The sequence below is a fragment of the Macaca mulatta genome, chromosome 7, assembly GCF_049350105.2.
Source record: "Macaca mulatta isolate MMU2019108-1 chromosome 7, T2T-MMU8v2.0, whole genome shotgun sequence".
Taxonomy (NCBI): Eukaryota; Metazoa; Chordata; class Mammalia; order Primates; family Cercopithecidae; genus Macaca; species Macaca mulatta.
Window position 1 is genome coordinate 20,696,214 of NC_133412.1, and position 1,128,544 is coordinate 21,824,757.

Consider the following 1,128,544-nt stretch of genomic DNA (forward strand, 5'->3'; position numbering starts at 1 on the left):
AAAAATAGAGCTTTATTGATGTAATGAATTTTGCCTTATGAAAATAAGCTTTCACATCTCATGTATTATTTATTTATTTCAACCCTTCAGTTTTTATTTGAGGGCTTAGATGGGAAGATACTTCTCTATGTCAAAAATAAAAGTAACCACAATATTATTATCCAGGTTAACTGGAGAAATTCCATTTGGTCAATCCTAAGGACCTCACCATGGGACTGAGTATCTGAATTTCCACTTCTACTTTCATTCCTTCCTTTCTTCATTCAGTTTACAAGCCTTGAATGACTGTAATGTTGGAGGCACCATATTAGAAGTTTTAAGGCACACAAAGTATGAGCTGATCTTTAACCCCAAGGAGCTTAGACTCTATTGGTGGAGATAAGAAACACACAGAGACAGCCAGGTGCGGTGGCTCATGCCTGCAATCCCAGCACTTTGGGAGGCTGAGGCGGGCACATCACTTGAGGCCAGGAGTTTGAGACCAGCCTGGTCAATCTGGCGAAACTCCATCTCTACTAAAAATACAAAAATTAGCCAGGTGTGATGGTGGACGCTTGTAGTCCCAGCTACTTGGGAGACTGAGGCACGAGAATCACTTAAACCCGGGAGCCGTAGGTTGCTGTGAGCCGACATTGTGCCAGTGTACTCCAGCCTGGGTGACAGAGCGAGACTCCATCTCATAAAACACACACACACACACACACACACAGACACTCTCTCTCTCTCTCTCTCTCTCTCTCACACACACACACACTCTTGCTGTCTCTCACACACACACTCTCACACATACACTCACACACACACTCTCTCTCTCTCACACACACGTACACACACACTCTACAAAGGAAACTGCCCTGAGTGGCTTGCTCAAAATGACAGAGGAGTTCTAGGGAGGAGCTCCAGAAAGGCATTGTGATCTGTGACGTTCCACTGGAAGATGAAGAGGATTTTAGAGAAGAGAGATGGAGTGAGAAAGGCATTCTCACTGCCAGGTCAAAGGCACACAGGAGCAACGTGGGGAAAACGGAGACGGCTAGGACTTCATCTGAAATTGGAACAGGACTGCCTGCAGCAACTCACTTTATAAAGCAAAAACTCACTTTATAAAGCAATTGTTTTCAATAGGGAGAAAAAGCATCAGAGGCTTGAGAGATTCAGACATGCAATATCAATGCTGTTTTTCCTACACTGCTTTCAGATATTAGAGTTTTATGGCTATGGGTAATTTGCTTGAAAACCTAAACATCACTGATCAAATTGATTTTTATTACCCCTAGCATTTTCATACCACCACCCTCCTTTGGCGACTTATACATTACTGTCATTCCTATGTGGTATTCAAGTAATCAGCTCTGTTGGGCCACTCATTTTTAAATTAAGTAATGATCAATTGATTAATTTTTAATCAGTACCCCTCATGACATTATAAATCACGTTTTTAGTTGATCACATATATGCCATTTGCTCTAAATTTTCCCTATAAGAAAAATGCCTGATATAGACAAGTTTTAAATTTAGTTTCCAGAACAAAAAGGGTCTTGTACTAGAGAATCATCTCTGTGTTGATAACAGACCAAGCTCTGCTGGGTTCATGAATCCCCCAGATTTGTTCAGCAACAGGACAGTGTGCTCTGAGGACCTTTAACTCCAAAGTAAATATAGACATACTATAATCCTTTCCTGGTTCCACGCCCTCGTGTGTGTCTACTGGCTTCTCCACTTGAAGATCCAGCAGTCACTTTAAATTCAATACATTCACTCCACCCTTCCATTCCCAGTTGATTTTATGTTTTACTCATCCTTGTAAATATTACAAAACTACCTTAGTTGTTTAGAACCTCTATTTGAAGGTTGTGTGGCCAAATGGACAGAGCACAGGTTTCTGAGTTAGAGAGCCTGGTTGAAGATTTCTCTGACTCTCTGAGTTTTAGTACTTTGATTTGACCTTAAGCAAGTTATTCTCACTGAGTCTCAATTTCCTCTCATGTAAAATGGGGCTAATAGCAAAGCTTACTTCACAGGCTTGCTTTTGAGAATCAAATAGATGTTTATGAGAGCATGTAGAAGCCTGAAAGTGGTAAAAAAGCCACTTGCGGCCAGGTGCAGTAGCTCACGCCTGTAATCCCAGCACTTTGGGAGGCCGAGGTAGGCAGATCACGAGGTCAGGAGATCGAGACCATCCTGGCTAACATGGTGAAACCCCGTCTCTATTGAAAATACAAAAATTAGCAGGGCGTGGTGGTGGGCGCCTGTAGTCTCAGCTACTCGGGAGGCTGAGGCAGGAGAATGGCATGAACCCAGGAGGCGGAGCTTGCAGTGAGCTGAGATCGCACCACTGCACTCCAGCTTGAGCGACAGAGCGAGACTCCATCTCAAAAAAAAAAAAAAAAAAAAAAAAAAAAGAACTTATGTCAAGACTTGCTGCTAAGCTACCCAAAGAGGCATTCATAGCCAGGGAGAATTTGTCATAGTCCAGAGTCCAGCCTCATTCTCATTCATTCTTTTCAGTGCTCTTGGCTTGATTATTGTTAAGGCAGTGAAAACATATTTGGCCTAAACTGATTGGGTCACACCCCTGCCTAAAACTTACCAATAGCTTGCATTGCTCCAGAGTCCAAAATGTTAGCAGAGTCCACAGGTTGTGCCACCTTATTTTACCCTAACCATTTCCCCCAGCCACATCGCCTGCAACTCTCCCTCTCGTTAGCTTGCTGATCTTTTGTTTTTCCAGTTGCCAAATTCCCAAATTAACATCTTTCCCCACGCCATCCCCCTTCCTGGTCATTCTTTCTGCCCTCTCTTCAAACTCAACTGAAATGCCACTTCCTCACAGACACTTTCCCTAGCTAGCCAAAGTCCCCATATTTCCTCTCTTGGAGCACTGCAATTCTCCTTCACAAAACTCATCAGACTCCAAATAGTCATTTGTATCATTTGTCTTCCCCACTAGATTCCCTGTCTTCTGTCTGTCACTCAGATGATCCCACCTGAACAGGCGGGGCCATCTACAAAATAAAGCTGACTTTCTAGGCTACCTGAATTACACCACCAACAATTCTTCCCCTATGAAATTAGCTGGAAGTTGAGTATTTCCTAGGGTCCCCTCCCCAGAAGTCCTAGAGAATCCCCATGGTAGCTTATTTTCCTCCACAAATCAGTTCTGCTTTCACACCAGCTGGTGCCTGCTTGGAGAATGAAAACTCACGAGCACTCTTCAAGGATAGGTGGACTGGCTCTACCAGGCTAGATGTCCTTGACTACAATCCTGGGAGGATTACAAAGGCCTTCAGCTATATAGCCAGGAGGGTGGTGCAGGAGGGGATAATGAGATCAGCCACAACCTCCACCTAGGATCAGCTCCTGAGCCCCTGCTGCTGAGCCTTAGGTTCCCATTCAGAAGACCCCTTCCTCGTGGTGAGCCATGCCCATCTTACCCTCACCTGCCTGTCTGACCTCAGTCTGGACCATCCCAGGTAATCAAACTTCTTTTAATAACTAAATATCAAAGTGTATCAAAGAAGAGTAATCATGATTGATCCCCCAATCCTTTTTTTTCTAGGACACTTCTGCCCCTTGAATATGATGGAGGAAGAGTAATGGAAGAGTTCTGCCCAGCTTCTATACCCAAAACCTGGGGTAGAGGTTAATGCCTAATTCTGCTACCATGAATTTTGTCTGGCCAAACATGATTTCCTTCTTTCTTTAGATGTGTTAAACCTACCAATTATGCTATAATCAAACTCTGTTCGTTCTTCAGGCTGCACATAATCTGATTCCCTCTCCTTTTTTCCATCTCCTTCCCACCCTCCAGCTGGCCAGGCCGCCATCGCCTCACCTGGTCTATGCTTCACAGTGCTGCATTTTGGTCCTATATGATTCATATACCACACAACAGCCAGAATGATCTTTTTGAAAAGCAAAGATTGTCAGATAAGTCACCTGCTTAAACTCTTCCATGTCTTCTTATTCTCCCTAAAATAAGATCCAAAAGGTACAGTATGACCCCCAAAGCTCTGCATGATCTGGCCTCTGCTTTCCTTTTCCTTATTCTCTCCCTGCCACAGCCATTCATTCATTCAATGTTTATCTGCTAAGCCTCTGTGCCAGGTGCTGAGGAAACAGTGGTAAACAAAACTAGTGGGGTCTCTGCCCTCGTGGAACTCACATTTTAGTCATGGGAGATAATCAATGGACAAGAAAATGGATAAATAGACAAGATATGCTCAGATGGAGATAACTGCTCTAAAAAAGAAAGAAGCCAGCAAGGGCATGAAAGAGAGAATACTTGGGGTGGCAAGATGCTACTTTAGATTGGGTGGTCGAGAAAGGTCTCCCTAGGGTGGTGATATTGATCTGAGGCTAAGTGACAAGAAAAAATAGTCTTTTGAAAATGGGGGAAAGGAAAGAGTAAGTTCAAAGGCCCTGAGGCAGGAAGTGGGGGTTGATCTGAAGGAGGAAAACGGCAGCAGTGTAAGTGGAATGAGGTTGTTGTGGGAGGAGAGAGGAGAGAGAAGCAGAGGAGAAGGAAAGGACCAGATGCCACCAGCTTTGTGGGGTTTCCTCTGAGTTCTTCTGGTTCCTTGGGCACCCCTGTTTTCTCCCGGTCTAAATCCTTCTCATGTGCCTCTCCTTAAGATGTTCTCCCCTGCTTTGTTCTCCTAGCTAACTACTCCTCTTTCTTCAGGGCTCTGGCTGACACGTCCCTCTCTCCTGGAAGATGTCCTTGATAAATACTCCCATAGTCTGCATACATTTCATTTATTCATTGCACCAAGATTTAAAGAGTACCTGTCATGTGTCACGCATTGTTCCAGGCTCTGCAGATAGAATTAAACAGATTTTTATCAAATTAGAAAGGTATGTTTAGGATGATAGTATGGTAGTATAAGAAATGTGGTTTTTGTGGGATACCCTATCCTAGCCTGTGGAATACTTTCTTGGAGAATTCCTTTGGAGAATATCTCAAAGACATAGCCATCCTCTGGAGCAGCAGAGGCACAGGTACAATGAGGAGCTGTGGGGCTTTGAGCTAAAAGAGATGCATCTTGTGAGATGCAGTGGGCCTAGAAAGCAGCAACTTCAAATTGGTCCTCATGCTAATGACAGGGCTGATGCGGGACCTCGCTGCTTATCACATGGTCAGCACTGTGCATTCTAAAGTTTATTTAGTGACAGAAGTGAGTTCCCTTAACAGCCCCAGAGAAGTACCCTCTCTGATCTCTTACAAGACAGAAAGCTGGGAAGTGTCCTTCCCTGGTTCACATTCCATGGTTCCGTGGCTTCCAAATTCCTAACACAGGCCCTAGGACTCCACCTGTGCCTGTTGTTTCGGGAAGGTTCAGCTCACATATGGAATGAGCCCGAGCAACTCCCTGAACAAGTTTTAAACCAAAGGAAGACTAATCAGGATGGGTGATGGAAAGTTTATTCAGAATCTGACAGGACACCAGGTTGAGATCATTCTGCGTCAGACTGTGGTATTGTTAATGATTATTCCGGCATGCACTCTCATTGGTTGGAATACACTTTGGGGAAAAATCATTAAAGCGGGGTGTGGTTGATGAAACCCTGCACCTAGGCAAGGGGCCAGACTGGGATTTAAGGATGGCTACATGGCTAAGCCATTGTTTCAACACTTTCACCAGAAGTCCTGAATGAGAGATGGTTTCGGCTCCTGACGGGTGTTGGCTTGGGGTCAGGGAAGAGCTTCACTACTTTTACATCTTGGTCTCCTTCTCTTGAGCCTCCATCTTTTCCCCTGACCCACCATTTATGACCCCATAAATAACTACAAACGAATCAGTAAAATAAAGTTCCTGTGAAGGCAGAAAGTTGGGATGTTCATCAGAGGGAGGGGAATGGGAAGCTCCATTTCCTTGCAAACACAATATCCTGAGAGAAAACATCTGGACAGTGTTTAAGAATGAGACGAGGGGTCCCAGAGTATTCTGTGGTTTCAGCAACATTTCAAGGCTGAGGTAGGTAAGGTGCTGAGTGTAACCATTAAGCAAGTTTCCAAGGTTCAAAACAGCAGCTATTTCCACTCAGCTGTAAGCCAGAGATTCATTCAGTCCCCCTGAAAATGACAAGTTCCTGTGGTCTCGAGAAGGGGTAAAGAAGATGCCTCCCATGCCAGGCATGGTGGCATGTGCCTGTAGTTCCAGCTACTTCGGAGGCTGGGTGGGAGGATCCCTTGAGCCCAGGAGTTGGAGGCTGCAGTGAGCAATGACCGCATCACTGCACTCCAACCTGGGCAACACGGTGAGACCCTGTCTCAAAAAAAAAAAAAAAAAAAAAAAATGCCTCCCAGCAGAGTCTGATATCAGGACAGATGTCACTTCTTCCATGGGGGTGGTTATCCCAGGATCTAAAAGTTAGTGCTCACTCTTAACTTTTGACCTACAGCAAAAGAGATTATAAATATGAAATGAAATGCGAAAGGGAGTCTGGTTTGTAAGTCAGTTGGCAGAACAGTAGCAAAGTTTCTAGGTGACAGAATGACTTCCAGATTAATTTAATCTCTAGCAGTTTGTCCCCAGACTTCTCTTAAGTCACCCCATGGTGCATCCAGGCTCTAAAATGTGTTCTCTAGCTAGGCATGGTGGTTCGCATCTATAATCCCAGCACTTTGGGAGGCAGAGGCAGGAGGACCACTTGACCCCAGGAGTTCAAGACCAGCCTGGGCAACAAAATGAGATCCCATCTCTACAGAAAATCATCCCAGTTAGTTTTCCAGTTGAGCTGTGGACTGGGCACCTGGGGCGGCTGCCTGTACTACACCAGTCCCAGGAAAGAGCACACATTTCTTTCATAGTCTCATGCTTGGCTGGTTGTTCTGGACAAAAGGACAATGGTTCCCCTTAATGATTTGTGTTTAACTGCTGTGACAGAAACCAATGCCTTGATTATTTGATTTCAGTGTGGCGTGAAATCATGGGCCTGTAAAAGAAGTAGAGGCAGCAAAGGGTTATGTAAGGCTTCGTTCTCAAAGTCAACAGAAATTGGTCTCAGGTTGCAGGGTTGGCGATGTGGAGAAAGGAGTTTTGCCATTTCAGGGGCAGAGTCAACGCTGCCGGTATGGCCAGTCTGACCAGCAGCACATTCTCAGAGCTACTTCCTTCAAGCGCCATCTTGACTCTTCCAGTTAGGTCTATAAGATGTGATGGTGGCCGGGCACGGTGGCTCACCCCTGTAATCCCAGCACTTTGGGAGGCTGAGGCGGGTGGATCACCGGAGGTCAGGAGTTTGAGACCAGCCTGGCCAACATGATGAAACCCTGTCTCTACTAAAAATACAAAAATTAGCCAGGCGTGGTGTTGGGCGCCTATAATCCCAGCTACTCAGGAGGCCGAGGCAGGAGAATCACTTGAACCCGGTAGGCGGAGGTTGTAGTGTGCTGAGATGGCGCCACTGCACTCCAGCCTGGGCAACAAGAGTGAAACTCCAGTGGGAAAAAAAAAAAAAAAAAAAAAAGATGTGGTGGTGTTTCTTACCAGGAAGATTAGTTTAGTGTGTCCTCTGGATTTGGTCCAAGCCTCCAAGCTGTCTTCACACTTGAATTACTACAGGATTCTCAATCCCGAGTTTGAATCCTGTCTTGCTTTGTCTGTGTCCAGGAACAAGTTATATCCCTCCTCTAAGCCTCGGTTTCCTCATCTTCAAAGAGGACATGATCATAGGACTTACACAATAAATAGCAACAAGTGTTTTTAACTGAACTGTAGGCTAACACATAGCAGGATGCAGAAACCCTGAGCTGCTATGTGTTCTAGCTGAATCCGTAGAGTTAAATTAACACTGGTGTGAGTCTAGGTGGTCAGCTGAAACCAAAATGGCCACAGGCATGTCTTACCAAAACTGAAAAAGTCTAGGCTAGAAAGTAGGATGCTGGTTGAAGTCATAATGGAGTAGATCTTAGTAGTTAAAATGCAATTTCTATACCAGTCTTCTACTAAAATGATAAAAACTTGCTGTCTATGTGGTTACTTGCCCCCACCACCCAGATGTCTCAGTGGGAGATGAAGGAAGCAGCAGGGCTGAGAATGGGGTTCCAGAAAGCAGTTGTGTACAATCACAGCTCTGTTCTAAAGGTGCTGGCTGATTCTCTGAGTTTATGACCAAGGGCACAGGTTTGCATGACAAAAGCTTGTGAGTTTTTTGGATGTCACTGTATTATTGCTCTCTGGTGCTACCTTATCTTTCCCTATCCTTCCCCAGGAAGCCAGTGGTACAGAATTGGTTACAGTGAAAGGGCATGAGAAAGGCCTGGCTTTAAGAAGGTAAACACCCATAAGGAGAGACTCTTGTTCAGTTAAAGTGTTTATAGAGTGCTGGGTACTAGGAATACAAAGATGAATTCCAAAGATACTATTCCTGCTACGAAGGAACTTTGGTCTGAAGTGAGAAGACAGACTAAAACACAGACGAAACAAAAATATGACAAACGCAGTCTGGATGATATTTATAAGGTGTTACAGCAATACAAAAGAAGGGCAACCTATCCCAGCCTGAAAGTGGGGAGGGTTCGAATCAGGAAATCCTTTCCAAAGGGAAACTTTGCTTTTTATTTTTGAGACAGGGTCTCGCTCTGTTGCCCAGGCTGGAGTGCAGTGGTGCCATCACAGCTCACTGTAGCCTTGACCTCCAGGGCTCAAGGGATCCTCCCAAGTAGCTGGGACTACAGTCAGGCACCACAGCTCTTGGCTAATTTTTTTATTCTTTGTAGAGACGGGGGTCTCCCTATGTTGCCCAGGCTGGTCTCAAACTTCTGAGCTCAAGGGAACCTACCTCATTGTGCTCCCAAAGTGCTAGAATTATAAGCACAAGCCACTGTTTCCAGGCCCCAAAAATAAGCTTTGAAAATCAAATAAGAATTGCATGAACAAGGTTGGGATGGCTTGGAAGTGGGATAGGAGAAGCAATATTAAGAATCCAGACAGTCCAGACAGGAAGAACACTGTGAGTAAAAGAATGGAGGCATGAAACAGCATCATGTACTTTGGGAACTGGGTATAGTACCAGCAACTAGGATGCCAAGTAAGGGGAGGTGGCATGAGGAGGCGTTTCAGGGGATAGGCTTATGAGATGAGGATTATCCGATTCTAGCTTTCTGAAAACACTGCTAATAAAGAATTACACAGTGTAATAAATATTAACATAGAAAGAAAGAAAAGTCATGAAAAAGAGAAAAGGGACAGTGGGTCTGAATGAAAGCAGCTTTGGAAGCCAGGACCAGCCAGGCTTGGGCCATCTCACGGGGGATTTGCTCCTATTCCTCAGCTACAATTTGTGTTTCCAATTTAACCATTTTTATTTGCTAGTCCCATTCCTGTGTTGGGTCTGGATATTCACAGAAGAAGAAAAAGAAAAAAGTGGGTGAATGTAGAGGATGAGGAAGAAGGTTATAAAATAAATATTTGAGTCAGTAGATCTTCATTTCGATATCTAACCAACATCCCAACGTCAACATATCCAACCTGAACTCCTAAACTCCCCCTAAAACTCTGTGCCACAGGGAGCCTCCTCCATCTCAGGTGATGGCAACTCCAACCTTCCAGTTACTGAGGTCTCAGGTCTTGGATCCCATCCTTCACTCATCTCTATCACACTCCATATCCAGTCCATTAGGATATTCTGTTGGATCTACCTTCAGAAGAGCCTCCAAATCTTCTCATTTCTCACAATCTCCAGCTGAATTCACATCATCTCTCATTTTGATTACTGCAAACCTTCCAGCAAGTCTCCCTGCTTTGACTCTTGAACTCCTACAACCAAATCTCCTCACTAGAGGGACCCTTTAGAAATGTAAGTCAAAGTGTGTTCCGGGCACAGTGGCTCACGCCTGTAATCCCGGCACTTTAGGAGGCCGAGGTGGGCAGACCACAAGGTCAGGAATTCAAGATCAGCCTGGCCAATATGGTGAAATCCCATCTCTACTAAAAATACAGGCCAGGTGCCGTGGCTCACGCCTGTAATCCCAGAACTTTAGGAGGCCAAGGTGGGTGGATCATGAGATCAGGAGATCAAGACCATCCTGGCCAATATGGAGAAACCCCGTCTCTACTAAAAAATACAAAAAAATTAGCTGGGTGTGGTGGTGGGCGCCTGTAATCCCGGCTACTAGGGAGGCTGAAGCAGGAGAATCGCTTGAACCCGGGAGGCAGAGGATACAGTGAGCCGAGATTGTGCCATTGCACTCTGGCCTGGGCAACAAGAGGAAAACTCCATCTCAAAAAAAAAAAAAAAAAAAAAAAAAGTAAGTCAAAGTGAAAGAAGCCAATCTGAAAAGGCTGTATGCTTTCAACCATATCACATTCTGGAAAAGTCAAAATTATGAAGACAGTAAAAAAAAAAAAAAAAAAAAAAGGCCGGGCGCGGTGGCTCAAACCTGTAATCCCAGCACTTTGGGAGGCCGAGACGGGCGGAACACGAGGTCAGGAGATCGAGACCATCCTGGCTAACACAGTGAAACCCCATCTCTACTAAAAAAAAAAAATACAAAAAACTAGCTGGGCGAGGTGGTGGGCGCCTGTAGTCCCAGCTACTCAGGAGGCTGAGGCAGGAGAATGGTGTAAACCCGGGAGGCGGAGCTTGCAGTGAGCTGAGATGGGGCCACTGCACTCCAGCCCAGGCGACAGAGCGAGACTCCGTCTCAAAAAAAAAAAAAAAAAAATGTAGTGAATGCCAGGCATCTGGTGGGGGGAGATGAATAAGCGGAGCACAGAGGATTTTTAGGACAGCAAAACTATTCTGTGTGATACTATAATACATGCGGATGCATACCATTATACACTTGTCCAAACCCATTGAACGTACCACTCCAAGAGCAAACCCTAATGTAAACTGTGGTGGTAATGATGTGTTGGCGTAAGTTCATCAGGTAGATAGGGGTGTTGATATAGGGGAAGCTATCCATAGGTGGGGGCAGGCTTTATATGGGAGATCTCTGTGCCTTTCTCTCAGTTTTGCTGTGAACCTTAAACTGCTTTAAAAGATAAGGTCTATTAAAAAAAAAAAAAAAAAAAAAAAAAGTAAGCCAAACGATATAATCCAGAGCCCTGTACAACTCCCTTTTTCACTAGATGAAAAGCCAAAGTTCTTAATGAGTAGCATTAGGAGCTTTGCTCTGGCTATTTCCTCTGTCTGAAACATTTTTTCCCCAGTAATCTACTTAGCTAATTCTTTTGCATCCTCAAGTCTTTGCTAAAGTTTCACCTCTCGGTGAGAGAGACCCTATCTGCCCTAGTTAGTACTGTAAACCACTACCTGCACCCCCATGCACTCCTGATCCTCCTGATCCTACTTAACTTTTTTCCAAGTCCTTCTTACTTACATAGTGTATTTATTATGTACTGTATTTATTATCCTGATAGTTTAATCTCTTGTCTCCTGCTAGGTTGTAAATTCCACAGTGGATTATTTGGTTTGCTGATGTATCTGCTTAGAACCATTAAATGCTGAATGGATGAAGGAATGAGTATCTGATTGAAAGCTCCATCTTCCATTCCTCAGATTTCCCATTCTTAATGTATCTCAGAAGCTAATATTGAGAAATTGAGGGATGAGTTCCGTGCATCTTAATTCAGGTACTGATTGAAAAAGAAAAACCAAAATCTCTCTAGGGCATGATGACTCTGGAGAAGGGAGGGACACCTTGTGAGCTATTTGTCTAAGGAAGAGAGGAATTACAAACTAAAATATTAGTTGACCACTAATATTTTAACATTTTAATGCATTTTCTTGCTGTCCAGAAGTTTTAAATGCCTATGTAGTTAAATTTATTGGCTTTTTCCCTCTATTCATTTTGTGTTTCTGCGTTCTTTAAGGACACTTTCCTACCAAGGTTGTAATCATATTCTTTTATACTTGTTCTAATGCTCATCCAATTTAGGTTGTGTGTGTGCTATTTAAAAATTTGTGTCTCGTCTTTAATCCCTTTGGAATTTAAGCTTGTGATTTGTGAGAACTAGGGTGCTAACATCATTTTCACAAATACAGGTCACCCCAAACCATATACTAAATAGTCCACCTTTCCTCATTGATTTGAAATGTCACCTTATCATACAGTCTGTTTTTAATTCTTTATTCCTTTGATTCATTTATTTATTGTGACATCAATATCAAACTATTTTTAATTATGACATTAAGCTATATTTTGATTTTCTGGTGGTAATCTCTGATTTCAGCATTACAATTTACTACTCATTTATTACTGATTTCAGCTTAAATCAGTCATCCATACATTCATGTGATAAATATTTTTGAGTATTTATATGTTATGCACTGAACATAAAACTATTGTTGACTAGGCCAGGCGCGGTGGCTCACGCCTGTAATCCCAGCACTTTGGGACGCTGAGGCAGGCAGATCACGAGGTCAAGAGATCGAGACCATCCTGGCCAACATGGTGAAACCCCGTCTTTACTAAAAATACAAAAATTAGCTGGGCGTGGTGGCACGTGCCTGTAATCCCAGCTACTCAGGAGGCTGAGGCAGGAGAATCGCTTGAACCCAGGAGGCTGAGACTGCAGTAAGCTGAGATTGCACCACTACACTCCAGCCTGGTGACAAAGTGAGACTCCATCTCAAAAAAAAAAAAAAAAAAAAAAAAAAATTCTTGCTGACTGGACTGAACTGTCCAAATGTAAATTCAGTGAATTGGGGCCTAGACTCTACTTTTTAAACTAAGGTCTTTTTGGAGGGAGGAAAGGGAATGGCAACATTTATTTTCCTTAAATATTGCTGATGAATCCATAAAAAAGAAAGATCAGCCTTGCTAACTTTTTCTGAAGCAATACATATAAATATGAATCAGAGGCTGGGGCTCTAATGGAAAGCCTAAAAATGTGGACAAGGGCTGGGGAATGAGAAAAGCAGAATGCTATATAATATCCTAAAAGCCATTATTATTTCAATTTATTTCCTATCTTAGTCTGACAATTAGGTGGCAAATGACTTTTCACATAAAAATTAGGGCAAGGTCTTTCCTCTTCCTCTATTAAACTTCCTTTGAGAGTTACACACAAAGTCATGCCCAGTGAACCATCACAACATCCTAGGAAGATCCTGTGTATATGTGCTCACAAGTACATTTAATTGCATGTTCCTACTCCTTCCGATTAGCCTTCTGCAAAGTTAACTCATTTAATCTCCAAAGAATACGGTCATTATTGAGCAAAAGAGGATGAGGATCAGCTGAAAATTGCAATCAGGGAGAAGCTTCAGGTTTATTCCATAAAGATAGAAATGACACCAGAAACTCTACCACCTTTGCCCGGGTCAGAAAAGTTTAATTTATTTCCAAAGACTCTTAAACTGTGGGTTCTTTAAAATTTTAATGCTTACCACCCCCACCCCACACACATACACAATAATTACAGGAGTTATTGACATCTGTTTGTGCATGATAAGAACTATAGTAATATTCAAATATAATTTATTTGAGTACATGAGTGGACCTCTATCCAACAAGTATTTGTTAAGCATCTACTATATTGGGGATAGAACAGTGAACCAGACACAATTCCTTCCCTCAGTCAAGGAACTGCCCCTTCCCAATCGAGTGCCTTCTATCAATGTCCAAGACAGGTAAGTAAGCAGTCTTGGAACTAAACTGTGGGATGACAGACTCTTGTTTACTTGTAATTATTGACATCCAAGGAAATCTCAGCCTACTCTAAAGCTGATTATAAATTTCATAATTCCTGCTCTACACAGTCTCCTTCTCTCTTTAAACATCAAGTCTAATGTGATTAGCCAAGTTACACGACCTAACTCACCGGTTTAATGCTATTTTACACCCCCTTATTCATTACTGAAGTTAAAAGGCTTAGTCTTAAAGTCAAACTAGACATTACTGGATGGTCCTTACGATTAAAAACCCACCTAGGCCGGGCATGGTGGCTCATGCCTATAATCTCAGCACTATGGGAGGCCGAGGTGGGCGGATCACTTGAGGTCAGGAGTTGGATACCAGCCTGACCAACATGGTGAAACCCCATCTCTACTACAAATACAAAAAAATTAGCTGGGTGTGGTAGTGCGCACCTGTAATTCCAGCTACTCCGGAAGCTGAGGCAGGAGAATCACTTGAACCCAGGAGGTGGAGGTTGCAGTGAGCCAAGATTGAGCCACTGCACTCCAGACTGGGTGACAGAGCAAGACTCTGTCTCAAAAAAAACCAAACCAAACCAAAACAAACAAAAAAATACCCCACCTTATTAACTAGTTCTTTAATTCACCAAAACTCTTCAAAGAGCACAGGCTTCTCTTGCACAGGAAGAAAGCGGTTGGTTCCATTTGGGGCTGTCATACAAGGCTGTTTTCCAGGAGATGTCATGTGGGACAAGTCCCAGGGTAAGCATGGGCTGCTTGGGATTTGGGATCACAAAATACATATGGAATAAGCTAGGACTTCAAGGTCTGAGATCACTGAAAAAGACCAAGAAAATACCTGGGTCCTGGAACATACTGGATACATACCATCTCCCAAAGATCATTAAGAAGACTTAAAGCTCTAGAAAGACAAAAAATGGGTATTCAGTTTTAAAACTCAGAAAGTACAAAAAGAAGCAACAGCACTGGCCTTTGAAGAACATATCCTCCAACAGTTGTTCTTAACCTGTTTTCATGTTCACTATTATGATAAACTATTTTTGAAACCCTGACCCAGAGTGGAGATTCAAACTAAGAAATTATTTTCCTTCCTTAAGTAGTTTATCTGGTCTAGAAGTAACCCCTAAAAGAGGAAGAGACCTGTTTATTAACTCTCATAACTACTCCAGAGCTCCATATCAGAATTTTAGAACAAAAACTTCAAAAGTGAAATGGAGAAGCAAAAATTATTACCCAGCTTTAGTTCTCAATCTGGCTCACATCTCCAACTGTGCAGATTACTGTTAATGAAACTGTGATTCAGCACTAGTTTATACTGAGTGCTGCTCCAAAGACACAGGGTAAATATTGCTGACAATACTTCTAAGTGCTCTAATGAGTAGAGGTCAAGAGATGAATAATTCCTTAACTGAGCATGATGCTCAGTTAGAGGTGGAGGGCATGCTTAATCTGGTAATCACTTGTAGGAAATGTGGGTAATTTCTCTCCGGAGAATAAGCCCTGTTACTCATAAGGCGCCCTACTGGGCAGTCCTCAAGAGAACAGGCACTACAGAACTCCTCATTTAGGTCTGGCACACGTCCACATTCTCTAGATGACCTCCCTCCTCCCGTCTTTTCCCCACAAAAGCAATGAAATAATGGCTGATGGCATGATGTAAGCAGCATCATAGTGGAAGGTGTAACCTGGGCTTTGGAGTTAGATCTAGGTTTGAATTCTGGTATACTCTACTACATAGCTGAGAACACTCCTTTCATTACAGTGTTGTTATTATCAGAGACAGGGTCTCACTCTGCCACCCAAGCTGGAGTGCAGTGGCATGATCTCGGCTCAACCTCCCAGGCTCAAGTAATCCTTCCCCCTCAGCACCCCTGAGTAGCTGGGACTACAGGCATGCGCCACCATCCCTGGCTAATCTTTGTGTATATGTATATATGTGTGTGTATATACACGCATATATATGTATATATGTGCGTGTATATACACACACACACACACACACACACATATATATATATTTTTTTTTGGTAGAGACAGTTTCACCATATTGGCCAGGCTGGTCGCCAACTCCTGAGCTCAAGCGGTTTGCCAGCCTTGGCCTCTCAAAGTGCTGGGATTAACGTGTGTGCCACTGCACCTGGCCTCATCACAGTGTTCTGCTTTTATCCGCTCCTGAAAGCTGGGGTGTGCTGTAGTAAACTTAGAAACAGGAAATACAGAACAGCCATTTTCTCCTGCTGATCATATTCCCTGCCAATTTTCTACTACCTGGCCCACTGATCGCCTTGCCAGATGCCTTCCCAGCTGTAATAAGCCGTCTTTCCCAGGACTCAGTCATAGCCATAACCAATGTTTTCCCTAGAAATGGCTCTTACAAAGTCTCAGGAAAGCTCAAGTTAGACAACAACTTTTTTTTTCAAGAGACAGGGTCTCACTCTTGTCATCCAGGCGGGAGTGCAGTGGCACAATCACAGCTCATTACCGCCTCAGCCTCCAGAGTACCCGAGACTACAAGCACACACCACCGTGCCCACTTATTTTTTTTGTAGAGATGGGGATCTGACTTTGTTGCCCAGACTGGTCTTAAACTCCTGGCTTCAAGTGATCCTTCTGCCTTGGCCTCCCAAAGTGCTGGAATTACAGGCGTGAGCCACCATGCCCAGCCTAGACCACAACCCTTATTCAGCTGGTCTGCCCCGGGGAGACTTCATCTAACAGAGCCAACATTGTCCTCTCCATACACTTAGGTTTGTGTTTGCTCCTTGGTTTTTATATTAATCACCTTTCACATCCATTTACATGCAAAGCTAATACAAATAAAGGATGCAATTTGTTATCAATGATGGTTCATAATAATCATTTAGGCACTTGTAGAATGAAAACTACTAAGGTTTCTAGGACTAAGAGAAGAAATACTAAAGTGATACACTTAGTACCACCAAAGCCACTACATTTTTTGAGGTGTAAATTTCACAAGGTCTGCATAATTTAGATGACAAATTAAGGCTCAAATTTTAAGGACGAATAGCTATTTCATTGATCTCACATGGCTCACTAGGCAACAGATTCCCATTTAAAAGGGGTAATTGAGTTTAATGGGATGCTAACTATAAGGGGCTGAGTAGGATTAAGGGAAACCAAGTCAAGATATCCAGTCAGCAGTGTCCAGTAGAAATTTCTGTAACGATGAATTGTATGAATCTACATTGTCTAATACAGTAGCCAAAGCCACACGTAGTTATTAAGCACTTAAAATGTGGCTAATGTGACTAGGCCACTGAATTTATTAATTTGTTTAAATAGTCACATGTTGCTAATAGCTACATTGGACAGTACAGTTCAGGTCTAGCAAAGAGCCATCACAACTCCTAGGCCTGAAGAGGTGAAGTAAACGAACATTTACTGAAACCTGGGGTGATGCAGAATTAGAACTCTATCTTACAGGAAAGGATTACATGACAGAAGCCGTAGCCTTTGACAGAAGAATGCTGCCACTGCCAACTTGCAAACCAGCAGGGGAGGAATTGTGAATAAATACCAACCCACTCTTCTTCTTGCCCCCGTTCCCCTCTGGTGCCTCTGACTGGTGGAATTCAATCAAAAAGTAAAGAGAGCTCCTTGATATAGTCCATAAAGGTCAGCCTCTTGGAGCACAGAACAGTGAAATGTGGAGAGTATACCTGGAACAAAACATTATGGCCCGTGCAAAATGAATTGAGGCATCAAACATTTGCTTTATTGGCACTTATAAATCTAAATAAATATGGAACCAATAGCAAAACATTTAAAAAGTATGTTGTTAAAGAAAGTCCTACAAGTGTTTCCTGTTGTTAAAACTATTCAAGTTTTCTGTTGCAATAAACAGGACAATGTTTTAATCAAACTGTGACTGTGTTCATTTCAGGTTTCCTACATGAAGAATTAGGTCAATACTATGCTCCTTTAACTATATTCAACCAAGGATCTGAATGAAACTTTTCCTAAGGTACCATCTCAAATCACAAGGCCTGGGATTGGGACATTTTTTTATTTTACTAAAGACCACTGTAACTCAATAAATAAACTTATATTAGAAAATTAGAGGAAGACCAATACTACTCTCGGACTGCATGGCCACTGTCTTCAGCTGTTTTCTGTAATGATTGTTTGTAGGTATTTTACCAACCTTTTTCACTTTTAGCACTGAATAGTGCTAAGGGGAAAAAAAGATGGGGAAGGGAGGAGTGGCAATATCTGTAGCTACAGGGTCCTATAGCTACAGGGTTGTCCTATTTGTGGAAAACTTTATTGTCTACTTTCGTGGGTCCTGAATATGAGTCCAGTCCTTCCTGCCCAGCACTTAAGGAAGAAAGGTCTAATGTGACTGTATGGGGGTTGAAGTAGGTACCAAAGGAAAAGCAGTTCCCACCACCTCCAAGGAGCAGAAGCTGTTGCTCTTCAGGAAGGAGGATACTCGTATGGTTGTGTAACATTAATGGCCATGGCACATAGGTTGTGTCAATCTCATACTCAGAGCTCAATCCTGTAGTCAAATTGATAACAGTCACTCCAGGAAATGAGGAGGAATGAATCCAGACCCCTCCAACCAGTAACAGCTTTCCATTGAGCACATGAGCTGTGTGGGAGTACCTTGGGGTAATGGGAGGCTGGATATCTATTGACTCCCAGAGGAATCCACAAGAGGTTGGTCTCAGAAAGAGCACAGAGTTCAATGGCTCCTCAGAAGCCCCGAGACCTCCAGCAATAAGGGCTCCCCCTTGCCAAGTGCAGGCACTGTGAGAATGCCGGGCTTCAGGCACTTCTCCCTCCACTGGGATCCTGACCCAAGCCATTGTCTCTACATGTAGGAAATGCCAGTCACTTAGTACAGGTTCCACCACACTTCGACCCCCATACACAAACAAATATTCCTGATTCTGATAGGACACTTCTGTTGTTGAATGCCGCCAACAAGACAAAGTGGAATCGTTCTTTGGGCCGGCCTTTGTTATTGTCACTTTCAGGTCCTGAGTGTTATTATCCTCACTATTACAAAAATGAAGCTGGAGAACCCCTAAGGCTGGACTTACTGGGGACAGTCTCCCTCCCAGAACCAGAACCCGACTCTCTGAGAGTCTTGTCATGGTGTGATAAAGGCGTCCATCCCACTGAACTCCAGTCCCACAATCGCCTATTTGGCTGCCTTTCCATTCCGAGTCACCATCTCTTGAGAGCAAGTGAAACTGGCTCACTCGGCAGTGCCGCCCCTCCTGCTCTCCAAATCCTCCTGCACTGAGAATTACGTCCGGGCTCAAGAGGACAGAGGCGTGGCCGTATCTCTTCAGATTTGGGACCTGGCCCTCGCTACTGACTACACTGGCAGGGAATACCCCCGAAGGCGAAGCAGGATTTAGGCGAGGAAATGCCTCTGAAGATGGAAACACTAGGGTGTGGGAGAGGATGTCTCCCCTAGAAGCTGCCAGAATGAAATAATGGGCGCACTTCAGATGCCACTCCTCAAATTCGTCAAAGGGTTCAATATTTTCCACCCGCCGGCGCTCTTCTGCGGGGAGAAAGCAGCGATAGAATTCATTCATGTCCACGGCACCACAGGCAGTCCAGCCAGCTTGAAGGAAGCGGCGCCGCTGCGCCTCCACGTCAGGAAAGCGCTCCAGGCCATGCAGGGGGGAGTTTAGCTGCCGAAAATGTTGCAGCATGAACTGGCCAAAGGCGTCTTGAGGCCTCATCTGCTCATAGACCACGAAAAGGGCATTAGGAAAACGCTGCGCTGCCCAGGCGATGAGGGCCGCGGCACTCTCCGTCTCGAGGTAGGTCAGCACCGCCTCGGCCAGGAGCAGAGTGGGTGAGGCTGCGTCGAGCCCCGCGGCGCCCAGGGCCTCGTCCACTCGCTGGAGCTGCCGCAGGTCCAGGCCCAGGATGCAGTAGTCTGCGCTCTCAAAGCACAGCGCTGACGCGGGCTCCCCACGCTGGAAAGGCCCGGTTAACGCGCACAGCTCTGGCGTCTCTCCAATCCTCTCTGCTTTGCGCCGCGCCACATTCGGAAAATCCACCTCCCAGACTGCAGCCCGGGCCAGGCGGCCCGCAGTTTTCAAGCGAAAATAGAGTGAGTCGAAGCCGGCGCCTAGAGACAAGATCTGCGCGCGACGCGCGGCGTGGAGCGCGCCAGTCTGCTCCAAGAAGGCGCGCACGCAGTGCCTCACGGCGCGTGCGCGGATGTAGTAGCCTCGGTGAATGAGCGGTGCGCGGCGCGCCGCGCCCGGAACCAGCAACGCGGCAAAGGGGTCCTGCACGTACCCGCGCGCGGCCAGGGAACGCTTGCTGAGGGCGCTGCTGTCGTTGGTGCTCTGTACCGCGCCTGCCCGACGTTCGCGGTTCCGGGGGCCCATAGCCAGAAAAGATCAGGAATGGCAGTCTGTCACTGTTGTGAGCCTCCCCTTGGTTAGCATAGTACACCCCTCATGCACCTCGGTAGGGAGAAAAATCACCCATGCTCCTGGACTTCCCCTTCCGCCGGCACTTGTGCGTCACTTCCGGGAAGAGTGCATCTCGCCAACCAGAATTGAGGAGGGTGTAGCCAGAGCTAAGTTCGCTTGCGGCTGACCTTTCTTTGATTGTCCTGCGTTCCGTTTGCCTCAGAAATGTGTGTTAGAGAAGGCGGGTTGTCACGTTTCTACAAGCCTTTCAGTCAGAAGGGAAACCTTGCCTAAGTCCTCGTAGTTGAGAAATCTCTAAGAGGTGAGTCTGTGGGGACTGACGACCTGGCTTCCTTGGACCGCTAAGGAAGGATCTGGTAGGAGCTAAGAAGGGTCGGCACCACGGACCTTCTGTGGGCAAGGATTAGTTAGCTTCCTTGGGTGCTAATAGTTGCTGATTTATTTAATGCTCTCACAGTTGCAAAAGAGAACCCATTTAAATCTGAAGTCACTAAGGCCAGGGTGCAAACTGAAGAAACCGACCTTTACAAATAATCTATAGACACTTAAAAAGAAAACGTCTCCCCACAGATATTAGACTGTTGATTCCCCGTCCTGTGTTAGACTGACAGTGAATAAGCCACTCAGCCTCTCTTTCTCATCACACCCCCTTCTACTTGAAGAATTCTGTGGATTTTAAAGTAGTGTTGAATATGTCCCCAGAAAGGGGAGTCACTGAAGAGAGGGGTAATTGTTCCCTGTGATATGTTCTGAGCTTTGTTTATAAGGAGTAAATCCAGATTGGACTTCAAAATAATCATAAAGTTTCTAAATTGGGTGTCTGGGAGTCATCCATAGGAAACCACTTCCAGAGACATTTAGGAAATTTATCATTTGTTCACTGGGATTTGGTGACTGGCTGAAATAGAAAAGGAAATCAGATAACTTTATGGTTAACTACAGATGGTACTGCATAATGGTTAAGAGCATGAGTTTTGGAGTCCAGCAGATTTGGATACTGGAGTCAAGAAAAAGTTTCATATTTTCCAATGTTTTCTTGTGGAATAAAATGAAGTAAGAAAGAAAAGGTTTGGATCAGGATAAAGATTTGGTAATTGAAAAGTGGCATTTAGATTTGGTGTTGAAAGACTCATTAATGACCTTAGGGAGAGCAGTTTCTGTGAGGCAATGAGGGCAGAATCCATGTTTCAGTGACTAGGAGTTAAGTTAAAGGAGGTATCCAGTCTAAATTATTATACTTTCGAGGAGCTTAACTCAGAAGGAAGAAAGGGTCAGGGCAGTGGCTACAGAAGAATGTGGGATAAGAGAGTCTTTTGTTCTGTTTTCAGGTGGAAGCAAGTACTGCACATGCATGTTGGTCCTGTGAGGGACATCAGCCAGTGGAGAGGGAGAGGTTGAAGGAACAGAAAAAGGAGAAGATTACTCACTGGTAGAGTAACTTGGAATAGATAGAAATGGGATCCTGGGCATGTATTAGTTGTGGGGATAGAAGAATGAATCCTTTGTCTGTGACTCCTGACGGGGTAAAAAAAAAAAAAAAAAAAAAAAAAAAAAGATTATGGATAATCATAAGCTCAGGTGTGAGGTAGGGCAGAGAGAAAAAGAAGGAATTTACACCTGATGCCTTCTGTTTTCTCTGTAAAGTTGGTGGCAGAGTTGTCAGTTTAGTGTAAGGTGGTTAGATCGGATGAAACATTTGAGGAGTTTGAGAATTGCTTCTGCAGGGATTAGAAGAAGGGGTCACTTATGCCTGCTGGATCATTGGATCCTCACCCCTAAAATGAGATTAAGTACTGCTTTGTGAGGTATCTCAGGGTTGATTGAGGGGCAAATAGAAAAAAAAAAGTTGAAGGACTTTGAAAAATACATAGCACTATAGAAACAAATTTATTTAATGACAAGTTCCTAAAATTTAGATGTTATGTCAAAAATACTGCTTGTTTTGCAAAGACCAGATCAAAAAAGTAATTCAAGAAGAAACAGAATGGAGCAAAATTTGTGATTTGGATGCCTTATGATTTACGGCTGGTGGGGGAGTGTTTAAATCTCAATTTATTCTTATATAAAATGGGGATAATAATACCTCATGGGTTGTTGTGAGGATTTAAACAAAATAACTAAGATACCACAGTGCCTGGCTCATGGTAAGTGCATAATAAACAGTAACAAATGTTTTTATTATTCTGAGTTCCCTTTTGGGGGAGTAGGTGGGAGCGTGAAAAAAGTTCCCTGGGAGACAGGATACTTGCTTCTGGCCCTGCTCTAATATTGATGAAGCATTACTAATGTGGATCTTATCCCAGTGTTTGTTGCCTTCTGTCCCAGACCAAAACCAGTCCAGAAAGGTTGGATTTGACATGGCATGCTATTGTTGGTAGTAGTGTTTTAGGCAAGGAACAAAAAATTTTTTAAATGTGTGAAGATTATGATTGCTTAGTTGCTTTTTAATTTCCGTCGGTTAACTTTGTAGCCAGTGGGTGAGTAATTTTACTCACAGCTAGTTAAAGGTCAGTCTGGAGGATGGTTTGAATGGGGCCCAAATTAAGGTCAGGATCCTGGAGTAAAACTGAAAATCTGGCCCAGCAGAGTGGCTCACTCCTGTAATCCCAGCTCAGGCTGGTGGATCACTTGAGCCCAGGAGTTTGAGACCAGCCTGGGCAACATGGTGAGACCTCATCTCTACAAAAAATTTTTTATATAAAATTAGCCGGGCATTGTGTACCTGCCTGTGGTCCCTGCTACAGAGGAGGCGGAAGTGGGAGGATCGCATGAGTCTGGAAGCTTGAGACTGCAGCAAGCTGTGATCATGACATTGCACTGCAGCCTGGGCAACAAAGTAAGATCCTGTCTCAAAAAAAAAAGTATGTTTTTCTATTTTAATTAGGTCATTTATATTTTTCAGTGGAGATATTAAGTGCCATTGATTAAATAGTCCATCTTTTTCATTTTTTACTATTTATTAAATACTTTCTATGGCATTACTTTGAAATGCCATGTTTATCTCATAGTAAGTAGGCCTTTCTGTGGATTTCTATGGCTATGTTTAGTCCTGTACGGACTACTTTCTTTATTGTACATTTTAATATATTGGTAACTTATTTAACCCCACTCAGTATCAATTTATTGATTTTCAATACAGTAATATTTTGCAAAGTTGTTTCAAGGATTAAGATAATATTATTAAAAGTGCTTGTCACATACCTGGTAGGTTCTGAATACATGGAAACTGTTACTCTTAAATGTCATCATCATTAGTATGCGACAACTCAGAGAGTCAAGGTGGCTACTTTGAAAATCACTGAATTTCGTTTGGAATTTTATCTTCACTTATAAACCACTTTTGGGGGTGAAGGGAAATTATGATTGATTTATCACCTACAGTGTGCTAGGCACTGTGCTAGGTGCTAGAGTGGTAGAATAATTCATAGGACCTGTCCTCAAAGAACTTACAGTCTAGAGAGAGAGAAAGTATATCAGTGATTGAGAGATCAGTGTGATTAAAAGCTGAGTTAAAGGCAGTGACTGGCTCATATAGGAGCATAGATGAGGGGAATTTAAATTACTTATATTAATCATCACTGCCACTTTGCATTTTTAATCCCATTGTTGTAAATAAAGAAACTGAAGCCATGAAGGTAAATGAGTAAGGCCACATAGCTTCTGACCTATAGAGCTGGCAAAAGGACAAACCTAGGTCCATCTGATGCCAGCACCTCTGTTCTTCCTTTATGTATTTCGAACAATTCAAAATTTAAAATTTTATTTTTGGCCGGGCATGTTGGCTCATGCAGGTAATCCTAGCACTTTGGGAGGCCGAGGCGGGGGATTCACTTGAGGTCAGGAGTTCGAGACCAGCCTGTCTCTACTAAAAATACAAAAATTAGTTAGGTGCGGTGGTGTGCACCTGTAATCCCAGCTACTTGGGAGGCTGAGGCAGGAGAATCGCTTGAACCCAGGAGGCACAGGCTGCAGTGAGCTGAGACCATACCAGTGTACTCCAGCCTGGGTGACAGAGGGAGACTCTGTCTAAAAAAAAAATATATATATATCTCTCTCTCTCCAAAGTAGGCCTTATAAAATTTCAAATTTTGAAGTCATTGTGTAGAAGGTGCCAATAGTTAAGGAATACACTCTACTAAATGTCAGGTTTTAGTACACCTCTTACAGGCTTGAGGTCTTTTCCTGTTTCTAGTTTATGTTGTTTACTAATTTTTTTCCCACCTTAGACACACTTAAGTTAGTTTTAGAGGGGCTTTTGCCTTTTAAAGAGAAAATTAGCAAAATCCTGTTCCTTTCCTTTTATGTTAACATCTGAAAATATTAACATTTGTTAAAATAGGTGAAGCTGAACCCAGATCTACACATACATCTAATCTTATCAAAATGTGTGAAAGTAAAGCAATCTGAAGGAAATTCAGTACCATGCAGTGTACTGACTGAAATACATCACATTGCTCATACCAAGAATAAGAGTGGAGAACGACCATTTTTTTCCTGCTAAAATGGTGGAGGCAGAAGAGCAACAGCCATGGAAGACGGACTTCTATTCTGAATTGCCAAAAGTGGTGAGAATTCAACTACAGAAATCTTGAGTGGTTGCTAATTGTAATGACTTTTATATTGCTTCTTTTCATCAAAGTAAATTTTGGCTGGGTACAGTGGCTCATGCCTGAAATTCCAGCACTTTGGGAGGCCAAGGCAGGTGGATCACCCGAGATCAGGAGTTTGAGACCAGCCTGGCCAACGTGGCAAAACCCCATCTCTACTAAAAATACAGAAATTCGCTGGGCTTGGTGGCATGCCTGAAGTCCCAGCTACTCAGGAGGCTGAGGCAGGAGAAACGCTTGAACCTGAGAGGCGGAGGTTGCAGTGAGCTGAGATCACACCAATGTACTCCAGCCTGGGTGACAGAGTGAGACTCCATCTCAAAAATAGAAAAAGTAAATTTTGTAGCAAAATTTGTAAACTTTGTTATGTAGCTAAATCTGGTAAGCAATTTGCCTAGTGCAAACTACAAAGATCAAGTATCTGGTATGATGCTATGAATCTATTGGATATTTGGTAAGTTTTACTGGTTGTATCTCTTGTCTTAGGAACTTCATGCCCACTTGAATGGATCCATTAGTTCTCATACCATGAAGAAATTAATAGCCCAGAAGCCAGATCTTAAAATCCACGATCAGATGACTGTGATTGACAAAGGAAAGAAAAGAACTTTAGAAGAGTAAGTGTGGGGAGGTTGTGGACATACTCCTTTTTTTCTCTATCAGTATTTTGAGATTGTAAGTAGTATGTAAGAATTCAGATTTTAGTAGTTAACAGAAATGGGGTTGGCATCTGGCATGGAGCAAATATCTTAACATACAACATTTTTTTCCAGCTGTTAGACTGTTGACAGTATTTCTAGTGATTTCTGTTTGTGAAGTTATAATGTATTGGAATATGCTTGCCTTTTTTTTTTTTTTGGAGACAGGATCTCACTTTGTTGCCTAGACTGGAGTGCAGTGGCGTAACTGCAGATCACTGCAGCCTCGACCTCTGGGGCTCAAGCAGTCCTCCCACCTTGGCGTCCCAAGTAACTGGGACCACAGGTGCACGCCACCATGACTGGCTAATGTTTTTTGAATTTTTTTAGAGATGGGGGTCTCCCTATGTTGCCCAGGCTGGTCTCAGTCCACTTGCCTTGGCCTCCTAAAGTTCTGGGATTACAGGCATGAGCCATCATACCCAGCCTGGGGTAGTCTTTAGATTTGAAAATATAGGCATATTGAATTTCCCCGTGTCAGGGGTGGGTTGGAGAAGGGGTACTATTATTTCCCACTTAAAAATATCAGTAATGTTTTATTTCCAGTCATTTGATATCTTTCCAGATCAATATAATTTTTGAAAAATCTATTCTGTTGTTTGTAAATATAAATATATATTTACTATTAGCCTAAAATTTAATTCATTCAGTTAGTGAGTTTCTTTGATGATTAGAATATGTTAAAACTTTTCATTCACGTTGCAGATGTTTCCAGATGTTTCAAACTATTCATCAACTTACTAGTAGCCCTGAAGATATTCTAATGGTAAGACATGAACGAATTTTTAGAATGGTTTAAAAATTATGAAGTAATTTCCTTCCATGACTGCACATGACCTTTCATTTGTGCTCTCATTAAGAGTGATGAAAAATGTCTTCTCTATTAAGGCAACTCTTTTCAAAACCGATGTAAGACATTTGCCTAAGAGCTAGCACAGAAAGACTGTGTTTCTTGTAAAATATATGAGGAAAGAACCAGGAAGAGCATCTTCTATAGGCTAGAGGACAATATGGAAGAGAAAATTTGGTCCTGTTTTTCATATATAACATACATATATGAAATACTAGACCACAGGTGGAGATATCCTTAATAAAGCATTGTCTGTGTTACATAGGAGACTTACTTCATGGGTGGACATTACAGAGAAGGAAGAAGTTCATGAAGAGCTTAGAGATTAAGTGATTAATCCCTAGGGAAATTGTGCCTTCCCTCTGAGGGCACAAAGGATACCACTGTGTTCTCTTATCTGAAGCTCCATTATACTAGAGTCTGACATGGAAGATTGTCTTCTGTATCGTTGATCTGATTAGGATGGCATTTTAAAATGTTCTCTTTCTAAATGAAGAGAAGCAAAATTGTGTCAGTGATCCTAACCAGTAGAAAAAAAATGCAAAGAAAGTATAACCTGTGTTTCTGGACTGGTAACTTTTGACTGATCAAGCAAAAATTTTCCTCATTGGTAAAGACTGATCTTCATGATAAGTGGTAAGTAAATTAATCACCTTTTAGTTTCATTCAACAAAAGTTGACTGAGTGTCCACAGTGTTCCAGGCACTGTGGTAAAGTCTTAGAGAGATTGACACAGTTTCTGCCCCTGAGGAATTTATAATTATGTTGGAGAAACAGACAAATAAGCAGATATTGCAACATAGTGTAGTAAGCTCTGTGTTAGAGACACACGTAAGGATTTATAGGGAACCAAAAGGGCATTCTCTAAGCAGCGTCTCAAAAGATACCATTGAACATTGCTAAGAACGTCCACCACAGGGGCTCTGATCTCACTTTGTTGATGAGTGTTGTAGAGCAAAATGATGAAATTTAAATTTTGACAGTTTAATACTCTATGGGTATAATAATGGCATGCTCGTTGCTACATTCATTTCACAATGAAAGTTGAAAATCTTTATTAAATTAGGTGAGAAATAAGATTCTGTGCATTTGACCTAGTGCTATTAGGTGGTTCAGAGGGTGACAGTGGGGTGCCCTATATGATAAATGAAACGTCAATGAGAGTAAACTAAGAGATTGATTGTAAATGTAGAACTGAGTGTGAGGGAGATCACTGAAAACTCCAGTCAAGGTGACCTGGGTATAATCTCAAAGAGAGGATTGGAGTATGGCTGAAAAATGATACTCGTTATTACATGTACCAGACATTATTATTAGCACTACTTTCAGAAGTAGGTATTTTTATTGTTCCCTTTTTGTAGATGAAAAAATAGACTTAAAGAGGTTAAGTGTAACTTGCTTAAGATCACACACACAGAGTAAGTGGCGCACTATCTGGTCGCAGAGCTCGTGCTCTTTCCCATTTAAGCTTATACAGTCTTAGAGAGGTTTGAGTAAGTAGGAACTTAACTAATTGTGATGTACTTTGCCCGGAAAAAGAATTTGAATAGATACTGTCAGTCCAGCGCATAGGAGAGGAAAGCCCAAAGAGGTGTCCTCAGTACCTACTGCGCTACCTGCCACACATCACAGAAAGGGCTAAATCTGGCAAACGCAGATATGGACCCCAGGGAAATGTTCTTGGATGTGGGTTAGGGATGGTTCTGTAGGCTTCACTGTGGCCTAGATAAATCTTCCTCCCTTTGCTCTTGCTCTATACTTGTTAGTTTTTCATTGTTCATTTGGTTTTACAGGTACCTAGCCACTCAGAAAGAGGGAGCCTTGGATAGTAGTCACTTTAAAGGACTACTATTTCAAACCCTCACTTCTACCCTATTCCTCATTGTCAAACAGGTTTCTGCATTAGTCTCATGTGAGCCGGGGTAGGTGAGTGTGGGTCTGTTCTATTCTGGGGCAATGACAAGATCCAGGTTCCTCAACCTATTAATACAAAGGTGAGGCCACAATTTCGTAGTGTCAGTGACAGCAAGAGGGAGTTCCTGGAGTAGCAGTGCCATGGGGCCAATGCCATGAATGATGGCATGGAGGTTGCAGTATCATGCTCTTTGGTGGAATAGCAGTAGTGTCTTGCTTGGTCCAGGAGTTCTATGGATTTAGAATGCTGATGTATTATCTTTGGCTGTATTCTCAGAATCTGGGTCTTTAGACCTCTTGATGAAACTGAGATACCCATTCCGCTTACATTATAATAAGTTCGTTTTTGTCTTTAGTGGAAAAAGAAAAAAGAAGAGGCCTACAACTTGGATTGCTATCAATTCACCAAGGTAGTGCCATACTGTTAGGCACTGTCTGTACAAACAGCCAGCCCCTCTTGCTTTGCCAGGATGCTGCACTCACATGCCTGTGTGCGTGTAGTCAAAGCAGATTAAGATTAGGATACCAACTGTGAGGACTAATTAGGGCAGTTTGTCACAGCTTCACCAACCTAGCCTTTTTTTCTTGTAGATTTTTTAGGATTGAAGGCGGAAAGGAAAAACATGACTTTAGGAACTTTTGGATTATTGAGATTTGCACTAAATTGGATACAGTTTTACTCATATTTATCACCTACTTTCTTTGCCCTAAGTAATTCTTGAGAAAATTTAACACTTCCAGAATTTATTGAAAAATGTAACTTATTCCTAAATAACTTGAATAAAAACCTTAAGCCATGACTTCAAATAGCACATCAGTAATACCTAATCATTTTAGCTGTTTATTTCCGTATGTGCATTTCCTAGCAGTCTACACGTATAGATGGTTCCAGCTGGTTTTAGTTTCACGCCATTTCTCTATTTTATCATTCTGCTATTGTAAATACTAGGAAATAAATGTTTAAAAGGGGGGAAAGAAACAAAAGGTGTAGCTGATGTGCAGATTGGGATTGAACGTGGGAATGAGGGGTGATGGGAGTGATTGTAAATATTGCAGCCCTGCATAGTCTCCATCAGGGATGTGACAAAGTGGATAATCTCTACCACGTGAGAAACTTCCAACATTTCTTGCAAATCAAATTTAATGAATAAAATAAAGCTGTAGCACTTGGCACATTCATTGGGACCCTTACACAAACATTATCAATATTGTGTACGTTATCTTTATTATCAGGTCACAAAAGATGTCATAAAAGAATTTGCAGATGATGGTGTCAAGTACCTGGAACTAAGGAGCACACCCAGAAGAGAAAATGCTACCGGTAGAATTTATACTTCTCAGCAAATGTACTGTCCTTTTCCTATGTGCTTTGATCACTCACACGTTTGTGAGTGGGAATATGAAGCACTAACTTTTACACTATTGTGTTGTTCTGTATTTCATTGAACCTTTAGTCAACAGTCCAAGTCCTCTCTCTGATGTACGTTAATGATGTTCATTTTGTTTGTTTTAGAGACAGGGTCTTGCTGTCTTGCCCAGGCTGGAGTGCAGTGATGCAAACATAGCTCACTGTAACCACAAACTGCTTGGCCCAACGATCACCTCAGCCCCTATAAGTGCTGGGATTGCAGGTGTGAGCCACTGCACCCATCCTGATGTACATTATTAATGAGTGAGTTGTTCTTAAGTAAAAAGTAGTAAAATTCCAGTCAGGCATTATCTGTTTAAGGAAGGAAACAAAGGCCTGCAAGTTTCTTTTGTTCTTCCTTGTTTAGTTGTTTTCACTCTGAGAAAAGGATACCTGCTCCGTATGTTTGCCTTGGCACAAGCAGAGGCTGATTCTTGCTCCCTGCATCACAGGCACTTGTGAGACAATGCCGTTGAGTGGATGCAGAATCATGTTTTATGGTAGTTACTAAAATTATTCATTCACTTCTCAGGGAATAGTTTCTTTTTTTTTTTTTTTTGAGACGGAGTCTTGTGCTGTCACCCAGGCTGGAGTGCAGTGGCCGGATCTCAGCTTACTGCAAGCCCCGCCTCCCGGGTTTACACCATTCTCCTGCCTCAGCCTCCCGAGTAGGTGGGACTACAGGCGCCCGCCACCTCGCCCGGCTATTTTTTTGTATTTTTTTAGTAGAGACGGGGTTTCACTGTGTTAGCCAGGATGGTCTCGATCTCCTGACCTCGTGATCCGCCCGTCTCGACCTCCCAAAGTGCTGGGATTACAGGCTTGAGCCACCGCGCCCGGCCTCAGGGAATAGTTTCTTAGGCCAGGAGCAAGCTGTGATGTGGTAAAACCTCTTTGGATAGAGATGAGATCTGGCTATGGTCTGGAGGAATTTCCTGAGATCCTCCTTCTGTAATCAGCATCAGGAGACATTGGGGCCCTCTTAGCACCTTGTTTATGACCCAAAGAGATGTAGGTCATCTTGTTTCCTGATATGTGTAGCTTAGTAATCATTTGGGGGTAAAATTTTTGAAACTATTATTGTAAAGTATAAGTGTTTACGTAAGATAAGGAGAAGGCTCTCATCTTGCATTTTTGAACCGTAGAATCGGTTCCACGTTGTACTGGTGAGAGTAGTGAAAGGGAAGGAGAGAAGAGCCAACTCGTAGGGCTCTTTCGATGGAGTTCCAAAAGAAGGATATTAACCTAAATATGCAACAGTAGAGGAATGGTTAAATAAAGGCTAATGGAATATTAGACAACTATTAAAAATACTGGTGAAGACACTTTAATGACATGGGGAAATACTCAGAATCATGTTAAATGACTGAACTGGGTACATATATACCTAGTAGTATCTCCTCTATTTACAGATGTGTATGTGGGCAGAGTGCAATGACTTATGCCTGTAATTCCACCGCTTTGGGAGGCTGAGGCAAGAGAATCACTTGACGCCAGAAGTTCGAGACCAGCCTGGGCAACATCGTGAGACCCTACCTCTGTGGGCTCCAAGGGCTGCAGTGAACCGTGATCATGCCACTGCCCTCCAGCCTGAGCAGCAGAGAGACCTTAAAAAAGGTCTCTTGAAATAAGACATAGAAATAAATGTGTATATGTGTATTTAACAAACAGTAGTTACCTCTCAGTGGTGAGGTTATTTTTATTTATTTATTTATTTATTTTGAGACAGAGTCTTGCTCTGTCACCCAGACTGGAGTGCAGTGGTAGGATCTTGGCTCACTGCAACCTCCGCCTCCCAGGTTCAAGTGATTCTCCTGCATCAGCCTCCCGAGTAGCTGGGATTATAGGCACGTGCCACCACACCTGCTCATTTTCATATTTTTAGTAGAGACAGGATTTCACCATGTTGGCCAGAGTGGTCTCGAACTCCTGACTTCAAGTGATCGGCCTCCCAAGTAAAGACGGGGTTTTGCCATGTTGCCCAAGCTGGTCTCAAACTCCTGGGCTGAAAGTGATACGCCCGCCTTGGCCTCCCAAAGTGCTGGGATTACAGGCATGCTACCACACCCTATTTTTATTTTTATTTATAACTTTATGTATTTTACCAGAGACTTTCCACCAAACATAAGCATTTTATAATCTGGGTAAAAGGGTATTTTATTTTTCCCAATGTAGCCTAAAGAAAAAGAAAAAAAGGTATTTGACAGGAGGTTGCTCTGGAGAGTGCCCTTGCAGATCGCCCCAGAGAGCAGAGTGTTCATACTTGGAAGAACATCCTGGTTCCCTGGATGAGAAACACTAAGCCCAAGCAGGATTGAGGGGAAAGGAATCCAAGTTAGGACTTTTTTTCTGGACCAGGAGAGAAAATGTCCCTTTAAAAAATAAAAAAAGCAGGACGGGTGTGGTGGCTCATGCCTGTAATCCCAGCACTTTGGGAGGCCAAGGCGGGCGTATCACTTTCAGCCCAGGAGTTTGAGACCAGCTTGGGCAACATGGCAAAACCCCGTCTTTACTAAAAATCCAAAAACTAGCTGGACGTGGTGGTACACGTCTGTAGTCTCAGCTACTCAGGAGGCTGAGGTCGCAGGATGGCTTGAGCTTGAGAGACAAAGGTTGCAGTGAGCCAAGATTGTACCACTGCACTCCAGCCTGGGTGACAGCCAGACCCTGTCTCGAAAAAAAAAAAAAAAAAAGTCTTTATTTTTTTCATTTCATTTCTGTAACACTTCATTTTCCCCCAGTTTTATTAAAATATAATTTACTTTTACTCAAATGTACCCATAAGGGCCATATTTTCGCTCATCTTTAACCATGCCCTTGTCATAGCATAAAGTGAAAATGTACTTGTTCATATAGGATTGCTGAAGGTGAAGGATGAAATAGTTGATGATCTCTTTACATGTATTTTCTGTGTGTCCTTTCCAGGAATGACTAAAAAGACTTATGTGGAATCTATACTTGAAGGTATAAAACAATCCAAACAAGAAAACTTAGACATTGATGTTAGGTAAGAAGATTGTACCTTAGTAGTTAACATTTACAAAACCAGAATGTTAATTTTTACTGTTTTGATCGTGGGTGTAATGGATTTTTTAGAATTAATCATTCATTGATTTATACAATAGAAAAATAAAATCAAGAACCCTGTTGTTTAAAGTGAGAACACAATTCTGAATTTATTCATAAGGCAATATAATTCTGAGTATTTTTACATGGGTAAAGTATGGTGTTCCTTTGCCGTTAAGCTAAAATGAACTTCTTACTGTGGCCTACAAGGTCCCACATGATCTGGCTGCCTCTGTTAATTCAGCAGCTCATCTAGACCACTCCTCTTCCCTTACCGTGGGCGTGCTGTCTCTTCCTAAAATAAACAAGAAAACTGTCCCCCTTCAGCACCTTTGTTTAGTATTCCCCAGAACACATTTCTACGAGATTCCTGCCCAACTGGCTGGCTGCTTCTCATTATTCAGATCTCAATTTGGCTGTTACTTCCTCAGAGGGGCCTTCCTTTACGACTCTGTCTAAAGTGCCCCACTAATCCTCTAGTCACCCATCTATTTCCTTTATGGCATTATTTGTAACAAGATAAGGAATTATCTTGTGTTAGTTTGTATGTATGCCCACCCGCTAGAGTGTAAGTGTAGTGAAGCCAAGGACCTTGTTTTATGATTCACCACTTTGTTGAGCCCATACTATGTACCGACTTTATGGTAAGTACTAAAGATGTACTTGTGAATCATGTACATGTAGATTCACAAGTACATCTTTAGTACTTACCATAAAGTCGGTACATAGTATGGGCTCAACAAAGCCCTAAATGAAGAAAGAAAAAAAGCTAGCTGTATAGTTTCAGGTTATAAGACTCTAAAAATTAAGCTTAACTAAACTAATAACCCCAATAAAAAACCAAGCAGAAGAATAGAATGCAGAGAAGAAGACATACAAAGAGCTGGTAAATGTATAGAAATACATAGAAAACTACTAAACTCATTAATCATATATTACAATGCTGTTTCCGTAGGCTAAAAAAAAGTAATAGCAAGGGTTTGTAAAGTTACACACTGCTGGTAAGCATATGTAATTAATAAAACCTCTTTAAATCCTGCACTGGTACACAAGTAAGGGGAGGAAAAAGCCTCTCTAAAGAGCAATGTATGTCAAAATTTATAAAAAAGTTTTTCCCTCTGACCCAGCAATTCTGTGCCAGAAATGCATCCTAGGAAATAGATTGATTTATGCATAAGATTCCTTATTATAATGTTATAACAAAAATTAGAAAATAGCCTAGAATGTCCAGCATTCAGAGGATAATTACATTGTGGTATGTTCACATGATTCATACTATTTTCTAACATTATTTTAATGGCATGGGAAGTTGCTAAGTGAAAAAAAAGATACAGCATTTTATATATTGTTGATCTAAATTTTGTAAATGAATAAATGAACAAATGCTGAAGGAATTTGTGAATAAATAGTAAGCTAATAACTGCTTTAGAAAAATTACAGGGGTTCTCTGGGTATTCAAGAAATATTAACAGGCCAAGCACGGTGACTCATGCCTGTAATCCCAGAACTTTGGGAAGCCAGTGCGGGCAGATCACCTGAGGTCAGGAGTTCAAGACCAGCCTGGGCAACATGGTGAAACCTATCTCTACTAAAAATACAAAAATTAGCCAGGTGTGGTGGCAGGCACCTGTAATCCCAGCTACTTGGGAGGCTGAGGCAGAATCGCTTGAACCCGGGAGGTGGAGGTTGCAGTGAGCTAAGATCGTGCCATTTCATTCCAGCCTGGGTGAGAAGAATGAAACTCTGTCTCAAAAAAAAATAAAAAAAGAAATATTAGCTGGGTGCGGTGGGTCACGCCTATAATCCCAGCACTTTGGGAGGCCGAGGTGGTGGATCATGAGATCAAAGAGATCAAGACCATCCTGGCCAACATGGTGAAACCCCGTCTCTACTAAAAATACAAAAAAGCCAGGCGTGGTGGCAGACGCCTGTAGTCCCAGCTACTTAGGAGGTTGAGGCAGAGGTTGCAGTGAGCCAGTATCAAGCCACTGCACTCCAGCCTGGGCACAGAGCAAGACTCCGTCTCAAAAAAAAAAAAAAAAAAAAAAGGATTAACAGAGATTCTCTGGGTATTCAAGTCCTATAGAATTCCAGCTAATATTTGAAGAATGAACTTTTATCAGATATTTGATACATTTTCGAATGAGAATATTTCTAATTTTGTAACCCCTAATGAAATAATGGATCTCAGCCTCATAAGAGCACACCACCACCAGTTTACTCTTACCAAAAAATGGAACCTGATCTGCCTCTAGACTAGATAGGAAATATAAGAAATAGGACAACATGTTAACAACACAGGGATACAATCAACAAAATCCAGACCATGGAAAACTTTGTAGGACAAACAACTTGGTTTCTTCAACAAAGAAGTTACAAGAAAAGCAGGGTGGGAGGTGGGAGGAGAGGAAGGAATGGTTGTAGATTAAGACAGCCTTAAAAGACACATTGACTTACACAAAGTATGGACTTGTTTGGATCCTGAATCAAACAAACTGAAGAAACAAATACAGGAACAAAAAAACCTCAAAAGACAACTGTAGATCTGAACACTGACTAGATGCTTGATGCTATTCAGGAATTCATGTGTCAGTCCATATGGCAAAGTAAAATGTCAGGTTGTCTACATTCAGTCAGGCTATACTTTTCCTAGTGAGATGTATTACAGAGGCTGCCGTCTCTGTCTGTACTCAGAATTGTCTTTTTCATCTGTGTCATATTAGTTTTCAACTCTGTCTTTCTTATGTTAAAGGTATTTGATAACAGTTGACAGAAGAGGTGGCCCTTTAGTAGCCAAGGAGACTGTAAAACTTGCCGAGGAGTTCTTCCTTTCTACTGAGGGTATAGTTCTTGGCCTTGACCTCAGTGGAGACCCAACTGTAAGTTATTTTTCCTACATATATTTTAATTCTAAAAGGTAGAATCAGTTAGTGGGATAAGGACTAGCTTCGGGCATCTTGTGTTGCATTCTGCAGAGTGTCCAGCAGACACTCCATTGTGTGGATGAAGGCCTGTTCTGCCCTGGATGACCAGAATGCCTAGAGCAGCTCTCATCCAAGGTTCTGTGAAACAATTAAGTACACTAAAAAAAAAAAAAAAAAAAAAACAGTTGCCTGACTATATGACTGTTTTCTCCATTCTTCTAAAGATGGTGCACAGCTAGTACCAGACTATCTGCACTATAATGTAATTCATTACATACAATGGATAGATGTCTTAGGGTGTTGGGGCTTAACTATTTCATGGATAGTTGAGAAATGTTGACCTGAGCTTCTTGAATGTCAGATTCAAGCAGAAATCTTGATATTTGGGGCTGGATAATTTGTTGTGGGGCTGCCCCATGCATTGTAGGATGTTTAGCAGTATCCTTGGCCTCTACCCACTAGATGCCAGTAGCACTCTCCCAGATGTGACAACCAAAAATGTCTCCAGACATTGCCAAATAGCCCCTGGGGGGGCAGAATTGCTCCTGGTTGAAAACAACTGAATAAGAGAGTCCCATGAAACTGATTCTTACGGCTTTGTCCAAACCTAGAGTATTCTGCCCTTCTTTTTATCCACCTGTTTAACAGAAGTGTTTTGAGTAATCATGAGAGTTCCTGAGTCAAGTGAGTGAGTTCCCCTTAGCTCTGGATATCTAGGTGTCCTTCCAGGCATAAAGTTTGGTGACTACTATATCCAGCTTAGCTGACTGACCTCAGTTTACTGTTACTAGACAAGATTCTCAAGGTCAGGGACTGTGCCTTTGCCAGCTTTGTGTTCAGCAAAGTGGCTAGCACACTGTAGGTGCTTTATAAACAAGATGTGCAAATGAATTAATCTACCATAATTTTTTCTGCCATTATATTTATTGGAATGGAGTACTCAGTTCCTCGGTTTTCCCAGAATTCTCACGCATCCTCATTTTAACTTTTATCTTTAAGGTAGGACAAGCAAAAGACTTCATGGAACCTCTTTTAGAAGCTAAGAAAGCAGGTCTGAAGTTGGCATTGCATCTTTCAGAGGTAAATAATATTGTCTTAGGCTAAAAGGGACAGATTGTAATAGAAAATAATAGGGTCATTTGTAAGTGACTAGGAATAAACCTAGATTGGGAAAACATTTTTAAAAAAGGGGAAGTAGAAATATTTTTAAATACATGACTTGCTTTAGTCTCTAGTATTACTGTTTTTATCCTTTTGTGGTTCCTGGGAGTGGCTGTTGACTCAAATGCCAGCTGTGTCATTAAAAGCAGCTTAATGACATCTTGCTAGAGAAAATGCATGCATTTCCAACATCTGTCTTGTCATTGGCAAGCTGACTCTAAGAAAAGCACCAATTTATCTCACCTGTCCTCATAGTAGAAGGGACCTGATTTTTATCACATCCAATGGCAATAAAGGAAGCAGCTCATCATTTTACAAAGCCCAGCAAAGAGGTCCAGTTCCCTCATCAGCCCCAAGCTCACTGGTAGCATGAACGTAGTGACAGATAATTGCTGGGAAGTAGTCACTTTCATAAGCACATCCTTGTGAGGCAAACGCCTTGTGAGGGACTCTGCTGCAATTTTCCCCATTTTATAGATGGATTTACTTTTTACCTCAATACTTCTATCTATTTATTTCTTAAATGCAGAAAATAATACTTAGTCTACTTACCTCACAGAGTTATTGTATTAAAGGGGTAATGTATAAAGTTTAAGTAGCATCATGATTTAAAGATTAAGGAAAAAAATCAGAACCCCTTGCCAGTACTTGTATCTTTCATGTCTATAAGTAGAACATCAGTAATCTAGTGGCAGGACTTAAAATATAGAATCCATGTTTCCATACTCTAATTCGAAAGACCTTTCATCCACAGGACGTCCTATGGCTGACCTACCTGATGCGTGATAGAAACCATTGGTCATTATAAGGGAATAGCACATGTGACAGTGACCAGTTATCTCTGGCCTTGTGTGCAACATCACAACTTGTTCTTTACCTTCGTTTCTGTTGCTTTTATCATCCAGTCCATTGGATATAAAACCTTTCATTAAAAATGTTCTAAGAATTTGTGTTTTGGGCAATCCAGGAGATAAAGAGCACAGCCAGACATTTTCATGGTGATTGTGGTATGTACATAGCCAGCCTTGTCAGAATCAAACATGATGAGCACACTATGTGAGGGAAGTAACTGGGCCCTGGAGTCAGACTGAGTTAGGTTTCACCCTTATCTCTGCCGTTCACTAGCTCTGTGACCTTGGACAACTTTTTAAAAAAAAATGCTTTACATTTTTAACTGTCAGAGTTATGTGTACCTGAAAAAAATCCAAGTGTCAAGAAGGAAAGTATTAAAAATTAAAAGCCCAATTTCTATTTGTTTTGCTCCCTAGAGTTAATATGTTAACAGTTTTGTGTTTATATTTTTTGAGAACTTTTTATAATATATATGAACACATGTATATTACAGAACACACATATAGGTATAGAGTTACGAAGTTTTATTTTTCGAAAATTACTTAATTTTTCTCAGCTTTAATTTCTTCATCTTAATACTTTTTAAGATTCTTGTGAGGCCTTAAATAATTTCTGTGAAAAAGCACAAAGTAGGTTCTTAATAAGTATTTATTATTATCATTGAAATGAATCTAGAAGAATATTGAGGAAAGAATGATAAAAGTCAAAGAGAGCTAGGAAGGCAGTAGTAGTTCAGTTTTCCAAAAGGTCTGCATTAAGTACTACTCAGAGGTGCAGAGTACCTAGCTATAGAAAAAAAATTCTCTTTAAGAACCACTGAAAGAGGCCATTGATCCCCTTTCCTCCCCTTTCTTTAGATTCCAAACCAAAAAAAAGAAACACAAATACTCCTGGATCTGCTTCCTGACAGAATCGGGCATGGGACATTTCTCAACTCCGGTGAGAGAGGATCCCTGGATCTGGTGGACTTTGTGAGGCAACATCGGATACCACTGGGTAAGGCTTGGAGTTTCAGGTCTTCCAGATGACTCTCTGTCCCTCCCCCAATCCCCAGGTTTTCTGGGGATTGTAGAGAAGTAGTGTTCTCAAAGTACGAATGTCATCTCGCTATTAAAAGATGCATGGAGTGTGTGCTTTCTGAGCCTTATTTAAGTAACAGAAAGCTTCAGCTTCCATTAGAATATAAGCTCTATAAGAGCAGGGCCCCTGCTTGTCTTATTCATTGCTACATTCTCCAGTGCTTGGAACTCAATAAGAATTTTTTAAAGGAATAAAGGGTCATCTAGAATTTTGAAATGACTTTAACAAAATTGACATGTGTTTTGAAAATATGTAACATTATTTAAAACTTAAACATGGAAAATCCCAAGTATATTTTCACATGTCTGTTGATCATTACACACTTGATTGTCTGTGTTTATGAAGTGCCTACTTTGTTGTCATTGCTGTCAATATAGCAGTACACAAAACAGGCAAGATTTCTTTCCCAAGAAACTCATTCTAGCAGAGGGAAGACGGTAAACAAATATACAAGAAAGTATCAGTGTTCTATGAAGAAAATTAAACAGGCTGATATAGTAGTGATTGTATAACCACTTTCGATTGGATGGTTAGGAAAGGCCTTTCTAAAGAAGGAAGAAGTGGTTGGCTGCAAACCATTTTACAGAATGATCAATTTGCTAAATTTACCAATTTATAAAAATGCTTGTGTGAGTATGTTTTAACTAGAGTTTTCAGCAATTCATAATGGGTGAGATTTGCTTTTTTTTTTTTTTTTAAACAAAGGAAAATTTTAAATATCCACCAAAGTGGAGAGAATGGGAACCACTGGCATAGTGATCTTACTTGGTGTGGTGGCCCGGCTCTGCTCCCAACAGAGTGAGGGGGGGAGTTTGGGTTTGTCATCCCTTAAACTGAGGGAGCCTGTGTTGAGGCTGCCTTACTCAAGTGAGCAGATGCCATCGATCAAGTCAGTCAGGTATTTACTCTGGCTGAGGAAACTGGTAATATTTCCAGGAAGGAATTTGTTAGTAGTAGGAGTCAATTCTCTTTTTTTTTTTTTTTTTTTTTTGGAGATGGAGTCTCGCTCTGTTGCCCAGGCTGGAGTGCAGTGGTGCAATCTCGGCTCACTGCAAACTCTGCCTCCTGGGTTGACGCCATTCTCCTGCCTCAGCCTCCCTGGTAGCTGGGACTTACAGGCACCCGCCACCACACCTGGCTCATTTTGTTTTTTTGTGGTTTTTTTTTAGTAGAGATGGGGTTTCACTGTGTTAGCCAGGATGGTCTTGATCCCCTGATCTTATGATCCACCCACCTTGGCCTCCCAGATTGCTGGGATTACAGGCGTGAGCCACCGCACCCGGTCAATAGTAGGAGTCATTCTTAAGATGGGCTTAACTTACCTAGAAGCAGAAGGAGGTGAATGGATGATTGTCTGGGTGAAAGTGTTTAGGGGTTCTTAGAAGCCATGGCAAAGTCCCTGCTCATTCTTAGCTCTTCATAATGCTCTCACACGCAGTGCTACAGTTTTCTTACCTTTGTTTTGGCTTCCACTGTTAGACCAGGAGGGATTGCAGTAGCTTTTCAAAAAACCCTTCTGCTCCTATCATTGATAATTCTCTGCTTTTTTCATCATGACATTCCTCTGTCCTCTCTATTTTGGTCAAAGAAAGAGAAGTGCATGGCTGTGAAAGGGATATTAATTCTTTGCCTGGTACCGCTGTTGCCATAAGTTGCAGCACATATTTCCTATACAACTACACTAATTGAACTACAAATTTTCACACATAAGGAAAGGTCAGCTTTGTAAACTAATAAACTAAATTAGCAAATTTTGGAAAGATTTCTTATGTATCTACTTGGTGAACACAGTGAGTTCACTTATTTGCTTTTAATAAGAGATTTTTTTCCCCTCTTCATCTAGAACTCTGTTTGACCTCAAACGTCAAAAGTCAGACAGTTCCATCTTATGACCAGCACCATTTCGGATTCTGGTACAGCATTGCCCATCCTTCTGTGATCTGTGTAAGGTGTTCCGTGTGAAGTATTTTGCTCCTTTTTGCTCCCTGAGTTGCATTAAGTCAGATGTTCACTACCTAGCTGACTGCCTTGCATGTCTGAGGATAATGCCCAAGTAGAGGAGTTAGAAGGGACTGGGGTATGGCTGGGTATAGTGGCGCACACCTGTAATCCCAGCTACTTGGGAGACTAAGGCAGGAGAATCACCTGAACCCGGGAGGAGGGGGTTGCAGTGAGTGGAGATCATGTCATTGCGCTCCAGCTTGGGCAACAAGAGTGAAACTCCATCTCAAAAGAAAAAAAAAGAAAAGGGACTGGGACATGAGAGACTGCAGAGGGCCAGGGTGACTCTGGTTTGGTTCTATAGCAAAAGGTACTTGAGAGGACTTAAAAACAAAAACAAACAAACTGATGCTCCACACCCATCCCATGAGATTCTGTTTTATTTGATCTGGGGTGAGTCCTGGGCATAGATAGGCTTTAAAAACTCCTTAGATAATTTTAATATACAGCCAGAGTTGAAACACTGCTCTGGTATCTTAAGGTATAAATAAGTCTGTTTAGTTACAGCTATGTACAGATAAATTTGTAGGCCCTTGTTTAGACTCTTGAAAGAAGTATAGTAAATGGGAAAATAGACTCTAAACAAAAAGATGGTCGTTTTTGAAAAATCCTTCCTTTTTCATTTTGAAACATTCTTGTTTACATTGGCAGACTGATGATAAGGGTGTTTTTGCAACACACCTGTCTCAGGAGTACCAGCTGGCAGCTGAAACATTTAATTTGACCCAGTCTCAGGTGTGGGATCTGTCTTATGAATCCATCAACTACATCTTTGCTTCTGACAGCACCAGATCTGAACTGAGGAAGAAATGGAATCACCTGAAGCCCAGAGTGTTACATTTTTAAGCTGTAATGAGGTGAACTACTTCTGAGTATGTGTTGCAATCAAGGTCCTGCCATATCCCACTTAGTGACACAGTCCACCACTCCTTGGAAGCATAGCAGCCAAGTTCCTTGGGCTCTATCACCAGCACCTTACATGTGGCAGGTACTCAGTAAATATGTGTCTTCAACTGACTCACAAGCTCTCAGGTGCTTACTGGGTGGGATTTGACTGTTGTTGCTAATTAAATCCCCATTCCACCAGTGATTATTGTGACTCAGTAGTCCTTCCCCATTAGTGATCATAAAACTTCAGGGAAATCAAAGTTTCTCATCAGGAAATGTTTTGGAATTACTAGTATAAAGTTAGGAAAGTGGGGAAATTAGGTTACTGCCAAGACCTTTAAGCCTTCTAAACAGCTTTATATTTTATTGTGTTTACCTTCATCAGACTCCCTTCACTTGCTTTAAGTTTTTAAAAGTATTCCCCAGCCAGATGTGGTGGCTTATGCCTGTAATCCCAGCACTTTGGGAGGCCAAAGTGGGCAGATTGCTTGACCCCAGGAGTTCAGTACCAGCCTAGGCAACATGGAGAAACCCTGTCTCTACAAAAACAAACAAACAGAAATTAGCCAGGCACGGTGGTGCACACCTGTAGTCCTAGCCACCAGGGAGGCTGAGGTGGGAGGAGACCTGAGCCCAGGGATGTTCGAGGGTGCAGTGAGCTGTGATGCCACAGCACTCCAGCCTGGGTGACAGAGTAAGACCCTGTCTCGGGAAAAAAAAAAAAAAAAAAAGTATTCTCCAAGATCCCAAGACCATTGACACCAGGTCACATTCTATACCAGGGATTGTGTGAATGCCTGGGGATGACCCTAGTGACAGACAAAGCTAGTTGCTGAGATCTGGTTTTGCCCTCTTTATGATTGTCCCATCAGTACTAGAAAGAGATTGAAGTCATTGCTCCAATTTTGGAAGAGGAGAGAATAACTGGCTGAGGGGTGAGAAAGACAGAAATAGCTGCAGCTTTCTTTTTTCTTTTTTTTTCCTTTTTCAGCAAAGGCTCTCACTCTGTTGCCCAGGCTGGAGTGCAGTGACTTGATCACAGATCACTGCAGCTTTCAGTTTTAAAACAGCTTCTATTACATTTTCTTTGTGGAAGCTGTATTTCCACCTTAGTACTCACTTTCTGGTGGGTCTAAAAGATACCTCTAGTAGTGACAACATTGTGTTAAGTAGAGTTCATTGGGCCTCTTGTAACCCTACCACTACAGGATGGACCACTGGTGCAGGCTTACATAAACACACATACTGTGACCATTTCAGCTGAAGACAAGGGACAAACGAAGACAGTTCTGAAAGGTTAAAAAAAAAAAAAACAAAAACAAAACAAAAAAAAAAACGAGCGTATTAGATACCAAGTTATGCTTGAATTGCTTTGCTCTTTAGAATGTGTGTTTTTCCCTGGTATCAGAAGAAGTTAAGGCTGATGACAACCCTAATAAAATTACTAAGGGTTTCTGATAGGTTTTCTGTGATATCGTAAAGTATTTATTTGGTCTTTGACCCTGTTTCCTGGCATACTGCTGCTAAAATCCTTAATGTCTCCAGAGTGATGCCTTTTTGTATCTGATGAGTTGACTGCTGGCTGGCAGCCCCTACTGGAAAGACCAAGGCATGATTAGAGTTGGGACTTTCAGTCCTCCCCCAAACTCTTGGGAGAAGGGCTGAAGGTTAAGTTGATCACCAGTGACCAGTGGTAATCATACCTTCATAATGAAACCTCCATAAAACTCCAAAAGAACAGATTTTGGAGCACTTCCAGGTAACTGAGCATGTGGCGGTCCCTAGAGGGTGCTATACCTGAAGAGGGTATAGAAGCTCCCTGTCCCTTCCCACATGCCTTGCTCTATCCATTTCTTCATCTCTATCCTTTGTACTGTCCTTTAGAATAAACCAGTGAACCTAAGTGTTTCCCTGAGTTCTGTGAGCTTTACTAGCAAATTAAACTCGAGGGGTCATGGGAACCCTGATTTGAAAACCACCTAGGGTTTGAACTTGGCATTGGAAGTGGGCAGCAGTCTTGTGGGACTGGGCCCTCAGTCTGTGGGATCAAATGCCATCTCTAGGGGATAGCATGGGAAATTGGAGGACACCTAGATGGTATCTGCTGCAAAATTGATTGCTTGCTTGGTGATGGGGAAAAAAACACACATTTGGTCAGAGAAGTTTTCTGTCTTTATTGTGGTGTGAGAGCAGAGGGAAAAAGTTTGTTTTTTCCACTCAGACTTTGTTTTAAGGAACAGGGTAGAGGGAAGTTCTGTGGTTTTTGAAGTTCTTAGATATGTGTTTGTAACTTTGTGTGGCATTATATATAGCATTATATTATTTTCTACCCTCAATCTACTCATAGAGAAATTGTATAGTAAAAACATCAAAGTTTATTCATAAAATGTGGATCTATTGCAGTCACTAAAAATGATGTAGAATAGATTTTAATGACTGAAAGTGTTCATGATAATATATTCAATGAAAATATGGTTATAAAGTTTTATAGTCCTTTTTTTGTTTAGTATGTATACAAAAGCTATTGAAGTGTATAATTTTAATTTATTAGCCTTATGAAATTCTTTTCACACTATAAAAGTCATGCTACTCTTAAGGGAGGGAAGGGATGGCATAAGTTTTTTTGTTTGAGGTTCTAGAATTTATGTGGATTGGCTGATAAAGAGCATTTATGAAAAACTACAGCCAACATCAAATTTAACGGTGAAATATTGAATGTTTTTTAAAAAAATAAACATGTGGGCCAGGCACCATGGCTCACACTTGTAATCCTAGCACTTTGGGAGGCTGAGGCAAGAGGATCCTGGAGTTCGAGACCAGTCTGGGCAACATAGGGAAACCCCGTCTGCAAAAAAACATTTTTTAAAAAATTAGGCATGGTGGCCCATGCCTGTAGTCCCAGCTGTTCAGGAGACTGAAGTGGAAGGATCACTTGAGCCTGGGAGTTCGAGGCTGCAGTGAGCTGAGATCACACCACTATATTCCAGTCTGAGCAACAGAGTGAGACCATCTCAAAAAAACAACAAAACAGACTGGAGAACATAGGGAGACCCCATCGCTACAAATAAAATAAAATAAAATAAAAAATCTTAGCCAGGCATGGTGGCACATGCCGGTATTCCTAGCTACTCAACAAGCTGAGGTAGGAGGATGGCTTGGGCCCAGAAGTCAAGGCTGTAGTGAGCCATGATCAGATCACTGCATTCCAGTCTGGGTGACAGAGTGAGACCCTGTTTCAAAAAAAAAAAAAAAAAAAGTGTATATACACACACATTCACAAACATGGAGAATGAAAAGCAAATAGGCAAAATATAAATAGTTGGTGAATCCAGGTATACAGGAGTTTCTTGTACTCTTGGAACTTTTTCTGTAAGTTTGAAATTATATCAAGATTAAAAGTTACAAAAACTGTATACAGTGTATGTAGATTGGAACAGACTCTCTGAAACCTTATTTCCTGGATTCCTTCAGTGATCTAGCATTTTGGAAAGTACACCTGCCCCCTACTGTTAATACCAGGTAACCCTGTACATGCATACCATTTGCATCTTCAAAGCCCCATCCCAGACTTACCTGGTCACCACCATAGCTGCTATTTTCACTCTCTCTGTTGCTAAGACCATATATAGCTTGTGTCTTATCTGTACATAAATGAACCCAGAGGTGAAGTATTATGGGACTGACCTGGAATGCAGCTTCATTTTGCCTACACTAGTTCCACATCAAGAGCACTAAGTTCATTAGAATTTGGCCTAGCCTCTGTAAATGTTGCTCCTGCATTTATCTGTTAAAAATTCTTAAATGCCAACTTTGGGCAACCAGAAATATGTGAGGCCTAAGAAATATTCAGGTGCTTGGTGACTCACAGCATAAGTTATTGGAATATAGACCTCACTGTGTACAATGATGTATCTTTGGTTTAAGTAAATATACTTAAATGTGAGTATATTTAAGAAAGATGTCAATAAAATATTTGTAAATTAAATTCTACTTAAATAATTTGAGGAACTCATTAATTATGGAGGACTTTAAAATTACTTCCCTGATTTATCTATTGGGTTATACAGGTTGAACTGAGTCAACTGGGAATCAATGTATTTTCTTTTTAATATTTTTACTTTACTCTTTGACCACAGTGAAGTTCTGCTCTCCAGAGCCTTTTTGAGCTCTGAGGTACATTGGACTTCTGTTTCTAGTGTTGAACCTGACTTCTAGTTGTTCCAAAGTTTTGTTTCTAAAAGAGCACCATGTTGGGTGTGGTAGGAAAGGAAGAATTTAAGCTCTTCAAAAATACACACACACACACCTGGTACTTTAAGCACCATGGTTTCAAAGAATTCTACATAACATTTTATATGTCAAAACTTTTGAGACATGCATGTCATTACATAGCTATTTGAGTGTATAGGAGTAAAGTCTTCGTTTTGGATTTTGAATTTATAATGGGGAAAGAACTGATGTATCTTTACAATCTTACCTCATCTTCCCGTTCTTACCTGGTCACCGTAAAAATAGTGCTATACTACGTTGACAAGACTCAAGAGTCTACATTCAGATTACAATAAATGAGAATGGCAAAAACATGTTACATTCTATGGCATTGGCCATAGAGAACAAACAATAAAAGGAAAAATGATAGTATGGGGGAAAAGAAAAGTAATGGCGCTAAGGAAACAACTGATGTGAACAGGATTGTCCAGCTTCTGCTAATACACATTTTTTGCGTCCTTTGCTGCACATGCCACCCCATCTCTCCCACAAAGGCTTTACTGATGTTAAAAAGTTAGAGGTGCAGAGATGCCCAACAGTGGGCTTGGTTTCTTTCTCAGAAAGTTTGAAGATATGTTTTGCTGCTTCCATCCAGAGGAATGGCAGGTTGGGCAGCATGTAATGGTTTGTGAGGTAGTTTGAGATGAACTGGGTTTTCACCTGGTAAGCAAGTTGGCCCTTGCCCTATTCCTTCTGCACATTCTTTTCATCTGGAGTTTGGAGTGTTGGTTCTGGGTCTTTTTTTTTTTTTTTTTTTTGAGACGGAGTCTTGCTCTGTCACCCAGGCTAGAGTGCTGTGGCATGATCTTGGCTCACTGTAGACTCTGTCTCCCGGGTTCAAGTGATTCTCCTGTCTCAGCCTCCTGAGTAGCAGGGATTACAGGCGCCCGCCACCACACCCAGCTAATTTTTGTATTTTTTAGTAGAGATGGGGTTTCACCATTTTGGCCAGGCTGGTCTCAAACTCCTGACCTCATGATCCACCTGCCTCGGCCTCCCAAAGTGCTGGGATTACAGGCATAAGCCACTGCGCCCAGCTGGTTCTGGGTCTTTTAAAGTAAGACTCAGCTGAGTTGGTTACTGTGGCTCGTGCCTGTAATCCCAGCACTTTGAGGGGCTGAGGCAGGAGGATCACTTGAAGCCAGGAGTTCAAGACCAGCCTGGACAACATAGAGAGACCCCTCATCAATACAAAACTTTAAAAAATGAGCTGAGTGTGGTGGCTCATGCAAGTAGTCCCATCTATTGGGGAGGCTGGGGATCGCTTGAGCCCAGGAATTTGAAGCTGCAGTAACCTATGATGGCACCACTGCACTCCAGCCTGGGCAACAGAGTGAGATCCTGTCTCTAAAAAATAAAATAAATAAAAATTTAAAAAATAAGTCTCTGCATGCCCAGTTATCTTGGGTCCTAATTTATTGTGGATATGGCTAGAGGTACAAAGGAAGGATTTGCATTCTAATTCCCCTTTTACCACAATCTGACTTACTCCTCTTTCTAGAATATAAAGATTCAGATAAGCATACTTCTAGTAAACCCACACAGGGAGCTAAAAAAAAGAAAGACTGATCTTTTCCTACCATCCACAACTTGATTGTAATTTGTGTGTGTGTGTGTGTGTATATATACACATATATACACATATATACACACATATATACATATATACACATATATATACACATATATACACACACACACTTGAAGAAACACCAGGCACTTTATAGACATAATTTTTATTAATATGGTATCCCTGAGAGACAGATTAGGTGTAAACATTATTTTGCTTTACAGAAAGGGAAATGGAGGCAGGTTAACTTACACACAAGACATCTGGAACCAGAATATCTGTTGACACCCCAACCAGTGCTTTTCCCACAAGACTATACATAGATACACTAAAGACTATATATATATATATTTTTTTTTTTTTTGACATTACAGCACACTTCCTAAATCATCTCAGATCCTGAGGCACTGCTTCAGACTGGTTTCTTATAGCTTCCTGTCTGCTTAGGCAACATAACAGAAATACCATCTTCCCTTAATTCCTAATAAATATTAGATTTTTTTGTACTAAGATTCAACACTAGAATCCTAATTAATCTCTAATACAACAAGCTATTACAGAATACTGTATCTTCCTGCTGCTCTCCCCGATCTTATTCCAGCCACAGAATTCTAATTCAATGTGAAACGGCTATTTATCCCAGGCCTTGGCCATGTGGCCATGTTTATCTTTCTTCTCACCTGCTCATCAAAATATCTTCATCAGATACTACGATTTCTGACCTTTGTCTCCCATCGGAGCTAGTCCCCTTAAACTGCTTATTCTTCCAGTGTCAGTCAGCTGTTTCCTTATCAATAGTTATAGCATAGTACCTGATTTACTATAGATGATGGGTCTGCCACCTCATGGTCTGCTCCTAACACCCATGTTTCAGCTAAGGTGATTCTCTCTGCCTGCTGCACACCCCATATCATACTATTCCTCAAGTTCTCATGCTACTCCAAGCTTTATCTGGCCTTCCTTACAGTATATCCTTTGCCTTTTGTTCCATCTACACAAAACACCTTGCTCCCCCATTTTCCCATTCCTCAACCCACCCAGCACTCACTTTTGCAACTAGTTACGGAAGGTTCTTCCTATCCTAATTTAACCAGTAACCTTCCCTCCTTTAAACACTTCCTGCTTCATGAAGCCTTCCTGAATAAAGAGAAAATACCTCCTGGATTTTTGTTAAAGCAAACTAATGCATTGGAACACAACATTTATGCATAGTGTTGCTACCTAGCTTTCTAGGTCTCTCTAAAACTGCTGCAACTATGCATGTGCACTTGTTTGTCCATGTCAGTGTCATCTGCTTTAGACTGTAAGGACAAGGAGAGGACCTGCTGACCTTGTGCTATACAGGGCTCATCATACTATGAATATATGGGCAGTTAATTCAATACTATTGTATCATAAAGATGAGTAATTACATTTGCATTTAAAGAACTGCTTTTAATTGTATTCAGCTGAATGTGTATGTCTAGATTGGCAGCTCCACTGGCCAAAGATAATCCATCTTCCCTGCTATTAGGGTGAAGGGCCTGTTCGCACACAGTAGTCCATTTTCCCAATACGTGGGAATGTGGCAGTGGCTTCTACTTATTGCAAGGAAGTGCCTGTGGACGGCATAACACTATACTAGGTGTGTGGAATATGGATGAGTTCCTGTTGGCAGCTTTAACTGCTTTACCTGTCACCACTTCCAGCTGCCTTGCTCTGTGGAACTTCTAGACCACAAGGGACAGATGAAATTCAGATGAGACTGGACAGAAAGAAAACCAAACTAAATCCTGTAAATGTAGTATTCTATTCCAACCCTTCTTCTAGGACTTGGAAGAAACTAAGAAATCCAGGGTTCACACTTCAGTATAAGGTTTTCATTGTTTCTGCATAAGAACACCTGTTCTTGACAAGACAATTCATAGGGCAGAATCAAAGATGGACATTAAACTCTCCTTCTTTAAGGTAAATGAAGAGGGTGCCTGACAAATGTCATTTTGAGCACAGGTTTAAGTGAGCAGGAAGAGTCATTCATGTTAGCATTTCAATTATTGTATAAACAAGAGCTGGGCCGGGCGCAGTGGCTCACGCCTGTAATCCCAGCACTTTGGGAGGCCTAGGCAGGCAGATCACAAGGTCAGTTCAAAACCAGCCTGGCCAACATGATGAAACCCCATCTCTACTGAAAATACAAACATTAGCCAGGTGTGGTGGCAGGCGGCTATAATCCCAGCTACTCGGGAGGCTGAGGCAGAATTGTTTGAACCTAGAACGTAGAGGTTGCAGTGGGCTGAGATCACGCCACTGCACTCCAGCCTAGGTGACAGAGCAGGACTCCATCTCGAAAAAAAAAAGCCCTGTGCAGTGGCTCATGCCTGTAATCCCAGCACTTTGGGAGGCAGAGGCAGGCGGATCACCCGAGGTCGGGAGTTTGAGACCAGCCTGACCAATATGGAGAAACCCCGTCTCTACTAAAAATACAAAATGAGCCGGGCATGGTGGCGCATGCTTGTAATTCCAGCCACTTGGGAGGCTGAGGCAGGAGAATCACTTGAACTTGGGAGGCGGAGGTTGAGGTTGCAGTGAGCTGAGATCGTGCCATTGCAATCCAGCCTGGGCAACAAGCAAAACTCCGTCTCAAAAAAAAAAAAACAACTAGATCCACCTAATGAGCAGTCTCACAGCTTCTTGAAATGTAATGGGTTTTTCCTGTCAAAATGCAGCTGAATGACAGAATAAGTAAAGAAGGATGCTTATCAAATTCATAGGATCTGCTACCATGTCCTCCCTGCTTATATTAAGGGAACACCATAGGCACTGAGAGGGAAAAGATGTTATCCATCAATTCAGATGCAGGCAAGGAGAGGGACTAAAATCTTCCTTTCGTTCTTTAGACTGTCCTGGGGATTCGACTCTAGATCAGGAAAAACAAGGAACGGTGGCATAAATCCTAGAGAATTTCCTAAGCTAGCTGGACACAGAACAGGAGATGGATCTCACTACTGGAAGACTTTCTAAACAATACATTTATTGAGCCTCTTTCCTTTATATATCCTTAGGGGCTTACTTAGGTGCTGACTGTGACAGAAGCTTTTCCCGTGCATGGATTTCTCGGTGCTTATTAAGGGCAGAGCTTTTACTGAAGCACTTGCCACAGTCATGACACCCATAGGGTTTCTCTCCTGTGTGGGTTCTATGATGTGCACGTAAGTCAGAACTCTTACTGAAACTCTTTCCACAGTCAGTACACACATGAGGTCTCTCTCCTGTGTGTATCCTCCGATGTGCACTAAAATGAGAACTGTTATTGAAGCTTTTTCCACACTCTTCACATTGATAGGGCTTTTCTCCTGTGTGGGTTCTCTGGTGAATGATAAGGCTTGAGCTCTGATTGAAGCGTTTCCCACACTCACCACATTGATAAGGTTTCTCTCCTGTGTGGATTCTCCTATGGGTGATGAAATTTGAACTGTCACGGAAACTTTTTCCACAGTCAAGACATTTATAAGGTTTCTCTCCAGTGTGGATTCTCCGGTGTCTAATGAGTCGTGCACTCCGACTGAAGCTTTTCCCACAATCAGCACATTTATATGGATTTTCCACCTGGTGGGATTCCTGATGCATGAGAAGGGAATTCGGACCAAAGCCTTTGCTGTATTTGAGATGTTTATATGGTCTCTCTCCCAAGCAAGGTCTCTGTTGACTTAAGACATCACTTAAGCTCTTCTCTGGGAGTGTCAGTTTTCCTCTTTTCTCCCCTGAGGTCTTTGCCCACTGTCTTCCTGATCTACAGTCACTCTCGTTGCCTTTACCTTGATTAAGATACCGGGGAATTTTCCTTTCTGACCTTGCAAGTAATGTCCTATGCAATTGTACTTCCTCAGAAATATCCCGTTTTGAATTATCTTCATTCTCAAATCCAGCTTCAAAACCTGATATAAAATAGAATTTTAGAAGTCATCTATTTTCTTAATCATATGTGCCACAGGAATGTAAAACTTGGGAAAAACAAGCATTACACCAGATGATTAAAGATAAAATTTAGGGAGCCCTAGATCCCAAATAACTACCATTATCTTATTAAAATCCCAATGTTTTACTTCTCTCCTTGTTAACCTATCATGTGGTTCTCATCTACATAGGGTCTGATTAATATATACTCTTAACTCCTCTTGGTCACCTAGGATCTTTGGAAAATCCTCTCAGTATAGCGCAGAAAATTCACCAGGTTTTAGATAAAATAATTTCCATGTTTCTACAGGAAAGACACTTTCTAATATGTATTTTTGCCACATCTCGGGTCTGTCATAGTATTCTTATTCATGTTCTTCACCAGTAACTAAAAGGTTTAGAAGAACATGCTCAGGAAAACATTTTTGGAAACTTTTATATCCAGAGAAGCTTCATGAGTCCCCTTCCCCTCACATTCCAATATACATTGGAAGTAAAAACAGGATATAAAAATATGTAGTGTCTTTCAAAGAACCAAAAGGTCTTAAGAACCAAATGCCTGGCTTATTTGGGCCTAGGCTATGCAAATTTGCATTTATTCAGATATTTCAGGTAAACTCTGAATCCCATATTCCCTATTCTAAATCTAGGAGTAAAAGCATGTTGAGTATCAACCCATGTTTGTACCTCCTGAGACAGTATTTCCACCCAGAAGCCTACTCTTATATTTCATGAAATATTCACTAGATTAAATAAATCTTAGACACTTAAATATGTGAATATGTATTGTGAGCCTCCAAGAGGGGTATTTACCATCTTCCCAAACCTAGAAGTTATTTTTTAGTAGAATATATTAGTACCCCATGGAATTGATATTCCAGGGAACACCATTAAAGACTGCTGATCTTAAAGGCTTATGAAAATGAAAACTATTATTTATTAAATGGCTACTATGTGCCAGGCACTGTGCACAGTACCTCATTTACATCAACCCTGTGAGGTACGTCTTAATATATAAGCAAACTTGGGGGTTAAGTAACTTTTTTTTTTCCCACTGTTATTGCCCAGGCTGGAGTGCAATGGCGCAATCTCAGCTCACTGCAACCTCTGCCTCCCAGGTTCAAGCGATTCTCCTGCCTCAGCCTCCTGAGTAGCTGGGATTACAGGCGCGCACTACCACACCTGGTTAATTTTTTTGTATTTTTAGTAGAGATGGGGTTTCGCCATGTTGGCCAGGCCGGCCTCCAACTCCTGACCTCAGGTGATCCGCCAGCCTTGGCCTCCCAAAATGCTGGGATTACAGGCGTGAGCCACTGTGCCCAGACTTAAGTAACTTTCTCTAAGTCACTTAGCTAATAAACAACAGAGCCCAGATTCACATACATACACATATATGACTCTGAAATCAGAATTCTTCTCACAAGGAGGGAAGCCCTTGTGAAGTATTTTTTTCTTATCTAGCAACTAAGATTCAAAGGGTCAGTTCTCTCAGGAACCTCAGATTCGTAAAAGTGAAGAAGAGTTACCAGGTTTTCATAAACGTGAATAAAGCAGACATACAGCTGATATATGAGCTGGAACTAGAAGAAAACATTACATAAAAGAGAATGAACTTTTAAAATCAACTTCATCCTACTATGGGGTACATGACATGCTACTTGAGAAATGTGAGCTTTCAGAATCCCTGCTTGGTAAACTGGCTGGAAACCTAGCGGTTCGTGAATAAATCACAGCAGATTTACAATGTGCAGCTATCTCAGATTGATGCTCTAGTAAGAGGCGGCAAGTCACATAAATAATTTATATCCCCTCAGTGAGCTGCTTTAATAGACAAATATGGGTGATCACAAGAAGAATCCTGAAAGCTGGGTGTAGAGACCAGTTCTCCTCAATCTGATATTTTTCCTAAGTCCCATTGTCTTCCCTTTGTTATTTATACAGTAACAGTGAAAGAATCTTACCACAGGGGCTCTGGAATAACACTGGAGCACGGGTTATGACAGCCCCTGGGAGTATCTCGGTATCTTCTTCATCATCAGAATCGTCCTCTGTGGTCTCGTCTGCCTCCTCGGCTTGCTTCTGAGCTTTGGCCTCACTGGTCCCCTGGATGGGGCAAGAAGCTGTTTCTTCCTGGCCATCATTGGATGGGACAGCAACCCGGACACTCACCAAAGCATCCATCTCTTCAAAGAAGGGACAGGTCTCTGGTGCCTGGCCATTCTTAACTTTACGATAGCTGGTTTGCAGGCTTTTAAACTTGGTCCGACACTGCTCCGGGGTCCTAAGAAAGCCATATTCCCGCAACCTCTTAGCCACTGCTCCATACAGCTGGCTGTTGCGGTGACAGTTCCGGAGGGTTTCATAAAACTGAGTCTCACTAAGAATTGCAAGGTAAGTCTTGGTCTCTTCATAGCCCCAGTGTACACCTGCCACCAGAAGAGAAATTTCAGCACCACTTAATCAAGAGCTTTACAGCCTGAATTCCTCAGTCCTATCATCTGCATCGAGAATTCACCTAAGCGGCCGGGCGCGATGGCTCACGCCTATAATCCCAGCATTTTGGGAGGCCGAGGCGGGCGGATCATGAGGTCAGGAGATCGAGACCATGTTGGCTAACACGGTGAAACCCCATCTCTACTAAAAATACAAAAAAACTAGCCGGGCATGGTGGCGGGCGCCTGTAGTCCCAGCTACTCGGGAGGCTGAGGCAGGAGAATGGCGTGAACCCAGGAGGTGGAGGTTGCAGTGAGCCGAGATCGTGCCACTGCAATCCAGCCTGGGCGACAAAGCAAGACTCCGTCTCAAAAAAAAAAAAAAAAAAAAAAAGAATTCACCTAAGCTCAGGCTCCTAGATGAAAAAGTAAAAATACTTCATGTTGCCAAAACCCACAAACTCAGTATAAAATGTTTTGCTTCTTTATCTCCTTTAGCAATTTCACAGAGACCTTTATTTATAAATTCTGTTTAGCCATATAAAAAAGAAGCTGGCCAGGCACAGTGGCTCATGTCTGTAATCCCTGTGGATCGCTTGGGGCCAGGAGTTTGAGACCAGCCTGGACAACATGGTGAAAGCCCGTCTCTACCAAAAACATAGAAAAATTAGCCAGGCATGGTGGTGTGCACCTATAGTCCCAGCTACTTGGGAGGCTGAGGCATGAGAATCAAGAATCACTTGAACTGGGGAGGCGGAGGTTGCAGTGAGATGAGATCACACCACTGCACTCCAGCCTGGACAACAGAGCAACTCTGTCTCAAAAAAAGAAAAAAAAGAAGTGAGAGAACAAAGATAATGAAAATAACATTTAGCACATGTGCCACGTTTAATTAACCTACATATATTTGTGTCCACAACAAAAAAGGAAAAAGAGAATGAAGAAGACAAGAAGAAAAATAGAAATGAAAAAGCAGAAGACACAAAGATCAGAAAGCTAGAACAGAACTAAAGTAAGATCATGCATGTCATAAAAAACAAGGAAAAGACCACTGCTTACAAAGGAACTGCAACTTTAGCGATGTAGTCCTCCTGCTTTGTCCCATTTTATGCTTGAGGAAATGGAAGCTTAGAATGGTTAGATAACTGTTCAAGGTCACCCAGTTGATTAGTGGTCATCAGGATTAGAATCTAAGCCTCCTGAGTCATACTTTGGTGCTCTTTCCATAACAGCATAGTTGTACCAATTACATTAATGGTAGTAAGTGACACTTTTAAAAGGATTCCATAGGCAAGAATATTTACATAGAGTGTTAAACAAGCTTTCTCACTGTAGGACTTCTCAATCCTGTTAAAATGCCAATGTATACTATGAATCTCAGAGGAAACTTAGATGTTCCCAGCTGAGTGTGGTGGCTCACACCTGTAGTCCTAACTACTCAGAAGGCTGAGGTGGGAGGACTGCTTGAATCCAGTGAGACCAGCCTGAGCAACACAGCAAGACCCTGTCTCTGTTTTGAATATATTTTAAAATTTTTAAATAAAAAAATGTTTCCCCAACTTTGGACAATTCTTCACTGTGCTATTCTAAGTAAAAATGAATATAATAAACTGACTTTGAGATCTGGGGAAGATAAAATATGTAAACTATCCAGTTCATATGACGTACTCAATAAATACTGGTTCTACTTAAAGATAGTATCGTGCCACATTTTTCTCAGTGAGCCTGCAATGATTTTAAAATCAGGGAAAAAATAGTTTAGTAAAGAAATGGAAGGAATGATACTCCTTCTCAGGACTGTGAATTTTCTGAGTGTATTTCTTTTAAAAATCTAAATTTATTCCCAATTATTTCACTGATTTTCCCATAAAATAGAATGAAATACACACAAAGAATTGAGAAGCACTTCTTTGTTCCCTAAGTGGCAAAGCTGGCATGTAACATTAAGCCTTCTGACCCTACATCCAGTCTCTTTGTTCCCCAAGTCGAATTCCAAAACTCCAAGAAGAAAAGCTTCTTACCACCTGGGTTTCTGAACACGACAGCTGCAGTTGAGTTGGGGTCCTGGGGGGTCGCCTCTAGATCCATGTCATCACTGTCAGACTCCTGAGCCACAGCCTCTTCTGCTCCCTCCTCATGCTGCCAGCCCCTCCGCCCTGGCTCCTCAGTCTTAGCATCATTGCTTACCAGGCAAGAGTGAGAGGCTGCTTCTTCCAGGCCATTACTGGGCAGGGCAATGACCTGTGCACTCATCAGGGCTTTCATTTCTTCAAAGAAGGGGCAGGTCTCAGGTGGGTGGCCGCTCTTGACTTTCCGATAGCTCTTCTGGAGACCTTTGAACTTGGTCCGACACTGTTCCAGGGTCCGGAGGAAGCCATATTCCCTGAGCCGCTCAGCCACAGCCCCATACACTTGGCTGTTCTTATGACAGCTTTTGAGAGCCTCATAAAACTCAGTCTGGCTGAGAATTGCGAGGAGCGTTCTGGTCTCTTCATAGCCCCAGTGCACACCTGCCACCTTCTCATCTTCAAAGCTCCAGTGATCCTGTTCCACCCAGCTTCTTCTATCTTTCTTGGATGGTAACAGATCAGCATGCACTCGTCTGTCTCCTGTGTGGCTGCCACTTGGAAGTTCTTTCTCCTTGGAGCCCAGCAGATCTGGGATCCATGGCTCTCCTTGCTCCAACCTGGAGACCACACCGGACTGAGGAAATGGAAATCCTGCTTGCAGGGAAGCAAACAAAAGGTGTCATAGTTTGGACTGATTATCACAAAAATCTTGAAATTCAGTCCTGCCTTTTTCATCCAAGAGGATTATAAACAAAGTCTCTAGGGCAATGTTTTCAGAAAGTTCAGTGGGTTGAAACAAGTGGGGAAAATACAGGAAACCTCAAAAGATGAGAAATGTTTTATTTTCCAGAGCAGGGTGACAAGAGAGGAAAGGATTCTGTTGTGTGTTCAGAGCAGGTAATTCTATTCCAAGTTGCTCCCTAGCTTCCTATTTGTAGGCAGGTCCTAGTACTGCTGGGAATAATTGTTCTTCACTTGGGGCTACAGAATTAAACTCGGAGTGATTTCAAGGGGGAGGCAAGAGAAGATTGTCTTTAACTTATCTGTTTCCTTCACAGTCAGTCACCAAGTTCTAAAGGTGGTTACCTTAGTAGTCGTTCCTCTCTATTCCTACTGCCACCATCCAAGTCCAGACTACTTATCCTCTCACACCCAGATAATTGCAGCAGTCACTGTTCTACCTAACTGCAGGCTCTTGCTTCCTCAGTGCACATGCTACCCTGGTGAACCTTAACCTTAATGCCTACCATACCCATTCCTGTCAGACTCTTCCCTCCAGAACACAGCACACTATTATTCACCACTCTGTGCCTTTAATTCCCTCCTATCCAATTTCAGCCCATCCTTCAAGAGGCTGTATTTCCCAGTGCCCTCAAGAAGGCTTACCTATAGCTCTCCCTCATCTTCCACTCTGCCAAACCCATACGGTACTCACACAATTGAGCAAGTCATTGTCTGGCACTGTTTCAGTACAGTTCAGTTCGGCCCATACTTAAAGAGTTAGCTGTTGTGTTTTCAATCATGTTTTTAAGTTGAGGATAGGCACATTTTCTTATTGCAGAGTACCCTGCAAGGTGTTGAGCACCTTGATAGGTGTTCAAAAACTGATGAACTCTGCAAGTCTGTGTGCAAGATTCAGGGATTTCATCTGGGTGACTAAACAGACCATTACCAAACTGGCTGGGAAGGCTGTTGTCTTGGATGATAAGATCAGAATTCAAAACAACCTCAACAAATTTTAAGTGAAATGGTAACAGAAAAAAAGCATAGAACATGGAGATCAATAGACTACAAAGAAGAAAAACAAGTTCTACAAAAATCAAGTACAAGAATAATCAACTAGGTATAAAGGCATTGGGGAAAGTTATCAGAGTCCTGGAAGTTACCCGGTGAACAAAAAAAATACCACAGGTTGGGCTATACTGATACAAGACATTGCAAGATTCTGAAGTAAAATTCTTACTTAGCTTCTAACAGACTTTCAGGAAAATAATACACATAATTTAGTTCCCCACAATTAACATGATATTTGGAGAACTTAAAGGTTCCAATAGAGAGCAACAAAAAGTTAGGTTTAAAGAATGGATCTTCTGGGGGGAAAGTTTAAGGTAACAAATATAGTTTAATTTGAAGATGGAAAACAGCCAAAAGGAAGATGTGCCTTCAAGTAAATAATTTTTATCTAGAAAATAATGACCTACTGTCATCATTACCAAGAGGAAATAAAATAATTCCAAGTTCTTTCTGATAAAAACTAGGCAGCCATTCTCTTGTGGACTTATCAGGAGGTGATATAAGAATACCACAGGGCTAAACTACATGTCAACAACCACATATTCTGCAATTTCCACTTACTCCTGAAATCCCTTACCCACTCACTATCCCCAACCCTACTTTCCAACTTGGAATGGCAGTCTATCTTCCCATGTGAATCTACTCCTCACCGCTCCTTTGAAAAGGTTTGAGCTTCTCCTTTGGGTTCATCTGCTCCTGTGGTCCCAGGTCTGGGCTTCTTGCCCTCTCTTTCTTGGGTACACCCCTGGGCTGGGGTTCCACTGACTCCTGCCGAACACTTAATAACTCTTGTGATGATTTCGGGGGTGTCATCTTCTCCAAGCGCACTTCCTGCCCCTTCACAGAGACTGTGACCTAGAAACAACCCCCATTAATTGTCACTGCAAGATCATAATGAGGGGCATTCCCAGAGGAGATTATTTAATACCCGTGGCCAGGGTTGTAGGGGTGGGGGAGGTTAAAGCGAACAAGGATCTTATTCCATTGCCATTAGCTTAAAGCAGCTGAAACTCCAGAAGGAAATGATCAAAAGAGTAAACCCACCTACAGGCTGAAAAAAACAAAATCCCCTTTCTTCTCTATTAAGAAACTATGAAACTAGGAAAAACTCATTATGACAGGGTAGGTGAAGGTACACCCAGGCAGCATCTCCAGACAAGCACTATCTGAAAAAGTTACCTATACCAGACCAGAAGTATAAGCATCACCAAGGGAGACTGTGTCCCTCTTAAAGCCTGTCTATATCTTAATTTAGCCCTCCACCCTTGCCCCTTCCCAGTATCACACTTTTGAATTCCCCCTCCCTTCTCACCAAAGATCCAGGTCTTCCAGGCTCTCTTTCTAAATCTTCCACGAGAGTCACTGCCTCCTCTCCATTTTCTGGACATTGTTCCTGTACCCAATTCTGGATCTCCCCAGGTAAGACGGTCAGGAACTGCTCTAGCACCAACAGTTCTACAATCTGCTCCTTGGTGCGCACCTCCGGCCTTAGCCACCGACAGCAAAGTTCCCAGAGTTGGCTGAAAGCCTCCCGCGGCCCAGCCACCTCCTGGTAATGGAATCTCCTGAAACGCTGTCGGAAGCTCTCAGAGTTAGTGCCATTCTCTCTCAGAGCGGATTTGGCCATCATTAACAGCAGAAAGCAGCTTCCCTCCACTTAAGAGTCTGGGTTCCAGGGCTTACATCTATCTTCCCATGTCCTTGGAGAGTCCCCTGCAGATGACTCTCTGTAAGAGGAGTTTCTTCCTAGGGCAGAGAAAGATGGCACTATCAGCAGAAGGAATACATTCATACGTCTAAAGTCTTGCCAGAGCTAGCCTGCCTTCCCATGTGCTCCGAGTGGCCTTCTGAGGTAGCACAATCTTCAGTAAATAGACTTTGCAAAAGCTGCTTTTCTGGTTGACTTCCAGGGCAGCCCCAGGAAGCAGCAGAGAATAAAACTACTTACTGTCTGCCCCCTCCCACCTCCTCCAAATCCAATCCCATTTAATTTCCTTGCCCAATGTTGCACGGTGAGTCCGAACCATATAGGAGAGCTGGTGCTCGAGAGGATCTAAAGACAAGTCGCCATCCTGCTCGAAGGCAACAAAAAGCCTCTGTCCAGCTGGTCGCAGCTCATCTCCCCCAGTACCTCCGCAGTCCTTACGGAGGCCTTCAGTGTCCGCCCCGCCCCCTCGGGCTGCACAACTCCCAAAGCCCACTCCAGGCAAAAATCACGTCCAGAATCTCGGGTCTTTGTTTTCCCCGCGTAAAAGTAGAAGTTGCTCAGCAAGGATTAAGGAGCTACCTGTCGGAAAACCTCGCGCAAGGAGAGAAGCTGGTTTTGGCTCCAAAGCGCGGACCGAGTGCGCTTGGGGAGAGTCACACTGCGTTGGAGAGAGTCCGAGGGGCAGTAGTAACGGGCTTCCTGAGGACGAGCTCGGGAGTCGGCCAGAGGCTCCAGGTGCTGCCGGTTCGCGGACGCCGAGCTCTCAGCTCAAGGAGCGGCGGCTGCGGGATTCTGGCCTCTTTTGTCTCCGCTCCCTCAGGCCGGGTCACCCAGAGCCGTCGTGCGGTCCCTCCAGAGGCCTCTGACCCGGCTAAGGCGCCCTGAGGGCGCCCTCCAGCCCACCCCTGGGAGTGTCTCCCTCTCGAGCTGCCCCTCAGCCCCCTCGCATCCTTGCCTCCGGGCCAGTCTCACCCACTCGAGGTCCAACCCCGACCCCGGCCCGGGCTCTCCAGCCTCCCAAGTACAGCTCCCAAACCGGAAGTCCAAGCGGGCGGCTCGGGGCACCGAGGGCGCATGCGCGAGGGCTGCGACCGCGACTCAGTCTCCGCGGAGCCTGGGCGGGAGTAGCGGGTGGGCCCCGTGGAGCCGCCGAACTTCCGGAACTCAGCCGCGACCCCTTCCCAGCTTCCCGTCCGGTCCGCCGCAGCGATTGTCTCGGTGGGTTGATTCGGCACAAACCGCCCGACGCAGGGGCTGGTGCGCGTGTGGAAGGGGAAGCACTCCCCTCGTGGTCGCCTGGAGGTGCGCTGGAGGAGGGGGTGAAGTATCCAGGGACTCGAGGTCTGCTGTGGGAATGATCCACGAACTGCTCTTGGCTCTGAGCGGGTACCCTGGGTCTATTTTCACCTGGAACAAGCGGAGTGGCCTGCAGGTACTGTGCGGCGCAGAGCGCGGGAACCAGGGAGTGCAGAGCGGCGGACCTGAGTCAGCACCTGGGGGACTAGGCTGAGAGACCTAGCGGGCGGGGCTTCCAGGGCTGGGGACATGTGCCTGGACAGGTGACTGGAGGGCAGCCCCTTAGGGTCAAGGCTGATGTGACACCTAGAGAGGCTGGGCCTACGCTAGAAAACGGAGGGCAGACCTCGAAGAGCCCCGCCTGTGGCGGGGCGACGAAGGGCCTGAGGTCCAGGTGTCAGTTGCTGGGGAATGATTTAGAAGTGTGGGAGGTACTTTCTCCTGTTTATTTTCACACGTGCATTGTTTGAGTTTTCAAGGACTGGGCCAAATACACAGCTCCCAAACACTTGGTAAGCGCTCGGTAAAGTTTGTTGAATGAAAAAATGAAATCGAGAGCCTGCGGTGTTTCCCTCATTACTCCTTTACCAGGAAATTTCTGCACTAGGTAAAGCACTTAGTAGGGGGCCTTTGTGTAACCAGGAATGTATGATGTTCCGTATGCATTATCTTATTTAATCCTCACAGCCATCTGTATCCATTTTACAGATTAACCTAGGTTTAGAATGTTAAATAACTATCGGGGTCACATAGCTAGTAATTAACAGAGCTTAGTTTTGAACCCAGGTCTGTCTGGCTTCAGTATTTGAAGTACTCTTACCTGCTTCTGCTTCCAGTAATGTTATCTAATTTCTCAATAATTTAGTCATTTAGGTATTGTTTCTACCGGTTACCAAATGAGCAAACTGAAGCTCAGAGAACTTTATGCTGGCCAGTCCTGGTAGTGGCAAGATTGAAATCTAGGTCCGTCTGATCACCAAGACACGCCTATTCTTAGAAGAATTGGCAAATAGACTGTGGAAGAGCAGAAAAGGTACATTCTTAGTCTATAAAACCTAGCAAACAGATTCATTTCGTTATTATTTATGAATGTGTATTTGGAGTTTGAGAGTTTAGGTGAATTTTTGAAAAAAATAGGTGAAGATTTGTGTGGTGGAGTTTCAATTATCTTTCACCTGTAGGTCTTTGAAGACTAATTCAATATTTCACTTTTCTCCATAGAGCTTAGTACAATGTCAGGCATATAGAAGGACAGTATTCAGGAAGTATGTGGGTGCCTGATGGTTCAAAATAAAAAGAGATAACACAGTACAGGAAAGATAGCTAGGGAGGGGGTGGGGGAGACAGCAACAAGTAATTCATCTTTTCCCTTCCTTTGTTTCTTATGAAAAATTCTCGATCAGGTATTTTCTACCTTTTCATCCTTAAGGTCTCAGCTTTAAAGTCACTTTATCAGAAAAACTTTCTCTGAGCACATCTTTAAATTAAGCATCCTCCCGATGCCATTATTCTCCATCAACTTGTTTATTTCTCTAATAGGATTTATCACAATTCATAATGTATCGTTGTTACCTGTTTTTAGACTTTCTCCCACATAGATTGCCCCTGGGAGCGAAGACCACAGTGGTCTTCTTCATTCGTCTACCTGGAGCACCTAGCACAGTTTCTGCCACATAGCAGGTGTTTAGGTATTGATGGAAGAAAAGAAGACAAAGACAGCAAGAATTACATACTTTCTGCAGAGCAGTGTCTTTTACACTTGAATGAAGGGAAAAGTTGTCATGAGTGCCAAGTGTTGATGAAAATTATTTTATTATATTGAATATGTATATACGTAAGCTAGTTATAAACTCAAGCATAATGCTCTTAAACAACTATAAAATCAAATATTTTTATAAATTAAAAGTAAACAAAATGACTAAATCAATAAATTCAAATGACCATTATTTTAATACAGGATTTCTCAGCCTGTTCATATAACTATGTTGTATAGAATGGTATCAGTAACTTCAAGATGTTGTGTGCTGTTTCAGAATAATTAGATATTGAACTTTTCGAAAACTCTGCCGAAAAGAAACACTCAAATGCCAATTTTAATAGTAGTATCACTTGATAACTGGTAGAGCTGTCTTGTTAATAATATAAAATTGCTTATGTGTGTTGAGCACTGGCTGTGTGCTTGGGACATGTGCTTTACACGTGTATTAACTTATTTAATCCTCACAGTTATTTTCTTTTTTTTTTTTTTTTTTTTTTTTTGAGACGGAGTCTTGCTCTGTCGCCCCCAGTGGCGCGATCTGGGCTCACTGCAAGCTCCGCTTCCCAGGTTCACGCCATTTTCCCGCCTCAGCCTCCGGAGTAGCTGGGACTACAGGAGACCGCCACCACGCCTGGCTAATTTCTTTTTTTTGTATTTTTAGTAGAGACGGGGTTTCACCGTGTTAGCCAGGATGGTCTCGATCTCCTCACTTCGTGATCCGCCCGCCTCGGCCTCCCAAAGTGCTGGGATTACAGGCGTGAGCCACCACGCCCGGCCATTTAATCCTCACAGTTATTTTCTTCAGTTTATAGGTATGAAAACTGAGGTACCGACAGGTATAGTAACTTGCCTAAGCTTTCAAGCAAGTAAAGGCAACTCGGATTCAAACCCAGGCAGTCAGGCTCCAGACACCAGGTTCTTAAGCACCGTGTTGTGCAACCTCTTAAGTTACTAACTTGAAGAAGTGATTAGCATTGTGTCATTAAAATCTACATTAATTGGATTCCTAATCAATTTTCTATGGACTCGGTAACAGAAAAATTTTTCTTTGCTTATTTGTTACCACATTTACTGTCATGTAAAAATGGCATCCACGTATAATCCATATTATATATCCATCCATTTATAATATGCTAAGTTCCTTTGGAGCAGTAATTGCATCTGATTTTGTTCACTCTTTTGTCTGAAAGTATTAGCATAGTACCTGGGATATAGTAATGGAAATGTAAAATGTTACAGCCATTGTGGAACATGGTATGGCAGTTCTTCAAAAAATTAAATAAAGGCCAGGCACAGTGGCTCACACTTGTGATCTCAGCACTTTGGGAGGGTGAGGCTAGAGGATCAGTTAATGCCAGGAGTTTGAGGCTAGCCTGCACAGCAGAGCAAGACTACATCTCTACAAAAAAAAGTTTTTTAATTAGCCGGGCATGGTGACACATGCCTGCAGTCCTAGCTATTCTGGAGGCTGAGGCGGGAGAATTGGTTGAACCTAGGGGTTTGAGGTTACAGTGAACTATGAACCCACCACTGTATTCCAGTCTGCGTGACAGAATGAAACTGTCTCTAAAAAAAAAAAAAAAAAATATATAAAATTCCCATATAATCTAGCAGTTCCACTTCAGGGTATATCCCAAAACAAGTAAAAGCAGGCACCCAACAGATACTTGTACACCCATGTTCACCGAGCATTATTCACAATAGCTGAAAGGTGGAAGCAAGTGTCAGTGCAGGGACGAATAGGTAACTGAGATGCGGTATATACATACAAGGGAATATTGTTCAGCCTTAAAAAGGAAGGAAATTCTGGCACATGCTACAACATGGATGAACTGAAATAAGCCAGTCTCAAAAGGAGAAATAATGATTCCACTTTTTTTGAGACAGATTCTAGCTTTGTTGCCCAGGCTGGAGTGCAGTGGTGCAATCTCGGCTCACTGCAATCTCTGCCTCCTGGGTTTAAGCAATTCTCGTGCCTCAGCCTCCCAAGTAGCTGGCATTACAGGCGCCCACCACTATGCCTGGCTAATTTTCGTATTTTTAGTAGAGGTGGGGTTTCATCATCTTGAACTCCTGACCTCAGGTGATCCACCCGCCTCGGCCTCCCAAAATGCTGGGATTACAGGCGTGAGCAACTGCTCCCGGCCTGAATGATTCCACTTGTATGAGGTAACTAGAGTAGTCAAAGTCTCAGGCAGCAGAGTGGTGTTTGGCAGGGGCTGGATACGGAGTTTCATTTGGGGCAAACAGAAAAGTTCTGGAGATGGATGGTGGTGATGGTTGTACAACAGTGTGAATGTTCTTCATACCACTGAACTATATACTTAAAATAACTAAAATGGTAGATTTTGTTATATGCATTTTACCACAGTGTTTTTAAAAAGTTGGTTGAAGGAATATATTTTCCTACTACTTTTTTCTACCTGAACTGCTGTGAAACCTTTATATATATAGCATATTAGGCTATCATTTGGGTTTCATTTAAATTAAAAATACAAATGCAAATATGGACACTAAATTTATATGGCCAGTTATAAGGTACATTTACAGATAATAGTATGTTTAATTTTAGATTTTTACTGGAATGAAAACTTTAATAGAGAATTTGTAAATCCTAAGAATATGTCTGAGAAACCCATAGAGTCTGCAGACCCCCGTTTGAGCAATATTGCTGAGACTTAGTGGCAACCAGGTCAAAACCCCCATATCCTTATAGACCATCCCTAGAAGATTGCTTAAGAAGTAGGTAATAGCGGCTGCTTCTGGGGTGGTTGACTTATTTTTAATGTACACTATTTGGTATTGTTTAAATTATTTAGCGTGTGTTACCTAATTTAAGAAGCAAATAATTGGGTCAGGGATAGGGAACCCCTTTGAAGTGGTTTGGAAATACATTGTTATCCAGAACTTAACACCTTTAAGTGGACATCTTGAGAAAGAAACGGTAAGTGTGCAGTATGAAGCATTTGAAGCGCCTGAGAGTTGAGGCAGTGTTCCTCTTCCCACAGGTATCGCAGGACTTCCCTTTCCTCCACCCCAGTGAGACCAGTGTCCTGAACCGACTCTGCCGGCTCGGCACAGACTATATTCGCTTCACTGAGTTCATTGAACAGTACACGGGCCATGTGCAACAACAGGTGGGTCCTGTTCTCAGTGGGTGTACACCTCTAGAGGGCAGGAGCTGTGTCCAGCTTTCAGTGAATTTATCGGTAATTCATGTGAAATAAGTAATGGATTTCTCATCACTGGAAATATTCAAGTGAAGGCAAGGCCTCTAATTGGTTTGTTTATAGAACTCTGAAAAGGAACAAGCCAGATAATGTCTTTCTCAAGTTTCAGGGCCTGAGCTGAGAAGTTGGCTTCTGTTTGTTTGATTTCAGGATCACCATCCATCTCAGCAGGGCCAAGGTGGGTTACATGGAATCTACCTGAGGGCCTTCTGCACAGGGCTGGATTCTGTTTTGCAGCCTTATCGCCAAGCACTGCTTGATTTGGAACAAGAGGTAAGAAGGAGGAGATACAGGAAACACCTCTGGGATAGTGGATTAGGGCATGTTCTTGAATCTGAAATGCCCTTTGATAAGGTCAGGTAGTTAAGAGTGAGCAATTTCCTGCATGGCTGGAAGGGACAGTGTTCTCTCAGTGATTGCCCAGCCTGTGATCAGAGTGGCTTACAGATCATGGCACAGACTCTTTGGTGAGTTTTAAGAGCCCTGGCTTGGTTTCTTTATGGCCTGAAAATCAGGATTAATAACCTGATTAAATTATCGGTTCTCAATAGCCTAAAATTAACACTAAGCCCATCATGAGATTCTCTTCTCATTTTTGTAGATCAAATAGATTTGAGATATTTTGTGTGGAGCCCTAATCACAGTGTGTTTTGTTGCAGTTCCTGGGTGATCCCCATCTCTCCATATCACATGTCAACTACTCCCTAGACCAGGTATGCTGACCAAATAACCAAATGCCTTGCAATCTGTTGATAGTGTTAGAATAATCTAATTTATGATACTATTTTTGAGAACTTTTTTCTTCTGGATTCAGCACCTAACATTTTATATTTTGTGCATTTTGTATGCTTTACTAGATCAAAACTGTTTAAAGATTTCCAAATATAGTTAAAACTTAATGTCTGATATTAATGCTAATATTACTGCTCTATATTGACATCAGTATTAACAAGTATGCCAGCCTCAGAAATAGAAACTGCTTCCCTACTGGGCATGGTGATACATGCCTGTAATCCCAGCACTTTAGGAGGCTGAGGCAGTTGGATCACTTGAGGTCAGGAGCTGGAGACCAGCCTGGCCAAAATGGTGAAACCCCATCTCTACTAAACATACAAAAATTAGTCGGTTGTGGTGGTGTGCACCTGTAGTCCCAGCTAGTCGGGAGGCTGACGCATGAGGATCTCCTGAATCCAGGGGCGGAGGTTGCAGTGAGCTGGGATCCCACCACTATACTCCAGCCTGGGTGACAGAGTGAGACCCTGTCTCAAAAAAAAAAAAAAAAAAGAAAGAAAGAAACTGCTTCTCTCTGCCGTCCTCTTCCTATCTGCAGTGAACCTCCACATCCAGTTGCCTTAGGATACTGGATCTTGACTGTTCTTTGGTATTGCCATTTTATCTTAAGTTGAACTGTTCAGAAACAAAAGCATTTCCTGAGTTGATTTTTTTTCCCTTACATTTGATTACATACCCTTCTAATTATTCTCTACTTTGCAGTTTCAGCTTCTTTTTCCCTCTGTGATGGTTGTAGTGGAACAAATTAAAAGTCAAAAGGTGAGAACTTTCCTTATTCCTTTTGCTTTGCTAAGCACTGAGGAAATATTACTAATTAATCTTGCTGTACATTCTTTTTCGAAGACCCTAGTTTTTAGTAGTTTTTATTTATTCATTAATTCATTCATTCAATATCTACCTGGTTATCATGTTAAGTGTCAGGAATGCAAAAATATGACTCTGTCTTTAAACACCTCCTGGTCCAGAAGATAGAGGAAATGTTAGTAGATGTGCCCGAGAATGTTGTTGGGGTAAGAAAAAAAAATGCTGTGGATGTTTGCAGGTGAGAGGAACCTGCAGTAAGAGTTTAGAACTGTTGGGTGTGAAGCAGAAAGTTAATTCTTAGGAAGAAGGTAATAGGTTTACGGTTAGTGTGCTGGCAGCTTTCTGAGAATTTTCAGATCAGTGAGTGAAGGCCAGGTGTTTATTAAATAAGCCTATTCTTATCACAAGTTTTTATCAGGTGTATTGAGAAGTCAGGAGACTGCCTTTCTGGGCAGAGTTAATAATTCTGAGGAATAAATGCTTTGAGATTTCATATTAGAAGAATCTGCTGTCCTATTGAATTGGTCCACAACTGAATCAAGTGGACAAATGGATTAAACATCTTTAGTTCAAGTCTTCATTTTTTTAAGATTTTTATTTGTGCCTTAGCTTATTAGGCGTGTTCATTTTCATTAATATAACTAGTAAACCAATTAATCTGCCACATTGCTGCTTCATTTTTAACTGTGTAAGTGTAGAAACAAGTGCTCTGCTACATTCATGCTGTGCCAGCAAAGCCAGTAGTGGGTGCTCATTGGCCCTTCAAAACTAATTGCCCTCGTCAAATAACAACATCCAGCTTTTACTGTCACTTGTTGTGTACTAGACACTGTGCTAAGTGCTTTAAATACAATATCACACACAATCCACTAAAGGGCTAAGTAGGTTAAGGGATGTGCCCAGCGTCACACAGATAGTAGTAAATGGGTTTATATCCCAGCTCTATCTAGCTCCAAAGAGTGTGCTCTTAACCACTAGATTAAACTATCTCCCAGAATAAAAGGGGACCTTCTAGGCAAGTAGAGCTAAAGAGGACAGCATAAGGAAGCCAGGCCTAGCTGCACGTCTTGGTTGGCCTTCAGCTTCTGCTGGCTATGGGAAGGAGAGTGGAAAAGAGGGGGATTGCAGATGGGTGAATCTTCCTTCCTGCCAGGATGGTGGTAGAGAAACTAGTGTACCAAGGCTCTTCAGAGTTTTTACAAATCAGGCGGTCAAGATTCTAGGCTGGGGGTGAGAATGGAGATTGATTGCAAACAGGCACAAAGGGGCTTTTTGGAGCAATGGAAATGTTATAAACTGGATTGTGGTAATGGTTGCCCAGTGTTTGAAATTTATTAAAAATTGTTGATCAGCATGCTTAAAACGAGTGAATTTCATGGTAAATTATACCTCAAAGTGGTAAAATTAAAAGTCTGAAGAACATAGAGGCAGAGGATTTTTGAAAAAGTATATACTTCAGAAGTAGACTGAATTGGACCTTAATTTGAAATAAAGAGCTTTCCTTGGCTTTGGTGTTCCAACTCTAAATGATTCTGGTTGCTTTAAGTGCAGTGGTTCTCATACTTTACTGTGCATTAGAATCACCTGGAGGGCTTGTGGAACCACTGAGTGCTGGGTTTTAACCAAGAGTTTGCGTGTCTAATGAGCCCCCAGGTGATGCCGCTGATGGGAGAGTGGTCCCTCTTTGAGAACCACTATATGTAAATCTTAGGAGAAAGTTTATCCCCAATCTCTCCTAGATTGTGCCCTCTTGGTTGAATATGGAATAAGAATTTGTCTTGCATGGACTGTTAGAATGGAATCCAGTTTGACAAGGCCGTATTTTCCAGATTCATGGTTGTCAAATCCTGGAAACAGTCTACAAACACAGCTGTGGGGGGTTGCCTCCTGTTCGAAGTGCACTGGAAAAGTAAGTCATGGCTTAACTGGGAGTCGGTGGTGGAGGTGGGTGGTCAAATTATTTGAGTTCTCACATGTTTTATTTTCAGGTCATTTCAGGTTTCCCTCTTGGGAAGGTTATGACCAGGATAGAAAAAGCTCCATGAGCAGAAGAGCCCATGTAGCCTTTATTATGGCTCAGGCATTGCAAAGGGCTATAGAGTGTTGAGTGTCAAAACCAGGATTTAGCTGCCTGGATGACCTTGAGGCAATGTTTTTAAATGTTTAGATCTTGTTATCCTTGCAGGAATTCCATTACATGTGCCAGATGTTGCTTGCTATGTCTAAACATGTGTATTTGAGTAGCTGGTATTTTCAAATTGAAGGTCCTTAAAAATGTTTATGCTTTATAATCCCATGATGCCACTCTTAGGAATTTTATCCTAACAAAATTATTTAATAGAAGAAAATAACTATATACACAAACATGTTCATTGCAATGTTGTGTACTATATCAGGAAATTAGAAAATTACAGTAGAAGAAAATTTAAATAATGATATGTTCACTTGATAGACTATAAAGCCACTAAAAGTATATAGGTACTATCACATGCAAAATATTTTGTATAAATATATACTGACAAGTGATACAAAATTGTATTTATCTTGTGATTACAACTGCATAAAAATATGTGTAGAGTGTGATCAAAGACTGCCTGTTTGATCTTTCCATTTCTCCATTTTCCTTGTTTTAAAAAAATTGTGACATTCATTGAAAAATTGTAATAGATGGTTTCCTGAGGCCACTCACAGCTCTCTTTGTTTTTTCCTTTTTTCTTATTTTATTTTAATTTTTTATACAGATGAGGTTTTGCTGTGTTGCCCAGGCTGGTCTTGAACTCCTGGGCTCAACCGATCCTCCCATGTTGGCTCCCCAAAGTGTTGGGATTACAGGTGTGAGCCACCGCACCCGGCCAGGCCACTCACAGCTCTTAATCTCCGCTCTTACCACTGCATGAGTAAACCCTCATTACAGCGGGAAGCTTTCCAGAACATGCCTTAGGGACTTAATTATTCTCTATTATACTTTTGTGTATAGAATATGAAATCTTATGTAGATGATATTGTATATACATGTTTGTTCTGTGTTTGTAGGGACCAAACTTTACAGATCACATACTCAGAAATGCATAAATGTAAATAGCTTCACATGTGATGTTTTTAAAGCGAGATTCCATTCAGTTAGCATACTACAAATAACATGCTCAAGCTCTTGTAATTTCTTTTTCTCCCAACCTTTTATTTTAAAAAATGTTAAACCTACAAAAAAGTTGAAAGAAACGTATAACAAAACACTTGTAGGCCGGGCGCGGTGGCTCACACTTACAATCCCAGCACTTTGGAAGGCTGAGGCAGAGGGATCACTTGAGCCCAGGAGTTCGAGACCAGCCTGGGCAACATAGCGAGACCCTGTCTGTACTAAAAATGAAAAAATTAGCCAGGTGTGGTGCCTGCCCGTAGTCCCAGCTATGGGAAGCTGAGGCAGAAGGATTGCTTTAGCCCAGGAGGTTGAGCTGAGATCTCGCCACTGTAATCCAGCCTGGATGATAGAACGAGACCCTGTCTCAAAACAAAAAACAAACCCAAACAAACGCTAGTATATCCTTTAGTTTCACCATTTGTTAACATTTCCCACATTTGATTTCTCTTTTTCTCCTTCTATACATATATGTGAAATACACAAACTTTTTTTGCAGAATCATTTGAAAGTAGTCACAGATATCCCAACACTTAACCCCTAAATACTTCATCTTATATCACTTTAGAAAAAAGGCATTCTTGGCTGGGCATGGTGGCACACACCTGTGTTCCTAGCACTTTGAGAGGCCAAGTTGGGTGGATAGCTTGAGCCTAGGAGACCAGCTCAGGCAACATAGTGAGACCCCATCTCTACAAATACAAAAAAAAAAAAAAAAAAATAAGCATGGTATATGCCCCTGTGGGCCCAGCTACTTAGGAGGCTGAGGTGGGAGGATGGCTTGAGTCTAGGAGGTCGAAACTGCAGTGAGCCATGATCGTGCTACTGCACTCCAGCCTGGGCAACAGAGTGAGACCCTGTCTCAAAAAAAAAAAAAGAAAAAGAAAATAAAAAGGGATTTTCTTATAGAACGTCAATTCCATATTACACCCAAGAAAGCTAACATTAATTCAATAATACTATATCCAAATTTTTCTAGTTGTCCCCCAGAATTCCTTCATAGCTATTCTTCTTCTTTTTTTTTTTTTTTTGCTGTCCAGGATCCAATCAGTGTTCACATACTACATTTTGTTCTCATGTCTTTTTAGTCTCTTTTAATTTAGAACCATCCCCCTTGCCTTTTGTTGTTCTTGGTGTTGTGGATGACGTCAACATTTTAAGAGTCCTGACCAGCTGTCCTGTATAATGTTCCACAATCTGGATTTATTGTTTCCCTATGATTAGATCTGGATTAAACTTTTTTGGCAAGAATACTATGTAGGTGGTATTATTTCCCATTACATCATATTAGAAGGCACAGAAAGTAAGTTTACCCCATGACTGGTGTTGTGCCATTGGATTGCTTGGCTTAGGTGTTTTCATCACATACTGCTCCATTGTAGAGGTACATGTTCCCCTTTTAATTAATACGCTATCTGGTGGATGATCCGTTGAGACCATCTGAATAGCCTGTTCCCCAAAAACCATTCTGCATTTTGTTTTAGTTTCTGAATTTTGCTAGATAATAGTTTCTCGTGTATACCTGGCCCTCACGCATGGATGCTCTCTCCCTATGTGATTCCAACAAAAATAAAACACATTTAATACTGTGGTAGCCAAAAAGAGACTCCATTAAGTCCATTTTTAAAATTTTTATTATTTTTATTTTTTATTGCTATCAAACGGTTGTACATATTTAGGATCCATCAGTTTTGAAAATTACATAAAAGAAGGGAAGAAAATGTCTTCCCTAAAATAATATCAGCACATATACTGAACATTTTAGATTTCATTATGTAGGCTGCAAATATGGAAATTCAGTGAGTTAGTTCACCCACATTTAAATTAAAATAGCACAATTATTTTTAACTTAATTGGTTATTTCCCTTATGACTCATCAAACTCTCAGACCTCTGTTTATCGTGTAACAGTTTAAAGCATGACTTCTAAGCCTCTTACTTTCCGCTCTGCCCAGAATCCTGGCCGTTTGTCATGGGGTCATGTATAAACAACTGTCAGCCTGGATGCTCCACGGACTCCTCTTGGACCAGCATGAAGAATTCTTTATCAAACAGGGTCCATCTTCTGGTAATGTCAGTGCTCAGCCAGAAGAGGACGAGGAGGATCTGGGCATTGGGGGACTGACAGGAAAACAACTGAGAGAACTCCAGGACTTGGTGAGAGCCCAAAAAGCAGTACTCCTGGTACTCCCTCCTACCAGGAGTCAGAAAAGCGTGCAGCCAAATGATCTTCTGGTGATCCCTTCTTAGCTCATAGCTGAGCACCTTCCATCAATTCTTTGGATGTAAACATTTGGCTTTATCTTAACTGGTGTGAGACTATAAAATAGAAAATATGTTTGTGAGATTCTTTTTGTTTCCGCTTTCCCAATATATGCATTTAAGAGATTATAAGTCTTACTTATATAGATATAGCTACTCTAATGGAATAGCTAGCTACGTTTTAGATTTTAAATACAGTTTGGAGTTTTTTTCTTTTTTTTTTTTTTTTTTGAGACAGATTCTCACCTGTCGCCCAGGCTGGAGTGTGATGGCGCAATCTTGGCTCACTGCAGCCGCTGCCTCCCAGGTTCAAGCAATTCTCCTGCCTCAGCCTCCCAAGTACCTGGGACCAGGTGTGTGCCACCACGCCTGGCTAATTTTCATATTTTTTATTTTTAGATTTTTAGTAGAGACGGAGTTTTGTCATGTTGGCCAGGCTGGTCTCAAACGCCTGACCTCAGGTGATCCACCCGCCTCGGACTCCCAAAGTGCTGGGATGACAGGCGTGAGCCACTGCACCTGGCCATTTGGTGTTTTGATTAGACTCCTCAAAGTTCTACAGTGTCCATATTCATCCATCCATCCATCCATTCATTCATTTATCCTGTGGCAGTATTTCATTGAATGCCTGTTATGTGCCAGGCATTGTTCTAGGTGATACAAATAAAAAGCAGTAGTCTCTGTCCCTAAGGAGCTCGTAGCTTAGGGGAAGATATGTAGAAAAGTAAACATTACAGAAAATGTAATGTTTAGAATATGTAGAAAAGTTACATTACAGTGTACTAAGTGCTCTGAAAAGACTAAATATGGGTATTCTTGGAACATGGTCATGGGATAGGGTCTTGGAGTGACTCGAGAAGGCTTCTCAGTGGAAGGTATGTCTACATGGCAAAGAGTTTGGGAGGAGTGATCAAGAGATATCCAGGCAGAAGGAATGATCTGTGTAAAGGTACAGGGGCCATTAAGGACATGGTTCATTTAGGGAAACAGTAGTAATTCAATTGAAATGGTCAAGTAAAGACTGAAGTAAAATATTATAAGAGATGGTGTGAGGGAGAGGTGGTACTTGAAACTTTTAAGTTGGTACTTGATGAAACTTGAGTTAAGCAGAGGCAAGATCACAAAGGTGCATGTAAACAGTAGAAATGAATTTGTACTTGAACCTGAAAAGAGTTGGGGGCTATTGAATTTTAAGCAAGTGGGTACCACAGCCAGACTTCATGATAAATCACTCTGGATGCTGTATGGGGAATCATTTTTTTAAAAATCAAGATTAGAGGCCAGTCGACCAGTTAAGAGAGTGTTGGGGAGACTTAGGTGAAAATAATAGTCCCCTAAACCAAAGATACTAACATTGAATATGAAAAAAGAGTAAAGAGGTGTGAGAGATGTTTAGAAGGTGGAATCGATAGGCCTAGTGAGTGCTTGGAAATGAGTCAAGAGGGAAGAGTCATTGATGATACCCAGGTTTCTGCCTTCAGCAACTGGGCAAGTAGTCATGATAGGGGTGTATACTGCTGGTATGCGGGGAAGAAGATGGGTCTAATGGCGGGCATGTTGAGTTTGAGGAACTTGTGGGAAATGTTCAGTGGGCTGAACCTGGGGCTCATGAGAGCACTCCAGCTTGCTCCAAATCTACCTATGGAATCATCAGCATGGAGCTTGGAGATTTTTAATCTGGGGCCCTTGGGTGGCTTCAGAAGGTTCATGAAATGTGATATTTCTGTACATTTGTCTGGAAGGTCCATAGCTTTTATGATTGCAGAGAAGTCTGTGACCTAAAAATTAGAACTATCTGTTCCACTGATCAGTCACAGAAGATGATGTGATTGTATAAGAAGTGTAGGCTGAGAGGAAAAGACAGTCTGGGACAGTGCCCTGAGGAGGACCAGCAGAGCAGACAGAGAGAGAAGACCTGGAAAACAAAAAAGACCACCTCTTTCATTATATAAGTAAGGAAGCTGGTCAACTGTGCAAGTGTTTACTCAGTAGTAAAGGCAGAGTGAAGGCCCAAGTCCCAGTATTTAAAAAGCCACTCTTACTTCCACCATGCCACTCTGCTGCCTGAAGATGAAATACGTCTCTCCAAAACGGGTGGTTCGAGAACTGTGCAACACCAGATTTGAAGTCCCTGCATCTTTACTTTAAATCATGGGTTGGGAGAGTTACTAGATATTTTCTTGTTTTCCTTTTCTTGCTTCATACTTCATCTTGATGTGTACTCTTTCCTTGACTAGCGCCTGATTGAGGAAGAGAACATGCTGGCACCATCTCTGAAGCAGTTTTCCCTACGAGTGGAGATTTTGCCATCCTACATTCCAGTGAGGGTTGCTGAAAAAATCCTATTTGTTGGAGAATCTGTCCAGATGTTTGAGAATCAAAATGTGAACCTGACTAGAAAAGGTAGAAATCTCCTTGTCCAATGTACCGCACCCTCAAAAGCTCTTCTTCCTTAACACTGTGTGGCCCCCCAGCATGCCTGGTCAGAGCTGAGTGGTCGATAATATTCCTATCCTGAGATTGTAGCAGAATCATGACATTTGTCTGAGAAGCAGGTGAAGTTGCTGCCCCACCGAGATTAGCCCTCCCTAGAAAACCCTGACTGTCCTGGGTATTCTCTGTCCTCCTTTGATGGTGCCTTCCTATTTTGCAGGATCCATTTTGAAAAACCAGGAAGACACTTTTGCTGCAGAGCTGCACCGTCTCAAGCAGCAGCCGCTCTTCAGCTTGGTGGACTTTGAACAGGTGGTGGATCGCATTCGCAGCACTGTGGCTGAGGTTTGTGTTTCGTCATATATGTGTGTGTATATATATAATATATATATATTTTTTTCTTTTTTTAGAAAAAAATTAGACTAGTTCCCTAGAAATTGAGTTACTTGGTCAGGCACGGTGGCTCATGCCTGTAGTCTCAACACTTTGGGAGGCCAAGGCAAGTGGATCACCTGAGGTCAGGAGTTCAAGACCAGCCTGGCCAACATGGTGAAACCCCGTCTCTACTAAAAATACAAAAATTAGTCGGGTGTGGTGGCAAGCGCCTGTAATCCCAGCTACTTAGGAGGCTGAGGCAGGAGAATCGCTTGAACCTGGGAGGCAGAGGTTGCTGTCAGCTGAGATCACGCCATTGCACTCCAGCCTGTGCAACAGAGCAAGACTCTGTCTCAAAAAAAAAAAAAAAAAAAAGAAAGAAAAAAATTGAGTTACTTGACTTTTGTTTTTTTCTTGATGTGGTAAGAACTGAGCTTGGAAAGAGCTGTTGCAGAGAGTTGAAGGCAGGAAGCAGAAAAAGAAAAGCCTCAGTTTTCATTAACAGAGGCAGAACTGCCTTCCCATTTTCCTATCTAACTAAAAAACAGGTGGTTTTTAGTTGGTTAGTTAGTTGAATAAAGGGGAGGTCTTGGTTTAAATTTTGAAAATCGCATTTTGGATCTGTCTCTATCGTTTGCAATAACTCCTAGGAATCAACTAATTCTGACTAAATTTAGTGTCTTTCTTGTAGTTTAGTATGGCTTATAACTTGTACTTTCATTTAAATACACAATCATCTTATGAGGAAAGCAGAACAAATATCATTTTCTCATTCTTATAAATGGAGCAAACACTCAGCACACTGACTTGTCTGGCTTGTCTGGTGTGGCACAGTGAGTTGCCATAGTGAAGTCAGTGCCAGGCCTCCGACTCCTGGAGCGCAGTCTTCCTCATTTTGAATTGTGCTGCTGCCACCGACTTAAATTGTGACCAGTAAGTTTTCAAAGGAGCATATATGTTCTGTGGCTTATATTAACATTTGTCTCATGGATGTGTGATAACATGAAATGAGACATTTAGTCAACTGCGTTGTTAACTATATTCATGGGTTTCAACATTGGCTAAGCATAGGATCGCATGAGAAAATTTTAGTTTTTATTTTTATTTTTTTTATGGAGTCTTGTTCTGTTGCCCAGGCTGGAGTGCAATGGCGTGATCTCGGCTCACTGAAACCTCCACCTCCCAGGTTCAAGCAATTCTCCTGCCTTAGCCCCCCAAGTAGCTGAGATTACAGGCACATATCACCACGCCCTACTAATTTTTGTATTTTTAGTAGAGATGGGGTTTCACCATGTTGGCCAGGCTGGTCTGAAACTTGTGAGCTCAAGTGATCCTCCCACCTCAGCCTCCCAAAGTTCTGGGATTACAGGCGTGAGCCACCACGCCTGGCCCGCGTGAGGAAATTTTAAAACCTGCACTTGCACCAAGTCCTTACTTCCAGACCTTCTGATTCGTAGGTCAGTAGAGGGTCAGTACTTTTGTTTTGTTTTGTTTTCGAGACAGGGTCTTGCTTTGTCGCCCAGGCTGGAGTGCAGTGGAGTGATCATGGCTCACTACAACCTCCGCCTCCCAGGTTGAAGCAATTCATGTGCCTCAGCCTCCTGAGTAGCTGGGACTGCAGGCCTGCACCAGCATGCTTGGCAAACTTTTTTGTATTTTAATAGAGATGGGGGTTTCGCCATGTTGGCCAGGCTAGTCTTGAACTTTTGGGCTCGAGCGATCCTTCTGCCTTGGCCTCCTAAAGTGCTGAGACTACAGGTGTGAGCTACCACGCCCAGTAGGAACTTCTATTTAAGCAAGCCAGTCCATCCACCAAAGACAAACCTCTACAGGGGATTCTGAAAATAGAACTAAAAAGCAGTGCACTTCGCTCAGTGTCTGGAACTGCTAAGAGCATCAACTCTCCATGGGTTGGAAGCATAATAATCTATTATAAATATGGTTTCCCTTTCTAGTCACTGTCTCAAAAACTCCTGGTCATCACAGATAGAACTGTGTTGTAGACACAGAATGTTCAGTCTTAAAATGGCTGTGAAGTATTGTTTGATTTGATTCTTTCTGGGCAAGTAAATATCTAAATGACCCATGTTCCTGTCTTTTCAAAATTTTAAGACGTTGCCTCACCCCCGTCTATAGGCCAAGGCAGGTTCTAGTCTAGAGGGGTTGATATCAGTTCCTTTCATTTTTGAAAATTGTATATTTCTGTTGTCTTATCATTTTTATTACAAATCTTTGGAAAATATAATTAATGGAGAAAAGTAAAATTGTACTGAGTGAATTATAAACAATAGGAAAAATTGTTTTTTTCTTGTGAAAGTTTGCTAGAAATTATGTTCCAATTTGTAAAAATGATAAGCAAACTGAAGCACAGGCTCTTTGGAGTTTCTTAGAATTGTAGCTAATAGACTTTGGAAAGCATCATTGCAACAATAACAGCCTACAGCAATGAAAAGAAATGGTGTGCCCTGAAGGAAAAGGGGGGAGTGTTTTGTAAATATGTGTTATATTTATCCCTTTTGGAATTCTTTCTCTCCTGTAAAAAATTTTTCCTTTAAAGTGTGTGTACTATGTGAATCTATTTCTGTCAAGTTCAAACACAGGCGAAGTGAACCTGGCGCTAGAAGTCAGGACTGTATTTGCCTTTGAGTCAGTGGGAGGGGCATGAGCGGGGCCTCTAGGATGCTAGAACACTCAGTTGGTTCCATTTCTTGATCTGGGTGCTGGTAATACAGGTGTTCAATTTGTAAAAATCTTCAAGCTGTGAACTTATGACTTGTACTTTTCTGTATGTATTTTAGTACTTAAAAAGGTTTTAAAAATTCTGAAGTACTTAATAGTTTTTATTTTAATTATGTCTTTTGTTAGCTTTTACTGCTTACATAGAGAAATGGTGGTATTACTTTTTGTAGGTTAATCTTATACCTTGCAACTCGTTGAACTCTTTTTGGTTCTAATAGTCTGATTATATCAGTTGTTCTAAGCAGATGACCATACCATCTGCAAATGAGAGAACTTTCCTTCTATTTTTATGATTACTTTTTGAGATGGGGTCTTGCTGTGTTGCCCAGGCTGGTCTTGAACTCCTCGGCTCAGGTGGTCCTTCTGTGAGCCACCATACCCAGTCCAGAGGTTTTTATCATAAGTAGATGTTGAATTTTATCAAGTGCTCTTTCTGTATCAATTAAGGTTCAGTTTCTTGCTCTGGGCTATTTTTCTCTTTTAGTCTATTTATATGATAAATTTCTGGTTAGATTTGGAGATGCTGGTTCTTCCTGAGATAAACACTACTTGATTGTGATGTTTTACATCTGTAATCACTAGTTGTATTAGTCTGTTCTCGTGCTGCTAATAAAGACATACCCAAGATTGGGGAATTTGTAAAGGAAAGTGGTTTAATGAACTCACAGTTCCACATAGATGGGGAGGCCTCACAGTCATGGCTGAAGACGAATGAGGAGCATAGTCAGGTCTTACATGGCAGCAGGCAAGAGAGCTTGTGTAGGGGGACTCCCCTTTATAAAATACTATAAAAAATATAAAAATGTAATTTATTATAAAATAAATCACCCCTTTATAAGAGTGATTTATTCCCTCTCAGAAGAACAGCATGAGAAACACCACCCCCATGATTCAATCACCTCCCACCGGGTTCCTCCCACGACACGTGGGAATTATGGAACCTACAATTCAAGATGAGGTTTGGGTGGGGACACAGCCACACCGTGTCACCAATGAAATAAGACTATACCCTTCTTTCCCTGTATTTTGCTTATGTGGATTTGGAATAAAGACTCTACGGTCCTCATAAAATGGGCTAGTTGGGTTTTGTTCTTTTTCTATTTTTTAAGAACAGTTTATATAAGATAGGAATTCTTACTGAAAGTTTGAATTTACCTGAAAAATAATCTAAGCTAGATATTTTTAGGAGGGAAAACTTAACTAGTTCAGTGTATTTAAAACCTGTTGACATAAACCAGTTATTTCTTGTATTAATTTTGGTATTTTCTAGGAATTTACCTATTTCATATAGATTTAATTTGTAAAAATCTGTAGTCATTTATGTTTTATTTATTTAGAATTTCTTTTTATTGTTTAGTCTTATTAGTCTTTTCAAAGAACAAGCTTTTGTTTTTATCCTTTCTTTCTTTCTTTTTTTTTTTTTTTTTTGAGACAGAGTCTCACTGTGGCCCAGGCTGGAGTGCATTGACGCAATCTTAGCTCACTTCAGCCTCCACCTCCCAGGTTCAAGGGATTCTCCCACCTCAGCTCCTGAGTAGCTGGGATTACAAGCGTGTGCCACAACATCCAGCTAATTTTTGTATTTTTAGTACAGATGGGGTTTCACCATGTTGGCCAGGCTGGTCTCGAACTCCTGACCTCAAGTGATCCACCCACCTCGGCGTCTCAAAGTGCTGGGATTACAGGCGTGAGCCACTGGGCCTGGCTTTTTCTTTAATTAAAAAAAAATTTTTAGAGACAGCGTCTCGCTGTGTCACCCAAGCTGGAGAGCAGTGGTGCAATCATGAGTCACTGCAGCTCAACCTCCAGGCTCAGTGGATTTCCCGTCTCAGCCTCCCAAGTAGCTGGGACTAGAGGAGCGTGCCACCATGCCTGGTTAATTTTTTTTTTTTTTTTTTTTTGGTGATACAGTCTTACTCTTCTTACTCTGTTGCCCAGGCTAGAGTACAGTGGTGTAATCCTAGCTCACTGCAGCCTCCAATTCCTGGGCTCAGGCGATCCTCCCTTCTGCCTCAGCCTTCCAAAGTGCAGGGATTAGACGCATGAGCCACAGCACCTGGCCTTTCATTCTCTTTTTTTTCCCAGAGACAGGGTCTTGTTCTGTCTCCCAGGCTGGAGTGCAGTGTTGTGATCATAGCTCACTGTAATCTTGAACTCTTAGGGTAAAGCAATCCTCCTGCCTCAGCCTCCTGAGTAGCTAGGACTACAGGTGCAAATCACCATGCCCTGCTAACTTTTAAACTTTTTGTAGAGACGGAGTCTCAGTGTGTTGCCCAGGCTGGTCTAGAAGTCTTGGCTTCAAGCATTCATCCCACCTCAGTCTCCCAAAGTGCTGGGATTATAGGTCTGAGCCACCACGCCCCAGCACTACAGTTTTGACCTGTTTCATTTCTGACCTGGGCCAGTTCACCCATCCTTAGGCAACCTGGTGGTCCCCCACTCCCAAGTGGTCACGGTATTGATGCCGAATTTATTGTGGACACCTAATAGGTGTAGCACACTACGCCTAGAATTCCTAGACTCAAGTGAAGCTTCTGCCCCAGCCCCCCGAGTAACTGGGCCTATAGGCGTGTGCCACTGTGCCCGCCAGGCTTTTTCTTTTTTTAATTTTATTTTTTAAATGTATATTTTGGGGTCAGGTGCAGTGGCTAACGCCTGTAATTCCAGCACTTTGGGAGGCCGAAGCAGGCAGATCACTTGAGGTCAGGAGTTTGAGACCAGCCTGGCCAATGTGGCAAAACCCTGTCCCTACTAAAATAAACTACAAAAATTAGCCGGGTGCGGTGGTGCGCGCCTCTAGTCCCAGCTACTCGGGAGGCTGAAGCAGGAGAATTGCTTGAACCTGAGAGGCAGAGGTTGCAGCGAGCTGAGATGGCGCCACTGCATTCCAGCCTGGGCAGTAGAGTGAGACTCCATCTCAAAATAAAATAAAATAAAAATAAAATGAAATAAGAGATATATACACACACATATATATGTATATTTTGTTTGAATTCTCTGTTTCATTGATATCTGCCTTTTTCTTTATTATTTTCTTCCTTCGTGTTTTTTTTTTAGTTACTCTTAACCAGTTTGAAAGCTTGACTCCTTTATTTTTAACCTGTGTTTTCTGAGAAATATATATAAAACTTTGCATATTGTTTTTACTGTGTCTCACAAGTTTTTGGCATGTAGTGTTTTCATTATAGTCTATATAATTCTAATTAATTTTGTTTATGATTTTTTAACCAAGGAATTTATTGTTTTAATTTTATTGCATTATAGTTTGAGAGCATGGTCTGTATAATATTGTTTCTTTGGAATCTATTGCAGGTTTCTTTATGGACTAATACAGGGTCTGGTTTTTGTTTTTAGCTGTCCTACATGTGCCTGGAGAATGTATATTCTGTGTCGAGTGTAGACTTCTATGTATGTTCTAATTGTACATTTTGAGGATACCTGTGAAGCATGCGCATATTTATAATAAATGTTGTGCTTTTCCTTTTATTATACATATGTCCTCTGTATCACCTATGATATATATATATAAAATACTCTTTTTTTTTTTTTTTGAGACAAAGTCTCACTCTGTTGCCCAGGCTGGAGTGCAGTGGCGCAATCTCGTCTCACTGCAACCTCTGCCTCCCGGGTTCAGGCAATTCTCCTGCCTCAGCCTCCCGAGCAGCTGGGACTACAGGCGCCCGCCACCACATCTAGCCAATTTTTTGTGTTTTTAGTAGAGACGGGGTTTCACCATGTTAGCCAGGCTGGTCTCGATCTCCTGACCTCGTGATCCGCCCGCCTCGGCCTCCCAAAGTGCTGAGATTTCCCGTTGTCTTTTTCATTTGCATGCCTGTAATGACTAGTGAGGTTGAACATTTTTTCATGTGCCTCTTTGCCCATTTTGTATTGGGTTTTTGTTTTCTTGTTGTTGAATTTTGAGAGTCCTTCATGTATTCTGAATTTAAGTTCTTTAAGAGATATGTGACCTACAAATATTTTCTCAAAATTTTTTTTTTTGAGATGGAGTCTTACCCTGTTGCCCAGGCTGGAGTGCAGTGGCATGGTCTCAGCTCACTGCAAGCTCTGCCTCCCATGTTCAAGTGATTCTTCTGCTTCTGCTTCCCAAGTAGCTGGGACTACAGGTGCCTGCCACCTCGCCTGGCTAATTTTTGTACTTTTAGTAGAGATGGGGTTTCACCGTGTTAGCCAGGATGGTCTCAGACTCCTAACCTTGTGATCCACCCGCCTCGGCCTCCCTAAGTGCTGGGATTACAGGCATGAGCCACCGTGCCCGGCCTATTTTCTCACAGTTTATGACTTGTCCCAGAAGTTGTTAATTTTGATGAAATCCAGTTTACCTTTTTTTTTTCTTTTATGGATCATGTTTTTGGTATTATATCTAAGAACTCTGCCTAACTCAAGGATATAAAGATTTTCTCTTCTGTTTTCTTCCAGAAATTTTATAGTTTTCATTTTTATACCCAGGTCTATGATTGATATGCTTGGATCTGTGTCCCCACCAAAATTTCTTGAGTTGTAATCCCCAGTGTTGGAGGCAGGGCGGGGTGGGGCATGGTGGGAGATGATCGGATCATGAGGCTGTTTCTCATGAATGGTTTAGCACCATTCCCCTTGGTACTGTCCTCACGATAGTAAGTTCTCGTGAGATCTGGTTGTTTAAATGTGTGCAGCACCTCCCCCTTGCTCTCTCTTGCTCCCACTCCTGCCATGTGAGATGCCTTTGCCTTCTGCCATGACTGTAAGTTTCCTGAGGCCTCCCTAGAAGCCAAGCAGAAGCCACTATGTTTCCTGTACAGCCTGCAGAGCTGTGAGCAACTAAACCTCTTTTCTTTATAATGACCCAGTCTAAGGTATTCTTTACAGCAGTGGGAGAACGGAATAATACATTGATCCTTTTGAGTGAATTTTTCTGTGTGGGGCAAGGTATAGTCTTCTTTTAATACATTGCTGGATTTGTATGGAACCATTCTTTGCAGGACTTCTCACTGTAATGAAATTTGTCCCTGTTTTGTTGGTTGTTTTCATAGCATCTCTGGAAGTTGATGGTAGAAGAATCCGATTTACTGGGTCAGCTGAAGGTAATGGCTTAACTGTCGTTGTGATTCTTACAGTGATGCTGGTAGGCAGTGACTTGCATTCTCTGACATTTCCTGAGAGCACTGGTTGCCTATACCCAGACTTCCAGAGTCGACTCACTTGTTCTTATCCAAGTGAGCAAACTATACCTAATGCCAAAAATCTACTATAATACAAAGATTTGGGAGTATACTTTTTTCTGGTACATAAATATATATAATTATGTTGCTATTGAATAAATAATGCCAAATACACACCAGTCATCCTGCTATGTGGAACTAAGAATGCCTCTTTGAAATGCCAAATGCCTGTATCTTTTGTAGCTTGGGCTCAAATTGATGAAATTAGAAATTACTGTATACGTGTAATTCCTCAGGACAGTGAAGAGCTCCTGCCTTGCTTTACTGAATTGTAAATTGAAATTCTTTCCTCAGATCATTAAAGACTTTTACCTTCTGGGACGTGGAGAACTGTTTCAGGCCTTCATTGACACAGCTCAACACATGTTAAAAACACCGCCCACTGCAGTAACTGAGCATGGTAATTGTCTGTGACCCTGAGAATGATCAACTGATTGACATCGTAGGGTATTTCTTGGCTGCTGCTGACCCTTTTAAGGCCTCCTCCACATAAGAGCAGCCTGGTCAGTTACAGAGCAGTGGCTTCCAGAGATGGAAGGCCCTTGCAGGTAGGCTTCACGCTGGGGTCATTGGGAACAGTGTCTTGGCCTATGACCCTTCCTGGAAGAGCTGGAGCAGGCCTTCACACCAGGTGTTTTTTCTCATTGGATTACAGCCATATATCCTTTATGGGTCATATTGGGACTTAGTGCTGCTTGTAGTGTTATAGTAGAATTCTTTTGGTGTGAATGACGGAAACTCACCCAAACTAGCCTAGTTGAGAAAGGGAAATGGATTTGTTATTGTATCTAAAACCCCAGTGGGACAACTTGGATTCATTCTCTCTCTCTCGCACTCATTTGCTCATTCACCATATCTTGTCTGTGTCTCTTGTGAGCTCTTTGATGACCTTCTGGAAACATGATCATGAGCAGCTCCCAGGAATATGCCTCACAGTGTCCTCTACTGAAGGAAGTGAGCCTCGTCCCTCTTGTTGCAAGTTAGAGAATTCTAGGGAATTCTCTAGGTTTTGATTGGCCCAGCCCACATCACATGTATCAAAGAGGTCAGACATTAGGCTATGCCTAGTTCAGTGAAGTGTCCACCCCTTGACCAACTGATGGCCATTTCCATTCATACTGCATGAATAGAGTTGAGTAAAGATCCAAAAAAAGAAATGTGAGAAAATACATACACACAGGCTGATCATTTTTCTAACTCAGTAAAACCATAGATGTCCACTGTACTTACATAGTACAAATATAAGTACTTGTGGTTGCAAATATCAGAAAATCCAATTCAAACTCACTTAAGCAAAGCAAAAGGAAAGAAATAATGTATCGATTCTCATAACTGTAAAGCTCAGACGTATGATGGTTTTCGGCAAAGTTTGATCCAGTGACGCGGGTGGCACCTTTAGGACTTGGTCTCTTTCCATCTTTCACCTCTTTCTTCTCAGACAGGCCTGCTCTGTATGGTAGCAGATAGTCTCTAGCCAAGTTTACATCCTACTAAGCCCCTGTTTATCTTGAAAAAAGAGCTGGATTCTTTTAGAGTCTGAATAGAGCCTCTGGATTGGCCTGGCTTGGTCATGTTAATATCCCTAAACAATATAGCATAACAGAGTAGAGTATTACGTTCTATTTGATCATGCCTACATCACCCAGCTACCCCTAGAATCGGGTGTTGTCTAGCACTAACCCACTGGAAATATGTGAACTGTACTGAATAGGGATGATTCTCCAAGGAAAATCAGGAGGCAGTTTGTCAGCAAGAAGAGAAGAATGGATGGATGTTAGACAAATGCAACAGATGTCCACTGTGCCCTGCTGTTAGCACTGGGCATGTTGGGGGAGAAGTGGAAAGCTGGAGGAGTCTGGGTTTGTTACGGAGCCAAGCATCCTTGTCAGCCCCCGTGTTCTTTCTTGCAGATGTGAATGTGGCCTTTCAACAGTCAGCACACAAGGTTTTGCTAGATGATGACAACCTTCTCCCTCTGTTGCACTTGACAATTGAGTATCACGGAAAGGAGCACAAAGGTTTGCTGTTCCTCCCTGTCACCTTAGAGTTCCTGCTGGTCATCCATTTTCCCATCTCTGCTTCCATCCCCCACCATAGAAACCATATGATTTTGGATCTTAGAAATCAGGTAATGCAGTACTATAATTCTATAGAGAAGAAAAGGAAAGTCCAGAAGTCCATAGAGGCTAAGCGCGATGCCCAGGCCATGTTTTTGGGGGGTTGGGTTTTTTTTTGTCATGCTGCTGGAATGGTCCCTGTTTATTTCCAGCCCCCAGATTTTTTTTTTTTTTTTTTTTTTTTGAGACGGAGTCTTGCTGTGTTGCCCAGGCTGGAGTGCAGTGGCCGGATCTCAGCTCATTGCAAGCTCCGCCTCCCGGGTTTTTACGCCATTCTCCTGCCTCAGCCTCCCGAGTAGCTGGGACTACAGGCGCCCACCACCTCGCCCGGCTAGTTTTTTGTATTTTTTAGTAGAGACGGGGTTTCACCGTGTTAGCCAGGATGGTCTTGAACTCCTGACGTCGTGATCCGCCCGTCTCGGCCTCCCAAAGTGCTGGGATTACAGGCTTGAGCCACCGCGCCCGGCCCAGCCCCCAGATTTTAAGGCTGAGGAAAGAATCTCTAGAAGACCTCCCAAGAGAACCTCACGTAAAAGTGTCCTTGCCCTCTTCTTTGTGTCCGCTGTAAGCTTCTAACATCGCAGACTCCAGTGAGCTCTGTTTCTTTTCTTTTGGAGACGGAGTCTCATTCTGTTGCCCAGGCTGGAGTTCTGTGGCACAATCTTGGCTCACTACAACCTCTGCCTTCCAGGTTCAAATAATTCTCATGCCTCAGCCCCCTGAGTAGCTGGGACTACAGCCACCACGCCCAGCTAATTTTTGTATTTTTAGTAGAGACAGGGTTTCACTGTATTGCCCAGGCTGGTCTTGAACTCCTGTGAGCTCTAGTTTCATTAATGTTATTCACTTGTTGAATCTCTGGTTCTAGATTAACCAAGTTGTTATCTTTTCTTTTTTTCTTTTCTTTTCTTTATCACAGCAGATGCTACTCAGGCAAGAGAAGGGCCTTCTCGGGAAACTTCTCCCCGGGAAGCCCCTGCATCTGGCTGGGCAGCCCTAGGTCTTTCCTACAAAGTACAGTGGCCACTACATATTCTCTTCACCCCAGCTGTCCTGGAAAAGTGAGTATTTCTGAGTGTCTCACAGGTAAATAACGACCCACCTTACTTGTAAGGGAAGAAACTAGCAGGACAGAATTAGCAAGGTGTGGTGGCACATGCCTGAAATCCCAGCTACTCCAGAGCCTGAGGCAGGAGGATCCCTTAAACCGAGGATTTCAAATCCATCCTAGGCAGCGTAGTGAGACTCCATCTCGTAAAAAAAAAAAAAGAATTAATGGGAGCAAGATAGCCACCCAAGTAGTTTTTAACAATATGTAAATCAAAAGTTGTCAACCCCTCCAGGGACTAGACTGATCACATTCATAAGTGGAGCTGCAGATACGAGACACGGAGTGGTGGGTGTTAGAATCAATGGAGAGCATATCTACTTCAAACCATCGTTTTTTTAAATTGCCAAATCAGCAGCAGTTTGTAGGCCGCCAGTTTGTGAGCTCTGGAAAATAAGGTCTCAGGCACCATGTCGAGATAATGGCCCTTGATAATTCCATCACACCTGACAAGGTCTCTCCCTCACTTTTGTAATATTTTTTGTTGATTGACTTGGGAAAGTCCTCCAGCCTGCATGTTTGCTGTGGATGTTAGCCCCTGGGGAGAAGACTGCCTCTGTAAGGGAGAGCCGACAGGGGCAGCCAAGCTTGGGGGTGGAACAAAGGAGCTGACCAAGCTGGAGTCTCCTGCTGTCAGGTCAGCCTCGCTCTTTATCATGAGAGCCTGCCAAGTGCTGTTGCTTGCCTTGGTCAGGACCTAATGTCCCCAAACCAGAGATCTACAGAAAAGAGGTAAGAAGCAAATGTGGCTGGTGGTCACACCGTATCTAGGAACTTCCCAAACCCAACTACTGGTCAGAGAACTGGCCCCTGGCCTGGATGGAGGATTGAAGCTGTCATACTCTGTGAAGCCAGAGGAATGAAGAAAAGGGAAACAAAAAGGCCATCTCTTCTTCTAGCCGCCACTCTTGATCCTTCCTATTCTTCTTCCTAGCCCTCTCTACTTGTTTCAGGTAGAGAAGCTTAGGGTAAAATAGACTGGGCATAAACTGGAAAAGATGAGGCTGGTTCAGGAAGAAGATTCTATGGCAAATTCAGAGCCCACGGCCCAGCTAAGCAAGTGGCATGGACCCTGTGCAAAGAACTTCCAAAGATCCTTAGCTCCCAGAATCCTACAGGCCCACAGTCCGCTTACCTCCTAACTTGATATGCTCTCAACACCCTTGAAGAAATCAAGTTTAGATGTATTTTTTCATTTTCATTATAAAAATTTCTAAATATAAACAAAAGTATAGACCATAACAAAATCGTGTGTCCTCATTATTCACCTTCAGTAACCATCAACATTATACTACTATTATCTGTCCCTCCCCCACGTTTTTGTTAGAGCTGTATAAAGCAAATCACAGTCATTTCATTCTGCCAATAAACAATTGATAAAGGCATATTTCAGCAGAACTACAATGCCATTATCACATCCAGTAAAATTAACAGTAATCCCTTATAATCTAGTATCCAGTCTACATTACAATTTCTCCAGTTATCTAAAAATTGTCTTTATGTTTGGGTTTGTTCAAATCAGTATCCAAACAAGGTCTATTATTTCATTATGTTTGTTCCTTTAGAAATAGATAATTTTAAAAACCAAACAGAATGGGACTGTCTTCTGCAAGCCTGCCTACAGACAGGTAAATCAATCCTGTTGTACCAAGAATCAGCTGTTCTTCCCATGTGTCTTTTCAGTACGGAGTCTCAGCATTAAGCAGTTAGCTCCTGAGCTTGCAGGGAGGCAGGAGTCTATCTTAGAGGGAAGCTATTTTACTTCCTTTGGGCTCAGGGACAGAGAATGAGATTCCTCATAATCCTTGATTCATGATACACTATTTTTTTTGAGACAGGGTCTTGCTGTGTTGCCCAGGCAGCACATTGCAGCCTTGACCCCTGGGTTTGAGCGATCTTCCTGCCTCAGCTTCCCGAGTAGCTGGGACTATAGGTGGGCACCACCACACCTGGCTGATGTTTTAAATTGTTAGTAGAGATGGCGTCTCACTATGTTGCTCAGGCTGGTCTTGAACTCCTGGGCTTAAGCAATTCTCCTGCCTTGGCCTCCCAAAGTGCCAGGATTACAGGTATGAGCCAACATCCCTGGCCTGCTTTAAGAATTATAAAAAAGGCTATCTGTAATCTTTTGTGATTTACGTTTTTCATTCAAAAATCGTATTTTTGAATATGAGAAGCAACATGAGTCAGCCATTCAAAAAGGCATATTTCAATAGAACTACAATGCCATTATCACAGCCAGTAAAATTAACAGTAGTCCCTTATAATCTAATATCCAGTCCACATTGAAATTTCCCAAGTTATCTAAAAAATGCAGAGATGGGGTCTCATCTTGTTGTGTAGCTGGAGTTCATTCATTTGACTGCTATATAATATTCCATTGTATAAATAAATTATAATTTATTTGTCTACATCTCTAGCCATTCTTTCCTTACTGCCTTTTTGTGAGAGGAGTGGGTGGCACAAAGTCCTAGAGCCTGTCACAGGGTGAAATTTTTATCTTGAATATCCTGTTGTTTCTGTCCTAGGTACAATGTTGTTTTCAAGTACTTACTGAGCGTACGCCGGGTGCAAGCTGAGCTGCAGCACTGCTGGGCCCTACAAATGCAGCGCAAGCACCTCAAGTCCAACCAGACTGATGCGATCAAGTGGCGCCTAAGAAATCACATGGCATTTTTGGTGGATAATCTTCAGTACTATCTCCAGGTCTGTGCTGAGAGATGAGTAGAAGGAAGGGGTATGGAAAAATGTCTAGCAGGTTGGCAGGGAGTATTGAATAGGGACTGTAAGTTTGTATTTGATAAAATGGTGGGGTTTGAGAAAATTCAGGAGTTATATCATTAAGCATGTTTCTTAAAATAAAAAAGCATTTTATTTTATTATTTTTTAGAGACAGGGTCTTTCTTTGCTTCCCAGGCTGGAGTGCAGTGGTACAGTGATAGCTCACTGAAGCCTCAAGCTCCTGGACTCAAGTGATCCCCCTGCCTCAGCCTCTCAAGTAGCTGTGACTACAGGTACATGCCACTGCACCCAGCTGGTTTTTAAAATTTTTTGTAGAGGTGGAGTCTCACTTTGTTGCCCAGGCTGGTGTCAAACTCCTGGCTTCAGCCAGGTGTGGTGGCTCACGTCTGTAATCTCAGCACTTTGGGAGGCTGAGGTGGGCGGATCACTTGAGGTCAGGAGTTTGAGACCAGCCTGGCTAGCATGGTGAAACGCCATCTCTACTAAAAATACAAAAAAATGAGCCGACCGTGGTGGCGCATGCCTGTAGTCCCAGCTACCTGAGAGGCTGAGGTAGAAGAATTGCTTGAACCTGGGAGGTGGAGGTTGCAGTGAGCCGAGATCACACCATTGCACTCCAGCCTAGGCGACAGAGCAAGACTCCATCTCAAAAAAAAAAAAAGGAAGGAAAAGAGAAAAGGATGGGGCAGGGGAGAGTGGTCAGCCAGGACATTGGAGGGAGGGGTTTTAGAATTATGCAAATAACTTCCTACAAGGCTGGGCAATATAAGGGTGTCTTTGGTCAGCCTTAATGTGACTTAGAAGGAAGATGAGTGGGGGCAAAGCATTTTCATTTCAATCTGTCAGGCATCTTAATGTCTTTGAGTGCTTAGAATATTCAAGGTGCTAAACTTTTTGTGTAATGTCTATCAGGTAGATGTGTTGGAGTCTCAGTTCTCCCAGCTGCTTCATCAAATCAATTCTACCCGAGACTTTGAAAGCATCCGACTGGCTCATGACCACTTCCTGAGCAATTTGCTGGCTCAATCCTTTATCCTATTGAAACCTGTAAGTAAGGCGCATTGGTTTCCTCGGACTGCTTCTAGCACTGACCATTCCCTTAGGCGCTTTGAGTTGACAGGATATGAAACCATCATTAAGCAATTATTCAAGTCCATTTTAAAACATTTTTTAAGAATGTATAAAGCGGCCAGGCATGGTGGCTTATGCCTGTAATCCCAGCACTTTCGGAGGCCGAGGTGGGCGGATCACAAGGTCAGGAGTTCAAGACCAGCCTGGCCAACATGGTGGAACCCTGTCTCTACTAAAAATACAAAAAGAAAAAAATAGCCGGGTGTCGTGGCAGTCACCTGTAATCCCAACTACTTGGGAGGCTGAGGCAGGAGAATTGCTTGGACCCGGGAGGCGGAGGTTGCAGTGAGCCGAGATCATTCCACTGCACTCCAGCCTGGGCAACAGAGCAAGATTCTGTCTTTGGGGATGGGGTTGGGGGGGAAAGAATGTGTAAAGCAAAACTAAAAAGGCATGTTAAAACAGGACCTAAGATGTCTTTGAATTTTGGAAATATGGGGTGTGGTGAGCAGCTACAGATGAAAGAATTATGTGCTTAAACCCTCAGGAGTTAAAGAAACTCAAAATCCTTGCTGACAATACAGAAAAATTAATGAAAAGCATATAGAGTTCACCTTCTTAGAAATCTTTTGGACCAGGATGGATCAGTCATTTCAAAGTTTTCATAGACAGCTAGAGTAGTGTTTCTCTCTCGATGTGTGTGTTTCTATAAATACATGTATGTCTCCTTCGTGGCAGTCATTCTCAACTTTGGCTGCACATTGGAATCATCGGGACCCTTTAAAAAAATCCAGATGACAGAGCACTTAAATTAGAATCCCTAAAACAGTGGGACCCAGCTACCAATTTTTTTTAAAGCTCACAAGCTAGTTTCAATTCCAGGATAAAGAACAGGAAGATTGAAATGATCTCTGGTAGTTTCTAATGGAACGGTCATGCCTCCTCTCTGACATGAGCTGGTTGTTATTCCTCAGTGTGCTACAGCACAGCCGTTACAGACTTTTAAAAATGTTCTGGTGTTTAGGGCTATTTCTGCTGCCCAGGAAGAGGAAGATATATATTAATAAATGCCATTTCAGAGGGCTGGTTGAAAACAACCAAGAACTACTGTGATGGGTCGATGCTGTCCTTATGTGGCATAGATGTATCCATAGGGAAAAGCCGAGTATCAGAGCAGGTCATCATCATTAAATATTTATTGAGTGCTTACTGTATGCAAGGCACTGGGGATACAAAGAGGTATAATTCATGGCTCTGCCCTTAAGGAGCTCACAATCTAGTTGGAAAAACAAGACATATATATACATACAGAAATCATTAACAACACAGAGGCCTGAACAATTGCCAAGTGGACAACAGTACAGATAATAAAGAAGCAAGAAACGGGGTTCACTAAAGGCTACAGTGGGGAAGGGAGTGCTTCACTGAGAGAGTGGGACTTGAACTGGTATTAAAAAGAAGAGCATCCCAGGCAAAGAGAACAACACTCACAGCTCAGAGGCAGGAACACACTCTGCGGGTCTAAGAAATGAAGAGTTAAATGTGGCTAGAATGGAGGTTTGGTGCGGGGCTGAGAGAGTAATACTCGTGTACGCAGGAAAGGATGCATTTGTTTTACACATATTGTATGTCTGAGGGGCTGGCAGGCCTTGCAAGTGACAGTGTCTATCCTCTCAGATTTGGGAGGTCAGCTATTAATCAGACTGTTCTCCCAAATCTTTAATTTCATGGACGTACCTTCCTTCTTTTCCTAATGCCAACTCTGTTTCCTGGGTAGGTGTTTCACTGCCTGAATGAAATCCTAGATCTCTGTCACAGTTTTTGTTCGCTGGTCAGTCAGAACCTAGGCCCACTGGATGAGCGTGGAGCCGCCCAGCTGAGCATTCTCGTGAAGGTGCGTCTGCCTGGAAGTATGCAGCCTTGCCGAAAGGACAGAGGTGGTTTTGTCAATGGAGAATTCATGATCTTTCCTCTGAGTCAGTAAAGCATTTCCTCAATACACACACGTACAGAAATAAGATATAAAGATAAAAATGTTGGTATCAGTTGATTTTGAATCAGGTAATTACTGTGCTACCTCAGAGTGCTCAAAAATAGTTCAGTCCTGAATAGTTTATTCAGCCCATCAAATAAGCATTGGCTTTGTTCTAACTTCCTCACATCCTACCCCTCTTTACTTCCTTGAACTAACCCCTATCTCACTGAGATAATTATCTGCTTGTAATCAAAACGGGTTCTCCCCAACCCCAGTACTTGACAAAATACATTAACTGGAAACCAGCTACTAAATTCCTACTGGTGAAAGAGTACTTTCATAGGAAGTCATGCATGTATGGATTTGGTACAAGTCATTTTAAGAACTAATAGAAATAGGAATGTGGGAAGGCCAGGTGGTTCTGTAGAATTTTGAGCAAGGCTTTTCCAAGAAACTCCTCCCTCCGCCCCCATCCTCCATATGGAGAGTTGGTGAGCTGAAGTGGAATGACAGCTGAGTCCTTCTCTCTGCAGGGCTTTAGCCGCCAGTCTTCACTCCTATTCAAGATTCTCTCCAGTGTTCGGAATCATCAGATCAACTCAGATTTGGCTCAACTACTGTTACGACTAGATTATAACAAATACTATACCCAGGCTGGTGGAACTCTGGGCAGGTAGGAGCAACCCTTGGGTAACTCAGTAGACTTTTGTGGGTGACTTTTTAATGAGTTGCAGAATTCTAGAGCTGGAAGAAGACTTTAGCCATCATATAGTCCAAATACGCTCATTTTATATAAACAAGGTTTAGAGATAGAGGTGTGACCATCTTTAATAATTTTAATGAAGATTATTTTCTAGTAGAAGTCATCATCATCATCATAAAATACTAAAAAACCTGACAGTGAGATAGGTGTTAAGTCCTTTGCTAGGTTATGTATTGCTATGCTGGGAGGCAGTGTGCCTTCCATTCCCAATTCTGATATGAACTAGCTGTGCAGCCGTGGGCACCCCGCCTTGCTGGTCCCTAGCTTCCACATTGGTGAAAGGAGGGGACCACCCCTTCTAACTCTAAACTTTAAGTGAGATTCAGTGGTAGCTGGCTTCCCAGAGCTCTGTCATTCCCATTCAGAAAATCACTTTATTGTCCTTTCTCTCTCTCAAATGTCTGCAAGTAGACTTTTTTCTAAGCTATTTTAGCAGAAGAGTCAAAAGAAACTCTTGTTTTAAGACGACATTATTTAGACCACAGGTTGTCCTGATTCATATTTCTTTGAAGGCAGTCTTGGGAAAGCATGATACTTAATAAGGCTCTTTTTCTCTTTTGTAGTTTCGGGATGTGAAAAGTTATGGCTCATAAACTGAAATAACAGCCACGTTCCCAAGTTTGTACCAGAAGATTCAAAACAAACATCCCATTCTAGCCAAACACAAATAAGTATCTGTGGCCTAGTGATAGGACTCTACCTTTTCTCCTGGAAGCAGTTACTGAACATCCAGGAGTACAAATCCTTCCCATCATTCCCATGTGGAAAGGCCTGTCCCATCAAGGAGAACATGTGGCATCTCTGATCCTTTACATTGAGAACATTTGTTGGATATGTTCGTTTATTCAGTAGTCATTTATTGAGCACCTACTGTACATGCCTTGGTACTGTTCAAGCTGTGGGAGATATAGCAGTAAACAAACAATATAGAGCAGAAAGTTAAATATTTTATGGTTCATATGTGAAAAAGTAATTATGTTTATAAATAGGCTAACTGCTGGATGTTACCATCAAGTAAGAAAGCAACAGGTAAGATAGGCTTTCTCTCTCCCTATACCAAGTAGTTTATACCTACACAGATTGGGCAATTCTAGCTAAAGAAAATATATTTAAAGTATTTCTTAGGCCAGGCACGGTGACTCACGCCTGTAATCCCAGCACTTTGGGAGGCCAAGGCGGGTGGATCACCTGAAGTCAGGAGTTCGAGACCAGCCTGACCAATACGATGAAACCCCGACCCTACTAGAAATACAAAAATTAGCCAGGTGTGGCGGCATGTGGCTATACTCTCAGCTACTCAGGGGGCTGAAACAGGAGAATCGCTTGAACCTGGGAGGTTGCAGTGAGCTGAGATTGTGCAGTTGCACTCCAACCTGGGCAACAAGAGCGAAATTCCGTCTTAAAAAAAAAAAAAAAAAAAGTATTCTGCAATAAAAAGGTCTTTAAGAAAAAACTGAGATCAAGTTGTTAGATTTTTAAATAGTGAAGACTGCAGGCCCAATTACCCATCTTACACAAGCCATAGGGGTTGAAGTTATCTTAATATGGCCCAGCCATCACTGGTAATCAATATTCCTATCAGTGTGAGTAAAAATAAATATTCATTGAACAACGCCCTCCAAACTGAAAAAGAATGCAGTGTTCTGGCATCAGTTTATAGTCACTGAATCTGGTCTTCATCACTACATCTACACACACAGGGAAGCTCTGACAACCTTATTCCCTTCTATTATCAAGTAAAGATCACCCTTTCCACTGCTATCTCTAGAGCAGGAGTTGGCAAACGATGGCCTGCTGCCTGTTTTTGTAAATACAGTTTTACTGAAACACAGCCATGCCCATTTGTTTACCCATTGTCTATGGTTTTCATGCCCTCACAGCAAAGGTGAGTAGTTGTGATGGATCAAATGGCCCACAAAGCCTGAAATATTTACTCTTTGGCCCTTTACAGAAAAAAACTTGATCCCTGCTTTAGAGAATGAGAAGCCATGAACGGGGATCAGTGAAGCCAGAGGAAGGGAAGGAACAGCTTCCAGCCATTGTGACAATAATAATAATATTGGGTCTTTGACTAGAACTTGTAACATTTCCAAGTGTTCTCCCTTGTGCTTCTCGTGTGTATCTTCCGGAAGGTCATTCCATCAAGCGTATGGTCACTGTCCCTTCATGGCAGTTGGTCCTTTCGTTCTCCCTTTAGCTCTTAAGTGGGGGAATACCCACAGGTCAGCTGTTAGTGATCTCAGCTCTAAAGAGAGACAGCATGAGGTCTTTCTTAAACTGTCAGGAAACAGAGCTGTGCCCAATTCTGCTCAACTTTTGGCACAACTGTTAATCTGGGCCTTCACCTACTTTAAACTGAGTTTTTGCAAGCACAGCATTTTAGACACCCTGGAATAACCTTTTGGGAATGATGCCACAGAATAAAGTTCACTCTTAACTTTGCAATTTCCTTGACTAGCTGTCCTCCTAAAGTGAATAAGCCTATTGAAAACCTCGAGAAAGTACTATGTTTGTCTTGTCATTTGTTCTGAGATTAAGCTCAAAGAAACAGATGAAGAAATCCCAGTTACTACAACCAAAGAGATTCAACATTTATTTTATCATAAAAGTTCAGCAAATAAAACTATATACAAGATCCATGCAAGGAATCCAGTTACACACAAGACACATTTAAAACCTGGTTAAAACACAATCTCCACGATAGCAGGGAATAAAACCAGTAAGACCAAGTATCTTTAGTGAGAAACATAATCGTGTTTATATTTTGGATGCTGCTTGAATCCAATTCTCTCCCCAACAATGAGGCACTGGATCACCCACTCTTGTGACACGACAGGCAGCTGCAATGCTTCAGCACACTTCAGCACCGAGGCTGGGCAAGAGGGGTCTGTCACCACCACATCAAATACCCCTAAAGCAATATCTGCAAGGAGCAAGTGAAAGTGAAGAAGGAAAGTACACTCAATTTAGCCCTCCATTACAAAGAGAGATTTGATTCTAACCAATACATCCCAGTCTGCACAAACCAAAGCCCTATGTCAAACACACTGCTGATCATGACCAAAAGTAGAGGTATCATCACTATGTGCTGACCTTGTAGAAATATTTAACAAATATATGCCCAGTGCTTCATTTATGTTGACTCACCTCTTGAAGGTGGTACTTTTCTTCTCTAAGAAACATGGATACGGTCAACCTATTAGGCCTGAGCCTTGGACCACAAGGCCTGACACCTAGAGGTCTAAGGCGATCTCTCGAACAAAGATACACACACACACACACACACACACACACACACACACACACACACACACTCAGGTACCTTTGTTATGGGCACTTGAATGGTCTAAGGAGATCTCTCGAACAAAGATACACACACACACACACATACTCAGGTACCTTTGTTATGGGCACTTGAATGGTGCTGCTTCACAGAGGCTGCCCCTCCAGTCATGAGGATCTCAGACCAGAGCTCCAGGAAGTTCTGCTGTTGGTCTGATACCAAGAGTACCTTCAGATTCTGGAAAGGATTTTCACGGGGTTGCCTAGGAAGGAGACAGAGAGAGAGAGCCCTATGTAACTGGAAAGGACCTTAGCATGACAAGTAATATCCAACAAACCGCCTTTCTGCAAAGGGACTCATGTACATCTGAATGCTTTCAAAACTAAGTGCCCCATCAGGCATAGTGTTTCAAGCCTGTAATCCCAGCACTTTGGGAAGCTGTGGTGGTTGGATCTCTTGGGCCCAGGAGTTCGAGACCAGCCTAGGCAATATGGCGACACCCCATCTCTACAAAAAATAACAAATTAGCTGGGTATGGTGGCGAGTGCCTGTAGTCCCAGCAGCTTGGGAGGCTGAGGTAGGAGGATCACTTCAGCCTGGGAGGTTGAGCCTGCAGTAAGTCATCATTGTGCCACTGTACCCCAGCCTAGGTGACAGAGCAAGACTTCATCTCAAAAAGCTAAGCCCTATATTAGGGTCCCCCTTCTCTTCCTTCTTTCTGTGAATGACCTGTATTCCTTGCAATCCTGGCTTTCTGATTTCCATGTTTGTTCTGGGGCTGAGAATAATCTGAATCATGCTCCTGAGCCTATATATTTTTAATGTTCGCTTAAAACTTAGTTCTCTAACTTTACAGGTTGAGAATATTGACCCTATATACAAATCTTCACACATTTTCAAAAGGTTCCTAGCCAATGTAACCTATGGAAATAAACTAAACTCCTGAAGGCATTTCAAACCCACTCAAATTTATCCTACAGACATTCCAATTTCTAGAAAGCTTTACTCTCTCACCTAGATTCTCTTCCCTCCAAAGCTTGCTGTCTTCCTATCTAGACAATTCTGGATGGGCTTTCAAATACTTACCAGTCCAGAATTCTTTGCTCCTCAAGGCTGTACCCAGCTGGCAACAGATAATTACGGTAGTTCTGGAGCTGGTTGGCATGGCAACTATCATGGACCCAGACATGAGACACACAAGGAATCCCACTGGCAAGGCACAGGAAGTACTTCCGGGTTCGACAATGCTGATCCGCAATTAGAAGACACTGGTAAGCTGTGTTACACTGGAAGACAAGCAGCAGAGCCAATGGGTTTGGTGACTTCTGTGGAAAGCTCCTAAGCAGCAGCCATAGTGAGCCATGAAGAGCAGATCTGAAGACTCCCAACTACTACCCAACGTGTGATTTAGTCTATCCTTCTGCCCAAGGCCACTCTTCTCACTGAAAGGCCCAAACGATTTCCACAGATGTTCTCTCTGCCTCACCTGCAGCATTCTAAGGACCTAAATCCTCAAGGGACAAACAAGACCTATGAACTCAGCCTTTCAGGCTAAGAATCAGCAACCCTAATAGGGGTTTCTACTACTAAACATAAATATCAATCTTCTTTTGTCCCAGCAACAGAACCAGAGCCATTAACTAACCCAAGGTCCTAACTTCTCTTCCCTATACACAACAAAAATTATATTTCATGCAACGACATTTTGGCAGTTTCTCAGTTCCTGAAATCTCTGGCTACTTTATCCAGGTTCCCCAACCCCTCTCAGGCCTCTTCTCACACAGCAAGTTGGCTCTTCTCATTGCCACTATATTAGGTTACACAAAGAAACTCCTCACCTGGGCTTCATTGAAATCTTCAAGGATATAGCCAGCCCCTGCTCGAAGCTGGGATTCTGTATACTGCTTGTTGAAAGGAGGAATTTCTAAAAATTCTACATTAAAAAAAATAAGAGAATAATTACTGAGTGGTTTTCTTACTTGCTACCTTATACCTGCTTCTTACTGCCCCCTTTTCACTCCCCAGCTATCTATCCACAGCAGTGTGTCCCCAAAGACAGGCCAAGGGCTTCCCCATGGGTCAGAAAGAGATCTGTCTTGAGGCCTTTAAAATGCTGCCAAAAGAAGGGACAAGAGCAGGAGGAATTGGGAAGATGAGGACTGGAGGTAGGTCCTAGACCTAAAAACATCCAAGGTTCCTGCACCGGACTGTTCACAGGGATGGGCGCACAACCATTTCCCACAGTGACATATTCCAACTTGAATAACCCTTACCATCAGGAAGTTCCCTTTGTGTCTATCCTAAATCTTTCCTGTTGAAAACTAAACCCCATTTCCTCTAGTTCTACCTTCTGTGGAGATGAATAGCTAATGAACACTTTATAATAAACCCTTCATATTCCCACTGCATCAGCCTTTTTACCCCGTTGTACACTAAAACTTTGATAAACCAGAATGGTCAATGAAATATGGGTTTAAAATTTTAACGGATTAAGTGAAGGTTAGAAAATCCTGTTTCAACCTTTTTATTGAAAACTATCTACCTTTGATGATCTTGAAGTACCTCAGGACACTGAACACCAATGACTGCTCTATAGTCTTGAGGGTGAAGTAGAAGATATGAGAGATGAGGCTGAAGCTGTAATGACCCTAGGCAATTAGAAATTGCTTCTTTTGACCAAATATCTAATTTGAGCTTGTTTTCTTGTCATCTGCTCCTCTCATATATAAATAACACATTAAAAAAAAAAGAAAAGAAAAGCAAGACATTAGAGATTTTAGTTAATTAGGAGTTTTGGGAAATTAAGTTCTAATTAACTGAAATTTTTATCACAAATTTTAAAACCCAACCCAATCCAATGCGTAAGGTTCAATGCCAGTACCACTCCCCTTCCCCTTCACACCCAGTGGTAAAACCTACAGCAGATCCCTTGTGGAGACAGCTCCCCCTTCAGTGCCCTCGCTGCCTGCTGGAGCAGCCCAGGCAGTGCTGAGGCCCCATGTCAGGGGTCTCCATCTCCACTTAGTTCTGACTAGCCAACCTATTCACTTTTATTCTCTTTTCTTGATTCAGCATTCTCCACATTCTTCTCAAACAGAAATCCCAAAACAGAAACTCTACATGGTTTTAAGAAACTCAGAATATAGCAGAGCTGTTTCTCAGCTTTGTCTCGATATAGCACGTCACAATCTTCGCACCAAGATTCTACTGCTGAGTCACTGCCGGCACCCCGCACAGTCCTGCATTATTCTCAAGGCTTCTACTTTATGTCTGCTTAATCCAGGACGGGTCTATTTAGATGTTAATCCTTAATTATATTTCCTTGCATTTGTCTAATGAAGTATTACCCTGTCTAGGCAGTGTGTTTCTCTAATTTTTCTCGAGTAGTCTGGGTTCCAATTTCTTCATTTTTGAGGTATGAGTGCCCTGCCCAGCCAGATGCTAAAATGAATAGATTGTTAATCCTGCCATCTAAATCAAGTATGAAGGTACTAAATAAACCCAACTCCAGGGTCAATCCCTGTGTCTGAAGGATCTCTGATGGTGTGCCACCCAACGAGATTAGGTACCAAACTCATTAATAAATACACCTCCTAAGATGGATTTAAATATTTTACTGAGCTTCTGTTATAAGCTGGTGTCTAAGAATTCCCATTTATCCATAACACCTACCAAACAGTTTCTTAAAAACTATAATTCTGCAGAGGATTGTTTTAGTATTAGATGTCTTCCTCCTTCTTGAGATTGAGAAACCCCTAAGCATTCTCATACACTGAAAATATCAAGGATTCTGGTACTGTTGGGCGCCAACATAAAGATACATTCACCGTAACCACACTTTCTATCAGAAACCTGGAGATCCCTTCAAAAACACTGTCCAAATGCTTCATTTTATTTTTATGAGTGGAGTTTATTACATCTCACATAGGCACACACATTTTAATGAAACTGGACAGCCTGCATCTCATACCAGTCAGCTTTCTTGACTATGCTGAACCAAGCAACAGACAAAACATCTATAGAGCTGCCTTGTGAAGTCCTGGTTTCGAGTCCAGCAATATTGTATAAGGTGGAAAAAAAAAAACAAAACCATGACCATGACCACTGTTTTAATGCCATGACATGCCTCTATGCAGAATCCTCAAAAGACTCCTAATTAGTCCTGTCCAGGAAACTCTTCAAATACCTTATTCCCACTGTGCCTATCTGACAGTTTGACAAGCTAGGTGTTGCACACACTTAACCTTGAAATCCCACCACACCACATGTACTCACTCCCACAGCCCAACTCTCCCACACCAGAGCCTGTCTACTCAACAACTCTCTGTGCACCTTCCTAATAGCATACACCTGAATTGCAACTCCCTGATCATCCTTTCCATGTCCTTGTACATATCTACACATGGCTGCAGGCAGTGAGATACAGTTTTGGTTAATTAGGAAAGAGTCATCCACGTACCTGAAATGCCAACCCTCACAGATCTCCAGCGGTGCTATTTTATGATAACCATGTTGCCTAATTCAATTCCCTCTTGCAAGACAACATTAGTCAGAACTCTAACTTGTATAACATCATTCCATCTGGACCTTTAGCCTTGACAGACACATTTAGATACTACTGTCAGTCACTTATTTATAGTGTATACATTTATATCTGCTCATTCCCTCTCCTAGATCACACATTTTTCAGACTTCTCCCCACTGCAGCCTTCACTCAAAAACAGACAACACAGAAATAAATGCAATGTACAGATTTAATTTAAGGTTAAAGAGAGGTACCAGAGTTGAAAAGGCCTGGAAGCTGTTTCTTTGCAATCACCCTGAGGAACCGGGCACCCCAAAGTCCCAGTCTCAGACCTCAGGAGAATGAACCTTACCCTCCACGTAGGTTTGCTCTAGCAGATGCCCAAAGAACACAAATGGGGAAAATGGCAGGGCATTCAGACCCGATTGACTTGGATGGCTGCAGTAGGCTAAAATGACAGAGCTCTAGTCCCAAATTTGTCACTATTGTGGACAAAAAAAACCAAAAAAAACCAAAAAGTTATTTAACCTTTAACCTCTCCAAACTTGTTTCCTCATCCATAAAACAGATAAGATCTATCTCCCATCTGCCTCACAGGATTGTTTTCAGGAACCACTCACTGAGAGGAATTTTGTGAAAACAGTCTATAAACTGTTAAAAAGCAGGATACAGAGTAATTTCTATGACCAAGATCCCAGCTGCTACTTGCCTTGCCTCCTCTACATACAGCAGGGGGACCACCAGCTCATAAGTGACTGGAAAAGAAAGAAGTGCCTATATGTCAGAGCTCCCAGGGATTCCTAAGGCCTTACCCTCTTCTTCCTCACTGCTTCCTGTAGGACCATCTGACAGTTTGGAGCGGCTGGCCAACTTGTCACTGGTTGTGGCCATGGTAAGGAGGAATGCATAGCCCAGAAACAAGGTCTTGTTCAGAGGCAAAGGTCCTCTCTGCTCTTCCAGGGCAGAGGGTTCACCGGTGTTGTCTCCACTCTCACAGGGGCTCACAAACTCTCCTGCCCCCACTGCACCTGGGAAGGACAGGGGGCACAGTTACTAGGGGGATATACACCATTGCCTCGGCAAAAGCCTTAGCACCAAAAGGCCCCAGCACCAAGCATGACCTGATGGGTAGGCAATGTCCTGATGAACTTATCTGAGCCAGAAACCAAAGACCATTCCAATGGCCAACCATTCTAAATGACCAACAGCCTAGGATGAAATTTACAACAAACAAATTTACATATTTAAATTTTACAGAGTCATAATGTATACAGTGTTTTCATAAATGAAAATTAACCAAGTATTGTTTTCATATAGCCACACCAAATACTTCTGAGGTCATGTGAAGGAAGAGGTGGTTCTAATACAAAGAAATAGTAGTTGAGAGTGAAAAATGTTTGGAAATCTTCAGCCCACTTTCTCTGTCCCGTGCTCTGATTTCCCCCAGGGTATGAGATATTTTGAAGCAGCCTTTGGAAAAAAAAAAAAACCCAACACTTTTTTATTACCAAGAAATGCCCCTTGTAGATAGACCGTCCCACCCCATCGCTGACCTTCACCAGAATGGTGCAGAGAATACTTGGTAATAAAGTGTTTTTACACATAGATGGTGCCACATCAAAATAGCCTGCCTCAACTGAATTAGTTTTCAACACCTGGGTAAGTAAGTGAACCAGCCAGCCAGAACACCCATGCCAAGAGTGCCCCAATAAGTCCTTGAGAAAAAAAACAGATACCTGACCTGGAGAAGCTGAATCGTAGGTTCATTAGGAGGCTAAGATGACAGACAGGTCATGCATGCCTCCCTAAAATAAAACCAGGAGCAAGAAAACAGTCTCAGAGGCAATATGATGTTATATGAACGAGGCTGGAATTAGAAGTGAAGACCAACAAAGTTTGAATCCTGACTTACTTTGTCATCTTGGGAAAGTTAGCCAACTTTTCTGTGCCTCAGAGTCTTCAACTGGAAAACTCATTCTAGCACCTATACTTCATAGGGATTATATGTGAAGTAGTATGTGTGAAGCACTGAGCGCTATGCCTCATACAGTAAATATTCAGTAAAGATTATTGTTATTGTTTTTAAATACCTGAAACACAGCAGCAGTTGGGTAGATAAGGAGATGACACAATTCAAATACTTAGGAAATAAAAGAGCTCTGGTGCCAGGACAATGTAACAATCAATGGAGTTTCATCAGTTTGCTAACCTGAGAAAGTTCCAAGGGAATGGACTGATTTTACCTCTGTAATCTCCTGAACCCATAGCAGCTGGGCCTGGGTCACAGTAGGGACTCAATGAACAACAGATGAAATGAACTCCTTTCTTAATTATTGAATGCTAGGGACTGGAAAGTGGTTGTTTCGGGGATAATGGGAAGAAGGAAGAGCACATTGAGATATGATCTTTTTTCTTTTTGAGATGGAGTCTCACTCTGTCACCTAGGATGGAGTGCCGTGGCGTGATCTCGGCCCACTGCAACCTCCGCCTCCCAGGTTCAAGTGATTCTACTGCCTTAGCCTCCTGAGTAGCTGGGATTACAGGCATGTGCCACTACGCCCAGCTAATTTTTTTTGTATTTTTAGCAGAGACAGGGTTTTGCCATGTTAGCCAGGCTGGTCTTGAACTCCTGACCTCGTGATCCCCCAACCTTGGCCTCCCAAAGTGCTGGGACTACAGGTGGGAGCCACCGCGCCCAGCCATGACCTTTCAATAGGAAGTCTGAGAAAGCTAGAGGGCCCAAGCACAAGAGAGAGGAGAGCAGAATTTCCAGGAAGATGGTGGTGCAGGCAAAGAGAAATTACACCTATTTTGAATCTGCTTACATTTCAATACTTCTCCTTTCCCTCCTAGAACCCATATAGTAGTCAAAGAATGGTGTGATCAAGTCCTGGTTTTGTTTTTTTTTTTCTGGAGACAGAGTTTCACCCCTGTTGCCCAGGCTGGAGTGCAATGGTGCAATTTCGGCTCACTGCAACCTCCACCTTCCTGAGTTCAAGCGATTCTCCTACCTCAGCCTCCCCAGTAGCTGGGATTACAGGCACCCACCACCACACTCGGCTAATTCTGGCCTTCCTATCTATCCGCACTAGAGTCTGCAGAGGATGGGGGAGGAGGGATACAGTGAGCTATCCCTGAATATCACCTGTGGGCTTGGGCAGGACCCCAACTTTATAACAGGACAGAAGGGCCACTGCCACATATTAAGCTCCATTTTTCCAGAAGCTGGCCCTGCATTCTGCCATGGCATGAAGGAAGAATGAGGCAAAAAGGAGCACTTACCAGGTTTTACGGTGGCAGACTTGCGACCTCGCTTGGCAGGGGACCGTTCCTCTTCAGAAGTGATAAGTTTTCTTTTGCCTGAGAGAACTCCCATGGAGGCACGAGGACTTTCTGTGATCTTTCGGGTAGGGGTTGTGCTGCTGCTACTGGAGGCAGTAGGGGTGGCTGGGGAGCTGACATTACTGCGCCGTTTCCGCTTCCCTTCCACCAAATTGTCTATGGCAGGATGAGCCAAAGGTTGGTCAAATTCTATGGTATGAGGTCCTGAACTCCAAGAAGCTGGGCAGACCCTGATTCAGCTACCACAGTGTTCCTTCCCCCACTTCCCACGAGGCCAAGCAGCTTCTTTTTAAGGCCATAATATTTTTTGATCTAGTCTTTGCCATGACTGAAATGTGTTTAGTCCCCTATAGAACTGAGGAGGCCAGAAAAACCCTAAGGACTTTCTGTTCGGTACTAAGAAGGAAACAGATAAGGCAGTAGCTCTAGAAAATGACAGCTCATCACCATCTGATAAGCCACATACAGGAATAATAAAAGTTAGGGAAACATTACTGACAGGTTCAGAAACTCCCCCTCCCACTGTAAGCAGAACAGAAGCCCAAAAGCAGCTGTTCAGGAAGCAAAGGTCTTACCTAAGCTGATATCTGCTGCCTTTGTGAGAGGTGTTACTGCCTCATAGGGGCCAAGCCCATACTGCTCTCTCAGTCTGTTTCCTTGCTCCAAGGACAGGATGACAGCCATTCGCTTATACCACTTTCTTTGGCCTTCTTTTTCAATGCTGTAGTACAGTTCCCCAGACTCCTTCCTATGTCCTTTCACCACTCCTGGGGGGCAGAAAGCATAAAAGCAGCTTGCTGTTTTCTTAGGCTCCTCAGCACCCTCTCACAAGGGCTCTGCAAAGCAGGTCTGAGTCAGGGAATTGAGAGATCCAACAGTGGACTGAAGTTAGGACTTAACAAAATTCCACTTGTCAATCCCAATCAGTAACACTTAGGATATATGTAGCTACTACACTGGGATTAGGACAAGGAAAGTTTCTTGACAGAAGGTATCCTTTAGTTATAAAATAAAACTTCCCAAAGACAGCCATTATGGATTGCCGGTGGTTCAAATGATTTCCATGAAGTGAAATGGCATGCAATTCCATTACAACTTCTAAACCTTTCCTTCTTGGTTCCCTGGGAGGCTGAGTGGTTAAGTCTTGAGTGAAGCTGTAGGTGAAAAATGACATCATTCTAAGAGAGACAGCATGTGTGTGTGTTTTGTCTGTGTGTGTAGCAAAATTAGAGATAGAGAGCAAAGAAAGGAAGAAACAGATCCTGCCTCTCCTACCTAATCTTCCTCTCTATTATCTACTTTCCTGCTCTGATTCAAAACCTGACGATAAGGCCTTTATGTTAGAAGGAACAAAATGTGGGATGTAAAAGGAAACTAAGCTAGAATTCAGGAGACCTGAGCTTAGGCCTAATTCTGCTGCCACCAAGCTGGGTGATCTTGGATAGGACCCATTACTAATCCTGTGAAAAAGAACACTTCTTCCTATTAATGAATAAACAATTTACAACACACACACATACTACAGCTATAGATACACACACACACACACACACACACACACACACACATAAACAAAAACAAGGCAGTACTATGAATAGTTTTTCATTCCTATACGGAAAGGTCCAATTTCTTCTCACCCATTAGCCTATGCTTGAATGACGAGCTAAAAGAAACCCAGAGCCTACCCCACCCAAGGAAAATAATACAGAGAAAGCAAGCCTTGGTTCTCTATCTATCCTGTGGAATCACTCCCTTTTCCCTTGTTCATCTCCTCGCTTAAATCTCTATCCCCAAACTAAGTCACAAAGTCTCCCTCAAAAACACAAAGAAGCCCAAGGCCAACAATATACTTCACACTAATGAAGAGTTACTAGAACTAGAAGCAGTCTAGTGTTGACAGCCTCAAGAAATGGGACACAGAATCCCCACACCTTGACGCCACAGTTCACTCTTGTTACAGAACTTTGTCTTTAAAAGGCCAAATATGAACCCCTCAGAGTAGCTCTACACCTAAAAGAAGAAGGAATGCATTTGATACAATGAGTCACAGTGAAAGACCCCAATCCATGTGCTACTCCCAACTGATCCCATATATAGCTAACAGTGTTATCCAGAACTAGAAGGTGAAGTGGCCCATTTAATAATGAACAAAGGGGCAAACAACAATTACTCAGAGGATTCCAAATACAAGAGAAGCCTGGATGGACTCCATAGAAAGCCATTTTTCCGGCCGGGATCAGTGGCTCACTACTATAATCCCAGCACTTTGGGAGGCTGAGGCGGGTGGATCGCTTGAGGTCAGGAGTTCAAGACCAGCCTGACCAACATGACGAAACCCCTTCTCTACTAAAAATACAAAAATTAACCAGGTGTTGTGTCAAGCACCTGTAATCGCAGCTACTTGGGAGGCTGAATCACTTGTACCCCAGAGGCGGAGGTTGCAGTGAGCCGAGATCGTGCCATTGCACTCCAGCCTGGGGGATAAAAGCAAGGCTCTGTTTAAAAAAAAAAAAAAAAGCCATTTTTTGGCCGGGCATGGTGGCTTATATCTGTAATCCCAGCACTTTGGGAGGCTGAGGCAGGCAGTTAAGTTGAGGTTGGGAGTTCAAGACCAGCCTGGCCAGTGTGGCAAAACCCCATCTCTACTAAAAACACACAAAAAAGTAGCCAGGTGGTGCTACTTTTACGTACCACCAGGTGGTGGTGCGTGCCTGTAATCCCAGCTACTCAGGAGGCTGAGGCACAAGAATCACTTGAACCCGGGAGGCAGAGGTTGCGGTGAGCCGAGATCACGCCACTGCACTCCAGCCTAGGAGGCGGGGTGAAACTGTGTCTCAAAAAAAAAAAAAAAGAAAGCCATTTTTCCCCATTATATCCCAATCCGTGTTCAAAAAGTCCTCAGAAAGATGTTTTTAAATGACAAATTCAACACAAATAGGTATCTTCAAATTATTTTAGAAAGCAGACAATATATTCAAAGAACTAGCACATGAAGCAATAACAACAAGCATAAACCTCTCACTATCACCAATATTACCCACTTCAAAAATAAAAAGGCGCCGTTCTTCAAACCAGAGAATAAGTGGTAGATGTGCAGGCATACAGACACAGCACTAAAAACTTCTCCCTAAGCAAAAATATCTCAATATATCAGCCATACTCACCTGCTGGGCTCCAATCAAAGCAGGTAGTTAAGCTTTAAAAAAGAAGAGAGTATGGAAAGGGAAAAACACTAACTTTAAAGTGGAGAAGACCAGGTGCAGTGGCTCACGCCTGCAAGCCCAGCACTTTGGGAGGCCAAGGCAGGTAGATCACCTGAGCTCAGGAGTTGGAGACCAGCCTGGCCAATATGGCAAAACCCTGTCTCTACTAAAAATACAAAAATTAGCCAGGTGTGGTGGGGCACACCTGTAATCCTAGCTACTCGGGAGACTGAGGCAGGAGAATCACTTGTACCCAGAAGTTAGAGGTCGCAGTGAGCCAAGATTGCGCTACTGCACTCTAGCCTGGGCAACAGAGTGAGAGAGACTGTCTCAAAAAAAGTGGAGAAATCTGGCAAATATAACTTTAACCAGTGATGAAGATTAACATCATCAGTGATGTCATGTGGATACATCATCATTATCACAAACCTTCCCAGTTCCTGATAACATGAGAAGGGCATTTCACCTCTATGGCATCTTTTTTTTAAGAGACAGGGTCTCACTCTGTTTCCCAGGCTGGAGTGCAGTGTCATGATCATAGCTCACTGTGGACTCAAACTCCTGAGCTTAAGCAATCCGCCTGCCTCATCCTGCTGAGTAGCTAGGACTACAAGCATGTGCCACCATGCCCAGCTAATTTATGTTCCTTTTTTTTTTTTTTTTTTTTTTAAGAGACAGGGTCTCACTATGTTTCAGGCTGGTCTCAAACTCCTGGCCTCAAGTGATCCCCCTGCTTTGGCCTCCCAAAGTGCTGGAATTACAGGCACGAGCTACCAGACCCAACCATCTATGTGGCATTCTTTTTAAAATATCCCATAACTCCAGTCTAATGAGAAAATATGAGACAAACCCAAATTGAGGGACATTCTACAAAATACCTAACCAGGACTCCCCAAAACTGTCATGAAAAACAAAGAAGTCATGAAAAACAAAAGACTGAGAAATTGCCACAAATCAGAGCAGACCAAAGGATATATAATGACTAAATGCAATGTTGGATGCTGAAGAGAAAAAGAACATTATGGAAAAGCTAGTGAAATCCAAATAAAGTCTAAAGTTTTGTTAACAGTAATAAACCAAGGTTGGATTTTTAGTTTTGACAAATGTCCCATGCTAACACCAGATGTCAACAATAGGGAAAGCTGGATGAGGGTTATACGGGAACTCCACTAGCAGTACTCTGTACTTCGCAAATTTTCTGTAAATCATCTAAAATATTCCAAAATAAGTTTATTCAAAAACAAATGAACAAACAGAAAAGTCAGTGGCAAGAGTAACCAATTTTGTAGGAATGAAATTTATGACTTTAGAGACCTCAGAAAAGAACCAAGTAATGTCTTGGTAATTACTAACATAACAGAGTATTGCCCCAAGGCACACAAAAATCTCTGCAAACTCTGCTTCTGTCATTACCTGCACTGAAATACTCATCCTCCGAGAGGGCCGTCACTTCAGTGTCCAGCGGAATAGGGTCACACAATAGAATGTCTTTGCCCAACACATCACATTCGTACCCATCATCAAAGAGCAATTTGTACTTCCCAGCTCCGACATCTCGCGTGATTTTCCCAGAGTAAAAGTAGCCATTGGATGACCACTTGGCTACAACACGGAGCCCTACAAAGCTGTTCCCTGGAGAGGAGGCATCTAAGCCATCAGAAGGGCCAGCAGCAGCCTGGAAAGGAATTTCTGGAGAGTCGCTACGACGCAAAGCACCAGCACCCACATCTGTTCGTCTGGTGGAGTCTGGCACTCGGGGCACGACACGGCTGAAGGATTTATCATCTGGTGACAAGTTAGGTGAAATGTCCTCTATGCCCAAGGGACCAGGCACAGCTGTTTCTCTAAAGAGAGATAAGGGATAGGAGAAGCCAGTGAGAACAAGAACACAGAAGTACATATCTACCAATTTTCCCACTCCTTTGTCCATGGGTCTCCTCAGCCCATTCTTTGAAAACCCCATCACAGGCACGAGCCTGGTCTCTCTGTGGCCTCGCTCTGATCCCTACCCACTCCCCAGTCACTATGGGCCCCTCTTCTCCCTCCTGATACCCCACAAACTCTCTACTCCCCTCTCTTCTCTCTATTCCCTTTTTTTCTGAACAAGTAATAGACTAAGTATATCTCACACTACCCAGGTACCTGGTTCCAGTGGTCCGAGAAGGTGGGCGGCCCCTTCGCCCGCGCCCACGAGGCGTGACTGGAGCCTTCCCTCCCTGTCTGATGCCAAGGCCTGCATCACCATCCTCCTCACACACTGGCGTCCCTGTCTGACTGACCCCTTTTCTAGGACTAGAGAATGAAGACAAGTTAGTCTGATAGCACCTGCTACTGAATCTTTTCTTCGCAAAGTCTCCCCGTGGCCCTCAGACTACATGACAGGCCTACATGTGCTGAGCCTTCGGGGCAGCAGGAAGCTGGTTCACACACCCACCACCAAATCTCATCCAGGGAGTGGGGCGTGTGGGATAACAAGTAAAGGACATTCTCCTTCATGTAAGTCTATTCCCTCTGACAAAGCTTCCTACTGCTGCTGCAAAAACAGCACACCCCATTTCTGCTATGCCTTCTCCTCTACTTTAGGCTCTGGACACCTGCAAAGAATAACAAAAAGCTAGGGGATATATTAAGTTGGGGCTATTATCCCAAACTTCCTGTACTCCCAGCTAAATCATAAAAAGGCTGTGGTAGGAGCATGTGCCCACCAGATGATAAATTCCCGAAAGTCCCCTCCCCTGTTACCTACATTTTCTCAGGGGCTGCTTTGCCACTGAAATCTACCTGCCACAAGGCTCCACCCTACTTCCCATGCAAACCCAAAACAGGAAGAGGGCCAACAGTGAGGAGGGGAAGTTGATTTATCTTTAATGGAGGATGGGGGATTTCCCATTACTCCCCTTTTCCTGTGATATTAAAATGTCAGCAACCCTGCCCCTGCTGTGGTTCTCTCTCTCTGGAGACCCTGTCTGCACCTCAGTTTTCCTGGGCCTCCTCGGGAGCTGGGTAAGGCAAAATCTGCGGGTTCTGTCCCGCTGGTTTTCCCTTTGAGTGGTCCGGCTCCTTTCCCTGAGCTGCCACTGCTGTGCATAGCTGAGAGACTTGTCCCACTTGAAGTGCGGTGTAAGCTGGATGCCTTGGAGGAGAAGGAGCTGATATCCCCCAGGTCACCTGAGGAGCCCCCAGTCTGTGAAGGGGAAACTTCAGTTTCACACTCCTGACACTCTACAATTGGCTCTTCAGTCTCCTGCAAGGAAAAAATAGATACAGAAGATAAAAGATGCCATAATAACACGATGCTAGTATGATGGTTGGAAAATCCTACAGATGGCACAAAGTAATTCAAAAAGGTGAGAATCAGGAGGAGACTTTCTGGAATAATGGGAATGTTCTGTATCTGTTTTGAGCAGTGGTTACATAAAATTTTCAAAAGCCACTGAACGTTTAGAATCTGTTCTTTTTTTTTCTCCCCCAGGTGATTCTGAGAAGAATTGTTCATTCTAATGGAACTATATTGTATCTCAATAAAATATAAAGATGGTACTATATTGGTAAGAAAGAGTTTATCTTTTTATTGGATAAGTTCACAACCTCTGGCTACCAGCAAGCATTCTAACCGAGAAGACGGAGGTAAATTCTTATCTTAGAGAAGACAGGCAAGGAGGTAGGCAGGTGAGAAGAGAACACGAGTGGTCAGGAGCCCTTCTAGGTACTTCATTAACAGTGGACAGCATTACATGTTTTGACATTAGTTATTTCCCATTACCTTTCAATAACTGATCAAGGCAATAGAAAAGTATATGCAAAAATAGGCTAAAAGGGGTCAGGTGTGGTGGCTCACACCTGTAATCCCAGCACTTTGGGAGGCCACGGCGGAAGGATTGCTTGAGTCCAGGTGTTTGAGACCACCCTAGGCAACATAGTGAGAACCAGTCTCCATATGAAAATAAAACTATTAGCCAGGCGTGGGAGTGCACATCTGTAGTCCCAGCTACTCGGAAGTCTGAGGTGGGAGGATCGTTTAAGCTTGGAAGTCAAGGCTGCAGTGAGCCGGGATCATGCCACTGCACTCCAGCCTAGGCGATAGCATGAGACCCTGTCTCAAAAAAAAAAAAAAAAAGGAAAAAAAAAGGCTTAAATAGTATTACCATTTGGAAAAATGAAGGACAAAAAGGTTGTAAGTATCTACAGATTACAAGAAAGTCAAACTGGCTTTATCTCAGATGCCTACTTTGATGAATTGGTAGTAGTTGCCTGGTGCTCAGTTTTAAGAAGTCTTCTGGACGCTAAATCCCAGACTTAGTGGGAAAAGATTCTAAGACCAATCACCAGTGTCCACCATGGGCACAGCACAGAGAAATTATAGCATGAGTATGACACATCTGCCTTCCTAGTCTAGAGTGTTTACACAATATTATGTTAATTGCCAGAGGGGATATGGAAACGGATAAGATAGATCCTTCCCTCATAGAGTTTAGAATTCCTTTTGGGAGGCCAGACACGGTGGCTCACGCCTGTAATCCAGGCATTTTGGGAGGCAGAGGCAGGTGGATCACCTGAGGTCAAGAGTTCAAGACCAGTCTGGCCATCATGGTGAAACCCCATCTCTACTAAAACAACACAAAAAAAATAGCCGGGCATGTTGGTACACTCCTGTAGTCCCCAGGTACTCAAAAGGCTGAGGCAGGAGAATCACTTGTGAACCTGGGAGGCAGAGCTTGCAGTGAGCAAAGATTGTGCCACTACACTCCAGCCTGGACAACAGAGTGAGACTCTACCCAAAAAAAAACAATCTCCATGGGGAGACAGTATATAATGACACACATACATATATATTTACATAATACTATAAAATGATTAAATAATTATCTCTGATCCCTCCTTCTTAGAAATCTCTCCTCCTCTAAAATCCACAGAAGCACTTTTCTCTTTCTTCTGGTCTACTTCTTTGGCTACTTCTATTTATGCTTCTCTGGGTTCCTCTTTCTCTGTGTGTTCCTTTAAAATCAGTATTTCCCAGGACTCTGTTTTTATTCCTTTCCTCACTCTCATATGCTTTCCCTCATCAGTCTCACCACACTCATCCTTCCTTATCTACCAAGAACACAATGACTCAGCTTATACAAATTTCTACTAAAGGCTTCCCCTTGGATTTACCACAAACACCTGAAATTCAACAGATACAAAACAATCTATGATCCTCCCTTCATTTCTCTGCCTTCAATGAATGAATCCTAGATATCCCCAGTGCATCTCACATCTCCTACAGCTCTTTCTAGCAGAGGCTGGTTTCTTTCAGGCAAACCTCCATTCAAGAATTTTGAGATGAGATACCTCCTTGCTCCCCATTGCCATTTACAGACCATGTCTATTTCCCCACCTCCTCTCCTCCAAAACCACTATTTGCCATTTTCTTAAAACTATCTTCACCCCCTCCCTAGTTGTTATCCACTAACATTCTCCAAATCACCCTCTCTCATGCATGAAGACCTTAGCTTCATAGCCTATCTTCCCCATTTCTACTTCTGTCATCATTCTCAGTGGCCTATTTTAATTTGATATACTTCTGTTTCCACATCTGCAAAATGAGAATAATAACTGGATCTATCATAGCATAGTTGTTTAAGGATTAAATAAGTTAATTCACTAACGTGCTTAGAATAATGCTTGGCACATAGTATGTGCTCAATAAATGCTAGTCACTATCATTATTTAAGTATGGTAGTGCTTCCCAAACTATCTTCCACAGGGAAAAAACAGGTATTGCTTTAAAAAATAAGTTTGGGAAGTGCTGGGTTAACCAGAATAAAATAGGTATCCTTACTAGAGGACTTCTTAGAACTTTTAATATGGTAATACGTGATTTTTCATGTTAGTGGGGACAGGGATTAATGGCATGCTATGGTTTGAACGTTTGCCCCTACAAAACACATGCTGAAATTTAATACCCAATGTAACAGTATCAAGAAGTAGGACCTTTAAGAGATGATTGAGTCATAAGGGCTCTGCCCTCATGAATGGATTAGTCCATTCATGGATTAACGGAATTATGAGCTAATGGACTAATGAGTTATCACAGGAGTGGATTAGTTATCACGAGAGTGAGTCTGTTACAAAAACTAATTTGGTTTCTTTTGTAAGGCCCCTGGCAATGTGATACCCTGTGATGCCTCGGGACTCTTCAGAGTCCCCTCCAACAAGAAGGCCCTCGCCAGATGTAACCCCTTGACCTTGGACTTCCCAGCCTCCTAGACCATAAGAAATATATTTCTTTTATTTATCAATTACCCAGTCTCAGGTGTTTAATAGCAACAGAAGACAGACTAAGAGAGTGTTTTGTGTTTCTCCAACTTATTTATGACCATGGAATCTTTTCCTTCCATCAAACTGTCTAAGAGGCCTGCTGTTTCCAGAAATATACTTTAGAAAGCACCATATAAAATATTAAATGGGCCTAGCACCGTAGCTCACGCCTGTAATCCCATTGCTTTGGGAGGCCAAGGCAGGAAGATTGCTTGAGAATAGTGTTCAAGACCAGTCTGGGCAACACAGTAAAACCTCATCTCTACAAAAGATACAAAAATTAGCAGGTGTGGTGGTGTGTGCCTATGGTCCCAGCTACTCAGGAGGCCGAGGGGGAGGCTCCCTTGAGCCAGGAGGTCAAGGCTGCAGTAAGCCGTGATTGCACCACTGCACTCCAGCCTGGGCAATCCAAACATAAAAATAAAAAATGTATTTTAAGAAATGAAGTAATGTGTTTAACACTTAATGTAGTGTACTAGGCAGAGAGTTTAATATGGACTACAACAGTTACAAAAATTTTCATGAAGGCAAACTGCTTTTCATAATTTCTCCAGAATAGTAATAACATGAAAAAAGTTCCATGAACAAAAATCTTTTTAAAACATTTTTTAAATGGAGATAAAGCAGTATTTTAAAAGAATTATTTCTGGGATTTGGTATACACAAAGAATAAAAAACAGGCCAGGCGCAGTGGCTCACGCCTATAATCCCAGCACTTTGGGAGGCCAAGGCAGATCACTTGAGATCAGGAGTTTGAGACCAGCCTGGCCAACATGGTGAAATCCCCTCTCTACTACAAATACAAAAATTAGCTGTGCATGGTGGCACACACCTATAATCCTAGCTACTCAGCAGGCTGAGGCAGGAGAATCGCTTGAACCCAGGAGACAGGGGTTCCAGAAGGCTAAGATGGGGCCACTGCACTCCAACCTGGGCAACAGAATAAGACTCTGTGACAAAAAAAAAAAAGGGAATAAAAAACAATTTCTCAATGAGTGCCTGTAAAACCGATGAAATCTGAATAATCTCTGGATAGTAAAACAAACAAACAAACAATTCCTCAAACTAACATCAAATGTTATCCGACATGAAGGCCACAATAGCCCACTGAACAATAGCAATAATATATTCTATTTAATAAAACTATATACTAGAGTTTAACTCTCCCTGAGTTCAACCTCCTACATGGCCAGCAGATAGAATTAAAAGAAAGTATCTGGGTAAAGGAAGAAAACAGTTGTGCCTTACTGGGCGCGGTGGCTCACGCCTGTGATCCCAGCACTTTGGGAGGCCGAGGTGGATAAGAGCACAAGGTCAGGAGTTCAAGACCAGCCTGGCCAAGATGATGAAACTCTGTCTCTACTAAAAATACAAAAATTAGCCAGGCACAGTGCCTAGTACCTGTCATCCCAGCGACTCGGAAGGCTGAGCCAGGAGAATCGCTTGAACCCGGGAGGCAGAAGTTGCAGTGAGCTGAGATTGCGCCACTGCATTCTAGCCTGGGTGACAGAGCAAGACTCTGTCTCAAAAAAAGAAAAAAGAAAAGAAAAGAAAAAAAGAAAATAGCTGTGCCTCTTACCAACTAATAAAATGGTTCCCAGATCTTAACATATACCAACAAAGGTCCCAGATCTTTAATTCTAGAAAATTTGTCTAACCTCTCTCATTATTAGATGTAAACAAAGTCAGCATATTTTGCCATTCAATATAACAAATAGTCACTAAATGCCAATACTGAGTTGACATTTGTAACTAGTCTGTAATGAATCCCACTAAAAAACAAAGGTGCATTTCTTACCAACACGTCTATGACCACACACAGATAGTGACAAAGAACAGAATGAGTAGACATGAAAATATGTGAGAAAACACAGGTAGTTAAACACAGTGTGCTAAACTTCATTTGAGTTTCTAAGGATTTAAAATAATACATACAATCTTTATACATGAGAGAGATTTATCAATCTCTTCTTTACAGAAAAGGAAAGCATGATGGGACTCATTAACTAACCAATGGTCAAACAGCAAACCTACGGTTGGGGAAAGCTTTAGAAAGCAGGAAGTCTAATTTCTAACCCTGTTCTTCTATCTCTGGTAATAAAAAGATGAAGAAAAACAAAGTGTTGCACAGGAAAGGGGGTGGGGGTAGAGAGTCAAGAGGCCGGCGGATCACAAGGTCAGGAGATCGAGACCACGGTGAAACCCCGTCTCTACTAAAAATACAAAAAATTAGCCGGGCGCGGTGGCGGGCACCTGTAGTCCCAGCTACGTGGGAGGCTGAGGCAGGAGAATGGCAGGAACCCGGGAGGCGGAGCTTGCAGTGAGCAGAGATCGCGCCACTGCACTCCAGCCAGGGGGACAGAGCGAGACTCCGTCGCAAAAAAAAAAAAAAAAGAAATGTGGGGTCGGGGACAATGGCTCATACCTCTAATCCCAGCACTTTGGGAGGCCAAAGAAGGAGGATCACTTAAGCCTAGGAGTTCAAGACGAGTCTGGGAAACACAGTGGGACCTTCTCCCTCCAAAAAATAAAATTAGCCAGGCTTGGTGGTTCATGCCTGTAGAACCAACTACACGGGAGGCTGAGGCAGGAGGATCACTTGAGCCTGGGAGGCAGAAGCTGCAGTGAAACAAAATCATGCCACTGCATTCCAGCATAGGTGACAAAGTGAGACCCTGTCTCAAAAAAAAAAAAAAAAAAAAGAAATTTGCCACACAGACTCAAGAGTATGTATTACCTCAGTTACTTTTCTTTCTACTTCTGTTCCATCCACATAATACACATCTGTAATGACACGAGTGACAAGTGTGCGTACTTCCCGGATTGTTCTCATGTGACGATGTAAGACATGGCCATGTGGAGGCTGAGGCATATCAAACTCTTCTTCTCCCTATGACAGAAGATAGAGAACATGAGCACAGGTCTCACTGCAAGCTGTCAAAATCACAAATCTTATGCTTCATGATGAGAACTGTTTAGAGGTTCCATGAATCTAGTGTGACAGAATCTTCCAACTGTTTTGTTTTATCCACCTATAGATAAGACCAGGGATGGATCAGTTGTATAGCCAGAGGCTAAGAGAAGTTTGTATGAGCATGACCTAAAATGACCTCTTTTTGTCGAAATCAAAATCATTACACCTAGTACTTATATCTATGGACATTCAGGTGAACCTTTGACCCCTAAAAGTTCATTATTTTTAAACCATATTTCTTCTAATTCTGATGCTACCTTGCAAATGAGTAAACAAGCTAACATTTAAATCAACAGCTCTCTGTTTTTTTTTTTTTTTTTTTTTTGAGACGGAGTCTCGCTCTGTCACCCAGGCTGGAGTGCAGTGGCCGGATCTCAGCTCACTGCAAGCTCCGCCTCCCGGGTTCACGCCATTCTCCTGCCTCAGCCTCCCGAGTAGCTGGGACTACAGGCGCCTGCCACCTCGCCCGGCTAAGTTTTTGTATTTTTAGTAGAGACGGGGTTTCACTGTGTTAGCCAGGATGGTCTCAATCTCCTGACCTCGTGATCCGCCCGTCTCGGCCTCCCAAAGTGCTGGGATTACAGGCTTGAGCCACCGTGCCTGGCAATCAACAGCTCTTTAGATAAAAGGAATGCACTCTTTAATCTTTTACATAAAACCAGAATGATGTGTCTGTTAATCTCAGTTTATGTGTTTTCCCTGTATTAAAGTGAAAACCACAGTTCATTACCTAAAACAATGTACACTGATCTCTCCTAGAATTAAATATAAAATATTTCATCTATTCCAAAGAACAGATTATGACTAAAGAGTTGAGCTAGTGTCCAGAAATGGAAAAATTAGCAAATTAAGATTTTATATCGGCCAGGCGCGGTGGCTCAAGCCTGTAATCCCAGCACTTTGGGAGGCCGAGACGGGCGGATCACGAGGTCAGGAGATCGAGACCTCCTGGCTAACACGGTGAAACCCCGTCTCTACTAAAAAATACAAAAAAACTAGCCGGGCGAAGTGGCGGGCGCCTGTGGTCCCAGCTACTCGGGAGGCTGAGGCAGGAGAATGGCGTGAACCCGGGAGGCGGAGCTTGCAGTGAGCTGAGATCCGGCCACTGTACTCCAGCCTGGGCGACAGAGCCAGACTCAGTCTCAAAAAAAAAAAAAAAAAAAAAAAAAAAGATTTTATATCTAGTTCTACTACAAGAATAATGTAGGGCTAAATAAGACCCTACATTTTTATGACAACTATATTAAATAATAATACTTAGGCGGACTGAGCTTCTTTCATTCAAAAAACATTAGGCAAATATTTATCAAACAACTTAAGGGTGCCAGGTACTATACTAGACAAATAACTGCTGGAAAATTCAGGACAGGTAAAATTCATTCAACACTTCTGAAAAAATTCAAAGGCATTATTTCTTATTTACAAAAACAAAAAACTAATAACTACTGCTATTCAAAAGAATAACTGAGTTAACTTATATAGTATCCAGCTTCATTATTTCTTGTTCATAATTTTCTATTTACAGACAGCCCGAGTTCATACTTTACTCAGATCTGGATAATTTTTAGAGGATAACTTCTTAGCAAATTAGATCTTAAAGCCCTATTTACCACCTCTAATCATTAGTTAGTTTGAGACTTTCGGCCTTTATTATCTGGGACCTGCCTGTGGCTAATAAAAAGTGCTAGAATTTCAGTCCTGTATTTCTGAAAAAATACATGTTTTCTAATAACAACTGTATCACATTTTTTCACATCTTTATCCTCCCTCCTACACCCCACTGGCTCTGTAATTCTGAAGAGAAATTGCACACTTTTGCCTCTCACCTTATCTCCCCTCAGGTAGGCTGATTTTACTTTCAGCATTCACTATCAAAGTAGTCAAGTCTTTAAAAAGAATTATACATACAAATGCAATAATGGTAATTCTGCATTTTTTTCCTGACATGTGGTAGTAATTTACCAAAAGCTTTCAGTAATTTATTGGAATAATCCCCACTCCAGTTTCAACCTGGAAACTGGCAGAGGTGAAATATTTGCTAAAATGGAAATATGTAAATTATGTGAATAGTTATAAGTAATATCAAAGGCATGGAATGCTACTCATCAAATTATTCAAAATAGTTCTACATACACAACTCTGTCTAATGAATGGTTAAAGCACAGGTCAGTCCCACCTCAATCATCAGGGTACCCACGCATGGGAACTGTGACAGCCTGAACTTCCTGCCTGCACACACAATCAGACTATTCCCCACTACAGAGAAAGTCTAAAAGGTTTTAGGGCTTTACATATTCCTGAAACGCAGCCAAGAAGCTTCCCTGTATTCTTCCAATTACAACAGCCATACGAATGATCACTGCAAGACAGACATTTAAGCGTGTCTGAGAGAATAAGGAGAAAAGGTAAAGGGGGCAGGTAAAAAGAAAGCTATGCTTATTCTCTTCAAATACTTTTCTGAAAAGAGGTGTCTGTAAAATAAAAAAAATTGATGATCTTACCACCATTAAGGGAAGGAAACAAAATGAAAATAAAACCACACTTTCCCTTCCACCTGGTTCCATGTTCTTTTTGACATATAAATGAAAATTTCAGGAGTATCAAAGTAGGCTGCCTATGCTTTTCCACTAGCACTAGCCTATGTCCTATCTACAATGAAGGGGATTTTTAAAAAGCACTGACACTTGGAAAACTTGCATACAGCCTTTCTCATTTGCTAACCTCTCTTCAAAAGATGGCACACCAATTTCAATTTCTGTTATTCTATACACCATCTATATATTTTTAGTATGGTAAAATCTGCATAACATAAAATTTACCACTGTCTTGAACACAATGCTCATATGCCATATGTACCATAGGTGTTCAATAAATAAGAACTGTATATTATGTTTACAAAACAAACAACTTGGACAATTGGAATGAGAGGCACATCAATAACGAAGATTTCCTAAGTAGATCCCAAATGAAGATAATCTACCACAGCAACTGAAAAGACAGTTTGACCACTACAATATCTCTGATTATCTGAGGGAGATATGTGCCAAGACCCCCAGTGGATGCCTGAAACTGCAGATAATATCAAACCCTATACACTACGTTTCTTCCTATACATACAGACCCATAATATTTATAAAACAGGCACAGAAAGAGATTAATAACTAATAATAAGATAAACTATAACAATATACTGTTCATAATTTCATGGACAGATTTGTTCTTACCATAGATTTTAGTAACTTCAGCATATGATTTTTTTTTCTTTCCTTATTAAGACCTTTTACCTTTTCACTTAGAGGAAGCACTTTATGACTTCTCTGGCATATTCAGATTGTCGGCATCACTACTCTCAAACTTTGGGGTGAGAGTAAAACAAGGGTTACTTGAGCACAAGCAATGCAATACCATGACAGCTGATCTGATAACCACGACAGCTACTAAGTCATTAACAGGCAGGGAGCATATATAGCACATGGATACGCTAGAAAAAGGGAGGATTCATATCCTAGCCAGGACTAAGAGGGGCAGCACTTGATTTTATCACGTTGCTCAGAACAGCACACAATTTGAACCTTATTATTTCTAGAATTTTCCATTTAATATTTTTGGACTGCAGCTGACCATGGACAACTAAAACCACCAAGAAAAAGAAACCACTGATGAGCGGAGACTACTGTTTACTAGTAAATTCCGAATTTTCTCTGCCATGGATCCCACTCTGCCACTCAATGAAATGTTGTGAACTTCTATGTATTTGTTAACACATACATTTCTACAACTTCTTTTTATCTACTCAATTTTTTTTTTTTTTTTTTTTTTTGAGACAGAGTCTTGCTCTGTCACCCAGGCTGGAGTGCAGTGGCTGGATCTCAGCTCACTACAAGCTCTGCCTCCCAGGTTTACGCCATTCTCCTGCCTCAGCCTCCCAAATAGCTGGGACTATAGGCGCCCGCCACCTCGCCCGGCTAGTTTTTTGTATTTTTAGTAGAGACGGGGTTTCACCGTGTTAGCCAGGCTGGTCTCGATCTCCTGACCTCGTGATCCGCCCGTCTCGGCCTCCCAAAGTGCTGGGATTACAGGCTTGAGCCACCGTGCCCGGCCTACTCAATTTTTTTTTTAAGAGACAAGGTCTCACTATGTTGCCCAGTCTAGTCTCAAACTCCTGGGCTCAAGTAATCATCCCACCTGGGCCTCCAAAAGTGCTGGGATTTCAGGCATGTGCCACCATGCACAGCCACCTACTTAATTTTTACTAGTACCAATACTTCCCCACTCTATTCCCTGGAACCTGGTATTCCTCCAGCCTCACTTTCATCAGCCCCAATCCTTTTCCTCACATTAGCTTCTAGTTTAGCTTCTCTTCTGCAGTTCCCAGTCACCTAGGGACTTTTCCCCATCTCTCTCTATTCCTGTTACCATTCTTTCTGTTTCATATACTGAAATACACTATTCTTCATGCTGCCTCTTTCCCCTTTACCTTCTACTCTCTGAATTCCTGAGAACCATGATGAAATAGACTTAAGGGAGAAAAAATTAGATCTGATGGTTAGAAGGGAAGATAAAAAATTATGGAGAAGGAAATGAGTGAATGTAGAAGAGTATTACAGGAATAAACCCAGGCTGAATCTCTGGCTTTTTCCTCCAGTAAAGACCTACCTAAAAAACTGTAGCAATACTACATTTTCCCTAAAAGACTATCTAATGACTATAGCTACCCACAATTTCACTACCATATCTATATCTTGGAAAAGTTGTTTTTGTCTTTTAATCACTGTTCTGTCCAAAATGTTCAAGAATTGTCATTAAGTAGACATGCCACAACTTAAATTCTCTGAGAATCCTGAAAGTCAAAAACAGGGCCTCTGATGTACCCTAGTATGTTCTCTCACCTGGCTATGGAGCGACTCTGTATCATCCCCAGAAGCACTGACTGGTTTCTCACCACTCCCCCTCTCAGTCTGAACTGTGGCATCTTGCTTTCCACAGCTCTGGTCCACTGTACTGGTCCCCTGCTCACACACATTCTTTATAGTCTGGGTTGCTGCTGAAACAGTTTCTGGGACCCTCAGGGAACACTCCATGGTTTGGACTCCTATGTTATTTTGGCTGGGCCTTTCAATCAAGGCCTTACTAGGATTTTCCTGATTAGTATTCCGTCCTTCTTTCTGGTCTTCTAGCACATCTGTCACCATTGCCTCTCCTTGAGGACTGGATGGCCCTTGTATGACCATCTTCTGGGAAGCAGGAGAAACAGGGTCCTTGACAGGACTAACGGGCTTCATAGGCTGTTGACTCTGCCTGATTGTATGGTCACCCTCCAATTTTTCTTTCTCCTCTTCTCCTTGAGAACTTGGAAAGTGGAGCAAGTTCCCCCTGAAAATGCAACATATAAAGAAGCCATGTCAATTAAGCAAGTGTATGTGTGAATGTGTGTGTGTGTGCGCGTGTGTGTGTAGTGGCAAGGGGGGAGCCATATTTTGACAATTTGAGAAATATAAGGAAGGGAGAAATTCAGGTAGTCAAGCATTATCACCTTTGGAGGCCTCTCATTATAATTTCACTCCTGTAAAAAACATAACGGTAGATTGGAATAATTCCACCATGATGATAAAAGAGTCATAAAATTTCTTCCCATCACTAGCTATGAACTCTGAAACTTGATGCAGGAAAATGAAGTAAACAAAAAGATGTAAACCTATTACTGAAGTCATAGACAATGAAGGGCAACTTAGAGATCTATTTTGAAAAAAGATCAATTAGGTCAAGATGTCTTATCTGGCCTTATGAATGGTTCTAACATTCCTTAACTGACTCCTAACATTCTAGATACTGTTTATCCCCCCGACCAATATTTTTAGGACAGAAAATCTGATTTATAAAGGATAAAACTGTAGGTAGATTCTAGTTTTGTCAGCTATACTGATATATCTACAACTAAACATTTCAGAATGAATTGTTTCTCAAAGACAGTTCTCAAGATATAGCCAATTACTTTCCATAAGTCATCCCATTTGGGTATCAGTGATTTGTTCCTTTATTCCACAAGCATTTGCTGAATGTGTCCTACAAACCACAAACCATGATTTCTGAAGTGACTACGAGCTTTCTTAAATATCCCTAACAGGCCAGGCGTGGTGGCTTACACCTGTAATCCCAGCACTTTGGGAGGCCAAGGTGGGTGGATCATGAGGTCAGGAGATCAAGATCATCCTGGCTAACACAGTGAAACCAAGTCTCTACCGAAAATACAAAAAATTAGCCGGGCGTGGTGGTGGGCGCCTGTGGTCCCAGCTACTCGGGAGGCTGAGGCAGAAGAATGGCATGAACCCACGAGGCGGAGCTTGCAGTGAGCCGAGATCGCGCCACTGCACTCCAGTCTGGGCGACAGACCGAGACTCCGTTTCAAAAAAAAAAAAAAATCCCTAACAATTCTCCAGAACAAAAACATCCAGGCTAACTCCAAGTCAACAGAAATTTGACGTTCATGTCTTATTCATTTTTATATTTAAAACACCCAACTCACAGCTTAATATAAAATAGATGCTTAATACATGTACTTTGAACAGAAGACTAAATGTTCTCTGAATCAATTAATTGTAAAATCTACTCAGATTAAATCAACATAATGCAGTTTTAGGCTCCATTACATGTACAACAGCCAGAATAAAGATAAAAGGAATCCATTCTGAACTGACCAAGCTAAGACCACATCTGGAATATCTGTTTCAGTTCTGGGCATGACAGTTTACAAAGCATAAACTGTAGACAAACCCAGAAGGTAACACGAAGGATGATAAGGGGCCTAGAAACCATGTCATATGTTGATTTAAGTATGTGGCCAGAAAAAGAGTTGGGGCTGTCTCCTATTTGACAGAAGCTCTTGTCCTTAGGATCTCAGCTTTCCTAGGTAGATACAGGAAGCAGGAAGTGCTCTTCAGGGATTGCTCTGCTCTAGATCTTGAAGGAAAAGGAAAAAAGTTTCTGAGGTTTCTATATTGTTTATCTCAGCCTACCAGAACAGGAGCTCAAAGAGGGATTTGGAATAGAGTTCTAGCCAAGAAGAGCTTAGTATATATACATTTGGTCGTTACAGTTTGTGTCCTATCCCTCAGGAACCTCAACTGAATGAAAATATATGGTCCAATGAAGAAGAAGTAAGAACATGACCACCAGGAGACACCTACCATGAGTAGCACTTACCTTTTATGAGGTTTATAAATGTTCATATATGTAAGATATTGAGCACAGCAGATAATCAATATTAGATGTTTAAGACAATGCAATTAAAGAGACTTAGTTCACCTTCAGTATCAACTAAATATTCATATTTAAATCTTTAAGACATCTAACATACCAACGGCTGAGCAAGGAGGAAAGGATTCAAAAGCCAGAAGAGCCAGGACTCGATTTTAGGAATTCAATTATTGTTGTTTCCTATCCTAAACAAGCTTATAAATTTTATCTCATGCTACAGACTAAATGTCTATGTCCTCTTCACCCCAAGACTCATATATTAAATCCTAGCCCCCAAGGTGATGGTATTAAGAGGAAGAGCCCTCATGAAGTGTCAGTGCCCTTATAAAAGAGACCTCAGAGAGCTCTCTTGCCCCCAGCTGCCATGTGAGAACAGCTGTCTACGAACCAGGAAGCAGGCCCTCACCAGACACCAAATCTGCCACTGATTTGATCTAGAACTTCTCAGCCTCCAGAAATGAGAGAAATAAATTCTTTTGTTTATAAGCTACCTGGCCTGTGGCAGCTTGTTGTAGCAGCCCAAAGAGACTAAGATACCTCAGAAGCTATTTATTCAGGTTAGAATATCTGAATGGAATTTTACTTCTACAGCAATTCAATAAATTATAAGAAGTGCCATACCTCTGTCCCTCTCCATTAGTTCCAGCTATGCAATTCTACTCTGGTCACTATATACCAGACTTAGAAACTGATGCTAAGAAAGTAAATTTTAGGCTGGGCACAGTAGCTCACGCTAGTAATCCCAGCACTTTGGGAAGCCAAGACAGGTGGATCACCTGAGGTGAGGAGTTCGAGACCTGCCTGGCCAACATGGCAAAACCCCATCTCTACTAAAAATACAAAAAAATTAGCCAGGCATGGTGGCGTACACCTGTGGTCCCAGCTACTTGGGAGGCTGAGGCAGGAGAATCCCTTGAACCTGGGAGGTGGAGGTCGCAGTGAGCCAAGATCACTCAACTACACTTCCAGCCTGGATGACAGACCAAGACTCCATCTCAAAAAAAAAAAAAAAAAAAAAAATTAATCCAAATTGAAATAGGAAAGAATACATCTCCATATTTAACAAATGTCTAACTATTCTACTCTGAGTGTAGCTATGTTTATGAGGCATCTGGAATCAAATACAGCTAGATCCCCAGGTCTCTGCTCCACCAAGGTTAAACAGTATCACCAACATCTTGGCACCTCTATTTTAAAATGCTTTAATAAAAAAGCAAGGCAATTCAATGACATCAATAAATTCAGTAATAGATGGGTCATTACTACACCACTTTTAAAATCACATGATTTCAGATCATCTGATTCCCAAGAATATCAACAAGCTCACACTTATTCAGAATGCCCATTTAAAGCATTGACATATTTATTTTAAATATTTCTTTCAATAATGAACATAGAAATTTAGAAATTATGCTACCTATTACTTTTTTTTTTTTTTGAGACAGAGTCTTGCTCTGTCACCCAGGCTGTAGTGCAGTGGCACCATCTTGGCTCACTGCAACCCCCACCTCCAGGGTTCAAGTGATTCTCATGCCTCAGACTCCAGAGTAGCTGGGACTACAAGTATGGACCACCCCACCTAGCTAATTTTTGTATTTTCAGGAGAGACGGGTTTTTACCATGTTGGCCAGGCTGGTCACTAACTCCTGGCCTCAAGTGATCACCCCTCCTCATCCTCCCAAAGTGCTGGGATTACAGGCGTGAGCCACCCCATCCAGTCTTTTTTTTTTTTTTTTTTTTTTTTTTAAAGACAGAGTCTGGCTTTGTCACCCAGGCTGGAGTGCAGTAGCACACTCTTGGCTCACTATAACCTCCACCTCCTGGGCTCAAGCCATCCTCCCACCTCAGCATCCCAAGTAGCTGGGACTACAGGGATGCACCACCAAACCTGGCTAATTTTGTACTTTTGTAGAGACGAAGTTTCACCATGATGCCCAGGCTGGTCTCCAACTCCGGAGCTCAGGACATCCACCCATCTTGGTCTATCAAAGTGCCACCTGGCTAAATCATGCTACTTATATCACTATTAGTGATATACCTACTGACAAAATATTATCACATTGTCTAATTAGAAAATCACTGAATTTTAGAGGTGAAAGATACTCATTTCATAATGAAAATACAGGTTCTTTTCCATTGCCATTACTTATTTCTCTACACTAAATATAAAAATCATATATTCCATACAAGATACTTTTTTTTTTTTTTTTTTAAAGACACGGTCTCACTCTGTTCCCCAGGCTAACGTGCAGTGGTGAGACCACAGCTCACTGCAGCCTTGACCTCCCAGGTTCAACTGATCATCCCACTTCAGTCTTCCAAGTAGCTGGGACCACAAGCGCATGCCACCACATCCAGCTTTTTTTTTTTTCTTTTTTTTCTTGGTACAAACAGGGTCTCACTATGTCACCCAGGCTCATCTCGAACTCCTGGCCTCAAGTAATCCTCATGCTTTGACCTCCAAGTGCTGGGATTACAGGGGTGAGCCATCGTGGCTGGCCGCCTCCTTAATTATTTATATAGAGAAAAAGGGCCTGTAACTCAAAACTTTTTTCCTGCCTCAGAACTGTTCTAAGAGATTATGGAGTAAATAAATTTTGGGGCTAAGCACAGTGGCTCGTATCTGTAATTCTAGCACATTGGGAAGACGAGGCAGGAGGATCACTTGAGCCCAGGAGTTTGAGACCAGCCTGGGCAACATACTGAGACCTTGTCTCTACAAAAAGTTTAAATAAAAAAAAAATTAGCCAGACACAGCAGCATATGCCTGCAGTCCTAGCTACTCAGGGGGTTGAGGCAGGAGGATTGCTTGAGCAAAATCGCTTGCACAAAAATTAGTTTGAGGCTGCTGTGAGCTACTACTGCACCACTGCACTTCAGTCTGGGTGACACAGTGAGATCCTGTCTCTAAAAAGAAAAAGAAATTACGGAAAAATTAATTCCATCAAGTCTGAAAAACTTTAAATTTGGGATGTTAAACATCTCATATTTTGCTCTGTGGGAGACTAAGGAGAAATAAAAAGTCTGTTAAAAGTAAACATGATTTCCAAAATAAGAAAAACTAATCTAAGAAATGCAGAATTACATAAATTATTTTCATAGGTAGGGCACGGTGGCTTACACTTGTATTCCTAACACTTTTGGATGCCAAGGTGGGAGGACTGCTTGATCCCAGGAGTTTGAAACCAGACTGGACAACACAGTGAGAAGCCATCTCTACAAAGAATAGAAAAATTAGCCTGTATGGTGGCATATGCTTGTGGTCCTAGCTAGTTGGGAGGCTGAAGCCCAGGAGGTAAAGGCTTCAGTGAGCCATGTTCACGCCACTTCACTCCAGCCTGGTGACAGAATGAGACCCTATCTCAAAATAAATAAATACATTTATGAAGACAGTAATTTCAAATTGATACAACTGGCAGATAAAGACAAAAATGTGTATCTATAAAATATTTAACAAAATTTCTCATGATAGCTCATGAATCCATCCAGAATACATCATAGTCCCACAAGGTATAAAAAAAAAAAAGGTAAGCTAAGCTCACAAAATAGTAGCAGTACATCTTAGTCTGTTTTCTGCTGCTATAACAGAATTCCCACTAGACTGGGAAATTTATAAAGAAAAGAGATTTACAGGATTTGGCTCATGGTTCTGAATGCTGAAAAGTCCAAGGACATGGCACCAGCATCAGATGGCCAGCTGGTGAGGGCCTTCTAGCTGCATCATAATACGATGGAAGGCATCACATGGTAAGGGTGCATGCAAGAAGGTGGAAAGAGGGCCAAACAGACCCTTCAGTCTTTTATAATTAACCCATGCTCACCGTAACGGCCTTGATGCATTCATATGGGCAGTGCCCCCATGGCCTAACCTCTTTTTAGTGTGCGTGTGGTCAACTTCTGTAGCTTTATACCACTAATTACCTCTCAACACTGTTGCACTGGGGGTTAAGCTTCCAACACATGCCACATTCAAACCATAGCACAGCACATATTAGGATTTGGGCACCAACCATTTTGTGAACCAACGGAGCCCAAAAGATTCTATAAAAATAATGCTTACCTGATGGGTGCAGTGGGGGGATCCTCACTTCCAGCCTCATTCTCTTGCCTGACTTCACAGATACAGCTAAACACAGAAATGGTCTTCTGGGGACTAAGACAATATATTAAAGCAATATATTGTTAGTTTTGAAAAGAAAAGTACTTTTGGAGAGTATCCTTTTATGCACAGAGGAAATAAAATGCTTTCTCTGCATATCAAACTCCAAATCACCTTACACCAAAATGCAAATTCTCCATATTTGTTTTGAATTAGCATAATTTAAAATTCTCAAGGAAGATTTACTGGAAATAAGGTGGACAGAGAACTGTATTAAATACCATAAAGATGCAATCAGCAAAATCCAGAATGTAGAAAACTATACAACAATCTGTACCTTCAACAAATAATTTGCAAGCAAGAGGCAAAAAAAAAAAAGAAAAAAAAAAAGACTGGAGAGGTACTCTATATTTTAAAAGACTTAAAGAGACACAATCAAATGCAATATGTGGACCTTATTTAGATCTTGAGTCAAACTGTAAAACACCATTTATGAGACAATCAGAGAAATCTGAACATTGAATATTTTATTATATTAAGGAACCACTGTCAATTTTTTAAAGTATGATAATAGTAATACGGTTAAGTTTAAAATAAGAATCCTTATCTTTTGGAGACAGCACTGAAGTATTTCAGATAAAATTATATAATGCTGAAATTATCTTCAAAATAATTCAGTAGGGAGGGGGGTGCTGGAAATATAAATGAATCAAGACTGGCCATAAGAAATTTTTGCAACTGGATGATGAATACACAGCAGTCCATTATACTACTCTCTCTACTTTCGTATATGCTTGAAACCTTCTATAGTAAAATAGAGAAAAAGAAATAAAATGAGAAATAAGGTGACAGCAAGTAATCTGAACAGAGTACAGTTACTAACAACACTTAAAAGCTTCACGTAGGCTGAGCACGGGGGCTTATACCTGTAATCCTACCACTTGGGGAGGCTGAGCCAGGCGGATCACTTGAGCTTCAGGACTTAAGAGACTAGCCTGGGCAACATGACGAAACCCCATCTCTATTAAAAATACAAAAATTAGGCCGGGCGCGGTGGCTCAAGCCTGTAATCCCAGCACTTTGGGAGGCCGAGACGGGCGGATCACGAGGTCAGGAGATCGAGACCATCCTGGCTAACACGGTGAAACCCCGTCTCTACTAAAAAATACAAAAAACTAGCCGGGCGAGGTGGCGGGCGCCTGTAGTCCCAGCTACTCGGGAGGCTGAGCCAGGAGAATGGCGTAAACCCGGGAGGCGGAGCTTGCAGTGAGCCGAGATCGCGCCACTGCACTCCAGCCTGGGTGACAGAGCCAGACTCCGTCTCAAAAAAAATAAATAAAAAAAAAAAAAAAAAAAAAAAAAATACAAAAATTAGCCAGGCTTGGTGGCAGATGCCTGTAGTCCCAGCTCCTTGTGGGGTTGAGGCAGGAGACTGCTCGAGCCTGGGGGGTCAAGGCTGCAGTGAACTGTGATCGCACCACTGCACTGCAGCCTGGTTGACAAAGTGAGACCCTGTCTCAAACAAACAAACAAAAAAGCTCTACCTAAATGCAGATGAAGCAAGGACCACTTCCAATATTGTGACAGAGCTTACTTTAGATTATCTGTTAGAGTGAACCCAATGGCAAACAAGTCAAAATCTTTTTTTTTTTTTTTTTTTTTTTGAGACGGAGTCTCGCTCTGTCGCCCAGGCTGGAGTACAGTGGCCGGATCTCAGCTCACTGCAAGCTCCGCCTCCCGGGTTCACGCCATTCTCCGGCCTCAGCCTCCCGAGTAGCTGGGACTACAGGCGCCCGCCACCTCGCCCGGCTAGTTTTTTGTATTTCTTAATAGAGACGGGGTTTCACCGTGTTAGCCAGGATGGTCTCGATCTCCTGACCTCGTGATCCGCCCGTCTCGGCCTCCCAAAGTGCTGGGATTACAGGCTTGAGCCACCGCGCCCGGCCGAAGTCAAAATCTTTTTAAATTCAGATTCTTACCTAGAAAATTTTCTTCAAAACAATATCAAAAAATTCATCTCGTTCTAAGATCCACCATTCCAACCCTCTGCTCAAAGTTTCTCCTTATTTTCTCCTCTCTACTTTCTACCCTGAGGGTTCTAGAAGCTTTAGGAACATACTCTGTTCCCTCTGAATATGCATATGTACAGACTAATAACAACTTATTCCTGGCCAAAAATTCTGTTAAAGCCAAATGGACCAGATACACACTCCACTTTCTTCAGCTTCTAAGACTGCATATCATTAAAGGATTTTCAAATGAAAAAGGACTCTAAGGTACTTATCTTTCAGATTAAATATACAATAGCCTAGAGAGGAACTAATCTCCCTAAGACATAGCTAAGAACAGATCAAAAGACTTTGAAAAAGGTCAGAAACTCACAAGTGAGGAGTCACATTTAGTCCACAGGCCTCTTTTATTTGATATTTTATTTTTTAAAAATCCAGATTTCTTTTTAAAAACAAAGATGTGGCAACAATAAGTTTGCAGTCTCTCATGACGACTACTGGCTGGAGTTCAGTGGGGCACACCCCTTCACATGGACCATACATTCAGTTTGCCATTGTCCTCAACACTCTGTCTTGTACCTAGCCACTTTAGTCATTTACAGTACCCGCCTAGCCTCTAATTGAAGAATTCTTGGTGGGGCATGGTGGCTCACATCTGTAATCCTAGCACTTCGGGAAGTCAAGGCAGGCAGATCACTTGAGCCCAGGAGTTCAACACCAGCCTGGGCAACATAGTGAAATCCCCATCTCTACAAAAAATACAAAAATTAGCCAGATGAGGTGGTGCATGCCTGTAGCCCCAGCTACTCAGGTGGCTGAGGCAGGAGGATCGCTGGAGCTCAGGATGTTGAGGTCACAGTGAGCCATGACCACACCACTGTCCTCTAGCCTTGGCAACACAGCAAGATTCTGTCTCAAAAAAGAAAATAAAAAAAGAATTCTTGCCTATATTTCACCAACTGCTGTTAGTGTTCTCGTGCTTGATGACATGCCAGACACAAATGAAACAATTGTACCCTCACAGCCACCAGATGGCAAAGCTTACCAACCAAAACCTCAGTATGGGGTCATACTCGTCCTCAAAGCATTACAACATTCATGACAAAGCAAAAATAACCACTCAACATAGTAGTTAATTTGGCAGGCAGAAGAGAAAATGACCTGAGGCTGCAGCTGAGTATGCGATTACAGAAGGAACAAGATCTGTAGCTATCTCGTTAATCCTTCTTTTTCTCATCAATTGGAACAACAATCCTGAGATTGTGGAGACTATTGTCTCAGCAACAGAAAAAAGTGGGGAGAGGAACTCTCACATCAACAAAAGAAAAGACATTTCAATTATCTTAGTTCTAGGTGTAGAAAAAAGCTTCACTGTACTTAAAAAAGTATTAATTAAAAAGTCTATGATCCCTTCAAAACACTGCTAAATCCTTTATGGAAGAGGCTCATTTTAACTTTCTTATTTTAACTTTTTCCCTTTGTTGATAAACCATCTACCCTCATTACCAGTAGCTGCGTATTAAACTCTAAATAGCATCCAGCTTTGGTTACCTGGCAACAGACTCAGCAACAGCAGTAGATCCATTTTTTCTTTCACCAGTTGCAGGCTCTGAATAAAGAAAAAAAACAAGGAGAGAAAGGAAAGAGAAACAGAATTTAGTTAGTATCACACCTAAAACCTTCACTCTGCTCTACTAGTATTTGCAACAAATAACAAAAATAAAAATAAGTAAAACTAGTAAGTGTAAACAAACAAACATTTCTTGTAATTTTATTTATTTTTTTGAGACAGTCTCGCTCTATCGCCCAAGCTGGAGTGCAGTGGCATGATCTCAGTTCACTGCAACCTCCGCCTCCCAGGTTCAAGCAGTTCTCGTGCCTCAGCCTCCCGAGTAGCTGGGACTACAGGCATGTGTCACCACGTCCAGCTAATTTTTTGTATTTTTTAGCAAAGACAGGGTTTTGCCATGTTTCCCAGGCTGGTCTCGAACTCCTGAAATCAAGTGATCTGCCAGATTCCTTGTTTTTTGCTTGTTTTAAGACGGAGTCTCACTCTGTCACCCAGGCTGCAGTGCAGGCCAGATTTCTTGTAATTTAATGGTATAAGTTTTTCTCACTTCCACCAATCACTTTTCTTTCAAACTTCCTATAAAAGAGTAATAAGTTTGGCAAGAAATACAATATAATGAATAACTTTTTTCTTTCTTTCTTTTTTTTTTTTTTGGAGACAGGGTCTTACTCTGTTGCCCAAGCTAGAGTGCAGTGGTATAATCTTGACTTGCTGCAACCTGTGTCTCCTGGGTTCAAGCGATTCTCGTGCCTCACCCTCCCGAGTAACTGGGATCACAGGCATGCACCACCACACCCAGTTAATTTTTGTATTTTTAGTAGAGATAGGGTTTCACCATGTTGACCAGGCTGGTCTCAAACTTCCAACCTCAGGTGATCCACCTGCCTCAGGTTCCCAAAGTGCTGGGATTACACATATGAGCTACCACACCCAGCCCTTAGCAGTAACATTCTTTTTTTTTTTTTTGAGACACAGTCTCACTCTGTCTCTCAGGCTGGAGTGCAGTGGCATGATCTTGGCTCACTGCAACCTCCGCCTCTCAGGTTCAAGAGATTCTGCTGCCTTAGCCTCCCGAGTAGCTGGGATTACAGGTGCCCACCACCATGCCCGGCTAATTTTTATATTTTTAGTAGAGATGGGGTTTCACCATCTTGACCAGGCTGGTCTCAAACTCCTGACCTCATGTGATCCACCTGCCTTGGCCTCCCAAAGTGCTGGGATTACAGCCATGAGCCACCGCGCCTGGCCAGCAGTAACATTCTTAAATGAAAATTAAACTTATGAATCCCAATTCATCTCTGCCCATATAAGAAGTTAAAAAATTATGTAATAATATAAAATTAAAAACCAAAAATTTTTTTTTTAATTTATATATTAAAAACAAATTAAAAATGAAAGAACTTAATAAACTATGTAGAAAATATTTTAGGTTGATGAACTAATTTTAAATCGTTTTTAGAGCACCCACAAATAGAAGGTACCCAAGTTCTTCCCAAAGTGCTTTAGGACAGAAACTTGAAAAATAAAGGGTGGCCAGGCACCGTGGCTCATGTATGTAATCCCAATACTTTGAGAGGCCAAGGCAGAAGGATTGCTTGAGCCCAGGAGTTCAACACCAGGCTGGCTAACATGGCAAAATTCCACCTCTATAATAAACACAAAAATTAACCAGACATGGGTGGTGGCGTGCTTGTAGTCCCAGCTACTCAGGGGGCTAAGGTGGGAGGGTCGCTTGAGCCTGGGAGATGGAGGTTGCAGCGAGCCGAGGTCACCCCACTGCACTCCAGCCTGGGTGACAAAGAGAAGCCCTGTCTCAAAAAAAAAAAAAAAAAAAAGAAACAAAAAGGACATTTTCAAGAATATATAGCAACAAATTAAAGGTTATACTGAAAAGAATCCCATATTCTTACAACAATGTCACTAATTTCAAGGGATTAAAATATGTTCATTTAAAATTTATACCAGCCTTAGAGAAAACAACCCTTAAATGTTTTTAACATATTTACAAAATATTCATGACCCAACATAATCTAAACAGTCATCGGTGAGGCAGCTGAAGTTCAGTTGGAGCCCTGGCTCTAAAACAGAAATCTGGCTCACACCCTGGCTACTGCACTTAATAGTCCAACCTAGGAGTAAACTACTTTGTCATTTTCAGTCTCAGTTTCCTCCTCTATAAGATAAAAACACAACAAATCTCAAAAGTTTGTTGTGAGGATGAAATGATGTAAGTAACACTGAATATAGTCCTTGATACTATGCTCCTGGTATTAGGAAAGGTAGTAAAATTTACTGATAATAATCATCCTTAACACTTAGCTAGTTATAATTTCAGATCCAAAGGTAAAGTAAGATTTAAGGCTATCAATACTCTCTCTTGACAAACCCTTTTAAAAATTTTTATTTTTTTGAGATGAGATCTCACTATGTTGCCCAGGCTGGTCTTGTACTTCTGGGTTTAAGCACACCTCCCACCTCAGCCTCTGGCATTGCTGGGATTATAGGAGCGCACCAACCACCATGCCTGGCAACAAGCTCTTATTTATTCCAGAGATGATGATAGTAAGAATGGAACCATGTAATACTTTAACTCAGTCTACTGAGTTGCTAAGATTCAAATCAGTAAGTACCACAACATTTAAGATTTGGAATCAGACTTCCTGGATTTGTGTCCAGGATACTCCATCTACTAGCTATGTCTAGCGAAGGTGCTCAACCATCCTGTACCTCAGTTTCCTCATCTGTAAAAGGAGGATAATAATAGGATCTAGTTCATAGGCTTGTTATAAGATTTAATGAGCTATACATGTGAAGTGCCTGGCATACAGTAAGAGCTAAAAATGTATTAGCTAAAATTACCTTTCTCTGGTCTCAGGGAAGGAGAAGTCCTGCTTATCCAACCTATTCTGTGTAGTCTTCAATAGCCTCCCTTCCCAACTTCTTCAGGGCCTTAATTAATCAACTGTTTCTCCCAATTCCCTCGTCTTTAATCTATGCCTCCCTTTTTTGGGTCCTTCCTCAACCCATTTATGCTGGAGGTTGCAAATTTTTTTTGGTGAAAAATCAGACTTTGGTGATGACATTGAGCAGTAGGATATAAATAACTCCCACAAGCTTAACGTTCCAATAGTGGAACATTAGGCATAAGTGGGTTAAAATCTATAAACCTGCTCAGGCCTCTCCTAGCCTAAAAATAACAAATCTTCTCTCAACCCTGCATTTACCTCTAACTCACCATATTTTCTCTTCTTCTCTCACATAAACTTCTCAAAAGTAGAGAGTACATGTGCAGCCTCATCTCCTCTTCCTCATCCTTCCTCAATTACTTTCAGTATAGCTCCCACCCCAACTGCTACACTGAAATGGCTCTTGCTAGAGTCACCAAATGGATCCTAATTCCCAAAGTCAAAGTATATTTTCAGACACATCTTACTACACTTGCTCCCGTGCCTGACATTATCTTCTTGTAATTCTCCTCTCCATAGGCTTCCATGGCTTCATACACCCTCCTAGTTCTCCTTCTCTCTGAACGTTCCTTTATAATCTCATTTATGAGATTTCTTCCTCTTCTAATCCTCCTTAAACAGCTTTTACAAACTACCTGAAATGAAAAAATTATAAGCCTCAGAGTTAGGTCTGACTCAAATTCCAACTAGCACCAATTATTGTGACCTTAGACATGGAACTTAAAAACCTCTCTTACTCTGTTTTCTCATCAATAAAATGAAAATGCAGATACCTACTTGGGAGTACTATTACGGAAATGAGATGATACAGTATATGTGAAGAGTCATTCTCTATTTTTTTCTCCCCCTTGCTTCCATATTCATCTGGAGCCATGGTTCTGCCTACTCACCCCTCAAATTCATCCCTCATCTCCAGTCCCACTACCAATGACCTCACTTGCTGGTTAAAGACTGGGTAGAATTTACCAGGTAGGAGAACAGAATATGGAAAATGCAAGGAAAGGAACCATCATGCACAAAGGCACAAGGTTTTGAAAGACTCAGCTGACGCTTCTTTTAAAGGCAAATCTGATCATATTACTCCCTTGCCTAAAATTCTTCGGCTTCTCAGCATGAAGTAAAAAGCCTTTCAGCATCTGGTCCCTACTTTGCATCCCTCCCTTGTATCTTCTCTTTATTCTAGCCCTACCAAACAACTTCTAATTCATGTGAGAAAGCATCAACATTAATCTGCAATGTGAATCCACAGTCCTAAAGTTTTCTACCCTATTCTGAAGTCTTTCTGAATAGGGAAACCAATTACATAGAAACAGACTTAATAGAAACAAGCTATAACATGGAGATTATAAAAGAGTATCTTTAGCAACATGACAGGCTGGCCAAAAGCAAAGAATTAAATCTATGGGTGTAAGACTTTACGAATACATTTATAAATATAAAAGTATCAATTATTGTAACTAGATTATAATCAATATTCCCCATATGATCTGCAGGTACTAATTAACCAAGATTAACATAAAACTTACTTTCCAGGTTGAACTGCAAAGACTCTTCACTCGCCTCAGTCTCAGGACTAACCAGTTTCATTCTTAGACATAATTTATCATCCATGTCTGGGGCAGCCCCAGAATCCCCTTTATCACTCCCAAGTATGGGATCATGGGTCTCCACCATGCTTTCAGACATGACATCACTGGCTGCTATGGTGCTTTCTGGATAGTTGCTAATACCTGAAAGAAGGGAGGCAGGGAGGAAGAAAAAAAGAACACTAAAATACAAAAACAAAAAACAGCAATTCAAGGTCATCAATTTGCCTGTTTGGCTCCACAGCTCTGCAGGATTGAAGGAGGTTCCTAGGATAGATCCCTGTCATAAGTATCAACAACTACGAACTAGTATTGACACCTGGTCTTAAGAGGAGCAACAGGATTCAGTTCCACTTCTGCATCTGGACAAAGGATGCTGCATGAGCCCTCAGCCAACCCACATCTGCCAGCATCAGGCATAGGTAGCAGGAGACTCCAGACGGCATGATTGTTACCTCCCAGCACTGACTAGAGAAAACAAATAGGTTAATGTAGAAGACTACTGGCTGCTTCAGGGAAGGAGGATCTAAGTTTTCTTGCCCTGTCAAGCAGCAGACTGATTAATTAGCCAAGGTATTGAATAAATAGTACTTCTACCCTACTTCCTGTTCCTTCCTTGTAAAACAGCTTTATCACTACTTAGCAGTCAGATTCTACTGCTTTGCAAGTAATAAGAGAAAATCCTTTTAAGTATTCTCTTTCTTTCTTACTTCCCTCCACCCTTTCTTTCCTTCCTCTCTTTACCCCTCATCTCCTAATAGTAAAATCACAGAACCAGACTTCATAACCCTATTCTCCCTAAAACAAAAATCAACCTTACCAGCCAGGCCCAACTCCTCAGATCTAAAGTATCACTTGTGTAAAGAATGATATCTCAGAAATTCTGCCTTAAACATCGTTACTTTTTATTCACTCACCAATAGGAGTACTGTGTCTCTTGGGCTCCAATTTTAGGTGCCCAATAAGAGGTGGGGTTGCACCAGTCAATGGTGGGATGATATCACCTTCTTTAGGCAAAGTGAAATGAAATGGGGTTTCTGAAAGAAAAAAAAAAAAGAAAAGAAAAAAGAAAGAAAAAATGATTTAAAAAAAAAAAAAACAGAGGTATAAAATAAGCAAAAATAATGAGACCTGCAAGAAATATTTCAATTACTTTTTTCCTTTGCTCTCAAATTCTGTCTCATTCCCACCACCCTCACCAGGCCTCCTGACTAGCTCCCTTCTATTGTCTCTGCTCTCTTCACAGTCAACAACTATAGTACTGACACAAAGTAGACAACTAGAGGACAGGCAAATAAGGAAAGCCCAAAGTCTGCAGGACCTGAGGAACCTGGAGTCAAAAGGAACCCAAACATTTGAGCTCCAAGACAGTACATCAGGGGATATTTAGCAATACAAATTTGGACAGTTTCAAATCAGAACAACATAATTTTGTGCAATGCTAACCTAAGGAGTTTGTTTATATGCCTTAATGGTCTGTAGGATTCTCCAAAGCAAAGTCAGAAATTAATACTTACAATGTACAATCTAATCAAAGAGATGACAGAGGATCTCACAGGTTAAAGGACTTCAAGATACTGACTGGTTCTAGCATAGAAATCTAAGGGTTTCATGGTTCAGCAGTACTGACCAGCATTTGCTCTAGGCCAAAGTGTAATGTTCATACCTAAATCTCTGCACAACAGTAAATCCCTCATATATAAGCATCACCAGTGTACACATTTTAGTTATTAAATTATTATAAATAGAAAATATTTGTCAAGACATAAAGCTACCTTCTACCTACGTCTCAGTTCCAAATTTTTGCTAATCAGAACTAGAAAACTGTCAAAAAATCACATTTTCTAAATTCCTAATTTATCTCTTTTAATAAAATGATACATTTGGGAGAAAGTAAGAACTGTGCCAGACTGCCCTCTTAAAACTAATGAAAATTTCTTCTTACTTTCCTGGGATGGCTCAAATTAACTATAATCTGGCATACTCAGACACTACTACTTATGAAAGTAGTTTGTTTCTTTCATCTTTTTCCACTCCTATCTTTAATAGCAAGCACCGTGATAATTTTTTCCTTTAAAACAAAACAAAACAAAAATCTCTTACATCTACATGTAAGAGAAAATGAATTAGTAATCTGAGGAGATAAACAGAGAAAAAGAAATGGTCTTTAGAAATAAAGGATTAAAGTACATATGCTCAGCTAAAGAAACTGTAAAGAGGGGCCAGGTACCATGGCTCACACCTGTAATCCCAGCACTTTGGGAGGCCAAGGCGGATGGATCACTTGAGGTCAGGAGTTCGAGACCAGCCTGGCCAAAATAAGGAAACCCCGTCTCCACTAAAAATACAAAAATTAGTTGGGCGTAGTGGCAGGTGCCTGTAATCCCAATTACTCGGGAGGCTGAGGCAGGAGAATTGCTTGAACCTGGGAGGCGAAGGTTGCAGTAAGCCAAGGTGGTGCCACTGCACTACAGCCTGGATGACAGAGTGAGACCCTGCCTCAAAACAAAAACAAAAACAAAAACAAAAAACCTGTAAACAGTATGAATGAAGAATCTCAACATTACATCTAACTGGCAAAGACATCCACCATAGTTACAGAAAAAAGAGAAATGGGTCAGGTAGATAAGCATTCATTCTGCGGTAGCCCCTTATAAAGCAAGTTGTTCTAATAAAGAACTTAGAAGAGATACAGAAACTTAAAAAACACCTTGCAAAGCCTCATACATTCCAGACTTCTGAAAATGTGCGTGAAATCTTTAAGCAGACCTTTCTATGTGACATATTATATTATGCAAATACTATACGCAAGCATTAATTGCTGAAAATATATCCCTGTAACGAGGTTTCCTTTGCACAGTATTACATAAAACTTATGAAAAGTAATTGTAGCACCATTTATCTAACTGCATTACTATAACCTAATGGAAAACTGAGACTTTTACAGGCCCTAGGGACAGCACTGCCACTACTCTCCTCAGGTCTCCAATGCCTCATTCCTGGGTTATTACCATAGCCTATCAATCACTTCCTCTGCCTAAAGTCTCCCACTCTCCCTAACCCCCATTCTCTCTGCACACTGTAACCAAAGCAGCCTTCCTAGAAAACATGGCTTTGTTAGCTCCTGGTCAAAAACCTCCAAGGTTTTCACTAGAAGACAAATTCCTAACTCTACAGTCAGCATTCAACTAACTAGTAGCAGCCTATATCTCCAGTTTTTCTTTAATTATTCACGTTCATAAAGCTTCTATTCAATGTCCTCCAAACGTTTCCCATTTCTATGCTTTTGTTCCTTCATCTGGAAAACACCACCAATCTACTCAAATTATTGCCAAATCCTTAAAATTACATTTGCTGGCATAGTTTATCCTTTTAGATTTATGGAATTTTCCACATATTCCATTATTTCTCTAACATTTAGCACTCCTACATTATTTAAATTATCAAACCCTTCTTGTTTTTCCAGATAATCATGGGCTATCATGTTGTATGTCAGCATACCAAACAATGAAGAAGGATACAAAGGAGGAAAAAGGAAACTCAATACTAATTTTGAAACCACCTGAGTGGGAGTATGTCCTTTAAGGACTTTAGAGAATAACTCCAAAGCAGTATTTAAAACTCTAAATGTTAAGAAGGTCTCTCTTAATTTTCTGTTACAGTTTTAAACCCATTTTTCTTCTTTGTTCTTAAAAGAACTGGTTACATCTAAGAATTGATTAAAAGCCATCTAGTTAAAAATGTAAGAATTTATATATCAGGCGATATCATGCATGAACAGTCTACCCTAAAAGTCTGCCTCTGACATTAATAGCCAATTAAGATGGCATTTTATCAAGTAAGCCAATAAAGGTTATAACTAGAGCCTAAAACACATCTAGCTGCCCTGATCATTATTAACTATTACAGACTATTACTTATGGATTTAATTAAAGACTTACTGAACTCATTACAGTTTTTCACATCATCAACCCACCAAATATTTGTTCTGTGTTGAATAAGATTGGGTTTCCAAGCACCATCTTGCTTTTTTTCGAGTTTAAGAGGAACTCTCCATAGACAGATACTTGAAGAAGTCTCCAAACTGCTAACAGTGATAAGTTATCTATAAATGGAGACATTTAAAGTAATTCTCTCTCTCCCTCTCTGTACTCACTCTCTCTTTTCCTTCCAACTCCCTCTCCCCACACCCTCCCCATTCACAATCTCTACTTTGTATTGTTTGAATGTTTTTCAAAATTAAGCATGCATTATTTATGTATTTATTTATTTACTTATTTATTTGAGACAGGGTCTCACTCTGTCGCGCAGGCTAAAGTGCAGGGGTGCAATCTCAGCTCACTGCAACCTCCGCCTCCCGGGTTCAAGTGATTCTCATGCCTCAGCCTCCTGAGTAGCTGGAATTACGCGTGCATACCACCATGCCTGGCCAAGCATCTATCTTTTTAAAAAATCAATAAATCTATTAACAACAAAAAAGTGCTCTTCTTAGTAGATGAACAAATGCAAAACTCTCCCAATTCATAGTTTTCATTCTGTCTTTTCAGACTGAAGAACCGTTACTTTTTAGATTACTATCATTTAAATTTGGCCAGGCCCAGTAGCTCATACCTGTAATCCCAGCACTTTGGGAGGCCAAGGCAGGTGGATTACTTGAGGCCAGGAGTTCGAGACCAGCCTGGCCAACATGGCAAAATCCTGTCTCTACTAAAAATACAAAAATTAGCCAGGCATGGTGGCACATGCCTGTAATTCCAGCTACTCAGGAGGCTGAGGCACAAGAATCATTTGAACCCGGGAGGTGGAGGTTGCAGTGAGCCAAGATCATGTCACTGCACTCCAGTCTGGGCAACAGAGCAAGACTCTGTTCCAAAAAAATAAAAATAAAAATAAAAATAAAATTAGTCTCTCAACATTTAGCAACTAAACAACTATATTTTTAAGTATAAAATAATATTTTTCTGTTCTTTTTGCAATGCTCTTCTGAATGATTTATACAATTCTCTAAGTTAAAAACTATTATTCTCGGTTGAGCACGGTGGCTCATACCTGTAATCCTGGCACTCTGGGAGGCCAAGGTGGGTGGATTGCCTGAATCCAAGAATTTGAGATCAGCCTGGGCAACATGGCAAAACCCTGTCTCTACAAAAAATTAGCCAAGCATGCTGGTATACGCCTGTAGATACCAGCTTCTTGGGGTGGGGGGCTGAGGTGAGAGGATCACTTGAGCCCGGGAGGTCAAGGCTGTAGTGAGCACTGATGGTGCCACTGCACTCCAGCCTGGGCAACAGAGTGAGATAATGGCTCAAAAAAAAAAAAAAAGACAAAAAGCTATTATTCTCCCTTCATGTTCTAATTTATAGTTAAAATTATTTTTATTTCTTTAACTTCTCCTCATAAATACTATTTTCCAGCCACTGTCTTCATTGCTTTTTGTTTGCCCAAGAACTAAAATCATGAAATAAACACAAAAGCACTAGCATTTTCAATAATCTGGATAGTAATAATATTAATAAAATAGTAAGTTTTACTATGACAAAAAAAGCTGACTCTGCCAATTAACAATGTAAACAAGAATTCATGAAGGATAATATTAAAATAATAGAATATCTCAATGCTTTAGAAGCTTCTTTTGCATATAACTTAAAAGTACTCCAAAATAACTACATTAAAACAATCAACAAGACCTGATATTTTGTTGGCACAGGTCATTAGCAGCATTTAAATGTAATACAATTACCAAAATACTCTATTACAGAATTTTAGATTATTCACTTTATTCTTCACTACAGCTCTTCAAAATCAAATAAACTGTATTAAGTCTTAGTTTTTCAGCAAGAAAAAGCACAGCCAGGATCAGGAGACCTAGGTTCTAGTCCCACCTCTATCATTAACTAGCCAAAAGACGTTAAAAAGACACTAAATCCAATAACCCCTCATTTCCTTTTCAGCTCTAACATTTCTTATTCTCAAGATTTTAAAAAGTGCTAAATATAAAAGCTAATAAATAGGGACAACTTTTTTTTTGAGGCAGAGTCTCGTCCTGTCACCTAGGCTGGAATGCAGCAGTGCAATCTCGGCTTCTCGTGCCTCAGCCTCCAGAGTAGCTGGGATTACAGGCGCCCGTCATCATTCCAGGCTAATTTTTGTATTTTTAGTAGAGATGGGGTTTCACCATGTTAGCAAGAGAAGTACTAACCCCGTCTCTACTAAAAATACAAAAATTAGCTGGGCATGGTAGCATGCACCTGCATGTTACTCAGGAGGCTGAGGCAGGAGAATCGCTTGAACCTGGCAGGCAGACGTTTCAGTGAGCCGAGATTGTGCCACTGCACTCTAGTCTGGCAACAGAGCAAGACTCCATCTCAAAAAAGAAAAAAGGGACTGTTCTAGGCAAACCAAAAAATATGGTCACTATCATATATAAACTTGCCAAATACTGTTTTTTCATTTCATCCTAGAAACTTGTTTTCTTAAGTTTGTGTCTTGTTCTTACTTTGTTTTTGGAGCTTGTTTTGATTTTACATTATATTAACTCTTTTTTTTTTTTTTGAGACAGAGTTTCACTCTGTTGCCCAGGCTGGAATGCAGTGGCTCAATCTCAGCTCACTGCAAGCTCCACCTCCCAGGTTCACGCCACTCTCCTGCCTCAGCCTCCGGAGTAGCTAGGACTACAGGTACCCGCCACAACACCCGGCTAATTTTTTGTATTTTTAGTAGAGACAGGGTTTCACCGTGTTAGCCAGGATGGTATCGATCTCCTGACCTCGTGATCCGCCCACCTGGGCTTCCCAACGTACTGGGATTATAGGCGTGAGCCACCGTGCCTGGCCCTTTTTTTTTTTTTTTTTTTTTTTTTGAGACAGAGTTTGCTCTTGTTGCCCAGGCTGGATGGAGTGCAATGGCGCGATCTCGGCTCATTGCAACCTCCACCTCTCGGGTTCAAGTGATTCTCCTGTCTCAGCCTCCCGAGTAGCTGGGATTACAGGTGCCTGCCAACACATCTGGCTAATTTTGTGTTTTTAGTAAAGACAGGGTTTATCCAAGTTGGTCAGGCTAGTCTCAAACTTCTGACCTTATGTGATCTGCCAGCCTCCGCCTCCCAAAGTGCTGGGATTACAGGCGTGAGCCACCACGCCTGGCCTACATTATACTAACTCTAAGGATTCACAAAGATTGAATTATTTTCAGCTAATGTCATACTCTACAAATTATTTTATTTTTGGGAAACAGAGTCTCACTCTGCCGCCCAGGTTCCAGCACAGTGGCATGATCTCGGCTCACTGCAACCTCTGCCTCTCAGGTTCAAGCGATTCTCGTGCCTCAGCCTCCCAAGTAGCTGGAACTACCGGTACACATGACACCACACCTGGCTAATTTTTTGTATTTTAGTAGAGATGGGTTTCACCATGTTACCCAAGATGGTCTCAAACTCCTGAGCTTAGGTAATCCGCCCACCTTGGCCTCCCAAAGCGTTAGGATTACAGGCGTGAGCCACTGCACCCAGCCTACAAATACTTAGAAAGTAATCTATGTTTTCATGCTAAATTTCATAAAATAAAGAACAAGAACTAATACATTTTCCAGTTTCAGGTTTAAGAGACTTGTATTTTTTGAACCAAGTTTAGAAACTTTACTTAATGCCCATAAAATGGAAATAACTAATTAACAGGATACTCATCAACAGTTCTTAATGTGATTTGACCACATACAGTTAATCAAAAAAGATCCTTCTATTTCAAGGCAACTGTCAAAATCTATACACACAGAGCAAGGATACAATCTAAGTCGAAAAAAACAGATTGGCACAATTTCTAAATATTTTTTACCAAGTAGTCCTAAGTTATAAAGCTGATAAACCTCAAATATCTCTAATTGCACAAATACTTACAGCTATTAAAAAAATACAATCCAGGCTGGGTGTGGTGGCTCATCCCTGTAATCCCAGCACTTTGAAAGGCCAAGGCAGGTGGATCACTTGAGTCAGGAGTTCGAGACTCGCCTGGCTAACATGGTGAAACCCCACCTCTACTAAAAATACACAAAAATTAGCCAGACAGTGGCATGCATCTATAGTCCCAGGTACTTGGGAGACTGAGGCACGAGAAATCACTTGAACCCGGGAGGTGGAGGTTGCAGGGAGCTGAGACCGCACCACTAGCGGTACTCTAGCCTGGGCAACAGAGCAGGACTCCATCTCAAAAAAAAAAAAAGCAATCCAAAAAATTTAATTTCCCAATTATTATTGGTTGTTCATAAACATAAAGATAATGTTCACTCCTGACATAAGCATGCAGTTCTCGCCAACTTTCCATTCCAAATTATAATGTAGGTGGAGACAGAATAATCTACAATCACACTCACCACTAGAACTTTCACAGAAGCTTTGTGAGGCATGGGCAGAGGGCTTCCCCAGCTTCTGGGCCTCTGCACCTGAGCTTAGCTGCTTTGCATTAGCCATTTTTAAGTCTTCTGTTAACAAATTATTTGTTTTCTCCTGAGTTTGGGGCTGCCGCAACTCCTGGTCAAGTCTCAGAGGATCATCTGCTCTAACTAAAGGTAAGGGAGGCTGTGAAGAGTCTTCCTCTACAGGTTCTGCTTCTGCAGTCCCTGATTTCAGAACTCCTTCATATTCTACACTCTTTTCTTCCTTGGTATCTAATCTATTCTCAGCACATGGTTCTATTTCTGGAGCAACATCCTCCCATGACTGGGAATCTGAGCACTTCTCCACTCCCTCCAAAGGTTCACAAGAAACATCAACTCTAGGAGATGGCTCTTTCACATCTACAATGACAACACTGGAGTCCTCTGAAGTAGCTTCTTCCCAAGCTTCCTGATCCTTATGTTCCAATTCTTGGTCAAGTATCGCCAACTTTTGAGGGGAATCAATACTAATCACACTGGTTTCAACTTCCATAGCTTCTGAGCATTCTTTTTTGGGGCTTTCCTTTTGAAGACACAACCCTTGGGACTGAGTTTCAGTCAGAGAAAGGTGCAATGGGACACTCTCCATATTTTCTTCTTTAAGTTCCTCTCCTTGACTTTCACAAGGTGTCTCAGGGATTTCTTCCACCTCAGACCCTGAAGACCCCTCCTCTGGATGGTGTTCTTTAATTTCCATAGCTTCCTCCTGATCTAACACACTGGAGAGTGCCTCAGATCGAGTAGCTGGTGAAGGAACTGCCTGACTCCCCGAATCACAAGTGAGATCAATACAAACATCTTCCGCTACCGTTTCTTCTCTGCCCTTGCAACCAGTGGCTAAAATACTAATGTCATCCCTGGTGTCTGTGTCATCTCCCTTTGTTTTGTCATCATTCTGACTCAGTTGTACTTCACCATCCTGTGCTGGATTCATCAAGATACTATCATTTTCAGCAGGAATAAATTTAGAATTGAGAACTGGAGACATGGGTTCCGTATCCTCAATCTGTGTGTTTTCTCCATCTTCATCGATCCTGTGAGAACTCAAGCTCTCCATCTTTGGGGACTGACTATATTCACTTGTAGAAAGCATCAATTTGCAAGAATCCCCTGTCAAAGATAGCCCAAGATCCTCGGGGGAATTCTTTGGTTCAATCTCCGAAGTTTTAGAACATTCAACTGTCAAAGATGAACTATGCAAATCTCCATCTTTCTTCCCATCGTTTGATTGTTCTTCCAGACTTGGGGAGGGAATAAAAATGTCCTAAGGAAGAATAAAAAGACACAAATCGTAATTTATACATGATCATACATCTTTTATATCTAATCCCTGGATTCATATAAAATTTCTAAATCAAGTCAAATTTCTAAATCAAATTTTTAAATTCATATAAAATTTCTACATCAAATTTAAGAATTAAAGAACTCTAGGATAGCCAAGAGCAGTGGCACATGCTCCAGCCCATTTCAATTCTCACAAAGTGGGAATACATACTCATTTTACTTCACGATTTCAAAATATGCTAGCATTCAACACAGTGAAACCCCGTCTCTACTAAAAATACAAAAAATCAGCTAGGCGTGGCGGCGGGCACCTGTAATCCCAGCTACTTGGGAGGTTGAGGCAGGAGAATCACTTGAACCTGGGAGGCTGAGGTTGCAGTAAGCCGAGATTGCACCACTGCACTCCAGCCTGGGTGAGAGAGTAAGACTCCATCTCAAAAAAAAGAAAAAAAAAAAAAGCTAGCGTTCATAAAGCAGATATTAAAATCCAGTGGCCAGGTGCAGTAGCTCACACCTATTATCCCAGCATTTTGGGAGGCCAAGGCAGGTAGATCCTGAGGTCAGGAGTTCGAGACCAGCCTGGCCAACATGGTGAAACCGTGTCTCTACCAAAAATACAAGAATTAGCTGGGTGGGGTGGTGCATGGCTGTAATCCCAGCTACTCAAGAAACTGAGGCAGAAGAATGGCTTGAACCAGGGAGGCAGAGGTTGCAGTGAGCCAAGATCATGTCATTGCACTCCAATCTGGACGACAGAGCAAGACTCCATCTCAAAAAATAATAATAATAATAATAATAATTAATAAATAAAATAAAATCCAAAGGTTAAAATATCAATAGTCTACAGAGAAATACAAATTAAAATCACAATGAAATGCCACTACACGCAACAAAAGCAACTAACATAGGCCAGGCGTGGTGGCTCACGCCTGTAATCCCAGCAATTTGGAAGGCCAAGGCAGGCAGATCACCTGACGTCAGGAGTTCGAGACCAGCCTGGCCAACATGGTGAAACCCCATCTCTACTAAAAATACAAAAATTAGCCAGGCGTGGTGGCGAGCACCTGTAGTCCCAGCTACTCGCAAGGCTGAGGCAGGAGAATCACTTGAACCCAGGAGGCAGAAGTTGCAGTGAGCTGAGATCGTGACATTGCACTCCAGCCTGGGCGACAGAGCAAAACTCTGTCTCAAAAAAAAAAAAGCAAACTAACGTTAAAATAGTTCACAAAACAGCCAGGCATCATGGCTCAGCCAGGTGTGGTGGCTCACGCCTGTAATCCCAGCACTTTGGGAGGTTGAGGTGGGAAAACTGCTTGAGTCCAGGAGTTCAAGACCAGCCTGGGCAACGTGGCTTAGACCCCATGTCTACAGAAACTTTAAAAATTAGCCAGGCATGGTATTGTGCCCCTACAGTCCCAGCTACTTGGGAGGCTGAGGCAGAAGGATCACTTGAGCCACAGAAGTCCAGGCTGCAGTGAGCTATGATTGTGCCACTGCACACTAGCCTGGGAGACAGAGAAAGGCTCTGTCTCAAAAAAAGAGGAAAAAAAGGGCTCACAAAACCAAGGATTAGCAACGATGGCGAACAACTGCAACTCTCGTACATTGCTGCTGGGAATGCAAAATGTTACACTCACTTTGGAAAAACAGTATGGCAGTATCTTAGAAACATTCATTACTATATAACCTAGGCATTCTACTTGTAGGCATTTACCTAAGAAAAATAAAAATATGTGCCCACAGAAAAGATGGGCATCCAAATGATCATAGAACTATTATTCATAAGATGTGCATGCTGGCCAGGCACGGTGGCTCACATTTGTATTCTCAACACTTTGGGAGGTCAAGGCAGGCAGATCTCTTGAGGCCAGGAGTTTGAGGCCAGCCTGGCCAACATGGTGAAACCCCGTCCCTACTAAAAATATAAAAATTAGCTGGGCATAGTGGTGCACACCTATGATCCCAGCTACCCAGAGGCTGAGGCACGAGAATTGCTTGAACTCAGGAGGCAGAGGTTGCAGTGAGGCAAAATCACGCCACTACACTCCAGCCTAGGCAACAGAGCAAGATTCTGTCTCCAAAAAAAAGATGTGCAAAAGATCATAGGATTATTATTCATAAATTCATGGGGAATTATTCATATATTCACTCATATAATGGTCATATATTAATTATAATTGACTAGATTATTCAAAATAACCAAAAACTAGAACCAAATGTCCTATCAATTGGTGAATGAACAAACAAATTGTGGATACACATATTATGGAACACTATCCAACAATATAAATGCAATAAAATATGAATACGTATAATACAAGCAAATCTCAAAAATATGCTAAGTAAAAGAGCTCAAAAATAAAAGACCATACACACTTCCTGATTCCAATTACATGAAATTCTTTTCTTTTTTTTTTTTTTTAAAGACAAGGCTTCACTCTGTCGCCCAGGCTCTGGAGTGCAGTGGTGAGATCATAGCTCACTGCAGCCTCAATTTCCTAGGCTCAAGCAATCTCCCACCTCAGCCTCCCAAGTAGCTGGAAATACAGGTGGGCGCCACAACACCCAGATTATTTTAAAAACGTCTTTTAGAAATGGGATCTTGCTATATTGCCCAGACTTGAAACTACTGAAATACCAAAACTATACTGACAGAAAACTGATGTGTGATTGCCTAGGGCAGGAGAAGGGTACGTTGGGCAGCAGGGAGATCAACCACAAAAGGTTATAAGGAAACTTTTTAGGGTGAGGGAACTGTTCTCTACTTTGATGGTGGTGATGGTTACACAGCTGTACACATTTGCCAAAATTCATCAAAACATACATGTAAAATGACAATTTTATGTAACTAATACTTCAATATTTTTAAAGAGACATTAACATAAAACTTAGCTGCTTTTACATAAGAATTTACATTTAGTGTGTAATTTTGCCTAATGTAAATGATGTAAAACTCCAGACATAGATGGGTAGGCATTCATTTCCTACGTTTTGTTTTGTTTTGAGACAAGGTCTTGCTCTGTCACCCAGGCTGGAGTGCAGTGGCTTAATAATTGCTCATTGCAGCCTTGACGTCTTGGACTCAATTGATCCTCCCACCTCAGCCTCCCAAGTAGCTGGAACTACAAGTGTGCACCACCAAAGCAAGGTAATTTTTATATTTTTTGTGGAGAGGGTCTCGTTTTGTTGCCCAGGCTTGTTTCAAAATCCTGGGCTTGAGCAATCTGCCCACCTTAGCCTCCCAAACTGCTAGGATTACAGGTATGAGCCACCATGCCCAAGCTTTTTTTCCTATGATTTTTTAAGGGAATGAGGAATCAAATGGGTAGTCAAGCATTCTGTATATTCCATAACTTCTGGTATTTCAATGTCTGGTATTTTTGTTTATCCTATCAGATTGTAACTATGATCATAAGTTTGAATCTATTCATATACTCTCAGATATGACTGAGTATAAACCGGTTCAAGCCAGATGCAGTGGCTCTAACTTATAATCCTAACACTTTGGAAGGCCAAGGCAGAAGGATTACTTGAGCCCAGGAGTTTGAGATAAGCCTGCACAACAAAGTGAGACCCTGTCTCTACCAAAAAAAAGAAACATTAGCTGAGTGTGGTGGCACACGTCTGTGGTCACAGCTACTTGGGAGCCTGGATGGTCAAGGCTGCAGTGAGTAGTGATTGTGCCACTGCACTCCAGCCTGCACAACAGAATGAGACCCTGTCTCAAAAGGGGAAAAAAAAATGGTTCAACATTTCTGAATGGAAATTTAGGAAAACACAACAGCCCTGAAATCCTATATGCCATAATGCAATAATTCCATTTCTGGGAAATTAATCAATGAAAGCACACTAATATTTACCTACAAAATGGTTCACTGCTATATTATTATTTAGAATAGGTAACAATATGAAATACCTTAAATGGTTACAAATAGGAATTTTATTTATTTATTTTTTTTTTTTTTGAGGCAAGGTCTTGTTCTGCTGCCCAGGCTGGAGTGCAGTAGTGCGATCATGGCTCACTGTAGTCTTGACCTCCTAGACTCAAGTGATTCTCTTACCTTAGCCTCCCGAGTAGCTAGGAATACAGGCACACACCACCACACCTTATTTTTTAGATCTTTTTGTAGAGATGAGATTTTGCCATGTTGCCCAGGCTGATCCTGAACTCCTAGGTTCAAGCAATCTGCCTGCCTCGAACTCCCAGAGTGCTGGAATTACGGGCATGAGCTACCTCGTCCGGCCAAGATAATAATTTTTAAACTGTGATCTATCACATGATAGAATGTTTTATGGTCTACATAAAAGTATACAGAAGAACACTAAAAGATCAAAAAACATTTGAGCTCTAGCAAGAAGTTTCTATTTTAGTAAAAAATTATGTAGATATACATTGTAGTCTTTTTTTTTTTTTTTTTTTTTGAGACAGAGTCTTATTCCGTCACCCAGGCTGAAGTGCAGTGGCGCCATCTCCACTCACTGCAACCTCCACCTCCCAGGTTCAAGTAATTTTCCTGCCTCAGCCTCCAGAGTAACTGGGATTACAGGTACCCGCCACCACGCCCAGCTAATTTTTGTACTTTTTAGTAGAGATGGGGTTTCACCATGTTGGCCAGGCTGGTTTCAAACTCCTGACTTCAAGTGATCAGTCTGCCTCAGCCTGCCAAAGTGCTGGGATTACAAGCGTGAGCCACAGCACCTGGCCATTATACTCTTTTTACACATTTTATCATATATAATCTTCACGTAATTCTAGTTAATAAACATATAACAAAAAAAGCTAAGAGTTGGCCAGGTGTGACGGCTTATGCCTGTAATCCCAGCACTTTGGGAGGCTGAGACAGGTAGATCATTTGAAGTCAGGAGTTCGAGACCAGCCTGACCAACAAGGTGAAACCCCATCTCTACTAAAAACACAAAAATTTGTAGTCCCAGCTACTCGGGAGGCTGAGGCAGGAGAATGGCGTAAATCCACGAGGCGGAGCTTGCAGTGAGCTGAGATCCAGCCACTGCACTCCAGCCTGGGCGACAGGGCGAGACTCCGTCTCAAAAAAAAAAACACACAAAAATTTGCCAGGCGCATGGAGAGACTTCATTTCAAAAAAAAAAAAAAAAAGAGTTGTATTTCTTAGGTAGAATAACTAATGATCTTATTTTCTCTTTTTTCTTTTCTTCAAGATGGGGTCTTGCTTTGTCACCCAGGCCAGAGGGCCGTGGCACAATCATAGTTCACTGCAGCTTCAGACACCTGAACTCAAGCAATCTTCCCGCCCATACTCCTCCCCTGCGCCCGGAGCTGGGACTACAGGCACACGTTGCCACACCTGGCTAATCTTTTTTTTGGGGTGGGGGGTAGAGACGGGGGTCTCATTACGTTGCCCAGGCTGCTGTCGCACTCCTGACTCAAGCTATCCTCCCACCTTGGCCTCCCAAAGCACTGGGATTACAGGTGTAAGCCACCATGCATTACCACATCTTCTGCAAGAAATATGTATTTTTTCCCTTGTTGCAAAAAATAAGTCATTTTACAAAGGCTCATAGATAAAACATCACTAATGTAAAGCTATAAATACCTTTTTTTAAATGAAACTCACAACATAAAATTAAGCCATTTTAAACTAAACAATTCAGGCCAGGCACAGTGGTTCACGCCTGTAATTCCAGCACTTTGGGAGGCCAAGGCAGGCAGATCACTTGAGGTCAGAAGTTTGAGACCAGCCTGGCCAACATGGTGAAACCCCATCTCTACTAAAAATACAAAAATGAGCTGGGCAAGGTGGTGTGCACTCGTTGTCCCAGCTACTTGGGGTGCTGAGGCACGAGAATCACTTGAACTCAGGAGGTACAGGCTGCAGCGAGCTGAGATTGTGCCACTGCACTCCAGCCTGGGCGACAGAGCAAGACTCCATCTCAAAAAAAAAAAAAAAAATCACACACACACACACAAAAACAAAAATAAAATAATTGAGTGGCATTTGGTGCATTTACAATGTTGTGCCACCACCACCACTATTCTAGTTTGAAAACATTTAATTGTCTAATTTGTCCTCACCAAAATTAATACATATATCAAGAATGAGAAAATGTTAACTATCAAACTATGTTCTACTAATCCTCTCCCCATCCCTCATATCCTGGTAAAGGGTCAAAGAGGCTATGCGATTGACAAGTTTATTAGGAAAGAAAGAAAAAAAATTGACAAAATTACCTTTATCCCAATTTTCTCTTGAATAGTAATAATCTCTTTACACATATTTAAATCTTCTAACATCAAAATTAGGTTGCCTTGGACTCCAGTAACCAAGGTACAAAAGAAATAATAGATGTACAAGGGTTACCCATTAAGAATAACACGTACAAGTTTGACATATAATGAAAAAAGTAGGGAACTTAACAAAAATGGAGGACTGAACATACACATATTCAGAGTTTTCTGAAAATCCATTAAGTAATGGTAAAGTGATTTTCCTTAAGCACAAAATTTCAAGAAAAAGAGAACAAAAGCCGGGCGTGGTGGCTCATGCCTGTAATCCCAGCACTTTGGGAGGCCGAGGCGGGCGGATCACCTGAGGTCGGGAGTTCGAGACCAGCCTGACCAACATGGAGAAACCCTGTCTCTACTAAAAAAATACAAAATTAGCCGGGCATGGTGGTGCATGCCTGTAATCCTAGCTACTTGGGAGGCTGAGGCAGGAGAATCGCTTGAGCTGAGGAAGCGGAGGTTGCTGTGAGCTGAGATCACGCCATTGCACTCCAGCCTGGGCAACAAAAGTGAAACTCCGTCTCAAAAAAAAAAGAGAAGAAAAGATAACTGCAAAAAAAAAAATCTGGAAAAGGTAATCTATTTAACAGAAGAGTGAAAGCTGAATTCCTAAGCCAGCAGTGGAGAAAGCCAAGAAACACCCAGAGTTATATCACAGTTCCAACTCCCATAATCTCACCCTGCCCCTCCTCTGCCCTGGAGAGCGTAAAATAGAGTGTCCCAGGACTGGCAGACAAGAGGCACAGTTATCAGGAAGTACAATGCTGAAAATAGGGAGATTAAATGAAAATCTACATATTGAATGAAACCTGCACCTGTCTCCCAACCCCTTCCCACCCAAAGCCCTCTTCCATTAATAGACTTCTAGTACAATGGCAGCCAAGCCTATACCCCACAAATAGGAGATGACAGATTTTCCTAAGGGATCTGACCAGGCCAAGATAAATCAAGATACTGACATTATGGGACTTCCAATAAAATGTCCCTGCGGATCACATTACAGCAAATCCCAAAAACAAGAAGACCCAACCACCAACTCAGAACTATTAATCATCTGTCTGATATTTCACTCTTGAACATCACCAAATAAACAAAGATTACCAGACATCTGAGGAAAGCCTCTAATTTGAAAGAGATCAAAACAAACAAAACTAAAGTCCATCTGGAAGAAACAGTGACTACTCCAGAGAGGAGAAAACTGTTATTAATACTGTTACAGAGATAAGACAGTATATCCATAAAATAAGAGAAATTGTATTTAAAAAATATATTCTGAAAAAAAATTTAGAAGTTAAAAACCCAAGAGTAGAAATTAATAACTAAGAGAAGAATTAAAAGATGGTTGAACTGGGCAATTGCACCTGTAAGTATACATAAGAGAAATAAAACCATGTTCACACACAAACCTGTCCGTAAATGTACACAGCAGCCTTATTCACAATAGCCAAAAGGGGAAACAACCCAAATGTCCATCAAATGATGAATCGATGAGTAACTGTGGCATATCCACACAATGGTATTATTCAGCAATAAAAAGGAATGAAGGCCAGGCACGGTGACACACACCTGTAATCCCAGCACTCTGGGAGGCCGAGATGGGTGGATCACCTGAGGTCGGGAGTTCAAGACCAGCCTGACCAACATAGAGAAACCCTGTCTCTACTTAAAAAAAAAAAAAAATACAAAATTTGCCAGGTGTGGTGGCGCATGCCTGTAATCCCAGCTACTCAGGAGGCTAAGGCAGGAGAATCGCTTGATCCTGGGAGGCAAAAGTTGCGGTGAGCCAAGATCACGCCATTGCACTCCAGCAAGGGCAACAAGTACAAAACTCCATCTCAAAAAGAAAAATAAACAAACAAACAAATAAAATAAATAAAGGAATGAAATTCTTTTTTCCTTTATATTTTTTATAGACAAGGATAGATCAACAGAAAAAAAAGGAATGAAAATCTGACACATGCTACAACATAGGTGAACCCTGAAAACATTATGCTAAAAAATGAAAGAAGCCATTCACAAAGGTTATGTAGTTTATAATTCCATTTATATGAAACGTCCAGAATGGGCAAATCTATAGAGACAGAAAGTAGACTGGTGGTCTCTAAGAGCCAGGGGTAGAAGAAAGGTTGAGTGAGTGCTAATGGGCATGGGTTTGGGGGAGGTGATGAAACTAATCTGAAATTAGAACATGGTGATGGTTGCACAACTCTATTAATATACTAAAAACCATTGGATTGTGTACTTTAAATGGGTAAACTGAATGGTATGTGAATTACATCTCAATATAGCCACTGTTTTTTTAATGACTGAAGAAATCACCCAGAAAGTTGAACAAAACGAGACAGAGATGATCAAAAGTAGGAGACAAAATAAAATTAGAAGACTTCTAGGAGTTTCAACATCCAAACAACAGATAGTCCATTAAAAAAAGAAAAGGAACAGAGAAAACAAAGGGAAAGAAATTAAAGAAATAAATTTCTGGCCCGGCGCGGTGGCTCAAGCCTGTAATCCCAGCACTTTGGGAGGCCGAGACGGGCGGATCACGAAGTCAGGAGATCGAGACCATCCTGGCTAACACGGTGAAACCCTGTCTCTACTAAAAATATACAAAAAAAAACTAGCCGGGCGAGGTGGCGGGCGCCTGTAGTCCCAGCTACTCCGGAGGCTGAGGCAGGAGAATGGCGTAAACCCGGGAGGCGGAGCTTGCAGTGAGCTGAGATCCGGCCACTGCGCTCCAGCCTGGGCGACAGAGCGAGACTCCGTCTCAAAAAAAAAAAAAAAAAAAAGAAATAAATTTCTTTGAACTGAAGGACCTGAGTTTCTAAACTTGAGAGGGCCTACCAAGTACCTAATACAATGAATGAAAATAGACCTATCCCAAAGGTCTGGAAATTTCAGAACACTGGGAACAAAGAGAAAATTCTACAGGATTCCAGTAAAGAAAAAACAGATCACCTACTAAAAGTCAAGATCAGATTGCCTTCACACTTTGTTTTTTGCTGCTGCTGCTGTTGTTTTGTTTTTTCGGTAGAGACAGGGTCTGGCCATGTTGCCCAGGCTGGTCTCAAACTCCTGGCCTCAAGTGGTCCCCCCACCTTAGACTCCCAAAGTGCTAAGATTACAGGCATGAGCCACCACGGCTGGCCTGGCCCTCATACCTAACAGCAGCACTGGAAGTTGGAAGACAAAAGAGCAATGCCTTCAAAATCTTTAAAGGAAAATTATTTCCCATCTAGAATTCTATACTCCTGCAAACTACAAATCAAGTGTGATAGCAGAATAAAAGCTACTAAACAATGTCCCCCACCAAAATGAGGGAGTAAACCAAGCAAGAAGATATGAAACCCAAGAGGTATCCAACACAAAGACAGGTAAGGAGAATCTCCAAGGATGACAGTGAAGGGAGGTAACAGTTATGCACCAGGAATAGAGGGCAACAGTACAGATTAGAAATCAGGAGGGTCCAAAAGAGGTTTCTCCAAAAAGATGAAACAGAAAGTCTAAGGCTCTTCAACATCCTGAAAGGAGTTTCTGACAATTGGTGGAGAGTCTAGGGTTGATTTAATGAGAGTCACAGAAAACTAAATAAAAAAGCCCAAGTACAATTTCAGAGAAAACAAATTACAGAAACATGAAAAAATAATCATAATATGTCATAGGCTCTGCAGTGAACTGTTTACATAGCGATAATGTAAACTCAGTAATAATCTAAACAAAATTATGATTTAACTATACTTGGAAAATGGCTAAAATTTTTTTACGAAAATAGGCTGGTCACGGTAGCTCACACCTGTAATCCCAGCATTTTGGGAGGCCAAGGCAGGAGGTCTGCTTGAGCCCAGGAGTTCAAGACCAGCCTGGGCAACATAGTGAGGTCCCACCTCTATAAAAAAATTTTTTTTTTTTTTTTTGAGATGGAGTCTCGCTCTGTCGCCCGGGCTGGAGTGCAGTGGCCGGATCTCAGTTCACTGCAAGCTCTGCCTCCCGCGTTCACGCCATTCTCCTGCCTCACCTCCTGAGTAGCTGGGGCTACAGGCGCCCGCCACCTAGCCTGGCTAGTTTTTTGTACTTTTTAGTAGAGACGAGGTTTCACCGTGTAAGCTAGGATGGTCTCGATCTCCTGACCTCGTGATCCGCCTGTCTCGGCCTCCCAAAGTGCTGGGATTACAGGCTTGAGCCACCGTGCCCGGCCCTATAAAAAAATTTTTAATTAGCCAGGTGTGGTAGTGTGTGCCAGTAGTCCCAGCTACTCAGGAGGCTGAGGTGGGAGGATGGCCTGAGCACAGAAGTTCGAGGTTACAGTGAGCTAGGACTGCTCCACTGCACTACAGCCTGAGCAATAGGTCAAGACCCTGTGCCTAAGAAAAAGAAAATATAATCATGCTATGTAGAATTACGGAGGTAAATACCAAAAGAAAAAGCATAAAGAATGAAAAGTGGTTATCTTTGGGTAGGAAGAGGAAGAGGTCTTGTTTTAACTATCTGACTTATTTTTGGGGTTTTACAAATGCTTATTAAGTAAAATCAAATCTTTAACTTAAAAGCTATGTTGTAAAGGTTTTTTGTTTTTTTTTTTTGAGACAAGGTCTCACCCTGTTGCTCAAGCTGAGTGCTATGGCATGATCATGGCTCACTGCAGCCTCAACTTCCCGGACTCAAGCAATTCTCCTGTCTCAGTCTCCTGAGCAGCTGGGACTACAAGCGGGCACCACCACTCCTGGCTAGTTTTTGACCATTTGTAGAGATGGGGTCTCACTATGTTGCCCAGGCTGTTCTCAAACTCCTGGGCTCACGTGACCCTCCCGCCTCGGCCTCCCAAAGTGCTGGGATTATAGGTGTGGGCCACTGTGCCCGGCCTACTAAAGGTATTCTTGAGAGACTTTTTCGGAGGCAGGGACTGCACTGGCTGAGGCATTTGATAAAACATGAGGCTGGGCGTGGTGGCTCACGCCTGTAATCCCAGCACTTTGGGAGGCCGAGGCGGGCAGATCACAAGGTCAGGAGATCGAGACCATCCTGGCTGACATGGTGAACCCCGTTTCTACTTAAAATACAAAAAATTAGCCGGGCGTAGTGGCAGGCACCTGTAGTCCCAGCTGCTCGGGAGGCTGAGGCAGGAGAATGGTGTGAACCCGGAAGGCGGAGCTTGCAGTGAGATCACGCCACCGCACTCCAGTCTGGGCGACAAAACGAGACTCTGTCTCAAAAAAAAAACAAAAAAACAAAACAAAACAAAAAACATGAGTTCAAAGAAACCTGGTTAGAGTCATCTTAGGTTCCAAGAATCTCTGAACTATGTTCAGAATCACTCATTTGTCTGAAATTTTCATTGCTGATTTTTTGGCTAATTCTGAAGGTCTTTGGTAAATGTTGAAAACAGAGCAATTCCTTCAATAATGCCTTGTTTTTCAAAATGTCCGTTCTCCCTTTGTAGCCAGGAATTATCTCTGCCCCCACCAACTGGTAGGAATACCTTTCCAAAGACCATAAATGTCTTGTTTGGTCACTGATAAACATCTATAACCATTTTCTTTAAATCAGTGTTGGAAAAATCTTAGTGCTCTCTGTCAGTGCTTATAGCTCATTCTTAAACTCTTTATTTTATTTCTTTTTAAGACAGGGTCTCACTCTGTCACCCAGGCTGCAGTGCAGTGGTGAGATCTTGGCTCACTGTAACCTCCACCTCCTGGGTTCAAGCAATTCTCCTGCCTCAGCCTTCCAAATAGTTGGGACTGTAGGTGCTTGCCACCATGCCAGGCTAATTTTTGTACTTTTTGGTAGAGACTGGGTTTCACTGTGCTGGCAATGCTGGTCTTGAACTCCTGGTCTCAAGTAATCCACCTGCCTTGGCCTCCCAAAGTGCTGGGATTACAGGTATGAGCCACTGCACCCGGTCAGATTTATAACTTTTTTTTTTTTTTTTGAGACGGGGTCTTGCTATTTTGCCCAAGCTGTTCTCAAATCCCTAGGTTCAAATGTTCCTCCCATCTCAATCTCCTGAGCAGCTGAGATTACAGGCATGCCCCACCACGCCCAGCTACCTTTACATATAACTTAGAAAAATAAAAGCTAAAGAAGGCCAGGCACAGTGGCCCACACCTGTAATCTCAACACATTGGGAGGCTGAGACAGGAGGATTACTTGAGCCTAAGAGTAAGAACAGCCCTGGCAACATAGTGATACCCTATCTCTATAAGAAAAATTAAGAAATTAGTTGGGCATGGTGCCACGTGCTTGTAGTTCCAGCTACTTGGGAGGCTGAGGTGGGACGATCGCTTGAGACTAGGAAGTCAAGGCTGCAGTGAGCCATGGTCGCACTACTGCACTCCAGCCTGGGCAACAGACCAAAATCCTGTCTCAAAAAAAAAAAAAAGCTAAAGAAAATGATGTACAGTTTGAACATCCATTTCACCTCCAGGTAACCTTGTTTTCAACCCTTTTACTGCCAGCAACAGCTATCCGTATATGCAGTATTTACCAAGTGTAAGGCACTAGTCTAGGCATTTTATATATATTAACTCAACCTTCATAAACATCCTATGAGGTAGACAGTATCAGTATCCCCACCATTTGACTGATGAGCGAACTAAGATTCAATTTCAATTGGTCACAAAGGTAGTAATGACAGAGCCAGGAGTGAGTCCAGGAAGTTCTGACTCTAGAGTCCTCATTTTTAATAATGCCACCAAATTGCTTCTAATGAACTGCGTAAAACGGAATCCTTTAACAATACAAGTTTTAAAACTCCAGAAAACAAACCAGTTTCTTTCTTCCTACTGTCCCCTCCTCACTAAATTTACAGTTCATTACTATTCATTTTCAAATTTTACTTTTAAATACAAACTCTTGTTATAACACCTGCAAACTGAAAGGTATAAAATAAGTTCTCCCAATAAAACTACAATAATTCCCCCACTTAAGGTCTTATAAGAATACGTATTTAGATTGAATATATAATATAGTCATTTAGATTTAAGGATTTTCAACTCACTATGAAACCTGAATTTCATTTCTTTAAATATTTAAATTTAAAATTATACAAATTAATCGTTTTCCCTTGCTTTTAGAAGAAAATACACATAGGAAAACTAAAAACCATATTGATACCCTAAGTATAGGAATGATCCTGTACTGAGATCACATCTACTTAAATAATACACAACTTTTGAAAGGATAAGTGAAGACAATATAACATTGAGAATTATTACGACACAATGTTAACTGGAAAAAGAAAATTTAAAAGTTGTGGTATATAAACAACTTTTTAAAAAAACATCAGCATGTGGGGGCACATATCGTCAGGACCTCCTGAGGCTGTGTCATGGGCAAAAAAATTTAGTTATTGAAAAAAACCATAAGCATGTGGAAAGACAAAAATTACAGTAACAGTTGTGTTAAGGTAGAATAATGATTTATATCCCTTTGCAATTTTGCAGTAACATTTTCAAAAAGTTTAAAGACACTGTAAAAAGTTTAAACATAAAAAAAAAAAATCAAGATGTTAGGTGACTTTGAAACTGTTCTAAAACTACTTTGTGATGACAGCTTCACAACCCTGTAAATTTTCTTTTTTTTTTTTTGAGATGGAGTCTCCCTCTGTCGCCCAGGCTGGAATGCAGTGGCGCGATCTCAGCTCAGCTCACTGCACGCTCCGCCTCCCGGGTTCACGCCATTCTCCTGCCTCAGCCTCCTGAGTAGCTGGGACTACAGGCGCACACCACCACGCCCAGCTAATTTTTTGTATTTTTAGCAGAGACGAGGTTTCACTGTGTTAGCCAGGAACAACTCTGTAAATGTACTAAAATATCACAAAATTGTACATTTAAAACGTGTGCGTTATGTGGTCTGTAAATTATACCCCAATAATGCTGCTTTAAAAAAAACAACTCTTTTTACAATACTCACATGAGAAAACTGAGGCTGGGATGGGATAGGAAGTGACCCAGAAGTGAAGACTGGTGTGCTCTGAGATATTGGTGTTGAGGCTTGTGGTGACACAGTGGGCTCAGGTGGGAGAGGGTGGTTTTCTAACTCTACTGGTTCATCACTTTGAAGTTTCTTCTGAAAAGGCTCTCCTCCTTCTTCAGATAACATTGACATGTCCATTGGCTTATCTGGTTTAAAACAGGAAAAACAAATTGAGAAATATCACTCATCAATATTACTCATGTTCCAACACCACTAAGAACAATTGCATTACAGATATTTTCACTCTAAAAAAATAATGATGCAATTTTTCAGAAAAGCTGATGGAACAATAGTAGATTGGGTCCTAGCAATCTAGCAATACTTCCTTTGGTTGGTAGAGCTGCCCAAGCTTCTATTTTTAGGTATAGATCAAAACTGGATGCATCTGGGGCTACCCACCCATTCATAAGAAATATTAAATTAACTTGGCTCCTTTCCTGATTTTATAGCTCAGTTTTTCACTTCCCTGTAGAAAAGCCCAAGAAAAGCCCAAACTACTGTTACCTAATTTAACCATCATATATTCTACCACAGGCCTTGAAAGACAATGAACTTGTCACCACTTTAAGTAAATACAGCATCTATAATTCATATTTATGAACTCATTATATTTGCATTAACAATTGCTAAATGCAGAGAGATGGATGCCTGTACAAATATAGATGAAGAAAAAAAAATCTATCAATGCCAATCAGCACTGATCTATCAAAGAACTAGGAAAGAGAAGACACTAATCCTGACACAAATTAGGAGGGAACACACACACAAAACACGAAACACTGCTTTCCCATAGTATACTACCCACCTAGGATCTTGCTTGGAGTCAGTCTGGCTAGCTAAGTATTTGATTCATCATTTTTATCCCCTATCTTACAACTTGACCCTAAACAGGCCTCCTCTAGACCACTCACAAACTACTTGACAACATTTACCTTTTTCCCATAATCCACACTCATGCTACCAGTTACCCAAACTGCAACCTCAATACCCAGCCTTGCTGCTTAGCTTAGTCTTAACCTTACCTGTCTACACCTAACCTGGGATCCGGTGCTACCGGCCTTTAATATACTGCCATAGCTGTGCTAAGTATTTTTGTTGCACGTTTTGAACTTTCTTGCCATGACAAAGCACATTAAAAATCTGATGTTATAGGCACTACATATAAAAAAGGCTTTAGGTTAATAATCTAAGAGAAAAGCAAAAAAACAAATAAATACAAAAAGCACATATAGTTTCACAAACACTGATGCACATATTAAGCAAATGCATTAAATCTAAAATATAACTGACAAGTGAAAATATACTGTTACATAAAAAAAGAAAACTGAGTCATATACACAACATGATACCAATTATGTAAAAGTACTTTATGTACTGAAAACTGAAATATATCCAAATATACTAGTTGTAAATGTATCTGGCGTGTACTATCACAGGTGATTTTTATTTTCATTAATTTCCTATATACTTAACAAACTTTCTACAATAAATACTAACTGTTTACAATCAGGGAGAAAGCATTTTTTTTTTTTTTTTTGGAGACAGGGTCTCGCTCTGTTGTCCAGGCTGGGGTGCAGTGGTACAACCCTGGCTCACTGCAACCTCTGCCTCCCGGGTTCAAGTGATTCTCCTGCCCCAGCCTCCTGAGTAGCTGGGATTACAGGCACCTGCCACCACACCCAGCTAATTTTTTATATTTTTAGTAGAGATGGAGTTTCACCATGGTGGCCAGGCTGGTCTCAAACTCCTGACCTCAGGTGATCTGCCCGCCTTGGCCTCCCAAAGTGTTGGGATTACAGGCGTGAGCCACCGTGCCCAGCCTGAGAAAGCATATTTAATATAATTATTTTTATATTTTTTCAATGTTCACAGTACAGATAAAAGAAACTGTTCTAAGAATTAACCAGTCTTAACTTGTATTACCAGGGTTTTTGTAGAATTCATTCACCTAATCATGTTATGCTTAGATTGATATTAGTCACTAATCATGTTATGCTTAGACTGCTATTAGTCCATTTGGATACCTACAACTGATTTTAAGAGAAACAGCCAGAGACAAATTTTGTAGCAGAAGAAAGCCTAAGATCAAATTCTATCACTGATAAATTACATTTGAAAAACTGTTAAATGTCTACGTTTTATATTACTCAAGAGCAGAGAAAGCATATAATAGGAGGCATATATATGACAGATAAGGGCACAGGCTCTGGAGGCAGCTTCCTGAGTTCAAATTCTGCCTCTACATCTCATTAGTTGCAAAATCTCTCTATGCCTCCATTTTCTCATCTGTAAAATGGGGATAAAAATAACATCTCCTTCTTAGGATGTTTGTGAGGATTCAGTGAGAAAAACCACAGAAATGCCTCTAGAATAATGCCTTGCCTATACTAGGTGCTCAATAAATAAAACCATTACTTGTATACGAAAGAGTAAAAAGGTGAAAATCATAGAATTTATTTAAAAAAGCTTTGTAGAAATCATAGGAATTCAGAAACATCTTGAATGACTGGATAGGAGACTAGATCAGAGCAAAAGAAGCTTAAATAATGAGATAAATTAGGTAAGTGAAAAGGAAAGCTTTCTTATGAATAAAGTAATATAAAATCTCTAAGTCTTCAAAGGAGTAAATGAATGAAGTTAAAATGTTTACCACCTACTTTCAACCACTCTTATGCTAAAACTATTTTAATAATAGCAAAAATAACCTATAAGGACCACAAGAAACAAGCTGGTTCCTTCTCACCAGAAATGTGTTCACATGTTGCTAGAAACAACTAGGCCATTAGTAATAAGCCCAGTTCTTCCCCATACTAATTCATTTACGTTCAACTTTAAAAACAAAAATTTTGGCCAGGCGCAGTGGCTCACGCCTGTAATCCCAGCACTTTGGGAGGCCGAGGTGGATGGATCAGGAGGTCAGGAGATCAAGACCATCCTGGCTAACACGGTGAAACCCCATCTCTACTAAAAAATACAAAAAATTAGCCGGGTGTGGTGGCGGGCACCTTAGTACCAGCTACTCAGGAGGCTAAGGCAGGAGAATGGCGTGAACCCGGAAGGCGGAGCTTGCAGTGAGCTGAGATCACGCCACTGCACTCCAGCCTGGGTGACAGAGCAAGACTCCATCTAAAAAAAAATTTCCTTCAGAGTCTTTTTAAAAATTGAGCCAACAATACAGAAATCTCAATAGAATTAGCGCTAGAAAAGCAAAGAATGGGGGATGGGGTTAGATTAAAAAAAAAAAAAAAGAACTGAGGACAGCACTTTACAGTAGGTCTTATCCCTAAAGGTTACACAAACATGAATCCTACAGAATTGTGTAGGTCACAAGCACTCTGAAGTACAAAGAAGCAGTACATTTTGCAAGGCAGAAGAAGTGTTGCTCCTCTTCTAATCTGAGATCAACAGAGAGATCAAGAGAGCTCACCTTGTCTCCCTTCTTGCTCTGTGGGACTGCTAGGAACGATAAAAGGAGTAGATCGGAAAGCATCAGGAGAAGGAGCAACAAGATCTGAGGAATTCCTTTACATAAAGAGAGAATCACAGGTTATTTTACCATAGCCACAGTTTTGCATTTCTGTATTTGTTTTTACTTTTTAACAGGAAAAAATATCTAAGGCATTCAGATAAATACTTATCAGCACTTCTCCCAAATAGCAACCTCAGGCTGGTGGAAGAACCAAAAATACTTCAATAACTATTTCCCATACCAGACATTTGTATTGTAAAATAAGAACTTTTTCTACAAGAGAGTAAGGGCAAAGTGAATGATCAGACACAAGGACATCATGATTGAAAAGCAAGATGAGGCCGGGCGCGGTGGCTCAAGCCTGTAATCCCAGCACTTTGGGAGGCCGAGATGGGCGGATCACAAGGTCAGGAGATCGAGACCATGCTGGCTAACACAGTGAAACCCCATCTCTACTAAAAAATACAAAAAATTAGCCGGGCGAGGTGGCGGGCGCCTGTAGTCCCAGCTACTCGGGAGGCTGAGGCAGGAGAATGGCGTGAACCCAGGAGGCGGAGCTTGCAGTGAGCTGAGATCCGGCCACTGCACTCCAGCCTGGGCGGCAGAGCGAGACTCCGTCTCAAAAAAAAAAAAAAAAAAAAAAGAAAAGCAAGATGAGCAGTGCTAGGAAATAAATTCATTTGCAGAATTGAGACATAAAACAAAATTATTCCATTTTTTTGCCTAACAATAGACAGACCATGCACATTTTCATTAGAAAACAAAACTAAAACTAAACAAAAAAAACCAACAAGCAAACCTCTTTGCCCTAACACAGAGATAAAGAAATCCAACTACTGCTAACAACGATTTGCCACCCTCTGCTATTGAACGAGAAGAATTGCAAGTAAAACAGAGGAGCAGAATGCGTGTTTTGGACGTGTAACATTTTCTAAATAACTGCGCATTTTCTTTTTTAGTGAAACCTTTGGGCCACTATTATAAAATTTTCAAATGGGAAAATAGATTTATCTGCCTTCAACAGTTCTTCATCCCCAAAGCTCTAATGCATCCGTTCTACCATTTGGTTTCAAAAAGAATTCTAGACTCACAGGCAAGTTTAGCCTCTTTCAGTCTTAGCCTAAGACTCTCAGGCACATACTGCCTTGGTATAAGCTATTTTAGGCTTACTTACGTGGAAAGACTCTCCTGAACAAGGGACCTCTGACCAGAGAGCTGCAGGAGATGCAGAGTGGTGGCAGGTGTGGAAGCCAAAGAACATCCACCTTCTTCCCTTGAAGGAGTAGAGCAACCATCAGAAGATACTGAAAAAAAGAAATTCCAGTTGCACTTACTTCTCAGATTGACACTACTGAGTTGCCAAAAACCATTCAGTACTGCAAAGAGTAATATCCATATTTCCAACATATTTCCATATTTCCAAAAGGGCAGAAATTCCAAAAGGGCAGAAATTGTTTTCTATTTATAGTATAACGAATGGAATACCACAATAGCACAAATCTTGAGTAAACATTAACCACCCCTACAATGGGCTTCTTGAATAAAGAATAGATGAAGAGTTCCTTAGTACCTTCTGTCATGACCTAAGCTTGGAGATTACAAGCCAGAATCCTAGATGGGGACGGTGGCTCACACCTGTAATCCCAGCACTTTGGGAGGCTGAGGTGGGCAGATTACCTGAGGTCACGAGTTAAAGACTAGCCAGACCAACATGGTGAAATCCCATCTCTACTAAAAATACAAACATTAGCTGGGCATGGTGGTGGGCACGTGTAATCCTAGCTACTTGGGAAGCTAAGGCAGGAGAATCACTTGAACCTGGTAGGTGGAGGTTGCAGTGAGCTGAGATCGCGCCACTGCACTCCAGCCTGGAAGACAGAGCGAGACTCCATCTCAAAAAAATAAATAAATAAATAAAATAAAAGCCAGAATCCTTATACTTCTGCTTAGCTGCTCTTCTTTCTTGTGATGCTTCTATTAAAAAACAGCAAATAAGCCTTTTATTCCAATGTCTACCTTAGGTGAAGTCAAGCTTAGGCCATGATACAGATGGGAGAAGTCAAAACAATGCACATGATACCCAATGTTATAAATGCAGCAGTTTTCATGATTTGGGTCTGCTCAAAGGTGACAGAAAAGACTAATGCATTAGTAAAAGGATTTATGAGCAGCCATTACTGATTTATACTATCAAGAGTCTCCTATTGGTCCCTTCCCCTTAGCAACAGATGGAGTATCAACTATATTAATCCCAGCGTAAAAGAATTTCTTAAATAAAACCTTACAACTTTAGTAAGAGGCCAACAAAGGTTCCTTGGTGACCCTCTGAATGTCTTGCACAGCAACCTGTATCACAGCATAGCAAAGGAATATACCCTTCTTCCCTTCCCTCCTTACAACCAACATAATATGTTTTGCTGGTAATTAACTCAAGTTTTCTAGCTCTCTGAGGCTGTGGAATAAGATTGGTGGAGGTTAAAGGGGTGTGAAACAAATTATATTCTTTTAAGTTTTATGTCCTTTCTGCTAGATTTCAAATTCCTATCTGTGTCAGATTAACTAATAAACAGATTAAGTTAGTAAACTGTTACCCAGATGAATATGAAAAACCTAAGCTTAATATCATATTTAAGATCTGAAGACATAATAGCCATGTAACAGAAAATGGCGGCCACGTGCAGTGGCTCACACCTGTAATCCCAGCACTTTGGGAGGCCAAGGCGGGCGGATCACGAGGTCAGGAGATCGAGAACATCCTGGCTAACACAGTGAAACCCCGTCTCTACTAAAAATAGAAACAATTAGCCAGGCATGATGGCGGGTGCCGGTAGTCCCAGCTACTAGGGAGGCTGAGGCAGGAGAATGGCATGATCCCGGGAGGCGGAGCTTGCAGTGAGCCAAGATTGCACCACTGCACTCCAGCCTGGGCAAGAGAGCAAGACTCTGTCTCAAAAAAAAAAAAACTAAAAGAAAATGGCTAGTATCCATAATACTAAATTTACTGTATTAGCTATTCTTCACTATCTCATTTCCAAAAGAGAGAAAATTATGTCAAAATATTAAATGGAAATTATTCCCAAAAAGCCCTTCTCACTAATTAACTAGAAACGTATTTTCCTTCCATATCACAAACAAGTCTGCAAACCTATAAAATGCTTTGTAACTTAACCAGTAGCCTCAGAACTAAAATAAAAGTTTGGATCTTTGGAGAAGAGCTGTAACAGCAAATCACTCTTGGTACCTGTTTTATTGCTCTGGTCAAACAAGTCTTCCTGAGTTGACAAAACCTCAGGCTCTGGTGACTTCTGAATCTGCAGTCCACATTCCGTAAGTTCTTGTGCAGACAACTGTTCTTTTACTTCCATAGCAGCAAGACACACTTTGGGGCTAAAACGCATGTCCTCTGACCTAGGAAATTCATATCACCAGGAGAAAAAGTTCCTAAGTTCACATGCTTTTACTAAAAAGCTTTTCCTGTTTTGTGTGTTTTTCTTTAATAATTTCAAAAATTCCAGTGGCTCTAATTTACATAATTATCTATTAAAAAGCAAATAAACTGTTCTTTATAGTGATAAAAGTCCTCAGCCCATTTTAAAACCTGTCTCACTCTCTCACACAGCCAATACCTGTATTCAACTCTGCTCAATACTGTGCTTCATGCTTTCTAAGATTCTGATGAGTGACTTGGGGGATTTTTGTTACATATAATGTTATCTAGACCTGTATGAAGAATTCTGATCCAGACCCCAATAATGCCAGTAAGGAGAACAGTCCAAACTATGATATTCCATGGAATTTCGTATTTGATGAGAATTATCCTCTGTACTAGTGCCACACATATCTTCTGCTGACCTTTTCCATTTGATGTACCCAAACCCCAAACCAATTCTCCTTCAGACCAATACTAACACGTGGAAGACATTCATCCCTGGCCCCTTTCCAGAGACTTATGCGGTTCACCTGTTCTACCACTCCCCAGGGTAAACAGAATAGCATAACTAGATGGAAGGCAGCATCTAAAAGAAAAGCCTAAAAAGTCACTGTTATGCTGAGTGTTTTACATCAGAAAGACAATTTCTTTTGATATTCAACTTTGCTTAGGATACTCCCTCCCCACTCTTTCTATTGAAGGAAATAACAAAACAATACTGAATGTTTATCCCCTTCCCCAAACTGGAAGCATCCCGTTTTCTTCTGCCATATTCAAACTTCACCTGCTGGCCAGAGGCAATGAAGCTTTGGTTATAAAAATCACTAGAGACGAAGCAGAGGCACATTTCCCAATTCCTACCAAGTTAAGAGCCTAAAGAACCTGAGAATCCCTATATCTATTGATACCATAAAATACCAGATGCAAGATATCTGAGAACCCAAAGCAATCTGGGTGCTTCTCAAGTATAGAAACAGTAGGCTTTCAAATATAATATTCACGTTACTCTTCATAACACCAGAGAGGCTAAGTACACCTCCCACAGACAGGCAGTGTCTCTGTAGACAAAGATCCCAAAGGAGGAGTGGCAACCAAAGATTACAGAGTCATGCTTATAGTTAGAGAAGCCTTAAAACATCATTGTAGGCTAGGCAGGGTGGCTCATGCCTATAATCCCAGCACTCCGGGAAGCTGAAGCAGCAGGATTACCTGAGCCCAGGAGTTCAAGATCAGTTTAAGCAACACAGCAAGACTCCATTTCTACAATAAAAATTTTTTTTAATCAACAAAAAAGTCTTTGTAGAATGCCTAAAGATAAGATTAGTAGTCAAGTGTGGCCCAAGTACTTGCGAGGCTGGGGCAGAGAATCACATGAGCCCAGGGCAACAGAGTGAGACTTTGTCTCAAACAAACAGACAAAAAACGATTCTTGAGACTTCATAAATAATCAGTGTTTCTAACAGACCACAAGTATGACCAGTACAAGTGGAAAATAATTTAAAAATCAACAATTTCTACAAATGTTTTCATCTGGTAAAATGAAATAAGTATAACCCTACAGCAAAACCCATAAATCCTTTTTAGAAAGAACACGGCTTACCTTGCAGGTGGTGGATTTTGCTCTTTTACAACATGTACATCCTTACTGGGCTGTGCCGTCACAGGGATGTCCTTGCTGGACCGTTCTGCTATGGGGATATCTTCATTGGACTGTTCTTCGTGCTTAATTGCTGAGAGTTTTATAAAATGACAGGAAGGGGATAATTAATTTTTCAAAATACTAGATATAGTCCCAGATGTTTTTTAAAAAGCAAAGATTTTAACAGAAGTCCAATTTACAAATATATACAAGCATCATTCTATAAAGTAACCAATAACTTAAAGAAAACCTCAGCCCACAAACCAACAATTGACAAGTATTTACCAGAAAACTCTTCAACCTTACTAAATGACTTAGATTATATTAATTTGGATAGCTACAAAACTTATCAAGGAAAAAACAACTACCTCTAGTATGGGAGAAAACACAACAACTCCAAATGCCAGAAAACATGTTTCATACCAGCATTAGCATCCACATCAGATGGCCTGGTATAACCAGAGTTGGTGGTTACTGACTGTAGATGCTCTTTGTCCACTTCATATGGCACAGTATTTTCCTCAACATCCTGGCTCTGGGAGAGTTCCAGAACCCCAAAGCCCAACTGTGATGAGGCAGTATCTAGGAACAAAACGCCAAGAAATTAGGCATCATCCCACAACATTATGCAATGTACAAGCTGTTTTCCTCAGCAAAGAAGGGTCCTGTTAAGTCCTTCACCTCAAAGCCCTGTGCACCCCCCAAATTTTTCAAAAATAAAAAATAAATGTGGCCGAGCATGGTGGCTCACACCTGTAATCCCAGCATTTGGAAGGCCGAGGTGGGCAAATCACTTAAGGTCAGGGGGTCAAGACCAGCCTGGCCAACAAGGTGAAACCTCATCTCTACTAAAAATACAAAGATTAGCCAGGTGTGGTGGCGCACACCTGTAATCCTGGCTACTTGGGAGACTGAAGCACAAGAATGGCTTGAACCTAGGAGACAGAGGTTGCAGTGAGCCAAGATCACACCACTGAACTCTAACCTGGGCAACTGAGCAAGACTCCGTCTCAAAATAATAAATAAAAAACGAAAAAATAAATAAGTGTATTAAAGATGAAGGGGGAAAATGTGTAATAAAGTAAAAATACTTCATACTATAAAACCTTATAAGCACTTAATATGGTAGACTATGTCTGCTTTCTAAAGGTACATCATAAACTACACCCACAGTCACAGCAATTCAGATTGTACTTCCACCCCACAAAGTACACATTCCAAAAATATTTGAAAAATAAATGAATACAAAAGGAAGAAAACTCAATATGCAGAAAGGGGCTAACCAATGAACTTCAAATTCCTGAACACCAAATCAGGTGGAATATTTTACATTACTAGCAAATTTCTTAATGACTCTCAATTTCATTATGAGAAATCTGTAACCTAATAAAGAGGAGAAATTTAGACATCTGAACCATCATGTTAAAGGAAGTTAGAACAGTCTATTATTCTGCAAAAGGCACAAGGCTACCTTCAGCACCAAGGGAATGTGTAGTATTGCCCGAAGTATCTTCTTCCTTCTCTTTCTCCTTCTGTTTCAACTCTTCTCCCTTCTCTTCCTCCACAGCAGGAGCAGATTCCACTGACATTCCCAGAACACTACACAGCAGAAGGATATAATCATGTGTTCCCAGATAGTTTGGAACACTTTAATCAAAGCACTCTGACCCCCGACACATACCAACCACCTCTTAGCCAAACCTGAAAAAGTAAAATAACTCACCTTTATAGTGTTTCTTTCTACAAAAAGCACTTAAAAGATTAACAATTCAACATCCTATACAGAATTAAGTGAAGAAAAAATAAGGCATCAACACACTTGAATTTTATATTTTTAAGTAGAGGTAGAAAAATCTTGCCTTCAGAAGAATTACTGACAAGTGACGAGAAAAGATATGCATCAGATGAGCAGAGAAAGGGCTCAGAAAACTTTTTAAAAGTTCACAGAAATATTTTAGTAAAAAAATCTTAGAATACATATATAGAACCAGAGAGTCCAAACAAAATTCAGGTAAGGAGCTTATATATGTATATAAATACAAACACACACTTTTTATTTTTTACTTTTTTTTTTAAGAGACAGAGTCTGGGCCAGGTGCAGTGACTCACATCTGTAATCCCAGCACTTTGGGAGGCAAAGGCAGGCAGATCACGAGGTCAAGAGATCGAGACCAACCTGGTCAACATGGTGAAACCCCGTCTCTACTAAAAATACAAAAATTAGCTGGGTGTGGTGGCACACACCTGTAGTCCCATCTACTCAGGGGGCTGAGGCAGGAAAATTGCTTGAACCCAGGAGGTGGGGGCTGCAGTGAGCCGAGATCGCGCCACTGCACTCCAGCCTGGCGACAGAGAAAGACTCCATCTCAAGATAAAAAAAAAGAGACAGAGTCTGTCTCCCAGGCTAAAGTGCAGTGGCACGATCACAGCTTACTGCAGGCTTGAACTACTGGGCACAAGCAAACCCCATATATTTTTAAAATAAGTTAACACCGGCTGGGCACAGTGGCTCACACCTGTAATTCCAGCACTTTGGGAGGCCAAGGCGGGCAGATCACGAGGTCAGGAGATCGAGACCATCCTGGCTAACATGGTGAAACCCCGTCTTTACTTAAAATACAAAAAATTAGCCAGGCGTGGTGGCGGGCGCCTATAGTCCCAGCTACTCGGGAGGCTGAGGCAGGACAATGGCGTGAACCCAGGAGGTGGAGCTTGCAGTGAGCCGAGATCGCGCCACGGCACTCCAGCCTGGGAGACAGAGCAAGACTCCATCTCAAAAAAAAAAAAAAAGTTAACGCCACAGGTCAAAATATATAATAAAATTAAAAGACAACTGGCTGGGCATGTTGGTTCACACCTGTAATCCCAGGACTTTGAAGACTGAGGCGGGTGGACCACGAGGCTCAGGAGTTCAAGGTTCTGGAGTTCGAGACCACCCTGGCCAACATGGCAAAATCCCGTCTCTACTAAAAATACAAAAATTAGCCAGGTGTGGTGGCACACACCTGTAATCAACGCTACTAGGGAGACTGAGGCACAAGAGTCCGCTTGAACGTGGGAGGGGGAGGTTGCAGTGAGCTGAGAGAGCACCACTGCACTCCAGCCTGGGTGACAGACTGAGAGCCTGTCTCAAAAAAATAAAAATGAAACAAATGTTTAGGCCAGGCGTAGCAGCCCGCACCTGTAATCCCAGCACTTTGGGAAGCCGAAGCGGCTGGATCACCTGAGGTCAGGAATTCAAGACCAGCCTGGCCAATATGGTAAAACACTGTCTCTACTAAAAATTCTAAAATTACCCAAGCAAGGTGGCACACGCCTATAGTCCCAGCTACTCGGGAGGCTGAGCCAGGAGAGTCGCTTCAACCTGGGAGGCACAGGTTGCCGTAAGCAGAGATCATACCACTGTACTCAAGCCCAGGCAACAAAGCAAAACTCTGCCTCAAAAAATTTACAATACAATACAATACAATGAATTTTTAAAAATCTAAAAGACAACTGATTAGGAAAAAATAACTGCAAGGAATACAACAAAAGATTAGTCTCCATTAAATATAAAGGATTCACACATACAAAGAACCTCAACATATAGACAAATGACATAATAGACAACTGATAAAAAAAGAAATACAAGGCCGGGCACGGTGGCTCAAGCCTGTAATCCCAGCACTTTGGGAAGCCGAGACGGGCGGATCACGAGGTCAGGAGATCGAGACCATCCTGGCTAACACGGTGAAACCTCGTCTCTACTAAAAAATAAAAAAAACTAGCTGGGCGAGGTGGCGGGCACCTGCAGTCCCAGCTACTCGGGAGGCTGAGGCAGGAAGATGGTGTGAACCCGGGAGGCGGAGCTTGTAGTGAGCTGAGATCCGGCCACTGCACTCCAGCCTGGGTGACAGAGCGAGACTCTGTCTCAAAAAAAAAAAAAGAAATACAAGTATCTTTTTTCTTTCTTTTTTTTTTGAGATAGAGTCTCGCTCTGTCACCCAGGCTGAAGAGCAATGGTACAATCTTGGCTCACTGCAACCTCCACCTACCAGGTTCAAGCAATTCTCCTGCCTCAGCCTCCCGAGTAGCTGGGATTACAGGCGTGTACCACCACGCCCGGCTGATTTTGTATTTTTAGTAGAGACAGGGTTTCACCACGTTGGTCAGGCTGGTCTTGAACTCCTGACCTCAGGTGATCCGCCTGCCTCGGCCTCCCAAAGTGCTGTGATTATAGATGTGAGCCACTGCACCTGGCCAAGTATCTTTAAACATGTAAAGAAATCAGAGAAACCATCTGTTGCTAATTAAATTAGAAAAAACAGATTTTTAATACTGTATTACTATTCAGTGTTACTCAAACTAAGATGAAATAAGCATCACCATACACTTCTAATGAGTATAGATAAACACTTTCTGGAGAATCATTTGGAAATATGCATCAAACCTTTAAAAATACACATACCTAGTAATTCTAATAATTTCTATTGTAAGAAATAATTTGAAGTATGGAACAATCCTTTGAAAGCTTATTTCTAAAAGTCTACTGTTATTGAGAAACAACCTATTAAGTTCAGCATTAAGGAAATGATTAAATTTATAATCTATTAATAAAATATTATATCACCATTAAAAATGTTTGAAACAGGGCCAGACGCAGTGGCTCATCCCTGTAATCCCAGCACTTCGGAAGGACAAAGTGGATGGACCACTCAAGGTTAGGAGTTCAAAACCAGCATGGCCAACATGGTGCAACCCTGTCTCTACTAAAAATACGAAAATTAGGCTGGGCACGGTGGCTCACGCCTGTAATCCCAGCACTTTGGGAGACCAAGGCAGGTGGATCACAAGGTCAGGAGATCAAGACCATCCTGGCTAACATGGTGAAACCCTGTCTCTACAAAAATACAAAAAATTAGCTGGCCGTGGTGGCACGCCCCTGTAGTCTCAGCTACTGGGGAGGCTGACGCAGGAGAATCACTTGAACCCAGGAATCGGAGGTTGCAGTGAGCTGAGATCATACCACTGCACTCCAGCCTGGGCGATACAGCAAGACTCCGTCTCAAAAAAAAAAAAAAATTAACCAGTGTGGTGGCACGTGCCTGCAGTCTCAGCTACCTGGGAGGCTGAAGCAGGAGAATCGCTTGAACCCAGGAGGTGGAGGTTGCAGTAAGCCGAGACTGCCCCACCTCACTCTAGCCTCGGCAACAGAGAAAGAGTCTATCTCCAAAAAAAGAAAAGCGTGAAACAATCAAATACAAAATGTGAACCTGAATTTGGATCTTAGATCCAATCAACCAACCAATCAATAAAACAAAATAAAAGACATCTTTGAGAGAACTGGGAAAATCTGAACCATATAATTAGATATTACGGAATTATTTAAGTGTGATAATGGTACTACGATTATACAGAATAATGTACTTATTCTCAGGGAATGAATGCTGAAGTATTTAAGGGGACATCATATTAAGGAGAAATCTGATGTCTGCAACACAGTTTTAAACAATTCATCCCCAACCAAAAAAGTACAACACACAGAACAAATGTATACTCTTTCATTTCTTCTGTGGGCTTAAACTTTTAAAATAAAAAATCTGTAGGCCGGGCGCGGTGGCTCAAGCCTGTAATCCCAGCACTTTGGGAGGCCGAGATGGGCGGATCACGAGGTCAGGAGATCGAGACCATCCTGGCTAACACGGTGAAACCCTGTCTCTACTAAAAAGTACAAAAACACTAGCCGGGTGAGGTGGCAGGCGCCTGTAGTCCCGGCTACTCGGGAGGCTGAGGCAGGAGAATGGCGTAAACCCGGGAGGCGGAGCTTGCAGTGAGCTGAGATCCGGCCACTGCACTCCTGCCTGGGCAACAGAGTGAGACTCGGTCTCAAAAAAATAAAAATAAAAATAAAAAATCTGTGGAATATGTTAAGTTTTAATTGTCATGGGAAAAATGTTCATGTTTTTAAGCAAAACATCAGCAAACATACACTTTTACTTTCCACATGATGTCAACCATATAAATCAAATGAACAAAAAAAGAGAGAAAAGATGCCAAAATGTTTACAGCAATTAGCCTCTGGGTGGCAGGATTACAGATGCCATCTTTGCTTCCCTGCAACCTTCTATGCAATTAATATTTCATAAAAAGAGCGTTAAGCATAACTTTAATAAACATAAAAGAGGTGAAAATATAAATTTGCAAAGTTGGGAACCGTGACCCAAGCAAGTGAAAGAAGACTAAGTAAAGATTTTTACAAGAACTAAATAGAACATTATCTATATAACTGGAAGGACCAAATAAACGACCTTGGGAAACACAGGGAAAGAAAGTTCAAGAGCAAATATTGCAAATGGTAGAAAAGCAGCAATGAAGGACGACAGCACAAAACAACACACACACTTTGAGCTCTTCTTAGTTTCTTTTGGTGTTTTTACCTCATGTCCCTGATCTCTAAATGCTGGTAGGCTCCATGAGACCTGGGACCTCTTTTCTAGCTGCATTCACCCACTTAATGACCTCATCCAGACTCATGGTTTAGAATACTATCTACCTGCTTATGAGTCTGCAACTTAAATCTCCGGCCTAGACTTTTCCCTCTGAGCTCCAGGCCTCCTTGTCCAATAACTTCTTCAACACATCCAACTGGCTGTTGAAAAGATAGCACAATGTTTCACATGTTTAAAACTGAACTTCCCCTCCTGCAGTCTTCTCCATCTTAATTGTCATTCCATTACTCTAGTTGCTCAAATCAAAAACTTGGAATCTGCCAGGCACAGTGGCATGTATCTGTAGTCCCAGCTACCCAAAGCAAAACAAACCTGGAATAATTATTACTTCCTTCTTGTCTCTCACACTCCACATCTGATCTATCTTTGAATCCTCTTTTCAAATACTCAGAATCTCACCATTCTTCATCTGCTTCAACCCTGGTCCAGCCACTATCACATTTTGCTAAATTATGTCAATAGTTTCCTGGTTGGTTTTCCTGCCTCCAGCCTTGTCCTCCTTTCAGTTTATTCTTAATTAAGCAGCCAGAGTGATTCTGTTAAAAATCTAAATCAGATCATGTCATTCCCTCGCTCAAAACCCTTAAATGTCCTTCTATCTCACTAAAAATGAGAGCCAAATTCCTCACAATGCCTTACATAATCTGGTTCCCTTTTGACTTCTCTGACCTCTTCTCTCACTTCTCTTCGTCACTCCACTACAGCCACACTAACTTCCTTGCTATTTCTCACATATTCCAGGGACACTCATGCCTCAGGGTCTTTGCACTTGCCATTCTCCATGCACGGATCACACTTATCCCAGATAACAATAAATACACTTACTCACTTTAGACTTTTTTTTTTTTTTAAGATATGGTCTCACTCTGTCATCCAGGCTAAAGTTCAGTGAAGCAATCATGGCTCAACCTCCCAGGCTCAAGCAATCCTCCCACTTCAGCCTCCCATGTAGCTGGGATCACAGGCGCACACTACCATGCCTGGCTTACTCTGTATTTTTTGTAGAGACAGTGTCTCACTATGTTGTCCAGGCTGCTCTCAAACTCCTGGGCTCAAGAGATCCTCCTGCCTTGGCCTCACTTAGATTTTTAATCAAATGTCCTATCAATGAAGCACTCCCTAGACACCCTATATAAACTTGCAACTCTTTTGTTGCTTCCTCTCTCCTTCCCTGCTATATTAATCTCTTCAGCCCTTATCAGCATCTAACATACTACATATTTTACTTATTTATCATATATTGCTATACCCTACATAAGAATGTAAGCTACATTACGGTCTTGGATTTTTATTTCTTCTAATCACTTTGTATCCCCAAAATCCAAGAACACCTGGCACACACAAAATACTCAATAGAAAGCACTTTGGGAGGCCGAGATGGGCAGATCAATTGAGGTCAGGAGTTCAAGATCAGCCTGGCCAACATGGTGAAACACCATCTCTACTAAAAATACAAAAATCAGCCAGGCCTGGTGGCACTCGCCTGTAATCCCAGCTACTAGGGAGGCTAAGGGACAAGAATCGCTTAAACCCAGGAGGTGGAGGTTGCAGTGAGCCGAGATGGTGCCACTACACTCCAGCCTGGGCAACAAAGCAAGACTCCATCTCAAAAAACAAAACAGAAAATACTCAAAAAAATTTTGTAGAACCATTAGATGAATCAGAAAAAGATGAAATAATCCAGATTAAGATAAAAAACAGTATTGAAGTTAAACTTTTCTCCACCGTCTAAAGTTGATGGAAAGAGAAAACAAAGGTTTAAATATATTATTTAGAGGTATAAACGGAGCCAGTAGAAGAATTAAAATAATTATCATCAAAAATTCAGAGGGTGAAAACAACAAAAAAAAAAAATTGGGAGGGCGGGTGCGGTTGCTCACGCCTGTAATCCCAGCACTTTGGGAGGCCGAGCGGGGTGGATCACCTGAGGTCAGGAGTTCAAGACCCGCCTGACCAACATGGAGAAACCCCAGCTTTACTAAAAATACAAAATTAGCCGGACATGGTGGCGCACGCCTGTAATCCCAGCTACTTGGGAGGCTGAGGCAGAAGAATCGCTTGAACCTGGGAGGCGGAGGTTGCAGTGAGCCGAGATCATGCCATTGCACTCCTGCCTGGGCAACAAGAGCGAAACTCGGTCTTAAAACAAAACAAACCAAAACAAAAAAATTGGGAGGGTGTTGCTGAGTTATCCCATCTTTCATTATCAGAACTAAACTGTCTTAATCTCATAAAGCAAGAAACGACAATACAAAAGTATTACTTTACATATAAAACACATTTATAGTTTTATAATAGTATTAGAGGTAGGAAGATAACCTCCCAAAGAAGTAAAACCATAAACAGTTAAAGAGAGTTGCCTTTGTGAAAAGGGAGCAAGGGTGAGGAAGGACTCTCTGCTTTTCATTATAAGCCCTTTTTATTATACTTATTTATTCATTTATTTTTGAGGCAGGGTCTCACTATGCCACCCAGGCTAGAGTGCAGTGGTGCGATCACGGCTCACTGCAACCTCTGCTTCCCAAGCTTAAGCGATCCTCCCACCTCAGCCTCCTGAGTAGCTGGAACCACAGATGTGTGCCACCCTGCCCCAGCTAATTTTTTGTATTTTTGGTAAAGACAGGATTTCACCATATTGCCCAAGCTGGTCTCAAACTCCCGAGCTCAAGTGATCTACCTGCCTTGGCCTCCCAAAGTGCTGAAATTATAGGCCTGAGCCACTGCGCCCAGACTATAAGCCCTTTTTAAAGTAAATGACTTATATTATTCTGTTAAAAATATTTAACAGCTCTCACCAAAATTAAAAATTGCTCCATGAAAAACCCTATGAAAAGAAAGGATAGAGTGGGAGAAAATATTTGCAAAATACATATTCTACAAAAGAGTAGTATCTAGAATATATAAAGAACTCTCAAAACACAACAGTAAAAAAAAAATCCAATTTGCCCAAAATGGGCAAAAAATATGAACAGACATTTCCCTGAAGAAAATGACAGGCAGCAAGTAAGCACGTGAAAAGATCCTCACCATCATTAGCCATTAGGGAAATGCAAATTGAAACAACAATGAGGTATCACTACAGGCTTGTAATGGCTAAAATAAAAAATAGTGAAAACACCAAATGCCAGTGAGGATGAAAAAAAATTAGATCACTCATACATTGCTGGTGGGACTATAAAACAGTACGGCCACTCTAGAAAAGTTTGGCAGCTTCTTAAAAAAACAAACATGCAACTACCATGACCCAGCAATTGAAAATCTGGGCATTTATCCTAGTGAAATGAAGACTTACGTTCACAGAAAAACCTGTACATATGGCCAGGCGCAGTGACTCACACCTATAATCCCAGCACTTTGGGAGGCCGAGGCAGGCAGATCACCTGAGGTCAGGAGTTCAAGACCAGTCTGGTCAATATGGTAAAATCCCGTCTCTACTAAAAATACAAAAATTAGCCAGGCGTGGTAATGTGCAGCTGTAGTCCCAGCTACTCGGGATGCTGAGGCTGAAGAATCACTTAAACCCGGGAGTAGACGTTGCAGTGAGCTGAGATTGCATTCCAGCCTGGGTGACAGAGCAAGACTCCACCTCAAAAAAAAAAAAAGAAAAGAAAGAAAAAAGAAAAGAAAAACCTGTTCATAAATGTTTATAACAGCTTCTTCATAGCAGTCAAAAACAAGAAAAAAAAAACCCAGATGTCCTTCAATTGACGAATGGTTAAACAAACTGTGGTACATCCATGGCATGGAAGACTACTCAGCAATAAAAATGAACTATTGATACATGCAAACACATGGATGGATCTCCAAAAGTTATGCTGATTGAAAAGCCAATCCCAGGGATGGGCATGGTGGCTCATGCCTGTAATCCCTGCACTCCGGGAGGATGAGACAGGAGGATCGTTTGAGCCCAGGCGTTGGAGACCAGCCTGGGCAATACAGCAAAACCCCATCTCTACAAAAAGTTAAAAAATTAGCTGGGTGTGGTGGCATGTGCCTGTCGTCTCAGCTACTTGCGAGGCTGAGACGGGAGGATTGCTTGAGCCCAGGAGGTGGAGGCTGCACTAACCATGACCTTGCCACTGCACTCCAACCTGGGCAACAGAGTGAGGCTCTGCCTCAAAAAAAAAAAAAAGCCCATCACTGAAGGTTACAGACTGTATGATCCCATTTTACATAATATTTTGAAATGACATTTATACATGAAGAATGGATTAATGGTTGCCAGGGGTTTGGGTGCAAAAGAGGGAGGTAGGTGTGGCTATAAAAGGGCAACAATAAGCATCCTTGCGGTGTTAGAACTGTATCTTGACTGTAGTGGTGCACACACAAACCTACACGGGTGATAAAACTATGTACAACTTAATACACACATGCGCGCGCGCGCACACACACACACACACACACACACACACACACAAAAGTAAAACAGGAAATGTGAATAAATTTGGTGGATTTGGCCAGGCAAGGTGGCTCACACCTGTAATCCCAGCACTTTGGAAGACTGAGGCAAGTGGATCACTTGAGGTCAAGAGTTCAAGACCAGCCTGGCCAACATGGGGAAACCCCATCTCTACTAAAAACACAAACATTAGCTCGCAGTGGTGGTGGGCACCTGTAATCCCAGCTACTCAGAAGACTGAGGCAAGAGAGTCACTTGAACCTGGGAGGCAGAGGTTGCAGTGACCCAAGGTCACACCATTGCACTCCAGCCTGGGGAACAAGAGTGGGACTCCATCTCAAAAAAAAAAAGAGTTTTGAAGGGATTTTATTCTTTTGGAATCAACTCCAAATTCTTTCCAGCTTCATGGCCTATGCACACACAGTTCTTTCTGTCTGGAAAGCTCCTCCTTGCATACTGCACATAGAAATCTGCAGCCCTTCAACTATGCCCTCCCAAGCCCTTCAACTATGCCTATCAAATTCATATTTATTGTGTAGATTGTATTCCACAAAGAGGTGCTCCCTTATCCTTCAGATTAGGTTATATATATATTTTCTCCTCTTTGCAATGATCACAGTGGTAATGGAATAGCTATTGATGTAATGACTCATTTAACATGTCTCTCCTATTAAATTATAACCTCCTCAATGGCAAAAGCCCCTTTAAAGCACATGCTACAGTGCCTGCACATTTATTTAACATGAGAAGAAGTAGCATGAAACTTCTCAAATAGCACTGCTTCATTCACAATGAGGGATGTGCCTACTTCCTGTCCCCACTGGCTCAAACCAGGATGCTGAGCCACAAAAACATAGATAAGCCTGGCACGTGTTCCTAAAGAGGTACCATAACCTTAAATGCCCACAGAAATCAAAGCAAGGTAACATAGATGAGTGAAGCAGCTGGGTGTAAGAACAAAAGCACAAGCACTATGATAAACAACAAAAGAACACCTGGCCTCAGTGTCCAAGTACAATAGTGAATTTAGTGACTATGGCAAATCATAGCACTAATGCTCCATATAAGCAGAGGTTGACTGCTACTCATAACTCCAGCCAACTGTTGCCAATAGAAACGAGAAATGCCAAAAGCTAGAACTCTAAGCTTTATGAGAAATTTCCCCATTTTAAAATTCTATCAATTAATTCAAATATATTAACATTTTACCACCTATGTAGCCCAAATAAAACACTTCTGCAGGCCACAATGAGCCCATCGGTTTGCAGGTTGTTCTACAGCATTTATTTTACTTGATTTGCAAGGAAAAAAAATACGTACAAACAAACACAGACTGTAAAATAAAACACACCTCCAAAAAAGCTTTTCTTTTTGAGACAGGGTCTCATTCTGTCAACCAGGCTGGAGTGCAGTGGCACAATCATGGCTCACTGCAGCCTCAATCCTCCAGGCTCAAATGATCCTTCTATCTCAGCCTCCTGAATAGGTGGAGCTACAGGCATGCACCATCATGCCCTGCTAATTTTTTTTTAGTATTTTATTTTATTTTATTTTGAGACAGAGTCTCGCTCTGTCGCCCAGGCTGGAGTGCAAAGGCGCGATCTTGGCTCACTGCAACCTCTGCTTCCCAGGTTCAAGTGATTCTCCTGCCTCAGCCTCCTGAGTGGCTGGTATTACAGGTACCCACCACCACACCTAGCTAATTTTTGTATTTTTAATAGAGACTGGTTTTCACCATGTTGTCCAGACTGGTATCAAACTCCTAACCTCAGGTGATCTGCCCACCTCAGCCTCCCGAAGTGCTGGGATTACAGGTGTGAGCTACCGCGCCCAGCCCCTTTTTTTTTTCTTCTGTAGAGACAACGTCTCACTAGGCTGCCCAGGCTGATCTCAAACTCCTGGGCTCAAGTGATCCTCTTGCCTGAGCCTCCTAAAGTGCTGGGATTACAGGCATGAGCCACTGTGCCCAGCCAAAAACCATTTCGTTTTAAGAAACGACGATAGTCTTTAACCATCTCGAGCTAACATTCTCCTCTCTAACCACCTCCCCTTTCTACCACCCCAAAACTCCTGATGTTCTCTACTTTCTCCTTGGACCTTAGAAGTATTGGGACAGAAGACTGAGAAGCACTGACTAGTTAGAAAGAAAGAGGAAACATTAGAGTCATAAGGACCAGGTTCAAAGCCCAGCTCTGTCACTTACTAGCAATGTACTCTAGAGCAAGTTATCTGATTTCTTTGCCCATCAATTTTCCCCTGTATAAGATGGAAGTAATAACAATGTCTTCATTGTACAGCTGCTTTAAGAATAGGATTAAATAACATTATACTATATGCCAAATGTCCAATATAGGACCTAACACAGAGGATGAACTCAAAAAATGGATACTATAAAGATATGCATAAGACACGGTAAAAACTGAATCCTGTTTAGGGTATGAATTAAACATTCTAGATCTAAAACTGGTGGGTTACTTCGGTTGATAGATGGAAAACGTGCCTGATAGTTCTGAAAATACTCCTAAATTTTTTTTTTTTCTTCTGAGACAGTCTCGCTCTGTCACTCAGGCTGAAGTACAGTGGCACAATCCCAGCTCACTGCAACCTCCACCTCCCGAGTTCAAGCGATTCTCCTGCCTCAGCCTCCTGAATAGCTGGGATTACAGGCATGCGCCACCAGGCCCAGCTAATTTTTGTGTTTTTAGTAGAGATGGGGTTTCACCATGTTGGCCAGGCTGGTCTCAAACTCCTGACCTCAAGTGATCCATTGGCCTTGGCCTCTCGAAGGGCTGGGATTATAGGCATGAGCCATAATCTTAAATACTTTTCAATAATTTTTTTTCTGGCCCCTAAATACTTTTCAGTAATTTTTTTCTACTAGAAGGAATGTTTATTTTGTTTCACATGCACAAGACAGATCATGATTTGAATAATGTAAGTATAAAAATTGTTATTACCATCACAAAAGAGTTTCCAGCTATCAGTACTAATACAATACTGTCTAATACAACCCTCAAGTCCCACTTCCTAATCCACAAGAAAAAGATTAATCCTTTTATCCTTGGGATCAGGCAACAGGTACAGATAAAAGAATAAATTCGATAATACACTTAAATAAACCCCTTCAAACACTGTATACCTGCTTGTCCTGTTTGGCTGAGGTAACTGCTCAATGACCTGACTGATGGAACCACATGTGTCCAAGTTAGAAGAATCCACAGGGTCTGAAAAAAATTACTGGATATTAGCACAAAGACATTTACCACCAAACTTTAATACAAAATCAGGAATATAGACAATACCAATCTAATCAGTGACACCAGCACATCAACTTTTGAGTGACTACTATGCAGATACCCCAGTAGGCTTCCTTACATACATTCAACACAACCACATAAAGTTTAAATTCACCCAGCTCCAAAAAGAGCATCCAAAAAATGCAAAGGGGACCAATAGCTTTAAACATCTCACCTGCAACCTTGTTTTCTTTCAAATGTTCATTGAACCCACTATTACTGTCTCCTCGTTCTTCTCCAGCTGTTTGTTCAGGATTGGACACAACATCCTAGAAAATACACATACAAAATATCCCCATTATATATGAAATAGTTCAAAATGAAACCTACTGTGAACAATTTTTCCAATCAACTTTATTGAGAAGATAATGATCTTCTAAATACTTACGTTTGCTGGTTGTTTTTGGTTTTTTAAAAAAATCGGCTCAATCATTTTCAAACAAGGTATCACTCACCAATACAGGATTTTCTTTGTGCGTCTGAAGATTAGGAAGGTGTCGAGATAGCATACTGAAGTGAGAACCAGAATCATCTTCTAGAACCTGGCTTTCAGGCTGAGAATCTTCAATTATCAGGCAAGGAGTATCTTGCTGAGAGAAATCTGAATCCAACTGACTTCCAGTAGGGTCCATCTGCTCCCCTGGAATGGAATAACAAAAGATCAGTTCCGTGTAACCTACTAGCCTTGCTCACGCAGTCTAAACCTAAATAATGGGGCGGAAGTACAAGAGCTGGGAAACGGGACCAGTTCAGGACTCCTCCAATTAGAATATTATATTTATAATTGCTGCAAGCACTTTCCTATTATGCTTACCAAGTCCCCGTTCCTCGTTACTTACAATAAGCCTTCCTATTCCTCCCTCTCTCTTTTTCATCACCTTCTCGTAGACACCCTTTCCCCTCCTTCCTAACCTCTTCTCTCCCCGCCCCTTTTTCCATCCCCCCCGCCGCGACGTCCTTCTGGCGCCTCTACCGCCCCCCAAAAGCCTGTTTTCTAAAATCTGTTCGCCAGAGGCCCCACAGCCTTTCAGCTTTCCTCACGACCACCAAGCCTTCTTAGCTACCATTTCCCCACCCCCTCCTTAAGGCCCTCCAACCCCTTCCCCGTCACCGCCGCCATGCTTGCCACCCCGCCCCCTCCGGTCAGCCATCCTTTCAGACCCGAAATCCAGGCCTTCAGAGCCCACTGCACTCCCATTTCTCTCCAAACAGTACCAGGCATCCCAGCGGGAGGTCCCTCGCGCTCGAGCTAGAGGTCTCTGCACGCTCCCCAAGTCCCTCCAGATCGATCCCCAGGTCGCCGCTGTCGCCACCGCCGCCACCGGCCGCGAACTCCCCCTTTCCCGTCACGTCATACAATATCGGATCGTCCATTCGCTGCCGCTGCCCGCCACTCAAGAACTCCCGTGGATGATAGGTAGCTGAGGCAGAGTGCCCCGCCCCACGTAAGAAAAAGGAACACGGCGGCGCGTTTCCATGGCAGCATGGACGTTGCAGGCCCTCCCCTTTAGTAGAGTCGGAGAATGACGGTATCCTTGAACCGAAGGGACCTTGAGAGGGCGTGAAATACCTTCCCCTGCTTCCAGGACGATTGCATTTACCACTACTCAGACATTTCAGAACCTCTACCTGCTTTTTCTCGTCCCATGCCCCTTAATCCCGGTCCGTCACCCTCTTTCCTGCAAAAGGAGAGAGTTTCCCAGCTTTCTCATAACAGGGCAAAGAAGAAGCGGCTTGAGGATGGCTAGTATTTCAGAGCTGCTGAAAGGAAGCGAAGAGACTCTTCTTTGACACGGGGTTAACCTGTGTCAATGAGGATCCCTTTTGTGGGCCTCTACCCTGAATCCAGGGGCCTGACATTACGTCTCTGCCAGGGCGTTTTTAGTTTTTGTTTGTTTTTACATTGTATGAGGGCTCCAGTAAGCCGTATTTCTTCCCATTGCCCTTTTCAGCCTAGGACGTATTTCAAGCTTCACATTTGTTTATCGTTGCCTTATCTTTTATGGGACTGCCTACAGAGACTACAGCCCCAGACATATTTTGCACCTCCCATTGAGAGAATTGAGCAGTGTCATTCTCAAACTCCATGGTAAAGAGAACAGCTGCCACTCCTTCTAACTAGATGCCCTCAAAGATAGCTCCAAGCCCAGAGATTCTATTATCGTAATTATGGTGCCAGGGTCTTAAAGAGGGTGTGGCAGCTGTGACGAGTCTTAATGAACTAAGCCCCATGAGGCATATGTGTTTGTTTTGTTGTTGTTGTTGTTGATGGGTGGGGGTATGTTATTTAAGTGGCAGTTGGATCCAGGATATAAGTCTAGCCAGAGCAGCTGTCAATAGGGAAAGCACCTAGCACAGTGCCAAACATATACACAGTAGGCATTCAATGGGAGGCAGTTTTCTCTTTCTACCCCAGGCTCAGATTTATTTCAGCACAGCCCAACCATGATTCTCCATTTCCATAAATGCCCTATTCAGTACTTGATATAGGCATAGCTGAAGTAGAGCTTCCTACCAATCTTCTCACTGCTGCTATAAATTACAGTGATCATATTCTCCAAACCAAAATCAAGGCATGTTGTCTGAATACATGTTACTTACGGGAACAAAAGACTGACTCCTTGAAACTGTCCTGAAAAATCTAGAATCTATTACTGCTATAACTGGAATATAATTATGGTCCCCAGAATGTTTTATTAGTGGAGCTAAAATGAAATGGACCACACAGAGACGCATCTCACTTCTTAATCTGAAAATCATTTATAATTGACTGTTTTCATACTCCACTCCTAAAGCTGCAGAAGACCAGTGACTAAACAAATCTAATACTTAAAGACCAGGTTAGATCAATACTAACTACACTAAATGGACAAAGTGAGTTCATCTGCTCTATTTGAGAAGGCACAACCAACCAGGTCCTGTTATGAGTAAATCATGACCTTGAGTCCCATAAAAATCCCCCAAAGTCACCATTTTTTTTGCTTTTTTTCTCTAGCCTGCTTCTGCTTCCTCCCCAAGTGAGACACAAATAAACAGATCTCTTTGATTACTTGACAAGTTGGTTTGTCAGAACTCAAAATGGCTGGTGCAGTGGCTTACACCTGTAATCCCAGCCCTTTGGGAGGCAGAGGCAGGTGGATTGCTTGAGCCCAGGAATTTGAGACCAGCCTGGGCAACATGGCAAAACCCCATCTCTACAAAATATGCGGAAAAAAAAAAATTAGCTGGGTGTGGTGGCATGTGCCTGTAGTCCCAGCTACTCAGGAGGCTGAGGTGAGAGCATCCCCTGAACTAGGAGGCAGAGGTAGCAATGAGCCAAGACTGGAACACTGTGCTCCAGCCTGGACAAGAGAGTGAGATCCTGTCTGAAACAAACAACAATAATAAAAACCTAAAAACCGCCAGGCACAGTGGCTCCCACCTGTAATCCCAGCACTTTGGGAGGACGAGGTGGGCAGATCACAAGGTCAGGAGATCCAGACCATCCTGGCTAACACGGTGAAACCCCGCCTCTACTAAAAATACAAAAAATCAGCTGGGCGTGGTGGTGGGCTCCTGTAGTCCCAGCTACTCAGGAGGCTGAGGCAGGAGAATTGCTTGAACCCTGGAGATGGAGGTTACAGTGAGCCGAGATCGCGCCACTGCACTCCAGCTGGAGCAACAGAGCGAGACTCCATCTCAAAAAAAAAAAAAAAAAGGCCAGGCATGGTGGTTCACGCCTGTAATCCCAGCACTTTGGGAGGCCGAGGCGGGCAGATCACAAGGTCAGGAGTTCAAGACCACCCTGGCTAACAGGGTGAAACCTCATCTCTACTAAAAATACAAAAAATTAGTCATGCGTGGTGGTGGGTGCCTGTAGTCCCAGCTACTCAGGAGGCTGAAGCAGGAGAATGGCGTGAACCCAGGAGGCGGAGCTTGCAGTGAGCCAAGATCACGCCACTGCACTCCAGCCTGGGCAACACAGCAAGACCCCATCTCAAAAAAATAATAATAATAAAATAAAGATAAAAACCTAAAAACCTCAACCTCACTAAAAATAAATAGATAAATACATGAGTGAGCCATTTGCATTACTAAACAAGAGTCTTAAAAAAAACTGTTAAGAAAAACTATTAATTCCTTGTTAGGCAGTGTGGCAATTAACTTAATCATTAAATTATCCAGAAAAAACAGAAACTACAGGCAGAATGGTTGCCCATGGAAGCTGTGACTGAATGCAGCTAGATGAGTCAAAGGCCTTTATTGACTCCTAGACTGCAAAGGACCAACAGCACATTTACCTATCTACAGGTAACATCTTTTTCTAAACCACCTTAGACAGAGAAATCTAACCTACCTCTAAAACCCTCCCAGAGAAGAAGACTCAACAGATCTTATGTTAACTTGCTTTAAAGTTTAACAAACCTCATTGTCAGAAATTTTTCTTCTAATCCTAATCTTCTAACCTAAATCCTTTATTATATAATTTAAAGTCATTTCCTCTCATATTGTCTTTAACTGCTATCTTTAAAACCCAAATAGATGTCATTAAGTTGGGATCATCTCATTTGGTCCTATAATTCTGTAATAAATGTCAAACAATCAAACAACAAATCTAAATGCTATTTGACTTAGTTTGTATTTTTCTGAAGCCTCCTCAAAGACTTCTAGCAAAAGAACCCTAGCCACCTTATTCTTCCCTCACAGGTATTCCACCAACCTTTAAAGTTGCTTCATGATCTTATGGAAACTCATAGTTTTGGAGGTCAGTGACAGAGTACTCTACTGAGGAGACTTGACAAGTGCCAAATTTAATGATAGGAAAACAATCATATATTCCTTTTTTTTTTTTTTTTTTTTTTTGAGACGGAGTTTCACTCTTCTTGCCCAGGCTGCAGTGCAATGGTGCAATCTCTGCTCACCACAACCCCGCCTCCTGGGTTCAAGTGATTCTCCTGCCTCAGCCTCCTGAGTAGCTGGGATTACAGGCATGCACCACCACACCCAGCTAATTTTGTATTTTTAGTAGAGACAGGGTTTCTCCATGTTGGTCAAGCTGGTCTCAAACTCCTGGCCTCAGGTGATCTGCCCGCCACGGCCTCCCAAAGTGCTGGGATTACAGGCATGAGCCATGGCGCCCAGCCTCTCCCCTCTTTGTATAGGATAATCAAATCTTCACATCCAAGTAGCATCTCCTGTCCACTCTACTTCTCTATGTTTGCAGTCTGGCTTCAACCCCCATAAATCTAATGCCAGACACAAAGTAGTTACTCAAAACATGCTAATAACTGGTTCTAAAATTTTCTTGTCAAATTACCTCATTATCAGCCAGGCGCGGTAGCTCAAGTAATCCCAGTACTTTGGGAAGCCAAGGGAGGCTGATTGCTTGAGCTCAGGAGTTCAAGACTAGCCTGGTCAGCATGGTGAACACCCCTGTCTCTACTAACAATACAACGGTGGTGTGCACCTGTATTCCCAGCTACTCAGGAGGCTGAAGTGGAAGAATCACTTGAACCTGGGAGGCGGAGGCTGCAGTGAGCCGAGATCGCGCCACTGCACTCCAGCCTGGGCTACAGAGCAAGACTGTGTCTCAAAAAACAACAACAACAAATTACCTCATTATCTTTGACGTCTGTAGTATCTGATGCTGTTGCCATTCCCTCCTCAAAATTCATCCTGTGACTTGATAAATCCTGGCTCTCCTCCACCATCTCAGCTTTCTTTCCAATTCCTAACTTCCTGGAAGCCAGTACTATAGAATAAAAATTGAGAGTGATACAAACATGCTCAACACAGATGAACCTTGAAAACGTTATGCTAAGTGAAATAAGCCAGACACAAAAGAACAAATATTGTGCGATTCTATTTATATGAGGTACCTAGAGTAAGCAAATTCAGAAAGAGAGAAAGTAGAATGGTGGCTGCCAGGAGCTAGGAGGAGAGAGGAAAGGGAATTTATTGTTTAATGATTTACAGAGCTTTAGTTTGGGAAGATGAAAAAGTTCTGGAGATGGATGGTGGTAATTGTTGCACAACAATGTAAATGTACTTAATGCCATTGAACCATACACTTAAAAATGATTATAATGGTACATTTATGTGTATTTTACTACAGTAAACAAGTTTTTCAATGAGACTAAACTTTAATATTTAAAGACGCATACTTAGATCATAAAAAATTGTAATAACAGGATTGCAATAAAAGTCAGAATGTATGGTTAATTTTATAGGGAACAGTCGGGTTGTAATTCATTAAAAGGCATGTGAGGTGCTTGGAAATGTTCTATTTTTTATTACCAGAGGCATTACACAGGTATACTATTTATAATTCATAAATTTGTACATTTATATTTTATTTTATTCACTTTATATGTGCTATATTTCACAATAAAGATGATTCAAAATAAATATCATTAATCCTAAAACTCATAATATGGTGAAAGAGGGTATATACACGATCTCAAAGTATCTCCCTAAAATGTACTGAATTATTACAAAGAGAAAAGTGGTAAATTTGCAGTGAAGAAGCCTGATATTCACCAACTCAACCAACTAATCTCAGTTAATATACCAGTAAGGGGACAAAAAGCTATCTGTGTCACTTGATATGATGCTGTGAGGATATATCACACTTTAATTGTATTCCTGCCAAAAACGTATAACCTGAATCTGATCATGAGAAAATATCAGATAAACCCACATTAATGTGTGCTCTACAGATAAACGGCCCCTATTCTCCAAAGAGAGAGAAAGAGAGAGAGAGAGAGAAGTGCTGCCAAGGTCAAGAATGACAATGAAAGTCTCAAGAAATGTTCTAGATTTGAGAAGACTACAAAGACAAAACCATTATATGCAACAGATGATGCAGAACTGAATCCTGGACAAGAACTTGGTTTCCCTTCTTCTATAAATAATTCTAATGGGAGCACTGTTGATATCTGAATAAAGTCTGTAGATTAGTAACAAATCAATGTTATTTTCCTGATCTTGATAATTATACTGTGGTTATTAAATAAAAAATAAAGAAAGAGAGTGGTACTAAATTATCCAAGATTGGAGCTGGGCAGTTTGGTACTAAGCAAAACTAAAGAAAAGTTAACCTGTACCTAACATAGGAACAGCATGAGGACAAGAGAAGGAATATATTTAGAGACTATGGAAACTGCCAGAAATCAGACCCAGGGTGGTAGGTGAGAAAAGTTCATTTTGCAAATTAAAAAACAACAACAAAAACAAACAAACAAACAAAAAGCAGTTATTCCTAAACTCTTAAGTTTCAATAGGAAGAAAGGAGTTTTTATGTTCTGGGGCTGAGAAATATAAAAAGAATATAAGAGAAGACTTCAGTGGTCAAGGACACCACTGTGTCCTAGTGGCTGAGCTATGAAATGGTTACTCATATTCTGAGGTAGTGTGTGTACATAAAGTAATGTCTACGTACAAAGAAGGGAACAACAGACTCTGGGGCCTACTTAAGGGGGGAGGGGGGAGGAGGGTGAGAATCAAAAACTATCTATCAGTTACTATGCTTGTTACCTGGGTGGCAAAATAATCTGTACACCAAACACCGTGATAACGCAACTTACCTATTTAACAAACCTGCACATGTACCCCTTAACCTAAAATAAAATTTAAAACAATAAATAAATAATAAAGTAAAAGTAACATTGCATGAACACAGTGCCTACTCTTGGATCCTACTTCCTGTGTCATGATTGCCCTTTCCCACTCTACTCTGAGCATATCCCTTCTGTAGTGTCTTCAGTAGAGCTAGGTCTCAAAGGCTGATCTGGGCTGTACAGAGCTAGTGTGCTAACTAACTAGTGGCAAGAATAACAGTAATGCATCTTGACTCTACTCACATATAAGCACATCACACAGAGTCTCAAGAACCCAAAGTCAGAGCAAGTCAGAAAACCCATAAAACTGACCAAAAGTGTCTTCACAAACTCAAGTGCATTTATTAATTTCAATTCACTTAAATGCAAGGTACCATTTTGGCTCCATGGTGGTGGTGGAGAGAGAGCAGTGTATAAGGATGAATAATATCTAGTTTCTAGCTTCAAAGAATTTACAATCTAGGAAGGAGATAAGACATACAAATAATGATAGTACAAGATACAATAAAAGTTCTGTAGGCATTGTGAGACAGAAATTGAAAGAATTTTAGTCATGGTTATAATGAATACTTCTTGAGCACTTACTATGTTCTAAGTTCTATTTACTCTCACGCCTTTCTTGATTTTATCCAGTCACATTGCTATAAATACAATCTATATGCCAATGACTCCTAACTATATCTTTGACCCACACCTCTCTCTCAAATTACAAATTCATGTATCTAGCTGCCTATTCAATATCTTCATTTTGATGTCCAATTGACATCTCAAATTCAACATGCTTAAAATTGAACTCATCTCTTCCACCAAGCCTACTCCACCTGCAGCCTTCCCCATCTCAGTTGATGGCAACTTCGCCCTTCTGGTTGCTTATAACAAAAAGCTTGAAGAGACTATTTTTTTATTAATAGAGAAAAATTTAAAAGCTATGTACTTATATAATCCACCTTCAACAATTATCAACAAATGCTCAATCTTCTTTTGTTGTTTTTCTTTTATTTTTTTCCAACAAATGCTCAATCTTATTTCATCTATATCCACCCACTTCCTCCAAACTGATTTCTAAACAAATCCCAGACATCATATAATTTTATTCATAAATACTTCTGTGTCTAAAATGTAGAGAATATTTTAGGCCAGGCTTGGTGGGTCACACTTATAATCCCAGCACTTTGGGAGGCTGAGGTGGGTGGACCACCTGAGGTCAGGAGTTTAAGACCAGCCTGGCCAACATCGTGAAACCTTATCTCTACTAAAAATACAAAAATTAGGCCCGGCGTGGTGGCTCACGCCTGTAATCCCAGCACTTTGGGAGGCCGAGGCAGGCATATCACGAGGTCAGGAGATCGAGACCATCCTGGCTAACATGGTGAGACCCAGTCTCTACTAAAAATACAAAAAAATTAGCCAGGCATGGTGGTGGGCTGAGGCAGGAGAATGGCGTGAACCCAGGGGGCGGAGCTTGCAGTGAGCTGAGATCGCGCCACTGCACTCCAGCCTGGGCGACAGAGCGAGACTCCGTCTCAAAAAAAAAAAAACGCAAAAATTAGCCAGGCATGGTGGTGGGCACCAGTAGTCCCAGTTACTTGGGAGGCTGAGGCAAGAGAATCGCTTGAACCTGGGAGGCAGAGGTTGCAGTGAGCAGAGATCGCGCCACTGCACTCCAGCCTGGGCAACAGAGTGAGACTCTTGTCTCAAAGAAATAAAATAAAATAAAATAAAATAAAAGAGAATATTGTAAACATAAGAACATCATCAACACACCCAACGAAAATGAACAGGCCAGGCATGGTGGCTCACATCCCAGAACTTTGGGAGGCCAATGCAGGAGGATCACTTGAGCTCAGGAGGTCAGGTCTGCAGTGAGCAGTAATCATGCCCCTGCACACCAGCCTGGGTGACAGTGACAGTCTGTCTAAAAAACATACATATGTATAAAGTTAAATTACTGTATTGTAAAATCATTTAAAACTATACTACCAATTCAATAGTTAGGCTTGTGTCTTTCATTTTGTTTTTTATTTTTAGTGACTGATTTTTTTGAGGAAAAATTTAAATACAGTGAAATCCATAGCTCTTAATTGTGTAATTTTTTTTTTTTTTTTTAAGAGACAGGGTCTTGCTCTGTGGCCCAGGCTAGAGTGCAATGGCTCGATCACAGCTCACCACAGCCTTGAACTCCTGGGCTCAGCTCCTGGGCTGAAGTGATCTCCCAGCTGTCTCCCTGGGGCTGGAACTACAGGCATGCACCACCACACCTGGCTAATTTTTCTTTCTTTTGTAGAGATGGGGTTTCACTATGTTGCCCAGGCAGGTCTTGAACTTTTGGGCTCAAGCAATCCTCCCACCTTGACCTCCCAAAATGCTGGGATCACAGGCATAGGCCACTGTCCTTGGCCAGTAATTTGATGAGCTCTGACCAATGTATGCAGCCATGAAACCTACATATCAATCAATATATAGAACACTTTCATCACTCCAGAGAGTCACTCATGGTCCCTTCCAGTCAATCCCCATTCCACAAGGCATTCATATTGTAACTTCTATGACGATAGATTAATTTTGCCTGTGATACTATTTTATATAAATGGAATCACACAGTATGTGGTCTTTTGTGTCCAGCTTCCTTTGCTCAACATTTTGCATGTTGCTGCATGCATCAGTACTTCATTCTTTTTCACTGCTCAGCAACATTCAATTGTATGTACCACAATTTGTTTTATTAATTCTCCTATTACTGCATATTTGGGTTGTTTTAGACTATTATAAATAAAGCTGCTATGAACATTTATAAACAATTCATTTTGTGAATGTTTGTTTTCATTTATCTTGGGTAGATAACTAGCAGTGGAACTGCGGGTCATAGGATGTGTGCTCCTTTCACTTTATAAGAAACTGCCAAAAATAGTTCTCGAAAATGACTGTAGGCCATGTGCGGTAGCTCATGCCTGTAATCCCAACATTTTGGGAGGCTGAGGTGGGAGGCTCGCTTGACCCAGAAGTTCAAGACCAGCCTGGGCGATATAGGGAGGCCTTATCTCTCCAAAAAAATGTTTTAAAAATTAGTCAAGCATGGTGGCGCCAGCCTGTAGTACCAGCTACTAGGGAGGCTGAGGTGGGAAGATCACTTGAGCCCAGGAGTTCAAGGTTGCAGTGAGCTATGATCGCACCACTGCACTCCAGCCTGGGCAACAGAGCGAGACTCTGTCTCTAAAAAAATTAAAAATAAATAAATAAAATTATTGTATAATTTTATACTTCCACTAACAACATATTAGAGTTTCAGGTGCTCCACATTCTCACTAACATTTGGTTTGTCAGTGTGAAGTGATATCTCATGCTTGTTTTTTTCTTTTTTTTTTTTTTGAGACGGAGTCTCGCTCTGTCGCCCAGGCTGGAGTGCAGTGGTACGATCTTGGTTTACTGCAAGCTCCGCCTCCTGGGTTCACACCATTCTCCTGCCTCAGCCTCCCAAGTAGCTGGGACTACAGGTGCCCGCCACCACGCCCAGCTGTATTTTTGTGCGTGTAATTTTTAGTAGAGACGGGGTTTTACCATATTAGCCAGAATGGTCTTGATCTTCTGTCTTCCCAAAGTGTTGGGATTACAGGCGTGAGCCACCATGCCCAGCCGTTTGTTTTTTTCTTGAGGCAGAATCTCACTTTGTCACCCCAGTTGGAGTGCGATGGCACGATCTCAGCTAACTGCAACCTCTGTCTCCTGGGTTCAAGCGATTCTTGTACCTCAGCCTCCCGAGTAGCTGGGATTACAGGCACACACCACCATCCCCAGCTAGTTTTTGTGTTTTTAGTAGAGACGGGGTTTTGTCATGTTGGCCAGGCTGGTCTTGAACTCCTGGCCTCAAGCGATCTGCCCACCTTGGCCTCTAAAAGTGCTGGGATTACATGCATGAGCCACCATGCCCAGCCTATCTTGTGGTTTTTAGTCAACTTTATACATCATTTACGTACAATTAAAATTGGGCCCTTTTTTTTTTTTTTTTTTTTTTTTTGGAGACGGAGTCTTGCTCTGTCGCCTAGGCTGGAGTGCAATGGCGCAATCTTGGCTCACTGCAACCTCTGCCTCCCAGGCTCAAGTGATTCTCCTGCCTCAGCCCCACGAGTAGCTGGGATTACAGGCATGTGCCACCGTACCCAGCTAATTTTTTTTGTATTTTTAGTAGAGATGGGGTTTCACCATGTTGGCCAGGATGGTCTTGAACTCCTGACTGCAGGTGATCCACCCGCCTTGGCCTCCCAAAGTGCTGAGATTACAGGCATAAGCAACACGCCCAGTCATAATTGGGCCCATTTTAAGTGTAGAGTTTGATGAGTTCAATAAATGGATGCATACACATGCATCCATTTGTGCACGTGCATGTGCAGGTGTGTGTAGCTATGACCCCAATCAAATACAGAACATTTCAATCACCCGAAAAGTTCCCTTGTGCCCTTTGCAATCAATTACCAGCCCTAGGCAATCATCTATCTGCTTTCTGTCACTGTAGATTAGTCTTGCCCATTCTAGAATTTCAGATAAACTTATCCATGCAGTATATACTGTGGCAACCATAAAAATGCACCACTGGGCTGGGCACAGTGGCTCACGCCTGTAATCCCAACACTTCAGGAGCCCGAGGCAGGTGCATTACCTGAGGTCAGGATTTCAAGACCAGCCTGGCCAACATGGCAAAACCCTGTTTCTACTAAAAATACAAAAAAATTAGCCGGGCGTGGTGGCCAGCGCCTGTAATTCCAGCTACTTGGGAGGCTGAGGCAGGAGAATTGCTTGAACCCGGGAGGCAGAGGTTGCAGTGAGCCGAGATCACACCATTGCACTCCAGCCTGGGCAACAAGAGCAAAACTCCATTTCAAAAAAAAAAAAGAAAGAAAGAAGGAAAGAAAGGGAAGAAAGGGAAGAAAGGGAAGAAAGGGAGAAAGGGAGGAAGGAAGGAAGGAAGGAAGGAAGGAAGGAAGGAAGGAAGGAAGGAAGGAAGGAAGGAAGGAAGGAAGAAAGGAAGAAAGGAAGGAAGAAAGGAAGAAAGGAAGAAAGGAGGAAAGAAAGAAAGAAAGAAAGAAAGAAAGAAAGAAAGAAAGAAAGAAAGAAAGAAAGAAAGAAAGAAAGAAAGAAAGGAAGGAAGGAAGGAAGGAAGGAAGGAAGAAAAGAAAGAGAAAGAAAGAAAATGCACCACTGATATGTGCTTACAGAGAGCATAATTAAATGATGGCTCCACCTGCTGCCCTTCTGGATCTACCATCACATTTGCATTAAGGGCATGTTTCCCACAGGCTGATCCTAGCCAATGGTTAAGCACAGCAGGAATACAATGGCAGGCCCGTTCCTGTTAAGATGCAAGATTTCTTTAACAGGTGCCTCTGGTTTAAGGTCTCTTCCTTGGCATAGCCAAAACTTTCTTAGATAATTTTCTTAGATAAGTAGGATAAGGTTCTTCCTTTCCAATCCTCCTTTCTTCCCTCTCTCCTTCCACAGATGTCAGGCTTACATCTTAGTCTGAAGTCTCGCCCTGCCTTCTCCTGATTCTTCTTTGTAGTGTTTTAAAATATAGTCAGCCTTCCCTATATGGGGATTCTGCATCTGTGGATTCAACCAACCATGAATTGAAAATATTCAGGAAAAAAAGGATGGTTGCATCTGTACCGAACATTCACAGACTTTTTTTTTCTTGTCGTTATTTCCCAAACAATACAACAATTTACATAGCATTTACATTGTATTAGTTATTATAGGTAATCAAGAGACAATTTAATGTATACGGGAGGGCCAGGAATGGTGGCTAAAGCCTGTAATCTCATCGCTTTGGGAGACCAAGATGGGAGGATTGCTTGAGGCCAGGAGTTCAAGACCAGCCTGTGCAAAATAGCAAGACCTCCATCTCTACAAATCAATCAATAAATTAAAACAAATTTTTTTTGACGCGGAGTCTTGCTCTGCTGCCCAAGCTGGAGTGCAGTGGCATGATCACAGCTCACTGCAACCTCAAGTGATCCTTTTGACTCAAGTGATCCTCCTGCTTTGGCCTCCCAAAGTGCTGGGATTATAAGTGTGACCTACCGTGCCTGGCCATAAATATTATTGAATGAATGAATGAATGAATGAATGAATTCCAGGCATTGTGCTAAGCATATTTAAAATGTTGTTCCACTTAATTCTTAAAATAATCCCTATAAGGTGGGGTGCTGTTATTATTTTAATTTTATAGATGAAGAAACTAAAGCACAGAGAAGATAAGCAAGTTGCCAAAGTTCACATAGTTGGTAAATAAGAAAGTCAGTTTTGCAGAAGCAGTTGTGTTTGAGTTCGGTCATATCCCTTAAATCCTTTGTGGAATGAGATGAACCTTTATTCCACAAATAAGGTAAAGGTAAATAAATAAACCCTTAGATAAGAATTCAGGAAAACAGAGTATTCAAGGAAAAATGAAGAGCCTAAACAAAAAATACAAGAATGAGAAAAAGGCAAGTGGTTCAGACTGACTGAAAAAAGGGTTACTACAGGATATTTGCAGCCAGGAGCAGTGTCTCACTCCCGTAATCCCAGTACTTTGGGAGGCCAAGGCGGGCAGATCACCTGAGGTGAGGAGTTCAAGACCAGCCTGGCCAAATAGTGAAACCCTGTCTCTACTAAAAATACAAAAAATTAGCCAGGTATGTTGGTGCACTCCTGCAATTCCAGCTACTCGGGAAGGTGAGGCAAGGGAATTGCTTGAACCTGGAAGGCGGAGGTTGCAGTGAGCTGAGATCATGCCACTGCACTCCAGTCTGGGTGACAAAGCGAGACTCTGTTTCAAAAAATAAATAAATAAAATTGGAAAAATAAAAACAGGATATTTGCAGGAGGTAATGTTGGAAAGGGAAGTTAGGGCATATTATGAAGGATCTTCAAGAAGGAACTGATAAGAAAGACACAAAGTATTTGTGATTTTGTGATACTGTAAAGGGAATAACATTTCTTCAACCCAAGCATTCCTTGAAAGAAAATAACTCCATTCTATGAATACTTTGGGGAAAAAAATGCAAAATATAATTCACATGAAGGTATGGACTAAAAACTAAGTTATATAGTTGGGTTTCAATCCTCTTTACCACTATCATCTCTACCACCACAGAGAAAATCCTTAGAGATCCCCGCAGTAAGAGGTAGCTTTGCTCAGATTAAAAGAAAAGATGGTATCAGAGGTCACAGCCAAACACTACCTTCCATCTCACAGGCTAATGGAATGGATAAGGAAAGATGGTATTGATAGATTAATTTTTTCACTTTTGGGAATCACTTTCTTAAACAAAAGAACGTGGGAAGTGAGGGAAGAAAAAGGGGAAATTTCTTCATTGTCCTTTGCAATGCTCTGCAGGTGGAAGATAAACCCAGTCCCATTGCTCTGCCCATTTACTTAATGTTAACAAATAATAATTAGAAAAATATTTATTGTGGGCCTCCTCTGTGGCCCAGACATAGTAATAAATGCAGACTTCTTCCCCATCTCAACCTTTTTAGATATTATTTTACTCAGTGCCTTTTTAAAGGTTATTTTACTCCATGCCTTTGCAGACAAACCAGCTGTTCAGGCTGAGGTGACCCTATGGCTGCTGGTATGCATTATGATCATAGTATTTCCCCCAAAAGCCAAGGATAAGCCTCTGACACAGCACTTCTGTAATCCAACACGCCTCTCTCTGTGTAAGAATGCTTTATAGGCAGAACTGAGTGCAGGGAGGGAATCTGAGCTGTATGCAGCTCCCTTTGGATATTTTGGTGGATAAAACCATGCAATCCAAAGAGCAGGGCTGGAGTTCTGCCAAATGAGCTCAGACCCCCAGAAAAACTAATGACATTCATCAGGCTAGAAGGGCCAGCATCTTTTCTTTATGAATTGCCAGAGCTGTCTTAAATCTTACAGAGACTTTAAGCATTGAAAGAATTATGATGTTTAGGCCTGGCGCGGTGGCTCAAGCCTGTAATCCCAGCACTTTGGGAGGCCGAGATGGGCGGATCACGAGGTCAGGAGATCGAGACCATCCTGGCTAACACGGTGAAACCCCGTCTCTACTAAGAAATACAAAAAATAGGCCGGGCGCGGTGGCTCAAGCCTGTAATCCCAGCACTTTGGGAGGCCGAGGCGGGCGGATCACGAGGTCAGGAGATCGAGACCATCCTGGCTAACACGGTGAAACCCCATCTCTACTAAAAATACAAAAAAACTAGCCGGGCGCGGTGGCGGGCGCCTGTAGTCCCAGCTACTCGGGAGGCTGAGGCAGGAGAATGGCGTAAACCCGGGAGGCGGAGCTTGCAGTGAGCTGAGATCCGGCCACTGCACTCCAGCCTGGGTGACAGAGCAAGACTCCGTCTCAAAAAAAAAAAAAAAAAAAAAAAAAGAAATACAAAAAATAGCCGGGCGAGGTGGCAGCGCCTGTAGTCCCAGCTACTCGGGAGGCTGAGGCAGGAGAATGGCGTAAACCCGGGAGGCGGAGCTTGCAGTGAGCTGAGATCTGGCCACTGCACTCCAGCCTGGGCGACAGCGCGAGACTCCGTCTCAAAAAAAAAAAAAAAAAAAGAAAGAAAGAATTATGATGTTCTTCTCTCCCATGAACACATAATTCAATACGAGTGCAACTGGTTGCAAGTAAAGCTCTGATTTTTCATGAGGACAACTTTAATACTTTATTTTAAATGCCAGATATGAAATTATTTCCAGAAAAACTTAAGAGATGCCCTTCCCACTTTGTTAAAAGTGTGCTTAATTTACCTATTGGATAATTTATCACTATACATTATGAAGGCCTGGGGGTTGAGAATTCCCTAACTGGTTTAAACTTAGCCAATACTTTTCTTTTTTTTTTTTTTTTTTTTTTTTTTTTTTGAGACGGAGTCTCGCTCTGTCGCCCAGGCTGGAGTGCAGTGGCGCGATCTCGGCTCACTGCAAGCTCCGCCTCCCGGGTTCACGCCATTCTCCTGCCTCAGCCTCCCGAGTAGCTGGGACTAGAGGCGCCCACAACCGCGCCCGGCTAATTTTTTGTATTTTTAGTAGAGACGGGGTTTCACCGTGGTCTCGATCTCCTGACCTTGTGATCCGCCCGCCTCGGCCTCCCAAAGTGCTGGGATTACAGGCTTGAGCCACCGCGCCCGGCCTAACTTAGCCAATACTTTTCAAACCATTTCAGATTTATATGATCTTTTGCCTTGTGCCCACTCCAGTGCATAACCAAGGAAAGAGCCTATAATACTGCCTTCCTCTTGCATCTCTTCTAACTTCCTCTTTCAGTGGTGGATCCTTAGACACCTTTGACAATTCAAGGGTGCTTCATCACAAATAGTTCAAAAGTATTGGTCTGCCACTATATCTGCCAATTTTGCTTGACAAGACTGTGGAAGAAGCTACAGAATTGGAGAGCTCCCAAAAGATCATACTTGGTCATTCCACGGGGTCAACAGTTAAATGAAACAAAACAGGAAGCTCCATAGCCATCAAACACTATTACCTGTGTCTGACAATCATGCATATCACAGGTCCCTAATAATCCCCTTGAGGCAGGAGAATAGGGTCTGGAGACAGGGAGCCTTCACTTCAGCCTCTGACTGGTGGGAGCCAAGTCTTCATTTGCATAGGGTGTAACTTCACTTCAGCCTCTGACTGGTCACGGGCCAAGCCACCACTTCAGCCTCCAATAGGTGGCAGGCCAAGTCTTCACTTACATAGGATGTAATTAATAGGAAACCTCTAAAGGGTACTTAAGCCCCAGAAGATTTTTGCAACTGGGGCTCTTGAGCCACTTACTAGAGCCCACTCCCACTCTGTAGAGTGTACTTTCACTTCAATAAATCTACGCTTTTGTCTTCCATTGGTTAGTTTGTGCATTTTGTCCAATTCTTCTTTTTTGAGACGAAGTCTCACTCTGTCACCCAGGCTGGAGCAGAGTGGCACGATCTCCACTCACTGCAACCTCCACCTCCTGGGTTCAAGCAATTCTCCCGCCTCAGCCTCCCGAGTAGCTGGGATTACAGGTGCCCACCACCATGCCCAGCTAATTTCTGTATTTTTAATAGAGGTGGGGTTTCACCATGTTGGCCAGGCTGGTCTCAAACTCCTGACCTCAGGTGATCCACCCACCTCAGCCTCCCAAAGTGTTGGGATTACAGGTGTGAGCCACTGCACCCGGCTAGTCCAATTCTTTGTTCAATATGCCAAGAACCTGGACAACTCATAGTCAAGACCCTCCACTGGTAACACCCTTGGAAGAGCCTTTGAATAGCATCGTTTTACTACCAGGCTTCTGCCATAGCGCACTTCCTAAATTCAAAATAGGTTTTTAAATTCTTCATAATTCATATATGTATTTAATTTTTTAATCAGCCTTCTATGTCTTATGCATATGTATCAGAGCATTTTCTGTCTTTGTTATAAAATTCTGGGACACAGATGCTAATGCTCCACAGTTTTCTCTTTTTTTTTTTTTTTCTGTTTGAGATAGAGGCTTGCCCTGTTGACCAGGCTAGAGTGCAGTGGCGAGATCTCGGCCCACTGCAGCCTCTGCCTCCTGGGCTCAATTGATCCTCCCATCTCAGCCTCCTGAGTAGCTGGGACTACAGGCACGCACCACCACACCTGGCTAATTTTTGTATTTTTTGTAAAGATGGGGTTCCATTATGTGCCCCAGGTTGGTCTTGAACTTCTGGGCTCAAGTGATCCACCCGCCTCAGTTTCCCAAACAGCTGGGATTACAGATGCGAGCCATCACTCCTGGCCACAGTTTTCTTTATAGAGCACTTTGGACAGTGCTATGTGCAATTTAACATTTAAAAATATTTTCTGGACAAGGCGCAGTGGCTCATGCCTGTAATTTCAGCACTTTGGGAGGCTGAGGTGGGTGGATCATGAGGTCAGGACTTCAAGACCAGCCTGGCCAACATGGTGAAACCCCATCTCTACTAAAACTACAAAAATTAGCTGGGCGTAGTGGCGCAGGCCTGTAGTCCCAGCTACTCAGGAAGCTGAGGCAGAAGAATCGCTTGAACCTGGGAGGCAGAGGTTGCAGTGAACTGAGATCATGCCACTGCACTCCAACCTAGGCAAGAGAGCAAGACTCCATCTTAAAAAAAAAAAATTCTGGGCTGGGCACAGTGGCTCACACTTGTAATCCCAGTCCTTTGGGAGGCCAAGGCAAGAGGATTGCTTGAGGCCAGGAGTTTGGGACCAACCTGTGCAACACACAAAGACCCTGTCTCTACAAAAAATTTTTACAAACTAGTCCAGTGTGATAGCATGCATCTATAGTCCTAGCTACTCCAGAGGCTGAGGTGCAAGGATCACTTGAGTGCAGGAGTTTGAGGTTACAGTGAGCTACAATCATGCCACCGTACACCAGCCTTGCTGACAGAGCAAGACTCTCTCTAAATATATATACATATTCTGACAACATAATCATACTGGAATCATCACCCAGTAGAATGGCTGGAATACTGTTAACCAAGGAAAGAGAAGGATAATTGACAGACACCTATAGCCAATCTTTCAGTGACATTGTCAGCCTTTGGCAATGAGCCTGCAAAATACTCATCCAGCACACATAAGCAGTTTTAGTACTACCATAATCTACATTTGCACTATAATTAATAAAACCCAATTTTAGCAGGGCCTGAGATCACAAGGCTGAGTTTCTGCCCCTACCATCTAATCAGTGTGTGATCCTTCCCTATACCATTCAGATCTATTGTCTACTCTCTTTGTCAGACTTGATGAAAGCAGAATCTTTGGTTAACTACTGCTGACCTTTATACTGAGACCCTGTGCTAGTTAGAGGCCTCATCTCTACAGTTGCTATGGAAACTGTCCCTTTCTCCCCACAACCTATTCTGGCTCTCTGCCTCCACATGGTACTCTTTTTCTGATTGCAGAAGAGGAGGCCTGCACATCTCTCCAAGCTCTTTTCCAGATTCAGATCCACAAATAGTGGGGGGTGGGGTGGGGCAGAGGTACAGCGGAACACTGTCTCATGTGTCATAGTCATGAGACTAGAGGGTGAGGCATCCCCACCACCTGACATTCTACCAGTACTCTTATTTTCCCCTTTCTGCTGCAAAAAGGATTTTCAGGGCCATGTCCAAATTGGTTGCAGAGTGGACTGGCTGTTTTCCTGTAACACATGCTCCCTGGTAGGGACCAGGATTGCTGTAAAGTTTTTGTTTTGTTTTGTTTTGTTTCGAGACAGAGTCTCACTCTGTCACCCAGGCTGGAGTGCAGTGGTGCAATCTTGGCTTACTGCAACCTCCGCCTCCGGGGCTCAAGTGATTCTCCTGCCTCAGCCTCCCGAGTAGCTGGGATTACAGGCGTCCAACACCACGCCCAGCTTATTTTTGTATTTTTAATAGAGGTGGGGTTTCCCCATGTTGGCCAGGCTGGTCTTGAACTCCTGACCTCAAGTGAACCGCCCACTTTGGCCTCCCAAAGTGCTGGGATTACAGGCGTGGGCCACTGAGCCCGGCCACTGTGAAGTATTTAACATGCAGACACTGCCCAATTAGAATGTGGCTCACAGGAAGCCTTGCTGAATCTGGTACTGTGCTCCTTTCTTCCCTGTACTACCTCCAAAGCGAAGGCAAACGAGACAAAAAAAAAAAAAAAAAAAAAAAAGTACTGCTGGAGCCCTAGGGTGAAATATAGGCGGTCCCACACATACATGCACAGAATGATTCGCTATCCTGGGTAAAAGAAGACTGGCGTGTGGAGGAGGTAGAGGTACACTGAGGAATGGGGGAGGCTAGACTAACAGCACATTTTTACAAAGATGTTCCAGTCAGTCATAAAACAGTGCAAGGCCTCCTCAGTCCTTTCCCAACCTCTCTGGTTTTGATCTTAGAACTGTCCACCTCTTCTTTGGGGCAAACATTGCCCCTTCTGTTTTAAGAACTCCCGGGAGCGGGGAGGGGGGAGTAATACAACAGTCTCCTGAGGGAGACCCGTCTCACTGTCACATCACTTGGAGATGGGAAGGTCTTTCCTAGGTTTTACTCAAATCCCCCTTGCTGCAGTCTGAGCTCATTGCACTCGAGTCCTGCACTCAGCAGAGATGGAGACTAGCCAGCCAACTGCTATCTTCAGAATAACAACTCACCAGGGACTCAAGGCCGGAAGGTCATTCTGTCCCCTCCAAAACTGCGCAGCCTTCCAGAGCACTCCCAGGGCCTGGGGCAAGGACAGGGAAGCCGAGGATTGAGACCTCGGGCAGGACCCAGGCAGGAAGTGACAAAAAACAAAAACGCCAAACAACGATAATACAGACACACAGACACAGATGGAGGCAACGATACAAACTCTAAGACAGACAGGGACAAGATGGCTCCCCTCAGTTCGGGCGAGGCTGCGGAATTGCCAGACAATACTTATCAGGGACACATCTTAACTAGAAGCTTCTTCCGGCGCCGAGGCAACCGCCTCGCCCCTCCAGTGGGTCCCCCAGAGACCCCACCCCCGCTCAAGTCTAAGTGGAAGCTCCCGGGGGTACTGGGGAGGGCGTGGTGGGAGGGAGGAGGCGGCCACCACCCTCCGGCCTGGCGAGACCGCAGAGCAGGAGCTTCCATCTCCGGCCCTGGCCCGCCCCTGCGGCGCCTGTGCCCCGCCCCCTGACAGGCAGCAGCCAATGAACGGCACCTGCCGCCAGCCTTTAAGAACAGCGCGCACTCTCCCTGCAGCGGACGCTGCCGGCCTAACACTCCTCCGGCGTTTCCATGGAGACCGAGGCCGGGCCTGCGCGGCCTCACGGCGTTGCCATGGAGACGACTCCGGGGCTGGGGCTCCGAAGTCCCGGAGCACCGCTGGCTCAGAACCCCGCGGAGCCGCTGTTCGAGGCCGGAGCCGCGGTGGCGACTGCACGCTGGGACCTGCAGAAGCACTCTTTGCTAATTGTGATCGGCGATATCGGTACAGAGAGTCAGCTGAGGGCCGTGCGGGCCCACCTTGAACAAGGTGAGCCACTGTTCTGGCTGTGCTTCAGGCATCTCCACCCTGTGCTTCTCCGCCTTCTGCATTCAACTCCCAATGCATACGTCTGCATCTTCATCCCTAGTGTGCACTTCCTAAGATCTGCGCCCTTGTCACCTGCATCTTCCATGCCATGTGTCCGTATCCTCTCTCTCTACTAACATCTCGCTTGCCCATCCTTCCCGCACACTCCGTGGCGTTCCGCAGTCTCCCTGAGGCAGCGAAGCTCTGTGCAGCCCCTGGGGCCCCTCTGGTCACACCTTCCTCCGCAGTGTTTTGGACCAGGTGTCCTGAAAGGCCTCACCATCCCCTGGAGAATCCACGTCCCTATCTTGCTGTATCTTCTTTATGGTCCCTGAGCCAGCACGGGGAGCTTTCTGAACGCCCCGTACAAATCTCAAATCTCTGAATGCCAGCAGCCAACAACGAAGTGACCTTCGTGGCTACCAGCTCCTAAGTCCTCACCTCCCTCCCCAGTGCTGTGCCTGTGGCTGTGGTGCAGTGCTGCGGAGCCACCTGCGGGTGGAAGCAAGCTGTGGAGGGCTGGAGACCAGGAAGGGAGCATAGAAGGCGAACCTAGAATCCTACTTAGCTGTAAATGTGGGGAAGGTAGCCCTCAGTATCTGGGAATAGGCCCTTAGGTGTCACTTCCACCACAACTGGGGAACCTTACAAGAAAATTCCTACCTGTAAACTCATTAATGACTGAGTTTAGTCTAAACTCTGTCCTTCTCCCTCTGGCTCAGGCAAAGCCTAGAAAAGGCGTAAACTGGGAGAAAGATACCACTACTAGCCACCTTTCTTTGAGACATCACTGAGGCTGATCATGGCAACTGTCCATATACCCTCCGTCTCCTTACCTATTCTATGAACTTGAAAGTGTTCGTGCAGTCTCACCACCCCACAACCCGCAGCCTTATCCAGAACCCTCTTTGTTTTTCTCCCACAGGGATTCTCTCCTGGAACATTGACCTGTCATCCTTTGACTTGAACCAACAATTGAGACTCTTCATTACCCGGCATCTAGCTCACTTCTCCTCAGAGGTCAAAGGTTAGGACTAATGTTTTATTTCAGTCGTTTGGGTAAGAGCTGGTCACAGAAGAGCAGTGGTCCAGTCTCCCTGGGAGAAGTTGCCTTGCGGGATGTTTGGGTGGAGGAGAAGGGAGGAACTTTATAGAGGAGGAAAGTCACGGAATTCCATAGCTGTCCCCACATACCAAATATACTTTGCAGACATGGTTTGATAGTGGAAGGAGCCTGGAGGACATAACTTCTCCCTGAGAAGAGGATTGTTTGTGGATAGCTGTTGACACGCACTAAAGAAACGAGGGATTCCTCTTAGTGATCAATCATCTCTCATGCAAAAATTCACTCTCTTCATTTGTGTTCCCCTTTCTGCATACCCCAGTCTCCCTGCTTCCCTTTACAGACACCCCAGAATCCCCCATTCATCTTCCTAGACCCTTGCTTAGCATTTTGCTTTAGGCTGTACAGGTTTCAGGGTTTCTGGTTCCTGCTTTGGCTTAGCCAACAGATCTCCAGGGCACAGCGGAATCCTGGTACTTACATGATGATGAGCACCATCAAATCCAGAGTGGAGGAAGGGGCTCCTGAACTTACTGCTACAAGATCAAGTTGTATTCTGAGATTTGGCCCAAATCAAAACTCACGTAATGCAGTTTCCCATTCTGCTGGGTGGGAAGACTGGGTGGGTTAGAGATTTGAGAAAATAAGATTTTAGGAACTACCATTCCATGACAGATATCTGTGAGGTGACTACGGAAAGCTCTACATGCTATTATAAAAGAGCTAAGGCCGGGCGCAGTGGCTCACGCCTGTAATCCCAATGCTTTGGGAGGCCAAGGCGGGGGGGGGGGATCACCTGAGGTCGGGAGTTCGAGGCCAGCCTGACCAATAGAGAAACCCCGTCTCTACTAAAAAATACAAAATTAGCTGAGCGTGGTGGTACATGCCTGTAATCCCAGCTACTCGGAAGGCTGAGGCAGGAGAATTGCTTGAATCTGGGAGGCGGAGGTTGCAGTGAGCCAAGATCATGCCATTGCACTCCAGCCTAGGCAACAAGAGAAAAACTCCACATCAGAAAAAAAAAAAAAAAAAAAGAGCTAGGTATCTTGTTATGTTATTGGAAAATGTTGACACACCAATCCATGCAGCTTAATGGAATATAAAATCCATCCAGGTCAACAGTCACTGCAACTGAATGATTGAATTCATATCTTTTTTTTTTTTTTTTTTTTTTTTTTTGAGACGGAGTCTTGCTCTGTCGCCCAGGCTGGAGTGCAGTGGCTGGATCTCAGCTCACTGCAAGCTCCGCCTCCCGGGTTTACGCCATTCTCCTGCCTCAGCCTCCCGAGTAGCTGGGACTACAGGCGCCCGCCACCTCGCCCGGCTAGTTTTTTGTATTTTTTCTTAGTAGAGACGGGGTTTCACCGTGTTAGCCAGGATGGTCTCGATCTCCTGACCTCGTGATCCACCCGTCTCGGCCTCCCAAAGTGCTGGAATTACAGGCTTGAGCCACCGCGCCCGGCCTGAATTCGTATCTTATACAGATAATTCTCAATTACCCAGTATAGTAGTCACCTTTCCTTAGTTACCTCTCCTCCTTTTCCACTGCTCCTAACTGCCAAATCTTTGATCATTTCCTGATCACTGATGCTTATAGATGCTGCTAGGAAGTTGGAGAAAATAAGGCTAATATGACTAAAGCTCCATTAGCCTAGGAATATATACAGCAATTTTATATTAGTATATGTGAGGCTGACATCTTCCTGATGTGACTGGCTTCCTGTAAAGAAGGCTATTCACTCTTTTGAGAATGCTTCTGTTTAGAATTACTCATGTCATGGCTTCCTCCATTATCGCTGATGATGAAAATCGGCAGTTTTACCACTTAGTACTCCTAGGAGCTTTAGTGCAAGGCCAGATACAGGGATGACAGAGGATGAAATTAATGACTGAACAGAAGTTTGGGGATGATCTGCTGATGTTAATAATTCACACTGAATTCTCTAACCTTGTCCTTTTGGCTACAGAGACTTGAGAGTAGGCTGCTTTCTGGAATAATGTAAGAAATGAAAATAATTGAAACCAAAGTACTTAGCCATTCTTCAGATTAAGATGCGGGGATACTTGGGAAGACACTTACAGGGAAATACATAGTTATTCTCAGGCACTTCTTAGAAACAAGCACTGATATATAAACACCTACTAGGCCCTTTCCATCAGAGAGTTTGGCTGTGGTGTCCTCCAGGGGCTTAGGGCCATGTACTCTAGATCAGAGCTTACTTTGGCATACTGAATATTTTTAGGTTTGGACATTTTTATCATGGTCTGTCTATGTCACAGGAGAATAGTAGAGAATTTCCTGGAAAAACCCACACAGCTCAAGACAGCCACAGCCCCACCCCTGCTGGCTCCTCTTTCAGCTGTCCCCACAAACAACAGTCAGCCCAGAGCAGCTGCAGACACTGCCCCTCCCTTCAGCCTTCTGTTAGTAAGGACGCAAAGGGGACCAGGCAGCTGGGATGAGATCAAGGGGATATGCTAGTGCGTTATGGCTTGACTACCCCACGGGCTGGGCCACCATTCCTATCACCTATCCTCAAGCCCTGGGCCAAAATGCTGAGAAAGCAGACAAAAATGTACCCTACAGTGACAAGGAGAGTGCAATTATTCCTAGGCACTGCACCCTCCACAATGACATACCCACACACAGAAGAGAAGGGACCCTCTGATAAAGAGTCAGTGGCCCAGCTCCTTCTAGTGGTCAAGTCTGGTAAAAGTTTTCAAAGGTGATTTTTGCACCAGGTAGTCTCTCCAGTGGTGACTTTCTAACCCCTACAAAAAATCTGGATCTTCCGAGCATTCTAATACAAATTCAGAAACAATTAGGACAATTAATCAGAGTTTCAATAACTCTCTGATTCTTTTACTATTGGATACCTATAGGAAATAGAAGGGGGTTCATAATTCATAACTAATATTCTAAGACTAAAAAACACAGGGCCAGGCATGGTGGCTTATGCCTGTATCCCAGCACTTTGGGAGGCCGAGGTGGGTGGATCACTTGAGGTTAGGAGTTTGAGACCAGCCTGGACAACATGGTGAAACGCTCTTTCTACTAAAAATACAAAAATTAGCCAAGGGTGGTAGCACACACCTGTAATCCCAGCTACTCGGGAGGCTGAGGCAGGAGAATTGCTTGAACCCAGGAGACAGAGGTTGCAGTGAGCCGAGATCGTGACATTGCACTCCAGCCTGGGCGACGAGCTAGACTCCGTCTCAAGAAATAAATTAAAAAAAAAATACAGGCTGAGGGACCAGTCTGGAGGCCTTGGTCTGACTCTCCATTTCCACTGATGGACTTAGGAAGTGATAGCTCTATTACTTCTACCAATACAAAAGTTATCCTGAATTAATACAGCAGCTCATTAACCCCTAGAACCGGGGTCTGCATTGCTCTCTGAAATGGGAAAGCAAGGACATGAATAGGATTTCAAGTCTCATACTGCTGGCATCTTTAGTTCTAGGTTTACCCGGGAGCTAAGAATTCTCCAGAGTTGATCTGGTCTGAGATCCTGATTTATGATTTCCTTGATCACCTAGATGACCTCTCAGAAATCTTCCACAAAAGGGAGAAAGACTTCCAGTGGCATTTGTACATTGCAGATTTGGAAGTCTAGGAATGAAGCAGCATTTTTTTTTTCATCTTTTATACAATTCAAACCTCACAACATTATTGGAGGATGGTACTAATATTATACTCATTTCATAGTTTATGAAGCAGGCTTTCAGAGAGGTTAAGTCGCTTGTTTAGCAGCATGATTAGTAAAATGGTGGATCAGGCCTCAAATCCGGGCTTTCGTATCTTACTTTGTATCTCAGCTCAAGCCTCTCTTTCTTCTTTGGCATCTCACCATTTCATTGCAGCAGAGCCTAGGAATACAGCAGGTGGAGAGTTGGTTGTGGTGGGTAGCTGTTCAGAGGGTGAAGGCTGAAGGAAAACTCCCCTGTGAGTTGGCACCATGCCCAGGGTGTGGCCCTTGGGGGTGGCAGCTGAGAATATGGGTGGGCTGTCTATTGGTCTGGGAAATGTTATTTTGTTCGTAAACTAAATGTCTACTCAAGTTTCCCTCCTAACACACTCAAGAAAGCCCTAGAAAGCAGAGAGGAGATAGAAGGCTTGAGGTGGGAGGAAATAAGAACGATGAAGTTGCAGAAGAGGGATATTTCCCTTTTGTGATGCTCGGAACTCAGCCTGTTCCCTGTGTATCTCTGCAGATGGCCGCCCAAATGGGGTTGTTGCCATTGTTGCAGATTTGCATCCCCGGATCTGAGCAAGGATTGCTCCTCTTTTGTCCCCTCAACCCCCAAGAGTACTATGACTCAGCTCCTCCTCTCCTGTGGCTGCAATTAAGGGGGATGCTGAGAGCACAGACTATTTTGGCTTCTCTGACCTTCAAAAGTAGCTCTTGGCAGCCTGGGGCAAGGGTGGGGCTAGTGTTGGGGTGTGAGTGTGCGGCTGTGATTGTGAGGAAGGCCTTTGGAGCTGGCCAGGACTGGGGAGGGTGGATGGGAAGAGGGCAGGGAAGGACTATGTAAGAGCATGGCATCCTCAGGTTGGAAGGAAGTGCCGTCGCTCTCCAGATCCTTCCTTTGAGTCCTAGAGCACTTTACTAAATCTGAATCGGAGGTAGAGACTAAGGGAAACAGGATCAACATTAGAAGGATCAAAATAATATAATACAGAGATGGCAAAGAGACAAGGAGAGAGCAGGAACCCAACTACCCTGCAAAGTCATTATAGGGTTTTGTTTGTTTTTTTTTAATATAAAGAGTACTTCTGTTACATTTAATAATTGGCCTACAACCTTGATTGGTCCAGAGGCCCTGGTGATCCATTTTGGTGCTTGTTAACTCCTTCACTCTAAGGCAGAAAGCTCCCTGTCCCTTCAGGGACTTGTCTCTTCATATCCAATGACTCAAGAATCCCAAGAATCAGTGCCTGTGTGGTTACTGTGTTATGCTGCATTCCCACAGAACTTCTTGTAGCTCTCAGGGTCCCTGTGCCCCACCCCAGCAGGCTAGCGACCATGTGTCCACTCCAGAATTTCAAACTACCCTCTAACCCTAAAATAAGACTTATTTCTGCCCTCCTTGGTTTCTGTAGGGCTGAGGTTCAGAAGAAGGCAGCACATCTCCCCATCCCCAACCTTTCTCTTAAGCAGTTCCCCACTCCTACCTCATGCTTTTGGGCCCATAGCCTTTGTCTCCTGCTCCTCCAGGGACTGAAGGTCACTCCCTGGGTCCATCTGAGGAAGAGAGGCAGCAGATGGTTTCTAAGAGAAGGGGGAGAGCCCACGCAGCTCATGCCTCCTGTAGCCTCGCTCTGTGCCCTAGCATGGGGCTTTGGTCTTTTGGCTGATGCTAAAAGAGTATTTCCTAACCAAGCAGGGTTTGGAGAGAAAGGTCCTGTGGGCCATAGGACATTGTAGAAGCTCTTTGAGCTGCTAAACAATCCCTCAGCCCCACAGAGCCAAGCAAAAGCACTGGAGCACGGATGTCGTGAAGGCAAAGAAACAGTTAAGTCTCCAGTGCCTCGTCACGGACCAGCCCCTCTTCCCCGCCCTGGCACCGCCCTCCTCATCAAGCACCCCCCCCCCCACTCCCACCCCAAGTGCTGCAGACTCTTCCCTGAAGCTGCCGGCTGAGGCCGGAGCTGCCGCCTCCATGAGAGGCTTCCTCCTACACCCCAGGGTAAGAACCGAACCAAAGGGCTTGGCATCTGGGGATACACTGTGATGGGGAGGTGGGATGGGGGTCATGGAAAGGGTGCTGGTTGGTACCTAATCTGATGCATCTGGAACTAGCCCAGTGGCAGAAGGCAGGCTGGAGAAATGGAGAGAGAAGATGAACATGACTGGCTGTGGGCCCAGCCTGGACCCAGAACCAGAGGCCACCAGGGGCTGTGACAGTCCACCTCTCCAGCTGGGCGGGGGTGGGAGACATCAGCCTGGGACAGCAGCAGAGGATGGTGCCACTGGCTCTGCCTGGCAGCCCAGGGTGCTGGAGGAATTTGGGGGCTATGTTTCTGGTCAGAGGCAGAAGAATCTGAGAGAAAGGGGGATGTTATGGGAATGTGCCTAATGGGAGGGCCCCTGGGTGTCAGCTGCTGGATTGCTCAGCTCCTCCTGTGCTGGGGGTGAGCAGGGCAGTGAGTTTTTGCCAAGTAAGGGAAGGTGGGGGACACTACGGAAAAGAAGGGAGGAAAGGGTCACTAAAACGTGGCGCGCGCCTCCTCACAGATCAACCGGTTTGCACTGGGCTCCCCCTACCCTATTCCCGGTGGCTAGCTTTAGACTGGGACTCTAAACCCCCGCTTTCTGGCCCCGCTGAGGCCACTCTGGAGATGGAGAACTCCCTCCCCAGTGGCTGCCCTGCATTTCCCGTCGTGTCAACCTCACAGGTTCCCAGTCTCAGCCCTACCCCCACCCCATCTCTGCTTCTCTTCCCAAGATGGGGGCTCTTGAACAGAGGAGCCAGTTTCTTCTCTCTCTCTGCATCCCCCCAATCCCCACCCCCCATGCAGAAGCAGCCAAGAAAATGACTTGTCATGCTGGGGTGGGGGGTGGGGGCGGAGCTGGAGCCAGAGCTCAGCGCGCACACTCACACACTGCGGCAAACTGCAGCTGCCCAAACGGCCCCCCTCCCCTTCTGCCTCACTGCGGAGACACCTGCCCTCCTGCCTGCTCAGCCTCCGCACCGCTGCCCACCTCCCACTCCAGCACTGGCCTAGCACTGTGTGCCCCTGCCTCACAAGATCGTCCTCTCCAAAGAAAAACGAAAAAACGAGTCAGTCCCCTTCAGTGAGAGAGCCAGGGGAGCAGAAGAAACGGCTTTCTCCCAGGCCTGAAAAAGAGAGGCACAGGAAGGATATAAACCATGTAATTTCAAGTCAGTACCACTCCCAGGGATAGGGTGAGGAATAGGACCTTATGTCAAGACAGGAATTGGGATCATAGAAGTTTTGTGGTGATAAATGGGAACTGTGAGAAATGGTTGGGGGTGGGGAGTGGTAGATAGAAAGCAAATCAGTGTGTGCTATAGATATTTGTCTTTCTGACCCTCCTACCTCAAATCTGTGACCTTATTTGTGTGGAGGGAGCTCTTGCCCTTCTAAATCTGAACTACTTAAGGCTGGCAGCTTCCCGAACCTTGATATCCCTCACTTGCCCCAAGCCCTGCCCTTGCCTACATCTGAGGTGACTCTTGTCCTCTGAATTTATCTCAAATGTTCCCTCAATTCTCAAGTGTATAGAAGGGAACCCTTGAATTCCCCTTTGGCCCAACCCACCCTGTATGGGGTTTGGTCTTCTGACACCATCCATCGTTCATTTCCCCCACAGCTGCATCTGCAGCCCTGTGCTGCCAGATCTGCCTGATCCTGGCACCATGGCTCTTCCTCTTAACAAAGGCCCTGGCCCCAGGCTTCTCTTGTCCAAGCCCCAGAAAGAAGAGACAGCTGGGTCACAGAAGAGGGTCTAAGGGACAAATTATGAACCCTCCCACTAGTATCCTTCAGACAGCCCACTGCCATCTGTTGGATGCTCTGTTAGGTTAATGCCACCATGTACTGCAATTGCACAGGAGGTTGGGAGAGGAAGGGCAGGTGCAGGGGATGGCAGCATTTTTCTTCAGCATCTTCTGTCTGATTTGCCACTTTCTTTCTTTGCTGAATTGCTTGGTGTTTCATGTGAGGCTGGAGAAGGGAAATAGGGGATTTGGGGATGCCTTATCTACTCCATGGCCTGGGGAACACCCTGAATCGCTCCTTCCTTATTAATATGTTTCTTGTTCAAGAACCTTTCACTCCCCACGTCCGTGGCAGAGGCCCCTAGGAAAGGGGCAAAGATGAGAGAAGAAACTGTTCACAAGGAATAGGTTGTGGGGTAGTGAATCTGGCCTCTCTGAAACTTGGGACATGACGATGAGGTAGAAGAGGGTGCTGTGAAAACTTTTGAGTGGGAACAATATGATTGTATGCATGTGTATTAGTGCAGGCTTGGCCTCTGAGGAACCAGAGGACAGAACAGGAAGTTATAGTCCTATGTTCATTCTTTGAATCATAAAACCCCAAAAGTTTACATAGCACAGGCTTCTCTGGGTCTTCTGGAACAGGAATTCTGGACTTAGATGGCAAGAAGGGTAGGGAGTCTATAGATACCATACAGAAGCTCCTATTTCCTTATTTCTAGACACTCTGCTGGCAGGAAACCCCAGGGCAGAGGCAAGCCAGGAAGGAGAAAGGGAAGTGAGGATCATCATCCCAGGGGCCCTCTTCTCCAGCTGAGCCCCCCATCCCCAGGCAGCACCAGGAGCTTAGTGCTCGAGAAGGACAAAAGCTTCTTGTCAACAGGACAGTCTGAGACCATAGTTCCAGGCAGAGGGGTGGGGGCACAGGCAGCAGAGGGTGTGGTAGATGAAGGGAAGGAGAGGACAGCCAATGTGGGAGAGGGGAGGTGGAAGCCCTCTAAGGGAAGGGCTGGAGGAGCCAGTTCCTAGACCTTACTCAGCAGTATCCAAGGTGACAGAGCCTAAGGATACCCAAGTTTCTCTTTCCTCTAAGCCCCATTTCCTGATAGCATATTCTTTCCTCTCCTGCACCACAATTTCTATACCTATTCTCAATATAAATTCCTACATCTCTCCCTCAGGCCAGAGGACCCTTTGCCATCAGAGTGAGATCCTAGAGACCATCATCCTGGTAAATCCCAGTGCAGACAGCATCAGCTCTGAGGTAAGGCCAGGGCCTGTGCCTTGCCAAGCAGGCCTCGTGCAAGTGCTATACCCACCCTTGCCAGTGCTACCACTATTAGGCCAAGAATTCCTCTCTCTGCCATCTACGCTGACTTATTGTCCTCAGCCGACTCTGGAGGTGTTGTGACGGACACCAGTTGGGAGCATGTTCTTGAGGTACTGAGGAGCCATTCATTGCCTTCCCCTGGATTTCCTAGATCTGTGACCACTCCCCTTCTTCTATTCCAGGTTCACCGTCTTCTTAGCAGCTCATCAGCTCATAAACTACTAATCTTGAGTGGGCAAAGTTTGGAGCCCGGGGGAGACCTCGTCCTACAGAGTGGCACCTACTCGTATGAAAACTTTGCCCAGGTCCTTCACAACCCCGAGGTAAGTTCCATGCCAGAGTGTCCGGGAGAAAGGGCAGCACTAGAGCTGTGGGAGGGATCTAAGGGAAAGTCTCATGTTGCTTGACCATGGGGGTTCCTGGCAGAAAGGTAAGAGTTCACCTTGGAGAGAGGTGAAGGTTAGGGTACTGAATCTGAGTCAGACCAAAACAACTCTAGTGACCTGATCAGGTTTCTATCTCCTATCCTTCTAGATCTCCCAATTGCTCAGCAATAGAGACCCTGGGATCCAGGCCTTCCTCACCGTGTCGTGCTTAGGGGAAGGTGATTGGAGCCACCTGGGATTATCCAGTTCCCAAGAGACCCTGCACCTCCGGCTAAACCCTGAGCCCACGCTGCCCACCATGGATGGCGTGGCTGAGTTCTCCGAGTATGTCTCTGAGACTGTGGACGTGCCATCCCCATTTGACCTGCTAGAGCCCCCCACCTCAGGGGGCTTTCTCAAGCTCTCCAAGCCTTGTTGCTACATCTTCCCAGGTGGTCGTGGGGACTCTGCCCTCTTTGCTGTCAATGGTTTCAACATCCTGGTGGATGGTGGCTCTGATCGCAAGTCCTGCTTTTGGAAGCTGGTGCGGCATCTGGACCGCATTGACTCGGTGCTACTCACACACATTGGGGCAGACAACCTGCCAGGCATCAATGGACTACTGCAGCGCAAAGTGGCAGAGCTAGAGGAGGAGCAGTCCCAGGGCTCTAGCAGCTACAGCGACTGGGTGAAGAACCTTATCTCCCCTGAGCTTGGAGTTGTCTTTTTCAACGTGCCTGAAAAGCTGCGGCTTCCTGATGCCTCCCGGAAAGCCAAGCGCAGCATTGAGGAGGCCTGCCTCACTCTGCAGCACTTAAACCGCCTGGGCATCCAGGCTGAGCCTCTGTATCGTGTGGTCAGCAACACCATTGAGCCACTGACCCTCTTCCACAAAATGGGTGTGGGCCGGCTGGATATGTATGTCCTCAACCCTGTCAAGGACAGCAAGGAGATGCAGTTCCTCATGCAAAAGTGGGCAGGAAATAGTAAAGCCAAGACAGGCATTGTGCTGGCCAATGGGAAGGAGGCTGAGATCTCCGTGCCCTACCTTACCTCTATCACTGCTCTGGTGGTCTGGCTACCAGCCAACCCCACTGAGAAGATTGTGCGTGTGCTTTTTCCAGGAAATGCTCCCCAAAACAAGATCTTGGAGGGCCTGGAAAAGCTTCGGCATCTGGACTTCCTGCGTTACCCTGTGGCCACACAGAAGGACCTGGCTTCTGGGGCTGTGCCTACCAACCTCAAGCCCAGCAAAATCAAACAGCGGGCTGATAGCAAGGAGAGCCTCAAAGCCACTACCAAGACAGCCGTGAGCAAGTTGGCCAAACGGGAGGAGGTGGTGGAAGAGGGAGCCAAGGAGGCCCGCTCAGAGCTGGCCAAGGAGTTAGCCAAAACAGAGAAGAAGGCAAAAGAGTCATCTGAGAAGCCCCCAGAGAAGCCTGCCAAGCCTGAGAGGGTGAGGACAGAGTCAAGTGAGGCACTGAAGGCAGAGAAGCGAAAGCTGATCAAAGACAAGGTAGGGAAAAAGCACCTTAAAGAAAAGATATCAAAGCTGGAAGAAAAAAAAGACAAGGAGAAAAAAGAGATCAAAAAAGAGAGGAAAGAACTCAAGAAGGATGAAGGAAGGAAGGAGGAGAAGAAGGATGCCAAGAAGGAGGAGAAGAGGAAAGATACCAAACCTGAGGTCAAGAAGATTTCCAAGCCAGACCTAAAGCCCTTTACTCCTGAGGTACGTAAGACCCTCTACAAAGCCAAGGCCCCTGGAAGAGTCAAAGTAGACAGGAGCCGTGCTGTCCGTGGGGAGAAGGAGCTGTCTTCCGAGCCCCGGACACCCCCAGCCCAGAAGGGGGCTGTACCACTCCCAACCATCAGTGGGCACAGGGAGCTGGTCCTGTCCTCACCAGAGGACCTCACACAGGACTTTGAGGAGATGAAGCGTGAGGAGAGGGCTTTGCTGGCTGAACAAAGGGACATGGGACTAGGAGATAAGCCATTCCCTCTAGACACTGCAGAGGAGGGACCCCCAAGTACAGCTATCCAGGCAACACCACCCTGTGTTCCAGGGCTGGGACAAGAAGAACATGTGATGAAGGAGAAAGAGGTTGTCCCAGAGGTCCCTGAGGAACAAGGCAGCAAGGACAGAGGCCTAGACTCTGGGGCTGAAACAGAGGAAGAGAAAGATACCTGGGAGGAAAAGAAACAGAGGGAATCAGAGAGGCTCCCAGACAGAACAGAAGCCAGAGAGGAAAGTGAACCTGAAGTAAAGGAGGATGTGATAGAAAAGGCTGAGTTAGAAGAAATGGAGGAGGTACACCCTTCAGATGAGGAGGAAGAGGATGCGACAAAAGCTGAGGGTTTTTACCAAAAACATATGCAGGAAGCCTTGAAGGTAACTCCAAGGAGCAGGGAGGCTTTTGGGGGTCGGGAATTGGGACTCCAGGGCAAGGCCCCTGAGAAGGAGACCTCGTCATTCCTAAGCAGCCTGACCACACCTGCAGGAGCCACTGAGCATGTCTCTTACATCCAGGATGAGACAATCCCTGGCTACTCAGAGACTGAGCAGACCATCTCAGATGAGGAGATTCATGATGAGCCGGAGGAGCGCCCAGCTCCACCCAGATTTCACACAAGTACGTATGACCTCCCCGGGCCTGAAGGTGCTGGCCCATTCGAAGCCAGCCAACCTGCCGATAGTGCTGTTCCTGCTACCTCTGGCAAAGTCTATGGAGCGCCAGAGACTGAACTCACCTACCCCACTAACATAGTGGCTGCCCCTTTGGCTGAAGAGGAACATGTGTCCTCAGCCACTTCAATAACTGAGTGTGACAAACTTTCTTCCTTTGCCACATCAGTGGCTGAGGACCAATCTGTGGCCTCACTTACAGCTCCCCAGACAGAGGAGACAGGCAAGAGCTCCCTGCTGCTTGACACAGTCACAAGCATCCCTTCCTCCCGTACTGAAGCTACGCAGGGCTTGGACTATGTGCCATCAGCTGGTACCATCTCACCCACCTCCTCACTGGAAGAAGACAAGGGCTTCAAATCACCACCCTGTGAGGACTTCTCTGTGACTGGGGAGTCAGAGAAGAGAGGAGAGATCATAGGGAAAGGCTTGTCTGGAGAAAGAGCTGTGGAAGAGGAAGAGGAGGAGACAGCACATGTAGGGATGTCTGAGAAACTTTGCAGTCAATATGGAACTCCAGTGTTTAGTGCCCCTGGGCATGCCCTACATCCAGGGGAACCAGCCCTTGGAGAAGCGGAGGAGCGGTGCCTTAGCCCAGATGACAGCACAGTGAAGATGGCTTCTCCTCCACCATCTGGCCCACCCAGTGCCACCCACACACCCTTTCATCAGTCCCCAGTGGAAGAAAAGTCTGAGCCCCAAGACTTTCAGGAAGCAGACTCCTGGGGAGACACTAAGCGCACACCAGGTGTGGGCAAGGAAGATGCTGTGGAGGAGACAGTCAAGCCAGGGCCTGAAGAGGGCACACTAGAGAAGGAAGAGAAGCTTCCTCCTCCCAGGAGCCCCCAGGCCCAGGAAGCACCTGTCAGCATTGATGAGAGACTTACAGGCTGTACCATTCAACTGCTGCCAGAGCAGGATAAAGCAATAGTCTTTGAGACTATGGAGGCAGGAGAGCCCACAGGCCCCATTCTGGGAGCAGAAGCCCTTCCCGGAGGTTTGAGGACATTACCCCAAGAACCTGTCAAACCTCAGAAAGATGAGGTGCTCAGATATCCTGACAGAAGCCTCTCTCCTGACGATGCAGAATCCCTCTCTGTCCTCAGCGTGGCCTCCCCAGACACTGCCAACCAAGAGCCCACCCCCAAGTCTCCCTGTGGCCTGACAGAGCAGTACCTACACACAGACCGTTGGCCAGAGGTATCTCCAGAAGACACCCAGTCACTTTCTCTGTCAGAAGAGAGTCCCAGCAAGGAGACCTCCCTGGATGTCTCTTCTAAGCAACTCTCTCCAGAAAGCCTTGGCACCCTTCAGTTTGGGGAACTAAACCTTGGGAAGGAAGAAACGGGGCATCTGATGCAGGCCGAGGATACCTCTCACCACGCAGCTCCCATGTCTGTTCCAGAGCCCCATGCAGCCACAGTGTCACCTCCCACAGACGGGACGACTCGATACTCTGCACAGACAAACATCACAGATGAGAGCCTTGACAGGAAATCACCTGCCAGCTCATTCTCTCACTCTACACCTTCAGGAAATGGGAAGTACTTACCTGGGGCGATCACAAGCCCTGGTGAACACATTCTGACACCTGAGAGCTCCTTCTCCAAGAGTCCTGAGTCTTTGCCAAGCCCTGCCTTGGAGGACATTGCCATAGAGTGGGAAGATAAAGTTCCAGGGTTGAAGGACAGAACCTCAGAACAGAAGAAAAAGGAACCTGAGCCAAAGGATGAAGTTTTACAGCAGAAAGACAAAACTCTGGAGCACAAGGAGGTGGTAGAGCCGAAGGACACAGCCATCTATCAGAAAGATGAGGCTCTGGATATAAAGAATGAGGCTGTGAAACAGCAGGATAAGGCTTTAGAACAAAAAGGCAGAGACTTAGAACAAAAGGACACAGCCCTGGAACAGAAGGACAAGGCCCTGGAACCAAAAGACAAAGACTTAGAAGAAAAAGACAAGGCCCTGGAACAGAAGGATAAGATCCCAGAAGAGAAAGACAAAGCCTTAGAACAAAAGGACACAGCCCTGGAACAGAAGGACAAGGCTCTGGAACCAAAAGATAAAGACTTAGAACAAAAGGACCGGGTCCTGGAAAAGAAGGATAAGATCCCAGAAGAGATAGACAAAGCCTTAGATCAAAAAGTCAGACGTGTTGAACATAAGGCTCCAGAGGACACGGTCACTGAAATGAAGGGCAGAGACCTAGAACAGACAGACAAAGCCCCTGAACAGAAACACCAGGCCCAGGAACAAAAGGATAAAATCTCAGAAAAGAAGGATCAGGCCTTAGAACAAAAGTACTGGGCTTTGGGACAGAAGGATGAAGCCCTGGAACAAAACATTAAGGCTCTGGAAGAGAAGGACCAAACTCAGGAGCAGGAGAGCCTACTGCAGGAGGATAAAACCAGGAAACCAAAGATGCTAGAGGAAAAATCCCCAGAAAAGGTCAAGGCCATGGAAGAGAAGTTAGAAGCTCTTCTGGAGAAGACCAAAGCTCTGGGCCTGGAAGAGAGCCTAGTGCAGGAGGGCAAGGCCAGAAAGCAGGAAGAGAAGTACTGGAGGGGGCAGGATGTGGTCCAGGAGTGGCGAGAAACATCTCCTACCAGAGAAGAGCCGGTTGGAGAACAGAAAGAGCTTGCCCCGGCATGGGAGGACACATCTCCTGAGCAGGACAATAGGTATTGGAGAGGCAGAGAGGATGTGGCCTTGGAACAGGACACATACTGGAGGGAGCTAAGCTGTGAGCGGAAAGTCTGGTTCCCTCACGAGCTGGATGGTCAGGGGGCCCGCCCACGCTACACTGAGGAACGGGAAAGTACTTTCCTAGATGAGGGCCCAGACGATGAGCAAGAAGTGCCCCCGCGGGAACACACAACCCGGAGCCCCTGGGCCTCAGACTTCAAGGATTTCCAGGAATCCTCCCCACAGAAGGGGCTGGAGGTGGAGCGCTGGCTTGCTGAATCCCCAGTTGGGTTGCCACCAGAGGAAGAGGACAAACTGACCCGCTCTCCCTTTGAGATCATCTCCCCTCCGGCTTCCCCACCTGAGATGGTTGGACAAAGGGTTCCTTCAGCCCCAGGACAAGAGAGTCCTATCCCAGACCCTAAGCTCATGCCACCCATGAAAAATGAACCCACTACCCCCTCATGGCTGGCTGACATCCCACCCTGGGTGCCCAAGGACAGACCCCTCCCCCCTCCACCCCTTTCCCCAGCTCCAGGTCCCCCCACCCCTGCCCCAGAGCCCCACACTCCTGCACCCTTCTCTTGGGGCACAGCTGAGTATGACAGTGTGGTGGCTGCAGTGCAGGAGGGGGCAGCTGAGTTGGAAGGTGGGCCATACTCCCCGCTGGGGAAGGACTACCGCAAGGCTGAAGGGGAAAGGGAAGAAGAAGGTAGGGCTGAGGCTCCTGACAAAAGCTCACACAGCTCAAAGGTACCAGAGGCCAGCAAAAGCCATGCCACCATGGAGCCTGAGCAGACTGAGCCGGAGCAGAGAGAGCCCACACCCTATCCTGATGAGAGAAGCTTTCAGTATGCAGACATCTATGAGCAGATGATGCTTACTGGGCTTGGCCCTGCATGCCCCACTAGAGAGCCTCCACTTGGAGCAGCTGGGGATTGGCCCCCACGCCTCTCAACCAAGGAGGAGGCTGCCGGCCGAAACACATCTGCAGAGAAGGAGCTTTCATCTCCTGTCTCACCCAAGAGCCTCCAATCTGACACTCCAACCTTCAGCTATGCAGCCCTGGCAGGACCCACTGTACCCCCAAGGCCAGAGCCAGGGCCAAGTGTGGAGCCCAGCCTCACCCCACCTGCAGTTCCCCCCCGTGCTCCTATCCTGAGCAAAGGCCCAAGCCCCCCTCTTAATGGTAACATCCTGAGCTGCAGCCCAGATAGGAGGTCCCCATCCCCCAAGGAATCAGGCCGGAGTCATTGGGATGACAGCACTAGTGACTCAGAACTGGAGAAGGGGGCTCGGGAACGGTCAGAAAAAGAGGCCCAATCCCCAAGTCCTCCTCACCCCGTTTCTATGGGGCCCCCCACATTATGGCCAGAAACTGAGGCACGAATTAGCCCTCCCTTGGACTCACACCTGGGGCCTGCCCGACCCAGTCTGGACTTCCCTGCTTCAGCCTTTGGCTTCTCCTCATTGCAGCCAGCTCCCCCACAGCTACCCTCTCCAGCTGAACCCCGCTCAGCACCCTGTGGCTCCCTTGCCTTCTCTGGGGACCGAGCTCTGGCTCTGGCTCCAGGACCCCCCACCAGAACCCGGCATGATGAATACCTGGAAGTGACCAAGGCCCCCAGCCTGGATTCCTCGCTGCCCCAGCTCCCATCACCCAGCTCTCCTGGGGCCCCTCTCCTCTCCAATCTGCCACGACCTGCTTCACCAGCCCTGTCTGATGGCTCCTCCTCTGAAGCTACCACACCTGTGATTTCGAGTGTGGCTGAGCGCTTCTCTCCAGGCCTTGAGGCTGCAGAACAGGAGTCTGGAGAGCTGGACCCAGGAACGGAACCAGCTGCCCACAGCCTCTGGGACCTCACTCCTCTGAGCCCAGCACCCCCAGCTTCACTGGACTTGGCCCTAGCTCCGGCTCCAAGCCTGCCTGGAGACATGGGTGATGGCACCCTGCCGTGCCACCTGGAGTGCTCAGGGGCAGCCATGGAGAAGCCAAGCCCCTTCCAGGGTCCCTCTGAGGACTGTGCAGCCAATGGCCCAACTGAAAGCAGCCCTAACCCCCCAGGCCCTGCCCCAGCCAAGGCTGAAAACGAAGAGGCTGCGGCTTGTCCTGCCTGGGAACGTGGAGCCTGGCCTGAAGGAGCTGAGAGGAGCTCCCGGCCTGACACACTGCTCTCCCCTGAGCAGCCACTGTGTCCTACAGGGGGCTCCGGGGGTCCATCCAGCAGTGCCTCTCCCGAGGTCGAAGCTGGGCCCCAGGGATGTGCCACTGAGCCCCGGCCCCATCGTGGGGAGCTCTCCCCATCCTTCCTGAACCCACCTCTGCCCCCATCCACAGATGATAGCGACCTCTCAACTGAGGAAGCTCGACTAGTAGGAAGAGGGGGGCGGCGTCGGGCAGGAGGGCCAGGGACCACGGGGGGCCCATGCCCTGTGACTGATGAGACACCCCCCACATCAGCCAGTGACTCAGGCTCCTCACAGTCAGATTCTGATGTCCCGCCAGAAACTGAGGAGTGCCCATCCATCACAGCTGAGGCAGCCCTCGACTCAGATGAAGACGGGGACTTCCTGCCTGTGGACAAAGCTGGGGGTGTCAGTGGTACTCACCACCCCAGGCCTGGCCACGACCCACCCCCTCTCCCACAGCCAGACCCCCGCCCATCCCCTCCCCGCCCTGATGTGTGCATGGCTGACCCCGAGGGGCTCAGCTCAGAGTCTGGGAGAGTAGATAGGCTACGGGAGAAGGAGAAGGTTCAGGGGCGAGTAGGGCGCAGGGCCCCAGGCAAGGCCAAGCCAGCGTCCCCTGCACGGCGTCTGGATCTTCGGGGAAAACGCTCACCCACCCCTGGTAAAGGGCCTGCAGATCGAGCATCCCGGGCCCCACCCCGACCACGCAGCACTACAAGCCAGGTCACCCCAGCAGAGGAAAAGGATGGACACAGCCCCATGTCCAAAGGCCTAGTCAATGGACTCAAGGCAGGACCGAGTACGTATATCATGAAACGTGGCAGAGAGTGTGGGTTAGGGCTGGGTGTGGCTGGTCAGACTCCAGGAGTGGGAAAGAGGGGAAGGTTGCCAAAAGGGTTCCACTTTTCCTCTACAATGAATCCTGGCTTGTCTCTACAGTGGCCTTGAGTTCCAAGGGCGGCTCTGGTGCCCCTGTATATGTGGATCTCGCCTACATCCCGAATCATTGCAGTGGCAAGACTGCTGACCTTGACTTCTTCCGTCGAGTGCGTGCATCCTACTATGTGGTCAGTGGGAATGACCCTGCCAATGGAGAGCCAAGCCGGGCTGTGCTGGATGCCCTGCTGGAGGGCAAGGCCCAGTGGGGGGAGAATCTTCAGGTGAGTAGCAAAGGACACCAAGGAAGTAGTTGGTCAAAGCTCACTCAAGAGGCAATAGTGGAACACAGTCCCTATTTATTAAAGGATGGGCCTTTTCTAAGGGCAGCAGGGCTGCTTCTGAGACAATCGGACGCCCCTTCCCCCTCACCTACCTTCCCTTCATGTTCTCACATCAGGCATGTCTTATCTCCCTCCTAGGTGACTCTGATCCCTACTCATGACACGGAGGTGACTCGTGAGTGGTACCAACAAACTCACGAGCAGCAGCAGCAACTGAACGTCCTGGTCCTGGCTAGCAGCAGCACCGTGGTCATGCAGGATGAGTCCTTCCCTGCCTGCAAGATTGAGTTCTGAAAGAGCCGCCCTCCCTTCCCCAAGGATCCACTCCCCCAGCTCCTTTAGAGAATAGCTACTGCTGAGTCCTCTGGGGTTGAGGGACATGGGAGCTAGGGGGAGGGGAGGGAGATGTCTTGTTGTGGGGACTTGGGCTGGGCTAAGTGGGAGGGGTTGTCCCTCCCCGTCATCCATTCCTGAGAGGGGTCTCAAACCAAAGTTAACAGGGAGAGGATGGGGGAGGGGAAAAATTAGAATAAGATAGCATCTGATGCCTGAGAACCCTCTCCTAGCACTGTCAAATGCTGGTATTGAATGGGGACTGAGGATGGGTCTCAGAGAGCAACCTCCTCCCTCGTAGAGGGAGATTATATCCCCAACTCCAGGGACCTCTTTATCTCAATCTATTTATTTGGCATCCCGGGAAGGATTTCCAATAGTAATTTATGTGACCTGGGGGCAGGATACTGTCAGTGAGGTGCCCAGAGCTGCATCCTTTTCTCCATTTCCCATCCCCCATCTCCTCACCCACCAGGGTCTGAATTCTAGCAGGGGCCTGGGGGTATCCCACTGCTACACTGTTCTGTTGCTTCCCTCAGTATCTGAATGTCTCAATTTAAAACTTGAAGCTCTTTAGACCAACAGACTGGTGAGAGGAGAAAGGAGCTTATCCCCCAGCCCCTGCTTTATACCATTCACATCCCAGGGCTGTGTCCAGACAGCACAAAAGGGCAAGGAGAGCCCAAGCCCCAATGCCAGAATTCTTTCAAACTCCCTGACTCTTTGAAGTTTTTACTCACCCCGTTTCAATTATCCTGATCCCTTCTCATCCCCTGCTTGGCTTCTGTGCATGTGGTCATCTGCTGTGGCCTGGTGTGTAATGGGTTAAAAATAAGCCACTGCCTGACATCCCAACATTTGACACCCCAGCAATGTGTGACTCCCCCAACATTCCACTATGCCATCCTGCAGCTGAAATGGGAACACTGGCTGCCTCTCCAAACCTGCTCTTGGACAGAGGATCTGGGAGGTGGAGGCCAGGCCAGAGGACTTAGGGAAAATGAGAGGGAGGAAGGAAAAAGGGAGAAGAAGCTGAGCCATAGCTTAACTCCTACAGAGTGAAATGAAAACGGGCTGAAAATACCACCCCAGGAGAGGACCTCACCCCAAGCAAGCCAGTGAGCAGTCCTGCCAGACTACTGCCAGACTGAGAAACCCAGAAGCTGGTAGTCATGTGGGCTTACCTTCTCTGCCAAGCGACTGGGAAACCAAAATGAGTCCACCTTGTGTTCTTAGCTCCACCCTCCCCGCGCTGCTGTGCTCTGCTCCTCCCCACACTTCCCTGCTATAGTTCCCAGCTGCTGTAACGGAGCCACCTCCAACTCTAACAATAAACCCAGTTCATTGCAGATGATGTAGTGCCGCTTAGGCTTTTTCTGACTCCATACATGCTTAGTTACTGGGCCCCGGTTTCCACCTCTCTGCTTCAACCAGTCTTGAATTTATCTTGGAAGACTCCAATGCTTTGGATTACTGGAAACACGTGTGCCTGAGTATGGAGAACAGGAGCCTAGGGTGGGTATATACGTCTGGTTTGGGGGAAGGGAAGAGGGGCAGGGGGCCTCCTGGGGAGGGGATATGCATTCCATGGGGTCAAGAGTTAAGGACCAAACAACCAGGATCAGATACCCTGGACAGCCTCTTGGGCTAAAGAGGTAAGAAGCTGAAGGACCCTAAGAGATCCAGAGCCTAATGAGGTTGGAAACGACTCTCCTTGTGCAGTCAGGATTTCCGTGGAGTAAAATGGTCGACTTTTCTCCTCCATGGAAACCCTTTATAGTCCTAAGTATGTCAGAAGTGGCCAGGCTGAATGTGTATATTTGGGGAGGGGCATATTCTAGCCCTCCCACTGTTCTGGGCTCTCTCATGGTAAAGATGTCAAGGGAGCAGAGAAAGGGCATAACCCCTTTATATAAACTCCTCCTGACACTCCAGAGTGAAAAATTAACAGGATGATTCCAAGAACGTGGTGAGAAGGCATGTACCCTCTGGCACTTCACAGAGAGGGAAACTCTTTCTGGTCCCCCATCCAACACTCTACTTACTCAATAAAGACCTTTTGGGGACCAGACATGGTGGCTCACACCTGTAATCCCAGCACTTTGGGAGGCCAAGGCAGGCAGATCATCTGAGGTCAGGAGTTCGAGACCAGCCTGGCCAACATGGCGAAACCCTGTCTCTACTAAAAATACAAAAAAATTAACTGGGTGTGGTGATGGGCACCTGTAATCCTAGCTACTCAAGAGGCTAAGGCAGGAGAATCACTTGAATCCAGAAGGCGGCAGTTGCAGTGAGCTGAGATTGCGCCACTGCACTCCAGCCTGGCGACAGAGCGAGACTCTGTCTCAAAAAAGAAAAAAAACAAACAAACCTTTTGAGATAGTGGGTTAACTGCTATAGGCACCTCTTGGGATGCCTGATCTCTGTTTTTTTTGTTTTTTGGGGGGTTTTTTTTTGTTGTTGTTGTTTTTTTTTTGAGACAGAGTCTCACTCTGTCGCCAGGCTGGAGTGCAGTGGTGCGATCTCAGCTCATTGCAACCTCTACCTCCTGGATTCAAGCAATTCCCCTGCCTCAGCCTCCTGAGTAGCTGGGATTACAGGCATGCGCCACCATGCCCGGCTAATTTTTATATGTTTAGTAGAGATGGAGTTTCACCACGTTGGCCAGGAAGGTCTCAATCTCTTGACCTCGTGATGCACCCACCTTGGCCTCCCAAAGTGCTGGAATTACAGGTGTGAGCCACCGTGCCCAGCTGACCTCTATGTTTTTATAGTCTATTTTTGGATGCTTGATCTCTGTATTTTTACAGCCCATTCCTGCTCAATTATAATGGCTTTTGACTGATTCAGATCAGTTATAGACACAATTGACTCACAGTCACACACATATATATATATATACACACACACACACACACATATATATATATATATATATATATTTTTTTTTTTTTTTGAGACAGAGTCTTGCTTTGTTGCCCAGGTTGGAGTGCATTGGTGTGATTTCAGCTTACTGCAACCTCTGCCTCCAGGGTTCAAGTGATTCTCCTGCCTCAGCCTCCCAAATAGCTGGGATTACCGGTGTCCACCATCATGCCTGGCTAATTTTTGTGTTTTTAGTAGAGACAAGGTTTCACCATGTTGGCCAGGTTGGTCTCCAACTCCTGACCTCACATGATTTGCCCGCCTTGGTCTCCCAAAGTGCTGGGATTACAGATATAAGCCACTGTGCCCAGCCCATATTCATTCTTGAATTCACAAGGACATCACCATCATCCATCACCATCATTCTCATTATTTCATATTTATTGAGCACTCATAATGTTCCGGCCCCTGACTCCAATGACCGTATTACCCCTCCTACCCACTCCCATTCCCATCCCTGGATCTTTGGAAAAAGCTTCATAATCATATCTGGCCCTCAGATACAATGATATAAGGACAAATTTCTTGGGGACCCTGGAGTGTTTGGTCTTTGGCCAGTCTGTCCCTGGCACAACTACAGAAATATATATATATATACACACACACACACACACACATCTATATGTGTATATATATATTTATTTATTAAACCTTTGCTTGTATCTGTACAATACTGATCTCTGCTCATTGCTTAAAATAGAACCTGATTATCTCTACTACTACAGCATCTCCTAAGCCAAACAGCCCACCACAGAGGGAGGCCCAGTTTCACAGACTGGCTAAGAATCCTCTAGAGCATTTTAAGTAGTTGCTTTGAATTTTGTACAGCAGTTTAATACCTACTTTTCCCTAGAGCTATTGCCCAGAGGAACAGGACTGAGGCAGAAGGGGCACTTGGGGATGATATGGAAAGATCTATAAGGCAAGTCTAAAGATTTAGTGGCCATGACAGATGTTTGGGGAGGGGACTGTATTTTCCATACATTTCAGATAGCCATCCCGGGCTCACCTGAGGAGTGCTGGCAAAGACAAGAGTCCCCCGAATGCACATATGGTCTAAGCATACCTTGAGAAGTCGTGACTATTTCCCCAGAAAAGTGAAGACCCTAGAGTCCCCTCTTTTGCATTTGCTGTCCCCAGATGAAGCAGCATTTCCTTTAACAATCTATGATTTCCTAGGATGCTCAGAGAAGGCTGGGTAATGAGAGACCAACCCACCCCAAGGAAATCCTATTCAAGTCTAATGGTTAGGTGAAGAGCCAATGGCTTCTTTGAACCTAAAACTGGCTCCTCCTTAAGCACAGCTCTGGCACAGGTATGCTTCATACCAAGAGAACTACTTCCCCAGACACTGCTGGTGAGAGCTGGCCAGTGAGTTAGCCAACAGAAAAGGTTGCTGGCTCAAATGGCTGGTATAGTGTGACACCACTAATGAGAAAATTAATCACATGTTGCTGGTGGAAGGGGTGAGTGCTGGTCATGGGCTAGAGACTGGCTCTGAGGGTTTGGATCACTAGATAGATGCTGGGCTTGAGGAATACCCTCTCCAGGCAGCTGATGGATCACCTCAGGGACCACCCAGGACTTCTAATTTATCTCCTCAGGGACCTCCTGGGCCTGCAGATCAATCTCCTCAGGGAACTCTTGGGATGGTTTATCAATCTCAGGGATGCCCTGAGATAACAGACTGATCGCAGAAGGCTCCTGGGCCAGCCTGCCAACCTCCACAGAGAACTCCTGGTATGGCTGGCTGACCTCCTCAGGGATCTCTTCAGCTGGGCTGCCAACTTCTACAGGGGTTTCCTGGACCAAGCCACCAACCCCTACGTGGGACCTATGGACCAGCTTGCCAGCCTCCACAGAGACCCCCTGGCATGGCTGGCTGACCTCCTCGGGGTTCTCCAGACATAGCTGGCAAACTTCCTCAGAGACTTTCTGGCACAGTTGGCTGGCCTTCTGGCACGGCTGGCTGATCTGAGGGACCTCCTGGCATGTGTGGTTACCATTGTCATGGTTCTCCTGGCATTGCTGGCTGATGTCAGGGACCTCCTGACATGGCTGGCTGAGCGCCTCAGAAATGTCCTGGCATGACTGGCTGATGTCAGGGACCTCCTGACATGGCTGGCTGACCTCCTCAGCCACCTCCTCGTATGGCTGGCTGGTTTCCACAGGTGGCACCTGTGGGGACTGATTTGGTTCAAAAATCTCTTGTTTCCCTTCTATGGAGAGCTCTTGTGCTCCATTCCCAGGGGTCTCCCGGAGCAGCCCAAGGCATTGATGTTCTTCAGTCACGTGTGAATTTAGGGAGGGTTGATCGCTGAAGCCAAATTGGGAGTTACCATCTACTGTAGTAGGGGAAGAAGGACCAGCACTGGACACAGTGCTAGAAGGGCCACTGCTGTCTGTAAAGCAAAGTCAAGAGATCAAGTCAGAGAAGCTGGAAGAGTAGGCTGTACCCTGTGCAGATAGTTCAAATGCTAGAATGGTTGGCCTATGCTACTTACGTCTTGAGGGAAGAGTGTCTGAATTCTTCCTAAGTTAAGCAGAGACTCCTAAGTTTGCTTAGCTCAAGAACTGTCACCCTGGCCTAATGTATACTTTGAGAGTAACAATAAGGTACGTATAAGACTTCAGGAGAGAGTGCTAAGACCCACTTCATCTGGTTCTTTCACAAATACACTCCCATCAGAATTCCAAGTTCCCAAGGCCTCTCATTCCTACTTTGGAAGAATATGAATACTTTAGCCCAGTGGTTCATAATCAAAATCATGAAAAATTTTTTTAAATGCTAATTTCCAGTTTTCAACTCCAGAGATTCTAATTCTATAGGTTTAGTGTAAAGGTGTAGCTTGGAGGAGGGAGGAGGATGAAGGCAATATAATTTTGTTGGAACACTCCCAGTTGATTCTGATGTATACCTTCTGTTAAGAATCATTCTTTAAAGCAATCAATGTATTTCTAGGGCAGAGGTAATCATTATTTATAGCCCAAATGATAAGTTGGCAGGAGAATGTAGAAAAACCATGTAAATCAGAACAACAGGAAAGAAAATGGTTTACCTGGCTGGGTGCGGTGGCTCACGCCTGTAATCCCAGCACTTTGGGAGGCTGAGGCAGGCAGATCACTTGAGGTCAGGAGTTCAAAACCAGCCTGGCCAACATGACGAAACCTTGTCTCTACTAAAAATACAAAAATTAGCCAGGCATAGTGGCGGCTGCCTGTAATCCCAACTACTCAGGAGGCTGAGGCAGGTGAATCACTTGAACCCCAGAGGTGGAGGTTGCAGTGAGCTGAAATCATGCCACTGTGCTCCAGCCTGGGTGATAAAGCAAGACTCCATCTCAGAAAAAAAAAAAAAAAAGAAAATGGTTTACCCAAAAATGGAAGACGGCCATGGAATTTCTACATGGCAGTTCTTAACCTTTCTAGGGGTCAGTGGCCCCTTTGAGGTGCTAATGAAAGTCCAGGAAAAATGTATATAAGAATATTCACACTAATCTTTACGTGTGATTCCTGAAGCTCATAGACTCTACCCTGAAACCACATCTATGGATCCAGGGTTAAGACTCTTGTAAGTCTTGGGACATACAATGAATGTTACAGGCTTGTGCAAATTATATACACAGAAAACATTAAAAAACTGATTTCCTAGATCCTGACAGTAGTGTAATAAAGACCTCAGAGTCTTCAATTACACTGTGGGATGATTCCTACTCCATCTGCTACTGCTTCATTGACCTCTAGTATGGGACTAACCTACTTCTCCCTTGGTAAAAATCATTTTTATTGTAATATTATAACGATATATTAAAGCACTATGGTATCAATAATGACAGATTCTGGGAAAAGGGGACATCGGACCATATTGCCATTGAAGGAAACCTCGAAAAGTTGGTAAACCTGAGCCTACAAAGGCTCAATCCATCATTGAGTTGAAGGTGTGCTAGTTATCTCACTTCTGTAAAGAATCAAAGGAGGGGCCGGGGGCAGTGACTCACGCCTGTAATCCCAGCACTTTGAGAGGCCGAGGCAGGCAGATCACAAGGTCAGGAGTTCGAGACCAGCCTGACCAATATAGTAAAACTCTGTCTCTACTAAAACTACAAAAAAAAAAAAAAAAAAAAAAAATTAGCTGGGCGTGGTGGCACATGCCTGTAATCCCAGCTACTCAGGAGGCTGAGGCAGGAGAATCACTTGAACCCAGGAGGCAGAGGTTGTAGTGAGCTGAGATCACACCATTGCACTCCAGCCTGGATGACAGAGCAAGACTCCACCTCAAAAAAAATAATAATAATAATCAAAGGAGGCATGCTTCAAGCAGAATAAGAGGCCAGGTGCGGTGGCTCACGCCTGTAATCCCAGCACTTTGAGCCGGTGGATCACTTGAGATCAGGAGTTCGAGACCATCCTGACCAACATGGCGAAACCCCGTCACTACTAAAAATATAAAAATTAACCAGGTGTGGTGTCATGTGCCTATAATCCCAGTTACTCGGGAGGCTGAGGCAAGAGAATCACTTGAGCCCGGGATGTGGAGGTTGCTGTGAGTCGAGATCACGCCACTGTACTCCAGCCTGGACCAAGACTCCGTCTCAAAAAAAAAAAAAAGAGAAGATCATGGTTTTGAACCAACAAGCCTTTAAGAGATGTGGAGCCTATTTCTGGTGCAGATATACAGACCCGAAAGAAGATGTTTACCAGTGAGGCTACACACCTGATACTGAGTCAAAAATCTGATACTAGATGGAAAAAAAGAAAAAGAAAAGATGTAAGCTGAGCTTTACCCAAGTAAAGAAGTAGCCTTAATATCCTGCTAGTGGTCTGATTCAGGCAAATCAAAAAGGTCAAACAGAAACAGAAGAGGGAGAAGGGTAAGATTTCCAGGGGCACAGAACTCATAAACCCTCCAGGAAACAGGTAAAAAGAGCAATGGCAAGGTGAGTGTAGGATAATCTGAAATTCAGGGGAGGAATTCTTGGTGTCAGAGAGGAAAGTTTCTTCTTCAAACAGGGTGCCAGAAAAAGGGCAAAATTCTACAACTGTTAAGTCCAATGCTGAATGAAGTAAGAATCTTTACTTTAGTCCTATCCAAGTAAAATAATGAAAGGCATGTTTGATTTCAGTTATTCCCCAGAGGCAGGATGATACTTCACCAGTGCCTCTGGCCCACATCCCCACCTCCAATTACCACCAGTAGCGCCTCCTCTCTATGGTCACTCTAACAATTCTGTGTGGCTCCACTGTTCACATTGTTACCAAAAACAACTAGTGATAGATTATAGATAATAAACAAGAGATGGGAAAAAGCAGCACCTCAACTTAAACTAAAAACTGAAAACAGACAACAGAGAGAAGGGTCATGTAAAAATAAGTAGCAGATTCTAGTCTCTCCTGCTCCCAGCTTTTTCTGTTTGTTTGTTTGTTTGTTTGTTGTTTTTGAAACAGAGTCTCACTCTGTCCCCCAGGCTGGAGTGCAGTGGCACCATCTCGGCTCACTGCAAGCTCTGCCTCCCGGGTTCACGCCATTCTCCTGTCTCAGCCTCCTGAGTAGCTGGGACTACAGGTGCCCACCACCACGCCCGGCTAATTTTTTGTATTTTTAGTAGAGATGGGGTTTCACCGTGTTAGCCAGGATGGTCTTGATCTCCTGACCTCGTGATCCACCTGCCTTGGCCTCCCAAAGTACTGGGATTACAGGCGTGAGCCACTGGGCCCGGCCTCCTGCTCCCAGCTTTTCTAAATATCTAAGTTGTCTGCTAGTCATCTTTACCAGAGAAAGCTGTAGAGATCAAATAGGGATCAAAGGAGAATGAAGTCTCCATTCTTTCTTCCCCAAAGGGCCCTTTGAGTAATCCCAGCTACTCAGGAGGCTGAGGCAGGAGACTCGCTTGAACCCGGGAAGCAGAGGTTGCGGAGAGCCAAGATCGTGCCTGGGCAACAAGAGCGAAATTCCATCTCTCAAAAAAAAAAAAAATTATTCCTAATACTGCAGAAAAGCTTCCCTCCAATGAAATAGAAGGAACATGGAGAACAGAGGTAAAGAGAGAATAAACAGATTCTCCTTTCATCTTAGAAATGGCAGATGAGACTGCTTCCCAGAATGGATACTCCTGGTCGTTCAACCCTCACCTTCTATTACCTCATGCAACAGGCCCCTCATTCACCAATCACTCCATTCTTCTTGACTTTTGTCTAGGCAGTTCCAAAAGGATTACTTACACCAAGGGGGCTTCTCAGAGCGCTGCTGGAGTTGCAGGGGAGGTGAATGAAGAGTACGTGGTGGAGAAAATGGGTTATCTGAGGCCTGGCTGCTGTGCATGGAATCAAAGAGGGCTGGAAAGGAGGTAGGGTGAAGGGAGAGGGAAGAAAAAAAGACATTTGAGGAAGAATCCAGGAGCCATAGGTTCTTAACATAAGTCAAAGCCAACTTACCCTTCCTTGGCTGAGAAATAGCATTTCCTGGGGACCCTTCAACCAAACCATTTTCAATTTTTTAAACTTTCTTTTTTTTTTTTTTTTTTTTTTTTTTTTTTTGAGACGGAGTCTAGCTCTGTTGCCCAGGCTGGAGTGCAGTGGCCGGATCTCAGCTCACTGCAAGCCCCGCCTCCCGGGTTCACGCCATTCTCCTGCCTCAGCCTCCCGAGTAGCTGGGAGTACAGGCGCCCGCCACCTCGCCCGGCTAATTTTTTTTTGTATTTTAGTAGAGACGGGGTTTCACCGTGTTAGCCAGGATGGTCTCGATCTCCTGAACTCGTGATCCGCCCGTCTCGGCCTCCCAAAGTGCTGGGATTACAGGCTTGAGCCACCGCGCCCGGCCTCAATTTTTTAAACTTTATATTATGAACATTTCAAACATATATTTTTAAAAAGTAGTTGAAAGACTGGTGCAGCCAATGCCCATATACCCGTCTCCTAGATTTAACACATTGACATTTTTGCCATACTTGTTTCATCTATTTCTGCATGCTAAAGTGTTTTAAAATAAATGATAGACATTATGAAACATGTCACCTCTAAATACTTCAAAATGCATCTCTAAAATATAAGAAATGGCTGGATGCAGTGGCTCATGCCTGTAATCCCAGCACTTTAGGAGGCTGAGGCAGGTGGATCACTTGAGGCCAGGAGTTCGAGACCAGCCTGGCCAACATGGCAAAACCCCATCTCTACTAAAAATACAAAAATGAGCCGGCATGGTGGCACATGCCTGTAATCCCAGCTATTCGGGAGGCTGAGGCTTAAGAATGGCTTGAACCTGGGAGGCAGAAGTTGCAGTGAGCTGAGATCTCACCACTGCACTCCAGCCTGGGGCACAGAATGAAACTCTGTCTCAAGAATAATAATAATAATAAAATATAAGAATTTTTTCCAGCTGGGTGTGGTGGCTCATGCCTGTAAACCAGCACTTTGGGAGGCCAAGGTGGATGGATCACTTGAAGCCAGGAGTTCAAGACCAGTCTGGTCAACATGGAGAAACCATGTTTAGGTCTCTACTAAAAATATAAAAATTAAGGCCAGGCGCAGTGGCTCACACCTGTAATCCCAGCACTTTAGGCAGCCGAGGCAGGCAGATCACGAGGTCAGGAGTTCAAAGACCAGCCTGACCAACATGGTGAAACCCTGTTTCTACTAAAAATAAAAAATTAGCTGGGTATAGTGGTGCATGCCTGTAATCCCAGCTATTTAGGAGGCTGAGGCAGGAGAATCGCTTGAACCCGGGAAGCAGAGATTGCAGTAAGCCAAGATCACATCATTGCACTCCAGCCTAGGCGATAGAGCAAGACTCTGTCTCAAAAAAAAAAAAAAAGAAAAAGAAAAAAAATTAGCTGGGTGTGGTGGTACATGACTGTAACCCCAGCTACTTGGGAGGCTGAGGCACGAGGATCACTTGAACCCAGGAGGCAGAAGTTGTACATGAGCAGAGATTGTGCCACTGCACTCCACCAAGGGCAACACAGAGAGACTCTGTCTCAAAAAAAAAAAAAACAACAAGGAAAGATATACATAAAGAATTTTTTCCAACATAGCCAAACATCATTAACAAGCTAAACAAAATTAAAAATTATTCCCTAGTATTATTCAATATCCAGTCCATATTCAAAATTTCCCAATTATTCCCCCAAATGTCATTTATAAAAGCATCCAAACATGAACCATGCACTGCATCTTATGTCTTTGAAGCCTCTTTTAATCTAGAATAGTGCAGCCTCTCCTTTTTTTCTTTTTTTTTCTTTTTTATTATTATTATTATTATTTTTTTGAGACGGAGTCTCACTCTGTCGCCCAGGCTGGAGTGCAGTGGCCGGATCTCAGCTCACTGCAAGCTCCGCCTCCCGGGTTCATTCCATTCTCCTGCCTCAGCCTCGCGAGTAGCTGAGACTACAGGCGCCCGCCACCTCGCCCGGCTAGCTTTTTGTATTTTTTAGTAGAGACAGGGTTTCACCCTGTTAGCCAGGATGGTCTCAATCTCCTGACCTCGTGATCTGCCCGTCTCGGCCTCCCAAAGTGCTGGGATTACAGGCTTGAGCCACCGCGCCCGGCCTCCTTTTTTTCATAGTAACTTTTTTGAGACAGGGTCTCACTGTCACCCAGGCTGGAGTGCAGTGGCGCGATCTCGGCTCACTGCAAGCTCCGCATCCCGGGTTCATGCCATTCTCCTGTCTCAGCCTCCTGAGTAGCTCGGACTACAGGCGCCCGCCACCACGCCTGGTTATTTTTTTTTTTTGTATTTTTAGTAGAGACAGGGTTTCACCGTGTTAGCCAGGATGGTCTCGATCTCCTGACCTTGTGATCTGCACCGCGCCTGGCCAGCTCACTGCAGTCTTTACCTCTTGGCTCAAGCGATCATCACACCGCAGCCCCTTGAGTAGCTGGGACTCAGGCACATACCACCACTCCTGGCTAATTTTTTGTATTTTAGTAGAGATGAGATGGGTTTTACCATGTTGCCTAGGCTTATCTTGAACTCCTGGGCTCAAGCAATCTGCCCGCCTCAGCCTTCCAAAGTGTTAGGATTACAGGTGTGAGCCACCATCCCCAGCCCATAGTAACTTTTTGAAAAGAAGGCCAGGCATGGTGGCTCATGCCTGTAATCCCAGCACTTTGGGAGGCCGAGGTGGGTAGATTGCTTGAGGTCAGGAATTTGAGACCAGCCTGGCCAATATGGAGAAACCCCATTTCTATTAAAAATACAAAAATTAGCTGGGCGTGGTGGTGGGCACCTGTAATCCCAGCTACTCGGGAGGCTGACGCAGGAGAATCACTTGAACCTTGAACCTAGGAGGTGGAGGTTGCAGTGAGCCAAGATCATGCCACTGCACTCCAGCCTGGGCAACAAAGCAAGACTCCATCTCAAAAAAAAAAAAAAAAAAAAAAAGAGAGAGAGAAAAGAGAAAAGAAGAAAGAACAGGCCAGTTGTCTTTGCAGAAGGTCATGTCCCACATTCTGGACTTGTCTGATTGTTTCCACATAAAATCATTTAACTTATTTTACTATCCCTTGTATTTCCTATTAACTGGAAATTAGATCTAACTTAGCTGATTTATTTTAAATAATTTTGTTAAGAATACTTTAAGAGGTGATCCCATGTACTGTATATTGCATCATAGTGGAGGCATATTGTCTCATTGTTCCATTATAAGTAAGGCTAAGTTTACTAACTAGGTTAAGGTGGCACCAACAAGATCTCACTGTGAAGTTTTCCCCTTCTGATCAGGAGTGATCCTTTGAGGAACGTCTAGTTCTCCACCATCAACTGGCATATTTTCCGTAAAGAACTTTCCTTCTGCAAATGGGACTATTTGATTATACTGAACTACAGTTCTCACTGAAAAGGCAGAATATTTATTTCCCTTTAATTGGTTTTCAGAGTAGAGAGTGTGAAAAATATTCTCCAATAGTGATGGATGAGTATTAATTTGTTTTATTTATTTAATTTTTTGGGGGGAGACAGAGTCTTCCTCTGTCACCCATGCTAGAGTGCAGTGGTACAATCACAGCTCACTGCAGCCTCAAACTCCCAGGTTCAAGTGATCCTCCAACCTCAGCTTCCTGTAGCTGGGACTACAGGTGCATAGCACAATGCCTAGCTCATCTTTGTATTTTTGTAGAGATGGGGTTTCACCATGTTGCCCAGGCTGGTCTTGAACTCCTGAACTCACTTAAGTGATTCCCCTGCCTCGGCCTCCCAAAGTGCTAGGATTACAGGTGCGTGAGCCACCTCACCCAGCACCCAGCTCTTGTTTTCATTCTTTATGAGCTTGTGGATTTTTATTATATATATTCAGTGTGTGTGTGTGTGTTTCTTTTTTCTTAGAGACAGGGTCTTACTCTGTCACTCAGGCTAGAATGCAGTGATGCAAGCATAGTTCACTGCAGCCACAAACTCCTGCGCTCAAGCAATCCTCCAACATCAGTCTACTGAGTAGCTAGGACTATAGGTGTGTGCCACCATGCCTGGCTACTTTTCTTAATTTTCTTGGAGATAAGATCTAGCTATGTTGCCCAGGCTGGTCTCAAACTCCTAGGCTCAAGCGATACTCCCACTTCAGCCTCCTGAGTAGCTACATTCAGCATACTTTAATCAACTATAGTAATTATTCTCTCAAATGCTCAAATTGTCCCAATTTTGGTCACTGGGAGCCTCTTTGGGGTTGACTGCTTCCTTACTTTCCTTTACAACATGCTGCAAGATCATCCTGGGCTTTCTTTGCCCTCAACCATGCATTCTAAACAAAACTGGTTTTTGGTGGGGGTAAAAAAATCTTAGCTATTCCAATGGTTTATGGTCCACCAAATGGTCACAATACATAAACAGATATATGATATATCTGTGGTGTTAAATTTTCATGTGGTAGGAGGTAACCAGGGAAAAAAATTCTTAAAAAAACTCCTGGGATGGAGAGTAATTTTTAAAAAGTTTTAAAAAACCCTGCTCTAGACCAAAAATCAAGTTATTTCCCCATGGAATCCTGGTTACTTTTAGTGGAGAATGGTACATAGAGACCAAAATCTAGTTGCTAAAGGAGCTCATGTTACATTTGCCAATGCATAGTACTAGAAAAAGCACTTAAAAACCAGAAATCATATTGATATTTCCAATTCATATTTATCATTACAGTATTTTTAAATCTTTTGAATTTATACTTCTATCTAATTTATCTTACTTTGAAAATCCTGGTTCCTAACAACAGGAACATAATTCCTTATTTGCATTACTCTATAATGTGTATATATATAATATATGTATTCATACACTATATACATAGTATCAATATCACTGTAGTATCAATGTCACTATTAACAATTAAACTACTGAATAAGGATTACAATTATAGTTCTTTTTGTCCCACCAAAGAACTGATAAAATATTCTAAAGTTATCTGAAAAATTATTTTACCTGTGTGGTTATGTTACTATTTTGATATACAGTTAGGGTCATTTCTTTCTCTTTTTTTTTTGCAATTTTAGGTTTTGCTTCTTTTATTTTTTGATTTAACTTTGTATTTCAAAAAACATTTACAGGCTCACAAGTCAAAGCTATATAAAAAGGCATATTCAGAGAAACTGTTTCCTTCATGCCCTTTAGCCCCATTCCCTGTTGTTAACTCTAGAGGTAATAAATTTTGTTTCTGGTTTATACTTTTAGCAAGTTTTTAAAATTTATTTTTATCTTTATTTTCATTTTTTTGTTTTTGAGACAGAGTCTTGCTCTGTCACCCAGGCTGGAGGGCAGTGGCGCCATCTTGGCTCACTGCCTCAGCTTCCTGAGTAGCTGGGACTACAGGTGCCCTCCACCACGCTAGGCTAATTTTTTGTATTTTTAGTAGAGACGGTGTTTCACTGTGTTAGCCAGGATGGTCTCAATCTCCTGACCTTGTGATCTGCCTGCCTCGGCCTCCCACAGTGCTGGGATTACAGGTGTGAGCTACCATGCCTGGCCTCTAGCAAGTATTTTTTTGTAAATACATATGTTTTTTTTCTTTATTTCCCCTCTCTACTTACAATATAGATAACATACTATTAACAGTCTTCTACATCTTGTTTTTTTCACTTAATAATATATCCTGGTGATTACTTCATATCAGATCATATAGAGCTTCCTCATTAGTTTTAACAGATGCATAGTATTCAATTGAGTGGACATACCACAGTTTTTCAACCACTCTTGCACTAAAGAACTTCTGAGTCATTTCCAATATTTTGCCACTTTAAATAATGTCACAATGAATAACTGTATATAAATGTTATTTCAGGCTGGGAGCAGTGGCCTACATCTATAATCCCAGCACTCTGGGAGGCTTAGGCGGGAGAGTCATTGAGGCCAGGGGTTCAAAACCAGCCTGGGCAATAAAGTGAGACTCTGTCTCTACAAAAATTTTTAAAAATTAGCTGGGTGGATCACGAGGTCAGGAGATTGAGGCCATCCTGGCTAACACAGTGAAACCCCGTCTCTACTAAAAAAAATACAAAAAACTAGCTGGGCGAGGTGGCGGGTGCCTGTAGTCCCAGCTACTCGGGAGGCTGAGGCAGGAGAATGGCGTAAACCCGGGAGGCGGAGCTTGCAGTGAGCTGAGATCCGGCCACTGTGTTCCAGCCTGGGTGACAGAGCGAGACTCTGTCTCAAAAAAAAAAAAAAAAAAAAAATTAGCTGGGTGTGGTGGCACATGTCTGTAGTTCCAGCTATTTGGGAGGCTGAGGCAGGAGGATTGCTTGAACACAGGATTTCCAGGCTTCAGTGATCATGCCACTGTTCTCCAAGCATGATCATACCACTGTAATCCAGCCTAGGTGACAGAGCAAGACCCTGTCTCGAAAAAAAAAAAAGTGGATTATTGGATCAGAGGTTAACTATAATTCTGTGAGATACTACAAAATTTACCTCCATAGAGACTGTACCCTTGTTGCACACCCATCAACAATGTACAGGATTTCTAGTTTCACCAGACTTGCCAAGAGAGTGTATTATCAAACTTTTGGATTTTTTCCAATCTAACAGGTGAGAAATAATATCTCAGTGTAGTTTTAATTTGCATACCTCTTATAGAAGGTTAAGCATAATTTCGTATGTACAATGGCTATCTGCATTTCTTTCTCTGTACACTTTTTTTTTTTTTTTTAATTGAGTGATGGGGTTGTTCAGGCTGGAATGTAGTAGCACAATTATAGCTCACTCCATCCTGGAACTCCTGGGCTCCAGTGATCCTTCTGCCTCGGCCTCCCAAAGTGCTGCTGTTATAGGCATGAGTCACCACATTTGGCCTAATTTATCAATCTTTTTTATTGATTCACAAATTTGACTTTGAGTCAGAGTTAGGCTTTCCTTACTTTCAGATGATAAAGGAATTTACCACTAACACCCTGCTTACTTTTAGCACTTGCATGGTTTAATTTTTTTTTATTGAGGTGAAATCCACATAACATAAAAGTTAACCATCTTAAAGTGTATAATTCTGTGGCATTTAGTACATCCCCAGTGTTGTGCAACCACCACCTCTATCTAGTTCCAAAACATTTTTGTCACCCCAAAAGAAACCCCACATCCATTAAGAAGTCAATCCCGGCTGCTCTGCCTATGGAGTAGCCATTCTTTTATTCCTTTACTTTCTTAATAAACTTGCTTTCACTTTATGGGGGGGAAAAAAAAAAGTCAATCCCATTCCATCCTACTCCCAAACCCTGGAAACCACCAATCTGCTTTCCGTCTCTATGGATTTACTTATTCTGGATATTTCATATAAATGAAATCATACAATATGTGACTTTTTGTGTTTGGTTTCCTTCATTTGGCATAATGTTTTTAAGGTTCATCCACATTTTAATACATATCAGTACTTTATTCCCTTTTATAGCTCAGTAATATTCCATTGTGTGTACATACTATATTTTATCTATTCATTGACATTTCAGTTGTTTCATTTCAGTTGTTTCTGCCTTTTGACTTTTTGAGAAAGGGTCTTGCTCTGTCATCAAGGCTGAAGTGCAGTGGTGTGATCATAGCTCACTGTAACCTTGAATTCCTGGGTTCAGGTGATCCTCCTGCCTCAGCCTCCAGAGTAGCTAAGACTACAGGTGCACACCACCGTGCCTGGCTAATTTTTTTATTTCCTATTTTGTAGAGATATGTTGTCCAGGTTGGTCTCAAGCAATCCTCCTTCCTTGGCCTAACAAAGAGCTGGGATTACAGGTGTGAGCCATCACCCTCAGCCTTGATTATTGTAAACAGTGTTGCCATGAACATCTGTGTGTATTTGTTTGCGTACCTGTTTTCAGGTTTTTTTTGTTTTGTTTTGTTTTTGAGATAGGATCTCATTCCGACACCCAGGCTGGAGTGCAGTGGCATGAACTTGGCTCATTACAGTCTCAACCTCTGGGGCTCAGGTGATTCTCCCACCTCAGTCTCCTGAGTAGCTGGGACTACAGGTGTGCACCACTATGCCCGGGTAATTTTCTGTATTTTTTTGTGGAGACAAGGTTTTACCATGTTGCCCAGGCTGTTCTTGAACTCCTGGGTTCAAGTGATCTGCCCACCTTGGCCTCCCAAAGAGCTGGGATTACAGGTGTGAGCCACCATGCCCAGCTCTGTTTTTTATTCTTTTGGGTATATATCTAGAAGTAGAAGTGCTGGGTCATGTGGTAATTCTATGTTTAATTTTTTTTTTTTTTTTTTTTGAGACAGACTCTAGCTGTTGTCACCCAGGCTGGAGTGCAATGGCACAATCTCAGCTCACTGAAACTTCCGTTTCCCGGGTTCCAGCAATTCTCCTGCCTCAGCCTCCCGAGTAGCTGAGATTACATGTGCCTGCCACCACAGCTGGCTAATTTTTGTATTTTTAGTAGACACAGGGTTTCACTATGTTGGCCAGGCTGGTCTCGAACTCCTGACCTCAAGTGATCCAACCACCTTGGTTTCCCAAAGTGCTGGGATTACAGGCGTGAGCCAGCCACTGTGCCTGGCCTATGTTTAATTTTTTGAGGAACAAACTGTTTCCACAGTAGCTGTACTATTTTATACTTCCATTAGCACTGTATGAGAGTTCCAGTTTGTCCACATTCTAACACTTTCTCTCTCTTTTTTTTTTTTGCAGACGGAGTCTCGCTCTGTCGCCCAGGCTGGAGTGCAGTGGCCGGATCTCAGCTCACTGCAAGCTCCGCCTCCCGGGTTTACGCCATTCTCCTGCCTCAGCCTCCTGAGTAGCTGGGACTACAGGCGCCCGCCACCTCGCCCGGCTAGTTTTTTTGTATTTTTTAGTAGAGACGGGGTTTCACTGTGTTAGCCAGGATGGTCTCGATCTCCTGACCTCGTGATCCGCCCGTCTCGGCCTCCCAAAGTGCTGGGATTACAGGCTTGAGCCACCGCGCCCGGCCCTCTCTCTTTTTTTTTTAATGGCTATCCTGGTGGGTGTGAAGTGGTATCTCACTATGGTTTAGATTTGTATATCCCTAAACTAATGAGAGTTAGCATCTTTTCATGTGCTTCTCAGCTACTTACATGTCTTCTTTGGAGAATGTCAATTCAAGTCCTTTGCTCCTTTTTAAACTGTGTTGTCTTTTTGCTGTTATCTTCTGTACTCATCAGATATATCATTTGTAAATACTTTCCCTCTTTCTGTAGTTGTTATTTCACTTTTTGATAATATCCTTTGATGCACAAATATTTTTAGTTTTGGCGAAGTCTAATTATTTTTTCTTTTGTTGCGTATGCTTTTGTTCTACAAATCCATTGCCAAATTTAAGGTCATTAAGATTTACTCTATGATTTCTTCTAAGAGATTGATAGTTTTAACTCTTATATTTAGGTCATTGATCCATTTTGAGTTAATATTTTCATATGGTATGAGGTAGGGGCGAATGAGTTCTTTTGCAATGTGAATAGCCAGTGGTTTCAGTACCACTTATTGAAGAGACTATTCTTTCTCCATTGAATAGTTTTGACATCCTTGTTGAAAATCAACTGGCCATAGATGTTTAATTCTGGATTCTTGATTCTGTCCTACTGGTCTATATGTTTATACTTATGGCAATACCACAGTTTTGATTACTCTAACTTTGCAATACATTTGGAAATTAGGAAGTTTGAGTCCCCCAGTTTTGTTTTGCTTTTTCAAGATTCTTTTGGCTATTCAGGCCCTCTTACAGTTCCCTATGAATTAGAGGGGTCAGCTTTTCCATTTCTGAAGAAAGGCCATTAAAATTCTGATAGGGATTGCATTAAATCCATAGATCACTTTGGGGAATATTGCCGTCTTAACAATATCATGTCTTCAACATGAACATGAAATGCCTTTCTATTTATATAGGTCCTCTTTAATTTTTTTCTTCTTTTTTGAGACAGGGTCTCACCTTGTCACCCAGGCTAGAGTGCTGGTAGCTAGGCTACAAGCACGCATCACCACATCCAGCTAATTTGTTTTTTTCAAGACAGAGTCTTGCTCTGTCACCCAGGCTGGAGTGTAGTGGTGTGATCTCAGCTCACTGCAACCTCCGCCTCCCGAGTTCAAGCAATTCTCTTGCCTCAGCCTCCTGAGTAGCTGGGATTACAGGCACCTGCCACTGTGCCTGGCTATTTTATTATTATTATTATTATTTAGTAGAGACAGGGTTTTACCATGTTGGCGAGGCTGGTCTCGAACTCCTGACCTTGTGATCTGCCTGCCTCAGCTTCCCAAAGTGTTGGGATTACAGGCGTGAGCCACCACGCCGGCCCAGCTTTTTTTTGTTGTTGTTGTTCTTTTTTTAAAATTTTTTGTAGAGACAGGGTTTCTCCATGCTGATCAGGCTGGTCTTGAACTCGTGAGCTTAAGCAGTCTGCCTGCCTCAGCCTCCCAAAGTGTTGGGATGACAGGTGTGAGCCACCGCATCCGGCGCCGGCATTGTTTTATTTTTATTTTATTTTTTATTTTTTAACAAGACAGGATTTCACTCTGTCGCCCAGGCTGGAGTACAGTGGTGCAATCATGGCTCACTGCAGTCTTGGCCTTCCAGGTTCAGGTGATCCTCCTGCCTCAGCCTCCCAAGTAACTAGGAATAAGAGGCGCATGCGACCACACCCGGCTAAGTTTTCTCAAAAATTATTTGTAGACCCCGGGTGCAGCGGCTCATGCCTATAATCCCAACACTTTGGGGTGCCAAGGCGGGTGGATCACCTGAGGTCAGGAGTTCGAGAGTAGCCTGGCCAACATGGTGAAACCCCGTCTCCACTAAAATTACAAAAAAATTAGCTGGGCATGATGGCGAGCACCTGTATTCCCAGCTACTTGGGAGGTTGAGGCAGGAGAATCGCTTGAACCTGGGAGGCGGAGGTTCCGGTGAGCTGAGATTGCGCCACTGCACCCCAGCCTGGGTGACGGAGTGATAATCCATCTCAAAATATATATATTATTTGTAGAGACAGGGCCCTATGTTGCCTAGGCTGGTCTTGAACTTCTTGGTTTAAGCAATCCTTCTGCCTCAGCCTCCCAAAGTGCTGGAATTACAGGCATGAACTACCGCACCTGGCCTTCCTTAATTTCTTTCAGCAATGTTTTGTAGTTTTTGGTGTACAAATCTTTTAACTTCTTGGTTAAATTTGTTCCCAAGCATTTTATTCTTTTGAATGCTATGGAAAATAGAACTGTTTTTATGATTTCCTTTTTCAGTTGTTCATTGCTGGTGTATACAAACACAATCAGGCCAGACACCGTGGCTCATGCCTATAATCCCAGCACTTTGGGAGGCCGAGGTGACAGGATCACTTGAAGCCAGGAGTTCGAGAACAGCCTAGTCAATATGGCAATACCCTGTCTCTACAAAAAATTAGTCAGTTGTGGTGGCACATGCCTGTGGTCCTACCTACTTCGGAGGCTCAGGTGGGAGGATCACTCGAGCCTGGGAGGCAGAAGTTTCAGTGAGCTGAGATCATGCCAGTGCACTCCAGCCTGGGCAACACAGCAAGACCTTGTCTTAAAAAAATCTTTAAACAAATTTTTTAAAAATTAATTTTAAAAGCCTGGGCAGTGGCTTATGCCTATAACCCCAGAACTTTGGGAGGCTGAGGTAGGAGGATCACTTGAGCCCAGGAATTCAAGACCAGCCTGGGCAACATGGCAAAACCCCATCTCTACAAAAAGTACAAAAAGTAGCTGGATGTGGTGGTATATGCCTATAGTCCCAGCTACTTGGGAGGATGAGGTGGAAGGATTGCTGCAGCACAGGAGGTCAAGGCTGCAGTGAGCCATGATGGCACAACTGCACTCAAGCCTGGGTGACAGAATAAGACCCTATCTCAGCAAAAAATTATTTTATAGAAATGAGGTCTTGCTATGTTGACCACACTGGTCTTGAACTCCTGGCCTCAAATCATCCTCCCGCCTCAGCCTCTCAAAGTGCCAGGATTATAGGTACAAGACACTGAGCCCGGCCCACAAGGTTTTTGTGAGTTGATCTTTCTTTTTTCTTTTTTTTTTTTTTTTGAGACAGGGTCTTGCTCTATAACCCAGGCTAAAGTACAGTGATGTGATCACCAGTCACTGCAACCTTGACCTCCTATACTCAAGCTATCATCCTCCCTCAGCCTCCCAATTACCTGGGACTACAGGTGCGTGCCAACATGCCTGGCTACTTTTTAAATTTTTTTTTTGTAGAGACAGTATCTCCCTATGTTGTCCAGGCTTGTCTCAAACTCCAGGGCTCAAGTGATCCTGCCATCTCAGCTTCCCAAAATGCTGAGATTGGCCGGGCGCGGTGGCTCAAGCCTGTAATCCCAGCACTTTGGGAGGCCGAGACGGGCGGATCACGAGGTCAGGAGATTGAGACCATCCTGGCTAACATGGTGAAACCCCGTCTCTACTAAAAATACAAAAAACTAGCCGGGCGTGGTGGCGGGCGCCTGTAGTCCCAGCTACTCGGAGGCTGAGGCAGGAGAATGGCGTGAACCTGGGAGGCGGAGCTTGCAGTGAGCCGAGATCGCGCCACTGCACTCCAGCCTGGGTGACACAGCGCGAGACTCCGTCTCAAAAAAAAAAAAAAAAAAAAAAAAAAAATGCTGAGATTACAGGCATGAGCCACAGCGCCCAGTCTGAGTTCATCTTGTACCCTGCAACTCTGCTAAATTTGTTCATTAGTTTTAATAGCCGTTTCTTTTTTATTTTTTTATTTTTATTTTTTTTTGAGACTTCTTTGTGATTTTATATATGGGACCATGTCCTCTGTGAACAGAGATACTTTTAATTCTTCCTTTTCGATATTTTTTTTTTCTTGCCTAAAACTCCTGGTACGATATTGAATAGCAGTGGTTGAAGCCGGCATCTTTGTCTTGTTCCAAATCTTGGAGGGAAAGCCTTTAGTGTTTCACTACTGAGTATGATGTGTGCTTTGGCTTTCATAAATGCCCTTTATCATGTTCATGAAGTTCCCTTCCATTCCTAGTTTGCTGAGTGTTTTTATCATGAAAGGGTGTTGGATTTTGTCAAATGTTTTTCTGTGTCAACTTAGATGATCGTGGTTTTTTTTCTCTTTCTAATAATGTAGCGTATTACAATGACCAGTTTTCTTGTATTGAATCACTCTCGCATTCCTGAGATAAATCTCACTAGCCTTAGTGTATAATTCTTTTATTGTGCTGTCGGATTTGGTTTGCTAGCATTTTGTTCAAGACTTTTGCCTCTATAATTAAGGGATATTGGTTTCTTCTCCTACAGTGTCATTGTCTGAAATGTGGTATCTGGCCTCAAGAAAATGTTTCCTTCTCTTCAGTTTTTTTGGAAGAGCGTGAGTAGACTGGGTTACTTCTTTAAATATGTGGTAGAATTCACCAGTGAAGTCATCTGGTTTTAGACTTTTTGTTGTTTGAAGGTTTTTGTTACTAATCTTTTTTGGCTGGGCGCACTGGCTCACACCTATAACCCTAGCACTTTGGGAGGCCAAGGCAGGTGAATTACTTGAGGCCAGAAGTTCAAGACTAGCCTAGCCAACATGGTGAAACCCTGTCTCTACCAAAAATACAAAAATTAGCTGGGTGTGGTGGCGGGCGCCTGTAATCCCAGCTACTTGGAAGGCTGAGACAGGAGAATCGTTAGAATGTGGGAGGCAGAGGTTGCAGTGAGCTGAGATGATGCCACTGCACTCCACTCCAGCCTAGGCAACAGAGCAAGACTGTCTCAAAAAAAAAAAAAAAAAAAACCCACACTAATAACACTAATAATAATAATTTAATTTTTTCCTTGTTAAAGGTATGTTCAGACTTTCTACTTTTGATTCAGTTTTTGTAGATTTGTGTGTTTCTAGGAATTCATCCATTTCAACTAGCTTATCTAATTTGTTGGCATACAATTGTTCATAGTACTCTCTTATAATCCTTTTTATGTCTTTAAAATCAATAGCAACGTCCCTGCTTTTATCCCTGATCTGAGTTATTTGCGTTTTCTCTCTCTTCTTCTCAGTCTAGCTAAAGGTTTGCCAATTTTGTTAATCTTTTCAAAGAACCAACTTTTAGTTTCATTGATTCTTCTATTGTTTTTCCTTTTTCTTTATCTCCACTCTAATTTTTATTTCCTTCTTTTTTTTTTTTTTTTTTTGAGATGGTCTCTCTCTGTCACCCAGGCTGCAGTGCAATGGGTTGACATCGGCTCACTGCAACCTCCGCCTCCCAGGTTCAAGTGATTCTCCTGCCTCAGCCTCCTGAGTAGCTGGGACTATAGGCGCATGCCACCACGCCAGGCTAATTTTTTTTTTTTTTTTGTATCTTTAGTAGACATGGAGTTTCACCATGTTGGCCAGGCTGGTCTCGAACTCCTGACCTCATGATCCACCCGTCTCGACCTCCCAAAGTGCTGGGATTACAGGCATGAGCCACCACGCCTGGCTCCTTTTGCTTTTTGAGTTTAGTTTACTCTTCTTTTTCTAGTTCCATAAGGTATAAATTAGATTCTTGATTTCAGATTATTTTTTCTTTCTTTTCTTTTCTTTTTCTTTTTTTTCTTTTTTTTTGAGACAGGGGTCTCTCTCTACCACCCAGGCTAGAGTGCAATGGTACAATCTCAGCTCAACCTCTCCCTTCCAGGCATAAGCTCTCCTCCCACCTCAGCCTCCCAAGCACCCGGGATTACGGGTATGCACCACCACACTTGCCTAATTCTAACGTTTTTCTGTAGAGATGAAGTCTCACTATATTGCCCAGACTGGTCTTGAACTATTGGGCTCAAGCGATCCTCCCACTTTGGCCTCCCAAAGTGTTGGGATTACAAATGTGAGCCACTACACCTGGCCTTTTTTAAAAATTTAAATATTGGCCGGGCGCGGTGGCTCAAGCCTGTAATCCCAGCACTTTGGGAGGCCGAGATGGGCGGATCACGAGGTCAGGAGATCGAGACCATCCTGGCTAACACGGTGAAACCCCGTCTCTACTAAAAAATACAAAAAACTAGCCAGGCGCGGTGGTGGGCGCCTGTAGTCCCAGCTACTCGGGAGGCTGAGGCAGGAGAATGGCGTGAACCCGGGAGGCGGAGCTTGCAGTGAGCTGAGATCCGGCCACTGCACTCCAGCCTGGGCGGCAGAGCGAGACTCCATCTCAAAAAAAAAAAAAAAAATTTAAATATTTATAGCTATAAAGTTCTCTCTGAGCACTAATTTTGCTGCATCCCATACCATCTGGTATGTTTTCATTTTCATTCATCTCAAAGTATAATCTAATTTCCCTTGTGATTTCTTCTTTGACTCATTCGTCATTTAAGAGTATGTTGTTGGCTGGGCACAGTGGCTCATGCCTGTAATCCTAGCACTTTGGGAGACCGAGGCCAGCAGATCTCTTGAGCTCAGCCTGGGCAACATGGTGAAACTCTGTCTCTACAAAAAAAAAAAAAAAAAGCAAAAAAAAAGCAAAAATTAGCTGGTTGTGGTGGTGTATGCCTGTAGTCCAGCTACTCAGGGGGTGAGTAGCTGGAGGTCGAGGTTGCAGTGAGCCATGACCGTACCACTGCACTCCAGCCTGGGTGACAGAGTGAGACGCTGTCTCAAAAAAAAGAACAACAACAAAAAAACTATGTTGTTTCACCCACAAAAATTAAAAATAAAAATGGAGGCCAGGCGTGGTAGCTCACACCTGTAATCCCAGAACTTTGGAAGGCCGAGGCAGGTGGATCACCTGAGGTCAGGAGTTTGAGACCAGCCTGGCCAACATGGTGAAACCTCGTTGCTATTAAAAATACAAAAATTACTTGGGCATGGTGGCACGCACCTGTAGTCCCAGCTACTCGGGAGGTTGAGGTGGGAGAATCACTTAAATGCAGGAGGTTGCAGTGAGCCGAGATCATGCCACTGCACTCCAGCCTGGACGACAGAGTGAGAATCTGTCTCAAAAAAATAAAAAGGAAAAAGAATATGTTGTTTAATTTCTATATTTGTGAATTTTCCAGTTTTCTGTTATTAATTCTAGCATCACTCCATTGTGGTTGGAGAAGATCTTTTGTATGATTTCAACTTTTTTAAATTTATGGAGACTTGTTTTGTGGCCTAACATATGGTCTATCCTGGAGGATATTTCATGTACCTGTGAGAAGCATCTGCATTCTGCAGTTGTTGGATGGAATGGTCTATATATGTCTGTTAGGTCTAGTTGTTTTGTAGTGTTCTAGTTCCTTACTAATTTTCTTCTTCTTCTTTTTTTTTTTTTTTTAATAGAGATGGGATGTCACTCTGTCACCCAGGCTGGAGTACAGTGGCACAATCACAGCACACTACAACAGCCTTGACTTCCTGGGCTCAAGGAATCCTCTCACCCTAGCTCCATGGGTAGCTGGGACTACAGGCATGTGCCACCATGCCCAATTAATTTTTTAATTTTTTGTAGAAACAGGGTCTCACTATGTTACCCAGGCTGGTCTCAGATTCCTAGACTTAAGCGATATGCCTATTTGTCCTGTCTTGTCCTCCCAAAGTGCTGGGATTTCCTTACTAATTTCCTCTTTTTTTTTTCTTTTGAGATGGAGTCTCACTCTGTCGCCCAGGCTGGAGTGCAGTGGCACGATCTCGGCTCACTGCAAGCTTCACCTCCCAGATTCACGCCATTCTCCTGCCTTAGCCTCCTGAGTAGCTGGGACTACAGGAGCCTGCCACCACGTCTGGCTAATTTTTTTGTATTTTTAGTAGAGATAGGGTTTTACCATGTTAGCCAGGGTGGTCTCGATCTCCTGACCTCGTGATCCACCTGCCTCTGCCTTCCAAAGTGCTGGGATTACAGGTGTGAGCTACCACGCCCGGCCATTTTCTTACTAATTTTCTGATGAGTTGTTCTGTCCATTGTTAAAAGTGAGTATTGGCTGGGCACAGTGGCTCATGCCTGTAATAATAGCATTTTGGCTGAGGCAGGAGGATCACTTAAACCCAGGAGGTCAAGGCTGCAGTGAACTGTGATCACACCACTCCAGCCTGAGCAACAGAGTAAGACTCTGTCTCTAAAAATAAAATAAATAAAAGTAGGTATTGAAGTCTCCAATTACTATTGCAGAATTCTTCCTTCAATTCTGTCAGTGTTCGCGTCATGTATTTTGGGGCTCCGTTATTTGGTATGTATGTGTTTATAATTGTTTTATCTTCCAACAAATTCACCTCATTATCAATATATGACTTTCTCTTACCTGTAACAACTCTTTTTTAAAGAGACAGGGTCTTGCTATGTTCCCCAGTTGGAGTACTCCTGGGCTCAAGCAATCCTCCCACTTCAGCCTCCCAAGTAACTAAGACTGCAGGTAAGCACCTGTGCACCCAGCTTCCCTTGTAACAATTTTTTTACTTAAAGACTATTTTGTCTAATATTGGTATAGCTACTTCAACTCTCTTTTCGTTACTATTTGCATAAAATAGCTTTTTCTATCCTTTTACTTTCAACCTATTTGTGTCTTTGGACCTAATGTGAGACTCTTGTCAAATATAAGACACCTGGTATACACACACACGCGCAAGGAAAGGTGGAAATCTGTTAGAAAACAAAACAACATGAGAGAATATTACTAAAATTAGTTAAAGGTATAAGTTGGAAGTCTGTCTTATTAGACTTTTGTTTATAATTATAATTGATATTATAATTAAATATTGACATTGTTAGAGTAAATAATATATATATTTTTTTGAGACAGAGTTTCGCTCTTGTCACCTATGCTGGAGTGCAGTAGCACGATCTCAGCTCACTGCATCCTCCGCCTCCCAAGTTCAAGGGATTCTACTGCCTCAGCCTCCCGAGTAGCTGGGATTACAGGTGCCTGCCACCATGCCTGGCTAATTTTTGTATTTTTTAGTAGAGACAAGGTTTCACCATGTTGGCCAGGCTGGTCTTGAACTCCTGACCTCAAGTGATCCACCCTCCTCGGCCTCCCAAAGTACTGGGATTATAGGCGTGAGCCACCATGCCCAGGCGTTAAGAGTATAAACTATAAATTAATAAGTTAAAAACATAAAACACTACTATATTTTCCTAAATGTTGATTGCTTTTCTTCTGCTCACCTTATTACAATAGTCTTGCAATGAGAAAACTGTTGGAGTTTTCTATTTTTATTTTTTTATTTTTAAGACAAGGTATCAGTCTGTCACCCAGGCTGGAGTGCAGTGGCACAGTCTCGGTTCACTGCAACCTCCACCTCCCAGGCTCAGGTGATCCTCCCACTGCAGCCTTCCAAATAGCTGGCACCCCAGGTGCATGCCACCATACCTGGCTAATTTTTTTTTTTTTTTTTTTTTTTTTTTTTTGAGACGGAGTCTCGCTCTGCCGCCCAGGCTGGAGTGCAGTGGCCCGATCTCAGCTCACTGCAAGCTCCGCCTCCCGGGTTCACGCCATTCTCCTGCCTCAGCCTCCCGAGTAGCTGGGACTACAGACGCCCGCCACCGCACCCGGCTAGTTTTTTGTTTTTTAGTAGAGACGGGGTTTCACCGTGTTAGCCAGGATGGTCTCGATCTCCTGACCTCGTGATCCGCCCGTCTCGGCCTCCCAAAGTGCTGGGATTACAGGCTTGAGCCACCGCGCCTGGCCCTTTTTTTTTTTTTGGTAGAGATGGGGTTCTGCCATGTTGCCCAGACTGATCTTGAACTCTTGAACTCAAGTGATCTGCCAGCCTCAGCCTCCCAAAGTGCTGGGATTACAGGTGTGAGCCACCAAGACTGGCTGAATTTTTGTTTGTTTAATTTTTATTTTTTTAGAGATAGAGTCTCACTGTGTCACCCAGGCTGGAGTGTAGTGGCACGATCTTGGCTCACTGCAACTTCCACCTCCCCAGTTCTAGCAATTCTCCTGCCTCAGCCTCCTGAGTAGCTGGGATTACAGATGTGCACCACCACACCCAGCTAACTTTTTTCTATTTTTAGTAGAGACGGATTTCACCATATTGGCCAGGCTGGTCTCGAACTCCTGAGCTCGGGCAATCCACCCGCCTTGGCTTCTCAAAGTGCTAGGATTGCAGGCGTTAGCCACCGCGCCTGGCCTTAAAATTTTGACTGTAAGTAATATTGCATTTTCTATAAAAACATTTAAGAATTGCAAATTAGAAAATAAACCAATTCAACTTTAAATAAATAAATAGAGTCTCTTGTAGACACTTTAAAAAGTGCATTGTGGGCCGGGCGCGGTGGCTCATGCCTGTAATCCCAGCACTTTGGGAGGCCGAGGCAGGCAGATCACAAGGTCAAGAGATTAAGACCATCCTGGCCAACATGGTGAAACCCCGTCTCTACTAAAAAATACAAAAATTGACTGGGTATGGTGGCACGCACCTGTAGTCCCAGCTATTCGGGAGGCTGAGGCAGGAGAACTGCCTGAAGCTGGGAAGTGGAGGTTGCAGTAAGCCAAGATTGTGCCATTGCACTCCAGCCTGGCAACAGAGCGAAACTCCATCTCAAAAAAAAGAAAAAAAGAAAAAAAAAAGTGCATTCTGGCCGGGTGTGGTGGCCCACACCTGTAACCCTAGCACCTCTGGGAGGCCAAGGTGGGTGGATCACCTGAGGTCAGGAGTTCGAGACCAGCCTGGCCAACATGGCGAAATCCCATCTCTACTAAAAATACAAAACTTAGCTGGACATGGTGGCACTCCAGCCTGGGTGACAGAGTGAAACTCCATCTCAAAAAAAAAAAAAAAAAAAAAATGCATTCTGAGACCAGGCACAGGTTGTTCATTTGCCTTACAATGTTTTTAAGGAATGCTCTCTGCACAGCCACTTTTCTGCCCTGAGTTAGAGTTAGACAAAACAAAGGTAGGCACTTTGTGTCAATCCTTCAAGTAGCCCACCAACAAATTAGAACAGACAAAATTCTTTGAGAATAAGGTCTTCTCTGCTCCCTCTGGAACCAGGAACCAGGGTCCTACATTGAGAACATGGGCTGCCATCTTCAAGAGTACAACCAAGCCAGGGAGGCGGGGTGGGGCAAGAGTGAGTAAAAATGCTGCAAAGCTTTTCTGCCATTTTTAGGTTGCCTCTTCCTGGATTCAGCATTCTCCTGGTTACTGCAAATCTTTTACTATTCTCCAGAGTTCTCAAAATGTTGGTTCTGACAGTTTCTTCTTACTTTTTGGTGTTTCTGTGGATGAACAAGCCCTTAGAGTTACCTACCACATGATTTAATTTTTACATTTAGATTTCTGATCCATATGGAGTTTATCCTAGTATACAGTGTGGGTTCAATTTTAATTGTTGTCAAATGGCTATTCAATTACCCCCAGTCTATTTACTAAAAAGTCTTTCTGGATGGGTGTGGTGGCTCACACCAGTAATCCCAGCACTTTGGGAGGCTGAGGCGGGTGGATCACCTGAGGTCAGGAGTTCAAGACCAGCCTGGGCAACATGGCAAAACCCCATCTTTACTAAAAATACAAAAATTAGCCAGGCGTGGTGGCTGGTGCCTGTAATCCCAGCTACTCAGGAGGCTGAGGCAGGGAGAACTGCTTGAACCCGAGAGACAGAGGTTGCAGTGAACTGAGATCCTGCCACTGCACTCCAGCTTGGGTGAGAGAGTGAGACTCTGTCTCAAAAAAAGTCTTTCTGTCATACTTGTAACGCCAGTGCTTTGAGAAGCCAAGGCAAGAGGATGGTTTGAGCCCAGGAGTTCCCGACTGCAGTGAACTATGATCACAAAAATCAAAACTAAAATGACGTTTTATAGAATGATTTAAAATGTGGTAGGGCTAGTATTTGCTTGTATTTGCTTGCTCTTCTTTTCAGGGTTTTCTTCACTTCTCTCTCTCTCTCTTTTTTCTGTGGTAGAATCTTACTCTGTCCACCCAGGATGGAGCACAGTGGTGTGATCATAGCTCACCGCAGCCTTGAACTCCTGGGTTCAAGTGATCCTCCCGCTTCAACATCCCAAGTAGATGAGACTACAGGCACACACCACCATGCATAGCTTTTTTTTTTTCCCGGAGAGATGGGGATCTCACTATGTTGCAGAGGCTAGTCCTTTTTTTTTTTTTTGAGATGGAGGCTCACTCTGTCACCCAGGCTGAAGTGCAGTGGCGAGATCTTGGCTCACTGTAAGCTCCGCCTCCCAGGTTCATGCCATTCTCCTGCCTCAGCCTCCCAAGTAGCTGGGACTACAGGCACCCACCACCACGCCCGGCTAATTTTTTGTATTTTTAGTAGAGATGGGGTTTCAGCATGTTAGCCAGGATGGTCTCGATCTCCTGACCTTGTGATCTGCCCCTCTCGGCCTCCCAAAGTTCTGGGATTACAGGTGTGAGCCACTGCACCTGGCCTGCACAGGCTAGTCTTGAACTCCTGGCCTCAGCAATCCTCCTGCCTCAGCCTCAAGAGTTGCTGGGATTACAAACGTGAGCCACTGCACCCAACTCACTCTTCACTGTTCTTGCTTATTTTTCAATGAAAACTTCAGAAGTGATTTGATTTTAGAAAAACCGTATTTTTATTGGGATTATGTTGAATTAATTACCTTAGGAAGGAGTGATATTTCTATGATGTTTAGTTGGCCTACGCAATTATCCTTTTTTTTTTTTGAGATGGAGTCTCACTCTGTCACCCAGGCTGGAGTGCAGTGGCGTGATCTTGGCTCACAGCAACCTCTGCCTCCCGGGCTCAAGTAATTCTCCTGCCTTAGACTCCCAAGTAGCTGGGACTACAGGCACATACCACCATGCTCGGCTAACGTTTGTTTTTTTTGTTTGTTTGTTTTTTGTTTTTTTGTTTTTTGTTTTTTGTTTTTTGAGATGGAGTCTCACTCTGTTGCCAGGCCGGAGTGTAGTGGCATGATCTTGGCTCACTGCAACGTCTGCCTCCCAGGTTCAAGCGATTCTCCTGCCTCTGCCTCCTAGGTAGCTGGGACTACAGGTGCACATCACCATGCCCATCTAATTTTGGTATTTTTAGTACAGACAGGGTTTCACCATGTTGGTCAGGATGGTCTCTATCTCTTGACCTTGTGATCCGCCCACCTAGCCCTGCCAAAGTGCTGGGATTACAGGCGTGAGCCACTGCACCCGGTCGTATTTTTTTTTTTCAGTAGCGACAGGGTTTCGCCATGTTGGCCAGGCTTGTCTCAAACTCCTAACCTCAGGTGATCCACCTGCCACGGCCTCCCAAAGTGCTGGAATAACAGACACGACCCACCACGCCCAGCCACTAATTATACATTTTTAAGGGTACTTCTGTGTCTTTGTGGATTGCCTAAATAGCTTTTTAATTTACTACTTTCTTATATTCTAGGAAGCATGGGCATGGGGGCAGATAGAAGGGTAAAAAATAAGAGTATCCATACCTGCAGATGCCTGTGCCTGGGCATCAGTGTGGCGCTGGCAGACTCTACTCAAGAATTCACTCACTTGACGTAGGGAAAGGGCATTATGCAGTGTTTCCAGAGGGTAGATGGTGGGCACCATGGAACACCCTTCAAATCCTGTTTGAAAAGAGATGGGCAAAGTCAATGTTATTCCTGCCAGATATACCCCAACTGGCCAAGGAAGCATGGAGAGTCCCTGAGAAGCATCAGGAGAGTCCGTGGCTTTTGGAGTGTGGGGTATCCAAGACTCTTAGGAGAGGGAACTCTTTAGAGCCCCTAGGGGAGTCTCTTTTTCTCACTTTCAGATTTCCTAAAACATCTACCTGCTAAGGCCTCCAGGTAAATCAAATCACCTCTCATGCTACCTATGGAGAGCTTGCAATGTCCCATGGAAAAATAAACAGAATCCCAGTAGGGTAAGCACCAACATTGTCCTCACACTTTCTGGGGGAATAAAACAAGGATCCAGAGGTAAGGGGTGAAACTGCAGATCTAACATGAGATAGGGAGGTCAGGGAACTGGGAAGAAACAGCAGATTTCGGGTATCATGAATAAGAGAACCAGATTAAGGAGAAGGACATGGAATCTGAGAAGGGGTTCATGCAAATTTAGGATGTCGGTAGAAAGGCTAGAATACTTGGATGCAAACTGGAGGGCATGCAATACACATGAAGCTCAGCCCAGGAAAACCACATGCATGAACAGGATGGGGATGGAAGTTCTTTCTTGATAGTTTCCATCACATCAAAGCTTCACCCTTCTGATCTACTGGAAAACCCCAGACTTGCTAGGATCTTTGTACTTCATCAGAAAAATGAGGCAAATGCCCTAGAAAAAAGAAAAAGCACTGATTTTCTGCTCGAAACTCAAGAATTCCAATGCAGGTCTATCAGTATGGGTAGGGCCAAGGGTAAACATAAATATGTAACCCTAATACTAGGCACTGGTGATGGAAAAAATGTCCCCAATGGAGGATCAAGAAAAACACATCCCAACCACTTTCTCAGTCCCCAATCTTTCCTATGCCTCCTCAACATCTCCTTAAAGGGACTAAGGATATGCGGGAAAATAATGTCTATACAAGACAGCTTCCCATTCACCAGTGACTAAAGCCCGTAACTCAAAAGGGTTATAACCTGACCACCTTCTAAGCTCTGTCCTTTGTTTGCCCCAAGGATACAATTGCGGCTTCTGTGCCTCAATTTCCCCCATGATCTTGTGGCAGGAGGGCAGGAAAGTTACTGTCTCTAGCTCCTCAGAGTGGCTAGAAAAACATTTGGATTTGAAGATGGTGGCAGTAGAGTGTTAGAGTGATAAGAACAGATTCCAAGGCAAGAGATTACTCCTGTATTGAACAGAACTGGGGAATGAGTAACATTAGGAGGTGGTGAGAAAGGAGAATAGGAAGGAATGAGCAGCCAATGCTACAGCTACCAGGCAGTCCGGCCCCAATCCCATCCAAGCCACTAAATGCAAGTTACATAACCTCAGGGCAAACAGGAGAAAGAAACAGGTGGGCTCTCCTGCCAGAAGTGCAATAAGCAAAGCAGTCAGTCCCAGCCAGGGTAGTGGCAGCAGCCAGCTTGGTGGCAGGGGGTACCGTAGAGGCACTCGGGATCATCCTGGCCTGAGCGCAGCCAGTTCCGGAAGAGGCGCAGGTGGTAGGAGCACTGGTGCAGGTGATGCGCCAGCGTGGCATCCAAGGAGACTGGCCGGCCCCCTGTACAGTCAGAGGAAAAACTGCGCAGCAACCGGACCACAGGGTGCTGGTCATCCAGCAGCTCTGGAGGGGGTGAGGGGACCACGGCAGGAAGCACAAAGATAGAGAAAGAGAAGAGGGAGAGACAATGAGGGGGGCACTGACTAGCACAAGCATTACTGGGAGGTGGGGACACTCAGATCCAAGGTGAGCTAAGAGAGAAGCAGAGATGGTCAGAGCCACTGGGCATCTCTTGCAGGGAAGAAGAGTGGTGTCATCACACAACGAGTCTGAAAGAAGGGATAAGTGAGACCTCATCATACAGCAATGTCCTTCCCTTCCTCCTTGAGCATAATTGAGTCGGTGCTTGTAGACAGCAGTCACATCGTTGTGAACAGGGGTGAGCTGGCAGTTTTGTGGCTGGGAGTCTTGACTACAGCTTCAAGATCCCTCATCATTGGATGAACCCTACTTAGGGCCTGCATTCTCAGGTGAATGGATTTATGAAGTAGGGATAAAAATGAAAAGCTCAAAGTCACTCAGAGTGTCAAGGATAGCATTGAGTATCAAGATAGTCAAGCTAAAAAGGCTGTTTTTTAGGGCAGGTCTTCTGGACCACACTCTAAGATAGCCAAAGACAGGGATGGTATTAGGCAGCTGGCACAGGAGACTGACAGGAAACCAGAATGTAGAACTCCTTTAAAATGATTTGTGTGGAAAATGGAATCAATATGTGAAAATACCAATATTGACTAACTATCCTTGACCTTACTGTTGTTTAAACAATCACTTAAAAAAAAAAAAGTACACATAAAACTCAGGACTCAGAGATACTGTATCCATTACGAAGCTGAAAGTTAGATAAAATTTTACATTTTCTTCCCACTGCTGGTGAGTCTAACTGCACGTTTTTCAGCTGGTGAGTAGAAAAGCTTTGATTCTGAACCCCTCATTTTAGCTACTTGGCAAACTTTGTGGATGCATGTAATTGAGCTACAAAAGGTTGAAGGCAGTCAAAGGCATGCGGAGCCGGGTGTAAGAGGAACAACAGGGAAAGATCTTAGAGAAAAGGTATGGGATCTTAAGACATGATGTGAGGATGGACAAGAACTTGAGTACAGGATGTTGGTATAGAGAAGGTAGAATCAAGGCAGCTGAGGATGACTGCTCAAAACTCCCAGACCAGAACTGACTCCACAAGGTGATCCCATGAGACTGTGGTCTTCAGAGACCTTAGCTTGGATGTCAGGACAGATTTCAGCTCTACCTAGGCTAGTCTTGTGAGCACTAACTGTATGTACCAACGGTCACATAGTTACATGGGTCCCTAGAAGATAATGGGCTTGACAAATCCAGTGGTCACACGCCGACATTAGGGATGAGCGTGAGCCACAGTCTTTCCCACTTTATTAATTTACTTTGGTGAGTTCAGTGTACAGTTTAGTAACAGGCTATACTTGTGTGCTGGATATAGTTACAGGATATAACAGCAGCTTATCACGGACAGAGGCAGGGATAGGCTGAGGGCTGCCCTCCCATCAAAGTGTGAAGACACACTGCCTTGCCTCTTTTCCAAAGCCAGGTCCAGTATGTCTAGCTGCTGTTTCAAAGCCAGATATCATGGCAAGGAGATGGTGATGACAGAGCTGCTGTGACTTATCTGCAACTACAGACAAAACATCCACTTTGTAATTGCTGGTCAGTCAAGCAAGATCTTGGCCACGGAGGAGAGCCCTCATATTTCTTGAGGGTCAAATTGAATCTACATAATCTTCCTCAGCAAGTGACATACAGTTCCAAATTTCTGCTGTTGTCAACAGGTAGAACCCAGATTCTGGCTTCTTAAGCATATTAGCCTCCAAGCTCCAGCACAAGAAAAACAAAGGAGGCCACAAGACCCCTGAGGAAGTGTGCAGGGTATTGGAGATCTTAAATTTGTTTTCCTGCACAATACCTGCATTATCCAGCTCTTTTTTCCTCACCTCCTTTTGGCAGAATTAAATCTTCTTCAATGGGTGAGGCTGCTAAACAGGGCTTCGGGGAGCTGGAGGTACATAGGTCTGAGGGTCTGTTTTATGGACTTGGTTCTTTTCTTATGGCACCTAAGAACTAGGAGATATGTGATTTAGCTCTGATTTGAGTAGCCCACGTTCCTCGTACTATACTGTGGACCCTAAGTCCAAGTCCCAGGCTGTGCTATTGATGCATCAGGTTCTATTCTGGAGATGGCTGTGGCACATGAAGGACAGAAGAGCTTGAAGCTCAATGAGCGGGCACACCCATGAGGCTCTGAATGGGAACTCCTGCCACAGGCACAATTGGGAGCCTGGGGGCAGGGATAAACTGAGCCAGCATAGGCTAGTCAACCTAGGGAGAGATTTCAGCAGTGCCTTGTGAAGATGTACAACCTGACTGGGCTAAAATCTAGCAGCTGTCACTTGCTAGGCAATAGGAGATTAGCACATAGAGGTTTTCTAGTCTAATTTTACTTCCCTCAGAGAGTCTTAGCTCTTGAATAGAAGAAAACCATACCTAAAAAACTAGATTTACCTTGAAGACAAAATATAATACAGAGAGAAAAATAAGGATACCAAGGATAAAACTTTGAAAGAGAGTGAGCCTCGGTTCTCCTGCTATACCCTACAAAGACACCATACCCCTCAATTTATGGTTTACAGAGATCTCCAAGCCCTCCCACCGCAGTGTGGGCAGACCCGGTTCTTCAATGTTCTTAAAATATTATTCATTCCTAAGCTCCCCCAGAATCCCCAGCAGACATCTCAACTCTTCAAACTTCTCTGCGATAGCTTTACCATAGGTAGGCTGGTGCCACATGGAAACTACACTTAAAAACTCAAGGTACGGTCCTTTTTCTTTTACCTACTACCTCCTACTCCTTTCTTTTTATTTTTTATCCCAAAGCAACCTGGGCTGTTGTTTTCTAGGCCCAAGCACTAGGTTAGTAGTAACATAAAGCAAATGTCAGGAGCACAAGAGCCACACAAAATACACATAATGGCAGGAGAAAGAAATATGGAGATGGGAAACTATATACTCAAGACTAACATCCATATAAGTAGGCTTAGGAGCTGGGAACTGCAGTGTTGCTCCAAAAGAGGAACAAACTAGTCATCCACATCCACCCCAACAAAAGAGTTGGAGAAAAAACAGAAAGATCAAAGTTATATAAGCTGAGGAATTGGGGGTATTGGGGAAGAGAAGAAATGGAATCAATCTAGGAAACACTATTCCCATTCTAAGAAGGGGAACCATCATATCTGTACACAGCCTGGCAGTCATGTGATAGGAAAGGGAGAGGTTTAATCAGTGTTTTGGTGGTGATGCTGACAGAAGTGACATAATGGTGATGACGGTGATTATGGAAGTAAGACCCTGAGTTGCCACAGGGATGGGGCAGTCAGGCTGCAACCAAGACTAAGGCTGTCACAAGGAAACCATCCCAGGAGGGACACTTAGTGAGTAGCTCATTCAGAGACAGCAGGGTGTCAACACAGTGGAAGGAGAGGCAAAGTCAGTGTCAAAACTCAGAGTCAAGTGTCTAGAGGTGACATGGTGAGGAGGAATGACATTGAGTCAGAAGCAAACGTACCGTTAGTCGGATGCTTTGCAAACGACACAGAAAATCGTTTTACGGCCGGGACAAACAAGAGCTCTGGGGAGAAAAGACATCATGGGGATTATACCCACCCTTGTCCCCACCCTCTGTTCTGGAGTTTGCCCACAAGATAGTCTGTTCTTTAAAGTTAGTTATCTGTCCTGCTCCCCTCCCCTTCCCTGGGATTTCTAACTAACACATGTCAATCTCTTTTCCTTTGGTAAATCTCTTAGGAATCTATGTGTCATCTCTACTACAATACACTCCTACAAACAACCCTAATTTTACCACTGTGTCCTCTTTCTGGTCATTTGGAAATAAAATCTTCACAGAAATTTTCATCCCTTACCCCAGTCTCTTTCCATATTATCTTTTCTGCCTTAGCTGAGCAACATTGCCTTCCCTAAACCCAATTTGCTGGATTTTATTTGAGGTTTCACTACATTCTTCCCAACCATGCATCATCCTCCTTGGTCCTTACCCCTATAGGCCAGAATCCAGGAAAGAGTACAGACTGATGCAGCAGGACTGTTATGTGGGAGATTATGAAGGGATAAGCATAAATAAGTAGTATTTTTATGGCAAGAGGGAATGCAAATGGAGGGGTGGAAGGGGTCCTGGTGCCTTCTCCTATCTATTACTGATGAAGAAAACTTGTTATAAGGCCAGTGTCATCTTAAGCATGAATAGGTCTTGAGCTATGTCCTTGCTGAGAGACAAGTGAAAAAAGGAGTTATCCCCCAAAACCCACCCACATACCATCTCGGTGCTTCAGACTGGCAGGTGGTAGCTTTTTGCCATGGCTGCGGGCGTAGTCCTGAAGATTCGGGGCGCTGGAGGAGCCACCCAGCACTGTGGTGCTGAACAGCCCTGTGCACTGTGAGCCTGCAAGGCCGGGAGTGTGTTAGTAGCCACGTAAAGCCACAACTATCACACAGAACTATACACAACTTCACATGATAACATCAAGACACACACAGCCATTCACAGCCACCACCATGTGGCCATTCCACATAACCACAAATGGCTTTACACTTCTGCATAGTCACAGTGGGCAAGCAAAAGGGGGATTCTTCTGAAGAGCTACATGGCAGAGACAAGAGGCCACTACAAATGCAGGGTTAGTCATATTAGGGGATTCAACACACTGAAAGGGATAGACTGTGCTCTCCAGGTGGCTCTCAGAAATGCTCAAATTATAGGTAGGTCCCTCTAGATTCCCCCTAGATTTAATTGGGCACCCCTTACCCTGGATATATAGCTTAAGAAACTCAGAAATCTAGTCCTTGTAGGTTTGAAAGGAAAAGCCTTTGACTGAAGCTAGAGACTGATTCTGAACACTCAGCTGGCACCCTTCCGATCCTTCCTAAGCTTTTCATCCAACATCCCCTCCCTTCAGGCCTTTTTACCTTTCCCAAGAATGAAAGTATGAGGCTCACAATTTTTTTTTTAAGACAGGATCTAATTCTGTTGCCCAGGCTGGAGTGCAGTGGCACAATCATAGCTCACTGCAGCCTTGGTCTCCCAGGCTCAAGTGATCCTCCCATCTCAGCTTCCCAAGTAGATGGGATTGCAAGCATACACCATCATGCCTGGACAATTTTTTTTGTTTTCAGTAGGAACGAGGTCTCACTATGTTGCCCAGTTGGTCTCCCGAGCTCAAGTGACCCTCCCACCTTGGCCTCCCATAATGCTGGGATTATAGGTGTGAGCCACAGCCCCCTGTCTCATTGAATGTTTTAAGCTAGAAGGGACTCAGAGATCATCCAGTTCAACTTTCATATTTTAGAGATGAGGAAACCGAGATCCAAAAGGGACCTCCTTTGCTCAAGGTCACATAGTTTTTTAGAAGTTAAGCTGGACTAGAATACAGGTCTCCTGACTCTGAGGACCAACTGTATTGTTAGAAAATAAATAACTATTTTTCAGGAACCAGCACAGTTTCTGAAAATAACATGGACACAAATTGAAGGGCATGTGAAGAATCAATTGATTGTATGTAAAGCATGCCTATTATGTGATGAGCACCCTACTAAGAAGGAATACAGGAAATAACAACAAAAAGGTATGTTTTTTCTGCTCTCAAAAGTGTATTATCTCATAAGCCTATGCTCAAAGCCAGTTGCCCACACATATAAATTCAAAGAAAGCAAAGAGAACTCCATTGCCAATGAGAGGATTAAATAAAATTTGAATAATCTCTGAAGTATGGAATAAATCAGACCAGTCACTGTCTCCAACATTTGATCTAGAGGAGGGTTAGGACTCCACGGTCCCTTCTCCTACTACAGCCTATAAAGACAGAGTGGTCAAGAGGAAACAAGACTGACACCCAAGTTCTCAGGATTTGCCTCCCTATTTCCAAATCCATCTTAGCCAAGACCCTGGATTTGGCTTGTGACTTAACATTCATAGGGTTTCCCTATGGATGGAGTGGAAAGGAGTTCAATTCCCTTGAGGCCACCAAGAAGGGACCATGGTTTCAGAGGTCCCAGGATTTCGGGGTCACCAGAGCAATCAGGAAGTTCAGATGGCTGATGATTCCGACCCAGGAATTCAGGACCTCTCCTCTATACAGCAACTTCCTCCACCTTTCATGTTCAAACAGGCTCTGGAATGAGATTCCAGAGAGTAATAACAGTTGCTAAATGAGACTGCTTTTCTTCAGCAAAGCTAAAACTAGCTGGCTCTATCCTAGACCACCCCAAGCTTTGTCCTACATACACTTCCTCCACTGAATACTTTTCTAGTGCAGTCATGCCAACTCTGTTCTGCCCAGTCCTCAGATCATCTCAGAGGGTGGTCTCTACCTTACCACCACCATCTGCCAACCAGTTTCATGTCCATATTTCTGCCTTGTTCTTTAAAGCATTCCCATGGCCCACTTAACTGGGCTAGACACACCTATCCTCTTTTATAGTCTGTCTGGAACCTATTCTTTACTGGGACTTCTGGGAAGAGAGGCCCATGTCATAGATCTACACTATTGTTCTTTCGGTTTTTGTTTTGTTTTGTTTTTCTTTTTCTTTTTGTGTTTTTGAGATGGCGTGTCACTCTGTCACCCAGGCTGGAGTATAGTGGGCACAATCACAGCTCACTGCAACCTCCATCTTCTGGATTCAAGCAATTCTTGTGTCTCAACCTCCCAGTAGCTGGGATTACAGGCATGCGTCACCATGCTCAGCTAATTTTTGTATTTTAAGTAGAGATGGGGTTTCACTATGTTGGCCAGGCTAGTCTCAGAACTCCTGACCTCAAGTGATCTGCTTTCCTCGGCCTCCCAAAGTGCTGGAATTATAGGCATGAGCCACTGCGCCTGGCCAGATCTACATACTTGTCATTTATTTCTCCTGCCCCAAACCATCTTTCTCATTTCAGGAATGTAGAAGGCAACTTATTCTCATAAAATTAGCCTGGAAAGTTACCAAAACCTTTCTCCCTCTTGCTAGTCCAAAAGCTGACCATTTTGGGGTCAAGAAAATGGGTGCCAAGGACAAAAGCAACAGAAAAATTAGAGGCGCTAAAGAGAATGATAGGACAAGATAGAAAGAGCAAGGGGACCAAGTCCAGACCCCACACAATCATGTCTGACCTCCAGTTCTAGTTACTGGCTCACAAGGCACTGTGCTCAGAGATAGTTCCTCCCAAGGACCGCCCCCCACCCAAAGAATACAATACCCTCTGAGGCTTGGTCCTTCCTGCCGTCTGTGCTCTCACAAAAAGTTGAATGATGTTCTCTACCCCTTTCCAGGGATCCAAAAATCAAGAGACATTTCCTCAAAGTCCTGAGAGATGCCTCTGCCACTACACCAGTCTCAGACTTGTCAATTTTCCAGAAGGAAGGGGAAAAAGTTACAGGATTAGGAGATGATGGAGGAAAGGGCAAGGTGGTAGGAAGGGCAAGAGTGGGGATGTAAAAAACACTGGTTTCAGAGGAAGACATGGCACAATTCTTCAAATGAGGAATACGACATTTATGAGGGTTGCAAGTACCTCTATTTATAGCTCTGTCTCTGATAACTCTGAAGGTTCAGAGTCTCCATGGCCCCTTAAGGTCTGGGCTAGACTGGAGGGACAGATAAGGAATGAGAGGGAAAGCCAGAAAAATGCCCTTTGGCCAGGGAAATGTGATTGGTATAGAAAACCAAGAGATAAACACCTTTCTGGGATGGAACAATCATCTGAGATCCAAGTTCATATCTAACTATGGCTTCTCCCACTTCATCCTCCCTACCCCCACCTGATGATATTCCACTGACTGGATGGTTCCAAACCCCATGACAAAGGTTTCCCACAATACAACTCTGGAGAACAGACAGACAACTTTTCCAACAATAGGTGAGAAATGCTGGCGAAGCCATACCTAAGCCACTCTGCTTCATTTCTGTGGGTGGCCGTGAAGATGAAAAGAGCCGGTAGCCACCAGGCCTTGAGGATGAAGTCTCAGAAAGTACCTGCAGAAAAAGGACTCTATAATTAATCATTTTGCCACCTCAACCCAAAAGCATAAAACCCAGGTCCTGAATTCCTGTCCCTACAAAGCCAAGCAATGTTAGAAAGTTTGGAAGAACCAAAGGATTTATAGGAGAAGAGGGATGAAAAGGGAACAGAAAATGCACTTTATGGAGGGAACTGTCTGGGGCATCTTTCTATACTAGAAGCCACTTCTATTTTCAACATCCCTTTCCCCAGAGCCCTCCCATTCCCAATCTGAGTGGGAAATCATTATTCAACCCATTCCTAGTTCTCAGCAGAGCGGTTTCCTAATCGTATCCATCCCCCCACAAGACTCAGAAAGCCAATCACAATGGCTCAGCCACAAATAAGAAAGTCTGGCCACCCTCTCTTCTTTCCATGGAACAGCTGTGGCTACTGCAACCGTACTACATTTCTTGTTCGAACCAAGCAGCCCTCCCCTCCAACTATCTCACCCCTAGAAACATGAAACAGAATTCTTACAATGCCCACAAGGGCCCAATCACACAACCCCCAATACACACACATCCCAACTAGATAGTGTCTGAGTCCCTAGATCCCAAAAGGCAAAGACAGAAGGTAAAACAGGAAGGTGAGGTAGGGAGGGACACCTGTGTGCAGGATGCCAGGTGAGTGGTGGACACAGCCCGGGGCTGTAGGCCGATGGCTGGGGAAGGCCGGGGGAGGTCTCCCGACCTCCTGCGGCGCCGTCCCCGCAAGGGGATGAGGTCCAGGTTCCCCGTGCACTGCATGTTCATGACCTGCAATCAGACCGGGTGGAAAGCCGGTCACGGCTCCTTTAAACCCCAGGATCCCAAAAGTCCCAGTGCCCACAGGGCAGAGCCAGTTACAGGGCTAGAGAGGATGACCAGCTAGGGCATAGCTGCTATGAAGGTCATAAGTTTTATAATCTAAAATAGTTAAAAAGTATGAGATGACAAGAGGAGAAGAAGGGATGGAGGGAAGGACAAGTTGTATGCCTATATGTAAAGAGCAAGGAAGATAAACATTAATATTAGTATTATAAGGCTCTGTGACCAAGGAGCAGAGAGATGATTTCCTTGCAAAGCTGAGGAAAATATCCTGGACAACCATCACCCTGGATAAGCCAGGGTCTAAGCAGCACTAGTAATTGAAAAGAAGGAATGTGATTACAATAGGAAGCTTCCTATAGGCCTGAAAGAAAGAAGTCAATCTTATCAAGTCTGAGAGATGATACACAGAGAGCTTTCCTTTGCCTGTGTCTTTTTTTTTTAAATTTTTTAATTAAAATATTTTTTTTTGTAGAGACAGGATCTTGCCCTGCTGCCCAGGCTGGTTTTGAGCTCCTGGCCTCAAATGATTCTCCCACTTAGGCCTCCCAAAGTGTTTGGATTACAGGTGTGATTCACCACACCCAGCTGCCTATGTCTTATGACTGCATAAACCAGAAGAAAATGGTGGCGGGGGGCGGGGGGCGTGGTTCAAGCACAACAGCACCAGGAGAGGCTAGCAGACCATGTGAATAGGAAAGACATTTGGAGGAGCAGTTTATTGATGGAAGATTATGTGTCATTCTATCCATGTGATCTACTGCATGTGAGTATAAAGGGTAATAGAGTTCTACGGATACCAACTTACACTCAAAGAGAAAATAATGTATATCCTACCTAAAGAAACTCTGCATATTACCAATGTCAATTTCACCTTAAAATAATCAGGAAGCAAAGGATGAATCAAAAGAAGAGACTGCAGTTCGTCTTCTCAGCTTTCTCCAAAATCTGAATTGCAAACCTTTTGCTGAACCTAGGTCAGCTCATTATGGATTCTTCTGATAGATCCCTAAAATGGAAAAACCAATTCCTCTAAGATAGAGACCTGGCACTGAGCCAGGTGAACAGAGTCATCAGGACAGAGCAGAATCTAAATCAGACAGTCAAAGTCTCTGGGACAGGGATAAATTGTGGTGTCAAAATGAATGTAAGTGATACAGAAGGAGCTAGATAGGAAAAAAAAAGTGGGGGGGATATAATTGGGCCAAAGACAGAAACAGTTTTTCCAGGAAAAAGACCAAAACAAAAAGCTCAGATGGTTAGCTGGGCATAATGTGAGATTAATAACACTTACTTCCTTTAGGCTAAAGAGCTAGAACCAGAACTAAGACAAACTTCAAGAATAGCAGAATACAGGCCCATGCTGATAAAGATCTTCATCAGAACAAGAGGAAGACAGACAAAGCTCTTGGCTGACCCACTTTCTGGAACGACAGTACAGAAAAAGTGCCAGGTATTTGTTCCTATCTGAGTTATAATTTTTACCCAAGGTGACCAAGAGCTGGAGAGGGCCGGACCTTAAATATCAATTGTATTGTTACTATATTACTGTCTGTTGAGCATCTATAAGGTGGATACTACTCACATTTTAGAGGTAAAAAAAAATTGAGGCTTAGAGAAGTTAAGGCCAGAGAAGTGTAGAGAAGTTACCCAGCGAGTCACACAGCTTCCAAGTATCAGACTGGGATTTTAGCCCAGAGTTCAAGATGTTTCTACTAGATTTCCTTTTAAAGAACACCTTTTCAAATTCATCCAGAGCCCTCCTCCTTAATCTTTTCTCTTTAAACCCTTATCTCTCAGGCACCCCTCAGTGGCAACTCTTTAATCTGAGAAGTAGCAACCAGGTTAAAGAAGCTCTATTGAGAGACCAGCTTGAAAGAGAGATTAAGTAAAACATCAATCAGAGCGGAAGACTCCGCTTCAAGTCCCAAGAGTACCCCCAAGGGGACCTAGAGGATCTGTGGATATAGTCCTATGAGTACTGCTACCCCTTCATTTTTTTCCCAAGGACCTCTCATTACCTCCATGGAACCAGCTTTTCGGTTACGAATGAGGGGTGATCTCCTTGGGAGGCCAGGGCCCTCAGGAGGCTGGGGTGAAGTCTGCAATGCCCGGTCTGGCTCATCTGATGCCTTTCCTGGACACAGGTTCTCCATACTGCCTTGGTTGGTTTTCATTTCCTCATTCTATACAAAACAAGGCAGATAAGAGAGGTGTTAATGGCCTCCAAGCTCCTAATCCCAGACTACCCAACCCTTTTACTTCTCCCTGTACCGTTTCCCACCACTTGGTTCCTTCAGTCCCAAATCCCAGCACTCTGACGCACCTCAGAAGAGGCTGGACGGAATCCACAGCCAGTTGGGGCACTGCCTTCTTCCTCACCACCTTTCACTCCAGGGCTGAAGTGTAGCTCCACATGGAACCGTTCCTCTGATAAGGGATCCTATGGGGCATCACCACAAGAGGGGGAAGTTGGGAGAAGCTGGATATTGTGGTGGAAGTAGAGAGGAACTCAAGAGGATTCATCCTCCTAGGAATTCAGGGTCTTGTCCCACTCCGGGGCTGACCTGTTATAGCTTCAACTATATATTGTCTCTTACAGGATCCTCATTCCCTCATCTCTACCATTTGTGATTTCGCCATTGCACGTGACTTTTGAATTTCCAGCTTTACAACCCTTCCCATCACCTTCCACAATAACTCAGTTTGGCTATGGTGCATATAGCACATTTAAAGGTATCTTCTGGGCCGGGAGCAGTGGCTCACACCTGTAATCCTAGCACTTGGGAGACTGGAGCAGGCAGATTACTTGAGTCCATGAGTTCGAGACCAGCCTGGGTGACATGTTGAGACCCTATCTCCACAAAAAATACAAAAAATTAGCCAGGCATGGTGGCACATGTCTGTCATCCCAGCTACTCGGGAGGTTGATGTGAGAGGATCACTTGAGCCCAGGAGGCAGAGGTTGCAAGGCTGCAGTGAGCTCAGATTGCAGCCCCGCACTCCAGCCTGGGTGACAGAGTGAGACCTTGTCTCAAAAAAAAAAAAAAAAAAGAAAAAAAAGTATCATTGTGGAGCCATATGCAGAAGGTATATGTATAACCATGTTTAAGGAAATAAGACTTATAACATTGTCCCAAATTCCATACTCTTCCTAATGCCAGAGCTGTGTTCTAGGTGATCTCTCTGGCTCAGCAACATCCCAGAACATATTTTCTGTTCCAGTAAGAACCTCCTGGATGCTCTGTGTCATGCTGTGCCTAAGTGCCACACCTAGCTGGATTCTCCAAATCGTAAGGATAAGCGAGTTTTTTTTTTTAATAGAAGTCAAAAGAAGGGGCCTTCCTCTCATCCCCCACCTGCTAGCTCCTCACCTGTGTGTTGTCCTCATAAAGCATGATGACAATCTGGGTCATATAGTTAAGCTCTGAGATGGCACTAAGATAATCCAAAGCTCGCTGCCATTGTGCATCCTGGGTCTCCTACCAAATGCAAAAAGAGGTAAGCCATTGCTTAAGGAAAAGGGAGTCAGGGAATGAGCAGGGAGCTAATGAGAAGGGAGAAAGCTTTCATTTGCAAAGCATGAGGAGAAGAGTGAAAGAATGCTGGGAAAAAATCTGTTCACAGGCTAAAGAAGAAGGAGGATTCTTACATCAAGAAGTCCTCCATAACGGAAGACACTGAGTAGGGAGTGGACGTGGCTCTCACTGGTGAAATAGAGACGTGTTCGAACGTGGCGACCTGGGGAGAGCACGCCTCGGGAGTACCTGAGATAACAGCTAAATCACTCACACAGTCAATTAATCCTCCTCCCACCCTTCTGCAAATTCTCTTCTCCCACCTCAAAGACTTCTCTCCTTTCCATCCCAAAATCTTGTCTATTCTTGCTTCCCCAGGCTGTCCCAGCCTTGATTCCCCCAAGACTCCCTGACATGCCCCTCCCTCCATCCAACACCCCTCCCAGCCCTCCCTCACAGGGGATGCAGCTTGTTGACAGACTCATCCTCGTGGGTTCTCTGCAGGTCAAGCAGTATCTTCCGCAACAGTGGAAGACAGAAGCCCACAGCAATTTCCAGTTTCTCCTCCCGGCTGATCCCGTACTCCTAGGGGCCACAGGCCAGGAATAAATACCTCAATAAATCTTGTTTTCTCATGCCTCATATTCCCAGGACAAAGATCATGCCTGTCTTCACCTCACGTCTAGCGCTTCTTTCATATCCACTACACTCCCCCTCTTCCAGGTGTCTCCTGAATTAGCCTCCTGTACTTACCAAGAGCCAGACTGGACCCTGAGAAATGCAGAAACTCAACTTATTCCTTCTCTAAGTGGCTTTCCTCTAGTCCCAAATCACCCTTCCTTTCCACCTTTTCTCTCTTTCCTTCCCAACACCCTCATCCCCAGGCTAGGTCCCTTATACAAGACACACCTGGGGAATGACCACATCAGCCAATGCCTTAGAGAGACGGAGCAACTCGGCTGTGCCTTGAAGTCCCAGACTCCCATTGTGCTGCACATCATACTTGACACAGTCATAGATGTCAGGGATCTTACTGATATCATAGCGCCCACTCTTCTGTCGAAAGTCACGCTCCAGCTTGCTCCAACGCTGTAGCATTAGCTCTAGTGTCTCACTGTGGTAGAGCTGCAGGTCTGGAAGAAAGGCAGAAATCAGACAAGAATCAAAGATTTTACCTCCAACCAAAGACCCTGATGACTCTGAAGTAGAACCAGAGGGAGGAGGCGGCCTGGTCTGTGACATTTAGCAGATGACACAAGAATGCCTGAGAAACCCATCCATACCTGAGACCTTGAAGGGAAGATAGTAGTATTCATACCCACCTACAGACCTGGGGTCCTGCATTCGTTCCCGGATCTGGTGGGTGAGGTTTTCGATCAGGGCAAATACCTGATCACAGACCTTCACAGGATTCTGGATGATAGTCATGGAGTTGAGCAGGGAAATACTTCTGGTGGGAGCCAGCTATGAAGAATTGAGAGAAGAAAAGCAAGATAAGCTCAGCACTAATTGCCCAGATTCCTGTGAGCTTATTACACAGAGACTACCCACAATACAGATCTGTATGCTGGTTCACTCCAGTGAGCATTCTTAGGTTACTGGGAATAGTAGCAGCTCTAGGCCTTCAGGTAAGGGCACTGCTCTACCATATAGTCATCTAAGAGGGATTGATTTTAAGAGTCTTAGAGTCCAGAGAAAATAAAACAGACCTAAGTTATTTTCTTGAAGGCTCTAGAATACACATGGAAAATACTGGAGAATAAGGATTAAACCAAAATCCCTCAAAATCTCCACAGAATGTTTTCATGAGTAGAGATCAGAGATAACATCATCTTCTTCCTCTAAACAAGATGCCAGCCTGAGCCTAGAGTAGAAATGCTGCCTCAGAACTGGGTTCCGACTCAGGCTTTTAGGACAGTAACAGTCAATGAGAAATGGAGAGGGAGAATCAAGATTGTGGCTGAAAATGCACAATTCTATTCAGATCCTCACAAGTTTCATTCTTTTTTTTTTTTTTTTTTTTTTTTGAGACAGAGTCTCGCTCTGTCACCCAGGCTGGAGTGCAGTGGCCGGATCTCAGCTCACTGCAAGCTCCGCCTCCCGGGTTCACGCCATTCTCCTGCCTCCGCCTCCCGAGTAACTGGGACTACAGGCGCCCGCCACCTCGCCCGGCTGGTTTTTTGTATTTTTTTTGGTAGAGACGGGGTTTCACCGTGTTAGTCAGGCTGGTCTCGATCTCCTGACCTTGCGATCCGCCCGTCTCGGCCTTCCTAAGTGCTGGAATTACAGGCGTGAGCCACCGCGCCCGGCCACAAGTTTCATTCTTGCTTGCAAAAGAAGGCAAGGCAGAAAAGGAAAGCTGCCTTAGCTTTTTTGAGTTTGACAGTGAGCAATGGATTGGGAAATAAAGGAAAGGTCCTGTTCCTTATCAAGTCCTACTCAGAGAACACAGAAAATGCCATGGAATCATAGCAATGTGCTTACTTAGCTCATTTAAGAACCAATTAGAAATGTTACACAACAATGTAAATACATGTAATGCTACTGAACTGTACACTTAAAAATGGTTAAAGTAGCACCACAATTTTAAATTTTTAAACTTTTTTTAAAAGAACCTATCAGAAACGAGGAGTGGGAAGAGTAGAAAACCACTGCCTGGTAAATTGTGGCCTAGATATGCAGGAAAAAGAATAACCATATTGGGTAATGGCATATACTAGAATTAATACTATAAAGCAATGTAACAGCCTGGATTTTGGAGTTAGACTCCTTGGGTTTGTATTAAGTGGATGACATGAGGAAAATTGCTTAGATTCTTCTGAGCCTAGGTTTCCTCATCTGTAAAATGGGAAGAAAGTCCTTGTGATCTGCAGTCCTCGTAGTGCTTTAAAGATCACCATCAATTCTTTGTCTTCCTTCCCTTCCCTTAAATCTGGCTGGCCCGGTGACTGCTTAACCAATAAAAAATAACAAAGTTATGTTGTGCTAATTCTGAGCCTACACTTTAAGAAAGTTTCTAAGCTTCTGCTTTTGAATATCCCTACTGCTACCATTTAATACATCCAGCTATCATGCTACAGAAACCATATGAAGAACCATGTGGAGAAAAGAGGCACTGAGATTGCAGGGAGAGCATGCAGAGGGAGAGAGCCAGCCATCCCACAATCCCAGCTGAATTCCAGATGGTTCCAGCTCCAGTCAATATCTGACTGCAATTTCAAGACAGACTCCAAGCAAGATCAGATGAGCCCAGAACTGTGAGAGATAATAAAATGGTTGTTGTTTTAGGTTACTACATTTTGGGGTAGTTTATTATGCAACAATGGATAACTGAAACATTCTTTAGTTCAGGGTCCTTGGGATCTGAGCTGTGCTTTGGAATGAGAATGTGTGGGACTTTAGAAGTGAATACAGTATATATGCCATATGTATATAATACCTCCAACAGGGCCTGTGGCGTAACCAAACACATTAATATTTCTGCCACAAAATGCATGACTATTTACACTAAGTGGGAAAACCAAGGATTATACAAATCTCATGACAGTTCGTGTCAGGTTTAGCTGCCAAATGAATCTTAATGTCAAGAAAAAAATCTTTTTAACTTTCAAAATTACGCATAACATACTGTGGACCTGTACGTATCTCAAAGGGTTGCTGTAAGGATTAAATAATATGTGTAAAACAACTAAAACAGTGCCTAGCATGCAGTAAATACCGTTATTATTGATCCCTACTATTGAGAATTCTAGGAATTGGGGATCCAGGTTATTTTAGAGCCTGACCTGGTCGTAGTCCTCAGGGCCAAAGGGCGCATCCTGCTGTAAAATATGGTGCAGCCGAGCCTTCACCCGGTGCTGGCAGCTGCTCAAAGAATCCCCATCGCTGTCCAGTAGCCCATTCATGTTGGCACTCTTCACCATTTGCACCAAAATAGGTGTCAGCTCCCCTTCTAGAGCCAGAAGGCCCTAAAGAGAAAGCACAAGGTCTATTTGTTTCCCTTGCAGGTTAGTATCCCTAGGCCTAGATGGTCCCAGGGATCGAATGGGACCTGGTTGAAGAGATGGGGCCTACAATCACTGATTATTCTCAGCTCATTCTCAGTAGTACAAGATGGGTCCAATACATGCAGAAACTTCTGAGTTGGCCTACAAGCACCCTGAAATGCTCCAACTGGTTCTCCAAACTCTGCTTCTCTACCTAATGGAAACTGGACTATAGAACTGTAGTATGCACCTTGGCGAAGGCAGCAGCAGTCATCTGAACACGACCCTCATCAGAGGCATAGATCTTGAGGTCGTGGCGGAAAGTGCTATGGAGACGAAGCAGCCCACAACCAGGGAAGCCAGCATAGTCACCTGGGGACAAAGCGGGGGACCAGGAATGGACTGCTATAAATACTCGTGGAAGAAAAAATATTCATTTCCCCACTGTCTCTGTCACTTCATTTTCCCCAACTTACTCTCTAATCATTTTTATCCCGGCCCTGTTGTGTTTACTCCCCAAAACACTCACCCTGTCCTCCAGGGTACATGCAGCGAAAAGCTCGCCCCAGCTCCTCAGCCTGAACACGGCCAGCAGGAGTGAGTTCTCCACCCCACTTCAGCACCAGCAACAGAGATGGGGCCAGAGCCTCCCTCTGTAGATCTGAGGGAATAAGGGGCAATGAATGCTCTAGATCTAAGAAAAGTAGTGGGAACGTCTAAATGCTAGGTCTTCTGAGGAGGCCAGAGAGGTAATTTGGGGTATAGGTCATCTACAGGCTCAAGTAAAAGACATCTGGTGGGGAGAGAAGATAGACAAAAATAAAAAGAACACAAGATCTGAGAGGTAATGGTAAGGGGGACTACATCTTACCTTGCCCCTCATTAGACGCTTTTACTCCATGAGGGTAGTAAGTCAATTGTACCTTCCGGTTTATACCTGAGAAGTGACCATACCTGCAGGATAAAGTCACAGTTTATTTTCTGTTCCAGCACCCCAACTCTGTTATTGACTCCCTTTTGCTATCCCCTTTCTCACATCTCCAATACAGACTTCAGCTGCTCTAGTTTTCCAGTCTTCTCCTCGATCTCACCACCTGGTTCTTTCTCCAGTTCAGCCAACAACAGCCTTGTGATATCCAGCACCTCCTAGAGGAAATAAGGTATCCATGCAGAAGGCCAAGTCCTAGACAGTTACCTTTTGATCCCAGTCTTTTATCGAGACTCCCAATGCCATATCCTCTCTCTCTCTCTCATAGCACTGCTCCTCCTGGCCAGATTCACTACCTTACCTGGAGCTGCTCAGGTCGCTTGAGTTTTAATTTCCCTGTCTTGTAGCCACCATGTTTTTCAAACAGAGCAAAAAACCTGAAGAAATAATGAGAAGCTTCAGTGTGGGATGAGACAGTCAAAGCCTCTAGCAGTTGCGCCCCATGCAGTCTTCCTCACGAAAACCTATTTGTGTAAATTAGGACACTCTTCCTACCTTGGGTGTTTCACTTCCATCTTCATCTTCTGCTTAGGAGTACGATCCCCATGACGAATAATTGCAATGACACAACGAAGTTCCATCCTAAGATCATAAATGTTATCAGAGCCTCTCCCACACCCCCATCCCACCTCCTGTCATCACATTACTTGACATGTCAAAAAATAGAGGGGCTGAGCAGGGCTCATGCCTGTGATCTCAGCACTTTGGGAGGCTGAGGTGGGAGGATCACTTAGGCCCAGGAGAAACATAGGGTGAACATAAGCAACATAGGGTCAGCCTGTCTATAAAAAAGTTAAAAGAAAAAAAATTATCCAGGCATGGTGGCATACGCCTGTGGTCCCAGCTATTTGGGAGGCTGAGATGGGAGGATCACTTGAGCCCAGGAGGTAGAGGCTGCAGCGAAACATTAGTGCACCACTGCACTCCAGCCTGGGAAACAGAGCCAGACCCTGTCACTAAAAAAAAAAAAAAGATAATGAAAAGGAAACTGTGATTAGGAATATAAATGGAGGCTGGGCATAGAGGCTCATGCCTATAATCCCAGCACACTGGAAGGCTGAGGTGGATGGATCACTTGAGCTCAGGAGTTCAGGATCAGCCTGGTCACATGGTGAAACCCTGTCTCTACTAAAAACACAAAAATGGCCGGGCGCAGTGGCTCAAGCCTGTAGTCCCAGCACTTTGGGAGGCCGAGACGGGCGCATCACGAGGTTAGGAGATCAAGACCATCCTGACTAACACGGTGAAACCCCATCTCTACTAAAAATACAAAAAACTAGCCAGGCGAGGTGGCGGGCGCCTGTAGTCCCAGCTACTTGGGAGGCTGAGGCAGGAGAATGGCATAAATCCGGGAGGTGGAGCTTGCAGTGAGCTGAGATCCGGCCACTGCACTCCAGCCTGGGCGACAGAGCCAGACTCCGTCTCAAAAAAAAAAAAAAACAAAAAAACCCAAAAAACACAAAAATTAGCCAGATGTGCTCACCTGAACCCAGGAGGTGGAGGTTGCTGTGGGCCAAGATCATGCCACTGCACTCCAGCCTGGGCAACACAGCAAGACTCTGTCTCAAAAAAAAAAAGGCAGAGAATATAAGTGGAGTTAAGAAGACTGTGTATAAGAGGCCCAGGCTCCGTTAGTCAGATAGTGTGGGGTCAGGAAGTAACCAGTAGCCTGGCTGAAGGAGTCCCATGGGTCTTAAGTAGGTTACTCCAGACCTTTTACTTTTGCTTACATAGTGCCAGATGTGGTAGGAACAATGGGAATGTCCTCAGCCTCTGTGGGGATGGACCATGGAATCTGGAACTGTGGGGCAAGCTCCCGCATTATGGTATTCCTAGAAAGAGAAACAAAGAAGCCATGTAAAAACGAATAAACCAGAACTACTCATATGAATGAAGCTCACAAAAACAAGCAGGCTGCAGGCAGAAGAATATGTTGATATGAAGTCTAAAAACATACAAACAAATACCCATACACAGACAGTAAAAATATAAATAAATATATGGGAATGACAAACACCAAATTATGGATTGTGGTTCCCTCTGGGGATGAGGAGGGGATGTTACCAGGGAGGAGTATATAGGGGCTTCAATTACATATATATATAAACATATATATACACATACACATACATGTATACATACACACATGTGTGTGTCTACACATATCTATACATGTATGTGTATATATACATATATATGTACATATATACATATATACACATATGTGTACCTATATATGTATGTGTGTGTGTATGTGTATATATCTGTATATATATATTTTTTTTTTGAGACAGAGTTTCGCTGTTGTTGCCCAGGCTGGAGTGCAACGGCATGATCTCAGCTCACTGCAATCTCCACCTCCTGGGATCAAGCAATTCTACTGCCTCAGCCTCCTGAGCAGCTGAGATGACAGGGGCCCACCTGACCATGGCTAATTCTTTGTTTTTGTTTTGTTTTGTTTTGAGATGGAGTCTCACTCCTGTCACTCAGGCTGGAGTGCAGTGGCATGATCTCACCTCGCTGCAATCTCCGCCTCCCGGGTTCAAGTGATTCTCCTGTCTCAGCCTCCCAAGTAGCTGGGATTACCGGTACCCGCCATTATGCCAGCCAGTTTTTTTGTGTGTGTATTTTTAGTAGAGATGGGGTTTCACCATGCTGGCCAGGCTGGTCTCACCAGTCCTGACCTCAAGTGATCCATGCACCTCGGCCTCCCAAAGTGCTGGGATTACAGGCGGAAGCCACCGAGCCTGCCCAATTTTTGTATTTTTAGTAGAAATGAGGTTTCACCATGTTGGTCAGGCTGGTCTCAAACTCCTGACGGCAGATGATCCACCTGCCTCGGCCTCCCAAAGTGCTGGGATTATAGGCGTGAGCCACCATGCCCGGCCTATATTCCTAACATTTTATTTCATAAGCTAGGTGGTGAATACATAGATGCTCACTATAGTCATCATTCCTTATATATTTTCGAATGGTTTATACATTATGTGACAAATTTCTTGGAAAGTCAAGTTGCAGAGCAGTATTATAGTATGACCACATTTAGTAAAATAAATACAGCTTAGATATGGCAGAAAAAGATAAATTGTTATGTCTAAAACTTGTAACAACAATGGTCTCTGGAGGGGCAGTGATAGAAAGGCAAGGAGCCTGAGGAGCCCCTTCTTTCTTTCTTATTTTTATTTATTTAATTTATTTATTTATTTATTGAGACAGAGTTTCGCTCTTGTCGCCCAGGCTGGAGTACTATGGCACGATCTCAGCTCACTGCAACCTTCACCTCCTGCGTTCAAGTGATTCTCCTGCCACAGCCTCCCTGGTAGCTGGGATTACAGGCCTGCACCACCATGCCTGGCTAATTTTGTATCTTTAGTAGAAACAGGGTTTCACCATGTTGGCCAGGCTGGTCTCTAACTCCTGACCTCAGGTGACCCACCTGTCTCAGCCTCTCAAAATGCTGAATTTATAGGCATGAGCCACCGCACCTGGCCTGCTTTTTCACTTTTAAATCATCTTTATGATATTTAAAATAAAGCAAAAACTTTCAAATATTCTTCTGTAAGCCCATTTTCCCCAGCACAGACCACTGTGTCTCTTACCCCAGAATCTTGGCACAGTCATCATAGTATTTCATCGAGTTCTTGACAAAACTAAAACCATTGACATCACACACAAAGGAATGACCATTGGCACGAAGAAGGTCAAACCCACAAACTGTTTGCTGCAAGGAAAAGAAGAAAGATGAGAACAAGACAGTTACTCTTCCTGGACCCCTGTTCCTTCCTTTCTCCCTCATTTCGCAACCTCCCTGGGCCCTCCTCTACCTTGAAAGCTACGCAGACTTTCCTGGCCACCAGCTTTTCCATGGCAGTCAGCATGACTGGATATCGAATCTCTTTCCCCTCACTGTCTCGTTCAACCTTCCCATCCAAAGCTGGAGACTTTCTAGCTTCAGCATGGGCATAATCTGGCCCCACTGTATACACCTGCAGGTACATAGCATCACTGAGTATGCCCACAGCTCACCCTGTATATGAGAAGACAATATGAGCACTAGGTCTGTAGACTAGTTTCAGAGTAAAACAACAACAAAAACAAAACCAACAAATCCTGAGCATTAAGGGGACTGACCAACATTTTTCCTACTGAGCCCTACTCAAGTATCATTACGAATTTCTCCTCGGGACTCCACTACTGTCAGACAGTCCTTATTAAACAATAATTTACCAACATTATACCATTTTTCTAAGTCAGCCTTGCCCTTGCTCTGATAGTGAAAATGTGAATGTCTGAATCCTCCACTCATTAACTTCACCTGAATATGAAAGCCAATCACATTCACATCATGTTATTTTCTAGGACCTCCTCCCCATATACTTCCACCTGCTTCCCAAGTACCCCATCCCCACCCAGACATCTGTAACCTCTTAAATCCCTGTATCCACCATAACCTTGACATCTGTGCCATCTGTTGGCATAAATTCCTCATAGATGTACGACCCCGTCTTTCGGACGCTGCTCTCAGGAGAGTAAACACTGCTTCGGCTGCCAATCTTCAAGAGAAAAAAAAAGAAGAAAAAACAATGTTGCCTCAACTCTCTCTTCTGTCCCCAAATTCTCCATCTTCCTTCCCCACGACCTCATCCTTGCCCTTTTACCTCTCTGACTCTCCAGATGCTCAAATGTCTCCCCTACCTTACGAAAGAGACGCTGGCTTCCTCCTCCAGCTGAGCTGGGGTAGTAGATGTAAACATTGTGGTCTTCTGCACTCACTGGCTTCTCCACAAAGGGCTTGGGAAAGACAGCTCCATTGACCTCTACTTGGTCTTCACCTTCTATCAGGTTGCATTCTGAAAGGTGGGTGTGTGGTCATTCCTATGGCCTATGGTTATGGAATATTACTAATTCTCATTTCCCCAGGTTTTCATCTCTATAACCCTCAAATTTTTATGACCATATCTTTGTAATAGATGAGGTAAAATCTCTATATAACAGGTCCAAGACTCTGTCCGAAGACTTATGGCTCTAACCCCACCCATAATCCAATAACCAAAACCCCACATAGATAGGTGGTATATAGGAGATGTCTAGAAGATGGAAACGTGGCTAAGTCATAGAAAGCAAGGAAAGGCAGGACTAACCCTCCCTCAGGCCAGGTACTCACCATCAGGCTGGGCAGGATCACGGTTGAGCACAGCATATCGAGGCAGATCAATACCCTCTTCCTGCAGGATCCGGTACACCTCCCTCCTGTCACCCCCAAATAAAATAGCTGGGAGAGGTGGGAGTAACTAAGGGGAGAGCCTGGGGATTTCATTTGCACAGGATTAAAAGACACCAGGGCACAAAATTATGGTACAAAAATTAGGCATGTTTGTTTGACTCTGCCCTTCTCAGAGTGGGTTCCCTGAACATGCATGATCCCAAAGCCACCCATCTCACTGGTCAACAGGAATTTATACCTATCTTGGATGTAATACTGCATGGCCAGATCATTGATAAGAAAGGGGTTTCGAAGCTTGGAGTAAGCAACAGCTTTGTCCAGAGGGAAGCCTGGAATGGAGACACAAAATAAAGAGACAAAAGAAAGGGAGAGAAAGAGAATGAGAAAAGAGCAAGAGAGACAGAAAGACATATTAAAGCGACTAGCTGCCACTGAGCTCCTCTACCCACTCAATCCATCACTTATTCTTCTGCCCACCTCCCCAAGTCTAGGATATTTATCAAGAAAAAGTAAAACAGAAATTATTTTTACAGTCCTTCCAGAGACCCAACTCTGTCCAGAGATCCTAAGAGACTTAGAGTTGTCCTGAGGTTAGACTATAGGCTTTAAATCCCCAGCAACTCCTCCAAGATGCAGGGAAAGCAAACTCCTTGGCACCATTCTCTAGTGTGTCACAAGTAGCTGATGGCTCTTTACTAAGGAAATAAGACAATAAGAACCTCATGTCCCAAACCAGTATTCCCACCACCATTCCCTCCCATTTTCCTTCCCAGACCCCAACCTTTGGAGTGGAAAGAGATGAGACAGTGGCAGGATGGCCAGTTTTCCACAGGTTCATTAAGGATTACATCTTCTCCCAGAATGATAACAGTCAGGTAGTCAAATCTGCAGAGTCGCTCTAGGATTTGAGTCATTGGCTTGGACTTGGATTTCTTGGTCATGGCACAGATGCCAACAATGATCTGAGGTTCAGGAGGCTACAGAGAGGAAGTGCTATCAGAAACTCAAGAACTTTCCACCAATATCACCCCCTTCTGGGAACACTGTCTTATCTTCTTAGGGCACAGAGTTTCTTGCCAGGACTCTGGACCTATGGGATAAAGGGTGCCTCCTAACTTTGATCTAGGTTGGGGCACAGCTAGGGATTCCAACTGCCTACAGAATAGGAGCCTTTCCACAATAGGAAATACGTGCTCAAGCAGGAGAGCTAGAGAACCAACAACCATGAGACAACAGGAAGATCCTAAGGGCAGGGGTTTCTTTTTTTCTTTTTTTTGAGACGGAGTCTCACTCTGTCGCCCAGGCTGGAGTGCAGTGGCATGATTTCTGCTCACTGCAACCCCCAACTCTTGGGCTCAAGTGATTCTCCTGCCTCAGCCTCCCCAGTAGCTGGGATTACAGGCACTCACCACCATGCCCAGCTAATTTTTGTATTTTTAGTAGAGACAGGGTTTCACCATGTTGGACAGGCTGGTTTCGAACTCCTGACCTCAAATGATCCAGCTGCCTTGGCCTCCCAAAGTGTTGGGATTACCCACACCCGGCCAAGGCAGGGGTTTCTAAGAGAGGCAACCTAACCAATCTCTACTGCCCCTCCCCTAAACCAGGATAGGGCCTGTTTATGACAGGGAGTCTATGCATTTGGAAAGAACAGAGAGGTATCTCCAACCAATAGAATCTTAATTCTCGAGGACAGAGGCTCCAACACCAAGTTATATCATTTTCCCCATTCTTACCACTTCATCCTCCTCGTCCTCAAGGAGCTCGCTGTCACTCTCTTCTGGCCTCATGCCTATTCCACGGGTGCCCAGCCCCTCATCTCCAGCTCCAAGGAAGAAGTGGGCAGTGGTACTCTCGCCCTCACTGGCCGTCAATGACCACATCCCTGCCGGAACACCCACTCATCCCGCTCTGCAGAGGGGGGTACCCCATCAGCTCAGAACCCAAGCCCCCTGGCAGTGGGTGGGGATGGGGATGGAGATGAAAAGCATAAGAGGGAACTATAAGGGGAAACAAAACAAAGCTATAGGAAGAAGGATCAACAAGAAAGGAGGCATATGGGCTATGACTTGAGATGCTAAAAGAGCCATAAAAGAAAAACCAAGGTATCCCTTTTCCTCCCTGCTCACCCCACCCCAAGCAGTAAATTAGTAAGAGGATCAGATAATCAGCCCTTACAATGCCTGCATGTCCCTGATTTGGCCAGCAAGAAACATTAACTTCAGGCAGCAAATGGGAAAGGCAGGTCCTCAAGGAAGGCTACTGTTGAGTCCTACCAGAAGAGAAGGTTAGAGTGACATTTCAAACTTTGACTCATTCCACAATGTTCCTAGTCCTTTTCCACCTCCTCACAGTAGTGTTGAATTCAGTGATTTAATTCAAAGGCAGAGGAATGAGAGAGCTCAGCTGCCTTTCCCCTTAAACCTCATCTTCATTCTTCCCAAAGATTCACTCAAAAATATTTATTGAGGGTATCCTACATTCTAAGTATTATATCAGAACATTAAGGCCAGGCACACTGGCTTACACCTATAATTCCAGTGTTTTGGGAGGCTGAGGAGGATGGATCACTTGAGTCCAGGAGTTCGAGACCAGCCTGGGCAACATGTCGAAACCCAGTTTCTACAAAAAAATACAAAAATTAGGCAGGCATGGTGGTGCATGCCTGTAGTCCCAGCTACTTGGGAGGCTGAGGCAAGAGGATCATTTGAGCCCAGGATATGGACATTGCAGTGAGCCGAGATCACGCCATTGCACTCCAGCCTGGGTGACAGAGTGAGACCCTCTCTCAAACCAAAAATTAAAAAAATAATAAAACCCCCATGCTCTCTCTCTTTCATCTACTCCACCTTAAAAGACAGTTGCCCAGCCAGATGCCATGCTTCATCCCTATAATTCCAGTATTTTAGGAAACTGAGGCAGGAGGATTGCTTGGGCTCAGGAGTTTGAGACCAGCCAGGGCAACATAGCAAGACCCCATCTCTACAAAAAAAAATTAAGGCTGCACGCAGGGGCTCATGCCTGTAATCCCAGCACTTTGGGAGGCTGAAACAGGATGACTGCTTGAGCCTAAGAGTTCGAGACCAGCCTGGGCAATATAGGGAGACAGGACCTATACAAAAGCTTCTTAAATTAGCCGGGCATGGTGGCACGTGCCTGTGGTCCCAGCTACTTGGGAGGCTAAGCTGGGAGGATTGTTTAAGCCTAAAAGGTCGGGACTGCAGTGAGCGGTGATTGTACTACTGCACTCCAGCCTGGGTAACGGAAAAAGACCCTGCTTCAAAAGAAAAAAAATTTTTTTTCTTTTTTTCTTGAGACAGAGTCTCACTCTGTCACCCAGGCTGGAGTGCAGTGGTGTGACCTCAGCTCACTGCAACCTCTGCCTTCCGAGTTTAAGCAATTCTCCTGCCTCAGCCTCCCAAGTAGCTGAGACCACAGGCACACCACACCATGCCCGGCCAATTTTTTTGTATTTTACTTTATAGTAGAGATAGAGTTTCACCATGCTGACCAGGCTGGTCTTAAACTCCTGACCTCGTGATCCCCCCACCTCAGATTCCCAAAGTGCTGGGATTACAGGCGTGAACTACCATACCCAGGCAAAAAGTTTTTTAAAATTAGCCAGGCATAGTGAGTTGTACACACCAGTGGCCCCGGCTACTCAATAGGCTGAGGTGGAAGGATTGTTTAAGCACAAGAGGTCAAGTCTGCAGTGAGCCATGATCGTGCCACTGCACTCCAGTCTGGGTGACACAGCAAGACTCTGCCTCAAATAATGATGATAATAATAATAATAGTAATAATAATAATAATAATAAAAGACAGATGCCCAAACTCAGAAAATCTATTCAGGGAAAGAGGTCTAGTGTGGTTGGGAGGTTGAGGATACAGACATCCATACAGCAGTCTCCAACCCATTCTCAAACTGAAATCTCAATGTTCTCTCTAGTGTCTCCTGGTACTATAGAACCAGTGTTAGTCTAGGCCAAGGTCATTCACACCAGGAGCTACAGTTTAAAAAAAAAAAAAAAAAACACCTGTCTAAAACTGTACAAGTAAGAATATCTTTTTTTTTTTTTTGAGACGGAGTCTCGCTCTGCCGCCCAGGCTGGAGTGCAGTGGCCGGATCTCAGCTCACTGCAAGCTCCGCCTCCCGGGTTCACGCCATTTTCCTGCCTCAGCCTCCCGAGTAGCTGGGACTACAGGCGCCTGCCACCTCGCCCGGCTAGTTTTCTGTATTTTTTAGTAGAGACAGGGTTTCACCGTGTCAGCCAGGATGGTCTCAATCTCCTGACCTCGTGATCCGGCCGTCTCGGCCTCCCAAAGTGCTGGGATTACAGGCGTGAGCCACCGCGCCCAGCAAGTAAGAATATCTTAAGACTTTAACTTGAGGGCCGGGTGCGGTGGCCCATGCCTGTAATCCCAGCACTTTGGGAGGCCAAGGCGGGTGGATCACGAGGTCAGGAGATCAAGATCATCCTGGCTAACACGGCAAAACCCCGTCTCTACTAAAAATACAAAAAAAAAAAAAAAAAATCGGCCGGGCGTGGTGATGGGCACCCATAGTCCCAGCTACTCGGGAGGCTGAGGCAGGAGAATGGCATGAACCTGGGAGGCAGAGAAAGCAGTGAGCCGAGATCCACCACTGCACTCCAGCCTGGTCAACAGAGCAAGACTCTGTCTCAAAAAAAAAAAAAAAAAAAAGAGACTTTAACTTTAACTTGAACCAGCAGTTCCACTTCTGTGTACACACAAGTAATGTAGTGGTTCTCAACCAGCTGTGATTTTGCTGCACAGAGGACGTTTGGCAGGAGACATTTTTGGTTGTCACAATTGGAAAGGTACTATTGGTGTCTAGTGAGTAGATGCCAGGGATACCGCTGAACATTCTAAAATGCATAAGATATCTCCTCACAACCAAGAATTATCCAGCCTTAAATCTCAGTAGTGCTGAGGTGGAGAAACCCTGCTGTAGAGAAATTCTCCTACATAAGAAGACTTTTGTGAGGAAGTTCTTAACCTTCTTCATCTCTCTGTTGGTAATGAGGAAAACAAAACAGTTCAGAGGTTACAAGTAGAATCGATAAATATAACGTTGTATACAGAAATGACAGACTAATAGCAATGCAAAAATAAAAGTTGTATGTAACAAATGGACAGTTTCCAAATACAAACTGCAGAGACATACCTGCAGCACAATTCTATTTGTATAAATAAAAATATTACATATGGATTATGACTGTATATATAATTAGTAGAAGTAAAAAAACAGGGACTGGAAAGAAAGACATCAAATTCATGATAGGGGTTACTTTTGAGAAGGGAAAATGGAACTAAGGATTCAAATGGTACTTCATAACCTTATCTACAATGTTTATTTCAATTGTAAAAAAGATCTGAAGCAAATATACAAAAGGTTAACATTTGTTCATATGAATTGTAAGGATATGAATATCTGTTATTATTTTCCAAAAATAAAAATTGAGTCATACATCAGCAATTTTCCATGGTCTCCAAAAGCTCTCAGAAACACTGACCAGTGACTCTAGTAAAAGCCACTAACTCCTTAAGTAAATGAACTTGTCTTACAGAAGTGATATCTTATATATGTAATTAGTCTCAGATTTTGAAAATAGCCTTGAATAATTATTTCCTCTATCCTTATTTTAAACTCTTTCACTACGACTGGGGTTTGCAATTTTGACTAGAAAGTTCTAGCTGACTGCCGGGCACGATGGCTCACGCCTGTAATCTCAGCACTTTGGGAGGCCAAGGCAGGCAGATCACTTGAAGTCAGGAGTTCAAGAACAGCCTGGCCAACATGGCGAAACCGCGTCCTCACTAAACATACAAAAAATTAGCCAGGTGGGGTGGCGCGCACCTGTAATCCCAGCTACTCAGAAGACTGAGGCTGGAGAATCGCTTCAACCCAGGAGGCGGAAGTTGCAGTGAGCTGAAATCGCGACACTGCACTCCAGCCTGGGCGACAAGAGTGAAAATCCTGAGGAAAGAAAGGAAAGAAAGGGAGGGAGGGAGGGAGGGAGGGAGGGAAGGAAGGAGGGAAGGAAGGGAGGGAGGGAGGGAAAGAAAAGAAAGAAAAAGAAGAAAGAAAGAAAAAAGAAAGAAAGAAAGAAAGAAAGAAAGAAAGAAAGAAAGAAAGAAAGAGAAAGAAAGAAGAGAGAGAGAGAGAAAGAAAGAGAGAGAAAGAAAGAAAGAAATCTAGCGGACCTTTATATAGACCTCGAACTCTCAACCTTTCCAGTCTTCATCATCTGCTGTCTTTACTTCTCAGCTGCCACGGGGGTGCGACATTCTCCTTAGACTTAATATTTCTAGTTGTGCACTGCAGGTCTTATACACACTCTTCCCCCTGATAAAAAGGCTATTTTTTGAATTCCTTTTCAGTGACCTGACCCAATTTCTCTGACTTGGGACATTCTCAAGGTCCCTGTATAGTTTGAGCAATTAGAATTTTGTTGCATTCTTCATCCTCGCTCTGAAGCAGGGACTTTCTCTCAAGCCTAAGATTCCTAACCCTTTGCCCTTTCTTCCATTGAGTCCTTTCCTCGTTTTCTACTGACTGTACAGTCTTGGTCTTGAAATTCTATTGCAACTACATAACGAGGCATGGTAAGTAATAGAACAGGGAAGAGACTGTTTACAAATAAGTGGCTGAAGAGAGACGAAAGGTCTAAATTCCCAGTTAACAAAGCAAAAATAGAAGCCTGACAGAAATAGCTATGAAATAAGCCAGGATTTATTTAGATGCACCTCTGGACTTTAATGTGGTGTTCCCAGAGCCGCTTCCCTGTTTTCCATGCTCTTCTCCCCATCCGCCTCTCTCCCAAACTGTGTTGGGAAATAAAAGAAAACTTCACACTCCACACTGGGATAAAGGGCAGTCTTAGACTGACAGGAATCAACGTGAATATAAGGAAAGAAGCAAGGAGATAGGCGAGTAAGGTAAGGAGGGAGGGGCAGGCAGGCAATCTTCTCAGGAACATCTATGTTAAATCAGATCTGGAGAAGGGGTAGAAGGGAGGGCACACGGTGTAACTTCTTTATCCCTTTGACTTTAGGGCTGCTTGCATATATTTAATTTCCTAAATCACTATGCACTTGATGGTGGACTCCATTGGTAGTGAAGAGGAAATATCAATACAAATTCCAGGCAGGAATACTTCCAACACAGAAAAACTCCTCAGGCCACCAACACTATTTTCTGCCCACCTTGAACAGTGGACACCTCACTTCCTTCTTAATGCAATTTTTAATTCTTCAGACACACTCCTCCTTCCGACTCTGATCAACTGTGCTCCTCTCCCTGTTCTCAGTATCAGCTGCTTCGTTCCATCTTCTTTTCCCAACTTGCTACGACTCTTGCCCCAATACTGACTGCAGCCTCCCCATCCCGTCCCGCATCATTGGTCAACTAATTCCATTAATCCAACTAATCCTCTCACTCACTGATTCCCCAGTATTAAACTCCTTCACCCCCTCGCACGAGTCACCATACTGGGTAACATCTTTATATTGACCCCCAGTGACCCCCCACAAAGACGGCCTGCCATCCATTCTTTCCTCACACCACCCCTCTCTCGAGGCTGTCTTCTCTCCGTCGCAACCCATTCCTCAAGCTACCCCCTTCCCCCTGGACTCCAGCCCCACCCCTCCTGGCGCAGATCCCTTCCACCTTGATCCTCTCCCTTGTACGACTCCGCTCCTCCATCCTCCCGCAGGACCCCCTCTTCCTCACGCAGACCCCCACATACCCATCCACCTCCTCTCCCGCCGACCCTCTCCTCGGTACTCTCCCCGCACAGCTCCGGGTCACGAATACCGCCCTCCCATCTCGACTCCACTAGCCTTTGCCCGCCCCCGCCTTGGCCGCCCCACTCTCCCTACGCTGACACTAAGGCCCCTCCGCTGGGCCTCCTCCCAAAGCGGAGCCCACTCAGAACGAACCGCTGCTCCGGGAATCCACCAAGCCCACCCTACCGCGCCCACCCCCTCCGATACCGCCCCCAGCCCCAGCCACTCCCCCACCGCCCCCGGCCCTCACTCACCCGCCTCCCTCAGCTCGCGCAGCCGAACCTGCCGGCAGCGACACCTGACAGCGGCCCAATCAAAGCGCGACTTCTTTGCCGTGCCACCAATCAGAGAAGGGCGCGCACCGGCAACAGAGTCAGGCTGCGTTGGCCGGCGCTTCTGCGCGGAGGAGCGTGACCCCTGGTGGCTCCGGGAGGGAATGCAACTTGATGCTCCCTTCCTTTGATTTCTTACTGCGTCGCCAAAGTCCAGATGCGTGGTCTAGACAGGGACGTTCCATGAGACGACGGTGGGGGTGGGAAGCCTGATGCTGAGAAAGTGGAAGAGGCAGAGTTTGTGCCATTGCTACTCCTTCAGAGCAAAACCAGGTCTTCCATTTGTCTTATGAGACAAAACAGGGTTTCATATATGTACAGATCCAATAAATAAAGGTTGAAAATATTAACAGATATAAAGAGGAGTGACAGGGAGACTGGAGACAAAAAAAAACACAAGGAGAGAAGCAGATAAGAAAGTTAAGGGAAGGAACAGAGAGACATTTACAGAGGAGGCAAGAAAATGGATGGACCTGGAACTCTAGACAAATTGATTCCTATCTTCACAGCCTGTTTTTCTCTACGCTCCAGACAAAGCTGGATTTGAATCCTGGCCTTACCTTTAATAGCTGTGCAGCCTTGAGCGACTCACATAACTTCTCTGAGCCTTTATTTTTCTCATCCATAACACTGGGATTAAAAACCTATGGCCGGGCTCTGCGGCTCACGCCTGTAATCGCAGCACTTTGGGAGGCCACATCACGCGGATCACGAGGTCAGGCGGTGGAGACTATTCTGGACAACATGGTGAAACCCCGTCTCTACTGAATATACAGAAATTAGCCGGATGTGGTGGTGCGCACCTGTAATCCCAGCTACTCGGGAGGCTGAGGTAGGAGAATTATTTAAACTCAAGAGGTGGAGATTGCAGTCAGCCGAAATGGAGCCACTGCACCCCAGCCTGGCAAGAAAGCCAGACTCCGTCTCAGAAAAAAAAAAAAAAAAACCTAATTAAGGCCGGTTGTGGTGGCTCAAGCCTACAATCCCAGCACCTTGGGAGGCCCAGGCGGCAGATTGCTGGAGTGCAATGGAGTGCAAGGAGTTCAAGATCAGCCTGGGCAACATGATGAAACCCTGTCTCTACAAGAAATACAAAAGCTAGCCAGGCGTTGTGGCCTATGCCTGTGGTCACAGCTACTTATGAGGCTGAGGCAGGAGGATCACTTGAGCCTGGGAGATGGAGTTTGCAGTGAGCAAAGATCACCTCACTACATTCCAACCTGGGTGACAGAGCGAGACCCTGTCTCAATAAACAACAACAACAAAACACCTCACTTAAAGGGTACTGATAATATGGAAGCATTTTGTATTGTATATGATATTGTTATTATTATCTTTGCATCTTCACTTGGGTTTCCCTGGTCAAGACAGTTGTTCCCTCTTTCTTCTCTGCAACATTAGAGGTCTTGCCACTTTTCCAGTCGTGCCACATTGTACTGACCCCACAAGGCCTCCTGAATGGACATAGAAATGATTCTAAGGGCTGCAATAGATTATATTTGAGGAATAGATGCCTTGCTAGTTCATGCTCAGGCTCATACCCCCTCCACCACTCTAGCCCTTCAAACTAGCTATTACAGCATCTTTCAGGTAGTTAACTTCCGTTACTGTCCCCCTGAAAATGTAGACTCTGTCCCTAGTAATCATTGGAACAATCCAATTCAACTCAATGAAATAATACATATAAAAGTTCCTTATAATTGTAAAGTGCTTTAAAAATATTAAATACCATTGACAAAAATAATTATTATTAAATAAAATACCATATATCAATACCATATATTGATTACTTCCATATGCTGTAAAATAACTTTTTAAATGAGCATATAATTTACTATATTAAATGACAGGCATATAATATATTACGTGCCTGTCAAAGGCACATGAGGGATAGGAAAAGTGCACAAGTGGCTGGGCGAGGTGGCTCACACCTGTAATCCCTGCACTTTGGGAGGCTGACGCAGGCGGATCACAAGGTCAGGAGATCGAGACCATCCTGGCTAACACAGTGAAACCCCGTCTCTACTAAAAATACAAAAAAAAAAAAAAAATAGCCGGATATGGTGGCAGGTGCCTGTAGTCCCAGCTACTTGGGAGGCTGAGGCAGGAGAATGGTGTGAACCTGGGAGGCACCTATTGCAGTGAGCCGAGATCGCGCCACCGTACTCCATCCGGGCGACAGAGCAGGACACCGTCTCAAAAAAAAAAAAAAAAAAAAAAAAAGAAAGAAAACAAAACAAAAGTGCACAAGTACATGTGTTTTCTCAGTGGAATTATTGTTCACATTTGGGAAGCTACTCTCTAAACTTGGGTAATTTCTCTACTCCTCTGGCTGTCTTATTTCTCCTTCTGTAATTATCTCTTCCCATTCCCTATTCCTTAATCTTAGTAACCACCCTCTCAATCAAATAGCTATCCTACGGCTCTAGAAGATCATCTCCCTATTTATCTGGATAAATACACACTATTCTAAGAAGTTATATTTATTTACTCATGGCTACTTTTTAACCTAGGTAAAGAGACCCCACAACACAGGTAACATCTTCCACACTACAGCTGCATAACTCTGTTCTCTAACAATTGATGTCTTACCAGGAGAAGAAGGAATGGACCCAAAGGAGAGGTGGATACTTCTAAGAATACCCACAAATGAAGAAGGTGGAAAAAAAGAACACAAGGAAGGCCTAAGGGGAATGAAGGGAATGAGAGTAGTATGGGGGAGTTCTTGATGTAAAGGGAATTCTCTTTCCCAAATAGTCTCTCTTAAGATTTCTGAGTATCTTACTGTCTTGCGGGTACAACAGGATAGCAGAGGTAAGGGACTAATGCCACAGTGCTACTCCACCTTAACTGACCGTCTACGCTGAAGCCCCTCATCTCTATTTCAACTCTAGCATTCATTCTCCTTGCTACCAGGACAAAGGTCAAGTCATACCTGGAGCTAGGAAACAAAGCCCTCTCAAGTCTGAGTATGAGTTTTATGAGGAGAGAGGGCAGAAGAGGGGATCACAAGGAAGGCAGAGATGCCCTGACGACCTCATGCCCTGATACACCACTTGCCTCTGGATTAAACAGCATTAGGGAGCCAAGAAAGGAAACACATGTGGTGTCTGGAGACCTGTGCCTGCCTGTCCCAGTCCCACACCCAGTCATCTCACCACACCCTTCACCACCTCACTTTACTTTCACCTCCAGTCCAGGAACTAGGAACTACGGAGAGAGAAGCCAAGGGAGAGGAGGAAGAGGAAACTAACGATTCCCTGCCCAACCCCAGCCCCACACCCAGCACCACCAACAGGTGAGCAAGCTTGCCGAGGAAACGCAGAGGGCATCCTGTGAGCAGGAAACACGTCTGAGTCTGGAAAAGACGCAGAGAAGTAAAAGATCAAAGGCGAGGTAGGGGGCGGGGAGGAAAGTGGGAGAGACAAAAGGAAAACAAAAAGTGGGGGATCATGAGAAGTAGAGGCAGGAAATAACAGGGCTTCAGACATGGGTGCAGAGTGGAGGTGGAGGACACAGCACAGATGGCATAAGAATTAATATTTCCCTGGCTCCTCCCAGGGACTCCTTTCTCAGCCTTGTAAGGAGTGCACAGAGGTGGCAAGGAAGCACCTTGCTCCTCTTCCTGGTTCTAAGGAAAAGGTGACCTTGAGCCAATGGGTGTCTTTCCCAGTGCCTGCCTCTAACCCTGTGCTTTCTCCATATCCTCCTCTGGTATCTGTGTTTATTCCGCGGTTTCCCCGCGGCTGCCCCCGGGAGAAGGGAGAGGTGGCTGGGGCAGGCCGAAAGCAGAGAATAGGTTGGGCAATGTCACCCTTCCACACCTACAGGGTAGATGGATCGGGTTTCGGTTTAAACCGAGGGGTTTGGGGGAAGGGTGTTGGGGTTTAGCTAGTCCACGCGGGTGCTGTCCTCCACTTGGTGCTGAAATCTGGGCCGCCACATCCCGGGGGCGGGTGGGGGCTACATCCCCGGCTTTAGACGCGCGAGTCTCAGGTCCCGCTAATTACCTGGCGGGTGCTGCCCACCTCTGCCCCCGCGCACCTAGCGCGGTGGCAGGGGGGAAGGCGGGGCCTCGGGGAGCCCCACCCCTGGAGACTGCGGCTGGGGCCTCCCCCTCCTCCGCCAGCCTGCCACTAGCTCATTGCGCCTCTCCTGCAGTCTGGTTGGCACCGGCTCCCATTCCGGCTTCAGCCTCCAATCCGACCCCCATTTCGGCTGCAGCCTCGGACCTAGCTCCGGCCCTCAGTCATCCTCCCTCCCTGTTCCGGATCCTATCTTGCGCCAGCGCCTACTCCAGGATCCCGTAGCCAGACCTCAAGCCATGGCTGGTTCCTTCTCCCGTCTGCTGTCCGCCCGCCCGGGAATCAGGCTCCTGGCTTTGGCCGGAGCGGGGTCTCTAACCGCTGGGTTTCTGCTGCGACCGGAACCTGTACGAGCGGCCAGTGAACGACGGAGGCTGTATCCCCCGAGGTAACAGTGCCTGAGGCGCGGGAGGAGGCGGGGGCAGGTGGTGATTGAAGGTGCGGGTAGAAATGAGAATCCGAGCAACAGAAAAGGGCTATAATCACGAAGGGCCTGGAGCTGGAGGGCTGTACAGTCTGCAGACCTCAGCGGGGTGGGGGTGGGGGCCAAAACCATAAAGCAAGAACATTTCTGGGGACCTGCCAAGACCCCACCTCTGGCCCTGCGAGTTCCAGCTGCACTCGCTGCCCAAATCCCTAATTGTAAAGCCGGGAACTATCCTTTTCGCTTCCCTCCATCTCCTTCTCTCATTTCCTTAATTCCTGTCCTTAAGGCTTTTCCCCTCCTCCATCCCTAGTGTTGTGTCATAGGAGGAAAGAACTGAGCAGATCTGGAGGAACTGAGTTGGCCAGCCAGAGGCAACTAGAACTACTAGAAAAGCATAGACTCTGAAAGTCCCTAAAGAGATTACCAAGGTTTAGCCTCTTTCTAATTCCCCCTCCTCCCACGGAGCAAAGCCAGACATGGCCAACTGGACAGCTCCCAGGTAACTGCATTAGGTCTAGGGTCTGTGCCCTCCCTCCATGGTCACTGGGTACCCCCTCCCCAGCGCTGAGTACCCAGACCTCCGAAAGCACAACAACTGCATGGCCAGTCACCTGACCCCAGCAGTCTATGCACGGCTCTGCGACAAGACCACACCCACTGGTTGGACATTAGATCAGTGTATCCAGACTGGCGTGGACAACCCTGGCCACCCCTTCATCAAGACTGTGGGCATGGTGGCTGGAGATGAGGAGACCTATGAGGTAGGGGGTCCCCAGAGTCTCCCTGATGATCCAACTCATCTTCCCAGTCATTCCAGCTCCTTCCCCCTAAAGACCTCTCACTTTCCCCCAAGACTCTGAGCTCCCCCAAACTTAAGTTTTCTGATCCAGTGAAATCAATGCACAGTTGAAGTCTGGGGAAGGATTCCCTCTCCTTAACTATCTCTCCCTCTTAACTCCCCTTAGGTATTTGCTGACCTGTTTGACCCTGTGATCCAAGAGCGACACAATGGATATGACCCCCGGACAATGAAGCACACCACGGATCTGGATGCCAGTAAAGTGAGTTCAAATATCCCACTTCTGATTTGCATTGCTTGTGTACAACACTGTATCTCCCATCCCTTCACCTTATTTCCTGACTCATGGTCATTACACTGCTGAGCTTTTAATCTTAATGTAAGGAAAGAATCATATCTTAAGGGGCAGCATATATGGAGATGAAAGGATAGATAAGAATGACTATGGCCCGAGGTGGGCGGTTTGGGGAAGGGTCTGCAATGCCCCCTTCAATTGGAGTGCTTTCCCAACGGGCCTCTTCTTCCAATGCACGCAAGTAGAATGCACAGAGTCCTCTAATGCCTAAGGAAGATCTCTCCTTTCCCAGGGGCCCTCAGTTCCCACCGTGTTTCTGTGACTTATATTCATTTCCCTTATCTCCCAGATCCGTTCTGGCTACTTTGATGAGAGGTATGTATTGTCCTCTAGAGTCAGAACTGGCCGAAGCATCCGAGGACTCAGTCTGCCTCCAGCTTGCACTCGAGCAGAGCGACGGGAGGTGGAACGTGTTGTGGTGGATGCACTGAGTGGCCTGAAGGGTGACCTGGCTGGACGTTACTATAGGCTCAGTGAGATGACAGAGGCTGAACAGCAGCAGCTGATTGATGTGAGGGTCTTAAGAGGGCGCTGGTTGGTGGGAGCAGATGGAAAAAAGAGCCAGAGGGAAGGCTGGGCCAGATGAGACATGGGCTCTGAGAGGCCCAGGGGCCACCATGAAGATTCTTAACCCAAGTCCCGTTACTCTTCCCAGGACCACTTTCTGTTTGATAAGCCTGTGTCCCCATTGCTGACTGCAGCAGGAATGGCTCGAGACTGGCCAGATGCTCGTGGAATTTGGTATGAGGCTGCTCCTTACCTCTTTTGTCTTCATGCCCTCATAAATGCTTTTTTTCCCCCTCTATCTCTACCAATTCTTGCCTTGCCTCTTGAACACTGTCCCTCTCCTGCCCTCAGGCACAACAATGAGAAGAGCTTCCTGATCTGGGTGAATGAGGAGGATCATACACGGGTCATCTCCATGGAGAAGGGTGGCAACATGAAGAGAGTGTTTGAAAGATTCTGCCGAGGCCTCAAAGAGGTTGGAAAAGATTGTGTAGGGGAACTAAGTGGGAGGACATAAAGAAAACCAAAGAGTAGCATAAATAGATTATGTAATTTATCAACCCACCCAGGACATGTCTGATAGTAAAAAGGACTATCTAGGACTCACTCTAGGAATAAAGGTATAAACCAGCTGGGACCATACCGGGAAAACCAGGACATGTGGTCACCCTAAGATTAGGAAAAGAAAGAGTGTCAGGAACCTTAGGAAGTGAATAGGGCAGTTGCCGGATAATGCAAAAAAGGAATAACTGAGATGTCAGGTCAGTGCCTGGAATGTGTGCAGTGGAATGGTGTGGTGTGCAGATAAGGAAAACATTTGAGCTTAGACTGATGTTGGCGGGGAGAGGTTGCTGTGTTCATGACTCCAATATAACCACCCAGTTCTGAGCCAAGGTATGCCTTGACTCTGGGTTCTATCATTCTTGTTAGAGTATCAGGTCGAGGCTTTAAGTTGAGAGTTGGGAGGGAGACTGGGGAAGGAGGAGGATCAAATGTTTCGAGTTCTAGAATATGTGGCTCTATATGAGAGGTTGAACTGAATCATCAATCCTACATAGATTGGGTCTCCATATTCAAGTCTACATTAGAAATCCCCATAAACTCAATTCAATCTTACTGTATGTTCTCAAACATACAGTTCTATTTTAGGTTTGCAAAGAAAAAGGGCTCCTCTTTTAGATTCTGAGAAGTTTCTACTATTTTAGGCAAGTAATAGATAACATATTCTGACTATGAGTGGGTCGGGAAGTACCTTTAAATTATATGCCTCAGTTTCCTCGTCTGTAAAATTGGGATAATGAGATTTTCTACATTTTAGGTTGTTGTGGGGATTAAATGAAATACAGGTAAAGTACTTGGTCCAACGTAAGTGCTTAATAAGTGTTAAAGTGTTAGCTGCATTATTATTCTAGATGGAAGGGTTTCCCCCATGTTCAGCATGTAAGATATGCCCTATGCCATGGTTCTTTCTGAACTATAAACAGGATCCTTTTACGCACGTTGGGTAGTGGTCTTTGTGACCGTCACTCTGGTAGATCCCTTGTCTCTTCAACTCCAATAGTCATCTTCATGACTACGTGGTTAATTGAAGCAAAACACCTTCCCCTGCCCCTATTCCTATGAATCTGGCTTTTCTGCTCTGTTTTCATCTTTCTCTGCATTGACACAGGTGCTCCGTTCACAGCTAACAGAACGTTATCTTACCTCTTCCTGGCAAAGCTTACACCTTCATCTTCTGTCTGAAAGGACCCTTCCAAGCTCTAGGCTCATTAGCAAAGCAAAGATAATTGATGCATGCAGAACTCATTGAATAATCAGTCCTCTCTCAGTTCAGTTTACCACCTCTGTTCATTTCCCTAGATCATCCCTAATACACCACTCCTTCGAGTTTTCTTCTTCCACATATTTTTTCACAATCTCATTATTATGCACATCATAATTTTGCATCATGCATGCATGAAAACAATAACAAGCCATTTTCATTAAAAAAGACCAGTGTCATCCATTCACAGCCAAGTTTCTGTTCTAGACATATTTCTAGTGTTCTTGTGTGTCTAGCTAAGGGAGGGTCCAGGGTTAATGAAATATCCCTGATTTTTCATTAACAAAACCTTTGTGGACTCAGGTGGAGCAACTTATCCAAGAACGTGGCTGGGAGTTCATGTGGAATGAGCGTTTGGGATACATCTTGACCTGTCCATCTAACCTGGGCACTGGACTTCGGGCAGGAGTGCACATCAAACTGCCCCTGCTAAGCAAAGTAAAGGAGTTGTGGGGTTACAGAGGGGTGTGAGTAAGGAAGGGTGAGTTGTGGATGGGGAGGGAGTGGACCCTTTGGAAAGGAGCCAAACACGTTGTGGCTAAAGGGTCAGGGGACAGGCCAGGCACAGCGGCTCATGCCTGTAATCCCAGCACTCGGGAGGCCAAGGCGGGCCGATTACCTGAGCCCAGGAGTTCAAGACCAACCTGGGCAACCTGTGGAAACCCCATCTCTACTACAAATGCAAAAGTTAGCTGGGTGTAATGGAGGCTGAGGTGAGAGGATCACTTAAGCCTGGAAAGTTGAGGCTTCAGTGACCTGTGAGCCATCCAGCCTGGGTGACAGAGAGAGATCCTGTCTGGAAAAAAAAAAAAAAAAAGTCAGGAAACAGAGCTCTGAGCAGGTTCAGGGCTCTTTCAGGTAGGACTAGTCTCTGCCTCTATCGACCGTGCTCCCAATCCCTATCTCCTCTCTAGGATAGCCGCTTCCCAAAGATCCTGGAGAACCTAAGACTCCAAAAGCGTGGTACTGGAGGAGTGGACACTGCTGCCACAGGCGGTGTCTTTGATATTTCTAATTTGGACCGACTAGGCAAATCAGAGGTGAGATCCTAAGGGATTAGGGTGAGGAGAGCTATAGGTCTGTGGGGGCTGAAATATGGCAGTGAGTGAGCCTCCGGGATGTAACATAATCTGAAATGAAATTCAGGTCGAGTGGGGAGGCAACTGGAAATCAGCAGGCAAGTCAGTCAGTGCTAAAGAAAAGCTCAGATTGCAGGAAGCAGAGATCAAAGATTAGTGTCCTTCAGGTGGAGCTTGTGCAGCTGGTCATCGATGGAGTAAACTATTTGATTGATTGTGAACGGCGTCTGGAGAGAGGCCAGGATATCCGCATCCCCACACCTGTCATCCACACCAAGCATTAACTCCCCACCACCAACTGATGTCTCAAGATTCCCAGGAGTTCTGCTCATTCTAATGATGGCCCATTCTACTTGCTCTGGACCTGCCCCCGCATCCCCTGCCTCCATCCTAGTAAAGACTCCTTGCTATGCTGCAGCTGTCTATGTTATTTCTAATGGTGGGGTGAGGAGGGGAGCAGGCTTCAGGAAATGAAAAGAGGCAGTGGGATTATTTATGATGGAAAGAGACTCCAGATATGGCATCCTGGGAACACTGATTCTCAGGTGGGTGGAAAGCATTAACATTTTACCCATATTCCTCATCAGCTTCTGAAAATAATCAGGATGCACTTCTGTTTGCACTTTATTCATTATGACTTAAGATTTCTCTCCCCACAATCTCCTTCTACTGTAGAGACAGGCTCAGAGCAGGTGGCCAAGGAAGCTGATAGTCAATACCAGGGACCAGGAAGGTCGTGACCAGTCCTGGAGGCCCCAGGCTGTACTTCGACCTATAATAGACAGGGAATGGGAGTCATATCACAACTCTGCTCTCCAGGAGCATTGATACTTGGAAATTAGCGCTCTGCCTGTAGACTCCTTCACTCCAGGGATCTCCCTGGGTGCACTCTAAGAGCCAGACAGCACCAGATTAGGGGTTTGATTCGGGGTCAGGAGATGGAGGCTCAAGCTGTGCAGCTGGGAACTCACCTTGCTGTTCCGGGCTCTCCTTGCCCTCATGCTGGGCCCATGCAACTGCTCGTCGCTGCTCAGGACTCAGAAAGGCCATTTGCTCAGGAGTGACAGCCACAGCCTGGGCACTGGTGAGACTAGATAGTTGGGTGGGACTAAACACCACCTGGGGGCAGGGGTAGGAATCAGTGCATGCCAGTTGGGCCCTGGCTCTCCTGTGGTCACCCCAGTCCATTAATACTTACAGCAAATTTAGGAGGAGGGATGACAGAAATGGCAAGAGGAGTAAGGCCCTGGATCTGTCCCTGCAGCAGTGCTGAAAGAGCCAGGTCTGGGATCCCAGCTGTTGAAGCAAGTGGCATCCAAACATTGTCTTAGACTCACCTTCCTTCTCTTCAAACAGATAGACCTTCTCTAACTACTCCCAAAGTGCCCTACCGTAGACCTTCCCCAGTATGTCTCTAGCCCCTTATTTAAACACCCTCTCAGGTCCCCACTTTAAGAATTGCAGGGCAGTCTTCCATCCAGTCCACCCATGGTATAGAAACCAAACCAACTTGCACCAGCAGTAGCCCAGCTCCCCACCTGCTATGGTGCCAATTTCAGTGAAGATCTCAGGCCCCCAGTTACTGATTGGGCCAAAGCCACCAGGCAGTACAAGGAGGTGGGCCAGAACCTCCAGTTGTTCTTCAGAGCACTGGAGATGCAGGGTGCCCAGGAAGAGAGCTGCTTGGCTGTAGAACAGTGGGAAGGAAGGAAGAAGAATTCAGCTTCAGTGAAAGGGGCTGTGGTCATGAGACAAAGGAAGAGATGGCTTCAGATGAGTTCCCTTCCTCCATGGGACCAGACCTTCATGATCCTTCTTTCCCCAGTAAGTCCACCTTTACCTCAGCACCACCACCCTCAGCCCCTTCACAAGTGACCTAAACTCCCAACTGCTGATGTGCTGGAGCTCCTCTGGCCGCAGTCCACAGAGCGTATAACCCAGCGCTGTCAGATGAATGAAGTCCAGGTGGCTCACATGCCGACCACTCTGCCGTAGGAAACTGGAGACCACAACGCGGAGCTGGGGTGGGGGTTGGGGGCAGAGGGGAAGGAGAAAAGTTATGGAGAATGAATGGACAGGGAAGTGATAGGTGTTGCTGGGTTACACTCTGTTACTATTAAGACCTAAAGAGTCACGGGGAAGGCTGAGGACTCAGAAAAGAAAAGGATAGAAAAAGAAGAGGCCTCCAGGAAAAGAGGTAGGAGACAGTATTATGTGTTCAGGGCCTCAGAGTGAATAAATCAGAGTCCTGAAGGTCACTAGTAGGGGGTATCAACAAAAGATAGAAAGAATGACCAGGTAGGGTCACAGGAAAAAATTCCTTGGGCTTTAGATGATCTACAGGGCTGGGTCTGTGGGATGGGTGTTTGGGAAGTGGTAGGGAGGAGGAAAGGTGTTACCTGAGTGGAGCTCCAGCCATCTATCTGCCCCAGGGTGCTCAGCACTCCCCAGTCCACTAGGATCAGCTCCTGTAGTTCCCGATCTCCTAGACCTATTAAGAGCCGACCAAGCTGCAGGATCTGCTCAGGACGAAATCTCCGGGGGGGACCCCACAACTAGGAGAAAGAGAGGAACAATGTGAGTGGAAAAGCAGTGGATTGGGAGTCAGAATGCTGGGTTTTAAGTCTTGCCTCTGCCCTTAGCTGTATAACTCTAGGCAAGTCACCTGCCTTTTCTTTAGTTTCCTCCACTGTCAAATGAGACAGTTGCCTTACAGTTCCTCTAACGTGTTTTGAAAGACATTACAGTCAGTGGAAAAGAAGAGCAGACTAACTCTAGTCCATGAGTTCTACACCTTTATGTGCATCAGACACAGAGACACTTATTAAAACACAGATGCCTGAGGCCCAGCACAGTGGCTCACAGCTGTAATCCCAGCACTTTGGGAGGCTGAGGTGGGAGGATTGCTTGAGTCCAGGAGTTCAAGACCATCCTGGGCAACATAGCAAAACCCCATCTCTACCAAAAATACAAAAGTTAGCCAGGTATGGTGGCGTGCACCTGTAGTCCCAGCTACTTGAGAGGCTGAGTCAGGAGGATCGCTTGAGCCCAGGATGTAGAGGTTACAGTGAGCCAAGATCACACCACTGCACTCCAGCCTGCGTGCTGGGTGACAGAGTGAGACTCTGTCTCAAAAAAAAAAAAACGCAGATGCAGATGTCTGGATTCCTTCCCCCAGAGGCTTATTTTTTTATTTATGAGACAGGGTCTTGTTTTGACACCCAGGCTGGAGTGCAGTGGTGCGATTTTGGCTCATTGCACCCTCCACCTCCTGGGCTCAGAGGATTCTCCTACCCCAGCCTCCCGAGGAGCTGAGATTACAGGCATGCGCCACCACACCCAGCTAATTTTTTTTCTATTTTTAGTGGAGACAGGGTTTCACCATGTTGCCCAGTCTGGTCTCAAACCCCTGGGTTCAAGCAATCCATCTGCCTCAGCCTCCCAAAGTGCTGGGATTACAGGCGTGAGTCACTGCGTCCAGCCTCCCCAAAGGTTTTTATTAAGTCAGTCTAGCATGGTAATCGGCACTGGCATTGTTCCTGTGCTCGGTTCAGCAGTACATACATATAAAAACATTGGAATGATACAAAGATTAGCACAGCGCCTATGCAAGGATAACATGCAAATTCATGAAGCATGCCATTATTATTATTATTTTGTTTATTTATTTATTTATTTTTATTTTTATTTTTTTCGAGGTGGAGTCTCGCTCTGTCGCCCAGGATGGAGTGCTTTCTTGACCTTGCCTCACTGCAAGCTCCACCTCCCGGGTTCACCCCATTCTCCTGCCTCAGCCTCCCAAGTAGCTGGGCTACAGGTGCCTGCCACCACGTCTGGCTAACTTTTTTGTATTTTTAGTGGAGATGGGGTTTCACCATGTTAGACATCATAGTCTTGATCTCCTGACCTCATTATCCGCCCACCTCAGCCTCCCAAAGTGCTGGGATTACAGGTATGAGCTACCGCGCCTGGCCGAAGCATGCCATTATTTTTTTAAGAAAGAAAGAAAAAAAGAATAAAGAAAAAAATCTGTTCCCTTGATGATTCCGATACACATTAAAATTTGGTAATCACTGCTTTAGTCCCTCTATTCATTATACTAGCTCTCTTTCCTCAATATTTATCCCCACTCACCTCCTACTTGTGACCCAAATCTTCTAATTCTTTTATCTCCTGCTTCCCCCACCTCTCATCCAACTCTATATTCTCTTTGTGTCCTACATCACACCCAAAGAGCTTCTTCATGGCCAACCCCAGTTGACTCTCCATCACTAACCTGTTTTGCTTTGCCCATGGCTGCTCGCAGTTCCTCAGGCCCAAGTCCTGGGTCCCCTGCAAATAGTGTCAGGCAGTCCTCAAAGTCTGAGAGCTCCATCTCTGCAATCTGGGTTGCAGACCAGGCTGCTGGGAATGTCCCTCGTACATCTGCACAATTTGGCACAGGTTCTGAAGGGGGAAGACAGGGTCAGGAGGTCAGTATGGTAATAAAATATGCCCAGAGATATCTGTAGATGGAATGACTCTTCCAACCTTTGGAGGATGGAGCACTGTGGCAAGTAGGGACCAAAGGATTATTACAAGGTAAGATGTATAGGGCTTAGAAGATAATAGAACAAGAAGTGATTGGAGATGCCAAGTCCCTTCTTTTATAGATGAAAGACTGAGGATGTTGGTCAGGGATTTAATGGCAGAGCTGAATTTGAACCCAGTTCTCTAGCCTCACCATGTCTCCTTCAAAGCTTCTAGGGATCTCCCCAGCAGAGAGCTCCACACTTAGCCGAGCTAGAGCTGAATCAGCTGTTTAAAGAGACAAGACAGCAGGAAAACGGAAATTCTGGGCTAAAAGAAAACTTAATAGTTTACAAACTCCCAAAGCTATAGAATTCTAGAACTAGAAGAGACTTGAAGATCATCCCTCTAACCTCTTCTTTATAATTAGAAAACCCAGTCCCAGAGAAAAGCATATGCAGAACCCAAACTATTTGATACTCCCTGTACATCCTGCTGGACATATGAGTATTTGGGTAGTTTCACCTGGAAGATCCTCAGCAGCTGGTCGCACAACCCCTGCTACCAGGGCTGCTTTCTTGGCAGCCAGCTGTGGCCCCCTACACAGCTGTCCAACTCTGCTCTGCTCCCAGCTCTGCTGCTTTTCTAGAAGCCGCTCCAGGGTCTCTGGACCCAAGGCCTCCTGCATGAGAAGGTAGAAGGAGAGTAGGGAGATCTGGACAGATCAGGGCCTGCTGCTGTAGCTGTAATTCCAAAGTCCAGTCTCTGTTTCGCAGTCTCCCCCTAGATCTAGGCTTCATATCCTTTGCCCTCTTTGGCCATGGGTCCCCATAACCAGCTCACCAGTCCCCTCTATGCATTTACTCCCTTCCCTTCTTCCTTCATCTCACCCTGGGGATCAAGGAAATTGCCTCAGTAGACAGAGTGAACACTAGGCGTCCAGCTTGCTCTACTTCATCCTGGCTCCACAACTCTGGTTTCCTGGGGACAGGAAGAAAATCGGGGGCTGGGGAGCTGAGAGAACTGTGAGGAAAAGGAAGGGGAAAAGAGGACATGCTAGGATTTGGGACACAGGGCTCCAAGGGACCTTAAGAATATAGAACAGGCTGCCACTGATGATGGTGGTTGAGGGATTGGGTACAGAATGAGTTAGAATCTGAAGTTCTCAAAGGTCCATACCCAAGAACAGACTCCTGCAATAGCAGCCATCCCAGCTCTGTGGCAAATGTCTCTCCTAGGCAGAAACCTTGCAGCTGACTGAGATGGGACAGCAGGATCTGTAGGGGGATCTGTCGTGTGCTCTCTATCCCCAGGAATCCAACCAAAGGGCCTAAAGTCTCCAGCACTTCCCCTGAGAGTGGAGTCTCCTTTGGAGCCTGGAGAAGAGCATCAGAACTTGGACAATGCACTTCTGACTCAGAGTACCAGAAACCTTGATCAAGACACCAAGCCCCTTGACCTTCTCTCCTGCTCCCAACTCAGCACCCTATGATGCTTACTACCTTCGTTCACTTTCTTAAGCAATGAGCCCACACAGGAGCAGGCAGAAAGTCTGAGAGGTGGACTGCAAGAGATTTCTTGGACTCCAAGAGGTTTGGACAATTAGCATGAAGCATATTATCAAGGAACGGAACCCAGAGGGAAAACGGGGGCCAGGCCTTGAAGACAGGAACCTGTTCAGCAGCAGGAAAGCAAGAAGTAGAGTATTGGGAGACAGTCAGAGAGCATTGTCTGAGGAGCAAGAATTGCCCAGGGCAGCAAATCTGAGTCTCGTAGGGTGGACTCTTACCAGGTTTTGTAGTGCCCTCTCTGCCAGGGCTGCCTGGTGGAGGGGGGTCAGTGCCAGCAGCTGCTCTGGAGCTCTTTGCACCAGCTCCACCACCAACATAATGGATTCATTGGATAGTCTGTCCATCAACTGGATTCTATTATAGCAATTTGACAACAACAGCATTCAGTTGGAACTGGGCCAATTCGAGAAGGGACCACAGAACCCCACAGTCCCCAGGTAAGATGTGACCCCAGGCCAAACTTAGTGAAGCTGGACAGGAACTGATAGTAAACAACTCCAGGGCCAATTCCCACCATCAAGCTTGAACGGGAGAGAAAAAGGGAGTGACATATTTCTAGTCTTCCTAAAAAAAAACAAAAAACAATCCTACCTGATCTAATGGACTCAAAAGCTCCAAATATTAACTACCATTAACATTTCCCCATTTTATAGATTAAAAAACTGAGGTTCACAGAGATCAAATGTTGAGGTTTCTCACTCCCAATTCCCATTTTTTTCCACAGGGCCACCCTTCCTCTACTTGTGAAGAGGTCTCATCTTGTTTGTATGTGCTACACAATTTACAAAGTTCTTTCAGGTGTTATCTCATTTGATCCTACAAGACCTGGCCTCACTTCATCACCCAGGCCAGAGCACAGTGGTGCTGGGATCTCAGCTCACTGCAACATCCACCTCCCAGGTTCAAGCAATTCTCATGCCTCAGCCTCCCGAATAGCTGGAATTACAGGCACGCGCCACCACGCCCAGCTAACTTTTGTATTTTTAGTAGAGAGAGGCATTTTGCCATGTTGGCCAGTCTGGTCTTGAACCCCTGATCTCAGTGATCCACCCACCCTGGCCTCCCAAAGTGCTGGGATTATAGGTGTGAGCCACTGAGCCTGGACAAAATAGGTGTTTCTTTTATCCCTCTTTCACAAATGAGGAATTCAAGTTTTTTGATGCATTGTCCAGGACCTTTCACCTCATCTATAACCTTAGAATTTTAAATTATCTCACAGAACCCATATATTTAAACAGATTTGAATGGCATTGAAAAAAGTAAAAACAGGCTGGACGTGGTGGCTCAAGCCTGTAATCCCAGCACTTTGGGAGGCCAAGGCAGGCAGATCACAAGGTCAGGAGTTCGAGACCAGCCTGACCAACATGGTGAAATCCCGTATCTACTAAAAATGCAAAAATTAGCCGGGTGTGGTGGACACACCTGTAATCCCAGCTACTCAGGAGGCTGAGGCAGAAGAATTGCTTGAACCCGGGAGGTGGAGATTGCAGCGAGCTGAGAAGGCACCATTGCACTCAAGCCTGGGTGACAGAGCAAGACTCTGTCTCAAAAACATAAATAAATAAATAAATAAATAAATCCCTTTTGCCCAGAAATCAGAGGTGATAACCTGTATCCTACCTAGGATTGCCAGTTCTGGAACTGGGCTAAGTCATACAAGAGCTAAAATACGTGGAAACGCCGATAAAAATGTAAGAAGGCTGGGAAGCTGAGGTAGGCAGATCACTTGAAGTCAGGAGTTCAAGACCAGCCTGGCCAACATGGTGAAAGCTTATCCCTACAAAAAATACAAAAATTAGCCTGGCATGGTGGTGCACACCTATAGTCCCAGCTACTTGGGAGACTGAGGCAGGAGAATTGCTTGAACCTGGAAGATGGAGGTTGCAGTGAGCCGAGATGACGTCACTGCACTCCAGCCTTGGTGACAGAGCAAAACTCTGTCTCAAAAAAACAAAACAAAACAAAAGTAAGAATGAAGTCAACTACTTTTACTCCATTTCATCTCCATATTCCCCAGCAAGACTGTAATACCAGCATTTTCTTATTCTGACTTACAGTGCAGATGGCAGTGGGGTGGTGGTAGGGGTAAAACGAGAAAAGCAGCATATGAGTAAGATACTAATAAACTTCTCTATGGGTAGGGAGAAGCCTTGGGTTCCTATAGCCTTTTCTTCCCACAACCTATATATGAACGTGCTCTACAACATTCCTACCATGGGGCCATCTGACCTAGGCTCAAACAGCTCCAAGGACCACGAACTCACTACCTTAGTTTTTCTTATACTATGTAAAAATCTGATCTCCATTAACGACTCTTAGTCTTGCCCAATGGGGCCGCTCGTAAATATGACAATCTAATTTCTACTTGATAGCCCCTCAGGTATTTGAAGGCATTTATCACATTTTTCATACATTTTCTCTCGATCTACTCCTCTGAACGCACTAAGAACACAGTGCCCTGAGCAAACTACAATCCTCTGGGGCAGCATTGGAGCATTGCCTCCCTCACTTCAGACACTATCTCAATCTCAATTAATGTGGACTAGGTTATTGTAAGATTACTCGGCAGGCCTCAATACAGTGTTGCCACCCTCTGCTGCCCCATGCTGGAGTATATTCTGGGAACCAGTCAACACATAGAGCAGCTTTGAATAAAATCCTCTGCTGTGGGCTATAAATGATGTCAGGGAACTACCAGACAGAAAAACTGCCTCCTCTAGGGCATTCCCTAAGGGCAGATCTTCACCCCAGATTGAGCTTTCTGAGGGGCCAATATTTCTAGCTGCAGTACTTACGGTAAGTCCAGGAGTAGCTTGCTATCCAGCCCATTCAGTTCTGGCCCTAGAGTTGTCCATTCTGGTTCTGGCATTGCCATCCTCCGCTGTAGCTCTGCCCAGATACAGGCCCTCTGTAGGGAAGCAGGGTGAGGCCAGAGCACAACATAGGAGCTAGCTTCTATACCTAGGGTCTCAGCCTCCCTGCTCCCACTAATGTCCAGGCACCCCCTCTCACCAGGCTCCCTCGAACTCTAGTGGGCAGCTGATAGATCATGTGCACCACTTCAAGGAAGTCTACCATGGAGTTGATCTGCTGCAGAAACTCACAGGACATGCCCCCTGCCAGGGTGCCCAGAGCTCTGTGGGTGTGAGAGTCGGGAGATGCTCATTCAACACATACAACAGCCTGTTTGCTCCTTGATATCAGTACTCTCAACATAAGTACAGATGTTCATTCATGGCAATTTATGGTTTGAGAAATTTTTTACATAGATATTCTCATCAGCTCCCCATAACATCACTGCTGTTTATCAGAGAAGAAAATAAGGATTTACAGAGGTCAGGTGACATTCCCAACATCATTCTACTAGAAATGTGGTAAACTGAAACTAGAGCCATGTCTTAGATTCTGAAGCCCTTGGGAGGCCAAGGTGGGTGGATCACATGAGGTCAGGAGTTTGAGACCAGCCTGGCCAAAATGGTAAAACCCCATCTCTACTAAAAATACAAAAATTAGCTGGGCATGGTGGCACGCACCTGTAATCCCAGCTACCCCAGAGGCTGAGACAGGAGAATCGCTTCAACCTGGGAGGCAGAGGTTGCAGTAAGCCGAAATCACACCACTGCACTCCAGCCTGGGCAACAGAGCAAGACTCTGTCTTGGAAAAAAAAAAAAAAAAAGATTCTGAAGCCCATTGTTCTTTTACTGTGGGTGTAAGTAAAGTGATACCTTCTTATTCCTATTTATTCTTGCTTGGACGGTGCCTCTGAAGTCACCCTGAAGTAAACTAATAGTAGCAAATGCCTACTGGGAGTTTACAATGGACCAGGCACTGTGTTACATATCTCACATGACTTACCTCATTTAATCTTCACGATAACTACCTATAAGGCTGGTGCCATTGTAATTCTCATTTAAAGAAGGGAAAACTGACACAGGGAGGTTAAATGACTTGCCCAAGGGCACAAGTAGGTGACAGGACTGGAACCTGAATCCAGGTTTTCTGAGTCCTTTGGCTCTAGTCAGGATAGGCATGGCACTGTGGAAGGACAGGAGGCCAAAGGGAGGAGCTAGGAGAACGTCCATGAGGCAGGAACTATGCACCATTCATCCCTATATCTCCCATTCCATATCACACGGTGCCTGGCACATAGTAAGCATTCAAAAAAATGTTGGTCGAATTCAGCACACTGCTTAACACAAGTTACTCACTGTAGATTCCTGAGGGTCAGGTTGGTGGGTACTTGCATCTTCTTCCAGAGAAACTGTGCCTACAAGAGAAAGAAAGAGGAGCCACTTCCCAGAAGAGACACTGTCCAAGGATACTCCCTAGAGTAGAGAGGCAGGACTGCCTTGGACCCAGTCCTGCCTCTTCACTCTGTAGGACGCAGCAGCCTCTGACTTTCCCAGATGCTCACTCTTCTCTCGGAGAGTGAGAAAGAAATGAAAGAAAAGGGAAGGAGAAAGAAAAAGAATAGCAAGTCAAATTATAAGGGATACTAGGGGGCTGGGTGCAGTGACTCAGGTCTGTAATCCCAGCACTTTGGGAGGCCAAGACAGGAGGATTGCTTGAGGCCAGGAATTCAAGACCAATCTGGATAGCATAGTACCTTAAAATAATGTCTCCACAAAAATTTTAAAAATTGGCCAGGCATGGTGGCTCACACCTGGAATGCCAGCACTTTGGGAGACCGAGGCAGGTAGATCACAAGGTCAGTAGTTCGAGACCAGCCTGACCAATATGGTGAAACCCCCATCTCCACACACACACACACAAAATTAGCCAGGCACGGTGGCGGGCATCTGTAGTCCTAGCTACACTGGAGGCTGAGGCAGGAGAATCACTTGAACCAGGAGACAGAGGGTGCAGTGAGCCAAGATCGCGCCACTGCACCCCAGCCTGGGCAACAGAGCAAGACTCCATCTTAAAAAAATTTTTTTTTTAATTAGCCAGGCATGGTGGTAACCACCTGTAGTCCTAGCTATTCCATGAGGCTGAGGCAGAAAGATTGCCTTAGCTCAGGAGTTTGAGGCTACAGAGAACTCTGATCATGCCACTGCACTCCAGCCTGAGCAACAGAGTGAGACTCTGTCTCAATCAATCAATAAAGCATACTAGGGATAAGCTGACCAAATCGGGCTGAGGGATGGGTAAAGAAGGTAGACTATATTGAGGGAGGGAGTTCTGAAATTAAATGGGGAGAATTACCTGCTGCTCAGACCAGGGCAGCTCCCGGTAGTGTCTTCGGTTTGCCAGAAGAGCCAAGGAATCCAGTTGTAGCAGCTTTAATGGGAGCAGGGGAAGCAGGCAGTCTGGCCAGGTGGTGGGAACAGGCTGCTGGCAGCGATGGGTATAGCAGTGTAGTGATAGGTGAGAGTCTGGACTTGGCACTCAGAGAAAAGAAATCATGGGGGTGGAAAGGGACCAAAGCTGGGACAGAAGTGGAATGGCATTTGCCACTGTAGCAATAAACGCCTAAGAGCCTCACACTGCAGGCTGCTGTGGTCAGGTGTTGCTGCTAGTTAGGCACCAGGCGAACAAAGTCCCTTAGCTTCTCTGAGCCTTGGTCTTTTCAGCTGAAAGCAGGGTGGGTGGCCTGGAAGATTTCTCAGGCCCTCGCAGCTTTGACATTAGTCTAGGACAATGTGGGCGGATCATGCTGTCCTGCATCTGGAACTGGGGAGGGCTGCTAATGGGTACAGAGCTAACCAGAACTCTCAGGGCCACTGCAGGGTAGTGGGGGAGGCAGCACCAGCCATATGAAATTGCCCCAAAATGGGGAGAGGAGCTCAGCTGGGAGATCTCACACTTACCTGACCAGGGACACACACAGCTGGACCAGCACCTGTTGTACCCATATTTTTCACGCCATCTTTAACCTGCATGAGAATTGGGGGTGTGTGTGTGTGTATGTGTGTAAGTGGGGAGGTATGAAGAAAGGCCTTCCCTGGCCTCAGGGAAGACGCCTTCCTCCCAACCAGAGAGAGCTCGTATCCCTGATTGTCTCATCCTCCTTGCTACTCTCATACCCGAAAGGTCTGCAGCAGTGCTGCGGTCTGGCAGGCTGAGAGGCGTGACAGTTCAGGGGCCAGGCAGGAACAAGCCCCAACCAGGACTCGCCTAGGGATGGCCTGGAGTGTCTGGGGGCTGAGGCCAGGCAGCAGAAGATGCAAGGAGCAGAGTTCCTCCAGGGATAGCTAAGGAGCAAGAGAAACAAGAGGCCTGAAGAGGAAGGGAAGGGTGGTGGGGAAGACAACAATCACAATGCAGCAAGGCAATAAGTATGAGGGGAGTGGAGAGAGAGGAGGGGCAGATGCAGAAGCCAGGGGAAAGGGGGATAGAGACCTCTGGAGAGAGGCTGAGGTTGCAGCTACTCACATCGTGCCTAGGAAGGAGCCGTCCAAGCAGCAGGACAGCCTGTGTTGGGATGGGACCAAAACCAACAGCTCTCAGGACCCAGCAGCCAGGTCCTAAGTGGGTTCCTAAGGCAAACCCTCCAAAACTTCCCACTCCCTCTTAAACATCCCCAGTAACCATCCTCAGTGACTCAGGTCCCTTCTTGATCTGAGGAAAAGGGAATGAAGGTGTCCTCGTGTGGACAGAGTTTACGTCTATTGTTCACCCAGGGAAAGGAGGGGCTGGTTTTATCCCTGAATGGGATTCTCTTGACAGGGCTCAAGCAGGGATGGAGGAAGCATGCCAGGGAGTGAGAGAGGCAAACCTGAGCAGGTGTAACACTAGCTCCCTGCAGGACAGGAAGCATGGCTCTAAGCTGGGGCTCTGACAGCTCCTGCAGGAAGCGGAGGCCCAGCTGAGGGAAGAGCGGGGCCCAGACCTGCAGCTCCTGGGGGCTCAGCACCGCACCTCCAGATGAGCGCAACACCCCCAGAAGTTCATATGCCACCTGTAACCAAAGAAGGTTTAGGACTGGAGAGAAAAGACAGATGAACCTTGAACTTCCTCTCTAATCCCACATCTGAATTTCCCAGGGCTTGGGCTAGGGTTTGGAACTAGGGATTGGACTGGAGTAGATTAGGTTCAAAATGGCAAAGGGTGTGTTTGGGGTGCCACAGACCAGATAGGGAAGGGCCAGGAAGAGGTGGTAACAGGTAAGAATGGCCATGGAGTAAGGAATGGAGGTTGCAAAAGTGGGATGGGCGGCTGGCACCACTATGCTCAAGTTGACACAATGGGAAAGCCATCCACACAGACCCAGGGGAAGCCCACAGTCTTCTAGGCTTGTGCTGAGGGGCTCACCCGTCCTTCTGGGCTGAGGGTCCCGTTGGCTGCACATTCCAGCAGCCCCCGTTCTACCGGCCCCATCGGATCACTCAGGGGCACTAGGCTCTGCAGCTCCTCAGGGCTCAGGAAACAGGCGAGGGGCCCAAGCCTGAGGAGGGCATGAAGCTGACCTTTGTGTGGTCCCTGAGGCTAGCACTAAGCAGGCCTGGCAGCAGACCGTGTGGGTACATACACTGGGCACTCTGACCACTACATCACTACACAGGGGCACCATCTATAGACCTCTCCTGGAACTCTGTGCTGCCTGGGGCCACTGCCTACTCCCTTGCCCCTTCCTTCCTAGAACACCTACCCACCATGACACCTGTACCTTCCTCTCTCTACCTCTTCCACTCTGGCCTTGGTTACTGATCCCACAACTCACCTGCGTACCTGCTCCTCACCATCCTGGACACTCTGGTTTACCAGGCTGCGCAGCACATGGCGGGCATGCCCGGGCCCCAGACCTGCTGCTGGCCAGCTATCCTCCAGGGCCTGGATCTGAGATGGGGGAAGTTAGCTCGCACTGGGGTCACTGTGGGGTTCTTGCAGGGAGGGACCACTGAAAGACACGCCATTGACTCTCGTCCCCACTAGCAGAAGATGGGCCAGTCAATAAAGAAGATGATTCTCATACCTGGTGAGGGCTGAGCTGCAGAAAGCTCTCCAGAGGGAGGTGAGGGAGGAGGGGCAGCACTGCCCACAGCAGCTCCTGGGGCCAGGCAGGCACTTCCCCAAACAGTTCAGGGGCCAGCAGACGCTTTGCCAGAGCCTCCTTCTGTTCAGGCCTCATTCCTGGGCTGTAATCCCGGATGGCAGCCAGGCTACGAGGAGTAATAGGTCTTAACCCTTTGTCTTCTTCCAAACTGTTTTCCCCTGACCCTCTGTAGCCCTGCTGTCTAGATAGGAAGGAGACTCTCTCTGTTTTTGTTTTGTTTTGTTGTTTTGTTTTTAAGATGGAGTCTCGCTCTGTTGCCCAGGCTGGAGTGCAGTGGTGCGATCTTGGCTCACTGCAACCTCTGCCTCCCGGGTTCAAGTTATGCTCCTGCCTCAGCCTCCCAAGTAGCTGGGACTACAGGCGCCCACCACCAAGCCAGGCTAATTTTTGTATTTTAGTAGAGACAGGGTTTCACTATATTGGCCAGAGAACTCCTGAACTAGTGATCTGCCTGCCTTGGCCTCCCAAAGTGCTGGGATTACAGGTGTGAGCCACCATGCCGGGCCTCTCCCTGGTTTTATAGAGAGGACCTCTCTGATCCTTTTGTAGTTCATTAGCATCATGACTGGGTTTTCACACTCAGGTATGAGATGCGCCTCTCTCAAACCTTGTTACGATGTTGGCACATTACCTATCTGGCATGAAAGAAAAAAACAGGAGCTCCGGAAGGAGCTGCTCCAGCTGGATGGGGTTGGCCTGACCCTGACAGGAGCAGGAGGAGTGGTACAGGAACCTTACACACTGTCGTTGACTAACAGGGATGGTGGGAAGCGCATCAGGTCAGAGACAGCCAAGAAAGGGATGAGTGGTGACAGGTCAATGAAGAGCTGGGAGGTGAGGCGCGGGTACCGCTGGAGCAGCAGGGCTGTAAGGCGACCCAGGGCCTGCTCCTCGGATGGTGGTACCTGTGGGGACACAGGAATGGATTCTGCCTCTGGAGATGCTCAGTATCCCTGCCACTTCCTCTCTGGAGTTCCTCCTCCCACTAAGGCAAGCCCTCTGAACACTAGGCTCCAGGTGCCCTTGCTCCCCTCTTTCTCTATGCTCACCTGCAGCTTCCCCTGCAGCATGAGTGTCAGGAAGCCCTGTGCAGCCTCCCTCTCTGCTGAAAGCACCAGCTGCTGGAGGTTTTCTGGGGGCATATGCAGGTATGCCTGTGAATAGGAGGTCATGGTGGGTATGGCCTCACAGGGCAGGGACCTCTGGCCATGGCTGTCACCCAGTCCACCCATGGGCCCTCCACCTGTTACCTGCACTAGAATCTGCAGGGCCCAAACACTCTTTTCCCTCTGGAGCAGATCCCACAGCAAGGGCTGGTGGGAAGAAAGACAATATGCCAACAGAGCTGTCTTCTCTGTCTCTCCTGCAGCTCCCCCAGGCTTTCCAACTCCACTTGCTGGGATGCTCGTCCTTCATCTCAACTGTGATTCTTCAGATATTAAGCTCTTTTAGGTCCAGGATCATATCTCTAATTTCTCTTGTACCCTCTCCCATGCCAGGTCCATAGTTGGATCAATTAATACTTGCAGACCTGAACCAAATACTATGAGACTATCTAATTCCATTTTACTGGGCCCAGGGCTTGAAAAATGGAGCCCCAAAATGGAGTAAGGAATCTTTATATATCCTACAGAACCTAGCAAAGTGCCTTGCATATAATAGGCATTCAGTGAATGAATTATGGTGTTTAACATATTCCCACCCCTCCATTCTACAGAGTAAAAACTGAAGCCCAGAAAAACTAAATGAAATTGCTTGCCTAAGATCACACTAATTTGTGGCACAGTTGAACCTAGAACCAGAGTTTTCTGATTGGTAGTGTCCCTGAATCTTTCTCATTCCTGCCTTATCTTCCTGTATTCTGCCAGCCTCCAATTTTCAATCTCTAGGAAAAAAATCAAGAGTCCTCTAACTTGATCCTTTTTCTTTCAGGTGCAGAAAGCGGGAGAGTCAAAGAGCCCAAAAGAATAACAAGGTAATATTTATTGCACGTTTGTGTATCATGCACTGTGCTAAGCCCACAGCATGTATTATCTCATATACCAGTATCATCCCTAGTTTATAAATGAGACGAGAAAAATATTGCTCAGAGAATTTAAATAACTCATTCAAGGCTGGTCACAGAACCAAGATATAAATCCAAGCCTGTCTGACTCTAGAACTGTGTGCTTCAACTACTACCCCACACTACCGCCACTGAGTACACGAGGAATTCCCCTGGAGGGCCTTCTCACTGTTCTAGGAGCTTTCCCTCTGGCAGAGCACTCACACTAAAGCAGGCCAGCAGCTCCATCTTGCTTATACCAGAGCTGGGGTTGACAGTGGGTTCCAAGCCTGGTGGGGTTGGCTGCTCCTCCTCTTGTTCCAGGTATTCCCCAATTGTCCGTAGCACACTGCGCCGGCCCTCTGGGCGAAAGGCATCCCAGAAGGAGCAGTTGTCCGGGAGACTGGAGAGCAGTAGGGCCCGACCCAGCATCCCCTGGGCCTCAGCGCCCCCAGCCCCTGGACCCAAGAGGAAGGTCAGCAGGCGGAGGAGATAGTGTAGGCGTGTGGGGTGAGCAATGGCTGGCACAGAGGACTGACAGCGTGGCAACTGGGATAGCATGCCAAGGAGGAAGGGGCCAGGGGTCAGACAGAGTGGGGATGGTCCCAGTGGTGGCAGAGAGGGCAGAAGGGGGCCCAGCAGCCCTTCTAGGAAGCAAGTGTCATTGCCCCCACGACTTATCCGGCACTGGCCTGCTAGCCAAGGCCAGAAGGGCACCAGGGCCTCATACATGGTGTCATTGGCACAGACCATCACCAGGAAGCTGCCCCCATCTGGGCAGCGTTCCCCACAGGGTCCAATGTGGCAGGGTGGGAAAGCAGTGACATCTGGGGTGGGGCCCTGGCACACATGCTGGACCCAAGCCTGGTTGCTGGGGGGCACAGCCTGTAGACTTGCCTCCCCACACAGTCGCTCAGCCCACAGAGTCTCGTTCTCCAAGAAGCAGCCCCAAAAGATGTCTGGGGTGAGGGGAACAGGGGGCAGGCCTTCAGGGCAGCTGGTAGGGGGTGGGAGCAGGCCAGCACAGAGCCGCTTCACCAGGCGGCGGTTGGAGCCAGACAGGGCTGAAAAGGAGAGGTTACTACAGATCGCATTCAAAAACTCATCAGGAAACTGGTCATGACAGGCCTGTAGCCAGCCTTGGGCACCTGGTGCCCATGAGACTGCATACCACACAGCGGTCTGGCAGATGGCAGTGGTGCTGGGAGGGGGCTGTGGAGTGACAGGCTTGGTGTGTTGGCAGAGCAAGTGGATGGAGAAGTTGGAAATGCTGTAGGGTGGTGCTGGGCCTGAGTGGTTCTCACAGAGGGCCTCCACAGTGATGGCTCGCCGTTGGCGTGGGCTGATGTGGGCTGAGGGCTGAGGAGCTCTGGGCAGAGGCACACCTGCGCTCAGGCAGTGAAGGAGGGCAGGGGGTGGGGGTGGTGATCCAGACAGAAAGCCCAGCGCCTGGACATCCCAGGAAAGGTTGTGCCGGACGCCCCTGGGTGCAGAGGGAGGAGCAGGCAGGATCTGGTCAGTTCACATTTCCTCTGGCTGAAGATTCTAACCCTGACCCAGAGCCCTCAAGGGGCATGGCAAGCATAGGCTTTTCTACAAGTGAGGTCCCTGAGAGTTTAGGCATTACTGGTTGAAATGCTGCGACAGGGCAAAAAGGAGAGAGCTGACCCGCCAAGCTCCAAAATCACCTAGGAGAAGCCCCAGTTGGAATGCTTTCTGTCCACCTGGCTCCCTTCTGTTTCCTTTCTTCATATGCTTTCAGATAGCTTACACACAACCCTCAGCGGGCCTCCCGTTAAGAAATCTGCTCAGCAACTCAATATGTCTAACTATGCTCTGGCACTGTCGTACTGAAGTAGGAAGAGGGTAGAGGAATCCAGCTGTGTCCTTATTTTCCAAATCCCATCTTTACTAGCTAACATTATTAAGCACTATGTGCCAGCACTGTTTTAAGTTGTTTGCACACACAGTATCAACTCATTTAATCGGGTGCAACAACTCTGTGGTAACTAATATTATCATTCTCATTTTATAAATGGGGAAACTGAGGTATAGAAAGATTATGTAACCTGCCCAAGGTCATATGGCTAGGAAGACGTGGAGCTGGGACACCAACCCAGACAGTCACACTCCAAAACCACTAAACCACACTCCTCCCATCAGTTTTCCTCTCTAGAGGCTGATGTCGTCAGCTCTCCACCTCTAGATTTTCCAGGCCCAATCCCTCAGAACTGGTCCCCTCTTACTTACCATAAGAGCAGCTGTTGAAGGTTACCTAGGACGGAAAGAGTAAGGAAGAGAACTACCCCAATTTCACTTTCCTTGCCCTGCCACATCCCAGCCCCAGCCCTGGCCACACTCACCTCCCTGGCACTGCCCATTGGCATCAGGCTCTGGCTGCCCCAGAATGGAAAAGACCTCATCCTGCAGGGAGTGAGTGACACGGAGCAGCCCCTCCTGAAAGGCAGCATAGAGGGGGACCCCCACTGTGCGTAGCAGACCGCCCCAAAGTGCCTCCTCGGACCCTAGCTCCCCTGTTGGGGTAAGCAAACCCAACAGACCCTGCAAAAAGTGAGGAGCTGCCTCCCTCCCATCGAGGCCTGTGGCATTGGTGGGATCCACACTGGGCTGCACCTGCACCAGAGCTTGCCAGCGTGTGCCCTCTAACAACAGCAGCAGAGAAGGCAACCAGTCAGCAGCCAGGACACAGTCAGAGGGCCCATTACGGGTGCATGGGGGCCGAGTTGGGGTAGGGGGGCCCCCAGGAACTAAGGCTCCCAGCAACACCTCCACAAGTCCACCCAGCACCCCTGCCTGGTGCACCAGGAAATCTCGGGGAGTCTGCTCCTGTCCCAGCAGTGCCAGCAGATCCCCCAGCAGCCCTAGCATTGGCTCCCAGTCCGGGCTGCCTCTCAGTGTCACTAGAAAATCATGGAGCCGGAGAGCAGGTGGCTGGAGAGGTGGGGGCTCTCCTACTGGTCCTTCCCCCATTCTCCCAGGCTCAAAGGAAGAAGAAATGTTGGCCAGGAATGTAGAGAACTGTGAGCGGCTCAGGGAGCCCTGGGAAGCCTGGTGCAGAGTGGAGAGCAATGACTTCAGGAAGGAGAGACCAGGGCCCAGGGACTGAGGCCCAGTAGGTGCAAGAGTCACTGTAAGGAGAGAAACCAGAGGTCACTAAAGGGGAGGAACATAGAGCCCAAACTCAACCCTGCCTCTGAGCACAGTTCTCTACCTGGATCTAAAGATGAGGTGAGGGGATGGTCAGCTGAACCCCTTTCATTGGCCCATAGTAAGTCTTGGCCTGCTTTTCTTAGCCCTCATTTTTTCCTTTTGCATAAGTCTCTGCCTCTCTCCTTTGTCCTTCTATCTAACAGGTTAACCTCCACATTCTTAAAATCTTTTTCCAGCCACCCTCCTCCTCATCCCCAGTTCTGTTCACTGTTCTTCTCACCTGCAAAGGACAGCAGCAGCAGCAGTAGCAGCAGGGGCCAGAGGCTCAGAGCCATGTTTCCAGGTGAACACTGGTACCGGAGGGGAGTTCTGGTTAATCTCAACTGTGTGGGATAGCCAGGTGAGGGCAGGACACTGCAGGCAGCCTGAGGCTCCACTGACACTGTAGTGTGGTCTTTCAGGAAACAATATCTGTAACCTGACAGCAGGTTTGTTACCTGAGCCACTGAATATCTGATCCTTTGGCTCTGGAGAAGGGTATGCTTCTGTGAGAGGAACCAATGATAGGGGATCCCAGGGGCCCCTCAGAGGAACCCAAGGAGATTGCTTGAGTTAGGAGCCCATGATGCAGAAAGGAATAGGCAGACATGGAGATGGAGAACTGGAGAACAGGTGTGTAAGGGTGTAATCTGGGGTTCTGCAGAAATATAGAAAACAAAGAGGATGTGAAGGAGCTAAGAAGCAAGTAGGATTTGAAGAAATTGAGGAAGAAAGGATGCCCAGGAGCAAGAAACTGGGCAGCAAGGTATAAACAGATGAGAAATGAAGACAGAGGTCTGGTCCAAGGATGGAGAATTCAGGAAGAGGAAAGCTGCTTTTGACTCACTACCCAGAACCACAGAGTGTCAAGAGCTGAGCAGTACCCCAGAGATCACATAGACAAAACTTTTCAACTTATGGATAAGGAAACAGACCCAGAGAAATGTGACTTGCTCATTAGGCCATTCAAATGTTTTGGTTTTCCCTTCCCCTCTGGGATGCCCTATTATTTGGTTCTTTCTCTGTGGCCTAAGTGAAAGCCCTCTCAAAAACTCTGAGCCAAGAAGAGAGAAACCAGATTCAATCACTACGCACAGGGACTGATCTCCCTACACACAGAACTGCTCATGGAACAGAGAGAAAGAGATGTCATTCAAAATAATCTGGTCTGGTCAGGGTTAGAAGTCTTTTTTGTTGTTTTTGTTTTTTGTTTTTTTGGGTTTTTGGTTTTGGTTTGAGATGGACTCTCTCTCTGTCGCCCAGGCTGGAGTGCAGTGGGGCTATCTCACCACTGCAACCTCTGCCTCCCTCGTTCAAGCAATTTTCCTGCCTCAGCCTCCCGAGTAGCTGGGATTATAGGTGTGAACCACTACTGCCTAATTTTTGTATTTTTAGTAGAGATGGGGTTTCACCATGTTGACCAGGCAGGTCTTGAACTCCTGACCTCAAGTGATCTGCCCACCTCAGCTTCCCAAAATGTTGGCGTTACAGGTGTGAGCCACGACGCCATTTTTATTTTTTTATTTTTTTATTTTTTTGAGATGAGTCTCACTCTGTTACCCAGGCTGGATTGCAGTGGTACTATCTTGGCTCACTGCAATTTCTGCCTCCTTGGTTCAATCAATTATCCTGCCTCAGCCTCCCAAGTAGCTGGGGACTACAGGCACGCACCACCACGCACAGCTAATTTTTGTATTTTTTGGTGGAGACAGGGTTTCACTATGTTGCCCAAGCTGGTCTTGAACTCCTGACCTCAAGTGATTTGTCCACCTCGGCCTCCCAAAGTGCTGTGATTACAGGCTTGAGCCACCGCCCTAGGCCAGGGTTAGAAGTCTTTTCCATTCTCCATTTATATCTCCCCAAAGGCCTTCACTTTGCACCAACTCTAAAAGCAATTCAACACTGAAGCTACACCCAAACTTTCATTCTGTCCTCCTTTCCCTAGAACCCTTCCCCATTCTCTCCCTCAAATTCACACATGGAACTTCATTATTAATGTGCTTCTGACCTAGAAGATTCACTTAGGATCACGGAGTTTTAGTTTTATATATTTATTTATTTAGAGACAGGGTCTTGGTCTGTGGCCCAGGCTGGAATATTGTGGTATTATCCTAGCTCACTGCACCCTCGAACTCGTGGACTCAAGCAGTCCTCCTGCCTCGGCCTCCCAGGATCACAGAAGAGACCTGAGGAATCCTCTGGTAAGAACTTCTCATTTTATAGACAGAGGAATTGAAGCCTAAAGAAATGGAATGACTTAACCCGGGTCACAAGACAGCTGGGAGCAATGATGGGATTTTCCAAGGCAAATCAAAAGTTGAGATGCGTGAAATGATCTGTTGTGTAATTTTACCAACATTCCCTTTGCCCATCAAGGATACCACATCTAGTCTAAAAAGCAGACAGATGAATCTGAGGGAGAATATGACCCGAGTTCCCAACAGCTTTCCGGTTCCAGCACATCCTGTAATCCTTCTGAATTTCTGCCCTTCATTCTGTAACAACCCTCTTATAATAAATTCTCTTTTTTCCTCATAGGGTAGCAAAAAATGAGATGGTCTAGGTTCAAACCCTGGTTCCAGCATTTACTAGCTGTGTGTCCTGGGGCAGCTTCTAAATCTCTGTTTTTGGTTTTTTGTTGTTGTGGTTGTTGTTGCTGTTGTTTTTACTGTAAAAAGGAAAAAATCCTAGTGTAGAGTTTTTGTGAGGATTAAATTAGATAATGCATTTAAAGTGCTTAGTGCAATGTCTAGCATTCATTCAACAAAGATTAAGCACTTATTACGTGCCAGACACCGGTACAGAATAAACATTCACTCAATGTTACTATTACTATATTAGAATAGCTCAAGATGATTTTTTCTACTTGAAACTAAAGGAGTTCTAATGAAGACATAAACGATTATCTGGAAGTTGTATCTTGAGTGAAAGACCTTCAGAACAAATATGGAACTAGTTGAGTCAACCAGAGAGAGAAACAATGAGGATTCCCTCAACTCAGCATGGAAAATTTCCTGGCAGTCCATGTTCTGCTGTTGTAAGCCGCTGATTAAGCAATTTTCTTGCTGCTAAGGATTCAGACTATGTGCAAACTGAGGGCGAAGTGCTTAGGGTTTATGTCAAATATACTAGGCTATTTGAGTGTATTGGTTATTGCTTATAATTTGATAAAGTTCAACAAGAGCGAGACAAGTTCCAACCTACAGATGACCAAATGGAAACAGAGAACAACCAGCAAATTTAAATTACAAGGGTCCAGAACAAGAAATTAATCATACGTCCTGCTAAAATGAAATGGATAAGACTGGTGATAACTAGAACACTCTGTGATTTGCCAGTTAGAATGGATATACCTGGGAAGAGCCACAGGAGTTGAGAACTCTGAAACATCCTCACTCCCCAAAACTCCCACAGGGCACTCTCTGCCTGACAAGAACAAATGCCTCCTTTAAAAAAAAAAAAAAAATGAAACTGAGTCTCACTCTGTCACCCAGGGTGCAGTGCAGTGGTGTGATCTCAGCTCACTGCAACCTCCACCTCCAGGGTTCAAACAATTCTCATGCTTCAGCCTCCTGAGTAGCTGGGATTATAGGTGCGCGCCACCAAGCCCAGCTGCTTTTTTTGTATTTTTAGTAGAGACAGGGTTTCGCCACATTGCCCAGGCTGGTCTCAAACTCCTGGGCTCAGGCAATTCGCCTGCCTCAGCCTCCCAAGTGCTAGGATTACAGGCGTGAGCCACTGTACCCAGCCAGATGCCTCCCTTTGTAAAGTACAATTATTTTTCTCTTTTTTTGTTTTGGCTTTTGTAACTGAAATATTAATTGCTTACTAGATATCTAGGTGTTCCTCACATTTTCCAGATCTCTTGCGGTTAGGTGGGCTCAGGTGATTAGTTCTGTTCAATGGACTGTGGTTGACCAAAGAATTTAAGAGCTAGCAAATGAGCCTCCAACAATCTCTTCGCTGTTGAGGCAACCTAGAAACTACATGTTGAGATGGCAGTGTCACAAGGTCAAAATAGCCCGAGGCTCCAAACTACCACAGCATTTACAGTCAGTCTTCGACACTTGTGAGTTCTGTATTAGTGGATTTGCCTCGTCACTAAATGTGTTTGTAACCCAAAATCAATACTTACAGTGCTACTGAGGTCATTCACAGACTTGTATTGAGAAGTGACAAGTTTGAGTCACCTGATACACATGTTCCCAGCTGAAGTGGAACAAGGCAGTGCTGTGCCTTCTTTTCTTGTTGCAGCTCTCGTGGTGTAAATATTAGTAAGTGTCTCTTTTTTTTTTTTTTTTTTTTTTGAGACGGAGTCTTGCTGTGTCACCAGGTGGGAGTGCAGTGGCAATCTCAGCTCACTGCAACCTCTGACCCCCTCGTTTAAGTGATTCTCCTCCCTCAGCCTCCGGAGTAGCTGGGATTACAGACACGTGCCACCACTCCCAGCTATCTTTTGTATTTTTAGTAGAGACGGGGTTTCACCATGTTAGCCAGGATGGTCTCAATCTCCTGACCTCATGATCTGCCCACCTCAGCCTCCCAAAGTGCTGGGATTTCAGGCGTGACCACCGCGCCCGGCCGGTAAGTGTCTTTTTTAAGGTCTATCTAGTGATGCACTTTTTGCATTTTGGGGCTATTTGTTGGTGATTTCACTGTTTAAAATGGCTCTTACACTTAATGCCAAAGTGTTGTGCGGTGTTCTTAAGAGCAAGAAGGCTGTAATGTGCCTTATAAACTATGCTAGAAACGCTTCATTCATTGCCAGGCGAGGTGGCACACGCCTGTAATCCCAGCACTTTGGGAGGCTGAGGCAGGTGGATCACCTGAGGTCAAGAGTTCGAGACCAGCCTGGCCAACCTGGTGAAACTCCGTCTCCACTAAAAACACAAAAATTAGCTGGGCGCGATAGCGGGCACATGTAATCCCAGCTACTTAGGAGGCTGAGGCAGGAGAATCACTTGAACCCGAGAGGCAGATATTGCAGTGAGCCGAGATCGCTCCATTGCACTCCAGCCTGGGTGACAGAGCGAAACTCTGTCTCAAAAAAAAAAAAAAAAAGAAAAGAAAAGCTTCATTCAGGCATGAGTCACAGTGTTGTTGGCCATGAGTTCAATGTTAATCAATCAACAACATATATTAAATAAGGTGTCTATAAACAGAAACACAAAGAAAACCAAGGTTATATATTTGATCAGTTGATGAAAATGTTGTGACCAGAGGCCCACAGGAACTTAACCCTGTATTTCTCCTGGGAGCAATGGTTCAGTAGTCACTAATTCAGTTGTTTGCTGCAACTTTATAAAACATAAGTATCACGAATAATAAAAATTTACTGTAGCTGCCTTGAACAGTTACCCAATCAGTATTGAAACCTCCACGAGTGAGTAATATGCCTTTCTTAATACTTAAATCACTGAGATGTAGGGGTTAATTTATTCTTGCAGCACAGCCTTTGACTCTCCTGATTAAGACAGTTAAGTCATATTTGCATTTTGATATCAGATCTCTGAATTCTAGGTCTTCGTTCCATATTTATTAGTCTGGTGACCCCAAGAAGTTTCTATAATTCACTCATCTGTAAAATAGAGATACTATTACTCACCCACCCAATTTTGCTCATTCACTTGTATTATAAAGTGTCTTGATGTGCCAGGTACTGGAACAGATCCACTAAATCTTATCACCACTATGAATAGACTAGCTCAAGATGAATTCTTCTTCTGCAACTTAATCTTTTCAGCCGGGTGCAGTGGCTCACGCCTGTAATCCCAGCACTTAGGGAGACCAAGGCGGGTAGATCACAAGATCAGCAGATCGAGACCATCCTGGCTAACACAGTGAAACCCCATCTCTACTAAAAATACAAAAAATTAGCTGGGCATGGTGGTGGGCGCCTGTAGTCCCAGCTACTTGGGAGGCTGAGGCAGGAGAATGGCATGAACCCAGGAGGAGGAGCTTGCAGTGAGCTGAGATTGCGCCACCACACTCCAGCCTGGGAGACAGAGCGAGACTCCGACTCAAAAAAAAAAAAAAGAACCTTCTTTTTTTAGAGATGGAGTTTCGCTGTTGATGCCCAGGGTGGAGTACAATGGCAAAATCTTGGCTCACTGCAACCTCTGCCTCCCGGGTTCAATAAATTCTCCTGCCTCAGCTTCAGTAGCTGGGATTACAGGTACAAGCCACCATGCCCAGATATTTTTTGTATTTTTTAGTAGAGACAGGGTTTTGCCATGTTGGCCAGACTGCTCTCAAACTCCTGACTTCAGGTGATCTGCCCGCCTCGGCCTCCCAAAGTGCTGGGATTACAGATGTGAACCACTATGCCTGGCCAACTTAAAGAATCTTAACACAAAAACTGGTACAAGAAATAGCATCTTGGCCGGGCGCGGTGGCTCAACCCTGTAATCCCAGCACTTTGGGAGGCCGAGACGGGTGGATTATGAGGTCAGGAGATCGAGACCATCCTGGCTAACACGGTGAAACCCCGTCTCTACTAAAAAATACAAAAAAAAATTAGCCAGGTGTGGTGGTGGGCGCCTGTAGTCCCAGCTACTCGGGAGGCTGAGGCAGGAGAATGGTGTGGACCCGGGAGGCGGAGCTTGCAGTGAGCTGAGATCCGGCCACTGCACTCCAGCCTGGGAGACAAAGCGAGACTCCGTCTCAAAAAAAAAAAAAAAAAAAAAAAAGAAATAGCATCTTAAGTGAAAGACCTTCAGACAAAATACAGAAAAAGTTAAGCAGCAAGGAGATCTTTGAGGACTTTCCGAGCCCATAGAAATTGTTTGGCAGTTCTTGAGATTAGAATAGGAAGAACAGGTTTGAAGAAGTGGGAATAAGTTCAGTTTTGGACATATTACAACACAGTGAAACCCCCATCTCTACAAAAAATTTAAAAAATTAGCCAAGTGTGGTGGTATGCACCTGCAGTCCGCACTACTTAAGGGCCTGAGGCAGGAGGATCACTTGAGCCTAGAAGATCAAAGCTGCAGTGAGCTATGATTGCACCACTGCACTCTAGCCTGGGTGAAAGAGCAAGACCCTGTCTCAAAAACCAAACCAAACCAAACAAACAACAACCAGAAAACAGGGGAGGAGACAAAATTACTATCTTCATGGAAGTTTTATTATTTGATCATATGAGGAACTAGTTAGGATGGACAGGGATTTCTGTTTTGTTCATTCACTGATATATCCCAAGTATCTAGAACAATGTTTGGAACATACAAACTCAACAAATTTGTTGAATAAACTTCCACTCCTGTAGGATTAAACTCAGATTGTTTTCACTGAAGAAAGAGTTAAAGAATAAAATGCAGAATGCACAGACCACAGATCAGCTATAGAAAGTCAGGAGGGGGCCGGGCACAGTAGCTCACACCTGTAATCCCAGTACTTTGGGAGGCCAAGGAGGAGCGGATTACTTGAGGCCAAGAGGTCAAGACCAGCCTGGCCAACATGGCAAAAACCTGTCTCTACTAAAAATACAAAAATTAGCCAGGCGTGGTGGCGTGCGACTGTAGTCTCAGTTACTTGGGAGGCTGAGGCACGAGAATCGCTTAAACCCAGGAGGCGGAGGTTGCAATGAGCAGAGATTGTGCCACTACACTCCAGCTTGGGCGACAGAGTGATACTCCATCTGCCCACAGCCCAATTCAGTGTTTTTAAATATATTGTTGAACTATTCAAGACTATTGAATTCCAGAACATTTCCATCACCTGCCAAAGAAACCCTATACCTATTATCTGTCAGTCTCAATTCCTCCCTCCCCAACCCCCAAGAAACCACTAATCTACTTTCTGTCTTCATAGATTTGTTTATTCCGGACATTCAATTCATTTGCCTTCTCCCCATCTTGGCCTTTTTGCCAGACACATTCTTAGGTGAGGACTTTATAATTACCTCCTTATGGTCCCCTTTCATCTCCTCCCCATTTGGGTAGCAGCCCTTACTTCAGGTTGGGTGTTACTGACCTTACCTCCAGTTCAGGAGAAAGCCTTAATTAGTGATTCCATCACATTCACCTTACCTCAAAAATTCGTTCGAAGTACCTCAACAATTCGTTACGAATTACCTCAACAATTCATAAGCATATGATTTAACTTCTTGGTCCAATCAGTGGTGGTCAGGATGTGTCTGTAGAGGAGTGGAGATTGACTTACATACAGTTAATGCCCAAATTTTAAGTGTAAAGTTTGTTGAATTTTTACATCTATATATACCTGTGTGACCACCATGCAGATCAAGATATGGAACATATCTACAGCACTCCAGAGGCTTCATGCTTCCTCCCCATCAGTATCTTCACTCCAAGAATAACCATGATTGTGACCCAAAGCTCAAACATTTTGTTCATTGACTGAGAAAAGACTCACTGGCTTTCTTCCCCTGGATATGGGTAAATAGGTAAGCAAGCCTAGGTGCTTCAGAAAATTATCTGGCTACCCAAGTGAAGCCACTCTGAGAATAATAACAACACGTGGAGGAGAGCGCAGATAGCAAAATTCCAGAGAAACAAAACCACAGATTTAACAACAGTGAATTTTCACATTAAATCAATCCTGAAGCTATACTACCTATGAACTTCCCAGTCTCCGGTAAGCTATTTTGTTGTTTAAATGGCTTCAACTGATTTTTTTCTCAACTCAGAATTTTTAACCTGAGTTAGAACCTTAGCTCTACCTCTTACTTGGTATATGCTCTTGGGCAAGTTACTTAACTTACTTAATTTCTTTAGGCCTTAGTTTTCTGATCTCTAAAAATAGGAGGCTATCTTCCATATAAGATTATTCTATGAAATATACATACTCTATATACAGTATATATATACTAAATATACAAATATCCTCATACATGTTAAACACTCAATAAGTGATATAATTTTTAATCATAAACATGTCTAAAGACTTAAGTCTTCTAACAATGGAATGGGATCCCTTCTACATAATGAATCCCAAATAACTAGAAACATTAAGCATTACCTGGATAATCCTCCTTTCAGTGATGTTCTAAAAGGTGTTCCTGCTTTGATGGGAGATAGATTAACTCTGAAATCCCTTCTAACACTAAAAACCTGTACAACACTTACTGATTTACATTGCCCTGAGCAATGGCCAAATGAAATAAAGAGACTTATGGTCCAGTAACAGGTAAAAATAATATCCAGTTAAAGTTAATGGTTCACAAGAGAAGCAACATTAGTAGAACAGGCAATGGAAACAATACTTCTCAATTAGTTATACTAACAGCTCTGAAGATCTCCTTACTCCAGAGAGGCCTTTACCTATGCATCAGGGAGGGAGAGGGTAAAATTAGGACCATAATCAGGCAGCAGAGGTTGCAGGAAGGGTGGAAGCTATAATGACAAAGTCAAGAAATGAGTCGGATTCAGGAGCCGTGGAAAGGGTAGAAAGCTAAGGAGCACAGTCTCCACTGGCATCTGAGCTAACTTGTTTTGTTCTTTTTTAGAGACAGGGTCTTGCTATGTTGCCAAGGCTGGAATGCAGTGGTATGATCCTACTTTGCTGCAGCCTCAACCTCCTGGCCTCAAACAATCCTGCCTCAGCTCATAGCTGGGACTAGAGGTACACATCACCACACTCAGCTTGAACTAACTCTTTTTCTTGACCTTATGCCTTTCAATATGCCTTATCTTACTGAGCAGCTATCAGCAGTATATATTAGACACTTATACTTTTATTTATTTATGTATTTTGAGACAGAGTCTCACTCTGTTGCTTAGGCTGGAGTGCAGTGGCGTGATCTTGGCTCACTGCAACCTCTGCCTCCCAGCTTCAAGTGATTCTCCTGCCTCACACTCCCGAGTAGCTGGGATTACAGGCATCCGCCACCACACCCAGCTAATTTTTTTTTTTTTTTTTTTTTGTATTTTTAGTAGAGACGGGGTTTCACCACGCCTGGCCTACACACTTATACTTTTTAATTTTAATGAACAGACATTGTTCTATCTGAACAGACATTTATATTTTCAATTCTCCATTTTCAACAATTCCCTTCATTATCTTTTGCTGAGCCCAAGGATATTGAAGCCATCCATTGCTTTACTTGTCTTCCAAGTTCATCAGTGCCTGCACTGCAAAGGAAACAGATTGTCAGGCTGGAGAACTAAGAATATTCTACATACGTAAATGTTTGGCGAAGACCTTGCTTTTCTGGGTTCTAGGTTCCCACAAAAGTCTTTTACTAATCTTTAAATTAAGCTTTATGATTCTGTGTACTCTTTGCCATAGACAAGTTTATCAGGATTAAAGAAACCACCTTGGCCGGGCGCGGTGGCTCAAGCCTGTAATCCCAGCACTTTGGGAGGCCGAGACGGGCGGATCACGAGGTCAGGAGATCGAGACCATCCTGGCTAACACGGTGAAACCCCGTCTCTACTAAAAAATACAAAAAACTAGCCGGGCGCGGTGGCGGGCGCCTGTAGTCCCAACTACTCGGGAGGCTGAGGCAGGAGAATGGTGTGAACCCGGGATGTGGAGCTTGCAGTGAGCCGAGATCTGGCCACTGCACTCCAGCCTGGGCGGCAGAGCGAGACTCCGTCTCAAAAAAAAAAAAAAAAAAAAAAAAAAAAAAATAAAGAAACCACCTTGCTGCATTTTCCTCCTTTTCACCCTGTCCTCCCTAGAGAATAAGTGGGAAGGCAGGGCTAAGAATGACTAGCAGGAACAGGATTAAATTTAGGCAACGTTTTGAAGTAAGCAAAGCCTGTCTTTCACATCTTGCCCTAAATTCCGTGTTCTAATGTTATAAATTCCTCATTGCCCACCTGTGCCCACCACACACAAACACACAGTCCTCCTCTCTAATTTCTTATTTTCACGCTGAGTTGATTTCAACTAGGTATGAGGGGAAAAACCCAGATAACACACATTAAATTATAAAAATCCGCCCCTAACTCTTCTGTTTTAGCTTTGTTTTGAGATGGAGTGTCGTTCTGTTGCCAGGCTGGAGTTCAGTGGTGTGATCTCCGCTCACTGCAACCTCTGCCTCCCAGGTTCAAGCAATTCTCCTGCTTCAGCCTCCGGAGTAGCTGGGACTACAGGCATGTGCCACCATGCCCAGCTGCTTTATTGTATTTTAGTAGAGACAGGGTCTCACCATGTTGGCCAGGATGATCCTGATCTCCTGAACTCGTGATCTGCCCACCTCAACCTTCCAAAGTGCTAGGATTACAGGTGTGAGCCACCATGCCCAGCCTTTTTTTTTTTTTTTTTTGCTTTTAGAGGGAAACTGTATTAATCAAAATTAGTCATGAAGTAATGAAATTTAGGAAAAATAACTTTGAAAAGATAGTGCTCAGTTTACATCAAACTCTACTATTTAAATCACATATTTATCTTTATAGAGGCTGACACTAGAAGGGGCAGATACAAACAGAAGTTTAGAATTCATAAACTTCTTTAGGGAGTTAGGACAGTGAGCACTTGTGGGCCTCCTGCTCATTGTCTGATCCCCCATAGCTCTCCAGATTGAGCCTTAGGCCCTGCTGCTCAAGTCTGAAATGCAATCTTCAGAGAGAACAAACATGCAGAAACCGGTGGGCTGCCCAAATCAAGCAAGAGCCTACCTTGTCCTAATTCCCAACAACTGAGATTAGACTTTCTCTTCTTGGGAAATAAGCTCTCATACCTCATAGGATTTGGGCGTCCCATGCTACAGAAGCAGAGTTTCTAGGTTCTCTCTCAGTTAGGGAAAAGTGGGACACATGCCCAGAATGTGACAAACCAAACCAAGAATTTGCCTATTTTAGGTATAGGCAGAAATTTAGAAGCTGAGATGCCAGAATAGCGGACACCCTCCTCCTCCTCCACAGTTATAAACGCTATATATATATTCCCATGGTCCCCATGACTGCCCTAACTCCATACCTGCAAACTCTTGTAACTTCTTACGCTCCTCTAGGTTATACTGAAGCTTTTCTAGCAACTCAAAATATCGGAAGAGTGAGTCTCTGGGCCAAACACGGTCATCCTGATCCATTTCCAATAGCCCGGGCAGATTTTCATGCACAAGAGTCTCCCAGTCCAAATGACCTGTTGGGAGGAATGCTTCAGAAAAGCATGGCTAGGTTTGTAAAAGTTGGATAAAAGCTGGTAAATCCTATGGTGTGGGTGGAAAGGTGGGGTGGGAAGAGGTAACAGGAAGCAAGGAGGGAAAGGGTGCATCAGCAAGAAATCACTTTTTACAGTGAGCAAAGAGGGCCACAGCCACACTTACCCAAAGTGAAGAAGGAGGACAGGGGAAATTAGAAGCAAAAAGAAAGTCATTAAGACCAGAAAATTGGCCGGGCGCGGTGGCTCAAGCCTGTAATCCCAGCACTTTGGGAGGCCGAGACGGGTGGATCACGAGGTCAGGAGATCGAGACCATCCTGGCTAACATGGTGAAACCCCGTCTCTACTAAAAAAAAATACAAAAAACTAGCCGGGGGCGGTGGCGGGCGCCTGTAGTCCCAGCTACTCTGGAGGCTGAGGCAGGAGAATGGCGTGAACCTGGGAGGCGGAGCTTGCAGTGAGCTGAGATCCGGCCACTGCACTCCAGCCTGGGTGACAGAGCGAGACTCCGTCTCAAAAAAAAAAAAAAAAAAAAAAAAACCAGAAAATTGGAGAGGAGATACAGTAGGAGAGCTCCTGTTAAGAGTAAGATGTCTTATAGAGTAGTCTGAATTCAAATGGAAAAAACTCATTATTATAGTTCTTTGGCTCACCAATAGATTCAGAAAATCTGGATTCAGAAGAGGAAGAATAGGAAGAGGATGTGGAGGAAACAGAGGAGGAAGACTGGTACTCTCTCTTTTTTGACAAGGTCTCTTTTGTTTTTGATGCAGATGTTTTTAAATCCTCTTCAGTGGCACCATAATTAGACCCTACTTCAGACACTTCTGATAAGTCCGAACTTTCCCTTTGTTGACCAGCTCCTCTTGTACTGAAAGGAGAAAATCATGACTTCACAAACATTTACAAGACATGACTAGGGCCGGGCGCGGTGGCTCACGCCTGTAATCCCAGCACTTTGGGAGGCCGAGGCGGGCGGATCACAAGGTCAGGAGATCGAGACCACGGTGAAACCCCGTCTCTACTAAAAATACAAAAAATTAGCCGGGCGCGGTTGTGGGCACCTGTAGTCCCAGCTACTCGGGAGGCTGAGGCAGGAGAATGGCGTGAACCCGGGAGGCGGAGCTTGCAGTGAGCCGAGATCGCGCCACTGCACTCCAGCCTGGGCTGGGCGACAGAGCGAGACTCCGTCTCAAAAAAAAAAAAAAAAAAAAAAAAAAAAAAGACATGACTAGTCCACTCATTATTCTGGTTCTGGTCCTGGCCACCTCCTAAAGCTGGGGCATAAGACAATGAGAGCCAAAATACTCCCAAACTCTAAACTCAGGCACTTCCAAACTCAATCATTCATGTGTCATCCTTAACTCTTCTCTTCCCTACCATATCCAGTCCATCAAGAAATCATGCTGACTCTATACCCTCGAAATAAATCTTTTCTCACTAACTCACTGCTACCACTCTGGCCTAAGCTGTCACCATTTCTTGCCTAGGCAGCAGTATAGCCTCCCAACTGATCTCTCTGCTCCTTCCCTTGTTCTTCTACCAACACAGCAAGTAATCCTTCTTAAATGTAAGTCACCTCATGTCACTCCTCTGTTCTGCTTTCCATTTCAAAGTCCCTACAATGGCACCCCTAACCCTACAGGATCATGTCACCATTATCTCTCTGACTTCATTTCCCAGCACTCTTCCCCCTGCTCACTCTACTCCATTCACAATGGCCTCCTTGCTGTTTCTCAAACACACCAAGCATGCTTCCAGCTTAGGACCTTTGCACTAGCTGTTTCATCTGCCTATTAACACTCTTCTTATAGATACCCACATGGTGATCCCCTTACCTCCTTCAAGTCTTTGCTCATATTACCTTTTCAATGAGGTCACCCTGACTACCCTGTTTAAAACTATAACCCATCTGTGGCTGGGCACCGGGGCTCACGCCTGTAATCCTAACACTTTGGGAGGCTGAGGCGGACGGAGTGCCTGAGCTCAGGAGTTTGAGACAGCCTGGGCAATATGGTGAAACCTCGTCTCTACAGGAAAAAAAGAAAAAAAAAAAAAATTAGCCGGGTGTGGTGGCAGGCACCTGTAGTCTCAACTACTTGGGAGGCTGAGGCAGGAGAATCACCTGAACCCAGAGGCAGAGGTTGCAGTGAGCCGATATCGTGCCACTGCACTCCAGCCTGGTAACAGAGCAAGACTCTGTCTCAAAAAAAAAAAACCAAAAAAATAAAACTACAACACATCTGCAATCCCACCTTCTACTCCCAATCTCCTTTAACCTGTTCTACTTTTAATTTTCCCATAATGCTGATCATATTTTAACAGATTAATTTACTTAATATGTTCACTGCTTATTATCTCTTTATCACTACTAATAGGTAAGCTCCATGAAGAAGGCATTATTGTCTATTTTGTTCACCGATACATCCCAAGCACCTACTAAGTATTCAATAATTATTTGTTCTTTATAGTTTTTTGTTTGTTTTTTTGAGACAGGGTCTTGCTCTGTCACCCAGGCTGCAGAGCAGTGGCACAATCACGGCTCACCACAGCCTCAGCCTCCCAGGCTCAAGTGATCCTCCTACCTCAGCCTCCTAAGTAGCTGGGACCACAGGAGCACACCACCACATCCAGCTAATTTTTGTTTGTAGAGGCAGAATTTTGCCATATTGCCTAGGTTAGTCTTGAACTCCTGAGCTCAAGTGACCTGACCACCTCAGTTTTCCAAAATGCTGGTATTAAAGGCATGAGCCACTGCGCCCACCCTGCTAAATTTTTGAGATGGGATCTTGCTCTGTTGCCCACGCTGGACTACAGTGGTGCAATCATGTCTCAATGCAGCTTTGAACTTCTGGCTTGAACTTCAAGCAATCCTCTTGCCTTGGCCTCTCACAGTGTTGGGATTACAAGTATAAGCCACCACATCTAGCCAGTAATTATTTGTTAATGAGTGAATGAGTTCATTTCTGCTTCTGCTTTCTTTGTCCACTGCTGAACACTTGGGGTCTAGATTCATATTTGTTTCATTGAAGGTATCTGTATTAGTGTCCTGAGGCTGCCATAACAAATTACTATAAACTTGGTATCTTAAAATGACAGAAATATATTCCCTCACAATTCTAGAGGCCAGAGTCTGAAATGAAGGTGTTGGCAGGGCCATACACCCTCCGGAGACTTTAGGGGAGAAGTTCCTTGCCTCTTCTACCTTCTGGCAGCTGCCTGGCATTCCTCGGCCTCCCTTGGCTTGTGGGGGCTTTAGCCCCAACCTCTATCTCCATCTTCACATAGCCTTCTCCTATTCTCTGTGTCTTCTCCTCTCTCATCTCTTATAAGTACCCTTGCCATTGGATTTAGGACCTACCTGGATAATCTAGGATGATCTCATCTCAAGATCCTTAACCTAGGATCTTTTTTTTTCCAAGTAAGGTCACATTCACAGGTTCCATGGAGTAAGCACATGGACATATTATTTTGGGTGCCACTAGTCAACCTACTACAATATGCAGTTATTAAATGAATGAATTCTCTCTCAAAGCCAATCTTCATCTTTAGTTTTCCACCCTCTCTTCCTTCATGTGTTTCTATCCCAGTTCACGTACATACTCCTAACCTGTCATCTGTTTTGCTATGGCTTGACTTCAGTCCCTCCTGTGACACGTTTTTTCTCCTGCAAAGCAGAAAAAAAAAAAAAAAAGAGCAAAGACAGTTACATTCAAGTAAAAGTGTGGTAAGAAAAAAAGAGTTCATATCAGAAAGTGAAGAAAACTAACTGGGGAGAACAAATTGTAGTCAAGAGGTGAAAATAAATGGAGGGCTCCCCACAGTGGATGAAAAATCAGGCAATATTCTAGAGCCAGAGAATTCTTATCCTTGAGGGCAAATCTTCTGTCACAAAGGGAAAAGTGGGGTTGAGTAGAAACAAGAAATGAGCTCAGGAAACACTTGAGAAGGAAAGTTGGGGTTGAAAAGGGAGAAGCAGACCTCTGGATGATCTGCCGCTTGAACATGTCAGCTTTCAGCTGAACCTCCTGACGTGCCATCTCCTCATTCATCTCTTTCCTGATATTCTGAAAGTTAGTAACTGCCCCAAAGGGCCATTAGGAGTTGGGAGATGTTAATGACTAGACCTGGGAAGAGGGCTTGGGTGAGGAGAATCCAAGTGAAATATCCCATCCAGAACCCAAGCCTTCCTGCTACACTAGGTTCTTTATACCCATAAGCCACCAATCCCTGCTTTCAGACTAATTTCTTCCCAACCACCCTTCCCAAACAAGTTTCACCTCCTCTATGCTTACCCATCATGGCTACTATGATACTCCGAAAGATAATGGAGCCAAGCAACAACCAAAGGATGAAATAGATGCTGCTGAAGAGGCGACTGACTTCACGCACCTTCCAGACATCCTGAAGCAGTGCATACCAATGATCCAAGGTGAAGAGAATGAACACTGTTACCAGGGAATTTGGGAGGTCCCTAAAGAAAAAGGCATGTGAATAGACAGAAACAGAGGCCTAAACCTTTCAAAAATGGTACCATTCTTACTTTTAAAGAAACATAAAGCATTTCTTTGTAGTTTGTTCTGATTTTGGCTCCTTTTCTACCATACTCAGTTTTTAGCTAATCATTCTTCAGTTTGAAGTTGTTTTTTTTGTTTGTTTGTTTTTTTTACACGGAGTCTCACTCTGTTGCCCAGGCTGGAGTGCAGTGGCGCAATCTAGGGTCACTGCAACCTCCACCTCCTGGGTTCAAGAGATTCTCCTGTCTCAGCCTCCCGAGTAGCTGGGATTACAGGCATGTACCACCATGCCCAGCTAATTTGTGTATTTTTAGTAGAGATGGTGTTTTGCCATGTTGGCCAGGCTGGTGGCGAACTCCTGACCTAAGGTGATCCGCCAGTCTCAGCCTCCCAAAGTACAGGATTACAGGTGTAAGCATTGCACCCAGCCTAAATTCTCCTTTATCATAAATAATCTATGACTACCTCTCACTATCCCATTAGTCCTGGGGTATAATAAATACTCAATAAATAGGCATTAACTGAATTTTTAAAAGATGAATGAATCACCAACTAGTTCTTTTTTTTTTTTTTTTTTTGAGACAGAGTCTCAGTCTATCATCCAGGCTAGAGTGGCGCGATCTCAGCTCACTTCAACCTCTGCCCTCCAGGCTCAAGTGATTCTCTCACCTCAGCCTCCCGAGTAGTCAAGATTACAGGCATGCGCCACCATGCCCAGCTAATTTTTGTAATTTTAGTAGACAGGGTTTCACCACGTTGGCCAGGCTGGTCTTGAACTCCTGACCTCAAGTGATCTGCCTGCCTCAGCCTCCCTAAGTGCTGGGATTACAGGTGTGAGCCACCATGCCTGGTCTTTTTTTCTAATTTTATTCTCCACTGCTCTATGGACTCCACTTAATAGAAGATCACTCGCAAATTTAGCAAAATTAGCAAATTTAGCGAAATAGAAGATCATTCACAAAATTATTCCTATTAGTTTGCTGGTATGAAATGATATGCAGGTAAATGGGTATGCTACATAAACATATGTGATCCTAAATAATGAATATATACAGATTATAAAATTATTAATATTTTAAAATTACTAAAAAAGTAAAAAGTTTCTGGGAAGGTATCTAAATTTTCCTACCTTTATTTTTAGTCCTCCATATACAATTTATTGAAAACATCAAAGCTTGTATAGGATAAATTCTAGGACTTTCCTAACTCAATACTCTTACAAAACTATCTGTTAAGAGTTTAACAGAGTCCTGAGAAGCGCAGACAAGATTGAATTCTAATTCATAAACGGGATTATCTACTCAAAATTCAAGTTGATTTCCTTCTAGAAAACAGTGATGTTTTCTTTTTTAATATTTAAAAAACTGGCCAGGCGCGGTGGCTCAAGCCTGTAATCCCAGCACTTTGGGAGGCCGAGACGGGCGGATCACGAGGCCAGGAGATCGAGACCATCCTGGCTAACACAGTGAAACCCCGTCTCTACTAAAAAAATACAAAAAACTAGCCGGGCAAGGTGGCGGGCGCCTGTAGTCCCAGCTACTCGGGAGGCTGAGGCAGGAGAATGACGTAAACCCGGGAGGCGGAGCTTGCAGTGAGCTGAGATCCAGCCACTGTACTCCAGCCCGGGCGACAGAGTGAGACTCCGTCTCAAAAAAAAAAAAAAAAAACTATGTAACACTTCATAAATTTGTGTGTCATCCTTGCACAATGGCCATGCTAATATTCTCTATATCATTCCAATTTTAGTACATGCGCTGCCGAAGTGAGCACTGATTAGTGTTTTCTCAGGAATAGGCACACGCACGTGTAATATGTAGAGATTGGGATAAAACCAGTGATCATATTTGAGAATCAGAGTAACATTCATTGATCACTTACAATATATCACATACTGTGCTAAGTGCCTAAATGCATTACCATATTTATCCCCACACTCTTATGCAGTAGCACTGCTATTATTCTTTTTTTTTTTTTTTTTTTTTTTTTTGAGATGGAGACAGAGTTTCACTCTTTGTTGCTCAGGCTGGAGTGCAGTGGCTCAATCTCAGCTCACTGTAACCTCCGCCTCTGGGGTTCAAGTGATTCTCCTGTGTCAGCCTCCCGAGTAGCTGGGATTACAGGTGCCCATCACCACACCTGGCTAATTTTTGTATTTTTAGTAGAGACAGGGTTTCACCATGTTGGTCAGGCTGGTCTCGAACTCCTGACCTCGGGTGATCCACCCGCCTTGGCTTCTCAAAGTACTGGAATTACAGGCATAGGCCACTGCACCCAGCCTATTCCCATTTTTCTTTTTATCTTTTTTTTTTTTTTTTTTTTTTGAGATGGAGTCTCACTCTGTCGCCAGGCTGGAGTGCAGTGGCACGATCTCGGCTCACTGCAATCTCTGCCTCCCAGATTCAAGCAATTCTCCTGCCTCAGCCTCCAGAGTAGCTGGGACTACAGGCACCCACCACAACGCCTGGCTAATTTTTGTGTTTTTAGTAGACACAGGGTTTCACCACGTTGACTAGGATGGTCTCAATCTCTTGACCTCATGATCCACCTGCCTCAGCCTCCAAAAGTCCTGGGATTTCAGGGGTGAGCCACCGCGCCTGGCCCCCATTTTTCAAAAGAGGTAACTGACTCACAGAAACCAAGCCTAACCACTGGAGTGTACTGCTATTTAAAGATGCCTGATGACAGTGTGGTTTGAATTTCCAAACCCAGAATAAACATGGAACTAGCTGCCCCACTCTCAAGAGCAGAGCTAAAACCACTCACTATTCTTTTGCTTTCTCTTTCCCTCTCCCTATTGTGTTCTATTTGTTTCTTGGAATAGACTGTATTTATATTACTATACTTTGGACAAGCTTCCCGGTCTCTTAGTCAACTTCTCTCCCCTCACCCAGCTGTCCCCCAGCTCTGCTTACGAGAAGAACACATGGTACTCCAGGTCCTGACGAGGTGAACGGGTGTAGTCTGAGAAGAAGTAGACACCAGTCACAGCAAAAATGTAGAAGAAGATGAGCAGCAACATCAAGAGGAAGGTCATGCTCTAGAGGCCATAACCTCAAGTCAAATGTGGGCCAGACTAGGCTGATTTCCACCAACAGCCCAGTCAAGCCTACCTGGCAATCCCACACCAAACCCTCCCTTGTATCCCGAACCCAGTCATCTCTGAATCACAGCACCTGTCCCCAGCCCCTTCTCATCCAATAACATATCACAGGACGTTTCATTGCCTTCTTTGACCCATCAAGATTTGTTTCATACATATATATATATTTTTTTAGACGGAGTCTCACTCTGTCGCCTAGGCTGGAGTGCAGTGGCACAATCTTGGCTCACTGCAACCTCCACCTCCTGGGTTCAAGCTATTCTTCTGCCTCAGCCTCCTGAGTAGCTGGGATTACAGACAAACACCACCAAGCCCGGCTTATTTTTATTTTTATTTTTGTATTTTTAGTAGAGACGGGGTTTCACCATGTTGGTCAGGCTGGTCTAGAACTCCTGACCTCGTGATCTGTCCCCCTCGGCCTCCCAAAGTGCTGGGATTACAGGCGTGAGCCACTGCACCCGGCCGACTTGTTTCACATTCTAGGTTAAGCCCTCACATTTATCTACCATGCCCCCTGCTTTAGCTTGCAACAGTCAAATCACCTTGAGGGCCCTGACCAGGACCAAAATAATAACTCGAATTTGACGGAATTGTGCAAGGAGTTTGAGAGACCTCAGCACCCGGCAGATCCTCAGAAGCTGAAGCCACACCGATTGGCCTGTTACCCCTACCAATACCACAACCTCGGGAAGCAGGGACTGTGGAAAACACACAGATTATGAGTAAAACACACCCCAAGGCACGCAGGCACAGTTGCACCTTCTTCATCTCATCCTCTTCATTGTTCCCTGGGCATTATCCCTTGAACAGCATTCTCTGAGAATTGTTTCCTATTCAGCCTTTCTATATTAAGTTGCTTAAACGCTGTACTTCAACTTGTTCAGATATAAAAAGGAGGATAAAATTCATGGTTATTTAATTGGGTTGTCATGGAGCATAAATGAGGTAATGTAAGGAAAATACTTAAAATAGTGCCTGGCACTTAATAAGTGCTCAGTAATAGGCAGATGTTCTTGTTGGCGTTGACGTTGTGGTCTACCTTGCTCCTAATACCAACAACTCCTGCAATGACTGATGTTTAGTTTTAGGAAAAAAAATCAAAAGAAGGAAGTTAAGTCAATTTTTGTTTCCTCCTATTACCATGTTAACTTTTCTTGTCCTTTCGATTCACCTAGGCACATTCCTCATCCCACTAAAGGAACCCTCAGGATCTCTATCCTTACCAACATGGTAACAACAAAGTCAAAGACATTCCAGCCACTCTTCCAGAAAAGGGAAAAGTTGGATAGCCACTTAAGAAGGATCTCCAGGATGAAAATAAGCAAGATAAACCAAGCTGCCACCTCCAAAGTCAGCTTCAATGGCCATAGTTTGGTATTTGTGGATTCCAGCAATTCTGTGAGGATAGAGCAAAGGAGGAATAAAAGTTAAGGAAGCTGGAAACCGAATGATGGAGAATGATCACACTTAATAAACCACAGTTTTGCCCACTACTGTTCCATTTTTCTTTGAGTTTCTCTTCTTAACATTGTTGCTTCAACCTGTGAAATACAGGGAAGGACAGAATTGACCATAAAACATAGCCACAACTAATCTGTTGATATAGTTATGTCTCCCCAGCTACAAGTCACTTCCTATCTACTGTGGGGGTCACACAGCCACTAAGAGAATACTCTCTTTAATTACCCCTACCTCCAACCCCCCACCCCCATCTACTGCACTGTTATCTCAGTTCCAAAGTTCACATGAAAACAATGGGTCTTGAGAACAGAATGAAAATACAGGGCCATGAGATCTGAAGTACTTTATAACGAATGCAGAAACAAGCCAGAATCATTGGGGTATATCAAACTATAACAATAAATCACTTGGTTCTGTTAGCTTCCTTTGAAAACTTTCCCTTTCTTCCCTGCCTAAAATTGGTTTTGTTCTGCAGAGCAAATTGAATGCATACTTCCTCTCTAGAACCCTATTATTTACTAATTGCTATTCCTTAATTCATTGCCTTTCTCTTTCAACCTCTTTCATCTCTTTTATTTATTTATTTATTTATTTATTTATTTATTTTGAGACGGAGTCTCGCTCTGTCGCCCAGGCTGGAGTGCAGTGGCGCGATCTCGGCTCACTGCAAGCTCTACCTCCCAGGTTCACGCCATTCTCCCACCTCAGCCTCCGAGTAGCTGGGACTACAGGCGCCCGCCACCACGCCCGGCTAGTTTTTTGTATTTTTAGTAGAGACGGGGTTTCACCATGTTAGCCAGGATGGTCTCGATCTCCTGACCTCGTGATCCACCCGCCTCGGCCTCCCAAAGTGCTGGGATTACAGGCTTGAGCCACCGCGCCTGGCCTCATCTCTTTTATACAATTGATGTATGCCATACTCTGGAAAAAAACACTGAGATTAAAATAGGCTTAAGAGCTAAATAGAAATCAACATTGTGGTGCTCTGGCTTTAAAGTCATCCTGATGCTAAACTGGATCCAGACAAAAAGAACAGAGTCATACTTCAATCATCCCTAGAATTTTACAGAGGTTGGCCCCTTCTAAAAACCAATGGAGTTATGTTATACTTATTCCTATGCTTGTTTTGAGACAGTCTCACTCTGTCACCCAGGCTGGAGGAGCGCAGTGGCATAATCATGGTTCGCTGAAGCCTCGATCTTCCAGGCTCAAGAGCCTCTGGGTAACTGGAACCACAGGCACATGTCACCATGCCCAGCTGATTTTCTCTTTAAATTACTTGTAGAGATGGGGTCTCCCTGTGCTGCCCAGGTTGGCCTCAAACTCCTGGGCTCAAGTGATCCTCCCGCCTGGTCGCCCAAAGTGCTGGGGTTATAGGCATGAGCCACTGCGCCCAGCACTCCTATGCTTATTTAGGCTCTGTGCTGCTTTCGAAAGTTTTTCTTTCACACACATTTCTCCAAAATGGACAATTGTTCACATTTTATCATCCATGAAGTTAGGATGCTTTTTTTTTTTTTTTTTTTTTTTTGAGACAGAGTCTCTGTTGCCAGGCTGGAGTGCAGTGGGATCTTGGTTCACTGCAACCTCTGCCTCCTGGGTTCAAGCAATTCTCCTGCCTCAGCCTCCCGAGTAGCTGGGACTAAAGGCGTGTGTCACCATGCCCAGCTAAAATTTGTATTTTTGGTAGAGATGGGTTTCACCATGTTGGCCAGGATGGTCTCCATCTCTGGACCTCGTGATCTGCCTGCCTCGGTCTCCCAAAGCGAGGATGCATTTTACAATCAGCGATGTGTCCCAGTTTAATTGGGCATGATTTTTATTTCTTAGTGGTAAATAGTGAATTTCTCCATTGATGACAGCTTAGATTCAATAAAATACAAAACTTTTTCACTTAACAATAAATTCTAGCTCTCAGGAGTATGGAATTATGTAATTAGAAAGAGGTAAGGACCACATTTGTGGCTGGAAAATAGAATGCTATCATTTTTATTCAGTTTTTGCCCTTGCAAAACAGGAACCCAAAGAAAGAAATGAAGTAAAATAAGGCTCTTGTGAAGCAGAAGATAGTTTTAAGTACCTTAAAATAGTTTAAGTAGGGAAGTCCAAATTACAGAGGCAGTAGCACTTTTACTCTCTGGAAAAAGGAATACTTTCATAGAAGCTCAATGAACCCAAGGAAGGTCAGAGGAACGAATAGCAGAAATTGCCTCAGCAGCACAGAATATGCAAAAGTGACTGCCTCCACTCTACATCAAGTAATGTGTCCTCTCTGAAGATGAAAAACAACTTTCTAAAATTCTTGGAATTTTTCAGGCTGCTATAGCAAGGCAAAGGAGTCTTAATGGAAATAGACACCAGGAGCCCAGTGAAGTCTACCCAGGAATCTTAGCCAGTGTAGTGAAGCAGCAGTGAACATCTATGCTTGAATATTCTTCTCAGGGTGACAGACAGTAGCCATTGGATGAAGCAAGTCAGGCAAATATATAATTCTGCTTTACAGGGTAGAGTTCACCATGAACAGTCATCTATTTCTACTCCCTACTCTAGAAAAACAACAGTAGGTCACCTCACAGAATACCAGGTAAATTCACATTGGTATCAAGGAGTCCAATATTATAGGTGAGGAGAATAGTACACTATAACAACAAACTGATATGTAGATTTTGACATTTACACAGTTTTAATATTTTTAGTAATGTTTTGGCTAGCTATACCCATCATGAAGCAAGAAACACTGATGTTGAAACATAGTTTCTTTTTTTTTTTTGAGATGGATTGTCACTCACTCTGTCGCCCAGTTGCCATCTCAGCTCACTACAAACTCCACCTCCCGGGTTCAAGAGATTCTCCTGCCTCAGTCTCCTAAGAAACTGGGACCATAGGGACATATCACGATACCCACTGATTCTTGTATTTTTAGTAGAGACAGGGTTTCACCATGTTGGCCAGATTGGTCTTGAACTCCTGACCTCAAGTGATCCGCCGGACTAGGCCTCCTAACCTGCTGGGATTACAAGGTGTGAGCCACACGCCCAGCCAGAAATACAATTTCATGAAGAGCATTAAGAATGATAACTCTGCAAGTTTAATCTCAAGATGATCTTCAACAGATTCTACAAATTCCATTCATTTGACCAAAAACTTTAGATAGCACATCAAGCCATCTTTAGGACTTTAAAAGTCAATGTAAAAAATGGTCATCTTCAGGAATATGCCCACCTTTGGGAAAAAATTGTAATGATATTATACTTAGGTTTTATTTTATTTTATTTTTGAAACAGGGTCTTGCTCTGTCACCCAGGCTACAGTACACTGGTGAGATCATAGCTCACTGCAGCCTCAATCTCCTGGGCTCAAGTGATCCTCCCACCTCAGCCTCCCAATATACTCAGTTTTTAATTTTAAGCAAGGATTGTCTATACTTGCGATGTGTTATTTTCTGACAAAGGCTTGCAAAGAGTCAAAACTTTTCTTCTTTCTCATTATTTAGAACCAAAATATGAGATTTTAAAAATACGCCAATTGATGTTTAAAGTACAAAACAGAATTACCAATATCCAGTTGTGGAAGTAGATTTGTTAAAGCCCTAATGGTTTAGATCACTTTGTGATCTGGAAAAAAAAGTTTAAGCCTAAAAAACATATTAATGCTTATCACATCAATTAGTCTGTTCAAAGAAATCTGTTAATCACAAATCATTTCCCTTTGCAAAATCCCTCCTCCTTCTCTACCACAAGAATAAGCTTAATAAGATAAAATTTCCATGAGCTTGACAGGTAATTTCCAGTCTGGCAATCTACTTATCCTCTGGCACAGTGATCATGTTGCATATTCAGTTAACTGTTTTACCAAATAGAATGGTTAGTGCTATTCTACTTTGATTTGTCTATTAGATCTAGGGCAGGGGTCCCAAGCCCCAGGCTACTGACTGGTACCAGTCTATGGTCTGTCAGGAACTCGGCCATGTAGCAGGAAGTGAGTGGTGGGTGAGTGAGCATTACCGCCTGAGCTCCATCTCCTGTCAGATCAGCTACGGCATTAGATTCTCATAGGAGTGCGAGCCCTATTGTGAACTGCAGGTGCGTGACCCTTAGCAGAATCTAATGCCTGATGATCTGAGGGGGAACGGCTTCATCCTGAAATCATCCCTCCTACCCCATCCATGGAAAAACTGTCTTCCAAGAAACCAGTCCCTGATGCCAAAAAGGCTGGGGACCACTGATCTAGGGAATCCTGTATATTTACTACTATTTACTTCATTCCAAGGCTTAGGACTATAATCCTAATACAAGGCAAATACATGGCAGCAATCATACAATAAAAGGGAATTATAAGTAACTTAGTTCAAAATCTTCAATATTACGAGGAGGAAATAAAACACCTCAAAGTATATAGTATACTGTACTGGGTCAGTGACATCAATTGTTGTATATTTAAATATCTTGGACCTCACTACACTAAAGGACTATCTTATTTTTTTTGAGACAGGGTCTCACTTTGTCACCTAGGCTGGAATCCAGTTGCATGATGTCTCACTGCAACCTCCGCCTCCCAGGCTCAAGCAATCCTCCCACCTCAGCCTGCTGAGTAGCTGGGACTAGAGGATGTGTCACCATACCTAGCTAATTTTTGTATTTTCTGTACAGATGAGGTTTCTCCACATTAGCCAGGCTGGTCTCAAACTCCTGAGCTCAAGCGATCCTCCTGCCTCAGCCTCCCAAAGTGTTGGGATTACAGGCATGAATCGCCATGCCTGGGCCCCAGAGATGAGCTTGTAGGGGATTTGGACCTAGAGGCAGAGTTCTGAACTGGCTACAGGCACTGGACATTTCTGTTGAGGAAATATCTCTGTGACATAAACAGCCAAGAGCTTCATAACTATGCCCTTCTCTTTTTTATTTAAGACGGAGTCTCGCTGTGTCTCCCAGGCTGAAGTGCAGTGGCGCAATCTCGTCTCATTGCAAGCTCCACCTCCCTGCTTCACACCATTCTCCTGCCTCAGCCTCCTGAGTAGCTGGGACTACAGGCGCCCGCCACCACGCCCAGCTAATTTTTTGTATTTTTAGTAGAGACAGGGTTTCACCGTGTTAGCCAGGAGGGTCTCAATCTCCGGACCTCGTGATCCACCCGCCTCGGCCTCCCAAAGTGCTGGGATTACAGGCGTGAGCCACCACGCCCGGCCTGCCCTTCTCTTAAAAATTCCTCCTAGACTGGACACGGTGGTTCACGCCTGTAATCCCAGCACTTTGGGAGACTGAGGCATGAGGGTCTTTTGAACCTAGGAGTTCAAGACAGCCTGGGCAACATAGTGAGATCCTGTCTTTACAAAAAAATATATATATATATCAACATAATTAGCCTGGTGTAGTGGCATGCACCTGTAGTCCAAGCTACTCAGGAGGCTGAGTGGGGAGGATCAATTGAGCTCTGGAGGTCGAGGTTGCAACGAACCACGATCACACCACTGCACTCCAACCTAAGCAACAAAGTGAGACTCTGTCTCTAAAAAATACAGTGGGAGCCTTCCCCACAACAGTGAGAATTAAACAAGTGAGTAGTTTTACTGTCCTTTTATCATTTCTGAGCAGTTTGAGATTATCAACAAATGAGCTCGCTGATTTTGCAGACATCCTTATATTTTGAATATGCTTCATATAATTTATTATTGGTTTCAGAATCATTTCCTTTTTAAGTAATTTTTTTGGCTCAGCTAATATCTTAGTTGTACCTACCTTTCCATACTTTGTAAGCTTTCTTATTTGTACTTAATCTTTCTAAATACACTTGTAAAAATGTAAATGTCACATCATTCAGTGATAGGCACCAATATCCTTAACAGAAAAGGTTAATTCAAACAAATGTCAGCCTAAACTGACAACAGAAATACAACTGGTCTTCCCAAGTTCAGTTCCGTGTGGATTTGTTACATTGCTACATATTAAACCTAGTATTAATGTGTCTAGATATTCTGTATCTAGTATACTCTTGAGAGCCCTCCAAATACTAATATTTCTTTTTTTTTTTTTTTTGAGATGGGGTGTAGTGGCATGATTTCAGCTCACTGCAACCTCCGCCTCCCAGGATCAAGCGTTCTCCTGCCTTAGCCTACTGAGTAGCTGGGATTACAGGTGCCCACCACCATGCCCAGCTAATTTTTTGTATTTTTAGTAGAGACAGGATTTCAGCATGTTGACCAGGCTAGTCTTGAACTCCTGACCTCAATGATCCAATCACCTCAGCTGCCAAAGTACTGGGATTACAGGCATGAGCTATCACGCCCAGCCAATATTTCTAGATTTTAGCAGTTGAATAAATCCTACTCCAGGAAGCTTAATATAACTGTCCCTATCACAATTCATATGACATTCAAAAATGTAAAATGATCAATTTAGGAAAAAAAAATTACTCCTATCCACTTCCTTTTTTTTTTTTTTTCTTTTTTGATAGAGTTGCACTCTGTCACCCAGGCTGAAATGCAGTGGCACAATCTCGGCTCACTGAAACCTCCGCCTCCTGGGTTCAAGCGATTCTCCTGCCTCAGCCTCCCAAGTAGCTGGGACTACAGGTGCGTGCCACCACGCCTGGCTAATTTTTTGTATTTTTTAGTAGAGACGGGGTTTCACCATGTTGCCCAGGCTGGTCTCGAACTCCTGAGCTCAGGCAATCCACCTGCCTTGGTCTCCCAAAGGGCTAGCTAGGATTACACGCATGAGCCACCACGCCTGGCCTCACTTCTTTCACACAATGTCAGTTCTCACCTATTTCAACCATCAATACGATCGTATTCAAAAAGATCAGGAAGATGATGAAGTTTTTGAAGAGAGGACCTGTTGTCTCTTAAGGAAATGTACAGAGTGGAGTTCTTTCTGATTTATGCAGCTGAAATAATAAGGGTAATAACATAAGCGGTGAGAATGAGAAAATGGAGTTTGGGGAGCAAAAATAAGTCATTAAGCAGATCATCAACAGCCAGGACAAAAATGAGTGACATAAAAGGATACACTCAAGGACCCATCCGGCCCACAAAGAAAGAGGTGGCCTCTGACTGCAGCGCACATGAAGCTTGCTCAACAGCCTCTGGGCATGTGAAATCTGTCCTACACGTTGAGGCTTTATAGAGAAGCGCACTAGCTGGTGTTGATCTCCCAACATAAGTTTCTTCTGGCGGGAAGGATCTACAACAAAAATTAAAAAGGGATAGTGGATAAAGACAAAGAAAATAGAGCAGGTAGGGTTGGGGGCAGGGATATTGGTCAGATAACGGGTCCCCCTAATGCCTTACTGCTGGTCCTTCTCTTCTCACAGCAACTAAGAATTCTGTTTGGAGTGAGAGAAAATGTACTGCTTATGATCAACACTGTCCATGCCCACAAAAGCAACAGGTTCACAAAGTCTTAAGTGTCTTTGACAGAAACTTTTCCGAATCATCCATGGCTAGTGGCTATCCTAGGCCTAAAAGTGAAAGACATGGATTCTATCTCCTCAGTTTTATTTACAAACCCTTGATTTATCAAGTGTGGTAAACCAGCAACTAAACCGACCTCCCTAGAATTTTCCACTCTTAAATGTAGAGGATGTGCATAGGAGTCTTAAATTTAAATTAGTGAAGAAATAGGCTGCTGACCAAGTAACTCCCTGATAGTGTGCCGCGGCACAGCTTGGCTCAAGCCTTGCAAATGCTCGATGAGAGAGAAAGTATCGATGAGACGTGAACGAATGGCATCAGCTCGGGGCAGCTGCATCTGCCCTTCTTGGTGGTAAGTGGTCATGTCTGCTAAGAAAATGTAAGCATCAAGGGTCATTTCATTCTTGGAGTTGCACCAAAGATTACAGGTTTTCTGTCCCCTCCACCCCACCTTCTTTGCCCTTAAGATTCCTTAATGTACCCACATTTAGGAACCAGGAGCAGTTGGGAAGAACAAACATTGCACTAAGACTCGGGGTTTGTTGAAACAAAAGGGGCTAAGAGTGGTAAAGACATTGTGCAGTCGACCAAGTGGCCAGGCATCTTCACTTTGCGACGGCATTTCTAATTAAAAACAAAACAAAACAAACAAAAACACCTCAATAAAAAAGCAGTAGCCACAAGGGTAGGGGACCGGGGCAGGACAAAGAAGAATCTGGGCCCCACCTGGGCCTGAGAGAATCGGGCAACGAGGTGGAGTTCAGGGAGGGCTTGGCCTGCCCACGAAAGAAACCAAGTGAAGATAAATTGCACAAAATGCAAAAGCCTGACATTTTGAAAATGGGTCCGGTCCCAGGTGTGTCCACCCCAACACTCCTTCGGGGGCTAGCTCCTTCTCTCCTCCATTATCACTTCTGGGCCTCACCTCAGCCCAGGTTCTCTTCGCCCACTCAGTCCCGACTTCACGCTTCCGCCTCCAGCTCAGGCGCCCCCTGGGCCCGGCTACCCCTGCGCAGGACGAGCTCAGGACCGGCTCCCAGCCTCACTGCGCCCCATTCCCCGCCCCGCCCGACCCCCAGGTTTCGGCTCACCCCGGGACCCGGCCCTAGCCCCTGACCCCTGCCTAGGACCGGGCCCAGCCACGCTCTCCCAGCCCCTCGCCGCCTCAGCCCCTCGCCGCCTCGGCCCCGCCCCGCACTCCGGTCACTCGGCGGTTATCGGCTGGTTCCACCCGCCCGACGCAGGCGCCGCGCAGCCAATCGGCGGCTGCCACACAGCGGCCCGAGCCGGGCTTGGGGGTTGGGACCTCCGGCTGCAGGTCCGCCTGGGCCAGACGCGCGAGCGCAGGCAGCCGGTGTGTGGTCGCGCGCCCGACCTCCGCAGTCCCAGCTCAGCCGCGACCCTTCCGGCCGCCTCCACCCCACCTCGCCGCCATGCGCCTTCGCCGCCTTGCGCTATTCCCGGGCGTGGCGCTGCTTCTCGCCGCGGCCCGCCTCGCCGCTGCCTCCGATGTGTTAGAACTCACGGACGACAACTTCGAGAGTCGCGTCTCCGACACGGGCTCTGCGGGCCTCATGCTCGTGGAGTTCTTCGCCCCCTGATGAGGCCACTCTGCCGGGACGGGGGAAGAAGGGCCGGGCTGGGCCGGGGGCGAGGGCGCGGGGAACTGTTGGGCCTACGCAGCGCCGGCGCCCTTCATTCCTGTGGGCCCTTGCTGCGGCGGGCACATTTCTCATTACCGGGGGCTGGAGGCGCCTCGCCGAGAGCGGGGGAGTCGGTGCTGATCGGGAGAAGGAAAACCCGAAGGCTGCGCGCACGCAGGGCCTCATCCTCACCCTAGTGCTCTTGCGGCACTTCCTATTTGCAGAGGGTTTAGCCACCCCTTCCCCCAGTTCAGTGTGTAGCTATATCGTTTCTGCGTGAGTCAGTATTAACGTTCCTCCAGTCTACAGACTAGACATCCCAAAGCCTTGTAGTGGAAGCGGACGTTTCACCAAATGCACAAGTCCTGGATCCCTAGGGTATTTACTTTCCTCTTACCTCACACTGCACAGCCATTGGTTTCCAGCCAAGGTCACTGAGTGGCTGCAGAATGGTCATAACTACTTTTTGAGTCAGATAATTTGTCCATCACATGGTGTACAATTTCTCCCTTCAGCTGATCACTTACATCTCAGTCCCGGCAGACACCTCTGTCCAAAAGAAAAGAGTAGGTGAACAAGAATAATTCCATCAGAATCTGTCCATATTGTCCGTTTTAATTAGAATTTCTTTAAAATGTCAGGACTCCAATGAGAAAGTAACCAATATTGATTAAATATTCCACTTTAGGGTGACTTAAATGAACACAGGTGTAAATTCCTTATATAGAACTCGAAATAAAAATATGTTGAGGAGAAGGAAGAGCAAATAAGATTTCTGGCCCAGTCAGCTTGAGTGGTTTTCTTTGTTTTGTGTGTGTGTGGTTTTTTTTTCTTTTTTAAACCTCCAGATCATTATCATAGTAAACAGTGATTCCTTTATCCTTGGGATAGCTCTATATATTCAATATATATAATTACACTACTTAATTTTTCCCCTCCTGGGGACCCTTGGTTTAAAACTATCCATGTTCAGAAATGTCAGTAAATGTTGTATATAACTTTTATTTGCTTCAGACTTGAGTCTTCACTTCTTAGCCTCAACCAACTTGCTGAGGGTTACACGGAAAAAGTCCTGTAGTAAAGACCACCTGAATCAGAATGATGTGTTAGAGATGGCAAATTTTGTGTTTAGCTTGGATAGATTTTGTGTCCAGGGCATTTCTGGGGCTAACTGGCAGTACAGATTACATATATAGATAATTCTTATACATCTCTGGAACTCATGTTTTCTCTTAGGAACAACTCTTCCCAATTATATAATCATGCTGTTAGCTTTGAGGGGGTGTCACTGAGTTTGTCAGGTCTGAGTGATGCTTTTTACTACAGGGGTCATGCAACAATTTAAAGTAGGAATTAGGCCGGGCGCGGTGGCTCACGCCTGTAATCCCAGTACTTTGGGAGGCTGAGGCGGGCGTATCACGAGGTCAGGAGATCAAGACCGTAATGGCGAACACGGTGAAACCCCATCTCTACTAAAAATACAAAAAAAATTAGCCGGGCGTGGTGGCGGGCGCCTGTAGTCCCAGCTTCTAGGGAGGCTGAGGCAGGAGAATGGCGTGAACCTGGGAGGCAGCGGAGCTTGCAGTGAGCCGAGATCTCGCCACTGCACTCCAGCCTGGGCGACAGAGCGAGACTCCGTCTCAAAAAAAATAAATTAAATAAAATAAAAAAATAAAGTAGGAATTGTTGGAGAATAGCGGGCCACTAGAATATTAGTTTAAAAAAGGAATTTTGGGGCCAGGCACGGTGGCTCCCGCCTGTAATCCCAGCACTTTGGAAGGTCAAGGCGGGCGGATCACCTGAGGTTGGGAGTTTGAGATCAGCCTGACCATCATGGAGAAACCCCGTCTTTATTAAAAATACAAAATTAGCCGGGCATAGTGGCACATGCCTGTAATCCCAGCTACTCAGGAGGCTGAGGCAGGAGAATAGCTTGAACCCAGGAGGCAGAGGCTGCAGTGAGCCAAGATCATACCATTGTACTCCAGCCTCGCAATAAGAGTGACACTCTCAAAAAAACAAAAACCAAAACCAATTTTTTGTTTGAATTGAAGGGGGTCTTTCCTACTTGAAGTTGTTGCACGTGCTACCCTAAAAACTACATATCCCATCAGGCACTGACTATCCCAAGAATTGGGTAGATCTCTGCTGTGGTGTCTGCTTTTTTTTTTTTTTTTTTTTGAGACGGAGTCTCGCTCTGTCGCCCAGGCTGGAGTGCAGTGGCCTGATCTCAGCTCACTGCAAGCTCCGCCTCCCGGGTTCACGCCATTCTCCTGCCTCAGCCTCCCGAGTAGCTGGGACTACAGGCGCCCGCCACCTCGCCCGGCTAGTTTTTTGTAGTTTTAGTAGAGACGGGGTTTCACTGTGTTCACCAGGATGGTCTCGATCTCCTGACCTCGTGATCCACCCGTCTCGGCCTCCCAAAGTGCTGGGATTACAGGCTTGAGCCACCGCGCCCGGCCTGTGTCTGCTTTTAATTGGTTTAAAAGAAAAAGTCATCCTCCATGATGTCAGCAAGGAAGATGAGTTTTCTGAATGAGCAATTTGGAGTTAAAGAAGTCTCCTGCTGATGTCTTTATTTCTTCACATTCCACTACGGTTTTTTTGTTTTTGTTTTTGTTTTTGAGATGGAGTCTCACTTTGTTGCCCAGGCTAGAGTGCAATGGCCCCATCTCGACTCTCTACAACCTCTGCCTCTTGGGTTCAAGTGATTTTCCTGCCTCAGCCTCCCGAGTCGCTGAGATTACAGGTGCCCAGCTAATTTTTTTGTATTTTTAGTAGAGATGGGGTTTCACCATTTGGGCCAGACTTGTCTTGAACTCCTGACCTCAGTAGTCCACCTGCCTCGGCCTCCCAAAGAGCTGGGATTACAGGAGTGAGCCACCGCACCCGGCCTTTTTTAAAATTTTATTTAAGACAGAGTCTTGCTCTGTTGCCCAGGCGGGAGTGCAGTGGCATGATCTGGGCTCACTGCAACCTCCACCTCCCAGGTTCAAGCGATTCTCCTGCCTCAGCCTCCTAAGTAGCTGGGATTACAGACACACACCACCAAGCCCAGCTAATTTTTGGATTTTAGTAGAGACAGGGTTTCACCATGTTAGGCTGGTGGCAAACTCCTGACCTCAGGTGATCCACCCTCCTCGGCCTCCCAAAGTGCTGGGATTACAGACATGCGCCACCTAGCCCAGCCTCGGTATTTTTATTTATTAACATTTCAGCTGGAAATGTTTTCTGACTGCTATATTCCTTTCTACAGTTCAGGAGTACTATCTTACAAGAAACAGTTAAAGAATCTTTAGTAAGAGTAAAACGGGCTGGGCTCCGTGGCTCACGCCTGTAATCCCAGCACTTTGGGAGGCCGAGTCGGGCGGATCATGAGGTCGAAAGATCGAGACCATCCTGGCTAACACGGTGAAACCCTGTCTCTACTAAAAATATAAAAAATTACCTGGGCGTGGTGGTGGGCACCTATAGTCCCAGCTACTCGGGAGGCTGAGGCAGGAGAATGTCATGAACCTGGGAGACAGAGGTTGCAGTGAGCTGAAATCGCACCACTGCACTCCAGTCTGGGTGACAGAGCGAGACTCCATCTCAAAAAAAAAAAAAAAAAAAAAGAGTAAAATGGGGTCTGGCCCTGTGGTGCATGAAAAGAGATGGGCAAAGTCAATGTTATTCCTGCCAGATATACCCCAACTGGCCAAGGAAGCATGGAGAGTCCCTGAGAAGCATCAGGAGAGTCCGTGGCTTTTGGAGTGTGGGGTATCCAAGACTCTTAGGAGACACAACTCTTTAGAGCCCTTAGGGGAGTCTGTTTCTCTCACCTTCAGATTTCCTAAAACATCTACCTGCGAGGGCCTCAAGGTGAATCAAATCACCTCTCATGCTACCTATGGAGAGCTTGCAATGTCCCATGGAAAAATAAACAGAATCCCAGTAGGGTAAGCACCAACATTGTCCTCACACTTTCTGGGGGAATAAAACAAGGATCCAGAGGTAAGGGGTGAAACTGCAGATCTAACATGAGATAGGGAGGTCAGGGAACTGGGAAGAAACAGCAGATTTCGGGTATCATGAATAAGAGAACCAGATTAAGGAGAAGGACATGGAATCTGAGAAGGGGTTCATGCAAATTTAGGATGTCGGTAGAAAGGCTAGAATACTTGGATGCAAACTGGAGGGCATGCAATACACATGAAGCTCAGCCCAGGAAAACCACATGCATGAACAGGATGGGGATGGAAGTTCTTTCTTGATAGTTTCCATCACATCAAAGCTTCACCCTTCTGATCTACTGGAAAACCCCAGACTTGCTAGGATCTTTGTACTTCATCAGAAAAATGAGGCAAATGCCCTAGAAAAAAGAAAAAGCACTGATTTTCTGCTCGAAACTCAAGAATTCCAATGTAGGTCTATCAGTATGGGTAGGGCCAAGGGTAAACATAAATATGTAACCCTAATACTAGGCACTGGTGATGGAAAAAATGTCCCCAATGGAGGATCAAGAAAAACACATCCCAACCACTTTCTCAGTCCCCAATCTTTCCTATGCCTCCTCAACATCTCCTTAAAGGGACTAAGGATATGCGGGACAATAATGTCTATGCAAGACAGCTTCCCATTCACCAGTGACTAAAGCCCGTAACTCAAAAGGGTTATAACCTGACCACCTTCTAAGCTCTGTCCTTTGTTTGCCCCAAGGATACAATTGCGGCTTCTGTGCCTCAATTTCCCCCGTGATCTTGTGGCAGGAGGGCAGGAAAGTTACTGTGTCTAGCTCCTTAGAGTGGCTAGAAAAACATTTGGATTTGAAGATGGTGGTAGTAGAGGGTTAGAGTGATAAGAACAGATTCCAAGGCAAGAGATTACTCCTGTATTGAACAGAATTGGGGAATGAGTAACATTAGGAGGTGGTGAGAAAGGAGAACAGGAAGGGATGAGCAGCCAATGCTACAGCTACCAGGCAGTCCGGCCCCAATCCCATCCAAGCCACTAAATGCAAGTTACATAACCTCAGGGCAAACAGGAGAAAGAAACAGGTGGGCTCTCCTACCAGAAGTGCAATAAGCAAAGCAGTCAGTCCCAGCCAGGGTAGTGGCAGCAGCCAGCTTGGTGCCAGGGGGTACCGTAGAGGCACTCGGGATCATCCTGGCCTGAGCGCAGCCAGTTCCGGAAGAGGCGCAGGTGGTAGGAGCACTGGTGCAGGTGATGCGCCAGCGTGGCATCCAAGGAGACTGGCCGGCCCCCTGTACAGTCAGAGGAAAAACTGCGCAGCAACCGGACCACAGGGTGCTGGTCATCCAGCAGCTCTGGAGGGGGTGAGGGGACCACAGCAGGAAGCACAAAGATAGAGAAAGAGAAGAAGGAGAGACAATGAGGGGGGTACTGACTAGCACAAGCCTTACTGGGAGGTGGGGACACTCAGAGCCAAGGTGAGCTAAGAGAGAAGCAGAGATGGTCAGAGCCACTGGGCATCTCTTGCAGGGAAGAAGAGTGGTGTCATCACACAACGAGTCTGAAAGAAGGGATAAGTGAGACCTCATCATACAGCAATGTCCTCCCCTTCCTCCTTGAGCATAATTGAGTCGGTGCTTGTAGACAGCAGTCACATCGTTGTGAACAGGGGTGAGCTGGCAGTTTTGTGGCTGGGAGTCTTGACTACAGCTTCAAGATCCCTCATCATTGGATGAACCCTACTTAGGGCCTGCATTCTCAGGTGAATGGATTTATGAAGTAGGGATAAAAATGAAAAGTTCAAAGTCACTCAGAGAAGAGTGTCAAGGATGGTACTGATATCAAGACAGTCAAGCTAAAAAGGCTCTTTTTTAGGGCAGGCCTTCTGGACCACACTCTAAGATAGCCAAAGACAGGGTTGGTATTAGGCAGCTGGCACAGGAGACTGACAGGAAACCAGATGTAGAAATCGTTTAAAACGGTATGTGTGGAAAATGGAATCAATATGTGAAAATACCAATATTGACTAACTATCCTTGATCTTACTGTTGTTTAAACAATCACTTAAAAAAAAAAGTACACATAAAACTCAGGACTCAGAGATACTGTATCCATTACGAAGCTGAAAGTTAGATAAAATTTTACATTTTCTTCCCACTGCTGGTGAGTCTAACTGCACGTTTTTCAGCTGGTGAGTAGAAAAGCTTTGATTCTGAACCCCTCATTTTAGCTACTTGGCAAACTTTGTGGATGCATGTAATTGAACTACAAAAGGTTGAAGGCAGTCAAAGGCATGTGGAGAGGGGTGTAAGAGGAACAACAGGGAAAGATCTTAGAGAAAAGGTATGGGATCTTAAGACATGATGTGAGGATGGACAAGAACTTGAGTACAGGATGTTGGTATAGAGAAGGTAGAATCAAGGCAGCTGAGGATGACTGCTCAAAACTCCCAGACCAGAACTGACTCCACAAGGTGATCCCATGAGACTGTGGTCTTCAGAGACCTTAGCTTGGATGTCAGGACAGATTTCAGCTCTACCTAGGCTAGTCTTGTGAGCACTAACTGTATGTACCAACGGTCACATAGTTACATGGGTCCCTAGAAGATAATGGGCTTGACAAATCCAGTGGTCACACGCTGACATTCGGGATGAGCGTGAGCCACAGTCTTTCCCACTTTATTTATTTATTTTTTTTTTTTTTTGAGACGGAGTCTCGCTGTGTTGCCCAGGCTGGAGTGCAGTGGCCGGATCTCAGCTCACTGCAAGCTCTGCCTCCCGGGTTTTTACGCCATTCTCCTGCCTCAGCCTCCCGAGTAGCCGGGACTACAGGCGCCCGCCACCTCGCCCGGCTAGTTTTTTTATATTTTTTTAGTAGAGACGGGGTTTCACCGTGTTAGCCAGGATGGTCTCGAACTCCTGACCTCGTGATCCGCCTGTCTCGGCCTCCCAAAGTGCTGGGATTACAGGCTTGAGCCACCGCGCCCGGCCCTTTCCCACTTTATTAATTTACTTTGGTGAGTTCAGTGTACAGTTTAGTAACAGGCTATACTTGTGTGCTGGATATAGTTACAGGATATAACAGCAGCTTATCAGGGACAGAGGCAGGGATAGGCTGAGGGCTGCTCTCCCATCAAAGTGTGAAGACACACTGCCTTGCCTCTTTTCCAAAGCCAGGTCCAGTATGTCTAGCTGCTGTTTCAAAGCCAGATATCATGGCAAGGAGATGGTGATGACAGAGCTGCTGTGACTTATCTGCAACTACAGACAGAACATCCACTTTGTAATTGCTGGTCAGTCAAGCAAGATCTTGGCCACGGAGGAGAGCCTTCATATTTCTTGAGGGTCAAATTGAATCTACATAATCTTCCTCAGCAAGTGACATACAGTTCCAAATTTCTGCTGTTGTCAACAGGTAGAACCCAGATTCTGGCTTCTTAAGCATATTAGCCTCCAAGCTCCAGCACAAGAAAAACAAAGGAGGCCACAAGACCCCTGAGGAAGTGTGCAGGGTATTGGAGATCTTAAATTTATTTTCCTGCACAATACCTGCATTATCCAGCTCTTTTTTCCTCACCTCCTTTTGGCAGAATTAAATCTTCTTCAACGGGTGAGGCTGCTAAACAGGGCCTCAGGGAACTGGAGGTACATAGGTCTGAGGGTCTGTTTTATGGACTTGGGTCTTTTTTATGGCACCTAAGAACTAGGAGATATGTGATTTAGCTCTGATTTGAGTAGCCCACGTTCCTCGTACTATACTGTGGACCCTAAGTCCAAGTCCCAGGCTGTGCTATTGATGCATCAGGTTCTATTCTGGAGATGGCTGTGGCACATGAAGGACAGAAGAGCTTGAAGCTCAATGAGCGGGCACACCCATGAGGCTCTGAATGGGAACTCCTGCCACAGGCACAATTGGGAGCCTGGGGGCGGGGATAAACTGAGCCAGCATAGGCTAGTCAACCTAGGGAGAGATTTCAGCAGTGCCTTGTGAAGATGTACAACCTGACTGGGCTAAAATCTAGCAGCTGTCACTTGCTAGGCAATAGGAGATTAGCACATAGAGGTTTTCTAGTCTAATTTTACTTCCCTCAGAGAGTCTTAGCTCTTGAATAGAAGAAAACCATACCTAAAAAACTAGATTTACCTTGAAGACAAAATATAATACAGAGAGAAAAATAAGGATACCAAGGATAAAACTTTGAAAGAGAGTGAGCCTCGGTTCTCCTGCTATACCCTACAAAGACACCATACCCCTCAATTTATGGTTTACAGAGATCTCCAAGCCCTCCCACCGCAGTGTGGGCAGACCCGGTTCTTCAATGTTCTTAAAATATTATTCATTCCTAAGCTCCCCCAGAATCCCCAGCAGACATCTCAACTCTTCAAACTTCTCTGCGATAGCTTTACCATAGGTAGGCTGGTGCCACATGGAAACTACACTTAAAAACTCAAGGTACGGTCCTTTTTCTTTTACCTACTACCTCCTACTCCTTTCTTTTTATTTTTTATCCCAAAGCAACCTGGGCTGTTGTTTTCTAGGCCCAAGCACTAGGTTAGTAGTAACATAAAGCAAATGTCAGGAGCACAAGAGCCATACAAAATACATATAATGGCAGGAGAAAGAAATATGAAGATGGGAAACTATATACTCAAGACTAACATCCATATAAGTAGGCTTAGGAGCTGGGAACTGCAGCACTGCTCTAAAAGAGGAACAAACTAGTTATCCACATCCACCCCAACAAAAGAGTTGGAGAAAAAACAGAAAGATCAAAGTTATATAAGCTGAGGAATTGGGGGTATTGGGGAAGAGAAGAAATGGAATCAATCTAGGAAACAATATTCCCATTCTAAGAAGGGGAACCATCATATCTGTACACAGCCTGGCAATCATGTAATAGGAAAGGGAGAGGTTTTGATGGTGTTTTGGTGGTGATGCTGACAAAAGTGATGACGGTGATTATGGAAGTAAGACCCTGAGTTGCCACAGGGATGGGGAAGCCAAGCTGCAGCCAAGACTAAGGCTGTCACAAGGAAACCATCCCAGGAGGGACACTTAGTGAGTGGCTCAGAGACAGCAGGGTGTCAACTCAGTGGAAGGAGAGGCAAAGTCAGTGTCAAAACTCAGAGTCAAGTGTCTAGAGGTGACATGATGAGGAGGAATGACACTGAGTCAGAAGCAAACGTACTGTTAGTCGGATGCTTTGCAAACGATACAGAAAATTGTTTTATGGTCGGGACAAACAAGAGTTCTGGGGAGAAAAGACATCATGGGGATTATACCCACCCTTGTCCCCACGCTCTGCTCTGGAGTTTGCCCACAAGATAGTCTGTCATTTTATTTTATTTTATTTTATTTGTTTATTTATTTTGAGACGGAGTCTCACTCTGTCGCCCAGGCTGGAGTGCAGTGGTGCAATCTCGGCTCACTGCAAGCTTCGCCTCCCAGGTTCATGCCATTCTCCTGCCTAAGCCTCCCGAGGAGCTGGGACTACAGGCACCCGCCACCACGCTCAGCTAATTTTTTGTATTTTTAGTAGAGACGGGGTTTCACCGTGACAGCCAGAATGGTCTCGATCTCCTGACCTCGTGATCCACCCACCTCGGCCTACCAAACTGCTGGGATTACAGGCATAAGCCACCGCGCCTGGCCAGATATTCTTTACTTTAAAGTTAGTTATCTGACCTGCTCTCCCATCTCTTGGATTTATAACTAACACATGTCAATCTCTTTTCCTTTGGTAAATCTCTTAGGAATCTATGTGTCATCTCTACTACAATACACCCCTAAAAACAACCCTAATTTTACCACTGTGTCCTCTTTCTGGTCATTTGGAAATAAAATCTTCATAGAAATATTATCCCTTCCCACAGTCTCTTTCCATATTACCATTTCTGCCTTAGCTGAGCAACATTCCCTTCCCTAAACCCAATTTGCTGGATTTTAATTGAGGTTCCACTACATTCTTCCCAACCATGCATCATCCTCCTTGGTCCTTACCCCTACAGGCCAGAATCCAGGAAAGAGTACAAACTGATGCAGCAGGACTGTATGTGGGAGATTATGAAGGGATAAGCATAAAAAAGTAGTATTTTTATGGCAAGAGGGAATGCAAATAGAGGGGTAGAAGGGGTCCTGGTTCTTTCTCCCATCTATTACTGATGAAGAAAACTTGTTATAAGTTATAAGGCCAGTGTCATCTTTTTTTTTTCTTTTTTGAGACGGAGTCTCGCTCTGTCGCCCAGGCTGGAGTGCAGTGGCCGGATCTCAGCTCATTGCAAGCTCCGCCTCCCGGGTTCCCGCCATTCTCCTGGCTCAGCCTCCCGAGTAGCTGGGACTACAGGCACCCGCCACCTCGCCCGGCTAGTTTTTTTGTATTTTTTTTTTTTTTTTTTTTTGAGACGGAGTCTCGCTCTGTCACCCAGGCTGGAGTGCAGTGGCTGGATCTCAGCTCACTGCAAGCTCCGCCTCCCGGGTTCACGCCATTCTCCTGCCTCAGCCTCCCGAGTAGCTGGGACTACAGGCGCCTGCCACCTCGCCCGGCTAAGTTTTTGTATTTTTAGTAGAGACGGGGTTTCACTGTGTTACCCAGGATGGTCTCGATCTCCTGACCTCGTGATCCGCCCGTCTCGGCCTCCCAAAGTGCTGGGATTACAGGCTTGAGCCACCGCGCCCAGCCTGTTTTTTTGTATTTTTTTTTAGTGGAGACAGGGTTTCACCATATTAGCCAGGATGGTCTCAATCTCCCGACCTCGTGGTCCGCCCGTCTCGGCCTCCCAAAGTGCTGGGATTACAGGCTTGAGCCACCGCGCCCGGCCTTTTTTTTTTTTTTTTTTTTGAGACTGAGTCTCCCTCTGTCACCCAGGCTGGAGAGTGCAGTGACACAATCTCAGCTCACTGCAGCCTCCGCCTCCTAGGTTCAAGCGATTCTGCTGCCTCAGCCTCCCAAGTAGCTGGGATTACAGGTGCACGCCAGCACACCCAGCTAATTTTTCTATTTTTAGTAGAGACGGGGTTTCACCATGTTGGCCAGGCTGGTCTTGAACTCCTGACTTAGTGATCCGCCTGCCTTGGCCTCCCAAAGTGCTGGGATTACAGGCATGAGCCACCGTGCCCGCAGGCCAGTGTCTTCTTAAGCATGAATAGGTCTTGAGCTATGTCCTTGCTGAGAGACAAGTGAAAAAAGGAGTTATCCCCCAAAACCCACCCACATACCATCTCGGTGCTTCAGACTGGCAGGTGGTAGCTTTTTGCCATGGCTGTGGGCGTAGTCCTGAAGATTCGGGGTGCTGGAGGAGCCACCCAGCACTGTGTGCTGAACAGCCCTGTGCACTGTGAGCCTGCAAGGCTGGGAGTGTGTTAGTAGTCACGTAAAGCCACAACTATCACACAGAACTATACACAACTTCACATGATAACATCAAGACACACACAGCCATTCAGAGCCACCACCATGTGGCCATTCCACATAACCACAAATGGCTTTACACTTCTGCATAGTCACAGTGGGCAAGCAAAAGGGGAATTCTTCTGAAGAGCTACATGGCAGAGAAAAGAGGCCACTACAAATGCAGGGTTAGTCATGTTAGGGGATTCAACACACTGAAAGGGATAGACTGTGCTCTCCAGGTGGCTCTCAGAAATGCTCAAATTATAGGTAGGTCCCTCTAGATTCCCCCTAGATTTAATTGGGCACCCCTTACCCTGGATATATAGCTTAAGAAACTCAGAAATCTAGTCCTTGTAGGTTTGAAAGGAAAAGCCTTTGACTGAAGCTAGAGACTGATTCTGAACACTCAGCTGGCACCCTTCCGATCCTTCCTAAGCTTTTCATCCAACATCCCCTCCCTTCAGGCCTTTTTACCTTTCCCAAGAATGAAAGTATGAGGCTCATAATTTTTTTCTTTTTTTAAGACAGGATCTAACTCTGTTGCCCAGGCTAGAGTGCAGTGGCACAATCATAGCACGCTGCAGCCTTTGTCTCCCAGGCTCAAGTGATCCTCCCACCTCAGCTTCCCAAGTAGATGAGATTTCCAGCACATGCCACCTTGCCTGGACAATTTTTTTATTTTTCGTAGAAACGAGGTCTCACTATGTTGCCCAGTTGGTCTCTAACTCCTGAGCTCAAGTGACCCTCCCACCTTGGCCGCCCATAATGCTGGGATTAAAGGTGTGAGCAACAACCCCCCACCTCAATGAATGTTTTAAGCTAGAAGGGACTCAGAGATCATCCAGTTCAACTTTCTTATTTTAGAGATGAAGAAACTGAGATCCAAAAGGGACCTCCTTTGCTCAAAATCACACAGTTCTTTAGCAGCTAAGCTGGACTAGAATCCAGGTCTCCTGACTCTGAGGACCAACTGTATTGTTAGAAAATAAATAACTATTTTTCAGGAACCAGCACAGTTTCTGAAAATAACATGGACAGAAATTGAAGGGCATGTGAAGAATCAGTTGATTATATGTAAAGCATGCCCATTATGTGATGAGCACCCTACTAAGAAGGAATACAGGAAATAACAACAAAAAGGTATGTTTTTTCTGCTCTCAAAAGTGTATTATCTCATAAGCCTATGCTCAAAGCCAGTTGCCCACACATATAAATTCAAAGAAAGCAAAGAGAACTCCATTGCCAATGAGAGGATTAAATAAAATTTGAATATTCTCTGAAGTATGGAATAAATCAGACCAGTCACTGTCTCCAACAGCTGATCTAGAGGAGGGTTAGGATTCGATGGTTCCTTCTCCTACTATAGCCTATAAAGACAGAGTGGTCAAGAAGAAACAAGACTGACACCCAAGTTCTCAGGATTTGCCTCCCTATTTCCAAATCCATCTTAGCCAAGACCCTGGATTTGGCTTGTGACTTAACATTCATAGGGTTTCCCTATGGATGGAGTGGAAAGAAGTTCAATTCCCTTGAGGCCACCAAGAAGGGACCATGGTTTCAGGGGTCCCAGGATTTCGGGGTCACCAGAGCAATCAGGAAGTTCAGATGGCTGATGATTCCGACCCAGGAATTCAGGACCTCTCCTCTATACAGCAACTTCCTCCACCTTTCATGTTCAAACAGGCTCTGGAATGAGATTCCAGAGAGTAATAACAGTTGCTAAATATGACTGTTTTTCTTCAGCAAAGCTAAAACTAGCTGGCTCTATCCCAGACCACCCTAAGTTTTTTTTTTTTTTTTTTTTTGAGACGGAGTCTCGCTCTGTCGCCCAGGCTGGAGTGCACTGGCCGGATCTCAGCTCACTGCAAGCTCCGCCTCCCGGGTTTACACCATTCTCCTGCCTCAGCCTCCCGAGTAGCTGGGACTACAGGCGCCCGCCACCTCGCCCGGCTAAGTTTTTGTATTTTTTTTAGTAGAGACGGGGTTTCACCGTGTCAGCCAGGATGGTCTCGATCTCCTGACCTCGTGATCCGCCCGTCTCGGCCTCCCAAAGTGCTGGGATTACAGGCTTGAGCCACCGCGCCCGGCCTGACTACCCTAAGTTTTGTCCTACAAACATTTCCTCCACTGAATACTTTTCTGGTACAGTCGTGCCAACTCTGCCCAGTCCTCAGATCATCTTAGAGGGTGGTCTCTACCTTACCACCACCATCTGCCAACCAGTTCCATACTTCTGCCTTGTTCTTTAAAGCATTCCCATGGCCCACTTAACTGGGCCAGACACACCTATCCTCTTTTCTAGTCTGTCTGGAACCTATTCTTTACTGGGACTTCTGGGAAGAGAGGCCCATGTCATAGATCTACACTATTGTTGTTTTCTTTTTTGGTTTTTGGTTTTTTCTTTTTCTTTTTTTTTTTTTTTTTTTTGAGACAGAGTGTCACTCTGGCACCCAGGCTAGAGTACGCTGGCACAATCTCAGCTCACTGCAACTTCCATCTTCTGGGTTCAAGAAATTCTCGTGTCTCAACCTCCCAGTAGCTGGGATTACAGGCATGCGTCACCATGCTCAGCTAATTTTTGTATTTTAAGTAGAGATGGGGTTTCACTATGTTGGCCAGGCCAGCCTCGGAACTCCTGACCTCAAGTGATCTGCCTTCCTCGGCCTCCCAAAGTGCTGGAATTATAGGCATGAGCCACTGTGCCTGGCCAGATCTACATACTTATCATTTATTTCTCCTGCCCCAAACCATCTTTCTCATTTCAGGAATGTAGAAGGCAACTTATTCTCATAAAATTAGCCTGGAAAGTTACCAAAACCTTTCTCCCTCTTGCTAGTCCAAAAGCTGACCATTTTGGGGCCAAGAAAATGGGTGCCAAGGACGAAAGCAACAGAAAAATTAGAGGCGCTAAAGAGAATGATAGGACAAGATAGAAAGAGCAAGGGGACCAAGTCCAGACCCCACACAATCATGTCTGACCTCCAGTTCTAGTTACTGGCTCACAAGGCACTGTGCTCAGAGATAGTTCCTCCCAAGGACCGCCCCCCACCCAAAGAATACAATACCCTCTGAGGCTTGGTCCTTCCTGCCGTCTGTGCTCTCACAAAAAGTTGAATGATATTCTCTACCCCTTTCCAGGGATCCAAAAATCAAGAGACATTTCCTCAAAGTCCTGAGAGATGCCTCTGCCACTACACCAGTCTCAGACTTGTCAATTTTCCAGAAGGAAGGGGAAAAAGTTACAGGATTAGGTGATGATGGAGGAAAGGGCATGGCGGTAGGAAGGGTAACAGCGGGGATGTGAAAAACACAGGTTTCAGAGGAAGACATGGCACAATTCTTCAAATGAGGAATACATTTACGAGGGTTGCAAGTACCTCTATTTATAGCTCTGTCTCTGATAACTCTGAAGGTTCAGAGTCTCCATGGCCCCTTAAGGTCTGGGCTAGACTGGAGGGACAGATAAGGAATGAGAGGGAAAGCCAGAAAAATGTCCTTTGGCCAGGGAAATGTGATTGGTATAGAAAACCAAGAGATAAACACCTTTCTGGGATGGAACAATCATCTGAGATCCAAGTTCACATCTAACTATGGCTTTTCCCACTTCATCCTCCCTACCCCCACCTGATGATATTCCACTGACTGGATGGCTCGAAACCCCATGACAAAAGTTTCCCACAATAAAACTCTGAAGAACAGACAGACAGCTTTTCCAACAATAGGTGAGAAATGCTGGTGAAGCCATACCTAAGCCACTCTGCTTCATTTCTGTGGGTGGCCGTGAAGATGAAAAGAGCCGGTAGCCACCAGGCCTTGAGGATGAAGTCTCAGAAAGTACCTGCAGAAAAAGGACTCTATAATTAATCATTTTGCCACCTCAACCCTAAAGTTTTATACTTATCCTGGATTCCTGTCCCTACAAAGCTAATCAATATTAGAAAGTTTGCAAGAACCAAAGGATTTATAGGAGAAGAGGGATGAAAAGGGAAAAGAAAATGCACTTTATGGAGGGAACTGTCTGAGGCATCTTTCTATACTAGAAGCCACTTCTATTTTCAACATCCCTTTCCCCAGAGCCCTCCCATTCCCAATCTGAGTTTGAGAAATCATTATTCGACCCATTCCTAGTTCTCAGCAGAGCGGTTTCCTAATCGTATCCATCCCCCCACAAGACTCAGAAAGCCAATCACAATGGCTCAGCCACAAATAAGAAAGTCTGGCCACCCTCTCTTCTTTCCATGGAACAGCTGTGGCTACTGCAACCGTACTACATTTCTTGTTCGAACCAAGCAGCCCTCCCCTCCAACTATCTCACCCCTAGAAACATAAAACAGAATTCTTACAATGCCCACAAGGGCCCAATCACACAAACCCCAATACACACACATCCCACCTAGATAGTGTCTGAGTCCCTAGATCCCAAAAGGCAAAGACAGAAGGTAAAACAGGAAGGTGAGGTAGGGAGGGACACCTGTGTGCAGGATGCCAGGTGAGTGGTGGACACAGCCCGGGGCTGTAGGCCGATGGCTGGGGAAGGCCAGGGGAGGTCTCCCGACCTCCTGCGGCACCGTCCCCGAGAGGGGATGAGGTCCAGGTTCCCCGTGCACTGCATGTTCATGACCTGCAATCAGACCGGGTGGAAAGCCAGTCATGGCTCCTTTAAACCCCAGGATCCCAAAAGTCCCAGTGCCCATAGGGCAGAGCTAATTACAGGGCTAGAAAGGATGACCAGCTAGGGCATAGCTGCTATGAAGGTCATAAGTTTTATAATCTAAAATAGTTAAAAAGTATGAGATGACAAGAGGAGAAGAAGGGATGGAGGGAAGGACAAGTTGTATGCCTATATTTATAGAGCAAGGAAGATAAACATTAATATTAGTATTATAAGACTTTGTGACCAAGGAGCAGAGAGATGATTTTCTTGCAAAGCTGAGGAAAATATCCTGGACAACCATCACCCTGGATAAGCCAGGGTCTAAGCAGCACTAATAATTGGAATGTGATTACGATAGGAAGCTTCCTATAGGCCTGAAAGAAAGAAGTCAATTTTATCAAGTCTGAGAGATGATATACTGATTGCTTTCCTTTGCCTGTGCCTGGTTTTTTTTTTTAATTTTTTTTTTTTTTAATTTTTTTTGTAGAGACAGGATCTTGCCCTGTTGCCCAGGCTGGTTTTGAACTCCTGACCTCAAATGATTATCCCTCTTAGGCCTCCCAAAGTGTTGGGATTCATCCTCCCAGGAATTCAGGGTCTTGTCCCACTCCGGGGCTGACCTGTTATAGCTTCCTTTCAACTATATATTGTCTCTTACAGGATCCTCATTCCCTCATCTCTACCATTTGTGATTTCACCATTGCACGTGACTTTTGAATTTCCAGCTTTACAACCCTTCCCATCACCTTCCACAATAACTCAGTTTGGCTATGGTGCATATAGCACAACATTTAAAGGTATCTTCAAGGCCAGGAGCAGTAGCTCACACCTGTAATCCTAGCACTTTGGGAGACTGGAGCAGGCAGATGACTTGAGTCCATGAGTTCGAGACCAGCCTGGGTGACATGTTGAGACCCTATCTCCACAAAAAATACAAAAAATTAGCCAGGCATGGTGGCACATGTCTGTCATCCCAGCTACTCGGGAGGTTGATGTGAGAGGATCACATGAGCCCAGGAGGCAGAGGTTGCAAGGCTGCAGTGAGCTCAGATTGCAGCCCCGCACTCCAGCCTGGGTGACAGAGTGAGACCTTGTCTCAAAAAAAAAAAAAAAAAAAAAAGGATCATTGTGGAGCCATATGCAGAAGGTATATGTATAACCATGTTTAAGGAAATAAGACTTATAACATTGTCCCAAATTCCATACTCTTCCTAATGCCAGAGCTGTGTTCTAGGTGATCTCTCTGGCTCAGCAACATCCCAGAACATATTTTCTGTTCCAGTAAGAACCTCCTGGATGCTCTGTGTCATGCTGTGCCTAAGTGCCACACCTAGCTGGATTCTCCAAATCGTAAGGATAAGCGAGTTTTTTTTTTTTTTTGAGACAGAGTCTTGCTCTGTCGCCCAGGCTGGAGCGCAGTGGCCGGATCTCGGCTCACTGCAAGCTCCGCCTCCCGGGTTTACGCCATTCTCCTGCCTCAGCCTCCCGAGTAGCTGGGACTACAGGCGCCCGCCACCTCGCCCGGCTAGTTTTTTGTATTTTTTAGTAGAGATGGGGTTTCACTGTGTTAGCCAGGATGGTCTCGATCTCCTGACCTCGTGATCCGCCCGTCTCGGCCTCCCAAAGTGCTGGGATTACAGGCTTGAGCCACCGCGCCTGGCCGCGAGTTTTTTTTTTTAATAGAAGTCAAAAGAAGGGGCCTTCCTCTCATCCCCCACCTGCTAGCTCCTCACCTGTGTGTTGTCCTCATAAAGCATGATGACAATCTGGGCCATGTAGTTAAGCTCTGAGATGGCACTAAGATAATCCAAAGCTCGCTGCCATTGTGCATCCTGGGTCTCCTACCAAATGCAAAAAGAGGTAAGCCATTGCTTAAGGAAAAGGGAGTCAGGGAATGAGCAGGGAGCTAACGAGAAGGGAGAAAGCTTTCATTTACAAAGCATGAGGAGAAGAGTGAAAGAATGTTGGGAAAAATTTGTTCACAGGCTAAAGAAGAAGGAGGATCCTTACATCAAGAAGTCCTCCATAACGGAAGACACTGAGTAGGGAGTGGACGTGGCTCTCACTGGTGAAACAGAGACGTGTTCGAACGTGGCGACCTGGGGAGAGCACGCCTCGAGAGTACCTGAGATAATAGCTAAATCACTCACACAGTCAGTTAATCCTCCTCCCACCCTTCTGCAAACTCTCTTCTCCCACCTCAAAGACTTCTCTCCTTTCCATCCCAAAATCTTGTCTATTCTTGCTTCCCCAGGCTGTCCCAGCCTTGATTCCCCCAAGACTCCCTGACATGCCCCTCCCTCCATCCAACACCCCTCCCAGCCCTCCCTCACAGGGGATGCAGCTTGTTGACAGACTCATCCTCGTGGGTTCTCTGCAGGTCAAGCAGTATCTTCCGCAACAGTGGAAGACAGAAGCCCACAGCAATTTCCAGTTTCTCCTCCCGGCTGATCCCGTACTCCTAGGGGCCACAGGCCAGGAATAAATACCTCAATAAATCTTGTTTTCTCATGCCTCATATTCCCAGGACCAAGATCACGCCTGTCTTCACCTCACGTCTAGCGCTTCTTTCATATCCACTACACTCCCCCTCTTCCAGGTGTCTCCTGAATTAGCCTCCTGTACTTACCAAGAGCCAGACTGGACCCTGAGAAATGTAGAAACTCAACTTATTCCTTCTCTAAGTGGCTTTCCTCTAGTCCCAAATCATCCTTCCTTTCCACCTTTTCTCTCTTTCCTTCCCAACACCCTCATCCCCAGGCTAGGTCCCTTATACAAGACACACCTGGGGAATGACCACATCAGCCATTGCCTTAGAGAGACAGAGCAACTCGGCTGTGCCTTGAAGTCCCAGACTCCCATTGTGCTGCACATCATACTTGACACAGTCATAGATGTCAGGGATCTTACTGATATCATAGCTCCCACTCTTCTGTCGAAAGTCACGCTCCAGCTTGCTCCAACGCTGTAGCATTAGCTCTAGTGTCTCACTGTGGTAGAGCTGCAGGTCTGGAAGAAAGGCAGAAATCAGACAAGAATCAAAGATTTTACCTCCAACCAAAGACCCTGATGACTCTGAAGTAGAACCAGAGGGAGGAGGCGGCCTGGTCTGTGACATTTAGCAGATGACACAAGAATGCCTGAGAAACCCATCCATACCTGAGACCTTGAAGGGAAGATAGTAGTATTCATACCCACCTACAGACCTGGGGTCCTGCATTCGTTCCCGGATCTGGTGGGTGAGGTTTTCGATCAGGGCAAATACCTGATCACAGACCTTCACAGGATTCTGGATGATAGTCATGGAGTTGAGCAGGGAAATACTTCTGGTGGGAGCCAGCTATGAAGAATTGAGAGAAGAAAAGCAAGATAAGCTCAGCACTAATTGCCCAGATTCCTGTGAGCTTATTACACAGAGACTACCCACAATACAGATCTGTATGCTGGTTCACTCCAGTGAGCATTCTTAGGTTACTGGGAATAGTAGCAGCTCTAGGCCTTCAGGTAAGGGCACTGCTCTACCATATAGTCATCTAAGAGGGATTGATTTTAAGAGTCTTAGAGTCCAGAGAAAATAAAACAGACCTAAGTTATTTTCTTAAAGGCTCTAGAATACACATGGAAAATACTGGAGAATAAGGATTAAACCAAAATCCCTCAAAATCTCCACAGAATGTTTTCATGAGTAGAGATCAGAGATAACATCATCTTCTTCCTCTAAACAAGATGCCAGCCTGAGCCTAGAGTAGAAATGCTGCCTCAGAACTGGGTTCCGACTCAGGCTTTTAGGACAGTAACAGTCAATGAGAAATGGGGAGGGAGAATCAAGATTGTGGCTGAAAATGCACAATTCTATTCAGATCCTCACAAGTTTCATTCTTGCTTGCAAAAGAAGGCAAGGCAGAAAAGGAAAGCTGCCTTAGCTTTTTTGAGTTTGACAGTGAGCAATGGATTGGGAAATAAAGGAGCAACATCCTCTTCCTTATCAAGTGCTACTCAGAGAACACAGAAAATGCCATGGAATCATAGCAATGTGCTTACTTAGCTCATTTAAGAACCAATCAGAAATGTTATACAACAATGTAAATTCATGTAATGCTACTGAACTGTACAGTTAAAAATGGTTAAAGTGGTACCACAATTTTACATTTTTAAACTTTTTAAAAAAATAACATATCAGAAGTGAGGAGTGGGAAGAGTAGAAAACCACTGCCTGGTAAATTGTGGCCTAGATATGCAGGAAAAAGAATGACCATATTGGGTAACGGCATATAGTGGAATTAACACTATAAAGCATTGTAACAGCCTGGGCTTTGGAGTTAGACTCCTTGGGTTTGTATTAGCTGGATGACATGGGGAAAATTGCTTAGATTCTTCTGAGCCTAGGTTTCCTCATCTGTAAAATGGGAAGAAAGTCCTTGTGATCTGCAGTCCTCGTAGTGCTTTAAAGATCACCATCAATTCTTTGTCTTCCTTCCCTTTCCTTAAATCTGGCTGGCCCGGTGACTGCTTAACCAATAAAAAGTAACAAAGTTATGTTGTGCTAATTCTGAGCCTACAATTTAAGAAAGTTTCTAAGCTTCTGCTTTTGAATATCCCTACTGCTACCATTTAATACATCCAGCTATCATGCTACAGAAACCATATGAAGAACCAAGTGGAGAGGAGAGGCACTGAGATTACTGGGAGAGCATGCAGAGGGAGAGAGCCAGCCATCCCACAATCCCAGCTGAATTCCAGATGGTTCCAGCTCCAGTCAATATCTGACGCAATTTCAGGAGAGACTCCAAGCAAGATCAGATGGGTCCGGAACTGTGACAGATAATAAAATGTTGTTGTTTTAGGTTACTATGTTTTGGGGTAGTTTATTATGCAACAATGGATAACTGAAACATTCTTTTGTTCAGGGTCCTTGGGATCAGAGCTGTGCTTTGGAATTGAGAATGTGTGGGAGTTTAGAACTGAATACAGTATATATGCCATATGTATATAATACCTCCAACAGGGCCTATGGCATAACCAAACACATTAATATTTCTGCCACAAAATGCATGACTATAAAGTGGGAAAACTAAGGAGTATAAAAGTCTTACGACAGTTCGTGTCAGGTTTGGCTGCCAAATGAATCTTAGTGTCAAGAAAAAAATCTTTTTAATTTTCAAAATTATGGACAAGAGATTGTAGACCTGTACTTATCTCAAAGGGTTGCTGTAAGGATTAAACAATATGTGTAAAACAACTAAAACAGTGCCTAGCATGCAGTAAATACCGTTATTATTGATCCCTACTATTGAGAATTCTAGGAATTGGGGATCCAGGTTATTTTAGTGCCTGACCTGGTCGTAGTCCTCAGGGCCAAAGGGCGCATCTTGCTGTAAAATATGGTGCAGCTGAGCCTTCACCTGGTGCTGGCAGCTGCTCAAGGAATCCCCATCGCTGTCCAGTAGCCCATTCATGTTGGCACTCTTCACCATTTACACTAAAATGGGTGTCAGCTCCTCTTCTACAGCCAGAAGGCCCTAAAGAGAAAGCACAAGGTCTATTTGTTTCCCTTGCAGGTTAGCAGGTTAGTATCCCTAGGCCTAGATGGTCCCAGGGATCGAATGGGACCTGGTTGAAGAGATGGGGCCTACAATCACTGATTATTCTCAGTTCATTCTCAGTAGTACAAAATGGGTCCAATACATGCAGAAACTTCTGAGTTGGCCTACAAGCACCCTGAAATGCTCCAACTGGTTCTCCAAACTCTGCTTCTCTACCTAATGGAAACTGGGACTATAGAACTGTAGTATGCACCTTGGCGAAGGCAGCAGCAGTCATCTGAACACGACCCTCATCAGAGGCATAGATCTTGAGGTCATGGCGGAAAGTGCTATGGAGATGAAGCAGTCCACAACCAGGGAAGCCAGCATAGTCACCTGGAGACAAAGCAGGGGACCAGGAATGGACTGCTATAAATACTCGTGGAAGAAAAAATATTCATTTCCCCACTGTCTCTGTCACTTCATTTTCCCCAACTTACTCTCTAATCATTTTTATCCCGGCCCTGTTGTGTTTACTCCCCAAAACACTCACCCTGTCCTCCAGGGTACATGCAGCGAAAAGCTCGCCCCAGCTTCTCAGTCTGAACAGGGCCAGCTAGAGTCAGTTCTCCATTCCACTTCAGCACCAGCAACAGGGATGAGGCCAGAGCCTCACTCTGTGGATCTGAGGGAATAAGCGGCAGTGAATGCTCTAGATCTAAGAAAAGTAGTGGGAACATCTAAATGTTAGGTCTTCTGAAGAGGCCAGAGAGGTAATTTGAGGTATAGGTCACCTACAGGCTCAAGTAAAAGACATCTGGTGGGGAGAGAAGATAGACAAAAATAAAAATAAAAAGAACACAAGATCTGAGAGGTAATGGTAAGGGGGACTACATCTTACCTTGCCCCTCATTAGACGCTTTTACTCCATGAGGGTAGTAAGTCAATTGTACCTTCCGGTTTATACCTGAGAAGTGACCATACCTGCAGGATAAAGTCACAGTTTATTTTCTGTTCCAGCACCCCAACTCTCACTGTTATTGGCTCCCTTTTGCTATCCCCTTTCTCACATCTCCAATACAGACTTCAGCTGCTCTAGTTTTCCAGTCTTCTCCTCGATCTCACCACCTGGTTCTTTCTCCAGTTCAGCCAACAACAGCCTTGTGATATCCAGCACCTCCTAGAGGAAATAATAAGGTATCCATGCAGAAAGCCAAGTCCTAGACAGTTACCTTTTGATCCTAGTCTTTTATCGAGACTCCCAATGCCATATCCTCTCTCTCTCTCTCATAGCACTGCTCCTCCTGGCCAGATTCACTACTTTACCTGGAGCTGCTCAGGTCGCTTGAGTTTTAATTTCCCTGTCTTGTAGCCACCATGTTTTTCAAACAGAGCAAAAAACCTGAAGAAATAATGAGAAGCTTCAGTGTGGGATAAGACAGTCAAAGCCTCTAGGAGTTGCGCCCCATACAGTCTTCCTCACAAAAACCTATTTGTGTAAATTAGGACACTCTTCCTACCTTGGGTGTTTCACTTCCATCTTCATCTTCTGCTTGGGAGTACGATCCCCATGACGAATAATTGCAATGACATGACGAAGTTCCATCCTAAGATCATAAATGTTATCAGAGCCTCTCCCACACCCCCATCCCACCTCCTGTCATCACATTACTTGACATGTCAAAAAATAGAGGGGCTGAGCAGGGCTCATGCCTGTCATCTCAGCACTTTGGGAGGCTGAGGTGGGAGGATCACTTAGACCCAGCAGAAACATAGGGTGAGCATAAGCAACATAGGGTCAGCCTGTCTATAAAAAAGTTAAAAGAAAAAAAATTATCCAGGCATGGTGGCATACGTCTGTGGTCCCAGCTATTTGGGAGGCTGAGGTGGGAGGATCACTTGAGCCCAGGAGGTAGAGGCTGCAGTGAACCATGCGTGCACCACTGCACTCCAGCCTGGGAGACAGAGCCAGACCCTGTCACAAAAAAAAAAAGAAAAAGAAAAAAGAAAAAGAATAGGAAACTGTGATTAGGAATATAAATGGAGGCTGGGCATAGGGGCTCACGCCTGTAATCCCAGCACACTGGAAGGCCGAGGCGGATGGATCACTTGAGCTCAGGAGTTCAGGATCAGCCTGGTCACATGGTGAAACCCTGTCTCTACTAAAAACACAAAAATTAGCCAGATGTGCTCACCTGAACCCAGGAGGTGGAGGTTGCTGTGGGCCGAGATCATGCCACTGCACTCCAGCCTGGGCAACACAGTGAGACTCTGTCTCAAAAAAAAAGGGCGGGGAATATAAGTGGAGTTAAGAAGACTGTGTATAAGAGGCCCAGGCTCCGTTAGTCAGATAGTGTGGGGTCAGGAAGTAACCAGTAGCCTGGCTGAAGGAGTCCCATGGGTCTTAAGTAATATTTATTGAGGGCACCCTACATTCTAAGTATTATATCAGAACATTAAGGCCAGGCACACTGGTTTACACCTATAATTCCAGCGTTTTGGGAGGCTGAGGAGGATGGATCACTTGAGTCCAGGAGTTCGAGACCAGCTTGGGCAACATGTCAAAACCCAGTTTCTACAAAAAAATACAAAAATTAGGCAGGCATGGTGGTGCATGCCTGTAGTCCCAGCTATTTGGGAGGCTGAGGCAAGAGGATCATTTGAGCCCGGGATGTGGACATTGCAATGAGCTGAGATCATGCCACTGCACTCCAGCCTGGGTGACAGAGTGAGACCCTCTCTCAAACCAAAAATAAAAAACATAATAAAACCCCCATGCTCTCTCTCTCCTTCATCTACTCCACCTTAAAAGACAGATGCCCAGTCAGATGCCATGGTTTATCCCTATAATTCCAGTATTTTGGGAGGCTGAGGTATGAGGATCACTTGAGCTCAGGAGTTTGAGACCAGCTAGAGCAACATAGCAAGACCCCATCTCTACAAAAAGAAATTTAAGGCTGCGCACAGGGGCTCATGCCTGTAATCCCAGCACTTTGGGAGGCTGAAACAGGATGACTGCTTGAGCCTCAGAGTTTGAGACCAGCCTGGGCAATACAGGGAGACGATGCCTTTACAAAAGCTTCTTCTTCTTTTTTTTTTTTATTGAGACAGAGTCTCGCTCTGTCGCCCAGGCTGGAGTGCAGTAGCGCCATCTCGGTTCACTGCAAGCTCCGACTCCTGGGTTCACGCCATTCTCCTGCCTCAGCCTCCTGAGTGGCTGGGACTACAGGCGCCCGCCACCATGTCCGGCTAATTTTTTTTTTTCTTTGTATTTTTAGTAGAGACGGGGTTTCACCGTGCTAGCCAGGATGGTCTCGATCTCCTGACCTCATGATCTGCCCGCCTCGGCCTCCCAAAGTGCTGGGATTACAGGCGTGAGCCACCGCACCCGGCCAACAAAAGCTTTTTCTTAAATTAGCCAGAGATGGTAGCATATTCCTGTGGTCCCAGCTACTTGGGCGGCTAACCTGGGAGGATTGTTTAAGCCCAAGAGGTCAGGACTACAGTGATCCGTGACTGTACCACTGCACTCCAGCCTGGGTGACAGAAGACTGAAAAAAAAAAAAAATTAGTTTTTTTTTTCTTGAGATGGAGTCTCGTTCTGTCACCCAGGCTGGAGTGCAGTGGCGCTACCTCAGCTCACTGCAACCTCCGCCTCCCGGGTTCAAGCAATTCTCCTGCCTTAGCTTCCCGAGCAGCTGGGATCACAGGCACACTCTACCATGCCCGGCCAATATTTTGCATTATTTTTCAGTAGAGACGGGGTTTCACCATGCTGGCCAGGCTGGTCTTGAACCCCAGACCTCATGAACTGCCCGCTTCGGCCTCCCAAAGTGCTGGGATTACAGGCATGAACTGCCATACCCGGCCAAAAAGTTTTTAAAAATTAGTAAGGCATAGTGAGTGGTACTTGCCAGTGGTCCCATCTACTCAATAGGCTGAGGTGGAAGGATTGTTTAAGCCCAAAAGGTCAAGGATGCAGTGAGCCGTGATCGTGCCACTGCACTCCAGCCTGGATGACAGAGTAAGACCCTGCCTCAAATAATAATAATAACAATAATAATAATAAAAGACAGATGCCCAAGTTCAGAAAATCTGTTCAGGCAAAGAAGTCTAGTACGGTTGTGAGGTTGAGGATACAGGCATCCATACAGCAGTCTCCAATCCATTCTCAAACTGAAATCTCAATGTTCTCTCTAGTGTCCCCTGGTACTATAGAAGCAGTGTTAGTCTAGGCCAAGGTCCCTCATACCAGGAGCAACAGTGGGAAAAAAAAAAAAAAATCCTGCCTAAAACTGCACAAGTAAGAATATCTTAAGACTTTAACTTGAGGGCCGGGTGCAGTGGCTCATGCCTATAATCCCAGCACTTTGGGAGGCCGAGGCGGGTGGATCACGAGGTCAGGAGATCGAGACCATCCTGGCTAACACGGCAAAACCCCGTCTCTACTAAAAATACAAAAAAAAAAAAAAATCGGCCGGGCGTGGTGATGGGCACCCATAGTCCCAGCTACTCGGGAGGCTGAGGCAGGAGAATGGCATGAACCTGGGAGGCAGAGAAAGCAGTGAGCCGAGATCCACCACTGCACTCCAGCCTGGTCAACAGAGCAAGACTCTGTCTCAAAAAAAAAAAAAAAAAAAGAGACTTTAACTTTGACTTGAACCAGCAGTTCCACTTCTGTGTACACACAAGTAATGTAGTGGTTCTCAACCAGCTGTGATTTTGCTGCACAGAGGACGTTTGGCAGGAGACATTTTTGGTTGTCACAATTGGAAAGGTACTATTGGTGTCTAGTGAGTAGATGCCAGGGATACCGCTGAACATTCTAAAATGCATAAGATAAGATATCTCCTCACAACCAAGAATTATCCAGCCTTAAATCTCAGTAGTGCTGAGGTGGAGAAACCCTGCTGTAGAGAAATTCTCCTACATAAGAAGACTTTTGTGAGGAAGTTCTTAACCTTCTTCATCTCTCTGTTGGTAATGAGAAAAACTGAAAACAGTTCAGAGGTTACAAGTAGAATCAATAAATATAATGTCTTATACAGAAATGACAGACTAATCACAATGTAAAAATAAAAGCTATATGTAATAAATGGACAGTTTCCAAATACAAACTGCAGAAATACACCTGCAGCACAATTCTATTTGTATAAATACAAATGTTACATATGGTTTATGACTGTATATATAATTAGCAGAAGTATAAAACAGGGACTGGAAAGAAAGACATCAAATTCATGATAGTGGTTACCTTTGAGGAGAAGGGAGAATGGAACTGAGGATTCAAATGGTACTTCATAACCTTATCTACAATGTTTATTTCAATTGTAAAAAAAGATCTGAAGCAAATACACAAAAGGTTAACATTTGTTCATATGAATTGTAAGGATATGAATATCTGTTATTATTTTCCAAAAATAAAAATTGAGTCACACATCAGCAATTTTCCATGGTCTCCAAAAGCTCTCAGAAACACTGACCAGTGACTCTAGTAAAAGCCACAAACTCCTTAAGTAAATGAACTTGTCTTAAGAAATGATATCTTATATATGTAATTAGTCTCATAGATTTTGAAAATAATCTTGAATTATTTTCTCTATCTTTATTTTAAACTCTTTCATTACAACTGGGGCTTGCAATTTTGACTAGAAAGTTCTAGCTGACTGCCGGGCACGGTGGCTCATGCCCATAATCTCAGCACTTTGGGAGGCCAAGGCAGGCAGATCACTTGAGGTCAGGAGTTCAATAACAGTCTGGCCATCGTGGTGAAACCCCGTCTCTACTAAAAATACAAAAAATTAGCCTGGTGGGGTGGCGCGCACCTGTAATCCCAACAACTCAGGAGGCTGAAGCTGGAGAGTCATTTGAACCCAGGAGGCGGCGGTTGCAGTGAGCTGAGATCATGCCACTGCACTCCAGCCTGGGTGACAAGAGTTAAAATCCTGTCTCAAACGAACAAAAAAAAAAAAGTTCTAGCGGACCTTTATATAGACCTCGAACTCTCGATCTTTCCAGTCTTCATCATCTGCTGTCTTTACTTCTCAACTGCCACGGGGGTGCGACATTCCCCTTAGACTTAATATTTCTAGTTGTGTACTGTATGTCATACACACACTCTTCTCCCTGATAAAAAGGCTATTTTTTAAATTCCTTTTCAGTGACCTGACCCAATTTCCCTGACTTGGGACATTCCCAAGGTCCCTGTATAGTTTGAGCAATTAGAATTTTCCTGCATTCTTCATCCTCGCTCTGAAGCAGGGACTTTCTCTCAAGTCTAAGATTCCTAACCCTTTGCCCTTTCTTCCATTGAGTCCTTCCTCGTTTTCTACCGAATGTACAGTCATGGTCTTGAAATTCTATTGCAACTACATAACGAGGCATGGTAAGTAATAGAACAGGGAAGAGCCTGTTTAAAAATAAGTGGCTGAAGAGAGACGAAAGGTCTAAATTCCCAGTTAACAAAGCAAAAATAGAAACCTGACAGAAATAGCTATGAAATAAGCCAGGATTTATTTAGATGCACCTCTGGGAGAAGCTAGACTTTAATGTGGTGTTCCCAGAGCCGCTTCCCTGTTTTCCATGCTCTTCTCCCCATCCGCCTCTCTCCCAAACTGTGTTGCAAAAGAAAAAACTTCACACTCCACACTGGGCTAAAGAGCAGTCTTAGGCCAACAGGAATCAACGTGAATAGACGGAAAGAAGCAAGGAGATAGGCGAGTAAGGTAAGGAGGGAGGGGCAGGCAGGCAATCTTCTCAGGAACATCTATGTTAAATCAGATCTGGAGAAGGGGTAGAAGGGAGGGTACACGGTATAACTTCTTTATCCCTTTGACTTTAGGGCTGCTTGCATATATTTAATTTCCTAAATCACTATGCACTTGATGGTGGACTCCATTGGTAGTGAAGAGGAAATATCAATACAAATTCCAGGCAGGAATACTTCCAACACAGAAAAACTCCTCAGGCCACCAACACTATTTTCTGCCCACCTTGAACAGTGGACACCTCACTTCCTTCTTAATGCAATTTTTAATTCTTCAGACACACTCCTCCTTCCGACTCTGATCAACTGTGCTCCTCTCCCTGTTCTCAGTATCAGCTGCTTCGTTCCATCTTCTTTTCCCAACTTGCTACGACTCTTGCCCCAATACTGACTGCAGCCTCCCCATCCCGTCCCGCATCATTGGTCAACTAATTCCGTTAATCCAACTAATCCTCTCACTCACTGATTCCCCAGTATTAAACTCCTTCACCCCCTCGCACGAGTCACCATACTGGGTAACATCTTTATATTGACCCCCAGGGACCCCCCACAAAGACGGCCTGCCATCCATTCTTTCCTCACACCACCCCTCTCTCGAGGCTGTCTTCTCTCCGTCGCAACCCATTCCTCAAGCTACCCCCCTTCCCCTGGACTCCAGCCCCACCCCTCCTGGCGCAGATCCCTTCCACCTTGATCCTCTCCCTTGTACGACTCCGCTCCTCCATCCTCCCGCAGGACCCCCTCTTCCTCACGCAGACCCCCACATACCCATCCACCTCCTCTCCCGCCGACCCTCTCCTCGGTACTCTCCCCGCACAGCTCCGGGTCACGAATACCGCCCTCCCATCTCGACTCCACTAGCCTTTGCCCGCCCCCGCCTTGGCCGCCCCACTCTCCCTACGCTGACACTAAGGCCCCTCCGCTGGGCCTCCTCCCAAAGCGGAGCCCACCCAGAACGAACCGCTGCTCCGGGAATCCACCAAGCCCACTCTACCGCGCCCACCCACTCCGATACCGCCCCCAGCCCCAGCCACTCCCCCACCGCCCCCGGCCCTCACTCACCCGCCTCCCTCCGCTCGTGCAGCCGAACCTGCCGGCAGCGACACCTGACAGCGGCCCAATCAAAGCGCGACTTCTTTGCAGTGCCACCAATTAGCGAAGGGCGCGCACCGGCAACAGAGTCAGGCTGCGTTGGCCGGCGCTTCTGCGCGGAGGAGCGTGACCCCTGGTGGCTCCGGGAGGGAATGCAACTTAATGCTCCCTTCCTTTGATTTCTTACTGCGTCGCCAAAGTCCAGATGCGTGGTCTAGACAGGGACGTTCCATGAGACGACGGGGTGGGTGGGTGGGAAGCCTGATGCTGAGAAAGAGGAAGAGGCAGAGTTTGTGCCATTGCTGCTCCTTCAGAGCAAAACCAGGTCTTCCAAAGGCGGGTCGCGGTGGCTCACGCCTGTAATCCCAGCACTTTGGGAGGCCGAGGCGGGCGGATCCAGAGGTCAGGACATCGAGACCATCCTGGCTAACACGGTGAAACCCTGTCTCTACTAAAAATACAAAAAATTAGCCGGGCGTAGTGGCGGGCGCCTGTAGTCCCAGCTACTCGGGAGGCTGAGGCAGGAGAATGAGGTGAACCCGGCAGGCGGAGCTTGCAGTGAGCCGAGATCGCGCCACTGCACTCCAGCCTGGGCGACAGAGGGACACTCCGTCTCAAAACAAACAAACAAACAAACAAAACCGGGTCTTCCGTTTGTCTTATGAGACAAAACAGGGTCTCATATATGTACAGATCCAATAAATAAAGGTTGAAAATATTAACAGATGTAAAGAGGAGTGACAGGGAGACTGGAGACAAAAAGAGACAAGGAGAGAAGCAGACAAGAAAGTTAAGAGAAGGAACAGAGAGATATTTACAGAGGAGGCAAGAAAATGGATGGACCTGGAATTCTAGACAAATTGATTCCTATCTCCACAGCCTGCTTTTTCTCTACGCTCCAGACAAAGCTGGATTTGAATCCTGGCCTTACCTTTAATATCTGTGCAGCCTTGAGTGACTCACTTAACTTATCTGAGCCTTTATTTTTCTCATCCATAAAACTGGGATTAAAAACCTATGGCCAGGCTCGGCGGCTCACGCCTGTAATCCCAACACTTTGGGAGGCCGAGTCATGCGAATCACGAGGTCAGAAGGGTGAGACCATCCTGGCCAACGTGGTGAAACCCCGTCTCTACTAAAAATGCAGAAATTAGCTGGATGTAGTGGTGTGCACCTGTAATCCCAGCTACTCGGGAGGCTGAGGTAGGAGAATTATTTAAACCCAGAGGTGGAGATTGCAGTGAGCCGAAATAGCGCCAGTGCACCTCAGCCTGGCGAGAAAGCCAGACTCCGTCTCAAACAACAACAACAACAACAACAACAACAAAACTAATTAAGGCCTGTCGTGGTGACTCATACCTATAATGCCAGCACGTTGGAAGGCCGAGGCGGCAGATTGGTGGAGTGCAAGGAGTTCAAGACCAGCCTGGGCAACATGATGAAACCCTGTCTCTACAAGAAATACAAAAGCTAGCCAGGCATTGTGGCCTATGCCTGTGGTCACAGCTACTTATGAGGCTGAGGCAGGAGGATCACTTGAGCCTGGGAGATGGAGTTTGCAGGGAGCAAAGATCACCTCACTACATTCCAACCTGGGTGACAGAGCGAGACCCTGTCTCAATAAACAACAACAAAACACCTCACTTAAAGGGTACTGATAATATGGAAGCATTTTGTATTGTATATGTTATTGTTCTTATTATCTTTGCATCTGCACTTGGGTTTCCCTGGTCAAGACAGTTGTTCCCTCTTTCTTCTCTGCAACATTAGAGGTCTTGCCACTTTTCCAGTTGTGCCACATTGTACTGACCCCACAAGGCCTCCTGAATGGACATAGAAATGATTCTAAGGGCTGCAATAGATTATTCTAAGAGGAATAGATGCCTCACTAGTTCATGCCCAGGCTCATACCTCCTCCACCACTCTAGCCCTTCAAACTAGCTATTACAGCATCTTCCAGGTAGTTAACTTCCGTTACTGTCCCCCTGAAAATGTAGACTCTGTCCCTAGTAATCATTGGAACAATCCATTTCAACTCAATGAAATAATACATATAAAAGTTCCTTGTAATTGTAAAGTGCTTTAAAAATATTAAATACTATTTACAATAATAATTCTTATTAAATAAATAAAATACCATATATCAATACCATATATTGATTACTTCCATATGCTGTAAAATAACTTTTTAAATGAGCATTAATATATGATGTGCCTGTCAAAGGCACATGAGGGATAAGAAAAGTGCACAAGTGGCTGGGCGTGGTGGCTTACGCCTGTAATCTCTGCACTTTGGGAGGCTGAGGCAGGCAGATCATGAGGTCAGGAGATCGAAACCATCCTGCTAACACAGTGAAACCCCGTCTCTACTAAAAATACAAAAAAAAAAAAAAAAAAAATTAGCCGGACGTGGTGGCAGGTGACTGTAGTCCTAGCTACTCGGGAGGCTGAGGCAGGAGAATGGTGTGAACCTGGGAGGCAGAGATTGCAGTAAGCAGACATCACGCCACTGCACTCCATCCTGGGTGACAGAGCAGGATACTGTCTCAAAAAAAAAAAAAGAAAAGAAAAGAAAAGTGCACAAGTACATGTGTTTTCTCAGTGGAATTATTGTTCACATTTGGGAAGCTACTCTCTAAACTTGGGTAATTTCTCTACTCCTCTGGCTGTCTTATTTCTCCTTCTGTAATTATCTCTTCCCACTCCCTATTCCTTAATCTTAGTAACCACCCTCTCAATCAAATAGCTACCCTATGGCTCTGGAAGATTATCTCCCTATTAATCTGGATAAATACACGCTATTCTAAGAAGTTATATTTATTTACTCATGGCTACTTTTTAACCTAGGTAAAGAGACCCCACAACACAGGTAACATTTTCCACACTGCAGCTGCATAATTCTGTTCTCTAACAATTGATGTCTTACCAGGAGAAGAAGGAATGGACCCAAAGGAGAGGTGGATACTTCTAAGAATACCCACAAATGAAGAAGGTGGAAAAAAAGAACACAAGGAAGGCCTAAGGGGAATGAAGGGAATGAGAGTAGTATGGGGGAGTTCTTGATGTAAAGGGAATTCTCTTTCCCAAATACTCTCTCTTAAGATTTCTGAGTATCTTACTGTCTTGCGGGTACAACAGGATAGCAGAGGTAAGGGACTAATGCCACAGTGCCACTCCACCTTAACTGACCGTCTACGCTGAAGCCCCTCATCTCTATTTCAACTCTAGCATTCATTCTCCTTGCTACCAGGACAAAGGTCAAGTCATACCTGGAGCTAGGAAACAAAGCCCTCTCAAGTCTGAATATGAGTTTTATGAGGAGAGAGGGCAGAAGAGGGGATCACGAGGAAGGCAGAGATGCCCTGACGACCTCATGCCCTGGTACACCACTTGCCTCTGGATTAAACAGCATTAGGGAGCCAAGAAAGGAAACACATGTGGTGTCTGGAGACCTGTGCCTGCCTGTCCCAGTCCCACACCCAGTCATCTCACCACACCCTTCACCACCTGACTTTACGTTGTCCTCCAGCCCAGGAACTAGGAACTACGGAGAGAGAAGCCAAGGGAGAGGAGGAAGAGGAAACTAAGGATTCCCTGCTCAACCCCAGCCCCACACCCAGCACCACCAACAGGTGAGCAAGCTTGCCGAGGAAACGCAGAGGGCATCCTGTGAGCAGGAAACACGTCTGAGTCTGGAAAAGACGCAGAGAAGTAAAAGATCAAAGGCGAGGTAGGGGGCGGGGAGGAAAGTGGGAGAGACAAAAGGAAAACAAAAAGTGGGGGATCATGAGAAGTAGAGGCAGGAAATAACAGGGCTTCAGACATGGGTGTAGAGTGGAGGTGGAGGACACAGCACAGATGGCATAAGAATTAATATTTCCCTGGCTCCTCCCAGGGACTCCTTTCTCAGCCTTGTAAGGAGTGCACAGAGGTGGCAAGGAAGCACCTTGCTCCTCTTCCTGGTTCTAAGGAAAAGGTGACCTTGAGCCAATGGGTGTCTTTCCCAGTGCCTGCCTCTAACCCTGTGCTTTCTCCATATCCTCCTCTGGTATCTGTGTTTATTCCGCGGTTTCCCCGCGGCTGCCCCCGGGAGAAGGGAGAGGTGGCTGGGGCAGGCCGAAAGCAGAGGATAGGTTGGGCAATGTCACCCTTCCACACCTACAGGGTAGATGGATCGGGTTTCGGTTTAAACCGAGGGGTTTGGGGGAAGGGTGTTGGGGTTTAGCTAGTCCACGCGGGTGCTGTCCTCCACTTGGTGCTGAAATCTGGGCCGCCACATCCCGGGGGCGGGTGGGGGCTACATCCCCGGCTTTAGACGCGCGAGTCTCAGGTCCCGCTAATTACCTGGCGGGTGCTGCCCACCTCTGCCCCCGCGCACCTAGCGCGGTGGCAGGGGGGAAGGCGGGGCCTCGGGGAGCCCCACCCCTGGAGACTGCGGCTGGGGCCTCCCCCTCCTCCGCCAGCCTGCCACTAGCTCATTGCGCCTCTCCTGCAGTCTGGTTGGCACCGGCTCCCATTCCGGCTCCAGCCTCCAATCCGACCCCCATTTCGGCTGCAGCCTCGGACCTAGCTCCGGCCCTCAGTCTATCGGGTTGCATCCTCCCTCCCTGTTCCGGATCCTATCTTGCGCCAGCGCCTACTCCAGGATCCCGTAGCCAGACCTCAAGCCATGGCTGGTCCCTTCTCCCGTCTGCTGTCCGCCCGCCCGGGAATCAGGCTCCTGGCTTTGGCCGGAGCGGGTTCTCTAGCCGCTGGGTTTCTGCTGCGACCGGAACCTGTACGAGCGGCCAGTGAACGACGGAGGCTGTATCCCCCGAGGTAACAGTGCCTGAGGCGCGGGAGGAGGCGGGGGCAGGTGGTGATTGAAGGTGCGGGTAGAAATGAGAATCCGAGCAACAGAAAAGGGCTATAATCACGAAGGCCCTGGAGCTGGAGGGCTGTACAGTCTGCAGACCTCAGCGGGGTGGGGGTGGGGGCCAAAACCATAAAGCAAGAACATTTCTGGGGACCTGCCAAGACCACCTCTGGCCCTGCGAGTTCCAGCTGCACTCGCTGCCCAAATCCCTAATTATAAAGCCTGGAACTATCTTTTTCACTCCCCTCCATCTCCTTCCCTCATTTCCTCAATTCCTGTCCTTAAGGCTTTTCCCCTCCTCCATCCCTAGTGTTGTGTCATGGGAGGAAAGAACTGAGCAGATCTGGAGAAACTGAGTTGGCCAGCCAGAGGCAACTAGAACTACTAGAAAAGCATAGACTCTGAAAGTCCCTAAAGAGATTACCAAGGTTTAGCCTCTTTCTAATTCCCCCTCCTCCCACGGAGCAAAGCCAGACATGGCCAACTGGACAGCTCCCAGGTAACTGCATTAGGTCTAGGGTCTGTGCCCTCCCTCCATGGTCACTGGGTACCCCCTCCCCAGCGCTGAGTACCCAGACCTCCGAAAGCACAACAACTGCATGGCCAGTCACCTGACCCCAGCAGTCTATGCACGGCTCTGCGACAAGACCACACCCACTGGTTGGACATTAGATCAGTGTATCCAGACTGGCGTGGACAACCCTGGCCACCCCTTCATCAAGACTGTGGGCATGGTGGCTGGAGATGAGGAGACCTATGAGGTAGGGGGTCCCCAGAGTCTCCCTGATGATCCAACTCATCTTCCCAGTCATCCCAGCTCCTTCCCCCTAAAGACCTCTCACTTTCCCCCAAGACTCTGAGCCCCCCCATTCTTAAGTGTTCTGACCCAGTGAAATCAATGCACAGTTGAAGTCTGGGGAAGGATCCCCTCTCCTTAACTATCTCTCCCTCTTAACTCCCCTTAGGTATTTGCTGACCTGTTTGACCCTGTGATCCAAGAGCGACACAATGGATATGACCCCCGGACAATGAAGCACACCACGGATCTGGATGCCAGTAAAGTGAGTTCAAATATCCCACTTCTGATTTGCATTGCTTGTGTACAACACTGTATCTCCCATCCCTTCACCTTATTTCCTGACTCATGGTCATTACACTGCTGAGCTTTTAATCTTAATGTAAGGAAAGAATCATATCTTAAGGGGCAGCATATATGGAGATGAAAGGATAGATAAGAATGACTATGGCCCGAGGTGGGCGGTTTGGGGAAGGGTCTGCAATGCCCCCTTCAATTGGAGTGCTTTCCCAACGGGCCTCTTCTTCCAATGCACGCAAGTAGAATGCACAAAGAGTCCTCTAATGCCTAAGGAAGATCTCTCCTTTCCCAGGGGCCCTCAGTTCCCACCGTGTTTCTGTGACTTATATTCATTTCCCTTATTCCCAGATCCGTTCTGGCTACTTTGATGAGAGGTATGTATTGTCCTCTAGAGTCAGAACTGGCCGAAGCATCCGAGGACTCAGTCTGCCTCCAGCTTGCACTCGAGCAGAGCGACGGGAGGTGGAACGTGTTGTGGTGGATGCACTGAGTGGCCTGAAGGGTGACCTGGCTGGACGTTACTATAGGCTCAGTGAGATGACAGAGGCTGAACAGCAGCAGCTGATTGATGTGAGGGTCTTAAGAGGGCGCTGGTTGGTGGGAGCAGATGGAAAAAAGAGCCAGAGGGAAGGCTGGGCCAGATGAGACATGGGCTCTGAGAGGCCCAGGGGCCACCATGAAGATTCTTAACCCAAGTCCCGTTACTCTTCCCAGGACCACTTTCTGTTTGATAAGCCTGTGTCCCCATTGCTGACTGCAGCAGGAATGGCTCGAGACTGGCCAGATGCTCGTGGAATTTGGTATGAGGCTGCTCCTTACCTCTTTTGTCTTCATGCCCTCATAAATGCTTTTTTTTTTTCCCTCTATGTCTCCCAATTCTTGCCTTGCCTCTTGAACACTGTCCCTCTCCTGCCCTCAGGCACAACAATGAGAAGAGCTTCCTGATCTGGGTGAATGAGGAGGATCATACACGGGTCATCTCCATGGAGAAGGGTGGCAACATGAAGAGAGTGTTTGAAAGATTCTGCCGAGGCCTCAAAGAGGTTGGAAAAGATTGTGTAGGGGAACTAGGTGGGAGGACATAAGGAAAACCAAAGAGTAGCATAAATAGATTATGTAATTTATCAACCCACCCAGGACATGTCTAACAGTAAAAAGGACTATCTAGGACTCACTCTAGGAATAAAGGTATAAACCAGCTGGGACCATACTGGGAAAACCAGGACATGTGGTCACCCTAAGATTAGGAAAAGAAAGAGTGTCAGGAACCTTAGGAAGTGAATAAGGCAGTTGCCAGATAATGCAAGAAAGGAATAATTGAGATGTCAGGTCAGTGCCTGGGATGTATGCGGTGGAATGGTGAGGTGTGCAGATAAGGAAAACATTTGAGCTTAGACTGATGTTGGCAGGGAGAGGTTGCTGCGTTCACGACTTTAATATAACCATCCAGGTCTGAGCCAATGTAGGCCTAGACTCCGGGTTCTATCATTCTTGTTAAAGTATCAGGTCGAGGCTTTAAGTTGAGAGTTGGGAGAGAGACTGGGGAAGGTGGAGGATAGAATGGTTCGAGTTCTAGAATATGTGGCTCTATATGAGAGGTTGAACTGAATCATCAATCCTACATAGACTGGGTCTCCATATTCAAGTCTACATTAGAAATCCCCATAAACTCAATTCAATTCTTACTGTATGTTCTCAAACATACAGTTCTATTTTAGGTTTCCAAAGAAAAAGGGCTCCTCTTTTAGATTCTGAGAAGTTTCTACTATTTTAGGCAAGTAATAGATAACATATTCTGACTATGAGTGGGTCGGGAAGTACCTTTAAAATATATGCCTCAGTTTCCTCGTCTATAAATTGGGATAATGAGATTTTCTACATTTTAGGTTGTTGTGGGGATTAAATGAAATACAGATAAAGTACTTAGTCCAAAGTAAGTGCTTAGTAAGTGTTAAACTGTTAGCTGCATTATTATTCTAGATGGAAGGGTTTCCCCCATGTTCAGCATGTAAGATATGCCCTATGCCATGGTTCTTTCTGAACTATAAACAGGATCCTTTTACTCACGTTGGGTAGTGGTCTTTGTGACCGTCACTCTGGTAGATCCCTTGTCTCTTCAACTCTAATAATCATCTTCATGACTACGTGGTTAAGTGAAGCAAAACGCCTTCCCCCTGCCCCTATTCCTATGAATCTGGCTTTTCTGCTCTGTTTTCATCTTTCTCTGCATTGACACAGGTGCTCCATTCACAGCTAACAGAACGTTATCTTACCTCTTCCTGGCAAAGCTTACACCTTCATCTTCTGTCTGAAAGGACCCTTCCAAGCTCTAGGCTCATTAGCAAAGCAAAGATAATTGATGCATGCAGAACTCATTGAATAATCAGTCCTCTCTCAGTTCAGTTTACCACCTCTGTTCATTTCCCTAGATCATCCCTAATACACCACTCCTTCGAGTTTTCTTCTTTCACATATTATTTCACAATCTCATTATTATGCACATCATAATTCTGCATCATGCATGCATGAAAACAATAACAAGCCATTTTCATTAAAAAAGACCAGTGTCATCCATTCACAGCCAAGTTTCTGTTCTAGACATATTTCTAGTGTTCTTGTGTGTCTAGCTAAGGGAGGGTCCAGGGTTAATGAAATATCCCTGATTTTTCATTAACAAAACCTTTGTGGACTCAGGTGGAGCGACTTATCCAAGAACGTGGCTGGGAGTTCATGTGGAATGAGCGTTTGGGATACATCTTGACCTGTCCATCTAACCTGGGCACTGGACTTCGGGCAGGAGTGCACATCAAACTGCCCCTGCTAAGCAAAGTAAAGGAGTTGTGGGGTTACAGAGGGGTGTGAGTAAGGAAGGGTGAGTTGTGGATGGGGAGGGAGTGGACCCTTTGGAAAGGAGCCAAACATGTTGTAGCTAAAGGGTCAGGGGACAGGCCAGGCACAGCGGCTCATGCCTGTAATCCCAGCACTCGGGAGGCCAAGGCGGGCTGATTACCTGAGCCCAGGAGTTCAAGACCAGCCTGGGCAACCTGTGGAAACCCCATCTCTACTACAAATGCAAAAGTTAGCTGGGTGTAGTGGAGGCTGAGGTGAGAGGATCACTTAAGCCTGTGATCACTCCAGCCTGGGTGACAGAGAGAGATCCTGTCTGGGGAAAAAAAAAAAAGTCAGGAAACAGAGCTCTGAGCAGGTTCAGGGCTCTTTCAGGTAGGACTAGTCTCTGCCTCTATCGACCGTGCTCCCAATCCCTATCTCCTCTCTAGGATAGCCGCTTCCCAAAGATCCTGGAGAACCTAAGGCTCCAAAAGCGTGGTACTGGAGGAGTGGACACTGCTGCCACAGGCGGTGTCTTTGATATTTCTAATTTGGACCGACTAGGCAAATCAGAGGTGAGATCCTAAGGGATTAGGGTGAGGAGAGCTATAGGTCTGTGGGGGCTGAAATATGGCAGTGAGTGAGCCTCCGGGATGTAACATAATCTGAAATGAAATTCAGGTCAAGTGGGGAGGCAACTGGAAATCAGCAGGCAAGTCAGTCAGTGCTAAAGAAAAGCTCAGATTGCAGGAAGCAGAGATCAAAGATTAGTGTCCTTCAGGTGGAGCTTGTGCAGCTGGTCATCGATGGAGTAAACTATTTGATTGATTGTGAACGGCGTCTGGAGAGAGGCCAGGATATCCGCATCCCCACACCTGTCATCCACACCAAGCATTAACTCCCCACCACCAACTGATGTCTCAAGATTCCCAGGAGTTCTGCTCATTCTAATGATGGCCCATTCTACTTGCTCTGGACCTGCCCCCGCATCCCCTGCCTCCATCCTAGTAAAGACTCCTTGCTATGCTGCAGCTGTCTATGTTATTTCTAATGGTGGGGTGAGGAGGGGAGCAGGCTTCAGGAAATGAAAAGAGGCAGTGGGATTATTTATGATGGAAAGAGACTCCAGATATGGCATCCTGGGAACACTGATTCTCAGGTGGGTGGAAAGCATTAACATTTTACCCATATTCCTCATCAGCTTCTGAAAATAATCAGGATGCACTTCTGTTTGCACTTTATTCATTATGACTTAAGATTTCTCTCCCCACAATCTCCTTCTACTGTAGAGACAGGCTCAGAGCAGGTGGCCAAGGAAGCTGATAGTCAATACCAGGGACCAGGAAGGTCGTGACCAGTCCTGGAGGCCCCAGGCTGTACTTCGACCTATAATAGACAGGGAATGGGAGTCGTATCACAACTCTGCTCTCCAGGAGCATTGATACTTGGAAATTAGCGCTCTGCCTGTAGACTCCTTCACTCCAGGGATCTCCCTGGGTGCACTCTAAGAGCCAGACAGCACCAGATTAGGGGTTTGATTCGGGGTCAGGAGATGGAGGCTCAAGCTGTGCAGCTGGGAACTCACCTTGCTGTTCCGGGCTCTCCTTGCCCTCATGCTGGGCCCATGCAACTGCTCGTCGCTGCTCAGGACTCAGAAAGGCCATTTGCTCAGGAGTGACAGCCACAGCCTGGGCACTGGTGAGACTAGATAGTTGGGTGGGACTAAACACCACCTGGGGGCAGGGGTAGGAATCAGTGCATGCCAGTTGGGCCCTGGCTCTCCTGTGGTCACCCCAGTCCATTAATACTTACAGCAAATTTAGGAGGAGGGATGACAGAAATGGCAAGAGGAGTAAGGCCCTGGATCTGTCCCTGCAGCAGTGCTGAAAGAGCCAGGTCTGGGATCCCAGCTGTTGAAGCAAGTGGCATCCAAACATTGTCTTAGACTCACCTTCCTTCTCTTCAAACAGATAGACCTTCTCTAACTACTCCCAAAGTGCCCTACCGTAGACCTTCCCCAGTATGTCTCTAGCCCCTTATTTAAACACCCTCTCAGGTCCCCACTTTAAGAATTGCAGGGCAGTCTTCCATCCAGTCCACCCATGGTATAGAAACCAAACCAACTTGCACCAGCAGTAGCCCAGCTCCCCACCTGCTATGGTGCCAATTTCAGTGAAGATCTCAGGCCCCCAGTTACTGATTGGGCCAAAGCCACCAGGCAGTACAAGGAGGTGGGCCAGAACCTCCAGTTGTTCTTCAGAGCACTGGAGATGCAGGGTGCCCAGGAAGAGAGCTGCTTGGCTGTAGAACAGTGGGAAGGAAGGAAGAAGAATTCAGCTTCAGTGAAAGGGGCTGTGGTCATGAGACAAAGGAAGAGATGGCTTCAGATGAGTTCCCTTCCTCCATGGGACCAGACCTTCATGATCCTTCTTTCCCCAGTAAGTCCACCTTTACCTCAGCACCACCACCCTCAGCCCCTTCACAAGTGACCTAAACTCCCAACTGCTGATGTGCTGGAGCTCCTCTGGCCGCAGTCCACAGAGCGTATAACCCAGCGCTGTCAGATGAATGAAGTCCAGGTGGCTCACATGCCGACCACTCTGCCGTAGGAAACTGGAGACCACAACGCGGAGCTGGGGTGGGGGTTGGGGGCAGAGGGGAAGGAGAAAAGTTATGGAGAATGAATGGACAGGGAAGTGATAGGTGTTGCTGGGTTACACTCTGTTACTATTAAGACCTAAAGAGTCACGGGGAAGGCTGAGGACTCAGAAAAGAAAAGGATAGAAAAAGAAGAGGCCTCCAGGAAAAGAGGTAGGAGACAGTATTATGTGTTCAGGGCCTCAGAGTGAATAAATCAGAGTCCTGAAGGTCACTAGTAGGGGGTATCAACAAAAGATAGAAAGAATGACCAGGTAGGGTCACAGGAAAAAATTCCTTGGGCTTTAGATGATCTACAGGGCTGGGTCTGTGGGATGGGTGTTTGGGAAGTGGTAGGGAGGAGGAAAGGTGTTACCTGAGTGGAGCTCCAGCCATCTATCTGCCCCAGGGTGCTCAGCACTCCCCAGTCCACTAGGATCGGCTCCTGTAGTTCCCGATCTCCTAGACCTATTAAGAGCCGACCGAGCTGCAGGATCTGCTCAGGATGAAATCCCCGGTGGGGACCCCACAACTAGGAGAAAGAGAGGAACAATGTGAGTGGAAAAGCAGTGGATTGGGAGTCAGAATGCTGGGTTTTAAGTCTTGCCTCTGCCCTTAGCTGTATAACTCTAGGCAAGTCACCTGCCTTTTCTTTAGTTTCCTCCACTGTCAAATGAGACAGTTGCCTTACAGTTCCTCTAACGTGTTTTGAAAGACAATGCAGGCCGGGTGCGGTGGCTCACGCCTGTAATCCCAGCTCTCAGGGAGGCAGAGGCGGGAGGATAGCTTGAGCCCAGGAGTTCAAGACCTGCCTGGGCAATATAGTGAGACCCCGTTTTCCACAAAAAGGGAGACAAAAAAAAAGACAAAAAAAAAAAAAAAGCAAAAGACATTACAGTCAGTGGAAAAGAAGAGCAAACTAACTCTAGTCCATGAGTTCTACACTTCTTTGTGCATCAGACATAGAGACGCTTATTAAAACACAGATGCCTGAGGCCCAGCACAGTGGCTCACAGCTGTAATCCCAGCACTTTGGGAGGCTGAGGTGGGAGGAATGCTTGAGCCCAGGAGTTCAAGACCATCCTGGGCAACATAGCGAAACCCCATCTCTACCAAAAATACAAAAATTAACCAGGTGTGGTGGTGTGCACCTGTAGTCCCAGCTACTTGAGAGGCTGAGGCAGGAGGATCATTTGAGCCCAGGATGTAGAGGTTACAGTGAGCCAAGATCACACCACTGCACTCCAGTGTGGGTGCTGGGTGACAGAGTGAGACTCTGTCTCAAAAAAAAAAAAAAAAAAGCAGATGCAGATGTCTGGACTGTTTCCCCCAGAGGCTTATTTATTTACTTATGAGACTGGGTCTTGCTCTGACACTCAGGCTGGAGTGCAGTGGTACGATCTCGGCTCATTGCATCCTCTACCTCCTGGGCTCAGGGGATTCTCCTACCCCAGCCTCCGGAGTAGCTGGGATTACAGGCATGCGCCACCACACCCAGCTAATTTTTTTTTCTATTTTTAGTACAGACAGGGTTTCACCATGTTGCCCAGTCTGGTCTCAAACTCCTGGGCTCAAGCAATCCACCTGCCTCAGCCTCCCAAAGTGCTGGGATTACAGGCATGAGCCACTGCGTCCAGCCTCCCCAAAGGTTTTTATTAAGTCAATCTAGCATGGTAATCTGGCACTGACATTGTTCCCGTGCTCGGTTCAACAGCACATACACAAAATAAATTGGAATGATACAGAGATCAGGATGGCGCCTGCGCAAGGATAACACACAAATTCATGAGGCATGCCATTATTTTTTAAGAAAGAAAAAAAAAAGAATAAAGGAAAAAATCTGTTCTCTTAATGATTGTGATACACATTAAAATTTGGTAACCACTGCTATATTCCCTCTATTCATTATACTAGCTCTCTTTCCTCAATATTTATCCCCCCTCACCTCCTACTTGTGACCCAAATCTTCTAACTCTTTTATCTCCTGCTTCCCCCACCTCTCATCCAACTCTCCATTCTCTTCTTCTCCTACATCACACTCAAAGAGCTTCCTCATGGCCAACCTTACTTGGCTCTCCATCACTAACCTGTTTTGCTTTCCCCATGCTGCCCACAATTCCTTGGGCCCAAGTCCTGCATCTCCTGCAAATAGTGTCAGGCAGTCCTCAAAGTCTGAGAGGTTCATCTCTGCAATCTGGGTTGCAGACCAGGCTGCTGGGAATGTCCCTCGTACATCTGCACAATTTGGCACAGGTTCTGAAGGGGGAAGGCAGGGCCAGGAGGTATCTGTAGATGGAATGACTCTTCCAACCTTTGGAGGATGGAGCACTGTGTCAAGTAGGGATCGAGGGAATATTACAGAGTAAGATGAACAGGGCTTAGAAGTTAATAGAACAAGAAGTGATTGGAGATGCCAAGTCCCTTGTTTTATAGATGGAAGACTGAGGATGTTGGTCAGGGATTTAATGGCGGAGCTGAATTTGAACCCAGTTCTTGAGCCTCACAATGTCTCCTTCAAAGCTGCTAGGGATCTCCCCAGCAGAGAGCTCCATACTTAGCCGAGCTAGACTTTGTCAGCTGTTTAAAGAGACAAGAGAGCAGGAAAATGGAAGTTCTAGGCTAAAAGAAAACTTAATAGTTTACAAACTCCCAAAGCTATAGAATTCTAGAACTAGAAGAGATCTGAAGATCATCCCTCTAACCTCTTTGCTTTATAAATTAGAAAACCCAGTCCCAGAGAAGAGCACATGTAGAACCCAGACTGTTTGACACTCGCTGTACATCCTGCTGGACATATGAGTATTTGGGTAGTTTCACCTGGAAGATCCTCAGCAGCTGGTCGCACAACCCCTGCTACCAGGGCTGCTTTCTTGGCAGCCAGCTGTGGCCCCCTACACAGCTGTCCAACTCTGCTCTGCTCCCAGCTCTGCTGCTTTTCTAGAAGCCACTCCAGGGTCTCTGGACCCAAGGCCTCCTGCATGAGAAGGTAGAAGGAGAGTAGGGAGATCTGGACAGATCAGGGCCTGCTGCTGTAGCTGTAATTCCAAAGTCTGGTCTCTGTTTCGCAGTCTCCCCCTAGATCTAGGCTTCATATCCTTTGCCCTCTTTGGCCATGGGTCCCCATAACCAGCTCACCAGTCCCCTCTATGCATTTACTCCCTTCCTTTCTTCCTTCATCTCATCCTGGAGATCAAGGAAATTGCCTCAGTAGACAGAGTGAACACTAGGCATCCAGCTTGCTCTACTTCATCCTGGCTCCACAACTCTGGTTTCCTGGGGACAGGAAGAAAATCGGGGGCTGGGGAGCTGAGAGAACTGTGAGGAAAAGGAAGGGGAAAAGAGGACATGCTAGGATTTGGGACACAGGGCTCCAAGGGACCTTAAGAATATAGAACAGGCTGCCACTGATGATGGTGGTTGAAGGATTGGGTACAGAATGAGTTAGAATCTGAAGTTCTCGAAGGTCCATACCCAAGAACAGACTCCTGCAATAGCAGCCATCCCAGTTCTGTGGCAAATGTCTCTCCTAGGCAGAAACCTTGCAGCTGACTGAGATGGGACAGCAGGATCTGTAGGGGGATCTGTCGTGTGCTCTCTATCCCCAGGAATCCAACCAAAGGGCCTAAGGTCTCCAGCACTTCCCCTGAGAGAGGAAGACTCCTTTGGAGTTGTAGCAGCTTTAATGGGAGCAGGGGAAGCAGGCAGTCTGGCCAGGTGGTGGGAACAGGCTGCTGGCAGCGATGGGTATAGCAGTGTAGTGATAGGTGAGAGTCTGGACTTGGCACTCAGAGAAAAGAAACCATGGGGGCGGAAAGGGACCAAAGCTGGGACAGAAGTGGAATGGCATTTGCCACTGTAGCAATAAACGCCTAAGAGCCTCACACTGCAGGCTGCTGTGGTCAGGTGTTGCTGCTAGTTAGGCACCAGGCGAACAAAGTCCCTTAGCTTCTCTGAGCCTTGGTCTTTTCAGCTGAAAGCAGGGTGGGTGGCCTGGAAGATTTCTCAGGCCCTCGCAGCTTTGACATTAGTCTAGGACAATGTGGGCGGATCATGCTGTCCTGCATCTGGAACTGGGGAGGGCTGCTAATGGGTACAGAGCTAACCAGAACGCTCAGGGCCACTGCAGGGTAGTGGGGGAGGCAGCACCAGCCATATGAAATTGCCCCAAAATGGGGAGAGGAGCTCAGCTGGGAGATCTCACACTTACCTGACCAGGGACACACACAGCTGGACCAGCACCTGTTGTACCCATATTTTTAACGCCATCTTTAACCTGCATGAGAATTGGGTGTGTGTGTGTGTGTATGTGTGTAAGTGGGGAGGTATGAAAGGCCTTCCCTGGCCTCAGGGAAGACGCCTTCCTCCCAACCAGAGAGAGCTCGTATCCCTGATTGTCTCATCCTCCTTGCTACTCTTATACCCGAAAGGTCTGCAGCAGTGCTGCGGTCTGGCAGGCTGAGAGGCGTGACAGTTCAGGGGCCAGGCAGGAACAAGCCCCAACCAGGACTCGCCTGGGGATGGCCTGGAGTGTCTGGGGGCTGAGGCCAGGCAGCAGAAGATGCAAGGAGCAGAGTTCCTCCAGGGATAGCTAAGGAGCAAGAGAAACAAGAGGCCTGAAGAGGAAGGGAAGGGTGGTGGGGAAGACAACAATCACAATGCAGCAAGGCAATAAGTATGAGGGGAGTGGAGAGAGAGGAGGGGCAGATGCAGAAGCCAGGGGAAAGGGGGATAGAGACCTCTGGAGAGAGGCTGAGGTTGCAGCTACTCACATCGTGCCTAGGAAGGAGCCGTCCAAGCAGCAGGACAGCCTGTGTTGGGATGGGACCAAAACCAACAGCTCTCAGGACCCAGCAGCCAGGTCCTAAGTGGGTTCCTAAGGCAAACCCTCCAAAACTTCCCACTCCCTCTTAAACATCCCCAGTAACCATCCTCAGTGACTCAGGTCCCTTCTTGATCTGAGGAAAGGGAATGAAGGTGTCCTCGTGTGGACAGAGTTTACGTCTATTGTTCACCCAGGGAAAGGAGGGGCTGGTTTTATCCCTGAATGGGATTCTCTTGACAGGGCTCAAGCATGGATGGAGGGTGCATGCCAGGGAGTGAGAGAGGCAAACCTGAGCAAGTGTAACACTAGCTCCCTGAGGGCAGGAAGCATGGCTCTAAGCTGGGGCTCTGACAGCTCCTGCAGGAAGCGGAGGCCCAGCTGAGGGAAGAGAGGGGCCCAGACCTGCAGCTCCCGGGGGCTCAGCACCGCACCTCCAGATGAGCGCAACACCCCCAGAAGTTCATATGCCACCTGTAACCAAAGAAGGTTTAGGACTGGAGAGAAAAGACAGATGAACCTTGAACTTCCTCTCTAATCCCACATCTGAATTTCCCAGGGCTTGGGCTAGGGTTTGGAACTAGGGATTGGACTGGAGTAGATTAGGTTCAAAATGGCAAAGGGTGTGTTTGGGGTGCCACAGACCAGATAGGGAAGGGCCAGGAAGAGGTGGTAACAGGTAAGAATGGCCATGGAGTAAGGAATGGAGGTTGCAAAAGTGGGATGGGGGGCTGGCACCACTATGCTCAAGTTGACACAATGGGAAAGCCATCCACACAGACCCAGGGGAAGCCTAGAGTCTTCTAGGCTTGTGCTGAGGGGCTCACCCATCCTTCCGGGCTGAGGGTCCCGTTGGCTGCACATTCCAGCAGCCCCCGTTCTACCGGCCCCATCGGATCACTCAGGGGCACTAGGCTCTGCAGCTCCTCAGGGCTCAGGAAACAGGCGAGGGGCCCAAGCCTGAGGAGGGCATGAAGCTGACCTTTGTGTGGTCTCTGAGGCTAGCACTAAGCAGGCCTGGCAGCAGACCGTGTGGGTACATACACTGGGCACTCTGACCACTACACCACTACACAGGGGCACCATCTATAGACCTCTCCTGGAACTCTGTGCTGCCTGGGGCCACTGCCTACTCCCTTGCCCCTTCCTTCCTAGAACACCTACCCACCATGACACCTGTACCTTCCTCTCTCTACCTCTTCCACTCTGGCCTTGGTTACTGATCCCACAACTCACCTGCGTACCTGCTCCTCACCATCCTGGACACTCTGGTTTACCAGGCTGGGCAGCATATGGCGGGCATGCCCGGGCCCCAGACCTGCTGCTGGCCAGCTATCCTCCAGGGCTTGGATCTGAGATGGGGAAGGTTAGCTCGCACTGGGGTCACTGTGGGGTTCTTGCAGGGAGGGGCCACTGAGAGACATGCCATTGACTCTCGTCCCCACTAGCAGAAGATGGGCCAGTCAAATAAAGAAGATGATTCTCATACCTGGTGAGGGCTGAGCTGCAGAAAGTTCTCCAGAGGGAGGTGGGGGAGGAGGGGCAGCACTGCCCACAGCAGCTCCTGGGGCCAGGCAGGCACTTCCCCAAACAGTTCAGGGGCCAGCAGACGCTTTGCCAGAGCCTCCTTCTGTTCAGGCCTCATTCCTGGGCTGTAATCCCGGATGGCAGCCAGGCTACGAGGAGTAATGGGTCTTAACCCTTTGTCTTCTTCCAAACTGTTTTCCCCTGACCCTCTGTAGTCCTGCTGTCTAGATAGGAAGGAGACTCTCCCTGTCTTTGTTTTGTTATTTTGTTAAGATGGAGTCTCGCTCTGTTGCCCAGGCTGGAGTGCAGTGGCGCGATCTTGGCTCACTGCAACCTCTGCCTCCCAGGTTCAAGTTATCTTCCTGCCTCAGCCTCCCAAGTAGCTGGGACTACAGGCGCCCACCACCAAGCCTGGCTAATTTTTGTATTTTAGTAGAGACAAGGTTTCACCACATTGGCCAGAGAACTCCTGAACTAGTGATCTGCCTGCCTCGGCCTCCCAAAGTGCTGGGATTACAGGTGTGAGCCACCACGCCCGGCCTCTCCCTGGTTTTATAGAGAGGACCTCTCTGATCCTTTTGTAGTTCATTAGCATCATGACTGGGTTTTCACACTCAGGTATGAGATGCGCCTCTCTCAAACCTTGTTACGATGTTGGCACATTACCTATCTGGCATGAAAGAAAAAAACAGGAGCTCCGGAAGGAGCTGCTCCAGCTGGATGGGGTTGGCCTGACCCTGACAGGAGCAGGAGGAGTGGTACAGGAACCTTACACACTGTCGTTGACTAACAGGGATGGTGGGAAGCGCATCAGGTCAGAGACAGCCAAGAAAGGGATGAGTGGTGACAGGTCAATGAAGAGCTGGGAGGTGAGGCGCGGGTACCGCTGGATCAGCAGGGCTGTCAGGCGACCCAGGGCCTGCTCCTCGGATGGTGGTACCTGTGGGGACACAGGAATGGATTCTGCCTCTGGAGATGCTCAGTATCCCTGCCACTTCCTCTCTGGAGTTCCTCCTCCCACTAAGGCAAGCCCTCTGAACACTAGGCTCCAGGTGCCCTTGCTCCCCTCTTTCTCTATGCTCACCTGCAGCTTCCCCTGCAGCATGAGTGTCAGGAAGCCCTGTGCAGCCTCCCTCTCTGCTGAAAGCACCAGCTGCTGGAGGTTTTCTGGGGGCATATGCAGGTATGCCTGTGAATAGGAGGTCATGGTGGGTATGGCCTCACAGGGCAGGGACCTCTGGCCCGGTTGTCACCCAGCCCACCCATGGGCCCTCCACCTGTTACCTGCACTAGAATCTGCAGGGCCCAAACACTCTTTTCCCTCTGAAGCAGATCCCACAGCAAGGGCTGGTGGGAAGAAAGACAATATGCCAACAGAGCTGTCTTCTCTGTCTCTCCTGCAGCTCCCCCAGGCTTTCCAACTCCACTTGCTGGGATGCTCGTCCTTCATCTCAACTGTGATTCTTCAGATATTAAGCTCTTTTAGGTCCAGGATCATATCTCTAATTTCTCTTGTACCCTCTCCCATGCCAGGTCCATAGTTGGATCAATTAATACTTGCAGACCTGAACCAAATACTATGAGACTATCTAATTCCATTTTACTGGGCCCAGGGCTTGAAAAATGGAGCCCCAAAATGGAGTAAGGAATCTTTATATATCCTACAGAACCTAGCAAAGTGCCTTGCATATAATAGGCATTCAGTGAATGAATTATGGTGTTTAACATATTCCCACCCCTCCATTCTACAGAGTAAAAACTGAAGCCCAGAAAAACTAAATGAAATTGCTTGCCTAAGATCACACTAATTTGTGGCACAGTTGAACCTAGAACCAAAGTTTTCTGATTGGTAGTGTCCCTGAATCTTTCTCATTCCTGCCTTATCTTCCTGTATTCTGCCAGCCTCCAATTCTCAATCTCTAGGAAAAAATCAAGAGTCCTCTAACTTGATCCTTTTTCTTTCTGGTGCAGAAAGCAAAGAGCCTAAAAGAATAACAAGGTAATATTTATTGCACGCTTGTGTATCATGCACTGTGCTAAGCCCACAGCATGTATTATCTCATATACCAGTATCATCCCTAGTTTATAAATGAGACGAGAAAAATATTGCTCAGAGAAGTTAAATAACTCATTCAAGGCTGGTCACAGAACCAAGATATAAATCCAAGCCTGTGTGACTCTAGAGCTGTGTGCTTCAACTACTACCCCACACTACTGCCTCTGAGTACACGAGGAATTCCCCTGGAGGGCCTTCTCACTGTTCTAGGAGCTTTCCCTCTGGCAGAGCACTCACACTAAAGCAGGCCAGCAGTTCCATCTTGCTTATACCAGAGCTGGGGTTGACAGTGGGTTCCAAGCCTGGTGGGGTTGGCTGCTCCTCCTCTTGTTCCAGGTATTCCCCAATTGTCCGTAGCACACTGCGCCGGCCCTCTGGGCGAAAGGCATCCCAGAAGGACCAGTTGTCTGGGAGACTGGAGAGCAGTAGGGCCCGACCCAGCATCCCCTGGGCCTCAGCGCCCCCAGTCCCTGGACCCAAGAGGAAGGTCAGCAGGCGGAGGAGATAGTGTAGGCGTGTGGGGTGAGCAATGGCTGGCACAGAGGACTGACAGCATGGCAACTGGGATAGCATGCCAAGGAGGAAGGGGCCAGGGGTCAGACAGAGTGGGGATGGTCCCAGTGGTGGCAGAGAGGGCAGAAGGGGGCCCAGCAGCCCTTCTAGGAAGCAAGTGTCATTGCCCCCACGACTTGTCCGGCACTGGCCTGCTAGCCAAGGCCAGAAGGGCACCAGGGCCTCATACATGGTGTCATTGGCACAGACCATCACCAGGAAGCTGCCCCCATCTGGGCAGCATTCCCCACAGGGTCCAATGTGGCAGGGTGGGAAAGCAGTGACATCTGGGGAGGGGCCCTGGCACACATGCTGGACCCAAGCCTGGTTGCTGGGGGGCACAGCCTGTAGACTTGCCTCCCCACACAGTCGCTCAGCCCACAGAGTCTCGTTCTCCAAGAAGCAGCCCCAAAAGATGTCTGGGGTGAGCGGAACAGGGGGCAGGCCTTCAGGGCAGCTGGTAGGGGGTGGGAGCAGGCCAGCACAGAGCCGCTTCACCAGGCGGCGGTTGGAGCCAGACAGGGCTGAAAAGGAGAGGTTACTACAGATCGCATTCAAAAACTCATCAGGAAACTGGTCATGACAGGCCTGTAGCCAGCCTTGGGCACCTGGTGCCCATGAGACTGCATACCACACAGCGGTCTGGCAGATGGCAATGGTGCTGGGAGGGGGCTGTGGAGTGACAGGCTTGGTGTGTTGGCAGAGCAAGTGGATGGAGAAGTTGGAAATGCTGTAGGGTGGTGCTGGGCCTGAGTGGTTCTCACAGAGGGCCTCCACAGTGATGGCTCGCCGTTGGCGTGGGCTAATGTGGGCTGAGGGCTGAGGAGCTCTGGGCAGAGGCACACCTGCACTCAGGCAGTGAAGGAGGGCAGGGGGTGGGGGTGGTGATCCAGACAGAAAGCCCAGCGCCTGGACATCCCAGGAAAGGTTGTGCCGGACGCCCCTGGGTGCAGAGGGAGGAGCAGGCAGGATCTGGTCAGTTCACATTTCCTCTGGCTGAAGATTCTGACCCTGACCCAGAGCCCTCAAGGGGCATGGCAAGCATAGGCTTTTCTACAAGTGAGGTCCCTGAGAGTTTAGGCATTACTGGTTGAAATGCTGCGACAGGGCAAAAAGGAGAGAGCTGCCCCGCCAAGCTCCAAAATCACCTAGGAGAAGCCCCAGTTGGAATGCTTTCTGTCCACCTGGCTCCCTTCTGTTTCCTTTCTTCATATGCTTTCAGATAGCTTACACACAACCCTCAGTGGGCCTCCCGTTAAGAAATCTGCTCAGCAACTCAATATGTCTAACTATGCTCTGGCACTGTCGTACTGAAGTAGGAAGAGGGTAGAGGAATCCAGCTGTGTCCTTATTTTCCAAATCCCATCTTTACTAGCTAACATTATTAAGCACTATGTGCCAGCACTGTTTTAAGTTGTTTGCACACACAGTATCAACTCATTTAATCGGGTGCAACAACTCTGCGGTAACTAATATTATCATTCTCATTTTATAAATGGGGAAACTGAGGTATAGAAAGATTATGTAACCTGCCCAGGGTCATATGGCTAGGAAGACGTGGAGCTGGGACACCAACCCAGACAGTCACACTCCAAAACCACTAAACCACACTCCTCCCATCAGTTTTCCTCTCTAGAGGCTGATGTCATCAGCTCTCCACCTCTAGATTTTCCAGGCCCAATCCCTCAGAACTGGTCCCCTCTTACTTACCATAAGAGCAGCTGTTGAAGGTTACCTAGGAGGGAAGGAGTAAGGAAGAGAACTACTCCAATTTCACTTTCCTTGCCCTGCCACATCCCAGCCCCAGCCCTGGCCACACTCACCTCCCTGGCACTGCCCATTGGCATCAGGCTCTGGCTGCCCCAGAATGGAAAAGACCTCATCCTGCAGGGAGTGAGTGACACGGAGCAGCCCCTCCTGAAAGGCAGCATAGAGGGGGGCCCCCACTGTGCGTAGCAGACCGCCCCAAAGCGCCTCCTCGGACCCGAGCTCCCCTGTTGGGGTAAGCAAACCCAACAGACCCTGCAAAAAGTGAGGAGCTGCCTCCCTCCCATCGAGGCCTGTGGCATTGGTGGGATCCACACTGGGCTGCACCTGCACCAGAGCTTGCCAGCGTGTGCCCTCTAACAACAGCAGCAGAGAAGGCAACCAGTCAGCAGCCAGGACACAGTCAGAGGGCCCATTACGGGTGCATGGGGGCCGAGTTGGGGTAGGGGGGCCCCCAGGAACTAAGGCTCCCAGCAGCACCTCCACAAGTCCACCCAGCACCCCTGCCTGGTGCACCAGGAAATCTCGGGGAGTCTGCTCCTGTCCCAGCAGTGCCAGCAGATCCCCCAGCAGCCCTAGCATTGGCTCCCAGTCGGGGCTGCCTGTCAGTGTCACTAAAAAATCATGGAGCTGGAACGCAGGTGGCTGGAGAGGTGGGGGCTCTCCTACTGGTCCTTCCCCCATTCTCCCAGGCTCAAAGGAAGAAGAAATGTTGGCCAGGAATGTAGAGAACCGTGAGTGGCTCAGGGAGCCCTGGGAAGCCTGGTCCAGAGTGGAGAGCAATGACTTCAGGAAGGAGAGACCAGGGTCCGGGGACTGAGGCCCATAGGGGCCAGAGTCACTGTAAGGAGAGAAACCAGAGGTTACTAAAGGGGAGGTAGAGCCCAAACTCAACACTGCCTCTGAGCACAGTTCTCTACCTGGATCTAAAGATGAGGTGAGGGGATAGTCAGCTGAACCCCTTTCATTGGCCCATAGTAAGTCTTGGCCTGCTTTTCTTAGCCTCATTTTTTCCTTTTGCATAAGTCTCTGCCTCTCTCCTTTGTCCTTCTATCTAACAGGTTAACCTCCACATTCTTAAAATCTTTTTCCAGCCACCCTCCTCCTCATCCCCAGTTCTGTTCACTGTTCTTCTCACCTGCAAAGGACAGCAGCAGCAGCAGTAGCAGCAGGGGCCAGAGGCTCAGAGCCATGTTTCCAGGTGAACACTGGTACCGGAGGGGAGTTCTGGTTAATCTCAACTGTGTGGGATAGCCAGGTGAGGGCAGGGCACTGCAGGCAGCCTGAGGCTCCACTGACACTGTAGTGTGGTCTTTCAGGAAACAATATCTGTAACCTGACAGCAGGTTTGTTACCTGAGCCACTGAATATCTGATCCTTTGGCTCTGGAGAAGGGTATGCTTCTGTGAGAGGAACCAATGATAGGGGATCCCAGGGGCCCCTCAGAGGAACCCAAGGAGATTGCTTGAGTTAGGAGCCCCTGATGCAGAAAGGAATAGGCAGACATGGAGATGGAGAACTGGAGAACAGGTGTGTAAGGGTGTAATCTGGGGTTCTGCAGAAACATAGAAAACAAAGAGGATAGAAAGGAGCTAAGAAGCAAGTAGGATTTGAAGAAATTGAGGAAGAAAGGATGCCCAGGAGCAAGAAACTGGGCAGCAAGGTATAAATAGATGAGAAATGAAGACAGAGGTCTGGTCCAAGGATGGAGAATTCAGGAAGAGGAAAGCTGCTTTCGACTCACTATCCAGAACCACAGAGTGTCAAGAGCTGAGCAGCACCCCAGAGATCACATAGACCAAACTTTTCAACTTATGGATAAGGAAGCAGACCCAGAGAAATGTGATTTATTTATTAGGCCATTCAAATGTTTGGGTCTTCCCTTCCCCTCTGGGATGCCCTATTATTTGGTTCTTTCTCTGTGGTCTAGGTGAAAGCCCTCTCAAAAACTCTGAGCCAGGAGAGAAACCAGATTCAATCACTACGCACAGGGACTGATCTCCCTACACACAGAACTGCTCATGGAACACAGAGAGAAAGAGATGTCATTCAAAATAATCTGGTCTGGTCAGGGTTAGAAGTCTTTTTTGTTGTTTTCGTGTTTTTTTTTGGGGGGGGGGGTTTGATTTTGTTTTTTTTGAGATGGAATCTCTCTCTGTTGCCCAGGCTGGAGTACAGTAGGGCTATCTCACCACTGCAACCTCTGCCTTCCAAGTTCAAGCGATTTTCCTGCCTCAGCCTCCTGAGTAGCTGGAATTACAGGCATGCGCCACCACGCCCAGCTAATTTCCGTATTTTAGTAGAGATGGGGTTTCACCATGTTGGCCAGGCAGGTCTTGAACCCCTGACCTCAAGTGATTCGTCCACCTCAGCCTCCCAAAGTGCTGAGATTACAGGCTTAAGCCACTGCCACAGGCCAGGGTTAGAAGTCTTTTCCATTCTCCATTTATATTTTCCCAAAGGCCTTCACTTTACACCAACTCTAAATAGCAATTCAACACTGAAGCTATACCCAAACTTTTATTCTGTCTTTCTTTCCCTAGAACCCTTCCCCATTCTCTCCCTCAAATCCACACATGGAACTTCATTATTAATGTGCTTCTGACCTAGAAGATTCACTTAGGATCACGGAGTTTTACTTTTATGTATTTATTTAGAGACAGGGTGTTGGTCTGTGGCCCAGGCTGGAATACTCTGTATGATCCTAGCTCACTGCACCCTCGAACTCCTGGACTCAAGCAGTCCTCCTGCCTCGGCCTCCCAGGATCACAGAAGAGACCTGAGGAATCTTCAGGTAAGAACTTCTCATTTTATAGACAGGGGAATTGAAGCCCAAAGAAATGGAATGACTTAACCTGGGTCACAAAGACAGCTGGGAGCAATGATGGGATTTTCCAAGGCAAATCAAAAGTTGAGATGCGTGAAATGATCTGTTGTGTAATTCTACCAACATTCCCTTTGCCCATCAAGGATACCACATCTAGTCTAAAAAGCAGACAGATGAATCTGAGGGAGAATATGACCCGAGTTCCCAACAGCTTTCCGGTTCCAGCACATCCTGTAATCCTTCTGAATTTCTGCCCTTCATTCTGTAACAACCCTCTTATAATAAATTCTCCTTTTTTCCTCATAGGGTAGCAAAAAATGAGATGGTCTAGGTTCAAACCCTGGTTCCAGCATTTACTAGCTGTGTGTCCTGGGGCAGCTTCTAAATCTCTGTTTTTGGTTTTTTGTTGTTGTGGTTGTTGTTGCTGTTGTTGTTTTTACTGTAAAAAGGAAAAAATCCTAGTGTAGAGTTTTTGTGAGGATTAAATTAGATAATGCATTTAAAGTGCTTAGTGCAATGTCTAGCATTCATTCAACAAAGATTAAGCACTTATTACGTGCCAGACACTGGTACAGAATAAACATTCACTCAATGTTACTATTACTTTATTAGAATAGCTCAAGATGATTTTTTCTACTTGAAACTAAAGGAGTTCTAATGAAGACATAAATGATTATCTGGAAGTTGTATCTTGAGTGAAAGAGCTTCAGAACAAATATGGAACTAGTTGAGTCAACCAGAGAGAGAAACAATGAGGATTCCCTCAACTCAGCATGGAAAATTTCCTGGCAGTCCATGTTCTGCTGTTGTAAGCCGTTGATTAAGCAATTCTCTTGCTGCTAAGGATTCAGACTATGTGCAAACTGAGGGCGAAGTGCTTAGGGTTTATGGCAAATATACCAGGCTATTTGAGTGTATTGGTTATTGCTTATAATTTGATAAAGTTCAACAAAAGCGAGACAAGTTCCAACCTACAGATGACCAAATGGAAACAGAGAACAACCAGCAAATTTAAATTACAAGGGTCCAGAACAAGAAATTAATCATACGTCCTGCTAAAATGAAATGGATAAGACTGGTGATAACTAGAACACTCTGTGATTTGCCAGTTAGAATGGATATACCTGGGAAGAGCCACAGGAGTTGAGAACTCTGAAACATCCTCACTCCCCAAAACTCCCACAGGGCACTCTCTGCCTGACAAGAACAGATGCCTGCCTAGCCGGTAGCAGTGGCTCAGGCTTGTAATCCCAGCACTTTGGGAGGCCAAGGCGGGCGGATCATGAGGTCAAGAGATTGAGACCATCTTGGCCAACATAGTGAAACCCTGTCTCTACTAAAAAATACAAAAAAATCAGCTGGGCGTGGTGGCATGTGCCTGTAGTCCCAGCTACTTGGGAGGCTGAGGCAGGAGAATCGCTTGAAACTGGTAGGCGGAGGTTGCAGTGAGCCGAGATCGCACCACCGCACTCCAGCCTGGGAAACAAGAGTGAAACTCTGTCTCAAAAAACAAAAAACAACAAAAAAAAACCCAGATGCCTTTTTCTTTTTTTTTTTTTTTTTTTTTTTTTTTGAGACGGAGTCTCGCTCTGTCTCCCAGGCTGGAGTGCAGTGGCCGGATCTCAGCTCACTGCAAGCTCCGCCTCCCGGGTCCACGCCATTCTCCTGCCTCAGCCTCCCGAGTAGCTGGGACTACAGGCACCCGCCACCTCGCCCGGCTAGTTTTTTTTTGTATTTTTTAGTAGAGACGGGGTTTCACCGTGTTAGCCAGGATGGTCTCGATCTCCTGACCTCATGATCCACCCGTCTTGGCCTCCCAAAGTGCTGGGATTACAGGCTTGAGCCACCGCGCCCGGCCTTTTTTTTTTTTTTTTTTTTTTTTTAACTGAGTCTCACTCTGTCACCCAGGCCGCAGTGCAGTGGTGTCATCTCAGCTCACTGCAAACTCCATCTCCCGGGTTCAAGCAATTCTCATGCTTCAGCCTCCTGAGTAGCTGGGATTATTGGTGTGCACCACCATGCGCAACTGCTTGTTTTGTATTTTTAGTAGAGACAGGGTTTCGCCACATTGCCCAGGCTGGTCTCAAACTCCTGGGCTCAGGCAATTCACCTGCCTCAGCCTCCCAAGTGCTAGGATTACAGGCGTGAGCCACTGTACCCAGCCAGATGCCTCCCTTTGTAAAGTACAATTATTTTTCTCTTTTTTTGTTTTGGCTTTTGTAACTGAAATATTAATTGCTTACTAGATATCTAGGTGTTCCTCACATTTCCCAGATCTCTTGCAGTTAGGTGGGCTCAGGTGATTAGTTCTGTTCAATGGACTGTGGTTGACCAAAGAATTTAAGAGCTAGCAAATGAGCCTCCAACAATCTCTTCGCTGTTGAGGCAACCTAGAAACTACATGTTGAGATGGCAGTGTCACAAGGTCAAAATAGCCCGAGGCTCCAAACTACCACAGCATTTACAGTCAGTCTTCGACACTTGTGAGTTCTGTATTATTGGATTTGCCTAGTCACTAAATGTGTTTGTAACCCAAAATCAATACCTACAGTGCTACTGAGGTCATTCACAGACTTGTATTGAGAGGTGACAAGTTTGAGTCACCTGATACACATGTTCCCAGCTAAGGTGGAACAAGGCAGTGCTCTGCCTTCTTGTTGCAGCTCTCATGGTGTAAATATTAGTAAGTGTCTTTTTTTTTTGAGAAGGAGTCTTGCTGTGTCACCAGGCGGGAGTGCAGTGGCGATCTCAGCTCACTGCAACCTCTGGCCCCCTTGTTCAAGTGATTCTCCTCCCTCAGCCTCCCGAGTAGCTGGGATTACAGACACGTGCCACCACCCCAGCTATTTTTTGTATTTTTAGTAGAGTCAGGGTTTCACCATGTTGGCCAGGATGGTATCAATCTCCTGACCTCGTGATCTGCCCGCCTCAGCCTCCCAAAGTGCTGGGATTACAGGGGTTAGCCACCGTGCCCAGCCAGTGTCTTTTTTAAGGTCTATCTAGTGATGCACCTTTTGTGTTGTGGGGCTATTTGTTGGTGATTTCAATGTTTAAAACGGCTCTTAAGCTTAATGCCAAAGTGTTGTGTGGTGGTTTTAGAACAAGAAGGCTGTAATGTGCCTTATAGAGAAAATGTACGCTAGAAAAGCTTCTTTCAGGTTGGGCACGGTGGCTTACGCCTGTAATCATAGCACTTTGGGAGGCCAAGGGGGCGGATTACTTGAGGCCAGGAGTTCAAGACAAGCCTGGCCAACATGGCAAAAAAACCCATCTCTACTAAAAATACAGAAATTAGCCAGGCGTGGTGGTGTGTGACTGTAGTCGCGGTTACTTGAGGCACGAGAATCGCTTAAACTCAGGAGGCGGAGGTTGTAATGAGCAGAGACTGTGCCACTGCACTACAGCTTGGGCGACAGAGTGATACTCCATCTCGAAACGTCAGGAGACAAGACTAATTTGAGTAATAATAATAAAACTCCAGTCTCCTGCACAGCCAGCTCTGTGTGGCAAAAAGAAAGAAAGAGAGAAGGGGCAGGGGAGACAGGCAGAGGCAGAGGCAGGAAGGAAGGGAGGGAAAGTAACAAGGAAGAAAAGAAAAAAAGAAGGAAAAGTGAAGAAAAGAAAAAAAAAAGTCAGGAGGGTACATCTGTGTAGTGTTGGGGGAAAAAGGGAAGGAGGGAATATTCATCAAATACCTATAAAGGAGGGCCTTTGAATCTTTTTTTTTTTTTTTTTTTGCAACCTCTGCCAGCCAGGTTCAAGCGATTTTCCTGCCTCAACCTCCTGAGTAGCTGGGATTACAGGCACGTGCCACCGCACCTGGCTAATTTATGTAGTTTTAGTAGAGACAGGGTTTCACCAAGTTGGCCAGGCTGGTCTTGAACTCCTGACCTCATGATTCACCTGCCTTGGCCTCCCAAAGTGCTAGGATTACAGGCATGAGTCACCACGCCTAACCATTCTGAATCTTTTATGTGCAGCTACGTTACCTGATTTAATAGGCCAGGGGGATGGGGCCTCAGATCCTTTTTTTTTTTTTTTTTTTTTGAGACACAGTTTCATTCTGTTGTCTAGGTTGAAGAGCAGTGGCGTGATCTCGGCTCACTGCAACCTCCGCCTCCCAGGTTCAAGTGATGCTATTGCCTCAGCCTCCTGAGTAGCTGGGATTACAGGTGTGTGCCACCACACCTTGCTAATTTTTGTATTCTTAGTAGAGACGGGGTTTCACCGTGTTGGTCAGGCTGGTCTCGAACTCCTGACCTCGTGATCCGCCCACCTCTGCCTCCCAAAGTGCTGGGTTTACAGGTATAAGCCACCGTGCCCAGCCTCTACACTTATTTTTTAAATTATTTATTTTTTAGTGTTGTGATAGTGAAAGAGATTCTACGCTTCTAACAAATGACCAGATGAAGCCAATTCTGCTCGTCTTCAGATCACACTTTGAGCAAAGCTACTCAAGAGCATCTCCTTTGTGGATAACATATGTAAGATTTATGAAATAATGCTTCCTTATTATGTCTTATGATGTTTATTATATTCTGATTGCCAAGTTCAATGGATGATGCTCCAGTCTAGCTCTTTTTTTATTTTTTATTTTTTATTTTATTGAGATGGAGTTTCACTCCTGTTGCCCAGGTTGGAGTGCAATGGTGCACTCTTGGCTCACCACAAACTGCACTTCTCGGGTTCAAGCAATTCTCCTGCCTCAGCCTCCCAAGTAGCTGGGATTACAGGCACCCGCCACCACGCCTGGCTAATTTTGTATTTTTAGTAGAGACAGGGTTTCACTATGTTGGCTAGTCTGATCTCGAACTCCTGACGTAAGGTGATCTGCCTGCCTTGGCCTCCCAAACTGCTGGGATTACAAGCGTGAGCCACTGCACCTGGCCCAATTCAGTGTTTTTAAAAACATATCATATTGTTGAACTATTCAAGGCTATCTAATTCCAGAACATTTCCATCACTTGCCAAAGAAACCCTATACCTGTCAGTCTCAATTCCTCCCTCCCCAACCCCCAAGAAACCACTAATCTACTTTCTGTCTTCATAGATTTGTTTATTCTGGACATTCAATTCATTTGCCTTCTCCCCATCTTGGCCTTTTTGCCAGACACACTCCTAGGTGAGGACTTTATAATTACCTCCTTATTGCCCCCTTTTATTTCTTCCCCATTTGGGTAGCAGCCCTTACTTTAGGTTGGGTGTTACTGACCTTACCTCCAGCTCAGGAGAAAGCCTTAATTAGTGATTCCATAACATTCACCTTACCTCAACAATTCGTTCAGATGTAAGCATATGACCTAACTTCTTGGTCCAATCAGAGTGGTGGTCAGGATGTGTCTGTAGAGGAGTGGAGGTTGAAGTCAATTGTTGACTTTTTTCAAAAATTGTTGAATTTTGCCGGGCGCGGTGGCTCAAGCCTGTCATCCCAGCACTTTGGGAGGCCAAGATGGGCGGATCACGAGGTCAGGAGATCGAGACCATCCTGGCTAACATGGTGAAACCCCGTCTCTACTAAAAAATACAAAAAACTAGCCGGGCGAGGTGGCGGGCGCCTGTAGTCCCAGCTACTCGGGAGGCTGAGGCAGGAGAATGGCAGGAACCCGGGAGGCGGAGCTTGCAGTGAGCTGAGATCCGGCCACTGCACTCCAACCTGGGCGAGAGAGCGAGACTCTGTCTCAAAAAAAAAAAAAAATTGTTGAATTTTTACATCTATATATACCTGTGTAACCACCATGCAGATCAAGATATGGAACATATCTACAGCACTCCAGAGGCTTCATGTTTCCTCCCCATCAGTATCTTCACTCCAAGAATAACCATGATTCAAAAGCTCAAACCCAAAGCTCAAACATTTTGTTCATTGACTGAGAAAGGAGTCACTGGCTCTCTTCCCCTGGATATGGGAAAATAGGTATGCAAGCCTAGGCGCTTCAGAAAATTATCTGGCTACCCAAGTGAAGCCAGTCTGAGAATAATAACAACACGTGGAGGAGAGCGCAGATAGCAAAATTCCAGAGAAACAAAACCACAGATCTAACAACAGTGAATTTTTACATTAAATCAATCCTGAAGCTATACTACCTATGAACTTCTCAGTCTCCAGTAAGCTATTTTGTTGTTTAAATGGCTTCAACTGATTTTTTTCTCAACTCGGAATTTTTAACCTGAGTTAGAACCTTAGCTCTACCTCTTACTTGGTATATGCTCTTGGGCAAGTTACTTAACTTACTTAATTTCTTTAGGCCTTAGATTTCTGATCTCTAAAAATAGGAGGCTATCTTCCATATAAGATTATTTTATGAAATATGCATACTCTATATACAGTATATACATACTAAATATATAAATATCCTCATACATGTTAAACACTCAATAAGTGATACAATTTTTAATTATAAACATGTCTAAAGACTTAAGTCTTCTAACAATGGAATGGGATCCCTTCTACATAATGAATCCCAAATAACTAGAAACACTAAGCATTACCTGGATAATCCTCCTTTCAGTGATGTTCTAAAAGGTGTTCCTGCTTTGGTGGGAGACAGATTAACTCTGAAATCCCTTTTAACACTAAAAACCTGTACAACACTTACTGATTTGAACACTGCCCCGAGCAATGGCAAAATGAAATAGAGACTTTTGGTCCAGTAACAGGTAAAAATAATATCCAATTAAAGTTAATGGTTCACAAGAGAAGCAACATGAGTAAAACAGGCAATGGAAACAACACTTCTCAATTAGTTAAACTAACAGCTCTGAAGATCTCCTTACTCCACAGAGAGGCCTTTACCTATGCATCAGAGAGGGAGAAGGTAAAATTAGGACCATAATCAGGCAGTAGAGGTTGCAGGAAGGGTGGAAGCTATAATAATAAAGTCAAGAAATCAATCGGATTCAGGAGCTGTGGAAAGGGTAGAAAGCTAAGGAACACAGTCTCCACTGGCATCTGAACTAACTTGTTTTGTTCTTTTTTAGAGACAGGGTCTTGCTATGTTGCCCAGGCTGGAATGCAGTGGTATGATCCTAACTTGCTGCAGCCTCGAACTCCCAGACTCAAACAATCCTGCCTCAGTTCATAGCTGGGACTAGAGGCACACATCACCACACTCAGCTTGAACTAACTCTTTTTCTCGACCTTATGCCTTTCAATATCCCTTATTTCACAGACAGACTACTGAGCAGCTACTAGGAATATCTATTAGACACCTACACACTTTTTTTTTTGAGACAGAGTCTCACTCTGTTGCCAAGGGTGGAGCGCAGTGGCGCGATTTTGGCTCACTGCAACCTCTGCCTCCCAGCTTCAAGTGATTCTCCTGCCTCAGGTTCCCGAGTAGCTGAGATTACAAGCATCTGCCACCACATCCAGCTAAAATTTTTTTTTAACTTTATTTTTTAGTAGGGACAGTGTTTCACCATTTTGGCCAGGCTGGTCTTGAACTCCTGACCTCAGGTGATCCATCCACCTCGGCATCACAAAGTGCTGGGATCACAGGCGTGAGCCACCACTCGGCCTAGAAACTTATACTTTTTAATGTTAATGAACAGACATTGTTCTATCTGAATGTTTATATTTTCAATTCTCTATTTCCAACAGTTCCCTTTATTATCTTTTGCTGGGCTCAAGGATATTGAAGCCATCCATTGGTTTACTTGTCTTCCAAGTTCATCAGTGCCTGCACTGCAAAGGAAACAGATTGTTATGCTGGAGAACTAAGAATATTCTACATATATAAATGTTTGGTGAAGACATTGCTTTTCTGGGTTCTAGGTTCCCACAAAAGTCTTTTACTAATCTTTAAGCCTTATGATTCTGTGTACTGTTTGCCATAGACAAGTTTATCAGGATTAAAGAAACCACCTTGCTGCATTTTCCTCCTTTTCACCCTGTCCTCCCTAGAGAATAAGTGGGAAGGCAGGGCTAAGAAGGACTAGCAGGAACAGGATTAAATTTAGGCAACATTTTGAAGTAAGCAAAGCCTGTCTTTCACATCTTGCCCTAAATTCCGTGTTCCAATGTTATAAATTCCTCTTGTTGCCCACCTGTACCCACCACACACAAACACACAGTCCTCCTCTCTAATTTCTTATTTTCACACTGAGTTGATTTCAACTAGGTATGAGGGGAAAAACCCAGATAACACATATTAAATTATAAAAATCCGCCCCTAACTCTTCTGTTTTAGCTTTGTTTTGAGATGGAGTGTTATTCTGTTGCCAGGCTGGAGTTCAGTGGCGTGATCTCCGCTCACTGCAACCTCTGCCTCCCAGGTTCAAGCAATTCTCCTGCCTCAGCCTCCGGAGTAGCTGGAACTACAGGCATGCGCCACAACGCCTGGCTAATTTTTTGTATCTTAGTAGAGATGGGGTTTCACCATGTTGGCCAGGATGATCTTGATCTCCTGACCTCGTGATCTTTCTGCCTCCGCCTCCCAAAGTGCTGGGATTACAGGAGTGAGCCACCACGCCCAGCATTTTTTTTTAACTTTTAGAGGGAAATTTTATTAATTCAAATTAGTCATAGAGTCATGAAATTTAGGAAAAATAACTGAATAGTTCTCAGTTTACATCAGACTCTACTATTTAAATCACGTATTTGTCTTTATAGAGGCTGACACTAGAAGGGGCAGATACAAACAGAAGTTTAGAATTCATAAACCTCTTTAGGGAGTTAGGACAGTGAGCACTTGTGGGCCTCCTGCTCATTGTCTGATCCCCATAGCTCTCCAGATTGAGCCTTAGGCCCTGCTGCTCAAGTCTGAAATGCAATCTTCAGAGAGAACAAACGTGCAGAAACCGGTGGGCTGCCCAAATCAAGCAAGAGCCTACCTTGTCCTAATTCCCAACAACTGGGATTAGACTTTCTCTTCTTGGGAAATAAGCTCTCATACCTCATAGGATTTGGGCGTCCCGTGCTACAGAAGCAGAGTTTCTAGGTTCTCTCTCAGTTAGGGAAAAGTGGGACACATGCCCAGAATGTGACAAACCAAACCAAGAATTTGCCTATTTTAGGTATAGGCAGAAATTTAGAAGCTGAGATGCCAGAATAGCGGACACCCTCCTCCTCCTCCACAGTTATAAACGCTATATATATATTCCCATGGTCCCCATGACTGCCCTAACTCCATACCTGCAAACTCTTGTAACTTCTTACGCTCCTCTAGGTTATACTGAAGCTTTTCTAGCAACTCAAAATATCGGAAGAGTGAGTCTCTGGGCCAAACACGGTCATCCTGATCCATTTCCAATAGCCCGGGCAGATTTTCATGCACAAGAGTCTCCCAGTCCAAATGACCTGTTGGGAGGAATGCTTCAGAAAAGCATGGCTAGGTTTGTAAAAGTTGGGTAAAAGCTGGTAAATCCTATGGTGTGGGTGGAAAGGTGGGGTGGGAAGAGGTAACAGGAAGCAAGGAGGGAAAGGGTGCATCAGCAAGAAATCACTTTTTACAGTGAGCAAAGAGGGCCACAGCCACACTTACCCAAAGTGAAGAAGGAGGACAGGGGAAATTAGAAGCAAAAAGAAAGTTATTAAGACCAGAAAATTGGAAAGGAGATACAGTAGGAGAGCTCCTGTTAAGAGTAAGATGTCTTATAGAGTAGTGTGAATTCTTTTTTTTTTTTTTTTTTTTTTTTTTTTTTTTTTTTTGAGACGGAGTCTCGCTCTGTCGCCCAGGCTGGAGTGCAGTGGCCGGATCTCAGCTCACTGCAAGCTCCGCCTCCCGGGTTCACGCCATTCTCCTGCCTCAGCCTCCCGAGTAGCTGGGACTACAGGCGCCCGCCACCTCGCCCGGCTAGTTTTTTGTATTTTTTAGTAGAGACGGGGTTTCACCGTGTTAGCCAGGATAGTCTCGATCTCCTGACCTCGTGATCCACCCGTCTCGGCCTCCCAAAGTGCTGGGATTACAGGCTTGAGCCACCGCGCCCGGCTTGTAGTGTGAATTCAAATGGAAAAAACTCATTATTATAGTTCTTTGGCTCACCAATAGATTCAGAAAATCTGGATTCAGAAGAGGAAGAATAGGAAGAGGATGTGGAGGAAACAGAGGAGGAAGACTGGTACTCTCTCTTTTTTGACAAGGTCTCTTCTGTTTTTGATGCAGATGTTTTTAAATCCTCTTCAGTGGCACCATAATTAGACTCTACTTCAGACACTTCTGGTAAGTCCAAACTTTCCCTTTGTTGACCAGCTCCTCTTGTACTGAAAGGAGAAAATCATGACTTCACAAACATTTACAAGACATGACTAGTCCACTCATTATTCTGGTTCTGGTCCTGGCCACCCCCTAAAGCTGGGGCATAAGACAATGAGAGCCAAAATACTCCCAAACTCTAAACTCAGGCACTTCCAAACTCAATCATTCATGTGTCATCCTTAACTCTTCTCTTCCCTACCATATCCAGTCCATCAAGAAATCATGCTGACTCTATACCTTCGAAATAAATCTTTTCTCACTAACTCATTGCTACCACTCTGGCCTAAGCTGTCATCATTTCTTGCCTAGGCAGCAGCATAGCCTCCCAACTGATCTCTCTGCTCCTTCCCTTGTTCTTCTACCAACACAGCAAGTAATCCTTCTTAAATGTAAGTCACCTCATGTCACTCCTCTGTTCTGCTTTCCATTTCAAAGTCCCTACAATGGCACCCCTAACCCTACAGGATCATGTCACCATTATCTCTCTGACTTCATTTCCCAGCACTCTTCCCCCTGCTCACTCTACTCCATTCACAATGGCCTCCTTGCTGCTTCTCAAACACACCAAGCATGCTTCCAGCTTAGGACCTTTGCACTAGCTGTTTCATCTGCCTATTAACACTCTTCTTATAGATACCCACATGGTGATCCCCTTACCTCCTTCAAGTCTTTGCTCATATTACCTTTTCAATGAGGTCACCCTGACTACCCTGTTTAAAACTATAACCCATCTGTGGCTGGGCACGGGGGCTCACGCCTGTAATCCTAACACTTTGGGAGGCTGAGGCGGATGGAGTGCCTGAGCTCAGGAGTTTAAGACCAGCCTAAGCAACATGGTGAAACCTCGTCTCTATTAAAATACAAAAAAAAAGAAAAGAAAAATTAGCCTGGCATGCTGGCATGCACCTGTAGTCCCAGCTATTTGGGAGGCTGAGGCAGAAGAATCGCTTGCACCTCGGAAGTGAAGGTTGCACTGAGCCAAGATCGTGCCACTGCACTCCAGCCTAGCGACAGAGCAAGACTCTGTCTCAAAACAAAACAAACAAAAACACTACAACACATCTGCAATCCCACTTTCTACTCCCAATCTCCCTTAACCTATTCTACTTTTAATTTTCCCTTAGTGCTTATCATATTTTAACATATTAATCTATTTAATATGTTCACTGCTTATTATCTCTTTGCCACTACTAATATGTAAGTTTCATGAAGCAAGCATTATTGTCTATTTTGTTCATTGATACATCCCAAGCACCTACTAAGTATTCAATAATTATTTGTTCTTTATAGTTTTTTGTTTGTTTTTTTGAGACAGGGTCTTGCTCTGTCACCCAGGCTGCAGAGCAGTGGCACAATCATGGCTCACCACAGCCTCAGCCTCCCAGGCTCAAGTGATCCTCCCACCTCAGCCTCCTAAGTAGCTGGGACCACAAGAGCACAACACCACATCCAGCTGATTTTTGTTTGCAGAGGCAGAATTTTGCCACATTGCCTAGGTTAGTCTTGAACTCCTGAGCTCAAGTGATCTACCCACCTCAGTTTTCTAAAATGCTGGTATTACAGGCATGAGCCACTGTGCCCACCCTGCTAAATTTTTGAGATGGGATCTTGCTCTGTTGCCCATGCTGGACTACAGTGGTGCAATCATGTCTCAATGCAGCCTTGAACTTCTGGCTTGAACTTCAAGCAATCCTCTTGCCTTGGCCTCTCACAGTGTTGGGATTACAAGTATAAGCCACCACATCTAGCCAGTAATTATTTGTTAATGAGTGAATGAGTTCATTTTTGCTTCTGCTCTCTTTGTCCACTGCTAAACGCTTAGGGTCTAGAATCATATCTGTTTCATTGAAGGTATGTGTATTAGTGTCCTGTGGCAGCCATAACAAATTACTATCAACTTGGTAGCTTAAAATGACAGAAATATATTCCCTCACAATTCTAGAGGCCAGAGTGTGAAATGAAGTTGACAGGGCCATACTCCCTCTGGAGGCTTTGGGGGAGAAGTTCCTTGCGTCTTCTACCTTCTGGCAGCTGCCTGGCATTCCTCAGCTTTCCTTGGCTTGTGGCGGCATTAGCCCCAACCTCTATTTCCATCTTCACATAGCCTTCTCCTATTCTCTGTGTCTTCTCCTCTTTCATCTCTTATAAGTATCCTTGCCAATGGATTTAGGACCTACCTGGATAATCTAGGATGATCTCATTCTAGATTATCCTTAGGATTATCCTTAACTTAGGATCTTTTTCTTTCCAAATAAGGTCACATTCACAGGTTCCAGGGAGTAAGGACATGGACATATTATTTTGGGTGCCACTAGTCAACCTACTACAATATGCAGTTATTAAATGAATGAATTCTCTCTCAAAGCCAATCTTCATCTTTAGTTTTCCACCTTCTCCTCCTTCATGTGTTTCTATTCCAGTTCACATACATACTCCTAACCTGTCATCTATTTTGCTATGGCTTGATCTCAGTGCCTCCTGTGACACGTTTTTTCTCCTGCGAAGCAAATTAAAAAAAAAAAAAAAATGAGCGAAGACAGTTATATTCAAGCAAAAGTGTGGTAAGAAAAAAAGAGCTCATATCAGAAAGTGAAGAAAACTAACTGGGGAGAACAAATTGTAGTCAAGGGGTGAAAAAAAATGGAGGACTCCCCACAGTGGATGAAGAATCAGGCAATATTCTAGAGCTAGAGAATTCTTATCCTTGGGGGCAAATCTTCTGTCACAAAGGGAAAAGTGGGGTCAAGGAGCAGAAACAAGAAATGAGCTCAGGAAACCCTTGAGAAGGAAAGTTGGGGTTGAAAAGGGAGAAGCAGACCTCTGGATGATCTGCCACTTGAACATGTCAGCTTTGAGCTGAACCTCCTGAAGTGCCATCTCCTCATTCATCTCTTTCCTGATACTCTGAAAGTTAGTAACTGCCCCAAAGGGCCATTAGGAGTTGGGAGATGGTAATGACTAGACCTGGGAAGAGGGCTTGGGTGAGGAGAATCCAAGTGAAATATCCCATCCAGAACCCAAGCCTTCCTGCTACACTAGGTTCTTTATACCCATAAGCCACCAATCCCAGCTTTCAGACTAATTTCTTCCCAACCACCCTTCCCAAACAAGTTTCACCTCCTCTATGCTTACCCATCACGGCTACTATGATACTCCGAAAGATAATGGAGCCAAGCAACAACCAAAGGATGAAATAGATGCTGCTGAAGATGCGACTGACTTCACGCACCTTCCAGACGTCCTGAAGCAGTGCATACCAATGATCCAAGATGAAGAGAATGAACACTGTTACCAGGGAATTCGGGAGGTCCCTAAAGAAAAAGGCATGTGAATAGACAGAAACAGAGACCTAAACCTTTCAAAAATGGTACCATTCTTACTTTTAAAGAAACATAACGCATTTCTTTACAGTTTGTTCTGATTTTGGTTCCTTTTGTACCATACTCAGTTTTTAGCTAATCACTCTTTGGTTTGAAGTTGTTTTATTTTATTTATTTATTTATTTATTTATTTATTTATTTATTTATTTTGAGATGGATTCTCGCTCTGTCGCCCAGGCTGGAGTGCAGTGGCCTGATCTCAGCTCGCTGCAAGCTCCACCTCCCGGGTTCACGCCATTCTCCTGCCTCAGCCTCCCGAGTAGCTGGGACTACAGGTGCCCACCACCTCGCCCGGCTAGTTTTTTGTATTTTTTAGTAGAGACGGGGTTTCACCATGTTAGCCAGGATGGTCTCGATCTCCTGACCTTGTGATCCGCCCGTCTCGGCCTCCCAAAGTGCTGAGATTACAGGCTTGAGCCACCGCGCCCAGCCTATTTATTTATTTTGAGACGGAGTCTCGCTCTGTTGTCCAGGCTGGAGTGCAGTGGCGCGATCTCAGCTCACTGCAACCTCTACTTGCTGGGTTCAAGAAATTCTCCTGTCTCAGTCCCCCAAGTAGCTGGAATTACAGGCAAGCACCACCATGCCCAGCTAATTTGTGTAGTTTTAGTAGAGATGGAGTTTTGTTATGTTGGCCAGGCTGGTCTTGAATTCCTGACCTAAGGTGATCTGCCAGTCTCAGCCTCCCAAAATGCTAGGATTATAGGCGTGAGCCACCACACCCAGCCTAAATTCTCCTTTATCATGAATAATCTATGACTACCTCTCACTATTCCATTAGTCCTGGGGTATAACAAATACTCAATAAATAGGTATTGACTGAATTTTCAAAGATGAATGAATCACCAACTAGATAGTTTTTTCTTTTTTTCTTATTTTTTTTTTTTTTTAGACAGAGTCTTACTTTATCATCCAGGCTAGAGTGGCGCAATCTCAGCTCACTTCAACCTCTGACCCCCAGGCTCAAGTGATTATCTCACCTCAGCCTCCCAAGTAGTCAGGATTACAGGCGTGCGCCACCATGCCCAGCTAATTTTCGTATTTTTAGTAGAGATAGGGTTTCACCACGTTGGCCAGGCTGGTCTTGAACTCCTGACCTCAAGTGATCTGTCTGCCTGCCTCGGCCTCCCAAAGTGCTGGGATTACAGGTGTGAGCCACCATGTCTGGCCGTTTTTTCTAATTTTATTCTCCACTGCTCTATGGACTCCACTTAATAGAAAATCACTCGCAAATTTAGCAAAATTTAGCAAAATTAGCAAATTTAGCAAAATAGAAGATAATTCACAAAATTATTCCTATTAGTTTGCTGGTATGAAATGATATGCAGGTAAATGGGCATGTTACATAAATATATGTGATCCTAAATAACGAAATAAACAGATTATAAGATTAATAATATTTAAAAATTGCTAAAAAAGTAAAACGTTTCCGGGAAGGTACCTAAATTTTACTTCCTTTCCTTCTAGTCCCCCATACACAATTTATTGAAAACATCAGAGCTTGTATAGGATAAATTCTAGGATTTTCCTAACTCAATACTCTTACAAAACTATCTGTTAGAGTCTAACAGAGTCCTGAGAGTTGACAAGATTGAATTCTAATTCATAAACAGGATTATCTACTCTAAATTCAAGTTGATTTTCTTCTAGAAAACAGATTAGTCGGGTTTTGCTAATATTTAAAAAATATATAACATTTCATAAATTTGTGTGTCATCCTTGCACAAGGGCCATGCTAATATTCTCTATATCGTTCCAATTTTAGTACATGCGCTGCCAAAGTGAGCATTGATTAGTGTTTTCTAGACAGAGACCAGCAATAGGCACGTGCACGTGTAATAGGTAGAGATTGGGATAAAACCAGCGATCATATTTGGGAATCACAGTAACATTCATTGATCACTTATAATGTGTTACATACTGTGCTAAGGGCTTAAATGCATTACCACATTTATCCCCACACTCTTATGAAATAGCACTGCTATTATTCTCCCCCACCGCCTTTTCTTTTTTTTTGAAACAGAATTTCACTCTTTGTAGCCCAGGATGGAGTGCATTGGCTCAATCTCGGCTCAATGCAACCTCCGCCTCCCATATTCAAGCAATTCTCCTGTCTCAGCCTCCCGAATAGCTGAGATTACAGGTGCCCACCACCACGCCTGGCTAATTTTTGTATTTTTAGTAGAGACAGGGTTTCACCATGTTGGTCAGGCTGATCTTGAGCTCCTGACCTCAGGTGATCCACCCGCCTTGGCTTCTCAAAGTGCTGGGATTACAGGCGTGAGACACCATGCCTGGCCTCCATTTTTCAAAAGAGGTAACTGAGTCACAGAAACCAAGCTTAACCACTGGAGTGTACTGCTATTTAAAGATGCCTGGCCGGGCGCGGTGGCTCAAGCCTGTAATCCCAGCACTTTGGGAGGCCGAGACGGGCGGATCACGAGGTCAGGAGATCAAGACCATCCTGGCTAACATGGTGAAACCCCGTCTTTACTAAAAAATACAAAAAAAAACCTAGTCGGGCGAGGTGGTGGGCGCCTGTAGTCCCAGCTACTCGGGAGGCTGAGGCAGGAGAATAGCGTGAACCCGGGAGGCAGAGCTTGCAGTGAGCCGAGATCCGGCCACTGCACTCCAGCCTGGGGCAACAGAGCGAGACTCCGTCTCAAAAACAAAACAAAACAAAACAAAAACAAAAAAGATGCCTGATGACAGTGTGGTTTGAATTTGCAAAACCCAGAATAAACATGGAACTAGCTGCCCTACTCTCAAGATCAGAGCTAAAACCACTCACTATTCTTTTGCTTTCTCTTTCCCTCTCTCTATTGTGTTCTATTTCAGTTTCTTGGAATAGACTGTACTTTTTATATTACTATACTTTGGACAAGCTTCCTGGTCTCTTAGCCAAATTTTTTCCCCTCACCCAGCTGTTCGCCAGCTCTGCTTACAAGAAGAACACATGGTACTCCAGGTCCTGACGAGGTGAAGGGGTATACTCTAGGAAGACGTAGACACCAGTCACAACAAAAATGTAGACGAAGATAAGCAGCAACATCAAGAGGAAGGTCATGCTCTACAGGCCATAACCTCAAGTCAGACGTGGGCCAAACTAGGCTAATCTCCACCAACAGCCCAGTCAAGGCCACCTGGCAATCCCCCACCAAACCCTCCCTTGCACTCCTGAACCCAGTCATCTCTGAACCATGGCACCTGTCCCCAGCCCCTTCTCATCCAATAACATATCACAAGATGTTTCATTGCCTTCTTTGACCCACCAAGATTTGTTTCATATTCTTTTTTTTTTTTTAGACGGAGTCTCACTCTGTCGCCTAGGCTAGAGTGCAGTGGTGCAGTCTCCACTCACTGCAACCTCTGCCTCCCAGGGTCAGGCAATTCTCCTGCCTCAACCTCCTGAGTAGTTGGGACTACAGGCACACAGCACCACACCTGGCTAATTTTTTTTTTTTTTTTTTTTTTGTATTTTTAGTAGAGACCAGGTTTCACCACTTTGGTCAGGCTGGTCTTGAACTCCTGACCTCATGATCTGTCCCCCTCGGCCTCCCAAAATGCTGGGATTACAGGCGTGAGCCACCGTGCCTGGCCGATTTGTTTCATATTCTGTGTTAAGTTCTCATATTTATCTACCTTGCCCCCTGCTTTAGCTTGCAACAGTCAAATCACCTTGAGGGCCCTGACCAGGACCAAAATAATAACTCAAATTTGATGGAATTGTGCAAGGAGTTTGAGAGACCTCAGCACCCGGCAGATCCTCAGAAGCTGAAGCCACACCGATTGGCCTGTTACCCCTACCAATACCACAACCTCGGGAAGCAGGGACTGTGGAAAACACACAGATTATGAGTAAAACACACCCCAAGGCACACTGACACAGTTGCACCTTCTTCATCTCATCCTCTTCATTGTTCCCTGGGCATTATCCCTTGAACAGCATTCTCTGAGAATTGTTTCCTATTCCGCCTTTTTATACTAAGTTGCTTAAACACTGTACTTCAACTTGTTCAGATATAAAAAGGGGGATAAATTCATGGTTATTTAATTGGGTTGTCGTGGAGCATAAATGAGGTAATGTAAGGAAAACACTTAAAATAGTGCCTGGCACTTAATAAGTGCTCAGTAACAGGCAGATGTTCTTGTTGGCGTTGACGTTGTGATCTACCTTGCTCCCAATACCAACGACTCCTGCAATGACTGATGTTTAGTTTTAGGGAAAAAAAATCAAAAGAAGGAAGTAAATTTTTGTTTCTTCCTATTATTATGTTAACTTTTCTTGTCCTTTTGATTCACCTAGGCACATTCTTCATCCCACTAAAGGAACCCTCAGGATCTCTATCCTTACCAACATGGTAACAACAAAGTCAAAGACATTCCAGCCACTCTTCCAGAAAAGGGAAAAGTTGGATAGCCACTTACGAAGGATCTCCAGGAAGAAAATAAACAAGATAAACAAAGTTGCCACCTCCAAGGTCAGCTTCAATGGCCATAGTTTGGTATTTGTGGATTCCAGCAATTCTGTGAGGATAGAGCAAAGGAGGAATAAAAGTTAAGGAAGCTGGAAACCGAATGATGGAGAATGATCACACTTAATAAACCACAGTTTTGCCCACTACTGTTCCATTTTTCTTTGAGTTTCTCTTCTTAACATTGTTGCTTCAACCTGTGAAATACAGGGAAGGACAGAATTGACCATAAAACATAGCCACAACTAATCTGTTGATATAGTTATGTCTGCCCAGCTACAAGTCACTTCCTATCCACTGTGGGGGTCACACAGCCACTAAGAGAATACTCTCCTTAATTATCCCTACCTCCAACCCCCCACCCCCATCTACTGCACTGTTATCTCAGTTCCAAAGTTCACAAGAAAACAATGGGTCTTGAGAACAGAATGAAAACACAGGGCCATGAGATCTGAAGTACTTTATAACGAATCCAGAAACAAGCCAGAATCATTGGGGAATATCGAATTATAACAATAAATCACCTGGTTCTGTTAGCTTCCTTTGAAAACTTTTCCTTTCTTCCCTGTCTAAAATTGGTTTGTTCTGCAAAGCAAATTGAATGCATACTTCCTCTCTAGAACCCTATTATTTACTAATTGCTATTCCTTAATTCATTGCCTTTCTCTTTCAACCTCCTTCATCTCTTTTATATAATTAATGGATGTATGCCATGTTCTAGGAAAAAAAAACACTGATATTAAAATAGGCTTAAGAGCTAAATAGAAATCAACATTGCGGTGCTCTGGCTTTAAAGTCATCCTGATGCTGAACTGGATCCAGACAAAAAGAACAGAGTCATACTTCAATCATCCCTAGAATTTTACAGAGGCTGGCCCCTTCTAAAAACCAATGGAGTTATGTTATACTTATTCCTATGCTTGTTTTGAGACAGAGTCTCACTCTGTCACCCAGGCTGGAGGAGTGCAGTGGCATAATTACGGTTCATTGAAGCCTCGATCTTCCAGGCTCAAAGGCCTCTGGGTAACTGGAACCACAGACACATGTCACCATGCCTAGCTAATTTTTTCTTTACATTACTTGTAGAGATGGGGTCTCCCTATGCTGCCCAGGTTGGCCTCAAACTCCTGGGCTCCAGCGATCCTCCCACCTTGGTCTCTCAAAGTGCTGGAGTTATAGGCATGAACCACTGCACCCAGCACTCCTATGCTTATTTAGGCTCTGTGATTCTTCCATAAATTTTCCTTTCTCCCACGTTTCTCTAAGATGGACAATTTTTCACACTTTAACATATATGAAATTGGGATGCTTTTTTTTTTTTTTTTTTTTTTTTTTTTTGAGATGGAGTCTTGCTCTGTTGCCAGGCTGGAGTGCAGTGGCGTAATCTCAGCTCACTGCAACCTCCGCCTCCCAGTTCAAGTGATTCTCCTGCCTCAGCCTCCCGAGTAGCTGGGACTAAAGGCGTGTGTCACCATGCCCAGCTAATTTTTGTATTTTTGGTAGAGACGGGGTTTCACCATGTTGGCCAGGATGGTCTCCATCTCTGCACTTCGTGATCTGCCCGCCTTGGCCTCCCAAAGTAAGGATGCATTTTACAACCAGCGATGTGTCCCAGTTTAATTGGGCATGATTTTTATTTCTTAGTGGTAAATAGTGAATTTCACCATTGATGACAGCTTAGATTCAATAATATACAAAATTTTTTCACTTAATAAATTCTAGCTCTCAGGAACATAGGATTATATAATTAGAAAGAGCTGAGAACCACATTTGTGGCTGGAAAATAGAATGCTATCATTTTTATTCAGTTTTTGCCCTTGCAAAACAGGAACCCAAAGAAAGAAATGAAGTAAAATAAGGCTTTTGTGAAGCAGAAGATAGTTTTAAGTACCTTAAAATAGTTTAAGTAGGGAAGTCCAAATTACAGAGGCAGTAGCACTTTTACTCTCTGGAAAAAGGAATACTTTCATAGAAGCTCAACGAACCCAAGGAAGGTCAGAGGAACGAATAGCAGAAATTGCCTCAGCAGCACAGAATATGCAAAAGTGACTGCCTCCACTCTACATCAAGTAATGTGTCCTCTCTGAAGATGAAAAACAACTTTCTAAAATTCTTGGAATTTTTCAGGCTGCTATAGCAAGGCAAAGGAGTCTTAATGGAAATAGACACCAGGAGCCCAGTGAAGTCTACCCAGGAATCTTAGCCAGTGTAGTGAAGCAGCAGTGAACATCTATGCTTGAATATTCTTCTCAGGGTGACAGACAGTAGCCATTGGATGAAGCAAGTCAGCTAAATATGTAATTCTGCTTTACAGGGTAGAGTTCACCATGAACAGTCATCTATTTCTACTCCCTACTCTAGAAAAACAACAGTAGGTCACCTCACAGAATACCAGGTAAATTCACATTGGTTTCAAGGAGTCCAATATTATAGGTGAGGAGAATAGTATACTGTAACAACAAACTGATATGTAGATTTTGACATTTACACAGTTTTAATATTTTTAGTAATGTTTTGGCCAGTTATATCTATCATGAAGCAAGGAACACTGATGTTGAAACATAATTTCTTTTTTTATTTTGAAATGGATTCTCACTCACTCTGTTGCCCAGCTGTTATCTCGGCTCACTACAGACTCCGCCTCCTGGATTCAAGCGATTCTCCTGCCTCAGCCTCCTGAGAAACTGGGACCATAGGTGCACATCATGATACCCACTGATTCTTGTATTTTTAGTAGAGATGGGGTTTCACCATGTTGGCCAGGTTGGTCTTGAACTCCTGACCTCAAGTGATCCGCAGGACTAGGCTTCCCAAATTGTTGGGATTACAGGTGTGAGCCACACGCCCAGCCAGAAATACAATTTCACGGAGAGCATTAAAAATGATAATTCTGGCCCGGCGCGGTGGCTCATGCCTATAATCCCAGCACTTTGGGAGGCCGAGGCAGGCAGATCACGAAGTCAGGAGATCGAGACCATCCTGGCTAACATGGTGAAACCCCGTCTCTACTAAAAATATAAAAACTTAGCAAGGCATGGTGGCAGGCGCCTGTAGTCCCAGCTACTCGGGAGGCTGTGGCAAGAGAATGGCGTGAACCCGGGGGTGGAGCTTGCAGTGAGCGGAGATTGTACCACTGTACTCCAGCCTGGGAGAGAGAGCAAGACTCCGTCTCAAAAAAACAAACAGAAATACAAAAAAAGAATGATAATTCTGCAAGTTTAATCTCAAGATGATCTTCATCAGATTCTATATGTTCCATTCATTTGACCAAAAACTTTATATAGCACATCAAGCCATCTCTAGGACTTTAAAAGTCAATGTAAAAAATGGTCACCTTCAGGAATATGCCCACCTTTGGGAAAAAATTGTAATGATATTATACTTAGGTTTTATTTTATTTTTGAGACAGGGTCTTGCTCTGTCAACCTGGCTGTAGTGCACTGGTGAGATCATAGCTCACTGCAGCCTCAATCTCCTGGGCTCAAGTGATCCTTCCACCTCAGCCTCCCAATACACTCAGTTTTTAATTTTAAGCAAGGATTGTCTACACTTGCGATGTGTTATTTTCTGACAAAGGCTTGCAAATGAGTCAAATCTTTTTTTCTTTCTCATTATTTAGAAACAAAATATGAGATTTTAAAAATACGCCAATTGATGCTTAAAGTACAAAACAGAATTACCAATATCCAGCTGTGGAAGTAGATTTTTTAAAGCCCTAACAGTTTAGATCACTTTACGATCTGGAAAAAAAAATTCTAAGCCTAAAAAAAGTGTTAATGTTTATCATATGAATTAGTCTGTTCAAAGAAATCTGTTAATCACAAATCATTTCCCTTTGCAAAATCCCTCCTCCCTCTCTACCACAAGAATAAGCTTAATAAGATAAAATTTCCATGAACTTGACAGGTAATTTCCAGTCTGGCAATCTACTTATCCTCTGGCACCATGATCATGTTGCATATTCAGTTAACAGTTTTACCAAATAGAATGGTTAGTGCTATTCTATTTTGATTTGTCTATTAGATCTAGGGCAGGGGTCCCAAGCCCCAGGCTACTGACTTGTACCAGTCCATGGTCTGTTAGGAACTCGGCCATGCAGCAGGAAGTGAGTGGTGGGTGAGTGAGCATTACCGCCTGAGCTCCATCTCCTGTCAGATCAGCTGCGGCATTTAATTCTCACAGGAGTGCAAGCCCTATTGTGAACTGCATGCGCGTTAGAAGAATCTAATGCCTGATGATCTGAGGGGGAACAGCTTCATCCTGAAATCATCCCTCCTACCCCATCCATGGAAAAACTGTCTTCCAAGAAACCAGTCCCTCATGCCAAAAAGGCTGGGGACCACTGATTTAGGGAATCCTGTATATTTACTATTATTTACTTCATTCCAAGGCTTAGGACTATAATCCTAGCCATACAAGGCAAATACATGGCAGCAATCATACAATAAAAGGCAATTATAAGTGACTTAGTTCAGAATCTTCAACATTATGAGGAAGAAATAAAACACCTCAAAGTATATAGTATACTGTACTGGGTCAGTGACATCAATTATTGTTGTATATTTAAATATCTTGGACCTCACTACACTAAAGGACTATCTTATTTTTTTGAGACAGGGTATCACTTTGTCACCTAGGCTGGAGTTCAGTTGCACGATGGCTCACTGCAACCTCCGCCTCCCAGGCTCAAGCAATCCTCCCACCTCAGCCTGCTGAGTAGCTGGGACTATAGGCATGTGTCACCATGCCTAGCTAATTTTTGTATTTTTTGTAGAGACGAGGTTTCTCCACATTAGCCAGGCTGGTCTCAAACTCCTGAGCTCAAGCGATCCTCCTGCCTCAGCCTCCCAAAGTGCTGGGATTACAGGCATGAACCACCATGCCTGGGCCCCAGAGATAAACTTGTAGGGGACTTGGACCTAGAGGCAGAGTTCTGAACTGGCTACAGGCACTGGACATTTCTGTTGAGGAAAGTATCTATGTGACATAAACAGCCAAGAGCTTCATAACTAAGCCCTTCTCTTAAATATTCCCCCTAGGCTGGACGTGGTGACTCATGCCTGTAATCCCAGCACTTTGGGAGGCTGAGGCATGAGGATCTTTTGAGCCCAGGAGATCATGACCAGCCTATGCAACATAGTGAGATCCTGTCTCTACAAAAAAAAAAAAAAAAAAAAAAAAAATCAACATAATTAGCCTGGTGTAGTGGCAGGCACCTGTACTCCAAGCTACTCAGAAGGCTGAGGTGGAAGGATCAATTGAGCCCTGAGGGGCGAGGCTGCAAGGAGCCATGATCACACCACTGCACTCCAACCTAAGCAACAAAATGAGACTCTGCCTCTAAAAAATAAAGTGGGAGACTTCCCCACAAGAGTGAAAATGATACAAATGAGTAGTTCTACTGTCCTTTCATCATTTCTGAGCAGTTTGAGATTATCAACAAATGAGCTCACTGATTTTGCAGACATCCTTATGTTTTGAATAATTTTCATATAATTTATTATTGGTTTAAGAATCATTTCCTTTTAAGTAATTTTTTTTGGCTCAGCTAATATCTTAGTAGTACCTATCTTTTCATACTTTGTGAGCTTTCTTATTTGTACTTAAATAATCTTCTAAATATACTTGTAAAAATGTAAATGTTAGGCCGGGTGCTGTGGCTCACGTCTGTAATCCCAGCACTCTGGGTGGCCGAGGCGGACGGATCACGAGGTCAGAAGATTGAGACCATCTTAACTAACACAGTGAAACCCCGTCTGTGGCCGGGCGCGGTGGCTCAAGCCTGTAATCCCAGCACTTTGGGAGGCTGAGACGGCGGATCATGAGGTCAGGAGATCGAGACCATCCTGGCTAACACGGTGAAACCCCGTCTCTACTAAAAAATACAAAAAAAAACTAGCCGGGCGAGGTGGGGGGCCCTGTAGTTCCAGCTACTCGGGAGGCTGAGGCAGGAGAATGGCGTAAACCTGGGAGGCGGAGCTTGCGGTGAGTTGAGATATGGCCACTGCACCCCAGCCTGGGCGACAGAGCCAGACTCCGTCTCAAAAAAAAAAAAAAAAGAAACCCCGTCTGTACTAAAAAATACAAAAAATTAGCTGGGTGTGGTGGCGGGTGCCTGTAGTCCCAGCTACTAGGGAGGCTGAGGCAGAAGAATGGCATGAACCCAGGAGGCGGACCCTGCAGTGAGCTGAGATCACGCCACTGCACTCCAGCCTGGGCAACAGAGCAAGACTCCGTCTCAAAAAAAAAAAAAAAGAAATGTAAATGTTAGATCGTTCACCAATAGGCACCAGTATCTTTAACAGAAAACATTAATTCAAACAAGTGTCAGGCTAAACTCACAACAGAAATAAAAGTGGTCTTCCTAAGTTCAGTTCCTTGTGGATTTGTTACATTGCTACATATTACAGCTAGTTTTATGTGTCTAGATGCTCCGTATCTAGTATACTCTTGAAAGCCCTCCAAATATTAATATTTCTTTTTTTTTTTTTTTTGAGATGGGGTGCAGTGGCATGATTTCAGCTCACTGCAACCTCCGCCTCCCAGGATCAAGTGTTCTCCTGCCTCAGCCTCCTGAGTAGCTGGGATTACAGTTGCCTGCCACCACACCCAGCTAATTTTTTGTATTTTTAGTAGAGATGGGGTTTCGCCATGTTGACCAGGCTGGTCTTGAACTCCTGACCTCAAGTTATCCAACCACCTCGGCCTCACAAAATGCTGAGATTACAGGTGTGAGCTACCGTGCCCAGCCAATATTTCTACATTTTAGCAGTTGTATAAATCCTACTCTAGGAGGGTTTTAATATAATTGTCCTTAATATAAATGTCACAATTCAAATGACATTCAAAAATGTAAAATGATCAATTTAGAAAAAAAAATTATTCCTACCCACTTCCTTTTCCTTTTTTTTTTTTCTTGAGACAGAGTTGTACTCTGTCGCCCAGGCTGGAATGCAGTGGCATTATCTCCGCTCACTGAAACCTCCGCCTCCTGGGGTGAAGGGATTCTCCTGACTCAGACAAGTCTTGAATAGGTGGGACTATAGGCCGTGCCACCACGCCCGGCTAATTTTTTGTAATTTTTTAGTAGAGACAGGGTTTCACCATGTTGCCAGGCTGGTCTTGAACTCCTGAGCTCAGGCAATCTGCCTGCCTTCCGCCTCCCAAAGTGCTAGCTAGGATTACACGTGTGAGCTGTCGTGCCTGGCCTCACTTCCTCTTTCATACAATGTCAGTTCTCACCTATTTCAACCATCAATACGATCTTATGCAAAAAGATCAGGAAGATGATGAAGTTTTTGAAGAGAGGACCTGTTGTCTCTTAAGGAAACGTATAGAGTGGAGTTCTTTCTGATTTATGCAGCTGAAATAATAAGGGTAATAACATAAGCGGTGAGAATGAGAAAATGGAGTTTGGGGAGCAAAAATAAGTCATTAGGCAGATCATCAACAGCCAGGACAAAAATGAGTGATGTGAAAGGATACACTCAAGGACCCATCTGGCCCACAAAGAAAGAGGTGGCCTCTGACTGCAGCGCACATGAAGCTTGCTCAACAGCCTCTGGGCATGTGAAATCCGTCCTATACATTGAGGCTTTATAGAGAAGCGCACTAGCTGGTGTTGATCTCCCAACGTAAGTTTCTTCTGGTGGGAAGGATCTACAACAAAAATTAAAAAGGGATAGTGGATAAAGACAAAGAAAATAGAGCAGGTAGGGTTGGGGGCAGGGATATTGGTCAGATTACGGGTCCCCCTAATGCCTTACTGCTGGTCCTTCTCTTCTCACAGCAACTAAGAATTCTGTTTGGAGTGAGAGAAAATGTACTGCTTATGATCAACACTGTCCATGCCCACAAAAGCAACAGGTTCACAAAGTCTTAAGTGTCTTTGACAGAAACTTTTCCGAATCACCCATGGCTAGTGGCTATCCTAGGCCTAAAAGTGAAAGACATGGATTCTATCTCCTCAGTTTTATTTACAAGCCCTTGATTTATCAAGTTTGGTAAACCAGCAACTAAACCGACCTCCCCAGAATTTTCCACTCTTTTTTTTTTCTTTTTTTTTGAGATGGAGTCTAGCTCTGTCGCCTAGGCTGGAGTGCAGTGGCCGGATCTCACCTCACTGCAAGCTCCGCCTCCCGGGTCTACGCCATTCTCCTGCCTCAGCCTCCCGAGTAGCTGGGACTACAGGCGCCCGCCACCTAGCCCGGCTAGTTTTTTGTATTTTTTTAGTAGAGACGGGGTTTCACCGTGTTAGCCAGGCTGGTCTCGATCTCCTGACCTCGTGATCCGCCCGTCTCGGCCTCCCAAAGTGCTGGGATTACAGGCTTGAGCCACCGCGCCCGGCAATTTTCCACTCTTAAATGTAGAGGATGTGCATAGGAGTCTTAAATTTAAATTAGTGAAGAAATAGGCTGCTGACCAAGTAACTCCCTGATAGTGTGCCGCGGCACAGCTTGGCTCAAGCCTTGCAAATGCTCGATGAGAGAGAAAGTATCGATGAGACGTGAACGAATGGCATCAGCTCGGGGCAGCTGCATCTGCCCTTCTTGGTGGTAAGTGGTCATGTCTGCTAAGAAAATGTAAGCATCAAGGGTCATTTCATTCTTGGAGTTGCACCAAGGATCACAGGTTTTCTGTCCCCTCCACCCCACCCTCTTTGCCCTTAAGATTCCTTAATGTACCCACATTTAGGCACTAGGAGCAGTTGGGAAGAACAAACATTGTACTCAGGGTTTTTTTTTTAAATAAAAGGGGCTAAGAGGCGTAAAGACATTGCGCAGTTGATCAAGTGGTCTGGCATCTTCACTTTGTGACGGCATTTCTAATTAAAAGCTTATTAAAAAAAAAAAAAAAAAGTCCGGGCGCGGTGGCTAACGCCTGTAATCCCAACACTTTGGGAGGACAAGGCGGGCGGATCACGAGGTCAGGAGATCGACACCATTCTGGTTAACACGGTGAAACCCCGTCTCTACTAAAAATACAAAAAAATAACCTGGCGTGGTGGCGGCCGCCTATAGTCCCAGTTACTCTGAACTACAGGAGGCTGAGGCAGGAGAATGGCGTGAACCCAGGAGGCGGAGCTTGCAGTGAGCCGAGATCGCGCCACTGCACTTCAGCCTGGGGTACAGAGCAAGACTCCATCTCAAAAAAAAAAAAAAAAAAAAAAAAGGAGCAGCCACAAGGGCAGGGGCCCGGGGCTGGACAAGAATCTGGGCCCCACCTGGGCCTGAGAGAATCGGGCAATGAGGTGGAGTTCGGGGAGGACTTGGCCTGCCCACGAAAGAGAAACCAAGTGAAAAGAAATTGGGCAAAATGCAAAAGCCTGACATTTTGAAAATGGGTCCCGTCCCAGGTGTGTCCACCAACACTCCTTCGGGGGCTAGCTCCTTCTCTCCTCCATTATCGCTTCTGGGCCTCACCTCAGCCCAGGTTCTCTTCGCCCACTCAGTCCCGACTTCACGCTTCCGCCTCCAGCTCAGGTGCCCCCTGGGCCCGGCTACCCCTACGCAGGACGAGCTCAGGACCGGCTCCCGGCCTCACTGCGCCCCATTCCCCGCCCCGCCCGACCCCCAGGTTTCGGCTCACCCCGGGACCCGGCCCTAGCCCCTGACCCCTGCCTAGGACCGGGCACAGCCACGCTCTCCCAGCCACTCGCCGCCTCGGCCCCGCCCCGCGCTCCGGCCACTCGGCGGTTACCAGCTGGTCCCGCCCGCCCGACGCAGGCGCCGCGCAGCCAATCGGCGGCTGCCACACAGCGGCCCGAGCCGGGCTTGGGGGTTGGGACCTCCGGCTGCAGGTCCGCCTAGGCCAGACGCGCGAGCGCAGGCAGCCGGTGTGTGGTCGCGCGCCCGACCTCCGCAGTCCTAGTCGAGCCGCGACCCTTCCGGCCGCCTCCACCCCACCTCGCCGCCATGCGCCTTCGCCGCCTTGCGCTATTCCCGGGCGTGGCGCTGCTTCTCGCCGCGGCCCGCCTCGCCGCTGCCTCCGATGTGTTAGAACTCACGGACGACAACTTCGAGAGTCGCGTCTCCGACACGGGCTCTGCGGGCCTCATGCTCGTGGAGTTCTTCGCCCCCTGGTGAGTCCACTCTGCCGGGACGGGGGAAGAAGGGCCGGGCTGGGCCGGGGGCGAGGGCGCGGGGAACTGTTGGGCCTACGCAGCGCCGGCGCCCTTCATTCCTGTGGGCCCTTGCTGCGGCGGGCACATTTCTCATTACCGGGGGCTGGAGGCGCCTCGCCGAGAGCGGGGGAGTCGGTGCTGATCGGGAGAAGGAAAACCCGAAGGCTGCGCGCACGCAGGGCCTCATCCTCACCCTAGTGCTCTTGCGGCACTTCCTATTTGCAGAGGGTTTAGCCACCCCTTCCCCCAGTTCAGTGTGTAGCTATATCGTTTCTGCGTGAGTCAGTATTAACGTTCCTCCAGTCTACAGACTAGACATCCCAAAGCCTTGTAGTGGAAGCGGACGTTTCACCAAATGCACAAGTCCTGGATCCCTAGGGTATTTACTTTCCTCTTACCTCACACTGCACAGCCATTGGTTTCTAGCCAAGGTCACTGAGTGGCTGCAGAATGGTCGTAAGTGCTTTCTTGAGTCAGATAATTTGTCCATCACATGGTGTACAATTTCTCCCTTCAGCTGATCACTTACATCTCAGTCCCGGCAGACACCTCTGTCCAAAAGAAAAGAGTAGGTGAACAAGAATAATTCCATCAGAATCTGTCCATATTGTCCGTTTTAATTAGAATTTCTTTAAAATGTCAGGATTCCAATGAGAAAGTAACCAATATTGATTAAATACTCCACTTTAGGGTGACTTAAATGAACAAGGGTGTAAATTCCTTAGATAGAACTAATTCGAAATAAAAATCTGTTGGGGAGAAGGAAGAGCAAATAAGATTTCTGGCCCAGTCAACTTGAGTGGTTTTTTTAGGGGTGTGTGTGTGTGTGTGTGTGTGTGTGTGTGTGTGTGTGTGTTTAAAACCTCCAGATCATTACCAGGGTAAACAGTGATTCCTTTATCCTTGGGATAGCTTTCTATATATAATTCAATATATATAATTACAGTACTTAATTTTTCCCCTCCTGGCACAGTGACCCTTGGTTTAAAACTATCTGTGTTCAAAAATGTCGGTAAAAGTTGTATATAACTTTTATTTGCTTCAGACTCAGGTCTTCTCTTCTTAGCCTCAATCAACTAGCTAAGAGTTGCACGAAAAAAAGTCCTGTAGTAAAGACCACCTGAATCAAAGTGATGTACTAGAGTTGGCAAATTTTGTTTTCAGCTTGGACAGATTTTGTGTCCAGGGCATTTCTGGGGCTGACAGTACAGATTACACATATGGAGAGTTCTTATACATCTCTGGAACTCATGTTCTCTCTTAGGAACAACTCTTCCCAATTATATAATCATGCTGTTAGCTTTGAGGGGGTGTCACTAAATTTGTAAAAGCTGGGGGTGTCACTGAGTTTGTCAGATCTGAGTGATGCTTTTTACTACAGGGGTCATGCAACAATTTAAAGTAGGAATTTTTGGAGAATAGTGGGCCACTAGAATATTAATTTAAAAAAGGAATTTTGAGGCCGGGCGCGGTGGCTCAAGCCTGTAATCCCAGCACTTTGGGAGGCCGAGGCGGGCGGATCACAAGGTCAGGAGATCGAGACCACAGTGAAACCCCGTCTCTACTAAAAATACAAAAAATTAGCCGGGCGCGGTGGCGGGCGCCTGTAGTCCCAGCTACTCAGGAGGCTGAGGCAGGAGAATGGCCGGAACCCGGGAGGCGGAGCTTGCAGTGAGCCGAGATCGCGCCACTGCACTCCAGCCTGGGCAACAGCGTAAGACTCCCTCTCAAAAAAAAAAAAAAAAAAGGAATTTTGGGGCTGGGCGCAGTGGCTCCTGCCTGTAATCCCAGCACTTTGGGAGGCCAAGGTGGGCAGATCACCTGAGGTTGGGAGTTCGTGGAGAAACCCCGTCTCTACTAGAAATACAAAATTAGCCGGGCATAGTGGCACATGCCTGTAATCCCAGCTACTCAGGAGACTGAGGAGGAGAATAGCTTGAACCCAAGAGGCAGAGGCTGCAGTGAGCCACGATTGTGCCATTGCACTCCAGCCTGGGCAACAAGAGTGAAACTCCATCTCAAAAAAATCAAAAAAACAAAAAAAAAAACCACAGAATTTTTTGTTTGAATTGAAAGGGGTCTTTCCTACTTGAAGTTGTTACACGTGCTACCCTAAGAACTACATATCCCATCAGGCACTGACTATCCCAAGAATTGGGTGGATCTCTGCTGTGGTGTCTGCTTTTAATTGGTTTAAAAGAAAAAGTCATCCTCCGCGATGTCAGCAAGGAAGATGAGTTTTCTGAATGAGCAATTTGGAGTTAAAGAAGTCTCCTCTTGAGGTCTTTATTTCTTCACATTCCATTACAGTTTTGTTTGTTTTTTTTTTTTTTTTGAGATGGAGTTTTGCTTTGTTGCCCAGGCTAGAGTGCAATGGCACGATCTCGACTCACTGCAACCTCCGCCTCTTGGGTTCAAGTGATTCTCCTGCCTCAACCTCCTGAGTAGCTGGGATTACAGGTGCCTGCCACAATGCCCAGCTAATTTTTTTGTATTTTTAGTAGAGATGCGATTTCACCATGTTGGCCAGGCTGGTCTCAAACTCCTTACTTCAGGTGATCTGCCCACCTCGACCTCCCAAGGTGCTGGGATTACAGGCGTGAGCCACTGCGCCCAGAGTTTTTGTTTGTTTGTTTGTTTGTTTTGAGACAGAGTCTCCCTCTGTTTCCCAGGCTGGAGTGCAGTGGCATGATCTGGGCTCACTGCAACCTCCACCTCCCGTGTTCAAGCGATTCTTCTGCCTCAGCCTCCTGAGTAGCTGGGATTACAGGCATGAACACCAAGCCCGGCTAATTTTTGCATTTTAGTAGAGATGGGGTTTCACCATGTTAGGCTGGTGTTGAACTTCTGACTTCAGGTGATCCACCCTCCTCGGCCTCCCAAAGTGCTGGGATTACAGGCCTGCGTCACCTAGCCTGGCCTTGGTATTTTTATTTATTAACATTTCAGCTGGAAGTGTTTTCTGACTGCTATATTCCTTTGTACAGTTCAGGAGTACTATCTTACAAGAAATAGTTAAAGAATCCTTAGTAAGAGTAAAATGGGGTCTGGTCCTGTTGTGCATGCCTGTAATCCCAGCAGTTTGGGAGGCCAAGGCAGGCAGATCACTTGAGATCAGGAGTTCAAGACCAGCCTGGCCAACATAGTGAAACCCCATCTCTACTAAAAATACAAAAATTAGCTGGGCGTGGTGGCGCACATCTGTAATCCCAGCTACTTTGGAGGCTGAGTCAGGATTAGAGACCAGCCTGGGCAGCATGGCCAGACCCCATCTCTACCAAAAAAGGACAAAAATTAACCGGGCGTGGTAGCACACGCCTGTAGTCCCAGCTACTCAGGAGGCTGAGGTGGGAGGAGCGGATCACTTGAGCCTGGGAGGTGGAGGTTGCAGGGAGCTGAGATTGCACCGCTGCACTCCAGCCTCAAGGACAGTGTGAGACCCTGTCTCAAAAAAGAAAGTAAAATGGACTTTTAAAAAAAATCTTATTCTCATCACAAAATAGACCTATTAAAGCAAGTTCTTTTTCCACTTTCATGTTTCAAGTGAAAGTGAAAGGTGAAAACTTGCTTGCTTGCTTTTTTTTGAGACAGAGTCTCTGTTGCCCAGGCTAAAGTGCAGTGGCACGATCTTGGCTCTGCAACCTCTGCCTCCAAGGTTCAAGTGATTCTCCTGCCTCAGCCTCCCTAGTAGCTGGGATTACAGGCATGCACCACCACATCTGGCTAATTTTTGTTTTTTGTGTGTGCGTGTGTTTTGTTTGTTTTTTTTAGTAGAGGTGGGGTTTCACCATGTTAGCCAGGCTGGTCTTGAACTCCTGACTTCACCTGATTCACCTGCGTCGGCCTCCCAAAGTGCTGGGATTTCAGGCGTGAGCCACTGTGCCTGGCGTAGTGAAAGCTTTCTTTGCAGTTGATTTTGTAGACTAATATTTCCATTATGGAGTTAATCTTCTATATATTTCTAAGGATAAGAATATCTCAATTTCTGTGGGGAAATAACACTATTTAAATGTTTGAAAATATCTGAAAATTTATTGATCAGTGTTAATATTTAATATTAAGTCCTCAACATCTATTTATGCTATAGATGTGTATGCTACCCTCTAGGGCAGTAGTAATCAATAATGGCCAGGTGCCGAGGCTCACGCCTGTAATCCCAGCACTTTGGGAGGCTGAGGCAGGCAGATCATGAGGTTCAGGAGTTTGAGGCCAGCCTGGCCAATATGGTGAAACCTTGTCTCTACTAAAAATACAAAAATTAGCCAGGCATGGTGGCAGGAGCCTGTAATCCCAGCTACTCAGGAGGCTGAGGCAGGAGAATTGCTTGAACCCGGGAGGTGCAGGTTGCAGTGAGCCGAGCTATGCCACTGGACTCCAGCCTGGGTGACAGAGCAAGACTCTGTCTCAAAAAAGTATATATATATGTGCTAATTTCTTTACTTGTAATTCCCACCCCCAGTTGATCTTTTCAACATCAGCATTTAGCTCAAATTTTTTTTTTCCCTTCCCTGGACAACTAACTGATTGATCCTGCCTCTCTGTTGGCATCTAATAATACTCTGTCACCCCTGCCAGACTGGTGTTCCTATGAGGAAAGGACTATATCAATTTTCTTATCAAAGACACTTGATAAGGCACTTATCAAAAAGCACTTGACACATGGCACACATGATGAAGTGATGATTATTGGGTGAATATATGTTAGAATTCATTATCAACTGCCAGGTGCCATCCCTGAGGATAGATAGAATTAATTATGTTTTAATATTTTCTAGGGGTGGGTGAAAGAAGTAGTGGTTAATCTTGAAGGATGTATGTTAACTGACTCGGATTTCCCTTAAATACCACCTGAGTTCCATTCCTGGTGGATTTGAAGAGGGGAGTTTCCTCCCGCCTCGTTGAAACTCTTTTTCTGGATTTGATGAGCTTATGGATATTGCCAGAGTTTAAGGCAGTGGATTTTAGTCCCAGCCTTGCAGCTTACACACACACCTGGTTGCTCCCCAGATTTCTAGAGATTCTCAATCTGTAAGCCATGCATACTTTTTTTGTTTTAATGCTCCATGGGTATTTTTGATAAGCATCTAGAGTTGACACCCACTAGCTTGACCTAGTAACTATTGTATGTGATTTTTTTATCTTGAAGTGTTTGAAGATAGTTGAAACGATTAACGCATAAATCTGTTGCCTCAGCCTTGACAACTACTATATATTCAACAGAAATCTCTCTTCTCTCTCTTTATTCTCATTGCTGCCACTCTGGTACAAGCTTTTATTGTCTGCCATATGAAATATACTATCTTCTAGATGGCTTTATTCTTGTCTCTGTTTTCTCCCTTTCTGTCAGTCTTTGACATTGCTAATTGATGTAGTGTTAGTACACATGCACACACATTTATTATCTCAAAAGAGCCCTTTACAGTTCTCTGAATGCATCACGATTACTGGTATTCTTTTATGTTTGCTCTGCTGTCTCCCTCATCTTAAATACCCTGCCCTCTCCTCTCTGAAGCGCTAAATCCTTCAAGACCCAGATCCAGTTGTTACTCCCTTTAAAATACATTTACTATGCAATATTAAAGGAATACAGAGGATATAATGAGTAATACCCTATTTCACACACATAAGATCTTATATCACTGATTTTGAGAGGAACTATCTTGTGTCTCACTGAGAAAGAAATACTACCATTGAAACTATAACATGACTGCAAAACATATCTTAATTTCAGAAAAAAAAATGAATCTGTGAAATACAGCATAAGGAATACCATTTGTTTGCACTCTGTCTGAAAAACATTGCCAGTACTTTGAAGTTCCCTATGTGCCCCTTTACCATCTTATACACTCCTTTATCCTGAATTTTATATTTGTCATTTGGTTCTTTTATACTTTAATAGGCCTCTTGAAGACCTTGGAGAATAAGCTCTTATAGTCCTTTATTTTAAACAAGTTTTGGATGTACAATATCTCCAAGTCATCCATCACTTAATAAAATTACATAATTGACTACTGAAATATATCTGCTCAAGTTTCTTCTCTATTATATTATCTTTCTATTTTTGCTGTCTGTGGGGAGGTTATAGAACTCACCTTCTTAACGTGGTCCCTCTGCAACCCATTGGCTTTTGAAGACGTGATGTACAGCTGGTGCTGGCTGTATATACACTGATTAGGACTTTCTGGGCAGAGGAGCAGGTGCTTCTGATGGCCCTCTGGGAAAGGTATTCTAGTTTACATGTTTTGTTATCAGTTCTCATGGCCAGGTGAGCTGTGTAGCTGTAAAAATCAGGCCTGCCATCTAAAAGACAATATCATACTTGAGACATTACAGGGTTTCAGTCACAATTTTGTCACCTCCGAGACGGAGTCTTGCTCTGTCGCCCAGGATGGAGTGCAGTGGCACCATGTCAGCTCCCTGCAACCTCCACCTCCCAGGTTCAAGCGATTCTACTGCCTCAGCCTCATGATTAGCTGGGATTACAGGTGCCCACCACCACGCCTGGCTAATTTTTGTATTGTTAGTAGAGATGGGATTTCACCATGTTGGCCAGGCTGGTCTTGAACTCCTGACCTCAAGTGATCTACTCGCCTTGGCCTCCCAAAGTGCTGGGATTACAGGTGTGAGCTTCAGTCACAATTTTTAACAACCACAATGCTGGTTTTCCAGGGAATTGTATTTTCCTCTGGGGAGTTCTATCAGAAATGGGATTATTTCTATCTTGTCCTTCATTCAGCCTCATTAATTGGTCAAAAGAGCATTAACCCATTCAACCCTCTTTAATAATGTGGCGTACACTTTTGACTACAGCTTTCATGACTTACTTATACTTTGTATTGAAAAAATAAAGCTGCCCTGGGTTGAGCCAGTACTATAGAGTCAACCTCAGTCTAGAGGTAGGACCTTTACCTTCTGAGAGTTCTGGTTTACTGTAACAATAATGAATGTTCATGTGATGATTTTGCTTTTGGAAGTGTCTACTAGCTCAAAGGTAATATTATAGTTTGAGATTCTTCCTAGTGAGACAACATTAACAAATTCACAGGATTAAACTGAGAATTTGGCTTTTTTAATATGTATATAGGTGTGGACACTGCAAGAGACTTGCTCCTGAATATGAAGCTGCAGCTACCAGATTAAAAGGAATAGTCCCATTAGCAAAGGTAAGTACAGGTGGGTTCTTCACTAACGAATGTGAAGTATTTTAAAAAGTAGTTTGTTGTCTCAGCTTTGTTACTTGGAAAAAAATAACAGTAATAAATTGTAAGATTAACATTCATTTTCTATACTCTTATTCTGCTAAGAAGAGTGAATACTAGTTTCTGGGCAAATACTCAGCTGACTTAGTTTCAAAAGATTAAAAGTAGTGGCTGGGCACAATGGCTTATGCCTGCAATCCCAGCACTTTGGGAGGCCGAGGTGGGTGGATCACGAAGTCAAGAGATCGAGACCATCTTGGCCAACATGGGGAAACCCTGTCTCCACTAAAAATACAAAAATTAGCTGGGCGTGATGGCACATGCCTGTAGTCCCAGCTACTCAGGAGGCTGAGGCAGGAGAATTGCTTAAACCCAGGAGATGAAGGTTGCAGTGAGCTGAGATCGGGCCATTGTACTCCAGCCTGGTGAAACAGCAAGACTCCGTCTCAAAAAAAAAAAAAAAAAAATTAAAAGTAGTGAGACTAAGGAAATTACTGGCATAAGAAGTAAAATAAAATAGACCAGGTGTGGTGGCTCACAGCTGTAATTCCAGCACTTTGGGATGATCACTTGAAGCCAGGAGTTTGTTGCCTGGGCAACAAAGCAAGACCTCATCTCTACAAAAAATTTAAAAAGCTGGGTGTGGTGGCTCACCTGTAGTCCCACCTTCTCAGAAGGCTGAAGCAGGAGGATTGCTTGAGGCTGCAGTGAACTATGACCATACTACTGGACTCCAGCCTAGGTGACGGAGTAAGACCCTGTCTCTTAAAAAAAACAATCCCAGTACATTGGGAGGCCAAGGCAAGCAGATCACTTGAACCCGGGAGTTTGAGACCAACCTGGGCAACATGGCAAAATTCCATCTCTACTAAAGATACAGGCAGTCTCCCATAGTACCAGCTAATCAGAGGCTGAGGTGGAAGAATTGCTTAAGCCAGAGAGGTTGAGGCTGCAGTGAGCTGTGATTGAGCCATTGCACTCTAGCCTAGGCAATAGAGCGAAACCCTGTCTCAAAAAAAAAAAAAAAAAACCAAAAAAAAAAAAACAGAGTAGTAAAGTATATGGTAAATAAGAATTAAAGGTCAAATATGGAAGGCAGAAGTACAGCTGTAAAGGCTAAAATAATCATTGAGGCTGGGCACGGTCGCTCACGCCTGTAATCCCAGCACTTTGAGAGGCTAAGGAGGGCGGATCACTTGAGGTCAGGAGTTCGAGACCAGCCTGGCCAACATGGTGAAACCCCGTCTCTACTAAAAAAATACAAAAATTAGCCATGTGTGGTGGCAGGTGCCTGTAATCCCAGCTACTTGGAAGGCTGAGACAGGACAATCACTTGTACCCAGGAGGGCGGGGGTTGCAGTGAGCTGAGATCATGCCAATGCACTCCAGCCTGGGTAAAAGAGCAAGACTCCATCTCAAAAAATAATAATAATAATAATCTATGAGTAAATGAGCTCCCTAAACTGCCATATGATAATCACAATGATGGGAATATGAAAATGATATGAGGATATTGATGAAAATGTAACCAAATGGTCAACTATAAACTTGTATTTGTTTTTACAATTAAAGTAATGCTTCCAGAATGTTGCCATTCTGTAGTAAACCCGTAGTTGTTCTAGTCTAAAAGTTCATACCTCTGCCAGCCTCAAATAGTTCATATATAAGGCTATTTTTGGAAACTACTTTTAATCCTATCAAGCAGCTTGCCATAGGAAAAGAAATATTAATCACAGCCGGGCACTGTTGTGGCTCATTCCTGTAATCCCAGCACTTTGGGAGGCCAAGGTGGGTGGATCTCCTGAGGTCTGGAGTTCAAGACCAGCCTGGCCAACATTGTGAAACCCCATCTCTACTAAATTTACAAAAATTAGCCAGGCATGGTGGCGGGTGCCTGTAATCCCAGGTACTCGGGAGGCTGAGGCGGGAGAATGGCTTTAACCCTTGGGGCGGAGGTTGCAATGAGCCGAATTCGCGCCGTTGCACTCCAGCCCGGGCAACAAGAGTGAAACTCTGTCTCAAAAAAAAAAAAAAGACAGATGCAATCACAATTCCTACCTGTGTGACTATAGACACGTTTATTTTCTGGATCTCAGTTTACGCATCTTAGAGCATAAGGATCATACTTCAGAATCTTGTGGAGATTAAATGAGATAATATATGCAAAGTACTCGTACCTGGGTTGGAGTAAGTGACTCATTCCAGGAAATTATTTTCCTTCTTCCTGATAGGTCTCACTAGATCTGTTATGTTATGGTATAGCCCAGATTCCAACTAGCTCAGGGAACATGTACAAGTATTGGTACCTTTGATACTAGCTCTAGGTGATTTACAAAATCAAATTATATTCCACCTAAAGGATATGTACCTCTATATATCCCCTTGGTGATAGTCGTAATCAAAGTAAGCCACTGTTAATAATTTAAGTGATTTATCCCTCATGTGTTCTGAGGCAGAAAAAAGATGAAGACCACTGCTTTAGCTAATAGAGACTCCAAGAGCAGAATTTAAACGTAACTTTTGCATATTATGTGAGGCCCAGGAATCTCAGTTTTAAAGAATTCTTTAGGCAGTTCTGATGTAGTTAGGCAAGCTCCAGTGTGCCTTTAAAATCTAATGTTCTATGGCATGTATGTCAAGAATTCCTTGATCCCCTTAGGATTTGACCAATCCTATTATTTTGAGAATATAGGAGGAACCTGCAGCAGATACTTGGCTAAGAAAATAGTTTGTGTATTTTGATCTTTAGGTTGATTGCACTGCCAACACTAACACCTGTAATAAATACGGCGTCAGTGGATATCCAACCCTGAAGATATTTAGAGATGGTGAAGAAGCAGGTGCTTATGATGGACCTAGGACTGCTGGTAAGGATCCTGAATTACATTCTGGAAACTAATGTTAAGTACCTTATTCTTTGTAGTGGAAACATAAAAATGTGTTTTTCTACACAGTGTACTTTCAGTCTTAAAAATTCCTCATCTAAAAGGTCAGTTAGTTTGGTGGTAACAAAAGACCTCTCTAAATGAACAGATTATATAAGTAATATAGAAAATACACAAACTTGATTTATAAGGTCAGCTCGACATTTTTTCATTTTACAAATATTTATTGAGTATTTGTAATGGCATATTTAGAATATGCCAGATAGGCCGGGCACGGTGGCTGAAGCCTGTAATCCCAGCACTTTGGGAGGCCAAGACGGGCGGATCACGAGGTCAGGAGATCGAGACCATCCTGGCTAACACGGTAAAACCCCGTCTCTACTAAAAAATACAAAAAACTAGCCAGGCGAGGTGGCGGGCGCCTGTAGTCCCAGCTACTTGGGAGGCTGAGGCAGGAGAATGGCGTAAACCCGGGAGGCGGAGCTTGCAGTGAGCTGAGATCCGGCCACTGCACTGCAGCCTGGGCTACAGAGCGAGACTCCGTCTCAAAAAAAAAAAAAAGAATATGCCAGATATTCTAAATATACTAGGTGGTTGGTATTTATTGATAAAACAGACAAGGTCCCTACTCTTGTGAAGCTTACATTCTGGGGGATGAGGGGAAGAAGGCAACAAACAAGTTTTAAAAATACAGATGAGCTGGGTGCAGTGGCACGTACGTACCTATAGTCTTAGCTATTCAGGAGGCTGAAATGAGAGGCTCTCTTGAGCACAGCCTGGGCAATATAAGTCAGTCCCCATCTCTAATAAACAGTGTGGGCCGGGCCCGGCCCACACCTGTAATCCCAGCACTTTGGGAGGCTGAGGTGGGCAGATCACAAGGTCAGGAATTTGAGACTGGCCTGGCCAGCGTGGTGAAACCCCATTTCTACTAAAAATACAAAAATTGGCGCTGGGCATGGTGGCACACGCCTGTAATCCCAGCTACTCGGGAGGCTGAGGCAGGAGAATCGCTTGAACCCGGGATGCGGAGGTTGCAGTGGGCCGAGATCGTGCCACAGCCCTCCAGCCTGGGCAACAGAGTGAGACTCCCATCTCCATAAAAAAAAAAAAAAGCGTATGTGTCTGCATATATATATATATATGGATAACCATCTCATACCCATTAGGATGGCTACTATTAAAAAAAATAATAAAATAGGCTGGGCGCGGTGGCTCACACCTGTAATCCCAGCACTTTGGGAGGCCAAGGCTGGCGGATCACCTGAGGTCGTGAGTTCGAGACCAGCCGACCAACATGGGGAAACCCTATCTCTACTAAAAATACAAAATTAGCCAGGCGTGGTGGCACATGCCTGTAATCCCAGCTACTTGGGAGGCTGAGGCAGGAGAATCGTTTGAACCTGAGAGGCGGAGGTTGTGGTGAGCCGAGATTGTGCCGTTGCACTCCAGCCTGGGCAACAAGAGCGAAACTCCATCTCACTCACACACACAAAAAACAACAAAATAGCCAGTGTTGGTGTGGATGTAGAGAAATTGGAAACTTTGTGCACTATTAGGAATGTAAACTGGGACAACCGCTATGGAAAACACAGTATGGTAGTTCCTTTAAAAATTAAAAATAGTGCCGGGCATGGTGGCTCATGCGTATGATCCCAGGACTTTGGGAGGCCAAGGCAGGCGGATCATTTGAGGTCAGGAGTTTGAGACCAGCCGGGACAACATGATGAAACCCCTTCTCTACTAAAAATACAAAAATTAGCTGGGTGTGATGGCGTATACCTGTAATTCCAGCTACTTGGGAGGCTGAGGCAGAAGGATCGCTTGAACCCGGGAGGCGGAGATTGTAGTGAGTCGAGATCAGGCCACTGCGCTCCAGCCTGGGGAACAAAGCAAGACTCCGTCTCCAAAAATAAAAAAATAAATAAAAATAAAAATGGAAGGCCAGGTGCGGTAGCTCATGACTGTAATCCCAGCTCTTTGGGAAGCCAAGGTAGGTAGATCACTTGAGGTCAGGAGTTCGAGACCAGCCTGGCCAACATGGTGAAACCCCATCTCCACCAAAAAATACAAAAATTAGCTGGGTGTGGTGGTGCACACGTGTAGTCCTAGCTACTTGAGAGGCTAAGGCAGGAGAATTCTGCTTGAACCTGGGAGGTGGAGGTTGCAGTGACCTGAGATCACACACCACTGCACTCCAGCCTGGGTGACAGAGTGAGACCCTGTCTCAAAAAAAATAATAATAAAATTACCATATATATGATCCAGCTTCTGTATACCCACTTCTGAGTATACATTAAGTCCTCACTTAATGTTATCAATAGATTCTTGGAAGCTGTAACTTTTAAGTGAAACAACCTATAACAAAACTTGGTGTTTTTTTTTCCTCATCAATGTTATAGGAAACAGTGTTATTCTAGGACTTGCTGTGCATTCTTTCTCTTGAAGTTGCAGTTTCTGAGAACGTATGAATAATGTTAAGTGAGGACTTACTGTATACCCAAAAGAAGATAGTTGTATACCTATATCCACAGCAGCATTATTCATAGTAGCCAAAAGTTAGAAGAAATCCAAGTGTCTATCAGTGAATGAATAGTAAACAAAATACGGTATATGCATCCAATGGAAGATTACTCAGCCTTAAAGAAGAAAATTCTGACTACATGCTGCTATATGATTCCACTTACATGAGGTAGCACAAATAGTATACAGAATTGTATGTTTAAAAATGGTTAACTAGGGCCGGGCATGGTGGCTCATGTGTGTAATCCCAGCACTTTGGGAGGTCAAGGTGGGCAGATCACGAGGTCAGGAGTTCAAGACCAGCCTGGCCAGCCAACATAGTGAAACCCCGTCTCTACTAAAAATACAAAAAATCAGCCGGGGGTGGTGGCAGGCGCCTGTAATTCCAGCTACTTGGGAGGCTGAGGCAGGAGAATCACTTGAACCCAGGAGGCGGATGTTGCAGTGAGCCAATGTTGCAGTCGCGCCATTGCATTGCAACCTGGGTGACAAGGGTGAAACTGCGTCTCAAACAATCAAACAAACAAAAAAAATGGTTTAACAAGGCTCATGCCTGAATCCTAGCACTTTGGGAAGCTGAGGCAGGTGGATCGCTTGAGCCTAGTAGTTGGAGGCCATCCTGGGCAACATAGTGAGACCCCGTCTCTATAAAAATACAAAAAGCTAGCCAGGTGTGATAGTGCGTGCCTGTAGGCCCAGCTACTCAGGAGACTGAGGAGAGAGATCTGATTGACCCTCCTGGGAGGTCGAGGCTGCAGTGAGCAATGATCATGCCACTGGACTCCAGCCTGAGTGACAAAAGGAGACCCTATCTCAGGAAAAAAAAAAAAAAAATTGGAAACAAATGTCCATCAATTTTGTAGTTGTGTCTGGTTAAACTGTGGCACTTTTATAGTGAAACACTATGCATTGTAAACAATGTTTCTGTTAAAAAGAAAACAAAACTTTTTAAAACAATAATAACGCTATGCCACTGTAATAAAAGGTTAAAGTAGCTCTTTATATATAATTGCCTGTTTATGCATAAAATGTCTGGAAGGATATACAAGAAACTGAAATCTTGGCTGGGCGCAGTGGCTCATGCCTGTAATCCCACCCAGCACTTTGGGAGGCCAAGGCGGGTGGATCACGAGGTCAGGAGATCGAGAACATCCTGGCTAACACGGTGAAACCCCGTCTCTCTAAAAAAAATACAAAAAAGGCTGGGCGCGGTGGCTCAAGCCTGTAATCCCAGCACTTTGGGAGGCCGAGACGGGCAGATCGCGAGGTCAGGAGATCGAGACCATCCTGGCGAACACGGTGAAACCCCGTCTCTACTAAAAAATACAAAAAAACTAGCTGGGCGAGGTGGCGGGTGCCTGTAGTCCCAGCTACTCGGGAGGCTGAGGCAGGAGAATGGCGTAAACCCAGGAGGTGGAGCTTGCAGTGAGCTGAGATCCGGCCACTGCACCCCAGCCTGGGCGACAGAGCAAGACTCCGTCTCAAAAAAAAAAAAAAAAAAATTAGCTGGGCGTGGTGACGGGCGCCTGTAGTCCCAGCTACTCGGGCGGCTGAGGCAGGAGAATGGCATGAACATGGGAGGCAGAGCTTGCAGTGAGCTGAGATTGCACCACTGCATTCCAGCCTGGGCAACAGAGTAAGACTCCGTCTCAAAAAAAAAAAAAAAAGAAACTGAAATCTTATATGGAGGAAACTGGGTGACTAGGGACAAGGGTGGCAAGAAAATTTCGTCATATACCCTTTTGTACCTTCTGAATTTTGAATCATGAATAATTGCCTTCTCAAAAATTATAAATAAGTTGTGTTGTTACAACTTTTATTTTGACTTCTAAGATGGAATTGTCAGCCACCTGAAGAAGCAGGCAGGACCAGCTTCAGTGCCTCTCAGGACTGAGGAAGAATTTAAGAAATTCATTAGTGATAAAGATGCGTCTGTAGTAGGTAAGTAGCAAATATTAAACCGTGCCACAGAATCATCAACTTGATTTCCAAAACCCTTCATGTCTGGGAAAGCCACAGAATTAAAGCAGTTAAGGAAACCTTGAGGCAGTTGAAAAGGCAACTGACAGAATTGGGTTAGCAATTAATATAATGTACTATAGTGCATTTTATAATTAGTATATAATGTAATTATAATGTGGGGGCAATTGGTGTTTTATTTGGGTGGGTTTGTGTTCTTATAGATGTGAAGGTTTAATTTCAATTAAAGGACTAGGAGGGGTGGGCATGGGAGAAAAAATAAAGGACTAGGATAGGAGTATCTTCAGCATTTTCTAATGCTTCTTAAACTCTGAGATTTAACTCATATAATAAGGTAGTTATGACTGAAAATAAGGTTTTAAGGTCGGAAGATACAAGTAAATAATACAACTCTGCTATTTTCACAATAATTAGGGAACTTAAAAGTTAAAATCAGATTGCTAGGATTTGTCTTGTTTTTGCAGCATTCATTGCTTTCTCATGTGTTGCAATATCTCATTTTTAAATGACATGAGCAAGTTAAACACTTTCTGCATCTTAGATGTTCATTGTTTTGTTTTTTAAATGTGATATAATAAATTTGACTAAAAAATAAATATAAACATAAAAGCTATGTTTGCACTTCTCTTAGTCTCCTAATTACTGTAATAAAACTGACTTTTGCTGGGCGCGGAGGCTCACGCCTGTAATCCCAGCACTTTGGGAGGCTGAAGCGGGCAAATCACCTGAGGTCAGGAGTTCTAAACCAGCCTGACCAACATGGAGAAACCTTAGTCAGGCGTGGTGGCACATGCCTGTAATCCCAGCTACTTGGGAGGCTAAGGCAGGAGAATCGCTTGAACCCAGGAGGCAGAGGTTGGGGTGAGCCAAGATCGCGCCATTGCACTCCAGCCTGGGCAACAAGAGCAAAACTCTGTCGCAAAACAAAAAACAAAAAATACTGACTTTCTGGCAGCAGAATATGGTTTACTGTTTAAATTTGGCCAAAAGCCACTTTTTATCACCTAAATTTTACTGATTCTTTTTATTTTACAAGGAGTTAGCATGTATTCATTAAACATTTATGTTTTAGTCACTTTAGTCACTTTAGAAATGAGTAGTTCTAAAGACAAATACAGAGAAAGAAAAAAATTGGGTGAAGTGGTTTACAGTTTATTTTGAGGTATCATCTTAATCCTTCTGATACCTGAAACTCTTAAGTTAAGCAATTTGCCCGAATTTGTTCAATTATGGGAAAATAGAATGAAGACTTGAACACTGACAAATTTTCTCCCTTGGCTCTCTCAAGAAATGTGTCCGTAAAAGGTAGAGGGAAAATTCTCATCCTAAATATTGTGCCTGTCTGAGGTAGTCATGACAAAGCAGACCCAGTCCTCAAAATAGAACGAAACCCTTGAAAAATAGACGTTTACGGTTTGGAATATCTATCTGTTAGCACTTATTGCTTCTTCCTTGTGTTTAATATTTTCTGTATAGGTTTTTTCGATGATTTATTCAGTGAAGCTCACTCTGAGTTCCTAAAAGCAGCCAGCAACTTGAGGGATAACTACCGATTTGCACATACGAATGTTAAGTCTCTGGTGAACGAGTATGATGATAATGGAGAGTAAGTGATTGAGTTGAATCTCCGGACGAAGTATTATTGTGTGAACTGGTGTGATTGATTGACTGATTGATTGATTGGGACAGGGTTTCACTCTGTCACCCAGCACTTTGGGAGGCTGAAGCGGGCAAATCACCTGAGGTCAGGAGTTCTAAACCAGCCTGACCAACATGGAGTGCAGTGGTGTGATCTCTGCTCACTGCAACCTCCGCCTCCCAGGTTCAAATGATTCTCACGCCTCAATCTCCTGAGTAGCTAGGAGTACAGGCACGTGCCACCATACCTGGCTAATTTTTGTATTTTTAGTAGAGACAGGGTTTCATCATATTGCCCAGGCTGGTCTCAGATTCCTCTGCCTCCCAAAGTGCTGAGATTGCAGGCATGAGCCACCGTACCCATCTGAATTGGTCATTTTTATACCTAATTTTTCCCAAGGGTTTATTGAGTACTTTCGAGGCATTATGCTACATGCCAGAAACTATTGCTGCCTTCAGGGAACAACCCTCTATCTAGTAAAGGGAGATTGTATACATGAACATATGTAAAAATGAAAGTATAAGTATATATAGAACTATATGCAGAGTGGTTGGAAGTACAAAAGAGGGAGTGATTGTTTTTCTTCTTTTGGGGTAGGTGGGTAATATCAGAAAAATTCATAGAGGGGGTGACTCTTGAAGGATGAGGTTTTTTCTGGAAGGTTATAGCCTTTGAAATAAAAATTATTCCAGATAGAGCACCAGGAGTGAAGGCCTTGAAATGTAAGATAGCCTAGGCATGTTGGGGCCCATAGTACTGCTGGAGTATTGTTTGTGATTGAGATAATGAAAGATAAGATTGGAGTATTAAGCAAAGACCAAATTATAAATTTTAAGTGCCATACAAAAGAGCTTAGATTTTATCTTTTAGACATTTGAGAGCCATTGAAAGACTCTGGGCTGGGGAGTAATGCCTAGTGTTCTATTATTGGAATACTAAGCTTGTGGGAGTGGTAGCCTCCTGCTCAAGGTCATTGCCAAGGTCTGATCTTTCACAAAAACAATTTACAACCTCCCACATAAATGGGCTAAATTTGTGAAGAAGTCACTGGCAACCACATGATAATGGTTTGAAGGGGGAATGGTGAAAGGCATTCAAAGGATTCTAAGGAGAATTCCAAGGATTCTAAGGAGAATCTAAACTGAGGATGACTTGTGAGAGTCTAAACTCGGTCAACAGCATTAGTGGCAATGGATAGGAAGGAGTGAGTATAAAAAATGTAAACAATAGTCACTAACCATGTGTGAAAAGGAGAAGATTTAGAGTAAGTTTGAGTTTTTTGTTTTTATTTTTTTCAGACGGAGCCTCACCCTTGTTGCCCAGGCTGGAGTGCAGTGGTATGATCTCGGCTCACTACAACCTCTGCCTCCTGGGTTCAAGTGATTCTCCTGCCTCAGCCTCCTGAGTAGCTGGGATTACAGGTGTGCACCACCACACCTGCCTAATTTTTGTGTTTTTAGTAGAGACAGGGTTTCATCATATTGGCCAGGCTGGTCTCAAACTCCTGACCTTTGGTGATCTGTCTGCCTCAGGCTCCCAAAGTGTTGAGATTACAGGCGTGAGCCACCACACCCAGCCTGCTATTGTTTCTAAAGGTTTGAAAATCTACTCTAACCCCCTTTTGAGATAATGAAAAAGCTGAAGACCAGAAGGATAAATTGAGACCTGGTCCAATGTGTTTGGAATTAGTTGGGGAACTATGATTAGAACCATGTTCTCTTAATTTTCCAACCTAAAATGTATTAAACCCTATACCCAATTATTGCACTTAAGATTAAGGTGGTTAGCATCTTAGTGTTAATGAGAATGTCATGTTGCTGAATCTGTGGTACTAGAAAAGAGTCCTTGTGTGCTTAAATATTGCTAGTTAAAAGTGGCAGCAAAAGTAGATAGTCTGAGCATTATATGAAACATGGGGGCTCCGCCTGTAATCCCAGCATTTTTGGAAGCCGAGATGGGAGAATCACTTGAGCCTGGGAGTTCAAGACCAGCCTTGGTAACATGGTGAGACCCCCATCTCTATAAAAATTTTAAAAAATAAAAAATTAGTTGTGCATGGTGGTGCACACCTGTGTTCTCAGCTATTTGGGCAGCTGAGGTGGGAGGATCACTTGAGCCTGGGAGTTCAAGGCTACAGTGAGCTATGATCATACCACTGCACTCCAGTCTGAGCAACAGAGTGAAACCCTATCTCAAAAAAAAAAAGGATGGGAGACAGTTCTACTGTTATCTGCCTACTGAGACTTTTTTTTTTTTTAAGGGGTATCATCTTATTTCGTCCTTCACATCTGACTAACAAGTTTGAGGACAAGACTGTGGCATATACAGAGCAAAAAATGACCAGTGGCAAAATTAAAAAGTTCATCCAGGAAAACATGTGAGTACTTCTTTGTATCTTGTCTGGGATTTATTTGCTTGATTTTAGTTTGTTTACCTCAGTTATTAAGCAGAGCTATATTTTGGCTTAAACGGTCTATTCGGGGGGATTGTAATAATAATAGTTTGAGTTTACATTAAAGCAGTAATGTATGGGTGTTAGAACTCCTGTTGTCATCCTGTAAGGTATATATTGCTCAGTACTTGTCCTAAATGTTGAAAATCTCTTTCCTTCATAAATGCTATCAGTTACTTTGTGGCAACTTTATGATATAGCTAAAAACTTGCCAAGCCAGTTGATAATGGATTATTTCATTTCAGTTTTGGTATCTGCCCTCACATGACAGAAGACAATAAAGATTTGATACAGGGCAAGGACTTACTTATTGCTTACTATGATGTGGACTATGAAAAGAATGCTAAAGGTTCCAACTACTGGAGAAACAGGTAATAAGAATTATGTTTTTCCCACATGGACAAGTTTACCCAATGTATAAACAGTCCCTTCTAACTATCTTGTTGTTTCCTTAAGAATCTGTAAAACAATAAATGGTTCCTTAAGAAGCTGTAAAAAAAAAAAAAAATTAAAATTACTGTCCTGTTACCATGTGTGGTATAAGAGCAGGAAAGAATGGGAACATTTGGCTTCCAAAAACTACATTTGAAGCCATAGGACAAATAACATAAACTGTTTTCAAAATCTGTTGGGCATGTATTTCATAGGTGTTTCTTTGCTTTGTGACACAGTGACTCTAAGTAGAAGGTGGAAATTTGATATAAAATGCACTTAAACATTGTGCTTACTTGCACATTTAGACTCTCAGTGCATTTTACCTTTACAAATTTTCTTTTCAGATCAGTCATTATGCCTAAAACAGATTTCAGTTGTATATTACAGCAAGATTTAGCAGGAATGCACCAGTTGATTGGGCATCACCAATTTGCCAGTGAAGTTCAGTAAGGCATTGAAGTATATCATAACCCTGTGTCAGGGCCCAGAAGCTCAGACTGTTCAGACTGATTCCAGAAGGCTAGAACTATAGAAGTTAGTCTTTGCTTTCCAGTCACTTGCTGCTTAGTTTCAAAAGTGCTTGACCACCCTGTATAGTCTTGGCACAAATGTCTCTTGTTTCCCACAGGGTAATGATGGTGGCAAAGAAATTTCTGGATGCTGGGCACAAACTCAACTTTGCTGTAGCTAGCCGCAAAACCTTTAGCCATGAACTTTCTGATTTTGGCTTGGAGAGCACTGCTGGAGAGATTCCTGTTGTTGCTATCAGAACTGCTAAAGGAGAGAAGTTTGTCATGCAGGAGGAGTTCTCGTGAGTTGCTAGTTGGGCTTTGATTCTCCAAGGCATTTATTAAAGCCTTTTATACTACAAAGGATTTCTAAAGAACAATAACCCTGGAATGTGAAGATAGGTCTTTTAATCAAGACCTATGACTGTCGTTTTTCTCAATTTAAATATAGATACTTTAGGCCAGGCACAGTGGCTCACACTTGTAATCCCAGCACTTTGGGAGGCCAAGGCGGCGGATCACCTAAGGTCGGGAGTTCGAGACCAGCCTGACCAACATAGAGAAACCCCGTCTCTACTAAAAATACAAAAATTAGCCAGACACAGTGGTGCATGCCTGTAATCCCAGCTACTTGGGAGGCTGAGGCAGGAGAATCGCTTGAACTTGGGAGGCGGAGTTTTCAGTGAGCCAAGATCGTGCCATTGCACTCCAGCCTGGGCAACAAGAGTGAAACTCTGTCTCAAAAAAAATAAATAAATATAAATAAATACATATCGATACTTTAAGGATTATGATCCTTAATGAATTCTGAAAACTAATGAAAGGATGGCAGGTTGGAATTCTTACATAATTCCACTTGGTCATTAATTGCAGATAAAGGCTGACTACAGTGACTCACACCTGTAATCCCAGCAATTTGGGAGGCCAAGACATGTGGATCACTTGAGGTCAGGAGTTCGAGACCAGCCTGGCCCACATGGTGAAACCCCGTCTCTATTAAAAATACAAAAATTAGCTGGGTGTGATGGTGTGCACCTGTAATTCCAGCTACTAGGGAGGCTGAGGCACCAGAATCACTTGAACCCAGGAGGCAGAGGTTGCAGTGAGCCGAGATCACGCCACTGTTCTCCAGCCTGGGTGACAGAGCAAGACTGTGTCTCAAAAAAACAAAAAAAGATAAGATTGGACAACCTCCTTTGGGCCAGATGTGGTTGCTCACACCTATAATCCCAGCACTTTGGGAGGCTGAAGCAGGAAGATCACTTGAGCCCATGAGTTTGAGGCCAGCCTGGGCAACATAGCCAGACCCTGTCTCTAAAAAATTGAAAAATCCAAAAAAAGATTGAACAGCCTCATTGATACGGATGTCATTTCAAACCAAACCATTCCCCCCTCATCCCTACAGAATGTATTTTCTTTTTGAAATACCACATGAGTCTAAAGTAAACTCAGAATCAGGAAGATCTTAAGACCCCAGAAACAATTTTTATCCTCACTTTCTGAGATTTTGGGAGATTGAGACAAGAGAAAATATTCCTTGTGAGACAATCAATAAAATGAAATACTGTAAACACACACTATCCTCCAGAGCAATAAGACCTGGTTCTTTTACAAAAATGAATCTCTAGCAGACCAGTGATTCTTTCTCTGAACTTTGAAATCCACAAAGAACACACTAGAAATAAAAAACGGTTTGTTTCTTCAGTCTGTAGTTCTGCATATTGAGAGATAAGAATTCCCCTTTTTTTTAGCCTTGAAAAGCTAAAATACATAGTAACTGTTCAAAGCAATTGCTATAATTTTCTCAGTGGTGGGAACAGATTAACAAGCCTTACCCTTGTTTTCCAATTGTAGGCGTGATGGGAAGGCTCTGGAGAGGTTTCTGCAGGATTACTTTGATGGCAATCTGAAGAGATACCTGAAGTCTGAACCTATCCCAGAGAGCAATGATGGGCCTGTAAAGGTGAGGTACTGACAGCCTCATCAAGCTATGAGCAATTGCCTCTCCTCGTTTCTTTGTTCCAAAACTGTGGGGTCTAAATGAAGACTTCATTGGCCATCTCTTTTTTTTTTTTGTCCTTACTCCCTGAGTCATAAAATAAGCATTGGCAGGCCAAGCGGTGGCTCATGCCTGTAATCCCAGCACTTTGGGAGGCCAAGGCAGGCAGATCATGAGGTTGAGAGTTCGAGATCAGCCTGCCCAACATGGTGAAACCCCATCTCTACTAAAAATACAAAAAAATCAGCCAAGTGTGGTGGCGGGTGCCTGTGTTCCCAGCTACTTGGGAGGCTGAGGCAGGAGAATCACTTGAACCCGGGAAGCAGAGGTTGCAGTGAGTCGAGATTATGCCACTGCACTCCAGCCGGGGTGACAAGAGTGAAACTCCATCTCAAAAAAAAAAAAAGCATCGGCAGGGCTCATAATGCTTGGTAGGGGCAAGAGTATAAAGCCTGCATAGAATTTTCTGATGAAATTTATATTGGGCTAAGTTAAGTTACTCTTGAGGATAGAGCAACCCCTAAGAACAGTGTGTTACTTTGAATTTTTTTATAGAGATATGGTCTTACTCAGTTGCCTCAGCCTTCTGAGTAGCTTGGACTGCAGGCATGTGCCACCAAGCCTGGCTTGAAATTACTTTAAGGAACGGTTGGGTAGCACTTCTATATCCTGTAACTTCCTGAACATAGTTTGATAGGTGACAGACAAAGGAACGAGTTGGTATCTAGTGAATGACAACATCTTTAATCTGTAAATGTGATTTGGGTTTCTATGACTTACTTTCCTTGGTAACACATCAAATTAGAGAGGGATTGGGTCTAGAAACAAATACAGCTTGTGAATTTATTTTCTTATGTTACCTTACCAACTAGAGATTCTTCTGTGTTTTCCAGGTAGTGGTAGCAGAGAATTTTGATGAAATAGTGAATAATGAAAATAAAGATGTACTGATTGAATTTTATGCTCCTTGGTGTGGTCACTGTAAGAATCTGGAGCCCAAGTATAAAGAACTTGGAGAGAAGGTAAGTATGAACCCTATTCTGAGGATAACATTTGAGCGGGAGCAAAGTTTATAAATGTATTCAGCATTGGCTCATTTGCTTGGTTCCTAAGTACTTGTAGATTTTTTTTCCCAATTACTTGCTGTTTACTCACTTTCTCTTGACTGCCCCCTAGTGCTCCAGCCTGTGCAGTGCCTGAGATACCCACTTTTAACATTCCATTCCTCAGGCTCAATCTAGATAATAGTTCAAAATATCTAAGAACTTCTGAATTTTGGTAATGGCTTACATGAATCCATATGGTTCTTCATCTTAAAACATTTGACTTAGCCCCTGTAATGTCTTATTTAGACCAGGTAAATTTGAAGGTGGCAATATGTAGTCTTAATACAAGAGAAAAAAGGGAAGCTTGTGGAAAGTGAGGTACTACCATCTGCAAAGCACTCTTCCCACCTGAACAGCAGTTTATCTGCTGGACTTACAGGTGCGCACCACCACACCCAGCTAATTTTTGTATTTTTAGTGTTTGAAGAATGAGATTGTTTTAAGTCTTGAATTGACTTAAGTGTCCCTCTGTCACTGAAAATTTGAAATGTAAACATTTAACCTGTTTTATTAACAGCTCAGCAAAGACCCAAATATCGTCATAGCCAAGATGGATGCCACAGCCAATGATGTGCCTTCTCCATATGAAGTCAGAGGGTAAGTGGATTAAAAATTAACAAAAGTGTCTAGGCAATTGATTGGAATAAAGCTTGTAACCACCAGGAAATCATTACTAGACACAGTCTTCATATTCCAGTTGAAGGAAGAACCACTGATTCCTTCTTGGCTTAAGAGTTCTGCACATGAGCCCACATAACTGCTTCAAATTAATAAATGTTTCTTTCCCCAGTTTTCCTACCATATACTTCTCTCCAGCCAACAAGAAGCTAAATCCAAAGAAATATGAAGTAAGTGAATTGTCCCATATCCCCACAAATACATACACAGACATAAACACACACTCTTAAACATAGTTCTTTAATTGGGTTGGTTTATTTACTTATTTAATTTTATTTATTTTTGAGACGGAGTTTCGCTCTTGTTGCCCAGGCTGGAGTGTAATGGCGTGATCTCGGCTCACCGCAACCTCCACCTCCCAGGTTCAAGCGATTCTCCTGCCTCAGCCTCCCAAGTAGCTGGGATTACAGGCATGTGCCACCACCCTGGCTAATTTGTATTTTTTTTTTTTTTTTTTTTTTGAGACGGAGTCTCGCTGTGTCGCCCAGGCTGGAGTGCAGTGGCCGGATCTCAGCTCACTGCAAGCTCTGCCTCCCGGGTTTTTACGCCATTCTCCTGCCTCAGCCTCCCGAGTAGCCGGGACTACAGGCGCCCGCCACCTCGCCCGGCTAGTTTTTTGTATTTTTTAGTAGAGACGGGGTTTCACCGTGTTAGCCAGGATGGTCTCGAACTCCTGACCTCGTGATCCGCCCGTCTCGGCCTCCCAAAGTGCTGGGATTACAGGCTTGAGCCACCGCGCCCGGCCGTATTTTTTTTTTATTATTATTATACTTTAAGTTCTAGGGTACATGTGCATAACGTGCAGGTTTGTTACATATGTATACTTGTGCCATGTTGGTGTGCTGCACCCATCAACTCTTCATTTACATCAGGTATAACTCCCAATGCAATCCCTCCCCCCGCTAATTTGTATTTTTAGTAGAGATCGGGTTTCTCCATGTTGGTCAGGCTGGTCTTGAACTCCTGACCTCAGGTGATCTGCCCACCTTGGCCTCCCAAAGTGCTGGGATTACAGGCGTGAGCCACCACGCCAGGCTAATTGGGTTTATTTAACTAAAAACTGTTTAAACTCTCATGGTCAGTATATGTGGCTGCTAATGTGCTTTTACAAACTCAAAAGTCTTCCTTTTTGGAGCAGATCAGGGTTATTTAAAAAGTTACATTTTTAAGGTAATCTTTCTGTTTTCAGGGTGGCCGTGAATTAAGTGATTTTATTAGCTATCTACAACGAGAAGCTACAAACCCCCCTGTAATTCAAGAAGAAAAACCCAAGAAGAAGAAGAAGGCACAGGAGGATCTCTAAAGCAGTAGCCAAACGCCACTTTGTAAAAGGACTCTTCCACCAGAGATGGGAAAACCATTAGGGAGGACTGGGACCCATATGGGAATTATTACCTCTCAGGGCTGAGAGGACAGAATGGATATAATCTGAATCCTGTTAAATTTTCTCTAAACTGTTTCTTAGCTGCACTGTTTATGGAAATACCAGGACCAGTTTATGTTTGTGGTTTTGGGAAAAATTATTTGTGTTGGGGGGAATGTTTTGGGGGTGGGGTTGAGTTGGGGGTATTTTCTAATTTTTTTTGTACATTTGGAACAGTGACAATAAATGAGACCCCTTTAAACTGTCTTACTTTCCACAAGATTGAGAACCAGGTGTTCTCTGCACACTATCACTGTTCAATAGAGCTTTCCTCAGTGATGGAAATGCTCTGTAATCTACACTGTTCAGTACAGGTAGCTATGGAGCATCTGAAATATGGCTAGAAACTACATTTTTAGTCTTCATTAATTTAAATAGCAATACAGTTGCTACCATACTGATCACTGCAGCTGTAGACTGACTGACTGGGTCCATAATCACCTCAAAATTCTTTCACAATTTATTATCTCTTTCTCTCCTTACATGTTTATTGCCCAGGCCTACCCTGGTGATTAGAGAACAGGTGAAGGGCTTTTCTTGTTAGGCTGTCCATGCCCTAAGGATGGGTTCCTGTTTATCCTTGCCACGCAGCTAAGCTTACTGCATATTTATACCTCCCAAGGACTGTTCTCTGCCCAGAAATGCCCTGTCAAGGGTGTGGCATTACAAGGTTTCATCCAAGTTGTTTCAGGAATTGCTGACACTGCTGGGTGCAGTTCTATCTCCCAAAGCCTAGGGTGTGGCCCTTTAACCTCCCCCTTCAGTAGAACTGGGAAAGGCGGTATCATTCCTAGTTATGAGTAAAGCATCCACTTTCTTTTGTAACAATGAGGAACAGAAAGGACTGAAGAGTGATCTTTTGTCCAACTAAACCATTTATCTCCTTTTGTAGGTAAATTCAAATCCTGCCCAGTTATAGTTTTCAGTCACTGGATAATTTGAGGTAGGAGCGCTACTTTAGGTGATCCTAGGAATTCCTATGTTCAGAAAAGAATTTTCTTCCTACTATATAAATACAGTATGTAGCTGTCAATTTTAAGATGAATTTGTCAAGCCTGTAATCCCAGCACTTTGGGAGGCCGAGACGGGCGGATCATGACGTCAGGAGATCGAGACCATCCTGGGTAACACAGTGAAACCCCGTCTCTACTAAAAATACAAAAACTTAGCCGGGCGAGGTGGCAGGCGCCTGTAGTCCCAGCTACTCGGGAGGCTGAGGCAGGAGAATGGCATGAACCCGGGAGGCGGAGCTTGCAGTGAGCTGAGATCCGGCCACTGTACTCCAGCCTGGGTGACAGAGCGAGACTCCGTCTCAAAAAAAAAAAAAAAAAAAAAAAAAGATGAATTTGGTAGAGCCTTACAGCAAAGTATGTATCTTGGTCACACACAGAGCTTGGAAAAAGTAAAAGATGTCTAAACCATAATCTTGGAGATTCTAACTCATAACATCTGGGCTGGGGTCCAGGGATCTAATTGTTTAGAGAGCCCCAAAAGTGTCTCAGATGTGAAGGCAGGGTTAAGAACCACCTGCCTTGGAAGATTTAAGGAAAACATATGAGCTTGTACAAAGGACACAGAAGCAGTCAGTTTTAATTTTTTAGCCATGTTGGTAAAAAAGTTCATTTTCAGTACATGGGTAACACCCAGGCCCTTTCCCATTATATCTAGGTATGCTACAAGTTATTTTAGCTCTTACCAAAAGTTATTATTACTGTTTCCTTAGGGAGGCTAGTAGACTAAATTCACTTAGTTTGGTTTGTCTAATGTCCTCATTATCTTATCCTGAAGATGATGTCATTTCTCAGGACTTGAAAATGACTTGGCTGAACTAAAGGTAAAAAAGCCAAGCCTCTGTCACTTTTCCTAAACTCCTAGGCATAGCTATGGAGTCTTTGCACAGTGCCCACACCCTAAAAATTAACAATGAAAACCAAACCTCAGGAAGCTAGAGCAACTCTCTACTTGCCACCACGGACTCCAGTGGTCAGCAAAAGAAAAGCAGATAGTTGCATTCTATTTAGTTTACAGCTGCTTTGTTCCTTCGTGTTTCACTAAGCAGAGGCTCAAGAATTCCCTTGATAACTTCAGCTGCCCCTGTTCTTTTCCTCAAACTCCAGGATGAGACCTTTAATGTGGGACAATTTCTGGTGAAGGTACTCACAGCGACGCTTTTCTTCTCTGTAACCTGGGTACCGCTGCAGAGAAAAAGCATCCATGTCAAAAAGTAAAAATTCCCATTTCTACCTTGCTTGCTTCCATTCCCCGACCTTGTCTTACCTTCCTGAACTTTTTATATTCCTGGACTATCTTGTCTTCCAGCACCTGAAACAGAAAATACTAGCACTGAGTTCAACATTAAGAAATAAAGAGAGGGGTGGCCAGGCACGGTGGCTCACGCCTGTAATCCTAGCACTTTGGGTGGCCAAGGTGGGCAGATCATGAGGTCAGGAGATAGAGACCATCCTGGCTAAGACAGTGAAACCCATCTCTACTAAAAACAAAAAAATTAGCCAGGCGTGGTGGCAGGCGCCTGTAGTCCCAGCTACTTGGGAGGCTGAGGCTGGAGAATGGCGTGAACCCAGGAGGCGTAGCTTGCAGTGAGCCGAGATCGCGCCACTGCACTCCAGCCTGGGCGAAGTGACTCCATCTCAAAAAGAAAAAAGAGAGAGGGGCCAGGCGCAGTGGCTCACACCTGTAATCCCAGCACTTTGGGAGGCTGAGGTGGGTGGATCACTTGAGGTCAGGAGTTCAAGACCAGCCTGGCCAACATGTTGAAACCCTGTCTCTACTAAAAATACAAAAATTAGCTGGGCATGGTGGCACATACCTATAATCCCAGCTATTCGGAAAGCTGAGGCACGAGAATTGCTTTAGCCTAAGGGGTGGAGGTTGCAGTGAGCCAAGACTGTGCCTGAGAGAGCTAGACTGTCTCAAAAAAGAGAAGTAACTTCCCTTCTCATTCTACTGAATGATACAATGATACAGACTAATTTTTCCCTTCAAACAGGTTTCCTTGTCATTGCTTAGTCACTTTATGAACACAGGCATATGGGTGGTTAGCAGGGGGTTAATGGCCAGTAGAGTTGGAAAGCTAGGCTGGGTCCTGTCCTTACCTTATATTCCGGAGTTCCTCGCTGAACTCTTTTAATCTCTGCTCCCAGCTCTATGAACCTTTGGCTTGCAGTCCCAACACGGGCATGCAGGATGCGGTATTCAGCATAATCTGTCTCAAAGTCCCGCTCATAGGCATGTTGCTGTTCTGCACTGCGGATGGCCCTGTATTGCCTGCCAGGAGCAGAGAGCTGTCACCTTCAATTTCATTGCCCCTGAAAAGCCCTCAGCTTCCAGGAAGTATATCTTAATATATGCACAAGGCTTCATGAAATTGGAAAAAGCAAGGGAACTCACAGGAGATAGTCTGGTACATCTTCAGGGCTTGGGGATTCAGAATCTAGGAAGGAATCAAGAAAACACAAGTGATTATAAGTCTTTTCCACTGGCGTTTTTACCCTCCTTTCATTAACTCACCTTCTTGAACTGAAGAACTGCATTCTAATCTGGGGTCCATGTCTTCATCCTTATCTTCTTGCTCCCAATCTTCTCCCTCTTGTAAATCCTGATTGGTCAGGCCTTGTAGGGGGCTTGGCGCTAAAGGCAGAGTTCTGAACCTCTTTTCTTCTAGTTCTACAGTGGCCACAGGCACTGAACGTTTCTGTTGAGGAAAATATCTGTGTGACATAAACAGCCAAGAGCTTCCTAAATATGTTCTTTTCTCAAGAATTCCTCCTAGGCTGGGCACAGTGACTCATACCTGTAATCCCAACCATTTCAGAGGCTGAGGTGGGGGAATCGCTTGAACGCAAGATTTCAAGACTAGTCTGGGTAACATAGTGAGACCCTATCTCTGCAAAAAAATCAGAAAATGAGCCTGGTGTGGTGGCACACACCACCTGAGGAGGGAGAATCACTTGAGCCCAGGAGTTCAAGGCTGTGGTGAGCTGTGGTCATACCACAACACCCTAGCCTGGGTGACAAGAGTGAGACTAAGAAAAAAAAAAGGATGGTTTGAACCCAGGAGTCTCCAGCCTGGGGAACAGAGAGACTTTGTCTCTAAAAAAATTCCTCCTATATAATGAGCTTCCAATTTCTTTCTTTCTTTTTTTTTTTTTTTTTTTGAGACAGAGTTTCACTCTTTTTGCCCAAGCTGGAGTGCAATGGCGCGATCTCGGCTCACCGCAACCTCAGCCTCCTGGGTTCAAGCGATTCTCCTGCCTCAGCCTCCCGAGTAGCTGGGATTACAGGCATGTGCCACCACCCCGGCTAATTTTGTATTTTTAGTAGAGACGGGGTTTCTCCATGTTGGTCAGGCTGGTCTTGAACTCCCGACCTCAGGTGGTCCACCTGCCTCGGCCTCCCAAAGTGCTGGGATTACAAGCGTGAGCCACCGCGCCCGGCCTGAGCTTCCAATTTCTTTTTTTTTTTTTTTTTTTTTTTGAGACAGAGTCTCGCTCTGTCACCCATGCTGGAGTGCAGTGGCCGGATCTCAGCTCACTGCAAGCTCCGCCTCCCGGGTTCACGCCATTCTCCTGCCTCAGCCTCCCGAGTAGCTGGGACTACAGGCGCCTGCCACCTCGCCCGGCTAAGTTTTTGTATTTTTAGTAGAGACGGGGTTTCACTGTGTTAGCCAGGATGGTCTCGATCTCCTGACCTCGTGATCCGCCCGTCTCGGCCTCCCAAAGTGCTGGGATTACAGGCTTGAGCCACCTCGCCCGGCCTGAGCTTCCAATTTCTAAGTTTTCACTTGACTAAAAGTGCTCTTCAAAATAGTCTTTGCCACTGTTTCATTATACCAATGTTACAAAAAAAAAAAGAAATGCCCTTGCCATTTTAACTTACCTTGTCCAGACGTTTCCGGCTGGCAGAGGAAGGCAGCGCTTGAACAGGTTCTCTGTTTGGAAGATGGGTCTGGTTTCTAGGATATTTTCAGGGAATGGGACAGATGAAGACCAGGGTAGGAGGTGGAACTGGATCTTTTATTACAACATTTAAGAGTGGAGATTAGAAAGGAAGACAATGCCAAAGCTTCCCATGTTAGTCCCACCCCGTCCCAAGTACCTCACTTCCCACTGTGCCATGTGCTCCCTTGAGGATCCTGGGAGTGACTGTCCTTGGTTGCTTGCCAGTGGATCTGACACTGACACCTGGTGGGGAAAGTGGCAGGAGCACTTGGTTCCCTGGAGTACTGGGATACCTTGGACTTCAGCCTTTGCCCCACCTTATCACAACTCCCTGCAGTTTCTGGCCTCACCTCCTCTAGTGCTATCTGTGGCTGTGATACTACATCTCCTTCAGAATAGTTTCCTGTGTTCTGCCAGCTCTCAGGATGTCTGGCATCTTCAGGCAGGTTGTGTCCCTGAACTGATAATGGGGCTGGGATAGAATCCATGGCTGCCCAAATAATGAGGCGCTCCCTGAGTGAGCCCAGGCAGTGGAGGCGGTTAGACCCAGACCTGGAAAGGCGTGGTGGAAAAAAATAGGGGGGTGAGCTCTTAAGCACCTCTCCACATTTCCCTCCCCCACTTTCCACAAACCCTTTCTTGCCTGCTACCTGTTCCCCCTTACCTGACGAAGCGTTGGCACACAAGGTCTAGGCTACCACCAGCGCCCTCCTGGCAACACTGGGACACTATGAAGGAGAAGAGGCAGGACCAGCCAGGGCCTGGGAGCCTCAGATACTGGAGGTGGAAGGAGACGGTAAGCCCCATGAAGTCAGCCCCTCCCCCTCCTGCCGCCGCCACTCCTCCGGGAGCCAGCCTAAGTAAGACTAAGACGGGTCCCACAGGGCTCGTTAGCACACCAGGTGCAGCTGGGCCTGAGTTCCCCAGGAGGCTGAAACAGCACAGTCCCCTCAACCACAGCCCCCTGGGACAACCCCAGCAGCCTCCTCGCCCCATTTGGAGTTCAGTTCTCGGAAATACCTCAGACCGTGACCACTCGCAGCCTCCGGCCCCGACCGCACCTTCCACCTCCAGCCCACGTTTATGCTCCCTCGCCCTAACCTCACTCACACACCCTGAGCTCGCACTTACCCCTCGGTGGCCTTGGAAGGCAATCACCGGCCGTACCTGCGGAGAGAGCGAAGATGTGACCATTGAGCGCAGGTGAAGCGGTATCCCCAGGATCCGGGGTCCGGAGCCCGGGATCACCTGCCTAGCCGGCTTCACTTGGAGAGGTGGGGAGGCCAGAGCTTGCGGATGCCGTTCCCTCTCCCCTGCACCTTCTCCAGGGTCGCCGGCTGAGGCCCAAGGTTCCCAGGGGCAGGGACTAGAGAAGAACGGGGCCGGCCGTACCTGTTGCCGCTGACACTCTTGCAGCGCCCGCAGCGCAGCGTCGTTGAGCCTGAGCAGTAAGAGGCTGGTCCGGGCAGCTGGCGTGAAACAGAGCCGGCGCTGTCCACTCAGAGGCTCCTGGAGCTCCTCCATGGCGAAGAGTTCGAGTGCAAGCAGCACGGGGGCCACAGGCGAGGGCCACCACCGCCACCTCCTCTGTGCAAGGTTTGGCTGGCACACCCGGTAACCCACGTCTGCCCCACCCTCCGCCCGGAACCCGCCCCTGGCTCCACCTCCGGCCAGCACCACCCTGAGGTTTCCCAGCCGCGTGGGCGGCGCTTCGCTTTCCCGGGCCAACCCCCCGGACCTCGGCGCTCTCTTCTAGGATCTGCGTGAGTCGCTTTGGGCTATCGGAAGAGCTATCCCCATTTCTCGGGAGAAAGAGTCCGCGACCACTGTCTGACCTCTCACCCAGAGTCCCCAGTCCTGCCTCAGTTTCCCCAGCGACCCTGAATTTGGAGTTGCTGTCTCTAAGTGAAAGCTGAAACTGCAACCCTTTGAGGGTTTCAGCCGCAGAGGGGCGGGAGAAAGGGCCTGATTGGTAGGCGGGCTCAGCGGTTCGCGCCCAGTTAGCCCCGAGCCTCGGAGACCAGAGGATGGCTGACCCGAAGGGGCACCCGAGACAGCGCTTGGGCTTTTTCCCGCCCGCCGTTCCACCGCGCATCTGAAACCGGTTTCTAATAGACTGGAGAGGTAATCGGGCCCTGCGGTTGTGGTGGCAGCAGCGAAAGTTGGCTGTCACCGACTGGAGCGCCCCCCACTGGTGGGCAGGGATGCGGGCGCGGGTAGTGGCAGGAAAGTTGCAGGGCAGAGAGCCAGAACCCAGTCCTAGGTCTCATCTCGTGGCCTAAACACACGTCAGAGTGGTGAGACCGCTCCCTGAGGAGGGCCAGGAGCTGCCATGAAGTCGCCAGGCATTCCAGAGGGCCAGATCCTGGTGCAGTGAGACCCCAGGACCAACCTCTGGCCAGCTCTTGGTGTTTCCACTTGTTCCTGTTTGATTATATTTCCCAAGAGCCTTAATGTTGTCCTGTTTCCTAACCAGGATCCGTCTGTTAAATCCCTGGACCTGCACAATCCCAGGGAACCTTAATGTCCTCCACCACAAATAAAATTACCTATACGTTTGTCAAAACTCATCAAAAAAATACCCATAATTTTTGTTTTGTTTTGTTTTGTTTTGTTTTTGAGACGGAGTCTCGCTCTGTCACCCAGGCTGGAGTGCAGTGGCGCGATCTCGGCTCACTGCAAGTTTCGCCTCCCAGGTTCACGCCATTCTCCTGCCTCAGCCTCCCGAGTAGCTGGGACCACGGGCACCCGCCACCACGCCCCACGCCCGGCTAATTTTTTGCATTTTTAGTAGAAACGGGGTTTCACCGTGTTAGCCAGGATGGTCTCGATTTCCTGACCTCGTGATCCGCCCGCCTCGCCCTCCCAAAGTCCTGGGATTAGAGGCGTGAGTCACCGTACCAGGCCAATACACATAAAATTTGTATGTAAATTGTACTTCAATAAAGTTGATCTTTAAAATCTGTGCTATCTCTGTTTCTCTGTGACAATATCCTAATTTGATAAACAGTTGTGGTAATGGATAAAGCTGGTCTCTTAGCTGGGCATAGCAGTGCATGCCTGTAGTCCCAGCTACTCAGGAGGCTGAAGCAGGAGGATCGCTTGAATCCACGTTCAGGCCATGTTTTTGTCACTGCACTTCAGCCTGAGCGACAGAGAGAGACCCTGTCTCAAAAAGAGAGAGAAAAAAAAAAAGGCCGGGCACACCAGCTCCTGCCTGTAATCCCGGCACTTTGGGAGGCTGAGGCAGGTGGATCACCTGAGGTCAGGAGTTTGAGACCAGCCTGGCCAACATGGTGAAACCCCGTCTGTACTAAAAATACAAAATTAACCGGGTGTGGTGGCACACGCTTGTAGTCCCAGCTACTTGGGAGGCTGAGACAGGAGAATCACTTGAACCCAGGAAGGCAGAAGCTGCAGTGAGCCAAGATCATGTCTCTGCACTCCAGCCTGAGTGAGACAGAGCAAGACTCCATCTCAAAAAAAAAAAAAAGAGGCTGAGTGTGGTGGCTCATGCCTGTAATCCCGGCAGTTTAGGAGGCCGAGGCAGATGGATCACTGAGCTCAGGAGTTCGAGACCTCCCAGGGCAACATAGTGAAACCCAGTCTCTACTCAAACTACAAAAAAAATAACCAGGTATGGTGGCACACACCTGTGGTCCCAGCTACTTGGGAGGCTGAGGCAGGAGAATTGCTTGAGCCCAGAGATGAATGTTACAGTGAGCCGAGATCACACCACTCCACTCCAGCTTAGGCTGGAGTGAGACTCCATCTCAAAAAAAAAAAAAAAAAAAAAAAAAAAGAGGCTGGGCGCAGTGGCTCATGCCTGTAATCCCAGCACTTTGGGAGGCAGAGACAGGTGGATCACCTGAGCTTAGGAGTTCGAGACCACCCAGGGCAACTTGGTGAAACCCCATCTCTACTAAAACTGCAAAAAAATTAACCAGGTGTGGTGGTGCACACCTGTAGTCCCAGATACTTGGGAGGCTGAGGCAGGAGAATCGCTTGAGCCCCAGAGGCGAATGTTGCAGTGAGCCGAGATCACGCCACTCCACTCCAGCTTAGGCTGGAGAGATACTCTATCTAAAAAAAAAAAGAAACCTGAGTTTTGCTCAATATGGGGACAGAGAGATAGGAGTCATGGTAGGGGAAATAGATTCAAGAAAAAGTTTTAAGATGGAAGAAATAGCATGTTCTATGTTGACGGAAATAACTTTTAGAACATCTCCAAAATTTTGATGGTGTAGGAGATTTACTGCAGTAGTGCACTTGAATAGGTTTGAGGTCATGAGATCTATTCAGGATTGGCTTTAGGTAGGAGTGTGGGCAGTTCGTTTATGGTAACGGGCCACAAGCAGAGAAGGTGGGTGCAAGTGTAGAGGTTAGGCAGATGTGGTGGGAGTCTGAAAATTTTTTTCTGATTGCTTCCATTTTTCTCAGTGAAGTAGGAAGCAACTGAGAGAGAGGATGAGGGAGGAGTGATTGGGGTTGAGGTGTGAACATAGTGTGAAACAGTTGCCTGTAAGTGTGAGTGAATAAGTTAGGAATGTGTCAAACACTAAGGACTGATGATAAATCTGAGGCTTAGAGAAGCAGAGCTTCTAAACCTGGGCCTACAGATCATAGAATTCAGGGAATTTGTGAACTTGGAAGGGAAAAAAATTACTTATTTATTTATTTTTGAGGCAGGTGTCCCTCTGTTGCCCAGGCTGGAGTACAGTGACACAATCATAGTTCACTGCATCCTTGAACTCCTGGGCTCAAGCAGTCCACCCGCCTCAGCCTCCTTCACAGCTGTAACTACCGGAGTGTGCCACCATACCTAGCAAATTTTTTAAATTTTTTGTAGAGACAGGATCTTGCCATGTTGCCCAGGCTGGTCTCAAACTCCTGGCCTCAAGCGATCCTCCCACCTCAGCCTCCCAAAGTGCTGAGATTACATGCATGAGTCAGCATGCCCAGCCAAAATTACATCTGTATTTTCACTAACCTTTAACAGAAATTTAGCATCTCCTTTAATTATGAATGTAGGCAACAGATCACTGGTACTGGCAGTAACTGCAATGTTCTTACTAATAGAAATAACAGATATTTTCATTTTACATTACAAGTGTTGAAGATACATCTAAATATTGTTTGCATTCAGCACACTTTGTAATTATAATTGCTATTAGACTTACTGTTAGATCTTTAATGCATTGATAAAAATCAGTTACTACACCATAAACATTTTAATATTTTGATAATTATATGTGAATATGATTGTTTTCCTTTATGAACCCATGTGTTTTTTGCAAATTAAAAAAAAATGTTTATTTTCTTTTTTTGGAGACGGAGTTTGGCTCTTGTCAACCAGGTTGGAGTGCAATGGCGCGATCTCGGCTCACTGCAACTTCCAAATCCCTGGTTCAAGGGATTCTCCTGCCTCAGCCTCCCAAGTAGCTAGGACTACAGGCACGCGCCACCACACCCAGCTAATTTTTGTATTTTTAGTAGAGATGTATTTTAGTATTTTATTTTTATTTTTTATATGTATTTATTTTTATATGTATTTTTATATGTATTTATTTTTATTATTTTAGTTTCACCATGTTGGCCAGGATGGTCTCAATCTCCTGACCTTGTGATCCGCCCACCTTGGCCTCCCAAAGTGCTGGGATTAAAGGTGTGAGCCACTGTAGCTGGTGATCTTAACTGGTTTTTTTTTTTTTTTTGAGACGGAGTCTTGCTCTGTTACCCAGGCTGGAGTGCAGTAGAGCGATCTCAGCTCACTGCAAGCTCCGCCTCCTGGGTTCACGACATTCTCCTGCCTCAGCCTCCCAAGTAGCTGGGACTACAGGTGCCTGCCACCATGCCTGGCTAATGTTTTGTATTTTTTTTTTTAGTAGAGACAGGGTTTCACTGTGTTAGCCAGGATGGTCTTGATCTCCTGATCTCGTAATCCGCCCACCTCAGCCTCCCAAAGTGCTGGGATTACAGGGGTGAGCCACCGCACTCGGCGATCTTAACTGTTTTTAAGTGTATGGTTCAGTAGTGTTAAGTACATTCATATCGCCCTGCAGCCAATCTCCAAAGCTCTTCATCTTGGAAAACTGAAACTCTATACCCATTTAACAATTCCCCATTTCCCCCTCCTCCCAGCTGCTAGCAACAACCACCCTTCTGCTTTCTGTTTCTGTGAATTTGACTACTGTAGATACCTCATACAGTAGTCTACCCTTATCTTCAGGGAAATTCCAAGGCCCTCAGTGGATGCCTGAAACTGCAGAAAATACTGAACCCGAATGCTGACAATCAGAACATGTTACTGTTCATGTCTCCCATCCACAAATGTAATGCCTTTTCCATCTTAATTAAGCACTTATGATGCACTGTAGCCATAACTTTCGCAGTTTGAGGTGCAACAGCAAAACTGGCATGAGTTTTTTTCTCTTTTTTTTTCACAATTTCATGAATAGAGGAGATTTATTCTTACCTTAAATCTTAGCAACCTCAGCATAAGTTTTTTTTTTTTTACTTATTGAGAACTTCCACCTTTTCATTTAAAGGAAGCACTTTATGGCTTCTCTTTGGCAAAGCCAAATTGGCAGCACCACTACTCTTGCATTTTGGGCTCATTATTAAGTAAAATAAGGGTTGCTTACATACAAACACTGTGATACGCTCTGATAACTGAGATGGCTACTAAGTGATTAGTGGGTGAGTGTTGCCTACAGTGTGGATACACTGGACAAAGGGAGGATTGCCATCCTGGGTGGGATGGAGAGGGAGGATATTTTATCACACTATTCAGAACAGCACTTAATTTAAAAGCTTATAAGTTGTTGGCTAGCCACAGTGGCTCACTCCTGTGATCCCAGCACTTTGGGAGGCCGAGGCAGGTGGATCATTTGAGGTCAGGAGTTCGAGACCAGCCTGGCCAACATAGTGATATCCCATGTCTACTAAAAACACAAAAATTAGCTGGGTGCGGTGACTAATTTTAGTCCCAGCTACTCAGGAGGCTGAGGCAGGAGAATCACTTCAACCCAGGAGGCAGAGGTTTCAGTGAGCCGAGATTGAGCGAGGTTCTGTCTCAACAACAACAACAAAAAACTTATTGTTTATGTCTGCATTTTTCCTTTTTTTTTTTTTTGAGAAAAAGTCTCACTATGTTACCACCAGGCTGGAGTGCAGTGGTACAATTCCAGCTCACTGAAACCTCCGCCTCCTGGGTTCAAACGATTCTCCTGCCTTAGCCTCCTGGGACTACAGGCATGCCACCATGCCTGGCTGATTTTTGCATTTTCAATAGAGATGGGGTTTCACCATGTTGCCCAGGCTGGTCTCGAACTCCTGGACTTAAGTGATTCACCTGCCTCAGCCTTCCCAAGTGCTGAGATTACGGGTGTGAGCCACTGCACCTGGCTCTTCTTCTTCTTCCTCTTCCTCTTCTTCTTCTTCCTTTTTTGAGACACAGTTCGCTTTCTCACACTGGCTGGAGTGCAGTGGCGCGATCTCAGCTCACTGCAACCTCTGCCTCCCGGGTTCAAGCGATTCTGGTGCCTCAGCCTCCCGAGTACCTGGGATTACAGGCACACGCCACTGTACCCTGCTAATTTTTGTATTTTTAGTAGAGACGGGGTTTCACCATGTTGTCCAGGCTGGTCTTGAACTCCTGACCTCAGGTGATGCCCACCTCGGCCTCCTGTAGTGGTAGGATTACAAGTGTGAGCCACCACGCTTGGCCCTACTTCTCTTTTTAAAATGAGGATTTAACTCTCATCTGCCCCCAAAATATGCATGTACTTTCTCTCTCCATCTTCCTAATGTAGTAACGTTATTTTTGTTATATCAATATTGAATGTTTCTATTATTAGGAGTATGTAAATGTTACTTGCAAGCTGTGACACTTAGAGTATTATGTTCACATTTTCTTTCTTGCATGTTCCTCTACACGAATTAATAATTATGCATTTTTTTTGTTTACTTTGTTACCTATGTACTTATTACCAATTGATTCTCATGCCCTCTTCTAGGAGTATAACTCTCCTCTCAGTATAACCAAATACAATCAGATAATTTATCAATTTTATCAGGTTCCATTTTTTCTTAGGTATATGGCTCCAAAGCCCTCCATACTCCTGCTCCAATCTGAAATGATTGTTCTCCAGGTCGGATGCAAAGCTATTATCCTGGGATCTTCCTTCAACCTCAGCCAGAGGATTTCCTTCACTTACTGTGTCAGATACACTTTTTCCTGGATCCTGTAACTTTTTGCCTCAAAGGATTTATCCACCATGCATTCTTTTCAGGAAGCTTTTGGACAAATCCTTTGAGACTTTGCATATCTTTATTTTATTCTCATAACTTTTTTTTTTTTTTTTTTTTAGATGGAGTCTTCACTCTGTCATCGGGCTGGAGTACAGTGGCGTGATCTTGGCTCACTGCAAACTCTGCCTCCTGGGTTCAAGCCATTCTCGTGCCTCAGCCTCCTGAGTAGCTGGGATTACAGGCATGCACCACCACACCTGGCTTTGTTTTTTTGTTTTTTTTGTTTTTTTGTTTTTTTTTTGAGAAGGAGTCTCACTCTGTCACCAGGCTGGAGTGCAGTGGCATGATCTCGGCTCACTGCAATCTCCGCCTCCCAGGTTCAAGTCATTCTCCTGCCTCAGCCTCCTGAGTATGTGGGATTACAGGCATGCGCCACCACACCCAGCTAATTTTTGTATTTTTTTTAGTAGAGACAGGGTTTCACCACATTGGCCAGGATGGTCTCAATCTCCTGACCTCATGATCTGCCCACCTTGGCATCCCAAAGTGCTGGGATTACAGACATGAGCCACCATGCCTGGCCAACTTTTTTTTTTTTTTGAGACAGTCTCACTCTGTTGCCCAGGCTGGAGTGCAGTGGCACAATCTTGGCTCACTGCAACCTCTGTCTTCTGGGTTCAAGCAATTCTTGTGCCTCAGCCTCCTGAGTAGCTGGGACCACAGGCATGCGCCACCATGCTTTGCTAATTTTTGTATATTCTTTTAGTAGAGATGGGGCTTCATTATGTTGGCGAGGCTGGTCTCAAACTCCTGGCCTCAAGTGATCCACTGGCCTCGGCCTCCTAAAGTGGTGGGATTACAGGCATGAGCCACCATGCCTGGCTTCATAATTTTTTTTAAGAGACAGAATTTTGTCCTGTTGCTCAGGGTGGAGTGCAGTGGCACAATCATAGCTCACTGCAGCCTCAATCTCCTTGGCTCAAGCAATCCTCCCACCTCAGCCTCCCAAGCAGCTGGGACTACAGGCACCCACCACCACATCTAGCTAAGTTTTTTTTTTTTTTTTGAAATGGAGTCTTCCTCTGTTGCCCAGGCTGGAGTGTGGTGATGTGATCTTGGCTCACTGAAACCTCCACCTCCTGGGTTCAAGTGATTCTCCTGTCTCAGCCTTCCTGAGTAGGTGGGACTACAGGCGCGTGCTACCACGCCCATTTATTTGTATTTTTAGTAGAGACGAGGTTTCATCGTGTTGACCAGGCTGGTCTCGAACTCCTGACCTTGTGATCCGCCCACCTCGGCCTCCCAAAGTGCTGGGATTACAGGCGTGAGCCACTGCACCCAGCCACATCTGGCTAATTTTTAAAAGTTTTGTAGAGATGGGTCTCCCTGTGTTGCCCAAGCTGGTCTCAAAGTCTTGGCCTCAAGTGATTCTCTTGACTTGGCTTCTCAAAGTGTTGGGATTTCAGGCATAAACAACTGAGTCCAGCCTATTCTCATACTTAATTGATAGCTTGGCTGGGTGAAAAAGTGTAGGTTAATTAGTTTTTTACGGGTATTTGATAACATTGCCCCATTGTCTTTTCGTTTTCAGTGTTGCTGCTGACAAGTCTGTAGCCATTCTGACTCTTCATCCTTTGTATATGAACTATTTTTTATGTCAGAAGCCATTAGGATCTTTTTGGTTCCGATACTCTGATGTGTGGTGATATAGAGCTTTTCTCATTTCTTGGGCTAGGCACTCTGTGACCTCCCTCTATTTTTGTTTTATTTATTTACTTATTTATTTTTTATTTATTTACTTTTTTGAGACAGAATCTCACTCTGTCGACCAAGTTGGAGTGCAATGACGTAATCTTGGCTCACTGCAACCTCCACCGACCGGGTTCAAGTGATTTTCCCGCCTCAGCCACCCAAGTAGCTGGGACTACAGGTGTGCACCACCACGCCCAGCTAATTTTTGTATTTTTAATAGAGACGAGGGTTTGCCATGTTGGCCAGGCTGGTCTTGAACTCATGACCTCAGGTGATCTGCCCACCTCGGCCTCCCAAAGTGCTGGGATTCCAGGCATGAGCCACCATGCCCAGCCCTTATTTATATATATATATATATATATAATTTTGAGACAGAGTCTCACTCTGCTGCCCAGGCTGGAGTGCGGTGGCGCAATCTTGGCTCACTGAAACCTCCATCTCCTAGGTTCAAGCTATTCTCCTGCCTCAGCCTCCCAAGTAGTTGGGATTACAGGTGCCTGCCACCATACTCAGCTAATTTTTGTATTTTTAGTAGAGACGAGGTTTCACCATGTTGACCACTCCTGGCCTCAAATGATCCGCCCGCCTCGGCCTCCCAAAGTGCTGGGATTACAGGCATGATACACCGTGCCCAGCCTGAATGTTTCTTTCTTTTATTTTTTCCTCTTTTTTAGAGACATAGTCTGCTCTGTTACCCATGCTGGAGTACGGTGGGGAGATCACGACTCACTGCAACTTCGAATTCCTGGGTTCAGGCAATCCTCCCATCTCAGCCTCCTGAGTAGCTAGGACTACAGGTGCATACCACCACTCCTGGCTGTTTTTTGAATATCTGTTTTTATAAATTCCCTGTTGTTGTTCAATATCCTCTCTCTCAAATAATACTGTTAATAGTCCTGTGTCTCTGATTTTCTTGTGGTCTTGAAATTGAATTGTTTCTGTATCCTCAGGCTACAGTGCAGTGGCTTGATCTCGGCTCACTGCAACCTCTGCCTCCCGGGTTCAAGCAATTCTTGCACCTCAGCCTCCCAAGTAGCTGGAACTACAGGTGCACGCCACCACACCCCACTAAAACAATTTTAGTATTTTTAGTAGGGACTGGGTTTCACTATGTTGGCCAGGCTGGTCTTATACTCCTGACCTCAAGTAATCTGCCCGTCTCGGCCTCCCAAAGTGCCTGGATTATAGGCATGAGCCACCATGCCCAGCTGTGAGACTGAATTTTCTGTTTGTGTTTTTTTGGGGTCTATTTTTATGTTAGGACTGTTTTCTCCAATGCTTGGTGATCCTTGGCTCTATATTCATCTCTACAAGCAAGGCACTAAAAAGCTGGTTGACGTTTGGTATGCATGGAAAGAGCTGGTTGCACTTCAACGTAATCTGACTGGACCATTTCATTATGTAAGGTCTAAATTCATCTAATTATCCAAGCTTATCCCCCTCTCAGGGACTTGGCATATGCTGTTTCTCTTGTCTGTGTTTGATTAAAATGTATTTGGCTGAAGTAACAGAAACCTGACTTAAGGTAGCTTAAACCAACAAAACAATGTGGTAGTTCCCATACCAGGAAACTCAGTGTAGAACAAATGTTACAGTTGAGGTATCCAGTGGTCCAACAGCATGACTAAGTACCAAGAGTCTTTCTGCTACTCATTTGCTTCAACCTAAGGCTGGCTCTCTTCTACGTGATAGACTAGAGCTGCTAGGAGCAGTATGGGCTATGTGTTTCCTCATTCATGTCAATGGGAAACAGCATCGTCACCACCCTAGCAATGGAAAAAAAGTCCTTCTCTTTTGTCTGATCAGGCTAATTTAGGCCACATGCTCACTCCTGAGCCAATAACTGTTACCAGGTGAATACCACAAAATAATGTGATTAGGCCAAGTTCCTAAACCAATCAATATTAAAAGGGATTAGTTTACTTTGATTGACTTAGCCATTCAGTACCACACTTGGAGTATAGGCTGAAGGGGAAGAATTTTGTTTTGTTTTGTTTTGTTTCAAGACAGAGTTTCATTCTTGTTGCCCCGGCTGGAGTGCAACGGTGCGATCTTGGCTCACTGCAACCTCTGCCTCCCAGGCTCAAGTGATTCTCCTGCCTCAGCCTCCGGAGTAGCTGGGATTACAGGCATGCACCACCACGCCCGGCTAATTTTGTATTTTTAGTAGAGATGGGGGTTTCACCATGTTGGTCAGGCTGGTCTTGAACCCCTGACCTCAGGTGGTCTGCCCACCTCGGCCTCCCAAAATGCTGAGATTACAGGCCTGAGCCACCTTGCCCAGGAAGAATTTTTTTTTTTTTTTTTTTTTTTTTTTGAGACAGGCTCTTGCTCTGTTGCCCAGGCTGGAGTGCCGTGGTAATGATGACAGCTCACTGCAGCCTCAACCTCCTGGGCTCAAGCCATCCTCCCACCTTAGACCCTCGAGTAGCTGGGACTATAGGCGCACAACACCACACCTGGCTAGATTTTTAGTTTTTTAAAAATTATTTTTATTTTATTTATTTATTTTTTTGAGATGGTATCTCACTCTATTGCCCAGGCTGGAGTGCAGTGGTGCGATCTTGGCTTACTGCAACCTCCTCTTCCCAGGTGCAAGCAATTCTCTAGCCTCAGCCTCCTGAGTAGCTGGGATTATGGGTATGTGCACCATGCCTGGCTAATTTTTGTATTTTTAGTAGAGATGGGTTTTCACCGTGTTGGCCAAGCTGGTCTTGAACTCCTGACCTCAAGTGATCTGCCTGCCTAGACCTCCCAAAGTGCTGGGATTACAGGCACGAGCCACCATGCCCAGCCTAATTTTTTAATTTTTTGTAGAGACAGGGTCTCACTATATTGCCCAAGCTTGTCTCAGACTCCTGGCCTCAAGGGATCCTCCCGCTTGGCCTCCCAAAGTGCTGAGATTACAGGTGTGAGCCACCGTGTCCAGCAGAGAATTTCTCAAAATTGCATTGCTCTTCAGTGATGGAATGGTAGGAATATTAGGGGTTCAGCTGCACAAACCAATAATACATAGTTTACAGTTATTATTGTTTTTTTGTTTGTTTTTGGTTTTGGTTTTTATGAGATGGAGTCTTGCTCTGTCGCCCAGGCTGGAGTTCAGTGGCACAATCTCAGCTCACTGCAACCTCTGCCTCCCGGGTTCAAGCTATTCTCCTGCCTCAGCCTCCCGAGTAGCCGGGATTACAGGCGTGTGCCACCATGCACAGCTAATTTTTTTTGTATTTTTAGTAGATGTGGGGTTTTTCTTTTTTTTTTTTTTTTTTTTTGAGACGGAGTCTCGCTCTGTCACTCAGGCTGGAGTGCAGTGGCCGGATCTCAGCTCCCTGCAAGCTCCGCCTCCCGGGTTTAGGCCATTCTCCTGCCTCAGCCTCCCGAGTAGCGGGGACTACAGGCGCCCGCCACCTTGCCCGGCTAGTTTTTTGTATTTTTTTAGTAGAGACGGGGTTTCACCGTGTTAGCCAGGATGTTCTCGATCTCCTGACCTCGTGATCCGCCCGTCTCGGCCTCCCAAAGTGCTGGAATTACAGGCCTGAGCCACCGCGCCCGGCCGAATGACTGGTTAATTTTTCTATTTTTAAAGTAGAGATGGGGTTTTGCCATGTTAGCCAGGCTGGTCTCATATTTCTGACCTCAGGTGATCCACCTGCCTCGGCCTCCCAAAGTGTTGGGATTACAGGCGTGAGCCACTGCGCCAGCCTGTGTTGTCAAAGAGAAACAAAGGTGTAAGGAAAAAGAATAATAGGAGATAACCACTTCTCAGGTAATGTTTATTTATTTGTTTGTTTTTTGAGATAGGGTCTCACTCTATCACCCAGGCTGGAGTGCAGTGGCGTGATCATAGCTCACTGCAGCCTCCATGAGGTAACATTTAAACTGAGATCTAAAGCCTGTTGCCTGTGATAGTCTCCTGACTGGTCTCCTCATTTCTATTCATCTGCTGTAATCCATTATCTACTGGTAAAGTGATCTTTTCAAAACTTACACTCTGCAAATGAAGAGCACAGGCTAGGTTAGACTCTCAGCTCCACCCCTTATTATCTCAGTTTCGCTGAGAAAGTTATTTAACCTGCCAGGGCCGAGGTTTCTAAATCGGTAGGAGGGGGATAATAACACCTCAAAAGGTCATCGTAAGGCTCAAATAAGAAAAGTACACTAAATGTACCAAATAAAAACCACCTGATATTAGCTAGTAGTTGTATTAGCAGTAGTAACTTGGATCTTGTCACAACCCTACCTCCCCATCTGACCTGGTTTCACACCACTCTGCTCATTAGGCATTAGTGACTTGCCCTTTACCTACACAATAATCCTGTGGCTCTTGATGGGATGACCTGAGGGAGGAGGGCCTTAGGGCCTTCACACATGCTGTTCCCTCCTGAAATGTTCTCCCTGCCCTTCCCTCCTGGGCTTGGCTAACTCCTCATCTTTTTGTTTTAGCTCAAATATCACTTACTTCACCTCCCTAATCAAAATTAAAGTCTACAGTGTCCACAGGTGTACTCCCTTCATAGCACCAGCAGAACTATTTAGTTACTTCATACCAGGTGGAATTGTTCACAGAGTCTTCATTCAAATTACACTGACATCTGTTTTTATGGGTCAGTGCTTAAGCTGTGTGTACTGTGAAACATTTTGAATCTCATCCTTGCGTGGAATCTGTTATTTTCCTTTAAAACTATTGTCACAATCAGTTTTCATATATAGGTGGGGCGTGGTGGCTCACGCCTATAATCCCAACACTTTGGGAGGCTGGGGTGGGTGGATCACTTGAGGTCAGGAGTTCGAGACCTGCCTGGCCAACATTGTGAAACCCTGTCTCTATTAAAAAAAAAAATACAGTCCGGGCATGGTGGCTTGTGCCTGTAATCCCAGCACTGTGGGAGGCTGAGGCAGGTGGATCACCTCAGGTCAGGAGTTTGAGACCAGCCTGACCAACATGGTGAAACACCATCTCTACTAAAGAATACAAAAATTAGCCGGGCGTGGTGGCATGCGCCTGTAATCCCAGCTACTCAAGAGGCTGAGGCATGATAATGGCTTGAACCTGGGAGGTGGAGGTTGCCGTGAGTCGAGATCATGCCACTGCACTCCAGCCTGGGTGACAGAGTGAGACTCTGTCTCAAAAAAACCCAAAAATTCATATAAATAGACACACAGACATACAAATACATACATGGATATTAGAGAGAGAGAGGCAGACAGGGAGAGGGAGAGAGAGAAAGTGTATGAGAGAGCTTTCTTCTCTTGGTATCTTTCATGATAATAGGAATATGTTCTGCTCATCAAGATATACCCAATGCTGGCTGTGCACTGTGGCTCACGCCTGTAATCCTAGCACTTTGGGAGGCCGAGGCAGGCAGATCACCTCAGGAACACCTGAGGTTAGGAGTTCCAGACCAGCCTGGCCAACGTGATGGAACCCCATCTCCAGAAAAACAAAAATACAAAAATTAGCTCAGCATGATGGTGGGTGCCTGTAATCCCAGCTACTCGAGAGGCTGAGGTGGGAGAATAGCTTGAACATAGGAGGCAGAGATTGCAGTGAGCCGAGATCACACTATTGCACTCCAGCTTGGGTATCTTTTATTAACTCTTTTTTTTGGGGGGGGGATGGAGTCTCGCTGTGTCGTCCAGGTTGGAGTGCAGTAGTGTGATCTCGGCTCACTGCAAGCTCTGCCTCCTGGGTTCACGCCGTTCTCCTGCCTCAGCCTCTCAAGTAGCTGGGACTATAGGCGCCCACCACCACACCCAGCAATTTATTTATTTATTTTTGTATTTTTAGTAGAGATAGGGTTTCACCGTGTTAGCCAGAATGGTCTCGATCTCCTGACCTCGTGATCCACCCGTCTCGGCCTCCCAAAGTGCTGGGATTACAGGCGTGAGTCACCGCACCCAGTCTCTCTTTTTTTTTTTTTCTTTTTTTTTTTTCTTTTTTTTTTTTTGCGACAGAGCCTAGCTCTGTCGCCAGGCTGGAGTACAGTGGTACGATCTCGGCTCACTGCAACCTCCGCCGCCTGGGTTACAGCGATTCTCCCGCCTCAGTCTCCCAAGTAGCTGCGACTACAGATGCGCGCCACCATGCCCAGCTAATTTTCGTATTTTTAGGAGAGATGGGGTTTCACCCATGTTGGCCTGGCCTGGGGTTGGCCAGGATGATCTCAAACTCCTGACCTCAGGTGATCTGCCTGACTCGGCCTCCCAAAGTGCTGAAATTATAAGTGTGAGCCATCGCGCCTGGCCATTTTTTAATTTTTTTTTTTTTTTTTTTTTGAGACGGAGTCTCGCTCTGTCGCCCAGGCTGGAGTGCAGTGGCCGGATCTCAGCTCACTGCAAGCTCCGCCTCCCGGGTTCACGCCATTCTCCTGCCTCAGCCTCCCGAGTGGCTGGGACTACAGGCGCCCACCACCTCGCCCCGCTAGTTTTTTGTATTTTTTAGTAGAGATGGGGTTTCACCGTATTAGCCAGGATGGTCTCGATCTCCTGACCTCGTGATCCACCCGTCTCGGCCTCCCAAAGTGCTGAGATTACAGGCTTGAGCCACCGCACCCGGCCACCATTTTTTAATTTTTTAATTTTTATTTATTTGTTTTGAGATGGAGTCTCACTGCATCTCCCAGGCTGGAGTGCAGTGGCACGATATTGGCTCACTGCAACCTCCGCGTCCTGGGTTCAAGCAGTTCTCCTGCTTCAGCCTCCTAAGTAGCTGTGATTCCAGGAGCCCACCACCATGCCTGGCTAATTTTGTATTTTTGGTAGAGACGGGGTTTCACCATGTTGGCCAGTCTGGTCTCCAAATCCTGACCTCAGGTGATCCACCTGCCTTGGCCTCCCAAAGTGCTGGGATTACAGGCGTGAGCCATCTTGCCCAGCCTTTCTTATTAACCCTTTTTTTTTTTTTTCTTTGAGAAGGAGTCTGGCTGTGTTGCCCAGGCTGGAGTGCAGTGGTCCCATGGTGGCTCACTACAAGCTCCGCCTCCCAGGTTCACGCCATTGTCCTGCCTTGAGGAAAGAGACCCTCTCATATTATTTTATATTGTTTTATACTCAGTACCTGTTTTAACAAAAAAGCAATGAAGGAAAACCAAAGACAGGCAGCCCGGTGCCAGGCCCAGAACCAGGCCTGGGTCTGCCTGGCCTAAACCGGGTAGTTAAAAATCAACTCATGACTTAGAAATCAATGTTCCTGACATTGTATAGAAGAACATTGTGAAACTCCCTGCCCTGTTGTTTCTCTCTGACCACCAGTGCATGAAACCCCTGTCACATACCCCCTGCTTGCTCAAATGAATCACAACCCTTTCATATGAAATCTTTAGTGTTGTGAGCCCTTAAAAGGGACAGAAATTGTGCACTTGGGGAGCTTGGATTTTAAGGCAGTAGCTTGCCGATGCTCCCAGCTGAATAAAGCCATTCCTTCTACAACTCGGTGTCTGAGAGGTTTTGTCTGCAGCTCATCCTGCTACACCCTCAGCCTCCCGAGTAGCTGGGACTAGAGGCGCCTGCCACCACGCCCAGCTAAAGTGTTTTAGTAGAGACGGGGTTTCAGTAGAGACGGGGTTTCACCGTGTTAGCCAGGATGGTCTCTGCTGACCTCGTGATTCACCTGCCTCGGCCTCCCAAAGTGCTGGGATTACAGGCATGAGCCACCGCATCCAGCTTCTTATTAACTCTTTAACACTTGTTACTTTCTCTTTTTAAGAGTGGTCAGAGGCCAGGTGCATCGCCTAAGCTCTGGAGTTCGAGACCAGCCTGAGCAACGTGGTGAAACCCATCCCTTCAAGAAATACAAACAATAAAAAAATAAAAAATTAGCTGGGTGTGGTGGCATGCACCTGTAGTCCCAGCTACTCCGGAGAATGAGCTAGGAGAATCACTTGAGCCTGGGAGTTGGTGGTTGTAGTGATCTGAGATTTTACCACTGCACTCCAATATGGGTTAGTGAGACCCTGCCAAAAAATAAAAAGGTTAGGTTCCAGGCTTAACACTCTGAAATAAGACATAATTTGGGTATTATTTATTTAATTTTATTACTTTTTTTTTTTGTAGAGAAGTGGGGGTTCTATGTGGCTCAAGCTAGTTTCAAACTCCTGGGCTCAAGCAATCCTCCTGCCTTTGCCTCCCAAAGTGCTATGATTACTAGTGTAAGCCATCATGCCCCACCTATTTTGGTATACTTTAATTACGTATTTCATTTTATACTTACTTTCTGTTGGCAAGTGATATTGATTTTAGACGTACTATAGGAATATGAAGTTTGATTTATATCTTTTATTTAAGACTGATACAAAAATATTTAGTAATAGTCATTCAGATACTTTGGTATGGAAGAAATTGTGAGGATGGTTCTGATTGAGATTTATTACTTTCCATCAGCTCTATGTTGAGGTGAAGCCAGTTTGAAGTTTGAACCTCAACTTGGTTGTGCTGTGGGCACTAGCTGAAGAGAGTCACAAGTTAACATTTACAACCAATAATTTCCTGTGCTATTTCATAAGCATTTCTCCTTTATCCAGCTAATTCCTCAGGTCTGGTGGAGGGTCTTGTAGACAGATTAATGGAACTGGCAATGAGAATGAGTTTAATTTTTGCTTCTGGCCTTATTCCAGGGTCTTTTTTTTTTTTTGAGACGGGATTTCGCACTGTCGCCCAGGCTGGAGTGCAATGGTGCGATCTCGGCTCACTGCAACCTCCGCCTCCCGGGTTCTAGCGATTCTCCTGCCTCAGCCTCCTAAGTAGCTGGGATAACAGGAGCGCGCCACCATGCCAGGCGAATTTTTTTGTATATTTAGTAGAGAGGGGGTTTCACCATGTTGGCCAGGCTGCTGGTCTCGAACTCCTGACCTCCTGATCTGCCCGCCTTGGCCTCCCAAAGTGCTGGGATTACAGGCGTGAGCCACCGCGCCCAGCCTTCCAGGGTCTTAATACAAAACCGGGTGTGGCTGGTGGCGATGGTCAGTGAGGAAAAGTCCAGAGGGGAAAAGCAGACATACTATGTGCATTATCTAATCTCAGCCACTGATCCAGCTCCATAGTCTGTGACTTTTAGAGTCCTACAATACTTCCAAGCTGCATCTGCACATTTAAACTTTCTGGGGGAAAACGAGCAGGGACGAGTTTTAGGAAATACCAGATGTGGCTGCGATTTTCTACAGTGAAGGGGCGTGGAAGGGGACAATGGCAATAGAAGCGGGTTTCTGAAGTTGTGTTTGTACTTGATTTTAAGCGAGCTGTGAACAACCCGTGACCAAATAAGTGGCTGAGAGGTGATCCTAAGAACAAGTTCAGTCGTAGAGTACTCGTAACACAGAACTGGTTGAAACCCCGCCCTCCGTCTCCGGGCTTTCTTTCAGGGCGACTTTGTCAGTACCCCAAACTGTCCCCGCATGAGGTCACTCTGCACGGTCACGTGCTCGAGCCCACAGGAGCGCCACATCGCCAGCCGCACCCCTCCACCCCCACCCTGCCCACGTGACCCGGCCTAGTTTCTCCAGGCCCATCCCTACGCCTCACTCGTGAGGCCCCGCCCCACGCTGAGCGCTCCGCCCGCGACCCTCCGCCACTTACCCACCCCGGCTCAAGCACGACCCGTGGACCCACGTGCTTTTTCTTGTCCAATGGGAGCCGGCTCCCGGGACGAAGGGGCGGGGAGGAAAGGAACGACTGCGTTACGTTGCGAGAAGGGGCGGGACCTGCAACGTCGGACAGAACGAGGGGACGTAACGGAGGCAGGTCGGAGCCGCTGCCGTCGCCATGACCCGTGAGCACCGAGCCCTCTTCTCCTTGCCCTTTTCTTTCCGTTCACCCTAAACACCACCGCCGAGTCGCCTGCTTTGACCTTCGGTAGCTTCCCTAGCGAGGCCTTTTCTCTGGGCGCGCTCTGTAGCCACCCTCACACTCGGTGCCCGGAAATCGAGCCCTTTGCCTACGGCCACTTCACGGGACCACCCCTCCGCGTTAGGCATAGGCCCTCCCGGATCTTCCGCGGTGTGAGGAGAAGGCTAGCGCCCCGGTGATAGGCCCAGAGCCCCGTACTCTACAAGTCAACCCATCCCCCATAGAGACCCAAACCGTCCACACACACCCCGCCAGCTGTTTGGGGCCCACGCTGCCCCAAAACATGCCTCCAGCTGGCCCCTTGGACCCTTTTTCTCCGCTCCTCATTTTGACCTGGCCCGTGGCAGATTCGCCACTCCCCCCTACCCCAAGCAGCCTGGGCCTCGAAGTGGGCCGTTGTCGGGGCCCGGGGATTGAAGGGGTGTTGGATCCTGCTGCTGGCCGTGCTGGGGTAGAAGGGTCGCCGGTGTGTGGGCAGAGCGGCCCCCGCATCTCACCTTTAATCTTCTTTCCTTAGGCGGTAACCAGCGTGAGCTCGCCCGCCAGAAGAATATGAAAAAGCAGAGCGACTCGGTTAAGGGAAAGCGCCGAGATGACGGGCTTTCTGCTGCCGCCCGCAAGCAGAGGTAGCCCCAGGGAGGGGAGGGAAAGGGACGGTGGAGACCTGGGTTAGACCAAGGGTTATAGCAGGAGAGACCTACCTCAGGGCTTGAATCTGGACTAGTCGTGAGGAGCAGAGTGCATTGCTTCCTCTAGGGTTTTATTTCCTCCCCACCCTCCAAATTGTCAGCTCACAGCCTTACAGGAAAGGACGGGGGCGGGCGCCTGCCCTCAGTCTGATTTCTGAGCGTCCCTGGGTCTGACCTTAAGGGCAAGGGCAGGGAGCTTCACATTTCAAATACAGTTGTGGTTATGGTAGCCCAGTACTTTTGGCCCTCCTTGCTGTTCGGTTTTCCTCCCTTCTCCCAACCTACTCACTGGTGTTGCTGGGTGTGGTACTTAACACAGAATAGAGAGCCTTGGGCCTGTGTCGCCAGACTTCTGACCCCTTGGGCAACAGCCAGATGGAGACTGGTTGCCTTTTGAGCCTCAGCTCTCTTCCTCTTGTTCTCCTAGGGTGGGAGTACAGCAGCCAAACGCTGAACTTAGTCCCATCCACTTCCATCTTATCCTTTGTGCCCTTCATCCCCCTGCATCTTGTCCTTTTTGCCCTCTGGTACCTCCCAGTGCCCCATCATCTCTACCCCCAGGGACTCGGAGATCATGCAGCAGAAGCAGAAAAAGGCAAACGAGAAGAAGGAGGAACCCAAGTAGCTTTGTGGCTTCGTGTCCAACCCTCTTGCCCTTCGCCTGTGTGCCTGGAGCCAGTCCCACCACGCTCGCGTTTCCTCCTGTAGTGCTCACAGGTCCCAGCACCGATGGCATTCCCTTTGCCCTGAGTCTGCAGCGGGTCCCTTTTGTGCTTCCTTCCCCTCAGGTAGCCTCTCTCCCCCTGGGCCACTCCCGGGGGTGAGGGGGTTACCCCTTCCCAGTGTTTTTTATTCCTGTGGGGCTCACCCCAAAGTATTAAAAGTAGCTTTGTAATTCCTTGAGCGCCTGGTTTGACTGGGGACTTGGGGGGATGGGGTTGGAGGAATGACTGCCCTTTCCCACCAAAAAGGGAGAACTCTTTAGACTCAGATTGTGGATACAGGCTTAATAAGTGAAACATCACAGAAGCCTTTTATTATGCAATGACAACCAAACAAGTACTCCGGATATGCAGTAGAGGAGTCCTCCAAGAACCATAGAGACTTCTTTTCTGTGATTTTTGTTCCCCACCCTTGAACACCATCTCTAGGATGGAGTTGGCCTAAGAGTGAAGGCTGCAAGATCTGTGTTTATGCCTCTCTTCCTCATTCTTCCTCAGTTTGTTCGTCTACTTGAATGTTGGCCAAAAAATCCTGCTGCTCACCAACTTCCCGTGGTCAGCTGCTGTCAAGTGTTCACATTCTCTTCTGTCATTCCTCATGGAATGAGGGTGGTTTTGTCTTCCCGCTTCCCTTGACCTCAAGATCAGGATTAAAACCTGGGGTAGCTCTGTGCTCCTTTCTTCCTATGCCCTGGTTTGTTCTGTGGTTCTGGGCTTCTTATATCCGTGTGCCCAGGGCTGAACTGCTTATTTTCCTTTCTCCAAGGGCAATGCCGAGTCTTCAGTCCCTGTTGGTCTTTCCCCACCCCCACTTCCAGCCCAAGAGCCAGGAAAGGGCTGGTGCCACACTGTCTGCTGGGATCAGCAGTGGTTCCTGAGCTGCTGATTTGGGTGTTAGGCTCTTGAGGTGGGATGCAGAAACAGTAGGTCCAGTGAGTCAGACACTGCCCAGCGCATTAGACTCTATTTGACCACTTCTTCGAGTTCATAGTATTGACTTCAGCCCAAAGATAACTCCCCATGTGTCCTTGAGGTAGTGAGCTGGGCTGCACAGTTCCCCTTGAGCCAACTCTAGGAGTACAATGTCAGGGGAACCCCAGTTTGTGAAAAGAACTTAGACTGGAGGATATTTGTTATCTGGGGATATGATGCGGTGGTGGCGGCGGCGCCTCAAGAGAAGGGGCTGGGGTTTCTGGGTGGGGGACCGACAGAGTGGTGCCAGTAACAGCCCCAGATAGAGGAGTACGCAGGCCCAGCATGAGGCAACTTTGACCCAGAAGGTGGCCCAGCTACCCTTGATGAAGGTCTTTTCCAGTTCTGCTCCCTCATAGCTGTGTAACCAAAGGCTCTGGTTAGAGAGTATGAAGGGCCTTAGCTTTTAGACGTGTTCTACCTCCTCACCAATTATGGCGGACCCATGTGTGTCTGTAATGCCCTTGAATTGCTCTTTCTGTAAAATAGCTCTTCAGGAGAGTATCTAAGGCCCACCTCCATCTTACCTGAACCAGTTGGTAAGGGTAACCATGACATAGAGTGAGGCAAGGAAGAAGACGAAATGGAAGGCAGAATAGTTGTAGGAAAGATGCTGGACTTGGACTGAAGGAGCTGGAGGGGTCTCTTGGTCAGCTGGCCTAGCAGCACCACCCCTTTGCCCTGGAGAGATGAAATGGCTGCTGGGAGCAGTGCTGCTGAAACACCTCTTCTCCTCTCCCCCAGCTACCTTTGTTAAGGCTCTTGAGGGTTCTTACGGCACTCCACAGAGATCTACCACTTCTTCGGTTTCTCACTTGGTACTCACCTTCGTCTGCCTCCACTATTTCAGGGCAGCAGAAACACAGTGAGGGCTTCTGCAAAACATAACGCAGGTTTTGGAATGGTCTTAAAAGATGTGAGGGTGTTAATCTAGGAAACTTCCCTCGTGAAAAGATTGGTCTGGTATTAAAAAGTGGAGGCACACCTGGGTTCAAATTCTAGCTCCAGCATATAACTGGCTGTGCGGACTTTGGTAAGATGTTTAATCTTTTGTGCCTCGATTTCTCCATTTGTAAAATGGAGCAAATACCTACCTCACAGGGTTGTTGTGAGGGTTAAATTAAATGAGATTATGTAAAAGTATCTAGCACAGTTGCCTAGCACATTGTGGGTACTCAATAAAAGGTAATAGCTATAATCAGCATTCTGGGTAGAGGTTGGTAGGATGTGTGTGTGTCTTTGTGTGGGGGAGGGAGGGTGTTGGGATATTGAGCTCTTTATCCTCACCTGAAACTCATAGCGGTAAACCTTGACAATCCACAAGGGTCCAAATACCTCAGCCAGGTAGGAGGCCTCATTGCTGAGAAAGAATAGAGTTCTTAAGCTGGTCTAGTTAAATAGGTATTATCTGGGGGCATTTACTACCAATTGGTCCATACTGGTAATTCTCAAGAGGGTACCATACTCCCTGTGCCCTTTTCCACCAAAGATTTGGAATTCTATTCATGGGAGAGCCCTAAGATCTTCGGACATACTTTAAATTCTCAAATCATTCCCCCCACCCCCTTCATCTCATACAGATCATCTAACAAAGTACTATTCTTAGAATTTGTCCCTGTTTGTGGAGAGCTTTTCTCACTCTAGTCTTGCTCTAAACTCTATGGTCCCAGACATTCTCCTGACCATCCTTCCCTGTCTTGGGCACCCTCCTTTCATACCTCCACCCTTGATACTTTTACGCACCAAGCAAAAAGCACACAAGCATACATGATGCCAGCACTCAGCATTGCTAGAGAGGTATCTGGTGTTTGGGGTTCCATTTTACTCAGGCCAGGGAGGCACAGGGTGTGATTCTGTCCTTGAAGGATTACTGGGAAGGGACAACAGAAGAGATGGGTATTAACAACAATGAGCTAGGTATTTGGCAGGGGCAAAAAAAGGTCTTAGCATGGAGAATCCAGGTCCTGTCCCTTACCTCTCTCTGGAGGACGGCTGGACAGCGCAGAGAAAGTCAGATACATGATGTAGCAGCTGATGACAGAAGCTTGTAGAAGGCCAGAGCGGGGTTGCTCTGGGGAGTTAGTATCATTGCTTTAGTCTACAAGCTGGCAATTTCCTCCATTTCTACCCCCACTTGTACTTCTGTCTCCCCATCCCTTGGTGGGGGTAGGGAAGCAGAGATTCTTTTATGAACTAATTGAGATTAGGGAGGTAATGAAACTTGCTACGCTTTTAAGGCCCCCAAAACCTGGAATGTTGTAGGGCATGTACCCACTGAGGCGGATGCAAGGAGCGATGGAGAGGAAGGAGATGAGGCCACAGAAGCAAAGGTGCAGACTGAGGAGCATCTTGTTGAGCAGGCAGCCAGCTGGGTGTGTATAGTAGCGGAATAGGAGCACAGCTCCCACACCTGCCATGCTGTAGAATCCTAGGGTGGCCAGCAGGACAGCCAGGAACCAGCTGCAGTCTTGAGCTGCACCTGTCTGCCTAAGGGTGGAAAGTCGGCAATGGCTTGGAGCTCCAACCTTTTTTTTTTTTTTTTTTTTTTTTTTTTTTTTTGAGATGGAAGTCTTGTTCTGTCACCCAGGCTGGAGTGCAGTGGTGCGGTTACGGCTCACTGCAATCTCTACCTCCTGGGTTCAAGTGATTCTCCTACTTCAGCCTCCTGAGTAGCTGGGATTATAGGTGCCTACCACCATGTCTGGCTAATTTTTGTTTTTACTAGAGATGGGGTTTCACCATGTTGGCTAGGCTGGTCTCGAACTCCTGACCTCATGATCCACCCACCTCAGCCTCCCAAAGTGCTGGGATTTGACAGGCGAGAGCCACTGGGCCCAGCCAGAGCTCCCAACTCTTTTACCCATTACCAACTATTCCCCTGTTCCCAGAAGACTGCTGTGACTCTCCATCCTACTTGGCTCACACAGTCGTCACATTCCTAAGCTTTTTTTGATACTGCTCAGTGGGAAGCTGTGGGACCAGTGTTCTGCCGTGCCTTTTGCCCACCCCTCTCCCTGTAGTAATACTAGAAACCTCCCCAGGGAGAGGCTTTAGGGTTATGTGCCCCTTACCAGTTCTTGTTCCAAGAATGGGCAAAAGCTGTAATAAGCACCAACTGCAGTAGGATGAATGCAAAGCCTCCACAGATGCCAATGTAATGCCATGCTGCAAGATGGGCACCGGTGGAAAAATGTGGTCAAGTCGTTACTTTTTTTTTTTTTTTTTTTGAGAGGGAGTCTTGCTCTGTCACCCAGGCTAGAGTGCAGTGGCGTGATCTCAGCTCACTGCAACCTCTGCCTCCTGGGTTCAAGTGATTCTCCTGCCTCCACCTCCTGAGTAGCTGGGATTACAGGTGCGTGCCACCACGCCCGGCTAATATGTTGAATTTTTAGTAGAGATGGGGTTTCACCATGTTAGCCAGGACGGTCTCAATCTCCTGACCTCATGATCTGCCCGCCTCAGCCTCCCAAAGTGCTGGGATTACAGGCGTGAGCCACCGCACCCGGCTGTTACTCCTCTTGTTACCCACTTGTTATCTTAGAAAACTTAGCCTACTACTGCCAAGAGTATGGGAGGGAGAGTACCTGGGAAGAGATGCTCATCAGGAATGCAGAAGGCAAGAGCACAGAGACCTAACAGGAACAGCAGCTTGAGGAGCCAGAAGCTGCTTAGGAGGGAGAAAGAAAACCAGACTCAGAAGAAAAGGCAAAGGACAGTGAAGAGTGCCTATGGGCAAAGGCAAAAGAGAAACCAAAAATATACGAAAGAGGACAGAAGAGACAACTAAGGAGGAACCAATCCCAAATGAGAGGGGGCTGGGACAGGCCTACTGCCCCTTATTCCAAATTCTAACTCAAAGATACTTAAATAATAGCATCTGGGCAATGTTTTACAGTTTATAAAGGATTATGTTACCAAGATAACCCCACTGTTATCTCCATTTTAGATGCTAGCAGCACAAAGAGGATAAGTGTCTGGCTCAAGGTTATACAGCAAGTACACCAGAAGCAGGGACTTAAACCTGTTTTCTGTCTTTTTACAGTGCTATTACTTCATTCCGGAATTTCCTTTACCCAGCTTGTGTCTACTTTCCCTCCTCTGTCCCCTCCCCACCCAGAAAGTACACACAAACCTATTATGCAGCTGTGCCCGCGGGCTGGTGGGGGAGTGGAGGTGGACCAGCAACACAGCCTGCAGCAGGTGGAAGGTGGCGGTTCCTGCACATACTCGGTACACAGCCCCAGAGCCACTGAGCACTGGACAGTCAGAGAGGCCAAACAGGTGGGCACACAACCCCGAGGGCATCTGGATCTGGGAGTGTGTGTGTGAGAAATGGCAGGACAAGTCATAATGCATGGAAAGGTACCTCCTTATATGGGTATGACCACTCATTTGTCTCCTGCCCCCAACCAAAATCTCTTCTATCTTAGGGTTTTTCCTTTTATCTCTTTCCACTTGACAACCCGACCCCCTCTCACTTACCCTGTGTGTTTTGCCCCACACCCTTTCCACTACTGTCCTTGACAGCAGGAGGCAGCAGATTGCTGAGGCCCCCACATGGAGGAGGATGTAGAACAGGCGGCTGCAAGTGGATGCGGTGAGAGAGGGCCACCTAGAGTGGCAGCAGCTGGCACAAGGAGCAGGCCCACAGCAGCACACCTGGGGGTAGAGCAGATGCAAGGCAGCGAGGTGGATACTTGCTGAGGAAAGGCATATGTTAAATGTATGTGTGAGGTTAACCCAGGAGGCTGAATTCCAAAATTTCCTTCCCCTTTCTTCCTTTTACTCAGGTTCTGTTTCAAGCTGATTCCAGCCATTTGGGATTGCCTTCCACTGACAACTTAGTAGGGGTTTCATTATAAGCAGGCTTGAGATATCTGACCTTTCTCTAGACCTAAACCCCTGGGGCTGGGACCATGGCGGGAGACATTTACAGATACCCGGGGGCAAAGTACCAGAATGACATTAGAGAAAAGAAGCCTGACGTTTTTACTGGCTTCTGCATGTTTTCCTCCCCAGCTTCTGCCACTCTACCTTTCGCACCCTCTCACCTGACAGAAGGGGCTTTTCACTAGGACACTGCTGCCTCCGCTGCGCTGCTGTGCCAGGCCCAGGGAGGTGCTGGGGCTGAGGCCGGCCTTGGCACCCACCATCCTTGTCCCAGGGATTAGGCTTAGGTCCACCAGATGGAAGGCAGATGAGAGTAGCAGCTGCTTCTGTCCTCAGCCCATTGGACTGCCACTGTGTTGGGGCTGAGCACCCGGTCCCGGGCAGAATGCGGACGTCTGGAAGAGAACACTGACCTCTAGGATGTGGTAAATGCAAATACCCTGTGAAGGAGCTTTGTCCTCAGGGCCTCAACACTGCGGCCACTCAGGCTGTTCTCTCCAGATTATGGGGCAGTTTGTCTATCTGGCCCCCTGTGGATTAGCATTCTTAATTGGTTTAGGATTAGACGTCATCCATTCAGGTTGAACGGAGTTCCCTGAGGTGGCTGCGTGTCTATGTGTTGAGGGAACTATTCCTAGTTTATGAGGTGGTAAGGATGTCGGTGGGGTGGGCTGGAGCGGTGACGGGTTAGGTCTGAGAGAAAGCCCTTGCACAAAAGACTGTGCAAACCCGAAAGGAAGTCTGAGACGAACCACCTTCCTCGCTGAAGCTTCTAGAACTGGAGCAGAAAGAAGGTGTGGCCCAGGGCCAGCTCCGCCTCCTCCCCGGGCGGAAGCTGTGTGTTAGTTGCCGGAAGTCGCCGTGAGGTGGGGCTTATGCGGCGGCGTGGTGAGATAGATATGGCGACTGAGGGGGATGTGGAGCTGGAGTTAGAGACTGAGACCAGTGGACCAGAGCGGCCTCCCGAGAAGCCACGGAAGCATGACAGCGGTGCTGCGGACTTGGAGCGGGTCACCGACTATGCGGAGGAGAAGGAGATCCAGAGTTCCAATCTGGAGACGGTAAGGTTGGCCAAGAGCATGTTGGGGCGGGCTGAGAGCAGAGGGGGTCTCTGAGGCTGTAGCTGGAAGCCCGCGCTCCAAGACGGGGTTCTGATCCCGATGGCAGGAGGAGGCAGTAGGGTAGAGCCGAGGGAAACAAGGGTCACCGGAGCCCGCCGCTTGCCTAAAGGAGCTTGATAGGGGGCTTAAGGGGACCTCAGATGCATAGAATGGAATTAAACATGGTCCTTGCTACCTGGTAACACTTGTCATCGTGAATCCATACATGAACCGCTTGTTTTATTGGCCTTGTAGATTATTGGGAATTGTGGGTAGCGGTGCACTAACTAGACCTGCCTTTGCCATAGGCCATGTCTGTGATTGGAGACAGAAGGTCCCGGGAGCAGAAAGCCAAACAGGAGCGGTAAGTCTTCAGGGGCAGCCAACTTTAACAGTTCTTCCCTCCCCGCTCCCCAGACAAAAATAGAAACCATTATTAAGCCTTTATACCGCTCTTCAACTTTATCACCAATTCCTGCAGATCTAGGCCCCACAACTTTGTTAGCAGAAGGCCTCCTGGCAACTCCTGCTGCGAAGACTCCAGGGGAAAGGAGTATTAGTGGGAGTTTTTATTTTTTTCTGAGACGGAGTTTCGCTCTTGTTGCCCAGGCTGGAGTGCAACGGCACGATCTCAGCTCACCGCAACCTCCGCCTCCCAGGTTCAAGCGATTGTCCTACCTCAGCGTCCCTAGTAGCTGGGATTACAGGCATGTGCCACCACGCCCGGCTAATTTTGTATTTTTAGTAGAGACGGGATTTCTCTGTGTTGGTCAGGCAGGTCTCAAACTCCCGACCTCAGGTAATCCGCCCGCCTCCGCCTCTCACAGTGCTGGGATTATAGGCGTGAGCCCTCGCGCCCGGCCCTGAAGTTTTTACTTTCAATCAAGGGTTTATCAAGATGATTTTACAGGGCACATCTGGGAATGACCCTTCCTGGGAGTTTATGGTGTTGGTTGAGAATGAGGCCTAATATATTTAAACATTTGCAGGGAGAAAGAACTGGCAAAAGTCACTATCAAGAAGGAAGATCTGGAGCTGATAGTGAGTAGTAGTGCCTAACTACTGTATGGGGAGAGGAGGCTATTCTGCTTAATTTGGGTTGTTTCCTGAAACAAGCGGAGTCAGAATATTTGGTGGCACATTAATGCCTGGGAATCTATGTAACATGGTTTTTTTCTGCAGATGACCGAGATGGAGATATCTCGAGCAGCAGCAGAACGCAGCTTACGGGAACACATGGGCAACGTGGTAGAGGCGCTTATTGCCCTAACCAACTGACGCGTGCTTCCACAAATATACCTACTGGATTAATTTATGGCAATAAAATTTTTTTTTGTCTTTCTCAGTTTTATCATCTTGGGTCAAGTGGAGTATATACTATATATATTCTATTTTGTGGGGAATTTATATGTTGGAGAATAACTGAATTTAAGTGACCCATTAAAATCTAGCACACCTGTATGAAAAATTAGTGTAGAATAATACCTCATGTGCAGATGCAGATGCTAGGTGGCAGGACAGTCTCATTCATCTGACTAGCTCTCAACAGTAAATAAGGTACATCTGGCGTCTCAGCAGAGTTACTGTACTCAAATGGCACGTGTCTCCAGGACAGCTTATGAATATCTAAAATGTCAGCTACCTGCCTAGGAGCCACTATATGTATAGATAGCTGTAAGTTATGAACCCAGTTCATAGGCCACCTTGAGTTAGAATTTTGGTACCTACAACATGCTTGATTTCGAGTGATAAAACAAAAAGAATTTGGCTGGGCGCCATGGCTGACGTCTCTGATCCCGGCACTTTGGGAGGCCGAGGCAGGCAGATCACGAGCTCAGGAGTTCGACCAGCCTGGCCAACACGTGAAACCCCATCTCTACTAAAAAGAGAAAAATTAGCCAGGCATGGTGGCGGGCACCTGTAATCCCAGCTACTCGGGAGGCTAAGGCAGGAGAATCGCTTGAAACTGGAAAGCCAGAGGTTCCAGTGAGCTGAGATTACACCACTGTACTCCAGCCTGGGTGAAAGAGTGAAACTCCATCTCAAAAAAAAAAAGGCCGGGCGCGGTGGCTCACACCTGTAATCCCAGCACTTTGGGAGGCTAAGGTGGATCATGAGGTCAGGAGTTCAAGACAAGCCCGGCCAACATGGTGAAACCCTGTCTCTACTAAAAATACAAAAAAAAAAATTAGCCAGGTGTGGTGGCGCATGCCTGTAGTCCCAGCTACTCAGGAAGCTGAGGCAGAAGAATCACTTGAACCAGGGAGGTGGAGGTTGCGGTGAGTTGAGATTGTGCCACTGTACTCCAGCCTGGGTGACGGAATGAGGCTCTGTGTCAAAAACAAAAACCAAACCAAAGTAATCCCAACACCTTGGAAAGCTGAGGCAAGAGGATCACTTGAGACCAGCTTGGGCAACACAGTGAGACTTCGTCTCTACTGCCCCCCCCCCCCCGCCCCGCCAAAAAAAAAGAATTTAGATGCCTGAGGGTTAGAACATGGTAAGACTAGAAGATATCAAAGGTTGGGCCAGGTGTGGTGACTCATGCCTGTAACCCCAGCACTTTGGGGAGGCTGAGCTGGGAGGACTGCATGAAGTCAGGATTTCCAGACCAGCCTGGGCAACATAGCATAATGCTGTCTCTACTAAAATTAAAAAAAAAAAAAAGCCAGGCATAGTGGCATGTGCCCACCTATGGTCCCAGCTCCTCTGGAGGCTGAGATGGATTTGCTTGAGCCTGGGAGTTGAGGCTGCAGTGAGCTGAGATGGTGCTACTGCACTCCAGCCTGGGTGACAGAGCAAGACTGTCTCAAAACAAAAATTGATTGGTATTCAAATTCTGAGCCATAATACATTCTACCTGCCATTTCCTATCCTAGAGAGAAGGTAATTTTACTTTAAAGGTTAATCAGGGCCAGGTGTGGTGGCTCACGCCTGTAATCCCAGCACTCTGGGAGGCCGAGGCGGGTGGATCACCTGAGGTTAGGAGTTTTGAGACCAGCCTGGCCAAAATGGTGAAACCCCAGCTCTACTAAAAATACAAAAAAAAAATTAGCTGGGCATAGTGGTGGTGGTGGATGTCTGTAATTCCAGCTTCTCGGGAGGCTGAGGCAGGAGAATCTCTTGAACCCAGGAGGTGGAGGTTGCAGTGAGCAGAGATTGCGCCACTACACTCCAGACTAGGCAACAAGAGTGAAAATCCGTCTCAAAAAAAAAAAAAAAAGTTAATCAGCTTGAACGTCTCAAAAAAAAAAAAAAGTTAATCAGCTTGGACCAAGTCACACTTGTTGAACTAGTTTCCTCAACTATAAAACTAACAGCCCCGGCCAGGCATGGTGGCTCATGCCTATAATCCCAGCACTTTGGGAGGCCGAGGTGGGCGGATCACGAGGTCAGGAGATCGAGACCATCTTGGCTAACACGGTGAAACTCTGTCTCTACTGAAAATACAAAAATTAGCCGGGCGTGGTGGCGGGCGCCTGTAGTCCCAGCTACTCAGGAGGCTGAGGTACTCCAGCCTGGGTGAGAGCTGTCTCTTTAAAAACAAAACAAAACAAAACAAAAAACCAAAAAAAAAAAAAACCTATAACGGCCCCTGAGTCTGCTGTATGGACACTCAAATGGCAGTTACAGACATTTCACCAAAAGAATTTGAAGGCCTTACCCTCATTCTGACTCTAGGATAATTTTTAGATTGTATCCCACACAACAGTGACTTGTACCTATGTTCATCTTTATGTATTTACCACCTCATAGTAATTATTTCCATTCATTTTTATCATACGACACTAAACTATTTGATTCTTCCAGTGGGACATTTAAAGGATGTGAAAGGCCTTGGTCTTCTCAAACACATCTGTATTTGCTCATGGAATAAATCCAGATGCAACCTAAAGCCCAGCTAGTACCTGAGCTTGTTTCTGACATCAAAGGGAATTATCAAAATGTGAAACACCTTCTGCCTGACAATTCTGTTATCTTTTACTTCAATAGGCAATTAATACTTGTCAGCCTGGACAATTTATTTCCAGTATCATGCTAAAAATCTCCTTGTTGTGTGATTCTTTTATTTCTTGACATGCACACATACGTGGATAAAAAAGTATGTACACATAGAAAAATGGACTCCAAGCAAAAATGGAAAACATGTTTCCATAAGCTTAGATTTCCTAGTATATTACTCCTAAACCTAAGGTAGAAGTAATGCATTGTTCAGTTACATGCCCACTTTTCTAACCCAAGCTAAGGGCTGGAAAAAGAAACTCAGAACAGTCCCAAGTAAATATGGGAAACCATAGTAGTGATAAAACCTAAGATTTCTCAGAAATAGTCTTAAGTGGGAAGCCTCTAATCCTACCTGGACAGTGCTTTCCTGTGGGTTTCTCAGCATGAGTCCAAACCTCACAAAGCACCTTCAAAGTCTGGGCTACCCAGTATCACAAGTATAGCAGTAGGTCCAATAGCTGGATACAGGGGCCAAGGAAATAATGAAAAAAACAAATCAGGGACCAGATGCTGAGACTTCCCCTTGTGTTCCACAGTTGGAAGAACATGCAGCTGGACCCTAGGTAGTTTTCCGCTTCTTGGCAGATGGCCGCTCAAATACATCGCGTACCCCAGCTGCCTTTTGTTTGAAGAACTTTGTGTTCTGGGCACTCTCTTGGCCCCAAGCTGAGTCAAAGGAGGTGGTATCTTGATCCACAAGGTGAGTGTATTTGGTGCGACCTGAGCGTCCAAAGTTCTTGACCTGAGGGAAGGACGGATCATAAGTTACACCACCAAACAAACCATGCCTCAGCTATCAATACATTACTTTTCTCTGTCATGTTATTAAAGTTCCCCATACCTGCATGACCTTAGGAAGAATGGTTTTATTGAAATGATCCTCCAGGGTAGGAGCGCTGAAATCTCTCTTGTATACTTCTTCATCCTCATCCTGTATAAAAAAAATCTTATCAATCTTGTGGTTTTATTTCCTATATATTCAAACCACAAATTTATTAAACTCTACAATGAGGGATACAAAGAAAGCAGAGGGTATTGAGCCTTTCTTCAAGAGCTTACATCTAACTGAAGAGACGATATTGTTTTTTTTTTTTTTTTTTTTTTTTCCTAAGACAGATTCTCGGCCTGTTGCCCAGGCTGGAGTGCACTGGTGCAGTCTTGGCTTACTGCAACCTCCGCCTCCCGGGTTCAAGCAATTCTCCTGCCTTGGCCTCCTGAGTAGCTGAGACTACAGGTCCATGCCACCACACCCAGCTAATTTTTTGTATTTTTAGTAGAGACGGGGTTTCACCGTGTTAGCCCAGATGGTCTCGATACCCTGACCTTGTGATCTGCCCGACTTGGCCTCTCAAAGTGCTGGGATTACAGGCATGAGCCACCACGCCCAGCCAAGATGATATTCTTTTTCCTTTGTTGTATTGTCTTTCTCTCTTTTTTTTTTTTCCCTGAGGCAGGGTCTCATTCTGATGTCCAGGCTAGAGTGCAGTGGTGTCATCACTGCTCACTGCAGCCTTGACCTCCCAGCATCAAGCGATGCTCTCACCTTAGCCTCCTGAGTAGCTGGGACTACAGGCACATGCAACTATGCCTCATTTTCTCCTTGAGTGTAGATGTGTCTTGAGGGTTGGCTTATTCTCTCTGCACTCAGTGTGTTAGTTTACTCATGTGACTTCAACTCTGCATAGGCCTCTCAAATCTCCAATCCTGGATTTTCTACTGGCTTTCATATATCATAAGTTGGATATTTTATTGGGACTTGAAACTCATGTCTAAAGTGAAAACCATTTATTAATACCTAACCTTTCCACATCAACCTCCTCTCTTTTACTTTTCTGTTAGTAGGACCAGCATACTCTTTGATTACCTAGATTCAAAACTGAATAAGTGTGCATTCGATCAGTTGCCACATCTTACAAACTCTTATCACCTGGGTTATTAGTTTTCCCTACTATCAGTCTTACATACTGTCATTGCACTGATGTTTCTAAACTGTAACTCATAATCTTTGCCTGGCCCAAAAAACTTCAGTGGTTCTCTATTAAATGAACGCAACTCCTAGGCTGGGCGCAGTGGCTCATGCCTGTAATCCCAGCGCTTTGGGAGGCCAAGGCAGGTGGATCACGAGGTCACGAGTTCAAGACCAGCCTGACCAACATGGTGAAACTCTGTCTCTACTAAAAATACAAAATACTAGACCTGGTGGCGCACACCTGTAATCCCAGCTACACAGGAGGCTGGGGCAGGAGAATCGCTTGAACCCAGGAGGTGGAGGTTGCAGTGAGCTGACATCGCACCACTGCACTCCAGCCTGGGCGACAGAGTGAGATTTCATCTCAAAAATAAATAAATAAATGAATACAACTCCTCTGTGTAGTAATCAAGGCCAAATATTATACAGCCTTAATCCACCTTTTCAGTTCTCTTTGCCACTTCCCTTCACAGCTGATGCTTTCTGCCTCCACTCCTGCTGGTCTCCACCTGGAATGTCTTCCCAGCACTGAATGTCAAAAAGTCTATACATCTTGGCCGGGCACAGTAGCTTACGCCTGTAATCCCAGCACTTTGGGACACTGAGGTGGGCAGATCACCTAAGGTCAGGAGTTCAAGACCAGCCTGGCCAACATGGAGAAACCCCGTCTCTACTAAAAATACAAAAACTAGCGGGGTGTGGTGGTACACGCCTGTATTCCCAGCTACTTGGGGCACTGAGGCAGGAGAACTGCTTGAACCCAGGAGGTGGAGGTTGCAGTGAGCTGAAATCACGCCACTGCACTCAAGCCTAGGTGACAAAAAACCAAAAAACAAAAAAAACTATACATTTTAAATGCTTAAATGTTACAACCTTTATGTCAACCCTTTCAATCTTCTTTTTTTTTTTTTTTTTTTTTGAGACGGAGTCTCGCTCTGTCGCCCAGGCTGGAGTGCAGTGGCGCAATCTCGGCTCACTGCAAGCTCCGCCTCCCGGGTTCACGCCATTCTCCCTGCCTCAGCCTCCCGAGTAGCTGGGACTACAGGCGCCCGCCCCTGCGCCCGGCTAATTTTTTCTATTTTTAGTAGAGACGGGGTTTCACCATGGTCTCGATCTCCTGACCTTGTGATCCGCCCACGTCGGCCTCCCAAAGTGCTGGGATTACAGGCGTGAGCCACCACGCCCGGCCCCCTTTCAATCTTCTACCAAATATAATATCTCTCTCGTCAGAACTCCTATAGTACTTTACTCTTACTTTTGTTACAGTGATTATGTATTCTCGCTAACAGTGCTAAACAGTTAACCTTTGCATAGTATATGCACTAAAGGTTACCTACTCAATGAAATAAACAACATTAGTAAGGCTGGATCCAGTTGCTCTTGCCTGTAATCCCAGCACTTTGGGAGGCCAAGGTGGGAGGATAGTTTGAGCTCAGGAGTTTGAAACCAGCCTGGGCTACATAGCAAAACCCCATCTGTACAAAATAAAAAAAAATAATTAGGTGTGGTGGCACACACCTGTAGTCCCAACTACTCAGGAGGCTGAGGCAGGAGGATTGCTTGAGCCCAGGAGAATGAGGCAGTAGTGAGCCATGACTGCACCACTGTACTCTAGCCTGAGTGATAGTAATATTACAATGCTGTGATACAGATTTATAAACCCATATGCTGAAGGAATTAAAAATACCACTATCTTGTTTAAGAAAGACTTTTAAAAAAAATTTCTTTTGAGACAAAGTCTTGGTCAGCCACCCAGGCTGCAGTGCAGTGGCACGATCACAGATGACTGCAGCCTCAACCTCCCGGGCTGAAGCAATCCTTCCACCTCAGCCCCTCGATAGGTGGCACTATAGGCATGCACCACCACGCCTGGCTAATTTTTGTATTTTTTGTAGAGATGGGGTTTTGCCACATTGCCCAGGCTGAACTCCTGGGCTCAAGTGATCTGCCGGCCTTGGCCTCTCAAAATGTTAAGATTACAGGCATTAGCTAATGTACCCGGCCCACCAAAGGACTTTCACATACACTTTTCTCATGTATCTTAACTAGCAATGAACTGCTTCTCTAAGAAGCTTAATTATTAAAGCCGTGAATTGCTTAAGCAAAGAAACTTTATGACCGAAGCAGTACAAGAATTCATAATCTCCACTGAATAGAAAGCCACATCTGCTGGAAAACTACGTAAGCAGACAGTTCCTGCTAATCAGATAGACCTGAAACTGATTTTGGAGGGTGGTAGGGAAGCTACCACTGAAGTTTTAACAGCATCTCCAGTGAAAGGCAGGAATTCAGTTGCAGTGGGGATATTTAGAATTTGCCACACAGCACTTGAAAAAGCTAGTCTAGTTTTTGGTACAAACTGCTTTAACACTAGGAAATTATAATAAACCATACAGGATTAACAGATTGCTATTTTGATCTTAAGTCTTTATATGAAAAACAAAGATGATGGCCCTCCACCTAATGGTTACAGAATAAACCATTCTTTTGTTTAGTTACTCTTGGGTACTGTCAGTTCAGAATGAAGTGAACTTTCTACCACACAAAAGTGAATTAATGTAAAGCTATTTGCAGAGTTTGGTTTTCACAAAGTGGAGGACCTAATTCGTCCCCTATCTATACAGATCACTTCTCTATTTCATTTCATCAATTTATCTAAGGCTGAGGACAATGGCTCATGCCTGTATTCCTAATACTTTGGGAGGCTGAGGTGGAAGGATTGCTTGAGGTCAGAAGGCTAAGACTAGCCTGGGCAACATAGTGAGACCTGGTCTCTACGAAAAATTTTAAAAAATAGCAAAAAAAAAAAAAGTGCCAGGCATGGTTGTGCATGTTTATAGTCCCAGCTACTCTGGAGGCTGAAGCAGGTGTATCCCTTGAGCCCAGGAGGTCAAGGTTGCAGTGAATTATAATCGCACTACCGTACCCCAGCCTGGGTGACAGCAAGACTCCGTCTCTCAAAACAAACAAACAAAAAAAGGCTATTGCATCATTTCCTCTTTTTGAGAGTTGGAGCCAAAAGAGAGAACAGTTGATGCTACTTCTATAATCCAATTGCTGATGCTTTTCTCTGAGTTTATATTGTTCAGAAGGAAAAAACAAATGAGAAAGCTGACCATTGGCAAGTGGAAATAACATTCCAGAACATTCTTGAAGAGAAAAAAGAATTCAAAGTTTCTGAGTTATTCCTACTGCCCAATTTTCTGACTCTCTTTTCACTTCTTACCATGAAGAAGGCACCCCGGTGATAATACTTCTGTAAGAACTTATATTTGCCCTTAACGGCTTTGTTGGTAATGACTTTGCCATTTGCCCGAAGTTCAGCTCTCCTCTCTTCCTCAGTCAGGTTTCGCATGCGTTCAATTTCTGCTTTCTCCTTCTCAAGCCTGTCCAGGGAGCAAAACAATTTATTGGTACTGTTACAGCTTTAGAAAGACCAAATTATCAAAAATAACAGTCCCATGTTATTTCAAGTATTAGTCACCTTCTTTAATTCTAGTCATTGCCTATTAGGAATCAAGATCAAGAGCTCAATAAACAAAAGGGTGAGTTAGTCTTCATTATGTTTGCCAGACTAGGTATTGCCAACTTCCAGAAGTTGATTCTAGCTCTTTTGACATTCAGACATACTATTATTGCTGGGTTTTGCAACATTACGAATTCTCTTTCCCTAAAAGGTCTTCTTAGCTTAAAAAAAAAAAAAAAAATCAGTGAATTTAAAATAACTGTCCAAGGCTTTGCTGGTATTCCTTTATGTAAGTGTATCATAATCATATAGGTGCTTGCATGTCACAAACCAAAGATTACCATCATTAATTAGATTGCAGTAACTTTTTTTTTTTTTTTTTTTTTGGTGACGGAGTCTTGCTCTGTTGCCCAGGCTGGAGTGCAGTGGCGCCATCTTGGCTCACTGCAAGCTCCGCCTCCCGGGTTCACGCCATTCTCCTGCCTCAGCCTCCCAAGTAGCTGGGACTACAGGCGCCTGCTACCACACCCGGCTAATCTTTTTGTATTTTTAGTAGAGACAGGGTTTCACTGTGTTCACTAGGATGGTCTTGATCTCCTGACCTCATGATCCGCCCACCTGTGCCTCCCAAAGTGCTGGGATTACAGGCGTGAGCCACTGCGCCCGGCCAGATTGCAGTAACTTTTTAGCCAGTGTTGGGGAGAGAGGGGGTGATATCCCTTTTCTCCAAAAAAATGCATATACACACATAATTTTGTGTACAATTTTATTTTATTTTTTATTTTTTTGAGATGGAATCTCATTCTGTTGCCCAGGCTGGAATGCAGTGGCACAATCTCGGCTCACTGCAACCTCTGCCTCCCAGGTTCAGGCGATTCTCCTGCTTCAGCCTCCTGAGTAGCTGGGATTTACAGGCGTGTACCACCATGCCTGGCTAATTTTTGTATTTTTAGTACAGACGGGGTTTCACCATATTGGACAGGCTGGTGTCAAACTCCTGACCTTGTGATCTGCCCACCTCGGCCTCCTAAATTGTTGGGATTATAGGCATGAGCCACCATGCCCAGCCTTGTGTACAATTTTAAAGGGCACTTGGACTCCTACTCCTTCAGGTCCAGGATAAAAACCTTAGAAACTACAGGCTGAGGGCCAGGCGTGGTGGCTCATGCCTGTATTCCCAGCACGTTGGGAGGCCGAGGTGGGTGGATCACCTGAGGTCAGGAGTTCAAGGCCAGCCTGGCCAACATGGTGAAACCACGCCTCTATTAAAAATACAAAAATTAGCTGTGTGGTGGCATATGCCTGTAGTCCCAGCTACTTGGAAGGCTGAGGCAGAACTGCTTGACCCCCAGGGGGTGGAGGCCAAGATTGCGCCACTGCACTCCAGCTTGGGCGACAGAGTGAGACTCCGTCTCAAAAAAAAAAAAAAAAAAAAAAAGAAACTACAGGCTGAGGATGGAGTTATCTATTTATTGTGTGTAGCTCATATTGAGGCAAGTTTTCTTTTTTTCTTTTTTCCAGATAAGAGTGTCACTCTGTCACCCAGGCTGGAGTGCAGTGGCGCTATCTCAGCTCACTGCAACCTCTGCCTCCTGGGTTCAAGCGATTCTCTTGCCTCCACCTTCCAAGTAGCCGGGAATAACATGCAAACACCACCACACCCGGCTAATTTTTGTATTTTAGTAGAGAGAGGTTTTCACCATGTTGGCCAGGCTGGTCTCGAACTCCCAGCCTAAAGTGATTCGCCTGCCTCAGCCTCCCAAAGTGCTCGGATTACGGCGTGAGCCACCACGCCCAGCCTAGAGTTATCTATTGATGGTTTCCTTTGTAATCCGGGATTACCCTCTTATACCTAATAATTTATAGGAATGAGTGATGCAGCTCAGAAATGATTCTGCTTGGGCCGGGCGTGGTGGCTCACGCCGTAATCCAAGCACTTTGAGAGGCCGAGGCAGGTGGATAACCTGAGGTCATGAGTTCGAGACCAGCCTGACCAACATGGTGAAACCCTGTCTCTACTAAAAATACAAAAATTAGCCAGGTGTGGTGGCACATGCCTGTAATCCCAGCTACTTGGGAGGCTGAGGCAGGAGAATCGCTTGAACCCAGGAGGCGGAGGCCACAGTGAGCTGAGATTGTGACACTTCACTCTAGCCTGAGTGAAAAGCAAAACTCCATCTCAAAAAAAAAAAAAAAAAGATTCTGCTCTAACATAGTGTAGGTTACTTAAGTGCCACAAATGCTTCCCCTCACAGTATGCATGCCCCTTTTCAAAAAGTATGACTTTGCTGCTTCTCCTATCCAGAGGTGGAGTCTGTTTCTCCACCTGCTTAAAGCTAGGTCGGCCTTGTGACTTGCTTTGACCAATATGTGGCAGGATTGATGTATGAGTTCTGGAACCTAAGTGTCAGAAGACCTTGCCCTCTTAGAATGGTACCGAGACTACTATGTAAGGAAGGCAGTCTAACCCAATGAAGGATAAGTGAGGCATCCTAACTGATAGCCACCACCTACTACTAGACATGTGAGTGAAGCCCTTTTAAGTTTCTAGCCCAGTCAACTGTCTAGCTGGATACAACAACATAAGTGAGCCCACGTGAAATCAGTAGAGGAACTGTTCAGCCAACCTCCAAAATTGTGAAAAGTAATTGTTTTTTCAAGTCACTCAATTGTGGGTTGGGTTGTACACAGTAAGAGATAACTGCTAACAGTTACTAATTTTTGTGTCTACTAGGAAACTAAAGGGAGCACTGGCTGGCACTCTATTATGGACACACATCGACAAAGTGTGTTTCTCTTCCCTGATTTCACTGTAACAAGTGAAACTCACATTCCAATTATAGGAAACTCACCCAGCAGCAAGAACTCTGAAGATGGCCAGAATGGAACTCACAGTAGGTAATGAGTCTCAGAGCTATCCTACTAGAAACCTGTTCCACTAGCAGCATTAACTCTAGGCTCATCTTTTTACTCACGCTTCTCGATCTTCTCTGTCCCTCTTGATTCTTTTTAGCTCCCGAACTTTCCATGCCTCATATTCCTCCTCGTCATTTTCATCATCAGTATTGAGTGCATCCAGTGCAGCCAAGGATCGCTTGTTCTCTTCCAGCTCTTTCTTGGTTTCCTCTTCGACAATCTGGATAGGGAGAACAATTCGGCTTGGACTTCCTTACTCTCCTCAGACAAACCTGATTACACTATTTTCTTGTACTCAATCCTTGGAACCACTCCCCAGTACCTTTTTTTTTTTTTTTTTTGAGACGGAGTCTCGCTGTGTCTCCCAGGCTGGAGTGCAGTGGCGTGATCTCGGCTCACTGCAAGCTCCGCCTCCCGGGTTCATGCCATTCTCCCGCCTCAGCCTCCCGAGTAGCTGAGACTACAGGCGCCCGCCACCACGCCCGGCTAGTTTTTTTTTTTGTATTTTTAGTAGAGACGGGGTTTCACCGTGTTAGCCAGGATAGTCTCGATCTCCTGACCTCGTGATCCACCCGCCTCAGCCTCCCAAAGTGCTGGGATTACAGGCTTGAGCCACCGCGCCCGGCCAACTCCCCAGTACCTTGAGTGTGTACTTGCGCCTCTCCTCTGCCAGGCGTTTTGCTTCCTGCTCCAGCTCCTTCTGTTTCAATGCTTCAGCTTCACGTTCTTGAACTGTCACTCGGTCCTTCCTGCATCACAGAGGTCCTGTTAATTGCCTAAAGTCCTTAGAGTGGAGTGCTTTGTTCCCCTAGACCTAGTCCCATCCAAATGAGACGAAACCAAACTCTTTGGCTCTATTATTTTCAAAGAGCAAAAAACGTTGAGTCATCCCAGGTCTTTTTTTTTTTTTTTTTGAGATGGAGTCTCACTCTGTCTCCTGTGCAGTGGTGTGATCTCAGCTCACTGCAACCTCTGCCTCCTGGGTTCAAGCAATTCTTTGCCTCAGCCTCCCGAGTAGCTGGGATTACAGGCGCCTGCCACCACACCTGGTTAATTTCTTTGTATTTTTAGTAGAGATGGGGTTTCACCATCTTGGCCAGGCTGGTCTTGAACTCCTGACCTCGTGATCCACCTGCCTCAGCCTCCCAAAGTGCTGGAATTACAGGCATGAGCCACTGTGCCCAGCCATCATCCCAGGTCTTTGGAGCACTAAAATCATGTTCATCTTTGAGAACTGCCTGGACAGCAAAGAACCTGCTGGCCTGTAAGTAGGAGGATTTCTAGCCATCAAGAAAGGAATAGGAATCTGCTTGTTGAGTTTAATTTTGTGTTTAAAAATATATGGCCTTGGCTGGGCGCGGGGGCTCATGCCTGTAATCCCAGCACTTTGGGAGGCTGAGGAGGGCGGATCACCTGAGGTCAGGAGTTCGAGACCAGCCTGACCAACATGGTGAAACCCCCTCTATACTAAAAATACAAAATTAGCCAGACGTTGTGGTGCATGCCTGTAATCCCAGCTACTAGGGAGGCTGAGGCAGGTGAATCGCTTGAAATCGGGAGTTGGAGGTTGTGGTGAGCAGACATGACGCCATTGCACTCCAGCCTGGGCAACAAGAGCAACACTCCGTCTCAGAAAGAAAGAAAGAAAAAAAAAAGGCCTTGGACAGATATATGCTCTATAACTGAAAAAAAGAGATGTGAAAACAAACTCAGGTTCTCTGCTAACACCAAGATACTCCTCAGCAGCTCGTCTGGCAAGGCTACAGCACTAGCAAAAGCACTTTCACTCAGTGCTTAGATTTCAGAATAGCACAACAGAAAACAGACTTTTGTTTCCACGCCTGGAAAGTGGTAATTAAGTGGATTCAGATCTGGCTCGTGAGATACTTACTTTCGAATGAAGACTGGCTTAAGGCGAGGCTCCATCTCATCTTCACTGTCTGTGTACTCTTCATACTCAGACTCTGATTCTGACTCCTCTCCAGAACGTCCCTCATCTTCCACTTCCATGACTTCCATCTCTTCATTTTTTCTCTCCTGTGCTCGCTGACGCATCATGCCACGCCGCCGTTCTATTTCCTGTGAAGTCATATATGTAAGCCGGTCAGTCAAATGGCCTATGGCTTTTTGTTTTAGTCTCATCAAACCCAACAAATTCAAATGTAAAAAAATACAACTTAGTACCATTCTATTTTTAGTCCTATCCCAACAAACAAGGAACATGATCAGAGTCCTGCCAAAAGCAGTGATCTCATGTTTTTAAGGCTTCAACAAATGAGCACAGGCGTCAACTTTTTCTTATATCCAGAAAAAAACTTCCCATGTTCCTTTATCATACCTCATCATCAATCTCCTCTTCCTCTTCTTCACTGCTATCTTCTCGTTCCATGCGCCAAGCATCTCCTTCTACTTCTGAGTCACTCTCTCCTACCACTTCAGGTTCCACTATTTTCCGATGTCGAGCCAATCTGATAAACAGTATCTCCAAATGTAACACCAATGTCATAAAAATGAACTAGCATCAACCGCATTTCCACAGCCACACAGTACATTATGTTTGCCTTCATTAATACTGAAGTCTTTTTTTTTGAGGCAGGGTCTTGCTCTGTCACCCAGGCTGCAGTGCAGTGGTGCGATCTTGGCTCACTGCAACCTCTGCCTCCCAGGCTCAAGTGATCCTCCCACCTCAGCCTCCTGAGTAGCTGGGACTATAGGCATGCCAGCACACATGACTAATTTTTGTATTTTTTGTAGAGACGGGGTTTTACCATGTTGCCCAGGCTGGTCTTCAACTCCTGGACTTAGGCAATCTGCCCGCCTTAGCCTCTCAAAGTGCTGGGATTACAGATGTGAGCCACCATGTCCATCCAATATTAAAGTATTGAGGTGGGGGAAACTGAGGTGCAGATTAAAGGAACTAGACTAGGATATCAGAGCAAATAGCCAAGTTTGGCCTGAAATACTAAACGTATGTTGAGGCATCCTAAGGCACCACAGCAAGCCAGCAAACTCATAGGGATGCATTGGGATTTTTTTTTGAGACAGAATCTCACTCTGTTACCCAGGCTGGAGAGCAATGGCGTGATCTCGGCTCACCACAACCTCCCCCTCCCAGGTTCAAGCGATTCTCCCTGCCTCAGCCTCTTGAGTAGCTGGGATTACAGGCGTGCACCACCACACCCGGCTAATTTTTGTATTTTTACTAGAGAGGGGGTTTCGTCATGTTGGCCAGGCTAGTCTTGAACTCCTGACCTCAGGTGATCGCCTGCCTTGGCCTCCCAAAGTGCTGGGATTACAGGCGTGAGCCACCGAGCGTGGCCTGCATTGGGATATTTTCAATAGCTCAAGGTAATTCAGTTTCAACATTAAGTCATATTACATTCCTTTTGAGAATATCGTATCTTCGTGAAATTGGGTTTTGGTGGCTGCTGTGGTAAAAAGTACAGTGTGAATATCAATATAAAACAAGACATGAAAAAGTGACAGTGCTGATTCCAAGGTCTGCAAGGCTGTCAGTGTCCAATAGGCACACAAATTCCACTAGTAACTGTGGTTATGTGAGAATGAATAAAAGTGTTTTTTTCCCCATGGGCACTGTAATTTTATTTATTTTTTCTTTTTTCTTTTTTGAGACGGAGTCTCACTCTGTCACTCAGGCTGGAGTGCAGTGGCATGATCTCGGCTCACTGCAACCTCCGCCTGCCAAGTTCAAGCAATTCTCTGCCTCAGTCTCCCAAAGTAGCTGGGATTACAGGTGCCCACTGCCATGCCTGGCTAATTTTTTTGTATTTTTAGTTGAGATGGGGTTTCACCAAGTTGGCCAGGCTGGTCTTGAACTCCTGACCTCGTGATCCACCTGCCTCGGCCTCCCAAAGTGCTACGATTACAGGTGTGAGCCACTGCGCCCGGCCATGGGCACTGTAATTTTCAAGTGGCAAAGTTATTAGGACATAAATACTTATTAAGTTACTTGGCTCTAACTACTTACTAACTAAAATAAACAGAACTGTTTTGGCCCAGGAGCTCTGTGAAAAAACCCCTGGGACAATTATGAACGGTGAAAGTTCAGGACCCCTGGTCTGCTCTATTAAGGTAATGTCTCAATCAGTATATAACATACAAAATCCCTCACTGGGAGACTTTCTACAATGAGACCTTTATGAGGTCTTTTCTCCTGCTTCAGTGTCATTTCCCCTTATTAGCATTTAGAATAAGCAGATGTATAAAATCAATTTACCAAAGTTTATAAAACATCTTTGTGCTAAAAAGACTCCCCTCAACAGCCAACGAATGGTCTGTGTTTTCTATTCCCGTAAGGAGTTGAGTAGGTCCTTTAGGCCAGAAGTAACCTGCTGTTTTCTGAAGCTGCCACTTTGTAACTTTGGTCATGTAACTTTCTTAGCCCCTTTGTGCTCTTAGTTTCCTCTTTTGTGAAATGGGGATAATAGCACCTATTTCATAAAGCTATTGTATGGATTACAACAATTAGCAAATGTCAGCTACTTGGCAGTACTATTCAAGTATTAGCTATTATTATTAAGCTGTAGAGGTTCATGTTCAAGTAAAACACAATCACAGACATTACCTCTCTTCCACATCTTCACTAATACGGTTCTGTAAACGCCGTAGCCGGGGGTCACTAGATGAATCCTCCTCCTGTTCCTCAGGCTCTGCTTCTTGTTCTTTGGCTTTCTTAATGAACTGAAATTCTTCATCTTCCTCATCTGAGGACTCCATAGGGGCATAGTCTGGCCTCTTTCCGGACACATAACGCTTTACCTTCACTTTTTCCATTGAAATCTCACCTGGGTGAGAAAAATAACTATGTTTCAGTAGCCTGTTTCTCAATGTGCTTCATCCCATTATGGCCTTTGCAAATAGAACCCTTTATTCATAGTAGACAAGAGTCTAAGCAGGAGAAGAAAAGAGCCACTACCCAACCATCTATTCATCTAATAGTGTTTTCCTACAAAGGCCAAGTCACGAGACTGCCTCCTTGTGAAAGCCAACACTGATGATAATGAGGCTTACCTTGAGTACAATGAAGTGGAGGAAGGCAGGCAGTGAAACAGTAGAAAAAAGTCCCCCGCAAAAAGGCAGACTGCATCCATCACAAATTCATGGCATCCCACCTCAACTATACCCTTAAACAAATTATTTGTAACAGTGCCCACCACATAGTAAGGATGATTTCTGCAGGAACATAAAACTAAAATGCTGCTCAGGCATTCTTGTAGTTCCCTCTGGGATTTCCACGGCAGCCTTTATAACATATTACCACATGACTCAATATTCTAATCTTACTTATTTCTACCTTCTTTTCCTTTACCTTATGTGTTATCAAACCTGCAAGAGTAGGTAATCTGTTATAAATACAATTCTTTTTTTTTTTTTTTTTTGAGACGGAGTCTCACTCTGTCGCCTAGGCTGGAGTGCAGTGGTATGATCTCGGCTCACTGCAACCTCCGCCTCCTGGGTTCAAGTAATTCTCCTGCCTCAGCCTCCTGAGTAGCTCGGACTAAAGGCATGCGCTACACCATGCCCAGCTAATTATTTGTATTTTTAGTAGAGATGGAGTTTCATCGTGTTAGCCAGGATGGTTTCCATCTCCTGACCTCAAGATCCGCCCACCTCGGCCTCCCAAAGTGCTGGGATTACAGGCGTGAGTCATAGCACCCAGCCTACAAATATAAACAATTCTAGTGAACAAAGAGAGACAGTGAAAACTAACCAACTTATTTTATGAGTATAACCTTGATAACCAAATTGGACAGTTCAAAGGAAAACTTTAGGTGGATTTCACTTACAAACACAAATACAAAAATATTAAATAAGAGCAAATTTATCCCAGCGATATAAAAACTACCAAAAAAAAAAAACCCGAAACAAAAAACCCCTAAGCCAACACAACTTATTAGAATTTAGCTCAAGACTACAAGAATAGTTTAACCTTAGAAAATTAATGAGGGGGCCAGGTGCGGTGGCTCATGCCTGTAATCCCAGCATTTTGGAAGGTTGAGGCAGGAGGACTGCTTAAACCCAGGAGTTCGAGACCAGCCTGGGCAACAAAGTTAGACCTTGTCTTTACTAAAAATAAAAAAATTAGCTGGGCATGGTGGTGTATGCCTGTGGTCCCAAGCTACATGGGAGGCTGAGGTGGGAGAATCACTAGAGTCCAGGAGGTTAAGGCTGTGGCGAGCCGTGACCACAGCAAGGCACTCACTTCAGCCTGAGTGATACAGTGAGAACCTGTGTCAAACACAAAAATATATATAGCTGGGCACAGTGGCTCATGCTTGTAATCCCAGCACTTTGGAAAGCCAAGATGGGCAGATCAGTTGAGGCTACGAGTTCGAGACCAGCCAGGCCAACATGGCGAAACCCCGTCTCTACTAAAAATACAAAAATTAGGCTGGGCGCGGTGGCTCAAGCCTGTAATCCCAGCACTTTGGGAGGCCGAGATGGGCGGATCACGAGGTCAGGAGATTGAGACCATCCTGGCTAACACGGTGAAACTCCGTCTCTACTAAAAAATACAAAAAACTAGCCAGGCGACGTGGCGGGTGCCTGTAGTCCCAGCTACTCGGGAGGCTGAGGCAGGAGAATGGCGTAAACCCAGGAGGCGGAGCTTGCAGTGAGCTGAGATTGCGCCACTGCACTCCAGCCTGGGCAGCAGAGTGAGACTCTGTCTCAAAAAAAAAAAAAAAAAAAAAAAAAAAAATTAGCCAGGATGGTGGCACACACTTGTTAATCCCAGCTACTCAGGTGGCTGAGGCAGGAGAATCACTTGAACCTGGGAGGTGGAGGCTGCAGTGAGCTGAGATCATGCTGCTGCACTCCAGCCTGGGCAACACAATAAGACTCTGTCTTTAAAAACAAACAAAAAAAAACTCAAAAATATATATGTAGATATAGACAATGGGAGGGAAGCGATATACTATTTTTACTTTTGTAAATTTCATTTTTATTTGTTATTTTTTAAAAGGTAGAGAAAGGGTCTTGCTATGTTGCCCAGGCTGGCCTTGAACTCCTGGCCTCAAGTGATCCTCCAGCCTCAGTCTCCCAAAGTGCTGGGATTGATAATGTGAGCCATCTCTCCCAGCCTACTATTTTTTAAAGTCACATTTAGTTTTTTTTTTTTTTTTTTTTTTTTTTGAGACGGAGTCTCGCTGTGTCTCCCAGGCTGGAGTGCAGTGGCGTGATCTCGGCTCACTGCAAGCTCCGCCTCCCGGGTTCACGCCATTCTCCAGCCTCAGCCTCCCAAGTAGCTGAGACTACAGGCGCCCGCCACCACACCCGGCTAGTTTTTTGTATTTTTAGTAGAGACGGGGTTTCACCATGTTAGCCAGGATAGTCTCGATCTCCTGACCTCGTGATCCACCCGCCTCGGCCTCCCAAAGTGCTGGGATTACAGGCTTGAGCCACCGCGCCCGGCCTAAAGTCACATTTAAAAAAAAATACATACAGCAGACTTTATAGTTAATGATAAAACAATAGAACCATTCTATTTATGTATTTATGTATTTATTTATTTATTGAGATGAAGTCTCGCTCTGTTGCCCAGGCTGCAGTGCAGTGGCACGATCTTGGCTCAAAACTGCAACCTCCGTCCCCCGGGTTCAAGCAATTCTCCCTGCCTCAGGCTCCTGAGTAGCTGGAATTACAGGCGCCCACCATATGCCTGGCTAATTTGTGTATTTTTTAGTAAAGACAGGGTTTCACCATGTAGGCCAGGCTGGTCTTGAACTCCTGACCTGAGGTGATCTGCCAGCCTCAGCCTCCTAAAGTGCTGGGATTACAGGTGTGAGCCACCACGACTGGCCAGAAGCATTCTCTATAAAAATCAGTGGGCATCCAGCTGGGCGTGGTGGCTTACGCCTGTAATCCCAGCGCTTTGGGAGGCCGAGGCGGGCGGATCACAAGGTCAGGAAATCGAGACCATCCTGGCTAACACAGTGAAACCCCGTCTCCACTAAAAATACAAAACAATTAGCCCGGCGTGGTGGTAGGTGCCTGTAGTCCCAGCTACTTGGGAGGCTGAGGCAGGAGAATGGCGCGAACCCGGGACCTGGAGCTTGCAGTGAGCTGAGACAGCACCACTGCACTTCAGCCTGGGCGACAGAGCAAGACTCCGTCTCCAAAAAAACAAAAACAGGCCGGGCGCGGTGGCTCAAGCCTGTAATCCCAGCACTTTGGGAGGCCGAGGCGGGTGGATCACGAGGTCAGGAGATCGAGACTATCCTGGCTAACATGGTGAAACCCCGTCTCTACTAAAAATACAGAAAACTAGCCGGGCGTGGTGGCGGGCACCTGTAGTCTCAGCTACTTGGGAGGCTGAGGCGGGAGAATGGCGTGAACCCGGGAGGCGGAGCTTGCAGTGAGCCGAGATCACGCCACTGCACTCCAGCCTGGGAGACACAGCGAGACTCCGTCTCAAAAAAAAACAAAAACAAAAACAAAAACGAAAAATTAGCCAGGCATGGTGGCACACACCTGTAGTCCCAGCTACTCGGGAGGCTGAGGCAGAAGAATGGCATGAACCTGGGAGGCGAAGCTTGCAGTGAGCCGAGATCACACCACGGCACTCCAGCGTGGGCGATAGGGCAAGACTCTGTCTCAAAAAAAAAAAAAAAAAAAAAAAAAAAAAAACCCAAAAAAACAAAAAACAAAAACAAAAACCCAGTGGGCATCCTAATGTTGTCCCTATCACACCTTCTAGTCAGCACTGTATTATGGTTCTAATTTGGGCAATAAGGAAAAGTTATAAGGATGTTAAAGGAAGAAACTGTCATAATTTGCAGATTATATGGTTGTCTTTGTAGAAAACACAAGATAACAAATAGATTAAGCTAAGAGTTCAGAAAAAATGCTAGATAAAAAACTTATTTCTAAAAATAAGCATACCTGTACATTAGCGACATATAATCAGAAAGTACAATTTTATTTATTTTTATTTATTTTCTTGAGACAGGGTCTCACTCTGTTGCCTAGGGTGGAGTGCAGTGGCGCAATCATGGCTCACTGCAGCCTCAACCTCCTAGGCTCAAACCGTTCTCCTGCCTCAGCCTCTGAGCTACTCTGAAGTAGCTGGGACTACAGGCGGGCAACAACATGAAGGTCTAATTTAAAAAAATTTTTTGTATAGACAAGGTCTCACTATGTTGCCCAGGCTGGTCTTGAACTCCTGGACTCAAGCGATCCTCTTGCCTAGGGTCTCCCAAAGTGCTGGGATTACAGGCATGAGCCACCATGCCTGACATATTTTCTGCTTTTTGAGAAAGGGTCTCACTCTGTTACCCAGGCTGGTGTGCAGTGGCATGATCACAGCTCACTGCAGTCTCAATGTCCTGGGCTAAAGTGATCCTCCCTCTTCAGCCTCCCAGTAGCTGGGACTACAGGCAGGTACTGCCCAGGTAATTTTATTTTTTTGTAGAGCATTGTATTTTTTGGGGTCTCGCTATGTTGCCTAGGCTGGAGAGAATACAGTGTTAAAATACCATTAACAGTCACAAGTAATCTATAAGATACTGAGGAATAAATCCAACAAACAATGTACAAGGATTTTAGGAGGAAAAATATATAATTTTATTGAAAGATAAAAAAGATCTAAATAAACGGAGAAATATTTCATGTTCAAGGATGAGAAGATGGCAACTGCACCTGAATTAACCTATAAATGTATAATCTATCATTTTAATGCAATTCCATTAAAAGTTGTCTCCAGGCTTATTCCAAAATCATATGGAAGAATAGGAGGCCCCAAAACACCAAGACAATGCTGAAGAAGAATAAAACTGATGGGGGCTGGGAAGGAGGGGTGGGGCGTAGTTTACCAGATATGTCACTGACCCAGGAAGTACACAGAGATCAATGGAACAGAGTAGAGAGAAGAAAAACAAACTTATATGAGAACTTGAGTATACTATAGGAATGGCATTAAAAGTCAGTAGAGAATGGCTGGGCTAATCCGTCAACTGAGAAGGGACAACTGGCCAACCATATAGTAAAATTAGACCTCTAACTTCCACTACAGACACAAAGATTCCAGATGGATTAAAGACCCAACTATGAAAAACATATCTTAAATATTTACACTCCTTACTGGACTGTAAGCTTCCTAACTTATAATCTGTCTTGTATAAGTGTGTATTGAATTCAATTTAATATATACAAACACTCAGAAGATAGAAAACCTTTACAATACGAGTATCTGTGATCTCAGTGCAGGGAAGGATTATTTTTTAAACGATATACCAAAAAACAAGCTAAAACTATAAAAGATCAAGTTGATAAATCTCACGCCTGTAACCCCAGCACTTTGTGAGGCCCAGGCGGGCGGATCACCTGAGGTCAGGAGTTTGAGACCACACTGACCAACATGGAGAAGTCCCATCTGTACTAAAAATATAAAATCAGCTGGGTATGGTGGCCCATGCCTGTAATCCCAGCTACTCAGGAGGCTGAGGCAGGAGAATCGCTTGAACCCGGGAGGAGGAGGTTACAGTGAGCCGAGATGGTGCCATTGCACTCCAGCCTGGGCAACAAGAGTGAAAAAAAAAAAAAACAAAAAAGCCCAGCATCACTAGTAATCAGGGGAATGCAAATTAGAATAATGACATACCATTTCAACACCTGTCAGATTGGGCAAAAAATGTAAAAATTTGGTATAACCAAGTCTGTAGATGATGAATATATGGGAAATAAAGCTCTTAGGTTCTCTTTTTTTTTTTTTTTTTTTTGAGACGGAGTCTCGCTGTGTCTCCCAGGCTGGAGTGCAGTGGCCTGATCTTGGCTCACTGCAAGCTCCGCCTCCCGGGTTCACGCCATTCTCCCGCCTCAGCCTCCCAAGTAGCTGAGACTACAGGCGCCCGCCACCACGCCCAGCTAGTTTTTTGTATTTTTAGTAGAGACGGGGTTTCACCATGTTAGCCAGGATAGTCTCGATCTCCTGACCTCGTGATCCACCCGCCTCGGCCTCCCAAAGTGCTGGGATTACAGGCTTGAGCCACCGCGCCCGGCCAAGCTCTTAGGTTCTCGAAGTTTGTTTTCCTTCTTTTCTTTTTTGAGATGGAGTCTTGCTGTGTTGGTCAGGCTGGAGTGCAGTGGCGTGATCTTAGCTCATTGCAACTTCTGCCTCCCAGGTTCAAGTGATTCTCCTGTCTCAGCCTTCCAAGCAGCTGGAATTACAGGCGTGTGCCATCACACCCGGCTAATTTTTGTATTTTTAGTAGAGACAGGGTTTCACCATGTTGGCCAGGCTAATCTTGAACTCCTGACCTCAGGTGATCCACCTGCCTCAGCCTCCCAAAGTGCTGGGATTACAGGCGTGAGCCACCAAGCTGGGCCTTAATTTTTAATTTTTTCTGTAGAGATGGGGGGGGGCTTGCTATGTTGCTCAAGCTGGTCTTGAACTCCTGGCCTCAAGTGAGCCTCCTGCCTCAGCCTCCCAAAGTGCTGGGATTACAGGTGTGAGCCACTGTGCTCCACAAATTCTTATGTTCTTACAACTTACTTTGAGGAGCAATTGGCAGCAGGTACTAAATAATGCTAGTATTGGCTACAGAATGACAAATGCAGAACTGTTTTTTTTTTTCCTTTTTTGACACAGAGTCTCACACTGTGGCCCAGGCTGGAGGGCAATGGTGTGATCTCTGCTCACTGCGACCTCCACCTCCCGGGTTCAAGCAATTCTCCTGTCTCAGATTCCTAAGTAGTTGGGATTACAGGCACCCACCATCATACATGGCTAATTTTTTATATTTTTATTAGAGACGGGGTTTCACCATGTTGACCAGGCTGGTCTCGAACTCCTGACCTCAGGTGTTCTGCCCGCCTCAGCCTCCCAAAGTGCTGGGTTTACGGGCAGGAGACACCATGCCTGGCCGCAGCACTTTTTTAAACAACCGGACAACCACCTGCCCCTCAATAGGGAATAAACTGTGGATTACACTTTATTTTATACAATGGAATTCATAAGCTGTTAAGATGAATGAATTAGATGTATAGGGATTAAAAGATAATTCTTAAAAGCCATGTTGAGACTAGACACGGTGGCGTCTACTTGGGAGGCTGAGGCAGGAGGATAGCCTGAGCCCCAGGAGTTCGAGTCCAGCCTGGGCAGCATAAGTAGACTTCTACGGACAGCAAAAAAGGGACCGTATCCCGCACAAAGCCCTGCCAACAAGCAGTCTCTATCTATCTATCTAGTCTGATATTATGTATATATTCTGCTATATTCTGCTATATACTTAAGTTCCTAATTATTAGATTTATATATACTTAGTTCCTTAGTAATTATTAGACTAACAATACATATATTCTAGTATTTATATGTAATTAGTGATATTATATTCTAATCATTATATATATTAGAACAAAATCATATTCTAGAATACATGTATTAAACATATATATTCTGATATATACTTAATTTCCTAAGTAACGAATATTTTAATATATGTAATATACATTATATATATGTAACACAAGTCTAAGGAATTTGTGGAGGCTAAGAGAGGTGCTTGCTGAATATGAAAGCAGGCCACAGGAACAAGATTGGATGCAAGGGGATGGGGGTGGAAAGGTCCAAGAATCTGGGAGCCAGATCTTAAGAGCTGGAGGGGTTGGAGTGGTGTGTCCCAGAGGTCTGGAGGTTGCTGGGGCCGAAAGGGGTTAAAATTCGACTGGGAAGAGGGTGTCAGCACCGTACCTTTCTCATTGCGAACTGGGACGGCCCCAGCCGTAGACTGAATGGGCGGTTGCTTCATGAGAGCGCTTGGGACCGACATGTTGATGGCAGCGACGGTGATTCCCGAAACTTGACTAATTCCAAACAGTGAACACCAACAACGTCAACGAAGAGAAGAAATTCCTTCCACCTAAATCCACGAACACAGCGGCGCGACTGATAGAGAAACTACTTACGGCTGAGCTAGATAAACCGGAAATACGTGACGAGAGGATTGTGGGATGGTGGAGGACGTTTGGGCGCCCACAGCTAGGACGTTGAGTGTGTTTCTGCGCATGCTCATCGGCTGCCCGCGTGTTCTCTACGTTGCAGAATTTGGAAACTGCTTTTGGAGGGAAATTTTGCTTCCTTTGGGCTTTGCTGTTAGGACCCTGCGGTGAGGAAGGTTCGAATGAAAGATTTTACGTGTTAGCTTGGTTTGAAGCCAAGAACGGTATAGTGAATAAGAAACTCAGGCGACAGTGAGTTACTGTTTGTCTGGCTTGTTGAAAGCTCAGAAGAAGTAGAGTTTGATGGAATAAAAATCTTGCCAGTAGTATCCGATTAGCTCAGTTCAAGAGGCCAGGGTGGGCTGTGGTGCAGTATTTGGTGTCACAGGGCGGGTGGTGCTGATTTAGGCCAGTGACCAAAAAAAAAAAAAAAAAAAAAAAAAAATCTCTTAAGGTGCCTGGGACATTACCTGCCTGAAATCCCAAAACTCCACTTCTAGGCTTTCAGGTTTTTCCAGTTTCTGGAAAATACCTATTAGAATATATTCCTGATTGGAAAACGTTTGTATTTAAATATCTAAGTAATTATTATTATTTTGAGACAGGGTCTTCTTCTGTCACCCAGGCTGGAGTGTGGTGGCTCGATGTTGGCCTACTGCAGTCTCCACCTCCCGGGTTTAAGCGATTCTCGTGCCTCAGCCTTCTGAGTAGCTGGGATTACAGGTGCCCACCACCACGCCCTGCTGATTTTTGTATTTTTAGTAGAGATGAGGTTTGACCATGTTGGCCAGGCCCAAGAGATCATCCCACTCCGGCCTCCCACAGTGCTGAGTGGTGGCGTGTGCCACCACTCCCGGCTAATTTTTGTATTTTTAGTAGAGGTGGGGTTTCACCATGTTGCCCAGGCTGGTCTTGAACTCCTGACCTCAGATGATCCACCTACCTTGGCCTCCCCAAAGTGCTGGGACTACAGATGTAAGCCACGGCGGCCGGCCTATTTAAGAACTCTTTAAGGACTTACAGGATAATAACAGAAGCAGCGCCAATTTACAAGCTGGGTTGTGTTAAAAAAAAAAATATATATATATATATATATATGTATATATGCTAATTGGAAAGTCAGGGCACATTTCACATTAGAAAGGACTTTATAACTGCGGAGGAGACAAGGGACAGCAGGAACAAAGTTCTGAAGTCCAGAAACAGTATACATTATACAGGACACCATGAAAAGTTTGGTTTTATCAGTAATTTTTGAGTCATGGAGGGCCTTGAAGTTGCTGTTAATGTGATTAACCCAAATTACTTCACCTGTGTTCTACAACTGGGCCTTGAGTGGGAGAAGAAATGAAACTGGACAAGTCTCAGGCAAGAACAGTGTGGGACCCAATTAAGAAACTAAGGAAACAGTTTTGGGTAGAAGGAAACTTAAAGAGAAGAATAGCCAGAATCTTATTTTATTTTTATTTATAAAAGAGACAGGGTCTTGCCCTGTCGCTCAGGCTGGAGTGCTGCACGACCACGGCTCACTGGCCTCGTCCTTCTAGGTTCAAGCCATTTTCCCACCCCTGCCTTCCGAGTAGCGGGGACTACAGACGTATAACACCACGCCAGGCTAATTTTTGTATTTTTTGTAGAGATGGGGTCTCACTATGTTGCCCAGGCTGGTTTGGAACTCCTGGGCCCAAGTGATCCACTCCTCTCGGCCTCTCAAAGTGTTGGGATTACAGGTGTTAGTCACCGCTCCCGGCCTGCCAATGTTTTTCAGAGCGAGATCCCAGTACCACCTGAATCAAAATCAGCAGTCTGAGGTAAAAATGTCAGTTCAGCCCCAGGACTTCCCTAAAGAATTTGAGTCCTTCTGCAAGTTTTCTTTATTTTAGTCTTCTTACATGCAACTTCATTGTTAGAATTCTTTTCTAATAGGGATCTGGGGCACATAAGCTGGTCTAGCTGGTAATTACTGAGTGAAAAGGGGGCAAGATAGGCCTTAGCTGTTTTTATTAAAACTGTAGTCTGTACTGGTCTCAAAGACACATAAGCGATTTTTTTTTTTTTTTTTTTTTTTTTGAGACGGAGTCTCACTCTTGTTGCCCAGGCTGGAGTGCAATGGCACGATCTCGGCTCACTGCAACCTCTGCCTCCTGGGTTCAAGCAATTCTGCCTCAGCCTCCTGAGTAACTGGGATTACAGGCATGTGCTACCGCGCCCGGCTGATTTTTTACTTTTAGTAAAGACGGGGTTTCATCATGTTGGCCAGGCTGGTCTTAAACTTCTGACCTCAGGTAATCCGCCCGCTTCAGCCTCCCAAAGTGCTGGGATTACAGGCGTGAGCCACCGCGCCCGGCCAAAGCGGCCTTCTTTAAGAAGCGCGGGTAACCCGGACTTCCCGCTCTGGCGCTGCGGCCGCTGAGGATCTGAGTGGGCTCCGCCCCGTCCCGGCCCCGCCCCTCTCGGCCTCCCGCCGCAATCTTGGCGGGAAGGAGCCGGCCACCGAGAAGCCGAAAGATGTCCAGGTCGGGCGCGGCGGCTGAGAAGGCGGACTCCAGACAGCGACCCCAGATGAAGGTGAGAAACGGATCGGTGCTTCCAGGTGTGCGCCTGCTTCGGTTTTTGTGAGGGTTATGCGGGACACAGGCCCGGAAGGTCGAGGGCGCCTGGTACCGGGGGTTGGCGGCGATCCCTGCCCTGAGGCCTTCGGCTTTGACGAAAGGTTCTCATCAATAACCCTAGAAATAGTGGGAGAGTCACATCTGGGATTCCCTTTCTTCAACCTTCTGCGTTTGCTTTTGCCACAGTTATGATCAGCTTCACACTCTTTAAATAATTCCAGACAATCCGCAGCTGACAGTGGGGTATTTGCTTCAGTCCAAATGCTAGTCATTATTATTGGTCTGGGAAACTCTGATGGGCACATGTGCCTAGTAAGTGAATTCTGTTGAGGTTAAGGTTAATGAATTACATATCTAGATTTTGGAGGGGAAAAAAAGTTTTCTTACAGGGTGTCAATTTGGATTTATTTATTTTTTTGAGCTTGAGTCTCGCTCTGTTGCCCAGGCTGGAGTGCAGTGGCATGATCTTGGCTCACTGCAACCTCCGCCTCCCGGGTTTAAGCGATTCTCCTGCCTCAGCCTCCTGAGTAGCTAGAATTACAGGCAGGTACCACCACACCCAATTTTTGTATTTTTAGTAGAGACGGCGGGGGGCGGGGGGTGGAGTGGGGGTGGGGGGGTGCGGCGGGTTTCATCATGTTGGCCAGGCTAATCTTGAACTCCTGACCTCAGGCCCTGCCTCAGCCTCCCAAAGTGCTGGGATTACAGGGGTAAGCCACCGCACCTGGCATCAATTTGGATTTATATTGTCATTGTGAAATGGGAATTATTAGATCTGCTGGGGATCCTGTAAGAAAAGGCACAGGACTTGGAATTCTAATACTCTCTTTTCTTTTATTGATCTGAATAGGTAAATGAATATAAAGAAAATCAAAACATCGCTTATGTGTCTCTGAGACCAGTACAGACTACAGTTTTAATAAAAACAGCTAAGGTCTATCTAGCCCCCTTTTCACTCAGTAATTACCAGCTAGACCAGCTTATGTGCCCCAAATCCCTATTAGAAAAGAATTCTAACAATGAAGTTGCGTGTAAGAAGACTAAAATAAAGAAAACTTGCAGAAGGATTATACCTCCAAAGAAGAAAACCACATCTAAGTCTGAATCCGTGCTGCAAAATTCAGCCTCAGCTGTTCATACTGAAAGTAACAAGCTACAATCCAAGAGAACGGCAGATGCGATGAATCTCAGTGTTGATGTGGAAAGTAGTCAGGATGGAGACAGTGATGAAGATATCACACCAGGCGTGGTAAGGACTTAATTAGTAGCTTGTTCTAGTATCTCTTTTTTTAAATGTGAAGTTCTGATAAATTGAAGTTTTTCAAGGCTCTCTCTGGTACAAACAAATTATTTTATCTAATAATGTAAGAATAAATGTAATAATACATTATTATTTTTAAGGTTTAACAAATAACTTCCTTGGGTTATTTTTGCTTTTGCTGTTGATGTGTCAATGAAAGGATTGACTTAATCTTTACTCTGCTTCCCTTTTTCTTTCTTTAAACTTCATATATTTTTGGGTTTACTCATACTTTATGGTGCCTTGCTCACCTTTACATATTTATGTACAGTATATCAGAAGTCATCAGTTTGTGGGATATATGGTATTGACTGACCCTTGATATCAGGGTAGGGAAACTGATTATATGGATGTGTTGAATAATATTTCCTTTAAATGCAAAAGGAGACAAATGACAGAGTAGATAAGATACATGAGAAATGCATTAATTAGTTCTATATAATTCCAATCAACTTAAGGAATTTGGTGTGTAATTTTTTTTTTTGGAGACCGAGTGTCGCTCTGTTGCTCATGCCGGAGTGCAGTGACACTATATTGGCTCTCTGCAACCTTGGCCTCCTGGATTCAATAGATTCTCCTCCCTCAGCCTCCTGAGTAGCTGGGATTACAGGTGCCCCACCATGCCTGGCTAGTTTTGTGTTTTTAGTAGAGACGGGTTTTCACCATGTTGGTCAGGCTGGTCTCTAACTCCTGACCTCCTGATCCACCCGCCTCAGCCTCCCAAGGTGCTGGGATTACAGTGGTGAGCCACTGCGCCCAGCCTGGTCTGTAATTCTTTTGGCTTCTACTGCCTACCGGGAGGGCTGTGCTCCATTCAAACTGACAACTTTTAACAGGATAAGATAAAATATAAAGCACATGACACAATGTTGCTGGAACTCAGGGAACAGAAAATGATAGTAGGGAAAGGGAGATACTATAATTGAAGGGTTATTGTTATGAAATAGAAGTTTGGTTTATGCTTTCTTACCCCAGAGTTAAGAACCAGGACTCATAGTGGGACAGCATAGGATAAGTATTAGATGAATTGGACTTGGGGTTGATAGCCTAGCATGGCCACTTCTTTTTTTTTTTTTTTTGAGACGGAGTCTTGCTCTGTTGCCCAGGCTGGAGTGCAGTGGCGCGATCTCGGCTTACTACAAGCTCCTCCTGCCGGGTTCACGCCATTCTCCTGCCTCAGTCTCCTGAGTAGCTGGGATTACAGGCGCCTGCCACCACCCCCAGCTAATTTTTTGTATTTTTAGTAGAGGGTTCCGCTTTGTTCGCCAGGATGGTCTCGATCTCCTGGACTTGTGATCCGCCCACCTCGGCCTCTCAAAGTGCTGGAATTACAGGCGTGAGCCACCGCACCCGGCCTAGCGTGGTCACTTCTAAGAAACCTTGTTCCTTTAAGCAAATCACCTTAGTGAGGGGTTTGGATAAAATCTGTGGTTCTCAAACTTTAGGCTATATCAGATTTACCTGGATAGTGTGTTAAAACTCCATTGCAGGGCCCCACCAACAGTTTCTGATTCAGAAGTTTTGGAGTTGGAGCATACAATTGCATATCTTTTTTCTTTTTCTTTCTTTTTTTTTTTTTTTTAAATAGAGATGTTGGTGGGGTTGGGGGTGGGAGGTGTTGCCCAGGCTGGTCTTGAGCTCCTGAGCTTAACCAGTCCTCCCACCTCAGTCTCCCAAAGTGCTAGGATTATAGGCTTGAGTCACCACACCCAGCCCAATTTGCATATTTAACAGTTTCCTAGTGACACTGATGTTGTTAGTCCAGGACTGCACTTTGAGAACCACTGGATTAGATTATCCCTTTGGCCTCTTAGACTGTAAGATTCTGAAGAATACAAGGTAAACATAAAGCAGATTTTAGTTTGATGTAATGAAATAGGTCCGTTAATAGAGTTGCTCCTAAAGAAAAAAAAATTAAAAATTAACAAAAGGAGGTGAACAGATCACCTGAGGTCAGGAGTTCCAGACCAACCTGCCCAAAATGGTGAAACCCCATTTCTAATAAAAATACAAAAATTAGGCCGGTCATGGTTGTTCATGCATGTACTCCCAGCACTTTGGGAGGCTGAGGTGGGTGGATCACTTGAGGTCAGGAGTCCGAGACCAGCCTGGCCAACATGGTGAAACCCCGTCTCTCCTAAATATACAAAAATTAGCCAGGCGTGGTGGCGGGCACCCGTAGTCCCAGCTACTCGGGAGGCTGAGTCAGGATAATTGCTTGAACTCAGGAGGTGGAGGTTGCAGTGAGCCATCATACCACTGCACTCTAGCCTGGGCGACACAGCCAGACTGTCCCCACCTCCCTCCACCAAAAGAAAAAAAAGAAGATATAAAAATTAGCCAGGCGTGGTGGCAGGTGCCTGTAATCTGAGCTACTTGGGAGGCTGAGATGGGAGAATCGCTTGAACCTGGGTGGTGGAGGGTGCAGTGAGCCAAGATCAAGTCACTGCACTCCAGGCTGGGTGACAGAGCAAGACTCTTGTTTTTTAAAAAAAAAAATATATATATATAAAGCCTTCCAAATAGCTGAGACTACAGGCATGTGCCACCTTGTCCGGCTAATTTTGACTTTTTTTTTTTTTTTTTTTTTTTTAGAGATGTTGGTGTGCCATGTTTATTGCCCAGGCTGGTCTCAAACTCCTGGGCTCCAGCAATCTGCCCACCTCAGCCTCCCAAAGTGCTGGGATTACAGGTGTGAGCCACCGTGCCCAGCCAAGATACTTTTTTAAAAAAAATTTTTTGAGATGGGGTCTTGCTCTGTCACCCAGGATGGAGTGCAGTGGCATGATCTCAGCTCACTGCAACCTTCACCTCCCAGGTTCAAGCAGTTCTCCCAAATCAGCGTCCCGAGTAGCTGGGATTACAGGCGTGCGCCAACATGCCTGGCTAATTTTTGTATTTTTAGTGGAGAAGGGGTTTCTCAATGTTGGCCAGGCTGGTTTTGAACTCCTGACCTCAAGTGATCCGCCTGCCTCAGCCTCTCACAGTGCTGGGATTACAGGCGTGAGCCACCGTGCATGCCATGTCTTTCTTTCTTGGTTTATTCTTTCATTTTGGTGAAGTGCAGCTTTCTGAGAAAAAGTATATAAGAGGCAAATATTTTGCATGTCAGAAAAAGTCTTTATTTTTTTTTTTGAGATGGAGTCTCATTCTGTCACCCAGGCTGGAATGTAGTGGTGCGATCTCGGCTCATTGTAGCTTTTTGTATTTTTAATGGAGACGGGGGTGTCACCATGTTGGCCGGGCTGGTCTCGAACTCCTGACCTCGTGATCTGCCCGCTTCAGTCTCCCAAAGTGCTAGGATTATAGGCGTGAGCCACTGCGCTCAGCCCAGAAAAAGTCTTTAGCTTTATGTTTGATTGATGACCTAATTGGATTTAGAATTGTAAGTTGAAAATAATCTTTCCTTAGAATTTTTAACGCATTGTTCCATTGTCTTCCCACTTCCTTCAATGTTGAAAGTTTGTGCCATTCTGATTCTGGATTCTTTGTGATCTTTTTTTCCCTCTGCATGCTTTTAAGATCTTTTCTGGCTGGGTGTAGTAACGCAGGCCTGTAGTTTCAGCTACTTGGGAGGCTAAGGCTGGAGCCCAGGAGTGCAAGGCTGCAGTAAGTTTTAATCAAGCCAATGCACTTTAGCCTGGGTGACAGAGTGAGAGTCCATCTCTTTAAAAAAAAAAAAAAAAAATTGTGATGATATACCGAGGCCTGGGTTCTTCTTTGTTTTGTTTTGTTTTCTTGAGACGGGGTCTCACCCAGTCGCCTAGGCTGGAGTGCAGTGGCACAATCTTGCCTCATTGCAACCTCTGCCTTCTAGGTTCAAGCGATTCTCCTGTCTCAACTTCCTGAGTAGCTTGGACTACAGGCACATGCCACCACGGCCAGCTAATTTTTGTATTTTTAGTAGAGATGAGGTTTCACCATGTGGGCTAGGGTGTCTCGAACTCCTGACCTCAGGTGATCTGCCCACTTCAGCCTCCCAAAGTGCTGGGATTACAGGCATGAGCCATCGTACCCGGCCTGCTTTTTTTTTTTTTTTTTTTTTTTTTGAGGCAGTCTTGCTCTTGCCCTGGCAGCTAGAATGCAGTGGTGTGATCTCGGTTTTGCAACCACTGCCTCCTAGGTTCAAGCAATTCTCGTGCCTCAGCCTCCTAAGTAGCTGGGATTACAGGTGTGCACTACCACGCCCAGCTAGTTTTTTTTGTATTTTTAATAGAGACGGGTTTCACCATGTTGGCCAGGCTGGTCTCCCATTCCTGGCCTCTAGTGATCTGCCTGGTGGCCTCCCAAAGTGCTGGGATTACACGCGTGAGCCACTGAGCCTGCTTGCCTGAGTCCTTTTTCATTCATTATGCTGTATACTCATTGGGCTTTTTGTAACTGGAAGCTCATGTCTTTAGTTTTGAGAAACTTTAAAATAATATTTTTGTTTTCAGACTATTATTTTTTAGAGATGGGGGTCTCGCTCTGTTGCCCAGGCTAGAATATCGTGGTGTCATCATAGCTTACTGAAACCTTGAACTTCTGGGCTCAAGTGATCCTTCTGCTTCAGTCTCCCACTTACATTATTTTTCTTTCTGTCTTTTCTTTTTCTTTTTTTTTTTTTTTTTGAGACAGAGTCTTGCTCTGTCGCTGCCCGGGCTGGAGTCCTGTGGCATAACCTCCGTTCACTGCAACCTCCATCTCCCGGGTTCAAGCAATTCTCCTGTCTCAGCCTCCCGAGTAGCTGGTACCACAGGCGCGTGCCGCCATGCCCGGCCAATTTTTGTATTTTTAGTAGAGATGGAGTTTTGCCATGTTGGCCAGGATGGTCCTGATCTCCTGACCTGGTGATCTGCCCGCCTCGGCCTCTCAAAGTGCTAGGATTACAGGCTTGAGCCACTATACCCGGCCTCCCATTTATATTATTATTATTATTTATTTTTTTTGAGACGGAGTCTTGCTCTGTCATTCAGGCAGGAGTACAATGGAGCCATCTCGGCTCACTGCAAGCTCCACCTTCCAGGTTCACGCCATTCTCCTGCTTCAGCCTCCTGAGTAGCTGGGACTACAGGCGCCCGCCACCACTCCCAGCTAATTTTTTGTATTTTTAGTAGACAGGGTTTCACCTTGTTAGCCAGGGTGGTCTCGAACTCCTAACCTTGTGATCCGCCCACCTCGGGCTCCCAAAGTGCTGGGATTACAGGCGTGAGCCACCGCGCCCGGCCTTTATTATTTTTTAATGATTGATTCTCTTCCAATTTCTCTGCAGTTTCTCAAACAATGAATTGGATATTGGACCTCTAAGATTGAGTCTGTTTTTTGTCTTTTCTGTCCATGTGTTTATCTTTTTGTTCTACTTTCTAAATTTAAGGCTTTTAATGGATTTAAAAACTTCTGTTCTTATTTTTTGAATTTTCTTATAGTATTTTGCTATTTCCTGAATATACTGTCTTATATCTCAGGGTTTAAAAAAACATTAGCTTACTGTTACATTAGTGGCTCTTTAGGAGAAAGTAGAGACATGTACTTACTCTACTGCATTTAAAGAAAGTTTTTTTGTTTGATAAAAATAACTTTTTTTTTTTTTTTTGGAGACGGCGTTTTCGCTTTTGTTGTCCAGGCTAGAGTGCGATGGCATGATCTCGGCTCACTGCAACCCCCGCCGCCTGGGTTCAAGTGATTCTCCTGCCCCTGCCTCCAGAGTAGCTGGGATTACAGGCACCTGCCACTACACCTGGCTAATTTTTTTTTTTTTTTTTTTTTGCATTTTTAGTAGAGACAGGATTTCACCATGTTGGCCAGGCTGGTCTTGAACTCCTGACTTCGGGTAATCTGCCTGCCTTGGCTTCCCAAAGTGCTGGGATTACAGATATGAGCCGCCACATCTGACCAATTTTTATATTTTTAGTAGAGACGGGATTTCACCATTTTGGCCAGGCTGGTGTTGACCTCCTGACCTCAGGTGATCCACCTGCTTCAGCCTCCCAAATTGGTGGGATTACAGGCGTGAGCCACCATGCCTGGCCAAAAATAACTTTTGAGTAATAGTACAATTAATTGCCACTAGGAAATAATTTGCTACTAGATTATACTACTTGATTTCTAATAACAGATCACTTCTTAACTGGGAAGCCATACAGATACTCTGTGAGTATCCCAAATTCAGATTTACTGAAATATCCAATTCAGCAAACGTCTGTTTTGGTTAGATGGCATGAAATGAATAGAGGTAGTACAATTTGAAGTAAAGTATTCATGTAGAAAATGAAACACATAGTTTTGTGAAGTGCTTTTCCTATAGATTATATAAAGTAATGGAATCTTTTTGGTAAATTTTATAGGATGATTTTTCGGGATTGTCACCCTACGAAAGGAAGAGACTGAAGAACATATCAGAAAATGCAGACTTTTTTGCTTCTCTTCAGTTGTCTGAGGTTTGTGTGGAGTCTGTATTTAAAACCAAGATGCTGGGCCGGGAGCAGTGGTTCACGCCTGTAATCCTGTCACTTGGGGAGGTGGAGGTGGGAGATCAACCTGGGTAACATACGGAGACCATCCCCCACCTCTATAAAAAGTAAATTAGTTGAGCATAGTGATGCATGCCTGGAGTCGTAGCTACTGGGGTGGCTGAGGTGGAAGTATGGCTTGAGCTTAGAAAGTCGAGGCTGCTGTGAGCTACGATCGTGCCACTGCATTCCAGCCTAGGCAACAGAGCAAGACCCTGTCTCAAAACAACAACAAGAGCAATAAAACCCAAGATGTCATAACTCCCACCAGAAGGTCAATAACATACCAGGTTTCATAGTGTCAGATGAGGAAGGCTAAAATAGGAGCAGGTTTTGCACTTAATAGGAAGAGGTTACTGTATTCCATTGATTCGAAGGCATTTTTTTTTGTCCTTTTTTTTTTTTTTTTTTTTTTGGAGGCAAAGTTTTGCTCTTGTTGCCCAGGCTGGAGTGCAGTGACGTGATCTCGGCTCACTGCAACCTCCGCCTCCCGGGTTCAAGCGATTCTCATGCCTCAGCTTCCTGAGTAGCTGGGATTACAGGCGCCTGCCACCATGCCTGGGTAATTTTTGTATTTTTAGTAGGGATGGGGTTTCACCATGTTGGTCAGGCTGGTCTTGAACTGCTGACCTCCAGTGATCTACTCGCCTTGGCCTCCCAAAGTGCTGGGATTACAGGTGTGATCCACCACGCCTGGCCTTTTTTTTTTTTAATTTTTATTTTTTGAGATGGAGTCTCGCTCTGTCGCCCAGGTTGGAGTGCAGTGGCCAGATCTCAGCTCACTGCAAGCTCCGCCTCCCGGGTTTACGCCGTTCTCCTCCCTCAGCCTCCCAAGTAGCTGGGACTACAGACGCCCACCACCTTGCCCGGCTAGTTTTTTGTATTTTTTTTTTTTTTTTTTTGAGGCGGAGTCTCGCTCTGTCGCCCAGGCTGGAGTGCAGTGGCGCGATCTCGGCTTCACTGCAAGCTCCGCCTCCCGGGTTCCCGCCATTCTCCTGCCTCAGCCTCCCGAGTAGCTGGGACTACAGGCGCCGCCACCATGCCCGGCTAATTTTTTTGTATTTTTAGTGGAGACGGGGTTTCATTGTGTTAGCCAGGATGGTCTCGATCTCCTGACCTCGTGATCCGCCCGTCTCGGCCTCCCAAAGTGCTGGGATTACAGGCTTGAGCCACCGCGCCCGGCCGTTTTTTGTATTTTTTAGTAGAGACGGGGTTTCACCATGGTAGCCAGGATGGTCTCGATCTCCTGACCTCGTGATCCACTCGTCTCGGCCTCCCAAAGTGCTAGGATTACAGGCTTGAGCCACTGCGCCTGGCCTTTTTTTTTTTTTTTTTTTGAGACAGGGTCTCGCTGTGTTGCCCAGGCTGGAGTACAGAAACGCTGATCATGACTTATGGCCTATCTTTAGGATCTTTAGTTCCTGAATAGACCTTAGTTTAACGTGGGTATAGTAGCAGATACCTAATATTTTTAAAGGTAAGATATGTAGTTAAAACATTTTTACATGATTTTTATACTTTACAGTCTGCTGCAAGACTCCGTGAAATCATAGAGAAGAGACAGCCTCCTAAATCCAAGAGGTAAAATACCTGGTTTGCAATGCCTGAACCATGATACATTGCTCAACTGTTTTATAATTTGAAAAAAATGGTTTGGCATAGTAAGCTTAACAGATCGTCAAGTGCTGTTTAACTTCAGTCCCTCTAGGATCTCTGAGGTAATGCTACCCTTTAATAACTTTACAATTCTCATCTTCATCAAAATAATATGGAGCAAATACAATTGAGAGCTGAAATTTGTTTATATTTGTTGTTGCTATAATGGAGGGAAATCTTTTTTTCCACTAAATTATTGTTACTTAGAAAACTATTATTCTTAAAGACTCTTCTACTTACTTTTAATTTTTCTAGCTGTCTTTTTGCGTCTCAATTTGTTTTTGCTTTCTTAGTCCTAGAATAAAGGAAAGGAATTAACATTTATTGAACATCTATGAAACATACTGCAGTGATCTAGCAATTTTGTCATGTATTATCTCATTTAACTCTGACAACCACTGTATCCATCCATGTATGTGGTAGGTAATATATTCATTTTGTGAGTTAGAAATCTGGCTCAAAATATAAGATTGTTGGCTGGGTGCGGTGGCTCATGCCTGTAATCCCAGCACTTTGGGAGGTTGAGGCAGGGGGATCACCTGAGGTCGGGAGTTAGAGACTGGCCTGACCAACATGGAGAAAACCCATCTCTACTAAAAAAAAAAAAGTTAAAATATTAGCCAGGCATGGTGGCAAATGTCTGAATCCCAGCTACTCAAGAGGCTAAGGCAGGAAAATCACTTGAACCTGGCAGGCGGAGGTCGTGGTGAGCCAAGATCACACCATTGCACTCCAGCCTGGGCAGTAAGAGTGAGACTCTATCTCAAAAAAAAAAAAAAAATTATTTGCTGAAAGTCAAAACAGCTTATAAGTGGTTTGAACTCCAGGGTTTTTAAATTTTGAATTATCTCCATTGCATTTTGGTAGTGCTTACATGTAAATGAAGAAACTAAAAATCTTGGTATCATTAGCTCATTTGTTTAGTGCCAGATGCTAATGAAATGTAGCTTCATTTACTTGGTTTGATTCTGTTACAGGACAATTAGCTTGAGAAAAGCTAGACCTTTAATCATGGCCAGGTATTTTCAAGTATGAAAAGTTACTGTAAGAGGAACATCATTAACACTGGAAAAACAGTAGCACTGGTCCTGTTGCCAGCTGATTAGTACCTTTACATTTGAATGTTTTTTATTAGCCAAGATAGGTGATTTCTTCCTAAATCACAAAATTCCAGCCCTTAATAGTTGCATAGGTAGTAGCAAGTTGATAGTATGGAAGTTGCTTAATGTAGAGGAAGAAGCATAGGCTTTGAGATGTAGCAAATTTGGGTTCAAGTTTTGATTCAGTCACTTACAGCTATGATATTAACCTTGGATACTTTATATAATTTTTCTTTCCTTTTCTGTAAAACTGGTGTTATGCTAATTCAGAAGGATTTAAATTTTTTTGAAAATTATTAAATATACATATAAAAAGGTACATATAATGTATTTGTGTAGTTGAAAAATTATACAGGTCCCAACCATGTACCTGCCATCCAGGTTAATAGAAATTATGAGTACCCCCGAAGGCCCATATATACAGCTCCCTCCAGATACTACCACTATGCTGACTTTTGTGATAATATTTCCTTGCATTTATTTATAGTTTCTTTTTTTTTTGAGACAGAGTCTCACTTTGTTGCCCAGGCTGGAGTGCAGTGGCGTGATCTCAGCTCACTGCAAGTTCTGCCTCCCGGGTTCACACCATTCTCCTGCCTCAGCCTGCCGAGTAGCTGGGACTACAGGCACCTGCCACCATGCCCAGCTAATTTTTTATATTTTTAGTAGAGACGAGGTTTCACCGTGTTAGCCAGGATGGTCTCCATCTCCTGACCTTGTGACCAACCTGTCTCGGCCTCCCAAAGTGCTGGGACTACAGGCGTGAGCCACCGTGCCCAGCCTATAGTTTCATTTTTATTTATTTATTTATTTTTGAGACAGTATCGCTCTGTTGCTCAGACTGGAGTACAGTGGCGCCATCTTGGCTCACTGCAGCCTCTGCCTCCCAGGTTCAAGCAATTCTCATGGCTCAGCCTCCTGAGTAGCTGGGATTACAGGTGCTCATGACCATGCTTGGCTAATTTTTGTATTTTTAGTAGATACGGGGTTTTGCCATGTTTGCCAGGCTGATCTGGAACTCCGGACCTCAAGTGATCCGCCTGCCTCAGCCTCCCAAAGTGCTGGGATTACAGGTGTGAGCCACTGCGCCTGGCTATTGATTTATAGTTTTACTACCAGTGAGTGTATCCTTAAACACTCTATTGTTTAGCTTTGTCTTTTTTTGGTGTTCACATACAATATGCCATTTTTATATTCTGAGATTTTCTTATTTTGCTCATCTTTACATATTTATGCTTTTAAATTTACCCATGTTGATGTGCACAGCTTTATTTCATTCTTTTTTTCTGCTATATGATATTCCACTGGATAAATGTACTACATTTTATTCCACTGTTGATGAACAATTGAGTTGTTTCCAGGTTTTTATTATGAAAAGTGCTGCTCTAAACATTCTTAAGTCTCTTAGTGCTTATGTATGGGAGTTTCTCTAGGAGTAGATTTCTAGGAGGATTGTATGACAGCCCATATTATTCCATATACTCAGGCGTATTTTTTGAGGATTAAATATGAGATGGAATGTGGAGTACAGTTTTTAGTATATAGTATACTTTCAATCAATAATAGTTTTTAGGCCGGGCGCGGTGGCTCAAGCCTGTAATCCCAGCACTTTGGGAGGCCGAGACGGGCGGATCACAAGGTCAGGAGATCGAGACCATCCTGGCTAACACAGTGAAACCCCGTCTCTACTAAAAAATACAAAAAAAAACTAGCTGGGCGAGGTGGCGGGCGCCTGTAGTCCCAGCTACTCAGGAGGCTGAGGCAGGAGAATGGCGTAAACTCGGGAGGCGGAGCTTGCAGTGAGCCGAGATCCAGCCACTGCACTCCAGCCTGGGTGACAGAGCCAGACTCCATCTCAAAAAAAAAAAAAAAAAAAAAAGTTTTTACTAATTCTCGAACTAATGTGGACTATAGCTGATAATTTTTTGTGAATTTTTGGAAATAATTTCAGAGGCTTCTCTTTCCCTGACATTTTAAAATGAATTTTTTTAAAATGAAAAAATAGTGCATAAAAAATAGGGACTGTATATTATTTGAAAAGTAAACTGCCAGGCGCGGTGGCTCACGCCTGTAATCCCAACACTTTAGGAGGCCGAGGCGGGCGGATCATAAGGTCAGGAGATCGAGACCATCCTGGCAAACACGGTGAAACCGCGTCTCTACTAAAAATACAAAAAAATGGGCTGGGCGTGGTGGCGGGCGCATGTAGTCCCAGCTCTCGGGAGGCTGAGGAAGGAGATTGGCGTGAACCCGGGAGGTGGAGCTTGCAGTGAGCCGAGATCGCGCCACTGCACTCCAGCCCGGGCGACAGTGCGAGACTCTGTCTCAAAAAAAAAAAAGTAAACTACAGTGTATGGAAGGGAATGCAGTGAAACGTTTACGTTTCCTTCCTATTTTAGACCTTAGTTCTCCAGGCCTTTTCCCTAGAAGTAGTAGTTTTATGTGTATTCCTCCATAGGTAACCTCAGCATGTACAAATGTATGTGTATATGTAACCTTTTTGTAAACCTGTACTGGACTTTCTTTTTGCTTTTTATAAGCTAGGGTTCCTTTCAGCAGTGCATTAAGATCTGTATCATTCTTTTTATGGCAGCATATTATTCTATTAGATATGTACACCATGATTTAACAGACCTCACCTCCTTTTGATGAACATTTAGGTTTAAGTTTTTTCCATACTTATTAAAATAATTGTGGCCATGTATATATATGCAATGTATAAATATATCTGTGGGATATATTCCTAGAAGTTATCTCTTTAATGTTAGTAAATTTTATTGTTTTGTGAGTATAACATGAATTTTTCCCCACTCTTGTAGAAAGAAGCCTAAGAGAGAAAATGGGGTTGGATGTAGAAGGTCAATGCGATTACTAAAAGTTGATCCTTCGGGAGTTTCATTACCAGCAACTCCAACACCGCCGACATTAGTTGCAGATGAAACTGTAAGAAAATGTGCAAATACAATATTTTAATGTAATAAAATACTGAAAAATTTGAAGTGTTGAAACTAGACTAAAAGTTCATTAAATTATGTTTAATTTTATATTTCATTCTTGAATGTTGTATGGTTTTGTTTTTTGTTTTTGTTTTTTTTTTTAAGACGGAGTCTTGCTCTGTCACCCAGGCTGGAATGCAGTGGCATGCTCTTGCCTCACTGCAACCCACTCCTGGTGTTCAAGCGATTCTCCTGCCTCAGCCTCCCGAATAGCTGGGATTACAGGCACATGCCACGATACCTGGCTGATTTTTTATATTTTTGGTAAAGACGGGGTTTCACCATGCTGGCCAGGCTGGTCTTGAACTCCTGACTTCAAGTGATCTGCCTGCCTTGGCCTCCCAAAGTGCTAGGATTGCAGGTGTGAGCCACTGCAATGGCTGCGCCTGGCCTGTTCTATGGTTTAATGAGTAAGATTTCAAAGTCGTAAAGACTAGATTAAATTCTGTATTTCTGCGGGACTTACCTGCTATAGGATTGTGGGTGAGTTAATTAACCTTTCTGATCGTTTCCCCATTAAAAAAATGTCAGCAATAATAGAACCCTCAGTAAATATGTGCAATTTTATGTCAGTTTTAAAAAAAAGAAACCTGAAAGAGATACTGTGAAGATAAATTGTATCTATCAGGTTTCTCACATTATATTAAGGGCTTAGTAATCAATAAAATATTAATGTTAATAATATGTGATAATGTGTAGTTTAATTTTAGTGAGTAGAGTTTTATTTAGCAAACATCGTCTAAATAATATTTTTCAAGAACACCTATTTTTAATACTTTATATCATTGTTTAATTGTAAATAGGAAGATAGCACTAATTAGGAAGGTGCTCTGGGAGCAAATTGCAAATCCAGGTGTTACGGGAAGCAGCATGGAAGAGTAGCTTCCAAATTTTTTTGAAGCCTCAGCCCACAAATATATTTATGGCCAGGTGTAGTGGCTCATGTCTGTAATCCCAGCACTTTGGGAGGCTGAGGCAAGAGAATCACTTGAACCCAGGAGTTTGAGACCAGCCTAGGCAACATCAAGTGACCCTGTCCTCACAAAAAAAATACGAAAATTAGCTGGGTGTGGTGGCATGTGCCTGTAGTCCCAGCTCCTCAGGAGGCTGAGGTGGGAGCATCACTTGAGACATTAAATTAAAAAAAAAAAAAAAGATATTTACATTGTAACCATTACACATATATGCAACTGAAACCACAGTTTGTCAAGTGACACTACATGTGCACTTTGGTATTTCTTTTTTTTTTTTTGAGACACAGTCTCCCTCTGTCGCCCAGCCTGGATTGCAATGGCATGATCTTGGTTCACCGCAACCTCCGCCTCCCTGGTTCCAGTGATTCTCGTGCCTCAGCCTCCATAGTAGCTGGGACTACAGGCGTGTGTCACCGTGCCTGGCTAATTTTTGTATTTTTAGTATAAATGGGGTTTCGCCATGTTGGCCAGGCTGGTCTCGAACTTCTGGCCTCAAGCTATTTGCCTGCCTCGGCCTCCCAAAGTGCTGGGATTACGGGTGTGAGCCATGTTCCTGGCCTGATACTTCTATTCTAGTCACATTCACTAAAACAAATTGCTAGTTGTGACATATTAACATGATTTCTCACCCATTGGTTGGTTACAAACTGTTTAAAAAATTAGTAATGTAGGTATGATACTGAGTAATGAGTTAAGATAATCTGAGTCAGTTCTCAGCTTCTCTGGTTAATGGCTGTGTGACTTCGGGCAAGTTAACTCCTCTAAGTTTCTGGTTTTTTTTTTTTGGGACGGAGTCTTGCCCTGTTGCCCAGGCTGGAGTGCAATAGTGCAATCTTGGCTCACTGCAACCTCCACCTCCTGGGTTCACACGATTCTCCTGCCTCAGCCTCCCGAGTAGCTGGGATTACAGGCACCTGCCACCATGCCCAGCTAATTTTTGTATTTTTAGTAGAGATGGGATTTCACCATGTTGGGCAGGCTGGTCTTGAACTCCTGACCTCGTGATCCGCCTGCCTCGGCTTCCCAAAGTGCTGGGATTACAGGCTCTAAGTTTCAATCCACTGTCTTTAAAATGTAATACCTCATTCACTAGGTGCTTGAGAGGATTAAATGAGATAATACATGTTATTGATTTATAGGGTACCTGGCATTCATTTATTGAACAATTATTTTGAGTGTCCATGATATGCCACCGTTACTGTTAATGTTGAAAGTGAAGTTGTGGGAAAACAGACAAATACCCTTGCCCTCCTTGTGTTTACATTCTAGGTAAATGTAAACCAACAAATTTACGAGACTAACAAATAACTTTTTATTTTTTATAACAGCCTTTGTTACCTCCTGGGCCTTTAGAAATGACTTCTGAAAATCAAGAAGACAATGAACGATTTAAAGGATTTCTGCACACATGGGCAGGAATGAACAAGGTACTGGGAAGGCTAATAGCCTTTAGAATCATCTGTTAAGGAAATATATACTATATATATATGTGTGTGTGTGTTAATGTAGTTCTTTGATCTCTCCCAATGTTTCAGCCAAGTAGTAAGAACACTGAGAAAGGATTATCTAGCATTAAAAGGTAAGTTGCAATTCCTTGTGTTTCTTTTATATTTTTTGAGATGTTTGAGTTATAAAGACTATACACCATTTTAGGGAATTTTGAAAGTGAGATGAAATGTTTCCACCCTAACAACCGTTGTTTTTGTGTATTTCCTCTCAAGTGTTGCCATATACAATACTACTAGGATATAAGCTTCATGAGGGCAAGAATTTTATTTCAATAACCAGAACAGTGCCTGGCACATAATATATGTTCAGTGTTGAATAAATGTTCAGTGTTGAATAAATGAGTGAATCCACATACATTTTTACTGTATGTTGTAATGTATATACAATTTTGCATTATACTTTTTTCTTTTTTTTTTTTTGAGACAAGGTCTCCCTCTGTTGCTTAGGCTGCAGTACAGTGGCGCAATCTTGGCTCACTGCAACCTCTGCTTCCTGAGCTCAAATGATCCTCCCACCTCAGCTTCCCAAGTAGCTTGGACTACAGGCATGCACCATCATACCTCACTAATTTTTGTATTTGTAGAGATGAGATTTTGCTGTGTTGCCCAGGTTGGTCTTGAACACCTGAGCTCAAGTGAGCCATCTGCCTTGGTCTCCCAAAGCGCTGGGATTACAGGTGTGAGCCACTGTGGCTGGCCTGCATTATGCTTTTTTCATTTGTGGTTACATGTTATTAGAGTCTTTAAAATTATTGAATAATGATAAAATATTCCATTGAGTAGAAGGAATTCACTTCTCCTCCTACCTGCTTGGTATTTGCGGTTGTTTTCCATTTAGTTTTGTGTGTTTGTTGAAGTATATGGATATGATAGTGGATTATTTCTTTAGGTTAGATTTCCAGAAGTGAGATTAATGCATCAAATATTGTGAACATTTTTATTGCTTTTAGTACACATTGCCGAATTGTTTCTCAAAAGTCTTTTTTTCTTCTGAAAATTTTATATGAACTTACTCTTCCACTAGCTATATGTGTGATTATGTGTATTTAACTGCAGCCTACCAGTTTTTGGTGGTGGTAAAATTATCAAGGGTAATTTAAAAAGTGAAAGAGTATTGCTTAATTTGATTTCCTTGGTTACCAGGAGATTGAATAGTTTCCAATATTTGTTTACTGATTGTAATTTTTCTTTTTGAATAATCTTTTACTTATTTTGACTATTGAGATTGGTTTTACTTACAAAATTTAACTTTCTAATTTTCTTAGCTACAGAGCCAATTTAAATGGCATGGTCATTAGTGAAGATACTGTTTACAAAGTTACCACAGGCCCAATATTCTCTATGGCTCTCCACCCATCAGAGACTAGAACTTTGGTAGCAGTTGGGGCCAAATTTGGGCAAGTTGGACTTTGTGATTTGGTAAGTTGTTATTCTTGAATATATTATAGTTTGTCTAAAGCAAATAGTCTGGAAGAGAATAGGCTAGAGCCATGTGTTTATAAATGTTGCGTGAGACTTATAATTTTGGGCTTTATGATGCTTTATGATTCCAAATTTTAGAAATCTGGAGGAATTTAAATTTGCTTTATAGAACTTTAATATTTTTAGCTTGAATATCATTAACCATCTGGGCATAAATTAACTGCCAGAAAACTTTGTTACACTTTAAACATGTATGTGAAAAGATCACACAAAGTGGCCGGGTGTGGTGGCTCATGCTTGTAATCCCAGCACTTTGGGAGGCTGAGGCAGGTGGATCACCTGAGGTCAGGAGTTTGAGACCAGCTTGGCCAACATGTTGAAACCCTGTCTCTACTTAAAAAAAGCAAAAATTAGCTGGGTGTGGTGGTAGGCGCCTGTGATCCTAGCTACTTGGGAGGCTGAGGCAGGAGAATTGTCTGAACCCAGGAAATAGAGGTTGGAGTGAGTCGACATGGTGCCATCCAGCCTGGGCGACAGAGTGAGACTCCGTCTCAAAAAAAAAAAAAGTTTAGTGTTTTTTTTTTTTTTGAGGTGGAGTCTCGCTCTGTCGCCCAGGCTGGAGTGCAATGACGCGATCTCGGCGCACTGCAAGCTTCATCTCCTGGTTCACGCCATTCTCCTGCCTCAGCCTCATGAGTAGGTGGGATTACAGGCGCCCGCCACCGCACCCAGCTTATTTTTTGTGTTTTTAGTAGAGACGGAGTTTCACCATGGTCTCAATCTCCTGACCTTGTGATTCACCTGCCTTGGCCTCCCAAAGTGCTGGGATTACAGACGTGAGCCACCACACCTGGCCCAAAGTTTAGTTTTCTAGTTGTGTTTACAATATGGTCTACTATGGTCTGAATGTTTTTGTCACCCCCAAAAATTCATATGTTGAAATACTAATTTCTATGGTATTAGGAGGTAGGACCTTTGGGAGGTGATTAGGTCATGAATAAGGTTAGTGAATAAGATTCTTATAAAAGAAACCTAAGAGAGACCACTGTCCCTTCTACCATGTGAGGACTCAGCTAGAAGGCACCAACTATGAACCAGAAAGTAAGCCTTTAACAGACACTCAATAAACTGGAACCTTGATCTTGGTATTCCTAGTCACCAGGACTGTGAGAAATAAAATGCTGCTGTTTATAAGCCACTCAGTTTATGGTATGTTGTTTTAGCAGCCCAAATGGACTAAGAAACAGTTTCTAAGCTGTATCAAAATATCTTCCCAGGGACCTGCTTTGGAACGATTCTAGTCATCTTTGATGAGTCAGAAATAGATACTGAATTCCATTCATTGTGCATATAATTCTGCATGAAATGCTGTCTGTTGTTACAAAATTGAGAAAAGTCAAGTTAATATTCTCTGAATTTATTTTCTTATTGGGGAAGAAGACCAAAGACATGAAAAATGCCGTAAGGACAATTAATGAAGATGAAGAAACAGTGGTGACTTGAAGTTGGTTGGGGTTTATAAACAAAATTTGCAAGTCTGGAGACAGATAGAAACCAAGTTCTTTCTTATTTTGGGATCATAGCTTCTCCCTTATTTTGATAAGATGTGAGTTGGGGGTAGGAGGTGATAGGATTTAGCAAAGAAAACTGAAGCAAAAAAGTGGGAAGAAGATCAGAATAGTATGTTTTAGAAGCCAAGAGATAAGTTTTAAGGATGGGAGGTTGGCAGAGCCTTTTGCGGAGAAGTTAAAAGAATGGAGAAAAGGCCATGGATTTTGAAAATAGGGTACCATTCGTGAGTTGAGAGAATAGCTTTGACAATGAGGTAAGTAAGGAACAAAGGCTTTAGGAGATTAAGAAAGTATGAGGGTAATGAAAGAACTGGAAGAAATGGGGATAGAGACTACTGTTCTCTCCCCCGCCCCCCACCACTGAGACACAGTCCCGCTCTGTTGCCCAGGCTGGAGGGCAATGGCATGATCATAGCTCACTGCAGCCTCAACTTCCCAGGCTCAAGTGATTCTCCACCTCAGCTTCCTGAGTAGCTGGGACTACGGTCGTGTGCCACCACACCTGGCTAATTTTTAAATTTTTTGTAGAGATGGGGGTCTCACTCTGTTGTGTAGGCTCATCTCAAATTCCTGAGCTCAAGCGCTCCACCTGCTTCAGCCTCCCAAAGTGCTGGGATTACAGGTGTGAGCCACCACACTCATCTGAGACTACCTTTCGAATAATTTTGAAAAGGAAATATTGAAAATTAGCATGATTAAGTGAAGATATTTTTGGATGGTTGATCTGTATATAATTTAAGACATACATAAAAATTCTTTTTTCATATCTTTCCTGGTGACTCCAAAAATCTGTATTATGGCCGGGCGTGGTGGCTCACACCTGTAATCCCAGCACTTTGGGAGGCCGAAGTTTGCCGGATCACCTGAGGTCTGGAGTTCGAGACCAGCCTGACCAACATGATGAAATCCCATCTCTACTAAAGATACAAAATTAGTCGGGCGTGGTGGCACATACCTGTAATCCCAGCTACTTGGGAGGCTGAGGCAGGAGAATTGCTTGAACATGGGAGATGGAGGTTGCAGTGAGCCGAGATGGCGCCATTGCACTCCAGCCTGGACAACAAGAGCAAAACTCCGTTTCAAAAAAAAAATCTGTTACTAGATCTCCATAGTCCAGTATCTCCATCAACCTAATTTTCCAGGGCATTTGGCAATCTCATTAACAGATTTAGCAAGTCTAAAAGCAATATTACCTTGCCTATCCTGTGCTCACAATTTCCCCAGTTTTTTAAAAAAGTAACTTTATTGAGGTAATAATTTACCTATCATAAAATCCTACTTAAAAATGTAAAATTCAATGCTTTTCCTTTTTTTGAGGTGGGAGTCTCGCTCTGTCACCCAGGCTGGAATGCTGTGGTGCGATCCCGGCTCACTGCAGTCTCTACCTCCTGAGTTCGGGTGATTCTTGTGCCTCAGCCTCCTGAGTAGCTGGGATTACAGGTGCTCGCCACCACACCTGGCTAATTTTTTTCTTTTTGTTTTGTTTGTTTGTTTGTGACGAGTCTCGCTCTGTCGCCCAGGCTGGAGTGCAGTAACGTGATCTCTGCTCACTGCAACCTGCGCCTCCTGGGTTCAAGCAGTTCTCTGCCTCAGCCTTCCAAGTGGCTGGGATTACAGGTGCCCATTACCACGCTCGGCTGATTTTTTTTTTTTTTTTTTTTAGTAGAGATGGGGTTTCACCATCTTGACCAGGCTGGTCATGAACTCCAGACCTTGGCCTCCCAAAGTGCTGGGTTTACAGGCATGAGCCACTGTGCCCAGCCTAATTTTTGTATTTTTTGTAGAGATGTTGGCCAGGCTGATCTCGAACTCCTGACCTCAGGTGATCCACCTGCCTCTGCCTTGCAGAGCTGGAATTACAGACATGAGCCACTGTGCCTGGCCTAAGTGGTTTTTAATAAGTTTACTCGGTTGTTTAACTATCATAGTCTGGTTTTAGAACATTTTCATCATCCCTACAAGATCCCTCATGCTGGCTGAATGCAGTGGCTCATACCTGTAATTCCAGCGCTTTGGGAAGTTGCGGCTGGAGGATCGCTTAAGCCCACTAATTCGAGACCTGCCTAGGTGACATAGTGAGTTGCCTGTCTCTACAAAAAAAAAAAAAAATAGCTGGGTGTGGTGGTGTGTGCCAGTAGTTCCAGCTACTCAGGAAGCTGAGCTGGGAAGATCACCTGAGCCCAAGGAGGTTGAGGCTGCAGTGAGCCATGATTGTGCCACTGCACTCCAGGCTGAATTGACAGAGTGAGACCCTATCTCAAAAAAAAAAAAAAAAATTACTGCAATAAAAAAGAAGCAGAACCTAATGTAGTATACTTCAAAAACTAGCTACCAAGGAGAGAAACGAATCCTGTAGCAGAGCTAGGAGACAGCATAATTTAGCTTCTGCCCTGACCCATGTGCAGAATCCATACTGGTAAATCGACCAAATCCTGAGAATTTTCTCCTATATTATCAAAAGTGGAGAGAAGCACATTGGGTATTCTGATTTTCCCTCTTTAGAATGAGAAATAGGGAAATGGTTGCTGGAGGAAAAATAGAGGAAGTAGGGAAAGTGAATAGTAGAACTGATTGTCTTCAAAGGAAGTTTTCTTGACCCATGGGAGTGGTAACACCTACCCCATACAAGTAGGTGGTATGAATCCTAGTATAAAATAATGAACAAGGCCAGGCGCAGTGGCTCACGCCTGTAATCCGAGCACTTTGGTAGGCCGAGGCAGGCGAATCACCTGAGGTCAGGAGTTGGAGATCAGCCTGGCTAACTAACATGGCGAAGCTCTGTCTCTACTAAAAATACAAAATTAGCTGCGTATGGTGGCGGGTGCCTGTAATCCTAGCTACTCGGGAGGCTAAGGCATGAGAATTGCTTGAACCCAAGAGGCAGAGGTTGCAGTGAGCCGGCATTGCGCCACTTCACTCCAGCCTGGGCGACAGAGTTGAGACTGTCTCAAAAAAAAAAAAAATCTGCGTTTCAGATTACCTGCTGTCTCAACATGGTGAAACCCCATCTCCACTAAAAATACAAAAATTAGCTAAGTGTGGTGGTGGGTGCCTGTAATTCCAGCGACTCAGGAGGCTGAGACAGGAGAATCGCTTGAACCTGGGAGGTAGAGATTGCAGTGAGCTGAGATTGTGCCACTGCACTCCAGCCTGGGTGACAGAGTGAGACTCCATCTCAAAAAAAAAAAAAAGAAAAAAAAGAGAAGACTGTTGGAGGAAGGGTGAGAATAATATTCTCAAATCAATATAAATTGTCTAAAATTAACAGTTTAAAAAATAAAAAGCATAATGACTACAATTGCTTTTTGTTTTATACTTTTGCCATTGTAGGAGATAATGTCTCTGTAAATACTTGAAGTTCAAAAATTCCTTTAGCTTCCTTTTCTTATATTATTTTGACATATTTATATGTACCTATACAGATAGAATGATAGAGAAGAAATTTTAAAAAAGGACCATGCTATATATGCCATTTTGAATCACATTAAATTGAACTATAAAGATGTCTGTAATCTCAGTATTTTAATGATAATTTTGGTTAATTTTAGATTTGGAATTTTTTTTTTTTTTTTTGAGACGGAATCTTGCTCTGTCGCCCAGACTGGAGTTCAGTGGCATGATCTCGACTCACTGCAAACTCTGCCTCCCCGGTTCAAGCAATTTTCTGCCTCAGCCTACCGAGTAGCTGGGATTACAGGCATCTGCCACCATGCCCGGCTAATTTTTGTATTTTTAGTAGAGACAGTGTTTCACCATCTTGCCCAGGCTGGTCTTGAATTCCTGACCTCGTGATCCACCCGCCTTGGCCTCCCAAAGTGCTGGGATTATAGGTGTGAGCCACCGTGCCTGGCCGGGAGTGATTTTTTAAAACTTTCATCTTTGTACATTTCTGCATTGTTTGAGTTCTTTATAACAAGAGAAAGTTTTATTTTTCTAGAAAACAAATGCTATAAACAAATGTCTGTCAGTAGTTTCTAACTTGTAACAGGAAGAATATGTGTGATTATAATAATTTTTTCTCATTTTTTTCCTGTTAAAAAATACTTTTCCATTTTAAAATTTAAAATAATAAAACAAAAATGCTTGACGATTTCAGAGTAGACTAAGCCAGATTTAGAGGTGATGCTTTGTGTGTTTCATAATGTGCCATATGGCATAGAAACAACTTACCTTGATCTGAAAAGTGACTTCTCAGGAGTTGGCAATGCAGTTGTGGAAAGGATAGTCCTTAGGAGTAGGTATATTAATATGGAAATTCAAATACATGCATTTTTATGGTGTATTTAGAGAACAAAGTATGTTTAAAACTATCATCTTTGTCCCAGGACCAAATACCTTATGAAAATTATGCTGAGAATGAGTAAGTTAATATTATACAGAAGCCTGCTGCAGAAGTAAAGTGGTAAGGTACTGATACTGTTTTAGTTAGCGATTATACCATGTGTGAAATAGAGTAGATTTCTCATTTCCTGAGGATTTTATAAACTGACAGTAATATATAAACTAGTTTGTTAGTTACAGAAAGCTGGTCACTGTTAAAATTAATGTGACTTGGTATTGTTGGATTGAAAACTACAAAAAGTTAATGACAAGATTAAGTTTCTCATTCTGACTTTCTGATGGGGAGAGTGGTTACAATTATAGACTAAGAAAAGACTGAATATAATCCAGTGTAAATTCTTTAATGACATAATAGCATAACAAAAATCACTACTTTTCACTAGCTTTTTTTCTCTCCCCTTACCTCCAACTCTCTACCAGACCCAGCAACCTAAAGAAGATGGAGTTTATGTTTTTCATCCCCATAGTCAACCAGTTAGCTGTCTTTACTTCTCACCCGCCAATCCGGCCCACATACTGTCACTGAGCTATGATGGCACGTTACGCTGTGGGGATTTTTCCAGGGCTATTTTTGAAGAGGTAAATGTTAATGTGTTTACATGCTGACTTCAGATGATATTCTAGATTCTCTATGAAATGCCACATGAATAATTATTATACCAATTGGGAGAAGTGATATAGCAGAAGGACTTTGAGAACTACACTGCCTAAGTGCAAATCCCAGATCATCTATTACTAGTTATGTGAACTTGACAAGTTGCTTAACCTCATTGTGCCTTACTTTCCTTAGTTGTGAAATGGGATTTAACAGTACTGACCTTATGGTTGTCATGAGAATTTGATGAGTTTATGCAGATAAAGTACTTAGAACAGAGCCTGGCACATAGTATGTGTTTGCACTTGTTAAATTTCTTTTTTTTTTTTCCCCAAAGCTTTTAAATAAAATAACTTACTCTTCCATTTTTAGGCAGAAGACTTGTATTTAGCTGGGTGTGGTAGCTTATGCTTGTAATCTCAGCACTTTGGGAAGCCAAGGTGGGAGGCTCACTTCAGGCCAGGAGTTCCAGACTAGCCTGGGCAACATGGCGAGACCTTGTCTCTACAAAAAATAAAAAATACTAGCTGGGCGTGGTGGTGTGTGCCTGTAGTCTGAGCTACTCACAAGGCTGAGGTGGGAGGATCACTTGAGCCCAGGAGTTAGAGATCAGCCTGGGCAACATAGTAAGACCTTGCCTCTAAAAAAAAATTAGCTTGGTGTGGTAGCACGTGCCTGTAGTCATAGCTACTCAGGAGGCTGAGGTGTGAGGATTGCTTGAGCCCAGGAGATTGAGGCTGTAGTAAAGCCATGATTACATACGTAATTGGACTTCAGCCCAGGCAACAGAGTGAGACCCTCTCTTAAATAAGACATCTTCTACTTAATGCTTAAAACAAACATGTCATTTGAGATGAACTTTCAGATTTGCTTAACTGTATCAGATTGTCTCAATAAGAGAAGTCTTATAAGTTGAACTTTATTTTTTATTTTATTATTTTTTTGAGACAGAGTTTCACTCTCATCACCTAGGCTGGTATGCAGTGGCGCGAGCTTGGCTCACTGCAACTTCTGCCTCCCAGGTTCGAGCGATTCTCCTGCCCCAGCCTTCCTAGTAGCTGGGATTACAGGCACCCACCACCATGCCCGGGGAATTTTTGTTGTTGTTGTTGTTGTTGTTGTTGTAGAGATGGAGTCTCACTTTGTCGCCCAGGCTGGAGTGCAGTGGCGTGATCTCGGCTCACTGTAACCTCCGCCTCCCAGGTTCAAGCGATTCTCCTGCCTCAGCCTCCTGAGTAGCTGGGACTACAGGCGCATGCCACCACGCCAAGCTAATTTTTGTATTTTTAGTAGAGATGGGGTTTCTTTCTTTTTTTTTTTTTTTTTTTTTTTGAGACAGAGCCTGTATCTGTCGCCTAGGCTGGAGTGCAGTGGTGCGATCTCGACTCACTGCAACCTCCACCTCCTGGGTTCACTCCATTCTCCTGCCGAGTAGCTGGAACTACAGGCGCCCGCCACAACGCCCGGCTAATTTTTTGTGTTTTTGATAGAGACAGGGTTTCACCGGGTTAGCCAGGATGGTCTCCATCTCCTGATCTCGTGATCCGCCCGCCTCAGCCTCCCAAAGTGCTGGGATTACAGGCGTGAGCCACTGCGTCCGGCCGAGATGGGGTTTCATCATATTGGCCAGGCTGGTCTGGAACTCCTGACCTTGTGATCCACCTGCCTCAGCCTCCCAAAGTGCTGGGATTACAGCATGAGCCACTGCGTCTGGCCAGATTTTCCTATTCTGAACATTTCACATAAATGAAATCATACAATTTGTGGTCGTTTGTGACTGATTTCTTTGACAAAATGTATTCAAAGTTCATCCATGTTGTAGCCATGTATCAGTACTTCATTCCTTTTTATGGCTGCATAATATGCCATTGTATGGGTATTCCACATTTTATTCATCTGTTCATCAGTTGATGAACGTTTGTATTCCTTCTTTTTTTTTTGAGACGGAGTCTTGCTCTGTCGCCTAGGCTGGAGTGCAGTGGCGTGATCTCTGCTCACTGCAAGCTCTGCCGCCTCCTGGGTTCGTGCCATTCTCCTGCCTCAGCTTCCCGAGAAGCTGGGACTACAGGCGCCCGCCACCACGCCCGGCTAATTTTTTTTTGTATTTTTAGTAGAGACAGGGTTTCACCGTGTTAGCTAGGATGGTCTCAATCTCCTGACCTTGTGATCCGCCCACCTCGGTCTCCCAAAATGCTGGGATTACAGGCATGAGCCACCACACCCAGCCGAACATTTGTGTTTAAATTATTTATTTATATATTTATTTCTGAAGCAGAGTCTTGCTCTTATTGCCCAGGTGGCAGTGCAGTGGTGCAGTCTTGGCTCACTGCAACCTCTGCCTCCTGGGTTCAAGCAATTCTCCTGCCTCAGCCTCCCGAGTAGCTGGGATTATAGGCACGTGCCACCGCGCCTGGCTAATTTTTGTATTTTTAGTAGAGATGGGGTTTCACCATGTTGGCCAGGCTGGTCTTGAACTCTTGACCTCAGGTGATCCACCCACTTTGGCCTCCCAAAGTATTGGGATTACGGGTGTGAGCCACCCTGCCTGGCCTTATTTATTTTTATTTTTTTGAGATGTGAGTCTTACTCTGTCACTCCAGCTGGAGTGAAGTGGCTTGATCTCGGCTCACCGCAGCCTTTGCCTCCTGGGCTCAAGTGATCCTCCCCGCTAAGCCTCCTGAGTAGCTGGAACTATAGGCATGTGTCACCATGCTTGGCTAATTTTTGTATTTTTAGTAGAGATGGTGTTTTGCCATGTTGCCCAGGCTGGTCTCCAAACTCCTGAGCTCAAGTGATCTGCCCACCTTGACCTTCCAAAGTGCTGGAATTACAGGCGTGAGCTACCACGCATGGCTGTAACTTATATTTCAATAAGCCTGACTTGAAAATAATAGGTGGAGAACTCCTACAGCTTCATTAAAAAAGCTAACCCGATTAAAAAATGGGCAAAGGATCTGAATAGACATTTCTCTAAAGAAACAGAAATGGCACTGGGCGTAGTGGCTCACACCTGTAATCCCAGCACTTTGGGAGGCTGAGGCAGGTGGATCACCTGAGGTCAGGAGTTTGAGACCAGCCTGGCCAACATGGTGGAACCCCATCTCTACTAAAAATACAAAAATTAGCCAGGTATGGTGGCAGGCACCTGTAGTCCCAGCTACTTGGGAGGCTGAGGCAGGAGAATCGCTTGAACCCAGGAGGTGGGGTTTTCAGTGAGCTGAGATCGTGCCACTGCACGTTAGCCTGGGCGACAGAGCAAGACTCTGTCTTAAAAAAAAAAAAACAAAAACACCACAAATGGCAAATAAGCACATGAAAAGATTCTAAGCATTAGGGAAATGCAAATCACAATGCGATACCACTTTACACTCACTAGGATAACTACACTTGCCAGTAATAACAAGTGTTGGCAATGATGTGGAAAAATTGAAACTCTTATCCATTGAGAATTGGTATGTAAAATGGTATAGTTGGTTGGGGAAAGTTTGACAGTTCCGTAAATGTTAAACAGAGTTACCATATGACCTAGCAATATCCCTCCTAGGTATACACCCAAGAGAAATGAAAGCAGAAGTCCACACAAAAACTTGTACAGGAATGTTCATACCAGCATTATTTGCAATAATACAAAGAATAGGTCAGGCACGGTAGTTCACACCTGTAATCTCAGCACTTTGGGAGGCTAAGGAGGGTGGATCACTTGAGCTGAGGAGTTCAAGACCAGCCTGGCCAACATAGTGAAACTGCACCTCTACTAAGAATACAAAAACTAGCCGGGCATGGTAGTGTGCACCTGTGGTCCCAGCTACTCGGAAGGCCTGAGGCATGAGAATCACTTGAATCTGGGAGGCAGAGGCTGCAGTAAGCTGAGATTGTGTCACTGCACTCCAGTCTGGGTGACAGAGGGAGACTCTCAAAAAAAAAAAAAAAAAGGTACGTATGGTACAATTTACCATTTTAGGTGTACAATTCTGTGAGTTTTGGTGAATTGTGTACACCTGTGTAACTATCATAATCAAGCTATAGAGCCGGGCGTGGTGGCTCATGCCTGTAATCCCGGCGCTTTGGGAGGCTGAGGCAGTGGATCACTTGAGATGAGGAGTTCGAGACCGACAGGGCCAACATGGCGAAACCCTGTCTCTACTAAAAATACAAAAAATTAGACGGGCATGGTGGCTCACGCCTGTAATCCCAGCTACTCAGGAGGCTGGGCCAGGGAGAATCACTTGAACCCAGGAGGCGGAGGTTACAGTGAGCCAAGATTGCACCATTACATTCCAGCCTGTGTGACAGAGTGAGACTCCATCTCAGGAAAAAAAAAAAAAAAGAAAATTTCCATTTCCCTCTAAACTACATCATAACCTTTTGTAGTCATTCTCCCACTGTCTGCAATCCCTGGTAACCACTGATGTGATTACTGTCCCTATAATTTTGCCTTTTCCTGAATGTCAAGCATTTGGAATTAAATGATATGTAGCCTTTTGTTTCTGGCTTCTTTTACCTGGTGTAACACTTAAGATTCATTCATGCTATTGCACGTATTTGTAATTTGTTTCAGTTACCACTGACTGAACAGGTACCTTATACTAGGCACTATCTTGAGTGTGCTTTATATACATCATTAAGCCTTATAACAGCCTAGAAAATGAGTAATGTTATTGCGTTTAACAGGTGAAAAAACTGAGGCAAAGAGAGGTTTATGATGTTGCTCAAGGACATAGATGGCAGAACAAGAATTTACACCAGGATTTGTCTGACTCCAAAGCCCCTGCTCTTAATCATTTAAATATATTGAGTATGCCAGGTTTCATTTGTATATATTGGTCTTTTTGTGGGGTGTGAAGGTTGTGATGCCTTTAGTATATTAATTTATTATTAGTTTATAATACTTGTTTTTAAAACTAAAAATCAGCAATTCATGATTCAACAGTTAGAATTGTGGTTATCCCCTCTTAGTTGACAGGAAGATTTATTTTTTATTCTTTATATGCATGAGTCCTAAACCCAAAGTGATTGCATTGTGGATTACATGTGATTAAAAACTTAATAACATGCTCACGATATAGCTGGGCGTGGTGGTGCGCACCTGTAATCTTAGCTACTTGGGAGGCTGAGGCAGGAGAATCACTTGAAGCTGGGAGGAGGAGATTGCAGTGAGCCGAGATTGTGCCATTGCACTGCAGACTGGGCAACAGAATGAGACTTCGTCCCAAAAAAAAAAAAAAAATGCTCATGATAAAATATTTACAGTAACTCAGATATAAAAGTAAATCTGTCTGTCCTTCATTTGCATTATCCACAAGTAACCATTGTTGCGTATCTTGAGTATGCTTCCACAAAGTATACCTGTGCTTACAAAGCATATAGTTACACATTTTTTTCTCCTCTTCTTTATCCTAATGGCTTCATACTAATATACATAGCCTTTTGCAACTCTTTTCACTTAATAGTATATCTTGGACAGTTAATGCTATAAAACTACCTTATCGGTATTTCAAAGTAGAGGTGGACCATCATTTATTTACCCAGATCTCTCTTGGTGGATATTTATGTTGCTTCTTATTGCTATTATAAGCAGTCTTGCAGCAGACATTGTTACGGATCTCTTAGTGAAATTCTGGGTCCAAAAGTATAAGCATTAATGATTTTGATAGATGTAGCCTGATTAACTGTCAAAAAATGTATATATTTACTCCTCTACTAAGAGTAGGTGAGCATTCAGCTGTGTATCTTGGACTTGGTTGGCAAAGTTACTTTGCATATTAAAATATAATTTCAATTGGGTAGAATTCAGATTCAGTTCTTTTCCTGTTAAGTTTCACAGGGTAGATCTGGAACTGGGGTTTATTGGGTTTGAGAGATTTGGGATGTAGCCCTGACATGGGTAGATGGGCCATTTAGTTGTAGACACAGCTGATCAGTGCCTTTGTTTCCTTTTTTTTTTTTTTTTAAATTTTCAGTTGGATAGAAAGAATAAGTTCTAATGTTCAGTAGCAGAATAGGGTAACTATAGTTAACAACAGTGTATTGTATATTTTAAAATACCCAGAAGAGAGGACTTGAAATGTTCCCAGCACATAGAAATGATAAATATTCAAGGCAATGGACACCCCAAATACCCTGACTGTGTTTCCATTATGTCTTGTGCATCTGATGGGGATGATGAGAGGATAAATGAGGTTATTTGGGTAAAGTGTTTTATAACCCTTTTACCAAAGAATTTATGTTTTGGCTTTCTTTTTTTTTTTTTTTTTTTTTGAGACGGAGTCTCACTCTGTCGCCCAGGCTGGAGTGCAGTGGCGCAGATCTCCACTCACTACAAGCTCCGCCTCCCAAGTTTATGCTATTCTCCTGCCTCAGCCTCCCATGTAGCTGGGACTACAGGCGCCTGCCACCATGCCCGGCTAATTTTTGTATTTTTTGTAGAGACGGGGTTTCACCGTGTTAGCTAGGATGGTCTCGATCTCCTGACCTCATGATCCACCCGTCTCGGCCTCCCAAAGTGCTGGGATTACAGGCTTGAGCCACCGCGCCTGGCTGTTTTGGCTTTCTTTGCAAGAAGAGTGTGATACAAGCTGATTGTTACTTATATTCTTAGGTGTATAGAAATGAAAGAAGTAGCTTTTCCTCCTTCGACTTCTTGTCAGAAGATGCCTCCACTTTGATAGTAGGACACTGGGATGGAAATATGTCACTGGTGGATAGACGGACACCTGGAACTTCTTATGAGAAACTTACCAGTTCTTCTATGGGAAAAATAAGAACTGTTCATGTCCACCCAGTGCATAAACAGTATTTTATCACTGCCGGATTGAGGTATGGTCTTTATAAGACTTTATGACTTAGACCTTTTAATGTCAAAATTACATGGGTTAGTTTGGTTGTCAAAGATACTGTAATAAAATATTACAAAAGGTATTACTTTCATAATACCCAAAGGCCAAGTAATTTTCCTTTCTACACTGATTGAGACTTGAGTGATTTTTTTTTTAAATAAATACTTTTAGATTTAATAAATAGTGAAAATGCTGAAATAAATTTTTTTTCTTGGTGTTATATGTATTTGCTTCTGATCTTACGAGAAGAAAGTTTCAATTTTAAGGAAAAAAAGTTATATGTGACCTTTAACTTGTTGGCCTGTGTTAGCTTTTTTCTTGGAAGGATTGAAAAACCAACTAGAAACTTGACAGCCGGGCGTGGTAGCTCATGCCTGTAATCCCAGCACTTTGGGAGGCTGAGGCAGGCAGATCACTTGAGGTCAGGAGTTTGAGACCAGCCTGGCCAATATGGTGAGACCCTGTCTCTACTAAAAATACAAAAAATTGCCAGGTGTGGTGGCATGCACATGTAATCCCAGCTACTTCGGAGGCTGAGGCAGGAGAATCACTTGAACACAGGAGGCAGAAGTTGCAGTGAGCCAAGATTGCACCACTGCACTCCAGCCTGGATGACAGAGTGAGACTCCATCTCAAAAAAGACAAAACAAAACAAAATAAAAAACTTGTCTTTCTATATGCACTGGATCCATGTATCTGCTATAGTTTTGGAACATGTCTAGTATTGTACTTGTTATCTATACCAGTTTTGGGAAAACTAATAGAGTATTAGAGGGTGCTGTCTTTTTTTTTTTTTTTTTTTTTGAGATGGAGTCTTGCTCTTTTGCCCAGGCTGGAGTGAAGTGGTGCAATCTCACCTGACTGCAACTGCTGCCTCCCATGTTCAAGCGATTCTTCTGCCTCACCTTCCCGAGTAGAGTTCTGTCTTTTTTTTTTTTTTTGAGACGGAGTTTTGCTCTCGTTGCCCAGGCTGGAGTGCAATGGCGTGATCTTGGCTCACTGCAACCTCTGCCTCCCAGGTTCAAGCAATTCTCCTGCCTCAGCCTCCTGAGTAGCTGGGATTACAGGCATGCACCACCATGCCCAGCTAATTTTGTATTTTTAGTAGAGACGGGGTTTCTCCATGTTGAGGCTGGTCTCGAACTCCTGACTTCAGGTGATCCGCTTGCCTCGGCCTTCCAAAGTGCTGGGATTACAAACGACCCACCGCGCCCAGCCGAGAGTTGTGTCTTAAATGTTCCTCAGTATAGCAAGTATGTGAGTGTCTAACTTATGTTTAGCCCTGTTGTAGAGGCTCATTACATGTACTATGGCAACATTGATCATTGTTTCTCCCATTACAGGGATACTCATATTTATGATGCAAGGCAACTGAAGTCCAGGGGAAGTCAGCCTTTGATTTCTTTGACTGAACATACAAAGAGCATTGCTTCTGCCTATTTTTCACCTCTTACTGGTAACAGAGTGGTGACCACATGTGCCGATTGTAATCTGAGGTAAATTGGGAAGGCAGAAATGTTTTTAAGGAATGTAAAGATTCTATAGCTATTGTGTCAGTAAACCAAAAGCTTTGTTTACTGCTGTTCCCTATTAAATTGCTAACGTTATTGTTTAGTAGTGATATCTAGGTTCCTAAAGACTGATGACCTGTATTTAATGGCTTTTCAGCAGTTTTTGGGTCCTGGAAATTTCCTTGAGACTGGCAAAGGTCCGTAGGTACCCTGAGGGGTTTATGGTCCAGCTTTCCTTTAAACACTGAAGAATCCCCGAAACCAGGCTGTGAGAAGGAGATAATTTTAGCATACTTTGGGGTCAGTGTGATCTATACTGCAAGTGAAGTGCTGAATGGAAATTGCAGAGCCCCAGACCGTGAGCAGACAGAAAATAGCAAAAACTGGGGTTCTATACAAGCTATTGGATATGGTTTTATAGTTCTAGGGTTTTAGCTTTAGTACTTTTCTATAGCTACTTCCCAAAAATGGATTTAAAGTGTAATATAAACCAATTGAACAAAAAACAAAACTGTGTCAATAAAGATGTCGGGAACATTAGTGTAATCACAAAGGAAAATTATTTTGTTCTCTTTTAGAATCCCTGATTTTGCTTAAAATTGCAAGCCCTTTTCAGTTTCTAAGAGTTTTACCTTAAGCTATTTTGGAATTCCTACATTATTCAGTTGAGTGTATACTGTGCACCAGGCTCCAGAATGGCACCCAGTTTCTGTTTAAACCCACCTGTTGGGAAGAGTGTGGTCTGCAGTGTGTGACAGTTGTCCAGTTAGTTTCTAGCCAAGTCTGTGAGTATTACCAGATGGTGCAGAAAGAGAGTCACCAGGGAATGGTAGGCCAGCATCCCCTTTCCACTCATTCAGTTTCCTTTGTCTCGAAAGCTACCTGTTCTGTTCCTGTTCATTTACACTGCAGTTTAGTCTTGTTACATTAACTATTAGTGGTTTGGCTTTCTACTAATCTATTTAGGCAATAAGCTCTAGTGCCAAGCAACCATACTAGAAAAGCTAGGCACAAGGAGAAGAGAAGAAGGAGGTGGTGATGCTGTTAGTTTCCTTCTGCTGAAGTGCTCAGTGGAGGCTTCTAGACTGTTCTCTAACTGCTGTATAAAATCTCCTCTCTTTGGCCAGGTGTAGTGGCTTATGCCTATAATCCCAGCGTTTCGGGAGGCTGAGGTGGGAGGATCACTTGAGCCCAGGAGTTCGAGACCAGCCTGGGCAACAGAAAGAGACCCTGTCTTTACATAAAAAATTAGCCAGACATGGTATTGTGTGCTTATAGTCCCAGCTACTTGGGAGGCTGAGGTGGAAGGATCACTTGAACCTGGGAGGTTGAGGGTTCGGTGACCTGTGACAGTGCCATTGCACTTCATCCTGGGCATCAACTGAGATGCTGTCTCTTGAAAACCAAAACACAACTCCTCCTTGGTTGCTGGTTGATCTTAGTCTGGAAATGACAGTATCAGGCCTTCAACTGATGAGTCTCAGGGAAACTGCTCTTGATACACAGATGTACTTTTAGGTGATTTGTACATTTTCAGAACATATCCTTTATGTCCCATATTATTGTGAATTGTGGATATAATTTTACAGTTCAGATTATCACTTTAGAATGTGCATTTTATTTCTATTCATTTATCATTATTAATGTTTTTTTTAGAGACAAGATCTCTTTGTTGCCCAGGCTAGAGTGCAGTGGCATGATCATGGCTCACTGCAACCCTGACTGGCTGGGCTCCAGCAATCTTACTGCCTTAGCTTCCAAGTAGCTGGGACTAGAGGTATGCGCCACCATACCTAGCTATTATTATTATTTTTTATTTTTTTTGTAGAGTTAGGGTCTCACTATATTGCCCAGGCTGGTCTGAAACTCCTGGCCTCAAGTGATCCTCCCACCTTGGCCTCAAAGTGCTGAGATTACAGGCATGAGCCACAACAGCCAGCCAAATGATTTCTACACTAAACTGTAAGCACTGACTTATTTTATAAAACATCTTGCAACTTTTGTTTAGTATTTTAGCCAAGATTTGTTGGAGCCGGATCCTACCCCCTATGTTTTTTTTTGTAGACAGGGTCTTGCTCTGTTGCTCATGCTGGAGTGCAGTAGTGTGATCATAGCTCAGTGTAATCTCAAACTCCTGGGCTTAAGTGATCTTCTCACCTCAGCCTCCTGAGTAGCTTGGACTACAGGCATGTGCCCCACGCCCAGCTAATTTTTAAATTTTTTGCACAGATGGGTCTCACTGTATTGCCCAGGCTGGTCTCATAATCTTGGCCTCAGGTGATCCGCCTGTGGATTACAGGCATAGGCCTCTAAACCTGGCCTGATCTTACATATTTTTAAATGACAATTATGTATTTCATACCGTGAATTAATGAGAAGCTTGTTAAATACACTGATATTTATTTCAGAAAGTTTTTAAGAAACAAAATAATGTCTTACTCTCTCTATTTTGCAGAATTTTTGACAGCAGCTGTGTATCTTCTAAGATTCCTCTCCTCACCACCATCAGGTAGGCTTCTATATGCCAAATAATGTAGATGTGGATTACATGAACCGTTTGTTGCAGTGCATACATTAGACATCTGATTGTCAAAGATATGTAGTAGTCCTGATTTTTGAATACAAAAATTATAAGTGTCACAGTTTGCTAGTTCCTATCCGGAAGGGTTCTTGCTTCTAGGTTCTCTGTGTCTGTAGAGGTTCAGTCTCTTGTAGTCAGTAGCTGTTCTCTGCAGGTGGGAGGTTATTGTTGGTTAAGGTTAATGACTTTATTCTGAACTAAATTACTCATGTTATCTTATTGAAGAAGACTGTAATTATTCACTTGCTGATGAGGCTGTCTGAAGCTCTGTTTATTTGTGTCTGTTTATTCTGGGCCTAGAGGGTTTCCCCGTCTTCCCACTTCATTTCTTTGATTATACTCTTATATCAACTACTTTGAATGTGTATATATATATATATATATATATATATATATTTTTTTTTTTTTTTTTTTTTTTTTTTTGGAGACTGAGTCTCTGTTGCCCAGGCTGGAGTGCAGTGGTGTGATCTCTGCTCACTGCAATCTCCACCTCTTAGGTTCAGGTGATTTTCTTGCCTCAACCTCCTGAGTAGCTGGGATTACAGGCACGTACCACTACGCCCGGCTAATTTTTTGTATTTTTAGTAGAGATGGGGTTTCACCATGTTGGTCAGGCTGGTCTCGAACTCCTGACCTTGTGATTCACCCACCTCGGCCTCCCAAAGTGCTGGGATTACAGGCGTGAGCCACAGTGCTCGGCCTTGTATGTGTGTATTTAACATCAAACTTTACTCAATGCCTTCTCCTGATATCTCTCTTTGTCAGTATTTATGAAGTTGGGAATAGTGTGTGATATATATTGATTGTTGCTTCATACATTTTGTTCCATTTTATCAGTTTCTTTTTTTTTTCAGGTCCACAATTTTTATTTATTTATTTATTTTTATTTTTTTATTTTTGAGACAGAGTCTCGCTGTGTCGCCCAGGCTGGAGTGCAGTAGCCGGATCTCAGCTCACTGCAAGCTCCGCCTCCTGGGTTTATGCCATTCTCCTGCCTTAGCCTCCCGAGTAGCTGGGACTACGGGCACCCGCCACCTTGCCCGGCTAGTTTTTTGTATTTTTTAGTGGAGACGGGGTTTCACCATGTTAGCCCATGTTGGGATGGTCTCGATCTCCTGACCTCATGATCCGCCCGTCTCGGCCTCCCAAAGTGCTGGGATTACAGGCTTGAGCCACCGCGCCCGGCCTATTTATTTTTATTTTTTTTAAAGACAGAGTCTCACTTTGTAGCCTAGGCTGGAGTGCAGTGTCATGATCTCGGATCACTGCAACCTCCACCTCCTGGGTTCAAGCAATTCTGCCTCAGCCTTCCAAGAAGCTGGGATTACAGGTTCACACCACTCTGGCTAATTTCTGCATTTTTAGTAGAGATGAGGTTTCTCCACGTTGGTCAGACTGGTCTTGGACTTTTGACCTCAAGCGACCACCCACCTTGGCCTCCCAAAGTGCTGGGATTACAAGTGTGAGCCCCCATGCCCAACCTATGTTATGTTATGTTATGTTATTTTTTATTTTTTATTTTTGTTTTATTTTATTTTGAGACAGAGTCTCGCTCTGTTGCCCAGGCTGGAGTGCATTGGCATGATCTCGGCTCATTGCAGCCTCTGCTTCCTGGGTTCAAGCAATTCTCCTGCCTCAGCCTCTTGAGTAGCTGGGACTACAGGCACGCGCCACTATGCCCAGCTAATTTTTGTACTTTTTTTTAGTAGAGATGGGGTTTCCCATGTTGGCCAGGCTGGTTTTGAACTTCTGGACTCAAGTGATCCACCTGCCTCGGCCTCCTAAAGTGCTGAGATTACGGGCATGAGCCACTGCACCCAGTCTTATTTTTTAATTGACTAATAAAATTGTATATATCATGTACAACATGTTTTGAAATATATACATTGTGGAATGGCTAAATCAAGCTGATTAACGTATGTATTACCTCACGTACTTACCATTTTTTTGTGGTGAGAACACTTAAAATCTGTCAGCAATCTTCAAGAATATAAATATTGTTATTGACTATGGTCATCCTGATATACAATTGACCTCTTGAATGTATTTCTCCTATTAACTGAAATTTCATAGTTTTTGACCAACATCTCCCCAACCCTTTCCCTCTCTGCCCAGCAGTTTCTTAAGTTCTCTCTCTTTTTTTTTTTCTTTTTTTTTGAAAAAGAAACAGGGTCTCGCTCTCTTGCCCAGTATGGAGTGCAGTGGCATGATCATGGCTCACTTCAGCCTCAATCTCTTGGACTTGAGCAGTTCTCTTGCCTCAGCCTCCCAAGTAGCTGGGACTACAGACACACAGAACCATGTCCCTCTAATTTTAAAAATTTTTTGTAGAGATGGGGACTTGCTGTTGCCCAGGCTGGTCTGGAACCCCTGGCCTCAACTGATCCTCCTATGTGGGCCTCCTGAAGTGTTGGCATTATAGGCATGAGACATCATGCCCGGCCTTACAACTTTGTTATTTTTTATTTATTATTATTTTTTAGACTAGTCAAGTGCAGTAGTGAGAAGGTGGGAAAGAGTAGAACAAAGAGTATTATCTGTAACTGACTGTGAACAATCAATTAAAATAAGTCACTACCTTTGAACTAGCCTCAGCTTTTTAAAATTCCCCATATGAGTGAGATCATGTGGTATTTGTCTTTCTGTGCCTGGCTTATTTTACTTAACATAATGTCTCCAGGTTCATCCATGATAGGGTTTTCTTAAGTGGAATAGTATTCCATTATGTGTATATACTATGTTTTCTTTATTCATTTATCCATTGATTGATTGATTCCATATCTTAGATGTGACAGTGAATGTGGGAGTACAGGTATCTCACAGATAGTTCATTTCCTTTGGATATATTCCCGGTAGTGGGATTGCTGGATCATATGGTAGTTCTATTGTTAATTTTTTGAGGAACCTCCATACTGTTTTCCATTATGGGTGCACCAATTTACATTTCCACCAACAACATACTAGGGGTCCTCCTTCTCTGTATTCTATATCTTTACCAATACTTGCTATCTCTTCTTGTTTTGATAATGGCCATTCTACTAGATGTAAGGTGATATCTCATTGTGGTTTTAACTTGCATTTCACTGATGATTAGTGATATTGAACATATTTTCATATAATTGGCCATTTGTATGTCATCTTTTGAGAAGTGTGTATTCAGATTCTTTGCCTATTTTTTAATTGGGTAATTTGTTTTCTTTTCTTTTTTTTTTTTTTTTTGAGAAGGAGTCTCGCTCTGTTGCCCAGGCTGGAGTACAGTGGCACATCTCAGCTCACTGCAAGCTCCACCTCCCGGGTTCACGCCATTCTCCTGCTTCAGCCTCCCCAGTAGCTGAGACTACAGGCGCCTGCCACCACACCCAGCTAATTTTTTTTGTATTTTTTTTTTTTTTTTTTTTAGTAGAGACGGGGTTTCACCATGTTAGCCAGGATGGTCTCGATCTCCTGACCTCGTGATCTGCCCGCCTCGGCCTCCCAAAGTGCTGGGATTACAGGCGTGAGCCACCGCGCCTGGCCTTTTGTTTTTTTAACGGAGTCTTGCTCTTGTTGCCCAAGCTGAACTGCAATGGCACGATCTCAGGTCACTGCAACCTCTGCCTCCCAGGTTCAAGCAATTCTCGTGCCTCAGTCTCCTGAGTAGCTGGGATTACAGGCCTGAGCCACAATGCCTGGCTAACTTTCCTATTTTTAGTAGAGATGGGGTTTTACCATGTTGGTCAGGCTGGTCTCGAACTCCTGACCTCAGGTGATCCGCCTGCCTCGGCCCCCCAAAGTGCTCGGATTATAGGCATGAGCCACTGTGCCCAGCCAGTATTTTGTTTTTTAATTTTTTAATTTTTATTTTTTGAAATGGAGTCTCCCTCTGTCACCCAGGCTGGAGTGCAGTGGCGTGATCTCAGCTCACTGCAACCTCCACCTCCTGGGTTCAAGCAATTCTCCTGCCTCAGCCTCCCCAGTAGCTGGGATTACAGGCACGCGCCACCATGCCTGGCTAATTTTTGTATTTTTATTTTTTTTGAGACAGAGTCTCACTCTGTTGCCCAGGCTGGAATGCAGTGGCGCAGTCTTGGCTCACTGTAGCCTCCATCTCCTGGGTTCAAGCGATTCTCCAGCCTTAGCCTCCCTAGGAGCAGGGATTACAGGCGCCCGCCACCATGCCCAGCTAATTTTCCTATTTTTAGTAGAGACAGGGTTTCACCATGTTGGCCAGGCTGGTCTCAAACTCCTGATCTTGAATGATCCACACCCTTGGCCTCCCAAAGTGCTGGGATTACAGGGGTGAGCCACTGTGCCCAGCCAATTTTTGTATTTTTAGTAGACTGGGTTTCGCCATGTTGGCCAGGCTGGTCTCGAACTCCTGACCTCAGGTGACCAACCTGCCTCAGCCTCCCAAAGTGCTGGGATTACAGGCATGGGCCACTGTGCCCACCTATATTTTGTATATGTTTAAAAAATTTATGTAGGGTGATTATTCTAGGGGCTAAGAATTTTCATTAATGATAGGATCATTTAAGTAGCAGTGGGAAATGTGTTTCTCTATAGTCCATACTTTAATGAAAAAGGATTGTTAGTGATATTAAGGCAAAGAGACTAAAAGGGCAGTACTTGTGTTTCCGCTTTTGAGTACTATAAAGGACTCCATATGTTTTATTTTGGGAGATTTTTGGATGAGGAGGATATCGTCTCTGTCCAGAGGTTCAGTCCTGTAGAGAGGATGAGATAAGGTTGGTGGTAACTCAGTAACTTAATGAGAAGAAACTTAGCAGAAAAAACTAGCATTTAGGAGCAATGCCATCTTTACCCTCTGCCCAGTGCTACCTTATTTAACCTTACTTCATTTAAAAAATATATTGTTTTCCTCACTAGGCACAACACTTTCACTGGGCGATGGCTGACCAGGTTCCAAGCCATGTGGGATCCTAAACAAGAAGACTGTGTCATAGTTGGCAGCATGGCCCATCCACGACGGGTAGAAATCTTCCATGAGACAGGAAAGAGGGTGCATTCGTTTGGTGGAGAATGCCTTGTCTCTGTGTGTTCCATCAATGCCATGCACCCAACTCGGTATATTTTGGCTGGAGGTAATTCCAGCGGGAAGATACATGTTTTTATGAATGAAAAAAGCTGCTGAGTTTTTGGTTCAAGAACATCAATTTGTTCAAATAGACCACTGTCCAAGGAACCTAGTAATTGGCGTGCCTTAGTGTGTTTACTTGGTAATGTGTTACATTTAGCAAATATTAACATTGTTTTATTAATAAGACTATAAGAAGAGTGTAATTTTAGTAAGGGAGAAGTCTTGGAGGGTTGCTTCTGCAGGATGGGGAGGGAATTTGAGGGGAGGCTCAGGTGCCTTCAGGACTTTTTAAAAATTTTTTTTTTTTTTTTTTTTTTTTTTGAGACCGAGTCTTGCTCTGTCGCCCGGGCTGGAGTGCAGTGGCTGGATCTCAGCTCGCTGCAAGCTCCGCCTCCCAGGTTCAAGCGATTCTTCTGCTTCAGCCTCCCAAGTAGCTGAGATTACAGGCACCTGCCACCATGCCTGGCTATTTTTTGTAGTTTTAGTAGACATGGGGTTTCATCATGTTGGCCAGGCTGGTCTCAAACTCCTGACCTCAGGTGATCTGCCTGCCTCGGCCTCCCAAAGTGCTGGGATTACAGGCATGAGCCACTGCACCTGGCCATGAGCACTTTTAATTGAGACAGTATGCTGAGAAATTCTAACATTATAACTTATAAAGCTTTGACTATTAAAGTTTTTGTGATCTAATGATATGGTTTTGATTCTATAGTGATTTGTGGTTTATTTTATAGTTTGGAATGAATGCTTATCTCTAGGCTCACACATTGGAAGGGGACCCGGAAAGGTAATCTAACTCAGTGATTTGAAACTTGATTTTTTTTAACTGAGAACTTTTTTTGCCCCCTGCCTGTAGGTTAAATCTTATGTGAAATGCCAAGATAATTGCCGAGCAGCTTTGGTTTACCCAGGGCAGGGTCTGGGTCTGTCTGTATTTTCCTTTCCCCTTCCTCTAGATGACTCCTGAGACACAGGCAGGACTCCCAAGCACAGGGTTTGGATCTGCCCTGGTCCCGGCATTCCAGGATAAGATTGCCTCAGACCTGTGTTTTTCAGACTGGGTTTTTGCTCTTCACATGAAATCAGTTAAATGACAATGACTGGTGTTGAAAAAAATGAAAAGGAAAGAATTTGTAAAGAACAGAAAACATATTTGAGTAAGTATTATTTGGTAAAACTTAGTTACATATGCATATATATTGGTAGGTATATATGTTTATGTATATTTTGATGTAAAATAAATTATATATATATATTTTATCACTGTAGTACCATGGGTAATGGATAAAGAAGTGAAAGCTACTGCTTAGAATGAAGAATGCCCCAGTCTTACCTGTCCCGATCTTTAAACTGTCCAAAGGAAATTCAATAGCCTGTTAAGTGAATACTTTCATTCTTACTCATATTTAGGTGAAATATTATGAAATACTCACCACTTTTGGTATTTTATCAAAAATGTTTTCTTTTCAGAAGTTATGGTAATTTCAATGTGTTTATTGTTGGGAGGGGAGCTGCCAAATCAGTTATTCATATTACTGTGTGACATCTATCCAACTTTTTTCATTCTTCATTGCCAAATACTGAAAGACTTGTAAACAGCTTTGGCAATATGTTTGAATTCTAAGAGGAAATATTTTCGCATAATTCTATATCAGAGAAATATAGTGATATATAATTTCCTTGAAAACAAATTTCTAAATAATTTTCTTCTCTGTAATCTAAGTGTAAAAAGTTTTTCAATAGGTTTAGGTGTTTATGAACAATAGTTCTCTATTTTCTAGTTGGTATAAACAGAGGAATTGACAAGTGAGATGGAAATGTTAATTTATAAAGGGAAAGTAAAGCTAGGTGAGGTTGAGTTATAATTAAACTGTTCAGGAAACATTGTAAAGGCTTTAGGCTCCCTTTTTCATTTCTACACCAATTAATCTCATGGGTTCTAGAGTGGTTAGTTCTATGGGAATTGTTTTTGTTTTTGTTTTTAAAGATGCTGAAAACTACTCTCAATCAAATTAGTACTATCATTTAAGCTTTGAATACTTGGCGATAATTGCCTGGCCTCTTCAATAAATGTTAGCAAATTCTTGATGTTCCTCACTTTTGTGGTTTCTTTTGCCATAGTAGCTTCATAAACAGTGCTATTTATATTCACTTACACTTAATAGAGTTGTATCTGGAGGCAATGCAGGAAGAAAGTAAAATAATTAGGGACTTTTTTTTTTTTTTTTGGTGATAAGCTTTCTAATGGAGTAATTGTTTAAATCTACACAGCACATAAAAGAAAATTGTCCCCCTTGGGACCTTCTTACACTGTAATCTGTAGTGAAAGGTACTTCTCCCACAGACTTGCCTACAGCCGGCTTCAGTAATTATGTGTGTATTATTGCTTCCTTCAGGATAAGCCTTTTCTGTAAGTTTGGCCTTTATGATATCTCTTAAGCTCTGAATTCCACTTTTTATTCTTTTTTTTTTTTTTTTTTAAACATACCCAGCCTTTTGTTATGTAACTTTTAAGTAAGGAGCAGACAATTCTCATTTTCGGTTGTCAGAGACTTGGTCAGACTAGGAGAGACCACAAATGATTAGGAATTAATCGAATCTGAGTTGCTCAAGTCCTATTTTAGTATTCTGGCCTTTTTTTTTTTTTTTTTTTTTTTTTTGAGACGGAGTCTTGCTCTGTTGCCCAGGCTGGAGTGCAGTGGCCGGATCTCAGCTCACTGCAAGCTCCGCCTCCCGGGTTTACGCCATTCTCCTGCCTCAGCCTCCCGAGTAGCTGGGACTACAGGCGCCCGCCACCTCGCCCAGCTAGTTTTTTACGTATTTTTAGTAGAGACGGGGTTTCACCGTGTTAGCCAGGATGGTCTCGATCTCCTGACCTTGTGATCCACCCGTCTCGGCCTCCCAAAGTGCTGGGATTACAGGCTTGAGCCACCGCGCCCAGCCTATTCTGGCCTTTTGAAAAGCTTCCTTTTCACCAAGATTTTAGAAAGGGAGTTCTCTAGGAAAGCAGGGATCCTTAGGGCTGTGGATACAAGGATTTAAATCCTTTCAGCCAATGTACAGTAAATGGGGTAGAGTTGGGGAGAAGACACACATGCCTTCTGTATCAAACTGAGAAGAGGAAATCTATGCCCTGTAACTTCAGATTCCAAAAACTTCCATGTCCCATTGGGTTGTCCTTTCTGACTTAGTACATTTCCCCCTGCTTTTTAGTAGGGTGTTGATGGCTAGAAATACCAAGATAGCAGATTGTATTTTGACTCATTTGGCTGTAAATATTTGGATTTCAAATGAAAAAGTGGAATTTATGAGGAAGATAACATTTAGTACAATTACACAGAGCTGAAGAACAAAACATTTTATGATACGTTTTCCCCAAAATGGAAGCTGAGCAAGAGGAAATTTATTAAAAGTGTGCTTTGCTTGTTTTACTCCATTCCAGCAGGTTGTAGGGGTCTGAAGAGGAAGCCTGTTCATGAGCTAAAACTAAGTGTGTTCAGGTGCAGAGGAGCTAGATTGTGCTAGAGGAATCCAAAGCAGAGGGAGTAGGGACTAGAGTCCTACCAGGGTGTGTGCACAGGCTGTTCTTGATAAGCTGTCAGCAGAAGGGAGGCTGCTGTGAATCGGCAGGGCCATGGGAAGCCACCCAGGTCCAGTGTTTCTTGTGCTTTTTACTCTTTGGATCACTTCAAGCAAAATCTTATGTCATAAAAACATACAAAAAATTCCACTGGGAATAGTGTGCTGGATAGCATTTTATAGGTAGTGGGTACCTCTGAAATTTGGAGGTAACATAGCCTGATTGGTGTTTAGGAAGATGATCTGGAAACAGAAATGGGAGAGTGGAGGGCAGGCAGAATTGAGAAGACAAAGATTAGGTAAGAAGCTAGCACAGTGGACCAAGCCCCCAGTGTCACCTCTTATCCTCATAGAATTTGGAAGACCATTTCCAATTCTGTAGCCACAGAGTGATGGTTACGTAATCAGATAAGATAATGCTATAGGGATATATTTTGTAAATATGTGGTGGTGGTATCATTGTAGTTCCTTTTTAGAAAGTATTTTCTGTGCTCCCACTTACTCCAGGCTTGAGTAAGAACACCAGACCAGAAGCTGGACCATCTGGGTTCTAGTTTGGGCTCTACCACTATGTAATCTTGGGAAAATCACTTAGCCTTCTTGGTTTTCCTCATCAGAAAAATGATGTCCAATTCACTTTAAAATTATTACATTTTATAGCTTCTCAGTTTCTCTTTTTTTTTTTTTTTTTGAGATGGTCTTACTCTGTCACCCAGGCTGGAGTGTAGTGGTGCGATCTCGGCTCACTGCAACCTCCGCCTCCCAGGTTCAAGTGATTCTCTCCTGCCTCAGCCTTCTGAGTAGCTGGGATTATGGGCATGCGCTGCCATGCTCGGCTAATTTTTGTATTTTTAGTAGAGATGGGGGTTTCACCATGTTGGTCAGGCTGGTCTTGAACTCCTAACCTCGTGATCTGCCCGACTCGGCCTCCCAAAGTGCTGGGATTACAGGCGTGAGCCACTGCGCCTGGCCACTTCTCAGTTTCTAACAGTATGTATTTGGGGGTATGGGACAAGGATAATAGGTGGATACAAGCAAAATGATTATTTTATATGATCCAAGTGAATAGTAGTCAGCTGTGTAAATCCCACCGGTATTCTTTTATCTATGTGTAACTTTAAGGGAGGAAAATAAGACAGGCTGTTATTAAAGAAAAAGCCCACTCTTCCATGATATTTAAATATTTATTTAAGTTTAAAAATAATCTTCATGGCACCAATGATTTTATGCTAACTACATACTGCATATGTAGAAAAAAGTACATTGCTTTGAAGGAAAATGTAACTTAAGAGTTTTTGGCACACGGAAGGTTAACAACTATATATATTTTAAATGAAACTAAGAAATTCACATTTGCAGGTAGTTTACCCTCTACTGCTTAAAGATGCAGTACACTATTCTTTAGTAAGAGTTTTATTTCCTCTGATAGATGAAGCTATGAAAACCAGTGCTTTTTCTACAATGAGATAAAATAATTTTGAGAGAAAATGAGACATGTTAGAACACAGTATAACCAGGTTAAAAACTTGAACAATTTTTAATGGTGGAGATATACCAAAAAAGACTAATCACCAAAGGAGGTTTATTATTCAAGCACTATTTGAAAAGCAAACTGAAGGAAACTTTTCTATCCATATTTTCTGGGATGAGCCCTGGAAAAAAACAACCCTAAAGTTTCTGTTTAGAGAGCAAAATTTAGCTGTTAGAAATGGCATAGACTACTGTACTGTTAGAACTCTAGACACAAGGAACATACTAGGATATGGAATTGCATCTGTCTCTAATGTGAATATGAAAGGTCGGAGTTGAGGCTATCACTCACTGCATAGAAACACCAGATTCTACAAACTGAGGTAGGAGCACTACACTAAAAGGTAATCTTCTATGTTGCATAAGACAGTAGATATCCAGGTTGACACCAGCCCCCTGTCTCCTGACAGCCTTTTAATCTCTGGGTCTACTTTTCACATTAGTCCTGTGCTAAATAAAGCCTTTGCTATGTAGATGACAAGTGGCAGTGGCTAGTTGGTTTTAACTGACCCCTAATCTCTACTAGGATCTCTTTCGGTTTATATTGTCACTCGATAAACAGATGTTTATAATTCTGCCTAAATTGTTGCTGGTATGAAAATGGTCAGAGAGGCCCTCTTCCCTTCTTAGATTCCAGCTGTGTTTCAGCATTCCAGTACTTGGCCATTTGGCATCAGACATCTTTTTGCTGGTTAGTTGTTCAAGCACCCTTTAAACAAGCAACCCTGGTGCCTCCACTGGGAAGAGGTCCCAGATCTTTAATACATGTCAGGCATGGAAACAGAGCTGACTGACCCTCTTCTGCTAACATATTGGTAAGGATCAGTTTTACTGTCTAGATCAGGATTGGCATATTATGGCCTGTAGGCCAAATTCAGCTCACTGTTTTCATAAAGTTTTATTGGAACACAGCCATGTTCCTTCATTTACAAATTATGGCTGTTTTTGTGCTGTGATGGCAGACTTGAGTGGTTGTGACAGAGCAAGGCGTGCTAAGCCAAAATAATTACTGTGTAGCATTTTACAGAAGTTTATTGACCTCTGGTCCAGATGAAAGGATGTCTTTAAAATTATGCAAATCTCTCCCTAAGAGCCCCGATTATTCCACAGTTGTTGTATTCTAAACATGGACATGGTTCTACCATCTCAGGGGACAAAATAGGGGAGGTCAAATCTACAAGTGACTCATTCTGTTCTGTGTTTGGGGCTGTCCAATTAGGGAATCAGCAGCTGCTCTACTTTTGTGTGGGTCCAGGAATATGTCCATTGACCATCCTTAAATAAGCCCTCAAGCCCCAGATGACTTAGAAATCTCTCCCTGAGATGAAAACAGGATCTTGTGTGTGATTGGTTTTAGAGTTGAAGAGCTTGGGCCTAGGACCCCACACTCACCCTTCCTATGCCTGTGCTTCTGTGTGCTTCCAGGACTTCCCTCTGCAAGGATGGTGATGCTTTCCTAGAACTTATGCAGAGGATGACCCTAGGGGGCAGCATTTCTACATCTAAGTGTTGGTCTCTGCTACGGTCACCTTCTGTGTTTTGTAGGCATCTCTTAGAAATCCTATTTTAAAAGATTATTTTCCTGGTCCCTTCTAAGGCTGTTGATCTTGGAATTCTATTTTCTGAAGCTTTTCATTCTCAGGATCAGTTTCTTTCTTGCATCGTTTAGTTCATCAGGGTCTATTTTCTTAATCCATAAAGTAAAAACAAAATATGAATTGTTAAGAAAATAACATTTTGTTGTTAAAATATAAATTGAAATAGTCTTTGGGTCGGGGGGTGTATATAAAATAAGGACTGCTCTCCAAATCTCAACAGTCTCTCAGGTAACTTAACTCTTTCTCTTAACCACACTTTGTCCAACATTTCTGACAGAACTATCTCTGGCACCACTGAATTCATTTAACGCCCCGGAGCACTATAAAAGTCTTGAGGTTCTTCAGAAAAAAAAATCACGTTAAGTCTAGTTTCATTATACAAAACTGTGGTGATGCCCACTAGGCTCTAGACTAAGGGGACAGACTTACCCCACCCCTGCTGCTGCTGCTGCTGTAGCGGTGGTCCCTTCAGATGCCCACTCTGCTCAGATTTGAAAAAACAAAAGGAAAAGAAAATCCAACTCAGACCATCATAAGAAGCAACTTTCCATTTAATCATTCTACATGGATGTTTACCTTTTTAAAAGTTCTGTCTGGCAAAAAAAACTAAACAGTCCTCATTGTCCAGATCCCTGGCCTGCCCTGCTGAGGCTGCAGTGACTAATCTACTGGAACCCAGTGGCACCAGCAGGAAAGCTCCTGCAGAATACAGAGGACAGCAGCTCTCTAGTCTTCAACTAGTGTCCCCTCTGCTAGGTGACACTACTGCAATAATCAGTAATAGTAAAATAAATTATTTTTATTTGATACTTCAAAATAATACACATCTATGAAAAATCAAAATTCATAAACCAAAAATTATCCTGCAAATTGGAAAGATGAGAAACAGAGTCGCTGAGCCTTTCTTGAAATAACTTCTGAAGAAAATGAGTTTTCCCAGTTTGTTTAGACAGGGCGTGAGCCTATCCCTTTCTTCTTCTGGGAAACACCCTCCTAGGCTGCAGTGGACTTTGAGTCATGAGAGGAGGACTTGGTATATGTGCCGATGGTTCCGCGATGGGTCCCATTGCTGGGAATGGGTAGCCGGGCTCCTTGGTCCACCTGGCTAGTTTTTGGGAGGAGTCATGCCTTCTCAGGTGTCAATGAGCAGGCTCACCACTGAGCGGATTTTGCAGGCAAACCATCGCCTGAGGGGACAAAAGTATTGATAGTGGAATTGTTCAAACTCGGGGGTCTGGCGGATATCGCGGAAAAAGGCAATGTCAAGGTCAGACTCGGTAAGGATGATCAGGAGGAGGAGCAAAACAAAGAGGAGTCCCATGGTCACAAGGAGCAAACGGAGGACACTTAGAACAAACTTATTCACCTGTTCCTCCTCGGGCCCGCCGTGCCCCTGACACAGGGCCCTCAGCTCTCCCCCAAGGGCCTCCACCTCTGTAGCAGTTGGGGTGCTGGCTTCAGATTCCTTCTCCTCCTCGATGCTGCAGGTGGCTCCATTGATCTGCCGGGAAAGCAACATCAGCTCCAGGCTGTGCTCAGCCACAGGGGTGGGCAGCACGCTGTCTGCAGGGCTGTAGGCCTCGTCTGCAATCACAGCTACTCGCTCATTGCTATCTGTCCGGCTGCTTCTCACGTGAGGCAGGAAGGTGTCCCCATGGGAAGAGGAACGCACTGGCGTGGAATGGGCACTGTCCCGTAGGGACTCTAGGCCTAGAAAGGCAAAAGGAACATGACTAGGCTGTGTCCCAATGCACCCTTTGCTTTCCAGTGGCACCCACTGTGTTTTATTGGGTACCATTCTGCACACCCACATGACCAGCAGCAGTAGCCGCTGCACTCTATTTCGATATATCAAGAAGATGACAGCCTGGGCGTGATGGCTCACGCCTGTAATCTCAGCACTTTGGGAGGCCAAGGTGGGTGGACTGCTTGAGATCAGGAGTTCCAGACCAGCCTGGCCAACGTGGTGAAACCCCATCTCAAGTAAAAATACAAAATTAGGTGTGGTGGCACATGCCTGTAATCCCAGCTACTTGGGAGGCTGAGGCAGGAGAATCGCTTGAACCTGGGAGGCGGAGGTTGCAGCAGTGAGCTGAGATTGCACCATTACACTCCATCCTCGGCAACAGAGTGAGACTCCATGTTTAAAAAAAAAAAAAAAAAAAAAGGCTGGGCACCGTGGCTCACGCCTGTAATCCCAGCACTTTAGGAGGCCGAGGCAGGCGGATCACGAGGTAAGGAGTTCGAGACCAGCCTGGCCAACATGGTGAAACCCCATCTCTACTAAAAATACAAAACTTTGTATTTGTGTGGTGGCGGGCGCCTGTAATCCCAGCTACTCGGGAGGCTGAGGCAGAAGAACTTCTTGAACTCGGGAGGCAGAGGTTGCAGTGAGCAGAGATCGTGCCACTGCACTCCAGCCTGGGCAACAGAGCAAGATTCTGCCTTGGGGTGGGGAGGAAGCCAGGTGTGGTAGTGCATGCCTGTTGTCCCAGTTACTTTGTAGGTGGGTGGGTTGCTTGAGGCTGGGAGGTCAAAGCTGCAGTGAACCAAGATCACACCACTGCATTCCAGCCTAAGCAACAGAGCAAGACTGTCTCATATATATATATAATATATATATAATATATAATATATATATTACTATATATAGCACATATAAAATATATATCATGTATATATGATATATATGATATATATAAAATATATGTATGAAACAAGAGGAGCCATAGAAATCACAGTGGCCATTTTAGAAAAGTATTTCTTTGCTTTTTGCTTATGGTTTTGGCCTAATTTGTGTGTGCGTGGTTTTTTTTTTGAGACGGAGTCTTACTCTGTCGCCCAGGTTGGAATGCAGTGGTGCAATCTTGGCTCACTACAGCCTCTGCCTCCTGGGTTCAAGCGATTCTCGTGTTTCAGCCTTCTGAGTGGCTGGGATTACAGGTGTCTGCCACCACGCCTGGCTAATTTTTTGTATTTTGAGTAGAGATGGGGTTTGGCATTTTGGCCATGCTGGTCTAGAATGCCTGGCCTCCAAAAGTGCTAGGATTATAGGCGTGAGCCACCACACCCAGCCCCTAATTTCTTAAAGATTCTGCCTTCCTTGCCTTTAGTGTCCTAGGCCTGGTTTTTACCCCAATTTGAAAGAATCTGAATTCCAAACTACCCGATGCAGAGCTGGCACCACGGTTTGAGTCTCAAGTCTGCCTATTGGGTGGAAGGCTTTAAGAGGCAGGAATGGGCCAGACGCGATGGCTCCCATCTGTAATCCCAGCACTTTGGGAGGCCAAGGCGGGTGGATCACTTGAGCCAAAGGGTTCAAGACCAGGCTGGGCAACATAGCGAGACACTAAAATCTTAAATTTGTATAATGCTTTCAACTTTTTAAAGCACTTTCATTTTATCTTTCAGTAACTCCACAAGGTAGTGTGGGCAAGGGGTTACCTGAAGTCATGTGGTTAGACACTGTAACTATAAACTTTTTAACAAAAGAGAAGTAGGAATGGGGAGAAGGAGAATGTCTTGCCTAACTGGGTTCCATCAAATACTGAGTATCCTTGTAAAAATCCAGCATCAGCATACAGCATCTTGAGCTCATAAGGTCAAAATTTTTGGATTTCTGCAGCTGCTCTCAGTCTCTTCAGCCTCCGTTCTAGCTGTTCTGACCTTGTGGAATGATGGGGTAGAAACTCTCTCTGCTCTTCTTGAGGGGGCGTGGGAGTAGTCCCTGGCCAGCTCCCTCTTTTCCCCTGAGAAGGAGCTGGGTCTAGGATAGGCTGAAAAGCTCCCCTATCTTTAGGCCCTTCAGAGCACAAAACGGTTTCTGAGAAGATCTTGTTGGGTCGGTGAGGGGTGGGTGGGTGGATTTCTTTTACATTTGGTAGGAGAAAGGGGTATTCTATCCCCTAAAACTACCCATTATCTCTTCTCTCTTTCCAAGGTTCTCACAGGACTCAAGCCCTGGCAGGGAAAACTAGCTGGTTACACTCTCAACTGAACAGCAGCTACCCAGGCCAGAGGCTTTGGGCATACAGTGAGTGAGTGTGGCCCACATCACAGTGCTCCCAAGGACATGGCTTCTTGTTTTAGGCTCAACGTCTACATTTTCCACTCCTGGCCATCTTGGTAGTGCTGGTGTGGTTCTCTCTGCCTTTGTGACCTATGACAAGAAAAGCCAGTCCCTTTCTGTTGCCCTGAAATAGTCCCTGACAATCCCAGACTGAACCAGATTCCTAGCTCAGTAAAGGTTTTACCTAAGTCAGGCTGATTAGGGAGTTTTTTGGTTCAGGGCTAGCTCCAGATGCCCAAAGCTGTCTTTTTTCCCCTTCTCCCAGGACACAAAGCAGTCCAAAGGTCTCTCTTAAAAAGGTGTTAGTAACCTTTCAGAAGCAGTGTGTCCATCTTCCTTGGCTCCCTCATGGCTTGACCATTTGCACCCAGGCAGCCTGCTTGACCAGCCTGGTGGAGCCTGTCTTGGCACAGGCACAGTTAAGGATTCTCCAGAGGAATAAGCCCTGGAATCTGGGCTATGAATGAGTAGGACAAGGGAGAGAGGGGGTGGGGGCAAAGGCAGGGCACCTGCCATCCAGTTACGCCTTCCATTGCCTCACGGCTCATACATTTGCCACAGTTCTCAATCTCTGCTTTCAGAAGCTCCTCATAGTCCTAGCTGTCCCTGTGCTAAAATCTTAAATTTGTATAATGCTTTCAACTTTTTAAAGCACTTTCATTTTATCTTTCAGTAACTCCACAAGGTAGTGTGGGCAAGGGGTTACCTGAAGTCATGTGGTTGGTGGTTAATGGCAAAACCAAGGATAGAATCCAAGGCACTTTCTAGTTCATGATCCTGCTGATCATGTCCATTAAGTCCTCACGTTGTCAACAGGCTCCTGGAAACCATGACTTTAAGTCAAATGTTACAGCAGGTCCTCCAATGTTTTCTTCAGCATCATTTTTTTATAATTTTGAAAAAGTTTTTTAGTTTTTTGAGACAGTCTTACTCCATTGCCTAGACTGGAGTGCAGTAGTGCAATCATAGCTCACTGCAGCCTCGACCTCCCAGGCTCAGGTGATCCTCCCACCTCAGCCTCCTGAGTAGCTGGGACTACAGGCATGTGCCACCATGCCTAGCTAATTTTTGTATCTTTTTGTAGAGACAGGTTTTTGTGCTGGGATTATAGATGTGAGCCACCACGCCCAGCCCCATTTTGTTATAATGTTGATGAGGAAAACAGAAGTTTCATTGTACATCATTTTGCTTAAAGTTGCAGTTTCTAAGACCCTATCAACGATGTTAAGTGACGACTTAACTGTAGTCGGATTCCATGGAATGGAACCATGGGCCAGGATGGATTAAATCAACAGCCAGCATCTACCTTAGATTTAGGTCTTAATTGCCCAAGAAACTTTTTTGAAATAACCTGAAATTAGGAGCCTCTGTCCCTTGTTCTAGAGCTCTTGCTGTTCCTTTGACCTCTCTCTTACCCAGTATTCCTCCCTGATGTCCCCATTTGCACATGCAGCTTGAGGAAGAGGTACCTTGGAACAGGTTATGGGTCACTGATAAGGCAGAAACCTTAAGGCCCTGGTTGCAGCATATTGCTGGCTTGGCTCCTTTCCCAGGCAGTCCTCTGCCCCCCTTTTCCTGGAACCTCGGCCCCATTGCACAGGGCACCTGCCACCCTTTCAAAGGCCTGCCCCTTCACGAGGACAGCTCTGACTGCAAGATCTTTCAAAGTAGAAAAGCTTAGCTTAACCTACGATTACGTGCCCTCAGCTTGTGGGGAAGGAGAGAGGCGGATGCTGTGACATCAGAAGAGAAAAAGTCAGAGGACCACCTGGAGCCACATCATACTGGGAGCTGTTGGTGCTCTCATTAAACAAGGTAATGGATAGATAGGCATTTCTTTTTCTTTTTTTTGAGATGGAATCTCACGCCATCGTCCAGGCTGGAGTGCAATGGCGCAATCTCCGCTCACTGCAGCCTCCACCTCCTGGGTTCAAGCGATTCTCCCACCTCAGCCCCGCGAATATCTGGGATTACAGGCACCCGCCACCACGCCCGGCTGATTTTTGTATTTTTAGTAGAGACGGGGTTTCACCACGTTGGCCAGGCTGGTCTCATCTCCTGACCTCAAGTGATCTGCCCACCTCGGCCTCCCAAAGTGCTGGGATTACAGGCATGAGCCACTGCATCCAATTAAATATGCATTTCTAGTCGAAATGTCTGACAAATACAGTTGCTCAGTAAATATCAGTTGGTCTCCTCCCTCAATAGATCTCACCTGTAAGGTGACCCTCCCACATCAGGTTAGTCCTATATTAGAAACTGTTTTCACTGCTGTAAAAGCCACCGCCTGTCCTGCCGTTTCGCCGGCGCTGTGATTTTGGGGTAGATGGGATGGGCGCTGTGGGAAGGACCTGTGCTAAGTGGCACAGCAAAGCAGGAGAGTCTTTTTTACCTTGGAAGTGCTCCAGCTGGTTCCCTTGCCCGGGGGTCACAGCAGTCAGGACCCTACCCTGGAGCCGGGGCCCCATCCTCAGGATGCGCACACGTAGGGGCCGAAAGCAGTGATTAGTCAGCCGGAGCTGAACCCGGACTCTGGTGTGAATCTTAATCAGACTCTTCCCCATGGCGGCCCAGGAAGGCAAATACTTCTTCAGTGGAAACCAGCTGATTACTTCAGAGAAACCAGCCAGGCAGGGAAAGATACAGAGGGAAAGACGGAACGCCAACTAGGAACAAAGGATTTCCGCAGATCCCACACCATAGCAGCCCCTTAGCAGTGCCTCGCGTGCTGCAGGAAGAAGGTCACCTCCCCAAGCTTCAGATCAGGCTGAACTGCAGGGAAAGAGCAGCTCTGAGAGGCCACCGTTATCAGGGGACTGGATTTAGTCAGAAGCACTTACAGCCATAAAAAGTAATGCTTCCTTGGCCTGCAGCTCTTTCCCTGAGGCCTGGATAAGGGCTCCAACCTCTCAGAGGGCCAGGGACAGAGGGGGCAGAGAACAATCCCAGAGGGTAAGGGGAATCAAGACTGTCCCAGAAAATCCAGGATGTAAAGTTACAACACCATTGGGCTTTATCCAGGCCATATATAATCCAGGCCTGCCCTGGTGCCAGCCAAGTTGCATGGTCAGCGCTACCTTTGGGGCTGGGTGGCTCTGAAGTGGGAGGACGTGGTCTCTGTGATACTAAATGGGCCAAATGGACTATAGAAAAGACAGTCTTTGGTGGAGCATGAACCAATTTCAAATGCCCATAAATTCCTTGGGGTTTTTGTTGGTTGTGCCCTTCTTCTGAGGCCCTCATCACATCCCTCGCAGCCCCTTCCTCCCTGGTTGGGGTGGGCAGTTAGGGTCAGCTGTGCTTGTCAGGACCTTTAAAGGCAAGCCCTCTTGAAAGATGTTGCATCTGAACTCTTGCCTCCTAGAAACTAATCCATTCTTCCACAGGCTTGGTAACCCCTGTACTGATAAAGCCATTTAATTGCTACAATCTTTTATTTCCACATCCAAACCGGATGTCATCTCCCTCTCCTCACTCTGAGCGTGTAAGGTTCATTTGGGCCAGGTCAGTTGTACTTGCCCTGTCCTGCATCAAATGGGTCCTGGGCTGGGGGCCATGACCAGGGCCACAGGCTGTGTTTGTCCACTGGCAGCCTTGGGCACAGGGTGTGAGAAGCACTTGGAAGTCTGCTAAGCTATAACCTACCAAGTGTGCCATTCTATGAGGCTGGTTTCGAGGAAGTGCCCCGGCCCTAGAGGGCCTATACTCCTCAGCAGCCTCTCCCCACTGTACCTCTCCTTGCATTTGACAACAAGGGGGAATAGTTTGGACAAGGAACCTGCTCCTGCAATGGGAGAAGAGAGGCTCTGGGAGGAGGAGGAGGCTGGAGGTAAAGCCAGAGCTGAATGGGGAACTTAGGCAGCCTCAGCATGTCTCAGGATCACAAGGACTGTTTTCCCTGCCTCTTGAGTTGTTCTACTAACCCTACTTGGCAGCAGCTCTCAATGAGTTTTGTCTACACAGAGAGCCTCCGCCCTCCCTCTTTTGGGAATGCTGGTTTCCTGGACATTCTTCCCTGTTCTGGGAAGTCGGCTTGCACAAGGCTCCTCCTGTTTTAATCCTGCATGGTGCTGGCTTCCCTAGGGTAAGCCTTCTGTTCGGGAGGACAGCTGTCCCAGCTCTGTGGAAGACTTGGGATGGACCGTCTAGCTTCAGCCTCAGGAGGGATGGAAAGAAAGGCCACAGAGGGGAGAAAGTTATGTTTCCTCAAAGAGAAGTTCATTCTACTTCCTGAGATGTACACCCCAAAAGAGGGACAGTGAGAGCCAAGCTCAGTTCTCCAGGTCAGCCTAAGATGGGAGGAAACACCAGGAGGCTGTGTCTGATGATGGTCATGTATCCATAATTCCATTCTTTGCATAATGATTCTACTTGGTAGTCCACACTCTCCCGCACTCAGCTCTGTTCTGCAGTGGGGGCACTAGGCTCAGAAAGAAAACAACCTGTTTCAGAAGGTGCATGGCAGAGCTCCTAGTCACACCTTGGCTTCCTGACCAGGATTCTGCACTGTGCTTGCTGCCTGCCTGTAAACGCTTTAGTCTCTTTAAAGTACTTCTGCACATATTAGCTTCCTTGCAACCAATGGAGTGGGCAAGGAAGATGTCCCTGTTTTACAAATGGAGCATTGAAGGTACTCAAGTAACTTGACAGTGTTTGTCTAGCCGGGGTTCTCAACCTCTAGACCGTAGGGAGTTACATACCAGACTCTGGTAACATGGAATCTCACACAGTGACACGTCCTAAAATCCTAAACACAAATTAGATCTCAGGGAAACAGCAGAGTGATATCCTTCCTAACCTGAGCATTTTCATTCCCAAGCAGCATTCTTACAGAAAAGGCAAAGGGCTGTCCCCACCAGCTTCTACACCGTTAATCCCAGGAGAGAGACAGGTATGAACCAATCCTTCTGTCTCCTGTGTGAGATCTTCTGAGGTCCCCAAAAAACACCATCTTTGGGAATGAAAGCACTCAACTTTACACCTGTATCCAGCCTGCGGGTGACCTGGGCCAGTGACAACAGCTAGAGGGCAGTATTCTGGGAGCACCTCCTAACAGCATTAACTACCCAGAGAACAGATTGTTGGCCTCAGCTACTGGGGTATCTAGTTCAGTGGAGAGACATAGAATTTCTCTCTCTCCCCACCTCTGCTGCCTCCAAAGGAAGGGAGTCTGGAGGGAGATGGGTCATATTGGATTTCCTGAGACAGTGGTAAGATATGCAGATAGCAACAGGACAAATTGCTTTTTTTTTGAGATGGAGTCTTAACTCTGTTGCCCAGGCTGGAGTGCAGTGGCACAATCTTGGCTCACTGTAACCTCTGCCTCCTGGGTTCAAGCGATCCTCTTGCCTCAACCTCCCAAGTAGCTGGGATTACAGGCGTGCATCACCACACCCAATTTTTGTATTTTTAGTAGAGACGGGGTTTCACCATGTTGGCCAGGCTGGTCTCAAACTACTGACCTCAGGTGATCCACCTGTCTCGGCCTCCCAGAATGCTGGGATTACGGGCATGAACCACTGTGCCCAGCCAACAGGACAGATTTCTATAGCTGAAGCAAAACATGGTGGGTGACAGCTACTAGAAATGCTTCAGATTCAAGAATTTTCACTTACTGGTTAATAGTCTCAGCCATCCTGATAATTTAAGCTGTGGAGATTGGTCAGATTTAGCAAACAAGTGAAAACCCTCTTTTTTTTTTTTCTTGAGATGGAGTCTCTGTCACCCAGGCTGGAGTGCAGTGGTGCAATCTGGGCTCACTGCAGCCTCCACCTCTGCCTTCTGGGTTCAAGCAATTCTCCCACCTCAGCCTCCCTAGTAGCTGGGATTACAGGCTTGTACTACCACGCCCAACTAATTTTTTGTATTTTTAGTAGAGAAGGGGTTTCACCATGTTGGCCAGGCTGTTCTCAAACTCCTGACCTGAAGTGAGCCTCCCAAAGTGCTGGGATTACAGGTGTGAGCCACTGCGCCAGCCCCCTTTTAAAACTTTTTTTTTTTTTGACAGTCTCCTTTACCCAGGCTGGAGAGCAGTGGCGTGAACTCAGCTCACTGTAACCTCTGCCTCCCAGGCTCAAGCGAGTCTCCTACCTTAGCCTCACGAGTAGCTGGGATTACAGTCATGCGCCAGCACACCCAGCTAATTTTTGTATTTTTAGTAGACAGGGTTTCACCATTTGGGCCAGGCTAGTCTTGAACTCCGGACCTCAAGTGATCCACCCATCTAGGCCTCCCAAAAGTACTGAGACTACAGGCATGAGCCACCATGCCAGGCGTGAAAAGCCTCTTGATGGAAAGCAATTTCATAACTGCATGGAACCTTTAGATCCCACATATGCAGGTCCTCCAAAGGGCTAACCCAGCACCCTCAAATCCACAACCCCCCTGCCTAGATACCCACACCCCTTCACCCTGTACCCAGCTAGTATTCCCATCCGCTGGATAAAACCTCCTACTTGCCACTGGAGACCCTTCTCCCCAAGAGACATGCTGCTGTCACTAATGTAAATTAGCCTCTTTTCAAAGTCCTTTTCAAGGTCCCAGATCACAATTTGGAGGACCCCAGTGGTCACCTCAAGGAGCTCATGCTCACCTTCCATGATGGAGATGTGAACAGCTCTCCTGCGGGTCCTGGGGACGCTGCTCAGCCTTGGACCATGGGTTATGGAGGGACAGCTCCGGCTGGGAACCATCCCTGCTCTGAGATTAAAGAACCTTGTTAATTCAATGCATGGACACATTTAGTAGGCACTTAAGAGCTGAGTACTGGCTACTAGAATTGCCTGGCTGTATTAAGTTTTAGTCTCTTTTTAAAAATCTTTAATACCTTCTCTTTGCCTTTGGTCCCTGGATTCCAGTCAGAGATAGTGCTTCAAACTCCTCCACTTCCTTGTAAGCCTAGACCAATCTGAACCTTTTTCTTTTAGTGTGGCAGCGGTGCCACTGGTCTCAGGGGTGGGGGCAAGACGGTCAGAGAGTAGAGCCCCAGGATGAGCAGTACTCCTGAAAATATGCCTGGACCAATACTGGCAGCCTCCCCTGACTTCCAGTACAGGCTGCGGATGACAGGGCTCCATGTGAAGGGGTAGGCAGTCATGCTCCCATGCCCAGAGGCAAAGGCTGGTTGGCAAGTCCTACCCTTCTTGGTCAGTCATATTCTTTCTGGGTCTTAGATTCTAGGAAATAGGCTTCTGGAAACATGATTTGTGGATCTACAGGAAGCATGGATCCTGAAACTATTTTAGAGCCAGTGTGGCAGGGCTGTGGGACTATCCTTGGCTTCATGTAATCGACTGGTTCCAGAACCACTGAAATTGTGTGACACATCTATCATCAATGTCAAGACTTGGGAGGGCAGAAGAGAACTGCCAAGTGAAGTGGCACCTGGATCTGATGTACTATCTGCAGTAGCCCTCCCTCCCTGCTGTCTTATTAAGGGTCAAAGACTTTTCCCCATCCCTTCTGAGAAATTTCTTCAGCCTTCTGCCTTATTTTGGACCTTTTGGTAGCCACTGGAGCCAGGGGCTTCACAGTACTCAAACTGCTGGATTGAGATTCTGGGATCTGAGATAGAATTGTTTTGGGGGAAGCCCCTGGCAGCCTACCTGTGTATTTCCGGTGGCTCCCGTTTGATCTTAGCACTTGACTCCATGACTTCCTTTGCAACTCGGCCGCTGTAAGTAGTATAATAAAAACAAGTGGCAAGAAATGAGACTGTGTTCCAGGACAGCTCCTCTCCAAGATCTCAGGTGCTTTCCCTGAATCAGGAAATGGCATCTATGGCCCACCCTTTCCGTGATGTTTTGGTCACGGAGAAAGGCTTGCTTGCTGGGGTACAGAGTTCCTAAGTGTCATGACAGCCTATCTGAGAGAGCTCTCTCCATCTCTAGAGTCTTTAGGATCTTCCATTCTATTTAGGAATAATTCCTCAATTTCCAGCATGTTCCAATTACATCACAAAAAATACATAAGAACAATCTTTAGACAGTGAGACATGAAAAGAATCACTGTTACAGTTCTTATTTTGCTGCTATTGTAAGGGAAAGAGAAGATACACATTTATTTTTCATTTTCTTGGAGTCAAGGTCTTGTTCTGTCTCCCAGGCTGGTGTGCGGTGGTGCAATCATGGCTCACTGCAGCCTCGACCTCCTGAGCTCAAGCGATTCTCCCACCTCAGCCTCCCAAGTAGCTGGGACTATAGGCACATGCCACCACACCCAGCTAATTTTTTTTTTTTTTTTTTTTTGGTATTTTTAGTAGAGATAGGGTTTCATCATGTTGCCCAGGCTGGTTTCAAACTCCTGGCCTGAAGTAATCCACCTGCCTCAGCCTCCCAAAGTGCTGGGATTATAGGCGTGAGCCACTGTGGCCGGCCGATATACATTTAAAACCCTATAGACAAATAGCTGTAGAGAAGGAAGGAAATAAAGGGTCATAAGACAGGAGAATTGGATGGAGACCTCAGACTTTTCTGAGTCCTCCCCAGTTTCTCTGTTCTAAAGGATAAGGACTACTGAGTGTTCTCCAGAGAAGGGTCTGAAAATAGATCCATAATGGTTACTTACTGTCACTATTTACCTGTATCGGAACCGGCTCCCTTTAAAGAATAAATTGCTGCTGGACACTGTGCGGACTTGGCTTGACTTCTCCAGCCTGCAGCAAGGCAAAGTCCAGTGTGATAGACAGCCTGAACTGCCTCACACAGGCTAAGGCAGCACATCCCCAGCTTCTTCCAAAGGCTACTTGAAACTTCAGGAAAAAAGCCCTTCATAGTCCACACTTGTCTCTGACTGTCACCATCCTAGGATCTGGGGGCTGTGCTCACAGCCAGCTGCCTTCCTGCCTCAGTGCCCAGGACTGTTGCATGGAAACCCATTTTTGTGTCAGGAGAGTGAAGGCTCCCCCAAAATGCTTCATAGGTTTTACCAGGGGGACTGAGAGAATACATGCTAGGGTGGATGGTCTGGGGGAATAATAGAATGCCACCCGTCTAATCTCAGCCAGGTCACTTATTAGCAGTGTGACCTCGGGCAAATTTCCTTCTCTCTTAGCCTCACCCTTCTTATAAAATGATAGAGCTGGGACTACTGGACCTTAGGGGTCTCCTTTCTAGTCCCAGTATTTGATTTTGTGTCCATGTCTGGGTAATTGTGGGTAGAGAAGAGGATGGGGGCTGTCCTTCCTGTCCCATCTCCCTTTTGGAGGGTCCTAAAATACATGACCATGGTAAAGACTGAGAAATCCTGCGATGAAGAAACTAGCTTAACTTTCATAAAAGTTCTGTCATGTATTTGAATGTGGAGCCTTCCTCCCTCCCCCGGGATGTCTATTTAATATCTCGTTTGAAGCTGCAGACAGCTGATGTGGAGCTCTGTACTACTTTCTCCTGGGTGACTTCACTGAGCCCATTAGCTCTCTCAGCCTGGGCACAGCAGCTCAGAGAGAAGCCTCCTAAGATGGGATTCACCTGTAAGATGCCCAGGTGCCTATGATACTGATCCAACCAGGAACCCATGTGGGTCTGAAACCTGTGCTATGAGCAGTGAGTAGGAGCTGTCTCCACAATCCATGAACAGTTCTTGGGAGACACCATCTCTGCCCGTCTCAGGGCTCCAGGACATCCGAGCTGCTTACTCTCCTGCCTGGGCATGCTGTTGTATCTGACTGGGCGCCCGCCAAGGCACTAGGCCAAAGGCAGGACTAGGGATCTGTATGTGAGAGACACTGAGGGCAAGGCCAAAGCGCTGCTGCCAGAGACTTGGCATACCTGGGGATCTGACCCAGGCTAGAGGCTTTTATCATTTAACGAGAACATCAAGGAGGCAATGGAAAACTGAAAAATGACCTCCGTTTCCAGTGTGGGTGCAGGCAGGGCTGGGTGGGTATGGAGATCTACTCGTGGGAAGACTCAGAAACCGGCTGTGGTCACAGGTTCAGAAGCACACGTCTGTTTCCATGACACAGATGGGAAAACCAAGCCCTTTAGAAATGGTGCTGAAGGCATGAAAAGACAAGAGGCAAGGAGACTGCTTCCATTTGCATTAGACCCTTTGGCAGAGAGAAAGGGAACGCTTCCACATACGCCATTCCCAGGGCAGGGATCGCTCAGTGTGGAGTAGGCCCCTGTCTGCTAGTGCCTTCCTCTCTCTGCTGGGGAGACCCATGGAACCCCCATCCTTCCTGGGCTGCTCCTCAGTCCCACAAGCAGGAGCTTGCATCTCAGATTGCTTCTCTCCAGGTTCAGGTAGCTGGCCAAACCTGGATTACATCCTCACAGGCAAAGGGATAGTGGTAGCAAAAGAAAATAAATGTTTTCTTGACTTTCTATGGATAGTAGGGACTGAACAGGAGGGAAGTGTGACCATGCCAAAGTCTTCCCTGAGTGTATTCAGGAGAAGAACTCACTGCCGATTCAGTGAATCCTTGATTCTGGTATAAACACATAACGAGTATTAAGCAATTCAGAATGCCTGTCTAAGAAACAGCCTCTGGGGCTGTGGCCCTGGCAACTGGGAGGACCCAGTTCTGCCAACCAGCATCCCATAGCAGCCAGCAGGCAGCAGAATCTTCCCTGGAGAGGAGCATGGTGCCACTCAGTCCAGAGCAGTTCTCATCTCTCCAGGATCCTTCAGGTTACTGGAACCGAGACCTGGCCCGTCAGGGGCATTTGATGAGAGCAGGGCTCACCCCAGGTAGAATATACCACACTCTGTCTTGCCTTGACCTCATTCAGATACGTCTTAGTAAAGCATAAATTATTATGGTATATTTTAAAAACAAGACCAAGGGGTTTAGTGAGACATACTTTACCTGGCATCACTCCCTCGATAGGCCATTTCTTCACTATCTCATGCTTTTATAACCACTTTCTTAATCGAATCGAAGAAAACAATACACAAGCCCCACATTCTTTACAAAATCCCTTTGGTAGGCAAAGCTCTGGCCTTTGGCCTCAACCTGGCTTCTCGGTAACTGTCAAGCTCTTGACCACTTCCAGCTACGCTGCCCCAGGCTCCTGGGCACTTGGCCTCCTGTCACTGACTCTCTGTGACTCTGGCTTTAAGAAAGACAGTCCCCATCACATGTATCCACTCACTTGTAGAAGGCTTGGTTCTCGATTCCACATTTCCAGAGGTGCTTACATGCTTCAGGAGTTGGAGCAAAATATGTAAGAATAATCTTCTTTTCCTGCAAAAAATTCCACATTGATATGGCTGAGTGTAGATGGAGAAGCAAAGGGTGAAGTAGGCAAGGACCCTGACCCCAGAGCTGTTAGAGGCCCTGGCAGCTGGCTAGTTAGAGGGGAGGGCCCGCAGGACCCACTGAGGCAGAGCTCAGTTCAGTGCATCACATCATACTTAGCAAGTCCAATCAGGGTAAGTCTCAGCTGGCACAAAAGTGGCACAAATTGAACCAGGAGAGCTCTTGGTGAGAAAGTAGCCCTTGCCTCTGGAATTCCCATATACATGAAAGAAAAAGAGCCTTCCTTTGCACTTCCTGGAGGTAAAGATCTCTTGAGTGAAAGCTCTGGGTGTCAACAGCATCCCCGAGGAAGTCCTGTGCCCCAGGGCCTTCCCACTCCTTCATATTGTACCTGCAGGCCCTGACCTTGCTCTTGGCTTAGCATGTGGGTGGCTTGGCTCTACTGGGGTCCCTCAAGCTTGGCTCTGGCCACCAGGAAGCATCCCATCACCCCAGCCCTCCCTGAAGAGAAGGAAGCCAGCACTCACCTCTTTCTGACTTACGTATAAATAGAAAGTCTTTCCTTCAAATTTCAGCTTGGTCACCTCATTCCTAGAAGTACAAAGATAGTGCCTGTCACCTCATTGCGGGCTGCCTGTTCACAGCTAAATCTTGTAGATGCACAGCCCACCCCAACTGGAAGGGGCTCCAGGCACAGACACAATTTTAGCCAAAATCAGAACTGAAACAAGACAGCAGCGCAGTGGCCTTAGAGAACGTTGTTGAAACAGTTCAATCCACAGTTTTCTGGTCAATCACACTATAGTAATAGGGTGACAGGAGGATTTCGGGCTTATCAACAGTGGCTGTAAAAGGGAAACATTTGCATGGAAAGTGAGTCTAGGCAGAGTATCCGGGGCCATTTCAGGATTGGGTTCATAACACAGGTGCATTATCTGGATGGGACTGTCAAACGTAAGATGCCACAGGTAGCTGATGAGGCCAAAGTTCAAGATACAGCAAATAATGAGAAACAATGCAACCAGGTTCTGAGGGAGTTGAGTCTTTCAGGTGACTGTGCCACTGGATGGAAAATGCAGTTTAATGCAGACAAATGTCAAACAATCTCAGGGAGCGGGGCAGGGCAACATACCAAAGAGAGAGAACAGATTACATGGAACAGTCATGCAGCGTACTGACCAGGAAAGGGGCTTAGGGGTTATTGTAGAAAAATCCTTGAAGCCACCAGCCCAGTGAATGGCTGCAGTAAAAGAGGCAAACAGGATACTGGGGTACATCACCCGTGGGACAGACACAAATCAGAAGAAGTGACATGGTTACTGTACATGGCACGGCCTAGATCTCACCTCCACATCCACCTCCTGCTCTCAGCCTTGGTTACATTTGCAAAATGGAAAAACTACCAGGTCTTAGGCGAATGTCCCTGAGAGCCATGGAATTAGGCCTCCAGTACTGGTTGCTCCTCACTTCCCTTGTACCTGCCCAACATAGCTGCCCTCTGGAGCCTCTCAGCCCTCTCCATGTCACTGCCCCATTTTTCTACCCAACTGGGACCCCCAAGGTGGTCTTGTCATGCACATTCACCTCCACTGGCTGCTGCTTTTTTTGTGACTTCTAAGGAGATTTCCTTAATCTCCTAGGAAATAGTAGAAAGGTAGTGAGAATCATGTACCCAACTTACTGCTGGAAAAAGTTCAGGGGACAGAGGAAAATCACTTGTTCTCTGTGCTCCTGAAATCATGGCTGGTTCAGGATGAGATTTCACAACTTCTGACCACCAGTTCTGAGCTAACACAAGCCACACGGTAATCCTTCCCTTCTGATTCCCTCTCAGACTCCCTCTCAATCAACCATCAATCTCACACACACACAATACAATCAATGCCAATTGGCTAATATGTAGACAAGCACACAGATCACCTAGGTTCCAACAAGCAGGCTAGGAAAGGAAGGAGTTTTATTTTGAGAGTGAGATTGGGCTTACATCTATTATTACAGAGTTGACACATGGTGACGAGGAGACTTCCAGAAGAAGTGGTGCATGAGAGAAGCCGTGGAAAGAAAAGCGTCTGTGAGAACCAAGAGCCATCATGGTTTCTGGAGGGGTGGGCATAATTTAGGGACTGCAGGTGTCTGTGACAGGTGTGTCCTACTTGTTTCTAGCCAAACACTTCCCCTGACAGGGACCTCACCCAGCAGCTACTCTGGTTGGAATGTGGATCTGGGCCCTGTAAGGAACATCAATAGCCCAGACGTATCCAGGCAGCAGAGACCCCACACTAAGAGGGCTGTGGCCTGATCCTGCTCATTGTCTTTTTCTGAAAAGCATTTTGTTGGACAGGAGATTCCAAATCCTCACATCTTCACCCAGAGAGCACAGTGAAGTGAGCCGACTTGAGGATGCCTAGGAAACAGCTATGTTGGGGTGTATTCTGCCAACTCCAGGGCAGCAGCTGCCTTGTGGCGCGGCTGTTGTCCTGGGGAGTCGAGGCCCCCCTGCATGTGTGACGAGCAGTTTCACCAGCACTCTGGCTGACGACTGTAATGCCCTCCCCTTCACAAAATCAAGATGGGCTGGAAAGGCGGTATCTGTCCTCAAGCTCAAGCTCAGTGGCCCAGCTGAAGAGGGCACAGTGGGATAGATGGCCTGCAGTGTCCCCAGCAGAACGCTGACTAGGAAGCAACTGTACCCAAGATTCCTCATGAGCTCTCCTGGAGAAAACAAACCAAACAGACTTCCCCCCACTGAGCTCTGCTGGACCAAGGGAAGCCACTTATCTAAGCCCCTCGGAGGAGCTGGTCAGCTTAGACTTGGCAGTCTGAGGCCCAGGAAGGTACAGAAATCACAGGAGCTTAGTAGAATATGCAAAATGTTTTGATGACGCTGACAGATGTTTGTATGGACTGGCCAGCTAAAGGGTCTCCAGGAGAACCAAACGTCAATCAACAAACCAGAGTCTGCCCAGAGGCATGCAGCAGAACAGACCCCAAACAAAACAGAGAGGGGCAGGAGAGGAAGCAGTTCAGAGTAGCTGCAGCTGAGGCAGTGGCTCTTGCCTGTTAGATGGGAATGGAGAGGGGAGGGAAGGAAGGAAGAGTGGGAATGTGACTCCTGGAGGCTGAGGACACTTAAATGCCCAAGAGGGATAGGAGTGAGACAGCAGCGACTAAGCTTTTGCAGACACAATGCCCGCAGTGAGGGCTGGTCTGAGGAGGGTGTTTTGCCAAAGTAACAGGGGACTTATATCTGCCCCAGAGGTCACTGTCTGTGAGCCCCTCCCTTGTTAGTAGAGCAGGTAAGGGCACTAAGCCAACCACAGAGATGCTCCAGAACAGCCGGCTCAACAGGGCTGATTACGACCCTTAGTGGGTGACGGCCCCAAGGACTCAGTTCTCACAGGAACTTGGCTCCACTTACACTGGCTCCAGCCCCAGGCCTCTCACCCTCCCCAGAAATCAAACCATTGTATCCCTTTTCCTTTCTGGAGAGGCTGCTGGCTCTCAGGGACACCCCTTTAGAAGAACAGGATCCCTAGGAAGAGGCCACTCCCTGCATCAGTTACCACACTATCAACACAAGGCTTTGGGGAGGGCTCCGAACCAGAACTGCCCAATCACGGACAAAGGACATGGGAACCATCGCCCCTCCCCAGCTGGTGAGATACAAAGAGCCTGTTTTGGAAATGAAGACGCTCACCATTTAATGAAGTGGACCCTCTTGTTTCCTTGAAGAACAACAAACCCAAAAGGAGTGAAGGCCAGAAATGCAGCATTTCCTGACACGTCCTGCAACACAGAAAGACTTCTCATCGGGTGATGCAGGCACAGAGGTCAAAGGGTAAGAAACACAGCTGTTCACAGGTGATGCAGGGTTCATACTTGGCAGTAGGTCACAGAGGGAAAAGCATGTCCTCTGGAATCACAAGACCATAGTCTGAGTCTCAGCCTTGCCACTTGCCAGTCCCACGACTACAAGCAAGTTACCTGCTGAGCCTCAGTGTCCTGATCTGTAAGTTGTAGATTATAATGATACCAACCTTAGAAGGCTGCTGTGAACATCCAAAGAGAATGGCAACACCTCATGCATTGCTGATGGGGTTGTAAAATGGTACAGTCACTTTGAGAGAGTTTGAAAGTCATTTAAATTGTTAAAAATCGAGTTACCACATGACCCAGCAATTCCACTCCTCAGTGTGTGCTCAGAGAATTAAAACTGTATGTCCACACAGAAATTGGTGCATGGATGTTAATAGCAGCAATATGTGTTAAGAGCTAAATAGTAGAAACAATCCGATCCATCTTTCAGTGTAAAGTTTCCATTAACTGATACATGAATAAACAAGTAGTATATTGTGATACAGTAGAATCTCATTCACCAGTAAAAAGGAATGAAGTACGGACAGATGCTACAATACAGGCGAACCTTGAAAACACTGTGCCAAGTGAAAGAAGCCAGTCACAAAAAATCAGGTGATCTTTTAACTCTGAATATACTAAAAACCACTGAATTGTACACTTTAAAAGGGCACATCTGGCCGGGTGCGGTGGCTCACGCCTATAATCCCAGCACTTTGGGAGGCTGAGGCGGGTGGATCACCTGAGGTCAGGAGTTTGAGATCAGCCTGGCCAGCATGGTGAAACTCCGTCTCTACTAAAAAGACAAAAATTAGCCAGGCGTGGTGGCGGGCACCTGTAATCCCAGCTACTCAGGAGGCTGAGACAGGAGAATTGCTTGAACCCAGGAGGTGGAGGTTGCAGTGAGCCAAGATTGCAGCAGTACACTCCAGCCTGGGCGACAGAGTGAGACTCCATCTGAAAAGAACAAAACAAACAAACAAAAACGTTTTATGATATGTGAATTGTATCTTAAAAGGCTGTTATTAAAGAGTCGGGGAGTTGTTATCTACATTCATAACAGTCCCATAACACTGGGCCCCTCAGGAAAGTTTAGCTGAAGAAAAAAATAAGAAGCAACTGGCAAAATAGAACAGTCGCCATCAGCCCTGAGGTGCCTGAACCAACAGAGAGGGCCTCCTGGTCACTGGCACCATCAGTCGGTAAACACCAGGCTTGAGGCTCTGTTGAGCACAGTGGGGAGGGGATGGAGCAGAAGCTGCGGGTCTCACTTCCTCACGGGGGAGTGACTCTGTGAGGACTAGGCTGGGTGGAGGATTTTGCCCTCCCAGAGGGGCTTCCTTTGTGACAGGGGCGTCAGGTGACATTTGGCGCTGTCAAGCTGCATGAATGGCAATGGAGAGAGTGTAAGTGTGTGGAGGTGACCAGAAACTTATGCCGTGATGCTGGTCAAATATGCCTGCAGGAGAGTCTTCTGGGCCACAGCTCAAGTGGTGCCATGGAGTCAGGGCACGAGTCACCGAGCGTGAGGCATGGGTGTCGGGGCTGAGGCTGCCAGGCCAGGTCGGCCTGGGGTTTGGCTCTCCTGGCCTCTCCACGTTCAGGGCTCACCTCTCTGGCACAGATTCTCTGCCTGATTGGTCCTAAGAACAGTGGGGCCTCTGCAGGGCCTCATGAGTCCTGTCTCAAGAAGAAGTCCAGTTCTGCCTTAAAACTCTCTCTCAGAGTCAGGGTTACAAGTATGAGCATCTGGGTCCAGGGAATAAACTAAGTATATGTTTGGCAAACACTTGCAATTAATGTAATGTTGTTATTGTCCTTTCCTTAGGGTCTGTCATGATCCAGACACTTGGCTACAAGCACAATGTCATGGGCACAACAAAAAGCTGTTTAAAAATAACTGGAATGCAGACACTGTGAAGCCACAGGGCTAGATTTCCTCCTGCTTGTCATCAGTGCCTGGTGGTGGTTATTAATATCTGAGTACCAGGCACTGCACACAAACACTGTTCCTACCAGGAGGCACCAGGGCTAACCTGGCAGGCTTGGCAGAGGTATGGGTCAGGGAAGGGTGGCCTTGAGGGGAGAATGACTGGGAGAAGTCGGGGAGGGAGGCAGCCTGCCTGCTCTGCCTCTTCTGCTCCCTGTGGAAGCAGGACCCAGGGAAGTCCTACAACTGCAGGCTTCGAAAGACGAGACGGGGAGTGGAGACCTTACTGTGTGAATGGTGGTGGAGAAAGGGCCTGCAGAAAATTTTGAGCAGATGAAGGTGTGAGACAGTGGGGTGGGTCAGAGGGGCCAGTCTGGCTGCAGTGGGGAATGTCCGTATGTGCGTAAAAATGAGAGGGGGGCAGAGGTGGGGCAGAGGCACGGAGGGGGTCATAATGCTTGCTGAGATAGAGGAAAGACCTACAAAGGAGAGGTGGAGGGATGGAAATGAAGCCTTGGGCCTGCAGGAGGCTACTGGACAGTTTGAAATAACAGGGAAAGAAGTAGGGAAGGGAGGTGGGGGGAAGGCAGGGGAGGGAGGCAGCAGAGGGCCCCCCTCTGCTTCTTTCACTCTGGCTCATATGGGCAGTGACAGGCGGAAGAGCACCCCCACTAGAACCAGTGGTGCGGGCTCTGGGTCAAACCGCTTGGGTCCAGGTCCGGCTCTGCCACTCACTGTGTGACTGTGGCCAGGTCCTTAGTTTCTCCATGGTCAGACTCCTTGTCTTAGAATGAGGGTTGATCATATTACCTACCTCATAGGTTATGTTTAGGAGGTACCCCACAAATGCTAGTGGCCATGTCTTTTGTTTGTTTTAGAGACAAGGTCTCACCATGTTGCCCAGGTGAGTCTTGAACTCCTGGGCTCAAGTGATCCGCCCACCTCAGCCTCCCAAAGTGCTGGCATTACAGACATGAGCCACCACGCCCGGCATGTGTTTGTTATTATTATTATTATACCTGCTACTAGTTAGCTGAGTTTGTTGAACTTAATACAAATCCTTTTTAAAAAGAAATCTAACATTTTACCATTTTTCCTGATGTTGACAGATTTAAATTTTGCTAGTTAGGAAACAAAAAGTGGGAAGTTAGAATGAAAAAAGTAGAAGTAATTCCCTGTTAGGGGACCATGGAGGAGTGGGGTGATCCATGAATCTGAAGTGAGAATGGGAAGGGAACAGAGGCCACGACACAGTCAGAGATCCACCAGAGTCCTCTCAGTGACCTGTGTCCCTCTGGCCAGAGCAAAGGGAAGATGCAGTCCCACAAGATGGGCGGTGCTGGCCAGGTTGCCCTGCATCCTGCAGATACCTCAGAGCTGGCCTCTGAGTGAAGGCAGGTATTAGAGTTAGAGAAGCACAGCCTCTCCTAACCAGACTGGCTGCTTTGGAGCAGAGAGCTGGGAATAAACCGCAATGAGATGCCACATCATTTCATAAGCAATAATAGCACCTTGGACAATCCCAATTGTTCCCAATCTCATATGAAGAGAGCAGTTCTCCAAACTGCTTCAAATGCAATAGATGCAGATGAAGGCCAATGCAAGACCCTGGCACCTGGTGTCCGCAGGGGTAGGTGACAGCTGGGATGTTTGCAACTTGCCTCTGGTACATGAGGCTCAGCAATCAGCGTGGAAGGGACTTGAATTACAGGGAGAAATCTCACATGTGTGCTGGCATAAAAATACAAGCAGGCAGCCACTCTGACACCTTCCCTGGAACTTCTCCAGTTTCTTCTATCTGACTTGTCATTCTTGTTGTGAGCCTGTCCTTGGAGTTTGTGTGTAAAATAACAAGTTGCATGATAAAAACAGGAGGGAATGTGGACAAGGTGAGAAGTGGAGTCAACAGTCGCCTGTTCTTCAGATCTCCCATTTTATCAAGCTGAACTCTCTTCCCTGTCCCCTTCCCATCCCTATGAAATCAGTGCCCACAGGACTGAGCCATTAACAGAGTCGGGAGGTGGAATACGAACTAGGGTCCTGATAGCTCTGCTGTGGATATTGCCAGCTACACTCTGCAGCAGGTAATAGTCGAAATAATCTAGTTCACTTCTTCAGTTGTGTGGTTAAAAAATTGTTTTCAATTTCTCATCCTTGTGAAAGGAGCTTCTGTCTCAGTTTAGGATCCCAGCTCTGCTTCTTCTTTGCTGTGACTTTACTTCTCCAAACCTCAGTTTCCTCATTTGTAAAATGAGGACAATAATATATACCTGGAGAAATACTACTTCCATCTGATTTTAGGGAGATAGATCAAATATCTTACTGCTAGGACGTGGCCAACGGTATTCTCCTTGGAGAGGGGATGAACATGCATTCCTTGTCATTCATGTGTTTACATGGCCCTCGCCATCAAACTTGACCTGTGTCAGTCAACACCAGCAAAGTTCACCCTAAGATTATCACTCTGCCCAGGAAAGGATTTTTGGAAATCAAAGCACTGACTGGTTCAGAAGCAGGAACATCTGGCCACCATTTCTAGTCCCCACCAGTTCCACTTCCGGATTAAAAGTAGCCATCTGTCTCCTGCCACCCTAGAGGACACACTAGGTATGACTGAGTAGGCAAAACCTTCTTGGTTTTTAGGCCTCTAGGGTCATCCTGTCCCCTCTCTGGGGCGTGACTCAAACTAATGCAATTTTGATGAATGAAGCCACTGTTTCTTATAAAACCCTCTGGAAGATGATTCCACATGCTCTACCAGATACCTATGCCCATTTCTGAAAGAGCTCACAGGTGGGACGCTGAAGTCAGTCATGAAAATCACCTAGTCTGAATATACTACACTTAAACTTGGCCACAGGAAACTAGAACGGAAATGAAGAGGAGGAGGAGGAGGCACCCTGTAAGAGACTTGGGGTTACTCCATGACAGCTCAGAAATGGAATTCCTGGTGGAAACTGCACCAGGTGCCTTTGGTGAAGTTCTTCAGTTCAGCAGTAAATCTAACATCCTACCTGCCGCACAGCCAAGAGGGGCCCACCCAAGGGTGGGAGAGCCATCATTGATCCTTCTTGTTCTGTTTCTCAGAAGTGAGGGGTGCTGGGCATGGTGGCTCATTCCTGTAATCCCAGCACTTTGGGAGGCCGAGGCGGGCAGATCACCTGAGATCAGGAGTTTGAGACAAGCCTGGCCAACATGGTAAAATCCCATTTCTACTAAAAATACAAAATTAGCTGGGCGTGGTAGCACGCACCTGTAATCTCAGTTACTTGGGAGGCTGAGGCAGGAGAATCACTTGAACCTGGGAGGCAGAGGTTGCAGTGAGCCGAGATCGGGCCATTGCACTCCAGCCTGGGCAATAAGAGTGACACTCCATCTCAAAAAAAAAAAAAAAAAAAAAAAAAAAAAAAAAAAAGAAAAAAAAAGTGAGGAGAAACTCGTCAAGATGAGGGAAGGGGTTCTTCTTTAGACAGCTGGCTCGGTGGCTGGATTATGAAAGTAATGATTCCACTTTAAGGGCAGAGGGACAGTGTAATTTTATTTTTGTGGTTGATCTAACCTAGATCCTGTTGAAATCAATTTTATCCTGGTCTATACAAAGCAGACATAAAGACACTGGTGAACTTACATTAAATCTTTATAGGATGATGATATGGTTTGGCTCTGTGTCCCTACCCAAATCTGATGTGCAATTTTAATCCCCACGTGACAGGAGAGGGGCCTGGTGGGAGGTGACTGGACCATGGGGGCAGTTTCCCCATGCTGTTCTCGTGATAGTGAGGGAGTTCTCACAAGATCTGATGGTTTAAAAGTGTGGCATTTCCCCGGCGTCCTCTCTTTCCTGCTGCCATGCAAGACATGCCTTGCTTCCCCTTCCGCTATGACTGTAAGTTTCCTGAGGCCTCCCCAGCCATGCGGAGCTATGAGTCAATTAAACCTCTTTTCTTTATGAATTACTCAGTCTGAGGTAGTTCTTTATAGCAGAGTGAAAATGGACTAAGACAGAGGATATCAATATTCTTGTAGATCAGTGTCCTTTCTGTGTCAGAATTGGCAATGAGTTGTGCTTAGTTCCTAAATTCCATCTCTCCAGAAGGAAGACCATGAATAGTAATTGAAAAAGCCCAGCATTGAGACTCAGATAACCCTGGGTTCCAGTCTCAGTACTGTATTACCCAGTACCTTTGGACATGTTAGTTGGCCCCTTAGAGGGGACTTATCTCCCTCATACCACTTCTCGTCTGCATCTTCAGAGGCTCAGTATTCTTATCCTCAAATAAGGACAAGAATATCTTCTTGGCAGTGATGTTGTAAAGATTCAATGAGATAATGTATGAGCCTGGTACAGACAGACTCTCAATAAATGGTACCTTCAAGACTCTTAACAACAAGGCTGGGTATCTGTAACAGGCCTAACTACTCCATGAGCCTTAACAGGACATCTCCATAAGTTGGGCCCAGGAGGCCAAAGTACAGTGCTGCAGGAGACCCAGGCCAAACCAGCAGTCTCAGGGCTACCTGGATGGAGCAAGATGGTGGCTCCTGAAGTTGGAGTGCTGTCAGGGCCAGGGAACAGATGAAGGAATGGACTGCCAGTGGTTTGCTTCATTCTCTTCCTCCAGCAGCTGTAGGCTTGGGCTGCTGGGGCTCTTGCCAGGAGTTGGGGGCTGAGGATCAGGGCAGAGAATGCAGGACGGCCTTGTCCTGCACTTTTGGAATTTGGGTGTTAGCTAATAGGGCTCTCTGGCTGTCCTATTCAGCATTTGTAGAATCTCCTCTTCCTGGTCCCAGGGCCAGACAAGGACATTCTGGGCAGAAAGAAACCATCAGTGTGCATAGGAAGAACAGCAGCTTCTTAATCAGTCCAGGGGACAGAGCCTAAGCTAGAGCGTTATTCTGCTCTCATTTAATTATCAAAATGATTCCTCTTCTTCTGTCCTCCCTGGGGCTGCATGCCCCAGATTCCCTGGGCCCAGTAATTGCCTCTCTGTTAATAGAAATCATCAGTATTTATTACACCAAGTGTGCCAGGTTTTTTCAGCTCTTCTTGTAGCAGCATTAAGGCGAACACTTGATAGCATATCACTCAAGCGACTCTACTTAATAACAAGAGTAAAGGCCCCTGAACCGTTCTCTTTGCTGGGAGAGCTGAGGAGTCATGGTCAGAGCCTAATGAGAGGAGCTGAGGGGCTTTGTGTGGGGTCTGCAACAGGGCCCTGGCATGGCCCTGGGTGAGGAACAGGCACAGGGCTCAGGAACAAGAGACCTGAGCACTCCCACCTTCCCCCAGCGGAAGTCTCCTGGGGGTTTCTGTTCTTCCGTAGGGTACATGACAATGGGTAGTGACTTGAGTTCAAATTCTTGCTCTACCGCTCAGGGCTTGTGAACTTTGGCCTCCTGGAATGCCAGTCTTCTTATCTACAAAACAAGGAGAATAACATCTACCTCCCAGAGCTGGTGTGAGGATTAAATGAGAAAATAATGTGAAAAGACTCCACTGAGGCTGCCATGGGAGGCATGCTACAAGCATCTCTTCTTCCCTCCCTCCCTCTTTCTTTCCAGGAGTTGCTGCTGTGGGATTGAGAGGGCACGACATAAGTAACTGGGCCGCAACAGTGCCTGGTACGAATGCTGGTTCCTCCCTGCAGCCTCTTCAGCCTCTCTGCATCCAATGATGGACGAACTCACCCAAGACAAGGCTGAGACAGGAGTCTCACAGTCCTGGGGTGCTTGTATTTGGGTTGGAAACCAGGCTGGCTGCCACTAGAGCTTCCAGACTCCCATGGGCAACGGTGGAGAATCCCTTTTCCCCCTTTAGTCAGTGTAGTGCTCGGGCTCGCTGTTTGCCCATCTGTGTCTTTTCAACCCTGCTCAGGGACCCATCTCTGAAGAGGTGGATGCTATGTGTGGCCTCAAGGGGACTGGGCAGGTTTGGAGTCAAATGCAGAGGTAACCTGGCCCCTTCTGATGACCATATCTTCAGGCAGCTGTCTTTAAGGTCCTGGAGTGACTCAGCAGTTCAGGGAGCACAGTTATTGAACACATACTGTGTACTTTCAAGTGAGGCTCAGAGAAGCTCCCAAAGGCCCCAGTCAACATGGGATGGGAACTGGAGCCCAGGGCCAGCTTATCCAAAGCTCTCTTCACTCCTGTGTGGGTGCCCCGCGAACAGTATCGGAGCAATTTATGGAGGGGTTTAAACTGCATCTGTTACACAGAGGGCATTGTTTAGGAAGTTTTGCTAATGTGTAAATATCCAAATGTCGATTCTCTGGTATAACAGGCATGAATGTGTTTTCTGACAGTGTGGCCCCAAGAACACAGGGGTTACTTTGCAGCAGGCTGTGCTAGTGGATAGGGAACTGTGGGGTAGGGAAGATGACCAGGGTTTCTGAATGTCAGGATGTTCTCAAGGTTCATAACTCCTAGGCAAGACTAAATCACCATCTTCTCACCAAGGGACCAAAGGACACTGCTCTGTCCCTGTGTCACTGTGCCTGTTCATTCCTGTTTTGTTTTTTTTGATACAGACTCTCGCTCTGTCACCCAGGCTGGAGTGCAATGGTGCAGTCTCAGCTCACTGCAACCTCTACTTCCCGAGTTCATGCGATTCTCCTGCCTCAGCCTCCTGAGTAGCTGGGATTACAGTCATGTGCCACCATGCCCGGCTAATTTTTATATTTTTAGTAGAGACAGGGTTTCACCATGTTGTCCAGGCTGGTCTTGAACTCCTGACCTCGTGATCCACCCACCTTGGCTTCCCAAAGTGCTGGGATTATAGGCGTGAGCCACCGTGCTCGGCATTCCTGTTTGTTATGGGCTATTCACTGTGCCCTCAAAAATTCATATGTTGACATCGTAACCCCCAGTACCTCAGAATGTGACCTTCTTTGGAGACAGGATCTTTATAGAGGTAATTAAGTTAAACTGAGGTCGTCAGCGTGGGCCCTAATCCAATATGACTGGTGTCTTTGGAGAAATCTGGACAGAGACATGTACAGAGGGAAGACAGCGTGAAGACACAGGCCGATGACAGCCATCCACAGGCCAAGGAGAGGGGCCTGGAAAGGATCCTTCTCTCAAAGCCCACAGGAGGAACCCACCCTGCCGACACCTTATCTCAGACCTGCAGCCTCCAAAACTGTGAGACAAGAAACTTCTGTTCTTTCTTTTTTTTTTTTTTTTGAGACTGAGTCTGGCTCTGTCGCCCAGGCTGGAGTGCAGTGGCCGGATCTCAGCTCACTGCAAGCTCCGCCTCCCGGGTTCCCGCCATTCTCCTGCCTCAGCCTCCGGAGTAGCTGGGACCACAGGCGCCCGCCACCTCGCCCGGCTAGTTTTTTCTATTTTTTAGTAGAGACGGGGTTTCACCGTGTTAGCCAGGATGGTCTCGATCTCCTGACCTTGTGATCCGCCCGTCTCAGCCTCCCAAAGTGCTGGGATTACAGGCTTGAGCCACGTGCCCGGCTGAAACTTCTGTTCTTTAAGCCACCCAGTCTGTGATACTTGTTACAGCAGCCCTAGGAAACTAACAGACTATTCTTTTAATTTTTGCTTGAAACTTAGTATCCCCTCTCCAGTTAGGAAGAAAACGTTGATGTCTTCCTATTCCTGACTGATACTGTTTCCTTCAGATCAGCTTGACAGTTGGTTTTACTGGTGATACTGGACACCCTCCAGTAATGGAAAGAGAGAGGCAGAAATGTGGAGAAACTGAGGTAGAGACCAGCAGTGTCAAAGCAACAGGGACAGGAGGTGACATGAAGGGCCACAGCCGCAGAGAGAGACCGGAAGGGGCCATGGGTCTGCACAGGCCTTGGCAGCCACTGGCTGCCCCCGCTCGTCTCCAAAATGCCAGATGTGTGTGAGTAATTACAGAGGTTTCCTCTGGGCAGCCTCCCTGGTTGGTTCCCGTCTATCCCTCACAGGCGCATAATGGAATTAAATGTGACTCCACTGCAGTTCTGTGCAGTGACTTATGCCACTGCAGTCAATAAAACCCACTCTTGGAAAGAAACTAGATTACAGGTCAGGAAAGGGTGGGCAGTCGCTGAGCCGCCTCTGATCGTTCCCTGTGGGGGGCCTTCCACATCCCTTCTCTCTTCATTTCTACCAAATTACCCACTAGCTTTGGATTTGTTATTTAGATTGACTTTGCCTCGGTTCCTCTGACATTGATGTGGCACCACAAAATTATGCAGCATGGGATCCAGAGGAGTTTTCAAAGGAGGCATTTTCTCTGACATCTCACTGAAAGTGCCAGCCATGTAAACGTTGAAGGGGGCCTCTGAGCGCAGGCATGGGGGCCCTTGCTCCTGACACCTTCTAGAGGAGGAAAGGTCACGGAGTCTTCAACCAGGGGGTCTTACCTTACATGGGTGAGGATCCACTCCATATGTTTCCAATGTCTGTGCTTTTCTTAAGAAGTTCAGCTCTGATGTTGCTGGTGTCTGACCACTGGAATAAAGAAAATGAGATGGTTTCAAGGTGTCTTGTTCCCACAGGTTCCCCTGAGGTAACTATGAAGACGTGCTCAGGGTGAGCCACATATCTCAATGTTTCTAGGGTGTGCTCCCTGCTTGGTTCTAGGACCAACTTCAGAGACTCCTGCTAGAGTCTCTGACTGTCTTCAAACATTTTCAGAGTGAGGCAGGCTACATAATGAGTTACTTGGGCTGAGTGTGAACAATGGGGAGTGGTGGGGACTGTGCCAGCAGCACCTTAGCTCTGAGATTCCCATTACTGAGAATGCAGGGCCCACTACTTGGGAGGCTGAGGTGGGAGGTGGGAGGATCGCTTGAGCCCAGGAGTGCAAGGTTGCAGTGAGCTATGGTCACAGCCCTGCACTCCACCCTGAGTGACAGAATGAGACTGTGTCTCAAAAAAAACAAAAACAAAAACAAAACAAAACAAAAAACTGATTTTTATGTGGTATTTCACAATTTAAAATACTATGGGGTAAAACAAAATACATCTGTAGGCTGGAGGCAGGTCATAGGCTTCTCATATGTGATCTGATCTAGACTGAAATATAAAGAAGGGGCTCATAAAGCTGGCTGGTGCCACCCAGCCCTCTTCCTTTGCCAAAAGGAAACACAGGAAAGTAGGGTGAGGAGAGGCAGAAGGAGACAGTACTGAGGTCCCATGCTTCACAACAGCTGTCTGTCCATAGGGTGATGACCATGAAAAGGAAAGACACTGAAAAAGGCAGAGATCAGCTCCGGCTCCAGACCATCTGAAGGGGCCTTTGGCATCACCCCTTCCCACTGCCTCTTTAGCAGGTGTGTTGATGGGCTCATTGCAGACCCAGTGGCAGAATCACCATCAGGCTCTTGCCTGGGTCCAGAGCCCTGCAAAGCAGATGTACTTCTACAGATCCAGGGTTGGCTCTGGTGAGGAGGGGCGGGCAGCTTGTGAAGTCAACATCTCTGATGGCTGGTGGGCAGGACTGCATGTTGCTCGTTTCTAAGCTTATCATTTGCCTCAGGTGATACGGCCAGGCAGGAAGATAAGCTGGCCCCAAGGAGAAGCAGGCCGGATTCCCCTAGCATCCCTCTGGAGAGGCATCAGTCAGGCAGCATCTTTATGCGCCAGTCTCGTGCTACTTGCTGGAAAATATACGAAGAAACACAGTATACAGTTTGTGCCCTCAAGAGCCCCTATCACATTGCATAAAGGAAGCATGGATGTGTTTTTACATTATGCAGACGAGGCAGGACCTGTGGAAGAAGTACCTGTGGAAGGGGGTATTACTATGAATAAAGACTTCTGCATACACTAGCGTACCTGAGGCACAGGGAAGGTAAGTTTGGAACATATTTGTGTGGCAAGCAAAGGGCTGGCTAGAGCACCGCTTCCCTTTCCAGGGAGTGTCCTTGTTTGCAGGGGAGTGGGCCCTGGGGGCTCCATTTACCCCTGGAGTTGGCCTAAACCTTCAGGGTCCTCAAAGCGGGCATCATTTCCTGGGGGATCCCCTGCTTTGAACAGCTTTCTGGAAGGCTGTCCCTACTATTCTGATGTCTCCTAAAGCCCTCCAGGCAGTTCCAGCACATCCCTGATCTCTTAGAAGGAACCCTGAGGACACGGCCCCCAACACCACAAGCCCGTGTTTATTCTGATTTTTACCACAAGGGGTCGCTATTCCCTAACAGAGTGACTGGAGGAGCCGCGGGGTCTTGCACCCGGGAAGGCACACCCAGGGAGAGGGGCGGAAAGCATGCAAGATTCCATTTATTTGGTGTTGCCATTCCGCTGGGAGGGTCAGGAACCCCTCCTGTCACAGAGCGTGGGCAGAGGGGTCTGTTTACAAAGGCGAAGGAGGCTTTGGGTTATATTTGTTGGTAAAATCATTGAGTGAAGGGTTTCTAGGGGCCTGTGGTTAGGGAAGGAACAAGTTGAAGCTTAGTATTAGCATTAGAAATGTCCGGCTCTGCTCCCTGTTGCCAGGCATACTCTTTCCTCAGAACAGTAGATACACAAACCTTCTAAAATATTTTTTTAAAGCTGTAATGTATTATAATGACAACATAACTTTATTTTTATTTTTATTTTTTTGAGACAGGGTCTCGCTCTGTGGCCCAAGCTGGCATGCAGTGGCACGATTCCAGCTCACTGCAACCTCCGCCTCCTGGTTCAAGCGATTCTCATGCCTTAGCCTCCTGAGTAGCTGGTATTACAAGCGTGTGCCACCACATCTGGCTTTATTTATTTACTTTCATTTTTAGCAGAGACAGGGTTTCTGCCATGTTGCCCAGGCTGGTCTCTCGAACTTCTGGCCTCAGGTGATCTGCCCTCCTCCACCTCCCAAAGTGCTGGGATTACAGGTGTGAGCCACTGTGCTTGGCCAACGCTGCATTCTATATCCCTTTTTTTCCTCAGTTTGTCAGTTTGGGGAATCTGTGTTGTACACCAAGTGGAGCCCAGACACCCTATTGCTGCTTTTAAAAATCAGGCTTTGTAGAAAATCCTACTTCATGTGTGTGAAAGGCTGCATTAATGCTGTTTTATGGTATTCAGCATATTCTGGGCAAGGTGAGAGATGCTGAGAAAGATGAGGCACCACACTTGAAGCCACGTCTCCTCCACTTCCCTCTGTGCAAAGTCAGGGACTCCAGGTAGGGTATGGTGGGGGGCCTGAGTTAGGCGGGGCTGAGGACATAGTCCTGAACCAGAGTGCTCCCAAGGCACCCTCAGCATTTATGAATCAGTCCTGCGCACTCCATCCTCTGCTGAGAAGCCACCTGTCACACTGTCACAGACTGAGAGCAGAGGCCTGCCCTTTTTCACATTCTCACTCAACCTCTCCTTTTCCTTTCTTTTTTTTTTTTTGAGATGGAGTCTCACTCTGTCACCCAGGCTGGAGCGCAGTGGCGCAACCTCTGCTCACTGCAACCTCTGCCTCCCGGGTTCAAGCTATTCTCCCGCCTCAGCCTCCGGAGTAGCTGGGATTACAGGCACCTGCCATCATGCCCAACTAATTTTTGTATTTTTAGTAGAGATGGGTTTTCACCATGTTGGCCAGGCTGGTCTTGAACTCCCGGCCTCAGGTGATCCACCTGCCTCAACCTCTCAAAGTGCTGGGATTACAGACATGAGGATATATGATAAAGCACCTGGCCTTTTTCTTTCATCTTTTTTCTCTTATGCAGTTTCCTTTGTGTTTATCTTTTCCTTTTCCCCAGTTCATGCTTTCCTCTGTATCTTCATTAAATATCTTAGTGAGGTAAATGCCTTTCAAAGGCCAATCCCTCTCTGTTTCCCCTATAACACAATTCTCCCTTGTCTTTAAAGCTTCAGCCTATATCGCTCTTCTTGGAGTGGGAGCCCACAGGGCTTGTGGCTGTGACTTGTGCTGTCAGTGTATCACTGACAATGGTACATCCTGGGGTCAGGAAGGCTGGGGAGCATCACTCTGTGTCAGTAAACAGTCTGCGAGAGCAGAGGACACGTCGTGGAGCCTGTGCGCTCAGGCTGTGGAGAAGCCACAGTGTTCTGGGCCTAAGTGCCACGTACCTGAGTTCTGTCTTGTGAATCTCGGCAATTTTCCTTTCCAGCTTCTCTGAATGTTTAGGGAAAAACTGGAACTTGGAGCTGTAGCCTTCAGGGTGTTTCCCTGAGTCATAATCCCCAATCTCCGCTTTCAAAAGGAAGGTGGAAGAAAACAATTACGGAGACAGGTAAATCATCATTGACAAAGCAACAAGAGATTAGCACACAGAGCAAAAGCCAAAACACACATCAGATTTACAGGAAACAGTGGATTCTGAGCATGGCTGTCAGCTGGGCAGAGGGCAGGCCCTTCAGGAGCATGTCCACCTTTGTTTTCCCAGGTGCACACATTGGGTTGGCATTCAAGTCTATGCAGAGAGACAGAGAGCTGGCCTTGTGTTCTGAGGTCACAAGTAAATTTACAATGAAAGAGCAGAGGCCTGCACTATGGTCCTCATCCATTCCGCCATGAGAAGAGGGTCTAGGAACAACGTTCTTTGTGGCAGCCCAGGAAATGGTGAGCTTGATCAGAAAGGGAGATCCTCTTGGGCCTCAGCCAGATCAGAGGTCTACATCCTAGTTTGAGGATGTTAGCAGGGACACAGTAAATTGATGAATGAGTTGCGATCCAAATTCAGAACTCAACCCTCAGTTCAAATCAAATCAAATGAATAAATTTGAATAAATATTCATTAAGGGCTGACCAGGTGCCAGGTTCCTTCGAGCGGCCTGCAGAGTGGGAAGCCTGGCTGTAACCAGAAAGTGTCGTTGAGTTCAGAAGCAGCAAGTTCTAAGGCTCATTTCTCAAGTCCCTGCCAGGTGTGAGCCTTTCTCCTCCAGCTATTCACAGAGAGAGTTTATCTAAACCTGATGAGATCTCAGAGCAGTAAACTTTAGGAGGGCAGAAGACCCACGGTACTTTCCACACCCAGGTCAGAATCCAGCTTTTTCCACGTGAAGCTCTCCACAGGGAGGATGGTGGCTATGACAAAAGAAAGAGGAGGGGCCAGCTACTCTGTGGGTGCCCTTTTTCCTTCCCAGGTGAGAGCCACAACCACTTCAGATGTGAAGTCTTGAGAGAGAAGTAAATATTAAGAGGAAAACGTACCCTCCTCCCATGGCTGAATATTATACTTGTGGCTTGTACTTTCTCACTACAAACCTACTCACTGTGTCTTCCAAATTACTTGGGAACTTCTACTGTTAGCAAGAGACCCAAATCTGAAGTCTGGGGTGACCTTGAGCCTTGGAGTCTTTTTTCTTTTGAGACAGAGTCTCATGGCACCCAGACTGGAGTGCAGTGGCATGATCATAGCTCACTGCAGCCTCAACCTCCTGGGCTCAAGTGATCCGCCCACCTCAGCCTATAGCTGAGACTACAGGTGCCCACCCCAGGCATGGCTAATTTTTTTTTTTTTGGAGACAGAGTCTCGTTCTGTCACCAGGCTGGAGTGCAGTGGCGCGATCTCAGGTTGAAGCGATTCTCCTGCCTCAGCCTCCTGAGTAGCTGGGACTACAGGTGCGCGCCACCACACCCAGCTAACTTTTGTATTTTTAGTAGAGACGGGGTTTCACCATGATGGCCAGGATGGTTTCGATCTCTTGACCTCGTGATCTGCCTGCCTCAGCCTCCCAAAGTTCTGGGGTTACAGGTGTGAGCCACTGCGCCAGGCCTAATTTTTAAATTTTTTGTAGAGATGGGGTTTCACTCTGTTGCCCAGGCTGGTCTCAAACTCCTGGGCTCAAGTGATCTTCCCACCTCAGCCTTCCAAAGTGCTGGAGTAACAGTTGTGAGGCACTGTGCCTGGCCCAGAGTCATTTATATTGATTTTATTTAGAAAGTTCCAAGTGGAAAACATCAATGTTGGACATAAAGTACTTTTTTGAAGAAAAACGAATGATTGGGTAAAACTATAGAAAAGACTAGAGTTTAAGACTCGACTTAGGTCAGGCTAGGCTTTCTCTTTAAAAACAAAAGGGGCATTCAGGAGTTTGAGATCAGCCTGGGCAATGTGGCGAAACCCTATCTCTACAAAAAAATAAAAAATTTAGTTGAGTGTGATGGTGCACACTTGTGGTTCCAGCTACTTGGGAGGTTGAGGTGGGAGGATCACTTGAGCCCAGGAGGTGGAGGTAAGCCAAGATTACGCCACTGCACTCTGGCCTAGGGGACAGAGCCAGATCCTGTCAAAAAAAAAAAAAAAAAATATATATATATATATATATATGTATGTATATATATATCTCTCTCTCTCTCAAAGGGGCATCTTTGGGTATCTTAAGATTATTAAGTACCTGCTGGATTCCCCATGTAGATGATTTTAAAAACAGGAGTCTCAGAAGTCAAAGTGGCAATGGGCTAAATTTTACATTCTTTTTTTTTTTTTTTTTTTTTTTGAGACAGAGTCTCGCTCTGTCACCCAGGCTGGAGTGCAGTGGCGTGACCTCAGCTCACTGCAAGCTCCGCCTCCCGGGTTCCCGCCATTCTCCTGCCTCAGCCTCCCGAGTAGCTGGGACTACAGGCGCTGCCACCACGCCCAGCTAATTTTTTGTATTTTTTAGTAGAGACGGAGTTTCACCGTGTTCGCCAGGATGGTCTCGATCTCCTGACCTCATGATCCTCCCGTCTTGGCCTCCCAAAGTGCTGGGATAAATTTTACATTCTTAACACAGGCAACCAGCCATGATATTTCTAGTGCCAGAAGGACTTTAGTTGCTTATTGGCAAGCACTTTCCAAGTTCTCTTCACAAAGTTGCTTCTGGGATTTCCAATTAAGAGTTCAGATTCTTTGGGGGAAACTTCATCATTTTAGTGCTATGGTCCAAAATGATCCAGTAGTAATGGCAGTTTCAGGCCTAGGGTCTAAGAGAAATCTAGGAAGTGGCACTTAAGTGTCTGCATCTCAGAAGGGGATGTGTGTGAAGAGTGTGTATGTCTCCTACTGTTTTGCAAAAAAAGCCAATCTGGGCATCAGCTGGGTAAGCCTCAACTCTTACTTATTAGCCTGTTAGGAAATGTGCTTGTTACTTGGAAACACTTTCAACTTTGAGCACACTGAACTAAAAGGTTTCTGAAATAGATACTAGAATTCTAAGATGCTTCTTATCTTGGAGATTTGCCTGAGAGGATGGGACAAAAAATCAAGCCTAATTACGCTCCAGAGTCTCAGGGACTTTCTCAACCAGGGGCCCAAGGCAAATCCCTAAAACAGAGTCAGAATGACTTTAAGGGACTGGTAGTAAGATCTTAGGCACACTTTAGGGTTGAGCGTTCAGTGTTTTCTGGCTCTAGGAAATCCAAGCAAAATCCTCTAACTTGACTGGGTGTGGCAGCTCACACCTGTAATACCAGCACTTCAGGAGGCTTAGGCAGCTGGATCACCTGAGGTCAGGGGTTCGAGACCAGCCTGGCCAACATGGTGCTACTCCGTTTCTACTAAAAACAAAAAAACAATTAGCCAGGCATGGTGGCATGCACCTGTAGTCCCAGCTACTCAGGAGGCTGAGACAGGAGAACAGCTTGAACCTGGGGGGTGGAGGTTGCAGTGAGCCGAGATTGCACCTCTGCACTCCAGACTAGGCGACACAGCGAGACTCTGTCTCAAAAAACAAAACAAAACAAAACAAAAAACAACAACAAAAAACCCCTCTAACTTGAACTCTGTTTCAAGTTAGATGTTTGTTTGTTTATGTATTTATTTATTTGGAGATGGAGTCTTGGTCTGTTGCACAGGCTGGAGTGCAGTGGTGTGATCTCGGCTCACTGCAACCGCCACCTCCTGGGTTCAAGCAATTCTTGCACCTCGGCCTCCCAAGTAGCTGGGACTACAGGTGTGTGCCACCACACTGGCTAACTTTTGTATTTTTAGTAGAGACGGGGTTTCACCATGTTGGCCAGGCTGGTCTCGAACTCCTAACCTCAGGTGATCTGCCCACCTCAGCCTCCCAAAGTGCTACGATTACAAGCGTGAGCCATAGCACCTGGCCTAGATACTGTTTAGATTCAAGAAGGAGTCATCAGTGGTAACTGAAAATAATGTAATCAGTACTTGGCATGAAAAGCAAAATTATCCTGTCAAAAGTCATTACCTTGAAGGATGTAAGCTGCTAACAAGGCAGCATCTGATGTTTTACAGAGGAGACGGCCGTGGTAGAGATCCCTTTTGATCTGAAGGAAGACTAAATACCTGGAGAGAAAACAGAGAATAAACTATAAAAAGATTTCTTTGATTGCTTTAAAGATAAAAATACGTGATGTAAGCCTATCAAAATCTTTGTCAGAATACTTTTACTACATTAAAAAAAAATCTTAAAACATATTGTAGAACAAATACATTCTCCATTTCCCTGGAAACTCTTTCAAGTACTTTGCCCTAAACTGACTTGAGGTTCAGTTCAAAATATGTCAGTTTCCTCCTGTAGCTCAAAACAGAAATGGCTGTTTCCTGGTAAAACCATCACCCCCCAGTGCTGGGCTTTGGAAGGAGCCAGCCCCAGTTGGTCCGGTGCCGAAAAAGAAAACTATGCCATCAGAGACTGGCGAACTGGGCCCTTCTCTGCCTTGGATGCTGGCTGATGTTCCTTCTTAAGTAGAAAGGCTGGTGAAGGAACTAGCCCAGGAAGAGTTCAGTCCCAACTTGCCAAGAGAATCTGTCCATATGTGGAAACAGCCTGCAGTTACCAAGGTCAACCAGACCTTTGAAATGGAATAAAGTGTAAAAAGACTAAGTCGGCCAGGCGCTGTGGGTCACGCCTGTAATCCCAGCACCTTGGGAGGCCGAGGCGGGCAGATCACGAGGTCAGGAGATCAAGGCCGTCCTGGCTAACCAGTGAAACCCAGTCTCTACTAAAATATATAAAAAATTAGCCGGGCGTGGTGGCAGGTGCCTATAGTCCCAGCTACTCGGGAGGCTGAGGCAGGAGAATGGCCTGAACCCAGAAGGTGGAGCTTGCAGTGAGCCGAGATCGCACCACTGCACTCCAGCCTGGAGGACAGAGTGAGATTGTCTCAAAAAACAAAACAAAACAAAACAGTAAAAAAAAAAAAAAAAAAAAGACTGAGCCAAGATTGTGCCACTGCACTCTAGCTTGAGCAATTGGAGAGACCCGGTCTCAAAAAAGATGCAACAAGGGGCACTGGTGAAGGAAGCATACAAATGAAGCAGAAACCTGGGACCAGCACCTCTTTAAATACAGAAAGCTGTTGCCTCAGGTGGAAGCAGGATATCAAAAACAAGAGCAAACAGTAGCTGACATGTATTGAGGGCTTACGATCTGCCAGTCTGGGTGTTACACACTTTACATGCAATATCTTATTTAATGCTCACATAACACTTTGAGATAGGTATATTATCCCCATTATTCCAGATAGAGAAGCTGAGGCTTTAGTGATTTTCTCATGGATATACAACTAAGTGGAAGAGCCAGGATTCAACTTCAGCACTGTGAGACCCCTGAACTTGGCTCTTCATCACTATGATATTCTGCCCTCCTTGTGTGTCCGGAATTGGTGGGTTCTTGGTCTCGCTGACTTCAAGAATGAAGCCGCGGACTCTCACGGTGAGCGTTACAGTTCTTAAAGATGGTCTGTCCCCAGTTTGTTCCTTCAGACCTTCAGATGTGTCTGGAGCTTCTTCCTTCTGATGGGTTGGTGGTCTCGGTGGCTTCAGGAGTGAAGCTGCAGACCTTCGTGGTGAGTGTTACAACTCATAAAGGCAGCATGGACCCAAAGAGTGAGCAGCAGCACGATTTAGTGCAAAGAGCGAAAGAACAAAGCTTCCCCGGTGTGGAAGGGGACCGAGCCAGTTGCCCCTGCGGGCTCAGGCAGCCTGCTTTTATTCCCTTATCTGACCCCACCCACATCCTGCTGATTGGTCCATTTTACAGGAGCTGATTGATCTATTTTACAGAGAGCTGATTGGTCCGTTTTGACAGTGTGCTGATTGGTGCGTTTACAATCCTTGAGCTAGACACAGAGTGCTAGAGGGAAAAGTTCTCCAAGTCCCCACTAGGTTAGCTAGACACAGAGTATTGATTGGTGTATTTACAAACCCTAAGCTAGACAGAGTGCTAATTGGTGTATTTATGATCCTCTAGCTAGACATAGAAGTTCTCCAAGTCCCCACCAGATTAGCTAGATACAGAGTGCTGATTGGTGCACATACAATCCTCTGGCTAGATATAAAAGTTCTCCAAGTCCCCATGTGCTCAGGAGCCCAGCTGGCTTCACCTAGTGGATCCTGCACCCGGGCTGCAGGTGGAGCTGCCCGCCAGTCCCAAGCTGCACTTGCACTCCTCACCTCTTGGGCTGTTGATGGGACCGGGCACCACGGAGCAGGGGGTGGTGCTTGTCGGGGAGGCTTGGTCCGCTCAGGAGCCCACCGCAGTGGGGGAGCTGGGACATGGCCGGCTGCAGGTCCCCAGCCCTGCCCCGTGGGGAGGCAGCTAAGAATTTGAGCGCAGCGCCAGTGGGCCAGCACTGCTGGGGGACCCGGCCCAACCTCCGCAGCTGCTGGCCCGGGTGCTAAGCCCCTCACTGCCCTAGGCCGGCAGTGTCGGCCGGCCACTCCTTGTGTGGGGGCCCGCTGCGCTGGAGCCCGTGCCCGCCGGAACTCGCAATGGCCCAGGAGCACCGCGTGGAGCCCCGGTTCCTGCCCGCGCCTCTGCCTCCACACCTCCCCGCAAGCAGAGGGAGGCAGCTCCGGCCTCAGCCAGCCCAGAGAGGGGCTCCCACAGTGCCGTGGCAGGCTGAAGGGCTTGTCAAGTGCCGCCAGAGTGGAGGCCGAGGCCGAGGCGGCGCTGAGAGTGAGGGCTGTTAGCACATTGTCATCTCTCACTTGCACTATAAATGCTTTGCAGTTTCACTAGTTGGATGGACCCTGTCACAGTGGAATGGAATTGATGACTTTCCATTTTGAAATGTCTTCACAAGGAGTGTGGTCTTCATTGCTCTTCTTAGAAGACCTGTAAGATTATTAGGAGCATCAATCCCTTGAGTGGGTCACCTACCATGGTGGTTCCTTGGCCAGGGAGCATTTCTGGTGATTTAAAAATATTTCCACAGATTCTTTGATAATCCTAATTTCATGAGGTAGAGCTTAATTCCTTCTCTTTGAGTGTGGCTTAGACTTGGTGACTCACTTCTATCAACAGAATAAAGCATGAGTGAGTGTCTGACTTCTAAGGTCATAAAGTCATTGCAGCTTCCTCCTTGTTCTCTTGCCCTTGGATCACTCGTTCTTCTTGAGGTTGCTTCAGCATTCCTATAGAAAGGTCCATGTGGTGAGGAACTGGGGCCTTTGCCAACAGCCAGCAAGGAACTGAGGCTTTCGGCCAACAGCCATTTGAGTGCCCCATCGTGGAAATGAAGTCCCCAGCTCCAGTCAAGCCTGTGGATCACTGTAGCCCCAGCCAACCTCCTGACTGCAACCTCGTGACTGACCCTGAGCCAGAACCACCCAGCTAAGCTGCTCTTGAATTCCTGACCCACAGACAATACTCTGAGACACTTAAATGCTTGCTATTTTAAGTTAACTTTTATGATGCAACATCCCTAGGGGAGTAATGAAAATGTAGTAAAATTCCTTTAAATTCTAACAGTCTGAACCAAAAAGAAATTGACCCCTCCCTGGATAATTGGAGGTTTCCATTGTTTCCGTTTTCAGGCTGAAGAATAAAATAGAGGATTCCGTGTCCACTTGACCATGTAAAAATGCTCAAGAGGAAGAGGGCTGTTGATGGTGCAACTTCCAGGAGGTGGTAGGAAGGGGTCCTAGCAGGTAACTCTGAGAGGCTCAGGCTTGGAGATTCATGCAGTTAACAGAAATGAGGGAGCAACCAAGCCTTCTTCTCTCTTCAGGGCTTACTACTCAAAGTGTAGCCCACATATCAGGGGTATCAGTATCACTTGAGAGCTTATTGGAGATGAAGAATATAGGCCCATCCTACACTTACACCTACACCTTTTAACAAGATCCCCAGGTGATTTGTGTATAGATTAAAATTTAAGAAGCTGTCCTAAGAAAATTCAAAAGCAACCTTCTAACCACAGCAGGATGGACTGCCTTCCTCAGACCAAAGGGAAGGTGAGTCTTAGTCTGGAAGTTAATAAGAACCCATCCTCTCACTCCCATCAACCCTACTCTGCCCAAATGTTTGCCAAGAAAAACTAAAGGAAAAAAGACATGTAGAGTGAATAATTAAGATGGATCTACCAAATCAAGCTCATCTTCACTCTGCTTCCCACAGTGAAATGCCACACGGTGTGTGGGAGACAGTGAGTGAGCACTTCTCTGCCTCTCACTGTTCCAACTCCCACCTTCCACAGGCTTCAGCAGGATGTGGATGCAAACCTTTTGCCCCTTACTGATCACTCCCTGGACCTGGATTCATGCATCATGTCTTCCATGTTTCTGCTTGTCTGTGTCCAAAATTCAGGGACTGTACATATTGGACTAAAGGAGATATTGCAAAGGGATAATATGGATAATATGGCTCTGGGCAGTGATTCTCAACGTGGCAGAGAGGGGAACATCTTCCAGGGGGAGCCCGTCAGAATCCATATTCTGGGGTGCTCCTGTGGTTTGAAAAGGCCCCTTTGGGCCGGGCGCGGTGGCTCACACCTGTAATCCCAGCACTTTGGGAGGTCGAGGTGGGTGGATCACCTGAGGTCAGGAATTCGAGACCACCGTGGCCAACATGGTGAAACCCTATCTCTACTAAAAAAAAAAAAAAAAAATTAGCCAGGCATGGTGGTGTAAGCCTGTAATCCCAATTACTTGGGAGAGGCTGAGGCTATAGAATCACTTGAACCCGGGAGGCAGAGGTGGCAGTGAGCCAAAATCGCACCACTGCACTCCAGCCTGGGCGACAAGAGCAAAACTCCATCTCAAATAAAAAAAAAAAAAGAAAGAAAAAAGAAAAGTCCTGTTTAAAGTTTCTGATTTGCTCCCCTTCTCCTCCCACCCAAAGGAACATGATCCTGCTCACAGTGAGAACCACTGTCTTTCCAAGGCATCATTATCGATGGCAGGTAATGGCCTCAGGTGAACTGGAATGGACACAAGGCTTTCCACTGCTGGGCCGGGTTCCTTTTGATTTCTGGTGATAAAAACAGCTGCAGGGAGGTTAAAGGCAAGGCCACGGGGCATTCTCAGACAATGTCATAGAACTAGATGGGAAGAGGGAAAAGGGTACACCAGCATCCTTAAGAAACAAACCATAGTTGAGGACAAGAGGAGATGAGCTCATGAAAGAATCAACTGACAGCTTCAAGAGAGCGAGCGAGCTGCACCGGGGCTCCCCCTCCCCTTTCTGCCACAGTGGCTTCCATCAAGCTTTGTGTTTGGTTCATTTAAGGAGATAACCAGTGACTCAGTGTTGTTGGTGGAAATATATTCCACATGACTCATAGCATCTTTAGACCCATTCACAAGAGACCCTGGTATGTTCTCCCCGGCCACACAAGGGGCCTAAGGAAGACTATCTTGTTGCCTGAGGCACTATCTCCAGGGCCACTGTGTGTTGCCAGGCAAGGGATCAGCCTGCTAGAGCTGCCCAGTGCAGCCCTCCTGAATCTCTGAACCTCAGAACATTTCATAGCCAAGGAAATAGAAGTCTAGAGATGGAGAGTGACTTATTTGAGGTAACACAGCAATCAGAATCCAGGCCTTCTGCCTCAGCCCAGTGCCTTTTCTAGCCCCATGGTAATTCACTCAGTTATCAGATTAGTCCTCATCCAAGTCAGGAGAACCCTTTGTCATCAGAGAGAAATTCTTACTGGGACCAAGGGAGAAATCAGTTCTAGACCAGATTTAGGAGAACAAGCTTGCTTCTGAGGAAACTGGGTTTTTGGTTGTTAAACTCTGCTGATCTCTTTCTGGCCTCAGAGAGGCTTTACCTCACCTCCATTTTTGTTTGAATGCTAGTGTTGTCCTAAATTGATTGGAGTGTGAATCAGGACAGAAGGAGCAAAAGCCTGCAAGATGCCAGGGAAAACCTGAGCTTTTGTGTAACGCGAACATCTCTCCAGGGTGTTGGCTTTGGCGTAAGGCTGTCTGATCTCCCAGGGTGGGGATGAGCCCACAGGTATTTCCAGAGTTTAAGGCTGTGAACTGTGGAAAGCACTGGAGGCTCCTGGAGAGTTTTTTCCAGAAGATCTTTGGCCTCACCTTCCCTTCAAATAGATTCTTTTTCAAAGGGATTCTTTCCTTCAAATAGCTTCCTCTATTTACTGTTTCCTTTTTCCTGACTATAATTATAGTCAGGTTTTAGTATGTCTTCCTCCCCCATATTAGACTATAAGCTCCTTGAAGTCAGAGACTATGTTGTATTTACTTTTAATATTCTTCAAGAGAGCCTAAACATCCTGTGCCTAGCTTATCCATCCGTCCATCCATCCATCCATCTGTCCATCATCCATCCATCTGACACTTACTATATGTGCCAGGCACTGTCACAGGTGCTGGGAATGCAGTAGGGAACAATCCAGAGTCCTGTTAATGGAGCTTACATTTCAATGGGGGAGATGACAAAATAATAACACAACAAAATAACAATAAAGACTCACATTTACTGAGTGCATGCTGTGTGCCCTGTTTCACATGCCCTCTTTCATTCAGTCCTCCCAGCAACTCTATGAGGTGACTACCTTTTTTTTTTTTTTTTTTTTTGAGACGGAATCTTGCTTTGTTGCCAAGCTGGAATACAGTGGTGCGATCTTGGCTCACCGCAACCTCCCCCTCCTGGGTTCAAGTGATTCTCCTGCTTCAGCCTCCTAAGTAGCAGGGATTACAGGCACGTGCCACCACGCCCGGCCAATTTTTTTTTGGTTTTAGTAGAGACAGGGTTTCACCATTTTGGCCAGGCTGGTCTTGAACTCCTGATCTCAGGTGATCTGCCCACCTCGGCCTCCCAAAGTGCTGGGATTACAGGTGTGAGCCACTACGCCTGGCTGGTGACTACCATTTTAATCCCTGTTTAATGGATGAGGAGACTGAGTGCTTAGAGATATTGCTGCTTGCCTTGTCACAGAGCTAGTTAAAGAACAACCTAGGATTTGAAGCCAGCTCTTTCTGATTTCTTAGCCCAGGGGTTGGCAAACTACAGCCTGCTGTCATAGTTTCCAATGAAATAAAATTTTACTGGAACACAGCCTTGCTCATTCATTTATGTATCGTCTATGGCTGCTTTCACACTACAATGACAGAATTGAGTAGTTGCGACAGAGACCATATGGCCCGACAAGCCAAAAATACTTACTATTTGGCCCTTTACAGAAAAAGTTTGCCAATCCATCTTAGCCTAAGCTAGGCTCAAATGATGTTCATTGAAGGAATAAGTGACCTGATGACTCCATTCATTCATGTATGTATTTATTCATTCTATTAACATTTTTTGGAGCACCTGTTGCGTGTCAGACATTTTGCTTCCTTGGACAGTGGGGTCCCATTTGTAGTCAGTTTGTTCTCTTACTTGATCTTTCCAAAGAGTTCATACACCTGCAATCCCTGTTAAAAGCCAAATCTGTTACCTGATTTCCCATTTTCTTTGCCTTGTCTCTAGCCTAGACAAGAAAATCTGTCTATTACTTTAAAAATGACAAAAGAAATTAATCAGGATTTGGCAACTAAATTTATCATCTGGGAAGAAGCCAAGAGATAAATTGAAGCAAATTCTGTACTTCCTACTTCATCCCCTTCTCTCAGCCTGGCTTTATGGGAATGGCTGAGACGGCAGTGAAATTTAGGACCTATATTGCCTGGAAAAAACACACTGACAGCTAAATTAGTTTGGCAGTAAGGTGGGATGGAGGGCTGTAAGCCAGGGATGAATTACGGGTGTTGAGTGAGGCTGGGGCCAGTATCTACTCTCTTAAGATTAGTTAGGATGTGAATGAGGAGAAAAATGCAGCTAATTCCACAGCCTCACAGAATGCCCCAGGGAGGGAGAGGCACAAAGACTGCAAATCAGGCCCAGGCACCTGTGGTTCACACTCCTGACAATGCTGGAAAATTGCATACTAGGTAAAGAACGCTGCTGAGGTTGAGAGAGAGGGGAAAATTGCCCAAGATGGATAGCACACATGCATGCAGATGGAGAGGAGCTCATTATCTTGCCAGTGTCCTTGAAGTCTGCTGACTTGGTGAGAGGCCTGCCCATGGTCCTAATGCTCTGCTTACCAGGACTTGGATGATTACCTGGGATAGCTTTCTCTTTCAGGACTCAGAAATTAGCTGCTTAAGTTTTAGGATTCTAGCTCGTGGGGAAAGGGGACAGAGGAGGAGTGGAGATTGTTAGAAAAGAAGTGCCTTTCACATAAACAAGGGAGAAAAGCCAGTACTAACTGTACTTGTGCATGATGCAGAGCCCCTGGGCCTATGGACTGTGTAATGAATCTGGCAATGAAATATTGAGCCTTTGCTCAGTGTAAGGCTCACTGTGGGTGTATTAAGAAGTATAAGAGGCCGGGATAGTGGTTAATCCTCCCAACAATTCTATGAGGTAGATATTATTATCCCCATTTTATAAATGAGTAATCTAAGGTCAGAGAGGTTAAGCATCTTATTTCCAAGGCTATACAGCGAACAAGTGACATAAGTAAGATCTGAGCTCCCAAGTCTATGCTGCTTCTTAGGTAGGAAGGTCTGTCCATTCATATAAGATAGTGACACTGGATTTAGAAAATTGTATTTTTTTTTTTTTTTTGAGACGGAGTTTCACCCTTATTGCCCAGGCTGGAGTGTAGTGCCATGATCTTGGCTCACTGCAACCTCCGCCTCATGGGTTCAAGTGATTCTCCTGCCTCAGCCTCTCAAGTAGCTGGGATTACAGGCGCCTGCCACCACGCCCAGCTAATTTTTGTATTTTTAGTAGAGATGGGCTTCACCAAGTTGGCGAGACTGGTCTCGAACTCCTGACCTCAGGTGATCCACCCACCTCGGCCTCCCAAAGTTCTGGGATTACAGGCGTGAGCCACCACGCCTGGCCTGAAATTTTAAACATAGTGGTTCTACCCTTACCTACCTAAAGCCTTAGGTAGGGTGTCTATGATTTGGATAGATTTGGTTTTCTGAAGCAAAGCAAGAGCCACCTCTACTTCCATGTAGATGAGCAGAGCCTGGAGCTTCTATGCCTCGTAAGAGACATGAGATTTGGTTCTAGCTATACTCACTGTCTTCAGCGCTTCAGAATAGGTGGGTGCACACTGCCCTATGCATCTGCAGGAACAAGCCTTCCTGATCCTTCTGACTCCATCAGAAGATTTCCCTCAACTCCCATGTGAAGGGCCCATGAAGAAGCCACTTTTCTCCCCGTCCCACTTCCTTGTTGCCTTTGCACTACTAATTCCTGCTTTTGCCTGCTCCTCTCCCCATTTCCTGATTTCCCCTCTTAGAGAAATTTTTGCTCCTTTCACCTGGCCTGCGCTTTAGATCGGGAAATGAAAATAATTCTGGCCTGGCACGGTGGCTCACGCCTGTAATCCCAGCACTTTGGGAGGCCGAGGCGGGCAGGTCACGAGGTCAGGAGTTCGAGACCAGCCTGGCCAACATGGTGAAACCCCATCTCTATTAAAAATACAAAAAAAAAACAGGTGGCAGGCACCTGTAATCCCAGTTACTCAGGAGGCTGAGGCAGGAGAATCGCTTGAAACCAGAAGGCAGATGTTGCAGTGAGCCGAGATCACACCACTGCACCCAGCCTGGGCAACAAGAGCGAAACTCTGTCTCAAAAAAAAAAAAAAAAAGAAAAGAAAAGAATTCCATATTCTTTCCTCCTTCTTCCTCCTCCTTTTCTGTCTTTGGAATTTTCCCAAGCAGTTCAGGATCTAGGAGTGGATCTCAAAGCCTTATAGGATAAATGGTCTATATGGCTGGCAATATCCTCATTCCCACGTTTGCTGTCTCCAAGGTCTTAGGGAAGGGGTTAGGGCTGACAGTGCTGTCTCTTCCTCAGCTCTAGGATTCCCTGGCATCACACCCTCACCTATGGTCCTGCCTTCTACAAAGTAACATCAAGGTTTTGCTTATGTCGAAATTAGGTCTTTCTAATATAAAAATTAGGGATCCCTGTTGTAGAGTTCTTGAATCTCTGAGGTGAGGCTTTCAGAGTAAATTTGGCTCAGATACACAAAATCCTGGGGAAGCTTAGAAGCTCTCACTCACTGACCCTCGTTTAGGATGGCTATAGGCAGAGAGATTCTTTCTCATCCTCAAGTGGTGCTGGATAGATAGGATGCATTCCACGCAGCTGTCTGCCTGCCACAGAACATGATTCCCACAGTAAAGAGCTGATCATGAACCTGATCCAATGGCACACCAGAGTTTACCCATTTTGATTTAAAATCTTCAGTATCTCCTAGCTTATCTTTCGGTGTGATGCCTTAGCATTTTCCAAGTATATCCATTAGACCACCTGAAACTGTTTTCAACCCCCAAAATAAGCAGCAACATAGCTCTCTCCAAAAATGTCCACAGTGGCCTCATGATAGGTAAAAGAAAAGATGCTTCTGATTAGTTACTGCAGATCCCTTTGAGAGTGACCAGTTCAAGATGTAGTCTTCACACTTCTTGAAGGAAAGAAGTCTGCTCTGTTCCAACTGCACTGAGGGGTACACAAAGAAAGCATGTGGAAATGAAATACAGAAGTCATTATATTTAGGAAGAGTTCCTTGCCTCTAAGAGTTAGGCGCTTCCAAACGAGAGGCTCTAAGAGGTCACCATCCCCCTTTCCTATGCTCTCCAACAGGTCCTAATGGCTGCGGGAAGCATGTTCACCTCACCTGGTTATTTCTTCTTTCAGAGCAGCAGGGTCTGCAGGATAAAACTTCACACGGAAGCACATGGTGAATGGAGGCTGGGCTGCAGAGAAAAAGAGGTGCCCATCAGGGAAGACCCTCACCCAGAAGAGACAGGGCTGTACTGCCCACTAGCATGAAGCATCAGAAGAGAACCCTCATATATTTATGGCCACCTTATACTGAGAACAGTGGGAAATTATATACGTAGACCAAAACTTGCGGCAAGTGGGAGGTTTCATGCCACCCTCCCCAGGGGTGTGGCTTGAGTCTTTTCATGGAGAATACTTACATCTCAATTGCTTCACCACAGACTTCGTAAATTCCAGCCAATGCTGAAACAGAGAACACAGAACATGAAAACCCTAATGAGAAGGGCTGTAAAATATAACTTGTTTTCTCCAACTTAAAAAACTAGACAGATTGTAGCCTAGGGTGAAAGCAGCCCAAAAGCTTGGAGAGATAAGTTTGGAGAGTAAAGAGTGATATGATTTTCTGAAATGAGCTCCCATGAAGCCAGCTGTGAAGGGGGGAATAGTTCCAGCTTCAGATGCCATTTCTGGGCTTCCCTGGAAATGCTGTCTTCTAAAGCAGGGTGCCAAAGTTCTCAGCCATGTTTTTGGCATGCGATTAGGCACAAGCAACTGCATGTATGTGTGGCGGGGACAGAGCCCCACCTGGGTTGAGTTGGGAAATACTGACTTTAATGGGTGGTGTGTGTGTGTGTTATGCACCAGCTTTTTTTCTCTTTTTTTGGCAGCAGAGCGGGGATAGAAGATATTGGTAGCAACTCTAGAAAGCAGCGATAAGTGGAAATTTCCTAAGTCAGGGATGGCTGGTATATATTCCATCTTTCTTTGAGTAACATAAATTGCCAACCCTTAGTGTTAGAAAACACATACTCAAGATTCCTTGGCATCCAGCAATGTTTTAAAATCTAAATCTCAAATGATAACTAACCACAACCAACGTGTAGGATAGTACCCTTTTCCCCTTGGATTTTCAAGGAGGCAGGACATAGAGGCAAAAAAAATTTTCCCATGGTACTTAAATGTTTGGGGGAAGCAATGAAACCATTCTATATGTGTTTGTTAATTCTACATGGGTCCTTTATAAAATTTATTATTGATGTTTGTTGCTTTTTGCTAACAGGATTAGGTAGGACTGCTATTAATTGGGGTTTGATTATCCAGAGGTAACTTAACATTGCCAGATATAAGCTCCATGAAGGCCCAGAACTGTCCATCTTGTTTACAACTGTATCACCAGTGCCTAGCACAGTGTTCAATAGGTAGCTGCTGAATGGCAAAGGGACTGGGCCCATACTTCCTTCTTTTCTGGCTACTTCCATTTAGTGTAATGTCTTGGCAGAGTCCTCCCTCTGGCAGGAGAGCAGCCAGGGCCCTGCAGTCAGCATCCTGGCCTCCCTTAATTCCCAGTGATCACCTTCTGGGCTGGGTCATGGGTCATGCAGTTAATGGACCCACTAAGAGCCAGTTCTTCCGTCAGCTCCACACGGATAATCTGGGCTGACATTCTGCTCTCCTGCTTCTGCTGATCTGAGTTCCCATGAGGCTGGCAACTCATTATAGCCACTCAATGTGGTTAAGAGGTCCTTCTCACATTACACGGCCCACCACGGCTCAGCTTCACAGGGAGGCAAAGGCAAGAGATGAAATTGCTCAGAAACAACTGGGGTTCCAGGGTATGCCTGTGAAGAGGGAGGAGGCCTATCTGTTCAGAGCACACCGGGGTTGTGGACAGTTAGGAGAACGTAGTCAGTGCCAGGGACTCAGTACACAGAACACCAACACCTCTAGACATTAGACTGATAGATTAAAAGAAATAAACAAAGGAAGGTAGAAATTAATGACTGTGAGATGCATTATCAGCAGAGGGAAGAGAAAGCTGAATGACAAAAGGCTATTCCCCTTGGCAATAGCTGGAAAGAAGATTTTAGTTTTATTGTAGTGAGAGCTCAAGAAAGGACTGAGGCTGGAAGAGAGTAGCAAGGGGTGAGAAGGGACTGGAGAGCTGTCACAGTCGATCCATACGATTTGGCGTCTGGCAGAGAAATCTTGAGAGGAACCCAAGAATATGGTGATGGCTAGAGTGGCTTTTTGTAAATGCCTGACCAAATCAGTCCCAGATTCACTAGCAAACAGACAACACGGGCTTAGGGAGGAGGGATTAAAAGAAGAGGAAAAGAAGATTCAGAGAGGAGGGTTTCCTCCTCTATTTGAGTGAATGGGCCAATGTGGCACAATCTTCAGACTCTAGGGACTTGAAAGGGTACAAAGCAGAGGCCAAGAGAAGGTGGAGGCCCTGGGCCTGAGTCAGGAATCCTGGGGAAGGAGAGTGAGGACAGCTCCTCCAGGAGAGACCAGGAGAGCTTCCAGATGCATGGAGGCTCCTGCAGAGCAAGCAGTGACATGGGGATGGATGTGAGTGCTGGGTTCGGACTGTCTCGAGACCCAGGGAAGGAGGTTTATTTTAGGCCCTTACACCCTGAGGGAGCAGGGGAGCTCAGCTCCTCCATCCTACCATGAATCAGTGGACTAAGGACAACTCTTTACAGGTCCCCATTTCCCTACAAACCCTCAGATACTCTCTCAAGTCTCTCTGCTCTCCTTAACCCCTCCCACAAGGCACAGAATTACACAACTTTCAGAGGCTATCAGTTATGCATTCAGCATGGAATCTCAGAAACCACATTGTCCCTGGAGTCAAACAGGTCTGAGCTTGAGGCTGGCTTTGCCACTTACCTTTGGGAAGTTACTTAACTTATCTGAGATTTTATTTACTCATCTGGAGAACAGATATTATCATTAGGGATACTCATCTCATTTCGTCAAGGATGAGATGGAATAACATACGTGAAGCTCTTAGCTTAGTGCCTGGCACAACTCAGTGAGCAGTATACATCAGCTGGAAGAACTAGGTTTGTGTGCAGTGCAGAGCCTGGCAAGCAGTAGGAACTCCATAAATGTTTATTTCTCCTCTTTCACATGTTCTTATCTCTCTCTAGCTCCTTCTCATTTTAACCTTGACCACATCCACATATTCTCTTACTCTCCTCAAGCACATTCTGACCTAACTAAAAAACCAATGAACAGGATACAATTTGACTTTTTTTCTTCATATACCACTACTCTAGGGGATGAAGAGACCTTGGAGTAACTGGCCCTCCTTTTATTTTATTTTATTATTTTTTTAAGACAGAGTATTGCTCTGTCTCGCAGGCTAGAGTGCAGTGGTGTGATCTTGGCTCACTGCAACCTCCATCTCCTGGGTTCAAGTGATTCTCATGTCTCAGCCTCCCAAGTAGCTGGGACTACAGGCACACGCCACCATTTCCAGCTAATTTTTGTATTTTTAGTGGAGACAGGGTTTTGCCATGTTGCCCAGGCTGGTCATGATCTCATGGGCTGAAACAATCTGCCTGTCTTAGCCTCCCAAAGTACCAGTATTACAGGCATGAGCCACTGCACACAGCCAGCCCTCCTTTTTAAGGATAAAAGTTTAGACCAAACAAAGAAACAACATTTGTAAAAAATAGTCCACCATTACCTCTCCACTTCAGTGGGGATGCCAGAGAGTACATCTCCACAAAGAGCAAAGGGTAGATGAAGGGAAGTTATTGAAACTGCAGGTGGGAGGCTAAGCAAATGGACGTAAGAAATACAACACTATAAGCCATTAACTCACTCACGCGTTCATTTCTTCAGAAAACGTTTATTGAACACCAACTACATTGTAGGCCTGTGCTAGTTACATGGGAGATAGTGATGAATGAGGTAAAGTCCAGGCCCTCATGGAACTTATAGTTTTGCAGGGAACACAGGTAATCACAGAATGCTGTAATAAGTGCTATACAGGGTAGCAGAGGGCACATGGGGGCCCATAGGAGGATCCCTAATACCGAGTGGGGTTAGGGAAGACTTCCCAGAGGAAGCGAAAGTCTAAGCTAAGATCTTAAGTGTGAAAAGGAGTTAGCTGGAACAAGGGTGTGGAGTGTGGAGCGGTGAGGAAAAGGAGAAGATTCGAGGCAGGGGAACTCTCTAGATGAAGGCTCTGCAAAGAAAGAAGGTAGGATGTATCTGGACAGCAAAAATATTACTGTCTGGTGGCACCACAGCAGGGAGAAGACAGGTCAGGGAGATGAAGGTGGAGAAATAGGCAGGGGCCTGAGATAATGGACTTGTTCCTGTATCTGTCTGGAATATCAGAACCCTTGTCTGTCAGAATGCCCTGTGTCTGCAGAGCTGCCTATGCTGTGTAGAGCAGAGCAAGAACTGCAAGATCTGCAAGGCCCATGCGGGTTTGGCTCTGTCTCTGTCCTGTCTAAATTGGGTTGGTATGGCACTTTTGGTGAGGCCTTTCTTAACCGGTACAATGTGGTTCAGCTGCTTACTAGAAAGGGGGCAGGAGAGGCCCACCTGTGACCTGGGCTCCGAGACCACAACTCCAGCCCAGCTGCTCTGCCTCCAACTTTGTGCAAATCACTCAAGCTTCCTAGCCTGCCATTTCAGCAACTGTAAAATGACAAGCTTCTCCAGGTGAGCTCTACCCAAGGTGCCTTCCAGGTCTAATGCTATGATCTGAAGAGACGACATCCAACTGCAGGGTCTGGTTGGTCCCTGATTCCTGAAGCTTGACTTTGAATATGAATGACAGTTCAAGACCTCAGGCTTACTGACTAGCTCTGTCCTCCTTTTGTGTTTTGAATATTGACTTACCCGCTGCTTATCTGGGTCTACAAAGCGGATACCAAAATAGTCTTTCTCAAGTAGGTTCAGGTGGTGGCAAAGAAGGTCAAACAGGTACTGGCCTTTGGCATCTCTCTGCAAAGAAAGAAAGTTCCATTGAGAAATAAGTGGGCTTCTTCAGTGTAACTTTGTTTTGTTTCTTTTTGTTTTTTGTAGCCATTAAAAGTTGTTTGCAACTGTTGCATGTGTCTATGAAAGGGGTGAGTGTCCATAACTATGTCCTCCACATTGTGATACATCACTGTCTGGAATCCAGAGGTTTTTAGCACCTGGAAGGAGCCCAAGAACCCTTCCCACCACAAAGATGTCAGAGAAGTCAAGGTAGAGTCAGGTAAGCCCAGTTCCCATCTCAAATGCACAAAGTTTTCTTAAACTGTGGGTGTAGGGAATGTCAGTGTGGAATACAGCAGTAATTACACCAGGCCCAGCTGGCTGAGCCTCTAAAGTAAATCGTGAATCCATCCACATCTCTTCCTCTCCATTTACCAACACCACAGGTCAAGCCACCACCATCCCTCAACAGGACCACTGCCGGAGCCTTCTAACTGACCCTCTGTCTCTGCTCTTGCCCTCTCCAGTCCATTCTCTGCACAGCAATGAGGGTGTCCGCAATTCAGACACCATGTCTTTCTTGCTGAATAAGTGATCAGGCACATTGTAGGATATTTAAACATACAAAAGGATATACTATGAACAGTAAGTCTCCCTTCCGCCCTGGCCACCCTGTGCCCCAGTTCCTCTCCCCAGAAGCAACTGTTATCAGCTTCTTGTATATCCTTTTTTTTTTTTTTTTTTTTTGAGAAGGAGTCTCGTTCTGTCGCCGAGGCTGGAGTGCAGTGGTGCAGTTTCGGCTCACTGCAACCTCCGCCTCCTGGGTTCAAGCGATTCTCCTGTCTCAGCCTCCCAAGTAGCTGGGATTACATGCATGTGCCACCACGTCCAGCTAATTTTTGTATTTTTAGTAGACACAGGGTTTCACCATGTTGGTCAGGCTGGTCTCTAACTTCTGACCTTAGGTGATCTGCCTGCCTCAGCCTCCCAAAGTGCTAGGATGATAGGCGTGAGCCACCATGCCCAGCCCTCTTGTATATCCTTTATGTGATGTTTTATACACAGGCAAACCTACATACATATACATCTCCTCTTTTAAAAATACATTTTGTAACATATTTTTAAGCTCTCTTCTCCCACTTAGGGTATCTTGCAAATCCTTCTATAGCAATATATATAGATATGCCTCACCGTTTTTAACTGCTGCATGTCACTGCAATGAATCTAAAATTATTTACCCAGTTCCATATTGATGACATTTGTTTCTAATTTGCTATTACAAACAATGTGGCAGTGAACATACAATGATCTTTATGTTACTCACTTCTCTTAATACTTGTTGCTCTCAGAATAAAATGAAAACTCTGATCATGGCGTCCCAGGCCCTGTATAGCCTGGCTCCTGACTTCTCTCTGCACTCACCCAAAATCATTCTCCTCACTGTACTCCAGCCATGGCCTTTCCGTTCTGAACTCCCCAAGGCTTTTCTGCCTCTCTGTCTTTGCAATCCCTCTGCCGGGAATGTTCTTCTTGCAGCTCTTTGCAGTCACTCCTGTTTTTTGAGGACTCAGCTCAAATGTCCCCTCTTCAGAGAGGCCTTTCCTTATAGTACAGCCCTTCCCAGTTACTTTCCATCTCATTTTGCCATTTATGTCCTTCATAGCACTTATACCAATCTGTAATTATCTTGTTGATTTGTTTACTTATTTATTTACTATCTGCTTCCTTTCTAGACTGTAATTTTCATGAAGTCAGAAGCCTTCCCCCAGAACTTAGCACAAGGCCTGAGGCATGGCAGGCAGGTCCTCAATAATTCTTTGTGGAATAAATTACTGAACGAATAGAAGGGAAAAGGTTGGCTGAAAGATTTCACAAAATGGTGAAAAGCTAGGCTGTTTATAACCCATAACCTTCTACTTCAGAGACCTGCCTGGGTGCCAAGGATGAAGTGGGAGGAGAATGACTTGCAGGAAACTGTCAAAACACCTGGAGCCTGCACAGCATCCATCACTGGCCTCCCTGCAGTGGTCTCTGCAGCTTAGTTCAGATGATCATCTCTGGCGGGTCTATGTCTAATTTTGCATACAATTTGAGGTTGTATGAGGAATTTCTGTAGTGTAGTGGTTATCACGTTTGCCTCACAAATTGAGGTTGTAAGATAAGATCCAAAGATCTCTCCCATGCCAAGGCCCAAGGCTGTGGGTAATTATCAAAGGGCCTGGCCCTGCCCCAAGAATGAGCATATTTTTAAGACCTTCACAAAAGGTTTACACCTCCCCTCTTCCCCTTCTGCTAGCTCACCCCATACTATCCAAGGAGAACTAGGGTAGGATGCTAATCTCGTAGCAGTTATGTTAAGAAGTTTGTCCTTGCAGGAGCTGGAAGAATGGGTGAGTAGACAGCTCAACTACAGAAGGAGGCAACATGTGGGCACACGTCCCTCCTCGTCTGAGACAGGAATAATATAGGGTGGTCACAAGAGAATAAAAATTCCAGACAGCAGTTTCACATGACTAGAGGCTATGGGCTGATAAGACCCTAAAAAACAGGGCATGGACCAAGCTAGCTAATACCTACTGAACCCAGTATGTGGCTGGATTTGACCTAGGTTTCTCCTAGGACCTCATTATAAACTCATTAACATACTAGATCACACACCTACCAGCGCCAGGACTGTTCCAAGACCACCCATATTTGCTGTAAAAATAGGTGCCACTGCGGTTATGAGAAATCTCTACCCTTTCCCAAGAATTTTCATGAATATTCCACCCCTTGGTTAAAGAAACTCATAAAGACAGAAATCCCAAACCCCACTGTGTGACTCTCTTGAGTGCGCCTACGCTCCCTTTTCTTGAATGTGTACTTTGCCCTTTGCAATAAATCTCTGTACTTTTACTATTTTCTGACTCTTCCTTGAATTCCTTGACAGAATTATTATCTTCTCAATGGTGTCAAGAGCCTGGACACCAGCTGGGGTGGAGGTCTCACCGACGTTTGGGGAGCTCCCCCAGCCCACTGGTATCACTTCTGCTGGCCTCACACTCCCTCTCACAACATAAGCCTGAACTCGCAGGCCCTATTCCCCCTGTCTTTGGTCCCCCACAGGAAAGAGTAACTCTCAGGACAGAGACTCATTATGAATCACGCTGGGACTTCTGGGTGGTGGGCCACAAACCAGGTCTTTCAAAGGACTCCGTCAGAACTTTCTTTGTGCAGGGCCTATTAACTACTTCTTCACTGATGCCCTGAGAGTGAGAAGAGCTTAAAGAGGTATTTCAGGTTCTCTGGGAGCAGAGGAAACATGTTCAACTCTATTCGTGCAGCATGTCCTACACTATTATCTCTCTCAGAGCAACTGAAATGAAACAGTGAAAGACAGTAGCATATTTTCATTGTTTTTCTCTACAAATTTTACTTTGCACAAAGCTGGCTATTGCATTATGATCAGCTGTTTTTTTTTGTTTGTTTGTTTGTTTGTTTTTAAATGAAAAAATGTTTTTCACAAACACTACTACAGTATGATGTGAGTTTTACGGGCTGAAGAAGTTTGCTTCCATACATACAACAACCAGATTAGCAATGGGATAGAGATAGCTATAGGGAAAACATGCTTCTGTGATGGAGATCATATGGACTTTTAATAAGAATCCTGCCTTCCATAAAACAACTCATTCTCATGGGCTGCGAGCTCAGATGCACTTGTAAGGCTCTTAGCTGGTGGGAACCCTGAACTTAGTAGATTCAACTTCAGATTTCTTCCACTTCACAGGAAGAAAAAGGAAGTATGGCTTTTCTCTTGGAGTAGTTAGGAAATAAGGACATATCCCATTACCCATTCCCTACAGCTACATAAAAAAAGACCTTTTTCTGGTTACTTTTCAGCACCTGGTGAATCCCCCTGCTCCCAGCTGTGAAGACATAGTTCCCTCAAGTTCCCATTTACCAGTTACCAGTATTAGACACATTGTTTTGAGCTGCAGGTATAGACTAATGAAGAGAAGCATCTTCCTTTGCTATTTCTCCAAGGCTGGGGTGGGGGTGAGGGGAAGGAGGAAAGAGGTAGAAGACAGACTTCCTTCTCGTAGCAGAATTCCATGAAATTTAAATCCCCAGCAGGTATGCAAAGGTAGAATCAACTTAGAGCACTGCTGCGAAGGCACCTTTCACAGAGGGTTGGACAAAGCCTTTCCTTTGAGGTACTCACACCTGTGGCTGGTGGAGTGGCCTGAGGCAGCATTGGGTGAAATCACAGGAGCTGAACCATCAGGATGGGCTCCCTATAAGCCAATGGCAGGGGCAAGATTTTAGGAATTTTACCACTTCCTGGGCTTGTGGATCCCCTTGCACTTCCTGATGCCAGCTGTGTCCTAGGATACCCTCTCCATGGTCTCCCAGTCCTAAGTCCAGGGGTTTCTGGAATATTCTCTGACAGCCAGTCTTTTCTTTTGATGAGGTGGCAAGGCCGTCCTCCCTTCCCTTTGCCTGCAGTTGCCCTGGCACTGTGGCTAAACCGTGCATTGAATGTTGTGCCACTGATTATACTGGAGAAACAGGCACTTGCACTGACAGGTGATTACTGTTTAGTCACAAAGTCAGAGCTCCATGCCTGAGGACATTTATCTTCAGGACAAGTGAGCTGAGGCAGAGCACCCAAATCCTCACCCTGCAGCTAAACTTCTGAGGTTATTCTCTTCCCAAAGACATTATTGGATCAAAATAACTTATTAAGCACTTGTTTAAAAAATAAATTTATATTTTATGAACCACAACAGTACCTATACATCTTTGAAAATACCAGTGCATATAGGTACAACCCATTTATTCTCTCTATATGGTGCACAGAATGATTCATGAGCCTCTTGGAATCACTGTGCAGCTCTGAGGGTGGGATAATTCCTATTTTTGCTCCTTCCTGGAACTCCTGGTTCTGGTTCTCTATGGTTTGCCTATTCTTTAGGGAAGGGACTGAGGCAGCAAGCAGTAAGCAAGCTCGGGCCAGTGACCTAAAGTATTCAAGGTTAATTGCATGTTCTCTCTCATCATCGATATCCATGGGCAGGAGAGAAACTTTATTTTAACCCATCATGGATGAGGTTATTCCCAGGCTCTCTGGCATGCAGTATCCTGATGAGAGAAGCCAATATGCAGAAAGCCCCACTCATTAGGCTCCACTTTATTCAATCCTGCTTACTTGTGAGGCACACAAGTACCTCACATGCAAGTGCAAACAAAGTGAGTCTAGCAGAGGGTAAGAGTGATTCTAACTTCCTCCTGGCCACGTGCTATGATCTTGGTTCAAAATCTGTTAAAGGGTAGCTGGCCTTGGTTTCACGGGCCCTTAGAGAAGGCAGAGTAAAATGGAGGGATTACAGAAAGTGGGCACCCATAGCCCAAAGTACAAGAGTCCAGAGGTGGAAGAAAGACACACTGAGACTAGGCACCCTGGAGGAAGGGCAAGAGTTGAACGAGTTGTCCTTGGAGACCTGCCAGGGAAGAAACAGGCACCAGGGATGGGATGGCATCTTAGCCTGCATCCTAGCTTAACTTTATATTTAAATTTCTTGTAGGCCAAATACTTCCTTGCTTTCTTTATCAGTGGTGTGAGGGCATGAGTGGCATGCCGACGTCCTTCAGGTTCCATAGCAGATGCTGTGTAGAAGCACTTTAATGTTACAGAGGAACAGCCACAGTAGGTCATCTTCTCAGGGCCATGGCATTAGTGAGCTGAGCAGAAAAGTGTGAATCAATTTCTGGGGTGCAGTCCCTGCCTCTGTGGTCACATGCTACACCCAGCCCAGCTTTCTGAGGCAGAGGGAGGGTGTGGAGCACAAGTGCTAACAGCAGAGCCCCAGATTCCCTAACTTCAGCACCTTCTTTACACTTTCTTTGAAGGGAGGGAACCCCTGCTGAGCTCTTGGCCCAGGAGCTCACTTTTCCTGCTTTTCCTGCTTAGTCGTAAACCAACAAAATCTGTCCAGAAACTGCTGAGGCTGCAGCTAGAAGAGCAGCCAGCTCACTCTGGGAGAAGATTAAGAAAGCTCATTCCAGGGGGGAAATGCAAAGACGTCCATCTGCAAGCAATACTGTCTCGAGTAGCAGGTCACCACAAATGCGGCAGGGCCATAGTTCACCCAGGTACTCCAGTACCCAGGTACTCCCTTCTGTTTCCTACTCTCAGAACTCAGCCATCAGGCTGGAAAGAATGGGGCCCAAGCAGGCTCTTGGTATCCAAACTACAGTGCCAGGAGGCTGCTGTGGGGCCAGGTAACCATGTGGCTCCTGGAGGAGTGGCCAGGACCCAAAGTGGAGGGAAATCAGAGCTCAGAAGGAGAGAGGATCAGTGCTTCTTAGCCACTGTTCTCACCAAATCCTTAAATACAGCAACTTCTTTGCCCCAACAACCCCCTTCTACATGCAAATTGAGAGCTGGGGTGATTTTCGTGACGTCACACAGATATCTGTAGGTTCAGATGCCAGGTGCAGTGCTGCAGGGAGCCCTGTTGGCAGTCCTCACTTGGGTCAGAGAACTGGCTTTGCTCATCGCCACATGGTGTGACACGCACGACGTGCACATGGGGCGGGGAAATCACATTCAATCTGGAACATGGAGGTCACTGTGTGCAAGGAAATGTCATGGGAGGGAGGACTAAGTGTTCTGTCAGCACAGATGGCCCAAAGCAGACTCAACAAGGGCAATTAAGACCCTCTGAGCAGAACTTCAAACCTGCTGTTGTACAGCTTGTAAGAGAGCCCGGCTAACGAGAGGACTAGTCTTATTGAGATATCAATGGTGATGCTTCAAGAGACAAGGTGTCTCATTTCTATATGAAATCTTTGTACCCTGTGAAGTGTCTAGAAAGAAAAACAGAGCCAGGTCTGAAGAAAAGCAGACAACTCGTTCATCTTTCCTATCTTTGGTGAAGCCACTTTTACAAGTCAGGTGACTCTTAAAAGCATCACTGCATCTTGCTATTGATTGAATAAACTTTAGTTGTATTTTTCCAACCAGTGCTGAATATCTCAGTGGACTAGTCATGTCACAGCTGCAGAATTACTGGAAACTCAGCCAGGCTTGTTAGAAAAAAACTCATTGCTTTGTATTTGTGAAGCTCATATTCTCTTTCTCTATTCTCTGTCTCTCTCTCTCTTCTCTATCTCTCACACTTACACCTCCCCCCACCCCCAACAGACACACACACACATTCTCTAATACAGCTGCACTTCTCATACAATGCTGCTTCAAATAACTTGTAAAGAAAATCCAGAATTTGGGGAAAGATTGACTTCCCATTGCTCCAACCCTAACGACAGTTTGACAGCTCATTTTATTGCTTTTTTATTTTTGCAAAGGACAAATGCATGTTTGGCAAATCTGGGAATTTCTGGGGTTTTAGGGAGTATCCTGGGTGACCAGGGTCAGGAGAAATATGATAAACTCATTGTTCCTCATAACTCTTTGGCTATTTCCCTCCTCTTCACAAAAAATTGTTTACTGGCCAGCACCAACATATGTGATGTATCCTGAGGTAGACATATTTCATTAGTAAACGGGTCAGGATCTTTGAGTCCTGAGTGCAGTCTGAGTGCAGTTTCCTTTTCAACTCCCCTATCAGGTTACTCATGTTCCTTAGAAGATGAGGCACAGGGAGCAGAAAGGGGAAGAGCTCTGGGAAGGCAAAGGCTTTGAGAACGAGCACTAAGTAGACTTAGAATCAAGGCCCTGATCTGCCACTTCTCAGCTTGTGATTTCAGACCCATCCCTTAATCTACCTGAACTTCAGCTTCCTTATCTATAAAACAGAGTTAATCCTACATCTCTCTAAGGATGTCTGTAGGGCTCAAATCAAGACACAAAATATACATAAAAACCCTGTGAGTTTTCCTGCCAACTTTCTCAGCCTCTTGTGACCTATTCTTCCTCCAGGATGGATGGACTTGAACACACAAGGCCTCAGCAATGAGTCAATGCACTCAAGGAACAGAAGCCTGTCCCCCCTGGATAAGAATGCATGAATGGATGATGGCTACATGTCCACCTTGTAGTGTCCCCAAGATTTGGGAGTGGCTACCATTTTGGAAATATGCCCAAAGCGGCTCTTAAAGTACACATCTGCATCTTCTTCTTACCCAAGGCTATTTTTTTCCCTGATCAGATCAGAAGAATAGAAAATATCAAATATATGTAATCAAACCAAATCCCCTCAGAAGCCTGGCAGCTTCTAGTCAGTGCCACAGAGACAAAGGCAAAGCTTCTATGACAGGCTCCAGACATGCTCCCTAGAAAGGAGGAGTTGAGTAAGGGGAATAAGATATGACACAATTCCAATAGACACTATACCTTTTAATGCCTTGGCTTTAATTAGAATAAAAAGAAAAAAGCATTTGGCAAAATATATTTCAAGAAATTAACCCAGTGCCCTGATCTCTCTCAAAAAACAGAACAGGTTCCCTCTGTAGTTAAAGCTACAGGAGCTACCTGTAGCATTAGTGTCTTCCCCCGGGATTCCCCAGGGCACTGCACAACAGGATATGGACAGATAAATGAGAGAGGGATGGGCAAGCAGGGCCCACAGCTCTCTGACTGAAGCCCCAACCTCCCCAGAGCATGCCCAGTCACACACAGCTGCTGGCATCCTATCCCAGGACCAGACAAGTCATTTTCACTGCTTCTCGGGAGAAGGACTGCCAGGGCCTCCCTTGAAAGCCCCTTGTCACAGCAAGCAGAACTCTGAAGAAAATTCCATGGTCTGCCTTGATCTGTGATCTCACTAGAGGAGCAGAAGCCAGGTTTATGCCTCCCTTCCCAGCACTAAGTAGAAACAACCTCACTGGAACAACAGTAGTGAGAGTCCCAGGAGAGGAGTGAGACAGCTGGGGCCCGGAGCCAGAGAGATGGGTGGAGAGACAGTTTCCTGTACAAATACAGGACAAACCCCAAATCTTCCACTAGTGGCTGTCCCAGTGGTGGAGAAGAGGAGAAGGAGGCAAGACAGGAGGAAGCTAGCTAGCTCACTCAGAAGGCAGACTTTCCTTAATAAACAGCAAATTAGGAGCCATACCATATTCCGGACCATTGGTTCTCACACCTGAGTCTGCCTCAGAATCACCTGGAGGGCTTGTTAAAATACAGATTTCTGGGCTCCACCCCTAGAGTTTCTAGTTCATAGGTCTGCTGTGGGGCCTGATAATTTGCATTTCTAACAAGTTCCCAGGTGATGCTGCTGTTGCTGGTCTGGGGATCACTGGCATCTGTTGGTCTTGCAGCTCTGGAAGCCAAGACTACACGGATAAGGGAAAGAGAAGCAGATATTTGACTTCTGTCACAATCCAACTGTGTCAGCACAAACCCCACTTTCATTAACCTTCCACGTTTTCATATACCAAGAGTACCAACCTCAGAGCATTAGGCTGTGAGTTAAATACTACAGAGAAACACTGCTCCTTCCTGCCAGGTTTTAAAATTCTGCCTTTCATGACAGTGGGCAGCTACCCAACTCTGTCTTGCAAGTTCGAGTCCCCAGTTACCATTTATTTTCAATGGCTAACTAGCTCAAAACTCACTGCACTTTTGCTATGAACTAGATCATCAGAAAGTAAAGCCAGCGGTTATCATCAAACTCAATCTGGGGAAAGAACTCCCCTTCTCACCCCAGATCTGCTGTCAGTGACAGGGAGTCTGTTCCAGAACATGTCCTATCCTGGCCTTTGGGTTCTCTTACCTAGGAGGTGGGGCTGGAAGGTGCCCCAGAACCTCAACCTGCTGTTTCCTCTCTACATCTGTGATCCTTGAGGCTCCTTAGTCAGAATTCTGTCTTGGCTGTCAAGACCAGCCTTCTCCTTTCTCTCCTTTTCCTGGGAGAGGATCCAGCTGCCCCTCCATGGAGGGTTGGGGTGGGTATAGGAAATATGCTGAGCATGTAGTTCCATGCCAAGGAGGCAAGTCCTCCACGTTCAACTTTGGCAGGGAGTTTGGGGCAGGAGGGAAGTGATGGGAGTAAGAAAAGGCACATTCTGATTGTGATCTCTTGGGCAGGTCATTTTCCCTTTCTGTGCCTCAGTTTCTCTATCCACAAATAATCTCATGTCCCCTTATGTGCTCAAAATCCTCTGTTATTAGTCGATCAAAGTTATGACATCCCAGGTTCATCTTCTCCTAAACAAGGATTTAGTTTTTTTTTTTTCCTTTAAAAAGGGTAATCGAGTAGATTTAACAAGTTAGATGTTTATTGCTAGTGAAATTAATCTAAAAAACTCAGGGCCATTGCTCAAAGTAAATGGAAAGAGTAACTAAACAGAATCCATTCAATTTTAGAAACTGCCTCTAGCAGGCCTGACACAGTGAACACCATTATGTGAAACTACTTTCCTGCTACAAGTCTGGTCATTTTACATTCCACTGTGAGCGCCGGAAAAGTCCCATTAGATCATCTAATGCACGCCTCCAGCCTCATAAAATGAGGATCATTGCGAGATCTTCTCAGAGTGGATCCTGAGGCTAATACCAGCCTCTGTCCTTCCCAGGCCCGCTATTTCCTAGACTATAACCCAGGCAGTAGTGGGACTGCTGGATTTCTATATGCGAGGGCTTTAGGGGTGACAGTCTGGTTGGGGTGAGGGTGGGGAATAAAGATTTATTTGTATGATCTTGTATATAAGACTGAGAACTCTTCAACTGTCCAGAAGAAGGGATAGGAACTGACAGAGATGGAAAGGGGCTAATAAAGTGTCCCCTGCAACGTCATCTCACTTAACCAGAGGCAGAGCCTCCGAAACTTGGCTGAGGCAGAAGCTGTGGATGTGCTTTGAGACAAGTACCATTGGGTCCCTCAACTCAGTTTCCTGAGGGTTCTCCCAGATGTGGTATTTCAGTGGCTGAGCAGCAACAGATGTCTCTTGGTCTATAAATAATTCTTAAGGGTCGGGCGTGGTGGCTCCCGCCTGTAATCCCAGCCCTTTGGGAGGCCAAGGAGGGCAGATCCTCTGAGGTCAGGAGTTTGAGACTAGCCTGGCCAAAATGGTGAAACCCCATTTCTACTAAAAATACTAAAAGAAATTAGCCAGGCATGGTGGCACATGCCTGTAATCCCAGCTACTTGGGAGGCTGAGGCAGGAGAACTGCTTGAACCCGAGAGGCAGAGGTTGCAGTGAGCCGAGATCGTGCCATTGCACTCCAGTCTGGGCAGCAAGAGCGAAACTCTGTCTCAAATAATAAATAAATAAATAATTCTTGGGCTTGGAAATGTATGTCTTAATGTGCACTGGGGGTAGGGTGGGAATGACCAGGTCCCCAGTGCATCAGGAAGAATCATGGTCCAGGCTTTGCAGTGTGATGGAGACAGCAGACAGAGGAGGCAAGTTTTCCGGAAGTGTGTGACTGCTCCCTCTTCAGTTTTTGGTCAAGAAGAGTAGGGGTGAGTGGAGGGGAGGCAGGAACCTTGAGCCCAGCAGGCTCCCTGAGGCCTCTGGCACATCCCTGTCATCCTCTGTGCTTCTGCACAGCAAGGTTACAAACATGAGACCTAGAGTCCACTGAGGGCTGCACAGCAACACTGGTTGGGATATTACTGCTGAAAAAATCTTAACATCTGCTGCCAACTGAATATTGTGTTATTTGAAGGCCAAAAAGTGAATGGAAAACCACTGGGAAAAACACTCAATTCAATGTGTATCTACTGAGGGTCTCATCTGAGCAAGGCACTACCTGAGCTATCTCAAGTTTGCAGAGACACGTGGTTTAGAGATATCTGAAGAAGTGACTTGGAAAAAGCCATCTTTTCTCTGATCTCATAGTATTCACTGCCTGCACAGCTTAGCTGTCCTAATGCTAACCTTTCCATGTTTAAGTCCACTCTCCTCTCCATTACTGGGAGAGATAGAAGCATGGTGTCCAGTGTTTGCATTCATGGTTCACAGCCCAGTGCTATACATGATCCTCAAGAAGTATTTGTGGGTTTTTGTTTCTCTTTTGAGACAGGGTCTTGCTCTGTTGCAGAGGCTCAGGCTGGAGTGCAGTGGCACAATCACTGCTCACTGCCGCCTTGACCTCCTGGGCTCAAGCGATCCTCCTACCTTAGCCTCGGAATAGCTGGAACCACAGGCATGCGCCACCACATCCAGTTAATTTTTAAAGTTTCTGAAGGGGGGGGGTGTCTCCCTATGTTGCCCAGGCTGGTCTTGAACTCCTGGGCTCAAGGGATCCTTCTGCCTCGGCCTCCCAATGTGATGGGATTACAGCCATGAGCCACCACACCTGGCCAAGAAGTATTTGTTGATTAATTACTAAACGACTATGACCAGGCTAATTACCTGATGAGCTCCTCCTTCCCGAGTCTTCAACTCCTAATACCCAGTGAGATCAGTGTAGGAAAGAACAGAGGATCAAACTGGCGTAAGGGTATTCCTGGAGATGGTATCCCTATCCAAATGAGAGTCTAGCTTAACTCTAGACATTCACTTCAGAATTGGTCTGCTGGGTACAGCCTTTTATCTAGTTTGCTGATTCCAACTACATAGGCTGTACCTGGGAGAGGAGGGAAGGGGAAGAAGCTGAGTGAGACAAGGGGCTCCCAGCCTCAACTCCAGAAAGATGTCGACAATGCAGCCCGGCTCTAAAGTAACTTCTTATACAACCGACACAGTCACGGGCAAGTAAAACGGCTTTGCTTCCAGGAAGGTCACTAACTGGGTCCTTGCCATTGGAAAGGGAATTAAAAGTTCAATACTGGAAAAGACTAATCATTACATTTGCTTAATTATACTGATGTGAACCTCATAGTCAAGTTATTTTCAGGAAACTGAGGCTAAAAAATACTTCCATGCTCTTGGGGTCCTGTGGAGCAGGATTTAGGATATTTTTAACTTTTGGAAATTATCAAATGCCTTTCTATAGGAAAGTGCTACATTTCTAAGATTTTTCTTTTTACAGTTTTTCTGGTGCTTTGCCTGTCTTTCTAAAATATATCCTGACACCTCGCCAAGATGTCACAGGATCGTTGGGCTTCAGATCCATGAGTGATAAATGATAACATAGAATTGGCTACCGGCCTTATCATCTGTCACAGGTCAGATTCCTTAGGAAATAAACTCTGGGACAGAGTTCAGCATGCAGGATGTTTATTCAGGAGTGCTCTTTGGCCAGGCGTGGAGGTTCACGCCTGTAATCCCAGCACTTTGGGAGGCCAAAGCAGGGGGATCACTTGAAGCCAGGAGTTCGAGACCAGCCTGGCCAACATGGCAAAACCCCATCTCTACTAAAAATACAAAAATTAGCTGGGCGTGGTGGAACATGCCTGTTAATTCCAGCTACTAGGGAGTCCGAGGCAAGAGAATCACTTGAACCTGGGAGGCTGAGGTTGCAGTGAGCTGAGATTGTGCCACTGCATTCTGCACTCCAGCTTGGGTGACAGAGTAAGACACTGTCTTAAAAAACAAAAAAAAAGTTCATGGAAGAGAGGGGGAAAAAGCTGGAGTGAGCAGAGGGAGAAGCTGAGCTGCCATGTGGGCCTAGTGTTGACTTGGTTGGACCATGGGGAGATCTGGAGCCAGAATGGCCTTTAGAGTTGTTTCAAGTTAAGCCAAGATAACCAAGTCTTTTATAAGCTTGTCTCAAGCAGTAACTGAATGTTGACCACTGCCAACAGGACCCCTAGTGGGGACCTGGGTGGAGCATTAGCATCCATCACACCACTCTTGACAGAAACCCCAAATCATAACTACCATTTCTTAAGAGCCTACCATGTGCAAAGCATTCTACAAACATTATCTCTAATGCTAACAACTTTCTATTAACCCCATTTTATAAAGAGAAACAAAGGTTTAGTGAAGTTAAGTGACATGCCTAAGATAACACAACTAGTACATGGGACTCAAATCCACGCTGCCTTGCTCCAAAGCTCACATTCTTTCTAAACGCTAGACTCTCACTTTTTGATTTTCTCATGTAGCTGCTGCAGAAGCAACCTATAGCTCCATCCTTCTATGCAGCTTTGGGTTGCCTTGATAGTCCTCTGACTAGATTTACAAATTGGTAGCTATGCACACATATACAGCCCATTGCTTGAATTCTTTTCTGAACTCTTTGGATTCCTTAGACCTGGGCACTATTGGCCTGCTTCAACCAGAACACTACTCCTGTTGAAAACAGTATAGAGGCTGGACTTCTCCAAGAAGGCACACAAAGAGGGAAACCCTCAAAATTTAACAGAAACCAGTAACTTAGCCAACAATATTTGAAGATTATGAAGTAAAAAATGACCAGCATTTAAAGCCAGATTTTAGATTTTTTTTTCGTAATGACACCACACTCATCCTTAATAGATTTATTTATTTGTTTTATTTTTGGAGACAGAATCTTGCCCTTCATCCAGGATGGAGTGCAGCGGCATGATCTCAGCTCAGCGCAACCTCTGCCTCCTAGGTTGAAGGAATTCTCCAGCCTCAGCCTCCCAAGTAGCTGGGACTACAAATGTGCGTCACCACGCCCGGCTTTTTTTTTTTTTTTTTTTTTTTTTTTTGATTTTCAGTAGAGATAAGGTTTTGTCATGTTGGCCAGGCAGGTCTTGAACCCCTGACCTCAAATGATCCACCTGCCTCGGCCTCCCAAAGTGCTAGGATTATGGGTGTGAGCCACTGCGCCCAGCCAATAGATTTTTGATTAGAACATTTCCAAATTTCTATATCCTGGAGATTAAATATCAGTGGATAACCAATCCCAAATCCCCCAGATGGGGAAGCTGATGAGGCAGGTGCCAGGGATAACATGAGAGGTTATATACACCTTCTCTGCATTCCCAAAGGCGGTTACTAATCTTGTTCTTCCTTTCCACACTCCAGATCTCCCTAATCTTCAGCATGACATGTATGGGCCAAAAGACGTCATCAGTTCAAGACAAGAAAAGCTGCTGCATCAGTAAAAAGATGCATCATTGGGAGGCCGAGATGGGCAAATCACAAGGTCAGGAGATCAAGACCATCCTGGCTAACCTGGTGAAACCCCGTCTCTACTAAAAAATACAAAAAACTAGCCGGGCGAGATGGCAGGCGCCTGTAGTCCCAGCTACTCGGGAGGCTGAGGCAGGAGAATGGCGTGAACCTGGGAGGCGGAGCTTGCAGTGAGCTGAGATTGGGCCACTGCACTCCAGCCTGGGCGACAGAGCGAGACTCCGTTTCAAAAAAAAAAAAAAAGAAAAAGAAAAAGATGCATCATTGACAAGTTTTTTTGGCTCTGTAGGTTTTTCTCCCCAGGTAGAGTGTCTTATAGTTGTTCTCTGGGGTGCTCTTTTTAATTAATTAATGTATTTATTTATTTTTATCTTTTTGAGATAGGATCTTGCTCTGTCACCCAGGCTGGAGTGTGGTGGCGCAATCATGGCTCCCTGTAGCCTTGAACACCTGACCTCAATTGATCGTCCTACCTCAGCCCCCTGGGTAGCTGCGACTACAGGTATGTGCCACCAGGCCCAGCTAATGTTTGTCTGTTTGTTCGTAGAGATGGGTTCTCAGCATGTTGTCCAGGCTGGTCTCAAAATCCTGGGCGCAAGTGATCCACCTAACTCAGCCTCCCAAAGTGCTGGGATTACAGGTGTGAGCCACTGGGCCAGGCTGGGGTGCTCTTTTTAATTTGTCAAAGATGTTTAGAAAAGTGCCAGGCATGGTGGCTCATGCCTGTAATCCCAGCACTTTGGGAGGCAAGGCAGGTGGATCACCTTAGGTCGGGAGTTTGAGACCAGCCTGGCCAACAGGGTGAAACCCTGTCTCTACTAAAAATACAACAATTAGCTGGGCGTGGTAGCGGGTGCCTGTAATTCCAGCCACCCGTGGGGCTGCAGAAGGAGAATTGCTTGAACCTGGGAGGTAGAAGTTGCGGTGAGCCCAGATCACTGCAGTTCAGAGCCTGGGCGACAGGGAGAAACTCCATCTCAAAACAAAAAATGACGACAAAAAAAGATGCTTAAAAAAGCGTGTGGCATCAGATTGTGCAAGATGCAGAGCCAATGAACAGTTTCTGGGGCAGCCTTCTCAGTGCATTCAAGTCATCCCCGTGCTCCAAGAAAGTAATGGGGCCCTATTTCTTGTGCCCATTCTTCCCACCCAGGGAGACTCTAGAGATGAGGAATGATAGAATGATTCCTTTGACTATCTATTAATTAGAAAGTGAACCTTATTTTTGGGTAGGGGAGAATATCTCCCAAATTACAATGGGATGATAGCTGTCATAACAGAGGTATGTACAAGGTATAGGGGTAGTCTGGTGGGAGTGAGACCATCATGTCTAGGGCATGTTCTAGGAATTTCAAGTAACTGCCCTGGTACAAGGACATCTGTTGCAGGAGATCAATATGGAGAGGTAAACAAGGGCCAGATGGTGAAGGGCTGTGTATACCATGCTAAGAACTAGTTGGGAAATCACTGTAACAATCCAGGTGAGCTATAATAGGCAATAAGGGCAATGAGGATAAAAATTAAATAAATATTTAGGTGGCAGAATAAATAGTATTTAAGTGACCAATTTGAAGAGCGGCGTGAATGAGAATTAGGAATGCAGGACAGTTTCCACAATTTCAGTTCAGCCAGGAGTCTGGGAGAACAGGTTGAAAGCTATCTTTAAATTGAGTATTATCACAATGACTTTGGGGAATGGGCCATTAATTCTTTCAGGGCTCTGACTGCTGAATTAATTAAGGAAATAATTAAGATTTCTTAGATCAGCCATTGCATTGATTTCTTTTTAGAGCGCACTGTTTTAGCAAATCCTGTTTTAAAAAAAATGTTTGCTAGAATACATTATCTTCTTGTAGGTACCAAGGTTGAAGTCAATATCAAAGCACAGAAATCGTGTTTGGGCCGGGCAGAGTGACTCACACCTGTAATCTCAGCACTTTGGGAGGCCAAGAAGCAGACTGCTTGAGCCCAGCAGTTGGAGACCAGCCTGAGCAACATGGTGAAACCCTATCTTTACAAAAAATACAAAAAATTAGCCAGGTGTGGTAATGTGTGCCTGTAGTCCCAGCTACCCAGGAGGCTGAGGTGGGAGGATCGCTCTGTTGCCCACGTTGGGGTGTAGTGACTGATCATAGCTTACTGCAGCCACAAACTCCTGGGCTCATGTGATCCTGCCACTCAGCCTCTTGAGTAGCTAGGACTACAGGTGCCTGGCTACTTGTACATTTCTTTAAAGCAAGTTTTAGATGCTCTTTTCTGAGCTTCCACAGCATTCTGGGCATAACCCTGTCAATATGTTGTATCTGCTTCTCAATATGTTGTAATTATCTGTAAGTTGTCATGGAGAGCTGGGTGGGTGGAATAGGGACTTTGTCTTACTTCTCCTGGTATGCTCACTTCTTGAAATATGGCAGGCACTTAAAAAATAAATCTTGACAGCATAAGAGCTGTAAAAATAAAAGTAGTAAATTATGTCATACAAATACCATTTAAGTGCTCTTTTCTCAGACTGGCCAGCAGAACTGAAACTAATTCTGCACAGAAAACTACGGTGGGGGTGCTCCTGTGAGCTCAGCTGAGCCTAAACACTAACTTCAAGTTGTATATTGGTGATCATTTTCATAAGAAAGTGGGTCAATTCCAGACATGAAATACATCTGAAGATGTAGTGCATCAGCAGGAGCCTTTGGAGGTAATATTTTCTTGCCTCTAAGATTCTTATTCAAGAAATATATTAAGAGAATTACTGATGCTCATATTTATTGTCAAATTAGCCATGACAGCTGCAAAATGTTTTCATTTTAAGTTGAATCCCCAAAGCTTCATTTGCATTTTCTCTAACTTAAGGATATTGTTAGAAAAAGTCAGGCTTGCTGGTATAGGGGTAGAGGGAGAGGAAGGAGAAGATATTCCATCTTTGGCTCTTCTGAATTGAATTAAATATTTTAAGTTAATCATCTCTGATCTGTCATTAGGGGATTTGTTCATATGCTTTTTACAAATTATGACTGCTAGGAATTCATAATTAAAGAATGTATGAAGGTCAAGAATATAGTATTTCAATTAATGTCTGAAATGATGGTCTCAAAGACAAGAGTCCCTCAGACATCTGCCCTCTCCCACTCCTAGAGCAGTCTAGTACAAGGGCTGCTGCTGAGAGGCAAGCATTTCCAAATGCAGCAACACCGAAACTCATTATAAGTTTTTAACAACTTGTTTTTCAGAGTCTATGGGACTTTGACAATCCAAATTTAGGGTTGCTTAATGGAATGGCTTTGCTTTAGAAAACAGATTGTGTGGAGGGTTTTATAACCCTCTTCTCTCCAAAAATGCATTTAACCTTACTCATCTGGAACAATGGAAGGGAGCAAAAGACAGGGAGAAGGCTGGAATTAGTATTTAGTGATATCTTAATTTTAAATGTTTACAGTGAAATGAAATTCTTGTTACTACCAATGACAACATATAAGAGTCAAAATATAAATGAGTCATGAATAATTAGGTATTAATCATAACACATAATACACTGTCATGAATAATAATGTTCCATAAAAGATAATACTTTTTTTTTTTTTGAGACAGGGTCTCGCTCTGTCACCCAGGCTGCAGTGCAGTGGTACTATCTTGGCTCACTGCAATCTCCGCCTCCCGGGCTCAAGACAGCCTCCTATCTCAGCCTCCAAAGTAACCAGGACTTCAGGCATGTGCCACCAGGCCCAGCTAATTATTGTATTTTTTTTTAGAGATGGGGTTTTGCCGGTTGGGTGTGGTGGCTCACTCCTGTAATCCCAGCACTTTGGGAGGCCGAGGTGGGTGGATCACCTGAGGTCAGGAGTTCAAGACCAGCCTGACCAACATGGAGAAACCCCTTCTCTACTAAAAATACAAAATTAGCCGGGTGTGGTGGCGTGTGCCTGTAATCCCAGCTACTTGGGAGGCTGAGGCAGAGAGAATTGCTTGAACCCGGGAGGTGGAGGTTGCAGTGAGCCGAGATCACACCATTGCACTCCAACCTGGGCAACAAGAGCGAAACTCTATCTCAAAAAAAAAAAAAAAAAAAAGAAAAAGAAAAAAAAGAGAAAGAAAAGAAAAAAGAGACAGGGTTTTGCCATGTTGCCCAGACTGGTCTCAAACTCCTTGACTCGAGTGATCCTCCTGCCTTGGTCTACTAAAGTGTTGGGATTACAGGCGAGAGCCATTGCTCCTGGCCATAAGAGAGTACTTTAATATTAAGGATTAAGTAGGCCCAGAACTGTAAGACCTTGGATATTCCATGATACTTTTAATTCACCTCTGTACTGGGTAGAATAGTGTCCCCCAAAATTCATGTTCACATAGAACCTTAGAATGTGACCTTATTTGGAAATAAGGTCTTTGCAGATGTAATTAGTTAAGATGAGGCCATACTGGATTAGGGTAGACCTAAATCCAATTATTGGTTCCTTATAAGAAGACCATGAAAAGACGTAGACACACATAGAGGGAAGACAGAGGCAGAGATCAGAATGATGTAGTAACAAGCAAGGAATGGCAAGGATTGCCAGCAACCACTAGCAGCTGGGAAGAAGCAAGGACGAATTCTTCCCTAGAGTCTCCAGAGGGAGAATATCTCTGCTGACACCTTGATTTCAAACTTCTAGTTTTCATAACTGTGACAGAATAAATTTGTTGTTTCAAGCCAGTCTGTGATTGCTATGGTAGCCCTAGAAAATGAATACAACCTCTCCTTCAGGGCAAAAGTTCCACATTGTCCATGAAATCTTTCCTTTTACCAAATCTGGCCTCTGTGACCCCTCTTTCTACTTACATCAAAGCACAGACTTTGTAATTTTGCACTTGGGGCTCTCCATGATTGATCATTTACTTTTCAGTGCTGTATCCCATCGGCCACTGCCTTAGTCCTTTTCTGTTGCTTATAACAGAATACCTGAAACTGGGTAATTTATAAACAAAGGAAATTTATTTCTTACAATTGTGGAGGCTGAGAAGTCCAAGGTTAAGGCACTGCATCTGGCAAGAGCCTTCTTGCTGGTGAGGACTCTATAGACTCCTGAGGTGCCACAGGGCATCACATGATAATGGGGTGGCGTGTGCTAATGTGCTAGGCTCAGCTCTGTCTTCCTCTTCTAAGAAAGCCACCAGTCCCATTCCCATGATAACCCATTAATCCATTAACCTTTTAATCTATTAATGTATTAAGCCATTCAGGAGGGCAAAGCCCTTACAAATCCCAACACCACTTAAAGGCCCCACCTCTTTTTTTTTGTTTTTGAGACAGAGTTTTTGCTCTTGTTGCCCAGGCTGGAGTGCAGTGGCGCAATCTCTGCTCACTGCAACCTCCGCGCCTCCCGGGTTCAAGTGATTCTCTTGCCTCAGCTTCCTGAGTAGCTGAGATTACAGGTGTGAGCCACCATGCCCAGCTAATTTTGTTTTTTTGAGATGGAGTCTCACTTGTGTTGCCCAGGCTGGAGTGCAGTAGCATGATCTCGGCTCACAGCAACTTCCACCTTCCACTTCTGGGTTCAAGCGATTCTCCTGCTTCAGCCTCCTGAGTAGCTGGGACTACAGGTACCCGCTACCACGCCCGGCTAATTTTTGTATTTTTAGTAGAGACAAAGTTTCACCACGTTGGTCAGGCCAGTCTCGAACTCCTGACCTCAAGTGATCTACCCACTTTGGCCTCCTAAAGTGCTGGTGTTACATGTGTGAGCCACTGCGCCCATCCCACCTCTTTTTTAACTATATATTTTTATTTTTAGTAGAGACGAGTTCTCAATATGCTGCTCAGGCTGGTCTCAAACTCCTGGGCTCAAGCGATCCTCCCATTCCAGCCTCCCAAAGTGCCTCCCATCTTGGCCACCACGCCCAGCTGCCACCTCTCAATAATGCCACATTTGGGACTACATTTAATTTTTTTTTTTTTTTTTTTTTTTTTAAAGACAGGGTCTCGCTCTGTAACCCAAGCTGGAGTGCAGTGGTGTGATCACAGCTCATTGTAGCCTTGAGCTCCTGGGCTCAAGAGAGCCTCTGGCTGCTGTTTCCTAAATAGTTGAGATTTCAGGGTTGTGCCACCACACCCAGCTAATGTTTAAATTTTTTGTAGAGTTGCATCTCGCTGTGTCGCTCAGGCTGGTCTTGAACTCCTGAGCTCAAGTGATCCTCCTGCCTCAGCCTCCCAAAGTGCTGGGATTATAGGCATAAGCCACTGCATCTGGCTCAGTACTAAATTTCAACATGAGTTTTGGAGGGGACAAATAGTCAAACATATAACTTCCCTCCCCATTTCCAAGCTGGCATACACTCACTGTTTTAGGCAAGTCTGGCTACATGACATTCCCCAAACAATCTCTATTTCCCACCTCTGTGCCTTTCGTCATGCTGTTTCCGCTGCTTAAAATATTCTCTTTTGTTTCTATCTGTCAAAATTCTAGACAGCCTTCCACACTTAGACCACATGGTACTGAGTCCATGAAAAAGTCTTCTATTTCCCACCAGAAGTAATTTTTCCTTTATTTGTATATTATTTCATCATTTATAATCTTCTGTTACTGTGTTGCTATATAAACTAAGCTCCACAAACTCCTTAAGCACAAGGGCTATCTTATATATCTGAGTAGTCCGTGAGCATACAGCTGATTTTTCTTAATTCCTATGGCATGAACAATGTATAGAGATCTTTTGACATTGTGTTGTTTAATTTCATATGTGTATGTGTTAACCTCCTGAAGATATTTCAATTCCCCAGCATACACAGCTGGGCACCAAGAAGGCATTCAACAAACTAGCTCTGAAATGGTACCCTCAAAGATTGGAGTTCTTGAGGGCTCTTGGCTGACAAATTCTAAAGTCCCAGGTACTTATGAAAATAATATTTTTCCAAACTAAATGCTCAATAAACCAAAAATTAATTTTCATCATTTAAAAAATGAGATGCAGCCAGGACCAGCGGTTCTTGCCTGCAGGCCAGGAGTTCCTGACCAGCCTGGGCAACATAGTGAGACCCTGTCTCTAAAAAAAAAAAAAAAAAAAAATTTGCCAGGTGTGCTGGGACATGCCTGTAGTTCCAGCTGTTCAGGAGTCTGAGGTAGGAGGGTCGCTAGAGCTTAGGAGTTCAAGTTTACAGTGAAGTACAATTGCGCCACTGTACTCCATCCTGGGCAACAGAGTAAGGCTCTGTCTCTTAATTAAAAAAAAAAAAAAAAAAAAAAAGAAAAAGGAAAAAAAAGAACTGCTATTCAGAAGTCGTAGTTCTTTTAGGCTTAGCTGGGTTCCTTGGAGTCTGTCCCATGCATATGTAGTTAACGGGTGAGCCAGATATTTGGGCAGGATTTATGCACAGAATTTAGGCTTCCCATTTGCCTCTCTCCTTTCTGGAATTTTCCTCCTCATTTTCCAGCTGCTGTGGTTATCCCAAGCTGTGGCCTCTGTGGGTTTGATAGAAACTGTGGGTTTCTATAAGTTTATTTATTTACTTATCTTTTTTTTTTTTTTTTTTTTGGTAGAGGGTGGGTTTCACCATGCTGCCCAGGCTGGTCTCCTCCTGAGCTCAAGTGATCCACCCACCTCGGCCTTCCAAAGTGCTGGGATTACAGGCGTGTGCCATAGCACCTGGCAGGTTTCTATGAGTTTATATGACACCAGATAGGACATCCCTTAATCTAAAAGCCATTAAAAAATGGGAAACTTACCCACTGCCATTTCCTTCTTCCAAGGGTAGACCCTACCCTATCCTGCCTACTTTTTATTATGCTCCAGTGGCATTAGGTGACTGCTTTTTATATTTTATTCAACATTTACACTAACCTGCTGGAGAGTTGGTTCAACAGGAAGTGCTTGGTCATTATAGGAAGTAAAGACTCCCTTCATTAAAAATGTCATTTTTTTTTTAAATAAAAAATTTTCCTGAACCCAAAGAACTAGAAAGAATACTAAACAAAAGCCAAAGTCATGGTCAGTTGTGGGCAGAGAAGAACTGATTTAAATTACTACTGAGGACATTTCAATTTATTTATTTATTTTTTTACATATGAAAGTACTTTTACTTGTTACAGTGGAATATCATTATGAACGAAGTGGGCCTTTTATATGCCTGCCATGTCCCCATCCTATGCCAACATAGGACACTCATACACAAAACACCACATGGAACTTCTTGGACACATATTGCATGCATCCCACTCTAAATGCACTCAAGTGTAACATAACCTTCGTGAAGATTTCTTAGGCATATGGACGGGAGGGCACACTGTACCACAGAAAGCAAAACTCTCCCCTCTGCCCCCCAGATCTTTTAAAAATATCTTCTCCAGGCCGGGTGCAGTGGCTCATGCCTGTAATCCTAGCACTTTGGGAGGCTGAGGCAGGTGGATCACGAGGTCAGGAGTTCAAGACCAGCCTGGCCAAGATGGTGAAACCTGTCTCTACTAAAAATGCAAGAATTAGCCGGGCATGGTGGCACGTGCCTGTAATCCCAGCTACTTGGGAGGCTGAGACAGAGAATTGCTTAAACCTGGGAGGCGGAGGTTGTAGTGACCTGAGATCGCATCACTGCACTCCAGCCTGGGCAACAGAGCGAGACTCCGTCTCAAAAAAAAAAAAAAAAAAATTCTCCAAAGTCTCACTTCCTCTGACAGCACCCAAATCTCTCCTCCTCTTGGCTTCCCTCTTCCAGTCCTATCCAGGCCCCTTGCTCTCTTATCTCTCTCTCTTCTTTTAAAGGCAAAGATCTTGACTGTTCTAAATCTGCAGCTATATCTATTTCTCTGCTCATCGCAACAAAGGCAGCATGGTTAGCCATGCAATTACAGGATTCTTCTTCCTCAGTGTGTTTGTGTGTGCGCATATATAGCATGACTGTAAATACTTATAAGTTAATAGTTTTCTCCTGTTATATTTATATATGCATATACATGAGGAAATAACAGGCCGCAAAGGGATGTGGTTCAGGCTGGCAGAGTCTGAGCACTATGTGCCATGCACTTTATTTACACGCATTATTTCTAATTTTATTTTTCAGATGAGAAAATTCAGCCTCAGAGCTACTGTTCATTCTCTTTCCACTCCAACACACAGCCTCTGGGGTATCTCTAACATAATAATGTAAAATGCATTAGAAAACATGAAGGATATGTCTGGGAGTCTTAGGGGAGGGAAAAGGAAGTGGAGGATTGGGTTGTCTTATGTTCAGAAGAGAAGGTTTAGGATCTGGGTGGTTGAGGGAAGAAGTTTAATGAAAGAGTTCTGCTAGATGGGGCAGCGGGCTCCCGGGATGGAAGGGGGTCTCCACCTTCACCTTGCTCTCTTCTGTCCCCCTCCTCCCTACATGGTGGTCACATGGCCTCCTCTGTGCTCCTCAAACACTTCAAGCTCATTTTAAAAGACAGACACATGGCCGGGCGCGGTGGCTCAAGCCTGTAATCCCAGCACTTTGGGAGGCCGAGACGGGCGGATCACAAGGTCAGGAGATCGAGACCATCCTGGCTAACACGGCGAAATCCCATCTCTACTAAAAACACAAAAAATTAGCCGGGCGAGGTGGCGGCGCCTGTAGTCCCAGCTACTCGGGAGGCTGAGGCAGGAGAATGGCGGGAACCCGGGAGGCGGAGCTTGCAGTGAGCTGAGATCTGGCCACTGCACTCCAGCCTGGGCGACAGAGCGAGACTCCGTCTAAAAAAAAAAAAAAAAAAAAAAAAAAAAGACAGACACATTCCAAATGATGTCCTGGTTAATTTATTTACTAATGTTAGTTAAAGTAGATACCTTGGAAGTCTGGTAGGCAATTTCAGTCTTTAGAACACCAGGTAACCCCATTTCTGGCATTAAACTACTTCTCTCAGTTTACTCATAAGCTGGGAAAGTACAAGCTTTTAAATTCCCATGTACCATGTCGATTTGAGGTGAACTGGTTCAAAAGAAAAAGGAACCTATAGAAATGTCTACTTTTAAAGTTATCACTTGAGTAGAATTTAATGAGCACTGGTGCTTAAGCAACTTCTGTTTCATTGTATAATATCCTTTAAAATCTAAATTTCCTGGCATAAATGTCTTGAATGGTTCACTTTTAGCCAACATTACACAGTGATGACTGCTGGATATTTACCTTGAGTGTGAGAATATGTGTGAAGAATATTAGCTAGGAAATAGACTTATTGGTAGATTACAAAAAGCTGTGCATGGCTATACAATGTCCATTTATTCTGTTTTCCAAACTCCATATATTTAAAAGCTATCATCTCTCAATTTCATGCTGATAACTTCGAGTCTGGCAAAAGTTGACAGTTAAAACTATCTTTCTACAGTGTATGGGTATGGCTTTATAAAAAGCAATTTACAAAAGAAAATCCATTTGAAATTCTAAATTTAATTTCAAAATGATGGTTTTCAAAATCCCTGGTTTTAAGGAGGTTTCAAGGAACGGAAAGGCATGAGAAACAAAAAGAAGAATGAACAAAGAAAGAAAGAGAGGGCAAGGGGATGAATAGTTGCATCATGAACCGAGGTGACGACAATCAGAAAGGCAGGGAGGAACGCCACCCCCAGGGAGACAACACAGGTGCACTTTCTATCACACAGTGTGTGTAGAGGCCTGGGAAAGCTTTAGTTTTCATAAATTCAATCTCCCTCATTGCTGAAGCAGAGGCAGCTGGGATACAGGAAGATTAACAGATAAACCCCACTACATTTCAAACCCCTCCAGTACTTAAACCGTTTACTCCAGATGTTAGTAAAAGCTAACAAGTAGCCAAGCTGGCGATTTTTAATAACTATCCTTGGGCTTATTCTCCCACAGGTGGAGATCCTGAATAGGAGGGGTAAGGAGAGAAGGATAAAGAAAGCTGATGGTGGCTGAGTGCTAAATCTGTGTCAGGTACTGTGTTAAGAATTGTACATGTATTCTTTAATCATCACAACAACCTTATGAGGCAGATACCACAATCCCGCCCATTTAAAAAAGGGAAAATGAAAGTACAGAGAAAGCAGGCAAACTTGCTTAGTAAGTGACTGAGATGGGAATTGAACCCAAACAGTTTAATTATAGAACCTGAATATATAATCATTGTGCCATATGGCATTTTCCAAAATAACAAAAAATAACCAAGTTGACAGGATAAAAGGGATTGAAAGTGTATTGTACTCTAATATATGGCTGCTGCCTGGGAAACTGTTAGGACATAGTGGTAGAAGTCTGGAGTCCTCTTCAGTGTCCATCTCTGCCACCCACCATTATTCGTAAGCAAGAGGGAAGAAAAAACCTACCTGAAACCATCCTTTCTTCTAAATTCAAATTTGAATAAGTTAAAGAATTAAAAATCTGTTTGGATTTTTGACATATTCACTCCATTATATTAAAATTTCTATTAAATGTCAAATCCTCCTTGCAGGGAACATTTCAGTAATTTGGTGGTTGAATCATGTAGCAATTATGAGCCTAACTTGTAAAGCGGTTTCCATAAAGAGGGCGTATTTTTTCCAAAGTATGTATAAATACACACACATACCAATACTCCCTCACTCTATATAAGATACCTTAAAGCCAAGTTCCCATTTTTCAGGTTCTATTTATATGCAACCAGTTCTAACAATTCTCCGAAAAGGACAGGCCTGTACTGTCCCCTAACTAACATCTGTCAGAGGAAAACTCCTCATCCATTTTTCAGGCATGACCCACTTTGAGGGTTCAGATTCTGTGATGAGTCACATGCAAATCTTCTAAGAACCTTGATGGGTTGCAAATGAGATGAAAATGCAAATTACCAAAATGTTCGGAGTCAACCACCTTAGTTTCTCTTTCCTATTTGCCATCTGTCCACAGCTCATTAGGTTCAAATCATATTTTTTGTGAATAAGAATCTAGAATTTGGGGACCTCTTCATGGGACACTTCTCCTGCTTCACAGACATACAGACCAAAAGAAGCGCTAAGTAGGCTGCAGGGCTTCATGGTTAGTAGGCAAAGCCTGCAGGGAAAGAGCTCAGCAAGGGTCACCAATGGGGACACCTCAGGCACCCAAACTTACCACTTTGGTGGCCTGTGTGGATGACCGGGAAAGGCCCTGCGAAGCCCCTGCAAGGTTCCCTGACATCCCTAGCAGTAACTGTAGGCTTCTTACTCCTTCCCTTCCCCTCAGTCCCATCCACTACCATCTATACTCACTGTTCACATGGGTTCCCCTTCACAATGGGATGGGCTTTCCATCCCCTTTAAAACTCAGTCTTAGGGCCCTCATAACTTTCCACCCAGTGATACAATTATTCACAAACATATTCTACTTCCTACTACACTGTAAGCTCAGGTAGGACCTACCTCCAGTTCCCCTTTCTGGAACTCATGGAGTCTTGCCAGATAGATGCTCAAAAAAATACTGAATTAAACAAATTGTCCTAGAAGCCAGTCTCTGAAAGTCCTGCTCTGTAGAAATTACAGGATGAGATGGGCACACCACTTGAGCCTCAAAATGTTCATTCCTTGTACGACACTAGAGTTGTTGGATCATTCCACATAGCCAATGGTGTTTTTCGTAAGTCGGCTTTGTGTACTCCCCAGTGTCCTCCAGGTGAAGCAGTCCGATTAGGCAATGACTGTTTAAACACACATTAATCATGCATTAGGAGTCTTAAATTGAATAGCACAATACCCAGGAAAATACTCTGGACACAAGGCATCCATTACAGACAGAAGTGATCTCTCACATCATGCTGTGTACATATTTGGAGAGTAAGGGCACTTCAGGGAGTTCTGCTAACTTAAAAAAAAAAGGATGAAAGAAGAAGACATTTGCATGCTGCATGGAGATTCCATGGCTTGGGAAGGGCACACGTGTCAGGTAGCCAGGAGCTCTGGAACTTGCATTGGTCATCACAATTATGCCTCAGTTTCTCGAACTGCTTCCTTCTTCCTTCTTGGAGAACAGGAAGGCTAGGGGTTGTCCTACACTGCATCTGGGCAGGCTCTGGTTACAAATTCAGGCCCACTGCTCAGTGGTCTCAGCCCTCGTTACTGGTGGAATGGTGCAGCCTTTGAAGAAACCCATTCAGACCTCTGTCCTAGAGGCCATGTGTATTAGATGTGCTTCTGTACAACCAGGAAGGTGAATGGGTGAAGGAAGGAGTAGGGTGTGACCAAGGAGAGACATGTGCCTCCTTTAATGAGATCCTAAAATCAATCTGATTTTCCTCAATAAAAAGGGGAGCAGGCCATTGTCTGGGAAGGAAAATTGGCTTCATGCTTTAAAACACGCATTCACATATACAAACAACCATGCTTAAACTACACTAGAGTGAAAGCTGATGACAAGTCCTGGGGGATGAAGATTCTATAGTCTCTCTTCAGCTACCTCAGGCATACTTGGAAATACATATGCATTCACACCCATTTCTATGGGCAGGGATGCATTAAGAGAGACATCAACTGAGCCTCTCTTAACCTCAGTTTCACCTGCAGCTCCTAAATAACGTGGGCAGAGGCCAAGCATTCCCATTCAATGGATCTGAGTCCCCCGAGTGAGCTCAGCTTGGGACCTGGCATCCTGAGATGATTAAGAGAATTTTGACAATAAGGCACAGCTGGGACATCCTTACCAGCGACAGCAAACCCCGGATTCTAAAATGGTTTACTCCAGCTGCCTTGCTCAGTGCTATTTTAATAACCGGAGAGGCTGGCTGTTTAACAGTTGAATGCTTCCCCTGCCATCATTTTGGTACTTTGATTACAGACAAAGTGACACTGACTTTTAACAACAGGGATATATAGTCTTCAATATAATGCCCCTCATATCAATGGAGGATGATTAATCTTGGTTTCTTTCCTCTAAATGTGGTGTGAGACCAGATAACAAAATTCAGGTGGGCCAGTCAGAAGATCTACAGAGGAAAAGCACTTTAAATATATATAGCACTATGATGAATGTACAAGAATGCACAAGAAAGAAAGACTGGAAGAAAATAAGAGCAAATGATAATATCAGTGTACTAAGGTGCTAAAGTTAGGTCAAGAGGGTTTTTCTCTTACTTTCTAAATGTTTTGTGATGTGATTTGTTTTATAATAAAACCTATTTTCACATTCATACAATTCATCCCTTTTGCTTTTATTTTGAATTAACTCATAATGTCCATATTTATGAATACAGTGTGATATTTCAACACAGTATACAATGTGGAATGATCAAATCAGGTAATTAGCATATGCATCACCTCAAACATTTATCATTTCTTTGTTTTGAGAACATAAAATCTGTTCTTCTACCATTAGAAAATATACAATAAATAGGGCCGGGCGCAGTGGCTCACACCTGTAATCCCAGCACTTTGGGAGGCTGAGGTGGGAGGATCACGAGGTCAAGAGATCGAGACCATCCTGGCTAACATGGTGAAACCCTGTCTTTACTAAAAATACAAAAAAAAATTAGCCAGGTGTGGTGGCATTAGCCAGGTGTGGTGGCGGGCGCCTGTAGTCCCAGCTACTCGGGAGGCTGAGGCAGCAGAATGGTGTGAACCCGGGAGGCAGAGCTTGCAGTGAGCCAAGATTGCGCCACTGCACTCCAGCCTGGGTGACAGAGTGAGACTCCATCTCAAAAAAAAAAAAAAAAAAAAAAATATATATATATATATATATATACACACACACACACACACACACACACCCCTACACACACACACAATAAATTGCTGTTGATTGTAGTTACTCTATAATACTATAGAACACTATAAGTATAATGAAAAATATTTTAGAAAGAAAATAATTCATGGTGCTCTTAGACTTCAAATACTAAACATTATGCTCTGGATAATTAAGAATGGATTGCTGAATTCCCCACACACCAGATAATATGTTGAAAGTATGTCATGCACAGTACAGTGGTATAACTGTATTAGATGTTATTGTCCTTTAATGCTTTTGAGCCTCAGACTGCTGTATTAGCAAACTACTTAGGATGGCTCTTGTTTGTTGTGATGAGTGATGGTCACTAAGGCTGAAGGGACAATTCACATGCCATCAACCAAAAACATCCTTATATTAAACAAGGACTCGCCCACTACGTTTCTGAAAATAGAGGAACAACAACACAGGACAAATTCTACCCTGACCAGGCCTCTCTTACATCTTGGGTGGAAGGCTCAACCTGCTAAGGGGACACATTCTTTTGGGCCCGAGTCTGTATGTGCATCTGTGTGTGTGTGTGTGTGTTTCAGAGTTGCCATGTGGTCAAACTGCCATAGAGTGTCCCATCCAAGCTGAACAAGTAGCTCTCCCAAGAGGGGTAAAAAACAAACAACAATCTGCTCAGCACAGTGAGCAACTTCCTCACCAGGTGGGAAAATCTGGACTTACCTCATAATGACTTTTTGTCATGTCCCACATAAGCAAATGCTGCACTAAATATACATCCTAAATACATTCTATCAGGGAGCTGGAGCAACACCAGTATTTATGCTCAGGCTAATGTTCTATTATATGGATTATACTCAACTGGAATAAAATGAATATTCTCTAGCACAACTCAATTGTTCTTTATACAGTTTTTAATGAGATTCCGCCTAGTGTCACAGCAGTACTTATGTAATTACTCTATATAACTCTGCCAGCGAGGAGGGAATGAAATCTCCTTATCGGGGTACTGCAAACCAATAACACCTCAGCATCCTGTCTCTTTCCATGCGCTGCTGCATTTTGGATAGTCTGGGAGCACAGCCATCATGCAGAGGGAACGCTAGGGTGACCAAGGCTTCAGCACTGCAGACTCGCTTCCAGGAATGAGCACTGCACTTTCTTGAGATTTCCCAAGAAAACATATGAAAAGAAAGCACGCCTGCAGCTTCTGAACTGGGTCCTCTTTACTTGGGATGGTCAAAGGGGTATGTGTGGCCAGTGTGCAGCCATGCGGAGAGCATGCAGCTTTCGTCAGAGGCTGCTGAAGGCAGCTTTGCTGGAACTCTGGAATAATCCACCCAGGAAGGGAAGTGAATAGGAGAAGAGACAGATGGAGATGAAAAATTATTTGTTTGGCTCCTTGAGGAAAACTGTAAGTCAGCAGAAAGCAGAATTAAGAAAAAAAGTGCAGCTGAGAAACAGGCTAATCTGGTCCCGATAAATTATCTAAATTAGGAAGATAGTCTCTGCCCTCCACTGCTGGAGGACGCCAGAAGCCAGGGGCAAGACCTCAAGAAGTTCCACTAAGGCTTTGCCCTGTGGTCCTAAGAATGACTTTTCCTCTACTGGCAATTCTGCTTTAGATGTGAGAGGAGCCCGGAGCTGCCCCAGGGGTTATGAAATCAAGAGCACAGCCCAGGGACTTTTCCACTACCACAATGTCCAGTGAAGGAATTCAATCAGGAGGACTTAGCAGCATAGTCTTGGTATCTGCTAAAGAGTTCTCAGGGCTTTCCCAGGGAAGCAAAACTGCACAGATTCTGCAATCACAAAGTCCTTGCTGGCTGCTCTCTGGGCTTTTCTCTAGTAGCATCCCCATCCCTCATGCAAGGCTCAGTCCTTGGTGGTGGAGATGGGTAGCAGAGGGAGCAGAATTAGGAAGAAAGCATCACTCCTACTCCACAACCAAAGAAAATCAACAATGAGAAGAAGGCTTGGTCAGATAGCAATAGGAAAACATAAATGAAGAATCACTACTCTTATGGCCTATGTTGTAGACACTGTTCTTTATGGTCAGAGCATATCACTCACTAAGCCTTGTTGTAGAACTAGGAGAACTAGGGTAGATCCTTCTTTGCTCTTTATTCACAGCTATCCCTCACAACCACTTCCCTCACAACAATAAAAACTTCACACCTTAGCTATAATTTACACTCCTGTGCCAACAGAAAGAGTGATAACAGGTTTCCACAAGGTACTTGTCATTTGTTACCTCCATGGGTGGTATTATTTGCACTTAATTGTGTTAATAGTTAAGACTCTAGTAATAAAAACAACCCTTCAATAGGTATTCTCAGCTATTATGTGACTTTATAGTCTTAGACACAATATTCAGGGAGACCAGTAGGATGGGTGGTATTCTTCCTACTTTATAAATGAAGAAAAAAGTAACTCACAGATGTTAAATGACTTGCCTAACGTTTATGGCACAGCTGAAACCGGTTCCCAGGTTTCTTGATCCTTACCCAAGGCCTCATTCTATGAAAAAGTTCTGGGCTACCTGAGTAGAATGATCATTACAAGAGAAATCTGGCAGAGCTAAGCTGCACGTGAGGGAAAGAAAGCTACTTGGCCAAGCCTTGTCGATGCCCAGATTCAATTAAATATCATTAGGAAAGGGCTATTCAGTTTGTGCACTTCTCATCTCTTCTGCTCTCACGCTGTCCCTGGGGGCTGGCACAGAACGGCAGACTGTGATTTAGGGCGTTCTTCTGGGCCAGAGATGCTTCTGCCTGTTTTCTTACCCAGGAGACGAAGGCCTGCTGGAGGACTGAGGCCCAAAGCAGATGGGCAAGCTCATCACTGCACTGGGTACTGTCCTGGCCCACAAAGGCACCATGTGATAGTGACTCAAAGGTTATATTTACAGACCCCAAATCATTCAGTTGCCTGCTTCCCTACTTCAAATGCAGGGGATGAGTGATAGGACAAAGTGACAGCTGGGTGGCCAAAGTAAGATGAGTAATAGTGAAGGGCAGGCATAAGGATGACTCTCACCCAACACCATCCCAAAATGTGTAGGTGATAATGTGTGCAAGGGGAAAGGGGTTGACTCATCCTGGTTTGCCGTATCTGAACAACTATGGCATTTTACTTAGCATTTCCATAGCATCTCTTTCTACAGAGCTTGGCACTTGCCGCATCCACCTTCTCTTGGCCTGATGAAATAGCCTTGTCTAACAGGGGATCAGAGGGAGCAATCCATGCCCTTTATAATAAGACTGTCCCTATCATCCTGCAAAGCCTCAGATGAAGTCTACCTTTCTTCATGAAGTATTTTCTGATTCCTTCCAACTAGCTATGATATTTCCTTCCTTTAAATGTCCCAAGAATTCATATCTATACTTGTGTCATTTTTTGTACATTTGTGTAGTCTACTCAATCCCTCACAGCCTTTTAGATTTTGTTCCTTGGGAGCAGGGACTGTGTCTCACTCATTGTTTACCCACCCCAATCCCTGGCAATAATGTCCTCACTGTGGTGAGTACTCCATAAATACTAGTTAATTAGACGCAAGTTATTTTCTTCCTATACTCTGGGTCAGGAGCTTTTGCAGTACTCCCCAGTATTATTCTAGAAGCCTTGATCACAGTGTGTGCCCATCTTAATGGAGAGGTACAGCCTTCATCTCTTGGGGGTGTGGTATAAGGGAAGTTGGACAAACTGGCTGGGAGGTCAGATTGCTGAGGTTTCTCCTAGTTCTACAACTCTGTAATTCTTTTTGACTAATTGAAAATAAGAGGTTAGTAAATTTGGAGAGAAAATAATAAATACTGAAATAATGAAAAAATGAAAAGGGAGTTGGGTATACCGTAGGCCCCAGGAAAATACCAAATATTTCGAGAAGGCTTTCTGGGCTTGATTTAAGATGCTCTATGAATAGTGGGAAGAACATTTCCTAAATAAAGTAGGGTATCTCTGTTATAAGGTTAGGTTTAGGAAATGTCTTGAAATGAAATCAAACAGATATACTGTTGAGTAAATCTGACAAGAAGAGCAAGGACAGTCTAGTAAGGACAATGAGATAGTCTAAAACAAGTGAAAATCTGAAGAGATAGCTCAAAGAATCTCTCTGTGTGTGTATGTGTGTGGTGGGGGAGGGGTGGATGTGATATATTAAATATAGACATTGGAATTAAATTAGTATGGAGTCTTGTCTGCCATGGTTACTAGCTGTGTGACATTAAACAAGCTATTTAACCTTTCTAAGTTTCAGTTTCTTCATCAGAGGGAGCAATCCATGCCCTTTAAGACTGTCCCTATCATTCTGCAAAGCCTCAGATGAAATCTACTTTACATGAGCTAAGTGATATAAAGTGCTATACAGTGCCTAGTACAGCACCTAGCACTCTTCATTTAACAGCTATTTCTCTTATGTGCTAGATGATATGCTGAGCATTTTACACAGTAAATAATCAGAAAATGGAAGCTACCATCATTATCTAAAGGGACTATCCTCCTGTTCCTACACTCTCCCATTGCAAATCAAGCTCCTTTTGATTGTGGAACACAGAAGAAAAAAGTGTCATTTTACTGTTTATACGAGTAAATCTATTTGCCTTTGATGTATCTTGCTAAATCAAAATTTGGCCTCGGCTTTAGGTACACTGTAAATGTAAATGAAGTAACAAGAATTTTTCAAAGTCTCGACTCTTTAACACTGTCTCTCCTTTGTGCACAGGGATGAAATCAAAAAGCTAAACACAAGGCACTCCGCACCCTTGGAAAGTCGCTTCCCAACACGGTACCCAAAGAGACGTCTTGAAAGAGACATGCACAGTTATGTGTTCCCTCTCCAGGGACAGTCTTCTCCAGTGGATGTGAAACGGGCCATGGCAGCTGCTTAGTATCATTAGACCCAGGGCAAGTCAACTGCTCTCTCAGGCTTAAAATAAAGTTATCATCTCAAACCAAAAATACTCAGCATTTGGCCAACAAAAGAAAGCCAATGAAGACCCAGTTATCATGAGGGATTTCTTATTGATCTTACGAGATTTCTGCAGTGAATAACTGAAAGTGCGATTTGTATGCATGTACGGCATTATGGAGAAGTTGATGAAAGGCAACTGCTTTGTGAAAAGGGCCATTTTGTGTGCGTGTGTAGATCAGCAAACCATCAAACCTGAATAAGTTTGTTTTTGTTAAGCACACAATTTCTTTCTTTTTTTTTAGCCACTGTTTTTGTTTTTTATTATTAGTATGTGGGAATCAAACATTTCAGAGCACATCAATTTAGATTGGATGGAAGTTGAGCAATAACTAAGGGTTCAACCCCCTTTTCCCTCAGATGAGGATATTGAAACTAAGTGGCTTGCCCAATGTCATATCTTTAGAGTTCCTAAAAAGAAAACAGTTTAATACAAAGAGAAAAAACCAGCTAAAACAATTTAAACAAAATAGTTCAAAAATTGAACTAGTATTTGACTAAAGTATGTTGTTTCTAAAAAGGGACCTAAAAGAGCGCCTTTTAAAAATTATTATTATACTTTAAGTTCTAGGGTACATGTGCACAACGTGCAGGTTTGTTACATACGTATACATGTGCCATGATGGTGAAGCACACAATTTCTTAATACATTTCATAAGCAATCAACCTCTGGGTGAAGAACATTAGGCTCCAATAAAGGAACAAATTATTCTTCTATACATTCCATGTTTTCCAATGAACTGTTTCTATTCTGGTTATAATCAAGTAAAAGGCACCAATTTCAGAGACTTTTTTTTTTTAGGGCATGGTCCTTGGCTCTACAAGAGAACCAACATGTTTTCAGAGTTTCAGATGATAACTGAGGATCCATTTGGGGTTCTGGTTCTTGGTGGAAGTTTACCACAGGTAACACAAAAACATAAAAGGCTAAGTAGTACATGCAAACAAGGACCACTTATAAAATTACTCATAGCTGTACTTATTCAAGCCCTGGATAAAAAGGGAAGGCTCATACTATTTCAACTAATAATTTGAATATGATTTCATCACACTTAGAGTAGATCCATTTCCAGTCTAATGCTTGGTTTTCTCTAATTTTGTTTATTCTTAATTGACACAATAATCTCTAGGCAGGATAAGGTATTTTCTCTCATAAATTTATAAACCTTTATAAAAGAAATTACTTTGCAGAAATTACTTCAAATGTCAAGTAAGTCAAGGGACTTAATCTTGGAATTATGTTTCTATTTTTAATGTTTTAATCCAGACACGTTTTTTTTCCCTAAGTCTCCTCAAGTATTGAAGGTACTAAATCAGCTCTTATACAAACACCTCTTCAGAAGGGAAATAATCAGAATTTTCTTCCTCATTTAGTTGTTTTAAATTCAACTACTTTGAGGGAAGATATGAAAATAAATAAATAAAATCAAACTGATTTTAATACACATGATGTGAGATGACATTTTTTTTTTGCTCTAGTGTTCAACATCTTAATTAGAAACATCTGCTCAATTAAGAAAACTAGATTGAATGGAGAAATCTCAAAAAGTCAGTCAGTCTCTGACCCTGCTCTTGGGTAACAGGTTAACTAAAGCATCCCTAAAATGTAATTGCCTTTATTAGTGTTTCTTAATCAACTTTGCAACACTCCAAGGCATTAATCAAAATGAATTTTAAAGTAATTTTTACTTGTTAAAGCTGCTCATATGTACGTGTGTCTGTTCAGAAAGGCTGGAAATGATAAGTTCACGAATTTCAGAAGAAGTAAAGCAACGAGGGGATTACTTATGTTCATTAATAGCTGGCCACTGTTTAGACAACTTAATGATTGGGCCTTTTCTCTTTTGTCTCTACAAAGTTGACTGTACTGCATTTCTGTTTCTTCCAATTCTATCATCTATGAAAATGAAGATTTACCATCATCTACCTTTCATTTATTCTTTTATAGATAATATCTAGAGGCAGTTAAGTCAGCCTTTTTAAAGGGAGTATCTTCCCCTATCATCCCTTTAAAACACTGATTTATATAATGTTTTATACTTTGCAAAGTACCTATCCCCAAAAATCCTCAGAAATTTAAAAATTATTTTTAACCTGGTTTACAGATGTGAGAACTGAGTGAGGTCATGTGTTACCTATTAAAGTATTTGTGATAATTTCTTTCTTTCTTCTTTCTTTTTGAGATGGAGTCTGGCTCTGTCACCTAGGCTGGAGTACAGTGGTGAGATCTTGGCTCCCTGCAACCTCTACCTCCCAAGTTCAAACGGCTCTGCTGCCTAAGCCTCCCAAGTAACTGGGATTACAGGTGCCTGCCACCACGCCTGGCTAATTTTTTGTAATTTTAGTAGAAATAGGATTTCACCACGTTGGCCAGGCTGGTATTGAACTCCTGACCTCAAGTGATACACCTGTTTTGGTCTCCCAAAGTGCTGGGATTACAGGTGTGAGCCACCAAGCCCAGACTGTGATAATTTCTAGTTAGTTAGGTGGCTAGAAAATGTTGAGCCAGGGGCTCAAGCCCAGGCTTTCAATTTCTAATCTTTGGTTCTCTCCACTGTTCTTTATTAGCCTCTCAGAAGGTATTCTGTCATTTGTATTACTTAATTTAGTTTTTAAGCCATGCAGCCCCAAACTAAAGTAACACTCCAGTAATGTGCAGTGAAATCTTCATCACTTTTATTTTGAATGTTGTGCTCTTGACAAACAGCCTTTTAAAAGAGCCTCTTTCATTGATCATTAATTCAACTACCAGTCTGCTTTTATTCCTAATCATTTTTCCTGTGTTTCCTTGTTGCTAGCAAGCAAGTCAGCATCCTTGCTTACTTACTTAATTTACTTTTTCTCCTCAACACAGAGACCACTTACTGAGTCTTTACTGTGGGCAAGACACTATGCGTATTTCATTTTCACGTAACTCCACAAGGCATATATCATTAACCTATTTTGCAAATGAAGAATTGAGGCCTTCAGAAAGATCAAGTGTGTGTAACCTATTATTTTTTTGAATATATCGAAGAGAATCTGAATTTTGTCTTTCAGGTTTCTCTTGGTCTTATTTATGATATAGTGTATATTCCCCTTTTCTTAATTAAAGAAGCACTAAATATCATTCCAAATAATGACTCATTTGTGCATACACCAGGACCCAGAATATAAGATAAGCTGCCCATGTAGTTTCAGGGCTAACATGGTGGTCAGCACACAGGTGCTAAATAATGTACTGAGAGCTGCTCATGCCTTTGAGGACCATGGCTTAGAGTACCATTGATGGACTGAAAATATAAGAAAAAACAATCTAGAAAGAAAAAAAAAATGAAAAAGGCAAAATACAGAGGAGAAAGAAGGGGGAGATGGTTCTGTAGCCTCTTAAGTAAAAATTTTTTTTTTTTTTTTGAAACAAAGTCTCACACTGTCACCCAGGAGTGCAGTGGTGACATCACAATCAGGATCATGGCTCACTGCAGCCTCTACCTCCGGGGCTCAGGTGATCTGCCCACCTCAGCCTCCTGAGTAACTGGGACTACAGGTGTGTGTCACTATGTCTGGCTAATTTTTTGTAATTTTTTTTCGAGACAGGGTTTTGCCATGTTGTCCAAGTTGGTCTCGAACTCCTGGACTCAAGCGATCTGCTCACCTCCTAAAGTCCTGGGGTTACAGGCGTAAGCCACCCTGCCTGGCTAGTAAACGCTTTTTAAAAGGAAGATTCATTGCTTTACATTCTATACTCAAGTTCTTATTAGTACTCCTATTGCTTGAGTTCCTCTTCCTTCCTGTGTGGTGGTCTCTGTGGCTATGTCACCAAGGTGGCAGACTCCTTAGAAACAGAAACGAGCAAGTATTCAACTTTGTGCGTCTCTGCTGGCCATTTGTGTCATTCCAGCTCACACCTGGCATACAAACAACACTGACATCAACTCTCTTATGCATCCTCTGAAGGGAGCTGGAAAAAAGCCTTCTCTAGCCTTACCACAAAGGCCAACCTTCCCTCCCCCACAGACTACTGTGCTTTCTTACAAATTCAAACAACCTCTAGTGACTAATTATGTAAGAAGTCTCTCTCCTTGGACTTCATAGCTCACTGCCTCAATTCCTCTAAACAGAGCCATCTGTTAGCCAAGGACTCAACATCAAAACATTCTTTGATGAGTCACAATTAATGACAAGTACAATGTGAGTACTGCCAGAATGATAAATTTAACACTACTCAAATATTCATCATGGACTAAATAAAGAGCCTTTTAGGTTTCGAAGACGAAATATTTTAAGGTTTATAAAGCTGCTTGGCTTTAAAAATAAACCCAATACAGTCCTGGTAGTTCCCAAGAAATCAAATGGATCTGAGGTAGTGTTAGCAAAGCTGACATTATGTGCCTGAAAATAATCATAATTTAGATTTTAATAGTTGATATGAATATTTTAATAGTTGATTTAGATTTTAACAGTTGCAAGTACAGAAGTCAGGTGAGCACAATGAACTGACTGGGAGATGAGACACAAGAACTCTGACTCTAGCTGGGACACCAACTACTTTATGTCCCTAGACCAGATGATTACCAAAGTCCCTTCCAGGGCTAAATACTGAATCACTCTGTGAATACATGATTTAGACACATGCCTACCTTTTAGATTCAAAGAGGACTCCACTGACAATATTTTTTGTGTTTAGATTACTGTCATCTGAGTTTTTTTTTTTTTTTTTTTTTGAGGCGGAGTCTTGCTCTGTCGCCCAGGCTGGAGTGCAGTGGCGCGATCTCGGCTCACTGCAAGCTCCGCCTCCCGGGTTCCCGCCATTCTCCTGCCTCAGCCTCCCGAGTAGCTGGGACTACAGGCGCCGCCACCACGCCCGGCTAATTTTTTTGTATTTTTAGTGGAGACGGGGTTTCATTGTGTTAGCCAGGATGGTCTCGATCTCCTGACCTCGTGATCCGCCCGTCTCGGCCTCCCAAAGTGCTGGGATTACAGGCTTGAGCCACCGCGCCCGGCCAAGAGTTTTTTTTTTTTCTAGACATTTTTGCTTGTTAAAAGACAAGCAAATTCAATGAGTGAATTTAGTCAATATTTCTTTTCCCTTTTAACAGACCTATTGCATGATACTACTGAAAGGGCAAGTTATTTGCATCCACACACTAAATTTTCTCAGTAAAATGATGATGATGATGATGATGATGATGATGATGATGATGATGATTTTTTTAGACCCTTGTTGCCCAGGCTGGAGTACAATGACACGATCTTGGCTCACCACAACCTCCGTCTCCTGGTTCAAGCAATTCTCCTGCCTCAGCCTCCCGAGTAGCTGGGATTACAGGCATGTGCCACCACGCCCGGCTAATTTTGTATTTTTAGTAGAGACAGGGTTTCTCCATGTTGTTCAGGCTGGTCTGGAACTCCTGACCTCAGGTGATCTGCCTGCCTTGGCTTCCCAAAGTGCTGGGATTACAGGCATGCGCCACCATGCCCAGCTAATTTTGTTTTGTTTTGTTTTTGAGACGGAGTCTTGCTCTGTCACCCAGGCTGGAGTGCAGAGGCGCAATCTCGGCTCACTGCAAGCTCCGCCTCCCTGGTTCATTCTCCTGCCTCAGCCTCCCGAGTGGCTGGGACTACAGGCACCCGCCACCACGCCTGGCTAATTTTTTGTAATTTTTAGTAGAGGTGGGGTTTCACTGTGTTAGTCAGGATGGTCTCGATCTCCTGACCTCATGATCTGCCTGCCCTGGCCTCCCAAAGTGCTGGGATTACAGGCGTGAGCCACCACGCCCGGCCTAATTTTGTGTTTTTAGTAGAGATGGGGCTTCTCCATGTTGGTCAGGCTGGCCTCAAACTCCCAACCTCAGGTGATCTGCCTGCCTCAGCCTCCCAAAGTGCTGGGATTATAGGCGTGAGCCACAACACCCAGTCTAAAATGATTATTTTTAAAAAATGAGATCCGTATAATGAAAACCAACAGTTCTCCTTAGGTCTGTTTTGCAGTAGAAAAACAAATGTAATTTAAAGTCTGAGTCCCATTTTATGGCTTAAAACTGAGTAGCAAAAGTAGACAAATTGAAGTCTAATCTTGTATTTGAAAAAAACCTAAACTACATAGAATTGTGGCTTTAAAATCATTTGTGAATGCAACTTTTGTTATAACCATAGATTAAGGTGATGATTCACTGGGTATAGATCAACTTTAAGAAGATCAATCACAAGGGATCTAAGAAATGGCACCCAAAGTCCTTATAAATATAATAATCTAGTGATTCCTTTTTCCATATTCATTTCTGTGATAACTAATCCTTTGTGGCTATTTTCCTGAACTTTTTTTCAAGCATGAAAACAGCATAGCATAAAGTAAGTGAAGCCAGGCACAGTGGGTCATGCCTGTAATCCCAGCCCTTTGAGCCATGATTGTGCCACTGCACTCCAGCCTGGGCAACCCTGTCTCAAAAAAAAAAAAAAAAAAAAAAAGAAAGAAAAGAAAAAGAAAAATGAGTGCTCATAAGGACAGAATCCTGATATAACAAGGTTCTTTTTTTTTTCTTTTTAATTTTGGCATATTAGATTTTGGCCTCTTTCACATGCTAATGCTTTTTCTTATGTGTAAGTAAGCACATATTCAGAATCTTGTCCTCAATGGAGAAAAGATACTACCTAAAAGCCAATTCCAGATGATGACAATTCTCTTGTGACCTCGCATTCTGCTTATATTCTCAAGTATTGACAACATTGTGCTTTATGACTGAAGTCCTTCTATACCATTGCTTTGGGTCTTGTCTAGAAGAGGCAACCTTGGATCACTAAATAAATGAAAACACAATGACTTATAGACCACAGTTCAGAAGACTTAGAGCTGGCAAACTCACCATGACTGTAGGCAGAAGACCCAGGAGAGCTAAGTACAATTAGGGTTGCCGTGAAATAAAGAGCAAGCAAAGAAAGAGGATATGACTGAGCTATGGTTTAGATTGAGGGGAAGTCTCCAAAAAAGTATAGTGAGGGAACTCACCTAGTATGGAAAGGGATAGAGCATGGCCTGGGGACTCAGTACTTTTTAAATTGACAGGGATTCCAGCTATATTTAGCTTATAACCCTTACTGACGAAAGATGCACAAAAGCAAATACAGAGCACAGAGATAGGGCTTGGAGAAATGGGCAGAAACTTTTTCTGATTCTTCTCTATATTTATTGCATTCCATCTCCTGAGAATTAAAAACAACCATGATCATTCACTTTGATGACCTGTCAAAACCATCTGATGTGCACTAGGATAATGATATCTGCCTTTTACTGATGACATGTCAGGGACTATACATACACTGTGCCTAATGGTGCAAAGCAAGTCTTATTACTGTATTTCCAGTTTATGATTGAGGAAACTAAGAAATAAAGAGGTCAAGTAAATTACCAGGATTTCACATAGCTAATGTGTCTAGGTTGGGATTTGAATCCAGGTATGTGTAACAAATAAGACTGAACCTAATTTCTCACTATGCCACCAATATGCTATGCAAAATTAATGTAATATATATATATATATTTTTTTTTGCGATGGAGTTTCGCTCTTTTTGCCCAGGCTGGAGTGCAATGGCACAATCTCGGCTCACCGCAACCTCCGCCTCCGGGGTTCAAGTGATTCTCCTGCCTCGGCCTCCTAAGTAGCTGGGATTACAGGCATGAGCCACCACACCCAGCTAATTTTGTATTTTTAGTAGAGACGGGGTTTCTCCATGTTGGTCAGGCTGGTCTCGAACTCCTGACCTCAGGTGATCCGCCTGCCTCGGCCTCCCAAAGTGATGGGATTACAGGCGTGAGTCACCGCACCTGACCTATAAAGTAATTTTTTAAGATCCAAAGAAGCACATATGAGGGTAGTATTAATATGCTAAGTATGGCTATCAGGAACTATATAATCCCAGCTCAGTTTAGGTAATATTTTTCCACAAATGTTAATGAAAGTGCCTGCTGCGTGCAAAGCACTGGGCCTTGAGGCAGAAAGATATAAAAGTCACAATTCTTGCCTTTTAAGAGTTTATCATCTGGGGTGGGTGCGGTGAATCATGCCTGTCATCCCAGCACTTTGGGAGGCCAAGGTGAGCGGATCACTTGTCAAGAGTTCAAGACCAGCCTGGCCAACATGGTGAAACCCCATCTCTAATAAAAATACAAAAGTTAGCCAGGGCATAGTGGCGCGTGCCTGTAGTCCCAGCTACTTGGGAGGCTGAGGTGGGAGAACCACTTGAACCTGGGAGGCGAAGGTTGCAGTGAGCGGAGATCGCACGCCACTGCACTTCAGCCTGGGTGACAGAGTGAGACCCTGTCTCTAAAAAAGCAAAACAAACAAACAAACAAAGTTTATCATCTAACTGTGCAGGATAGGAAAAAAGTAACAATGGGGATAATTAACTGCTTAAAACAAGAATAAACATATCACAAAGGAATACATGATTAATTGCCAAACCAATCATATTTAAGACTAAGAAAAGGGAGAGATTACATGGTCTAAAAGGGTTTAGGAAGACTCCATAAAGGAGAAGGAGGGATGAGGTTGATTTTTAGGGACTGATAGAATCTAGACAGGGAGAAAAGTAGTACTGGATTCCAAGGAAATGGGGAACAAAACACCAGAGAGAAAGCCTTTTGCTTAGAACTGAAGGTTTAGAACATGAGTGGTTGTGAGGTAGCTGGAAAGGCAGGTTACAGACCAAGCACTGGAGACTTTGAAGGGCAGGTTAAGTAAATTAGATTTAATTCCATGGGCAATGGTGATCCAGAAATGTTTCTGAGCAAGGGAGTCCCATGATCCAAGTGGTGTTCTAGGATGATTTCTCCAGCAGGTTGCAGAAAGTTTGCAGTGGGTCAGGAAGACCACTTAGGAGTTGCCTATAGGAGCATCCCAGAAGCAGAGAAACAGAAGCAGAGAGAAAGAAGAGGAACATATTTCAGTTTCATTCTGATGCTATAGATTTAGAAAGATATGGATTGGCTTCTGGCTAGAACTGGTTTAATTAAATGTAAATTTGGAAAATAAAGAACAAATAACTTTGGATAGATGTATAGTTCAATTTAAAATTATTTGGATTTATAGTTTTGTGTCATTTTACAGATTATATAGCACTTTCAGAAATATATATATATTTGAGACGGAGTCTCGCTTTGTTGCCCAGGCTGGAGTACAGTGGCACAATCTCAGCTCACTGCAACCTCCACCTCCCAGGTTCAAGCAATTCTTCTGCCTCAGCCTCCCAAGTAGCCGGGACTACAGGCAAGCACCACCATGCCCAGCTAATTTTTGTATTTTTAGTAGAGACGGGGTTTCACCGTACTGGCCAGGCTGGTCTCGAACTCCTGATCTCATGATCTGCCCACCTCAACCTCCCAAAGTGCTGGGATTATAGGCGTGAGCCACCGCACCCAACCCACTTCCAGAAATATTAATTCATTTATCTGCATAACATCCTATAAGGTAAAGTTTGGCATTATTTCCATTTTTCAAATGTTGAAACTGAGGTTTAAAGACTTGTGGTAACTAACACGATGCTGCACTGTTAGTACATTTTAAGATTGAGACCTGTATATAATGGGCTTCTGGTTCTATATTTCATGCATTTCCTTTTTTTTTTTGGTCTGAGAAATATCTTTAAATCTTTGTTTTTAAATTTTACTTTAAGTTCTGGGATACATGTGCAGAATGTGCAGGTTTGCTATATAGGTATACATATGCCATGGTGGTTTGCTGCACCTATTAACCCGTCATCTAGATTTTAAGCCCCGCATGTATTAGATATTTGTCCTAACGTTCTCCCTCCCCTTGCCCCCAACCCCTCGACAGGCCCCGGTGTGTGATGTTCCCCTCCCTGTGTCCACGTGTTGTCATTGTTCAGCTCCCACTTATGAGTGAGAACAATGTATTTTCCATTTAACACATTAATCTAAAAAAAAAAAAAGGGAGTTTTTTTTCCATTTTAGGAAATCATCATTTTTAGTTTTTTTCATGGAATATTTTAAACATACACAAAAGCAGAGAGAATAGCACAATGAACTCCCACTACCTATCATCCAGCTTCAACAAGGATAAACTCACAACCAGTCTTATCTTTATCTCATCTGTACCCCAACCACTCCCAATTACTTGACGCAAATCCCCCAAATCATGTCATAATCCTTTAAAATAGAAGGCCTAGGTGATATTTTTAAGAAGAATTCAAACTCAGTTGTATTCCTTGCCAATGGAGTATTTCCTATCTTTAGCTTCAATTGAAAAGCTGAGGTAGATGTATGCTGTCCAGCAGAGCATTCCTATTCTTACCAAGATGTGAGAAGGTGAGGAGCAAAATAATTGACCCCTTTTCTCAGAAGAATTTCCTGGGCATTTCATTTTTTTCAAGCTACCTCTGAAATGAAAAGTGAAATATATTTCTTTTGTTCTCTGGACTCCTATTCTGTGCGTTTCTTTTTTCCAAGCTGGAAAGATGACAGTCATTAATTGTACATAAGGTGCTTGTAGCTTTCCTAAAGGTGGTTTAAATAGAATGCCTTGTATCTATCTACTTTATTCTACTATGTATGAACGTGTATGGAGTATATGCAGGGTGTTTTATTGGCTAATCTAAAGGAAATTGTTTTTCTTTCTGTAATTTGAGGGCAAAACACATTCTTAATGTTTAACAAGCTTTTCCTTCATTGCAAAATGACTGCTTTTGCTAAGGACACTATCATTTCACAATCATTTATTCTCACATTGCTTAGGAAAAAAAAACCTACCTAGAATTTTAAAGTTAGTAATAGAAAGACACTGAAAAAAACTATACTTTCACAAAAATCCTATGTTGTTATTTTATTCTGAATTTGTGCCTAATTCAGAGAATATGTTTCCTAGAGTTAGGACTGTGGGTGAATGTAGACTGATTATATCTAGAGACCTTAATACTGATTTAGAGGGAAGAAAATAGTTTGTTATTGGCATCCTAAAAAGATGTTTAAATTGCCTTCATTCTTTTTTTTTTTTTTTGAGACAGAATCTTGCTCTGTCATCCAGGCTGGAGTGCAGTGGCACAATCATGGCTCATTGCACCCTCTAACTCCTGGGCTCAACTCCTGCCTCAATCTCCTGAGTAGCTGGGACTACAGGCATACACCACTACATCCAGCTAATTTTTAAAATTTTTGTAGGAATGGGGTCTTACTATGTGGCCCAGGCTTGTTTCACACTCCTGGGCTCAAAGCGATCCTCCCGCCTCAGCCTCCCAAAGTTTTGCTGGGATTACAGGCATGAGCCATTATGGTCCAGCCACCTTTATTTTTCAATCATTGAGAATTTTACAGTCATGCACATCCATTCATTCATTTGGTCATTTATTTAACAAATATTTACTCAACACCCACTATGCCCAGTTCTATGTGTGCTTCTGAGGATATAATAATGAATAAGAGAGATATGGTCCCTCTCCTGTGGGTGGAACTTCTTCATATAAATTAGTGGAATTTCTATATATAAATATTGCAATCTTTTGGTTCCCAAAAATTGTCATATACACTCAAAAAGACTGGAAGTTCTTATAAGGGACTCCTTTTAAACATGTTAGCCAATAAATAACAGCCCTAAGAGGACTGTACATTGCCTATAACCAAATTCATAAGACTTGCCAGACAGAACATATGCCATTGAGGGCCTATACTAGTTAACTGGATAGTTTCCTCGTTAAGAAGAGATGAATGATACTATTCCTCTGTCCTAAGACTTTCTGGAGATAAGAACTATATTGGTTATAAATGTACTTTTGTTGGAGTTATAGAATTTTATTTCTTCTGTGTTCTAATATAAGCATCCTCTTCCCTCAGCACCCTGCCTTTCATTATGAAACCTGCCAACTGGCCACACAGAAAGTCAGCCACATGGGAGTGTCCTAGCTGAGACACAAACTGCGCTCGACAAAATGCAAATCATAAAAGGGAGGATAGAAGAAAAAGTGGGAATTGGATTTTGTGCTTAATTTTCTGCAACTACTGTATTGTAATGTGATTGATGAACTAGATAGAGAGAGCTCTAAAATTAAAACTAGAACCAGGTGGAGATTTCTTTTAAGATAAATCTCTATTCTCAGAAACATCAGAAGACAACCCAGGCTGCTGGCCTGACACTCATGGCCTAGCTACTGCCAGCCTTTCTTGACAATTTACTCTTGTTAACTGCTCTGCGCTTCTATTCTTTGTCTTTGAAATGTTCCTCTCCCAGCATTCTTTGGATTGGAGGCAGAAAAGGCTTAGAAGTTGAAAGCACTGCATCAAATGTTTTTTTAGCTTATGCCCTCTCTTGCTTCAACATATATGGTATCTAGGGTAACATACTCTTCTTGGATATAGCATTTTACCTCACTATTTCTTTGTTGTTGTTGTTGTCGTTGTTGAGACAGAGTCTGGCTCTGTCACTCAGTCTGGAGTGCAGTGGTATGATCTTGGCTCACTGCAATCTCTGCCTCCTGGGTTCAAGTGATTCTCCTGCCTCAGCCTCCTGAGGAGCTGGGATTACAGGTGCGTGACACCACACTTGGCTAATTCTTTTGTATTTTTAGTAGAGGCAAGGTTTCGCCATGTTGGCCAGACTGGTCTTAAAGTCCTGGCCTCCCAAAGTGCTGGGATTATAGGTGTGAGCCACCGTGCCTGCCATACCCCATCTATTTCTGAAGTTCATTTCCAAGAGCATTTCTTTAGTTAATGAGGTGTCTTTTTCCCCAGCAGATTTTAATTGCACTCTATTTGGGTAGCATATTATAGTAATGTGATAAAAGAAATGAGAATGTAAAAAATGAAAATTTAATTGGTGAGTAAGCTGATGACAAGGTGGGAGGATACAATTCAGGCCCTTTAGAAATCTAAATTCTCACCAGGCGTGGTGGTTCACGCCTATGATCCCGTCACTTTGGGAGGCTGAGGCAGGCGAATCACCTGAGGTCAGGAGTTTGAGACCAGCCTGCCCAATATGGTGAAACCTCATCTCTACTTTAAAAAAAAAATATAGCTGGGCACGGTGGCAGGACTGTAATCCCAGCTACTCAGGAGGCTGAGGCAGGAGAATCACTTGAACCCGGGAGGCGGAGGTTGCAATGAGCTGAGATCGCGTCACTGCACTCTAGCCTGGCAACAGAGTGCAACTCCATCTCAAAAAACAAAAAACAAAAAAACCAAAAAAACAAAAAATTTTCAAGGTGAAGAGAAGATCATTTAAAAATATTTGTTTTCTGTTATAAAAGTAACACTATCCATACTCCTGTCCCTCAGAGAGTACATCTGTTACTATTTTTTTCTTTTGTTCAGAAAAATTTCTGCCGGGTGCGGTGGCTCATGCCTGTAATCCCACCTTCGGGAGGCCAAGGTGAGCGGATCACGAGGTCAGGCGTTCAAGACCAGCCTGACCAACATGGTGAAACCCTGCCTCTACTAAAAATACAAACATTAGCCAGGCATGGTGGTGCGCATCTGTAATCCCAGCTACTCAGGAGGCTGATTCTGGAGAATCGCGTGAACCTGGGAAGTGGAGGTTGCACTGAGCTGAGATCATGCCACTGCACTCCAGCCTGGGTGACAGAGTGAGACTCCATCTAAAAAAAAATAAAGTTTCTATGCAATAGGGTTGAAATGACATTAGAGGCATAATTTTATATACCGTTTTTAAAACTTCATTTTTTTTTCTTTTTTTGAGACGGAGTTTCACTCTTGTTGCCCAGGCTGGAGTGCAATGGCGAAACCTAAGCTCACTGCAACCTCCGCGTTCCGGGTTGAAGTGATTCTCCTGCCTCAGTCTCCCAAGTAGCTGGGATTACACATGCCCGCCACCATGCCTGGCTAATTTTTTGTATTTTTAGTAGAGACAGGGTTTAAAACTTCACATTTAAATATAAGGATTTTTCAGTCCAGGCATGGTGGCTCATATAATCCCAGCACTTTGCCTGAGGTCAGGAGTTTGAGACCAACCTGGCCAACACAGCAAGACCTCATCTCTACTAAATATATATATATATATATATATATATATATATATATATATATATATACTCTCTCTCTATATATATAGTATGTATATAAAGATTTTCAGTAGAAAACATTTTGATGGTGCTTCATCTCCAAAGAAAGATATGACAGGCATTGAATATGCCTCAGATGTAGCAGAGCTCACACCTTGTTACTAAGAGAGTTCATAGAGCATGGAAGTCCAACCAACTCCATCTCTCTCTCAACCCCTTCTGCAGCACATCACACAACATCATGTGGAATGGGGTTAGGGAGGCCTTTAAATGCATCAATATATTAAAAAGCATATATGAGTTATTCACCTTTGGGTTAAATGGAATTTGTTTACTTAGATTTTCTTCACCTTATTTCCTTGAGTTTTAATTAAATATAGCTGTGACCATAGACTAATGGACAATAAGATTTGGCAGGGGTTAGCAGTTACTGATCTGATCTCTCACCTGATAAGAAAACTTTTCTGGCCGGGCGCGGTGGCTCAAGCCTGTAATCCCAGCACTTTGGGAGGCCGAGACGGGCGGATCACGAGGTCAGGAGATCAAGACCATCCTGGCTAACACGGTGAAACCCCGTCCCTTCTAAAAAACACAAAAAAACTAGCCGGGCGAGGTGGCGGGCGCCTGTAGTCCCAGCTACTCGGGAGGCTGAGGTAGGAGAATGGTGTAAACCCAGGAGGCGGAGCTTGCAGTGAGCTGAGATCCGGCCACTGCACTCCAGCCTGGGTGACAGAGCAAGACTCCGTCTCAAAAAAAAAAAAAAAAAAAAAAAAAAGAAAACTTTTCTATATCCAGTAGACCTGGGGCATCTTTGGGTGAACTATAAAAAGGTACCTCTTCCTCTGGGTAACCAATGCCAGGATACATGATATAGTTACTGCAGCACTGGCTGGATTTCAGCCCTAGTTGCCCCCTTGGCCAGGTGCCCTTGTACAATAACCTATACAACTGTACAGTCCTAATCTCAGGGCTATGGTTTTCCAGCCTCCACGTGAATAACAGAGAGCTCACCACCTCATACAGGTAATCCTATTCACCTTTGAACAGTTCTGTGGCAAGTTCTTAATAATAAGAAAACTCTCCTAGGTAACTTCTAGTGTGCAACTTCTACCCCCTGACCCTAGCTCTGCTTTCTGAAGGAAAAGAGATCATCTCCACTCAGGCTTCTACATAATAGCTTTTCAGATATTTGATATGATCCTATCCCATGTCTTCCAAGTCTTCCCTTCCCCAGGCTGAATATCTAATTCTTACAACTGGATCGTCATATGACTTCTTTTTAGATTTTGGTTAATATCTTATGTTATTTTGTTTGCTAATGCTAATTACTTTTTTTTTTTTTTGAGACAGTCTTGCTCTGTCTCACAGGCTGGAGTACAATGGCACGATATCTCGGCTCACTGGAACCTCCACCTTTTGGGGTCAAGCAATTCTCCTGCTTCAGCCTCCTGAGTAGCTGGGATTACAGGTGCCCACCACCATGCCCAGCTAAGTTTTGTACTTTTTAGTAGAGATGGGGTTTCACCATGTTGGTCAGGCTGGTCTCGAACTCCTAACCTCAGGTTATCCACCTGCCTTGGCCTCCCAAAGTGCTGGGATTACAGGTTTGACCAGGTATGAGCCTGGTCACTAACATTCTTTAAGTCAGAAGATCATATTGAGCATGATACTCCAAATATACTGCAGCATTATAATATAATACAGTGATTAAATCTTAATCTAAATGCTATATTTTCCTTAATACAACCCAAACCTCTATTTGTTTCCTTAATACAACCCAAACCTCTATGTAAGTTTAGAGAAACTTATACACCATTGGCTTATATCCTATTTGTGGATATCTGGAACCCCATTTCAAACATTCTCCTCTAAGTCAGGCCTCCTCAGTCTTCTACTTGTACAGTTTAACTGCTGGAACTAGATGCAGGATTTATGCCTAGTAAATTTCTTCTTGTTGATTTTGGCCCACTGTTTCAGTATGTTAGGATCCCATTGAACATATCGAATTAACTTTTTTTTTTTTTTTTTTTTGAGGTTACTCCAAAAGGGATCAGCTTGATCTTGAAGTTACTTGAAGAGGCACTTTCAATGCAAAGTGCTAAGTGGAACAGTTGGAGTAAGCAGTAGGCTGCTATGAAAGCACATAAAGCATCCTCTAGTGAAAGTGAGAGGCAAGGAAGAAAACTTTCCCATGGGAATAAAAATCTCAGGTGACTCCTTAAGGGTGAATGAGAGTTAGCCAAATGAAAAGGGTCACGGAAAGCAATCTAGGAGGAGAACGGCATGAGCAAGGATTCGGGATTACAGATATCTTTGACTGCCAACATCTTTTAGTGTCTTTCTCTTTTTGGACTCCTATGCAGTTGTCCAGAAATTATATGCTGCAGGTGCTCATTTAATTCTCTACTTATACTCTTCCTGGACAAGTTTCTATAGGTTAAGGCTGCTTGCTTTTTATGCCTTAGGACGGTCCCATTCCTGCATCTACCCTCCTTTTTCTTTCTTTGAGAAAGCACTGGAGTTAGTTAACTCCTACCCACACTCTGGCTTCTGTAAGCTTTTCTAAGAGAGGGCCATGCCTTATTCATTTTGGTGATTCTGGTTCCTAACACAGTGCTTGGCACGCCATAGGCATTTGACAAATGTTTAAAGTGTTGAAAAGCAAAACAACTATTCACAAATTCTAATATGCATAAACAATATGCTGCAAGATACAACCAGATTCATGTAGCTTTCTGACTTATCATAGAAAGCCTACTTTGTAGCCAGCAGAAATCAAAGGCTTTCTTTTTAATAAAAATGAAACAATAAGTTTTTGAGAATTTGTTATATGCAGATCCTTTTAATTGTTCAAAGCAGGTTCACAGAACAATGACTGGGGCTCTTGTGCCTTCTGACAATCATCTCCCAGAGTTGTTGAGCAATTTGCCAAGTTGCCTGCTGGCTCAAAGGTGAGAACCCCAGGCTACCTAAGCTCTGCCCAGTGATGCGGAATTGTCTCTCTCTTCTAATGTGCTCAGCTGGAACAGAATCGCAGAATGTCCAGAGCAGTGAACCATGAGGAATGAGAGCAGATTAGCTTAGCAAAAAGATAAACTAGGCATCGCCCAAGGGACATTGACAAGTGAGGTGACCTCATGCTTTGCTCTCAAATCAGAGTTCTCAAAAGTCATCTAAGCTAGAACATGCCAGGGAATACCAGAACTTCCTATTGGCAGAAAGTAGGAGAGATAAAACTAATAAGGAATGAAAGATGTAAAGAGGTATTTGCCTCAATATCTAAATTACGATTTCAGAATTCAAGAGCCAAAAAAGAGAAACATCTCCACTATCAATAAAACAAACAAACACAAAATAGATGAAAAACAAGAGACCATAAGATCACCCAACAGAGATATTCTTGGCAAATAAAATGCAGGGCCAATATAAAAGCAATAGAGAAGAGGAAAGCTGAAGGGCCAATAAACACTTGAAAGATGCTGGATTTCACTGGTGATCAGCAGTGAAACCACAATGAGACACCACTTTACACACAGTTATTAGCAAATATTTAAAACTCTAACAACAAGGAAAACCATAAAACGTTGCTGAGAGAAACGAAAGAAAACCTAAACAAACGGAGGGATATATCGTGTTTATAGATTTTAAGATTCAAAACTGTTAACATGTCAATTCTCCCCAAATTGGTCTATAGAGTCAATGCAATCTCAATTAAGATCCCAGGAGACTTTTTTGTAGAAACTAGCAAATGAATTCTAAAATTCATGTGGCAATAAAAGGATTTAGAATATGCAAAACAACTTTGCAAAAGAAGAACAAATTTGGAGGACTAATATGATCTAGATTCAAGATTATAAATCTACAATAACCAAGACAGTGTGGTACTGACACAAAGAAAGACAAATAGATCAACGGAACAGAATAAAGAGCCTATAAATAGACCCACACATGTTCATTTTCAACAAGGTGTAAAAGGGAATTCAGTAGAGAAAGGAAAGCCTTTTAAAGAAGTGGTGCTGGAACGGCAGGATATCTATGTGCTTAAAAAAAAAAAAGGAGAGGGAGACTTCAATTCATACCTTGTTCCATATTAAAAAAAAAAAGCCAACTTAAAGTGGATCATAGACCATAATGTACAACATAAAACTATAAAATTTATAGAAGAAAACATTTATAACCTTGGATTAAGCAAATACTTCTTAAATATAACACCAAAAACACAACCATAAAAAACAAATAGATAAATCTACTCATAAAATAAATTGATATGTTGGTCTTTATCAAAATTTAAAATTGTTTTTCAAAAGAAACTTGAGAGAATGACATGACATGCCAAGAACTAGGAGAAAATCTTTGCATTTATCTGATGAAGGACTTGTGTGTAGAATAAAAAGAACCCTTAAAATTCCATAAAAAAACAAGCAATGCAATTTTTTTAAAAAGGCAAAAGATTTGAACAGACACTTTACCAAAGGTATCTATGGATGGTGTCAGGGAGAGTTTTAAAAGGAAGAAAGTGAGAGAGAAGGCAACTCAACGGCCAAGCAGGTATATTTACAAGAATAAGCCTGTGAGGGGTCCCAGTCAGGAATCTGGCTGAGACCCCTTGACTGCTTACACGCTGAGGTTTTTATACTAAAGTTTCTTTTTTTATTTTTGAGACAAAGTTTTGCTCTTGTTGCTCAAGCTGGAGTGCAATGGCGTGATCTCGGCTCACTGCAACCTCTGCCTTCTGGGTTCAAGTGATTCTCCTGCCTCAGCCTACTGAGTAGCTGGGATTACAGGTGTGCACTACCACACCCAGCTAATTTCTCTGTATTTTTAGTAGAAACAGGGTTTCAACATGTTAGCCAGTCTGGTCTCGAACTCCTGACCTCAGGTTATACAGCTGCCTTGGCCTCCCAAAGTGCTGGGATTACAGGCGTGAGCCACTACTGTACCTGGCCTTATACTAAAGTTTCTATAAGGGAGGGGTTGGCAAAGTGCTAGCAGGTTGGAACTGTAGGGGGCTGGGGAAGGATGTGGTAAGGGCCAGGCTTTGTTGTGGTCAGGGTTGTTACTCCCTGTTAAGGTATGGGTGAGGTTGACCTTTGCTTTGTTTTTGAAAACACTGTCACCAAGGTAGGAAACACAGTCACCAAGGTAGAAAAATGGCATCACTATTGTTAATTCTCACATTCCCACCTCCTTGTATTATTATTATTTAGGAATAGGGATGTAGGTTGTCTTTGACTACTTCCTGCTGACTGGGGGTGGTGCATGGGAGAGGTGGCCTTCCTCTGGTGATGAAGTCATTCATTGTTGCTGTAGCAGGAATGCCTCCTTGATGTGTTATGTTATGGTGGTCTGAGCAATTGAGGTTACTCTTTCCAAAATAAACGTTTGAAAACAATTTATCAAGCAGGGTAAAAACATTAATATTAAGCAGATGACAATGAAAGGACCAATTAAAGGGAGTGCCCAATGGAGGAAAGAACTGAAGAAGTCAGCAGGTTGTTTGTGTAGGCGTTCCGCGATTTTTCTAAGTTTGGCTATTCCTTCTTGTACCAATCCAGATTTATTTGTAAAGAAACAGCATTCTTCTTGCAGGAAGAGGCATAGGCCTCCCTTTTCTGCAGCGAGGATATCTAGTCCCCTGCGATTTTGGAGTACTACTGTTGCTAGGGAGTTTATCTGGTCAGCAAAGGTCAACCTCTCCCATACCTTTAGCAGACAGTAACAACTCTGACTACAACAAAGACTGACTGGCCCTTACCACATCCTTCCCCTGCCCCTACAGTTCCAACCTGCCAGCACATCCCCAACCCCTCCCTATAGAAACTTTATTATAAAAACCTCAGCTTATAAGCAATCAGGGTCTCAGCCAGATTCCTGACTGGGACCGCTTGCAGGCCTATTCTTGTAAATAAACCTGTTTGGCCATGAAGTTGCCTTCTCTCTCACTTCCTTCCTTTTAAAAATCTTCCTAATAGATGGCAAATAAGCAGATGAGAAGCTCAATATCATTAGTCATTAGCAAAATACAAATGAGATACCATCACAAATACATACCATTACAAATACAAAAGAGATACAGCTACTAGAATGGCTAAAGTGAAAAAGATTGACCCTACCAAGGGTTGGCAAGCACATGTGCAGGTACTAGAACTCTCATACGTTGCTGGTAAGAATGTAAACATCATAATAATGTTTACTAATCAGGGAAAGAAGGGGCTGCGATTGAGTTGGGGTACATGGGCAGGGCTTCTAGAGTAGGTGGCAACGTTCTATTTCATGATCTAGGTGATGTTCACTTTATAATGATTAAGACAAACTTTTGGTTAACATGATTTTTCTGAATCTCCATGTGTTTTTGTAATCAAAAAGTTTCACCCAGGCTGGAGTGCAGTGGCGCAATATCGGCTCACTGCAACCTTCACCTCCCGGGTTCAAACAATTCTCCTGCCTCAGCCTCCCAAGTAGCTGGGATTACAGGTACCTGCCACCACACCCAGCTAGTTTTTGTATTTTTAGTAGAGATGGGATTTCACCATGTTGGCCAGGTGGTCTCGAACTTCTGACCTCAGGTGATTCACCCTCCTTGGCCTCCCAAAGTTCTGGGATGATAGGCATGAACCATCATACCCGACCAAGTTTTCTTTTAAAACAAAAAGTTCTTTAGCCTTTACTCTACTGGATAAATATAGGTTTTTTGCATGTTAAGTTTGCTTAAAGGAAGATGGAATTCTACTGGCAAAATGCTGTCTCCTAAATCTCCAGTAAGTAAGCTTGTACGTTTGAGGACAACACTATTTTTGGCAATGTATAAAATGCTTATAGAAAGGGTTCAATTTGTGGCTGGGTGCAGTGGCTCACGCCTGTAATCCCAGCACTTTGGGAGGCCGAGGTGGGCGGATCACCTGAGGTCAGGAGTTCAAGACCAGCCTGGCCAACATGGCAAAACCCTGTCTCTACTAAAAAAAAATACAAAATTAGCCGAGCATCATGGCAGGTGCCTGTAATCCCAGCTACTCGGGAGGCTGAGGCAGGAGAATTGCTTGAACCTGGGAGGTGGTGGCTGCAGTGAGCCGAGATCGCGATATTGCACTCTAACCTGGGTTATAAGAGTGAAACTGTCTCAAAAAAAAAAAAAAAAAAAAAAAAAGGGTTCAATTTGCTTCCCGTAGCATGTTCGTCTAGCTCCTACACCTCCACACTCTTATAGGCAGATACTGATCTATGGTTATTTAGATGCAGGGAAATGCCACTAGAGTCCATTGTTGAGGCAAGGGACTGGGACCTGAACTCAGTATTATAAGGCTTAAAAATGGTAGTCTTTTCTGAGATTCAAAATAGGTTATTCCTCATGAATTGGATGAGGGTAGTGGAGGAAGGGCATTTGGAAATAACACGTACATTATTGACCAAAAAGAAACATAGATAGCAGTACATAAAACTATTGGACGATTTCTTTCTCTCCAGTTCAAAAGTCCAAATGAATTGTCATCAGGCATTAGTGGAGATATTCTGAATATTTTTTAAATCTTCCTTTTCATGAAGAATTTCCAGAGTGATTGTACTTTACTTTTATCCACTGTTCTTCACAAATCATAGAAAAGCCTGGGAAGTGTCCCAGAATGGTTAAATAAGCGATAAAGCAGAATGTTTCTTACTTAAAAAAAAATTAAAGCAGCAGCAACATAGAAGTTGGGCGATGCTGTGAAAATAAAGACTTGAAGAACAAAACCAACTCTAATTGGAGAACAGAGTATTTAGGGTAAAGGAACCAGGACATATTAGATTATAGTTGAATTCCAAGACCAATGTGCTGCTCAGAATCCTAGATGTTCCATTTGAATTCCTCCTGTCTTTGCTTTGAAATACTAGTCTATAAATCTAATTGATTATAAGTGTGATTTCCCTAGATGCTTGTTTACTCATTTAATGTAGTACTGTACTGCTTTTAATAAGGTATTCAGGCCCTATAAAGTATGCTTCCAAAAAAATCAAAAGCTACACTTAAGTGTTTCTCTAATAAAATCTACCTCCGCTTAAGTATAAGTGGGACCTCAACTATGCCAGCTTTTCTAATAGGGGACTGTCCCACTCCTGCAGGAGTCCTTCAGAAAACTGAGAATGCTGACGGAGTGTGGGAGATATCCTTAATATCATTGCTATTAGAAAATTAGTACTGGGGAAAATAACTCAGCATTTCGAATACAATATCCCCCATTAAGCCTTCAAACAAACATTTCCTTATTTACCTCCTAAAGACTTTTCTGCTACCATTTAAGTCATTGGATCTTTAGATGCTTTCTTGCCTCTGATTTTAATGAGAAGCTGGCCCCTGTTTCTCTTTCAATACCCCCTGGCTTGTGGTGCTAGATCTTTCTACTCTTGACACCATTCTTGTCTCTTGACAATTTTCCCTCAATTGAAAGATATGAAACTGAGTATCACTGAAAATGTCAACACCCAAACCACACATCTGAAATCTGAGTATTTTTTTTATCTTAAAGCTGGTCCCAGTTGGAGGTAGCCTAGAAGAACGAAAATACATGTTATTTAATGAAGGAGAATATTTCAGTAAAGTTAAAGCTGGGCTTATTTTGGCTAGACACAATGGGTTGTGGGTGCTGCTCATTTTCGTATATTCATTATACAATTGACTCTTGAACAATGCAGGAGTTAGGGGTACTGACCCCCTCCCACCTGGTACAGTAAAAAAAATCTACCTATAAAATTTGACTCCCCCAAAACTTAACTACTGACAGCTTACTGTGGACCAGAAGGTTTACTGAAAACATAGTCAATTTCTCACACACACACACACACACAATTTTGAGACAGAATTTCACTCTGTTTCCCAAGCTGGAGTGCAGTGATGTGATCGTGGCTCACTGCAGCCTCCGTCTCCTGGGTTCAAGTGATCTTCATGCCTCAGCCTCCCAAGTAGCTGGGATTACAGGAATACACCACCAGGCTTGGCTAATTTTTGTATTTTTAGTAGACCTGGGGTTTCACCATGTTGGCCAGGCTGGTCTCAACCTCCTGTCCTCAAGTGATCCATCCACCTCAGCCTCCCAAAGTGCTGGGATTACAGGCATGAACCACCTGGCCTTAACACATATTTTGTATGTTATATGTGTTATCTACTGTATTCTTACAATAAATTAGAGAAAAAGACATTATTAAGAAAATCACAAGGAAGAGGAAATATATTTACTATTCATTTAGTGTAAGCGGATTATCATAAAGGTCTTCATCCTCGTCTTCATGTTGAGTAGGCTGAAGAGGAGGAGGAAAAGAGGTTGGTCTTATTGTCTTGGGAGTAGCAGAGGTGGAAGAGGTAGAGGAGGTGGAAAGAGAGGCAGGAGAAGCCAACACGGTGGTGTAACTTTATGGAAATACATTGTAATTTCTGATTTTTTTGCTTTTTCATTTCTCTAAAAATGTTTCTATCTGGTACCATTTCTTCTTCCACTTTCTGCTTTAGTTTTAGTGTTCGTATCATAGAAGGATTCATGTCACACAAGAAGTCAAAAACAGTCTTGAATAATTAGAACCCTTCTGCTAGCCTGTCTCATGTCAATTTGCTTTCTGGTCCTGCTTCTTCTACATCTTCTTCCTCATTGTTTAGCACTGATTCAGAAGCACTCATCTCTATCAAGTTGTCTTCTGTGAATTTCTCTGGTGTGGTGTCTATTAACTCTTGCAGTTCTTCAAGATCCATATTTTAATCCGTTAACCCTCTCCCCTCTCCCCGACTTTTCTGCCATTATCTACAATCTCTTTCATGATTTGATTAGCTCTGTCATAAACCCTGTGAAGTCATGTACAACATCTGAATACAGTTTTCTCCAGCAGGAATTTATTATTTTGAGCTTGATGGCTTTCATGGCTTTTTCTATAACGATGGCGTCTCCAATGGTGTAATCCTTCTAGACTTTCATGACGTTCTCTCTATTGGGGTTCTCGTCCATAGGGTTGACATCCTTCTGTAGTTCCATGTGAAATGGGTCTTAAAGGTCCTTATGATTCCCTGACCTAGAGGCTGAAGCTGAATTAGAGATGTTGTGTTTCGGGGCAAGTAGACCACGTCGATGTCTTTGGTGTTGAACTCATGGGGTTCTGGGTGGCCAGGGGCATTGTTTGATATCAAAAGAACTTTAAAAGGCAGTCCTTTACTGGCAAGGTGCTTCTTGACATCAAGGACAAAACATCAATGGAATCAATCCAGTAAAAGGATTCTTGTTGTCCAGGTGTTCTTTTTGTACAACCCAAAGCCTAGCAGCTGGTGTTTATCTTTTCACTTTAATGCTTGAGGGTTAGCAGCTATACAGATAAAGGCAGTCCTGATTAGAAACTCAACTGCATTTGTACAAAACAGTAGAGTTAGCTTATCCCTTCCTGCCTGAAATCTTGGTGCTCACTTCCTTACTAATAAGTGTCCTTTGTGACATTTTTCCCCCCAGAATAGGGCACTTTCATCTGCATTAAGAATTCAATTTTTATACTTCATTAGGGGAGAAATGGAACTTTAGCAATCCTACCAAGAAGTTTTTAAAGAACACACTGAGTCTTTATTAGTTGTATTTTTAGGCTGGATGCAGTGGCTCACACCTGTAATCCCAGCACTTTGGGAGGCCAAGGCGGGTGGATCATGAGGTCAGGAGATCGAAACCATCCTGGTTAACACGGTGAAACCCTGTCTTTACTAAAAATACAAAAAATTAGCCGGGCGTGGTGGTGGTCGCCTGTAGTCCCAGCTACTCGGGAGGCTGAGGCAGGAGAATGGTGTGAACCCGGGAGGTGGAGCTTGCAGCGAGCCAAGATCGCGCCACTGCATTCCAGCACTCCAGCCTGGGTGACAGAGCGAGACTCCATCTAAAAAAAAAAAAAAAAACAACCTGTATTTTTAAGTATTTTTTTTTGGAAAGGAAAGACAGAAAATGAAAATAATTACCTAAAAACAGACCTCTGATACGGTTTCCAAAAAACATAAGGTTTTATTTTTAAAATCAGGGTATGAGATTTACTGTAAAATATTTATTGAGGCTAATGTGAGCCTTCAGTTGGAAAGAAAAAACTAGATAGTCACTTGCAAACTAAATTTCCCCAGGTGTCTTTTTTGATTTTTTTTTTTTTTTTTTTTTTGGCGATGGAGTTTTACTCTGTCACCCAGACTGGAGTGCAGTGGTGTGATCTCAGCTCACTGCAATCTCCACTTCCCAGGGTCAAGTGATTCTCCTGCCTCAGTCTCCTAAGAAGTAGCTGGGATTACAGGCATGCACCACCACACCTGGCTAATTTTTGTATTTTTAGTAGAGACAGGGTTTCACCGTGTTGGTCAGGCTGGTCTCAAACTCCTGACCTCAAATGATCCACCTGCCTCAGCCTCCCAAAGTTTGGGGATTACAGGTGTGAGCCACCGTGCCTGGCCCCAATCTTCTAATTTTTAAAGATACTCTTTCCCTTCTTTTTATTCTGAGATCTAATGTATCTATACATAAGCAAACTAGGTACTTTACATTTTTGTACCAGCCTTCAATGTAAACCTTAACGTAAATCATTAATGGAGCCTTTTCTGGCACCCCAAGTTGAAAAGTTATAATAGGGAGGCTGTGAGGATTTTTTTTTTTAGCCTATGGACCAGTATTTACACTAGTTTCCTTGATCTGGTTTCCTCAGCTATAAAAATACAGTCCTAGCTCCTCCAAAAGTCTGTTACAGCCAGCAAGATTCACAACTGCCAAATCACCCAGGATTTTGTATTTCATTTAAGAAGTCTGACAATGTTTTTATGCACAATATGATACAGCCAAAACCACATTTGCCTGGGAATCAGAAAACCTGAGTTCTAGTCTAAATCTAGCCGTAAACAAACTGTGCAACATATCTAAGTTTGTTGACCATTTGGGGTCTCAGCAGAGAAAACAAAAATTTTGGAATCAGAATTGAAGCAGAAGAGTACTAAGGTACCCCCCCGCCCCCACCACCGTCTCCACCTCTGGCTCTAAAATGTCATGTTGTTGTGAAATGCTATCTTTCATCTTCTGGGGCCTAGTGAGAGGCCAGGGTCCCAGGCAGCAAGTGCTAGAGAAAAGGTAAGGATAATTTATAATGAAGTCCCTTGATCTCAGTTTCCCTGAACTATGCACCTCTTCAGACTTTAAAATGGCTACAAGACACACTAGCATTTCAAACACTGCTGTTGCCTATGACAGGTGAACTCAGGGAGATTAGGAAGTAGCAAAATTCTGTTTTTGTTTTTCTTCAAGACAGAATAGGTATGTAAGCATTAACTGTTACTATTATACATACTATTCAACATTCCCCATTCATTTTTCATGAACTCACACAACATATCAAAGGGATGATGCTCTACTCCTTAGTGCGTCTCTCAGAACTACAGACAGACTCATTTCTCTCTGTCAGCAAACGTGAAGGCCAGAGTCTTCAGTTGTGAAAATATCTTACGGAAATAGAAAAAGCTTTACAGAATAGTATATTCAACCCCCACACAACCCCACATTCCCATCTTCTCTATACACTGCCTCCAGAAACAAGCACTGTGTGCACAAGTCAAACAGATACCTAAGCCCCCAGTGGACAGCAGCTTAGGCACCAGTGGGCAGGCACAGAGCAGGCAGAGGGTAAGCACTGGAGCAGGACTGGATTAAGGCCTCCAGAGCTGCTCCAGGCCTCCATAGCTCCTACTACCTCAACAATCCTTGCCACAACTGCTTTCCCATTCACTACAGAGAAACCCACTTGAGCATCTCTCTTCAGATGTTATTCCACAGATACACATAGAAAAAAATCACCACAGGAGAGTTTGAAAAAGATGATGATCAATGACTTTGACTGTGTCCCACAGGATGGAAATTAGGGTGAAAGACTGGGAGTTTGGGGTGGGCGCAGTGGCTCACGCCTGTAATCCCAACACCTTGGGAGGCTGAGGTGGGCAGATCACTTGAGGTCAGGAGTTCAAGACTAGCCTGGCCAATACGCTGAAATCCTGTCTCTACCAAAAATACACAAATTAGCCGGGCATGGTGGCATACACCTGTAATCCCAGCTACTTGGGAGGCTGAGGTAGGAGAATCGCTTGAACCTGGGAGGCGAAGGCTGCAGTGAGCCGAGATCGCGCCATTGCACCCCAACCTGGGTGACAGAACAACTCTGTCTAGAAAAAAAAAAAAAAAAAAGGTCAGTCGCAGTGGCTCACACCTATAATCCCAGCACTTTGGGAGGCCGAGGCGGGCAGATCATGAGGTCAGGAGATTTCATCCTGGCTAACACGGTGAAACCCCGTCTCTACTAAAAATACAAAAAATTGGCCGGGCGTGGTGGCGGCTGCCTATAGTCCCAGCTACTCGGGAGGCTGAGGCAGGAGAATGGCGTGAACCCAGGAGGTGGAGCTTGCAGTGAGCCAAGATCGTGCCACTGCACTCCAGCCTGGGTGACAGAGTGAGACTCCGTCTCAAAAAAAAAAAAAAAAAAAGAAGAGGAAAAAGATTTGGCATTTGGAACCATCAGTTCTAGTTCCTACTCTGCCTGTAACCCCGGTTACTTGCCATGGGCAAGTCATCTGGCAACTCTGGCCTTAGTTCTCTCACTTATAAAATGAGTAGATTTGACAAAACAATCTCTAGTATATTTGTCAGATATAAACTTCTATCAGTCTATAGTAAAATTACTAAGAACTAGGAAAGCATAGTTTATATTATAAATCAAACTTAGCTATAATATGGAAAGCATTTAAATATATAGATTCTGAGGCCCCACCCAGGACCTTTACAGAGTTCCTTACACAACTGACTGGGCAGTATGACCAAAGGATAAGGATGAGCTGGCTGGCTGAACCTGTGCTAGTATTCAGGAACTGACATTCTGTGGGGTAATCAGTATTCACATTAATGAATGGAAAAATGTCTATTTAATTTGCCAATGATCACAAGCTAGCAGGGCAAATCAGTATTTCAAACAAATTTAGAGATTGAAGGAGAGTGGTCAGAAGCCAAGAGCATAAATGTCAGAGAGGAAAGATCAAATGTACTGCCCTGGAGAAGAAAGAAAAAGTTCACTAAGATGAAGTTAGTAAGGCTATATATATCAGCAAAAGATCTGAATGTCAGAGTAGATAACTGACCAGGAATCAGAACATTAGCAGTGGGCCTGAAGGAATGTAGGAATTGACTGAGGTTGTCCTTGCTTTGCATGGTTCTAAAATGAAAGAATGTCAGTCCCCAAACCATAGGGTTGAAATTTCAGTTGCCATGGTTTATTAACTGTGAGTAATTAAATGAAGTACAAACTTGATTGCTAGCTCTTCAGTTCACAACATAAATAACAGATGTGTATCATGATCAGTGACAAATCACGTCACTTCTTTCACAGTCTGTCGGTGACTAGTAACTGTGCATCTGTTATTCAGTTAATGCACAAACAACAAAGTGTGCAGTGGGGTTGCCTCCTTGTCTTCCAATGATGAAACCCAAAAACAGATAACTGAAAGAGGGAACTGGCTAACAAAGATGAAAATGCAGCAAAGTAACAAAAAGTGGTAACGGTAATGTACATAGGGTTATAGAAGAAATAGCTAACTGTGAGATTATTGACATTGCTGCTATATAAGGGACTCTAGATATGCACCAGAGGAACTTAGTGAAGGAAAACTGATCTATGTAAATGAGGAAAGTGGTTGGGACAAAAGGTATGAAGATGTCCCAGAGGAAGTGATGCTGGCAAAAACTTCACATTAAAGAAACTCTTGCAGATATTTCATGACACTGAAAGCACAAAGTGTAAAATATTGGAAGCTCATTCAAACTTAGAAGGGAGTATGATGACAACTCACCAAGGCACAGAAAAGGTGTTTTCTCAGTATCATAAACCATATGACAAAAAGGAGGCAAGTACGATTCAAATTACTTGGGATTTTTTTTTTTTTTTTATAAATACGGACACACCTGGTTTTATTGTGCTTCGCTTTATTGTGCTTTGTAGATATTGTGGGGTTTTTTTTTAAATAAATCGAAGGTTTGTGGCAACCCTGCACTGAGTCTTTCAGCACCATTTTTCCAACAGCACGTGCTCATTTTGTGTGTCTGTCACATTTTGTTAATTCTCACAATATTTCCAACTTTTTCATGATATCTGTTATGTTAATCTGTGATCAGTGATCTTTGATGTTACTATTCCAATTGTTTTGGGGTGCCATGAACCACACGCATAGAAGACAGTGAACATAACCCATAAATGTGTGTGTCCTAACAGCTCCACTGACAGGGTATTCCTCCATTTTCCTCCCTCTCTTCAGGTTTTCCTATTCCTCCAGATACCACAATATGGAAATTAGGCCAATTAATAACCCTAAAATGGCCTCTTTAAGTGTTTAAGTGAAAGGAAGTCACATGTCTCTTAACTTTAAAGCAAAACCTAGAAATGATTAAGCTTAATGAGAAAAACACGTTGAAAGGCCAAAAGCTAGGCATCTTGTGCCAGTTAGCCAAGTTGTGAATGCAGAGAAAAAATTCTTGATGGATATTCAAAGTGCTACTCCAGTGAACACATGAATGGAAAAGTGAGAGAGCCTTCTTGCCAACATGGAGAAAGTTTTAATGGTCTAGATAGAACAGCGGTCCTCAACCTTTTTGGCACCAGGGACCAGTTTTGTGGAAGACAATTTTTCCACGGACCAGGTTGCAGGGGGGTTTGGGATGATTCCAGCACATTACAGTTATTGGGCACTTTATTTCTATTATTACATTTTTTTCTTTTTTTGAGACGGAGTCTTGCTCTGTTGCCCAAGCTAGAGTGCAGTGGTGTGATCTTGGCTCACTGTAACCTCAGCCTCCTGGGTTCAAGCAATTCTCCTGCCTCAGCCTCCCAAGTAGCTGGGACTATAGGCATACACCACCATGCCTGGCTAATCTTTGTATTTTTAGTAGCCATGGGGTTTCACCGTGTTGGCAAGGCTAGTCTCAAACTCCTGACCTCAAGCGATCCCACCTGCCTTGGCCTCCCAACGTGCTGGGATTACAGGTGTGAACCACCATGCCCAGCCTATTATTACATTGTAATATATAATGAAATAATTATAAATTCACCATAATGTAGAATCAGTGGGAGCCCTGAGCTTGTTTTCCTACAATTACACAGTCCCATCTGGGGGTGATGGGAGACAGTGACAGATCATCAAGCATTATTCTCATAAGGAGCATGCAATCCAGATCCCTCATGTGCACAGTTCACAGTGGGGTTCGTGCTCCTATGAGAATCTAATGCTGCCAGTGATCTGACAGGAGGCGTAGCTCAGATGGCAATACAAGTGATGGGGAGCAGTTGTAAATACAGATGAAGCTTGTCTTGCTCACCCATCACTCACCTCCTGCTGTGTGGCTTGGTCTGTGGCCTGGGGGTTGAGGATCCCTGAGACAGAAGATCAAACTAGCCACAACATTCCCTTAAGCCAAAACCTAATGCAGAGCAAGGTCCCCAGCATTGAGGCAAGACCCTTTTACAGCAAAAAGATTACTACTCACTGAAAGCTCAGATGGTCATTAGCATTTTTTTTAAGCAACAAAGCATTTTTTAAGGAAGGTATGTGTGTTGTTTTTTAAGACATATGCTACTGCACACTGAACAGACTACAATATAGTGGAAACATAAGTGTTTTTTTTTTAAGGCATGCACTTTTATTCAACTGGTCTCAAGTCAGTGTACGGGTATGCCCTGGCTACCTCCACCCACTCCCAGGGAGACCAAAAGCCTTCATACATCTCAAGTTGGGGGACAAAAAAGGAGGGCCACGAAGGCCGAGCATTCAAAATAAAACAAAATAACGAAGTATTAAGGCGAAGATTTAAAAAATGTTGCATTACATAATTTACACGAAAGCAGTGCTATCACCTCCCCTGTGTGGACATGGGAGAGGATTGGGCCATTCTCCTTAGAGAGAAGTGGGGTGGCTTTTAGGAGGGCAAGGGACTTCCTGTAACAATGCATCTCACCATATTTGGAATGACTATTAAAAAAAATGTACAATCAAAGTCTCTCGCCACATTGTAGAACTTTGGGGGATGCTTGCTCCAACCAACTGCTGTCACCTTCACCATTCCAGTTTTTAAATCCTGAGTCAAGCCAAACAAAACAAAACAAAATTAAAAAAGTCATGCCAATCTCATCTTGTTTTCTGCACATCTTGTTTTCTGCGCAAGTTAGGTTTTGTCAAGAAAGGGTGTAATGCAACTACATCACAGTCTACCTAGAAGCATTTGCGGTGGACGATGGAGGTGCCTGACTTGTTGTATTCCTGCTTCCTGAGCCACATCTGCCGGACAGTGGACAGCTGGGCCAGGACGGAGCTGCCAATTCACATGGAGTACCTGCGCTTGGCAGGAGCAATACTCTTGATCTACATCATGCTGGGCGCCAGGGCGGTGATCTTCTGCATCCTATCAGCGATGCCAGGGTACATGGTGGTGCTGCCAGACAGCACTGTGTTGGCATACAGGTCCTTGAGAATGTCCACATCACACTTCATGATGGAGTTGAAGGTAGTTTCATGGATGCCACAGGATTCCATGCCCAGGAAGGAAGGCTGGAAGAGCACCTCGGGGCAGCGGAACTGCTTGTTGCCGATGGTGATGACCTGGCCATCGGGCAGCTTGTAGCTATCTCCAGGGAGGAGCTGGAGGCCACCATGGCCCTCTCCTGCTCGAAGTCCAGGGTGACATAGCACAGCCTCTCCTTGATGTCATGCACCATTTCTCACTTGTCTGTGGCGGTGAAGATGTAGCTGTGCTAGGTGAGGCTCTTCATAAGGTAGTCAATCAGGTCCGGGCCAGCCAGGTCCACATGCAGGATGGCGTAGGGGAGGGCATACTCCTTGTAGATGGGCACAGTGTGGGTGACCCCGTCACTGGAGTCCATCACGATGTCAATGGTATGGCCAGAGGTGTACAGGGGCAGCACGGCCTGGATGGCTACGTACATGACTGGTGTGTTGAAGATCTCAAACATGATCTGGGTCATCTTCTTGCGGTTGGCCTTAGGGTTCAGGGGGCCTTGGTCAGCAGCATGGGGTGCTCCTTGGCAGCCACACACAGCTCGTTGTAGAAGGTGTGGTGCCAGATCTTCTCCATGTCGTCCCAGGTGGTGATGATGTCCTGCTCGAATGGGGTACTTCAGGGTCAGGATGCCTCTCTTGCTCTGGGCCTCATCGCCCACATGAGTCCTTCTGACCCATGCCCACAATCACACCCTGGTGCCTGGGGTGCCCCACGATGGAGGGGAAGGTGGCCCAGGATGGGCATCGTCACTTGCAAAGCCGGCCTTGCACATGCTGGAGCCGTTGTCAACAAGCACAGTGATATCATCATCAGTGGTGAGCTGGCGGCAGGTGTGGATGGGAGGCGGAGCGGCGAGGGCGAGGCTCTGTGCTCGCAGGGTGGACACGGTCTCAGCAGAAACATAAGTTTGATATGCACTGGGAAACCAAAATATTTGTCTGACTTTGCTTTTTTGTGATACTTGCTTTATTGCAATGGTCTGGAATCAAACCTGCAATGTCTCTGAGGTATGCCTATAAATAAAACTTCATTCCTCATTATTTATAATGTTTTAAATTACAGCTTACTAACATTAGTTTTACTGTTTTTTTCATTTCTCTATACATATATAACCAATAGTAATAGAGTTTCAAATGTTTTGACACACATTTATGTATCATAAATTTTCTCATTGATTATTAAGATCATATAGAGTCAGTTAGCATGGTAATTTTTGGTCTCACACTAGTGTGCAAAGCAAAAACTACAAGTATTTAGGAAACACGAGGTGAGTTTTTCACTCTACTAAGTACTCATCAGATATTTCTACAGCACTGGGTCCAGTTTAAGCTTTACAACCAAAGATGGGCATGGAAAATGAAGGAGAAGGTAATAATAACAGGTAAGATACTAAAAAAAACTGGCCATAGAAAAACTGTTTAAGGAATTTGATAGATTTTAGCCACTGAAAAGACAGTTGAAGTGGTAATTTAACTATGGCTGATCTTCAATGACCTTTCCATAAAGGACACTGACTAGTCATTATACATCTCTATAGATGACTGAACAAACAAAAACCAGTTTTAAGTGGAACATGATGGATTTGGGTTAACTTAAAAATGAACTTACAGTGAAAGAGGTACTATATATCTGGAACAGATTTCAAAGACAGCTCTGCAATTTTATTTCTGGAAGTCCTAAAATGAACAATTAGTTCTTATCCAATTGGAATGGTTTAAGTTTTGAAAACAGGCAAGGGAAGATGGACTGTATGACCTGTAAAGGTCTCTGCCAGAGTTAAGATGCTGTGATTTTTACCATTGTAGAACTTTATTTTACCCGAAGCTGCCAATTATTTTTGAGCACTGTACTCAAATTGTTCTTTGCTTTGCACATTCAGCTCCCTTTCTCCCAGACCCTCTTCAGCTAAAGGGCATTAGATTATGGAGTGGAACTCCGACGGGAAAGAAAAGCTGCAGAACAATCCTTTTCTCAGTGAGGCTCTGTGATGGGGACTGCAGTGGCTTTGATGTACACAGCTCCCACAGCATCGGTGCATCCATACAAATGAGCCCTGAGTGACTGGGACAGTCACTTTGCTGCTGCTACTGCTGCTGCTGCTGCTGTTGCATTCTGTGCACTCAGACAGTACTGCTCCAGAGCACCTGCTTGGGTTGGAAATATGGATATTCATCATAAAAATCCATAAATTCATTGCCAAATTAGGCATATTAACACCCTCCCAGGACAAGGCATTTACAGGGAGGACAAATATGGACCTTTTGATCTGTCTTCGGTGCTGATAATTCTTGAACATTAAACTAGACAATTCTTGCCACAAAAAATCCACAATCTCGTCTCCATTAAAAATCATCAGGCCTACCAGGTAAGGGATTGATATTTTCAAACAGGGCACTGATGTGTTCTCCATTCTCCTGTTTGCTCAACTCCATTTATGTATTAGCTCTGCTAAACTTGAATCTTGGTCCAACATTCTTTGGAGATGGCTCAATAATAAAATCTCTAACACAGTGCAGTGTCCTAGCCCTGCATCCTTTTTTTAATTAGTAGGTTTCCAGAAGAAAATCGTGTCAGAAAAAATCCAAACCCTGAACGCTGATAGCTCCCAACAAGATGAAGTATGAGAGAAACAGAAACTCTTTAAACTATAAGTTATTTGAGGATAAGGTATCTTCTACTAAAAAACTACTACTAGGAATATTTGTTTTCTACTATAATTCTGGCTTTGAAAATAATAAAGTTGGCTTCAGAAATAGAGACTACAAATATTCTCCAATAATGAGTCTCACAGAAGAAATGAAATTTGTTCTTAAATCAAATTTCCAGTTGGAGATTGTTCTGAGTTTGTTTTTGTTTTGTTTTAATCTGACATAGAGTTTTAGACTTGAGAATTGTCTCTACAGCAAAAATATCCAGTATTGGTTGGACATCCCTGAATATGTCCAAATATTTACTTGATGAGAAGGTTGTAAATTCTTTTTTTTTTTTGCAAGGGACTGGAGTTTTATTTTTTATTTATTTTTATTTTTTGAGATGGAGTCTTACTCTGTTGCACAGGCTGGAGAGCAGTGATGCGATATCATCTCACTGCAACCTCTGCCTCCGGGTTAAAGTAATTCTCCTGCCTCAGCCTCCTGAGTAGCTGGGATTACAGGTGCATGCTACCATGCCCAGCTAATTTTTGTATTTTTAGTAGAGACAGGGTTTCACCACATTGGCCAGGCTGGTCTCAAACTCCTGATCTCAGGTGATCCACCTGCCTTGGCTGCCCAAAATTCTGGGATTACAGGTGTGAGCTGCTGCACCCGGCTGGACTGGAGTTTTATTATTACTCACATCAGTCTCCAATTTTTATTTTATTTTTAGAGATGGGATATTTTTCTCTCCAGGCTGGAGCACAATGGCATGATGATAGCTCATTGTAACCTCAAACTCAGGCTCAAGTGGTCCTCCTGTCTAAGCCTACCAAAGCACTGAGATTACAGGCATGAGCCAATGGGCCTTTTTTCTTTTTTTGACATAGATGTTTATTGCTACAAACTCACCTCTTAGCACTGCTTTTGGTGCATTCCATAAGTTTTGGTATTTTGTATTCTATTTTTGTCTCAAGATATTTTAAAAGTTCCCTTTTAACTTCTTGACCTATTGTTTAGAAGCACGTTGTTTAATTTCCATGTATTTGGAAATTTTCTTTTTTTTTTTTTTTTTTTTTTTTTGAGACGGAGTCTCGCTCTATCGCCCAGGCTGGAGTGCAGTGGCGCAATCTCGGCTCACTGCAAGCTCTGCCTCCCGGGTTCACGCCATTCTCCTGCCTCAGCCTCCCGAGTAGCTGGGACTACAGGCGCCGCCACCTCGCCCGGCTAATTTTTTTTTTTTTTGTATTTTTAGTAGAGACGGGGTTTCATTGTGTTAGCCAGGATGGTCTTGATCTCCTGACCTCGTGATCCGCCCGTCTCGGCCTCCCAAAGTGCTGGGATTACAGGCTTGAGCCACCGCGCCCGGCCTGGAAATTTTCTAAAATTCCTTCAGTTCTTAACTTCTAGTTTCGTACTTTGGTGGGTAGAAAAGATATTTGATATGATTTCGATCTTCTTAAACTCATTTAAATTTATTTAGACTTGTTTTGTGCCTAAACATATATATATATTTTTTTGAGATGGAGTCTCATTCTGTTGCCAGGTTGGAGTGCAGTGGCACGATCTTGGCTCACGGCAACCTCCAACTCCCAGGCTCACCGCAACCTCCAACTCCCAGGTTCAAGCGAGTCTCCTGCCTCAGCCTCCCGAGTAACTGGGACTACAGGTGGGTGCCACCACGCCTGGCTTATTTTTTTGTATTTTTAGTAGAGATGGGGTTTCACCTTGTTGGCCAGCTTGGTCTCGATCTTTTGACCTTGTGATCCACCTGCCTTGACCTCCCAAAGTGCTGGGATTACAGGCGTGAGCCACCGCACCTGGCCCTAACATGATTTATCCTGGAGAATGTTCCATGTGTGCTAGAGAAGAATGTATATGATGTTGTTGCTGGATGCAATGTTCTGTATATGTTTATTAGGTCCATTTGATGTAAAGTATAGTTTAAGTCCAATGCTTCCTTATTGATTTTTTTTTGTCTGGATGAAATGTCCATTGCTTAAAGTTGGGTATCAAAGTCCCCTACTATTATTGTGTTGCAATCTATCTCTCCCTTCAGGTCCTTTCATATTTGTTTAATATACTTAGGTGTTCCAGTGTTGGTGCATGTATATGTATAATTGCTATAGTCTCTTGATGAACTGACCTCTTTATCTTTATATAATGACCTTGTCTCATTTTACAGCTTTCGACTTAAAGTCTATTTTATCTGATATAAGAATAGTTACCCCTGCTTTCTTTTGATTTCTATTTGCATGGAATATGTTTTGCCATCCTTTTACTTTCAATCTATGCGTGTCCTTAATGGTGAAGTGAGTGTCTTGTAGGCAACATATAGTTGGGTCTTGTTTTTTAAATTCATTCAACCATTCTATGCCTTCTGATTAGAGAATTTAATCCATTTACATTCAAAGTAATTATTGATAGGTAATGACTTACTACCGCCATTTTGTTAGTTTTCTGATTGTTTTGTGGATCCTTTTTTCCTTCTTCTCTTGCTATCTTCCTTTGTGATTTATTTTCTCTAGTGTTAGGTTTTCATTCCTTACTTTTTGTTTTTTGTGAATCTACTATAGGCTTCTGTTTTGTGGTTACCATAAGGCTTACACAGAACATCTTATAGTTATAACAGGCCATTTTAAACTGATAACAACTTTGAGTGCATAAAAAATCTCAGTACTTTTACTCTACTCGCCCCTCATATTTTGTTTTTACTATCAACATTTACATCTTTTTATATTGTGTATCCTTAAGCAACTATTATAGCTATTATTATTATTATTATTTTATTTTTTTCCAAGACAAGGTCTCATTCTGTTGCCCAGCCTGGAGTTCAGTGGCACAATACTGGCTCACTGCAACCTCTGCCTCCCAGGTTCAAGTGATTCTCCTACCTCAGCCTTCTGAATAGCTGGGACTACAGGCATGTGCCACCACACCTAATTTTTGTACTTTTTGGTAGAGACGGGGTTTTACCATGTTGGCCAGGCTGGTCTCGAACTCCTGACCTCAAGTGATCCACCTGCCTCAGCCTTCCAAAGTGCTAGGATGACAGGCGTGAGCCACTGCACCCAGCACTATTAGTATTTTTAAATAGTTTTGCCTAACCTTCATGCTAAAGATATAAGTAACTTGCCACCATTACAATATTATTCTGAATTTGACTGTGTACACTTTTACCAGTGAGTTTTATACTTTTATATGTTTTAATGTTTACTAATTAGCATCCTCTTCTCTCAGCTTGAAGAACTCTGTTCAGCCTTTTTCATAAGACAAGTTTGGTGGTGATGAACTCCCTCAGCTTTTGCTTATCTGAGAAAGCCTTTATTGCTCCTTCATTTCTGAAGGATGGCTTCCAGGCATTCTTGTTTTCTCCTTCAGCACTTTGAATATGGTCATCCCTCAGCATCTGTGGGGAATTGGTTCCAGGACCCTTTGAGAATACCAAAATCCACAGATGCTCAAGTCTTTTATATAAAACAATATAGTATTTGCATATAACAACATATGCATATCCTCCCACACATTTTAAATAATATCCAGATTACCAGTAGTACCTAATACAAAGTAAATGCTATGTAAATAACGGTTATACTATACTGTTTAGGGAATAATGACAAGAAAAAAAAGTCTGTACATGTTTAGTACAGATGGAACCATTGTAGGCTTAACTACATATTTGATCTATGATTGGTTAAATCCATGGATGAAGACCCTGCAGCTACAAAGGGCTGAAGCTTGATTTCAAAGAGGCTGGTCTGGTGCTGGGGTGTGCCTGGAGCCTGAGTTTGTGGGAGCAGGCTGGGTCCTGGGTCCACAGGAGCTGGCCTGGATCATGGGTCTCCAGGGGTGGTCCTGGAGACATGGTTCATGGAGACTGTCCTGGCACTGGTGTCTACAGGAGTGGGTCTGGACCCTGGGTCTGTTGGAGCAGGTTTGGATTCTGAGTCCACTGGAGGTTGGGTCTATGGGGACTGGCCTGGAGCCTGGGGCCAGCCTGGTGTTAGGGCAGGAACGAAGCTTGGATCTGTAGGGGATAGTCTGGGGCCAGGGATCATAGGTACTGGCATGGTACCTGGAGTCCTGGGGGCTGGCCTGAAGACTGGGTCTATGGGGATGTGCGTGGAGGTGAGGTGTGCAGGTGCTGGTCTGGAAGCTAGGTTTTTGAGGGCTGACCTAGGTCCTGGAGCCATGAGAGCCAGCCTGGAACCTGGGTCCACAAGGATATTCCTAGAGCCTGGGTCCATGGGTTCTAGCCCAGTGCTGGGTCTACTAGTATAAGCCTGGACCCTGGATCTGCTAGAAAAGCGCTGAACCCTGGAGCTGCTGGAGCGTGGGGCTGCAGAGGCTCGCCTACAGGGTGGGGTCGCGAGGATCAGCCTGGCCTAGAGCCCGTGTCTGAAGGTGATGGCTTGGTGCCTGAGGCCTAGGGTGCTGCCTTGGCACTGGGGCAGGCTTAAAGCCTGGGGTTATGTGGGCTGACCTGCCTCTGGGCTGTTCTGGAACCTGGGGTAGGCCTGGAGACTAGGTCTGCAGGGGCTGGCCTGGAGGCAGGGTCCACTGAGCAGGCCTGGAGCCTGGTGCTGCACGATCTAGCTTGGCACTGCGGTGGACTTGGAAGCCTAGTCTGTAGGTACACGCCTGGAGTCAGGGAACATGGGGGCCTACCTAGTGATGGGTTTTACTGGGACAGGACCAGTGTTGAGGAATGAGGCAATGTCCGGTACCCACTCCTCCTTCCCTCACACAGAGGGTATCTTTCTCCATGCTGTGCTGTCTGAGGTTTGGGGAAGTGTGACGAGGGTAACGTAAAACTGTCTCTCCTGCCCTCTTCAATGTATCTTTTCTTATTTCTACATGATACCTCATTGCTGCAATCTCTCATCTGATCTCCCTAGCTCTTGTGAAGGTATTTTCATGCATGGATAGTTGTTTACATTGATATTTCTGTGAGGTGATGAGTGCTATAAAGTTCAGTTTCACCGTCTAGCTGATGTTCAAACCCTCAGTTTCTCTCCTATAGATTCTTACTGTAGAGTAAAGAATGAGTAAAATGAGTAAAGAAATCATTTCCAGGGCACAGCGAAAGTTTTAAAGGACAGATTTGAGTAGGGATTGCCTTTTTTTTTAAGCTCCTCAGCTGATTTTTTTTTTTTTTAATTGTATACCAGTTTGAGAACCATTGCTCTGGAATTTGCTGCTCAAAGTGTTCTACATGTTGAAAATGCAGAATTTTAGGCTCTATCCTCTTTAACAAGATCCCCGGATGATTCATTTATACGTTAAAGTTTGATAAACACTGCTCTTGAAAAGGGTCAACCTTGGCTATACATTAGAATCATGTGGGGGGCTTTTAAAAAATGATACATGCATTGATATTTCTTTAAAGCTTTCCAATGATTAAAACATGAATACCACTGAACTACAATGTACAAACACAAATATCTGCTCAGGTATACTCTAGTCATGATAAGTAGATGGAAAAAAGAGAAAGTTTGAACTCCCACTTTCAAGAAGAGACACCGGGGAACTACCTCAACAGAAGAATGCTGCTAGCACCAGAAAGAAAATGACTCTTATGATGATAAAGGCCTGAAGGGTAACTCCCAAATTTCATTTCACAATACTCTAACTGCTATGCTTGTTTATGGCATCTCTGCTCTACCTCTCTAAAACCAGCCTTTGTTGTTGTCCTGTTCTCTGCCCACTCCTCTCCCCAATCCACACCCAAAGATTCTACTCTTGAGATTCCTCAAGAAAACATGTTTTTGACTCTAAGGAATAAAAACGGATCAAGCTCAAAAGAAATTCCCCATTCTGCACTAAGGTTGCAAAGGATATATTCTTACCAACACGTTGTCTTGTGGTTCATCTCATTGCCTTCAGAGTGCCTGCTGGCAATGACGCAGGATACCAGGATTGCGGATAGAACCTAGTCTGTCTCCATAGGAGAAACTGTCTCCTTGCCTGTTGTCTCCTTGCCCCTGAGCTTTCTTAATGTAGTTCTGCTGCCAAAGTGAGTGGATTTTTCCCCTGGGCCTGATTTCTATTGTTAAGTTTTTATATTATTGAAATCTAACAGTGACAGTTGCTGCCCTATAATCTAGACGATGCTTGCAAATGATGAAAAGGAAACATGTCTATCTCTCTCTACTCTTTACAGAAAAACCAGAATGATCATACACGCTGTAAGAAACAATAGTTTCAGTCCATATGACTTCTGTTGTTTCCAAACAACCACAACAAAACCATAACAACGACAAAAAGATATGTTCTTCAACGTTCATGACATTGAGATCTCCCGTCTACTTCCAGTAGGCCTTTTAAAGGACTCTTTTCCTGTCTTACAAAAATATTATATATATTTAAGGTATACAACATGATGTTATACTATATATAGTAAAATGGTCTTTTGTGTGAGGTATTTCCTACATCACACTAAAGAGACTTTGTTAGATAATATAATTAACAAAGCTACATTTCTTCATCTGGTTCAATGTGGAACTAAGGTATTATCATCAGGGATATAAGGATCACAGCTGCTTACAGGTAGTATATGATCTAGAGCTATGATTCCTTGTCCACAAAACAGGGATAAGACTCTCTCCTTTTTAGTTCTGCTATCAAGATGAAATGAGATAATACATATATAACTTTGTAAATTGCAAAGTGGTCTACAAGATTTAGATATGCTTATTATTAGTTGGTAGGAGTGAGTGATGTATGCTGGAAGACGAGTAAAGAAATCATTTCCAGGGCACAGCAAAAGTATTAAAGGACAGATGAAGTTCTCTGATGGCAAATCTCTGCACAGGGGAACAAGGGTTCTATTTCTAGTTTCCTATTAAAGGTAAGAGGCAACACTAGACATTGCCTTTGACATTAGTTTCAAGCAAGCAGACTGATCAGAGGCAATGCATATGTGATTCAACACTCCATGGAGAGGGTGTCTGTCAATTCTGTCATGACCATTAGGCTCTCTGCCTCATTCAGTTTAAGTACATACAAATCCCTAAACTCCACTGCCATTCAAACTGGCAGATACTAAAGCTTGAGCACTAAAGGGAAAACAAGGGGTGCTTTTTCAGATCTAATAATGGCTGGCCAGAGGATTCTATCCCTGGCAGCACAGCTGCTTCTACCAGGAAATTGATGAGATGAGCTTGTGAGATGATGGCTGATTTCACATCAGGAAGTTCGGTGTGATTTGAAAGAAAGACTGCATTCCAAGGCTCTGCCCTGCCGCGAGACAGGCAGGCCTATTTCTATTCAGCTGCTCTCTACCATGCAAAATGACGTCACTTTCTAGAACACAGACAATCTCTGGGAACAACCTGCCGGCAAGCAAGCACCAAAACTTCTGGAAAAAGAAAATAAGCTGTAGTCATCATATGCTAGGGATATGAAACAAACAGATGATAATTTCATTCCTCAGCTGTTAACACTGTTTCTTCTCTCTTCACAAGTTGCTTTCATTTTTATTTTTGTGTTTTTTTCGGATGGAGTCTCCATCTATTGCCCAGGTTGGAGTGCGGTGGCGTGATCTTGGCTCACTGCAACCTCCACCTCCCAGGTTCAAGCGATTCTCCTGCCTCAGCTTCCTGAGTAGCTGGGATTACGGGTGTGTGCCACCACGCCTGACTAATTTTTGTAATTTTAGTAGAGACAAGAATTTGACATATTGGCCAGGTTGGTCTTGAACTCCTGAACTCAGGTGATCTGCCCACCTTGGCCTTCCAAAGTGCTGGGATTACAGGCGTGAGCCACTGCGCCCGGGCTCCTCACAAGTTGCTTTGAAATAAATCGCTCAAGTTCTTCTAGGATGACTAACAGGATGACTAACAGTGAAGTTATAAATATTATTGAGGGAAATATAATGAAATATTTAATGTTAGAATGTTGGATTGTTCCAAAGCCCAGTGCTTGGTTCTATTCCACATAAGATCATGCCCTTGGTGACGTTACCAACTCTCATAGCATTGAATGTCATTTATATGTAGACCCCAAATTTGATAACTTCAGCCCAAATCTTTGTCTCAAACTTCACAATATGTGTACAACTGCCTATCTGAGATCTCTATTTAGATGTCTGATAGACACCTTGAACTTCACGTGTTCAAGATCAAACTCCTTTTTGCAATTTTTTGTTTTGAAATAATTTCAGATTTATAAAAAGTTATAAGAATGGTACAAAAAATTCATATTCTCTTTATCCAGATTCCCTGATAATTAACATTTTCCAATATTTAATCATTCTCTTAATCCATATATCGTATATAAAGATATCATTATTTTCTGAGCCACTTGAAATTGTAGACATGATGACCCTTTATTTCCAAAATACGTCTATGTATTTCCTAAGAACAAGAACATCCTCTAACATAACCATAGTATAATTATCCAATTCGAGAAGTTGACGCAGTACTGTTAACTGATCCACAGGTCTTACTCATATTTAAGTCAATTGCTCCAGTGTGTTACTGCAAAGCAAAATATATATATTTTTTTCTGATTCAGGGTCCATCCAACCCAGAATCACAAATTATATTCAGTTGTCACGTCATATTAGTCTTCTTTAATCTTCAACAGTTCTTCTCTGATGACTTCAATATATTTTGTACAAGGTTCCCTAATTTTTGTTTTTTAAATTTTTTTAAAATTGTGGCAAAATACACATAACATACCATCTTGTTTTTTTAAATTTTTTAATTTTTTTTTTGAGACTGAGTCTAGGTCTGTTGCTCAGGCTGGACTGCAGTGGCAAGTTCTTGGCTTGCTGCAGCCTCTACCTCCTGGGTTCCAGTGATTCTCCTGCCTCAGCCTCCCAGGTAGCTGGAATTACAGGAATGCATCACTGTGCCTGGCTAAGTTTTGTATTTTTAGGAGAGATGGGGTTTTACCATGTTGGCCAGGCTGGTCTTGAACTCCTGATCTCAGGTATCTGCCTGCTTTGGCCTCCCAAAGCGCTAGGATTACAGATGTGAGCCACCGCGTCCAGCCTTTAATTATTTTTTTAAGTGTGCAGTTCAGTAGTGTCAAGTACATTCACACTGTTGTGCAACCAATCTCCAGAACTCTTCATCTAGCAAAATTAAAACTCTACATCACAGATATATGTGTGATATACAGATACACACACATACATGACATAACATTTTATATTTGTGAGCATATATATATATATACACACACATACACACATATAGGCCATGATTTCTTTCTTTTTTTTTTTGGGGGGGGGGAGACAGCATTTCACTCTGCCACCCTGGCTGGAGTGCTCGTTGCAGCCAACTCCCTGGGCTCAAGCCATGCCCCTGCCTCAGCTTCCCTAGTAGCTAGGACTATATGCACCATGTCCAGCTATTTTTTATTTTTTGTAGAGACAGGGTCTTGCTATATTGCCCAGGGTGGCCTTGAATTCCTGAGCTCAAGTGATCCTCCTGCTCGGCCTCCCAAAATGCTGAGATTACAGGTGTGAGCCACTGCACCTCACCTTACCACAATTTCTTTGTCCATTCTTTTATGAATGAACACTTAAAGATTGTTTCCATTTCTTGGCTATTGTGAATAATGCTGCAATGAACATGAGAGTGCAGAAATCTCTTCGACTCATTTCCTTTGGACATATGCCCAGAAATGGGATTGCTGGATCACATGGTAGTTCTTTTTTTTTTTTTTTCCTTAAGACAGTCTCGCTGTATCCCCCAGGCTGGAGTACAGTGGCACTATCTTGGCTCTCTTCAACCTCTGCCTCCTGGGTTCAAGTGATTCTCATGCATCAGTCTCCCGAGTAGCCGGGATTATAGGCACGTGCCACAACACCCAGCTAATTTTTGTATTTTTAGTAGAGATGGGGTTTCGCCATGTTGGCCAAGCTGTTCTTGAACTCCTGACCTCAGGTGATCCACCCGCCTTGGCTTCCCAAAGTGCTGGGAGGTGTGAGCCACTGAACCCTGCGGTGGTTCTATTTAAAAATTTTTGAGGAACCTCCATACTGATTTTCAAAATGGCTACACTTTTTAATTGTTTGGAGATAGGGTCTCGCTATGTTGCCCAGGCTGGAGTGAAGTGGTATGGACACAGCTCAGTGCAGCCTCAACCTCCTGGGCTCAAGCAATCCTCCCACCTCAGCCATCCATGTAGCTGAAACCATAGGTGCGAGCCACTATGCCCAGCCTCAAAATGGCTGTACTAATTTACATTCCCATTAATAGTGTATAAACGTTCCCTTTCCTCACCAGTAACAAGTATTCTCACCAATACTTGTTATCTTTTGTCTTTCTAACGTGTTTGAAGTGCTATCTCATTGTGGTTTTGATTTGTATTTCCCTGATGATCAGTGATGTTGAACACCTTTTCATATACTTGTTGACCATTTTTATGTCTTCCTTGGAAAAATGTCTATTCAGCTCCTATGCCCATTTTTAAATCAGGTTATTTGTTTTTCTGTTATTGAGTTGTATGAGTCTCATATATTTTGGATTTAATCCCTTATCAGATAGATATATGGACTATAAATATTTTGTTCCATTCTGTGGGACACTTTTTCATTTCATTGATGGTTCCCTCTGCTGTGCAGAAACATTTTAATCTGATGTAGCCCTACTTGTTATTTTTGCTTTTGTTGCCTGTTTTTAGTGTCATATTAAAAAAAATCATTGCCAAGACTAATGTCATGGAGCTTTTCCCCTATATTTTCTTCTAGGATTTTTATGGTTTCAGGTCTTATGTTTAAATCTTAAATCCATTTGAGTTTATTTTTGTGTATGGCATAAGATAAAAATCCAATTTTATTCTGTTTTTGTTTTTGTTTTGAGACAGGGTCTCACTTTGTCATTCAGGCTGGAGTCCAGTGGCATGAACACAGCTCACTGCAGCCTCCGCTTCCCACACTCAAGTGATCCTCCTGCCTCAGCCCCACAAGTAGCTGGGACTACAGGCACGTGTCACCATGTCCAGCTAATTTATTTTTATTTTTATTTTTTTGTAAAAACGGGGTTTCAAAATGTTGTCTAGGCTAGTCTTGAACCCCTGAGCTCAAGGGATTCCTGCCTCAGCCTCCTGAGTAGCTGGCTAATTAGTGCCCGGATAATTTTTGTAATTTTAGTAGAGACAGGGTTTCACCATGTTGGCCAGGCTGATCTCAAACTCCTGGCCTCAAGTGATCCACCTGCCTCAGCCTCCCAAAGTGCTGGGATTACAGGTGTAAGCCACCATGACTGGCAAGCCACTGCACCCAGCTCATTCTTTGTTTTGATGCTAAAAGACTGCTAGGTTTGGCCAAAGTGAGCCCCTTCAAGTTGTTTCCTGTCCTTTTGACATGTCATCATTACTTGAGCACTTTTAAAGTTTCTGGCACAATAAGATGCCCCAGGCTCATCTTATCCTTTCTCTGCCCTGGCCCAGAATAGGCTAGATCTCAAAGGCACCTGATTTTTTTACTGGAGAGTGGCATTTAAAAACCTACATCTGGGTGTTGTGTGATCATTGTTATTGGAGGGTCATTTGTCACAGGCCATCTCGGTAATGAAGTTAAGAAAGTATGTTTGAGGGTGTATATTTATATCCATCTCTGTATCTCAATATTAAAAACCATGGGTTTACACTAATATCTCTAATTCTATTCCAATATCAAAGGGTTCATTCTGTAGCAGGATGAGCCACAGACAAGAACCCCTCAGACACTGAGTTGTGGAAGGAAAGGGCTTTATTCAGCTGGGAGCATCGGCAGACTCATGTCTCCAAAAACTGAGCTCCCTGAGTGAGCAATTCCTGTCCCTCTTAAGGGCTTTCAACTCTAAGGGGGTCCACACGAGAGGGTCGTGATTGATTGAGCAAGCAGCGGGTACGTGACTGGGGGCTGCATGCACCGGCAATTAGAACAGAACAGAACAGGGATTTTCACAGTGCTTTTCCATACAATGTCTGGAATCTATAGATAGCATAACCGGTTAGGTCAGGGGTCAATCTTTAACTACCAGACCCAGAGTGCAGCAGTGGGCTGTCTGCCCGTGGATTTCATTTTTGCCTTTTAATTTTTCCTTCTTCTTTCTTTGGAGCCAGAAATTGGGCATAAGACAATATGAGGGGTGGTCTCCTCCCTTAATTCTAGTTTCCTCCCTTTCCATATTTGTAACTCCCTTTTCTAACAATGAGAGACCTACCTCCTATTATCCTCACTTTACTTATGTACTCAGTCCCAGGATACATAGAAAGTAGTTTCAGAATTTCCAAGTCATACCACAGCAGAAGACTGAACTCTTGATCTTTTGTTCCAAATGGGGTCCGCCCACAGCCTTTCCCATTTCAGTTGATGGCAACTCCATCCTTCTAGTTGCTCAGATCAAAAACCCTGGAATCATCCTGGAGTCTTTACTCTGTCTTTCATACTACACATCTATCTAATCTGTCAGAAAATCCTATCAGTTCTATCTTCAAAATGTATTCAGAATCTAACCACATCCCACCACCTCCACCGCTATCAATCACCCTGGTCCAAGCCACCACCATCGTCTTGGGCCTAGATTGCTCCCAGCTAGTCTCCCTGCCTCTACACTTACCCCTTAATCAGTCTGTCATCAACATAGCAGTCAGGGTAGTGTTTTTAAAAATGTAAGTCTCTTTCAATCACTCCTCTGAACATTCCAGTGATCACAAAACACTCAGATGTAGGTTGTTAAAACTCTGTTTCACTCAAGAGTAAAACCCAGAGTCTTAAAAATGCCCCTATAACTTTCTGGCCTCACCTCCTATTACTGCCTCCATCATCCTACTCTACTCCAAACACACTAGCCTCCTTGCTATTTGTCACACACTACAGCTATAATCTTATTTATGCCCTTGGCTATGATTCCTCTACCAGAAACGAGTATTTTACTTCCTTCAAGGGTTCAATCTCACTTCAACAAGGCCCACACTGACTACTGTATTTGATATGTATACTTGATATTACAACCACCCTCCCAACTCTAGCAGTCCCCATTCTCCTTACCCTACTCTATGTTTTCGTCTTCTACAGCACTTATCACTTTCTAATATACCATATATTATATCATTTACTAATTTTTTATGTTTATTATTCATTGCTTATTCTCCACCCTTGGATCACTGCTAGAATTTATGAGGACATGAATTTTTGTCTCTTTCGTTCACTGATGAACAAAGGGGCCTAGAACAGTATCCAGCAAGCTGTAGACACTCAACAAATATTTGCTGATGTTGAATGAATAAATTATTAGAAACCCAGAATTATGAATTGTTTCCCCCCTATTTTGGCAGCATGGTTTGACTAACAATTTTCTGTAAAACAATTTGATTTTTAATCTATAATAGTAATTTGGACCAATAGCTCTCATATTTATTTTTCAAACCAGCATTCTCTCAAAGAGGAATGTGTCCTTAAAAGAAATTTAGTAACACACTCACACCAGTGAGCCAAGGTACTTCAAATGAATGTTAAATCAAACTTCCAGAGAAAATGCCATAGTTTTTATTTAACATGTATGCATACTTATGTGTGTACATATCAGTACAAGCATACCTCATTTTATTGTGCTTCACTTAATTGTGACTCAGATACTATGCTTTTTTTTTTTTTTTTTAAATAAATTGAAGGTTTGTGGCAACCTGGCATCCAGTAAGTCTGTTAGCACCATTTTTCCAATAGCACATGCACACTTCATGTCTCTGTGTCACATTTTGTTAAATCTTGCAATATTTCAAAATTTTCCATTATTATTTTTTTTCTTATGGTGATGTGTGGTCCTTAATGTTACTACTATAATTGTTTTGGGGCACCATAAACCATGCCCATAGAAGATGGCGAACTTAATAAATGTTGTATGTATCCTCACACTCCAACAACCAGCTGTTCCCCCAACTCAGTCCCTCTCTTTGGGCCTCCCTGTATCCTGAGACACAACAATATTGAAATTAGCCAGTTAATAACCTTTCAAAGGCCTGTAAGTGTTCAAGTAAGAGGAAAAGTCACACGTCTTTAACTTTAAATCAAAAGCTAAAAATGATTATGCATAGTGAGAAAAGCAGGTTGAAAGCCGAGACAGGCTGAAAGCTAGGCTTCTTGAGCCAAATAGTGAGGCAAATTTGTAAATGCAAAGGAAGAGTTCTTCAAGGAAATTTAAAGTGCTACTCCAGTGATCACATGAATAACAGGAAAGTTAAACAGTCGTCATGCTGATACGCAGAAAGTTTTAGTGGTCTGGATAGAAGATCACACAAGACACAACATTCCCTTTAACCAAAGCCTAATCCAGAACAAGGCCTTAACTCTCCTCAATTCTGTGAAGGCTGAGAGAGATAAGAGAGCTGCACAAGACAAGTTTGAAGCTGGCAGAGGTTGGTTCATGAGGTTTAAGGAAAGAAACCATCTGTATTAAGTCTACTCATACTGCTATAAAGAAATGCCTGAGGCTGGGTGTGGTGGCTCATGCCTGTAATCCAGCACTTTGTGAGGCCAAGGCAGGCAGATCATCTGAGGTCAGCAGTTCGAGACCAGCCTGACCAACATGGTGAAACCCTGTCTCTACTAAAAATACAAAATCAGCCGGCATGGTGGCGTGTGCCTGTAATCCCAGGCACTTGGGAGGCTGAGGCAGGAGAATCACTTGAACCCAGGCGGTGGAGGTTGCAGTGAGCCAAGATCACACCATTGCACTCCAGCCTGGGCAAAAAGAGTGAAACTCCATCTTGAAAGAAAGAAAAGAAAAGGAGAAGAGAAGAGAAGAGAAGGAAAAGAAAAGAAGGAAAGGAAGGAAAGGAAGGAAGGAAGGAATAAAGGAAGGAAGGAAGGAATAAAGGAAGGAAGGAAGGAAACGAAAGGAAAGGAAAGGAAAGGAAAGGAAAGGAAGAAAGGAAGAATTAAAAGGAAATATCTGAGACTGGGTAATTTACAAATAAAAGAGGTTTAATTGGCTCACAGTTCTGCAGGCTACAAAGGAAGTATAGCGGCTTCTGTTTCTTGGGAGGCCTCAGGAAACTTACAATCATGGTGGAAGGCAAAGGGGAAGCAAGGCATCTCACATGGCTGGAGCAGGAGGAAAAGAGTGAGGGGGAAGGTGCTACACACTTTTAAACAACCAGATCTCGGGAAAACTCTATCACAAGAACAGCACTAGGGGAATGGTGCTAAACCATTCATGAGAAGCCACCCCCATGTCCAATCACCTCCCACCAGGCCTACCTCCAGCACTGGGGATTATCTTTCAACATGAGATTTGGGCAGGGACACAGATTCAAACCACATCACCATCTCCATAACATAAAAGTGCGAGATGAAGTAGCAAGTGCTGATATAGAAGCTGCAGCAAGTTATCCAGGAGATCTAGGTGAGATCACTTATTAAGGTGGCTACAACAACAGATTTTCAATGTAGATTAAACAGCCTTCTACTGGAAGAAGATGCCATCTAGGACTTTCATAGATGGAGTAAGGTCAACGTCTGGCTTCAAGGCTTCAAAGGACAGGCTGACTCAGATTAAGGGATAATGCAGCTGGTGACTTTAAGTTGAGGCCAATGCTCATTTACCATTGTGAAAATCCCAGGATCTTTAAGAATTATGCTAAATCTATTGTGCCTGTGCTCTATAATTCAAACAGCAAAGCCTGGGTGACAGTATATCTGTTTACAGCATGGTTTACAGAATATTTTAAGTTCATTGTTGAGACCTGCTGCTCAAAAAGAAAAAAAATTCCTTTCAAAATATTACTGCTCACTGACAATCTACCTGATTACCAAAGAGGTCTGATGGAGATGTACAGGAGATTAATGCTGTTTTCATGCTTATTAACATCCAACTGGTAGCCCATGGATCAAGCAGTAATTTTGACTTTCAAGTCTTATTTTAAGAAATACATTTCATAAGACTATAGCTGCACAAATAGTGATTCCTCTGATGGATCTAGGCAAAGTAAATTGAAAAAAATGAAAAGGATTCATCATTCTAGATGCCATTAAGAACATCTGTGGCTCATAGGAGGAAGTCAAATTATCAACATTAACAGGAGTTTGGAAAAAGTTGATTCCAACCCTCATGGTTTCAAGGTGTCAGTGGAGGAAGTAACTGCAGATGTGGTAGAAATAGCAAGAAAATTAGAAGTTGAACCTGAAGATGTGACTGAATTGCTGCAATCTTAAGATCAAACTTGAAGGTATGAGAAGTTGCTTCTTATGGATGAGCAGAGAAAGTGGTTCCTTGAGATGGAAACTACTCCTGGTGAAGATGCTGTGAACATTGTTGAAATGACAACAAAGGATTTAGAATATTCCATAAACTTTGTTGATAAAGCAGTGGCAGGATTGGAGAAGATTGACTCTAATTTTGAAATAAATTCTACTGTGGGTAAAATGCAGTCAGACGGCATTGCGTGCTACAGAGAAATCTTTCATAAAAGGAAGAGTCCATTGATGTGCCAAACTTCATGGTTAATCTTATTATAAGAAATTGTCACAGCCACCCCCACCTTCAGTAGCCACCACCCTGACCAGTCAGCAGCTGTCAACATCAAGGCAAGACCCTCCACCAGTCAAAAGATTTTAACTTGCTGAAGGCTCAGGTAATTGTTAGCATTTTTCAGCAAAAAGGTATTTTTAAATTAAAGTACATAGGCTGGGCGCGGTGGCTCATGCCTGTAATCCCAGCACTTTGGGAGGCCGAGGCGGGCGGATCACAAGGTCAGGAGTTCGAGACCACGGTGAAACCCCGTCTCTACAAAAAAAAAAAAAAAAAAAAAATTAGCTGGGCGCTGTGGCAGGTACCTGTAGTCCCAGCTACTCAGGAGGCTGAGGCAGGAGAATGGCGTGAACCCAGGAGGCAGAGCTTGCAGTAAGCCAAGATTGCGCCACTGCACTCCAGCCTGGGTGACAGAGCGAGACTCCGTCTCAAAAAAAAAAAAAAAAAAAATTAAAGTATATAAATGTCTTTTTCTAGACATAATGCTATTGCACACTTAACAGACTTAACAGACTACAGTATAGTGAAACATTACTTTTATATGCACTGGGAAACCAAAAAATCTGACTTGCTTTATTGCAATATCCATTTTATTGCAATGGTCTGGAACTGATTCTGCAATATCTCCAAGATGTGCCTATATATATATATATATATATATATACACACACACATACACACACACACACACATATATACCTCTGCTTTTAATGATACTGTGAGGGCCTAGAATTTCATTTGGAGTTAATGCACACATTTGACAAACTTGACTATTTTGAGAACAATGTTTTTAAACCCTCAAGTTCTCTGTCTGCTGATCAAAATGGACATTAACATCCTAACATACTTTGCATTTTCCTAGTATCTACAAAGCCAGATATTTTTATCTTTTAATTTTTCTAATTTTTAAAAATTTATTTATTTTTTTTAAAGAGATGGGGTCTTGCTCTATTGCTCTGGCTAGAGTGCAGTGGGATGATCATGGTTCACTGCAGCCTTGACATCCTGGGCTCTGGTGATTCTCTCACTTCAGCCTACTGAGTAGCTGGGGACAATTGGCAATTTTTTTTTTGGTGGGGTAGAGATGAGGTCTCCCTACGTTGCCCAGGCTGGTCTCAAACTCCTAGGCTCAGGTGACCCTCCTGCCTCATTTTTCCGATGTGCTGGGATTGCAGGCATGAGCCTGTAAGGCTTTATTTCTGGAAGCCTTTATTTTATTTGGAAGGTTTTATTTTTTATTTTTTTGAGACAGAGTCTTGCTCTGTCGCCCAGGCTGGAGTATAGTGGCACTATCTCAGCTCGCTGCAATCTCTGCCTCCTGGGTTCAAGAGATTCTTGTGCCTAGCCTCCCAAGTAGCTGGGACTATAGTCGTGCGCCATCACACGTGGCTAATTTTTTTTGTATTTTTAGTAGAGACGTGGTTTCTTCATGTTGGCCAGGCTGGTCTTGAACTCCTGACCTCAAGTGATCTGCCTGCCCTCAGCCTCTCAAAGTGCTGGGATTACAGGCATGAACCACTGTGCCCGGCCACAGGCTTGATTTTTAACATGTGGTGTACCAAGGGTTTTTGTATGTAAAATTTTGTGTAAACGTATTTTCATTGTGGAACCTAACACTTGCATCAAAATTTCAAAGGAGTCTCTGACCTAAAATAAGTTAAGAATCACAGCATTAAACTTGTAGAGTTCCTCCATTAAAAATTAGCTTCCCAGGCTGGGCGTGGGGGCTCAGGCCTGTAATCCCAGCACTTTGGGAGGCTGAGACAGGTAGATCACAAGGTCAGGAGATCGAGACCATCCTGGCTAACACGATGAAACCCCATCTCTACTAAAAATACAAAAAAATTAGCCATGTGTGGTGGTGGGTGCTTGTAGTCCCAGCCACTTGGCAGGAGGCTGAGGCAGGAGAATGGCGTGAACCCGGGAGGCGGAGCTTGCAGTGAGCAGAGATCGCGCCACTGCACTCCAGCCTGGGCAACAGTGAGAGACTCCGTCTCAAAAAAAAAAAAAAAAAAATTAGCTTCCCGAGGACTGAGACCATGTCTGTCCCATCATCAAATCCTAGTTCCTAGCAAGTAGTAAATAATAAATGTTGAACAAATAAAAATGAGGAAATGAATAAACAATGAATGAACAAATCACTAATATACTACCTCAGCTCACACTATCTCTTCTTTGCCCAGCTTTCTAAGGGTTGGGTCACAGTAGCCCACATGACTGATAATGAGTCAGAGAGGGAATAAGACTTGCTCAATGAAGTTACCACTAAACTTGCCTGGGGGCAACCTTTGTAGGAGTGAAAAAGAAATTTTGAAGATGCAAAACACATTTGTCTTTCTGTACATTTTTAAAGTAAAATGTGGCTGGGTGCGGTGGCTCATGCCTCTAATCCCAGCACTTTGGGAGGCTGAGGCAGGAGGACTGCTTGATCCCAGGAGTTGAGACCAGCATGGGCAACATGAGAGACTCTGCCTCTACAAAACACAAAAACTTAGCTAGGCACGGTGGCACATACCTGTAGTCCCAAGCTACTCAGGTGGCTGAGGTGGGAGAATTGCTTGAGCCTGGGAAGTTGAGGCTGCAGTGAGCTGTGATTGTGCCACTGCACTCTAGCCTAAGTGACAGAGTGAGACTCTGTCTGAAAAAAAATCTACTTTTATGGCGTTTTTGAGGCACGGGTTTCCGGGAGCTTTGGGGATGCTGTGTACTTCTAGGTACTAAGAGGAAAGGCCCAGAGTGCTGGCTGCTAAGAGCTTGCTCCAAGTCCCAGGCTTAAGGGGAGAAGGTAATATTTATTACCTTTAAAGTTCCCTGTTTGGCTGTCCAACTCAGCTTATAAAAGAAAGAAAGGAGACAGAAATTCAAATAAGAATTCTGCCTAGGAGTAAACACTGTGGATCTCTACTGCATCTTTTTGGAACCTGAGTATATTAGACACAGCACAGAGGCTACTCTTCCCTAACATCGTACCCTGACCTTCAAAGGGAGTTTGAAATTTTTATTATCCAATTTCTGCACTATGCTGGCCATAAAGAATCATTTCTATTTATAAGGGAATTATCCACTAAGGTTGATCAGGCTATTGTTCAGGACAGATTCTATCTCTGGAATGGCTGCATCTATTCTGCTGAGGAAACTTTCTGCCATGGATGGCTTGGCAATGAATTACCAGAAATACTCAAGAGGACAGCAAGTTGCCTTCTGTCTCTGCTTTACACACAGCAGAAAATCCAAGTGGTTATGGAATACAGTGAGATACCCACAAACAATCAGTTACCAGAAGCTCTCTAAGATTACAGTGATGACTAACGTCAGAGATGAAGCCTTCCAAGAACCTCTTCTCAAATTTTTTTTTTTTTTTTTTTTGACAGAGTCTTGCTCTGTCACCCAAGCTGGAGTGCAGTGGCACAATCTCAGCTCACTGCAAGCTCCATCTCCTGAGTTCAAGCCATTTTCCTGCCTCGGCTTCCTAAGTAGCTGCCTAATTAGTACCTGGCTAATTTTTGTATTTTTAGCAGAAACAGTTTCACCATGTTGGCCAGGCTGGTATCAAACTCCTGACCTCAAGTGATCCACCTGCCTCAGCCTCCCAAAGTGCTGGAATTATAGGCATGAGCTACTACGCCTGGCCTCAAGAAGCTCTTCTCTAAACCAGACCTACGAGTGATATTCTTGACAATGGAATGGATTATTCGAAGCACAGAAAACAGAAGGGAAAACAAACAAACATGAATACAGCAGGGAACTCTTCCACATAGCTTTTATGCTGGGCAAAAGAGCTCTAACTGTGGGCAGGAGTTGTTCGAACTTCATTACTCAACGTTAAAAAAAAATGCTTCAGTGGGTACCTACTATGTGTTAAAGCATAGCGCTACTCACAATGAGAGAACTAGGGTGAATAAGATGAGAAGAGTTCATGATCTCTAATACTAGAGACAAAATATGAACACTAATAACTGGAATGCAGGTGAAAAAGAGATACAAATACATTTAGAAGAGACAGAACATTTAGCTAGTGGCAGTGGGGTCTTGTTGCTTCTGCTTGGTGGATTAAAGAAAGAAGGAAAGAAGGTTAGGGCCTTGGATGCCCAGCTAAGTAGGCTTCTTTTCTTTTTATTTTCCCTTCCTTCTTTTCTTCCTCCCTCCCTCCCTTTCTTCCTGCCTAATACTTTACATCCTTAAAAGTTTTAAGTAGAGAACTGAAGATAAGAACTGCTCTCTGGAGAAATTAATACAGTAGTAGTGAGGTTTGTAGCAATGGGAATTGAGAGACAGAGCCAACAGATATAAATTTAGGATATAAATCAACAGGTCCAGTCAACTAACTGTTGTGGGGAACACTAAGTGGTAAGAATCAAAGGTGACTTGGAGAATGCTGATGTCATTCAAGAACAGGTGCCCAGGAGAGAAATAGAAGGCTGGACAGATGATGTGTGGTTCTGGACACACTCAAGTGTTAGTGAAGCTACCTGACAGGCTGTTGGAAATGTGCGAGTGAAGCCCTGAGGAGAGGTCTGGGCTGCTGAAGCTATAGATGTGAGACTATTCTGCATACAAATGAGCTGTTACCATGAAAGTGGATGAGATCAACAAGGGAGACAGCAAAGGAGGAGGAAAGAGAAGGGTAAAGGGCAGAACCATAGGGAAAACTTGCATTTAGGATAAGAAAAAGACCCTCATGGTGCTACGAAAGAAGGAATCATCAGAGCAGTAATCTGAGAATCAGCAGACTGTCACAAAGCAAGAAAGAGGCTCAAGAGGACACAGGAGGTCACAATAGAAAATACTACCCAGAGGTCAAAAAGGATGGGGCTTGAGAAAAATGCCAGCCAGACATCGAGGAGCATTTATCACTAGACTTTTGGTGGGATCAGAAATCAGAGGTTTCAAGTGCAAAGGTTAAAGAGGGAACAAATGGGCTATTCAATTCATATTTGTTGGTGTCCATCTGTCTTTACTGCTTGCCTCTTCTTTTTCCTTCCTGAACTCACCATCTGTTCACTTTCACTGCTATGTGCAAGTTTCTAAAGACTCCTCAATTTAAGGATTCAATAGATACTGACAAATACTGACAAAAGTAATTAATAAATCCCCCTAAGAAATCCTAGGTTCCTAGAAGGGTCACTGCTTATTCACATTTTGTTTCCCAAGCAAAGATATCCTGAAGACAAGTGAAATGGTCTGCGGATAGAGAAGGCTGACTGTAAGTGCACCACTGAGTAAATGACACTTCCAAAGTCTTTCCGACTATCACAGAGACTCTAAACTTTTCTAAACACTCTGAAGATATTCTTTTGACACCTCACATTTAGTGAGAAGCTTTCTTAGAACTTAAGTGCATTTAGCCATTTCAAGTCTATAGCAGAATACGGCATTAAATGATAAAGCTCCCCTACCAAATTTAATAAGGCTAACTGTTCCATTCATAGATGAAAGAAAAACATAACAAATTTTGGTATATGCCTCTTTCAAAATCAGCCAATAACTTCCCAAACATCTTCACTGAACACATACGATGTGGAGAAGTGTTGGGGGGGGGGGGACAAAATTATAGGATATGACTACTAATGTTATGCACCAATCTCAATTAATAGGGGGTACACTTGCAGGGTACATAAGTATAATCTGGATTTAACATAATCTTTTGGGTTTACCTAAAACATTACTGGTTACTGGCAAGTTACTGTATCTTTTTTTTTGAGATGGAGTTTCGCTCTTGTTGCCCAGGCTGGAATGCAATGGCACAATCTCGGCTCACTGCAACCTCTGCCTCCCCAGTTCAAGTGATTCTCCTGCCTCAGCCTCCCAAGTAGCTAGGATTACAGGCATGCGCCACCACGCCCAGCTAATTTTGTATTTTTAGTAGAGACGGGGTTTCACCATGTTGGTCAGGCTGGTCTCGAACTCCTGACCTCAGGTGATCCGCCCTCCTTGGCCTCCCAAAGTGCTGGGATTACAGGTGTGAGCCATCGCACTCCACCTATTGTATCTTAAAAAGTAGATTATCATTATGAAAAGCACACATTGATTTCTAAAAGTCAGTATTTTATCCCAGTACTTTGAGAAGCTGAGGCAGGATGACTGCTTGAGGCGAGGAGTTTAAGACCAGCCTGGGCAACATAGCAAGACCCTGTCTCTACAAAAATATTTTGAAAAAATTAGCTGGGCATGGTGGCATGCCCCTATCATCTCAGCTACATGGGAGGCTAAGGTGGGAGGCTCACTGGAGCCCAGGAGTTTGAGGTTAATTAAGTCCCTAAGTTATACAAAAAGATATATTTCCAAAGTTCTTCAGTAACTTAGGTACTTAGAAATTCATGAGTATTTTCTCACTGATTCAATGATATTAATAATGGTTAGGTCAAACCATGGACTTAACCATGGTGGTGATTTGTATCCCTAGAGCCTGGTACAGTATGTCGCATGTGGTGTTCTAAAAGGTTGCTGAACAAATGATTGAATGAGTCAACAAATAAAGAAAGTGTAGGCCTATACTATTCTGAAGGTAAGTAATAAAAATTATTACATATAAAAATGTTTCCTTTGAAAAATACTTTCTGAATTCTAGCTTAGTTGTAAAGAACAATCTCTCCTATGGTTCATTCTCTAATTTTTGTGGTTGAATGAGAATTTCTTTCCCAGCTATGATATTAATTACATATTACATTTCAGTTATCCTCGACATTTTCTTACGTCCACTGGGAAGGCCCTATAAGGAAACTTAGAGGAATGAAAGGAAATAGATGATGATGAGGAGGAGTGATGCAAGTATCTGGAGACACTTTCTTTCTTTTTTTTTTTTTTTGAGATGGAGTCTCGCTGTGTCACCCAGGCTGGAGTACAGTGGCACGATCTCAGCTCACTGCAAGCTCCGCCTCCTGGGTACACACCATTCTCCTGCCTCAGCCTCCTGAGTAGCTGGGACTACAGGTGCCTACCACCATGCCTGGCTAATTTTTTGTATTTTTAGTAAAGACGGGGTTTCACCGTGTGTTAGCCAGGCTGGTCTCGACCTCTGGAGACGCTTTCTACAGAGACAATCATCAGGGTTGGTTGAACCAATCCTGTCATCATTTGTTCAACATTAGCCTAACTGGAACAAGGTGAGAACAGAGGGGTGAGAGGGGGTGTGAGAGGGGGTCTTGGTCACAACAGATTGCAGCTGTGATGGGGGAAAAGCAGTCTGAGGAAAGGAGTCTTTCTGTGCAAGCTTATCTAAGGCTGGTATTCATCCAAACAAAAGTAGTATAGTAGAATTGTTAAGTGTAAGGACTTGGGCCAAACTTTCTGGGTTCAAGTCTCAGCCCCCTACTTGTTAGCTATGAGATGTCAGACTAGGTACTTAATCTCTCTATATCCCACTAAAATGAGTATAATAAGAATACCTACCTCGGCTGGGTGCGGTGGCTCACGCCTGTAATCCCAGCACTTTGGGAGGCCGAGGCGGGCGGATCACCTGAGGTCAGGAGTTTGAGACCAGCCTGGCCAACATGGTGAAATCCCATCTGTACTAAAAATACAAAAATTAGCCGGGTGTGGTGGCGGGTGCCTGTAATCCCAGCTACTCAGGAGGCTGAGGCAGGAGAATCACTTGAACCCGGGAGATGGAGGTTGCCGTGAGCCAAGATTGCGCCAATGCACTCCAGCCTAGGCAACAAGAGTGAAACTTCGTCTCAAAAAAAAAAAAAAAAAGAAAAAAGAAAAAGAATACCTACCTTAAGGGTTGTTAGGAGGATTAAATAATTTAACAGTATCTAAGATATCCTGAAAGCTATATAAGCATTAACTAAACAAGCACATCAGGCATGTGTAAGTTGCTGATTTCATGTTATGTCAATTATAAACTTGGTTAACTTTGAAAACTATAGGTTTCCTAGGGATGAAAGCACAAGAGGAAATTAAGGTGGGTACTGTTTATTAAATATCAGTAAAAACCACAGTACTTATCTTCAATCATATGTGATCTCTGTTTTTCACCTCAAAAGGAAAAGAAAAAAACTGTGCTTAACCTTGTGCCAAATCACCACTTAGGACTAGGAATTTTTAAATGGTACCATGAGACCCAAGCAAGCCTTACTGAAACCTTTTTTTTTTTCAAGACAGGGTCTCACTCTGTTGCTTAGGCTGGAGTATAATGGTGTGATCATAACTCACTGCAGCCTTGAATTCCTGGGCTCAAGTGATCCTCCTGTCTCAGCCTCTTGAGTAGCTAGGACTACAGGCAAGCATCACCATGCCTGGCTAAATTTTTACCTTTTGCTTTTTGTAGAGCTGGGGTCTCATCATGTTGCCCAGATGGGTCTCAAACTCCTGGTCGCAAGTAACTCTTCTGTCTTGGCCTCCCAAAGTGCTGGAATTATAGGTGTGGGCAACCGTGCCTGGCCCTGAGAGTATTTTACGAGTGTATTTTCTTCTGATGATGGGAAGAGTATAAAATATATCTTCTTTTTTGACAGTGTTGCTCTAAGACAAACTATTCAAAACGGACTCTATTTAAGAGTACAACTAATTTCACTAAGTGAAATAAGGTCATTCTTTTTAATTTCAGAAAAGTCTTTGTCCAAACAAATGTCATTTGGACCCTTGGTACAGAAATTGCAGTAATTTTTGAGACAAAAATTTCAGGGTTGGGCTGCCAAGTCCACATGCTTTCTTTCATGGTTTGCCAGCACAAAGAGTTACTAGGGGAAAATGTTCATTAAATGAGAAAGGTTACGTCATATTGAAGGACTATGCACTTACGGATGGCTTGCCTTTGCCCAGTATTCAAGGATCAGAGTAGCTGCTGTTTCTTCCTTTACCGCAGGATTATTATTTTAAGTAAATGAAAGGTTGATTTATATCTGCATTACACTTATCATCCTGCTAGAGTACAGAGTAATGTTCAGAATACAATATTCAGATATAGGGAGCGCCTAGATGTGGAGAAGTTCCCGGTTTACAGATAGTCTCTAATAGAAAAAGACCTGGCCTTCCCACCAGTTCATAGGACCCAAAGAAGCATTATCTCTTGCTTCAAAACCCAGCCACTTATCAGCTATGCGAATGAACCTCCTAGTTCTCTCATCCTCTACAGAGCAATCTAATTGAACAGCAACATCTGCAAACCCAGAGTGCTGACAAAATGTGGCAGATCTGGTCAGAAAGGGAAAACCTACCAAAACTACTCATACTATTTGACTAACAGAACTGAGCAATCTAGTGGGAATTATACCACTGAAGTGTTTTAGTAAGAAATCATCATAATCCTTATAAGGTAGTTAATATTTGTACATACAAATAAAATGTATTTCTTCATGATATCCTGAAATAGGCCACAGGGATGCAGTAATGACATTGTGGAAACTATAGTTTCTGGCAAATGAAGACTTGGAGGTCGGGCGTGGTGGCTCATGCCTGTAATCCCAGCACTTTGGGAGGCCAAGGCAGGTGGATCACCTGAGGTCAGCAGTTTGAGACCAGCCTGGCCAACATGGTGAAACCCTGTCTCTACTAAAAATACAAAAAACTAGCCAGGCATGTTGGCATGCACCTGTAGTCCCAGCTACCTGGGAGGCTAAGACAGGAGAATTGCTTGAACCCGGGAGGTGGAGGTTGCAGTGAGCCGAGACTACACCACTGCACTACAGCCTGGGCAAAATAGTGAGACTCCATCTCAAAAACAAAACAAAAAAAAAATGAAGATTTGCATTCCAGTCTAGCTACTAGAATTTCATAAATAGAGTGGCCTTGGATAATAAGAGATAATAATAATACCTGCTGGAGTTCACAGAATTTTTTTTTTTTTTTTGAGACAGGGTCTCACTCTGTTGTGCAGGTTGGAATACAGTGATCAGCCTCCTGAGTAGCTAGGACTACAGGTGTGTGCCACCACACTGGGCTAATTTTTTGCAGAAACAGGGTTTTTGTTTTTTGTTGCAGGCTTGTCTTGAACTCCTGGGCTCAAGTGATCTGCCCCCCTCAGCCTCCCAAAGTGCTGAGATTAAAGGCATGAACCATGGCACCCGGCCTCTGATAGAATTTTTGAGATCAAATGAGATCATGTATCTGCCAGTATTTTGTAAACGGTTAAGGCCTTTCGAATTCTATTTTTTATTATTGTGATTACATTTATTTAGTACCTTAGTCAGTATGGATTTTAAACACAATACACTGTGTACACTGATAAATAAGTTGCCATGTATTGAGCTCATTTTGGGCAAGTCATTGATCTAACAGCATGAATCCCCAAAATTTCTTTCTTTTTTTTTCTTTTTTTCTTTTTTTATTGAGACTTGCGCTGTGGCCCAGGCTGGAGTGCAGTGTTGCAATCTTGACTCACTGCAAGCTCCGGACCTCCCAGATTCACGCCATTCTCCTGCCTCAGTCTCTCAAGTAGCTGGGACTACAGGCGCCTGCCACCATGACCAGCCAATTTTTTTTTTTTTTTTTTGTATTTTTAGTAGAGACGGGATTTCACTGTGTTAGCCAGGATGGTCTCGATCTCCTGACCTCATGATCCGCCTCCCTCGTCCTCCCAAAGTGCTGGGATTACAGGCGTGAGTCACCGCGCCCGACCAAACATGGCTTTCAAACCCTGCTGCAGTCCCACTGCACAAGGGCTAATTTTTTGTATTAGCCTAAGTCCCACTGCCTAGGAAAGGATAAATGTCTATCCATTTTTGCTTATAAGGAAAGAGAAAGTGGAACTCTGCACATCTATATTAGCATTTAAATCAATATTTTATCTGAGAATATGTTAGGCAGCAGGATTATTTAAGTTAATGTTATCTACTTGAAATATTTGTTCAAAGCACAGGCTGGCATCAAAGTATTTAATATGGTTTAGATCAAGGGATTAGACTTTGTGACTTAATGGAAATAAACTTCAAAAGGCACTTTTGACAAAAGTTAATATAAATGGAATATATAAACATAAAATATCATTTTGTCCTCAAAGGAATAGTTAAGCAGTATTCACCAATCTGTTTGTTTCATGCCTCAGTGGAATTTAGGTATTATAAAAAAGGGAGCGGTAACTCCTTTAGTAAAGTGTGGAGCTACTCTTAAAGGCTATCTGCATAAAGTGATGAGGAAAATTTGATTAAGTTTGGGCATGTGAGTAATTAATTCTCAGCAAGGAAATCTGATAGGGGCCTTTGCAAATAGAACACTGAAAAAAATATCACTTTGGGGCATAATCATTAAAAATGTCCTGTCACTAAGTTCTCAATCTCTTCACTTGTTTAATACTCAGTCCACAGGCACAGGTCTGTGGCTGCACCCATAAGAATTCTAGTCTGACTCAAGGAGTGAGACAAAGTGTACAGGGCAGGAGGAGAAAGCCCTGGCTTCCACAGCCCTAATCCTTTCTTTTTCTATTCTTCTTTCTCATCTGGTCAAATAGACTTTTGCACTGTAAATCCCAAGCCAGCACTGTCTCCTTGTCGTCCACGTTTTGATCTTACTGATATAGACAGTTTATTTCCAGAGAAATAATTTTTGGCATATTAAGATAGTTAAGAGGGAGAGAGATGGCTAACAGTTGAGGTGGGTATATATTTCTTTTCTTTCTTTCTTTTTTTTTTTTTTTTTTTGAGATGCAGTCTTGCTCTGTTGCCCAGGCTGGAGTGCAGTGGCTGATCTCGGTTCACTGAAACCTCTGCCTCCCGGGTTCAAGCGGTTCTCCTACCCTAGACTCCCGAGTAGCTGGGACTACAGGTGTATGCCAGCGCACCCAGCTAATTTTTGTATTTTTAGTAGAGATGGAGTTTCACCATGTTAGCCAGACTGGTCTTGAACTCTTGACCTCAGGTGACCCACCCACTTCGGCCTCCAAAAGTTCTGGATTACAGGTGTGAGCCATCATGCCCGGCCGATGGGGGTATATATTTCTAATGCATTTATGATTGCCTATTTGTTTTCCATGGACCACATTTCACCAATTTTGTAAATCCTAGAGTTTATATTTTTATTAGCACAGGTACATACAGTGACCATCTATTAAATGCTTACTGATGATGATCTAACACCACCATCCAAGATGCCTTGGAAAATAATATCCAAGAAGGATTTTTAATAATCAGAAAGGCTAGTCAAAATATCTTTGGCATCCTATTAAGAAAAAAAGAAAGGGCCAGGCATGATTCCTCATTCCTATAATCCCAACACTTTGAGGGGCCAAGGCAGGTGGATCACCTGAGGTCAGGAGTTCGAGACCAGCCTGGCCAACATGGTGAAACCCCATCTCCACTAAAAATACAAAGAATTAGCTGGGTGTGGTGGTGGGCACCTGTAATCCCAGCTACTTGGGAGGCTGAGGCAGGAGAATTGCCTGAACCCGGAAGGCGGAGGATGCAGTGAGCTGAGATTTAGCCACTGTACTCTAGCCTGGGCAACAAAAGCAAGACTGTCTCAAGAAAAAAAAAAAGAACAAGCACTAAAATTCTTGGCACAGTGTCTAATACCAAACATTTCCCACTTAATTTTTTCTGTTCTCTAAATGTTGTATTTGTTATCATTATGAGCATATATGCATCTTTTGAGTGCAAGAAATCTATTCCTGTATTTTCCAGAACATCTAGCATTGAACCAGGCAAGTGAAACTGCAAAATATTTATAAAGAAATAAATATATTTTCTTTGAGTGAAACAAATTATCTATATACAAATACTTATCTCTGTTAGAGTCCTTTAACCAACCAACATCTGAGGTAAATACATTCAATATATGGTATGATATCCTATCATAATATATCTTTTTTTCTTTCTTTTTTTGAGACAGGGTTTTGCTCTGTTGCCCAGGCTGGAGTGCAGTGGTGCGATCTTGGCTCACCATATCACAATATATCCTAATAAGACCATCTTACATCTGCTTAATGCTGCTTGTTCATAGAGTAGTTTCAGCTTTGTTACCATGTTTGCTCTTCCCTCACCCCAGCACTGTAGCAGCATAGGTCTATTGTCTTCAATTTACAGATAAGAAATTGAGACACTGAGAAGTTATATGTCTTCATTTATTCAACAGCTAGGCACCTTTGTAGGTGCCAGATTTACAGTGATGAACAAGACAGAGTTCCTGCTCCTAGGATGCTTACTCAGTAGTGTGTTTGTAAATTTTTAAAAACTAGCTCTTCAAATGTGGGTCACCATGAATATATGAGTTAGTATTTTTTTTAACAACTAAGACAAAAGTAAAGCAAAAAGCTGTATGTTGGAATTTTATTAATTTATCAATTGTATGAGTGACTTCTTTGCTAAGTCAATGAATAATTTTCCCACACTGGAAGAATATTTCTCAATCGTTTGTGCTATTCACAAGTAATAGCTATAGACAATGAATTATTAACACTTTCATCACTTTCTTGAGTTTAGACAATCAACAAAACAGTAAATCAAGTCCTGATTTGTAGTGTTTGTTGATTTCAGTGGTGTAAGTACTTCTATCACAGGTAATTTCAAGCTATCAATATGAAACCACTGAACTCAGAGTTGGGGAAAAAATGCACAGTGGTACACCATTACATAATATTTCCATCACTTAGATATAATAGATGTAAATATCTCAAGAGCACAAATGACCATAAAATGATTAGCTTTGAGTGTTTATTTTGTTTTTAATATAACTTGGCCTGGGGCAGTGGCTCACACCTATAATCCCAGCACTTTAGGAGGCCAAGGCAGGCAGCTCACTTGAGTCCAGGAGTTTGAGACCAGCCTGACCAACACAGCTAAACCCAGTCTCTACAAAAAATACAAAAATTAGCCAGGTGTGATGGTGTGCATCTGTGGTCCCAGCTACTCGGGAGGCTGAGATAGGAGGAGTGCCTGAGCCTGGGAGGCAGATGTTGCAGTGAGCTGAGAGCGCAACATTGCACACCAGCCTGGGCAAGACCCTGTCTCAAATATACATAAGTTTTTATTTTATATAGTTTAATTTTTAATAATTTCTGTGCTTTAAAACCAGTTCATAAGAGGTAAGTAACTCATAGCATGGAAGGAAATATTTGCAATGCATATATCTGATAAGGGATTAACATATATAACATATAAGGAACACCTACAACTCAACAACCCAAAAAGCCAAACAATTTTATTTTAAAAATAGGCAAAGGGCTTGAACATTTTCCCAAAGAAGATATACAAATTGCCAGCCAGTGAGCACATGAAAGGATGATCAACATTACCGATCATTAGGGAAATGCAAATCAAAACCATAATAAAGTACTACTTTGCATCTACTAGGATGGCTATTACCAAGAAAAGAAAAAGAATAAAAATGTTGCTGAAAATGTGGAGAAACTAGAACTCTTATACATGTAAAATGGTGCAGCTGCTATGTAAAATGTTATGGTCGCTCATCAAAAAGTAAATATGGAATTACCATACAATCCAGCAATTCCACTTCTAGGTATATATTTAAAAGAATTGAAAACCAAGATTCAAACAGGTATTTGTACACCAATGTTCACAGAAGCATTCTTCACAAGAGCCAAAAGGTGGAAACAACCCAAATATCCATCAACAAATAAACAGAATATGGTATGTACATACAATGGAATAGTATTTAGCCTTAACAGGAATACAATTCTGGTACATGCTACAAGATAGACGGACCTTGAAAACATCATACTAAGTGAAATAAGCCAGACACAAAAGGAAAAATAATGAATAGTATCTACTTACATGAGGTACACACAGGAAATTCATAGGGACAGAAAATAGAAGAGTGGTTCCTTGGGTCTGCGAGGAGAAAGTAATAGTTTCTGCTTGGGATGATTAAAAAGCTCTGAAAATGGATAATAGTGATGGCTTCATGACCATGTGTATGTACTTTAAAAACAGCTAAAATTATAAAGTTTATGTTATGTATATTTTAACATAATACAAAAGAGGGCAGGCGGCTGGGTGCAGTGGCTCATGCCTGTAATCCAGCACTTTGGCAGGATGAGGTGGGGGGATCACTTGAGGCCAGAAATTTGAGATCAGCCTGGCCAACATGGCGAAAACCCGTCTCTACTTACAAAAATTAGTTGGGCGTGATGGCATGTACCTGTAATATCAGCTACGTGGGAGGCTGAGGCAGGAGAATCACTTGAACCTGGGAGGCAGAGGTTGCAGTGAGCTGAGATTGCACCACTGTACTCCAGCCTGGGCAACAGAGCAAGACTCTGTCCCCTCTCCACACACACACAAAAGAGGGCAGGGAATCATGAATATTCGTATGCTTGAATAATTTTAAAAGAAAAAAAGCTCAGAAGATTACCAAAAATTTAACAATCGTATTTTGTGGGCCAGGACAGGCTGGCTCCAGGATTCCAACGAGCTTACTTTCCTTCTAATGGAATGGAGGGAAGAGAGACTTGCTCAGGGACACATGTGAAATGGAAGAGCCAGCCCTGACTCTAGATCATCTGAGTAGTATAGCACTATTTCCACAGCTGCATATCGTTTTTCATATAGTCAAGTAACTATCAGATTAATGTGACAAAGTTCTGGGTTATATGCATTTGTTACAGAATGGCTTCAGGGAGATAAGAAAAATGACCCTGGAGGTTAAGCTTCATGAACATGGTGGTTTGGAAAAAAGTAATGGGGCAAATTTTAAGGAGAATAAATGTTGGGGAGAGGAGTGAGAAGAGCTCAGAGGTCCAGTAGCTTATCTGTTAGATATGTATTTATGCAAAAATAGGGGCGGAGGGACACAAAAAGCCCCAGTCTTTGGGCCTCACCAATTATGTACACTCCTGGGTTGAGGTCAGGGGTCTACAAGAGATGTTCTTGCCCCTAAATGTAGTTACCATCTAGATGATACCTGAAGACACTCCCATCTCCCCTAAATTTCCCCAGCTCCCCCAGTATCTCCCATCTGGAGGTTGTCACAGGAGTTGCTTGCAAATGAGGCAGTGAGAGTTATAGCCTGACATAGAGGTCTTAAGCTATAATGTTGAAAAAACATTTTACTCAGAGGAAATGATATGTACAAAGGCTCAGAGGCCAGACAAGAAAGCCAAGGGGCTGTGGACAGAAAACAGGGAGGTGGCAACAGGCAGAACACTACAAAACACCTTGAGCTTTATAATATGGTACTTTCTTTGTGGGAAAGAGCCTGTTTTAGTAAAAAACCTTTTCATTTATTTCTTTTAAAGAAATAAGCTCCTCTCAACTTAAACGTCTGGACTTAAAAACTGTAGAGTGTATTTTTTTTTTTTTTTTTTTTTGAGACGGAGTCTCGCTCTGTCACCCAGGCTGGAGTGCAGTGGCCGGATCTCAGCTCACTGCAAGCTCCGCCTGCCGGGTTCACGCCATTCTCCTGCCTCAGCCTCCCGAGTAGCTGGGACTATAGGCGCCCGCCACCTCGCCCGGCTAGTTTTTTTTGTATTTTTTAGTAGAGACGGGGTTTCACCGTGTTAGCCAGGATGGTCTCGATCTCCTGACCTCGTGATCTGCCCATCTCGGCCTCCCAAAGTGCTGGGATTACAGGCGTGAGCCACGGCGCCCGGCCTTGTAGAGTGTATTTTTAAAGCCTCTTTGAAAGTAAATTAGATTTGTTTGCAGTGCATACACATTCCCACCAGTGATCCCTCCAGTAGTCTAAAAATAAAATTATAAGGAGAATTGGCAAATATGAAAGTCTTTAATAATATAAAATTTACAGTATTTGAATGTCACTTTTTACTATATTAAAATGGATCATTTTTAAGCTCAGGTTATTAACTGATTATAAATTATGGAACATTAATGCTTTCAGGACACAAGGGCAATACTTTGCGAATTTTCTGAGAATCAGCATGATATCAAGAAAGAAGATACACTTTCTTTACCTTCCTGGGTCTCATTTTCCACATCTAGTGGCTGATCTAACAAGACCTGCCTTGCAAGGTTGTTGGACGTGAAGGATATGAAGTATATGTAGCACCTACCAATAAGTAAGCATTCAGTAAATTGTGACTGCTATTACCATTGTGAACATAAATGAAATTTTAATTCAATAAACATTTGTTAAATGTTACAATGTACAAGACACAGTTGGAATCTAGGTTTACTTTGTTTCATCTTTTATTTTGTTTTGTATTATTAATATTTTAATCATAGAGAAAAGTACAGAAAATAAACACCAGATGCATGGCAGATCATTTAACTCCCTGTGATTTTTGCCTGTATGAAAATATCACAATTTGTCCACCCCCTCGTAATACTGGCACTAAACATGTCTCTTGAGAGAACTTAAGATGTATATTAAGAAGTGGAATTGCTGGGTCACAGGGTATGATAACCTTCACATCACCAGAGTGTTCTCCAGAATAGCATACCATTTTCTTTTGTACCTAGCATTGTGTCTCTTAGGTGCATTCTCATTTACCAAAACTAGATGTCAGGCATTTTAATTTTTGCCAACATTACAGGTTTGAAATGGTATCTCATCTTTTAACTTATATTTCCCTAATTGCTAATAAAGTTATCATTTCATATGTTTTTTCCTATTACAGGTTACCTTTAAGTAAACTTCCTGTTCATTTATTTTGATCATTTCTTAAATTAGGGAATTGGTCCATTTTTAAAAATTAATTTGTGGAATTTTAAAAACATATTCTGGCTCTGAATTCTTTGCCAGTTAAATAAAATACAAATACCTTCTCAAAGTCTATTATTTTTCTTTTTATCTTTGTTTATAGTGAACATGGGTTTTCTCATCTGTAAAATGTAAATAAAAACATCTACTTCATATGATAAAATACCTGAAAGTTCTTAGTCAAGTGTCAGGCACAGATTATACATTAGTAAAAGTGAGTTTCCTCCATTTGCCCTCAACCTACTTCCTTAGTCAATTCATAAGTGAGTAATAGGGGAATGGTTATAGGTATGAGATCTGGAGAATAACAGATTTGCTTTTAAATCTCAACTTTACCACAAGTAACTGTATGAACTTGGCCCACCTAGCTCAAGCTCTTTCAGCCTCAACTTCCTTATTTGTAGAAGTGGGGTAATAATACTTAACTCACAGTGGTATTGTAAGGAATAAAGAGTTTAGTCCAGTGGCTGACCAACAGAAAGTTCTCAATATATGGTAGTTTCTATCACCATCATCATTAGGGGGGATACAAATATATACAAATAACTATAATGTAGAACAAAATATCATTAAAACTCCCTGTGAAAAAAATAATTAAATGCTATTGGAATGTAGAGATGGGAAGAGGTAACATCTAGCTAGGGGCTGAGAGAGTGAATGGAGGCTTCACAGAGAAAATACCATTTAAATGGACATTAAAGGAAGTTAGAAATTGAGAAGAAGGACATTCTAGCAAACCAAAGAGATGCACAGGAGAATATACACACACACATATATATACAAACATATGTGATTATACGTATTACATCTAATATATTATTAGATATTATATATCCATGCAGTCTGCCAAAGTATAGGAACAACTAAGTCAAAATCAGAAGCAAGCATTCATTTTTCAGGTTATTAGCGTACTCTATGCATTAAATGGTAACTCATAATTTAATTAGTATTCTAAGTATAAATGTGAAATATTGTTGGTTTTGGAGTAAAATTTGGCATAGTAGGATCCATGGAAGAATTAGAGCTGGGAATGTTAAGAAAATTGAGGGTATTAAATATGACTGGTATAGAGAAAGCAAACAGATATAGATGCTCAATGAATGACAGGTGAGGAGCCTACCACTCTTCAGAGTCAGGCTTGGTGGCTGCTCACTTGCTGCCTTTCTGGGAATCAGCCACACATGATTTTTTGTTAAACAGGGTAAGTTCTGAAACCCGATCCAGGAAAATCACACCTTTTCTCATTCACTTTACTTATACAGGTTTTGGCAATTATGGTCAGCCTAATTTCCTTCCTCCCTCCTTAAAAAATTCCTTTTCTTTGGGGGGGACAGGGTAGGGCAGAGTCTCGCTCTGTCACCCAGGCTAGAGGGCAGTGGCACCATCTTGGCTTACTGCAACCTCTACCTCCTGGGTTCAAGTGATTCTTGTGTCTCAGCCTCCCGAGTAGCTGGGACTACCTGCGCACCACCAAGCCTGGCTCATTTTTTTTTTTGTATTTTTAGTAGAGACAGGATTTCGCCATGTTGGCCAGGCTGGTCTCAAACTCAACCTCAAGTGATCCACCCACCTTGGCCTCCCAAAGTGCTGAGATTACAGGTGTGACCCACCCTGCCTGGTCTCTCTGTTTCTTTCTTGAGAGAAACAAATTTCATTCAGTATGTTTTGTCTTAAGTAAAAAGTTCCACTCATTACCTGCTTTTGTCATACTTATTCTACGATTCTTTTTATTTTTATTTATTTATTTTTTTTGGAGACAGAGTCTCGCTCTGTCACCTAGGCTGGAGTGCAGTGGTGTGATCTCAGCTCACTGCAACCTCCGCCTCCTGGGTTCAAGTGATTCTCCTGCCTCAGCCTCCTGAGTAGCTGGGACTACAGATGCGTGCCAACACACCCAGCTAATTTTTCGTATTTTTAGTAGACATGGGGTTTCACCATGTTAGTCAGGATGGTCTCGATCTCCTGACCTCGTGATCCACCTACTTCGGCCTCCCAAAGTGCTGGGATTACAGGCATGAGCCACGGCGCCCAGCCCTGTGCTGACTTCCAAAACTTCTGCCCAGATGTGGTCTATATCATATCTGTTCACATGTCATTGGCCAAAGAAAGTCACACATTTAAGCCTAACATCAATGGGGCAAGGATGTGTACTCCTCTCATAGGAGGTGCTGCATATCACACGGAAAAGGGAGAATGAACAAGCAGAGAAAAATATAATCTATGATATGCAGGAAGACAGTAGTTTATAAGTGAAAAGTCATCTTAAAGACTTTTCCAAAATACTTTTTCTCCCTTTTCTAAATCAACCAACATGCCCATACAAAAGGGAGTATAGAGAAGATATTCCATCCAACTATAACTGCCATGCTATGTCTATGGCAAGAGAAGGATATAATGTAGGAAAAAGCCCAGCCCTTCCAGACTATGCAAGATGGAAGTGCAGCAAAGCAGCCCTGACTTCCTCAGTCTGGAGAGATAAATCAGTTTGTTAAATAAGTGAGGATAAAACCAAAGGCCAAGTGCCACTCCTTCTTCATGTCTGGGAATCTAGATAAGATCAAGTCTCAAGCAGCCTCCACCACAACATGGTGCACAGAAACAGTGACTCAGGGTTGTAGCAGGTCTGGTAGAGACGCATCTGAGGTTCAGGTTTCCTGGGCTCCCATAGTTTCCACAAGGCACAGACACTGAGAGATTATAAGGGGGTGAACTGGATGGCAGACACACCAGAGGCTTAGTGGGGTGCAACCAGAAGTCAGGGGGAGGCCCAGGTAGCCAGAGTGCTACTGGGTTCTGAGCAAGCAGCCTACAGCCACATATTTCAGCCATAAATGACAGCAGAACAAGCAGCACTCATGTGGATGAGGAACCTTGCCCCTGAGACCAGGAGACACCTATGGCCATCATTTATGATACTACCCCAAGGGACGGTCTGAATTATTGGATCAGTTTAAGCTTTAAACCAGACTGGATATTTAGATAATTTTTCTCTCCTGGGGCTCACAGGGTAGGAGCTCAGGATAAAGGTTGTTAAGACACTGACAAAGAAGTGACATTTTCTTTGAGGAAGGCTCAAAGAAATAGACTAAACCACTTCTATTTATTTACCACTACATCCACTGCTTTAACAGTGCCTGACATAAGTAGGTATTCAACTAATATTTGCTGAATGAAGGAACGAGTAAGAGGCCATCGTGAGAGGAAACTGATGAACTAGCAAAGCTATGATAGAAATACCAGGCAGGCTGAACTGAAAAAACAATGCCAGTTCCATTTTGGCACCAAGTCAAAAAAGTCCCCACTTCACTCTTAAAACAAGCTTGTAACCTTTATAGAGTGGCTCCTGCCACTATATTTAACTTACATTTAGTTCACTGTTTTAAAGCTCTTTGGATAACATTGCTGCATCCTTTTGCTTCAAGGAAAAAAGAAACCAGAACCATGCATAGCTGTGCAGGATTTCGACCTTGCAGTCACAATAAGAAAGCAGCAATAGGAACCAGAATGGGTGATGTCTGAACCAATAAACTAACTCTGGTGTTTAGTAGCAACTTTATTTTACCTGCTCCAGGACAATTTCAGTGTTAAAGCTGTTAAACCTGTAGGTATTCTAGTGGCCAGGATTAGTAAACAAGGTAATGGGGAACAGTACAGAGAACATATAGTAACTAAAATATAAGGTTTATACAGGATTGAGGTGGAGGCATAGGCTGACATATGCTGACATGGTAACTAAAACACAAGGCTATATAGGATTGAAGTGCAGACATATTCAATCACTGTACTTTCCACAGTAAATTTGTTTCTCAACACTCTAGCAGTAACATTAGAATCACCTGTCAGGCTTTAAAACAGAACAGATACTTAGAGATTCCAATTCAGTAGGTCTGGGGTGGGGCATACGCAATGCTAATTTTTAGTAATTTCTCAGGTGATTCTGATGCATGGCCACAGCTTTCTGCAAGTGAGAACACCGGAAGAACATCATCAGTAAACACTGAAAGAACTTATGAATGAAAAGCCTCTTTGGATTATAAATGTTTTAAGAGTATGGACTATGTTTTATTCATTTTTATACTCTAGCCTCCAGTGTTTCTTGTAATTAATGAATAAGTGAACAAACAAATCACAAATTCTCTGCCTTGGTAGCTAGACACTCTCAAAGAGACTGGAACATGGGAAACAAAAAAGTTGACAGCTGATGTAAATCTACTTCCTTAATAGAATTCCTTTAGACAGACTAAATGAGAATGAACATGTGTGATCATTACGACACAGACTTTTTTACAAAATTAATTTTTGTTGAACTGGGGTGAGGGGTGGGGGAAGGAGGAGAAATTGGTGCTCTAATAAGATTTACGTATGGAAATCCCATACCCAGAGTCAGAGTATGAAGAGCAGAATCACAAAGCCACTCCATTTATAAATCCTGATTCTGCCCTCTACTGTTTGTTTATTTTCATATTTACTTCTCCTTGAGCAACAGTATAATGTACAACTGAAAATACTTAGTGTTACTGACAAGATTTATAATTCAGCACTACTTTACGTGTTAATGACTTCAAAGCTCTGGATGAATAAGGCAAATAGGGATTGATTCAGTGAAATTTCTAGCTTCCTGTAAACTTCATTCATTCTCAAGCTTAATGGAAACAAAATCCTATGCTTCCCTTTCTGAGTCTCCCTAGTTAAACACTATAATCAATGGCAACTCCACCTTGCAGCGAAGCTCAGTGATACCATGGATCCCATTACAATCCCCAAAAAAGAGAAGGTAAAGGAGGAGGAAGATGAAAGTTTGGCATGGTTTGACTCTCTCCACAAAATCTGCAGTCTTTCTGTCACCCTCACACTTTAAGTTACATGGAAAGGAGGAAGAGGGAAGTGCTGGATGAGAGACACTTAAGAGTGCAAAGTCTGAAAAAGGTAGGAGAGAGAATAATGGTCTGAACTAAATAGGCAGAAGAAATCTATTCTTTATTAAAACAGCAAGAATTCGCTGAAGCAGGTTTTCCAAGAGAGACCAGAAAAAGAAAAAGAAAAAAAAGGAGAAGCCCTAAAGTGATGCAGGAGGAGTGTCAGTCTGACTGAGTCTCCTAGTCAAAAGTTCTGACCATGTGACTAGACACTCACATGCTCTACAGCCCTAGTGAGGAGTGCTCTGGGCTCCCATCTGCCTGGATAGATGGGTGCTGCACACTCAACTACCTGCTTGGGTGATAAAAATAATTAGAATAGGTGGTGTAGATGAAGGCTGAAGTCCTTGAAAAGTGTAAGAATATAAAGTTCTGCCCAGGGCCCCTCTTCCACAGGGGCGAAAAAAAAGTCACACACAACTGGATATTACAGTTATCCCATCATTTCTCTATGAAAATATAAAAACAAAATTAATGTTTGTCTTAGTTCATTTGGGCTTCTATAACAAAATACCATAACCTGGGTGGCTTATAAACAACAGAAATTTATTTCTTATCGTTCTGGAGGCTGAGACTCTAAGATTAAGGTGCCAGCCATTCATGGTGTCTGGTAAGGGCCCTCTTCTTGGTTCATAGATGGTGCTTTCTTGATCTGTCCTCACATGGTGGAAGGGGAGAAATCTGGTATCTTTAATGGCTTATAAGGTCATTAATCCCAATCATGAGTGCTCTATCCTCATGACCTAACCACCTCCCGAAGGCCCCATCTTCTAATACCATCAGACTGGGGATTAGGTTTCAACATATGAATTCTGCAGGAGACATAAATGTTCAGTCCATGGCAATGTTAACCCCTTTTGGTCCTATTTCATGTACTCCAGTATTTGGTGGCTATTTTCCTGATATTCCCCAATCATCTTATCCTTACATCTGCCTTAACTTTAAGATTACTAGAAACTAAAAACGGGGACATCTTTCATTTTTATCAAATGATTATTCTGTTCCAACTCTACAGATTATAGATGCAAATCTTTATGGATCAGGTCCCTTGAGAGCTATTTTAAAATTCAAGCAGGCTAGAAAATAATTACTGCAAGTCTACAGTATCCAAAACAGCATAGTACTGGTACTAAAACAGGCACACAGACCAATGGAACAGAATAGAGAGCCCAGAAATAAGGCTGCACATCTACGACCATGTGATCTTCAACAAAGCTGACAAAAACAAGCAATGGGGAAAAGACTCCATATTCAATAATGGTGGTGGGAAAACTGGCTAGCCATATGCAGAAGATAGAAACTGGACCCCTTCCTTACATCATACACAAAAATCAACTCAAGATGGATAAAGACTTAACTGTAAAACCCAAAACTATGAAAACCCTGGAAGACAAACCTAGGCAATACCATCCTGGACATAGGAACAACCGAAGATTTCATGATGAAGATGCTGAAAGCAATTGCTATGAAAGCAAAAATTGACAAGTGGGATCTAATTAAATTTAAGAGCTTCTTCAGACACAACAAAAGAAACTGTCAACAGAGTAAACAGACAACCTACAGAATAGGAGAAAATATTTGCAAAGTATGCATCTGACAAAGGTGTAATATCCAGCATCTATAAGGAACTTAAATTTACAAGAAAAAACAAACAACCCCATTAAAAAGTGGGCAAAGGACACAAACAGACACTTCTCAAAAGACATACATGCAGCCAACAAGCATATGGAAAAAAAGCTCAACATCACTGATCATTAGAGAAATGCAAATCAGAACCACAAGGAGATACCATCTCACACCAGTCAGAAAGGCTATTATTAAAAAGTCAAAATATAACAGATGCTTGTGAGGTTGTAGAGAAAAGGGAACACTTATACCCCGTTGGTGGGAGTGTAAATAAGTTCAACCATTGTGGAAAGCAGTACGGCAATTCCTCACTACAAAGAGCTAAAAAGCAGAACTGCCATTGGACCCAGCAATCCCATTACTGGGTATATACCCAGAGGAAGATAAATGATTTTGCCATAAAGACACATGCATGCGGATGTTTACTGCAGCACTATTCACAATAGCAAAGACAAGGAATCAACCTAAATGCCCATCAATGACAGATTACATAAAGAAAATATGGTACGTATACACCATGTAATACTATGCAGCCATAAAAAAGAACAAGATCATGTCTTTTGCAGGAACATGGATGGAGCTGGAGGCTATTAGTCTTAGCAAACTAACATAGTTACAGAAAACCAAATACCTTGCATGTTCTCACTTACAAGTGGGAGCTAAATGATAAAATATAATTTTTCTAATTACAGCTAAATTGTAAGAACCTATAAACACAAAGAAGGAAATAACAGACACTGGGGTCTATGTGAAGGGGGAGGATGGGAAAAAGGGGAAGATGTAAGGTGAGAGAGGAGCAGAAAAGATAACTATTGGGTATTGGGCTTAATACCTGGGTGATGAAATAATATTTACAACAAATCCCTGTAACACGTTTACATTTGTAAAAAACCTTCACATGTACCTCCAAACCTAAAAGTCAAAAAAAAAAAAAAGTTTTTCAAACTGATAAGAGGCAAATTCTCTCTTAAGAGGAGTTTCAATAAATATCCCAAATAATAGTTTTTGTTCAATCCTCTTTTTTGATACAGCATAAATGAACTTAATATTTTCATATATAATTTTCATTGCATATATTCAATTGAAGCTTTCATTTTTGTGCAGAGGACTACACCAGTAAACAATTCTAATATTTCAGAAATGGTTTTAGTTCTGAGCTAATTTCAAAAATGGGAAGAGAAAAGGCAGTAGAATATCATGATTAAAATCATGGGCATAATAAACGTCAAACTCGAGTTCAAATTCTGGTTCTGAAACTTAGTAACTGGGTGAGTTGGGGTAAGCTGTTCGAACTCTCTTAGGCTAGCTTCCTCTATAAAATGGGTGAAAAGAGTTTGTCCCTAAAGATTCGTAAGAATTAAATAAGATCATTTCTGTTTGAGGCTTGGCACACTGATATTTAGTAAGTGTTCAATAAAAGGTGATTAGGATTCATTCTTATTTGATCTAGAGTATAAATTTTCCCATGAAAACACAATGGGCCACAGACAAGGCATCTCCGATACTGGTCATCAGAAAGACTCCAGGAGTTTGCCTGGTCACATGGGGTTCTGGAATTTAGCCAGGCTGCTGAGTGGAAACTGTTACCCTTGTTTCCTTGGCAATAGTCTGGGCATGAGAAAGATCTCAATTTTTGATAGTCAAAAGTCAATGAAAAATATGCTCCTCAGGCAGATGTCTAATTGAATGCTGTCTACTTGAAAAGTACAGTGATATAATTCACCATAACAGGGTCTTAAAAGTTTACTAATCACACAGGGATGATTACTGCTCATTCAACCTCCTTTTTCAGCGATTTAATTTTTCAGGTTTTCTAGTTAGAATTATTTGACTACCTACTTATATGGTCTATTACCCTGACCAAGTAATACCCATGTGTTGTCTTTAAAGGTTCACTTGGTCCATACTTGGGTTCACAGACTTCTAAATGCTGGGAAACAAAGTTACATTCCTCTCACTTGCCACCTGCATTAGTGTCTGTTTCTGCATCAGTAAATTTTGCAATAAAATATTATTGTGAAATAAGCACATGTTCCCTTTCATACTCCTTTGGGAGTTAATAGGGTTATGTGCCCATCTATCTTAGGAAAATATTTCCCCCTTACTTAGCACTGCCTGGAGCAGGAAGACGTAGGGCTTGCCTAAGTCCATGCCCCAACCTCCAAGTTGCATCCTCAGCAACTTCAGCTAATTTTAGATTTAGCTCTTTTTCCAGGCTTTGGGCAGTCTGAAACTTGGGAACTGAGGGGAAAGAGAGGATTTAAGAAGGAAAGAGAGGATTTAAGAAGTCAAATACTGATGAGTTCTATATCAGGCTCAGTCTAGCCCTAACCTAACAACTGGGTGCTTGTAACTATTTTCCCTCTACCCAGGTTAGAGATCTCTCCATCCTGTCCACTTGTATATCTAATCCCTTCTTTTTGTTAACCTCAGTCCCTAAAGCTGGTTCCCTGAAACAGTGAATGTTGCTTGCTCCCCATTTCCACTGGCCTATCAGAACACTTAATTCTTGTTAGAATTCTGCTGTTATCAATTTCCATATTTGCTTAAGACCTGGTACTGTATTTAAAATTTCTGATGTAGCATATGCAGCAGTTTCCAGACTTCAGTCCAAGCCCCAAAGAGCCTGCAATCATGGTGTCACAGGTGACTCTTCTGGGGCTGGCTAAGTCACAAGATATGGTATCTATACCCAGAAAACCCTCTACATAACCAGTGCTTTTAAAATTTTTGTTGTCTTGCCATGCCATGCTGACAAAAGGCCATAAAGACCTTAAGGAACACAAAATTGCTAGCAATTATATCAACCTTGAACAGGCTGTATACCACTTAGGTCTGGTCTGAGCTCAAGTTTTGAACATTTACACATCCAGAACACTGTCCTAAGTGTTACTCTGGTGGTGTAAAGAAGCAACCGTCAGATTTTGCCTGTGCCTGACTGGCTGTGAGTCAAACACACAGTATCCTGGATGACTGCTATTTTGGCATTTGCTAGAATGTCTTTTGCCAAATTCCTCCAGCATTCATTTGAAGGCATCAAAATCCGTTTTATCTCCCAAAGAGTATTTGATTTTTCCTGTCCAAAAAATGCCTGTTATGGTGTACTTATTAGTGTTGTTAGGGTACAACAGAAGTAATAAAATTTAGAGGCCCTTTTGGATCTGTCAGGGATGTGCCATTATGCAAATGTTTCTCTTACTAGAGGCTGGTACCTGACTATTTTTTCTTGGGACCAACTGCCACCTCAGCAGTGCTGATCCCATTTTAAAAATCTATAATGTTTTATATTTTCTGTTTATATATCATAAAACTTGAGTAGCCCTATGCTATTTTGAGGCATTTAAGAAGGTGACATCAGGCACTTTTTATTCATCAGCAGGGAGGCTTCTATTTTGTCCTAAAGCCAACTAGCTAGAATGGCTAAACAATGTTAAACATGTGCTCCTGACAGATCTTCTGCGTAGTAAACTCTCTCTGAAGGCACCGCTTGGATGAACTAAATGAGAAATGTATGCTGACCTAAGAGAAGCCTCTGGCCAGAGAAACTGCGTCATATGTCACAAAAATTAAAGGAACAATTCCTAACACAGCATTGCCCATAATATGTACTGAGAGAGCACTTGTCAACAGGATCAAAACAAGACCAGAAATGCCTACTCCAAACTCTGTGGTTTGTTTCAGACATAAAAACCCTTAAGCTAGTGTCAGAGGATGAGGGCACATTTCTCCTGATCAAGGTTGAACTTCTCTCAAGTTCTTCTATTATTATTTTTAATCTCTTCCAGAACTAAGTTCCTTCAATTTGTCCCTCTCTTCACCCTCACTCACGCAACTGCTCAACATTCTCTTATCTTCAAATTAAAACAAAACAAAACAAAAAACCCTCCTGGGTCCTTCTAATTACTATTTCTATCTCTGTCTTTGACAATAGAGGAGAGAAGTTGTTTAGAGAGTGTGGGGCCCGGCAGCTGGGCCCTTGCAGCTGATTGCTTGGACTCAAATTCTTATACTGCTATTCGCATGGCTATGTGACTGCACAAGTTACTTAACCTTTCTGCACCACAATTTCATCAATAAAATGGGGCTGAAAATTGTAGTTGATCATAGTTATTAAGAGGATTAAATAAAATTGTAAGTGTCAAACACTTAGAACAAAAATCAAACTCTGAGTTTTACATATTCTTGTACTCACTAGCTTGTAGATTTTCTTGGATTTTTCTAATACAAAATAGTATGTCATCTATAAGTAATGACACTTTTGTTTCTTTCTAATCCTTATACTTTTTCGTTTTGTGCATGGGCTTTCAGTACAGTGGTAAAGCAGCAGTGCCGGGGAGCATCCTCATTATATTCCTGACCCTGCCATTTCCTTTGGGTCTTCTTCCCCACTCGGTCACTAAAAGGTTCTGGCAAAGGCCACTAATGAAATTCTTGTCGTTAAATCCAACAGGTACTTTTCAATCATCATTTCACCTGTTAGGCAGCATTCAACGTTACAACTACAGGTGATTTTTTTTTTAAATACTTTAAGTTGTGGGATACATGTGCAGAATGTGCATGTTTGTTACATAGGTATACACGTGCCATGGTGGTTTGCTGCACCCATCAACCTGTCGTCTACATTAGGTATTTCTCCTAATGCTATTCCTCCCCTGACCCCGTAACCCCCAGCAGGCCCCAGTGTGTGATGTTTCCCTCCCTGTGTTCATGTGTTCCCATTGTTCACCTCCCACTTATGAGTGAGACTATGCAGTGTTTGGTTTTCTGTTCCTGTGATAGTTTGCTTAGAATGATGGTTTCCAGCTTCATCCATGTCCCTGCAAAGGGCATGAACTCATCCTTTTTTATGGCTGCACAGTATTCCATGGTATATATGTACCACATTTTCTCCATCTAGTCTATCATTGATGGGCATTTCGGTTAGTTCTAAGTCTTTGCTATTGTGAACAGTGCCGCAATAAACATACGTGTGCATGTGTCTTTTTTCTTTCTTCTTCTTCTTTTTTTTGATACAGAGTCTTGCTCTGTCGCCAGTCTGGAGTGCAGTGGCACAATCTTGGCTCACTGCAACCTCCGCCTCCCAGGTTCAAGCAATTCTCCTGCCTCGGCCTCCCAAGTAGCTGGGACTACAGGCGCATGCTGCCACACCCAGTTTTTTTTTTTTTTTTTTTTTTTTTTTTTTTTTTTTTGTATTTTTAGTAGAGTTGGGGTTTCACCATGTTGGCCAGGAAATGGTCTTGATCTCTTGACCTGATGATCCACCTGCCTTGGCCTCCCAAAGTGTTGGAATTACAGACGTGAGTCACCGTGCCCAACCGCATGTGTCTTTATAGAATGATTTATAATCCTTTGGGTATATGCCTAGTAATGGGATTGCTGGGTCAAATGGTATTTCTAGTTCTAGATCCTTGAGGAATCACCGCACTGTCTTCCATAATGGTTGAACTAATTTACACTCCCACTAACAGTGTAAAAGTGTTCCTATTTCTCCACATCCTCTCCTACATCTGTTGTTTCCTGACTTTTTAATGATTGCTATTCTAACTGGTGTGAGATGGTATCTCATTGAGGTTTTGATTTGCATTTCTCTAATGACCAATGATGATGAGCTTTTTTTCACATGTTTGTTGGCCGCATAAATATCTTCTTTTGAGAAGTGTCCATTCATATCCTTCATCCACTTTTTGATGGGGTTGTTTTTTTCTTGTAAATTTAAGTTTTTGTAGATTCTGGATATTAGCCCTTTGTCAGATGGATAGATTGCAAAAATTTTCTCCCACACTGTAGGTCGCCCGTTCACTCTGATGATAGTTTCTTTCGCTGCGCAGAAGCTCTTTAGTTTAATTAGATCCATTTGTCAATTTTGGCTTTTGTTGCCATTGCTTTTGGTGTTTTAGTCATAAAGGCTTTGCCCATGTGTATGTCCTGAATGGTATTGCCTAGGTTTTCTTCTAGGATATTTATGGTTTTAGGTCTTATGTTTGTCTTTAAACCATCTTGGGTTAATTTTTGTATCAGGTGTAAGGAAGGGGTCCAGTTTCAGCTTTCTGCATATGGCTAGCCAGAGCTTTTTTTTTTTTTTTTTTAAACAATTCTCAGTGGCTGTCAAGATGGCTGAATAGCAACAGCTCCGGTCTGCAGCTCCCAGCAAGACTGATGTAGAAGACGGGTGATTTCTGCATTTCCAACTGAGGTACCCAGTTCATCTCACTGGGATTGGTTGGACAGTGGGTGCAGCCCACAGAGGGCGAGCCGAAGCAGGGTGGGGCATCATCTCACCCGGGAAGCACAAGGGGTCAGGTGATTTCCCGTTCCTAGCCAAGGGTAGCCTTGAGAGACTGTACCGGGAGGAACAGTGCACTGTGGCCCAGATATTACACTTTTCCCATGGTCTTCACAAACGGCAGACCAGGAAATTCTCTCCAGTTCCTGGCTCGGCAGGTACCACCCAAACAGAGCCCAGCAAGCTAAGATCCACTGGCTTGAAATTCTTGCTGCTAGCACAGCAGTCTGAGGCTGACCTGGGATGCTCAAGCTTGGTGTGGGGAGGGGCATCCACCATTGCTGAGGCTTAAGTAGGAGGTTTCACCCTCACAGTGTAAACAAAGCCTCCCATAAGTTTGAACTGGGTAGAGCCCACCGCAGCTCAGCAAGGCTGCTGTGGCCAGACTGCCTCTCTAGGCATGGCATCTCTGAAAAAAAGACAACAGCCCCAGTCAGGGACTTTTAGATAAAACCCTCATCTCCCTCGGACAGAGCACCTGGGGGAAGGGTCAGCTGCAGGTGCAGCTTCAGCAGACTGAAACATCCCTGCCTGACAGCTCTTAAGAGAGGAGCAGATTTCCCAGCACAACATTCAAGCTCTGATAAGGGACAGGCTGCCTCCTCAAGTGGGTCCCTGACCCCCATGTATCCTGACTGGAAGACACCTCCCAGTAGGGGCCAACAGACACCTCATACAGGAGAGCTCTCGCTGGCAACTGGCAGGTGCCCCTCTGGGACAAAGCTTCCAGAGGAAAAAACAGGCAGCAATCTTTGCTGTTCTGTAGCCTCTGCTGGTAATATGCAGGCAAACAGGGTCTTGGGTGGACCTCCAGCAAACTCCAGCAGGCCTGAAGAAGAGCGACCTGTTAGAAGGAAAACCAACAAACAGAAAGGAATAGTAGCAACATCAACAAAAAGGACCTCCACTCAGAGACCCCTTCCGAAGGGCACCGACTTCAAAGACCAAAGGTAGATAAATCCACAAAGATGGGGAGAAACCAGCACAAAAAGGCTGAAAATTCCAAAACCCAGAACGCCTCTTCTCCTCCAGAGGATCACAACTCCTCGCCAGCAAGGGAACAAAACTAGACGGGGAATGAGTTTGACGAATTGACAGAAAAGGATTCAGAAGGCGGGTAATAACAAACTCCTCCGAGCTAAAGGAGCACATTCTAACCCAATGCAAGGAAGCTAAGAACCTTGAAAAAAGGTTAGATGAATTGCTAACTAGAATAACCAGTTTAGAGAAGAACATAAATGACCTGATGGAGCTGAAAAACACAGCACAAGAACTGCATGAAGCACAAAAGTATCAACAGCCGAATCGATCAAGCAGAAGAAAGGATATCAGAGACTGAAGATGAACTCAATGAAATAAGCAAGAGACAAGATTAGAGAAAAAAAGAGTGAAAAGAAACAAAGCCTCCAAGAAATATGGGACTATGTGGGAAGACCAAATCTACATCTGATTGGTGTACCTGAAAGTAACAAGGAGAATGGAACCAAGCTGGAAAATACTCTTCAGGATATTACTCAGGAGAACTTCCCCAACCTAACAAGGCAGGCCAACATTCAAATTCAGGAAATACAGAGAATGCCACAAAGATACTCCTCGAGAAGAGCAACCCCAAGACACATAATCGTCAGATTCACCAAGGTTGAAATGAAGGAAAAAAATGTTAAGGGCAGCCAGAGAGAAAGGTCGGGTTACCCACAAAAGGAAGCCCATCAGACTAACACAGATCTCTTGGCAGAAACCCTACAAGCCAGAAGAGAGTGGGGGCCAATATTCAACGTTCTTAAAGAAAATAATTTTCAACCCAGAATTTCATATCCAGCCAAACTAAGCTTCAAAAGCAAAGGAGAAAGAAAATCTTTTACAAACAAGCAAATACTGAGAGATTTTGTCACTACCAGGCCTGCCCTACAAGAGCTCCTGTAGGAAACACTAAACATAGAAAGGAACAACCAGTACCAGCCACTGCAAAAACATACCAAATTGTAAAGACCATCAACACTATGAAGAAACTGCATCAACTAACAGGCAAAATAACCAGCTAGCATCATAATGACAGGATCAAATTCACACATAACAATATTAACCTTAAATGTAAATGGGCTAAATGCCCCAATTAAAAGACACAGACTGGCAAACTGGATAAAGAGTCAAGACCCATCAATGTGCTGTATTTAGGAGACCCATCTCACACGCAAAGACACACACAGGCTCAAAATAAAAGGATGGAGGAATATTTACCAAGCAAATGGAAAACAAACAAACAAAAAAAAGCAGGCGTTGCAATCCTAGCCTCTGATAAAACAGACGTTAAACCAGCAAAGACCAAAAGTGACAAAGAAGGGCATTACATAAAGGTAAAGGGATCAATGCAACAAGAAGAGCTAACTATCCTAAATATATATGTACCCAATACAGGAGCAGCCAGGTACATAAAGCAAGTTCTTAGAGGCCTACAAAGAGACTTAGACTTCCCCACTGAAAACACAGACAGATCAACGAGACAGAAAATTAACAAGGATATCTAGGACTTGAACTCAGCTCTGCACTAAGCAGACCTAATAGACATCGACAGAACTCTCCACCCCAAATCAACAGAATATACATTATTCTCAGCACCACATCACACTTATTCCAAAATTGACCACATAATTGGAAGTAAAACACTCCTCAGCAAATGCAAAAGAACGGAAATCATAACACACAGTCTCTCAGACTACAGTGCAATCAAATTAGAACTCAGGATTAAGAAACTCACGCAAAACCACACAATTACATGGAAACTGAACAACCTGTTCCTGAATGACTACTGGGTAAATAATGAAATGAAGGCAGAAATAAAGATGTTCTTTGAAGCCAATGAGAACAAAGACACAACGTACCAGAATCTCTGGGACACATTTAAAGCAGTGTGTAGAAGGAAATTTACAGCACTAAATGCCCACAAGAGAAAGCAGGAAAGATCTAAAATTGGCACCCTAACATCACATTTAAAAGAACTAGAGAAGCAAGAGCAAACACATTCAAAAGCTAGCAGAAGGCAAGAAATAACCAAGATCAGAGCAGAACTGAAGGAAACAGAGACACAAAAAACCCTTCAAAAAAATCAATGAATCCAGGAGCTAGTTTTTTGAAAAGATCAACAAAATAGACTGTTAGCCAGACTAATGAAGAAGAAAAGAGAGAAGAATCAAATAGATACAAACACAATTATAAAGGGGATATCACTGCTGATCCCAAAGAAATACAAACTACCATCAGAGAATACTATAAACACCTCTAAGCAAATAAACTAGAAAATCTAGAAGAAATGGATAAGTTCCTGGATGCATACACCCTCCCAAGACTAAACCAGGGAGAAGTCAAATCCCTGAACAGACCAATAACAAGTTCTGAAATTGAGGCAGTAATTAATAGCCTCCAACCAAAAAAAGTCCAGGACCAGACAGATTCATAGCCGAATTCTACAAGAGGTACAAAGAGGAACTGGTACTATTCCTTCTGAAATGATTCCAAACAATAGAAAAAGTTAGGGATTCCTCCCTAACTCATTTTATGAGGCCAGCATCATCCTGATACCAAAGCCTGGCAGAGACACAACCAAAAAAGAAAATTTTAGGCCAATATCCCTGATGAACATCAGTGCGAAAATCCTCAAAAAATACTGGCAAACCGAATCCAGCAGCACATCAAAAAGCTTATCCACCACGATCAAGTCAGTTTCATCCCTGGGATGCAAGGCTGGTTCAACATATGCAAATCAGTAAATGCAATCCATCACATAAACAGAAACAATAACAAAAAGCACATGATTATCTCAATAGATGCAGAAAAGGCATTTGACAAAATTCAACAACCTTCATGCTAAAAACTCTCAATACATTAGCTACTGATGGAACATATCTCAAAATAATAAGTGCTATTTCTGACAAGCCCACAGCCAATATAATACTGAATGGGCAAAAACTGGAAGCATTCCCTTTGAAAACTGGCACAAGACAAGGATGGCCTCTCTCACCACTCCTATTCAACATAGTATTGAAAGTTCTGGCCAGTGCAATCAGGCAAGACAAAGAAATAAAGGGTATTCAATTAGGAAAAGAGGAAGTCAAATTGTCCCTGTTTGCAGATGACATGATTGTATATTTAGAAAACCCCGGCCGGGCGCGGTGGCTCACGCCTGTGATCCCAGCACTTTGGGAGGCCGAGATGGGCGGATCACGAGGTCAGGAGATCGAGACCATCCTGGCTAACCCGGTGAAACCCCGTCTCTACTAAAAAATACAAAAAAACTAGCCGGGCGAGGTGGCGGGCGCCTGTAGTCCCAGCTACTCCGGAGGCTGAGGCAGGAGAATGGCATGAACCCGGGAGGCGGAGCTTGCAGTGAGCTGAGATCCGGCCACTGCACTCCAGCCTGGGTGACAGAGCGAGACTCCGTCTCAAAAAAAAAAAAAAAAAAAAAGAAAACCCCATAGTCTCAGCCCAAAATCTCCTTAGGCTGATAAGCAACTTCAGCAAAGTCTCAGCATACAAACTCAATGTGCAAAAATCACAACCATTCCTATACACCAATAACAGACAGAGAGCCAAATCATGAGTGAACTCCCATTCACTATTGCTACAAAGTGAATAAAATATCGAGGAATCCAACTTACAAGGGATGTGAAGGACCTCTTCAAGGAGAACTACAAACCACTGCTCAAGGAAATAAGAGAGGACACAAACAAATGGAAAAACATTACATGCTCATGAATAGGAAGAATCAATATCATGAAAATCACCATACTGCCCAAAGTAATTTACAGATTGAATGCTATCCCCATCAAGCTACCATTGACTTGCTTCACAGAATTGGAAAAAAAAAAAAACTTTAACTTTCATTTGGAACCAAAAAAGAGCCCGCATAGCCAAGACAATCCTAATAAAAAAGAACAAAGTTGGAGGCATCACACTACCTGACTTCAAACTATACTACAAGGCTACAGTAACAAAAACAGCATGGTACTGGTACCAAAACAGAGATGAAGACCAATGGAACAGAACAGAGGCCTCTGAAATACCACCACACATCTACAACCATCTGATCTTTGACAAACCTGACAAAAACAAGCAATGGGGAAAGGATTCCCTATTTAATAAATAGTGTTGGGAAAACTGGTAGCCATATGCAGAAAGTTGAAACTGGATCCCTTCCTTATACTTTATACAAAAATTAACTCAAGATAGATTAGAGACTTAAATGTTAGACCTAAAACCATAAAAAACCATAGAAGAAAACCTACGCACTACCATTCAGGACATATGCATAGGCAAAGACTTCATGACTAAAACAACAAAAGCAATGGCAACAAAAGCCAAAATTGACAAATGGGATCTAATTAAACTAAAGAGCTTCTGCACAGCAAAAGAAACTACCATTGGAGTGAACAGGCAGCCTACAGAACGGGAGAAGATTTTTGCAATCTATCCATCTGACAAAGGGCTAATATCCAGAATCTGCAAAGAACTTAAACAAATTTACAAGAAAGAAACAACCCCATCAAAAAGTGGATGAAGGATATGAACAGACACTTTTCAAAAGAAGACATTTATGCAGCCAACAAACATGACAAAAAGCTCATCATTGCTGGTCATTAGAGAAATGCAAATCAAAACCACAATGGGATACCATCTCATGCCAGTTAGAATGGCAATCATTAAAAAGTCAGAAAACAACAGGTGCTGGAGAGGATGTGGAGAAATAGGAACACTTTTACACTGTTGGTGGGAGTGTAAATTAGTTGAATCATTGTGGAAGACAGTGTGGCGATTCCTCAAGGATCTAGAACTAGAAATAGTATTTGACCTAGCAATCCCATTAACTGGGTATATACCCAAAGAATTATAAAGTCCTTCTAGTATGAAGACACATGCATACATATGTTTATTGTGGCACTATTCACAATAACAAAGACTTGGAAACAACCAAAATGCCCATCAATGACAGACTGGATAAAGAATATGTGGCACATATACACCATGGAATACTATGCAGCCATAAAAAGGATGAGTTCATGTTCTTCGCAGGGACATGAATGAAGCTGGAAACCATCATTCTCAGCAAACTAACACAAGAACAGAAAATCAAACACCCTACATTCTCACTTATAAGTGGGAGCTGAACAATGAGAACACATGGACACAGGGGATGGGAACATCACACACCAGGGCCTGTTGGGGAGTTGGGGGCTAGGGGAGAGATAGCATTAGGAGAAATATCTAATGTAAATGACTGGTTGATGGGTGCAGCAAACCACCATGGCACATGTATACTATGTAACAAGCCTCCACGTGTTCTACACATGTACCCCGGAACTTAAAGTATTAAAAAAAAATTCTCATTCCCTCTGTTTCCCTAATACGACATGTTCTATGTTCATTTCCTCTCTAAGTTTTCTGTCCCAGACTGCTTTAAAGACTATACATCCTCTCAGTTCCCCATAAATAAAACTGTGACACATAACTCACACTATAACTCAGATGTGGAGAAAAAAATAAAATTTCTTCATTTCATTTAGAACTAATCTGACTCTCCTTCCTACACTCATGAGTTAGTGGGGAAAAAAAACAACTAAATGTTCAGTTCAGTGTAAAGTATAGTCTTATTCAATCATTTACAAAATTCAATTAGGTCAAGTTCAGTTTATCTTGGATTATCCAGTCAGATGTGTCCAGGAAGTAAATAATTAGCAAATTCCATCATTTATCCCAGATATTTTCCAATTTAACCTTAGATTTTTGAACATGGCATTTATGGCAAGGACTCATTTTCCTGTCATGCTGTCTTTTCTAACAAAAGAGAAATAGCTAGTAAGTTCTGACATTCACTTTCCCTCTCTGGAGTATCTTGACTACGCTTAAATGATTCATACCAAAAGGCTGATCAACCCACATCAATGATAATCAATGAAAAAAAGCAAAAACAGGGGAAAGTGGAAAAGTTTACTACGCTTATGTACATATTTGTATATGCATGTATATCCTTTAAATTCAACATGGAATATCAGATGATTTATTAAGAAATATCAGTGACAATAAAACTAGTAATAAAGACTATTCTTCAACAGACAGTATAGTAATATAGGAGGAGGAGAAACAAAATGATAGGCGTGGTTAGAAACGGCATTCAGAGTGTAAGGAAAGGTCAGAAGGAGAAGAGTAGAAAGAAGAAATGTAGGATTTGTCACCCATTCTCTTTGATAAGTGAATACAATGCTGTTGTACCCTAAATATGAGAACAGATGACTTTAATATCAGGTCAAAGCACTATCTGACTAATAGGAAATGCAGTTGTTCCTTCAGCTCATGATCAAGGCTTAAACAAGGTCTGTTGTCATTTGTCACTCTGTCACAGATAGTTCAGTGGAATTATTTTGTTTCTTCTGACCTACAATTGCATAGTCTCTTTGCTGCTATCATTATGCATAGCACCGAAATGTTACTTTAAACAGTACCTCAGAACTCAGTTCTGCAGTCATCTCCTTGATTAATTTAGAAACACCCAACACCTAGCATAATACCTTGCATAGAGTACATAATAATTCATTCCAGAATGAATGAATGAATGAGGTTCTCCTTTCATTGAAGAAGATGGAGTGATGTCACAGTCTTCTGTTCTTAAATATTCCCCAAAGAAAAAGATTGGAACATTTTAAATTTAACCCTGAATAAGGAACAAGTAGGAGAGAACTCAAGAAAAAATAAAAACGGGAATTAATAAGTAGCTACAAATACCTCACAGCAAGAATGGAAGTAGACAAGCCACACATAGTGAAAAAATAATTTTGATGACAAATGACAGAAAATGCATTATGAGCTTTATTGCACCAAGGACACTTCCATATCCTTACACATTTCCATACCCATATGCACGTTCATTTATGTCTTTAAGGTTTATTCAGTGTCTAATTACCAATGCCAACTCAAGGCAAATAGAAAAGTACAATGGGCCATGCACAAAAATACTGGCTCAAGAGGCTAATATGAATTTAAATTTCCAATCTTCCTTAATAGCAGCTTTCCTGGTGTTTGCTAGCTGACTCTGACACACATTTTTTTGGCTCTGGAATTAAAATACAATGTTGGTGTAATTACTTTTCCAAGAATAGCAATGGGCACTATAGTTTTTCTAAGCAGTTCCTAACCTTTTAACATTTTAGTGTTTGCAAATTCTTGGAAACACTACAATACACAATGTAATACATTTAGAAGTTATATAAGGCTAGCCAAGTTCAATTTCCCTTAATTTGAAAATATCAAAAACTAGACATCCATGTAGCCTAAGAAAAGATTATCCTATAACCTTTCTACACTGAATACCAACTGGAACCATTTTTAGAAGATATTAATTCAGATTTTGCTATAGATGTCTAGCATGCCAGTGTCGTCTTTACTGTGAGGATATCCTCTTAGGAAACAATCCAACTGTTAGTCAATGAAACAACTGTTTAAGGCCGGACACAGTGGCTCATGCCTGCAATCCTAGCACTTCGGGAGGCTGAGGCAGGCGGATCACTTGAAGTCAGGAGTTCAAAACCACCCTGGCCAACATGGTGAAACCCCGTCTACTAAAAATACAAAAAAATTAGCCAGGCATGGTGGTAGGCTCCTGTAATCCCAGCTATGTGGGAGGCTGAGGCAGGAGAATCACTTAAACCCAGGAGGCAGAGATTGCAGTGAGCCGAGATTGCGCCACTGCACTCCAGCCTGGACGACAGAGCAAGACCCTGTCTCAAAAAAAAAAAAAAAAAAAAAAGAAAAGGCAAAGAAAAACTGCTTAAACTTCCTCTGACCAATTACTAGGCCAGACATGGGTGCCCTCTGGCCTGCTGTCTGATTTGTCCTTTAGCTTAATGTTCCTAGGCCCGTGGAAAGTTTTAAATGTTATGTGTTGATGGGGTGACCCTTTCCCTATCATAAAGATCAATAAATTTTATAATACAAACATCTATAACAATTCTTTTTTAAAAATGGATTTATTGAGATAGACTTTACCTATCATAAAATTCACCATTTAAAGTACACGATTCCCTGATTTTTGATATGTTTACAGCAATCTAATTTTAGAATATTTTTGTCCCTCCTAAAAGAAACCCCGTATCCATTAGCAGCTAATTCTCATTCCTGCCAACACCTTTCCTAATCCCTACCAGAGCCTGGCAACCACTAATCTATTTTTTGTCTCTAATGGTTTGCCTATTCTGGACATTTTATAAAAAGGGAATCATATGACTTGTGGCCCTTTGGGTTTTACCATAACTTTTTCAAGTTTCATCTATGTTGTAGTATATATCAGTACTTTCTTTTTATTGCAAAGTCATATTCTATTACATGGATATACCATGTTTTGTTTATCTTTTTCTCAGTGGATAGCCATTTGGGTTGTTTCCACTTTCAAGCTACTATGAAAAATGTTGCTATGAACATTCATTAGCAAATTTGTGTGTGGACATCTATTTTCAATTCTCTCGGTTGCCAACTTAGGAGTGGTATTGCTGGGTCACATGGTAACTCTATAAACACAGAGTTTAACTTATTGAGAAATTGCCAAACTGTTTTCCAAAGTGGCTATACCATTTTCTATTCTTACCAGCAGTATAGGAGAGTTCTACTTTCTCCACATCCTCCCAAGCAAGGTTTGTCTATCCATTTAATTACAGCCATCCTAATGGGTATGAGGTGATATCTCACTGTCATTTTGATTTTATTTTAATTTTCCCTATGACTAATGATGTGGAGCATCTTTTCATGTGCTTATTGGCCATTTTTGTATCTTGTTTGGAGAAACGTCTATTCATATCCTTTGTCCTTTTGTTATTGCGCTATATTTTCATTATTGAGTTGTAAGAGTTCTTCATATATTCTGGATATGAGTCCCTTATCAGTTACATGATTTGCAAATATTTTCTCCCATTTTGTGGGTTGTCTTTTTACTTTCTAGGTGACATTTGCAGCACAAAGTTTTTTATTTTGATGAAGTCCAACTTACCTATTTTGGGGTTTTTTTTGAGACAGAATCTCACTCTGTTTCCCAGGCTGGAGTGCAGTGGTGTGATCTCGGCTCACGGCAACCTCCATCTCCCAGGTTCAAGTGATTCTTGCGCCTCAACCTCCCAAGCAGCTGGGATTACAGGTGTTCACTACCTTTCCTGGCTAATTTTTGTATTTTTAGTAGAGACAGAGTTTCGCCAGGTTGGCCAGGCTGGTCTTGAACTCCTAGGCTCAAGTAATCTGCTGCCTCAGCCTCCCAAAGTGCTGGAATTACAGGTGTGAGCCACCATGCCCAGGCTCACTATGATTTTGATCTCATATCTACACTAATTTTGAATATAATCATATACCTAGAAATTCACTGCTAAGCCACTTTGTAGTTCTTGGGGGAAAGGCAGCATGCATTGTTGTTATTGCCTATAGATTTAAAAGTTGGGTCAATTTAAAAACAAATTACAATAGTGCAACCAACAGGGAAACCCTCCTAAAAATGGCTGGCATGTGCTATCAGCCATGTCTTAATTATCCATAGAAATGAGGGAGATAGCCTATACAACTGAAATCCACAGATGATATGCAATCTTTATTTCAAACATAGTTTTAAGCTCCCAAACCAGAACTCTAACCAGTTGTTAAGAAGTAGACCACTCATTTGATTGAGTTTTACTTCTCCTGGAATCTGTACCATCACCTGACAGATACTTCCACAAGCTTCAAAGTAGCTTAAAGAAATAAGGCACACAAAAGTATAAGTAACCCAAATAAACCTTAAGCTGGACAGTGGGCTTCTTAAAAAACAGAGTAACCCTAGTGAATAAAGGGCTGGCTTTGCTCCTTCATTCCATATTCCAGCCATAAAAAAAGTAACCATAAAAAGCCTTTGCAAACAATATATTTATAAATAATGTATTTGTTGAGATATAAAAACTGAAAGTGACATAATCAAATTAACTCATTTATCAAATGAGGAATCAATAAGAAAAAAAGAATAGATGTTTGTTTTATACAACATTGTTAGAAGCAATAGGTAGAACTAGAATATCTTTCCTTGTCCTTTCTCTCATCTCCATTTGCATTTAAAATCCTTCAGTCATTCAACAAATGTTATTTAATACCTACTATGTGCTGGAAGTACATATATCAATAATATATAACTCTTGACTTAGAGGAATCTGAAATTATTCAAGTCTAGGTCAACCTACTAATTCCTCTATGAAACCTTCCCAGAGCTCTCCAATTGGGAATAATCTCTTCCATTACTGATTTCGGATAGTATTTTATCAACATCTTCATTGGAAAGTTATAGACCTCTACTTTATGACTTAGTTGCTTATAAACATGTCTTGTCTCCAGCACTAAACCATAATCTTCTTGTGGGCAGGATCTGTGTACAAGTAACCTTCCTGACCCCTATATCACCCTGAATATGACCACAGTAAATTTTAGTTTAGTGAATAAACTTTAAAAAAATCAAATTTAGGAACACCAGAAGATTAGAATAAACCATATCTTTCACAAAAATTACATCTATGAATTATTAATGCAGAAGCTTATTACTTTAGTCTGGAATATCAGCTATTCTAGTTTCCATATAAATGATTTCTTCTCATCTTAAGCAGTGTGCAAAAAAGAGAGTGGTTACATCTTTAGAATATTTCAGCTCAAGTAATAAAATTCAAAACACTAGAAAGAAAAAAATGATAGAGAAGTTATACTTGAGGAGTATCTGATAACTAAAGAGTATTTTTCTTTTTCTTTTTTGTTTTGAGATAAAGTCTCACTCTGCCGGCCAGGCTGGAGTGCAGTGGTGTGACCACGGCTCTTTGCAGCCTCAACTTCCTGAGCTCAAGCTATCCTCCTACCTCGGCCTCCCGAGTAGCTGGGGACTACAGGCACATGCCACCATGCCTGGCTGCTAGTTTTTTTTTTTTTTTTTTTTTTTTTGGTAGAGATGTGTTGCTATGTTGTCCAGCCTGGTTTTGAACTCCCGGGTTCAAGTGATCCTCATGCTTCAGCCTCCCAAATTACAGGTGTGAGGCACACTGGCCTTTTTTTCTTTTTTGAGACAGTCTCGCTCTGTCGCCCAGGCTGGAGTGCAGTGGCGTAATCTCAGCTCACTGCAACCTCTGCCTCACAGATTTAGGTGACTCTCCTGCCTCCAACACCCTGGTAGCTGGGATTACAGGTGTGCACCACCACACTCAGCTAATTTTTGTATTTTTAGTAGAGACAGGGTTTTGCCATGTTGGCTAGGCTGGTCTTCAACTCCTGACCTCATGTGATCTGCCCCCCTCAGTCTCCCAAAGTGCTAGGATTACAGGCATGAGCCACCGCACCTAGCCATTTTTTAAAAAAACATTTAAATAATTTTTACTTAAGAACAGTTTTAAAGATATTACAGTTTTAAAGATTGACAGTTGTAAACATAGCACAGACTTCCAATATATCTGATATCCAGTTTCCTTTCCTATTAACATCTTACATTAGTACAGCACATTTGTGACAATAACCAATATTATTATTATAAAATAAAATCCATACTTTATTCACATTTCCTTAGTTCTAACCTAATGCTCTTTTTCTATTCTAGGATCTCACAATATATTTTGTAGTCATATCTCCTTAGGCTCCTCTTGGCTGTTACTGTTTTTTAGATTTTCCTTGTTTTTTTTAATGATCTTGACAGTTTCGAGGAGTATTAGTCAAGTATTTCGTAGAATGTCTCTCAGTGGGGATTTGTCTGATGTTTTCCTCATGATTAACTGAGCCTATAGGTTTTTACGAGGAGCAAGAACTTACAGGGAGGAAGAACTACAGAGATAAAGTGCCATTTTTATCACATCATATCAAGGGTAATACTATGAACATTTATCACTGTTAATGCTGATCTTCATTGCCTGGCTAAGGCAGTGTCTGTCAGAATTTTCCACTGTAAAGTTAACTCTTTTTTTTCTTTTGCCTCTTTACATACTCTATTCTTTGGAAGTAAGTCACTACATACAGTCTACACTAAAGGAGTGAGGAGTTGTGCTCCACCTCCTTGAGAACAAAGTAGTTACATACATGATTTTGAATTTTTCTTCATGGGAGATTTGTCTATTCTCCCTATTATTATAGCTTTTTCTATTCTCTCCAATTTATTCAGGCTTTTATTTATATCAGTATGGACTTACATATATCAATTTTATACTTTGGGTTACAATGCAATACTACTTTATTTTGTTGCTCAAATTTTTCTAGCATTGACCATTGGGAGCTCTTTCAGTTGGATCCTGTGTCCCTTTAACATACGCAACCATTGTGTTTCTTTTGAGCACTTACTGTCTGGCACTACAAGATGCTTCAAGCCTATATTGTATATTTCCTGTCCCCATCCTAGAATCAGCCATTTCTCTAAGGATCCTTCATTCCTTTACCTGAGAATGGTATTCGAATCTAAGAGCTGAGTGCAAGGTATACTTGTTACTAGTTGGGTATTATTGCTTCCGCAGCCACTTCTTTTTACATAGCATTTGTTTCCATTTCCAGAATCAAAATATTGCTCAGGACACCCTGAAATAGTGCCTAGGAACAATATTAGAGTCCTTCCACTGATTTTGGGAAGCCCCACTCTAATGTATCAGTTTTAGTCCCAACAAAAGACACCATGACCATTTCTTTTTTTCTTTTCTTTTCTTTTCTTTTTTAGCCGGGGTCTCGCTCTGTTGCCCAGGCTGGAATGCAGTGGCGCAATCTATGCTCACTGCAAGCTCCGCCTCCCGGGTTCACGCCATTCTCCTGCCTCAGCCTCCCTAGTAGCTGGAACTACAGGCACCCGCCACCACGCCCGGCTAATTTTTTTGTATTTTTAGTAGAGATGGGGTTTCACTGTGTTAGCCAGGATGGTCTCGATCTCCTGACCTCGTGATCTTCCCGTCTCGGCCTCCCAAAGTGCTGGGATTACAGGCGTGAGCCACTGCGCCCGGCTGACCATTTCTTAAACACAGTGAACAATTACACTCCATTTAATACTTATCTAGTGGTATAATTCTCTGTCCCTTATAGAATCATAGAATGTTAGAGGCAGAAAGGGCCTTAGAGAATATTGAATTCATTCGTTCATTCATTCACAAATGTATACTGAGGGTCTAGTATGTGCTGGGTAGTATCCTAGGTGATGGGGACATAACAGGACATAAAATGAGACACTCCCTGCCATGAGGGAATTCATGGTCTGGTAAGAGAGATGCATGCTATTTTTAAAATATCACACAAATAATTACAACAGTGTAACTGTGCTAAGTGTTACAAAGAAGAGGTAGATGGTATTATGAGAGAATACTGCAGGGAGACTAGATCTGTCATGGATTAGGAGTCAGGGAAAGCTTCCCAGAGGAAGCTAAAATCAGATGGAATAGGAGGTAACTAACTTTGAGCAGGAAAACAACTTCAAATAAGGGGAAGGGAAAAGTTTGTAGCAGGAGAGAACGTGGTACATTAAAAAGCTGAGAAAGTTAGGGGGATACTGGCAAAAGATGAACATGGAAGGAAAGCAACCACAGTAGTCCTTGCCAGTCATGGTAAAGATTTGGTCTTTATTTTAAGAGCAATGGGAAGTTCTTGAAGTAAAGTTCATTAGAGTTTTAAGGAGGGTGGGATGGGTAGTGACATCCTGAAATTAGTGTTTTGCAAGGATCATTCTGGTTGCTGTGTGGAGAATGAATGTGAGTGGGTGAAAAGCCCAAATACTAGTATTTTTATTGGAATAGCAGAAAAAGATGATGCTAGAGAGCTTGGATGGGAGCAGTGACAGTAGAGATGGGCAAAAGCAGACAGATTTGAGTTATGTAGGAAGCAAAATTGAGAAGACTCTGTGACATACTGGATATGAGACAAGAATAAGGATGGCTTAAGGCAAGACCTAGGTTTCTAGTTTTGCACAATCAGATGGATGATGGATGATGTCATTCATTAATAAAGAAAACATTGGAAGAGGACCAGGTTTGATAGGGAAGTCCACAAGCTCAGTTTGTTCTGAAATATCCAAATGGAGAGGCTAAAAAGACCATTAGATATAAAAATCTGAAGCTCAGGGTGAGAAATATAGATTTGATATACTTACTAATTTTATAGATGATAACTGAAGTCATAGGCACTGATAAGATAGTTTAGGAAAGAATTCAGAATATGAAAAGAAGGGGCACTGAGTAAGTCAAGTTATTCACAAAATGAGATTAATAATTTCCATTTTGTAGAATTATAGTCAGGATTAAACATCATCATATGTGTGAAAGCAAATAGCAAACTGTAAGCACCCAACCTTTAAAGCATTAAAATTGTGCATTTTATAAAAAACACTCCCATGGAGTATATCTATGGTTGTTTGCCTTCTCATGTTCAACTACTTGACATAATGTATACATGATCATTTATGTCTTTTAAAACACAATCTCTGGCAGTTATAGTAAAAGATTAACAGCTACTAATAACATGAAAAACAGTGTTGTTTTAATGTTATTTCATTTTCCTAATCATTGACTCACAGGTGAAAATGAGGCATTGAGGGAAGAAAGCATCAGGGTGTAGGAGCAGCTTTTATCCCAACCTCTTATCTTCCCTGCAATTGTCTGCTCTCCAGAGCCATTTGGAACAACTCTTTACAACCATAAAAATCCCCAGCCTGCCAGATTTTACCACAGTCCCTTCAAATGTACATTAACTAATTCCATGACAAATAACATCTTCATTATAGAAACTGACTCTTGAGTGAATGCAAAAACATCTAATACAAATAATTGTTTAACAGATTGTAACCATCAACTGAATGCTATTTTCATAGGGGTTGTCCGCCAAAGAATAGAATTATTCTAGCTATAATAATTCTATAGAATTATAACTGATTTCTATTCTTTGGAGAATATATTAATAATCCTCTAATTAGATTCTACCCATATTTTAATCATATGTAAACTCTTTAGGATAAAACTGTGAGTGATATGTCAGTTTTCAAAAGGGTAATACCAGAATCACAAGGATGAAAGGTACACAAGGATCTGCTTCCAAAAGAGTGGAGCTGGCTGGGCACGGTGGCTCACACCTGTAATCCCAGCACTTTGGGAGACCGAGGTGGGCAGATTACGAGGTCAGGAGTTTGAGACCAGCCTGACCAACATGGTGAAACCCCGTCTCTACTAAAAATACGAAAATTAGTCGGGTGTGGTGGCGCACGCCTGTGATCCCAGCTACTCAGGAGACTGAGGCAGAAGAATTTCTTGAACCCGGGATACGGGGGTTGCAGTGAGCTGAGATCTCACCATTGCACTCCAGCCTGGGTGATAGAGCAAGACTCTGTCTCAAAACAAAATTGCACAGTTTGTGCACTGCTCAAAGGCACCTGGCTATGGGATCTGAAATGCAGCCCTGCTTCTCTCACAAAGCTTTGTGACCAGGAGCTAGGGTGGGTAGCTGGGGTGGAAGTTGTTTGTGTCTTATTTTATTTTTTTACTTGGCCCAGGAGTAAAGACTCTGGCACCTTATAGACTAGTAGTAGCACTGTAGAAAGATCAAACACGAAAACAATTATTTGGACTCCAGAAAAACACTGGAGTCTTTTATAACTTGATTTGGGTTTAGATAGTGGTCTATGTTTTTATGACAAAAGCAACCACTAAAGTGCTTTTATTGAATGATTAGCACTATCCTCAGCTACTAAGAGGATCTCATTTGCTTGCTGAAGCCCTGTAACTGACACTATACTGTCAACGTAAAGTCATTATACACGCTACAAGCTTTAATATGCAATGCATTTTAAAACATTAAAAATAAATTAAAAATCAAGTCCTTTAAATTTTACCAAATATGGCTAAGAAAAAGCCACCAAATAGCAAAAACAATTCTTCAGGAAAGGAAATACGAAACATTCTTAAAGTAGCTGTGGTACTCTGTGGTACAGTGGAACAACCATCTGCAATCCAAAGGCCTCAGTTCAAATCTTGGGCTCTGATCTTAGCTATTGTGTGACCTTAAGTCACTTAACCTCTTTCAGCCTCAGTTTCTTCAGCTATACATTAACTGGATTAAACTAAATTATTTCTAAGGCCTCCTCAAGCTCTGACGATTCTCTAATTCTATAAATGTCATGATTATAAATCTTCCTTTCTTTGCCTGATCTTCTTCATTTTCTATACCAGGTATTTTCTAACCACCATTTTACCTCCTTATCCTGGTATTTCTTCCCATTTGTCCCCAAATTGAAATAACCTCCTCTCTTATTCATTAATCAACATATGATTCTCTCTCATCTCCAAACCTTTCGAAACAACTAACTTTAACATTTTCATTTGCAGTTATTCGCTGAAGAACTTAAAGCTTTAATTACTTCTTTGTCCACTACCCAAATTCTTTCTGACAACTTGGCCTAGAACAAATACTCCAGCTTATATTTAGGTAGTCAACAAGCATTTAAAATTCAAGGCAGTGGGGGGATTCCCAAAAATTACAGATCTCCAGGAGGAAAACTAGCATATAATCAAATCAGGATAGAAAAATCCGAAGTAATATTTAAATGAAAGAGGGTAGGGCAAATATAGTGACAATAAACTCTAAGTAGTCAGACCAGGAGAAATCTCAATATAGGCTAGTCAGTTCATCTGGAAAGAAGAATAAGAATTGAATTGACTGAGGAAATCTCCACATGTGGGGTAACCTACACAGAAACCCAGGTACCAAGCAATTATAATTCTGCAAAGCCTTTCCAGGTGCTTTCTTTTTTCTAGAAAAGAGAGATGGCCAAGAGAACAAGTTTCCTAATGACAGTTTTAGTTACATGTTTCAATACTCTAAAGAGCGTCAGCCATGGCAGTGTGAAAAAATGTCTCCTTAGAAAAAAAACATGATTGCCAATTTAAGTAATTCCTTCAATCACACTAGCTAAAGGGGTCATCTTGCTCATAAAAGATGACTTCAGAAACCTAGGCTAGGAAGAACACTCTCTTGGGAAGTGTATCAGACACTACCTCGGTTCTCCTCCACAACATTGTCTCACTGTCCCTTAAACACCTTCTCAGTTTCCCTCCACACCATTGCCTCAGCATCCCTGAGGACAACCAGGGACATTATAGGGGGTGGAGGAGATCCTCCCTATTGACTACAAATTAACTACATACCCGGAGCTTCTGGATTCTCCTACTACTTCCAAACTTGGATGAAATCCTTCACCAGGGCATGGAATCTGGCTTTCCAAGTGGAAGGGCAGGATGACACCACTCAGAACTGTGAGTTAACTCTCCAAAGACTGACCTTTGATAATGGGAAACAGCAGCCAGAAAGCAGATGGGCAGATAAATTCCCTCTCCCTCTTTGCTCTCATGAACTGTTCTATCTATTCTATCTGGAGATATTGCACATGGTCAAGCACATGTACTTGCTGAATAACCAGCTGTGTCTCTTTGAGGATCATCATGACACAATTACTAACATGGCAATCTAATCACCTTGCTTTGCTTCTCAGAGCTTCTCGCTTCTCATGTCTTTTCCTTCACTCTTACTGTTCTGAAATTGTACCGCCAAATAAATCGTCACTTAATTTCCAGTCAGTCTCTTGTTTCTGGAGAACCCAGGATACAATAGCAACAAAATCCAAAAAGAAGTAAAGAACCTTGGATTACGAATTGACACACATTAGCTCTAATCTGGCTATAATTGGTTCTGTTATTAATTAGCTATTTGATCTTGAACAATGAACATTCTGAATTCTGTAAAATGGGACAGGAGTTAGAGAAGAGGGACTAAGCTTCATGACTGCTGGGTCCCTTCCAGTTCCAGTGCTTTATGATCCTTAGGAATTAAAAACCTCAAAGCCTCAAACAACCCATTGGAAAATGGGTCAGTGTGAAAACCATGGAGTCCTATATATCCCAATTCATTTGACCATATCCATAGTTTGGATCAGCTTTATGAAATACATCTATAACCTAATCTTAGCTCTGAAACAGGGCCATTTTCATTATCATCAGCAGCCAATGTTATCTGATGTGTAACAGTATATTCTGCAACTTAACCAAATCTCACAAATCCAATAAAACCAGGCCACAGAAGTATAAGACCACATCTGTTCTGAGGAGAAGTTACAAATACAAGAATATTTTTAAAAACCGAATATCAAGCAGTATCAAGTGAAGGAAGCCAGTCACAAAAGACCACACATGGTAGGTATAACTTTGTTTATATGAAATGTCCAGCACTGGCAAGTCTATAGAGACAGAAAGTAGATTTGTGGTTTGCCTCAGATCGGAAGCTGGGGAACTGTGGACAGACTGCTAAGGGGCATGAGGTTTCTTTTGGGGGTCATGAAAATGTTCTAAAATTATATTGTGGTAATGGTTGTACAACTCTGTCAATAAACTTAAAGCCACTGAATTATGTACTTTAAATAGATAAATTATATGATGTGTAAATTATATCTCAATAAAGCTCTTTTTAAAAGTAATGGGGCTGTTTTATTGTGGGGAGTGAACTGGCTCAGAGGCAAAAATATGTGAGGAACAAATAGACATTTTTCTGTAAGAACAGAGCATTTTTAAAGATTTTATCTTTTAAATGACTCTGGAAGGGGAAGCATACAGTAACTTTATTTATTTCTGTTTGACACTAAATTTCCCCAAGCAGCAAAGAGCCAGGATCTTTGGAGGCAGACAACAGGAAAAACTTAGAAACCTGTGCAACTGGCAGAGAAGTTTTAATGTGAGCAAATGCAAGATGACACATTTGGTGGGAAGAACCCTCAACTAGCATCAATCACAAACTACAGAAGGGACCTGGGAGTGAGCAGATTATCCAACTCAACAGAACATTTTGGAGAAAGCTATTATATACAAGGTATTGTCTTAAGAGCTGTAGTAAAGAGGGAAATATAAGATGATACAAATAGATTCCCACTCCCTCCTCGATTTCAAAGAGTCTTTAAGGGAGAGAACATGCACATTTCAAGGCCAGGTGAATAAATGCTATGATAGAGTCTGCATAGGTTCTAGAAGGGTAAAGAAAGCCTTCATAGAAGAACTGGAATTTTTCTGGACCTTAAACATCTGAGAATATCAAGCCAATAGGCCGGATAATAAATACAAAAACTAAATTATTCTACTCTTATTTAAAACGAGATATTCTTAGTATGGGTTTCTCTCTCTCTCTCTCTCTCTCTCTCTCTCTCTCTCTCTCTCTCTCTCTCTCATGGAGTTTCGTTCTTTTACCCAGACTGGAGTGCAGTGGTGCGATCTTGGTTCACTGCAACCTCTGCCTCCTGGGTTCAAATGATTCTCCTGCCTCAGCCTCCTCAGTAGCTGGGACTACAGGCACATGTCACCATGCCCAGCTAATTTTTTTTTTTTTTGTATTTTTAGTAGAGATGGGGTTTCACCATGTTAGCCAGAATGGTCTCGATCTCCTGACCTCGTGATCCACCTGCCTCGGCCTCCCAAAGTGCTGGGATTACAGGTGTGAGCCACTGTGCCCAACCAGGATCACTGTATTTTATAAGAGGTAAAGGGAAACTTCATTTATGTAGAGACAGGTTTCTGGACAAATCCCTGGTTTCAAATTCAGAAACACCTTTAAAAAAATAGTATTTAAGTTTCAGATCAAGTCCCTGAACACCTGGCAACAAAAATAGCTGAAAGTGCTAAAGAGCTGCACTGGCTATTTGTAGGAAAAGCCTTCTTCCAATTTGCTGACAATGTCTACGACACAAAGGAGAAAGAGAAGACAAGAAGGAGAGAGCTGTCAGATAGAACAGAGACTAGAAGCAGAAGCAGAGGTTCGAAATGATGACAGAGTAGGCAGCAAGGTTGCAAGTAGCAGACACTGGCACGTAAGAAAGCCAGTTACAAAAGAGGGAGAAAAGAAACTCATTCTACAGCCTAATACGACAAAGAGTTACCAGCTCATAAGCAGCCCTTGAAGGCAGCGAGGGAAGACAGCATGCAAAGAGTGCCTAAGGACATGCTCCTTAGTATCTACTCTAGGAGGATACCCAGAAGCCTGACAACCAAGGCAGTTCAAGGGCCCAGGGGAGAAGAGGCTGTGACAGTGCCGAGCTCTACAGTGACAAATTAAATCATTCAGCTTCATGCTCTGCACCATATATATCTACAACACAGAACACTGACATTCCTAAACATGACCTTGAATCAAGAATAAAGTAAGATAAACATTCTCTGTTTAAAAAGGTACATCTTAGAAATATTCCCTTCAAAATTAAAGTCAAAATATTTGGGGCAGAAATAATAAAATCCTCAACTATATAGCACACTTTTTTTAAGTCCCCAAATGGCTTATGCACTGATGACCTAGGACAACAGAAATTTCATTCCATAATGGAACAAGAGGGCAGCTAAAAGACAGAAATGATAATTCTATGAGGACTACCTACAAAAAAGAAAAGGTGAGAAGCCACTTAATTACATAAAATAATGAAAAAGGAAAAAATCCCTGACACACTCTTATTCTTCAAATCTGAATCTGAGAGTAGTTGGATTAAGGGCTTGAGCTCTAACAGAGGAACTCAGACAGGCCCCTGTCTGCAAACATTTTATATTCCTTAAAAATATATAGGCTCAGTGAACAGGAAGAAACTGTTTCATATTTTTCTATCCTCCACAGTACTTAGACATAATGTCTAGTACACAACATAAACTTTCAAACTATAACACTCTTCCCTACTACTTAACAACTAAATCTTATTTCACTGTGTACTTGCTGCTGCTTTTGATTAGCTCAGAAGAGTAAGGGAGTATCCTCTCACATTTTTCAGCTCTTGACACAAAGATACATCAATGGGGAAATCCTATGTCCTTCCTGACTCCCTATTCCATGGGATTTACAATGCAATTTTATCATTATATTCTCTTTTCTCTCACTTCCCACAACTTAGACATTCCAGCTTTTCTCAATATCACAGTGACTTAACTCTGACTCCTTCACAGTCAAAATCTAGTGGCAGATTTCTGGGACAAGTCTCAATGCATTTGAAAGAGATTGTGGTTTCAGTCTGGGCTTAAAGTAGACAAACTGTAATGCCCATGGATGCTCTCACAGCCTCAGTCCTAAAGAAAAGCATGGGGTTCTCCCAAGCTTCACCAAGATTACTGCTTTTTAGCAGTAAAGGGTGGCCAGTGGTCTCTCACTATTAGTCTGGCCCTTTGGCTGGACTATTATTATTACCCTTTATACTTTGAATTATTTAGAGCTTCTGATATAGGCCATAAATGTGTAACTACTCATTCCAGCCTGTTATGCCAGTCCAATTTACCTGCTGCTGTCAGGGAAGTCCATAAAGTTTGACATTTGAGATTTGAATCAGAATGTTAAATTTTCAAAAATTATTATTACTCGTTGCATTAAAATAAGCTGGGGCGGGTGGTTATGAATGTTGCAGGATCTCTGCTTTAAATTTCCAGCCTTTGTCACGGTCTTATCTAATGGTGAGATGCATTAACATCTTCCATATGGTGGTACATCTGAAATACTGCCAGCAGTCACTTTCCCCCACCATTTTCTGATACCGGACGTAATACCTCTCTTTCAAAGATGGCATGCACATGCTTGCTGAACAAATGAATTGTACAGATACACGAGTGGCTAGGGACAGTTCATTCTTCCTGACCATGTCTTTTGTGAGATGCACAAAGCTGCTAGGCTGCCAGATAGTGAGGTCAGTGGGAAATATGAGAAATCACAGGTTAGATACATGTGCAGGAAATACAATCTGAGTAGCCTTGCTGCAACACATTTAGACAGTAGTCTGTATGCTCTTTCAGAGTGATTTTATCATTTATTTTCCTGATGTAAATAAAGACTTTATTTTCTTGTTTGGTGATGCCTTTTTACTTTGCAACAAACATTTCTGGCAGCAATAAACTTTACAAGTTCATGTTTAATAAAAATTTAAGTCCCAAATTTCCTTCTCAAGTAAGTTGATTATGAATATGTACACCACACAAAATACTGTATCCACCATAGGGACCACAGAGATGCTACTTTCAATATTAAAACTAGAAGACACAGTCTTTCTGAAGAAGTATCAGTATTACTTCAAAAGTTAGTAGCTACAGGCTGGGCGCTGTGGCTCATGCCTGTAATCCCAGCACATTGGGAGACCAAGACAGGCAGATCACTTGAGTCCAAGAGTTCGAAACCAGCCTGGCCAACATGGTGAAACCCTGTCTCTACTAAAAATACAAAAATTAGCCAGGCATGGTGGTGGGCGCCTATAATCCCAGCTACTCGGGAGGCTGAGGCAGAGAACTGCTTGAACCCAGGAGGCAGAGGGTGCAGTGAGCCAAGATTGCACCATTGTACCCCAGCCTGGGCAACAGAGTGAGACTCTGTCTCAAAAAAAAAAAAAAAGTATATGGTTACATGCAAATACTTTACCATTTATATAAGGGATTTTGGTACCCTCAAGGGGTCCTGGAATCCGCCCATATACAGAGGGACTACTGTAATTTTTTTTTAATATAAGGAGTATGGTGAAGTATGGTAAAGGTTGAGGTTATTGTACATGGATATCTAATTTTTCCTTGGTACCTTTGTTAAAAAAAAAAAATCAATTGACTGTATACATGTGAGTCCATTTCTGGACTCTATTCTGTTTCACTGATGAATATATCTATCCTTAAGCCTAAACCATATGATTTTGATTACTGGTGCTTTATATTAAGTCTCAAAATCAATGAGAGTGAAATCTCTAGCCTTTTCTTTTTCAAAATTGTTTTGGCTATCTACGTTCTTTCCATTTCCACGTGATTTCAGTTTGTCAGCTTCTTTTTTTAAAAAAGCCAGCTAGGAAGAGTTTGTATAGAACTAGTAAAATGTGTAAGTAAATCTATCTAGGAATACAGTTTTATTTTTGGTTTTGAGATTTTAAACCATTAATTAAATTTCTTTAAAAGACATAGGGCTACTCCAGTTATCTTTTTCTTCCTGGGTGAGCTTTGGTTGTTTATGTCTCTCAAGAAATGTCACTTCGGTTGTCAAATTTATTGGCATAAATTTATTCATGTATTTATGTATTTTAATATAAAACAGTCTAAAGTCCACCAATGTATAAAACAATTTTTCAGTCAAGAATTAAATATTTTGAAAATTAGGCTTTCTGCTCCTCCCGTTTGACAACAGCATCTTCTTGTGCAGGGCCAGCTGCACCCCATGGTGAAGGTGAAGGCCAGAGTAAAGCAATTTAGTTGTACTGGGCACCTGGTCACCAGGGCTGCTTTTAACTCTGGCAAAGTGGATATTGTTGCCATCAATGATCCCTTTATTGACCTCAACTACATGTTCTAGTATGATTCCACCCATAGCAAGTTCCACAGCATCATCAAGCCTGAGAATGGGAAACTTGTCATCAATGGAAATCCCATCACCACCTTCCAGGAGAGAGATCCCACCAAAATCAAATGGGGTGACACTGGCACTAATTATGTCGTGGAGTCCACTGGTATCTTCACTATCATGAAGAAGGCTGGGACTCATTTAGATGGGGGAGCCAAAAAGGTCATCATCTCTGCCCCCTCTGCCGATGTCCCCATGTTTGTAATGGGTGTGAACCATGAGAAGTACAAAAACGGCCTCAAGATTGTCAGTAAAGCCTCCTGTACCACCAATTGCTTAATTCCCCTGGCCAAGATCATTCACGACAATTTTGGCATCATAGAACAATTCATGACCACAGTCCATGCCATTACTGACACCCAGAAGACCATGGATGGCCCCTCTGGGAAACTATGGCAACGATGGCTGTGGGACTTTTAAGAACATCATCCTTGCATCTACTGGCACTGACAAGCCTGTGGGTAAGGTCATCCCAGAGCTGAACAGGAAGGTCACTGGCATGGCCTTCCATGTCCCCACCACCACTGTGTCAGTCATGCATCTGATCTGCTGTCTGGAGAAACCTGCCAAATGTGATGACATCAAGAAGGTAGTGAAACAGGCTAGGTGCAGTAAAACTCATGCCTGTAATTCCAGCACTTTGGGAAGACGAGGTGGGTGGATCGCTTGAGGTCAGGAGTTCAAGACCAGCCTGGACACATGGCGAAACCCCGTCTCTACTAAAAATATAAAAATTAGCTGGGCGTGGTGGTGCATGCTGGTGATCCCAGCTACTCAGGAGGCTGAGGCAAGAGAATCACTTGAATCTGGGAGGCGGAGAGGTTGCAGTGAGCTGAGGTTGCACCACTGCACTTCAGCCTGGGACTCCTCTCGGGACTGTGGGCGGAGGTAGGGGAGGTAATGAAGCAGGCATCAGAGCGCCCCCTAAAGGGCATCCTGGGCTACACTGAGCACAAAGTTGTCTCCGACTTTAACAGTTGACACTCACTCTTGTATCTTCGATGCTGGGGCTGGCATTGCTCTCAATCACCACTTTATCAAGCTCATTTCCTGGTATGACAATGAATTTGGCTACAGCAACAGGGTGGTTAACCTCATGGCCCACATGGTCTCCAAAGAGTAAGACTCCCAGACCAACAGCCCCAGTGAGAGTACAAGAGGAAGAAAGAGGACCTCAGCTGCTGGGGAGTCCCTGCCATACTCAGTCCCCCATCACACTGAGAATCTCCCCTCCTAACAATTTCTATGCAGATTCCCTGAAGAGGGAGGGGCCTAGGGAGCCCTGCTTTGTTGCATACCATCAATAGAGTCCCTGTACTCAAAAAAATTATATAATAATTTTTTAAATCCTCTTTTACTCTCGAAAGTGAATGGATGATAAATTACACTTGTCAACTTAGGCATAATCCACTGCCAGTATCAATATCAGTATGACTTTTTAAGATTTTCCTATAACTTTAATGACTTTGAAAGTCATTTTAGCTGGGCATAGTGTTCACACCTGTAATCCCAGCACTGTGGGAGGCCGGGACGGGAGGATTGTTTGAGCTCAAGAGTTTAAGACCAGTCTGGGCAACATGGTGAGACCTGTCTCCACAAAAAATTTTTTTAAAAAAATCAAAAAATTAGCCAGGTGTGGTGGCATGCACCTGTGGTCCCAGCGCCTCTGGGGGCTGAGGCACAAAGATCACTTGATCCCAGGAGGCTGTGGCTGCAGTTAGCTGTGATCACATCACTGCACTCCAGCCTGGGCAACAGAGGGCGACGCTGTCTCAAAACCAAAGAAATCTTCAGAAATCTGATGTGTATTTTACACCTACAGCATATCTCAACTCAGACCAGTCTCATTTTAAATGCTCAATAGCCATGTGTGGCTAGTGGTTATCGCATTGGGCAGCACAGAGCTAGAGCCTTGCTACTCAAAGGATCGGCATCACGTGGGAACTTATATTAGAAACACTGCATCTCAGGCCCATCCCCAGACCTACAGAGTCAAAATCTTCATTTTAACAAGATGACCAGGTGATTCATATAAACATTAAAGTTTATAAGACAAAACCTGCAGCAGAGTTTCCTAGCATGTATGATACGGCAAGGTGTTACAAGTGGGCTTAAATAACAATCCCTTCAGCTCTCAAGATGGCTGGGGGGCCCTGCCATTTACCTCTTCTCTGTTTACTACAGTATGTCATGCAAAAATCCTTTTCTTTCTCTTGAAACACAGGAACACAATAAGATATGTACAGGGATGACCGCTGAAGAATCATCTACGAAAGAAAAAATATGGAAATCATCCAAACATCCAGCAATGGTAGGTGGGACAAATTGTGATATATTCAAACTATGGAATACAATGTTTGAACTAGATCTGAAGATTAGATATGAAAGCAATATTTTAAAAGTTGCTTAATATTCAATATAACATTTGCATATGCTGTTTAAGTTTCTGTTAAGTAATCATTTCTCATTCCAAAGACAATGCAAAAAACTTCAGTACTGCTTGAGAGTCGTATTTCAACCACAGATATTTTCCCCATTGGAAAGCTGTTTTCATTTTAGAAAAATGGGTTGTTTGAAGATGAAAGTCTTTTATCTTTTTTCACAATTTGTTTTGGTTATATGTTCATATATTCTTATTAAATATTTCATACACTTTATTGCAACTACTTTGTTATTTCTACATCTTAGATAAATGCTGAAAAGGAAAACTATTTCATTGTTCCACTAATTAAATAAATTAAGAAAAGAGCAGTTTGTGTAGAAATTGGAGAGAACTATGTTTTATATGAATCACAAGAGTGTCCACTGTGGAATGTAATTAAATGCTTTGCCCTCTGAAACTTGATTTTTGTGTATCTGAGACTTATTAACAGTGCTAACTGCTAAGGGTACTGTTTATCTTGTTCTGGGCATTGCAGTTTCAGTTTTTAAAAAACTCTTGAAAATGTATTCTGTGAAACTATTCATACCTCTCTTCCTGCAAATTTTCTCTTAAGAACTAGGTTTGGGGCAGAAATGAATTGACATTATTTTTTCATTTGTTTTGTATGGTATGAAGGATTTGTAAAGCTTTGCTCAAAGTTGCGTGTATTTGTAAACACTCTCATGACATTTTCAATTTTATGTGTAAATTTTATTGTCTGTGTTTGGTGATTCTGACATTAATGAAAGAGAATATTTTCCATTAGATTTAATTGTTTTCCTCTCAAAAACAGTTGCTTAATATTAATATAGTATATTACAATGTATGTAAAATTTAAAATATGCAAAATACTGTACATTGTTTATGGATTTATATCTTTGTAATATATGCATAAAACATGGAATGACTACCAACCAAATTTATGACAGTCATTGCCTTCAGGGAGGAAAGAATGAAAATAGAATTGGGAAGAGAAAACAGGAAACTTTAACTTTATAATTTTAGCAATTTTCTAAAGCAAATATGAAAAAAGGTTTACATTTCTTTATTTTGAGTAACTGGTGTTTGGAAGTATATTTTGTTATCTTTGTTCGTTTTGTATTTGGGGAGTTATTTTTCAAGAAATATAAACACAACCCAACAAATATGGAAATTAACACAAAATTTCAAACAAAACAGAAATATACTGGCCAGGTGCAGTGGCTCACACCTATAATCTCAACACTTTGGGAGGCTGAGGCGGGCAGATCACCTGAGGTCGGGAGTTCGAGACCAGCCTGACCAACATGGAGAAACCCTGTCTCTACTAAAAATACAAAATTAGCTGGCTGTGGTGGTGCATGCCTGTAATCCAGGTACTCGGGAGGCTGAGGCAGGAGAATCGCTTGAACCCGGGACACGGAGGGTGCGGTGAGCCAAGATCTCGCCATTGCACTCCAGCCTGGGTGACAAGAGCGAACTCTGTCTCAAAAAACAAAAAACAAAACATGTTGCCTCTACCTCTCCCTTTAGAGAAGCTTAGAAAAAATAAAAGTGAAAAAATCCTACTGAAATAATATCAGAAAGCACATTGTAGTCTTATATTACCTCCATTTCAAATCCAACTTTCAGAAAAAGAAGAAAACCATTTTGGGTAACCAAATAACAGACCCTTTTAAGCCCCAGAATTTGAAGATCACTGAAAAATGAAAATTATGTAATGTCTTGTACTCAAGATGCTCTGAAAATTATTTTTGAATTCCCACACCATTATCATTAATGGACACCAGCTGCGGGCTTACAGTATCCTGGGTATATTACACAATAAAAACATAGACAGGATGTCACTGCACATATGCCATGCGCACAGCTTGGTTCTAATTAGCATCACTGAGAATAGACATTTATTAAAGAAGATGGTGTAGTGGTTAAGAGCATAGGCTCTGGAGTCAGACCACCTGGCTCAGTCACCTATGCAATGTGTGACTTCAGGCAAATTATTTAAGTCTCATTTCTTCCTTTGAAATAACTCACAAAGTTGCTATGAGAATTAAACGAAATAATGAATATACAGTACTTAGTATAGTGTCTATCTCTTAGTAAGCACTCAACAAATATTAAGGACTATCATTATTGGTACTACTGAATAATTATAATGCTAAAGAGGTCCTGGTAGGACTAGGGTTTACAAAAATATATGGCACAGTTTCTCAGCTTTCAAGAACTTACAATTTAGAAATCAATTCAAAGAGCCCAAAAGGAAGGATAAAATAACGAAGAGTATCATTTTCCTATTAAGACCTAAAAAATAATAAAACAAAAGCACCTTTAGTCACCCAACCCAAACAGGTAAATATTTAATCGATTTAGTCTCATTTGAATACCCAACAGAGTTAATAACACTATGCATATGATGGAGGTTGATTACAATCTAGTACACAGGTTGACTTAAAACTTTTTAACTGGGTTTATCCTTGAGAATGTATTGATTTTGGTCGTGATACTGATTTCATGACCCACTCATCCTTAAAGAGCCAGCTGAGAGACCGCTACCACCTACCAACCAGGTAACAGTAGTCTGTAAGCATATAAATTGACCTACATTTTGTAAGAAATATTTTTCAACTTTAAAGGTCAACTTATATGCAGTGCTTTAGAGTTTGCAAAGTTCCTGCAACTCATTACTTTTTATCTCCATAATTGGGAGATGAACATGACATCTTTCACAACAATTGTAGGGCCTTCATTCAAAACAGATGATACAGTTTGTCAGATAAGGTGACTTTATATCATTTTACTCAACCAGTTCCACTTTTTTTTTTCTTAACACTTAGTGTTTTGAGATTAAAGAGTAAATATGCTATGCACTGATTGTTTTTCAAAAACAAAACTGACACTCAGAAAAATGAGGTTTTGAACTCCAGGTGCTCTGATTTGCTGTAAAGCTAACGCATAAATTACGTTCTCAGCTTCACCTCCCACTGTCTACCCCATGTTTTCTGCTTTATCTTTTCAAGATTTTTCATCATGGATGTAGGTGTCCAGGTTCTTGTTTTCAATTTAAATCAAAATAATTCAAGAAATACTCGATTTGGCCGGGGGCAGTGGCTCACGCCTGTAATCCCAGCACTTTGGGAGGCTGAGGCAGGCGGATCACAAGATCAGGAGATCGAGACCATCCTGGCTAACCCGGTGAAACCCCGTCTCTACCAAAAACACAAAAAATTAGCTGGGCGTTGTGGCAGGTGCCTGTAGTCCCAGCTACTCGGCAGGAGAATGGAGTGAACCCGGGAGGCCGAGGTTGCAGTGAGTCGAGATCGCACCACTGCACTCCAGCCTGGGCGACAGATATAGGCTCTGTCTCAAAAAAAAAAAAAAAAAAAAGTAAAAAAAAGAGAAATACTCAACTTAATAAATCAATTCAAGCAATACCTACTAGCTCTACCAGCTCTGGATGGCTGCTGGAGAGGTCCACAGATAGGTAAGTCTCTGCCTTCAGAGAATTCACAATCTACTTTCAAAAGCTATAATACGAGCTCAAATAATAAGGGCCACAGAGTCGTTCACGATGTGATAGGGATTCAAAGATTGGAGAGTGCCCTCTGGTGGAAGGGGAAGAGATGATCAACAGAGACTTCAAGGCATTTAGTAAGTTTTACACAGAATTTCCACAGTAAGAACTGAAGGAAGACAGGCATTCTGCGGAACAGGCATTACGCAGGAAACTAGTGGCAAGGGGGTGTTCAGGGAAAAATGAGTTGTTCAGATCTATCAGAGTTGAGAGAACATGTTATGAAGGGCTTTGAATATTAGGCTGGAAAGTCCTATAGATAACTTGATATTAAATGAGTCATCGAAGTTTTTAGGCAGGAGGGTTAGGTGATAAGAACTTTACTTTGGGAAGATTCATCTGATGGCAAGTGTGTAAGAGGAGCCCAAGTGGGAGACTTTGGACTTGGAGCCCACTGAGAGGGTTACTACAATATTTTAGAAGAAGTGAAACTGCTCTTTCAAGATTGTAAGTAAAGGGAAGGAGACAAAGAAGTTGGTAGCTTAAAGGAAAAATAAAATTGGGCAAAGCTCCCCCTCCATTCTTTTCCTTAAAGGGGCAACAAAGACCTGAGATTGTATGAAGGCAGAAAAGAAAGATTAATAGAGAACAAAATGTTATTGATGCTGGGGGGAGAAAAAGATCAATCACTGAATTAAAGTCCAAGAAGAAGAGGGATGGAATGGACCAGGTGGACGTATTCATTTTGAAAAGGAAAATTCCTGTACTTCAAAAGACAGAGAGAGAGTATAAAAGGGAAAAGAGTAAAAATACATGGAAACTTATTAAGTCGAGACAGAGGAAGTTGAAGAATTTATGGCAAATAATCTCAACTTTCTCAGAGAATAGGAGGTAAGCTCATTTGCATTGAGAACTGGAGAGAGTCTGGGTATGTGCCATGAATTGGTTGTACCTGGAAAAGATATTGAGAGGGATAGAATCATGAGCAAAAAAGTACTGATTAAAATATTGCTAAGACATCAAAGTAAATGCAACAAATAAAAAACAGTTAAAATGGTCATATTCAAAATGTAAAGACTTTTGTGCTTCAAAGGACACTGACTTAAACAGTGTTAGGCTGCTATAACAAAATACCATCAGCTGAGTAGTTTATAAACAGTATAATTTATTGCTTACAGTTCTGGAGGCTGGGAAGTCCAAGATCAAGGCACCACCAGATTTGGTGTATGGTGAGGGCCTGTTCCTCATGGATCATGCCTTGTTGCATCCTCAGAGGGTGGAGGGCAGAGACAAGCTCCTTGAGCCTCTTTTATAAGCATACTAATCCCATTCATGATGGTGGAGCCCTCATGACCTAATCACCCCCTAAAGGCTCCAACTCTTAATACTATAGCATTGGGGATTATTTCCAATATATAAATTTGAGGGAAATATCAACATTCAGACCATAGCAAACACTACCAAAAAAGTGAAAACACAACCCACAAAATGAGAGAAAATATTTGCAAATTTGGTACCTGATAATCATCTGGCACCCAGAATATACAAGGAACTCTTAAAACTCAGCAATGAAAAACCAAATAATGCAATTTAAAAACAGGAAAATATTGAAATAGATATTTCTTCGAGTAAATACAAATGGCCAATAAACACATGTAAAGATGCTCAACATCATTTATCATTAAAGAAATGCAAATCAAAACCACAGTGAACTATTCCTTAACTGCCAGGATGGTCATAATAAAAAACACAAATGGACACAATAAAAAATAACAAGTGTTGCTAAGGGTGCAAAGAAACTGGAACTCTCACATATTGCTGGTGGTAATATAAAATGGTTCAGTCATTTTGGGAAACAATTTGGCAGTTTCTCAAACAGTTAAATATAGAGTTACCATATAACCCAGCAATTAATTTCATTCCTAGATATATACCCAAGAGAAATGAAAACATATAGCCACACAAAAACTCACACACAAATGTTCATAGCAGCATTATACATGATAGCCAAAAAGTGGAAGCAACTTAAATGTTGCTTGATGAATGAGTAAACAAAGTGTGGGATATCTGTATAATGGAATATTATTTAGCCATAAAAATGAAGTACTAATATTAATACATGCTACAGTATGGATGAATCTTTCAAACATTATGCTAAGTGAAAGAAGCCAGGCACAAAAGGCCACATATTGCAGAATTCTGTTTATATGAAATGTCCAGAATAGGCAATTTGGTAGAGAAAGTAGATTAGTGGTTTCCAGGGACTGAGGGAATGGGAAAATGGGAGTGCAGAGTGACTGCAAATGGGTATGAGATTTCATTTTTGCAGTGATAAAAATGTTCTGAAATTACATACTGGTGATGTTTGTACAATTTTGTGAATGCTAAAACACAATGATTTGTATACTTTAAAGAGGTGAATTTTATGACATGTGAATCTTATGTTTAAAAGATTGCTAGCAAGTTTAGATGACCTGTATTTTGCTCCAGATCTATTCAGAATGGAATCATGATTTTCTCAGGCTACAATATATCATACAAGTCAGATGTGAGGGTTACTGTGAATAAGGTATTGGGAAGGCAGGAAGGCAGAGTCAAGGAATGAATAGCACATTGCTGAAATTGATATCTATAAAGCCCAGGCTCTTTCAAAACCCAGTAATAAAAATACAAACAATCCAATTAGAAAATAGGCAAAAGACATACACAGACATTTTACCAAAGAGGATATACGGATGGCAAATAAGTACATGAAAAGATGTTCAATAACATTAGCATTAGGGAAATGCAACTTAAAACCATGAAATATCACTGTACACCTATCAGGATGGCTAAAATAAAAAATAGTGACAACACCAAATGCTGGCAAGGATGCAAAGAAACTGGATTATTTACACACTGTCAGTGGGAATGTAAAATGGTACAGCCACTCTGGGAAACAGTTTGGCAGTTTCTTATAAATCTAAACATGAAACTACCATATAACCTAGCATTATTTTCCTGGGAATTTATCCCAAAGAAATGAAAACCTGTGCTCACACAAAAACCTTTACACAAATGTTCATAACAGCTTTATTCATAATAGCTGAAAACTGGAAGTAATCCAGATGTACTTTACCAGGTAAAGGTTAAACAAACTGTTATACCATGGAATACTACTCAGCAATAAAAAGAAACAAACTGTTGATACACTCAACAACCTACATTAATCTTCAGGTAATTATGTGGAGTGAAAAAAACCCCAAAAAGTTATAAAAGGTATCATTCAATTTATATGATATTCTTAAGATGACTAAATTATACAAATGGGAAAAGGATTGGTGGTTGCCAAGTGTCAAGGATGGGAAGGTGAGAGGTGTCTATAAAAGGGCAATAGGAGGGATCCTCGTGGTGACTAACACGTTCTATATCCTGACTGTATCAATGTCAGTATCTTGACTATGATATTGTACTGCAGTTTTGCAAGATGCTACCATAGGGAAAAACTGGGTAAAAGATACACAGGCTCTCCTCTTTGTATTACTTCTTACAACTGCATGTAAATCTACAATTATCTCAAAAAGTTTAATTTTTAAAAAACAGCTCAGGTTAAGGGAGAGGCAAGACAAACCAAAATCTGACATGCAGTTTTCATATTCATAATATGAGGATTATAACTACTAAGGAAATTGTTTAAATGTATACGAAGTAAGGAGATTTGGGAACACAAGGTCTCTTAATGACACATGGTGATTTAATATTACTTCTACCATTATTGAAATGGCTTAGGAACTACAAATGACTAACCATTTCCAGAGGATTTATTCTCAAGGACTATGATGGCATAAGTGCCTCCAAGGGTAAATTAATGATACCTGAAACCCATAGGAAACCAGGGCTGGGTGCAGTGGCTCATGCCTGTAATCCCAGCTCTTTGGGAGGCCAAGGTGGGAAGATTGCTTGAGTCTAGGAGTTCAAGAGCAGCCTTGGTGACAGACCAAAATCTTATTTCTAAAATAAAAGTAAGAAAAAGAAAGAAAGAAAAGAAAAGAAAAGAAAAGAAAAGAAAAGAAAAGAAAAGAAAAGAAAAGAAAGAAAGAAAGCAGATCCCCTAATGCAAGCTAGTCCCTCTCATTGAGAGTCTGCTTCTGTTCCAGAATGCTTGAATAAATAATGCTTGAACAAAAGCTTAAAGAATAAATCACAAAAGAATGGATCTAACTAATAGTTATGTGAATTAGAGATCTGCAGTTGTAACACATAAGTTAGCAAAACTACCTCCAGATTTGAATCTCACCTCACCAATACTGTGTGACCTCAGACAAATAATCTGTGGAGCCTCAGCTATTCAGCTTCCTCAAATATTATAAGAATCAAAGAGATTTTTATATATGCCACACTTGACATGGTAGCTCCATAAACTCAATAAATGTTTGCTATTATTAATAATCAAAAGGGGCCATAATTAAGTTGTGTAGTCCAACCTTTCCTGCATGAAAAGAACCACTCAACAGCATTCCTAACATCCTATCCAACCTTTACCTGAACATAGCTAGTGATAGGTAACTCACTGCTTTTCAAGGCAATCCATTCCAACGTTAGGCAGCCATACAATAGCTAGAAAGTTGTTCCTTCTATTTTTGTCCCAAATCATCTCTGTAACTTTCAAACGCTAGTGTTGGTTCTGCCTTTTTAAGCTACTGAAAAGGTCTGGCCCCTCTTCTGCACAGCATATCACCTGTTTGGCACCTGCTATCCCATTGTCTGGTATGTTTGGAAACTAGTCTGTAGTCTGTTCCTGTCTCATCATGTGACCCAGGACACATCTCTCTGAGCCTGTTTCCTCAACTTGAAAGTCAGGATTTCAGATCAAATAATTTCTCAGGCTTTCTTCCCCCAGAAGCAAGAGCTATACTTTTACTTATGTCTTCACCCAGTTATTCTGATTCATCCTCCCAGGCCAGTTTTCAGTCCCCACATCCACTTGGTGCCTTCCTCTGAGTACACCCTAGCTGGTTAGCATCTTTCTTAAAATTTGATCCCCAGAATAGAACACAAAACTAAGGTTCTCACACCTGTAATCTCAGCACTCAGGGAGGCTGAGGCAGGAAGATCATTGGATCCCAGAAGGTCAAGGATGCAGTGAGCCATGATTGTGCCACTGCACTCCAGCCTGGGTGACAAAGCAAGACCCTGTCTAAACTAAACAAAACAAACTAAAATTCTGGCAACAATAGTCAAGTGTACTATAAAACTCTCTCCTCTATACTTAATACAGTTTAAGCGATTGTAACTAACATTCTACCACCTTGCTTTACAGTGAGCTCACAGCTAGTTATAAACTTGGGGTCTCTTCCCATAACATACTATCTTCTCCATCATGGGTATCCAGAGTTGATTTCTGGAACCTAAGTTCACGATTTTATGTTTATTTATGGTTAATGTACTCTTTTCCATCTGTTCCATTATTTCAGCCTATCAAGCTACATTGGACTCTTGTGTTATTCATTGTATTAGTCAAAGTACATTGACTGTATTCTTAATAATTACAAAAATACTTCTAAAACCTTTTAATATTCCACTATATACACAAGTGCTTGTATACAAAAAATGTTTCCTTACTATTGATGCTGAGATGGAATCTTGCTCTGTTGCCCAGGCTGGAGTAGAGTGATGTGATCTCAGCTTACTGCATCCTCTGCCTCCTGGGTTCAAGCGATTCTCCTGCCTCAGCCTCTTGAGTAGCTGGGATTACAGGCGCCCGCCACCATGCCTGGCTAATTTTTGTATTTTTAGTAGAGACGGGGTTTCACCATGTTGGCCAGGCTGGTCTTGAACTCTTGACCTCTGGTGATCCACCCACCTTGGCCTCCCAAAGTGCTGGGATTACAGGCATGAGCCACCGCACCCAGCCAAGTTCTTAAAACTTTAAAAATTTTCTTAAGGGTTCTGATTGTACAGACAGACAAAACATGCTTTAGACCTATTGACCTCATACGTTCCCTTTTAAAGATTCTAAAACTTAATAGTTCTAAGTATGACATAAAACAGTCAAAATAAAGAACAGGGTATGCCTCTCAGTGTTTTGGGACTGCCTGATAGAAAAGAACTCACTCCACACTACCATATAAATGTTTGCCCCTTTTTGCTACTTGTTATAGTAGCAAGTAATTCTCCCTCGTTAATACAGTAAGAGATTTTGAAACACAGCTAGACTACCTTGCCCTCTCAAGGTGGAAAAAAAAGATTATAATAAAAGTTTGCTGTTACAGACAATTTAACCAGCTTTAAAATGCTTTAGAATTGGTTACTGCTTACCTCCATTATAAAGCTTTGCAGTGGAAAGCTCTGGATGTTTTTGCTTTTGTAGGACACCAGAACATACCATGCTGTATTCCTTTATGTCATACTAATAATCATAAGAAGACTGTGTTCAGATTGAAAGAACCTCATTCAACTAATTGGATTATGATTTGAGATGGCAGATATTGTCCCTTTCAAAGACAAAATTGTCCCAAATTTGTGCTAGCAAAAAAACCCCAAAAAAACAAAAAAAACTGTGCTTTTATTATCTATGTTTTATACCTGAATAAAATAAAAGATCAAGGGTGGACACAGGGCTCACACCTATAATGCCAGCACTTTGGGAGGCCAAGGTGGGACAATGTCTCGAGGTCAGGAGTTCAAGATCAACCTGGGCAACATAGTAAGACTCCATCTCAATTTAAAAAATTTTTTTTAATAGTTGGGTATGGTGGCACACACTGGAAGTTCCTGCTACTTGGGAGGCTGAAGCAGGAGGGTTGCCAGAGCCTGGGAGTTAAAGGATAGAGTGAGCTATTGATCACGCCACTGCACTCCAGCCTGGGTAACAAAGCAAGACTGTCTCTAAAGAAACAAAACTAAAAATTTTAAGATAAGAAATAGTAAAAGTTCATCTTTCAGGTAAACCTTAAGTATTCCTCTCCTTATTGCATGATTTCCTGTATATTTGCCTGTTCCAGAGTTTCAAATTCCTTTTCTTGACCCTTCCACACATTCTGCACACAAAAACATATATGTATAAGAGCAAACTTAATATTCAGCCCAAACACCTTGAAGTTTATTACTAATGTTTATAACGATATGGGTGTTTGCATACAATTATTGTCCATAAATGCTGTAGAAAATGTCCATAAATTAATGTAGCAAAATAATATATTAATTTGAAGACTGCTAAATGGATAAGGACTTGTGATTAATTTTTTTGGAACAATCAAATTATATTGACTACCTATTACATTCTGACATGTTAATAATAGCAGAAATGCAAAACATCATGGACATAGGAATCTTGATCCACTTCAAATCCTTGACCTTGCCCTGACTGCATAGTTTCATCCTTGGTTTTCTTTATAGGCCTTACAAAGGCTGATCCCACTGTCCAAAAGGGTCACTCTCTAATGGATGCCTAGTCCTGATCTCAAGTTAATAACATGCACTCTCAAGCCATTCCCTCTCCTGGGGCCATAAGGAGGGTGTTCCCACATTCTTTCCAGACAAAAACAAGTCCTCTATGACACCTATTCATATGAAATTTTAAAAATCTAATAGAATTTTGCAACTTACAACAATAAAACATTGGTATGAACTGTGAGCTAGATCATAAGGATATGTAATGATACTATATATAACTAGATATGAGATAATACAGTATTTGTTAAATGGGATTCTATCCATAAATTCTGTCCAAATTTATGTTAACAATACTCCAACGCCATCTATTCTTAAAAAGGAGCCAGGAACTTAAGGCCTCATTCTGGAATACCCTCTCCAAGCCCTATCCTATATATCCACCCTAAATAAGACTCTGAACTGGGAAATGGGAATCAATTAGTTTGGCCTTGCACAAGTAATTTCTCCCTAACTCCTTAAGCATTATTACCATGTTTATCTATAAAATGAATAGTTTAGACAATATTACTGAATTTTAGTCTGCTTGCTCAGAATCATAGAAGCCCCCTAAAAGTAATAATTGGGCCTGGAAGTTATTTTTATTTCAAAAGGCTTGTTACACAACCCAAATAAAATATTCATTTTTTTTTTTTTCTGAGCTGAAATTATGGTACTAACCAACTGTGATTTTCTCATATTGACCAGAAGTCCTGGTTGGCTTTGGTCAGTAAAATTAGGAAACAATGAATTATTATTTAATCAAAGCAGAATAAATAAATATTTCAAAATATGGAGGCCATGAGAAACAGAAATAATTAACATGATCTTTGGCAGGAGAAAAAATGGAAATCACTGAGCTGAATTTTTTTTTTTATTTTATTTTTTCTTGAGACGGAGTCTTGCTCTGTTGCCCAGGCTGGAGTGCAGTGGCGCCATCTCAGCTCACTGCAACCTCCGTCCCCCCGGGGTTCAAGTGATTCTGCTGCCTATTCTTTCATCTAATATTTACTGTATACTTTTTCCTGTGCCAGGTTTTTCACTAGGTCTTAGGGTTACAGGGACACCATTGAGAAGTCCATGGCCACAGTTCAATAAAGGGGGTGAGGTACCTTCTAGCTGCTATGGAAGGTCTATTTATTTGTTAATAGGGAAGCTAGTTGCTACAAGGAACTTTTAAAACTTCCTCACAAGGGGTGCAATACCTCCTGCCTGCTTTTCACAGTGATGTCAGCTTTAGTGCCATCACCAGGCATTTCTTAGGTCTGCATTTCAGAGGTCTAGTACTAAAACCCTAAGCACTAAGGAAAAGACCACTGGGGTCCCTCTGAGCTATAGCGTGAAGCTAGTGCTTGGGCAGCTCTGGGTGATAAGCAGCCATTACAGCGCCTTTCCCTGTCCAGGCCAGCTCTTAGTACAAGTAACTCCTGAGGGAAATGGCTGATTACTTGGCTGTGAATAGTATAAAATAGAACATGTTTGCTTCTTCATTCCACATAATAAATTCTTTTCAAAAAAATCACATAGGCCTTGGAGGGTTTCTAAACATAGTTAGTTAGACACAGAGCCATCATAAGTAGACCCAGAAAATATCCTCTCCTTGGCTTGACCATCAATGATTTTAATGAATTGGATGGGAAATGAAGTCTCAGCCAAGTAGATCTCAACTAGAAATTCTAAAGTGGTGCCAATTTTGAAGGAAAACAAATAAATTGCTTCAAACAAGAGACTGCTCAACTCTTGAACAGTCATAGTTTATTATAGATATTAAAGGAGTTAAAGGAGATGTAGGTTTATTAAGTCACTATTTCCGTCATTTAAAAAAGTTTCCCCTCTTAAAGTGAGTCCTGTCTCAACCTTTTTGACATTTATAATACAAAACACTTCATTGTAAATACTCAGATGATGGTATAAATATAGGGAATATCTCCCTATTTTAGACAGTAGTTTCCTTTTAACTTAGGGTTTAGCAAATCAAGGAAAACAGATATGTATATAGCCATGGAAGCTTTCAGAGTTGCCTCCGCTGCACGTTCTCTGTTTGACTCATTTTTTCTATAGACATTCCATAGGAAAAGGAGTGTTCCAACTCAAAAACCAAAAAACTATCCAAATTCCATTATTCACTCCCCTGATATGAGAGCAGGAGCTCGTGAAAGCACAAGTCCTGACAAGCAGAGGAAAATACTCAGATAAATGAAAAGCTCTATGAACAAGTATAGAGGTTTTCTGGTCTCCAGACTTAAAATGATACCTCTCACAGTCATCTCTCAGTCTGAGATGTTCAGAAATGGGTATCTTAGAGTGACCACAGTTGTTACCAAAAATCTCAATTCAACCATCACATGTATTCTCAGAAATGCCAGATTCATCTGCTTGGCTAGCACAGATTTATTCTTGGATATAGACTGCTATAAGGAAATGTTGTGATGTCTGAAATAACAACACTCTCGCCTTGATACTTTCCCCAGAAAACATTTCTTTTGCTCACTCTCTTGGAACATTTTCCCTGAGGAGATCTATAAGCCAAGGACAACAGGTTATGACATATCCATGTCAATGGGTAACTGAATACATTTTAGGAAAAAACTATCATTACCTATCATGGCTTAATGTTCATGCAAATCAAAGAAACTACTTTCCACTTAAAACACACAGAAACAATTATTTTTCCTTTTCTTCTCAAGAACTATGATGTACTACTCTGGAATAGGAATATTACTAGAGTAGCTTGAGGATTTGTTTGTTTCTGAGAAAAATCATTACAAAGAAATGGGCACTTATTTAAAATATTCTTAAATACATGGGGAATATATTCAATTGCATTGTCAAAAAACTAAACCAAAACTGTAAGAGATTACAGAAAGAAATTATAAATAACTGCAAGATTAAAAAAGAAGACAACAAGGACTGCAGCATGCTTAGGTTCAAAGCAAAAGAAATTTGATAATTCAAATAAATACAAATATTGATGGGAAAATACTAACTTTTTACCTTTTAATCAAAATGAGTGAGTCTAGAAAATTCAAAAAAATGTGATCACTAACAAATTTAGTAAGTACCTTTCCTTCAGATAGACAGGGGAGAAAACTAAGTGACTGGATGTATGAAGTAACTAAGCCAGAAAAGTTCCTTCAAATACTGCCTATTATTGAACAGGAAAAAACAGACATAAAATTATTATTATTAAAATTTCACTAAAAAACAATTATCAAACATCTGCTATGGAAAGTAACTGTGCTAGATTTCATAAAGCTCATGAAGATGAGAAGGACTTACCTAAAAGTTACCATGATTTATGCATCCTTAAATAACAAAAGGTAGCCTCTGAAGATTTGGATTTTTACAGCTTGCTAAAGTGGTTAAACTGTGTATTTTTTATGTCTATATTACATACATATGTTATACACTGCAGTATAAAATCCCCCAAGCTTATTCATTTATAAAACAAAAAATAAGATTATTGAGAATGGGTGGGAGGGGAGTCAATCTAAAACCTTTGCTAAAGGCAAATGCTGAATAGCTGAGTATTTTCCAATCAAACTTTTAAAAAATTCAAAAGGCATGACAACTGTTTTTTCGAATGTGGTTTCCTCCTTTTTCTCTAGAAAGAAAATATCTTTTCAAATCCTTTATCCTGTAATCTTTTATTCCCCCTAAGGGTTTAAATAATACCATGTAGCCCTATACTGGCTTAAATTATCAGACCCTCCCATTTATCCTAAACTTAGATGAACGAGAGGGGATTACCTCAAAAGGAGTTTTTATATAAAAATGTCATAGAGGACTTCCTATAATATACTTCAAAGACCACAAGTAAAAGTATGTCACTGTGCTATAATTCACATAGAATCTCAAGAATCCCAGAGTCAAAACAATCTTATAAAAGAAGAGCAAATTTATGTCTCACATTTCCTGATTTCAAAACTCACTACAAAGCTACCATAATCAAAATAGTGTGGTACTGTACTGGCATAAGAACAGACATATAGATCAAAGGAATAAAATAGAGCCCAGAAATAAAACATTATGCTATGTGAAATAAGCCCATGGCCAAATGATTTTTCAACAAGAATGCCAAGACCATTTAATGGGTAAAGGAAGTCTTTTCAACAAATGGCTTTGGGATATCCACATGCAAACGAATAAACTTGGATCCTTACATTATACAATATACAAAAATTAATTCAAAGTGCATCAAAGATCTACATATAGGAGCCAAAACTATACAACTCTTAGAAGAAAACAGGGGAAAAAATTTCAAGCCATTAGATTTGGAAGTTTCTTAGATATGAAACCGAAAGCAGAGACCACCAAAGCAAAAACAGATAAATTGGACTTCATCAAAATTAACAAAGGGCACTATCAAAGTACGCCAACGGACATAATCAACAGAGTAAAAGGCAATCCACAGAATGGGAGAAAATATTTGTAAAGCACATATCTAATAAGCAATTGATATTCACCTATACAGAGAACTCCTATAATCCAATAACAAAAAATATCCCAATTAAAAAATAGGTAAAGGACTTGAATAGATATTTCTCCATCAAAGATAAACAGATGGCCAATAAGCATATGAAAAGATACTCAAAATCACTAATCCATTAGGAAAATGCATATCAAAATTACAATAAGATACCACTTCACACCTATGTGGATGACTATTGTTTAAAAAACAAAAAAAAACAAAAAACCCCAAACAATGTAACAAATGTTGTTAAGGATATGGAGAAATTAGAATGCCTGCACATTCCTCGTGGGAATGTAAAATGGTGCAGCCATTGTGGAAAATAGTATAGTGGTTCCTCAAAAAAGTAAACATAAAATTATCATATGATCCAGCAATTGAGCTGGGTGCTGGCCTAGCTGGCCTATAGTCCCAACTAACTGGAAGGCTGAAGCAAGATGATCCATTGGAGCCAAGGAGTTCAAGGCCAGCCTGAGTAACATTGAACTTGTCTATAAAACAAAGCCCATCTGGGTAAGTATATCCATATGATAACTATACCCATATGATCCAGCAATTGCACTTCTGAGTATATACCCAAAGAACTGAAAGCAGAGACTTCAATGGATATTTGTACACCCATGTTCATAGCAGTATTATTCACAACAGGCAAATAGTGGAAAAAACCCAAGTGTCCACTGAGAGATGGATAAACAAAATGTGGTATATACACAAAATGGAATATTGCTCAGCCTTGAAAGGAAATGGAATATTATTCAGTCTTAAAAAGGAAGGTGGAGGGGCACACCCAAGATGGCCGAATAGGAACAGCTCCAGCCTCCAGCTCCCAGTGTGAGTGACACAGACGGGTAATTTCTGCATTTTCAACTGAGGTACCGGGTTCATCTCACTGGGGAGTGCCGGACAATCGGTGCTGGTCAGCTGGTGCAGCCCAACCAGCAAGAGACGAAGCAGGGCGAGGCATCGCATCACCTGGGAAGCGCAAGGGGGAAGGCAATCCCTTTTCCTAGCAAAGGGAAACTGAGACACACAACACCTGGAAAATCGAGTAACTCCCACCCTAATACTGCACTTTACCAAGGGTCTTAGCAAACGGCACACCAGGAGATTATATCCCACACCTGGCCCGGAGGGTCTCACGCCCACAGAGCCTCCCTCATTGCTAGCACAGCAGTCGGAGATCTAACTGCAAGGCAGCAGCGAGGCTGGGGGAGGGGCGCCCGCCATTGCTGAGGCTTAAGTGGGTAAACAAAGCCACCGGGAAGCTCAAACTGGGTGGAGCCCACCGCAGCTCAAGGAGGCCGGCCTGCCTCTGTAGACTCCTCCTCTGGGGACAGGGCATAGCTAAACAAAAAGCAGCAGAAACCTCGGCAGAGGTAAATGCCCCTGTCTGACAGCTTTGAAGAGAGCAGTGGATCTCCCAGCACAGAGGCTGAGATCTGACAATGGACAGACTGCCTGCTCAAGTGGGTCCCTGACCCCTGAGTAGCCTAACTGGGAGACATCCCCCACTAGGTGCAGACTGACACCTCACACCTCACACGGCAGGGTACACCCCTGAGACGAAGCTTCCAGAGCAAGAATCAGACAGCAACACTCGCTGTTCAGCAATATTCTATCTTCTGCAGCCTCCACTGATACCCAGGCAAACAGGGTCTGGAGTGGACCTCAAGCAAACTCCAACAGACCTACAGCTGAGGGTCCTGACTGTTAGAAGGAAAGCTAACAAACAGAAAGGACACCCACACCAAAACCCCATCAGTACGTCACCATGATCAAAGACCAAAGGCAGATAAAACCACAAAGATGGGGAAAAAGCAGTGCAGAAAAGCTGGAAATTCAAAAAATCAGAGCATATCTCCCCCTCCAAAGAAACGCAGCTCATCGCCAGCAACAGAACAAAGATGGACGGAGAATGACTTTGACGAGTTGAGAGAAGAAGGCTTCAGTTGATCAAACTTCTCAGAGCTAAAGGAGGAACTACGTAACCAGAGCAAAGAAACTAAAAACCTTGAAAAAAGAATGGATGAATGGATAACTAGAATAATCAATGCAGAGAAGACCTTAAAAGAACTGATAGAGATGAAAATCATAACACGAGAAATATGTGACAAATGCACAAGCTTCAGTAACCGACTTGATCAACTGGAAGAAAGAGTATCAGCGATTGAAGATCAAATGAATGAAATGAAGTGAGAAAAGAACTGTGGAGAAAAAAGAGTAAAAAGAAATGAACAAAGCCTCCAAGAAGTATGGGATTATGTGAAAAGACCAAATCTACGTCTGATTGGGGTGCCTGAAAGTGACGGGGAAAATGGAACCAAGTTGGAAAACACTGCAGGATATCATCCAGGAGAACTTCCCCAACCTAGTAAGGCAGGCCAACATCCAAATTCAGGAAATACAGAGAACGCCACAAAGATACTCCTTGAGAAGAGTAACTCCAAGACACATAATTGTCAGATTCACCAAGGTTGAAATGAAGGAAAAAATGTTAAGGGCAGCCAGAGAGAAAGGTCAGGTTACACACAAAGGGAAGCCCATCAGACTAACAGCAGATCTCTCAGCAGAAACTCTACAAGCCAGAAGAGAGTGGAGGCCAATATTCAACATTCTTAAAGAAAAGAATTTTCAACCCAGAATTTCATATTCAACCAAACTAAGTTTCATAAGTGAAGGAGAAATGAAATCCTTTACAGACAAGCAAATGCTGACAGATTTTGTCACCACCAGGCCTGCCCTACAAGAGATCCTGAAGGAAGCACTAAACATGGAAAGGAACAACAGGTACCAGCCATTGCAAAAACATGTCAAAATGTAAAGTCCATTGATGCTAGGAAGAAACTGCATCAACTAGTGAGCAAAATAACCAGCTAATATCATAATGACAGGATCAAGTTCACACATAACAATATTAACCTTAAATGTAAATGGACTAAATGGTCCAATTAAAAGACACAGACTGGCAAACTGGATAAAGAGTCAAGACCTATCAGTGTGCTGTATTCAGGAGACCCATCTCACATGCAGAGACACACACAGGCTCAAAATAAAGGGATGGAGGAAGATCTACCAAGCAAATGGAAAACAAAAAAAAGCAGGGGTTGCAATCCTAGTCTCTGATAAAACAGACTTTAAACCATCAAAGATCAAAAGAGACAAAGAAGGCCATTACATAATGGTAAAAGGATCAATTCAACAGGAACAGCTAACTATCTTAAATACATTATGCACCCAATACAGGAGCACCCAGATTCATAAAGCAAGTCCTCAGAGACTTACAAAGAGACTTAGACTCCCACACAATAATAACAGGAGACTTTAACACCCCACTGTCAACATTAGACAGATCAACGAGACAGAAAGTTAACAAGGATATCCAGAAATTGAACTCAGCTCTGCACCAAGCGGACCTAATAGACATTTACAGAACTATCCATCCCAAATAAATGAATATACATTCTTCTCAGCACCACATCGCACTTATTCCAAAATTGACCACATAGTTGGAAGTAAAGTACTCCTCAGCAAATGTAAAAGAATAGAAATTATAACAAACTGTCTCTCAGACCACAGTGCAATTAAACTAGAACTCAGGACTAAGAAACTCAATCAAAACCGCTCAACTACATGGAAACTGAACAACCTGCTCCCGAATGACAACTGGGTACATAACAAAATGAAGGCAGAAATAAAGATGTTCTTTGAAACCAATGAGAACAAAGATACAACATACCAGAATCTCTGGGACACATTTAAAGCAGTGTGTAGAGGGAAATTTATAGCACTAAATGCCCACAAGAGAAAGCAGGAAAGATCTAAAATTGACACCCTAACATCACAATTAAAAGAACTAGAGAAGCAAGAGCAAACACATTCAAAAGCTAGCAGAAGGCAAAAATAACTAAGATCAGAGCAGAACTGAAGGAGATAGAGACACAAAAAACCCTCCAAAAAATCAATGAATCCAGGACCCAGTTTTTTGAAAAGATCAACAAAATTGATAGACTGCTAGCAAGACTAATAAAGAAGAAAAGAGAAAAGAATCAAATAGACGCAATAAAAAATGATAAAGGGGATATCACCACCGACCCCACAGAAATACAAACTACCATCAGAGAATACTATAAACACCTCTACACAAATAAACTAGAAAACCTAGAAGAAATGGATAATTTCCTGGACACTTACACTCTCCCAAGACTAAACCAGGAAGAAGCTGAATCCCTGAATAGACCAATAGCAGGCTCTGAAATTGAGGCAATAATTAATAGCCTACCAACCAAAAAAAGTCCAGGACCAGACGGATTCACAGCCAAATTCTACCAGAGTACAAGGAGGAGCTGGTACCATTCCTTCTGAAACTATTCCAATCAATACAAAAAGAGGGAATTCTCCTTAACTCATTTTACGAGGCCAACATCATCCTGATACCAAAGCCTGGCAGGGACACAACAAAAAAAGAGAATTTTAGACCAGTATCTCTGATGAACATCAATGGAAAAATCCTCAAAAATATTGGCAAACTGAAGCCAGCAGCACATCAAAAAGCTTATCCACCATGATCAAGTGGGCTTCATCCCTGGGATGCAAGGCTGGTTCAACATATGCAAATCAATAAATGTAATCCAGCATATAAACAGAACCAAAGACAAAAACCACATGATTATCTCAATAGATGCAGAAAAGGCCTTTGACAAAATTCAACAGCCCTTCATGCTAAAAACTCTCAATAAATTCGGTATTGATGGAATGTGTCTCAAAATAATAAGAGCTATTTCTGACAAGCCCACAGCCAATATAATACTAAATGGGCAAAAACTGGAAGCATTCCCTTTGAAAACTGGCACAAGACAAGGATGCCCTCTCTCACCACTCCTATTCAACATAGTGTTGGAAGTTCTGGCTAGGGCAATCAGGCAAGAGAAAGAAATAAAGGGTATTCAGTTAGGAAAAGAAGAAGTCAAATTGTCCCTGTTTGCAGATGACATGATTGTATATTTAGAAAACCCCATCGTCTCAGCTCAAAATCTCCTTAAGCTGATAAGCAACTTCAGCAAAGTCTCAGCATACAAAATCAATGTGCAAAAATCACAAGCATTCTTATACACCAGTAACAGACAAACAGCCAAATCATGAATGAACTCCCATTCACAATTGCTTCAAAGAGAATAAAATACCTAGGAATCCAACTTACAAGGGATGTAAAGGACCTCTTCAAGGAGAACTACAAACCACTGCTCAGTGAAATAAAAGAGGACACAAACAAATGGAAGAACATGCCATGCTCATGGATAGGAAGAATCAATATCGTGAAAATGGCCATACTGCCCAAGGTAATTTATAGATTCAATGCCATCCCTATTAAGCTACCAATGACTTTCTTCACAGAATTGGAAAAAACTGCTTTAAAGTTCATATGGAACCAAAAAAGACCCCACATTGCCAAGACAATCCTAAGCAAAGAGCAAAGCTGGAGGCATCACGCTACCTGACTTCAAACTATACTACAAGGCTACAGTAACCAATACAGCATGGTACATTTGGTACTTGTACCAAAACAGAGATATAGACCAATGGAATAGAACAGAGCCCTCAGAAATAATACCACACATCTACAGCCATCTGATCTTTGACAAACCTGACAAAAACAAGAAATGGGGAAAGGATTCCCTATTTAATAAATGGTGCTGGGAAAATTGGCTAGCCATAAGTAGAAAGCTGAAACTGGATCCTTTCCTTACTCATTATACGAAAATTAATTCAAGATGGATTAGAGACTTAAATGTTAGACCTAAAACCATAAAAACACTAGAAGAAAACCTAGGTGATACCATTCAGGACATAGGCATGGGCAAGGACTTCATGTCTAAAACACCAAAAGCAATGGCAACAAAAGCCAAAATTGACAAATGGGATCTAATTAAACTAAAGAGCTTCTGCACAGCAAAAGAAACTACCATCAGAGTGAAGAGGCAACCTACAGAATGGGAGAAAATTTTTGCAATCTACCCATCTGACAAAGGGCTAATATCCAGAACCTATAAAGAATTCAATCAAATTTACAAGAAAAAAACAAACAACCCCATCAAAAAGTGGGCAAAGGATATGAATAGACACTTCAAAAGAAGACATTCATACAGCCAACAGACACATGAAAAAATGCTTATCATCACTTGCTATCAGAGAAATGCAAATCAAAACCACAATGAGATACCATCTCACACCAGTTAGAAAGGCAATCATTAAAAAATCAGGAAACAACAGGTGCTGGAGAGGATGTGGAGAAATAGGAACACTTTTACACTGTTGGTGGGATTGTAAACTAGTTCAACCATTGTGGAAGACAGTGTGGCGATTCCTCAAGGATCTAGAACTAGAAATACCATTTGACCCAGCCATCCCATTACTGGGGATATACCCAAAAGGATTATAAGTCATGCTGCTATAAAGACACATGGACACGTATGTTTAATGCAGCACTATTCACAATAGCAAAGACTTGGAATCAACCCAAATGTCCATCAGTGACAGACTGGATTAAGAAAATGTGGCACATATACACCATGGAATACTATGCAGCCATAAAAAAGGATGAGTTCGTGTCCTTTGTAGGGACATGGGTGCAGCTGGAAACCATCATTCTCAGCAAACTATCTCAAGAACAAAAAACCAAATACCACATGTTCTCACTCATAGATGAGAATTGAACAATGAGATCACTTGGACACAGGAAGGGGAGCATCACACACCGGGTCCTATTGTGGGGAGGGGGTAGTGGGGAGGGATAGCATTAGGAGATATACCTAATGTAAATGATGAGTTAATGGGTACAGCACACCAACGTGGCACATGTATACATATGTAACAAACCTGCACGTTGTGCACATGTACCCTAGAACTTAAAGTATAATAATAAAAATAAAAATTAAAAAAAAGGGGAAGGCAATTCTAACACATGCTACAACATGAATGGACCTTGACAACACTATTCTTGGTGGAATAAGCCAGACACAAAAGGATGAATATTGTATGATTACACTTATATGCGGTACCTAGAATAGTTAAATTCACAGAGACAGAAAACAGAATGGGGAGCTACTATTTAATGTGTACAGAGTTTCAGTTTGGGAAGATTTAAAAGTGCTGGGGATGAATGGCAGTGATGTTAGCACAATAATGTGAATGTTCTTAATGCCACTGTACTGTATACCTAAAAATGGTTAAAATGCTTATGTTTTATATATATATATATAACCACAACTAAAAAAAACTAAAGCATATGACTGAGGCTATAAAGGAATAACAAAATAAAACTTTTTATCTCCTTTAGTTAATTTTGTTTGAATTTCCAAACCCAATTTTAAATGAAGAATTCATATATGCATTCTTTGTCTTCCAAAATTTGACAGTACTGTGTTTTACAATCTGTCCTTGTCATAAAGGGTTTGTAGGTATATGGGATTGTGTACGTATATATAACAATTATCACTTCTCATGTGTGCCGAAAAAACCTGAATTCTGTATTTGCAACCCAAATGACAGCTTTGAGAAAACACTCCATTTTTGTACGTGTGTCTACATTTCTAAATCTACTTGAAGTTATCAGAAATGGAAAGTTTACATTTCTCTATTCAAAAGTTGATGGGAGGCCGGGCGCGGTGGCGCAAGCCTGTAATCCCCAGCACTTTGGGAGGCCAAGACGGGAGGATCACGAGGTCAGGAGATCGAGACCATGCTGGCTAACACGGTGAAACCCCGTCTCTCCTAAAAAAATACAAAAAATTAGCCGGGCGAGGTGGCGGGCGCCTGTAGTCCCAGCTCCTTGGGAGGCTGAGGCAGGAGAATGGCGTGAACCCAGGAGGTGGAGCTTGCAGTGAGCTGAGATCCGGCCACTGCACTCCACCCTGGGTGACAGAGCAAGACTCCGTCTCAAAAAAAAAAAAAAAAAAAAGTTGATGGGAGAGGTCCAAAAGGCAGCTGACTACTCAGATCTGGGGCTTACAAGAGAAAACGAGACTAGGAAAAAACATTTAGGAGTCTTCAGACATAGGAGTATTATTTTGTACCACTTCCTGGTATGCTTATTGTTTGTGTACTTGTCTCTTTGTCCATAATAGATTATACGCTCTTAAAAGGCAATGAAATGCCTCACTCAGCTATTTGTTCCATGCAGCATTAGCACATCATTTTTAACAGAACAGGTAGGTGTTTGATAAATTTTTTAAAAATTGAACTGAATTGAGTCCTAGACAGAGAACCCTCAAGTCCTTCTCCAGCTGATCTACCTAGATGTGAAATTTATGAGCTTCCTCCAAATCTTGGCTAATTGTTTTGTTTCATTTGCAAATGGAAGGTCAGAGGTTTGCAGCTCAGCCATAATGCCTATATTTCAGTCTCCATTTTACTATATGAGAATCATTCAATAAATAATACAAATGAGATTTTTTTTTTTTTTTTTTTTTTGGTTCATTTGGCACCATACTCACCTACCCCACTGAGGATCACGGCATAGAGATTCACAGCCAGAAATAAGGCAGGAGGTCAAGCAAGGCTCCTTATGCAGGAAGGATATTCCCTCCTTCCCTTTTGGGAACACTTCAACTAACCCTATTTTAGTTTGGCTGCTTTGCCTCATTTCTAAAAAAATTTCATTACACTCCGTAGACCTTCCCTTGATGCCCTAGTTAATTAAGTTTACATAATTTCCTACTGATTAGTTTTGAACAGCTTGTTCTGGATTTTCTCACTGACTGCTTAAAATCCTCAACTATTGTTACCACAAAGTTCTCTGTTATACATACAGAAAGAAAAGCAAATCAGCATTGTGATTCATAAAGAGATCTGGGATCAACTATTTCAGGAAACAGAAACTTTTAGGTGGAATCCAGTAACAAGCCAGAATTAATAAACAACAGGAAGACGCTTGTTATATTCTTTCACACACAAAAATGAACTATGGTCCAATCGTTTACTTATATTTTACATTTACTGAGATCCTTTTCTCTGTGCTTTGGAACTCAGAGGATTAATAAAAAGAATTATTAACATGTATTTAAAATTATTGTTCAAACTGTTTTATATCCTCCTCAAATAAAATTTTGAACTGACATTTTGTCTGTGTTTTGGGGCCATAAATGAATAGCTTACAAGGTAATTTAAAAATCCATTCATTTTGGCCATTTTTGTGGCTAATGTAAATTGCAACATAACCAGTGAAAGTTTCTAATAATGGAAATAGTGAAAATTAACAGGTCAGCCGTGCCACAATCTGGTCCATCTGCTACATATAGACAGCCTCAGAGGACAATGAAGAAGAAAAGTGAACCCAAAATGTCAACACCAATATCCTAAGGCCTTTCATGATCCAAGAAATGACAATTGGCTGTGAAATTATTCTGAAACCTGCTTTTCCCAAAAATTCTTTCATTTTCTTGGTACTTTAGGGACAGTAGAACAATTTATTTTCAAAAATAAATTAAATTTTTATAAATATCAAAATTCTTAGGACTGTTCAAAATTTCACACAGATTCTTTCTTGCTGACATTAACTCTACAAAGGTAAGGGTCCCCATATGCCACTAGCTCATATCAGAACACAGAGGGGAAAAGTTGACTTTAAAGGTTGCAGCAAATCTCCTTCAAAAACACTCTGCTAATCGAGAATAAGTCTGCAGTGGCAAAACCAAACTAATATATTTTTAAATGTATTCTCAAATGACTTTTCTGTGGTGAGATACTCTCCACCCCATATATTGAACTATGCTAGGTCAGCCAGTATTCTTGCTATGTGACAATCAGTCCTCTTCCCTGGAGAGACCAGGTGTTTGATTTCTGGTGATTTTGTCCATAATTGATGGCCAAATGTGCTGTTTTGTACAAATCGCATTCAGTATTCTTTCACTTCTATTGAAGACTCCCTTGTTTTATATGCCAAGAAATTCTATGAGACAGGAAGTTCCTTTAAAATTTGTTTTAAAAAATCAGTTTCCACAAACAGTCTGAAGATTTTTTTTTAATTCAGACATACATAATCACTTCCTAAAAGCATAGCTGAAGGTCATATTACACAGTGATGAGATGTCAAGCAAAGGAATACATACATTTCAATTTGCAAGCTCACAAATAAGTGTTGGTACTTAGAGGAAAAAAAATCACAGGCTTGGGAATGAAAGATAAGATATGAAACACTAGCTAATTGGCTAATTCACAAGGATAGCTTCTCCTTGGAACAAGCATAATTCCCATTATGATAAGCACTTTGCAGGTGTACTGGAGGAAGAAGAGATAAAGTTTGCCAATTAAGTTAGTGTTTTCCCAAGTGAATTCTGACTCCAACAATGGTACCAAAGGAGTGTGATGCAATTATGAACCTAAATTTCACAGGATTTTGTGCTGAAAATACTCTGTAAGCAATTCACTGAAAGTGCTCGTAATTCATGACAAGCTTCTCAAACCCTTTCTGATTATACGCCTTAAAAGACAGATTAAAATGTCCTTCTTTTACCTTTGGACCTTAGTGGTCATATATAAATATCACAGGACATTTCATGTGATTTTTAAAAAGTGAAAAGATAACTGGAAATATGCAAATATCCTACTCTCTTTGGTATGCTAGGAGGAAGATTAAGACGTGTAATCTCACAGGGCAAATCTGTATGGTCCCATTACTTCTAAATGCATCCACTTAAGCAAGAAAATTTATTTGATAAACTCCTCTTAAAATATTTAAAACGAGGATCAAGATTAGATTTCATTTTCTCATGCCAGTCTTGCTTGGTTACTAACTGTAATATTTTAATGCTATGTGTTTAAATTTGAAGGACAGAATTGGTGTCCATCCATAGTCTGGCACAATTGTTTCTAACCTCAGTGATCCTGCTCAAGCTTCACTACTGGCTGATATACTCCTAGCCGAGCTTCATCTGAGCCCAGGATTTTTTTTCCCCACTGCTTTTATTTCATTGTTCTTGAATGCCTTACTGCTTTTACTGTTATTGATGTTAGAAGTTACAATGCCTTGCTGTTTAATGCATTTGTTGTTTGTGTTGAACATTCAAAATGCTGAGATAAAAGTGGACTTGGAATAAAATGGGATACATGGGATCAAACTATGGAAATAATAAAACATTCAAAAACAATGATAAAAGCAAAGAGAGAAAAAACATAAAGACACACACAGTTTAAAAGCCATTCTGTGTTAAATAAGTGGTTCATTCAGTTCAATATCTTCTTTCTGTCAGCAGCACCAGGGTAAGTTTTGTAGTAAAGCTTGTCATTCATACTCTTTGATCTTATCCTCAAAAGGTTTGAAAGGTATCCTGAACATACCTACCTTTCATTAATAATACATTAAGGATGTGGCCATAACCTAGTCTTGGACCTGTCAGTTTTTCCATCCAGTAAATTATTTTTATCTTAATTATTAAAATGAATAATTCCTTTATTTGTCTTAAAACAATAGGGAGTCTAGTTCCAACTCTGCCATTGACTGGCTATTTGACCTTGGGCAATGTTTAATAACCTCTGTATCTCAATGTCCCATCTATATAATGAGGAGACTAACCTCAAATTTTATGTTTTGAGTACCAAATTTCAAGAAGATGATAACACACCTATCTTTACATTATACAAACCCCCTGTTTTGCAAGCTGTAAACTTCTTCTCCCTTTGTTTTCTCTAGCCTTCAAAGAATCGATCTCTCATGGTAGAAAGAGACCACAGAAATCATCTAATACAACCCACGGGATGCCTGAATCACCATTACAGAATTCCCCACTACCAGTCATCTTGTTCCTGTTCGGATACTATTATTGATGGAGTTTTATAAACTCCCGAGAGAGCCCACTTTATTTTCAACTAATGCCAACTGTCAGAAATTCTTCTGATATGAATTCAGATATAAATGTTGATATAAATCTATCTCCTTGCAACTTCCTGGTTCTTCCCGTTGGGGCAACATAGCACAGACTTAAACCTTTTTTCTACATGATCCACATGATAGACCTTCTAATACTGGAGGAAGCTGTCACATTCTTATAAGTTTTCTCTCTTCTCCAGGCTAATCATCCTTTAGCTTTTATTCCATCAAATTGTACACTTTAAATGCGTGAACTGTATGGTATGTGCTGCATCTCAAATTTGTTTTCTAAAAAGAACTATAGAAATGTAAGACACTTCAATTGTTAAATCTCTAGTGAAAAACTGACAGCAGCTCCAACAATACATCCCTGAGCTATGAAACTCAGAGACCACCATTCCCCATGGGCAATTATAATTCTGCCAAAAGATCGTGACTTTGATATATAATCTGGGGAAGCAATCTGGGGGTGTGGTATAAACCACATCTAGATATCATTACACATAAATGATTGTGATCTGAGCACCAAGAGATTTACTTATGGAAATCTAATACGGCTACCAGGAAATGTTCCCCTATGTACAAACTTCACTCAGCAGCTGTCATTTATATAGATTCTTATTTGGCAATTGCAGCAATCAGTTTGTTGTGAATTTTAGAAGGTAAACAAGTATTCCAAATAAACACTGTGGTTTGGAGAATATTCATTAAATAGATATTATATAAACACTATGTTCTAGAGCCTAGGAATATAAAGACATATGGAACCCACTTCTAGACCTAAGTTCTATATGAGAAGCAAAGTGGAAAGACAGGAAATTAGACAAGAAATATAAAAAAGACATTTCTGTCAATAGGGTAGACCAGATAACCTAAATAGCCTCCCCCAACAAAACTCAAAGAAACTTCAGAATAAAATATAGCAAACATTTTTTTTAAATACATAGCTAAGTTTTCAAGAAGATAAGGGAACTACTTAGAGGTCAAAGTAGAAAAATTAAGTAAGAAAACAGAAGAGAAAGCAAATGACCCGATACTATGGCAGCCCTGTGGTTGGGATGCCGATACTGGTCTTGACAAGGAGCCACATAGGCCAAGAGAAGCCAAAGAGGAGCATCTCAAATCAAGCTAAAAAGTTTGGGCATTATCTTATAGGCATAGAGAGTTATAAGAAAATACAAAATAGGGAAGTAATGGTTAATTTCACAATTAAGAAAAATTACTCTGCCAGCAGTATGGCTAATAAATTTTGAAGTAGACCTGAGGAAGAGAGACAGGTTAAAAGACTATTAATAATCGTAAACATTTATCGAGCCCTACTATGCCATCAGAAGGCTAAGAGCTTTATATGTATTATCTCAATTATGACAACCCTATATATACATTATCCTCTCTTATCAATAATGAAATGGAGACTCGAAGACATTAAATAATTTGCCCAAATCAGTTAGCAACTGGTTAGGTAAAATATACTAACAGTCTGATGGTTTGAATGGAAATGGAAGCTTTTAATTATCTCCTGTCATATTCAGGAGATAATTTTAAAAGGTAGAACCAAGAGGGCCTGAAGACTCCAGGAATGAGAAAAAGAGAGGTATTTAATAATGATACAAGCAATGATATCCATATGTGTTATAACATATCTATAAAATTATACAAGGGATATTAGAGTTTTCTCAATAAGCTAAACAGAATTACCATACAATATAGCAATTCCACTTCTAGGCATATACTCGAAAGAATTTAAATCAGGTGTTCAAATACTTACATATGAATGTTTATAGCAGCTCCATTCATAACACCCAAAAGATGGAAACAACCCAAACATCCATCAACAGATGAATGGATAAACAAAATGTGGTATATTCATGCAATGAAATATTATTCAGTTGTAAAAAGGAATGAAGTATTAATACTTGATACAACACGGATGAACCTTGAAAATGCAGTATGTTAAGTGAAAGATGCCAAAGGCCACATATTAGATAATTCTATTTATATAAAGTATCCAGAATAGGCAAATCTACAGAGACAGGAAGCAGATTAGTGGTTGCCAGGGCCTGCAGGTAGGAGAGAAATAGGAGTGACTGCTAAGTGGGTTTCCTTTTGGGGTAATGAAAGTCTTCTGGAACTAGTGAGTGATGAGGTTACATAACACTGTAAATGTACTTAATGCCACTGAATGATACACTAAAAATGGTTACAGTGATAGATTTTATATTATGTGTATTTACCACAATTTTTAAAAGGTGAATATTGGCCTATTGATAGAGCATTTCCATGGAGATGTTTAAAGGGTAGGACTGATGGGGTGAGGCAGAAAGATTAGTCTGTCATTAAAAAGCAATAATCATGGCTTTTATGAAGCACTTGTATTATAAAAGGGACACTGACCTTAAAATAAAGCAGTACTATGGAGAGGATTTCCATTCACTGTAAAAATCATCATCATTCATGATCTTGATAATATAAAGGGCAACACAGGACAACAATGGCCAGGGTTAGAAACAGATAAAGAGGTAGTCTCTGCCCTTACCTGTGTTTTTTTGTTTGTTTGTTTGTTTGTTTGTTTGTTTGAGACAGAGTCTCATTCTATCACCCAGGCTAGAGTGCAGCGGCGCAATCTTGGCTCACTGCAACGTCCCTGCCTTGGCCTCCCTAAGCGTTGGGATTCCAGGTGTGAGCAACCGAGCCTGCCCAAGTTTTAAAAGAGAGTAAGTAGGACTCACAAAAGCCCTACAATATAACAAGTAATAATATAAAAACTTAAGAGTAATGCAGTCAACATATGCAATGAATTCAGAGAAGAAAGTAATCAAGGCAGGTTCCTTTGAAATATATGAACCAAAATGTTATGGCACATTCTAGTGCAGTAGTTAAAAGCACAGCTTTTGGTGCCATATTGAACTTTGGCTCCACCACTTACTACCTGCCTGAACCTGTGCAAGTTACTTTTCCTCAATGTCCTTATCTGGAATGTGAGAATAATAACAGAATCCATCCCCAAATTGTCGTGAGGATTAAATGAGCTATATAAACACATATTTATTTATTCATTTATTTTAAATGCTTAGAATAGTGCCTGAAGCATAGAAAGTGCTCAGTAAATATCAGCTGCTATCATCATCATCATCATCATCATCATCATCATCATCATCATCCCAGGCACTGAAGAAAGAGTAAATTGCATTTAGGAATAAAATTTGGTATTCCAGCCCAGCAATCTTCAAACTTTTGGGGGAATGCAAATAAAATAAAAATTGAAAGTCCAATAGTTACACTGAGTTGAAGTAAAACTACTCTAGCTGAAGTAATTCCTGTATGGTGAGTCACACTGTTTGGGAATTCTGTCCTAGACTTACTCAAGGAGTTATTCATTATACAACATTTCGTGAACATCTACTATGTGCTAGTTTTTATGCTAGGCTGAGTGTTTAGAGAGGAAAGATATAGGTCCTGTTCTCCAAGAAAGTTACATTCTAGTTGATGAGATAGGCAAAAACTCCCTCAATTTTAAACATCTTTATTGAGATATAATTGACAATCCCACCCATTTAACATATACAATTCAATGGTTTTTAGTGTATTCACAGTTATGTAACCATCATCACAATCAGTTTTAGAGCATTTTCACCATTCCCAAAAGAAATCCTGTGCCCATTAGCAGTCACTCCTCACTTTCCATTAACTCTGTCCCCAACAGCTCTACGCAACCCCTAATCGACTTTATGTCTCTATAGATTTGCCTATTCTGAACATTTAATATAAACAGATTCATAAATATATGGTAAAAATCCAACAATTTTAAGATCACTCTACAATAATTATAATATTTCTTTATTTAAGTATTTAAGCAATATCAGGACTTAGAAAAGAGAAATGATGCTCTGATTCTTGTTCCACAGGTTTTCATTCCATGTGTGCACCTCTAACAGATATCAACTGTTTCAGGTTATCCCTCCTCACGTTTTTTCCCCTTCCTTCCCCAAAACCTTGGGTGTACAGAGAGGTACTCAGGATTGAAGTTAAGAGGAGAGAAAACAATACTGGAGGCTATCAGTTATTCATTCCATACCATATGCCAGGCACTATGATATACATTATATACGTGCCCTCCTTTAATTGTCACAATAACTCTGGGAGACAAAAACTACTAGTATCTTCATTTTATAAAGGAGGAAGCCGAGGTTTAGAAAGGTTAACTAGCTTGCCCAAAGGCACACAGCCAGTGACATCAGAGGTGGGATCCAAACCCCTGTTCAGTCTGACTACAAAACCATCAGCTCTAAGCCCCTAAACTGTTAAGCTCTTTCACTCAGCAGTGGTTTTCTCCTGACCAAGTCAAAGTGGCTTATTCTTCAAGGAACTCTTTAATGTATAATATAAATGGATTCTTAATACTACTGATAACTTTCATATTTATTCTATATTTTACAGACTTATATTAAAAACTCAGGTTTCAAGAGAAAATAAAAGTTGGCTAGCGGACTGATATAATAGAAAGAATTTATCAGCACAGGAGGGGACAGAAAGATGGTGACTCTGGGTCTCACATTTGTTTGCCCTCCCTTTTCCCATTGTACAGCATGAATGTACTTTACAACTTCGGACATGCTTTTAAATCTTTCTTTGTGAGTCCATTTTTATATATAGAACAAGAAAAGAAATACCACATAAAACTATTAACAATGGCTTTAAGTATATGTGTAATGTGGAACTGACCACTCCTTGTCAGTACCAGAGTTTCCAGTAGATAAACAGGCATGTCTGCTTGTCCTTTAAAAAGTTTATCAGGGCTGGGCATGGTGGTGCCCACCTGTAATCCCAGCACTTTGGGAGTCCACATGGGAGAATCACTTGAGCTCAAGAGTTCGAGACCAGCCTGGTTAGCATGGCAAAACCCAGTCTCTACAAAAAATACAAAAATTGGCCGGGTGTGGTGGCATGTGCCCATAGTCCCAGGTATTTGGGAGGCTGAGGTGGGAGGACGACTTGAGCCCAGGATGCGTAGCTTGCAGTGAGCCAAAGTCACGCCACTACACTCCAGCCTGGGCAATAGAGCCAGATCCCATGTCAAAAAAAAAAAAAAAAGGTTGATCACTTCCAAACAGGAGGCATTTTATTTGGGTGGTTTTCTGCAGTCAGAGCAAGCAGAAGCAAAGCAACTGGGACATAAAGAACAGAAAGAATTTCAGTGGAAGATGTTTGTAGTGCATGTAGCCAGGTAAGTCAAGACATCAGAAGTGCCTATTATAAAGCAGGAACAAAGAGAAAGTGGCTGATTAGGCCTAAGGGCCTAATGAAATTTTGCCTTCCACGTCTCTATTTATCATAAAGAAAGAACACAGCAAAGACTTCCATCACACTAACCCTTAGCAGTGTACACCCTGCATGCACACACACATGCATGCATGCTCACCTCCGTCCCTCACTTCACTTGAACTTAATCTGTGTTTACGGAGCTCCTACTTGAATTCCCATTTTAAACTTGTCTATCCTGAAGTTGGGGCCAAGAATCCGAAAATCTGTGGTATAGGGTACAATTTTAGATCCCATTTATAAGCTGCAAGGTCATAAGCGAGTTATTTAATCTCCTAGATCCTCAGCATGCTTGCCCATAAAATTACTGAGATGATGTAAATAAAATCCCTAGTGAGTACTGCTCTCTTTAGATGTCCCATTTCATTTGTAACTATATCTCAGCATATACAATATTTAGCCACAATAGCTAGCTCAATATGTTAAAATTAAAGATAAAATGTTATGGAAGCCCTGCCTGTCTAAATTACCAAAGAGATGAATAACTGCTTTTTTTTTTTGAGATAGAATTTCATTCTTGTCGTCCAGGCTGGAGAAGAGCAATGGAGCAATCTTGGCTCACTACAACCTCTACCTCCTGGGCTCAAGTGATTCTCCCGCCTCAGTCTTTTGAGTAGCTGGGATTATAGGTGCCCACCACCACGCCCAGCTAATTTTTATATTTTTAGTAGAGACGGGGTTTCACCATGTTGGCCAGGCTGGTCTCAAACTCCTGACCTCAGGTGATCCACCCACCTCACCCTCCCAAAGTGCTGGGATTACAGGCGTAAGCCACTGTGCCTGGGTGAATAACTGCAATTTTCTTCTGACAATGTGCATTTTAAAATTAAGTCTTATAGTACTTATTTCCAGAGAAAGTGCTGTATTTTAATCACTCTACATCCCATGTTTTGAATTTTTTAAAAGACTACTATGAATCCTTACCATGACAACTAAATTCTTTCCATTATGAAAGCCTGCAAATACATAATCTGAGAAAATGGGCAATTTGAGACAACCTAACACAACCAGCTTGGGGACCCTGCACAAAGAGCACCGTAACTATGGAAACACCTAGCAATGAACTTACACTATAAATCACAGAACCTGTTCCATTATTCAAGCACCAAGCATTTGAGATCAATTTATAGCAACTGTAAGCTATTAATAATGGTATTCTATTAAATTTGTCAAATGCAATTTTCTCTCTCAATGAAATCTTTAGGAAATACTGAAGTATTTTTCTTCAGGAAAAGAAAATGTTAAATCCACCTAAGTGGTACAGTATACCTGACTGGTGGTACGGTATACTTGACTGATGGTTTTTAACCTCTTTGTGAAACAAATATTATGAAATCAAGCTTATTTAGCACTTGGCATATGTTTATGATATTATTTACATTTTACATATATAGCCGGATATAGATATAAGCGCGCACACACACACACAAACACATGCACACACACACCTATATACCCTGTTTCTTCAACCAGGTTAATAAATTCCTTAAGAACAGAAAACATAACTTAGAAGTCTCCTTATTACCAGTGCTTAGTGGAATGCCCATGATCCAGTCTTTAATGAATGCTTTCCTGACTAATTTTAGCTCTTCTTTTCTAAGCACAGGAGACTTTGGAAGAAGATAAATCACAGCATATTAATGTGAACAAGATTTTGTGATGGGGGAAAAATGGGAATCAGTAACTGAATGAATCTTACAGTGCTAAGTTCCAGAAGGAGGTGTATAAGAAATACCCTTATATACATGATATCTGGTTAATTAAACACTCATCTTTTTTCCACAAACTTTTTTTTATTGAGAAAACAAACTCTAGGCCAGTGCTAACTCTTAATTTTCTTCCACCCATGGGAATTTTTTTTTAACTGGTAGGTTTTGCTTTTTCTCTAGAATTGTGTGCTGCTGAGCCTCTACTCTCCTCTCTCCCTGCTTCCCCTCAGTCAAGAGAGGAAGGAAAAATACATAGTGCCTATGTACAAATGTTAGGATAGAGCTGAGGCCTGACATCCTACATGAAATATAAACAGAGCACACCTCACTGTATGATGACACAGAATGTAAGAGAAGCAGACTTTGAAGTATTTAAGTTTAATGTTCCCATTTTTTAATTTAAAAAGCAAGGGAAATAAACTGCTTCATATTTTTCTCTCATAAAACAGTAACGTGTAGGTATTTTTCTTTTGGTCATCAGTCTCTTTTGGGAATCTAGTCCCTTAATTCAAAGGGTCTCTTCCCTCTTCTGTATGTCTGGTCCTTCAGATTCCATTTCCACAATGTTCTACAAGTCAGCCTCCATCCTTTCTGTTCTAGCTCAAAGGTCTTCATTAATTCTCAGCCAAGCTACCATATTCACCTCCAAATTGGTCTCACAGCTCCCAGTCTTCCCCTATAACTCATTCTATTTGGTGCTGCCAAATTAACGTTGCTAAGATACAGCTGTGATTCACGAAGTCACAAATATTTCTTAAGCACACACTCTCTATGCCAGACAGTGTGCTAGACTCTAAAGATTCAGAGAAAAAGACACACAGTTGCTGTTGTCATCTTATCTCATGAAGCTTACATTCTAATGATGTATTCTGCACAAAATTCATCAACTCATTGCCAAAGGAATTAAGTGTAATTTCCTTACTCTGTTCATCATAGGATATGAGCTAAGTGATCCTTTCTAGATTCATCTCCTACTGCACCCTTGCCCTCTGTTCTAGTGAAATGGGTTTTGCTCATCTATAATTTTGCTACAACCATGCTCCTATTTCTTTCTGACTTCTGCACCTAGAATCCTCTCCCTCCTCTCTCCACATCAGTCTCTAGAAACATAATCTAAATTTCAAGGCCTAATGTTTCTCTCCCTATAATGTCCTCTGAAACTTTTATTTTACTTCACATTATAGTAATTGTGTATTTATTCTATCCTCTGCCTTACTTTTTTTTTTTTTTTTTTTTTTTTTTTGAGACAGTCTCACTGTCACCAGGCTGGAGTTCTGTGGCACAATCTCAGCTCACTGCAACCTCCACCTCCCGGGTTCCAGTGAATCTCCTGCCTCAGCTTCCCGAGTAGCTGGGACTACAGGCGTGCACCACCACTCCCAGCTAATTTTTGTATTTTTAGTAGAGACAGGGTTTCACCATGTTGGTCAGGATGGTCTCGATCTCTTAACCTCGTGATCCACCCACCTCAGCCTTCCAAAGTGCAGGGATTACAGGTGTGAGCCACTGCACCTGGCCATTACTCCCTTTTTATTACTCACAAAAATTAGCACAGAAACTTGTATACATTAGATAGCGAGTATTTTTAGGAATGTACATATTTTCTAAACTCTCTTCCATTCCTTCCTTCAGGACGAAAAGAAACTTGATCTTATCAGGGTAGGGAAAGGGAAAGGCATGAAGCAACAAGGAAGACTGACCGACGAGCACTTCTCCTGAAGTTATCTAATCTGAAACTTGAACATGAATGAGGCTAGTCAGGTGAAGAAGGGTAGAAATGACTACATCTATTAGATTATGCAAAAGCATGGATGAGAGACAATACTCTGTTGACAAAACACTGCAACCATGCTAATATCTTAATGGAGCAATACAACCCAGCCCCACTGAAAAAAATAATCATAAAAGTCTTCACCATTATATATCATAATAGTTGCATTTTGGGGTGAATCAGCTTGCAAGAACCCTCTTTCTCAAAGACCATACTTCCATATTGCATTCCATATCTCCAGAAACATATGGACTCTGGCATATGTGCTTACCATGAACCCAAGATACACACTGACCCAAGCCAGGTCAGCCAGATTCCTTCTCCTGGGAGTTTGGAACTGGAACCATGAGAACAAATCAAGGCAGTGTCTTCATGAGTTACTCAGGTACTGCAGCTTGGTCGTTTTTCTACCAAGTAGACTGTGGAGCAAAGGAATCTTGTCTGTATATAGATAAGAAGCAGATATGCAAACAAAAGCAGAGGGAGAGGGAGCATGGGCACCTCCTAGGTCCAGGCCAGCTTTCCATTTGTTCCCTAATTCCAGTCTCCCTCTGAGGCCCAGCTGCTCCCATTCTTAGGTCTGGCAAGCTCTACATCCTTATAATAAACCCCTCTTTCTGCTAAGGCTAGCTCAAGTTCTTCTCAGATACCTATAACCCATTAGTCCTAACTAGGACATAAACGTTTTATTGAGCCACCAAACTCGCACTTAACAGTGTGTTGGAATTCCTCTAGTATTTATCAAGCTCCTACCATGCTCAACTTATTCATCACCAGTACAGACATCTAAGAGTTTTATTTTCCATTTTATTTAACATTTTCTTTTGATTGTAGCACAAATTATTTTAGGTCACACATACTTAAAAGTTTTGTGTCATAATGTAAACCCAAAGCCTATGATTCGTGTTTTATTTTGCAGCTAATATTCACTCTGAGTTACTGATATATGCATATCAATATTCTGAAACACACTTTGGGAGATAAAGGGGCAATGAGTTCAAAAGCCATTTTTCATCTCTTTAATCAGACCAAGTTCATCCAACAAATTTCAATTGTGCTGATAAACAGTTTTAAGAAAATTCATCAAGGAACACATTGAAACGGCCTCTCTAGAAAGCTCTGATAGAATTATTATATCCATAGATATAACATTACCATGATCCAGTGATTCACTGTGCATTACTCACTGGACCCCTAGGGAGCCAGCCAATATACAGTCCCACCCAACAAGATTAATATAATCCAGCAGCAGAGTATTTCTCAAAAATTACCCAAGCATAAGACTCATCTAGAGCATTTGAAAACATACAGATTCCACGAGTCCACCTGAGACCTCATCAGAATCTCTAAGAGACAGGACTTAGACTCCATTCATCTAATGAGCACCTCCAGGGGATTCACACTTCCTTTTTTTTTTTTTCTTTGAGTCAGAGTCTTGCTCTGTTGCCCAGGCTGGAGTGCAGTGGTACAAACATGGCTCACTGCACCCTCAACCTCCTGGGCTCAAGAGATCCTCCTGCCCCAGTCTCCTGAGTAGCTGGGACTAGAGACACGCACCACGACACTTGGCTAATTTTAAAAAAAAATTTTGTAGAGCTAAGGTCTCACTATGTTGCCCAGGGTGGTCTCAAACTCTTGGGTTACAGCGATCCTCCCACCTTGGCCTCCCAAAGTAATGGGATTACAGGTGTGAGCCAACTCGCCTGGCTTGAATTCACAGTTTCTGTTTAGCATGACTTTAAAAATGAACCCCGAGCTTCATGCCCAAAAGGGAGCCCCTGTCAGATGTTGCTGAAGGAGCTCTGATTCACCTGTGCCTCTTCTTCTTTCTTGCATTTTCTTACCTTCATTTAATTTCCTGGCTTCTCCTCAAATGTACCCCCTGCAGCAAGATTCTGTAGCTTTCCCAGAGTTCAGTTACTTTATTCCCTCCTGGCAAGGCCAAGTGGAAACCCACTGAGATAAAGGAACTGCTCCTATACCTTCTCCCCATTCTTGCCCCAGTCCTTCTAACTGTATGCTGCACTCAAAAGGACGCCTGACTGGATATGGCCTGGCCTTGAAAGCCCACTTCCATCCTAAACAGACTCCAGGAAGGCTGACCTACTCTTACTACATAAGAGTAAATTGGCTGGGTGCGGTGGCTCACCTGGTGGTGAGGGTGATTATAGGGTGGGCCTATAATCCCAACACTTTGGGAGGCCAAGGTGAGCGGATCACCTGAGGTCAGGAGATTGAGACCAGCCTGACCAACACGGAGAAAGCCTGTCTCTCCCAAAAATACAAAATGAGCCAGGCCAGGTGGTAAATGCCTCAAATCCCCGCTACTCAGGAGGCTGAGGCAGGAGAATCGCTTGAAGCCGGGAGGCAGAGGTTGCGGTGAGCCAAGATCACGCCATTGTACTCCAGCCTGGGCAACATGAGTGAAACTCCATCACAAAAAAAAAAAGAAAAAGAGTAAATTAAATTATGTCCATCATTCCAACTCAGGGTGATCCATTTAATCACAATGCCGCACTTTTGCTATATAAACACTAAAGCAATTGTAGTAGCATAAGCCCACTCATTTAACAACCTGAAACAAATACTCCAGTGTATTACTGAAGGATCAATCTAGTACAGTGTTTTTTTTTTTTTTTTTTTTTAAGACAGAGTCTTGCTCTGTTACCCAGGCTGGAGTACAATGGTGTGATCTTGGTTCACTGTAACCTCCGCCTCCTGGGTTCAAGCAATTCTCCTGCCTCAGCCTCCTGGGTAGCTGGGACTACAGGCACGAGCCACCACACCCAGCTAATTTTTGTATCTTTAGTAGAGACAGGGTTTCACTGTGTTGGCCAGGCTGGTCTTTTACTCCTAACCTCAAGTGATCCACCCGCCTCAGCCTCCCAAAGTGCTGGGATTACAGCACTCTGTAAGTGAGGCCACCACACCCGGCCTAGTAGTGTGTATCTTTAAATTTTGTAGAAGGGAACTTGCAGGAGGGCACTCCTTGGCCAGTCCATTTCATACACCACACATGTGTTCTTAAGGTCAATGTGCAGACAGTCACCACTCTGTATTCCAGCTATTCCAGCTGTCACGCAGGGGAACTACTCACTGAAAAATGTCGGGAGCAAGAAAGGAGGCAGTGAGAAGCAGGGATGATGGTGAGTGACCCTTGCCATATCTCACCCTTACTGATGCTTCATACAAAAAATGTGGGGTCTGCTTTGGAAAGTACAAAAAGCACGATAATGAATCAACAGACAAAATAGAGAATGGATGTCTAGAATAGTTTATTTGTAGATTTACTGATAACAGTTAATCAAATAACGTAATGATGCAAAATTATAATGCTATCATTTTAGTACGGAACATACAGGATTTTTTTCCTTCACAAAAGCTAGTGAGAGAACAAGAAGTTCAATAAAACCACTTTGTTCTCTGAAATAAAGAATACTTCTGATGGTTAAATCCACTTTGCCAGAGTTGATGAGTGTGAGTAAAGTAAACCTAAGGGGAGAAAAAAAAACAGCTACCCTCACCTGTAGGAACAGCAAACTTTGTAGAAAAATTCTGAAGTGCCTTTAGCAAAGCCTCACTTTGCCTCTGCAAAACTCTGCTCTTGGGAGACTTCAGACAAGCAGCCTGGGTCATAAGGCTTATCTGGGTCAGACTTGAACCCTTAGAATGACATGGCTATGAAAGTGTCCAGGTCAAACAGAAAAGAAGAGGGGCTCCTATACTAACCTTAAAAGGAGTAGAAGGTGCTACCAGAGCAGACTATAGGGAAGCTCTTTGAAGAAAGCAATGTATCTCAGGGGAGGGCTCTGCCTTTAATATTGTATATAGAATAATATGTTACAGTGCATAAACACAAATACATACACACACAGAGCCGTCTATCTGTGTCTTGGAGATTCAGACTAGTAACTTGTCTAATGTGTGCAAACTCCTGTAGGCAGAAGGACTGCTACTGTGTGCTCAGATGGGTACAGGACAAATTAGGTTTACTCAACTTCAGAGAAACCATGCCAAAATATTCTTCCCAAACAACTGATTTCAACTTGTTCTTGTTTTCCTCCAATACCGGCCTGACAAACTGTTTTATATGTGCATTTGACTTTTCAAAAATGTGCATGCAATCATGGCAAACTCAGCAAGTCTTTGTGCTCCAGGAGCTGCAGAACGGCCTTTGAATGACATGTGTACTGCATCCTAACATAAAATGTCATCTTCTTAAAGTCTAGGAGAAAGGACCTGCAGCAGCATGAACCTGGTGTGACCCTGTGTTATGTGCATCAGCAAGAGCCAAATGCCTAAAGCAGCCAGAAAACAATGCCATGCTCCCGAAAGGTCAGAGTGACAAAAAACAAAACTAAACAAACAAACAAAAAAACGAAATAAAAAGTCCAAGCTTCAATGATTATGTTACTCTCTGTCACCTGACTCTTCACTGAACAGGAAGCATATTCTCTACAAAAAGAGACACAAGGCCAGGCGCGGTGGCTCACGCCTGAAATTCCAGCACTTTGGGAGACCGAGATGGGCGGATCACGAGGTCAAGAGATTGAAACCATCCTAGCCAACATGGTGAAACTCTGTCTCTACTAAAAATACAAAAATTAGCTGGGTGTGGTGGTGCGCGCCTGTAGTCCCAGCTACTTGGGAGGCTGAGGCAGGAGAATCACTTGAACTCGAGATCGCGCCACTGCACTCCAGCCTGGCAACAAAGCAAGACTCTGTCTCGGAAAAAAAAAAAAAAAAGAGAGAGACACAAGCAGAAAAGCAATCTATGAGTTAGCTTCTGTCAGAGCCTTGGGTCTTTCTTTAACCACAGAGTTAGAAAATTATGAACCAGAACTGTAAAGGTACCATTTCCTCACCAATGGTCATTTGACACTTCTGATGCCTCTCGAAGAGACCCTGTCACAGTTGTGACTTAAAGAAGACTCTATGTTTTACTGCCTCCATTTTTTACATTCTCTTGATTCCTTTAAACTTCACATATTAGAATAATTAGACAAAGTCACCTTTTTCCAACATCTACAAACTTCATGCAAAACAAATCCTCATTTAAAAATTATCTTTTGAGCTTTAAAATAGACTATTTGCTACTTATAGTAAAGATGCTTGTTTTGCAAATGAAGACTAGTAAACTGCTCCCCACCTACTGGAAATATTTATAAACTCGAGCAGGACAGTAGTCAAATATCAAAAACAAGACATTATCTTTTAGTTTCCTAGGTTAAAGACAACCTCATCAGAAACTGTTTAGGCTGGGTGTTACATGGTTTCTGCATGGAAGCCAACCACCTTCACATATAAACACCTCCCTCACACCAATATGTTGTAGTTCTAGTAAGTTCACAGTCATTTTAATAATTAAGAGAGGTCACGAAATTAGTGCACACATGACCAATAAAATAAATAGCCACAGTTCCCTCTACCAATGCTCCTCAAACTTTAACATGCATGCAAATCACCTAAGGATCTTGTTAAAATACAGATTCTGATTCAGTAGGTCTAGAGTGGGGCCTGAGATTATGAATCCTAACAAACTCCCAGGTAATGCTGCTGCTGCTTCTGCTGATCCATGGACCACATTTTCAACAGTAAGGCCATCTACCATGACCTCTCTTAGAGGTGGTAATGTCCAAGAAATCTCTTTGACACACATGAATTCCCATCGTATGATTATGAAAAAGGAGACGCTGTTAAAACTGAAAAAAAAAAAAAAATGTGGAAACTGCAATCCGTGGTTCTGGAGAATGGAAGGAAGAAGCAAATTTGGGATTCTTGGCCCCTATTTTGATTCATATCATCATTCTATTATCTGTTCCTCAAAATTTGCTTGGCATCCTGACTCCCTCAAGAGAGATGGAGATTGTTGCCAAGGGTCACTAGTATCCAAGATACAAAAAGATACATCTTTTATCCTCTACTTGCAAGTACCATAAAGAGGCCAGCCCTGGGGTACTTTCAGGCTTGCTATGGAGGCAGCCACAACACTATCTCTGGCATTGGAAACACATCTGAACAATCTGGAATTAATTATAGAGTTGCAAAGAATTTCACAACATCTAAAAAGATAAGCTTGTGTGAGTTCAACCAAACTATTCTGATTAAACAATTTTTGCTAGCTTTCCCTCTTCCTGATTTAACCTAGAGCATTTAACAAGCACTCTGAAAGCACCCTACACTCTGAGTCTAGCCACACAAAAGCTGAAATCCAGTCATCCTAACTGTATCTAATAGCTTTTTTTTTTTAGATGGAGTTTTGCTCTTGTGTTACCTAGGATGGAGTGCAGTGGTGTGATCTTGGCTCACTGCAGCCTCCACCTCCCAGGTTCAAGTAATTCTCCTGTCTCAGCCTCTCAAGTAGCTGGGACTACAGGCATATGCCACCACACCTGGCTTTTTTTTTTTTTAAGTAGAGAGGGGGTTTCACCATGTTGTCCAGGCTGGTCTTGAACTCCTGACCTCAGGTGATCTACCTGCCTCGGCCTCCCAAAGTGCTGGGATTACAGGCATGAGCCACCATGCTGGGCCAACTAATAGCTTCTTAATCACAGTTTTGCGTCCCAACTATCCACATTGTCACTTAGCAGCAAATGGAATCCATAGCACTAGAAATAATTAGGGTATGTCGAACTGCTCATAGGTGCATTAAGATCACTAATAAAGAAGCACATACCCGATGAATACAGTATACTTCCTCCCAGTATAACATTTAAAAATACAAGCTGTTGACAAGCTGCTCCTCTGAACTAAAAACCACTTCTACATTATAATACTAGTGACCTCACATGGGACCCAAGCTCTCTCGTAACAACAGAAAGTGACAACCATCAGTGAGACACAGTGCAAGGAGGTGTTAACTCCCAAAGCAGATGTGAACCACAGATAGCTTGACTTCTGAGCCTAAGATTCTTTTTCTTTACCTCCCAAAGAAGTTGCTGTATGGAAACAAGCCTGTTTTTTCTGAATTCTTTTTACTCATTAGACTAAATGGCCTAAACAAGAGAACTAGTTCCTGCAGCTAGAAATAAACTAGTCTTGGGGCCGGGTGTGGTGACTCACGCCTGTAATCCCAGCACTTTCGGAGGCCGAGGCAGGAGGATCACGAAGTCAAGAGATTGAGACTATCCTGGCCAACACGGTGAAACCCCATCTCTACTAAAAATACAAAAATTAGCTGGGCGTGGTGGTGCTCGTCTGTAGTCCCAGGTACTCGGGAGGCTGAGGCAGGAGAATCCCTTGGACTTAGGAGGTGGAGGTTGCAGTGAGCCGAGATTGCGCCACTGCACTCCAGCCTGAGCAACCAAGTGAGACTCTGTCTCAAAAAAAAAAAAAAAAAAAGAAAACAAAAAAAGAAAAGAAATAAGCTAGTCTTTCCCACCCTGTGATGCCAAGGTGGAGAAGTCAGCTTTGTGGCCTGGCAGTTACTCACATGATTCTGAGGGGATTTCACCCCAGAAAGAATATAAAGCAAGCTTGTGGATAGCAGGCAGGGTATGAAATCAAACCAAACCAAGTACAAATGTCACAAGATACACATTTTCCCCAAAATGTGGGCAGAGTAGAGTGTCTTAAACAATGTAAAACAATACTAACACCATAGCCTCATTAACTAACCTACTTACTATGTATTTCTTGTTGCTAATTCCCTTGGGTGCCTCTGGATTCCAGGCCTCTTACAGATGATTCTGAAACGCCTATGAAGGTGAAAATAGACTGATCGTGAAAGCTGGTATCCCTGCTTCTTTTGGATCTTTTCTGTAAAGAATGATAATGAATGTACTTGTTCCCAAGGTGAGGATGAACAAACATAAGATGATGAGTAGTGTTTTTACTTCACAAGTAAATATATTGTGGCAACTTATACACATTTTGCAAATTACTCTTAGTTCTAAATCTCTAGAGATGGAGCCTATTACTAAAGGAAAGGTCGTTATGACATTGTTTCCTCCGAGAATGATGCCTGAACCAACTCTATCAGAAACACTTGGGTGCTTTTCAAAAATGCAGATTCCTGGGCCCAACTTCAAGACAGTTTAAATCACAGATTTGGAGGGGTTCCAGAAATCTATTTTAAACCGCTACCCTTAGTGATTCTGAGCTCTCTAAAGTCTAGAAACTCTGGCTTAAGGTACTGAACGACTGAAAAACTGGACTACTGACTAGTTGAAAGCCATGTAATTGATTCTTATGGTGACTGCCATATCACACTCAATGGCAGAAGCAGTCCACTTGGCACCATTATCCATTCTTTGCATACCTTTAACTTCTTGGACATATCCACTCCCCTGGACCAAAAGGTCTAAATACAAACAAGATGTAGTGCATGTAGAGCCTTCAGAGAATACTCTGATTAGAGAATGTGAGGAATGTGTAGTTCAATGCAAGAAACAAAGATGAATCAGCTGAAAGGTAAGAGTTAGCCTGGATGCTACACTGTGAAAAATATAGTCAAATCCAATAAGCATCAGTTGAGTTCCACTCAAGAAAAGATTGAGTTCTGAGAAGGAAGGAGTTGTCAGGAATATTATCACATAAAATTAAGTCAAAAGAGGACAGAAGGTTTTGGCATGAAGGAGGTTCTCAATCTAAGAACGTACTTCTGGTAAACAGATCTGACAAATCAATGGAAATAAAAGCTAATTGACACAGGGCTGTGGAGAAATCAGGGTATGGAAATGAAGATCTCGCAAACAGACTACTCTTCAATAGGAAAAGGAAAGAAAGAAATTGTCCTAGCTTGGAATTAAATATAGTGTTTGTTTGAAGATGGGAGTCTTTTCAGGAGTTCCCAAGCAGACTTTCATTCTGTCCTGCAGAACAAAAGGGTAAGGGTTCAAAAGCTACTATGTAAGAGTTCAAAAAGCCTCCCAGTCCACAGCCTACCCAAACCACTAACCAAATGGATGGTCAGAGTTGGACCTAAGGTCTCACTGACTCACTTGGGAATCACTTAGACAAGCAACAGTATAACAAAACTGGCTGGACTCCCAGCTGTTCACTGTGTGTGCCTGAATGAGTAAACAAATCAGAAAGGCTCACTAGTCACAACCTTCTGCTCTGAGGCTTGGAGACCTAAAAGGAATGAAAAGGGGAAATTGATAAAAGGAGATGACAGCTTTGGAACAAAAGCCTTGCCTACGTTCATAACCTTGGGTACTAGGAGAGGGAAAGGAAGGAATTCCAGAAGTCATGGTTGGGAGATTTTCCTCCTATTATTCAAAGAAAAAAGGACACACATGGTCAATTAGGAAGAAAAACCTCTTTGTGCCTGATACATTGAATGCATTGTCCTCATGCCATTTGCCCTAATGTAAGAATAGTCTTGGGAACTCAGCCAGCATGAGTGTCCACTTGACTCATTAGCTGCAACAGTACTAGTCTCTGAGACCTTGTCAGGTCAATATAGAATGAGCTGTCTGAATCCAAAGTTTCTCCAGAGAGAAAGAAGTAGGAATTAAATATTAATCAAATGGTAAAAGATATAGAGGATTTTTACCTTCAAAGGAAAAAAATCACTCTATTCAAATTAGGAAGGAGTTTTATAGAATAGTTTTGATTAGACATATACTGGTAAAATGTAGTCTTTGGCGTTTTACCTTCCCTCACAACATGTATTTTCAAACTTTTCAATATTCAAGTTATCACTCTAACTGTTGAAATACAGATAGATCAAACAGCTTTATAGAGGGGTAACTCATATACCATACAATTCACCTATTTAAAGTGCACAATTCGGTGGTTTTTGGTACATATATAAGGTTGTGCAACCTTTGCCACAATCAACTTTAGAACATTTTCATCATCCCCCAAAAGAAATCCTCCCATACCCATTAGCAAGCAATCATTCCCCATTTCCCAACTTCCTTCTTCCCCAGTCTTGAACAACCATTAATCTACTTTCTGTCTCCATGGATTTGCCTATGCAGTTATGCAGCTCATACAACGTTTTGGTCAACAACGGATCTCATATATGATAGTGGTCCCAAAAGACTATAATGAAACTGAAAAATTCTTATTGCCCAGTGATGTCACAGTCATCATAATGTAATATATTACTCAAATGTTTGTGATGATGCTGGTGTAAACAAACCTACTGCAATGCCAATCATATAAAAGCACAGCACATACAATTATGTACAGTAAATAACACTTGATAATAGTAATGACTATGTTACTGTTTTATGTATTATTATACTATACTTTTTATCATTATCCATGTGTGTTATTGCCCCTGAAGACCTTCCAGTGGGACAAGATACAGAGGTTAAAGACAGTGATAATGATGATCCTGACCTTGTGTACGCCTAGGTTAATGTGTGTTTGCCTTAGTTTTTAACAACAAAGTTTAAAAAGTAAAAATAAATTTTAAATAGCAAAAAGCTTATAGGTTTTTTTAATGTTTTTGTACAACTGTACAATGTGTTTATATTTTAAGCTAGGTGTTATTACAAAAGAATCAAACAGTTTAAAAATTCTAAAAGTTCATGAAGTTATAGTAAGCTGAGCTTAATTTGTTATTGAATAAAAATTTTTAAAATAAATTTAGTGTAGCTTAAGTGTACAGTGTTTATTAAATCCATAGTAGTGTACATCAATGTCTGAGACCTTCGTATTCATTCACCACTCACCCACTGACTCATCCAGAGAAACTTCTAGTCCTGCAAGCTCTATTCATAGTAAGTGTCCCATACAGGTGTACCATTTTTAATGTTTCATACATTAAAGATGTTTGATGTTTTACTGTACTTTTTTATGTTTAGATACCCAAACACTTATCATTTTGTCACAACTGCCTATAGTATTCAGTACAGTAACATGCTATACAGGTTTGTAGCCTAAGAGCAACAGGCTAGCCCATATAACCTAGGTAGTATATATAGTAGGCTATACCATCTAGGGTTGTGTACAGTCTATGATGTTCACACAACAAAATCACCCTATTCTCAGAACACACCCTGTTGCTAAGTAATGACACATGACTGTAACTGGAATCATACAATATAATATATAGTCTTCTTTGATTGGTTTCTTTCATTTAACATAACATTTTCAAGGCTCATCCATGTAGAAAACATATATTTCTTTTCATTGGCAAATACTGCATTACATGGATATACCACACTTTATTTATTCGTTTCTCAGCTGATAGATATTTGGGTTACTTCCACTTTTTGGCTATGGTGAATAATGCTGATAAAACTTTCATAACAGTACCATACGTGGCAATAAAGAGCCTATATCACTCAAATTCTTTTTTTTTTTTTTTTTTTTTGAGACAGGGTCTCACCCAGACTGGAGTGCAGTGGCACGATTACAACTCACTGCAGCCTTGATGTTCCAGGCTCAAGTGATCTTCTTCCCTCAGCCTCTTGAGTAGCTGGAACCACAAACGCACACCACCATGCCCAGCTAATTTTTGTATTTTTGGTAGAAACAGCATTTTGCCATGTTGCCCACGCTGGTGTCTGAGCACTTTTGCCTCAGCCTCCCAAAGTGCTGAGATTACAAGTGTGAGCCACTGTGCCCAGCTCAAATTATTTCAAAAGTGTGAAAGGCAAAATTTCTTAAAAACACCTGTGCTATTCAAGGTACCATCCTAGAAGCAGAGTGACCAAGGTGCTAACTTACTGACCTTGAACTTCCCAGACTGTGGGAAATACATTTCTGTTCATTTTTTTTTTTTTTTTTTTGTAGTGTGCTAGTTGTAAGAAACCATCAGTGAAATTTAAATGGTGGCAATAAAAATGATGCAGATTTGATAACATGTGTTGTCATTTATACTAAGTTGAGAATTTAAAGGTTTAGGGTTCACTTTACTACTATTTATTTGTAGCTTGTCATTTTTGCTTTCATGCCTGTACTGCTTTTAGCGCTAGTAGTTCTCAACTTAGTCTTTAAAAAAAGGACATATTTTTTTACCTTCATTAGCTTCAACAAGAAAACCCATAATTACTACTGCCCATTAGAACTAAATGGATGGTGAATATTTACCACACAATTTCTTCCTATTAAGCCTACTACAGCTGTCCCTTGAGGACTGGTTCCAGGAACCTCCATAGATACCACAATCCAAAAGCTTAAGTCTCTTATATAAAATAGAGTAGTATTTGCACGTAAGCTAGCACATCCTCCTATATACTTTATCTTTCTGGGTTACTTATAATACCTAATACAATGTAAATGTACGTAAATGGTTGTTTTACTGTTTTTTCCCCAAACATTTTCCATTCACAGTTGGTTGAATCCATAGCTGTATAATGTTTTAGTACGGTTACATTCCGTTTCCTAAGAAAACACTTAACTTTATTTTTCTGTTTACAGATGGGTCTGATACCCAATAATTAATATTATTTTAATAAGTCAAATTCTTCACATATAGAAAGATGAACACCACATATGTGCTCAAAAATAAAGAAAGGTGGGGTTTCCCTTTAAGGATAGAGTCTGAACTCCTAAAAGGCTAAAATTAGCTCTCTAAGATCTGTTCCCTGCCATATATCCAGCCTCATCACCACTACTCTTTAAACCCATACTGCATGCAGTAACAGAGGCCTGCTTGTGTTTGCCTGTACATAGTGCACTCTTTGCTTCCCTATCTTTGCTCCTGCTGCTTCGTCTAGAAGGCCTCCTACAACAATCCTTCACCTGCCTCATTCTGATTTTTAAAATAATTGGTTCAGTGGTCACCTCCTAGGAAGGCTTAATAAATGTGGTTCCAGCCTCTCATTGACCCCTCCCCTATCAGCAGTAACATAATCACAAGTTAAGTATAGTTTCCTCTGGACTCCCGTGATGTGTACGATCTCTGCACTTACTGACTCCAACTGTACTTATCCATTGAGAAGTATGTTTTCACCTCTAAACTGTGAGGGAAAGTTCTGCCACAGATTCTATACAACCAGTACTGGGACTGAAAATGCAAAGCTGCTTAAGAAATGTTTTTAGTTTGCTGATGAAATACATTAGCCATTCTCAAACTTTTTGGTCTCAGGACGCCTTTACACTGCTAAAAATGATTGAGAACATCAATGAGCTTTTGTTTATGTGGATGATATATATGGCATATTTTTACCATTTTAGAAGTTTAAACTGAGAAATTTTTTAAAATGTGCATCAATTCATGAAAAGAAAAGTTAATAAATAACCCTTAGCATTTTTTGAAAATATCTGTGACTCCAGGGACTCTCTGAAAGGGTGTCAGGGACCACCCAGGGCCCCAGACCACAGCATAATGGTATTGTGGGTTGTTTCCTAAATTACAAAATATATTTTCATTCACAAACAAAATATTTGAGAAGGTTGATAGGCAAATGAAAAGATATAAAAGAAGGGAAGGGGGATACAACCTTAACCATAGCTAGAGAAAATAGCTGCGGACAGGGAGGCAAAGCTAAGGAAGAGTGGTGATAAAGTACAAACATCACCAGTCTTAAGAAAAATAATAAAGAAACTAAAAGTAATTCGGCACCAACAAAACCAAAAACAGGAATGGCACAGAAGGCCAAAAGTTTGAACGAAACTTTAAGTAAAAATTGATCTTTTGGGTAGGAAATGTACCACTGTAACAATTCTGTTCCACACTACTCCCATCTTTTCATCTTTCTCAATCCTCATATGCTCTTTATTACACACCTCTTCTCCCTCTTTTGGATCTCTATTCTCTCTTGATTTGTAGTTATCAGCTGAAAAATGCTGCTCAAATGCTATGTGATTAGAGGGGGGAAAGCAACAGCTCTCATGAAGCTGCATGATTGGAATTCAACCGATAAATTTTTTAACATTCTATTAAAATATGAAAAATGTTAATGAGATTTTAAAATTAGAAATGCTGAAGTTATTTTTACATGCTGAAAATACATTAAAAATTACTGTTCTTAAAATATGCTGCATAAAGGCCAGGATTGGAAAGTAATTTGGATTTGGCTATTGTGCTAGGGTGGTAGAATTATAGATGACTTAAATTACTTCTTTAATTTTGTTATATCATTGTTCCTACAGCAACAAAAGCCACGGAAATATGACAATTAATTCTCAATTTCCATATGCCTTTGGTCTTTTGTACAGACTTTTCAGGGATGTGCAAGTGGTTTGGATTTTGTTAAGTAGTCATGTGCACTGAGGTCAAAAGCTTAAAGTCTAGACCAGGGGTAAACAAATTATAGACTAAACCAAATTGAGCTCATATACAGCTTCTGTATAGCCTCAAGCTAAGAATGGCTTCTTACATTTTTAAAAGGTATAAAAACAAAACAAAATGAAAAAAGAATAATAGACAAAAGAAATTGTAAAAGGTCTGCTAAACTGAAAATATTTACGGTCTGGACTTTTATTTTTAAAAGTCTCCCTTGCCAGGTACAGTGATGCATGTCTGTAGTCACAGCTACTGGGGAGGCTGAGGCAGAAGGATCAGAGATCATCTGAGCCCCTGAGTCCAAGGCCAGAGACTCTGAGATCTCTTTGGGAAAGAAAAAAAAAAAAGAAAAACAAACAAGCCCAGGTGTGATGGCTCATGCCTGTAATCCCAGCACTTTGGGAGGCGAAGGCAGGTGAATCACCTGAGGTCTGGAGTTCGAGACCAGCCTGACCAACATGGAGAAACCCCATCTCTACTAAAAATACAAAATTAGCTGAGCGTGGTGGTGCACGCCTGGAATCCCAAATACTCAGGAGGCTGAGGCAGGAGAATTGCTTGAACTCAGGAGGCAGAGGCTGCGGTGAGCCAAGATCGTGCCATTGCACTCCAGCCTGGGCAACAAGAGCGAAACTCTGTCTCAAAAACAACAATAACAGCAACAAAAAACAAACAAAAAAACCTCTGGACACAGTGGCTCATGCCTGTAATCCCAACACTTTGGCTGGTGGCCAAGACAGGAGGATCTCTGAAGTTAGGAGTTGGAGACCAGCCTGACCAACACAGTGAGACACCTCTACCAGTAATTTAAAAATTAGCCAGGCATGGTGACACAAGCCTGTAGTCCCAGCTACTTGGGAGGCTAAGATGGGTGGATCCCTTGAGCCCAGGAATTCAAGGCTGCAGTGAACTATGATGGTACCACTGCACTCCAGCCTGGGCAACAGAGTGAGACTTCTCTCTAAATAAAAATAAAAATAAATAAAATAAAATAAAATAAAATAAGTTTGCCAGTGCCAGATATAAAGCATTTCAGCTTAGTGCCTGGCCCATAATATGTACTCAATAAAATGTTAGATACTATTGTGATATTATTGCTGTCTTCTATTATCATTAATGGTTATGTTCCTCGAATAATTTTTAAATTTCTAAACTGGTCTCATCACATTAACTATGAAGTGTCAGTGCCATTGTTTGCTCTTTGCATTCTTTTCATCCAGCTTTTTCATATATATCTTGATCTCTCCTTTCTTTTACTGTGGTAAAATACATGTAACATAAAATTTACCATTTTTCTCCTTCATTTTTGAAAGACATTTTCACTGGTTATAGAATTCTGGGTTGACAGAATGTTTTCCCATTTAAATATGTCACCCATTATCTTCTGGCTTGCAAGGTTTCTTTCTTTTCCTTCTTTCTTGGCTTTTTAATTTCTTTTTAGTTAACAAAAAAATTTTTTTATTTTTTGAGATGGAGTCTCACTCTGTCGCCCAGGCTGGAGTGCAGTGGCTCTGTCTTGGCTCACTGCATGCTCTGCCTTCCAGGTTCACGCCATTCTCCTGCCTCAGCCTCCTGAGTAGCTGGGACTACAGGTGCCCGCCACCACGCCCAGCTAATTTTTTTTTTATTTTTTAGTAGAGACGGGGTTTCACCGTGTTAGCCAGGATGGTCTTGATCTCCTGACCTCGTGATCCACCCGCCTCGGCCTCCCAAAGTGCTGGGATTACAGGCATGAGCCACCGTGCCCAGCCAATTTTTTTTTTAAGAGAAGTTTTGGGTTCACAGCAGAATTGAGCAGAAAGTACAGAGCTCCCATATACTCCCCTACCCCCTACATGAAACTGATCCCCCAACTATTGACATCCCACCCTACAGTGGTACATTTGTTATAATCAATACATTGATTATGAACCTACGTTGACATATCATTATCACCCAAAGTCCATAGTTCACATTAGGGTTCACTCTTGATAGTGTACTTTCTCTGGGTTTTGAAAAGTGTACAATGACGTATATCCATCACTTTCATATTATATAGAATAGTTTTACTGCCCTAAAAATTCTCTTTGCTCTACGTAAGTTCCCTCCTTCTTTCCTAACCCTTGGAAACCACTGATCATTACTATCTCAATAGTTTTGCCTTTTCCAGAACGTCATATAGTTGAAATTATACAGTATATAACCTGATTGGTTTCTTTCACTTTGTAAAATGCCTTTAAGTTTCCTCCATGTCTTTTCATGGCTTGATAACATAGTTATTTTTATTGCTAAGTGGACTATGGTTTATTTATTTATTCACCTTCTTGTAATTATTTATTGTAAATTTTTTGTAAGTAATTTTTTGTATTTATTCACCTTCTTGTAAATAACCTTCTTTCTTCTGAAGAATATTTTGGTTGTTTCCAAGTTTTGACAATTATGGATAAAGCTGTTATAAACATCCACATGCAGTTTTTGTTTTTTTAGAGACAGGGTCTTGCTATGTTGCCCAGGCTGCAGCACAGTAGCTATTCACAGGCATTTATAGCATACTACAGCCTCAAACTCCTGGGCTGAAGCAATCCGTCTGCCACAGCCTCCTGAGTAGCTGGGACTGCAGGACCACATCACCATGACCAGCTATGTACAGGCTTTTGTGCGGATATAAGTTTTCAGTTCATTTGGGTAAATACCAAGGAGTGTGACTGCTAGATTATATAGTAAGAGTATGTCCAGTTTTATAAGAAACTGCTTGCAAGCTTTCTGAGAAGTCTACTTTTCGTAGGACTTCATATATTTCACAACTGCAGTACAGACAGTCCTCAATTTACTACCATTCAAAACAGTAAATCACTGATATAATCCTCTGGCAACTACTTTCCATTACCTCTCTTAACACAGAAAAAGCATGGACCATCTCTACTTTTCCATTATAATCCATCTCTAGCTTCAATATTTTTTCATCGTTCTAGCTACTGCTAACCTTGAAACTCTCAAGGGTTAGCATTTTCGAATCCCTTTAATGAAGCCATGCTCTAGCACTTCCTTGCCCTATGATCTTCCTCAGATTACTGAATCTCTCCAAACTTGTTTCCTTATTTGCAAAATAAAGATAATAGTTTGAGAAATTAAATAAGAAAATGTATTATCTTTGAAAAGTGCTTGCCTATTATTGTACTTTTCTTTTCTTTTCTTTTTTTTTTTTTGAGGCGGAGTCTCGCTCTGTCGCCCAGGCTGGAGTGCAGTGGCCGGATCTCAGCTCACTGCAAGCTCCGCCTCCCGGGTTCCCGCCATTCTCCTGCCTCAGCCTGCCGAGTAGCTGGGACTACAGGCGCCGCCACCACGCCCGGCTAATTTTTTTTTTTGTATTTTTAGTAGAGACGGGGTTTCACTGTGTTAGCCAGGATGGTCTCGATCTCCTGACCTCGTGATCCGCCCGTCTCGGCCTCCCAAAGTGCTGGGATTACAGGCTTGAGCCACCGCGCCCGGCCTATTATTGTACTTTTCTATCACTAAGAGCTGATTAAATATTACATTTATAACCAATTTTATAAAGACTCGGATATCTCTCCCCCAGTTAAGCATATAACTATTATAATGCTACTTCCAAATGAAAACCAAATTAAACTTAAGAAAACCACTTCCATTTAATTAAAATGCCTTTTCCAGAAATTCAACCTGCTGTAAATATGTTCTCTTATGAACTACAAAATCTTTCCTTTCTTAACTCTCATGTATACATATATATGTAACATACATATGTGTGTGCTTCTATATATATGAGCCTGATGACTCGTGACTGCCACTGCACATCTGGCCTTCCATCTGCAACAGGGACAGTGGCAGATACAATGCTTAGCTAATTTTTTATTGAACAGACTCCATTACTCACTCATATATTTCACTGACTCTGAAAGAACCAAGCAAATGATCTGATGGTTTTGGTAATTAAAACACTTCCTGCCAGCATGCATTTTCAGCAATTGTCAAACGTATTCCAGGGTGATAAATTGCTCCTGCAAGGGCCTGATCAATTTATTTCCCCTGATCATCAGGTTCAAGGGACTTCTTGTCTATAAAACAACGTCCCTAAGAATAGTTTAATGCAGCTGCTAGCAGTATCCTTGGAAGGCTGACTGGGTATGCATTCCTTCATAACAGTAAGTCTCAGGCTGAAAAAGAACTCATAACTTTCTCTCAATTCCAAAAATATTTAAAGTTGTTCTTAATCACCCATTCGGAATCCTTTGAAGAAGTACAGCAATCAGCGTCTTGTTTCTAATCTCTACAAAATAAATAGATGCTAATTCTAGTACTCTCTCCATTCTTAGTCATTTGAGGTGCACAAAGGAGCTAGGGAATATTGGTTGGTGACAGTCACCAATCAAAAGTCAACACGAGGAAAACCATACGCCAAAGCGTTCATTCTCACGCCTCAGCCTCCTGAGTAGCTGGGACTACAGGTGCCCGCCACCACGTCCAGCTAATTTTTTGTATTTTTAGTAGAGACAGGGTTTCACCGTGTTAGCCAGGATGGTCTCGATCTCCTGACCTTGTAATCTGCCCGCCTCAGCCTCCTAAAGTGCTGGGATTACAGGAGTGAGCCACTGCACCTGGCCGAATACTTCTCTCTTTCCATATAAAAATGTCAGAAGTCCCTGGAGATAGAAGTATATCTTATTTTGTATTTCAAAGTTGTGCTATAATGCTTATTTTAAGTGCACAGGAATTATAATGAACTTATACTATAAGTTTTATTTTAAAACTCCTGTTATATGGTTTTAGAAATCATTTTAAGAGAATAAAAGCCTGAAGGGACTATTAAGAACTCCGTATATTATTTATGTACTATTTTAAAATTCATAATTTAGTCTTTCTAATTTTTAAAAAATATTGATCCCAGCACTTTGGGAGGCCGAGACGGGCGGATCATGAGGTCAGGAGATCGAGACCATCCTGGCTAACATGGTGAAACCCCGTCTCTACTAAAATATACAAAAAACTAGCCGGGCGCGGTGGCGGGCGCCTGTAGTCCCAGCTACTCGGGAGGCTGAGGCAGGAGAATGGCGTGAACTCGGGAGGCGGGGCTTGCAGTGAGCTGAGATCCGGCCACTGCACTCCAGCCTGGGCGGCAGAGCGAGACTCCGTCTCAAAAAAAAAAAAAAAAAATACTGAAACAAAAATATAATAAAAAAGGAATCCCTTATCTGGCACTGTACCTTCACTGATTTTTTTTTCTTTTTTTTTAAGACGGAGTCTCGCTCTGTCGCCCAGGCTGGAGTGCAGTGGCGCGATCTCGGCTCACTGCAACCTCCGCCTACTGGGTTCACGCCATTCTCCTGCCTCCGCCTCCCAAATAGGTGGGACTACAGGCGGCCGCCACCATGCCCAGCTAATTTTTTGTATTTTTAATAGAGACGGGGTTTCACCGTGTCAGCCAGGATGGTCACAATCTCCTGAACTCGTGGTCTGCCCACCTTGGCCTCCCAAAGTGCTAGGATTACAGACGTGAGCGACCGCGCCTGGCCTGTATTTTTAGTAGAGATGGGGTTTCACCATATTGGCCAGGCTGGTCTTGAACTCCTGACCTTGTGATCCACCCGCCTCGGCCTCCCAAAGTGCTAGGATTACAGGCATGAGGCACCGCGCTCGGCCACCTTCACTGATTTTTCCCTTTCATATTTTTATTTATAAGTTGTCTATTAAAATGAAAATGTTTCAGAGATAAGCTTCATTAGTGAATACCTTTGTATTTAGCCAGATGAAAAGGGGGTCTTATAGGAATGGTTCTATATAAAACCTCTTTTTAACTTTTGCCCTTCTATCTGCAGCTGTCCCAGAGAAGATCAAAGGGTACCAAATTTGCAGGATTCTCCCTCACAAACAGGGTATAACTATATCCCCATGAACAGCTCTTGACAAGCTCTATGCCACTTACACCAAATAGGGTGACCCTGCTTTCCCGATAGTAACAAAAAATGAACTTCCAAAAGAAACAATCTGCATCGTAGAGTTATGCTCCCTTCTCATTTCGCATCACTAAGTCCACTGCCTGATTCTACCGCTTATCTTGGAAACATGGACTTTGAAGTCAGAAAATCTCACTTTAATTCCCAATCCTGTTACTTACCAGCTTTGTTTTTCAAGTTTTCATTTTTGTGGGTACACAGTAGTGTATATATTTATGGGGTACATAAGATACTTGATACCTCTCATGAGGTACATGATACGAGCATGAAATGTGTAATAATCATATTATGGTAAATGGGGTATTTATCCCCTCTGGCATTTATCCTTTGTGTTACAAACAATCCAATTACATACTCCTTTAGTTATTTTTAAATGTACAGTTAAATTATTATTGACTATAGCCACTCTGTTGTGCTATCAAATACTAGGTCTTATTCATTCTTTCTAACAAGCCCATTAACCATTCCCACTTCCCCTCCTCCCCACTACTACCTTTCCCAGCTTCTGGTAATCATCTTACTAGCTTTTTGACCTTGAATAAGTCACTTACATTCTCTGATTATCAATTTCTTTGTTTTTAAAAATGGGAATCATGATACCCTTGCAGATAACTGACACAGGGCCTGAACTGGATAAAACGACATGATATATGTGAACTTTATTTGTGTAACCATGAAATATTAAACAAACGCCAGATTAATCAACATATAAGAACAAAGTATACTGAGAATTTAGAAGACAAAATTAAACATGAATCTAGAAAGGCTAAATATATAATGGATGGCATCTCTGTCTATAAGTCATCCACCATAAAAAGACCATTTGAGTTCCTCTATCCCAAGTCCCATAAGGTAATTAGGTATTTCAGAAAAAAAATGATATACATAAAGACATAACCTAATGGTACTAAAATTCATATCAAGAATGTATTAACAGAAGACAGTAGTATAGATAGATTTTTTAGAAAGAAGGAGGGGGTTGCAAGAAGAATTTGGCAGTATTCACCCAACGGTGTCCAAGGAAAATGGATACTGACTCAGCAGGCATTACAATTTTGAGACAAATGTTCTGTACTATAAAGCAAACTTAATGTATCAGTCCTCACTAAGGTATAATGAAACCTCCTTCAAAACTACTGCTTTCTTTATTCTGAGTCTGTGTTCACCATGCCACTTTTTGATTACTAATTGGATCAGCAAGAATAAAAACCAGACCTAAACTGATATGATCTCCACAAGGACACCATGAGGTCCTGTAGGTAGAAGGCCAGCATTTCTTCTGACTTCGCTATTGACACCTCTTTCTAGCTTCAACATTAGCTATTTTTATTGTGAAGGCACTTTGCAAATTTATCAAGGGCCATATAGTTGTTCTCATTTTTTTGACTCTATACTTCTGCTTCCAGGTTATAATGTCAATGTGAAAGAATATGTTTACAAAGTTGAAAAACACAGAATTATATATACTTTAAAAAAGAAAGAAACCTGATAATTGTAGTACCCTTACTCCATGAATATTTCATAATACTTTAAAACAATGATTTATATAGTAGGGGCCACAAACTCAAACACCTACAGGATCAGGAAAGAAGCAATAAAGAGAAAAGTAGACTCGCTTCAGAGATAATAGAGAATGACGAAGACTGTGGCCAACTACTAGCTAACAGGGGCAGCCACTACTCAGCTCTGGTCATTTATTGCCACAGAGGAATGTGCACCCAAAGTTGTTAAATCTTCTGATTATTCAAGAGAAGCTACAAGTCGGGAACTCTTCCTGAAATACCTTTACTTTCAAACATTGGCAATTCATTCACTCTTTTAAAAAAACTGAGTGAGCTAATATTATGAAGACCAAACAAAACATTTCTATAGCCTGATTTGGCCTGGAGTCTACCAGTTTGAACTCTGTTCTGCAACTCTGAAAGATGCTTATGAGTCAAATTATATAAATACAATATACTCTTCTCATAAACAGATACATAAAAACTATCTACATGTGTTACATGTAATACATGTAATAAGCCAGTAATAAATTCTGTTAACATCAACTTTTATCTCCATAAAAACAGTAGTTACCTGCACTACTCGGACATATATGTCACATTGCATTTTATTCTTTTAATCTGGGATTGACTTGCAAAATAAACGTAACATATTCTATACTTTTAAATATACTTGAGCTGGAAATGTGCTTCCTTCTAGTAAAGAAAACTATAAATAATGTTCAGATCTTTAATAACATTTTGAGTCAATCATACATAGGGGTGATATTATATGAAACTACAGATACCTGTATATAAAATAATAAAAACTAAGACTGGGTTGAGATGATAGACTTTATGCACATATCTGAACCCCTTTCCCTCCTAAATCCAGTAAAATGAAATACTTAAAAGAATAAATTCAAAATTTCAGTGAAAGCAAGGAAGAGCGCTAAGCAGCTCACAGATTTTGAGGATTTCTCAAAGGAAAGAAAGCATGTGGAATCAGATCAGAGAAACAAGATCAGAGGAAATCTGAGTTCTAAACATTTGTAGGAAAAAACTGCTAGGTGCAGTTTTTACCTAGAAAAAAACTGCTAGGTAGGTGCAGTTTCAGGCAGCTGCAAACTTAGAGGCAATTGAATAAGGAGCAGATGCAAATTCTGAGGCAATCATCAGGATAAGAAAGCATCCCTGGTACAAGGCAGGTCCTTTCTTTCTCTGGATTATGCTAATAAGCAGCTGACTGATCAAAGTCGCTAATGTGAGCACTGGAGTCCAACCTATTGCTTGTTAATAATTCAGGCCCTGTCCTATCACCCCTATTTGATTGCCAGCCTTCCTTAAAATGACAGCTGCTCAGATGTATGCTAACCAGGGGAAGGAGTGCGATAAGGAAGAAGAGGAAGGATGATTTATTAGGGGAGATGGAATAATGTTTCAGAATATATATACACACAAGTATATATATAATATATATATTACATATAATATATATTACATATAATATATATTACATATAATATATATTATATATATTACATATAATATATATTACATATAATATATATTATATATATTACATATAATATATAATATATATAATATATATTACATATAATATATAATATATATTATATATATTACATATAATATATAATATATATACAACTATATATAATATATACAACTATATATATATCTATATCTATATATAGGGTTTTTTTTGGGTTTTTTTTTTGTTTTTCAAAGAGACAAGGTCTGGTTGTCTCACTCTTTGCCCAGGCCGGAAGGCAGTGATACAATCATAGCTCACCGTAACTTTGAAATCCTGGGCTCAAGTGATCCCCCTACCTCAGCCTCTGGGGCAGCTGAGACTAAGGATGCCACCACACCCAGCTCCAAATATATTTCTTTGACTTTAACAATTGGCAGAGCCTGCACCCTGACTACAGGGCTACAACAGCCAGAGAAAGGGTACATTTTGAAAATTGTCACAAAAGCATCTGAAGATGTCAAGTAGACATGTTGTTGCCAGCATAATACACTTTCATTAACTGGCTAAAGGGTTAAAGAAGGAACCGGTTGCCTGCAACAGGTTAGGGTTGGGAGAGAGGGAGAAGGGTCAGCACTATCTCCTTTATGCCTCTCCCTCCCCAGCGCTGGTTACCAATCTTTTCTGTCTGCATCATTCCTCCCTTGGGCTCAGAAAACAGAATTCTTGGATCCTCAAAGCAACTTTATGTAACCTTACAAAATTTATTAAAGTGTGAATGTACAGGCTGGGTGCAGTGGCTCACACCTTTAATCCCAGCACTTAGGGAGTCTGAGGCAGGTGGATTACCTGAGGTCAGGAGTTCGAGACCAGCCTGGCCAACATGGTAAAACACCGTCTCTACTAAAAACACAAAAAGTTGCCGGGCATGGTGGCATGTGCCTGTAATCCCAGCTACTCAAGGGGCGGGGGGTGGGCAGGGGCTGAGGCAGGAGAATCACTTGAACCCAGGAGGCAGAGGTTGCAGTAAGCCAAGATCGCACCACTGCACTCTACCTTGGGCAACAGAACAAGACTCTGTCATTAAAAAAAAAAAAAAAAGAAAGAAAAAAAGTGTGAATGCACCCATCCAGGAGGAAGAGATAGCTAAAATGTATTTTGTCTTTACCCAGTCAATTTGCCTTCACTGCCCTTTAATGAAAGTTCTCTTTGGACTGTCCAGTTTCCCAGGACTTTCGTGATGCCGAAGCGAGAGAATGAGTAGTAGGGAAAGGCAGGACTGAAGAGCTGAGAAGAAAGAAAAAAAGATTCCTGCTTGCTCAGTTTCTGAACTCACCTTTGTAGAGAATCTGAATAATGGGCAAGGAATTGAGAAAAATGAGAGAATAAGTCAAGAAGACTAAGTCTGCCCATCTAATAAACAGTTGGGGAGGAAAAGATGAACGGGAAAAAAATCAGATTGGGGTAGCACAAAGACCTCAGGCTGAGCATTTTCAGGGTTTCTGAGCTGTGCTACAATGAAAGAATCGGAGGGAGGATAGAGAGATTGTGAGAAGCATTGCTATGGGTTACAACTTAGATGTTATTTAACAATCTGAGAAAAGCACATCAAGACTGAGATTCCTTTTAAATTCCTTCTGGATGCTGGACTGTGCTGCTTTGTATGCAATTCTGCAGAGATGGCCCACCTGGCCCTTAGCATTTATGAAGGCTAAGGCCTTAGAGGAGCCAAAGGAGGTTGAAGGGAAAGTGATATAAATAGAATCAGGGGACCTAGCAGCAGTGCGTATTTCCTTTGTCCAAAATACTTATAACCTAAATTAAAAAGAATTTCTAAATAAAACAGCAGTTTTCAATCACTAATAAATCTTCTTCCCTTGCTCTCAAAAACACACAGCCTTTAAAGGTTTGCTTTGAGGAATTAGAGCAAGGAAAAAAACTAGTCAATCTGGATTACATTTCTTTCTTTCTTTCTTTCTTTCTTTCTTTTTTTTTTGCCAATGTTCTTTACAGGGAGAAACATTTCAAAGACTAATGAAGCTTGCTAGGGGAAGTGATTGAAGAGGATACATATATTCCAGTAGTTCTCTTCTAATTTAAAATCAAACTATGAGGAAGAAATTAAGGAAGTAATTATGAAAACTTCTGTACTTAAACTTCTTTAATAGCCCCCAGGTAACTCCATGGCAAGGCCTACCTGAGCCAAATTTCAAAGCAGACCAAGTTAGTCCGTAAAGGCTATAAAGTGTTTTCCCTTTTGGGTATATTGTATTATACAAGGACAAAGACATCTTTAAAAGAATGTTCAGCCTTCACTAGTAAATGGAAAATATATTCTAAGGCAGATTTTAAGGGTCTTTCTGGGGCTCTAAAAATCCAGAACATAACTGTGGTCTCTTCCTCTGACCACTACAAGGCCAACTTTAGTTAATACTCTGTATTATTTCAGCATAGATTTCCCATTTACCACTTCTACATCATTTTGCCTCTATATTCAATCACTTTCTTGGCCCCTATACTCACTTTTCTATGAACCTGTCTTTTTTTCATTTCCTATCCTACCATTTCACTGTACAGAATATTACATCAATTTATCACAGCATTTACTTCTCTTTTTAAAATTCCAATTCAAACTCAAGCCTAAAGCAGGAAATCTTCATAAACTAGGCAGTCAAAATCTTAGATTCAACCAGATCCCCCAATGGGATTCAAAAGGTATAATACAGAGCTTTGTATTGCATCCGTCCTCTAAGATTTTCCCTTTTTTTTTTTTTTTTTTTATAAAGGCAGGGTCTTGCTGTATCACCCAGGCTGGAGTGCAGTGGCACAATCACTGCTCACTGCAGCTTCGACCTCCTGTGCTCAAATGATCCACCCACCTCAGCCTCCTAAGGAACTGGGATTACAGGTTCATCCCACCATGCTAATTTTTTTAAACTTTTTATTTTATTAAATTTAACTTTTATGTTTTAGACAGGGTCTTGCTCTGTCACCCAGACCAGAGTGCAATGGTGTGATCACAGCTCACTGCAGCCTCGATCTCCTGGGTTCAAGCAATACTCCCACCTCAGCCTCCTAAGTAGCTGGGGGACTACAGGTATGCACCACCACACCAAGTTAATTTTTTTTTATTTTTTGTAGAGGTGGGGTCTTACCATGCTGCCCAGCTGGTGTCAAACTCCTGCTGGGCTCAAGCAATCCTCCCACCTCGGCCTTCCAAAGTACTGGGATTACAGGTGTGTGCCACTGCACCTGGCCACTAAGAATATTTTTAAAATCACACTCATTAATTAATTACCATTTATAAGATAACAGCACCTTTCCTCTAAAATGGCTTACTAATCTTCCCAAGATCCATGTAACAGGAGGTAAACAAGGCTACTGACTTCGGGACATACAGTGACACTACCCACCATAACTTAACTGGTTCCATTCTAGGTTGTTTTTTCTTTCTTGTTTCCAAATTTTAAACTTTATTTTAGGCAATCTGGTGCTTAAAATTCCCCAAGCTTAAAGTTTCTCTGGCCTTCTGGAATAAAATATCCCTGGGAGGGATATTTTAAACCCTTATTTTTATTTGCCATGAATAAGTTTCGGATCCTTTCATCAGAGCAGGTTCTGATAATAAAGGAGAGAGAAGGCAGTTTATTCATTAGCTGTGGTTCCATCTCCTAGAAGGATTCAGAAAGGTGCATGATAGAAAAGCTGAAATCATAGAGACTGTCTACTTTTTTTTTTTTTTTCTTTTAAGTTTAAGGCACTGTGTGAGGACAAAAGCACCTAACCCAGTCCTGGGTTCTGCCAGAACACAAAGCTCCATGAGCATAGGGATCTTTGCCTCTTTTATTCATTACTATCTCCAGCACCTAGAACAGTACCTAACATATAGTAAGTGGTAAAAAATACATACAGAATAAACGACTGAGCATCTCAGAGGAAGTAACCAACTAAAGAAGACAGAATATATTTCAAGGGAATAGAATGTGCAAAAGCATAATAAGCAATAAACAGCATGGTCCCAGAGATGTACAGATAGTTCAATATGACTGGAGCATAGAACACCTGTCAGGGAATGTCAAGACCTACAATTCTGAACAGGCACAGAGGAGAAAGTTCACAGGGGGACCTACACACCATACTAAGGAGTTTGGGCTTTATCCTGACAATAATGGAACATTAAAGGATCCCAAGAAGAATGGCAGGGGCATACTGAGTTTTAGAAAGATCTCTCTGGAATCACTTTGCCAGAAATAGGAATGAATAGGAAAGAACTGTCTAGAGGCAGGAAGATTAGGTAAGAGGCCACTGGAGCTCAGGCAAAAATAATGAGGGCCTGAAATAAGACAGTGGCACAGGAAATGGAGAAAGGCCAGATTTAAGAGAGATTTCGAAGACAGAGCTGACAAAACATGATAAGAGATTAATGTACAGGTGGGATAGAAGAAGAATTACTAGATTTGGCTTGGGTAACTAGAAGGATAAGGAAGAATTCTCCAAAAGTAGGGATTATTGGGAAGAGTGGCTTTAGAAGATGGGCTGATGAGTTCCATTTGAACATGCTGAATTAGAGGTGCTGAATTGAATCCAAGTAGAGATATGTAGCAGGAAATTGGATATACATATCTTGTGCTTAGGAACACAGCCTGAACTCAATCAACTTATAAATTTAGTAGTCATCAGTGTTTAAGTGGTAGTAGAAATTGAGGCCACAGGTAAAATCAATCAGAAAGAAAACACAGAGTGAGAAATGAGAAGTTCAAGTATAACCCCCTGAAGGAAGGAAAAAAGAACCTGCAAATAATTCAAAGATGCAGGAAAAGAATGAAAGGGAAAAGAGTAGTAATTACGCTGATTTAGAGGAAACTATCAAAAAGAAGTGCTTGTCGAATATTGCAAAAAGCTCTATTAGTATAAGGGCTGATGAAGTATCACTAAGGACATTAACTAGGATATTTGGGGCAGGGGGTGGGAGGGGGAGTCAGCTTTCAGTGGATGTGAAGTGAATAAATGCCAAGGAGGTGAAAACAGCAAGATATCTTTCAAGAAGATTGGCTATGGAAGAAAAGAGGGAGAAAAGAATTAAAGGATTTTTATGAAGTGGGAAAGGCCATTTAAAAAGTATTGCCATATTAGTGCTGAAATATTGATCTGCTTTCAGTCTTCAATCCAATGATCACTGGTCTAAATGTAGCAAGATTTAAGACCTGTAGTCCCCAATAAGTAGACAGAGTCTAATCACCATGTCTCTCAAGCTCAAGTTTTCTCTCAAGCTTGACCCTTTCTCTCTAGTTTTCTAGATCTTTCATGGGTATCTCCAGGCTTTAAAAAGGAAACAAAAAAACCTCCTTATATGACAGTTGAAATAGTCTATTCAGGCCGGGGCGGTGGCTCACACCTTTAATCCCAACACTTTGGGAGGCTGAGGCAAATGGATCACGTGAGGTTAAGAGTTCAAGACCAGCCTGGCCAACATGGCGAAACTCTGTCTCTACTAAAATACAAAAATTAGTTGGGCATGGTAGCGTGTGCCTGTAGTCCCAGCTACCTGGGAGGGTGAGGCAGGAGAATCGCTTGAACCCAAGAGGCGGAGGCTGCAGTGAGCCAAGATCGCACCACCGCACTCCAGCCTGGGTGACAAAGGGAGACTTAAAAAAAAAAAAAGAAAAGAAAGAAATAGTATAGTCATACTTTTCACTTTAACACATAAAATATATTTATTCAAATCACATTCCTAAATTATAGTGACATGTAAGTAAAAGCTTTAGTAAAAAATAAAAATTTCATTAACAAAATGTAAAAATACTCAGACATTATTTTAACCAAATGTAAGGTATTTACTTAAGGAAAGAGACAAACTGTTAATGGTAAAAGAAGGCATAAATAAATTAAAAGCTATACTTCAAGTAGATAAGACTAAGTATTGAAAAGATAATAGGCTGGGCATGGTGGTTCACATCTGTAATCCCAGCACTTTGGGAGGCCAAGGCAGGCAGATCACTTGAGGTCAGGAGTTTGAGACCAGCCTGGGCAACGTGGCAAAACCTTGTCTCTACGAAAAATACAAAAAAAATTAGCCAGACATGGTGGTGCACGCCTATAGTCCCAGGTGCACTTGTGGGGCTGTACTGTGGGGGCTGAGGCAGGAGGATTGCTTGAACCTGGGAGGCAGAGGTTGCAGTAAGCAGAGACCACGCCAGCCTGAGCAACAGAGACCCTGCTTCAAATAAAACAAAACAAAAACAAAAGATAATGGCCAAGCATGGTGGCTCACACCTGTAATTCCAGCACTTTGGGAGGCCGAGGTGGGCGGATCACGAGGTCAGAAGATTGAGACCATCCTGTCTAACACGGTGAAATCCCGTCTCTACTAAAAATACAAAAACAAAATCAGCCAGGTGTGGTGGCAAGTGCCTGTAGTCCCAGCTACTCGGGAGGCTGAGACAGGAGAATGGCGTGAACCTGGGAGGCAGAGCTTGCAGTGAGCTGAGATCACGCCACTGCACTCCAGCCTGGGCGACAGAGCAAGACTCCATCTCAAAAAAAAAGAAAAAAAAAAAGATAAAACCTCTAATTTAATAATAAGTTTAATTCAATAACAATTAAAAGCCTTTCATATTTTCAGTGATTACAAGCCTGATAAATACAGAAAATAAGACGGCAAGAATCATTTTATGGCTATCATCATGTGAACATTAATCAAAATGATATGGCAGGCTGGGCACAGTGGCTCACGTCTGTAATGTCAGCACTTTGGGAGGCCGAGGTGGGTGATCACCTGAGGTCAGGAGTTTGAGACCAGCCTGGCCAACATGGTGAAACCTCATCTCTACTAAAAATACAAAAATTAGCCAGGCGTAGTGGCAGGCACCAGTAATCCCAGCTACTCTGGAGGCTGAGACAGGAGAATCACTTGAGTCTGGGAGGCAGAGGTTGTGGTGAGTCAAGATCACGCCATTGTATTCCAGGCAGGTGAAAAGAGTGAAACTCCATCTCAAAAAAAAAAAGTGATATGGCATAGGGTTAAAGAAAAGTGACCCTCAAGGAATATGACAGACAAGTGTATTTGGTACTATTTTAGTATATAAACAAGCTGGAAATCAACAGCAACTCAATGTTGGGTAAAGAAATGACCACTTGGGGATTGTTGGGATAACTGAATATTAGTATAGAAAATTTATTTGTATACCTATCTTGCTTCATATACCTATGTATATGTAGGATTAGTTTTTTAAAATAAAGAAACCAGAAAATCATCTTTTATAAAAAGCAACACGTTGAGAAAACTGACCAAAGTTTCGTGTCCAAAAATGTAAAAGAAAACAAACATGCAATTATATAAGGGCAACACCTAAAATTCCCTCATAAGTGGTGAAAGAGAGAAAAAGATAAATTTTGGAAAAGAAAATACAAATGGGAATCATCTGAGAAAATACAATGTTAGAAATTAAAGAAATGCTAACTAAAATAGCTTTAAAGTACTACTGCTTAACTAGCAAGATGTAAATTACAAAATCTGAGGTTGACAAGGCTATATTTCTACTTAGTGATATTATTTTTTTGATACAATCTTCCTGAAAAATAATCAAGATTATGCAATAAGTACTATAAAATTGTTCATATCTTTTGTTTGTTTGTTTTTTGAGACAGAGTTTTGCTGGAGTGCAGTGGCATAATCTTGGCTCACTACAACCTCTTCCTCCTGGGTTCTAGCAATTCTCCTGCTTCAGCCTCCCAAGCAGCTGGGATTACAAGCGCTCACCACTATGCCTGGCTATTTTTTGTATTTTTACTAGAGACGGGGTTTCACCATGTTAGTCAGACTGGTCCCGAACTCCTGACTTCAGGTGAACCGCTGGCCTCGGCCTCCCAAAGTGCTGGGATTACAGACGTGAGCCACCGTGCCCAGCTGTTCATTATCTTTTGACCCAATAATTCTACCTGGTATTATAAGGAATGTAAGGAAATATTCAGTACCCTCAAAATAAAAGAAGGAAGGAAAAAAAGAGGTAGGAAAGGAAGGAGGAGGAAGAAAAATAAAGATGTTCTTGTCGTTGGTGGCTCACACCTGTAATCCCAGCACATTAAGAGGCCTAGGCGGGCGGATCACGAGGTCAGGAGATTGAGACCATCCTGGCTAACACGGTGAAACCCCCTCTCAACTAAAAATAAAAAAAATTAGCCGGGCGTGGTGGCAGGCACCTGTAATCCCAGCTACTCAGGAGGCTGAGGCAGGAGAATGGCTTGAACCCAGGAGGCGGAGTTTGCAGTACACCGAGATTGCGGCATTGCACTCCAGCCTGGGTGATGGACCGAGACTCTGTTCTTAGACATGCTATTTGAAACAGTGAAAAACTAGAAATCATCCAAGTATCCCTCAGAAACAGAATGGTTATAAAAATTAGGATATGTGAATAAGACAGACTTCAAAACAATTAAGAACATATCCAGAAGCCAGGTGTGGTGGATTGAGGAGAAGGGGATGGAGAGATCACGTGAGCCCAGAAGTTCCAGACCAGCCTGGGCAACATAGTGAGATCTCATCTCAAACAACAAAAATCCAGTGACAAACAAGAACAATTAATTTGGAAAAATGTAAATAAAGTTTTGTTTTTATTGTATTATAGTCCTTTTTTCTTTGAAGTTACTTAAGTTTGTGAAAAGGGTGTTTTCTTAGGTTGTCAATAAGAATGTTGTGTGAGTCAAAATCAAAACCTTACTAAAATTAGTAAAGAATAACTAGCTGGCCATTGTGGTTCATGCCTATAATCCCAGCTACTCAGGACACTGAGGCGGGAACATTGCTTGAGCCCTGGCGTTCGAGGCTGCAATGGGCTAGGACCATGCCACAGCACTCCAGCCTGGGCAACAGGGTGAGACCCCATCTCTTAAAAATAATAGCAACAACAATTTACTATTTCATCCTCGTCTATGGGGCTTTCATTCTATCAGAGAAGAACAGGAAATAGATCTGACATGACTGATTTTCAGAGTCATTCTGATTATTACTATAGTACCTTTTGCTCTTACATGTAATACCAAGCTAAATGTTAGATGATTTATTCCACTTTCTTTCTAAATGCTGAGGTTAAGCTGATTTTAAAATTCCTTTGCTTTACCTCGGGGCCTATGGAATTGAGGCTAAAGCCTCAGATGCAATTTCTGAGATCATGAAATTCTTAGGCACGAGAAGAGTGGCCTGATGAATACTAACTACTGTGATTTGACATTCAGACAAAATAAAAACTCTGATTTCTGAAGAAGAAAAGAAGACTAAGAAGATAATAAAAATCAGTTTTTTCTCATCAGTCTTCCAAATTCCAACATCATTGTTATGACGTCTTGTGGCATTTTTCATGTGTCAATGATCACTGAATACAGCACTCATCACCAATCTTGCCACAGTAGTCCTCCTTTTACTGTCATGTAGAATTCACTCTGCTACCCTGCCACCACTGACTGCAGGGAAGCACATTAACAGGGAAGCCCAGGACATCTTAGCCTTTTCTGAGTCTATCTAAAAGCAAGAAAAAGCTTTTTAAAACGTAAGTAGTCTTATCGGTAAATTCTATAAATTACCTTCCACTTGAAGAAATTCCCACGATGGTATCAAAAAGAACAATATAAGTGAAATCAGCTACTGCAATGATTCTGCTGGACAAATGTATCATGAGTACACCAAAGTCTCATTAAAAATTCACTTCTTTGAGGCCAGGTGCGGTGGCTCACGCCTGCAATTCCAGCACTTTGGGAGGCCAAGGCAGGCGGATCACGAGGTCAGGAAATTGAGACCTTCCTGGCTAACGGTGAAACCCTGTCTCTACTAAAAATATAAAAAATTAGCCGGGCGTGGTGGCGGGAGCCTGTAGTCCCAGTTACTCGGGAGGCTGAGGCAGGAGAATGGCGTGAACCCGGGAGGCGGAGGTTGCGGTGAGTCGAGATCACGCTACTGCACTCCAGCTTGAGAAACAGAGCAAGACTCCATCTCAAAAAAAAAAAAAAAAAAAATTCACCTCTCCAAACCTCCTCCCAAGAAATAATCAGTACCAGCATCATTTTCTCCTTTTCTCTTATATATGTTACCGCATTAAAATCACACAATCCAGCTTGGTGAATAAAAAAAGATTCAAGAAATATGGCTCCAACTGACAGCTTTGAAATCCAGGCACTTCAAAGTGTTTGAGATAATGGCATTTCCCTATGACAGGTGCTACTTTCCACAGATTTAACCTTCTTCTTTGCCACAGGAATTACTTGAGATCAAACATTTTTAGAAAAAGCTAAAATGCATGAATCTTTACAAAATACAATAAATCTTTAAAATAATCTAAGTTTGTATGTGATCTGTTACGCCAGTTTTACAGACTATGAGTATCATGCAGTTCCTAATAAAATGTGGGCATCTAAAAACCACTGAGTTTCTCTTCCATCCACAATGACATGATCCTGCCATAAGCCTTTGCAGAAACATCACACCATCCTATTGACTAGGAGCCAAATTCCAATCTGAGTTTCACATTCTTATTGCCACACTCCAAGGACCCTCTACTCTTCATACTCTCCCATATAGGCCCTAGACTCTTCCCTCATTAGAATGTATCTAGTCCTCATTCTCTTTACCAGCCCGTTGTTCCACCCTTCCTTTTGGCTCTCATACATTATGTCCCTCCCACTCTCAGTTGACCAATCTTCCAACCTGTCATTGCCTAATAACTTTGGAAATTAGTCTCCGTCATAAAAACTTTCCCAAGTAACTAGAAGGTGAATAGTCCAGTCAAGAGAATGTTAAGCTAATTAAACTAATGTACTTCCCGCATACCAATCACTGGGCACTACTACGTTCATGAACTATAAGTACTTTTTTGAGTACTTTGATCCTAATGAGTGTTCATTCTGTAATTGGTCACTTTAAATAACAAACACCTAGAGAGGAACAATCTTTCTGTATAGTATAGAACAGAACATGTTTCACAGTCATTTAATAAATGCTTTTTTTTTTTTTTTTTTGAAATGGAGTCTCACTCTGTCACCTAAGCTTGAGTGCAGTGGTGCAATATTGGCTCACTGCAGCCTCCACCTCCCAGGCTCAAGGAGGTTCACGCAATTCTCATGCCTCAGCCTCCCAAGCAGCTGAGATTACAGACGTTCACCACCACGCCGACTAATTTTTGTATTTTTGGTGGAGACAGGGTTTTGCCATGTTGGCCAGCCTGGTCTCAGACTGCTGACCTCAAGTGATCTGCCCAGCTTGGTGTCCCAAAGTGCTGCGATTACAGGTGTGAGCCACCACACCCAGATAACCACTAAATATAAGAACTAGTATTGGCCGGGCGCGGTGGCTCACGCCTGTAATCCCAGCACTTTGGGAGGCCGAGGCGGGCGGATCACAAGGTCAGGAGATCGAGACCACGGTGAAACCCCGTCTCTACTAAAAATACAAAAAATTAGCCGGGCGCGGTGGCGGGCGCCTGTAGTCCCAGCTACTCAGGAGGCTGAGGCAGGAGAATGGCGCAAACCCAGGAGGCGGAGCTTGCAGTGAGCCGAGATCGCGCCACTGCACTCCAGCCTGGGCGACAGAGCGAGACTCCGTCTCAAAAAACAAAAACAAACAAACAAACAAAAAAGAGACTTATACCCAGATCTCAATCTGGAGTCTTCAGTGTTCATTTCAGAAACTGAAAAGCAATGACTAACCATCACCACTCCCCATTTCCATGACTACTCTACAATCTCAACTTCATTGCTCTTGGCTCTCCTTTCCCTCAATGATATTTATTAATAAAAATAACCAGGGCGGGTGCAATGGCTCACAACCTGTAATGCCAGCACTTTGGGAGATTGAAGCGAGAGGATCACTTGAGCTCAGGAGTTTGAAATCAGCCTGGGCAACATGGCAAAACCCCATCTCTACAAAAAAAATACAAAAATTAGCTGGGCATGGGGCACACCTGTAGCCCCAGCTACTTGGGAGGCTCAAGTGGGAGGATTGCTTGAGCCTGGGAGGTTGAGGCTGCAGTGAGCTGTGATCTCACCACCACACTCCAGCCTGGGCAATAAAGTGAGACTCTGTCTCCTAAATAAATAAATTAATAAATAACCCAGCAGATGTCAATAAACAACATTCTAAGATAACAAACTTTTAGTAATATGAAGGAGGCAGCTGTAGCAATCAGGCTTTTCCACATTTTCCCATTTTTTTGCTTATGCTTCCATTTTTAATTATTTTAATTATTATTTAGCAGCTATGCCAAGAGACAGGAAGGTAAAATTTCGCCCCCACCATACAGATAGAATCATGGCAGTTACATTTCAATGATGATTCTGAGAAAAAAAAGCAATCTTCAAAAAATGCCCAAAAAAGCAACTATTTTTATATCCATACTATTTAGCACTCATGAGTTAAGAAATTAAGTTTCGCTGGGTGCAGGGGCTCAGGCCTGTAATCTCAGCACTTTGGGAGGCCAAGGCAGCTGGATCACATAAGGTCAGGAGTTCAAGACCAGCCTGGTCAACATGGTGAAACCCTGTCTCTACCAAAAATACAAAAATTAGCTGGACGTGGTGATGCAGGCCTATAACCCCAGCTGCTGGGGAGACTGAGGCAGAATCACTTGAACTCGGGAGGCAGAAGTTGCAGTGAGTGGAGATCATGCCATTGCACTCCAGCCTGGGTGACAAGAGCAAAACTCCATCTCAAAAAAATAAAGAAATAAAAAGAAATTAAGTTTCACAAAGTAGTATCATTGAGAAAGAAATGGGATTATGAAGCTGATTAAGATATATGCTTGGCATAAATCACTAGGATTTCAATATTGGCATTCATCAATGAGTAGGTTAGGGTATTCCTAGATATGTGCTTACCTAAGCAAACTGGTACCATTATTCAAAAATAAAATAGTCATACAATAAATAATATGACAACTTTCAGGATCTCTTCTACCATCCCCTCAACATCATTCTTCCTTTAAACTGAAGATGATAGGAAACAGACTGAATTAAGACTGAATTTTTAAGATTTGAACAAGGATAGAAATAGGGAAATTAAAGGAACTTAAAAAAAGAAAAAAGAAAAAAAAAACCCAAAATGATGTGGTACGAAGACTCTAAGCATGAGTGGGGAGAGAAGGCATATATAATGAGTTACTTTTGGAGAAGGTAGGCAGTGTTAACCAAACAGCAGCTAGGAGTACAACATTAGTGGAGGTCTGAAGCTCTTCACACAGTCAACAACACTGGGCATAAAACATTTCCACATTATAAAATCTCAGGCAACTCCTACTTTGAAAGAGATAATACAAAAACTGAGACTACAGGCTAAACTTAATCCAAATAGCCCTTAAGGATCAATGTCAATTATATCGGAAAAATGTACAGAAAGCTCTTATGATTCCCCAACTTAAATTGAAAAAACAAATCCCTTGCTTACGTGCTATTTTTAAAAGTCAATTCAAGAAACTCCATCTAGTAAAAAATAATTGTGTCTCTAAAGCCAAAACCCAACTTTTGTATACTTAGTAAACATTTCATAAACCTGAAACCTGACCATGTTGATTATAAGTCTGATTCTAGAATTGCAAGAAGCATTGTTCCAAAAATGTAATAAGCAAAGGAATCACAGACTTTATCCCAGGGCTATGGAACTATAACAACAACTTTGTCCTGTTTCTGAAGAATCCAGTGAGGAGTGATGGCAGTTCCTCTGATTATGTCTTTATCCTGTCATCCATAACTCAGAGGCACTCGTTTTTGATTTAAAATAAACAAAAAGTTAAAGTAATCTTTAGAGATCTCCTGCAGGCCCCAGATATTAGAACTCAGTTTCTGCTTCAATATCCCGTTAACTCCAAACCGGAAAAGACAGCTTAAAGTCATTTCCAAGGGCATCAAGAGACACTGTAGAGTAAGCTTTTAGAGTGAAGTTTCTAACTTCAGTCCGAACAGCAGGTCCGCATCATAAAAATGACCTAACTAGAGCCCAAAACAGAAGGAAGTCTTTTCCTCTCCAATTTTCACAGCCATTTTGTTTCTTCCAACAGAAAGATCATTCTAGATGCTTTCACTTGCAGCAGTTCCTCAGGTCAGTAACTAGGACCCTTCCCATGATTGACTTCTGGCAAGGAACAAATGAGCCACAGGCAAAGCACATGGGTCAGCAAACTTTTATAACCACTGCTCCCCAGAGAACATCAGCTTGGGGAAGACCAACCAATAACCTCAATGTCCACATTTACGATATCAACTCTCCCTAACTCAGTGTCCCCTCCCTTCTCTTAAAAGATGCTGAGATAGTTTGCACTTTGCTTGGTGATTCCTGTAGTCAATGGTGCTCCCTCCAGGTGGGCTGCAATAATACTGTAACTACCCTCTCCCCTCTAAACCTATCGTGCTTCAGCAAGTTGCTAATACTCGTCACCATTGTCACAACTATTACACTGTGCAAGGTGAGGACCATGAGAGACTGATATCCCCGCCAATCCTTGGAGGCAAGAGGATTTGCCCGCTAGACTGGGACAGCTCTGTCTCGCCTTCATGGCCTTTTCCCCACGCTGGCAATGTGTATTAGATTCCTTCCCCAGGACCCTGATGGCATTCCTTCCCACCTCTTTTTCCAAAGATTACACTTCAGTTCCACTATTCCAGGGAACTTCCAAGTGAGACACCTGGCTCACTAGTAAAGCTTAGTTTTAGGTGACCCTGGATAACTAACAAGAAAAAGGATAAATCTATTGCACTCCAGGCAAAGTGAACCTGTTCAAAGTTCTAAAAAATGACTCTGGAGCAAGTCTTTCCATAATATGTTATTACCTACTAGAACTATAAAACCTGTTTAAGAATTTGTATGCTTAGCACTTCAGAAGCTACATATTTCTTCCAAACTTGAATAGCTACAAATTATAGGGCAGCACCTGTTTACAGTTGTATGGACCAACTGGAAATAAGTAAAAGGGAGAAAGCATAGCATCTCTTGGGGAACTTTCATTCAGTAGAACTTCAAAGCACAAAATGCATAGATTTATAGATTTACTTACAACCCTGACACTGGCAAGCAAAAACCAGCTTAGCATAAACTAGTTGGTGTTTACATTAAAAGAAATTATTATTTCAATACTAGTAATTTCACAGTAAAAGCAGTAGCAAAAAATAAACAATTTGTTTTCTCTGACACAGATGACCTCTACTGACCAAAGGATGAAGCCAAGCCAGGATTCAGCCTTATAGTTATCCAAACTTTATCTCAAAGGCCTAACCAAAAAGCTATCCAGTCTAATAGTTTTTAATCCTTCAATTGCATTTATAAAATCTCCAAATCTTACTGTGTTGCCAAGGTTAGTGCTATCCACTTTCATTCAAATGAGTATCAAAAAGTAATTCTTTAGACATTTCTCCAAAGAAGATATACAAATAACCAATAAGCACATGAAAATATGCTCAGTATTAGGAAAATGCAAATAAAAAATACAATTAAATACTACCTCACACCCATTAAGATGTCTATTATCAAAAAAACAAAAAATAACAAGTGTTGGTGAGGATATGGAGAAAATGAAACCCCTATAAACTGTTGATAGGAATGTAAAATGATACAGCTACTGTGGAAAACAATACGGCAATTCCTAAAAAAAAAAAATCAAAATATAATTACTATATAATCCAAAGATTCCACTCTGGGTTTATACTCGAAACAACTGGGTCTCAGAGAGATATCTGTATATCCATGTTCATAAGCAGCATTATACACAACAGCTAAAACATGAAAGCAACCCATGTCTATCAAAAGATGAATGAATATGCAAAATGCGGGATACACATACAATGGAATACTATTCAGTCTTTAAAAGGAAGGAAATTCTGACATATGCTCTAATATGAACGAACCTTGAAAACATTAGGCTAAGTTAAAATAACCCAGTCACAAAAAGAGAAATGCTGAATAAATCCACCTATATCAAGTACTTACAATAGTCAAAATCATAGACAGACAGTAGAATGGTAGTTGCCAGAGTGTGGTGGAAGAATAAAATGGAGAAGAATTGTATAATGCAGTGGTCCTCAACATTTTTGGCACCAGGGACTGATTTCATGGAAGTCAATTTTTCCACGGGTGGGCGGGAGATGGTTTTGGGATGATTCAAGTGCTTTACATTTATTGTGCACTTTATTTCTATTATTATTACATTGTAATATATAATGAAATAATTACACAACTCACCATATGTAGAAGCAGTAGGAGCCCTGAGCTTGTTTTCATACAACTAGATGGTCCCATCTGGGAGTAATGGGAGACAGTGACAGATCATCAGGCATTGGATTCTCACAAGCAGCATGCAGCCTAGATCCCTTGCATGGGCAGTTCACAATACGGTTCATGCTCTATGAGAATCTAATGCCACTGCTGATCTGACAGGAGGCAGAGCTCAGGCAGTAATGTGAATGATGGGGAGTGGCTGTAAACACAGATGAAGCTTCACCTGCTCGGCCACCGCTCACCTCCTGCTGTGTGGCCTGGTTCCTAACAGGCCATAGATCAGCACTAATCCATGGCCTGTGGGTTGGGGAACCCCTTATGTAATGGGTACAGAGATTCAGTTTTATAAGATGAGAAGAATTTCTGGAGACAGATAGTGATGACAGTAGTACATTATGAGTGTGTATATATGTGTGTGTGTGTGTGTGTGTGTGTATTTGTTTAGAGAAAGAAACTTGCTCTGTCACCTAGGCTGGGGTGCAGTGGCATGATCTCTGCTCACTGCAGCCTAGACATCCTGGACTCAAGTGATCCTCCCACCTCAGCCTCCCAAGTAGTTGGGACTACAGATATGTGCTATCATGCCCAGCTAATTTTTCTATTTTTTGTAGAGACAGGGTTTTGCCACATTGCCCAGGCTGGTCTCGAACTGCTGGACTCAAGTGATCCTCCTGCCTCAGCCTCCCAAAGTGTTGGGATTATAGGCGTGAACCATCATGTCTGGCCATCACAAATGTCTGTGTTTATTTATTTATATTTTTTTGAGACAGAGTCTCGCCCTGTTGCCCAGGCTGGAGTACAGTGACGCGACCTTGGCTCACTGCAACCTCCGTCTCCTGGGTTCAAGTGATTCTCCTGCCTCAGCTTCCCAAGTAGCTGGGACTACAGGCACCTGCCACCATGCCTAGCTAATTTTTGTACTTTTAGTAGAGATGGGGTTTCACCATGTTAGCCAGGATGGTCTCAAACTCCTGACCTTGTGATCCGCCCACCTCGGCCTCCCTAAGTGCTGGGATTACAGGCATGAGCCACCGTGCCCAGCCACATGAATGTATTTAATACCACAGTACTTAAAAAATGATGATACCTAAAAATGATTAGGCAGGAAAATCCCTTGAACCAGGGAGTCGGAAGTTGCAGTGAGCCGAGATCGCACCACTACACTCCAGCCTGGCGACAGAGCGAGACTGTCTCAAAAATAAATCAAAACAAAACAAAAAAATGATTATAATGGCAAATTTTGTATGTATTTTAGCACTATAAAAAACTAAAAAGGCAAGGCATGGTGGCTCACACCTGTAATTCCAGCACTTTGGGAGGCTAAGGCGGGCAGATCACAAGGTCAGGAGATCGAGACCATCTTGGCTAACACGGGGAAACCCCATCTCTACTAAAAATACAAAAAATTAGCCAGGTGTAGTGGCAGTAGCCTGTAGTCCCAGCTACTTGGGAAACTGAGGCAGGAGAATGGCATGAACCCAGGAGGTGGAGCTTGCAGTGAGCCGAGATCACGCCACTGCACTCCAAGCCTGGGCAACAGAGTGAGACTCTGTTTCAAAAAAGAAAAAAAAAAAAACAAAAAAAGATATAATTATTAACTACTTCTGAGAGGAATCTTTAAAACTACTTATTAAAAAAGAAAAAATAAAGAAAAGATGCTAAATAGAACTTAATTCTGACAAACCAAAAAGAATAGGTCGATGTCGTGAAAACAACAAAAATCTAGGAAGAAGAAGAAGCCTATATAAAATTCAAGTATTTAATCGCATACGAAAAATTAACCCTGGTCATATCAGGCATACATATTAAAGTTTAAGAGTTTCAAAGTTTTTTATAATAGATTACAAAAAGTTCAGAGAAGAATCAGATATAAGCCAATGTCCAGAGATTGTAAATAATAATTTAAGCCCTAGAAGGCTGAAAAAAATCAAAACTTTATATATACAATCACTGAAAGAAAAGGAATAAAAGGGAGAGAACTCTAAATAAGCTAATATGGATGGTCAAGGAACTCTCTGAAGCACCCAAACTTTAAAAGATGTGTTCAAAAGATAGATGGAAAATAATCAGATGACCAAAGCAAAATATACAAAAGACTGGCAAATACTTTTCTTTCCTTTTTTCTTTTTTTTTGGAGACAGGGTCTCACTCTGTTGCCCAGCCTGGAGAGTGCAGTGGCACATTCATAGCTCGAACTCCTTGGCTCAAACTATCCTCCTGCCTCAGCCTCTTGAACAGCTAGAACTACAGGTGTGCACCACCACGTCCAGCTTCACAAATATTTACAAAAGAATATCTGGAAGGTGAAGGCCGAAAATGAGCTAAGGCTCATGAAAAATATGGAGGGCAATAGTAATAGTTCGTCTTAGAGGCATAGAAAGTAAGGAGAATAAGGGTGTGGTAATTCTTTAAAAAATAAAGCTAGGTAGGATGACAGAGAGGTATACTTTATTTTTATTCTTTTGAGACAGGGTCTCGCTCTGTCACCCAGACTGGAGTGCGGTGGCATGATCTCGGCTCACTGCAACCTCCGCCTCCCAAGCTCAAGAGATTCTCCTGCCTCAACCTCCCGAGTAGCTGGGATTATAGGCGTGTGCCATTATTGTCTGGCTAATTTTTGTATTTTTAGTAGAGACAGGGTTTCACCATGCTGGTCAGGCTGGTCTTGTACTCCCGACCTCAAATGATCCATCCTCCTCGGCCTCCCAAAGTGCTGGGATCACAGGCATGAGCCAACGCACCTGGCCCCAAGAGGTATACTTTAGCTAGTCAGTGACAGCCTGTCTGAGAAGGTAGCATTTGAATACAGAGCTGAATTAAATGAGGGTGCAAGCCACGGGACAAAGACCCTGCAAGCTGAGGCGACAGCAAATGCAAAGGCCCTGAGTTGGCAAGATGCCTATGTGAAAAACAGCAAGAAGACTGGGGCTAGAATGGAGGGAACAAGGGAAATAGCAACAAGAAACAGGTGGAAAGATCTGACTTATACTTTGAAAGTGTTACTCTGGCTACTGTAGAAAAGAGACTATTGAGGGATAAGCATGAAAGGAGACAGACCTGCTAGGAGGCTACAAGTTCAGGACAGGAATGAACCCTCGTTTCTAAATAAGTGTGAATCCCCAAGTCTATACAAACTATACTCAGAGTACTGAAATAATGTAAAGATGTGTGGTTCATACAACCATCTTCGATAATTTTTTACAACTTACAAAAAACAAGAGTGGTGCCAGAAGCCTAGAGTTAAATGTTTTTCTAGGTTTTCACAAATGGAGAAAAGAAAAGGCAGATTTCAGAAACTAGGAGTCAAAACAAGCCTACTATGAACAAAACAAGCCCTACTGGCTTTATTTCCTCTAAGAAAGCATCAACTGTTTCCAATTTTTTATTTCCTTACAGTCCCTATTCCTATGCATACCTGATTTTTCAGTTACAATTATAACATAGACATGTATTGCCTAATTATTTTAGATTTTACTATATTATAGACATTTCTCTGTGCTGTAACTCTGACATCATTTTTAAAATAACTAAAAATTAGGCCAGGCAGGGTGGCTCACACCTGTAATTCCAGCACTTTGGAAGGCCAAGGCAAGGAGTGGGTGGGGGGTGATCAAGAGGTCAGAAGTTCGAAACTAGCCTGGCCAATATGGTGAAACCCCGTTTCTACTAAAAATACAAAACTTAGCCGGGTGTGGTAGCACACACCTGTAGTCCCAGCTACTCCGGAGGCTGAGGCAGGAGAATTGCTTGAACCTGGAAGATAGAGGTTGCAGTGAGCTGAGATCATCCCACAGTCTCCAGCCTGGGAGACAGAGTGAGACTCCGTCTCAAAAAAACAAAACAAAACAAAACTGCAAATCAAAGGCAACAAGGAGACTAGTAGATGCATTAAATTTTCAGGATATTTTTGCTCATTTCCTGAACTACATTCATAATATTATTTAAAATACATATCTTACACCAGTTAAGTTTTGGGTCGCAATACGTAATGCCAGGAAAACTGTAAAATAGAACATTTCCCTTTTTTTCTTTTTTTCTTGAGACAAGGTCTAGCTCTGTTACCCAGGCTGGAGTATAGTGGCGCCATCTTGGCTCACTGCAACGTTCACCTCTCAGATCCTCCCACCACTGTCTCTCGAGTAGCTGGGACTACAGAGGTGCACCACCACACCTGGCTATTTTTTGTTTTGTTGTTTCGTTTGGTAGAGACGGGGTTTCACTATGTTGCCCAGGCTGATCTCAAAACTCCTGGGCTCAAGCAATCCACCCACCTCAGCCTCCCAAAGTGCTAAGATTACAGGCGTGAGCCATGGTGCCCAGCCTGAAATAAAACTTTTCTTATCAGGTGCAAATAACATTTTAATACAAATGGAATGTCAGAAATCCCAGAACCCTTTCACAAAGATGGCTAGAGTTAATATTTATTTTTATTCTATAAATTCTAGAGAAGGGCTTTGTATCTCTAGGCACATAACTCACAAACTGGCTATGATAAAATATAAAAGTAGAAAGAAAAGAGGGAGAGTAAGATTTATTTGTAGCTAGTTGATATTTTCTACTTTTGATTATATGAATTCATCATAGTCAAGGAACACAACCCTTTATTACCTTGCAGTGGTAGAAAAATGTGTTACATCTTCCAAATTTCCTTAGGCCAATCACTTTGTATTAAACTCCTAAATAAACACTGCCTTCTTTCTCCTCTTCTAGGGTAACAGATGCCATTATAGTTCAGTTTTGTAATGTTATGGTTGAGACAACCTTGCAATCAATAACGATTTTACATACCAAGGAACTAAAAGAAATCATTTGAAATTGAAAAACAATATAAGTAACAGATAATTCTTGTTAAAATGACTGTGTAGGTTCATACTTTTTGAGGTCACACACCCCAACACATACACACTCCTGCACCATTCACACAACAGTGATAGATAAAAAATAAAAAAAAATTTCTTAAAAAAGGAAAATTATAGCTGCCATATTAGTTAGGGTTCAATTGCAGGTACAAAAAAAAAACTCTAATATTTTAAATAGGATCAGATTTAATATTTAGGTGCTAACACTTAGATGCTAACAAAGTAAGTGGAAGAGTTGGAGGAGGAGGTTATAAGCTAGACCTTAAGGAATGTAATTCGGAATCCACACAGAACTGGCCTGCCAAAGAAACTGCCACCTCTGCCACCATCAGAAAGCTGAGGAAGCAAGGCACTGCTGTGCCAAGTGCTGGCTACAGGATCACACCTCCTTAGCCACAGTCCAGGAATTCGGTAGCCACCAGTGTGATTGCCGTCTCCAAGAACATACTGCCTTAGCTTCGGTTAGATCAATAAGCTCCCACCAGAATTGCTGGCTCTGAGGAACACAGCCCATGGCTGCAATTTGGGGATTAGAAACACTGTAAACGCCAAACCACTGGATCTGCATCAGCAAAATGAATGCTATGTGCCCTACCACCCTCTCCCCACTGACTCAATTGTCAATTCAAATCTCATGCAAGTAAATAGGATTAATGGAATCGGAATCACATCAGGAACTCTAGATGTAAGGAAGCCTAACTAGTAGCTTTTACTTTCCAGTCCCTGTAGTACAGGAAGGCATACCAGAAGGAGGTTGAAACAGATGCTAAATTAGCCCATCTACCATATATGCCAGATCCATCAAAATGACAATAAATTATATGATACGACAGTAATTATTTATAATACATATTTCCAAGGACTATAAGTGGAACAGAAACAGAAAGCAGTCAGTGGAGCCTAACGGGTTCCATATCTGGAAGCAAGCAAAGATGGTCAGGAGTTCAACTTCTGTAGGTTAATAAGAACTTAAGGTGTCTCAACTAAGGCAGGAGACTGAGGCCAGGCACATTGCTTAAAACCAGGAAGTGGGCAGCACTCCAGAAATGAGACTGGAAAAAGCAGTTATGTCATACTGTACAATAAAAGAGGCAGGAGGCACCAAAATCTAAGCCAGCCACTTGCTAGCTCAATGGCTCGATATGTACTATTTACCATTATCACAATGATCAGAAATCTGAGTTACCTATAGGAATCAGATGGAGGCAACCACAAAACTGATAGGCTGGGTAGGATATGATGATATTGGTTAACAACTGTCATTCAAGTTAAACTTTCAAACCAAAATTCCAAATACATGAAAAAAAAATAACACCATGATTACCAATAAAATCAACTCTTTGGTAGATGAATTCACTCAAGACAAAATGAAAATAATAAAACAATCTGAAAATGACCTTAAAATAAGTATTTAGAATCCTCAAAGATATAAAGGAAAAATAGCCATTAAACATAAAGATTCAAAGTGCAATCTCAGTACCAATCAGGATAAACATAAATAAATCACACCTAGACATATTATAGTGAAACTGCATAACATCAAAGTGCCATAAAGAAACATTACCTACCAAAAAAACAACAATTAGACTGACAGCAAACACTTCATCAGCAATAATGGATGCCTTGAAGATAATGGAGTTATAAGTTCAAAATGTTAGGAGAAAAGAACTGTCAAGCTAGGATTCCATGCCCAGCTAAGCAATCATAAAGGATGAAGGCAAAATAAAAACATTTTAAAACCTACAATGACTATGTTCCACTAACAGACTCTTAGTAAAGAACTGATATCTCACAGAATGTACTTCAGAAAGAAGAGCCCAAAGAAGGAAGCAAGACAGGTTGGTGGTCACAGAAATTGATAAAATATATTATCAAATGCAGCCAATTACAGATTATAAATAAATTATGATTAAAAGTGATTATGATGAAAAGAAAAGTGGCAACATGGATGAACCTTGAAAACATTATGCTAAGTGAAAGAAGCCAGGAACAAAACCACACATTATATAACTCCATTTACATAAAATGTTCAGAATAGACAAATCTAAAGAGACAGAAAGTAGATTAGTGGCTGCCTATGACTGGAGCGACAGAGAAAAAAGTGGGGAGTAGGCCAGCACTGTTGGTGAGCACAGGATTTGTTTTAAAGGGGACAAAAGTGTTGTAAAATTAGATTGTGGCAATGGTTGCACAATTCTGAATATACTAAAAAAATGACTTGTACACTTTAAACAGGTGAATTGTATAGTATGTGTATTGTATCTCAATAAAGCCATTTAAAAAAGTGGAACTAGAAAGGAAAAGGGGATGTTCAAATATACCAAGATCCTTTTAAATTTTGATAGAAATTTTTATAATTATTTATGAATGTTAAAAACTTAGAAATAACCATTACAAGAACAGAAACACCATCTATAGCTCTCCCTCTCTCTATACACATACACACACACACACACACACACACATACTCACACACTTTCTCTCATCTACTAAAAGACAGAGTCTATGAGACTAGGTTAAAAAAAATCTTACTGAGAAGCCAGAACAGAAAAAGAAAAAAAATCATAAAATAATTTTTTTAATCCAACTATACACTGCTTATGAGACATGTCTAAGCCAAAATGATGCATTAAGTTTGAAAATAGACAGTGAAAAATATATCAGGAAGGTGCAAAAGAAAGCTGGTACAACAACATTAACAGACAAAATAGAACTTAAGATAAAAAACGAAATTGGAATTAAAAAAAGACATTACAGGCCAGGCATGGTGGCTCATGCTGTAATTCCAGCACTTTGGGAGGCTGAGGGAGGAAGATCACTTAAGCCCAGGACTTGCAGACCAACCTGAGCAACAAAGTAAGACCCTGTCTCTACAAAAAAAAAAAAAAAAAAAAAAAAAGACATTACATAATGATAAAAAAGAATACTCTTCAAAGAAGCTATAATGAATGAATGTATACAATTACTATAAGCTCTCAAATGCACATGAAACAATGGCAGATACAATTAATAAGGAGAAACTGACAAAACTACAGTCATGATGGGAGACTTTAATACTTTATTACCAGAAACTCACAGACTAAATGGACAAAAATTCCCCAAGGATACAGCAAATCTGAACACAACAGTAAGTCTGATCTTATACATATAACACATAAATATATATACATATGCAATACATGTCTGTGTTTGTGTATATATCCATACATATGTCTATATATATACACACATATAGATATAAAACTCTGTGTTAAACAGAAAAAGAATATACAGTGTTTTAAGCACATGAGACATTTATAAAACTTTACTATTGTCTCAAAGGTAGTATCAACTAACTTCTAAGAATAATAGATTAATCACATTATGCACAATGCAAATTAGAAATCAATAATAAAAAGTAAACAGAAATAATCATAGAGATAACGTACTAAAAAAACTCATAGGGAGGAAATCTAAATAGATACTATGAAATACTAAAACTAAACAACAATGAAATTCCCATATAAAAAACTTTGTAAAAATACAACTAAAAGTGTAAAGAGGGGTAGTCAAGAAGATAATAAAGATATCCATTATCACCACTTCTAAACAACATTGTTTTGGAGGTCCCAGACAATAAAATAAAGCAAGAAGAAAAATACAAGGCACAAGAATTAAAAAAGAAATATCAAAAATGTCATTATTTGTACGTTATCGTTGCTCTCATAAAAAATCCAAGAAAGGCCAGGCACAGTGACTCATTCCTGCAATCCCAGCAGTTTAGGAGGCTGAGGCAGGTGGATCACTTGAGCTCAACAGTTGGGGACCAGACCAGGCAACATGGCGAAACCCCAACTCTACAAAAAATACAAAAAAATTTAGGTGGGCATGGTGGCACATGTCTGCGGTCCCAGCTACTCAGAAGGCTGAGGTGGGAAGGTCGCTTGGGCCCAGGAGGTCAAGGCTGCAATGATCCAAGATTACATCACTGCACTCTAGCCTGGGTGACAGAGTGAGACTCTGTCTCAAAAAAAAAAAAAAAAAATTCCAAGAGAATTTGCAATAAAAATTAATAAAGAGGATTCAGCAAGGTTGCTGGATATAAGATCAACTTGTAAAAACTGACAGTGTTCTCTTATATACCAGTAATAACCAACTTAGCCACCAGGACCTATTATGGGGTGGGGGAGGGATGGCATTGGGAGTTACACCTCATGTAAATGACAAGTTGATGGGTGCTGACGAGTTGATGGGTGCAGCACACCAACATGGCACATGTATACATATGTAACAAACCTGCACATTGTGCACATGTACCCTAGAACTTAAAGTATAGTTTAAAAAAAACCAAAAACCAAAAAACAAAAAAACAAAAACAAAACAAAACAAATATAATTTTTTAAGAAAAACCAATTACAATAGCAATAAACATTAGAGGGTAACTGTAGAAAAAATCCTACAAAATGTGTAAAACTCTGTCAGATGAAAGTATACAATTATATTAAAAAACCCCCAAAAATAACGTGGAGAAATATATTATGTTCACAAATATGAATACCTGATGGAATAACATCAATTCTCCTCAAATTATGCCCTAAAAAAATCAACATTCTACAGGGAATTTTTATAGAATTTGACAAGTTCATTCTAAAGTTGACATAGAAGAATAAATAGCCAAGACAATTTGAAAGAAAATGACAAAATAATTAAAAGAGTGTGATACTAGCCCAGGGGTAGACAAACAGACGAATGGACAGGACAGAGAATTCAGAAACAGTCAAGTACAGACACAGAAATTTGGTTCTAGACAATGGTGGCACTACAAATTAAGGGGGAAATTAGACTATTCAATAAAAGGAGCTAGGATTAGCTATGCACAAGGCAAATTAGATCACTACCATGCAACAAAATAAAACTAATGGAAGAAAAAAGAACCCTAAATGTGAAAAGCAAAACTGCAGAACATTCCACAGGAATTATAACATTGTGGTTCCTTTGACTTTCTTACTTGATACAATTTCTAGGCTCTAAACTATCCTACTTGCTCTCCTGAAGGACACTCTGTATCCAGAACTGAATTCTCCTTGTAAATGGAAGCTGCAGAGTTAGAGTGTGAGCATCACTTTCCAAGTGCTGTTATTAGACTTCTGGTGACACAAACCACCTCAGACCACACTAGCTTTACTTATTCACTACAAAATTGGAATGATGAACACTGCACTTGCCATCTATTTAACAGCTAAGTTAACAGCTACCTAACCTCTCACATCCTGGGTTCATTTGTATAGGGTTTTTTGTCTCCTCCAAGTGTAAGGCCTCATTCTTACATCTACTTATTGCTATCATTAAATTAGGCTTGTTGTTCTTGTCTGCGGCCTTTTCCATAATCTCTTTATGTCATCAAATGTATTCATTATCCCATCCTGCACTATGTCATTCACGAAATCAATAATCCTGCCTTCTATAGAAGGCTTCATCCAAAGAACTGATTTAAAATGTGGATCAAGAAGTTTTACACAGAGAACCCTAGAGACATAACAGAAAATTTCCTCTTAATTAATACGAATCCACTTAATTATATTAGCAATCAGTCCATATTTTCCTATCTGGCCATCAAAACCCTTATAAGACAAGGTAAAATGTCCTGCTCAGTTTTGGTTTAGCTTTGCTGGTTGTATTTCCATGATCTGCCAATCTACTAAGCTTTTCAAAGAAGTGAGATAGGAGTGAGATAGTCTGACATCACTTGATTTTAGTGAACACATGGTAGCATCAAACAACTTGTACATCTTCTCTCAGATCCACTCAAAAATTTTTAAGTAAATTCTGAAAAATTAGCACAAATTACAGAAGAGACCAAATTATAGAGACTCCACACATTCATAACATCATTATTATAGTCTCTATGGGGAATATATAATTATTTAAAAAACATATCCACAATATGCAGGCCAGAAAATTTCTTTAAAATCTATCATTCACAGAAAAAGAACTGGTAACTCTAAGAAATGGAGCCCCTTGGGGTGGAGAGGAATATGGGGAGAGTGATAAATGTAAAAGGATAATGGAGTTCAAAAACATTACTTTGAAAGTTTAAATTAGGCCGGGCGCGGTGGCTCAAGCCTGTAATCCCAGCACTTTGGGAGGCCGAGATGGGCGGATCACGAGGTCAGGAGATCGAGACCATCCTGGCTAACACGGTGAAACCCCGTCTCTACTAAGAAATACAAAAAATAGCCGGGCAAGGTGGCAGCGCCTGTAGTCCCAGCTACTCGGGAGGCTGAGGCGGGAGAATGGCGTGAACCCGGGAGGCGGAGCTTGCAGTGAGCTGAGATCCGGCCACTGCACTCCAGCCTGGGCTACAGAGCGAGACTCCGTCTCAAAAAAAAAAAAAAAAAAAAAAAAAAAAAAAAGAAAGTTTAAATTAAGAGAAGGCAGACAGGTATACAACTGGGCAAATGCTGTACTTCCTCACAAAAGAAGAGTAAACGTAGGCCGGCCGCGATGGCTCACGCCTGTAATCCCAGCACTTTGGGAGGCCAAGGTGGGTGGATCATGAGGTCAGGAGTTTGAGACCAGTCTGGCCAATATGGTGAAACCCTGTCTCTACTAAAATATACACAAATTAGTTGGGCGTGGTGGCACGCATCTGTAGTCTCAGCTACTCAGGAGGCTGAGGCAGGAGAATCACTGGAACCTGGGAGGCAGAGGCTGCAATGAGCCGAGATTGCACCACTGCACTCCAGCCTGGGCGACAGAGCAAGACTCCGTCTCAAAAAACATAAATAAATAAACGTGTTCAAAATCCATAAGTTATAAAACTCAGTTCCCAAGAAAACATGGGGCACCTATCCCACCTAATCACAAAGGATGTATCAGACACAGTACACCCTGAACACTAAAACTAGAGAGTAGAAAATATTCTGCTACCTTCATACAGCCTGCTTTGAAACTGTTCCTCATTTGATCTTCCTGGTGAATTCACACATGAGCACCTAAGAGACTTACTTCTATCTGGTTCTCTCAGTGTTCCTCACAAACTTTTTACTTGGGGACTAAGAAACCAGCTATCTACAAAGACATTGTGTATAAGGAGATGGGCATATAGCCAAAAATTTTCACTGGCCATAAAGAACTATGATATGGAATAAATAATTTGCTACTTAAGGCATATTTCCAAGGGTTCCATTAATAAGCAAGATATTATGAGCATTTAATTGCAAAAACCCATTCTTTTACATTTCCCAACAAACTATGATAGAGGTATCAGAACGCATTACTAGATGGTAGAAAGTATTATCTTTTATTATCTTTTGGCTGGGTGCGATGGTTCATGCCTGTTATCCCAGCATTTTGGGAGGCCGTGGCAGGGTGATCATGAGGTCAGGAGATTGAGACCATCCTGGCTAACGTGGTGAAACCCCATCTCTACTAAAAACACAAAAATTAGCTGGGTGTGGAAGCATGAGCCTGTAGTCCCAGCTACTCGGGAGGCTGAGGCAGGAGAATCGCTTCAACCCAGGAGGCGGAGGTTGCAGTGAGCCGAGGTCATGCCACTGCACACCAGCCTGGGCGACAGAGTGAGACTCTGTCTCAAAAAAAAAAAAAAAAAAAAAAAAAAAAAGAAAGAAAGTGTTATCTTTTCTTGAAGCTCCATTTCTTGACTGTAAAAGAGAAATGTAAACATATGACACTTAAAAGCTAAAAACAGGCCAGATGTTCTGCATAACTATGAAGTCCCTGAGAACCTCTCAGTGTCCAAAAAAGTGGTATTCAATAATTTTTAAATTTTATCTGCTCCATCTGCCAGTGTTCTTCATACTTCGTTATAGGATTTCCTTCTCTTGTCTTCTACTTTTTTTCTAGCATAGCTTCTGCTTAAAAACAAAAGCTTTGTAAGTTGAGGATATCTATAGAGTAGGTATTATTTTATAAACATTTCTTCATCTTTTCAGTTAAAGGCTCATCTGGAAAAGGAACTTGTAAGTAAATAAGGCCAACTCAGCCTCCAATTCTGTATCAGCTTGTGGTCTGAATGTTCCCTCTTATCTCTTATCAACTGGGTGACACCTAGGCATGGATAGTGGGTAGAGCCAAGGACACAGTAGATCAGTGAGTAGAAAAGGGAGTGTGCTCAGGAGTTTCCACCTATTTCATTCAAAGGACTCCATGTGATACAAGAGTTTAAGCTACAGAGGGTCTTGGGCCCAGAGGACTTTGTGGTTCAGGGGCCCCAAAGGATCCTAGAATCCACAACTTCTCTTTCCAGGGGCACCCTGAGCTAAATGGTTTCTGTGAACTAGCTTGAAAGCCTCATCACCATTTAGAGTATTGTATTTATTTAAAACACATCTTCCCATAATAAACTGACATTCGAACACTTGCATAATTCATAAATATCCACTGTTATATTTAAGACTTTCCATTCATTTTCTCAAAAACAAAATTCTTCCAGAAGGGGGAAACTGCAACAGGGTGAGTCAAGTCCATCTAAGCGTTTTAAAATGTGAGAAGACTGAGGAAACCTGTGCTTCTTCCCTTTCTGTAGCAGGCTGCAAAGAAAGCTGGTCCTAAGTGCAGGGTTGGTATGCAGGATAGGAGAAGAAAGGGTCCCGAATGAAACCTGGCCAGTGCCCAGTATCACAGAGTTACTAATGAATTTGTCCTGATGAAGTGTTCTGGAAAAAGCTCTTATCCTTTTCAGTTTACTAAAATTTAAAAATAAAATTTTACACTGAAGTAGAATCCCAGAGGGATATATAAACTACAGCAGACTATTTCTCTGTTTTTGCTCCTGATGCTGCTTGACAGCCCTACCTATAAAGGCCTGCAAACATTTGTCCTGAGGTCCCAATGCTCCAGGCCATCGGGGAGCTGGCAGATAGTAAAACTGCACAGAACTGAATGCACGAGCTACTCATTTCAGTCCAAAATGGGAACAGAAAATGTCTTTTATGACACCATCAACTTAGTGTGCCCATTAATACAACCACTTAAGAAATCCTGCATTTCTTTAAAAACTCACTATTTCAAGTATTACTTTTTACTATTATATTTGCTTGAACAGTTGTTTCATAAATGCAGTGTTCTTATACCAGTGAAACTGACAGGGATTAATTGCTGGTATCACTAAGAAAGTTTAGAGAAAGAGGATTTTGGGTTCTCAAATAAGGTTTGACAGGAAAAATTAATGGAAACTTAGATTAAACATACATTTCAAAACACAAAATTTGGAAGTAAAATCCATTTTGATGTAAAACTCATTTTGAACAGGACCCCAACTCCAAGAAACCTAACCTTAGAAGTTGCTTTCGGAGTCTGGAATTTGCTAGCATATTACTCACAGTTACAATTCTGATTGCACACTAGCAGTCCAATTTTGTTTGATAAGCAGCAGGGACACATGACTACCAAGGATAATTCTGCCCAACTGAATGAAAGTTTAAGATTTAACACAAGTAATTTAGTGGGCATTATTTGGCCACTAATAAAATATAACTGACCCTTTGTATTTCATTTTAATCAACCTTATTAGAAGAAAAACACATCATACTAAGGGAGCTTACCAAATGGAAATGGCAACTTAAACTTGTATGCTCTATTAACATGCAGAAATTTAATACATTACATTTTTGCATAGTAAGAATGGAACTGAACTTTCACTTTAAACTTTTAAGTTCCAGGATACATGTGCAGGACGTGCAGGTTACATAGGTAAACAAGTGCCATGGTGGTTTGCCACACCCATCAACCCATCATCTAGGTATTAAGCCCCACGTGCATTAGCTATTTATCCTGATGTTCTCCCTCCCCTTACCATCCCCCAGCAGGCCCCAGGGTGTGTTGTTCCCCTTCCATGTCTATGTGTTCTCACTGTTTGGCTCTCACTTGTGAGAACATGTGGTGTTTGGTTTTCTGTTCCCGTATTAGTTTGCTGAGGATAATGTCTTCCAGTTCCATCCATGTCCCTGCAAAGGGCATGATCTCATTCCTTTTTATGGCTACATAGTATTCCACAATGTATATATACCACATTTTATCCAGTCTATCATTGATAGGCATTTGGGTTGATTCTATGTCTTCGCTATTGTGACTAGTGCTGCAATGAACATACGTGTGCATGTATCTTTATAATAGAATGATTTATATTCATTGGGTATATACCCAGTAATGGGATTGCTGGGTCAAATGGTATTTCTGGCTCAAGGTCTTTGAGGAATCGCCACACTGTCTTCCACAATGGTTGAACTAATTTACATTCCCACCAAGAGTATAAAAGCATTCCTATTTCTTCACAGCCTTGCCAGCATCTATTGTTTCTTGACTTTTTAATAATTGCCATCCTGAATGGCGTGAGATGATATCTCATTGTGGTTTTGATTTGCATTTGTCTAACGATCAGTGATGTTGAGCTTTTTTTCATATGTTTGTTGGGTGCATAAATGTCTTCTTTTAAGAAGTATCTGTTCGTGTCCTTTGGCCACTTTTTAACGGAGTTGATTTTTCTTGTACATTTGTTTAAGTTCGTTGTAGATTCTGGATATTAGACCTTTGTCAGATGAACAGATTGCAAAAACTTTCTCCCACTCTGTAGGTTGCCTGTTCACTCTGATGGATAGTTTCTTTTGCTGTGCAGAAGCTCTTTAGTTCAATTAGATCCCATTTGTCAATCTTTGCTTTTGATACTTTTGTCATGAAATCTTTGTCTGTGCTTATGTCCTGAATGGTATTGCCTAGATTTTCTTCTAGGGTTTTAATAGTTTTGAGTTTTACATTTAAGTCTTTAATTCATCTTGAGTTAATTTTTGTATAAGGTGTAAGGACGGGGTCCGGTTTCGATTTTCTGCATATGGCTAGCCAGTTTTCCCAGCACCATTTATTAAATAGGGAATCCTTTCTCCGTTGCTTGTTTTTGTCAGGTTGGTCAAAGATCAGATGGTTATGGATGATGTGCAGTCTTATTTCTGAGATCTCTATTCTGTTCCATCGGTATACATGTCTGTTTTCATAACAGTACCATGCCTTGTAGTATAGTTTGAAGTCGGGTATCGTGATGCCTCCAGCTTTGTTCTTTTTGCTTAGGATGTTATTGGCTGCAGGGGCTCTTTTTTGGTTTCATATGAATTTTAGAGTAGTTTTTTCTAATTCTCTGAGGAATGTCAATGGTAGTTTAATGGGAATAGCACTGAGTCTGTAAATGACTTTGGACAGTATGGCCATTAAGTTGAAAGCATTTTGTCTTTTAACATGACTTAGAAAACAGGTGTTAGACCAGTACAGGAAAGGATTTTGGTAAGATGGCAGAGTAAGAAGTACCAGGAATCTGTTGCCCCACCTAGACAACAAATCTGTCTGATGTAACTATTTTGGAATTTTGGAGTCTATTGAAGGCTTCCAACTTCCAGGGGAAGGCTTGGATGGTAAAGTGTGGTTAATTTTTATCAATTTCAGCTGTTAGCACAGTAGCAGCTGCCCACTCCCCACCCCTAGCCCTGTGGCAGACAGCTATGCACCTACTCCCGGAGCAGCTTGCACACAGCTTGCAGGAGCCAGGGTGGGCAAAAAAAGACTTCATCCTCCAAATGTCAGTGATCTGTGTTTTGACTGCTGATTGCTGCTTCTGACCACAATATCTGTTATGACATTATCAATTTAGTGTTCCCATTAACACCTAACCACTTAAAATCTAGCATTTCTTTAATCCAGCATTTCTTCACCAGCTGAAGTGACTTCCAGGGTACTTAATGGGCCCACATCCTTTTTGTTTCTCTCAATTTTTCTCTTTTTCCCCTTTTGGAATTTGGATAATAAAGACTAAGATATTCAAAAGTAACTGCACATACAGGAAAAATTAGAAAATGACCATACATGTCAATGGAAAGGTAAAGGCCCAGAAAAGACCTGAGAACACTTTAAGTTTACACCTCAGGCTGATTTTTGGCACAAAGACAGCCTACAACAATCAAAACAAAACAATAACAATAAAATACCAAATTATGGGGAAGGGGCTGATTTCCCAAGTTATTACATTATGAATTCAAGTGTTCAGTTTTCAACAAAAAATCATAAGGCATACAAAAAATCAGAAAAGTATGGGGCATTCAAAGGAAAAAAATAAACAAACAGAAATTGGCCAGGAGTGGTGGCTCACGCCTGTAATCCCAGCACTTAGAGAGGCCAAGGCAGGCAGATTGCCTGAGTCTAGGAGTTTGAGATCAACCTGGGCAATATGGCAAAACCCCATCTTTACAAAAAATATAAAAATTAGCAAGGTACACACCTGTAGTCCCAGCTACTTGGGAGGCTGAGGTGGGAGAATCACCTAAGCCTGGGAGGACAGGGCTGCAGTGAACCGAGATCGTGCCACTGCACCCCAGCCTGGGTAACCAGAGTGAGATCCTGTCAAAAAGAAAAAAAAAGAAATTGTCCCTGAAAAAGACCTGATGGCATATCTACTAGACAAAGACTTTAAAACAACCGTCTCATAGATGCTCAAAGCACTAAAGGAAGATGTGGAGAAAGGCAAGAAAATGAGGCCAAGGTGGACGGATCCTGAGGTCAAGAGATGGAGAATATCCTGGCCAACATGGTGAAACCCCATCTCTACTAAAAATACAAAAATTAGCTGGGCATGGTAGTGCACACCTATAGTCCCAGCTCCTCGGGAGGCTGAGGCAGGTAAATTGCTTGAACCCGAGAGGCGGAGGTTGCAGTGAGCCAAGATCACACCACTGCACTCCAGCCTGGCGACAGAGTAAGACTCCATTTCAAAATAAAAAATAAAATAAAATAAATAGGAAATAGAAAGACACATTTTTTAAAGTTCTGGAGCTGAAAAGTACAAAGTACAACTGAATTTTTAACGTTCACTAGAGAGATTCAAAGGCAGATTTGAACAAACAGAAAAAAATAAGCAGTCAACATGAAGATAAGAGAATAGAAATTATGGAGCCTAAGGAAGAGAAAGAAAAAAGCCTGAAGAAAAATGAACAGGGACATGTGGACATGTGTGACACCATCAAGCCAACTAACTTAGGCATTATGGGAGTCCTATAAAGAGATGAGAGAGAGAAAGGAACAGAGAGACTATTAGAAGAAATAATGACTGAAATTTTTCCACATTTGATGTAAGACATGAATATAAACATGCAAGAAGCTCAATGATCTCCAAGTAAGATGAACTCAGAGACATATCATAAACTTTCAAAAGTTAAAGACAGAGAAAATCTTAAAGTCAGGAAACAACAGGTGCTGGAGAGGATGTGGAGAAATAGGAACACTTTTACACTGTTGGTGGGACTGTAAACTAGTTCAACCATTATGGAAAACAGTATGGCGATTCCTCAAGGATCTAGAACTAGATGTACCATATGACCCAGCCATCCCATTACTGGGTATATACCCAAAGGATTATAAATCATGCTGCTATAAAGACACATGCACACCTATGTTTATTGCGGCACTATTCACAATAGCAAAGACTTGGAATCAACCCAAATGTCCATCAGTGACAGACTGGATTAAGAAAATGTGGCACATATACACCATGGAATACTATGCAGCCATAAAAAAGGATGCGTTTGTGTCCTTTGTAGGGACATGGATGCAGCTGGAAACCATTATTCTTTGCAAACTATCACAAGAACAGAAAACCAAACACCGCATGTTCTCACTCATAGGTGGGAACTGAACAATGAGATCACTTGGACTCGGGAAGGGGAACATCACACACCGGGGCCTATCATGGGGAGGGGGAGGGGGGAGGGATTGCATTGGGAGTTATACCTGATGTAAATGACGAGTTGATGGGTGCTGACGAGTTGATGGGTGCAGCACAGCAACATAGCACAAGTATACATATGTAACAAACCTGCACGTTATGCACATGTACCCTAGAACTTAAAGTATAATAATAATAAAAAATTAATTAATTAATTAATTTTTAAAAAAAAAAGCAGCAAGAGAAGCGACTTGTCACAAACAAGGAATCCTCAATAAGATTATCAGCAAGCTTCTCATCAGAAACTTTGCAAGCCAGAGGCCGGCGCTGTAGCTCACACCTGTAACCCCAGCACTTTGGGAGGCCAAGGTGGGTGGATAACCTGAGGTCAGGAGTTCAAGACCAGCCTGACCAACATGGCAAAACCCCGTCTCTACTAAATACAAAAAATTAGTCAGGCTTGGTGTTGCATGCTACTCGGGAGGCTGAAACAGGAGAATCACTTGAACCCAGGAGGTGGAGGTTGCAGGGAGCCAAGATCATGCCACTGCACTCCAGCCTGGGCAACAAGAGCAAAACTCCATCTCAAAAAAAAAAAAAAAAAAAAAAAAAGAATTTGCAAGCCAGAAGGCAGTGAGCTGATATATTCAAAGGCATTGGGCTGATATATTCAAAGTGCTATAAGAAAAAAAATAACTGTCAATCAAGAATTCTATATTCTGGCAAACCTATCATTCAAAAGTGAGGAAAACAATAGTATAGCATTGTACTATTACAATAATAATAGTATGTTAATCTGGAAATTAAGACAAACAAAGTAAGATAAACAAAAGGTGAGGATGTTACTATTAAGACTTGCCCTGAAACAAATGCTCAAGAGAGTCCTATGAGGAAATGCAAGGGCACTAGATAGTAACTCAAAAAAACAGTAATAAAGTTCCAATAAAGTTCTAAACAAAGGTAAAGAGCTGGGCAGAGTTGCTTACGCCTATAATGCCAGCACTTCAGGAGGCCGAGGCAGGCAGATCACTTGAGGTCAGGAGTTCAAGACCAGCCTGGTCAACATGGCAAAAGCCTGTCTCTACTGAAAATACAAAAATTAGCAGGATGTGGTGGTGCACGCCTGTAAATCCCTTGGGCTGAGGTGCAAGTATCACTTGAACCCAGGAGGCAGAGGTTGCAGTGAGCTGAGATCACACCACTGCACTCCATCCTGGATGACGGAGTGAGGCTCTGCCTCAAAAAAATAAGAAAATAAGTAAATAAATGAAGGTGCAGGCATACCTTGTTTTACTATGCTTTGCTTTATTGTGCTTCACAAACATTACTTTTTTTTTTTTTGAGACAGAGTCTCGCTCTGTCCCCCAGGTTGGAGTGCAGTGGTGCAATCTCGGCTTACTGCAAGCTCCGCCTCCCCGGTTCATGCCATTCTCCTGCCTCAGCCTCCCGAGTAGCTGGGACTACAGGTGCCCGCCACCATGCCCAGCTAATTTTTTGTATTTTTAGTAGAAACAGGGTTTCACCGTATTAGTCAGGATGGTCTTGATCTCCTGACCTCGCGAGCCGCCCGCCTTGGCCTCCCAAAGTGCTGAGATTACAGGCGTGAGCCACTGCGCCCAGCCTACTTTTTTTTTTTGTTTTTTTTCTTAACAAATTGAAGGTCTGTGGCAACCCTGTGTCAAGCAAGTCCATCAGTGCCATTTTTCCAACAGCTGTACTTTGTGTCTCTGTGTAAGCATTTTTAGCAATAAAATATTTTAATTACAGTATGTACATTTTAAAAGACATAATGCTATCGCACACTTAGTAGACTATAGTATAGCATAAACATAACTCTTTTACGCACGGGGATACAAAAAAATTGTGACTCACTTTATTCCATTTATTCGCTTTATTTCAGTGGTTTAGAACCAAATCCACAATATCTTGAAGGTGTACCTGTAAATACCTGGGCAATTAGAAAAGCTAGTATTATTGTAACAATGATTTATAACTCCAGTTTTTGTTTTCTCCATGACTTAAGAGACTTATACATTTAAAAAAATCATTAGTCTAAAAGCTAACATTAATATAACTTTGGTTTGTAACTCCACATTTTGTTTTCTACATAATTTAAGAGACTCATGTATTAAAAAGAATTATTAGTTTATCTTTTGGCACACACAATGTATAAGGATGTAATTTTGTGATATCAACAACCAGAAGGAATAGGGACAGAGCTGTAAAGAAGCATAGTTTTTATATGATTAAAGTTGAAATTGTAAAAACTCAAATTAAAGCATTATAACCTTAGAATATTAGATGTAATCCTTATGGTAACCACAAAGAAAAATACCTATAGAAAACACACAAAAGGAAATAAGAAAGGAATGTAAATAATTCACTACAAAAAGTCAACTAAACACAAAAGAAGATAGTAATACAGAAACAAGAGATTTTTTAAACAATAATATATATAGAAAACAAACAGCAAAATGACAAAAGTGCTTCCTCATCAATAATTACTTTTAATATGAATGGGTGAAATGCGCCAATCAAAAGACAGATTAGCAGAATCAATAAAAAACACAAGATCCAACTATATTCTATCTATAGAAGACTCACTTTAGATCCAAAGATACAAGTAGGTTGAAAGTGAAAGGACGTAAAATATATAGTCACCATAAGAGAGCAGGAGTGGCAATATTAATCAGACTAAACAGACTTTAAATCAAAAAAGTTAACAAGAGACAATATATATTAATTAAAGATTCAATATAGCAAGAAGATGTAACAATTACATTTATGCACCTAATAACAGACCATCAAAATATATAAAGCAAAAACTGAAAGAAATGAAAGGAGATAGAGACATTTCTCATTCTCATTCTAGGAGGGCAGCACTACCCTAATAGCAAAACAAAGACAGTACAAAAAAATTACAGAACAATACCCCATATGAACACTGATGCAAAAATCCTCAACAAAATACTAACAAACCAAATTTAGCAGCATAGCAAAAGGATTATGCAACATAACCAAGTTAGATTTTTTTTCCTGCAATGCAAGGATGGTTCAACATATGAAAATCAATCAATGCAATATATCACACTAACAGAATGGAGGAAGGAAAAAAATAATCATTTCAACTAATGCATAAAATTATTTGACAAAAATCAACAGCTTTTCATGGTAAAAACATTCATTCAACAAACTAGGAATAGAAGAAATTACCAATATAAGAAAAGTCATATATGAAAAATCCACAGCAAACATCATACTCAATAGTGAAAGACTGAAATGTTTTCCTTTAAGATCAGGAAAGTATGCCTACTCTCACCACTGCCATTTAATATAGAACTGGAAGATCTTAGCAAAGAGATTATGCAAGAATAAGAAATAAAACTCACAGAAGTCAGAAAGGGCCAGGAGCAGTGGCTTAAGCCTGTAATCCCAGCACTGTGGGAGGCCGAGACGGGCAGATCACGAGGTCAGGAGATCAAGACCATCCTGGCTAACACGGCGAAACCCCGTCTCTACTAAAAAATACAAAAAACTACCCAGGCGAGGTGGCAGGCACCTGTAGTCCCAGCTACTCCGGAGGCTGAGGCAGGAAAATGGTGTAAACCCGGGAGGCGGAGCTTGCAGTGAGCTGAGATCCGGCCACTGCACTCCAGCCTGGGCAACAGAGCCAGACTCCGTCTCAAAAAAAAAAAAAAAAAAAAAAAAAGAAGTCAGAAAGGAAGATATAAAATTGTTTGTTTGCTGATGATATGTGTTAAAAAATCCCGAAGATTCCACCCCCCTCAAAAAAAAAAAAAAAAAAAAAAAAACCTGTTACAACTAATAAATGAATCCATCAAAGTCTTGGGATACAAAGTCAACACACAGGCTGGGTGTGATGGCTCACTCCTGTAATCTCAGTGCTTTAGAGGCCAAAGCAGGAAGATCGTTTAAGCCCAAGAATTTGAGACCACACTGGGCAATACAGTGACAGACCCTGTCTCTACAAAATTCTTTTTTTTTTTTTTAATTAGCCAGAAGTGGTGCTATATGCCTGCAGTCCCAGCTACTCAGGAAGCTGAAGTAGGATTGTTTGAGTCCAGGAACTCAAGGCTGCAGTGAGCCATGATCACACCACTGTACTTCAGCCTGGGCAACAGAGCAGACCCTGTCTCAGAAAATAAATAAATAAAGAGGCCAGTTGCTGTGGCCCACGCCTGTAATCCCAGCATTTTGTGAGGCCAAGGCAGATGGATCACTTGAGACCAAGAGTTCAAGACCAGCCTGGACAACATGGCAAAACCTCATCTCTACTAAAAATACAAAAATTAGCCAGGTGTGGTGGTATGCACCTGTAGTCCCAGATACCTGGGAGGCTGAGGCAGGAGAATCACTTCAACTTGGGAGGCAGAGGCTGCAGTGAGCCGAGATCGCATCACTGTACTCTAGCCTGGGCAAAAGAGCAAGACTCCGTCAAAAGAAAGGAAAGAAAGAAAGAAAACACAAAAATCAGTTAGGTACTATATATTAACAAATAATAATCCGAAAAGAAAAGTACAAAAACAATTCAATATATAATAGCATCAAAAAGAATATAATACATAGGAATTAACCAGGGAGGTAAACGATTCATTGGATGAAAACTACAAAACAGTGCTAAAATAAAGCGCAGTGCTAAAAGACCTAGATGTAAAACCTAAAACTGTAAGACTCTTAGAACAAGCAGAAGCTTCCCAACACTGGATTTGGCAATGATTTTCTGGATATGAGACCAAAGGCCCAAGCAAGGAAAGAAAAAAAATTTGGACTTCATGAAAATTATAAAAATTTGTGCATCAAAATCAACAGAGTAAAAAGGCATCCTACAGAATGGGAGAAAACCTTTGTAAATCATGTATCTGATAAGGGATTAATGTCCAGAATATATAGTAAACTCCTAAAACAAACAAACAAAAATCCCAATTAGTTAAGTGGGCAAAGGCCAGGCCAGGTGCCATGGATCACGCCTGTAATCTCAGCACTTTGGGAGGCCGAGGTGGGCGGGTCACTTGAGGTCAGGAGTTCAAGATCAGCCTGGCCAACATGGCAAAATCCCCTCTCTACTAAAAATACAAAAATTAGCCAGGCATCCTGGCGCATCCCTGTAGTCCCAGCTACTCAGAAGGCTGAGGCATGAGAATCGCTTGAACCCAAGAGGCACAGGTGCAGTGAGTTGAGATTGCGCCACTGTAATCCAGCCTGGGCGATAGAGGGAGACTGTCTCAAAAGAAAGAAAAATTCTATTTTCCCCTTTTCCAGTCAAAAACCTGCAGCAGTAAACACTATTATACATCTTTTGTGCCTCCCTTCTTTTGCTCAATTTTTTAAGATAAATCTAGGTTGTTGTATGTATCAATATGTCATTCTTTAACCTTGTTGTGTAGTATTACTTCAATGTGCAAATATATAAATAAGCCATAATCTGTTTATTCATATTCCTACTGAACATTTGGATTGTTCCAGTTTGGGACAATTATAAAGTTGCTACATTCTTGTACAAGCCTTGCAGAAGAGGCGTATGTTTAATTTTATTAGAAACCACCAAACAGCTTTCTTGAGTTACCTCAGTAAATGGGAAAAAGCTCCACCAGATTTGGTTGTGAGCTAAATTACTCTAATCTCTGTTAACACTTGGCCTTAATTTTTTTTTAACTTTTTAAAGTTAAAGGTGGATGTCTACTGATATTGCACATCAATTTTTACTTGCATTTCCCTGATGAACAATAATGGAACATACATTTACTGACCATCTGGAGATATTCTTTTGTGAAGTGCTTGATGACATATTTTGCCTGTTAAATTGGCTGCTTATCTTTTTCTTATTGATTTGCAGGAGCTCTTTATGTATTGTGGATCTGACTTCTTTATTAAACTATACTGCAAATATTTTCTAAAAAAAAAAAAAAAGTAAATGGGCAAAGATCTTGAATAGACATTTCTTCAAAGAAGATATACAAATGGCCAATAAGCACATTAAAAATTGCTCAACATTACTAATCACTAAGGAAATGCAAATCAAAATTATAATTAGGTAACTCCTCACACCATTAAGATGGCTACCATCAAGAAAAGAGAAGACAAATGCTGGACAGGATGTGGAGAAATTGGAACTCTTATGCACTATTGGTGGGACTATAAAATGGTACAGCCACTACAGAAAATAGTATGGCACTGCCTCAAAAAATTCAAAATATAATTACCATATGGTCCAGCAATTCTACCTCTGGGTGGGTATATACTCAAAATAATTGAACACAAGGTCTCAAAGAGATACTTGTATATTCATGTTCATAGCAGGATTATTCACAATAGCTAAAATGTAGAGGCAACCTAAATGTCCATTGAAAGATGAATAAGCAAAATGCGGTATATACATATAATGAAAGATTATTCAGGCTTTAAAGGGAAGGAAACTCTGACATAAGCTTTAACATAAATAAACCTTTAAAAAACTATGCTAAGTTAAATAAGCCAGTCACAAAAAGACAAATACTATATGATTCCATTTATATGAGGTATAGACAAATACTAGAATGGTGGTTACCAGGGGTTGAGGGGATAGGAAAATGAGAAGTTATTGTTTAAAGGGTATAGAGTTTCAGTTTTACAAGATGAAAAAGACTGTGGAGGTGGATGGTGGTAATGGTTGCACATTATGAATGTATTTCATTTGACTGGACTGTACATTTTAAAATGGTTAAGGCCGAGCATGGTGGCTCACGCCTGTAATCCCAGCACTTTGGGAGGCTGAGGTGGGCAAATCACCTGAGGTCAGGAGTTCAAGACCAGCCTGGCCAACATGGTGAAGCCCTGTCTCTCCAAAAATTCAAAAATTAGCTGGGCATGATGGCAGGTGCCTGTTATCCCAGCTACCCAGGAGGCTGAGGCAGGAGAATTGCCTGAACCCAGGAGGTGGAGGTTGCAGTGAGCCAAGATGATGCCACTGCACTCCAGCCTGGGTGACAGGGCAAGACTCCGTATTAAAAAAAAATGGCTAAGATGGTACATTTTATATGAGTTTTAAGTACAATTAAAACTTGGGAAAAAATGTTGGCAGGTGCAATGGCTCATACCTGTAGTCCTAGCACTTTGGGAGGTCAAGGTCGGCAAATCACTTGAGCCCAGGAGTTGGAGTCCAGCCTGGGCAACATGGCAATTACTCCATTTCTACATAAAATACAAAAATTAGCTGGGTTTGGTGGTGCATGGTTGTCATCTCAGCTATTCAGGAGGCTGAAGTGGGAGGATCAATTGAGCCTAGGGGGTTGAGGCTGCAGTGAGCCATGATTGCACAACTTCACTCCAGCCTGGGTGAGAGTGAGTCTCAAAAAACAAAAACAAAGAAAAAAATCCTTGGAGAAAAAAACTTTAAAAAAAATAGACCAATAGAGTACACAAGTTTTTAGCTTTCCCTAATCAACATGTTAACTTTATCTGCTTACATACTTGATTATTGAGGCCACCAAAGCTTTTACTTTGGGATTAATTTGGTTTTTAATCCTATGCAACGGTATAAAATAGTTATTTATGATTTATAATCAATGCATACTTAGAAGATGCTTAGAGTGAAAACTGCTTGATAGATATTTTTAAGCAAGCTTTAGTGAATTGTTTTCCCTGCAAAGCAGGCAACACTTTATGTGTAAAGCCTTTATTGTAACCATTGTATCTGGACAGTCACAAAGCACCTCATGTTGTATGATTCCATTTACATAAAATATCCAGAATAGGCAAGTTTATAGACACAAAAAGTAGATTAGTCATGGGGAAGGGCTGAAAGGGAGAAGTTACATGGTGACAGCTAAAGGGTGTAGGTTTTCATTTTGGTATAATAAAAATTCTCCAAAAATTGTGGTGATAGATGCACAACTCTGAATACCTTAAAAGCCACTTAATTGTACACTTTAAATGGGTGAATTGTAGGATATGTGAATTATGTCTCAAGAAAGTTATTTTTAAGAGAAAAAGAAAAATAGATACTTCACTAAAAAAGCTAATGAAACTATGAAAAGATACTCAGTATCATTAGGCATCAGATTAGCACCAAAGTGAGATACCATTATACATCTATCAGACAGCTAAAATATAAACGATGGATAATAACATGTGTTGGTGAGGAGACAGTACAGCATACATACACTGTTGATAAAAAGAAAAGCTGGTCAGGCACGGTAGCTCATGCCTGTAATTCCAACACTTTGGGAGGCCAAGGCAGGCAGATCACAAGGTCAGGAGATCGAGACCATCCTGGCCAACATGGTGAAACACCATCTCTATTAAAATACAAAAATTATTTAATTGTATTTTACATGGTGGCACGTGCCTGTAGTCCCAGCTACTCAGGAGGCTGAGGCACGAGAATCACTTGAACCCAGGAGGCGGAGGTTGCAGTGGGCTGAGATCGTACCACTGCATTCCAGTCTGGTGACAGAGTGAGACTGTCTCAAAAAAAAAAAAAAAAAGAAAAGCTGTATAGTCACTCCAGAAAGTTATTTGTTAGTATCTATTAAAGCTGAATATAAGCATACAGTATGATGTAGAAACTCCATTCCTTTATCAAGAAAAGGGGTTGAATTCTTTTATTCACAAATTTAATTCCCATACATTTTTTTTTGAGACAAAGTCTCACTCTGTTACCTAGGCTAGAATGCAGTGGCACCATCTCGGCTCACTGCAACCTCTGCCTCCCAGGTTCAAACGATTCTCCTGCCTCAGCCTCCCGAGTAGCTGGGAATACAGGCACCCACGACCACATCTGTTTATCTTTTTTGTAGATAAATACATCTGTCTAATTTTTGTATTTTTAATAGAGACGGCATTTCACCATTTTGGCCAGGCTGGTCTTGAACTCCTGACCTCAAGTGATCCACCTGCCACAGCCTTCCAAAGTGCTGGGATTACAGGTGTAAGCCACCACACCTGGCTCCTCCCCAGACGTATTTTTTGAGTGGCCACTAACTAGGTGCAATAAGGAGTATAATGAATATGCAAGAAGTTCTCCAGAGGAAAGCAGGAAAAAAAGAGCTGATAGTCATGAAAAACAGCAGTGTCACAAAAGTAGAACCACTGAGGCAAGGTTCAAAGCCTTAAGTGTATTGAAAAAGACTAATATTTAGTCTCAGTGAACTGAGGCCAGTCAACTACTTGCCCAATTGTGAAAAATAAAAAATGACATATAATTTTTTTTTTTTTTGAGACAGAGTCTTGCTCTGTCACCCTGACAGGAGTGCAGTGGCATGATCTCGGCTCATTGCAACCTCTGCTTCCCAGGTTCAGGCGATTCTCCTGCCTCAGCCTTCCAAGGAGCTGGGACTACAAGCAGGCGCCACCATGCCTGACTAACTGTTTTATTTTTAGTAGAGACAGGGTTTCACCATGTTGGCCAGGCTGGCCTCAAACTCCTGATCTCAAGTGATCCACCCACCTCGGCCTCGCAAAGTGCTGGGATTACAGGCATGAGCCACCTCGCCCAGCCCATATAAATAATTTTAACTGTAAATAGAGGTCAAAGATTGTGCTTTAAAAAGTAAGGCAAAGTTGAGGATTTTTTAGTAGCTTTTAGTACTCTAAACTTCCCTTAAAACATGTGAGTCCAATGTTTGAGGTTCACACATTTGACTTTTTTAGGTGTTTCCAGAAACATATATATGATCTAAGTTGAGGAATACCTATTAGACCCAGATAGGCTTCTGTTGCTTATGAACCTAAATCTCATCTCTACCCTGTCATTTGGAAGTATGAAAATAGGATTTGATATGCATCTTGACTTACACCCACTATATGTTTGGCATTGTAATAAACATCAGGAATATATCTTTTTAATTGCCTCTTCTACTCTAGTACCAGCTACTCGGGAAGCTGAGGCAGGAGGATTGCTCTAGCTCAACAGTTCATGACCTGCCTGGGCAACATAGAGATTTTGTCTCAAAAAATATATATATATATAAAAATGCAAAAATAAACTGCCCCTTCTAGATACATAAGAAACTAGTTAACAGTAGTTTTGCTGAACAGGCAAGCTGGGAATTGGAGGTCAGGGATGAGACAAAGATCAATTTTTCATACTACATTCTTTCTCTCTGTTATTAAGTCAAGCTTCTCCAATAAAAAAAGGCATTATGATTACAAGTTACATATCATATTAAATACAAACAATAATTTTTACCTGTATTATTTTGAGAGCTAAAATACAGACACTGTCAGATATGTTTAATTCCTACATCTGTAGATGAAGCCTCCTTTCTTCATGAAAAGTAAAGCATACTTTATGTCAACAAACAGTTATCTTCAAAAGTTTTCTCTAGCCGGGCGCGGTGGCTCAAGCCTGTAATCCCAGCACTTTGGGAGGCCGAGGCGGGCGGATCACGAGGTCAGGAGATCGAGACCATCCTGGCTGACACGGTGAAACCCCGTCTCTACTAAAAAATACAAAAAAAACTAGCCGGGCGAGGTGGCAGGCGCCTGTAGTCCCAGCTACTGGGGAGGCTGAGGCAGGAGAATTGCGTGAACCTGGGAGGCGGAGCCTGCAGTGAGCTGAGATCCGGCCACTGCACTCCAGCCTGGGCGGCAGAGCGAGACTCCGTCTCAAAAAAAAAAAAAAAAAAGTTTTCTCTAATGTCCAAGTACTCAAGAGTAATCAATCAGTATCAATGCAGGCAATATTCTATATTTATAATCTACCTATGCGGTCCTCTCACATTAGGAGCTGGGCCTTCAGACTCCTCTTTAAATAACTGTGGGTCATGTGATTATATGAAAAGTCTAATAGATGTCTAAATTATTAGTACCACTGTAGTATCCTGCAGGTAGCAGTATTCACATAATACTTCACATAATTCACAGTGATGACTTAAAAAGTCCTAAGCAGGTAAATCACACTATCAAGCAATTAATTGTACAATGTGTTAAAACAGAAATTTCTAAATGTGCTGTGTGAAAAACTACTGCTAAGTCATTTATATCATAAAGTGTAAACAAAAAATACCACTAGCTCTATGGTATGCAAATGTACAATCTGATTTCACTTTGTCTCACTTCCTTTCTTCACTAGACTCCAAATAAAAAAATGAAAGAGTACAATTCAGGAGCTGAAAGAAAAGGAAAATCCAGGAAATTCAATCAGATCTACATGACTCATGTTGTGTCAATTGCAAATTTCTGATTTCAAACTTAAAAAAAAAAGAAACTTCAAGGACCCTTCAAATTATGTCCAAGTCATATGCCTGATTAGACAATTGAATCACGTTACTGGACTACATTTTTTCCCCTTAATTCAATCTCTTCTCTTGCTGCCACAAATATGTTTGTTCAGTGTAAATGGAGTGATAAAGATTGACCTTTCTAGTTGAGCATCTGGCAGAACTGGATTTTAAATAGTATGCTTAGGATTTTACTTTACTTGATTTAAGGCAAAAGAAGTGACATAAAAGTCCATAGATAATAGATCCATATATCTAATTTTAATTCTAGGAATTTTAGAGCCTCTATCTCACCCTCTTTGACAAATTCAGCATCTCACACCAGGATGAAGTATAACCAGAGGAGAAACGTTAAACTACTACTGTGAGAACTTAGTAGCAGTTCTACTTTTAAGAATTGTTCCCATCTATTTTCTGCTCTAAAGAAAGGGGAAAAAATAGAACAGAAAGGAGAAAAAAATTGTTGTGACCTTAAGCCCTGCCTAGTACCTTGACTCATTCCAATGTCTTTTCACTGATTTTCTATCCAACAACACCAAAATAATAAGACTTCCATTCCTTCTTTCTTTTATACCTCATAACCTGACAAATAAAATGGTCTTGGAAAATGTTCTGGATATTTAAGACCACATATATTTTCAGCTTTTTGTAAAATTTTTACTCTTCCTAATATTTGTCACCTTATCCTAGTTACTGTATACTCCTGACCCAACCCATTACTAAAATGATAAACATAGAAGATTATGTGCAACTGCAGAGAAATTACATACTCAAAGCAGCCCTCAAAAACAAATTCCCATGAATACCTAATGTAAAGAAGAAAGAGCCTACATTTATGAAATTTCTTTTAGACCTGCTACCTGATTTTCATTCAATGCTAGCATGTGATCAAGAGCTAATTTGCATAGCTGATAGGAAGCTGAGTCCAATCATTTATTCACAGCAGGCATAGTGCTAGAAGCTAAGGATGCAGAGATAAAAGACTCAGTCAGACTCTTCATTCAAAGACCTCAAAGTCTAGTAGAAGAAAGAGCCACATATACCTACAATCACAGTATCATGGGCAAGTGTCATGGCAGGAGTATGCCCAGCGTGGCATAGGACAAAAAAAAATGAGCACCTAACTCAAGTCTGAAAAGACTGGGAAAATCTTCTCAGACAATATAGCACTAGAACCAAATCTAGAGAGATCCTTAGGAGGAACGGATGGAAGTAGAGGAATAGGGCATTCTATTCAGAGGGAAAAGACACACATGTTCTGTTTGGGATGATGAAAACATTCTGGAAATAGAGAGTGGTGTTTGTTACACCAATCTCTATTGGTGTACCTAATGTCACTGAATTATACACTTAAAAATGATAAATTTTATGTGTATTTTACCATACACACACATTTGGGAGGACCATATAAGGTATCTGCGGAGAAGACTGAGTGGCAAGAGAAAGGACTGAGATACAACAGGGCTAGACCATAAAGGGCTTTGTATTCCATGATAAAGAAGTATGGAGGCTAAATCAGGGTGGAAGACTGGAAGGTGCAGGAATGATTAGGAGGCTACTGATCTCTCCAGATGAGAAATTAAGGTCTAAATTCTGAGACGCAGTGAGACAAAAAGAATGAATTGACTTCCAAGACAGCAAGAAAGAAGAATGAAGGGATCTTGGAGCCTAAAGTTAAGGAACAAGAGGAGTTTAAGATGCCTCTCAGATTGTGTGCTTGAGCAATCAAGCAGATGACACTGCTAAGTCACCTAGAGAATGAAAACAGGAGAAGCATCAGGTTGGATCAGGAAGCATTGGTAATTTTTGCTTTGATCTACCAAGTTTGAATGCTTGTGGACAAAAGATAAAGATTAGCAGTTAGAGGAGTTGCTTCATTTCTTAAGTGGATCTGTGGACTTTGTGCTGCTTCAAGACCCAGGCAACAAATAGCAGCTGAGATTTAAGGAGGAAGCCATTTTTCCTACCTTTAAATAGAATCCAGCACTACCACCCAGAAAATCAGAGGCTTTGACAGGCTCAAGGGGTAGCTTCTCTGGCAAGGTTCTGAGGTTCTCAGTAGTACCTTCAGTGAGTCTCCTCAAGGGGCAGCATCTATCATCAAGGGTGAGCAAAAGATGAATAAGTAGCATGGCTGACCCTTCATGGTAGCCACTGCTGACATTTAGTTCTCATAGAAATAACTGGGGAAGCGCCAGGCACAGTGGCTCATGCCCGTAATCCCAGCACTTTGGGAGGCTGAGGTGGGCAGATCACTCAAGGTCAGGAGTTTAAGACCAGCCTGGCCAACGTGGTGAAACCCTGTCTCTACTAAAAATACAAAAATTAGCTAAGCGTGGTGCCACTTGCACCTGTAGTCCCAGCTACTTAGAAGGCTGAGGCAGGAAAATCACTTGAACCCAGGAAGCAGAGGTTGCAGTGAGCCGAGATGGCACCACTGCACCCAGCCTCGGCGACAGAGCGAGACTCCATCTCAAAAAATAAATAAATAACTGGGAAAGTTTTGCAGGATAGAACAGAACCTGAAAGTTGGGGAGGAGAGGGAAGGATAAGCTGTAATCATTTTGAAATGCAAATGGAATCTCTTGTATTATTCCAGATTACTAAAGCCTACAGCTTACCAGTTTATAAACATTTCAGCAAAAGCAAAACCTTGTTAATATTGTTTGTATTAGCTTTTTTGTAATTAACAATATGGTGAGCATCTTCCTATATAACATTCTTCTATAACTTCATGTTTAAAGCTAAATAGTATCTGATTATATATCATGATTTATTCAACCACCTACTGTTGGAAGCTTAAGTTTGAAGAAAGCTTTTCAAGCTAATTTTAAAAATTAAGCCCATCATTCTAAGTAATCCAATTCCATTTTTATGGTGACATCTAGCAATATCTTAGTATTTTATTTGAAGATTCCTTGTCTATAAAATTCCCTTCAGATTTTTGTTTAAATCATTTTTAAAACCAGCTAAAAGAATGCATAGCAACTTACTAGCTCTTTTATAAGAAGGAAGTAAATTGCTCACTTGTTGCAGGTGCATTAATTTTATCAAGCCACTAGTGTACCATATTGTACAAGAGAGGAGGCAGGTAATTCGCTAAACAGCACCCTCATGGCACAAAAGAGTAAATGCATCTCCAGTAAGTGAACCATGTGCTCTCTGTCAGCAGGATCAGCATATTATTTTATATCTCCTTTCCCATCCCATGGATGCTTATTGGTCCCTCCTTGAGTTAACAATAAATGCAGAGATGCCTCCATCTGTGCTCATGTTGTTCCTTCCACCTATGTCCCACAGCTCCCTCAATTTCTATGCCCAACCAACCCTCCTACTTATAATTCAAAAAAGTTCAACTGTTACTTCCTCCAGAAAGTCTTCTCCAACCATGCCCATCTTGAGCCAAGTAGTCCCAAAGTGTCCTGCCTGCATCTCTGAGTATAAAATATAGTTTGCTAAAATGGTAATTTTATATTCACCCACCAAATCATAAGCCCCTTTAGGATACCACATAGCTTCATTAAATAATTGCTGAGAAGGAAAGCTGTGATTCAAAGAGTGCCACAAAGTTATCTGCCTTCTTCTTCACCTGTAATATTAATACTGTCTATTGCAAGCAAGCAACTGGACAACATGCTTTTAAGGTTATGTATAGTTTTCCAATAAAATACAACAATAATTTGACATATGCTCAATGTGTAATCACTGTTGTGATGCATGGTATTTAAACATGGTTTGTATAAATTACTACCATTGGTAATTTTCAGGAATGTAGTGGGATGGCATATGGTAACCAACTTCTCCCTCCAACAGAGATACAGCTGACCTCATCTACCTCTGTTCTACATCTTTCTAAATGTTCCAAGTTCCCAAACAGCCCCTTACTATACTGTATCTTCCTCTCCCTCCACAAACTCTCCACTAAAATGACTATTTTCACAGTAAATTGAATTCCGCTGAGACTTCTATCTCTGCTTTTGTACTGAACTGCCATCTTTATGAGCCTTATGTTCCGCCATCCCTTCTTGGCATTTTTAGGTAGAGGTATTTCCTTGAAAGGTTATAATAACCTCAGACTTCCCTCTTTTCCTTGTCTCTCCTAGTGCTTTTTTTTTTTTTTTTTTTTTTTTTTTTTTGAGAGGAAGTCTCGCTCTGTTGCCCAGGCTGGAGTACAACAGCATGATCTTGGCTCACTGCAACCTCCACCTCCCGGGTTCCAGTGATTCTCCTGCCTCAGCCTCCTGAGTTAGCTGGGATTACAGGCACATGTCACCAGACCGGACTAATTTTTGTATTTTTAGTACAGATGGGGTTTCACCATGTTGGTCAGGCTGGTCTCGAACTCCTGACTTTGTGATCCACCCACCTCAGCCTCCCAAAGTGCTGGGATTACAGGCATGAGCCACCATGCCTGGCCTCTCCTGGTGCTTTTTTAAGAAATGAATAGATACAGTAGTCTGGATGGTATGAATTTTTTTTTTTTTTTTTTTTTTTTTGAGACGGAGTCTGGCTCTGTCGCCCGGGCTGGAGTGCAGTGGCCGGATCTCAGCTCACTGCAAGCTCCGCCCCCCGGGTTTACGCCATTCTCCTGCCTCAGCCTCCCGAGTAGCTGGGACTACAGGCGCCCGCCGCCTCGCCCAGCTAGTTTTTTGTATTTTTTAGTAGAGACGGGGTTTCACCGTGTTCACCAGGATGGTCTCGATCTCCTGACCTAGTGATCCGCCCGTCTCGGCCTCCCAAAGTGCTGGGATTACAGGCTTGAGCCACCGCGCCCGGCCGATGGTATGAATTTTTAAAAGCCTTTCCTGACTCAAAATCCCTCTCCCAGATTACTAGCTATTTCATCATTTACAGATTCATTTGGGTTAATAAACAAATACTTTCCTCTCCTCCTGCTGACAAAAAAAGCAAACAAACTAAGCAGCATAGGTTTACTGGTGGGGCAAAACAGGCTGATAATTATAATTTTTGAGAGAAAGTGGGAAAGGGAAGGAGTAAAGGTATAAGTTCCACTGAGCTAGTTAGTGGAACTGCTATAGTGGGGTAGCAAGAAAGCTCTAGCTCTGAAAGAACAAGGGGATGCAATAGAAAGGAGAAGGAAACAGGGTAAAGCCCAAAGATTGACTTCAAATTTCAACACAAAGCTCCCCAAATATCCACCCTTTTTCCCTTTCTCTTTGAAAGTTGACTTCTATCTTCAATACCCACCACACAAAAAGATTGGTTTAACTCTTGTTGCTCTTAACTGTTACATACTCATTTACTTTATACAATACTTTGACCTATATGGAGTTTTCTCATCTTGAAAATGGAGATAGCACCTGCTCGTAGACCAGAAGTAGATGATTACTCAGGAACACACTGACATTATTTCATTACATTAAGAAGAGATGCACTTAAAAATAAAAGTGTAAAGTTCTTTCCTCCACACATCATTGAGCATTGAGGTATTTCAGATTAAAAGAAAATGCTGGTACACAAATGTTCATAGCAGAATTATTCATAATAGACAAAAAGTGGAAACAATCCAATGTCCACCATATGACGAGTAGGTAAACAAAAGATGATATATCCATACAACGGAATATCATTTGGCAATTAAAAAAATGGAGCACAATAATGTGAATGTACTTAATGTCATAGAACTGTACACTTAAAAATTGCTAAAATAAGAAAATTTTATGTTATAGTTTGTCTTTTTTGTTTGTTTGTTTGTTTTTTTTGAGACGGAGTCTTGCTCTGTCGCCTGTCGCCCAGGCTGGAGTGGAGTGGCAGGATCTCGGCTCACTGCAAGCTCCACCTCCCAAGTTCAAGCAATTCTCCTGCCTCAGCCTCCCAAGTAGATGGGACTAGTTTCACACCACCATGCCAGTTAATTTTTGTATTTTTAGTAGAGACGGGGTTTCACCATGTTGGCCAGGATGGTCTTAACCTCTTGACCTCATGATCTGCCCACCTTGGCCTCCCAAACTACTGGGATTACAGGCATGAGCCACCATGCCTGGTCTTTTAAGAGAGATCAGGTCTCACTATTTTTCCCAGGCTGGTCTCAAAGTCCTAAGCTCAAGCAATTCTCCCACATCAGTTTCCCCAGTGGATGCGACTACAGGTCCACACCACCACCCCTGGCTTATTTAACTCTTTGTCTTTATATTAATATTTATATTACTTTGCCTAATACTGCATTTCCTCCCTTTGCTAGCTTTTATTATAATTTGCCAATTTTGTATTTCTATTGTCTCTAAAGTCATGTTTTTTCCTGCCTCCAGGCTGAAAATTTAATGTCTGTTTATCTTAAAACTCCTATGTCAGCAGGGAGCCGTGACTCACGCCTGTGATTCCAGCACTTTGGGAGGCCAAGGCAGGCGGATCACCTGAGGTCGGGAGTTCGAGACCAGCCTGACCCACACGGAGAAACTCCGACTCTACTAAAAATACAAAACTAGCCAGGCATGGTGGCACATGCCTGCAATCCCAGCTAATCAGGAGGCTGAGGCAAGAGAATCGCTTGAACCTGGGAGGTGGAGGCTGCAGTGAGCCAAGATCGCGCCATGGCACTCCAGCCTAGGTAACAAGACCAAAACTACATTTCAAAAAAAAAAAAAAAGGCCTGGCGCAGTGGCTCATGCCTGTAATCCCAGCACTATGGGAGGCCGAGAAGGGCAGATCACGAGGTCAGGAGATAGAGACCATCCTGGTTAACACGGTGAAACCTCATCTCTACTAAAAATACAAAAAAATTAGCCTGGCATGGTGGCGGGTGCCTGTAGTACCAGCTACTCGGGAGGCTGAGGCAGGAGAATGGCTTAAACGCGGGAGGTGGAGCTTGCACTGAGCCGAGATCGTGCCACTGCACTCCAGTCTGGGCAACAGAGCGAGACTCTGTCTGAAAAAAAAAAAAAAAAACTCCTATGTCTCCCCCAAATCTGCATCTTTCAGAGCTTATATTATGTTTGACTCTCTCAGGATTTTAAGGAAGTGTTAAACATGCTCATAACACTTCTTAATTATACTCAATGTGTCTACTTCTTCAGTGGACTCTTCTTGTGAACTCTTCAAGGGCAGAAAATAGGTCTGTCTGCCTTCTCTGCTGTACTCCCGTGTATATAACTAGTGCCTGGAATAGAGGGGTTGGGCATTCTAATACTTTTTGAATGATTGAGTGGATAAATAATGAATGTGGTCATGGTACACTTCTTTAGCTTTAACAGATTCATTACATTGTTTTGATCACTTCATATCAAATTTCCCTACCACTTGCATCAATTTGTTAACTGCTCTGGAGTCCTATTATTCATTATCCTCATATGACTAACAAAAGCTGAGTTACTGAGAATTTGGCTTCAGTGCATACAGATATTCTACCATTTGATAACTGAGTTGCTAACTAAATCTGCATGAAATGAAACATTCAAGTATTCATTCTTTACCAGATTTAAAAGGGAATAAAGTGAACATCTAATGCATAACAACTTCTGCAGGGTCTCAGGCAAAGGTAAAAACTGCTATCTCCCTCTCTTCTCTCTGTTTTAAGATTTTTAATAAGGCCACTTCTCTTGCTACATGGGGAGAATGTGCAGCTGATTAGAGGCCCTGAATGTTGCCTAGTCAAGTCCCTACACTTCGTTCCGTATGAGCCAAATTAAATGTTGACAGACATCATCATCCATCTTTAACTTTACATTCTCTGTCTCTGCCTTGCTTCCAGCAAGGGGAAGCCTTTCAAACCTGAGATCCATTTTATGCTGCTCCTTAACCTCCACGCCAGTTCCTAAGAATGCAAACAAAATGCTTCTCTCCTCCAGTCCTCATCTGTCCTTTCCTGCTTCTCACTGTCCTCCCTGCCTTTCATTTCTGCAGCCCCACTGCCTTCCAGACAATGTCAATCCCCTATCATGTTTTCTTTGGCTTCCCTGAAAGCCCTTACTTACTTAATGATAGCTTAACCTGAAGTTCCCCCTAGTTGATGATGGTACATTCTGGTAGTGTACTATTTTTGTATTTTAAGCACCTTTTTTTGCATTGTAAGAAAAATACACTATTTCCAACTTTTTATGGATTCACTTAACAACACTGACTACTTACCATGTTCACAGCACATATTATTGGTCAGTTTTTTGGCAGATGCAGACCTATTCTGCAAATTAAAATCAGCCTAAGGATTAGGGACCACAAAGAAGATAGACTGTGACATACTCATAAATAGCACCATACAATAACAGAAATTAATGATGTTAGCCTATTCACTAGCAAGATAAGAGGCAACAGACAGTAAATTTTAAAACTTTGTTCATATTTTGATGAAATAACATAAATATAATGGATTTTTTCCTGTCCAACATGTAGACTACTTTCTATACAAGTCTTAATGGGAGACACTTTAGAAACTGAAAATACCAGATACTTACTTTCCCAGTCTCTCCTACAGCTAGGATAGAGTACATGACTTGGGCTTGGCCAATCAGACACTCCTACCTTGGTCTTTGACAATGAAACTGTCACAGTGAAGAAGCAGGAACCATGGAGAATACATTTTGGTAGTCAGCAGAAGCAGCTAAGACAGCTGCACCACCAGTACGAAGTGCACAGGGGCAGATGTGGTAGCACTGTGGCACTGGTGCCTAGTGTTCAGTGTCCCAGACGACAGTAGAGGAAGCTGGAGCATCCAGATACATGTTCGGAGGTGGAGGCAGCAGTGTCCTCTCGGACTGGCTCTGTAGTAGTATTCTGGGTCCTGGGTGCTCCCTAGCCTCCCTTTTTGTTGTCTATTTTCTAAGCCCATTTCTGCCTGCACCCTTCTTACCAAATTTCTGAGCTACCCAATGTCCTTGCAATAAAGTTCCCTTCTGTTAAAATCAACCAAAGTCAGCCAGGAGCGGTGGCTCACACCTGTAATTCCAGCACTTTGGGAGGCCAAGGCAGGCGGATCACCTGAGGTCAGGAATTCGAGACAAGCCTGGCCAACATGGCAAAACCCCATCTCTACTAAAAATACAAAAATTAGCTGGGCATGGTGGTGGCGCACGCCTGTAATCCCAGCTACTGGAGAGGCTGAGGCAGGAGGATTGCTTGAAACTAAGGGTGGAGGTTGAAGTGAGCCAAGATCACGCCACTGCACTCTAATCTAGGCGACAGAGCGAGACTCCATCTCAATCAATCAATCAATAAAATCAACCAAAGTTGGTTGCGACTGCTTGCAACTAAGAACTCCAACACAGTAAGTAGTAACTAGAAGGTAGTAGATGTTAAATTAATCTAAATCTATTAAATTGGCAGCTGGGCATGGTGGCTCATACCTGCAGTCCCAGAACTTTGGGAGGCCAAGGTGGGCAGATCTCTTGAGCTCAGGAGTTTGAAACCAGCCTGGGCAACATGGTGAAACCCAATCTCTACAAAAAGTACAAAAATTAGCCAGGTGGGTGGCGTGTGACTGTACTCCCAGGTACTTGGGAGGCTGAGGTGAAAGGATCGCTTGAGCTGGGGAGGTTGGGGCTGCAGTGAGCCATATGCCACTGTACTTCAGCCTAGGCGACAGAGACCCTGTCTCAAAAAAATAAAAATAAAATAAATCTATCAAATTAATATTTCCCACTCAGCCTCTGGGTACTAAAAGAGGTATAATTAACATACATGTTTCAATATGTAAAAGAAATTTTTTCACTATTATAAATAATGTTCTAATGAACATCTTGGTATAAAAATTATTTTCTTGTATTTTAAATCATTTCCTTAGGGGAGATTACCAGGAGTTAACTTGCAAATCTTTTAATAAAGACTGTACTGACTTAAACTTGTACTCAGTATATTCTTATCATTATTTTCCAGTTCCTGCTAATTTACATAATAAATTTGGAACTTATTTAACTTACAGTTTTTGCTTACTAGTGAGGTTGAAATAAACATTTTTCACATGTTTATTAGCTAACTGTAATTCCTCATTGCATTAATTGTCCACTTTGTGGCATTCTCTCCATCAAGCTAGAGTTCTTTTTAGTGTTCATATAATGGATGATGATGGTGGTGGTGGTGATTATTATTATTATTAAGGATAGTAACCCTTTGGCATATTGGCTGCAAATTTTTCTCCTAAATTTTTACTCACTTTCTAGCTTTTGGCTTTAATGTTTCTGACATAAAAAGATTTATGTGGTATATCTTTGGATCTTTTTTTTAATTTATCTCATTATCTTTATACTTAGATAATTCTCATGTACGCCAGGTGCGATGGCTCATGCCTGTAATCCTAGCAATTTGGGAGGCTGAGGAGGGTGGATCACTTGAGGTCAGGAGTTCAAGACAACCTGGTCAATGTGGCAAAACCCCATCTCTACTAAAAATACAAAAATTAGCTGGGCATGGTGGTGGGCATCTGTAATCCCAGCTACTCAGGAGGCTGAGGCAGGAGAATGGTTTGAAGCCAGGAGGCAGAGGTTGCAGTGAGCCAAGATCGTATCACTGCACTCTAGCCTGGGTGACAAAGTGAGACCCTATTTCAAAAAAAAAAAAAAAAAAGAAAGAAAGAAGGAAAGAAAAGTTCTTGTGCAAAGATTAAAAAATACTCACTTCTATTTTCTTCCAGTAACTCCGAATACTGCTTATTAAGGTTTATCCAAAGTGAGAAATCAAGTTTACTGAGTTTGTTTTTATCTAGTCAGTATGTCCGAAAGTCAGTGAATCATTGAATCATTCCAAGTAAATCAAATGAAAATAGATTTAGCATCTTTCAATTCAACTAACTCCTTAACTAGCAATTTTTTTCTAAGACATCTATTTCTACCAATTAGACTTTTCAATATAAAAATAACACTAGATGGTACAGCCAACAGTTTCACCTCCAAGCAATTGGTTGATACTGGCTGCCTCGAGCACTGGATTAAGAAAAATATTCAAGGCTGGGCAATGTAATGAGACCTCGTCTCCATGAAAAAATTTTTTAAATTTTTAAATTAGCCAAGCGTGGTTGGACATCCCTGTAGTCCCAGCTACTCAGGAGGCTGAAGTGAGAGGATCATGTGAGCCTGGGAAGTGGAGGTTGCAATGAGCTAAGATCGTACCACTGCACACCAACCTGGGCAACAGAGTGAGACCCTGCCTGTCTCAAAAAAAAAAAAAAAAAAAGTATTCAGCAGAGAACATTACTGATTGTGGTTCAGGAAGGAGAGTGCAGTAACAAATACTCTCTGTGCCTAGACACCTGGATCCTGGAGGACTTTATTCTTTATCTTCTATATTTGGCCTACTACCTTTTGAGTGACCAAATGATGTCCAATCCAAGGACCTCTCTCTGAGGCATCCTAAACACTTTAGTGAGGCATTTCATTATTACAATTTTTTTTTTTTTTTTTGAGACAGAGTATTGCTCTGTTGCCCTAGGCTGGAGTGCAATGGCACAATCTTGGCTCACTGCAACCTCCGCCTCCCAGGTTCAAGTGATTCTCTGGCCTCAGTCTCCCAAGTAGCTGGGATTACAGGCATGCGCCATGATGCCCGTCTAATTTCTGTATTTTTTAGTAGAGATGGGGTTTCGTCATGTTGGCCAGGCTGGTCTTGAACTTCTGACCTTAGATGATCCACCCACCTCGGCCTCCCAGAATACTGGGATTACAGGCGTGAGCCACTGTGCCCAGCCATTGCAATTTAACTTCAAATTTGTTATAGAGTCACTGAGACAAAGTTCCTATTCAACAAAGCAGAACATCGCTCCTATTTATTCTGTTCTAAGATACACTGATACTAATATACGTTAACACTACAAACAATCTTCAAATTAGGTAAAGTGAGTAGAAACTCCATTACCAATCAATCAATAAATGGATAACCAATCCTTCATTAAACAGGGGGGATAATTTATTTAACTGTTAGGACAACCGTTAGAGGGAATAATTTATTTAACTGTTAGGACAACCGTTAGAATAAATCAAATTGTTTGCATTGAAAAAACGCACCTCTTATGGCAACAGAGTGAATACACCAAACAGAATGGACCATTGCATAGTTTATGTGGCTGTTTAAACACAAGTCTCATGATCTTTGAGTGACTTCCCAAGCAAGAGGGAATAATTTTATAATGCAGTAAATACTGGCATTTTAAAAACTGCTCTTACTTTAAAGTCAGACTTGACTGTGACTAAGGGCCTTTATGAATTTAGGACCCTTTCACATACAGATCATCTATTTGATTAAGTTCTCACAAGGATTAGTGGAAGAATCATGCATATAGACTTGCTCAGTGCCAAATTTAAGTGAATTTTAAGATTCTTGTGTGTCATTGCCAATTTTATTTTGGGTGGCGAACACAATTGTAACTATAATAGTAATGACAAGAACAGTTACTTGATGTAAAAACTTTTTTTAACAACTCCACTTTCTGAAAGTGAAAATAATAAACTGTATCCTCGTTGTCCAATCAGAGTTCAGGAATTAATTTAAATGTATGTTAGCGTTAAGAGTTAAAACTGTAGGTACATCTATATTTAGGGGCTAGGACAATTCAAATAATTCGCCAATTTCCCCAACGTACTTCATTTTTGATTGACCAGATTTTGTTTATTTCATTTCTACCCAATCTTTCTCTTCAGATTCTCTCCTAGGTGCTGATCTCAATGAGCTAGGTTCCTCTTCTGCCAAGCTGACTAAACGCTATTTCATCCTACCACCCACCTGCCGCTACAAGTCTCCTTTACTTCAAATGTTTCTTCTCTCCCTGTTGTTCCTTGATCAATATCATTTCAAGATCGCCTAGGTTACTCCTCCCCATCACTTATTACTTCAGATTGCTTTATTTATTCTCTCCTGTGCTCATGTGCAATCACTGGTCACAGGCCCTGATGAACCAACTTCAATTTTATTCAGTAGAAGCTGGTAAATATAAAATTTATGCATCTAATAAAATACTTTCTTTTGGCTTCTGTGTTATACTCAGATTTACTCGATTCACCTCCCCAATTATTCCTGTCACCTTTTCTCACCTTGCACGTAAAGGCTTTCGTCGCCTTTTCTTCTCACCTTGCATGTAATTCTTCAGAGTATGCTATGCCCTACCTTCCGTAAGGAAAATGTAAAACAGTTCCCTAGATTCTCCTCCATTCCTCCAGAACTTACATGAAGGTGACCTTTAACCAAATGATTCTTTTGGAATTAGAATCCCTCCAAAAAAAAAAAAAAAATTAAGAGAAGATAGTTATTTTAAAAAAACCTCTGAGACCTAAGATCACCAGATGGAGAGAGAAGTGAAGCTCCTAAGAAACCAGAGTTGAAAGCACAGAGAACTGCCCAATTTGCTAGTTATGAATCTTTCTCGTCTACTGAGTATTCAACACTATAGGCTTTTGGTTATAATTTCAAGGCTGTATAAGGAATCCAGTATTTTTGTTTTGGGTTTTGTTTTTAATATATTTTGAAGCATATAATAATACACACTGAGAATGCTGCCCCTATAGTTTCTTTAGAAATTGTTTTCTTCTGGGTTAAGGTATGATTTTCCCTAAATATGAATGACTGAAGTATATGACAACCTCTGAATTCCCTATGAGGTTGGGAATTGAACTCACCTGGCATTGATACTTCACCTACCCCATTCCAGCCTCTGTCTTTCTACCCCTCCACGAATGACTGCTATGAACAAAATGACCCTAGAATGTCATTATGAGAGAGAGTACACTTTTGGTCAGTATCTGCTGGCTTTTGAGACAGAGTCTCGCTCTGTCACCCAGGCTGGGGTGCAGTGGCGTGATCTCGGCTCACTGTAACTTCTGTCCCCTGGGTTCAAATGATTCTGGTGCCTCAGCCTCCCGAGTAGCTGGCCTACAGGCGTGCACCAACATGCCCCGGTTAATTTTTACATTTTTAGTAGAGACATGGTTTCACCATGTTGGCCAGGCTGGTCTCAGACTCCTGACCTCAAGAGATCCACCCACCTCGGCCTCCCAAAGTGCTGGGATTACAGGCATGAGCCACCATACCCAGACTCTGCTGGCTTTTAACACAACATTACTACACTTTTTTTTTTTTTTTTTTTGAGGCAGGGCCTTGTTCTGTCGCCTAGACTGGAGTGCAATGGCACAATCATGGCTCACTGTAGCCTCAACCTCCTGGGCTCAAGTGATCTTCCCACCTTAGTCTCCTGAGTAGCTGGGACCACAGGTGTGCACCACCATATTTGGCTTTCTGGTTTTTTGGGTTTTTTGTTTTGTTTTGTTTTTCCTGCAGGGACAGGATCTTGTCATGTTGCCCAGGCTGGTCTCAAACTCCTGGACTCAAGCCATCCTCCTGCCTCGGCCTCCCAACCAAAGTGCTGGGGGTTCAGGTATGAGCCACCATACCCAGCCCATTTTTATTTCAGAAAACATACATTAAGAGTGTGGTTTCTGAAATACAAAGTATAAATAACCCAGAGGTAATTCTAGACAAATTATAAACACATCAATCAGTTTCTATTTCCTTTGCTTTAATTTAGAATTCAGTGACTTTTTGAAAACTAGCCTCTAGTTTCAAAAATGGGACATGCTATTATTTTAAAAATATTACTCGAATTGATGAAAGTAGATCTAGCAATCATATGAAACTCCCAAGAATGAAACAGTATTTGATGCTAGATATGATGGTTCTATTCATCTCAGAACTACTTAAAATATACAATTTTATTTTTTAGTTAATTTAAATAAAAATAAGTTGATTAGATAGTAATCACCGAAAATAAAAACCCTCAGGGAAAAGTTTCCCTTCTCTTAACCAGGAAGAAAAGGAAATACACTAAAATTGACAGCCTTACCAGCTTTAGCTATCAAAAGGGAAGACACTTCCATTTCACCACATTGTTTCCAACATTGTCTCCTGGTCTATAGTTACTGAGGACTGGCAAATAACTTTTAACTCCATCTAAGACAAAGGAGTCAAATCAACAAATGAAATCTCTTTTCATCATTATTGGAGATGTTGAAATATATGACCCCACCATTCATGTCTACAAAATATATCATGATAAAGTATCATAACTCTATTATAGACCAACAAATGGGCTTGACCAAGGTAAAGGCATATTAGGTTTCAAACACATCTAAAGGAAACAGAAATCCCAGAGGAAAGGCAGGCAGAAGTACAAGAAACTTAACAACCACAAGGAAGGGAAATTCAATGCCAAATAAGAAAACTTACATGCAGCTTATAGGTTTGATACTTTAGCCAGGGTTGTTAGGCTAAATACACGTAGAAAATAAAAACTATTTTTTTCTTTCCATAGGAAAAAACTAATACAGTAGTGCTCCTAATGGACAAAAGTGAGAAAATATCATCTATTTGAAAGAGGATGAGGGGGACTAAGAACAGAGCAGTTTCCAAAAACTCCAAAAATGACAGACATAGGACAGAGACAAAAAGAATACAAGTAAATTATAGCCAAAAATAAGGAAGAAAAATATATATGTATTTTCTTGAGACACAGTCTCCCTCCGTCACCTAGGCTGGAGTGCAGTGGCACAATCTCGGCTCATTGTAACCTCTAGGTTTGAGTGATTCTCCCACTTCAGCCTCCTGAGTAGCTGAGACTACTGGCATGTGCCACCATGCCTGGCAAATTTTTTATGTATTTGTAGCAGAGACAGGGTTTCACCATGTTGCCCAGGCTGGTCTCGAACTCCTGAGCTCAAGCGATCCTCCCATCTCGGCCTCCCAAAGTGCTGGGATTATAGGCATGAGCCACCGCACCTGGCTGAAAAATCATTTTTTAAAAATCCTGTATGTTCTAAGTTCAAAGACAATTATTAGTAATAAAACTATAGCTAAATAGCACTAAAATGTATAAAGTACTTTCAGATACATTTTCTCTTTTTTTTCCCCTCATCCTCACACAACTCTGGGAAATATGCTGATCACAGAAGTTAGGTGACTCATTCAAGGTCATATAGGTAGTATGAAGTAGAGCCAAGGCTGACCTCAAGTTTCCTGAGTTCATTATGCTCCTTTCACTATATTATTATTAAATAAAATTTCTACTCAAATCCACCAAAGGCATTCTAATAAAATTCTGCTCAATGTAACCATGCAATGCTCACTCATCAGTCCTAAAGCCAATCTCAGAATTGCCAACACTGTATAGAACTGCTTTCACACTCCGGTAATTTCCAGAAAAACCTCAATAAAGGAAAGATTTCAGAACTGAATCTTTCTTATTTAAAAAAAAAAAAAAAAAAAAAAACCTTACTCTAACCATTATGATTGCATCTAATGAATTCAATTTTACTCTTTCAACATTGATGAACCACTGTCAGTGTTCATCAAAACTGGTAACAAAATATAATGTCTGCTTCCCCATGGCAAATCCCTGCTTGTTCCCTCACCTATTTCTATAATGTATTGTCATTTATAACCTCTGACAGTTGTGCCACATTTCCCACATTACACAGAAACCAAGCACAGTAATTTTGGAAGGTTTTGTACTTGAAATTGGATTCCTGAAGAAAACCTCCATTTTTTAGTCAGTACAGCTAATTCATGAAAGATGATTTAGTTTCCATATACTACTTTTCAATATAAAAGAAAATTTTTTTAATATTTATGACTTCAACAAATCTTGGTCAGTAGACTTTTTATCATAATTCTTGAGTCAACGAACAGTAGAATCTGAAACTCATGACAAGATATACACTGCAGAATAAAGAACCCTATTGTATGAATCCATTTCAGACTACAGGATCTTGGGTAAGTCTCTCTGGGTCTCAGTTTTGTCCTTTGAAAAAATTCAGTTCAAATGAGAACACACAAACACAGGGAGGGAACATCACACACCGGGGCCTGTTGGGGTGTTAAGGAGAAGGAGAGGGAGAGGGAGAGCATTAGAACAAATACCTAATGCATGCAGGGCTTAAAACCTAGATGACAGGTTGATAGGTGCAGCAAACCACCATGGCACATGTATAACTATGAAACAAACCTGTACATTCTGCACATGTATCCCAGAACTTAAAGTAAAATAAAATTTTTTTAAAAAAATTCAGTTCAGTAGCTTTCATTTTTGTTTAACAGAGGCACCTTTTTTCTAACAATTTATCACCTGGAAGTTCAATATTTTTAAAACTGATAAAAAGTAGAGCCCTTCTGGGCAGGTTGCTCAGATCCCACCCACTCAGCACTCAGCACTCAGCATGCTCCTCAGTCCCCAAATCCCCACCTCAGACACCTCATGAAATATGTCTGAGGAACGGAATATAAAAACCAGGAATGAACTCTTTCAAGTCTCTTCCAGCTCCAAAAGTCTAGGATTTCATGAATTTTACACTCCATATCATTAGTCATTAGAGAAATATAAATTAAAACCTCAATGAAATATCACCATACACCTATCAAAATAACTTTTTTAAAAAATGTTAATAACACCAAGTGCTGGTAAGAACACAAAGCATCTAGAATTCTCATATATTGCTGGTAGGAATGCAAAATGACATAGCCACTTTGGAAAACAGTTTGGCAGTTTCTTATAAAGGTAAACAGACACACATATACAACCAGTAACTCTACTTCTAGGTATATACCTACGTAAAATGAAAACCTATGTTTATATAAAAACTTGTATGTGAATGTCTTTTTTGCAGCCTTATTCATAACTGCCAAAAAATGAAAACTCCAATGTCCATCAATGGGTTAATAGATGAAAAAATTGTGATATATCCATAAAATAGTACTCACAAATGAAACGAAAGAACTGCTAATAAACACACTAACATGAATGAATCTCAAAAGCATTATTCTTACACTGAAAACCACGAAGCGTTTTTTAAAAAATTAAAGATCTAAATAAATGGAAATACACCCTACATTCATGAATCAGAAGATTTAATACTGTTAAGATGGCAACAATCCCTGAATTGCTGAATTGATCAACAGATTCAATACACTTCCTATCAAAATTCCACCTGGAATTTTTACAGAAATTCACAAGTTCATCCTAAAATTCATATGGAAATGCAATAAACCAAGAATAGCCAAAATAATCTTGAAAAAGAACAAAGTTGGTGAACTCATACTTTCCAACCTCAAAAGTTACTACAAAGCTATTAAGATACTGTGGTAGTGGAATAAAGGTAAATAGATAGATCAATGGAATATAATTTAGAGTCCAGAAATAAACCCATGTATTTATGGTCTATTCATCTTCAACAAAAGGGCTAAGACAATTTAATGAGGAAAAGAACAGCCTTTTCAATTGATGGTGCTGGACAACTGGATATCCACATGTAATAGTAAAACTTTGGACGCCTATCTCACATCATACACAAAAATTAACTCGAAGTGGATCATAGATCTAAATGTATGAGCTAACACTATACAACTCCTAGAAGAAAATACAGGTATAAATCTTCTTGACATTGGGTTAGGCAATGATTTCTTAGATATGCCACCAAAAGCACAAGCAATAAAAGGTAAGATTAATAAATTGGACTCCATCAAAATTAAAACCTTTTGTGCTTCAAAAGATACCATCAAGAAAATGAAAAGACAACTCACACACTAGGAGAAAATACTTGTAAATCATCTATCTGATAAAGGACTCGTATTCAGAATATATAATAAACTCTTATAACTCAACAAAAAGACAAATAACCCAATTTTTAAATGGCCAAAGACTTGAATAGACATGTCTCCCAAAAAGATATACAAATGGCCAATAAACACACGAAAAGATGCCCAACATATTCAGTCATTTGGGAAATGCAAATCAAAACCACAATAAGATACTCCTTCACACCCGTTAGAATGGCTGTAATAAAAATAAAAAAATAAAAAAAAATAAAAAAATAAAAGGCAGACAATAGTGAGGATTGGCCAGGAGAAACTAGAACCCTTGAACCACTGTGGAAAAGGGTTTGACAGTTCCAAATGGTTTGAGCACTGTGGAAAAGGGTTTGAAAAAGGGTTTGGCAGTTTGCTGCCACACAGAGTTACCACACAGCCCAGCAATTTCACTCTCAGGTATCCATCCAAGAGAAATAAAAACATACTTCCACACAAAAACTTGTACAAAAATGTTCATAACATATTCAAGAGAAATGAAAACATGTCTACACAAAAACTTGTACAAAAATGTTCATAGCATTATCCATAATAGGCAAAAAGTTTAAATGTCCATCAACTGATGAATAAACAAAATGTGGTATATCTATGACCTATACAATGGAAAATTACTTGGCAATTAAAAAAATAAAGTATTCATTCATGTTACTACATGAATGAACCCGAAAAACATTATATTAAGTGAAAGAAGTTACAAAAGACCACATATTGTATGATACCATTAGTTAATATATCTAGATATTTGTCTGGAGAGACAAAAAGTAAGTATTTGCCTAGAATAGGGAGCTATGTGGGGGGAGTCAGAATTGGGGAATAACTGCTAATTAGTACAACGTTTATTTTGGGGTGATAAAAATGTTTAAAATTAGGTATCTTGATGGTTGCACAACTCTGAAAAGATACTAAAAGCTGTTGAAATGTACACCTTAAACAGATGAACTTTATGGTATGTAAATTGTATCTCAAAAAAGCATTATGCTAAGCGAAAGAAGCCAGACTCAAAAGATTACATATTGTATGATTCCATTTATAACACTGTGGAAAAGGCAAAACTGTAAGGACAGAAATCAGATTTATGGCTGCCAGAAGCTGGAGAAAGAGAAGAGGACTGATCATAAAGGGGCATAAGAGAAATTTACAGGGTGCTGAAAATATTCCATATAAGGTAGTTATACAACTTGCATATATTTATCAATATTCATAGAACTGTACAGCTAAAACAGTTCATTTTAATCTATGTAAATTGTACCCCAATAAATCTGACTTATAAAAGGCAAGTTTTGCCAGGCACAGTGGCTCATGCCTGTAATCCACTGTGGGAGGCCAAGGCAGGCAGATCACAAGGTCAGGAGTTCGAGACCAGCCTGGCCAACATAGTGAAATTCCATCTCTACTAAAAACACACAAAAATTAGCCAGGCATGGTGGTGGGTGCCTGTAATCCCAGCTATTTGGAAGGCTGAGGCAAGGAGAATCGCTTGAACCTGGGAGGCGGAAGTTGCAGTGAGCAGAGATCACACCCCTGCACTCCAGCCTGGGTGACAGGGTGAGACTCTGTCTCAAAAATAAATAAATAAATAAATAAATAAATAAATAAATAAATAAAAAGGCAAGTTTACATTGAGGAGATATAGAAAACTATATTTGGAAACCTGGGGTCAAAAGAATAGTGGAAACCTTTGAAATATACCAGAACTCACCCTTACTGAGTTCTATAACATATGAGGAGCATGCCTCCTATGGATACCATCAAGTTTATATATTGCCTATGACAGACTGACAATATAGTCAAAAACATACAGACCATGGCAGAATTCCTCTTGGAATTCAGGATCAGTGTTAGAAAAAGTCCTCCCTCTGAAAGGCGAACTAGTGAAAGTCAACATAAAATTAAAGTTGTCTGGCCAAGTCCTCTAAATTACAGGGAAAATGACATTTAGAGTTGAGTCTCAAGAAATATCCAAGTCTAGGCGGGGCGCGGTGGCTCACACCTATAATCCCAGCACTTTGGGAGGCCAAGGCGGGTGGATCACCTAAGGCCAGGAGTTCGAGACCAGCCTGACCAACATGGTGAACTCTATCTTTACTAAAAATACAAAATTAGCCAGGTGTGGTGGCACGTGCCTATATTCCCAGCTACTTGGAAGGCTGAGGGAGGAGAATCGCTTGAACCCAGAAGGCAGAGGTTGCAGTGAGCCAAGATTGCACCATTGTACTCCAGCCTGGGCAACAAAACCGAAACTCTGTCTTAAAATAAATAAATAAATAAATACCCAAGTCTAATCAAAGTAAACAGTATCCTGTAGACTGGGATGTACCTTTAAAAAAAAGTAAGAAAAGGAAAAATTAACCTGTCTGAAAAAAAGTCATATTAGCATAGGTACAATAATCTGCATGAAGTAGGAGAAGAGAAGACTACCAGCCATTAGTAACTACTACTTAAAGGAGAAAGAAAACTGATTCTGGTAGATACATAATTACTAGAACTCTACTATAGAACAGAGATCATTTATAAGACTTTAAACCTGAAAGAATATCCCTCAAACTCATTTGATTCCCTTTGCCTTCCAAATAGCTTTCTAATCTGGTTTTCCAAAGTCTCTGATGCTAAAAGAAGTGCCTACAATGGCAGAAACTAGTATTCACTATTCCATTATAATTGACAAGCTAAGATTCTGGATTACATATAAAAAACAAAAGCTCTTATGATTTTGGTTAGCATGATTCAATCCCCTAGAACCTGAAATCTGTTGAACGAGGATATAAAGCTGTATTTTGTGTTCTGCAAAACCAAGGACCAGATCATAGATGGAAGCAGTCACCAAGCTCTTCCTTTGACACTTCTTTCTTTAAAAGGAGTATCTGTATTTATAAAGAATATCCTTCACAGAAGGAACACACACATTAAACAAACAACTTATAGAGCCAAGGATAAATTTCTTGAACTACAGAACGTCTGTGCTAAAAGGGGCTGGAGGGATCATCTATTTGTGCCTCCTCATTTGGCAGACAAGAGGGTTACATTGCAATTTTAGAGATTAAGTTACCTAACCAAGGTCTCAAAGTTAATCAGTGCCAGGCATTTAACACAGTTCTCCCAATTCACTCCAAGTTATCATAGAGAGAAGGAAAACAACTGTAGCCAGGCACAGTGGTGTGTGCCTACGATCCCAGCCACTTGGGAAGCTGGAGTGGGAGGATCACTTGAGGCCAGGAGTTCAAGGCTGCAGTGTACTGTGCTCCACACCTGTATAGCCACTGCATTCCAGCCTGGGCAAGATAGTGAGACTCCATCTCTTAAAAAAAAAAAAAGAAAAGAAAAGAAAAAAGGCAAAGACGACAACTCTGTAGTCACAAAGACCTAAGTTCAAATCCTAGCTCCCCGACTTACTACTGCTGGGACATTAAGTTATTTCACTTCTCTAAGCCTCATTGTACTCATCTGTAATTAGAGATATCATTTTTTATCTTATAGATAAGATTAAATGAAAGAATGCATATAAAGTACTTAGCACAGAGACTGGAACAAAGAACCCAATAATTTTTTAATCAATTAACATATATTATAAATTAAAGATATATAATATGGACATTACAGCAAATAACTATGACACAAAAATGACATGTTGTAATATTCATAACTTATCAGTACCTTCATTTTAATTGTAATTATGTCAGAAATATGATTTTAAAAGGAACAAAGAATTACAGAGAAAGGATGTAAAAAAAGAAAACTGGCCGGGCGTGGTTGCTCACACCTGTATTCCCAGCACTTTGGGAGGCCAATGCAGGCGGATAACTTGAGGTCAGGAGTTCGTGACCAGTCTGGCCAACATGGTGAAACCCTGTCTCCACTAAAAATACAAAAATTAGCCAGGCATGGTGGTGGGCACCTGTAATCCCAGCTACTCAGGAGGCTGAGGCAGGAGAATCATTCGAACGTGGAAGGCAGAAGTTGCAGTGAGCCGAGATCATGCTACTGCACTCCAGCCTAGATGACAGTGAGACTCCGTCTCAAAAAAAAAAAAAAAAAAAATACTGCCAAGATACCATTTCTAAATCCTTAATTTTTCTTTTTATTAGAACATAATTGATAATTATATTGGATTATTTGTAAGTAGATAGGTTTTGACATATGATACTTGAGAATAAAATACTGACACATAATTTTGAAAAGTAACTGGATCCTAATCAAGTGAGAAAACATTCTATAGCAATTCTAAACCACAAACACAAACTTAATAATAAACACATTTGGTTAGAAAAGCTACTTTAATCACTTTTTTATTTTTAAGACCAGGTCTTGGTCTGTTACCCAAGCTAGAGTATAGTGGCTTGATGACAACTCACTGCAGCCTCCAACTTTGCGGCTCAAGTAATTTCTCCACCTTAGCCTCCCAAGTAGCTGGAACTACAGGAGCATGCCACCATGCCTAATTCTTTTTATTATTTTTTATAGAGACAGTGGTCTCACTATGTTGCCCAGGCTGGTCTCAAACTCCTGGACTCAAGCAATCTTCCTGCCTCAGCCTCCCAAAGTGTTGGAGGCATGAGCTACTGTGCCCATCCTAACCTTTTTACATTTTTTTATTATGCAATAGTTATAGACACACAAAAAGTTGCAAAAAATAGTATGGAGATGTCCCATGTGCCCTTCACCCACCTTCCCCCAATGGTAAAGTCTTACATAACTACAGTATGTTATCAAAACCAGGAAATTCACATTGGCACTGAAATATAATTCACATATCATATAATTCACCATTTTATAGTATACAATTAAGAGGTTTTTAGTAAATGTTCCCAGAGTTCTGCAACCCTCACCACTAACCACCTTTTAAAGTCATCATAGGCTGGGCACAGTGGCTCACACCCATAATCCCAGTACTTTGGGATGTTGACGTGGGAGGATTACTTGAGCCCAGAGTTTGAAACCAGCCTGGTCAACAAAGCAGGACTCTGTCTCTACAAAAGAATTTTAAAAATTAGCTGGGCTTGGTGGCATGCACCTGTAGTCTCAGCTACTGGGGAGGCTGAGACAGGAGGATTGCTCGAACTCAGGAGTTCGAGGGTGCAGTGAGCCAAGATCATGCCACTGTACTCCAGCCTCAGCAACAGGGCAAGACCCTATCTCAAAACAAAACAAAACAAATAATACCACCATAGCATAATTGTGAAGAATAGAAAACATGATAGGTTCATTTTTTCACCTATTTAGCTCAAGCTATAGGTAACTTTACATTTGCTTTTGCTGTGGTTTTTTTTTTTTTTTTTCGAGATGGAGTCTCACTCTGCCGCCCAGGCTGAAGTGTAGCGGCGCGATCTTGGCTCACTGCAACCTCCATCTCCCAGGTTCAAGCGAGTCTCCTGCCTCAGTCCCTGAGTAGCTGAGATTACAGGCATGCAACACCGTGCCCAGCTAAGTTTTATATTTTTAGTAAAGACAGGGTTTCACCATGTTGGCCAGGGTGGTCTTGAATGCCTGACCTCATGTGATCTGCCTTCCCTCAGACTCCCAAAGTGCTGGGATTACAGGTGTGAGCCACCACGGCTGGCCCTACATTTGCTTTTTTTCTTTTTTGAGACAGAGTCTTGCTCTGTTACCCAGGCTGGAGTGCAGTGACATGATCTCAGCTTACTGCAACCTCCACCTCCCAGGTTCAAGCGATTCTCCTGCCTCAGCATCCTGAGTAGTTGGGACTACAAGCGCATGCCACCACACTCAGCTAATTTTTTGTAATTTTAGTAGAGACGGGGTTTCATTGTGTTAGCTAGGATGGTCTCGATCTGACCTTGTGATCTGCCCGCCTCAGCCTCCCAAAGTGCTGGGATTACAGGTGTGAGCCACCACATCAGGCCTATTTGCATTATTTAATAATCATTTTTTTAGAGCTAATACTTTTATTCATACACATTTACAATCAACATATGTTAAGCCCCTTGGTGACACCTTAGTTACTAGCTGTACAAAGATATCTCTGCTCTTCAAACAGTTCACAGTACACTGAGAGGCAGACACGTGAGAAAATATTCATTTCTTTTTTTGAGATGGAGTCTCACTCTGTCGCCCAGGCTGGAGTGCAGTGGCACGATCTCAACTCACTGCAAGTTCTGCCTCCTGGGTTCACACCATTCTCTTGCCTCAGCCTCCTGAGTAGCTGGGACTACAGGGGCCAGCCACCACACCCGGCTAAATTTTTTTTACATATTTTTAGTAGAAATGGGGCTTCACCATGTTAGCCAGGATGGTCTCTATCTCCTGACCTTGTGATCCGCCTGCCTCGGCCTCCCAAAGTGCTGGGATTACAGGCGTGAGCCACCATGCCAGGGGAAAATATTCACATTTCAATATGGTAAGTGCTATAAGTCCCCCAAGGCACTGCCCAGCAACAATGGGGAGGGAGTCTACCCTGGAACAAGAAGGTTGGTGATCCATGCAGTGAGAAAAGGTGCATACATAAGATGAGACAAGACAATGCTGGAAAGGGAGGTAGCAGAGAGATTATGGAAGGCCTTCTATGCCATGCTAAAAGGCTCCTGTTATCCTGTAGGCAATGGGAAAACCATGCAGGATTTTTAAAAGAAAAAATAATTAGAGTTGCATTTGGGAAACATGTGAAAGATGTGAATGGGCCCACCACTCCACAGGAAGGTAAAACCTACACAATTTGGTCCCCACATCTGGCAAGGGCAAATGCGGAGCCAGGGAATGGAATGTGGTCAGCACTAAATAGTTAGTGGCCCGTCCAGCAGAGGGTTCTATACCCAGCACCAGTGCACTGTGGCAGAGTATTGTGCAGTGAGGTGTTCACTATGACTCACTGATTGTTGAATATTTTAAATGTCACCCCCGCATGGAGGCCAGGCCCAGAGGGCTCCTTTAAACCATTAAGCCTCTATCATCACACACAGCTACAACAAAAAATAGATCTCAGCCGGCACAGTGGCTCACGCCTGTAATCCCTGTACTTTGGAAAGCTGAGGCAGGTGGATCACCTTAGGTCAGGAGTTCGAGATCAGCCTGGCCAACATGGTGAAACCCCGTCTCTACTAAAAATACAAAAATTTGCCAGGTGTGGTGACTTGAGCCTGTAGTCTCAGCTACTGGGGAGGCTGAGGCAGAAGAATTGCTTGAACCCGGGATGTGGAGGTTGCAGTGAGCCAAGATTGCGCCACTGCAGCCTGGGCGACAGAGCAAGTCTCCGTCTCAAAAAAAAAAAAAAAAAAATCTCCAATATTCTTTCATTATCCTCAACCTGCTTCTCCAGATTCTCCCTCCAGATTCTGACCAGGTATTTCTGCTTAAGGCTCCACTTAAGCTCTCACTTAAGGCTCTCACTCCAATCCCTCTGTTTCTCTGGTTTTGATCTTTTGTTTCTCCATTTAGCCAATTATTTTAATTCTCCCTCCACTCTAACTTCGGCTCTCCAGTGTAAAGACTTTACTGGCCATGGAAAGTCCACCTCCTGCCACCATGTCTACCCATTCCTGAAGCACCAGACCTGAACACATAGTAGACACAGAGTCACATTGGTTCCATTAATCCATTACGAAACTATTATCAAGAAAAGTTAATAGAAAACTCTAAACATATAATACAAATCCAGCTAAAGCCCACGGCTTTCAGGAATCTTTAGGTTGGAGCTCCAAGATGTCATTTTATACAATACAGATTTCCATTTGTTTGTACTGCCTCAATTAACTAAATACACAACACTCTTATGTTTAAAAATGAACTTAAAGTACACATATCACATTACGCCTTAGTGTACATTTACATACACTATGATTGCACCTATTTAATGTCTCTTACCACCAAGAGAAGGTGTGACCATCACACAAAGAATCTGACCAACAAAGGTATAACTAGGCAGTGATGGCAATTAGAAATGGTGATAAAAGACTCTATTAAACGAGAGGCTAAAAGTATAAATTAGCATAAAGCAAAGGAAATAATAAAAGATGAACAGAAGGGCTATCTTGTTCAGGAAAGATGGCAAGAAATAAAATTGTGAAATTCAGAAAGTGAAGAAAAAGTAAAATTCTTCCACTTCTTTTGTCATTGTCTTTCAGTCAGAAAGTAGCTTAAGTGAGATAAATCATTAGTAAAAATAGTCCATAATATTTTATAATGACACACTGAAAGATCTCATTTGCAGCAAGATAGTATATCATTATATCTGTCTCTTTAAAAATAATCAGACTGACTAGTATACCCAATATTACAAATTAGAATATGGGTAATATCTCCTTTACCATAAAATTAGAAAGCAGTTCATAGATGTACATTTTATGTGGCTATTCATTTAAACAAACTTTTTAAAATTACATAAGATAGATTAAAAAGTAAGCAAAGAAAGTATTACATTTTCAGATTAGCTGTGCTGCCTAGTTGGTTCAGTATTTTATGTCCTGTAGCTACATCAAGCAAACTCCTCTCCCAGTTTTTTTAAAACCTATTTCACATGTGCTAGAATCTGAAGCTGGGCATAGTTTGAAGAAGTTCCATTCTAGTACTGGGACTTCCTTATGTTTTTATCAGAGTTTCACTGCTCAACAGCCAAATTTCTTTTGATAGTATAACTTCCAAATGGCCTCCCAAAGAGCTGATGGGCTATTCTGTTAGACAGACAAGTGTATACCGAGAAATTGTAGGTTTAATATGCCTTATAACATTCCAGGCATCATTGCCAATCCATGGAGTCCTTCTGACCTACAAACCTCCAATTCCATATAACTTTGGGCCTTTTAGAGTCTTCTAGAGGCAAGGTCAGGCATGGTGGCTCACGCTTGTAATCCTAGCACTTTGGGAGGTTGAGGCGGGTGGATTGCTTAATGTCAGGAGTTAGAAACCAGCCTGGCCAATATGGTGAAACCCCTTCTGTACTAAAAATACAAAAATTAGCCGAGTGTGGTGGCGCATGCCTGTAACCCCAGCTACTCAGGAGACTGAGACACAAGAATTGCTTGAACCCAAGAGGAAGAGGTTGCAATGAGCCGACATCATACCACTGAACTCCAGCTTGGGCAACAGAGTGAGACTCTGTTTAAAAAAAAAAAAAAAAAAAAATGCTTCTAGAGGCTAAAAATCTAAAAGACGGCAGGCTGGATCTTAAATTACCTCTGGAAGTACATGAGATCCTTATGTGAATTGACTAATTCCGCTTTCTTGTGTTTTTTTGTTTGTTTTGTGTTTTTTTGTTTGTTTTTGAGATGGAGTTTCGCTCTTGTTGCCCAGGGTGGAATACAATGGCACGATCTCGGCTCACCACAACCTTCGCCTCCCTAGTTCAAGCAATTCTCCTGCCTCAGCCTCCAGAGTAGCTGGGATTACAGGCATGCGCCACCACACCCAGCTAATTGTTTTATTTTTAGTAGAGACAGGATTTCTCCATGTTGGTCAGGCTGGTCTCAACCTCCAGACCTCAGGGGATCCACCCACCTCGGCCTCCCTAAGTGTTGGGATTACAGGCGTGAGCCACCATGCCCAGCCGTTCTTGTGTTCTGATCAATGTTCTTACCTGCTTGGTTCAAGTCTAACAAAACAAAAATCTTAGTGGCACCTCCTGCCTAGAGTATTTGGAATCCTTTGGAAATCCTGAAGCCAACTTTTCCACTCTATCCTCAAAATTAGACTGAGGCCCAGACTAGAGGTCCTTGGGTTAAGTTGGGGTATAGAGAAAAAAGGCTCTGCACCTGTCTGGAGGTGAAGGATAATTTGCCTAAGGAGTGCCTGGATGGAGTGCCAGACTATGAGGGTTCCTAATGATTTGGCTTTTTCCTACTACAAGTTCACTGAAAGTGGCCAGACATTTGAGTGTGCCCTAGGGCATGCGGATTTGATGTACCACTATTTATTTCAGGTCTTGGGCCTGTGGGCCTTTGCTAATTTTTCTGGCTCCCACAATACCACTTCACAGCAAGCCCCCTTAATCTCTCCAATAAAGTGGAGTGTCTGTATTGTCAGTCATCCCCTATTCATCAGTCTTTAGACTATCCCTTCTTTTTCTCCTTTTCCAGAGCAAAATAACCTATTAGCATTGGCATTCTGCCGAACACTGATTGCCCAGTGCTTTCTTGGAGGTTCCCATCCCCAAAGCTCTAGCCTGGCATTGTGTTGAGTGCTCAAAGTACACCCTGTATAGGGCTGGGAACTTCGAAGCTGTCAGGGGTTCACTGGGGAATTCAGAGACGCAATCTTCAGTCCTCAAGAGAAGCTATTTTTGGTGGCCGCTTAGGTTTAGGAACAGAGATGCTGAAATGTGCCTTTTAGGACTCCATGGGTCACGTTTCTTAACTGTTAATGCACAATTGGGGCTGCACTATATTCGTCAAAGGATTTTCAAACATCAGCTTAATGTTGCAATTTGATACTCTCTTTTTTGTCAGATGATTAAACTGATCCCGAAGAGAAGAGTCCTCTTGGAAATAAAATTCACATGTAGTTACTGCAGCCACAGAATGAAGATTGAAATCTGAATCCACCTTTTCTTGACATAATGCCATTGCTTTGTGAAGAATCTTAATTTGTGTTATACAGTTTTAGAATTAGATTTAATTCATCACTAGCTTTATGCATTATTAGTTTAGATTGATTCCTCTCTGCATGTCAAGTATGATTGAAATTTACTGACAGTAATTTTCCCTAAGCAGATTTCTGTTGTTTGACTCAACTGTACCAGAGTAAGTCAGATAAACACACTAATGAAAAAAACTAAAGACTTTACATTTTTAACTTTTCCACTTAGAAGTAGTCTGCTGTTAACTCAATCTGGAATGCTCTTTACACATCCCCACACCATTTTATGCTTTTGCCAATTTTTTTTTTTTTTTTTTTAAGAGACAGGGTTTCCATCTGTAGCCCAGGCTGGAGTACAATAGCACAATCATAGCTCACTGTAACCTCGAACTCCTGGGCTTATGAAATCCTCCCACTTCAGCCCCCTCATGTAGCTAGGACTATAGGCATATACCAACATGCCAGCCTAAATTTTAAATTTTTTGTAGAGACAAGGTCTTGCTATGTTGCCCAGGATAGACTCAAACTCCTGGCCTCAAGGGATCCTCCTATGTTGGTCCCCGCCAAAGCACTGAGATTACAGCACCTGGCCCTGCTGTTGGCAATTTTTCACAGCCTGGTTCAAATTTCGTCTCCTTTGAAAAACAATTATTTTTTAATCCCTCCCCATCTCCCAAACTCCAACCCAAATTTACATTGCCACAACATATCCCCTTGTCTTAGCTCCAAATTCTATGATGCTTTATAGTTTGTTATTTATGTGTTTGCAATCCCTAAATTGTAAGCCCTTCCAACAGGGGCCTTGACTCTTCCTTTCCCCCAGTGCGTCAAGTTGTGAACAAAATTTGTTTGAAATAACAATATACAAATATACAATAATCATACTGTTTTTAGGTCAGGAGAGACAAAAAATACTAACCAATAAATACAACAGCATCAAACTGGTATAATGACACACTGCAGAATCTTTAGACTCCTACCCACTTGAAAATAGGTATGCGTATCTGTAGACAACCTAGCATTCACCTTGCAAAGGAAGAGAATCTACTAAGACAATTCAGGAATAAATCAAAAGTTAGAAATGTGAGATTCATCATTCGCCTCTTCTTCTCCCTCACCTTTTATATCCAGTCAATCAACACTTGTCCATTTTACCTACTAAATCTCTCTCTAACCCAGTAGTAGCAATTCTCAAACCTCATTAAGCCTAAGAATCACCTGGAAGACTTGTTAAACAGACTGCTGAACTCCATCCCCAGAGTTTTTGATTCACTAGGTCTGGGATGGAGTCAAGAATTTGTAGTTCTAACCAGTACCCAGGTGATACGGATAATACCTATCTAGGGGCCATACTTTGAAAACCACTGCTTTATCCAATCCCTTATTTCACTTTCCATGCTTTTGAGAGGCCTCACAATTTCTACTGAAGGAAAAGGGTTCCTGAGTTGTGACATAGTAAAATGACTCAAATGAGGCATAAGAATAGCTAGTTTTGGTCCTGATTTTGAATGGTTTCTCTTGGTGGGCAGTGGTTGTCTGAGGCTTTGAACTGATCTTTAACACACAGGAATGAGTTCTAGGCGTTTCTGGAGTGGTCCAGAGCACCTCTAAATACAAAGCAGCAGATGAGGTCATGGTAATTCAGGGAGTCAGAAGTGGAAGGGTGGGGGGTTGAAAGCTATAATCACTGTCAAAGGGGTGTTTTCTGTAGACAAGTGAATGGAGCTATTGTACACAAACTCAGTGGTTGCCAAGCATGTGGCCCAATTATTTTGCCTTCATGAGCATGGCACGGAAGGATCTCTTTAGAGAACTTGATTCACACAAGTTTGTGTTTAGTCTAACGGTAGCAGGCAAAAGCCTGGGGAATTTGAACCTAAGAGTCTTTACAAGTTCCTGCCTCCCAAATCTAGGATATGGTACTAGAAAGTTGGTAAGATCACGAAAGTAAAACACAATCCTTAAAAATAATACAACAATTACAACTGTTGAAAGACCAATATAGGGGCCTATCTTGGGTCAAAATGTTGACACCAATAATGAAGATCACATGTTGACCTTGGGAGGCAAAAGGTTCATAATTTAAATTTCTCTGAGACGGTTTTAGCTCATGGAGAAACTGGAGGTTAGGAATATGTGAACTTAGACCCTCTGCTCTCCCTGGTTTATCTTTGGCTCTACCTGTATTTAAAGTGCTTGTAAAAATCCAGACTTTTTTTTTTTTTTTTTTTTTTTTTTTGAGACAGAGTCTTGCTCTGCTGCCCAGGCTGGAGTGCAATGGCGCTATCTCGGCTCACCGCAACCTCCGCCTTCCAGGTTCAAGCGATTCTCCTGCCTCAGCCTCCCGAGCAGCTGGGATTACAGGCATGTAACACCATACACCTGGTTAATTTTTGTATTTTTAGTAGAGACAGGGGTTTTACCATGTTGGCCAGGCTGGTCTTGAACTCCTGATCTCAAGTGATCCTCCCACCTCAGTCTCCCAAATTGCCAGGATTACAGGCACGAGCCACCATGTCTAGCCAAAAGTCCAAAAAGTTTTATTGGTCACCAGGGTCTAGGGTCTTAAAAGGAATGGAAGACCTGCTTCAATTGCCAGGACAGACATATGAATTGGCGATTTGCTGTCTTAGGTGAAACACCATTCTCCCTGCAACATGGGAATGGAAATGCTTTAGTATCCTTCAAATTTCCTAGCTGCATAAGAAAACCACTGAGGTGGTTGGCCTAAGCCCAAAAGGGTCAAGGCCAGAAAACAGAGGGGCAACAAGCATCACCTGGCCTCCAGGAAAGCAGCACTGTCCTTTCTGGGCACTACAGAAGTCAGAAACAGAAGCTATAAGGTTGCTGCCAAATCCTCCATGATATTCACTTCTTTAGTACAAGCCCTAACTAGGCACATTTGGGGGACGAGCAACTCACAGTAGGCTACTCCATGAAACAGGGTCTGCAGAGTCAAACAGGATGTTATAGATGAGGCTATCAAAGGTGAATTCAGCTTAAAATAGATATAACTAGAAACAGGATGGGACGCACAGTTCGCTTCCTCTTGGAGCAAGAGGTGAGAAAATGAAGCTGTGAGGAGGTCTGTCTCCTGTTTTATGGGGTACTAAGGGGGAAAATGTGAGGGAAACTTCTGTAGCTATGGTGATCTCTACACTCAAAATCCTAATTCTGGCAGAACTCTAGCACTCCATGAAGTACTGCATCACACAGTATTCATTTGATCTAAGCCCTCCAAACTTGCACAGATGGAGGCGGGGGGACCCGAAAGTTTTGAAATCCTAAAAGACAAACCAAAAAGTCATAGGAGCTATACCAACTGGCACTCCACTAATTCAACAAAGGATAATTGCAGAAATTGACTTCATAAATACCTCAAAGACCTCATAAATACCACACTAACGTACTGTACTTCTCACCAAGGAGAGGGGTCACACAGCAAAATGGTTTGCAATGGAATGGATTAAAACTATAAAGGGTTATACAATTGTTAGAACTGTTTATTGTTTTCAGGAATAAGAAATTTTGAAGTGAAGTTAACATAGTAATCATGTAGCACAAACAAATTAGAACAAATATTTATTGAACTAAAACTATGTAAGGCATCAGACTAGATGTGATAATTCTTAGGGTTTATGATTTATAGCTTTCTCTTAATCTATTATAAATACTAGAGTGCCTGGCAAGCACAGGGCTCAATATATTTGTTCTCTCCCTCCCTCTCTCACCCTAGCTACCACAGCTACTAAGTGTTTGAGCCACAATCCAATCCAAATATTGGTTATACTATGGAAATGCCCCTGCACACACATTCTATTTATGGTAGTATCTTATTTAACTGCACAATTTAACCTGGCTGCTTAATCCATTATTTTAATGTGTCTCCCAGTAAAATCAAATTCATTTCTAAAGTAGCTCACCTTTCAGTAACCACAAAAAACTGATTAACATTTCTGACTTGAAAATAGGTATTTTTCAACACATACTTCTACTAGAAATTTTGCAATATATATTCTTTTAATTTATAAACTATTACAAGCTGAAAGACAATTAAAAATCTATTCCTAGCCGGGCGCGGTGGCTCACGCCTGTAATCCCAGCGCTTTGGGAGGCCGAGGCGGGCGGATCACAAGGTCAGGAGATCGAGACCACGGTGAAACCCCGTCTCTACTAAAAATACAAAAAATTAGCCGGGCGCGGTTGTGGGCGCCTGTAGTCCCAGCTACTCGGGAGGCTGAGGCAGGAGAATGGCGTGAACCCGGGAGGCGGAGCTTGCAGTGAGCCGAGATCGCGCCACTGCACTCCAGCCTGGGCGACAGAGTGAGACTCCGTCTCAAAAAAAAAAAAAAAATCTATTCCTGGCCGGGTGCAGTGACTCACACCTGTAATTCCAGCACTTTGGGAGGTGAGGCGGGTGGATCACGAGGTCAAAAGATAGGGACCATCCTGGCCAACATGGTGAAACCCCGTCTCTACTAAAAATACGAAAATTGGCCAGGGGTGGTGGTGGATGCCTGTAATACCATCTACTTGGGAGGCTGAGGCAGGAGAATCACTTGAACCGGGGAGGTAGAGGTTGCAGTGAGCTGAGATCGCACCATTGCACACCAGCCTGGGCAACAGAGCGAGACTCCAACTCAAAATAATAATAATAAAAATAATCTATTCCTTATAAGCAGGGCATAGTGGTGCACTTCTGTAGTCCCAACTACTTGGGAGGATGAGGCGAGAGAATCACTTCAGCCCAGGAATTCAAGTCCAGCCTGGGCAACATAGCAAGATCCCGTTTCTTAAAAACATAAAAATCTATTCCTTAGGATATTACATGCTTAAGCATGTAAATGACTCCTTCAGTACACTGAGTTCAAAGATATTAGGTATCTTTTCATTTTTTAATTTTCCCTATTTTCTCCCAAATAACAAAGGAAGGTGATACATGTGGTAAATAAATATATATATATATATCCATAAATGAAACAGATGAGTGAAGAACAGATGAGTAGACCAGATCTGCATTTACGAGGCAATGACCTTCAAAACGGGCAGGGAGCTGTTAACAATGTTCTTCACAGGGGAGCAATTATACTACAAACCTCCTATGTATACTTTCATTTCTCATGGTCTACAAATACATTTGCATACCAGAAAGAGTGAAAGAATAGTCTGGTAACTGTGGCAACCCTCACTGAAAACATACAAGGCATTTTCATTACCTTAATAATTACATCCTAAATGCCAGATCAGAATAAATGCTGCATTACGAAAGGACAAATACTTTGATGGAATTTCCTACAACTGAAATTTACCAAATGTAACTATCATAACTCCAACCCAGTGATACATTTCTGATTCTGTAATACCCTAAGTAGTCTCTGATTATGCTGAGGCAGTAAAATCATTCTAAAATAGATACCTTATTTAAACAAAAATATGGCATACAACACTTTAAGGAAAATGAGTTCAAATTATCACCCTAAAAATTAAAATATACAGTGCTACAATGCCTAAAATGTTGGGAATATTGCTTAACCTAATAAGAAGCTCACAGATCCTTTCCATACTGATTTAAAAGATCCTGTGCCCAGTATTTAACAAACAGTATTTAACAAATAATCACGTGCACACATACACACACACACACACTACAGAAATGCATGAGGAAAAGTTGATAAGAAAAGCTCAATTACTAAATGTTCAAAAAAGCTACATGAAGAAAATATTATTTTCATATAAGATACTGTCTTTTTGCTACATTTCCTCACATGAGTAAAAACAAAAGCAATTTACAAAAGTGGTGCCAAAGAATGACAACATCACATATACTTTACAATCCCTGTTTTTTAGATTCCACGCAAAAATCACAATGCACAATCATTAACATGTCTAGACAGTGGACACTTACTACAGTGTGGCCATATTACACCACGCTTAATTTTTTAAGTGGCCTAGATATTTTATAAAATTAAATTGCAAAATGTAAAATGAGAGCAGTAGGAAAATAAGTACAACCATAGTAGGATATAGCAAGCACAAACCCAATAAGTCCTCTTTAACTCAAAAATATTCTTTTTCTAAATGGTAATAAAAACTATCCACAATTATAATACCAATCAAACAACCTCAAAGGTTCCACTAACTGGGAAAAAAATAACTAGTTGACTCATTGCAATACTTTAAAACCACAAGGTTAACAATCATTTCTAGCGAAATGGTGATGTGAATTGTGTTTTATTTGTATTCTACACCTTGGCAAAAGTTAGTGACCTGCCTCAGAAATTATTTCACATACCCCAAAAGTATTCTTAGGACTCATGAAGTATAAATCTCACACTGCCCTTGATATGCTATTGGATAAATGTTTTAAATTTTAAAGCAAAGGATAAAGACTTTTAAAAAGCTCTAGACAATATACTCAAATGGTGAAGATGTCAACTCAATGTATTCTCCTACCCCAGCAAAAGAAAAAAAACAAACAAAAAAAAATTGGACATGGCACAACGATACAATAGGAACAAAAAGTAGTATTCCACTCATTCAGCAAGGAAATAATACAGAGCATCTCTCTATCATATTCAACTACAAAAATCCTTTCACTTGATGGCTAGCATCTTTATGACTGCTTAGTCTGTATTTAAGTGGCCTTAAAAAGAGATTCTGTGCTCTTTCTCTACCCTCACGGATCTTTGACAACAGTCAGCACTTATACCCAGAGCTGGTTTCGAGGGGAGGGAGAAAAGGGAAAGTGAGGAGAAGGCTGAACTGAGCACGGAGTCAGCAGGGAGCAGCTGCTCTCATACACTACCCAGTGTCTTTCTCACACACCGCTATTTTCCGCTATTGAGCACTGTCAGCAAAAATAAATAAATAAGGAGGCGGGGGGGACAAGGAGACACTGAGGGTAGGACCCAGGCCGACAGTTTTTGTCTGTCACATCTGAGCCAGAAGCCTCCTGTTTTCCTGCTGCAAAGGCAAAGGATCAGGTGAGACCCCTCCGGGTCCAGCTCAATTCGCTTCTCCACAAAGAGCCGCTTCCGGCGATGAGCGCAGGATCCTCCTGGCTGATGAACTGAACACCGGAGCATTGTCAATGTTTTCAATCTCTGACTTTTTCATAAGGGAGGAGAGAGGGCTGTGACTGCATTCCCGGGAAAGACTACTACTCCTGACGTGCACACAGCAGTAGTGAAGGAACATGAGCAAGAGGTTGTAAAAATCCCTTCAAAAATACCAGGTTCTGAAAGAAATGCTGTTCAGCATTACCGTATTGTTGGCGTTTTTCGTAAGTCGCCGATTCTTCCTGGCCACCGCCAAGCCCCAAATCGCTGGGACTTGTTGCTAAATCTTTACCTCACGTCCCCCAGAACCGCCCAACACAATAAGATTTGGGGGTCGAAAGGCAAGAGGGGGCCTAAATCTCTAAAGCCCAGAGGACTGGGCTTCCTTCAATAGGCCACTCCGCATGGGCTGCGCGTTCAGTTCTACCTTCTGAAAGCTCTGACTCACAAACGGGGTGAGGGGGGAGGAATTATGACATAAACCATTATCCTTCCAACCCAAGAGATATAAGAAAAGCCAGCCATACGTCCTTGCCCGGCCAGAGAGCCAAAGCCTGAGCCCCCGACGGGGCGGCCGGGCTAGGAGCCTAAAGCCCTACCCGCCTCCCTCCGGGCGCCCCGGAAAGGTGCACCCTACCCGGGCGGGCTCGAGGAACCAGGACGGGGCGCCCTCACCCAAGGAGAGCAGGGGAGGACTTGGGGGTGTGGGACGCGGAGACTAGCCCCGCGGCGGCGGTGACACACCGGGTGCCAGGGCTCCGGCAGGGGCTCCGGTGAAGGCGCCCTGCAGCACTAGGGTGGTCCGCCGCAACCAGGAACGGACAAAGCACGGCGCTGGGGCTGGGGCGACCCCCGGGCGGCGGCCGCCGCCGGTCAAGTTGACCGGACTTGGGGGACTAGGGGGTCCCGCGGGCGGGGCGGGGCGGCGCGGCGCTGACCTGGATGGTGCAGGTGTACTCGCTATCGTCCAGCAGCCGCACGGTGCAGCTGTACTCGCGCTCCAGGCTCCTGCTGCTGCCGCTCATCAACCTGCTCAGCATCTTCCCGCCCGCCCGCCCGGGAGCGACGCGGCGACGCTGCGGACCCTGGACGAGGCGTCCCTCAGCCCGGCAGCTCCGCGCCGACCCCGGGCACCTGCAACATCACCCCGGCCCCGTCGCTGCCGGTGCCTCCTGCTGGCCTCGTTCCTCCTCCTTGTCCTCCTCCTTCCCTCAGCCGCCACCGCCTCCCCCCAGCCCAGATCAAGCGCCGGGCTCTGTCTCCTCCGCGCCCGAGTGCCCGTGCCCAGCTCGCTGGGCGGGGCCTCAACCGGAGGGGGCCAATGGGGATCAGCGCGGCGGAACCTAGTGTCAGACCGAAAAGCCAATCGGAATAGAGTACTGGAATGATGGGCGGGGTAAAGAAGCAATCACAGAAAAGCAGTGGGACCTAGTCAAGCTGGAGCAGCCCTCTAGCGTCCCAAATGAGGGGCTCCTCTCCGCCCTGTGGTTCCTATGGATGCTGTTTCCCCTCCCCCGGGCCAGGTGTGAGCACCCAACTGGATTGATGTCTGCCGCCTGAAATACACTTGATCTGTGTTTCTGAAGCCAAGCCCCGCACCCTTCAACGCCGCGGTTCCCGCCCTCTTGGGAGCCGGAGCGAGGAGGCGGCGGGATGCTGGATCACAGTCCCTGCACCTGCAGAATGCGGGTACCTCTCGCTCCAGATCAGGCGACTGCCCCCGACCTGTGCTGTACCCTAAGTTGGCCGGTCTGGCCTCTGTGCTCCAGCCCTCTTATTTTGGGAAACAGGAGCTACTTAAATAAAAGCTAAAGGGACCTCAGAGGTTCTTAAGTACTCGGGTTTAATCCCCTAAAAAATCCTCCACTCTAACACCCTTTGCCTCCTTCTTTTTATTTCAGAAGACAAAAGGAGACCGCTCCTTCAGCTGGTAGGGAGCAGAGGAAGCAATGAATCTTCTTGCACTTTTAGAACTGGAAATTATGTATTCAGACTTTCTCAACAGAACAACATAGTATGTCAGGAGGTGTACATCACAAAGAATTGTCTCCTTCTCTTTGTCACCCGAAATTTACAGACTTCAAGGATTTTTACCAAAACTTCACTAAGAGACATTCTCCCTCAAAGATTTTTGATGGGAGGAAATGTTATAAAATAATTGTGTCGGCCGGCGCAGTGGCTCATGCCTGTAATCTCAGGACTTTGGGAGGCCGAGGTGGGCGGATCACCTGAGGTCAGGAGTTCGAAACCAGCCTGACCAACATGGTGAAACCCCGACTCTAGTAAAAACAAAAAAAAAAATTAGCCGGGCGTGGTAGCACGCGCCTGTGATCCCAACTACTCGGGAGGCTGAGGCAAGAGAATCTCTTCAACCCAGGAGGCGGAGGTTGCAATGACCCAAGATGGTGGCCATTGCACTCCAGCCTGGGGAACAAGAGCAAGACTCTGTCTCAAAAAAATAAATAAATAAATAAATAAATAAATAAATAAATAATCATGTCAACATAGAACATTAATGCTGTAATAAATATATTAATTTAAAATAATGAAATAGGCATAATTTCCTATTATTTTCATTTACACTGTTCTTGTTTATAGGTATAACGTATAACAAAAATGAAACTCTACATTAACCTAGAAAACTATTCCGCCTTTAAAGTATGCTTCTTCCCTAGTTTTGGATTCCAATATTTTTCCCAATTTTTTTTTTTTTTTTTGCATGGGGAGATTCATTCTCATTCATTCTCTCTCTTTCTCTCTCTCTCTATCTCTTCCTCCCCCTCTCCCTCCCCCTCTTCCTCTCTATCACCTTAGTAACCTGGACTGCTCTCATTGGTTGCATTCTCCTTCGTGGCATTTAATAGCCATAGGAGCGGGTTTCTCTTTCCAGTGCAATTCCGATGGAGTTAGTTATGAGTACAGAACTAGTAACTCAAGTGTTCCAGGCATAAAACCAAGCATGAACTCCGCTACTTTGTAGCTTCGGCAGGTAGTCTGATGCCTGAAACATAATAGGTATTCAATAAATGTGGAACTGAATACAAAAATTAGCCGGGTGTGGTGGCGAGCACCTGTAGTCCCAGCTACTGGGGAGGCTGAGGCAGGAGAATCGCTGGAACCTGGGAGGCAGAGATTGCAGTGAGCCGAGACCGTGCCACTGCACTCCAGCCTGGGCGACAGAGCGAGACTCGGTCTAAAAAAAAAATGTTGAACTGAGTAAAGGGAATTGATAGGTATTCTACAGCACTTAAATCCCAGAGGAAGAAGACCTGTGAAGAAACTCAAAATTTCAGGAAGATCTTGGAGACAAGTAAAATTATTAATATGCCAAAGTGATATTCTACAAAGCTCAGCTTTGTTATGTAGCTGGAAGAAGATAATGAAATATTTCAGGCTGGGCGTGGTGGCTCACACCTGTAATCCCAGTACTTTAGGAGGCCGAGGTGGGTAGATCACGAGATCAGGAGTTCGAGACCAGCCTGGCCATCATGGTGAAACCCTGTCTCTACTGAAAATACAAAAATGAGCTGGGCATGGTGGCACGTGTCTGTGGTCTCAGCTACTCAGGAGGTTGAGGCAGGAGATTTGCTTGAACCTGGGAGGCGGAGGTTGCAGTGAGCTGACATTGGGCCACTGCACTCCAGCCTGGGAGACAGAGCAAGACTCCGTCGAAAGAAAGAAAGGAAGGAAAGAAAAGAAAGGAAAGAAAGGAAAGAAAGGAAGAAAGGAAGAAAGGAAGAAAGGAAGAAAGAAAGAAAGAAAGAAAGAGAAAGAAAGAAAGATTGATTTCAAAGAAAGAAAGAAAGAAAGAAAGAAAGATTTCAAACAGGAAGAGGTTTTGTTGAAGGTAAAAGTTACTGTCTGTTATAGAATCAACAGAAGCAAGAAAAAATGTCCAAGCTAGAGGAAGCCCATTAGTGTGATGGTAGGAAAGTGTTTTTAACAGGTTATCCAAATAAGCAGCTGCTGGAATAAAAAGGCAAAGCACTATGAATCCAGAAAAGCTCTAAGGAACTGAATGCAGTCTTCTTTCAAAGTATGGCCATAGTTGCAAGCAACAGGGGTGAAATTGTATCTGCTCTGTCAAGGTGTTAAGTAGCATCCTTGCTCAGTCTGAGAAAATCATGACTGAGGCTGGGTGCAGTGGCTCATGCCTATAATCCTAACATTTGGGAGGCCAAGGCAGGCAGATCGCTTGAGCTCAGGAGTTCAAGACCCACCTGGGCAACATGGTGAAACCCCATAGCTATAATAATAATAATAGTAATAACAATAATAATAATAATACAAAGATTAGCTGGGTGTGGTGGCATATGCCTGTAGTACCAGCTACTGGGGAGGCTGAGGTGGGAGGATTGCTTGAGCCTAGGGGGAGGGGAAGGTTGCTGTGAGCCAAGATCACACCACTGCACTCCAGCCTGGGTGACAGAGCCAGATCCTGTCTCAAAAAAAATAATAATAATAATTTTAAAAAATCACATCTGCTGAGATTCTCACCTCACTGAAAGACCAGTTAGATACTCATTCATGCTTAGGTGTAATATCCAGAGAGAACTTCAAACTCTCCCTTCTTCTCTGATATAAAACACTTTGTGAGGAAAACAGAGAATGAAAAAATAATGGAAGAAAAGCAAGAATCTAGAAAAAATAATGGAAGAAAAGCCTCCACAACAAAGTTCATGAGAAGCATAAGGGGAGAGGGCTCATATAAAACTAAACTGAATTTTGGGAGGCTGTGCAGAAGAATCAATTGAGCCAGGAGCTATGACTGTACCACTGCACTCCAACCTGGACAACAGAGCAAGACTTTATCTCTAAATAAAATAAAAAGTAAAACCAAACAGAAATATTTTGTTTATCTTTGTTTTCCTCAAATCTCTTAACCAGGATGCCCAGAATGGAAAGGGTTTACTTAATAAAAGGCCTTATTTGCCCTTGAGAACCAGCGTGCTACAGCTTTCACGTGTCTTTGAGTATAACGGAGGACACATTTAAAAATAAGAATCCAAATTATAATGGCTCTGAACCCCCACCTTGCAAATTATCAGAATATCAGCCCTCTCTTGAATTTCTTTTCCTTCTCTACTATGAGGGAGTCCCCAGGGGAGGTATCCCCCACATATGCCTAAAATAATTGAACAAAGCATTCATCAGTTTCATTCGTGTCTCTACTTCAGATATTCTTCAGTCCCTGCTGTTCTGGGACACTGGTCTCTCTCTTTAGCCAATTCAACCTTCACCATTGCTTTAGATTTTGGCAGGAAGAAGCACTGCCCTCTCTTCACCAGGACATGACAAACACAGGCCCTTCCCATCAAAGTTTTCCCCAACACAGCTAAGAACAGGTTGTAACTCCTAACAATATTTAGAAAAAAAAGAAAAATCCAAAGTGTAACTTGCAAGTATGATATAGCTACTCTCAAAGTCTCATGGACTATGGAATAGACACAGACCTGGCCTTACTGTCAGGCTTCCATTCTGGTTCATGTGGCTGAAGATAGTTTCACCTCTCCAGCAAGAGTTCCCCTGACAGTGTCTTAGGCATTTACTCCCAATCACTGTGAAGAAAACAACTCTCCTTACCCAGGTTAGGGTCCACTTTCCAAGTCCCATTTTCTGTCCCAGGTGCTATCTCTTCCTAGAATGACTAACCATGGAAATATCTACTTTTCTGGAGGAAACCCCACCCTGCATGCCCAAGGGTATGATCTTGACCTCTGATTCAACAGGGCCATCATTATCAGAACACAACAGTCAACATCAGCACATTTCTCACAAAGGTTGAATTATTCAGTCTTTACACATGGGTCAAGGTAAAGCCTTGTCAAAGCCAGTCCAGTCCCTGTGCATAATTATCTCTCCAGAAGAGCAGTGAAAATCGTGCCTGTCCTTGCTTTCCTATATTCATTAGGTCTCAGTTTCTGCTCTCCAAAGAGCAGGGGCTCAAAAGGACATTCACATCTCCACAGAAATAATAATGCATTGACACATATATGCTCTAAATCTGCAGAGAGGAAACAGATTTTCTGTTCTTCTCTTCAATGTCTGCAGAAGCGGTACTTCTACTCCACACACAAAGATTTGCATATTCAAATGAAGCACTCTGTTTCTCAGTCTAAAGCATTTATATTCAGGTTAATGGTTGCTTTATAGTTTTCTAAGAGTGATACATGTCTACTTGCTTGAATATGAGTAATTAAACAATTCATGTAGTTTTCCCAGAGTAGTCTGCTCTTGAAGAAATGCTCTAGTTTTCCCATTTATCAGGACAGAAAACCACATTCAGTTTAAGAGATAGTTTTTCTACCTAACCTTTAGACCTGTGGTTAGCCCCCATTACATTTAGAAGAGGTGTTTTTTATATGGAAATATAAGCAGTGCACGTGCTTTTTAAAATTCCAAACTACAAACATCTATTGAGCGTTTACTATGTGTTAGGCACTGTGACAATGTTCTAGAATATGTAAGGCATAGCCCAGATATGGGAAAAGGAAATAAATCAAGAAGTTTATTTTAAAAAATTCTTCACAATGTAAGAGAGAGTGTTAGATGTATGTAAATTAGCTATAATACAATACACGGAGCAGGAGAAAAGTACTATAAGAGCACAACAAATGGTATAATTATGTAGGCTTAGTTAGGAGAGACAGTGAAGCCTTACAGAGAAAGCATTTGTGTTGGGCCTTGAGGACTAGAGTAGGGTCTTGATTGTGAAGAAGGCAGCAAAGATGGGTATGGGATGAGGAGTGACATTTAAGTAGAGGAAATTGTATAAGCAAAGACACAGAGGTCCAAATAAGCATGAGTATAGCATGCTCTAGAAACTGCAAGTATCCCTGAATGGATAGCATGTGAGGTGCCTTGGCCAGAAAGAGATGGACAAAAGCCAAATCATCTAGGACCTTCATTGCCATGCTTAGGAGTTTGAACTCTGTTGCATAGTCAGTAGGCAGTCATTGGAGATTTTTAAATAGAGAAGTGACAAGATCAGATCTGTGTTTTAAAATGTAATTTTGATAGCAGTGTAAAGGATTAAATTAGAATACAAAGAAATTATTTGCTGGGGGAAAATGGATTCTGAAAACAATAGAATATCTTTAATGAAGCATCAGAAGCATTTATAATAGGTGTCTCAGATTTGGGTGACAGGCTTTATTATATTCTCCAATTACGACTCATTTTTCTTATATTCCCAGCTAGTTTTCAGCCATTATTCTAGCAACAAACATAAATGAAACAAAGCAAATTAATTAATTTATTCAAAAAAAAGTATTGGTGGTCCAATATGTGCAAGTCCCTAGGCCATATGCTGACAGAATTCCAGAATTCAAAGATGAATAAAACATATCTCCAATCTTCATAGAACTTACAGTCTCATGCAACTGGAAAAATTACTTCAACATTTATTAAATCATCAGTTTATGTAGATTGATATTCAATATACGTTGGCTAAAAAAAGATATAAAGGGGAAAGGCAGGAAATATATGAGAAATAGCCCAAAAAATGTGAGCAAAGAAAATAAATAAAGAAGAAATCAGAATAGCTCATTTTTCTTGGCCAAGTGCCATGGCTCACACCAGTAATCTCAGAACTTTGGGAGGCTGAGGCAGGTGGACTGCTTGAGACCAGGAGTTCGAGACCAACCTGGCCAACATGGCAAAACCCCGTCTCTACTAAAAATACAAGAATTAGTTGGGCATGATGGTGCGTGCCTGTAGTCCCAAATACTTGGGAGGCTGAGGCAGGAGAATCACTTGAACCCAGAAGGCAGAGGTTGCAGTGAGCCGAAATCACGCCACTGCACTCTAGCATAGGCAAGAGAGTGAGACCCTATATTAAAAGAAAAAAAAAACACAAAACAGAAAATAGTGTCAGTTGACCACTTGCTCTGTGAAATGAGATATTTAGTATTTGTATACTTCCTCCTACCTCCGTATTCCAACTCCCAATTTTATTGTTTCTATTATTTCTATTTTGTCAGGGTTTATAATATTTATAGCTTTTGGCAGTCATACAAGGTGACTTCAAAAAGTTTATGACAAAAGGGAATTAAAAGATAAACATAAAAATATAAACTTTCTCAATATAAGCTCCATCAAGTTCAAGGCACTTTTGTAAGTGATGATATCAGCCATTTAGTCCATCCCTAAATGAGCATCTTGGGAATTTAACCATGTCAATGCAGTCTTTTACATTAAAATGTGTGCCCTTTAAAGATAATTTAATATTAGGAAACAAAAAGAAGTTAGAAGGATGGCAAGGTGGGTGCCTAGTGATTTCCCATCAAAACTCTGACAAAATTGCCCTTGTCTGATGAGAGGAATGAGCAGCAGGAATACTGTCATGGTGGAGGAGGAATCTCTGGTGAAGCTTTCCCAGTCTTTTTTTTTTTTTTTTTTTTTTTTTTTTTTTTGCTAAAGCTTTGGCTAACTTTCTCAAAACATTCTCATAATAAGTAGATGTTTTGGTTCTTTGGCCCTTCAGAAAATCAACAAGCAAAATGCCTTGAGAATCCCAAAAAACTGTCGCCATGACCTTTGCTCTTGACTGGTCCACTTTTGTTTAGACTGAACCGTTTCCAATTCTTGGCAGTCATTGCTTTGATTGTGTTTTTGTCTTCAGCACAATCTCGTAAAGCCATGGTAAACTGTTAGAGCCATGTTTCATCTTCTGATACAATTCTTTGAAGAAATCCTTCAGGATCTTGATCCCACTTATTTAAAATTTCCTTTGAAAGTTCTGCTCTTGTCTTCGGTTGATCTGGATGCAATGGTTTTGGGAATCCTCAAGCGGAGAGTTTGCTCAAGTTTAATTTTTCAGTCAGAATTGTATAAACTAAACGAGCTGAGAGGTCTGTGGCATTGGCGATTGTTTCTACTGTTAATCACTGGTCCTCTTCAATTAGGGCATGAACAAGATTAATTTTTTCCTCACAAATTGATGTGCATGGCCTGCCTCTGTGGGCTCTGTTGTCGACATCATCTTGTCCCTTCTTAAAACGAGTTATCCCATTGCAAATTGCTGATTTCTCTGGGACATTTTCCCCATAAACTTTTCATAAAGCTTCAGTGATTTCACCATTCCTCCACTCAAGCTTCCACCATAAGTTTGATGTTTGTTCTTAGTTCAATTTTAGCAGAATTCATGTTCCTCTGATAGGAGCTCTTCTCAAACTGATGTCTTATCCTTTTTAGTGCTTCAAACTAGATCCTGTTCAACATGTTATAAAAGTTATTATAAGTTTATTTTCATGCAAGAAACTTTTGAAATCAAGGCATAGTTTTTTGGGGGTTTTGCTGTTGTTGTTGCTATTGTTTGTTGTTTTTTGAGACAGGGTCTTGTTCTGTTGCTCAGGCTGGAGTGCAGTGGTGCAAGCATGGCTCAACCTCCTGGGCTCAAGTGATCCTCCCACTTCAGCCTCCCAAGTACCTGGGACTACAGTGCATGTCACCACACTCAGCTAATTTTTAAATTTTTTTTTTTTTTTTTGTAGAGTTGAGGGGTCTCGCTTTGTTGACCCAGGCTGGTCTTGAACTCTGGGCCTTAAACAATCCTCCCACCTCAGCCTCCCAAGTAGCAAGGACTACAGGCTTCTAAAGAATAGAGGCAAGGTGAGGAGCCACACCTTACTGCACCAGAATATTCTGTTTCTTTTATTGTCTCCCCCACTTTTTTGTTGAGACAGAGTCTCACTCCGTCATCCAGGCTAGAGTGCAGTGGCAGTCTTGGCTCACTGCAACCTCTGCCTCCCGGGCTCAAGCGAGTCTCATGCCTCAGCCTCCCTAGTAGCTGAGATTACAGGCATGTGCCACCATGCTCAGCTAATTTTTGTATTTTTAATAGAGATAGGGTTTCACCCTGTTGGCCAGGTTGGTCTCAAACTCTTGGCCTCATGTGGTCTACTTGCTTAGGCCTCCCAAAGTGTTGGAATTACAGGTGTGAGCCACCCTGGTTTTCTTGGTTTATTTATTTATTTATTTATTTATTTTTAACATTTCACTTATGTGTAAGGTTTTCTCCTTTGTTGTAGCTGCTGTTTGAACTTTGTCAATGTATTTTTGTTGTTCATTTCATTAGCTATTGGTACACAGAAAAATCTCTGACTTTATCTAATTCTTCTATCCTTACTCAGAAGTTACTTAGCTGAGCTCAACTGGGCTTGAAGCAGTTGCAAATCAAAGATATTTTCATAAAGAGGTTCAAACAGAAGAGAAAGGAAGAATAAACATTCCACAATGCACATGCTAATTATTCAGTAAATGCCTGCAGAATTAATTTCAAAGGTTGCCTGGGCATAGTTCAATTAATTAAAATTGCAAATCATGATTACACCTTATCATTTCACTTTTTCCATTATAGTAATAAGGGAGTATTCACTATATGCCAGAGACTATGGTAAGTACTTTACATATATTATCTAATTGAATTCTCACAATAGTGTGGTTAGATTGTGCTACTGTTATCATCCCCATTTTATAGATGAGGAACTTTCAGTGCAATGAGACTAAATAACTTGTTGAAAGAACACAGCTATCAAGAGGCAAGACCTGGACTCATGTCCAAGTGTCTGGTGCCAAACACTGTGTTTTTAACAACTACATTACACAGCCTTCATTTTCAGGAATTTAGTGGAAAGAGCATTGAATGTGGAGTCAGAATACCTGAATACAAGCCCCAGCTCTAACATTCTATGCTATGTAATCTTGGCAAGTCATTTAAATTCTGTTTCTCATTTGTAAAATGGGGATTATAATGCCTTCTCTGGTTGTTCTGAGAATCATAAGACTTTTGCTTAAAAATGGCAGGTTGAACGCACGCATTTACCTCTGCTGTCATACTGAACCACTGAAGCAACAGTAAAGTGATGTTTAAAAGGCTTTAGCCAGGTCAGGTGAGGTGGCTCATGCCTATAATCCTAGCACTAGGGAAGGCTGAAGCAGGTGGATCCCTTGAGCTCAGGAGTTTGAGACCAGATTGGGCGATGTGGTGAAATCCAATTTCTACAAAAATTACAAAAATAAGCACCTGGTGGTGCACAGCTGTAGTCCCAACTACTTGAGGGGCTGAGGCAGGAGGATCCCTTGAGCCTGGGAGGTGGAGGTTGCAAAGAGCCAAGATCATGCCACTGCATTCCAGCCTGGGCGACAAAGAGAGACTCTGTCTCAAAAAAAAAAAAAAAGAAAAGAGAAAGAAAAAGAAAAAAATAAATAATAAATAAAAGGCATAAACCTAAAAGACCAATTTAATGGAAAGGAGCCACAACAACAACATTTTGCAATCCAGAAAGCTTATGGATGAGTAATAATGGACTGAGCAAACCCAAGAAAGCTGAATCCAAAACTAGCAGGGGAAAGCTGAGAAGCAACCTGATCTGCACTGTAGAATGCACAAAATATTTAGAAATTGATTCACCCAGTTCTTTTGGAAATGAAGGTAGAATTGAAAACAGGAGGACTGTTAGAAAGTCAATTTAAGAAGCAATTCCCTTCTCTGACCCTGTGCAGCCAAGAGACTTCTTTTCTTCACCCCGTCAGAAAACTGAAGGGTAATTCTCTGGAGAGACTAAAACAGAATTTCTGAACCAGAATGGGGTCGCCAGAAATTTAAGAAATATCTCTAACATAAAATATAGAGACTAAAACAAAAGGAAAAGAGGCAACTTGGAGAAGAGAAAAACTAAGTAGGCAAAAGAAAAATTTCAAAATGGAAATTACTAGTAAATATCCTAATAGTGATAGAAGATCTTGCATCCAGTAAATAAGTCTGGGATGCCATTTAGAAAAATAGGGGAAAAATGCATTCTGAGAATTAAAAATAACATTTGCAAATGGAAAATAAAATAGGATAAGTGAAAAATAAAACTAAATAGAAATAGGATGAGAGTGCCAGACATGGTGGCTCACATCTATAATCCCAGTCAGCACTTTGAGAGGCTAAGATGGGAGGATGGCTTGAACTCAGGAATTTGAAACCAGCCTGGGCAACATAGTGAGACCCTGTCTCTACAAAATAAAAATTTTAAAATTAGCCAGGTGTGGTGGGACGTGCCTGAGCACAGGAGGTCAAGGCTGCAGTGAGCTGGGATCATGTCACTGCACTCAAGCATGTGGGCGATAGAGCAAGATCCTGCGTTAAAAAAAAAAAAAAAAAAGGCTGGGTGTGGTGGCTCATGCCTGTAATCCCAGTACTTTGGGAGGCCGAGGCAGGTGGATCACCTGAGGTCAGGAGTTCCAAGACCAGCCTGGTCAACCTAGTGAAACCCCGTCTCCACTAAAAATACAAACAATTAGCTGGGTGTGGTGGCAGGTGCCTGTAATCCCAGCTACTCGGGAGGCTGAGGCAGGAGAATCACTTGAACCTGGGAAGGCAGAGGTTGCAGTGAGCCAAGATCGCGCCACTGCACTCCAGCCTGGGCAATAAGAGTGAAACTCCGTCTCAAAAAAAAAAAAAAAAAAAAAAGGGAAAAATGGAGGGCAAAAAATTATCAAAGGCATAATTCAAGAAAATTTCCCATCATTAAGGGCATGAATTTCCAAATTTAGAGTGACTACCACGTGTCCAGCACAATGGATAGAAACAAATCCACACCATAACATACCACTGTGAAATTTTAGAACACTAGGAACAAAAATAAGCTTCCAGAAAAGGAAAAAAAAAAAAGTTACAAAAAGCATTAGAGTTACATTGAACTTCTCAACAGCAACGTTGGAATCAAGAAAATAGTAGAACAGCACTTACAGATTCTGAGGAAAATTATTTCCAATCTAGAATTCTATACCCAAATACACTACTCTTGAGTAAAAAGACACTTTTAGGCATGTAAGAACTCAATATCTAATATCTTTTTTTTTTTTTTTTTTTTTTTTTTTTTGAGACGGAGTCTCGCTCTGTCGCCCAGGCTGGAGTGCAGTGGCCGGGTCTCAGCTCACTGCAAGCTCCGCCTCCCGGGTTCACGCCATTCTCCTGCCTCAGCCTCCGGAGTAGCTGGGACTACAGGCGCCCGCCACCTCGCCCGGCTAGTTTTTTGTATTTTTAGTAGAGACGGGGTTTCACCATGTTAGCCAGGATGGTCTCGATCTCCTGACCTTGTGATCCGCCCGTCTCGGCCTCCCAAAGTGCTGGGATTACAGGCTTGAGCCACCGCGCCCGGCCCTAATATCTTATACTCATATATACCCTTCTTCAGGAAGCTTTTGAGGAATGGGCTCCCCAAAAATGTCAGAGCAAACAAAGACAAAAGAAATAAGAATACATGGTAGATTGTGTATTATGTCGCCTGTAATCCCAACATTTTGGGAGGACAAAGTGGAAGGATCACTTGAGCTCCAGAGTTCAAGACCAGCCAGGGCAATATTGTGTGGTGTGGCACACACCTATAGTCCCAGTTACTCGGGAGGCTGAAGTGGGAGGATCACTTGAGCTGAGGAGCTCAAGGCTGCAGTGAGCCAAGATGATGCCACCGTACTCTACCCTAGGTGACAGGGCAAGACCCTATCTCACAAAAAAATAAAAATAAAAGATTGTGTTATGTCTTCAAATATTGACTGCCGTCTCTATTTCTACCTACCCTACTGACATTAAACTTGACCACTGATTTGGTTTGAACAATAGAATGTTTAAGTGAAAACATGTATATTATTGACCTTTTTTTTCCCAAAAGACTGGCATGGCCCAGATGAAGCTTGCTCCTGGGTCCTGGGAAGAAGCCAACATGGAGTAGAGGATGCAGCCAACCCACAGAGGATGTCTAATGAAAGTGAGAAATAAATCTTTTTTGTTGTAAGCCACTCACATTTTGGAGTCATTCTTGAAAAAAAAAAGTATCAAAATCTGACTAATACACATAGCATCCTAGAAACAGGATCTAACACAGAAAGAGGTAATGTAAATTCTCAGAATAATGGTGAGGTTTGATCCCAGAATAACAGCTGTGAAGGTAGTCTAGAAAATAATCAAGGTCAGAATGGAGACAATCAGATTGCTCCCAGGTGTTTCCGAGAAGACGAAATTCATAGACTACCTAATATGCCCGACTATGTAGTAATGAGAAAAAATACACTTTTCGGGGAGAATTTGGTTATACGTTAGTGATAATTGTATTAAAACAAAGTAAGAGAAAATAAAAACAAAGCTTGTATTAACTTTAGGAAAAACAAAAAGTTGTATAAGAAAGGAAAAGTAATCATAGCACATGTATAAGAATTTACATAATCATCATAATATACTTATTACTAATTTAACTGACATTACTATATTGGGATAATGGATAGAAAAGTATGTGTGATTGGGGTATGCTGGGGGTTGGAGTAGTTGAAAGAAATAATATATCTTTCATAGATGACACTTCAATTTTAAAAAATCAAGAAATAGCAGTACATGCCAGGCACAATGACTCATGTCTGTAATCCCAGCATTTTGGGAGACCAAGACAGGAGGATTGCTTGAGCTCAGGAGTTCAAGACCAGCCTGGGCAACATAGCAAGACCTCATCTTTACTAAAAATTAAAAAAAGAAAATTAGCCAGGTGTGGTGGTGTGTACCTGTAGTCCCAGGTACCCGGGAGGTTGAGGTAGGAGAATCACTTAAGCCTGGGACGTCGAAGCAGCAGTGAGCCATGATCATGCCACTACACTCCAGCCTGGGCTACAGAGTGAGATCCCATCTCAAAAAAACACAAAAAAACGAAAAACAGAAATAACAGTAAAAGCATATTATTTAGAAGTATTGAGACAAATACAAAATAAATAGCTAAAATAGCTAAAAGTTATTATGGGGGTGGAGGAGGGGGTATAGGAGGCAGAAATTGAAGCCTAGGGAATTGATTTTTTTGTTTTGTCTTGTTTTGTTTTGTTTCGAGGCAGGGTTTCACTCTGTTGCCCAGGCTGGAGTGCAGTGACCCAATCCCAGCTCATTGGAACCTCTGTTTCCCAGAATTAAGTGATCCTCCCACCTCAGCCTCCCAAGTAACTGGGATTATAGGCATGAGCCACCATGCCCAGCCCTGATTTTTTCTTTTTTTGTAATAGGCCTTGTAGAACTATTTGACTCCTAAACTATGTACATGCTTAGTTTTGACTAAAACAAACAAACATTCCAGCACAGAGGCACCTTGAGGCTTAAGAATTCGAAAGACACAAAAGAAACAATTTGATAAATCAATACGACACACATTTACAAACCAGCCAAAAAAAAAAAAAAAAAAGGAAGAAGAAAAGAAAAAGGAAAAGGAGAGAGTTTGAAAGTACTTTGTAAACTCTAAAACACAAGGAACAAGTTAGAAGACTCGGTAGCATGGAAGCAAGAGAACATTGATAAGAGTATGGACTCTAGGTTCCAATAATCCAAGTTTACACTCTAGTTCTGCTATATAACAGCTGTGTGACCTTGCAAATGCTGCTAAGTCTCAGTTTCCTTATTTGTAAAACAGGTATAATAATAGTCCCTCTCTATGAGAAACTGTGAGAGTAAAATGAGATAAGCCTTTGCACAAAGAAAACATTGGAAAGTTTTAGCTACTATTAATCTCTTGTCCCTTCATCTTCTCTGTAGATTAATAGACATTAAATGGAGGACTAAAATAGTTTAAGGGAAAATCTAAACCAAAAATCTGAGATGATACACAAACTGGAGAACCAGCATCTGAGCACCTGAAAACAGTGATTGTTATGTTATCACTTCAGGAGTGTAATTGGTGAGCCAATTGCCTTAGAGCTACAGCTATTCATGCCTTCTTCTGTCCCCTTTCCTTTCCTTTTCCTTCTTCATCCTGACCATTGTCATTATCATCATCTTTTAATGCTTACTGAGCATTTCATTCATTCAGCAAATATTTATTGAATGCCTAATGAGCTTCTTTTAGTCTCTGATTCCCATATGCTCAGCTGATTTAGCTACATTATTTAGACAACAGGTTAAGACTATAGCTATGGAAAGGAACGTTTTTTCTGCAACAAGAAGTAGGTGTGATCAGTAACAAGTAAGGAGGCAAATTAATCTAAGAGCAACCACAGGGCATCCAACTCTCACAGAAGGTCATTTTCCTTTATAACTAGTGCAATTCTCCTTCCAAACACCATTCCATTTCCCTAATCTGGTAATCACAAAATGTGATTTTTCCAATTAAGTTTTTATGTTATTTTAAATACACTTGGTTCTTCCTTGAATTCTAGGGAGCAAGTTTTTTTGTTTGTTTGTTTTGAGACTCTGTCACCTAGGCTGGAGTGCAGTGATGAGACCTCGGCTCACTGCAACCTCCGCCTTCCGGGTTCAAGCAATTCTCCTGCTTCAGCCTCCGAGTAGCTGGGATTGCAAGCATGTGCCATCATGCCCAGCTAATTTTTGTATTTTTAGTAGAGATGGGATTTCATCATGTTGCCCAGGCTGGTCTCAAACTCCTGGGCTCAAGCGATCCACAGCCTTGGCCTTCCAAAGTGCTGGGATTACAAGCATGAGCCACCGCACCCACCAGAATGTAGTTATTTTTGATGTTGCTGTTGTTGTTTTTTCTACCCATCACTCAGAGATGTTGCCAGGGCTGAGGCATTCTTTTTTTTTTTTTTTTTTTTTTTGAGACGGAGTCTTGCTCTGTCACCAGGCTAGAGTGCGTTGGCGCGATCTTGGCTCACTGCAACCTCCACCTCCTGTGCTCAAGTGATTCTCCTATGTCAGCCTCCTGAGTAGCTGGGACTACAGGCACACGCCACCACACCCAGCTAATTTTTGTATTTTTAGTAGAGACGGGGGTTTCACAATATTGGCCAGGCTGGTCTCGAACTCCTGATCTTGTGATCCACCCACCTCAGCCTCCCAAAGTGCTGGGATTACAGGCATGCGCCACTGCACCCAGCCCGGACCGAGGCATTCTTGAGGACCATGAGGCATTCTTAAGGACCACCATTCCTTCACTGAGAGAGTACCCAGAGTTAAATGGTACTTTCTGTGACTCAAAGTTTAAAAGACAAAAGAATGCTTGAAGAACTGCCTCAGTGTCCTTTACACACATCCAGTTGTTCTTTTCTACCCCCCACTCCCAGCCTCTTTTATCCTTCTTATCCATACAGCTGAGCCCTTTGGACCTGAAGTTTCCACCCAACCCATCCCTAGGACCATCCTGACTAGTCTTTATCCCAACACCCAGTGTAAACTTGCCATTGCTGCTCTGGTTCTGGTCTTATGCTACAATTTCAACAGAGTTCAGATTTCTGAGATCTAGCCCCTGCTTCTGGTATCTGAGCTCCTTTTTGATTCCTTTAATTGGCTCTCTTGTCTTAATACACCATGAAATCACAGTCCCTCAGAGATGGAGTCCAATATGCTCCTACTACTCTCCCATTGCAGATTCTGCTATTTGCAACATCCCTTACTTAAATAACAGGCTGTTTATCAGGATCTCTGAATATTCCTTCTTCTTGGTTACCCATCACTGTGCTATCCATTTTAGAAAAATTCTCTAGCTCCAAGTTATTCCTCCTTCTTGTCAACAACTTCCCAGGCTACCCTCCCTTTTGATGTGTACCACTGAGGCTGAACTTCCTTCTAGAACCTGCAGCTGGGTTCATCTTATACTTGTCTTGACCCAGTGTACCTTGTCCACCTATAGTTAATCAGAACATACTGTCCCTGTCCTAAGATAAGACAGTCATTCAACCAACCTACTGGGCAGAACGTAATTCTCATAAGGAAGTAGGAGGTCTGAATTCTGAGATCAAGGCTACTTGTACATACATAGCTCTTATATACATATATACACATAACCCATATATACACCATACCATTCCTTACCTACATTGCTATCTGCTTGTGAAAAGCCAGACATATTTCTATTTCCCTAATTTTGAGTCACTGACTGGATTTGAAAGGATATTGCACTAATAAAATAATTAGTTCCATTGGCAGAGATTTCAAGGAAATACAAGGTTTTGCAAATGGGGTATAATAATGACTAATGCAACTTACTATAAGCTAGGCCCTGTTTTAAGTGCTTCATATAAACTAACTCATTTAATCCTCATAACTATCCAGTGAAGTAGGTACTGTTATTATCCGCATTTCACAAATAAGAAAATTAAAGTAAGGGAGGAGACCACCCCTCATATCATCTTATGCCCAATTTCTGCCTCCAAAGAAAGAAGTAAAAACTAAAAGCCAGAAATGAAACCAAAGGCAGACAGCCCGGGCGCCGCACCCTGGGCCCGGCAGTTAAAGATCGACCCCTGACCTAATTGGTTCTGTTATCTATAGATTACAGACATTGTATAGAAACGCACTGTGAAAATCCCTATCTTGTTTTGTTCCGATTTAATTACCGATGCATGCAGCCCCCAGTCTAGTACCCCCTGCTTGCTCAATCAATCACGACCCTCTCACACGCACCCCCTTAGAGTTGCGAACCCTTAAAAGGGACAGGAATTGCCCACTTAGGGAGCTCGGCTCTTGAGACAGAAGTGTTGCCCATGCCCCCGGCTGAATAAACCCCTTCCTTCTTTAACTCAGTGTCTGAGGAGTTTTGTCTGAGGCTTGTCCTGCTATAAAAGCACAGAGGCTGGGTATGGTGGCTCACGCCTGTAGTTCTAGCACTTCGAGAGGCTGAGGCAGGAGGATCACTTGAGGCCAAGAGTTCAAGACCAGCCTGGGAAACATAGCGAGACCTCATCTCTAAAAAGTAATAACAATTTTTTTTTTAAATTTGAGACAGAGTCTCATCCTGTCGCCTAGGCTGGAGTGTAATGGCACAATCTCAGCTCAGTGCAACTTCCACCTCCTGGGCTCAAGCGATTCTCCTGTCTCAGCCTCCCCAGTAGCTGGGATTACAGGCACCTGTCACCACGCCCAGCTAATTTTTATATTTTTAGTAGAGAGGTTCACCATGTTGGCCAGGCTGGTCTTGAACTCCTGACCTCAGGCGATCCATCCACCTTGGCATCCCAAAGTGCTGGGATTACAGGTGTGAGCCACTGGGCCCAGACGAAAAAATAATAATAACAATAATTTTTTTTGAACGCTTAAAGCACAGAGAGCTCGAGTAATTTACCAAAGGTCATACAGTTAGAAGAACTGGGTATTGAACCTAAGCAATCCTAGAGGACTACTGTGCTCTACTGCTTCTGATCTTTACATCCTCCTTCAAACTGGATTTTGTAGTCCTTAAAGTTCAAACTGATTACTCTCAGTGAATCAAGGAACTCCTAGTGCATTTGGCACTGTCTTCATAATACATTTGCTGATGTAAACAGGAAAGCAACCAATTACCAGTAAAGTGTGTTTTGTTTTTATTATTATTATTATTATTATTTTGAGATGGAGTTTTGTTCTTGTCGCCCAAGCTGGAGTACAACGGCATGATCTCAGCTCACTGCAATCTTCACCTCCTGGGTTCAAGCTATTCTTCTGCCTCAGTCTCCCTAGTAGCTGGGATTACAGGTGTCTGTCACCATGCCTGGCTAATTTTTGTATTTTTAGTAGAAACAGGGTTTCATCATGTTGGCCAGGCTGGTCTCGAACTCCTGACCTTGGGTGATCTGCCCGCCTTGGCCCCCCAAAGTGCTGGGATTGCAGGCATGAGTCACTGTGCCCAGCTGTTTTGTATTTATTAAACAATACTATAAAATTCTGATGAAATCCCTATTGTAATTCGGACTTGATGTTTCTTTTTTTGATCTTCAGAAACTGGTCCAGCTGTTTCTCCAGCTGCCTGGTAATTCAACGGGAACAAAATCAGTGAATCAGTTCAAATTCTTAATTCTGAAAAGAATGCATTTCCTTTTGTCTTCATAAGACACCTACATTTAAATTACAGTGCAAAAGCAATCAGGCGCTGTGCGGTCAAATTTACATAATTAGTGTCAGGGGTCTAAAGCAGAAGCAAAAGGGGGCTAGAAATGGATGGAGCTGATAGAGCTGATTATTCCATCCATCTTAGAATCTATTCAAATCTTTTATAATGGAGACATTAAATTGCTGTGCATGTCTCCTTTGTCTCTCTATATTAACGGGGTTTAATTAAGTTAAAGAAAGCTAATTTAACCATAAGTGTTGCATGTTTAGATCTATACTTTTTGGTTTAGAACATGCATGGTAAAACATGTGCCCATGTTGCAAAAGATTTCGTGCCAGTCAGCATTTCTTTGTGACCCATTTGCTCACAGAGCCTGCCACATCTGTCATACTAAACAGCCAGTTCATCTACTGGAAGGCTAATCTTAATAATTTAAGCAAAATTTTCAGAGGCCAAATACCTGCAGTGAATGTGGCATGTGTTCTTCATAGAATTTAGCCATTCTATGTATAGAGACATAGACATATTTCTTAAGACAGCAATAATTGTAGGCTACTGAATCCCACTCAAATTAGTTCAAGTATCAGGGGATGATGTGTATTGAAAAGATACACAAATAACTTATAAAACCAAAACTATGAGGACAGTCGGGTTTCATAAGGGATTTGACGTGGAACTTGAAAGTCACAAACTGAAGATATTATTTTCATCTCCTCTAGGCTACATAATGTCTTCTCTCCTTTCTTTGAAGATTGGCTTTTTCTGCTTCGGCATCCCCTTTTGGTAGAAAATGGCAGTCAGCCCCAGCTCTTCATTATCTAACAGTTCCAGTGCCCAATATAAACAAACCAAGGACTCTGTATCCCAATTCCAAACTCCCAGGAGAAAGAATGTAATTAAGTCAGGTGTCTACCTCTTATTCAATCAGCTGTGGGTAGAGGAGCAACATCATACAGTCACTGGGTTGCTTTCTCCACATGAGGAATTGTAGTGAGCCAGCATTCTAAAAAGGATTCACAACACATTGTTGCCATTCTTTGAAATGAGAGATAAGGAGGTAATGCATATGTTAATTAGCTTAATTGGGCCATTCCATAATATTTCAAAACACCATGTTGTATATGATAAATAAATACAATTTTGTTTTGTTTCTGAGATGGTGGTCTCAGGCTGGCCTTGAACTTTTGGGCTCAAAGGATCCTCCCACCTCAGCCTCCTAAGTAGCTGGGACTACAGGCATGCATCTCTACATCTGGCTGATACATAACATTTTTGTCAATTAAAAAATTAAAAAGAAATTTTAAAAATTAGAGATAATGAATTGCAGATACTTAGCGTTTAAGCTCTTTAGGATCCACATTTTGTCCATCTTCACATCTCAAATCCATTCTGGTCTCTACTAATAACCCGCAACACTTGATTTTTTTCACTTCTGGATCTGCCAAAATCATCAACCAAGTGTTGACAAGATAGTTGTGAGCATTTGTCAACTTGTACAACTGATGCTGACTCTCCTTGTGGAGAATTTCCTGGAAATTTTATGCTTATGCTTCAAGAAATTTCACAAGTAATGCCTGCAAATATCTCCACCTTGCCCTTGAGTTAGGTGCTCAGTGACCAAAATTAACATCAGGAAAGCCAGTCCACGTCTTTTAGTTTTAACCTCCAAATAAATGAGACCAATGTGAATACCATCTGAGTGTGAAAATGTGTAAAAGAAAAAATCAAGGTGATACCCTTATTAACACATTATAATTTTGACTTCCAACCTGAAAATGAGCCACTTCATTAAAATATAGCCATAACCAGAGGTTGCAGTGAGCCGAGATTGCGCCATTGCATTCCAGTCTAGGCGACAAGAGTGAAACTCCATCTTAAAAAATATATATAGCCATACCATTGTCAATTCCAAGTGACATTTCAGGGAAGAATAAGTGGTGACCCATCTAATGACCAAATTCAGTCACAATAATCCCATGTTACTGTAATTTAGCCCAAGCCTCTTTCCATGCAAAGAAAGAGAAAGTGCCCTCCTAATTGTTTTTAATTTTCTTTAATTTTTAACTTTTACATGCTATATGAAAGTTCCCTTCTGGCATCTAGAGTTTCCTAGGTATAGGAGATAAAGATCTCATGCTGAATGGCTTTTTTAACTCACTCAATAAGAACTTAGAATTTTAGGAGTTGAGCTAGAGATGATTTCCAAATGCATCTGTGCAGAAAACGCTGATTATGGATACTAGTCCAGGAATAACCACAGCCATTTTTTGGCCTTCCTAGGTTTTCCAAATGACTCATAAAGGACCTTCTAAATTCAAATAGTGTGTCATGAAATGGGAATGATAAAATACAGAAAGTGGACATTGCTGTCTCTTCTTGATGAATGCAGCTTTTTGTTACCTGATATGAGGCCAGAACAGCCCGTCTAAAACAGGAGTGAGTTGTACTCCCTGCCAGCCACTTCCTGTGCTCCCTGCTGTTTCTCCGCTATTTGTGTGACTTCTCCCTGGGGGAAGCAATGCTGCTTTGTCTTTGAGAATGTCTGGTCTAGTGGTTCTTAATCCTGTCTGCAAATTAGAATTACCTGGGAACCGTTAAAAAAATATATATATATATATATATATATACATATATATATACACACACATATAAACTGGGAACTGTTAAAAAAATATATATATGTTAATTGCACCAATTAAATTAGAATTTCTGGGAACTAGAGTTGGATATCAGTGTTTTTAAAAAGCTCTCCAAAAGTTTTAAATGTGCCACTAGAGCTGAGAACCCCCTCAATTAGATTTGATGAAGATAACCTGACCATTATAGACCAATGTTATGCAACCTTTATTTCATTATCACCTCTCAAGGAGCCTTTTTAGACATTTTCCCTAATCATTCCCCCCTAAATTTTTAATATATAGTATATCTATTTGTGTACTGTATATACAATAACATCTGTGTGTTTTGTTTTCGTTTTTTTTTTTATTTGGGGGGCTCAAAAATCCTCCTGTGTCAGTCTCTCAAGTAGCTGGGATTACAGGTGCAGGCCACTACACCTGCCTAATTGTCTTATTTTTTGTTAAGGGATAAGTGCTCACTATGTTGCATGAGCCACCACACCCAGCACATCTGACTTTTATAACATTAAAAAAAAAAAAAAAAAGGCCTGGCATGGTGGCTCATGCCTCTATCCCAGCGCTTTGGGAGGCCAAGGCAGGTGGATCATTTGAGGTCAGGAGTTCGAGACCAGCCTGGCCAACATGGTGTAAACCTGTCTCTACTAAAAATACCAAAAAAAAAAAAGAAAAAAGAAAAAATTAGCTGGGCATGGTGGCACTCGCCTGTAATCCCAGCTACTCAGGAGGCTGAGACAGGAGAATTGCTTGAATTCAGGAGGCAGAGTTGCAGTGTGCTGACATCATGCCACTGCACTCCAGCCTGGATGACAGTGAGACTCTGTCTCAAAAAACAAAAAACAAAAAACAAACAAACAAAAAAAACCAGTATGAAGCCTGGGCAACAAAATGAGACCCCCATCTCTACAAAAAGTCAAAAAAAAAAATTAGATGGGCATGGTAGTACACACCTGTGGTCTCAGCAACAGGAGAGGCCAAGGCAGGAGGATTGCTTGAGCCTAGGAGGTCAAGGCTGCAGTGAACAGTGTTCACACCACTGCCCTCCAGCCTGGGCGACAGAGAAAGACCCTGTCCCAAAAAATTTAAAACAAAGAGTATGACTTTTTTGCCTTCAAGAACCAATTTTTGGCTAGGCATGGTGGCTCATTCCTGTAATCCAGCACTTTGGGAGGCCAAGGTGGGCAGATCACCTGAGGTCAATTGTTCAATACCAGCCTGGCCATCATGGTGAAACCCCATTGCTACTAAAAATACAAAAAAAAAAAAAAAAAAATCAGCTGACGCGGTGACGGGCACTGGTAATCCCAGCTTCTTGGGAGGCTGAGGCAGGAGAATTGTTTGAACCCAGGAGGTGGAGGTTGCAGTGAGCCAAGACCATGCCATTGCACTCCAGCCTGGGCAACAAGAACAAAACTCCGTCTCAAAAAAAAAAAAAAAAAAAAAAAAAAAAGAGAGCGAGAGAGAGAACACAGTGGGCATTTCTTTGTTATGGTTCTTCTAACACTGTGACAATGAGCCCAACACTTGCATTATTAACAAGAATGCTTTTAGTAGATTCTCCTAATTATCTCTGGGATCACATCAGGTTTTCTTTATTGGCTTTTAACTGGGTTTCATATTTCCAGTCTGAAGTTTGGGTGTACCCATTGACTAAATTATATAGCCTGAGCAAAACTTGTTTTAGCTTCAAACCTAGAAAATGCAGGTCAATTCAACATCCCTGGGTTTTTGTTGTTGTTTTTGTTTATCAATAAAAGTTCTGCCAGGACTATATAAGATGTCTAAGCCTTATGAAGGCAATAGTCAGGATTTTTCCCGTTACAAACCATGATCATTGGATATATTGCCAAGTACTGTAATCTAGAATGAAATTTGGATACAGTATGCAAAAAAAAAAAGTGGAACTTCATAGTTGAAATCAGGCACATCATTTAGAAGTAGCCAGGGGTCACTAAAAGAAATAATGCTAGGCCGGGTGCAATGGCTCACACCTGTAATCCCAGCACATTGGGAGGCCAAGGCGGGCAGATCTCGAGGTCAGGAGATCAAGACCATCCCGGCTAACACGGTGAAACCCTGTCTCTATTAAAAACACAAAAAAATTAGCCGGGCATGGTGGCGGGCACCTGTAGTCCCAGCTAACTCTGGAGGCTGAGGCTGGAGAATGGTGTGAACCCAAGAGGCAGAGCTTGCAGTGAGCCGAGATTGTGCCACTGCACTCCAGCCTGGGTGACAGAGCGAGATTCCATCTCAAAAAATAAAATAAAATAAAATAAAATAATGCTTGTGGAAAGTAAAGATTTAACTTAAACTGATTGACATTATGATTCAAAGTATTTAATATGATATTTCTCTCAATTGTTGTTGTAATTAGGTACAGCAATTCCCATTAGTTACCAAAAGACTGTCTAAACTACAAAGTTGGTCTAAGAGCTTGGCAGCTTTTAGAAAGGCTCTTGATTAGAAAAAAAAAGCTGGTTCTTGGTCCTGTGTTCTAGGCTCTATACCAATTACTTTGAAGGACCCCAAACAGTAGATCACATCACAATAGATCCATAATAATTAGAGATGTATCTTGCATTTTAGATAAAATACATTTAGAGATGTAAATTCTATCATGTGTTTCCCACATACTTCTTTCTCTGTGATTTGTTTAGGTTTACCCTGGGAACAAACCTTCACTCTTAGTAACTGTCCCTCACACAACCCTTTTCTGTCATAGTCCATTCCTTGCCTCTGCTTCTTCCCCTGCCCCTATCCCTGCTGCAATGATCTCAAGGATTTGAGGAGACTAAGAGGTTTTCTTTCTACAATTCCATCACTTACTACTTTCCTCAGTTCTGTCCTCTCCTAGGTCATGGAGAAGCAAATTCCTGAGTGTCACAGAGAAGGGTCATTCTCTCAGGATCCTAAAGATGTCACCAGTAACAAACGTTTTATTCTAGTGGATATATGATCTCACATAGAAAGTCTAAAAAGCATTCTCCTCACCATATGTTGCTAGAATTTAATGACCAAAACAGGAGCATCTGTGCTTTTTATCACCTGTTCCTGCTGGAAATCTACAAGGTTGGGAAACTCAAACATGATCTCCCCAACTCTTTTTGGGGAAGGGCATTATTGAAAGATCCAGGTCTTTTCTAGTAGCCTAGAGACTTCTGGAGCCATGAGGGATACTGTAGAAACCCTTGAATTGACTGGGTCCAGATTATTGTGGAGAGAAGATTTTCTGCATGACCCAATTGGATGCACACTTTCTCAAAACTGGACCCTAGCTCTTCCAGTTCCTCCATGGAGATAGGAAATTGATAGACGGTTTCTAGGCGGCAACCCGCTGCCCTGTGCTTCCTTTAGTTCTCTCTGTCCCTAACCTATTTCCTACTGTTTATCCACACAGTTACAGCACTATCTGGTGCAGTTCTTTGCTCACTTTTGGTTTTTCTCGTGAATCGGGAAGCTGGCTTTGACCTGGCATTTCAGTACCAGGACTAATTGAGTCACTGGGAGGATGATTTGAATATTCATAGTCGACTCTGGGCAATCACTGTCTGGCCATGGGGAGATTGTTGAAGAGTAAGCAATACTGCCGCCTTCTGGAAGACAATAGTTATATTCTTGTGGCAGAAATGGCAACAAAGGAAAGAAACCTCTGCTTTTTTTTTTTTTTTTTTTAATTATACTTTAAGTTCTAGGGTACATGTGCATAACGTGCAGGTTTGTTACATATGTATACTTGTGCCATGTTGGTGTGCTGCACCCATCAACTCGTCAGCACCCATCAACTCGTCATTTACATCAGGTATAACTCCCAATGCAATCCCTCCCCCCTACCCCCTCCCCGTGATAGGACCCGGTGTGTGATGTTCCCCTTCCCGAGTCCAAGTGATCTCATTGTTCAGTTCCCACCTATGAGTGAGAACATGCGGTGTTTGGTTTTCTGTTCTTGCGATAGTTTGCTGAGAATGATGGTTTCCAGCTGCATCCACGTCCCTACAAAGGACACAAACTCATCCTTTTTGATGGCTGCATAGTATTCCATGGTGTATATGTGCCACATTTTCTTAATCTAGTCTGTCACTGATGGACATTTGGGTTGATTCCAAGTCTTTGCTATTGTGAATAGTGCCGCAATAAACATACGTGTGCTGCTTTTTTTTTTTTTTTTTTTTTTTTTTTTTTGAGAGGAAGTCTCGCTCTTGTCCCCCAGGCTGGAGTGCAATGGCGCGGTCTCAACTCACTGCAACCTCCACCTCCCAAGTTCAAGCAATTCTCCTGCCTCAGCCTCCTGAGTAGCTGGGATTACAGGCGCCTGCCACCATGCCTGGCTAATTTTTCTATTTTTAGTAGAGACGGGTTTTCACCATGTTGGCCAGGCTGGTCTCGAACTCCTGACCTCAGGTGATCTGCCTGCCTCGGCCTCCCAAAGTGCTGGGATTACAGGCGTAAGCCACTGTGCCCGGCCTTAATCTGTGCTTTTCTACTTTGTACTTTTTTGAATTGTTTGAATTTTGCTATTTGCATGAATGAATCTTGTTTTAAAATAAATTTAGCCCATTAGAAAATTAATTAAATTAAATTAAATTTCAAAAAGTGAAAAAAAATCTAGGATATTTTAAGATATCCTAAAAAATATTCTGTTGTTTAAGTCATTTAAAGTTTGCCCTGGCTCCACCTCTATCTCTGTAAGTTTAACCATTTGAAATATTTTCTTCATTAGTAAAATGTGGGAGGTGAATTTGATGACACTTAAATTACAATTATTGCTCTATATTGTCCAACTAAACTTTTCCCAACCTTCTTTTATCAGATATAGTAATCAATGTGTATGTAACCCACATAACAGAAAAATGAAAACCTTTTAGTAATGAGGTTAAATCAAAACAGGGTCATTCTAACCTGATGGTTCTTAGACATAGCTGCACATTAGAATCCATCTGCGGAGATTTAAAAATTCCACTTTCTGATCCTCACCCCAGACCAATTATATTAGACTCTCTGGTGTGGGTCTCGGCAATAGGCATCTTTTAAAAGCTTCTCAAATGATTCCAAAGTGCAACTAAGATTGAGAATTACGCCAGTTAAATTGTTGCCTGATCTAAAAAACATCTCCTTTACAGAGCTTAAAATTACACTACAAAATCATTGTCACTTGAGTTAATGACTGTCCTTTTCTCAACTGTAAATATGCATAAAGATTAAACAAATGCTTTGATTCAAATTAGCTTAGTAAGAGCACTTTCTTCCTAACGCCTAGCTAAGGTGAGCTTCTTGAAGAAGTTGAAAGTTTAAACAGAGTTAGAAACGACTGAGTGCGGTGGCTCACACCTGTAATTCCAGCACTTTGGGAGGCCAAGGTGGGCAAATCACTTGAGGTCAGGAGTTCAAGACAAGCCTGGCCAACATGGTGAAACCCTGTCTCTACCAAAAATACAAAAAAAATAGCCAGACATGGTGGTGTGCGCCTGTAGTACCAGCTACTAAGGAGGCTGAGGAAGAAGAATTGCTTGAACCTGAAAGGTGGAGGTTGCAGTGAGCCAAGGTCACACCATTGCACTCCAGCCTGGGCAACAAAAGCAAAACTCTTCCTCAAAAAAAAAGAACGGAGTTAGAAAAAAAGACACCTCATTTTGGAGTACACTATATCATGAAATACTTTCAGAGAAATAAGGTCTGAAAGACTGCAAGAAGGAAAGCAACAAGCAATTAGAAACCATCATGTGGACACCAGGAATGTGAATACAGAAGAGGATGAACCTGAACAGAAAGGGGCTGTAAGGTGAACTGAAGACTAATTGCAACTACTTCAAGTTTGTCTAAAAATGTCCCTTAATCCAATTCATAATGTAAATATTCCTAATAATATCAAGTCTTTAAGGTTGTGTAGAGAAGGCATCTAGATATGTATAGTATCCACTGTCAATATTAGACAGATCAACGAGACAGAAAATTAACAAGGATATCCAGGAATTGAACTCAGCTCTGCACCAAGCGGACCTAATAGACATCTACAGAACTCTCCACCCCAAATCAACAGAATATACATTCTTCTCAGCACCACATCTCACTTATTCCAAAATTGACCACATAGTGGGAAGTAAAGTACTCCTCAGCAAATGTAAAAGAACAAAAATTATAACAAACTGTCTCTCAGACCACAGTGCAATCAAACTAGAACTCAGGATTAAGAAACTCACTCAAAACTGCTCAACTATATGGAAACTGAACAACCTGCTCCCGAATGACAACTGGGTACATAACAAAATGAAGACAGAAATAAAGATGTTCTTTGAAGCCAATGAGAACAAAGACACAACATACCAGAATCTCTGGGACACATTTAAAGCAGTGTGTAGAGGGAAATTTATAGCACTAAATGCCCACAAGAGAAGGCAGGAAATATCTAAAATTGACACCCTAACATCACAATTAAAAGAACTAGAGAAGCAAGAGCAAACACATTCAAAAGCTAGCAGAAGGCAAGAAATAACTAAGATCAGAGCAGAACTGAAGGAAACAGAGACACAAAAAACCCTTCAAAAAATCAATGAATCCAGGAGCTGATTTTTTGAAAAGATCAACAAAATTGATAGACCGCTAGCAAGACTAATAAAGAAGAAAAGAGAGAAGAATAAAATAGCTGCAATAAAAAATGATAAAGGGAATATCACCACCAATCCCACAGAAATACAAACTATCATCAGAGAATAATATAAACATCTCTATACAAATAAACTAGAAAAAAAAACACCCTCCCAAGACTAAACCAGGAAGAAGTTGAATCCCTGAATAGACCAATAACAGGGTCTGAAATTGAGGCAATACTTAATAGCCTACCAACCAAAAAAAGTCCAGGACCAGACAGATTCACAGCCGAATTCTACCAGAGGTACAAGGAGGAGCTGGTACCATTCCTTCTGAAACTATTCCAATCAGTGGAAAAAAAGGGAACCCTCCCTAACTCATTTTATGAGGCCAACATCATCCTGATACCAAAGCCTGGCAGAGACACAACAAAAAAAGAGAATTTTAGACCAATATCCCTGATGAACATTGATGCAATAATCCTCAACAAAATACTGGCAAACCAAATCCAGTAGCACATCAAAAAGCTTATCCACCATGATCAAGTGGGTTTCATCCCTGAGACTCAAGGCTGGTTCAATATACACAAATCAATAAATGTAATCCAGCATATAAACAGAACCAAAGACAAAAACCACATGATTATCTCAATAGATGCAGAAAAGGCCTTTGACAAAATTCAATAGCCTCCATGCTAAAAACTCTCAATAAATTAGGTATTGATGGGACGTATCTCAAAATAATAAGAGCTGTTTATGACAAACCCACAGCCAATATCATACTGAATGGGCAAAAACTGGAAGCATTCCCTTTGAAAACTGGCACAAGACAGGGATGCCCTCTCTCACCACTCCTATTTAACATAGTGTTGTAAGTTCTGGCCAGGGCAATCAGGCAGGAGAAAGAAATAAAGGGTATTCAATTAGGAAAAGAGGGCCAGGCACAGTGGCTCAAGCCTGTAATCCCAGCATTTTGGGAGGCCGAGACGGGTGGATCACGAGGTCAGGAGATCGAGACCATCCTAGCTAACACGGTGAAACCCCATCTCTACTAAAAAATACAAAAAACTAGCCAGGCGAGGTGGCGGGCACCTGTAGTCCCAGCTGTTCCGGAGGCTGAGGCAGGAGAATGGCATAAACTTGGGAGGCGGAGCTTGCAGTGAGTTGAGATCCAGCCACTGCACTCCAGCCTGGGCGACAGAGCGAGACTCCATCTCAAAAAAAAAAAAAAAAAAAAAAAAAAAATTAGGAAAAGAGGAAGTCAAATTGTCCCTGTTTGCAGATGACATGATTGTATATTTAGAAAACCCCATCGTCTCAGCCCAAAATCTCCTTAACCTGATAAGAAACTTCAGCAAAGTCTCAGCATACAAAATCAATGTGCAAAACTCACAAGCATTCCTATACACCAATAACATACAAATAGCCAAATCATGAGTGAACTCCCATTCACAATTGCTTCAAAGAGAACAAAATACCTAGGAATCCAACTTAAAAGGGATGTGAAGAACTTGTTCAAGGAGAACTACAAATCACTGCTCAGTGAAATAAAAGAGGACACAAACAAATGGAAGAACATTCCATGCTCATGGATAGGAAGAAAAAATATCGTGAAAATGACCATACTGCCCAAGGTGATTTATAGATTCAATGCCATCCCCATCAAGCTACCAATGACTTTCTTCACAGAATTGGAAGAAACTACTTTAAAGTTCATATGGAACCAAAAAAGAGCCCGCATTGCCAACACAATCCTAAGCCAAAAGAACAAAGCTGGAGGCATCATGCTACCTAACTTCAAACTATACTACAAGGCTACAGTACCCAAAACAGCATGGTACTTGTACCAAAACAGAGATATAGACCAATGGAATAGAACAGAGCCCTCAGAAATAATGCCACACATCTACAACCATCTGATCTTTGACAAACCTGACAAAAACAAGAAATAGGGAAAGGATTCCCTATTTAATAAATAGCGCTGGGAAAACTGGCTAGCCATATGTAGAAAGTTGAACCTGGATCCCTTCCTTATACCTCATACAAAAACTAATTCAAGATGGATTAAAGACTTAAATGTTAGACCTAAAACCATAAAAACCCTAGAAGAAAACCTAGGCAATACCATTCAGGACATAGGCATGGGCAAGGACTTCATGACTAAAACACCAAAAGCAATGGCAACAAAAGCCAAAATTGACAAATGGGATCTAATTAAACTAAAGAGCTTCTGCACAGCAAAAGAAACTACCATGAGAATGAACAGGCAACCTACAGAATAGGAGAAAATTTTTGCAATCTACTCATCTGACAAAGGGCTAATATCCAGAATCTAAAAAGAACTCAGACAAGTTTATGAGAAAAAAACAACCCCATCAAAAAGTGGGTGAAGGATATGAACAGACACTTCTCAAAAGAAGACATTTATGCAGCCAACAGACATATGAAAAAATGCTCATCATCACTGGCCATCACAGAAATGCAAATCAAAACCACAATGAGATACCATCTCACACCAGTTAGAATAGCAATCATTAAAAAGTCAGGAAACAGATGCTGGAGAGGATGTGGAGAAATAGGAACACTTTTACACTGTTGGTGAGACTATAAACTAGTTCAACCATTGTGGAAGACAGTGTGGCGATTCCTCAAGCATCTAGAACTAGAAATACCATTTGATCCAGCCATCCCATTACTGGGTATATACCCAAAGGATTATAAATCATGCTGCTATAAAGACACATGCACACATATGTTTATTGCAGCACTATTAACAATAACAAAGACTTGGAACCAACTCACACGTCCATCAGTGATAGACTGGATTAAGAAAATGTGGCACATATACACCACGGAATACTATGCAGCCATAAAAAAGGATGAGTTCATGTCCTTTGTGGGGACATGGATGAAGCTGGAAACCATCATTCTGAGCAAACTATCGCAAGGACAAAAAACCAAACACCACATTTTCTCACTTACAGGTGGGAATTGAACAGTGAGAACACTTGGATACAGGAAGGGGAACATCACACACGGGGGGGCCTGTTGTGGGGTTGGGGGAGGGATAGCATTAGGAGATATACCTAATGTAAATGACGAGTTAATGGGTACAGCACACCAACACGGCACATATACATGTGTAATAAACCTGCATGTTGTGCACTTGTACCCTAGAACTTAAAGTAAAATAAAAAAATAAAAAATAAAAAATTTTAAAAAGAAACTTAATCATGTCTCTATTTGGCATCTGAAAGAAGAGGTGTGTGTCTGTGTGTGTATCTCACAACTATCCTGAATAATTATGCCTCATAACTAGCTAAATACCTCCTTATCTATTATTTTCTTTTCTTTTTTGAGATCAAGTTCCACTCTTGTTGCCCAGGCTGAAGGGCAATGGCGCAATCTTGGTTCACTGCAACCTCCCCCTCCTGGGTTCAAACGATTCTCCTGCCTCAGCCTCCTGAGTAGCTGGGACTACAAGCACGCTCCACTATGCCCGGCTAATTTTTTATATATTTTTTAGTAGAGATGGGGTTTCACCATGTTGGCCAGACTGGTCTGGAAATCCTGGCCTCAAGTGATCCACCCACCTCGGCCTCTCAAAGTGCTGGGATTACAGGCATGAGCCATTGTATCTGGCCATGGCCTGTTTTCTTTAATCATGCTTAATCATACCCACACACACTTCCCATTTTGATAATAAATGGCTATCTTGAAATTTTTAAAAATTACTAAGCATAAAAAATAACCTGACACAATATTATCAAATATTACACCTAGACTGATTTTCTAACCTCACAAAAAATTAAAAGCATAACCTGTTGTTTTTATGAAGTAAGCTAAGGGAGAAACTTTATTTGCATACATTGAAACATTAGCAACCAAAGCAGGAGACAACTAATGAGAAAGAATGAGCTTCCTTTCTTGAACTGAAAGGAATGTCATTTCCACCAATACTCAACAAGTGACCTTTATAGAGAAGTTTCTTATAAAATGAGGCTGGCAGTAGTTTTAGTTACAGTGTTTTCTTCCTGATACAGGATCTTCAGGGACCACCAGAGAAGAAATTATTTGCTCTGGACTTAGGGAAACCTGGAATCACAGACCTGAGGTCACTTGGAGAAGAATGTCCAAGTATTTAAAAATGTTTGTTCCCCCAGCTACTCGGAGGCTGGGGCAGGAGAATCGCTTGAACCTGGGAGGTGGAGGCTGCAATGAGCTGAGATCACGCCACTGCACTCCAGCCTGGGCGACAGAGAGAGACTCTGTCAAAAAAAAAAAAAAAAAGAAAGTGTTTGTTCCATGACTGGGCACGGTGGCTCACGCCTGTAATCCTAGCACTTTGGGAGGCTGAGGTGGGTGTATCACCTGAGATCAGGAGTTTGAGACCAGCATGGCCAAGATGGCAAAACCCTGTCTCTACTAAAAATACAAAAATTAGCCAGGCATGGTGGCACGTGCCTGTAATCCCAGCTACTTGGGAGGCTGAGGCAGGAGAATTGCTTGAATCCAGGAGGCGGAGGTTGCAGTGAGCCGAGATCACGCCATTGCACTCCAGCTTGGGTGACAGAGCGAGACTCTATCTCAAAAAAAAAAAAAAAAAATGTTCCTAATGACTGTAGTGTCTTAGAGTTTACACATAATGAGCCAATTAATTTACTTTAGTTCAAAAAACATTTATTAATGACACTGGAAACAAACACTTGTACTCAACTTTGTAGGGGATGCAAATATCTAAGGGTCTAAGCCACTGTCTCTTGCCTAAATAATTGCAAACGACAAATAAAACCACCTCCCACCAAAACAAACAACTAACAAACTTTTGTGTCTCAGATCTATTCATACTGCAGCAAACATGTGCTTTTATTTTTTTATTTTTATTTTATTTTTATTTTTTTGAGACGGAGTCTCGTGCTGTCGCCCAGGCTGGAGTGCAGTGGGGCGATTTCAGCTCACTGCAACCTTCGCCTCCCGGGTTCAAGTGATTCTCCTGCCTATTCTGTTGGCCAGAATGGTCTCTATCTCTTGACCTCGTGATCCACCCGCCTCCGTCTCCCAAAGTGCTGGGATTACAGACGCGAGCCACCGAGCCCAGCCAAAGTGTGCTTTTACAAACATAATTCTGACCTCCTCTTTTCCCTTATTAAAACCTCCAATTACTTCCTACTGCCCCTACGATAAAATAAAAAATTCTTAGGACAGCGTGATTCAGCCCTTGTCTGCTTCTACAGGCTCACATGGTGCCACGTTCCTCCTCATTTATTAAATTTCCACAATCTTGAGTTTCTTCAGTAATAAGAACATGTATTATTTCTAAAGTATTAGATTTCTTAGACACTGTTCCTGTCCTCTTTCAATTCCCTTCCCATTTTCATCTTGCTAGTTCCTACTTTTTTTTTTTTTTTTTTTTTTGAGACAGGGTCTTGCTGTGTACCCCAGGTAGGATTACAGTCGTGCAATGACGGCTCACTGCAGCCTCCAGGGTCAAGCTATCTTTCTACCTCAGCCTTCCTGGTAGCTGGGACTATAGGCACACACCACCATGCCCAACTAATTTTTTATTATTTTTTAATTTTTTAAGTAAAGACAAGGTTTTGCTATGTTGCCCAGTCTGTTCTCGAACTTCTGAGCTCAAGCAGTTCTCCCACCCCAGCCTCCCGAAACGCTGGGATTACAGGCAGGAACCAAAGCACCAGGCTGGTATTATCCTTTAAAACTCAGTTTAGGTCGTGCGCGGCGGCTCACGCCTGTAATCCCGGCTCACGGCTGTAATCCCAGCACTTTGGGAAGCCAAGGTGGGCGGATCACGAGGTCAGGAGATCAAGACCATCCTGGCTAACACGGTGAAACCCCGTCTCTACTAAAAATACAAAAAAATTAGCCGGGTGTGGTGGCGGGTGCCTGTGGTCCCAGCTACTCGGGAGGCTGAGGCAGGAGAATGGCGTGAACCCTGGAGGCGGAGCCTGCAGTGAGCCGAGATTGTGCCACTGCACTCCAGCCTGGGCAACACAGCGAGACTCTGTCTCAAAAACAACAACAACAACAACAACAACAACAACAACAACAACAACAACTCAGTTTAAATGTTACTTCTTCCAGGAAGCTTTCCCCAGTTACTCAGACTAAATTATATTCCCTTCTGATATGCTCCTATTAAAACTTACATTTCTGTCATCATATTCAACACACTTGTAATTATTCATTAATGTCTGGCTTTCCTTATTGACTAGAAGCTTCATGAGAGTATTTAACACAGTCACTAGCTCCATTAATTATCAAATGACTAAAATTAGTGAAAAATTTGGTCACTGCTCTTAGGAGCCCAAGTCCAGTAGAGCAAACATATTTACAAATCACTCTTAATTTGAATACAAGATAAACCAAGTGTAGTAGTGACACAACATGCAATGAAAATAATAGGAAAATAAGAGAGACAGGCATTAACCCTCAATAAGGAGATGTAAAACAGCACTACTTGAGCTGGGCCACAAAGCATGGGAGGTACTCCAAAAGGAAGAGATAGATGATAGAAAAGGATTTCACAAGGAGAAACCAGCATAAGGAAAGATAAGGAGATAAGAGACTATAAGTAGGTTTGGGCAAAGGCAAGTCCTCCAATGCGATTGAGGTATAGAATATGTGAAAGAGTATGGTACAAAATAAAATTAGAAATGTAGACTGACATTATCAAACTGAATATCAGACTGAGGAGTCCATATGCTATTCTTCAGGCAGTAGAATCAAATCAGGCTTTAGAAAGGACATTTTGCATCATACAGAATTAAGTGCAAGACAAGGAAAGAGGCAGAGAGATCATTTAGGGACTGTTTAGGGAAGCAGATCTATTTACAGACAGCAGTCTCTCTACACTCTAAATATGTCTATAAACATTTAAAACACACAAGAGATTAAGAAACTTCTATCCTGCTGCATGCAAGCATTTCCAGAAAAATGTGGATTATGCTATGGATATTACAGATGCTAACTGCAGAAGTATATACTATCCATACAGATAAGTTTATTCCAAAGGTGCAAGTTCCAAAGTTAGAGTGGTTTTCTTCTTTCTTTTTTCTTTATTTGAGAGATGGCATCTCACTATGTTGCCCAAACTGGAGTGCAGTGGCTATTCACAAGTACTATCATTGTGTACTACAGCCTCAAACTTCTAGGCTCAAGCAACCCTCCTGTCTCATCCTCCTAAGTAGCTGGAATTACAGGTATGCACCATTACACGTGGCTAGAGTGGTTATCTTTTTGAAACAGGTTTTTACCAGGGCTAAATAACAGTATCTCCAATAGTGCTGGTAATTTCACTTAAAGAGCAAAATGTCTTTGGAAAAAAACTACTTTAAAGTTCATATGGAACTAAAAAAGAACCCACATTGCCAAGACAATCCTAAGCCAAAAGAACAAAGCTGGAGGCATCATGCTACCTGACTTCAAACTATACTACAAGGCTACAGTACCCAAAACAGCATGGTACTGGTACCAAAACAGATATATAGACCAATGGAACAGAACAGAGGCCTCACAAATAACACCACACATCTACAACCTCAGAAATAATACCACACATCTACAACCATCTGATCTTTGACAAACCTGACAAAAACAAGAAATAGGGAAAGGATTCCCTATTTAATAAATAGCACTGGGAAAACTGGCTAGCCATATGTAGAAAGTTGAACCTGGATCCCTTCCTTACACCTCATACAAAAACTAATTCAAGATGGATTAAAGACTTAAATGTTAGACCTAAAACCATAAAAACCCTAGAAGAAAACCTAGGCAATACCATTCAGGACATAGGCATGGGCAAGGACTTCACGACTAAAACACCAAAAGCAATGGCAACAAAAGCCAAAATTGACAAATGGGATCTAATTAAACTAAAGAGCTTCTGCACAGTAAAAGAAACTACCATCAGAGTGAGCAGGCAACCTACAGAATGGGAGAAAATTTTTGCAATCTACTCATCTGACAAAGGGCTAATATCCAGAATCTATAAAGAACTCTAAGGCCGGGCGCGGTGGCTCAAGCCTGTAATCCCAGCACTTTGGGAGGCCGAGGCGGGCGGATCACAAGGTCAGGAGATCGAGACCACAGTGAAACCCCGTCTCTACTAAAAATACAAAAAATTAGCCGGGCGCGGTGGCGGGCGCCTGTAGTCCCAGCTACTCAGGAGGCTGAGGCAGGAGAATGGCGGGAACCCGGGAGGCGGAGCTTGCAGTGAGCCGAGATCGCGCCACTGCACTCCAGCCTGGGCAACAGCGTGAGACTCCGTCTCAAAAAAAAAAAAAAAAAAAAAAAAAAGAACTCTAACAAATTTACAAGAAAAAAAACAAACAACCCCATCAAAAAGTGGGTGAAGGATATGAACAGACACTTCTCAAAAGAAGACATTTATGCAGCCAACAGACATATGAAAAAATGCTCATCATCACTGGCCATCACAGAAATGCAAATCAAAACCACAATGAGATACCATCTCACACCAGTTAGAATAGCAATCATTAAAAAGTCAGGAAACAACAGATGCTGGAGAGGATGTGGAGAAACAGGAACACTTTTACACTGTTGGTGGGAGTGTAAATTAGTTTAACCATTATGGAAGACAGTGTGATGATTCCTCAAGGATCTAGAACTAGAATTACCATTTGACCCAGCCATCCCATTACTGGGTATATACCCAAAGGATTATAAATCATGCTACTATAAAGACACATGCACATGTATGTTTATTGTGGTACTATTCACAATAGTGAAGACTTGGAACCAACTCACATGTCCATCAATGATAGACTGGATTAAGAAAATGTGGCACATATACACCATGGAATACTATGCAGCCATAAAAAAGGATGAGTTCATGTCCTTTGTGGGGACATGGATAAAGCTGGAAACCATCATTCTGAGCAAACTATTACAAGGACAGAAAACAAAACACCGCCTGTTCTCACTCATAGGTGGGAACTGAACAGTGAGATCACTTGGACACAGGGTAGGGAACATCACACACCGGGGCCTGTCGGGGGGGTGGGGGCTGGGAGAGGGATAGCATTAGGAGAAATACCTAATGTAAATGATGAGTTGATAGGGGCAGCAAAACAACATGGCACATGTATACCTATGTATCAAACCTGCACGTTGTGTACATGTACCCTAGAACTTAAGAGTATAATAATTTTTTTAAAAAAGAGCAAAATTCCTCAATTATTCAAGGAAAAGAAGCTGATCTGGCCTTCAAAAATAAAAACAATAAGATCAAATTATTTAAAACTCTTCTTCTAGTTCAGGAAAATAAATTCTCATAGACAACTGGTGTGACCACATCTACCTAAAAGACCAACTTGGCAATTAATTTCCTATAAGCAAAAGGCAACTGATAATGTTTCCACTTTCTATTTCTCAATGATTTAATGACAGTCCTGTGTGATGCAATAACACAAACCTATCAGACCTTGACATTTCTTACATGTATTCTGAGGGATTTGGCATTTTTTTTTCTTGCTTTCAGGTGCATTGTTTGACGTGTGATAGGCATTCCTTCTGCATGCATCTCAGTAACAGAATATAACACAGTCCCATATACTTGTGGATGTCTTCTTTTTCTAGTTCTTGTATAAAGTATTTGCAAGAAACTATGGAATTGTACTAATTCCTCCAAGGATGAATATTTCCTACACTTACATCAATGTATGTTTCACTGCTGTTTCTGTGCTTTTCTGAAGACAGAATAAACTTGCATTTCAATTCTGAATCATGATACAATCATGATTAATTTTAAATGGCAGTTAAGCTTAATACCTGTATTTCAAACAGTGCCTATAACTTAAAGCAATATCAACTGAACAGTATGACCAAGGTCATGCACACATGCATAGGCATTGACAACTATGAAAAGGCTGCTGCTTGAGGCGTGGTGGCTCACGCCTGTAATCCCAGCACTTTGGGAGGCCGAGGCAGGCAAATCACCTGAGGTCAAGAGTTCAAGACCAGCCTGGCCAACATGGTGAAACCCCGTCTCTACTAAAAATACAAAAATTAGCCAGGCGTGGTGGCAGGTGCCTGTAATCCCAGCTATTTGGGAGGCTGAGGTCTGGGTGAGAGAGTGAGGCTCCGCCTCCAAAAAAAGAAAAAAAAAAAGAAAAGAAAAGCTGCTGGCTGAATAAGGAGTCAGAATAATTTTATGGTTTTATACTCTGATTTCAGAGACACACCCTGATCTCACAGATGCTAAAAAAAAAATATGGAGAAAAGGAAGTACATCAGAGAGCCAGTGAAATATGGTGATCCTGCCTCCCCAACCAGATTATGTCTTTGAAAGTTAGAACCTACCTTCAGGTAGGATGCTCTCTGCGAATAACATCAATACTGATTCAAACTGTCCTAAATAAAAAGTATATTGACTCACAAAAGCTTCAGCGTTAGTTAACTCAGAGGAAAAATTACATGATCAAGAACTCAGAGCCCAGCGTGGTAACACATACATGTAGTCATAGCTACTCAGGAGGCTGAAGCAAGAGGATTGCTGCAAGAGTCAAGGCTGCATTGTGTCGTGATTGTGCCACTTGCACTGCAGCCTGGGTGACAGAATGATACCTTTTTTTGTCAAAAAAAAAAAAAAAAAAACCCTCAGTTTTTTCCATCTTTCTGCTCTGCTGTCTGTAATAGAAGCTTTTTTTTTTTTTTTTTTTTTTTTTTTTTTGAGACGGAGTCTCGCTCTGTCGCCCAGGCTGGAACGCAGTGACCGGATCTCAGCTCACTGCAAGCTCCGCCTCCCGGGTTTACACCATTCTCCTGCCTCAGCCTCCCGAGTAGCTGGGACTACAGGCACCCGCCACCTCGCCCAGCTAGTTTTTTGTATTTTTTTAGTAGAGACGGGGTTTCACCGTGTTAGCCAGGATGGTCTCGATCTCCTGACCTCGTGATCCGCCCATCTCGGCCTCCCAAAGTGCTGAGATTACAGGCTTGAGCCACCGTGCCCGGCCTTGTAATATAAACTTAATTCTAGGCCTCTCCTGCCATAATCTCAAGATGATTGTCAGTAACTATCAGGCTATATAGGCTACATTCTACTCCTTAACACCCAGCAAGATCGATGAAGTTCCTTTCCCAGAGGCTTCCAACAAACCTCCTATGATTTGTTGGTCAGAATTGGTTTCTAGGTCTCTTAAGTCAATTACATGACAATGGAAAGGAGGGTTTTGTTTTTGTTTTTGTTTTTTTGAGACAGAGTCTTGCTCTGTCACCCAGGCTGGAGTGCAGTGGCTCAATCTTGGCTCACTGCAACCTCCACCTCCCAGGTTCAAGCGATTCTCCTGCCTCAGCCTCCCAAGTGTCTGGGACTACAGGCGCCTGCCACCATGCCTGGCTAATTTTTGTAATTTTTCGTAGAGATCGTCTTTTGCTATGTTGGCCAGGCTGGTCTCCTGACCTCAAGTGATCCACCCACCTCAGCCTCTCAAAGTGCTGGGATTACAGGTGTGAGCCGCCACACCTAGCCCAGAACCCTCTTGAATACTTCTTTTGCATCTCTGCTAGTACCTAGCACCTGACATACTAAATGATCTTTTTTTTTTTAAGGCCAAGGACTATGGCCTTATCTATTCTCTAATTTCCTGCACTTAACTGATGCTCAATAAATGTCTGCTTTTTTTTTTTTTTTTTTTGAGACAGAGTCTTACTCTGCAATGCAGGCTGGAGTGCAGTGGCCCAGTCACAACTCACTGCAGCCTCGACCTCATAAACTCAGGTGATTCTCCCACCACAGCCTCCCAAGTAACTGGGACTACAGGCAAATGTCACTATGCCCAGATAATTTTTTTATTTTTATATTTTGTAGAAACAGGATTTTATCATGTTGTCCAGGCTTGTCTCCAACTCCTGGGCTCAAGCAATCCACCTGCCTCATCTTCCCAAAGTGTTGGCATTACAGGCATGAGGCACTGCACCTGGACTATTATTTTAATAGTATCAGTATTGTTTTTGTTTTGTTTTGCTTTGTTTTGAGACGGAGTCTCACTCCGTTGCCCAGGCTGGAGTGCAGTGGTACGATCTTGGCTCACTGCAGCCTCTGCCTCTGGGGCTCGATCGATTCTTGCGGCTCAGCCTCCCGAGTAGCTGGAACTACAGGTACGTGCCACCATGCCCAGCTAATTTTTCATATTTTAGTAGAGACGGGGTTTGACCGTGTTGCCCAGGGTGATCTCGAATTCCTGAACTCAGGAGATCCGCCCAGCCTGGCAGTATTGTTTATAATATTGATTGCTTTTCTTGCCAAAAGAATTTTTAAATTACCTATAGTTTCCTTTTTTTTTATTCACAGGACTCTGTACCAATAGAAAGAAAACAAAGATTGGGCCAGGTGCGGTGGCTCACGCCTGTAATCCCAGCACTTTGGGAAGCCAAGACAGGCGGATCACGAGGTCAGGAGATCGAGACCATTCTAGGTAACACGGTGAAACCCCGTCTCTACTAAAAATACAAAAATTAGCTGGGCGCAATGGCAGGCGCCTGTAATCCCAGCTACTCAGGAGGCTGAGGCAGGAGAAAGGCGTGAACCCGGGCAGCAGAGGTTGCAGTGAGCTGAGAAAGTGCCACTGCACTACAGCCTGGGTGACAGACTGAGACTCCGTCTCAAAAAAAAAAAAAAGAAAGAAAGAAAGAAAGAAAGAAAGAAAGAAAGAAAGAAAGAAAGAAAGAAAGAAAGAAAGAAAGAAAGAAAGAGAGAGAGAGAGAAAGCAAGCAAGCAAGCAAGCAAGCAAAGATTTTGCTTAAAAAATCTGGTCCAGTTGGATTCTTGGGCTAAATTTTTGTATTCCCAAGAATTTCATTGGCATGGCAACTTATCCATGAAAGTAAAGTCAGAAAGTACATAATAGCTAAAGAGTGAACCAATGTCATTAAAAGAAACAGGATTATATTAACCAAAGCTGTTTACCAAAAGCTTTAATAAGGATTCAGGGAAAGGAGGAAGTAACCCCACATCTGTATCAAAAGATTTATTTTGTGGGACTCTGCTCCAAGGAAGACAAACAGAGATTATAGCTTTTTGTTTTTTTCTTATTCTGGTTGTATTCCAGTATGACTTATTTCTTGTTCTAAACTATTCTACTTTCCTTTTATTTGATCCCCAAAGTCTGAAAACTAAAGATAGACAAGATCTGCTTGGCTAGCTAATCTTTTTCTCCTGAGTAGTCAGAGCTTCATGCCTTGGATACTTTTTTTTTCTAGTTGATATTCATTTTAAATATCTCAAAGGCACCAACCAGAAATTTGAGCCCTATGTAGGTAGGGGCATGGTCTGTCTTATTCCTGAATCCCCAGTTCCTAGCAGAGTGTTCAGTCCAAAGAAAGTAACTCAATAATTTTTTGAATAGCGCTTGCTTAGGCAGCACATATACTAAAATTGGAACAATAACTGTTTTGAATAGTGCAATACATAAATGAGAAGAATGCATTAAGAAGAAATGATGTGGCTGGGAGCGGTGGCTCACACCTATAATCCCAGCACTTTGGGAGGCCGAGTCAGGCGGATTGCCTGAGCCCAGGAGTTTGCGACCAGCCTGGGCAACTTGGTGAAACCCTGTCTCTACTAAAATACAAAAAATTAGCCGGGCATGGCGGCGTGTGCCTGTAGTCCCAGCTATTCGGGAGGCCGAGGCAGGAGAATTGCTGGAACCCGGGAGGCAGAGGTTGCAGTGAGCCAAGATGACGCCACTGCACTCCAGCCTGGGTGACAGAGGGAGACACTGTCTCAAAAAAAAAAAGAAGAAGAAGAAGAAGAAATGATGTTACTACATGGTGAATTGTGAGATATTAGTACTGTGGGGATTTTGTTATTTTATTCATTTTTTGTTTATTTTATTTTACTTTTGTGTGTACTGTGACTTTTTTTTTTCTTTTTTTAAGATGGAGTCTCGCTCTATTGCCCAGGCTGGAGTGCAGTGGCGTGATCTCAGCTCACCACAACCTCTACCTCCTGGGTCCAAGAGATTCTCCTGCCTCAGCCTCCTGAATAGCTGGGACTACATGCACACGCCACCATGCCCAGCTAATTTTTGTATTTTTAGTAGAGATGGGGTTTCACCATGTTGGCCAGGATAGTCTTGATCTCCTGACCTCATGATCTGCCTGCCTCGGCCTCCCAAAGTGTTGGGATTACAGGCGTGAGCCACCGTGCCTGGCCCTGTGTTGTATTTTACACCTAGAAAGTGCTGTTAGAGCCTTAAGTGAGGAGTACTAGGAATATGCACAATGAAACATTTCATGGTAATGGTTTCCCTTACAGAAAATTGAAATCTTCAAGGTGTGAATTTGGAAAAATCCCAAATCTTGATTTTCTTTTCTTTTCTTTATTTTTTTCTTTTTGAGACAGAGTCTCGCTCTGCCGCCCAGGCTGGAGTGCAGTGGCACGATCTTGGCTCACTGCAAGCTCTGCCTCCCGGGTTCACACCATTCGATTTTCAATAAGGTAGAAGTATATAATTGTAGAAGTGTATAATTTTATACATGATTTGTAAGAGGAGCTTAGAATTAAATTAGCAAAGTATCTTGCACGGAGAAGGCATTTCAGAGACTGATTATCAAATTTAATTACATTATCTTATAAATCAAGTGGTAGGGATGGAAGAGACAAGTAGATGATCTGTGGAAAAAAACACTGGCATGCTGAACTGGAGGATTTTCATATTCAGATGCCTTTGGTTACTTAATATCTTCAACCATTTACAGATAATGCCCCAGCATCCCTAGAAGGATTACTATGTGAGTGTCACTGAGCACTTAGATGGTTAATAGCAAGTAGAGGCTGGGCGCAGTGGCTCACGCCTGTAATCCCAGCACTTTGGGAGGCCGAGGCTGGCAGATCATGAGGTCAGGAGATCAAGACTATCCTGGCCAACATGGTGAAACTCCATCTCTACTAAAATACAAAAAAGTAGCCGGGTGTGGTGGCGCACGCCTGTAGTCCTAGCTACTCAGGAGGCTGAGGCAGGGGAATCGCTTGAGCCTGGGAGGCGGAGGTTGCAGTGAGCTGAGATGACACCACTGCACTCCAGCCTGGTGACAGAGCAAGACTCCGTCTCAAAAAACAGGCAAGTAGAAGAGATATTGGAAAAATATGTTTGATGCTGGTCCTTATTCCATTTCAGGTAATTAGTCAATAAAATTGAATTGTAATTTTAGGAAAAAGCTTTGACACTTAATAGTATCCCCAAAGTGATTTCTATGCATGGCAAATTTATCAGATGCTCTGTAGACATAACTTCATACACCCTCCAACACCCTACAGGAGGAAAAGTTCTACTTCTGTACTGCTTAATATGTATGTTTGAAGGTAACTTTCTTTCTTTCTTTTTTTTTTTTTTTTTTTTGAGACTGAGTTTCGCTCTGTTGCCCAGGCTGAAGTGCAGTGGCATGATCTTGGCTCACTGCAACCTCTGCCTCCAGGGTTCAAGTGATTCTCCTGCCTCAGCCTCCCAAGTAGCTGGGATTACAGGTGTGTGACACCACACCCGGCTAATTTTTGTATTTTTAGTAGGGACAGTGTTTCACCACGTTGACCAGGCTGGTCTTGAGCTCCTAACCTCAGGTAATCCATGCACCTCAGCCTCCCAATGTGCTGAGGTGGGATTATAGGGGTGAGCCACCGCACCTGGCCTGAAGGAAGCTTTCGAATTAGAGTGACCAACTGGTCCTGATTTGCCAGGACTTTCTCAATTTTTTAAAAAGTTCTGTATCCTAGGAAATTCACCCATCCCAGGAAAACCAAGATGGTTGATCATCCTACTTTGAAAATTTCTTTCAAAAAAGCATGGAAAACTTACTTGAACCTATCCGGATTTCTTAATGTACCTCTTCTCTCCTTCTTATCTTTTTCAAACTTACAGTTTTTCTATTGAAATTCTAAAATATTTTTCCTTGTACCTCTGTTGATTTGTTTCACTTAGCTTATTGTAGCTTCATACGCAAAGGTTTTTGTTTTATAGCTGAATACTAATTATATTTGTTAAGCTCTAAATAGGTAGATGGTCTCCATGAATTTTATTTGAGTGAATAAATAATGCATCAGATAAGGTGATACAGATGCATTGACAAGTTTTCTTTTGTTAGCTTGAACCTTTATTTATTTATTTATTTATTTATTTATTTATTTGAGACTGAGTCTTGCTCTGTCACCCAGGCTGGAGTGCAATGGCACGATCTTGGCTCACCGCAACTTCTGCCTCCCAGGTTCAAGTGATTCTCCTGCCTCAGCCTCTCAAGTAGCTGGGACTACAGACACACGCCACCATGCCTGGCTAATTTTTTTTTTTTTTTGTAGAGACAGCGTTTTACCATGTTGGCCAGACTGGTCTCAAACTCCTGACCTCAGGTGATCCGCCCGCCTCGGTCTCCCAAAGTGCTGTGATTACAGACGTGAGCCACTGCGCCCGGCCTGCTTGAGCCTTTATAATGAGGGATCTTAGAATGAAAATGAACACTAACAAAACTGTGCTTTACAGACTTGAAAATACAAGAGTATGATAATCTTTGGTGGCATAAAGGTTAGTCCTTTTTGGAATGATCCCTCAGTTTTTAAAAATGATTCAATCCCCTTTTCTCTTGGTTTACTATATCCCAAAGTGGGCACACATACCTCTAAGATACAGGAAATAATTTTAGGTGATAGGCACAACATCAATTAACTTGGGCAGCACATATAATATTTTCCTTTTAATTTTCTTTTAATAACACTGATTATGTCAACAAGAAAGTTTCACTTTAATGCTAATATGTCTTAACATCTCTTTAACATCTACTAATCTTCCTTTATAACAAAGAGTGAGGCCGGGTGCGGTGGCTCATGCCTGTAATCCCAGCACTTTGGGAGGCCGAGGCGGGCAGATCACAAGGTCAGGAGATCGAGACCACGGTGAAACCCTGTCTCTACTAAAAATACAAAAAATTAGCCGGGTGCGGTGGCGGGCGCCTGTAGTCCCAGCTACTCAGGAGGCTGAGGCAGGAGAATGGCGGCAACCTGGGATGCGGAGCTTGCAGTGAGCCGGGATCGCGCCACTGCACTCCAGCCTGGGTGACAGAGCCAGACTCCGTCTCAAAAAAAAAAAAAAAAAAAAAAAGAGTGAGTCCGGCCTTAGGCTGAGAGTCCAAGAGTATCTAGCTGGAATTTAATGACAAAGTTTTATTTTTGTTGTATTTCTTTTCATGGTTACATTCTGCTTATGATAACAGAAATTGGTTTTTTAACTTATGACAGTGATACAAATACACTTTTTAAAAATAAATGTATATAAATAAAAATAGTTAATTTAAAGAAAAATATTTGGCAAAAACCATGAAAGTAAGACAAAGATTACTGAAGCACAGGAGCCCTTGTCTAGTTAGTTTTCCACATACCCAAAGGACGATAGGGGATAGCCTGAAAGAGAATGCCATCGAAAGCTTCCTATGCCTCCACACACATATATATACGTATTTCCCTGAGGCAGTACTGATCCATTCAGAAAGGTGTAGCATACCATGTGAAATAGAACACCATAGAATCTTAGATTCATAGCAGTATTTTAAAGGAAAACACATCTATCTCCCTTTTTTCATGGCACACTGTACTTCTTAGCTTCCAACAACTATAACCAGCTAGCCCTGCAGCTGGACTTAACAGATTGCTCTAAATTCCAAGGTCTTGGCATGTCCAGAAATTGGATTTGTCTTGTGGGAGGAAAGCTATGAGCTATCCATGGTATTAATGTTGGAAGGACTGAAATGAGTAAGTTTTACTTGTTGAGTTAACGTTTAAGAGCAAACAGACACTATATTATTGTTGTTATTATTTTAGACAGAGTCTCACTCTCGCCCAGGCTAGAGTGTCTTGGCACGATCTTGGCTCACTACACTTTCCACCTCCTGGGTTCAAGTGATTCTCCTGCCTCAGTCTCCCAAGTAGCTGGGATTACAGGCGTGTGAGACCAAGCCTAGCTAATTTTTGTATTTTTAGTAGAGACGGGGTTTCACCATGTTGCTCAGGCTGGTCTTGAACTCCTGACCTCAGGTGATCTGCCTGCCTTGGCCTCCAAAACTGCTAGGATTACAGGTGTAAGTCATTGTGCCTGGCCCAAACAGAAACTTTAGATGGGGTTTATTTTCATAATTTTTATTCCTTTTTATGAAATGGTTTTTATGGATCAAATTCATATAAAAAAGATAAACCTAGGAGTTAGGTTTCATCAATAGCAAACTTTTTGTTTTTATTAAAATAAATGGTAGAGTAACATTTACCTTCTATTCAATATGAGACAGGCAGCATAATATGATATTCAATCAAATTATCTGGAAATATCACATATCTTATCTTGGGTTGAAATTTGAGAAAACTCTGTTTCCCAAAACATCACTTTCATCATAGTAATTTCCACTATATCGATCAATCATTTCTTTTTCCTTTTTCTTTTTTGAGACAGAGTCTCACTCTGTTGGCCAGGCTGGAGTCCAGTGGCACAATCTCGGCTCGCTGCAACCTCTGCCTCCCTGGCATAAGCAATTCTCCTGCCTCAGTCTCCCAAGTAGCTGGGGATTACAGGTGTGTGCCACCACGCCCAGCTAATTTTTGTATTTTTAGTAGAGATGGGGTTTCACCACGTTGGCCAGGCTGGTCTCGAACTCCTGACGTCAGGTAATCTGCCTGCCTCGGCCTCCCAATATGCTGGGATTACAGGCGTGAGCCACTGTGCCTGGCCATCAGTCAATCATTTCCAAGCTTCTCCTATGGACTCAGCTCACTTAGATACTGAATAGCATATAAAGACTGATAAATCATGGACTCGTCTCTTAATTGATTTGTGATACAAGTAGGGAGAGAGGCTATACTAACTAACCCATGTGAAATAAGTAGACATAATAAGTTGGAATCAATACGTGCTAAATAGAACCATAAAGATTTTATACATAAAGGGAATTACATAAAGTTATGTAAAGAAAATAGCAGGTTACACTAGTCTAAGAACTTTTCACTTTGAAGTGAAATAAAGATAGTGCAATAAAGCAAGATCTCCATGACTGAGAACATGATTAAAGCATGAGTTGGGATGATGTCAGGACTGGGTGTGAAGGAAAATGTGTAGGACTAGTGGAACCACCTTGGGCAGGCATGGAATTTGTGAGAGGTACTGATGAGATGAAATACTGGGTAAACGGAGTGAGACCAAACTGTGTAAGACCTTAACAACTAGCCTTAGAAGATTAGCTAATTATTTAAGCAGTAGAGAGATAATTCTCATAGAGTTGCTGTGAGGGTTAAAAAAGGTCATGTTATGTTGTATTTGTCTGTTTCCATGCTGCTGACAAAGACATAACTGAGAGTGGGCAATTTACAAGAGAAAGAGGCTTAATGGACTTACAGTTCCACATGACTGGGGAGGCATCACAATCATGGTAGAAGGCAAAGAGGAGCAAGTCACATCTTACGTGGATGGCAGCAGGCAAAGACAGAGAGCTTGTGCAGGGAAACCCCCCATATAAAACCGTCAGATCTCGTGAGACTTATTCACTATCATGAGAACAGCATGGGAAAGACCTGCCCCTGTGATTCAATTATCTCCCACCGGGTCCCTCCCACATGTGGGAATTCAAGATGAGATTTGGGTGGGGACACAGCCAAACCATATCATATGTGAATTGAAATGGAATTTTCAGAATATGTGTCTAACAGTAATAGGCAAGAAAGATTAAAATGAAAGAAGAAAATGAGGGAGCCAGGGCCGGCGTGGTGGCTCACGCCTGTAATTTCCGCACTTTGGGAAGCCAAGGTGGACGGATCACGAGGTCAGGAGATTGAAACCATCCTGCTAACGCAGTGAAACCCCGTCTCTACTAAAAATACGAAAAATTGGCCGGGTGTGGTGGCAGGCGCCTGTAGTTCCAGCTACCCAAGAGGCTGAGGCAGGAGAATGGCGTGAACCTGGGAAGCGGAGCTTGCAGTGAGCCGAGATCGTGCCACTGCACTCCAACCTGGGTGACAGAGCGAGACTCTGTCTCAAAAAAAAAAGAAAGAAAGAAAAGAAAAGAAAAGAAAGGAAAAGGAGGGAGCCAGATAGAAAGCTATTTCAATATTCTAAATATGAGGCTATTAGTATCTGGACTATGTTGGTGGAAATAGGGATAAAGAAAAGAGGCAAATCTGAAACATTTTAAAATAAGAATCTAGTTATTTATATTCTGATTTGTTTCTCATTTAACATTTATTGAGCAACTGTTATGTCCGAGGCATACGAATTGAGCCAGGCACATGAATTGATAGAACTCAGTACATAAGAAATTCATGAGAGATGTCAAAGATTTCTGAACAAAGAGATTAGAAATAGCTTCATCAGATTAACTTCCAAAGAAAGGTGGCATCTTTTTTTTTTTTTTTTTTTTTTTTTTTGAGACGGAGTCTCGCTCTGTCGCCTGGGCTGGAGTGCAGTGGCCGGATCTCAGCTCACTGCAAGCTCCGCCTCCCGGGTTTACGCCATTCTCCTGCCTCAGCCTCCCAAGTAGCTGGGACTACAGGCGCCCGCCACCTCGCCCGGCTAGTTTTTTGTATTTTTTAGTAGAGACGGGGTTTCACCGTGTTAGCCAGGATGGTCTCGATCTCCTGACCTTGTGATCCGCCCGTCTCGGCCTCCCAAAGTGCTGGGATTACAGGCTTGAGCCACCGCGCCCGGCCGAAAGGTGGCATCTTAACAGAGAGAGCCAAGAGAGTTGAGAAGTATGCTTCATGGGGAAAGCTTCAATTCGTATATTTGATATTTGAGGAGAAAGCATTTATTTGTCAAACACTAGGCTAGATGCTGAAGCTACAAGGTGGTGTAAGACAAGCTCCCTACCTTCAAAGAGCTGACATTTACACCAGGGAAAGAAGAAATATTAATAAAATGGTAAATGACTACACACAGTGACATATGCTTACTGTCAAATGAGTGGTACAGATAACAAGTGCAAGAGAAGCTCAGGAAGGGGGCACTGTGATAGGAGCAGTCTGAGGAAGTTTTATAAAAGATATTGTACTTGTGCTGAATATAGAAGACAGGGGTAATAACAGTGGAATCACTACTATTTGTTAACTGTTTACCTTGTGCTTATCATATCATTTCATCACATAGTTTAATCCTCAAAAATGATATAGATACAGAAGAGGAGATGAAGGCTTGGAGAGATGAAATGTGTTACACAAAGTTATGCGGTTGGGAAGAAATAGAACTGAAATACCAACCCAGGTTTAACTCAAAAGATCATACTTTTAATAACTTCTCTACAGGGAGGTACAAGACGTTATAGGAATTGAAAGTAAGGAATAAATTCTAAGGGCATGCAAGTGAAGATATAGTAACAGCAGATTTAAAAACTAATCTAGAGCCTAATAAAAAAAATAGTAATACTGACATAGAGTTACCATGTAGTAGGCATTATTCCACGCATTTTACATAAATATATTTAATTCTCCAACAATCCAACCAAGTAAGTACTATTATTATCCCCGTTTTACAGATGGGGAAATTAGGTGACACTACTAGTGAGTGGCAGAGCTGAGATTTGAACTCAGGCATTCTGACACCACAATCCATGCTCTTAAGCTGTATATCACTTCACCTTTTTTTTTTTTTTTTGAGATAGAGTCTCACTCTGTCGCCTAAGCTGGAGTGTAGTGGCACATCTCGACTCGCTACAAGCTCCACCTCCCGGGTTCAGGCCACTCTCCTGCCTCAGCCTCTCGAGTAGCTGGGACTACAGGCACCCACCACCACGCCCAGCTAATTTTTTGTACTTTTTTTTAGTAGAGACGGGGTTTCACTGTGTTAGCCAGGATGGTCTCAATCTCCTGACCTCGTGATCTGCCCGCCTTGAGGTCCCAAAGTGCTGGAATTACAGGCATGAGCCACTGCACCCAGCCAAAGGTTAAGTCTTAGGAGAGGAATATGTATAAAGAAATAGGAAGGTGTTAAAATGAGGAAGAGAATGAATGAGACAAAGCCAGGCCAAGGAACCAGCTTTAGGGGCACACACAATTGGATATAAAAGAGTGGAGAGGCCAGGTGCAGTGGCTCACGCGGGTAATCTTAGCAATTTGGGAAGTCAAGGCGGGCGAATCACCTGAGGTCAGGAGTTCAAGACCAGCCTGGCCAACGGGGTGAAACCTGTCTCTATTAAAAATACAAAAATTAGCTGGGCGTGGTGGTGCATGCCTGTAATCCCAGCTACTTGGGAGGCTGAGGCAGGAGAATCACTTAAACCTGGGCGGCAGGGGTTGCAGTGAGCTGAGATCGCACCACTGCACTACTGTCTGGGCAACCCTGTCTCAAAAATAAAAATAAAAATAAAAAAGAGGAGAAATGTTGGCAAAGGAAATGTAGTGGTGGGCCACCGAAAGGCACTACACAGAGATTCTTCCATCAGCAGAACAAACATTGCTAAGAAGAAAATATGAAGTCAATAAAACTGAAAGAATATTGGTTGTCTTGGAGAGAGCAGTCTTAGGGATGGAAGTCAAAGCTCAAGATGTTAAGAAGAGAATGGGAGAAGAAGATGTGGGCACAGTGAGTGTGAACCACACATTTTAGGAGATTGACAGTGAAAGGAGAAAAAGAAAGGACATGAGCTAACAGTGTCAGCAAGGTCCAATAAGGCCAGTCTCTCAGTTCTCCTTCCTGCCCTCAGGGACTTGGACATAGAAAGATATTCCACACCTTTCTTCCGTAATTTGAGCCCCAGGGTCCCAGAGAAGTCTCTCCTTGTAGGTGGATGAACAGAAGCTGGAGTTGTGCAGTGGTGCAATCACAACTTACTGTAGCTTTGATTTTCTGGGCTCAACTGATCCTCCCTTCTCAGCCTCCTGAGTAGCTGGGACTATACATGTGTCAGCTAATTTTTTTTTTTTTTTTTTTTTTTGTAGAGATGGGCCCTCACTATGTTGCCCAGGCTGGTCTTGAACTCTTGGCCTCAAGCAATCTTCCTGCCTCAGTCTCCCAAAACACTGGGATTATAGGCATGAGCCACCGTGTCCAGCTATCCTTCTTTTTTGTTGTTGTTGTTTTTTTCTTAAGACAGAGTCTTGCTCTGTCGCCCAGGCTGGAGTGCAACGGCATGATCTCGGCTCTGCAAACTCCCCCTCCCAGGTTCAAGCGATTCTCCTGCCTCAGCCTCCTGAGTAGCTGGGATTACAGGCATGCGCCACCACACCCGGCCAATTTTTGTATTTTTAGCAGAGATGGAGTTTCACCATGTTGGTCAGGCTGGTCTTGAACTCCTGACCTCATGATCCGCCCGCCTCGGCCTCCCAAAGTGCTGGGATTACAGGCATGAGCCACTGCACCCGGCCCCAGCTGTCCTTCTTTATGTATTGTTGCAAATTGTAGTTTATTACTAGATAGTGCTACAGGTATGCTGTTTCATGCTGCTGAGCTTTTCCATTTGTTTATCTCTTCATATTCTCCAAGGTTCCATTCAAATTCCCCCTCTTTTGAGGCCTTCTCTGGCCCCAGTCTGAGACTCTGCTCTGTGTCCCCACAAACCTCACTCCCACCCTATCATAGCACCTACTGCACTCTCCTGTAATCGCTAGCATTTTTATCATTCTCACATAGACCACGTGCTCTTGTGGGAAGAGGGCAGGGCTTTCATTGCTGGCTTCCCAATGCCAAACACAGTGCCTGACATAGAGTAAGCACCTGTAAATGTTTATTGAATAAAGAAGTAAATAAAAGAAAGTAGGATTATAAGGCATCAAGCTGTACTTTATTTATCCATTCAGTTCATCTGTCATCCTATAAGAACAAGCTCAGAACTGGGCTTCCAGTAGCACTTGACTTTAAGGGTGCATATCACGTCAAGTTCCTTACCTGCAAGGTACAGTTTTGTTAGTCTTTAAAATAGCGATTTTAAACTTTCAACATATGCTTTGAAAGAGAAGTGGAAGTAGAAATAAGCATTTTTATCACTTTTCACAGATACGGAAATAAGTCAGCAGTGGAATAATCGTAAGAACCTCATCTCTCTTGCTCGTTCTCTTTTTTTTTTTTTTTTTAAGACAGAGTCACTCTCTCGCACAGACTGGAGTGCAATGGCATGATCTCAGCTCACTGCAACCTCTGTCTCCCCAGTTCAAGCAATTCTCCTGCCTGAGTCTCTCCAGTAACTGGGAGTACAAGTGCATGCCACCATACCCAGCTAATTTTTCTACTTTTAGTAGGGACGGGGCTTCACCATGTTGGCCAGGCTGGTCTCGAACTCCTGATCTCAGGTGATCGACCTGCCTCGGTCTCCCAAAGTGCTGGGATTACAGGCGTGAGCCACCACACCGGGCCAGAAGCTCATCTCTTATACTTAGGATCTCAGGGTCTCCCAAGTTGAATAGTTTGCTCAGTCTGTGCTGGGTTTCTAGGTAAGAATGATCTGTGACTCTTTGTTTTTTGTTTTTTGGAAAAAATTTATTTATTTATGGCCAGGCGCGGTGGCTCATGCTTATAATCCCAGCGGTGGCTCATGCTTGTAATCCCAGCACTTTGGGAGGCCAAGGTGGGTGGATCACGAAGTCAGGAGTTCAAGACCAACCTGGCCAAGGTGGTGAAACCATCTCTACTAAAAATACAAAAATTAGCCAGGCGTGATGGCAGATGCCTGTAATCCCGGCTAATTGGGAGGCTGAGGCAGGGAATTGCTTGAACCTGGGAGGCGGAGGTTGCAGTGAGCTGAGATCGAGCCACTGCACTCTAGCCTAGGTGGACAGAGTGAGACTCCATCTCAAAAAAAACAAAAACATAAACAAAAAAACCCCAACATTTATGTATTTATATAAGTTTATGGGGTATGAGTGTAATTTCAGTACATGCATAGACTTTGTAATGGTCAGAATTTTCAGGGTATTCACCACCCAAGTAATGTATATTATACTCATTAAGTAATTTCTTTTTATTTTTCCCTAGGGCATAGATCCTGACTATTAAGTAATTTCTCATCCTCTACCCCACTGCCATGATCTGTGACTCTGTTAACCCCTCCATCGGCCTTCTGCACATATGTACACCATAACTGGCTCCTATTCTCAGAATTCAATACTCTGCCCTGGGCAAAACTGTCCCCATGCCAAACACATATTTGCCTGCAAAAACATCACCCAAATACTATCACAAATCTTCTGTTAGGCTGGGCTCTTTCCCAAATTGGCTCATTCTCATCTGCAGATCAGAATCCGAACCACCAGAGGCTACATGTCTTTCTTATAGAAGCTTGCAACAAAGAGCAGAGGGGTTGGGAATCACGATATAGAAAGTAATTTGGGGTCAGGCACAGTGGCTCACACCTGTAATCCCAGCACTTTAGGAGGCTGAGGCAAGTAGATCACTTGAGTTCAGGAGTTTGAGACTAGCCTGGGTAACATAGTGAAATCTTGTCTCTACAAAAAATACAAAAATTAGCTGGGCATGGTGGCGTGCACCTGTGGTCCCAGCTACTCGGGAGGCTGAGGTGGGAGGATCGCTTGAGCCACAGGTGGAGGTTGCAGTGAGCCAAGATTGCGTCATTGCACTCCAGCCTGGACAACGGAGAGAGACCCTGTCTCAAAAACAAACAAACAACCCCTCCACCAAGAAAACCCCAACTTTGTTAGTTTGTGTTTATTTGTTCTGTTTTCTTTAACCATGTGAAATTAGCTAAAATAATTATTTCTATGGTATCTATTCCCTGATTCTTGGGCATTCAAATATATGTGAGGTAGCACATAACTCCAGTTCTGTCCATCTGTAAACACAATGGCCAAGTCAGGTTTTCCAGGTAACTAGGCTGTACTTTTCTGCCGATTAGTAAATTTTAAGGTAGTTGGGCATCTGGCTCCACTTAGTGCTGAAATGTCATAGTGCAGCCGGGTTACAGTTCTATAGCCATAGAAATTAAGGAAAGGGTGAACTATAGGTCACTTTTTAAAAAACTATTTTTAGAGATAGGATCTCACTCTATTGCCCAGGCTGGAGTGCAGTGGCAGCCCTGAACTCCTGGGCTTAAGTGATCCTCCCGTTTTAGCTTCCCAAGTAGCTAGGACTACAAGCATGTGTCACCACATCCAGCTAAGTTTTGTATTTTTTGTAGAGATAGGATCTCGCTATGTTACCCAGGCTGATCTTGAACTCTTGGCCTCAAGAGATCCTCTCACCTCAGCCTCCCAAAGTGCTTGAATTATAAGCATGAGCCACTGCACCCAGCCTACAGGTCACTTTTCTAAGACAGATAGGTGACAATTACAGACAATCTGAGAAGTTGATCAAATCATATAGTGTTTGTGCTGAAAATAATAAAAACTAGGGGCAAGGCCTATGAGAACAGAACTGAGTCAAGAGAGAGAGGAGAAGCTCTGGCCTTCTCTGATAAATCAGTTTGAGTTCCTGGTCTGTATTCTTTGCTTTCTAGATAGTATTACAGATCCTTTTAAAATCAAGTGTCCTAATACCACTGCAAGACTGTATGGAGAAGGGAAGAGGGCCCAGAGAGAGTCTAGAATCAGAAGCTGGAGGTTTTAGGTGGTATCATTATGTTAGCCCAAATTTTGAGTTTACTATACACAAAAAATTTAATGATAAATTATTGGACTAGTTTAAATTTGCTCAACCATGAAGGGGCCCTGTCTGTCATTAACAGACATTTTTTTAAAAGGACTACTGATATACTATGTTCAATTTCTTTCAAACATTGCACCACAAAACACATATTTGGTCTCCATTGCTGTTCTTTATCCATCAAGAATTGGGTCAAGTCAAACACTAAAGTTTGGGTACATAATGAGACATCAGACTCTCAAAAAGAAAGAGAGAGAGAAACAAGGAAACAGGCCATTCAAAAAAGAGGAAAACCACTTCTCCGTGGATCTTGGTTTTCAATTCACTCTGTCCTTTCCTGGCTCCTACATAAATATCTCTGTATTCACAATTTTTTTTTTGAGACGGAGTCTCACTCTACAACCCAGGCTGTAGTGCAGTGGTGCGATCTTATCTCACTGTAATCTCCGCCTTGTGGGTTCAAGCAATTCTCTGCCTCAGCCTCCTCAGTAGCTGGGAATACAGGTGCCCACCCGGCTAATTCTTTTGTGTTTTTAGTAGAAATGGGGTTTCATCCTCTTGGCCAGGTTGGTATTGAACTCCTGACCTCGTGGTCCACCCGCCTCGGCCTCCCAAAGTGCTGGGATTACAGGCATGAGCCACCACACCTGGCCTTGTATTCATATTATTTATTTATTTAATTTTTATTTTTTTGAGACGCAGTCTCGCTCTGTCACCCAGGCTGGACTGCAGTGGCACGATCTCGGCTCACTGCAAGCTCTGTCTCCCAGGTTCATGCCGTTCTCCTGCCTCAGCCTCCCGAGTAGCTGGGACTACAGGTGCCCGCCACCAGGCCTGGCTAATATTTTGTATTTTTAGTAGAGACGGGGTTTCACCATGTTAGCCAGGATGGTCTTGATCTCCTGACCTCGTGATCTGCCCGCCTCGGCCTCCCAAACATTATTACACTCACTTAAATCTTAGATTCCAGTTTGATTTGAGAAAGTCTTTTTTTTCCTTTCCTTTCCTTTCTTTTTTTTTTTTTTTTTTTGAGGCAGTCTCTCGCTCTGTCGCCCATGCTGGAGTGCAATGGCGCGATCTTGGTTCACTGCAACCTCCGCCTCCCGGGTTCAAGTGATTCTCCTGCCTCAGCCTCCCGAGTAGGTGGGACTACAGGTGTGTGCCACCAAGCCCGGCTAATTTTTTCTTGTGTATTTTTAGTAGAGACAGGGCTTCACCGTGTCTCAATCTCCTGACCTTGTGATCTACCTGCCTCGGTCTCCCAAATTGCTGGGATTACAGGTGTGAGCCACCATGCCCGGCCAAGAAAATCTTTTTTTTTTTTTTTTTTTTTTTTTTTTCAGGTAGGGTCTCACCCTGTTGCCCAGGCTGGAGTGTAGCAGTGTGGCCCATGTTACTGCAACCTCCGCCTCCTGGGCTCAAGGAATCCTCCCACCTCAGCCTCCCAAGTAACTGGGACTACAGGCGCACAGCACCATGCTTGGCTAATTGTTGTATTTTTTGTGGAGACAGGGTTTTGCCATGTTGCCCAGGCTGGTTTCAAACTCCTCGGGCTCAAGCGATCCTCTAGCTTCTGCCTCCTAAAGTGTCGGGATCACAGGCATGAGCCACGGTGCTCAGCCTGAGATGGTCATTTTAAAATTATTTTTTTCTTTAGCTGCAGGTTCCATAAATGATAGGGTAGGTATCATTCTCCTCAAGAGCTGGTACTAAATCTGTTACTTCCCAAGTAGAGCTTGCAGCATGTATTCTTTGTATGTAATGGGTACTCCATTAATCTCCTGACTGATGAACAGGAGGACGACACTGAGCAAATCAGCAGACTCTTCAACTTGAATTGTTTCTACATAATAGTTTGTGTTGATTCAGGAAACATTACATGGCTTTGGAGAAAAAAATAATTTGATCCTGGCATATTTTTATTTTAATAGACACAAAGCTTTCATTTTATGTCTGAAAGACAGAGGGGTCATGCTTATTACCAGTATAATTTTTGGGTTTTCTGAATGAATGGAGTTATAGAAATGAGGCCGCATCTGAGTAAATACATTAATCCAGTTCCAGGCTCAGTGTTTTGGCTAGTACAATTTCAATTGTTCATTGTGATTCCTTAAATAGGCCTCCCTGTGTAATCACGAAAACATTTTCTTAACAACCACTACCAAATAATTAAAGGGATAGGATACAGTGCCCTTGTGCTATGATACAAAGATAACACTATTACATTTATACAAAATTTTATAGTTAACAAAATACTTTTCCATCTTATGACACCTTAATCATCTAATCTTTGTGACTCCATGATATAAATATTACTACTATTATCACCCATTTTACAGATGAGTAAACTGAGACTTAGAGAGGTCAGGTAACTCGTGCAAAAAAAACCCAAAAAACAAAAAAACAAAAAACAATCCCTGTCCACTTAAGTCCCATCCTTTCCCCCTTGTTGGTATATTTGTCATGCCTTGATCCTTCAGTGTAATTTGGGAGAATTATAATGTTTAGATAATAAAAATAAGGAAAAAAAAGTTAAAATGCCAACTGAGGAAGAAAATTAAATAAAAATATAATTTTAATTAATTTAAAGAATATAATTAATAAACAGCTTCCTAGATGACAGTGTCTATGTAGACTTATAAAAATGATCTAAAAAGAAAAGAAAGAGATGTAAGTGTATCGAAAGGACACAGAGCTAACCTGAACAAGCTCCTAATAGCAAAAGCTGGAATAATTTGATCAACAAAACCATATAATTGGTTGGGCATGGTGGCAGCTCATGCCTGTAATCCCAGCACTTTGGGAGGTCGAGGTGGGCAAATCACTTGAGGCCAGGAGTTTGAGACCAGCCTGGTCAACATGGAGAAACCCCATCTCTACTAGAAAACAACAACAACAACAACAACAAATTAGCCAGGCATGGTGGCACACGCCTGTAATTCCAGCCACTGGGGAGGCTGAAGCATGACAATCACTTGAATACAGGAAGCAGACGTTGCAGTAAGCTGAGATTGCACCACTGCACTCCAGCCTAGGCAACACAGCTAAACTCTTATTAAAAAATATATACATAATGATAGCATTCTATTATAAGCCAAAGAATATAATAAATATCCATGAGTCCATACAGATATAGATAAAGGACTAAATAAATAAATAGGAGAAAAGGAACAATTGTTCCTTGCAGAAGAATTCCAATTAACGGTGTAGAAAAAATGAGGGAAACAGAAAATTACAGTTAGAAAACCACGGTAGTGGCTGGGTACGGTGGCTCATACCTATAATTCCAGCATTTTGGGAGGCCAAGGCAGGTGGGTCACCTGAGGTTAGGAGTTCAAGACCAGCCTGGCCAACCCTGGCCAGGTGAAACCCTGTCTCTACTAAAAATACAAAAATTAGCCAGGCATGGTGGTGGCTGCCTGTAATCCCAGCTACTCATGAGGCTGAGGCAGGAGAATTGGTAGAACCCAGGAGGCAGAGGTTGCAGTGAGCTGAGGTTGCACCGTTGTACTCTGGCTTGGGCAACAAGAGCGACAACTCCATCTCAAAAAAAAAAAAAGAAAGAAAGAAAACCACAATAGTAATTGCTACAGGCAAGATCAATTGAATGTTAAAATGAGTGGATGTAGTGAAATCTAAATAAAGTACAGTTTATAATTTAATGTATCAATGTTGGTTTAATAGTTGTGACAAATGTACATGGAAGATATTAACAATGGGGAAAATGGCTACAATGTACTATTTTTGCAACCTTTCTGTAAATCTAAAACCATTCTAAAATGAAAAGTTTATTTAGGCCAGGCCAACTTTTCTCTAAATCTAAAACTATTCTAAAACAAAAGTTTAATTAGGATGGGCGTGGTGGCTCATACCTGTAATCCTAGTACTGTGGGAGGCCAAGGCAAGAGAATCACTTGAGCCCAGGAGTTCAAGACCAGATTGGGTAACACAGCAAGACCCTGTCTCTAGGAGAAAGAAAAGAAAATAAATGAAAAAAGAAAAGAAAAGATCATTTAAAGGCCGGACACAGTGGCTCACACCTGTAATCCCAGCACTTTGGGAGGCCAAGGCGGGCGGATCACTAGGTCAAGAGCTCGAGACCATCCTGGCCAACATGATGAAACCCTGTCTCTACTAAAAATACAAAAATTAGCTGGGCGTTGTGGCACACACCTGTAGTCCCAGCTACTTGGGAGGCTGAGGCAGGAGAACTGCTTGAACCCGCGAGGCGGAGGTTGCAGTGAGCTGAGATTGCACCGCTGCACTCCAGCCTGGGTGACAGAGCAAGATTCCTTCTCAAAAAAAAAAAAAAAAAAAAAAAGGAAAAGAAAAGTTGGTTTAAAAAACAAAAAATTAGTGGGTAAAGTTTTAAGGAGAAACTGGATGTTTGCATAGCCCCAAAATATCTTCTGAAAAATATTTGTTAGTTACAAAGAAAAAATAGTAACCTTACAGGGGAGAAACCTGGCACATACCACCTTATCCAAATGATTGACGTTAACACCAGTAATTAGACACGTCAACATCATGTACTCCTGACAGGATGCATTGAGAAGGGCACATTGCCTCTGTGATATTTTTTCTCCCAAATTTATAATCTTAATCTAATAATGAGAAAATATCCAGACCAGCCCAAATTGAGGAAAATTCTACCAAATTCCTGATTGCTACTATTCAAAAGTGTCAAGGTAGTTGAAGACAAGGAAAGACTGAGGAACGTCAGAAATTGAAGGAAACTATGGAGATATGACAACTAAATGCAATGTGGGATCCTAGATCAGATCCTGGAACAGAAAAAGAGCGTTAGTGAAAATTGGTTATATTCAAATAAAGTCTATTTTTTAGTTAATAGTATTGTACCAATGTTAATCTCCTAGTTTTGATAAATGTACTATGGTTCGGCAAGAGGTTAACGTCTGAGATGAAGAGTGTATGAGAACTCTTTATTCTATCTTTGCAATTCTTCTGTAAGCCTAAAATTATTTCAGAAATTAAAAAAATTCGGCCAGATGCGGTGGCTCACACCTGTAATCCCAGCACTTTGGGAGGCTGAGGCAGGTGGATCACCTGAGGTCAGGAGTTCGAGACCAGTCTTGCCAACTTGGCGAAATGCTGTCTCTACTAAAAATACAAAAAATTAGCTGGGTGTGGTAGTGGGCACCTGTAATCCCAGCTACTTGGGAGGCTGAGGAGGAGAATTGCTTGAACCCGGGAGGTGGAGGTTGCAGTGAGCTGAGATCATGCCATTGTACTCCAGCCTGGGTGACAGAGCAAGACTCTGTCAAAAAAATAAATAACAAATTTAAATTGTATGTACATGATACACAAATTAAGTCTGCTTCCTATGGCTGATCTGTGCCTTCTGGAAAGTCCTATTAGGTTTTAATACTTTATGTAGTAAAACTGAAATATGGTCCATATGTATACAATCATCTCTTTGGAAAGATAAATACCAGTAGACTGCAAGCTCCTCGAGAGCAGAATCCACATTTTTAAAAACAGATACGGGATCTCGCTCTATTGCTCAGGCTAGTCTTGAACTCCTGGCTTCAAGTGATTCTCCCACCTCAGCCTCCTGAGTAGCTGGGATTATAGGCAGGAGCCACCATGCCCAGCAGAATCCATATCTTATTCATCTTTGTGTCTTTGATGCATGAGACATAATAACTTAATAAATGCCTATTAAACTGAACTATGCTATATAGATGTGTATTTTATATATACATATTCACACAGATATATACATATGCATCTATAGAAAGGATGGGGGATGCAAAAGATTACAACCATAAAGGCATAAGTGTTACTAAAACTGAAGAGCAAAATACAAAAAATGAAATGTCTCATGAATTAAATGAGCATGTTCTATAAGCTCAGATGCTGTAAACCCTTGAGTCTTTCCCTCCCTGATAAGCTTTTGGGCCATTTGACAGAGCACTTTGCCTTTGCCCCCTGGTGACAGGATTGCAGAAACAATGAATAGGCTGACAGACTATTCACTCTTCCCCTGTGGGGCACCTTCTACAAAGTGTTCAATCAGAGTTCCCCCCATATCCATAAAAGAGCATCTCTATGATGGCTCCTGTGAGCTGACAGCAGCTATGGAGTCACTGAAAAGGGAAATCGTGGCGCAGAAAATAGCGGACTGCCTTTTTGCACACCCACTTTGTCTCCAAACCAGCATGAATAAGGGAATAGGGAGCAAAATGAATACAAGAGAGAGCATTTTGCCCAAGTTTGCAGAGTGATGGATAGGAAAGTACAGATGGTAGATGGATCAGATTGGGAGCTGTTTTCATGTTTTCTTTTTCTATATCCTTTTCTTTCTGTGTGTGTTTGAATATGTATGTTTGAGAGACAGAATGAGAAAGAAAGAGATACAGAGATACATAGAGAAGAATTCATTGCTGAGTGTGTGTAAGAGGTCATATGCAGTCACAGTTATACACAGACACTTAGAGGTGTAGATAGAATTGGAGACAAAACTCCCTGCTTGCCAATTTTACTAAATAAACATGTTCACAGATTTCATAGCATCAATGAGCTGCAAAATAACCACATATTGAAGCTGTATGCAGCTGTCTGTACTGTTTGAGGATATTTTAAGTGAATATTAAGCCAATAAGATAAATTAAAGAGGCCAAATTCTCAAAAAGCCTTAAATAAGAAGCCAGTTAGCATGAATAGAGAAAGAGCACATGTTTGGATGACAGATGTTAGATTCATGGGTATTCATTATAACTTTATGATTTACATTATACGATATGCATTCTGCAAGTTAAAAAAATATATAAATTCTGGGTCAGGCTCGGTGGCTCACGCCTGTAATCCCAGCACTTTGGGAGGCTGAGGCATGCGGATCACCTGAGGTCAGGAGTTTGAGACCAGTCTGGCCAACATGGTGAAACCTTGCCTCTACTAAAAATAGCAAAAATTAGCCGGGCATGGTGGCGGACACCTGTAATCCCAGCTACTCAGGAGGCTGAGACAGGAGAATCACTTGAATCCGGAAGGCAGAGGTTGCACTGAGCTGAGATCACCCCATTGCACTCCAGCCTGGGCCACAAGAGCCAAACTCCGTCTCTGAATAAATATATATATATATATATATATATATATATATATATATTCTGGGGGCATGGTAAGAAGATAATGGCCGGGCGCGGTGGCTCAAGCCTGTAATCCCAGCACTTTGGGAGGCCGAGACGGGCGGATCACGAGGTCAGGAGATCGAGACCATCCTGGCTAACACAGTGAAACCCCGTCTCTACTAAAAAAATACAAAAAACTAGCCGGGCGAGGTGGCGGGCGCCTATAGTCCCAGCTACTCGGGAGGCTGAGGCAGGAGAATGACGTAAACCCGGGAGGCGGAGCTTGCAGTGAGCTGAGATCCGGCCACTGTACTCCAGCCCGGGCGACAGAGTGAGACTCCGTCTCAAAAAAAAAAAAAAAAAAAAAAGAAGATAATAAGAAAAACATTCTAAATTGGTTTCTAGGTGAGTACAAATGTTTAAAGTTAAAAAGATGAGGCACAAGTTACAGTTATGATAAGTGGGTAATGATTCTGAGAGCTGACTGATACATTGTCTGCTGCATTGTCATGATAGCTTTGACACATTTCTGAACTGGACTAAGAAATATTTATCATGATGCCAACAAACCCGTGCAGTGCTGAATGTTAACAATCCAGTCACAAGCCTGACTTTTTATTGCATTGAGCATTATAGAAACAAAACCTAGACTCTGTATGATTTATAACCAATATTAGAGGAGGGAGAAGAGAAGAATAATGGTGAAATTTAAAACATGCATCATAGTTTATAAAATATTTATAAAGAATGTATTCACATACATAATTTTTACCCCAATCTCTCCCAGTTTAGATAATATGTATCTAATGTACCCCTAATCTCTCATAGTTTAGATAATATGAATTTCTGAAAGTTAGGCTCTTATTATGCAAAAACTTCTAGCATCTCAGAGCCACTGCTCTCAGTCAACTGAGAAGGGTACAGGAAAACATACTAGACAAGCCAAGAGAGAACAGATATAAGGACCACCATTATCAAGTTCCTTTTCTGTGCTAGGCACATTTACATAGGTTCATTCCTCATAAAGTAATTATTTTTATCCCCATTTTACAAACAAGTCTGAATTTAGGGAAGCTAATTAACTTGTGCTTATAAAAGTGATTATCTCAATGGGAAGAAGATATTCTCATATTTGCAATAACAAAGTTATTTTTTTTCCCTAATTTCAGCAATAAAGATGTTTCTATTATTGTGGCCTAAAAATTGATCAAAATAGATAAAAACAAACCTTTACCATTTTCATGTCCCACACTAATAGGGAATTACATAAATTCAAACTCAAGTCTAATAGCATGGCCCATGTTTTTCCCACTATATCATGTCCTTTCAAAGTGCTATTGTCGTTAAAGTTGTAAATAACTATAGTCCCACAGAAATTTAGCGGCTGAAAGTCAGCACTAGGACAGAAAAATGAAGTGCCACTTGACACGTTAATTCAAAAAATTACACAGAAATGCAAAGTAACAAATAGCCAAGACCCAACTGAAGAACTGGAATGGAGTGCCTGTTCTCTTGGGTATAAAGATATGGTCTAAAGCTATAGCAATTAAGACAGTGTGATGTTGGTACAAGGACAGACAAACAGAATGAAATAGCTCATGTATTGATCAACATTTGGTTCTTAACAAAGGTCGTACTGCAGAGCAGGGGAGAAAGAACAGTCTTTTCAATAAATGACGCTATGATATTTGAAAAAGAATCTTGGGAAGAAAAAAAGAAACAACCTTTAACTCACATCATATATAAAAGACAATCCAATGTAGATTGTAGATCTAAATTTGAAAGGAAAAAATACAATTTCTAGAGGATAACACAGAATACCTGTATGATCTTGGTGTAGTGAAAGCGTTCTAAAACAAGCAACATATTTAAAAAGTTGATGAATTTGACTGTGTTATAATCAAGAATTTCTCTTCTTCAAAAGACTATTTAGAGAATGAGAAGACAAGCCACAAAAAGGAGAGGAAATTTACGACAGATACAACTGACAAAGGGCTTGTATCCAGAGTATACTGTATATGAAGAACTACTGGAAATCGATAACAAAAAGATGAACAACTCAATTGAAAAACAGGCAAGAGACTTGAACAGGCATTTCACAAGAGGATATCAAACAGCCAATAAACATATGAAAATTGCCCAGTCTCATTAGTAATCAGGAAAATGTAAATTAAAACCACAACTGGGGCTGAGCATGGTGGTTCATGCCTATAATCCCAGCCCTGTGGGAGGCCGAGGCTGAAGGGTCGCTTCAGCCCAGGAGTTCAAGACCAAACCCAGCCTGGGCAACATGGTGAAAACCCATCTCTAAAAATAAAAAATAAATAAATAAATAAAAATTTTTAAAAAAGACCAACCTGGGCAACATACGGAGACTCTGTCTCTACAGAAAAAAAAAAAAAAAAAAAAAGCCAGGTATGGTGGCATGTACCTATAGTGCCAGTTACTTGGGAGGCTGATGTGGGAAGCTCACTTCCGCCCAGGAGTTTGAAGCTGCAGTGAGCTGTGATCCTGCTACTGCACTCCAACCTGGGTGACAGAGCAAGACTCTGTCTCTAAAAAACAAAACAAAACAAACAAAAACCCACAATTGGATAATACTGTATATCCCCAGAAAAGCTAAAATTAAACAGACTCACAATAATAACTGTTGGCAAGGGTGTGAAGCACTGGGAACTCTCATATACTGCCGGCAGGAGTGATACAACAGTCTGACTTTCTCTACTAAGGTTGAAGGTGCATACTCGGTGATCCAGCACTTCCAGCAATTCCACCCTCACGTACCCAGTACAAAAGTGAACACATATATGTCAAGAGGCATATATATAAATGTTCATGGAGGTGCTATTTGTAATCGTTCCAAACTGGAAATAACCCAAATATGGCATCAACAGTAGAATGAGTAAATATGAGGCCAGGCGCAGTGGCTCACTCCTGTAATCCCAGCACTTTGCGAGGCCAAGGCGGGCAGATCACAAGGTCAGGAGATCGAGACCATCCTGGCTAACACGGTGAAACCCTGTCTCTACTAAAAATACAAAAAATTAGCCGGGTGTGGTGGCAGGAGTCTGTAGTCCCAGCTACTCGGGAGGCTGAGGCAGAAGAATAACGTGAACCCAGGAGGCGGAGTTTGCAGTGAGCCAAGATCATGCCACTGCACTCCAGCCTGGGTCGACAGAGCGAGACTCCATCTAAAAAAAAAAAAAGAATGAGTAAATACGTAGTGTGATGTATTCATACAATGGAATGACATACAGCACTGGAAATGAGCAGGCTAAATCTATGTACACCATTATGGATGATTATGGATGAATTTTAGGTACAAATCTATATACAACATTATGGATTCATTATGGGTGAATCTTAGATACAAAAGAACACATTCGCAATTAGTGTCCTTGGATGGAGTTTCCTGATGGATCCCTGTCAACTGGAGTCAGTAGCAGCAGGGCAGCTCCTCGCACTGCAGTGTGTTGGGCGGGATGCTCCAGCAGGCGGCTGCTCTAGGGTAAGTGTCTCTTGGATGAGAAGGTTTAGAGAACTAAGGAATTAGGGTTTACTTTTTCTGGGGCATGTAGGGAGGGAGAGAAGATGGTGGGGGCAGGCATCTAAAAACTACTCACCTTAATCATTCAGCTCTGAATATTTCAAAGTTTTCTCCTCCTGTTCAGTATTATTCCATTTGTAGTAAGTTTTAAAAACCAGTCAAGACTAACTTACAGTGTTTAAGTTTATGTGTTTACAAAAGTCAAGATAATAGTTACCTTTGGGAGAACAAAGGGGATAGTGATTGAGAGAGGGTTGCTGGTAATGTTTTTATTGAGCTGAGTAATAGCTACATGGATGTTTGCTTTGTGGATAATTCATCGAGCTATACATTTTTGTATTGTGCTCTTTTCTGCCTTTCTGATTGAGAATTATAGTTCACAATAAAAAAAGTTTGAAAAAGACCATAATTTTAAAATTCCCATTCAATTGCACTGAGGAAAAAAAAGTATACAGTGCCTATGTGTTAGGCATGGTACTCTTTTTCTGAAGCCAAGGGAGAAATGAAATATAAAGATGAATGGTATGGTTCCTGTCTTCAATGAGCTTACAATCTGAGAGATACAGTATTACAAGGTAGAATTCAATAAGCAGCAAATAAAGGCACTGTTGTGTTATTTGCATTACTTGGGTTTAAAACATGACATTATTGGCTGGGCGCAGTGGCTCATGCCTGTAATCCCAGCACTTTGGGAGGATGAGGCGGGTGGATCATGAGGTCAGGAGTTCAAGACCAGCCTGGCCAAGATGGTGAAACCCCGTCTCTACTAAAACTACAAAAATTAGCCAGGCGCAGTGGCAGGCTCCTGTAATCCCAGCTACTAGGGAGGCTGAGGCAGGAGAATCACTTGAACCCGGGTAGCAGAGGTTGCAGTGAGCCAAGATCACGCCACTGCACTCCAGCCTGGGTGAGACAGAGTGAGACTCTGCCTCAAAAAAAAAAAAAAAAAAAAATCACATTATCTAAAAATTGCATTTAAAAGTTGATGGTCTCAATGGGAAGAATTGAGATATAAGAAAAAAATAATAAAAATAAGTTCTTTTTTCAGTAATGGCAGCAATAAAGATGCTTTTGTTATTGTGGCTTAATAAAGAATACAATAAAGATGTATTTGTTATTGAGGCAGGAGAATGGCGTGAACCCGGGAGGCAGAGTTTGCAGTGAGCCGAGATCATGCCATTCTGCTCCAGCCTAGGTGACAGAGAAGACTCCATCTCAAAAAAATAAAAATTAAAAAAGTTGTTACTTAAAAAAAAAAAAGTTGTTAATTTTTAAAAAGTTGTTACTTTTATTGAGACTGGATACGGTGGGTCACGCCTATAATCCTAGCTCTTTGGGAGGCCGAGGAGGGAGGATCACAAGGTCAGGAGTTTGAGACCAGCCTGGCCAGCATGATGAAACCCCATCTCTACTAAAAATACAAAAATTAGCTGGGCATTGTTGCACGCACCTGTAATCCCAGCTACTCAGAGAGCTGAGGCAGGAGAATCGCTTGAACCCAGGAGGCAGAGGTTGCAGTGAGCCAAGATCGCACCACTGCACTCCAGCCTGGGAGACAGAGCGAGACTTCATCTCAAATAATAATAATAATAATAACAGATTGGTTGATCAAAATGAACAATAACAAGCCTGAACCCTTCTCGTGGCCCTTTAACTTCACACTCTGGAGCTTTTCCATTACTGTTATCATTTCTGGACTTTAAGTTTCCAAGCGTTTACATTCCAAAAAAATAATTTTTAAAACCTTATTGACTTATTTTTCTTTTTATTTTTTGAGATGGAGTCTTGCTCTGTCACCCAGGCTGGAGTGCAGTAGCGTGAGCTAGGCTAACTGCAACCTCTATTTCCTGTGTTCAAGTGACCCTCCTGCCTCAGCCTCTTGAGTAGCTGGGATTACAAGAGCCTGCCACCACGCCCGGCTAAATTTTTTTTTTTTTAGTAGATACAGGGTTGCACTATGTTGGCCAGGCTGGTCTCAAACTCCTGACCTTGTGATCCGCCCTCCTTGGCCTCCCAAAGTGCTGGGATTACAGGCGTGAGCTACCGTGCCTGGCCAACATTGACTTTAATAATATGAAATCCAGGCTGCATTATTCTTTATTGCCAAATAATATTCCAATATATAGATATGCCACATTTTGTTAAGTATTCAGTTAGAAAACATTTAATTTGTTTCCACCTTTTGGCTATTACGAATAATGCTGCCATGAATATTCATGTATAAGGAAACCTATTAACTTTGTAGGTGTTGAATAGCAGGGTGAAACTGTGGCCACATGCCTGTGAATATGTGAACATCATTAACTATCACTTGGAGAGCTAAGCAGTCACTGGGAAAATAATGTATCAGGTAAACCTTAAGTTGTTCTTTTTCCACAAAATAAAGCATATAAATTATATCAGAGGAAAGGAAAGAGCATATCAAATACACTACCATATTACAAAAATGCTTACCACTTTATAATATTTCTAGTGGAGACGAGAAGATGCTTACCTTTTAGTGCTCCAAATGAGAAGGAAAAGTTATACTTTATAATTGGATGTCTTCACTATCAATCTTGTGTTTTTTGTTACTTTTTTGAGACGGGGTCTGGCTCTGTTGCCCAGGCTGCAGTGCAGCAGCAGCTCAATCTCGGCTCATTGCAACCTCTGCCTCCCGGTTCAAGTAATCCTCCCACCTCTGCCACCCAAGTAGGTGAGACTACAGGCACCTGCCACCACGCCCAGCTAAGTTTTTGTATTTTTAATAGACATTGCCCAGTCTGGTCTCACTCGTGAGCTCAAGTACTTCGCCTGCCTCAGCCTCCCCAAATTCTGGGATTACAGGTGTGAGCCACCACGCCCGGCCTATCAATCTTCTTGATTAAACGAGAAGAAGGCAGATAACCTGGGGAGCAGGGAGCAGAAATCAGGTCGGGTCTTACTGAGAAGGGCAGGGTCAATCTCTAATTCTGGTTGGAACTTTGACAAAATTCTAGGAGCAAGATTACCAGGAGCAGATGGCTGATAAGCCAGTGCGGGAAATACTCAGCAATTACTGAATGTTACCTTGAGTGAGAAATAAGGAAACTATGTTGAAAAAGCATTCTAATTAAGGTCTACTTCTTCGAGCACTGACATTTTCACTTAGGGAACCTAATAATTAGTTTGCATCCTGGTTTTAACCTCCCCCACCCCCCCATTTTTGTCTTAACACTTGCTGACTTTCTAGGCATTATTGTCCCATGGAGCACAATTTGGGAACTGCCGGTGTAGTTACCTCTGTTCTTTTGTTGGGAGGGGAGGGAGGAAAGGCAGGCTGCATCCCGGGAACCTCCCCACTCTGTTACCTCTGTTCCTCATTCTATGAGCAAATTATTTCTCATTGGATCAAAAGTTAGGATCCTCTCTTAGCAGCAATCATTTGAGACTTCATGAAACATTAAGTACGGAACTTCACAACCTGGCCATTTCCCCATGTTTAGGTCTTAGGACAATTCAGCTCATTTCTAATATAGGTCTGGGTCAAAATGACTTATAGTCTTAAAATGAGGAGTCAAAGTCTTGAAATTTAAAAACTGGTCTAATTGGCCAGGTGTGGTGGCTCATGCATGAAAAAAAAAAAAAAAAAAAAAACTACCAAAACAAACAAAAAACTCCACCCGGGGCTTAAGTGATCCTTCCACCTCTGCCTCCCAAGTAGCTGGGACCACAGTCATACACCACCACACCCAGCTAATTTTTGTATTTTTAGTAGAGACAGGATTTTGCCATGTTGCCCAGGCTGGTCTCCTGAGATCAAGTAATCCTCCCGCCTTGGCCTCCAGAAGTCCTGAGATTACAGGCGTGAGCCACCACACCCAGCCAAGAGTGAACTTGTAAGAGGAATTACTGCTTTTTTTTTTTTTCTGGTAGGGAGTTCCACTGAGACTACTAACCAAACTAATATTCCTCTTGGAAAAAGATTGCAAACAAGTCACAATCAGGACCAGACATATTACTAGCATATCCAGGAAACTGAGGGTCAGATGCCAATGATCAAGGTACAATAGAAGTCAAATTTCAAGAGGAGACTGCTTCTTAGAAAGAACTCATTCCAAAGGAAGAAGTAATTAAACACTGCCTTTCACTGTTTGAGCCTCTTGCATCTTGGTCCTGTCCTTTTACCATTGTGGTCATGCTGTTGATAAATATTATACTACAGGAACAGTTATAAAATGACCACTAACATAGAATTAGAGAGCAACACAATGAGGGGATCACTAGGAGAAAAGGAGTTAATGTTCACAGTTCATCCTTATTTGGTTTCTTCTCTTTATCTGCCTGAGTCTTGCTGTGTTTACTTGGGTTTCAGAACTTTTCCAATCTTATTACTACCATGCCTCTCCATTGCTGAGAGTGAGAGGCATAGAGCCCCAGATTGATTCTGAAAGAGGAAGGATTCACAAAAGCAACATTAATGACATTTGGGGCTAGATAATTCTTTGTTGGGCGGGGGGCAAGAGGGCAACTGTTTTGTACATTGTAGGATGTTTAGCAACATTGCTAGCCTATACCCACTAGATATCGGTAGTATCCAGACATTGCCAAATGTCCCCTGAGGGGGAAAAGTATCTCCAAGTTAAGAACCACTGTAGCCTGATGCAGTGGCACATGCCATAGTCCAGCTACTCTGGAGGCTCCGGTTGGAGGATTGTGTAGGTCCAGGAGTTTGAATCCAGCCTGGGCAACATAGTGAGACTCCTACCTCTTTAAAAAAAAAAAAAGAAAGAAAGAAAGAAAGAAAAAGAAAAAGAACCACTGTAATGGTGATACGAAAAAGTTTCTTTTCTTTTTTTTTTTTTTTTTTTTGAGATGCAGTCTCACTCTGTTGCCCAGGCTGGAGTGCAGTGGTGCGATCTTGGCTAACTGCAAGCTTCACCTCCTGGGTTCACGCCATTCTCCTGCCTCAGCCTCCTGAGTAGCTAGGACTACAGGCACTTGCCACCATGCCTGGCTAATTTTTTGTATTTTTTAGTGGAGACGGGGTTTCACCATGTTAGCCAGGATGGTCTTGATCTCTTGACCTCGTGATCCGCCCTCCTCGGCCTCCAAAAATGCTGGGATTACAGGCGTGAGCCACTGCACCCAGCCAAAAATGTTTCTTTTCTTTTCATTGAGATGAGGGAGAAGACTTATTTAAAATAATATTATCGGCTGCGCGCGGTGGCTCAAGCCTGTAATCCCAGCACTTTGGGAGGCCGAGACGGGTGGATCACAAGGTCAGGAAATCGAGACCATCCTGGCTAACCCAGTGAAACCCCGTCTCTACTAAAAGATACATAAAACTAGCCGGGCAAGGTGGCGGGCGCCTGTAGTCCCAGCTACTCGGGAAGCTGAGGCAGGAGAATGGCGTAAACCCGGGAGGCGGAGCTTGCAGTGAGCTGAGATCCGGCCACTGCACTCCAGCCTGGGCGACAGAGCGAGACTCTGTCTCAAAAAAAATAAAAAAATAAAAAAATAAAAAAAAAAATAAAATAATATTATCTAAAGGAAACTAAGGGAGGAAAAACAAAACACAAAAGTATAGCATTTATAGTTAGTGATAATGATTACCCAATATTGTGAATGTACATAATACAACTGAATTGTACACCTAAAAATGGTAAAACTCGTGTTCTGTGTATTTTACTACAATTTTTTTTTTTTTTTTTTTGAGACTGAGTCTCGCTGTCGCCCAGGCTAGGGTGCAGTGTTACAGTCTTGGCTCACTGCAGCCTCCGCCTCCTGGATTCAAGCAATTCTCCTGCCTCAGCCTCCCGAGTAGCTGGGATTACAGGTGCATGCCACCATGCCCAGCTAATTTTTGTATTTGTAGTCAAGACAGGATTTCACCATGTTGGCCAGGCTGCTCTTGAACTCCTGACCTAGTGATCCGCCCACCTTGGCCTCCCAAAGTGCTGGAATTACAGGCATGAGCCACTGTGCCTGGCCTTTTACTACAATTTTTAAAAAAGCACAGTGGCCAATTGTGGTAATCCCGCTACAATTGTAATCCTGTAATCCCACTACTTTGGGAGGCCAAGGCAGGAGTATCACTTGAGGCCAAGAGTTCAAGACTAGCCTGGGCAACATATCGAGACCCTATCTCTAAAATTTTTTTTAAAAACATTAACTGCGCATGGCGATGCACGCCTTTAGTCCCAGCTACTTCAGAGGCTGAGGTGGGAGGATCACTGGAGCCCAGGAGATTGAGGCTGCAGTGAGCTGTGATTGCACCACTGCACTCCAGCCTGGGTGACAGAGCAAGACCCTGCCTCAAAACAACAACAAAAAAATAGCACTGCTCATGTCTACAAATTTCTGATTCTAATTTAACCAAACTTTAATGACAGATTAGCACGGGCAGCAGTTTATCATGTACTTAAGCGCGAGGTTATTTGCCTTGCCTCATCATTGTCTAAGAGTCTCTACCTGAGAGACCCTTTCTTAGGACATAAATATTTTAATTTCTGTGTTGTTCCAGGCATGTAAGACAAATCTCCTATCCAGATAGGACATTAGGCTGCTTAGTTCACAATTCACCATCTGAAAGGATCATTATAGTAGAAGGGATCTTAGAGATCATCTGTTTTACCCATGAAAAATGTTGAGGTCAAAACAAGTTGAACAACTTGCCCAGGTTCATGGAGTTCCTTGAAGGACATGCCAACATCTAGATATCTCGCTTAGAGCTCAGTTTTCAGCTCCCAGAACACGTGAATGACTGTACACAGATATTTTTATCAAAGACTGCCAGTACCTTTTGTAAATTATAGTAATTCTTAGAGAAAAATGGCTAATAGGAAGAAAATGAATGCAGATTAATGTGAGTAAAATTATCAAAATAAATCATTGAGAAGTGATTGAGGAACAACAACGCCTGTTCTTAGGATATAAGATATACTAGCTCTACACAACAGAATACATATACATTTACATTATTTTAAAACTTACTTGAAAATTGGCTTTCAAAAAAGCTTGTTTCAGCCATGACAGTTTAATTTCCATTCTCTAAACTTTCACAGCAATGTTTCCTGTTTCTTCATGATGTATCCTTACCTTGATGTGCCTGTCCCCACTTATATACCTACAAACATTCTCTCCTTACTCAAAACTCAGATCAAATGGGCAACCTTCCCTGAACTACAAACCTTCCCTGAACTTCAATCCCCCTGGTACCTCCAAGAAGGAATTAAGTATTTCTTTCTCTATGTTTCCATAGCAACTTACATTTATAGACATTTCCTCTACATTGCAAACTAGATACAATCAGATATGTAGGGAACATGAATCACAGGGCCTAGACTGGCTACAGGTTCTATAACATCACTGTGATACAGAACTGCTGCTGCTTGTTGCGCTAGGAACATAAGGTTGAATGAGAGACTAGCAGCTCACTTGGCCTCTTACCCATGTTTAGTGTTTGCAAATTTGGGCTGGGATTTGTTTTGCATTGTATTTCACTTTTCTGTGATCTCTATTATTAAAATGGATAATAAAAGTGATAAGCATGTATATAAGTGCTGGGTTAACAACAGTACTTTGCAGAGCTAGAAAATAAAGGCCAAGACTTGTGCACAAGTCGAGAGTAATACATTCTTTGAAAAGACACGCATTGGCCAAGTGTGGTGGCTCAGGTCTGTCATTCCAGCATTTTGGGAGGCCGAGGCTGGTGGATCATGAGGTCAAGAGATTGAGACCATCCTGGCGAACACAGTGAAACACCATCTCTACTAAAAATACAAAAAAAAAAAAAAAAAAAAATTAGCCTGGCGTGGTGGCAGGCGCCTGTAATTCCAACTACTCAGGAGGCTGAGGCAGGAGAATTGCTTGAACTCGAGAAGTGGAGGTTGCGGTGAGCCAAGATCACGTTATTGCACTCCAGCCTGGGTGACAGAGCAAGACTTTGTCTCAAAAAAAAAAAAAAAAAACAAATAAAAGGGTAATGAAGTATTGATACATGCTAAAAACATGGATGAAGCTCAAACACATTATGCTAAGTGAAATAATCCGATCACAAAAGACCACATATAATATGATATCATTTATATGAAATGCCCAGAACTGGTAAATCCATAGAGTCAAAAAGTAGGCCTAGACCTAGGGGGAGGAAGAATGGAGAGTGACTGCCTATGGATTTCTTTTTGGTATAATGGAAACAATCTGGAATTAGATAGTAGTAATGGTTGCACAGCTCTAACTATACTAAAAATCATTGAATTATACACTTTAAATGGGTGAACATTATGGTATGTAACTTATACCTCAGCGGCTGGGTGCTGTGGCTCACACATGTAATCCCAGAAATTTGGGAGGCTAAGGTGGGCGGATCACAAGGTCAGGAGATCAAGACCATCCTGGCTAATACGGTGAAATCCTGTCTCTACTAAAAATACAAAAAAATTAGCTGGGTGTGGTGGCAGGCACCTGTAGTCCCAGCTACTCGGGAGGCTGAGGCAGGAGAATGGCATGAATCCAGGAGCCGGAGCTTGCAGTGAGCCAAGATCGCGTCACTGCACTCCAGCCTGGGCAACAGAGTGAGACTCCATCTAAAAAAAGAGAAAAAAAAAATTATACCTCAGTGAAGCTGTTTAAAAAGTTAATAGGTTTATTTTTTACAAAACTTGTCAGAGTCTTTAATGTCTTAATGTAATTTATGAATCTTCAAGAGGAAAGTAGAGAATGAAGTGCTTCCCAAAATGGTTTGTTCATGGACCCAACTTCCTATACCATAAATTTTGTAAAATTATTTAATTATTTTTTTTTAGAGTCAGGTCCTCGCTTTGTTGCCCAGGCTGGAGTGCATCAGCAAATCATGGATCACTGCAGCCTCAAACTCCTGGGCTCAAGGAATCCTCCTGCCTCTGCCTCCCCAATAGCTAGAACTATAGGCGTGTGTCACCAGGCCCAGCTAACTAAAAATAAACTTTTTTTGTAGAGACAGGGTCTCTCTGTATTGCCTAGAATGGTCTTGAACTCCTGGCCTCAGTGATCCACCTACCTTGATCTCCCAAACTGTTGGGATTACAGGCATAAGCCACTGCACCTGGCCTATACCATCATTTTTATGAGCCTCTATTCCAGGGAAATGGTGTTTCCATGTATCCATTTAGAAAAACTCTAAGATATATACACAATAGTTAAAGGAGTCGTAAGTAAGAGACAGAAGTTGTAAATCCTTTGATAGGGTTTTGGGGGAACACATTTCAATAGATTTAGGTGAGATGGATCAGGTCTTACTACTTTAGCCAAAGTTATAGATAAATAATACTATAGCTAAGACATATATTTTAAAAAGTAATGTTTCAAGGTAGTAAATTCCTAGACTTAATTTCCCAACAATTATCTTCAAGTGGGAGAGGAAAAGGAGGAAAGACAGTGGAGAGAGGTATCCTGCTTCAGCTTCGAGAATGCTCAGGAGAGTTGGCCATCAGTCTTGCTAGGATAAGTTCGTCTTGAGGAATAAAAGGCAGGTCCAGATGTGAGGAACAACAGGCATGATGAATGAAACTTTCCAGGCCTATACCTACTGTTCTACTACTAGACCAAGGGAATTGTTTGTGTCTTGTTGTAAAGCTAGTTGACTAAACACCAGCAATCTTGCTTCCTTTTTCTGTAGAACCTGTCTTTCTGAAGCATCAGTCATCCACCTAATATTTTCTAGAAATAAAAAACAGTCTAGACAGATGACTGTTCCTTCAGAACCACTTCCCAGAAGGAAGAAGAGGAGGAGAAAGAGAAAGAACAAAAAGTGGGGTGGTGGGGGGAACACAGGGAAAGATCACACTTTGAGAATGGATTATCAAAAAAATTTTTTAGTATTTTTTTCTTATATAGCTGTCACACATTGGCAGGAGGAGGTAAAAGGCATGACATGTTATTCAGTCAAGAAAATGTATTTCATTATGACAAAGGATAAAGCTAGAGGAGTAAAAATTAGTTCCATGGTTTAAGACTTAAGACAACCACAACCCCAAACAGCTCTTGAATAGAATTTGAGAGTAGAAAAGGTCTGAGGTTATCAGATGAAGATGTTCAAGGACTTAGTGAAGTAATGTGTAATTTTTCTTTCAACTGGAAAATCTTCTGCCTTATAGAAACGACTTGTAAGCTCATCCTTTCTCCAGAGTTCCTGTTTCAGGGAATGCCCCCAGCACTGATACAATTGTCCAAGTTAAAAACTGTTTCTGGGATGTTTCCTGGACTCTAGTGCTTCTCATCTGAATTGTTGCAATAGTCTCTCAAGTAGCCTTCCTGCCATCTACAGACTTGCAGGCACAATCACACTTAGCCAGAAAAGTCTTTCTAAATCATAAATATTTCTAAAACCTTTTAGTGGTTTTCTCTTACTCTTGGGTAAAAATCCAGACTCTTTAATATGAGCTTTCTATGATCTGGCCCCCACTTATGTCTTCACCTCCATTTCTTGCTACTTATTTCACTTCTACACCAGGGGATCTCAAATGGAGTGTAGAAGATCATCCTCTGGGTATAGGATAAAAATATCTGAAGTTCTACTGACTGAGAATATGGGACGGAAACCAAAAGAATGTCAAATATAAGAGGCTAGAGCAAGCCAAGTCAAAGCTCTGTACAAGTGGAAGTTGAGAGGAAGCAAAAACTCTGAAGAAGAAGAGAAAATTAGGGAGACGTGAAGAAAAGAGGAGAGACAGAAGTGTCAGAAAGAGGCCGGGCACAGTGGCTCATGCCTATAATCCCAGAACTTTGGGAGGCTGAGGCAGGCAGATCACCTGAAGTCAGGAGTTCATGACCAGTTTGACCAACATGGTGAAACCCTATCTCTACTAAAAATACAAAACTTAGCTGGGCGTGGTGGCAGGTACCTGTAATCCCAGCTACTGGGGAGGCTGAGGCAGGAAAATGGCTTGAACCCGGGAGGTGGAGGTTGCAGTGAGCTGAGATCACACCACTGCATTCCAGCCTGGACAACAGAGCAAGACTGAGTCTGGAAAAGAAAAAGAAGTGTCATAAAGAATAGTTGGTTTATAGAGCTTTGTCCTGAAAGATGGACTTATGGTTCCAGTTTTGATTTATGGACTAAACATCCTTTAATGCACCCTCCTGTTCCTTGAGGAAATCTGAATGAGTTTTTCTTACATTTTTAAAGAATCTTGCCAGCCGGGCATGGTGGCTTATGCCTATAATCCCAGCATTTTAGGAGGCCAAGGTGGGTGGATCACCTGAAGTCAGGAGTTTGAAACCAGCCTGGCCAACATGGCGAAACCCTGCCTCTACTAAAAATACAAAAATTAGCTGGGTGTGGTAGCATGCATCTCAGCTACTTGGGAGGCTGAAGCATGAGAATCATTTGAACCCAGGAGGTAGAGGTTGCAGTGAGCCAAGATTGTGCCACTGCACTCCAGCCTGGGTGACAGTGAGACTCTGTCTAAAAACAATAATAATAAAATAAAAATACAGTGTCTTGAGGGAGGTCTTTGTTCTGGGTGACCAGAAGAAACTACCTAAAATACTTAGTGATCATCTATAGGAGATTCGTTAAATAAAGTATACAGTACATCGTTCTATGCATTAACCAAAAACGGATATGTAGTAATAAATTTATTACATGGAAAGTTGCCTGCAAGATATTGTTAAGTGAAAAAGCAGGTCACAAAACAATACACATAGTACTTTTGATATGCATTAAAAATGCATTTATGGGCCCGGGAGTGGTAGCTCATGCCTGTAATCCTAGTGCTTTGGGAGGCCGAGGAGGGAGGATCACTTGACACCAGAAGTTCAAGATCAGCCTTGGTAATATAGTGAGACCTCCATCTCTACAAAAATAAAAATTACCTGGTCATAGGGGCATGCACCTGTAATCTCAGCTACTTGGGAGACTGAGGATGGCTTGAGCCCAGGAGTCCGAAGTTACAGTGAGTTGTGATTGAGCCACTGAACTCCAGCCTGGGCAACAAAGCAAGACTCTATCAAAAAAAAAAAAAAAAAGGAAAAAGGAAAAAGAAATAATTCTGGAAAGCTCTATGCTAGAATGGTAATTTTTTTTTTTTTTTTTTTTTTGAGACAGAGTTTTTTGCTTGTCGCCCAGGCTGGAGTGCAACAGTGTGATCTCAGCTCACTGCAACCTCCACCTCCTGGGTTCGAGCAATTCTCCTGCCTCAGCTGCCTGAGTAGCTGGGATTGCAGGCGCCCGCCACCACGCCCAGCTAATTTTTTTTGCATTTTGAGATGGGGTTTCACCATGTTGGTCAGGATGGTCTTGAACTCCTGACCTCAGGTGATCCACTCGCCTTGGCCTCCCAAAGTTTTTGTTTGTTTTTTGTTTGTTTTTGGGTTTTGTTTGTTTGTTTTTAGATGGAGTCTTGCTCTGTTGCCAGGCTGAAGTGCAGTGGTGCAATCTCAGCTCACTGCAACCTCTGCCTCCCAGTTCAAGAGATTCCCCTGCCTCAGCCTCCCAAGTAGCTGGGATTACAAGCACGCACCACCACACCCGGCTAATTTTTTGTATTTTAGTAGAGATGGGGTTTCACCATGTTGGCCAGAATGGTCTTGATTTCCTGACCTCATGATCCGCCTGCCTCGGACTCCCAAAGTGCTGGGATTACAGGTGTGAGCCACCATGCCCGGCCAAAGAAATTTTTTTTAATAGAGACGGGGTCTCATTGTGTTGCCCAGGCTAGTCTTGAACTCCTGGCCTCAAGTAGTCCTCCTGCCTCAACCTCCCAAAATGTTGGGATTACGGGCATGAACACTGTGCCCAGTTAAATATCAGTAATTTGTTTTATTTTCATTTTTTGAGACATGATCTCACTCCCATTGCCAAAGCTGGAGTACAGTCGTGTGATCATGGCTCACTGCAGCCTCATCCTCTTGTTCAAATGAGCCTCATCCTCTTACTCAAATGATCCTCCCACCTCAACCTCCCAAGTAGCTGGGACCATAGGCATGGGTCACCACGTCCAGCTAATTTTTGTAGAGATGGGTTTTACTGTGTTGCTCAGGCTAGTCTTCTGGGTTCCAGCAGTCTGCCTGCTTTGGAGTAATTTTTAATATGGATTTAAAATAATCCCATCAATGCTCAGATGCCAAAAGCAAGCATTGTGCACACCAATATGTTAATAAGGATCAGTATTTCAAAGTTACTACATCGCCCTGCTACAAAAAAAAATATGGTCTTTTGCAATCCCTGGCTTCTGTTCTGGCATTGGATGCAATGGGCTGCTTCTCTGGGATACTGGCAAATCAAAACATAGGCACCTGAACAGGAGCACGAAGTGGGTTCAATCCATCATGGTGTTCACTTGATAGATACCAGGAATTGCACTGCTGAAAACAACACAAACAACATGCTGAAACTAACAGATTCAGTGACAAACTATATAGGTTAAAAAAAGCTTTTAGCTTCTACTTAAAGCTCAGACAATGGATACACCTGAGGATCTGCTTAAAGAGCAGTAGATGACACATGACCAGCTCTGCTCACAGCTGTGTCTTCTGCCTGAAAGTCAGCACAGGAGATTTATTGTGATGCCACACTAGCATCTGCAGCAGGTATTGAGGAATGGAAAAAAAAAAAGTACATAAATAAAGGTTTGGAAAATTACAAGGTGATCATATGAAACTAGTCCCACATAAAGTCCCACTGCATCAAATGGGGCCATATTTAATTGGGTCACTCTTCAGAACAATGTCTAGCAGAGAAAGCCACCATGAGCTAGAAGATTAGATGAACTGCAGTGCAGAGAACAAAAAATAGGGCAGAAACCTTGGGTTTTCTGCCAAGTGTAGAAAAAATACATTGCAGCAGACTGTGCAGAGGCATGACCATCTTTTCATTGCTTGCCAAGAATCTAAGTGTGGTTTTTAGAAATTACAGTGGAAATAGAAGCAAATGTTAAGGAACAAGAACCACTATATTTTGAAAAGATAGGTGAGAAGTGATGACTAATCAGTCAAAAAATATTTGAATCCCTACTATGTGCCCATTAATTCACTCAATATATATCTGCTTAATATTGCTAACTGCTAACAGAGTAAATAAAAGTGACAAATCCATGCTTTCTGGAGTTTACAGCTAACTGGAGAGTCAAGTCAAACCAATGTGAAAGACTTGAGTAACAATGCAAGGCAGTATTATACTCTATGATTATTGCCAAAATGATGCAGACAATAAATGTAGATAATATATGCAATGATGTAGACAACAAATGCAAAATTCAGATGAAAAATATGTGAGCTGAACTGGAATTTGGAAGAAACTGTCAGTGGGGGAGGATTTATGCTGGATCTTGAAGAAAGCTTGTATTCTCGTCCTATGTCTGTCTTTGACTGGTAGAATAGAATTTTTTTTTTTTTTTTTTGAGACCGAGTCTTGCTCTGTCACCAGGCTGGACTGCAGTGGCACAATCTCAGCCGACCTTTGTCTCCTGGGTTCAAGCGATTCTCCTGCCTCAGGCTCCTAAGTAGCTGGGACTACAGGCGTGTACCACTATGCCCAGCTAATTTTTGTATTTTTAGTAGAGACAGGGTTTCACCATGTTGGCCAGGATGGTCTCGATCTCTTGACCTCGTGATCCACCTGCCTCAGCCTCCCAAAGTGCTGGGATTACAGGCGTGAGCCACCGCGCCCGGCCAAATAGAATAATTTTAAATCACAATACTTCTCTGGATTTTTATCTTCATCTATTAAATGGGAGTTTTAGACTAGGTAATCTCTAAACTCCCTTCCTGTTCTAAAATTCCATAATTCAAGGATATATAGAAAAAAAGAAAGATATTAATAAGAGAGTATTTTAAAAATGTTTTAGGCTGGGCATGATGGCTCACACCTGTAAATCCCAACGCTTTGGGAGGCCGAGGAGGGAGGACTGCTTGAGCCCAGGAGTTTGAGGCCAGCCTGGGCAACATAGAAAGATATCATCTCTACAAAAAATTTAAAAATTAGCCGGTTGTGGCTGTGTGCATCTGTAGTCCCCACCTACTTGGGAGGCTGAAGCAGGAATATTGCTTGAGCTAGGGAGATCGAGGCTGCCGTGAGTCATGATTGTGTCACTGATCTCCAGCCTGGGTGACAAAGTGAGACACTGTCTCATAAAAAAAGTTTCAGATAAATGGAAAAGAAAGAAGTGAGCAGACACTGGAGAAGGGGGAAAAAAACCCTAATGGTGTGGTGTCAAAACAAAATCACAGCCTACCTCATACTATCTTATAATGCAGTCCTGTAGAAAAACATCTACTGGCTGGGCGCGGTGGCTCACGCCTGTAATCACAGCACTGTGGGAGGCCAAGGCGGGTGGATCACGAGGTCAGGAGATCGAGACCATCATGGTCAACATGGTGAAACCCCTTCTCTATTAAAAATACAAACAATTAGTTGGGCATGGTGGTGCGTGCCTGTAGTCCCAGCTACTCAGGAGGCTGAGGCAAGAGAATTGCTTGAACCCGGGAGGCGGAAGTTGCAGTGAGCCGAGATTGTGCCACTGCACTCCAGCCTGGGTGACAGAGCATGACTCCATCTAAAAAAAAAAAATAAATAAAAATAAAAAAATAAATTACCAAAAGTTTACTGTAGAGTCAGCAAAATAAACTGCTACAATAGAAAACTAGAGGACATCATGCAGGCACAGTAAGATAGTGGTCACTTCTATCAGTTGGGAGCAGCAGGGCATGAGAGGTGTTGGAAAATGTTTTCAAGGAGGAAACTGAATACAGTGTTCCCCTGGTTGGGCACTGGTAAAGGAGGAAGAGACCGGAAGCTTCAGGAGGACCTTTCTGTTTCTGCTGTATCACCCGCACTTCCTCTCACCTACAACACTATAGATTGTCACACGGCAGGCACACAGTAAATATTTGAGTAATTAATTAATTTGTTAATTACTTAATGCATGCACCGTGATATAAATCCTTGAACAAAGCAGGCTTCCAATAACAATGCCAAGATGATAAATTTTTAAAAATTTCGCTGGAAAGCATTACTCAGCTGGACACAGTGGTTCACATCTGTAATCCCAGCACTTTCGTAGGCTGAGACAGGAGGATTGCTTATGGCCAGGAGTTCAGGACCAGCTTGGGCAATATAGTGAGATCCTGTCTTTACAAAAAAAAAAAAAAAATTGTTTATAAATTAGCTTGGGAGGCTGAGGCAGGAGGTTGCTTGAGTCTACAAGTTGGAGGCTGAAGTGAGCTATGACTGCACCACTGCAGTCCAGCCTGAGTGACAGAGTGAGACCCTGTTCCAAAAAAAGCCAACAAAAAAATTACTGTTACAACTTCATATTATATTAATAGTATAGTTTCAATTGTGTACCTATATGAGAAATTTGTATCATTTTTATTAAGAATAAATAAATTATTGAATAACTGCCAGTGAAAGAAGAAAGTTAGAGAAGCATTCCAAAGGGCCAAAGACATAATATATCCTGGGAAACAGGATTATCCTAGAGCTAGGGCATAAGTGATAGGAAGAAAAAATAAGATTATGGATGCTGGTAGACGTGGGGTTATAGTCTTACAAAAAATGTGGTCCTGGCCGGGTCCAGTGGCTAACGCCTGTAATCTCAGCACTTTGAAGGTCGAGGAGGGCGGATCACGAGGTCAGGAGATCGAGACCATCCTACCTAACACGGTGAAGCCCCATCTCTACCAAAAATACGAAAAAATTAGCCAGGCGTGGTGGTGGGCGCCTGTAGTCCCAGCTACTCCCAGCCGAGATCGCGCCACTGGACTCCAGCCTGGGCGACAGAGTGAGGCTCCGTTTCAAAAAAAAAAAAAAAAAAAAAAAAGTTGGTAATCTCTGGCCTATAGAACCACCTTTTTTTTTTTTTTTTTAAAGACAGAATTTCGCTCTTGTTATCCAGGCTGGAGTGCAATGGTGCGATCTCGGCTCACCGCAACCTCCGCTCCCAGGTTCAAGCGATTCTCCTGCTTCGGCCTCCCAAGTAGCTGGGATTACAGGCACGCGCCACCATGCCCGGCTAATTTTTTTTTCCCCCCAAGACGCGAGTGTTGCTCTGTCGCCCAGGATGGAGTGCAGTGGCGCGATTTCGGCTCACTGCAAGCTTCGCCTCCCGGGTTCACGCCATTCTCCTGCCTCAGCCTCCCCAGTAGCTGGGACTACAGGCGCCCACCAATACGCCCGGCTAATTTTTAAAATATTTTTTGTACAGATGGGGTTTTCCCGTGTTAGTCAGGCCTCCCAAAGTGCCGGGCTTACAGGCATGAGCCACCGCGCCCAGCCGCTAATTTTGTATTTTTAGTAGAAACGGGGTTTCACCATGTTGGTCAGGCTGGTCTCAAATTCCCGACCTCAGGTGATCCGCCCGCCTCAGCCTCCCAAAGTGCTGGGATTACAGGCGTGAGTCACCGCACCCGGTCTCCAACATTTTATTTTTTTAGAGATGAGTGTCACTATGTTGTCCAGGCTGGAGTGCAGTGGCTAATCACAGTCAGGATCATAGAGCACTGCAGTGTTCAACCCCTGGGCTCCAGCCATCCTTCTGCCTCAGGCTCCCAAGTAGCTGGGACTACAGGCAGTGACAATGCTCTGGGCTTAATCTTTTGATTCTACACACTTTTTTTTTTTTTGAGACGGAGTCTCACTCTGTCCCTGGGCCAGAGTGCAGTGGCATGATCTCTGCTCACTGCAACCTCCGCCTCCCTGGTTCAAGCAATTCTCCTGCCTCAGCCTCCTGAGTAGCTGGGACTACAGGCATGCGCTACCACGCCCAGCTAATTTTTTCTATTTTGAGTAGAGACGGGGTTTCACCATGTTAGCCAGGATGATCTTGATCTCTTGACCTCATGATCCGCCTGCCTCGGCCTCCCAAAGTGCTGGGATTACAGGCATGAGCCACCGCGCCCAGCTCAAACTTCTTTTTTAATGTCAAAAACTGTACAGATTATCATGTGATAGTAACTGTAAATTTAGTATCTATTGACTTTTTTTTTTTGAGATGAAGTTTTGCTCTTGTTGCCCAGGCTGGAGTGCGATGTTGCAATCTCAGTTTACTGCAACCTCTGCCTCCCATGTTCAAGCAATTCTCCTGCCTCAGCCTCCCGAGTAGCTGGGATTAAAGGTGCTCACTACCACGCCCGGCTAAGTTTTGTATTTTTAGTAGATATGGGGTTTCACCACGTTGACCAGGCTGGTCTCGAACTCCTGACCTCAGGTGGTCCACCTGCCTCAGCCTCCCAAAGTGCTGGGATTACAGGCATGAGCCACTGCGCCTGGCCAGTATCTACTGATCTTAAAAATACATAATGAAAAAGGTTAAAGCGGATTCACTAGTAATTTTACTTAGTTTTTTCTTAGAGACAGGGTCTTGCTCTGTCTCTTAAGCTAAAGTGCAGTGGCTTGATCACGGCTCACTGCAGCCTCGAACTCCTGGGCTCAAGGGATCCTCCCAACTCAGCCTCCAAGTAACTGGGAGTACAGGCACACACCACCACACTCAGCTAATCTTTTAATTGTTTTGTAGAGACGGGATCTTGCTATATTGCTTAGACTGGTCTCCAATTCCCTGCCTTAAGTGCTCCTCCCACCTTGGCTTCCAAAAGTGTTGAGATTACAGGCATGAGCCACTTTGCCCTGCTACTTATTTATTTTGAGACAGGATCTTGCCCTGTTACCCAAGCTGGAGTGCAGTAGTGTGGTCATGGCTTACTGCAGCCTTGAACTCTTCGACTCAAGAGATCCACCAGCCTCAGCCTCCCAAGTAGCTGGGACTACAGGCATGTGCTACCCTACCTGGCTAATTTTAAAAATCTGTTGGCAGAGATGCGGGTCTTGCTATGTTGCCCAGACCAGTCTTGAACTCCTGGCCTCAAGTAATCCTCCTGCCTTGGTGCTCCAAAGTGCTGCTATCACAGGCATGAGCCACCATAACCAGCTCAATTTTAAGTAAAAATTTATTCAACACAATTTCAAACTCTTTAAAAAAGTAATGATACTTTGTAGACATTAATTTTTCTGTACATGCACAAAAGTTAGTGAACATATACTGAACATTTATGTCCCACAAATTGAGAACCACTGCTGTAATGGTAGCAACATTTACTGAATATTTGATAAGTGCCAGTTCTAAACACTGTACACTTATTAACTTAATTAATACAACCACCATATGAGAAGGGATTTATTATTATCCTCATAGATTTCAGAGTTGTTTTTTGGTTTTGGGTTGTCTCCTTGTACCATTTCTTCTCTTTTCTTTTACTAAAGATCTGAATTTTCAACTGGGTACACTGCTGCTCTGCTGTAGCACTGTATTTCCTTGCCTCCTTAATGTCTAAGATAACTCTGTGACTAAATTCAGGTCAATGAAAGATGAGTAGAAATGTGTATTTGGAGAAGTCTTCTTAAAAGTTGGGGGAGGGTATACCCTTCCTCCTTTTTTTTTTTTTTTTTTTTTGAGACAGTCTCGCTCTGTCACCAGGCTGGAGTGCAATGGCTCAATCTTGGTTCACTGTAACCTCCGCCTCCTGGGTTCAAGAGATTCTCCTGCCTCAGTCTCCTGAGTAGCTGGGACTACAGGTGTGTGCCACTATGCCCAGCCAATTTTTGTATTTTTAGTACAGACAGGGTTTCACCATGCTGGCCAGGATCGTCTCCATCTCTTGACCTTGTGATCCGCCTGCCTCGGCCTCCCAAAGTGCTGGAATTACAGGCGTGAGCCACCGTGCCTGGTCCTTTTTGTTTTTTGAGACAGCATCTTGCTCTGTAGCCCAGGCTGGGCAGTCCTCCTGCTTCAGTCTCCCAAACAACTTGAACTATAGGTGTGTACTACCATCCCTGCTTTTAATTTTTTTTTTGTAGAGACAGGTCTTACTATGTTGCCCAGGCTGGTCTCAAACTCCTGAGCTCAAGCAATCCTCCTACCTCAGCCTCCCAAAGTGCTGGGATTCCAAGCATGAGACACCATGACTGGCCCTTTCTGCTTCCTGCATCAAGAATGTCATGGCTGGAAGTGAACATGAGGGCAACACTGTAGGGATGACTAAGCCGTGAACTCAAAGGAGCCTGCCGTGTCAGTCCTGAATGGCCTGCTTCTGGATTTATGTGTGACAGAAGAAAAATCCTATTTTGTTTATTTATTTATTTTCCTGTTACATGGCACCAAACTTAATCCTAACTGATTTGCCATTTTGGAAATGAGAAAACTAAGGTTAAGTACCTTGCCCGATGTTACAAAATTAGTAAGAGTGAAGAGATGACTTTCAGCCCATGAATTCTTACTCCAGAGCCCACCTTACCCTTACAGTATATTGCCTCATGCTACACAACTATAGGAAATGGATTTGTCATAGGGAAATAACACGTGTGTTCTGTTGACCAGTACTGGATGGGGGACTGGGGTATTCCCTTTATGAGACAGCCCTCTTTAGTTGAGGCAATTCTGAAGGTGGCTGGCTGATCACTGAGAGGTGTCTGCTGACAGCACTCCCAGCAGCTGGGGGAATATGTCACTCATTCCTGAAGAGGGATCTGGGTGGCACACCACAGCATCCACTACTCATGCATGACATCATACTCCCTTCCTGTGCCTGTGGCTGAAATATAAATTGACTACAGTTTGCTTTATCAGTAAGTCCGGATATATTTTTCTAATCTTTTTTAAAATGCACCAATCCACGCATTGTTTGTTTCTGAGACGGAGTCTTGCTCTGTCACCCAGGTTGGCGTGCAGTGGCACTATCTCGGCTCACTGAAACCTATGCCTCCTGGGTTCAAGCGATTCTCTTGCCTCAGCCTCCTGAGTAGCTGGGATAACACGCGCCTGCCACCATGCCCAGCTGATTTTTCTATTTTTAGTAGAGACGGGGTTTCACCATGCTGACCTGGCTGGTCTCAAACTCCTGACCTCGTGATCCACCTGCCTTGGCCTCCCAAAGTGCTGGGATTACAGGTGTGAACCCCCGCGCCCGGCCAACATACAATGTTTTAAGGTTTAATTGGTGGGGAGGCGGGGCAGGCGTCCCAGCTACTCAGGTGGATGAGGTGGAAGGATCATTTGAGGCTGGGAGGTGGAGGTTGTGGTGAGCTGTGATCACACCAGTACACTCAAGCCTGGGTGACAGAGTGAGACCCTGTCTCATGAATAAATACATTAAATAATTATAAATATTTCGTTGGGGGATAAGCATCTGTTATAGGGTAGCAGGTGCAGGAATTTTGTGTTTGGATCAAGTCATCTTTAAAGGCAAAAATCGGCCGAGCAAGGTGGCTCACGCCTGTAATCCCAGCACTTTGGGACGCCGAGGGCGGATCACGAGGTCAAGAGATTGAGACCATCCTGGCCAACATGGTGAATCCCCGTATCTACTAAAAATACAAAAATTAGCTGGGCGTGGGGGCACGCGCCTGTAGTCCCAGCTACTCAGGAGGCTGAAGCAGGAGAATCACTTGAGCCCAGGAGGTGGAGGGTGCAGTGAGCCGAGACTACACCACTGCACTCCAGCCTGGCGACAGAGTAAGACTTGTCTCAAAAGTAAATAAATAAATAAATAAATAAAGGCAAAAATCATGTCATTCACTTCTCCTACATAATCTTTCTGACCCCTTTTCTTAAGCCCACAACACAATTTCACATATATTATCTTCAGTATATTTTGATCCATAAAAAGTTTGGCATGCTGGAATTGGGCAGAAAAACTGATTATTTTATAGTTTATTCCTCAATATTTAGGACATTTGGTAGGACTAGGTTAGAGAAGGTGGCAGCTCATAGAAATTAGAAATACATAGATAGGTAGGCAAGATTCCTTCTATTGCTAATGAAAAAAACCTAACTTAAACTAGCTTAAGAAAAAAAATTATGGCCAGGTGGGGTGGCTTAGCACTTTGGGAGGCTGAGGCGGGCAGATCACGAGGTCAAGAGATTGAGACCATCCTGGCCAACATGGTGAAACCCCATCTCTACTAAAAATACAAAAAATTAGCCAGGCATGGTGGTGGTCCCCTGTATGTAGTCCCAGCTACTCGGGAGGCTGAGACAGGAGAATGGCGTGAACCCGGGAGGCGGGGCTTGCAGTGAGCCAAGATCATGCCACTGCACTCCAGCCTGGGCGACGAGTGAGACTCCGTCTCAAAAAACAAAACAAAACAAAAAATACAAAAAATTAGCCGGGCATGGTGGCATGCGCCTGTAATCCCAGCTACTTGGGAGTCTGAGGCAGGAAAATTGCTTGAACCTAGGAGGCGGAGGTTGCAGTGAGATGAGATCATGCCACTGTACTCCAGCCTGGGTGAGAGTGAGACTCCGTCTCACCAAAAAAAAAAAAAAAAAAAAAAAAAAAGAAAGAAAGAAAGAAAGAAAAAACCCCATTATTTGTCTATGATTGGCTGGGCATGGTGGCTTATGCCTTAATCCCAGCACTTTGGGAGGCCCAGGCAGGAGGATCACCTGAACTCAGGAGTTCAAAATCAGCCCAGGCAACATGGCAAAACCCTGTCTGAACAAAAAAATACAAAAATTAGCTGGGCGTGGTGGTGTGCACCTGTAGTCCCAGCTACTTAGGGGACTGAGGCAGAAGGATCATTTGAACTGGGGAGGTCAAGACTGCAGTGAGCTGAGATCTGAGATTGAGCCACTGCACTCCAGACTGGTGACAGAGCAAGACCCCATCTTTTAAAAAACAAAATAAAACAAGAAAACCCACAAGAAACATTATTTATCTATGATTACACTGCCTTTACAGTTATATGATATTTATGTCTATACTTGATAACATATCCTAAAACACAGGAATGGACTTTTAAAAAATAAGTTTTAGAAGCTTTAGATCTACAGAAAAATTGTGAAAATAGTAGAGTTCCCATATATCCCACACCCAGTTTCCCCTACGTTAGTATGGTGCATTTGTCACAATTAATGAACCAGTAATATTATTATTAACTAACATGCATACTTTATTCAGATTTCCTTAGTTTTTACCTAATGTCCTTTTCATGTTCCAGGATCCCATCCAGGATACATTTAATCATCAAGTCTCCTTAAGCTTCTTTTGGCCATGAAAGATTTTCCAATTTTCCTTGTTTTTGATGACCTTGACAAGTTCGAGGAATACTGGTCAAGTATTTTTCAGAATGTCCTTCAACTGAGATTTGTCTGACGTTTTTCTCATGAGTAGACCAGGGTTATGAGTCTTTGTGAAGAAGACCACACAGAGTGCTACAATCATCATATTGTATCACCAATACATACTATCAACAGGACATCACTGTTGATGTTAACTTCCATTACCTGGTTTAAGGAATTGACTTTTACCTTAATTTGTTTAATGCCTAACTCAGAACTACCTATGGGAGGGCACTTAAACACTGTCTTAATATCTGGATTGTATTCACTAGGAGGAACACCTTGATGAGACAACCATCAAAATGGAAAAAAAAATCCTCTAGGGAAGAGTGGAAAGAGGACTGGTCATCTCTGCCATTTACTACATAAAAGACTTTCGGCAAGTAACCTCTGTATCTGTAAAATGGAATAATAGTTCCCAATAGTTCTACTAAACATCTATTGAGAAAATGTGTGTTTTGTACAATATTTATACTTTTAGATTTGCCTATGTAAAAATGAAAACACTCGTGGGAACAGTAAATATCAAGTAGTTAACATTACTTTATAGAACAATTTTCTTTCTTTTCAGACGGAGTCTTCTTACTCTGTTGCCCAAGACGGGGTGCAATGGCACGATCTCGGCTCACTGCAACCTCTGCCTCACCGACTCAAGTGATTCTCCTGCCTCAGCCTCCCGAGTAGCTGGGGCTACAGGCATGAGCCACCGCGCGCCTGGCCTAGAATAATTTTCGATTGCTGGTTGAGCAGAGCAAGGCCAATATGAGCTGAGGAAAGCAGAGATGGGAAGGCTCATTATAGTTAATGATTTCCCATTTTTGCTTTGCTTCCTTTTGCCAAAGTCTGCTTGTCATCTGAGAGTCGAGGGGATTTCTTAGATCTTATGAAGCCAGAGCTCATGTCTGGTGTGAACCAAGTATTAATAATTTTGGTATTGTTTTTCTGTACTGCATCTGAGAGAGTATTGTTCTTTGAAGATGCAATAATTCTTCTACGCTACTACGGGACTTAGGGAATTAATTTTTGAGGATAGGAAGCACAGAATAATTATTCAAAGATGACAAGTCTTCCTGCCTCAAAATCATCTCTCTCTCTGATTTGAATAAAAATACCAAGGTTTTTCCGTTCTTGAGGTTATATACTCATGGAAGTTCTTCAACCTGAGGTCTGAAAAATAAGGCAACCTCATCTTCTCCTTAAACAGGTTAGAGCCAGTAACTTTTTATTTTTCTATGCACGGACAAAAGAATTATACAGAAAAAACAAAAGAAGCGGGGGCTTTTTTTTTTTTTTTTTTTTTTTTTTTTTTTGCGTTACTGAAATTCACACTTAACATATAAACAGCCTGCTATATGCAGACAGCAATGGTGTTTAGAGCCCAATGATCTGGATTCACGCCTATTTAAAACCAGATATGAGAAAGTTCCCAAACATCTTTGTGTCTTGGATTCTTCAACTGTAGAGAAGATGAGACTAGGTGCGCAAAACAATTTGTTAGAGCTATTATTTCTAACCCAGAATGTGTTCGCTGTCAGTAACAGTGCATTAGTTACGATTCATCGAAGGCAGCTTCTGGACTTTCTGTTTGGAAGCCCAGCTGAGGCAAAAGCAGCGGTGCGTTTAAAAACTGGAGCTCGCCACATTCTGAAATTCTTTCGGTTCGCGAAAGCAGTAACCTTGGAAACGAGACTGGCACCACCCCTTTCAGTCCTAAAGCTTGGTTTCTCCCGCTTTTCTCCATTATGTTTAGGGCATCGCTATTTTACGGTCTTTTTGTTTTTTCTTTCCACATCATTAGCACAAAAGAGAAATTCCCCTTCTACAGAAGCAAGTACAAAACCTTTCTAGTTGCCCCTTTTTGGCTGCAGCTCACCTACTATTTTTTTCTATTCCGCGGTCGCAGCCCCAGACGTCCTCAAAGACAAATATTTTCGCGAGGGCCAGTGTAGGGCAGGAACTCCCTAGACCTTGAATCAAGGGAATCCAGTAGGTAAGAACAGAAAGGACTCCGACCCCGGAACCTGAGACATCTGAGACCGCTAACATTAACACAACAACCTACGTGACAGAGAAAAATCTCGCGAGAGAGGACTGCAGGGAGACGAGATGAAGCAACCTTCTCGCGACAAGAGGGGGTGTCGGCGGAAACTCGGAAATGGTCCCCTAGACGACTCGGCCCCAGCCAGTGGGTGGGGCCAGAGTAAATCCGCCCCCTTCCGGTTTTTTCCCCGCCTCCCAACCGTGAGGTGTTGGGTTCGGGTCGCGGGCAGCTGGGTTCTCTCGGTTCCCTCTGGCAGGTGCGGGGTCGAGTTCAAAGCCTCCGGAACGCGTTTTGGCCTGATTTGAGGAAGGGGGCGGGGAGGGACCTGCGGCTTGCGGCCCCGCCCCCTTCTCCGGCTTGCCGCCGACGGATAAACCCGCCTCCTCCCTCGGCCGGCCCTGGGGCCGTGTCCCCCGGGTAACTCCAGCCGAGGCCTAGGCTTCTGCCTGCAGGTGTCTGCGGCGAGGCCCCTAGGATACAGCCCGATTTGGCCCCATGGTGGGTTTCGGGGCCAACCGGCGGGCTGGCCGCCTGCCCTCTCTCGTGCTGGTGGTGCTACTGGTGGTGATCGTCGTCCTCGCCTTCAACTACTGGAGCATCTCCTCCCGCCACGTCCTGCTTCAGGAGGAGGTGGCCGAGCTGCAGGGCCAGGTCCAGCGCACCGAAGTGGCCCGCGGGCGGCTGGAAAAGCGCAATTCGGACCTCTTGCTATTGGTGGACACGCACAAGAAACAGATTGACCAGAAGGAGGCCGACTACGGCCGCCTCAGCAGCCGGCTGCAGGCCAGAGAGGGCCTGGGGAAGAGATGCGAGGATGACAAGGTAAGGACGACCCCTTTCTCTTCAACCCCCATAGTTTCTTTTTTCTCCGGGGTCTGGGGCGGGATGTTAATCCGCTAGCGGTTGTCTTATCCCTTCCAATATTGCAGTCCTGAAGGCTCCTTTCACCCCCAACAACCCTGTTTCTGTCAGACTTTTCCCGGTTTATCAGTGCCGTGTTCTCTGGTCCCTGCCAGACAAAAATGACTGTAAATTCTGGTTCTCAAGAGTGGGCTGTGTGCAGATGCTGCCTATTCTCTGAGCTCAGCTGGTGAGCTGTCAATAGTAATCATCTGGCCTATGTGGCCCCCTTAGCTTCAAAGACACACAAATCTGGCGACTGCCAGGTTTGGTGTGGTTATTGTCTCATTTTTATTCTGTGCACACTGAACAATATTAATTTCGTTATTTAAAGAACGAAGCTGCCTCTGACTCCTCTACCTTATGGTAGTCACCATGTATTTTTTCAGCTGTGTAACTTTTAAAATCTCTACAGGGTGATGTATTGAATAAATAGTGAGCTATGACTGCCTTTTTGTGATCAAAATGTTATGATAGATGGGCCCTCGAGCTATATGTGAGCCACACTTGTGTCTTGGACATAGTTGATCAATCATTATGTACTCAGTTGGAATTGTTAATGGAATTAGCCAAAAGATTAGAATCTAAAAATAAATTTTAAGCAATGGAATGTCATGTCAGTGTCTTCATTGAAAGAAAATAGAATGAAATTTTGTATAGCTAAGTAGCTATTAGGGTTGGTGTTTTATGCAGATGGAAAACTATACAAAGTTTTAAATATAAAAAGTTTAAAATTGAACTGTAATCATACTTGCTACTAAATAATCCTTGTTTTCATTAGCTCATTGGTAACTATATTAATAATTTATGACTTAGGCAACTTCTGTAGGTATAGTAGAGTTATGAAAATTTCTGGGCAGGATAGTAGATGCCTTTCTTTCTATACACTTCTTTGGTAATCTTCACATTTTTGTGTGTAAATGCCCATTATAATTACAAGTTTTACTTTGCATATGAAAATCACTTACGGGTAAGTCATTATAAACGCTCTGTGAGCTTCTAACATTCCTGTTGACAGCCCCTACCTTGCTTTCTTATTTCAGGAAGATTAAGGCCCTCAGCTAAGTGCCTCCCTATAACCCCCACCTCTTCACCATAATAACATAGACATGCTCTGATAGGGTCAAGGAATCAATAAATTTATATGCGCTACATGCTTAACTCTAAAGACTGAAAAACTCTTGGGCACAGTAGGTAGAAATCCATGAAAGGTTGCAGTATTAAAATAAGGTCTTCCTACTTAGAATGGTTAAGCATTACAATTCACATTCTTCTCTCTGGTCTCAAAGGAAAGTCTCTTGTAGTAATTAATACTCTTGATTCTATTCTTTCAGCCATTGGACTTTGTTTGTTTGTTTTGAGACGGAATTTTGTTCTTGTTGCCCAGGCAGGAGTGCAATGGCGTGATCTCAGCTCACTGCAACCTCTGCCTCCCAGGTTCAAGTGATTCTCCTGCCTCAGCCTCCTGAGTAGTTGAGATTATAGCCATGTGCTACCACATGTGACTAATTTTGTATTTTTAGTAGAGAAGGGGTTTCTCCATGTTGGTCAGGCTGGTCTTGAACTCCCAACCTCAAGTGATCTGCCCACCTCAGCCTCCCAAAGTGCTGGGATTACAGGCATGAGCCACCACGCCCGGCCTTTTTTTTTTTTTAAGAGATGAGTTAATGGGTGCAGCACACCAACATGGCACATGTATACATATGTAACAAACCTACACGTTGTGCACATGTACCCTAAAACTTAATGTATAATAAAGAGAAAAAAAAGAAAAAAAAAAGAGACAGGGTCTCACTGTGTTGCCCAGGCTTGAGAGCAGTAGCTCTTCACAGGCATGATGCACTACAGCATTGAACTCCTGAGCTCAAGTGATCTTCCTGCTTCAGCCTCTGAGTAGCTGGGACTGCAGTTGTGCACCACCTTGCCCAGCTCTACTGCACTGTCAGTCTCAGTTTGTTTCACTTTTTACCTTCAACAGGATGTGGGTGTCCCCTGTTCTAAGTAAAGAAAAAAAAATCTATATATTCCTTTCTTCCAATCAGCACATTTGTTTTTTCACTTTCGTTGCTAAAGTCAAATTATCGATGGTCTACAAATGTTCCATCTACCTCTTTTTTCATACCCATCCTAATCTTAAAAAGTCTGCCATCTTTCTTTCCTCTCCTTTTCTGCAACTGTTATCTTGAAGGTCACAAATGACGGTATTCCTAGTCAAAACCAAAGAACATTTTTATTCTTACTCTATTTGACCTCTCAGTCGTTTGGTCCTGTTGATTGTCTCTAGCTATTTGGAAACTATTTCCTTTCTTGCTTTTGTAATATTGGACTCTCCAGTTTTATCTTCTTCACTATATTCTTTGCTGGATTTATTTTTTCTTTCCAGTCACCTAGTAAGAGACTCTATTCTTGAGGCTTTGCTCTCCCCTGAGAGCAGTATTCTCCAAAGTAGTGTTAAACAGAATACTCTTCTTGTAATATTTCTTAGGGTGGTGAGGAGAAAAAAAAGAAAACCTCTTCTGGAGGGAAATGTTAGTGTATCCTCCTCTTGGAATTCATAATGTCTGCTGGAATATAAAAGCTCTGAGAAATCCATTAATAAAGAAGCCTATTCAATTTTGTTTAACTCAGTCTTGTTTAGTTTATTTGATCACAGGTTACTATTTTCATGGCTTACCTATTATGGTACAGAATAATATAGCAAAGCACACTAGTTTGGGAAATATTGCCCTGGGTATCTTAACTACTTTTAAGTGTTTGGCTAATATTTTATGCAGTTGGCTCGCAAGACTGTATCTCTTACTGAATGTCAGTTCTGTATATTTTTAAAAGTTTTTTCTTTTTTAGTTTTGTAGAGATAAGGTGTCGCTATGTTGCCCAGGCTGGTCTCAAGCTCCCTGCTCCAAGTGATCTTCTTGCCTTGGGCTCACCAAATGCTGGGATTCCAGGTGTGTGCCACAGCACTTGGTGTGCCACTTCTGTATTTTGAGCTGTCTGTAACAACTTTCTTGGGCTGCTTGTGAATGTCTGTTCTTGGGGTTAATGAGGACTCTCTGAGCTGCTTAGTAGAAAGGGTAGTCTTTTAAACTTGGTCTCTGTCTTTTAAACTTAACAGTTTTTCAGGGATTTTTTGTTGTCGTCGTTGTTCTTTGTTTGTTTGAGACAGGGTCTTGCTTTGTCACCCAGGTTGGAGAGCAGTGGTGCGATGATAGCTTACTACAGCCTCAAACTCCTGGGATCAAGCGATCCTCCCGCCTCTGCCTCCCAAGTAGCTGGGACTGTAGGTGCATTCCACCATGCTGGTCTAATTTTTAATTTTTTGGTAGACATGAGGGTCTCATTATGTTGCCCAGGCTGGTCTCCAATTCCTGGCCTCAACTGATCCTCCTGCCTTGGCTTTCTAAAGTGCTGGGATTATAGGTGTGAGTCACCATACCTGGCCACTTAACAGTTTTAGGTCTGGAAAATTATTGCAAAGATAGTACAGGGAGTTTCTATATACCCCACACCCAGTCTTCCCTATTATTAACACGTTACTTAAGTATGATGCATTTGTCACAATTAATGAACCAGTATTGATACCTTGTTATGAAAGTCCATACTTTATTCAGATTTCTTCAGTTTTCTCTTGCTGTCCTTCTTTAATTCCAGGGTCTCATCCAGGGTACTACGTTACATTTAGACGTTATGTCTCCTTAAGCTTCTTTTCAGTCTTTTCTTGTTTTTTAGACCTTTTCTTGTTTTTGATGATCTTGACAATTTTAAGGATTACTGATTAGGTGTTTTATAGAATGTCCCTCAATTGGGAATTGTCTGAGTCTTTTCTCAGGATTAGAATGCGGTTATGGGTTTTGGGACAAAGACCACAGAAGTAAAGTACTAGTCTCAACACATCACATCATGGGTATGTTTTTCAAAATGATTTATCACTGCTGATGTTAACCTCGATCACCTGGCATGAGATAGTGCTTGTCAAGTTTCTCCACTACAAGGTACTCTTTTTTTTTTTTTTTTTTTTTTGAGACGGAGTCTCGCTCTGCTGCCCAGGCTGGAGTGCAGTGGCCAGATCTCAGCTCACTGCAAGCTCCGCCTCCCGGGTTCATGCCATTCTCCTGCCTCAGCCTCCCGAGTAGTTGGGACTACAGGCGCCCGCCACCGCGCCCGGCTAGTTTTCTGTATTTTTTAGTAGAGACGGGGTTTCACGTGTTAGCCAGGATGGTCTCGATCTCCTGACCTCGTGATCCACCCGTCTCGGCCTCCCAAAGTGCTGGGATTACAGGCTTGAGCCACCGCGCCCGGCCAAGGTACTCTTAAAAAAAAATCTGTTTCCATACTGTACACTTTGGAAGAAAGTATGTTCACCCTCACTTAATGAGTGGATAGTTATGTTTTTCCTCCTTAAGGGCAGAGTATCAACATAAACTATATGGAATTCTTCTGCACAGGAGATTTGTCTCTTCTCCCTCATTTATTAACTTAATAATTCACTTATCTCAGTATGGACTCAAGGATATTTATTTTATACTTTGGCTTATAATCCAATATTAGTTTATTTTTTGTTGCTCAAATTGTTCCAGATCTGGCCATTGGAGAGCTCCTTCATTAACTCCTGTATCCCCTTTTTACTTTTATAGTGCCAGAAAGTACAGCGAACTTCCACATACCCTACACCCAGTTTCATTATGACATACCCTTTTCTTACTTTTTGGTACTTTCAGATGCTCTAGGTCTATCTTATACATTTCCTACTCCAGTCCTAGAGTCATCCATTTCTCCAAGGAGCCCTGGTTCCTTTTATTGGAGAATGGTGTTAGAAACCAAGGTCTGCGGCTGGGCATGGTGGCTCACGCCTGTAGTCCCAACACTTTGGGAGGCCAAGGCAGTGGATTTCTTGAGGTCAGGAGTTCAAGACCGCCCTGATTAACATGGTGCAACCCCATCTCTACTTAAAAATACAAAAATTGGGCCAGACGCGGTGGCCCATGCCTGTAATCCCAACACTTTGGGAGGCTGAGGCAGGCAGATCACAAGGTCAGGAGTTTGAGACCAGCCTGGCCAGCATAGTGTAACTCCGTCTCTACTAAAAATACAAAAAATTAGCCGGGTAGGGTGGCATGCACCTGTAGTCCCGGTTACTCAGGTGGCTGAGGCAGGACAATTACTTGAACCCGGCAGTTAGAGGTTGCAGTGAGCCGAGATTGCGCCACTGCATTCCAACCTGGATAACAGTGAGACTCCATCTCAAAAAAAAAAAAAAAAAAATTAACCAGGCATGGTTGGGGGCGCCTGTAATCCCAACTACTTGGGAGGCGGAGGCAGGAGTATTGTTTGAACTGGGAGGCAGAGGTTGCAGTGAGCCAAGATCGTGCCACTGCAGCCTGGGCAACAGAGTAAGACTCTGTCTCAGAAAAAAAAAAAAAAGAAACCGAGGTCTGCATGGCAGATATGCTCATTGCTACTATAAGGTTATCTTTGGAAATCAAGGAATCCTTTCTCCAGAGGAATCAGAAAGGTGATATTTGGTTTCTTCCACATTATTATGCCATTCTGTCACTTCCAGTCTATTACCTGGGCTACTAAACATATACATTCTTTTGTTTTTTTTTTTTTCTGAGATGGAGCCTCACTTTGTCACCCTGGCTGGAGTGCGGTGGCGCAAGCTCAGCTCACTGCAACCTCCGCCTCCCAGGCTGAAGTGATTCTCCTGCCTCATCCTCCTGAGTAGCTGAGACTACAAGAGCATGCTACCATGCCTGGCTAATTTTTTATTTTTCAGTAGAGACGGGATTTCACCATGTTGGCCAGGCTGGTTTTTAACTCCTGACCTCAAGTGATCTGCCCACCTCGGCCTCCCAAAGTGCTGGGATTACAGGTGTGACCCACTACATCTGGCCTTGAACATAGAAATTCTTTAAGGGAGCTTTAAGTTGCTACTGTCTTGTCCAAAGAAGTGAGAAACAACCCCCACTTCTCTGAGATTCCCTCAAACTTCCTTATTTTATAACCTTCCCTCTAAAGGGTTTCAGCCTGGAGGGGTAGATTAGTTTGCTAGGGCTGCCATCACAAAATGCCACAGACTAGGTGGCTTAAACAGCAGAAATTTATTTTCTCACATTTTTTAAAGTTGGAAGTCTAAGACCAAGGTGACAGCAGGGTTGTTTTTCTCTGAGGCTTCTCTCCTTGGCTTGCAGATGGCAACCTTCTTGCTGCTTTATTGTGACATGATAGTCCCTCTGTATGCACACATCCTTGGTGTCTTTTCCTCTTCTTAAAAGGATATGAGTCATATTGGATTAGACCCACTGTAACTTAAGCACTTTAAAGTCCTTGTCTCCAAATACAGTTACATTCTGAGATCCTGGAGGCTGGGACTTCAACATGTGAATTTGGGGGAAACACAGTTCATCTTAGAACAAGGGAGATCCATCACACACACACACACACACACACACACACACACACACACAGCCTTTTATTTCCTCTATCAGAAAAGTCCTTATTTCTCTTTCCTCAGTATAGGGCAAGTCAAGCTCTTGGTAAATAAAAGGAGCTGTTAGAATGTAGAAAAAGTCCTCAAAATTGTCGTTTTATTACACACACACACACACACACACACACACACACACACACCAGTTTTGAGGTTTGAAGCTGAATAGTAAATGACCTTTTTTCCCTTTAACAACCGTAATTCTCCCTGAGGCAGCGTATGCCTTTAGTTGAATGGGGAAAAGTTCATGTGTCAGAAAGGAGGATGAGAAGCATATTACAAAAAAATGTTATTTGGGGGACTATTTTGGAATATAATAGTAATCTCTCTTATTCTTGAGAGGTTTGAGTAAATTGATTAAAATTCTTAAAACAGTGCTTAATGCATTGTTATTCTACTGTTGTTATTCTACAGCTACTTCCTTATTTCTTTTCTGCCTTTTTTCCAGGATGGGACTCTGTGTTCCTGCCCAAGATCTGGTCTCAGCTCTAGCCTACCTGCCTCACCCTTTGCTCCTGAATGTCTGACTGTTTTTGTTGTTTGTTTGTTTTCAATTTCTTGGTTCATTTCCAGTTAGGCTTAGTTGGCTCCTCCCATAGGTTTCTTAGTTGACTCAGCTTGCCTGTTCTTCTATAATTTGAGTGTCAACCTTCTACAGTTCTAATATGTTGCACATGATAGTTCCTGCCTTTGCCTCTGCCTCACCAGCCATAATCTGGCCAACTTTTAACTGTAATTGCTACCTCAAATTATTCATAAATCAATCAAAACTGATAACTCCTCCGAACAGTATCCCTTTCCTACCGTCTTGGTCCTTATAAATGATGCCCATGCAACCATTGTTTAAGACTGAGGTTAGAAATTTGGTGTTGTCTTTGATTCGTTCAGTATATCATATTGAGTGCTTCGACATGCAGAGGAGTTACGTGATCGAATTTAAAAAACGTCATTCTGACTGCAGAATAGAGAACTTAGTAGATCCCTAACTACTCCCCTTTCCTTGGTCTCCATTTCTTTTAGTCAGTTCTCCTGTGAAGCTAGCCTGAACTTCCTCAAACCTTATTTTCAGAGTGGCTGTATTACTCACTGACTACATCAGGTTAGAATTCTGCTGTCTCATCTTTAAGGTCTTCCATAGAGTGGCTGTAGCTACCTTTGTCTCTTACTATCTTCTGACCCACTAAATTGTATTTCAGGCTAATTGTTTTGCTTACTTTTGCCTTCCCACCTGCCTTTCTGCATCATGTTAGTTCCTGTTTCTGTGCCTTTGTTCCTGCTGTTTGACTCTTAGCTTCTTGCCTCTTTTCTGTATATTTATTCCACCAATTTTTTTTTTAAATTGAGATAGAGTCTTGCTCTGTCGCCCAGGCCGGAGTGTAGTGGCACGATCTTGGCTCACTGCAAGCTCTGCCTCCTGGGTTCACGCCATTCTCCTGCCTCAGCCTCCCGAGTAGCTGGGGCTATAGGTGCCTGCCACCATGCCCAGCTATTTTTTTTCTGCTTTGAGTAGAGACAGGGTTTCACCATGTTAGCCAGGATGGTCTCGGTCTCGATCTCCTGACGTTGTGATCCACCTGCCTCGGCCTCCCAAAGTGTTGGAATTACAGGCATGAGCCACCGCACCTGGCCTTTTTTTTTTTTTTTTGAGATGGAGTCTCGCTCTGTCACCCAGGCTGGAGTACAGTGATGCAATCTTGGCTCACTGCAACCTCCACTTCCTGGGTTTAAACGACTCTCCTGCCTCAGCCTCCTTAGTAGCTGGGATTACACGTGCGCACCACCATGCCTGGCTAAATTTTTTTGTATTTTTAGTAGAGATAGAGTGTCACCACTTTGGCCAAGCTGGTCTCGAACTCCTGACCTTGTGATCCACCCACCTTGGCCTATCAAAGTGCTGGGATTACAGGCGTGAGCCACCACGCCCAGCCTATTCTACCAGTCTTTTATCCAGCTTCTGATCCATGTCCACTATGAAGCCCCCTGGGACTTCTGACCTGGAACATGCTTTTCCTTCTTTTTTATTTTCTTTTTTTTTTGAGATGGAGTCTCGCTCTTGTCTCCCAGGCTGGAGTGCAATGGTGCGATCTCGGCTTACTGCAACCTCCGCCTGCCAGGTTCAAGTGATTCTCCAGCCTCAGCCTCCCAAGTAGCTGGGATTATAGGCGCGCACCACCATGCCCGGCTAATTTTTTTTGTATTTTTAGTAGAGATGGGGTTTCACCACATTGGTCAGTCTGGTCTCAAACTCCTAACCTCAAGTGATCCACCTACCTGGGCCTCCCAAAGTGCTGCGATTACAGGTGTGAGCCACTGCTCCTAGCCATGCTTTTCCTTCTTTATACACCATTTACATTTATTGTTTGAGCTTCACTAACTTATTTTGTTCGTTTTTTACTAATAGCTTATTGTGTGTGAACTTTGTTTTCTCAACAAAATTTTAAGTTCTTTGAGGAAGGACTACGTTTTAAATTTTTTCCTGTGGGAAAAATAGTTCTTAGTGCTATTACAAAATGTACGGGGTTGATGTGTCTCTCGTAAAAGGATATATTGAGGTCTAAATCACCCGTGAATGTTATCTTATTTTGGGAATAGGGTGTTTGCAGATGTGATCAAGTTAAAATGAGGTCATGCTGGATTAGGGTAGCGCCTAGTAATTTATAAGAAAAAAAAACAGGATTAGGGAGAACACCAGGTGCATGAATACACAGAGACACACAGACACATTGGGAAGACCACATGACAGATAAAGGTGGAGACTGGAGTTATGTTTCCACAAACCAAGGAATGCCCAGGGCTGCCAGAAGCCAGAAGCCAGAAGCCAGGAGCCTCCCCCTAGAGGCTCCAGTGGGAACGAGGCTTTGGCAACACCTTGATTTTGGACTTCTAGCTTACAAAACTGTCCTCTAGCACTGTGAGACAGTACATTTCTGCTTTATGCTATTCAGTTTGTGGTACTTTGTTACATCGACCTAAGAGACAAATACACATAATGCATACTTAAAAGTTAATTTGATTTTTTGACTAGATAATTTTTTTTTTTTTTTTTTTTTGAGACAGAGTCTCACTCTGGCGCCCAGGCTGGAGTGCAATGGTGCAATCTCAGCTCACTGCAACCTCTACCTCCTGAGTTCAAGCAATTCTCCTGCTTCTTCCTTCCAAGTAGCTGGGATAACAGGCACGCACCACCAAACCCAGCTAATTTTTGCATTTTTGGTAGAGACGGTGTTTCACCATGTTGGCCAGGCTGGTCTTGAACTCCTGACGTCAAGTGATCCGCTGGCCTAGTCCTCCCAAAGTGACTAGATAACTACTCATATATATTGTGTGGCAGTATGGTTTACTGGAAAGAACAAGGTCTTTTGGAGTCAAACAGACTTGAGTTTTTCATTCCACCATTATGTTACCTCTCCTTAAGCCTATTTCTTCACCCATAAAATGAGGAGGATTCATGAAATAAAATATTTAGAGTCCTGTCCCATACAAAGTTTGACATTTAATAATAATAGTTCCTTTCTTTCATGGGTGCATTGGTGTAGCTAATCTTGAAGAAATTTGCGGCTAGGTATAGTGGCTTATGCCTATAATCCCAGCACTTTGGGTGGCTGAGGCAGAAGGATCACTTGAGGCCAGGAGGTTGAGGCTAGCCTGGGCAACATAGCAAAAAAAAAAAAAAAAAAGAAAAAAGCTAGGTATGGTGGCACATGCCCATAGTCTTAGCTGCTTGGGAGGTTTAAGCAGGAGGATCACTTGGGCCCAGGAGTTTGAGGCTGCAGGGAGCTATAATTGTGTTACTGCACCCTAGCCTGGCAACAGAGTAAGACCCTGTCTCAATAAAGAAAGAAAAGGAAAAAAGAAAAGAAGAGAGGCAAGGCGGGGAGGGGAGAAGGAAAGAGTAGGAAAGGAGGGAGGGAGGGAGAGAGAGAGGAAGAAAGAGGGAGAGGGAAGAAAGAAAAGAAAAGAAAGGGAGGGAGAAAGGAAGGAAGGAGGAAAGTTAGTCTTGTATTATTCTATTGAAACCCAAGTATATTAATTCAGTTGACAAAAATTTATTAAATATACTGAGCACTTACTGTACTGTACACTAAAACGATCTTTAAAACATGTTCTCACTTTTCTTTGTCTCCCTTTCTTATTTTTGTATTTCTCTGTTTTTTTCTTACTCTCCTGATAAAGGACTGAGTAATCTCAGGAGGTTCCATGGAGATCATAAAACAAGCTGCTTTTTGAAAAATGATGACTAGGATTTAGTTGTGCCAAAAAAAGGTAAAAGGACATTCAAGGAGCTCCCTTTCACTTACCCCATAGAGGAAAACAAACAGTTCTTATAGTGTGGCATGTAGCATCTATCTCCTGAAGTGATAGGGAGTACCTTTTGACTTATGACCTCATTAAACAAGAGGAACTAGTCCTTATAATTTTTGGTTGAAGACCTTAAAGTTCCCCATGTTAGCCTCTTCCTCAAAAGAAAGTTAAAGTTTCCTTGAATTCAAAGTCCAGGCTTTTCTCTAGGGACAGGCTGGGCATGCAGTAATTTCAGTTTCTCACAGTGCTTCAAGGCTCTCTTTCTTGTTCTTAATTAACTTTATTTAACTTTCTTACTCTGTTTCTGGCCAGGTGGTTCCTCTTTTGAACAGTGTTGCCTCAAAGCTTTTGCTCAGGTGCTTTCAATGTCTGATTCTTTCTCTTTTCCAAACTACATTTTTCCCCTGAGGTTGACTTCAAAACTTGTATCCACGAAGCTTTTTCTATTTAATATAAAATGATTTGCTTTCCTTTTACAATTTCAATTTTCTATATCCAATTTAAGTTCAACTTAGGGCAAAATTTTTTCTCATTTGATGATTAACAAAGGCCTCTCATAGCTCACTGCAGCCTCAGACTCCTGGCCTCAAGTGATCCTCCCACCTCAGCATCTCAAAGTGCTGGGATTACAGGCATGAGCCACCATGCTCGGCCACATTTTCACTCTTAAACTTGACTCTCTGTAGCATTTTATAGTGATGATCTCTCCTATCTGAAACTTCTTCCCTTTAGCTTTAATAACATCCATTTATCCTGGTTATCCTATCCTTTTCCCACTCAATGTTTATATATGCTCTGCTTCCATCTCTAACCCCATTTTAATTTCTTTATTGAACAAATATGTTCAAGTTTCTATTTTGGATCAGTTACTGTGCTGCGTGCATATCACATAGTGAACGAGTGAACAAGACAGATATGGTATACGTTGACTCTGGAACTTACCCTTGAAGTAAGACCTAAACTATTTTAGAGGTTTAGGGATGACATTCTTGAGAGACTTTTAGTTGAGTCCTAAAAAAAGATCAGGATTTAATGAGGCAAAGAGTGAGTGAGAGGTTTGGGATAAGAGGCTCAGGAGAGATGAAAAGAGGGTTCCAAATGTAGAATGTTGCATATTTTATTTTTATTTTATTGCATATTTTAAAGCACAGGATATCAGCCGTGTATGGTGCTACATGCCTATAATCCCAGTTACTCAGGAGGCTGAGGCAGGAGAATTACTTGAATCCAGGAGGCAGAGGTTGCAGTGAGCCGAGGTCATGCCAAGTGCACTCCCTCCTGGGCTACAGAGGGAGACCCTGTCTCAAAAAAAAAACTTAGGAGCCAAGATTGTAGCGCCACTGTACTCCAGGCTGGGCAACAGAGTGAGACCCTATCTCAAAACAAACAAACAAAAAGTTCACTATGTGGAATGAGGGAGCTAGAATGAGTGTGATAATATTTGATGTTGCACTGCAAGACTGGATTCAGATTGCGAAAAGATTTGTGAGTCATGTTAAGGGCAATAGGAAGCCATTGATTGGCTCTCTTTTTCACATTTAATTTTTTTTTTTTTTTTGAGATGGAGTCTTGCTCTGTTACCCAGGCTGGAGTGTAGTGGCACGATCTCGGCTCACTGCAACCTCCACCTCATGGGTTCAAGCGATTCTCCTGTCTCAACCTCCCAAGTAGCTGGGACTACAAGCGCACGCCACCACACCCGGCTAATTTTTGTATTTTTAGTAAAGACAGAGTTTTGCCATGTTGACAAGGCTGGTCTCGAATTCCTGGCCTCAAGTGATCTGTTCACCTCGACCTCCCGAAGTGCTGGGATTATAGGCATGAGCCACCACACCTGGTGGTTCTAATTTTTTTTCTTGTCTTCCAATGATATATTGTGAATTTTCTTTCCTTCCTATTTTTTTTATGATGGGGTCTCACTCTGTTGCCCAGTCTGTAGTGCAGTGTCACCATCTCAGCTCACTGTAACCTCCATCTCCCAGGCTCAATTGAGCTTCTTGCCTCAGCATCCCAAGTAGCTGGGACTACAGTTGCACACTACCACGCCCAGCTAATTTTTATATCTTTTTGTAGAGATGGGGTTTTATCGTGTCACCCAGGCTGTTCTTGAACTCTTGGACTTAAGTGATCTGCTGGCCTTGGCCTCCCAAAGTGTTGGGATTACAAGCATGAGCTACCATACCCAGCCTGTGAATTTCTTGACTATAAAAATATAGTCTAGGCCAGGCGCGGTGGCTCATGCCTGTAATCCCAGCACTTTAGGAAGCTGAGGCAGGCGGATCACGAGGTCAAGAGATCGACACTATCCTGGCCAACGTGGTGAAACCCCGTCTCTACTAAAAATACAAAAGTTAGCCGGGCGTACTGGCGGGTGCCTGCAGCCCCAGCTACTTGGGAGGCTGAGGCAGGAGAATCACTTGAACCTGGGAGGCGGAGGTTGCAGTGAGTGGAGATTGCACCACTGTACTCTATCCTGGGCCACAGAGCGATACTCCATCTCAAAAAAAAAAAAAAAAAAAAAAAATATATATATATATATATATATATATATGTAGTCTAAATCTAGTATAAATCTAACACTTAATATTTCATACTATTCCCTATGTCTGGACTCAGTAAATATTTGATGATTGATTCAGCAATTTGTACTGGTTCTTGAACCAATGGGTGCATAAATATGTACTAAGGTTACCACAGATATTATCCACATATCTGATTGCACTACCCTTTCTGAAAGACATAACTAAAATATTCAGATGTAAAACTACTGCTTGTCAGTTCATCTTTCTAGTATACATAGAATATATCTTTTATTTGAAGCATGTTATAGTAGATCTAGAATAATATTTTATTCATTTAGAAACTCAAAAATATTTTTCTGATTCAATTTAGTGTTTAAGTGAAGAGAACCAAAACCTTGGGATTAGCTTCACAGGGATATAATGAAAAAAAGTTTGACTTATAAGTATAACTTGGATTTTTGTTTGTTTTTTTTTGGTGACAGGGTCTCATTCTGTCACCCAGGCTAAATAAAGTACAGTGGCATGATCATGGCTCACTGCAGCTTTAACCTTCTGGACTCAAGCAATCCTCCTGCCTTAGCATCTGGAGTAGCTAGGACTACAAGCTTGTGCCATCACACCTGGCTAATTTTTTTTTTTTTTTTTTTTTTTTGAGACAGAGTCTCGCCCTGTCACCCAGGCTGGAGTGTAGTGGTGTGATCTCAGCTCAATGCAACTTCCGCCTCCCAGATTCAAGCAATTCTCATGCCTTAGCCTCCTGAGTAGCTGGGATTACAGACACATGCCACCACGCCTGGCTAATTTTTTTATTTCAGTAGAGATGGGGTTTTGTTGGCCATGTAGGTCTCAAACTCCTGACCTCAAGTGATCCACCTGCCTCGGCCTCCCAAAGTGCTGAGATTACAGGCGTGAGCCACCGTGCCTGGCCACAGCTGGCTAATTTTAAAATTTTGTAGATATGTGGTCTTGCTGTGTTCCCCAGGGCTGGTCTTGAACTCCTGATCTCAAGTAATCCTCCCACCTCAACCTCCCAAAGTCCTGGGATTACAGGCATAAACCACCATGCCTAGCCTATTCAAGTTTTATCATGTGATTACAGCAATTCAGTCACATCTTCAGCCTCCACTTTTTTTTTTTTTTTTGAGACAGTTTTATTCTTGTTGTCCAGGCTGGCGTGCAATGGCATGATCTCGGCTCACTGCAACCTCCGCCTCCCAGGTTCAGGCGATTCTCCTGTCTTAGCCTCCTGAGTAGCTGAGATTACAGGTGCCAGCCACCACGCCTGGCTAATTTTTGTATTTTTAGTAGAGACAGGGTTTCACCAGGTTGGCCAGGCTGGTCTCGAACTCCTGACCTCAAGTCATCTGCCCGCCTCAGTCTCTGAAAGTGCTGGGACTACAGGCGTGAGCCATTGCTCCCAGCCCTCCAGGCTCTACTTCTATTTCTAGTTCTCTCTCTTTCTCTCTTACTCTGTCACTTAGGCTGAATGCAGTGGTGCAATCACAGCTCACTGTAGTTTCAACCTCCTGGGGTCAAGCAGTTCTCCCACCTCAGCCTCCTGAGTACCTGGGCCACAGGCCCAAGCCATCACTCCCGGCTAATTTTTAAAAAATGGTTTATAGGCCAGGGTCTTGCTATGTTGCCCAGGCTGGTTTCAAACTCCCAGAGTCAAGTGATCCTCCTGCCCTGGCCTCCCAAAGTACTGGGAGTACAGGCATAAGCCACCGTGCCTAGTCTAATTCTAGGTCTCTTGCTATTTGTACCACATCTGCAGTTACTTCCTCCAATGAAGTCTTAAACCCCCTCAAAATCATTCATGAGAGTTGGAATCAACTTATTCCAAACTCATGTTCCTGTTAATATTTTAGCCTTCTTCTATGAATCACAAAGGTTCTTTTTTTTTTTTGAGACACAGTCTCTGTCACTCAGGCTGGAGTACAGTGGCACAAATCATGGCTCACTGCAGCCTTGACCTCCCTGGACTCAGGTGATCCTCCTACCTTAGCCTTTCGAGTAGCTGGGACCCAGAGGCACATGCCACCATACCTGGCTAATTTTGTATTTTTTGTAGAGATGGAGTTTTGCCATGTTATCCAGGTTGGTCTCAAAATCCTAGGCCCAAGCAATTTGCCTGCCTTGGCCTCCCAAAGTGATGGAATTAATGGCCACTGTGCCCAGCCACAGTTTTTATTTTTATTTTAATTTTTGAGACAGAGGCTTGATCTGTCACCCAGGCTGGAGTGCAGTGGTGCGATCTTGGCTCACTACAACCTCCACGCCCTGAGCTCAAGTGATCTTCCCACCTCAGCCTCCGAGTAGCTGGGACCACAGGCATGGGCCACTACACCTGGCTGAGTTTTCTGTTTTTAGTGGAGCAAGGGTCTTGCCATGTTGCCCAGGCCAGTCTCGAACTCCTGAGCCCAAGCATCCGCCCGTCTCTGTCTCCCAAAGTGCTGAGATTATAGACCTGAGCCCCTGCACCCAGCCTCTACAAATGTTCTTAATGGCATCTAGAATGGTGAATCCTTTCCAGAAGACTTTCAATTTATTTTGCCCAGATCCATCAGAGGAATTACATCATGGCAGGTATAGCCTTATGAAAGGTATTTCTTAAATAATAAGACTTGAAAGTAGAAATTACTCCTTGCTCCATGGGCTGCTGTTTTAGCAGACATGAAAACATTAATGTCCTTGTAAATCTTCATCAGAGATCTTGGGTGACCAGGAACATTGTCAGTGAGCAGTAGTATTTTGAAAGGGATCTTCTTTTTAAGTAGTATATCTCAACAGTGAACTGAAAATATTCAGTAAACCATGCTGTAAACAGATGTGCTATCATCCAGGCTTTGTTGTTCCATTTATAGAGCGTAGGTAAAATAGATTTAGCACAATCCTTAAAGACTAGGATTTTAGGAATGGTAAATGAGCATTGGCTTCCACTTAAAGTCACCAGCTGTCCCTAACAAGAGAATCAGCCTGTCCTTTGAAGCTTTGAAACGAGACATTGACTTCTCTGCAGCTATGAAAGTCCTAGATGGCATCTTCTTCCAATAGAAGGCTGTTTCATTTACATGGAAAATCTGTTGTTTAGTGTAGCCACCTTCAGTGATCTTAGCTAGATTTTCTGGATAAGTTGCTGCAGCTTTTTCATCAGCACTTGCTACTTCCCCTTGCACCTTTATGTTATGGAGATTGCTTTTTTTAAAAAAAACTTCATGAACCAACCTCTGCTGGCTTCAGACTTTTCTTGTACAGCTTCTTTACCCTTCACCTTTCATAGAATTGAAGAGATTTAAGTCCTTGCTCTGGATTAGGCTTTGGTTTAAGGGAATATTGTAACTAGTTTGACCTATCTGGACCATGGAAACTTTCTCCATATCAGCAACAGTAAGGCTATTTTCTTTCTTGTTATTCATGTGTCAGTAGAGTGACGCTTTGAATTTCCTTAAAGAATTTTTCCTTTGCATTCACAACTTGGCTGTTTGGCACAAAAGGCCTAGCTTTTGGCCTGTCTCTGCTCTTGACGTGCCCTCTTCACTAAGCTTAATTATTTTTAGCTTTTGATTTAAAGTGAGAGACATACAACTCTTTTACGTGAACACTTAGAGGTCACTGTAGTATCGTTTTTGTCTCAGGAAATAGGGAAACCTGAGGAGAGGGAGAGAGATGGGAGAATGACTGTTCCATGGTAACTCCCATTATCCTTTCCCCAACCCTTGGCAACCTCTATTCTACTTTCTGTTTCTATAAATTTGTATATTCTCTATATACACACACACCATTTATTGATTAAACTCACTGTCCTCTATGAGTGCAGTTCATGGTGCCCCCAATTATAATAATAATGAAGATCACAGATCAGCATGGCAGATGTAATAATGAAAATTTTGAAATATTTTGAGAATTATCAAAATGTGACTTAGGGACATGGAGTGAGCACATGTCATTGGAAAAATTGTGCCAATAGATGCTTGATGCAGGGTTTTAAGAAACGCATAAAGCAAGGTACAATAAGACAAGGTATGCCTGTATCCAAGTTATATTGCTTATCATCCAGGACTTGTCTCATAACCTGGAAACTAACATGATACTAATTCTCTCTCTTTTTTTTTTCTGAGACGGAGTCTGGCCCTGTTGCCTAGGCTGGAGTGCAGTGGTGTGATCTCTGCTCACTGCAAGCTCCACCTCCCAGGTTCACGCCATTCTCCTGTCTCAGCCTCCTGAGTAGCTGGGACTACAGGTGCCCGCCACCACACCTGGCTAATTTTTTGTATTTTTAGTAGAGACAGGTCTTCACTGTGTTAGCCAGGATGGTCTCAATCTCCTGACCTCGTGATCCGACCGCCTCGGCCTCTCAAAGTGGTGGGATTACAGGCGTGAGCCACCGCGCCTGGCCCACATGATATTAATTCTCAATGGGCAGAATGAAATAAAACCATTTATTGATATAGTGCTTTTATGATTTTTCAAAGTTTATCATATGCATAAGTCATTTATTTTGGAAAGTTGAATACCATGTGGTATGTGATAGGGATTGAAAAACAGTAAGACTCCCTTTCTTTCTTTGAAGAAGTCAGGGAAGCACACATAGAAAAATAATCCATAATGCATGATTAAATGCTATAGTAAAGCTACTTACAAAGGGTTTTGAGAATACAGAGGAATAGGCCAGGCACGGTGGCTCAAGCCTGTAATCCCAGCACTTTGGGAGGCCGAGACGGGCGGATCACGAGGTCAGGAGATCGAGACCATCCTGGCTAACACGGTGAAACCCCATCTCTACTAAAAAATACAAAAAACTAGCCGGGCGAGGTGGCGGGTGCCTGTAGTCCCAGCTACTCGGGAGGCTGAGGCAGGAGAATGGCGTGAACCCGGGAGGCGGAGCTTGCAGTGAGCTGAGATCCGGCCACTGCACTCCAGCCTGGGCGACAGAGCGAGACTCCGTCTCAAAAAAAAAAAAAAGAGAATACAGAGGAATAACTGATTAATTTCCTCAGGAAGTCAAGAATGAAATAATTCACTGAAAAGGTGATCTTTAGTAATTTAACAAAATGAGAAAGGGTTAAGGACAGGAGGAACATAAATGAAGCCAGGAAACCTGGAAAGTATGTTGTACCTTCACAGAAAGTCAAGCAGTAGAATAGGAGAGTGTAATGTAAGGTACATGGTATTGAGAAGTAGGGGAAATTATGTCTGAGTTAAAGCTATTTGGAGCCAGAATGATGATGATTATTGTTATTACTATTTTATTGTGGTAAAACATCTATAACAAAATTTACTATTTTACCATTTTAAGTGTATAATTTAGTGGCATTAAGTACATTCACAATGTTGTGTAACCATGATTGCTACCATCTATTTCTAGAACTTTTTCACTATCCCAAACCAAACAAAACCTCTACCCATTAAGCAGTAATTCCCATTGCCCTTCCCTCCAGCCTGTGGTAACTATGCTACTTTCTCTGTCTATGAATTTGTCTATTCTAGATACCTCGTATATGTGGATTATACAATATTTGTCCTTTTGTATATGGCTTATTTCACCTAGCATAGTGTTTTCAAGATTCGTTTATGTTGTAGCATGTATCAGAACTTCATTCCTCTTTATGGCTGAATAATATTTTATTGTATATATACACCATGTTTTGTTTTTCATTCATCTGTTGATGAACACTTGAGTTGTTCCCTTGTTTCAGTTATTGTGAGTAATGCCTCTATAAACGGTGGTGTACAAGTATCTGTTTGAGTCCCTGGTTTCACTTCTTTTATGTCTAGCAGTGGAAATGCTGGGCCGTATTCTATATTTAACTTTTTTTTAGAGACAAGGTCTCTCTCTGTCACCTAGGCTGGGTACAGTGGCATGACTGTGGCTCACTGCAGCTTTGACCCACCTCAAGCGATTCTCCCACCTCAGCCTCCTGAATAGCCAGGACTACAGGTGCATGCACCAAAAGCACAGGCAACAAAACTAAAAAATTCACAAATGGGATTACATCAAATTGAAAAGCTGTACAGCAAAAGGAAACTATCAATAGAGTCAAAAGGTACCTACAGAGTAGGAGAAGATATTTGGAAATCATATATCTGATAAGGGGTTAATATCCAAAATATATAAGGAACTTATACAACATAATAGCAATGAACAACCTGTTTTAAAAATGGGCAAAGGACTGGAATAGACATTTCTTGAAAGAAGACATACAAGTGGCCAACAGGTACAGTCATATGGAAAAATGTTCAACATTATTAATCATCACGGAAATGCAAATCAAAACTATAGTGAGATACTATGTCACACCTGCTAGAATGATTATTGTCAGAAAGGTGAAAGATAACTAATGTTGGTGAGGATATGGAGAAAGGGGAACCCTTGTACATTGTTGGTGGGAATGTAGATAGCCACTATGGAAAACAGTATGTAGGTTCCTCAGAAGTTTAAAATAGAACTATTTTATAATCTGGCAATCCCACTTCTGGGCATACATTTAAAGGAAGGCTACCAGGGACTAGGGGAAGGGGAAAATGGGATATTGGTCAAGGGGTACAAAGTTTCAGTTATGCAAGATGAATAAGTTCTAGAGATCAATGTATATAAGCATATCAGATCATCAAATTGTATACCTTAAATGTATACAATCTTTGTCAAATATCCCTCAATAAAAAAGTAATTGAGAATAAAGTAAATAAAATAAAAAAATTCTATGAGATTCCCAATTTATTGTTTTAGCTAAAAAGACTAAAGGCTAAAGACTTTTTTTTTCTTTCGTGTTTTTTTTTTTTTTTTTTGAGACGGAGTCTCGCCCTGTCGCCCAGGCTGGAGTGCAGTGGCCGGATCTCAGCTCACTGCAAGCTCCGCCTCCCAGGTTCATGCCATTCTCCTGCCTCAGCCTCCCGAGTAGCTGGGACTAAAGGCGCTCGCCACCTCACCCGGCTAGTTTTTTGTATTTTTTTTTAGTAGAGACGGGGTTTCACCGTGTTAGCCAGAATGGTCTCAATCTCCTGACTTCGTGATCCGCCCGTCTCGGCCTCCCAAAGTGCTGGGATTACAGGCTTGAGCCACCGCGCCCGGCTCTTTTGTGTTGTTTTTAAGCCAAATTTAGCAGTGGGACTTTGTAGAAATAGTAAAGACATTCTACTCCTTTACGTAGTAATAGCTAATGTTTATTAAGCCCTTACCATGTGCCAGCCAGTGTTGTTAACACTTTGTTTATCTCTGACATAAACTTTTTGACAATGCTATGAGTCAGATAATATTCTCATTTTATAGATGAAAGAACTGAAACAGAGAAGGTAAACAGTATGTCCAAGGAAATAGAGCTAACAAGTACTGAATTCAGAATTCAGACTCAGGCAATCTAACTTTAGAGGCCCTGTCCCCTCCCCGCCTTTTGTTTTTTTTTTTTTGATGCAGAGTCTTGCTCTGTTGCCGAGGCTGGAGTGCAGTGGCATGATCTTGGCTCACTGCAACCTCCGCCTCCTGGGTTCAAGTGATTCTCATGCCTCAGCCTCCTCAGTAGCTGGAACTACAGGCAGATGCCACCATGCCTGGCTAATTTTTGTATTTTTTGTAGAGACTGGGTTTTGCGATGTTGGCCAGGCTGGTCTCAGACTCCTGACCTCAAGCGATCTGCTTGCCGTGGCCTCCCAAAGTACTGGGATTATGGACGTGAGCTACTGCACCCAGCCAGAGCCCCTTCTTTTAAGCACTATGTTATTGGGTTTCTACATAGTCACAGTCTTAATTTACTTTGTGCAGCATTAATTACATGATGCAAGTTTAAGAAATATCTAGAAAAGAGCAACTAAAATCACCAAGGGATGAAAGGGTAGTCACAAGAGAACCAATTAAAAAAAGACCTAGAAAGGCTGGGAGGCCAAGGCGGGAGTCTCTCTGAGACTAGGAGTTCGAGACCAGCTTGGGCAACATAGTGAGTCTCTCTCTCTCTGTGTCTGTGTCTGTGTCTGTGTGTGTGTGTGTGTATATATATATATATTCAGATAGCCAGGTGTGGTGATGCATGCCTATAATCCCAGCTACTTGAGAGATTGAGGTGAGATCCCAGGAGTTAGGATCAAACTACTTTGATCCCAGGAATTTGAGGCTGCGGTGAGCTATGATTGTGCCACTGTACTCCAGCCCGGATGACAGTACAAGACCCTGTCTCAATCAATCAATCAGTCAATTAAAAAATACATATGGCCAGGCGTGGTGGCTCACAGCTATAATCCCAGCTCTTTGGGAGGCCAAGGCAGGTGGATCTTGAGGTCAGGAATTTGAAACCAGCCTGACCAACATGGTGAAAGCCTGTATCTACTAAAAATAGAAAAATTAGCTGGGCGTGGTGGCACATGCCTGTAATCCCAGTTACTCAGGAGGCTGAGGCAGGAGAATCGCTTGAACCCGGGAGGCGGAGGTTGCAGTGAGCCGAGATTGTGCCACTGCACTCCACCCTGGGCAACAGAGCGAGACTTCGTTTCAAACAACAACAACAACAACAACAAAACAAACAAACAAAAAAACCAAACATACATACATACCTGGAAAAGTTCTGAAAACATATGATGAAAGAATATGGATATAAACTTTCCATACCAATTCCTGCAAGGTAGTTTTATACTTACACATATTCTACTTATAAATGATGCATTCTTATAGATTATGCTACTGCCTTGATGCCACATGTGGTATTTCTTACGTTAACTGAAAAAGAGAAAACTATTTCAGAGCTTAATGGGGAAGTTTCTTAGCAGGTTTATACTTCCTTAAATGGTTCCCCTCCCTAAGAGGAGAAACATTTTTCCCCAAAAAATGTCGTTATGGTGCCTGGAATGCCTCCAATTAGAGATTCATTCACCGAGGCATTCCAGGCACCATAAGTTTAATATGAATTAATGGCATAGTGTCTATATTTTTCAAATGAAATTCAGGACATGATATCTGAAAAATACTGCTTTTTAAATTATTACTATTGTGGTAAGTGTGTATGTGATAAAAAATACATACCTTCAAAGGAGTGGGGAGAGACAGTCCTTCGAAGGGCATGGGATGAGAACTAGAAATATTTGCCAACATTAATGAACTATCAAAAGTCTTGATGATTAATTCATTCTAACATAAACCTAACATAGGATTTCTTTTTTTATGTGAGTGTGACAGAGTCTCTCCCTGTCGCCCAGGCTGGAGTGCAATGGCGCGATCTTGGCTCGCTGCAAGCCTCCCAAGTAGCTGGGATTACAGGTGCCCACCACCACACCTGGCTAATTTTTGTATTTTTAGTATAGACAGGGTTTCACCATGTTGGCCAGACTGGTCTCGAACTCCTGACCTCAGGTGATCCACCTGCCTCGGTCTCCCAAAGTGCTGGGATTACAGGTGTGAGCCACCGTGCCAAGTCATTAACATAGGATTTCAAATCCTTGAAATTTAAAGTTTGTGAACTTCAAACTTGCATGTTCTTGGGAGACTGTAACAAGAAAGAGATTAAAACTGCTGAATAAACTATAATTGTTCTCCAACTTTATCTGGACCTCTAATCTATTACCTCTTCCTTTCTAGCAGCCCTATGTATTCTTTACTTTTCTCCCTATCCAGCTAAGATTTTGTTTCAATTTAGTTTCTTGCCATTACCCTCCCTTTAACATGCCGATTTCAAGCACAGCTGCAGAAAATCATATAATCAGGTTTGCAGGAATTTATGATCAGCAAACTCAACTGGGTTTTCAGTAACACCTTACATATTATATTTCTCCAGGCAACACACCCTTTTCAACAACTCTCAGATCTCTGCCCTCCTTAGGCCCATTTTTTTCTCCTTTCTCAAGCTTAGTAGGCGATCTTGTTTCCTGCTTGACCAAGAATTGGACTGATAAAACTTTAACTACCAAATCTGTAGGAATACTTACATCTGTACCCATCTATCTTTCCTCTTTGTTAAAATAAAAGAAGTTTCATACGTTCTCCAGGGCCAGTGTCTCTACCTGTTCTCTTGATCCAGTGTCTTCCATCTTTTCAAAGACTTTGTAGAACTAGTAATCCAGTCCTCCTCTTATATTCACCCTCTCAGTCTATACTTGCTCCTCAGCATTTAAAAAATAGTTGTCTGGCCTGCCACGGTGGCTCATGCCTATAATCCCAGCACTTTGGGAGGCCAAAGCAGGCAGATCACTTGAGGTCAGGAGTTCGAGACCAGCCTGGCCAACCTGGTGAAACCCCGTCTCTACTAAAAAATACAAAAATGGCCGGGTGTGGTGGCTCACGCCTGTAATCCCACCACTTTGGGACACCAAGGTGGGCGGATCACAAGGTCAGGATATTGAGACAATTTTGGCCAACATGGTGAAACCCCATTTCTACTAAAATACAAAAAATTAGCTGGGCGTGGTGGCATGCTCCTGTAATCCCAGCTGCTTGGGAGGCTGAGACAGGAGAATCGCTTGAACCCGGAATGTGGAGGTTGCAGTGAGCTGAGATCGCACCATTGCACTCCAGCCTAGGTGACAGAGGAAGACTCCGTCTCAAAAAACAACAATAATAACAACAACAAAAATATAAAAATTAGCCTGGTGTGGTGGTGGGCACCTGTAATCCCAGCTACTTGGGAGGCTGAGGCAGGAGAATTGCTTGAATTCAGGAGGTGGAGGCTGCAGTAAGCCAAGATTGTGCGACTCATTGCACTCCAGCCTGGGCTACAGAGTGAAACTCCATATCAAAAATAAAGAATATTTGTCTTACTTCCCCTTTCCAGGAAAATTTCTTGAAAAGACATTTTATCTCTACATTTTCTGCTTTCATGTGCATTTTCTCCTCCTACTCTTGATAATTTCAGCATCTTTTCCTCAGCATTCTATGTTCTTGGCTTCTTATCTCTCAGTTTATTTCTTAGTCTCCTTTGCTGACTTTACCAAATATTCATTAGTAAATGTTATAGTTCATAGTTTTCTGTCTGAAATCTTCTCATTCCACTCTCTTACTAAATAATCATATTCACTCATAAAACTTGTTACACTTTATGTGCTAATGACTCCAAATCTGTATCCTTTTTCCAGACTTCTCTCTTGTTTCTTGCATATTGCTATATCTTTAGGCCTTACACAGTGTCTTTCACTTAGCAGGTGTTCAATAAATGTTTGTGACTGGCTGACTGACTAAATGAGTAAACTTTATAGTAATTCTTTGTGATTCTTCTTAACAGACCAAGATCAAATACTTTGTATCCCCAGGTCAAGCAAATAGTGGGTACTCAGTAAGTGCTTTATAAATGACTGATTGAATAAATAATGAATAAGCACCACAATAAAATAAAATTTCTTAGTAAGATGAATGAGTGAATTAAAAAAAACTTTGTGCTACTCATTATAGCCAGTCAAGACCAAAGACCTTGTTTATTCTCTTTGAAAATGTAACTGGGGGCCAGGCACCATGGCTTACGCCTGTAATCCCAGCACTTTGGGAGGCCAAGGTGGGTGGATCACAAGGTCAGGAGATTGAGACCATCCTGGCTAACACAGTGAAACCCCATCTCTACTAAAAATACAAAAAATTAGCCGGGCGTGGTGGCGGGTGTGGTGTAGTCCCAGCTACTCGGGAGGCTGAGGCAGGAGAATGGTGTGAACCTGGGAGGTGGAGATTGCAGTGAGCCGAGATCGTGCCACTGCACTCCAGCCTGGGCGACAGAGTGAGATTCTGTCTCAAAAAAATAAAAACAGAAAAAGAAAATGTCACTGGGTAGGCCGGGTGCGGTGGCTCACATCTGTAATCCCAGCACTTTGGGAGGCCAAGACAGGTGGATCACCTGAGGTCAGGAGTTCGAGACCATCCTGGCCAACATGGTAAAACCCCGTATCTACTAAAAATACAAAAATAAGCCGGGCATGGTGGTGTGTGCCTGTAATCCCAGCTACTCAGGAGGCTGAGGTGGGAGAATTGCTTGAACCTGGGAGGCGGAGGTTGCAGTGAGCCAAGATCACACCATTGCAGTCCACTCTGGGCAACAAGAGTGAAACTCTATCTCAAAAAAAAAAAAAGAAAAAAGAAAATGTAACTGATAACTGGATATTAATTATACTAAAACTTGGTTTAAGAAGACAGTAATTCATTAGCAGATAAAAGTTGCAGTTGTGTTTGGAATGTTGACTGCATACTCTGTGTGAACTCTGTGTGAACTATGATTAAATAAAAAATGTTAATCACCTACCAGATCTAGTATATACACAGTAGTCACAGACACAGACTCTGGATTGGGTCTGTTTGAGAAAGTATTCAAAACCTGCTGTAGGTATATGACTGAGGGCACAGTTTCCTCATTTGTGAAATGGGGAAATATAACTGTGCCTACTTCACAGGGAGGTTGTGAGGATTAAATGAGATAATGCTTGTAAAACACTTAGCCTAGGACCTGGCACAAAAACAATCATTTAATACTCACTTATTATTAATGCTATTCCATTTTGATCCAGCTGGTATAGGTGTTAACCATACTATAGATGAATAATTGCTAAACCTGGCTGCTTATCAGAATCACTTGAGATTTTTAAAATAAAGATTCCTGGGCCTTCCCCAGACTACTGAATCAGACTGGAAGTAATATATGTATTTTTTAAAGCTCCCCATGTGATTCTGAGCATCAGCCAGGTTTGGCAGTTATGTTGCAGAAGATAGACTTGTCTCTAGAAATCATCTGAGTATGGGCCGGGCGCGGTGGCTCACGCCTGTAATCCCAGCACTTTGGGAGGCCGAGGCGGGCGGATCACAAGGTCAGGAGATCGAGACCACGGTGAAACCCCGTCTCTACTAAAAATACAAAAAATTAGCCGGGCGCAGTGGCGGGCGCCTGTAGTCCCAGCTACTCAGGAGGCTGAGGCAGGAGAATGGCGTAAACCCAGGAGGCGGAGCTTGCAGTGAGCCGAGATCGCGCCACTGCACTCCAGCCTGGGTGACAGAGCGAGACTCCGTCTCAAAAAACAAAAACAAAAACAAAAAATAGAAATCATCTGAGTATGAGATATAATCAAGAAAAATATTTCTAGTGTGGAGAAAAAGGAGTCAAGAATGACATCTGTAGAAGCCAATTGTATATAACCTTTGGAATAAATGGTCATAGTTGTGCTGATTGCCAGAGAACAGACTGTAATGAAAGGAAAGCAGGCATAACTGAGCCATTTTCAAGGTCCCCAAATGGAAAGAGAAGCAGAGCAACTGAGCTGTTAAGAGCTGCCAAAATTAATTTAGAGAAGCCACGTAGGATGGGGAAACATGAAAAGAACTTCAGAAGAGAGCTGGTAGAAAAATAAAAATGAAGTTTTTGATATTGCAGGAAGAAAGATTAAGGGAAAATAAATGAAGTAGCTGGGGATGAACAAGAAGTACTATAGGGAAGTATCAGGAAAAAAGAACTTTTGCTGAGGAAAACAAATAAAGAACATAAAACTCAGGAGAGAGAAGAGGTCTCAGGAAGGACAGTAAACACATTTTAAGAGATTAACAGGGAAAAGGCCAAACAGAGCAAGGATAATTGGCCTATTATAGATGGACTCAAAAATCCCAAAGAAACAAGTACTACAAAAAGAGAGGGATAAGGTAAAGCCTAAAGGCAATGACAGTGATAACAAGGGGAAATAAATGAAGGCGCTCAAAAGAAACCTTGAAGAATAATTAAAATTGTGCAAATATGGATAATGTATAACTTAAGGTAGGAGAGTATGTAGTACAAAGAGTATGGGACATAAAATTCTAGGGGATCATTGAGCAAACATTTATTCAGTGTTTATTGTATCAGGAAGTTTATGTGCTATTACCTGTCTGGAATATATTTAGGAAAAAAGTGAAAGTATTCTGGAAGCATTATCAGTTCAACAGAGAATATATGTGGCAAAATGAAGATAATCTCTTTTTCTAGTCATGTAATAGTAAGAACTCAAATTTATTTCTCAACAGCGGGGACGTTTTGGCAGTCATTTAGAAGATAAGCAAATTCCTAATGACCACAAGGAAATTAAAACTGTGAGGAGAGAGCTGGCTGTGGTGGCCTGAGCCTGTTGTCACAGCTACTGGGTTCAAGTCCAGCCTGGGCAACACAGTGAGACTCCATCTCTAAAAAAATGAAAAAACAGTGAACTATGAGAAGGAATAGTTAGAAGGGAAGTTAAGCTTTCTTTTGAAGGTGAGGGGATGGTGGTAGAGATATTAAATGAAGGCTCTCAGAGGAAGGGTTAAAGCCAAAGGAGTTAAAGAGCTGGCCGGGTGTGGTGGCTCACGCCTGTAATCCCAGCACTTTGGGAGGCCAAGGCAGGCAAATCACAAGGTCAGGAGTTCAAGACCAGCCTGGCCAACATGGTGAAACCACATCTCTACTAAAAATACAAAAAATTAGCTGGGCGTTGTGGTGGGCACCTGTAATCCCAGCTACCCGGGAGGCTGAGGCAGAATCACTGGAACCCAGGAGGCGGAGGTTGCAGTGAGCTGAGATTGTACTACTGCGCTCCAGGCTGGGTGACAGAGTGAGACTCTTTCTCCAAAAAAAAAAAAAAAAAAAAAAACTGAGCTAAAAGACCAGACTGGGCAACATGGCAAAACCCTAAATTTTGGTCTCTACCAAAAATACAAAAAATTAGCCAGGAGTGGTCATGTGTGCCTTTGGTCCCAGCTACTCGGGAGGCTAAGGTGGGAGGATCACATGAGCTTGGGAGGCAGAGGTTACAATGAACTGAGATTGCGAACTGAGATCTACCTTGGGTGACAGAGTGACCCAGATTGAATATATATATTCAACCATAGATTGAATTTCCCCACCTCCATTAACATTTTTTAAAAATGTATAAGAGGCTGGGCGCGGTGGCTCAAGCCTGTAATCCCAGCACTTTGGGAGGCCGAGACGGGCGGATCACGAGGTCAGGAGATCGAGACCATCCTGGCTAACACGGTGAAACCCCGTCTCTACTAAAAAATACAAAAAACTAGCCGGGCGAGGTGGCGGCGCCTATAGTCCCAGCTACTCGGGAGGCTGAGGCAGGAGAATGGCGGGAACCCGGGAGGCGGAGCTTGCAGTGAGCCGAGATCCGGCCACTGCACTCCAGCCTGGGCGACAGAGCGAGACTCCGTCTCAAAAAAAAAAAAAAAAATGTATAAGAATACGAAAGACAGTTCAGGGAAGCTGAAGCCAGTCACAGCCTAATATTTAAGAATAGCATACCTCTAGCAATTTCAGAAGCAGATTTAAAGTGGAGTACCGAGAGCCTGGCATAGTATTATAAAAATTTATTTAAAAAAGTGAGACCCCCATCTGTACAAAAGGCAAAAAAAATTATCTGGGCATGGAAGCACATGCCTGTGGTCCCAGCTACTTAGGAGGCTTAGGTGGGAAGATCTTTTGGGCCTGAGAGATCAAGGTTGCAGTGAGCTGTCATCATGCCACACTGCACTGTAGCCTGGGCAATAGGGCAAGACCCTGTCTCAAAAAAAAGTGTTTTTTTAAATAAAAAAACAAATTATCGAAAGTGAATACAAAGGATAATGATGTTCTTTGGAAGGGCAACAAATACAAAAAGATTGGGTTCTGCAAATGAAGGAAGTGGGAAAGAAGGTAAAACACAGGCTAACTGGAAGTTATTAAGGAGCAGTTCTGAGTGAGCAACTGATCAAATATTGTAGTTGTTGGTGTCAGGTTTTTTTTGCTGTCCCTGTAGCTTTCCCTCAATTATCTCATTCCCATGACCTGGATTACCATTTGAATGTGAATGGCTCTCTAGTCGTCACCGAGCTCCAGATGTCCAATTGCCTACTGAAGATCTCTTCCTGGATATGTCACAGATGCCTCAAAATCAATAGGTCCAAATCTGAAAAAATCATTTCCCCACTTCTGTCCCTGACCCCAAGTCTGTTCCTCTTCCTGTGTTTCCCTGTTGCAGAAAATTGTATTTTTACTCATCTATTCATCCCAATTAGAAATCTAAGCATCGGCCGGGCGCGGTGGCTCAAGCCTGTAATCCCAGCACTTTGGGAGGCCGAGGCGGGCGGATCACAAGGTCAGGAGATCGAGACCACAGTGAAACCCCGTCTCTACTAAAAATACAAAAAATTAGCCGGGCGCGGTGGCCGGCGCCTGTAGTCCCAGCTACTCAGGAGGCTGAGGCAGGAGAATGGCGGGAACCTGGGAGGCGGAGCTTGCAGTGAGCCGAGATCGCGCCACTGCACTCCAGCCTGGGCAACAGCGTGAGACTCCGTCTCAAAAAAAAAAAAAAAAAAGAAATCTAAGCATCATACTTGATGTTTCTTCTTTTACCCCTGTATCTAATCAATCCACAAGACTATTTTTTCTTCCCCTTTAATATCTCACATGTATTTACCTCTCTTTTCTGATTCTATTAGTTTAGACCAGAAATTGAAAAGACTTTTTCTGTAAAAGTCCAGATAGTAAGTACTTTAGGCTTTGCAGGCCATATAGTCTGGGCCACAACCACTGTAGCTCAAAAGCAGCCATATACGATATGTAAACAAATTAGTGTGGCTGTTTTCCCATAAAACTTTATTTGTAGACACTGAAGTTTAAATTTCATATAATTCATGTATCATAAAATCTTCTTTTGATTTTTCCCCCAGCTATTTAAAACAAAACAAAACAAAAAATGTCACAATCATCCTTAGCTTCCTTCCCTACAAAAACAGGCTCACAGACCATAGTTTGCCCACCCCTGGCTTAGACCAACATTCTCACCTATAATATGGCAGTAGTCCTTGGTCTCCCTCCTTCTCATCTTGCCCACTGTGGTCTACTCTTCATGTTGCAGCCAGATTGACTTTTTAAAATTGCAAACTGGGGCTGGGTGTGTGTGGCTCATGCCCATAATCCCAGCACTTTGGGGGGCTGAGGCAGGTGGATCACCTGAGGTCAGGGGTTTGAGACCAGCCTGAGCAACATGGTGAAACCTTGTCTGTACTAAAAATACAAAAATTAGCTGCGAGTGGTAGTATGCGCCTGTAGTCCGAGCTACTTGGGAGGCTGAGGCAGGAGAACCACTTGAACCCAGGAGGTGGAGGTTGCAGTGAGCCAAGATTGGGCCACTGCGCTCCAGCCTGGGCGACGGACCGACACTCTGTCTCAAAAAAAAAAAAAAAAAAAGGCTGGACGCCGTGGCTCACGCCTGTAATCCTAGCACTTTGGGAGGCCGAGGCAGGCAGATCATGAGGTCAGAAGATCGAGACCATCCTGGCTAACACGGTGAAACCCCGTCTCTACTAAAAATACAAAAAAAAAAAATTAGCCAGGCGTGCTGGCGTTCACCTGTAGTCCCAGCTACTTGGGAGGCTGAGGCAGGAGAATGGCGTGAACCTGGGAGGCAGAGCTTGCAGTGAGCCGAGATCACGCCACTGGACTCCAGTCTGGGCACTCCAGTCTCCAGTCTGCACTCAGACAGAGCGAGACTCCATCTCAAAAAAAAAAAAAAAAATTGGAAATTACATTTTACTACCTTGCTTTAAAAGAACTTTAAAGGCCGGGCGCGGTGGCTCAAGCCTGTAATCCCAGCACTTTGGGAGGCCGAGGCAGGCGGATCACGAGGTCAGGAGATCGAGACCATCCTGGCTAACACGGTGAAACCCTGTCTCTACTAAAAATACAAAAAGAAATTAGCCGGGCGTGGTGGCGGGCGCCTGTAGTCCCAGCTACTCGGGAGGCTGAGGCAGGAGAATGGCGTGAACCCGGGAGGCGGAGCTTGCAGTGAGCCGAGATCGCGCCACTGCACTCCAGTCTGGGCGACAGAGCGAGACTCCGTCTCAAAAAAAAAAAAAAAAAGAACTTTAAAGATTGACCATAACTTACGGGATGAATCCATATTTCTTGGAAGACCCTTCATGATTGTGAATCTTGCTTACCTTTCTAGCCATATTTCTTACCAGTTCTCCCTAATTCTCTGTTCTAGCTACTGGGAATTGTTTATAGTTCCTAGAATGTTAAATGTTTTTCATATCTAAGTTTTGACACATGCCTTGAATGCCTTTCCTCCTTATCTTCTCCCTACTTATACCTGGTTCCTGCAGGACTCATTTCAGTCATCATCATCATCTCCAGAAGCCTTCTGTCACTCCATGAAGCCTGTATTAAATGCTTCTATTAAGTTCTCCCATCATGTTTGTAGAACCTAATGATAGCATTTATTTTACTGTATTGTGATTGCCTATTTACTTGACTCCCTTCCTAAATAATAAGCTCCTTGAGTGCATAGTGCTTGTCCATTGTTTTATCCTTAGTTTTCATTTTTATTTTTTTGAGATGGGGTCTTGCTCCATTGCCCAGACTGAAGTGCAGTGGCTTGATTATGGCTCACTGCACCCCTGACTTCTGGGCTCAAGTGATCCTCCCACCTCAGCCTCCCGAGTAGCTGGGACTATAGGAATATGCCAACATGCTTGGCTAATCTATTTATTTATTTTTTTTAGTAGAGATGAGATCTCACTGTATTTCCAGGCTGGTCTTGAATTCCTGAGTTTAAATGATCCTCCTGCCTCAGCCTCCAAAATGCTGGGATTATAGGCATGAACCACCACGCCTGGCCTCCCAGTTTACTGTATGATACCCTATAGTAATGTGTGAGTAGGGTTTTTTTGGTTTGTTTATTTTTGTTGTTGTTGTTGTTTTTGAGACAGGGTCTTGCTCTGTCACCTAGGGTAGGAGTGCAGTGGTGCAGTCACAGCTCACTGCAGCCTCAACCTTTAGGGCTCAATCACTCCTCCCACCTCAGCCTCTCAAGTATCTGGGACTATAGGTATGCACCACCATGCCCGGCTAAGTTTTTGTATTTTTTGTAGAGAGGGGATTTTGCGATGTTGCCCAGAGTAGTCTCAAACTCCTGGGCTCAAGCGATCCTCCTGCCTTAGCCTCCCAAAGTGCTGGGATTACAAGCATGAGCTGCTGCCCCTGGCCATTTTTTTCAGATTTTAAAAATTGATGTGTAATTCATGTACCATAAAATGTATCCTGTTCAAGTGTACAATTTAGTGGGTTTTAGTATATCTAAAATGTTGAGCAACTATCACCATGATCTAATTCCAGAACGTTTTCATCATCCCCAAAAGAAACCTTGTGCTCAATAAAAAGTCACTCCTTATTCCTTCCTGCCCCCAGCCCCTGGCTGCCACTAATCTACTTTCTTTCTCTATGGCTTTACCTATTCTGTACATTTCATATAAATGGAATCAGATAATATTTGAACTTTTGTGACTGTCTTTTTTCATTTAGCATATGTAATGTTTTCCAAGCTCATCCATATTATATCATGTACTAGTACTTTATTCCTTTTTTATTACTGAATATCAACATTTTATTGATTGATTGATTGATTGATTGAGATAGGGTCTTGCTTTGTCTCCCAGGCTGGAGTACACTGGTGCAATCCTGGCTTATTGCAGCCTCAACCTCCTGTGCTCAAGTGAGCCTCCTACCTCAGTCACCTAAGTAGCTAGGACTACAGGCATGCTCCACCATGCCTGGCTAATTTCATTTTTTATTTTCTTTAGTTTTTGTAGGTCTTACTATGTTGGCCAGGCTGATCTTGAACTGGCCTCAAGTGATCCTCTTTCTTTGGCCTGTCAAACTACTGAGATTCTAGGCATAAACCACTGTGTCCGGCCTAGCTCTATATTTTAAACTTAATTCTTCAAAGCACCCAGGACTCTGGGGGAAAAAAAGAGGGACCCCCTAGACTCCTTCTCTTGCTTCACCTAGAACATTTCTATTTTCATCTATTTATGGATAAACTTTCATTTTAAATTTGGAAGTCACGGGCTCTCAGATTGAAGAATACACTCTACCTGGGACTGAAAGATACTCCATGGTCTTTTTACTCCATCCTTCTTTCCAACTCTTCTTTTCATATGCTCCAGTCAAACAGTATGTTGATGGAGTCTTCAGGTATGCCTCATGCTTTCTTGCCACTGTATCTTTTCTTATGTCATCTCCTCTATCTGAAATACCCCTTTCCCATCTGTTTAAATTTTTACCTAGCTTTCAATGCCTGATTCAGATATAATCCATTCCATGAAGTTTTCCCTGATCTCTGGATTCTTGTAGTAATTGTACTGCTTTAGATGGTGCCTTGTCTAATTCCTTGAGAGTGCTCTCATGTTTTCTTAGTTGTTTTATACTTTCCCATCCAGTGGCTTGACATGGGATGGTGGGGAAATGGGGTTTCGGGGTGACTGTAACAGACTGCATGGGCCAGGCATGGTGGCTCACTCCTGTAATCCCAGCACTTTGGGAGACCAAGGCAAGAGGATTGCTTGAGCCCAGTAGTTCAAGACCAGCCTGGGCAACATAGCAAGACCTCGTCTCTACTAAAAATAAAAAAATTAACCTGGCATGGTGGCAAATGCCTGTAGTCCCAGCTACTCAGGCGGCTGAGGTGGGAGGATCGCTTGAGCCCAGCAGATGGAGACTTCAGCGAGCTGTTTTGCCACTACACCACTGCACTCCAGCCTGGGCTACAGAGTGAGACCATGTCTCAAAAAAAAAAAAAAGAAAGAAAGAAAAGAAAGGCCGGGCGCGGTGGCTCAAGCCTGTAATCCCAGCACATTGGGAGGCCGAGATGGGCGGATCACGAGGTCAGGAGATCGAGACCATCCTGGCTAACCCGGTGAAACCCCGTCTCTACTAAAAAAATACAAAAATTAGCCGGGCAAGGTGGCGGGCGCCTGTAGTCCCAGCTACTCAGGAGGCCGAGGCAGGAGAATGGCGTAAACCCAGGAGGCGGAGCTTGCAGTGAGCTGAGATCCAGCCACTGCACTCCAGCCTGGACGACAAAGCGAGACTCCATCTCAAAAAAAAAAAAAAGAAAAGAAAAGAAAAAAAAAAGGATAGCATGAGGGAAATCTTTAGGATGATGAAAGTGTTCTGTATCTTGATTGTGATGGTGGTTATACAATCTACACATATTTTAAAATGACATAGAACTATACATTCATATTGTACCAATGTCAGTTTCCTGGTTTTGATGTTGCACTGTAGTTATATAAGATGTACCCATTGTGAGAAATTATGTGAATTGTGTGGTTATCTGGGACATCTCTGTGCTATCTTTGCAATTGCCTGTGAATCTGTAATTAATTTTAAAATAAAAAGTTTAGGTTGGCCATGGTGGTTCATTCATGTAATCCCAGCACTTTGGGAGGCCAGCAGGAGAATCACTTGAGCCCAAGAGTTCAAGATCAGCCTGGGCAATATAGCAAGACCTCGTCTCTGCAAAAAAAAAAAGATATTTTTTAAAATTAGCTGGGTGTTATGATACATACCTGTAGTCTCAGCTCCTTGAGAGCCTGAGATAGGAGGATAGACTTGGGCCCTGGAGGTCAAGGCTGCAGTGAGCAGTGACTGCATCATTGCAGTCCCAGCTGCTTGGGTGGGTAAGGCAGGAGAATCTCTTGAACCTGGGAGGCGGAGGTTGCAGTGAGCTGAGATCGTACCACTGCACCACAGCCTGGGTGACAGAATGAGACTCAGTATAAAAAAAAATCGTTTTTCCATGGTACTACTGGTTAATGTGAATCTGCCTCTGCCTTCCAAAGTAAAGTTACCTTGGGGTAGGCAAGAGAATCTGTTTGTAGTGATATTTTAGTTACATTTTACAATTAGAACGAACTTGTCTAAAGCAATAACTGAGACAGAGTGTTGGTTCCCTGTCTGTGAGGTCCTGGCTTATCCAAAGTCTTATTTTAATTTTTCAGTTGACCAGTAAGCCTTTGAGTCATGCTTTGGTATACTTTTAAGTTCTTAGTATTCTTATGTACTGGCGCCTAGAAGACAGTGACCATAGCTCTGAGTATTAGGAAAAAATCATTATGTGATATTCAGTTCAAACTTTAAAAACTTAAAGGTGTTACATTATCAATTGAAATGAATTTTCTTGATTTTCTTGTGCAAATTTAAAGTAAGCATTACAAGATCAGAATTTACTGCTGATTTTTTTGGAAGGAGGTGGAGTATAAATAAATAACCAGAGTTTTTCATTTGCATTTATGATCAAGCTCAAAGTGAATATGAAAAAAAAAAATGAGCAAAACTACATTTTTTTAGTAAAATGAAAACTTAATTTTTTTTCAGGTTAAACTGCAGAACAACATATCATATCAGATGGCAGACATACATCATTTAAAGGGTAAGAAACTTAATTACAGATTAAAGATAAACAAAGGTCACTAAATGCCTAAAATTGTGAAGAATTAAGAAATAGTAAATTAGCCTAATGAAATACAGTTTTCTGAACAAACTCCTCTGATGGTAAAACATTTATCCTTTTGCCTTAAGATATAATAAATTATTTAACGATGCTTTATATGTGATAAATCCAAGTTAAAATTTGAGATCTGTATCTTAACCTTGTGCTATAGACAGGGTTATGCAATGAAATGTTTTTAAGAGAATACTAAAAAAAAATTGAGCTGTAGCTTCAGAAGCCTTCAAATTTCTTGGAAAAAGGTGAGAAGTGTTCCCTCTGTACTGTGTCCAATCTGCTAAATTAATTCATTCAGGTCTAGGAATGCTTTGGATAGAGCCTCCAGGCTTAATGTTTTAGATACCCTGGGAACAGAAAGAAACCTGGAAGGTAGATAAATATATAATAAATATAAAAATACACACACATATTTTTACTTGGATGAAGTGATAAAGAGGTACTACAGCTTTTACGGGAGGAAAAAAAAAAGCCCTGTAATCTGCTTCTGTTACTTCACGCCATCACTGTTGGCCTTTGAAGTTTGGGATTTGAGGAACAATCCTCATCTACCTCACACCCTTTGGTTATAATACTGCATTTTAAAACTTTGCATGCATTGTCTCTAGGTTTATGTGTGTGGGTAGCATATACTCTCTTGCTTCATAAATATCCTTTATTCTATTATCTTTTTGAGCCTCTTTAGATATACTTAGATAATCTATTTTTATTGTCCTCTCGAAGTAGCCAACCTTAGCTGGCTTTGTAATGTTGTAAAATTTTTCTCCTTACGTAGCACAATCAATAGGAAGTGTTTTTGTGTGTTGTAACCCTAAAATAAGTTGTTGATTTCCTATTATCCATTATTTAGAACAGCTTTGACTTTCTGTTAGAAATGCTTTCTGGGTGGTCACACTGGTTTTTGTTGCATCTGTGTCCATGTTCTCCTCTTTTTGACTCACCAAAATGTATTAGGATGACACAGAAGATGCCACAGTGTCATTGCTGCTTCTAACTTGCAATTTTTACAAATGCTTCCACTTGTCATCAAAGTATACTTCTTACTAAATGTTAAGAAATACTATTAGGGCTTATTAAAGCAGTAACTTAATGCTTATTAACTGCTTGTTACATAGATCAGTTGAATAAGAAGTCCTGTGGCTTCTGTTAGTATATGTCAACAAAAATGACAACCTATATTACTGAGTAAAAATCTTTATTGTACCGTATGTGTTGGAGTAGATCTTGAGATATTTTGAAATTGTGTATGATACTCTTCAGCAGAGAAAAAAGTCTTGATTTGTATGTATAACTTTTGGTTTTGAAGCTTGGACTCTTAAAATTGAATTTAAATAATATGACTTTTGCAACTTGGAATGGTTTCTACTGAAATAAACTTCTTGAAAACTTGCCTTTTATAGGCAAATTTTCTTTGAAATTAATATCTGCTATAATAGAAGTAATAGACACTAAGACACTTGAGATGGTTTATATTTTCTTGGAAATAAATGGAAGTTGGTTTTTCTAATCCTTGAGATGATAAATTGACATTCTACTATCAGATTTATTTTGATTAGCTTACCTTGTTTTTATGCCTGTTACTGAAAGAAAGTTCGAAGTCAAAGTTTTCTAGAAGTTATATATATATATATATATTTTTTTTTAAGCTGGCCCCAGGCAACCCATTTCTTACCTATCCCTGATCTTTTGAAGTTAAACTAAGGGAGTACAGCCATGTCTTTCTATAACATAACTGGTGTTGCTTTCAAAGATAGAGCGTCCTGTACAATCAACCTGACTCGTGTTAACTTACTCTAAGAGTTCTGCTATGGTGACCTGAAGCAGCCACGCTAGACAGAATATCTCTGGGTTAATATAAAGAAAACACATGCCAATCAGTCAAAAGTAAAATTGTTTTTGTTTTTTTCAACCTTTATTTTAAGTTCGGGGGTACATGTGCAGGATGTGCAGGTTTGTTACATAGGTAAACGTGTGTCACGGGGCTTCATTATACAGATTGTTTCATCTCCCAGGTATTAAGCCTAGTATCCATCAGTTATTTTTCCTGATCCTCTTTCTCCTTTGTTTTGCTTTCTGGTCTGCTTACTTTTCCCCTTGAAAATCTCTGTTTTGACCCACTGGAAATCGCCAATTACCTCCCTGCTGTATGATCTTTCTCTGTATTCAAAAAGGAAAAATGGTATTTTACATGGGCTAAAACTCATATTAATGTTTTGTTTTTCTTTGTCAATTGTATTTTAAGTCTTTTATCTTCAATTACAAAGGAAAATTTTATTTCCTGATAGATGAATTTCAAATACCGCCAGTGGGAAGCTTTGTGAGGGGGCAGAGAAGCCATCCGAAATCTTAAAATCATACTAAGCCTTGGGTTCATTCTGAAGCTATTTCAGATATTTTACAGCATAGCCTGAATCAGAAGGGACTGTATCTTTTTGTTCCCTTTCTCCTGAGGAGAATGAGTCCTAAAGATCACCAGTTGAAGTCTCTTTCTGGTGGTTGTTTAGTTTTGTTTGTTTGTTTTTTAGTTATAGTTTTTAAATTTAGCTTTCAGTTCTAGAAACTATCCAGCCTGAGCACAGGTTTACTGAACTGGCTAGTTCAATCCCTTAGCCACAGGCTTTTTGCTGCTGTTTCCTACTGTGATCTCATTGTCTCTATAGAATCAGCGTTCATAGCTGGGGCCCAGGGTTTCTGGTACTTCTGGCCTGCTGTATCTTAGGAGATGGAAACAGGGATCAGGCAACAAGCTGAAAGAGTTTTTTTTTGGCTACCTGGCCACCACAGATCCATCACTTTTATTTGAGATGGGGGGTAAATCAACGACGTTTACATATGGTGAATTAATATTATAAAAAGAGAAATTTGGCCAGGCGTGGTAGCTCACGCTTGTAATCCCAGCACTTTGAGAGGCCGAGGCAGGCAGATCATGAGGTCAGGAGTTCGAGACCAGCCTGGCCAACACAGCGAAACCCTGTCTCTACTAAAAATACAAAAATTAGCTGGGCGTGGTGACGGGTGCCTGTAATCCCAGCTACTCAGGAGGCTGAGGCAGGAGAATTGCCTGAACCCGGGAGGCGGAGATTGCAGTGAGCTGAAATTGTGCCACTGCACTCCATTCTGGGCAACAGAGCTAGACTATGTCGTAAAAGAAAAAAAAAAGAGAAATTTAAAATGTGGCTTGAATATGTAAATACAATGATTAACTACAAATATTTTAAATGAATCATTGATTTTTCATATTGATTATATAATAGTTATGATGCATATTGTTAAACATTATATGTCTCAGCAGATGTTTATGTGACTTAAATTTTTATTCTTCATTATTGCCACAGTTATAATTCCACAATAAAATTTAGGAAGTATAGAAAAAAAGTATATGTTCAAAATTTTACCATTAAACACATTCACTGATAGCACTTTGATATATTTTTATTCTAGTGTATATTCTATTTGATATATATTTTATTCTAGTCTTTTTGTTGCATGAATACAGTTGTAAGTATATGTTTACATCTGCTGTTTAAAAACATCTGCTTTTTATTTTTATTTATAGTTTTTTTTTTTTTTTTTTTTGAGACAGTCTTCCTTTTCGCCCAAGCTGGAATGCAGTGGCATGATCTTGGTTCACTGCAACCTCTGCCTCTGGGTTCAAGTGATTCTCCTGCCTCAGCTTCCTAAGTAGCTGAGATTACAGGCATGCGCCACCACACCTGGCTAATTTTTGTATTTTTAGTAGAGACGGGGTTTCCACTTGTTGGCGAGGCTGGTCTCGAACTCCTGGCCTCATGTGATCCACCCTTTTTACTCAGGAAAGTGGCTGTATATATATCTTCCAAGTGTTTTTGGAGTGCTTTTAGAGTAATAAGACTAATTCTATAATCCTTCTGTAAGAAATAGATGTTATAGTGTTGGTACATTATGGCTAGATGTTATATTTTAATCTTAATAAGCTGTTGCTTATACAGTATAGGCCCCTGTTTTCATTTCTAAAAATTATCTTTTTTTTTTTTTTTTTTGAGACAGAGTCTCGCTCTGTCGCCCAGGCTGGAGTGCAGTGGCCGGATCTCAGCTCACTGCAAGCTCCGCCTCCCGGGTTTACGCCATTCTCCCTCCTCAGCCTCCTGAGTAGCTGGGACTACAGGCGCCCGCTACCTCACCTGGCTAGTTTTTTGTATTTTTTTTTAGTAGAGACGGGGTTTCACCGTGTTAGCCAGGATGGTCTCGATCTCCTGACCTCGTGATCCGCCCGTCTCGGCCTCCCAAAGTGCTAGGATTACAGGCTTGATCTAAAAATTATCTTAATACTACTTTTGCTTAACTGCTAAGGCTGTTAGCTGTTTTTAAAATCACCTATGTATGTAATTAACATTTACTCTTTTCCACCTGCATTTCTTTTGTCTGTAGACTTTAGCTCATGAGGGAATGAAATCTAGAACATGTGTGACTGGTGATTGTGGATTAAACATTTACAAACAAGTGTTTGGCCAGGTTATAATTTACTATCTAGTTTAGAATTTCATGTTATTCATTTCCACTAAAACATTTCAGTCTCAGTCCAGAAATTATGAGCTTTGAAAATGGAATTTTGGGATATGTAGAGCTACCGTCCATAGCCAAACTAGAAATGTATCTAAAATGATTGGCACCTAAGTTGGTTAGTCGAATGTGATTTAAAATGAGAAAGAAAACTTAAAATTTGTACCCATAGTAAACATATCTAAAAAGTATGATTTTTTTTTCCTACTGTAATAAAGCAGATAGGTTTGAAGAGATAGGTAGTTTTTGTATTGTCTCCACAGCTTAGCATGTGTCTACACAAAGTGTAACAATGTGTAATTTAAAGAATATTTTGGGTTGATGTGAAATCCACTGAAGCTATATTGTTTTAAAAATAAATGTTATTGGTCAGGCGTGGTGGCTCATGCCTGTAATCCCAGCACTTTGGGAGGCTAAGGTGGCCAGATTGCTTGAGCCCACAAGTTCAAGACCAGCCTGGGCAACATAGCTAACCCATCTCTACTAAAAATACAAAAATTAGCCGGATGTGGTGTTGCACACCTGTAGTCTCAGCTGCCTGGGAGGCTGAGGTGAGAGGATCACTTGAGCTCAGGAGATGGAGGTTGCAGTGAGCCAAGATTGCACCACTGCACTCTAACCTGAGCGACAGAGCAAGACCCTATCTCAAATAAATAAATAAATGAATAAATTTTATTGACCATGAATGTGTTACAAAAGGCTATTAAATGTTGCATTAGTTGTATAATTTAATTTCCTGGGAGTATTACTGAAAAAACTGAGAATTACGTATAATTAAAAAACATCCCATAGCTTCTGAATAGGAAGCATTACAATGAGTGAACTTGATTCCTTTGGTTCTTACCTTGGGTGGATAGAGCAACTTGCTGAGCTTCGTCAGGAGTTTCTTCGACAAGAAGACCAGCTTCAGGACTACAGGAAGAACAATACTTACCTTGTGAAGAGGTTAGAATATGAAAGGTAAGATGTTACATACAACATATGTTTATGAATCTAAAATATTTGTCCAACTTTTGGACTCAGTTCATTTCTTCCTCTCTGACTTTTGTTTTCCTTTTTTTCTCTTCTTTCATTTTGTTAAGTCTTTTAAATTCCTTTTCTTTTATCTTTCTTTAGCTTTTTGAAATCCAGACTCTTATTTTGATAAATTAAACAGCATGAAGTGTCTCTTAGAGGGCATGCTGAGTTTATGTATGTTGTAAAATTCATTGTGAGACAGAAAATCTTACAAGCTCTGAGTTTTATCAGATGTGGCAAAGATGGAAAGGAGATTTTGATGGGCATCTTTTTGATGGGCATCCAGAAGATGAAACCAGCACTGGGAGATGTTCCCAGAAGAGCTGAGGGCCTGAGTGCTAGCTGCTCTTCTTGTTCTGCATGGCAACCCTCTTACTGATACCTCTAGACTTGGTGATGAGGTTGGGGAACCTCTTACAGGCCTTTCTAGCAATCATTCCTTAAAACTTGTATTATATTTGTAATCAATTTTATGGTAAAAGATATTTTTTAGATTTGTACACCAAAAGTTAGAAAGATCTGCCATATTTTAAAGCATTTTTTGTCCATTTCTGACTTCTTACTCTTGTAGGTTATCAGTTATCATTATACATTTACTTAAATATATGTATTTAAATATATGTACTGAATACATAACAGTATTCAGTATTTTTCTGCATGTCTATAGGATTAAAGATTTAACATATGTAGAGGTAATATATTATTCTAGCATATTAATGTACCAAAACTTCTTTAGTCTTTTCCAATTGTGGGACCACAATAGGAGTTTTCCTTTTCTCACTATAAGACTATCACAGGCTAGGTTATGGTGGTTCACACCTGTAATCCTAACACTTTGGGAGACTGAGACTGGAGAATCATCTGAGCCCAGGAGTTAAAGACCAGCCCAGGCAACATAATGAGACCTCTGTCTCTACAAAAAATTTTTAAAAATTAGCTGGGTATGGTGGCATATGCCTGTAATCCTAGCTGCTTGGAGGCTGAGGTGGGAGGATCGCTTGAGTCCAGGAGATTGAGGCTGCAGTGAGCCATGATAATGCCACTGTACTCTAGCCTGGGCAACAGGGTGAGAACTTGTCTCTTCAAAAAAAAAAAAAAAAAAAAAAAAGACTATCACAGCTATAAAATTTTCTGTGTGAAAAAGATTTCCCAAAACTAGCTGGGTATGCTGGCATACACCTGTGGTCCCAGCTACTCAGGAGGCTGAAGTGGGAGGATCGCATCAGCCTGGGAGGTTGAGGCTGCAGTGAGCCGTTATCATGCCTGCACTCCAGTCTGGGCAACAGAATGAAAGCTTGTCTCAAAAATAAATACATAAATAAATAAATAAATAAATAAAGATTTCCACTCCCCTTATGTTATTTCAGTAGTATATTTTCTCAAATGTAGAATTCCTCAAAAAGAATGCTTTACCAATTTTGTTGCTTTTACCACACAGATGAAAGATTGCTTTCTAAAATGATTGTACTCATTTATAATGTAAATATTTCCCCGTAGCCCTGCCAACGTTGGTTTTAATTCTAATTTAATTTTATTAGTATAGGAATAAGATACTACATATATACATATAGGAAGTTGGTGGGTTTTTTTTTTTTTTTTGTCTTTTTCTTTTTTTGAGACTGAGTCTGTCTCTGACTCCCAGGCTGGAGTGCAGTGGCACAATCTCAGCTCACTGCAGCCTCCACCTCCTGCGTTTAAGCGATTCTCATGCCTCAGCCTCCTGAGTAGCTCGGACCACAGGCATGTACCACCATGCCTGGCTAAATTTTTTGTATCTTTAGTAGAGACAAGGTTTCATTGTGTTGGCCAGACTGATCTTGAACTCCTGGCCTCCAGTGATCTGCCTGCCTTGGCCTCCCAAAGTGCTGGGATTGCACGTGTGAGCCACTGCGCATAGCCACATATAGGAAGTTTAATTTGCATTTTATAATGGTGAAAGTTAACATTTTTCTATATATTTGTCAAGTGTTTCTTTTTGCATGATTGGTCTATGTGTATCCTTTGGCTACTTGGCTAGCAGAAAGTCACCATCTTTATGTTTTGCTTCTGTTCACTTTCTCTTGATGGCACCAGTCTATCTTTATTAGTTTCTCCTGTTCCTAGTATTCTATGGTTTAGCCTTTTATTACAATTTTTAAAGTACTAACTATTGGATGAATCTTCTGCTACCACTCCTTATCAATTCTCGTAATTCTAGCTTTCCTCATCTGTTACTATAAATTAGTCTCACAGTTTTCTCTTCTACAGTATTTTTCTCTTCTGTGATTGAAGTTGGTTCTGATAGTTTTTTTTATAGATGCAATTTATGGAAATAATAGGAAAAGAATTGTTTTTATCTTTGTAATTTCTGTTTTGTCAATTAGCTTTATCAGTATTATCTATCTCCTATTACAAGTTCAAGTATTTTAAAAGTTTGGATTGTGAGCTATTTGTATGCTCTTTGTTTTTTCCAGCCCACTCTCCCCTGCTAACTGAATGTTTTATCTTTCTTAATGTATGTGTCAAATACTGGACAACTTTGAGAATCCAATCCAAGGTAGTATAATCTAAAAGAATGACTTTGTAATTTAGTTTTCAGTGTGGACAGCAGATCAAGGAATTGAGAGCACAGCATGAAGAAAATATTAAAAAGTTAGCAGACCAGTTTTTACAGGAACAAAAGGTAAATTTAAAAAATATACTTAAATCTGAACATATTTTTGTTATAAATCATGATAATTTAGAAATTAAAATTGTAATTTTGTCACAAAACATTATAGTTTAAGTTTTCCAGCCAGCCTAATTCCAAAAGTGATTTACAATGACTTTATTTCTGAGTAAATTAAACATTTGCAAAAATACAATCTTAATTCTTAAAACTGGTCAGTCGTGGTGGTTCACGCCTGTAATCCCAGCACTTTGGGAGGCTGAAGTGGGTGGATCACTCGAGGTTAGGAGGTCAAGATCAGCCTGGCCAACATGGGGAAACCCCATCTCTACTAAAAATACAAAATATAGCCAGGTCTGGTGGTGCATGCCTGTAATCTCAGCTACTCAGGAGGCTGAGGCAGGAGAACTGCTTGAGCCCAGGAGACGGAGGTTACAATGAGCCAAGATCATACCACTGCACTCCACGGAGGTTACAGTAAGCCAAGATCACACCACTGCACTCCAGCTTGGGCGACACAGTGAGACTCCGTCTCAAAAAAAAAAAAAATTAAATTAATTTTGAACCAAAATATCCATCTTTTTTTAAAAATAATTTTTGTTGTTAATATATTTCTCAGATCGTAAAGTGGGCAACTTTTTTACTGAAAATCAACTACTTCCTTTTTTATGCATTTGAGAAATAGAAAAAAAAGAAACACTTTTTCCTTTATTATCAATCTCTGTTATTCTGACACCCTTTCCTTAAGCACAGAAATGAGACACTAGCCACCATAACCAGTTTGATTCATACTTTTGGCAGGGCGGCAAATTCTTTTATTAATTCATTTTAAGTTAATATATATTATGAAGATTTTTTAAGCAATAGAAGAAATTGTCTGAAGATTACTAGTTATTAAGGACATGATTCATTTTTTTATACCCTGTAATCTTACCTGACTAGGCACGATTTGTCTGAACTCTTGTGATTTAAAGGAAAGAAAGATTTAATAGTGAAAAGTATTTGTTTTGCTCTTTGGTAGCATCTCAACTAAAGGACTAGAAGTTAAGGATATCAGGTTTTCATTCTCAGCTTTTTCACAATTTTATAGTAGGATATAGAGGGTGTCATTTCTTTCTCTATTTCATTTTTTGAATCTACAAAGTGGAATAGCTGCTACTTATCTGCAGTCTACTTTGAAGAGGTATAAGGATGGATTGGTGGAAGAAGGCAGGCCTGAGTGAGCTACCATAGTAACGGCATTGAGGGCAATCAAAAGGTATTATTGAGACACTGGAGGGTTAAAATAACATAATGGAACACAAAAGGAAGGGGAAGAGAGATTTGCTATTGCAATTGTGTCATTATAAGCGTAGTATATAAATAATGGGATAAGTTTGCTCTCTTCTATTCTTTTAAGGAAGACAGATGAGAGCTTTCCCTTTTTTTCCAAGCCAGTGTAATTCTCTTTCTGTTCTTCTATACTAGGCTATTTTTATGGTATTAATTAACTAATGCCTCTCCAATTATTCCTTGCCATTATCCTACCCTAATGGAAGAAGGCGTGGCAGGAATTGAGGTGCCCAGATAACTTCTCCTTTCTGGGCAGCACATCAGGCCTTACTCTCTAGATTAGCTACCTAATTCTACTCCCCACCCTTCATTTCCTGTTCTTTAACTACTATAGCAAGTTGGTTCTGTGCAATTTGAGTTTTCATAGAGACAAATCCAATGTTAGCTATATGAAATAAGCATAAATTGTATTCAGGGCTTTATCTTTTTGATTGTTTATGAATCTTAAAATTAATTAACCAGCCACATGTCTATCACAGAAATGACTCTGGAAAAGGAGACAGCAAACTATAGCCCACAGGCTGAATTCAGCTCGCTGCCTGTTTTTGTACTGTTTAGAGGCCAAAAGTGTTTTTCACATTTTCAAATGATGAAAAAAATTGAGAAAATTATCTTAGTACATTGGAAAATTATAGAAATATTTATTTTGGTGTTCATACATAAAATTTTATTGAGACACAACCATGCGTTCATGCTATAGGGACAGAGAAACTCTCATAGCCCAGAGAAGACTAAGGAGACCTGAGGACTTAAATGTAGTGTAGTAGCCGGGGACGGTGGCTCATACCTGTAATCCCACCACTTTGGAAGGCCAAGGTGGGTGGATCACGAGGTCAGGAGTTTGAGACCAACCGGCCAACATGGTGAAACCTCGTCTCTACTGAAAATACAAAAAGTTAGCCGGGCATGGTGGCTGGTGCCTGTAATCCCAGCTACTCAGGAGGCTGAGGCAGGAGAATCCCTTGAACTGGGGAGGCGGAGGTTGCAGTGAGCCAATACTGCGCCACTGCACTCCAGCCTGGCAACAGAACGAGACTCCATCTCAAAAATTAAAAAATTAAAATAAATGCAGTGTAGTATCCTGAATTGGATCCTGAAACAGAAAATGGACTTAGTGGAAAAACTGGTGAAATCTAAGTCTGGAGTTTAGGTACTAATAATATACTGATTTTTTTTTTTTAGTTTTGCAAATGTATCATGGTAATTATGGATGGTACATTAATAGGATGTTAACATTAGGGGAAACTGGGTAAGGGGTGATTACTTTTCTGTAAATCTAAAATTATTTCAGAATAAGAAGTTTATTTTAAAAACAATCAATAGGTCCCCTAACCAAATCACAAACATTGCATCTAGAAAAGCATTTTATTTTATTAATATTAATATTGTCCATTCATAGAAAGGTACTGTCAATAATGCATTAAAGAGACAACATCTTTGTTAACTGCTTTCAATGGAAAAGTATTTTTGAACAGTAGCTTGTTGACTTTTAATTTTGTTCAATATTTGTCTTACCCACATCTGCAAAAGAGTGAAGAGTACTATAGCAATAGCCTTATGAGATAGCATAATAGTGAAGATGCACAGAGATGCAAGCTGGATGCTCAAGTTGTGCCTCATGGATTTTCTCACCCTTGGTGTTTATGTTAGACATGTTCAAAAATTTCAGTTTATCATTTCATTCATCAATGATTAAGCTATCAGAATTGATTATAGCTTACCAAGTTACAGGAAATGTGGGATTTGGAGTCAGAAAGACTGTGATTAGAATTCCTTCTTCACAATTCTCTAGTTTTGTGACTTTGTACAAACTGCTTAATTTTTTTTTTTTTTTTTTCTGAGACTGAGTCTTGCTCTGTCGCCCAGGCAGGAGTGCAGTGGCCCCATCTCGGCTCACTGCAACCTCCACCTCCCGAGTTCAAGCGATTCTTCTGCCTCAGCCTTCTGAGTAGTTGGGATTACAGGCGTGGGCCACCACGCCCGACTCAGCTTTGTATTTTTAGTAGAGACGGGGTTTCACCACATTGGTCAGGCTGATACCGAACTCCTGACCTCGTGATTCACCCACCTCGGCCTCCCAAAGTGGTAGAATTACAGGCATGAGCCACCGCGCCTGGCCCAAACTGCTTTTTTTTTTTTTTTAAAGTGGAGTCTCGCACTGTTGCCCAGGCTGGAGTGCAGTGGCGTGATCTCGGCTGGCTGCAAGCTCCACCTCCCGGATTCGCGCCATTCTTCTGCCTCAGGCTCCCAAGTAACTGGGACTACAGGCGCCCGCCACCACACCCAGCTAATTTTTTTGTATTTTTTAGTAGAGACGGGGTTTCACCGTGTTAGCCAGGATGGTCTCAATCTCCTGACCTCGTGATCTGCCCACCTCGGCCTCCCAAAGTGCTGGGATTACAGGCATGAGCTACTGCGCCTGGCCTTAACTTCTAAACTGCTTAATTTTTTAAAGCCTCAGTTTTGTTTTGTTTTTCTCAAAACTATGAATTTTTTTTCTACTAGAGTACAGCTATGAAAGCAATTTGGAAACTGTGAAGCACGATGGAAATATTTGTTGATTTTACCTGCCAGGACACTGGAATACCTACACCTGATTGTCAGAGTATCCTTTCTCCTTTATTGTGACACATTCTTAAGATTTGACTCTTGTGGCCGGGTGCGGTGGCTCACGCCTGTAATCCCAGCACTTTGGGAGGCTGAGGTAGGCGGATCATGAGGCCAGCAGATTGAGACCACCCTGGCTAACACAGTGAAACCCCCTGTCTACTAAAAATACAAAAAATTAGCCGCGCGTGGTGGCGGGCGCCTGTAGTCCCATCTACTCGGGAGGCTGAGGCAGGAAAATGGCGTGAACCCAGGAGGCGGAGCTTGGAGTGAGCCGAGATCCCACCACTGCACTCCAGCCTGGGCTGCAGAGGAAGACTCTGTCTCAAAAATAAAAAAGATTAAAAAAAAAAAAGATTTTGTTCTTGTTTTCCTAGATTCCATATAAATTTTTTCGTACTATTTTTATAACATTACTAAGAATTACATTTCATACTGCTTTAGAGTTTACAAAGCATTTATAGATGCATTAAATGTTGACTAGAGGAACCCATATATGGCATCCCAAACTTGTGTACTTGACCCCTTGCTGCTCCCAATTTTCCACGGAGGCAAACTCAATACTCTCCATCGAGAGAATTGAGTTAGGCCTAACCATATACTTGAAGATTTGCATTTCCAAGAAGATGCTAGGTTAGGAACAGGGTTGGAGGAAGCACCGACCTGTTTATTGTCCTGCCATTACTTGCTGTGCTTCGGTGGCCAGCACACTTAGGAAGAAGATTGCCTGTTTTTCACCCTTGCTCTTGAAGAAGCACCTGTATGCCAGTCTCCTCCTTTCTGCCATCCTGCTTGATTCTAACATATGCTTACAGAGAACCCACCCTGCCCATAGCACCCAGGAAAATGCCCAATTGTAGGCCATCAGGGCAAGGTGTAGTACTCAGCAGGCTGTCTTGCAGAATCAGACACCTCAGCATAGCCAAACAGAGTCACCTCTGATTGCCAAATCATTCATTTACTGTAGCTAGAGATTTTCAAAAGTGTTATTCTTTGACTTTTTATCAGGTATAAAAATCACACAGAAAATAATGTATCCTGCATCTCCAATTGTTCATTATTTGAACGCATTTGAACCATTTAATTAATAGTTGTGTCAGTGGTTTAACAATTTGAACTGAAAAATATTTATTGTTACCGAATCTTTATCTAGCAGCAAGAGTCCCACAAGATTCAATCAAATGGTGGAAAAGAATTGGATATAAACGATCAAGTCGTACCTAAAAATATTCCAAAAGTAGCTGAGAATGTTGCAGATAAGAATGAAGAACCCTCAAGCAATCATATTCCACATGGGAAAGGTATTATTATTATTATTATTTTGTTTTGTATTAATAGGATATTAACTTTTTCTTCCCATTTTTAAGTGAATATTTTCAATCAGAAAGAAAATTGTTTGATTTTAGTTCACACATGATTAAGTGTCTTCATTGTTTCAAATTTGGATCCTTTGATGAAAGAGAAAAAAGAGTAAGTTATTTTAGAGTTACAGCTATGTCCAAAGCAAGATATAAAGATGTTCAGTTGATGTAGTCTATTACTTTTAGAAACTGATTGTTACATTCCTTCAAAACATTTTCAAATTATGTAAGAAAAATTATAGAATTCTATATTTCTGTTACTTGAGCAGAACAAATCAAAAGAGGTGGTGATGCAGGGATGCCTGGAATAGAAGAGAATGACCTAGCAAAAGTTGATGATCTTCCCCTTGGTAAGTAAAAATTGTTAGAGAATTCAACTAAAGTGATGATAATACATTTCATGTGACCCCATTCTCTTTTTGGATAACACTTGGAAAAGTCAGATATCTGGATGATTGATATTTCTAGTTAATTAAGTACCCATTAATTGCCAGGACTTTTTTTGGATACTACTTTTATAAAATTTTTTGCTAAGATGTATAAAATGCTTGTTTTTACCTTGATAAGAATCACCTATATTTGAATCTTTTCTTCACGACTCAGAGTTTTTGCTTATGACAGTTGTACTATATAGAGTCATTTATGTTTACTAAAGGTATGCATGGCTCTTTTCTTTCCTACCAAATGTGCCCAGATTCCTGTGTTGTTGGTGTGCTTTAATATGGCATAGTAATACCCTAATAAGAGTTATTTAATTATTTAGTTTTGAGGGCTTGGTTGTCCTTTTAGTGAATTACCCCACACTTTTGGATAGTTTACCATTTTTTTTCTTCTTTTCTGGCCACTTCTGTTCATTGTGTCTCTTTCCTCCTTAACGTGTCTGCTTCTTGTCCATTTTCACTTGCAGTCCTCATCCCACTTGTTGCTATCCTAATCCCCTTCATTTTTTTCCTTCATGTCTCTTCTTTGTTTTTCTTGCTATATCTGTGTTTCTTGGCTATTAATGGTACTCCTCCCTGCTGACTCCAATTTATTATGGTAGAAAAATAAGAAATTAACAGCATGCCTCTGCTGCTTTTGGCTGATTTTATTTCTTCTCAATCTCAGTAATTACTTCTGTGATTATAGCTAGTTGTACATGACTGAAATTGCTGAATGTTTAGACCAAATAAATGAAATATTTGTCCTTTCATTTATATAGTTTTGTTGTCTTTTCAAATTCTTATGGGTTTGCAATTCATAGCGATTTCCCCTAAAATAAAGGTAAGGACAAAAGCAATAACATGAATTTGAAAATAAAGAATCAGAATTAGCAAGCTTTGTTTGTAAGAAAATGAAGTAATCCAATGATTTTTTAAAATTAATTAATTTTGAGATACAAAAATCTCTGACGCTCAGGCTAGAATGCGGTGGCGCGATCTTGGCTCACTGCAACCTCAGCCTCCCAGGTTCAAGCATTTCTCCTGCCTCATCCTCCTGAGTAGCTGGGATTACAGGTGTGTGCCACCATGCTCAGCTAATTTTTGTATTTTCAGTAGAGGCGAGGTTTCACCGTGTTGGCTAGCTGGTCTCAAACTCCTAACCTCAAGTGATTCTCCCGCCTTGGCCTCCCAAAATGCTGGGATTACAAGCATGAGCCACCAAGCCCGAACTCTTTTTAACATTTTTTTTAATTTAATTTTTTTTTCTTTTCTTGAGACAGGGTCTCACTCTGTCACCCATGCTGGAATGCAGTGGTGCAGTCATGAGTAACTGCAGTCTTGATCTCCTGGGCACAAGCTATCCACCCACCTCAGCTTCCTGAATAACTGAGACTACAGGTGTGTGCCATCATGCCCAGCTAATTTTATTATTTTCTTTATTTTTTATTTTTTATTTATTTATTGTTTTTGAGACGGAGTCTTGCTCTGTCGCCCAGGCTGGAGTGCAGTGGCCGGATCTCGGCTCACTGCAAGCTCCGCCTCCCGCGTTCACGCCATTCTCCTGCCTCAGCTTCCCGAGTAGCTGGGACTACAGGCGCCCGCCACCTCGCCCAGCTAGTTTTTTGTATTTTTTAGTAGAGACGGGGTTTCATCGCGTTAGCCAGGTTGGTCTCGATCTCCTGACCTCGTGATCCGCCCGTCTCGGACTCCCAAAGTGCTGGGATTACAGGCTTGAGCCACTGCGCCCGGCTTCTTTATTTTTTTTATTTTTGTGATATGGGATCTCGCTCTGTCACCCAGGCCAGAGTACAGTGGCATGATCACAGCTCACTGCAGCCTCGATCTCCCAGGCATAAATGATCTTCCCACCTCAGCCTCCTGAGTAGCAGGGACTACAGGCATGTGCCACAACACCTGACTATTTTTTATAGTTTTTTGTAGAGATAAGTTTTCATCATGTTGCCCAGGCTGGTCTCGAACTCCTAGCCTTAAGCGATCTGCCTGCCTTGGCCTCCCAAAATGCAGGGATTACAGGCATCAACTACCATGCCCAGCCTGTTTTCTTTATTTTTCTGTAGAGACAAGGTCTCACCATGTTGCCCAGGCTGATCTCAAAACTCCTGGACTTGCGTGATCCTCCCACTTCAGACTCCCAAAGGGCTGGGATTACAAACATGGGTCACTGCACCCAGCCAACAAATATATAGAGAGAGAGCCAAAAATTACATATATTTTTTTCAGACAGGGTCTCGTTCTGTTGCTCAGGCTAGAGTGCAGTGATCGTTGTTGATGGTAGCCTCAAACTCCTAGGCTCAAGCCATCCTCCCACCTCAGCCTCCTAAGACTACAGGGGCACACCACCACACCTGGCTAATATTTTTATTTTTGTAGAGACAGTGCCTCACCGTGTTGCCCAGGCTACTCTTTAACTCCAGACCTCAAGCAATAGTCCCGCCTCAGCCTCTCAAAGCACTGGGATTGTAGGCAGGAGCCGTGGTGCCTAGCTGTAATCCAATGATTTTTAAAGTGTGGTCTTTGGATCAGCAGTATCAGCATTACCCAGGAACTTGTTAGACCTGCAAATTCTTAGGTCCCATTCCAGACCTACTTAATCAGAAATTTTGGAATGGAGCCCAGTAATTTGTTTTAAAAAGCTCTCCTAGTGATTTTGATCTATGCTAAAGTTTGAGAACCACTGACTTAGATGTTAAAGAAATATCAGGGCAGGAACTCTGTATTCTTCTAAATTTTTTTAGCACTTACTGTAGTCACAGTTGAGTTTTAGGTTGATTAATCTATTTTACATTGCGCTTGTATATTTTAAAAACTATACCCAAAGTTTTGTCAAGGACATACTGCTGGTGTCTGATAGAAGCACTCTATTCAGGTATGAGCAAGAGTTGGCTACCTGCATACATTTATTTTTCATGTAATATACCTACAAAGTTATTATTTGTATTTAAGTATATATAATTTGTAACCTCTATTGTTTATTTCCACATACTTTTCTCTTTTTTTGTTTTTTGTTTTTTGTTTTTGTTTTTTTTTTTTGAGACAGAGTCTCACTCTGTCGCCCAGGCTGGAGTATAGTGGCGCGATCTTGGCTCACTGCAAGCTTTGCCTCCCAGGTACACACCATTCTCCTGCCTCAGCCTTCTGAGTAGCTGGGACTACAGGCGCCTACCACCACACCTAGCTAATTTTTTGTATTTCTAGCAGAGATGGGGTTTCACCGTGTTAGCCAGGATGGTCTCGAGATCCTGACCTTGTGATCCGCTTGCCTCGGCCTCCCAAAGTCCTGGGATTACAGGTGTGAGCCACTGCGCCCGGCCTATTTCCACATACTTTTCAAGTTAAAATTTTGTCATTATTACTCTAAATGTGTAATGTCTCCATTTATTTTCTCATTGGTCATAATTTATTACCCAGCCACCAGGAAGTTCCAGTGTTTAGGGTAAAATGAAATGGGAATACAAGAGATAGAGATCTTGTCTTGACCATTATTAGGTATATTGTCCTATCAGACAGTGGTTTTCAAATGTCTTTCACACATGAGCCATTCCAACAGATAGAAATCTTATCTTGCCTCTTCTGCTTCCTTAATAATAATAATTTAAAAAGTACACAACAATTTTATTTATTTTTTATTTTTTATTTTTTTGAGACTGAGTTTCACTCTGTCGCCTAGCCTGGAGTACAGTGGCACCATCTTGGCTCACTGCATCCTCCGCCTCCCAGGTTTAAGCAGTTCTCTTCCTCAGCCTCCTGAGTAGCTGGGATTGCAGCGCCCACCACCACTCCTGGCTAATTTTTTTAAATATTTTTAGTAGAAACGGAGTTTCACCATCTTGGTCAGGCTGATCTTGAACTCCTGACCTCGTGATCTATGCGCCTTGGCTTCCCAAAGTGCTGGGATTACAGGCGTGAGCCACCACGCCTGGCCAATTTTATTAGATTTTATAAGAATGAGTAGTGCTACTGTTGATGAGATGCCAACAAATTCATTATCTGATTTTTACAACGTGAACTTGCCATATGCAACTTACATGGTTGTAGCACTATAATCTGGAACTGGGAAAAACACCAAGTATGTTAAAATTTTGTGTAAATTGATCATTAATGTAAAAAATGTCTCTATGCAGACATTTTCTACATTGTCATGGCATATTAAAGGCCTTCTTCTGGATTTTTTTTTTAACTTTTATTTTTATTTATTTATATTTTTTGGGACAGGGTCTTGCCCTGTCACCCAGGCTGGAGTGCAGTGGAATGATCATGGCTCACTGAAGCCTTGACCTCCTGGGCTCAAGTGGTACTCCCACATCAGCTCCTGAGTAGCTGGGACTACAGGCATGTGCCATCACACCCAGCTAATTTTGTTGTTGTTGTTGTTGTTTGTAGAGACAGGGTCTCGCTATGTTATCCAGGCTGGTCTCAAACTCCTAGGCTCAAGCAGTCCTCCCACCTCAGCCTCCCAAAGCACTGCAACTATAGGTATGAGCCACCATGCCTGGCCTGGATTAATATTTGAAGCTCTTTAAACTATTGGTGCTTTGCTTTGATAATCATTCTTCATAGCATTTATCCTTAATTATTTGAGGAAGTATTTTGAGTGTAAAGATTGTTTTGAAATGGTAACTGGTAGAAGGAAACTTTGAGCTCTGTGATCATTCAGATGCAAACACGAAGGAAAGCCATGTCATATCTTTGTACCTTGAGCTCCCTACATGCTACCTTGCGTATAGCAGGGTCCTGGTAAATGTATACGGTTGAATTCTCAGGCTACCTTTAATGGTGAGACAATGGTCTCTGGAGTCAAATTGCCTAGATTCAAACGTTTGGCTCTTATCTTTTAACAATTATGTGACCATTTTTTTGCCCTTATATGTAAAATAGAATAATAACAATTCCAACCTCACAGGAATGTTGTGAAATTTAAATGTAAAGCACTTAGAACAGTGCCTGGCACATAGCAAGTGCTATATAAATCTTAGTTTCTGTTGGCCGGGTGCAGTGGCTCATGCCTGTAATCTCAGCACTTTGGGAGGCTGAGGCAGGCAGATCACTTGAGGTCAGGAGTTCAAGACCCCCTGGCCAACATGGTGAAACCCCGTCTCTGCTAAAAATATAAAAATTAGCTGGATGTGGTGGCAGGCATCTGTAGTCCCAGCTACTTGGGAGGCTAAGGCAGGAGAATCGTTAGAATCCAGAAGGCGGAGGTTGCAGTGAGCCAAGATTGTGCCTCTGCACTCCAACCTGGGCGATAGAGCGAGACTCCGTCTCAAAAAAAAAAAAACTTGGCCGGGCGCGGTGGCTCACGCCTGTAATCCCAGCACTTTGGGAAGCCGAGGCGGGCGGATCACAAGGTCAGGAGATCGAGACCACGGTGAAACCCCGTCTCTACTAAAAATACAAAAAATTAGCCGGGCGCGGTTGTGGGCGCCTGTAGTCCCAGCTACTCGGGAGGCTGAGGCAGGAGAATGGCGTGAACCCGGGAGGCGGAGCTTGCAGTGAGCTGAGATCCGGCCACTGCACTCCAGCCTGGGCGGCAGAGCGAGACTCCGTCTCAAAAAAAAAAAAAAAAAAAAAAAAAAAAAAAAACTTAGTTGCTGCCATTATTATTTCATGTAATCATAGCCCCATTTTTAATCTCTTTGCCACTCCTTTTCCTCAGTTTTGCCTTTTCTTCCTGAAGTAATGTATGCCAAAATTCTTAATGTCAATGCAAGTTCTGGTGTGTATGTGTTGTCCTATTAGCTATAGAGGCAGTAACTCCAAAGAGGAAGCAGAGAAAAGAACATATCCTGGCTGGGCATAGTGGCTCATACCTGTAATCCCAGCACTTTGGGGGGTCGGGTGGATTACTTGAGGCCAGGAGTTTGAGACCAGCCTGGCCAACATGGTGAAACTCCGTCTCTACTAAAAATATAAAATTATCTGGGTGTGGTGGCACACACCTGTAATCCCAGCTACTTGGGAGGCTGAGGCAGGAGAATCCCTTGAGCCCAAGAGGCAGAGGCTGCAGTCAACTGAGATTGCGCCACTGCGCTCCAGCCTGAGCGAGAGAGTGAGACTGTGTCTCAAAGAAAAAAAAAAAAACATATCCTCGTAATTTAAAAACGGACTGTTATATATACTGACAGTTTTGTTTAAGATAGCTAGGACCGCCGGGCGCGGTGGCTCAAGCCTGTAATCCCAGCACTTTGGGAGGCCGAGACGGGCGGATCACAAGGTCAGGAGATCGAGACCATCCTGGCTAACATGGTGAAACCCCGTCTCTACTAAAAATACAAAAAACTAGCCGGGCGAGGTGGCGGGCGCCTGTAGTCCCAGCTACTCGGGAGGCTGAGGCAGGAGAATGGCGTAAACCCGGGAGGCGGAGCTTGCAGTGAGCTGAGATCCGGCCACTGCACTCCAGCCTGGGCGACAGAGCGAGACTCCGTCTCAAAAAAAAAAAAAAAAAAAAGATAGCTAGGACCATACTAGAAATTACAGTAAAACAGGGCGAAACTATTTTTAAATATACCTCTGAGGCCGGGCACAGTGGCTCACATCTGTAATCTTAGCACTTTGGAAGGCTGAGGTGGGAGGGTCGCTTGAGCCCAGGAGTTCGAGACCAGCCTGAGCAACATGGTAAAACCCTGTGTCTACAAGAAATAGAAAAATTAGCCAGTCATGGTGGCATGCGCCTATAGTCTCAGCTACTCAGGAGGCTAAGGTGGAAGAATTGCTTGAGCCCAGGAGGCGGAGGCTGCAGTGAGCAGAGATCGCACCACTGCACTCCAGCCTGGTGTCAGAGCGAGACCCTGTCTCAGAAAAAAAAAATGTATATATAAATAAATATATACACCTCTGAAACAGTCAAGGGTTATAGAGCATGTGCTTAGAGTTAGCATTTTGTTTCAGCTTCTCAGCTCCCAAAGCCATACAGTGAAACCTTACTGGGTTTTGTTTGTTTTTAATGTTTGATTTGAAACTAATCACCAAGATGTTACAGGAACTTTATGATTTAATGAATTACCTTCTTGACCTAGATACTTATCTGTATGCTGATTTAGATAACTGTAATGTTAGGCAGTTACATATTTATATCACTAGTTTTTAAACTTTTTAAATCTTTTTGTTAATTATTATTTTTTATTTTTAGAGACAGGATCTTGTTCTGTCATCCAGACTGGAGTACAGTGGCATGGTCATAGCTTACTGCAGCCTCAAACTCCTAGACCCAAGCAATCCTTCTGCTTTACCTTCTAGAGGGACTGTGATTACAGGCTTGTGCCACCACATGCAAAACTTATTTATTTATTTTTAATTTAATTTTATTTTTTTTGAGATGGAGTCTCATTCTGTTGCCCAGGCTGAAGTGCAGTGGCGCAGTCTTGGCTCACTGCAAGCTCTGCCTCCTGGGTTCACACCATTCTCTTGCCTCAGCTTCCTGAGTAGCTGGGACTACAGGCACCTGGCACCACGCCTGGCTAAGTTTTTTTGTATTTTTAGTAGAGACGGGGTTTCAACTGTGTTGCCCAGGCTGGTCTTGAACTCCTGAGCTCAGGTAATCTGCCCGCCTTGGCCTCCCAAAGTGCTAGGATTACAGATGTGAGCCACCGCACCCAGCCTTTCTTCTTGATATTTAGGAGTTCTTTAACAGTATGTAATGCAAATATCTTCTCTGTATTGTATCTATAAACAGAGGAAAATTGTATTTCTGTCTTGGAAACTCTTTTTTAGCTTTAAAAATCCAATCAGTCCCAGTAAAAATTACCCCTATTGACTTACTTTGGGGGAAACCCTCTATAGGTATAAAGATATTTATGTACCTGAGCAATTGAAAGTTATTTTCTAATTAATAACTTAGAAATAAAAAAATTACTCCTCTTGGTTCTTATTTTTCTTTATTTTTATTTTATTTTTTCTATCAACAGCATCCAGGAAGAGCTTTTAGGTTTTCGCGTGTGTGTGCGTGAGAGACAGAGTCTCACTTTGTTGCCCAGGCTGAAGTATAGTAGCATTATCTCGGCTCACTGCAACCTCTGCCTCCTGGGCTCAAGCAGTTCTCCTGTCTCAGCCTCCCAAGTAGCTGAGATTACAGGCCCCTGCCACCATGCCTGTCTAACTTTTTGTATTTTTAGTAGAGATAGGGTTTCGCCATGTTGACCAGGCTGATCTTGAACTCCTGACCTCAAGTGATCCACCTGCCTCGGCCTCCCAAAGTTCTGGGATTACAGGCGTGAGCCACCACACCCAGCCAGGCTTTTAGTTTTTAAATATTAGGTAGAGGTAATCTATTTGTAAGATAATAGATTTTCTACAACAGAGGCTTTAAGTGATGGTTGCATATTGGAATCACTGGGGAGCTTGAAAAAAAAAATACTGATGCCTAAATTCCATTCCAGAGATTTTGTTATATTTGGTCTGGAGTTTGACTTTGGCATTGAAGGTTTAAATGCTCACTAGGTGATTACATTATGTAGCTAAGGCAGAAAAACCTTTGCTCTAGACAGATTCTCTAGATCTATACTGTATTAATGCAGTAGCCACTGGTCACATGTGGCGATTTACATTTAAATTCATTACATTTAGGTAAAATTAAATTCAGTTTCTTAGTCAAACTAGCCACACTTAAAGTGCTTAGTAGTTACCTGTGGCTAAAGGCAACTAACTGTGTTGGATAGCACCAATGCAGAACATTTTCATTATTGTAGAAAGTTCTGTTGGACAGTCCCACTCTAGATTGAAACCGGTAATAGTGGTTTTATGGGGAAGAAGATTGGGACAGGGATGAAAAGGTGACTCATTTTTCATTATATAATCTTTTGAACTTTTAAATTTTTGTATAATACTAATAAACTACCTATTCAAAAAAATCATTATTTAAAAAAATTAAGGCCGGGCGCGGTGGCTCAAGCCTGTAATCCCAGCACTTTGGGAGGCCGAGACGGGTGGATCACGAGGTCAGGAGATCAAGACTATCCTGGCTAACACGGTGAAACCCCGTCTCTACTAAAAAATACAAAAAACTAGCCGGGCGAGGTGGCGGGCGCCTGTAGTCCCAGCTACTCGGGAGGCTGAGGCAGGAGAATGGCGTGAACCCGGGAGGCGGAGCTTGCAGTGAGCTGAGATCCGGCCACTGCACTCCAGCCTGGGTGACAGAGCGAGACTCCGTCTCAAAAAAAAAAAAAAAAAAAAAAATTAAAGAGAGGCTAGCTGTAGTGGCTTATGCCCGTAATCCCAACACTTTGGGAAGCCTAGGTGAGAGGATTGCTTGAGGCCAGGAGTTCGAGGCCTGGGCAACATAACAAAACCTCATGTCTTAGGGGGAAAAATAAAAAAGGCATAGTGGCACACACCTGTAGTCCTAGCTACTTGGGGAGCTGAGGTGGGAGGATCGCATGAGCCCAGGAGTTTGAGATTGCAATGAGCTGTGATTGTACCACTGTACTCCAGTCTGGGTGACAGAGAGAGACTCTGTCTAAAAAAATAATAATAATAATAAGAGAGAGAGGAGGCAGAGCGAGATAGCTGAATAGAAGCCTCCACTGATTGTCTTCCCTGCAGTAGCACCAAATTTGACAACTGTCTACACATTTTTGGTTCTCATGAAAACTTTTATAAAACTAGACACAGGTGAGCAATCACAGTACCTGGTTTTAACTTAATATTATTAAAAGGGGCATGGAAGGAGTAGGAAAGACAGTCTTGAATTGAATACACCACCCCCCAACCCCTGCAGTGGCCTTGCAGCATGGAGAGAGAATCTGTACACTTCCAAGAATGAGAGTGTAGTAATTGTGAGACTTTGCATTGGAACTTAGTACTGCCAACACTGAGCAGAACTCAGCCAATGCCCACAGAGGAAGCCTGTGGACTAACCCTGGTCAGAGGGGAAATTTTCTCTCCCAGCAGGCAGAACTTGAGTTTTGGCAAGCCTTGCCACGGCAAGCTAAAGTGCTTTGGGGTCTTAAATGAACTAGAAAAGCAGTCTAGGGTAGAATGACTGCAACTCCCAGGCAAGTCCTAGAGTAGTGCTGGGGTCAGAGCCAGTGGTCTTGCAGGGGCACACAACCTAGTGAGACAGCAGCCAGGGTGACTAAGGAAGTGCTTGTGTCACCCTTTCCACACAGTACCAGCCAGTTCAGCTTGCCAGTACAAAAGAGACCCCTTCCTTCTGTTTGCGGACAGGAAAGGGAAGAGTCAAGAGGACCTTGTTTTGCAACTTGAATACCAGCTCAGCCACAGTCATCTAGGGTACCAAGTAGAGTTTTGAGACCCCTATTCCAGGCCCTAGATGCCTATAGTGTCTAGACACAGCGCCAGAAGGGAATCTCCTGCCTTGAAGAGAAGGACTTAGTCCTGGCAAGATTCATCACCTGCTAACTAAAGAGCCCTTGGGCCCTGAATAATCAGCAGTGGTAACCAGATAGTAGATGCCATGACCTTGAGTGAGACTCTGAGATATGCTGGCTTCAGGTGTGACCCAGCACATTCACAGCAGTAGCGACTACAAGTAAAGACTCTCTGCTTAACAAAAGGAGAGAGAAGAATAAAGGGGACTATGTCTTGCAGCGTAGATTTGAACTTGGTCACAGTTGGGAAGAGTACCAAGTGAACTCTTAGGGTCCCTAATTCCAGGCCTTAGCTCCTGGATGGCATTTCTGGACCTACACTATGCTAGAAGGGAGCCTGTTGCTCTGAAGGGTGAGTCCCAGGCCTGGCAGTGTTCACAAGATGACTGAAGAGCCCTTGGGCCTTAAGTGAACATTGTCAATACCCTGGCAATACTCCCCATGGGCCTGTGGTGGTGGTGGACACAGAGAGAGACTCTGTTTTGGTGCCAAACTTACTGCAGTAGAAAGAATACCAGGTAGATTTCTAACATTTCCAATTTCAGGCCCTGGTTCCTAGACATCATCTCTGAACCTGCTGGGGGAATTCGCCACCTGGAAAGGAAGGACACAAGCCCAGCTGTCTTCATCATCTGCTGATTGTGGAGCCCTAGGGCCTTGAGCAAACATAGGTGGTAGCCAGGTAGTGGTTACAGCAGGCCTTGGCAAGACCCAGTGCTATATTGGCTTCAGGTGTGACCCAGCACAGTTCTAATGGTGGTGCCACAGGGGTACATGCCTATAGTCCCAGCTACTCCAGAAAGCTGAGGTGGGAAGATCACTTGAGCCTGGGAGGTTGAGGCTGCAGTGAGCTGAGATCATGCCATTGCACTCCAGCCTGGGCACCAGAGCAAGACCTTGCCTCAAAAAAAGAAAACTACAACAAAAAAAAATTAAGGCCCAGCAATCTGTTGCCTATGAGAAACACACTCACCTGTAAAGACACACATAGGCCAGGTGCAGTGGCTCACGCCTGTAATCTCAGCACTTTGGGAGGTAAAGGCAGGTGGATCACTTGAGGTCAGGAGTTCCAGACCAGCCTGACCAACATGGAGAAACCCCGTCTGTACTAAAAATACAAAATTAACAGGGCGTGGTGGTGCATGCCTGTAATCCCAGCTACTCGGGAGGCTGAGGCAGAAGAATTGCTTGAACCCAGGAGGCAGAGGTTGCGGTGAGCCAAGATCGCGCCATTGCACTCCAGCCTGGGCAACAAGAGCGAAACTCCGTCTCAAAAATAAAATAAAATAAAATAAAAAGACACACATAGGCCGGGCGCGGTGGCTCAAGCCTGTAATCCCAGCACTTTGGGAGGCCGAGACGGGCGGATCACGAGGCCAGGAGATCGAGACCATCCTGGCTAACACAGTGAAACCCCGTCTCTACTAAAAAAATACAAAAAACTAGCCGGGCGAGGTGGCGGGTGCCTGTAGTCCCAGCTACTCGGGAGGCTGAGGCAGGAGAATGACGTAAAACCTGGGAGGCGGAGCTTGCAGTGAGCTGAGATCCGGCCACTGTACTCCAGCCCGGGCGACAGAGTGAGACTCCGTCTCAAAAAAAAAAAAAAAAAAAAAAAAAAGACACACATAGACTGAAAATAAAGGGATGGGAAAAGATGTTCCATGCAAGTAGAAACCAAAAAAAAAAAAAAAAAAAGAGCAAGAGTAGCTATACTTAAACAAAATGGATTTCAGGACAAAAACTGTTAAGAGACAAAGAAGGTCATTATATATAAAAGGGTCAATTCAACAATGGGATATAGCAGTTGTACATATATATGCACCCAGTGTTGGAACACCCTGATACATAAAGCAAATATTAGAGCTAAAAAGAAAGATAAACTTCAACACAATAATAGCTGAAGACTTCAACACCCTGCTTTCAGCATTGGACAGATCATCCAGACAGAAAATCAACAAAGCAACATCAGACTTCATCTGCACTATAGACCAAATAGACCTAATAGATATTTACAGAACATTTCATTCAATGGCTGAAGAATACACATTCTTCTCCTCAGTACATGCATCATTCTCAAGAATAGAGGCCATATGTGAGGCCACAAAACAAGTCTTAAAACATTCAAAAAATTGAAGTTATATCAAATATCTTCTCTGAACCACAATGGAATAAAATTATAAATCAATAACAAGAGGCATTTTGGGAACTGTACAAACACATAGAAATTAAACAATATCCTCCTGAGTCACTAGTAGGTCAATGAAGAGATTAAGAAGGAAGTTGCAAAATATCTTGAAATGTAATGGAAACACAATATGCCAAATCCTATGGGATACAGCAAAAGCAGAACTAAGAGGGAAGTTTATAGCTATAAGCTCCTACATCAAAAAAGAAAACTTCAAATAAACAACCTAACAATGCATCCTAAAGAACTAGAAAGGCAAGAGTAATCCAAACCTAATGTTAGTAGAAGGAAAAATAAAGATCAGAGCAGACATAAATGAAATTGAAATGAAGAAAACAATGCAAAAGATCAAGGAAAGAAAAAGTTGGTGTTTTGAAAACTTAAAACTGACAAACTTTTTAGCCAGACTAAGAAAAAAAGAAGACCCAAATAAAGTCAGAAATGAAAAAGGAGATATTGCAACAGATAATACAGAAATTCAAAGAATCATTAGAGGCTACTATAAGCAACTATATGCCAGTAAATTGGAAAACCTAGAAGAAAGGGTTAAATTCCTGGACACATACAGTCTACTAAGATAGAACCATGAAGTAATATAAAACTTGAACAGACCAATGACAAGTAACAAGTTGAAGCTGTAATAAAAAGTCTTCTAGCAAAGAAATACCCGGGACCCCGTGGCTTCACTGTTGAACTCTACCAAACACTTAAGTAGTAAAACCAATCCTACTCAGACTATTCTGAAAAATAGAGGAGGAGGGAATACTTCCAGACTCATTCTAGGAGACCAGCATTAGCCTGATACCAACACCAGTTAAAGACACATCAAGGAAAAAGAAAACCACAGACCAATATCTCTGATGGACATTGGTGCAAAAATCCTTAACAAAACACTGTCAAACCGAATTAAGGAACATATTAAAAAGATCATTTATCATTGAACAAGTGGGTTTTATCCCAGGGATGAAAGGGTGTTTCAGCATACATGACTCAATTAATGTGGTATCAACAGAATGAAGGACAGAAACCATATGGTCATTTCAGTTGATGCTGAGAAAGCATCTGATAAAATTTTAACATCTCTTCATGATAAAAATCGTCAAAAAACTATTTAACCTAGTACTGGAAGTCCTAGCTAGCAATCAGATGAAAGAAAGAAAGGTGGCCATGCGCAGTGGCTCATGCCTGTAATCCCAGCACTTTTGGAGGCCGAGGCAGGTGGATTACGAGGTCAGGAGATCGAGACCACCCTGACTAACGTGTCGAAACCCTGTCTCTACTAAAAATACAAAAAATTAGCCGGGCGTGGTGGCTGGCGCCTGTAGTCCCAGCTACTTGGGAGTCTGAGGCAGGAGAATAGCATGAACCCGGGAGGCGTAGCTTGAGGTGAGCCAAGATTGTGCTGCTACACTCCAGCCTGGGTGACAGAGCAAGACTCTGTCTCAAAAAAATAAATTTAAAAATAATAATAATAAAGGGCATCCAAATCGGAAAGGAAGAAGCCGAATTATCCTTGTTTGCAGGTGATATGACCTTATATTTGGAAAAACTTAGACTCCACCAAAAAACTATTAGAACTGATAAATTCAGTAAAGTTGCTGCATACTAAATCAACATACAGAAATCAGCAGCATTTCTATATGCCAACAGTGAATAATCTGAAAAAGAAATCAGGAACATAATCCCATTTACAATAGCTACAAATAAAATACCTAGGAATTAACTTTACCAAAGAAATGAAAGATCTTCACAATGAAAACTGTAAAACATTGGTGAAAGAAATTGAAGAGGACACACACACAAAAAGGAAAGATATTCCATGTTCATAGATTGTAAGAATCAATATTGTTAAAATGTTCATACTACCCAAAGCAGTCACAGATTCAATGCAATCCCTATCAAAATATGACAGTCTTCCCAGAAATGGAAAAAACAATCCTAAAATTTATATGAAATCATAAAAGGCCTAGAATAGCCAAAGCTATCCTGAGCAAACACAACAAAATAGGGGAAATCACATAACCTGACTTCAAATTATACTACAGAGCCATAGTAACCAAAACAGCATGGTACTTGCATAAAAACAGACACATAGACCAATGAAACAATAGAGAACCTAGAAACAGTTCATACATCTACAGTGAACTCATTTTTGACAAAGGTGCCAAGAATATGCATTGGGGAAAGGACAGTCTCTTGATTAGATGGTGCTGGAGAAGCTGAATATCCATATGCGGAAGATCAAAACTAGCTCCCTGTCTCTCACCACATACAAAAGTCAAATCAAAATGAATTAGCAACTTAAATCTAAGACCTGAACTGTGAAACTACTAAAAACAACATTGGGAAAACTCCCTGGGACATTAGACTGGGCAAAGATTTCTTGAGTAAAACCCCACAAACACAGGCAACCAAAGAAAAGATGGACAGATGGGATGACATCAAGTTAAAAAAGCTCTGCACAACAGAGTAAACAGTCAGAAAAGTGAGGAGTGGCTAGGTGCAGTGGCTCACACCTGTAATCCTAGTACTTTGGGAGGCCGGCAGATCACCTGAGGTCAGGAGTTCGAGACCAGCCTGGCCAACATGGTGAAACCCCGTCTCTACTAAAAATATAAACATTACCTGGGCGTGGTGGCAGGCGCCTATGATCCCAGCTACTCGGGAGGCTGAGGCAGGAGAATAGCTTGGACCTGGGAGGTGAAGGTTGCAGTGAGCCGATATCGCGCCATTTCACTCCAACCTGGGCAACAACAGCAAAACTCCATCTCAAAAAAAAAGAAAAAAGAAAACTGAAGAGGCAACCCACAGAAAGGGAGAAGATATTTGCAAACTATCTATCTGACAAGAGATAAATAATCAGAATATATAAGGAGCTCAAACAACCATATAGAAAAAAAATCTTATAATTCAGTTAGAAAATAGACAAAAGGTCTGAATAGATCTGTGTCAAAAGAAGACATACAAATGGCAAAGCAGATATAAAGTGCTCAATATCATTGGTCGTCAAAGAACTCTAAATCAAAACTATAATGAGATATGACTTCAGCCCATTTAAAATGGATTGTATCCAAAAGACAGGCAATAAGAAATGCTGGCAAGGATATGAAGAAAAGCGAACCCTCATGCACTGTTGGTGGGGATGTGAATTAGTACAGCTACTATGAAGAACAGTTTAGAGTTCCTCAAGAAACTAAAAGTAGAGCTACCATTTAATCTAGCCATTCCACTGCTAGGTGTATACTTAAGAGGAAGGATATGACCTGGCATTCATATGCAGAAAAAGATACATATAGAAAGGAAATCAGTATATTAAAGAGATATTTGCACTCTTTTGTTTATTGCACTGTTCACAGTAGCCAAGATTTGGAAGCAAGCTAAGCGCTGATCAATAGATGATGAATAAGGAAAATGTGGTATATATACACACTAGAGCACTATTTAGCTGTAAAAAAGAATGAGATCCTGTCATTTGCAACAACATGGATAGAACTGTGGTCATTATGTTAGGTGAAATAAGCCAGACACAGAAAGACAAACTTCACATATCCTCACTTATTTGTGGTGGGAGCTAAAAATTAAAATAGTTGAACTCATGGAAATAGAGAGTAGAATAGTGGTTATCAGAGGCTGTGAAGGTTATTGGGGAAGGGTAGGGGAGAAGTGGGGACGGTTAATTGGTACAAAAAATAGAATGAATAAGATCTAGTATTTGATAGCACAGCAGAGTGACTGAATAATAATTTAATTCTGTGTTTTTAAATACCTGAAAGAGTATAATTGGATTGTGACACAAGAGATAAATGCTTGAGGTGATGGATGCCCAATTTACCCTGGTGTGATTATTACACATTGTGTGCCTGTATCAAAATATCTTGTGTACCTCATAAATATATACACCTACTGTTTACCCACAAAAAAGAAGAAAATGTAAGTAATGCATTTCCTCAAAAAATTATAGGTAATTAGTATTAATCCACTATATGTAATTGACATCTATCAACCACTTCATCCAACAACAGCAGGTACGCATTCTTCTCAAGCTGTCATGGAACACTCACCAAGATAGACCATAAAACATACTTAAACAGATTTAAAAAAATATTAATCACATAATGTCCACTCTCAGACCTCAGTGAAATTAAACTGAAAATCAATAGAGAAAGATATGTTCTCTGCTCCTTCTATATGATAAAGGACTACATCTCATGCAGCACAAGCCATATTCCTGAGACACTTGGTGAAATTGAAGCTTGTAGTAAACAGATTTGGTTGTACTGGGCATCTGGTCAACTGGGTTGCTTTTAACTCTGGCAAAGTGGATATTGTCATCATCAGTGACCCTTCATTGACTTCAGCTACATGGTCTACATGTTCCAGTATGATTCCACCAGTGGTAAGCTCCATGGCACTGTCAAGGCTGAGAATCAGAAGTTTGTCATCAGTGGAAATCCTATCACCATCTTCCAGGAGCAAGATACCACCAAAATCAAATGTGGTGATGCTGGCACTGGCTGTGTTGTGTAGTCAACTGGTGTCTTCACTATCTTGGATGTGGCTGGGGCGTACTTAGAGGAGAGAGCCAAAGAGTCATCATCTTTGCTCCCTTTGACCCCGTTTGATGGGCATGAACCATGAGAAGTACGAAAGCAACCTCACAATCATCAGCATTGCCTCCTGCACCACCAACTGCTTAGCATCTCTGACCAAGATCATCCATGACAACTCTGGCATCATGGAGGCACTCATGACCACAGTCCCTGCCATCACTGCCACCCAGGAGACCTATGGATGGCTCTTCTGGGAAACTGTGACGTCATGGTTGTGGGGCTCTCCAGAACATTATTTCTGCATCTACTGGAACTTACAAGGCTGTGGGCAAGGACATCCCCAAGCTGAATGGGGAGAGCACTGGCATGGCCTTCCTTGTCCCCACCACCAATGTGTCAGTTGTGGACCTGACCTGCTGTCTGGAGTAACGTGCCAGATATGACTTCAAGAAGATGGTGAAGCAGGCATCGGAAGATCCCTTGGAGGGCACACTGGGCTACACTGAACACCAAGTTGTCCCCTGTGACTTTAATGGTGACATTCCCTCTTCCACTTTCAATTCTGGGGCTAGCATTGCCCTCAGCAACCACTTTGTCAAGGTAATTTCCTGGTATGACAATTACTTTGGCTACAGCAACGGGGTGGTGGACATCATGGTCCACATGGCCTCCAAGGAGTAACAGCCCTCTGGACCACCAGCCCTAGTGAGAGCATGAGAGAAAAAGAGAGGCTCTCAGCTGCTGAGGAGTCCCTGCCACACTCCATCCCCCACCACACCAAGAATCTCCCCTCCACCACAGTTTTCATACCATATCCCCTGAAGATGGGGAGGGGTCTAGAGAGCCCCCACCTTGTCATGTACCATCAATAAAGTCTTCTGTACTCAGCCAAAAATAAAATAAAATAATAGAAGATAACTGGAAAATCCCAAAATATGTGGAGATTAAACAACTATTTCTGAATAATACATGGATCAAAGAAGAAATCTCAGTGAAATTTAAAAATACTTTAAATGAAAGTGAAAATACTACTTATCAAAATTTATAGGATGCAGTGAAAGTCATGCTTAGAGGGAAATGTATAGCAGTGAATGCATATGATAGAAAAGTAGAAAGGTCTAAAATCAATCATTTGTTTCCACCTTAGGAAATTTAAAAAAAAAATGGCAAATTAAATCCAAAGTAACCAGAAGAAAAGACGTAATAAAAAATTAGAAACCAATAAAATTAAAAACAGGAAATCGATAGAGAAAATCAGTGGAACCAATAGCTTGTTCTTTGACAGTATTAATAAAAGTGCATAAGCCTCTAGCAAAGCTAAGAGAAAAAGAGAGAGGACACAGATTACTTCTGTCAGAAATGAAAGAAGGTTATCACTACAAATCTCATGGACATTAAAAGGAAAATAAAGGAATACTATGAACAACTCTGTGCCTACCAGTCTGATAACCTAGATGAACTAGACCAATTCCTTGAAAGACATACTCTGCCAGATCTACAAAAAGATAATCTGAATAGGTTTATATCTATTAAATAAATTGAATCAATAATAACCTTCCAAAGCAGGAAGCACCAGGTATACAAATGGGTTTGCTGGTGAATTCTACCAAACATTTAAGAAGAAACTATACCCCTTATCTACAGTCTCTTTCAGAAGATAGAAGCAGAGGGAATACTTCCTAATTTATTCTATGATGCCACTGTTATGTCAGTACCAGAACTAGAAAAAGACACTACTACAGACCAATGTCTGTCCTGATCTTAGATGAGAGAAAACTACAGACCAATATCTTTCTTGATCTTGTATGCAAAAATTCTCAATGAAATATTAGCAAATTGAATCCCACAATGTATACAAGAATTATAGGCCGGGCATAGTGGCTCATGCCTGTAATCCCAGCACTTTGGGAGGCCAAGGTGGGCAGATTGCTTGAGCTCAGGAGTTCAACACCAGTCTGAGCAACATGGTGAAAACCCATCTCTATAAAAAAAATACAAAAACTAGCCAGGTGTGGTGGCATGTGCCTGTGGTCCCAGCTACTCAGGAGGTTGAGTTGGGAGGATTGCTTGAGCCCAGGAGGTCAAGGCTGCAGTGAGCCAAAATCACATCATTGCCTAGGTGACAGCAAGACCCTGTCCCCACCCACGCCCCCTTCTCCCCAAAAAAGAAAAAAGTATATCACAACCAAGTGGGATTTATCCCAGATATGCAAATCTGGTTTAATACTAACAAATCAAGTAACGTAATTCATCGTCTTAGCAGGCTAAAAAAGAAAAATCACATGACTATACCGATGAATACAGAAAAAGCATTTGGCAAAATCCAAAGCTCATTCATGATAAAAACACAGTTAACGAGGAATTCAAAGAAACTTTCTCAACTTGATACAGAGTATCTACAAAAAAATCTACAACTAACAACATACCTAGTGGTGATATACTAGAAGTTTTCCTACTAACATCATGAACAAGGCAAGGATGTGCCTTCTCACCACTCCTTTTTAATATTATACTGGAAGTCTTAGCTAGTGTAATAAGGCAAAAATGGAAATAAAGGTAAACACATTGGGAAGGAAGAAATAAAACTCTCTTTTTTCACAGATGTCATTATCTTATATGTAGAAAACCCAAGAGAACTGACAAAAACACTCCTGGAACTAGTAAGTGATTATAGAAAGGTTGCAGGATATAAGGTTAATATACAAAAGTTAATCACTTTCCCATATACCAGCAGTCAACAAATAGAATTTGGAATTAGAAACACAATACCATTTATATTAGTACTCTCAAAATTCAATTATTTAGGTATAAATTTAATAAAATGTGTAAAAGGTCTATATAAGGAAAACTACAGAACTCTCAGGAATGAAATCAAAGAATAATTAAATAAATGGAGAGCTATTTCAGTTTCATAGACAGGAAGACTCAGTATTGTCAAAATGTCAGATCCTCAGAGTATGATTTATAGATTGATGAGATCCAAGTCAAAATCCCAGAAAGTTATTTTGTGAATATTGACAAACTGATTCCAAAGTTTGTAGAGAGAGGCAGGCCAGGCACTGTGGCTCACGCCTGTAATCCCAGGACTTTGGGAGGCTAAGGCGGGCAGATCACCTGAGGCCAGGAGTTTGAGACCAGCCTGGCCAACATGGCAAAACCCTGCCTCTACTGAAAATACAAAAATTAACTGGGTGTGGTGGTGCACATCTGTAATCCCAGCTACCCAGGAGGCTAAGGCACGAGAGTCACTTGAACCCAGGAGGCAGAGGTTGCAGTGAGCCAAGAGCACTTCACTGCACTCCAGCCTGGGTAACAGAGCGAGACTCTGTCTCAAAAAAACAAAACAAAATAAAGTTTATGTAGAGAGGCAAAAGATTCAGAATAGCCAACACAATACTGAAGACAAAAGTTGGAGGACTGATGCTACTTGACCTCGAGACTTAATATACAGCTACAGTAATCAAGACAGTGTGGTATTGGTCAAAGAATAGACAAATAGACCAATGAAACAGAACAGAGAGTCCAGAGATAGACACACATAAATATAGTCAACTGGTCTTTGACAAAGAAGCAAAGACAATACAATGGAGCAAAGACGATATTTTCAAAAAATGGTGCTGACAACTAGATTTTTAAAAAATGAATCTAGACATAAACGTTATACCCTTCACAAAAATTAACTCAAAATAGATCGTAGACCTAAATAGAAAATGCAAAGGTGTAAAACTAGAAGACAACAGTAGAAAACCTAGATTACCTTGGGTATGGCAATGACTTTTTGGATACAACACCAAAATAGGGATCCATGAAAGAAACAATTAATGAGCTGGACTTCATTAAAATTTAGAAACTTGTGGCCGGGCGCAGTGGCTCATGCCTGTAATCCCAGCACTTTGGGAGGCCGAGGCCGGTGGATCACGAGGTCAGGAGATCGAGACTATCCTGGCTAACATGTTGAAACCCCATCTCTACTAAAAATACAAAAAAATTAGCCAGGCGTGGTGGCGGGCACCTGTAGTCCCAGCAACTCGGGAGGCTGAGGCAGGAGAATGGCGTGAACACAAGAGGCAGAGGTTGCAGTGAGCCGAGATCGCCCCACTGCACTCCAGCCTGGTCGACAGTGAGACTCCGTCTCAAAAAAAAAGGATTTAGAAACTTCTGTGAGGGAAAATGTCAAGAGAAGGCAAGACTGGGAGAAAAATTTTGTAAAAGACACATCTGATAAAAGACCTATGCAAAATATACAAAGAACTCTTAAAACTTAACAACTAAGGGCTAGGCACAGTGGCTCACACCTGTAATCCCAGCACTTTGGATAGGTGAGGTGGGCACATCACAAGGTCAGGAGATCGAGACCATCCTGGCCAACACAGTGAAACTCCGTCTCTACTAAAAATACAAAAAAATTAGCTGGGCATGGTGGCAGGCACCTGTAGTCCCAGCTACTCAGGAGGCTGAGGCAGGAGAATGGCGTGAACCCGGGAGGCAGAGCTTGCAGTGAGCCAAGATTGCACCACTGCACTCCAGCCTGGGCAACAGAGTGAGACTCCATCTCAAAAAACCAACCAACCAAACAAACAAAAAAAACAACTAGCAATTAGAAAACAAGCTGGGTATGGTGGCTCACACCTGTAATCGCAGCACTTAGGGTAGCTGAAGTAGGTGGATCGCTCAAGCCTAGGAGTTTGAGACAGCCTGGGGAATATGACAAAACCCCATCTCTACCCAAAATACAAAAAAAATAGACAGGTGTGGCCGGGCACAGTGGCTCACGCCTGTAATCCCAGCACTTTGGGAGGCCGAGGCAGGCTGATCACGAGGTCAGGAGATTGAGACCATCCTGGCTAACATGGTGAAACCCTGTCTCTATTAAAAATACAAAAATTAGCCGGGTGCGGTGGCGGGTGCCTATAGTCCCAGCTACTCGTGAGGCTGAGGCAAGAGAATGGTGTGAACCCTGGAGGCAGAGCTTGCAGTGAGCCGAGATCGTGCCGCTGCTCTCCAGCCTGGGTGATAGCGCGAGACTCTTGTCTCAAAAAAAAAAAAAAAAAAAAAAAAAATTGGATGTGTTCCCAGCTACTCGGAAGGCTGAGGTGGGGGGATTGCTTCAGCCCAGAAAGCAGAGGTTGCAGTGAGCCATGATTACACCACTGCACTCCAGCCTGGGCAACAGAGTGAGATCCTGTCTCCAAAAAAAAAAAAAAAAAAAAAAAGAACTGAAAAGAAAACAACTTGATTAAAAAATGGACCAAAGACCTAAACAGACACCTCACCAAAGAAGGCATAGAAATGGCAAATAAACATATGAAAAGACGCTCCACATCATGTGTCATCAGGGAAATTTAAATTAAAACAGCAATGAGACACCACTACAGTAGATTTTGGGCCATTCTAATAGGACAAGATCCAGAACACTGAAAACACCAAATGCTGGCAAGGACGTGGAACAAAAGCAATTTTTATGTGTTGCTGGTGAGAATGCAAAATTGCCAACTACTTGGGAAGGTAGTTTGGCAGTTTCTTACGAAATTAAACATACTTTGACCATATGATCCTGAAATCCTACTCCTTGGTATCTATCGAAAAGAGTTAAAAACTTATATCCACACAGTAGCCTGCACATAAGTGTTTATAGAAGCTTTATTCGTAATTGCCACAACTTGAAAATAACCACGATATTCTTCAGTAGGTAAGTGGATAAACTGTGGTACCTCTGGACAATGGAATATTATTTACCACTGAAAAGAAATGAGATATAAAGACATGAAAAGACTTGGAGAAAGCTGAGTGTGGCAGTTCATGCCTGCAATCCCAGCACATTGGGAGGCCAAAGTGGACAGATCGCTTGAGCCCAGGAGTTCAAGATCAGCCTTGTCAACACAGTGAAACCCCATCTCTACAGAGAATACAAAAATTAGCTGGGTGTGGTGGTGTGTGACTGTAATCTCAGCTACCCAGGAGGCTGAGGTGAGATAATCACCTGAGCCTGGGAAGTTGAGGCTGCAGTGAGCTGTGACTGCACTCCAGCCTGTATGATGGAGTAAGACCCTGTGTCAAAAACAAAAAACACTTGAAAAAAATTAAGTGCATATTACTAAATGAAAGAAACCAATCTGAAAAGGCTACATACTGTATAATTACAACTATAGACATTCTGGAATAGGAAAAAATATGGAGACACTAAAATGCAACTAAAAAATTAGTAGTTGCAAGGGGATGGGGTAGAGAGAGACGGGATGAATAGGCAGAGCACAGAGGATTTTAGTTCGGTGAAACGCTCTGATACTATAATGGGGAGGCATGTTGTTATACATTTGTCCGAACCCATAGAATGTACAATACCAAGAATGAACCCTAATGTAAACTAAGGTACCTTGGGTGATTACAGTGTGCCAGCGTAGGTCCATCAGTTTTAACAAATGTACCACTCTGGTAGGGGATGTTAATAATTGGGGAGGCTATCCATGTATAGCAGGGGATATATGGGATATTTTTCTGTCTTCCTGTCTGTTTTGTTGTGAGCTTAAAACTGCCGTAAGTCTTAAGAAACAATTAAAGAGAGGCCAGGCTCATACCTATAATCCCAGCAGTTTGGGAGGCTAAGGCAGGAAGATCGCTTTAGTCCAGGAGTTTGAGACCAGTCTGGACAACATAATATGAGACAGAAGAAGTACCACAATTAGCCATGCATGGTGGCACACGCCTGTAGTCCCAGCTACTTGAGAGCCTGTGGTGGGAGGATCACTTGAGCCCAGGGGATTGAGGCTGCAATGAACCATGATGGCACCATTTCACTCCAGCCTGGTCAACAGAACGCGAACTCTGTCTCAAAGAAAAAAAATAAAAACTAAAGAGAAGTAATTACAGGGATATATGAGAGGAGGAAAAAAGATAGGAAGATTATATCGTAAGGCCAGGTGCAGTGGCTCACACCTCATTATATCGTAAGGCCAGGTGCCGTAATCCCAACAGTTTGGGATGCCAAGGTGGGAAGATTGCTTGAGGCCAGGAGTTCAAAGTTACAGTGCGTTATAATCATGCTGCCCGTACTCCAGTCTGGGCAACAGAACAAAACAAAAAGGTTATGTTTTAAGGAAACATTGTAGTTAATCATTTATATTTTTGGTAGAGATTATTTTTCTAAAAGCAATCTCAGAGAAAAAAATTAAGTTATAAAAATTTTAAAATCTTAAATTGCCAGTCTTGATATTAAAATTATAATTAAAATTTTTTCTTAGATGTCTTTTAAAACACATTGGCAAACTACCAGGTTGCCATTTGTTTTAATAAATAAAATTTTACTGAAACATAGACATACTCATTTGTTTATATATTGCCTATGGCTGCTTTTCTGCTAGAACAGCAGAATTGAGTAAGGCCCACAAGCCTGAAACACTTACTGTGTGGCCCTTTAAGAAAAAGTTTTCAGGCCGGGTGCGGTGGCTCAAGCCTGTAATCCCAGCACTTTGGGAGGCCGAGGCGGGCGGATCACAAGGTCAGGAGATCGAGACCACGGTGAAACCCCGTCTCTACTAAAAATACAAAAAAAAAATTAGCCGGGCACGGTGGCGGGCGCCTGTAGTCCTAGCTACTCAGGAGGCTGAGGCAGGAGAATGGCGTGAACCCAGGAGGCGGAGCTTGCAGTGAGCCGAGATCGCGCCACTGCACTCCAGCCTGGGCAACAGCGTGAGACTCCGTCTCAAAAAAAAAAAAAAAAAAAAAAGTTTTCAGATCCCTGTTATAAAGGACACAAATTTGAATCCTTCCTGTAGATTAAAATTTCTACTTTATCATTTCTTTCAGCCTGAAGAACTTCCTTTAGCATTCTTGAAGTGCAGGTCTTCTAGCAGTGAATTTTTCAACTTTTGTTTATCTGAAAGTATCTTTATTTTATTCTCATTTTTGAAGGCTATTTTTGCCAGATATAGAAATCTGGGCTGATCGGTTGAGGGCATTCATTCAGCATGTTAAAGATGCAGTTCCAGCTGGGTGTGGTGGCTCATGCCTGTAATCCCAGCACTTTGGGAGGCTGAGGTGGGTGGATCACGAGGTCAAGAGATCCGAGACCATCCTGGCTAACATGGTGAAACCCCGTCTCTACTAAAAATACAAAAATTAGTTGGGCGTGGTGGCACGGCCTGCAGTCCCAGCTACTCGTGAGGCTGGGGCAGCAGAATCGCTTGAACCCAGGAGGCGGAGGTTGCAGTGAGCCAAGACCACGCCACTGCATGCCAGCCTGGCGACAGAGACTCTTTCTCAAAAAAAAAAAAAGATGCAGTTCCAACTGTCTTCTGGCCTCCTTTATTTCTAAGTCAGCCATCTTTCTTTTGTCGTTCTCTTTTATTGTGTTTTTTCTCTAGATGCTTTTAAGATTTTCCCTTTATCTTTAATTTTTATCAGTTTGACTAAGATGTGCCTTTTTTTGTTTTTTGTTTTTTGTGTTTTTTTTTTGTATTTATCCTGCCTTGGATTCTCTGAGGTTCTTAGATTTGTGGGTTGATGTTTTTCACCAAATTTGGGGAAATTTCAGCATTTATTCAGATCAAATATTCAAATTTTAAAATTCTTTTTTTTATCCTTCTAGGATTCAAGTTTCATACATTTTAAAAATTTATTTATTTATTTATTTAAGATGGAGTCTCGCTTTGTCACCCAGGCTAGAGTGCAGTGGCGTGATATTGGCTCATTGCAACCTCTGCCTCCCGGGTTCAGGTGATGCTCCCACCTAAAACTCCCAAGTAGCTGGGATTACAGACATGCACCACCATGCCCAGCTTTTTTTTTTTTTTTTTGTATTTTTAGTAGAGATGGGGTTTCACCACGTTGGCCAGGCTGGTCTTGAACTCCTAACCTCAAGTGATCTGCCTGCCTCGGCCTCCCAAAATGCTGGGATTACAGGTGTGAGCCACCATGCTTGGCTGAGTTACATACATTTCAGACTGCTTGATATTATCCCAAAAGTCATTGAAGTTTTGTTTAGTTTTTTGTAATACCTTTTCTCCTTCAGTTTGTTTAATGTCTTTGATTTATCTTCAAGTTCATTGACCCCTTTTTTCTGTGATGTTTAGTCTGCTGTTAAGCCCATTCAGTATATATTTCATTTTAGATATCGTACTTTCAATTCCAGAATTTCCATTTGGTTCTTTTTTACTTCCCATTTCTTTACCAGATGTTCCCACATTTTCCTTTAAATCCTTGAACATATATATACACACAGACACCTATATATACACATACACACACATTATATATACACATACATGTATACATACATATAAACATATAAACAGTTGTTTATAAGTTCTTGTCTGCTGATTTTCACAAGTGAATCACCTCTCTGTTTCTGTTGATTCCTTTTTTTCTTGGTTATGGGTCATTCTCTGCTTTTTTGTATGTCTAGTAATTTTATTTTATACTTTATGAATATTACATTGAGGAGTTTGTATTTTGTTGTCTTCTTTTAAAGGGTGTTGAATTTTGTTCTGGCAGACAAATTACTGGAGGAGCCTGCATTAGTCAGGGTTCCCTAGAGGGACAGAACTAATAGGATATATATATACACACACACACACACACACACACACACACACACACACACACACACACACACACACCCAGCTACCACACCTGGCCACCTCTGTTATTTCTGTTTAGCTCTCAGCCCTATAGCATTATATATATGTGTGTGTGTGTGTATATATATGTATATATGTACATATACATTCTTTGATTTGTGGGTTAATGTTTTTCACCAAATGATTCCTCCTCAAAAATGCCTCCCCTGACCAAGCTATCTAAAATAGAGCCTCCCACCACTCTCTGTCACATATCCGTTTTAATTTATACACAGCACTCTGACATTTATATTATGTTCTATAACTTTTGTTTATTTATTGTTATCTCCCCAACATAACATTACATTATGAAGAATGTAAGCTTCATAGGACAATAACTTGGTCCATTTTGTTCACTGCTGCATCTCCAGCTGTTTAAAACAGTTCTTAGCAGGGTGCAGTGGCTCACACCTGTAATCCCATCACTTTGGAAGGTGGAGGCAGGTGGATCAAGAGATCAGGAGTTTGAGACCAGCCTGTATGTGTGTGTGTGTGTGTGTGTATGTATGTATATATATGTATGTATACACACACACACACACACACACATATGTATGTAAAGGGGAGTTTATTAAGTATTAATAAAGCCTGGATGACAAAGCGAGACTCCATCTTAAGTAAATAAATAAATTTTAAAAATGTATGTAACTCGAGTCCTAGAAGGATAAAAAAAGATAGAATTTTAAAATTTGAATAATATTTGATCTGAATAAAGGGGAATTTGTTAAGTATTAACTCACACAATCACAAGGTCCCACATTAGGCTGTCTGCAAGCTTGAGGAGCAAGGGGAGCCAGTCCAAGTCTCAAAACTGAAGAATTTGGAGTCTGATGTTTGAGGGCAGGAAGCATCCAACATGAGAGAAAGATGTAGGCTGGTAAGCTAGGCCAGTCTCACCTTATCTTGTTTTTCTGCCCGTTTTATATTCGCTGGCAGTTGATTAGATTGTGCCCATCAGATTAAGGTGCGTCTGCCTTCCCCATCCCACTGACTCAAATGTTAATCTCCTTTGACAACACCCTCACAGACACACCCAGGATCAATACTTAAAGTATCCTTCAGTCCAATCAAGTTGACACTCAATATTAACCATCACAGAGCCTGTTGATTCTGTGAGGCTTGTTTATGCTTTGGTTTTATGCTTCATTAGAGCAAGTTAGTTTTTATTTTGTTTTTAGTCTCAGAGCATGGCCTTTAACTCTAGAGTGTGGCCTAAAAATAATAATAATCATAAGTAATTGGTCTAGTGTAGTGATGTGCTCCTGTAGTCCCAACTACTCAGAAGGCTGAGGTGGGAGGATCATTTGAGCTCAGGAGGTTGAGACTGCGGTGAGCTATGATTGTGCCACAGCACTTCAGCCTGGGCACTAGAACAAGACCCCAACTCTAAGAGCGTGGTCCCTACTCTTAAAACTATGACCTTGTAGCATCTCATCTGAATACCAAAGATGCTTGGTGCTTCATGACCTCTGTTATTTCCTTTATTTTTTATTTTTAATAGGGAAGGGAGGGAGAATTTTAGCCTTTTTTTTTTTTTTTGGTGCAGTGGTGTGATTGTAGCTCACTGAAGCATCTACTTCTTGGGCTCAAGCTCTCCTCCCACCTTTGCCTCTGAGTATCAGGGACTACAAGTATGTGCCACCATGCTCACCTAATTTTTGTAATTTTTAGTAGAGATGAAGTCTCACTATGTTTTACAGGCTGGTCTCAAACTCCTGAGCTCAAGTGATCTCCCACCTTGGCCTCCCAAAGCACTGGGGTTGCAGGGATGAGCTACCACACCCAGCCACCTCTGTTATTTCTGTTCAGCTCTCAGCCCTATAGGAGGAGGTGTCTGTTAGACCCCATGGAGTCTCACCCTGTGCATACACAACCTGAGGCTTGGCCAAAGACCCAAGAGGAAATCCCCATACAGATTTCTGCCCACCGTTTCATCCCCCACAGCTTCCTCCTCTGTAATATCCTTTCCTGCAAATTCTAGCCACCTCAGCAGGCCAACCTCTGATGATCTCTGTCTCCTCTGCTCACAAAGACTGCCTATTCATATATATCCCTTCTTTTAAGGACCGTGGTCTTGTGCCGATGGTTGTACAGTGCTTACAAACAGCTGCCTCATGTATTTTGCCTGCCTTTATAACTGTTTAGGGTAGAGTAAACCCAGTACTGGTTAGTATATCATTGCTAGCAGTGAAGGTTGATGTTGTCCTTTTTAAATTAAATAAATCGATCTCTAAGTTTAAAGAAAACTCATTACTCACAGACCATGTCTCAGGAGCCATGTGAGAACATAATTTTAAATAGTACATGTAGACATTTACCTATATTTCATGGAGGGCTGAGATAATCCCACTAACCAGTATTTGAGCAAATTTCAAGTGTGTTGTATCTGTTCATACACACAGAGCAAAGAAACAGTGTTATATCATTGTTTTGTGTTTAATGTTTGTGCTTCAGAATGATTAATATTACTTCATCTCTTTCTAGGAGTTTTTAATGGTCAATTGCTGATCTGAGTTTCAGTAACTTTCCAAAACATTACTATAAGTAAATATTCATCAGGACTCTGACGTGCAAGTCAACTGTATAATCAGGAGGCTCAGTAAATTGATCACAGCCAGTCCATAAATTGATTAGTTTTACATGTAAATTGTAAAGCTATCAGATTGTTTTCTCAATCTAAATCTTAGATTCTTTTTCATTCTAAGGATAAATACGTTACTTTGACAACTCAAAATAGTCCAGTATGTATTGATCACCAACTATTTGCTAGGCTTGTCTCATAATCCAGAGGAAAATATTCTCACTTAGTCCCCACATTGATCATGCAGGGTAAATGGCATCATCTGTATTTTATAGATGAAGGTTGAGGCTTAGAAAAATTAGGAACTAATCCAAAGTCATATAGTTAATAAATTACAGAGCCATGATTTGACTCTCTAAAAGAGAAAATCTGGTCTAACTCCAAAGCTCATGTTTTTTATTCTTTTGGCTGTGCAATAGAACCACCTTTGGAGCTCTCAGTAAGTACAGAAACCCATGCCCCATTCCCATATTCAGTATGTCTGTGGTAGTATCTGTAATATTAGAATGCAGCCAGAGTTGAGGACCACTGCTTATCAGTGCCATACTCCTTCTCTGTTGTCATAGGCACTGGATCATGAAGTCCTGTTAGTCAGGAAATTGGAAGTCTAAACAGTTTTGAGATTGTAGCCCTGTTGTTAGAGTAGGAAAATGGGAGGAAAAGGCAGGATCAGTTCTTTTTTGCCTCTGAGAGTAGAGGCTGCATCTGAAACCTAGTAGAGAAGTAGAGGACGATTAATCCTAAACCACCTGTCATCTTTGTAAGCATCTTACCAGTTTCTTTAGAAATGTTTACTCTGAATTTTTAAGTCAAGTGAGAGGTGAGAGGTATGTCTTACCTCTACTGTCATGAGCTTTTTGTTTCCTCACCTGTGAAAAGGGATATCTATCTAATACAGAGGTAAAGGTGACATGAGACTAGTGCCTGGTTATTGCCTCTTTAGGAGCTACCAGATATAGTCCCAGCCCCCAATTACCTCTGCCACCTAGCCACCTATTCCTAACATTTTTACTGTTGTGTCTCTAATATGGCCCCTTCTTTCCTCTCCCTCATTTCTAACACTTTTCCTCACTCCTTAGCTTTTCCTCAAATATGCTGCACATGCTCCTGTCTCAAGGTCTTTGTACTTGCTAGTCTTTGTTAGAATGTTCTTCCTCCAAGTTTCATTCATATCTCTGCTCAGATGATTCCTCCTCAAAAATGCCTCCCCTGACCAAACTATCTAAAATAGAGCCTCCCACCACTCTCTATCATATCTCCCTGTTTTAATTTATACACAGTACTCTGACATTTATATTATGTTCTATAACTTTTGTTTATTTATTGTTATCTCCCCAACAAGAATGTAAGCTTCACAGGACAATAACTTGGTCTATTTTGTTCACTGCTGAATCTCCAGCTGTTTAAAACAGTTCTTGGCAGGGCGCAGTGGCTCACGCCTTTAATCCCACTTTGGAAGGCGGAGGCAGGCGGATCAAGAGATCAGGAGTTTGAGACCAGCCTGGCCAACATGGTGAAACCCTGTCTGTACTAAAAATACAAAAATTAGCCGGGCGTGGTGGCGGGCGCCTGTAATCCCAGCTTTTCAGGAGGCTGAGGCAGGATAATTGCTTGAACCCAGGAGGTGGAGGTTGCAGTGAGCTGAGATCGTGCCACTGCACTCCAGCCTGGCTGACAGAGTAAGACTCCATCTTGGAAAAAATGAAACAAAACAAAAAAACAGATCTTGGCATATAGTAGATACTTAATAAATATTGTCCAATTGGCCGGGTGCAGTGGCTCACACCTTGGGAGGCTAAGATGGGCGAATCACTTGAGATCAGGAATTCGAGACCAGCCTGGCCAACATGGTGAAACCCTGTTTATACTAAAAATGCAAAAATTAGCTGGGCATGGTGGTGCACGCCTATAATCCCAGCTACTTGGGAGGCTGAGGCACAAGAATTGCTTGAACCTTGGCCGGGCGCGGTGGCTCACGCCTGTAATCCCAGCACTTTGGGAGGCCGAGGCGGGCGGATCACAAGGTCAGGAGATCGAGACCACCGTGAAAACCCGTCTCTACTAAAAATACAAAAAATTAGCCGGGCGCGGTTGTGGGCGCCTGTAGTCCCAGCTACTCGGGAGGCTGAGGCAGGAGAATGGCGTGAACCCGGGAGGCGGAGCTTGCAGTGAGCCGAGATCGCGCCACTGCACTCCAGCCTGGGCGACAGAGCGAGACTCTGTCTCAAAAAAAAAAAAAAAAAAAAAAAAAAAGAATTGCTTGAACCTGGGAGGCAGAGGTTGCAGGAAGCTGAGATCACGTCACTTAATTCCAGCTTAGGCAACAGAGCAAGACTCAGTCTCAAAAATAAAAAATAAATAAATACTGTCAAATGATTAAATTTCTACACTGACAACTCTCCTTTATAAATAATACAAAAATCAGTGATAAGATAAAAACTGTGTGCTCTAATGGCTTTGGTGGCCTGTATTTTCTCTTTGTGGTAAATATATTTTATTATTTTATCTTTGATACTTTTCCTTAAGAATGGCTTTATCAATGATATATGTTTTAGCAGCTATATTAGTCGGATCTTGCATTGCTATAAAGAACTACCTGAGGCCAGGCACGATGGTTCACGCCTGTAATCCCAGCACTTTGCGAGGCCAAGGTGGGAGGATCACTTGAGCTCAAGAGTTCAAGACCAGCCTGGGCAATATAGTGAGACCCCATCTTTATTTTTGTTTTAAATGTTTAAAAGAAAAAAATAATAATTACCAGAGACTGGGTAATCTATAAAGAAAGAGGTTTAATCAGCTCATGGTTCTGTGGGCTGTACAGGCATCTGCTTCTGAGGAGGCCCCAGGACACTTGCAATCATGGCAGAAGGCGAAGGGGAAGCAAGCACATCTTCACATGGCCAGAGAAGGGGAAGAAAGCAAAGGGGAAGGTGCCACACACTTTTAAACAACTAGATCTTGTGAGAACTCTGTTACGAGACAGCACTATGGGGATGGTGCTAAACCATTAGAAACCACCTCCATGATCCAGTCACCTCTCACCAGGCTCCACCTCTGACACTGGGGATTACAATTCAGCATGAGATTAGGGTGGGGACACAGAGCCAAAGCATATCAGCAGCCTAGCTATTAATGGTATTTTCTGATAGCAGCATGATATTCCCTGTTGACTTGTATATTTTTCCCCTGGCTCTCTGGTCTTCAATGAAGAGGACCAGGTTAAAATATAAAGAGAGCTGCTTTATTTATTTATTTATTTTTGAGATGGAGTCTCACTCCATTGCCCAGGCTGGAGTGCAGTGGTGTTATCTTGGCTCACTGCTACCTCCGCCTCCTGGGTTCAAGCGATTCTCCTGCCTCAGTCTCCCGAATAGCTGGGATTACAGGCACATGCCACCACACCCAGCTAATTTTTGTATTGTTAGTGGAGATGGGGTTTCGCCATGTTCGCCAGGCTGGTTTCAAACTCCTGACCTCGTGATCTGCCCACCTCGGCCTCCCAAAGTGCTGAGATTACATGCGTGAGCCACTCTGCCTGGCCGAGAGCTGCTTTAATGTCATAAATCATTGTCATGATATTGTTTGCGGTCTATTCTGCATCTAATTTTCCCCGTGCTTTCATTGTTTTCAAGCTCACATTTGTTACAGGTTTTTTCTTAATTTGTTTGAGAAGTATTCTTTTTTTTTTTTTTTTTTTTTTGAGACAGAGTCTTGCTCTGTCGCCCAGGCTGGGGTGCAGTGGCCGGATCTCAGCTCACTGCAAGCTCCGCCTCCCGGGTTTAGACCATTCTCCTGCCTCAGCCTCCCGAGTAGCTGGGACTACAGGCGCCCGCCACCTCGCCCGGCTAGTTTTTTGTATTTTTTAGTAGAGACGGGGTTTCACCGTGTTAGCCAGGATGGTCTCGATCTCCTGACCTCGTGATCCGCCCGTCTCGGCCTCCCAAAGTGCTGGGATTACAGGCTTGAGCCACCGCGCCCGGCCCAGAGAAGTATTCTTAATTTGTTTGACTTAGTACTTTCTTTTTTTTTTTTTTTTTGAGACGGAGTCTCGCTCTGTCGCCCAGGCTGGAGTGCAGTGGCGCGATCTCGGCTCACTGCAAGCTCCGCCTCCCGGGTTCACGCCATTCTCCTGCCTCAGCCTCCCGAGTAGCTGGGACTACAGGCGCCCACAACCGCGCCCGGCTAATTTTTTTTGTATTTTTAGTAGAGACGGGGTTTCACCGTGGTCCTGACCTTGTGATCCGCCCGCCTCGGCCTCCCAAAGCGCTGGGATTACAGGCGTGAGCCACCGCGCCCGGCCTGACTTAGTACTTTCTTATCTGAAGATTTATAGGCTGGGCACAGTGGCTCATGCCTATAATCCCAGCACTTTGGGAGGCCAGGGCAGGAAGATGGCTGGAGCTTGGGAGTTCAAGACCAGCCTGGACAACATAGTGAGACCTCGTCTCTACAAAAAAAAATTTTTTTTAATTAGCCAGGTGTAGTGTTGCATGCTTGTGGTCCCAGCTAGTCAGGAGGTTGAGGTGGGAGGACTGCTTGAGCCCGGGAGGTCAGAGCTCCAGTCAGCTGTGATCACACTGATGCATTCCAGCCTGAGTAACAGAGCAAGACTTCTCAAAAAAAAAAAGAATGTTCATCATAAATTGTTGATAATGATAAATTGAAGACCATGGAAATCTTATAGGGAGGGTTCATTAAATTTGTTACATCCCTAAAAATGTAATATGTAGCCACTAAAAAGGATGATGTTGAGCTGTATTTATTGGCATACAAAGATATCTGTGTTGGGCCAGGTGCGGTGGCTCACACCTGTAATTCCAACACTTTGGGAGGCCGAGGCGGGTGGATCACGAGGTCAGTAAATTGAGACCATCCTGGCTAACATGGTGAAACCCTGTCTCTACTAAAAATACAAAAAATTAGCTGGGTGTGGTGGCGGGTGCCTGTAGTCCCAGCTACTCGGGAGGCTGAGGCAGGAGAATGGCGTGAACCCAGGATGCAGAGCTTGCAGTGAGCCGAGATCGTGCCACTGCACTCCAGCCTGCACTCCAACAGATTTGAGACTCTGTCTCAAAAAAAAAAAAAAAAAGAAAAAGAAAAAGATATCTATGTAGTTTTTTGTTTTTAAGACAGTGTTTCCCTCTGTCACCCAGACTGGAGTGCAGTAGTGGCTCACTGCAGCCCTAAATTATCCTCCCATCTCAGCCTCCTGAGTAGCTGGATTACAGATGTGTGCCACCCCACCTGGCTAATTGTTTTTACTTTTAGTAGAGACAAAGTCTTGCTAGGTACCCCTAGGTTCAAATGATCTTCCTGCCTTGGCCTCCCAAAATATTGAGATTACAGACATGAGACACTGCACCCAATCTGTATCTGTGATTTTTTAAACTAAAAAGAAAACAGGTTACAAGAAAGCAAGTATAACATAATCTCATTTTTGTGAAGGAAAAAAATAGATACTTGTATGTGTATGCACAAGTATCTCCTACACAAAATTGGAGGGTAAGGTTAGCACTCTTAATTGTCTCCAAGTCAGGTAGCATTTTTCTAGATCATTTGTTTCAGTACCACTAACTATAATAATTACTTCTTTTTTTAATTTTTAATTTTTTAGGTATATAGTAGGTGTTTATATTTATGGGGCTTATAACGATTACTTCTGGCCTCTGGGCCTCTAACCATTCTCTCCTAGATATAAATAAATATCTTTCCCCTTAGTTCAACAAAAACAAGGCTGGAATTTTCTAAAAGGAATTTTTCAAGAAAACAAAAAAGGAAAGTAAACAAAAGGCAAAGTAAAAAGCATAGAAATCAAAGTGTTTACAGGATACACATTGCTTTTTCCTATGTTAGTAAAACTCTATCCACCAACTAGTTAAGTTGTTATAGTTTATGGGGCTCTAAAGTTTTTGGGAGCTGGGCGTGATGGCTCATATCTATAATCCCAGCAGTTCGGGAGGCCAAGGTGGGAGAATTGTTTGAGGCCAGGAGTTTGAGACCATTGTGGACCACATAGTAAGACCTTGCCTCTACAAAAAATAAAATATTAGCCAAGTGTGGTAGTACAAGCCTGTGTTCCCAGCTACTTGGGAGGCTCAGGTGGGAGGATCACTTGAGCCCAGGAAGTTGAAGTTGCAGTGAGCGATGATTGTGCCATTGCCTTCCAGCTTGGGCAACAGAGCACAACCCTGTCTCAGAAAATAAAAAATAAAAATAATCCTTGTGGCTCTGCAACCCAGGCTGGAGTGCAGTGCCACGACCTCGGCTTATTGCAACCTCCACCTCCCAGGTTCCAACAATTCTGCTGCCTCAGCCCCCCAGGTAGCTGGGACTACAGGCATGTGCCACCACACCGGGCTAAATTTTTTGTATTTTTAGTAGAGATGGGGTTTTGCTATTTTGGCCAGGCTAGTCTGGAACTTCTGGCCACAAGTGACTCACATGCCTTGGTCTTTCAAAGTGCTGGAATTACAGGCGTAAACCACCTTTCCTGGCCCCTTGTGGCAATTTTTTACCCAGATATCTCTAGCCAAAACTATAACATTGACAGTTTTGATTCAGCACTATCATTTGGTAGTATTGTAGAGAAAAATGGAATGACATGGAAAATATGTATGAAATACAAATAAAAAGATTATAAGATAGTATATATGATATGATATCCTAATTTTAAGGTATACAGTATAATATACAGAAATTTTTTTAAAAACTCACCGGAGAGATACTCTCCAGATGATAATAGTGGTTATCTTTAAGTGGTAGTACTGCAGTTAAATTTTAATTTCTTTATGCTTTTCTATTTTTCCAAGTTTTCTATAGGAACGCATTATTAAAAAGTGTGTGTGTGTGTGTGTGTGTGTGTGTGTGTGTGTATATATTTTATTTTATTTATTTTTTATTTTTTGAGATGGAGTCTTGCTGTCACCCAGGCTGGAGTACAATGGCACGATCTCGGCTCACTGCAAGCTCTGCATCCCAGGTTCACGCCTTTCTCCTGCCTCAGCCTCCTGAGTAGCTGGGACTACAGGCGCCCACCATTATGCCCGGCTAATTTTTTTTTTTTTTTTTGTATTTTTAGTAGAGACGAGGTTTCATGGCGTTAGCCAGGATGGTCTCTTAATTCCTGGCCTCGTTATCCGCCTGCCTTGGCCTCCCAAAGTACCCGGATTACAGGGTGAGCCACCGCGCCCAGCCTTTTTTTTTTTTTTTTTTTTGAGACAGAGTTTCTCTCTTATCTCCTAGGCGGGAGTGCAGTGGCATGATCTCAGCTCACTGCAACCTTCACCTCCCAGGTTCAAGCGATTCTTCTGTCTCAGCCTCCTAAGTAGCTGGGATTACAGACATGGACCACCACCCCGGCTAATTTTTTGTATTTTTAGTAGAGAAGGGGTTTCACCTTGTTGGCCAAGCTGGGTGACAGAGCAAGACTTTGTCTCAAAAATAAATAAATAAATAAAAGAAAAGAAAATCTGAGCAACTAAGAATAACATATTCTTAATGCCTTACCTAACTTGTGTCAATTTTTTTTTTTTTTTTTTTTTTTTTGAGACGGAGTCTCGCTCTGTCGCCCAGGCTGGAGTGCAGTGGCCGCATCTCAGCTCACTGCAAGCTCCGCTTCCCGGGTCTACGCCATTCTCCTGCCTCAGCCTCCCGAGTAGCTGGGACTACAGGCGCCCGCCACCTCGCCCGGCTATTTTTTTGTATTTTTTAGTAGAGACGGGGTTTCACCATATTAGCCAGGCTGGTCTCGATCTCCTGACCTTGTGATCCGCCCGTCTCGGCCTCCCAAAGTGCTGGGATTACAGGCTTGAGCCACCGCGCCCGGCCACTTGTGTCAATTTTTATTTGTACTATGCATATAAAGAGGTCTCACTGTTGAAGATCACTGTATCTGAAGAGATTCATTTTATTTATTTATTTATTTATTTATTTATTTATTTATTTATTCGAGATGAAGTCTCACTCTGTCACCCAGGTTGCAATGCAGTGGCGTGATCTCAGCTCACTGCAACTTCTGCCTCCCAGGTTCAAGCGATTCTCCTGTCTCAACCTCCTAAGTAGCTGGAATTATAGATGTGCACCACCACGCTCGGCTAATTTTTTGTATTTCAGTAGAGATGGGGTTTCACCTTGTTGACCAAGCTGGTCTTGAACTCCTGACCTTGTGATCTGCCCACCTCGGCTTCCCAAAGTGCTGGGATTACAGGCGTGAGCCACCGCGCCCAGTCCATTTTATTAATTCATCAAATCTTTGTTGAACTTCTCTTACATGCTAGGCACTATTCTAGGTGTTGGGGATATAGTGGTGAAGAAGACAGAGTTTGTACTGTTACGGAGCTTATATTCTGGTCAGATTTATTGGTCAAAAAAATCTGTGATGGGGCTGGGCGCGGTGGCTCACGCCTGTAGTGCCAGCACTTTGGGAGGCTGAGTGGGGCAGATCACCTGAGATCTGGAGTTCGAGACCAGCCTGGCCAACATGGTGAAACCCCATCTCTACTGAAATACAAAACTTACCTGGGTGTGGTGGCGAGTGCCTGTAATCCTAGCAACCCCAGAGGCTGAGGCAGGGAGAATCGCTGGAACACAGGAGGCAGAGGTTGCAGTGAGCTGAGATCGTGCTGTTGCACTCTAGCCTGGGAGACAGAGCGAGACTGTCCTGAAACAAACAAACAAAAAAGGATGGTAGAGTGTATCAATTAGTAACTATAAATAAATTAGCATATCAATTATATGGATTACAAAATTAGAATAAACATCATAAAATTAGTGCAATGTAAATTGATTCACAGTGGGTTTTTTTTTTTAGAAATCATAGTATCAATGGGAATAATATGGATTTTTTTTTCTTGTAGCTTTAAGGAAGCCTCCTATTTCAGTTTCTCAATATGAAAGTCATCAAGCAATCTCCCATCTTCCAACTGGACAACCTCTCTCCCCAAATATGCCTCTAGGTATGAAGTCTTATTCTTATAATTCCATTTGAAACCAACTTACTAGTCATGTACAGTTATGTAGTGTATAAAATATATCACTTAGCAGTATAGTGAAATAGCATTTATTATTTGAGGTAATGTTATATATTTTTTAAGACTAGTGAAAGCTCAGAGAGAAATAGTCATCTCAAACTTCACTTTATCTGGTGGATTGTTACAGTCTTTTTCTTAAGAACAGAAGAATTATTTATTATGCCACTCTGAGCTACATTCCCTTTCCTCTCTGCCTGCTATACAGGTTTAGTTTCTTCAAAATGTGTTCAAATTTATCTCATAGAGGCCTTCTATAAATTACAGTGCACACCTATATTAAAGTCTTTACTTCGTACTTATGAATGTATTTATTTTCTGAACACTCATTCCATTGTATAGAAATATTTCCCTAAAATGAGAGTAGATACGACTGAAGAGACCTGCTTAAGGGAGATGATGGAAAGGAAAAATGTCAGAGTGGCATAGGATGTTTTGAATCCAAAATTAAAGTCATTGATGAGGATAAAAAGGGAGGTGAGGGAAAGAGAGGGGGTATCCAGTAGATAATGCTAAGAAAGAATCAATAGTCAGGGCCGGGCGCGGTGGCTCAAGCCTGTAATCCCAGCACGTTGGGAGACCGAGACGGGCGGATCACGAGGTCAGGAGATCGAGACCATCCTGGCTAACCCGGTGAAACCCTGTCTCTACTAAAAAATACAAAAAACTACCTGGGCGAGGTGGCGGGCACCTGTAGTCCCAGCTACTCCGGAGGCTGAGGCAGGCGAATGGCGTAAACCCGGGAGGCGGAGCTTGCAGTGAGCTGAGATCCGGCCCCTGCACTCCAGCCTGGGCGACAGAGCGAGACTCCGTCTCAAAAAAAAAAAAAAAGAAAGAATCAAAGTCAACACTTGTGAGTCACTGTATAAATGAAGATGACTTAGAGAGTAGAAATTTTAAAAGGCTTACTGGATTTTGGAGATTTCTGATAGTAATATGGAATTTGGAGGGAGGAAAAGATATGGGTATCATTGCTATATTAATCTATGGATTTCTACTGTGTATCTTTTTGGTGAGTAAGTTTGTAGCCATTAGTAGAGATACTCGCCTGGGAATGGTCAGTAAACTTCCCACAGCTAAAATCACATTGGTTATAAGATTTGATTAAAGAAATGAGAATAAACCTTTAAAAAAAAAAAAGCTTTGTGACTACCCAATGTTAAACAATAGTCTGTCTTAGCTTTGTAAAGCAGATCTTGTGAAATTCATCTTTAAAAGATTAAATTAAATTATATTCTTTTAATTTGATGTTTTTATGCTACAGATTCACGTGTAAACCACAATGGAAACCCCGGTACTTCAAAACAGAATCCTTCCAGTCCTCTTCAGCACTTAATTCCAGGCTCAAACTTGGACAGTGAACCCAGAATTCAAACAGATATACTAAAGCAGGCCACCAAGGATAGAGTCAGTGATTTCCATAAATTGAAGCAAAGTAAGAATCAATTGATGAATATTATGCTAAAAATATTTATTTAAATGTAATATGAATTAAAGTCTTCATTATTCTGCTCTCTAATAAATGTATGGTGAAGTTATATATATTTAAAGAGAAGGTATGAAAGTGTCAAAATTTAAAGGAAATGTAGGTTTTAAATGGATGGATATTTTTTTTTTTTTTTTTAATTTTTTTATTTTTTGAGACGGAGTCTCGCTCTGTAGCCCAGGCTAGAGTGCAGTGGCCGGATCTCAGCTCACTGCAAGCTCCGCCTCCCGGGTTCACGCCATTCTCCGGCCTCAGCCTCCCAAGTAGCTGGGACTACAGGCACCCGCCACCTCGCCCGGCTAGTTTTTTGTATTTTTTAGTAGAGACGGGGTTTCACCGGGTTAGCCAGGATGGTCTCGATCTCCTGATCTTGTGATCCGCCCGTCTCGGCCTCCCAAAGTGCTGGGATTACAGGCTTGAGCCACCGCGCCCGGCCGGATGGATATTATTTTAAAGAAAACTTTAAAAAGGTTCTCATGTTCTCCATTGTTAAATAATAAATTTCAGGTGAGTTGACATTTTTTAAAAATGCGATTAGTTCTTATGAATATAAACTTTTTTGGAGAAATGAGAAAAGATATATTTTGATAGACTAACAAATGAAAACTTTAATTAGGGAGGAGAGAAGATAAATAGTTTTGAAAAATGGAACATTCTGGGAGAAACATACACTCTGGGGAGATTGCCTTAGTGGATTGCTCAATACTGCTTCCTCCTCCATTCCCTTCAATTGCATTTTCCTCATTTAGATGTTAGAAGTGTAAGAAAAAATTCTGGTAGTGGAATTTAAGGCGGGAGAGTGTCCCTTAGATCAGCTTCCTTAAACTGTGCTTTTCACTGGTTCTGCTTTTCATGGCATCTTCTTACCTTCTATTCTGAATAGACAGAATCTCTAAAAGCTTCATTTTGTCTTTGGTTTATTTATTTATTTTTAATTTTTACCAGTCACCAGGAGTAAGATCACGTCTTTGGTTTTTATGATGGCTTCTGTCTATGGAAGCAACTGTGCAGAGCACTGGTTAGGCAGTTCTTTGTACAAAGATTGCTTGTAAGCTAATAATTGAACAATGTTATATTTGTGAATTTATTCAAGGTATTTTATTTTATTTCTTTATTTTTATTTATTTATTTTTAGAGACAGGGTCTTGCTTTGTTGCCCAGGCTGGTCTTGAACTCCTGGGCTGAAGTGATCCTCCTGCCGTAGCCTCACAAAGTGTTGGGATTACAGGCATGACCCACGTGCCTGGCCTATTCAAGGTATTTTTGTTGGTCTTGTAACAGTTATTTAAATTTATTCATATATATGAATGTATAGTTTGCATGAATTGAATTGGCTTTCCTTTCTTTTTTCTTTTTCTCTGATTTCTTTAAATAGGAAATTCCTTGATATTTTAAAGCGTATCTGTGTATCTTGACCAAAGTATTGTGTGAAAAACATTTTTATTACAAAGATTTAGCTAACATTTTAAATATAATGAAAAAATATTTCCAACCCAAAAAATTGGGTTGTGGGATTGGCCTGAAAACACATCTCAACAAGAAGGGGTGTACAGTAAGAGCATAACAAATAAAATATCTTAATTTGATCACTTAAGATTTTCTTCTTTAAAATTTTTTTTGAGATGGAGTCTCGCTCTGTCACCCAGGCAGGAGTGCAGTGACAGGCAGGAGTGCAGTGGTGCAGTCTCAGCTCACTGCAACCTCTGCCTCCCAGGTTCAAGCGATTCTTCTGCCTCATCTTCCTGAGCAGGTGGGATTACAGGTCCATGCCACCATGCCTGGCTAATTTTTGTATTTTTAGTAGAGATGGGGTTTCACCATGTTGGCCAGGCTAGTCTCGATTTTCTGACCTCAGGTGATCCACCTGCCTCAGCCTCCCAAAGTGCTGGGATTACAGTCATGAGCTACTGCACCTGGCCAAGATTTTCTTCTAAACTTATATTTATTCTATACATTTTTAAAATTGTTGCCTTACCTGTATATATATTTTTAACTGATGTTTGAGTAAAGAAGGTGATTGGAAATAATTGCTAGGAAATTATTACTCTCTACAGTTATTTTGAAAAGAGCCTAGGTATGGTGGTACACGACTGTAGTCCCAGCTACTTGGGAGGCTGAGGCAGGAGAATCGCTTGAACCCGAGAGGCGAAGTTTGCCATGAGCCGAGATCATGCCACTGCACTCCAGCCTTGGCGACTGAGCGAGACTCCATCCAAAAAAAAAAAGAAATAAAAGAGCCTATTGAGTTTTAAATCCTCACTCCAAATTATTTTCCATGTATCATTAATGTATATAGAGAGTTGAAATCAGTGCATGCACAATTTTGTGATTTACTTTGACATTATTTCTTATATTCCTTTTTACCTAATTTAAATTTTTATTTATATATACACACACATATATTATGTATCTATTATATACATATATACATTATATACATATAATGTATTTTATTATATATTATATGTTATATTATATATATTATATATTAATATAGATATTATAATATATAATTATCTAATATATAATATATACATATGATATATACATAATGTATACATGTATATACATACATACATTATATACATATATTCTGTTGTGCTTAGGCAATAATAATAGTTTACTTAGGTCTCCTCTGTTATTGTTTAGATCATGTTGTATTTTCTCATTGTAACTGTCATTATTGTTACTATCTTTTTTTTTCCCAGTTATTTCCTGTTCCTCCTACTTTGGGTGTTCCTTTAAAAGTATAGTCCTCAGAACAAAATTACTGGGTCAAAGCACTTGACTAGCTTTATAGCACCTTTTAAATAGTGTCAGATTATTCTCTAGTACAGTTTTACAGTGTCACTGGAGTTATTTAAGTTTAGTGGTTTCTCTGTGGCCTGGCCACATTGATTTTTATCGTTTTTATAAGGTATTTAGAATATAATGTTTCCTTAAAAATGTTTTAATAAGCATTTGTTCTGGTGGCCTATTTTTATGTGAGTAATTTTATTGTAATTATTTCTTGGTATATAATCTGTGCATCAGTTTTGACCACTTAGCCTGAGAACTTTGTAGATTGGTTATATTTATTTGTATCAACTCTTTTCTTCTTCTTTTTTTTTTTTTTTATTTGAGACAAGGTCTCGCTGTATCATCCAAGCTTGGAGTACAGTTGTGGCTCACTTCAGCCTTGACTTCCTGGCTTCAAATGATCCTCCCTCCTCAGCCTCCTCAGTAGCTGAGACCACAGGTGTGTGCCATCACACCTGGCTAATTTTAAAATTTTTTTAATAAAGATGAGGTCTCACTCTGTTGCCCAGACTGGTATTGAACTCCAGTGCTCATGTGATCCTCCCACCTCAGCCTCCCAAAATGCTGGGATTACAAGTGTGAGCCACCATGCCCAGCCCCATATCAAATCTTTATAGATAATTCAGATTTATCACAATTTTCCTCTTACATTGTCTTTCCTGATATAAGACTTTCTTATGCTTTATCATGCAGAAGTTTTTTTAATTAAAAATAATTTTTTGTTGTGGTAAGTTACACGTAAAATTCACCAAAATGTACAATTCAGTGGCAATTTTCACAGAGTTGTACAAACTTATCACCACTCTAATTCCAGAATATTTTCATCACCCTGAAACAAACTCTGTACTCTCCTACCCATAGCACCTGACAACCACTAATTTGCTTTTTTCTCTCTGTCTATGGAGTCACCTATTCTGGATATTTCATATAAAAGGAATCATATGACCGGGCGCAACCAGGCGCAGTGGCTCATGCCTGTAATCTCAGCACTTTGGAAGGCCAAGGTGGGTAGATCACAAGGTCAGGAGATCAAGACCATCCTGGCCAACATGGTGAAATCCCTTCTCTACTAAAAATACAAAAATTAGCTGGGCATGGTGGTGCATGCCTGTAATCCGAGCTACTTGAGAGGCTGAGGCAGGAGAATCACTTGAACCAGGGAGCTGGAGGTTGCAGTGAGCCGATGAGATCATGCCGCTATACTCCAGCCTCGTAGCAGAGAGAGACTGCATCTTAAAAAAAAAAAAAAAAAAATGTCGGGCGTGGTAGCTCACACCTGTAATGCCAGCACTTTGGGAGGCCGAGGCGGGCAGATCATGAGGTCAGGAGCTCGAGACCATCCTGGCTAATGCGGTGAAACCCCGTTTCTACTAAAAATACAAAAAATTAGCTGGGCGTGGTGGCGGGCGCCTGTAGTCCCAGCTACTTGGGAGGCTGAGGCAGGAGAATGGCCTGAACCCAGGAGGCGGAGCTTGCAGTGAGCTGAGATCGCGCCACTGCACTCCTGCCTCGGGGACAGAGTGAGACTCCGTCTCAAAAAAAAAAAAAAAAGAATCATACAGTATGTGGCCTTTTGTGTCTGGCTTCTTTTATTTAGCATAATTTTTTCAAAGTTCGACCATGGCGTAGCATGTAGCATGTATCAGTATTTTATTTCTTTTTATGGCTGGATAATATTCAGTTGTATGGATACATTTTGTTTATTCATCTGTTGATGTACATATGGGTTGTTTCTACATTTTGGCTATCGAATAGTGCTTCTATGAACATTTATGTACAAGTTTTTTTGAATACCTGTTTTTAATTCTTTTGAGTATGTACCTAGATGTGAAACTGCTGAATCATATGATAGTTCTGTGTTTAGCTTTTTGAAGAAGTGCCAAGCCATTTCCACAATAGCTGTACCATTTTACATTCCTACCAGCAACGTATAAGAGTTACAGTTTCTCCACATCCCCTTCCTTCCTTCCCTCCCTCCCTCCCTCCCTCCCTCCCTTCCTTCCTTCCTTCCTTCCTTCCTTCCTTCCTTCCTTCCTTCCTTCTTTCCTTCCTTCCTTCCTTCCCCCCTCCCTCCTTTCATTCATTCCTTCTACCATGTATTACATATGAAGTGATATTTCCTTGTGGTTTTTATTTGCATTTCACTAATGACATTGAGCACCTTTTCTGTCTACTTTTTGGCCATTTGTATATCCTCTTTGGAGAATTGTCCTTTCAAGTTCTTTGCCTTTTTAAAAAATTTACTGTTAGAGACAGAATCTAGCTTTGTCACCCAGGCCAGAGTGCAGTGGCACAGTCATAGCTCACTGCATCCTCATATTCCTAGGCTCAAGCAATCTTCCTGCCTCAGCCTCACTAGTAGCTATGGCTACAGGTGTATCCTACCAGGCCTGGCTAATGTATGTATTTATTTTTTAGCTTTTGTGGAGATGGGGTCTTGCTGTCTTGCCCTGGTTGGTCTCCAACTCCTGGCCTCAAACAACTCTCCCATCTTGGCCTCCCAAAAGCACTGGGATTATAGGTATGAGCCACCGGGGCCCAGCCCTTTGCCCATTTTTATATTGGGTTATTTGTCTTGGTTGTTGAATTTTAAGAGGTTTTGAAAATGTATTCTGGTTAGTAGACCCTAATCAGGTGTATGATTTGCAAATGTTTTTGCATAGTCTATGGGTTGTCTTTTCATTCTTGATAGTGTCCTTTCATGCACAAAATTTTTAATTTTGATGAGGTCCAATTTATCTGTTTTTTGTTTTTGTTCATACTTTGAGTATCATATCTAAGAAACCAGTGCCAAAATCACGGTCATGAAGATTTCCCCTTGTGTTTTCTTCTAAGACTTTCATAGGTTTAGCTGTTATATTTAGGTCTTTCATCCATTTAAAGTTAGTTTTTGTATATGGTTTGAGGTAAGGTCTAACTCAATCCTTTTGTATGTGGATACCAGTTGTCCCAGCAACATTTATTGAAAAGACTCTTCATTTCCCATTGAACAGTCTTGGTATCCTTGTCAAAAATCTATTGACCACAGATATATGGGTTTATTTCTGAATTATAAATTCTGTTGCATTTATCTATATGTCTCTCCTTATGCCAGTATCATACTGTTCTCATTGCTATAACTTTGTGGTAAGTTATGAAATTGTGAATTATGAGTCCTTCAACTTTGTTCGTCTTTAAGATTATTTTAGCTATTCATGGTCCCTTGTAATTTTATTGTAGGATCTGCTTTTCCATTTGTACTAAAAAGGCAGTAATATTTTAAAAGGAATTTTGGCTGGGCACAGTAGCTCACACCTATAATTCCAGCATTTTGTGAGGCCAAGGCAGGAGGATTACATGAGGTCAGGAGTTCAAGACCAGCCTGGGCAATGTAGCAAGACCCTATCTTTACAAAAAATTTAAAAATTAGCCCAGCATGGTGGCACAAGCCTGTAGCCTCTGCTACTGTGGATGCTGAGGTGGGAGGATTGCTTGAGCCCAGGAATTCAAGGTTATGGTGAGCTATGGTTGTTCCACTGCATTCCAGCTTGGGTGACAAAGTGAGCCCTGTCTCTGAAAAAATAAAATTAAAAAACTGGCCGAGTGCAGTGGCTTATGCCTGTAATCCCAGCACTTTGGGAGGCCAAGGCAGGCAGATCACTGGAGCCCAGGAGTTTGATACAGCCTGGGCAATGTGGCAAAACCCCGTCTCTACGAAAAATACAAAAACTAGCCACATGTGGTGGCATGCACCTGTAGTCCCTGTTAGTTGGGAAGCTAAGGTGGGAGGACTGCTTGAGCCCAGGAGGCAGAGGCTGCAGGGAGCTGAGATTCTGAGATTGTGCCATCATTGCATTCCAGCCTGGGCAGTAGAGCAAGACCTTGTCTGAAAAAAAAAAAAAAATTAAAGGAATTGTGTCGATTCTGTAAATCACTTTGGAGAGCACTGCCATGTTAACAATATCAAGTCTTTCAATCTATAAATATGGGATGTCTTTCCATTTATTTAGGTCATCTTTAATTCCTTTCAGCAATGTTTTGTAGCTTTTAGTGCACAAGTTTTGTGCTGCCTTGGTTAAATTTATTCCTAAGCATCTTATTATTTTGATGTCATTGTAAATCGAACTGTTTTCTTAATTTTCCTTTTAGACTTCTTGCTAGTGCATGACTGATTTTTGGCCTGGCCCAGTAGCTCATGCCAGTAATCCCAGCATTTTGGGAGGCCGAGGCGAGCGGATCATCTGAGGTCAGGAGTTCGAGACCAGCCTAGCCAACATGGTGAAACCCTGTCTCTGCTAAAATACAAAAATTAGCCGGGTGCAGGGACAAATGCCTGTAATCCCAGATACTCGGGAGGCTGAGACATGAAAATCGCTTGCACCGGGAGGTGGAGGTTGCAGTGAGTCAAGATCACAATACTGCACTCCAGCCTGGGTGACAGAGTGAGACGCTCTCTCAAGGGAAAAAAAAAGAAATATGACTGATTTTTGTGTGTGTTGATCTTGTATCATGCAACTTTATACAACTTGACACAAAAGGTCTTTTTTTTTTTTTTTTTTTTTTTTTTTTTTTGAGACGGAGTCTTGCTCAGTCGCCCAGGCTGGAGTGCAGTGGCGTGATCTCGGCTCACTACAAGCCCCGCCTCCCAGGTTCACGCCATTCTCCTGCCTCAGCCTTCCGAGTAGCTGGGACTACAGGCGCCCGCCGCCACGCCAGTCTAATTTTTTGCATTTTTAGTAGAGACGGGGTTTCACCGTGTTAGCCAGGATGGTCTCGATCTCCTGACCTCGTGATCCGCCCGCCTCGTCCTCCCAAAGTGCTGGGATTACAGGCGTGAACCACCACGCCCGGCCAACACAAAAGGTCTTTAGTTGTATATATTCATGCATATCTATCTAGACTCTTATGATGATTTTAATTTATTTTATAGAAAATCATTTCTTTTATAAAAATCGTTTCTTCTATCTGGACATAAATATACTATTCTTTTTTTTCTTTTTTCTTTTTTTTTTTTTTTGAGATGGAGTGTTGCTCTGTTGCCCAGGCTGGAGTGCAGTGGCGCAGTCTCAACTCACTACAACCTCTGCATCCTGGGTTCAAGTGATTCTCCCACCTGGCCGATATGGTAAAACCCCATCTCCACTAAAAATAAAAAAATTAGCTGAGCTTGTTGGTGCATGCCTGTAATTCCAGCTACTCTGGAGACTGAGGCACAATAATCACTTGAGCCTGGGAGGCAGAGGTTGCAGTAAGTCAAGGTCACGCCACTGCACTCCAGCCTGGGCAACAGAGCAAGACCCTGTCTCGAAATAAAGAAAAAAAAGAAAAAAAAAACCAATCATTAGTATTCTTGTGTTTATTCAGCTTTGCTTTCCATAGAGTAAAAACTATTTAGTCATAAAAAAAATTTATTTTATTTTAGTTATTTAAGAGACAGGTGGCCTGGCACCGTGGCCTATGCCTATAATCCTAACACTGGGAAGCTGAGGCAGATGGATCGCTTGAGCCCAGGAGTGCAAGACCAGCCTGGGCAACATGGTGAAACCCCATCTCTACAAAAGATACAAAAATAAGCTGGGCATGGAGGCGTGCTCCTGTAGCCCCACCTCCTTGGTTGGCTGAGTTCGCAGGATTGCTTAAACCCAGGAGTTAGAGGCTGCAGTGAGCCATGATTGTGCCACTGCACTCCAGCCTGGGCAACAGAGCAAGACCTTGTCTCAAAAGAGAAAAAAAAAAGAGAGAGAGAGAGAGAGAGAGACAGGGTCTTGCTATGCTGCCAGGCTGGATTCAAACTGCTGGGCTCAAATCATCCTCCTACCTTAGCCTCCTGAGTAGCTGGGATTTATAGGCATGCATCACTGAGCCCAGTGGAAATTCATTTTTAAGTACAGTTTTGCTTTATAATTTTCTTCTTTTTTGACTTACAATTTTTCTTTCTTTCATTTAACACTTGCCAAATTTGTATATGTAAATCATTATTCTCAAAAATTTCAGTGTGGCTGGGCACAGTGGCACATGCCTGTAATCCCAGCACTTTTGGAGGCTGAGGCAGGTGGATCACTTGAGGCCAGGAGTTTGAGAGCAGCCTAGCCAACATGGTGAAACCCTGTCTCTATTGAAAATACAGAATTAGCCAGGTGTGGTGGTGCATGCCTGTAGTCTCAGCTACTTGGGAGGCTGAGTGGGAGGATTGCTTGAATCCAGGAAGTGGAGGTTGCAGTGAGCAATGATCATGCCACTGCACTCCAGCTTAGACAACAGAGTGAGACCCTGTCTCAAATAAATAAATAAGTAAATAAAGCACTTGATACTCTGTAGGTACAGAATAACATGCTGTTAGACAAAAAGTTGAAATTTTTATTGAAAACACTTTTAGAAAAGGAGGGGAAGTTCTTAGACTTTATATAGTTATCACCACAATTGTTTTGTTTTGTTTTTTGAGACAGGGTCTCACTCTCGCACCCAGGTTGTACTCCATTAGCACGTTCATAGCTTACTACAACCTTGACCTCCTTGGGCTCAAGGGATCCTCCCACCTCAGCCTCCTGAATAGCTGGGACTACAGGTGTGTGCCACCATGCCTGGCTAATTTTTGTATTTTTGCAGAGACAGACTTTCACCATGTTGCTCAGACTGGTCTCAAACTCCTGAGCTCAAGCAGTCCTCCCATCTCGATGTCCCAAAGTGCTGGGATTACAGGCATGAGCCACCATTCCTGACCTCACTACAAATTTTTTGGCAGCTTTAACTCGTTATTTTTGTTTTATAGCTTAATATATCATACTTATATTGACATATTTATAAAGAGCTGCATATTTTTATAAATTTAATTTTGTTTTTTTGTTTTGTTTTGTTTTGTTTTTTGAGATGGAGTCTTTTTTTTTTTTTTTTTTTTTTTTTTTGAGACGGAGTCTCGCTCTGTCGCCCAGGCTGGAGTGCAGTGGCCGCATCTCAGCTCACTGCAAGCTCCGCCTCCTGGGTCTACGCCATTCTCCTGCCTCCCGAGTAGCTGGGACTACAGGCGCCCGCCACCTCACCCGGCTAGTTTTTTGTATTTTTTAGTAGAGACGGGGTTTCACCGTATTAGCCAGGCTGGTCTCGATCTCCTGACCTTGTGATCCGCCCGTCTCGGCCTCCCAAAGTGCTGGGATTACAGGCTTGAGCCACCGCGCCCGGCCGAGATGGAGTCTTGCTCTGTCGCCCAGGCTGGAGTGCAGTGGCTGGATCTCGGCTCACTGCAAGCTCCGCCTCCCGGGTTCACGCCATTCTCCTGCCTCAGCCTCCCGAGTAGCTGGGACTACAGGCGCCCGCCACCTCGCCCGGCTAGTTTTTTGTACTTTTTAGTAGAGACGGGGTTTCACCGTGTTAGCCAGGATGGTCTCGATTTCCTGACCTCGTGATCCGCCCGTCTCGGCCTCCCAAAGTGCTGGGATTACAGGCTTGAGCCACCGCGCCCGGCCCTATAAATTTAATTTTGTATTACCACATCATGCAAAAGTGGCTAGAACATTTTGGGGTATGTTTCACCATATTTGGAAGATGTATTTGGGTTAGTTTAATTTAAACTTTAGAATGTAGGCTATGTGGTGACACAAAATACAGTGTAGGGATACTTCAAAGAAATAGACATCTTCCAAAATAGTTGAAACTGAAAATCCAGGCGAGGCCCACCTGTTTGCCAGTTAGGAGGGACATACCATTTGTATTTAGAAGCTTTGAACAGAGATAAGAATTTACTTCAAATGTCAGCTCCCATATGGAAAGTCACAAGGGTGGTTACTCCAAACAGTAGGGAGTGATTGTTGATCAAACTACTTCTCGTATTGATTTTTCTTTATAGCAGCAGGGTTTCATTTATTTAACAGTGGTTATTAATCATTCTCCCAAGCACATTGGAGAGGCTAGTGTATCACAGAATACCTGATCTTCCTTTACATATAGAATTATTATTATTATTTTTTTTTTTTTGAGGCAGAGTCTCACTCTGTCGCCCAGGCTGGAGTGCAGTGGCGCAATCTATGCTCACTGCAAGCTCCGCCTTCCAGGTTCACCATTCTCCTGCCTCAGCCTCCCGAGTAGCTGGGACCACAGGTGCCTGCCACCATGCCCAGCTAATTTTTTGTATTTTTAGTAGAGATGGGGTTTCACCGTGTTAGCCAGGATGGTCTCGATCTCCTGACCTCACGATCTGCCCATCTTGGCCTCCCAAAGTGCTGGGATTACAAGGGTGAGCCACCGCGCCTGGCCTACTTATAGAATTTTTAAAAGTATTTTCCAATCTCTAGTCCAGATGGCTTAATGAGTTCGCCATTGACATAGCCACCCAGTGTATGAGATAGTAGACCATGGACATAGCTGACCAAAAGAGAAGTTACTTGGAAGGTTATATTGAGATACTCAGCAAGAATGTAGCACACTGTGGCAAAGAGACAGACAGATATAGATACCAATGTGTTATTTGTCATATGTATATATGACAGAGATGTTATGAGAAATAGAAGATGTATGTATGTTTAATAGACGTTTTAAGAAGAGATTGGAGGAAATGGTGGGTAATCAGTACTTGAAAGGAATTTTGAAGAAAGACTTGAGTCTTCAGGTTGAATGTATCTGCTAAGTATTAGGATAAATGAAGAAAATTCTTGCTTTTAGACATTGTAACGAAAACTTGAGAGTATGAAAAAATAAACGAAAAAATCTTAAATGATACCAGAAAACATAGATTCCAGGCTGGAGTACAGTGGCGCAATCTCTGCCCACTTCAACGTCCACCTCCCGGATTCAAGCAATTCTGCCTCAGCCTCCCAAGTAGCTGGGATTATAGGCATGAACCACCATGTCTGGCTAATGTTATATTTTTAATAGAGACGGGGTTTCTCCATGTTGGTCGGGCTGGTCTCGAACTCCCAACCTCAGGTGATCTGCCTGCCTCAGCCTCCTAAAGTGCTTGGATTACAGGAGTGAGCCACTGCGCTTGGCCCCCTGTTCTAAGGTCCCTCATCCCGTTTATGAGAGCCTCATCCCCCTAATGGCCTAATCACCTCCCGAAGGCCCCATCTCTTAATACCACCACATTAGGGATTAAGCTGCAACATGAATTTTGGAGAGGACACATTCAAACTGTGGCAATTATTAGTTACCTAAATTGGCTCATGAAGATTTGAAAACTTGAATAAACCAATAATCATTAAATAAGTTGAACAGATATCAAAAGTTCCCCCTTTACCTCAAAAGAGACTGGTAAAAGTTAATGAGAGTTTAGCTTGATTACTAATGCAGGGTCACTGTATGAAATCAAGCAAACCAAAAAGTGGTTCTTTGAAAAGGCAAGTGAAATTGGAAAGACCGGCCGGGTGTGGTGGCTTACACCTGTAATCCCAGCACTTTGGGAGGCTGAGGCAGGCGGATCATGAGGTCAGGAGATCGAGACCATCCTGGCTAACACAGTGAAACCCCGTCTCTACTAAAAATACAAAAAATTAGCCGAGTGTGGTGGCAGGCACCTGTAGTCCCAGCTACTCGGGAGGCTGAGGCAGGAGAATGGCGTGAACCCGGGAGGCGGAGCTTGCAGTGAGCCGAGATCATGCCACTGTACTGCAGCCTGGGCGACAAAGTGAGACTCCATCTCAAAAAAAAAAAAAACAAAAAAAAAAAACAGAAATTGGAAAGACCGTCAGCACACATTAAGACAGAGATGACACAAATTCTCAATAACAAAAATGAAAAAAAGAACATCAATATAGATCCTACAAATAATATTAAAGGACACATAATAAGAGGTATTATTAATTTAATGCCAAAACATTTGCAAAGTTAGATGAAATGGCCAATGTCCTAGAAAAGCACTTCTGTACAAAACTGACACAAAAAGATAGGGAAAATCTGAATAATTCCATGTCTATTAACATAATGAATCTGTAAATTAATATTTTGGTGCCTAAATGGTTTCATTGGTGAATTCTTAATTTATTTATTTATTTATTTCATTTTTGAGATGGAGTTTTGCTCTTGTTGCCCAGGCTGGAGTGCAGTGGCGCCATCTCGGCTCACCGCAACCTCTTCCTCCGGGGCTCAAGACATTCTCCTGCCGCAGCCTCCTGAGTAGCTGGGATTACAGGCATGCAACACCATGCCCTACTAATTTTGTATTTTTAGTAGAGATGGGATTTCTCCATGTTGGTCAGGCTGGTCTTGAACTCCCAACCTCAGGTGATCCTCCTGCCTTGGCCTCCCAAAGTGCTGGGATTACAGTGTCAGCCACTGCACCCAGCTGGTGAATTCTTTCAAACATGAAAGAATACAACCAATGTAACATAAACTTTCAGAGAACTGAAAAGGAAAAAACACTCCCCAACCCATTTTATGAGACCAGCGTAAGTTGGATAGCAAAACTAAGAATATTATGAGAAAGAAAAATTATGGCAGTTTCTCTTATTAATATAGATATAAAAATCCTAAACAAGGCCAGGTGCAGTGGCTCACACCTGTAAATCCCAGCGCTTTGGGAGGCCAAGTCAGGCGGATCACCTGAGGTCAGGAGTTCGAGACCAGCCTGGTCAACATGATGAAACCGTGTCTCTACTAAAAATACAAAAATTAGCTGGGCACCATGGTGCACGCATGTTGTCCCAGCTACTCAGGAGGCTGAGGATGGAGAATCGCTTGAACCCGGGAGGCAGAGGTTGCAGTGAACCAAGATTGTGCTACTCCAGCCTAGTGACAGAGCGAGACTTGGTCTCAAAAAAAAAATTCTGAACAAAATATTAGCAAGTCAAATCCAGAGATAGATAAAAATTATACACATGATGACCATGTTGGATTTAATCTGAAAATTCAAGGTTGTTTAATACTTGAAAAGCAATCTATATAATTTACCAAATTAATTTAACAAAATATATGAGGAAAATCATCTCAAAAGATGTAAAGAGAGCATTTGAGGAAATCCATGCATTTATGATAAAACAACCAATTTTAAGCAAAGGAAGATTAGAAAGTAATTTCCTTAATTCGATAGAGTATTTTAAGCATCCTATGACAAATATCAAATTTAATGATTAATTCTCAAAAACCTTCCCCTTGAGATCTAGAAAAGGATACCCACAATCATCACTTCTATTCAGCTTTTCACTGTAGATTCTAATCAATGCAGTAAAGCACAGAAAAGGAAATAAAGAGTATAGAGATTGGAAAGGAAGAAATATAACTGATAAGCTAATATTATTTGTAGACAATATGATTTTATATGTAGAAAACTCAAAACAATGTATAAACAAATGTATTTAGCAAAGTCATTACATGCAAGATTTATATACAAATTATATTTCTATATATAGCAGCAATAAACATAGTGAAACTTTTAAAAAGAAACTTTTCAATAGCATAAAAACATCAGATACCTTGAAAAGTTCTTACAAAAGATTTACAAGAACCTCTATAAGCTATAAAATATTGTTGACAGAAATTAATTAATACATAAATAAATCCATGTCCATGGATTGGAATGCTCATTGTTTTAATTATGTCAATTCCTCACAGATTAATCTAGAACTTCATTGCCATCCCAAGTATAATCCTGGCAGGATTTGGGGGTTTTGGGTGGAATCTGATAAGCTGACTCTAAAATGTGTATGAAAACTGCAAAGGAATAAGAATAGCCAAGACAATTTATAAGAGTAATAAACTGTAAAGACTTCCACTATCAGATATGAAGATGTATTATGATTTTTTTTTTTTTTTTTTTGGAGACAAAGTCTCGCTGTATCGCCTAGGCTGGAATGCAGTGGCGTGATCTCAGCTCACTGCAACCCCTGCCTACCACATTCAAGCGTTTGTTGCCCAGGCTGGAGTGCAGTGGCACAATCTTGGCTCACTGCAACCTCCACCTCACAGGTTCGAATGATTCTTCTCCTTCAGCCTCCTGAGTAGCTGAGATTACAGGTGCATGCCACAACACCCGGATAATTTTTGTATTTTTAGTTAGAGATGGGGTTTCACTATGTTGGCCAGGCTGGTCTTAAACTCCTGACCTCAAGTGATCCACCCACCTCAGCCTCCCAAAGTGCTGGGATTACAGGCATGAGCCACCGTGCCCGACCTACTGTGCTATTTTATACAAGGGACTTTAACATCCATGGATTTTGGTATTTGTTGGGGTCCTGGAACCAGTCCTCACTGGATACTGAGGGAGGAACAACTGTATTCACCATAAATCACTTTGTAGGATCAATTGACCTCATCAGTCTGGTACATAATGGCCCAGGCCTCACGCATACAAAAACATTTGTAAAGCAGAATATTTCATGGGCTCAGAGGTTATCTCTCAGAATCCAGCCAAGGGCCACTCCTGAAAACAAAGCTTTCTTTGGAATGTACAGGGTTTGAGCAACCACGACATACATTGCATCACAACAGGAGATACATTCTGAGAAAGGTGGTTTTTAGTTGATTTCATCATTGTGAACATCATAGACTGTACCTACACAAATCTAGATAGTATAGGTTTGCCTTGGAAATGGGGAGATGGTAAGGTTGTTCAGATGCTGTTAGGTATAAATTATAGTTACCATACTTCTTTCATTTCCTTGATTTCTCTTTACCTTCCACAAGTCCAGTCAATCAGTCAATAGACTGCTCCCTGTGCCTACTATATGCAGGGCCTATATATACCTTGAGATAGAAATGTGGTCTTTTTGCCCTAATATGTTCCTGATAATGAAATCAATTCAAAAGCCAGTCAATAGTTTTCCTACAATTGTTTTGTGTAAAAAGCCTGCAGTAACATTTTTGTTACAGTTTGTATACCCCAGCCTCCCATCTCTCATGATAATAACTCATATCTCAACAGATTATAAGTCATCACGTGTCATTTACCTTCCGGATACTTGAAATAGTCACAACTCTAGGTATTAAATTGAATAATGCAAGATAAGTTGAATGTGTTAACTACCAAATGAATAAATGAAATGATAGCGAATATTACCAATAGATGGCTAGAAAAAAGAGGTTGCCGTCCTTAAACTTTCTTTTTCATTCTCTCTAGGTTTATTGTAACTAGATCTAATAGTTTCATGTTGCTTATAATAGTGGCAATATAATAAATTAATGACATAAAAATATAAACTTAAAAATAAAATAGTTGAGAAATTGAAACCCATAAATGAACATTGGACTAATGAAGCAAAAGTGACTCATCTTGATGTTTCCTTTGACTTTTGTACAGAATTAAAATATACAGCCTAGTTTTTCTTGATTGAAATACCCTTTTGTGATTAAGAAATGTTATTATCCTCTTATTTTCTACTGGTTTTTATTTTTGAACGTGTTTCTATTTTATTTCACCAACAATTTAAAACTATCTTTAGGGCCAGGTGCGGTGGCTCATGCCTGTAATCCCAGCACTTTGGGAGGCTGAGGTGGGCGGATCACAAGGTCAAAAGATCAAGACCATCCTGGCCAACATGGTGAAACCCCATCTCTACCAAAAATACAAAAATCAGCTGGGTGTGGTGGCATGCACCTGTAGTCCCAGCTACTGGGAAGGCTGAGGCAGGAGAATCTCTTGAACCCGGGAGGCAGAGGTTGCAGTGAGCTGAGATCACGCTATTGCACTCCAGCCTGGCGATAGAACAAGACTCCGTCTCAAAAATATAATATAATAAAATTTTTAAAAACTATCTTTATTTACCAAAGACTGCCAAAGTCATATGAACTTCAAAAGCATGCAGGCTAGTTATTTAATTTACGAGTTCATTTATTTATAGGTCAGTGATACCATGTAGATAGTATACAAACATACATGTGTACCTGTGCACATAATACAGACAGACAAAAGTAAAGACTTTACAACTTTGATTTTAAAATTTTAGCCATGAGGCCGGGTGTGGTGGCTCATGCCTGTAATCCCAGCACTTTGGGAGGCCGAGTTGGGCAGATCATTTGAAGTCAGGTGTTTGAGAGCAGCCTGGCCAACATGGCAAAACCTGGTCTTACTAAAAATGCAAAAAGAAATGTAGATGGGTGTTGTGGTGTACCCCTGTAATCCCAGCTACTGGAGAGGCTGAGGCAGAAGAATCGCTTGAACCCAGGAAATGGAGGTTGTAGTGAGCTGAGATTGCAACACTGCACTCCAGCCTGGGCGACAGAGTGAGACTTCATCTAAAAAAAAAAATTTTTTTTGGCTGGGCGCGGTGGCTCAAGCCTGTAATCCCAGCACTTTGGGAGGCCGAGACGGGCGGATCACGAGGTCAGGAGATCGAGACCATCCTGGCTAACACAGTGAAACCCCGTCTCTACTAAAAAATACAAAAAAAAACTAGCCGGGCGAGGTGGCGGGCGCCTGTAGTCCCAGCTACTCGGGAGGCTGAGGCAGGAGAATGGCGTAAACCCGGGAGGCGGAGCTTGCAGTGAGCCGAGATCCGGCCACTGTGCTCCAGCCTGGGCGACAGAGCAAGACTCTGTCTCAAAAAAAAAAAAAAAATTTTTTTTTTTTAATAAAAAATAAAATTTTAGCCGGGCGCGGTGGCTCAAGCCTGTAATCCCAGCACTTTGGGAGGCCGAGATGGGCGGATCACGAGGTCAGGAGATCGAGACCATCCTGACTAACACGGTGAAACCCCGTCTCTACTAAAAATACAAAACTTAGCCGGGTGCGGTGGCGGGCGCCTGTAGTCCCAGCTACACGGGAGGCTGAGGCAGGAGAATGGCGTGAACCCAGGAGGCGGAGCTTGCAGTGAGCTGAGATGCGGCCACTGCACTCCAGCCTGGGCGGCAGAGTGAGACTCTGCCTCAAAATAAATAAATAAATAAATAAATAATAAAATAAAATAAAATAAAATTTTAGCCACGAGAAATGGCTATATTTGCTTTCTCATTTAACATTTGCTTTCTCATACCTTCCCAATAAAACTCACTAGTTTAAAAGGATAGTTGTAGTCAAAAGTATCAAACTATGCCTTTGTAAATTGAAAAGGTTAAAGTTTATCTATTCCACATGACCGAAGCTCTTACTGAATTTCTTTTTTTTTTTTTTTTTTTTTTTGAGGCGGAGTTTCACTCTTGTTGCCGAGGCTGGAGTGCAATGGCACGATCTCGGCTCACCACAACCTCCGCCTCCCAGGCTCAAGCAATTCTCCTGCCTCAGCCTCCCTAGTAGCTGGGATTATAGGCATGCGCCACCACGCCCAGCTAATTTTGTATTTTCAGTAGAGACGGGGTTTCTCCATGTTGGTCAGGCTGGTCTTGAACTCCTGACCTCAGGTGATCCACCCGCCTCAGCCTCCCAAAGTGCTGGAATTACAGGTGTGAGCCACTGCGCCCAGCCTAGCTCTTATTGAATTTCTTCTCTACTACTTTCTGAAGTTTGTAGTCTGATATTTGAGATGTCTTACAGAATGTCTAGCATTCTGTGTGAAGTTTTATTGTGTTGTTTAATGTGAATTGAAAAGTGCGTTAAATTTTCACCTGATTAGGTGATGTGGAGCATGTGAAGTTAGACCAGATGGTATATGAATTAAAGTAAAATGTATGAAAAATTACTTCATATGCATGCAATACATGCTTATTATATATTTAATATACTTTAGCTCACTTAGCTCAGAAAAGGAATTTAAATATTGAAAATAATCTTTTACAATTTTTCAAACTTAATACAACTCAAAGACTTTCAATAGTTAGTGGGTGTGTTGTTTCTTTGTGTTCTCATGTTTAAACTATTGGGATGAAGCTATCTTGTTGCTGATAATCAAATCATTTTCAGCTGGCCACCAGAGTGAAAATAATATTCAAGTGCACAATTGAATTTTGCAACAATATAAGGAAATACGGGATCCAAACTAAATATAATTACTTTGTTACTCCCCTAGCTGGGCACAGATTTAACAGTTTTGTTACTGAGCAGCAGAATTGTACTAAAGGTTGTAAAAAGTTGAAATGCCTCAGAGATGAAGTCTGCTATTTAATTCCTGTTAAGACACATCATAAGCCGGGTGTGGTGACTCACACCTGTAATCCCAGCACTTTGGGAGGCTGAGGCTGGCAGATCACAAGGTCAGGAGATTGAGACCATCCTGGCTAACACAGTGAAACCCCATCTCTCCTAAAAATACAAAAAATTAGCCGGGTGTGGTTGGGCACCTATAGTCCCAGCTACTCAGGAGGCTGAGGCAGAAGAATGACGTGAACCCGGGAGGCGGAGCTTGCAGTGAGCCGAGATTGCGCCACTGCACTCCAGCCTGGGTGACAGAGCGAGACTCCATCTCAGAACACACACACACACACACATCATAGATTTATACCATCAAATGATAACTTTGCCCTCATTACTTTTTTCTCTTCTTAAATATTGTCATTCCCCAAGATCACTTCCTTGACTTATAGCTATTTTCTGTAAATATTTATTTCCTAAAATAAATTATATTCTGATAGTTTAACCGATCACCTTGAAATTTATGAGTTTTAAATCTACATGCTTATCTCTCACTTTGCACCTAGATTCTAGATCCATATAACCATGTGTCTATAAAACATTTTCGTTTGGATGTCATACTGTAGCCCCAAATTCAGTTTATCTAAAGCAACATTTGCTTTCTCATACCTTCCCAATTTGGGTATAGGTAGCATTAACTGTAGTTTCCAGACTAGGGTTTGGAATAATCCTTTGACTCTTTCTGCTCTATTATGTCATATATTCGTTTTGTCATTTTCAAATGTATCTGATTCATCAGTTTCTAACATTTCCTCCATCTTCCTAGTGTAAGTCCTCATAGCTTCTTACCTAAATAGCTACTGGAGATACAGTAAGGCATAAGGCAGATCAGATTTCTGTTCTCAGGGAGCTTAAAAGAAATCTTGACTACTGGTTATTGCCTCCTACATAATGTTCAAACTCACTCTATCAAAAGGAAGCCAACTGAAGCCACTGTCTCCATGTTCAGATGTTACTTTCTAGAGCACTATGCAATAGCACACATACCATCACTTCCTAATTTGTTTACTTATCTGTTTTCCTTACTATACTCAGTTATAGGAGATGAAGATAGGATGTTATTTTTGCTTTCTATTTTTATTTTTGAGACAGAGTCTCATTCTGTCACCCAGGCTGGAATGCAGCAGTATGATCATAGCTTACTGCAGCCTGAAACTCCTAGGCTGAAGGCTCCTGAGTAGCTGAGACTACAGGTGTGCGTCACCATGCCCAACTGTAGATTTATGATTTATTTTTGTATCACAGTGCATATAGTGCAATACCTATCACATACATCAGTGAACCATGGATGGATGAAGGAGCATTGTAGATACTTCCATACACTTTGTCATTGGATTTAAACAGTGACCACAAGTGAATAGAGGAGACTTTTTTTTTTTTTTGAGACAGAATTTCACTCTTGTTGCCCAGGCTGAAGTGCAAATAGAGCAATCTTGGCTCACTGCAACCTCCGCCTCCCAGGTTCAAGCGATTCTCCTGCCTCAGCCTCCCAAGGAGCTGGGATTACAGCCACCCGCCACCACGGCCAGCTACTTTTTTGTGTTTTTAATAGAGATGGGGTTTCTCCATGTTGGCCAGGCTGGTCTCAAACTCCTGACCTCAGGTGATCCACCCACCTTGGCCTCCCAAAGTTCTGGGATTACAGGCATGAGCCACCATGCCTGACCCTGTAATTATCCTTAATTTGCTTGTTGAAACTTACTCTTTCTCATATAAATCCAGTCAAATTAATCTTTTCACTGTCTTCTAAATACCCCATCTTTGTTCTTACCTGTTCTTTCAATGCTTCTTTCTTTCCCTGTCATAGTCTAATATAATTGCCTTCTTTTTGAAACTTTCCCTTCTCTCACATTGACACGTTGCTCTTAAATGTTGAATAAGTTAGCAGTCTGTTATATTGATCAATATTATGCATTTTTGTCTGTACCATTATATTCATTCAATGTTTAATGCAAAGTTTGTCTGATCTCCTTATCCTGATTGGCAACTCTGTGTAGTTGATTCTGTGTTTTTCAACTTTTGTTGTCTGTGAGAATGTTGGAAGCCCAGTATTAAAGGTTAGCTATAAATATTTCTCCAAACACGATGATTCTGTATATATAATAGCACAGATCACTATTTAACAAAGGGCAATTGTGTCATTATTCATTCTTGTTGATATGTTTATTATCTCTGAGTATCACTGTAATTATAGTATTAAAATTTTGACTAAATTTAGGCTAGGCAGATCATCAAACACCTAAAAAAAGGAAATTTTACATTGTTCTGTTGGAATATTATAGTAGGTACAAGTGGGACATTTCTTTATTCCATGTCTGACAATATTAGTAAATGATATATATATATTTTTAGTACCTTGTCTTAGCCTAATTTTTTGAGTCTTCTGTATTTCATAACTTTGATTTTAAAATGAAGGCCGGGTGTGGTGGCTCACTCTGTAATCCCAGCACTGTGGGAGGCCGTCTCAAAAAAAAAAAAAAAAAAAAAAAGAAGGGAGGGTGTGGGGACAACAGGAGACTGAAGTAATTGGAGTAACTGGGGCCAATAAAAAGAGCCCCAGTTTGGGAGGCGGGCAGATCACCTGAGGTCAGGAGTTCAAGACCAGCATGGCCAACATGGTGAAATCCCGTCTCTACTAAAAATACAAAAATTAGCCAGTCGTGGTGGTGGGCGCCTGTAATCCTAGCTACTTAGGAGGCCGAAGCAGGAGAATCACTTGAACCTGGGAGGTGGAGGTTGCAGTGAGCTGATATCGGGCTACTGCACTCCAGCCTGGGCGACAGAGTGAGACTCGGTCTCAAAAAGAATAAAAAAAGAAAAAATATAGATTTCTGTAAATCTCGGGCCGGGCGCGGTGGCTCAAGCCTGTAATCCCAGCACTTTGGGAGGCCGAGACGGGTGGATCACGAGGTCAGGAGATCGAGACCATCCTGGCGAACACGGTGAAACCCCGTCTCTACTAAAAAAATACAAAAAACTAGCCGGGCGAGGTGGCGGGCGCCTGTAGTCCCAGCTACACAGGAGGCTGAGGCAGGAGAATGGCGTAAACCCGGGAGGCGGAGCTTGCAGTGAGCTGAGATCCGGCCACTGCGCTCCAGCCCCGGCGACAGAGCGAGACTCCGTCTCAAAAAAAAAAAAAAAAAAAAAAAAAAAAAAAAAAAAAGATTTCTGTAAATCTCTTTTTACTGCTTATATTGACATCATTTATTTTATTATTCAAAAAGAGATAATAAAACTCATCAAAATGTTTGATTTATAATTAGGAGACAGAGTATTTTCTTACAAATAGCCTACCTATTCTCCTGTATGTTTCTTTTCTCTAACTCTATTTCATCCACTTTTCTATTTATTTATTTATTGTACATACTCCAAGCTTATACTAGAATAGTTTTTAAATGAATTCATGCTCTTTTTATTGGCCCCAGTTACTCCAATTACTTCAGTCTCCTGTTGTCCCCACACCCTCCCTTCTTTTTTTTTTTTTTGAGACGGAGTTTCACTCTTGTTGCCCAGGCTGGAGTGCAATGGTACAATCTCAGTGAGCGGCAACCTCCGCCTCCTGGGTTCAAGCAGTTCTCCTGCCTCAGCCTCCCAAGTAGCTGGGATTACATGCATGCACCACCACGCCTGCCTAATTTTGTATTTTAGTAGAGACAGGGTTTCTCCGTGTTGGTCAGGCTGGTCTTGAACTCCCAACCTCAGGTGATCTGCCCACCTCGCCGCCTTTTCTTTTTTTTTAGACAGTCTTGTTCTGTCGCCCAGGCTGGAGTGCAGTGGCCCAATCTCGGCTCACTGCAAGCTCTGCCTCCTGGGTTCACACCATTCTCCTGACTCAGCCTCCCCAGTAGCTGGGACTACAGGCGCTCACCACCACGCCCGACTAATTTTCTATATTTTTAGTAGAGATGGTGTTTCACCGTGTTAGCCAGGATGGTCTTGATCTCCTGATCTTGTGATCCGTCCGCCTTGGCCTCCCAAAGTGCTGGGATTACAGGCGTGAGCCACTGTGCCCGGCCACGCCCGCCCTTCTTTAAAAGCCTCTGTAAGTGTAATTTGTCCTTTAATGATTTTCCTGATGGACTCTTTACCCAACAATTAGAAATACATTGGCTTGATGATGTAATGAACCATCTGTAGAATCGACCAGTACCCCCATAATTCTATTTGTACTTAACCTTTCTTTCCAAGCAAAGGAAGCTGTTAATTTTTTTCCTGAGTGTTCCATTGCAATGTAAATTTTACTTATTTATCTATTTATTTATTTTTAGAGATAGAGTCTTGCTGGGGTGCAGTGGCACAATCATAGCTCACTATAACCTCAAACTCGTGGCCTTAAATGATCCTCCTGCATCAACCTCCCAAGTAGATAAGACTGCAGAAACCCGGCTAATTTTTTTTTTTTTTTTTTTTTTAAAGAGAAGAGGTCTCACTCTGTCACCCAGGCTAAAGTGCAGTGGCAATATCCTAACTCACTGTAGCCTTGGACTCCTGGGCTTAAGCAGTCCTCCTACCTTAGCTTCCTGAGTAGCTGAGACTATAGGTGTGGACCACCATACCCGGCTAATTTTTGTATTTTTTGTAGAGATGGATCTCACTATGTTAACCGAGGCTGGTCTCGAACTCCTGGGCTTAAGCAATCCTCCCACCTTGGCCTCCCAAAGTACTGCTATGACAGGCATACGCCACTGCACCCAGCCTGCAATGTAAATTTTTGAAATATATTTTTTAAAATTTAGACCTATCACAGAAAGTTGTTAAATTTCTAAGTCTCAAATTCTTGCATTATTAGGAAGTTAATTTTATGGATTAAAATAAATCTACTTTTATGCTAAGTTAAACTTAATGTCTAAGTATAGTTTTAGTTGTACTTGCATTTCTAATTCAGATCCTAGTGTGCCTAACTTTTTTATTTTCATTGTCTAATTGTTGAATAGTTTTCTACAGTAGGTATTATGTCTATTTATCTTCTTCTTTTTTTTTTTTTTTTTTTTGAGATGGAGTCTTGCTCTTGTCACCCAGGCTGGAGTGCAATGGCACAATCTCGGCTCACTGCAGCCTCTGCCTCCCAGACTCAAGCAATTCTCCTGCCTCAGCCTCTTGTGTAGCTGGGATTACAGGCACCTGCCACCAAGCCTGGCTAATTTCTGTATTTTTAGTAGAGATGGGGTTTTACCATGTTTGCAAGGCTATTCTCGAACTACTGACCTCAGGTGATCCACCCACCTTGGCCTTCCATAGTGCCGGGATTACAGGTGTGAGCCACTGCACCAGGCCTGTCTTCTTGATTTCTAATGGTTATGAATGTGTACAATATAATGGCCTGATATAGGTCAGTTTTCTTAAGATTCCATTGACTTTTTTAAAAATCTGGCTTAGGAAATGAGAAGAGATACACCAGAATTACTTGAGGTGTTTTTTTTTGTTTTTGTTTTTGTTTTTTTTAAACCACTAGGAATTCTGATGGCTTACTTTCTTTGCCATCCCTTTTTGGAAATCCAAAATGTACGCCACCATACCTAGCTAAGTTTTGTATTTTTTGTAGAGAAAGGTTTTGCCATGTTGCCCAGGCTGGTGTCAAACTCTTGAGCTCAAGCGATCCACCCACCTCAGCCTCCCAAAGTTCTGGGATTACAAGCGTGGGCCACTGCACCAGGCCTAGATTTTCAAATTTTAAATATGTATCATATCTAGTAATAAAATAATGTATTCTCCTAAAATGTTAATTTAGACACACTTATATTGGAGAAGTCATTGGTTATTATGAAAACATTCCTAAAAATGGTGCCCATTTCTTTAAGAAATCATTCAAATCTTAAGTGGCAAGCACTAAAATTAACACAAAAGAGAAATTCTTTTTTAAAGAGAAGTTATGTATTTTCAGAGTCTTCGCTCTTACATACTTTTGTCTTGGATAACCTTCACAAAATGTATCCTTTTATATCCAGTACCCCAAAAGTTGCCAGGTTTCACTTGTCTACTTTCTGGTCTGCCTTCAGTATAGATTCCTTCTTTTCTTCTCTCTTTACTCTTGAATTAATCCTCTACCTACTTCACAGGCCGATTCTTTGATGAGAATGAATCCCCTGTTGATCCGCAGCATGGCTCTAAACTGGCGGATTATAATGGGGATGATGGTAACGTAGGTGAGTATGAGGCAGACAAGCAGGCTGAGCTGGCTTACAATGAGGAAGAAGATGGTGATGGTGGAGAGGAAGACGTCCAAGGTGAGCGTGGGCCTGGCCTCCATGCTATAACCATGAAACCCACCTCTAAGTTTTTTGGTTGAATTTGTGTAGAATTTTCCCTACCTATTAGTGGCAGTGTAACCTAAATTTTTTGTTTTTTCTTTGAGATGGAGTTTTGCTCTTGTTGCCCAGGCTGGAGTCCAATGGCGCGATCTCGGCTCATCGCAACCTCCACCTTCCAGGTTCAAGCGATTGTCCTGCCTCAGCCTCCTGAGTAGCTGGGATTACAGGCATGCACCACCACGCCTGGCTAATTTTGTATTTTCAGTAGAGACGGGGTTTCTCTATGTTGGTCAGGCTGGTCTCAAACTCCTGACCTCAGGTGATCCACCCGCCTCAGGCTCCCAAAGTGTTGGGATTACAGGCGTGAACCACCGCGCCCAGCCAACCTCAGTATTAATACGAAGAGGTTCTGTGCAGTTTTTCAGTTTTATTTTGAAAACTGTTTTATAATAGTGGCATTTGTAAATCTGTAAATTATTTTAATTTTTTAAAATTTTGGTTATCGTGTATTATTGATACAGCTACAATTTAAAACTTAGAATCTTCAGAAATTTTAGAATTAAATTGTTTAAAATGACTCTAGACTACCTAAGGCAAATGCTCCTAGAAAATACACTTTTCCAATTTCTCATCTAAAAACATTTCATTACAAATATTGCCCAGGTAGCTTTTTCGTTATAAGGAAAGCCACAAAGGGAATGGTCTTCTCCACACTGAAGATAAGATTATTTCACCACTGACACAGCAGAGGAAGGCTAATTTTGAATTTTTTCTGAGAGGCTTAAAATTTATATTTAACAATCAATGTGTGAAGATTTGTTTTATATTTATTACACAGATTCAACATATTTTTCTTATTCACTGTTACTTCTGCTGAGCATTTAACTTAATGAAAGTTCAGAATCTACCTGTGTGCATGCAGCCCTACCCATGCATGCATATCAGAGTGTTTTTCTCTTTTGCAAGTTTTTAGGCCAGTTTTCTGCCTGCTTATATTGTTTAGTAGTATTTGTGGAGCTATTTCTCTTTTCTGTAAAAGTTGATTGTGACCTTAGTGGGTGATACGTTAAATTTTTATGTGATGCATGGAAATTTTTCATCATAACATGCTTGATTTCTTCCTTACCTGTTTTCAAAGTAATTAAATTTTTATTTAGGCTTATGACAAGCATTGTTTTTATAAAACCCAGAAGAAAATGTAGTTGTTCTACAAAATTATATGGTTTGTAGAAAAAAGGGAAACTAGAGACTCTGACTTCTACCTAGGCACTGTTATAATAGTTCATTTAGTTTAGGAAAATTATGATTACTGGGGATAGAAAAGAGATTAATATGTGCTAGGAGTTATATAAGGTTATATTTATAAGAATTTCTCAAACACTTTTTGGTAATATTGATATTGATATACATATAACCTTACAATATTATGTACTTTTTCTGTAATCTCATCCTTTTTTCATAAATTTTATCTTTTTTTTCTCATTGCTTTTGTGATTTGTTTGGATTATATTTGTTTGCAATTATTTATAATGTTTTAAGGTTTTTTCATGCATGTATATCATATCAGCAATTAGATTGTAAGCTCTTGGAGGGCAGGAATTTTTATTTATTTTGCCTTCCATTTTGTTTGTATCCTTTTCTACCTTCATGCCCACCTCCCACAGTACTTTGTGCATTACCCACCCGCCACAGTACTTTGCACATTGTCATTAACTGATAATTATATGCTTTTCTCATTGAGCTTTTATTCTTATAACTGTGACTAGGGTAATAACTCTTTAACTTCTGGTCTTATAAGCTGCTTGGTTTACACTTTCAATATTCTCTAATTTTTTTTAAGGGCTTTTTCATCTCATTGGATAATTTTGAGATTTTTATTATAATGGTTTATCTCAGTCTTTGTTTTCAGTCATTTCTTATATTTTATCTATCTTAAAGTTGATAATTGTCACAAAATTTTGATTTAATATTTGTATGGGTTTCAATCTATTGTACGTAAATTTATTTTCAGTGCCTTCTCTCTCCCTCTCTTGTACTCTTCTCCTTCTTCCTCCCCTGGTTCTCACTGCCACCTCCTACTTCAAGTCCCCAAGACCCTCATGTTGTCCTCCCATTCCTTTCACAAGAAAATAGATTCTAAGGATTGAAGAAATGACAAAAGATGATGTCCTCAGTGAAGTAGAGAAGGGGTTGTTACCTTTTTGGATTTCCCTGTTTGCAAGTTAATCTTACTGGAACTGAGTGTTGCCATTTACCATTTCTTGTCTCATTCTGGCATTCTCTAGATGATAGTGGCAGGATAGGGCACCTATAAAGGGGACCAAGAACAAAAAGATGCAGGAACATCAGCTCCAACAAATAAAGAGGGCTAAGTAAGGAATACTGAGGAGACTTAAATAATTGGTTTTTGTTTGTTTGTTTGTTTTATTTTTTTTATATTTTTTATTTTTTGAGACGGAGTCTTGCTCTGTCACCCAGGCTGGAGTGCAGTGGCGCAATCTCGGCTCACTGCAAGCTCCGCCTCCTGGGTTTACGCCATTCTCCTGCCTCAGCCTCCCAAGTAGCTGGGACTACAGGTGCCCACCACCTTGCCCGGCTAGTTTTTTGTATTTTTAGTAGAGACGGGGCTTCACCATGGTAGCCAGGATGGTCTCGATCTCCTGACCTCGTGATCCGCCCGCCTGGGCCTCCCAAAGTGCTGGGATTACAGGCTTGAGCCACCGCACCCGGCCTAAATAATTGTTAACATGTTCCAGGGATTCTTTTTTTTTTAATTGAGATGGAGTCTTGCTCTGTCACCCAGGCTGAAGCTGAATCTTCCTGTTGTAGAGTTGATTTTTTTTTTTTTTTTTTGAGACAGAGTCTCATGTCGTCCAGGCTGGAGTGCAGTGGTGCAATCTCAGCTCACTGCAACCTCTGCTTCCAGGGTTCAAGCAATTCTCTTGCCTCAGCCTCCCAAATAGCTGGGACTACAGCCGTGCACCACCATGTCCATCTAAGTTTTGTATTTTTAGTAGAAATGGGGTTTCACCATGTTGGCCAGGCTGGTTTGAACTCCTGACCTCAAGTGATCCACCTGCCCCAGCCTCCCAAAGTGCTGGGATTACAGGCATGAGCCACCACACCTGGCCATCCAGGGATTCTTTAGGTATATTATTGACTGTCCAAAAAGTAGGGAGAGGTAATTATGGCTGTTCCCTAATTTATCAACAAATTGGATTCCAAGTGTTCATTACTGTGCCAATGTGGAAATAATGGTTGCGTTCCCAGTACGGTTTGTACTTGTAGCCAAAGCAGGCAGAACATAGAGTAGAAAAAACATTAGTCGGCCAGGCACAGTGGCTTACACCTGTGATTCCAGCACTTTGGGAGGCCAAGGCGGGCGGATCACCTGAGGTCAGGAGTTCAAGACCAGCCTGGCCAACATCTCTACTAAAAAATACAAAAATTAGCTGGGCGTGGTGGCAGGTGCCTGTAGTCCCAGCTACTCAGGAGGCTGAGGCAGGAGAATTGCTTGAACCCGGGAGGTAGAGGTGTGGTAAGCCGAGATCGCACCATTGCACTCCAGCCTAGGTAACAGAATGAGACTCTGTCTCAAAAAAAGAAAGAAAGAAAAAAAAAATTAGTCTAGAATCAAGAGATAGTCTATGTATTGCTTTTCAAGTCACTTAAACTCTCTGGGCCACAATTTCTTCATCTGTATGAAGACTGCTGAATTAGAATACATGATCTTTCTCAGTTTTAAAATTCTGTGGCCACATTCAAGTTGGAATCACTATATATATAACACAAGTATTATTAGAAAATACGTTTCAGATTTCAGGATGTCTGAAACAGATCTATTCCCAAATCCATGAAAGAAGGTAGAAACTTTATTGCCACCATTGTGACTCTACAGCGAAAGATAACAAAAAATGAAGCACACACTTAGTGTTCTATTGATAGGGGCTCTTCTCTGCTCTCTAGTAGTAGGAGTAGTTTCTTAAGTTGTGAGGTCCCTAGGATTAGAGATTCCAGCTGCAGGATAAGATTCTGGCTTCACCTAAGTATACTCTGGCTTTGGTCTCCAAAATTGTATATTATGAATTGAGGCTTTGGCAGCATATCTGCCAGTAGGGAGCTGAAGCATTCCAGCCTTATCTCTGATACCTGTTCATTACATTATTAATCATTGGGGTCAGCACTACTTGTAGAGTGTTTTGTAGAATTAAGTGAGGCCTAGTTTTCCTGTGTTTACAATTATTTATATATATAATTATACATATAAATTATATATAAATGATATTTATATAAAATATACATTCTTATATATTTTAATAAAAATGTGTTTGCATATTTATATAGATATATAAATGGTTATATATTTATATTATATATTTATATCATACATGTATAATATATTTCTACTATATATTTATAATATATTTCTATTATATATATATATATTTTTTATATATATATATATATTTTTTTAGACAGGGTCTCCCTCTGTCACCCAGGCTGGAGTGCAGTGACATGATCATGGCTCACTGCAGCCTCAACCTCTTGGGGTCAAGTGATCCTCCCACCTCAGTCTCCTGAGCATCTGGGACTACAGGCACGCACCACCATGGCTGGCTAGTTTTTTGTATTTTTTGTAGTGGCAGAGTTTAGCCGTGTTTCCCATGTTTCCCAGGCTGGTCTTAAACTCCTGGACTCAAGCAATCAGGCCACCTTGGTCTCCCAAAGTGCTGGGATTATAGGCATGAGCCACTGCACCTGGCTCCTCACTGGCTTTTTGCCTTTTTGCTCCAAGTTCTTGCTTTTTTTTTTTTTTTAATTTTTTAAATTTTCTAAGATGGGGTCTTGGTATGTTGCCCAGGCTAGTTTCAAACTCCTGAGCTCAAGCTATCCACTTGCCTCAGCCTCCCAAAGTGTTGGGATCACAGGCGTGAGCCACTGCACCCAGGCGATAGAGCTTTCTTTCTTTTTTTTTTTTTTTTATTTTGTCGCCCAGGCTGGAGTACAATGGTGTGATCTCAACTCACTGCAACCTCCCCCTCCCAGGTTCAAGCAATTCTCTTGCGTCAGCCTCCTGAGTAGCTGGAATTGCAGGCGTCAGTCACCATGTCCAGCTAATTTTTGTATTTTTACTAGAGACAGGGTTTCACCATGTTGGCCAGGCTCGTCTCTTTGGCTAGGCTGGTCTTGAACTCCTGACTTCATGATCTGCCCACCTCAGCTTCCCAAAGTGCTGGGATTACAGGCGTGAGAAACCACACCCAGCCATGGTAGCACTTTCTTTAATGGAGGTAGCCTTTCTTGACTTCAGAGGGAATTTAGGAATTATTTAATAAATTATGGATGTCTTTAAAATATTTCCTTTAATATTCATTTTACCTTGATGAACTATATAATATTTTGCTGCTTCCTAAAGTGAACTAAAATACTAGTTCTTTTTTTTTTTTTGAGACGGAGTCTTGCTCTGTCGCCCAGGCTGGAGTGCAGTGGCGCGATCTCCGCTCACTGCGAGCTCCGACCCCCCGGGTTCACACGATTCTCCTGCTTCAGCCTCCCGAGTAGCTGGGACTACAGGCGCCCGCCACCTCGCCCGGCTAGTTTTTTTGTATTTTTTAGTAGAGACGGGGTTTCACCGTGTTAGCCAGGATGGTCTCGATCTCCTGGCCTCCTGATCCGCCCGCGTCGGCCTCCCAAAGTGCTGGGATTACAGGCTTGAGCCACCACGCCCGGCCAATACTAGTTCTTATATTTAGTGGTTATCTGTTATTCTACATTAGATTTCTTAGGTGATTTCATAATCACGTACTACTGCTTGTTTGTTTTTGTTTTTTGAGACGGAGTCTTGCTCTATGCCCAGGCTGGAGTGCAGTGGCGCAATCTTGGCTCACTGCAACTTCCGCCTCCTGGGTTCACGCCATTCTCCTGCCTCAGCCCCCCAAGTAGCTGGGACTACAGGCGCCCGCCACTATACCCAGCTAATTTTTTGTATTTTTAGTAGAGATGGGGTTTCACCTTGTTAGCCAGGATGGTCTTGATCTCCTGACCTTGTGATCCGCCCACCTCGGCCTTCCAAAGTGCTGGAATTATAGGCGTGAGCCACTGCGCCCGGCCTTTTTGGGATTTTGTTTGTTTGTTTGCTTCAGCCTCCCCAGTAGCTGGGACTACAGGCTCCCGCCACCACTCCCGGCTGAATTTTGTAATATTTTTAGTAGAAATGGGGTTTCACCGTGTTAGCCAGGAGGGTGTGATCCGCCTCGGCCTCCCAAAGTGCTGGGATTACAGGTATGAACCACCGCGCCTGGCCCTTTTTGGAATTTTTAAGTGAACAAATGAAAAGCGAAATCAGGATAAGAGCAAATGTCTAGGAACAGAAAAACAAATCTACTCCCAGCTCATGTACTTAACAAACATGATCTAGTTCCTAAAATTATTTGGACCTGTAATCATCTTCTCAGGAAAACAGAGATAACAACTGTGTTATCTCTGTTTTGTGTTACACTAAAATATTACACTAAAATATAACACTAAAAATATTACACTGAATGGTGTGAACCCGGGAGGCGGAGCTTGCAGTGAGCCAAGATTGCGCCACTGCACTCCAGCTTGGGCGACAGAGCAAGACTGTGTCTCAAAAAAAAGCCCCAAAAGTGGCTGGGCGCGGTGGCTCATGCCTGTAATCTAGCACTTTGGGAGGCCAAGGCAGGTGGATCTCCTGAGGTCAGGAGTTTGAGACCAGTCTGGCCAACATGGTGAAACCCCGCTTCTACTAAAAATACAAAAAAAAATTAGCTGGGGGTGGGGGGGCACCTGTAATCTCAGCAACTCGGGAGGCTGAGGCAGGGGAATTGCTGGAACCTGGGAGGCGGAGGTTGCAGTGAGCCGAGATCTCGCCATTGCACTCCAGCCTGGGCCACAACAGCGAGACTCCCTCTCAAAAAAAAAGAAAAAGAAAAAGCCGGGCGCTGTGCCTCATGTGAGGCCTGTAATACCAGCACTTTGGGAGCCCGAGGCAGGTGTATCACGAGGTCAGGAGTTCGAGACCAGCCTAACCATTGGTGAAACCTCGTCTCTACTAAAAAAGAAAAATACAAAAGTTATCCGGGCATGGTAGTGCATGCCTGTAATCCCAGCTATTCAAGAGGCTGAGGCAGGAGAATCGCTTGAACCCGGGAGGCGCAGGTTGCAATGAGCCGAATTTGTGCTACGGCATTCCAGCCTGGGCAACAGAGTGAGACTCCGTTTCAAAAAAAAAAAAAATTCCAAAAAGTAAAGACACCTTTTCCTTTCAATAACTTTCCTATTACATTTCTCGAAAATTATCCACTGCTCCATGATGATTAAGTCTTAATTTAATTGTTATATTAAAGTCCTAAAAGATGTGTTTATAGCCATAAGGTGAGGTTCTATAATGTGGATCCTAAGGAGAGCTTTCTGGAGAGGTGCCCATGATTATTTTCCCTTTTGAAAACAAAGATAGGCTGGGCGTGGTGGCTCACGCCTGTAATCCCAGCACTTTGGGAGGCTGAGGCGGGTGGATTACCAGGTCAGGAGTTTAAGACCATCCTGGCTAACACGGTGAAACCCCGTCTCTACTAAAAAAAGACAAAAAAAATAGCTGGGCGTGGTGGCGGGTGCCTGTAGTCCCAGCTACTCGGGAGGCTGAGGCAGGAGAAGGGCGTGAACCTGGGAGGTGGAGCTTGCAGTGAGCCGAGATCGTACCACTGCACTCCAGCCTGGGCGACACAGGGAGACTCCGTCTCAAAAAAAAAAAATTCTTTTTAAGTAAAGAGTTCTTTGATAAGAAATTGATTAGCATGTATATAAAGTAAAAGTGTGAAAATTGATATAATTTCAGGCTTTAACACATATTAAGACAGATTTGGGATTATCATACCTAGTGGATTATACTATTTAAAGATATCGCTTCTCGGGCTTTTGGCTGAGATCAAGTGTACTATTTAAAGATAGATCATTTGTTAAGAATATGGGGTAGTCTGGATGCAGTGGTCACAGCTGTAATCCCAGCACTTTGGGAAGCTAAGGTGGGCAGATTGCTTGAATCCTGGAGTTAAAGACCAGCCTGGACAACATGGTGAAACCCTGTCTCCATAAAAAAAATTAGCCGGGCATGGTGGTGTGTGCCCATAGTCCCAGCTACTCAGAAAGTTGAGGTGGGAGGATCCCTTGAGCCCTGGGAGGTCAAGGCTGCAGTGAGCTGAGATTGTGCCACTGTACTCCAATCTGAGTGATGGGAGTGAGACCCTGTCTCAAAAAAAAAAAAAAAAAAGTGGAAAATGGTTGTCCGAAATTCTAGAAATGAAAATTTCTATAAGTTTAACAGGAAAGTTGTTGAAAAAGAAAGTTGGTTTGTTTGACTTTTTTTTTTTTTTTTTGGAGATAGGATTTAGCTCTGTTACCCAGGCTGGAGTACAGTGGTGTCATCTCTGCTTACTGCAACCTCTACCTCCTAGGCTCAAGCAATCCTCCTACCTCAGTCTCCTGAGTAGCTGGGACTACAGGTATACACAACCATGCCTTGCTAAATTTTGAATTTTTAGTAGAGACTGGGTTTCAGCATGTTGCCCAGTCTGGTCTCGAACTCCTGAGCTCAAGTGATCTGCCTGCCTCTGCCTCCCAAAATGATGGGATTGCGAGCTTGCACAACCATGCCCGGCCTGTTTGTCATTTTTGAAAGAAGAAAGTTTTAGAGTGTTAAAACCTCTCATACCTAAAGTAATAGTTTTCAGAAAACTATAGTATACGTATGAATTTAGATTCCAATGTATAACTTCATTTAAATTATATTAACAAAAATTAAGCTATTGGGTAATAGTATCTGTGAACCAGAATGTAAGAAAAGTGATTTTTTAAGTCTGCAGAGAAGCCAAAAGATATCATAAAAATCCATGGTGAAACCCCATCTCTACTAAAAATACAAAAATTAGCCGGGTGCAGTGGCGGGCGCCTATAGTCCCAGCCAAAAAAAAAAAAAAAATTCCAAGTACTCCAAAGGGACTCTCCAAGGCTCTGATCAAAATACTTTTCATTCTTGTTCTAATATAATTTTAATAATCTTGGCTGAGGCCGGTGGATCACTTGAGCCCAGGAGTTCCAGACCAGCCTGGGCAACAGGGCAAAATCCTGTCTTTACAAAAAATACAAAATGTAGCCAGGTGTGGTGGCGTGCACCTGTGGTCCCAGCTACCTGGGAGGTTGAGGTGGGAGGATTACTTGAGGCCGGGAGGTCGAGGCTGCAAGTGAGCCATGATAACACCACTACACTTGAGCCTGGCCAACAGAGCAATATTCTGTCTCAAACAAACGAACACAACTCTTGAGCAGTCTCATTTCAAGACCTGTAATTTGCAGCAAAATTAGAAAAGAAGGATTGCTATTGGCAGGTAAACTGACAACAAGGCAAAGTGACAACTCATACCCAAGAAAGAACCAGAAAAATCTGTAATAGCCAAATAAATCAAACTCCATAGCACTACTTGGAGTAATTTAATATAGCTACTCAAAGAGGCTTTGAGGATTTTATTAACAGCAATCTTTTTTTTTTCTGTTTAGTTAAGAAAAAGTTAAATTTTGGTTGTTATACTCCATTTAGGAAGCCAAGAGTAAGCTATTTGCAGAGAGGCAAAGAAATTCACTAAAATGTTAAATGTTGGGATTATAAGTGACTTTTATTTTTCTATATTTTATAATTTTTATAAAACTAATATTGGATACTTTTATAATTAGGAAAAAAATTGATTTTTAAAAGCCTGAAAATGTGTACAGAAATGTTTCTACCAAAGCTTTAATTTAAAGAACTAATTATCATCTATATAGAAATAATATATTTAGGCTGGGCACTGTGACTCAACGCCTGTAATCCCAGCACTTTAGGAGGCCAAGGTGGGCAGATCACCTGAGGTGAGGAGTTCAAGACCAGCCTGGCCAAGATGGTAAAACCCCATCTCTACTAAATATACAAAAATTAGCCAGGCATGGTGAACAGGTGCCTGTAGTCCCAACTACTTGGGAGGCTGAGGTAGGAGAATCGCTTGATCCTGGGAGACAGAGGTTGCAGTCAGCCAAGATCGCGCCACTGCACTCCAGCCTAGGCAACGGAGTGAAAGTCTGTCTCAAAAAAAAAAAAAAACTATATTTATATAAAAATATTAACTTCTCAATATTTGTGGGTTCCTAAAGTTTTGCTAGCTATGTCTATCTGGCTCTATCTCTGCTTGTCTGTCATCTATGTCTATTTTTTAAAGATTTGTTAAAATTAATCTTGCAAAATAGTTCCACATACTTTTCACTCTTTAGCCAAGCAGCTAAGAAATAGAACACTATTTGTACCAGGTATAAAATAACAAGCAGGAAACTACCTTAAGGCTGAGAAAAACTGAGACATTAATTGGATTTCTGCAGTGATTTAAAAAATAATATGTTGATACAAAATTATTTTACTTACAGATGATGAAGAACGAGAGCTTCAAATGGATCCTGCCGACTATGGAAAGCAACATTTCAATGATGTCCTTTAAGTCCTAAAGGAACGCTTCAGAAAACCTAAAGTGCTGTAAAATGAAATCATTCTACTTTGTCCTTTTTGACTTTTGTTGTAAAGATGAGTTGTATCAGTTGTAAAGATACATTGAGATAGAATTAAGGAAAAACTTTAATGAAGGAATGTACCCATGTACATATGTGAACTTTTTCATATTGTATTATCAAGGTATAGACTTTTTTGGTTATGATACAGTTAAGCCAAAAACAGCTAATCTTTGCATCTAAAGCAAACTAATGTATATTTCACATTTTATTGAGCCGACTTATTTCCACAAATAGATAAACAGGACAAAATGGTTGTACAAGTTATATGTGGCATAGCATAACCACAGTAGGAACAGAACAGATATTCAGCAGAAAACTTTTTATACACTAATTTTTTTTTTTTTTTTTTTTTTTGAGACGGAGTTTTAGTCTTGTTTCCCAGGCTGGAGTGCAATGGCACAATCTTGGTCCACTGCAACCTCCATTCCACCTCCTGGGTTCAGGCAATTCTCCTGCCTTAGCCTCCCAAGTAGCTGGAATTACAGGTACTCGCCACCATACCCAGCTAATTTTTGTATTTTAATAGAGAGCTAATAATTGTATATTTAATAGAGACGGGTTTCACCATGTTGGCCAGGCTGGTCTTGAACTCCTGACCTCAGGTGATCCTCCTGCCTTGGCCTCCCAAAGTGCTGGGAGTACAGGTGTGAGCCACTGCGCCCAGTCTACACACTAATTCTTGTTAGCCCAACAGCTGTTCTATCTACCCCTCATTTCATGCTCAAGGAGTCATACCTAGAATAGTTACACACAAGAGGAAAAACTGGAAGCCAAACACTGGACAGTATGTATACAAAGTCACCTCCCTACTCCTTTTATTTTACAAGAGTGCTGATGTGTTTTGGCAGATGAGCTTTCAGCTGAGGCCTGATGGAAGTTGAGATAACCTGCAAAGACATAACAATATTTATGAGTTATATCTTAATTCTTGAAATTGTGGAATGCATGATTGACAATATAGTTTTAATTTTTATTTTTTCAAGTAATACCAGTACTATTTAACTATAGCCAGAACTGGCTAAAATTTTTATATTTTCAGAGTTGAAGTTGGTGAAGACATTCATGATTTAAACACCAGATCCTGAAAGGGGTTAAATCTACTTTGAAATGAATCTGCAATCAGTATTTCAAAGCTTTTCTGGTAATTTTAGTGATCTTATTTGACTAGACTTTTTCAGAAGTACTAAATAAGGAATTTTAACAGGTTTTTATTAATGCACAGATAAATAGAAGTACAGTGAGGTCTATAGCCATTTTATTAAAATAGCTTAAAAGTTTGTAAAAAAATGAATCTTTGTAATTACTTAATATGTTAGTTAAGAACCCATCAAGCTTATATTTGCTGGACTTACAAATTATTTTAAATGCATTTATCTTTTTTGACACTATTCAGTGGAATGTATAAACTAGCTAATCCTTGTTTCTGATTTAAAGCACTTTTAAATCTTATCCTGCTCCCTAAAAACAAAAGTAATTTTTGATCAAAAGGTTTTGATCACAAGGGGAAATTTAAGATTGTTAACCCTGTTTTTCAGAAGGGCTACTGTTAATTGTACATAAACATGAAATGTGTTTTCCCCTGTGTACTAACAGATTCTAGTCAAAATTCAAACTTATAGTGGTAAAGAAACAGGTTGTTCACTTGTTGAGGTGCAAAAATTCTTAATACTTCTGTTTGAAATTGCTCAATGACTAGGAAAAGATGTAGTGGTTTACTAAAATTGTTTTTCCACCATGTCAAATTAAACAATTCATGCCTTTATAGGATCAGGCCTACAATGAATAGGTATGGTGGTTCACAGAATTTTTAAAATAGAGTTAAAGGGAAGTGATGTACATTTTGGGGACATTAGGGTAGGGAGATGAATCAAAAAATACCCCTAGTAATACTTTATATTTAATACTGCAAAAGCTTTACAAATGGAAACCATGCAATTACCTGCCTTAGTTCTTTTATCATAAAAACAATCACTTGGTTGGTTGTATTGTCGGTATTACTTATACAGCAACATTTCTTCAATTAGCAGTGTAGACATTTTATAAACAAATCTTGGACCAATTGATAATATTTCTGACTGTATTAATATTTTAGTGCTATAAAATACTATGTGAATCTCTTAAAAATCTGACATTTTACAGTCTCTATTAGACATACTGTTTTTATAATGTTTTACTTCTGCCTTAAGATTTAGGTTTTTTAAATGTATTTTTGCCCTGAATTAAGTGTTAATTTGATGGAAAACTCTGCTTTTAAAATCATCATTTACTGGGTTCTAATAAATTAAAAATTAAACTTGTTTCACTGTGTTGCTTATTCTAATACATACACAAACATCACATTCATGAAGTAAATACATTTTAACACTAAAATCTGAGTAAGTTTAGCACTCATTTTAAGTTAAGCTAAACTAAAAAACCAAAACCAGATATTTCTTTTTTTTTTTTTTTTTTTTTTGAAACAGAGTCTCACTCTCTTGCCCAGGCTGGAGTGCAGTGGCACATCTCGGCTCACTGCAATCTCTGTCTCCCAGATTCAAGCAATTCTCCTGCCTCAGCCTCCCAAGTAGCTGGGATTACAGTCACGTGCCACCACACCCGGGCAATTTTTGTATTTTTGGTAGAGACAGGGTTTCACCATGTTGGCCAGGCTGGTCTTGAACTCCTGACCTCAGGTGATCCACCTGCCTTGCCCCCCAAAGTGCCCCCCAAAGTGCTGGGATTACAGGCATGAGCTGCCATACCCGGCCTGAAAACCAAATATTTTTACACCAGGGCTCTTTACTGTAGGTCTAGTTTATTCAACAAATATTGAATGCCTATTATGTGCCCAGCATTGTTCTAGGTATTAAGATAAGTGGATAAGATAGACAAGGTCTCTGTTCACATGGAGTGTACATTCAAGTGGGGGCAGACAATACACAAGTAAATAAATGAACAAGATAACTTTAAATAGTGTTAAAGAGCTATTAAAAGTTTTGGCCCGGCACGGTGGCTCACGCCTGTAATCCCAGCACTTTGGGAGGCCGAGGCAGGCAGATCACCAGGTAGAGTTCGAGACCAGCCTGACCAACATGGTGAAACCCCGTCTCTCTTAAAAATACAAAAATTAGCTGGGCACGGTGGCGTGCGGCTGTAATCCCAATTACTCAGGAGGCTAAGGCAGGAGAATCACTTGAACCCAGAAGGCGGAGGTCGCAGTGAGCCAAGATCATACCACTGCACTCCAGCCTGGGTGACAGAGCAAGACTCTGTCTCAGATAAATAAATGAATGAATGAATGTTCTAAGATTCCAAACAATTAGGTTTTCTTTTTTTTTTTTTTTTTTTTTTTTTTGAGACGGAGTCTCACGCTGTTGCCCAGGCTGGAGTGCAGTGGCGCGATCTCGGCTCACTGCAAGCTCCGCCTCCCGGGTTCCCGCCATTCTCCTGCCTCAGCCTCCTGAGTAGCTGGGACTACAGGCGCCCGCCACCGCGCCCGGCTAATTTTTTGTATTTTTAGTAGAGACGGGGTTTCACTGTGGTCTCGATCTTCTGACCTTGTGATCCGCCCGCCTCGGCCTCCCAAAGTGCTGGGATTACAGGCTTGAGCCACCGCGCCCGGCAACAATTAGGTTTTCACTGAACTAAAACATTACAGTTATGTGGCTGGAATGTAATAAGCAAGGGAGAGAGATGAGGCTGAAGAAGTATGGAGGGGTCAAGATAGGAGAGTCTTGTAAGTTTAGGTATTGCTTCTGACCCATAAATGAAAATGAAGCAAATATACATGGAAAGATGATTTTAGGAGAAATGTGAATATGACTTCAAAATCATTTCTAAAATATGACACACTGAAAAAATCTTAAGATTGTGTCTTTTGGACTTCTCATTCCTGTAATCATGTAACAACAAAATTTGCTTGAATATGAGGACAGAGAATTTTTTTTTTTTTTTTAAAGCAACAAGAAGACAGGGGTGGTAGCTCATGCCTGTAATCCCAGCACTTTGGGAGGCTGAGGCAGGCGAATCACAAGGTCAGGAGTTCGAGACCAGCCTGACCAACATGGCGAAACTCTGTCTCTATTTAAAAAATACAGGCCGGGCGCGGTGGCTCAAGCCTGTAATCCCAGCACTTTGGGAGGCCGAGATGGGCGGATCACGAGGTCAGGAGATCGAGACCATCCTGGCTAACACGGTGAAACCCCATCTCTACTAAAAAATACAAAAAACTAGCCGGGCGAAGTGGCGGGTGCCTGTAGTCCCAGCTACTCGGGAGGCTGAGGCAGGAGAATGGCGTGAACCCGAGAGGAGGAGCTTGCAGTGAGCTGAGATCCGGCCACTGCACTCCAGCCTGGGTGACAGAGCAAGACTCCGTCTCAAAAAAAAAAAAAAAAAAAAAATACAAAAATTAGCCGGGCATGGTGGCGTGCGCCTGTAATCCCAGCTACTCGGGAGGCTGAGGCCAGAGAATCGCTTGAACCCAGGAGGCAGAGGTTGCAGTGAGCCGAGATCGCGCCACTGCACTCCAGTCTGGGCAACAGAGCAAAACTCTTGTCTCAGAAAAAAAGCAACAACATACTTATGAGGAAATGTATTAGTCTGTTTTCACATTGCTATAAAGGTACTACCTGAGACTCGGTAATTTATATAGGAAAGAGGTTTAATTGACTCACAGTTCCACATGGCTGGGGAGGCCTCAGGAAACTTACAATCATGATGGAAGGCAAAAGGGAAGCAAGGCAAATCTTACGTGGTGGCAGGAGAGAGAGAGTGTGCACACAGGAAACTGCCATTTTTAAAAAATTTTTATTTTTATTTTTTATTTTTTGAGACGGAGTTTTACTCTTGTTGCCCAGGCTGGAGTGCAGTGGCGTGATCTCAGCTCACCACAACCTCCACCTCTCAGGTTCAAGCAATTCTCCTTCCTCAGCCTCCCGAGTAGCTGGGATTACAGGCATGTGCCACCTCGCCTGGCTAATTTTGTATTTTTAGTAGAGACGGGGTTTCTCCATGTTGGTCAGGCTGGTATCGAACTCCCGACCTCAGGTGATCTGCCCGCCTCCGTCTCCCAAAGTGCTGGGCTTACAGGTGTGTGCCACTGCGCCCGGCCTGGAAACTGCCATTTTTAAAACCATTGGATCTTGTGAGAACTCACTCACTATTACGAGAACAGCATGGGGGAAACTCTCGCCATTAACTAGTCACCTCTCACCAGGTCCCTGCCTCCACACATGAGGATTACAATTCGAGATGAGATTTGGGTGGGGACACAGAGCCAAACTGTATCAGGAAGGTAGTCACATTCCATAATGGGGCTGACCTTAGAAACACCTATTCTCTCGTGTGTGGCATATAGTTTCTTTTTTTTTTTTTTTTTTTTGAGACGAAGTCTCGCTCTATCGCCCAGGCTAGAGTGCAGTGGCCGGATCTCAGCTCACTGCAAGCTCTGCCTCCCAGGTTCACGTCATTCTCCTGCCTCAGCCTCCCGAGTAGCTAGGACTACAGGCGCCCGCCACCTCGCCCGGCTAGCTTTTTGTATTTTTTTTTTAGTAGAGATGGGGTTTCACCGTGTTAGCCAGGATGGTCTCGATCTCCTGACCTCGTGATCCACCTGTCTCGGCCTCCCAAAGTGCTGGAATTACAGGCTTGAGCCACCGCGCCCGGCCGCGGCATATGGTTTCAATGGGACAGTGTGTCATTGATACATTTTCAGTCTAGGTTATAGAGTTTTCACATCACATGTGGGCCATCGACATTCAGTTCTAATTTTTTTTTTAGATGTAGTCTAGCTCTGTCGCCAGGCTGGAGTGCAGTGGCATGATCTTGGCTCACTGCAACCTCTGCCTCCTGGGTTCAAGCGATTCTCATGCCTCAGCCTCCCGAGTAGCTGGGACTACAGGCATGTGCCACCACACCTAGCTAATTTTTGTATTTTTAGTAGAGACGGGGTTTCACCATGTTGGCCAGGATGGTCTGAATCTCTTGACCTCATGATCTGCCCGCCTCGGCCTCCCAAAGTGCTGGGATTACAGGCGTGAGCCACCGCACCCAGCCCAGTTTCTTTTAAAACTCTCCTCACTAAGAGTTTCAAATGAAAATTCAACCAACTGCTGGATGCAGTGGCTCATGTCTGTAATCCCAGCACTTTGGAAGGCCGAGGCGGGTGGATCACGAGGCCAGGAGATCCAGACCATCCTGGCTAACATGGTGAAACCCCGTCTCTACTAAAAATACAAAAAATTAGCCAGGCATGGTGGCGGGCACCTGTAGTCCCAGCTACTCGGGAGGATGAGGCAGGAGAATGGCGTGAACCCGGGAGGCAGAGCTTGCAGTGAGCCAAGATTATGCCACTGCACTCCAGCCTGGGCGACAGAGCAAGGCTCCGTCTCAAAAAAAAAAAAAAAAAAAAGAGAGAAAATTCAACCAACTAATCCAGAAAAAAAGGGGGGAAATTTAATGGTTCATGTAAGAAAAGTGCGTAAACAATAGGAATCCCCTGGACTTAAAGACAACTGAAACAAGGACTTGAATGCTGCTAGGACTTTGTTTGACCAACTCCCATTTCTACTTCCCTCTACTTATTACCTTGTCTCAAACTAGCTACCTCCTCAAAGTTCTAACTGTGGCTTCTAACAGATCATATTTTCTTAGTTTTGCTACCTGGGAGGGGCTGCTCATCTTCCATTAGTTTCACTTCAAAAATCTGAGGGAGGCCAGACACAGTGGCTCATGCCTGTGATCCCAGCACTTTGGGAGGCCAAGGTGGACAGATTCCTTAAGCCCAGGAGTTCAAAACTAGCTTGGGCAACATGGTAAAACTCTGTCTCTACATAAAATACAAAAATTAGCCAGGTATGTGCCTGTAGTAGTGTATGCCTGCTGTAGTGGTGTATGCCTGTAGTCCCAGCTACTTGGGATGCTGAGGTGGGAGGATGCTTGAGTCCAGAAGGTCGAGCCATGAGCATACCACTCCACTCCAGCCTGGGTGACAGAGTGAGACTCTGTCTAAAAAAAAAGAAAAAAACTCTGAGGTAAGGAAAGGGAGACTTCCGCTACTAGCCCTCTTGGATTAGTAGCACCTACAATACTGGACAAGATGTATTAGGCAACTATTTCCAGCCAGCACAAGACTGTCTCTGAGAGAAGGGAAACTTAAGCAGTGAGTCCCACAATCATCCCACTTTTTGTGGTGTAAAGAGTCTGGCCCGGCGCGGTGGCTCAAGCCTGTAATCCCAGCACTTTGGGAGGCCGAGACGGGCGGATCACGAGGTCAGGAGATCGAGACCATCCTGGCTAACACGGTGAAACCCCGTCTCTACTAAAAATACAAAAAAACTAGCCGGGCGAGGTGGCGGGCGTCTGTAGTCCCAGCTACTTGGGAGGCTGAGGCAGGAGAATGGCGTGAACCCGGGAGGTGGAGCTTGCAGTGAGCTGAGATCCGTCCACTGCACTCCAGCCTGGGTGACAGAGCAAGACTCCGTCTCAAAAAAAAAAAAAAAAAAAAAAAAAGGAGTCTGGAGTAAGAGCAGAGCACAGTGGGTCTACTGAACTGAGAAGGCAGAGATCATAAGGAGCAGCTGAAACATTTGGAATCTGTTGCGTGGGACACCAGAGAAGAGGGAGCTGTTCACAGAGGCAGCCCCAGAAATCCATACAGAGGTCCCCACAAGTCCATGGCCAAGGGCTGGGCTGTACATGCTCAGAAAAAAGACCATCTAATGCTTATAGATAGCAGTTGCTACAGGGTTGAGAACAGAATAGAGATACCAGAGGCCAAGAAGTTTTGGCACAATGCAGTGCTAAGGGACATTGGATTTCTGGGCCTGCCAAGGTGAACATCTTTAGCAACTGCAGCAACAGGCTGGGTGGGTGGCTCATGCCTGTAATCCCAACACTGGGAGGCCGAGGCAGTTGGATCACCTGAGGTCGGGAGTTTGAGACCAGCCTGGCCAACATGGCGAAACCCCATCTCTACTAAATAAAAAACAACACAAAAATTAGCTGGGCGTGGTGGCACACGCCTGTAATTCCAGCTACTCGGGAGGCTGAGGCACAAGAATCGCTTGAACCCGGGAGGCAGAGGTTGCAGTGAGCCAAGATCACGCCACTGCAATCCAGCCTGGGCGACAGAGTAAAACTCTGTCTCAAAAAAAAAAAAAAAAAAAAAATTGCAGCAACAGCTGAAACATTAGAAAGGCTGCACATTAGGAGTAAACCCCATCCCCTACAGTAAGACCTACTCTAGATCTGCCTTATCAAAGCCTAAAGTCAAGCCTTGACAAGATTAGCAGGGGAAACAGAGTATGGAGCTTGAGTCCTGCCAGCGTAGGGCTTGCAAGTCTCCTTAGGCTTTCCATAGATGTGAACCAACAAAATATAAATAAAACCAAGCATCAACAAGTTTAGGTGACCACTCAGTAACTGAAGTGCCTGCTAAAACAAGAATCATCACTTTTCAGGGAAGATAACAGAATCTAGAGTCTCTAAAACATTATTATTCATAATGTCCAGTGTTGCCTAAAAAATGACTAGACCTACAAAGACACGAGAAAATGTGGCCCATAGTTTTTAAAAATTGGGATGAACTGTGTCATTCTTATTTGTTTTGGAGACAGTCTTGCTCTGTTGCCCAGGCGGGAGTGCAGTGGCACGATCTTGGCTCACTGCAACCTCCCCCTCCCGGGTTCAAGCAATTATTGTGCCTCATCCTCCTGAGTAGCTGGGACTACAGGCACACAACACCACACCCAGCTAATATTTTTGTATTTTAGTTGAGACGGTTTCAACATGTTGCCCAGGCTGGTTTTGAATTCCTGAGCTCAAGCAATCCACCCGTCTCGGCCTCTCAAAGTGCTACAGGCATGAACCACTGCACCCAGCCTTTATTGTATTTGTTAATGCAGCTATTATAAATATATTTAAATGAATTAAAAGAATTAAATGAAAATATGTTAATGAAAGAACAGGTAGGGAATCTCAGCACAGACATGGAAATTGTAAAAATCGTAATGAGATTCTAGAACTGCAAAGAACAATAACTGAAATGAAAAATTCATCAGATGGGTTTCATAGCAGATTGGAGATGGCAGGAAAATGAACTTGAAGACATACAAACTAACTTGTCCAAGTACTTGGAAACACAGGGTTGAAATGTTGAGACACTCAGAAATTTGAATTTTGGATTTATTCATCAAAATTAATGTGCAACTTTTAAGACACTATCCATCCAACTCTCTAACATGGGATTCCATCATGGCAGAACAATGACCATTCTTTCAACTACGTACTGAATACCTAATATGTGTACAGAACTGTTCAGAGTACTGGGGATACAGCCGTGATGAAATCCCTGCCTTCATGGAACATATATATTAGAGGGAGAGATAAAATTATTTTACATACTTGTTATATGACCAGTAGTGATAAATGCTGAGAAAAAGAAGCCTGAATAAAGTGAATAATGGGCCGGTAGGCCGGGCCTGGTGGCTCAGACCTGTAATCCTAGCACTTTGGGAGGTTGAGGTGGGCAGATCATGAGGTCAGGAGTATGAGATCAGCCTGATCAACATGGTGAAACTCCATCTCTACTAAAAATACAAAAAAATTAGCCAAGCCTGGTGGTGCATGCCTGTAATCCCAGCTACTCATTGAGACAGGAGAATAGCTTGAACCCAGGAGGTGTAAATAAATAAATAAATAATAATGGGCCAGCATGGTGGCTCATGCCTGTAATTCCAGCACTTTGGGAGGCCGAGTCAGGCAAATCACTTGAGGTTAGAAGTTCAAGACCAGCCTGGCCAACATGGTGAAACCCCATCTCTACTAAAAATACAAAAATAGCAGGGCATGGTGGCATGCACCTGTAGTCCCAGCTACTCAGGAGGCTCAGGCAGAAGAATCACTTGAACCCTAGAGGCGGAGGTTGCAGTGAGCCGAGATCACGCCAGTGCATTCCAGCCTGGGCAACAGAGTGAAACTCAGCCTCAAAATACAAAAACAAACAAAAAATAAAATGAATAGTGATGGAGGGGTGCTATTTTAGATAGGATGATCAGGGAAGGCCTTTCTGAAGAGGTGGTGTTAAAACATGCAATGTGAATATCTTGTATAGCACTATTCAATTGAAATATTGTATAACACAAACCACCCATATAGTTTTCAATTTTCTAGTAGCCACATTTTTTTAAAAAGGGTGAAATTTTGATATTTTACTTAACCAATATACCCAACATGTATTAAATATAGAATATTACTCATGAGATTTTTTTTTTTTTTTTTTTGAGACGGAATTTCGCTCTTCCACCCAGGCTGGAGTGTAGTGGAGTGATCTCGGTTCACTGCAACCTTGGCCTTCTGGTTTCAGGTAATTCTCTTGCCTCAGCCTTCCGAGTAGCTGGGATTACAGGTGCCCGCCACCACACCTGGCTAATTTTTGCATTTTTAGTGGAGACGGGGTTTCACCATGTTGGCCAGGCTTGTCTCGATCTCCTGACCTTGCAATCCGCCTGCCTCGGCCTCCCAAAGTGCTGGGATTACAGGTGTGAGCCACTGTGCCCGGCCATGAAGCAGAGGTTGCAGTGAGCCAAAATTGAGCCATTGAACTCCAGCCTGGGCGACAAGAGCAAGACTCCGTCTTAAAAAAAGAAAAAATAAATAAATAAATTAGCCAGGGGTGGTAGTGCACGCCTGTAATCCCAGCTGCTTGGGAGGCTGAGGCAGGTGAATTGCTTGAACCCAGAAGGTGGAGGTTGCCATGAGCCGAGATTGCGTCACTGCACTCCAGCCTGGGCAACAGAGCAAGACTCTGTCTCAAAAAAAACAAAAACAAAAACAAACAAAACTGGCTGCTGTGTTGAAAAGAACTGAAGGTGTTCAAGAGCGGAATAGGAAGACTTTAAAGGCTGTTATAGCATTCCAAGTTAAAGATGATGGTTCTTGAACTAGGGAAGCAGTTGAGGTGATGAGAAGTGTTTAGATTCAGAATTGATTTTGAAAGTTTATTGTACTTTAAAATTGGACATTGGGTATGAGAAAGAAAAACTGCATTCACTAAGGCAGAGAATGCTTAAGGAGGTGCAGGTTTGAGAGAAAATTTAAAATTTAGTTTTGACCATATTAAGTTTCAGATGACCACTGTCATCAAGTAATTGCGACAGTGGTGCAAAATAACATTTCTGGTATTTCAATATTTAATATGAATATTACTGCCTTACTGAGTTGCAATAAGAGAGTGACAAAAACATATACATCATAGAATTAACATAAGAATGAACTGTGAAGAACATATGCCTTATATTTCAGGTAAAAGGTAAATATATTCCATATACTCTGGAATAAGGACCTACTGAAAGACTGCTGAAAATTTGAGGTATTTGTATTACATTACCTTTTTTTTTTTTTTTTTGAGACAGAGTCTTGCCCTGTTGCCCAGGCTGGAGTGCTGTGGCGCAATCTCGGCTCACTGCAACCTCCGCCTCCCAGGTTCAAGCAATTCTCCTGCATCAGCCTCCCGAGTAGCTGGGATTACAGGTGTGCGCCACTACACCGGGCTAATTTTTTGTATCTTTAGTAGAGACGAGGTTTCACCATGTTGGCCAGGCTGTTCTCAAACTCCTCACCTCATGATCCACCCACCTCAGCCTCCCAAAGTGCTGGGATTACAGGTGTGAACCACCCTGCCCAGGCTACATTACTTTTTTTTTTTTTTTGAGATGGAATCTCACTCTGTCCCCCAGGCTGGAGTGCAGTGGCATGATCTTGGCCCACTGCAACCTCTGCCTTCCGGGTTCAAGCAATTCTCCTGACTCAGACTCCTGAGTAGCTGAGATTACAGACACGTGCCACCACACTCAGCTAATTTTTGTATTTTTAGTAGAGATGGGGTTTCACCATGTTGGCCAGGCTGGTCTCAACTCCTGACCTCATGTGATCTGCCCACCTTGGCCTCCCAAAGTGCTGGGATTACAAGCGTGAGCCACCGTGCCTGACCCTATTACATTATTTAATGAACACTCTATTTCATTAGTGTCTTTATATAGCAGTAGTTTTGAATAGTTTAAAAAGCATTCAAGCTGGGTATGGTGGCATGTGCCTATAGTTCCAGCTACTCAGGAGGCTGAGGTGAGAAGATCACTTGAGCCCAGAAGTTAGAGTCCAGCCTGGGCTGCCTGGGCAATATAGCAAGACTCCACCTCTTAGAAACAAACAAACAAACAAAAAGCAAAAATACCTGCTACTAGTTTTTTGCATTAATTACATTTTTTCCCTGTGACCACTGCTTTACATCTAAAACTACTTCATACTTTTTTAAGTTCATATTTTTAGACCATTATTCTAAAATTTTGGACTGGATTGTTACAGAAGCTTCAAGACATTAACTACTACCATTTAAGGAGCAAGGAAAGCATCTTGCTAAGTGCTTTCATAAATAATATAATTTGATCTTCACAACAATTCACTTAGATATTACAGAAAAGAGGCCAGGAGAGAGACCATAGGATATAAATTAAGGTGAAAAGCAGAACACAGCAATTATCCCTTGTGAAAAAATGGTGTTAAAATGTTTTTAAAAAATTGCAAATAAACTTAGGCTTTCTATCAGCAATCTTTCTAAACTTAGTAATTTTTTTTTTTTTTTTAAAATAGAGATGAGGTCTCACTATGTTGCCAAGGCTGGTCTTCAACCCCTGAGATACAATGATCCTCCCACCTCAACCTCCCAAAGTGCCGAGATTACAGCCTGATCCTAAACTTACCAAATTTAACCATGGTAATAATATTGCCATACGAGGTGGTATAATGAGCAGAATAAGGGTTTGAGTCTCTATTGTATTTCCTACTAGATGATTGTGATTATCTTTGGATATGGCATGTTTTTCTTCTTTTTCAAATTTCAGTGTCTTCAACTGAAAGGCAGGGAACAAATACCACCTATTCTACCTACCTCATAGGGTTGTTAGGAGAATCAAAATGCACATAAAAGTGCTCTTTGGAAATAGCATATTTTACTTAAGTTTTAGGAACATGAAGGTTTGGAATAACGATTTCTTGGAAATTTTTCCCCCAGAAATATTTCTAATTTAAAAATTAATATTTCTGGCCGGGCGCGGTGGCTCAAGCCTGTAGTCCCAGCACTTTGGGAGGCCGAGACGGGCGGATCACGAGGTCAGGAGATCGAGACCATCCTGGCTAACACGGTGAAACCCCGTCTCTACTAAAAAAATACAAAAAACTAGCCGGGTGCGGTGGCAGGCGCCTGTAGTCCCAACTGCTCGGGAGGCTGAGGCAGGAGAATGGCGTAAACCCGGGAGGCGGAGCTCGCAGTGAGCTGAGATCCGGCCACTGCACTCCAGCCTGGGCGGTAGCTAGACTCCGTCTCAAAAAAAAAAAAAAAAATTAATATTTCTGATTTAAAAATAACTTTATTAGCCAGTCCTCAATACTGGGAGGCTGAGGTGGGAGGATCACTTGAGCCCAGGTGTTTAAGTATGCAGTGAGTTATGATCATGCCACTGCACTGAAGTCAGGGGTACAGAGGAAGTCCCTATCTCTTAACAAATAACAAAACAAAACTTTAGGGGCTGTGTGCAGTA

The 1,128,544-nt window shown here is 43.0% G+C and overlaps 23 protein-coding genes, 2 long non-coding RNA genes, 5 other non-coding genes and 3 pseudogenes across 162 annotated transcripts; 15 read left to right on the top strand and 18 right to left on the bottom strand.

Moving 5' to 3' along the window:
• Positions 1-17,328: 17,328 nt before the first annotated feature.
• LCMT2 (leucine carboxyl methyltransferase 2) lies at positions 17,329-20,180 on the bottom strand. The gene has a single exon (XM_001106399.5). It carries the CDS (start codon positions 19,998-20,000, stop codon positions 17,883-17,885), a length of 2,118 nt encoding a protein of 705 aa, XP_001106399.3. The 5' UTR covers positions 20,001-20,180; the 3' UTR covers positions 17,329-17,882.
• Positions 20,181-20,184: 4 nt separating this feature from the next.
• Positions 20,185-54,634, top strand: ADAL (adenosine deaminase like). 11 transcript variants are annotated; one of them, XR_013395535.1, is made up of 13 exons: positions 20,185-20,349; positions 24,388-24,613; positions 25,142-25,272; positions 26,059-26,119; positions 29,351-29,438; positions 32,451-32,532; positions 35,344-35,470; positions 36,515-36,595; positions 38,386-38,524; positions 40,452-40,552; positions 42,706-42,793; positions 53,211-53,660; positions 54,238-54,634. XR_013395535.1 is itself a non-coding variant. In XM_077939212.1 (13 exons), exons 4-13 carry the CDS (start codon positions 24,551-24,553, stop codon positions 53,211-53,213), a joined length of 876 nt encoding a protein of 291 aa, XP_077795338.1. In that variant the 5' UTR covers positions 20,185-20,349; positions 21,377-21,477; positions 22,756-22,884; positions 24,388-24,550; the 3' UTR covers positions 53,214-54,136. The 11 variants fall into 11 exon arrangements, 9 of the variants coding, with proteins under 9 accessions (XP_077795338.1, XP_014997557.3, XP_077795333.1 ...); XM_077939212.1 differs by lacking the exons at positions 42,706-42,793; positions 54,238-54,634 and adding exons at positions 21,377-21,477; positions 22,756-22,884 and having other exon boundaries at positions 53,211-54,136; XM_015142071.3 differs by lacking the exon at positions 54,238-54,634 and adding an exon at positions 21,377-21,477 and having other exon boundaries at positions 53,211-54,136.
• Positions 50,327-60,348, bottom strand: ZSCAN29 (zinc finger and SCAN domain containing 29). Of its 2 annotated transcripts, XM_015142061.3 has the most exons (6): positions 59,852-60,338; positions 58,877-59,310; positions 58,215-58,419; positions 55,723-56,421; positions 53,231-53,695; positions 50,327-51,250 (listed from the first exon to the last, which is right to left on the bottom strand). In XM_015142061.3, exons 2-6 carry the CDS (start codon positions 59,192-59,194, stop codon positions 50,382-50,384), a joined length of 2,556 nt encoding a protein of 851 aa, XP_014997547.3. In that variant the 5' UTR covers positions 59,195-59,310; positions 59,852-60,338; the 3' UTR covers positions 50,327-50,381. The 2 variants fall into 2 exon arrangements, with proteins under 2 accessions (XP_014997547.3, XP_077795331.1); XM_077939205.1 differs by lacking the exon at positions 58,215-58,419 and having other exon boundaries at positions 59,852-60,348.
• A 24-nt stretch (positions 60,349-60,372) lies between these two features.
• TUBGCP4 (tubulin gamma complex component 4) lies at positions 60,373-95,596 on the top strand. Of its 4 annotated transcripts, none has more exons than XM_015142065.3 (18): positions 60,373-60,704; positions 65,336-65,464; positions 65,708-65,830; positions 66,217-66,270; positions 67,052-67,108; positions 68,983-69,062; positions 72,244-72,445; positions 74,788-74,953; positions 75,204-75,328; positions 83,128-83,178; positions 83,611-83,716; positions 85,227-85,334; positions 86,353-86,494; positions 89,070-89,247; positions 90,196-90,330; positions 92,132-92,248; positions 92,863-93,002; positions 93,656-95,596. In XM_015142065.3, the coding sequence occupies exons 1-18, from the start codon at positions 60,627-60,629 to the stop codon at positions 93,666-93,668; spliced, it is 2,004 nt and encodes a 667-aa protein (XP_014997551.1). In that variant the 5' UTR covers positions 60,373-60,626; the 3' UTR covers positions 93,669-95,596. The 4 variants fall into 4 exon arrangements, with proteins under 4 accessions (XP_014997551.1, XP_014997552.1, XP_014997553.1 ...); XM_015142066.3 differs by having other exon boundaries at positions 86,356-86,494; XM_015142067.3 differs by lacking the exon at positions 92,132-92,248.
• Positions 95,597-95,658: 62 nt separating this feature from the next.
• Positions 95,659-203,810, bottom strand: TP53BP1 (tumor protein p53 binding protein 1). 5 transcript variants are annotated; one of them, XM_015142059.3, is made up of 29 exons: positions 203,588-203,810; positions 188,460-188,596; positions 183,321-183,505; positions 183,041-183,134; positions 182,709-182,793; positions 170,154-170,281; positions 169,106-169,264; positions 168,644-168,773; positions 166,855-167,021; positions 164,788-164,917; positions 163,572-163,666; positions 160,082-160,290; positions 144,568-145,894; positions 137,121-137,240; positions 136,144-136,347; positions 131,633-131,690; positions 128,034-128,126; positions 121,609-122,092; positions 116,483-116,635; positions 110,418-110,689; positions 109,588-109,737; positions 108,859-109,289; positions 104,818-105,009; positions 104,183-104,398; positions 101,713-101,928; positions 98,214-98,308; positions 97,462-97,661; positions 96,492-96,637; positions 95,659-96,015 (listed from the first exon to the last, which is right to left on the bottom strand). In XM_015142059.3, exons 3-29 carry the CDS (start codon positions 183,495-183,497, stop codon positions 95,828-95,830), a joined length of 5,919 nt encoding a protein of 1,972 aa, XP_014997545.3. In that variant the 5' UTR covers positions 183,498-183,505; positions 188,460-188,596; positions 203,588-203,810; the 3' UTR covers positions 95,659-95,827. The 5 variants fall into 5 exon arrangements, 4 of the variants coding, with proteins under 4 accessions (XP_014997545.3, XP_014997544.3, XP_014997543.3 ...); XR_013395534.1 differs by lacking the exons at positions 188,460-188,596; positions 203,588-203,810 and adding an exon at positions 184,081-184,179 and having other exon boundaries at positions 96,415-96,637; XM_015142058.3 differs by lacking the exon at positions 188,460-188,596.
• A 355-nt stretch (positions 203,811-204,165) lies between these two features.
• On the top strand, positions 204,166-225,162 carry MAP1A (microtubule associated protein 1A). Of its 2 annotated transcripts, XM_001108014.4 has the most exons (7): positions 204,166-204,438; positions 205,403-205,504; positions 214,189-214,271; positions 214,520-214,660; positions 214,872-223,059; positions 223,200-223,420; positions 223,619-225,162. In XM_001108014.4, exons 1-7 carry the CDS (start codon positions 204,201-204,203, stop codon positions 223,772-223,774), a joined length of 9,129 nt encoding a protein of 3,042 aa, XP_001108014.4. In that variant the 5' UTR covers positions 204,166-204,200; the 3' UTR covers positions 223,775-225,162. The 2 variants fall into 2 exon arrangements, with proteins under 2 accessions (XP_001108014.4, XP_002804789.4); XM_002804743.4 differs by lacking the exons at positions 204,166-204,438; positions 205,403-205,504 and adding an exon at positions 211,150-211,231.
• LOC144329851 (uncharacterized) lies at positions 209,216-211,033 on the bottom strand. Its single transcript, XR_013395536.1, has 2 exons — positions 210,717-211,033; positions 209,216-209,410 (listed from the first exon to the last, which is right to left on the bottom strand). It is a non-coding gene; the product is annotated as an uncharacterized LOC144329851 (long non-coding RNA).
• A 1,939-nt stretch (positions 225,163-227,101) lies between the features above and the next one.
• Positions 227,102-287,912, bottom strand: PPIP5K1 (diphosphoinositol pentakisphosphate kinase 1). Of its 50 annotated transcripts, none has more exons than XM_077939221.1 (32): positions 287,867-287,912; positions 281,979-282,072; positions 281,537-281,685; positions 280,582-280,777; positions 280,039-280,129; positions 279,741-279,826; positions 279,272-279,426; positions 279,028-279,129; positions 278,401-278,562; positions 278,176-278,297; positions 276,307-276,408; positions 275,072-275,158; positions 274,878-274,953; positions 274,625-274,734; positions 274,460-274,542; positions 274,118-274,249; positions 273,839-273,960; positions 273,388-273,570; positions 270,925-271,066; positions 270,512-270,735; positions 270,084-270,187; positions 269,737-269,851; positions 269,459-269,566; positions 268,411-268,527; positions 268,106-268,270; positions 265,884-266,033; positions 265,160-265,250; positions 261,556-261,681; positions 260,791-260,853; positions 255,460-255,597; positions 232,958-233,071; positions 227,102-229,140 (listed from the first exon to the last, which is right to left on the bottom strand). In XM_077939221.1, the coding sequence occupies exons 3-32, from the start codon at positions 281,681-281,683 to the stop codon at positions 228,326-228,328; spliced, it is 4,428 nt and encodes a 1,475-aa protein (XP_077795347.1). In that variant the 5' UTR covers positions 281,684-281,685; positions 281,979-282,072; positions 287,867-287,912; the 3' UTR covers positions 227,102-228,325. The 50 variants fall into 50 exon arrangements, with proteins under 50 accessions (XP_077795347.1, XP_077795344.1, XP_077795379.1 ...); XM_077939218.1 differs by having other exon boundaries at positions 270,060-270,187; XM_077939253.1 differs by having other exon boundaries at positions 270,060-270,187; positions 278,401-278,603.
• Positions 287,913-291,030: 3,118 nt separating this feature from the next.
• On the top strand, positions 291,031-297,435 carry LOC712886 (creatine kinase U-type, mitochondrial). 9 transcript variants are annotated; one of them, XM_077939278.1, is made up of 10 exons: positions 291,031-291,242; positions 292,106-292,417; positions 293,019-293,217; positions 293,422-293,517; positions 293,900-294,121; positions 294,266-294,351; positions 294,469-294,592; positions 296,243-296,377; positions 296,854-296,979; positions 297,186-297,435. In XM_077939278.1, the coding sequence occupies exons 1-10, from the start codon at positions 291,046-291,048 to the stop codon at positions 297,300-297,302; spliced, it is 1,614 nt and encodes a 537-aa protein (XP_077795404.1). In that variant the 5' UTR covers positions 291,031-291,045; the 3' UTR covers positions 297,303-297,435. The 9 variants fall into 9 exon arrangements, with proteins under 9 accessions (XP_077795404.1, XP_077795405.1, XP_077795409.1 ...); XM_077939279.1 differs by having other exon boundaries at positions 292,169-292,417; XM_077939283.1 differs by having other exon boundaries at positions 291,108-291,242; positions 292,233-292,417.
• Positions 297,436-297,624: 189 nt separating this feature from the next.
• Positions 297,625-323,536, bottom strand: STRC (stereocilin). 17 transcript variants are annotated; one of them, XM_077939268.1, is made up of 31 exons: positions 323,274-323,536; positions 316,591-316,788; positions 315,503-316,288; positions 315,390-315,441; positions 314,444-314,622; positions 313,365-313,597; positions 312,346-312,408; positions 312,145-312,249; positions 311,834-312,000; positions 311,015-311,201; positions 310,763-310,878; positions 310,354-310,486; positions 309,818-310,000; positions 309,475-309,513; positions 309,126-309,293; positions 308,910-308,975; positions 308,305-308,433; positions 307,308-307,366; positions 306,111-306,234; positions 305,894-306,006; positions 303,317-303,452; positions 302,707-302,903; positions 302,418-302,508; positions 302,053-302,209; positions 301,295-301,464; positions 299,418-299,573; positions 298,895-299,037; positions 298,557-298,705; positions 298,217-298,314; positions 297,990-298,137; positions 297,625-297,790 (listed from the first exon to the last, which is right to left on the bottom strand). In XM_077939268.1, the coding sequence occupies exons 2-31, from the start codon at positions 316,643-316,645 to the stop codon at positions 297,702-297,704; spliced, it is 4,491 nt and encodes a 1,496-aa protein (XP_077795394.1). In that variant the 5' UTR covers positions 316,646-316,788; positions 323,274-323,536; the 3' UTR covers positions 297,625-297,701. The 17 variants fall into 17 exon arrangements, 15 of the variants coding, with proteins under 15 accessions (XP_077795394.1, XP_028706669.2, XP_028706668.2 ...); XM_028850836.2 differs by having other exon boundaries at positions 308,305-308,430; positions 313,365-314,622; positions 315,390-315,414; XM_028850835.2 differs by having other exon boundaries at positions 313,365-314,622; positions 315,390-315,414.
• Positions 300,575-300,667, top strand: LOC114679810 (U6 spliceosomal RNA; annotated as a pseudogene).
• Positions 311,633-311,736, top strand: LOC114680042 (small nucleolar RNA U13). Its single transcript, XR_003732117.2, has one exon. It is a non-coding gene; the product is annotated as a small nucleolar RNA U13 (small nucleolar RNA).
• On the bottom strand, positions 323,454-346,130 carry CATSPER2 (cation channel sperm associated 2). Of its 12 annotated transcripts, XM_015142085.3 has the most exons (13): positions 345,128-345,444; positions 344,505-344,678; positions 344,262-344,330; positions 337,263-337,435; positions 336,582-336,737; positions 335,852-335,976; positions 332,718-332,896; positions 332,404-332,503; positions 332,033-332,089; positions 329,076-329,293; positions 328,239-328,403; positions 326,395-326,443; positions 323,454-323,638 (listed from the first exon to the last, which is right to left on the bottom strand). In XM_015142085.3, exons 1-12 carry the CDS (start codon positions 345,303-345,305, stop codon positions 326,412-326,414), a joined length of 1,626 nt encoding a protein of 541 aa, XP_014997571.1. In that variant the 5' UTR covers positions 345,306-345,444; the 3' UTR covers positions 323,454-323,638; positions 326,395-326,411. The 12 variants fall into 12 exon arrangements, with proteins under 12 accessions (XP_014997571.1, XP_014997573.2, XP_077795402.1 ...); XM_015142087.3 differs by lacking the exon at positions 323,454-323,638 and having other exon boundaries at positions 326,287-326,443; XM_015142083.3 differs by lacking the exons at positions 323,454-323,638; positions 326,395-326,443 and adding an exon at positions 346,000-346,130 and having other exon boundaries at positions 327,568-328,403; positions 345,128-345,274.
• On the bottom strand, positions 334,603-334,709 carry LOC114679762 (U6 spliceosomal RNA). Its single transcript, XR_003731874.2, has one exon. It is a non-coding gene; the product is annotated as a U6 spliceosomal RNA (small nuclear RNA).
• Positions 346,131-346,967: 837 nt separating the features above from the next.
• LOC717098 (inositol hexakisphosphate and diphosphoinositol-pentakisphosphate kinase 1-like) lies at positions 346,968-375,942 on the bottom strand. Its single transcript, XM_077939271.1, is given in 17 exon segments — positions 346,968-347,100; positions 351,602-351,857; positions 361,640-361,730; positions 362,364-362,513; positions 364,280-364,387; positions 364,557-364,671; positions 364,880-365,007; positions 365,332-365,555; positions 365,745-365,886; positions 367,883-368,065; positions 368,343-368,464; positions 368,622-368,753; positions 368,970-369,052; positions 369,139-369,248; positions 369,395-369,470; positions 369,589-369,675; positions 375,897-375,942. Coding segments are annotated over 15 exon segments (1,983 nt in total). The 5' UTR covers position 369,675; positions 375,897-375,942; the 3' UTR covers positions 346,968-347,100; positions 351,602-351,624.
• Positions 375,943-379,324: 3,382 nt separating this feature from the next.
• On the top strand, positions 379,325-385,737 carry LOC114669858 (creatine kinase U-type, mitochondrial). 9 transcript variants are annotated; one of them, XM_077939291.1, is made up of 10 exons: positions 379,325-379,558; positions 380,485-380,744; positions 381,344-381,542; positions 381,747-381,842; positions 382,226-382,447; positions 382,592-382,677; positions 382,797-382,920; positions 384,572-384,706; positions 385,156-385,281; positions 385,488-385,737. In XM_077939291.1, exons 2-10 carry the CDS (start codon positions 380,596-380,598, stop codon positions 385,602-385,604), a joined length of 1,254 nt encoding a protein of 417 aa, XP_077795417.1. In that variant the 5' UTR covers positions 379,325-379,558; positions 380,485-380,595; the 3' UTR covers positions 385,605-385,737. The 9 variants fall into 9 exon arrangements, with proteins under 9 accessions (XP_077795417.1, XP_077795420.1, XP_077795423.1 ...); XM_077939294.1 differs by having other exon boundaries at positions 379,419-379,558; positions 380,560-380,744; XM_077939297.1 differs by having other exon boundaries at positions 379,478-379,558; positions 382,270-382,447.
• Positions 385,738-385,931: 194 nt separating this feature from the next.
• Positions 385,932-406,226, bottom strand: LOC677720 (stereocilin). Its single transcript, XM_077939288.1, is given in 22 exon segments — positions 385,932-386,092; positions 386,292-386,439; positions 386,519-386,616; positions 386,859-387,007; positions 387,197-387,339; positions 387,720-387,875; positions 391,551-391,616; positions 391,764-391,931; positions 392,113-392,151; positions 392,455-392,483; positions 392,486-392,636; positions 392,990-393,122; positions 393,399-393,514; positions 393,652-393,838; positions 394,463-394,629; positions 394,774-394,878; positions 394,974-395,036; positions 395,983-397,240; positions 398,008-398,032; positions 398,121-398,905; positions 399,203-399,400; positions 406,160-406,226. Coding segments are annotated over 20 exon segments (3,918 nt in total). The 5' UTR covers positions 398,749-398,905; positions 399,203-399,400; positions 406,160-406,226; the 3' UTR covers positions 385,932-386,003.
• Positions 389,042-389,148, top strand: LOC114679792 (U6 spliceosomal RNA). The gene has a single exon (XR_003731896.1). It is a non-coding gene; the product is annotated as a U6 spliceosomal RNA (small nuclear RNA).
• On the top strand, positions 394,262-394,365 carry LOC114680043 (small nucleolar RNA U13). The gene has a single exon (XR_003732118.1). It is a non-coding gene; the product is annotated as a small nucleolar RNA U13 (small nucleolar RNA).
• A 2,038-nt stretch (positions 406,227-408,264) lies between the features above and the next one.
• On the bottom strand, positions 408,265-429,180 carry LOC713152 (cation channel sperm-associated protein 2-like). Of its 5 annotated transcripts, none has more exons than XM_077939303.1 (6): positions 429,163-429,180; positions 418,896-418,994; positions 414,317-414,398; positions 410,875-411,092; positions 410,025-410,189; positions 408,265-408,575 (listed from the first exon to the last, which is right to left on the bottom strand). In XM_077939303.1, the coding sequence occupies exons 3-6, from the start codon at positions 414,340-414,342 to the stop codon at positions 408,544-408,546; spliced, it is 441 nt and encodes a 146-aa protein (XP_077795429.1). In that variant the 5' UTR covers positions 414,343-414,398; positions 418,896-418,994; positions 429,163-429,180; the 3' UTR covers positions 408,265-408,543. The 5 variants fall into 5 exon arrangements, with proteins under 5 accessions (XP_077795429.1, XP_077795426.1, XP_077795428.1 ...); XM_077939300.1 differs by lacking the exon at positions 429,163-429,180 and adding an exon at positions 428,365-428,500; XM_077939302.1 differs by lacking the exon at positions 429,163-429,180 and adding an exon at positions 426,428-426,552.
• LOC114679749 (U6 spliceosomal RNA) lies at positions 416,150-416,254 on the bottom strand. Its single transcript, XR_003731862.1, has one exon. It is a non-coding gene; the product is annotated as a U6 spliceosomal RNA (small nuclear RNA).
• Positions 428,755-454,095, top strand: PDIA3 (protein disulfide isomerase family A member 3). 2 transcript variants are annotated; one of them, NM_001195716.1, is made up of 13 exons: positions 428,766-429,023; positions 436,150-436,228; positions 439,014-439,131; positions 443,506-443,613; positions 445,129-445,258; positions 447,552-447,668; positions 447,989-448,114; positions 448,807-448,989; positions 450,542-450,650; positions 451,580-451,708; positions 452,310-452,389; positions 452,583-452,640; positions 453,660-454,046. In NM_001195716.1, exons 1-13 carry the CDS (start codon positions 428,857-428,859, stop codon positions 453,771-453,773), a joined length of 1,518 nt encoding a protein of 505 aa, NP_001182645.1. In that variant the 5' UTR covers positions 428,766-428,856; the 3' UTR covers positions 453,774-454,046. The 2 variants fall into 2 exon arrangements, with proteins under 2 accessions (XP_077794446.1, NP_001182645.1); XM_077938320.1 differs by lacking the exon at positions 452,583-452,640 and having other exon boundaries at positions 428,755-429,023; positions 453,660-454,095.
• A 1,385-nt stretch (positions 454,096-455,480) lies between these two features.
• ELL3 (elongation factor for RNA polymerase II 3) lies at positions 455,481-460,619 on the bottom strand. Of its 3 annotated transcripts, none has more exons than XM_077939299.1 (11): positions 460,244-460,619; positions 459,983-460,018; positions 459,516-459,628; positions 459,202-459,403; positions 459,009-459,094; positions 458,790-458,841; positions 457,422-457,605; positions 457,302-457,344; positions 457,007-457,178; positions 456,171-456,215; positions 455,481-456,088 (listed from the first exon to the last, which is right to left on the bottom strand). In XM_077939299.1, exons 1-11 carry the CDS (start codon positions 460,373-460,375, stop codon positions 455,978-455,980), a joined length of 1,176 nt encoding a protein of 391 aa, XP_077795425.1. In that variant the 5' UTR covers positions 460,376-460,619; the 3' UTR covers positions 455,481-455,977. The 3 variants fall into 3 exon arrangements, with proteins under 3 accessions (XP_077795425.1, XP_014997588.3, XP_077795424.1); XM_015142102.3 differs by having other exon boundaries at positions 458,790-458,865; XM_077939298.1 differs by lacking the exons at positions 459,983-460,018; positions 460,244-460,619 and having other exon boundaries at positions 458,790-458,865; positions 459,516-459,981.
• Positions 460,620-478,552: 17,933 nt separating this feature from the next.
• Positions 478,553-480,281, top strand: SERF2 (small EDRK-rich factor 2). Of its 3 annotated transcripts, none has more exons than XM_015142104.3 (3): positions 478,553-478,616; positions 479,211-479,319; positions 479,921-480,281. In XM_015142104.3, exons 1-3 carry the CDS (start codon positions 478,610-478,612, stop codon positions 480,204-480,206), a joined length of 402 nt encoding a protein of 133 aa, XP_014997590.1. In that variant the 5' UTR covers positions 478,553-478,609; the 3' UTR covers positions 480,207-480,281. The 3 variants fall into 3 exon arrangements, with proteins under 3 accessions (XP_014997590.1, XP_014997593.1, XP_014997592.2); XM_015142107.3 differs by having other exon boundaries at positions 479,944-480,281; XM_015142106.3 differs by having other exon boundaries at positions 478,592-478,699; positions 479,944-480,281.
• An 828-nt stretch (positions 480,282-481,109) lies between these two features.
• Positions 481,110-486,769, bottom strand: SERINC4 (serine incorporator 4). Its single transcript, XM_001102469.5, has 12 exons — positions 486,128-486,769; positions 485,559-485,735; positions 485,209-485,387; positions 484,661-484,740; positions 484,148-484,241; positions 483,352-483,563; positions 483,052-483,147; positions 482,820-482,946; positions 482,364-482,436; positions 481,903-481,951; positions 481,604-481,757; positions 481,110-481,435 (listed from the first exon to the last, which is right to left on the bottom strand). The coding sequence occupies exons 1-12, from the start codon at positions 486,227-486,229 to the stop codon at positions 481,219-481,221; spliced, it is 1,560 nt and encodes a 519-aa protein (XP_001102469.2). The 5' UTR covers positions 486,230-486,769; the 3' UTR covers positions 481,110-481,218.
• HYPK (huntingtin interacting protein K) lies at positions 486,663-488,549 on the top strand. 2 transcript variants are annotated; one of them, NM_001194889.2, is given in 4 exon segments: positions 486,663-487,027; positions 487,375-487,430; positions 488,056-488,107; positions 488,249-488,549. In NM_001194889.2, coding segments are annotated over 4 exon segments (390 nt in total). In that variant the 5' UTR covers positions 486,663-486,841; the 3' UTR covers positions 488,345-488,549.
• Positions 488,550-491,121: 2,572 nt separating this feature from the next.
• On the bottom strand, positions 491,122-512,304 carry MFAP1 (microfibril associated protein 1). The gene is given in 9 exon segments (NM_001266342.1): positions 491,122-491,813; positions 491,913-492,002; positions 496,267-496,426; positions 499,482-499,642; positions 500,063-500,171; positions 501,314-501,501; positions 501,761-501,890; positions 504,008-504,227; positions 512,132-512,304. Coding segments are annotated over 9 exon segments (1,320 nt in total). The 5' UTR covers positions 512,211-512,304; the 3' UTR covers positions 491,122-491,630.
• An 87-nt stretch (positions 512,305-512,391) lies between these two features.
• On the top strand, positions 512,392-555,637 carry WDR76 (WD repeat domain 76). 3 transcript variants are annotated; one of them, XM_028850859.2, is made up of 13 exons: positions 512,392-512,546; positions 516,054-516,240; positions 522,615-522,707; positions 524,305-524,360; positions 528,355-528,478; positions 530,834-530,932; positions 531,041-531,084; positions 532,279-532,432; positions 538,768-538,926; positions 545,541-545,758; positions 547,122-547,274; positions 549,745-549,798; positions 554,737-555,637. In XM_028850859.2, exons 1-13 carry the CDS (start codon positions 512,392-512,394, stop codon positions 554,999-555,001), a joined length of 1,761 nt encoding a protein of 586 aa, XP_028706692.2. In that variant the 3' UTR covers positions 555,002-555,637. The 3 variants fall into 3 exon arrangements, with proteins under 3 accessions (XP_028706692.2, XP_001109470.2, XP_014997596.2); XM_001109470.5 differs by lacking the exon at positions 512,392-512,546 and adding an exon at positions 514,681-514,947 and having other exon boundaries at positions 515,842-516,240; XM_015142110.3 differs by lacking the exon at positions 512,392-512,546 and adding an exon at positions 514,812-514,972 and having other exon boundaries at positions 515,842-516,240.
• Positions 555,638-559,696: 4,059 nt separating this feature from the next.
• Positions 559,697-899,174, bottom strand: FRMD5 (FERM domain containing 5). 3 transcript variants are annotated; one of them, XM_015142115.3, is made up of 15 exons: positions 898,856-899,174; positions 614,230-614,334; positions 609,783-609,825; positions 609,476-609,554; positions 598,786-598,883; positions 594,721-594,844; positions 591,078-591,165; positions 580,624-580,712; positions 577,454-577,517; positions 576,820-576,911; positions 574,302-574,376; positions 573,328-573,396; positions 572,316-572,422; positions 563,021-563,364; positions 559,697-562,135 (listed from the first exon to the last, which is right to left on the bottom strand). In XM_015142115.3, the coding sequence occupies exons 1-15, from the start codon at positions 898,955-898,957 to the stop codon at positions 562,061-562,063; spliced, it is 1,554 nt and encodes a 517-aa protein (XP_014997601.1). In that variant the 5' UTR covers positions 898,958-899,174; the 3' UTR covers positions 559,697-562,060. The 3 variants fall into 3 exon arrangements, with proteins under 3 accessions (XP_014997601.1, XP_014997604.1, XP_014997598.1); XM_015142118.3 differs by having other exon boundaries at positions 559,697-562,841; XM_015142112.3 differs by having other exon boundaries at positions 559,697-563,364.
• LOC144329853 (actin, cytoplasmic 2 pseudogene) lies at positions 679,924-681,084 on the bottom strand (annotated as a pseudogene).
• On the top strand, positions 750,592-755,370 carry LOC711755 (glyceraldehyde-3-phosphate dehydrogenase pseudogene; annotated as a pseudogene).
• Positions 899,175-970,454: 71,280 nt separating the features above from the next.
• LOC144329854 (uncharacterized) lies at positions 970,455-977,439 on the bottom strand. Its single transcript, XR_013395539.1, has 3 exons — positions 977,369-977,439; positions 974,974-975,095; positions 970,455-972,678 (listed from the first exon to the last, which is right to left on the bottom strand). It is a non-coding gene; the product is annotated as an uncharacterized LOC144329854 (long non-coding RNA).
• An 11,974-nt stretch (positions 977,440-989,413) lies between these two features.
• GOLM2 (golgi membrane protein 2) lies at positions 989,414-1,117,270 on the top strand. Of its 8 annotated transcripts, none has more exons than XM_077939305.1 (11): positions 989,414-990,049; positions 1,025,521-1,025,575; positions 1,031,047-1,031,149; positions 1,033,778-1,033,868; positions 1,038,946-1,039,093; positions 1,039,423-1,039,503; positions 1,077,704-1,077,802; positions 1,079,139-1,079,309; positions 1,087,159-1,087,263; positions 1,104,177-1,104,344; positions 1,114,833-1,117,270. In XM_077939305.1, exons 1-11 carry the CDS (start codon positions 989,723-989,725, stop codon positions 1,114,901-1,114,903), a joined length of 1,419 nt encoding a protein of 472 aa, XP_077795431.1. In that variant the 5' UTR covers positions 989,414-989,722; the 3' UTR covers positions 1,114,904-1,117,270. The 8 variants fall into 8 exon arrangements, with proteins under 8 accessions (XP_077795431.1, XP_077795432.1, XP_014997606.2 ...); XM_077939306.1 differs by having other exon boundaries at positions 1,038,949-1,039,093; XM_015142120.3 differs by lacking the exon at positions 1,087,159-1,087,263.
• Positions 1,117,271-1,128,544: the final 11,274 nt, after the last annotated feature.

Excerpts from the sequence above, each read along its gene's own strand:
- ADAL (XM_077939207.1), top strand. The coding sequence starts at position 24,551 with ATGGTGGAGGCAGAAGAGCAACAGCCATGGAAGACGGACTTCTATTCT. Across the intron at positions 26,120-29,350 it reads GCCCTGAAGATATTCTAATG|GTCACAAAAGATGTCATAAA; the intron begins GTAAGACATGAA and ends CTTTATTATCAG. Across the intron at positions 35,471-36,514 it reads ACCTCAGTGGAGACCCAACT|GTAGGACAAGCAAAAGACTT; the intron begins GTAAGTTATTTT and ends TTTATCTTTAAG.
- HYPK (XM_015142099.3), top strand. The coding sequence starts at position 486,842 with ATGCGGCGGCGTGGTGAGATAGATATGGCGACTGAGGGGGATGTGGAG. Across the intron at positions 487,028-488,055 it reads AGAGTTCCAATCTGGAGACG|GGAGAAAGAACTGGCAAAAG; the intron begins GTAAGGTTGGCC and ends AAACATTTGCAG.
- MAP1A (XM_001108014.4), top strand. The coding sequence starts at position 204,201 with ATGGAGACCGAGGCCGGGCCTGCGCGGCCTCACGGCGTTGCCATGGAG. Across the intron at positions 204,439-205,402 it reads GCGGGCCCACCTTGAACAAG|GGATTCTCTCCTGGAACATT; the intron begins GTGAGCCACTGT and ends TTTCTCCCACAG. Across the intron at positions 214,272-214,519 it reads CAGACAGCATCAGCTCTGAG|GTTCACCGTCTTCTTAGCAG; the intron begins GTAAGGCCAGGG and ends CTTCTATTCCAG.
- PDIA3 (NM_001195716.1), top strand. The coding sequence starts at position 428,857 with ATGCGCCTTCGCCGCCTTGCGCTATTCCCGGGCGTGGCGCTGCTTCTC. Across the intron at positions 443,614-445,128 it reads TAAAGATGCGTCTGTAGTAG|GTTTTTTCGATGATTTATTC; the intron begins GTAAGTAGCAAA and ends TTTTCTGTATAG. Across the intron at positions 450,651-451,579 it reads GCAATGATGGGCCTGTAAAG|GTAGTGGTAGCAGAGAATTT; the intron begins GTGAGGTACTGA and ends TGTGTTTTCCAG.
- SERINC4 (XM_001102469.5), bottom strand. The coding sequence starts at position 486,229 with ATGGTGGGTGCCAAGGCCGGCCTCAGCCCCAGCACCTCCCTGGGCCTG. Across the intron at positions 482,437-482,819 it reads GCTTGTGTGCTTTTTGCTTG|CAATGAGGCCTCCTACCTGG; the intron begins GTGCGTAAAAGT and ends ATTCTTTCTCAG. Across the intron at positions 481,952-482,363 it reads TTTACCGCTATGAGTTTCAG|AAGCCCTCACTGTGTTTCTG; the intron begins GTGAGGATAAAG and ends TATGTTTTGCAG.
- LOC712886 (XM_077939278.1), top strand. The coding sequence starts at position 291,046 with ATGTGGTGTCTGGAGACCTGTGCCTGCCTGTCCCAGTCCCACACCCAG. Across the intron at positions 294,122-294,265 it reads AACAGCAGCAGCTGATTGAT|GACCACTTTCTGTTTGATAA; the intron begins GTGAGGGTCTTA and ends TACTCTTCCCAG. Across the intron at positions 296,378-296,853 it reads AACTGCCCCTGCTAAGCAAA|GATAGCCGCTTCCCAAAGAT; the intron begins GTAAAGGAGTTG and ends TCTCCTCTCTAG.
- TP53BP1 (XM_015142057.3), bottom strand. Across the intron at positions 145,895-160,081 it reads CCCAGCCTCAGTTTTCTCAT|GACATTTTTATTCCCTCCCC; the intron begins GTGAGTATTGTA and ends ATTCTTCCTTAG. Across the intron at positions 110,690-116,482 it reads TAGAAAGAAAAGTAACTGAG|GAGACTGAAGAGCCAATTGT; the intron begins GTAATACATACT and ends TTTTCCTTGCAG.
- LOC114669858 (XM_077939291.1), top strand. The coding sequence starts at position 380,596 with ATGGCTGGTCCCTTCTCCCGTCTGCTGTCCGCCCGCCCGGGAATCAGG. Across the intron at positions 380,745-381,343 it reads CGGAGGCTGTATCCCCCGAG|CGCTGAGTACCCAGACCTCC; the intron begins GTAACAGTGCCT and ends CCCCCTCCCCAG. Across the intron at positions 382,921-384,571 it reads TCTGCCGAGGCCTCAAAGAG|GTGGAGCGACTTATCCAAGA; the intron begins GTTGGAAAAGAT and ends TTGTGGACTCAG.
- CATSPER2 (XM_077939272.1), bottom strand. The coding sequence starts at position 345,305 with ATGACCCTTGATGCTTACATTTTCTTAGCAGACATGACCACTTACCAC. Across the intron at positions 332,897-335,851 it reads GAGTACCATGTGTTCTTCTC|GGACCTCCCAAATTCCCTGG; the intron begins GTAAGCAGAGCT and ends CTTTTTCTTTAG. Across the intron at positions 332,504-332,717 it reads TATCATAGTAGCCATGATGG|TTACTAACTTTCAGAATATC; the intron begins GTAAGCATAGAG and ends CCTTTGGGGCAG.
- PPIP5K1 (XM_077939260.1), bottom strand. The coding sequence starts at position 281,683 with ATGTGGTCATTGACGGCCAGTGAGGGCGAGAGTACCACTGCCCACTTC. Across the intron at positions 261,682-265,159 it reads AATGAAGCAGAGTGGCTTAG|GCTCACAGTGCACAGGGCTG; the intron begins GTATGGCTTCGC and ends CCGGCCTTGCAG. Across the intron at positions 233,072-255,459 it reads CCAGGCACAGGCATCTGCAG|CCCTCTTTGATTCCATGCAC; the intron begins GTATGGATACTC and ends CCTCCTTTCCAG.
- LCMT2 (XM_001106399.5), bottom strand. The coding sequence starts at position 20,000 with ATGGGCCCCCGGAACCGCGAACGTCGGGCAGGCGCGGTACAGAGCACC.
- TUBGCP4 (XM_015142065.3), top strand. The coding sequence starts at position 60,627 with ATGATCCACGAACTGCTCTTGGCTCTGAGCGGGTACCCTGGGTCTATT. Across the intron at positions 65,465-65,707 it reads CGGGCCATGTGCAACAACAG|GATCACCATCCATCTCAGCA; the intron begins GTGGGTCCTGTT and ends GTTTGATTTCAG. Across the intron at positions 72,446-74,787 it reads TGAGAGAACTCCAGGACTTG|CGCCTGATTGAGGAAGAGAA; the intron begins GTGAGAGCCCAA and ends TTCCTTGACTAG.
- SERF2 (XM_015142104.3), top strand. Across the intron at positions 479,320-479,920 it reads GCTGCCGCCCGCAAGCAGAG|TGCCCCATCATCTCTACCCC; the intron begins GTAGCCCCAGGG and ends GGTACCTCCCAG.
- ELL3 (XM_077939298.1), bottom strand. The coding sequence starts at position 459,847 with ATGGGGCGAGGAGGCTGCTGGGGTTGTCCCAGGGGGCTGTGGTTGAGG. Across the intron at positions 457,345-457,421 it reads CAGTTCTTCAGTTCAAGAAG|ATTCTGAATCCCCAAGCCCT; the intron begins GTGAGTTAATGA and ends ATTCCTTCCTAG. Across the intron at positions 456,089-456,170 it reads AATATAAAAAGTTCAGGAAG|CGGTACCCAGGTTACAGAGA; the intron begins GTAAGACAAGGT and ends TTTTCTCTGCAG.
- ZSCAN29 (XM_015142061.3), bottom strand. The coding sequence starts at position 59,194 with ATGATGGCCAAATCCGCTCTGAGAGAGAATGGCACTAACTCTGAGAGC. Across the intron at positions 58,420-58,876 it reads CTGGAAGACCTGGATCTTTG|GTCACAGTCTCTGTGAAGGG; the intron begins GTGAGAAGGGAG and ends GGTTGTTTCTAG. Across the intron at positions 53,696-55,722 it reads CGTGTTCAGAAACCCAGGTG|GTGTACACTGGGGCTATGAA; the intron begins GTAAGAAGCTTT and ends TTCTGGTGGCAG.
- WDR76 (XM_001109470.5), top strand. The coding sequence starts at position 514,888 with ATGTCCAGGTCGGGCGCGGCGGCTGAGAAGGCGGACTCCAGACAGCGA. Across the intron at positions 530,933-531,040 it reads CATGGGCAGGAATGAACAAG|CCAAGTAGTAAGAACACTGA; the intron begins GTACTGGGAAGG and ends CCAATGTTTCAG. Across the intron at positions 532,433-538,767 it reads AAGTTGGACTTTGTGATTTG|ACCCAGCAACCTAAAGAAGA; the intron begins GTAAGTTGTTAT and ends ACTCTCTACCAG.
- FRMD5 (XM_015142112.3), bottom strand. The coding sequence starts at position 898,957 with ATGCTGAGCAGGTTGATGAGCGGCAGCAGCAGGAGCCTGGAGCGCGAG. Across the intron at positions 609,826-614,229 it reads TAGACCCAGATAAGCAGCGG|CATTGGCTGGAATTTACGAA; the intron begins GTAAGTCAATAT and ends TCTCTGTTTCAG. Across the intron at positions 563,365-572,315 it reads TCACATCTCCATCATGGAAG|GCCTAGAGTCCCTACGGGAC; the intron begins GTGAGCATGAGC and ends TTGCCTTTCTAG.
- GOLM2 (XM_077939305.1), top strand. The coding sequence starts at position 989,723 with ATGGTGGGTTTCGGGGCCAACCGGCGGGCTGGCCGCCTGCCCTCTCTC. Across the intron at positions 1,087,264-1,104,176 it reads TCTCCCACCTGGCCGATATG|GCCGATTCTTTGATGAGAAT; the intron begins GTAAAACCCCAT and ends CCTACTTCACAG. Across the intron at positions 1,104,345-1,114,832 it reads TGGAGAGGAAGACGTCCAAG|ATGATGAAGAACGAGAGCTT; the intron begins GTGAGCGTGGGC and ends TTTTACTTACAG.
- LOC713152 (XM_077939303.1), bottom strand. The coding sequence starts at position 414,342 with ATGCACTGCTTCAGGACGTCTGGAAG. Across the intron at positions 411,093-414,316 it reads TGCTTCAGGACGTCTGGAAG|TACAAGAGGAGCTGGTCAAC; the intron begins GTGCGTGAAGTC and ends TTCTCCTTTCAG. Across the intron at positions 408,576-410,024 it reads GAAGTTACAAGAGTTTGCAG|TGCAGGCACTGATGAACTTG; the intron begins GTATGGAGTTAG and ends TTTCCTTTGCAG.
- STRC (XM_028850833.2), bottom strand. The coding sequence starts at position 316,645 with ATGGCTCTGAGCCTCTGGCCCCTGCTGCTACTGCTGCTGCTGCTGTCC. Across the intron at positions 311,202-311,833 it reads CTGTTAGTCAACGACAGTGT|CCTGGCTGCCATCCGGGATT; the intron begins GTAAGGTTCCTG and ends TACTCCTCGTAG. Across the intron at positions 297,791-297,989 it reads GGAGAGCCCGGAACAGCAAG|GTCGAAGTACAGCCTGGGGC; the intron begins GTGAGTTCCCAG and ends TGTCTATTATAG.